The sequence below is a fragment of the Cricetulus griseus genome (genome assembly GCF_003668045.3).
Source record: "Cricetulus griseus strain 17A/GY chromosome 1 unlocalized genomic scaffold, alternate assembly CriGri-PICRH-1.0 chr1_1, whole genome shotgun sequence".
Classification (NCBI taxonomy): domain Eukaryota; kingdom Metazoa; phylum Chordata; class Mammalia; order Rodentia; family Cricetidae; genus Cricetulus; species Cricetulus griseus.
The window spans coordinates 70,690,652-71,844,084 of record NW_023276807.1 but is presented as its reverse complement, the minus strand read 5'-3'; the positions used below and the strand labels follow the sequence as shown (position 1 = coordinate 71,844,084).

At 41.7% G+C, this 1,153,433-nt stretch overlaps 4 protein-coding genes, 2 long non-coding RNA genes and 1 pseudogene across 8 annotated transcripts; 2 read left to right on the top strand and 5 right to left on the bottom strand.

Annotated features, from left to right (window-relative positions):
- Positions 1-74,492: 74,492 nt before the first annotated feature.
- Efnb2 (ephrin B2) lies at positions 74,493-119,593 on the bottom strand. Its single transcript, XM_027387889.2, has 5 exons — positions 118,854-119,593; positions 96,694-96,977; positions 80,152-80,244; positions 79,323-79,436; positions 74,493-78,009 (listed from the first exon to the last, which is right to left on the bottom strand). Exons 1-5 carry the CDS (start codon positions 118,982-118,984, stop codon positions 77,621-77,623), a joined length of 1,011 nt encoding a protein of 336 aa, XP_027243690.1. The 5' UTR covers positions 118,985-119,593; the 3' UTR covers positions 74,493-77,620.
- A 4,805-nt stretch (positions 119,594-124,398) lies between these two features.
- On the bottom strand, positions 124,399-147,094 carry Arglu1 (arginine and glutamate rich 1). Of its 2 annotated transcripts, none has more exons than XM_027387888.2 (4): positions 146,540-147,086; positions 140,235-140,460; positions 137,875-137,958; positions 124,399-125,236 (listed from the first exon to the last, which is right to left on the bottom strand). In XM_027387888.2, the coding sequence occupies exons 1-4, from the start codon at positions 146,878-146,880 to the stop codon at positions 125,072-125,074; spliced, it is 816 nt and encodes a 271-aa protein (XP_027243689.1). In that variant the 5' UTR covers positions 146,881-147,086; the 3' UTR covers positions 124,399-125,071. The 2 variants fall into 2 exon arrangements, with proteins under 2 accessions (XP_027243689.1, XP_035308203.1); XM_035452312.1 differs by lacking the exon at positions 124,399-125,236 and adding an exon at positions 138,333-138,440 and having other exon boundaries at positions 146,540-147,094.
- A 16,212-nt stretch (positions 147,095-163,306) lies between these two features.
- Positions 163,307-164,494, top strand: LOC100756393 (zinc finger protein Pegasus). Its single transcript, XM_027387733.2, has one exon. It carries the CDS (start codon positions 163,307-163,309, stop codon positions 164,492-164,494), a length of 1,188 nt encoding a protein of 395 aa, XP_027243534.1.
- A 304,891-nt stretch (positions 164,495-469,385) lies between these two features.
- Positions 469,386-503,634, top strand: LOC113832370. Of its 2 annotated transcripts, XR_004772514.1 has the most exons (4): positions 469,386-469,864; positions 491,524-491,646; positions 498,043-498,142; positions 503,278-503,634. It is a non-coding gene; the product is annotated as an uncharacterized LOC113832370 (long non-coding RNA). The 2 variants fall into 2 exon arrangements; XR_003479622.2 differs by lacking the exon at positions 491,524-491,646.
- LOC118239685 lies at positions 482,071-500,971 on the bottom strand. The gene is made up of 3 exons (XR_004772515.1): positions 500,860-500,971; positions 486,204-486,504; positions 482,071-483,850 (listed from the first exon to the last, which is right to left on the bottom strand). It is a non-coding gene; the product is annotated as an uncharacterized LOC118239685 (long non-coding RNA).
- A 149,409-nt stretch (positions 503,635-653,043) lies between the features above and the next one.
- Positions 653,044-1,143,372, bottom strand: Fam155a (family with sequence similarity 155 member A). Its single transcript, XM_027387886.2, has 3 exons — positions 1,142,437-1,143,372; positions 679,304-679,475; positions 653,044-653,333 (listed from the first exon to the last, which is right to left on the bottom strand). The coding sequence occupies exons 1-3, from the start codon at positions 1,143,370-1,143,372 to the stop codon at positions 653,044-653,046; spliced, it is 1,398 nt and encodes a 465-aa protein (XP_027243687.1).
- On the bottom strand, positions 727,296-728,227 carry LOC100753875 (annotated as a pseudogene).
- Positions 1,143,373-1,153,433: the final 10,061 nt, after the last annotated feature.

Genomic DNA, 1,153,433 nt, shown 5'->3' with positions numbered 1-1,153,433 from the left:
CTTTTATTCATGATCACCATTCCTAAAATAAGAGCAGGAAAAATCCAAAATTCTTGGCTTGAAACGTCTCAGTCTATTAAACCACAGGTGAAGGTGAAGAGCCTTGGATTATGGCACACTCATAGACTAAAGGCCACTGGACTGCTTAGTCCCCATGTGACCTCCTCAAAGTCCCTCCAGACTAACGGGAAATATTTGCCATGAACTCGGCGTGCTGGATGGGGAGCTGCTTTCTGTGTTAGGGGCCATGCATTATTAAACAGCATCTCATTACAATGGAAATTATGACCTTGTCGCCAGCACTATAAATGTCAAGAAATCCCACTTTAAAGGAATATATTGTCTTGATTACAAAGCAAAACCTCTTCCCTTATTTGAAAAAAGAGGAAGAGATGAAAACTTGCTCGTTTTCATTGAAACCATTTTCATTAAAAAAAAAAAAAAAGATCTGTGAGGAATTATGGTTACTTCATAAAACTTCTTATAACACAACCTTAAGATATGAAAAGTGTATTTAACAACACATGCATGCACATACAGAGAGACACATGCATATATAAACATATGCATAAGTACACACATGCACACACACACAATTAAAGGAAAATTCTAACTCTACCCCAGCAGTTGTCAACCACTCACATAAACCATTTGACATTCTAATTAGTATTAGAAACCACATAACCCAAATAACGTCTAAATAAAATCCTAATAAAGTGAAAACACAGTATTCCCCAAGTATTAACACTTGCATATTTATTGTTTTATGAGAATAATGTCTATGTTAGTACTTCTAAATATTTACTTCAGCCCCAGGAATAATATTATTATACTTGATGACATTCATAAAATGATGATAAAATGGAGTCTAGTAAAATATCTCGGGCTTCATATGGTAGCTACATAGATTTTTCTAAATAGACATGAATTCCTTTTTTAAAAAAAACAAATCTAATGAATGAGTAAACATGCTCACCTCCTGATTCATATATGGTAGTTTTTATTAAAACCTGAATCCTCCTAAATACATCAGTATAGCTCAGTTTTACAAAAAGAAGTTATTCTGAAAAGTTAGAATGTGAATCATGAGGAAAAAGTCACTATGTCTTTTGGATTTCTAATAAAGGGCATAATGAGGGACTTGTGCAAGCCTAAGGACCTTAGTTTTGGTCCCCATGCAGTACTGTGCAGGCACCCTGTCCTTAATCTCAGTTCACTCCTATTGGGGAATAGGGGGTAAAGATGGGAGAATTGCAGGGACCTGGGCCTCTAACCTGGTAGACACAGCAATGAACACAGAGAGGTGATGGGGGAATGTTCTGCTGTAAACATGTTTCTCTTATTGGTTGATGAATGAAACACTGATTGGCCAGTAGAGGCAGGAAGATAGTCTGGGCTAGGAGACAAGGAGAATGCTGGGGAGAGAAAACAGAGGAAGGCCTCGGAAAGAGACACCATGTAGCTGAGGAAGGAGTAACAGGTCAGAAACCTTCAGTAAGATAAGACCACGTGAAATGCTTAGATCAATAGAAATAAGAGAGAGCTAGCCAGTAAGAAGTGCTAGCCATCGGCCAATAGTACATAAATTAAGTCTTTGTGTGTTTACCTGGGCTAATCAGCTGCAAGACCAGGTGGAACAAGAACCTCCACCTATAGAGAGGCCTGTCCCAGATGAGGTGAGAATGAGATGAATGAGATCAACACCAGAGGCTGTCCTCTGACCTCCACACACACCATAGCATGTGCTCGCACAGGACATGGACAAACAACATACATACACCAGCAAGCCTTCCAAATGATTTTGGTGGTTCCCAAAAGCTTGAAAAGTGTAAGCTGTAGCTAGAATGCAAGTTATCTTTAAACACAAGTGATTGTCCAAGTCTGAGGAGTACTGCACTCATGCAGACAACTTATACAGTGTACACACACTATTCTTTAACATTGCTACCTGGGAAGAACCATTTGGGATGCCTTCAGACTTCCTGTTGCCCTGCACTGCACAACAGACTGCTGCATATCATACCATCTGAGGGAAAAACCCAGACATCAATCATTTTAAAGCTGCATCTCCTGAAATGTTTTCTTATGAGGCAGTACCTGTTTTTTTTTTTTTTTTTTTTTTTTTGGTGTTTTTGTCTAAATGACATAGATAGATACACTTGTATGGCTTTGTCCTCTCTGTTTCCATGCTCCCCAACAAATAAAGCATGATGATATATTCAGAATGACTCTTGTGTTGCCCTGAAAATTCTAAATAAAGAAACTATACCGTAAGTTATTATGTACACACATCACAGTTCTGTTGTGGACTTACAAACATGTAGGGCAGGGAGCTTGAGTTTTTAAACTTTGCTTTAAACCATAGACTTTCGAAGCCACTAAAGCTCTATCTCTTTGTGATTAAAGGGTGTATTTAATTTGCACAAACACACATTTTTGTCAATAGGATATAGGACTTTTATCTTCTCCGAGGGGTCAAGTGTTAAGTCAGAACCATCTTTCAAAGAAAATGTGATAAAAGTGATGTCAAATTCAAGCCAGTGATCTGTTCCAGAACAAAGTATCCTATTTTCCTCTCTTCAAAGGTTTCTAACAAGTGGGTATTAAACTTCATCTTAATGTTTAACACACAAATTTATTTTTCAAACTGCGGCTTTGAAAGCAAGGGCTGTGAATTCTGTGCTGTCGGTGAGTTCCTTTCATGAGTCGCTGCCAGCCCACGCTGAAGCAGCAGTAACTCCCAGTAGGATTGCATCAGGGCAAGTGGCAAGACTAAATGCCTAAAGTGATCCCACTGTGCGTGGAGCTCCGGGCTAATTTGTCAGATCTGCATTTCATTTGTTTTCCTCATGTGCTTTGCAGCAGTTTATTGATAAGCTGGTTTTTGTCGCCTTCGCTGGAAGTGGATATGCATTGATCTTGCTTGCATCTCCGACTTCCTAGCAATTAGTGAGTTGGTGACAGGGTGAATGCAGGGACAAGCTCCTTGTACTGTCACTATAAATGGTTCACTTTCTCATGAGGCTTGTGTAGCTGCTGTGTCTTGAAGGTGTGCGTATACCCATGTATTTTCATTCTCATAAGAAGCTAGTCTGCTTCCAAACAACCTCAAAGGGTGAGTGCCAACTTTTTATTTACTTAATTTCTGTTGATTATTTTCAGGGAAACTGACCTTAAAAGACATTAAACATCTGGACTGACAGACCTTTTTCATGAAGGTAGTGTTGAAATCCAAGAAGGAAAACCTCTAACTCTATACCTCTCCCCTGCAAAATCAAAGCTGAAGCCTTCTTTGAAGGTCAGGGAATGTGTGCAAAGAGACTGCTTGGCTTCAGAAGATCCATCACCACTTATTTTTCCTGTGGCACACAAACCCCTGGGAGGGTGCTAGTAGGCCACATGTCCTTGGAATACTGATCATTTCTACCTTCATTGGGATCTCCAAACAAAGACAATGATGTCAGAGCAACAGCCTGCTGCCAACAGCAACCTGTGGCAAAGAGAGGGGACAATGTTAACATTTTCCCAAGGCCAATGGAGGGATGCTGCTCTCTTTGAACTGTATGAAGGAAGGGAAAAGCCCCAATCTATCTCAGATGTCAACTAAGCCATTCTGGTAAGCAATTCCAAAGGTACTTATAACACACTGGTTGGATGACCAAGAACCCAAGGCTGGATAGGTCATGGGCCTAGGGTAAAGGCAAATACTTCTGTTCTACTGATAGAGCATAGCAATAAATGACTCCTAATGATAATACTGCTATACCTATAGATCAGTGTCTCGTTCAGCTATCACCAGGGAAGCTTCTCCTTGTACAGAGACCCACAACTAGACAATGAATAGAGGGATATCACCATCAAACCACCCCCTTCTGTATATACATTTCTCTTATTGGTTGAGGAATAAAACACTGTGGCCAATAGAGACAGGGAGATAGCAGGACTGGAAGCCGAGGAGAAGTCTAGGAAAGGTAGGCAGAGAAAGCCGACCAGAAAAAGACGACATGTAGCTGCTAAAGGAATAAGAATAAGATGTATTCTCCAGTAATACATAAATTAATAGAAATGGGTTAATAATTAAGACAGAGCTAGCCAATAAGAAGCCCTGGTCATCAGCCAACAATTTATAACTAATATAGCATCCATGTGCTTATCTGGGGCTGAGAAGGGCACGGGGACCTGTGGGACCATAAGAAACCTTCCAGTAACAATACCCCCTGCCCCGCCCCTGTGCTCAGCAAGCTATGTGAAAGAAGAGGCAGACAAATTGTAAGAGCCAGAGCTGAAGAATGACTCCAAAGAAACATTGTCCTCCAAGGAAACAGTGCCCTTCAGACAAAACAGTATTGATGCACATAAGAACTCACAGACTGTGGCAGCATGCACTAGGCACAGGCTCAAGCGAGATGGGGTCTAAGCACTGAAAGAAAAAAGTGGGCATAGGCTTCCACCCCTGACCTAGAAGCTATCTACAATTGATACTCATTGGCAAAGGAAAAAACGAATATTCTCCCGTAGCTGGAGTTTATTGTCCCGCCAGATCCCGCCACCCTTCAGCCCCAAATAAGCACACAAAGACTTACATTAATTATAAAACTGCTGGCCAATGGCTTAGGCTTCTTATTGGCTAGCTCTCTCTTAATTATTAGCCGATTTCTATAAGTCTACGTATTTCCACATGGTCTTGGCTTACCAGAGAATGCCCAGACCTGTTATTCCTTTGACGGCTACATGGTGTCTCTTGGAGGTCTCTCTCTGCCTCCCTTTCCCAGAATTCTCCTCATCTCCCAGTCCCACCTATCTTCCTGCCTCTATTGGCCAAACAGTGTTTTATTCATCAACCAATAAGAGAAACATATATACAGAAGGACATCACCCATCATTTCTCCAGTGGAGTCTCATTGGGTATATTAACCACACTAAGGGTAGGCCCCATGCCCAGGAGTATTTGGCCAACAAATAACTCTCTCAACGGTGTTGTTGTATACTATTTATCTCATTCTGCTTTGCTTGTGCATTTTTATTTCAATGGGTTTTTACTCGTGTACTTAGGTTTCCATTTTTGTGTTTTCGTGTGGGTTTTTTTTTTGGGTGTGCATATGTGTTTCTTGTTTTGTTTTGTTTGTTTTTTAAAGAAAGGGTGGGGAGAAAGGGGTGTAGAATTGGGTGGGTGGTGATGTGGGGAGGATCTGGAAGGAGTTGGGAAAGGAGAAAATTGTGATCAGAATATAGCAAGTAAATTTTTTTTAGTAAAAAAGGAAGAAAGCATCTTTTTAGATTTATCTATTTTCTGTGCATGAGTTTTCTACCTGCATCATATGCAGGAGGTGCTCACAGAGCCCAGGAAAAAGGTGTCAGATATCCTGGAATTGGAGTCACAGATGGTTGTAAGCTTCTCTGTCAGTGCTGGGAATCGAACCTGGGACCTGTGGGAGATCAGCCAGGACTCATAACTACTGAGCTGTGCTTCCAGCCCAACACATTCTTGATGCAAACCATATATTTCCTTTTATTTAATTGCAGGGAACTGAAACACACACACACACACACACACATACACACACAAATCCAGAAAAGACAGACTGATTAGAATGCCATGACTCTGGAGAGTTGGGGTGTTGTAGATCAAGGGTCAAATTATCTTGGGCTGTCTTTGGTGGATTCAATAGACATCCATTGACCAATTCTGTGTCTAGCTTAACAACTTTGTGACTCTCTGGTGAAACCTTTGGAAACATTAACTTGGCAAAACACTGCCACACGCCCACTCAAAAGCTAAGACTATCACTAGATGATACCTAACACTTCGGCAGATAGCCCCCTGCTTTGCTGTACTCTGCCTCCCTGACATCTTCACCAAGGTATCTGAAAGATGCCTTGCTTTGTTTTTTTGTTTTATACCTACCATGAAAACTTCACAGCACCATTGTCATGTATTTGAAGACAATCTGAACCGACATGGTCACTCATGTTTAGGTAAAGAACAAGCTATCTCCTTCTCTTTGAGGTGAAAGCCATCTCAACACTTTTTCTTGGTTTTGTTTTTATTATTTTTATTATTTTTTTCAAGGATCTTGAGACAGTGGGAAGTTTGGTGTGTTGAAGAGAAGACAGAGTTTCTATATGAGAAGTGAAGATCAAGCTGCCGTTTCAAAGACCAGTTGCCTTTATCTCCCTGAATGATTTTCTCCCTCTCTGCAGCTACCTTGCATCCTTTGCCAATCTATCCGCAAACACTCAAGTGTGTGCAATCTACAGGATACACAGCTCCGCAGCTAACCGTGCACCCTTGAAAAGGTTATTTTATTTCGAGATGATCACCTATAAAATTTAAATAATAGAATACCTTTGTGGAGATTTGAGGTAGTGATGAATATGAAACACCAGGGTACAGAGGCATTGCACCAAAACTGAAAAGTGACGTAGCTGAGACAAGCATTAAATCATCAGAAGAGGAAAGGTGAACAGGGAGCAGGAGCTGAGAGAGGTGTGTGGGGGGGTGTCAGCAGGAGAGAACACTGGGGTCTGACAGGAGAATGTAGGTGTCATTTCTAAAGCAGACAGAATCATGTCACTCCACAGTGTTCATACATGAATCCTCTAGCACTGTATACATGGCAAAGGGGAATGAAGGATGGAGATACAAATAAGAGCAACCATGAGACAGAATGTCCTGGATGACCCATGTAGAACCAGTGCAGCAATAATGGACCTTAAAAAAATGGGGAACCAATTGTTTTATAAGCTTATTTTAAAATGCACTAACAACATATACTTAATTACACACATATATAGTTTTAATGCAGTTAACCCACATAGCAAGTTATCCTTCCAGGAGCCATAGGCTGTCTCACCTCAGTGCCCAGCAGAGATTATTTCCCTTCCGGTTGTTGGCTGCAGGGAGGAGTCCAAAAGACACCCCCTAAATAACAGTATAGGCTATGGTCATTGCTCTCGGTTGCCTGCCAGAGTGTGAAAGTAACACCCTATTGCTTTAAAACCATATCCATTGGTTACAGGATTTGGAGAAATCAAGCTAGTGTTGACGGGGAACCCTCCTCTCTGAGGACTAACTCTCGTATGACAGAAGATGCTATGCAAGATGCCAAGAGACAGAAGTTATCTATGGTCCTGCCCATCTACATAGCCTGGAAACCAGAACAATGACAGATCCAGCAAAATATCCCCAGTGCTGTAATAGTGGCACCTGTGTCTTGCAGGCAACCAAAAGCAATTTAATAAGATGTAAAGCATGCCTCATAATTGGAGGGTACTCATAGCCAGTGCTGTAAATCCACCCAAAAGCCTGTGCCTGGAGAAGTGATTAACACTGAAGGAAAACCTTCTACTGACGTATTACTCAAGCAAGATAGTTTCCAACTGCCTCCTAAACACCCAATCTACAACCATCATGAGTGAAGCCCTCACTTTTGGCAACAGACAGAAGCTATTAAGAAAATCTACATCTGAGCAAAAGGCAGGGAATAAGTGACCAGAGGGTTCCCAGCCCCAAATGGAACATCTATAACACAACCACTATACCTAAGACTCAGGAAACTTTGTGGAAGAGGGAACCTGAAGATTATAGGAGCCTGAGGACCGTGATGAGGGAGGGAAGGGTCAATGGTCTAAATGAAGACCTTTCCTGCTCTTGCTGGCCAGATAGAGCAAGTGTCCATCAGCTGTTACCTGAGGACTTATAGATATGGTAAAACAAATAAGGAGATTGTCCCCTGGGGCCTCCCGGAAGAACATGTCCTAGATGACATCTTGATTTGAATCCAGTATGGCTGGGTCAGGCTTATGGGCTAGAGAACCATAAGAGCACAAACCTGGGTGTTTTTTTTAAAATGCAATGTCTATGGTGTACTAAACAAGGATTTCCTGAGAGACCCTGAAGCCTGAGTATGTTCTCCTAGGGAGTTCGTACCAAGTTGCACAGAGAGGTGACCAAGCACCTCTTCCATGAGGACAGCACAGTCTGCAAAGTGAAGGCAAGTAGCAGAAGCCAGGCTGGAGGCCCTGGGCAGAGACACACAAGGAGGACCTGTGAACCCCAACATCACAGATCATGAGGCCACTGGCCACTCTACACAGCCCATGATAGTTCCAAATCCAGGGCATTTGTGCATAGCCATCCTTCCATGTGGAGTAACCTACCTACTGCCTCCATGGGTTCAAATCTTATCTTCAGAAAGAAGTCATGAATTCAAAAGATCATCTCAACCAACATAGTCACATATCCCTGGCTAGTTCTTCATGCTCCATGAGTTTCTGTAGCCCAACTCATGTCATTTATCGCTGATGCTTAGCTAACTCTGATATCTCCTGTCACTTCTATCATGTCAGGTGATTACATCACTTCCAATGCCATGAAATATATATGTCTTTAACAAAATGTTTGTAGTTGAATAAGAGAGTGAGTGATCTTTGACACAGCAGATACCTTCTATCCTGGGTGCTAGATTAGGTAGGAAATTTACCAGAGGAAATTATAGATAATAAGTAATGGCTAGATCTTTTTGTTCTTTTTTGTGGGGGAGGGGTTCGAGACAGGGTCTCTCTGTGGCTTTGGAGGCTGTCCTGGAACTAGCTCTTATAGACCAGGCTGGTCTCTAATGCATAGAGATCTGCCTGCCTCTGCCGGGTTTAAAGGTGTGCATCACCATCGCCCAGCTTTGTTGTTGTTGTTGTTGTTGTTGTGAAACCACAAGCTCTCATTGTGTAACCTAAGCTAGCCTCAGTCTCCTCCCACCTCAGTCACAGTTTATAAATATCCACCACCACGTCTGGATTTTTGGTTGTTTTTAGACACGATCTCCCAAGGTAGCTTGTCTAGAACAAGGGATGCTCTTGTCCCAGCCTCGAAGTGCAAGGATGGCAGGTGTATACCACCATATGTGATTTTGAATATGCTTTAAATATTAAATCTAACACTTAAACTTGTTCACCAAATTCGTGAGTTGGGTTCTGTAACTGGCATTTTTGTCTTGTTTATTTGCCTAACTCACCCAATAACACAGTCTTTGTTACACTGTTCAGCCGCCATAACAAAGACCTGGAGCAACACAGACTAAAGAGCAGAAATTAATTTTCTCCCAGTTAAGCTGGGCATTCGGATCAGAGTGGCAGCAAAGTTGGTTTCTTCTGAGCCCTCTGTCCTTGGACTACAGATGGCTGCCCTCTGGCTGCTTCTCAACCAGGTCTTTTTCTCTGTGTGTGAATATTGCTGGGTTTCTTCGTCTTTGTAAATGGACAGCAATCACATTGGTTAACTACAACCTTATTTTAATTTAATTACCTCTTTGCCTAATTACCCATATTTGGATATGGTTACATGCTGAGGTACTCAGGTTGGGATTTCAACATGTATTTAGAAGGTACACAATTCAGCTCTCAATACCACACACACTTTAAAGGTCCATTTGTTTTTAAGCAGAGCATCAAGAACTACAATCCGAATGGCAGATTCTCCCTGGACTTTACATCTCTCTGTGTCTTAGGAGTCTTCTCTTCCACAGCTAATTTGGCAGCAGTTTTTTGCTATTGCCCAAACAAAGCCTTCGCTAATCTCACTTCACATTCAGTTGTCAATGTTTCACCTTCCATGTAATTAAGCCACGTGATCTCAGTAGCTAATAAAAACAATAAGCAGGCCTAACAGATCATTTTTAAGCTAACAACTCAATTTCTTGAACAGTTAGGGCTGTGCACACTGGCCAGGGGAGGACAACCCCAGCAGCGGTCTGTGCTGACCACATGGAAGTCTTATTTTAGAGCTTTTCTCCCCCAAAGGAACAGAATCTGGGACTTGGACTTCACTGGGTTCAAAGGGACACCACTCCCTCCATCTCTCTTTGTAGAATTTCCATGTTATTTGATTATAGTCCCTGACAGAGATTGCCCAGTCTGTGCTGGATTCCCCAGGCTAGGCAGAGCCACTAGCCTTGGGAGGCAAGCCTGGTATTTTGACAGAAATTCCCATTGGCCAGGAGCATGGGCTGCTTTGAAGGCCTGCTCTGCCTTCTGGCAATTCCCAGTCATTTTAGATGTTAGGAATGTTATCCACCTTCTATCTAGGAATGTAAGCGTTATCTTTCTTCTGGTGTTTTTTAACATTCTTCACAGTCTTCAGGAACAGCTCCGGTCTCTATCTTTCCCCCTCAGGTGGGCTCTCCATTCCATTCTCCATCCCAACTGCCTCCCTCTGATCTGTATCACCAAGGTATGGCCTTTCTGTGACACAGCAAACTCACACAGATTGGGAGCCAGGGAGCCCAAACAGGTACAGACAACCTCCTCCCCAGCTACACTCTTCTACTGAGATAACTGAAACACATTTTGTTTTGCCTCTGACAAAACACTGAGATCTTTTTTCTAACCAGCAAGGATGTGGATGAGTTGGGTGCAAAGCGGCACTGTCAAAGAAATGCACCTGGGTAGTTTCTTCCCTCTGAAGGCTCCTAGAGTGCTAGTATGTTCACCTGCATAAGGATTCTGGAGCACTAACTTAGACCCAACTTTGTAGGTGCACGTGTTTGCAGGTGCATGAGTTTATATGTGCATGAGTGTGTGGAGGTCAGAGAACAACCTTGGCTGTCATTCCTCAGTTGCTGTGACCAGGAAGTTTTGTGAGACAGGGTCTTTCATTGGCTTAGAGCTCACCAAGTACTATGTTGGCTCTCCACAGAGCATCAGGTCTACCTAAGGACACTTCACCACACAGGTTTCAAGTGTGAGCAACCAACGCACACCTGACTTTTTCAATGCGGTCCTAGAAGCTGAATCAGGTCTTCATGTTTGTACAGCAAATACCTTATTGACCGAGCTATCTCCGCAGCCTTAGATGTTTATTTTGTTGTTTGTTTTGTTTTTGTTTCTGTTTCTCCCATTCTTCAGATTGAATCCGAGGCCTCATGCATGCAAGGCAAGCACTCTACTGGTGATCCACACCCTGGCGTCTGTCTCTGTGTTCCTTTGCTTCCCCTGGAGTTTGTTCTACAGTCCATATTCTTGTCCTAGTTAGATGCAGTGAATAAGATGTCAAGACCTGGAAAACACATGCAGACCCTAGCCACTGGTCACAGCAGCTGTCTCCCAACTCCAGGTAAATTCAGAAATCAACAGGTCACTTGATAATCCGTGTGTGTGTGTGTGTGTGTGTGTGTGTGTGTGTGTGTGTGTGTGTGTGCCCCAGCCCTACCCTGACCCCACCCTCCTTCCTCCCATAGATTGCTGTCCTAGCAGCCAGATAACTTGCTTGGTTTTAACCCTTGAGTTTCTGTAACCCAACAGCTGGAAGGACATCTTCCAAATCTAAGTGGGGTCACTTCACTCAGATGAAATTCATCAATGGTTTCCATAATGTTAGGAACAAATGCTCAAGTGTTTGCAATGCCTGTGAGGTCCTGCACCATCCTGTGCTAACCTCACATACACCAACCTGGCCTTTCTTTGTGTGGGCGGCTACTACATCACTGCTTACTCCACGTCCATATTCTTATTGTCTGCAGACAACCAGACACACACACAACTGAAGGATTTTATATCCACTGTGCCTCCCATTAGGCTGTTCTCGGAAAGATGTCTATAGCTCCATCCTTTGCTCTCTTAAAATCATTGCTCAAGTGGCCAGTCATGCTGGCCTTCCCTGACCATCTTCTAACAGGTAGCACCCCTGTTCGTAATCTATTTTATCTCATCTCCTCTCCTGCACCCCCACACACTGCTTTTTCTTATTTCTCTCATGGACTCACTGCTCTTATGTATAAGCTACATATCTATTGCATCAGCTTCTCTCTTTCCACTCCATGCTCTCCTGCAGTATGAACCCCCTTACACTGCTCACTGATACATCCCCAGCCCACAACAGTCTGTGCCTTGACTGCTGGTGCCTTCTCACCTTGGTGGAGTAGAGGGGTTCAAGAGAGCCTTCTGATTGGCTTCTTTTCACAGACACCACATCCCACATTTCCAAGAAGCAGGACGGGGGCCACCAGGCAAGATATTTCATTCCATGAGTCACAAGCCAGAGCTGCTTAAGAGCCTCCCTGCCTCTCCTGTTTACTGCAAGCTAAAGACAGTTCTTAAGAATGCAGACTAGGATGGGTAGCTGTGTGCAGTGGTACATACCTTTAATCCCAGCACTTGGAAGATGAATGCAAGAGGATCAAGAGGTCAAGGACAAGCTAAGCTATATAATTAATTCAAGGTTAGCCTGGGCTACATAAGACCCTGCCTGGTTAGAAGGAATGAAGGTTAGTATATATTACAGTTTTGTGCTATGCAGATACCGTGTTTTTATGTCACAGACTGTAGATAATTTTTCTTGTTCAGTGCTCCCAGTTTTAATGATAAGTAGATGGCCAGAAGCTGGTTGATGGCCTATACTAGATAGATGCTGGTGACATGGAGAATAATTGTCCAGGTGCAGAGATGTGATCTTCCTATTGCACCTCCGGACTCTCCCTCATAGCAATATCTCAAATGTTCTGTACTTCACTCACTGACATGACATAATAACTCTCTTCCAGACATGGAAATATTTCCCAGGCCTTGGAATAACCATCGATTTATCTGGAGACCATCTATGAAGAATCCTGGCATATGGGGCTGGAATGATGACTCGGTGGCTCAGAGCCAGGACTGCTCTTGCAGAGGACCCAAGTTCAGTTCCCAGCACCTCACACTGGGTATGTCTCAATCCTACCTGCAACTCCAGCTCTGGGAGAATCTGATGTTTTAGAAACGTGCATTCATGTGCACATACCCATACCTAGACATATACATAATTAAAAGTAAAAGTAAACCTAAAAATAAGAAAAGGAAAGAGAATCCTGACCTACATATAAAATAAAATATGAAAGTTTTATGGGGGCACAATAGCTCTATCTAGAGCAAAGTCAAACAATCCAAACGAAGAACAATAACAGCAAGAAGCATGATTAATTAGTAAGTCCCTTGTTCCAATATCTACACATTGTAAATACCCAAGGAGGCAGTAGGGAGCGGCCTCCCCCCAAGCCCTGTTCTTATCAAGGTTGCTATCATGAGTGAGGGGCTTTACAGTACTCACAGCTGCACATTCTTGACTGTACGGCCATATGTTTTATGATCCAACCAGATGCAGGCCATAAAACAGTTTTATCTATTCTGTGGTTTGCTTCATACTAAGAAAATAAACTTCAAATGCCTAACTTCTTCATGACTATTCCACTATTGCAGCAGTTGAGCAAACAGGGTTTTGTTGTCTTGTTCCCTCAAAAAAAAAAAAAATTAAATAAATTTAAAAAAAAAACGCTCTAAAAATCAAAGTCTATTTGGGAAGATGGATCCCCACTCCTGGAGATGGTAAAAAGGCCAGGCTGGTTTGAATGGATTGTGCTGTGTGTGCAATGGTTCAGTCTATTGATTTCTAGGCTGGCTGATGGGCTGTAGCCTTCATTGATAGCTCCTTTTGGCTTCCTCCAGACTGAAAAGGAAATGGCGCTGTCTGCTCTGCTTGGAGCCTGCATTATTGATATTCTTTAATCATTACGTTGGAGCATAAAGCCACCGTTATGTTGCAATTATGATGTGTCTTTACAGAATGTAGTTAGTGAAACAAAAATAGATGATGTGGCAGGCAGGACTGTCCTCTCATTCCTGTGAGGCTGAGCTCAATTCAAGGAGCTGGGAGAGAGCCCCCTGGCATGCTGGCTTTTTGGCAACAGCTACACAAAAGGAACCTTCCTAAATTTCCTGAGGAGGAAAAGCCATCTCTAGCATTTTAGCCCAATGGGAGACCTGCAGAAAAGGGGAGTCTATTTTATAAAACAGTGAGTACCATTTTAAGTCATCTTCCTCTAGATGTGTTGCCTCTGTGTCCTCACCACCACCATACCCACCCCACCCCCGGCCCCAATGCTAGGGATGCAACCAGGGCCGGCTGTACAGCAGGACAAGTGTTTTCCGAAAGTCTGAGCTGCAGCCCAAGCCCTAGAACCCTCTAGATACTTTTTACCAAGATAACAAATTTAAGAAATGAATCGAGGTTATAAACATTTTTCAGGAGCAAACTAACAAAATTGTGTCCAACTGCACATTTTAGATTTCCCACCTAAATATCTTGCTAATCTATTGCTGTTGAGGTTTGGTACAACAAATGAAGTCTGTGTCATCACAATAACAAACGCTTTTATTCTTTTACCACATAATAAAGGAAAATGAAAAGGCCTTAGTGACCATGTCTGCTTTAGCAAAATGGATATTTCTATTTCTAAAAGCACGCTCTGACTCGAGGTGATCATCCAAGGTCAAATAGAACTTTTCCTCCTCAGTGCAAAGCCTGCTGTGTTCAAGACATCAGCTTCCGCCTGCCTGGGATACAGAAGGACACAGACACCCAAGAGGGACATCAAGTTTGGTGTTTAAAGCCGGTAACATACAGGGAGCTTGTTCTCAGAACAGTATCACCTAGCCTATTACTACATACTGAAAATCCACTTGTAATAGTTGGATTGAACCATTTTTCCTTCTAAATGTAGTTATCTACATTAAAAACAGCTTTCTTGAGACCTCCTATTCCTAGGTGATGATGATATAGAAAGCAATAAATGACAATTGACATTTAGGTGGTCTTTTTCTTTTGTTGTGTATTTGTTTGTGGTGTTTTTTGGTTTGGGGGCTTTTGTTGTTGTTTGTTTTTCTGTAATGGGCACTAGAAATGAGTTGGGTTTCAGCTGAGACGCTGCCAGCACTGGGCTTCACTGTCTCCCCCTCTCTTGTGCTTTTACAGGAGAAATTTAGTTACAAAGAACTCCATGAGTGGTTCTGAGAAAGAAAAGGGAAGGTGGTACAATATCCAGATAGAATCGAGCAAGGGGCCAGCTGTGCCTGGTAATAACCTGCGCATGAAAGAGTATAAATTTGGATATTTTGATACTTTTTTTTTAAAACCACTCTGTGATTTTACATTTCCTCCACCTACTCCTTTGTTGGTCAGGAAAACAGATTAGGGAACACTGGTGAGACCTTTGCTTTACTCCAGGAGACCACAGGAGGAGCAGGTGGGGCTCAAAGTGTGAAGAGGGGTGTTTCCTTTGCTGTCCATCACCTCCTACCCTCACAGCTCCAGGCACTGAACTTTTACCATTTACTCTAAATCAGGCACTCAGATTTTACTTACTCAGGATAACCCTGAGGTCATAAGAAAGTCAATTTGATATCTGAATTTCCAGAAAATCCAAATTTGGGATGGTTTCCTTTCACCGGCAGAACACCAGCTTGATGAGGGATCCTTCTCCAAGCTGGTGTTCTGGGTCATCCTTCAGCTCCATCAACAGACTAGTTTTTCATCTGTGATGGGGTGAAAAAACAAACATTTTTCCCTCTCAAAATAATAATATTGAGAACACCTGGTTTGTAGCTTTCTTAAAGTTTGTTCTGAAAATTCAAACATTTGTCATTAAATCAAATGATTGACAAAATGCTCCGTGTTGAATTGCAAGGTAGAGGACCCCATCATTAAATATCTGTTTTTGAGATAGAAAAGGAGTTAATTGCCTCTTCTTGAAGAGTCTGCTCCAGATCACCAAAGGTGTCTGTTTTCTTTTCCAAGTGGGAAAACGCATCCAATTTACTCTAGTAATTCTCTGAGTTCTATCCCACTGACTACTATATTTAATTACTCTAAATCACTCTCCACATGAAGACGTGATGGGCTTCTGAGAGCCGTTGCAAGGTTGCTGCCTATAAATGTTTGTCTGTTTGAAGAGCACCGAAAAGTTCTCATCCTGGCTTTCCACATGCCATTGGTTGAAAGACAGCTTGGACTGATAATGAGGAAGACAGGTGCCTCCCCTGGGGCAGGCATCAGCCTCTGTACCCTGCTGTGCTTGCATCCTCCAGGACACAGGACCTGATAATGGGTGACCTGCAACCTCATTTGCTGTGTAAGCTGAAAGTGACAACAGATGAGTATTATTAAGACACCCAGGCCCTTTCAACTCCAGGAGAGACTTAGCAATGACAGATGACTCTCCAGTGAACACCCCCAGCACTCCTCTCCACCACCCGCTAGGGAGCTCTACCACTGCAGGGTGAGAAACCAACTTGGTGACTGACCACATGGACCAGCTAGATAGCCTGATGCCCTTCCCAGCTCTTTACAGGCCTGGGTCTCTTGATGTGTTTTCCAATCAGTGCAATAAACTGGCTTGTTATTTTTTGTTTTTTTGTTTTTTCTCTCCAGCGGGGAGACTCCCTTGTCTTTTCCTTCTCTAAAATGAAGACTCTTTTAGTTACAATCCATATACAGGTTTATGATGATGGGAGAATTCTTACTACCATGTTTGAAAAGCAGAGATTGTAGTTAAAACCTGTTCTTAAAGATAGTTCTCCTTAAAGATATACCTTTCATCTTTTTTGTTTGTTGTTTTGTTTTGATTGTTTGGGGTGTTTTACTTTTGGTGACTGTTATGGTTTGTATATGAAACATTCCTCCATAGACATGTTTGCTTCTGTACTTGGTCCCCAACTGGTGTCATTGTTTCAGAAGACTCTGGGACCATATGAGGTTAGCTTAGCTGGATGAGACAGACCACCACACTCTTGTCCTGATTGCTACAGCCTAACCCTGCTTCTTCTCTCTCTTCTGTTAAGGAGCCCTCCCTACCCATGTGTGTCCATGGCTGTGAATCCCACCTTTCCTTCCCCATACAAGGATGGACTATAACTTCTGAAAGCAGAAGGAAAGAAAAAAATTCTCACTTCATTAAATTGTTTTTGTCAGGTAGCTGGTGACAGTAACAGGACAGTAGGTACAAAGTGATTATGAAACTGCCCACAATGCCAAAGCCTGAAGAACAACAGAATAAAAAGAAAGCAAAAGCAGGGCCCTTGCAGGGAAAGCCCTGTGTGGTTAAAGGCTCCTCCTGCTTGAAAGGGAAGAGCCCTGGCCAATTCATTCATCTATTCATTCATCTAGGTCTCTTTTAACTCCCCAACACTGATTTAAACTAAAAAAAAAAAAAAAATGAAATGCTACCTTGTGAGTTTATTGTGGAAATTTAATAATTAAATTAGACAGTGCAGACAATGCAAAGTCTGATGGACAAATTGTAAAACACAACTCATCTGGGCAGGGATGTAAGCATGGGAGCTTGAGTTTGATGCCAGTACCCATGTGAAAAAGCTAGGCATGGGGATAAGAATTTATAATGCTAGAGAGGACCAGCCAACCTAGCCTAACTGACAAATTCCAGAATGGTGAGAGACACTGTCTTTAGGGGTGTCTGGGGAGGGAAGGAAGCAAAGCCTAGCACACATCCTGAAGAATTGCACTCAACTCAACCTCTGGTCTATACACACACACACACACACACACACACACACACACACACACACACACACACACCAGTTATTGCTATTTCTTCCCAAACTCTCTGGCTGCCGGAGTCATTTCATAATACCACTAACTAGCTAGGCAGTCTGTCTCTATTGTCTCTTATCAAAAATGTGCCATCTTGACCACAGGTTTCTTTCTCTGGGTGGTGTTCTTTGAGATTTGACTTAAAATGGCACACACCTCTCTATTATTCTGAGCATGAAGAGCCTTACTTTTGTCTTGGTTGGTAGATTTTAATGAGGTGAAGCCTAGAGAAATGTCTCTGGCTAACTGACAAACCAATTGTATGAAAGACTCCATTTTCAAAGCCCAGAACCCCACCACACACAGGGACATCTGCATTACACAAATACCCAGTGGATCTACTCAAAATTCGCTCAAAAATAAGGCACGTCTAGGTAAACACTTTCTGAATTTAAAATTCTGAATATATGCCTGTAGTCCTAGCTACTCGCAACACTGTCACCAAAGAAATGAAATTTGGAAGAGCAAATCGCAAGAATGCTTTATAAAATGCAGTCTTTGCAGGGCTGTGGTAGCACATGCCTTTAATCCCAGCACTCGAGAGTCAAAGGCAGGCAGATCTGTGTGAGTTCGAGACCAGCCTGATCTACAAGAGCTAGTTCCAGGACAGTCTCCAAAGTCACAGAGAAACCCTGCCTCAGAACCCCCCCCAAAAAAAAAAACAAAACAAACAAAACAAAATAAAATGCAATACTTGGATTCTGGGTTCTGCATTCTTCTAGCCTAGGATGGCCTGCCAATTGGCTTCCATGGTTCCACCCATCTCTCAATACCCATCCTCCCTATCCCCACACCAACTGTTACCTCACAGACCACCCTCTATTATAATCTCTACTTGCTCCTAAAATCAATAAACATGACTTAAGTGTAAGCCTCAGATCCACCAGAAAATGCTGAAAGATTTTATATACTACATTTAAAAATTTTAATAGGGACACTACTATTTAAACACTAGAACTTCAAGTTATAGATACCATCCCCAGAATTGTATTCAGATTTTCACAGAAAAGCCATTTATGACAAAAAGCCTTAAGGTTGCTTTTGCCATTTGCAACTAGCAAGTAGCTTAATTTTTTTTTTTTTGGTAAAATTAGAAGTAACAACCATGTATACAGTCCTAAATATACAACTTATAAGTGTATTCATATCAGACTCCATTCCACCCCCAGCTGATATATGTACAATGGGACTAAGTGTTTGTATTTTATCTGATAAAACATGGGTACCATCCTGACTTACAATTTTAAATGAAACAAATCTAACTTTCAAATTGCATCTTTCCTAAGATAGGAATAGGGAAAATGTCGAGAAATGCCATAGTTTCTTCATTTGAGTTGTTTTGGTTGCTGTTTCTCCACCTAGGGGTGGGGGTGCTGAAGATGGAACCCCAGGCTTTGTGGGTAGGAGGAAAGTACTCTAACTCTTCACTATATCTCTCAGCTTCCAGTAGTCTGTCTGTTCTACTGTGGCTCACAGTTAAAGGGATATTGTCTTAGGGTTTCTCTTGCTGTGAAGAGATACCATAACCACAGCAACTCTTATAAAGAAAAACATTTAGCTGGGGTGGCTTACAGCTTCAGGGGTTTAATTTATTACCATCATGGTGTGATATGGTGGTGTGCAGACAGACACGGCGTGCAGGCAGATGTGTTGCTGGAGAAGTGGTCAAGTGTCCTATATCTTGACATGCAAGCAACAAGAAGTTGTCTCAATATCACACTGAGTGAAGCTTGAGCAAAGGAGACCTCAAAGTCCAGGCTCAGAGTGACACACTTCCTCCAGCAAGGCCACATCCACTCTAACAAAGCCACACCTCTTAATACTGCCACTCCCTTTGGGGGCCATTTTCTTTCACACCACCACAGATACTATAGTCTGTTGTGGCTGGAGTGGGACAATGGCTGGCCTACATTGCATCTGCAGTCACTGGTTTTAGGCCTCTTTGTCCACTGAGCTCTCTGTATTTAGTGAGAACAGGAACTGTATGTATATAAGCACACAGAGATCATTTGTAACTCTTCACTACATGCTAATTAAGCAAATATTTCCACAGATGACCTCAGCCATCTCACTATCTGTATCTTGTAGGGAAAGTCTCACATGTGGCCTCACCACAGACCCTTTTAGAACTCTGCTCTCCTGGTTCTGGAAGGGAAGTTGATACCATGCAAGTCATCAACTTTGACACTACCCATTGACTTCACTGAGAGTCTCATTGGCCTTTGGCATGTCCACGCTAACTTTTAAAAGAAATATATTTAATTTACATTTTTTATATTTGAGGATTTTATACCTGAGTACTGTGTCTGCATCATTTTGTCAGAGTGGAACCCAGCTCAGTGGTTCTCAAGTAAACTGCCGTTCCCACAGGAGCCTCACACTATCATTAACAGCTTTCAACCTCACCCCTTCTGTGACAAAGCCACTGATACCTGCCTTGAGCCTTTCTCCTCCCCAGCTCACTTCTGATCCTGCTTCTCTGTCTCCACTGAGGTTGCCCATCTGAGCTTTGGCCTCTTGCCAGAGACTCCCAGAGACACCTTTCCCAGCTATCTGCAGAGCTTTCCATCATCAGACTCTGCTTCTATCAAATGCAAGTGACTCTCCTGCCCTCTCCCCTCAGGAAGTCCCCAAAAGCTTGGCATGACCATTTGTGGTCTTCTTGCCTTGCTTTATGCTTCAGGAGCTGGGTTATTATTCACCTCCCCCAAACACACACCCTGAACTTCTCCCCAAGATCCGCACATTACCTATGCTCTTCCAATCTGATGCTAGCTATGTTCTTGGTACTTCATCTCTTCCTTCTATGGTGGTGCCCATCAGAATCCATCTCAGGACACCTTTACCTTCAGCCCCCCTTTGTCAGTTCCCCTAACACTGGAAATTAGGACCCTCAGGGACCCAGCTGGCCTCTGCTGCACCTTTGTACTTTCTACCCATATTGACTGAATTTAAAATAAAGATCTTCCTAATAAGGAAAGTCTTGCAATTGGCAAACTGGGGATTTCAGTTAATAATTCAATGCCTGTGGCATTACCACAAGGAGGCCCAGAATCCTGCAAGCACTCTATACATGCCCTGACCCCTATCAGGTAGGATTCAGTGCTCACACACAGAGAAAGGACTCAGATACTAAGCAAGGGGGCAAACGTGTTCTCTAATATTCAGAGCTGGCCACACAAGTCACAGTGTGAGACCCAGAGAAAGCCTCTGCTGCGCTAAAACAAAGCTTCCAAAAGCCTTCAGGCAAACAAACCCCAGCTGAAAGCTAACTGGTTCTGTGCTCCAAACTCCTGCCCAGGACTCAGGAATCACTCAGGACAGCATTCTTACTTACAGTGTGAGTTGAGGGGCAGTCGACACAGAAACCTGAGATTTCCAATCCTCCAACCCTCCATTGACTCAGCCATCCAAAGATACATAATGTCTAAGACACAGTAAGCACACACATTCATAAATAAAAGTGAGAGGGGAAGGAGAGGCTCTGTCAGAAACTGGGGACTCTTTCTTCTGCAAACTGTTATCAGAAGTTCAGGCTTTCTGTGGCACAGAGGTCAACCAGCAATTCCCTTTGGGAACTACCTATCTTGCTCAGTGTGTGTGTGTGTGGGGGGGGGTCATTTGTCTGGGGACTCAGATTTAGGAGAAGATACCCCATGATAATCTGTGGGTGTTTGGGTAAACCTTGCGTTAATTAGTTACCAAGGCTCAAGAAGGCTTTGTGAAAGGGAAACTGACAATATACTCTTTAAGTCAATCTCCACATTGGTCCAATAAAACACTTAAGACTGTAAAGTAAACTAGTGTTGTCTCAGCTTACTTGTGTTTCTGCAACTAAAAGCCACAGGCTGATTCATCATTGAATGAAGTCAGGACAAGAACTCAAACAGGGCAGGAACTTGGGAGGCAAGAGTTGATGCAGAAGCCATGGAGGGGTGCTGCTTACTGACTTGCTCCTCATGGCTTTCTCAACCTGCTTTCTTAGAGAACCCAGGACCACCAGCCCAGGAATGGCACCACCCACAATGGTCTGGGCCCTCCCCTCAATCACTAATTAAGAAAATGCCCTGCAGGCTTGCCTTCACCTAAATCTTAGGAGGCATTTTCTTAATTGAAGTTCTTCTTAATTGAAGTTCCCTCCTCTCAGATGACTTTAGTACTTGTCAAGTTGACATAAAACTATCCAGCACAGGTACAGAATACATAATTATTAGTCACAGTCTAGAACTTGTCTTGTAAATAAGGAATTGGGAGGGAAGAGAGAATCAAAACAGGGAGGTGTTTTATTTCATCTTAGATTTGAAAGTCAGGCGCTGAGTTTTTTTAGTTAAAGGGCCTCAGATCATTTCTCATATTTAATTGCAATACTTACATAGACATATGTAAGTATGGAATACATTTGCTTTTCATGCAGTCTAGCTATTACAAATACATTGAACCAAAACATACATGCCCTTTTATGGCAAGCAGAGTACTCCAACCCGCCCATGCATATTTGGGAGTGTTAGCCATAAAGAGAGAGACCTGCACAGTGCCCTGCAGAATCGCAAACTGACACATCCCAGGAGAGCTTCCCACCCTGAAGTCTGTTGCAAACACACACAGCATTCAAAGGCTTTGAAGAGCAGCCAGACTCCCCCAGACTCCCGAGACAGCACTGTTACCTAGATTAGGTACTTTGTGAATTTGTTTTTCTTTCTTTTGTGGGGAGGGAACAGTACAGTTTAGCAGTCTCTTTAACATTGTCTGACAGATAAATAAGTACTTTCTTTCTGGGTCTTGGTTTTTGCAGGGAGCGGATGGGACCAGGTTATCTGTATTTTATTTCAGTCCCATCTCCCAAATCTTTGCAGGATAGCTTCCCTCAGAACCATCTATCAATCAATATTAGTTTTAAGACAAGTGAATTTACACGTACTTACCATTCCTTGCATGGTACATAAAAGTTTCTTTGATGTCTCCACCTTAAAAATGAATCCCACTTTAGCTCTTATCAAATCCAAGGGATTTTGTTACAGAACACATTTCTCATGAAACAAACTTTAAACTACATCAGCAATGATTCTTTGCTTTGTTCCTCTGAGCACACTGGCATTATGTGAACTAAGTTCATCGTGGGGTCTTCAAACTAACTATCCATAGGTCAAGCCAGTGTATTACCTAAACCAGTGGTTCTCAATCTTCCAAATGCTATGGTCCTTGAATACAGTTTTCCATGTTGCAGTGACCCCCCCACCATAAAATCATTTCATTGCTATTTCATAACTGTAATTGTGCTACTGTTATAATCATAATGTAAATATCTGATGTGCAAGACATCTGATGTACAACCTCTGCGAAAGCGTCGTTCAGCCCCCAAAGGGGTCAGGCCCCACAGGTTGAAAACTGCTGACCTAAACTGTATTTTACTTTTGGGTTTCTCTTAACTTTTTAAAGTTGATTAAATATTTCTCAGAGTACCCTACCTCCACGTCCTTTTCCAGAGAAACACTATTCAAAGTTCAGAAACCCTGAATTCTCTCCCTTTTGAGGCTAGAGAAGGAGTGGACATAGACTACATAGGTAGCCAAGACAGACACTCAGACCCGCACAGCGGGAGAATTATGGACAGAGCGGTGTGGGGCGGTAGGTTCCCGCTAAATGGATGTCCTGGGCTTGCCATCTTTCACAGTAATTGCTGTGTCCGGGAAGTTGACTGTCTCTAGAGATGAATCTATTTTAAGTTTAATGGATCAGTAGACACTGTTGAAAGACTAGTGTGGGTCTTTCTCCTTGACTTTCCAGTCTGAGTGAAGACATGGCTCTAATGCTATATAGGTACAGTGCATGCCAATATTTCTCTTCACCACCACCCCCAAAAGAAACCACCTTCAGTGGGCTTTGTGTGTATGTATGTAAAATACCAAGTCGCTTGAATGTATTAGTAATAATATTTTTGTTTTCCTGTACTCGTCTCTTCCTGTCAGTGATATAACGTGCACTCCAAACTGAATCGATACAACGCCAAGAAAAAGCGAAGAGTGTGTGCATGCACTTCTTCAGCATGATTTGCGTTGGCCTTTATGGCAGCCGAATGTGCAATTTTCATGAACTTTTATTTGAAAGAACCTTGGCATTCAAAGATATAACCTTTGTGGAATAATAAAAAGCCACTGCAAATGTCTATGGCACGTAGTCATTAGTGATCTTTCTGAAGAGCAGATGAAAATCACTCACCACTGTGTATAAAAAGCTACGTGGCTGACTGGGACCCCACCAGCACCCACCCTACACTTCAGAATCTCAGCAGCTCTCTGCCTACTGTTGCCCATCTGGAAACACTTGGAAGAAAATGATAAGAATATCCCTTTTCAAGAAGCGTGACATTAAAAGTAAAGATGAAAAATACACTAAGAAGGTGGCATTTTCTAATTCTTTGTGTTCATCTAATAAATGTTAAGAATTTACCTACCGGCCCCTGTGCAGGCCTCAGGAATACAGTGGTAAGAAAATTATGTATGGTTTCTGTTTTCCTACGACTTACAATCTCTGAGGGAGAGAAAAACATTCAACCAGCAAAATCAACAACTAAACAGAGGATTACTGGTTGTTGGAAACAGTTGGGCATTTAAGCCCAAGCTGTGTTGAATGAGAGCCTTACCGCAGGTGGAGGCCTCAAGATTACCTGCCCTCGGAAGCTGAATCTAACCCAAGTCCTTCAGGATGTGGAGACAGATTAATTAAGCAGAGAGTAGGGGGGTATATCTCTACATGGAAGGAACACATTCGGGAATGAGTGATGGTCCAGGGGACTGTAGTGCATCTCTCCAAAATTCATACATTGGAGCCTTGGAAGTCAGCAGACAGTAGCATGAGTTGTTGGAAACAGAACTGGCAGGTCCCAGTGAGGGACCAAATGTGGCCAGTGCTTTGTAGAAGGGCAGGTTTCCAGAAGGACTCACGGACTCTCCCTTGCACACCTGTGTGCATGGCGTTAACTTGTAAAATGAAAATCAGAGGAAGGAAGTTCATTTAAGATGAATGGTCAAATAACTCTTACAAACAATAAGTTTGAGGCCAGGCAGTGGTGGCACATGCCTTTAATCCCAGCACTTGGGAGGCAAAAGCAGGAGGATCTCTGTGAGTTTGAGGCCAGCCTGGTCTACAAAATGAGTTCTAGGACAGCAGAACCGTTACACAGAGAAACCCTGCCTTGAAAAATTAAAACAGCAAAAAAGATATGGGGGAAGGAATACTAAGTTTGAGATACTTGTGAGATGTGTGTAGTATGTAGATAGATGGCTATTTGTCACTCCGGAAGGAGATCTGTCTCATAAGTTGGCACTAAACAGGGGAAAGGTATGACGTATCTAGGAGAGAAAGGAGAAGAAAGAGTCCTGTCATTGAGTGCCTGGCTCCACTGACATTTTGGGCACACAGTTCTGTACTCTGGGTGCTGCGATGGACCTCCAGCTTCTATTTACTGGGAGTCAGCACAGGCCCCTCAGTTACAGCCAACAAGAACATCAGAGTCTTTGCTGTTGGAAATCAGATGTAAATTATAACTTTGCCCCTAACATTTACTAGAAATATTTAGGATTTATGCATTTTACATAAAGAAAAAGAAAAATAACTTCATTACTGATCCTCCTCCTTCTCCCCGGCCTGGGACGGAAAGCCATTCTCTGTAGATGTTGAGTCATATGTGAAAACCATGCAGCCTTTGTGAAATGTTTTGGAACCTAGGAGAACACCCCGAGACTATGTGGAGCTTCTTCAACGTTGTTTTAAAGATCTATAAATCTGTCTGCAACTGTACCTTCCTTGGCCTTCTCAAGCCTGCCCTGCCTGTAGGCTGACCTGTAAATATGATGCTTCATCTGACTGGAAGAACACTCAGGCTGCCTCACCAGCTGTCCTATAACCTACCCAAGCCTGACACTCAGGGACTAATTGTGCCACATCTAAAGCATTACATATTTGAGCCATTAGAGCTGAGGGCTGAAGATCGATCCTTTTTTTATTAGCCAAAGCAGATTTTGGTGTGTCAGATTAGCTGAGGTCTGCAAAAGATATTGGTAAATTTTTCCCCAGGTGCAAAGGTGGAAAAGATATTAAAATTCTTCAGTGTCTCCCCAGTGCCTCAAGAGAAAACCCAGTTTTTAGCAAGGCAGACCTAAGCCCTAGGAGAGCTGGCCCCTGATTTCTTCTCCAGACTTGTCTGTCTGACTCCACTTGTATCATTTGAAGGGGACACTTTCAAGTCCCCTTTTTGGGCAACTTTGCATCTTCTGATTTACTGGAAAGCCTGTTTTGATAGAGTAAGTGGCCCTGGTGACAAATGGGGAACTGAGGAGTCCCCAGTGGCTTCCCAGAAATTAAGGCCAGGAAGGAGCCTGCTGGGCATCTGCTTGGTTGCCTTCATTCATGGTCATTATCAACTGAAGTAGTCTCCATTTGCTCACCACGAGGGAAGAAAGGGATGCAAGAAGTCCCCACATACTGTGGCCCAGATCTCAGTCTCTCATGCCACCAATTGGCTCTAATTGTTCACAAGGTCCCAAGTTGGCTTCAGTGATGGCTATGGATGGAAAGTGGGGACATGGCATTTTTGCCCAAACCTCAGCCTATACCATAGCTTCCACAGCATTGCCAACATCTGTTACAAGTGACCTTTCTTCCACCTTGGGTGATGAATGCTTCAGGGCTGGCTCTGCACTGTGTTTGTTTTCCTTCTAGCAGCTTCCCTGTCATATTGCAGGTGTTCAGTAAGCATGTGTTCAAATAAAGAGCAGGTGATGGATGAGTCGTCTAACATTAGGTAGGGTTATGAGACTTTTTTGCCACCTGGGGAGAATTTGTTAGGCACTCTAGCTTCTTTGCAAACTCTTGCTATGATTAAAAACTTTCAGCATTGAAAGCCATAACTCCCCAAAGTAGAGCCTGGAAAACTAGATTTTCTCCATTCACCCAGGTCACCAGAACAAGGGCCTGAAATGGAAGTTTCACAGGAGACTTGAATGCAGAAAAGCAATGAATCCCCCATTTTTGTCCAGGAACAGTCCAGCAAAATATACCTAGTGGTTTAATAGTGGCATAAACACCATGGGAGTAACTGACTGCTTTTTTATTGTATTTAAGTTCTGTTCCACAAGATAAAAACACACACTCAGCACCATTATCAGGCCAAGAGTCTACAGCTAAACAAATCATAGGCATTAGGGAAGAACCCACTGCTATTACTCTACTAAACAGACATAGTATTTGTCTTAGAGTTTCTATTGCTGTTAAAAAAAAAAAAAACACAAACAAAGGCAACTTGGAAAAGCAAAGGGCTTAATTCATTCACACTTCTACATCACCATCTACCATTGAAGGAAATCAAAACAGGAACACAAGGCAGGAACCTGAAGGCAGGAACTGAAACCGACACCATGGAGGAATGCTGTTTACTGATTTGTTACTATGGCTTGTTTTGCTTGCCTTAGCACCCAGAACCACCTACCCAGCAGTGGCACTGTCCACAGTGAGCTGGACCCTCTCACCTCAATCATCAATGAAGAAAATGCACTGCAGGCTTGCTCACAAGCCCATATGATTTGGATGTTTTCGAACCTGAGAGTCCCCCTTCTAAAATGACCCTTAACTTGTGTCAAGTTGACACAAAACTAGCCAGCATAGTATTAAACCAGCCCCCAGGGACTCACCGTCATAATCATGGACCAATGTATCTCTCAGCCTTATGTTAAGAAAAGTACTGTTTTCAGTGATGGTGATAGCACCAGCAACTAGTCAAGGTTCAAAACCCAGGAGACCATAGACTACTCATCCTAAAGGGAACATATATACTGCAACCTCCCCAGAAGAGGTGACAAAAAGAGTGTTAAGAACCAGATCACTGCAAGGGAACATTTTCTGGACACTACTGAAACTGCACACAGGAACACATAGCAATTGCAAAAGCACCCACAAGACCTGTACAAGTCCAAGTCAGACCAAATCCAGCATGCAGAGGGGAGTTAGCACACAGTTGCACCCACAGCCAGAGAGCTATTGGCAGGTGTTAGAGAGGCCAGGCAGGGAGGGGAGTGGGGAGGAGGCAGGTAAAGTTTTCTATAAGACTAGGTAGCCCCTGCTAAGACAACCGCATTCTAGTGGAAGACTGTGTATCTAAGAAAATTTTGGTAGCAGCACAAATTGGTTTGAAAGAGGTTTTGTTTTGGTTTTGGTGAGTGGGGAAAGGAGTGTGGATCTGGGAAGAGTTGGGGAAGGAGGATAGAATATAATCAAAATATGTTATATGGAACTCTCAAAAAGCTGATAAAAAAAGGCTTAAGTAGCTCAAATAGAAACACTGCCAAGTCACAATGAAAGGAGGAGAGGGTGGGGAGAAGCTGCCATTGAAAAATCAGGCATAGCAGCACATACCTAAATTCTTAGCCCTGGGGAAACTGAGGCAGGAAGATGGCCATGAGCTTAAGACCAGCCTGGACTACGGGGCAAGTACCAGATCATCCACAGCTACAGAGCAAGGTCCTACATCAACAATCAGTCAAATTTTAAAAGGAATAAAGAATCTAGGAGATCACATAGTTGCAGGGTCAGTAAAAATGCTTGCCTAGCAAGCATAAGGGCTTGAGAGATGTAGCAATAAAAAGAAAACCCTGTCTCCAAACGTGAGCTTAGTGATGAAACCTGAGGGATGACACTGAGCTAGATTACATACAAGAACTTGTGGATGATGGACTATTAAGGATTTAACATTTATGTTCTAAATACATGTTTTGTCAATCTGTCACTAAAATTAATACCTATCAAAATCATGAAATTGTGTTTTACATAACAACACTTGTTGCTTTTGATCTTTCTATAAAGTGTAAATTTGTAAAATTAACAGGATCCCTGAGTCTAGCAAGAGCGACCCTGGAAGTTTCACGTCTGGCCTGAGTCATAGTTTCGCTCCATCCAAGGCTGTGTCCAAAGTTGTAGAACAGAGACAGAGAGAGATAGAGAAAGAGAGAGAGAGAGAGAGAGAGAGAGAGAGAGAGAGAGAGAGAGAGAGCTGCAAGAGTGTTCCTAAGTAGACAGTGTGTCTACTGTCCAGTAACAGAACACAGTGTATCCTGATAAATACTCACTCAATATGAGGGAGTTGACAACTTTTGGAAGGGACAATTGAATAAAAGGGAATTTGGAATTTTGCCCAAGAAATTTTAACTGAAAACATTGGCTTGCTTTTCCATAAAATATTTATTTCCATTAGAAGCTTGTGGACTACCAAAAGTTGTTCCCTGGGAGACTGCTTTTTCTAGTAACTGATACTTATACCATTCAAGTGTACAATGCCAAATTTTTGTTTATTTGTTTGGTTTTAATTAAGAAAAAATGCCTCCTCTGAATTAAAACATTAAGTTTTGAAACGGCCTGATACAGATTTTTTTTCCTAAAGTGAATTAGATGATGGTCTTGCTCTCACCAGAATACACCACCCCTCCACACACACCTCCCACCCCACCCCCGAAGTTTACATGTCTTTGGCTGGATCCTAAGTTCATCTCAGTGTTTCCCAGGTGCTGAAAGCCCTGACTGGAAAGGAAAGATGTCACAGTCTGTCCTTTCAAACGGGTTTGTTTTCAGGCTGTTGTTGCCAGTTACAGACCCAGGAGGCAGCTGAGGACAGGCCCACAATGAGGCCCCAGGGGGCTGGCCTGTCTCTGCTGCACTGAGCCACTTGAGGACTTAGACCTAGGCCTGTCAACCGGGGAACAATGCCCTCCAGCAGCCCCTAGCTGATTTCAGACCTCAGAGGAGAAAGGTGGGAAGGAAGGAGCCTGAGTGCTTTTGTTTGGTGTTTCAGGATTTGATGTGGGGCTTCAGGCTGGAAACTTAGATGGAGTTGGCAGAAAAGACATAATTAAGACTATTCATTTTGTCTAGGAAAAATACCCTGCCCTGTCATCCCAGACAGTCCTGAGCTCTTTGTTATGTTTTGCTTGGAAAGTTTTCTTTTAAGTGTCTGTCATTCAGGAAGTGCCATTCTAGAGGAGGAAAAAAGAAATGATACAAAATTTAGAGACAATAAAAAGATAGTTTAGTATAGAGCGATGTTTATTTAAAAGCATCTTAGTTAGCACTTGTTCACTCTATCCTAAAATCCTCTACCTAGATTACATCAGATTATCTCTTATAAACAAAGAGACATCTTCAAGGTTTACCTTCTTTTTATATAAACATCTGCATGTTTGAAAGAAGGTTGCACCAGATGGCAAGCTGAGTAGTTCCTAAGAGGAAGAGAAGGGGCCCATGATAGGATAATAATGTCTACAATCAAAATCAGTGCAAACAAACACTGGATATTTGGTAAGTATGTTGTTGCCTCAGATAAAATAATTGATACATTCTGTGATTTGTCTCTAACTGACTCACACTTCCAATTTGAGTTCTCACTCCTCTGTATGCCACTCATTCGGAGATCCAGGGACATGGGAGGATGGATGATACACAGGGAGGGAACACCCCAAGATGCCAGATGCAAAGAGAGTTGACACTCAGAGACCACGTTTGTTGGCACAAACTTTTAACGAACATATTCACAGTAACATTTATTTACAGCATATATTTATAGCAAATCCTTGAAGAATGAGCCGCTAACATCCATTCATGAAAAAGCCAAGTCTGTAACGAAAGCGTATAGGGTTACTATATACCAGGTATAGTAGTTTAAAAACATGACTGGTGTGTATTCTCTAAATCAAGATGAATATGAAGCAAAAGCCACTTTGATAATCCTAAGTAATGAGTTGGGTCACTCGTTGGATAGTGAACAGAATGTCAATGGTTATTTTCCTTTAGCCCTGCAAAGCAGGGAAAGGGCTCTGAGGTAGGGGCAAGCACAAGGGCGACAGTATCTCCGTTATGAACTTGACACTGACTTTCCAGAGCTCATCCTCTCTCTCTCCTCTTGCTGAAATACGGATTCAAACCCAAACATCAGATTAATAACAGTGTAACTCACCCACAGAGTTTTCAATTATAAACAGACACTAAAGCAAATCTAACATCTTGCCCAGACTTCGTTCCTCTGTACTCCACAGAAAGACTAAATTTTCTCTCCTCAGAGAAAGCAATGTTCTGTCACATAATCAATGTATTTAATAACTGAGGGAATTGGGATCATTTCCTTTCCTAGCTAACACTAAGGAATGTCCCATCATATCCCGCTGTATTGATCATTAGAACCAAAACTGGCAATAAAGAAAGGCCATTTTGCTTCTTTTCTTTTCTTTTCTTTTCTTTCTTTTTTTTTACAAAATAAACAAAGCATTTGAACACAGCATATTTAGACTATTACAACTTTTGCTATTAAAAATACTTAGCTTCTTAGATTTTAAACAGTCAAAATTTTAGAATTTATATTTTAATATGAGAAAGTTTCCAATATGTTTGGATTCTCCTGGAATTTATAAACACATATATATCTGTATTCATGTGATTGAAGTAGGCATCAACTTTGTCTTTGATAATTAAAAATAGCTATCTAGCTTATAACCACTTTCTGAAATAACTTTTTCAAATAGCGTAAAATGCCAAGAAATGCCAATGCCTATGTTGCAACAGAGGAACATTTTACCTGTTCCTGATGATGAGGAATTTCCCAGCACTAGCATTGGGAATTCTGAAGAGTTATTTCAGCACCATCTATGACATGCTTCATAGGTGCTGGTTGTGGTAATTTAAAACAACTCAATGAGAAAAAGAAGTGTCAAGGGAAGACTGGCATCTTCATACCTCAAGGACACTCATAATCTGAAAACTGCCAGTTGTGGTCTCTGCATTGACACAAAACTACTTTGCAGGATAACTATGTTAAACCTATGACTTCAAGGACTAATTTTGAGGAAGAGTACTCACCAGATGACAACGGCCATATGCTTATCTGAAAACAAATTTTGCAGAAAGGCATGGGGACAAAAGTCCTTCTAGCCTGTAGATCCTTCCAAGGGGTGGGTGTCCGGAACCTTAGCACTACCTCCCAGATTCCCAAGATGTGCACAATTACCTCTTACTGAAGAGCTGGAGTTGGGAGGTCTCAAGGGCTTAGATAATGATGTGAAATAAATTGCCACGATTACCCATGTGCTTTTCCAGGAGATGGATTATGTAAATCCTGTCTGGGGACTTCAAGAATAAAAGACAGAAGAATGTCCACTTTATGAAATTGCTATAAAAATGTGACCTAGAGTTGAGGACAAGGTTAATTATTGGTTTTTAACTGAAGTATCCTTCTACTTTAATATCGGCATTCAGGTCTTAAATATTGAAGCAAGTCACATTTTGCAGGGACAATTACCTTTGAATGAAGAATGGCAGGGCTCTGGTCTTTGCTGACCCTTGTAACTCCTGCAGGGTAATCCATGGCAACTCTGTTACCATGGCAACCAAGGGCCACGCACAAGAATAGGCTAAGACCGTGAAATCTGATGTCATACTCTCATAAGATATAAATTGCAAATGATATTCTAAAGTAGATTTGCTCAGCGCGTGATCTAAATTTTGAATTAGTTGGAAGTGAGTGCGCAGCTCCCAGTGGGACAGACAGTTAAGGATCTCACACTATTGGATCCAGAAAACTTTTGAGCGGTCTACTAAATGTAACACTCGGGGACAGACGCAGCACAGTTCTTCCTGTACTTTCCTTCCCCCACCTCTCCACCTTCCTTAGAAATCACAGTTCACTACCATCCCTGAAAACAAAACAGTTGATATTTTAAAGCATTTCTATTGGTTTGATCCATTAAAAAAATCCATACTCTACGTCATTCATCATAGAAATCACAAATGTTTATCAAATTTTCAAGTCCATTTTCATCATAAAGCTTAACACTCAGTTTTAGTTTCCCATCTTTGAAAACTGACTTTCAGTGTTGATGGTGGGACCAGGACTCCTAACTAATTCTGCTATGTGTAAGTATTTGCAGGCACCTTCGCCTGAGCACCTATAGTATAGCATCATCATCACACATTTGAACAGGGAAAGAAATGCTGTTATGGTATTAGTTTAGCAGAATTTTGCAGGTAGATAATAGAAGGTCCCTCTGTGTAGGAGAGGGGGCTTGCATGTAAATGTGTGTGCTCATGTGTGTGTCTGTGCATGTGCACATTTCCAAGTGTGGAAGCCAGAGATTGATAGCAGTTACCCTCCTCAGTGACTCTCCACATCATACTTAGAGACATTCTCTCTCTCTCTCTCTCTCTCTCTCTCTCTCTCTCTCTCTCTCTCTCTCTCTCTCTCCCCCTCTGCACATGGAGCTCACTGATTATCTAGACCAACTAGTCACTAACTATCTAGTCTGACTAGTCAGCAAGACCCACAGATCCTCCTGTCACCACCTCTCCAGTACTGGCATCACAAATGCACATTGCCTGGCTTTGCTTTTTATGTGGGTTCTGGGAATCTGAACACAGTCCCTCAGAGTTGCACAGCAACCAAGTAGCCCATTTCCCCAGGCCCATATAAAATACCCCCTTATGTACTAAGCTAAGGACAAAACATGGAACCTAGGACTGAGATTTGTATTAGGGCTCACTGGGATGTTTTTAGAGACATAAAAATGTGGCAGTTGTCACATCAGTGTGATTTGCCCTTACCTCACCTCAGGTATAGGTCCAATGTGTCCAGGATAAGACTTGTCTCAACCTGGAGACACATATCACAGCCATTCCTTAAATTTTCAAAGTCTACGACAGGAACAATCCAGACTCAGGGAGGGAGGGGAGAAAGTAAATGACTATTCCTCTGTCTCCTTTGCAAGTTAATCAGGTTAAAGTGGGTCTAACCCCTGTGCATCCCAGGCCTCTGCCTGATGCTGATTGGCTGAGACATTTTTCATCCCCACACTGTACACAGACCTCTACAAGCACTCCGCCTGCCTGTTTCCCAGTGGGTAAATCAGCATTTCTTTCTCTTCTTTTCAGATCTATTTATAGTGCAGACACCAGTCCCAAGTCACTCCAGAGAACAAAGCAAAGCATATCTACTCTTCATAAGAGGGTGGGTTCGGGAAGCGAAGCTATCTCTTGTCCCTTTGGACACTGAGAAGACACACAGCGAACACCTGTTGGTCAACCATGAGTTTATTTAGGGGCTCAGATGCCTTTAGGAGACACAGTCCTTGAATTACACACCAGGAAGGCTTCTCAAGTGAGGTATCTGAACCATGAATAAAGGAGGCACAGCCTGCCACAGCAGATCTATGGGGTGCTCTGGTGAGGATCTCTAAATGGGGCAGGGGAGCAGAGATTACACCAGAGAATATGGGAGAGAATTCTACACAGACACAACAGCACACTCACAGAGCAAGAGAACATGAGGTTTGGAAGGTTGTTGGGAGGAGGTGTGGATCACAGCAGCAGTGGCTACAGCCCTCAAACTCCTTCAGAATATGGTGTTTGCTACAGTCCACTCTCCATCTTCCTCCCCTCCTTTCTTCCCACTTTCTCCCACAGCATGGGCTAGACTGGGGATAGCGAGTTCCAGGTAGGGCACTGGAACAGAGCAGCTACATACAGACTTACCCCTGTTCCTCCTCCTAACAGCAAACACCTGTAAGTTCAGTTTCAGTGCACGGGAATCCATGTGTGGTTCACCTGCTTGCCCTTGGCCCACACTTGACTTTGAACTCAGTTTGACTACAGGGACACTAGGGAGGAATGAAGGGATGTGCTTCGAGGTCGCTCCCACAGACAGACCTTGGAAGTGGAAGTAGTTCTACCTGGTGGACATCCCAAGACAGAAGATGCCCAAGATAGAAGTCACACACTTTTACAACCCCACCTCAAAAATGGCATCCCATCTGGGTGTGGTGGAGCACACTTTTGATTCCGGCACTGAGGAGGCAAAGGCAGGTGGATCTCTTTGAGTTCGAGGTCAGCCTGGTCTACAGAGTGACTTCTAGGACAACCAAAGTGTGTGTGTGTGTGTGTGTGTGTGTGTGAGAGAGAGAGAGAGAGAGAGAGAGAGAGAGAGAGAGAGAGAGAGAGAGAGAGAGAGAGAGAGAGAGAAGAAGAGAGAAGAGAAAAGAGAAGAGAAGAGAAGAGAAGAGAAGAGAAGAGAAGAGAAGAGAAGAGAAGAGAAGAGAAGAGAAGAGAAGAGAAGAGAAGAGGCATCCTACACCTTGGCCATTTTCTGTTATAGTTGCCCGAGATGGACTAGGGCAAAAATCACCAACATTCCTGCATATGTAGCTAGCTAGTGATGTAATGCCTAAGAGCTGAAGACAATGGAGTCCTCCATAGTTACATTAATAATTCTAGATAACCTTTAGCAGGCTTTTATTAAACCCTGGGTACAGTATGAAATTCATTATTTACTTTAGCTCTCATAACAACTGTGTGAGATGGCAAGAATTGTCCCTCCTACAGTTGAGGAAAGTGTGATTAATATGTTCAAGGACAGCCAGTCTACCCTTGGAATGGGGATTCAGACCTGACTCCGGTATGTCTCTTCCTGAATCCCACTCATTTAACAACTCCACCCCCTGTGTGTTGCCTACATCCAGTATCTATCTGTTTCTGTGACCTTATCTAATTATGGTCCCCCCAAGCATTTCAGAATAAGGCTCAGCATTCACAATACTCTGGAGAGTGAAACAACATGACAAAGAAAGATGCTCAACGGGACCTTACAACGGCAGCTCTACATACTTAGGATTAGCCCTCAGAGCACTAAGTGCTATTATTGCTGAAGAGTAGAGAAAATTGCCCATTCACAAATTGAATTGCAGACCTGCAGTCCCAACCCTGAGGTGTGTGATCTCATCCAATACTGAGCACCAGTCCGTCGACCTTCTATGGTCTCGGTATTGTAGCATTGTGAAGCCTGCCAGACACAGTTGACAAAACTGGCTGTGCACAAAAGCCAACTCTCTGAGGACAATATGTGGAATTCTCACTGAAACTCAACACAAAAGTATAAATTTGACACCACAGTGAATAAACACAACAATATAGAAAACTCCTTTCAAAGAGGCTAAAACTAAGAATTTGAGAGGTTAGGAAGGAAACGTGATGCTAGCTAGCTCTGACTGTGTGGTTCATAAATGAAGTGTGCTTGGCTCTGTGCCATGATGATAGTTTGTTTCTGTTTACTCCAGGGCCACAAAGGCCTTTATGCAACTATTTTCATGCCCAACAGGCACTAGGAGATGGGAAGTATTATTATTCTTATTTCAGATGAGCGAGCAGGCACTTGGCTTGCACCATCCCTAAAGAGTCATTCCTTCCCTAAGCAGGTGTACAAAGTGGTGTACATCCATGGTGCTGACCTGTACCACTGCAGGGAGATACAGGAGACAGGATACTCATGAGAAAAGACACCAAGTGCTAAGAAAGGATGGGCACTGTGACAAAACATAGCAAGAACCAGGACCTGAAAGGGGAAGAGTCTTCGTAGGACTGAGATAAAATGTGGACATGGTAAAAATCTAAACCAGACTGTGAAGGACAAGAGGAGAGAAGAACAGAACAGGGTGAGGGGGCACACACACACACACACACACACACACACACACACACACACACACACACACACCTTTTGCCTTGTTACCCTTTCCAGCCATAGGGATACCATGGAATGGTGCTATCCATGAATCAGGAAGCTCTCTGTAGACCCAAAATCTGCTGGTTCTTCCATCTAGTGGAAGAGACAATGTGTGGCAGTGGTTATACAACACTTGGTCTGTGGGCTTTCCGCTCCAGCAGCCCAAATGGACTAAGGTTGTCTGCTTAGTGTTGTTCTGTCTGATTTCATATGCCATCTGCGGCCTATTAGAACCTTTAAGGGACAACATATATGGCTGCACACTATCAGGAAAGCCACACCAGTCCCTCAAGAGCACATTTCCAGACTCGGACCCCAGCATTTGTTGTGCTTCCTGGTGTGAGAAAAGTCTGCTCCCTCCCACTATGGCTGATGAACCCTATGTGGATAAAGCTTTCTCTCCTGCTGGGTGGGAACTGCACTGAGACCCTCTCCAGGACTGTGCTGTGGTTAGGATGTGAAGCATCCCCAATAGGCCCAAAGGTTATAACAGTTGGTCCCCAGCTTGTGGTTGTTTTAGAAGGTTGTGGAACCTCTAGGCTGGAAGAAGTAGACTCTGGGCTCTCTCTATCTGCTTTATCACTCACCCAAATGCAAGCAAACTCCTGTTGCCTTTTCCACCATGACAGACTAGATCCTTTCCCACCATGGCCAATAAGAACACACAGAGATATTCCATACCAGAAGCCATCAGAGAAATGCAAATAAAAACGACACTGAGATTCCATATCACCCCAGTTAGAATGACAGCAAACAAGAAAACTAGCAGCAATGCTGCAAGAATGTGGGAAAGAAGAATCTTTCTACACTATTGATGCAAAGTCAAACTAGTCCAGCCACCACAGAAATCAGTCTAGAGTGTCTTCAGCAAGCTAAAACCAGACCTACTATGTGACCCAGCTATACCACTCCTGGGTGTCGACCCAAAGGACTCCAAGGCAACACACCCCAGAGACACCCCCATGCTGGTGTTTGTTGCATCATTGTCCATAGCAGCTAAGTTACAGAGCCAACCTAGGTGTCCAGCAGCAGAGGAACTGACAGAGGAAAAAGTAGTGTAAGTGGGCAGTGGAATTTGATTCAGCATAAAGGTGAGAGAAGTTGGAACTAGAGGGATGGCTCAGTCAGTAAACTGCTTACTTTGCAAGCATGAGGCCCTGGGTTCAGATCCCCAACATCCAACTAAAAGGCAGTGGCATGAGTCTGTAATACCAGCACAAGAGAGGCAGAGACAGGAGGGTCTCTGGGGCTTGCTGGCCAGCCAGCCTAGCTAAGTGTCAAGTTCCAGGTTCAGACTTTCTGTTCCCCCACCCCCGACCCAAAATAGGGATCAACTGAGGGAGCTTCCTAACATTGACCTCGGACTCCCCATGTGTGAGCATATATATGCCCATAGGCCCACGCATAGACATGGACACACACACACAAGTACAAACACACAGAGCAAAGAAGAAAGATGTGTCCTACATATGAAAATGGATGCAACTGGAAATAATCGCATTAAACAAATTAAGTCACTCTCGGGAAAACAAATGTCACCTTTCTCTTGCTTTGTGTTCTAGTCTTTATAGACACATAAAATCAAACACATACAGATGACATGAAAGTAGAATCAAGATTCTTTTGGGGAACAAAGGAGATTAATAGGGTGAGAAAGGGGACAGAGGGGCAGGGCAGGAATTACTCAAAGTACATTTTATACTTCCATGAAACTGGCCTCGTGTAATCCAGTATAATAAAACTAAAAGACCTTAAAAAAATAAAAGAATTGAATCACTGACTTTGGAGACGAAAGTCCAGTACAGCCTTTCGTCATCTTTTTCTCTACTGAATAGTTCTTAAGCGTTCGAAACCTGCTAACACTTGTCTTTCTCAGAACTACAAAAATATACAACACTGTGTGCTTCGACCCTGAATGGTGAGTTCATTTTGAGCTTAATCTGTTTTGTTCACACTCGTGCAGTTTCACAAAAGAGGGCAGGATACACTGCTACATCTCCTCCCAAGCATGGCTGAGAATAGGCAGCCCAAGGTGTGGGGTGGGTGTTCAGCTGCTTGCTGTTTCCTCTCAGGGCCCAGGGATGACCAGTGCTCTCTGAGATGTCTGCCTATTAGCCCTACTTCTACACCAGATTTCCCAGAGTCTTCCTCTAAGTGGACTTTGACCTATTGAAGATGCTGATCCCCCTTCACCTTTTTTGGAGCATTTCCCTGTTGTTGCTCCCAAATATTAAGGCCTTCTTTCTACTGTGTTCTCACAGTAAGCTGGCAAAAACCTCTTATTTGTGATCCTTTGCAACTAAATAGCAGGTCTGACTTGCTTTCTCCATTTCTGCTGTCTCAACACAGTGTTTGTTGAACAAATGACTGATTTTTTTTTTCCAAGACAGGGTTTCCCTGTGGCTTTGGAGGCTGTCCTGGAACTAGCTCTTATAGACCAGTTTGGTCTCAAATTCACAGAGATCCACCTGCCTCTGCCTCCTGAGTGTTGGGATTAAAGGCGTGTGCCACCACCGCTGGGCTGAACTACTTTTAGACTTGAATGTGTCCTATTCAAAATTCACATGGAAAACTAAACCCTAATTTGATAATCTTGAGAGGTGGGCCCAGTTGGGGTAGAAGTGAAATCCATGACCTTAGCAAACAGGAAAAAAGGAAGGGACTAAGTGTTCTCTGCTCTCCACAGTGTGTGGACAGAGCCAGACATCCTCAACAGACACCAAGTGCGGGCCTCTTCCTCTTTGGCATCTCAGTCTCCAGATTATGAGAAATACATGTGCGTTGTTTACAATGTTCAGGCTCAGGCAATGTATTACAGTAGCACAGATGGTCCAGAACTCAGTCTTTGACCCTAACTTCAATTTCTATCCCACCCAAGTCTCCCTGTTGACATACAAATTCACAAGGTAGGACAGAGAGATGTAGGGTGGGATGAAGGAAAGAAAAACTATATCTGAACCTTCAGTGTACTACTATGTAGGCCCTGGATAGACAGAGCCCATCTTGTTGGGTCAACAGATATCAAACCATGGTTATACATATATACTGATAAGCCAAGAGAATTGCCATAAATAACACATACACACAAATTCATATGTATGCATACATTCATATGTACACAAACACATACATACAAGAGGAAGCCTTGACCTGGTCTAAGAGGTTTCCCTGTAACCATATCAATCATGCTAACAGGAGGGACTGGAGCAGGTGGGCTTAGGCTGAGAGACAGACATGTGAGGAGTATTGTGTTACCAAGCAATTGAGACAAGAGGGGCTGAGAAGCAGCCAAAAATGGGTGGGCCATTCTTAGGAGCTACAGAAAACCACAGGAAGGTCTGAGCTGAATGATGTAACATGGCCCCAGATCTGGTCCAGCATTTGAGACTAGTGCTGGATCTGCCCTTCATCAGAGAAGCCCTACATGGGACATCTGTATAACATCCTCCAAGGCTCAGGGAACAAGGAAGAAGGGACAGGGATAATATAACAGCCAGAGAACGGGAGCCAAAAGATGTCTTCTGGATATAACGTAGCCAAGGTACCCATGGCCTCACTGCAGCTGCAGTTATCTGCAAACCTTGTCCCCATTTCATCATGGGTGGAGGAAGGGTCAATGGGGCCCCCTTCTCCCTGAGAGACTACTGGCAAGTAACAGCTGTTGGGGGAGGAGGTGTGATTTTCTTCAATAACTTATCCTTGCTCCCTACATATCCTGTAACCCACCCCCCAGCTAAGAAACTAATTAAACTCAGTGTGCTGCACACAAAAGGAAGACAGGAAAATAGATGGGGGACTTGTTGAAAAGAAAGATCCCAGCAGGCGAGGCAGGGAAACTAGGAGTGTGGGTAACTAAACTTCATTATCCAAATGTGTGGAAACCGTTGAATAATTCAAAAATTAAAAAAAAAAGAAATGAAGGTTCCCTCTTCAAGAAAACCCATGAGGAGCTGGTAGTAGCGTTCCAGAGAAGGAAGATGGGGCTTGTGTCACTGCACTGGTAACAGTGGGTGAAAGGAAATGGGAGAAGAGCATCAGAAAGAGAGAACCGTGCAGGGTGGACTGTTCACTCTGCACTTACCTCATCTGCTGAGACTGAGTTATTTCACCATGCCCCCAAGACACTGGAGCAGAACTTAAAAGTACAGGTAAGTCTTCCCTCTGGCCTGAAGAGCAGACCGGGAAAAATCTAGGAGAGGAAACTGTGTTTTTCTCATGTTTCTCCTTTGAGCTAAAGGCCAAGTTTTCTCTGTCTTTGTAAGACATTTATGAGTTTTCTACAGACAGGACTATCATCTACTGCAAGATCTGGCTTGCTGCAGAGACACATTGGCCAACACTGCAGAGATGGGAAAGCCGCCCCCCCCCACCACTATCCACCACCCCTGTAGTCACTCCACAGGTCTGTGCTACTGTCTTACATCACATTTTTCAATTTTGCTTTTGGTGGCTTTTATGGCTATCCATTTCCCTTATTATATAGAGGGCTTATAGGGACAAGATGTTTCTTTGCAAACTTCTTATACCTCAGGAGATCCAGGGAAATGCTCTACCTCAGACTGTTAGTGGAGATTACTTGAGCAAGGCAGTCTTGTGTAAGGTGAGACCATATTGTAGGTGACTTTCATATGTCAGCAGATGGAGGTGTTCAGGTACCGGTATGGTCATGTACTCACCCTGCAAGTTTTGTACACCCATCGGGAAGGAACAAGATACCAAAGGAAGCCTCCTGGCCTATCTGCCTGGGTGCTGACTTGGCCCAGTGAGTCTTTCTCCAAATCATACAGAAATCACTGTGTCAGTCTCTCTGGGATCCAACTCAACCCAACAGACTTGGAATATTATGTTGGAAATGAATCTCTCACAATTCTCAAAACATCCAAGAGCAGATGCTAACAGATTAGAAGCCTGACTGGTGAGAGTTCTTCCGGCATCATTGTCTTCTCTTTCCAACCTTCTATTGAGGAAAGGGAAGACGTTCTATGCCATCACCCTAGGTGAGGATTGATTTCAACCTCTGGATTTGGAGAGGGATGGAAACTTCCAGAACATAACAGCCTCATCCTGTGCTCAATCAGAAAGCTTGAAGTAACACACATGCTCCCCACCAGTCCTCCAGGCCTTATTTGCTTGCATGCTTGTTCCGAAAGCCAGAGCAGAAGAGCAAGAGATACTTGCGGAGAGTCGATTTGGGGAAGTCAGAACACACAGGGAAGTAGACAGGAAGAGTCTTGTCCAAAGTACAAGACTTCTCTCTGCTCCCAACAGGTCTGAGATACTATAGGGTGGGGTCCTCCTCTTTAAATAATTCCTGGCTGTTATCAGGGTGGGAAAGCTCAGGTCTCACTTATGGAGGGATTAGTGGAAACACCCTTAGCTTTAGAATCATTGTGGATTGCTTGGCAGTGCCCTCTGCTTTCATGAAATGAAGAGGCCTATCTCCGGTCTGTCAGCTTTGCTGGGACATCAGGGCCTGGTGCTGCGGAGTCCCTTCTATAACCCAGATCATTCCTTAACCAAAACCCTAAGCACATGGGGGAATTCCTTTGTGCTTGATTTTCTCAACTTTTCCACCAAGTGGAAGTTTCCCTGGCTGCGGCGGGGCTGCCAGGGAAGATAATAGGAGGCTATAAAATTCCTTCTAAGTATAAGAGCATGTTGTAGTACATAATAATTTCGATGGTCATTAGGTTTTTTTTCAGAGTTGCTTGGGAAGTGGTGGTTTACCCAAATTTCTGAGCTTGGGATAATTAAAGAATGATTAAGCTGTCTTGCCCCAGGCACCTGGGCATCAGTGTTAGACACACACGGAGCAAGGTTAAGCTGAAATGCTGGTTTACCTCTGGAAAATGACAGGCTTGTTTTGCAAGGTGTAATAATTTCATTGCTGCAGACTTTCAGAGCTGAACTCTGTAGTGATGCAACGGCAGCTCACATCGCTCATCGGCCCCAGAGTTTTTCTTTCATGCTGGATAGCTGTTAAAATCAAAGTCCGTAATGGCCCAGGAATGTTTAATTCTTTACATATGGGCATTGTTATCTTTACACTCTTGATTATTTTCTTAATCTACTTTCCAGCTTACTTATTTTATCAGCTGAAAAGCAGGAAAATATCCTTATGACCAAATACTTTGCTGTTTATTATTTTACTTATTTTTTCAGCCAAACCCTATGATAACATTCTAATTTGATAATGTTCCATTAAACACATTAATAGACGATGGGAAAATACAACAATTAAGGAATGTTTTAGTAGTTTTTAGTAAAATGCATCCTCTAGCATAAAAAGCACTTTTGTTTAGCTTTGCAGGCATTTGGTACATCTGTGACAAATGATTTATGTCTGCTAGCTCTAGGGCTATCAAATGTGCACATTTGGAGAAGCATAAACTGGAAGAGATGTCACAGGAATAATATTCAAAAGCAGCATTATTAAAACCAAAACTCATATGGGCCATGCATGGTGACACTTGCTGTCACCCCTACAGAGGTTGAGGTAAGGGAGTGACCCTGACTTCAAGCCTAGCCTGAACTACATAAGAAGACCTTGTATTGAAATAAAACCAAACCAAGCAAGCAAACAGGAAAAAAAATTTTAATTTCCTGGGCTCTGAGTCTATCACTTCTTGTTACACCAACTAATCGCTTAGTTTGCCTTCATTTTTCTTGAGAATAGATAAATAAAGGAAATAATATCAGTGTGCCACAGTGGCATCAATATGGTCAACTGTGCCCAGAGAAAAGTACCCATAGATTTTAGAAAGTAAGTCAGAACTTTTGCTCTAAGCATATTTCATCCACAGTAAAACTAACTTATCTGCCATCTCACGTCTAATTAAACTGAATCTTACTATGCATACATATTTTGTTACATTTATTGTATGCAAGGTGAGTTTTCTCTCTCTTTCACACACATAAACACAATTCTCTCTCTCTCTCTCTCTCACACACACACACACACACACACACAAACACACACACAAACACACACACACACACACACACACACCATGGCACACATGTGGAGGTCAGAGGAAATTGTAGGAGTTGGTTCTCTCCTTCTACCATGTGGGTGCCTGGTTGTCAGGTTTGACAGCCAGCACCTACCCACTGAGAAATCTTGCCAGCCGTTATAAGTATATATAATGTAATGAACTTCTCCACTGTTAGAATTTAGGCCATTACTCTTGTATGATAAACATTGATATCAGGAAGACAGAAAACCCAAATCACTATTTGTTTGCCCAGTTAAGGAGCCGTGGCTGTGAAGATAATCACACTGACCCACCCTGAACAAAAGTTCTTATATTCTGGCTTCCCTAAAGTCAGCGTTTATTTTGTAAATTTCCATTTCCCCCATATTCTTCTTTAGCAATGAAACTATTCCAAGATTCAAGTTTTAACTTTATAATTTTTAGGAAGTGGCCATAGAGGTGATGAATATCCATGCTGGTATCTAAAAATAGAAACTAAGTAGAAACCCCAAATCAGTAAAATTAAGTTTTTTTGTTGCTGAAATTCCTTCCCTGGGAGAAATTGAGAACCATGTAGCCCTCTTCCTAAGGTCCTGATGACAAACTGAGGCACTGTTCCACCAAAGGTCACCCGAGGTAACCAATGAGCTTATTAGGCTTATAGAGTGATGGGTGAAGGGTCATAGACAGGAGTATAGGTGACCTCAACACAGCCACAGAAGGCCTGTACCTCATGGGGATTATGGCTTCCTCTTGGCTACATAGATGAATCCACTGTTTCATCTTTGTCTACCTATATTCTCTAGACCCCCAAGACCATGTGCAATTAGTGCAGAATTGCATACAATTAAGGGATACTCTAGTGCCGGTCTCATGGCCCTCCTCTCTCTGCCTCTAAAGAGCTGCAGCCCAGCTGTGGTGATGTTTTGGAATCAGGGCCAGATGAACTCCTGAAGATGATGGAAGTTCAGTTTGGATGATAGTCCTGCACACAACAAATATTTATATAACAACTCAAAAGTAAGGATGTGTACAAATGTCTTCAATTAACAGAGCACAAGTTCAAATGTCCAGAAATTTTAGAAAACTTTGAATTTCTTTGTCACAGATGTGGTATTTCTAAATAAGTTTGTTTCAGATGATTGGGGAAAGAAGTACATCCTTGTTAGGCATATATATATATATAATGTGTTTTGTATACATATATAAATTATATATATATATATATATATATATATATATATATATATAGTAGTCCCAGTCTGTTTCTCATATGGTATTGTGACATTGTTAGTCTCTATGTGTACAAAAAGTAATCAAATGCTAGTTGGTTCCAAGATCAACCAAGTTCCATGATCATTTTCACTTTTTTCTGGGGTTCTCATCAGTTTTCTTGCTAGCAGAAAAGATAAAACCACAGAGGCAATAAAAAAATTGTCAGTGATTGGCAGGGGTTGGTGGATGGGAGATGAACCATCTGAACATGAGCAGGAGACTTATGGCAGTGAAGGAGATCGTGTGATGAAGGATCGTGTCAAAATCCATAGAATGTAATGGCTGGCTGGAAAAATGGCTCAGCACGAAAATTGCTTGCCACACAAGCAGGAGAGTAGCAGTCAGGTCCCCAGAACCCACATAAAAAAAAAAAAATCCAGGTGTGGTGGTACCGAGGGAAGGTGGGAGCATGTCCCTGAGTCTCTCTACCAGCCAACCTAACCTACTCAGTGAGTTCAAGGTCAGTGAAAGACTACATCTCTATGAACAAGGTGGGTGGTCCCTTAGAAACTACATCCAAGGTAGACCTCTGATCTCTGGTCATGTACACAAATACACACACACACACACACACACACACACACACACAATATCTCATGAACATACTCCACCCAGAATGAACTTTGCTGTGGATGTTGACTCTGAAGGATAACCCACTGTGATGAATGGGCCTCTCTGTAGGAGGCATTGATTCTGGGGAGCCTGATGGATAGGGACAGACTATGGAAAAGCATTACTTCTGATCAGCTCTATTCTGAGAGAAGACTCATTTTTCCAACTTTCAGTATTATGATTATTGTAGAAATTAACATCTACCTGAAGGCATCCCAGCCTATGTTTGTATTTTTCTACAGGACACAAATGCAAATACCAGCTAGGACAGACAAGACTCTTTTTCCTCATGTCTTTCTCCGAAGAGCATATCCAGAAACTTCTCTTTTTTAGCACCGAATGCCTTGTGGTACTGAATTTCTAAGCCTGCTTTCCTGCTAACTTAATCTATATATTGGTGTTATGTATCTCATCATTTTCGACATGGAAGTATTTTACCCTGTGTTCGCTTGACATGTGCAACCTTCTTGTACTTTTTCCTGTTTCCAGGCCACAGACACCTACATTCCTAAAAGAGAGTGAAGCAGAGAAAATGACTACTAATAAATAGCTTAGCGCCCAGTGAGGGGTTTATTTGTTGAGGGAGTGAATGAATGAATGAAAAAATCATGTGATTTCTTATCTTTTGACTTCAGCCTCCACCCACAGCAATTCACATGAATGAAAAGAGTAAAAGGGAGGATCCTGTCTTCTCAAAGCCTCTAAAGTCAACCTTGCTTGTAGAAGTGTCATTCTAGTCACTGCCTCTGTGGTCACGTGGCTTTCCCTCTGTGTCTTTGTCCTTATTTCATCTTTGCAAAAGAGACTCCTGTCATATTGGGACTCACCTTAATTACCTCATCTGGGAGGCTGGAGAGATGGCTCAGTGGTTAAAAACACTGGCTGTTCTTCTGGAGGTCCTCAGTTCAATTCCCAGCAACCATATGATGGCTCACAACCATTTATAGTCATATCTGATGCCCTCTTGGCATAAATTCAATAGAGTACTCATATACATAAAATAAATAAATAAGTCTTTTTTTTTTTCCAAATCTCCTCCTCTTGACCTGTTGACCTCTGCTAAACTGTGTTTCCAGATGCACCAGGAACAGGGATTTATTCTATAGGAGAACACAGCTCAAGCCCCCAAACAGGCTTTTCCTTACCAACAATGAATGTACTTCCTTCCCAGACAACACCCACAGCAGCAGTGTGTGTAAAACACAGTGAACACAAGCAAACAGCCTCTCAGTAATGGTTTAGACAGGCTTACCTTCACAAAAGTGCTTGAACCAAAGAAACTGACCACAAAACTTTAGAAGAAATGGTCCCTGTGCCTTTAAAACGTTACAGACCAAACTTAGCAGGATTTTCAAAAGATAGGAGAAGATGAAAGACTGAACACATGATAATTATCTCTCGTGATGGAGTTAGGCCTCCATGGCCAGAGGCCCTCAGGCTAGCCTGTTATTACGCTATGCTTGAATTATTGTGTGTGAGGAATGCTGGCCCGGCTTCAATTTGGGTGCTCTGGGATTCTGTGCTGCTGTGAATGAAGCCTAGTATCTGTACTGTGGTGGGAGGTACACAGGGGACCCACCCATGTGTAACACGTGGGGCTTGAGTATGGGGCAAGAAGAGAAAAGAGAATGGCAGAAGTCATTATACTTCAAGAAGAGGGTACACCATTATTGGAAAATGCTAGGAATTTAACATGAGAGAGAAATGGCACTAACCATAGGATTTAGCAACTTAGAAGATAGAAGATAAAAGTTTGATAACTTTTATTTTGAAGGGAAAATGAGGGAATGAAAAATGACTAGGGGAGGGTAGAGGAGAAAAAGAAGAAAGAAGGGAGTCCCCACGGGTGGTCAGAGGTCTGAGGGGACTTTCTGAGCGAAGTGGTACCTCTCAGAATGAGAAGTTCTTGGGAATTTCTTGACATGCTAAAAGCTGCAAACATTAGCCTCTTGATCCACAAGGATTGTTAAGAACTCATGCTGTGGGCAGATGTGAGTGTTAATTATCACCAAGATTAGCAGAGGAGAAAGGGTGAGGAGGCTCAGTGTCTGCTTCATGAGTAGTCAAAGGGGAGGGTAGCCAAAGTGCACATTGTAGTTTAGGAAGTACAGCCATCAAGTGTCCTCCTGAAGGTGGGAGGAAGGAATGGAACAAACCACTGGTCTGTGGTTTGGCCAAAGTCAGAGGACAACTTAAAGCCAAGTTTAATTTATTAAAAGCAAGGTTGGGGGGCCTTGGGAATTGGAGCTATCTGTAAAGGATGTGAGATGGAGATGTTTTGTCAAGTCTGACACAGATGTTTGAAGTTCTGAACACTTGGATGAACTCATCATCATCTCAAATCCCATCTGTGGTGACATGTAGTGAATACAGAGTCACCAAGAACCCTGCAGGAAGACATGGCCCTGGAGTCTTCCAGAATTCAGCCCCCACTCCCCCCCCCAGGGATGTTATTTGGTTATTTCCTGGACTTTTTTTTTTAAAGCAGAGAATAGAGGTTATCCAAGATACAGCCATCGTTGAATGAATGTTGCTAATGCAGCCAGGCTTACTGAGTAACAAGAAAGGGGAAGTTAGGGAGAAATTATTCTGAAGGAGTCAACAACCCAAACTTCTCTTTCGCTCACAGCTAGCCATTATGGAAGAAGTAACTTCGTATTTACTTCTCTCCCTTTGCCGTCTGCCTGTCTGGGTTTCTCTCTTACTACTACTTGTAATGTTGCAGTAGAAGTGTAAAAGTCAAAAGGTTTTGAGAATTGGACTTTGATTGGTTGACGGTCTTCAAAGAGTCATCCAATAGAACAAAGAAAACTCTTCATGTGACACATCCCATAGGACTCAAAGAAAAAACCCAGAGATTAATCAAGACAGACAGCTACTAGCAAATCTCAACAGAAGTAGGAAATAGTGAATTTTTATCAAAGCAGCAAGAGGTACACAGCCTCCTCCTTGCCTCCAGAACCACTTGGGCTGCCTCTAAAGGAGGCTTTTGTTAGCAAAAGGCTGCTTTCTTACCATGAGTTTCAGAGTCTAACTGGACCAGGAATGGTTGGGAAGAAATCTGGGACAGTGGAAACTGTAGAAGTTTGATGTGTGAACAAGGAATGAAAACATGTCTTTACTCAACCCATGGATAAAGGTGTCTGACAATTGTCAATGTCTGTCAACTTCTGACCTAAAGTATAGGTTTGCTTGGATTTGTGGCTAAATGCCTGCAATTTGAGAATATCATAGTGAAGACACCAGGTAAGGACATGTGTAACATGAATTAATAAATGACCCAGAGATTGATATTGGGGTTCAAGATGATGGTCAGGGAAGCAAAGCAGCTGGTCACTAGATCTCACCTCTAGCTCAGGCTGAAAGGGCTGATGCACGCACAATATGAGCTCTTCAAAGTCTCAAACTGCTACCTCTCCTCAGTGTGACTGAAGAGTAAATGCCTCTCTGAGAGCTTGCTTCTGTCTTATATACTTCCCTAATGTCGAGATTAAAGGTGTGAGCTATAATTCTCTTTTAGACTGATTCACTCTTGTGTAGATGTGGGTGGCCTTGGACTCACAGAGATACTTCTGTCTACCTCTTAATCCTGAGTCCTAGATTAAAGGTGTATACCAGCACCTCCTAGCTTCTGGCTGCTAGGATTAAAGGTGTGTGCCTGACTTCTATGGCTTGTGACTGACTTTGCTTTTTGAATCCCCAGGCAAGGTTTAAGAAATCATAAATAATATATCACTACAGACATGAGATTGCCATGTGAGTTTGCCAGTCCTGACCAAGGATGGAAGCTGAACTTTCAGGCAGTGTGAAAGGAAGTGGGTGAGCTAGTCTGTGTAATGATTGTGATCCAGTCCAAGGATGATACCCAGATGAACAGCTGTAATTGTGGAGAAAAACAAGGCTGTCTGCTTTGAAAAAGTGTCAGGCAAAAGAGATAACACACAAGAAGCAATAATGCTACAAAAGTTGTGAGGTGACTGCCAATATGGAACTTTACCTTCTATGTTGAAAACTTCCAGAAAATAACCAAATAAAGTGACTGCTCAGACGAAATAAATAAAATATTTTTGTCATTCTTTTAAACGTGTGTGTGTGTGTGTGTGTGTGTGTGTGTGTGTGCGCGCGCGCGCGCGTGTACAGACATGAGGTTAGAGGGTAACTTTTGGAAACAGGTTCTCACCTTCCACCTTTTTGAGTCTCTCTTGTTTTTGCTGTTGGGCAGCATACTCCAGGATAGCTGGCCCAGGGCCTTCCAACCAATCCTCCTGTCTCCAATTCCCATCTCACCATAGGAGTGTTGGGATTATAGATGCCAATGGCCACACCCAGCTCTTCAGATGGTTCCTGTGACAAATTTAGGTGGTTAGGGGAATATACTAAGCTCCTTTACCCACTGAGTCATCTCTCTTGACCCATTTTTTTTCTCCCTGTAATATTTAGAAAGAAAAACAATAGAAGTTCTTTGATTGGGTGGACTGTCCTCTTCTCCTGTCTCCAGTCCAGTTCCACTTGCTCAGGGGTAACCGTCATGAGAACTTCACGTGTGTTTACCGGCCATGTGACATCTACAACTACATGTGCCTGGATACTGTGTTATACCACACCATATAATTCTACTTCTTGTTGTTTGAGGTCCAATAGTACATATTTTACATCTGTAGAGTTTGGCAGAAATCCATCTGTAATGGGGGATGTTCTTTTGTATATATGTTTCTCTTATTAGTTGATGAATAAAACACTGATTGGTCAAGTAGGAGTTATAGGTGGGGCTATAAGAGGAAGGAGAAGAGAGGTAGCCAGGAGAGACACCATGTAGCCGAGAAGGAATAACAGGTCCAGATCCTTCTCCAGTAAGATAAGACCAGGTGGAAATACTTAGATTAATAGAAATGGGTTAATAATTATGAGAGAGCTAGCCAGTAAGAAGCCCTAGTCATCAGCCAACAGTTTGATAATTAGTATAGCATCACTGTGTGTTCATTTGGGGCTGAAGTGGTGGGACTTGGCGGTACAAGAAACTCCAGCAACACATCTGACCTTAGTCCTCATGGACTCATTCTGCCTTGTTGTATATATGCACATTCAGTTCCCTCATTGTGGCTACTGCATCTTCATTTTAGCTGTGTGGTATCAATTCAACATATTTTCAGTGTCACTCAAGGTGCTGCCATGAAAACTTCTGTTCAATGTCTTCCTGCATCACTGTGAGTTTGCCTATGATTGATTCCTGGAACTGCACGTCTGGCACAGAACAATGACTACTGAGCTCCCTAAAGTTATTTAGTCAATCTATAATTTCAACAAAATACATCAAGCCTTTTTTTATTTCTAACAAAAAATAAAATTGGTCATTCACTTGTCTAAACAGTATGGCTGCCTGGCAATTTAGAGAAGCAGTTTTATGAACGATGGGTCTAGATGAGAGGGAACCTCACACGAAGCTTGTGGTACTTGATGCTGATTGTACTACCACTAGCCAAGTGCTCAGACAATTCTCTCAGAGGCAGTTTCTGTGTCACGATGACCACTAGAGAAATGCTAAGTACCTCTCTTGGTTCCCGTGAGCTTTTGCCAAGGAAATAAGAAGGTGTGACATGTCACTTGGAAACAGAAGTTTTACAAGCCAGGATGTGGTTCTCCACGTATGTTGCTTACCTTGGCTCAACAGCTTTTCTGAAAGAGGACATTGCAATGAAACTCTCAGTGTGAAGGTAATGGGACCAGAGATGCAGCCAACCCTAGAATGACACAAAGCTTAGCTGAAGTGCAAAATGATGCGGTTGGCATGCACTTAGAAGGTATGGCCACCTGCTACAGCATCACAACCTCACTTACCCTAACTCACACACAGCTACAGGATGAAGAGGCCAGAGGATGGCAGTGGCTATGGTGAAGTTTGAGATGAGTTAAGTAAACAGCTGTGTGCAGTAAGAAAACATGTTTCTGAAGCTGGGCTGGTGCTGAATGAGTGCTTAATTTTTTTTTAACCATAAATCCAGAACCTTTGTAATTCCTTTTTGTTTAAAGACAACCATCATACATTTAGAGAATGACTATATGTATCTGATGAGGAATGTTCTTCTACATATATGTTTCTCCTATTGGTTAATGAATAAAACACTGATTGGCTGATTGGTCAGACAGGAAATGACATAGCTGGGCAGAATCAGGATATAAGCAGGGACAAACAGGAAATCACTCTCTTCTCTCTGGAGACACTGAGCAGTCATCATGTAGCAGGCAAAGCAGTTGCAGGCCTGGCATTCCCCGATAAGATAAGACCACGTGGAAATATTTAGATTAATAGAAATGGGTTAATAATTAAGACAGAGCTAGCCAATAGGAAACCCTAGTCACCTCCCAACAGTATTATAATTAATATAAGTCTCTGTGTGTTCTTTTGGGGCAAAGTGGCTGTGGGAACCTAACGTTAACATGTATCCCCAACTATGTTATACACATACTCACACTACATGGATCTTCAACCATGTTACACATCTTACATGTTGCTGAAGAATGAAACACGAGAAACCCAGCCTTTCAATTCATGTGAAAAACAAGAAACGATCTGAATATCTGCAAAGCCTTCCTTCTTAAAACTCTAGAATTAGAAGCCACAGTTTCAGGAAAGAGATGTACTTGTCCTCTCTTCCCTGAATATCATACTGTATTTGGTTGTGTCTCTTTTTTGTAATTAAAAATAGGATAGGATTTTTTCTTATATAATTTAGCTTTTATTCAGTATTTGTTGGAAGAGGATTAAAGGGTTGGGGAAATGGTTCAGTGGGCAAAGGTGCCAAGGCTGACAGCCTGAGTGTAGTTCCTGGGCCCTTGTGGTAGAAGGAAAGAATCAACTACCGTTAAATTGATCTCTAACCCTGCATGCTCACCATTGCATATAATTGAACTCATGCACATGTATGTGCGCGCACACACACGCACACGTACACGCACACACACAGATAAATGTAATTTAAATCTTTTTAAAAGGAGAAGTATTAAGATACTCAAGGGACTTCTAAGCTCTTCTGATTCTCAACTTTAACTCACTATCTTTCTAGGAATTAAGTTTGGAAACTGAGTTGTTGTGATACATGGTCTAGCTTGGGCACTGCTGATGTCTATGACTGGAACTATATTTCTTTAGCTGCATGTTTTTGAAAAAGAATATTCTTTCCATAATATCATGTCGTCCTCACTTTTAATGTTTAGTTTTAAATCATCTTTTATTTATAAAATAACATAAATAGTAATACTGAAGGTATTTTTGGCTAGTTATTTTGACAAAATGAACAGCTGGAAATGCTTTTAAAAAACAGTAAAGTACATGAAAATGATGAGGATGTATGGCTTGGAGTTATTTAAGAAAACAGCTTAATTAGAACATGAGGAATTGGAAACAGGGAAATTACATTTGTTCACAATTAGATGTCTTGGTACTCTAGAGTGAGGAGAAGGTAAAACAAAAGAACACTAGAATGAATAGCCCAACACTCTGTGGAAATTCACTCATACATCTCAAACAATAAATATTTGTTAAGCTCCCTTAATATGGAATCATGCTATTATATGAAAGGGACACTTGAAAAAGTACAGTGCTTGACTCTCCAGCTCGGAAAGCCCCTGGGCAAACTGTACCCCAGCTATGGAAAAGTGCCTCCTGGTCCAGCGGAAACCGCAGGAGTGGCGCCAGCAAAAAGGAAGTAAGAGACAGAGGAGGTCCCCACTAACCACATACAACTGTCCAAGGTCCAGAACCAGCGGGTGGCCAAGACCAGCCTTGAACTTGAGCTGTGCTAGCTCTCCTTTCTACTTCAGAGATGATGAGCTTGTAGTCAATGTAGCTGTATATGGAGCACAGACTTACTTGTCCTGGTTTTGCTGTATCTGTGTTGATTGCTCCTGCTTGGCTTTTTTTTTTTTTTCATGAAATTTACAAAACACACTTAGTTAGAATATTCCCTTTCTCATGACCCCCAACACTCCTTTTTCAGGCACCTGCTAGCTGTAGTTAACTGATGGATTCATCAGGAGGAGCAGAGGGGCTCCATCCACCCGTGGAGAACCGTGTGGCCTCTCCAGCCCAGCCTAGACCAGATCCATCAGGCAGCCTTGCCCCAGACAGGTTATGATAAAGATGTTTGACAAATGTTCGCTGCCCTAGCTTGGCTCCTCTAAGAAACTAACTCCCTCTCAGACCCAGGAGACAAACAATAGTTCACATTAAAGAAATCCTATTGGGTGCTTATAGTTATGACATAGTATCACTGATTGCCAAGCTTCCCTAACCCTGCACCTGGGTGCTTGCTCCATTCCTTCAGCATCCCTTGCTACTGCACTCCTAGTTTAATCTCTGTTTATACCTCCCCTTGTCATTCCAGCTTGATGCATAGGTCACCTCTCTTAGAAGGCGACCTCAGCTCCCTGCCTGCCTCTGGCTTTCATCGCTCACTCCTCTTAGGCTCTTTCATAAAACAAACACCCTCCCGACAGCCCTAGCCCTGTCCACTGGCCCCATGACCTTCCCTCCTTTCTACAGGTTCCCAGAGGGGCCACCTAGTAGGAACTGCCGCAGACCCTCTGATGCAGAGGGTCAGCTTCCGTCAGCTTTACTACTTATTTGGTGTACTGGCTTAGTTTGTGTAGTCCTTCTGAAGCAAATCGTTGGGATTCAAACAAACTAGAGACAGGGCAGTGAGAAAGGCGGGCAAGGTGGTATTTTTTAAAAAGAGGGCTATTGAGGACTAGCCTAAAGAGTCTAAAGAGAGGGAGGGGAACAAGAGAGGATACGGAGGGGACTACAGACAAAACATCACGAGCATTCCCTCATATGTAAATTCCAGATCTAAGGATCTATCTGAGCGAGGAGGATTCCAGCATGATTTGGGAATGAGGAAAAGATGCACAAAGAGGAAGGAAAGGGAGTAGGAAGGGCAGAGAGGACTCCAGCAAAGCAAAGTGACACCCATGTGTGAAAATGTCATAATCAAACCCATTACTCTGTATGCTAACTTTAAAAGGTAGAAACAAAAAAGATTAAACCATAGTTATTTCAGTGCTGCCTCAGACTTTCCCAAGCATCATGGAAGCCACAGCAAAGGATGATGTGCAAAGGCCTCTCTGCCCGGCCAATAAACAAAACAAAACAAACAAACAAACAAATAAAAAACAGGCTAAGAAGAAAGGTTCAAGAGGAAATACCTTTAGAGCCAGACACTATTTTTCTTTTTTTACATATTAATGATAAATAAATCAACCCTTCTCTCAAGGGAGAATTTCGATTGACTACAAAATGAATTTCCCCTTTGAGAGTAGATGAATCCACCAGCATGGTAATATCTTCTAGGCTGGAATGTTCTACCCCTAGGAATGAGGCTCATCCTGGGTCTCTGCTGTCTCAGACACAATCTCATTTTACTGAGTGCTACTATGACTTGCTGACTTTAATTACCACTTAGCACCTGGAAGCGGATACTTTGAAGACCAGTAAGGATGGCTTTCCACTATTTTCTCTTGACAGGCCTATTGTGTGAAATAGACTCATCGTTTCATTATCCCCGGACATCGGATTGTTAGGAGCTGTGCCTGTCTCCCCTGCAGCGTGTCGGGGCCTGACAGCTCTTGAGCAGCATGAGTGACATTGCATTATCTCCGGCCACCCTTCTGACCTGCCCTTTGCCTTGTTGCCATCTCCCCTCCTCGGGGGAGGTCACCTTAAGCCCTTCCCTTAGGGGCCTTTGAGAGCTGTTCTTTTAGAAGTCCGACATGAGTGCAAGCCAGCAAGGGCTTCGCAGACAACTTCTTTTAACATTTTCCCGAATGATCTACCCAGAGTCCTCCCTCACTCCATGGCCTAGTGTCCTAGTGCGTTCTTTGACAGAAGAGCTAGCCCCAGAGGATTGTTAGGGAAAATGCTGAATTTTCACTAGCCATGGGCACTTTCGAGTCTCCTGGCTTCAAAGCAAATGCAAGACCTCCCTTGTCAATATGAAGACAGGTGTTCCTGTCCCTCATTCTCCATTCTGGGCCTGCAGCCTTGGCTGATAATATTTTTAGAAACACCATCCTTAAACTCCAAGGAGGTAGAGGAGGACAGTGGGCGATGGGGTGCCTTTCACTCAGCACACTAATCTGCCCATCTTCCTGGCCTTGCTAGTTTGCACAGTGACTGGCATCAGCTGCCTCAGATGGGGTGCCTAAGCCAGCGAGAGCAGCTAACACAGGCAAGGGACAAAAAAACAAATTAGATAAAGGAAATTGGAGACGGGTGGGGCGAGGGCTCTGCTGGGCCAGCCATCCCCAAAGTTTCTGCCTTCAGGGACAGGTGGAATGTGGCAGGAACCTCTGAGGAGAAGTTCAGACCTGGTTTTCCCCACCAAGAGTGAGGTCTGCACCTTAGAGCGCCTGTGTCTGTCTAGACTCCAGTAACCATGTGCAAACCTTTAGAGTTTGGAACCCAAGATGGACTACATTTTTGGATTAAAAAAGTTGTCCAATTAGTTCATAAAACTTATCCTAACATCTGCTGGACTACTCACAAGACCCAAGCCCTTCCTGGAGATCTGTGGACAGTGCCTGGTTGCCAAGGGAGGGAAAGACATTTGCTTCTATGGTGGAGCCACTCTCCAGTAAGAAGCCCATGCTGCTGCAAATGACTTCATCCTCTCTCCTGCAAGAAAGCCTCACTAAACTCACTGGAATATGCACAGAGGGTGATGGTCAAGAGATGGTAATGGGAGATGCAGGAGATGGCTCAGCACAGGAAAGAGCTGGCCTTGAAAATCCTGACTACCTGAGTTTAATGCCTAGGCTTCATATAAAAGCTGGACCTAAAGTAAAGACAGGAGAATTGGTTGAACGAAGCTTAACAGTAAACAAGAGACCCTTCCTTAAAAGGTGGAATATGAGAGACTGCCAAAGTTGTTCTCTGACCTCCACGTTCATGTGACAGCACATGCACATCTACAGGTACATGCACATGCACACACACATGTATACACACATACATGCACACATATACATACATACATATATATCAATACACATATATACATACATATACACACATGTACACCAACACACACACATACATACATACATACATTCATACAAATACTCACACATTTGCAAACACATACACACATATACATACACATTCATGGACACATACACACCGCCACATATACACACATATACAAAGATATATACCACCACACACACACACATATATACATACATGTACATATATATATATGTATACACATACCACCCCACATATGCATACCAACACATGTACACATACATACAAATATACATACACAAACATACCAACACACACATACACACATATACACATGCATGTACATGCATACACACACATACACATAAACACATAATATACAAACAAATACACATATGAATAAACATATATGTGCATATGCATGAATATACTAAATAAATTTTTTTAAAGAAAGGAAGAAAGAGAGGGGTGGGGGTGAATATAATCAAAATACATTATATAAATGAAAATATCACAATGAACCCTGTTATTGTCTATAATTAATATATACTCACTAAAAACTTTTAAAACTTATCCTAGCATATATGCCAAAACTCTGCATTTTCCAACTGTGCCTGTGGGGAAACACTTTGGGTACCATTCGTGTACTCATGATGAAGAAATTAACTTCTGGATCCCACCCAGAGGAAGATCATTCCCATAGGCATGCAGGCAGAATTCCCAGGTACCTCTGGGACTCTAATCCCATCGCTGGGATTTATCCTTGTTGGTGCATGAACGACAACAGCTCTTCATTGAGATCCACCCACAAGAAGGAGCTGAACATTGGTCGCCACCCATAGATCGTCACAGCCAGGACATGGGAGAAATCACAGTCGCTAATCCACACAGAGCATCATGGCCCAGAGGAAACATGTAGGCAGGGCTTCTTATCACCCCTCCAAGTACCTGCTGACCGGTAGCAAAGTGGAGGTGATGGGTTAAAACTAGATAAACAGCCAGTCCTGATGTGTATGGGCTGTGGCTATCATGATGCATATGAATATTCTCATTTTGCTTCTAGACTGAAGAACTGAAATACAATGAAGTCAAAGATCCCTGTCTCCACAAGGGGGTGGGCCTAGGCCCTATCCCAAAGGATATGACAGACCCTGAAGACCCCTCTATGGAAGGCCTCACCCTCCATGAGGAGCAGAAAGGTTATGGGAGAGGTAGGGTGTTAGTTTGGGGGTGGGGCAAGGAGGAGGTGAGGCAGAGGGAACTGGGATTGACATGTAAAATAATCTTGTTTCTAATTTAAATAAAAGATGGAGAGGGAAAAAAAAACTTAAAAAAAAACAATCCCTGTCTCTTTGTAGGGTGGAGGCAAGGGTTCTGAGAGACACAGGGATACCTCAAAAGGGATATTCTTGGGGTTCTGGGGGGTGGGTAAATTCTGTCCTTATTGTTAGATAAAAATCGTATCTAAGGCTGGCATGGTGGCACACACCTTTGTCCACAGAACTTGGAAGGCAGAGAGGCAGGCAAATCTCTGTGAGCTTGAGGGCAGCCTGGTCTACAGAGTAAGTTCCGGGCCAACCAGGGCTATATTTTAAAAAACAAATTCTATCTACCACAAAAACAATTTTTTACAAAAGGTGAGACCACCTCTAGTGACCCCATGGATGCATACCGACCCTATTTCTGGTATTAGATGAGCTAACTTCAAAGACCTCACACAGGAGAGTGCTGAACACAAGGGTCCTCACTGTGTGTACCAAGCTTCTTTTTTTTTTTTTTTTTAATCTGAACCCCTTTGAAGATACTTGGGGGCAAACACCTTTTGTTTTGAGTTTATTGAGGTAAAACGCATAAAAGAAGTGGTTACCATATCATCTTCACAAACACCCTTGTCCTATTTTCAGAGAAAATATCGTCAGAGTACAGCCTTCCTTTCCTTTTGGGGTGCCAAGGAGGGCTGTGGAGTCTCCTATGTTTGACTTTATTGTGTATTGGTCCCAGACAATCTGTCACTTTCCCAGAGTCATAGTTAGGGTTTCTATTGCTGTGAAGAGACACTGTAACCACGACAACTCTTACAAATGAAAACATTTAACTGGGATGGCTTATAGTTTCATAAGTTCGGTCCATTATTATCATGGTTGGGAAAATGGTGACATGAAGGCTGATATGGCGCTGGAGTAGTAGCTGAGAGTCTTACATCTTGTAGGCAACAGGAAGTTGACTGAGACACTGGGTGGTATCCTGAGCATAGGAAACCTCAACGCCCACCCCCACAGTGACATACTTCCTCCAACAAGGCCATACCTACTCCAACAAAGTCACACCTCCTAATAGTGCCACTCCCTATGAGTTATGGGGGCCAATTACATTTAAACTACCACACCCAGGCTATGTGCAAAAGTAGCCCCTTGGTCCTCTGAGGTTTAATAAGAAAACCCCTGGCCTGTCTCCCCATCTCTTAAGGTTCTTGCTATGCATATTTTTCTGTTCTCTCGCCTAATATTTTAACAGTGTGGTTATATCCATTGACACAGGCTCATATAGGAATTGATTTGTGTGTGTGTGTGTGTGTGTGTGTGTGTGTGTGTGTGTGTGTGTTGGGAATTAAACATAGGACCTCACACACGCTAGGCAAGCATTCTACCACTAAACTATATCCCAGCCCTCTTTTCACTTTGTGTTATGAGACAGGTTTTTGCTAAGTTGCCTAGGCTGGCCTTAAACTTATTTTTGTGGTTTTTGTTTTTTCAAGACAGGGTTTCTCTGTATTGCTTTGGAGCCTGTCCTGGAACTTGCTCTGTAGACCAGACTGGCTTTGAACTCACAGAGATCCACCTGCCTCTGCCTCCTGAATGAATGCTCATATTAAAGGCATGCACACCAAGGATCTTCCTATCACATCCAGACCTAGCCATACAAAAATGTAGAAGCAAGTCACAACCCCTAAATCTTTATTCTGTTACCCCTGTGCACCTAGCCTCTAAGTTATAACAAAGGAAATGATGAAAACTTTCAAGTGTATAGCTTGAGGTCCACAACAGGCCACAAGCCTTGGAGCACAGCCTCGAGTGCTGAAGGTACAGTCCAGACAGCAAAGGAAAAGAAACTTAGCTCTGCGCAAAGAAGGAGAGGAGGGCAGGGCAAGGATGCATTCATCACCACATGTTCAAAGCAATGTGTTCTACCATTTTAACACGTTTCCTCATCCTGGACAGCAAATATCTGAAATATTGACTGTTTGGCCTTCATGGATACATAAGCAGCATCAATGAGTGTCTCCTTTTATTGAGCCTCGCTCCCATCTTCCAACTCCACTAGCTCCATGCTATTTCCCAGCTGTTTCATTGGAGACATTACGTTTGTTTGTAACACAGATGCCACTGGATCACAACAGATCAAGATTTTGGGCAGAGCATTGAAATGTCATCAAAGGACGGGGCTGTAGCTCTACAGTATATCAGCTGCTTAGCATCTGCAAGGCCTGGGTTCCATGTCTACCACCACAATAAAAAAGAAAAGACCACTGTACTTATCACTACTACTTTTAAGGGTACCTAGCTATTTAATTAGTGTGTAAGAGGCGAGTATCTTACTTCATTACAAGTAGTATTTGATGAGCAGATTTCAGGATATTTTCGGCAACAGTTTGAACAAAATTGGCCTTGTGATGTGCTATGTACTTTATTTCGTGAGTTCTAAAATATTATAATCAAAAAGAAGGGGGTCCATGACTTACCCAAACTGCAAAATGGGTCCTTGACCACCAAATTTATCAAGTATTCCTTCTTGGCTGTTACTCTATGAGACACACTATTCATAGAAGTAGCAAATGCTTCTACTCCCCGAAGGAGAGTTGCCTCATTGAGCGGAGACAGTTGCTCTGGAGGCTGGGTGGGAACCAGCAGTTCCTGGGGCAGCTTGGGTTCACAAGGCAGGCAGCCCTTCCCAGCTCTGAGTCATCCTTGCCCTAGGAGCTGGAAGGAACAGGTGAGGCAGGTAGACTCTACTTTACCCACTCCAGGCTCCTTCATATCTGCTTATCTATTACACTGTGTAGGCTCCAGGCCTGTCTCACTCTTTCACTCTGGACTTTCATCCCTGCTCTGACTCAGCTTCCTGGGGTAACTAACTATACACACACACACCCCCAGGCCCTTCTTAAGTAGCCATCTGGTTGACCAAACCCGCTTGTCCCCACTTCCCAGTATCTTGACTTGACAGAATCACACCCTTCCTGAGTCAGGTGAACTCAGTGTGGGCTCATAGGAAACAGTTGAAAACAGGCTTGCTTCTATGAATAATGGCACTAGATAGGAAGCTGAGACAGAGAAGCAGACAAAGAGGCAGCTTTGGGGTTTGCTTGTGTTTCTTGTCTGAGTTCACAGACCTGAGCAACCACAAAGCTGTCAGATTCCAGATTCCGGATCCCTGCTGTGGATAAAAGGGGAGGAAAGCCTCATTCCCTTTGCCTGCACACTGGTCTGAGGTGGAACAGGCTACCAGGAGCTCAGCCTTCCAAGTTCAACCAACCCATAGTACAGGCCACATAGGCCAATGGTAGATATGAAGCCAGCCCACCTAACATGACTTACCTAAAACATTATTATATTCTGTGATGTTTTTAAAAATGCAACTGTGTGGTTGGCATTTGAGTGTGAAGCTTACAAAAGACAACTTCCTGTTGCCTTAAGATTCCCACTCAGGGTAGAGCATATCCAGTGGGGTGTTCCCAGGACCACAAGGCTGAGTCAACATATTTCTTCTTGTTCATAGGAGCCCGTGGTACAGGTTGCTATGTCCAGGTGTTAAATACCAGTTAGGTGCCCACTTGAGACATCCTTATGAACTGTGGGGTCACTGTTACCCATGTTGGCTTAGGGTGCTGCCAATATTCTTCGAGTTGGCAGATTATGAGAGTAATAAACTAGGAGCTTGTCACCTGTGACTTGGTGAAGATTAAGCTGAACTCCAAGGGGCAGATGATTTAATCTTGTGTATTTTAATAACCATTCTTCATCCTGCCATGAAATGGCAGATGAGAGCAAGCATTCATCCTCAGGTGTGGTTTGTTTTTTTGTTTGTTTGTTTGTTTGTTTCTTGCAGATTTTTTATTTGAATTAGAAACAAGATTTGTCACATGACAATCCCAGTTCCCTTCTCTCTCCTGTCCTCCCCTACCAACCCCCCCCAACTAAAACCCTACCTATCACATACCCTTTCTGCTCCCCCTGGATTATGAGGCCTTCCATAGGGTGTCATCAGAGTCTATCATGTCCTTTGGGATAGGGCCTAGGCCCACCCCCGTGTGTCTTGGCTCAGGGAGTATTCCTCTATGTGGAATGGGCTCCCAAAGTTCAGGTGTGTCTTTTTTTTAAACTTAAATAATTGTATTTTAAAGCTACATGTTTATCCGTTCAGTGCTACAACAATGTCGAGCACAGGAGCCAACCACGGGCATTTGCGGACTTTATTAACACACGCAACTGCTTCGACCAACCCATGAGACTTCCTTCACAGATGAGGCTACTGGAATGTAGGATCAGAAATGGAATATGCTGTGAGTGAAGAGTTGCAATCCTTCTTTTTACTTGTTTATTTGTGTGTTGGTGGGGGCATGTGAGTATCCACAGCACGTGAGGATGTCAGAGGACAATTTACGAAAGCCCATCCTCTCCTTCTACCCTATGGGCCCTGGGAATCAAATTCAGGTCACCAGGCTTAGAAGCAAACATCTCTTCTCACTGAGCCATCTCACTGGCCCATGAGTTCTGATTTTAATAGGGGAAAAACAAAACAGTTTGAGTTAAAAACAAAGACCCTAATAGTACTGAGGCATGGTGGCAGACACCTGTAATCTTAGCACTTGAGAGCCTGAGGCAGGAGGATTGCCACGAGTTCAAAGCCACTCTTTGCTCCATAATGAGTCCTAGGCTATCTTAAAATATGTCACAAAATGGAGGCAAGAGCATGTTTTCTGCTGCCATGTTATATCCAATGGTTGAGAATCCTACAACTGCTCTGCAGGTTTCAGACTGTGGGGTTTGACCTGCTGAAAGTGGGAGAGTGTTATAAGATAAATGCAATGAATTACTATAGGTGTGTGTGTGTGTGTGTGTGTGTGTGTGTGTGTGTGTGTGTGTGTGTCATGAGTACACATGAACAAAATTGGGTTATAATCATAACACATAGTTGCGTTGTAATCATAAGAATTCTACAAACACCTCCCCACCCCAACTGGGCAGGGCTGCATGGCTTTGGGCTGGAGTTAACCGACCCTCCTCCCGGAGAATTCGGAATGGGTCCCTTAACCTTATCTGGAATAAATCTTATCACCTAGCCTTTGAGCACAAAACAACCCTCAGCCAGACTGGTTACAGTGTTATTTTCCTGGCTGGACTAAAGCATAGAGAAGGAGACACAGAGCCCTCACCCCCACAGTCAACAGGAAGGAGGGAGGCAACAGGCCTCCTTGTCCTCCTGCTCGAGTACCCCTCTCTGGAGTGACTTATACTAACCTGGCCAGGAGGCATAGGCTGGTGGATGCAGGCCCTTCCCTTCCCTCTCTTTTAGGGAGCCCACCATCTTTGTATTTTTCATGACCAGATGCAGATCACTAAACATCTGTGACAATTGAGTGGCATTGTTGTATACAGACTTTTTTACATTAATCATGTTTTATATAAATGTATTTTGATTGGTACAAAGAAAAGAATCAAGATTGTACATATTTATGACAATGTTCAGATATTTAGATATGGGCATTCATGGTGTACTGTTTTTGTTTTTTGTTTTTTTTGGTTTTTTGAGACAGGGTTTCTCTGTGCAACTTTGGAGCCTATCCTGGCACTCGCTCTGTAGACCAGGCTGGCCTCGACCTCACAGAGATCTGCCTGCCTCTGCCTCCCGAGTGTTGGGATTAAAGGTGTGCACCACCAACGCCCGGCCTGTTAACAGTAAACATACCTGGGATAATTTGAATGAAACATAGTTGGAACGTAACTATATAAAATAAAACACTAACAGTTTCTTCAGAGAAATGTACTAAAAGTTGGCACCTGGTTCATACTTAGGACCAGGGAACACAAAAGTGGTCCTGAGGAAGAGACTCTGCCCATTCAAGCCCCCTCTCTCAGCCTTGTGTTATAATATGACCCTGATACTTTCTCAGGATCCAGAAACTTCTCAGGCTTTGCTGGACCCAGCAGGCACTTGCCTGATCCCCAGAACAAACCCTCTGTGCAAATAGCTTTATGACTGTGTGGTTTTGTTTCCTGTTCATCATAGGAATCACCAACCATTGGCAGACAACGCTCAAGGAAATGTCTGGGTGTTGTGAAACTGGGAGACCACTGACAGTTTAGAGTTCTCTCTAAGACCAAATACTACACAGAATTCCCTGTGGGATAATATCTTGTCTTTGCTGTGTCACTCAGCCTCCCCAAATTCTCTGCTTTCATTCTTGCCTTCATGTGAGTAACCGCTCTCATTTAATCAGCCAGTGCTCTGTGAGCAGGAGAGCACCATGGCACATCCACAGGCGTGGATTTCATTGACTTCTCTCTCAGGAGGCAGGAACTACCACCAACCGTGCTTTGCACAGGAAATATTTAGGTTCCACAGTTTGGGAGAAAGCCCCAAAATCATGAAGCAGGGAGGTCGGGTCAGAAATGCAAACCAGGCACACCGAAACCTCCAATACCACCACCAGGACAAATGAAGAGGTGTTGGAGAGGCAGGAAAGATGGAGAAGCAGAAATTTTTCTGTTGTTGTGGGTTTTGTTTGTTTGGGGAGGGGGTTGGGTTTTTTGCTTTTGTTTTCTTGCTTAATTTGTTATGTTTTCTTTTGTAGGGGGACACTGCAGGGGTCAGGGGAGGATATGTGGTGAGCAGAATTGGGGTGCATGATGTGAAACTCCCAAAGAATCGATGATGATGATGATGAGGAGGAGGAGGAGGAGGAGGAGGAGAAGAAGATATGGAAACTAAAAGCTATTGAATCTGAGGCCTTACCCTTCACCTCTGAGCTACTCTGGCTGTTCAAGCTCCAGGGTCACCCAGGAGTCCAGTGCAGACACTGTCTACCTACCCAATTTGCAAGCAGGCTGTACCCTGTCTCAAGTGTGCACTTCTCATGGCATTGTAGCAACTTTCATTCTGCTCACAGTGTCATTCTTTTGCATGCTACTGAAAGATAACTTCCTCAAACACGGAGAATCCTGACTCTCATGTCAATGAGAAAATGGACACAGGCTATAGAGTTTATTTAGTTTGCAGTGCTGGAGATGAGACCAAGAGCCTTATGCATACCCTGAGCTCTACTTCCAGCCCCACTTAACTCTTCAATGAGGGAACTAGTTAAAGGTAACAACCAGTTTAAGGGAAGATACAACCAGGTACATGCCTGCAATCACAGCACTCAGGAGGCTGAAGAGTTTGAGGTCCACCTGGGCTTCATTTCGAGAAACACTGTCTCAAAATAAGCAAATAATAATGAGAGACAATGGAGGGCTGGGCCAATTTTGTTTTATGCTAGGAATATGGAAGTGTGAACACTCAGCCTTATCCACAGTGGGAGGAAAAGTCCACCGAATACCTTCCTCCAGACAAAGTTCACTGCTGTCTTCAGACATTGCTGTTAGTGACCTATAGATTTTAGAATTCTCAATCAAGAAACATAGATAAACATGAGTCACATAAGCTGGAAGACATGGGCCTGGGGCCCCTGATTTTCCGTCAGGAAAGTATAGGACTCTGCTCCTTGTCATTTACATGTGGCCTTTGTCAGTCCCCCTTTCCCTTCATATACACCAAGGCAGTGGTCACTAGGGACCAGTGACCCACAAAGCTTGACCTGGATCCTACCCGACCCTTGATGAAGATCTCAGTCTTCCTTATATTGAACCTAATTTTTTATGAAGGCACCGGATTCTCTTTATCCAGGAAAACTTCTCGGTGTTTTGTGTGCTGTGCAAACAGACTCAGAGCACACTTTTAGAATAAGTGAAGGGAATGTTAGGAGTGTAGGTTGATCTAACAGAGTGGCTTGACCACAAGGGTTTGCTCTCCCACAGGGCACAGTTCTGGAGGACAAAGGTACAAGGCCAAGGTGGGTTTTAGATAGAGCTGCTTCCTCTCTCCCTGCCTTGTAGACCACCATGTGCCATGTTTGTGTGTGTTCCGTTATGTTCTTGTTGGAGACCAGGTCTTAATCTGCAACTCAAGCTAGCTTGGAACTCAGGTAGCCCCCAGAAAGGCTCAAATTTGCAGCAGTCCTCCCACCTCTGTCTCTACCTGTGGCCCAAGACAATTCTTTTTCATCTAACAGGGCCCAGAGAAGCCAATGGTTAGATGCCCCTTCTTGCAGTGTTGTTAGAAATACAGGCAGGAGCCACCACTTCCCACTTCCTGTTTGCCCTCCTGTGTCCTAGGTCATTCATACTGAGTTGGGGTCTACTCTGGGATTTTCATTTTCACCTCAGATTCTCTGTAAACATTCTGTGAGAAACCAGACTCTAGAAACACTCAGGGGCTGGATTCAAATATTTGAATTTGGGGTATACAATCCAGCACACACTTTGGATAGAAAGAATTTGCATACTCACTGAAAATTCTGTCAAAGTCACCTGTCAGGACCACGATATTGTGACTGTAGCCAGAAGAGATGCGTTGACATTCATGAAGGCTGGAAGCAAGTGGCTGATGGCGGACAGCTCAAGCCCTACCCTTAGTCCTAACTCCCTGGCAAACATCCTGCTGTCTTGCAACTGCTGACCTAGCTGCTGTATTCCCCAGAGGTGCATTCTTTGTGTGTTTTTACATCGTCATAGCTACTGTAACTATTGGTTTATTGTACAAACCAGGAAAAACCAGATCTTAGCTTGGGTGTGAGTCAGAGGCAAGTTAGTGTGAAGGGTATATTGGCACCAGGAATATAGAACACTTGCCCTTTCCACCCTGGGAAAGAAAAGTGAAAATGGTTTCCTTGTCATTTAGAGATATCAGAAGATTCTGTGCGGAAATTACAGTCTTATCACTAACATCTACACATCCACTAGAGACATGTGGCTGTAATATCCTATTGACAAAAACTGGTGGTCAGGACTAAGGCTCTTCATAAAGCCAGTCCTTGGGGTGAAGTTGCAGGAAGTACAGACTCTGGTCAGAGGTCCTCACGGAGTATTTACTACCTTGTAGACACATTTGCACTGGTTGTTTATATTGTGCTCACAAGACTTCTTCAAGGCGGGTCTTAATAGATCTAATTTCCTTCATGAAGAAGGCAAAGTTCGAGGAGGCAAAGTGGCTTTCTTGAGAAATGATAGCTGGTGAGTTCAGGCTGGGGCTTCTCCCTTAATCATCATCAGTGGAAACCACTTTGGGAGACTGAGGAGATGGCTCTGTGGGTAAAGAGATTGTTGTACAAGCATGAAGGCTTGAGTTTAGATGCCCTGGACCCATGTAAAAGTCACATGTGTTGGCATGCACCTGTAATCCCAGTACTGGGGAGGCAGAGATGGGTAGATTCCTGGAGCTTATTATTAATCTGGCCTAGCCAATCAATGAACTCCAGATTTAGTGAGAGATCCTGTTTCACAAAAAGAACAATGGAAGACATGCAATAGAGGAAATCAGTTGTGGAGACCTAAGGCCTTCACACACATGTACAGACACATCTAAAAACACACATGAACACATACACATGTACTTACACACACACACACACACACACACACACACGATTGTCTTGGGGTATGTGTCATGAAAAATGGCCCAGGGTGGCATTGTACTCTTCAAAGAAGCCCTTCCCATGTGAGATGGATGGGCTTGGAGAAGATTCTCACTAGCAGACTGTGTTCAGTGAGGGATGCCTGAGAGGGGTGGGGAAAGTGCCCCTCAGGGAACTGCATAACTCTGGATGCTGAACACAGGGGGAGATGATGCTGACTGGCCAAGGCTACTCTTCCTCACAACAGGACTTTCCCCTAATGTGTTTGCACAGCACGCTGTGGAAGCCTCCTGCAGCTCACACCACAGAGAACCTGCCCTGTGAGCTCTCTCCCCACTGGGGGAAACTAGCAGGGAAGAAAGGAAGAGAGTCTCCTCCCTTGTCACCAGCTGTTGTTGGCCTGTATTTGCCGAAATAATCAAAAGCTGCACCAACTTTCTCAGTTCATGTAAGGAGGGAAAAAGAAAGGAGAAGGTTCATGGCATGAAAAAGAAGAAAAGAAAATTTGCTTCGACTTTCTGTCCTTGGAAGCCATGGACAAAGCCGGTCCAACATCTGGAGGCAGATGATGCAGAGGTCAAATGCTAGAGAGTTTTCCTGGCCAAAAGGCTGGTTTCTGTATTGACTTTCCATGAGCTGCAACAACACTGGAAAGAGAAAAATGGGGCGTGGGACTCCAGTAAGCCATGAGTTTCCTGAGTCACCTTGGCAAGCCGTCCAACCTATTAGACAGTTAACATTCCGAGATGGAGGACCTGAGATACCAACCAGGAAACAGGCCATGTACTTCACACCAAAGCATAATGTGGTGGGTGTGGTGCTGAAGAGTCAAGGAGGCCAGGAGGAATTGAAGTTCCCAGACCCCTGGGCAAGCTGCTGAGGCTGGGAGGAAGGGAGAAGTGTTTCTTAGAGCAGACCCTCTGCCAGTCTGCCTGCCAACCTCTTATTATAGCTTGACCCCTCTTCTCAAGCCATTTGAAGTCTGAATGCATAAGCCAGGTCCAGGAGGGCAGCGAAGAGGGACAGAGTAGGTGTTTGTGTAAACAAAGTCATTTGATACTAGCCCAGTTTTATCCCTAACAGAGTGGGGAGTTGCAGGCAGAGCACTGTCTCCGGAGGGTAAAATCCATGTTCAGCCTAGATGTGAACTACTTGGAAAGACAGTGAAGGAATGTATAAACACGTGTATCCATAGCCCACTTTCTCCTAGCTGCTAAGTGAAATTATGTTAGCTCTTAAATCCTTTAATTGAAAAGATTGAGCCTTATTAAAAAGGAAACTATTCTCATGGGAAAAGAAAATCTCCAAGCTGTTATGGGTGGTTTAGATGCCAACAACCTTCTATGCTTGCTGGGAAAAAAGTGTTGTGTCACGCCCAACCCTACTGAACCAGGACCTGGCTTCAAGCACAGGGGTCTCTCTCTCTCTCTCTCTCTCTCTCTCTCTCTCTCTCTCTCTCTCTCTCTCTCTCATAGAACTACTTTTATAGACTATTTTAATTCTCAAACAGTGATTTATTTTCTAAAATTTAATATTTGCTAATAAAGAAAATTTATTGCCAGGCATGATGGCTTGTACCTATAATCCCAGTACTTGGAAGGCTGAGGCAGGAGGATTGCACAAATTCAAGGCAACCCTGTGTACACAGTAAGTTCTAAATCATTCCAGGCTTCAGCATGAGGCATTGTCTCTAAAAATGAAGTAACAACAACAACAACAACAACAACAAACAACAACAACAACAACACACACACACACACACACACACACACACACACACCACACACAAACACAACCTGCTGAGTCTGTTCAATGTTGTTTGTATATATGGGATTTCAGGACTGTCCATTTGATATTGGACAGTACTTTAAGGGCTCATCTCTGGGAAAGACAGAACAAGCGCCTATAATTCTTTCTCTAAGGGTAGGGCCCAATGAGATCCTCCTTCCATGTCAGCAAATCTATTTGGTATCATTGTTCAGGTCTTGGTTGGGCAGCCATATTGTTGAGGCATCATGGGCATGGTTTCCCTGTCATTTCTAGGAAACACAATCTCACAGCAGATTTTTACTGAAAAAAAAAAAAAACCTTTTAACTATAGAGATGATGAGTTTCGTAAGTTGGTCATATTATGAAATGCTTTTGGATGTCTGCCAGGTATAAGTGACATTGTGCTCACATGGGAAGATTCTGAGATGCTGGGATGAGGGAAGAGTACAAGTTTACATGTAAAACACATAAGTGTGCAAGCACACACACCTGTATATGTGTGTTAGAATACAGATTATGCATTCATGCTTAAAACATTGTTGACACATGAGTTGGGATCTAGATGTTTCTCAACTTTTGTTTTACTTGAAACTTTTTAAAGTAAAAGGCTAGAGAATCTGGGTAGTGGTGGCACACACCCTTAACCCTAGCACTCAGGAGGCAAAGTCAGGCAGATCTCTGTGAGTTCGAGGCCAGCCTGGTCTACATAGTGAGTTCCAGGACAGCCAAAGCTACACAGAGAAACCCTGTCCAGAAAAGCAAAACAAAACAACAACAAAAAAAGCTAAAGAATCAAAAGACAAACATCACAGAACTGGGACATATAGAGAGCCTTTCTACTGTGCTGTGGGAGGAAATTCAGAAACAGCCATAATCCAAGGTCACAGACACCCACATCAGAAATCCAGGGACAACCTAACATACCCTGGAGACAGGACTGCTGGAAACGTCTTTGAGAAAGGTGTCAGCTCTTTGCGATAAGGAATTGGGAGGCACAACTGATCAAAGCGCAGAGAGTAATTGTCACCTCAGCCACCAACAGGACATTTGTGTCACACCCTTCACAAGTCCCAAGCACCATCAGGGAAGACTGGGTGGAAAGATGACAAGAGCCAGAGATCAGGGAGGACTGGAGCTAAATGGTGTCTCCTGGATTTAACAGGACCACTGCAACCACGACCTGGAAGTACCTATGGCTGTCTACACAAGACCTGCACAAGATGAAGCCAAGTTAACATCCTAGCATGGAGGGGGAAGGGACTCAAGATACACTGTATGGGATTCTCAAAGAACTTGTAAAACCTAGAGCAAAAGAATCTGGGAAGCTTGATTATGCAGGCCAGTCTTCTACATGTCCACCACTACCGTCATGACCATACCTGCATTGCTGGTGGTGCCACTTAAACAGTCCTATTGTCATATTTCAAACATGTATTTCCCCAGAATCTGCTCTCAGAGCTAACGTAAATGACTCTTAAAAGCCTGACAGTGAAAAGTCATGTGACTTATCCACTCTCTCTGGGTCTTTGAGGGGGTGGGTGATTCAAGCTCAAAGCATGTTTCTGCCTGTTTGTTCTCCCAGAAGACCCTCCAGGGAACAATGGTCACTCCCGTTAGACAAAGATCAGGACTGGAGCATTTATGAGCCCGTGCGCTGGGCTGTCCACAAACTCTTAATGCCTCCCACTCTTCCAGCAATCCCTGCAGTGAGACCGTCCCTGTGGTATGGCGCAAGAGATGGATAAAACAGAACATCAAGGAGATGTGTCTTCCAGGTTCTGCTGTACCTTCCTCTTTGGAGGAGGTGGTAAGGGCTCCTCTCCATCCAGGAGACATCCTGTGCAAATCTATACACTATAATAAACAGCCTGCCTCCCTGACTACATGCCCCTGGAAAGTGGGGTGTCTTTGTCTTTTCCTCACACCCAGCCAGCAGTGTGTGTGTGAAGGTGTGATGAACACAGCCATCATTTTACTTGAACTTCATCTGTTTCGGGAAGTGATAGGAAACCCTGGTCTTTCTAGCTTTCTTTCCCAGGAAGGAGGGTAGCACAGGGTGGGGCTTCATAAGAGGCACCTAATTGCCCAACTGAAAGGCTGGGGTGGTACAGAGCTAGGCACACAGCCTAGATCTATCTATCTATCTGTCTGTCTATTTATCTATCTATCCATCCATCATCCATCTATTCATTTTTCTTCCCCCCCCCCAGTACTAACTATTGGTAGTAGACATTCTCTGCAGTTCTTTCCTCAGAACCAAGAACACCAAGAATAGTCAAGAAACAACCTTTCAAATACATATCCACATTTAACATGGGCTAGAAACCAACGGCAAACTTTATTTATTTGCCCTTTAAGGCCAGAGGCAGGCTCTTAAGGCATACTCCTAAGAAGGTTGAAAGAGCAGAACAGTTGAACTAAATTTAGCATCTGAACAGCCAGTTGGCATGTATGTAATGAAAGATTTAAAAAGAAAGAAATGCAACCACAGACAGAGAAGGCAGAGATGGATGTCGAGAAGAGAACTAATAGACAAATACATTTTTTAAAAGATGCTGAAGGAAGGTAAACATAGTGGTTACCAGCCTTATCATTTCCTCTCTTCCCAGCATCTGAGATGCCTACTTGTTATTCATGGAAGTTTCTGAATTGCTGACTGAACTCTGAATTGCCTAATAGGAGGATGCCTGTCTTTCATGTTGCAATAGCCAATATTTTGCACACGGCCTAGCATATAATAAGGGATAATGAATATACATGTTGCATAAGTGAAGACATTGGTGTGTGTGTCTGTGTGTGAGAGAGAGACAGAGAGAGAGAGAGAGAGAGAGAGAGAGAGAGAGAGAGGCAGAGAGACAGAGAGAGAGATCATCATACAGAGACTTCTAGACTTGTAGGTAAGCAAAAGTCTACTTACTCTCATAGGTTGATTTTCAGTGTCACGGGTCAGTCTAACTAGTGCTCATATGACCATGGCCAAAGCCCATGCTCTCTGCTAATCTGCAAGTGTATTTACCTGAGGCAGAGATGCTGCTTTGACTTTGTTGTTTTATCAATTATGCTTCAAATTACAGACCCACCCCCCATCCCCCAGGAGTCCCAGTGTGGGTACAAAAGCAGCCATACAGACTGTCCAGGTTACATGATGGGGCAGTGGCTGCAGACATTACTGGTACTACAGAAACTTTTCTTTCCTCAGTGTCAAAAAACATTGATGATGATGATGATGATGATGATGGTGTGTGTGTGTAGGTATACATGCCACATCGGGTATGTATACAGGGGTCAGAAGACAACCTGTAGGAGATGTTTCTTTCCTCCCACCATATGGGTTCTAGGGATCAAACTCAGATCCTCAGTCTTTACAAGTGCTTTTAGCTGCTGAGTCATTTTGTATCTCTCACATCTTGAACGAATATGCAGCAGTCAAACAGCAAAGAGACCAAACATTGTACCTGGGGGTCCAGATAGAATGCAGACGCTGGGAACTAGAAGCCCTTCCCTTGATTCCCCTTTCTCTATTCTGTAGATCCTAGAGCTACCTATGAATTTCACTTTTTCTTTTACTTCCTTTAATGGTGCCTTAATGACGCCACTGCACAAAAAAAAATGACACAACCGAAGAGGAATTTTGTAGAGTTTAAAGATCCCAGTAGGTTTGAAGCAATTTTCTTTGAAGACATCTATCTCTACTATTCTTGGACTTAAAAAAAAATTCTTATGCCTCTAACAATAACAGCACACACATATCCAGACCTTCCAATCTCTTTATTAGGAACGAATGGTACTTAGTCAGACAATAATAGCTCTATTATCAACTAAGTTTTCTCAGTGACACAGTTTTCTGTAGCAGACTGTATAAATAATGAAGGAGGTAAAGGATGTGTTTCAGGTACCATCATGAGAGGAAACACAGAGCAAACTAAGCTAAGCTCAAGTCTGCAAAGAAAGCGAGAGGGGGGCCACGAGGGTTGGCAGAAGCAAGCCCACCATCACTCACCATGGGTATGGAGATAGGCTGAGTGGTAGAGCATTTCTGAAACTTGCAGAAGTTCTCAGGTTTTGTGTCCACGGGGGAAGATTTGTCCCTTGAGAGCCACCTGAAGATCTAACCCAACCAAAAAGGCAGTTGTCCATCTTTACACACAGTTGAAGTGACCATTCTGAATTCCATTTATCATTATTATTATTTATTATTATTGTTGTTGCTGTTGTTATATTGCTTATTCTTCTCTCAGCTGGCTCTGGAGTCTGACAGGGCTGGAGCATTTCCTAAGTGGGCAGCATTTTCTCAAGAACCTTTCTCTCAGGTTTGAGAGAGAGAGAGAGAGAGAGAGAGAGAGAGAGAGAGAGAGAGAGAGAGCACTGATAATGGTGAGAAGCAATTTGAAAGCAGCTGCAGGCTGGGAGGTGGCTTTTCCTTAGCCAGTTTACGTTCTTAGACAGGAAGAACACCTGCTTATTCTGCAAGATGCTTCTCTAAGTGCAAATCTTTCTCCACAGTAGAAAAGAAAACCACGCTGGCACATCTTACTTCTTTCTTTGCTGACTCTGGCTAACTCAGCTTGGAGAATTGTCTCAGAAGAAAGGTGGGAAGCAATGACAGTGTGTATGTGGAGACTACTCAAGCACACAGCCACTGAGTCCGAAGTTGGAAAAGTGGTAGTCTCCTTACCTTATGCCCACATTAAGTCAAACCAATATTGGTATGTGGGATTGAGGATACAGTTTAATGACTTGGCCATAAGTGGTGTCATGAAACTTGCAAGTAACTGCAATCCAGGAGTCAGAGAAAAAAACACTGGAGATAAAACTCCCAGGAATTAACTAAAACTGTGTCTACCAGGACTTTCTGCTGGTCTATAACTGAGAGCATTTACTCACCAAACATTCACTCCTTGCAGTACTGGCTAGACTAAAGCTTCACAGTTTGCCACACTGGGTTTTCATCTCTATCTCTTTTGGGGAGGGGGTGGTGGGCTTTCACATTCACAAGCCTAGCCTTTTTCCACCTGAGGGGGCTGCAATCTTGAGCACAGCTTCTAGGTCTGGGAAATCCTGTTGTTTACTGACCTCAGGGGACTTCCCCTGCCTACCCCCCTACCCCCCAAGCTCTATCACTCCTTGGGCCAAGGATTGACTGAAGCAACTGCTTTTAGCAATAAAACTAACTCCCTGGAGGTTGGATTCTCACTGCTTAAAAAAGTTTCCATGGAGTTCAAAGATTAAGACCCCCAAGTCTACAATAAGCCTGGAAAATACTCCCAACCGTCAGGGTAGTCGAAGGATCACATTAGAAATATGTTTCATTTTTTAAAAAATGTTATATGTGTAGATATGTGCATGTTTGCTGTGCATTATGACCATGCAGTCAGAGGTTGACATGAGCTGTTTTCCTGTGGCGATCATTTATTTATCTTTGGTTTTTGAGACAGGGTCTCTCACTGGAGGGGAGGCTCATTTATTCCATGAAAATAATTATAGTCTTTCCCCAGAGGGTTATAGGCCAGCACACTCAGATTTGACATGGGGTACTCGAGTTCAGGGTATCAGATCTCATGTTTGCATGGCCTGCTACTGGGTGAAGCATCTCCCCAGCCTTGGATTTTTAACCTAATTGCTGGCCTCTGGCTTGCCTTAATCCAAATTTATAACACATTTCCCTCAAGGCAAAACTTTATGAAGAACATTTGACATCTACCTTTATCTCAGGGTCATCCTGCCAAAGTGCTTGGATGATACAGAAATGTAATCTACCTGCAATCAAGTAGCAGAATACATTATTTCTTCCTTTCTTTGAGGGTTCACTGCATGGCTGACCATTCCCACTGTGTGATACAGGTGAAAGCAGAGGGTTTTCCTGGGCGGGATGTCAGGATTTTAATCAAACTTTATTTGTAATGCATGCCTGACTTGTCTGGAGAAATGGGCATAAAAGGATCCGGGAACAGAAGTTTCTGGCTAATTGTGACTTTGGAAATAACAAAAGGGAGGAAATCAAAATACAAAAGAGAAACAGAAAGAAAATGAAAAGAAAAAGAAAAAAAACAAACAAAAAGGAAAGGAAAATACTTTGAAGGCGCTTTTTCCATAGGAAAAAAATATTTTATTTTTTTAAGAACAAATTCAGTTTGAAACAGACGTGGAATGTGACTGCTCGGATCTCATTTTCTGGGGCTAACTGTCATGTGGAACTAAAAGCAGATTTAAAAACCTATGACAGGCTATTAAAATAAAACAAAGAAAAAAATATTTATAACTCAAGCATAATACTGTGTTACTTACAAATTGGACAACGAAATTAAATAAATATTCATGGTACATAATTACGGCACAAATATGCAGCAATTTGGCAACCTTTTATACCATTTTTTTCCTCATTACAGTGCAAAGGGGGGATGACACTGCCGTTAAACAAGCTGTAGCTAAATACATTGCAAAATTCAGATTTTTATACAAAACATCTTGCTTAGACTTTATAAAAAACCAACATTGCTCTATGTACACAATCTGGGTAAGAAAAGCCATTTCTGTCTTGTTTTCATGTGTATTTTTATTAAAAAGGTGAATAAGGCTACTGTAACACCCCGAATCCATAGACAGTAAGATCTGAACCTATCTATTTACAGTATCTTCACTTAAACATGATGGTGCGAGCTCCGAAGTCGGGCGACTAGGGACGATAATACAAGCAAGGCATTTACAGTAACTTTTCCAAAGCTGAACCAACTCCAAATAAGGGGACAGTTGGTAGATTGTCATTTTCTGCACCAGACACAAAACAGACGCACAGGACACTTCTCAATTGGTTGCAGGTAACTCTTCATCAAATTCATCTGATTTTTCACAGTTTAGCATCAGATCCAAAAATGGAGCCAACTGATGACACAGACAATTTGATTTCATTAAAATCAGATGGTTTCCCATGTCTCCCCTCCTCGTCCCTCTCCCCCATTCCTACAACTTTTGATGGCTTACAAGAAAATCTTGTGTGAATGCACAGGAGAGGTTGGGGTGATGGAAAGAATTACATATGTACTGTGGCTGATCACTATGGCAACCCTCCACAGAAATATGATATAGATATATATAATATATACTGGAGATATATATTATACATATATGTACACACGTGTACCACACACCCACTCACACATACACACACATTGAACCAACATCATTTTCAGGTTTGGGAAGTAGGGAATAATTTCTGCAACAACTCATTTTTTTCAGGTACTCACTGGAGGTCTGAGAACCTTCAAATGCTGTCATTACAATTTTTTTCCTCCCAATTCAGAAAGCAAAATGTTACCATAGTAACAGGACTCTGTTAAAGATGTCTATTTTGCATAGCACATTAAAAAAAAAGTAGGCTTCCTGCTTCCTGTTTATTCTTCTGGAAGGGCAAGGATAGGGGCAGGAGAGGAGGAGGGACCCACAGCTAAACTTTCAACTGTAACCCCCTCAGTGTGACCGATTCCGGAGAACACTTCAGCCCATGGGGCAAGGGAAAACCCAATGCAGACAGCGAATGCCAGCACATCTTGTTATTGTCTAACATAGGAAGGACACAGTCACATCCATCCCCTGGTGTTTGGGGGCTGACATTACTAGTCTACAGTTCTGTGAGATATCTGCGGGATTTGGTTATTTTTTGTCATTTGCTCTCATTATTGATAATTTTTGGGGCGATGCCACTTCTCTTAGAAGTAGCTCTATCAGATCTTTGACTTTGAAAGCGCTAAGAGCTGGGACCGCTTTAATCGCCACGACAAATGAATTCCACGTCTCCTGGTGTGTATTGTGTGTAATCTTAAAATATATATTAGTAAAAATCTTTCATTTTATATCCCTTGTGTTCTATACACCTATTATAAATATGTCCTATCTCCCTCCTTCCCCTCGACATCATAACTTTACTTCCATCTTAAGGACTCTGAGAGGTGGGCCATGTGTGCTTTGCTTTGACATGGAGCCCGGGTACAGCCTCACAGCCCGGACAGCACGGCCATAAACCAAAAACCAAAGTGTAAGGCTCAATCGGGGAGGGGGAGGGGCACTTACGGGGACGGGGGGGGGGGGGGGGAATCTGACCAACCTTTCCTAATGAGAATTCCCCAATAACCTCAGTGGTGATGGACTTACAGCCTGTTTGACCTTTGGCTTTTTAACTTCTAGGTCAGATTTGGCTCTCTGCTGTTCTCCTAAATGCTTTTTCCCTGTGTTTAATAAAATGTGGTAATATAGCAGCTGAGTCTGCTTAAACCATCTCCCAAAGCAGACGGACTCTCCCGCAGCTCCAGGGCTGCGCATTTTTATTGCCAGTACCTCAACAGTCCTGCCCCCGTACGGTACTTCGCCAGAGGCCTGTCCTCTCCCTCTGAACTCTGGCCGATCCTTTCACAACAACGGCCCCTTTGTTCCACTTCAGGAGAGGGGCTTTGATTCCCTGCTGCATAGCTGTGATAGTGAGCTCCCCACCACTCACCACAGTCTGTAGTCTCCCACCTGCCTCTTTCCTCTCAGCAAAACCAAAGCACTATCTATTGTTTCCTTCTTGCCTTCCCCACTATGCTCCAGGGGCAGCAGCCTTGACCTGCGGTGGCAGTCGGCACCTTCCTCACTCCCCCACACCTCCCAGGCTTTTCCCAGCTAACCCAGCCAAGCCTCCAGGAAAGCAGGATTCTGTACCTAATACCCATTTAATTTGATCTTGGTGTAAAGGGTGGGGACGGGGCTCCGTGGTGAGTGTCCCTTAATGATACGGGATGTGGAGTGAGGGGTCTGGGGAGGTGCTGCAGAGCCCTGGCAACAGAAGGAGTGAGTGAGGACTAAATGCTAGAGATCTTTGAAAACCTTACTGAGGTTACCCGAGGTCCGAGTGACAAGTCCAGTGTGCACGGCAGGAAACATGGAGGCAGAGGCCGGCCTGGTGTGCAACCTTCTCCTAAGATGCTGCTGCGTCATCCATAACCCACCGTGTCCTCCCTGGGCTCTGCAGAGGCCTGAGTGGCTGGCTGGGTGCATGGCTTGGAGGTCCGCGCAGGAACGCGGCAGTCCAAGTGGGGATCTCCTAGCAGTCTTCCAGCTTCTGGGGAGGGTCTGTGGTTCCCCAAGGCCGAAAAGCTACAGACTACAAAACTGTCCAGCTCCAGGCTCTTCCAGGAGGCATCCCGCCCCCACAGCCAGGCTCAGGCAGTCCCTGCGCCCACAACAAGGCGCGAGTTCCCTTGGGAGGCGCAGGTCCCAGGCCTCAGACCTTGTAGTAAATGTTGGCAGGACTCTGTGGGGGCATCTCCTGCACGATGTACACTGGGTGCCCATAGTCCCCGCTGACCTTCTCATAGTGTGGGCAGAAGACACTGTCTGCAGTCCTTAGCGGTATGATAACGTCACTGGGTTCCGAGCCGTTGTTGTTGCCACCTCGCTTGGGTGTGGCCAGTGTGCTGAGTGACAGCGTGGTCGTGTGCTGTGGAGAGTGTTTGCGGTGCCTCCTGCGGTACTTGAGCAGCAGTACCACCAAGGTGATGATGATGACGATGAAGATGATGCATCCTGATGCGATCCCTGCGAATAAGGCCACTTCGGAACCCAGGAGATTGTTCCCAGAATGCCCTGCACTGTTGCCGTCGGTGCTGGAACCTGCACGGGAGCAAGAAGGGTCAGTTACTGTGGTCCTGGGACTCTGCCCTGTTGCTTGCAGGACGGATGCTCCAAATGCAAACAATTAAGCATGGCCAACGCTCAACTCACAGGGTGAACTTGACAAGAGATCACCAGATGAGGTGAAGGAGCTTTAAAGGTCTGACACTCACACACCATCCCAACCGCTTCCTAATGTCGAGACAGCCAGCCTGGAACTTCCCTAGTTTCAACACTTCAGGATGCACCAGGCCCAGCGGGAAGAAAGCACAGTGTATCCTTGCCCTGGCCTGTTCTTCCCTGACTCTAGGAGCCGTGTGTCATTTCAATCTTCAAATGTCTGCCTTTCTGGGAGAGCCCTGCCTTCTGCAGACAGGCCTGCCTACTAGCAGAGATGTGCCAGAGAGGAAGGAGTGATGGGGCCTGGGAAAGGGTTCAACTCGAAACTCGGTTGTATTATTTGATTTACACTTAAAGTATATTTGGAAGGCAGCAGACGCTCTGGCACTGAGCAGACTGCTAACCCAAATGTTAGCACTAGAGAATTGCCTGGCACCATTATCCTATCCATTTATCAATGTGTCACAAGAATTTGACACATCTTGTCATTGAAAGTTAGGGGAAAAAAAAAAACCAACTTCCTTGACTCTTGGAAAGAGGCATAATATTATGGTAGATATGAATTCTCGTCATCTCCAAACCAGCACAAGGATCCCTCCTAATACAAAAGCACTGATGAGTGTGTGCCAGCTATTTTGTGAAACAGCATAGGCACAATGAACCAGGACTGTTGAGAAAAATGAGCCCATTTCACATGGCATGCTGTACTCTGGTCAGTGGGCCTTTAATGTTTTATTTTACACAGAGGATGTGAAAAACATTAAGAACAGCCACCTGGAAAGTATGCCATTAGGCAACATTTTCTAAGATTCGGAAAAGGATCGGCAAGGCTCTTTGTGGATTAGATGTAATTAGACAGGGATTAGGGCACAAATTACATATACATTAACATCAGCTTTGGGATAGTGTTGACAGTGAGCAGGATACAGCATCAGCCAATGAGAATCCATCTGGTGGAACGTCACTGGTAACTGACACATCTGGTGAGCTCTGCTATTGTGACTGTAAGACATTGATTGGGCTGAATTAATCTGTCTTAGTGGCAGAGTTAATATTGACTCACTGAGAGCAAAGATCCCAGGCATCTGTGCCCACGAGTGAATCCCACTGGTTTGGAAGTGTTTTGAGGCTCCTCTGCCTCTAGGGGTTCTAAGAAAAATGCACCCCACAGACACACATCCACACTGCTGTACCTGAATTTGGTTTCACAAAGGGGCTTGTTGTTGAACTTCTCCCGTTTGTACCAGCTTCTAGCTCTGGACGTCTTGTTGGATCATTATTCCTGGTTGATCCAGCAGAACTTGCATCTACATGAAGAAGAAGTGATTAATCATGGCACAGACATCTGACAATGTAGCAAGCTTCAGGAGTTGCACAGATATCTCAAGAGTCACGAATAGCAATGAACATAAGACTCTTTATGCAAAGCACTGAGAAATACAAGAATATAACCTTCCTTTTTAATCAGAACAGTTATCCTAGTTATTTCGGAGGTTTAGATTAGGAGGCCATCTGTGGAAACTATAGGGATTCTTGCATTTGGCAGTCAAAGCATTGCAGATGACATTTCAATTTCACTGAGCAAGTTGATTGACTGCTATACCGGTCTCTAATTAGAAGAATAATTCTTTCTTTCTGCACAATAGGTTATTCTACATGAAAACGCAGCTCTTGGGTTGTCCAGATTTGAAAATGAAACAAAGCAGCAGAGCCAGTGTTTACATACTGGACACTTTGATTTTTTTTTTTCAATCAAAGAGGTGTTCTGCATTGTAAAGAGAAATATACATATCTATGGCAACACAAAGACACTGTCTCACTGGCCTGAACTTTTAGAGAGATCTCAAATGAGAAAAACTGAGCATGTTGCTTTGGGGGACTCTACCACTGGTTCGAAGTGCAGAGAAGGGTCTGCCTTCAAAATTAACAAGAGGGGTGACGGTGAGCGTCACCCCAGGTGCCACGCTAGCTGGGGGCTACACCAGGTCACAGTGGCGTCACAAAGCAGCAGATGATCTTTACCTTGTCCAACTTTCATGAGGATCTTCATGGCTCTTGTCTGGCACACCCCTCCCTCCTGGTTATCCAGGCCCTCCAAAGACCCATTTGATGTAGCTGATTAAAAATAAAATGGACAAAACAAAAAAATAAAGAAAAAATCAGGAAATCAATAGGCCAAGATTACATGAACATGAAATGTCTGAAAACAATTTGAAAAATAAGAATTTACTCTTTGTCACAAGTTTTCTGAATGTATGGGATGCTGAAAGCCGAAAAGAAATAGAAAAATAAACAAAGAGAAATGGATCCTGGAAACATTGGTACATGTAGGCTACCTGCTTCTAAATGCAATTAAACACACCATCCCATGTATACATGATTTAGTATTACTCTATAGGTAAAAGGGACAGCACCTTCCAAAATACCCACGGACTCCTAGGGGGGCCAAACTAGAAAGTGCAAAAGAGCAAACATGGTAATTTCAAAACTTGGTAATCATCTCCCAACACCTGCTTCCTCCTCTCCAGACTTCCTGCTTCAAGAACAATTAACTTGATGCTCTGCTTGTCAAGCATCCAAGTTCTGTAAACACTAGCAGGGGAGCCTTCTGACACCCCCTTGCTTCTTTCTCCAGCCAGAAATGTGCTGAAGTAGCATACTAGAACTCAAGTCTTCAGAGTCTGCCTTCTCATCACCGTGTAAGTCCCTGCAAGCATGTGTTTTTATCAACCCATCAGCAGCTTCAGCCAAGTATCCTGCTAGGGAAAACTCCAGCTGGACAGAGAGTTAGCACACCCCTTTCCCTGTCTGGGTCTTGGGACAATTTGGATACAACCAGGTGGGGGCAACCACCTTGCCCCACATTGGCCAGCCAGGCTTTCTTTCCACCTTAACAACGAGGGGCAAGAGGGAGCACAACCCTTCTACCAATGTCTTTCTGTCTGTCTAAGCTGTTCTGTTTACACACATTGCTGTTTGTCCTTAGGCCAGTGAATTCTCTAAATGGCTTTGTAACTAAAGCTGCAAAGAGATGGGCTGTCAGGCCGTGTAATGAGGAGCAGGCTTTCAGTTACAGTTCAAGTTTGAGTAGGCTGAGAAGGTAGAATGTGCCGGACACTGCTTCCCCTTGAGTTCAAAGGGCAAGGAACAGAAGTGTTTCATATACACTCCTGTAACTTCAATCACCTTCCACTTTGACTATCAAAGTCCTGTCTGCTAACAATATACTCGGAAGAGAATGAAAAAGGGACAGGTGTTCTGGCAACTTCTTGCAGCCTGGTTGTTTTGTTTTGTTTTCCAAGCATACCATCACCAAACAGCTCCAAATGCCTTCACGGTTTGTAGAGGTTTGTAACTAAAAAACCAGATATGAATTCACTTCTGTGTTCTGGAATTATCGACTTCTACTCTCATTATTTTCCTAAAAACAAAGGGTGCCTCTTCTGCTGAGAGTGTGCTTAACCTTGGGTTTCATAGTTGCATCTTCTTCCTTTGTCTTTGCTGACACTAAATTTTTCCTGGGAAAATAGTTAATAGTTGCCATAATAACTTTTGTCGGGGAGTTGCAGTAAGCTAAACTGTATCCACTCCCAGACTGGAGAAAATGCTTGTCAGATAAGTCAAAAAAACCATCTAAAGAGACTGTATGTTTGAGAACCTAAAAGAAGGGCCTTTGTTTTTACTATGTTACCATTTTCCTTATCTTCTTTTCCCTTCTGCAAAAAGTGGCTGAGCCTTAGAGCCTCTCTCCTATGACTTCTCACAGTGTGGGGTACTCTGAGCAAAATTTCCTGAGTGGTCTAGGGTAGTGCAGTTATTGCTTAGAGTTTTTTCACTTCATTTCTCAGGAATCAGGATATGTCTCCACAGTAGAAAAGTGATCCGCTTCATGAAAGCACCAGTTAAATGTCTAGTTTCCTTAATTGGAGGAGAATGCCAAGTTCTAGACTCAGGATAAGGCACCTCATGCTAAAAAGCACATCCTATTGAAAGTTAAATAAACAGCTTTCTTTTCTTGCTAAACGTTTGAACACTCATGTGACAAATGACAGTGATAACTGAAAGCCAAGTAGGGGGCAGGGAGGGCTACAGATCTCTTTGGCTTAATCTCGAAGGGAAAAAAAATCAGATTCAAATGGAAAGGAATACCAAAGGGAAGGCAGGCCAGGAATGTCCAACACCTGCAAGCACATCTACAGGGCCCCTGCTGAATTCTGCTGTGTGGCAGGTGGCAGGCATGGGACACACACACACACACACACACACACACACACACACACACACAGAGAGAGAGAGAGAGAGAGAGAGAGAGAGAGAGAGAGAGAGAGAGAGAGAGATTTTTAGGCATATTTATATATACTTTAATTTGTAGGCAGTGCCTTTTCTAAGCCAGAATGTTGAGCTCCTCAGGTTTACCTGGAAGATGTCCAACCCCTAGCCCCAGAGGTAAACATCTCTAAAGGAATTCAAATTTAATTTCAATCCGTGTTTTAGCATCCAGAGAGCATGGAGGGAGACAGTGTTGAATATAATGGAAACCACTTCACAGCTTTAAAAGCTGCAATGTCCCCCCCCCCAAATAACCCTCCCAGGAAAAAGAAAAGAGGAAAAGGAAGGAAGAGAGGGAGGGAGGAGAGGGAGGGAGGGAGGGAGGGAGGGAGGGAGGGAGGAAGGAAGGACAGAATGAAGAAAGGAAGGAAGAAAGGAAGGAAGGAAGGAAGGAAGGAAAAGATGGAGGTGGGGGAGGTAGTGCTGTGTCAACTTGGTGGGAGAGTGGAAAAGACTGGGGCAAACACAGCATTCTGAACAACACAGTTTTCCTATTTTCCCCTTTAAGTTAACTTGGAACTTGTGAAAAGTCAGTGGAAAAGACTGGCAAGGACTCATTACCAACTGCTGTTAGAAACAGGAAAATTGGCCGGGCGTTGGTGGTGCACGCCTTTAATCCCAGCACTCGGGAGGCAGAGGCAGGCGGAACTCTGTGAGTGAGTTCAAGGCCAGCCTGGTCTCCGAAGCGAGTGCCAGGATAGGCTCCAAAGCTACACAGAGAAACCCTGTCTCGGAAAAAAAAAAAAAAAAAAAAAAAAAAAAAAAAAAAAAAAAAAAAAAAAAAAAACACAGGAAAATTGTATGATACTGTTCCAAGTGCCACCATGAAAGGTAATGGTCACAAGGAAGTGTGGATTAGGAAACTTGTAGGGCACTTGTGACACTCATGTCTTTTGAGTGTCAGGTTTCTTCCTAGACAGAAACTACTGAAGTGGTCGGAACTGTGCTACATGCAGGTGGTATCATCAGGTGCCCGGGCTGGGGTCCCTGTCACAGTGGGAGAGGTGACATGAGAAACCCTGCTGAGGTATGGGCCCTTCCTGATCGTCTGAGAGATGAGCAAACAGTTTCATACTCCAAGTGGCATGGGACTGTCTGCCTCCACCATAGCCTGTGTCCCCACAAACTGTAGTCCAAAAGCAATCCTTTCTTTTCTTTTCTTTTTTTTTGGGGGGGGTTCAAGACAGGGTTTCTCTGTGGCTTTGGAAGCTGTCCTGGAACTAGCTCTTGTAGACCAGGCCAATCCTTGCTTTTTTTGAACTGCTTTTGCCACTGCAACAGTAGAGGTAGTGGATATGGCTAGGAACGACACGTCATGGAAAAACTCATTTTCAGATGTCCTTACCAACAGCATATCTTGAAGGTTATAATCTTTGGGAGTGTAACATGGTAGATAAAAGCCTTATATGAGATATGAGCTTAGATCTGATAGAAATTAGATTTTCCACGTGTCTTCAACAAATAGAGTAATTCTTACTCCAGAGGACATGCCCCTGCCAGAACAAACTCCCTTGAGTTCTGCATATGAAACTGTTTGCTCATCTCTCAGACGATCAGGAAGGGCCCATGTTCTGCCCTGATGGCACCTCCTTCCTCCTGGCCATGAACTACTGAAACACAACACAAGAATAATATTCTGATGCCCCCCCACATCAACCTGGAACCTAGGAGCTTGTTAGAAGACTTAGCACTGTTTCAGAAACATAACAAGAAAATTGCTAATACTTAGGAATAAAATCTGTTTCCATTTCATTAGATAGCTTTGCAACTATTTATATCATTCCTTGGCCATCCCAGGGAATTTTTAACTTAAAGAGTAAAAATAAATGTTACCTCATTATGATTAGTTTTCCTTTGTATCATCCCACCAGCATTGTCTAATGTGACCACAATCATTGTATTACCCAATGTGCAAAACTGCATTTAATTACCAAGAGACAGAAAAAATAGCATTGTTATACCTAAGCTTTTATTTAGTGTCCAGACATTTTTCTCCCCTGGCCTAGACAGGAGGGAAATAGACTTTACAAAGCTGAAAATTACTTGAAAACTTCCTCCATCCATTTGGGAGGTGGACTTAATAAAGACACATGCCATTTTACAGCTGGCTTTTAAAAGCTTTTGCTTCTTGGGTCTAACTCCCACCATCACCACACTAACCTGTCTTCCCTACACTCCTCTCTGAGTGAGCAAAATCACGGCTCAGCAGAAAAGCAACCTGACTGGTTGTGGCATCCGTGTCTGCAACCCTAATGCTCAGGAGACTAAGACCTGAGGGTTGAGGGTTGGAGGTCAGTACAGGAAACACAGGCAGACTCCCCCTTAAAACAAGAACAACAAAACTAATAGTCAGAATTTGAGATGCCCGAGTTTCCAATTATCTGCAGTGATACTGACTAGATGAGCACAAACAGAGCTGGAGAGGTGGGAGCTGGTAAAATGGACAGCGCAGACAGAATACTGCTGGGGATGCTGCATGCTCTGCTCCCAGAAGGCCAAGCTGCAGCTGCAGCTGGATTGAGTCTAGTGGGTGGGAGTGGGCTCATCAGGTGGAGGGTGAAATAGCCCACAGGTGGGCCTTGTTCCCAAACAGGCTGGAGAAGAGAGGAACCAAAACATTCTGTAGCATAGTACCACCCCACAAAGGACACAGCTTTGGGTCTTAGGGGCAAAATGGTATATGAATGCCTAGTCACCCATGGAGTACAGACCAAGCTATTTTAAGTGGCTGTGAGGGCAGACATTTGAAAGTAAATATAACTATGAATGAAAGCAAGTTCACAAAGAGACACATGGTAAGTGTGGATAGTCAAGAAAACCACAGAAGCTCTCCTGGCCTTCCATAGGGCTGACCTAGATGAAATACCTTTGATTAGCAAACAGCATTTTATGAGAATCTCTGCCAACACCAAATTCTATCTGTCCTGTCCTTGCCCAGTATGTATCACACACTGGCCAGGCTAACTCTGCTTTCCTGGGTGAGACTTCCTATACACCCTTCCCACAAGCTCAGCACAGACATCTGAGGAACGAGGAGCAGCCTAACTGGCAAACTGAGGAAGCATCATCCAGAGAGACACGTGACTTTAAAGTCACCCCAACACACAGAACTCTGCATCTCTAAGTGTCAACAGAATAAAACAGAGAGAGTGAGGGATGTCAGTTGAGATAGAAACAAGGAGGCTGATGAAGATGCAGTTACTTAATGTCAGCATTCAAGCTGGGGACCTAAGATCTTTCAGTTTAGCTGAAAGACACAATTCCCAAAACACAATACAGACTCAGAGTATATACCACAGAGATGGAGTCAATCTCTGGAGCCCGAGTGACCGTTGTTTGCATGCCTTGGTTAGCAAGGTCTTTCTGGAAGATAACTGACACAGAAAGAGAAAAAATCCTAAACACAGAAATAATAAAGCCCAGGAAAAGCCAGAAATCAATGCCTGTTTTTAAAAGGGACAATGAGAAAATACAAGAAACAAGCACAGGGGAGGAGAGGGAAAATTTATTTCTTTTCCTGTGTTTTCCACTGTGGCTTCTCAGGGAAAGAGTGAGATGTATCCCCAGACTTCCAAGGAGTCACAGGAAACTGGATAAAGGGCAAGAGTCCGGTCTTCCTTGTCTCAGAGCTTCTCATTCCATAACGCTAAATTGGCCTTGTCCTTGAGCAAGAGCACCGTGCATATCTCTCATTTGCAAAGAGAAACATCCATTCAACAAAACATAAAAAAAACACAGAACAAGAAAACAACCCACTGTGGCTTCTGGCTGGGCTGCCACTCTCATTTGACCGACTGTCTTTGCAGGCAGGGGACTGTCCACTTTCAAACACCATAAACTGGTGGGGATAAAGGACACATGCACTTCTCATCCAAGGGAACACGGGCCCAACTCACAAGAACAATCACTCCCATTAAAAATGTGTCGCTGTCACTGTATTTCAAAGTCTCCAAGCAGCCAATCATGCATGGAGAATAGCTGCCCCAGGAGCTTCCGCAAAATACAATCCATCAGCTTCTGCACTGGGGAGAAGGACTTGGAAAAAGCCCATCTTTAAAAAAAAAAAAAAAAGTCACAACTTAGACCTTGCCTCTTCTCTTCCAGCATTAAAGAATGACTGAAGTCATAGGTTAATTACAAAAAGGTGTGTGTGTGTGCTTGTGTGTGCGTGTGCGTGTGTGTGTGTGTGTTGTGTGTGTGTGTGTGGTGTGTGTGGAGGGATGTTTTCACTATTTTCTGAGCTCAAGTATTCCATAGGAACTAAGATAGGGTCATTCACTGACGCTCAGAAACAGAAGTCTTAAAAAAAAAAAAAAAAGCCATTTGGACATATTTTCTAGTGCTCTTTTTATATTTATGTATACTGGGGAGACATGAATGGCAGCAGCTACTTGGCCACTTCCAGGAGCTGAGTGCACTCTACAGATGAGCATGCAAGGGCCATCAGAGTAAACAAGGCTCGGACCCCAAGGCATACCAATCCACTGGGAGAACAGCCACAATATCTAATCATGAGTGTCATTCTGCAAGATGTATCAAGGGTTACTCCTAAAACCTTTCAACTATTGAAAACTACAAAGATTAAGGACGTGACCCCACTGGATGGTGGTAAGGGTCAGTTATCTGTGATAAATAGTCTTCAAAAGAGAATGGCTAAAATGAAGCAGCAATACATGGCAGGCACATGTTTGTTAGTGTGCCATGTGTCTACAGAGATATACATGAGTGTAAGTGCATGTCCATGCATATATGAGAACATACATCAAGAAAAACAGGCCAACGTTTGGGTATGGTGGCACATGCCTTTAATCTCAGCACTCAGGAAGCAGAGACAGTGAAGCAGAGGTTAGCCTGGTCTACAGAGTGACTTTTAGGCTAGTCTGGGTCTTTGGGGATATTGGACATTTGCAAAGAGTTGTTAGCATCAAAAGTCTCAGGTTCTGGACTTTTGTGTTTCAGATCAGGGCTTCTCAGCCTGTACCCTCTGGGCTCAGTCTAGACCCCTGACACTATTCTGAGAAAGGCCAAAGCACTGCTGGCCATAAACTACCTCTGGTCCTGTTTCAATTCAGGAGATGCTTAAGCATGGGAGGCCACTTACAAAGCTGTGTATTTTCCCTCAACATACTGCTTGGGCCAATTTGGTCTCTTGATTTTTAATGAAGTCTGCTGAGGAAAATGATGCTTTCTAGACTAAGATTTTTTTTATTGATAACTCTGTGGTGACTTATGCAGGCAGGACTTCACATGGGTAAATAATAGTAATAGTTTTTACCATAATTTCATTTTAAAAGTGCTTTTCTTAGCCTGGCAGTAGTGGTGCACGCTTTTAATACCAGTACTTGGGAGGTAGAGGTAGGTGGATCTCTGAGTTCAAGCACAGCCTGGTCTACAAAGTGAGTTCCAGGACAGACAAGGATACATACAGAAACCCTGTATTGGAAAAACAAAACAAAACAACAATAACAAAAAAAAAGCAAAAAAATTACTTTTCTTCTTTAAACACTTTCAAGTGTTTCGTTATTGCTACAACGATTTAGAGACAGTCACCAACATGAGGATAGTATAGTCAACAGTAAAGTAATAATTACCTCTACAAAAGAGTCACCACTGACATGAGCTAAAACTACTAAGAGAATTGTGTTTTAAAAATAGGTTGCCAGATGACCATTTCAATAGTAATGACTGAAGTAAGATTTTTTTAAAAAGAATGATATAATAGTTCTAAAGATAAAACATAATTCACTATTGTCTATTAGCTTAACTTAAACCCCCAGATTTTAAAAATACAAACTTCCTGTTCAAGACAGTGATAATATCTCATGAGCCACATACAGTTGAGTGGATTATTTGTGGCAAATAATCCATTCTCTACTCTCTGCTCTTTAAAAAATATCTCAGTGGGTGGGAAAGGGTTGGAGTAAAAGTTCATGGGTAGTGGGGATAGGGAAGGACATCCCACAATCCTCTTGCTCACCCAACTATCACTAATTGCAGGCAATGATATTAATGACCCAGTAATTACAGAAAGAGCAGCAGTGAAGTGGAAAACATCCATCCGAGTAGAGTTCATGGCTAGGTGGTAGCATCTTCTACAGTGGCTGAACTGATGTCCGCTGACAGCTTGGGATGGAATGCCGCAGAACAGGCAGCACTACTCTTGTGCCACAACAGTTTAGATGGTCATGAATTTATTTGCTTTGGCCATTGAGAGACCAACAGTAACCCCGATGAAGTACCCCTGTTTAAATCGGCTCTACCAGTCATCCTTACTCTGGTGCAGGACACGTGTTCTTTACTCAAAGGACCCAGGGCGATTGATTTCCCACATTTATCTCAATAAAGGAATAACTTCATCTCATAGTTTAATAGTAGGAATGGCAAAAATGGGTTAATTCATCAATGCAAAGTGACTTTCAAAGCAGAGCTGTCACTCAGCAACACATAGCCTGGTTCCTCCATAATGAGATCAATTATGCTCTTGCCTGAGGTTGGGCTCATCTATCGTCTATCCTGCTATCCACCACCCACTCATCCATACACTCACCATCCATCCATCTACCTATCTACTTACCTACAGTCCACCTATCTTCTCATCCACCACCCACCATCCATCCACATACCCACCATCCATCTATCTATCCATCTACTTTACCTATACTCCACCTTTTCATTCACCAACCACCATCCACATATCCACCCATCTACTTACCCACCATCTACTTGTCTTCTCATCTACCACCTACCCTCCATACACCTACCCATCTACTTGCCCACCACCTACCAACCTATCTTCTCATCCACCACCCACCATCCACATACCCACCCATCGACTAACCCACCATCTACCCACACATCTGCAGCACTTGCACTTAGCTAAGGAAAGTTAATATCTCTGTTTTTACATTGGACTAACTTAATTTTAATTACATTATTATTTAGCAACTTTCTGTTGATGGGCTCAAAGTACTTGCTAATGTCATAAAACAAATCTAGTGTAACCTTATTGAAAAAAAAACAACAACAGATTTTAAATCTATTAGGAGATTTTAAAAGAAAGAGAAAGTTTGAAGTATCAACAAGGGCATTTCTCCTATCTTTCTTCCCTGTGAGTATTGCTATGTTGCCCAGGTTAGTGTCCAACTCCTGAACTTGGCTTTCTGGTATTTGGGACTAAGCATACCACAGCACCCAGCTTACCTGTACCCTAGTAGGATTTTTTTAGTTCATCTCTGGGGATTTTTGATAAAGTTGATTATATGTTATATAATGCATGACAGGGCATTACTACCAACATGTTTGACAGAAACAGTTTGCCATTTATATTACATAAGCTTAACATGGTTCCACATGCATTATGTATGCATTGTTTCTTTCTCCTGCCTTTACCCTCTCTATGTATGTATATTATGCATGCATGCTCCAATGTTTCTGACTCCCTGAGCCACCACGTGTGTGCTTTGCATATTTGTACAGTATAGTCACTATTATTTTCTATGCACACTCTCTTTGCTATCCCTGCACATACACCATGCATTTCTGCATGTTCTCGTTACAGTGCAAATGTGGCTTGGGAGACATGGCTACACATTTACATTGGTGGTCTATGGGTTTAGCTGCCCTGCCTTGGGTTTTGACCCTGACATTTCCTGGTGTGTAAAGTGTTCTAAGCCACACTGTCTGGGTTTTCTCACAGCAGTGAAAACTGCTCTATTTTCTGTTTTGCTAGACTTGAAAGTGAGACAGGCGTGAAGGCCACAGCATTTCCCCAAGGATCAAACACATCCAAAGAGTTAGAGCTTTAGGGGTAAATGTGTATATAGTAAGAAACTATATAAATTAGTTTTTCTCAATGTTATCTTCTTTTTTTTCCCTCCAAATGTCTGTCTATGCCTCTTGGCTATTTTTTTAAGTGTTTCATTTTGCTTTAAAATTTTATCTTCATGATGAATATTTAAGGGCTGTTAAGAAAGAAACGTGTCCTCTTTTATCCACTAGGCCTCTTGGATTGTTCTATTATTTATAAATCTATGTGAATGTTAACAAGCCATAAATACAAGGGTAGAGACATAAAGATGAGTTTTATGAAATAATAAAGACAGTTTTATTCTGAACAATTCCTGAATAACTTTTTGGCTATGTTAAATCCTTTATTTCTCAACTTACTTATTTTGCTTTATGGTGTTTATTTTTCTTCAATCTTTGCTCCTCACTCTGGGATTCCATCATCTCATCTTATCATTGTCTACTTTCAGAGTGGGGAGTGGTAATGGCAGGACTATATCTGTGTGGTTTACATGAGATATGCTGTCCCCGTTTCCCAGGAGATGCCAAGGAACATGAACAGAGTCTCTACCCATGGCAGTCTCACCCTCCGCTCCCCTCTGCACCACCAAGGCTAGCATCCAGGTGACCATGATTGGAAACCTGAAGCCTCAGTGTATCCTAAGATTGGCAGAAGCATGGCTGAGCTTTCTTTATATTAAATTTAACATGGATCCTCCTGATCTACTCTGGAAGAGGCTTCCCTACAGGCAGAACCCATGAGGCAACCCTGGCATGAAGACTGATTAAAGAAAGAATTTTCTGGGTCCCGAGGAACCACAGCATGTGAGAGGCTGGTGAACTGGAAAGTAAGAACCACAACTGCAAGTGTGTCAAGACTCCTCCCTGTCTGAGTCTTCAGGGTCTGTCCAGGAACCTGCTCGCAAGCTCAGGCAATTCCAGAACATACCACACATAAATGTGTGCTTCTCTGTCGAGGAAAACCAAAGGACTGTAATGACAGTCAAAGAAGACAAAGTGGGAAGATGTAATATGTCCAGTTGCCCAGAGTGACTGAGGCTGGGCAACTCCCTGTGGTTTCGTTTATGCCCAAACTACCAGCAAAGGATACTTTCTATACCCATCCTTCCCAGGCACTCATAAGGAAGCCCAGCTTCCAGCCTCTCACTTTCTCCTGGTTCCAGTGTTAACTTGTAGTTGGTGGATTGCCACACATGGACACAAGCCATCTGACATATTTTTCCTCATGGGAATTCACATCTACCTCATGTCCAAGTGTTCCCATGATGCCCGTTTTAAAGATGAGAAGACCTAGGCAGGAAATCCACTTGAGTTACTTGTCTATTGGCACATAAAGCCCAGGGTTGCCAGACTTGGACTCACAGCTCCTCTGCCAACATGCATTTCTATGTGTGGTTCAAGTACTCATCCTCTGTGTCTTTGACTGTATGGTCTCTAGCAAGATCCCATCATGAAAAGAACTATAGAGAAAACTAGAATTGTGCTCAAATGCCTCAACTCTGCAACCGGGGTCGACGGAGGTATCAGACACAAATCTCACCATTGAGACAGGACAAGAAGACAGGACACAGTCTCCATATCCCTAAGCTATCTAGTATTCAATGAAGGGAGTGTGGCCACTGCTACACTTATCATACACAAATAATCCATCAAATAAACTTCATAATCTTTTTATAGCTGTCACATGTTCTTACATGTTCTAAAAGCTATCTTCATATCAAGGGTCATCTAAAAGCTGCTCTGGGATTCAGTACTTTCCCAAAGAGATATAACAGGATACTCAGTATATGTTAGTGTAACCTGCCACACTCATCACCCAAAAATGAGTACATCAAAGCCAGAAAAAAAAAAGTGTAACATATGTTCAACCAAATAAGGAACAAACTATTATTTTGGCTCTTTAATGCTACTATTTGGTTTTATTTGTGTAAATATTTCTCTTTATTTTGTGATTTTTTTTTGTTTGTTTTTGCTCTGAAGTGGAAAGTATGCTTTAAAAAATATTCAGCAGTGTCTGTGAAGCACGGTTTGCACACTTCCATTAAAGAGACCTAAGAAATGGAGGCTCCTCCAGACTTGATGGCTCAGTAAGGAAGGGTGGACATGGAGAGCTGTCTTCAAGAAGACACTCAGTGTTCAGTAACAACCTATTCATCTTCAGAAATGGTGGCTTGTAGATGATGCCAGAAGTCTATGACCTGCCTAGGAGTATACAATAAGATAATATAGAAACTGCATAAAATGCAAGGCAAGGTTCAGCCTGAAGTCTGTGTAGAGCCCTGAGGGGGTCCCTTGGTCACCTGAGGTGTAAGAGGAGAGGCACCTGTTCCACCTCTCACTCATGTTATCACTTTGTATAGACTTTGCAAGGTTTCATCTCCAGTTGGGTATCAGCCCATAGCACCTGCCTCAGGACTGAGTTTCAAGGCCAACACAAGGAGCCTTCTGGCTCCGCCCTAAAGAGGCAAGGAGGACAATTTCTCTAAGAAAATGTCAGTGATGAAGGTTGGGCACTAGGAGAACGGATGCTTTTCCAATACAAACTGGACAGCTTGTTTATAATACTCTATCCAATAGCAAGCTTCTACTGCAAATGGATAATATCAGAAGATGTAGTTATTTCATAAACAGTGAAATGAAAGTCTCAATAAAAATAACTACAGGCTATGTGAAAGACAGCTCTGTTTTTTCTTTTTTCTTTGTTTTGGATCCCTGCCTTCCTGTTCATCCCTGGATTGTTAAACGTTTTCACCAAGATCATTAGCATCAGTCTCTGGGATGGAGGACCAAGTGGGAGCCTTTCTAAGGTCCAGGCCTCACTGAATGGAAGGACCCAGGGCAGGCAGATCCTAGTGAGCCCACATTACCTTATCAAAAACAGTTAACTTCTGTAAGCCTTTGCCAGCTGTTTTTTAAGGTCATTAAGGATCTGAATACAATGTAGAGCAGGGAGTTCTCAGACCACCCGGCCACACATTGCCATCTTTAGATCACTCATGATCTGAAGAGCATGATCTGAAGAATTTATTAGTTATGCAAATTAGGCCCAAGGCTAATTACTGAAATAGGTCACTTGAAAAGTCAATTCTAAACATGAAGAAACCCCATACGTACCGTTTTGCCACATGTCAAAGCAAAGAATTATTGTGGAGGAGGATTAACGAGGAGGCCCTATCTTTCTACCATGTCACTTCTTAAGAGAACTCAGTGGAGATAAGGGAGGGTATAAAATATAGTTCCAACTACACATTAATGTTTACTATAAAACCCATGAATGCAGTGTAACATTACAAGTCAAATGAAAATTCCTTGTTAAAAAAAAAAAATTAGGGGCCAGATCCCCCTGGCTTTAGCTGAGCAGCCTTGTTGACACAGCAGTGGGTCTGTATGTCTGACCATGAGTGTTTGGAATACAGTGATAAAATAATGTTCTAGAGAAGGAAATAAAAGTGACTTCCTCATTAAGCTCAGGCAACATAAGTAAGACATAAGGCTCTGGACTCCTGGGAGACTGCCTGACACCAGTGAAGCCATGTGTACATCCCCACAGGGGCATGCCAAGTACGCCTCCAAACCACAGCTGCTCCTCTGCCCCCAGGATGGAGCTAACATATGATGCCCCTGATGCTGCCTGGGGTGAAAGTGTCCAGCAGCCAGCTGCTAAGCCTTGGAGTCAGCAGAATACACCATCATTTATAATCTCAAAGGGAACTGATGCTTTACAGTGCTAAAAATATCCTTGTGAATCTAAGCACTTCCTATTGTGCTACCCAGCCATGTTCACGAATGTACTGGTATAAAGATTATTGCCTGCACACAGCTTCCTTCTGGGAACAAAAAAATAAGAAAGAATGGGACTGTGAATATGTGTGTATGTATGTGTGTGTGTGTGTGTGTGTGTAACATCTGTTTGATAGGAGAATTGGTGGCTTCTTCAAGTCCCTTGACTATTTTGGTGCTATTTTAAAATTTGATCTTATCACTTCCCTCCTTTCAAGGGAACTTGTATGGCAGTGGACGCTGCTGTGGAGTGTGTGAGAAACTGGTTTCTACTGGCGGCTAAGTGTTTGAATGCTCTCTTCTGCCTGTGACGTGGGGGAAGCCTTTCAACCTTGCTTACAAGTAGCACCGGGCTTCCTGTAACAGTCCTGAGCCACTCACAGGCCTGGGAACATCTTGTTACAAGCAACATTCTCACAGTGCCTCATTGCCTGACAGCCAAGGCTCTATTGTTAAGACACTGTCTAGTTATTAGATGTATAGGAGAATCTTGTGGGCAGAGCAGCCTGGCTTTTGGATTGAGACCCTCTTGCTTCAGCCTCCCGAATTTCAACAAGCCACCCCATGGTTTGATGTGGCAAATCCTAACTCTGAGGACAGTTCTGGGGGGCAGAGTAGTGAGAAGCAGACTATAAACCTGTTAACATGGCCTAATGGGTTCTCCAAAAAAAAAAAAAAAAAAAAAAAAAAAAAACAATAGATGCCCAATGGGTAGATTGGGTAGATTGCTATTTTAACTACAGATTAATCTGTAGTTAAATCCAAAGTAAACCACCCACAGGTTGATGAAGAGCAGTTATGAGAGGTTCGCTTCCATGCACTAAGAGACACCAGTAAACTGATATTTAGCTGCATTTTGTGTATATCATTTGAAATGAAAGGTTAAACCTCTAATGTGTACCAAGCTTTCACTTGCCCTCCCTCAGTAGGAAACTGGGATTTTCCATGCCATTGCAATCTTTTTGAAATCTAAGCCTAAAATGGAGGATGGAGCTAGGCAGGCCCTGCTGGTAATCCCCACCCAATGAAGGAGACCCAGGATTTCCTTTGACACCAATTTCAGAGTCAGACATTTCCCATCTTGGGAGCCACTGGCCTCTTCCAGCACATGTTTGCTTCTTTCTCCCCTCACTAGGAGCAGTAACCTTCTGAAGGGGAATAATCTGGGGTCAGTTTCATTTTCTCCCAGTCAGGCTGGATCATGTCATCCATTAAAAGTCTTTATTCATATGTGTGTGTTTCCAAAAGCTTAGCTTCCACTTATGCTACCTTGTAACTACTTCACATCTTCAAAGATGGCCCCATCTGCCTCATTCCATTTTACACTGCTTTTATTTTCAGTTTGTGGTAATTATTCCATTAAATACCTAACTTACCACTTTCTCCCTTTTGTTATTGTTAGCGATCTATCTTCTATGTATCATATTAGCTTCATAAATTGGTTCTCAGTCTCTGTGGCATTTGAAGCAACAGACAAGATAATTACTGCCTGTGACCACCTTTGCTTTAATTACTAATGTAAAAAATACACAGCAAGGAACACTAGATGAATACTCAGTGAATTGCTGCTTCTGTGATGTAAAGAGTAGGTCGTAACTGGAGAAAGCCAGACTCCCAATCTAATGATAGGGTGGTAAGAGAGCCAAGCTAGAGGCTAACTGCGGTCCAAGGAGCTGAAGTCTAGAGAAACATAAGGAGTGTAACTTTAGGGCTGGGGTGGGAGCTCAGTGGTCAAGTACTTGCATGCATGAATCAAGCGTTTCATGCTAAATACTACAATTTAAAACAACTACAAAAAGCTCACAGAGTATACCTTGAAAGCAAACAAATTAACCAGAATTTCACTGCTTCAACCATGAATGTGAGTGGCTGCCTCTGAGTAACATATTTCACTGTACCAAGACCCATGACACTGAGAACAGGCCTGGTTGGCGCTAGCCGTGATGTGAGCACAGTAGGTATGTGTCACGATGGGCACAGCTCACAAACGCACTTCAGATATAACCCAATGAACAACTATCCTCTACTCCTGAAATAATGCCACATTATTATGACAGATGCAGGGGTGTCATTCAGGCAGTGTGCCTACACTTTACTCTTTTCCATCAGGACTTAACATGACCACCCATACTGGCTCTTGTGTACACCCCATGCTACTAAGCTCTGAGCCTACCTGTCTGGAGTGACGGTGTCATGGCGAAGTGTACCACTATTACATTTTGCTCTGTTGAGTCCTAACTTTGAAACACAGATCTTGGAACAGAATGCACACTAAACGGATGGATGGATGGATGGACGGATGGATGGACAGATGGAAGGATGGAGAGAAAAAGCATCACACAGATTTACCTATCAAAACCTCACCAAAGGTCCTTAAAGATGGTTTTATCAGTAGAGATACTAAGTCCCCTCGTATAATTTACTTATTTCAGTACCATAAGAATCCTGGCAGGTTTGCCCCTGCTGAGTATTTATATTTAATTAATACTGTTACTACAGGGTCCCAATTTTCAATTAATTTTTTGAAAAAAAAGGACAAAGCTTTTTAACAAATCATTTACCATATTAATTTAAAGGAAACAGAAATCAATACAAACCTAGTTAGCTTATCCCAATGCCTACAAAATAAAGAGAGAGAACTATACTTACATATAATGTAGTAATCTTTGTTCTTCTGAAATTCTAGACCCCAGAGGTTAGGGCTGAATTCTTGAAACTTGATGGTGAATTTCACATCTTGGTCTGGTCTGGCACAGTTGAGCAGGGGGGTATTTTCCTTCTTAATAGTGCATCTGTCTGCTTGGTCTTTATCAACCATATAAACTTTATAATATTCATACTGGCCAACAGTTTTAGAGTCCACTTTGGGGCAAATAATATCCAATTTGTCTCCTATCTGTGGGTATAGTACCAGGCCTTGTCCGGGTAGAAATCTAAAAAGCATAAAAGAAAAGCCACTGAGTTGATAAAAGTGAACACCCTTAAAGACAGGCATCAAAGAGCCCAACGCTACCAACCACCCCCCACCATGACATCTCAGTGCTGTACTTTGGTTCACCAAGGGTGTCTTCAGGGGACAAATGCTTTTAGGAATTTACCTCAGAAAACAAAAGGATGAACTCTTCCCTTCTTTGAGCCATCAGGCCATCAGGAGGGCACAGCCTGCTGACACTTGGTCCTCGCCCCCGCACTTGTAATATTCCAATACTCTTTTGTGAAACTTTACAACTCTTCCCTGGTGATGAGTCAGACCTTCCCACCTGCTTGTTATTTTTTAACCATTGGCATCGCGGTTTATTGGGCATGCCAGAGAGATTTCATCAATTCCAGGAACGGCGCATGCCCGGTACCTTTGTTGTCCTGGTAGTTTCCATGTGCTGTGTTGATGTTAATTAACAGACAAGTTTCATCAAGAATGTTTCAAATTACTTATCATAATTAGTCAGTCACTGATCAAACAATGGGTTTTTTTATTACACAGAACAAAAGAAATGTCTTACAAACCCATAAAAGATAACCAGAAATAATTAGCATCGTATTGATTCAGCTGCAAGATGAAGAGCCCTCTCCTCTGAGGACAACAAGTACCTCCTTGGTCTACAAATCTTCCCTTTCCCCCACCTCCCCTGAGATGTATTTGCTCCAATTAATTCTTCGAAGCAAATCTTTAGGACTAAGACTACTGATACCGAATCCCTTGGATGCTTCCAGTTAAAAGCTCTCCTCCTTTCCTTTCTTGCTGGCCATATTGCTGAAAGATCTTCCCTAATGGGGAGTTTCCCTGAGACAAGAGCCTCCTAATGAACATCCTCCTGCAAGTGCTAACACTAACAACACACTCAGAGAAAGCAGCCAAGCCTGCAGGCTCATTAAAATATTAAGGCTTCAGAACAAAGCAAGACCTCCCAATCCTTCCAGCTTGGACTCTGGCATTATTTAGCCAGAGTGGCCCACCAGCCTTGATGACCCTTGGGGCCAGGATGCAGGGACAGATAAGGGAAGGATGATGGGACTCCCAAAGTTCAAATCCACACCAACCTTGGTGATTTATGTAATGAGCCACGAGTTCTCAGCCAGTGAATTATTATGTGGTTACAAAGTAGCAGAAAGCACAAGGGACATTTTAGACTCACATTCAAAACTGATAGTTTAAAAAAATTTTGTACATGTATACAATGTATCTTGGTATTATCCATACCCTACTCCTTCCCTCCAGGTCCCACTGCCCTACCCCCCACCCCCACATATGTTCCTTTCTTTCACAACTTCATGTCTTAAATAAAATAAATGGCTGAAACCACGAGCGCGCGCGCGCGCGCACACACACACACACACACACACACACACACACACACACACACACACAATGCATGTGTACAAGGATGCTTGTTAATTCCTTGGGTGTTATCGAACAACCTCAAAGAGAAGGTGGTCCACTGACACCAGTTTTTTATTGTTGTTTAATTAAATTAGTCTCTTTAAGCAAGAAGATATGTCAAAAACAATACTGGAACAGGCAAGATGGCTCAGTGGGTAAAGGTGCTTGCAACCAAGCCTGATGACCCCAGTTCAATCTCAGGGACCCCCATGTTGGAAGAAGAGGTCACCCAAGCCATTCTCTGACATGTAGAGCACACAACCACTTGTACTACCCCTCCCCTGGAAACATGAATGAATGTTTTTTGTTTGTTTGTTTGTTTTAAGTGGGGAACAGAATGCATTGCATTTATATTGAAATCTTTTTGTGAAACAGAACTCAAAAAATTTATAAAATTGTGACAAATTTAAAACACCCATATTGCTGAAGAGTTCTCTATAACTTTTAACAAACTGAGAGGATTACTGAAGGTCTCGCTGGTGTTTTCCCACAATTCTCCTGAAACTATAAAAATACAAGCCCAGGGACTCATGCTTTATAGGTAGCTTCTTGTTGGATGAAACTCAACAGAGCTCCAAGAGGCCCAAACCTTACCCTCCCCTCCTTCACCTTTTTCCCAGTGGTTCTGAAGTGTTGTGTGGCTTTAGCAGGACAAGATGGGGGCAACAGGCACTACACTAAACTCCAGCAACATTAAGTCTTTTGCCTTCCTGGTTCTTAACTTCTTGTGTTTATTCCTTGACCTTTAAAGGAAATCCTTAAGGTTTATACAAACCAATGGGCAAACACAGGAGCCAATTCCTACCTGAGGCCTCCCACCTCCCCTCTCCCTAATCCGTTCCTTTCGTAGTTGGTGTAGCTGGCACAATAGGGACACCATGTAAAGGGCTAGCTAGTCTTGGTACATGTCTCCTATATAAAAACATTAGTCTGTTCTTCAGGCCAGTCCTTTTGCTATCTTGCAGTGGGAGGGCATGGTTCCCTGGCCTCCACAATTAGGGGTCTTTCCAACTGGGGTGTATGTTGTCATTTACCCATTCAGTTCTCTAAGGATGGTACACCATGCCCACCTGACCAGTGTCTCTGTGCAAGTGTTGGGATACTCCCCATCCACCTACCCATGCCATAGCATCCCTTATGTCTGAAGTCTGGCTCATTAAGCTCTGTCCATTCATTTTTTCCCCCAAGTTGTCTATGAGGATTGTTCTCTCACTGTTTAACTAAAGCATCATAGGTAAGTCACGCCCCAGCAGTCTCTTCTTCCAGGTCACCAGGCCCCAGCCCCAACACTGGTGCTGATGAAGTGAGGTCAGGAGCACCGGGCATATCTGGTAAGGCTTCAAAAATCGATGTGATTTTTATGATATTTTCAGGAGGAACAAATCACATAAATAATTTAATGAGGTTTTTTTTTTTTTATTCAACTTGCAAATCAGCCTTGGCGTTTAGTTTTAATTCAGTGTGTGGAGTTTGATGATGGAGCAGTCTGGTATCCTGTGAATATCCAGCTAGAGGGGTGGGATCTTAAGTTTTAGTACGTGTATACTACATAGTTCGGGGCAAACCTACTGTTTCTAAAGCTTTAAGGAAGATAAATAAGGTAAAACTGAAACAGGAATTTGATCTTTTGCTTGTAAAAAGTTGCTGTTCCAAGTGGAGGGAGGAGAGAGAGAGAGAGAGGGAGAGAGAGAGGGAGAGAGAGAGAGAGAGAGAAGGAGAGAGAGAGACCTCTTCATGGCACTCAATCATACCAGTTTGTGAGACAAGGAGAGCAACTGAGCAGAGAGCCTTCACAGATCTCCCAGAGCAGACCTCTGGAGAGCCCTCAGCTTCCCAGAGCCACAGGATTACAACATAATGACCAAACTGGGGCTTTTGCTGTGAGACAGGGACAGGGGGCTGCAGAAGGCTGTCCTCCAAGCACAGCCATCATTTTGATCAGCACAGCTGTGACTGCTTGCAAGAGTCCCTGGATGGGGCCTGTTGCCTGTTGACATTCCCCTCATGGGAAGAAGGAATAGGGAGGATCAATTCACCTTCAGACTCTGGGTGCCCCCTCCTTCACCTGCCAGATAGCTGTATGTAATTCTGACCCACGGCCTTGTATTCACTAGAGGTGCTAGCATTTATAAACTGTGAAAGGTACACAAGTCACCATCCATGCTGGGGTGAGACTATTCAGTGGTGTGGCTACTCTAGAGTCACCCATGTTCTCATAGGCAATTCCTCAGCCCCCAAAACTCATTGGTTCCCAAATTGGACTTTGATGGAATCATGCTTTGGTTTGTTGCTGGTGTCCTATGAGGAGGGAGTAGGCATTTACATACATCTTTCCAAGGAAAGAGTTCCCACAACACAGTCTCATATATCCCAGGCTGGCAGGGAACTTACTATGTATGTGGGGCTAGCCCAAGCTCCTGATCCTTCTGCCTTCACTGCCCAAGTTCTGGAATTGAAAATGTGCAGCCATATGCCTAGCAAGCTGCATATTGATCTGATGCTCTGAGGGACATTAACAGGTGATGACTGGGTCTTCAGGAGCTAACCACTGAGCTCCCTGAAGGCGGGCTGCTCCCACATGTGTGTGACTCCATAGCAAGTGCCCATGTGGTTGCCATAGATAATGATCAATAAAATTATGTCCTAGTGGAAAAACACTAGTGAGCAAACAGAAGCTAACAACATACACTAGCACACATAGAGGAACCAGGCAAAGTGTCATTCCACTGACTGTCCTCAGGCAGTTTCTGACCCTGGCTCTGTGGGTCTCCACAACCTCTGACAACCCTCTGTTTAAAGCACAAGCCACAGCATCCAGGGTCACTAACCACAAAACCATGACCAGTCTGATGCAGAGCTGAGCCTTGCTCTCCTCCCAGCTCACCCCAGATTCTAAGTCACACAGGTATACCTTGTAGAAGAGTGATGAAACCCAACAGGAAAAGCCCTTCCCCACCCTTCTCAGATCCCACTGTATCGAATCAGTATCTAAATCTTGTTTTGTGAAATACATGTTTTTCTAAATCAAGTTTTTCATAGATAAGCTACAAAGTTAAGGGGAAGGGAAAGAAAGTCAATATACACTCAGGCTTGCAAGAATCCCACAGAGAGCTATAGAAATCTATCTGCCTATCCTGTGTATGGCGGCTGGGCCAAACAGGGCCTTCTGAGGTGGCCGCCTGGTACCCATCCACCCTTTGCTCTTGGAGGCTCAGAACCAAAAGGTGAGAAAGGAAAGGGCCAACCACCTAGAATTTTTGTTTTGGATGTAAAGTTACAGATGAACTCCAAATGTTTTGGGCAGATAGTGTTTATCAACAGCAAATGGAATGCCTCTCAATCACCTTTTAGAAGCAAGGCCATAAAATCTGTCACATATAATACAGGGTCCACTTTTGAAGCTATGGATTTGGATTAGTCTTCCTTGATGTTTCCCAAGACAGGCTAATACGTTAGTCAGACCTCATACACACCTGCACCTGGAACATTTGGCAACACTCAACAATACACTGACAGAAGATGACCCTGAGAAAGCGTTTTAAAAGTTAAGGTGACAACAGCCAGCTGATGTTAAATGACTGGTGGAGATCCATGGTGGGAGCCACATTCTGACTTGCTTGGACACAGCCAGGTATGGATCACCTTGCAACCAAAACCAGTCACCACTCACACCATTTGTACAGAGGAGTGGGGTGTCAAGGACAGAGACAACGTTCCTGGCCTAGCTAGAACGGAACAGTCAGATGGTCCCTCTCCATGTGGGCTACTGAGTTCCAGCACTGTGCTGTTTGCCCTCCCACCGGGAGCATGTGCCACACCATAGCAGCCTCGGCACTGCCTCCACCTCCATTCACTTTCCCTGGGGAGCTCTGGGGACTCCTGGGGAACACTGAGCAGAAACAGGCCACTCCTCTGGTTTCCCCCAGTGAATCATTTCCAAGCAGACAATAGATTCCATGACTTTGACTCAGATAGAGAGAATGGAACTGGGATAAAATAGGCAACTCTGAAGTAGGGTTTCCAAAGCCAGAGGTCTGATGTAAAAATGATTTGATGCCAGAATCTATTTTTACCTGTGGGTTGCCTATTGATTTAACTCAGGCTTAAAAAAGTCATTTGCCAAAACCAGACTCCAAAAAAGTGCTCCACACAGAATATTTTGGGTAACTCCAATGATCTGCAACCAGACAATATTTAGTAATCTAAATTAGATCTCTAATAATTTAAATTAGACACCTCAACTTCATACTTCTCATTGTAAAAACCTCTATTAACATCACAAGACTTAATCTTCTTTAATGTTTGTGGCTGAGAACATAGCAGAATTAATGAGGAGTAGAGGAGAAAACCCAAGCCTGTGTGTGAACCCAGGCTGGTTTAAAATGCTAGATTAATGCATGGAAAACATAATCAGCTGACCCAGTTGGAAATATGACTTTTGTGGGTACCACAGACCATGTCACCAGGAGCCTGGGAGCAGATGGAGGCAGCTGTTGGCAGATTTGTCTCTCACCTTTACCTTGTGCCATAGGAGATAAGATACTTTGAGGACTACTGAGATGTAGACCTAAAGTTCCACTCCATCACCTCTCACCAGGAAAATCCCAACTTCCCTGCTCTGCTTTTAGTGTCCACCACATGGACCTCAGTGCAGGCATTCACTACTTCCTGTGTGTTTACTCACCATGGCAAAATGCAAAGGCTAACTTAGAATAAATTATGGCACATCTACTTGATGCTGTCTGTGACTGCACAGGTGAAGTCAACAACACGTATGAGTGACCAATTTCTGTGTCTAGTGAATTGGGCCAGGTAGAGCCGCTCCAGACAGGAGGAAAATGCAAGTCTTAGAAAAGCTGAGCAACAGCTTCTGATAACAAAATGTCAGCTGCTACCTAACACGATTCACACAGAAAAATCGATTTAACTATTTCCTATTGCTGCACTATTAGGCTAGGTACGAAGCATCTATGAAGTATGTCCCCCAGAGCTCACAGAGAAGATGACACAGGCACAGAAAACTGAAGGGGAGGATAAGAGACAGTAAGTTTTCCTGCTCAAGGAACATTGCAAAGCCAGATGCATAAGGGAATATACATGCCATCTTACAAAAAATATTCTAGCCTCCCTTCCATTTAAAATGACATCTAGTACAGTCACACACTTCGCAAAGTCGTTCTGGTCAGTCACAAACTGCATATGGAAATGTGATCCTGTGAGGTTCATGCCACAACCATCTTAGTCTGGGAGAGTGAGCAGTGAGCTCCTACAGATCAGATGCTCCTGAAGATGCATTCCCCAAAGATACCCCACTGTTAGGCAACCCAGGACTGTGTATGACCATTGTACATGGATGACTTACTCCAGCTGAAAACAGACACATCTGTAAAACATATGGCATGTACTGGACTGACCACAGAGACCATCACACACAGACAATGGCACCACTGATGGTTGTTTACTTGCAGCCATCTGGGGCTATGGTGATTTTTAGGTGTCTGTGGGTTCCAAAGTTCTCTTCGGTAAGCCATGATTCTGTGATCACATTGGACATTACTTGCTAATGAACAGCTTCAAAAACTAAACCTGCTGGGCCTGGAGACACAGATCTGTAACCCCAACTACTCAGGAGATTAGGGGAAAAGGGTCACAGTCCTGAGGCCTGACTGCACTCCAGAGTGAGTTCAAGGCCAGGCTGGACAACTCAAAATAAAAAGCAGATGAAAGAACTGAGAAGACAGCTTAGAGTCAGAACAGCTGCCTATCATATACGTAGTAAGGTTCAACCCCCAGGACTCCAAAAGTTCAAACAATAAACAAACATAGAAACCTGAAACTAGCCTTTTGAACTAGCTTTCTTAGCTTTAATTTTGAAATTATTTTAAATGTTTGAGGCTCATAGGCCTTCTAACTTTCTGATGCAATGCCTTAGAGTGCACGGGGTAGTCTACGCACCAGACAGTCCCCTAATCTACAAATGTAGAACAGAGACTTACCCAAGCACAAGAAAAATAAGAGATAAACAGAATTAGATTTCATCGATGAGCATATCAGGAAGTGGGCTGACATTTTTAGGGAATGAGTTTTACAAACTGGGTCATCCTAGAAGGTAGAAAACCTCAAATCACATTAACGGACTAGATTATTTGTGAGCCAGCACTACATATCAAGGATATTTGAAACTTGCCACATTTTAGGAGACATACCTTTCTCCATAAAATGCTTGTATTGTTACTTTAACTCAGTGGTAAAGGCCACAGGGAAGAGGGGATGGCCATGTGTGAGTTGGTTCATCCTCCACTGAGTGTGGACACTAGGAGCCCCCCTCAAGACCAAGCCAGTCCCTGACCCTCAACTCTGCAGTGCCTCTGATGTCCATATGCAGCCAGGCTAGCATGGCATATCAGAGGAAGATTCCTTTCTGGAATGTTCTGTGCATTAGGGAGTATGAATACTCCCAAGAAAGGCTTCGAGACATAGGTGTGTGAACTTGATATAAACAAGCAGAATAGTCAGTCTCGTGTTGCCTCTGTTTACTGCTGAAGTGCTGCAGTAGCTTAATCAGCTGCCCTAGAAGTGCCCCACACAGGAGGTCTTCGATAAAATGAATAAGTAAAAGAGTAGCTAGCACCCAGGACAGACAAGGCAATAGCTTCCAGAAGAAATACTTGGGAAACACTTTCCCCCTTTTATAGTGAGTAGCACTGTACTGCCCCCTTTGGTAGTTTCACATCAGAACAAGTTTCCAGACAGACTAATTCTGAAACCAGAGAAATAGAGGAATTCAGCTAGCTATAAGGTGTCAGGTTCACACAGAACTAGGTTACCAGACACCATGCTTAGAGTTAACAAGTAATTACCCTGAAACTTCCAGCAAGCACACCACTATCTTCTCCATGGCTTCCAGCCTTCAAGAAGTAGGTAGTAATTGGAGGCTCTAACTGACATTTTCTGCTTTAATTCGAATGTGTATGTGTGTTGGAACAGCGGCCTGTTTTCACAGGTGCCCCTTTCTTTCGGTTTTTTAAAACAAATACTCCGTGCAACTTGAACCCGATTTATTCAAGGATAAGAAAAGGGGCCTAAAAGCAGGCTGTACAATCGGGGACCATTAAAGTGTTCCAAATGAGAGACAGCGAGGGGTGTGTGTGTGTGTGTGGGGTGTGCATTTCAAACTTCACACCAACCACAGGCCAAACCTTTTCAAGAGCGAAAGATGAGAAGAGCAGAAATCCAAGCGCCTGGAGAGTACACAGCCCCAGGAACCAGTTCGGCAACTCCACCAGGTGAGGAGCTGACCTGAGCACTGAAGGAAGGGCCTAGTCTACAGCCTAAAGAAATTTCTACTCATCAAGCACTGTGGTGATGGTGGAGGACCTCTGGCCTCGTGGCCTTGGCACAGTCACACCATGGGGAATACATTCTTCAAACTTAACATTTCCCTGTCTTCCTACAATTGCCAATGAGTCAAAATGACATTAAATTTCCCAGCTTATGTTGCTGTACAACTGCAGGAAACCTGATGTTGTTCTTGCTTTTTTTGTTTGTTTGTTTGCTTGTGATACGATGCTACAAAAACACTGGTAACTAAAGTAAATTTCATCTCGGAATGCTCAAAGACAATATCCTCACAGTTTAAATAGTTTTTCCCCCTCCAGGGAAAACAGTACAGGTATTTACTCCAATTCTATCCATGTAATTATTTTTACTGTCCAAACACCTTCACTTCACAAAGGGGAACACCTGTAACAGGCTAAGGTTGAAAATGTGTTTTCTACTAATCACCTCCAAGTCAGACTTCAGCTGTGTGGTGCAGATACCATCGCTGTTTTCTTCTCAAGTTAACGAGCACTATTTAAATCTGCTATGGAATTAAGAACAAGACTGGGTCTTCATTTATGTAATTGCCCAAGGAACTTTCTTTGCCTAGTCTACCCTCTCCTTCAATTAGAAAAAGAAAGAAGTCGACACACATTCTGTGACTAGCCAAGGCAAGATACAAAGGCTAGGGCATGAAGCTGGAGTGCTGGGGGTGTGCAGTGAGCAAGCAAGAAGAGCGATGGTGCATGCCAGACTGCCCTGCTGGCAAGCCGACCAGGCAGGCTCCCTGATTGAAACCTAGATTTCATAACCCCAGTGACAAGAGGCATTGCAGCCTTCTTTCCCAGCTGTAATTTGTTAGCACCTGTACGGTCATGTTCCCAGCCGTGCTTTTAGCAAGAGTCTATAAAGGAAGGTGGAACCCATGTTATTTATAGGCCAGGCCCTAGAGAGAAAGATGGCCCTCACAGAGAAAGGGGTCCAAAGGGCACCTCCAGCTGGTTCTTTGTTGTTTCACAACCATTTGCTCATTTACCTGAGTGGTGAAGTCACAGGGATGAAAGCCATGTGTAAATTTAACAAGGGGTGAGTGAGTGGTCTGCTGTCCCAACACTCCAAGACAAGGCATCCAGCCGGGCATGCTGTCCTGTCCCTTCAGCCCTCCATCCCCTTCACCCCCACCATCATGTGTTTCTTTCTTCATTACACAGTGTTCTGCCTTTGTGGAATGCAATTCACTCTTGCCCTACTAAGATGAAGCCTCTCCCTTTGGCAAGGTGTCCAACAAACAGAACCCCACTCCCCCACCATGCCTGCCCCCTTCTTTCCCCTCAAAGCCACACTCAAACAGGCCCTTGGGCAACAGAAGTAGGAGTAAGTCCACAACAGACAGAGGGAACCATGACACTCAGCTCTCTGGGTCTGAGAAGGGAGTCTCCTTGACAGGCAAGCTTAATAAGCCTAGCAAACAGTTTACAAGACTGTGTGCAATGGCTTTACAGGCCCCTAAATGGCAGCTTCCCAGTACTTCCTCCTTCCCAGGCTCCATGGGAGGGGTCAGGCACAGGTCCCCATGGGTGTGGAAGGAGTTATCTTCCTCCTGTCACAGCCAGTGGAATAAGGGAAGAGGGAGGAAGAGAAACCCAATGGGTAACAAAACTGCCACCACCAGAAACAATGACTGGAATTGGTTCCTGATTGATACGCATCACCCAGAGCCATGTCACGTGATGGAAATATGAGCGAATGGTGCTCTGTTGTAGTTCTCTTCCCTAGCCAAATCATAGAACACTCCCGAGTTAGGTCCTAACAGTTCCTCCAGCAGGCTGGCATCAAACGACAGAGAACCAGGCAGGGAAGAGCCGGGAGGATGCCTTGCTGCCACACTTTTGGAGTCTCAGTTCCTAGAGAAGTGGAGACTCGGTTGCCTTCTCTGGCAGTCTGTTCTGCAGGTAGGCAGAGGCAGGAGTGGGGACCATGCAAATTCAGAAGCGCCACTGTGGAGTCCAGAGAACCCCAGGCCCACCAATATTCACCGCCTGGGCTTCCTTAAACAAACTGCTCCAAACTTGCAGAACATCAAAAGCCAGATGGGCTGAACTGAATGAATCCACAGGCAAGAAGCCAGACTCCCAGTTTGCTATAGAAATGGGCCTGGACTTGATTTGAGTCTTCTCAGCTCTGACAAGCTGGAAGCTGGCACGGTTCCCAAAATCCAAAATAAAATGGCATTTAATTGTGACTAGACTCTAAAAAAGATGTCATACTATCTCCTTAGCTTGACACACAGCAGCAAACTGGAGGTGACTCTGGAAGCCTGACTTTCTCCCAGGGGGAGCTGGCCAATCCCTTAAATTCTTAAAAGGAAAATGTTGATAGTCGAAGGAATCACACACAATAAATGCATTAATATTACATACTGGAAAAAAAAACTGTCTAGTCATCTTCCAGACAGTATGATGATGACTCTGCTTCCGGGGGTACGATCTTGTCAGATCTGAGCTTCAAGGGGTCCCTTTGTAACTGTACACCCAGCATAAATGAGAGTTACTCAACATTCCAACAAAGAATGGAAGATCACATTCAACACTTTTCTTTTCTCTACCTTGTGTGCACTGCTTTGAGCAAATACACACTTAACCTACCCATAGCAAACCCCTTTTGTATTCTACAGCATAAAAAAAGGGGGGGGCAGAGAATCAAACAGCCAGACAGTAAAACCATAGCACTTCAGCTCAAATCTAAATCTTAGCTTCCAGGGACCTTGGGTAACTTGGTTAACCAAGTCTCCACTAGTATAAAAAGGATAAGTAAAAGTATTTCCCATTGGTGGCTGCAAGAAGGTTTAATGATGGGGGTGGAGGGGCTGGAGAGATGGTTCGGTGGTTACGAGCACTGACTGCTCTTCTAGAACCTGGGTTCAATTCCCAGCACCCACATGGCTGCTAACAACTATCTGTAACTCCAAGATATGACAGTCTTACACAGACATACATGCAGGCAAAACCAGCAATGCACATAAGATAAAAAATAAATTATAGAAAGCAGGTTTAATGAGTATGTATCCAGCAGTTGGAGCAGCAGCTGGTATGTGGTAAGTACTGTATACAACTGCTGTTTATATAAAACAGGGTCCAACAGGAAGTGAGGGTTCTAAACAGAAAAATATACCATACTGCCCATCCCTGAACCCAGGTTGGATTCATGAATTCACTCAGGGATAAACATCTTTTACTAGGATACACAGAATGGGTTTGGCCAAAGAACCTACTCATAGTGCACAGCTGAACAGTTTAACAAGAATGTCCAAGGCTTGTTCACACACTTGTGTTCTAAGAAAGCAATGGTACAGGGAAGCAGAGGAAGAAGGTAGACTGATGGTAGACAGGGGAATTAAAAGGAGCTTCGTGGACCAGAGAGAGCCTTAAAGAATGGATAGAAGTGACAAGCAAGCAGAACAAAATAACACTAGAGAGCTTAAAATATTAGCGTTAGTCTTCTTTAACAAATGCTTTTATTTTTTTGTCTGCATGTGAACAGTATTCAGTAGACATCCAGTGTAATTTTATGAACAGCGGCTGACACTTAATGGATCGTTGTGCCAAGCTCAGAGCTAGGCCCTTTAAACACATTTAATCCTGGCCACCATTTTATGACTGTCTCAATCACCACTGCCATGTGATTGTCTCTAATTTAAAGCTGGACAAATGAGCAATATGGAGGATACTGTCCCAAACTGTACAGCCAGTAAATGGCTAAGCGGAGATTAGCTCACACAAGTGGACTCCAAAGCCTGTGCTCCTGATCAAGACAAGCCAGTATCCTGGTGAAATCAATCTCCTGATATGACCACGATGACACTCACTTTTAAAACAATGAGCACTGATAATCCCCGTATCAGAGAGGCTGCTGAAATCAAGAAGTTGCTGTCCCACAGGGTCTGTTTATTCTACTCGTGGGATTTGAGTCTGTGTTATAGCCATTCAGAGGCATAAAATGCATTATAGACACTAGCCTAGGTTGAAATAAGACTCTCCTGGCTTGTGTACTACTATATTTCAGCAATCTACCATGACTTTGCTCAGAGAAACTGCTGTCTTTAAAAACTCAAGTTTCTTCTCACCTAGACTGTGTCCCCAACCAGGATTGGCCACCTTCTGTTCCTCTCCTGTCCCCTCTACATACAATACCATGGCATCCCAACATGGAATGTTCCAGGTTCTACTTGGCGTGTACAAGAAAGGTTTTTCTGCTTTGACTTCATTCTCAGAGTAACGGATCTAGCCATTAACAAATACTTATTGAACAAATTAATCAAGTTACAACTGCCAACTGTCTTAGGCCCTTGTGACCTCTAAAGGGAAGTACAGGGGCCAGGGTAAAGACCAGATTTCCCTGAGAATCCTAAACAGTCTTTTTACAGTAGGAAGAATGCTAGGTTCTACTCCACAAAAGGCTGACCCAAGGCAACAGTTCCCCAAGTATGGTTTCCCGCCACCATCAGCAGTTGGTGGCATCTTGGGAGCCTGCTAAAGTGTGTATCTCCCAGCCTCACCTTAGCTGGGATCTAGGAATCAAAGTCTGGGGTGGGTTCAGAAACCAGTTTTCACAACCCCCAAAGGCATCTTTGGTACCCTTCAGTTCAGGAGCCTTGGATCCAGAGGGTGGATCTTCCATTTCTGACAGCAAGTGATAAGAACATGGGCAGTCAACAGCATTCATCTGAGTAATGCCTTCCCATCCCACCAATACTTACTGGATGCCCCCAAGAGTCAGAACTGGGTGAACTGTGGATTAGGCAGGTGGTAAGCACCTGAGTGCCTGGAAGCCGCCCTGCATGTAGAGACCTGGGGTTCTAGACACATCTGGAAGCGGCCCTGAGAGCAGAGACCTGGGGTTAACCAATAGGCCTACAGGATTGCAAAGAAAAGCTGAACAGAGATCTCCACCATACAGAGGAGAATGCATCTAGGGTCTCTCCTGATGATCTGCTTTCTAACAGAAAAAGGAGCTTGTTTGAAAACTAAAAGTATCCAAAACAGCTGTGTTAACTGGGAAATGGCATTTTATAACTGCTTCAGTTAGATACATTTTGAGTTGGAGATTTACCTGACTTAGCCTGCTTCATTCAATACATAGGCAATTCTGAGTGAAGATGAATATTTCAGGGACAGAGTAAGGAAACAGAAGTGGGGGTGAAAGGCAAGGACTGAAGGGTTTTGCCAGGTGGTATGAACAAGCACGCTGTGCCTCAGGCTCATTTGCTATCCCATGAGCGGATGGGAGAGGTCATCTCAAAGACATCCCCATCTTTGAAGGACAGAAATGCAAATGAAATACATACAGGTGAGAAAACAGCCCAGGCAAAAAAAGAAGCCAGCTGTGCCCCACAACACATATACCTTGGTCAAGCTGAGGCCTCAGTAAAATCACTCCTTTCCAACACAGATACACTGAACCTATGAACAGCACTCTCACACATATTCTAGGGAGATTCAAGATGAGGGTCCACACAAAGTACAGGTCAATGTCTTGGTGGCGATGGGGACTTCAGTACTGGAGAAGTCCTATAATACTGTAATTATAATTAGACACAACCCAAGTTCAAGAGAGAAAATGAACTGGGTTGTTTAACCATCCTGTATGGCATCTATTTACAATCCTGATGAATAGGATGCCTTGTGAACATATCGATGACCCATGGTCCATCCACAGCATTTGGTAAATGCTCCCCACCTGGGTGGTTCCAACTTTTTCCCACTCCCACTATGGAGGACGGAAAGTATGAAAGAACTCTACCTTCTTCACTAGAGCCCATCTATTCTTCCTGTTGTTTGGAGAATTACTCTGGGCATAAAGAACCTGCTTTCTTTAAGAGAGCCTTTTCCTACTATGGTTTTAAAATTTGAAAAACAAAACAAAAACAAAAACAAAAAAGTTGACAGGTGGTGATGGCACACGCCTTTAATCCCAGCATTTGGGAGGCAGAGGCAGGTGTATCTCTGTGAGTTTGAGACCAGTCTGGACTACAAGAACTAGTTCCAGGACAAGTTCCAAGGCTATACAGGGAAACCCGGTCTCGAAAAACAAACAAACAGAAAACAAATAATATTAATAATAAATAAATAAATAAAATTTGAAAACAGCCAGTGTGTGTCACAGACCCAGAATGCTCTGCACTAGATTACATACTTGAATTTGTACATGGAAGGAAAATATTTGAATGAGCCACTGCTGATTCCATGTTGCAATCCCAGAAGCAGGTCTACTCGGAATGCGGCTTCATGGGGAATACTGGTACCCATTACCACCCCCTCACTACTTTTCTGGGCCTTCCATCCTTCCAGAGGATATTTCTAAAACATATCACAGAGATACACCCCACAGGAATGGAGGGTCCAGAAATGTAGTGAAGAACTCACCACTGCACAGTTAGTAAACACATGCAGGGCTTTCTTGCATAGCTCTTTAATCACTTTAACCCGGTTCCTGACGGAAAGCTGGAGGCCAAGGCGATTCAGCTTCTCCTTTTGTCATTTGCCTGCCATAAATATGCGCCAGTCTGTGTGTGAAAAGCTGAAGGAGGCCGCAAGCTTGCTGGACATTTATCATTCTCTGTTCCCCGTTAACAAGCAAATACTTTAGCTGAATGGGCCATTAGCAATCATTGTCAAATGGAGAAGGAAAGGTGCTGGGATGTGACCAGATTGTAAATTAGAGAGTGTCCCTCCTCTTTGATGATCTCGACAAATGAAATGGATATTTTGGTATAGATTCAGAATTAAGATAGAAAGGAAGGGATAAAGTGGTGCTTGGGCATGAGCAGTGGTACGCAACTGTAATTTCTACAAATAATTCTCACAGTGGTGAGAAAAAAACAGATCACAGAAGCAACACATATACAGCCCCAAACTGTGATCCAGCATGAGAACTAGGAAGAAAGTCAGCAAAATGGGTCTAAAGAGAGTATTTAAGGTTTGATGATAATCTTTATCATCTGTGTTCAGAAGCAGGAGAGTCCAGAACCCTCACACTCCTATTAAAACAGTTCCCAGACCCCATAGATAAGTCACATCCAAGACCCACTCCATGAAGAAACGCCCCCCTGTCCTGGAAGAAATAGTCAGACTTTCCTAAAATGCCAAAAGATGACAAAAAAGCAGATATTTCCTTTCTGGTGGCTTAAACCAATGTTGGGTCTCACTCTGCACCTAACCGAGCAGGGAGTCCCTGGCTCACTTTGTTTAATGACTAAAACAGAAAGCGTGGAGGACCAGCACTAAAGTCCAGTTCCCTCACACACACTACAGGGGACAGAGGATAGTATCTGTCAACAACACCAAGAGTTTTTGTTGTTGCTTTTAAAAGTGTGTGTCAGCACTATCGTTTTGGAATCCCATAATTGCCACCAGGAAACCCATCCCATCCAACTTGAAGATTACCGATCATAGTGGTCAGGAAAGCCAGTAACTTCTAGAATCACAAGGCTCATGGGTTTTGACATACTGGATGGATGATTTGAATTAAACTAAATTTCCTCCTTTTCAATACCATCACCTGTTATTTATTTATTTATTTTTCTTAAATTTCCCCCGGGGAAGGAAAAGACCAACCTCAGAGAAGACCTAGGGGCCCAGGTAAGGGCCAACAGCTCAAACTTTCCTCGGCCTCTTCCACAGGCAGTGTCTACACGCAAAGGGCCCGGGGTGGGGTGGGGGGTGGGGGGTGGGGGTAAGGGGTGAAATCAAAAGGCCTCTGTTTTCTTTTCAGATAATTCAGGCCTTACCTATCTCCCTCTGGTCTCTCTGTTGCTGCCCAGCAGGTCTCTGCCTGAAGCCCAAATAGATGAAGGCAAGGGCGGTGAAGGGCAGTTAATCCCACAGAATGGCTGCCTCTGTTAGGCCAAGAGTTAAGCAGGAAAAGCTTCCAGGCCCTAACGACCACAGCGAGCTGTGGGTTTTAATCAGCCTCCATCTCATCTATAAAAAGGGCTGTCAATGAAAGCTACCTTGGCCATATTATCTTCCACCAATGAGCAAGAACTGTACAGCTTTCCTTCCCGGCTTCAGCCATCCCAGACCACAAGTGGGGCTTTCATGGTTCCTAATCCGGGTTCCCAAGTCTGTGTGGCTCTCGCATAATACCCAACAGCCTGGAGCAAGTGCCTGCACCCCACACCCTTTTCAGGGACGTGTCATTTCGAACATCAAGCTAATCTATATGTTGCCATGGCTTCCCCTTTATCTGCCTTTACATCTTATGAACTGCATGGATTTACCACGTTATTTTTTATCTGAAAGACAGAAAATGGTGGTTTTATTGCCATACAATCAGATTACTGCCGCCTGCTTCTCTATGCCTTTTTACCATACTTCAATCAAAGGGGATCAGTTTCTTTATGCTTTGCCCTTGGTTTACTTTACATCTGTAAAGACGTAGTCTGGGTTGTAATCCCCTTATTAACTATGGCCAGGCTTGATTTGCCTAAAAATAAAAGCAAATTGTGTCAGACCCTTTCACTTTGTTTTTGATTCCGAACTACAAAATGGATTACTAAAGAAATCTTCAGAGTTCACACGGCTGGTATAGTGCTGAATTTAAAATGAGAATTAAACAAGTTAAACAGGGGAACCATGTCAACGGTTTACATCTCCCATCACGGTAGAAGGGCTGACTGCTTGCTTTTGTATTCTTCGGCTTTACAGAGACAATGAAGCCACAGGAGTTTTTCCAAGCTGTTCCGAACATGTCTCATTTGCTATCCTTCCTTTTTCAGCTGTTCTTATTTCTCGATGCCCCCCTCTCTAATCCTCCCCTTTGAGGGGGGAGAGGACATACCTAGAGAGAGCTAACCCTTCTCTCTAGAAGCTTGTAGTTCTACAGGATCTGCATATTTTAATCAAAATATTTTAACAGCCCAACACTTCTCTTTAACAAAGGGTGATCTCATAAGCAAATCTATGCAGATGTTTAAGTGACCTGAAAAACAGGTTCTTTATGTCAGCAGCAAAGACAGGCAGCGGCCAGAGACATTTTTTAAATCATCTTTTGGAGAAGGAGGCATTTTAGTGTTCAATTTGTAATTAGATATTTCAAGAATAAAGTTTTAAACGGAATGTCAAGGAGATGTTGTTCCTTAAAATGATTCTTTTCCCAGGGTCTACTCTCTACGTTTCCTGCTCTCTGCCACTCCCACTTCTATGACGCTGTCCTGCAGTCACGCTGGGCTGGGATCGGGACTAGTTTCCCATTCGGTGAATGTACTCTGAAATGCCGAGATCTATCAGGTTTCTAAGAGCAACCTGAAATATTTCAGGTGAAGATTTAGATAGCAAGGATTTAGTTACCCCAGTGCTCACACTGGTTGAAGGAGGTTATCATGTGGACCCACCAGCAGGATTCATTTTAGTAAGTGAGAAGAGGTTCGGGGAAAGCTAATTAAATCCACCAGTTCTCCAGCAGATGAGAGAAGCCATTCCAACACGTGGTCTTTAGGTAGTCCCTGGGGGTGGCTAATGCACCTGTCTTCAAGCTCCAGCCACTGAGTCAGAACTGTGGTGGAATGCTGGGGTCATTTGCATTTCTTTGCATCGCTAGGACAAGTGTCAACAGCTAAGCTTTGTGAACGATTTAGAACCAAGTGCCCAGGAAACCATCCTAACCCCAACCCTCTTTTCTGGGGCAGGAAGCTCTAATTGCTGAGGTTAAGAAGTGCAGGCCTGGGGCGCACAGATCCTCATCTGGAGAGGCTGCCACGTTCTGTCTTTGTGTTCTGCTGGCTCAGCTGTGGAGCAACGACAACCCACTACGTACAGTTTATCATCCTGACCAAACATGAGGACTGTGGATGTAAAACAGTACCAATTCTATATTAAAACCGACAGGACTAACCCAAGATTAACCCAAGTGCAAACTGTGAGAGCCTAGGAATAGTTCAAGGCGCTATTCAATTAAGGCTGAATCTGCATGAGTTTATCTACCAAAATAGGAATTTCAGACACAATAGAAAGTAGGCTGGAGTATGTATGTGCTATTGAACGGCTATTTAAACAGTTCTATCCATTGTAGTTTAGTTTATCAATTTGACAGGCCTGTATTTATTCAGGGCCTGGCCTAGGGGTAGGCCGGTGTATTTCAGGTTATCTGAATATTATCCAGCCATTCTTTTGTATCAACCCAATCAATTTCAGGAATTCAGTGTTATGTGTGGGGAAAAAATTACATGGGAAAAGCCTGATAATTTGTAAAGTACTAGTATATAAAACTCACAGAATAAAACCCCAGACACAGATTAACACTGGAATGAAAATTTCAAAGGTGTAATTTATTCTAGTATACAATTCCAGTGTAGCATTGTTAATCCTACAGTGAAGCTATTATTCATCAAAACAAGCAGCAACAACAATGACAAAACAACAACAAAACGAAAACAGACCCCACTTTACTTCGGCAAAACAACAACAACAACAACAACAACAACAAAAACAAAAACCCAAAAAACCCACTATGCTGGAGAGGGGAAATGTTAATTAGAAATGATTTGCTTTGCTGTTCTTTCCAGAACTTAAAAATAGTTGAAAAATGACCTAAACAGTACCAGCATCTATAGATACAATGTGGCTAATCTAACGGGCAGCCACTAATCTTTGAGTACACAGAACTTCTGATTATTACATAAATTCCCCGGGATGGGATGGCAGGCAATGTGATTAAAGTAGTTATGGAGATTCCAGTTTACAAAGGATTTTCTGGGCCCTGCATGCACACAGCTGCTGCATTCTCCCTGTGTGGACCCCCTGAATGAAACAAATCTAATTACCGATGCCAGTCTCAGGATAAGCCACTTGCCCCACACACAGTTCGTGCAGTGTGAAGTGAAACTTCCAAGCCTCTGATTACCTGCCTGCTATATCTTATCCACAGAAACTTTTCTCTGGAAAAGTGAACAAGGGAGGCAATCCCAGGCACTAAACACTAAAAGGCTCTTTTGTATTACTCTCCCAGAAAGATATCTTTCTGATCTCACAGATAACATTCGGCCACAAGCCTTCCAAACACTTCGAGCCATCCTCAGGAAAACTGTAAGACATTTTACTGTGGAGGCCAGGGAGCAATCACACTAACAGCCACACAGGGAGGCCTGCTCCTCCGAAATGCAAGCCCTTAGCAGCTAGCTGTCTTCTACATCGGTGGCCACAGCTCAGAAAACTATTCTATTAAAGATCAAAATAGTGAGTAAATGTAAGTCACCACTCCCTCCCTAACACGTAACAAACAGAAGATACGCTTCTCCAGATGCTAGGCACGCATAATACTACCCCCCCCCCCCGCCGCGCCTCCCCGAGACAAGTCGATGTTTCTAATTCTCCCTGCTGCACACCCAAGTATAGTGGTCACAGGGAACACAAAAACATACTTATGTCGCTCTGTGGCTCTGAGGGGTTTCATGGGAATTTCTTTAAGCTAGATTTAAATATAAATATTAAATCCAGACCCGGGGTGGGGTGGGGTGGGGGGGCTGCCTCTCAAAGAAGCTGTGAGTGAAAGTGCAAAGTGGAGAGAGGCAGGCAGCCTGGGGAGGGGGGAGGGGCGCGCCCATGGCTAGCATTCGGCAGGGAAGGGTGACCTCTGTAGGCACGGCGAGCGAGCGTCAGCCTCAGCCACCACCAGGGCCCCAGGCCGAGCGGCGACGGCGGCGCTCAGGTCCCAGCCAGGCGCCTTCCGGCACCACCAGGTGCCTGTAGATCCCGTGTGGCTGCAATGATGACACGCAAGGAAGCAAATACAACACCTTACATTAAAAAACAAAACAAAACAAAACAAAACAATCTATAACAGACTACATCAAAGACGGCCGCAGTAACTTTAAAACAAGGGGCCTTCTGGCAACAAGCAAAAATGTCTGCTTTGGGTCATTTACAACTGAAGATTTTTTGCCCTTTCGAAGGGGAACGTGTTTGGTCAATTATGTTGGTGAATTTGAAATTTACCACTTTCAAGACAGTAGCAGCAGTTCTTTGCTTATGGGGTAATTTCTAAATCAATTCGTTCATTTCTACTCTGAAGCCACTCACCAAACCCTCAACACCAATTAGGCCATTGATTTTGCTTCTAATCTCAAAGGTCTGCCTCCAAGCCAGGAGCCAGCCAGCGTCTCCACACTCTTCCAGGGCTGAGACCAGAATCCCTCACAGCACTTTCTGGCCTTAGTTGTAAGATGAGGTAATAGGCAGCACCCAGGTGCGGTTACCGAGACCATGGTCGCATATACCAAAGGATGGCTAGCATTTTCTAAACCCGAGCGCACCCTGGGAGCCCAGATCTGAAAGTTAGTCTCAGGCCTGGCTTTCTCCCCTCCGTGCGCTTTGCTAAAAGCAGGTCTGATCAAGGGACTCCCCAAATACGAAGGCTGTGGCGTGGACTGGGCAGAGCTCTTTCCCAAAAGGCGTCGTTAAAACTGAGCCAGTTATACGGACCGCACCGGGGCTAGGCCACCGGTTTCGACGCGAAGGGAGAGGCCGGCGTGTGGAGGGCTGGCAGCCCGAGTTCTCCGGCCGAGCCAGCGAGCTCCCCCGCGCACGTTCCGGCTAGCGAGCAGATTCACGCCGGCTCCCGAACACTGCGGGCCCACTGTCCCCTCCCCAAAGGGTCGTTCCACTGCCCCAGACTCCCAATTTCTGTCGCCTTCCCGCGGGGCCCCCGCCGGTGGCTCCCGAGCTCCTCGAGAGCGCAGCATCTCTGCCTGGCTCCGGAGCCCGCCAGTCGATGCGTGTCTGTAGCCCTTTTAGTGGCGACGTCCTCCGTTCTCCAAAAAGAAGGGAGGGCCGGGTAGAGCCATCAGACACCTTTCCCGGTGTGCCACCCGAGTCACCAGGGCGTTGGGTACCCTGGAGCACTTGAGTTTAGAGCCCCAGGAAGAGCCCCTTGGAGCCCGCGCTTGCAAGTCCAGCCGGTCCCCACCTAGAGAAATGTGGCAGGGTGGGGGCTGGGGGACGGGCGCCTCAGGTTCTATAAACAGGCTCCGAGGCCTCCTCCCGCCGGGACCACACGGCGTACCCCCGGGCACAGGCCCGGGGCCGGGTAAGAGGAAGGGATCGTGGACGCCACTTACTTGGAGTTCGAGGAATTCCAGTAGATAGGCTCTAAAACTATCGATCTGGAGATCGCAGTTCTGCATAAAACCATCAAAAGTCCCCAACAGTACTTCCACACGGAGTCCCTCCTGGACCGGGCCATGGCCATGGCCAAGCCGCTCCCAGTTCTGCGCACTCCGGGACGCGATGGGACCGGCCACGGGCCGCGACACCCCAATCCTCCCGGGCGGACGCGCCGCGCCGCTCCAGCGGTCACCGAGGCCAGGTGCGCTCGCCCTACGCGGCCCTCAGCGCGCGGGGTGGGGTCGAATGCGCGGTGCGCGGCGGCTCGGCGGACTCGGGGCTCCGGGGCGCCGCGCCGGACGCAGCTGGGACGGCCGGCTCCCGTGCGGCTCCAGGGTGCCGGGCCAGCCGCGGAAGGCGGGCGCGGCGAGGGCGATGGGCTGGGACAAAGGCCCGCTGCGGAGAGGCGACTCGGCGTGGGGTGGCGGGTGCTGCTCCCTGAGAGGGGCCGCTTGACTATAGATCCAGGGCAGCGGGCAGCGGCCCGGGCAAGTGGGCGCCGCGTCGGCGCGGTTCCATGTCCCGGAGCGCAGAGACAGAGGGCGCCTCCTGAATCCTCACAGCTCGCAGCCCGCCGAGCAGGCAGGAGGGCACTGGGACCCCCGCGGGCGCCGGACGCGCGCGGGCCTTTGTGTGCGGGGAGGGCGCCGGGACCCGCTTTGCGCGCAGCTCGGCAAACCGACCGGCGCCGCCGTCCCCGCCGCGGAGAGTCAGCGCGCCGGGCGCGCTGTCACAGCACTATAAACGCGGGGCCCCGCCCAGTCGCACGCAGTCCATTGGCCCGCCGCTCCGAGAGCGCGAACTGATTGGGTAGCACGCCCGTCCGTCCACCGCCCACCCGACACTGGGCACCGCGAGGTGGGGCGCCGCTGACAGGTGAGCCCCGCCCCCGGGATGAGTCGCGCTGGGCGCCGCGGACCGCGCACGAGTGGCCTCGTGCGGCGCAGAACGCAGGGTCGGCAGCCTCCGAGCCACTCGTGTCCGCGCCCTCGGGGTCGCGGCGGGCCGCAGCAAGCCTGGGCCGGCGAGTAGAGCGAGGGTCCGTGAACGCAGCGTTCCTCCGTGCGGCGCTGCCCCCGCGAGTGCAGCGCCGAGGCCCGTGGCGGATGCCTTCAAGTCTCTGATCGAGGGCCTCCTGAACTGATTAAGCACCAAGTGATCCGGCCGGCCGGACGCAAGTCAGGATGGACCGACTCGCGGGGCAGCGCCAAGCTTCGCAGCCCACCCGCAGTGCCCGCCCGCCTGCCTCCCATCCTGACCCCGCTCCCCATTTCCGGTCCTCTCTCCCTGCAGCTCCCCTTCTCCACTTCCCGCCACCCACAAGAACAGCGACCCCAATGCCCCACTGCGGACGTCTGGGTGGGCTTTCCTTCGCTAGCTCCCGGGAGATTCCGCGACCCACAGTGGCGGGGAAGTTAGGGGTGACCCTGAAGACTCAGAGTACAAGTGGCAGCAGTTCTTTGCACCTCGAGAGCTTGCCCAAGACCGGTTTGAGAACCTGTAAGTCGGTGACTTGCACGGATCCACAGCGCCCACTAGCGCCCACTTTTGCCCCTCTGTCTACAAGAACAAGCCTCCCCGCTACCGGATCAAAAACACTTGTTTAAGGTGCACCACAGCAAGGCTCTAGAGCACCGGTAGGCAGAAGGCACAGTCCACGATCCTACAAAAAAACAACAACCTGATAATGTCCGTCAATACCAGAATTTCTGAAAATGGAACCAGGCAGTTTTCACACCTATTTAACACAATTCCTACCCAGTTAAATATGAAAGTATTTTTACTGTCTAGTGTTTCTTCCCCAGCCCCCTTCATCCTTTATAACAAACTCAGAACCTTTAAAAAGTGCTGCCTTTCAAAAACCTTAATTTTAATTAATGTGTACTGCAACTAGAGATGGTTTGGAAAGACTAGTCTAAGACCAAAACACTACAGCACCCGAAATATGGAATGGGCTCACCGGGTTAAGAAAGTCTTTTTTGTAATCACTATTTTTAAGTAAGCCTGAACCCAGGGACTCATGCTAGGCAAGGGACATGGACATACACGCACGCGCGCGCGCGCATTGGAAGTAACTGTCTTTAAATTCCAAGACTGAAAAACTGGCAGGCATTGTGGTGGGGGGTGGGGCACTTGTTTTAAGGATTTTACTTAACCTAGTCTGAACGGATATTCAGTATGTTATGAAATTTAAGTTGTGACCTCTTTGCTCCCCTTACATCCTCCCCGGTAAACCAAAGGAAACTTGTAATCTCTGAGAATAACCCAGTTTCCAAAAATACCATTTTCAGTAAACCAGATATTCTGACACCCAAAGCATTTCACCTTGAGAACAATGTACACATACTTTTAAAAAAAGTCACACACAAAATATTCCTGTATGACTTTTCAGGGGGACATGGACTTTTAACTTCAGTGAGCAGATACCTGTGGCCACGAAGATCCAGTACTTGCTAACCTAAAATTCTGGTCCTCAACTGCAGTCATTCTGAAAACTGAAACACAACCTCAAGCCATTCATATCTAAGGTTACATCTATAACAACCCCAAGCAAAAATGTCATAGGGCTATGTACAAAAGGTAATCGTAGAAAGAAATTCTAAAGCCTGGCCACACCAATTAGTATCATGCCTCTGCACTGGGACCTCACTGCACAAATAAATTCTTGGTTTGTTCTGAAGACAGGACACAACTCTGTGCCAAAGGACAAGTACTCAGCAGAAGTTAGTGATTCCGTAGCCGAGGAAGTTTCTCAAAGCCAATAAAGGCCTGGGAATTTTAAAAGTGCAATCTATTATAAAAGAGAATATAAATGATTTCTTTAGAGGAAGGCAGCAGAGCCGAAGGCTCAAGAGAACTTACAACAAACCAGTCCCCATACTTCTTATTCCTTAGCTGCTAATTAAGCAAAGTAAAGGGTCATTTGCTAAGAAATAAGAACCATGGTTACTCACATGTGCAGTGAGGGGAATCTTTCATTCTAATCTGGTAAGTACTAAACTGACATATTTAACCAAACAATTTGGCCCTGTGAAACTAAAGTGTATCAACATGCAGTGCTCTTTAATTTACTGGTTTCACTCATTAAGAGTTTTTTTTTTTTTAAGTATGAAAAATACAATCACTACCACATCTTCCAATCAATGATCTTTTCAAACAGTGTTAGTCAACTCAACAATGACTCTTAACTTGTAGAGCACTCTAATACATAGAAAAGCACTGGGGTTTGCTTTAGAAAGAATTTGGGAATTGGGAGGACTCTGTCCAGATTTGTGCCATTTCACAAATCACTTACTCTAGTAACTGTAACCTCACTGTACACCACACAAGAGGGAGAGCATCCCAATCATGCCAAGCAAATGGCAACTTGCTACAAAACATATGGTGCTGTGCATTAGCCAATGAAACCAACATTAGGGTTCCAGTGTCCATCACCAGGACAACTCACTTCTAAAACCATCAACACGCATCACAGATGGCAAAGGAATCAAGACCAGTTAAATGGAATTCCAACAAATGGAAAGATAAGCCTTCTATTGCTGGGGAAACCTATATCCATCTCCCTGTGTTTGCCCTTCAGCAATACTTTCTGGTCCTTTCCAGTCAGTAGTAAACCTAGTATCAAGTATTCACGTGACTTCCTGAAGTGGGTGGTAATTCCCATCTTCAGCAGTCTCATGGCCAGTTATTCAAAGTGCACAAATGGCTCTGGGTAGAAAACAACAGAATTGGAGACAACTGAATACCAGAAGCTATAGCTAATAGCAGCATGTAAAATGTTCATTGGTGGCCACATAGACACAGGCAGGACAGCACATGTGTGCATACATGCACACAGACACATATACACACAGCATATACTAGTACAGTTCAGAACAGCAACAGGCTCACTTGCTACATCCTAAGGGAAACTATAGTCCTTGCCTAGGAACCTTCATTTGAAGCATTGAAGAGTCCTCACACCAAGCTAATTTAAAGGTTTAGTTTATACAGTCGAGAATTCTGCAAACTCTACAATATTAATGGCAATAACTACAAATTTTAAATACTATAATAAAAGTAAACAGTCAATAGTTAATTCTGTATTTCATCAAAAATTTAAAATAACTCAAGAAAAAACTGGGAATTAAAGGGAACATCTGAATAGCTAATAAATTGTGATAAAAAAAAAAACTCTTAACCTTTATAATGTGTACACAAAAGTGGTCTAACAAATGAAGAAAACAAATTACTACATTGTTGTAGCACAGTAAAAGGTGGGTGCATATTATTAACAATGACATCCTTTTTCCTGTAGCCTGGTGGACAACAGTAATCAGTTACTAAGCACAGGAACAATTGAATATCTAGGAGTCTCTAACAGTAGACATTGAGATGTGTTATTTAGCCACTGTGATTTCTTTTCACATGCAGCAGAAGAAACGTAATGACGGAATAAAAGGCACGAAAGGCTGATGTCAAGTATTTGATGCCCAGGCTACTCTTCAGATACAGTGCTTGTAAGACAAGCAGAGCAAAAGCAACTTTAATGGACACTTCCAAAACCTTGAATATACAACCGAGGAACAATGAATGTGAATTGAAAAGTTACATCAAAAGAATAAAGTATAGGAAGGAAATAGTTTGGGCTAACTTATGTTGAAATTAAGTATTATAATCTATTCAGGTAAATGAAGTAAGTATGTATTTAGAGTGACAGGGTATCCAGTTACTAAAACCTCACTATACCTCATGCCTATTTAAAATTCTATCATTCTTCATCTTATCGAAGAATTGAAACTAAAGCAACAGCATTTTCCATAGCATGCAAACACAAAATAATCTACCATTTAATCATCTCAAGCAACATTTTTAATGTTAAACAATGATATGACTATCTCCGGGGACAGGGGTCTTCAAGATGCCGTGCCTAAGTACCTCTGATAGCATTTTATGGCCTTTCCTTGAGTGTTAAATACTAGTAAGCTTCAACAAATGAAAAGATGAGGCAGATTCTGCTGTATAAAATGCAGGTTATCGCTAAGTTTCCACATGCAAGAATACTCAAACAAAACCCCAAGCCAAAAACTGAGTGATTTTAAATATGTTTATCCCACAAATAAACATGCATGGATAAAGATTATTTTAGCCCTGTTGAACATACAAAGTCAAGTTCTATCTGATGGTCCACCCTCTCTGAAAGTGACTTAATAGTCCATAAATTTTAAAAACATACTTTCTAGTGTTTATTAACTATAATTTGTGGCAATAATACTTATTTTCTATAACAGAGGCACAAGTTTAAGATTTTTCAAAGATAATACTTGATGTTTTAACTCTTATCAGCATAAAGTAGTATCTGTAAAAATAGCCAGTAGTACTAATTCACAAGTATATTTAATGTACATAGAAACCCTGTGAAAAGTATAAACCAGAGGAAATCTAGTACAGTTCTAAGGCTTCTAAAGTAAACCACCCTTTAGACTTAACAGAACTTAAAAAAAAAATTGCTTAAACATATGAATTTAAGACTTCACTTTATTCAGCAAAATCATTTATTTACAGTGGGGAATGCTGGTTTGATTTTGTCAATGAAAGAAACAAAAGTCCGACAGAGACCATACTGCACTGTGGGTACTTCTGTAGCAGGTGACAAACTGTTATCCTTACCTGTTATCAGGAACACCAAGAGCCACAGTATCACAAGGACACTGCTGTAACAACACCACACAGGTCCAGCAAAACCCTGGGAATTTTGCAATGCAATTACCAACTTTTTCTTTTTTTATAAATGTATAAAAAAACAAAAAGTCAGCAAAACCAGCATTATGACGTAGTAAACAGAGTATAACCCCAAAGTCAGTGGTCAGTGAACACCTTACCAGACCAAGCTATTCATCAAGTGACCTGCTCTTCAGCAGACCATCAACCAATACAGAATCCCAACAGGTGAAAAATACACCACTTCTAGAAGACAGCAATGATCTGATAAGGATTTGACGTAATGGGAGGAAAAGAGGGAAAAATAAAGGGATTGCAGAGCATAGCCCCTATTAGAACAAGCTAACTTTCCAGACTTTCCAAATTAAAAAAAAAAAAAACAAAACAAACAAAAACAAAAAAACCACTTCAACATGAAGCTACAATACGAAGTTTTTTCATTTTTCTTTGTAAAAAGTTCAGAGTCTGCCATTCAATCCTGGGTTTTTAATGAGAAGGACAGTTTTGGCCTGGACTTCCCCTTGCCCAGGATAATTTTTTGCTCTTCTTTTTGTTGGCGTTGTCGTTCTTGTTCTAGTTTCATCCTTTCCTCATGAATCTTTCTTTGTTCTTCAACAATTCTCAATTGTTCTTCGGCCTGAAAGTTAACATAAGAATGAGATCAGTTATTCCCTTCTCTCAGTATCTTTTGACTACCAGGTGACAATCTACAACTTACATGAACATACAGAGACCAGGAGAGGAAAAAATTAATTGAGGAAAGAATTTAATTATCCCTATGTATTTTCTTTATCTCAAGTTTATGAATAATGGATTTTATGGACTTCATCCCTTGAGTATAGACTTGATTCTGTCTTTATATTATCAAGATTCACAGTTATCTAAAGGCACAGACTTAGTCCCAGAGTATGTATCTACCCAATTACTGTATTTACAATTACATAAACATATACAAGAATTGTAGCTAAAAATTCCTACTGTGCCTCGATATTATACACACAATAGTAACCAAGAATTTAACCAGGTGGTGGTCGTGCATATTTTTAATCCCAGCACTCAGGAGATCCACTCAAGTGGATCTCTGAGTTCAAGGCCAGTCTGGTCTACAGAGAAAGTTCCAAGATAGCCAGGGCTACATAGAGAAATCCCGTCTCAGAAAACTAACAAGGAATTTTTCTAAGACCTAATTTCTTGGAGTGAAAAAAAAAAAAAGTAGCAAATGTTTTGACCTAACAGATTATAAAAAGCTATCTAATTTCACATCAGCTACAGTATTAACTCCTGAGGCACCTTTAAAGCCTTCAATCTCAAGCAACTGACTAACGTTCTCTCTACAGGAGATGTCCCTTGTTAACCATGAAAAGTAAAAGTATTCAATTTGCAACTCCTTCATCAGGGCCTTCCCCTCACTTCCAAAGACCACTTTCACCTCAATTCTTTGTCCTTCTCCTAAAGGACATTAGAATAAATTAGCTGACGATTCTGGGTCTTAAAAGAGTGGGAACAGCATCCAGAGAGAAGACAGGGACAATGCATGACAGCCTGCACAACAAAGCATTGCCCACCATCAACGTTAACAGTGTTATTAGTAAGAAAGGCTGTTTTAACCCCTGAATGTCTCCATAAGTCATCAACCACATTCTCCCATTTTTGCTGACTTTGACCTAAAACACTTACTTTGTGCTTTTGTGCTTAGACCTGCCCTCTTTTCAATTCAACTTCTGTCTCATGTCTCCAATGAGCTCTTCCACATATTCTCATATAAAACTACTGACATGCTCCATTCATCAACAGTTCTCTGGTCCCCTTTGTTTCTTAAAGTAAAATGCCAAGAACTTTGGCAACACAAAATGCAAAATCATGTCTGAGGGTATCAAAATGGACAGAAAGACAGACAGGTGGTAGTGCAGGCTCAGAGTCCTGTAAACTTAGCTCCAGGAGGAAAGGGGAAGGCACTGAGCAGTGCCCAGAAATGGGCCAGATAAAAACCCAGAGCACTGATGCACACCCCATTCTGTCTTCTTTCTAAGCTACTTTGCAATAGCCTGAAAAAAAAAAAAAAAAATGTACCGAAGGGATCCAACTGCCCCCAAACTCTACAGATTTTAAGTTATTCTACCCATTCTGTCTATCCTTTGTGACAGCCAAGTTCTTTTTCCCCTTTTCTAATTTTAAAATCACTTATTCATTTAGTGGATGGAGAAACACCACAGCAGAGGTGTGACCTCAAACTCAGGTAAGCTTCTGGGAGCATTGTGACAACTCCTAAGCTCTGTTCTGTCCTGTTCTCCCCTGAAACAATCCATCAGGTGCTCATGACCAAGTTGTCCATTCTTTTACTGTCGCTCTGGCTTTGAGAGTTTTTTCAAGTCCACAGTCACCACGCCTATTAAATGTTATGCGTTTCCAGTGCATCTAAAATGGTGAGACTGTTCCGGTTGTACCCAGTAATAAGAGACCCCTTTGCCTTTAATTTCCCAGTGATTTCTACAGAAAAAGAAAATTCCAGCTGAACTTCCAAAATTACTGTGCCCTGTAAGCAGTGAGACTGCCACTAAAATCCTACCTTCACAAGAAATTCATTCAAATTGCCATCTTCCCTAGCTTTACTAATGATCCTAGCACAAAAAGAATGGTATATCTGGGGCTGGGGAGATAGCTCCATGGATAAAAATCGTGATAAGGACTATAATTCAGATAATCAAAACGCACACCTAAATGCCAAGCAGGTGTGGAGTCAACCGCTGCCTGAAGCTGCGTAGTGTAACTAGGTGACAATAGGTGAGCTTCTGATTCATTGACTGAAGTCAAGATATTGAGCAGACATAAACTTGAAGCTAGCCAGGTGGCAGTGGCACATGGATCTCTGTAAGCTCAAGGCTTGCCTGGTCTACAAAATGAGTGTGAGTCCCAGGGCAGCTAGGGATACACAGAGAAATCCCATCTCGGGAAAAAAAAAAATAAACAAACAAAAAACCCTCTATGTCAACTATCTACATCAAATTATGTATTTGAGGTGCCAGCACTAGATATTGAACCAAGATGCATGTGTGAGCACATTGGGAAACCTATGGCAATTTTAAAAAAATTATTATGTACACAATGCATATATGCATGTCTGCATGCCAGAAAAGGACATCAGATCTCATTACAGGTGCTTGTGAGCCACCATGCTGTTGCTGGGAATTGAACTCAGAACCTCTGGAAGAGCAGCAAGTGCTCTTAACCTCTGTACCATCTGCCAGTCCAACCTTTGGCAATTTAAACATCCAGGCTTAATCCTATCTTACTTGACCCCAGTAAACCATTAGGATCTTTTGAGTGATTGTCAAAAGGACAGACAGCCTCAATAAATGACAAGTCATTAAAATCACATATACAATTTTGGATCCCATCAATGCTTGAGTCACATGCTTACTGAAGAGCAGCTAGACTCATCAAAACTACCTTTATAATAAATTTACTCAAAATTTTCAGTTTTTGGAGTTTCCTTCATAAATATGCCTGTAAACATGAAAAATTTATAATTACTGTGTGTGTGTGTGTGTGTGTGTGTGTGTGTGTGTGTGTGTACAAGCCAGGGAAACTCTCTCCTCAATAGCTTCTTTACCTTGCTTTTGGGAATGCCTCTCATTGGGCCTGCAGCTAGAAGCTGGCTTGCCAACAGATTCAAAGCCACTCCTGTCCCCATCTACACAGGCTAGGATTATAAGCATGTGTTGTAGGACACATGTGCTTCAGATAACATTTGGGTCTTCATACTTACATAATAAGCTCTTTTCTGGCTAAGCCATCTTCCTGAACTCCCAGATTCATAGTTCTACAGAGTTATTTATTAAACAGTTTGGAAAAGGAAATGATGAAGGCTAAATATTCTACAAAAGAGCTGTAAAAAATACTGCATACTTATGAAAAAACAAAAACAGGTGGCTGGAGAAATGGCTTAGCAGTTTAGAGCAGTGGCTACGGTTTCCAGAGGACCCAGGTTCAATTCCCAGGCCTACATGGTGGCTCACATCCACCTATATAAAACTCTAGCGCCAGAGGATCTCATGCCCTCTTCTGTTCTCCTTGGGTACTGAACCCAAACTGTGCATACAAACACAGGCAAACACCCATACACATAAAAAGAATGAATATTTTTTAAAAGTAACAAAAAAACAGCTAGGGAGAAGGTTCTGGGGTAAAGTGCTTGCTGTGCAAGGATCTAAGGATCTGAGCTCAGACCTGCAATATGCATGTAAGAAGTTGGATTCAGTGACTGGCCACACCCAGCACCATGGAAGTGGAGCTGGAAGATCTGAGGTTCACTGAGCAGTCACAGTCGGTACCAGGTCCATTGAGTGACCTTGTCTCAAAATGATAGAAAAGACTTACACAAGACATCAAGTGTCTAACTCTGCCTTCTACAAGTGAGCTCCTGTGCTTGCCTGCTCCTCTCTCTCTCTCTCTCTCTCTCTCTCTCTCTCTCTCTCTCTCTCTCTCTCTCTCTCTCTCAAAAAAAAAAGCCTGCATATTCTAAAACAGAACTCTTCAATACCAATTAGGTGAAACAAGAAAGCTAGCAAACAGCAAACAGAGGGTCTTACTTTTGTGTCATCAAGGGAGAATAAAACAGTAATATATTTATCTATGCTTGAACATGCATTTCAAGAACTCTAGAAAAACAAAACCATAACCGAATGTCTCCTTTTTAGGTGGAGGATGGCAAGTATACAAATGAGGTAAGACATGGAATTAAGCTTTGCTTAATGCCAAACAAAACAAGACTTTAAATGTGATCACATTAAACAAGCAAAATCCAGTAGCAAAGTTTGCTTTAAACACTGCACTGAGCTCAAGTCTCAGCAGCAGTTAGCCCAAGGATAAGATGCACTTACAAACTGCTGCACTGGGAGGGCTGCCATCTCTCTCTTATAATCTAGTAATAGCATTCATCTCTAGTGCCAAATGTTCAAACAACTAGAAGCCTGTACTCTTCAGTGAATTAGCACATAAGCCAAGCAGGCAAACGCCCTGTCCATGCACTCACATTTGTTCTTTGTGCTAGTGCAGATAGCTTCACATTTCTTGACAAATGGAATTGTCAAACACAAATGTATGTGATCTCCCCAGTGATGGACAGTCTGGCATTTATGACAGTCATGACAGTGAGCCTGGTGCCATGCCAATCCCTTACTGGCTAGTTATTTTCCTAGGCCCTGACTTCCCTCCCCAGCTGACACCACTTGCCCTCTCGTCTCTTCCTGTGCCCTGCATGGTGAGAACTGGAGCATCTGCATGGAGAAAAGCAGAGCACAATATACACCTTACCCACAAGGTCACTCTGTGGACACCTGAGAGGCCAGCAAGGTAAGGTCAGTGTCTACTCCACTGCAGCCACTAACACAACTGTTTCTGGCCATTATGCTTAGAACTCTGCATCTCATGCCTTGAGTGGTTGGTGAAAAGGAAGTCAGGCTGCTCCTCCCAGCATCTTCTGAACCATCTAGTTTTCCAGAGCCTACTACAACATAATTAGCATTCTCCTTCTTGGACTGTCTAAACTCTTCAACAATCTAAAGAAAACACTTTTTATGCTAGTGATTAAAATGACAAGAGGAAAAAAAAAAAAAAAAAACAGCAAAACTGTATCCACAAACAGGCACCAGGCCCCTGATCAGAAATGTGGGCTTCCATTTTAAGCCCTCTAAGACACAAAGCTTGACCAGCTCTGCCATTTTTAATTCTTCCTGAGCATATATACTAATGCATACCTTGTTTTTCACAAGAAGGAAATGTTCTAAAAGTAATTAGTGTCATGCATAGTAGGGCACACATGGCACTTATGTGGTAGAGACAAAAGAATCACAAATTCAAAGGCATCCTCAGCTACAAGACCCTTTCTCAAAAATACACAGATTAAAAGTGTTTTAAAATTCAATGTGTTGGTCAAACTTTATCATACGTTTCTCTGTGCAATATTTAAAAAAAAAAAAAGACAAAACAAAACAAAAAGCACAGGTGGAAATTGGCTGACACGTATTTGTAATCCCAGCATTTGGGAAGCTGAGATAAAACTGTAAGTTCAAAGCCAGTCTGTATACAGGGTAAGGAGACACAAGCATCCAAGTTGTGCTGACTTTATCTTACTGAGGAAAGCATGTTTCAAATCTAATCTACAGAATATTGCTTACTACCATCTAAAGATAATTTCATGTCCACTGTTTTTACTACCCTTTCTTCTCTATTTTAATTATTTATAAACTCTTAAATGGCTTTCAGTCTTCAATTTTAGATACTTTAGATATTTCATGTTGCCTAAAATGAGGGTTAGATGTGGGAGTTGAGGAACACTGTTTCACAGCTTCAGAAACACTGCTACACCCCCCCACACACACACACCACACACACACCCCCACACACCCACCCACCCAAACAAAAAAACCAGTTCAGGCTTCCTTTTGATTTTATGTTCTACAATTTCAAATTATGGGCTGAGGAGAAAATTCAGCAGTTAAGATCACATTTATTATTTTTGTAGAGGATCCAGGTTCAACTCCCAGCACCCACATGGTGGTTCACAACCCCTCATAAATTCAGTTCCAGGGGATTTAAAACCCTCTTCTGACTCCAGACACCACAATGTGGTACACAGGTACATGCATATAAAAAAGATGAACAAATATAACAAAGATTAAAACAAAATATACAATTTCATATTAAAAAGAAAACCTCTATGTTACATATAAATAAGGCTCTTTTCATCTTCTATGCCCCCAATTCTTTCTCTAGGGGAACTTTTGTATTGTTCATTCATTTCCCTCTGCATGAACTGCAGTTTCCTTCAATGCCTAGAGCTCCCAGGCACTGGTCCCTGGCACAATCATACTCAGAAGGTTTTCCCCTTCCTGCTCCCTCTAGTCTTTGCCCCACTCGGCAAGTCCTTCAATTCTCTCTGAAGCACCCAATGGCTACTTTGTGGGCAGAAGCCCATCTTCTCAGTTTGTTTCTGTTCAAGCCACTCTATGCAATGCCCACACACAGAGCAACACCAAAACATCTGCTTCTTACACAGTTTTTCCAAACACAGTGTTTTCTTACCTAACATACAAGAACAACCCCTCACACAGGAAACCATCCTCAGCCTGATTTCCTAGTCACTTCATTTCATATTAAATTACTTACACATCTGGTGTCATCTGCTGAGATGTGTATGGACAGCACAATTACCTAGTCTCTAGTCTAAGTACTGGAACATTTTAACTCATATATGCTCACTATAAAAATTCTTTAAAAGAAGAAAGAGACCACCGCAGACTGTACTGTTTAAAGTATACCATGAGGGCAGGGTTCCAGTCAGCACCACCCAGGCAAAATCAGGGCTGCTGGACACACTCGAGCCTCTGGCTAGACTGCAACTGATCCACTGCAGAGCTAGAGCTGCCAATGCTAGCTGTGTTATCAAATCTGTTCATCTTCCCACGAACTTCCCTGTGTGCACAGTCTTCTGTCCTTTCCCCACTAACTTCCCTGTGTGCGCAGTCTTCTGTTCTTGTCAGTTCCAACCTCCCTCAGTTCAGTGTCCTTTCCTACAGGTGTACTAGAACAACGAAGACTGAGTAAATGTAGAAAAGGCTTTTACTTCTCAATTCAAGATGCTGGTCATCTAGTGAGTGGCTTCCGACTACATAATGGCAAAGGGCTACACCGCACAGCACGGTAGCATTTACTATGTGAGAGTAAGATGGGCTCAACTTCAAGCCTTTCACAACTGTTACAAAGGGGAAGACATTAAGACCAAAGTATTTCTTGGAGTTCCTACCTCCCAGACCAGAGAAAATTTGTAAAGTGCTTCACTGAAAAGAAAGAAGCAATGAAACAACAGCAGTCTCCAGTGTAAGTCACCATATTGGGACCCACCCTAACACCCTCTTCTAGATAATTTTTACTCCTGAGCACTGCTGAGGTTGGTAGAGACTTGTGTGTCGTATGCAAAAAGCTGTCTAGCTGCCAAACCTTCATTTTTAGGTCAAGTTCTTTTGTGTCTTAGCAAAATGCAACATTTTATGTATATGAACGTTTGGCTAGCTGCATGTATGTGCACCACGAGTACTTGATACTCAAGAGCTCAGAGACGATATTGGATCCTCCAGGATTGCTGTTACAGAGAACTGTAAGTGGCCATGAACCGAACCTGGATCCTTGGCAAATGCATTAACTGCTCTTAACCACTGAACAAACTCTTCCAGTCCCTTCTGTGATTATGTTTTGCAATCTGGATAGCCTGAGAATCTCCAAATAATCAAGTGTTAGTTCCTTTCAAGCTGATTTTCTTCTTTAGCCTTTTTGCTGTTTGTTTTAGAATCCCTGAGTCCAACCTCACCTCCAGTTCCAAACAGCATGCTTTAACACACTTCTGGTAGCTAAAGAAGTACCTGTAAATAACCCACCTTTCTGCAGTTTTACAAACAAAAACCTGTGCCTCAACATCTTCCAGTTTCTGCCCAATACCAAACACAGGATCACAAAGGAAGCAGGGTTCAGTGCCCTTGGAAGTATGGAAGGAGGCTCTTGAATGGTGCTGGCTTCAGGTGCCTCCAGGGATTCCATCTTTGACCACATCAATCTTTAAACCCATCTTTCCTCTGAGACAAAGTCTCTCTAATATGTAGTTCTGGCTGTCCTGGAACTTGCTATGTATACTAGGCCAGGCTTAAAGCCAGTGCGTGGGAAAACAGAACATTTTGAAATCTCATTCTGCTCTGTCCTTACTTTAGCTTCTCTCATTTATGAAAGAAAAATCTCCCTCCACCTTCCTCTTAAAAGGACAGGTGATGATGATATTCAAGAAATAACCGAGATCAAAGTCTCCTCCTCAGGATAACTCGAGCACACCCACCAGCAAAGAACACCCTCACTGTTCTGACCACAAAAAGCAACATCTGAAAAGTCTAGAACTAGACTGCTCAGTCTAGTACATTGAGTGTACTTAAAAACAAAATAAAAACACCAAAAATGCCCTACATTTTCCACAGAACTCTTTTCAGAACTATCACTTAACTACAAATTGAGCACTAATTTATACTTAAGTATGTGCACCTTTCAACTTTCAAGCACATTTTAACCTCTCACAGTTATTAACTCACACAACTCACACGGGTAAGAAATTAACCTATTTCAGTATCAGACATATCTGTAACTTGTACTTTGTACTGACTTCAAAATGCCTCCCAGATGCAGTGATCTGGAGATGGCTCAGGTAAGTCTGTACTGCTGGACACTAGGGCAGGGCATAGGTGGAGGCTGTGCTACTCACTGGCAACTAGTCACATCCCTCCACAGCAATATCTAAACTCTACTGGTGGCCACATGCACATGGGAGGTGGCGTAGAAAGGTTACCAGGAGCTCAAGTCCAGCCTGGGATACAAAATGTAAGTACTAAGGAAGCCTGGGCTACAGGGCCAAGACACAACTAAAGAAGAGCAAAACAGAAACACAAAATTCTGTTTCCTTTTCATGAGTCATATAATTCTGCAAAGTACCTAACATTTTCAAAAGTATAGCATACAAAATGGGAGAGAACACCTCCTCCCCCTCAATTTAAGTGCTTCTTTTTAAAACAGTAAATGGGCTGGGAGAAGGCTTGGTGTGGTAAGGTACTGGCTGCGCAGCATGAGGACTGGAGTCCAGATCTCTAGCACCCATCCAGAAGTGGGTCTTGGTGGTATGCATACCACCTGAAACATGTGAACTGAACTGAGAGTGGGGTTGCAGAGAGTGGGTGGACCCCAAGTGCTTTGGCCAGCCAGTCTGCTGAAATGCTAATCTCCAGGTTCAGTGAAACCTCATCTCAAAAACAAACAAACAAGCAGAGTGAAAGTGATTGAGGAAAACCCTGAACACCAACCTCGGGCCTCACATGTGGGCATGCATAAACAAGCACATGTGCACACACATCACAGACACACAAAGAACAAACTAAAATTCCGAATTAATAATTCTTCAATTAACTCAGGCAGTGATGGCACACACCATTAATCCCAGTACTTGGGAGGCAGAGGCAGGATCTCTGCGAGTTCAAAGTTCCAAGACAGCCAGGACTGTCCCACAGAGAAACCCTGTCTTAAAAACTCAAAAAAACCCCAAAGCACCTTAAACTATTTTAAGGCAGCTGACTGTGAATTCAAGGAGAAAAACTAGAAGTTTACCTGCTGAATGAAGCCAGGCAACATGTGGACTATGTGATTTCACAATCAAATATGTATGTGTTAACTGCTTATCTTCTAGAGGTGAGCAAGAGCTATGCACAGAGCTGAGTTAACAGTGACCTTCACATACCCCACCTGATGAAATCTAGCACATTCCTTTTTAGTCCACACTCCTTATAGGAGCCTACTTCAACAGTTAATCAAAAGGATCTCTTAAGAAAATCTTCCTTGTTAGCTTTCTTTATATGGCCATAAAAAGGGAAGGCATCACTTACAAACCATATATAAACTGGAGAAAGGTGTAAAGTTATACTTGGACATACTAATTAAAGATAACTATTCTGAACACATTGACTTACTCTTAAAAGGTATGAATATCCTTTTTGTGAGGAAATGTTCATCTCTAATAGCAGTTTTTTATCTGGCTATTTTGCACATTGTGTCTCTTGTTCAGAAGTTCTTTTGTCTGCAAAAAAAATTCCTGGACAGATGGCTGTCACTCTTAGTGATCATAAGAGAAAGTATTATGTGCAAATGGAGTCACATGAAAGTAAATTTTATAAAATATATTTGTAGAGGCAGAACTTAAGGTTTGAAGTGTATACAGATCCATCTAAGTCCGAAGGATCACCATGGAAATGCTTTCATCATACTCTATCTTTCTCAAAGCAGGTACTTCCTAAACAATGGAAAACTAATTTGGAATTGGACCTCAACGGAAGGGGAAAAAATTATTTCTTTTCCACAGATGATAGGATCTATTTTCTCTGAGTTACAGTAGCTAATTTATCGTGTCATATGTAAATAATTCTGTATGTTTTTGGGTTCTTATCCAGAAGCTGTTCTTTATCAACTTTCCATTTTTCTTTGAGAACTGTAAGTAGCAGGTGCATTGTGTCCTAGGGCACCTTCTTCCCTGGCTTGTCTCTGTTCTCACATACACCCTTCTTGGCATGCATCAGGTTTTCTCACCACCTGTCTGTAACCCCTACTACCATTTCTCCACTGTCCCAGAGTCTCCATTCCACATACTCCATTTCCTAACTCACCTCAAGGCCTTGGCCATTTCATTTCTTCACACTCTCATGTGCCTCCTATTTGAGGCCTACTTCAAAGAGACATCACTTGGAAGGCCTTTGCCACTCCATCACAATTAAGTCAATTATACTCTGTCATCCACACCACTTAAACATTTCTGTATTATTAACTTAGAATCATCCATGTCTCTACAATAAATATGCTAATTTTTACAAGAACACAATTTCTCATCTACATTCAAAATGGCGTATGCCAACAAAGACTTTAGTGCATAGTTACTTTTGGCCACTTATCAGGTAGAATGTTTCCTAGCTCTTGTTTTTCTATAGCTCATGAACAAGCATATTCATTACAATACCCAGCATGCACAACTGCTGTTTCAGCCAGGCAAGCACCACAATGCCTGGGGAAATTCTGGTGTCTACAATACACTACTCTTTCCCTTTTCCTGGTCCTTAATTCGACTCAATTTGTATCAGCAGCACTCAAACCAAGTATCAAAAAGAGCTTTAACACGGGCCTGCCATCATCTCCATATACAATTATCTTTGGACTCCCTCATAAAGGACATTATACTTTCCACCAACAAAATTTTCAACACCAGACACATCTTAAGCTTCCAACTTTACTGCAGTTACTACAAATGGGCATTTATAAATAAATCCATGTTTTTTTTTTTTTAATCAGTTTCTAGAAGTCCAGCTTCTTTACCTAAGGCATCCTTCCACTGAATTTTACTGTCAACAGTAAAATTCACTCCCTAAGAGTCTAGCATCAGGTATCTAGAACTGTGCAAAGCAATCCACAAATAGAAAACAAAGCACTGGAGAGCTTATAGAAACCTGATCACATTTTCTTTACAAAATGTAACAGCATTTTGCAAAACAGAGGTATGAGGAAACAAGATAAAAAAACAAAAACTGGCCATTAACTTCTACTTGAGAAATGTTCCTCTAGACTGTGAATACCAATCTTTCTACCACACCCCTCCAAGAGAAAACTTTCTTCTTCCTATAGGTGAAGCCAGTAACTGATGTGGGCACCCAGAGTCACACCTCACACGGCCATCTAATCCTTTTACCAGGTCGTCATAGACCTAGTTTCTCTTCTGAGATGTTTGTCACAAACCAGATTGTATTTATCCTCCAAACCCGAATTAAGATTGTCTCCTTTCTTCTACCTGCAGTGGGACAAACTGTTAACCCATCCATGCTCTAGGACCAAGTACTCTTTGTGTTTTTCTGAATGGTTAGTTTTCAAGGAGAAATTAAGTTAAGTGACACATCTTGCTCTTCCCCACTAAACAGCAAGTCTCAGAAGCAAATACTTTTCTTGGTCTCGTTATTGCTACTGCATTCAAATCAGACTTTCCTAGACTCTCTCCTGGGTTGTGTCTACACTCATGGGTTACTGTCTTGGGGTTTTGAACTACTTATATTCATAGTCCCTCCTTATGCTGGCCGATTATATTTTTAATTGACCTATACCTTTTATTGCTCTATGATATAATTAGGCTCTGTACTTTTATTTAGATTGTAAATAAGAAATATGAGTTAAGTTGTGTGAGTTGCCACGGAGCACACCTGGAATTCCAGCATACAAGAAATAGAGGCAGGAGGATCAGGAATTCAAGGCCAGCCTAGGTTGTACGAGATCTATGGCTGGAGAGGGAGGGGAATCTCAGAGACTGGTCAAATATAGTCTTCCTTCTGTTTAGTAATAGGATGCTACTGTGTCAGCTATCTGAAGAACTTGGGTATTCTGCTTTATCCCTGGTGGTTGTTTCCAGGCTTAAGAAATGTGAGGATGGTCAGAGTGAAGACACTGGGGACAGGGGATACTATATCGTCCCCAATAATTTAAAATACTAAAATTTTACAATTCTCTCCAAAATTAGTCATTAAAATCATCAATTCTACTACTCTTTACCTCAGCCTCAAGGTCCTTGAAATAGCCTTGAGAATCTCCTCAAAGTCCAATTACTGAGCACAAATCCATATAATTTGGAAGACCCTGCATGATGCCTCCCAAATACAAAGCACTCACCAGTTTGGCCTGTGCTTCTGCGATTTTCCGGTTATTTTCTTCTAATATCCGCTCCAGTTCCTCACGCTTTGCTCGCTCTTCCTCCTAAAGGGGAGGACATGTCACGATGTTAGGAAAATAAAGTGTTTAGCTCTACCAGCAAATATTACTAATCTTCCTCTCAACTCTGTTGGATCTGACTTACAGGGCAGCTTTACAGCTACCTTTCTGTCTGACAAATGATAAACTGTGCAGCCACTAAAAAATTGGTTTCTAGCACTAGATTTAAATCATCCCTCCCAGTCCAAAAACAGCAACCGACTAAACCCTCCCTAATAGTCTCCTGGCAATTATTACTAATACTTTAATATCACACAAATCAACAAGGACAACTACAAAACTGGATAGTATTTACCAAATTAAAAGTATATAAAATATAAATAAAGTGAATATTTGTCTCACCAATTATGGATACCTACGTATTCTTTACCTATACTCCTTTAATCAGCATTAAAAGTTGAGTATTTACTGTCTTGTCCAGTGTCCTGCAGAGTGTGCTCCTCGGCTGCCATACGCGCCAGCTTCCTCTTTAAAATGATTTGTACTGTTAGCTTGGCAATACCTGCATCAGCAGCTCAACCATTTATAAAGAAACAACATACAAGGAAGGCTGAGCTGAGGAATGCAGATGTTTATGGTAAGAAGGAACAAAAAATGTAATTCATCATTCCTAAGGCAAACAATTAATAAGAAAAATACATTTACTGTTAGTGAAAAATACAAATGGTAATCCATACTAAGGACTGCTTCCATGGGGCATGGACTTAACATCAGATGTTGACAATCACTATAGGCAGCTTATATTGTCATCTACAGTCTGCACTGAAATTCAGGAATCCAGGGGATGCACAGTCAGGAAATAAAATTCTGTCATTTTTTTCTTGGAGAATTTAATGAAGTTTTATAATGCAAACTATATGAAGATTGCTTGATGGATTGGGCAGTGTTCAGATCACAGCATACATACTCAAATGATTTTAGTATTTGGAAAGACTGTCAGAGGATTGTGTCCGTGTTAAAAAAAAAATGTTAATATGAAACAAAAAGCAAATGAAGAGGAAAAAAATCTTGCTATGATTAATAACTCGCTACAAGATAGCACAATTACTCCAAAAATATCTCCATTATTAAAGGCACTGATATAAATAAAAATACCATACACTGAATTTTAGTCTGTGAAACCAACTACAAACAGGTCTATGTAGTTAAGACAGGACAAGGGAAATGCACTGTACAAGCAAAGCTTACTAGAAAGCAGACTTAACACAATGTCAACTTGTCCACAGTAACGCCAGGATGAAAAATGACAGTAAGTCATGTATTTAAGCCGAATATTTATAAATTTATGTTCAAGAAAATGTAACTACAGATTTTCTGTGTCACACAAATGGGATTCATTTGCTCATTAACAAACTGTGGATGGACACTCAGTGCTGTGGAAGCAATTTGCCTTGAGTGTTTCTGTGACTTTCGCCACACTTTGCGATCCTGGAGTAATCAGTGCAAACAAGCCATAAAGCTTCAGTAGCAAATTACTGTCTCACAGAAAGACATTTTCAACTTCTGCTCCAGCTGCTGATAAAACAAATCATGTGTTTAGCTTGACTCCAGACAAGGACAACCTGTTCCTTCATAACTCTCTAGAGAAAAAAAGGAGTTGTTAGTAGGTACTTTAAAAAATAAAAAAATAAAAAAAAAAGAGAGGATGAACAATCTGGACATTTTTCCTTAAAAGATTCCTTCAAACACATTACGAAAATGGAGGGCCTTATAATCAAAATGCTACAATTAGTCCACTGTGTTGAGAGGATTTAGGAAGGGGATGAAGGGTAACAGAAGGAAGAAAAGAGGAAACCTGTGTATCAAAAGCAGGTGTTGTCACTCAACATCAGGCCCTGCTCTTTGTGATCTGACTGAAGGCAAAAGCCTCTCACAGTCTAGGTAACAAAGTGATAAACAGAAAAGAAGATGCAACCGCGGGTGGATTTTAGCCTTTTCCCTTTTCCACTCCCTGGCTTCCCCCTACCCTCCCAAAAAAGAATGTAGTCCTGCAGCCATGGCAAAAGTTTCAAACACTTCTCAAATACATAAGCCAGTTCCATTAGATCAAAAAAATATCCTTCAATAAGTTTTAAGAAAGTAACTTTTAAGTACCAGTCAGCACTTCTGGCTAAAAAATTATCTTTCGCAGCCATGTAACTTTAGATGAGAAAGGAATTAGATAGTCGCATTCCATCTCGTTCTCGACTGAGCAGGAGGCACACCTGACACTGAAAGTTTTGCCATGGACTGTCTCTACTTTCCAAACGACCGAGCGTTACCTCTCTAGCTTTTTGTGCTGCAAGCTCAGCTTGTCTCTGTCGCTCGAGTTCTTCGAGCAACTGCTTTTCCATGATGCGTTTGGCTTCTTCCACCCTTCGGAGGACTTCTCGCTCAATTTCATCCTTCCTTTTCTCCAATTCTTCTTCTACCCTCTTTGCTACCAATTCTTCCACTCTTCGTGCTGTTTCTTCCTCAATGAGTTTTTCTTCTATTTCCTGCTGCCGACTATCAAAGAAAAGCAGAAAAGACAACACTTTAACTTAAGAATTAAAACTAATTTCAAGCCTACTTACTGAGTCTGATTTCTTACATCTTTATTAACTTTATAGCTTATTTACACATCACAGTTGGCAAAGAACAGTCAGGATAATGAGTAATACAGATATTCAAATGAATTAGTCTGGGGGGGGTGTCAGGTGCACTCTATAAATATAGGAAGGCTAGTATGTAACAAGAACCTAATCCATCAGAAACTGTAGATCTGAAACAGGCATCTACTTTTGTTACCAGGTTGGTGAAGCACTTAACATCCCACTCCTTAAGTAATGAATAGCCAACAGCAGTGTGGCCTGTTACTCTGGGTTCTGAACTCCTTATCCTGTTGTGCCTTTTCCTCTTTTTAATGTTTGATTTTTATTTAAAGGCTGTTCTAAATTTGACAGAGCAGAAAGGTAAAACTATATTGTATTATCAAGGCTAATTTAATCATGTTACTGTTCTCATTTTAACCCCATTGACACAATTAACTTATTGACTGGAAACAAATTTTATCTAAGAACATCTATCAAAGTGCTATCAACAAAAAAACGTGTGCATTTTGTAGCAATGTCAGTCACTGGTCCCATACATCATCTATTTTCAAGTTAGTAGGAGGAAAAACCTAAAATGTTCTTCCATTCTGTTTGGTTGGATAGTGTTTTGGATAGACCGGAAGCATGTTAATACTACACTGGTCTTTTAAATACAGCTACTAAAAAGTATTAATCTGTACTTTGCTCTCAGTATGTTTCCACCTAGCAGCAGGCCAAGCACTATTTTGTGCAGAATGAATGAATTCAAAGATTCTTAATATGCATCTAAATCCAAAGATGCCAATTTACCAATACTTCCTCCCAAACTATGAAATTAACAAAGCCTACAACTTTTATCTTTATCTACTTGATACACACATGTATGAGACAGCTGTTCAACTGACATGCTCAGTGAGGACTTTCTAGTTGGTGTTACCTTTAAGCACTCTAACACACTTCAACTCAATTCCTACCCAAGGGCTTTCAGCTCAATCCATTGGTTTCAGCTTCTACACTTATCCTTGACCTGTTTTCTACCAAAGAAGCAGAACACAGGACAGTAAATTTTGTTTCCTCAAGGTTTAGCTACTTCCAATACTGTGAGGACTTGCCTCCATTTTTAATATTTCCTTCCCAACTACAATTTTCCAACAGTATATGAGAGCTTAAGTAAGACTCAACACATCCCCCTCTCTTCAACTTCCTATCAAATAAAGACTACTTTGAGTAAGCCTTTGTCAGCAGCCACTTAGTAAGACACAGCAGATACAGTGAACACGATGACACTGAACAGATAAGTTAGCTGGATTGACTGGGGTAATCACGAACAGAATGCTTTTCTATCCACCCAAAGGGAAACTTTCCAGCTTTTTTTAAAAAAGAAAATCAGTTGATGTAGTAAAGCCTAAGAAACTCAGCATTTACATCTTCAAAAACTTAACTCTTAATCATCAATGTTAGATGGAACAGAGTACTAAGTAGAGAAGAGATAATGGAAGCTCAATGGAGACTTCCTATGAGTACAAAGGGATGAGTAAAGACCCTAGGAAAGCTCACCAGCAAGCAGCAAAGCTCCCACTTTAAGAGGAATCTGCTAGTGAAAGAGAAGACTTACAGTATTCAGGGTTTGGACTAGGCAATCAAGCCATACCTTCTAAGCAATACTTTCAACAGTCAGACAGCAGTGTCACCCATAGATTTGGATGCTAAGAGAAAATGAACTAAACCAATTCAGCTTTTTACTTACAGCAAAAGCCAAACCTGGCTTAACTGTCGGCTCTGGCAGTCTGTTGCTGAATTAAGGGTCAAGTCTGTGCTGCTTGCTGCTCACGTTTTATACTCCAGAGAGTGAGGAGAGCAGATGCAAAGTCCCAGGCACAGCTAAGGCAGTGTAGGATGAGAACTGGCCTGCACCGTTTTCTCACAGGGCTGCTTATCTATCTCCCTTTGTTCCTGGAGGAACTGCAGGGCACCCACCCCAGCATGTTCCAATAGCCTTACTTATGTGTCCTAAGTGAGAGGCAGGCCAGGTCTGGGCACTGCTGTACCATATGCCTCACAGGAACATAACTTTGCTTATTATTCTCAGTAAGTTAAAAAAAGGCATCTTGTCCCTTTTCCACATACCACTCAGAAAACCAACAGGTACACAAACAACTGATTTAAAGTGATAGTCCATCTTCCTCGATAGACAAAGTTAACAGGAAACCAATAACCCCACCATTAGGCCAACCCTTCCATCAACTTTCTTTCTAGAGGGAACCAAACCACTTCTGATCATCATCGTTAAGAATCACCCAGGCCTTTAATCCCCAGCACTCAGGAGGCGGATCTCTGTGAGTTCGAGGCCAGCCTGGTTTGCCTACAGAGTGAGCTCCAGGATAGTCAAGGCTACACCAAGAAACCCTGTCTCAAAAAAAACAAAAAGCAAACAAACATAAAAAGCCCCAACAAAAAACACACAGAATTCCAGAATTCTCTAAAGCTTTGGGATCCGGGGCTGCTGCTTGAGCTCTCTCAGGTGAGTACCAGTACCCCCTGTTTGCAGGTTCCTGAGCCATCCTGGGATAACAGGTTCTAGCTTCTTAAATCTGAGCCCAAATAAATCCAGGTTGGAGGGGGTGGTGGTGGTGGTGTGTGCAGCAGGAATAGGGACAGGACACAAGACTCTGTCTCTCTCCAATCTTTGTCAACCTCTCTGCTGAGCCCACTGCTTTGCTACCAGACAAGAGTTATTTAATAACAACCAGGTTCCATTTTTCTCAGGCATTTAAAAACAACAATAACAACAACAACAACAAAACACTGCTCAAGTCAAGATGGTAACTGACTAAAACACACCAGGGAGGGCACAGTACTGGGCAATGTTAATTGGGGGCATGGCTTTCGATACAACCGTATTTTTAAAAATCCTTAAAACAAAGGAACTCACTTCTTGGAACTTCTAGGAATTGCCTAGTAATTGCTAGCAAACACTAATTACTTTATACCTAATAAGGTACTAAACACCGGGCCACAGTGAATGCTGCAGTGACAGAATGACTGTTCACAGACCCTGAAGCTAATGGCCTTAACTCTTCTGCTACGGGCAGCTTCTTCAGGACAAAGGTGAGGCAAGTAAGGGGTTGACTGAAAGAGTGTACTCTTACCACGGGCAGGTCTTCGTGCTCAACCCACCAGTCTTAAAGCCCTGTAGAGTAAATTCAGTCAGAGTTCTTTACCCTCAATATGAGCTCTATTATGAATTCCAGTTCACCTTGGATACTCTTAGGCTCCTGATTTGTAATGCAGATAACACTAATATTTAATTTCAGATGTCACTGGCAGAAATTACTAGGCTAATGATGACTTGCTACACGCTGTTTCAGCTACCTGTTTTTTCCAGCAGTTAATACAACTTAAAATACCTAAGAAATGTTAGCAATGGTACAAAGCAGGGATGAGGAATCACGCTGTGTGGCTGGGACCCAAGTAAAAGAGGGAGATCGGACTGAATTTGGAGCCAAGTGAATTAGCTCTTTACAAATGAGAATGTTAAAGGCCTACCTTTTCATCATTTTTTGAATTATTGTAATGAATTAAGATAATTACCAGATTCCTTCCTAAGTTATTCAGCAGGCTGTGCCTGGGAAGCATGTTATACTCAGTAACATTTACTGACTCACTCCATGCCAAATACTAAGTACTTGATAGCATCTCCAATCTTCACAATAAGATGGACCTCCATTTCACACACACTCAGATGATTTAAGGCCTCAGAATTAAGTAGCAAAGCAATTGGTCCCAATTATCAGACTTCACTGGTTAAATCTAACAGACTATTCTTGTTTTACCATATCTCCACCCATCTAACCCTAGACTGGACGAAAATACACCAGGCACTCGGGCATTTTAGTGTCATATTGTTTCCAACCTGGGCCTTTTATTGCAAATACACTCCCCGAGGTTTCTTTCAATTCCTAGAACCAACTGCTCTTCTCTTTACACAGTCCCCAGGGAATTCTATCTATTCCTCAGGTTTTAGAGACTTAAGTAAAGCCCAGTCACCCACCTTAGCTGAGTTACACTAGAAATGCCAAGGGAGAGCCTGCTCTTCCCTTTCCCTTATCCACACAGCTCAGCAAGCTGGTCTCATTTTAGGGAATAAAAGACACAGAATAGGTAAGTTGTAGTATTGACACTACAAACACAACAGCCAACTGTGATGGTTTTCCTACATCCTACACTCAACCTTTTCAATCAGTTCCTCTTCTATTCTAACAGCTCTTACCCACTCCCTCTCCTTGTTTACCTAGTTCTTGGTTCCATCCTACACAATGCATCCTATACAGCAAATGGTCTTTTATGGTGCCATTTCATTTCCCTTCTCACAACTTCCTGATCCTAGGACAGATTAAATCATACCCACACAAGAACCCACCTGTAATTCCCAGCCTCTACTGGCCTCTCTAGTCACTCCTGGACTTCGGTGCTTACAGAGCCTCCCATTGTGGCCAACACCTGACTGCTCTACTTTAAACTCCCTTCCATTCTGTTTCTTGTGGATTCAGAAAGACTGCTTTGGTCCACATATATACTCTATATGTAGCCTGACAGCCTCACCGTCTCCTACCCTCCACTCTCTGTGACACACTACTACATACTACCTATCATCTGTCTGAGCTAGATCAAGTTCTCAGAAGGAGCCAATTCATCATCTTTCTACCAACAGCACCCACCACAGCTCCTGGCACTTACTAAACGCTCAGTACATACTAAGCAGCCAGCTCAATAAACAAGCAACAGGCATCTGTAAACAAACTACTTTCCCTTACTCCCCAGGCTCCATCACCTATGGTCTGTCTGTGTACTCTCTGCAAGACATTAAGACATACATTACTGTCTACCGTACACAGAATTTAGTGGCTGCCAGCCCTGTCCCTTCTCAAATCACAATGACAGTTCGCCCTCTGTCAGCCCAAAGCCACAGGGCAGCTCTATGCCCCTCATTCCATCCTATGCTGCCCACGTGCAGCCAGCTAATAACTGATCAGCACATCAAGTTTCCTTTGTTTTCACATGCAGAGTTACCTCAACCACCACAGGCAACTTCTTTCTATGTCCTACTGGTAGTTACCGGGGCTACATCTTCAAGGCTAGGGCTTGTTCCACACCCTAACAGGGTTCCATGTGGCCAAGGTGTAGTGACAAACCATCAGCTGACAGCACAAGGCACTTCCACCTCCAGTATTAGCTGTGTTCAATCCCTTACCTCCTTCGAAGAACCGCTTCTGGAGAAAAATCTGCCTAACACAAACCCAAAGGCCGAAAACAGAAAACCCTACACAAGTCCAGATTCAAAGAGGTCCTGCTCCGTAACCATTTACTTATCCAGTCTTCACTCAAGAACTCCGGAAAAGATGGCTGGCTAGCACATAGGCATATGCTTAGCACTGTTGTTCCACGTGGCTGGGAAGGGGTGGGGGGAGGGCGCGGGCACATCTTTTAAAAGTACCGCACTACGTACAAGTTCATTCTGGTTGCATTATGCACACCTACTTTTTTTTTTTTTTAAACATCCAAGGACTCAGAGATCACGTGATCACCACCCTATTTCAAGTCAGTTCCCTGCCGGTAACCGACTTCACTCTATGTGAAAACTCAAGAGTCCTCTGAAACTGGAAGCACTCGTTTAGGCGGGGAACGGCAGAGCATCGAGCATGCTCGCTAGAGGGGCTGAGGCCAGGGCAGAGAAGACAAGAGGGGAGGGGACGATGGCTACCTAGGTGCTAGCTGGAGGTCTGTGCATCTGTCTTCCCAAGGCTGTATAAAGGAGGGAGAGAGGGAGAGAGGGAGGGCTCGCACCCTGAAACCCAGACCCTCCCCTCACAGGTGCCCCGTGCTCCAAAGCGAAGCGCGGCCCCGCCAACCTCCCTCCCGCCTCGCGCCCTCAACTCCGACTTCCGGGCCGGCGCCCCCTACCCCCCCCTCCACTCCCGAGCGCGCCCCCGCGCCTCCGGCCGCGCGCCCCTCACATTTTTCGCTGCCGCTCGAACTCCGCCTTCTTCTCCTCCTCCTCCCGCTTCTGCTTCTCGTCCAGGCTGCTGCGCTTGCTCACCGTGCGCCCGAAGATGTCGATGCGGTCGGGCGGGGACGAGGCGCGCTCCCGCTCGCGCCGGGACGCCGCCGCGTTGGTGGAGCGCGAGCGCGAGCGCGACTCCCGCCGCCGGTTCCGTTTGCTCTCCCGGGACTTGGAGCGCTTCCGCACCCGCTCCTTGTCCCGCGAGCGCGAGCGCGAGCGGCTGCGCTTCTTGTTGTGTTTGGAGCTCTTGGTGTGCTTGGAGCGGGACGAGCTCCGGCTCCGCGACCGGCCCATCCTCGCGCGGCGCGGCGCCCGCCGCCTGTCACCCTCTGCCCGCCGCAGGCCGCCCTTCGCCGCCGGGAAGCTCGGCCCCCCGCCCACGGAACCCTCCGCCTCGCCCCCGAGCGCACCCGCCGCGCACACGGCCGCCTCCGCCGTAAAGGCCTAGCAGGCCCGGCCCGGAGTCCCTAAAGATGGCAGCTGCGGCAGCACCGGCTGCCCTTCCCACAATGCTCTGCGCCGAGCGTGCCTGCGTGAGCCCCGCCCACTGGCGACGTCGCCGAGGCGGGCTGGCGAGTGCCTCCGAGCGCGCTCGGCTCTTTCCGCCGCGGCGCGGAAACCTGAAGCCTGGAGTTCCTGGCCGCCTTCGAGTTTCTCTCAGCAAGACCTCTAACTCTAAGGAATTAAAAGATAATCATGATGAACCTTGACTGAAAGACAGGATGAGGCCGCCGAGTAAGTGGGAAATGCGTGTTGTCTCCTTAGCCGGCCGACATTGAGAATTTACTCATTTGCTAGCTGGGTGTGGTGATACGCGCCCAGAATCCTAGCCCTCAGAAGGTGGAAGCCGGAGGACCAGCGGTTCAGGGTCAGCCTTGGCTATGTAGTAAGTTGGAGGCCACCTGGGGATACATGCATAATACATATTTTTATACACATCGTAAAAACCATGATGCATACATACCATATATATGTCAACCACAAAATTAGAGCAATTCCCAGAGCAGTCCCAAATTATCCTGAGGATGTATATGTTAGAGCTAATTAAATACTTTTAAGTTTTATTTAAAAGGTTAACATCATTGTGGATTTTCAAAAAAACTTCAAGGCCAGCCAGGGCTACACAGTGAGCTCCAGGCCTAGCCCCAGGGGGCAAGGGAAAGACAAGGTCTTTTAGGGTCTTTTGGGGTCTTTTAGCTTTTGAGCTTCGTTAACAAAATATCAGCAACTCATTATTTTATGCCCAAAAGAAAGTTGTTCTCCACACTTTTGGAGGCTGAGAAGCACTCCATTAAGTCATGGTGGGTATGTTTGCACCTCCAACATGAGACCTACTACTGTAGCCTTAGAGGGGTGAAAGAACACCTTAAGAACACTAATCCCATTTTTGAAGCCAGAGTCCCCCGGGGGGCTTAACTCTTCCAAAAAGGCCCCTCCTCTTCTTCCTTCTTTTGGATTTTTGAAACAGGGTTTCTTGCTCTAACAGTCCTGGCCGTCCTGAACTTGATCTAAAGACCAGTTGACCTCAAACTCAGAGATCTGCCTACCTCTGCTTCTTGTGTGCTGGTATTAAAGTGGGCTAAAGCTCCACTTTTTAATGCTGTCACATTGCATATTAGGTCCAACTCGTGAATTTTAGAGGGAGGATTCTTCTGGAGGTTCAGAGAGGCAGTTTGTGTTCCACTCTGTCCCCTCTCCCTGTCCCCTGTGTGTGTGGGGGGGGGGTGGGGTTTGAGTGTGTGTGCTCGTGCACGCTGGGGATGGAACCCAGGGGCTCAGGCAAGTGCCCACATCCCAGCAACGGAGCACCTTCTTGTGAGAATTGGGTATAGGTTCTACAGTGCTCCCGTGAGCTCTCTTCTTCATGACATCTGCAAACATCGCATCCTGTGGTTCAAGCTAAACAGGAATTTGAGAGTATCACCCCTATTAGTCTCCCAGAACCTTAGCAGACTGTCAGCCACGTCAGCAATGTCTCTCTCTCTCTTGCTGAGAGCTGCTCCTGGAGAGATGGACAGCCCCTTGATCTGCCCTTCACCAGGTGAATGTATGTCAGGCCTACCACCTGGTACATGGGAAGAATTCGACTGACATCATGAACCAGTAAATAAACACAACAGTCTTGTCTAGCTTCCTTAGCTACATAAAACAGCTTTCTAGAGGGTGTGAAATGACAGAATTTTTCCACCCCTAGAGTAAGCCACTTTCATTACAGCTCTGACCATTACAGCTCTGACCATAGAATTTGGAGAACTTTAACTTCCAAAAACTATCCTTTGCTTCAGTCTAAAATGTTTAGTTCCGAACTATATTAAAAGCAAAGAGCCTTTCCCCCAAAGATAAATAATCATCTAATTCTTCATCTGAAACTAAGGTTGGGAAGTCCAATGCTATCAAAGGTTAATTTTAAGTATATGCAAAACAAAATAAAACACTCCATGCTTGCTGAAAGAAACTAACAGAGAATCTTTTACTAAAGAAGAAGGAAAAGGCCCCTTTGTGTGTCTAAAACGCACAAAGGTATGAGATGTATGGGTCTGTGTCCATCCTGTCCAAATAGCAGAGGAACAGGCCAGTAAAAGCTCTTGATACCACTAGGGTTGAAAGGCACATGACTTCCTTCCCACCAACAGGGCCCCTCCAGGAGTTTCTGACTCTCAACTTAGTCCGCCCCTAACCTCCAGCCTCAAGTAAATTGATCTGCAGTCTCTACATACTTCAACAGCAACAGCTTCAGTTATCTCAAGGCCCATCACGGTATAATCACATTATACAGAAAATCCAGACACAAACAAATCTCAAGTTTTAACTGGCACAGTGTTTTGAGTAGAGGATAAGGTCTCCTGCTCTGCCCTACCTGGGATGCAAATCATCCTTTTGTCCATATCCATACCATACAAGCTGCCTGCCCTAACCACTTAGACACCATCTTGCTAAAACCCTCTCAGAGGAATATACTATGTATAGGAGAGCATATTATGTATAAGGGGTGCTGTCTGGTCATAGGACATATCCATTGGAGGATATGAGGAGAGTCCTTGTAGATAAGGGTTCATGTTATATTCACTGGCCTCTTCCATTTCCAGAGTGTTGATTCATCCCTTGACCACATTTTACATTTAAACAAACAAGGAAATATACAGACATTTAAATTCTTGGATTACACAGTAGTAACTTCTGAATTCACCTGTTTCCTTGAGATAACAAAATTTTTTTAAAAAAAAAAATGTATTTAAGCTACAGTCCCACCCTCTTCCTGGATTCATTTCCTTTAGTTTAACCCAAGCGATCTTTTCCATGAATAAAAAAGAAATGCTGAACTATCCAAGATTGAAATTTAGTGGTACCAGTCACTACTGAAATCCATGCCTTCGAGATTATGTAGGAGGAAGCAGAGGGCATGCTCTGGGGATGCTTATGGTCTCCTCTACCAAACCACAAACTTTAATTTAGGCCTCTGCTTATCATATTGTGACTTTGCCTCCCAACAAAAAGTGTTAGCCCCTAACCTTTGGTACTCATAGATGCATCCTTATATGGAAACAGGGTCCTTCGAGATAGAGATACCGTCAAGTTAAGCTGGAACCATAACTGAATAGAGACTCTTCTTCAACATGTCAGGCATCCTTATATGAAAGAGACACTGACACACGTGGAGGGAGGTACCACATGAGGACTGAGGTAAATTGGGGTGAATCAGCTACAAGCCAAATAAAGCCCAATGAGACTTCTGGCCAGCACCAGAATCTAGTCAGGGCAATGAAAGTTCCAGGACCTCAAGGAGACAGCCTGACTCTGCAGACACCCAGGGTTAGGGTTTCTACAATCCATGGCTGAGATGATTGATACATATAATGAATTACATTTGTTTAGAGTTTAAAGAAACATGTCACAGAAACCCCAGGAAATGAATGAAGCCATTTGATTGAGCCCACAGGATAGGATTTGTCTCTTTCTGCTCCTGTGTGTGAGGTCTGCCCACTTATTAATATACCAGATCACTTCGGGCTAAAGCAAGCTTTTGTCCCACCTTGCTGCTTGGCTTATGAGCTACTAGGTGAAATAATAATGATGATAATAACATCTGGAGAGATGGCTCAGTGCTTAAGAGCACTGGCTGCTCTTCCAGAGGACCCATGTTCCATTCCCAGCACCCACATGGCTAGCTGCTCACAACTCTCTGTAACTCCACTTCCAGGGAATCAACACCTTCTGGCTTCTTTGAGCACCAGGAATAGCATATGCTGCACAGACATACATACAGGTAAAATACGCATGCACAAAATAATTGTTTACTATGTTAGCTTATGTCAACTTGACACTAAAGTCATCTGATAGGAGGGAACTGTAATTGAGAAAAATGCCACCAGGGCTGGAGAAATGCCTCAGCAGTCAAGAGCACTTGATGTTCTTCCAGAGGACCTATGTTCAATTCTCACTAATTTCTTAATTAGTTGACAGGGGAGGGCCCAGTCCATGTGGGTTGTGCCTCTCCTGGGCTGGTGGTCCAGATTTCCTTAAGAAAACAGGGTGAGAAAGCCATGGGAAGCAAGCCTCTCATGGCCTCTGCATCAGCTCCTGCCTCCAGCTTCCTGCCCTGTGTGAGTTTATGCCCTTGCTGCTTTTTGATGATGAATTCTTATGTGGAACTGTGAGCGAAATAAACCCTTTCCTCCCCCAGTTGATTTTGCTCATGATGTTTCATCACAGCAGCAGTCACCCTAACCATGACAGCAAGCTCCTCATGGCTACAGCAAGTACCTGAGACAATAAGTTTACAGAGAAAATGTTCCTTAGAGGTTGCAGCCCATGGTTTGTTAGACCTGTCACTTGGGTAAGATGGGATTGGCAAGCATACTACTGCTTGCTCAACATAGGACCATGAAGTGAGGAGGTGCAGGGGGTCTCATAATTTCTCCCCCCAGGGTGCACCCCTAATGATCTTAAGGCCTTCTGGGTGGTGGTGACGCATGCCTAAAGCTTGCACCATCTCTTACTACATCAATCTTGGGAAGAAACCTTCAACACAAGGGCCCCTTGGGGGGGGGAGCATTCTACATCTAAATTGTAAGGCTGGGGTTGCAGCACAGAGCTGGGACACCCTGAAAGTGAACCAACCATGTTCATCTTTAGAGAAACATACTACATTTATTGTTTTTTTTAAAAAAAAAAACTTTAAAAATATTTGCATTTTTATATATAAAGGTTTTTTTGTCATATCTGTATTTTTAACAACAACAACAAAATTGTTCCCTGGGGGAGGAAATGTGGTATATGAGGCAGAAAGGAGAGATGAGTTTGACTAATTACCTAGACTTTCACTCAGGAACTGCATTACCAAGCAAGTGTTTGTCACCCTCTGAAATCTTATGACATTTAACAAATCCTCTTGAGACTGCCAAGTATTTGCTGCTCAGAGAGTCTGTGCTGCCACTGTTTAAAATTCAGAACCGGGTTTTATTGCATTTCTTCTTTTTTTTTATCAAATAAAACACAGTATCTTGGCACTCATCTGCCTTGGAGTGAGGATAAGACTGGAAATGGATTTTTCTTCCTAACTCACCATCCAAAAGTCTGTAGTAGAAAGAAATATAAACCACTTCCTGTACCTACTCTTGAACTGAATGTCACCACAAGACTGGCAGAGAGCAGTCATTTCATTAAAGATAATGCAGGGTAGGTATTCAGGCAGGTCACAGTTTTGTTTGTTTGTTTGTTTTGTTTTTTGAGATAGGGTTTCTCTGTGGCTTTGGAGGCTGTCCTGGAACTATCTCTTGTAGACCAGGCTGGTCTAGAACTCACAAAGATCCGCCTGCCTTTGCCTTCCTGAGTGCTAGGATTAAAGGTGTGCGTCACCACCACCCAGTGCAAGTCACAGTTTGGGGGGCTGCCCTCTGGTGTCTGGGGCTCTGCTGGGGAAACCAGAAGGCAGAAGGCGGAAGGGGCAGTGTACCTTCATGACCAGTTGCTGGTGTTTTCTGAAGGAGTTTCAGTCATAAGTCTGGTAGTCTACACAGGTCTGTGTCTACCAGCTGTACCTGCATGTGACCTTTAACTTTATTTACCAGTAGTGGTTTGAAAACATATAGACTCCTGTGTTTGAACACCCGGTCCATAGGGAGTGGCACTATTAGGAGGCAAGGCCTTGTTGGAGTAGGTGTGGCTTTGTTGGAGGAAGTAAGTCACTAGGCCCTGAGGTCTAAAATGCTCAAACCACTCCTCACAGTTCACTTCCTGCTGCCGGTGGATCAAGATGTAGAACTTTTACCTATCCTTCCACCACCATGTTTGTCTGCTTCCCACCATGCTTCCCACCATGACAATAATGGACTAAAACGCTGAACTGTATACACAATGGAGAATTACTCATCTGTTAAAAGCAATGGCATCATGAATTTGCTGGCAAGTAGGTGGAACTAGAAAAGATCATCCTGAGTGGTGTAACCCAGACCCAGAAGGACAAACATAATATGTACTCACTTATAGGTGGATATTAGCTGTATAGTAAAGGATAACTATGCTACAATCCACAGACCCTAAGAAGCAGAGTAACAAGAAAGGCTCTAGAGGGGGGAGGGGGCACATGAATCTCACTGTGAAGGGGAAATAGGGTAGACATCACAGATAGACTGGGAGTGGGGGTCCGGTTGGGGGTGGGAATGGAAACAGGAGGGATCAGGTATGGGGAGGGTAGAGGGAGAGAGTCCTGGGAAAGACAACTGGAATCAGGGGGCCCCTCTAGGATGAGCTAGAAACCTAGTTCAATGGAAAGTCCCAGGGATCTATGAGGGTGGCCCTACTTAAGACACATAGCAATAGGGGATAAGGAACCTGAACAGGCCATCTCTTGTAACTTGGCAAGACTTGTAGTGGAGGGATTGGGACTCCAACCCAGCCATAAAACTTCTGACCTACAATTTGCCCTGCCTACAAGAAATGCTGGGACAAAGTTGGTACAGAAATTATGGGATTGGCCAAGCAATTACTGGTCAAGCTTGAGATCAATACCATGAGAGGGAACCCCTGATACAGTCTAGGACCTAGAGGCTGGGCAGCCAAGAGACCTAGGATAGAAACAAACATGACTGGTAAAAAAAGAAAAAAAATAAATGATTGCTAATGATATTCTGCTATACTCATAGATTGTTGCCTAGCCCAGTTGTCATCAGAGAGGCTTCACCTAGTAACTGATGGAAACAGATGCAGAAACCCATAGGCAAACAAAGGGGCACCAGAAAGTGCAATAGAGCTAAAACCTGTATTCAAGAAATAGAATAACACTTCAGGGAAAGGTCTCACCCAGCTAAGTTTCCATCTTGTGAAAAGGAACTAAAGAAAAGCTTAGTAACAGTTGTGTAGGTTGGTCTTTTTGAGGGGGTCCCTGGCAGTGGGACCAGTATCTATCCCTGGTGCATGAGCTGGCTTTTTGGAGCCCATTCACTATGGTGAGATACCTTGCTCAGCCTTGGTGCAGCAGGGAGGGACTTGGTCCTGCCTCAACTTAATGTGCCAGGCTTTGTTGATTCCCCATGGGGTTGGGGGGAAGAGAGAGGAGCAGGAGAAGAGGAGGGAGGAGAAACTGTGGTTGGTATGTAAAACAAATAAAATAAAGCTTCAAGCAGGGTATGGTGGGGCACACCTTTAGTCCCAGAACAAGGAAGGCAGAAGCTGGTGAATATCTGAGTTTGAGGCCAGCCTAGTCTAGGGATCCAGTTTCTGGATAGCCAAGCTTAGGCAGTGAAGGACAGAAAGATGGTGAAGAAGTAATTGAACAAGGGGGGCATGTTCCATCTCCAGTAACCAGCAGAACTTGGCAGCTTTGACCATTATATCATTCAGGCTTTGGAGATGTCAGAGCTGTGAAATACCTGCCCAGGAAAGAAGCTAACAGGGAGCAGAACCAGCCCATGAGAAAGATGTATGTTGGGTCAACAAAGTTGAATAGAGTTTGAGATCTGAAGAGCATTTTGACATCAGACATGGAGATTGGAGTTTGATCAGCAGTTTGGAGTTTGATCAGCTGGTCTGCAACTCACTATGTAGACCAGTCTGCCCTTGAATTTATAGGGATCCACCTGACTCTACCCCTGGGTGCTGTGATTAAAGCACTGTGCCACTAAACCTGGATAAACAAATGAGGTTTAAGACAAATGTCAATCTTTTGAACACAAGTTTCCACCGGCCTGTCCCTGGTCCTGCCCCTGCCCCTTCATCTTTGATGGCATTGCTGAGCTAATGATTCAGCCACTATGTGAACATAAGTGCTGCCATAACCCTGAAACCTTGTGACAAATGTCTGAGCATATGTGTGTATTTTCAGCCAAAATCTGTACGCATAAGTGGCCCTGAACCTACCTGCTCTTTCTTTATGCTGATTTTTTTTTTCTCCTTGATTTCTCTCCATGCTCTTTCTTTCCATCCTAGAGCAGGACGTTATTCCTTATTTATGAAACCCTCCCTCATAGGCAGCTCTCTCTTTAATCCAAGGTTCTCCACTGAGGCCCAGTGGTCTTTACATGCAACATCTGTATCTCTGTCTACACTCCACTATACCTCCAGGATGTCCTCCTTCGCCTGAGAAGAGCCCTGTCCTACAAGCATGCTAAGCACCAGGCCGGTTGCTCTTACCTGCCTCCCTCAGATGAGCCGACTCCCAGGTAAGTCCTGTTACTACCTGGTCTCTCTTGCGGTATGAGGTCTCAGCTGCCCACAGAGGCAGCAGCTTGGTAATTTGTGGTCATTGTTCTTTCTTCCCATTACAATGTTCTGTTTCCCTACCAGACACTAAAAAGCTTCTCATAGAGTCGGAGTCTTCTGGCCTTTTTGTATGTTCATGTGCTTTGCAACTGAGTTCAAAAGTGTCCCTACACAGCAGAGGCAGTGTGGGTAGGACAGTTTTAACATAGACACACCTTGCAGTGAGTCAGGAGAATGACAAGTTAGAAGCCAGTCTGGGCTATGTAAGAAGCTGTTGTCTCAATCAATTAATCAATCAATGAAACAATAAACTAAAGGAAGATCTGCCTTTGTAAGGACCTCTGAATGGAATGAGTATGTGAATGAAGAACTTTCCCTGGCCTAAGCCAACTTCAACAAACTCCCCTGGGCTTTTCTTTCTTAAGGGGACTTGATTTGGGGGGGTCTTTGTGTTATTTTCTGTGTTTTCCAATACTGACAAGTCAGCTTAGCCCTGGAAGCTCTACTCTTCATTATCAGATCACCCTGGGTATCTGTGGTAGTTTGAATGAAAATGGCCCCCATAGGCCCATGAAAGGAGGTGTGGCTTTGTTGGAATGGGTGTGGCCTTGTTGAGGAAGTGTGTCATTGCAGGTGGTGGGCTTTGAGGTTTCAGATGTTCGTGCCAGGCCCAGTGCCTCTTTCTTTCTGCTGCCTGCTGATCTGGATGTAGAACTCGTAGCTACCTCTCCACTGCCATGTCTGCCTGTATGCCACTGTTGCAGGATATTTGACTACACAGTGACACTCTGAGACTGTTAATAACGTTTAACCTTGAGTCAGGGGGCAGAGTTGGCAACTAGCTGACCAGAATTAGCCAGAGATTTTGGAGGACCAGGATAAGTATAGAGAGACACAGGAAGTAGTAGGAAGATTTTCAGGCTCTTTTGAATCCAGGAAGGAGAGAGAGGTCACTGGTCTTTTCTCTGCTATTTCTCTGCTCAGTAAGTTTTTTACCCTGTTATTTGACTACCAAGTTTTTTATTAACAATAAAAATTTAGATAACCTCTTCATACCACCATACTTCCTGCCATGATGCAATGGACTAAACCTCTGAATTGTAAGCCAGCCCCAATTAAATGTTTTCCTTTATAAGAGTTGCTGTGGTCTTGATGTCTCTTCACAGCAATAGAAACCTTAACTAAGAGAGCATCTGAGGAGATATGGTCCTCCCCCTGGACCATAGCCCAGGTAGTATCTGCTTGCCCAGCCTGCCTTTACCATGAATCCTGTGACACAGTTCTACCTTCATCCCCTTGCCTCTCAAGCCTCCTCTTTATCATTTTCTCCCCTTCGATCTCTACTCTTCTCTTTAGGTACAGATCTCTAACCATTCCCTGGAAAACTTATCTGCCAAACATGGTAGTTTGCACCCTTAGTCCAGGTACTTGGGAGATAGAAGCAGACAGATCTCTGTGGATTTGAGGCAGGAGTGGTCTCCACACTAAGTTCTGGGCCAGCCAGGGCTGCATTGTGTGACCCTACCTCAAAAAGGAATTATCAATACTAAAAGTGTTTTGTTCGCTGTTCTGAGGTGGGGAGTTCAAAGCCAGGGGACCAACAGATGCAGTGTCTGCTGAGAACATGCATCAAAGACAGTAATTTTAGGCTGTGTCCTCATGTGGCAAAGGAGAACCTGAACAACCTTGAGATTTGTTTGCTTGTTTTTATAGAAATTACACAAAGAGAGGTTTTATTGTGATGTTTTCATGTGCATTATTTTGTACCTTGCTCATGTTGCCCTCCATGTTTAGGAGGTTTTGCTATAGCGTTTTCTACTTTCTTCTTCCCCTATCTTTACTCACAGTCCTCCCACTTTTCCTTGCTGCCTTTGAAGTTGAGCCCTACCTCTCTCCTTGTTGCAAACCCCACAGCATGGAGTCCCTGCACCCATCACAATCCTGCCATCATGCCTGCCTTACTCTATTCGAGTAAGTGAATGGTATTTTTTCCTTTCAACAGAAGTATGTATATATTAAAATATATTGAAATCCAACATGGAACAGACAGGTTTTGCTCATAATTCACTGTAGTTCACAAGCATTCTAGCCAGGACTGAGTCTAGTCTGTCTCACATATGCCCGAATAGACAAATAAAGGGAAAGAAAAGAACCACAGAAACAATAAAGACACAGCCTACCTTTGGCTGGGAGCCACCGCTGTGCACCTCAAGTCAGATGTTTCAAACCTTTAAAATCTAAGTAAAGCAACCTACTTGGCTGGGCTTGGAGGAAGCCGAGGGAAAGCCTTGGGGTCCTTGGTCCCACCAAAGCTCTTTCTTTCTGGATTCTTGCGACTGTGATCAAGGGTCTCACCAGCCAGAACAAGCAATGCCTGTCATTCTTCCAGGCTTTTGCTGATCCAGGGATTGGTTATAGGAAAGTTACCCAGAACACTGCACTCAGAGAAGGTGACAAGCCATGTGAGAACCTGTGAGTGCAGACACACCCACTCATGTAAACCAAGTCCAGGAAGGAAAAATCTGCCATTTAATGCTACCATTTATTCTTCACAAATAGCTGGACTTTTCCAGGTAGTGTGCACAGAATCACATGAAGAAGAGGAAGAGGAGGAGGAGGAGGAGGAGGTGGAGGAGGAGGAGGAGGAGGAAGAAGAAGAAGAAGAAGAAGAAGAAGAAGAAGAAGAAGAAGAAGAAGAAGAAGAAGAAGAAGAGGCAGCAGCAGCAGCAGCAATAGTAGCGTGCAGTTGCTAAGTGATGGGGTTCCTTAAATCAAGCTGCCGGGATGGAATGGGAATGCTCAGCTACATGACTCCACGCTTCTTGGCAGGTCTAGGCATTTACAGATTTCACAGGTAAACTATAGAACACTCAACATCAACTCCAGATCAACATTCATTTATTTCTAGCGTAATCATGTCACAAATACTGTATTGAGTATACACAATCTACAAGACATATTTATACTAAAACATTGTGTTATTTATCTGAAATTCAAATTAGCTAGAAATCCTGCAGTTTTGTTTGCTAAAACTCCCGACATTGACTGCCTATCTTTCTTGTTTTCTTTTATCGAAGCAGTCCGTGCTGTGCTTGTGAACAACTAGGACATGTTGACAGTCTTAGTTGAAGTAGCCTAGCAGATCTTGTGGATGTGCAAACTGACAACTTCACTTTGGAACACTGTCACACACTTTGGCCAACTTACACAAGACCATGCCACCTTTCCTGCAGCTAGTCTGAGCAGCAGGTTGTCCAACTTGGATATTAGTCCCCTGAGTAGATAGATGAGTGAGACATTTGAAGTCTTAACCTAGTTGTATATTTTCTTGCTGAGGGTAAAGTTGAGCATTAAAAACAAAATCTGTTTGAGGGCTTATGGTAGTTTGACTAAGATGTCCTCCATAGTCTTCAGCATGGGAACACTTGGTCCATAGTTAGTGGTCTTGCATGGGAAGTCTTAAAAGGTGTGGTCTTGCTGGAAGAAGTGTATCACTGGAGATGGACCTTGAGAGCTTAAAGACTTGCACCATTCCCAGTTCATCTCTCTGCTTCTTGCCTGTGGTTCAAGGTATGAGCCCCCAGCTTTCTGTTCCTGCTGCCATTTCTTTGTTCCACCATCATAGACTAATCCTCTGCAACTGCATCCCAAATAAACCCTTCCTTCCTTAAGTTGCCTTGGTCGTGGCATTTTATTGAAGCAACAGAAAGTAACTGATACAGAAACTGGTAGCAGCAATGGTACTATTGCTATGACAGACCTCACTGTGCTGCTTTTAGGGGAGTGTGGAAGATGCTGGGTCTCTGGACTAGAAAAGCAGGGCCTAATGGAACATCCTAGTAGAAGCCTGGGAGACAGTGCTAGAACAATTTGGACTGTGGAGACTCAGTTCAAGGGAGGAACAATTTAGCCATTGGGTTAGAGCCCCATTCTGTGGTATTTTTGATGAAGATTGTGGCTGCTTTCCACTCATGCCCCAAGATCTTACCTGAAGCTAAGTTTAAAATTAATGTGCTAGGGACTGGGGAGATGACTCTGCACTTAAAAGCACTTGTACCCGCAGAGATCCAAAACTGGTGTCAGTTCCCAGCACCTACATGGGAACCATAATTCTAATTCTTGGCACCCTTCTCTGACCTCCACTGGCAACAGGTGCACACATATACATACATACATACATACATACATACATACACACACACACACACACACACACACACACACACACACACACACACATACAGGCAAAACACCCGTACCCATAGAATAAAATAAACCTTTTCTTATAAAATTAAAAGTAATGGGCTAATTTCTTTGGCATAACAGATTATTCTAATAGTAACTCTGTCATTGCATGCTTATTAGTAATCAGCCTTATGCATTTCTACAATGAAAAAGAACAACTAGGGCAGAAAGAAATTAATATATATATATATATATGTATATATATATATATATATAAATGAAAGAAAAGAACACTGGCAAGCATTACAGGGAAGCCTGCACTAGATGAGAGACTGTAACTGTGAGATTATCACCCATAAACAAAGCACTGATCTACACAAGAATAAAAGGAAAGGTACCTTGGGGGAAGATCCCACCTGGAGAAGCTTCCAACACCGGAAAGGAGCACTTGCAATTCAAAGCTGAAGCTGATGCTGATGCTGATGCTGATGCTAACAGTGATGCTGAAGCTGATGGTGATACTGAAGCTGATGGTGATGCTGATGTTGACTCGATCAATAATTCAAAGGAGCCAGGGTCTATCCCAAGTTGGTAGCAGAACTCGGCAGTTTCGTCCACATGGTGCCAGTTTAGAATCATAAAAGATAAGGGGTCATGAAATCTTTCTCCATGGCTTCAGAGAGCTCCAGAAGACAGGAAATATATGACAGGGGAGTCCTTGTGTGAAGACCTGAGAGAGCAAGAGGTCCTGAGAGGCCATTTCATGAAACTGTGAAAGTGAAACCTGTGCTGCCACAGAGAGCTGTGGGATGTCTGTTGAGGAACTAGCCTAAATGAGAGAAGTGTGCTGCAGTCAATAAAGCTGGGAGGGCAGACATCTGACTTAGAGCTGTAGGATTTGGTATTTCATGCTGGGTTTTGGTCTTGCTTTGGTCCAGTATTTCCTCATTATGCCCCCATTCCTCCCTTTTGGAATGATACGTATGTTCTGTGCCATTTCTTGCTGGAAGTATGCAATTTGCTTTTTTGATTTCACAGGGGGTGATAATTAAGAGATTGCTCTGAGTTTCAGAAATGAGTTTGGATTGAAACTCAGTGTTGTGATTGTCAAAGACTGGTGACTTTGAAATTTAACCATGTATTCGACACTGTGATATGAACACAAGCCCATGAGGGCCAGAGAGTGGAATGTGGTGGTTTGGATAAGTCCCTTTTAGTCTCGGGCATTTGAACACCAGGTTCCCAGCTGGTGGATCTGTTTTAGGAAGGATTAGGAGTCGAGGCCTTGCTAATGGTGGAAAAGACTCACACCATTTCTAGTTTATTCTCCTTGCTTTGTGCTTGTGGTCCAAGATGTATCCCTCTGCCTCTTGTTCCCATTGCTATGCCTACACATCACCATCATGAACTCCAACCCACTGGAACCATAAGCCCAAACAAACCCTTCTTCTTGTGAGTTACCTTGGTCAGAGTGCTTTGTCACAGCTAACATGACAAGATAAAATATAATAAAACAAAACCCAAAAGAAGATACAAGAATCAGAGACCCACTCATTCACACACTTAGGAGTCCCATAAACATACTAAGCTAAAATTTATAATATATACTCAGAGGACTTGGGACACACCTGTGCAGGCCCTGTGCATGCCACCTCAGCCTCTGTGGGCTCATATGAGTGTTGCTCATTCAAGTCAGAGGGCCTTATTTTTCCTGGTGTCCTCCATCCTCTCTGGCTCTTATATTTTTTTTTACCTCCTCTTTCACAGCATGCCCTTATTTTCATTTAACGATTAACAAACCTCAAAGTCCACCCCCAATGATACATGTCTTCTAGCAAGGTCATACCTACTCCAACAAGGTCACACTTCCTAAGAGAGCCACTCCTTGTGGGCCTATGGGGTCCATTTTTATTCAAACTACCACAACCACCAAAGCTGGTCTTTGGGGAAGCACGCAGGGGCTCACACACACTTTTTTGCTTCAGGAGATGTAATGGCACTGTAGCAGCATACAGCAAGTTGAGGACCAGGGGTAAGGAAGAAAACCCAGATCATCCCACCAGCAATAGGTGTACCACAGTCTTTGAGAACTGATGGTCCTCTCATTCAATGAATGCCTGGTCTAAGCTAGGGAATAGTCCTTCAGGACAGTGGTTCTCAACCTGTGGGTTATGACCCCTTTGGGGGCTGGATGATCCTTTCACAGGGGTTGCATATCAGATATTTACATGACAATTCATAACATTAGCAAAGTTACAGTTATGAAGTAGCAACTAAATAATTTTGTGGTTGGGGTCACTACAACTATGCAGCATTAGGAAGGCTGAGCACCTCTGCTTTAGGCTCACCTGCAAGTTGTCTGAAGCCTGGAAGAAAACAGATGAGATGTAGAAATTCAAGCTTATGATTTTGTTTAGACGAATAGAGACTTTGGTGTGCTTTAAAGTGTCTGATACCTCCATTGCTTAAGTTTGATGCAGAAAAGGCCGCCCCACTCCACAGTGGTTGGTTGGAGATGGAATAATGCATTCATCGTGCATTTGTCGTGCCAGTTTATGCCTCTACAAAGTTATCATCTGGGCCCCACGGACTACACATCATGCTGGGCACTCATGCAGGGAATCAGAACTCATTTTATTTTACACTGGGTTCCTCAGTTGGTTTCTGAGTTCCTGTATGGATGTGGGTGGATGCAGTCTGAATGTGGTCATGAATGGTCTTGATTGAGTACTTTTATTTAGCAAAACTTAATGACTGGATTAAAAACAAAACTTTTTCTCATAAAAGAGTGAGTAAATTTTAATCATTACTGCTTTTCAGATCTCTCCCCCACTTTTTCCTACAACTAAAGCTCATTATAGGGCCTTCCATTTAAACATAAAAGGCACACACAATTGACAGTTTCCATACCCTCAACAAATCCCATGAAAATGATGGAAAGTAATTTTCCACAAAAGGTGTAAACAATGAACACAAAAATAAGAATGATAGAAGGGTTAACATCAGACAAAGTCACTGCCATTTTGGAGGCTGTAAGCAAAACGGGAGCTAGCTGAGTGAGAAAGGGAGAGAGGACTCAGAAGTGTAAACATTTCTACCAAAAAGTGAGACAGTGAGAGAGCCCTGGGGATGGCAGAAGGCAGCAGTCATGGTCAGTAAGAGGAGTGGTTCAAAGTCTGTGCGTAGCACGGTCCATTCCTGCTTTCATCTCTCTGCACCAGTGACCAGGTGGCTCGGTCCTACGGAGGTCCATCATGGGCAAGACGTTGCTCCGAACCAAGAATCCAGGTTCTGGGATGCCAGGAGCAGCGGAAGGACAGAGGGCTAAATGTTCTGGGGTGCAAATACAGATAAAAGCAAATTATCACCAAACATATTTTGCCCATCCTTAACTGTTTCCCTTGGAGCCCTCTACCATCACTGACTGCACCTGTCTTGCTTGTGACAGGTGCATGCTGCACGTGCAAAGCACGTGGCCTTTAACCCCGCCCCTTCCTTAAGGCTCCTCCCCCTGGACAGCTTTTGTCTCTGCAGCCTCTACTCTTACTCTTTCGAGACTTGGGTAAACCCAAGCTGCGAACATGGTGGGCGAAGGCCTTTGGAGTTTGAGCGAGGCCTTTGGAGTTTCGCTGTGTGTCTCAGGAGGATTGCCAGGCTCCCGACTTCGTCCTTGTAGGGGTGGTAAAATAAGTAAATAAGTAAATATAAAAAAGGTGAAGTGGCTCAGTGCGGAGAGTCCGGGAAGGGCAGAGGACTTCCTGAAAGCCAGGTGGATGTGGGCCCGGAAGTAGGCCCGGAAGTGGGCCCGAGAAGCAGGGACATTGGAAGGCCTGAAGGGATGGGGGAGAAGAGGGTGGAGCCGCAGGACTTCCTCAAGAACTTCCAGGAGTACCTGAGCCAGCAGACCCACCAGGTGAACGCGTTGGCCTGGGACCTGGCCGGGCAGGCCCGAGGGAGTCCCCGACTCCCCAGGGATGCTCTGGACGGGAACTTGGTGCTGATGCTGGACGACTTGGGAAGGACACTGGAGGGCAAGTTACAGTGCCCGTACTGCGGCTATGCCAGCCAGAGGACAGAGTGGCTGGTGGAACATACGAGAATCCACACAGGGGAGAAGCCGCACAGGTGTCACCTGTGCCCCTTTGCCTCCGCCTACGAGCGCTACATCGAAGCCCACTTGCGTTCCCACACCGGGGAGAAGCCCTACAAATGCGAATGGTGCGCCTACCGCTGCAACTACAAAAGCAACCTGTCCCACCATCAAAGGCGCAGGCATAATCTGTCATCTCTGACAGGGCCCAAGGCTTCCCTAGGCAGTGTGAGAATGTGCAGGGACCTGCAGAGTAAAAGCAACGCGCAGGATGGCAAACAAGGGGTGATCTTCTCCTTGGATCTGCCCCCCGTGGTCGTTCAGAAGCCAGACTGCCCGGGTGAGCTCACCCACAAGATCCCAAACGTCCAGAGTGACTTCTATGATGGTATGGATAAAACCTCAGCGTGTGGACTGCCGAGGGACCCCCAAGAACCCTTGTTCGTGGACAACCCTTTGAACCAGATGTCCCCTCTAGTGGGACACCTGTCCAGCTTGTCACCTGAAAACCAACATCCCACATCAGCTGACCTAGACTCTAGCCTAGAAGAAAATCCTTACACGATCCAACGGCCCTCTGTCCAAGGGAGTTTCACTTCGAGCTCCCCCATAGTCCTCGAGCCTCCTCTACAGTCATTCAATCAGAGGGACTGCAGTGCATTTGCAGGGCCCAGCAGCCAGCCAGTCGGCCGCACCAGCACCTCCATCCTTGGAAACAGCCAGCCAAGCACTCCGGCCCCAGCCTTGCCAGTGGGGGGCCCTCAGCTTCTTTACCACTGCCAGCACTGTGACACATACTTTGCAGATAACATCCTTTACACTATTCACATGGGATGCCACGGATATGACAACCCGTTCCAGTGTAACATATGTGGCTACAATTGTAAAAACAAGTATGATTTTGCCTGTCATTTTGCAAGAGGCCAACATAACTAGAGCCGAGAACAACCAACCTTATCTTTTCCCCAGTTGGGTGATGGTAGTTTGGTTCTGGTTATTTCTGGTAGGGCATTTTCTAGTTTAAAGCTTATTATATATTATAATATATAAATTTGATGATGGAAACAGCAGCCCTCCTGCATTCGCCCTCCCCACTTTTGATAAGATTTTATCTGGTTAAGGTTATTTAGACCTTAGAATATTTACCATTTTTTTCTTCAGTGAGTCATGTGAGAATTAAGTCCAGTCATAATCTTACCAGGTGTTTAGTTAAATTTTCCCTATTTGTGGCCCTTTAGGCTTTAAGGATTTTTAAAAGTATTTCTAACATTCATTGCATTTAGATACTATTTCTGTCATATTTAAGAAGAGTAGAATAATTTTTCTTCTATAAATCTGACATGCCGTATTTCTGTTTTGAAAGTAACTTTGAAGTTGCCATTAGTTGAAGTATTGTCTAGTTCCTATACTTAAATTGGACTAGTAGTTTCTTTTCAACTGCAAACAGTAAGGCTGTCTCCATATAGTAACTGTTTTTTTTTTTTTTCCTTTCTACACAGGGAATAAAAAACAATTTTTTGAAGTTACAAAAATAGGTGAAAGTTCCGAAAAGAAATGAAACCCAGGACTGTTTCCTTTAGCCTAAATTATATGTTTAATTTTTTATAATACCTGTGGAGTCAATATCTAATTTTAAAATACCTATGGAGTCAATGTCTAATTTAGATTTGATAATAACCCATTGGGCTGCTTATGCTCCAAGTTTATTTTTTAAAACCAGAGGAAAAGGTAGCAATTCAGGTTCTCAGTTAAATTCTTCATGGAGACTGGTGTTAGCTGAGATCTGATAACTACAGTGAGACTCTGTTTTCTCTATTCTTTCCATGACCAAAGGCCCTTGCAAGGCAGTGAGTGACCCACCGGTACCTGAACTGGGAACTTCGGGCCTTTCAGACTGTGTAGATTAAGTTTTCACGGCTGCCGTGTTTGTGCAACTTTGACATAGCAGTCACAAAAACTTAATGCATGCTTCTGGGGAAAAAAAAAACCTGATTTTCTACTTCTGGTGTTTATTACTGAGAAGGAAGCATCTTCCTGACTGTTCTGAGCAGGTGCACAAAGCCGAGCTGACCCGCTTCCTGGGTGCTCCTGTTTTGGCCTTTAGGAATGCTCCTGGCAAAATCTGAAGGCACAGGAGGAGCTCCAGCCCTGTGGAGGATCTCCTCCATTCCACTGAGGGCCCACAGAATCCATGTTAATCATTCCTCTATTGCCGATCCCACCCTGACTGTGGAGGAGGCTACATAGGCATTATGTAGGTTCTTCTGTTTTGTAGTAGCCAAAAGCTTATTCCAGGGAGGCACCAGAAAGGAAGTGAGCTGGTAGGGCTGCCTCATAGTGCACAGGCCACATTTATGTTGGCAGCCCTCAACTACAGGTATAGCATAGCAGGTGCCACCCATCAGACATGGACTAGGAATAGCTTCTTTCTGGCCTCTCTTCCACCTACCTCACTGGGCTTCTGTGAGCTTTGTCTTCCCTGTTGATGGGCACATGCGTGCCCCTTTCATGCCTTTTCTGACAGAAGCCTGACCCACTCAAGCTCCTTAGACTCTGAGGGCTCCCATGAAGTCACCTAATGGGAACTGTGGAGTTTATGTAGTTACTGATTTCTTTAGAATTTTTCTTTCAATTCACAGCACGTGTTATGGGACTGAACGATGTCTCACCCAAATTCTTATGTTGAAATCCCTTGAGCTTCTGAACATAGCTGTATTTTGACATAAACCTTTAGAGGAGCCAGGTTAAATGAAGACACGTGGTTGAGTTCTGATCTGGTATGACAGATATCACTATGAGAAGAGAAGTTTGGGACACAGGTCTGCACAGACAGTTGGCCAGGGAAGAAAGCTAAGGACGGAGTCCTGGGAAGGGATTAGACTTGCCTGCATTTTGTTCTCAGGTTTCTAGTCCCCAGAACTATGAAGAAATATATTTATGAGTTAAGTCATCCTGGGATATAATAGTAAATTTCTAAGGCAGCCTAGCAAGTTGATACAGTACACCAGTGTTCTGTTTTTGTTCCATTTTTGGTTTTGTTTGTTTTTGAGTCAGGGTCTCACTATGTAGTCTTGGCTGGCCTGTAACTCACTATGCAGACCAGCCTGCCCTGTAGCTCATAGAGATCCATTTGCCTTTGCCTTCCTAGTAATGGGTTTAAAGGTGTGTGCTGTTTTCTTTTTTAAGGAAGAAAAGTTCCTAAGGAGACATGTAATTCCAGGACCCTATGTTTTGGGTGCACTGTAAGAGCAATTTCCTGGGTTTATCTAGTTCCTCATTTATTAGATTTTGCTTCTTAGTATGTCCTTATGGATGTATCATCTACTTTATATTCTCCTAAAGATTGCTACCTACTCAAAGTACTTTGTAAGTTTTCCTTAGCTGCTTTGGTAATTTATTACATGATAAATGCCAAAAAAGCTATTGAGTAAGATTGAGTGGACTCAAGCTAGAGCCAGGCTGTTGAGGGACGCTGTGTTTCTTCACCCACGTATCCTCACTTTTGGTGCTTAGTACTGAAGTCAGTAAAATGACATTTAGGAAATTGAGCCACATTTAAAGCATCAACATCTTCTATTTTATTTTTATACTTTAATCTATCTACCATTGTAAAAAATAATTAAGTCAAAGAATGCACTTTCACTACCATTTATACTTCAGGGTAGAGAATTAATCCTGCTAACTGTAATGGCTGACATTTGCCTTTGAAGGCTAATTTCCTAGTCTTTCTACTCTGTGGGTTCGTCTGTGAGGCCCACTGCTCCTCCACTCGGGCCCCTCTGCATGCTCTTCAAAGACAGTATGCTGATTTACAGACCTGCCTCCAGTCCCCAGTTCACTGCTGACTGACTGCCCAGCCCCTGGGTGTGAAACCCTTCACTGAACATCCCCACCATGTTCCTTCGAGTGCCTCAAACTCCCCTTGCCCAGAGTTTCATTGCCTGAATCCCATAGCTGATACTTATTCTCTTCCATCCTCCCTTCCTTCCTTCCTTTCTTCCTTCCCTCCTTCCTTCCTCTGTTGACCCCCTTTGATTTTTAAAACAAAGTCTTAAACTATATCCCAGGCTGACCAGGACCTGAGAGTAATCCTAACTCAGTCTCCAGAGTGTTAGAATTACAGTCATGAGCCACCACACCCTGCCCTTTAACTGTTTCTTTGAGATGCCAGTTACCAGAGACCTACTCACCCCAGCACATGGAATCTGTGTTCTGCTTCCTTCCATCTGATGTCTTGCCACTTACCAAGGCTTATTCATTTTACTTCTTTCATATTGAAGATTCAGAATACTCAAAAATGTAGTTTGTCTCCCTAGTGCTAAGATGTGTAAATCAACAGAAAACAGTGTGAAACGTAATAAAGACAGCACTCAACACAGTTGAAAGTCAGAGCAAGTAAACACCTTTATAGGCAGTTGGCTGGAGAGTAAAGCTCGCACTGGGCAACTGGCAAAGGACACCAGCAATCTTTAAAAATAATCTCTTTTAACTATTTTAACCTATCTTTTCAAACTTTGCCCTAGTGAAGTAAGTTGAGAAATACAGGTGTTGACACTTTTGGTTGTTTACTAGGTTTTCTTAAACATTAAAAGACCATAAATACCATCAATATCAAACAGCCTAAATGAAGGATTTCTTTCTCTCTCTCTCTCTTTTTTTTTTTTTTGCAGATTTTTTAATTTGAATTAGAAACAAGATTGTTTTACATGACAATCCCAGTTCCCTCTCCCTCCCCTTCTCCCTACCATCCCCCCAACTAAAACCCTACCTATCACATATCCTTTCTGCTCCCCCTGGATGGTGAGGCCTAAATGAAGGATTTCTTAATGCATTATGTTAAATTTGTAAGTTTTGGCACCATTAATGATTATGCAAGGTGTGTGTTTACCAACTTCAGTAAAACCTACTTGTATTTTACAAGCAAAGAAAGATTGTGAAACAGTGTACAGATGATGAACACACTTGATATAATATGCATGTATGGGCAGATCTCAAAAGAAAGTGAAACAAGCTGGAAAATGCTGTGCAGGCTATCGGTGGTGGTTATGTCAGGAGGAGATCTCAGAGGGAATAAATTCTTTTCATGCATCTTTTGTATTTGCTCATTCCCCTGACAAACAAGAACTGGGTTTGTTTGTTTGTTTGTTTCAAGTTCTGAGCTCTTTTCTATAGTTCTGGGGACTGAACCTAGGACTTTGTAAGAGCTGTGCTGCACACCAATACTATACTATTTAGTACTTAGTATTTAGTACTAATATATATATATATATATATATATATATATTTAGCATTAAAATATCAAATACTTATTTGATATTTTATTGTGTAAGAGCTGCGCTGTACACCAATACTATATAGATATATCTATATCTATCTATAGATATAGATATATATTACATATATGTGTGCTTTGGTGTGTGTATGTGCACCATGTCTGTTCAGAAACTCTTGGAGGACAGAAGATACATTGGGTTCTGTGGAACTGGAGTTACAGTTGGTTAGGAGCTGTCATGTGGATGCTGGAGACTGATTCCAGGTCCTTGGCAAGCACGGTCCTCTCTCTAACTGCTGAGATGTCTCCATAGCTCCAACACTGGGATTTATTGCTTATCAGATATAATTTCTCATTCCTGAAGGCTTCAGGGATTCTGTAGACTGACTGCTTTCTTCTTTCTTGCTATAGATGTACTGACCTTTCACAAAGCAACACATAGTTCTCTTGTGCACAGGTTGGGTGGTACCACAAAACTCTAGGAGAACCTGGCTCTTCCAGGTGGGTCTAGAGGTTCTACTCTGTGGCTTCCTGGGAATCTGCTCTTACACTAAAGCTAGGGCAGTGTTGTAGAGACAGGCATCTGGTCCCTTTCCTGCGCAAAGTTCTTGTCTTCTGACCTATCCTCACCTTGCTGCTATGTGTGTTCTTGTTAGTGTACTCAGGGCCTGCCCTCAGTAGGACTTCTCTGGATGTCTGACTCAGAGCTTCAGGCAACCTCCTAGTGACTCTGTCCTTAGCTCCAGCTATTTACTTTTTTACACTCTTCTTGGCAGCCCTCCTGCTAAGCCTCTCTGGACTCCTCTACCACTGGAACTCTCAAGCTCTTCCAAGCAACTACCAGAATGGCAATAGTTTATTCAAAATTGATTAAGAGTCAGGAAGGAGTCTGGGCTCCAGTATCCCCTTACATTCATACCCTACTGTATTTCCTCTTAGTTGACCCATCTTCCTGAAGTTTCAACCATCTTCCAATAGCACCATCAACAGGGTACCCATCTTTAACACCTGAACATTTGGAGGTCTAAATCATAACAAAATCATGTCAAAAATATAACAATATTAATGTCTTAGAAGTCCTTATGTGCCCCTTTGACTGTGTCCATAGTTACAAACAGGCTTCTAAAGTTAGTGTGACAACCATCTCCATGCTTTCCTAAATGTTTCCATACATTTGCATGTCATCCCATAAACTACACATTTTCAGTTTGCTTAACAAAATAAACTATTGTGTATATTCTAGGATGAGTTTTTTTCTGAATAGAGAATTTTTGATATTTTATTGTGTTGATGTGTATACTTTAGTGTGTAGGATAGCACCATTAGAATACATCTTTTATTTTTTTTTTTTTAACCATTGAAGGACATTTGTATCGTTTTTTTAGATTTTTTAAACTTTTTCTATTAGTAAAAATGATTTATTTATGTGCGTGAATGTGCAGATGTCAGTGTGTGTGTGTGTGTGTGTGTGTGTGTGTGTGTAAGTCAGAGAACTTCTGGAGTGCTCTCTACCTGGTCTGGTATAGCTGTTGCCTATGTGAACTCAACAGCAGCTGATTGTACTGGACCTGCACAAGATTGGGTCCATTACATTCCATCATGGAGGGAGGAGGGAATCATGAGGCCTCACCCCACCCTGAGGATTAGTCAGTTAACAGCTGCCAGGGGAGGAGCTCGAAAGGCCTCCATCCTCTTTCTATAGGTAAAAGGATCTAGCCAAAGAAACACACTGAGCAGAGCCAAAGAGACACACTTTAACCCAGCAACCAGAACCAAAGAAATGTACCCTGACTCTGAAACTAGTGCCAACAAAACACACTTTGTCCCTAAAATCAGAGCCAGTGGAAGAAATACACCCTGGTCCTAAAACTAGAGCCAGAAAGCCAAAAAGACCAGTAAAAGAAACACACTTTGGCCCTGAAACTAGAGCCCAATCTGGCCCTAAGCCCATGCAGAAAACTAACCAATCCCTGAACAGAGAGCTAGCCAATCAGTTCAGGGATTCAAATTGGACCAATCCCCGCCCCCTGGAAAAACTATATAAACCTTCTGTCCACTCGGTATTAGTGTGTGAGACAGAACAGAGATCCCTGAAGGAGCTTTGAATAAAGACCTTCCTTTGCAACATAGTGGCAGAGAGAGAGACAGAGGCAGAGCATAGGCTGAAGAGAGCAGCAGAGAAGAGCAACAGAACAACAATGGCTGAGAGAAGCCTAGAAGCTGCAAAGTTGTTACACTTCTGTCAAGGGAAACATTCCCTTGACAGAGCAGAGTTGTCCGAAACAACTTTGCAGGAGAAGCCCTTTTCTGCCCGAGCAGAGGTGATACACTGGGGAAGCCCCCCTTGAAACAGGACTGTAAGCTGCTGTGCTTAATGTGACCTGTGATATTCCTTGGCTTCCGAGCTCCAGGATACCTTTCCAACTGAGCTGTGTAACACTTAGTATTCTGTGACTCCCATGCTCCAGGATACCTGTCCCATCTGAGCTGCCCAAAAGGCTTACAGTTAGTTCCAGAAAACCTGTCCAATCTGAGCCATCCAAAAGGCCTTACACTTTCTATGAGGATCTTTAGGCTAGCCAATGATTGGGGGAAGGAGAGAAATACTGTCTTCTGGCATAGTCACTGGTTAGTTATCCATGCTGCTGGAAACAACCTCCTCCAGGCTCATGTTAAACACTCACTGGATGGTAAATGAAGGAAGGGAGGGAAGGAAGGAGGAAGACGGAAGGTGTGATAGTAGAGGGGTGGGGAGCTAATCACACTACTGCCTTCAGACAGAAGAGAACAATGAATGTGCTAGTTCTCAGCCCACTTGCCCCACCTACCCAGCAAAACTCCCCTCCCCTCCCCCCTCCCCCCCGTACCCTCCCCCCTCCCGTCCCCTCCCCTCCCTGGGAACAGTCCTAGTCACAGTTAAGATGGATCTTCCACATCAATGAACTGGAGGAAGACCATCCCTTTCAGGCTTTCTAAGAGGTTGTCCTTAGTCTAGACAATCCCTCACAGGTGTGTGTGCCTAAGTGGCAGTTGACAACAGTGGTCCATCACTGTCTTTGCGCCATATTTCAAAGGACATTTCCTAACTTCAAGGTCATGAACGACTTCCATATTTAATGTTTTGAAATGTCTTGCCTTTCACATTAAAGCTTTAATTTATCTAGTAAAGGTAAACCAATTAAGATAATGAAGATTGATTTCAGAAGTTTGGTTGCATGTACTTAAGTTACCAAAGTCCCAAGTCAAGTGTGTGACTTGGCTTAGCTATACACTTGGGAAAGTGGAGGGCTTGAGTCATTCTGCTTTCAAATCTTTTAATTCCTCCGTGTTTTTTTTTAAATCTCCAGCTTCCTTCCTTCCTTTCTTCTTTCTCTCTTTTTCTCTTTCTTTCTTTCTTTCTTTCTTCCTTCCTTCCTTCCTTCCTTCCTTCCTTCCTTTCTTTCTTTCTTTTTGTTTTTGTTTTTGAGAGCATCACTTTCTACATAGCCCTGTCTGTACTGGAACTCGCTATGTAGACCAGGCTGGCCTCAAACTCACAGAGATCCTTCCTACCTCTGCCTCCTGAGATAAAATGCTGAGATAAAAGGTGTGTACCACCAAACCTTTAATTAAATTTCACATTATGAGTCACCTCTTACTGTCTTTAGACTTTCCTCTACAGAGGATCTGCCAGTGGTAAACAGTCAGGCTTTGCCTAGAAATATTTTTATTTTGCTTTTGTTCTTGAAAGATATTTTTAGGTTTATAGTTACTATAGTTATTGCTTGAATACCTTTATTCTACCACCTGGACTCCACTGTTGTTACTGAGAAATCTTCCGAAACTGTAAGAGCTACTGCCTGCACTAGGTAGCAATAAGACTTTACATAGATGTGCCCTTCTCAAACCTGTGAGAACTAATGAATGAGTACTCTGAATTTGTATAAACAAAAACATTCAAATCATTGTAAACTCTACACAACAACAATGAATTATCAGAAAGAGAAATCAAGGAAAATTTCATTGGCAATAATACATTAAAAATTGTAGAAATAGCCGGGCATTGGTGGCACACCAATACTTTAATCCCAGCACTCAGGAGGCAGAGGCAGGCGGATCTCTGTGAGGCCAGCCTGGTCTCCAGAGCGAGTGCCAGGATAGGCTCCAAAGCTACACAGAGAAACCCTGTCTCGAAAAACCAAAACAAACAAAAAAAAATTGTAGAAATAAATTTAATAAGGAAAACAAGAGAGTTTCTTTCCCAGGGCTGGGGGTTCGTCTAAGGCCTTGTTTGAGGCTGGGGCCCTACAACACAAATGAGCTACATCCTCATTCTAGATAAAGGCTTGATAGGAAACCTAAACCTGAAGGCAGGGTCTTATTGTGTAGCCCTGGGTAGCTTGAAATTCACTATGTAAACCAGGATGGCCTCAAATTCATAAGAGATATGCCTGCCTCTGCCTTCCAAGTGCTGGGATTAAATGCCATACCTACAGTCAAGTAATTTTAAATAAGCAACTGAGCAAAGTCAGTGGGGAAATATTCTTTTCAGTAAACTTTACCAAGAAAGCTTGATATCCACATGTAGAAAAACAAAATTTGACTTCTCATACTGTGTAAAAAATTTAAATATCACAATAGGTAAAGTCAAAATGTATGAGTTGAAATCCTATTAAAAGTTTGATCATAGCAATGGTCAAACTGATTAAAACACACAGTCTCTTTATATAGTCCTGGCTGTCCTTAGAGATAGATATAGATCAGGCTGGCCTAAACTCAGTGCTCCTTCTGCCTCTGCCTCTGCCTCTGCCTCTGCTTCTGCCTCTGCCTCTTGAGTGCTCGGATTAAAGGTGCACATCACTACCTCCTGTTTCTGAGGCCTGTATGTTGAAATGGGGCCCCAGATTCTGACCTAGAAGATCGGTTGAAAGAAACTATTGCATGACACTACCAGGCCAGCTGTGAGGTCATTGTGGTGTCCAGGCCAGAAATGCTAGTTTGGTGGGATGTGACGAAATGAGGCACTGTGCTTATCTTATAAATGAATATAGACTTGCTTATTATTTAAGATCTAGAGAATTTTTCTTCTTTTTTTGTGAGTAAATGGCATGAATCAGGATGGCGATGGCATGTCATTCAACACCAATAACCTTCATTCAGTGTTACATTACTTTGGGTACACTCTCCTGATGTTGGGTTAGATTCATTAAGGTTGCACAGGACAATGAGCAGCTGTCTTTCCTTTTCCGATTGTCTTGCACACAGTAGGCCTTGTCATCTCTGGCTCCTGACTTCTAAGTTCTACTAGTTGTTCTTTAATAATTTTTCAATCAGAAATGTTCCCACATAGTTCCAAAAGTCCTTTGTGGGTGGTGACACCTCTACTGAAAATCTGTGATGGCCAATCTTGGTTGTCACCTTGACACACTTTGGAAGAGGAGACTTCAGTTGAAGAATAGTCCCTAGTGGATTGGCCTGTGGGTACATCTATGAGGCATTTCGTTAATTAATGGCTGTTTGGAGTGCCCATCTCATGGTGGATGGTACCATCCTTAGATAAGTGAGTCTGGGTTGTAGAAGTCAGGCAGCCAAGCACACTAGGGAAAGAGGAACCAGTTAGAAACTGTCCTCTGTGGTCTCTGCTTGTTTCCCCTCCAAGCTCCTGCCTTTAGTTCCTCCCTTGGCTTTCCTGGATGATGGCTTGTAGGGTGAAGGAGAACTTTCCTCACCAAGAGGCCTTTGGTCATGCTATTTATCACAACAACCAAAAAGTAACTATAAACCCCTCTTGTTTCCTTAAAGCCCCTATCTACTGCTGATTCTAATATAAGAAGAAATCTTGCCACTGGTGTGTCATTAGTTCATGTACTTGAGGCCAACTGGATCTTCAGCCTAAGGAAGGAGCCAAGGCCCCAGCTGTAGGGACAGCCTCTTCTAGTGAAAATTGTTTATTTACTGTGTGACGTGTGACCTAAGCAGAACCAACCACACACAACAGAGCTTCTGCATAGGCTCTTCCCAGTCATCTTTCATGAATCAGCAGTTATCATTTGCACCTGTGGGACCTCTAACAAAAACCAACTCAGTAAAGGCACAATTGACTTTCAGGTTCCTTACTGGTGGCAAAGCAGAGTGAAGTGGAAAAGACCAATTATTTAATACATATTTATTGATTTATGATTTACCTAAAGCACTGCTTGTACTGCCTATTTTTCAAGTATGACTTCACTTGCTACCTGGAACAGAATGAGCTAGAGAAATAGCTGAACAAAGGATTGTCACTCTCAGCAACCTGCTGACTGCCACATACATGTGTGTAAAATCTCACTTGCTTGACCATCCCACCTTGTGGTTTCAGAGTATAAAATGAGAATACAGGCTCACTTTGTTTCTCATGGGCAAGCAAGGATAGAAGCCTTTCAAGAGGTAGGTAACCTGGCTTTGGTCCAAGGGTGACATCGCCCTTCCATGCTCAGTGGTGTAGGAGCAGTTCTTCCACAAAGAATCTTGGAACAGTGGTACTTTCACACAGCGAGTCCCGATAGATTTGAGAGATGGGAGACTGAATTTCTACTCCCTTGCTGGTTGGCATGTACAGGCAGAGCTCACACACACAACCTGTGATCTCACTACTTTCTTGTGATGTTTCCATTGCATTTGTTTGATCGCACTCAGCTATACATCCCAGAGGCTCCATCTGTGTCCTCAGAGGAGGGATAAAAAGCAAGTTCAACATTCAGATAGCACAAAGATGCTGTACTAGTGCTAATTACCTTGTTTATTTTCTGCATCTCAGGAGAACATCTTCATAAGGCTAAGATGGCCTTCCAGTTCTGTTCAGGGTTGCCGAGGGAGTCGTAGACAGCACCACTGGGATGAAGGAAGGGGAAGCTCAGCTTTCCATTGGGTACTTAGGCAGTACTTACTGATACCTGCTCCTTGTTTTATAAAATTTCAAGTATGTCTGAAGTAGAGAAAATTCGATGAGTTCCTTTGTATCTGTTAGCCGACTTTACGATTATAACGCTCAATCAGTTTTGTTTTTAATCACATCCACCCCTCTTTCTCCTTCCAATCAGATTATACTGAAGTAAATCACAGAAGACTTTATGTATGTATGTATGTATGTATGTATGTATGTATGTATGTATGTATGTATGTATCTATCTATCTATCTATCTATCTATCTATCTATCTATCTATCTATCTGGAACAGGGTCTCTCCTGGCTGTCCTGGAACTCACTATGTAGACAAGGATGGCTTCCGACATCACAGAACTCCTGCTTCTGCCTTCCAAGTGGTGGGATTAACTGCATGTGTCACCGTACCTGGGCCCAGGAGACTTCTCTGGGCTTCTCATCTCCAGTTTCTTGGATATTACTTCTGTCTTTATGATCACTTCTATGATTAGCTGTTTCTCCATAGTTGCTGATGTTATGGGACAATTAGACTAGAATCAGTGGTTTGAATAGGTCTTTATTACCTCCTTGACCCATGTTCAGCTAGGGTTTCTCTCCAGGATGGGACCATAAACTCAGATTAAACTCTCTCCAATTTTAGCTCACCACAGCATGCATTGTGGTTCATCCCCTTTCCTTCCTCTCTCTCTCTCTCTCTCTCTCTCTCTCTCTCTCTCTCTCTCTCTCTCTCTCCCTTTTATTTTTTGAGATAGGGTTTTACATATCTCAGCTGGCTTCAAACTCCCTGTGTAGTGTGTGACCACCCCCCACCTGTGTCTCTCAAGTGATGGGATTACAAAAATGTGCCACCATGCAAGATTTATCAGGTACTACTTTTATAGACTAAAAATTTGGGTACAGCTTCCAGAGGACTTGGTTTGATCTCTTTCCCAGCATAAGAGGAACCATGATGGGGTGAAAATCAACTCTAGAGCTCATCTTAACTTCAGTTGACAGTCATTGTCATCCTAGAGACCTTGCACTATCACCCAGCACTTCTGCTGGCCTAAGGGCTTTAGCTGGGTGAGGTCATCCGTTTCTGAGAATCGTAAGCTTGTAGTCACATTGCCCTTCTTATGCTGTGGCTGCTGCGCTTGTCTATGCTGGTTCAGTTTTGGCAATGTGAATAAGAGACATCCTAGTGGATTACCTGGGAACCAAACATAGTCTTCTTTGCTCCATTATGTAAAAGCAAATGTGCCTTCTCTCAATATTCAAAGTCAGCAACCCTACCAGGATGTTAACTCCTTTTGTTGCCCACTGAGTACCTAGCATGAGAAGATCAAAGTGGCCATGCAGATGGCATAGCTTCAAATTTTCTGTGTCTTACAGAGACTTGTTCCTAAAAGTATTGTCCCTTCAATTGTCAGGGAATCTAAATGCATATGATCCAGTATTATCATGATGAGAATTTCAAGAGTTCAATGTACACTAATAACTGGAGTGACTACTTTGGCATTTTGTTTTTGCACCCTAGTATATCTTGATTTTGAGTGTAAACTGCAGCCCTGAAAATGCCATCTGATATAGTATTTACCTTCCTGCTAGAATCTGAGTTTTACCCACCAAAGTTCTTTCTAACAGGCTGTTAGTTTCTGAAATGTCACAAACACAGTGGATCCCACAGCCTTGTCTGCATTGCCACACTTACTTCAGGGGATGTGCATTGCTTTGCATGATGAGAGAGGTCAATGTCCATGAGCCAGACACTATGGTGGCCTCTGGATATTAGGAATGATAAAGAACCTATGAGGAAGAAGCATGAAGTTGTGTACTACGGCCACTGTCTCACAGGGTATGGTTACAGGTGGGTTATACACAGTCATCTTGGCACTAGCAGACTCACTGGTCTCAGTATTAAGGACTCAGACTTGGTCTCTGTTGCTCATATCCTGGTCACACACAGTAGAAGTTGTGTCAGTGCTAGAAATCAGGAACCCATGCTTTAGACTCATGTAGTCTTGTCCCATCCCTGTTACCACAGCTATTCTGGTCATGCCCACTTGTACCAGAATTGGAGCGGCCAATCACAGGGAATAGTTGATGTTGATTAGCTGACCTAGTTTGTTTCCATAGTGATGGTCCTCTGTGGGTATCTACATGCAATATGGAATCTTGACACGTTTTACACATACCCACATTCAATTCACATTCGTTCCCCCAAAACATCTGTGAATGATCTTTCACTGTTTCTCTTCCCTGGACAACCACTGACCTGTTCTCTAGTGACCATGAATCCATTCACCTTCTTACTGTGTTCCACTTTTCCATCAAAGAGCTGAAATGGATGAGAAGGTAAGCCATTTAAAGCTCTGCCCGCTGAGAGAATTCCTCTTTAATGCTCTTTTGGGGTCATACCCTCATGGATCTGAAGTCAATAGTGGTTCATTTTATCTTTTATTCCATACTGAGCAACACTTCTTTCTATCAGATTGTTGTAAGGCTCCCCATGCATGAAGCCATAAAAGTGGTTTAAGCGGGGCTGGAGAGGTGGCTCAGTGGTTAAGAGCACTGGCTGCTCTTCCAGAGGTCCCGAGTTCAAATCCCAGCAATCACATGGTGGCTTACAACTGTCTGTAATTCCAGTTCCAGGGAATCTGACACTAATGAACAATGTACATAAAATGAAAGTTTTAAAAAAAGGTGATTCAAGGATGGACAACATAATTGATCTAAGCCACTGGAGTTTGTGGTTTGCTGTGACCTTCAGCCCTGTTAATCATGGCTGGAAATGAACCATGTCCATCTTCCCTTGTATGTTGGTTGAGACAATGGGAAATTCTAGATAAATTCTGGATATACAGTAGTTGAGGTTCCACAGTCCAGTCCTGTACCTCTTGCACAGACCAGTACTTCCCTAAGTGGTGCTCTCCAAACAGAACATAATCCTCCTGGAAGTGAGCATCCTTTTTCTCTTGAATTCTGAGGGTTTATACTGAGAATGTATACTGAGGCTGTTGCCAATTCCCCATAGCATCTTTTCCCATAAAGACTTCAGGCATCATAGGGACTACAAGACATATGACCTGAAGCATAAAATCTATTATACAACCCAGACCTGGTTCACAGTTATTTCCTCATCTAATTAATTGCTATTCAAGCTGACAGCCTTTGGTGTCATATGACTAGTAGGTCAGCATACGTATCTCCAGTGTGGAATATACTGTCCTCGGCATCTGAGGAGGCTGTAATTGAGCCTTTTTATATGTATATGCATTGGTATGCATGTATGTAGGCACATGTATATATTTGAGTGTGTGTGCACATGTGTGCATGTGCGATGTGGGAGCCAGAGGTCAAAACTGGGTGTCTCACTGGATAGCTCTCCACGTTATACTCTGAGACAGGGTCTCTCACTTGGACCCAGTGCTTGCTGATGAGATCATTCCTGCTAGCCATCTTGATCCAGGGATCCTTTCTCTGTTCCTTTTGTGCTAGAGTTACATGTGGGCCACAACACCCACCCCACATTTACCTGGGCTTATGAATTCCAGTCCTCACATTTGATGCAAGCTCTTTTCCTGCTGAACTATCTCCCAAACCCCGTGCTTTCTTTTTAGTAGGGATATAGAAAATGATAATTTGTCCTTTACTTTGGAAGAAGAATGACCTATCTTCTGTGGGTCACTGATTCTCAAAAGTCTCCACTTACAAAGAAAAGATGAGACTAGAAAAAGGATTTTCTAAGATGCAGAATTTGATTAGTTTTCTAAGATGCAGGTGAGATTCCTTCGGGTAGTTTTTGTATGAGCATGATGCACAGATATAGGAGCATGTGTGAATGTGACTGTGAAATCCTTTACTTTGTATAGTTAATATGATTAGAAAATAAATACCACAGAACACAAACATAAAGTCCTCTCTGCTATGGCAGGTCTCTGGGTCTTACTGTTTATTGCAATTGCTCGGAAGTGCACACACTTCATGTGGCCTCTAGTGTCCTCCCCCCCCTTTTTTCTCTTTGTCATCATTGATATGGTGGACCAATGTGATGCAATGTCCATTTTTATTGTACTGTGACCAACGTGATTGTGAATTCCGGTCCTCATAGGCAGGCAACATTTTGTTCTATGTAAACATGACCCATTTTGTCTCCAATGTGCTCTGGTGAAGGTTTCCTGCCTGGCACAACATCTTCAACTAGAGTTACCATGTGGCTGAGTTTGATGTAATCCAGTGTCATTCTTTAATATCTGCCTGACTTTTGTCAAGTCCAAAGTGGTAGGTATGTTCAGTAAAAAATGGTGGGGTCCACCATCCCTATGTCCTTTATGTGTTTTGAAGATGGCACCAATCTCTGCCCCTCATCAAGTGTGTAACAATCCCTCCTATACCTACTCAGGTACTTTAGTCTAGACAATTTGTCCCAGATATGCCTGGAGGATCTCTACCTAGATGCTGAATTGGCAGGTAAACTAACCATTGCACCATCTAATTCCAATTGTGCATTTTTGGAGGCAGGACATTGAAGTCTGGGTGAGACCACAGGCCCAGGTGACATCTGTAACCTAGATGAGGGTCAGGGACCCACTGGATCCCTGGTTATATAAACTCCACTCTATAAGGGGATTCTACCAGCCTGGAATTCTCTGGGTATGAATGGCAAGTCAGATCACGCATCCAGCATTTCTAAAAATGTCAGCAAATTCTACATTTTCAGTATATAGTTGCCCAAGTAAATGACCACAGGTCTTGTGAAAAGGAATTCCAGCATCATTATTGCACTCCCTTGCTGACTGGGGATCTGACCTCTCTTTTAATTAGTGAGTTTCTGGGTCAGAACACTGTCTCAGGCAGCAAGATTTATCTCATCTCCTCTTCTATCATTTATCATAACAGTTGTGGCATTTCACCTCAGAGTGAGCTGTAATTTTCCCTGAAGTTCTAAGAGTCATCCTTCTACCATACTAAAGGCATCCCTCTGAGCCCCGTGCCAGCACGGCAAGCCATCTCTGACATCAGGCTGCCCCATGTAAATATGCCCACCCTCCTCCAGCTGTATGTCTCATCCAGTTGTACCATGTAAGCAGCCTTCATTTAGATGGCACACATTGGCCCAGTCCTGCAATCCCAAAAGAACAGCAGCATCCTTCTGATCTTTCTTCGCCAAACAGCCCCCTGACATGTATGATCTACATGAATGTAGTTCTCTGATAGGAGTGAGAGATAGTGTGGATCAATGGGTGATTCATGTTGTCCTGCCATGTAGACACTCAAACACAGTATTCAAGACGTGAGCAGAGCCTCTGCTGCAGACCCAGAGGCCCCCAAGCACGGTTTCAATGTTGTGAGAGCATTAATTTTGATTTTCTGTCTTTCCAGATCTTTGGCATTGTGGTAGCAGGTTGGCTGGGGCTGAGAACTGAACTCTCTTGGGAAAACCATTGGTCTTATAAGATTGTGTCCTGAACTTACCTGCAACATGTCTACTTTCCTGCTCCTGGAGATGACCAGTCTCTTGGGTGCCTCAGGAAGACACTTAACTTCCACACTTAGCTTTTAGTTCATGACTCACAGGCCAGGGCCTCACATTGTCTTTCTCTAATGTATCAAGAACTCAGCTGAGAGTCATCAAATTCCCCTGTCCTCATAACTGGTGCCTTTATTGAAAGCCTGTGATGTTGCATCCATGGGGCAGCTCTCCCCCTCACAACCCTCTGAGTTTATCACCAGTGACAGCTGTGACCATGACATGTCTCCTGTACACTGGGGTGACCATGGCACATCTCCTGTACACTGGGTGACCATGTCACATCTCCTGTACACTGGGTGACCATGGCACATCTCCTATACACTGGGTGACCATGTCACATCTCCTGTACACTGGGTGACCATGGCACATCTCCTGTACACTGGGGTGACCATGGCACATCTCCTGTACACTGGGTGACAATGACACATCTCCTGTACACTAGGTGACTATAGCACATCTCCTGTACACTGGGGTGACAATGACACATCTCCTGTACACTGGGTGACAATGACACATCTCCTGTACACTGGGTGACCATGGCACATCTCCTGTACACTGGGTGACCATGGCACATCTCCTGTACACTGGGTGACAATGTCACATCTCCTGTACACTGGGTGACAATGACACATCTCCTGTACACTGGGTGACCATGGCACATCTCCTGTACACTGGGGTGACCATGGCACATCTCCTGTACACTGGGTGACCATGGCACATCTCCTGTACACTGGGGTGACCATGGCACATCTCCTGTACACTGGGTGACAATGTCACATCTCCTGTACACTGGGTGACAATGACACATCTCCTGTACACTGGGGTGATCGTGGCACATCTCCTGTACACTGGGTGACCGTGGCACATCTCCTGTACACTGGGTGACAATGTCACATCTCCTGTACACTGGGTGACAATGTCACATCTCCTGTACACTGGGTGACCATGGCACATCTCCTGTACACTGGGGTGACCATGGCACATCTCCTGTACACTGGGTGACCATGTCACATCTCCTGTACACTGGGTGACAATGACACATCTCCTGTACACTGGGTGACCATGGCACATCTCCTGTACACTGGGTGACAATGACACATCTCCTGTACACTGGGTGACCATGGCACATCTCCTGTACACTGGGTGACCATGGCACATCTCCTGTACACTGGGTGACCATGTCACATCTCCTGTACACTGGGGTGACCATGTCACATCTCCTGTATACTGGGTGACCATGGCACATCTCCTGTACACTGGGGTGACCATGGCACATCTCCTGTACACTGGGGTGACCATGTCACATCTCCTGTACACTGGGTGACCATGGCACATCTCCTGTACACTGGGTGACCATGGCACATCTCCTGTACACTGGGTGACCATGTCACATCTCCTGTACACTGGGTGACAATGACACATCTCCTGTACACTGGGTGACAATGACACATCTCCTGTACACTGGGTGACAATGACACATCTCCTGTACACTGGGTGACCATGGCACATCTCCTGTACACTCGGTGACAATGACACATCTCCTGTACACTAGGTGACCATGGCACATCTCCTGTACACTGGGGTGACCATAGCACATCTCCTGTACACTGGGTGACCATGGCACATCTCCTGTACACTGGGTGACAATGTCACATCTCCTGTACACTGGGGTGACAATGACACATCTCCTGTACACTGGGTGACCATGTCACATCTCCTGTACACTGGGTGACCATGGCACATCTCCTGTACACTGGGGTGACCATGGTACATCTCTTGCACACCGGGGTGACCAGAGCTTTGCCTATTGCAGGGTTGACCTTCATTTTTAGCTCCATGATCCATGTTGCAGTCTATTTCCTCCCTTTGTCCTGGCACCATCACTGAGTCCTGTTATACTGGAAAGCAAGAGATGTGAATTCACCTGGGGTTTCTGGGGAGTGACCATGGCACTTCTGCTAGCAGTGGACTGCGCTGATGTCAGAGCTCTACAGCCTGGAGTATTGCGAGATGCTTCTTGCTTCTTGGGTTCCTCAATGTAGGTGGTCCACCTTCATTCTCCTATTTCCTTCCTGCTTCCCTCCCTTCATTCCTCCTGGTGGAAGACATCCTCCTGGCCTGGACCAATACTGCCCATATGCCTAAATGACAAAAGCCTTGCTGCCCTCAAGGGGCCCACATGTCACCAGTAATTTCTGCCACTATTTCTAGGAGATAGGGCAAGTATGAAACTTCTGGGTGAAGAGCTCCATTGCTGGTGGTGTCTCAGCAGTGATGTCCAGTGCTGCTCTCTCCCCAGGTCTGCCACTGGGGTTTACACACACACACACACACACACACACACACACACACACACACACACACACAGTCTCATATCCACAGTTATGAGGGAATGCATGTTACCAGAGGCAGTTTTATTAAATAGGAAAACAAGGAATATGTAGATATGATTGGGTTACATGTTGAAGGTGATTGTTTCTCTGAAATCTCTCTTCTGTAGTGGGGAGTATAGCATGTGCTTAGTGTGACAAGATCCTTGAGTAGTGGCCTACCTAGATTCATACACACAGACACACAGATTGACAGTTGCCCCACACCCCACACCCCATACGCCATGCATACAACTCACAGGGATGCTGAAGGTAGGAGAGCTTTGCTGGACTCTGGGAATCTTTAAAGAGTTCAACCATACATGCAGCACCATACACAGACATGACACACACAGACACGACACACTACATACACAATAGCATATACAGACATGACACACATGCCACACATGCTACACACACCACACCACACCACACCACACACACCACATACACACACCACACCACACCATACACACACCACACCACACACACCACATACACACCACACACCACACCATACACACACCACACCACATCACACCACACACCACATACACACACTACACCATACACACCATACACACCACACCATACACACACCACACCACACCATACTACACACAACTTGGCCCCAGTGCATTCTTTATCCCTAAGAGGCGAGGGAAGAGCAGAAGATATCCCTTATTCATCTCAGGAAGAGGGAGCTCCACGTCTTACTATGGCAGGCCCCCACCAGGCCGTGACTTTTTTTTTTACCAAACAGCTCCATCATCATCAGGGCGAATCCCTGTGGGTGGTATCTTCATCATCTTCTACCTTCCCTCTCTCCCTTCTCTCCCATCCTGGGTTACTGATATTAGCCTTATCTCCCCCTAGTGGCGAGAAAGGCAAAACATGCACTGGCACAAGGGTCTCAAAAGCTGCTTCTCAAACACAACTAAAAAGATACAAAGACTAATTAGTTGGAGGAGGTTAAACTATGTATTAAGTGCTACAGAGTCCATCTAGAAGCTACGAGGTGTTTTCTATTATTATGAACAAAAATATAATTGACGATAAAGCAGAATGACTCTCCTTGTGTTTGAATTGTGACATAAATGAAACTCGATATTATAAAACACATTGGTCACTGTAAGTGCCCTTTTGAGTGAAATCCATACATCTAACTGGTGTATCTGAGGCTTGCAGTAATCTCTCCAAGGAGTAGGGTGAACTGTTATGATGCAAAAAGGAGCCAGGCGTTGGTGGCACACGCCTTTAATCCCAGCACTCTCTGTGAGTTCAAGGCCAGCCTGGTCTCCAGAGCGAGTGCCAGGATAGGCTCCAAAGCTACACAGAGAAACCCTGTCTCGAAAAACAAAAACAAAAACAAAAACAAAAACAAAAACAAAAACAAAAACAAAAACAAAAAAGCACTTGGGAGCTCTTCCTACAACTAAAATTTCCTGTGGCCCTGGGGTGATAGGCACAATGATAGACAGACAGCGTTAGTCAATTAATTATGCACTCTTTCTCTACAAGCGTAACTCCAAGCCATCTGAGAAGGGTGCAGTGTTGTGCAGAGTGAGGACAGTGGGGCAGAGTTGAAAGCATCTTGGGAGGTGGGGAAGTGTATGAATAGTGAACTCATCCAACCGTGTTCAGACTCAGTCTTTCGAGTCCACAGGGAGATTTCTCTCCCAGGAGTGGCAGTAGTACAGGTCAGGGGCTGAAACACGCCTTCTTTCTAAACATTTTCTGTAGTAAATGGTGACATATTAAGTCCTCCCAACAACATCATGGACAAGAACTTGCCTTACAGGAACACCAAGGCAGAGGCAAGTGGAAGAGCTTGTCTGGCTTGCCCTGTCAGCACATGTGAACTCCAGCACATGAGTACACTCACATGTGCACCCCAGGGACTCTTCTTGTCCAGAGAGTGTGCACCAAGGTGAAGTCACAAGCTCCCAGAACAGAGGGCCAGATCACTCACACTTTAGATCCACCATGAACATAGAGGCAACACTGGTGGGCTGTCACTGCTAAATGGTCCATAAGAGGACATTTGTATCCCAAGTTAAGAATCTTAGCTTGGTTGCATAGTTTCTTCTAGTCTCTCAGAACCTGAAGCACAATTCTGCACTGGTGAAGTGGCATCCAGATGGCCTCGGTTTCTGCTGGGTTGTACAGCAAAGATGAGAATATTATTTACTGCCTTAATGGATGTCCATTTCATCATTTTCTGCACAACAAAAACCAAAGACAGGCAGGTTTCCTTGGGAATCTCTCTCTTCTCACATGGCTTAAGTGCCTCAAAACTATCAATTGAAAAGTTTCCACAGTGGTAGCAGCAAGTAGATCTCAGGCTGCACAGCCTTGATTCTTTTTGTCAGTTTACCATGTATGGTTCCAATGGTGACCAAAGATAATAAAAAAGCAAAAGAAAAATCAGCACCTGGACTGAAGCCTACACTCATTTTTGTGAATGTACCCTGTCATGCCATTAGAACGTGTCACTGATGTATTTTTTTTCATGCTTTCTCCCCCTCTCCCCAAAATGTAGCTATATTTAAATACTAGCATACATTTCAATGGCTAGAACTGTTACCAAGGGAAAGAAAGTGACCCAGTGCTAGATCAACCTGTAAGTGTCGGGCTTTGCAACCACCATCTGCAACAACTAGCTGAAACCTAGTTAGATGGAGTTTCTTAGAATATCTTGGACAAAGAACTCTGATGTCACATAGCAAAAACCAAATACTGGGTTGATTTCCAAGGGCAGTGGTACTCTTGATTCTAACTCCTGAGCTAAGATGTCAACTACTTTAGCATCCATGGTAAGGCTCCAAACCTTTCATCTCTTCTTGCTAGTCCATCCACAATGGCATCTACTTGGAAAGAGGATGCTGGTGGCGTCGTTGGAGAGGTTGTAAATCTAGTCTAGGGACTGTGTACTTTTATACAGAAGACAGTTTTTGCTTGTAGAGCCAGATGGCAGGCACACACGCTGTACTTCATGTTGGAAGTTGCTCATGGGAAAGCTTTCCCTGGATCCTCTGGCTGAAACAAATGTTCTGGAAAAGACATCTGCAGAATGAAGGCTTGGATTTGGATTGCAGCTGTCTCCAAGTTTAAGGGTGATTTTAAGAAATTCTAGAGTTGAAAATTAAATCTAAAACCACGGCACAGGCATGACCTTATTGTTCAGTCTCACCTTTAAGGGTGTGGTGACGACTCGTTCATCTCAGAGAAGTTCTTATAGCACATACCATGGCATACAACTGTACATAGTCATGTGTGTGCCTACGCAATACCATGGCATACAAACTAAGCACTGTCATGTATGTGTCTAAGCACATACCATGTCATACAAACTACAGACACTCATGTGTGTGCCTAAGCCCATTACCATGGCATACAAGCTGCACACAGTCATGTGTGCCTAAGCACATTTGCTCAGCACTCGTGGTTGTGCATCATCACATCACAGTCTCACCAGTTTATAGCCAGGGGCAGCTAAGGTGAGTGTTAGGAGGAGAAATCTAAGGGCATTGGTAGGTTGTTTTTGTCAATCACTCAGAAAAGCATTATGCTTCTGGACTGACCCGTGTACAGTCAGCCCCATGAACACATTCATGTTCAGAATTTCATATGGACAGCTTTTCTATCAAGAACTCAGGTAAAACCTGGCTATTTATGAATACTTGGTCATATAAAAGAGGCTCTTGTGCTGACCTGCACTGGGAGATGGCAAATCAGTAGTTCCTTCTAAGTTACATTATGCCTGATTATATTAATGTCCCATGATATTTCACCCTTCCCTCATATTTTTGGTGTTTTATGAAGCAGCACTCTCTAGATTTCATTGCAAATGGAAAGTTGGCATGGAAACTCTCTACCCAATTAATCTTGTATACATTTGGAAACAAATCTTTTTATTTTTTGGAATTTTTTTTTACAGGAGGCGATAAAAATAGGAAATTTCAGGTTTCAGATGCTTTATGGCATTCTTGTAGCAAAATAACAGCTTTATTAAAAATAATTCCACGATACAATATGGATGCTGCCGGGTGCTTAAAGCACTCGAGCCAGCTCTCTCTGCAAAGTGTCTCGTGCAGGGAAGTTTGTGCTGGTTTGTAGTTTTTATTGCATTAGATTACTAAGCTTCTGTGAGGTATTGGGTTACCACTCCCAAATGAGTGGTCATAAGGCCAAAAGAGGCTGCCAGTGGTACTGCTATGGAGGGCGGAGGCGCAGGACACTTCCTAGCTGAGATGTCCATGTAAGGTGCTGGAGTCAGTTTCCTTCAGCTTGTGAGAAGGGCCAGCTCCAGTTCTGGGAACCAGCTCCTCTCTGCAGTGTCCTGTTTGGCTGTTGGAAGGAAACATGGTGAAGGTAAAGGTGATTTTCCTTCGAATTTGGAAAATGGCTTTCACAGACAATGAGCCCAAGAGGGTAGGAAAGAACCTAAAAAAAGGCATCTGGTCCAGAAGGGTTTTTGTTAGTCTACCCTCCTTTCCAGCTCCTCCCCCTTCAGCCCTCAAACAATGCTCAAGTGTCCCCAGCAGTGGGAAACTCCATCTCCAGAGGCAATGCCTTCTTCCTGGGAATAGCCCCAGGGTTGGAGTTCTTCCTGATGCGGGGCTAAGTGCTGTCTTCATTCAGTTTCCACCCATTGTTCCTGGCTGTTCGTCAGCCTCAGATCCTCAGATTCACAAGAGCACTTTCCACTCCACAACAGTGCAGCTCTCAGATGGCAGTAGGCAGTGGGAGAACCTAGCTGTGTAGACAGAGCAAGACCTGCTCTCTCTGCCCCCAGTTTCCTTGGTTGTGAAATGGTAATTATGGACCCAATCCACCCTTCTCTAGAGAAGTTATGAATCCCACAAGGAGCCGACAGCACCTCTTCTCTGCTCTTTTTTTTTTTTTTTTTTTTTTTTTTTTGTGGTGTCCACTGTCACTGTTGTGCAGTGTGCAGGGAGAGACAGATGTGAGCCTCCAAACATGAAGGCCATCTTAAAGCAGGTCACAGCTGTCCTATATAGCATTCCCTAGAGAGCTTCCTCCTCCGTGCATTGCCCCATTTCTGCTTTGCAGGCATCTCACTGTTCGCATCCAGTTCTCCTGAATATTTTCTTAGACAGCATGTGGATTCCCAGCACCCAGAGGGGCAGTCCACAAGAAGAACAGAATCGCCGTGCCTTTGCTGAAATTACTATACTATCGGTATCCCTCAAGCCTTTTAACTTTGCTCCAAATGGAGATTTTTTTCATATAATTTGAGAAACATTAAAATTTAAAAATACAATAGAATCCCAGTCCATGCTTAAGCATTTAATAATACATACAAGGCAAGTGGTTATGAAAGACAAGATGTGCCTGTGGCCACAGCTCCATACAAAAAGACTGTAAAGCAATAAGCTCTGAACATTAGCAAGGAAGGCAGGAAGGAGACTGTCCAGCTCCTAATAAAATATCCTCTTTCTTCATGTCTCTTCTTTTCCAGGGCATACAGAAACAAGCATAATAATATATTTTGCCTATAGGTGCCCAAACTTGCATTGTTCCCTTTCAGACACTTTCCTTTGTTGTGTTCAGGAGCAAATCCCCGGCAATATGAGGGAGAGAGAAAGCCACTGGATTGAAAAAAAAGTTTCACAGGACTTGCAATAATTTCACGAAGCTACCAGAAGTTTTTTCTTGTGTCTGAACATGGGCCTGCGCTTTTATCTTTTCCAGCCAGGACCTCTGTTCCTGGACAGCTCTGGTGTCCATTAACATGTAGACAGTACAGGGCTGGCATCTTCTACAAGGATGCCAAAGGGATTACAGAAATGTGAGCCCACTTGGGGAGACCCTATGGGATAGTGCCAGAGCACAGTACTAACAAATCAATGCTACCATCTCTCAATCTGAAGGGACTGGAGTTACAGAGGGGGTGATGTATGTGGGTGGTTCCTGAGATCTGGGGGATTCTTTGTGGAGAAGGCTACAGTACGTGGATCAGAAGTCTCCCAAAGGAGGAGCCCAGCCAGCTTCAGGGAACCTTGCGGGAGGGAAAAAGAGGGCTGGAGACTGCATACCCTATCTCATCTCTGCCAGGACTCCTCATAGTCGTAGCATGATGACAATTTAGAGAGCTTTCTTTAGCAAAGATTGGGTGAAGGTAAGGGGTGGGCTTGGAAGGGCACCTGAACTGCCTGGAACCACCTGATGAGCTGTAAATGTCAAGACAGGCAGAAGCAGGTGCACCCTGTTGAGTGATATGCATTGTGGGAGTTAGGGATTATGTTCTAGTGGAATCATATTCATGACATTTTCTTCCTTCTTTGAATCATGATTTAAAACACTCTATAGCTGAAAATCTGTCGAAAAGAGATTTTCTCCATCTATCTGGGTCTCACTGAACTGGCTTTCCTCCACCCATCGGGTCCCACAGCCGCTTGAAAAATAACCACTCTGAGACTTAATAAATATTTATAATTGTTTGGCTTAGGCTTCTTACTGGCTAGCCCTCTCTTAATTATTAACCCATTCTATTAATCTATATATCTCCACAAAAATTATTGCTTATTCATTGTGTGTGTGTGTGTGTGTGTGTGTGTGTGTGGTGTGACAGAGTGAGAAAGAGAAAGAGAGAGAGACAGAGAGAGGGGGAAGAAAGAGAGCAAAAGAGAGAGGGAACACATCTGTGTGTGAGTGAGGGGGTAAAAGGGAGAGAGGGAGGTTTGGGAGGTATGGAAAGGCTCCTGTCTTAGCCTCTTCATAATACCCTGGAAACTTGGCCATGGCTGGGGGTGAGGCAGGCCTCATGTTCCCTCTCCTTTTATGGGAGAGTAGACAGTGAGATGGTTCAGGGCAGTTTCCTGGAACTGGGCTCCTGGGTTCCCACGCATGGTGTGATTTAAAGCTGAAGCAGTCAGACTTTGAAACTGCTTTGGGAATGATAGCTATTGTTTGGTCCATGCCTTCTGTGTTAGACCCTAGAGGGTGGAGACCAGGGTCCACCCTGAAGGAAGTGGTTGTGGTTCCTCTCAATGAGTTAGTTCTAGGCTGAGAGGGACTGCAACACTTAGCTGAGAGGGAGTAAAGCCTGGAGTCCGAAGTTTAAAGATAACAGGATTTTGACTGATGGAGACAGGTATGGTCTTCACTGAGTATGCCCTGGACAGGGTATCCCATTTTGTAGCATAGCTATCTGCATGAAGTCATGAGATAAATTGCTACCCAGAAAACTCTCAGGAAAGTGTCTGGCACTCTACTATTTGCAAACTATTCACACAGTCATCATTCAAGAAATATGTATTTTTTTTTGTTTGTGTGCTTTATTTATTTTTGAGACAGTGTCTCTCTCTACATAGCCATGGTATCATGGAATTCACTATGGAGATCAGACTGGCCTAAAAAACTGAGTGGTGGGGTTAAAGGCATGCACATCCACATCCAGCTAAGGAATATTTATTGAGTCTTGCTCCAGGGGCTGGGATGAGAGCTCCGTGGGTAGTGTTTGCTGTGCAAAATGAGAGACTCTGAGTTTGGAGCCTCAGAACTCACTAAAGCCAGACATGAAAACATGCAGCTGTAATATCAGTACACCCATGGCAAGATGGAGGGCAGAGACAGAAGGCTCCCCAGATTCCTGGGCCAGCTAGCCTGGGGAATAAGGTGGTGAAAACAGAGCACTCTTCTTCTCGAACAAGGTGAAAGTGAAGACCTAGAGAGACTCAAGCTTCCTCAATGGCTTCCATAGGTGCTGCAGCAGTGCTTGCCCACACTGGTGTGCATGACACACACACACACACACACACACACACACACACACACACACACACACACACACACACACACACCAAATTCCTATGTAAAAAATATTAGTCTAGAGACTCACGAAGATCTTTGGAGATTAGACCTTTTATTCACATCCAACACTTTCTATATACAAGGTGTGTACCTTGTCAGTTGTAGGCTGTCTATGGACTTTGCTGGTCATGCTTGAGGGTGTCTCTGGAATCCTGGGACTGAAGAAAGAAGAAATGGTTCACACTCTCTGAACTGCTCCTACTGTAACAGGCCCTGAGACCTTAACACTACTGACGTCATGCTAGAGGCTCCTCTGACCTTAGAAACCAGCAAGTAGGCTGTCAAAATGGGAGCAACAACCTAATCCATCAAAGACCTTGTCTGAGTTCCAGGATCCAGGGAAGTTCCTAAATGTACTAACTTTGCTTTTTGGCTTCCATAGTTTCATTTCTCACTGACTGTTCTTAGTACCTGAAGAGTGTCAACCAGGATATGGTTTTTGTGCATAAAGGCAATGAATGGTAGACTCAAGGCTGCATGATTTGGGCAAGTTTCCCATGCAGTCACCAGCCCTCAATACAGGCTTTCTGTTTGGCTTTAAGTGTGTCTGGTGGGATTATCATGCAACGCTACTTCTGATAGCATGCATGGTTCAACACTCCTGAACTGAGGGCTGAAAGTTTGAGGGCCTGGCCTATTTTACCACTGTAACAAGCAAAACCTACCTCGTGGTGGAATTATGCTTGGGAGTTAATCAAGGACAACCTTCAGTACTTTGTAGCAGAATGGGATGAAATCTGAGAGTTGGATTAAATATGGAGGCTTCATAGAGATTTAAGGTGTTTTTGTGTCTTTGAGGAGCAGATGTCATCCTAACAAGGGCCAAGACTTCTGGTTTCATTTAACATACAAGAAACATTCCACAGCTCCCAACAGGTGACTATGATTCACCTCAGCACTTGCTTTAACATTTTTTAAAGTTTATATTTTTATGTGTATATGTGTTTTGCTTGTATGTATGTCTACACACCATATGAATGTCTGGTGTTGTTTCATAGTAGAAGAGGGCACAAGATCCCCTGGTGCTGGAGTTATAGATCATTGTGAGCTGCCATGTGGGTGCTGGGAACCAAATGTGGGTCCTCTGCAAGAGCAGAAAGTGCTCTCAATTGCAGAGCCGTAGCTCCAGCCCACAACACTTGGTTTTTGTATAGTGTCCATCAAGAGCCAAATGTTACAAATACTGACTGTGCTTTGTAGGTCTGGATCTCAAGGTTCAGATCTCATGTCCTTGCATTATATTAACTGACTCTAGGAGAGAAAACTGGAAAAGTCATACAAAAGGCCAAGAAAGAAAAATCAGCAAATTTCCCTCAAATTCTAGTTCCAGATGTGAGCTGAAAAGAGGTCCCCAGCCTTCCTGTGTATGTCACACCAGGCTCTCTAATGCCAACCCTTGAATTTTAAGTTGGAGGGAACAGTCAGAAAGACAAAAGCAATACCAGAGAGTGGCAGATAGTATAATTGAGTGTGACACCAACTGGGGTGTTTCCAGGTTCAGGCACAGGGCCAAGCAAGTGAACAGCAAGAGAAATCTTCTTCAGGAAAGTCCATCAAGGAGTGTGGCCAGAGGAAGAGAGAAGACAAGAGCAGAGAACTCCAGGAAGGGCAGGTCATGTTTAAAGGTTCCTGCCCTCACTCAGGGCCAAGGAGTGCTGAGTGAGCAGAGCTGTTCATGGCATGAACAAAAACCTACATTCTTCCGACATCAAAACAGGTGTCTCAGGAGCATGGAAATGACTCTTACTAGAGAACACAGCACATACAACACATTCGACTTAAAACAAAAGAAAACAAAACAAAAAAACCAAACCTACAGAATTCTAATCCTGTACAGCAGAAAACTCGTGTTTAAATAACAAATGTCACACTAGAACTGATGTTCTCCAAGCTTTGCATGGCAACCCTCTGATGTATTTTGCGTGTTTCCAGTTCATATGATAGTGGTTTCCTGATAGGTAAAACCATTTGTATCTTTTTTAAATATATCATTTATTTTAATTTAAATTCTTTAATTACAGAGCCCATTTACATACCCATCCCCCATTCCCTCACCCTCCCATCCTCCCATGTTCCCCACGAACCATCCCAACCTATCCCCCAACTCCTCCCCAAGGATAGTGAGGCCCTCCATGGAGGACCGTCAAAGCCCATCATATCCCATCATATTGTTTGGGGGAGGGCCTAGGCCCTCCTTGCTGTATCTGGGTTTCAATAGTATCCCTCCATAGGGAATGGTCCCAAAGCCCATTTATGCTCTACAGATAAACACTGGCTCCACAGTTAGAGGTCCCATTGAATGTCTTGGCCTCCTCGCTGGCACCCACATTCAGAGGGCTTGGTTCAGTCCAATGCTGTTTCCCCAGCTTTATGACTAGGGTCTCCATGCTCTCACTAGGTCAGGTCAACTGTTTCTGCAGCACCATCTTGGCTCCTTTGCTCATCCCTCCTCCCTCTCCACAACTGGATTCCAGGAGTATGGTTCAGTGCTTAGCTGTGGGTGCCTGTTTCTGCTTCAAACAGCTACTGGATGAAGGCTCTAGGAATGGTAACCAAGGTGGACATCAATCTCATTATAGGGGAAGGGCCTCAATGGTATCCTCTCCTCCACTGCCTGGATTCTTAGTTGGAGTCATCCCTGTGGATCCCCTAACATTTCCCCTGTGCCAGACCTCCCTCCATACCTGTACTGTCTCCCTCTATCAAGACATCTCCTTTCTTGCCCTCCTCTATTGTTTTCCTACCCCCTCCCCTTCTTTCCTTCCTACCTCCTTCCTCTTCTCCCAACCCCTGTGCTCCCACTTTGCTCAGGGGTTCTTGTCCTCCCTCCCCTTCTTTAAGGGACTATTCAATCTTCTCTTGCGGTCCTCCTTGCTTCCTAGCTCCTCTGGCAGTGTAGATTGTAGACTGGTAATCCTTTGCTCTATGTCTAAAAATCACATATGAGTGAGTACATACCATGTTTATCTTTTTGTGGCTGAGTTACCTCACTCAGGATGGTTTCTTCTAGTTCCATCCATTTGCCTGGGAATTTCAAGATTCCATTGTTTTTTTTCCGCTGAGTAGTACTCCTTGTGTAAATGCACCACATTTTTTCTATCCATTCTTCAGTTGAGGTGCATCTAGGTTGCTTCCAGGTTCTGGCTATTACAAACAATGCTGCTATGAACATAGTTGAATATATGTCATAATTGTATGAGTGTGCATTCTTTGGGTATATGTCCAAGAGAGGAATTGCTGGATCTTGAGGTAGACTGATTTCCATTTTCCTGAGAAACTGCCATACTGATTTCCAAAGTGGTTATACAAGTTTGCACTCCTACCAGCAATGGAGGAGTGTTCCTCTTTCTCCACATCCTCTCCAGCATAGATTGTCATTGGTGTTATTGATTTTAGCCATTCTGACAGGAGTAAGATGGTATCTCAGAGTGGTTTTGAGTTGCATTTCCCTGATGGATAAGGATGTTGAGCACTTTCTCAAGTGTCTTTCAGCCATTTTAGATTCCTCTGTTGAGAATTCTCTATTTAGTTCTGCACTCCACTTTTTAATTGCATTGTTTGGTGTTTTGGTGGCTAGCTTCTTGAGTTCATTGTATATTTTGGTGATCAGCCCTCTGTCAGATGTGGGATTGGTGAATATCTTTTCCCATTCTGTGGGCTGGCATTTGGTCTTGTTGACTGTGTCCTTTGCCTTATAGAAGCTTCTCAGTTTCAAGAGGTCCAATTTATTAATTGTCGATCTCAATGCTTGTACTACTGGTGTTATGTTCAGGAAGTGGTCTCCTGTACCAATTTGTTCAAGACTACCACCTACCTTCTCTTCAAGGAGGTTCAGTGTGGCTAAATTTATGTTGAGGTCTTTGATCCATTTGGACTTAAGTTTTGTGAATGGCGATAGATATTGTTCTATCTGCAATCTTCTAAATGTCCAAATCCAGTTATGCCAACACCATTTGTTGAAGATGCTCTCTTTTTTCCATTGTATAACTTTAGCTTCTTGGTCAAAAATCAAGTTTTGTAGGTGTGTGGGTTAATATCAGGGTTTTCAATTCAATTCCTTTGGTCAACCTGTCTATTTTTGTGTCATTACCAAGCTGTTTTCAGAACTGTGGCTCTATAATAGAGCTTGAAGTCAGGGATGGTGATGCCTCCGGAAGTTCCTTTATTGTACAGGGTTGTTTTGGCTATCCTGTTTTTTTTTTTTTTCCATAAGAAGTTGAGTACTCATCTTTCAAGGTCTGTGAAGAATTGTGTTGGGATTTTGATGGGAATTGAATTGAAGCTGTAGATTGCTTTTGGCAAGCCTGCCATTTTTACTATGTTGATCCTACCTATCCAAGAACATTGGAGATCTTTCCATTTTCTGGTATCTTCTTTAATTTCTTTCATTAAAAATTCAAAGTTCTTACTATACAGGTCTTTCATGTTTTTGGTTAGCATTACCCCAAGATATTTTATGTTGTTAGTTGCTATTGTAAAGGGTGTTGTTTCTCTGACTTCTCTCTCAGAGTATTTATCATCTGTATATAGTAGGGCTACAGATTTTTGTTTTTGAGTTAATCTTGTATCCTGCCACTTTGCTGATGGTGCTTATCAGCTGTAGGAGTTCCCTGGTAGAGTTTTTCAGGGCACTTATGTAGACTATCATATCATCTGCAAATAGTGAAAGTTTGACTTCTTCCTTTCCAATTTGCATTCCCTTGATCTCCTTTTGTTGTCTTATTGCTCAAGCTAGAACTTCAAGTACAATATTGAAGAGATATGGAGAGAGTGGACAGCCTTCTCTTGTTCCTGATTTTAGAGGAATCACATTCAGTTTCTCTCCATTTAATTTGATGTTGGCTGTCAGTTTGCTGTATATTGCTTTTATCATGTTTAAGTATGTTCCTGTTATTCCTGATCTCTCCAAGACCTTTATCATGAAGGGATGTTGGATTTTGTCAAGGGCTTTTTCAGCATCTAGTGAGATGATCATGTGGTTTTTCTTTCTCAGTCTGTTTATATGGTGGACCACACTGATGAATTTTCATATGTTAAACCATCCCTGCATTCCTGGGATGAAGCCAACTTGTTCATGGTGGATGAGTTTTCTGATGTGTTCTTGGATTCAATTTGCCAGTATTTTGTTGAATATTTTTGCATCGATGTTCATGAGGGATACTGGTCTGTAATTCTCTTTTTTAGTTGTGTCTTTGTGTGGCTTGGGTACTAAGGTAATTGTAGCCTCATAAAAAGAGCTTGGCAATGTCCCTTCTGCTGCTATTGTGTGGAACAATTTGAGGAGTACTGGTATTAGCTCTTCTCTGAATTTCTGGTAGAATTCTGCACTGAAGCCATTTGGCTCTGGGCTTTTTGGTTGGTAGACTTCTGATGACTTTTTCTATTTCATTGGGGTTTATAGGTCTGTTTTAATTGTTTTTCTGTTCTTGATTCAATTTTGGTAAGTGATGTCTATCCAGAAAATTGTCCATTTCCTTTATATTTTAGAATTTTGTGGAGTACAGGTTTTCAAAGTATGACCTGAAGATTCTCTGAATTTTCTCAGTGTCCGTTGTTATGTCCCCTTTTCATTTATGATTTTGTTAATTAGCATGCTCTCTCTCTCTGTCTTTTGGTTAGTTTGGATAAAGGTTTTTCTATGTTGTTGACTTTCTCGAAGAACCAACTCTTTGTTTCATTGAGTCTTTGTAATGTTTTTCTAGTTTCTACCTTATTGATTTCAGCCCTCAGTTTGATTATTTCCTGGCATCTACTCCTTTGGGGTGAGTTTGCTTCCTTTTGTTCTAGAGCTTTCAGATGTGCTGTTAATTCTCTAGTGTGACTATTCTCCAGTTTCTTCATGTGGGCACTTAGTGCTATGAACTTTCCTGTTAGCACTGCTTTCAAAGTGTCCCATAAGTTTGAGTAGGTTGTGTCTTCATTCTCATTAAATTCTAGGAAGTCTTTAATTTCTTTTGTTATTTCTTCCTTGATCCAGGAATGTTGCAATTGCACATTATTCAATTTCTGTGAATTTGTAGGGTTTCTACAATTTGTGTTGTTGTTGAATTCTAGCTTTAATGCATGGTGATCTGATAAGATACAGGGGGTTATTGCAATTCTTTTGTAACTGTGTAGATTTGCTACATTGCCGAATATGTGGTCAGTTTTAGAGAAGGTTCCATGTGGTGCTGAGAAGAAGGTATATTATTTTGTGTTTGAATGGAATGTTCTATAGATGTCTGTTAATCCCAATTGGGCCATAATTTCTGTTAGTTCTTTTGTTTCTTTGTTAAGTTTCTGTCTGGTGGTCCTATCTAATGGTGAGAGTGGGTGTTGAAGTCTCCTACTATAAGTGTGTGAGGTTTTATGTATGATTTGAGCTTTAGTAATGTTTCTTTTATGAATGTGGGTGCCTTTGTATTTGGGCATAGAAGTTCAGGATTGAAACTTCATCTTGATGGACTTTTCTTGTGATGAGTATGAAATGCCCTTCTTCATCTCTTTTGATTGATTTTTAGTTTGAAGTCTAATTTGTTAGATATTAGGATTGCTACACCAGTTTGTTTCTTGGGTCCATTTGATTGGAAAATCTTTTCCCAACCCTTTACCCTGAAGAAACGTCTGTCTTCGACATTGAGATGTGTTTCTTGTATGCAGCAGAAGGATGGATTCTGTCTTTGTATCCATTCTGTTAGCCTGTGTCTTTCAATAGGCAAGTTAAGACCATTGACATTGAGGAATATTAATGACCATTGATTGTTGATTCTTGTTTGTTTTGGATTTGTTGTTGGTGGTGTATTATGTGTGGATCTCCCCCCTTTTTTTCTTTTGGTGTTTGGTAAAATGGGATTATCTATTGCCTATGTTTTTTTTGTGTAGTTTTTTTTTTTGTTGGGTTGGAGTTTTCTTCCAGTGATTTCTGTAGGGCTGGGTTTGTGGACATGTATTGTTTAAATCTGGTTTTGTCATGGAATATCTTGTTTTCTCTATCTATAGTGGTGAAAGCTTTCCTGGATGTAGTCTGGGCTGGCATTCTTGTTCCCTTAGCATTTGTAGAACATCTATCCAAGATCTTCTGGCTTTCAAACTTGCCATTGAGAAGTTGGGTGTATGTCAGATAGGTCTGCCTTTATATGTTACTTGGCCTTTTTCTTTTGTTGTTCTTAATATTTTTTCTTTATTCTGTAAGTTTGGTGTTTTGATGATTATGTATCTAGGTGACATCTTTTTATGGTCCAATCTATTTGGTGTTCTGTAAGCTTCTTGTACTTTCATAGGCTTATCCTTCTTTAGGTTGGGGGAAGTTTTCTTCTATGATTTTGTTGAATATGTTTTCTGTACCTTTGAGCTGAATTTCTTCACTTTCTTCTCTATCTATTATTCTAGAGTGTATGGTCTTTTCTTTTTTCTTTTCTTTCTTTCTTTTTTTTTTATAGGAATAACCAACATTTATTGAGAAATGGAAAGTAACAAGCCCCTCCATCCCGAAATGTCTTTCTCTCCTGAACAAGACACACAGAAGTAGTGCCAGGGAGGGGAGGGGCATGAGGGTTGGCCCACCTTTTCTGTTTCCCAAGGAGACATTGTAAAATGCAGGGGAGGCACACCCTCCCCACCCTACCCCACCTCCAGCCTCACCCCCACACAATGTAGCACATAGCCAGGAGGCTGACTCAGTTCAACTGTGCTGTTTTGAGCATGCCTGGTTCAAAAAGAGCAGGGGAACCAAGAAAGATCTAGGCCATCCCTACTCTACACAAAGCAGAAAGTGTGCCAACTGTTCTCACAGGCACAAAAGTTAGGCCCTAGTGTCTTCGGGTGTTCTCTTGTGTCAGGAAGGGTGAAGCATGGAGGAATGTCTTCTAGTTGCTGAAATGAATGAAGTTTGTACCCATTTAGAAGGGTTTAAGTTTGTACCCACTTAGAAGGGTTTAAGAGAAGCAGACTTCTTTGAACAGTAGAATGGAGCACCAGGATATGCTATTCCTGGATCCCTTGGCTGGACACCCTCAGAGCTAAATGACTGATGTTGGCTCAAACTAGACACTTCAAGCTGAGCAGATCAAACTCCAGGAGAAGATAAATTAATTGAAGTTCTCTTTGCTGGGCTAGCCTTGAGAGGGTCGTGGTGTCTCGGCTTCCTTTACTGATGTGTGTGCCCTTAGAACCCTGCTCTAACTATGAGAGCTTAGAATCTCCTGTTCCCATTGTCAGAGCACTACTGCCCAGCTTTGGAATGGTGCTGCCTGACACTCAGCACCTGCCTAAGTTCCATAGTTCTTCATTAACAGCCTAGGTGCATGCTGTAGAAAATAGCCCACCAGCTTGCCTGGTAGGCCGACTCTACTCTCGGACCACTCATGGCAGTGTAGGTCACTTACACTAACAGAGACAATGCCATAGTGGCAGCTGCACTTTGGGCAATCCTGACTGCTGTTCTGTAGATCAGTGAAGCCAGAAAGGCAGAGCTAGCTAGAGGCAGCCAACAGCTCCCACTCAATCAATCTCTTCAAAGCCCACTGTGCTGCAGCCTAGGGGCAGAACCTAGAAAAGGCCCAACTAATTTGGAGCTGGTACCTGCACCCAAACCAGGCTGTAGTGTTGCCCTGTCAGGTGAGAACCAAGAGGGCTAAAGGAACAGGTCTGTGCTCCTATCTGGAAGCACAGAACTGGGCCAGGGCCTTTTGCGTAACTCTAACAAGGAAACATGAACCCTGGGAAATCCTTTTGAGTTGCCCAACAACACAGGCAGCTAGGAGCTGGCAACACAGTCACCCTACCTGCCCCCATCACAGAGTTCCCCACATTAGGAGTCAGGTTGATGATGATGGTAGTGAGAAGACAAGAAGCCAGTAACCTAATGCAGCTCCCAGCTGATCTACTGCCCACCAAATGGCAGGAGGTCACCTTTATTCTGTTTTCTTTGTAAAACTTCAACAGAACAAGAAAACTGAAAACCAACCAATGAAACAAACAAACAAAAAAAGCAGCCTCTTCAACAGCTCCAGTGCCCTGTATCCCATGTCTACCCAGGGAAACAGTGCACTATTCCTAGGGAGGAAATCAGCTTGGGGACGAGGGGAGGGGAGACACATGGACAAACAGCCTACCATGATGAGCGGAGGAAAGAGGAAACATATGATAGAAATGTAACACACAGAAGGGCAAGGTATGGAACAATACAGAAAGGTGGGTCTCATCCTGTGAGGAAGCACTCCCTGGTGCCTTGACCCTTGCTCAGGGGGCTTGAGTCCAATGGCCCATTGGTCACAAGCTTTGCCTTGAGAAACAGAGCCACCCTCCTCTGCCCTGTTTCTGGCTACCTCACTCCCCTCCTCAAAGTTTGATTTTGATTTCTGTGGGTTGTGTGGTCACAGAGCCCCCCACCCCAGGACTTGAAGAGAGCTTTGAGAATGCTGTCAAGATCCACTTCAGCAGGAGGGTTGGAAGAGGAGGCAGCATTCCCCTGCTGAGGCAGCTCACTCTCCTTCACCGAGGGGCTGTCACTCAGCTGCAGCAAGATGGATTGGTCTGAGGTAATGACATTTCCATTCACGTGAAGGTTGCGCTTCATGGGTTGCCTCAAAGACCTGACCTGCATGGTGTAGGGGTGGGCATGTGTGCACATGGAGGTCAGAAGTCAGCATCAGTGTCTTCCTCTACTACACTTCACCTTATTTTTCCAGGTATGGTCTTTTCACGGTGTCACATATTTCGTGGATATTTTGTGTTAGGGATTTGTTGGACTTGAGATTTTCTTTGGTCGATGACTGTATATCCTCTAGTGAGTCTTCAACATCTGAGATTCTCTCTTTCATCTCTTGTATTCTATTGGTTATACTTACATCAGTGGTTCCTGATTGTTTACCCAGCTTTTCTATTTCCAGCATCCCCTCATTCTGTGTTTTCTTTATTGTTTCTAATTCTACTTTCAAACCATGAACTGTTTGAATTGTTTCTTTCACTTGTCTGGTTGTTTTTAATTGACTTTCTTTAGATTCTTTAAGAGATTTGTTTATTTCTTGATTTTTTTGTCTTGTCCTCTATTTCATGTATCTTTTGCTTGTTTTTTCTTCTTTTTCTTTAAGGGATTTTCTTGTTTCCTCTTTAGTGGTCTCTATCATCTTCATAAGATAATTTTTAAGGTCCATCTCTTCTTCATCCTCTGCATTGGGCTTTTCAGTTCTTGCTGGTATGGAGTCCCTAGATTCTGGTGGTGTCATATTGGTCTTTCTGTTGTTGAGTGTGTTCTTATTCAGTCTTCTTCCCATGTCTTCTTCCAGTGGGTGCAGGTGGTGTCTCTCCCTTTCTTCTACTCTCCTCAAGCAAAGGGCAGAGGACAGAGGGGGAACCAAGAGTGAGGTGTCTGGACTCAGGGTGGGTCTTCCGGTCTGGGTAGGTCCACTCTTGTTGAGGGGCAGTCTCAGGAAGAATCGAGGAGGTGGTGATGGGGGAAGTTGGGGGCAGAGCAGCACCCAGACTCACCTCAGGCAGCAGGTGGAGGGCAGAGGGCAGAGGGGGGACCCATTTGTATCTTTTTAATAATGGTAAAGAAAAATGAAATTTAAGACATCAGTGGAAAAAAAAAACCCTGAAAAATGTTGCCTGTTGCAATTTCAAGTCTGTTGTATAATTTAATTAAAGTCTACAGAGAATAAAATTATTAATAAAACAATAATAGACAAATTACAAATTTTCCATTGTGGTGCTCAAATGACCTAGCTTATTCCCAGGAGAAGATCCTCTCTACATAAAATAAGCCATACTGCATTTCAACTTGGCTGGTAAAAACTATTTTAAGAAGGTGATTAGCGGAAGAATGCAAAATTTGTAGTATTTTTTTTAATTTGACATTTCCCCAGAATATTTATGAAATCTTGGTACTTAAAATATATGCTACAGGAAATGATAAATTATATTATTCTAATGCAATGACATACAATTCTACAATTGCTTCAGAAATGGGTCACTAAGACGGCTGTAGAATCAAGCTTACTTCCTAGTGCAGGTCTCTTGTCCCGCTCATGTGTTTACGTGAGAGTAAGTAATCAGAAAAGTCTTTGGTCCCAATGATGATAAGGAGGGTAGCATCATTTGCAAACACTGTGAGAAGCTGTAGGGGAGGGTACCAGGTGCTGTTCATGAGGGGCAGAGTATAAGTACAGCCCTGGAGCTGATGTGCAGTGAGAGAGTGGCTAAAGACAGGTGCAGGTCTAAAGCCCTGCCAAGCACTCTGCTTCCCTCAGAGTCTCTTCCTAGTCTCTTCATTATTGTATAAGGTAGCAAATATATTTGTGTCCATCAGAAAAGGGAAGAGTCCATCTTAAAGGGTGAGATGTTCACGAGAGTCACACAGATAAAACAATGTCAGATCTGGGAATCGGCTGTGGTCTATGTGTTCCTAACCTGCTGGTTCTGTACTGGCCATCATCTACATGGAGTAGGAGAAGACCAGCAGTGAAGGTGTGCCCTAGGATCCAGGACTTCTGATGGGGGGGGGGACAGTAATTCACTCATTCATTCATTCATTCATTCATTCATTCATTCATTCATTCATTCATGGTGCCTATGTGTTATAACAATCTTGAGTTTGTGGTATCCCCAAATTCTCATGCAGAAATCTTAACCTCGGTGACCTCAGAATGGGACCATAAGTGGATACAGGGCCCTCACAGAGGTAACCTACGTAAAATGGAGTCATCACCATTGAGCTCTAATCTAATACTACTGGCATTCTCATAGAAAAGGCAGTTTGGTCACAGGTGAACTTTATTGCTTAATAAAATGAAGAAAGAGCAAAACTTTCCTCGAGAAGGTGGCTGTGTACAAACTAGAGAGATGGCTATGGACAGCCCTTTCCCTCACAGCCTCGAGCAAGGATTAGCCTGGACAGCAACACCCTGCTGAACTTCTGGTCTTCAGAAACACAGAAAAGTTGAAGCCCTCCAGTCTACATGACTGTTTGCACAGCCCTAGAGAATAAACATGGTGATGGCAGGCATGCATCCCACAATGATGAATCCTCGTCAAGGTTGTGAGCACACACATCACTTTCTCTCCATGTCACTTTTCCCATCTGTAAGGTTGTGTACCCTCCACATTGGTTATAATGGTTAAGTGACTCAGGGTAGGTGGCACAGGAAGGCAGCATTTGATTTGGAGAACTATCACCTGCATACCAGCTGGTATCGCACAAAAATGGGCATGGCCTGCTTCTATTTTGCTGCTATGGTGTGGCATAAGGGATCCCTAGGGTCTCCAGTGTGGCACTTTTGGAAGCGCTATGGAATCTTTGGGAAGTGGATTCTAGGTCACTGGGGTGTATGCCTGTGAAAGGTGACTCCTTGCTAGTTTGGGGGAGACAGCCTGCGGTTGGCTCTACCCTCTATTTTCTTCCCAAGAGCCCATATCTTCTCTCGGACTGTTATAAGGATGCTTCTCATTGGTTTGGGACTCATTCAGGTATTCCAGAATGATCTCATCTCCAGTGCCACACTTACTCTGCTGAGACCATTCTTCTACACAAGTCCATTTCATTGGTTCTAGGCTGCAGGCATCTCTTTTGGAGGGCCACCATTCAACCTGTCCCACCAACTACGTTTTGTGAAGAGTTTGCCTTAATCTCCACTGTATCTCTGTGTACCTCCATTTCTAGAAAATGATCTGGTTCTGACCAGTACCCCAGGGTTGGGGCAGAGCTCAAATGGCAGTATTACTACTCATGGCCTCTAGGCCCTGGACAGCACTCCACCCATGCTTTGAAACCTTCTGCAGAGAAAGATCTCACTAGAGGCTGTGGGCCCTGTAACACAAGGTTGACACATGAGCACAAAGAAAAGCACCCAGTTCCTGATTTCTTTCACAAAATAGCAGCTGCAGGAGAAACAGGATCTGCTTTGAGATGGCAGCTTTATGTTTCTGCATTGTGCCTGTCTTCACAATGACGGTGCTCACTTCTAATGTGTAGTTTACAGCTGGTAACGGAAAACAGCTTTGAACTATTTTTAAGGATTGTGCCAAATACTTGGAGATTCAAAGGCAGAGAAAATTGTCGTCTTCCTCAGCTGATTTGCTCTTCTTGGGTTATTGTCTAGTTTCTTCACCCTTGAAAAAGATGTTTGAAAAACAAAACTAAGTTCTCTCTCTGTGTGTGTAGTTGTGTGTGTTATGTGTGTTATGTGTGTTTGTGTGTGTGTGTTTTGTATTTCTGTGGGGTTGCTTGTGTGTGTTAGCATGTTTGTGTGTTTTGTGTATGTGGGTTGTATCTGTTTGTGTGTGGGGACTGTGTGTGTTGTGTGTTTGTGTGTATGTTGTGTGTGTATTTGTCTGTGTGGGGTTGGTTGTGTGTGTTGTAGGTGTGTGCTATGTATACGTGGGGGTTATGTATGGTGTGTGTATGTGTGTGGGTTTTGTGTGTGCTGCGTGTGTTTTATGTGTGTTGGGGGCTTATGTGTGTTGTGTGTAGGTTTGTGAGTGGGTTGCATGTGTTTTTGTGTGTGTTGTGTGTGTATGTCTACTGGTTTTCTGGAAGTCTTCATTTTCCCACTGTTTATATTAAAAACCCTACCCAGAACCAATGTGTGTGATCTTCATTTGGACCCTCTTAACTGTTCATCTCATGTACAGATATGAAGTAATCAGAAGATCAAGACTCAACTCTCCTTACCTCAGGGAATTCTGAAAAGCAAAAAGACAAAATTAAATCTCTAGGGTGTTGAGCATATTTCTTCCACATGTCAGCTATGTGGCATAAACAAGGCCTTCTTGCCTCTGTCTCCTCATTGGCAAAATGAAGCATAATCATATTAATCTCATGGACCCTCAAGAGAATTACATACAGTGTGTGGTCAGCTCACATGATGCTGGCTACAGTCAGAGTCCCCCACCTCCTCCCCTGTCTTCTTCTCTTCCTTTCTCCAGAGGATCCTCTGTTTTGTCCTTTTATTGAGTTTTTTTGTTGTTGGCAAACAAACTCTCCCAAGCTGTTTTGAATTCTAGGACAATCCCTGTTGCTTGGCCTCGGTTTTTGTGATTTTGTTTTTCAAAAGTCAGCCCTTTTTCTTTGGATTCTGCCTTCTCAGTTTTCTGCACTGGCATCTTTCTGGTTTACTAACTCTGAAATGTGCTTTTTTTGGGGGGTGGGGGATAAGTTTGTATGGAAACAATGGGCAATTGGAGCCACTGGGCATCTATTTCACAGGAGGTTTGAAGGAGCAGTAGGTGGCTTTTAGTCTCTTTTTAATTTGCAGAGCCACACCCTTCTCTCTCAGATTATGTGATCTGGGATCAGCCGGATTTTACTGTTTAAAAGCAGAGTTTAGCTTGTCAATTGTTCCGGACCGATGTCTCCAGGACTGTGAAAGGAACTAGCTGTACAGTCCCGGGTCTGATTCTGAGTGGAGGTGTGTGGACTAGGGAAGTTTAATTACCCAACGATGCTAATGATGAGACAGGAAACACCATATCATCTCAGAAGGGCTCCCAGCTGATGCCGAGCAGCCATGGTTTATTGAGAAGTCCATTTAAACAGTCCTCCAAGGGCAGGGACAACATCAGGAAGCAGCTCTTCTCTTGGGATGGGAAGCTGGAAGAGGAGCTCTGAAGATTGTTTTTCCTGGGTCACAGTGGGGTGGGCACTCCAGGCTGCCAGGAGGCACTGAGATGAAAAAGCAGACCTATGATTTTCCATCAGGGGTGAGATGAACTCCAGGTTGGACCGCTGATCTGAAGTTGGGGAAGATTGTTCGTATGCATTTCTCTGCATGTTCTGTCCTTGAAGTAAGGACGACAGAGTTGAGGTTCACTCCAGAAATATTTGGGTGCCACACTGCCCCTAGATACCCTATAACACCACAAGCCATGTGGCTTACAAGGATGTATTTATTCTCTGAAAATTAGGAGACAAGATAACCCAATCACAACACTAGTAGATTCACGTCCCAGCGTCCATTGCTATTGAGCATCTTTGGAAATCCTTAGCTTCCAACTGTGCTAATTCTACTCTCCCAGGTTCTATCTCTGTAGTAGTGTGTGTTGCAATTTAAGAGAAGGGGCGTTTGAGTGAAAAACACCAGGCAACAGGGTTCAAGCAGAGGGCTTTTTGTTTGTTTGTTTTTTTGGTGGGCGTGGAAGGGATCATAAAAAGGGGAAAGGGAAGTGGGGAGACCAGCTTCTGGACACAGGAGCAGCAGGAAAGAGGAGAAAGGGAAGAGGGGGAGAGAGAATAAAGAGGTGGAGGGAGAGAGGGAAAGAGAGGGACGAACAGAGACAGAGAAAGAAAGAGAGAGAGAGAAGGATGGGGGGTGGGCAGGGCCCTTTTAAAAGGGAACTTAGTGAATATGCACAGGTGGTGCTCTTAGTGGCTGCAGCTGAGGGTGCATCCTATCAGAACTCCAAGGACAGGCCGGTACAAATGCCTGAACACTAACAGTGTAATGTCTTTGCACTGTGTCTGTCTTCAAATGGAGGGCATCTGTGAGTCTGTGTCTCAGTCTGGTATCTTCCTTCTATGTATCTGCAACTTCCTGTGGTGACTTCTCTGTGTGTGTGTCTATATTTTCATACAGTGTTCTTTCTTTGTCTCGACATCATCACATGGCACTTCCACATTGTCTACCTATGGAGTATTCCCTGCTGTGTCTATCTTCATATCATGTCTTTCCTCTAAGTGCTCCTGCCTCTCTGTCACTTTTCATCTCTTCATGGCAGCAGTCCTTTGGGGCATGGGACCCCCTGTTTTCAGTACAACTTCATTTCAGCTTGTCTCTTAATTACATGTGCTTGCTTTCACAGGTACTAGGGGCAAGGTCTTGGACATATCTTTCTGGGGAACACAATTCAACTCATAACACAGAACTGAGTTCTCCAGTCTGCAGGGTGATGACCTGGAGGACATATGGATGGGGAGAGAGTGAGGCTGAGGTCACAGCTGCAGCTTTGAGAAGGGTAGAGGCTCACACACAGCTGTACGTTGTTGGCCTCTCATCTCCCTGGTCTTTTAGAGAGAGGTTGTGTCTCTTCCACTTACACAAGGTACTGTGTAGGCCAAGCCCATTACCTTGTGTAACATTCAAATCTTCACAACCTGGGGCCCAAGCTACCTTGTGTCCTCTCCAATTTATCCTTTTATTTATGAGTGAGGCACACAGGGCTAACTTGCCTTTCTTGAGGCTGACATCTCCAATCCTTGGCCTCTGCAGGCCTGTCAGCTACTAATGTTCTTGGTCTCATGCCAGTACTATAAGATGCTTCCTGACATGCCCTCCATGGTCATCCCTTGTGAGGCAACTCCATAGTGGACTGAAACATGTACAAGCCATTCAACCTCCTCTCTAAGTCACATGTCATTTGTTTTGCAGAACCCTTGATGTAGCAAACAGTGTCCTTTTTCTTCCCTTTCTCTTAATTGCTTAATAAAATCCCAGGGATTTAAATCAGATCCGATGAATTCATACATGTGTAAATGGACCCTCCATGGCAAAGCAGAAGAAACACTGTCACAGACATAGCAAGACAGTGTGATTTGAGGGACTACTGAAGGGACTACCTGATGAAAATTATGGCACACGTGCCTCAGGGTCCCTAGTGCTACCATTGGCACCCATCATTTCTAGTCTTTCAACTGGCAGAGGATCTTAGAGAACCAGGTGAAGAAGCTTTGGGAAGGAGAAACTCAGACAGTATCCTAAGTGAAGGATCTCTCACAGTGCAGGTGGGAGCACACTGTCAATTCTGTATCACCTACGTGTGCTCCACGGCACTGTGACAAGACAACTGGACTCTGTGTACCCCAGTCTCTTCTGTCCTCTTCAACTGCCTTTCGGACACCCCAGGGGCTACTCCATTACTGTAATGTCTTTTACACCCGAAGGTGAAATTTCTAGTCAAGAGTTCAGATTTGCATGGATCATTGAACATCTGCAATGTCCAGCAGGGAAAACCCAGCAGGGCAGGGATGATCTCAGACAGATCGATGTGTCTGTTCTTCTTCCAGCCTTCCTCACCGACCATCTTCTCTTGAAAACTGCATGAGACAGCCGGAAACTGAGATGCTGAGAGGCAGGGGGGTTTCATTTCTCCCAAGCCAAATCAGACAACATCTTCCTTTCACTCTTCCTTGCATTACTCAAGGATTCGCCACAACTTAGTGACTGGAGCACAGAACAGAATTTCTTTCTATAGGTAAATAAAATTCCCTTCCTACAAGCTTCTCTGGTCTAGGGGTGTTGTGTGGCACTCTGCCATTGTTTTCTTTCTTAGTCCCGATACTTTATTTCCTGTGCCTGTTTGCTGTACAACAAACCAAATCCACTATTCAATTTCCTCCAATCTCTCTCTTTGCTAACCTCCTTCATAAAAAGCTGGCTATTTTAACATTTTAGTGTGTGCAGCAAATCTAGGTGGTTTGCAAATTAGAATTTTGTATGAAAGCATTTATAGTTATTTTCCTTTTAAGCTGCTGCATTTTTTTTTGGTAGCTCAAAATACTATATTTCTCCAACAAATGTGCAAACTAAAAATGGAGTTACTCTCATTCTAATGCTTTGCTAGCTCCTAAATTAGCGGCTTAAAAGTGCTGTTCTTATAGACACAGGCATAATCTCTCTCTTCTGTTTTATTCCCATATGGTCTCAACCTTTTCTGTGCTGTGGCAGGGTTGGCTAAGTCTCCTGCTTTCAGCCTGAGTCACATTGCTGCATGCCAGGTGTTCCAGAGGCACCTTTATGTTGCTGTTTTCCTTCTCAGCAATTTACACTGTGTGAAAAAAAAAATAGCTCACCAAATTTAATATCTCCATAATAAGTCAGGTTTTCTTTCTTTATTTTTGTTCTCCATGTTTTGTCAGCATGCAAAATAATGGGTTTCGTTGTGACATTTTCAAACATACTTCATTGTACCTCACTTGTGTTCCCTCTCCTCCCCTACTTCCCTCCCCATCTCTTGCTCTTCATCCCTCCCCCAGATACTCCCCATCTACTCCCATACCCACACCATGCTTTAAAACTGTGTTTTGACTTAAATCAAAGGTGGATGTATAAACTTTTATGTGTCTTAGTCTCTCTCAGACATGACCATTATGGCGTGTAACAAGGTAAAGGGAACCGGGGTTTTGAGACAGCAACTAAGCTAAGCATGGTATGCCTGCAGACCCAGGCCTACGGGGGTCTTTGTGGGTCCATGAGCAGCAGTGTGGGACAGTGGCTTAATTGTGCCTTTCTGGGTGGTATGATGTTGCTTTGAGGTGGGCCTCATTAGTCATTCTTGTTCCTCTCTTAGGTGGTGATAGACCTGTGTTTTCTTTCTCAATATATTCTATGAATGCTTCACCTGAGTTAGTCACAAGGATGTGACACTTATTGTCTATTGACTTTGAATCTTCTCAAACAACCAAGCTCATGGTCCCATCCAGATTCTTCAAAGGATTGGATTGTAACCCTGAAAGTGAACAAGGACCCTGAGGAGGGAAACTGGGTCTTCCTCTTCACATACGATTATAGCTGGGCTTCACTTACAAAACTCAATTTTGAAGGTGAAAACTGCATATTTCAGAGTATGAGCCAAAGACAGAAGATCTTCCAAGTGTGAGCCCCATGAAACCCATGCAAATCAGCTTGACAAGCAAGACACCATAGAATCTGCTGGAAGGTGTTTGTCTGTATGCCGTTGTGTAGCATCCAAGGTTGTCTGGTTCTTGGACTCCTCAGAGCTGTTCAGTCACCAGGTGGCTTTTAAGCTCCCCTTTTCCTTCCTTCCTTTCTTTCTTCCTTCCTTCCTTCCTTCCTTCCTTCCTTCCTTCCTTCCTTCCTTCCTCCTCTGTCTTCTTCTTCCTCTTCCTTCTCTCCTTCTTTTGACCTGGTCTCAAGTATCCCACATTGGCCTCAGACATGCCAAGTAGTTGAGGATGATCTTCTAATTCTCCTGTCTCCACTTCTGAATTCTGCGATTATAGGTAAATCTCTCTCCACCCACTCTATACAGAGCTGGGCCCAGCCCCTTGTGGGTGGTGCTACCCCTGGGCAGGTGGTCTGGGTCGAAGAAGAAAGTTGGCCCTAGCTCAGTTGACGTTTAGCCAGAGGGAGTGAGCCAATAAGCAGCAATCCTCCATGCTTTCTGCTTCAGTTCCCATGTCAGTTCTACCCTGATTTCTCTTAGTGATAGCCTGTGACCTAGAAGTGTAAGCTAAATAAACACCTTCTCCATCTAAGTGGCCCTTAGTCATAGTGTTTAGCATAGCAACAGAAAGCAAACTACAACACCTACCATGCAGTCTAGGCTGGTCTTGAACTTGCACTGTTTCTGCCTTCCTCCTGAGAACTGGGATTATAGGCATACACCACCATGCCTTGAAGTTCTCATAAGGAATCAACCTTGCTGACACCTTGACTTTGAACTTCTATACCCAGAATTGTCAGACAATAAATTTCTGCTGTGTGTCACTGCAGTTTGGTTTGTAGAAGTCCCAGGAAGTCAACATTTGAGAAATGGACTTTATCAAAGCTTGTGGGGGGAACTCTGGTGCCTGCTGTTAACCAGTACCGTGTACATCTGAATAAGATGGTCTAGACACTAATAAATATTTCCTATTGTGAGTAATAGAATGAATGTGATTTCAAGTCCTCCATTGTTAGAAGGATTAGCTGTGATAACGATGCAATGAACACGGCAGTCCTCTCAATACTTAGACAAGCTGGGAAAACACTACTGTTATTTCTGCTAAAGGAACATAGTATTAAGAGGCTGTGGAGTTCTTAGCCTTAATTGGGACATCCATATCACACCCCTCTTCTCCTAAGGCCCAGGGATCACTGCAAAGAGGAAGTGGAAACCGTTTTAGGAGGCAGAGGTGGTAAAAGACTACAAGGAAACAGTGTTTTCCAAACACTGCAGGACAGCTGTGCAAAGGAAGCAAAGTGGAGCTGTGCACCACTCACAGTGGTGTAAAGTGGGAAATTACCCATATGGAGCCAAGTAGAAATATAAGGGTATTTAATAGGGAAAAGCCTTACCACAGCCGGCGTGGTAGCAGTCTGTACAGCAAGCTGAAAGGTCAAAACTGAAAGCGAAACCCAGCCAACTGAAACTCTTACTCTACATCACCATGACCATGCCCTCGCAGGCGTGGTCAGGCAGACCTGTAGCCAGCCCCTAAGCAGGTGTGGCTACAGGTTCCCCTACAGTGGTGTGGCAGCATACACAAGACCTGTGCAAGGTCAGTTCAGACAATATCCTGACAGGGAGAGGGGCGGGGAAGGGGACATGAAGTTCCACCCCTAGATAAGGAGTTGTTGGTATCTGGTGGCTGCTAGGAGAGGGAGAGTTGGGTTTCTTTAAGTGTGTGACTCCTCTTAGGCCCACCCTTCTCTAGTGGATGACCACATACCTAAGAGTATATGGACATTATGAACTGAACTAAATTGTGGCTTTAAAAAATGAGGTCACAAAGTTTGGTAGGTAGAGAAGGGAGTGTGGACCTTGGGGTAGTTTGGGGAAGGGAATATGATCAAAATACATTGTCTAAAATTCTCAAAGAGTTATAAAAAGTATGATAAGCATTTCAATTGAATGATACATAGGATTTTAACACAAAATTTTGGCAAATTAATAAGAGAGGGTGCAAAAACATCTAGCATTCGAGTGAACAGAAACACTCTTTAAAGAGGAAACGTACATGGATGTCAATGAGGAGGCCTCTGCACTCCAGGGGGCTCCTGGTAGTGGATTAGTATTTTTCCCTGGTGTAGGAGGGGACTTTGGGAGCCCATCCCACGTGAAGGGATGCACTCTTGCCCTAGACACATGGGGAAGGGCCCAGGCCCAGCTCAGGATGATGTGGTGGACTTTTCGGAGCCCCCATTGAGGGCCCTACCCCGCCTGGGGAGTGGAAGGTGGATGGGGTGGGAGGTAGGTTGGGGGTGGGGGAGAAGGGATGGGGGGGTGAGGGGAGGGAGAGGGAGAAGGGATTGACACATGAAACAAGCTTGTTCCTAATTTGAACTAAAAAAACAACAACAACAAATAAATAAAGAGGAAATGTAAAAACATAAACAGACAAAATGTTCAGCTACATCAAAAAATCCAAAGTTCGGCCAGTTGTACAACTTAGTAGTATTTCTTGGCCACTGGTTTTTGCCAAGTACAAACTTACAGAGCCAAACCCTGCACACCTGCATTCAGTTAAGAAGATTGCATTTTTTCATAATATTTACCCAATAGCATACTTTACCATATGCAATTCTAATTGTTAACGGTTTGACTTATTGCTGACCTTTATTCTACCTATAATTTTCATTATAAACCAGATAGTCTTATTTCTTCAGAGACATCTCTATTGAAAAATCATAAAGATGGGGGGGAAGCTTGCAGTTACAACGAGAAGCTCACTCCCGTTGGCATTTAAAAAATGTAATTACTTGCACTTGTTGAGCAGTTCAATGGCATAGAACATAAAGTGTAAAACTCTTCCCCCTCCATATTCTTCTCTCAGAAGCAGCAACATTCAGCTTAGTCCTGGAAACATGACTTGTGTGACAAGGGAATGAAGAAAGGACAGCCACACAGACATATGTACAGAATAAGTGGGATGAGGTAGGCTGTGCATGCTCTGATGGTGAGGCACCAACTAGACAACAAGCTGGGACTTGATCGTGTTTATTATATTCAGACAGGGGGAGGGTGAGCCCAGGGTAGGAGGTCTTTGTAGGGCCTCAGTCTCTGGTGTAAAAATGTCAGAAGGAAGCTGCAGTTGCTAATTTTTGCACATAGTGGTCACTTGTTAATAAACACCATACTTACACACACTGTCAACATTTGAATTTAAACCAGGGGAAAGCTTTGTCATCTCTCTGAGCCTCATCCCAAGGGTTGACAGCTTTGCCATTTCCATGAGTCTGAGTCATTTGTCCTTGACATGGCCATACCCATGCCAACGATACAAATCCACTCAGGACTTCATCTGCTCTTTACACATTCACACAAGGCTTCCTCTGCTCCCCCGCAATGTACAAATGGGTACATGTGCCTACATACATGTTCATACATGTCACACATGTATACCATACAGACATATCACAAGCAAAATATTTAGTTTAGGGTAGTGTTAATTACAAGGAAGTGAAAAACCCAAATTCTTTTAAAAGAGAATTTCATACACACATACAATGCGTTTTGATTATATTCATTCCTGCCCTTCCCCCTAAATCATTTCAGATACAACACCTCACCCCTCCTAATTTCCTGTCCCCTCTCTTTCTTTTTAACTCACAAGTACAATTTGTGCTACTCACGTCCGTACTCCTAGGTGTGAGGCCATCTATTGCAGCATGATTGACCTGCTGCAGGACTCACCCTTAAAGAAAATTGACTCTTCCTTCCCTGGGAACTCTCAACTGTTAATAGCCTCTCAGCTGGGGGTGGGGGTTGTGTTGCCTGGCTTTATCTTGCGCAGGACCTGCCTTGTGTATCCATCCTGAATGCACATCCAGAAGATTCAGTTTTGCCCCACTCCTCCCCAACCTCTGGCTCTTACGGTCTTTCTGCCCCCTCTTCTGGGATGGTCCCTGAGCCTTATGGATGGGTGCCTTGTTTGTGGACACTTATTCTCTGCACATTGACCACTTGTGAGTTTCTGTGTTAATCACTTTCTCTTGTACAAAGGAACTTCTCTGATCAGGTCTCAGAGCTGCACTAATCCTAACTGGGGTAGTTAATCAAAATATTTCCATATGAAGGCCATCTTCGAAGAGGAGAAAGATTCAAAGAGCTAGAGCAGGGCAGAGAGACTTGAGCAGAATTACCTTCTGGATTCTCAAGGTTCCAGCTCTCATGAACTCACAGCTGCTGCGTCTGCCTACACAAGAACTTCCCAGGATCAATTCAGTGAACACAGGAGCATGGGATGGAAGCCTGTTCTTGAGTCCATGCCCCTGGCTGAGAAGCTGATGACATATAAAGGTTTTTTAAAAAGAAGACATTAAAAGTTTTTGGGGTAGAAGTGGATTTGGGGGGAGTCAAGGAAAGGGGTTGGGCTGAATATGATCAAAACACTGTATGAAATTCTCAAATAATTAAAAAATATTTATTAAAAGAAATATTATATGCAGTATATTAGAACATGCTTATATTCTCAACACTCAAAAGTTGAGGCATGAGAATTCCAAGTTCAAGACTAGCATGGGATACTGAGTAAGATCTTGTCTCCAACAACAACAAAAATAACAAGAAAAAAGGAAATATTATACAATAATCAAAATCTCTGCAAAGAGTGTTTAATGACCTATTTTTGGTAGTCCTTTGGAACAAAGCAAAAGTGGGTCATGAAATTATATGTGAAAAATGATCTTAGCATGGAAGAAACACAGGAGAAAGATGAGAATAAATTATGCTGAGTAATAATTTTTGAGATATAAATTTTCCAAGTTTCCTAGACACAAAATGGAATAGTAGTGTTAAATAAAGCACACAGGGAACTATAGGTTTGGACTGAGTCCTGAGCCCCATCAAATCAAACCAAAATAGAATCAGTCATGCAAAAGCCACATTTGACCAAGCCAAAACTCAAGGCATCTCTCTGACCATCTGAGAAATCAGAAAAGAGCTCATGGCTCATCCCAAGTTAGGACAGGAGGGCCCTTCTACATCATCCTTTAAGAAGAAAATTACTCTATAAGGCTGGAGAGATGGTTCAGTGGTTAAGAGCACTGGCTGTTCTTCCAGCGGTCCTGAGTTCAATTCCTGGCAACCACATGGTGACTCAAAATCACCTTGAATGAGATCCGGTGCCTTCTTCTGGCATTCAGGCAAAAGACTTTATACATAATAAATAAATAAAAATCTTTAAAAAGAAAAAAGAAGAAAATTACTTCAGAAATGGGAAAGATGGCTCAGGTAGTCAAGAGTACTTGTTGTTCTTACAGAGGATTGGAGTTGCCAGCACCCATATTGGGTGGCTCACAACCCTTTGTAACTCTAGCTCCAGAGGTTCTGACACCCTCTGTTGGTCTCCTTGGGCAGCTTCCTACATGCAAATATACACACACATGCAGACATATGCATAACTTTTTTTTTTTAAGAAATCTATACAAAGAAAATGACTTAAAAATGTTGTGGCTGATTTTACTCTTTATTTCTGAGTTCCTCAGCTATTTTGTGTGCTTCCATGTTCAGACCTACTCTGTAGAGCCAACTTCCCTTAGGCTTTCCTGGTTCTCAGGGTGGGCCTCATTCCAGCCTAGCTAAACCCTGTAAAGGTTGAAGGTTAAGTGGAGAGCATGAGCCTAGCTCGATCAACATGCTGCATTCTGCCTTCAGCACCACAGAGGAAGCAAAGACAACAACGAAGAAACCAAAACCTATGTTAAGTTTACTTTGTCAAATTTTTGTCTTTCATCAGCAATTAATTGCATGTTTAACTTTAAGATTTCTTTCACAATGTTTCTCTAGAGAGCCAATAGGCTATCAGTAACCATGGCAGCAACTCACCACACTTGCCCCTCAGGGCCAAAGAAGGAACTCCTGAAACTGGTGCTGGTCTCCAGCTGGTCATGAGGAGAGAAATAGAGTTGCCAAGCATAAAATAGTTAAACGATAGCATAAAAATTCAGGTCAGCTGCTAATATATCAAGCTGTTTTTTCTGAAATACCGAATCTTTAATTCAAATCTTAAGAGCTAATAAAAGTGGGCATGAATTGCCTACCTCACCCACATCTCTTCAGAATTCAATCACTACCAGCTATCCCTGGGGGATGAAGAATGAAATAAAAAAAAGCACATTTCCCTGAGTTTAAGAGATTCAATAGACACGGAGGAGAACATCACTTACTTGTGTATGCATAGTCTGCGAATAAGCGGGAGATGGAGGATCAAAAGCTTCAGGCTCTGATGAGGAAGAAAGCTCCTGTTTAGCCAGAGGTGAAAAAGCCACGCCCTTCCAGAGGACTTTAAAGAGGGGCTCTGAAAGACCAGAGCAAGCACAAATTAAAACTCCACCACATGTGTGCCAAAACAAGCATCCTAAACAGCTTCGCACTTACCAACATTTCCTCTGTCATCCATCTAGAAAGCCACCATTTTGGATTTCTTCATGTTCTTAGGAAAGGTGAGTGAAGGCCCCCGGTTTTCTGTGGTTCCCTTGGGGTTGATGTGTGTGAGTCCATATGTGAATAGGAAGGAAAAGGAACAGCTGAACAGCTGAGGAGTGTATACCAAACAAGCTTGGGTATTTGTTGCTGTTGTCTGATTTCTGGGAAGGACTTGCCTTATGTTATGGTCGATTTTCAGAAGTTTGTAAGTGGGCTAGTGGCACTGGGACGTGATATATAGGACTCTGCCAAGTCCAAGGTAAAGTAAACCCAGGATTGAAAGGAGAGTTAATTAAAAACAACAACAACAACAAAACCCCAACCAACAAACAAACACAAAACCAGGACAGGAGACACATCTCAGATGTCAAGAGCACTGACTGCTCCTCCAGAGCACCCAGGTTTAGGTCTCAGCACCCATATAGTGTCTCACAGACTTCTGTAACTCAGGTTTCAGGGGATCTTATGCTTCTTCCAGCCTTTAAGAGTATCAAGCATTCAAGTGGTACACAAACATTCACACAGGCAAAACTCATACAAGTAAAAAAAAGAAAGTCAACTGAAACAAAAATGCTTTGTACAGCAAATTCAACATCTTTAGTTTTTATAACTCCGAATGAATACAAATTTGTTTTTAAAGTTACAATTTATTAGTGCTTTAAAAATGACCTTTATTCAAATGGCATTCGAATAAATCACTTAGTTTTAAAAATGATTTCCAAGCTCATGGGCATGTTCATGACCAGAGGCGGCATTTGGGATACAAAAGCCTGGTTCTGTGTTTGGTTCTTTCTGTAGCAAATCAAAACCTTGATGATTACTTAAGGTTAACTGCACGCAAATTGCTAGTGCATATTTGAGAATGTTCCATATTTGATGATAATAGCAATGGCACACTTTTATTTATATATATGCATAATAAATACATATATATTATACACATACATACACACACATATTGCTTGTGTGTGTATACCTGTGCATGTGCACATGACTTGGTTTGAGGATGGAGTTCACAGAACCACTTGTGGGAGTCAGCTTTAAATTTATACCATGTGGATCCTGGGCATTGAACTCATTCAAGTCATCAGGTTTAGTGGTGGGTGCCTTTAGTCACAGAGCTATCTTTCTGCCCCCCCCCATTACTGTTTTTAACAATGCGTAAGGACTCTGTGTGCACTTTTTGCTTACACATGCTCTTCAAATTCTTGCATGGATTTATGTCTCCAGTCAGATTAGTAAACGGGAGAAACTGGCGTGCAGAAGGCCAAACAGCTCACCCCACTCACATCATCTGCTTCTAGGATACAAAAGCCCATGGAATTAGCTTGCTTTCACTGTGTCCATTAAACGGGCTCAAAATCAGAAAGATGGGGAGTGGCAGCCCGGGACATGAAGGTAGAATAGGTCCCTATGGCTCTGTTTTTTTTTTTTTTTTTTTTTTTTTTTTTTTTTATCAGAATCAGCAGAAGCAGAATGTAGGGAGGGGCACACTTGGGCTCAGGAGGAGTTGACTGACTGGGTGACCACTGCAGCTTGTGGGACACTAATAGGACAGTCTGCCGTTCACACTGGGGGACACCTGCTGAGGGGGCTGAGAGGTAGACTTGAGCATTCCCTCTGTGTTTTGAACCCTACACATTCCTCCTCTGTCCTTTCTGATATCCCCTTGTCTTTGCCACTTGACTGACAGGATGACATCTGAATGTTCATTGTGTTGTGGGATACTGCCTCCTTCCCTCTCTCCCTCCCTCTACATTTGTTTTTGGTTGTCGTACCACCCAAGATCAGACTTCATTATTTCATTCCTGACCACTCTAATACTGCCTAACCATTTCTCATTTTTAGACATTTTTTTCTACTTGAATTCAGCCTGAACCCATAACACCATCTAATTAATTTTCTTGAGACACTTTGATCATGTAACCACTGTGACCTCAAAATGTTAGTAACCCATCTGGCCCGTAGGACAAAGCAAAGCCTTTTAGCACTGCATGCAAGGTGGTGAAGGATCTGGACAAACTCTGCTTAGAAATGCTTCAACATTTTCACTTTCATTTGTTTTGTTCACACTCTTTCTTTTCTTCTCCGCTAAGTCAAAGTCTTCTCAAAGCTTAAGTGAACCTTTACCCATCAAGATGTCCACTCAGGCACTTACTGATCTGGCTGGGGGAATTCCCTTCTCCTTCATCTCCAGCCATAGTCATAGCGTTATGAGGAACCGAGGGCACAGAATGCAGATGACAGCACATCACCAGCGTGGCTGCCATATAAGCAGCAGTAAGGACAAGAGCTTCTGTGGGATTAACGATAAGGAGGCTGGCGAAATTCCAGAACCAATTTGAAGTTATGAAGAATAAAGGTAGTCATAGGAAGAGACAGGTATGATAGGGATTGCTGTCATTGCAATGAACCGCTTTAGCTAACACTGAAACTGTTGCTGGTGGTTCTCTGTGACAGTTGCCGGAAGATCCTCATTTCTGAGGTTGTAGTGCAGTCCCTCCCCCAACCCCAGGGAAAGGATTACTTTCGAGTCTCAAACAGTTCAAAATTCCTTTCAAACATGGGATTATGAAGCAGTGAACATATCACCCTCTTATAATAGGTTCATAACATTTCTACTTGGGCCATTTCCCCGCCCACATCAAGAGACCTGGCCACTTTGGTCCACCCCACCATTCACAGACCTTGTAGTGGGGACTCCTTTTTTTTGATCAAATCCACAGTCCCCTTCCCCCATCATTAGTAACATTTTACAACATGCACATATCACATGCCATGTTAGCCACAGTCTGTCTTCCAGCACCATGAGTTCTGGAGTCTTGCTTTATAATTTTGAAGTTTCTGAACCATATATAATATCAAGGACATGGCATTTGTAACTAAACAATATATGGGAAGAAACTCATGGTAATGGCATTTGGCTGGAGTTGAAAGCTTAGCTTTTAATGTCCCTGAAGATCTGAAAGAAACTCGGGTTTTGTTTTCTCCAAGGGTCCTTCACAGTTAACTGCATAATGCCCAATTAGGCATCTTAGAAGAATTAAGGGTTGAGAAAACCCAGCCTCTATTGGAATCTTTGATTCTGCGAACCATACTTTTCCCCAAACCAGTTTTTACACAAGTAAACTCCCTGTGGGATAGAGTTGATTGTCATAACTTTTGAGTTTGCCTGGCAAAACCACAGACCCATTACAGGAAAATGCTGCAGTTTAAGATGTTTAGAAGTCTAGTGTTGTAGCTGACTTTGTTCATTACTTGATCGGGATAGGAAAGAAAGATCCAACAGATCTTTTTGTTTCTCTCCACATCTTGGACAAAATGAGGTTTCAGTATTTATTTTCTAAGTTTGCAGCGGTTAGCACGGCGTTTTTTTCTTTTTCAAGGGTCGGGGAATCAGAAATCATGAAAATATTCTGATCTAAAAGATGGAGGAGAAGGTACAATGATCATTTGCTGCTTGAGAGCAAGGCCACAAGGAAAGCTTTGTTTAGTCTCACTGCCCCTGTGGTCAGGGTATGACAGGCTACCCCTGCCAGCCGCAGAGACAAATTTGCCGGGGCTGCAGGTGTCACACTCATTCAGGAAGGTGTAAGTCGTTTGTCATGCATCTGGTTTTGCAGAAATCCTGGGGCTGCAGGAACTTATAAACACCGTTCCCCTTAATTTGTGGAAGACATTGTACAGACAGGACTTTTCTCAGTCCTGAGGCAGGAATCAGGTTCCTTTCCCTCTTGGGGGAGGGGAATGCATCCTTGGGTTAGTGAGAGGAGTCATGGAAGTCACTGGTTGAATCACGGATTTAGTTACTGAATTTCATGGCTCTGCACCACAGCTTTCCCAGCTCAGCACTGCTCACATTGCAGGCCCTGTAGCTCTTGGAGCTGTTCTGTACATCCTGGGGTGTAGGCAGCAGCCCCACCTCTACCGTGAGATGCGCGCACCACTTCCTGCTGTCTTTCCCACCTGTTGTCATATTAGAAAATATCCCTGGACATTTTCAATGTCCTCCTCCTCTGTAGAGGAGGAGGGGTGGGGTGGGGGTGGGTGAGGAAAGAAACCACTTTGTGCTGGTTAATTTTGACCAAACTGGAGTTACCAGGGAAGAGGGAAGTCAGTTGAGAAATTGCCTCTGTCAGATTGGCCTCCATCAAGTGTCTGCTTGGGTATTTTCTTGGTGGCTAATTGGTACAGGAGGGTTCCATCCACTGTGGGCAGTGCCATTCCTGGGCAGGTGGGCCTGGGCTGTGTAAGAGTGAAGGGTGAGCAAATCAGAGGCAACAATCCAGTAAGCATCATTCCACCATGGCCTCAGCTTTATCTCTGCTCCTGGTTCCTGCCTTGAGATCCTGCCATGAGTGTCCTCAATGACAGACTGTGATGTGGAGTCACGGGTCAAATAAACCGTCCCCCCAACCTCAAGCCAGGTTGCTTTGGGTAAGTGTTTTGTTACAGCAGCAGAGAACACACCCCTGGTTAAAGACTACTGTTGTAGATTTGCTTTATATTTCGGGCTGTGGTCACCTCATACACCCCAGAATGCGATATGTAGTTGCTAGGCCCCTAAAATGAAACTGTCCATGTTAACTTGAGTTCCATCTTTTGATAGTATGTGCCAAGTTTTGTGACTCCCTGGATTTCAAAGAGATCTTGACCTCCAAAGTATGAGTGACCATCCAACCTAGAGGGAATGCTTTCTCAGCAATTGACGGCCAGAGCGAGTTCTCGGACCTCTTTCAGGGACTCAGTGGTTCGGCTCCTAGCCACACCCAATGTCTCTCTCCCCACCACTAGCAAAGCCTGCCCTGTTTTTAAGGTTTCCTCCCTCTTCCCTTCCACTCTTGACTTCAGTGCTTTTTCTTCCTCTAGACTATATTCCAAATAACATTTCATCACTAGCTACCGTTGTCCTTTAAATAACTTGTCCTTTCATAAAGTGGCAGCACTTTAAAAGAAAGGGTGACACAGAGGTTTCCATTGGAGCTCTAATTCTGACACACTGCTAAGGCCATGGCCAGAGCCAGTGACACAAAGATGCTGAGACTTCATGGTTAGCTCAGTGACAAGAAGCACAGTGATTGATTAGTGATGTCTACCATGAAGAAAGTATTCTACACACCACTCACTCTCTCTCTCTCTCTCTCTCTCTCTCTCTCTCTCTCTCTCTCTCTCTCTCTCACACACACACACAACACACACACACACACAACATACACACACACACACACACACACACACAGAGAGAGAGAGAGAGAGAGAGAGAGAGAGAGAGAGAGAATTTCCCTGCCTCTGCCTCCCAAGTCTGGGATTAAAGGTGTGCACCATTTTCATGAAGTCCTCTTGTTCCCAAATGGCTTTGACCCCCCTTATTCAGTGGCCTGGGTTCAGAATGGAATCTGATTAGTTTTAGAAGTCAAATACCTATCCCAGAATGAAGCCTGACAGGTTCTGGAGCTGTGGAGAAGGACAACGGTGACAGGTATTGGGGATGTTGGATAATGACGCCTGACAGTTTCTGGGGCTGTTGTTGGAGAAGGTGAAGAGTGACAGGTACTAAGACTGTGGAGAAGGTGTAACCTGGCCTCTGAAGGTGGCTCCCTGGAAGCTGAGACATGGTGAGACAAAGCTTTTCAAAGGACTCCTGAGGAGGCCTTTCCCTGAAGCTGTTCATTTGCATAGGCCATGCTCACAGATACATGTTGGGTTACTGAGGGACAAAGCTTGTTGCAAATAAGAGCTTTGGTGTACAGGGTACAATGGTGTTTAGGAGCCAAGGTGAGTACAAGAGTACTGGGGACCTTGAGAGCAGAGGAGTAAAGAGGGGGCTCCAGGGTGAAGAGGCAAGACCCTGGTTTGCAGCTGTATTGGCCACCACCTCCTCAACCTCTGCTAACCACTGTGTGGTTGGGAGGGAGAGGAGGTGGCCATGGCTCCATTGTGGTTCCTGAGTCAGCCAGAGCCTGTTGCCGCCAGGGAACCAGACTCCATGAAATGTTAATTATCTGTTAGAAAAAACAGTTTATTTTATACAATTCTGAAAACAAAAATACGATTTCTGAGCTGGCCCTGTTATTTGACTCACTCAATATACATTTATTTATGCCCCATAAAGGTACACAGAAAGCCATACAGTGGTCTTTTTTTTTTTTTTTAAGGCGATAACATGTTCTTTACTTGAAACCATAACACCTACGCGCACCGTGACTGAGTTATAGTCAGAAAGGTACCGTAAATGACATTTCCTCCCACTAACTTCACATTGCCTGTGCAGTTCCAGGGAGTAACATGACTCTTCAACAGAAAAATGTCCTATCCGACTTGGCAGCCCCAAATGGCTCTCCTATCCCCATCAGCTGTTTTATCAGCTTGGCTTCCCTTGTTTCTTCAAGGATAGCTTGTTCTCCGAATCCTAGTCTGAATTTTATGGAGTGTGGAGTCAGAGTAATTTCCTTGTCCTGGTCCTGTTAACTTCCTGGTACTATTGTTTGAAGTCTCCAGACCCTGATGTGTAATCCAACTGTTTCCCCACTATGTGGGAAGCGGAAAGCTGTAGGCTTATGTCTCAAACAACCCAGGCTACAGCTTCCCTTTCTCTTTAACTTCTTTTTCCCATGAAGATGCTGGGCGAGAGCTTGCAGAGCATTCTGGGATGCAACTCACACCAGCTGTGGACAGGGAGCACCTCTGCTTTGTCTGGTCATTGAGTTAGAATTTGCTGGGAACTAGATGCTTATTAAGAAAGTTAAGTCCAAAACTCCAAAAAGAAGACCTCTGTGGTATTCATGTCTGCTCTTGGAGGGTTCCTCCAACTTCTTGTACTGGGTTATCTTTTTCAACTTTCTTTCCTTCTTTCCCTTCCTTCCTTCCTTCTTTCCTTCCTTCCTTCCTTCCTTCCTTCCTTCCTTCCTTTCTTCCTCCAATCCTTTCTTTCTTTTAAAAATCACTTTATTGTAATGAACCCACAAGTAAAAATACACATAGATAGACTAATATAGTCAGTTCAGGTAAAAAGAGACTCGAGAGAGGGGAGAGGGAGTTAGGAGAAAAGAAGGGGAAAAGAGGAGGGGAGAGGAGGACATGAGAGAGCCAGAAGATTGAATCAGGGGAAGAATAGAGGAGAACAAGAAAAGAGATTTTGTAATAGAGGGAGCCATTATAGGTTTAAAGAGAAATCTGGCACTAGGGAAATGTCCAGAGATCTACAAGAATGACACCAACTAACTATCTAAGCAATAGTGGAGAGGCTACCTTAAATGCCCTTCCTCAATAATGAGATTGATGATTATCTTATAAACCATCCTCGAGCCTTCATCCAGTAGCTGATGGAAGCAGAAGCAGACACCCACAACTAAACACTGAGCCAAACTCCTGGAATCCATTTGCAGAGAGGGAGAAGTGATGAGCAAAGGGGTTAAGACCAGGCTTGAGAAACCCACAGAAACAGCTGACCTGAACAAGGGGGAGCTCATGGACCCCCAGACTAATAGCTGGGAAACCAGCATAGGACAGTTTCAGACACCACCACCCCCCCCAAAAGTGGGTGTCAGTTAGGAGGCCTGGGCAATCTATGGAGCCGCTGGTAGTGGATCAGTATTTATTCCTAGTATACAAATGGACTTTGCGAGCCCATTCCACATAGAGGGATATTCTCTCAGCCTAGACACATGGGGGAGGGCCTAGGCTCTGCTCCAAATGATATGACAGACTTTGAAGATCCCCCATGGAAGACTTCACCCTCCCTGGGGAGCAGAAAGGGGATGGTCAGTGAGGGTGGGGGGCAGGAGGGAAGGGAGAGAGAACTGGGATTGACATGTAAAACAAACTTGTTTCTAATTTAAATTTAAAAAAAAAGAAAAAAAAAGACTCAAGCTGTGAAGGGACATTTAGGTAATTGTTTTTCTAACTTCAACCCTGTCACTGTTTTTTCTTCTTCCTCCTCTTTTTCTTCTTCTCAGAGGGTAAGTTCATAACATGTACTTGGCAGTGAAAGTATAAAGCCCATGACTTCAGAATGCAGAGTTTTAGGCTGGGCAAGACCTTGCTTGACTGGTTACTATTCCACAAGACAAGTTGATTTTCAGTTCATTCTGGAAGAGGTCACCTGGTTCACGTCCCTTCAGTCCATCTCTGAATTCTTCTAGGTAGTTCCTGACCTTTCTACTTTGACCAAACCCAGAGTCACTGTAGATTTTCTTTTCACAGACAAGAAATGCTCACAGTACCACTTGGCACATATCCCTTCTTCACACATGCTTGCTTCTTATTTCACAAAACGAAATATGAATGAATAGTTTTATATTTATTTATAAATATCTATAAATAGTGGGTTGTATGTTTCCATGAACAAGATGCCCTGTCTTTGGCCCTTCAACCTACTGTCTTCTTCATTTTCTCTTCCAAACATTTTCATGTTGGAGAAATCACCCATGGTATTGGCTTCTTACATGTGTTGTTATCCTACTCTCCCTTTTCAAACACACTAAGTCTAATCCTCCCCAAACTCCTCCATAAATGTGCAGAGCTGAGATTCTGGCTTATTATGAAGCAATGTGGGGGAGGAAAAAGCAGAGAAGGACCGGAGGCAGGGACACCTGCCAGTGGCAATCACCAGTCTGAGGAATCAGGAGGTGATAAAGATGGGTGCTACTATGTGTCAGCATCAGAACAGGAGAGCTTGGGCAGATGCCACACTGGCCTAAGCTGTAGGCGGTCATTGCTTCATTGGCAGTGTTTGGTGTCTAGAGAGTGTTTGTGCAAATATTAGCATTGTTACAGATAAAAGGCCCATGGGAGGAGAATTACATGATGAGGGGATAATGATGAGATGGATTTTGGACATGTTACTATGGGGCAGTAGGATGGTGGGCATCTCAGTTAATTTTCTATTGCCATTGGAGAAATGGCTATGAAGAGATAGCATGACCAAGGCAACTTGTAAGAGAAAGCATTTAATTTGGGCTCGTGTTTCCAGAGGGTGAGATTCCATAGCCAGTTTGGCAGCAGCCAGATGGGCATGGTGCTGGAGCAATTGCTGAGAGCTTATATGTGATCCACAAGTGTAAGGCAGAGAGAGGGGGGACGGAAGGAGGAAGGGAGAGAGGGAGAGAGAGTTAACTGGCATGGACTTTTGAAACCTCAAAGCCTACCCTCAGTGACATACATTCTTCAACAAGGCTGTAAATTCTAAACAGACTACCAGCTGGGAACCAAACATTCAAATATCCGAGCCATTGGAGGCCATTCTCATTCGAACCACCACTGCTGGCTTTGCTGCTTTTGGGTCCCTGGTGAGGCAGCATGTAAAATGGGTACAGCTGGCAGGGCAGAGTTATTACTAAAATAGAGAGAGTAGAGGATTGGCTGGAGTCTCATTAATCCCTTGGATAATCTGTGCACTTCCTACTAGGCCCTGCGTCTCAAAAATCTCATTGATTTTGATAGCACCACCATCAGGACACAGGTTCCACCGAGTTGACATGTAGACAGCTTTTCACACCCAAACCACAGCAGAGATTATCTATTATCTTATCTCACGCAAGATGACCAACAAGGTACAGTGGGCAAAGCCCTGTTTTAGAAGCTAGCTTATAGGTAACAGTAAAGATCAGCAAATCCCCCTCCTGCCTCCAGGAAGCATGTTCTCTAGCAGTGGAGGCAGAACACAAGAAGGAATTGACATCTGGTTCCCAAGTGTTACCACAAAGACTAAGCAGGGCATCCTCATCTCCAGTGTGTGTGTGTGTGTGGGGGGGTATCGTGAGGGCCTCCTGGCTTCTCTCTACCACTGAGGGATTTGGAACCAGCAGCCACAGTCTGTGATGGCTCGGTCATGGGTGAGCTATGTGATCTAAAACAATTTGTGCATCTACCTCTGTGTATTTCATCGCCAGCAGTGAGAAATGATCTTATAATCAGTTTGTTTGCTTCATAGGTTCATAGTGAGCATTATATATGCTAAGACATGTCACACTGGGCGGTGACTGACTTGGAAGAAACTGTCATTTGCAATCTGACATTTCTAATGCTTATTTGGAAATATGTTATGTTTTTCACCTCTCTATATGTACACATATTACATATACTATGTTATATTTATATTAATTATATGGGGGCACACAAGCCAAAATGGGTGTGTGGACATCAGAGAATAACTTTGTGGAGTTGGTTCTCTCCATCTACCTCTTTGTGGGCTCCAGGGATAAACTCAGGTCTCCGGGCTTGCACAACAAATGCCTTGACCTGTTAACACCATCTTGTTGGCCCATCACTCATGTTTTGGTAAGTGAGGCAATGAATACAGAGAGAGGTGAGGTGTCTTTTCCAAGGTCACTCACCTACAAAGGTCATTTTGTTTATCTCCTCTAGGACTGCCAGTGAGAAAGGGGTTTCCACACTGGGCTACGGGAAGAACCAGACCCCTGATCAGACACATATCAGCTTTATTTGTCATATGTGCTCAAAGCTTGGGAGGAAGGAGACTGCAATAGTGCTGGGCCATGGTGGATGTTCAAGAATGAAGCAAACCAGAAGAGTGTGTCAGGAAGAGTTACGGTACTCCCGGTACTCCCGCTGGAAGGTGTGACCAGCTTGTTTACACAACTCCAAATGCTGTCAGGGTTCCAGGACAGCTACCAACCAACAAACAGGCACTGTCTGCTCCCCCAAAGAGTGTCGTTTGCCTGAGGGACTCTAATAATTCAGTATGGAGAAGGGAGGAAGCCAGGGGAGGGATCAGACCACTCATGACCTCTGGTTTTGTCACATGTCAAAGTAGCACATACCCTGAATCCTAAATTCAGGCATCCACTTCTACACTTTAGAGGAGATGAGGTTCTGGGCAGTCTCTGTGCATGGTGGAAAGGGTACTCCAGAAAAATCTGGGTTTGGTATTAATTTGATGTGTAATTTTTTTTAATGTGTATGATGTTTTGCTTGCACATATAGCTGTGTGTCCCAAGTACAAGGAGGCCAGAGGAAGAAATCAGATTCCCTGGAACTGGAGCTATAGATGATTGTGAGATGCTATGTAAGTGCTGGGAATCGAACCCAGGTCCTCTGAAAGAGTGGTTAGCGCTCTTAACTGCTGACCTTTCTCTCCAGCTCATTGATGTGTGATCTTAAGGAAATACTTAAGACTCAGCTTACACATGTTTTAGATGGGAGATGATGATAGCCTCTTAATAATATTATAATTTTTTTCCTGAAAATGCACACACAATTTAGAAAGTCTACAGCAGGTAAGAGTTTCCTTCCCTTTCAAATGTAAAAGATGCTGTATATGACTCGCACAAAAATCAGTTAAAGTGGATCAGAGATCTTAATGTAAGACCTGAAACTCAAAACTCTGAAACTCTTGGAGAAAGCTTTGGGAAAGACATCAAGATAGAGGCCCAGGCAAGGACTTTCTGAAAAGAACTCCAACAACCCCTGGGATAATGGCAAGAACTGACAAATGAATGGTGAGACAGCCCGCAGAACGGGAGAAAATAGCTCCTGTATACCAACCAGGCAAGGATTTCAAAAAGGTCTCCAAAGATTTAAGCCACTATGGCCCACATCATCCAGCTAATGAACAGGCAATGGAGTTTAACAGGCATTTCTCAAAAGAAGAAACACAAATGGCTGATAAATGTTTGAAATAAAAATGTTCACTTCATTCAACCACCAGGGAAATTTGAATTTAAACTGCACTGAGATCCCACCTCACCCTCCTCAGAATGGTTGTCATCATCAAGACAATGGCTAGGCATATTGGTCACACCTGTAACTGCAGCCCTCAGGAGGCAAGAGAATTGCTTTAAGTTTGAGGCCAGATTATCAGGAGTTACATGGCATGACCCTCGAAAACAAACCAACCAAATAACTCATGTTCCCTCTACCCCCAACTCCTCCTAAAACAAAAGACAGCAAATGCCAATGAGAATGTGGGGATGTAAAACGGTGCAGTTTCTATGGCATCGATATGGAGTTTCCTCAAAAGAACCAAGAACTGAATAACCTCATGATGTAGCTATACTGATCCTAGGAAAATACCCAGGGGACTCTAAGTCAGCATACCATAGAGATATACTTAATTTACCGTTGTACTATTCACAATAACTCAGTCATGGAGTCAGTCTAGATGGCCATCAACAGATGGACGGACAAGACAATGTGACACATGTATTCAACGGAGTTTTGTTCACCTGGAAAGAAGAATGTGATGAGGTCACTGCAGGAGAAGAAACTGAGACCATCATGTTAAGTAAGCCAGACTCAGAAAGACATATGCAGTGTGTTTTCGTTCATGCCAAATCTAGATTTAAAAAAAAAAAAAATGACATCAACAAAGGAGGAGATCTTGAATAGGGGAGGAAGAAGTCCAAAGGAAAGAAGAAAGTAGAATAATGCAGAGTCATTGCAGGGGGAGACAAAATATAGTATTTTTCCTTCACACACAGAATCTAGGGTGTGTGTGTGTGTGTGTGTGTGTGTGTGTGTGTGATGAAAATAGAAAGTAAGACCATTTGGGATGATGACTGGGAAAAGTGAGAGGGGTAGAGGGATGAGGAAGGGTAGTAGGTATGAGCACACATAAGGTAAAATTACATATATTTATATATAATACACATATATATATAATGCATACAATAATTCCATATACATGTGGAAGTGTAATGAAAGCTATCATTTTGTATAGCAACTAACAGTCAGTTAAAAACTACTTCCCTCCCTTAAACGATGTGGATTTCTACTGACCCCTATGTTACCGTGGCTCTTACTGCAGCCCTTGGCTGATTTGCTCCGTCCAGTTCCTGTTAGAGCACCCATGTTCAGAGAGCTTGTACATTCCTTGTCCTGGACCTTGCTGCTTCACCTCAGACTGGCAAGCGGCTCAGAACTTTGGAATTAATTGTATACTGTCTATGCCTTCTAGGATCATTATTAACAGGAGAAACTATATGTCTGTGGATGTTTGCAGAGATCTAACAGACAACAGAAAACAACACAATATTAACTGTGAATGACTTTATGAGTGTGTGTCTGTATGCTCTACTGCAATAAAAGCTGACATAAAGAGAGTGTGGTCCAGTTAGTAATGACCATAGGGGACTCACCTCGAGTCCAGCATCACAGGGTAGATGTCAGTCTTGACCACCTCCATCGGGCGTGGATTTGCCTTGTCTTCCTCATCAGCTGCATGCCATCTTCCAAGTTTGCAGCTGGCTTTGCTGATTGAGTGACTAACGGGCACACACAGTCCTGTGTTGTGAGTTCAGTTGTTATAAGCTAATGATTGCTCAAATATCTTAATGTGTAAAGTGGTCAGAATCCCTGGAGTTCTTTATTTCAAATGAGGAAATTGTAGCCTGGCAACTGAAGTACATATCGATCGTTTTATCAAATAATCAAATAAACAACCCCACGTAAAAATAATTAACTCCCTATATGTTTAGGTTTCTAAGAAAGCACTAAGGTTATTTTCTCCCCCCCCCCCCCCCCCGTTGTCGGCTTTGAGGAGCTATGACTCCCACAAGGCAGGGTTCTTCCTGACTTCCCCGTGGTTAAATTCTTAGACACTAACAGAGTGCTAAGGCACACAATGCTTGCCCAGTAGGGTTGGCTGAATGCATGTGAGATGGAGCAACAGAAACATGGAGGTCTGAGTCAATAAAGGTAACACACAGTTTCTCCCTTCTGTATTGTATGTGTTCTCTCTAATGGCTTTGATGTTGTGAGTTGTGAGCCACACTTGAACATCTAAGCCATCTCTATAGCCGTCTATAGTGGGAAATTACCAATACGGAGTCAGGTAGAAATATAAGGGGATTTAATAGGAAAAAGCCTTACTTACAGAGCGACCTAGCCAGATGGCGTGGCAGTAGCCTGTACAGCAAGAAGCAAAGAGAGACCGAAAGCGCAAACGCAGTCACACTACATCACTCTGACCACGCCCTCACAAGCGTGGCCAGGCACACCTGTAGCCAGCCCCTAAGTAGGCGTGGCTACAGCTTCCCCTACAGCCGTCTTCTCTAATATTTTAGGCCTAGTTTACCATGTCTGAGATGTATAAAGTCCTATACCAGAATCTATGAAAATGATCCAGTTATAAATAAAAACAATCAAAGTCTTTGATTACTTCCTTGTTGGTCCCTCTTCATCAAGCTATTCATTTACCTGCCTAAATGTTCGTTCTTCCTGTAATGGGAAAAGGGTCACTACCAAACTCCTTTGTATTAAAAATTAGCCCCATGTTAAGTTGGGCGTGGTGGCTCATGCCTTTAATCCCAGCACTCAGGAGGCAGAGGCAGGTGTATCCCTGAGTTTGAGGCCAGCCTGGTGTGCAGAGTGAGTTCAAGGACAGTCAGGGATACACAGAGAAACCTAGTCTCGAAAAACAAAATAGCAAAGCAAAGCAAACATTAGTCCCATGTTGAAGGTGTGTAATTTTTCTCATATGTATAATCTAGATTTAAATAGATAATGTATCTACAGATGTGACACAAAAGCAAAAGGAGGTTTATTTGAGGGGAAGAAGGGGACCAGAGGAGGTAGGATGTAAGAGATGAGGGTAGGCATGGAGGGTGTGAATATGAGTAAGACACAATGATTGAAAATGCCATACTGCAACACATTATTTTACATGCTAATTTTAAATTTTAATTAAGACAATCACTTAAAAATAAAAAGTTACCATAAGGTCAAACCTCTAATTCTAGCATTCTGGATGTGGGTCCATATATATACTAATTAACTTAATATAGTCTTATTTTGAATCTTATTTTCTAATGAACCTTATGGTTTGGACCCAAAAACCAAGCTGTAAAAAAGGAAAAAATGTGTGAAGATCAAGCTGATCAAAAAGTGTAATAATATGGGTCATTAATTCCCAAAAGTTGAAGATTCCCTGGGGTGTTTTAAAGTCTGGAGAGAACAGGTCTTATAAATATCACCTCAGAACTTCGGGAGAAAAGTAGCTCATATCAAATAGGCTAAAGGAAGATTTAGTTCTAAGGTCTTCTGGGAATAAAAAGTTTGAAAGGATAATGTAAAATTACAACTTTTAAGTGATCTCACTATGGTAGCTAATATAAATAGTGAGACCGAGGCTCATAAAATAGAATCTTCCAGTGTTTGAGTTTCAGGTTATCTTTATACATTAATACACTTAAAAGCTTAAGACATTGGGCTTAACCAGTATCAGATACCTCTTAATGAACATAAACCATTCAAGAAGAAAACATGAATCCCCATAGATTCCAATTTGAAGTGGGAAGGAACATTAAAGCCATTTTGTCCAAATCCTATCTTCTGGGAAGGAGATTGAGGTCAAGAGAGGCCAAGGGACTGGTGGCGCTGCACAAGAAGCGTCCATAACTCCTGGCACAGAGTCCGTCACACCGAACAGCCACATGTGTACTGTGCATGGAGAAATTATCTTCCTGGAACAATACAGTGGTGCTCAATTTTGAAGAGTTCAATTTAATGCAGTGAATTTGGACCCTCAAGACCAATGCTACCCCAGAGAACTGGCATTCCCCTGAACACTACCATGTGAATATTTTACAAACGAGCCAGCTTTAATTTATTTGCTAAACTGAGCCTGGAATGGGATGTCTCTATCATAGCCCTCCCCTCAGGATTAGGGGATCCTGTGGAAGAGGAGGCCAAAAGAGTGTCCTTTGTGCATATAGTATGGCTTCCAGTGTCGTGTTTTTATGGGATTCTGGAGGGTGTGAAAGAGTGAGTCTCTGTTTGTATTTGTCTCTTGTGCCATTTCTTGGACTCTTTTCCTTTTGTGTGGTTGTTTTGTCCTGTTCCAGTATATTAGTTTTTGCTTTATCTTACCATATTTTATTTTTAAAAGAAAAATTTAAAATTCAAATAAAGCAATAGATTATTCATCCAAAGAATGACATGTCCTCGTGTCATTGGTGTCCGTAATTTGAAAGTTGATGTCAGTGGGAAACCGAGCTTCACCAAATACTGAATATTTCACTCTTAAATATTCTTTCTTTTCTTTTTTAGTTTTCAGATGTTTGCTAGTGTTTATTTGGTTGTATTCTCTGTTTTATCCTCTCTCTTACATCCCTACAGAACATTTTTCCCCCTTTTTAGTATTGTGAGGCAAGGGCTCACCCTGTAGACCAGGCTGGCTTCAAACTCCTGGTCTTCTTTCCTCTGCCTCCTGAGTAAATGGCATTACAGGATAGAGCCACTGTACCTGGCACTTGAAATACTCATGCAGCGTATTTATTCTTCCATATTCAATGTGAGGAAACTGAGGGCTGGTGACATCTCATAGCATGCATTTGCAGAGCTGTCATTCAAAATGTGGTCTGGGTTGTCCTGTGATGGTCAATTTTGTGTCTGTGCCCAGTAGTTTGGTGAAGTAGAAATCTAACTCCACTATGAAGACACTTTCCAGATGTGACCAACATTTCAACTGGTGACTGTGTGTTGTGGCAGGCCTCATTCGGCCATTGCTGGCCTGAGATAAAAATGGCCATGGTTTCCCCAGCAAGAAAGGATCCCCAAGGCTGTAGTCCAGAGGCCTGCCCCAGTCCTCAGTATGAAATGAGAAATAAAAGACCCAGAGAAAGATATTGAGGTCCAGTATCTCTCTGTGAGTCCAGGGCCATCCAGATCTACACAAGATTGGTCAGGGAAGTGAAGCAGCCGGCTACTCTCACCTCAAGCTCAGGCTGAAAGGGCTGATACACACACACACACACACACACACACACACACACACACACACACACACACACAAACACACACACGAGCTCTTCATCAAAGCCCTCTCCTCAGTGTGGCTGGAGAATCAGGAAACTTCAATGTCTTCCTATGATCCTTGATACTGAGCCTTCCTATCTAGTGTAGCTGTAGAATCAGTGCTCTATACTGCATGAGACCTTGCTCCTGTCTTGTATACCTCCCTAATGCTGGCATTAAAGGTGTGTGCTCATGGGGCTGGAGAGATGGCTCAGAGGTTAAGAGGGTTAAGAGCACTGGCTACTCATCCTGATGTCCTGAGTTCAATTCCCAGCAACCACATTGTGGCTCACAACCATCTGTAATGAGATCTGGTGCCCTTTTCTGGAGGGCACCAGATTTTTTTATTTTTAAAAAAATAAAAAAAAAATAAAGGCATGTGATCCCAGGTACTGAGATTATCTTTGTGTGAGCTATTTCTCTTTAGGACTGCATCAATCTTGTGTAGATCTGAGTGGCCTTGAACTCACAGAGATCCATCTACCTCTTAATCCTGAGTCCTAGGATTAAAAGTATGTACTACCACCTCCTAGCTTCTGGCTGCTAGAACTAAAGGTGTGTGTCTGGCTTCTATGACCTGTGGCTGACTTTGGTTTTTGAATCCTCAGGCAAGCTTTAATAAATCATAAATAATGTATCACTACACCCCAGTTTGCTGACCGACAGAATCCAGATCCCAGAGTATCACTCTAATTCCTCCTAGCTTCCCATCCTGTCTGCTTGCTCTGCGGATTTTAGACTTGTCACCTCACAGTTGAAGCACAGATGTTCCTCTTCACTTGTCTCCTGCTGATCTTTGGATACCCCTTCTCCACCCTGTTCTTTGTGCCTCCTGGTACTCTACAGTTGGATTTTGGAATAGACAAGGACTCAAGCCCTTGAAGGCATTGAGGCCAATGAGTGTAGAGTCTGTAATGTAATTTCTTTCTCGCAACCCGGGTCCCACAGCCTCGTCAGCCCCAAAAGAACACACGGATGCTATATTAATTATAAATCTGTTGGCCAATGGCTAGGGTTTCTTATTGGTTAGCTCTGTCTTAATTATTAACCCATAACTACTAATCTATATATTTTCCATGTGGTCTTGGCTTACCGGAGAATGCCGAACCTGCAACTCCTTTGCCTGCTATATGACGGCTGCTAAGTATCTACGCAGAGAAGAGAGTGATTTCCTGTTTGTTCCTGCTTATCTCCTGGTTCTGCCCAGCTACATCACTTCCTGTCTATCTGTACAGACCTCCAAACCTCTATGGTTAGCTAGTGGAAAATTTCTACCCAGCTACATCACTCCCTGTCTGACCAATCAGCCAATCAGTGTTTTATCCATTAGCCAATAAGAGAAACATATACAGAAGAACATTCCCCATCAAGAGTCCCTCTGAGGGAGATGTTCTCAGGGAACACGTGATGCAGAAGGATCCAGGTGGGCAGCACAGGATATTCGGGACACATCACCTCAGCTGCCCAAGGTGGTCCCTAGTTGGATCCAGGACTGGGGAACAGTAGTGCCACTAATTATCATTTTTCAGGGGAGGTTCTGCTTGCTTTTATAACTGAGATAGAAGACAGATACAAAAGTCATTTGGAGAATGTCTTTTTAGAAAGAAATAAAAATTCCTCCGGCCCAAACTGAGGTATCAACACTTTCGTGAATAGGAAGAAATTTTGATTCTGAATTAAATACTTTAATGAGGAACTGATAATAAGTGTGAATTCAAACTAATTGGTATTTCAAACTACTGAGCCAGTTGAGAAACCATGTGTGGTGAGGTCTGGGTAAGTTAACAGTCATTTAAAGTGCCTAATTAATTGTCCCGCCCCTAAGTGAGAATAAAACAGTGGATTGTCTGTCACCATGCGGCACTTAGGCAAGTGATTCAACTGACAATCTGGATAGAGGTTTTTTTTTTTTTTTTTTTTTTTGTATCTGTAGCAAAAGCTCCTTTCTTCCAGGGGAGGCTGATGTAGATAGCCCTCGGATAATGACACTGTCAAATACAGATGGGAATGCTGTCTTGCCCTGAGCATGCACAATGTGCTGATGTGAGAGAAGGGCCACCAGATTCCTGTTGAACAAAAGGAAAAACAAAGAGACAAGGTGAAAGGTGGATCAATCATGGTTTATTCATTTACTTTCCTTATCCTGGGAATAATAATTAAAAGTACAGAAGACTTAAAATAATTCTGCTCTCTGCAAGATCGTTGGTGGAAGTGCCCGTAGTGAACGCGTCAAAGGGTGCTGGGGTTTCTTCCTTGAAAATCCATTTCACCTTGGGCTGAGGCCCCTGGGGTTTGATGGTTTGATGGCAAGGGCATTTTGAAGATAACAAGACAGATGAGAGGGGTTGCTCAGGCCTTCGTCTATGGAACTGTTTTTCTGAGCTTTGAGAATGAAGAGCTTTTTTGGAAATTGAGTAATTTCTTAAGGGGCTGTGCCCAGGAGTGCTAACAAAGGCCAAGAAGGCAAATAAGGTGTTTGCTTATCCTCTGGCTGTCTCTTCTTGGCTCTGCTCTTCCCTCCACTGCAGGGGTGGTTCTGTGTGAAGTAGGAGTTCTGTTGTGTCTGGTATGGTATATCACATCATTCTCAGCTGCATAACCCTAAAGGAAAAGAGGGTCTTTCTATAATTCTTTAAATGACTCCAGAATAGGGGCATATAGTAGGGGCCAGGACATTTTTTTTTAATCTCCTCTTACCCCAAAATTTAATAAAAGAAATCCAAAGTGCTAAAACCATCCTCACAGATATTCAGAAAAAAATAACATTATTTAGGGTATCCTACTGATAATATTTAGTCACTCCTGAAACTCTTATTTTGTGTGGCAGCATCATCCTGTAGGTGACAGAGAGTTAATTCTGAGATGGGGAAGGAGACAGACAAAGGACCTGGAGGCCAGGGGCCCCTGCAAAGAATGAGGAGGAGGAAGAGAAAGCAGACAGTAACTCAAGGTCACACTAGAGTATGCCAACCATGTCTCACCATCCTTTTCTTTGTACTCTTGGAAAGTGAGAAGAGACACAAGCTGGGTATTCGGAGGATCAGACTGTGACATTGGTGTCCCGTGGCTATATAACACATGTATGCATGTTAGATAGCATGTCTACCCATAAGTTTTTCTTTTGTTTCTTCTTGAGTAGGGTTTCAAGGATGGCCTTGAGCTCTTTAAAGCTGAGCCTCGCCTGGAACTCTATACAGGTGAGGCTGGCCTTGAACTCCTACTCCTTCTTTCTCCAGCTTCTGACTGCTGAGGTCACAGGTGTGCATCACCCCTTCCTAAGGTCACTTCTTCCTTTACACAGAGTAGCTCTTTGCCTCAAACGGCATCCGGGATTTCTTACTCACTATTTGAACTGACTCTCATTGAGCTTATTGATGGGTGATGGCCATGTGTTCTGAAACCACATTTCTGGAAGTCAGTGTCAGAGCCTGCCGATTTGCTTTCTTTTATGAAGTGTATTATGTTGTAGATGATTCATGTTCTTCTTCCTCTCCTTCCTCCTCCAACACCTTCTCCTCCAGTCCCCTCTCTCCTCTCCTTTTGGTGGTACAACATGTTAAGCACTCAACTCAACTACTAGAGATGCCGGGTCCCACCAATCTTGACCATAGCTAGGTCAGTCCATACCTGCCCAGATGCCTAAGCCAATACACCCACCTATTTGGGCATCCAGGTATAATTTTTCTCCAGGAAGATTCAAGTCCCTCAAACATAAGTATTTCTTTAAAACAACTTCTGGAACAAACATTCTCAAGGTCAGAGTTTCAATGATATTTGTTCTGAAACCTTACTTCTGTCTTCCTCTGTAGTCTAAGGTATTAATATATCAAAAGCCCCCAGTGAGAAAAGAAGAAGAAAGGGGCTAGTGGAGAGGGAGTTCCCACTCCAGTGTACAGAATGACCACTCAGGGTGTGAGTGGCAAAGTGTAGCCTGGAGCCAAGGCAGAAGAATTCAGTTCTCTTAGACACTGCTTGAGAAACCCACAAACACACCAGACTCTAGTCTCAGACTATACTGGATGGAGGCTTCCTGGCTGCATAGTCATTTTCTTGTAACAAAGACATGCTTTAAAATATGTTATTTAAGCAGTGCGGTAGTAGTGCATATCTTTAATTCTAGCACTTAGGAGGCAGAGGCAGGCAGATCTCTATGAGTTCGAGGCCAGCTTGGTCTACAAAGCCACACAGAGAAACCCTGTCTCGAAACTCCCACCCCAACCAACAAAACAAAACAAAACAAAACAAAACAAAATTGTGTTATTTACCTGAAGAGTTGCAAGCAAAAAAACAAACAAACAAACAAAAAACAGTAACAAAAACTATTATGGATTAAAGAGGATGGAGAATTAGAGGACTTCTTAGTTGTGTTGTGATTCAACCCTGGAAGATAGTTTCACACACTGGGCAGAAGGGTGTTGAGGGCTTAAATGGCTTCTGTTTGGTTGGGGAAAGGATTCCTTCTTTACATAACCCCTGTGTGCTCTCCTGAGCATCATCCAGCTCTTGGCCCCACACCTTCTCTGTCTTCCTGGTTCCTGTTGGCCTCATCTTTCTGGGCACCAAGGTTTGCTTGCTCACCCCTAAATTGCCCTTTCTCTCAGACATTGCATATGTCTAATGACTTCCTTTATGTTCTGGCCCCCTACGACATGACGTTTTACTTTGTGCTAGATGAAGAGGTTGAGTAGGTTTATTTAATAAATCATTAAAATGACAAAGGATATATAAAGCAGGAATGCCACAGTGTGATGAGTTGATGGTGTCTATTGAATCAGAGAGAAGTGACAGGCCTGAAGGAGTTGTGTTGAGTAAACACCACCCTGACTCCTGAGCCTTCTAAAAGAATGGGTAGGTGGTGACACAGAAGGGAAGAATTCCACATGAAAAATAAAAATTATTTCTTACATAATTGTTAAGGAAGCTCAAGTCATTTTTATCCATATTTGATAAAACCCAGAGCAAATGTTTTTCTTTAGCTACGTGGTCATTTCCTCATAGTGAGAACAGTGTAGAAATATGATTGTTGACATGGGCAGCTGTAACCAGAGAAGATAGACATCAACAGAAGGGGACAAAAAGTTTGTTCAGCTGTTTTGTAGTTAAATACTTTGAGGTGGACAGAAGGCTAGCTAGCTTGTTTTGTGATTAAATACTGGAAGGTGGCTTTTAAAACACCTGAACGTGTTTAATTTCTGAATATAGGACCAAAACTAGCTGAAAAAGAATAGAATATTTCCATGATAGTTTTGCTATCTAAACATATATGTGATGATGTGTGTATGTTGTTCTTACATAAAAACAACAAAATATATGAAGTATGAATCCTAATTCTGATCTAAAATAGCAAAGAATGATACCTAAATTTCAGTGTCAGACAAAAAGCCAGCATGAAGAGGGGAGGTGAGCACACACTCTCACCCCTAGCTGAGGAGCTATGGGCAACTAACTGGGAAAGGGAGGGAGAGTCAGTTTTCTCCAAGTGGGCAGCCCTTGGTACTTCCACCATGCTCCAGTGGAAATCGGCACATACAAGAATATATGGGCAATGCAAATTGGTATTGATGATTTTTTTAAAAAAGAGGGTGGCATGAAATTGAATGGGTAGGGAGGGGGCTAAGTCTGGCAAGAGTTGAGAGAGAGGGTGAATATGATTTAAAAAAAAGCACAGTACAGGATTCTTAGAGAACTCATAAAAAACAACTCAGTGTTACAGAAAATTCCATTCCATAAAGGAAGTTAGAGATCCTTTTTATAGATATTAGAAAAATTTTAAGGAAGTTGGATGAGATGGATTTAAATATTCATGAGACTGAGACTTGATGATAATGCAGTGCATGTGAGGAACATTTTAAAACATGAAAAAAGAATCAAGGCAAATTGAGCCTGTCACACTTTATACCACCGTAGCACTCCCACTGAGTGAGCATGGAGCTGCAGCGTGGGAGGGAGGGGGGGTCTGAATCTGTTACTAGCTGTTCCACATCAAGTAATTCACGCCACGAGGGTCTCAGTGTCAAGAAGACAACAGGATAAGAATTGGAATAAGCACCGTGAGGTAAAATTTAAAGTCTATATTCAAATTGAGTGGGCTAAGAACTTCTGGAACCCAAGTGCCCGAGGTGGCTCTGCTAACCACTCTTGTAATGCTGTGACCAAAACAGATGGCAAAACAGTCTCAGGAAGACAGGTGTGATTTCAGAGACAATCTCAGGAAGACAGGTGTGATTTCAGACAGTCTCAGGAAGACAGGTGTGATTTCAGACATTCTCAGGAAGACAGGTGTAATTTCAGAGACAATCTCAGGAAGACAGGTGTGATTTTGGCTCACAGTTTCACAGAGAACAGTTCATCATGGCAGAGAAGGCATGACAGGCTTCATGGATGTAGAAACACTTGGTGGAGCCCCCTCATACTACCAAGAGCCAACTAGCAGAGCATGCCAGTTGGAAACAGGTGAGTGTAACCCTCCAAGGCCTGTCTCTAGTGACCTGCTTTTGCAAAAACAAGTACTACTTCCAGAAGTACCCACAACCTTGGAAATCATAAAACAAGCTGGGGTCCACATGTCCAGAACCCAAGGCTGTGGACGGCACTTCATGGTAAAATCGTAACAGAGACCTGAGAAGGTCTGGTGGTGATCAAGGAAAACAAGCACTGTATAGGGCAATTGTCCAGTTACAAATGGAGACTCGTGTTCCAATAAGTCTATGAGCTTGACATATCAAGCTTCTGTGGCTCCCCTTATTACACCTTGTGTGCTTTTAAAAGATTTATTCTTTTAAATGTGTATGGGGGAGAGTACAGTTGCCCAAGGAGGTCAGAGGTATACGATTCCCAGGAACTCGAGTTACAGGTGTTTGTGAACTGCTTGACATGAGTTCTGGGAATCAAACTCAGATCCTCTGCAAGAGCGATGTGTGCCCTTAACCCCTAAGCCATTTCTCCAACTCTGCTGTGAACACTTTCTATAGCATGTAGCACTCTTGGCCTTATTCTCCATATCTACAAAAGGCAATGTCCCACCCTAAGACAGCACACATCTCTCCTTTGACAGAATTTTCTAATTTTCATGGTTTTCTTTTCAGCTCATTAGCAGTCACTCAGTTATTTCATGATTAGTACTGATCTTGGGAATGCAATTTTTTTCTTCATTCTGTTTTTCTAATTATCTGATTCCTGGGACACTAATGATGTTTGAGTATCTACACTATCTAGGGTTCCTTCTTCTTCCAATGCAGGGTCCAATCTTGGATGAGGAGACAGGTTCAAACTGATTTGCAAGTTGGTCTTTCATTACTTGTGTGATTGTATATTGTCATCTTGGTTGCTCTTTCCACTCTGCACCTATAGTCAGGGGTATTGTGTCCCCATATCAGAAGGCTGGACAGGAAAGGATAGGGATTGCTTCCTCCTGCTTCCTCCACTTCTCGTCTCACCAGCAGTTAGGTCCATACCCTGGCTTTCAAAGAACCAGTGCTGTGTCCTCCATCTTCTTTTCTCTGCCTCCTTGGGCGGTTTGGGACATGTTTGGACATGCAGCAGTATCGCTTTGTACAAGTCATGTGTCACTTTCCCATCGCCTTGATTTGGCTGAAATGGCTACATATTTTTGTAATGGTCTTGAGAGTTTGAGTCCCTATCAGCTTTCTTGTGTCAGCATGCGCATGTGTTATGAAGACAGAAGCCCTCTGAAGAATGACAGGCTCTGTCCCTGGAACTTGTATTTTAGCTTTGCGCATGGGATTAACAGTGCTTTCCTTGTAATGAGAGCTCATATTGGATCACCAGGATGTACACTGAGCCCCCACCTCCAATTCTTATGAGGGCAGAACCTTCAAAACTGTAAAGGCAAAAGAGATGATCACAGATCATCTTGAGAGATGGTCCACCCACATCAAAGAAGGAGAAAGGACCAAGGACCATGGGACAGGAGAAGCAAGAGATGGGATGCTCACTAATTCCTCTAAAAGAAGTAACGCTATGGACCCCTTAATTCAGCCCAGTGCAACCTGGACAGCACTGGCTGTAGAAGTGAAATAGAGAAAACATGGACCATGCTGCATTTCTACAACCCAGATACAACAGGAGCAGAAAGCTAGAAGGCTGTACATCTGCTGGCATCAGAAAGCTAGAAAATGGGCACATCAACTCACAGTAGTTTGTCCTTATAGAATCCTGCAGACCAAGGGTGGTGTTGTCATAGTGTACCTCCAAGTGTAGAAGGACAAGAGGGTAACATGAGCCAGCTCTGGGGAGGACTCTCTTCCTTTGTGGCTTACAGATGGCCGACAGCGTTCTACTGGATGTCAGCATTGCTTTAGCCTATGCTCTAATTTGACTCGATGACCTGAAAACACTGTCTTTAGACACAGGCACCCTAGACTTATAGCTATAGCATTTGAACTCTGAAGAAATATTATTCAGTCCACAGACTATGATTCTATAACTTAAAAATATCTTTGTTTCTTCATTTCAGTGGTGTGCATGTATCTGTGTATGGTGCAGCTGGGCACGGTAGTTAGTACTTGGGATAATATTACTCTTTTAACATCCCCCTTGGCAGACCTGTGTGTACAGGCTTTGTAATTCCAGTAACTTAGAAGGTTGAGGCAGTGTGACGACAAGTTCAGGGCCAGCCTGGGCTACAGGGCGAGTTCAAGGCCAGCCTGCATGCACTAGTGAGACCTTGTTTCAAGATCCAAAGGAAAAAGAGGAAGTATAGAGTGCCACATACTTAGAAAAGAGCCCGATTGAATTGAAAACTTTTGGTGCTTTACATTTTAACTTTTTTAAATCTAAAGAACAAAAACTTTCCAGAGCTCACTCATGTGAGTTCCCTAACTTTCCCACCAGCTTCCTCTCCGCTGGCTTCTTGTATGACCTCGGGCAGGCGGGGGTTGAGCAGAGGAAACTCAGTCACACAGTACCATCAGCTGAGCCCGAGAAAGCCTGTTGGAACCCACCAGGGTTTCTACCAACTCTTGTTTTCGGTCCCACAACTCGACAATTTAGTTCTCCTGCTCTGTTTTAAATTATAGTATCACCATGCCTCAGTTTCCTTGTCTGTCCAGTCCTTGACAGTTTGAAGCATCTGGGTTAATAGTTCAGTCAAGTGTCTTCAGTTCAGTTGTTGTTCCTTTTATAAGAGATAGGAATGACCCAGCTTTTGTGTCACTTTCTGCCTTGACCTATAAACATACATACAACTGAGGATGGGACAACCCAAAGATCTGACACTTTCGTGTTCCCAAGTGAGAGGACATTTGAGATCTCCAGCCAAACCTGCTGACCCCTGTAGGGGACACTGTAAGCCACAAGTGCTAGAAGCTAGCTACAGGTGTGCCCGACCACATCCATCAGGGCGTGGTCAAGGTGATGTCAGGGTGACAAGGGATAGGGTTTAAAGGGATGGACAAGGCACATGGGGGCCCTTCTCTTTTTGACCTCCCTTGCCTTGCTGCCCCTGGCACGCTCTGGCTTGTGTTTGGCTGGCTTTTATCTATTAAAGATGTCTTAACCTCACAGATTACCTATCTTCTCTTTATAGACCCCAACTTCCATACACCTCTACCATCCTAGGATTCCAGTTTTCACAACTCTATTGCAGTTCTACTATTTGATCTAAATGTCCCTAAGCAAATTAGAAACAGCTGGAAGTAACTGCACAGCACAGAGTAAGAGAAACTGCTGTGTGGAGCCGACCACACCTGGGTTTGATTTGGCAGGGGGTGGGGTGCTTGTGGAGACTGTGATTTCAGAGCTGGCATTCAGTAATAATGGCTAATAACAGTGACTATTATTTAGTAATTACTATGTGTTCTATGTATCAGTGAGTTGTGCTTAATTTTTATGTAAATTATCTAATCTATTCTTTACAACCACCACTAGAGGTAGGTATGAAAGTGCAGACCTGAAGGATAAGCGGTTTGGTTATGGATACACAGCTCACAGGGCCCAAAAGCCTACAGCATGATGGTTAACAGACAAAATAGCATTATACCAGCTAGTCTATCAGGTAAGGGTGTGCTGGGAGATAGTGTCAGGTGGCAAAAACTCCTGAACCAATGACTCTGGGAGCTGAGCTGGGCATGGTGGTTCAAGTCTGTCATCCCAGCACTTGGAAGCTGAGGCAGGATTGTTGTCATGGATATGAGCCATCCTAGGTGACACAGTGAGAACTCTTCCTGAAGAAACAAACAGTATACGATCCCCAAGTTTCCTGGAATCCAGGGATTCCACAGTTATCCACAGTAGTCAGTATCTCCTGGGCTGGGATGCTCTTGGGTTACTATTCTACAAACACCCAGCCTCCACTGTAATTCTTCACCAGGTAGTTCAGCATGTTTCTGGCCTACTGTGACTATTCAGTTTTCCTTTTGAACCTCAACACTTATTGGTTTAGCCAAGTTCTCTGGACCTAACAAAATACTTATAAATGTCTGTCTCACTTGACAATTTCTCAAGTGTTTGAAGATAACTTATGCCTTCCTTGAGTATTTTCCGTTTTCTTCTCTTGTTCTTCACTACTTCCTTACAGATGTGATTAAGGGTCCTCCCTGGACAGGGTCACTGTTCTTCCGTCAGATGTGGCCAAATCCTGAGCGGCTATTCAATCCCAATGCCACATGAAGAGCAAATGAGATCCATTTGACAATTAAGGTCACTTAAACGTCAGGAAAAAGCGTTGGGCCAGCAGCAAGTCGTCAGCTGAGTATAAGAAAATAATCCTTGGGAGGCTCTTGTGTGCTTAGCTGCCTAGAAGAATTCAAGCTGCTATTATTTCGGTCATTACCCCTTTAGGATTTTTCTGAAGAACAAGTAGCTTATACTTCTCAGGAGCATGATCTGGCGTACATCTGAATGTTCACACACTGGCTCCCGCCTGGCAGTTAAAAATGTTTTCCTGTGGAGGGGATTTGATTGGCAAATGAGACTTTCATCTTTTGATGCCATGACTGATGGCCTCAAGAGGTGGATGATGGATTTCTTTGGAACACATGGGCCTTCTGTATGGCCCAATTTTGGACTCTTCTCTCATGCTTCACTTGTAATTGATTTCCTAAAATAGAACTCGTGTTGTCAGTGGTGTTCTCCAGGCCCTGGAAATACGGTTGTAGCACAGTTCTCAGTTGTGTATTAATCTGGAGAGCCAAAGTGGTTTAACTAAGAAAATTGTTCTTGCAACTACATCTAAAACTCTGTGTGTTCATACTGTCATTAAAAAAAAATGTATTTCAGAGGAAAAAAAAAAAAACTCCAGATAAGGTGATATAAAGCCATTTGTATTTGCTTAATGCCAATTGGGTAATCTGTGATCTTACTTACTAAACACAATGGAGATCTGCAGTTGACATCATTCCAGCATCCAGAGTCTTTTCAAAGCTCTAGTTTCCTTTGTGGATATTCTACAGATGCCAGAAGCTGTCGTTATCTGTGGCTATTCTGTTTCTCATAACTATCACCCACAGGATAAAAACAACAACAAAATCCAAAGCTGCTAGAAGATATTGAGTGTTATCTACCTCTAGAGATGTAGAGTGAGTGCAATGCTTTGCAGATTTTAGAAGCCATTATAAACACAATGGACTTAGAGTCTTTAAAGACTTTTCTTTTTAATTACATCTGTATTTATTTGACATGTGTTCGTATGTGTGGGCTACACCTGTCATGGCACAAGTGGAGGAGGTCAGGGGACAACTCAGGGGTCAGTTCCTTTCTCTATTACATGGGTCTCAGAGACTGAATTTCAGATTGTCAGGCTTAGTGGCAAGCACCTTTACCTACTGAGCCTGAATGTAGATTTTTAAGTCTCCTTAAAATTTGTTCATATTTATTTTACTAGAAAAATTTCTTTAACTCGTCCCTATAAAATGTGGGGATATTAGAGTTTTATCAGAATGCAGTTGGGACATTAAGTTCATGTTAGTAATATGTTTGGAGAGAATAAGTATTCAATGTTGCATAAGTCTTTTGGCAGATTAATTAAAAACTAAAAGAAGGCTGAAGGGGTGGCTCAGTGGTTAAGAGCACTTGCTCTTGCAGAGGATCTGGGTTTGATCCCCAGCACCACATGACATGGTGGCTATCAACTATCCTTAACGCCAGTTCCAGGGCACACATGTTACACAGACATATGTATTGGCATCTTGCCTAGCCAATGAACTTGTAGTGGTGGCCACACCTTTTGGGCGTGATTCCAGGTGCAGACCTGACCCATCATAAGGTAGAAGAGGGGCTGGCTCATGATCTCTTAGGTCATGGAGAGCATTGGAAGGGCAGAGACTGCATCTTCTGGAGCAGGAAGACCTGGTGGTTATTTACTCTTATCTGTGTAAGTGCTTCCCTAATAGATACTTATTTATCATTTATCTTGGGTCTGTGGACACATTTAAACCCTGCCTTCAGTCATACATGTGAGCAAAACACTCATATACATAAAATAAATCTAAATTTACAAGGAAGGCAACCTAATATTTTCAGTGTACTTTTGGCAAGAGCAGGTGCTGTAAGACTTAAAAGGTGGTTTCTATTCTATATAATTGATCATTGAGTAAAGAGATGACTTAAATTTAGGGTAAAAATGGCAAATACAGTTCAGTATTCTGCTGAAATACGATGGATAGTTTGCATTTTGTGTTGTATTATATAAATAATTCAATTTGGAAAAAAAAGAACTCAGTCTATCTTCTAGCCTAGAAAATTCTCTCTTTCCTTCTCCGTGGAATAACACACTGCTTCCAATAAGAGACACAATAAGTCATCACCTTCAGAGAGGACAGTGTTCCACCCAGAAGTCATACACTCAGATGATAAGATGGTATGTATGATATGTGTGAGAGACAGTTCCTGTGGCCTTTGAAGTGGGGCTTCTGTGGGTTTGAGGGAAGTATGAGAAGACATTGAACACTGAACATCAACCATTCGGGAACACTGATTCCTGGACTCCCACACTGTCTGCTGTGGGCATGGTGGAGTCTCCCCCAGTATGAAAGATTCTCTATAGAGTCAAGCAAGTTTGACCCTTTGCAAAAGGAGCCGTTCATCACAGCTCAGCTTGATATGCCCGGGGAAAGAGATTTGCAGATGTTACTCTCCTCAAATTAACCCTTTGAAAAAGAGCCTTTAAAAGAGTCTGTAAAGGAAACCAGAGATTGGAGCTGACACTAGCAAGGATGACTTCAAGGAAGCTGCAGAGGGAACTAGTTTTCCCATTGCAGAGCTCTTCAGTCACTCTGTGAAGCTAGCAGTAATTAGTCACTGTGGCCACCTGTTCAAGACAAGCAGTTAATCCTCCAGGAGCTAAGGCTGGCAGGCTCCCTCCTCCATTGCCCCTCCTTTCTCTCTTTCCCTCCCACAGCTTCCTTTTTATCTTTCTCTTCTTCCCCCAGTTCTCTCCCCCTCCCTCCCTCTCCTCCCTCCGTCCCTCCCTCCCTCCGTCCCTCCCTCCCTCCCTCCCTTCCTTCCTTCCTTCCTTCCTTCCTTCCTTCCTTCCTTCCTTCCTTCCTTTCTTCCTTTCTGACTTCCACCACTTCTCTCCTTTCTACCTCTCACTTCTATTTAACACTCCCCCTCTCTTCTCTTTCCCTCCCTCTTTCCTTTCTCCCTCTTTGCACCTTATTTCTTATTTCTTCTGCCTCTTTCTCTTTGCATTTCTCTTCCCCTTCCCTCTCTTCCTCATCTCCTCTCTCTCTCTCTCTCTCTCTCTCTCTCTCTCTCTCTCTCCTGTTCCTTTCTGTTTCTCTCCATGTGTTCTCTCTCCTTCTCTTTCTCCCTCTTCATTGACAAGTGATCATAATAAGCTCCCCTCCTTAGGATACTTTCCAGTTTGTGCTTAGAAGTCAGGTAGGAACTGTTACAGGGAAAGAGGACCAAAGACCACACTGGGAGCAAACTTGGCATTGCTTTAGCCAGTGAGATTAATCATTGCAACCTTGTAACCCTAGATGGTCTAGCTTTTTGTGAGATTGACTAAATGGCCATACCAGGATCTTAGCCGAGTTACTGAGGAATCTTAAAATCCCAACCCCAGGCTGTCCAAGTTGGGAGCTCAATCTCTGGTCCCCTTTCTTTATTGCTACTTCCCAGTGAGGTTCTGCTACTGCTGCAGGCTGCCTATGAGATGGGGCACATTGCTTGGTGGCCTCCTACTGTTGGTGCATTTCCAGTTGTATGGGGAAATCCAATTTCAGGTCATAAATCTCCAGAATCTTACAGAAATAGTTAAATGGATGCAATACTGCTCAAAGTGTAACCAACATCCCTTTAAAAGGCCGTCTGATGCCCAAGCATGCATCCCTACAAACTTGTCCACTGGAACGGGCACACAGTAAATCTGGGTTTCATGATTAGGTCTACATGATTCCTAACTCAATAATTAGGAGATAAAGTAACTCCGAGAAATAAAAGTAGTAAAAGAAAACATGGAAAACACTGCTTTAGGGGAACATAATGAGTCCCATTTGAGAGAAAGAAAAACAGACAATAAATCAGTTGGACAAATACAGAGTAAAATCTGGACAGAATTATCTCAAATGAGTTAATAGGTTAATTCAAAATAATATTTTAGGCTTCCAGCCACAGGCTCACAGATTCACTGAGCCTGTCCTCAGCATCGACTTTCTGAGTCTGTTCTGTGTTTATTTTAGTGGAAATGAGTGAAGAATTAAGAAGTAACTAAATGACTTTTCCATGATGCACACCAAGTGCTGGTGCCATAAAAACAGCTTCCTCGGCATTTAATTCATCAATTAGACAGCTAGATTAAAATAAAGATACTCCCTGGACATATACAAATATACACATGTGTGCAGGGGCACGCATTTATCTCTCACAATGCTCCCAGGGCACGGTGGGCATAGGACTGTGAGTCACCAGCTTGTGGACTGGTTTATGAGTCCAGCCATTGCTGGCAGACATTCCCCCAGCCTTCTGATTCCCAGACTCAGGCTCAGCAGACTCAGGATCTGCTTTTCATTGTATAAATTGATTTTAGCAATATTTGTTACTGTGCTAGGGTACCAAAATATGAACATTAAAGTCTATTAGCTCCTTTGAAATGTGTAAAAGAATATACAATATATAATGTTTCAGATAAGCATAAGCCCCATCCTGAAGAAGAGAAAACTCTAGAACTGCTTCAAGCCATGCTAGCAAGTTACCCAGGTTGCTGTTGTGGCAGTGCCCTGGGCACTGGTGCCTATCCATCTCTTTGTATGTGTGTGCAGTGTTTGCGTGCATTGTGTCTGTGTGGATGTGGATGTCTATGGAGGTCAGAGGTTGACATTGGATGCCTTCCTATAATGATCTGCATCTTATTTTTTTGAGACAGAGTCTTTCACTGGATCTGGAGCTCACTGATTCTGATAGAATGCTTGACTAGCAAACCCTAGGGATCTTCCTGTCTTTGTTCTCCCAGGGCTCTTGGAGTGTACTGCTGTGTCTTGCCTTTTTATGTGGACTTTGGGGACCTGAAACCAAGTCCCACACATGTGCAACAAGCACTTTACCTATAAACCATCTCCCCAACCCTTGGTTTTTGTAAATTTAATTGTAGGAGCAGCCTGGGAGAAGACATTTTCGGTGTATGCAGCGAAGACAATTATGTAGAATATATAAAGAATTCTTGCAAATTAATGCCGTAAATCTAAATACTGGCTGTGGCACAGGGAGAGTAGATGGCAAAGGATTTGAAAGAAGAAGCAATAAATCAAGGACTATCCACTGGGTTTGGGGAGATACAAACTTGTTTTTACTTTTTGCTCTTTGGGGGGCCTACCACCTAGCTCCCAAATAATCACACGGAGACTTATTCTCTCTTATGAATGCCTGGCCTTACCTTGGCTTATTTTTTTTTCTTTTTTGTTTTATTTGAGTTACAGACATGAGTGAATTACATGACAATCCCAGTTCCCTTCTCCCGCCCCTCCTCCCCTACCATCCCCCCAACTAAAACCCTACCTATCACGTATCCTTTCTTCTATTCTTCCCCTGACTCAACCTTTCTGCTCCCTCATGACCTCTGCATCCTTCCTCTTCTTCCCTTCTTATTCTCGTAGCTCCCCCTTGGCTTATTTTAACCAGCTTTTCTTAAATTACCCCATCTACCTTTTGCCTCTGGGCTTTTACCTTTCTCTATTTCTGTATATCTTTTTCTTTCCTTCTTATTTCATGTCTAGCTGGGTGGCTGGGTGGCTGCCCCCTCCTTTCCTCCTGCTCTTGCTCCTTAATCCTCTCTTCCCAGATTTCTCCTTCTATCTATTCTCTCTGCTTATCAGCCCCACCTATCCTTTCTCTTGCCTAACTATTGGCCATTCAGCTCTTTATTAGACCAAACAGGTGTTTTAGGCAGTCAAAGTAAGACAGCTTCACAGAGTTAAACGAATGCAACATAAATGAATGCAAATATTAAACTTTGCCTCATTAAACAAATATTACACAGTATAAAAGAATATAACACATCTTCAAGTAACATTCCACTATGCAAACTAAATTAACAGTTTCATAATTATCCTGCCAGTCAATGAGAAGATAGGATGGCAGGAATGTGGATATACTTATGGGACATTGAAAGCAATGGCTCCACCATAAAGAGAAACTAAATAATAATACATAAAGTGTGTGTGCAGTGTGGAGCACCTGCACACCTTTCATCCAGCAGCAACTGCTTCCAGTCTGTAATGCAGTGTAAAAAGAAGGGTGCACACGTCATTTCTGACGGTTCTGTGACACAGAATTCTGAGCACACACATTTGACACACAGACATTTCATGCACACACATTTTACACAAATATTTTGTACACACACGTTTCACACACACATTTCACACACATTTTGCACACACACACATTTCACATGCACATACATTTCTCACACACCCATTCACACATGCCCACGTATACACAGAGAGCACAGAGTAGGTATGGGAAGGATTCATACTGCTATCAGAGGAAGAGTTACCTCTTCAGAGAGAAGGAGAGTAGGAATGGTGATACTTCAGTTTATCACATTTAAATTAATCTCTGGGAAATGAGGTCTGTGGCAGACTCTGAAAAGTGGTAATTCTTGGCTAAGTTGGGGGGCAAGGCTTAGCTGTGTGTACATGCCTTGGAACTTCCCGCTAGGCTTGGAATATTTTGTGAGTAAATAGCTGCTGAGGGAGTGAGTGAACCTCTTCTTTGATGGAGGAGGAACATGGATCCATAAACAGAACCATTGGCACCAGGTCCAAGCAAGCCATTCACAGACAGCAGGTAACACCTCTGTTGAAAATGGCCAGGGACCAGAGTGAGGCTCTGAGAGAGCCGTGTCCTGGGCTGGAAATGTGGATGCTTTCCAGAGGTTGACAGGCCTGGCTTTGGAAAGGGTAAAGTCTGAGCATACTCTTCTCTCCGCTCAGTTCCAACTCTCCATCATCTCTTCATAAATCAGAAGACTAAGTCATAGGCTGAAGCAATATGGGTAATGATAGCCATCTCCCAGGTGAAGATCAAAGGTTGCACTTGGTTCTGATGAAGAGGGGCCAGGCTGGGTGAGGTAATCTTCTTAGGCTGATAGTCCAGGAGACACAGGGAGGAACACTGGTGAATGCATACTCCTATCTCTAGAAAGACAGCGAGTTTCCGAAATGCCAGTTTTTTGTTCTGACTTCACCAGGCTAGAGATTAGTGTCTTGTGGTAAAATTGGAGGTGGAAACAGGTATAGAAAATTGACACTTGAATGCATTAGCAAAGTACATGGAATTAATGGAAATTTGCCTATATTTGATGCTATTTGAAAAACTAGTGAAACAATAAAGGGAACCAAGTCTGAGAAATTATTAAAGATTCGTCAGTCTTAAGCTCCACCACAAAGACTTGCATTTTCCTTTTCTCAGCTTTTTAACAAATCCTTTCATGTTCTGTATGGCCAGGTCAGTGAACTCACAGCAGAACCAGGTAAGCTGTTTCATGACACCACTGTTAAATCAAGGCGTAATGTCCCTTTAGGCTGCATTTCAGAGGGTAAACAAGTGCAGAAACTTCTTTGAAGACCCTGCTTGAATCTGTTGTTGGTTAAGTCTTTCTTGCAGAAATCAAACACGGTTTCCTGTTGCATGTTTACCAAGTCTCTGCCTCCACAAAGCACATAGCAGCAAGACTTGCAATCTTCCCATTTGTTAATTGTTCCCATTGAACTCACCCCTGCCTTTTAAACATCCTCTTTCTTGTAGTCCACCTCGTTTAGCAGTAAATACAGAGGATTACTAGCATTCCTGTGAGATATAAAACATTCCAGGAAATTTAATTTCTCCAGTCATGGATTTTTAGCTGTAATGATACTGTGCATTTGTATAACATCTCCTCTACGAGAAATACGAGCCTATACCTCATTATCTGGAGACAAGCATCATTATCATAATTTTGCATCCATATGTAACTGAGTCACAGCAAATGAACCAGAAGCCAATCATACCTGGAGTGTGTTTTGGAAAGGAACGCAGCAGAAGGGAAAGATGGTTGCATGGACACTTGCACTCTGGCACAATGACAGCTGTTATACCACTTAGAAGGGAGAGAGCCATTGTTTGGAACTGGGGTGGAAAACCGGGGGAGGGGACAGTGAAGGTGGCTCTAGGGCTACTGCTGTCACTAGAAAACACTGAAAGTCTTTCCTTGGTCCTCCCCCATTGTTCCTATGCTTCTAGTCTGACCTATCCTTGAAGCCCCAGAGACACCATTCCCTGGGCTAGGGAGGTGGGCTGAATGCTAAGGTCAGGCCTACTTATCCGGGGCTCACTGGCTCTCATGTCCATATGAGCCACTGTGGTCCTTCCAGGATGAATCATTCACAGCCTGGGATAAGTGCAAGCTGCCCAGAATCATGGTGGTTTAAACCTTCACTCCCAGAGAGTTTCTGTGAGAAGACTGCTTTTTAAAAATAACTAGTGTTTTTTTGATGGAAAGTATCAAGGAGAGAAGACAAATACTGGGGAGTAAGCCTAGTTAGTAAAGTCCTCGCCATGCAGAAGGACCTGGGTTGGCACCCAGAACCCATGCCAAAAGAAAAAAAGAAAAGGATGTTGCCATGTGCTTGTAATCATGGCACTGGAGAATTAGGAAAAAGTGGAGCCTCTGGCTTGCTAGCTGGCCTGCCTATTTTACCTGGTGAGCTCCAGGCCAGTGATCTCAAAAAAAAAAAAAAAAAAGTGATGATGCCTGAAGAGTGATACCTTAAGTTATGCTCTGACCTCCACATACTTGCACCCCCACACACGTGTGCCTGAACATACATGAACAACACACACATGTGCCTGAGCATATGTGAACATCACACACACACATACACACACACACACACACACACACACACACACACACACACACACACACACATGCACACCCTGCCTAGAAAGATGGCTCAGCCCTTAAGAGCATTGGTAGCTTTTTCAGAGGACCCAGTTCAGTTCTCAGGACCTATATAATAGCTCACAAATATCTGTAACTCCAGACCAGGGGATTCAACACCTTTTTCCTGGCCTCCGGGTACTGCACAAATGTGGTACCTAGACATATATGGAGGCAAAACACCAGTGCACATTAAAAAGAAAGGGCCTAAATGAAAGCTGTTGTTGAAGGTTCTTCCTTATGTCCTTTTTGCCCCCCACAGTCATTTCAGCTGATCCTTCCACAGTTGCTAAGCATCAAGCAATACCCAGGTCCAATCGAAAGCGTGAGAGTTGATAGGTGTTCCACAAAAGAGTCCAGGGACCCATCTGGATTTGCACAGTATAACATCTACTGCACACAGCGAGGCACTGCATTACCTTTGCAATTCACATCTGTCTCATACTCGAGTGTAGAATTCAATGAAATAAGTCTGTTCCAAAGCAGAAAGCATGATAACCAACCCTGAAAAATCCAAATGCTTCCTGACACAAGCAGAAGGAATGCTGCAAAATGGTCAGCGGTACAATCAGGGAGTTGCTGGGGTGGGGAGGGGTTGTCTGAGCTACATGCAATACCCTGAAGGCTAAGTGCTCAGTAAACCCCTACAGCCTGGCCGATACACATCAAAATCGGAATGAGATTTCCCAAGTGCATCCTTGAGGGGTTTCTGCAGCAGGTGTAAGGATGAGAGTTAGAGCAGGTGGAACTTTGCAGGACTTCGCCTCCCCGCCCCCACGGCCTTACCGCTAGTAGTACTCAGTTAGTGGTGACATTGTTAAGATGGTCTTGGCCTAAGAGGCAGAAAGGGGAGACCTGCCAACAGGAGGCCTTTTTTGGTGTGTGCTGAGCACATTGCAAGAAACTCTCATGAGAACTTCTAGAAAGGAAACACACTATGTCTGTCACTAAAAGGGAAAAATGTCACTGGCCCAGTAAGCACGGACAGGAACAATGAGGAGCTTCCTGGTGCCAGGAGTCAGAACAAATGTGTGAAATAGGATGCAGGGACATTACCACATGAAGCTTTTACAGGGAAACACTCAGTCAACGGAGGGCTCCGCGTCAATATTTGGATAAGGAAGCATGTCTCCGTCTGACTCTGAGGCACTCTGCAAGCAAAAATTCCAGAGAGATTTTATACAGTACTCGGGCTCCGGGGTGGCCATTCTCATGCCAGTGTGTCCACAGTGGTCTCTATCTTTAAGTTCATGCAAAGGAGGTGGCAACTATGGTACAGATGCAAAGTTCTCAGCTCCTCAAAGTCAGGGAGGACCCACGGAGTCAGTGACCATCGCTGCCTCATCTGTGCTGTCTCTCCAATGTATACACTGCGAGCATGTTACTCATCTCATATTTTATTTGATAATTTTTTTTCCCTTTCAAAAGCTGAGTATATAGGACCCACATCCAGGGCAGCTGCGCTTCCAGTCAGCCCAGTAGGGAGAAAATTGCAGGCAAGATTGAAATGCAATCAGAAGGATGGTTGCTTTCAAGAAGGGGCACAGAGTCCCACCTGCTCTTCCCAGCCACCCAGTGGGGGAACTTGGCCATGCTCTCTCCTTAGTGTTTGGAACAGCAGACACCAGGGACTGAAGGAACACACAGTAATCCAAACCCATGGCCTCAGGTTCTCAGACATTTCCCTCATCCTGGGACTCTGAAAGGAAAAGCAGGGAAATTCAATTGAAAGAAACAAAAGCATCTTTCTTCATTTTCTTTACCAGAGAGAGACAGGGGAGGGGGGAAGAAAGAGGGGGAGAGAGAAGGGAGAAAGAGAGAGAGGGAAAAGATTTTTCTATTTTAACACTTTACTGTATAATGGTGTATGAATAATTTCATCATTTTTCTGCCATGTATTCAGATGTGAAAGAACTCAGTGAATAATAATAGCTGCTGTCAAAGGTATTTATATTTAAAAGGTCTTTATGTGAAAAAAATTTTTTTTTTGTCAGGACTGATTTTTCTCTGAGAGGATCCCTCCATCTCCTAGCAACCAATATGGCTATCTTTCTGAATAGACGCCATGCTTACAGTGGGCGCACAACCTTTATGGAGAGGCATTGGCAAATTCAGTACTTGGGACTTAGAAATTCAAAGTCGGGCTTGTAGAGAAGTCAGGGTGTGTATTTTGGGGAGGATCTCTCCCAGGAAAACTAAACACATGTGATCCGTAGGGATCCTCCTCTGTCATGCCTGAGTCACACATGTTCTGTAATGCAAATGGCCCCTCCCAGTAACCTGGTCACACAACTTCTTACGTATTCAGAGAGAATAATGCACTGGCCTGAGGAGATACAAAGACTGTCCTCCACAAATGACTATTCTAATGGGAAGATTATCTTTCAGGAAAGAAAATGTCAGCAAGCTTACTTGTTATAATGCCCCTCCTCGTGCCCCTGAAGAAAGAGTAATGGGAAGGTTTGGAATTCAATCATCCCCTTTGTTTCTGCATTTTGGTTACTCATAATATACGGATGTTGTATTGACTTCTGTTCAGTCTTACAGTCAGGACTTTCTACGTGTTCTAAAAACATTAACCAGGGACCTTCATCTCTCTCTGAAATAAATACCTTAATAACCAGATTATGAATGAATCATCTGAGACACAGATTTATAGAATGAGGGGAGAGATATGGAGACTAGAATGGCTTAAGCTCCGAGAGGACGAATCTCATGGCAGGATGTGTAGCATTAAAAGTTCTGAAAAAAAATGTCATGGGCATGCATCCTGCCAGAACGAGTATAGGTTCATAAGAGAAGTACATTTAAATAATTTTTAAAAAGAAGTCTCTTTAAAAATGAACCTCATGAGAAAGCATATTTCCGAAAATGAAATATCCAGAATACGTTTAAAAAAAAAAAGATGCACAAGAATCTAAGCCAATCAGCAGCACATACCATGTACTGGGGTTTAAAGCTGCCGGCCAGCACCGAGACACAGGATTCTTCTTAATCTCAGGCCACCAAAGGCTACCAAAGCTGATGTCACACAAGCTTGTTCAGTCAGCAAAGCAGGACACCAGGATGCTCATGATTTACAAAAGGTGTGTGTGTGTGTGTGTGTGTGTGTGTGTGTGTGTGTGTGTGTGTGTGTGTGTGTGTACACTACATGTGTAGTTACACATATATGTGTGCTTACCCATGATTGTGCACAGATGTGGAGGCCAGAGATCAACTTCAGATGTCATTCCTTTGGAACTGTCCACTTTCATCTTTTGAGTCATGGTCTCTCTCACTGGGACTTGGGGCTTCTGATTCAGCTATGTTGACTAGGCAGTGAGTCTAGGGATCTTCCCGCCTCTGCCGCCCCAGCTCTGGGAGTCTCTCTGTGTGTAGCAGCAACACTTTGCTGACTGAGCTGTCTCCACAGCTGCAGTCAAGAGACCCCTTTACCATTTGGGACCACTGCTGTCAAATCTGTCCCCATGTGACACCTAATGGAACCCTCATTTTTAAGTCAGAACCTTCTCTTCCTAGGAACCCCAATATGGGCAGCATCCCCTGTGGAATTCATCTTTATTAGTACTTGAAACTGATAATCTCTTCTCAACGAACTTTCAAAAGTGCATTGATTTTTTTTGTTGTTGTTGTTCCCATGGTGTTTTTATCTTGAACGGGAATTTTCTAATGTATGTGTTGGAAATTAGCAAATCCCCATGTTTCTGAAAGATCAGTTTACCTCTTCAAAACAGATAAGGAAAGAGAGGAGAGAATGTTTCTGAGAAAAGACCAAAAAAATATTGTATCAAATAAATTAGAGAGGAAAATGTTTTGCAATGCATGCTAGATATAGGTATTGATTTGTTCTGGAAGTGTCTGCAGTCCCTCCAGAGGACACAGAGGGAGGGTTTTAGAGGCCATCAGAACCGCAGGGCTGGCTTTGGCGCCTTCCTGTAAACAGGAGACTGTAGATCAATTCAGTTAAGAAGGCAGTGATGTCAGAGAGAAAAGTCAGGCGGCTTATTTGCGGCTGACAGGTCAACCTGCGGCCTCATAAGGCAGGAGACGTGTTCACTCTGATTCTGGCTTTAAAACTGGGTGGATTCACGATACTGTACAGGTGGGTTTGTTCCTTTACCAACAATGCTCTATACTGGTTTTAGACCCCACCGTCATTTCAGCATTTAGAAGGTATTGTATCATGTTATTCCAAACAGTTTTCGTGCACACACTCAGGCAAACTGCTCTTTCTGCCCTCAGATGTGTCTCAGATCATTGTTTCTGAGTCTAAGGAGAATAAGACACCTTTCTGTGTTTGTCTCTGGCTTTAAAGCTTTGTCTCAATACGTTTTCACAGGGCAAAGGCCAATGGGAAAGCTGAGTTGTGATAAAGGAGCAGAGTGGCACAGCAAAGATGTCCAAAAACAAAAAATAAAACAAAACAAAACAAAACAAAACAAAAAACCCTCATTGATGCATCATAAAGTAGGCAATTTCGGTGGTGTACCTCTCTCCACCATCAAAATTCGTATCTTTGCAGCTCGAACCTCTGCTCCAGCTTAATTCAGTGTCTCTGTGTTGTTCTCTTTTAATGGCTCCATATGGAGACAATGAAGTGACATGACAAATGGGCCCTGTTGGAGTTCCAGTACTTTCTCCCTGGTCCCCATTCATTCTCTCTTGTCAGGTTACCAGTCCTATCCCCAATTTTTTCCCTGCCAATTTACAGTACTTAAACAAATACATTTTTCATTTATACCTAACTGGCATTGGGGCTGAAAATAACCGAGCCAACAATAAGAACTTTTCCCTATGAAGCTTTTCCTCCAAAGCAAAGACACATTGACTCAACTGGGTTAGGAAGTTGCAGAATTCAGTTACCTGCGTGCATGGCAGTTTATTTATGCTCTCTTCAGACACATTTCAATTCTATCTTTGGTTTGTAGTCGGCCATCTTCCTTTAGCTTCACCTTGTGAACCATACTGTTGGTTCCATTACTTAATGTGTGGCAGTTTCCCAGTCCTTTATGAAGGGCAGTTTTATCTTGATTTTTTTTCAGACACTCGAGAGACATTTTCTTTGTAGTAATAATTCAAAATACTTGAACTGAAATGAGCTTATTGTAGTGTTCAGTTTATCTTCATTCAGGCTGCGTAGAGACAGTTACTTTCTTCATTCATGTGCTACTTCTCAATGCAAATTCTGTAGTTTTGGTCCCTGAAATGACGTTGCAGGCTACAAAGAAAACTTTTGGGAGGAAAAAAATTAAAAATTAAGTAAAACTAGCTCTCAGCCTTAGCACCGTCTTCCTTGAAACTCCTGCGCATGAGAGCTAAGTGGAGGAAGAAGCAAATATGCAAACTGAAGCCCAGCAGAAGAAAGATGAAGCAGAGGTCTAAGTAAACTCGTTTGTCCACCCATGAAGGCCGAAGGAGCAAAAGTAAGGGATGCTGAAGACTGGGACACTGGTACAAGTTATTGGACTGTGTGTCACGGTCGGTGTAAGTCTCAGTGGACCTGGAACTTCACCATCTGCTCGCAGAGGCCACTTGAGAGACTTGCTTGCCTTCATTACAACCAAAACAATCCTGCTGGCCCTCTGCCCTAGACCTGTGATATTCTGTGCTTGTTCTGTTTTCAATTGTAGCCAAGTGTGACTCGTGTACAATAAAACATCTTTTTCAATATCTGAACTGAGAATTAAAAAAAAATTAAGTAAAACTAAATTTGCTGCCAGGGCCATGAGTTATGTATCAAAGTTCCCTGACATCTAATATAATCAGGGAATTGTTGCAGCCATTAGTTTAGGAAGGAACCCAACAAGCAAAACCAAATAACCTGAGATGCTGGTCCCCTGCATACTCCCCATGGGTCTCCCTACTGTCTGTTTCCCCTCTATTAAAACAACCAGCACTGCTTGGTTCCTGGAAGCCTTCAGATGAAGCTGTGACTACACATGTTTTCTTCAGGTTCTACACTTCTCATCTGCCCATGGTAACAGCTTGCTAATTTGGAGGAATGAAGGTCATTACAGCCTGGTGAGGAGGGAGGGACGGGGGCTATGAACATTGTCACTCATTGTCATTTATGGGGCTTAAAAGACATCAGTTGGACTATTAAAGTAGTGTTTTAAGAGTTCTCCCTGTATCTCATTCTCTTATTATTGTTAGCTCCTATGGGCAGTGGGCTGTGAGGATGTAGCCTTGGCATGGTTGAAACATTGAGTGGTAAGAGCCTTACTTTTCACAGCAAGAAGCCAGAATCTTCTTGCAATTCATGAAGCACAATGATGTTACAAGACAGAAATTGAACTCTTCCGTCATGCTGGACCTCATAGGATGGAAGCGCCAAAGATTGGGCAGGGCAGCCAGGTGGTAGCAGGAAGATGAGCATGGTCTTGGGGCCAGGCTCATGAGAACCTTACAAGATGGATGTCCAGCTTGACCAGGGCTAGCAAGGGTACAACAGTGATGTTTGTGAAAATGGTCTCAGAAGAGAACTCAAGATGAAGACAGTTAGGATATTCATATCTCCTTCTAGAAAACTGGCTGTGCCAAGGCATTCATGAGGAAGAAGAACTTAGGGTGTAGCCACTCTCTCAATGTGAATTACTGAACATTTTCTTTTTTATTTCAGAAAATTACAAAACATTGTTGGAATACATTTAAAAGCCTACAAAATAGGGAACTATACAGTGATCGTAGGCCAAAAGACTCAGGATTATAAAAATTGATATGATATGACTTACCAAATGAATCTCTAAATTTAATACAAATCTAGTCAAAATTTTAATGCCTTATATTCTTTAGAAATTGTTACTGTAATTCTAGAAATCATACAGAAGGACTAGAATTGTTAAGACATGAGGAAGAAGAAACACACACACACACACACACACACCACCACCACCACCAACAACAACAACAACAACAACAAAAACAAAAATGAAACAGTAGTAAGATGTTTCATTTTTAAGTAGTAGTAACATTCATTTAACAGTAGTAAGATGTTTCATTCATAACACGGCCAATGTTATGCAAAAACACAGAAACACCTTGGTCTTCATTGAGGCTTTTTTTCTGAAGTTGTAGTAATTAAGATCATTATGATGACACTGCAAGGTTAGGCCAATTGGAAACAAGAGGCCCCCTTATGTCTTCTAGAAAGGAACAGGAATGGACCTGGTGTAACACTGGAGTTGGAAGGAACAGATGCCATGTGCAGATGACGGAGGCCAGGCTCCTGTGTGTCAAAGGCGTCTGAGGAGAAGCATGCAGGACTAAGACTCAGACATGGTGCAGTACTGCTGTTGCTCAGAAGCGACTCACAAAGAAGCACAAAGACAATGTCTGCAATCCCAGAGCTTGAGGGAGGCTGGCAGTAATGGATGTGGAGTACAAAGGGACAGAAGGACCAGTTGTCTTTTGGAAAACGTCCTGCCTTCCCAAGAGAGGCGAGGAGGAAAGGAAGGTTGCATCTGTGGTGAGCAGCCTGGCTTCTCCCTCGTTCTCACTTTCACCTCAGCAGAGGGGCATGAGGGGATCTGAGCGATTCTGAAGCAACTCTGGAGGGAGAAGTGTTGCAGGTTATCCTGCTCAGTTGGACACCCCTTGTGAGAGGGGGTAAGAAGATGCAGCACCAGTGACTCAGGCACTGGGAATCAGTGAGTAGCAGAGCACGCTGCAGACTCGTTTATTCAGGAAGTTAGACCAGCCTTTATACCCCCTCCCAAGGTCCTATTGGCTCAGGTGGTCCACTCTGCTGCATTGTCCTTTCCTCACTGGTGTCTCTGAGTCAGATGTCTCTTAGCCAGCAGTTTCTGAGCATAGAGGCAGGCTTGGTGGCTTGGCTCAGAGAGGAAATGCCTGCTGCGCCTGTTCATGCTCATGCAAATTGACCTGGGCACCTGGGGCAGGGCAACTACGGCTTGGGTAGACTGGCTGTAGTTTCTCCTATACAGAAAGAGCTGATGACAGAACGAGTGATGAGCAAAGGGGTCCAGACCAGGCTGGTGAAACCCACAGAAACTGCTGAACTGAACAACGGGGAGCTCTTGGTTCCCAGACTGATAGCTGGGAAACCAGCATGGGACTGATCCAGACCCCAAGAACCTGGGTTTCAGTGAGGAGCCCTTGGAAATCTACAGGACCTCTTGTAGTAGTTCAGTACTTATCCCTAGCATAGGTGTGGACTTTGGGAGCCCATTCCACATAGAGGAATACTCCCTGCACCAAGACACACGGGGGTGGGCCTAGGCCCTATCCCGAAAGATATGATAGACTCTGATGACCCCCCCATGGAAGGCCTCACCCTCCTTGGGGAGCAGAAAGGATATGTGATAGGTGCCGTTTTAGTTGGGGGTGGTAAGAGAAGAGAGGAGGGAGAGGGAACTGGGATTGACATGTTAACCAATCTTGTTTCTAATTCAAATAAAAAAAATCTGAAAAAAAAAAAAAAGAATGAGCTGATGACAAGGACAGCCATAGTGTACTCACTGTTCAGTTCACCATGGCTACTGGAAGTTTCCATGTGGGTTTCTCAGGCCAACATGGCACCACTGGGAAGACAGTTCTTTATTAATTTCAGTATGTCTGTGTGCTTTGTGGATCCTTATTCATGAGCTGCTTGTATTTGTTTGAATGGCCACAAATACATGACTGTATTTATGTACCTTCTTATCTCTTCTCCCCAAGGCCAAACACAGAGGGCAGCCATGGTTCCAAAAGGCCACTGGCTTCCTGTTTACCATCACAGTGCAGTCCCACTACTTTCCCACTCAGCCTAGAGAGGTACAATGAGTCTGGGGAAAACTCTGGGAACTGGGAATTTAAAAAAATAAGCCAGTGACAAGAGAATTCCCTGGATGACAGGTTCTGAGAAATCAGGAATGCTCAACAGCTGCTTAAGAGTTTCGGGGATGACAAGGCAGGGCTCCAGGACTCCCCAAGCAACGTCTTGAAGGGGACAGAGTCATGCCCACATATGTCCTTGCCTCAGATTACAAGGAGCTGGCTCTATTAAAATGATGGCAAGTGTGTAGCAGACAAGGTCCAGACAAGGTCCAACTGGGCTTCTGACCACTCATTAATATGTAACAGAGGTGATGACTGTCACTAAATAAAAACCAATTGATCCCACATTTAGAAAGGAGTTGACTTAATATATTGGGTGACCACAGGGCATTTGTCTCTCCCACTTCCCCCAGGTTGGTTTTCTTTTCAAACCTTCTCATATCCGTACACAGAGAACGCACAGGAGAAGACCACACCTTGTGGGAGCAACCCCAGGAAACACAACTTGATATTAGCTTGTTCCTTCATCACCTGCCCAGCCCAAAGAACCTAAGGAGGTAATTTATTATAAGAGTTTCTAGCTGTTCCCGCTCCGGCAACAGTATTTTCTTAAGCACTACATGTATCCGAGATTTGTCTCGACATGGTCCATTTATTTTAATTTAGAACTGTCAGTGGTGAGGGGTGGGAGAGAAGTAATTAAATTTTTGACTAGCATGGAAAAACATTTGAAGTCTTAAGGCCGCAGTGCAATCCTTGCCAGCATTGCTTCTCTTCATCTGCTTGTCAGATCAAAGTCTTAATCCCGAAGACTCACCCGTGCTCTCATTAATTATTTTATACAATGATTTTTTTCAAGTCATGGTCCTATGCATTGCATGTCATTTTTAGCTTCAATGAGGTGGTGGTCCTTTTGGTTGCTCCATTTGCTGAGTCAGTCAGCCTTCATTCACCTTGGAAAAAGGATGTCTTCAAAACTCAATTCCAGTGCTTTTATGCTCATAAGAAAGTTACACAGGGTTTTCAGTAGCATGTTGCATTGTAAGGAGACTGCAGAAGAGGCTGTTTTCTTATATGAAGCTTGGGCTTAACAAAATTGTTCTTACAAATTGATCTCCCTGTACCGTCTTCTCTGCTTTCTGCCATCTTGTCTTGTCCCTGCCCTGAATAATTTGCCTAAGAGAGGTAAACCATTGATTTTGGGGCTTTCCCCCTTATTTTTCTCCATCTTCAATTTCTTGTCAGATAAATAAGGCTAATTGTATGTGAAATCAGTAAGAGATTTTGTCCAAAATTAAAATTAGCATTGATTAGGACACTGGCTAGATCATCAGAAAAAGCCTGAAGAAGTTTTTGTGTTGTCTTTTTGAATATTATATAAAATGTACCCCTCCACACTCTGCCAGGCCCAACCCTTCATCAAAACTGCAAAAATCACAGAGCCTCTGCCTGGCACCTTCCTTACGGTTTGCACAGTATATAAGGTATAGTTAGCAGCTGCACAGCCCCAAAGTCATGAAGTGTGCTTTAATGAGGACTGGGCTCACATCTCAGAGTCTGGGGTCCTGGCTTTGGGGGCATTGTAGGGCATCGTGGAGGAGCAGCTGCCTCCAGACTGTAGCAAAGCAAACAAGGAAGGGAAGGAACCAAATGGGCCCACAGGGATGCTCTTGAAGAATCTGCCAACTGCTAGCCAAGCACCAGCCTCCCTCATGCTCAGGTCATGGAGTGGCACATTGCAAACTGAAAGAAACACAAGAACTTGCCTCACTCAGAGAGACCTGCAAACCTCAGCATAAACTTGACATAAGCATGACATAAACTTCATACATATTAATGGTCCCCTTCTCACTCAAAACAGTGCTCATGGCAGAATCGTTATTCATGTGGTCCAAAGAGAATATATCACCGAAAATTTTAATAAAATACTTTTGTTATAAAAGTAATGCAAACCATACTACAGTGAATGTAGGAAGAAGTGGAAACAGTGTCTTGGGTTTCATCTCCCTGTGCATCTTCCTTGTGTCTGTGTCTTTGCCTCTTTCCTTAAGCACAAACACATTCGGGGCATTTTTGTTTATTATTCCTTTCTATCATAAACATATTACTTTATTTCTGGTTTGCACAATTCTTCCTAAGTGAACACAATGTAATTTACTTCCTTTGGTTCCCTTTTCTTCCCCCTACAAATATTTTTGGGTGGTTTCTTAGGCTAGATCCCCATAAGTAAAGTTAACAGGTCAAAATTCTTGCTCTATCTTCTGTAAAATTACTATTATTTTTTCCTTTTAAAACGATGTACCAGTTTGTAATGTTAAGAGCAATACGTAAAATACAAATCTGCCACCCTTTGGCTGATGTTTGGACCTCATAAGTTAAGAAGCCAATTTATTCGTTTCTTAGTGAAAATGTGCCTCTTTAATCTTGGTGCAGTTGACTATTTGCATGCCTATTCGTTCTGTGTGTAGACTTGCTGTTTGCAGCCCCGCCTCCCTGAGGTGTCCACTCCCAATTTTGTCATTTCCAGATGTGTTTCATTACTGCCTCCCTGTCTTGCTGCATGACTCACTTTTAACTCTATCACACACACTTGATTGCTCTTTGTTCTTCTTCCTTGCCTTGTTTTCTCTACTTAGCCCCTGTTTACCACTCTACGCAGCTTCTTCTCCTCCTTACCATATTCTCCGTGTCCTTCCCTCAGTTACATCTCAAGGTTGTGAGATCTCTCTGCTGCTGCAACCCGTCCGTAGGTGTTTCATTCTCTCACTAGAGGTCTATGTCCTTTCTCACAATCTACATTCAACTCATAGATGATGACCTGAATTCAGCTAGCTTTCTTACATTCCAATTATCTGCCCTATGTCTGAAAAAATAAAACAGAAGATTCAATTCCAAACCCCTTTCCCCATGTTTCTCATGACATCTACACTCCTTGGGGGTGCTCCACAGAGAACATTCAGGGTCCTCCTTTCCTCTTCCCTCCCCCTTCTACTTGATCAGCAAGCCTGAGTAAGCCTGCCTCTGAACTGATCCCTTTCCCAGCAGCCTCACTGCTTGAAGTGAGGCCACATAGTTGAGGCCATCATCCTTTCTGTGAACTTTGGCATTTAAATTTTTAAAAGATTTGTGTGTATGGATGCTCTGCCTACATGTCTGTATGTGTGCATCACTTGTGTGCCTGGTGTAAGCACAGGTCAGAAGAGAGCATTGGATCCCCTGGAACTGGAGTTAGGGATGGCTGCCAGTCACCATGTAAGTGCTGAGAACTGAACCCAGGTCTCTGTAAGAACAGCAAGTGCTTTTAACTGATGGGCCATCTCTCCAGCCCTGGGTTTTGCATTTTTTTTTGTTTATGTGCTACACATTCCATTTGTTAGATAACAGCTTTGAGAACAAAATTAGATAGTGTGCTGGGTAGTTCTTTTGTTAACTTGACACAAATTAGAATCATCTTGGGGGGAGGGAACCTCAATTAAGAAAACACTTCCATCAGATTGGTCTGTAGACAAGACTGTGTTTTTTGTTTGTTTGTTTGTTTGTTTGTTTTTTATGATTGAGGAGGGCCCAGGTCACTATGGGTGGTGTCACTCTGGACAGGTGATCCTGAGTTATATAAGGAAGCAGGCTGAGAAAGCCACAAGGAGCAAGCCAGTAAGCAGTGTTTGTCTATGGTCTGGACTTCAGTTTTGACCTCCAGATTTCTTTTCTGAGTTGACTTCCTTCTGTCATGAACTGTAATGTGGAAGTGTAAAATGAAATACACTCTTCCTGCCCAAGCTGCAACAGACAGTACATGGACAAGTGAGCACCTTGCAAATGTGGATAGTTGCTGAATGGACACATGCCAATAGCATTTGCTTTATCATTTGGATGGTGGAGAACTGCTAAAAGATCTGGCCTTTTGGATGCTGCTTGGGAAGGAAACTGTTGGAGTTTTGGCAGAACCTTGAAGGATGGATTCCAGAAATATATCATTGGAAATCATGTGAACCAGTTGGGTATCCATTACAATTTTGAGGCTAGAGGTGATGAGTGTCCTTAGTAAGGAGATGAGACACCTCATATGCTCTGCAGAAGCCCAGTGTCAGCTCAGTGGAGTTCATTAAGCTTGGTAATAACTAGCAAGGAGGGTGTTTTTGCAAAGGTGATGGAGGGAGCACAGGTGTTGTCTGAGGTTCCAGACTGAATGAGATGCTCCAAGTGAACAAGAATGGAGTATTTTAGAGGGAACTGTTATAGGCTTAAAGAGAAATCTGGCACTAGGGAAATGCCCAGAGATCTACAAGAATGACACCAACTAACAATCTAAGCAATAGTGGAGAGGCTACCTTAAACACCCTTCCCTGATAATGAGATTAATGACTACCTTATATGCCATCCTAGAGTCTTCATCCAGGAGCTGATGGAAGCAGAAGCAGACACCCACAGCTAAGCACTGAGCCGAACTCCTGGAATCCAGTTTCAGAGAGGGAGGAGTGATGAGCAAAGGGGTCAAGACCAAGCTAGAGAAACCCACAGAAACAGCTGACCTGAACAAGGGGGAGCTCATGGACTCCAGACTGATAACTGGGAAACCAGCATAGGACTGATCCAGACCCCCTGAATGTGGGTGTCAGTTAGGAGGCCTGGGCAATCTATGGGGCCTCTGGTAATGGATCAGTATTTATCCCTAGCATACGAATGGATTTTGGGAACCCATTCCACATAGAGGATACTTTCTCAGCCTAGACACATGGGGGAGGGCCTAGGCCCTGCTCCAAATGATATGACAGACTTTGAAGATCTCCCATGGAAGTTTTACCCCCCTGGGGAGCAGAAAGGGGATGGAATAAGGGGTTGGTAGGGGCAGGGGAGGAGGGGAGGGAGAGGGAACTGGAATTGACATGTAAAACAAGCTTGTTTCTAATTTAAATAAGAAGAATGGGGTATTTTAGGTGTTTGAATATGAAAAGACAAGAAAGGGAGTGGTAAGAAGGCAATGTGGGGCAATATTTTAGATGAAGCAACAGGAATGTATGCTCTATGTGGTAACAGAGACCTAGTAGGGAGGTAGGAGTTTGAACATAGAAGGGAAGAGGCCAGTGGGTGAGTAAGCCTGTTCATTTGCAGTGTGTGTAGTATAGTGACTAGTTTGTCTCAAACAGAAGATTGGCAATCAATTTTTCTTGTGGCGGAAGCAGTGACTGTGGAAACTGCCAGGCTGCTGTCCTTGTCTAAGTCTGGTGTAAGCCCCTGTGGTCGCGTGTGATATTGGATTTCTCTCATTTTCTTCAATGCAGACCTCACTTGTGAGTGTGCAGAAGTCAGCACATGGTAGGTGAGTACATAAAGTGGCAGTTTAACGCTCCAAGGAGTCTTCATCCAAACCTGATCCAACTGTAGAGCTTACACTGACTGACGGTTGGAGTTCTGTTACTCAAGAAACCACTTATGGGCCACATGCACAGCATCTTTCTCTAATAAGGCAGGTTCCCCAAATACCGTTTGCCAGATATTTCCACTGTCATGAGTCTTGGCATTCCACAGCTGGGCACTATTAGGAGTTTCACCGAATCAAAACATGTCTCCAGCCGGTGCCCACACTTTGCATTTAAAGAAGACTTGCTCCGGGGTTTGCTAATTTACCAAAGTGGGATCATCAATACCCTGAAAGAATAAAGGATGGCTGTGCTGTTCCTATACCTGTGACAATGTTGTAGGCCCTGACCTCAAATCTGCCCTTCATGACCTTTTAAAATTTTCCTTTGGTTCCTTTAAGCATTTTGGGTACAGATAAAGTGCCAGGCAGCAGGGTAGAGCCACAACTCTGCCGGGAGAGGTATAGCCCCTGTGTCTTCACAGCCAGCTATATTAGTAAGTCCAGGGTCCAATAAAATAGTCATCTGGTCTACCTGCAACCCTTGATTCTCCACACAGCACTTTTAATATAGGAAGAAACATAATGCAGAGGCTCTTGCTTACTGTGTTTGCTATGGCTTCCTGTGGAAGAGGGAGGATTTTGCACCCTGTCTACCCCTTGAAAGACACTATCTAGATCCAGTCTACTGAACTATGTTGAGTGACCTCTGGTTAATCCTGATTGGTTGTTCTGACAGGCTGAACAAGCTCAGACAAGAAAAAGCAGTTTCAGCAGTACAGATTCTTTTAATGATACATTTTTTAAAAAGCTTGAGAAGATATTTGTTTACATCCTGTTGTTTCATAAAACAAATAGGTGAAATATATACCGTATTTCATTAATTCTATATCCTTATCTCTTGAGCTCAGGCACATTTTCTGTTACTCTCTGCTTGCTTCCAGTTGGACTGTCTGGGAGATACAAACTTCAGGTTGGAGTGGTGGGGGTGGGGGTGTAGAGACCTGGAGACCTTAAAGTTTTGCTGATCAGCAACACATGAAGGTCTTCAATAGGGACAGTGTACCTACAAATGCCTGGGTTATCATGAAACCTCAGAATTGGAGAGTGTAGATTTCCCCAGACATGAGAATCCATCTGTAAGTTGTTTTGTTTTGGTTTTTTGAGACAGGGTTTCTCTGTGTAGCTTTGGAGCCTGTCCTGGCACTCTCTCTGTAGACCAGGCTGGCCTCAAACTCACAGAGATCTGCCTGCCTCTGCCTCCTGAGTGCTGGATTTAAAGACATGTGCCACCAGCGCCCATAGTAAGCCATTTTGGAAAATAGTGCCTACCCATAGATGATCATCAGGTCACATGTACAACTTGCATCAGTCTGTTAAAAATCCATTCAGAATTGTGAAGGCTGGAGACATGCCCCCTACACAGACCTGAATGTGGTTACCTGTGCTAAGAGAACACCAGTGAACAGATACACACAATTGCATTCTCTTGTAAGCCAAAGGCACGGCAAGCAGGCCAAGTAAGGGCTCAGCATAGTAGAACCCACCTCTGCCTAGCATGGTAGATCCCACCTCTGCCTGTGGGTTATGAGATCATTCTGTGGATCTTTGTGATGCCCTGCAGAAGTTTTGTCTTCTCTGATTAATGGCCACCATGCATGCTGGATCCCCATCCCAAGTTTACTGTGATTTAGAGCGATTCTAAGGCAATTTATGCAGAAGATGAACATTGGTTATTTTAAAATATAATTATTTATTTGGCTGAGACAAGTTTTAACGTAAGGTGTTTTGCCATTCTAAACTACTTAAATATTTTGTTAATTTTGTAATAATATAAATAAAGGTGAAAGATTGAAGTATAATTCTGTAGCATGTGTTTACCTCTAGATCTTTGGACATGCCTGTACTAGGTTACTTATCCTTCAGTGCTCTCACGGCACCAATGAATAGTTCGAAATAACAATACCCACCCGTGACTCAATTCTTTCCTAGGGTTAGTTTGTTGATGCGGGCCCTTCCTTCCTTGCTTCCTACCTTCCTTGCTTCCTTCTTCCCTTCCTTCCTCCCTCCCTCCCTCTTTCTTTATTCCTTTAAAAATACTTTTAATTATCTTCTATTGTTTGTGTAGTGGGGGGGGGGATAGCATGTGCTCACAAACACAGTGCCTCTCCAGTGTTGGATACCCTGGAGCTGGAGTTACCAATAGTTGTGAGCCACTTGATGTGGGTGCTGGAACAGAAACTGAGTCTTCTGCAAGTACAGCAACTATTCTAAACAACCGAGCCATCTCTCTAGCCCCTACCTTTTTCTTAATTAAAATCTACACACACACACACACAATTTCTTAAATAAAACCATAATATATATAATATATAAAACATCTGTATACACACACACACACACACACACACACACACACACACACACACACACACACACGTGTATATATAGAATTTCATTTGACCTATCTCAGTTGCTCTCAAATTTGACTGCCCAGGACACCAGCCTGTGTGCTTTGAATGAGCAGATGACTATGAAACAAACACTTTGTGTGACTCAGTGTGATTCAGGTCTGATGGGCCTAGACTGGTTTCCCTAATGGCTCTGAGTTGAAAGTCTTGAAACAAGACTCTCCAGAAATTAGCCTGCTGCCTTGTCATTTTCTACTTCCTTCTTAAAATATCTCCCGATTGTACTATATAGTTTTATGCCAACTCAAATAAGCTGGTATCACCTGAGAGGAGGGTAAGTCAATTGAGACAATTCCTCCATATGATTGGGCTGTACACAAGCTTGTAGGTCATTTTCTTAATTATTGATGGATGGAGGAGGGCTCAGCCCATGGTGGGTGGAGCCACACCTGGGTTGGTGGTCCTAGATTCTATGGAAAGCAGGCTGAGCAAGCCATGAGGAGCAAACCAGTAAGCAGCACCCCCTCCATGGCCTCTGCATCAGCTCCTGCCTCCAGGTCCCTGTCCTGACTGCCTTCGATGACGGACTGTGATATGGAAGTGTAAGCCAAATATACCCTTTCTTTCCAGGTCACTTTTGGAACACGTTGTTTCATCATGGCAGTAAAGTTCCCAAGTAAGACACCAATGCTCATACTTTTAACAAAGGTCAGAATGTGGGCTCTTGGGAGTTTGTGTTGTGGATCCTGAAGCCAGATTGCTTGGGTTTAAACCCTGCCCCATCCTCTATAAATTGTGGTATCTTGAGTGAGTCATGTTCATTTTTGATGATTTGATTTTCTCTGCTGTCAGTTGTCGCTTCTTATAGCACCTCCCCGGTCTCTTCATCAGAAGTATCGATTTGATTTGCAATTGTAAAGCACAAGAACTAGGATCGAATACATTATAAGAATGACAGGACTTTTAAAGTCATCCTTTTCATAGTCTTAATTCCTTCCTTAAGATCGGATAAAAACCAGTGCATAGTCTTTCTCAAGTATTTATCTTTTCTATTTCTCATTGCCTTTTAGATCTGTGTTTTAATAGTTCAGGGATGAAGTTTATGTAGAAGGAAGAGTCAACTCTATTGGGGCTCTTGAAACATGATGATGGAGTAGTTTTCCTAAATCTATATCCACTGAAGTTGTGTGTTTGTCATTTGAGGGCTCCACTAAATCCTTTCTAATGCTATCCCCTGACTTTCAGCACCCACACAAAGTGACCCTGAGGCGTACATTCCCGTGTTTTTGAAGTCAGCGTGACTTGGGCTCATTTGGTCACTTCTCTGGATCTCAAAGATAGACCAAAACAAGAGACCATAAATTGCTTTCCAAGTGTGTGTTGTCTGCAGGCTCAAATCTACCTCTGCAAAATTCCAAGGGACTTGGTATTATTGCAGGCATGGAAATGTATGCAAAATGCCTTATGACCATTACTGCAAACTCACCTGCAAAGGTGACCTAATGGTAGAGAAGAGTAGGTAGATTGTGTTCTCTCACTGATAGCCACCTGCTGGTCACGCAATCCCATTCTCTCCCATTCTCCCATATGCTGTATGTCATCCTCACTGGCTGAGCTCAAGGAGTACAGCTTGTGTCTATTTAAGTAAAAGGAGCTGAATAGTAGCAAAAGCAGCAGTAAAATTTTTATGGATTCACTTCAGAGAGGAGTCTAGACGTCTTCTTTGCCTTTATCCATCTTGGATCAACTTTTCTGATCCAGTCCACCCACCATACAGAACCTGCTGATTCCAGAGGCGATAGTGTCAGCTAACACAGGACAGGCAGTAGGGCATGCTGGTGGCTGTGAGGGTGCTGGGACATTAAGAGTTCAGTTGGTGTCTCTGAGTTAACTGTGTTCTGTGGTCTTTGTGTCCCAAAGTGCTTTAATAGTAAGTTAATAATTTTCTGAGAATACTTGGTCCAGTTTATCAGGGCTGTGGCTATCTGGCTCCTGGCACATCATTATTGTTGTCTGTGAAGTCTCCTGTGGAAGAGAGGTTTTCACAATGCATCTTCGAATTATGTCTATACTGTAGTTTTGTTGTTGTTGTTTTAACTGTTGTGAATATCGAGTTGTTAAGGGCAGAGCTGTTACAGTCAAAACTGCTCATAATTGCAAAGGCATTGAGGAGTCTTACACTGGAGGACACATCCACTGTTGAGTTAAAAGCTTGTTCTAGAAGAATATGGAGTGGATGAAAAGTCTTTTAAAATACCAATCAACAGTAACTGCATGAAGCAGACCATTGAACCACGAGGCTTCGATTTAGTCAATCTACTGTGTGTTTAAATGAGAAGACTGGACTCCACTGTACTCGGCATAATGTTGAGTCAGGCTTCTTCTAGTCATATGTAACTACTACTCTGGGAAGCCTCTCTGGTACACTACGGTGCAACAAGAGTGTGCTGATTAAATTTCCGCTAATGCAGTCTTTAAGCTACTCCCAGGGAGCAGTCCAAGCCTTAGGAAACCCTTTCTGTCTGAAGTCTTCTTCTCAGGGAGAAACACTGGGGGAGGGGTGGGAATGGAACAATTATTTTCATAAACTGCTATGTTTCAGGAAGCTGCCTGTTACAGCAAGTCACGTTTCTCTTGTTTACTGGCAGGGGACATTTCTGTTGCGTAGTTCTTTTGTTCTCTCCAAGTATAATCTCTGTCGCACATGGAGTTCAGACAATGTAGATGACCCTGTCTTCGATGCACAGAGTTCCCTGTCAAGATATTGTTGTCCTTCCCTGGGCCCAAGTCCCATTTTAGTGCAAAAGAGAAAAAAAAAGAAATGAAATGAAAAGTAAAGAAACAATGGAGATAAATTTAGACACTGATGGGAAAAGTCAAACTGCTCACTGTCCACCATTTGAAGCCACACCCAGCAGTCCACTTCCTCTAACCTTCCCAGGGATTCCCAGCCACACAGGGTAGCTCCTGTGAGCCAAGGCAGACAGATGATTAACTTGAGACTCACCCCTTCCGTGGTAAGTTCATGTCCCAGGCAGCCTTTCTCTAAAACAACAAAACAACCAACACACACACACACACACACACACACACACACACACACACACACACACACATACACACACAGCAAAACAACTGCATCTAGCCTACAATTAATCTCCCTGGACTTGATCTTTATCAACTCTTTCCCCTTGCTGGAGAACAGCCCCAGCTTTCGGACTTCATTAGTCTAGGTTCCCTAATGGTCTGTAAGGAGGTCTTTATCAGGCTTATCCTTGATGCGTTCTCATTCAGAACCAACGGCTTCCACCAGCTCCATCTCATCTATTTGTATACTCTCTGCTCCCCCTAATTCTAGCCAATGTAAATTGACCCAGTGGTGTGGAGACACATTTATCAGAATGTAAGGTGGGTGACAGATTCTGAGAGTGTCTAAACTGTGCTCTATTTGTGTCAAGATCTATGCGTCTGCTGCAGTGGCCCAGATAATAAGTGCAATAAGAGTGCAATCTCTTCTTGGGCTGTCTTGTTAATGAACTGTGAAACTAGACCGATGCAGTCCTAAACACATAGCCACTATGTCACCAGGAAATAATGCAAGGCCTGAAGTCCTCTATCTTGTCCCTGGCAGGTCTTATTGTGTGGTTTGTCATCACTGTCTTCCACTTTTCAGTGTCTGTAGTGATTATAAACACACTGAGTAGGAGCTACAGTTTATAAATATATGTCATTAGCATAAGCACATTTATTCATAGCCAGTTTTTCAAGCAAATGTAAGAAACTCACATGGCATTTCTATCCATCCACATCAGACATAGCTATTTGGACCTGCATATGGACAAATACACTTTATTTTATATAGTTAAGTGGATACAACTACCTGAGAATAGTTTTCTAAGCCTGCAAGCTTTCCATCTAGCTCCAATTCCCTATGGGGGAGCATTTCCCTGCAGTTTTTCTCTCCTTAAATCTCTCCTTCCCAAACCTAGAAGAAAGAGAATGTGGTGCAGCAGATAGGAGAAGTAGACAATAATCAAAAGCACATAAGTGAATGCGGTAATTGTGAGACAGGGCTGAGAAAAAGAAAACACCGTGTTTGCTTGCTCTTTAACATGGAGGAAAAATACAGCTGCCTAATGGCCAAAAAGCCCACAGTGACTGTGGCTGAAATGGTTTAACAGAAAGACAGAGGACATGAGAAGACACACTGGTTTGCATGAACCTTTTATAACCTCACAAAGCACAAACAGCTTTGTAGTCCTTGGGAAAACTGTAAACCCACCAAAGTCCTAGACATATTTTGCAATAGAACAAGGTACTCTCACTCGACATTCAATATATATATATGCCCACTAGACTTTTGAGCTCTGCATTTCTCCACCTCTCTCTCTCCTCTGATAGCCTGTGTACCCAGCATTGTGCTAACCCCGCATCATCCTGCCAGGACAGCTCAGAGCTCTCTTGCTAGAGATGCCTGACATCTAGGGTGTGTCTCTTTATTCTGGACATCATTTCTCATCTCCGGCCCCAGCACTGTGCCTCTTCTTCCTTACACCTTGTCATTTTTATCTCCTTGGGTTGTTATCAACCCCCTCCTTAGTTGCTATCATGCTGTTTGCTGCCAAGTTTTTGCAAACTGGGAGTGAGGATGCTATGTGGGTCGCAGCTTCTCATGGTGGGCATGGGTGGTATCTTAGGCTGCATATCTCCTGCTAGGGGACTGCCCCATGCATTGCAAACTGCTTCAAAGCACCCAGCCTCCACATGTCAGAAGCCAGTAAAGCACAATTGGGCCTCTTGTGATTATACTGTTTTTGGACTCTGCCCAGTCTTCCCTGAGTCTGAGAAGCACCTAGGTCTCGTGGCAGCAACAGTCATATCTTCTCTCAAGCTTACTCTGTCTCAGAGTATCAAGTCACAGCATCCTCATCATGCACATGTCTTCCTGAGACCTTCACACACATTATTTCCTGAAGTTACCGCTCATGAGTCACCTCTGTGGGGAGATGGCCTCTTCCCTACCCCCCACCCCCTAACAGTGCACCACTGCCAGCAATCCACCATCTCTTCCTTCTTACTAATTTTACTTCAGATCATGTATTCCTTCCTGGATGGATACTTTCACCAGTCAGCTGGTTTGTGGTTGACCTTGATCACAAGAACTTAAAATCCAGTGGAACTAATACTTGGATTTGTCCACTGATATCTTCTGCACAGAGCTTGGCCCATGATGGGGGTAGCTGTGGAGTTTGTTGAGTCAGTGAGTGAGTGGCCAAGCCACTTGCCCTGTTGGAGGCAAATCCAGAATCTAGAGAAGTCTACTGAGGAGGAACATATGAGGGGACTTTTCTCATGGCCATGGGTAGACAACCCACAAATCCTTCAGTCTTCATTTGTGATTAATACTATATAGAGTCTTCCCACCATGAAAGAGTTAAAAAAGTGAGAATTGTTGTATGCAAGTTGAATAGGTCCTTGGTACTTAACTTTTCTTTCCCGTGGATAAGAACGTTGTGAGACCATTGTTTCTTTTTCTTTTGCTAAGTCATTATGAAAATACAAAGGAAGTGAAGCTAGGAATCCAACCAGTGGTTCCATGTCTGAATCAAATTCCAGTTACTTAAATTTAAAACGTGTGAAATTTATCTGTTTTTTTGTTTTGTTTTGTTTTGTTTTTGTACTTACTGAGGTATTTTCTCAACAAGAGGGAAGAAAACTGGGGAGGCAAGCTAGATCAAAATGTGCCAGAAATGTTCACGCTGGCTAGCACAAATGTGTCCTGTCAGCCTAAGGACTCTGGATTCACAAACAACTCATCATTTGTGTGGAATCTAGGGCCCCCACATTGACAACCTTGAAATGAAAGGTTACTGGGCAGAATATGAAAAAGCTTGTGAACAGGTGTATTGCTTAGGTTTTCAAGCATTTATCATCCACATGTTATTCTTTTTATATTGAAGGAAATGTGATTTTGGCTCAGGGTGCAGTATGGTGGCTTGAAAGAAAATGGTCTCCCGAAAGGAGTAGTGCTATTAGGACATGTGGCTTTGTTGGAGTAGGTGTGGCCTTGTTGGAGGAAGTGTGTCACTGAGGAGGCAGACTTTGAGGTCTCATATATGCTCAAGATATATGTAAGCCCAGTGTCTCAGACCACTTCCTATTGCCTTTGCAAGATGTAGAACTCTCAGCTACCTCTCCAGCAACCATGTTTGCCTGCATGCCATTCACATGACATTTATGCACTAAACTTCTGAAACTGTAAGCCAGCCCCAATTTTCCTTGTAAGAGTTGTTATGGTCATGGTGTCTCTTCACAGTAATGGAAACCCTAAGACAACCTGGGATCAATTACAGCCCCACCATCACTGACTGACACCTTAGTGAACATGCTTTATCCTTCATCTCAGCCTCAGTTTCCTCATCAGTGATGTGTAGACACATGTTATGTTACTTGTTGGAGTAGTTGGGTTTGTTAAATGAGACCATTTGCAGAAGTCACAGCACAGCATCTGACTCTGCTGACCTTGTGCTAATGTAGCTTAATCCCTTTTCTAATTTAAAGAAACCTTGAGAACACAGGCATGGGGTATCTTCTGGTTTCACTGGGATCAATTCTGGTGCAGTCTAGGCAGGAAAATTGAAGAACACAATGGAATTATTTTTCTCATTCATATAACATTTATCACATTTATTTGCATATGTAGTATTTGTTTGTGATGAGAAATTGAGAAAAATCATAAAGGAAAACATGAGTCATAAATCTTTAGCCTGTGTGAATGTGGTGAGGAAAAAAAGGAACTCTGCCTACCTCCCTTAACAACAAACTCTTTATGTTTCAATAAGAATTGATAGCTATTTTGTGAACACAGTGTACATACACACATACAAAAGAATGCAAAATGAAACTCTCTGTCCCACTGCCTCTAGACAACACCTTCAGCATATTGTTAAGTTTCTTTCCAGAAACTTTCTCATACAAGATTTGGAATTTGCTCTAAAATCTAATTTTATATTCTGAATGTTTTAATTATAAAATAAATTAAAAACAGGAAGCAGGTCAAACACAGAAAACTGGCCTAGAATGACTCAGTATGGATCAACCTCTCTCTCTCTCTCTCTCCCTCTCCACACCCGCATGTGTGTATGCATATGTCTGTTTCTTTTTGGCTGTGTGTATATGTGTATGCTTGTCTATATGTATGTCTCTGTGTGTCTGTCTGTGTGTATTTATGTGTCTGTCAGTATGTCTCTCCCTCTCTGTCTGTCTGTATGTCTCTGTATTTGTTTGTGTGTCTGTCTCTGTATAAGTTTGTGTGTCTGTCTGTCTCTCCCTTCTGTCTTATGTCTCTGTGTGTCTGTCTGTCTCTGTGTGTCTCTGTGTGTGTGTGTGTCTGTCTCTGTATGTGTCTGTTTGTCTCTCTCTCTGTCTGTCTTTGTCTGTATGTCTCTGTGTGTCTGTGTTTCTCTGTATGTGTTTGTGTGTTTGTCTGGTCTGTATGTCTCTATGTGTGCATCTCTCTGTCTCTGTATTTGTGTGTGTGTGTGTGTGTGTGTGTGTGTGTGTGTGTGTGTGTGTGTGTGTGTCTATCTGTATGTCTCTGTATGTATCTGTGTCTGTCTGTCTCTGTCTTTGTGTGTCTCTATATGTGTCTGTCTCTGTGAGTCTGTGTGTCTCTGTGTGTCTGTGTGTCTGTCTGTCTGTCTCTCTCTCTCTCTCTCTCTCTCTCTCTCTCTCTGTGTGTGTGTGTGTGTGTGTGTGTGTGTGTGTGTGTGTGTGTTAGGAAGAGATCCCAAGGCCTTGCCCAGCAGGCACACACTATCACTGAGCTGTACTTGAAATCAACATTTTGTGAAGCAGTGAGTACTGGTGCTTAGAACCAGCTGGATGGTTTTCAGCATTTAACTCTCAGGGCTCAGTTTTCCTGTTGGAGAAATGGGATAACAATATGTCAGTTTTATGGATGAAAACAGCAAATGCACCTGTCACAGAACTGGATCGCAATAGATACTTGGCCTGTATTAGCTTTCCCATCATTCTCTGGGCAGGGTCCTCTGACACAGCCCAGTCAGCTTGCACTTTGCTAGCTGGGAGAATCCTACCTTCCTGCCTTCTTGCTTTGGTTGTTTCAGATCTTAGAGGGAATCTTGGAGAGGCCTTTCCAAATGTGTGGCTGACTCTGAATTCAGTAATACCTCAGAATGAATCTTGCCCACCCAGTGTGTGGATACTAGCAGGGGCTCTATAGCTCAAGGCAGGAAGGACTAGGAAAGTAGACCAGTTCCAATGCGCCAGAGAATGAAGATGCAAGACTGACATCACAAATATAGCCACTGACTTGAAGCCCAGCTGAGCTTCCCATTGACCACCCAGGGTCACCCAGCCCCAAACCCACCCTTCATGGAATTTTCTATTTTGGAGTGTCTTATTTGAAAAGCAAGTTTCTTTTGCTGACAAAAAAGGTCAGCAATAACAGCTGTAAACAATATCGTTGTTATAAAGAATTTCAGAAACTTGAAAGTATTTCTTATGGTCTCTGTTTAATAATGCTCAGAGATATTGCCTCTTTCTGCATCCTCAGATGATGATCCAATATGCTGTCTATCTGGGATATTTTATAGATCCCATTGGATCCACTTTCAATTTTAATATCATGTGTGCGAGTGTTTGAGTGTATTTGTTTCTTAAAGAATGACTCTAATTGTAGCTGGTATCTGCCAACATTAAATACAGTTCACTCTTGTTTTTCTTCCCTTATCCAGTGTGATGGATGCTAACAGACAGAACAGATCTATGAGGTACAAGTTGCTAAAAGAGTTCTATGTCTGAGAGAAACATTCCCAACTTAAAGCTATGGGGAAAAGTCCGATTGTATCCTCAGCCCCATGACATTTAGTGGTCCCTGCTACACATGCAAATATACTCAGCAAATTTGCCATCTGAGAAGATTTGACTAATTTCGCCAATGTTGGGTGGAGTTGTGAATACTCAATATGCCTTCCAAAGCTATTCCCTGTTTTCCAAATTTCCTATAACAAATACTCACAAATGTTGGGAAACAAACTAACTCTACAGAGACCTGATTTCTTAGATAACTGAGTCATGCCCACATTTCTTAAGATCATATCACTGGGCCATGATTTTTGTAACACTGAAGTTCTTTGTATTGATATATATTTTGGATATATATTACTTTGTTAGATTTGAAATGACTTGAGGTTAGGCATGGGGTCTTCTGTTGTTGAAGAAATACCCTGTCAAAGAAATACTCAAATACTGTTACTGAGCCCCTCAACTGACCATAAGAACAAAGTGACCAGGAATTAATAAATGATACTCCCCTTGCCCCATCATCTTCACAGTTAACTGTTACATATGAAATCTATGAAGCCCACTCTGACTAAGCCTTTATTGGGTTGTTAATGGTGACACTGGTGTAAGAAAAGTTTATTTATTTATTTATTTATTTATTTATTTATTATGTATGCAGTGTTCTGCCTACATGTATGCCTGCTGGTCAGAAAAGGGCACCAGGTCTCATTACAGATGGCTATGAGCCACCATGTGGTTGCTAGGAATTGAACTCAGGACCTCTGGAAGAGCAGTCAGTGCTCTTGACTTCTGAGCCATCTCTCCAACCCTAAGAAAAGTTTTACAGGAGTAAAGAAGCAGTCTCTCCCCTATTGTAGCCAAAAGTAAACAGTTCTGGTGTTTAGTGCATTTAACACAGATAATTTTCCTTCTGTACTGCTGTTAGAAGCTGCTTGGATGTGGGCATGAAGGATTAAATTGATTCAATGCCAGACATCTCAACTACCTCCAGCGGTTCTTGCCCCTTGAGATTCTAACTTGCTGTGGAAATCCCTTCAAATCAAGGCAACATCTGTGATCTTAAGCACCACATGTGTAGTAGGCTTCTGCTACTACATATGATGTAAATGATGGAATTTAGCACCTCAGACTTGATGCACAAAACAACCGTCTGTGAAAATAAACCAAACCAAACCAAACCAAACCAGACCAAAACAAAGTCCAGATATCTTGTTTGGCTGGTCAGAAGAGATGTGGGACTTGGGAGTAGAAAGGAGTTGGTTAGGCAGATGTGGTTGGGAGTCTAGGAAGCCAGGTATCAGTCCAGAACTTAAAGAGACTAGTTAAAGATTCAGTGAGTGATTTTTCTGGGTGAGGGGCATTCAGATTCTTTTCAGGCTTGAAAGCACATGCACATGGGTTGCCTTGTTACTGAGGCTTTGACACTCTTACGGGTGTTCTTAACAGGGCTGGTCCACTGTGCGAAGTATATGTGACTAGTGATCTTCAGTCTAAGACATGCACAATGTTAATAGATGTGACAAGAGTCCCTGAGTCCCAGGGCCTCTCTCTGTGTCTGGCCAGAGAACAGTAGTACATGCCCTTTGCCTCACACACAAGGACAATCCTCCTTGGGAGAATGGGAGGTGAGCCAGCTTGCCAATATGAAATGAGTAGAAGCATCATCAGCACCCCCCTGAGTAATTAGGTAGGTGATATGAACAAATTGGAAACTCAGATGAACTCCCAAGGAAAGGTGTTCACAGGCTGAGTGAAGCTGAGTTCTGTGAGAGCTCCCTGCCAGAGTATGAAGTGCACATGATGGTGGTGGTGGGGGGGGGGAGATAAAGGGTGGTTCTCATCACACAAGGTGATGAGATTGATGCTGCAGGGGTGAGTGTGAATATCCACCCTCCCCAAGAAAACACCAGGAGCAAATGACAGAATCCTGAATATTCTTGAAACATATCAATATTATCTTGAAACATATCAACACACATCCAGCCATAGGACATCCATTCAACGGCATGGCTCAGTCCAAAATGGGACCATATAGGAAGGATTCTCTGGCTGGACAGAGTAGAGTGACCAAAACTGTAATATGGGGACTATGTGGAGCTGTCAACTCCCTGTTGTTCTTACTTTGTGTCCCTCATCAAAATTCAATGTTTCAGTTCTTGCTGAAGAACATGAACACACTGCTTGGCTAGTGAGCAGGTTCTTTGCCAAGTAGCTAGATCTCACTCTTGCTAGGGAAGAACATTGTTAACTAAAATAGTTTGTCTTTTGATGCCAAAGGAAATCAAATTGTAATCAAGCACTGGGAATGGGCAGAAGTCATCAAGGCTGCCCACTTCAGACTTGGCATCTCTGTGCGTTCCCAGGCTTATTAAATATGTTGTGTTTACAAAAGGAAAAGGCTTTATTGCTTTCAAAATTTGTTTTAAATAATGCCTTGATGAGCCATTGACAAAACGGACACAACTAGAGTCCGCAGTGTCTCCTGGGTTCTCTGGGCATATGGAGAGAGATTCGGGGAAGGAGAAACTTAGGTTTTATTGAGTTGGCTCACTTGTGAAGTCACAGGAGAAGCTGATCAGACTACCACGTAGATACTGCTGTGGTGAACGTGCTATGATATGGACAAATGGTGGCTCAGTGGGTAAAGACATCAGCTACCCTGATGTCCTTGGGACCCACTTACTGTCAGAAGAGTCAACTCCCATATCACAAGCTGCCAGTGGCCTCATATATTGTCCCAGTCACACCACTGTCACCTACATTAAGGGAGTCTAGTTTGGTCTTATGCAGATTCTCCATTTGTCAGACCTGAGTCGGTGGTCTCTCAGTAGCTCGGGTCAACTGATTCTGTGGCTTTCCCCATCATGGTCTTGACAAGGTGTGACTTGTTTAGCCTGCTCACATACCTCCCCTCCGTGTCTCTGGGGCTGGAACTTAGGGGGGCCCATATCTTTGCACAGTGCTGATCTGCTGCATTTGTTGAGGAACTCCTAAGCAAGGACATAGAATCAAGGCTTTGAACACCACAACACTGTGCGAGTTGTCATGGCTATAGATTAAAACTGTTGGATATGTAAATTAGAGGCCTCCTCCTGGGTTTGGTGAGACAAAGAAAATAACAGAGAATGAAAAAATAACCTAATGTGGTGGCATCGGCAATCTTAGAACTTGGGAGACAGGCAGGAATATCAGGAGTTCAAGGGCATCCTCAGCTCCATGAGATCCTGTTTTAAACAATGAAAAATGAAAGTAAAGGGAATTTCTTTTCATGTCCAATATATGTAGGAGAAAGCATTTTTCCAGAGTTTAGAGAATAATCCTGAGTTATCTGATTTATTTAAAGTTGTTTTTTTCTTAAGAAAAAGAACTGATTTTTTTTGTTAAAATGGGAAATGATGGAGAAAATTGTTTTTCTTTTCTTCCCTTTTGAAGCATGATATGCAGTTGGCTTGTGCCTTATGAAGCATACTCTGACACTCATCACCATCAACTCCTCTTTCACAAGTGATTTTGCTTTTTAATGAGAAAAAGTTAGGCAATGCAATGAATGGAATAGAAATCACAGGGCAAGGCTGCACTTAAACACTCCAAGTTATTTATTTCTTTTAATTCCATTTAGCAGAAAGTCAGGCACCCCATTTAGACATGCAATTCCCCCAAATAAAAAAAGAACAACAAAAGAGCCAAATGCTTTGAGGCCTAATGGGCCGGGGCATCTTACAGTAACATTGTAGTAAGGTTTATGTACGGAGTCTGTCTTCCTCCTTGGCACCAATCCATGAGTGTTAGAAGCGGGCTACTATAAAACAAAATCCTCTGCATCAGCATGGGATGGCCGAACTGTCCTCTGCTTGTCATGCCACAGCTCTTTACTATTTGGGTTAGTGGGGCCAAGGCAGAGAGGAAACTATTATCCCACCAGAGGCTCAGATGGGAAAATTAAAGCCATCCGAGCTGGCAAAGCCCGGCCCTTTCTTTGAACACAGGAATCATGCTTTAATTCACCGTGACCCCTCACAGAGGGTAGCAGAGAGAGGAACATGCCTGGGTTTCTATTCCAGAGGAGCCCTTTATAAGGTCTCTTCACACCCTCCAGAAATAGAAGAGACTTGCATTTTGGCAGAGAGAGGTGAGAGGGACGTGCGCAGTAGGGTAGAGAATCTAGAATGGAGATCTTTGAAGCTAGTCTAAAAATACAGTGGGAAGCAGATCCACAGACATACAGGGCACCCCAGGAAGCCGGAGTCAGAGGGGGGATCCCCATCCTCAGGGTGGTGGTGGGCCAGGGCACTTGGCCAAAGTGAAGCAGCTCTTCTTCCTTCTGAGGGACACCTCTGACCCCTCATACTGGAGGGGCTGCAGGCTGTTGCCACTGACCTTTGATCTAACATCTGCATCCTCCAGGTGGGGATAAGCTGCCTGGAGAATATGAGTTATAGCCCCCAGTGGGAGGGTTTTTCTCTCCACATCTCTTAAAATGTATCCTACACTGTGATACAGACAGCAAAGCATGCCCTGCCGAATCCAGGAGCATCCCCAGACCCTTTGGCTAAACAGCTGTCCCCTGTCTTTCCAAGGATCACATCCTGTAGAGAGACACCTCGGCAGAGATTTAATCCAAAGAAAAGTCTGTCTTCAAAGTTTAGTAACAGAAGGGTAAACCTGAATAAAATACCAAAACACCGTTTATCGAAGCGCTGTAGGGGCTTTTATGCCTATCAAAGGTAGAGCCAGGAAACTGCCATTACAGAGGCATTTTCTAGAACCCCTATCCTTGGATATTTTTAAAATAAGGATTAATCTTGTAATCCTGTGAAATGCTCCGAATTTTCAGCTGGAAGATGTTTGTCACCACCCGGGTAGTGACACAGTCACACTTAGGCATTAAAAATACAATAAGTGGGTGCTATGGCCGGAGGTCACTCAGCATCAAATCCCAGGTCTAGCATCAGCCCCCAGGCAGCCACACAGCACTTCCTCTGGGGGTGATCTAATGCAAGGAACAATACAGAACAAATACATGGATTTCCTCCCCTTTGGTGACTGAGCTGTCCCTCATTGTGTATGTCTTCGAGGGGCATTGAAAACTGGGAAGTGTCTTGACAAAGGACTGCTCTGGCCTCCAGGATTGAAGGCTCTTTCTCACTATTCTTTGTTCCTCAGATAAGTTCATATATTGTTTTCACTGTTCAACCAAGACTGTGACTAAGCTGGGGGTGTCTGCCCCTGAGATGGCTGGGCTGGAGTGAAGGGACCCTTGGAAATGTCCATTTATATTTATAGAGGGACTAGTTCATGGCACCTCTGTGGTTGACCAAGAAGACTGAAGTTGGAGGAGGGGCAAGATGTGATATATATATATATATATATATATATATATATATATATATGTAAATATATAAATCAGGACAGTAGCTCAGAGTCAGGTGTAGTGTAGTAGTGGGGCCCTTGTCTAATATGTGAAAAGGAATGGTGTTTTACCCATCAGTACAGAGAGAAACAGCTTGAGAGAGTGAGAAAGTGGCTGAGATTCTAGTATGAAGTCTCTTTTCGGTTCTGTAACCCAGAGGGCTTTTGACAGCCTGCTCACAAGGCTTCCTGGGGACTCTGCAGAGGGGGAACAGAGCCTTCTAGTTTCTTCTGTATACAGAGGCTTCTGCTCCATCCTGCCAAATAAGACACCCTGTGGGCTGCCCTGGAACTAAACTGGAACATAGAGGCACCGGTCCGAGGGCTCCATAAATACATACTATGAGTGGAGTGTTGTGAAAGAGGCAGATGTGTTTAAGACACACTCCCACACATCAGGGGTTACGTCACTGCCGGATTTAAACACACAGCAAGGTCTAGATGACTTCATCACAGAATGGCCATTGTCTTGGTTCCCACTCTATTGCACGGCTGTTTCCTTGAATATTTTCTGCTTGTGTGCTACCCCTGCTGTACCTTTGTTTTCTCTACTATACCTGGAACACATTTAGCCAAGAAACAACCGTGTGCTCTTGTGAATGCAACTTCATCTCAGGGCTCTCATGCCTTTGTCTCTCAGATGAGGTATCTCCCTGCTGAGGCCGTGACCCTCTCCAGCTGTGCTGAGGGTGCTCAGAGTGACTGTGTCAAGTCTTTGGCTTACTTGTTTTTGCTTGCTTGTTTTCTGTGTTCCCAAGCATTGCTCCTCAAAACCATATTCCATTGCCCCTAAATTATTCAGCTCATAGACTTCGAAGGCTATGGCCTTCTGTGACATAGCCGCTGGCTAAGAATGTCCAAACGAACCTGAAATGTATTTCTGAAGACATTCATCTCTCCATGGCTGAGGCAATGCCCACACTCACCCCTGTGGAAAATTCCACAAGGGCATTCAAGGTTTTCTGACCTCTTGTTTCATTGTTCTGTAACCTTATCTTGCCAGATGACTCTGCAATTCAGCCAAAACCAGGCCATCTCCAGTTTCCACATAAGCCATATTTTCTGCTTTAGATCTTGGTTGATATTTTATTATTTTATAATGATATTCATTCTGCACTATTACTCTGTGTATTATTACCCGTTTGCTATCATCTGCCTTGTTGTTGTCTCTTTTGCCTGTTTATTGTTGTAGGCGAACCACTCAGGAGTTTCCAGGGTGCTCAGAGTGTCATTCAAGAGACTTCACTGCCAAATTCCAGAATGTTTTCAGAAACCACTAAAGTAACCCTAGACTCAGCATCAGACACTTTCTGTTCATCACCCAGGCAGAGGGACCTTACATTGAAAAATGCCTCTATCATACTGGCCTGCAGGCAAGTCTGTGGGGACATTTTCTTGATTAATGATTGATGTGGGAGGGCTTAGCCAACTGTGGCTGTTGTCACCCCTGTGCAGGTAGGTGGTGGTCCTGGATTGTCTAAGACAGCAGACTGAACAAGCCACAGGGTATAAGCCAGTAAGCAGTGCTTCTCCATGACCTTTCCTTCAGCTTGCCTCCAGATTTCTGCCTTCATTTCCTACCCTGACTTCCCTCAATAGGGAACTATAAGCTTTAAGCTAAAATAAACCCTTCACTTCTCAAGTTGCTTTTGGTTATGGTTTTCACACAGCACCAGAAACCTAACCAAACAGAAATCAGCACCAGAAATGTCATATTGCAATGACAAACCTGACCATGCGTGTTGCCGGGAGGACTATAGTGGCATTGTGCTGGAAAAGCCACCAAGTGCACTGAGTCGAAAGGGTTATTCTACAGGAATTTGAAAGACAAGGCTGAGAGCAAAGCAGACAGTGGAGACTAGGGTTGTGATGTTTCAAAGGGAAGCAAAGACTGTCTGCCATGACTATTTGTGTGATCTTTTGAATTGAGAATCTGTTAGTTTCTGTTCAACTGGGACTGCCTAGTCAGCTGTGATTAGCAAGAGATCAGTGTCACTGAGGTGAAACCTCTGGGAAGTGTTTCTGCAGAGTCAGCACAGAGAAGCTGTGGTCCCAGAGGGCCAAGGATACCTCTCAAGCTGGCAGCCATATTTGGTAATGTGCTTGAGACACTGGTTTTGGTGGCACAAAGGCTACAAGATCGAAGAGGTTATGGACAGTAGTCAAGGCTTTGTACTGTGAGAGGACAGGAGAGGCCTTTGGTGAAGATGCAGCCCTGGTTGCTGTAGAAACCACAAGATGGAAAGAAACTAAGGCTTGACACTGTATACAGGGTCTGAGTTCCTGAGGAGAGGTCACCAGACCATTGGTACAGGTGCAGCTCTAGTCACAGTGGACCCCAGCATATTATCAATGCCAGGACCACGGGATGACTATCCTTTCCCCTCCCCTCCCACCCTCCCATCTCCTCTCCTTCCCTTTTGTTTGGACAGTACTGGGAACTGAACTCACGGTCTCACACATGCTAGACAAGCACTGTACCCGTGGGTGATCCATACCCCTGGCCCTTATTAAAAAAAAAAAAAGCCATTCACTTTGAAACTCGAGTCTATCAATTTCCAGGTTGGTTAGTATTTGCAGCCCTCCTGCTTCAGCCTCATTAGCTGGGATAAGGCTAGCACCTGCGTGCCTGCCCGATGTATCGTCTTACCTTTTTAGTCTTTCAGCATGTGACAGTGTTTAGTTTTAAAGAAGTCCACTTTATCTTTTTCTCCTTTGTTGCTTGTGCTTTGGTGTCAACATCTAGCAAACCGTGGCCTGATCCAAGCTCAAGAAGAGGTAAGATCTTCTCTCTAGGATTTGCATGTTTATATCCTGTTAGGTGTGTGATCAATTTTGAGTTAATTTTTACATCATTTGGAGACCCAGCCTCACTGTGTGAGATATGGGTGCCCAACATTACTTATTGAAAACACTGGTCTTCCCCTCTAGAGTCTTCCTGGCACTCTTGTTGGTAACCAATGACTATGAGCATGTGGCTGTACTTACAGACTGAGCTAGTTTCCTGTGCATCTATCCTTATGACAGATCTCGATATTTTCATTACCATCCCATCACAGTAAATTGTGAATTTGGGAAATGTGACATTCCTGACTTTGTTCTTTGTTTGCAAGATTACTTGGGCTGTTGTGGTTGCCCTGCATTCCCCTGAATATGAATTTGGGGATCAGTTTGTCAAATTCTGCCAAAAAACAAAACTAAAAGAAAGACAAAGCCAGCTGGAGTTCTGATGGGTAGTGTTTTGAATCTGTAGGACCAGGATTTTCCATCTTAGCAATTGTCTTCATTTGAAAAACATGAGATGTTTTCCCACTTACTTATATATTCTTTGATTTTCTTTAGTGGTGTTCTGTGGTTTTCAGTATCTGTCTTTCATGAATTTTGTTCAATTTTCTCCCCAATATTTTATTCATTATGACATTGTTTTTAAGTGGAATCGAATTCTTGATCCTGCTTTTGTAATGTTCATTGTTAGTGTATAAAATACAGTTGATACTTGCATATTGATCTCAGTAGTTCTATTAAGTTCTCTCTACCCAACCCCCACTTCCCCTTTCCCCCCTCTGTGTGTGTTCTTGGACAGTCTCTCCTTTCTCTATCCAATATCTCCTCACCATCTGACAACAAGATGTGGTTTTACTTTTTTTCTCTCTAATCTAATACCATGTACTTAATTTATTTTAAGTGTTTTTAATTGTGTGTGTGTGTGTGTGTGTGTGTGTGTGTGTGTGTGTGTGTGTGTGTGTGTATGTCTTTGTGTGTCTATACATGTGTTCAGGCACCTATAAAGGCCAGAACAGGGCACAGATTCCCCGGAAGCTGAAATTATAGGCTGTTGTGAACTGTCCAGTGTGGGGTGTGGGTGAACCAGTTCTCTGAAATAACAGCATGTGCTCCTAACCATTGAGTCATCGTTTATACTTTTTTCTTGCTAGAAATAACCATAGTTCTGGAACCTCCTGTGCAGTGCTGCTTAGTGGCAAGGGTTTCTTACCTGAGGATGGAAGTTTTCTTTTGTGCACCATTAGGGCTGGTATGATTTGGTCATTCCTGTATTTGCCCTGATCAGGCTGTGTAAGTTCTGTTCTTGTTTGCTAAGTTATTTTAGATTCTTCTCTCACTTTCTTCTTGGCTAAAACTCCTACATTTTTAATAGCAATATAGCCAGTCTAGAGACCAGCTCCTCTATCCCAGGATTTGTTGTTATTGCTGTTTGTGCTGTGTAACTCTCCTGAATGTCTCTGGAAAGTCTACATCTTTTGTTTTGAAAGTCTAAATAAACTATATCTGTAGTTGCTAATTTTTTGGATGGTTCATGCTCAGTAAGCCAATGATTAGGCCGAGACTGCCAGAAATGTCTGGGTCAATAATTACCCCAGAAGCCATGGTGCTCTGTGTGCTCATCACAACATACCTTCAACCATTCAGAAAGAAGACTGCCGTCTATTGATAAAGCTTACTTCCAGTTTTTTCAGAAGTTTCTGATCCCTCAGCAGTAAGATTCTGAGGTCTTCTCAGGCCTTTTCTGAACCTGTTCACAGTTTGAAAGATACCTCTCCTTGAAAGCCAGCAGCATACAGCATTGTTCAGAGGCATCTGTACAGCCTTCTCCCTAGATTTTCCTTTAGGTTTCTTTCTCTTGGTGGAGAAGGACCGTGGGTTTATTCCAGGGCTTGGAGCACACTTAGCAAGTGCTCTGTCATTGAGCAGTTGCCTCCTTGTTAGTTTTTTTTTTTTAATCACTATTTCATTTGCTGAATAGAGCCACTGCCTTGGGCAGCCATAATGTTGAGCAACTTCTAGGCACTGTTGTTAGACAATATCCTTGGACATCAACTTATTTATATCTTGATAACAAAGTGTGTGTGTGTGTGTGTGTGTGTGTGTGTGTGTGTGTGTGTGTGTGGTTTTGAAAGAATAAATAAAAATCTTTAAAAGAAACTAGAAAGACAATGGTGAAATATGCCTTATTTAACTTAGTCTAATTGGGCCTCTATAAATCAGGCTTTTTATCTTTGTGATTTTAAGCAAGTAAAAAGGATATCAGTCCTGATATGTACAGATATTTTCCATGCAATTATTCCATAAACAACACACTAGAACAAATGACTATAGGTTTTCATCGTGTCCAGGATACAATAAACACCTCAGAGTTGCTATGGCATGGGTTATGATCAAGTGCTATGTGGTGTAATAAGGGACTTGAGTACTTAAAATGTAACCCATGTAAAAGATTCCTCATAGGCATTTCTACTCCCAAATGTATAATGCAGCAGTGCATATCAATCTGTTTAAGTCTTTTTCATGTTAACAATTGATCTGTTTTTAGATTTCACATTTGAGTTGTTCCAGACATACTAAAAGTTTTCCAATAGCCAAGTGAAGTTTCCATTAAAACTCCTTTAATCTTTATTTGTATTTTGTATATTGTTGCTTTGCCTGTGTGTATGTCTGTGTGGCACACGTATACAGTGTCTGCAGAGGGCAGACAAGAGCACTAGATCCACTGAAGAAGTTACAGACAGCTGTGTGTCATTGTGTGGGTGCTGGGAATCAGACCTGTGCCCTCCGGAAAAGAAAGCAGTGAAAACTCTTAAACGCCCAGCCATCTCCAGACCCGACACTTCAGCTTTAAGATTTAAATGAATGCAAATTCAATTAAACTTCAAATTGAAGTCCCACTTGCTGCTAGCCATAGTTCAAGCACTCCACAGCCACACTATAGACAGCTTGGACCCCAAGGGCACCTTTCATAGGTCCTTGCTTGAGTTGGCAAGGTGCTTAGCTGACAGGGAGCGTTCAATAGTGTTTGTTGGGTCGATCAAATGGAGCAGCTGAGACCCAGTCAGGTTAAATGACATGCTCGGCAATTCCACGATTCTAAAGTGTAGTGATATAAACTAGAACTAGGCTCCCTGCCAACTAGTGAAACCTAAAATAGGATTCAGTGTTTGTGTTTCGGAAAATGAATCAAGACTTGGATAGCAAGAGATTTTCTCTGAAATGTTAGCAAATCTATGTGGATCTTGAACATAGAGAGGGAAAGAAGGCTCTGACAGGAGGAATTCACGAGAAGCATGCAGCACCTGAATTTACAGGGCTAAGGGAAGCAGAGGACCTGGCAATTTTCCCACAGAGCCTTACTGCAGCCCTGTGGAGAATGCAATTCAAGAGCCTGAACTGAAACTTTCTTTACAAAAGCATGACTCTCAAAGTGTGCAATGGTGTGACTGGTGTCAGTTCTAGGGCGAGTGGATGTGATCCTGGAGTAGGGGTGGGTCTTGGCTTGTGTGGCAGTTTGCAGGAGATAAGGCTGGAGGCTTGTTTGCTGGTTCCTGGGAGAGGAAGGACCAGTGTCTTACACGTTCTCTTAAGAGTTCAGGGCTTGGGACCAGAGAAAGGTGAATTTCAGTCTAGTCTTTGCTGGGGAAGGATTTGTTCATGCAGTTGTGCTGTTCAGGGGCTTGCTTTGTTGTTGCTCCTGCATTGCAAAAGTTGAATTGAGAACGCTTCCCTTTATCTATTTTTTTGGGGGGTGCAGTGGAGGAATAGAAGAACAATTGAATAGGTACAATACTACTGGCTGGAGGCAAATATTTTTTATTTAAAATTCTTTGTTCTGTTTGACTATAAGATTTCATCACACACAGATGAAATGAAAATAGTGGTGAGACAAGACATTTTAAGTCAATGTGACCTATTAAAATGAAATACCTCGTATAAAGCCACTCTATCATCTTGAAAAGGGCTATCCCATTTGTTTTTCTGGTCTGCTTGTTTAGCTTTTGTAGTTTTACAATTACAGAGAAGATGTTACTGTGTCATAAGGATACCTCTTTTACAAAAGAATGCAAGACGAAGGTTCCTTGGCTCAGTGGATGAAGTGAATCCACAGAACTCTGAGGATCTGAGGTTGGATCCCCCAAACCCGTGTAAAGCCAGGCGTGGAAGGTATGTGTCTTTAATCCTGGTGCTCTGACCGTAAGATGAGAGGTAGAGCTGGGATCTTTCCTGGAAGACCTCAAACTATACAGTGGAGAACAACAGAAGAGATCTTATTTCAAATAAGGTGAAAGATGACAGCATGAGAAGTTGCTCTCTGCATCACACATGTATGCCTGTACATACACAAACTTTCATGCACACAAAGATAAATAAGGGCCACTTCACCTGGGTCACATAGCCTATACCTCCAAGTCACACACCCCCATGAACTCCCCAAGTTCTTCTCTTTAATGTCATTGAATGGCTTTAGTAATGTCCAAACCCCTTCAAGTAATCTAGAAAAAAACTGGGGAGGACCCATCTACTCTTCAGTCACATTCTTTACAAACTTTTCTTATTTATAATTATAACCATGCCAAAGTCAAGTTCAGATTTATGCAAATACCACATGGCTTCATGTAAGGGATTTAATTAGTCAGGGATTTACTCCGATGAAGTAGATGGTTGAGTGGTTGAGACATGTATGCTAAAACACAGGACTTGAAGCATTGTCATCGGACTATGGGAAGGGGCTATTTAACCTATTTAACCGGGGAGCAAAATGACACCCCCCCCAAATGGCAAAAGATCTTGAGGTTGCTGTGTTAAACATGAATGTAATGGTGCTGATACTGGCAGGTATTTTTAATGGACATCTGAGACATTCAGGGAGGCTGTGTGAATAACTTCTGCTTTGGCTTGTGACCCCTGTAAGCCTCTCAGGCATGCTCCTTGATCCTCCCTGAGTTAAATGAGTGCTCGATTCTTCAGCTTCTTAAACGAATATTTTGATTTCTAGCATGAGCTAAAAATAACAGAATGGCACATACTTAAAATAAATGGTTGTCTTTTTAGCATAATCGAGATCAGTATCGCCCTGATTCCTCACTTATTTCAAGGATACCTAGATGAAATCATCTACTACAGGAAGGTAGATTCTGCAAATTGGACTAATTTGCTAATACGGTTTTAGAATAATAAAAAATTATAACCCAAACTTGACAGGGAAATCAGTCTTGATAAGGTTTACTGAAGTAGAGATACTTTACAAAGAAGGCTTTAGGATGAGGATGGCCTGATTTTGAAGTAGAAATAGGCTCTGATTGCAATTATGGTATATGTTTAGAGATAAGTCTGTGTCATTAGACTGTATTTTTGTCCCTTTTGTTGAAATTGTGTGGAGTGTGTTTGGTGATTTTCTCCTGACCCACACTCCTCTTGTAGTAAAGCTAAAGTCTAAGGCCCACTGCTGACCTCACAATCTGCCCATGTGCATGGACTCAAGAGAGAAACCCAGACCTGGGAGCTCGTTTTAGACATAACAATATGCTCTGCAAATACCCAGAGAAAGAACTATGCTATTGTTGCTTTTTGAGTATTTTCACTGATTTAAAAAATTGTTTTACTCATAAACGACAGAGAATAAATAATAGTAAGTCAATTCTGAGAGTATTCCTTTTAATTAAAAGCTCACAAATTCCCTTGACTATGGGTAAGCATAATATTTCTCTAGCTTAGAGAATCCTAACACTTTCAACTCTTTATTGAAGTGGAGCAAATATAATTTGGAGGTTTTATGAGACAGTGAGTAAAGCTGCACCTTCACATGCAAAGCAGACATTAGCACAGGCATCCTTCAGCCAACTTCTCCAAGGACTGCAATGTTCCACATAAATGACTTTTCCTAATGGCTAAAGTCCTTTAAAACAGAAGTAAACTTAGGGAGAATGCTTTCCTTCATGTCTTCAATCCTGAACATTATGTTGTATCAACACTTTCGGCATGGTACATCTGGAAGTTCAGAGCACTGATTTAAAAACTTTAGAGCTTGACGGTAGTGTAAATTCCCAGGGCCTTTCCAAGACTGCTGCCCCTAAGTGGAGAACCAGAGTTTGAAACCGGGTTTAGCCAGGTTCCACCACCTTAAGCAGTCCTCTGGCTGTGCGTCACACGTCACAGATTAAAAAACACAGAGGTAGGCATTCTCCATGTTTTATTCATTTGCACCTTCAGTGGGAACTGCATCAGGCTCTCTGAGAGTCTGGAAGGTACACAACAACCAAGGGTTGGTGGTGGGCATGAGATTTCTGCCAGATGGGATGGGCTTACCTGGGGCAGTCACCTGCCACTCTGAGCTCACCCTTCAGTCCCTCACTCTTTCTCATCTCAGTCTTCCTCGGGGAGCCACACCACCATCTGCAAAGGAAGTGGGACTACAGCACCATCTTCCAGGCTTTGAACAGATTTAAAACATTTCTACCTCATGAGTCATTTCCTTAAAACAGCGAATGTACAATGCTGATTGTACAATGACAGCATGGGCTCATTGTGGAAAAGTTGGAAGCAATCATAAAAGTATGAAAAATATATGCATTGATCAGAAAGGACACTGCCAATGTTAGGATCTTTTAAAATTGTTCCAATGCATTAAAAAAATAAACAAAATCATATAGCTATAAATATAAACATATACATATAGATATGATAAGTTTCTTTCAATTTTTTTTTTATTCATTTAGCAGCAGTGTGTTTTCAGTGTGCAGGTGCCATGGACCCAAATCCTGCTCCCTGTGTCAGATATGAATTATCAGGCTGAGAGACACATGGCCACAGCATCCCCATACCTATTTTATGTGCACGTGCATAGGTGCATTTTGTGCATGCAGACGCCAGAAGAGGATAGAGATGCCCTCTTCTATACCTCTCTCCAGTATTCCTTTGGTATTGTCTCACACTGAACCAGAGCTGAGCAGGTGACAGCAAGCCCCTGTGTGCCTTCTGTCTTTGTCCCTTACAGCCATGAGGTGACAGACACATGTATGATCACACCTGGCTTTCTATATGAGCGCTAGGAGTTTGAACTCACGTCTTCACGCTTGCACAGGAAGCTCTCACCTGATGAGTCATCTCTTCAGTCTGCTACATTTTGATTCTCTATCACACCAGCTCCCTTATTCTGACAAATAGCAATGTACATGGTACACTCGGATACTGCTGATAACCTAATGTACTTTTTTTAAAGTGTGACTTGATTGTTTTCATTTACAAAATCCAATAAACTCATTTTAAATAATTATAGAAAAACATGAACATTCCTGGGTTCCAAGTTTCACCAGAGTGAGTAAGAGTGGTGATTGATTCAGGCTATTTGGGGAGATTAAAATGACTCACTATTAAAGCTTTGTAATGGAAAGATATTAAATTACTCAGAAAATGGGTGTTTTATTCAGAAAAAACAAAACTGCTTAACCAACTTCTAAAATACTATAAAATTCTTACTTTTTCCGGTTTTACAGATCTACTTGAAAACTCTATATGATTGGCTTGTACACATACACATACCATGTATATATAATTTACTCGCATTTATACTTGTGTATGTATAAAAAAACTGAAAGAAATGTTTTTAATTGAGGAAACTATTAAAGTCTTAATATTGACCTTGGTAGCTTTAAAATATTTAAATAAGAACACCAAAGGGAAGAAGAAATATGAACAAACTTACTACAAAGAGAATAAATTGCTGATCTTTTTTTTTACTTTTTAAAAAATTTTTAGCTTATATATATGTATATATTTATATTTATATAAAAAGAGCAATAATGGCAATATGTTATGCATCAATAGCAGCAACAGCTTTTCCAGGTTCAATAGTCCTTTGAACAAAATTGTAGAGACATCCAGCACATTAAATCGCTGATCTTAAAGACCCACTTTGAACAAAATGAGCTACACTATACAAAGATGTTGCCAAATTGACTCTTGTCAAGTACTGCCTGTGGTTGATAAGCTGAAAGGCCAAATAAGTAACCATGAGCCTCTAGACAGGAGAGTGGGGTCCTTGGAGGAGCGATGATGAAGTGGGGGCGGGGAATAGGAGGGTTGCTAAGAGCAGAGGTGGTCATGGGGTGGATGCATCTCCCATTTCAGGGTGGGCTGCTTGCTTGAAAGCCTAGATAGCAGAGAAGTGCAAATGGAAATTATACCAGTTAGAATCATTCTACACACCTGCTCCAAAGGGAAAAATTAAAGACAAGTGACATCAAACAGTGAAAATGTGGAAAATTTGGGTTCCCATACACTGCTAAAGGAATACTAAATTTCTCTGGGAAACTTTGACAAATTGATTAAAAAGTTTAAAATGAAAAATAAATCCCTTGTATTTAAAAAAAGAAAGCCTAGATAGCCATGGCGTCTCCGTTTGCTTTCTCCTCTTCCCTATTCTCCTCTATCACCTGTATAAGCAGACATCTGTTCTTTTGCCAGCTGCCTCCTCTCTCTTTATATTAATATTCTAGTTGGCTGTCCTACATACATATTTTTTAAATCCATGAATTAATCAACTAATCATTTATTTGTTATGTTTTGCTTTCTGTCTTCCTTTGGGTGCATCCTGTCTGAATTCTGTGTGATAATGGATCCTGCTTGTAGAGATGGGTCATATTTCTTCTCTATCTCCTGGGTCTTTGTGTCTGTGGAATAAACAAAAGGGGTCCACACAGGAGCAGCCAGTAGCAACAGAGCCCAATTACAATATGACACACAGGTCTCCAGTGCCCCCTTCCTGTTTCTTGCATGTGATCAAGGCCCCTGGGAAGGGGAGGTGGGCATGTTCTCCAATCCTATAATTGGCTTTGATGACAGCCTGGTTAGTCTATATGCAGTATTAGAGACACAGAGGGGAGGGGGCCCTTTAGCACACACATTTCTGTATGGATGAGCAGAGCTTTGATGTCAAGGTGGTGCACAGCTTCATGGCTTCCATCAGGTTTCTGTCACGATATACTAAATTACGCAGATGTTGAGCAACACCAAAGAATGTGCCAGATATCCACGAGAGGGAACAGGAGTTTAGAATAAATGGCTAATGCTGAAGTACGGGACCAGATCAAGCCAGCCAACATCTGCAGGGAAGCAAGTCTGCTGACAATGGTAAGCTTTGCCTGTAACTGAGCCATGTTCCCTGTCTCCTGCACAGGGCTGCGCTCAAGAATCAGGGTTGATTACCAAGCTCATATAAATAACATTTCACAGGCTCGTATTTATAATGTGTTGAGCAAGACTGAAGATAGCAAATCCTCCTGGCACAATTGCATTATTCCACCAGAGAACTTTTTCTGTGGTGTTACAATTTACTCTGTGGTAATACTTGGAAGATTCAAAACTGTATAACTTTTTTTTTCTATTCAAATTCAAAAATGGTTTACTCCTTAAGAGCACTGGCTGCTCTTCCAGAAGATCTCAGTTCGATTCCCAGCTCCCATGTATGGCAGCTCACAATCATCTTTAATTCCAGTTTCAGGGGATCCCTTGCTCTCCACACATGGTGCACAAATATATATGCAGGCAAACCTTCTTACAATAAGATAAAATAATGATAATTTTTGAGCACTTCAAAACACTCCCAAAGAAAAATAATAATGAAAAGCATATTTAGGATCCAAAAATCTAAGATCAGTTAAAAGTCTCAAAAGTTGACTTTGGTGGCTTCCACTTGGACTTTTCAGTTGTGGTTTTCAAGGCAACAAAGGGTTAGCTAATCTGTCCATGAAAATACGAACACAACCCTGTCTATAGCTACAGTTGAGCTACAGCGAGCTTCCATTCCACTTTGTGCCACCCAGCATTCCTGCTGTATCAAGTGACTTGGACAAATGTAATCGTAAGAAGAAAAGTGCATGCTTGCTTGCCCAGAGGGGTGACTACAGCAACAGGCTAGATAGCCATCCGCAGCCCAGCTGACAAAGGTTAGATGATGTCACACAACTGTCCAATAATGGCTGAACCCTGGGCCAGCACATGCCAGACAAACATTGAACCCTTGAGCCACATCTTCTGCTCCAATGTACTTAGATTAAGTACATAACACCGTCTCATCCACAGAGCTATTGTACCACAGCTCCAAGTGTCATTGCACACTCAGAAGATGAGCAAGTCTGGCCCTGCTAGCAGCAGGTGGACATTTAGAGGACCACAGCCATTTGTCTGGTTCTGTAATTATCTTTGATGATATAGCCTAAGCAGTTTCTATACAGCAGAAACACAGCTGAGATGCTGTTCAAAACAAATGTTTTAGTCACTTAACTGCCTGATGAAAGCCAGAACTCTAGCCACATCTTCCAGACCAACAATAAAACTCAAATGAAAATCAAATCTGTCCTGATCCATGGCACCAGGCATGGACTGAGTTTCGGCAAGCACTGACGGGACACAGCTAAGACACTGAGAAGTAAAGAAAGGTTTAAGGACGTGAGACCTTGTGACAAAGATGACTCCGGAAACCAGCACTTATGATGTGTAATATAGATCCTTCAAATTGTAAAGGCCAATAAAGGATTTTCTTGTGTGCTTAAACCTTCATTCACCATAGTAGAACCTACTACACACTCCAGAAACACTTGGTGACTCTGAGGCACCCTGTATCTTTTTTTTTTTTTTTTTTTTTTTTTTTTTTTTTTTTTTTTTTTTTTGTTTTTCGAGACAGGGTTTCTCTGTGTAGCTTTGGAGCCTATCCTGGCACTCACTCTGGAGACCAGGCTGGCCTCGAACTCACAGAGATCCATCTGCCTGCCTCTGCCTCCCGAGTGCCGGGATTAAAGGCGTGCGCCACCAATGCCCGGCAACCCTGTATCTTTTTAATGGAAACCTGAATCCTTGAGGAAGCTTTGAAGGTCACTTCTGGCAGGTCGTTCCAGTCTCTGTTGAGGATGTTATGTTTCTACACTACTAATTGAAGTTCAGATCACGTGGTCACATAGAAACAACGTCCAAGAACACCACTGAAACAGGTGGTCAGATCAACAATAAGGCTAATATGGTGTTACAGTCAAGGTAAACTGCTAATTAGTGCTAAGTGGCTATTTGAGAGACTAATTAGGAAAACAACCTTTTGATTGCCATATTAATTTTTGTGGAAAGATTTTCACAATCTCTTTGTGGCATACTTTAAAGAATTGGGTCTGTGTATGAGGCTGGCTGTGGTGGAAATGCCACTCAAAGTTCCAGATTAATTACTAAATTAGTAACCTTGACAAACACTATTAATATGACTCAGAGGCAAGGATATCTTACTCATGCCTAGGACAGTCAAGACACAGCCACTCCTGTGGCCTGGGGACCTCAGAACGGTGGTGCAGCAGCCATCCTAGTTAGTATATGGTACTCGGCTGTTACTGAGGTAAAATGCCTAAGGCGGAGAGGGTTTATAGAACTCAGTAGCCAGCACAGGGAAAGAGGGGGAACCTCACTGCCAGGCTGGGGCTCTGATCAATCTATCTTTATTTTTCCTTTCAAAACACATCTGGCCAAGAAACAATAGTTCAGGTGTAGTGGTGCTGGATTGATTGCAGCAATACCACTAAAGTCCAGTTTCTACTTTTGAATTTTAATTTTTAAAAATTTGTCATTTTGAGACAAAGTTTCATGCGCTGTAACCCAGCCTAGCCTTGAACTCGTGGTAATCCTCTAGCCTCCCCGGGAATTTATGTGTGAGCTACCACACTGGGCTTTTCCAACACCTGATTTAGATACAATTATTCTGGTGTATGTATGAGCATGTTTATATGTGTCTAACTGCACATACACATGTATGCACTGGTGTAGGCCAGAGGGTACTGCTTGCCCTGTTTTCTCTGAGATAGGGTCTCTCACTGGAGAGGAGCTCAGAGAGCAGGGTAGGTTGGATGCCAGTGGGCTCCAGGAACCACCGGCCTCTGCCTCCACAGCACTGGGATTGCAGGTTCGTGTCACCACTCCTGGCTCCCGTACATGGACTCTGACACTGGAACTCAGGTCCCACCACTTGCATGTCAAATATATTACTGATTCAGTCAGCTTGCCAGCACACAGATACAACATTGTATATTGAAAACTAGTGTATTTTCTGCAAGACAGTTGGCATACAAGTTTCCTGCTGTGGTTACATTTAAGTAACTAGCATAATTAATGAGTTCTCACTCCGGGTCACCTTCTTCCTAGTTTATAAATCATAACTAGTTATGAATTGAGGATTCTGGGCTCCATTTCTCCTTATTTCCCCTGCCTTTTGTGATCACTTGGTGGCCCGAACGTTAACAGGGTACTGTCTCCCTGCTCTGCACAGAGCAACTTTCATGAGCAATGCTTCTACAGGGAACACAAAGGCCAAGTTTCACCAGGCTTGCTCTCCACCCAGGATGCTCAAAAATGCCAACACTTCACCTGCATCCAAGGACTCTGGACTGCAGCTTTCAGAGAGAAGGCTTCTTATCTTGTTTGACTTTGAAAGCCCTTCAAAGAACAGTTCTGACCCTGCTGGAGCAGAGAGCTCTCTTCCACGCCCAAGACTTTGATCACAGCTTGGGTCTAGACTGCAGGCCACTACCAGCTCAGCCCCACCACTCAGACACTCTAAATCTCTGAGGTGGAATTCCTCCTCTGCAACCTTGTGGCTTTTGCTTTGTGCCTTCACATAGGGCTGGATTTTTCTCTGAGATGTGTGTCTGTTTGGAAAATCATTTCATATCTTTGATGTGTCCATAAAGCTGTGTCTATGGTATCCATGCACAAAGATTTTAAGAATTTAATTTTTTGTAATTGAAATGTGATTACATCATTTCTTCTTCCCTTTCCTCCCTTCAACTCTCTCCATGCCTATCATTCCTCTCAAATCCATGGCTTGCTTTCTTTGTTATTATTAAGCAATCTGCTGAGTCTGTTTGGTGTTGCTTTATGTACAAGATTTCAGAGCTGACCATTGACATTAGATAGCCCCTTCCCTGGGAAGACTATCCCTCCTACTCTCAGGATTCCTTAGTTGTCTATAGTTCTTTGTCTAGGGGTGAAGCCTTGTGATAGTCCCCCGTTCCATGTTGGTATGTCTGTTGGTGTTTCATCATTTAGGCCTTGTTTAGGCAGCTATATTGTTTTGACATCTGGGACTGGGTACCCCAAAGCTAGTTTTTCTCTGCATTTTAACCAGTTTCATGCACATCCTTCTGTAAATCAAATAATTTCATAATTTTGTATCCAGAGCTTTGCCACTCACTGGACAATGCTTTCTTTAAAGGCTAGAAGAAAATAGTCTGCAAGGAATTATATTTAAATGAAAAAACACCAACATACTTCCCAGTCTGTGTTCTACTGAGGGACAGCGAAGACAATCTATCACTAGTCATCTGTCATGTGTGACACCCAGGTTACAAGTTAATGCTGCCCTGTTAGTTTTGGTGTTGGGTTCTGTAAATGGAGGCTTTTTGTCCCACCTGGTCCTGCAGCCACTTTTAAAATAATCACTCAGAGGCTTATATTAACTATAAATGTTTCACCAATGGCTCAGGTTTATTATTAGTTAGCTCTTACATTTAAATTAACCCATATTTCTTATCTATGCTTTGCCACATGTTTCGTGACTTGTTAGCTTGTATTCTTTTTTTCCCAAGAAATTATTTTTTATTAGTTCAAATTAGAAACAAGCCTGCTTCACATATCAATCCCTTCTCCCTCTTTCTCCTCCCCTCCCTGCCAGCCCCCCCATCCCTCCTCTGCTCCCAAGGGAGGGTTAAGGCCCTCCATGGGGGTTCCCCAAAGTCTGTCATATCATCCTTGGCAGGGCCTAGGCCCTCCCCCATGTGTCAAGGCTGAGAGGGCATCCCTCCATGTGGGATGGGCTCCCAAAGTCCCTTCTTATGCCGGGGATAAATACTGATCCACTACCAGGTGCCCCATAGAGTGCCACGCCTCCTCATTGACATCCACACTCAGGGGTCTGGATCAGTCCTGTGCTGGCCTCCCAGATATCAGTCTGGGGTCCATGCGCTCCTCCTTGTTCAGGTCAGCTGTCTCTTCGGGCTTCACCAGCCTGGTCCTGACCTCTTTGCTCTTCACTCCTCCCTCTCTGCAACTGGGTTCCAGAGTTCAGTTCAGTTTTTAGCTGTGGTTGTCTGCCTCTGCTTCCATCAACCACTGGATGAGGGATCTAGGATGGCATATAAGGCAGTCTTGTATTCTGTAGGTCTTGTTTCCTTGGCAGCTGGCTGGTATCTCCCTGACTCTGCCCTCCTTTGTCTAAGTCTCACTTTGCCACCCAGCTTTATTCTGCCTGGCTATAGGCCAAATCAGCTTTATTTATCAACCAATGAGAGCAACACATATTCTCAGCATACAGAAAGACTATCCCACTGCAGGGTTACCCAGATCTGGAGTTACAGACAGTTGTGAGCTGCCCCATAGGAATGCTGGAACTGAACTTGGGTCCTCTGCAAGAGTGGTCTATGGTCCTAACCACTGAACAATCACTTCAGCATCATTCCAGGTGTTTTTGTTTATTTGTTTTGTTGTTGTTGTTCTTTAAATAATAGGCGTCATCATTCACTACTTAATATTGGTAGGGTTTTTTTTAAAGTTTTTTCCTCTATTTTATCTTATGAGGACGAATGGTTGCCTGCATATGTGTCTGTGTACCACATTCATGCAGTACCCATGCAGGCCAGAATAGGGCATCAGATCCCCTGGTGCTAGAGTTTCAGATGGTTGTGATCTGCCCTATGGGTGCTAGGAATTAAACCCAGGTCACCTGAAAGAACAGCCAGTGCTCTTAACCACTGAGCCATCTCTTCAGCTCCCAACATTGAACACGACTAATTTACCCGACTCCTACTAGAAGCAAAAATCAACAGAAACGCAAGCCTGACTAAATATGTTACCTGGGAGTGGGCACAGTTGGGCAGAAAGCAAATATTTGTCCAACACCTCACTATCTTGGCTTCCACTTCCCTTGCTAGTTCACTGGCTCTTTGGGGTAAGGTCCCATTTTCATTTTGTAATTGGCTTTCTGCCATGAGTTGTAAAGGTGATTTTTAGGTGAAGGGTGTGGGGATGGAGATACTAGCCTTGGGTGCTTCTCCGAGGAAGTAGTTCTTGGGACATCTTTGTTCTAATGAGCTCAGCTCTCACTGGAGTCAGAGCTGGGGTTGCTACTAGAACAAACAAACATGATGGCTTATATTTCTGTTGTTCTGAAAAAGGGAAGAGAGAGAGAGAGAGAGAGAGAGAGAGAGAGAGAGAGAGAGAGAGAGCGAGAGCGAGAGCGCATGTATGAGCGCTCTTCTGGCCATGAAATTTAGCGAAACAACACTGCTAATTCTCAATGTGATTTTAAATCCTGTCATGTGGCTTTGAAATTTTGGTAACATATCTATGAACAAGGCGAAAAAGAAGAGAGGAAGGCTACATTGATCCTTGTAGAACACACCAGCAGTCTTACCCAAGGGAGTTACTTAAGTAGAATTTAGAGGCCTGGTTTCTGCTGCCTTTGAAGCCCTAAAATGATGCAAGACAAGCCAGCTGGACAAAGCTTGGAGTCCTGGGTCAGGCATGCCACTGTTGGACACGCAGCTTAAAACCCATCACAAGAAAAATGCAGATTGAACAGGAACTAATACAGAAAAGCATTAGTAAGCCTGGCGTGTTTTTACAAGGTGTTTCGAATTGATTGGTTAATCCTTACAGAATCTGGAGTAAGAAGCTGCAGAGAGCAGCCCTTCGTGGTAGCACACATGCTGGGACTAGAAGGCCTCAGCCAGAGTAATTAGTCCTCCAGGTGGGGAGTGTATTTCTTGCATTGTACCTGCAGATAAATGGGTAATGCTTCATGGTGGGGAGGGGTGGTTGATAAACTTTTCAATGTCTTAAATGTAATTAAGGTAAATGTTTCAGCCTTTGCATTTTGGGCAAGACAGACAGACTGGCTTTGAGCCTCTGTTCCCTCCTATTACAGACAGCCTCCCCACTCTGCTGCTAATCCATCTCCCACCATCTTTTCAGGGTGAGCTCAAGTGTGTTCTTCTCCAGGAAGCCCTTTCAGCTCATCTAAGTAGCTCTGGTTTGCTGCTAAGAACTTTATTTCTCTTCTCTTTAACTCTGGGAACATTTCAAAGATAAAAGAGGCAGGGTACGTGCAGAGCAGCCATGTGTCTAACACAAGAGTCAGAATGGAGCTTTGTGGATGCTCAGAGCTAATGCACATAGATGCTTCCAAGAAAACACTTTCCCCAGCCCTGTACTGTGCGGCGAGTCTACCATTTGTCTTTACGACGATTGTTTTGAAAATATCCCTACATTATCCTGACAGTTTACCAATATTGTGATCTTTTGAAAGCCGAAAACTGTAGTGTTGACAGCATTTGCACAGTGAAGATGTTTCAATACTGCTGGTATGTTGCTTCCTTGAGCAACCACAGGAAAAGAGTTTAGGACTTGGAGTCACGGATGCAGCCAAGGTGAGGCATGAATTGTCAGACTGTTCTTATGCTAGGGCCTGTTCTGAATGTTCCTGAAGTCTTTATATTAATTCATGCTAATATACATCTGGATGAGCCTCAAGAAGCTGCATTACCTTGTACAGAGAATCACACAGACAATTTATTAAGTGAGCAAATAGCTGAACGCAAATGTCATCTCCCCATATAGAACATAGAATTTCTCCATGCAGTCAGGTTAGTGAAACCCCAAGAGTGTGGCTTCATCTCCATGGAGAGAGGATTCTGGCTAACTATGCGTTAATGGCCACCCTTATCTCTATTGCCTCAACAGAGAATTTGATGTGGGGGGCTGGTGTAGTCACATTGCTGTGAGACCCCATTGAGCTTGTAAATGTGCAGACCGACTAGTCCTTATCTTAGAACAGAACTTACAGAGTTTACCACCATTGGAATTGCCTTTCTCTGCACAGGAGCTGTTTCGGTAGTAATAGTCTTTTCTTGTGCAATGTCCAAATCTGCTTCCTAAAGAGACACCGCTGAAACACGTTATCTTGAAATTTACAGATGACCTGGAAGAATGTTGTTCACAAATACGACCAAGGTCAACATCAAATTGATTCTTCCACAACCAACTAAAAACCAATTACAGTCATCAATGTATTGGAATAGACTGGATGAGAGAGGCAAGAAGAATGGATCACAATAATGCTTGTTTGAAGTAGAAAGTGTCTTGTTGTGCAAGAGACTTTTGCAGTATAGTTATCTCATTTGAGTCACTAATATGTAGGACACAACTACAAAATTCAGGAAAGAGAAAAGCATGCATGCTCCAGTAGCGTGCCACACCCATCATTTCCCTTATATTCTGCATCACATAAGGGCAAAGGAAAATGGGAGAAGGTTCTGATTGGTAGCAAGGAAAGACAGAATTGAAAGGTATCTCTGAAGGTGTTAGTTCAGCCTGGTTTTCCCTGAGGTAACTATTCTTGCCTACTGAATATGAATCCTATAAGACTGTATGGTTATGGTTTGGTTCTGGAACAAGATAGATTCAACAGCACTGCTCCAAAGAAGTGACTCAGTCACCAGTCATCCAACCATTTGTCCAACATACATGCCAAGTGACAGCTCTACACCATTTCTGTGCCACTAGGAAGACTCCCCATCAGAAAACATAATTCCAGTAGTGTAATCTCAGACATCATCGTCCAGTTCTGACATTCCACCCTTCCTATGAGAGAGGATGTATTTATAAATTGCTGTGGAAATGCAGCAAAAGGAGTGGTTAGACGTGAGGAGGAAGCATTTTAAAATTAAGGGATTCTTATTTGTTAGAGAAGGGAAATAGAAAAGCAAATGGCAATCCAGGCAAGAAACAAAGACGAATGTTAGTTGACAGAAGAATAAAGAATTTGATACTGTTTGAAGGGAGACAGGAAGGTGGAAGTGACATTTGTCATTAAACCAAGCTTGCCTGGTCATGGACAGACATTGCAGTGGTGGTGCTGTGTGTGACCATGGCATATCCCATTTCTCTCTTTTAGACCTGAGCAGGAAGCAGTGCTCCAGAGTCAGAGCCTGGTATGTAAACAGCTGCGCAGGCTCCACAATAACCGTGTTTTCCTATAATTAGGTAAACAGGAACCAAACCACCACACGTTATCAAAAGCAGCAGCCTTACTCTGCAAACACACAGAAACTTTTGACATTTCGTTTCTTTTCAGAAGAACAAGAAGTGCCACTTTTCCTAAATAGACACTCTCCATGTCGGAGGATATTGTGTTTCCCATCTTTTCTTTATAGCCCATTAGAAACCGTATCTGCAGCTCAGGTCTGCGCATTGATTTCCACAAACTGTATGGAGAGAGCCCCACCGTTCCATTTGATGCTGAAGTTTTAGAGTTAAAGCTGATGTTGAAGTAACAAAAGACTCCCCTCACCACCACCACCCCAAAAAATACTCAGTCAAGTGCAGACAACTCAGCATAAGAGGGAACAGCTCCAACTTGCCACCCTTAGAGAGCCGTAAAACACATGATGGCTTTTAAGGACAAGAAGCGAATGTAAAAGCAGAAAAATAAAACCTCAGAGCACTTTTTTCCGAGATACACCAGCACACTTGGGAGCAACTGGCATCTTATTTTTGTGTTTGCAAGCCCTCTTTGAAAACATACTTAGCAAAAATGCCTGTGGAGTCAAAGCTGAGAAGAACTATTCAAACCATGTCTGCCAGCCTTTTGTTAAGCAAACCCAGCCATACTTTCTGATCACATGTAGTTCTCTGACTATAGGACTTTTGCAGAAGCCCAGGCTCTGCGCTGCAGTACCTTTTTTATAATTTAAATTAGGCTGGTTTATTTTCCACACTGTTCTAACTGGCAGAAGCCCCAGTGATTCCTGAGTTCTTTACCCCTGGCTTAACCTGTCCTCCAGCCAGTACATAGATAGAACTTTTAAAGAGGATAAAATGGCTCCACAAAAACTCCATGGACCTAATTGTTACACCTTTCCTAAAATGCTGCCTGAGCCAGCGGTGGTGGCGCATACTTTAGTTCCAGCACTTGGAAGGCAAAGGAAGGTGGATCTCTGTGAGTTCAAGGCCAGCCTGATCTACAGAACACTGTTCCAAGACAGGCTCCAAAGCTACACAGAAGAACCCTGTTTTGAAAAACAAAACAAAATGCTGTCTGTGAGAGCAATGTCAATGCTGAGGGCTGGTGGGAATTGATATAGGAAACACAGAGGTGTGCTAACTCACAGAACACAGTCACAGGTTAGAACACACCACATAAAAGCACATCCTCCATCCCTACTGGAGCCAGATGTCTCTCCATCATCTCAGTTTGCTTTCTTCAAGTAGAACCTCTCTCTGGAAAATGTGGTCCTCTGTGTTACCTGCTGTTGGTTGTACTGCTTATTTGTTTCTCCCCCTTCTTCTTTCCCTCTCTCCTTCCTTCTCTCTCTCTCTCTCTCTCTCTCTCTCTCTCTCTCTCTGTGTGTGTGTGTGTGTGTGTGTCTGTGTCTGCGTCTGTGTCTGTGTACATGCCAGTATGGATGCCCTCTGGGGCCAGAAGAGAGCATGAGATGCTCTGGAGCTGGAGTTACAGGCAATTGTGTGTTGCTTCACTTGGGTGCTAAGGATCAGACTCAGGTCCTTTGAAAGAACAGCAAATGCTCTTAACCACTGAGCATTCTAAGTTCCTTCTGTATTTCCTTTTGAAGAAGATTGTATGCACCCCTCAAATCCATCCCTCAGATGTAGTCACCATCTGCTCCCAAACAACCTTAGCAAGTTTTGCCATCCACAGATGCAGTGGACTCTGCTTTCTCCAGTCTTGGACTTGACAGATGTTCCCTGACTCATTAAAGAATGAGGAAGGAATATGGTATCAATGGCTGCTCCCTCTGCCATCCTCTGTTTGCACTATATGGTCCTGAGTTCGCACGTGCACAAAGACATGCACAGAGACAGACACACACAGATGTACACAAACAGACACAGACACACAGGCCCACAAAGGCATGCATGCAACAAACATGTAAAACACAGAGACACATACACAGACAGAGACTCACACATACAGACAAGCATACATGCTGAACTTTGTATGACAACCAGACCCTTGCAGGGTGTGCATTATTTATCTTCATTTCCTTAGTGCATAATTCTTAAGTTTGAGTTTTTTGGAGGTCATTCAAGTGAACTTTAAAACAAACATTAATAACCACATGTAACGAACTAGCAGCTGTTCTCAGGATAACCTCCTTTCTTTGCCCCCTGATCATCATATGCTGTTTGAAGTGCCACAGAAGTATGACACTGGTAGTACCTGGTGATGGCAACTGGAAGGAGAACAGTGAGTTATAAACAGTGGATGCCAAGGAAGAATCATTGGAACCTCTCTTGGAAATTCCATTTCAGAAAGGCTGATGTTTTAAAAGTGTTCATGTTGTCATCATTTGAAAGTCTTGAAGCTCAAACAAAAGAGGCTAGAAAAGTTTGAAGTGAGGAAGACTGACACCAACAGGGAAAGATGGTTCCTGATCCAGGTAGCCCTGGACTTGTCTAAAGAGTCTTTGAGAGTCCCCTGCTTCTCCTGGGAGAAGAGATGCTCCCACAGCAGGGGAGGCAGGGGCCCTGCATCCTAAACTTGGTTGCTCACTGCCACTCTATCTTCTTGGATCACCATACCTTTCAGTGTTTATTTTCTCTGTTGGGATCCTTCTTTCCCAATGAATTATCTTCTGTCTGTCTAGGATAGTTTTCATTTTCTTGGGAAGGCTGTGTCAGGTCACACTGTGGAGAAATTCGAGGAAGCTGAATAATTCCCCTCTCATCACCTCCTTCTGGCATTGTTCTTTCTGTTTGATGGCCCCCAAGGTACATCTGTGTTTTTTTCTTAGCTGACCTATGGCATTCCTAACTTGTGCCTCCAGTTCCCCGCTCTAATGGTGTTGACCCACCTCCATGACGTTGGAAACATGTTCATGAGGACTGTAGCATTGACAGAGGGCATGGCTCACTAGATCAAACTGACTCTCTGAAACAGATGACAATCCTGTCTTCCTGAGAGAAATTCAAAGGGTTAGAAAGACTCATCGTTAGCATGCAAGCTTAAAAATGGAAGGAATGCGTATCTCAAGGGCATTTTACTGTATCCCAAGGATGGGCACTGAGTCGAGATCTGTAGAAGTCACAAGCCTTGCTGGGACCTCAAGTCATCGTCTACTCAGATATGGGGGGCTGGTTTGGTTGGTCACCTGTGTTGTGTTCTGGTTTGGAGTAAGGGATTAAAGAGCAGTTTTCACCTCTGAAAAACACCTTGACATTTCTCTTACAGCCATCAGAATTACACAAAACAGCTGCATTTGTAAGCAAAAAGGACCCTTGAAAGGAGAGAGGCACATGACCCAAAAGAAAGGAGATGAGTTTTGCTGTTATGAAGGGCTAGGATCTCTCCTCTGGTGAACTAACCAGTGCGGTAACTGACCTGAAGGTAGCTGTGGAGGATCCTGGAAAAGAATTTCCACCCAGAGCTGCTGAATTTCAGCTCCTGACCAGACTCTAAATTGACTTCTTTATTTAACACTGCTTGAAAAACTTCTCTGAACTACGGACCAAATAGGACATTGCCTTGTTCTAAGTTAAATATGAGTATAATTCGGTGTTAACTCATTTTCCTAATGTTCAGCAAACAAAGGACAAGGAGTATTGCTTTCACTTTCCCGTTTTCAAACTGTCACACTGAAGAGGAAGATCTGCACGAGACAAATTAGTGGTACAGAGAAGATTGTGTAGAGGATCATGGAGGCTGGGCACATTTAGTTTTAGGTTTAGTTTTAGGTTTAGTTTTAACCGTGTATGTACTCGGTGTGTAAATGGAAGGAGTGGCATCACAGGTCTTGAAGCATCATCATGGGTCTTTTTCTTTTTTTTTTTTTTTTTGCACAACACAATGAAGATTGATTGGAATGGGAACACTATGCTTGAATAAAATATCTGAAAGCAATTCTGCAGAAGCCTAGTTTTACCTGTGTCAAAAGCACTCCTTGACAGAGCCTCCTTCCTGTTCCCTATATGAAAGGGAGCAGGCTCTTAATGCTTACCTCAATGGCTAAATGCAATCTTAACAAGCTATCTGGAGAATTCGAGGAATTAGGTGGCAGATGTTCAAGTTTCTGTGGTCCTTTCCAGAGAGTCTTGGACTTTTATAGGATTATCATTATTGTCAAAGAAGACTGGAAAAATTCACACACTCCCCCACTTCTGATTGGGATATTGGGTTTTAAAATGCAGTATCTACCAGGCACAGCAAATGTTTTGTAAGGATTTTTGTTGTGTAAGGAAAAAGGATTTTTTTCTTTAATCAGCATGTCTCTCTCATAAAGTCAACAAAAGGTCACAGTGTGAGGATGTCAGAGTTTTTTTTTGGGGGGGGGCTGTTTTTGTTTTTAAGGCTGAGGTACAAAAAATAAAATAGAGTAGTGAGAAAGAATTCGGAAGGATTATTACTAGGTAAGTAAAAGATTCCCTCAGCAGGGGTAGAGAGTGTATAGACAAACTGTAAATCTCCAATGTCCCCTGAACATGCAGAAGGCAGCTCTCTAACAATGCTTTTGACCCTTGGGACCCGAGCTGCTTGGCTCACAGCACTTTCTGCCCTGAGCAACACTAACAGTGAGTGGCACCTTCTGCCCTGGCTTTGGTCAGGCTAACTATGTGAGACGGTGCTGATGTGGATGCCTCTTTGACACCACACTCTCCATCTTCTGCAAGGGTTCTATGCCCTTCACAGGCCTTCTTGGCCTCACTTCCTCCATCCTTCGGTGCCTCGGACAGCCTTGGCAGGCTATAAATCAGAGGTTGGCTTTGATCACGTTTGTATGTATTTTACTTGAAGGCAGAACGCTGATTGAAAGGATAGGTGTTTTTATTCGAAATTCTGTCTCTCCTGGTACAGAGTAAGAGTGGAAGAGGGAAAGGTGGACTATGTGAAGTTTTACTCTCTTTCATGAGGATATCTAAGATGTTCGTCTTGACAGTTCAGAAACTGTTTACTGCCCTGGGGTTTTCAGGGAAGTGAGCCATTAAGGCCTCTTTGAAAATCATCTCAAAAATCAAAAAGATTTTGAAGTATTTGTGTTGAGGTTCAAGCAGGCTTACAGCCAGAAGGAGGAAGAAATCTAAGCAATTGGTGACAATGAAAACTATTTGTTAATTACAGATTTTTCACTTATTAATTCATGAAGACATTCAAAGCAGATCAATCCTTCAGTTGGATGTAAAGTGTGACAATGGCAGTGGGGAGAAGACACAAAGGAAGAAGAGTAGACACCATGGACAACAGCAGGCAGGCTCAGCATTCAGCTCTAGAAGCTTCAGGAAAGGTTGCATTGCATTAGGCGAGAACTCACCTTGTTTAAATGAGGTGAAAGGGGATGATAAAGCAGTAAAGATTTTCTCAACTATTGTTATTAGTTTTAATTTTTAAATTTTATGTGTATGGACATTTTGCCTGCTGTCTGCAGAGGCCAGAAGAGGACACTGGATCTACTAGAACTGACTTACAGATGGTTGTGAGTCACGAGCTATTATGTGGGTGCTGGAACTCCAACCTGGGTCCTCTGCAAGAGCCCTGGCTGCTCCTCAGCACTGAGTCATCTCTCCAGCCTCTTCCTTGCTTACTTTAGGGGTAGGGTCTCACAAAGCCCAGGCTGACCCCAAACTCATTGTGTAGGTGGATGTAATGCTGAAATTTGGGTCCTCCTGGCCCTACCTCCCAGGTGCTGGCATTACAAGTTTGTGTCACCATGCTTGAGTATTTAAAAGTATTTATTTATTTGCTTATTATTTTGAGATCAGGTCTCACTACATCAAAGGCTGGTCTTAAGCTGCTGTAGCCTCATCAGTGCTGATGACAGGCATATGTCACTACATGTGTACTGTGAAACATTTTTAATTGACTTAATTCTATGAAATGTGCCTCATATATGGATTGCAGCAAAAATCCATTCTCTTAGGCCGTCTTGACCACCGTTTTGCAGGAGAGTTTCCTTTGGTGATCAAATCCCATTGTCATCTATCTACACAGCATCATGTTTTTCTACTGTGTGGTGTCTATTGGGCTTCTAATTTGTGTGGGATTATTGTTCACATTTTGAACTAAATGGTTGTGTATTTTTGAAGATTAATTTTTATTCCTTTAAATTATGTGTGTGGATATGTGTGTGGGGAGGGTGAGTACATGCAAGTGAATGGAGGTGCCCTTGGAGTCTAGAGCTGTCAGATCCATCTTGAGCCAGAGTCACAGGCCATCGTGATACCCCAGTGTGGGTCCTGTGAACTAAACTCAGGTCTTCTGGATGAACAGCATGGACCATTAACCCATACCACCCAACCATCCCACAATGTAAGCCCTAGGGGAGAGACTAAGCTGCTGTGTGACTCAACACTGGGTTTAAGATGCAGAGCTCCAGAAGGCTGGAGAGATGGCTCAGCAGTTTAGACTCAGGGCTGGCCTGAGGATGTTTAATGAGTGAATAACTCTAATGAATTCTTTGTATCATCGCATCTCCTCAGATTCCTAGATATTACGTTAAATTTCACTGTATGATCAGTTTTCCACAAGAGAGTGAAGACAATATAATTTGGCAGCTTGGGCTTTTGATATGATTTTTTAGAAACATGATTTAGAAAATCTACAAGTTTATGTACATCAAACTGACCTTAAATTGTCCCTTCAAGCATTTCTTTGTAAGTTCTGGCAAGAGCTGATCCACGGGGAATTCACTCTACAAAGTTTCCGGAAACAAAACACTTGAACTGCGATGCACTGAAGAAAACTCTATATCATGATTAAGCAGAACCATCACTTAATTCTGAAGGCATTCAGAGGTCTGGATTGTGTTCTGGCCTGGATGGAGAGCCGAGGTCTCCTGGAAAACATGGAGGTGCAATGAAATGAGAATGACACACGGGGTCCCGGTGTTCTAGGCTTAGTCCCGCTACTTGATATCAGTGTGACGTTGGGCACAGATGGTCGCCTGTGCCACAGGTTGATTCATTGTCAAGTGGGGCAATCAGGAACTTTATGTAGTCAAATTGCCGTGGATGACGAGTGCCCATCTCGTGCAGGGAAGTTTGTTAATTTCTTAATGCAACCTTCCTGGAGCTCATTTAGGTGAAGGGACTGAATCACACCATTCATCTTTACACAAAGAGGCTGACTACCTGGGTGGGGCTTTAGAACCAGGATGACTTTGCAGCCAACAACACTGGTGATAATTTTCTAGAAGTTTCCATACAGCCATATAGAGCTCTATCTCCAACATCTGAGTTAGGATTAAAATTATATCCAAAACACCTTTATTTCGGTTTAGTTTTATCTGGAATAAGACCCAAGGACCAATAAAAATTGGACTTCACATTTTCTATTTACTTTCCCTGACTTGTCAGCTTAATTTTATGAAATCTAGATTAGAAGGCTTGGGCATTTGCCAGTAAATTGTAATCTGTTTTTTAAAAGCTAAACTGTGTCCCTGTTTTTGTTAAGACCCCCTTGCTGGAGTGCTTGGGCTAGGCCACACACCTCAAGGTGTTTATCACTCACAAATTGCTCAATGGTAGGAAATGTTACTGATGGTCTATTTTCTTGCAAGCCTTTGTGTTGCTGGAGGCTAGCAAGTGTTCAGTGAACTTGGGGAACAGATGGACAGCTACCTTCTTAATACCATTTAGAACTGGCCGTGGCTTGTGTTAGAGTCCATTTGTCTCTAACTTGCATACTTACTCTAGTTACTAAAATTGGGCTATTCAAACTTTGCTTTAATAAAAAAAAAATCTGTCTCATTGGGAGGTAAACAATTCTCTTTTTGTTCAGGACACCAGTTTAGATTTTAATAACCTACAGTCTCCCATCTGCTCCAACTATAAATTGTACATACAATTTATCATCATGACAGGATGGTGCTAGGTCAGAATCACTGGGCAGGAACGGCATCCTGAGTCCACTCTCCTCTGAAAAAGTCACCGGGTCCTTTGTCTCTCCGAGCAGGTGACTGCGCAGACTGGAGAGCTGCCACTTGCCATTCAGGGAAGGAATGAGCACATGCCCACCCCAGTCGGACCCCATGACTGCATGAGTGTTTTAGAAAGAGATCCAGCTCACCATAAAACAACACGCTTTTTCCAGTTCCCTCATCTTACAGCATTTTTACAAATGGACAGCTGGGGCTTAAGAGAGAAAGAAGAATATATATATATATATATATATATATATATATATATATATATATCAAAGCTATTTGACAACAAGGTGCGTGTCTCTCCATCAGTTTCCAAACGTTTGAAAAGAAGCTGCCCGGTGAAAATAGGAAAGGTTCTAAACAGTGACCACATTACAAACAGGGAGGAACCACCCACAGTGGGTATCTCTTCAAGGCAGTGCTCTGTCCCTTTAAGGAGAGTGTGTAAGAGCCAGCGGCAGACCTGTGGGTGTTCCCAGCCTCTCTCTGGGATCCTGCTGTGCCTTACAGCTGTCCTTCTGCATTGCTTGTTAATTCTGATAAAATACGGTCGCATTAAGCTACCACGGTTTTTTGTTTTTTAACCTATACGGGTGGAATCTTCTAGAAGAGTGTGATTACCACCACTATAGAAATGAGGGAAATTTGAGTAGCAAGAGAAAAATCACAGAGGGACCAATTGTGTGATTATGGCAGGACCTAGGTGGCTCAGGCTGTGACTCCGAGGCTGAACTACCTCATCAACTGGGGCCAGGTATCTGCAAGTTCAGCAGGGAGCCTGAGCACAGAGCCAGCTGCTGGTATCCAGGGCACAAAAGAATATGATCCTTGTTGGCAATCAAACCTGAGAGAGATGGGTCCCTGTGTGGATAATTCAAGTGGTGCTAGGATGTGTGACCAAATCTTGTGAGTGGGAATCCGTAATGCAGGTGTAAGCACTCTAGACAGCCTGTATTTTCATGTCTTGAGTGCAGTTCTTGAAAGACTTAAGATGAGGTAAACATACTGCACCTTTAATCAGTTTATTGACCCAGGTGATCCCATCTGTTCACGAGTAGCTTTGGTAAGTGATGGCAAGATATTTGACCATCATGAAGAGAGACCGTGAGCACGCATGCCTCCTAGAATGAGCCTCCTCAATTCGTAAAACCATTTGAGGAATCCTTGTGGCTACCAATACCTTTTGCCCTCTCTCGAGCAATAACTGGTGGCCCTGAGTGAAAGGCAATGACAGTGAACGGTCAGCAGCACAGACACAACAGTGGCCTGGCTTAAATCTGAGCTCTTGTTGCTAGAAGTTTTTTCTTAGCCTCTCTGTGTTCATTCCTCACCAAGGGGTGAGTTTATGTGAGACGATAGGACTGAGTGCAGTGTTAGTGTTGGTGTGGGGGTTTGCTTGAGGACCCTGTAAAGATGCTTAGAGGGGGCTGGAGAGATGGCTCAGAGGTTAAGAGCACTGGCTGCTCTTCCAGAGGTCCTGAGTTCAATTCCCAGCAACCACCTGGTGGCTCACAAACATCTGTAATGAGATCTGGTGCCCTCTTCTGGTTTGCAGGCATACATGCCAGAACACTGTATACACAATGAATAAATAAATAAATTTTCAAAAAAAGATGCTTAGAGGAAGGTAAGGCTCCCATGAGGGAAGTGCATTGGATAAGGCTGGGCCATGGCCTGAGAAGCAGGTCTCCCAATACTACCCTCTATCCTCTGTACTCTCCCCACCTTTTCTCAAACTCTAGATTAATCTTTTAGACCTGATAAATTTTAAGCAGGAGTGGGGGGGGGGGATTGTTTTTGGTTGTTTCAGCACATAGCCCTCCTAGTCAGACTTCATTTTCTTAAAGAAATAGATTAGCTGGTAAATCACACATAGCTTTTCCAACTACAATTTTTGTTGTAACTGATGTTGTTAAATTTTTCTCATCTGTCCTAGTTAGGGTTGTCATTGCTGTGATGAAACACCATGGCCAAAGAAACTTGGGGAGGAAAAAGTTTATTTGGCTTATACTTCCACATCACAGTCTGCCAAAATGGAAAGCCAGGACAGGAACTCAAACACAGTAGGAACCTGAAGGCAGAAGCTGATGCAGTGGCTGTGGAGGGGTGCTTTTCTCTGGCTTGCTCCTCATAACTTTCTCATCCTTCTTTCATATAGAAACCAGAACCACCAGCCCAGCGATGACACCACCCACAATGGCTTGTCTCTCCCCTAATCTTCTGTTAAGAAAATGCTCTACAGGCTTGCCTATAGCCAGACCTTATAGAGGCGTTTTCTCAGTTGAAGTTCCTTCCTCTATAGTGACTTTAGCTTGTGCTATCTTGACACAGAAATCAGCAGGCTTGTCATCCAATCTAGAATTTATGCTTTAAAGGTTTTATTCTTTAAAAGCCTTGAGATTATAATTATAATTACATCATCTCTCACTTTAATTTCCTCCCTCCAAACCCTCCCCAAATCCCTCCTTACTCTCTCTTGTTCATTGCTGTGCAATAATCCTTCTGTATACTGTGTAAATTATGCTGTGATTGATTTAATAAAGAGGGTTACTGACCACTAGCTGGGCAAGATAGGGTTAGGCAGGAGAACCAGGCTTAGGACACTGGAAAAAAGAAGGGCAGAGTCAGAGGAGTCACCAAGGGGCACAGGGGGAGAAAGACATGCTGGAAGACAGGTAAAGCCATGAGCAACTTGGCAATTCATAGATTAATAAATATAGGTTAATTTAAGTTGTAAGAGCTAGTTAGTAATAAGCCTGAGCTATTGGCCAAACAGTTATAATTAATATTAAGCCCCTTTGTGGTTATTTGGGAGTGGCTGCTAAGACACAGAGAAATTCTGCCTATAGTTCATGTCCTTTCTTTCATATATATAGGTTTTTTGAGACAGGGTTTCTCTGGGTAGCCCTGACTGTCCTAGGACTCACTATGTAGATCAGGCTGTCCATGAGCTCAGAGATCTGAGTGCTAGGATTAAAGATATGAACCACAACACCTGGCATTTATTTTATTTAAAAATTTTATGTGTGTGAGTATGTTTTGCCTGCAGGAATATGTCTCAGGTTTCCTGGTCCTGTACTTACAGACAGCTGTGAGCTTCTATATGAGTCCTGGGAATCGAACTGGGGTAATTTGGAAGAATAGCCAACCCTCTTAACTGCTGAGCTAACCGTCCAGCCCATATATTTCAAAAACCTGCTTGGTCTGCATCATGTTAACTTGTAGGGCCTGTTTTCAAGAATGACCATGTGGTGCTGTCTTTACTTTGCTATCTTGGTAGAGTTGTTACAGGACATTCACTGATGTCCACATAGTTAATTGGTGACGAAGACACCTGGGAAGCCTTTATGATATATTATTCATACCAAATGGTTTGAAAAGACAGAACTTTGAAAAGGACAGCATTTTAAAAAGGAAGCTGTTCATTTAGATTTCATATCATGCACGTAGTATTCATCACAGAAGTAAGGGAAGGGTTCTGAACTAACAGTATAGCATGGGTTTCTGATGATATGAAACACCTCTCATTACAGCCAGGTTGAGTCAGAAGCTAGAAGCATGCATTCTCACAGCAGCTCATGGATGACAATGTGAAGATATGTAGATTTGATGTCTTTTTTGTGATTCTTTGTCATATCAAAATGAGCATAAGACAGTTCCAGGTCCTCCTCCCTCAATACCTACTTAATATTATTTTGCTTTCTTTCTAATACAGCTTGCTGCATTTCCCTAAGAAGGGTAAAAATGGGATTCATGACACCCTTCTAAAGCACTACAAGTTTATCTGGAAAACTGTACATATGTTTCTTTACACACAAGTGTATTTCCCAGCTCCCCCCTCCATACTCAGCAAGTATTTTTTAAAAAGCTTTGTGAATATATCCATTTCTAATAACCTCTTCCTATAATTCCTTGGCCAAGGGATGCTGTTTCTTTCTACCAAGGAGCAAGTAAGACAAGGTAGCTCTATGAACGGGAAGGAGAACATCCAGAGCAGTGTGGGTATGCTGGATTCATGGAACATGGGATGCTGGAAATAAGATACACAAGGAATTGGTGAAGATTCTCAACTTTTCTCCCTGTATAGTCTATCATTTTCAGAGGAGTGCTTGGTTCCCCTGGGCAAAGGTGAGATTCCAGAGCAAGGAGCTAAGGAGAAAGGGGGATGTGTGTGGTTTCAAACCTCCTACGCTAGGCATGGAAGGCCATGTGAGCTGGACCGCTTGAGCTGTAGAGCAGACAAGGGTATTTCTAGAGCCTGAGGAAGCTGAGCAGGAAGTATGGAAGCAAAGTATGGAAGTGTCAGGACATTGGAATATAAAGAAAGAACAGTAGATGGTTAAAATATTGCTGGCTCATTCCCCTGGAGGCTTGTCTTGGTACAGAATGGCTATGCATCTTTAGCTCAGCAAGGAAATGCAACACTCCAATGCACGTGCCCTGTGAACAAGCTTCATATCATCAGGGAGGGGGCAAGGAGGAAGGAGAGTGTCATTTTGGGGTATACAAGATGGCTGTTTTAGCTTCTGGGCCATGGAGAACATTTCTAACAGAATGTAACTCTTAATCAGGGCTGTTTATTCACCCTGGGAGCCACTGCAGGTCACGCTGTTTGCTTGGTGCCACTTGGTCTGCCTCGCTGCTTCCCTGGACAGGAAGTCCTTAAGATTAAAGATTATATTTTTTTATGGTTGCATGCCTGCCTACTCCAAGCTATTAGACAAAGAGAAATGTAGCTAGAAGTCCATTTGCAGAGAGGATATTAACAACCATTTGTGTGTGTGACACAATGAAAAATCAGGGGAAGTCAAGGAGAGGAATAGAAGGAAGAAGGGAGCCAGGTCGTTGTTTGGGACGTTGGAATATTTCTGTCGACTTTTCTCATTTGAGACCAGTGTTACATGCGTGGTTAAGATAAAATTGAAAAAGAACTTAGCCTATTTGGATGTAGCACGTAGAGGGCTTCATCTTTCTTTCCATGGTTACCTTTCACAAAGCACCGTTTCTGCAAGCATTATATCTGGACAAATGGAAACAAGTAAATATTTGTAAACCAAGCCTGCATGTGCCTGCAGGAGGGAGAAGCTGTTTGTCTCTCCTCCCCCCTCAGTGTTGGGGCTACTTCTGCTTCTTGGAAACCCAGTTTCTTTATACAAGCCTGATTGGGTGAGTGATGGCTTGGTATTTCATTATCACGCCACTTGGGTTTATATTTTTGTATTTGATGTTTGTCAAAGTAAGGTAGCAAGTGCAAAGTACGGATGAATACCATTTTTTAAAAACTTTTAGCCTTTGAGAGAAAATTATTACTACTAGAATAGGAAAGTAATCTTTTCCCAATGCATGCTGCTTTTATGTTGTATTTAAGATGTCTTGCTCTGAAAATCAGCTTTGAAAGCTGGCTGGGATTTGGGGAGTTCTGGACATGTGTATGTGTACATGTATGGTGAGACAAAACGGTATTGACAGTGTCCACAAAGAAGTCTTCAGACATTCGATGGCTTCTAATTTGCTGTTTACCCTCAGTGAATCACAAAAACATCCAAATAATCATTAGCATGGGAAAGCAACTTAACTAAATAACTCCTGTGTTTTATATTAAAACAACTGATTTTGAACGTGTACCAGTAATTATCCACTTAATTTAGGCATCATTAGAAAACCAGATGGTAAAAAGTTTGGCATAAATAAAAGGATTTTTTTTCCCTGAAACGAATATTACAGCAGCTTCGTGTTGTAAGCAGGAAAAACACTACAAGTTGAAAAAAAAAAAAACATAACATCTGGGTTAAAAGCATGTTTTATATATATTCGTATGACATATTTCAAAGGAAAAAATAATTTTAAATGAGCAATTATTGATGTCCTCTTCATTGTATGATATCCATAGCTGTGTTCCATGTGTGTGTATATGTAAGCATCTGTATATTAATCTGCCAATATCTGTACATATTATAAAAACATTATTTAATGTGAGTGTCCTGTGGTGGCTTACATAGTTTTAGTTTGATTCCTTAACACACCAGGGGCAGTTGCATTAGAGCTCCCATCTACACACTTGGGATTGAGGAGCAAGTCTATCCCGAGGACAGTATGGTACATTTGCATCTTCTTTCTTCCTGGTATTTTAAAACTGCCCCACTCCCTCATTATAGACAGTGCACTTAAAACCCTCACACCATTCCCATCTGTTACTGAACACCAGGGTACTAAATTTACCTGGGGCTTTACCCTGTGAGAAACAGTTCTGTGTGTGAAATTGCTCTCCTGGTCTTACGGGTTTAATCTGTGGATACTGTCTTATCCATCACAGGGTACTGAACGACAGAGCTTAAACACTGAAATATGGTCATTTCCTTAGGTACTCCAAGTGTACCGCCTTCCTCGCAGGCCTCAAAAGCCTATTTTGTCCTTATCTGACAGAGCTGAGAATGCTGGCTTTCCTGTTATTTTCCTCTCTTCTGTCTTGAGAGAGATTATTTTTCATAAACAGAAGGGGATGTTCTATGCTAGGGTTGGAGCAGGTCAGATGGGCTAGGCCTAAGGCTGGTGACCGTGGATGTCAGGTCAACAGGTTGGCCACCCCCAATGGGCTCTGCAGGTGAGCCTCCCTGTGCTTAAAGAGACTCCTTGCTGCTGTGTGCAGTATTGTCCTCACACTCTCAAGTGCAGAGGCAACCTCCCAGCTGCACGTTGCTGGTGAAATGTGAAATCATTACCCTGGCAAGCTAAAGGTTCTGTGTTTTCGGCCCTGTCCATGTGCATTTTTTTTTCTGTCCTAACAAGTCAGAAGCACAAATGTGGAAGAAGTTCAGCAGCTCGCCTATGCCCACCCTCTGGGTTTCTCATCATCCTTTATTGAGAAAGAAGGCAAGCAATCACTTTCTTATGCTCTCTCCCCTTTTCATTTTTCTTCAAAGCTAAATTTATTAATAACAGTGTAACAGAACACGGTCAAAAGAAAATTAAGGTGCCTGATTCTGTAATGATCTCTGACCACTCTCCCTTAAGAGACGTCTCTAGTGTTCTAGGCAGATTCTCACAGGTATCAATATGGGTGTGTGGACCCTTGCCGCATTAGTGTAACTCTAGCCTCCTCCCCGCCCCCCCCCCCAGACCTGAGATTGTTGCCAGGCCACCATGAAATAGAAGAGCAAGTGCAGAGGCTTCGAGATAAAAAGCATGAGAAATTTGTCAGCCTACTTGTATAAATGAAACAAAATAAACTAGAGTGATTAGAGTGGGAAAAAAAAAAAAAACAACCACACAAACCCCAACTTCCCCCCAAAACAAAACAAAACAAAACAAAAACTCAAAAAAAAAAAAAAAAACTATCGAAGATAATTAAAATCTTAGCAGTCCCTGTCCCATTGACACTTAATAGTTAAGTTAGTCCATTTGTTTTTAGGGCAAAAGTTCCCACAGCTTAAAAACAGAACAATAGGCCCTGCTTAGGAGCTTGCAGACAAGCTCAGGGAGCATGCAGAAGAGCCCTTGGTTCTATTGAAGAAGCAGCTGCAGGCAGCTTCACTTCTGACCTGTGGGCACCCTCTGGGGTGGCCAGGCTTCAAGCCTTTCACTCTTGCCTGGACCTGCTTGCAATTCACAGGGTGGAAACTGGGCCTGTGCCTGTCCACCAAAGAAACAGATGCCACGGTTGCCACCAGAAGCAGGAGCAAAACGAACAGTGTGGGCAGGCTTTCAGGATGGTGGCCAGGCTCAGGGGAGACTTTTATTGCTGGTAATCCTTTTAGATCTCCAACACAGATTGATGGCCTTTATTTCGAAGCCATTGTCAACACAGATGGTGCTGGGTTTGGAATGCAGAGGCAGACAAATCCTGTTTGTATTTATACAGTTTATGCTCTTATTCTAAGAGATTTAACTGTGATGTTATCCTCTCATTAAAACCGATTACAGCGTGCGCACACACACAGGCTCAAGGATACACTCATGAGAAATATGATTAGCTAAATGGCCATATCACCATGCACATTGTAAGTGCACATATGCCCAAGCCATTGTTATGTGTGACTCTGTCATCATGAGAGAAATTTCAAACATTTGAGCTTGTGAATCACTTACCTCTTGATAGAGTGGTTATGTTGCTAAGGGGAAAGGCTTGAAATTATTTTATTTTAAAAAATGAAAGGCGTGCCTGTATGATTTATTTTCTTGTTTGTGTGTCTGCTATGAGACAGGGTCTCACGGTGTCATCTGGCTGGCTGGAATCTCCCTGTCATCCAGTCTGGTTTCTAACTCATGGGTGATCTTGCTGCCCCTGTTCCAGAGTGCTGGGACTGCAGATGTGTGCCGACATGCATGCCTGAATTGCATATGTTATTCTGACATGGTGGAAGGGCGATGGTTACTGGACTTCCTCCCTCTAGATTCAGAGGACCAGTCAGTGGGAGACGTGTGCCCCCTCAGATATGAGGGCCTTGTGTGCATCTTAGTGTTTTCCCTGGGAGCAGCAAGAAACAGGGCTGTCAGTCCACACACTGCAGGGTGTTGTCAGCTCAGGTATCTATACGCCAACCCTTTCACCCAGTAGTGTTTAAATTTCACATCTGTTCTGACTAGCTGGACCACCATCCCCAACCCCTCTCCTTGAAGTTGACTTTTTCACCCAGGACTCACTCCAGGGTCATTCTTTCCTCCTGTTGCCTCTGTTCCTTCTGGAATTAGAGGAAGCTCTATCAAGTCCTGTGAACATATTTTTTTGGTCTTTCATTCTCTGAGATACCTGAGGGCAGTGACTACATTTCTGGTCACCAGCATACGCCAAGTCTCTCTTTGAACATCAGCAGATGTTCCATAGAAGTACATTGAGTGAAAGATTAATGGGGATTTTTCTGAAGGACAGGAAGCACATTGCAGGAGATATGCTCAGGCCCAGCTTGCAGTTCTCTCCTTCTAAACCAGTACTGGTGCCATCCCAAGCTGAGGGCGGGTGGCAAAGCACTCCCTAGCAAGTACATTTCTGAGGGTGGCCATTATTTTTTTCAGGACACCAAAACTTCACAACAGAAAAATGACCAATAGGAATGTCCTCATAGTTCTGGATTATAAGAGTCTGGACATGGCTATGTTACCTCTGCTACCTCAGGAGCCATCCCTTCCATGCCCCTTCCGGTTTCTTCTAGCAGACTTGTGACTGTGCTGTATCTCTCTGTTTCCGTGTATCATCGTGGCTCCTCCTCTCTGAGAGCCTCTCTGCTGTGTAGTTTTAAGAGCCCACCTAGGAGACACAGGTTCATTTCTCCTTGAGATCCTTGTATTAATTGCATCTGCAATGCCCTGGTCATGGATAGGGACCCATACAGATGAGGAGGGAGGGACTGGAGCAAGCTGAGACGAGATACTCAGAGGCTGGAGGAGCTGTTAGCTTTCTAGCCTCATTCTGCTTGACCTTACTTTGCAGGCAGTGAGTTAGTAGCTTCCTCCCGTGGCTTCAAGATGGCATGACCATGCATCTCAGGATAGAATTAATATCACTGTTTTCCCATGAGCACATAGGTAACATGAGGCATCGGGAGCTGTTCCTCGGCTCCCCTTGTCTTGTTTGCAGCAAACTCTTGGTGGTAGAATGATAGCCTGGCCCCCGAGCCTCCATATGCTCAGTTATGCAGTTGCCAGGAAAGCAAAGGCAAAGCCCTGCGACCCTGAGATCAGGATGACCCTGGGGTGTCAGGCAGAAAGACCATCTGCTAACCTCCCCTCCTAAGCTAAGGGATATCCCTGACATTGAGCTGCAGAGTGCTATGTTGAACCCAAACAAATTGTCTCTCTAGTTTAGCCTTTCTCTACTTCTCATTTGGTAGAATGTATTGAGTATGACAAAGTGAGCTAGTAGGATAGTTCAGCAGGTAAAGGTGTTTGCTGCCAAGCCCAAGGAAATGCAGTTGATTCTCTGGGACCCACATGGTGGAAGGAAAAAACTACTCCTTTAAGTTGTCCTCTGACCTTTCCACACCCCACATGTACTCCCCCTCCATGCACATAAAATAAATAGATATATGGGCAGGGGAAACACTCCTCTCTACTATATGAAGTGCTAGGGTAGTCAAAGCTCCTGAACATCTTCAGATCCATGTTCAGAAGAACGAAAGTCATAGAAACATTTATTCTAAAACATTGTACAGGGTGTGCAATTTTCTCAGACAACACCTACTTCTCTGAGCTCTTTTCAGTGGAGAACTGGACTGCTATAGTAAAGGATGCCAGCTTACGTGTGCACCACGATGGACTTTTGTCATTCTATATACTTATGTGGCCAACTTGCAGATACAGATTCTTCAGTAAGATTATCCCAGGACCTAGGAAGGGAGCATTAAAAATTTTCTCAATTAGTTTGGCCTGTTGATATGTCTATGAGGAATTGCCTTGATTGATAATTGACATGGGGGAGCCCAGCCCACTGTGGGTGGCACCATCCCTAGGCAGATGAGCATGGGCTACCCAAGAAAGCTAACTGAGCACAAGTCAGTCAGTAAGTCACTAGGCAGTCTTCCTCTATTGTTTCAGAAATCCAACTGAGCATGAGCCAGTCAGTAAGGCAGTGGGCAGGCTTCTGCCATGGTTTCTGCTTCTAGCTCCTGCCTTGAGCTCCTGCCCCAACCTTCCTCAGTGACTGGCTATTACCTAGAAGTGTAGTAGAACCCTTTTCTCACAAGTTGCTTTTTGATTGTGGCATTCATCACAGTGACAGAAAGCAAACTAGAAGAAGATGAAAGAGTTGAATTAGAATCTCAGGACACGTTTGCACTTACTACCAACCAGATTCACCAAATTTAAGGAATCTTGGTCAGAAATATTTACAAGGGACCAACCCATTAAACTGGGCATCCCAGTGTATTCCTGATAATGTGACAGGGACATATGTAGAAGGTCAGGATATCTTTGCCATTGAAAGCTTGGACTGTGTGACTGCTGGATGGCCACTGACATTATCTGTCTCAATTTTCAAGATCAGCTGTGGAAATTTCAAAGTATATGCCTTACTCTGAAATAATTTTTCTCAAAGGAAACATCTTTCCAGACAAAACAACTTTTTGGGTGGTGGGGGCAGGGAGACCTGTTCATCTTCCAAATGTGTCTGGTCAGAAAAAAACTGGAAGCTAATACTACTCGAAGGTATCCATCTATGCACAACACCCATTTTGACTAAAGCCTTCAAACTTCTGTTATTCATTCACCGAGAATCAATTACCCAACTTGCTGGTAGGTAATTACACCCGTGGTTCTGATTTACATGGCAGAGATGCAGACTTGCCAGAGAGAATGCTGAAGTAGATCATTCCAGTGGCTGCTTCTCCTTATCAGTGGAGTAGTTATTAAAATCCGTATGTGCACATGTGCACGCACACACACACACACACACACACACACACACACACGCACAACACACATGCCTAACACACACTAGCATAACATGTATATGCACAACACATGCACAACACACATGCATAACATTCATGCATAAGACACACACATACACACACACAGACACACAGACACACAGACACACACACACACACACACACACACACACACACACACACACACACACACACTCATTAAGCTCTGAGAGAAACCAGGAGTGCATAGTTACAAGTGATAAAACTGACCCTGTGTGCAGAGAAGGGCAATACCAACATGACGTGGAATACTCAGAGACAGCATAGGGAATGTGGAACATGAATGTATAAGTCAGGATTCTCTAGAGTAACAGAACTTATAGAATGGATATTTGCATATGAAATAAATATATACACAAAGGAGAGTTATTGGAATGACTTGCAGATTGTGGTCCTGCTAGTTCAACAATGGTTGGCCCAAGAATCCAGTAGCTGTCCAGGCTGGACAGCTCAGCTGGTCTTCAGTATACGCCAGAATCCCGAAGTAGACTAATGCCAGTGAAGGAATGGACTTGCTAGTGAGGTGAGAGCCAGCAGACAAAGACAAAAGCTTCCTTCTTCCATGTCCTTATACAGGCTTCCAGCAGAAGGCATGGACCAGATTAGAGGTGGGTCTTTCCATCCCAAGTGTTTTCCCACCTCAAAGATCCTAGTTAGACACATCTCCCCACTTCAAATTAAGCAGAAATCCCTCACAGGTGTGCCCCATCTAGGGGTTTTAGTTAATTCCAGGTGTAGTTAAATTGACAACAAGAGCAGCCACCATAATGAGTCTGTCCTGAAGAATCAGGAGAGTTCGTGTGAACCAAAGAAACAGCCAGGAAGAGAGAGACTGTGTAGGGTCAGGGAGAAGAATGTAATGCAGGGCTCTGTGTTGCACATAGTGTAGCCAAATTGTATAATTCTTGGATTTCTTAGTTGGAGGAGGAATTTATGCCTGATTTTGGGGATACAGAAATATTTAAGTTCAGAATTAAGTCAGGATTTGATGAAACAGCCTTTCTATAGTTTTCTAGGTCAGTCACATAATAAAGGATTTAGGCAAAGTGGGGTTGGGATACATGTAGCTTTTCACCTGCCACTGAAAATTATGCTGTTTTCATCCAAATTCCCTAACTCGAGCTTTTCTAAAGAAAAATCAATTTATTTGAAATATGTGTATTTCTCCTTTGCTCTTTATTTCCAATAAAATCACACGTTTGCCATAAGAAGCATTAGAATCCTGGTTAGAAGAATTTACCCTTGAACTATTCACCTCAGTACTGGGTTTGGGATAACATCACAGCTTGAGTCTCTCAGCTCTGTTTGTGGTCCAGGGGTGTCAAAAGCACACCTCTCTTAGAAGGGATGGAGGGAGGGAGACCGAAGAGAGGAAGGAACACTCATGAGAACTCACAAGGTTCTTTACAGTTCTTTCCTAGAATAGCCTGCAATAGATATGGCTCTCTTAGATTTATAGACTAGAAAGCCCAAGCTAAAGTTTAGGACTACAGCACTAATAAGGTTACAGATAGAGTCTCCAGAATGGCCTCTAGGCCCTTTGTGACTGGGGTCTCTTAGTCACCTCCTTTTATTAGACCACAGCAATATGAATCTTAATTGAGCTCAAAACCTTTTGTCACTATGACAAAATGCCCAACAAAAACGATTTAAGAGAAGAATTTGTGTGATTCATATTCTGAATATGAATAGTATAAGTCATCGTGAGAGGGGAGACAGGGGAGCAAGAGTTTAAGGTCACATTGCATCTTCAGGAAGAAAGTGGAGAGAGATGAAAGCTGGCACTAGGCGGAATTTCTCTGGTGTTCCTTTTCTTCAGTCCAGGGGTCCAGGATCCCATGCCCAGGGTATGGTGCCCCTCACATTCAGGGTGGTGGGCTTTCCTTACCAGTTAAACCTCTTTGGGAATTCCCCCAAGGGGTTGCTCTGAGCTGTGTCATCTGTATTTTCCTAAATCTGGTCAAATTGACCATGAAGACTTACCATCCTTAGCTGTGGGGTGGTTTGAATGGAAATAGCTCTCCTAAACTCACAGGGAGTTACACTACTAGGAGATGTGGCCTCGTTGAAGAAAACGTGTCACTGGGGATGGGCTTTGATGTTTCAGAAGTCCAAGCCCATCTCTCTCTCTCTCTCTCTCTCTCTCTCTCTCTCTCTCTCTCTCTCTCTCTCTCTCTCTCTCTCCCTCTCCTGCCTTCAGATCAAGATGTAGACCTCTCAGTTACCCCTCTAGCACCATGTTTGGCCATGTGCTGCTGTGCTCCCCACAGTGAAGACAATTGACTGAATTGTAAGCCAGTCCCAGTGAAAGGTTTTCCTTTATAAGAGTTGCCGTGGTTGCTTTGGCTATCCTTGGTCTTTTGTTTTTCCATATAAAGCTGAGAATTGTTTTTTCAAGGTCTGTGAAGAATTGTGCTGGGATTTTGATGGGGATTACACTGAATCTGTAGATTGCTTTTGGCAAGATTGTCATTTTTACTATGTTGATCCTACCTATCCAAGAACATGGGAGATCCTTCCATTTTCTGGTATCTTCTTTGATTTCTTTGTTTAAAGACTAAAAATTCTTATGATACAGGTCTTTCACTTTTTTGGTTAGCATTACCCCAAGGTATTTTATGTTGTTTGTGGCAATTGTAAAGGGTGCTATTTCTCTGATTTCTTTCTCAGCACATTTATCATCTTTATGTAGTAGGGCTACTGATTTTTTGAGTTAATCTTGTAGTCTGCCATTTTGCTGAAGGTGTTTATCAGCTGTAGGAGTTCCCTGGTAGAGTTTTTTGGGTCAATTATGTAGACTATCATATCATCTGCAAACATTGAAAGCTTGACTTCTTCCTTTTCAATTTGTATCCCCTTGATCTCCTTTTGTTGTCTTATTGCTTTAGCTAGAATTTCAAGGACAATATTGAAGAGATATGGAGAGACTGGACAGCCTTGTTCCTGATTTTATAGGAATAGCTTTGAGTTTCTCTCCATTTATGTTCTCTCATCAGTTTGATGTTGGCTGTTGGCTTACTGTATATTGTTTATATTATGTTCAGGTATGTTCCTGTTATTCCTGATCTCTCCAGGACCTTTATCATGAAGGGATGTTGGATTTTGTCAAAGGCTTTTTCAGCATCTAGTGAGATGATCATGTGATTTTTTTCTTCTTCAGTTGGTTTATATGGTGGATTACATTAATAGGTCCCCTGGAGAAGGGGAAAGGGACAAGATCTCCTGAGCAAATTGGGAGAATGAGGGGAGGGGAGAGGGAACTAGGAGAATGAGAAGGAGAGAAGAGGAGGGGTGAGGAAGACATGATGGGACAGGGAGGTTGAGTTGGGAGAAGAACAGAAGAGAGTGAGATAAGAGATACTATAATAGAGGGAGACATAAGTTCAAAGTGAAATCAGGCACTAGGGAAATGTCTGGAGAGCTACAAAGATGACACCAACTAACAATCTAAGCAACAGAGGAGAGACTACCTTAAATGCCCTCCCCTGATGATAAGATTGATGACTAATTCATATGCTTCATATGCCTTCATATGCTTCATATGCCTTCATCCAGCAGCTGGAGGAAGTAGAAGCAGACACCCACAGCTAAACCTGGAACTGAACTGAAATCCAGATTTAGAGAAGGAGGACTGATGAGCAAAGGGGTCCAGACCAGGCTGGTGTAACCCACAGAAACAGCTGACCTGAACAAGGGAAAACTCTTGGTCTCCAGACTGATAGCTGGGAAACCAGAATGGGACTGATCCAGACTCCTTGAATGTGGGTGTCAGTGAGGAGACCTTGGAAATCTATGGGGCCTCTTGTAGTGGATCAGTACTTATCCCTACCATAGAAATGGACTTTAGGAGCCCATCCCACATGGAGGGATACTCCCTGAGCCTAGACACAAGGGGATTGGCCTAGGCCCTATCCCAAAGAATGACAGACTTTGAAGACCCCCCCCACGGAAGGCCTCACCCCTCCCTGGGGAGCAGAAAGGGTATGGGATAGGTAGGGCGTTAGTTGCAGAGGCAGGGGAGGAGGGGAGGGAGAGGGACCTGGGGTTGACATGTAAAATAATTTTCTTTCTAATAAATAAATAAGAGTTGTCATGGTCATGGTGTCTCATCACAGCAATAGAACACTGACTAAGACACCAGCCTACCTCTTGTCACCAAAATATCATTTTTTTCAATTTATTCTTCTCCCATGCAATACATCCTGACTATAGTTTCCTTTCCCTCTGCTTCTTCCAGTTCATTTTACCTCTGGGTCCCAAAACCTCAGAAACATCTTGTGACACAAAATTCAATCATCCCAACTTTAAGCCTCCACAGACTTAACAGTTTTAGGTAAAAAATGCAAAGCCTCTCCTGAGATCCAACATGTTTTCTTAACTGTGAGGCTCTATAAAATAAAAGCCAAGTTACATGTGTCTAATATGTGGTGTTGCCTAGTTAACATTCCAGTTCTGAGGACAGCAAGGAAAGACTGGACCAAAGCAAGACTGAAACTTAGTACGAGAAACAGTCAACCTTGCCACTCACTACCCAGCATCTGGGTCTTGGAGCTGCATCATCTGGGCTCCAGCAGCTCGGGTAGTCCCTACCTTCCAGCTCTGCCTCCTGGAGACCACATAGCTTATTTCTTTCACTGACCCCACTGCGTGACTGCAGCTTTTTATTTTATTTTATTTTATTTTATTTTGGCAGGCATCCCACAGTTCTGGCATCTTCAGTATCCTGGGCTTTCTACTGTGTCTTCTCTTCACCTTCATGGTTTTACCTAATGATCTCTCGGTGCCTGTGTCAGAGCATCTGACCCTGCTATCCATTGTCTGGCCTTGAGGGCTTTCTAGAATCCTGGTGCAGTCATCTATGGCCTTGTAGCTCTTGCATTTTGCACACCTGCAAAACCAGTATTATGTTTGCAATGGTGTTAAGTTCTGCTGCCGGCTTGAGATTTGGTCTGGCCACCTGTAGTGGCCTCTGTGTGATTTTGTAGCTGTAGCTGGCAAAACTACTCCCTTGAGTGGTTGTATTCAATCAGAAAGTACCTTTAGAGACATTCTTGGTTCAGTACCTCTTTTCAAATGAATTTGTATTTTACAGCATGTAGCATCTTCTTTCTAGTCAATTTTGTTTTCCTAGTATAAAAGTTAAGTTTCTGGCCTTGAACTCATAGAGATCCTCCCCCACCTCTGCTTCCTGAGTGCTGGAATTAAAGGTATATGTTGCCATGCCTGGCTAGTATTAGTTTTTAAAAGATTTTATTTATTTTTATTTCATGTGTTTTGTCTGCGCATTACATACATGCACTGTCCATGGAGGCCAAAATATGGTGTCAGATTCTCTAGAACTGGAGTTACAGAGGGTTGTGAGCTGTCATGTTGGAGCTGGGAACCTAACCTTGGTCCTCTAGAATAGCAGCCAGTGCTCTTAACTGCTGAGTCAGTTGAGTAGTAATTAATTCTTTCTCTTCTTTATTAGTTTATTCTTGTGACCTAGATGTGCCAACAGGAATAGAAAACAGGCCCTGGGTCCTGACAGCATGAGCTGCTCATGCTAAGAGAGGAAGGGTTGGGGAATTCGGACAGGTGAGCAGTCTTGGGGATTGCACAGGCCAGGCATGAAGGAGACATTCCTGCTTCCTTCCCCAGGAGAGTCTTTGGGAATTGTGAACAGCCAGGCTCTCTGCAACCTCTGCTCTGGCTCTACAGCCCAAGGTGTCCTATGCAGATGACAGAAGGAATCTTCCTCTTGTGGAAAAGGGGAGCGGTGTCATGGGGTGCTTCCCAGATGAGCACCACCTGGGAAAATGACTGCAGTTTCTTCATGTCCATGAGGAGGCCTTGGCCTCTGCTTCTTGCAGGGGCTCTGAGCCATTTGAGAGTCCCAGGTGCCATCAAAAGCACTCTCCACTGCGGTGGAAGAGACTGGATTTTGTTCCTGGCTTGGATGCTAAGTAAGTGAAGGATTTGGCCAGTTCTCAGTGTAATGGAGCTTCAACTCTCCTCTCTGTAGAAAGAGAGGGTCGGGCTCCAGGAGGTTTTAAAATTGCTTCCAACTTTAATATTCCACACTGTGTAAAACAGAGGTTTTGGAATCTGTAAGTCACTTGTGAAAGGGATGGGACTGAGCAGAGGCAACCAGGAGTGTTAGTTACAGAGTAAGGAGTGGAGGAAGGCAGAGCTTTACAGCTTCACAGTTTCCAGTTTTGGCTACAGAACTGGCTCTCTGTTCTGCTCCAGCACAGCTTCCAAGATGGGTCCACATGAGCTTGAGTGTATCGGCCATTGATGAACTATCTGGTCAAACAGTCTTGATTTTTCTCACAAGTGTTCATGGACTGCAAAGGCACCCTCCCCCATACCTCGAACACAGAGAAATGAGGTTCATGCTAAGGAAAGATTATGAATTTCAAAGAGTGACTTAAGAAATGCTGTTTGTGTCCCCACCCCACCTCCCGCCACATTCTCTGGACTTTTGTGGCTCCAGGTGTGACAAGACAACAAATTTCTCAACTAGATGGGTCTGTACCTGCAGTTTGACTGAGATACCCAGGCACTCAGCAGCAGAGGCAGGGGAGCACCGTTCACTGTATCAGAGCCAGGGGAGCACCATTCACTGCAACACAGGCAGAAGAGCACTGTTCATTGAGGCAGAGACGGGAGCACCATTCACTGTATCAGAGCCAGGGGAGCACCATTCACTGCAACACAGGCAGAAGAGCACTGTTCACTGAGGCAGAGACAGGGAGCACCATTCACTTATCCGTGAGCAGCCACCAAGGATCACATTTGGCTTTGTTTGAAGGAACCAAGTGCCCTTATCACTTCTGCTTGAAGCAGCACCCACTGGAGCACACACAGAAGGGGGGGGCTGGGGAGACCCTGGGGGAGAAACCACAAGTCTGGCTCCCTGCTGCAGTCCTTACTCACTTGAGAGGCCTCTTGGCTGATTGATCTGTGGTTTGGATGCGGGCTCCTGGCAGGACTCTGGAGTCTTTGCTTGTCACGCATGGCTGGCATTCAGCAGTACACTCACTAGGTGAACAATGAATAGGTGGATACTAATTGGTTCGTTCCAGCACATCTTCCCAGGAAGTGTGGCAGACGTTCAGTTTCCAGTGGCCATGGGACAAGCATGGCATGTGGGAGAGAATCTGTCGAAAATGAAAACGACTTTCACTGATTCTTTTCCAGGTTCTCCCGGAGCAAAAGAACGAGCAGCTCTTTAAAGCCAGGACTGGCTCCTGCCGGTGTGAGATTTGCAAGAGAGATGGGCAAGGGATGGGAGGGCTGGCATGCTGCCCCTGGCCTGTTATTTTAAGAACTGGAGGGAAGAGGCTGGGGAAGACTGGGTTTCTTGGCCTATTCAGGATAATGGTTACAGATGTTTAGGGGAAAATGGGAAAGACCCTACTTGAAGGAAAGCTTATATGTGGAAACCTGAACTTCCTGCAAAAGCTTAAGTCTTCTGCAACCCAGCCCTGAGCTGTGGCTGTCACAAGATCCATTGCAGTTCATTGCAAAGCAGAAGGGCCATACAGTTTTGCATCATTTTACCAAAGCAATGGATAACTCGCTGGGCAGACCAATTCCTCCAAAAGGGCAAGAGACAGATTGCCTGAGAGTCAGTCAGAGGTTGGTGCTGGTGATGCTAAGAGCCATCATCATGAAGTATATAAGGACCAGAGACAGAGATCGACTCACCCGGAGTGAGGACAATCTGTATTTTGAGTTGTCTAACTTGATTCTGACAGGCTACAACCCACTAGTAAAGGTGAAACCCCAGAAAAGAATAGATTCAGTGTTCTGTCTTAAAAATATTTATACGTGTGGTTGCACATCCGTGTGAGCATGTGTGTGCCATTGTACATGTGTAGGTCAGAGGACAGCCTGTTCTTTCTCCCCACCATGTGAGATAAACCCCATGTGCAACTGCCCTCACAACTGAGCTATCTCCCTGGTCCCAGATTGTCTCAGGATTCCTGATGATTTGTCTCTCCACACAACACCCTACTAACTGCTGCTTCTCTGACTTCAGGTCTGTTCCTTAGCACCCATGTGGAGTTCAATTTCCTTCCTAGCCCTCTCTGCACTGATTATTGTTTGAATTGCTTCCATGCTTTCTAACGCTTTCCCCTAGACACTTTCTTCTACTCTTCTTTGTTCTAAGCACTGTCTGTACACGGCAGCTCTGGTGCAACCTCAGGGCTCCAGCTACATAGGAACCTTGGACCAGCAGCCCCTGCACAAGATTCAGTAGTTTCTGCCTCCAGGTTCCTGTCCTGTTTGTGTTCCTGTCCTGACTTCCTTTGATGATGAACAGAAACGTGGAAGCCAAATAAACCCTTTCCTCATGCTTTGGGTCAGGTGTTTCATCACAGCAGTAGAAGCCCTAGCTAGTACAGCAGGGAAGGGTGCACCGTTCTACTAGTAACACCTGTGTTTGTTATGATGGTTAAACTCAGCTTTTGGAAATGCCATTTTTTCTCTAATCTAGTCATTACACATTTCTGGGTACCCATCACATTTTAGGATCTGTCCCCATTGCTGAGGGTGAAAGAGTGAGCCACACAGAATATTTTATATTCACTCTCCTGTTTCCCAGGCATTGCCCCTTTGTCTTTTGCTCACACAGAGGTAGCCATTGCCTACCCCTGCCCTTGATCTTGGGCAGCCCCACTGCAAGTCAGCTGTTCAGGAGGATGGTCTGCCAACACACTTGAACAACTCCTGTTCCAGTACTACCAAACATGGCTTGAGAAATCTCTCCCAGGACCTGTAGCTTTTTTTACTGATTGGGTCATAGGTGTCCACTACTTGCAGATGCAAATGAAGACCTTAAGACATGCAGATTGCTCAGAGTAATTTATCCAGGTGGGTGTCAAGTGTAGCCCCATCTCTTCATAAAGTGGGATCAGAGGGAGGTTCGAGGGCACATGTAAACAGAGAGAAGGAGTCTATATGACCAAAGATGCAGGGACAGGAATCATGAAGTCACTAAACACGGGATGGGGATGGAAAGCTACTGGAGGCTCCCCTCCACAAACCCAGAAGTCTTTCCAGACCATCAGACCAGAGTTGGTTCTGTTTACACCATGAACTCAGCTCTGTAGACTCCTTTCAAACTTTGGCTTCTAAAACTGTAACTTGGTGGTATTTCTTCATGACTGAGTCTGGAAACCGCTCACTCTTGTTATCCATTGACTATTAATTAGTCCACCCTCTGCACACCCTCTTCTTTGAGGTTTCTGCCCTGGGGTCCTACCTCCTGAACCTTTTATTTCCATTGTTAATGACCATCATTCCAAATGACTACCCTCAAATCACTGCACACTTTGCCTTCTGACTCACACCTTCCTGTCATCATCCCATGGCTTTCACAACCAGGAAGATGTCCAGCCCCTTAGCTAGAATTCAAGTTTCTTGACTCCTCATACTCCACAAAGATTGCTCCACTTGGCTTCATAGTGTACTTTCACAACCTCATCCTTGGCCTCAGTAGCACTCAAAATTATCACACACTATGAGTCTTTGACTCCCTCTGCCTTGCCCCACTCATCCCTCCTTTCTTTTCTTGGGACGCTTTGGGTGACTCCACATCCACACTCTGGCCACAGGCCAGCGAACCACAGGAACACACACTTCAGCCATTTAGTCTGCAGGTTCCCCGCTCTCCCATCTGCTTGGTGTTTCAGTAGAACCTGGAATGAAAACTTCAAACCTCAGACTAGCTAAGTCAGATGCCAGCATCTCCTTCACTCAATTACATGCTTGTCCTCTTCAACTCCAACCTGTGGTCCTTCCTTTGTTCCCTCTTAGGACATACCTCCAGCCTTCATGACACCATAGTTGTCTTTTCTGGATAGTTTCTAACTGAACTTCAGTTCTCTCCTAAGAATCCTGAGGCCACAGAACCAGGAAGGAAGAGTTCAGTGCCTTGCTGCACTGACTATTTTTTTCCTTTGTCAATTAATTTGTTATTTGCTCATTACCTATAGTTGCTTCTGTTTTTCTTCATTGTTTCAAAACACCAGACTACTTCATTTTACATTAAAATGTTAAATTAAGACATTAAAATATTCTCCCTGGGGTTGGAGAGAGGGCTCAGTGGTTAAGAACACTTACTCTTCTTGCAGAGAAACTAGGGTTGAGTCCCAGCACACACATGGCATTTCACTCATCCATCTATTACTCCAGTTCCAGGGTATCTTATGACCTCTTCTGGCCTTTGTAGGCACCACATGCAGGTGGTGCACACACACATACACACACATGTGGGCAAACATTTACACACATAAAACTACTTTCTTACAAAAATGTTCTTTTGTGTGTGTGTTCAGTGCACATGAGATTTTGGAGCCTAGCATAGGGATTAACATTAAGTGGAATCCATACAGTCAGGCTCCCCAACGCAGTTTACTATCCTAAAAAGTCCTCTGACCTGTCTCATCAGTTAATGGGAAAGTATGCTGGCTAGTTTTAAATTATGGTGTGTGTGTGTGTGTGTGTGTGTGTGTGTGTGTGTGTGTGTGTGTGTGTGTGTGTATGTGTGTGTGTGTGTGTGTGTGTGTGTGTGTGTGTGTGTGTGTGTGTGTGTTCTTATGCATACACACATATGTGAAAGTTAGAGAACCATGTGGAGTCTGGGGAATCAGTTTGGTGTCAGGTTTGGTGGTAAGTGCCTTTATCCATTGAACCATCTTGTCTACCCAGTCATGGTTTTCAACACCTCCTTTGCATTTGCACTCTTCCATTTCCCTGTCAACCTGTCCTTCCTTTCTGGAGCTGGCATGACATGTGATGTTTTGCAAATCCTACATGGTTGAGTTAGAATTTGCTTTCTCCGTTGTTCTCTTGTCTTTTGGAATGCAGCTGACCCTCACTCTGCCAAGAGAAGGCCCTATTTCTCCCACCTCAGTTACTTTAAAAGTTGCAGGTCAAACAATAGCAACCAGTGCTTTGCACAAAGTTACCTTGGACTGTCAGAAGAAACAATGTTATCAGACATGGTGAGATGCTGAAGCAACCCTGGACGTGGACAACTGTGGGCAGCCTCTGTATTTCAGCTAGAGAGAAAAATGAGGAGAAACTTCGAATCCTGATAATGCAATTCAAACTCATGAGCTAGCCATCTTATTTATGTTCTTTACATTAAGTTTCTAAAAGGTAACAATGAATGGTGACTCAACACTTTCTAAATTTCTTTTGCCAACTTCTACTGATATATTTGTCAGAAGAGCCTGATTTTCTTTCTTAATACTATATATTGTGCCAGGCGTTGGTGGTGCATGCCTTTAATCCCAGCACTCAGGAGGCAGAGGCAGGCGGATCTCTGTGAGTTCGAGGCCAGCCTGGTCTCCAGAGCGAGTGCCAGGATAGGCTCCAAAGCTACACAGAGAAACCCTGTCTCGAAAAACCAATATATGTATGTATATTGCAAGACATAGGGTCAAAGATGTCTCTTACAGATTTCCATTATATATGTTATTTTAGGTTATGAGCAACTGATTATTCAATGTACTTTAGGATACTGTTCACAATGACACTACAGTCTACCTTTTTATATTTTGTTAACATTATTTAGGCAATATTTATCATAGTCTGTTGATAGACATTTCTGGAAAGGGAATAAAGAAAGTTTGCTGGACAATAACAAAAACTCATTTTCTAAGAATTCATCTGTAATTGTAAACAATATTTTACTTTTTGTTTGAGGATTTCAGCCATGTGTATATTTTTCTCTCTCATAGCTGCATGTTTTGTGTGTTTAACAGCTAGTACATATGGAAGCCAGGAAACTAGAACCCACTGGGTGGAGGGGGGTGCTTTAAGGGAGGGGAGGATGGCAGAAAAGATGTGGATGAAAATAGAGAGGAGGGATTGGTTGGAAAAGGTTAAACAGCTATGGGGAAATGAGGGAGTTGGGGAGAAGGAAAGGTGTATGGAAAAGTCATATGGCATCTTACTCTCTTGCAATCCAATTAGAAATATTACTGGGAGGGTACTGTTTGGGTACTTTCCTAATGCTGTGATAAAACACCACGGCCAAGAAAACCTACAGAAGCAAGAGTTTATTTGGGCCCATTCCAGAGGGTTAGATTCCATGATGACAGAATGCAGGCATGGCAACAGGAACAGGAAGTTTAGGGATCACATCTCGAACCACAAGAATGAAGCGAAGAGAAGAAAAATTGAAATTGTGTGAGTCTTTAAACTTGAAACTGACAACTCCCATCTCCAGTGACATACCCCAACAAGGTCACACCTCCTAAACCTCCCATACAGTGCCACCAACTGAAGTGTTCAAATGCTGGAGATGATGGGGGGTGCATTTCTCATTCAACCCGCCACATCATAGAACATAATAAATGAAAGAAGAGGGAGGACGTGGGGCAGGGGAGCTAAAAGTATAAGCAGTGGCGGTGTGGGGAATAGAAGACGTAGGTCAGGAATGAGTTAACCAAAACTATGGATGTGTAATTTTCAATAATCTGTTTTCAGTTGTATTTAATCTATGTGCTAATGGTTACCTCCCCCCCCCCCATTTATTCCAGTGTCCAGAGTTCCTCGAAGATTAGGTGGCTCAAGTTGAATTTTTAACTAGCCGAATCAAAGATTTACATACAGCATAACACACCCTTAGCCCTTAGAGTGTCTGGATCTGGCTTTATCATGCCCTCATCTAATGGAGGTTTCAATTTTCTCCTAAGCATGTTGACTCTTTGTCATTGTGAAACTGGCCTCACTGAGAGTCAACACAGGATTTGAGATGCTCACCCTTTTCAATTTGTAGTCCAAGTGCACACACAAAGTCGAGAACTTAACACATATCTTATTTCTGGCTTCCTCTGGAACATCAACGAAGCTTTATGATATTCCCTTCAACTTTTGTCCCCTCGTATCATTACTCTTGTTAATATTTTGGTTAACTATTTTGTATATTAGTGTCTTTCAAAGCACAGGGCACTAACTCTATAGGCGGTCACCAAGTTTACAAGGGGCATCATGTCTCCTGCTTAGACATCTTGAGGGAGGCAATTTTGAGTTAGGCTGAGTTAAAATGAAATGCTTTGAAACCTAGCTGATTGTGTGGCTTTAACTTGTCTATAATTTACTGCTTTCCTTTGTATTGTATTATCCCCAAATTTCATGGACTATACAAATTACAGCTTCTCCAATGTGTGAAATTAAACACCCCTTTAATGTATTTGAAATGCACATATGGCCTGTGCCCATTTCAAGCATAATTTTTTTCAACACAGCATTCTATGTGAGATTTTCGTGCATGTGCACTAACTTAAAATGAGACACCAGCGTAGAATTGCTTGTTACAAGATTAAAGTAGTTATCTTTATGGCATTCACACACCTTTAATAACATGTGAGCTCAAGGATACTCAGTGATAAATTGTAATGAGATGGCTGAACGACTCGGCAGTTTCCAGCTCAGAACGCAGTTGGCAAATGTTAAATCAGAAAGTACCAGGAACTGAAATTTACATTTGATGCTAATCCCCAGGGAGCCAGCATCAGGTAAGAGTCAAAAGCACATGGAGTCAAATGCAAAGGCCTTACATCTCACAGCCATTACTAGACTAGACACTTCAGCTGGCTTGATTTTTTTTCTACTAGATTTATTTCAAATAAACAAAGAGAAATATCTCCTATGTCAATTAAATATCTTTATAAATTATAACCCACATAAAAATACTTCAAGAAATTTAATTTTATTTCATTGAAGGTTTAGATGCAAATTAAAACTACTCTCAACAGTTTGCCATTTCCCTTCTTAACCACACATGTTTATGGATGACAAAGGGAGTCTATTTTAAATCATCAACTAAATAAGTAATGTCATCATTTTGAATTAGCTTTTCCTTGCCTAACTCCATTTATATATTTATCAAACATTATCATTATTTTTATTCGAGTGTGTCTGGGTGATTCTTTACTCCAAGATAGTATTTGGGTAAAGAAGGTAGCTTTCATTTTATGATAATGGTATGAATCTCAAAGGCCAGCTTGAGCCCCTGAACTTCTGACTCTTGCAAGCTGTGTCTTATGTCACCACACCCATGCCTTCCTAAGTCTAAAGATGGAGTTGGATTCCGTTAGCTATTTCTCTTTCCATTGGTCATGGCCCATCTTCCAGTCTTCCCTCCTGCATTAGTTACTCATCTCAGTGACCTAAGAGCTGTGGGAAGGTGTGAGTAGGACCTTTACATCTGTGGACTCAAGAAGCAGTGGTGGGGGATGCTGACACTTAGCTGACTTTTGTCTTCCCCTTTTTATTCAGCCCCAAATCCCAAGCAATGATGGGGCACTATCCAAAATCAGCATAGGTTTTCCTTCCTCAGTCAAACTTCTTCGGAAATGCTCTCAAGGATATACCTGGAGGTGTGTCTCCTAATTGATTGAGTATCCAATCAGATCAAGCTGACAATGAGGACCAATCACTATCCCTGCTGCTCTGATCCACATTGCTTTTGTGCTTGTGCTAGCTGGTGCACAGCATCTGTGTCTCTCAGCCGAGCTCCCCAACCTCCTCGTGAGTTGCGTGCTGCCTCTATGGGTAGTCTCACTTCCCAAGAAGGGATCTCCACATGGCCCTTCTGGTTCTTCACAGGTCACTTTCCACGTCCCACCTCATGAATTCTCAGTAACTTCTAGGATTTCCTCTTCTCTCATCCCTGTGCAGATGCAGGCACACTTCATGGAACAGTGTCTTCCTAAGGACCAGATTGGCAGCAGAACAAGATATCTTCTGTGTTCAGCATCCTATTCCACATACTTGGCTGTTTTCACCCTAAAGATCAGCTCTGATGCCCCACACTGGGGCTGTTCCACCATGATTACTTACATATCTCTCTTTTTCATGTCACAGAAGCACCCTACATCACAAGTGTGGCTCCCTTGTATGCTCTCTTGGTTTGAGATAGTGCCTCTATTAACAATAGTAATTAGCTTCAGAGTTTAGTCTCCATGGTGGGCCTGGTGCACAGGATTTAGTCTATAAGAAAAATGTATGATTCTCTAAATATGACATAGCTGACACATTTTAGAGGCCCCTGCCTTGTCTCTGTCACAGGGGACTATAAAAGTGTCCACAGCCTGTTCCTTTGGCTTGCAAAATGGCAATGTTTTAGCACAACCCTATGATCACCCCACTTCCCTTACCTATTGTTCCCTTTATTAGGTAGGGCCTCTCCCCTTTTGGACTTAGATCTATCATGGGATTATGAAAGACAAAATAAAAGACCAGGCTCTGGAAAAAGATTTCCTGGTATCAAATACTTATTAATTGTGGGAACCAAGGCAAATTATTTAATGTCTCTCTCCTTCAGTTTTCTTGTCTTTAGTCATGGCTGTAATAATAGTTATTGTGACAAAGAAATGAGGTAACATATATAAAATGTGTAGAACAGGACCCTGCATGTGATAAGTGCTCTGAGAATTTTTCCTGGGTTATTATGGTAGAATCAAGTCATCTTAGGGCTGGAAAAATATTAGCTGTAGCCTTGCTGTGCTGGAAGCACCGTAAGTCATTTGGAAGAGTTATATAACTTCTTGAATGCACCAAGTAAAAGGAGACTCAGTAGCTCCATTCATTCTACCAGCGGAAATCTCTGTATATTCTCAGTTCTCCTTTAAGTAAATATTCATTCCCTTCACTGGTATTTATTATCTCCAAGAAGGTTCCTTGGAGACATTTAGAGTCAGTCTAATCCTCTTCTGTCTCAGTCCCTTTAATATCTGAGGATATTCAGGATGCCGGCTTCTTTTAAATACAAATTCTTTTATGAAAGTTACAGCCACATCTCCTTAAGCTGTCCTCCTTAGATGGGATTCAAATTCCCTTACCACCTGGCCATGGAGAGTCATGGGAGCTCCTGTCACTCCAGTAAGATCCCATTAGTCTGACAACAAATGACTTAGGACTAATTATTTATGCTCCTCAAGATCAGATAAGCATATCCTTTTGTCTTAGTTCATTGGAAAGTCCACATTTGAGAATGGCAACTTTCTATCATCCAATGTCAAGTAGGAATGCTGTATTCTACAGTTGAGAATTTCCCAAACACAGGCACCAAAGGTTTGCTGGATAATCATTAATTGTGAATGTATGATTTGAATATGTCCTTACTTCCAGAACCTTATGGTAGATGTGACAAGAGCTTATGTTGATTCCTCAGACAAGTAAGTAAAAAGGAAATAACTACCTAAACTGCTGCATTCCACATTGTGGTAGTTTGAATAACAGTAGCCCCCTTGGATGCTTAGTCAACAAGGAGTGGCACTATTTAAGAAGGATTAGGAGGTGTGGCCTTGGAGTATATCACTGAGGATGGACTTTGAAGTTTCAAAAACCCATGCTAGCCCTCTCCCAGCAGCCTTCAGATCTGGATGTAGCCTTCAGCTACTGCTGCAACACCATAAATCCAGCCATGTCCATAATGGACTAAGCCTCTAAAACTATATGCCAGCCCCAATTAAATGCTTTCTTTATAAGAGTTGCCTTGTTCATGGTATCTCTTCACAGCAATAGAACATTGACTAAGATAGTTATCCTTCTTACAGTCCCCTGAAGGAAAAGGACAAAGTGCAGAGAATAAAGGCAGTAAGCCTGAGGGGCAGAGGAGTTTCCTTAAATTAGCATTTCATGTGGTGCATGAGTTACTTTTGTCATGGCTGTGACATAACACCCAGAAAAGCAACTTAGGGGAGGAAGAGGGTGTTCTGGCTCACCATCAAAAGCACAGAGGAGGCAGAAGTGACATGTACTGTGACTCCTCACATTTCAGTACAGCAGAAGCAAAGGGCAGAAAATGCTGGTGCTCAGCTGGCTCTCTGATTTTTCTTTTCATTCACCCTGGATCCCGGTCCATGGGATGCTGCTGTCCATAGTCAGGGTAGGTCTTTAAGCCTCAATAAAATGCTCAGAGATGCATCTCTTAGGAGATTACAAATCCAGTGACACACCTGTGCAGATGAGCCATCCCAACTGTGAGACAGTAGGAATCCACAGTGATATAGCAAGGGGTACATTTACAGCTCAGGGGGATCCAGTGTGTAAGGTGATTGTTTTGAATCCAAGTGGTGGGATAACTGTAGGATGAGTGCGTCTCCCTGGAAGCAGTGGGGAGGTGGATTCCAGAGGGGGAAGAGTCAGAAAGCAAAAGGCAAGACCAGAGTTTGCATGTTAATTAAACAGCAATAGATGTAGCTTTCAGCAGACACTGAAGGGATCAGGCTTGTCTTTGACAGACAGTACTGTGTTGGGAATGTATTGTGGTGACATGACACATGTGGGGAGTGACTGTTGTGCCCAGAAAAAAATAATCTAACACTGAATCCTCAAAAAAAAAAAAATTCTGGTGTTTAATGTCAGAACGTAGAAGAATAGCCAGATAAGAGGAGAGTCTGAGAGACTGGGACCATGACCTTTCATAAGTAAAGTGAAGGCGCCATATGTAATCTTATTTCAACTGAAACAACCTTATTTCAACCTTCTGCACAAACTTTCCTGTCTCCATGATGCTAAAAGCCACCTGTCACTGCCCCCCCCCATGCTTACAATGTTTGCTTCCCCCTTGTGTGTGTGTGTGTGTGTGTGTGTGTGTGTGTGTGTGTGTGTGTGTGTTTTATGGCCCTGTCACTTTCTGCACTGAAGTACGATTTTTTTTTAAACAGACATGTCATCTCTATAGACTATGAGCTTCCATTGTCACAATCCATTTCTTACTCTTCTCTGAATCACCCGAAGCACCGAACAGAGGGATTTGCACATTATAAGCACTTGGTTTTTATTGAAGAGAAGAGTGATCTAATTTGTGTAACAGGAAGATGAATGGTCCAGTTATGTATAAGAAGGATTGCCAAGGAGACAGACTACACACTGGGTAGGGAAATACTGCATCGGGTCTTCTGGGGAACAAAAGATTAATGGCAGCAGAAATCAGAGAAAGAGATGTGTTTGAGGGACTTCCAAAGAGAAAGTGGCAGGGGACCTCATGCAGTTGTGTGGCTTAAGTACTTTAATATGCTTGATGACTCTCTTATTTAAATGACTGGGCTTTGCCTGTCTTTCGAGCTCAAAGCTCATATGTTTAGCTGTCAATTTGTGTCTCTCCTATCCTCAGTTCTCTGCTTTTCTCGACTGCCCTGAATTCCTTTAATGACATCCCCCATCACCGATTCCTCGGGAGTCAGGTTTGATTTATGACTTTCTCTCATCTTTTCTCACCTGGTTCCATACCTAGTCTATAATCAAGCCCCGTTCTCCACTCCCGCTATATCCATACCCCCCACTTGATGTTTCTCATCATATCTCACTCCAGCAACTCTGGCTTTATCATCTTCAGGAATACAGAAGCCTCCCAACAACAGTAATGTGAGCTCCAGGTACCCACGAGAGCTGCTGTTCTCTCGACTTTTCACAGTCTGTTCTCCAAACAGCCACCAGTGTGATCTTTGCAAACCTGTATCACTTGGGCAGTGCACTGAAACCTTGCAGTGCTTGCCTCTCTATGAAGGATGAAGTCCAATGTCCCTCTGAACCTTCAGCTTCCCTCTGTGACATCTGAACTTTCCTCCAATTTTCACCGTCAAGCTCTCCCCAGTCAAGGTCTTTGAGAGCATGAACCCAAAGTGTCATAAGGCATGAATTATACCCAACCTCTCCCCTGAGATTCTAAAATAGCTCCAGATTCAACAGAACCTTTCCCACTGAGCTGGAGAATGGCCACTGGACACGTGTGAAGGTGTTCTTTGTATCACTTGAACATGACCTGGATTATGGGCCTTTGATCTTGATCTTTTCCCTGTAGATGTTCCCAAGCCCTTCTAGAACCTGCCTCCTTCTGACCATACAGGACTTAGCTCTGAATTTAATGTGTCAGTTCCCAAGGAAGCCTTCCAAGTTTTATCATCCTGTTATCTTAACACACACACACACACACTCTCTCTCAACCTCTCTCAACCTCTCTCTCTCTCTTTCTCTCTCTCTCTCTCTCTCTGTGTGTGTGTGTGTGTGTGTGTGTGTGTGTGTGTGTGTGTGTGTGTGTGTGTTATGTGTGTGTTAGGATTACTACTGCTGAGATAAAACACCATGATCAGAAAGCACATTGGGGAGGAAAGGGTTTATTTGGCTTATGCTTCCACACCACTATCTTTATTGAAGGAAGTCAAGCAGGAACTCAAACAGGGCAGGAACCTGGAGACAGGAGCTGATGCAGAGGCCATGGAGGGTGCTGCTTACTGGCTTGCTCCTCATGGCTCGCTCAGCCTGCTTTCTTATAGAACCCAGGATAGCACCACACACCATGGCCATGTCAATGTCAATGTCTAATGTCAACTCACAATGGGCTGGGCTCCCACATCAATTACTCATCAAGTCATCAATTATTAATTAAGAAAATGCCCTATAGCTTTGCCTGCAGCCCCATCTTATGGAGAAATTTTCTTAGTTGAGGTTTCCCACCTCTCTGATGATTCTAGCTTGCGTCAAGTTGAAATAAAAGTAACTAGCACAATAAATATGTATATATACTTAGTTTTTGTTTTGTTAAATTATATTTAAAAATTATAAGAGCATTGAGAGGTATGTTGATGAAGTGTTCTACATTTCCTTATTTAAAATATTCAATTTGTGTATTTGGTGGTCGCACATGTGCAGCACAGAATGCACATGGAGGTCAGAGGACAAGTTGTGGGAGTTGGCCTTCTCTTTCCACCACGCTGGTCTCAGGCATTGGAAATTGTCTTTTGCTTTCAGTTTCCAGGGAATTTATGATCTGTATGGGACCAGTCATATTAACACCTAAATACTGCTTTCTATTAGTTTCTCCTGTAGTAACCAAATTGTTTGATTGTAGTGGTTCCCACACAGGAGGTAGCTGTGAAAAATAGCTATAATAACTGAACTTGGAATTGTCACTAAGATTCGTCTTGAGTCAGTCAGAGCACCACTGTATGACTTCTCGGTCTTTCCCTGCTTCATTTCTTTGCAGTTCCAAGAGACAGGACAGAGCCCAGAATCAACCAACCAGCTGTCAGGTTCTCCTTTGATTGTATATCTATCTGTATCTGGAGCATCAGTGTCTGATCCAGCAGACACTGCCTCTTGCCTCTTTAACTCCTTTTGCCCTTGAGATCATGGGCATGACTTAAATCCCTCCTGCTCCATTTTAGCTGTACCCATCCCCAACCCCCATTCCGATCATTTGTATTCAGAGGAGAAACAGCTGTCCCCTTACTCTTTGTTTGGAGGATGCCTCTCCAGCTGAGCTTCAGTTCATACTGCTGAGGTATTAACACACCGTGGATACACGGGATACATGATACCTTGGGGATCCATATCACTTGCAGTTGATATTTATTCCCACCCACTGGGTGTGTGGCACTCAATCCCGGGAAGTGTTTACTGAGAAAGCCATTGTAGGGGGGTTAGTGAGACCTGTATCACTCACTGCTAGGTAAGTCTTCATTGTCGTGTGTTTGACACCGTTGAAAGTGGTAGCATGGGAAAAACCATTGGAAAGTAACTTCTCCCCTCTCTGTTTACTCAGGCTAATTGCTGTGCTGACAACTCTTGGCTGCTCTTTCATTGGTTGATTCTGTGACCATTAGGCTGTTAATTACAGCTCTCCTGGCACTACCTTTGAGCCTTCCTTTCTTCCTTTCTTCTGGTGAAATGGGGTGCCTTTATACGTTTGATTGACTTCAGCTAACCAAAAATGAATGATGGAGGCCTACCTGCGGATTCCCATTCTCTCCTGGGTGAGATGGCCATATTGAGGACACAAGTAGATTTCCCCAAAACTCAGTATGTGATTGGCATGCCCAGACACTAGGCTCATCTCTAAAGCTCTCCATTTCTAATCAATCTGTTGCTGTTTTTAGAATGACTTTTATGCATCTAGGGAATAATGAATGACTTGCTATGCTAATTTACAAATTGAGTTTTTTTCTCCCCCTCTGCTGTCATTATTCTTTCCCGTTGAAGCTGTTAATTAATTAATAACTTACATTAAAGAGTCCATGTGCCTAGCACAGTCCTACGTATTTACAGTTTCGGTTAATATACCCTGCCCCCAAATCCTCATGAAAGGGATGATACTTTTCACCCCTCTTTATGGAAGAGGGAAGTCTTTAGGAGAACAAGCAACTTATTCATGGTCACACAGTCAGGCTGGGTAGACCATACCCCATGATTGAAAAAAAAACGAAGCTTCATGGGAACTCTGAAGATTTCAGGCTTGACAAGGTGATTGGGACAGTGATGGGAACAAAGCTCCTCACTCTTCCACTAAGAAAAGATGTCCGTGGGCTGGGTAGAATGCCCCAGAGGATGGGATTGCAACTGTGTGTAAATGATGCTCAGGCTGGGCGATTCACCAACTCAACCAAAGCTTTTGAGGCGCAACTCCTAGGCAGATAGAATGAAGAAATGGCCTTAGTGGTTCTAAAGCCTTCAAAATGCCTAGCAATAGGAAGTTTGCCAGAGGCCGTGTAAGTGCAGGCAGGGTTGAAAGGTGCCAATGGCTAAGGTGTTGGAACAAAGCTGTGTTATAGGTAGGTCACCAACCCACATCCAGGTAGGCCTGAGCGTGTCTCACTGCAGTGTTGTAGACCCAGTGACCCTAAGGAGTTGCAGAGCCTTCTGGGACTTCCCTTCCCATGCTAGGCATGAGTTCTAGAAAGGGATAGGCAAACACTGAATTGATAATGAAGGTTATAGTCTATTTCCTCATAGAGTTGTTGAGAACATAGACAGCTGCATTTCTGATCATCTGATATGACAGATAGGTTTCGTGCACTCACTTAAAACTTCTACACTGCTGTAGAATTGTTGCTATGTAATGGACTCTTTCTTCTCTTATAATAATTACTTTAATGATAGGTGAGGTGGTTTTTAAGACTATATGCTACCTATTAAATGGATTATTGGTTAGGCATATCTACTAAGGCATATATACTGGGATCTTGTTCGGAGAATCTGAACAACTGATTGAATTTTGCAAGTCAGCCTTAAAAATAGTGTCCCTGTACCCCTGTACAGAGAGGTGAAATGTCTGCTTTAAATGAATCTCAAAAGAAAATATGTGTTTCCAAAGGTCAGGAGTGTCGCCTTGGATGTGAGAGTAGAAACTGGAAAAGAAGATGACAGGGTATCTGGAGCACGGTTAAAAGATACAGAAGGCCCACCCCAGTACCCCACTTCCAGGAGCTGTTACCTCATGTAGAAATACTGGAGTATAATCATATCATCTGTCTGGTGTCCTTATGAGAAGAGAGGAAGCCACACAGGAACACAGAAGCAAGGTCATCTGAAGATGTGAGCACTCACCAGAGTGGAGATGCTACCAACCAAGCTTGCCACATGCAGGCAATCTCTCAAGGCAGGACAGAGGCCTGAACCAGACTGACTCCCCTTCAAGTCCCCAGAGCAGAGGGCAAATTACCACCTGCCTTGTTTGAGGGAATGTTTCGGTACTCTGGGGAGCTAACAAACAGGTCATCCTGTGGTTTGTAGATAGAGTACAGGTTCTATGGGGGATTTGTAAAAGCTCACCAACCTATGGGACTATAGATATGGCTAATAAGAGTGCTTGCTGTGCAAGCATGAGAACCTGAATTTGGATCCTAGTCCCCAAACAAGTATCATAAAAAGCCGTTCATGACTTGTAACTCCAGCAGTGCTGGGAGAGGAGACAGGAGGATTTCTGGGTTTTGCAGTGTATCAGCTTAGTTCCATGTTCAGTGAGAGGTGGAGAGTGACAGCAAGACCACTGGCCTTGGCACGCAGGGACACAGGTGTGCACACCTGCACACACACACTGAGGGAGGCCCTGTCTAAAATGGTGGTGGTGGTGATGATGGTTATGATGATGACAATGATATACAGATCACACATGTGGCTTGGGGGCCTGGAAGATGGCAAAATCCCTTCTTGTCCTCCCTGGGAAGAAACAGCTTCATGCTTCATTCACTGGAGCTTCTTGTGTGTCTTGGACAGCCTTTTAGAAGAAACCAGTTGATAAAATGCTATAAGGAAATGGTGAAAAAAAGAAGCCAGAATAGCAAATGTGTGTGACTCGGGGGTGGAGGTGCATGCCAGTGACAAAATGAATGACAGAGGGTTTAAAGGAAATTTGATTTTTCTCTTCAAGAGTTTATCTATTCCCCTGATCATGGGCTGTTAAGCCTGCAGTAATTAGAAGTAGTTTTTCTAGTCAGTCCCCCCACACCCACCCTTTGCTAATGAGGCTTCCCTCACTTCTATCAGCCCTGGGCTTTGTGGCCTAAAGGGTTCCCTCCTTGATTGTCATGGAAGTATCGACAGATAAGAGAAAAAGGAAAGTGGAAGGAAATGGAAGCAGCCCGAGCAGCAGGGAGTCTCCTCTGCCCTGGAAACCTTTGGTAACTTTGCTTGCAGCTGTCACTGGTGTTAAGTTCTAACCCATTAAACTTGCTTGCAGGGTGGCTGGAGTCAATGGAGCAGGAGGTAGCCTTCCCTGCCCTCCCCTTTCCAATTCCAGCAAGAAAGAATGAAACACTGAAAGTTCACAGGGGGAACTGCGACTAAGGAGCCAGTGCAGGGAGCCCGAGCCTTTTTAACTCTTAGCATTACTGTCCTTTTGCATTTCAACTTTTATCTGCCCGTTAACTCCTTAAGTTTGCTCATCCATCCATCCATCCACCCAAAGGCAAGAAAGATGAAAAGAGCCACAGGATGTGTGAGAAAACCTTCTAGGTGTCCTGAGGATGCTCGGTTGCATCCTGACTTTGCCTAATGTGGCCAGCATCCAGAGGACACCGATTCTCTGTAATGAGTGAATCCTTGTGGTTTAAAAAAAAAAAGAGCATTTTAGCTTCGAGATCCTTTGGACATCTTTAAACTCATTTCTGCAAACCTGGTTTTTAAACTTTGAATTCATTTTTCTGGAAAAAAAAAACGAGGAGGTAGCTATCCCCCAGATGTGGCAAGACTTCTTTATAGATGATGATGATGATGATGATTGATGATGATGATGATGATGATGATGATGATGATGATGATAATAATAATAATAATAACTGATTCAAATGAATTCTCCATGTTTCTGTAAAGCTCACACACCTACAATCTGAGCACTCAGAAGGCTGAGGCAGGAGGATTGTGATTTTTAAGACAAGCCTAGGATTTTAAGAGTGAGGTTCTGTCAGAAAAATTAAAATCACTAACATATCTCATGCATGCTCACATACCTCTTTAGACTTTTAAATATTCTGCTTACGGTCCAAGAATACATACAATATTAAAACAAAAACAAAAACAAAAAAACACTGCCCCAAGCTGGATAATAAAACAGAATTTTTGTTCTTAGATTACTAAGCTAACTTCACAAATGCTTGTTCAGATCTTTTTTAACACAATTCTGTTACTATCCAAGAGAAACCTCATTTTTGAGAGGAAATGGACGACGATAATTAGCTGGGTTTTCCTGGATGTGACTAAATGGAGGGAAGTGAAGAAAGGTGCTTGTAATAAGCCAAGGGACTCTTCAGAAAGGGCCCTTACCACACTATACAGATTTTCCATATATCCATCCAATCATGTAACATTCAATGACTGTACAGGAAATTAAGTCCCTCCACTAGAAACCTCTATAGTCTTAGAAAAGTTATTAACATAAAATTAAGGCAATTTGGATACATTTTGCCACAGAACAATGAGCGCCTTGTGATTTTAACCTGAGTCTCTTCACTGGAGATGGACACATTGGCTGGATAATGACACACAGAGGCTGGATTCTCCGTGTCCACACCACCACTCCCTTCTCATCCCCGTGTGCTGTGTCCCCCGTGAGTAGTGAGACTGAAAATGCTCAGATTAACATTTAAAGACCTGGATGCACTTTCCATCTCCATCCAGTTTTGTGACTATGGATATAACCAGTATCGGGACAAAAGTAACAGGTTCTAGTACCGAAGTTAAATGAGAAACCAGTTGATCGCAAAGAACAACAACAAAGAAACCCAAAGTTTCACAGCTTGGGACAATGCTTGATTTTTACAGTCATTTACTTGTAACATTAGTGAACTGACAGGCTGGGGCAAGTTCCACCTCCACGTGACAAGCAGTGTGAGCACAGTCTGAATCCAATTTCAACTTTTCCACCTGACCCTATTTAGTTCAGTTCAGTTGACATACTTTCTAGTAAGCTCCAAGCATAGTGCTAGGTGTGGAGCCTGCACAGCCAAGAAGCCCAGCTCCTGATCCTCCAAGGGAAGCCCTTATATTCCCACCATGGCTCTCAATTGCTGTGTAGACATGGCTTGTCCTTCTCCGTGACTTCCTTCAAGGAGGGAAATAAGGGAAAGAAAGAAAATCAGAATAAAGCTTCACACAGTAAAAGGACACAAGTCTGCACACAGCCATGACAAGAGTCACACAAAGTGCACTGGCAGACATACAAACACTGTCACAGGAGCTGGATGGACACAGAAAGGGGATTCAGTCCAAGTGAAGGAATAGTCTTTTAAAATCCTTTGTGAAACAAACAAACAAAACAAAACAAAACAAAAAACTTGTGATCAGATCCCTCCCTACTACTGCCGTTACTTAAGAAGCCCTTGACTGCAGTGACCACTCTGCTCCCAGCTCCACATGCCGGTGGCTGCCTTTTCAGGGAAGTAGAGCATCTCTGTATTCATGAGGAGACTTCCAGAAAGTCATAGAGACACACCTTACTTCAGGCTACAGAGCATCCACTGAGTTGGTGTGTGCCAGCAGCATCTCTGCTCATGGCTAAGTGGGATGATCTCTCTATAAACCATGCTGCAGGTTGTAAACTGTGCTGCTGGTTATAAACCTGTACCCTGCTCTCTGAAGAGCTCCCTGAGCTGGCTAGTGCAGCAGCAAGCAGGGAAGGCCTGTGTTTTTCTCTTTGATTCCCACTGTACCCGATTATCTGTTGGGCTAACTCTTGAATCTGGGGTAAAAGTTGAGAGAGACGCCCAGGGCCACAGAGGAGTAGCCAGAGTGTGCTGCAGCAAGAGGCGAGTGTTCACATCTTTGGAATGAAGGCAGCACACACACCATGCTGTAAGTTTGTCTGCAGTAGAGCAGACAGACAACCCTGGTGCAACCATAATGGAACATGCTCTTGCTAATAATGACCCCTGTATAAACAACTGTATGCCAAGTCCAGCATGCCACCTAGATTTTTCATGCATTTAAGTAATCCAAGGACTCCTTTTGTCTGCTTCGCTAATTCCTAGGCCATTCTGATGGTCAGGGAAGATGATATACCTGGACAGTGGATAAATAAGTGGTCCAGTAAGCTGGACTTCCCTTTGGAGAAAATCCTTAACACATTATCCCATGTCTTGTTTTTCCTCTGTGTCTCTCTCTTTAGAATTCTGGCACGCCACTATAACTGTGGGGAATCTCATAAAGTTAAGGTCTACTCTTTTCTAATCTCAGACTTTAAAAGAATTAAGACAGACAGACAGAGAGAGAAAGAGAGAGAGACAGAGACAGAGACAGAGAGACAGAGAGACAGAGAGAGACCGAGATGGAGAGGGAGAGAGATACAGAGACAGAGACAGAGACAGAGACAGGAAGCGTCTCATGGAGCCTGGGCTAGCCTCAAACTTGCTTACAGTAGTAGCAAAGGATGACCCTGAACTCCTAGTCCTCTTGCTTCCACTTCCTAAGTGCTGGGATTAAAGGTGTGCACCACCACATCTTGTGTAACCCCAACTTTCATCTTCAGAAGGGAAAACCCATGCAGGAGACTGACCCTGGTCATACCTGGGTTGCTTCTGAACATGCAGAGAGCTAGGTGCAGGACAGAGCTGGCTCCCAGCATCAGAGGAGAAAAGGTCTATGATCTTCCAACTGTGGAGACAGAAGCCACAGGGGACTTGAACTTGCAAGGACCCTGCTTCCAGGATCTCACAGCCCCCAAGGTAGAGATGACACTAACCCTGGGACCCTGGAACTATTGCTAGAAATGCTGATATACAGAAGGCAATATCCAGCTTCCTGGACTCGTCATGAGTGCTGGCTGAAAGACATTCCTTATACTGTAATAACGCCACATTTCCTGATTATGTTACAAAATGAGCTTAATTGATCTGTCTTCAATTTATCAAATTTATCAACATAAGCCCACTTTTGAACTTATGTTAATTGAAGTCTTATTACAATGGGAACTAGAAAAGTGCACACATCCACCAATAAATGTCCATTTCTTTCTTCATTATTTAGCATGGTTTATATTTAATAACATGAATTTATATTTTATAGCAGAGCATCAAGGGAAAGAAACCAATGCATTTTTTAGTACTGATGGCTGTAGTTTTAAACTGTGAGCATTTCTTTTAGAAATTCTTCAGCAATTTATTTCACTTTTTGAGCTTTTCCTGATTAAAAACCTGACACATAGAAAGATCTCTGTAGGTATCTCTTAGGAATCATTGATGTAATTAGGGAGGAGCCTCTTTGGCATCACAGACTTGGTATGTTGAAGTGGCACAGACCTGGCATGGTGACTTGGCAACATTCACAAACCTTACATTTTCATCCATAGCTTTTGACACAAAAGTCTCATTTCCAGTCATTTCCTAAGCAGTGACTATGGTCCTATCCAATGATTAACAGAAAGAAGGTTCAGCCAGGTTTGGGGAAAAGATGCCAGGCTTCAAATAACCCTAATATCCCTCCCATATAATGTACTTGCCAAATAACATTGGTCTTTTATGTCATGAAATCTACACGGACACACTTCTATATGCATCACCTTCTGCTGTTGGGCTATATAGTCGGGCATCCAGACTTATGGTGTGATCTTCCACATACAGGTATATTGTATATGTGGGATTATTATTCCTTGCCTTTTGGTTACTGGTCCTTCTAAATTTCACACTGAAGACCACTCATCCTTAAAATATGAAGAATTTTCCACAAAATTATTTAAGATTTGTAGTAGTTTCAGCTGCCAACTTGACTCACAAGTAGAATCACCTGGGAAGAGGCAACCTATGGGCGTGGCTATGGACAAGAGTTGTCACCTTCATCGTTCTCTTATTGGTGACAGTTTTCAGATGCTCTTTGTTTGATACCTTTGATAGTCAGGAGGCCAAATATGTTGTAGAATATTCTTGTTTAGGAGTTTGGTGTTTGTGCTGTGATTGGGCTGAGATTTCAATAATTAATTATTGGTAAGAAATTCTTTTCCTTAACCTGCCCTTCAGAAACCAGAATCCAAAGTTCAAAACACAGCAAAGCTTCCATCTAAGACCCAGGGCAATGTTATCTAGCTGCTAATTCATTGACAAATGTGGAAAATGATGTAGACTCCCATGGGCTGCAGGTCTCTCCATTGGTTACCTAACCCTTATGCACAGACAGACATCTAAAAGAAGTCACATCAATGGTTCAGTCTGTCGTCCCCCCTCCCCCACCGGGTTATAGCATGCTCTTCTTGGTTCCCTCCAACAACAAATCCCAAGTTTGAATGTTAACAGGGCTGGGAGCATGCGCACAGCAGGTTGCAATGTCATCCTCTGTTGCTTCTTCAGTTAGCTGCTTTCTGATTTGAAAATGATTTTAAGTTTGAATGTGACACAAAACAACAGAAGCCCTATACCTCACTGTATTTTCTTTCTTTTTTTGGGGTGTGTGTGTGTGTGTGTGTGTGTGTGTGTGTGTGTGTGTGTGTGTGTGTGTGTGTGTTTGTGTATGGGTGTAGTGCAAGGGTGCACTTGAAATTGATGTCAGGTGTCTTTTTGGTCCCTTTCCACTTTAGTTATAAAGGCAAGGTTTCTGGTGAACACAGGAGCTCACCAATTCTTGCTAGTCTAGTTTTTCCATGAGGGTTCTCCCGTCTTTACCTCCTAGGTTGGGATCACAAGTGGTTACCTTCAGTGTAGAAACACACAGCTTCCAGTTTGAAGTGATTAACTTGTAGTTTATTCTGGAGCCAAATATGAGTGACCATGGCTAGGCAGCACAGATTTAGGTTAGCCCAGCTTCCATGTTCCAAGGAGGTAGCAATTTCCTGAACTTTTTAACAACTGAGCAAGAAAAAGTCATAAATTAAGGCACTTTTCAAATACATTTGTTGGTAAACCAGGTAGGCAAGTTAAAGTGAGATAGGAGAACTTGCTATAAGCCTTTGGCACTATCTGACACCACTCATAGCTCTTTGATTGGTGGAAAACAAGGGGTTTGTTAATATGGAATATATTAGCATTTTTTTAAATATGTTAAGGTGTTGGTTAGGTCTGACCCAGGGGAGGGAGTACAAAATACCTGTTTATATCTAAAGATAATCAACAAAAATGGTAACTAGGCTCTAGGCCTAACATTCTAACCACTTCCTCACTGAGGTTCTGAGCCACCCTTCAGCTTTTGCAGACACAGCTGCTTTCCAGGAGTTCTTGTCCACACTGCTAACCCTAATAGGCTTTTATATAGATTCTCCCAACCTCATGAGTGTCCATGTCACTGGCTTCCATGATCTCCTCCTTTCACAGTTTGGTCACACCTTATGACTTTAGTAAAGATTTCTTCTGACACACTTCCTTCTCATAGGTTCCAACTCCCCAAGGTGGCATAAGATCCCTGAAGAGTTCCACTGGCTGGGGACAAGTGTCAAATCAATGAGCCAACCCATAGCACTTTTTTTTTTTTTTTTTTTTTTTTTTTTTGTCTATGCCAAATCTCTGCTTTTGTTTGCTCTTTCTCAGTTCCCTTTTGCCATTGTTCTAGCTTGTCCCTCTCTCTCAATTCCTTTAAAGAATGCTGAGAAAACCCCAAACACATGACATTACACTTTGCTTCTGAAAGCTGGGTTGCCCAGTTATGGCTAAGAATCAGGCGCATGTATGAGAAGCACATGTTCCTAATGCTGTGGTGCCAGCTATTTATTCCATCTTAATCAGTGTAAAGATGATACTCCAGAAAACGAAAATAGCTTAGATCATAACAGCAAATACGATTGCACTCATGGGACCGGAGAGGGTACTCAAAAATGCATTCACTTTCTAATGCACCTATAAATACATAAAGACATGACTTGAGAGAAGTAAGTCTCATTTGCTTTGAAGCTCTTTTTTTTTAATGATGGGAATAACAATGGTAGGTACATTTTCAAACAATACCGACACTTTATCATCATTTTATGTTACCTCTTTAGATTGATGCACTTTTTAAAAACATGAGGTGGGTTTAACAGAACGTTCACATTCCACACAACACACTACCTCATTAACATTTCAGATCCAGTGGAAAGAGAATTGATAATGCTGTGAAAACTCAACATTTCTCCTAGAAACAGAACACACTATAGCCCTTAGTTAGGGTGAGAATTACCTGGCTGGACCAGGGCAGCAACATCCACTTTGCTTTCCACCCAGTTGCCGAAGGCTGAGTTTTTTTTTTTTTTTTTTTTTTTTTTTTTTTTTTTGTTTGTTTCTTTCACTTGTCATTTAAATACAAACTGTGGTGTAGTTGTGACATCTGTGCCACAGCCTCACACCCTGTTCACATTGAAGCTGATCTATGGGTAAGCTCAGCAGTGTGCTAAGGTTGTTAGTTCTTGGAAATATTAATTTGATCTTAATATTTCTGTCTCCATGTTAGGTCATGGTTGGTATCTTATCATGGGCAAAACTCTAACACATTCTGTTTGCCTCTTATTTTGAAAATGAGAACAGTTAGCTTTGTGAGGCAGAGATTGTGCAGGTGACAAAGCAGATCCAAACTCAAATTTAGCACCTTTGGAAGTGGCGTCACTGACTGTCTTCATATGTTAGATGAAATAATCAGGATACATGAGAAAAAAGAAAAAAAAAACAAAACAAGTGACAGTTTCAAAATATCACATCTGCAAGTGATAATTACTCAACTCTCTGTTTTTCTTTTTTTGGTTTTTTTTTTTTTTTTTTTTTTTTTTTTTTCACTCTGGGGCACAAAAGAAGTTCTGTTCCTCTACACCTCACACTAACCTGGCATATGCTGAGGTTTACAGTCTTGTTCTAGGGCACTTTGCGGCTTCTGGTCACATTCTGTGCCTCCTGAAGAATCTGTACTGTTAGATTCCTTTTGTTGTGTGAGATTCAAGTAATACACAAGTGTGCTGAAAACTAAAAAAAAAGAAAAATTAAGGATGTTCCTTGTGACCCACTCTTGAGAGTCTGAAATCTTCTTTGCCAATGGAGTCATTCATTAGGTCCTACTGGATCAAAAAGTAACAAGTTTTTGTCAAAGTCTTTAGACTAAAACCTCCCAAGCCCTTGTAGATTAACCCTACTGTGCCTGGATTAACCCCTAGGAATTCTGTTGTTGTTTCTCCTCATTACACTTATCCCCATGTCCTCAGTTGTCTTTGCTTTCATGAGCAGGAACACAGAGAAGAGCTTAAGCCACGATAAACTTCTTCAGTTGGGAGCATCGATTTTGGATTCTTTGACACTTGTCCCCTTTCAGTGTACACATTCATTTTGAATCCAATAACCTCGTCAATAGAAACCATTGACATTAAGTCCCGAGTAGGCCTCGAAAGCAAAAGCCAGGGAGGTTACATTCATGGTACAAAAACTAAGGTCAGAAACAACTTAATGGTCTGTTGACCCCAACAGGAAAGATGTTAGCATCTAAGAGCCGCATCCGTTTTCATATTATGAATTTAAGGCATGTGAAATATGTCCTCAGAGGTTATCAAACATAGATATTCATTATACACTCTCCTTCACTTTATATCAAATCTCTTAAACAGGCTGGGATACTGCATGTGTTTAGCATAAATGCGTTGCCAGGGCAATGGACTGAAGGAGACAAAGTCAACATAATTTCATGCTAGCTGTGGATGGAAATAATTTCATCCTAATATCCAGTTAGGATTTCACTTGACTCATTTGATTCTGATTCTGACATTGTCTCCAAGGAGATTTGACATTGATTAGGCAGCCCACAGGCAAAAGCCACCGAGCTAAATTCCGGGGAAGGACAAGAATGATGTTGTTTTTCTTAGAAGCGGCATGACAAAGAATCAATACAGTGAGCATTCTATGATGTCATAACTTGATTTCCTTGTTGCCCTGCCAGCAATCAATGTCTGGAGAAGATCCAAGGTGGCCTCCGCAGCCTCATCACATAAACTGGGGGCTTCTATTTACAATGAAAGTTACATATTGACATGTCAGGAATGTCTCAAAAAAAGGCAGCCGTCTTGTCATGATTATGTGAAAATACTTATAATATTAAAATGTTGAGACCTGCAGTTGTTTGTGGTTTCTTGGTGTTCGGAAACTTCTTCCCACGGGAGCACCCAAAGCTTTCACCTCATCACTAGAAATGGTTCCGGCACACAAAGGTAGTCAGGTGCCTTAGAAGGGTCAGGGCCAGGTGGCTTTCAAGACAGGAAGAGATTCCTCAGGCCTAGTATTGTTTTAATAGATGATCTAGAAGAAAAGTGATGCATGTCATGGTATTCTTTTCCATGGCTATGCCAGTGTGCACGCGTGCATGCACGCGCCCGCGCTCACACACACACACACACACACACACACACACACACACACACACACACACACACTAATCTGTCTGTATGGTTTGTTTTGTTTTGACTGTCACTTTTATCAGGGAGAACATTGTGTGACTGCAAGGAGTGGTCCTGCTACATCATTTTAAGAGTTACTCTCTTTTATTAAAAATTCCTGAAAAGCCATGATTATGGCAACAGCAGAGGATACGGGTGGGATCAGGACTGACAAAGACAGTTTCCGTCGGGGGAACATGCCTTTTTATTATTTAATGGTATTGGCTTAGGGTCACCGGAGAATGCCTGTTTCTTACTTCACATCTCAGTGGCCCCTATTTTGGAAGCTTCTGAGGTAGGTACAGTCAGAAGCTTGTGATGAAGGAGTTGTATATAGGACTTACATCCTCATTACAACTCCTGGGATAGAACACAGAGTCTGCACATTGTCACCAAACTTAAAGCCACCCATCTCTTTAGAGTACTCAACCCCAAGCCAGTTTTGAGAAGACACCTCTCTCTTACAGGCTAGGAGAGGAAGAGATGAAAGTTTTAGACCTTGCAGCTGAAAATAAGTCACAGACTGAATGGTAATTGGGGGCTTATTTTGGAATGAAAATATAACATCAACTCTGGAAATTAAGCCATGCATACATAAGACCCAAAAGTAGACAGTAAAGTTACACTCAAGTAAAATGTGCCAGGAGATGCAATTATGAATAAACCAAATTAGATGCCTTGTATATCTATCCACAAGCTTCTGGAAAACCAGAAATAAGAATGATGAACTCCTGCAAAGAACTGCTGTACAAGTCCACAAATTAATGTGTTTGTCAAATAAATAATTTAAATTTAGAAAGACACAAGATCTATCACTCTCTGAGTCTAATCCTGGGTCACTTACACAAGAGGTAATTTAGGGTATGTTACCGCACCTGGGAAAACATTGCACACAACTTTTACCAAAGATCAATACTTGCTTCTGCTGCAAGTCTTCCTATTTTAACATATTCGAAGGATCTTATGTTCCCAACCTTCAGTCTCTCATCCTAGACATATAGGTTTGAACAAGTAACTTAACCCCAGCCCCAAAATCTCGTTACATAGTAGTAAAATATGTGGTATTTTGGGGGTTGACCCTAAAATTATTATGATAATGTTATGATTGTCCGTAGAAGATTGTTTAACAAGGTGTCTACAGAAATAAATGTCTGAACAAATGCTAGCCATTACTGAATGTAGAATTTAAGAATATTTATTCATTTTCCTGTCTTTGATTTCAATACTAAATTCTTGCTGTGAATTCATTGATCTATAAAGTATTTATTATCAACCTAAATTACACTTGCAGATTACAGTCGGCTCCTGAAGGGAGAGGTTCTAAAAAGTGCTTGATCCATGTTGATTTCATGTGAATCTGTATTCTCCCCTCTTCATTGAATCCTCATATTATCCTTCAGTGAGGCAGAAGTTTCTCTGGAATGGGGCATTTCTCCATAATTTTCACACTGCGTCTTTAAATATTTTTGGTGAGAAACTGCCCCAGGATAATCTCTCTCTCTCTCTCTCTCTCTCTCTCTCTTCTCTCTCTCTCTCTCTCTCTCTCTCTCTCTCTCTCCTCCTCTCTCTCTCCTCTCTCTCTCTCACACACACACACACACACACACACACACACACACACACACACACACACACGCTAGCAGGTACCTGCTCGACTTAGAAGAACACTTAATTTTATTTACTGACTGAATTAGGTGATTAGGCTGTATATTTGAATGGGCCACACAAAATGGTTTACTGTCCCAGCTGTGCAGGAGTAGCATTAAATACAGGAGAAACATATATTTTCAGCATTTAGTTAACTAAAGCCCCGGTAATACATAGCCACCCACACCAGGAGACCCCTGAACACACAGACAAATCTTGGGAGATGGATAGCATTGCATAGATTGATTATTCCTGGCTTCCATATTTCTGCTGCTGTTGCATACAGATCATTAGGCAGAAATGGCTCTTATTTCAGACCCGTGTAAATCTTTCAAGGGGACGCCGAGGCAGTCTGCTTTAAAATGCTGTACTACAATAGTTAATGGGATTACCTTCTAAGCTATGAAGTGAGGGATAAATTATTTGGGGAAATCTAATCAATGATGCTGTAAAAATTAATTGCAAAAGCCTGAGATCATTTAGCTTCTGTTCTATAAAAATGGTCAATGAAGAAAATCACTGTCAGTGCCAGCATGAGGGTGAGGGTAAATCTGTCAAGTGTCCAACAGGAGACAGCAGTGACCAACAACTCAAGTGGCCATGCACTGGATTACTCTCATGCAAACCTGCAAATGGGATTACTCTCTTGTGATATGAACATGGTAGTTTGTTTTTTTTGTTTGTTTTTTTTTGTTTTGTTTTGGTTTTTTTGGACTGTTGCTATGGTTTGAACCTAGAGTGACAAGGACAGGCTCATGACTGGAGCTCTTGGTGCCGACATGTGGTGATAATTTTGAAGGCTATAAGACCTGAAAGAAGGTGAAGCCTGGGTGGTAGATGTGGGCCATGAGGGTCATCCTTTGAAGGGGATACCTGTCTCTGGTTCCCAGACCACGAGGAGACACATTCGGACAGCCACAGATAGGGCCACTCTGTCTTGCCTTCCATGCCACGGTAGACTGAGAACTCGGATAGAATGCACCAGAGTCAACCTCTCCTCAATTAAGTTGTTTTTGTCGCTGGGAGGTAAAACATTACAAATATCACATTTTTGTAAACCCCCTAACCCCAGAAACACACACAGTGTTTGTGATGTTATTGTCTTGACTGTCAATTTGACTACATCTGAAATCAACTAAAACACAACTGGCTGGGTATATCTGTGGTTTTTTGATTTTTTTCTTGATTGAATCATTTGTGATGGGAAGACCCACCTTTAATCTGTATCTTTGGAGGTAAGAAGACCCACCTTTAATTTGGGTCACACCGTAAGATGGCAACCTATATAAAGGAAGTGGATGGAGGAAGTTGATGCTCTGCCTGCTTTCTGTCATTGACAAGCCCATTCCCTCACGAGCATTAGAGCCTGCTTTTTCAGTATTCTTTATTCTGTTGTATATCGAAGACCAGTTGAGACATCCGGCCTTGTGGACTAAAGAACTATTGGATTCTTGAACTTCCCATCAGTATAAAGCCATTGTTGGGTGAGCCAGACAATAACCTGTAAGCCACTCATACACACACACACACACACACACACACACACACACACAAAATGCGGATGTGTGATGTGTATATTGATTCTATCAGTTACATTTTTTAGAAAACACTGACTCATACAGAGTTATAGGAGAAACTTTCAGAAATGATGACACGAAGGATTCTCAGGTGCATTTGAATTCAACTTTTGTTGCATTCCGCATCCATTTTTCCATCCTTTGTCCAGCATGTTTTTAATGCCTTTAAATTAAGTTTCAGATATCTGTATGATTCCCCCTAAAATATAAGGGTGCATGGAAATTGAGTTGGAATTTGATATTTATGCTTTCTTGATGGAAACTTTATGGAAAATGAAATCCATAGATTCAAGGTATCTGTCCTTTGAATTCCAGCAGGTCTCCTGTGTCACCTGGTGCCCTCCATACTAACAATGTTGTGTTTCTGAAAATTGGCCAGTAGAATCACCCTGTGTTGTAGTTAGATGGTTTTCTCTTTTTTTCCCCCCTCAAAGCACTTTACATATGCTAGCACACCGATCCAATTCTCTGGACCAATCTATAATGTAAATATTCTTGTATCCATCCTCATTTTACAAATGAAGAGATAATTATAGAACCACCACAGGAGCAGATATATTAAGTGATAAAGTTAAATTTTAACCCCGTAAACTTTTAGCCTGTGACAGGTTCAGGATTAAGAAATCCACCTGAAAATATTTTCAGGAGACAGATGATTAAGAATCTTAAAAACTAGTTTAAAGTATTTAAACTTTCTTTTGTTTAGGGAGCCTTCTAGACCACTCAGCTGTCTTTGGAAAGTTTTGAAGTGAAGGGGTGGGTGCCATGCTCCCTTGGTGCTGCAGGGTGACGGCCACCTGCCCAGCTCTGTTGAGAGGGTAGGACGTTTGAAGGAACTGGAGCTAAGGTATCCCATCCAATTACCCAACAAATATCTATTGAGGACTTAGTAGGTGAAGGGAAGTGTTCCAGGAACAAAAAAACATCTCCCATGGAGCTCGACACAGGAATAAAAGAAAATGATAAACAGGTAAACACGAGTGCACAGTCTCTGAATATAACCAATATCTGGAAAGCAATAAAGAAGATAAAGTGGGAGGAAGTAGTACAGGGGAGCAGACATGGCTCTACTGAGTGAGGCAGGAAAGCCTTCAGATAGAAATGTACGTGTGACCTGGTGAACCTAAAGCGAGTAATACAGGGTTAAGGAGAACGGGTCCTACCTAGAGGAAATAGCATAGCAGAGGCGAGAGGAATGAGTTTCAAGTTGAGAAATCTGGTGAGATACAGAGGGTTGGAGACAACGTTGCTCTAAAGCATAGAGACACCTGTCCAGAAAATGGGGGTTTCTCTAAGTAGCTTTGTCTATCCAGAGACCACACTGGGGATAAATTAAGATGTGGAGTATTATTTTTAGTGAGATTTTGGCTCTAGAGCCTAGGGTTATTAAGGTGAAAACAAGGATAAGAGTCTTGCTCCTGTAAAATGTCTGTGTTTGTGAGTGTCCTATCATTAGCAACTTGATTATTCTCTAAATGAATACTTGATTCTTTGTGTTTTAAATCTGTTTTTGCGATTGCAAAGCTCATATTCTGAAATTAACCATTTTGTGTATCTCTTGGGTCAATAAATCTTTTCAGTAAGATTCAGCCTGAACCCTAATCTCTGCCCTTATTCCTGATCCTAACTGTCGGGAGTCCTATGTTAATTCTAATCCTCCCCTTAACCCTAAATGCTAACCCTAACTCTATCACTAACCCGAATCTAAAACAAATCCTCATCCCAACTACTCATTAACGATAACCACAGTCCTAATCCTAACTAGACCTAACTCTAACACTGACTCTACCCCAAATCCTACCCCTAACCCTGGTCCTCATCTTATGCTAGTGTCGATGACTCTTGGTGGCTCATCACTGCTGCCTCACCTCTCTTATTTCTGGCTACGAACGCATGTCCTTGTCAAACAAGGGAGGATATCTGTACTAGGAACCAGACCTTTCTGATACCCTGTCACTGCCATCAAGTTGCCTTCAGTATTTGCATAGACTCTGTCACTGTGCTTTGTCCTGGGCTTTTTGTAAGACACCATCTCACTGACACTTGCTGAGGTCTAAACTCAGTACATATGCTTCACAGCTCACTCTGAGATGCCACAGCTCCCATCCTGCCATCTGACCTGAGCCCGAGCCATGCTTTCCATGGGTGATGCCACATCGAGTGGGGCTGTCATCCCAAATACCACTCGCCCCAGAATAGCAGCCACAGCAGCCTTATCTACCCCAAACCCCAACCCAGGTCAGAGCAGATATTTGCTAATTGCTCTTTCTTTCCCCCCTGCCCTGCGCATCTTACCTTCCCTCACTTCAGCTGTAACACCATGTGAACGATTGTCATGTGACTTTACATTTAAATTAATATAAATAAGTACTATAAATATGTATAACATTTGAGTAATTTATTATTATGTTTTCCCTTATTTCTGGATTTTTATTTTTAGGATTTCCACTCTGCATTTTGACCCCTCCCATGTGTATTAAAATGGTAATCATTGTATTTTATGAGGATATACTTAATATACATTACATAGTATATGAAAACATATAGTGAACATGGAATATTTTAAAAAGAGAAACAAAAAGTAAACATAGTAATTAAAAATAGACAACTTTCCCATTTCACATGTTATTTCTAAGTAGTTTCAGTTGATTGGACACATTCTTTTGAAAGAAAACTAGTAAATCTGTGTGTGTGTGTGTGCGTGTGCGTGTGCGTGTGCATGTGCGTGTGCGTGTGCGTGTGCGTGTGCGTGTGCGTGTGCGTGTGCGTGTGTGTGTGTGTGTGTGTGTGTGTGTGTGTGTGTGTGTTGATTTTTATTTCCTGGACTGTAGCCTGCTTCTTGGGCTGCTGATCTCATTCGTCCTATTACTTTATCTCCACCGACATTCCCCTCCTGGCAGGCCTGTATGACCTTCTGACACATTGGCCGCTAGTCATTCAGCAGCATAGCTCAGGAGCACCGCTTGAAAAATGAGTTAGATCCTGGAGTCTTTCCACATCATGCTTTAATTGAATTTAAGTCATGCTGTTTAGACATTCTCTTTTTTCTATCTATTTTTAATTTATGCTCTTCTGAAGAACAGTTTTAAAAAGACAGCATTCGAGAAGGAAAATTGTTTATTACATTTTCCGAGCGAAGGCATCATCTTCTACTCTAGGAACTACCTGCTATTAGGATGATCCCAGCCCTCTAGTGTACACCTGCTGAACATAAGTGCTGTCATTAGAGAAAACATGGAGAACTTGCTCTGCTTGTGTCCAGGTTGTGGAGAAAAATGATCAAAGGTGAAAATAAGAACAGTGTTTTAGGACTTTGATGCATTTTAAACTTATTAATGCATATGCTTTTTAAATAGCAGACCTGAAACACACAGACATGATGTCTGATACTTGGGCATGGCTCAACCCAGCCAAGTTGGCACAGGAAATTAGCTGTCACAGTCATAAAGAGCATAGTTCCTCTTTCGTCTCCTTTCTCCAGCTACAAGCAGGAAAAAGAATGCAGACATTCAGCTACCCATGTGAGCCACACTGAAATAGACCCAAACTTCTCCCTTGTGGGTCTCGTGTCCTTGTAAGATGTCTGCTGAAATTCTCCATGAGACAGAATAACATATAAACCAATGTTTTCTGTGACAGAGCCTGGTGCCTCAGTTTCATTTCCCAAGGCTGTTTGTCTTTGGCTCATGATTTGACACAGTCCACTAAGTAAGGTCAGGCATGTTGCTGAGTGGCTGTAGCTGTGGCACCAGGAGCTGAGATGCAGGTGGCCATATTGCATCTATGGTCAGGAAGTAGAGACAGGGGCGGGGTGGGGGGAGATGGAGAGGGAGAGAGAGAGAGACAGAGAGACAGAGAGACAGAGACAGAGACAGAGAGACAGAGGCAGAGAGAGGAGAGAAAGAGAGAGAGAGAGAGGAGAGGAGAGAGAGAGAGAGAGAGAGAGAGAGAGAGAGAGAGAGAGAGAGAGATCAATGCTGGCACACTACTCATTTTCTCCTTTTATTTCATTCTGGTACCCCAGCTCCAGGAATGGTGCTTGCCTACATTAGGGTGAGTCTTCAGTCCCCAGTTAAATCTCTCTGGAAAGGCCCTTAGAGATGGCAGAGCTGTTTCCCAGGTCACTCCATGATCTTTCCTGCAAGTGGACTACCATTGTGAAATATAAGTAGTTGTTATTGATTTATGGTCCTCAAATTTTAGGGTAATTTATCATTTACCAAGGAATGACTGATTTGCAATATATTGGTTCTGGCAGTGATTTGAAATGAAGAATGCTAGTGTGCCCCACTCCTACCCCATCCATGAAGTGACAAGAGATGTCAGGGACCTAAAGGATGTATGCTTGCACCCACTTCAGGAAAGCATTGTGGTGCTTTGTCAGACTGGAGTCCTGGGGATGCTGTGCTGTGAAACTGGTTTGACATGCAAGCAACTAATACTAGGGTGAAAGATAGGCAGAGAGAGAGACCAGGAGAGATGCGATGTAGCCGAGGAAGGAGTAACAGGTACGGACCCTTCTCCAGTAAGATAAGACCACATGGAAATACATAGATTTATAGGAATGGGTTAATAATTAAGACAGAACTAGCTAATAAGAAGCCCTGGCCACCAGCCAACAGTTTTATAATTAATGTAAGTCTTTGTGTGTTTATTTGGGGCTGAAGGGCAGCTGGACCAGGCAGGACAAGAAACTCCAGCAACACGAGGCCATACATCTTTGTAATTCCTTAGCTGATTTAACACATCTATTTTCTTTTTATGATGACAAAAGTTTTACTCTTTTGCCTAGGTTTCAATCTGAAGCATCAGATCTTCCTGATACACAAACCCTGTTTGCCTTTATAATCAGTTTTCAGGCCTTTTTTTTTAAAACACAAAGCATTTTGCATTTGTTTCCTACTTTTTTTTTTTTTTTTTTTTTTTTTTTTTTTTTTTTAGATCTGGACAATTTAAGTCTGTCTGCTCAGACAGAAACACCAAGTGGGATGATCAGGGAGGCACAGTGTACTGTTTCCAACAAGGTGGAAAATTCATCTGAAGTGACAGTCGTCCTGGGTAATGACAAATCTCTGAGGACTGTGTGTCACAGCTAACTAGCTGATTGGTGTGTGCAACTGAGCTACAGTTTAGTATCAATACTTATTCTCCCTTTTGAATTGAAAATAAGGCAATTAAAAGTTACTAAATCCCATGTTTTGAGTTGCTTCTGATCCCTTTGGGCTTGTCACAAGCCTGATTTCACCTCCTATTTTGGGAAGGACCATCTTGCAAACCTGAAGTGCATAGACTTTATTTTGAAATGGCTGCATTCCAGAAATAGGTTTTAACTTTATTATTTTCCACTCTCTCTGGGGACACCTTGACAAAAATGGCAAACCAGAAGACTTCCCGAAGGTTAATCTGTTTTCTGGGTCACATGATTCTTTGTAGCTTTCATCTGCAGAGGGTTTTCTGATAACAATAGGTTTGGCTGTTCGTGAACTAAAGAAAATCCCGTTGCTTTACTGTGAACAATGGGCAGGATTTGAGTGCAGTCAGGGTATTTGCTTAATACAATAGAAGTTGGTGCAGACTGGACTTGCAAGTGTCAAACAAACTGTGTGGGAAAAAAAATCTAAATTACCACAACTGAGTCAACAAACAGATTGGCTTGAAGGAATGCTGACTGGGTAGCAACAAGCGATTTGATTAACTTCATTTCAGACTCAAAAATTTAGCTGGACCAAAAAACCAAACCTGACCAAACCAAACAACTAAACCCTATAAAGCAATAGTTAAGTATTTATAAAGCAAGAGGGAGAAAGACTCATGAAATGAAACATTAGAAGCACAAACCATTTGCAATTAATAACACCATTCCAGAAGCAAGCCCATTCCAAGGCAGAAACTCCGGAAGAATGGATGATCAAAGAAGTGGCTGAAATCTCCAATCTCATTGCTCACATGCATTGTGAAATGCAAAACAAACAGAGGTCAGATTGCAGAGAGATCTTCCACCCCCAGCATATTCCAACTTTAAATCTGTTGAGTAAACAGTTTCCAAGTAGGTGTGACTTTTCTGGAGCCTGGTGCAGCTGAGCTCAGTGGCCAGCACAGGTTTCCAGATGTGACTGGAATGTTGAACAAAACACTACCTTCTGTCTACAGGTATCCAGCCCAGCAATAGCTAGAAGGTCAAGGGTGAGGAGTCAGGACACATACTCTTGGGCTACCTGAGCAATGGGAAGGCCAATGGGATGCCACAGGCCCATATTTCATTCCTGACAAATACATTCTCATTTTTTTGAACCTAGGTCCTTGAGTGCTAGACAAGAGTTCTACCACCAAGATGCATCTATGATCTTCTCTTATTTTATTTTGAAAGAGGTTCTTGTTCAGATAAATTGGCTGGGCATACAGGCTTTCACTTTGTGATCTCCTGCCTCAGTCTCCAAAGGAACTGGAATAAAGGCCTGTGCCCACCTCAGTCTTAGTTCTTGCCTTACAATGATGTTCTCCATTGCAAATTAAAACCTGCCCCCCATACACACAGAGACAGAGAGAAAGAATACACAAAGAGTAGGATTTAGCCCACTGAAATTGATCAAAACAATGCATACTATCATCATCATCATCAATCATCATCATCATTAGTCAAGGGATATCACTACTGTATTTCTGTAAAAATGATCCTGAACTCCTTAGGTTTTCACCCTCCACATTGCCGGCTGTCGGCTACTGCTCTAAAGAGGATAAAGAAGGAAGGGCCTGGCAATATATAGGAGGGAAGGGTGAAATGTTATGTTCTATGTTCTTATTTAGTCATTAATATGGAAGACATCTGTGATCTCTCGTCACTAAGACTTGTGCAGAGATTCTCCTCATCAATGACCACTTGAGACACTCTACACAGATGCTACTAGTTGGAGATGTCATCTGGTGAATTCAGTTCCGGCGCCATCTATCCTGGAGATGGTGGTGGAGAGATCAGCCTCATGAAACCTCTCCTCCATCAGATACCAGTGACAGGTTGTAAACCGTTCTGATTTATAAACTTTAAACCCAGCTTGCCAAGACTGGAGTCCTTCTTTAGGCTCAACTGATTTGCCTAGGCGGTTCATATGTGGACGGCTTTATGTTACAAAGAGAACAGGTGAAAGAGGTGTGCAGAGCAAGGAATGTAGGAAGAGACATATAGATCGCCCACTCTCCAGAAACCTCTTTGAAGTTCTCTAAACTCAGTCCTTCTGTGTCTTCATGGAAACTTCACTGTATAGGCATAGTTGACTAAATCATTAGTCATTGATGGCTAACCTAATGTTTTCCTCCCGCATAGTTGGTACAAAGGCTGAAGTATCAGACCACTAGTCATATCTTACTCTTTCCTACAAGCTGAAACAACCTAGTGATGACCAAGCACCAGTCAGCTCATTAGCTTAAAAATAACATTCATTTGGGATAGATCAAGGGTTTTAAACACCATGGGCCTGGAAACTGGGATGAAGACCAAATACATATTTCACAACCACACAAAGGAATTAAAGGTGGATTTCATAAATACGAGATGTGACCTCTTTAACACGTGTGCATGTATCTATTGTGGATTCCTGTGGGATGCCTGGTAATGACTAAAGCAGAACTCTCACCTCCTATGCACGGCAAAGTCATTGGCAAATAACAACCAACATGTGTCCTGTGAGTTTAGCTTGGGTCTTGGGTAACTACCAGTCCAGGTCGTATTAATGGAAAGGTAGCTAAGATTTGGTCAATCATTTAACATGACTTGTAAATTGTTTCTCTACCCTTGATCTGACAATGAATGCCATTGGTCATCACGGGAATGAAGGATAGCCCTCACTTGCCCATCACTCAGTACAGCTCTGATGATGAGGATCCTGGCCCTGGGACATTCTGGACCCTCTGATGGGGATCCTGGCCCCGGGACCATTGAAAGACTGGGCCCTGTAGTCATCTACAGTGATGCTTACCTTGATGTTTTAGGTACTGAGCAGCACCTAGAGTCTGTCTACAAACTCTTTTCTCACCTTAATTTTCACAACCAAAAATGCTTTCATTTTGAATGTGCCATTGGTTTGCAAAACTAAAAACCATTGTTGTAAAAATGCCCTTGAAAATCATTGAAGGTTGGTAACTTACAGTATATATTAGCAGCAGCGAGTGGAACTCATATCTTGTATGCAAATTCTACATCAAGGAAAGGTCAGCAACAAATTAAACTATTTATAAAGCAATTTCAAATTTGTGTATGCTTGGAATAGTGGTAAGAGTATTACTTTCTTATTAACACATTATTTTATGTTTTATTCAATGAGCAAGCCATTCACTTATCCTGTTACTCTTCTCTTAGATCTACTTCCTTCCTAGTAATATACTGAAATAGAATAGCAAGAAACAGAGTAATACTACATAAAACCAAATACATTAAGGTGTAGTAGTTTACATTTTTCCTTCACTTTTTATGTGTCTGGGAGGGTTTCATCCTCCGAACTGGCAGGTACTTGTTAAAAAGAAATGAAGAAGTTGGGCATAGTGGCACACACCCTGAGTCCCAGCACTTGGGAGGCAGAGGCAGACAGATTTCTGAGTCCAAAGCCAGCATGGTCTAAAGAGCAAGTTCCAGGACAGCCAGCACTACACAGAGAAATCCTGTCTTGAAAACAACAGCAAAAACTCCAAACAAAAACAAAGCACAGAAATGAAGATGAGTGGACCTTTATTCTTTACACATCACAAACAGCGGGGATGGAGCTAATTCAGATACATACATCTGCATGTGTTCATGGTGGGTGAACCTTCCTTCTCACCAAGTTCATGTCAGCTTTCAACCTCAGAATGTGAGCTGACATGAAACGAGGACCACCACAGATGCCACTGAGTCGGAGATCAGGAGATATCATTATCTCAAATTAGGTTGGGACCTAAATTTAGCCACTGTTCTCCTTCCAAGAAGATTATTGGGGCCAGATAGATGGGCAGTATGAAGACCAAGAAGGTTACCTGATGTTTCTGGAAGACAAGTAATGTCAAGAGTGACCTCTGTCCACCATGACCACCAAAAGCAGGGGGAGATGTATGGAGACAGTTCCCCAAGGACTACCTGAAGAAACCAACCTCCTGACTTTTAACTGCTGGCCTCTAAAATGGAAATGGAATGAGCTTCTGTTATTTAAGCCATCCAGTCTGTGGTGATCTGTTACAGCACCCCAGGGAGGCTAATGAGCAGCGTTTGTGGATATTGGCATGGCTTCTATTACCAGGAATTCCTGTGATATTAATTGAATCCTTACGTCTTTGATCAGTCTAGTGTAGTTTTGTTTTGGATAATCCATCTGTGACCAGAGTTAATGAACCATTCTGCACAGGAAAGGGAAAGGATCCACCTTAGACATTAAGAATAAGGGATGGCTGAGGAGATGGAGGACTTTCCACACTAACTTGAAGACCTGAGTTCAGATTTCTAGCATCCACACAGAAAGCAGTCTTATTGGCATGTGCCTAACCTCTCAGAATTAGAGATGGGGAGGCCCCTGGAGGGTTTGCTGCCAGCCAGGCTAGTTAAGCAATGTGCTCCAGGGTCAGTGGGAGACCCTATGTATAAAAGCAAAGTGGAGACCAGTAGACGGAGACATTCATATTTACCCATGGCTTCCATCTGTGCTACACATGAATGCACACACACATGCACACGGATGAACACCGAAACATGCAGACAACACTTGTGCACAAAATAACAAAAGTAAGGGAACATCATCTACTTATACCAGAACTGGTGACTTTGGAACATATGTGAAGAGCTGTCCATGACTCCCGGACATGCTCATATTGTAGATACAATGTGGAAAAATAGTTGAAAGGCCCTGTCTTTGACCCCTCCAGAACATCAGATTCAACTAATAGGTGAGGAGAAGGTTCTGATCCAGCCAGGTGTGATGTGTTCTGGTCCAGAGAGATAATCAGAAGTGGAAATCTCATTCCTCAGTTGTGGTCACTGGGGAGACTTCACCTCAAGGGAAGAGACTTACGTATCTAAGGTCATACAGTTGTAAGAAATGGGGATAAGCAGCATGAAAGGAAGCAGGTAGCCGGGCGATGGTGGCACACTCCTTTGACCCCAGCACTTGGGAGGCAGAGGCAGGTGGATCTCTGTGAGTTCAAGACCAGCCTGGTCTACAAGAGCTAGTTCCAGGACAGCCTCCAAAGCTACAGAGAAACCCTGTCTTGAAAAATCAAAATAAAATAGAATAAAATAAAAAAGAAATCACTGCATAAAGAACTTGGGAGCTGGACCCAGGGGGAAGAGCCCAGAAATAGTGAGCTGGAAGCAGGCCCTCATCCTGCATCTTCCTTACTGATGGACAATGTAAAGTCATGAAGAGTAGGCATGTCCATCTATGGATAAGCCTTCTTGTGGGAGTCTTCCTTAACCCGGGATGTTCTGGACCTTCATGTTGCAATTGGGAGGAGATGAGATACTCCCAAAAGACTCCATGGTCAGGTGAGGAATTAAAAAAAAATAACTGAGAAATTCAGAGGCAAACCTCCCTCACAGTCAGTCTTCAAAGGGATTGCTGGGAAGGCCCAGGTACATTGGTGTGACTGACTCTGCTGAGGGAGTGAGAATGACAGGGGACTGGATCAGCATTCACTGTGAGCACCCCAAGATAGTAGTCTATCCGAAAAGTGACTCAATTATAATTACAAAGTGGAAAGGAGAATAATACATTTTTTTCTGGGTATGTGTACGCATCTGGATACACATGCGTTTGTGGACGTGTTAGGTAGCTTCTTAGTTGATACCAACATTATTATTATGTTTTTTAAAGACATGGTTTCTCATTGACTTAGAATTATCTAAGTAGGTTAGGCTGATAACCAGTGAAGCTCAGGATCCCCATCTCTCCCTGCCCTGGGAAGGCATTGATATTACAATTATGTACCACCACATTTTCAGTGTGGGTCCTAGGAGATTTAATTCCAGTATTCATGTTTGCAAGGCAATCACTTTGCTGAATGAGCCCAAATTTTATTCTGAAATGAACATTCTCTTTTAAAGTCTTTGGCATCTTTAGGAAACAGAATCTAATGTTTGTATGTTTAGCCTAATAATAGCTGTGATTGTCAACTTGACAGGATGTAAAATACAAGACGTAGATGTCTATGATGGATGCTAGATTTTTACCTTTAGGCATGCCTATGAGGGATTGCCTGCATTAGATCAGCTGAAGTGATCTGGGCAGCGCCATTCCCTAGGCTGGCACCAGCATTCCTTGCTCTCCTACTTCCTGACTGGAGAAGTAATGTGGCTAGTCACCTCAAGCTCCTGCTGCCGTGACATATGCACCACACCCTGGAACTGTGAAGCAAAATATCTTTTTAAATATAAATACATAAATCATTTTATTTGCAATTAGGATTTATTAAAAGTTTCCTGTTTTCCTCCATCCTTGGATGACAATGTTTACAATCTGAATGGGAAACAATATTTTACTTGCGTAATGTTTCTAATAATCTTATTATCTGAGCACTGGTGAGATGTCTCATTGTGAAAAATTTGTCTGTTGTGTTCAAGGCTGGCAACCTGACATTGATCACCATATAAAGAGGGCCAAAACAATCCCCCAAAAGTTGTCACCTGGTCCCCACATATCTGCCATTGCCTACACCATCTATAATCACTGCAAAATAAATCTTTCTTTTTTAAGTTGCTTATGTCCAGGTATTTTATCACAGCAAGACAGGTAACTAACACAGAAGCTAACAATAAACAATAGAGACAAGCCAAAATAATAAAATTTAAATTATAATTTATAATCTTATCCCAATACCCAGAAATTGAAGGAAAAGATAATTTATCTATTTTCCCGTGTTGCTCTTTAGTGATGTATAAGGGGGCTCAGCTGCATCTCAAAGTCAACTTAGGAGGCTTTTCTCTTTTTAGATTTATCATCTATCATCTAACTATCACCTATATATATTAAAAAATTGTTCACATTTCATTTGATTTTATCATTTGGGTATGTGTATGTGTGTGCATATGGGAGCACACATAACGTGTGTGTAGAGGTCAGAGAACAACATGTAGGAGTCAGTTCCCTCCTTCCACCATGTGGGCCCACAGTATTGAACTCAGGACACCAGGTTTGGTGGCAGCCACCTTTTCTCACAGAACCAACCTGCCAGTCCATTGTTTCTCAGGCTTAGATTGCAGTAAGACTGCAGAATACCTGGCCAACATTTAAAACTTGGCAGCTGTAATGCAAACATCACACTGCACTGTGTGAAGGTAGATGGAGTTGTTCTCTCCGACTCTCTTGTCAATAAGATGCACTGCAAAACCTGTGCTACACTGCAGAGAGAGTGAGCAAGCAATGTCTGTGTTGTAGTGATGAGGACATTTCCAAACAAGAGTCTGCATGCTCTCCTAAAGGCCTGTAAGTGATGAACGCTTATTTTCAGCGCAAAGTGCATTTCTGATGAGCAGCCCTCTGGATTCAAAGAGAAGGCCCTTTGCCAAAACAGAATTGGTTTTGGACACATCATGAGGGAAAAGCTCAATTTCCATTTATTTCCTCTTTCTTTCTATTAAAAAAATAATGTTTGCTCAGCTAGCTTATTTTTTTGGTACACAAAGAACATTCAGGTTTTTTTCTTCCTTTTCTCTTTTTGTTCTGTTAGTTGACAGGACCTCCAGGTAAAAGAAATGTTTTTAATAAAATATATTCCCTCACACAGTGTGGAGTAGAAGGTAGCTGAGCAAGAATAAAGATGTTATTGCAGGCTCCTTGGAGACGTCTACAATGTTCGCTTTAATCTATTTGATCATCCCTGAATGGCTGATTGCAGCTCTTTTCTCCCCAAGGCACAAAAGAGCAACTTAATATATTTATATGTGTACATATGTAAACTGTACAGCCCATGGTAGGCATGCTCATTTGCTTTCTCTTTGACCTCTCTCTGGTACTGCCTTTCTTCTGCTGTGAGCTGAAAAATGGAAGCAATTTGCCGCAGTCATTCCTAAAATTCTCTCACCCGATATCTTGAGTTTTATAATTGCTGCAATATTTCACTCATGCTCGCTGAAGTGAGTGAAAACCGTGAGTGGGCTGCGGTGGGGGGGGGTGCCAGGATGTTGATGTGCCACAGGCAGTGACCTATAAATATGCGTGCCCCAGATCTCCCTGGACAAACATAAACAGCAACCACTCCAGTGCCCAGCAGAGACGTGTAGGCTTGATCACATGATCCCCTGTTTCCTCTGGAACCTGAGACATTACTGTGCATTGTTCAGATTATTCTTGAGACAAAATGAGACTACAGGCTAATGAACCTTCAACCCTGCACCCCTGCACAGAAATCCACCAAGATGGAATGATACCTTGGTTGTTATGAAAACAAACCATTCATTTGAGTATAAATAAGTTTAGTCATCCTGATTATAATGTTGTGATGAAATCCATTATATTTCTTGGTGCTCTATCTGAATTGGTGGCTTGATCCAATTCTACAGTGCTCTTCATTAGCGGGGATTGCGCTGTACTTTTCTTGCTTCCCAGATCCATAGCCACTCAACAGTTCCCTTGTTGAGCTGCTCCCCAAGGCTCATTTATTTTCTGCTAGTTTCCAGAAGGTTGACGCTCGTCACTGTTTAATTAATGTGTTGACAACTCCCCCAACTACACTTTACTCCACAGACAGTCACTGGCCCATCATCTCTCTGTCATATGCAACTCTGCTTGATCAAGAAGATTGAGCTTCCCTGCATCGATAATGTAGTGCAGTTCACAAAGGGTGAGCATCCTATTTCAGCATAAGTCAGCCAGCCAATCCCCATGAATAGTTCCAGACATCTTGCTGCATTCCATGTTTTTATGACATAAGAAAGTTCTAGAAGTTTTCATGCTCCTAAAAAACGCTTATGTTTATTTTATATGTGTGAGAAATTTGTCTGCATACATGTATGTGTACCATGTGTATACCTGAGGAGACCAGAAAAGGGCATTGGATTCTCTAAAACTGGAGTTACAGATGGTTATAGCCAACACACGAGTGCTGGAAACCAAGCCCAGGTTCCCTGCAAGAGCAACAAGTGTTCTAAGCCACTGAGCTCTTTCCAGTCCCTCACAAGGTTTTTTTGGTTTTTTTTTGTTTTTGTTATTATTATTATTATTATTTACCCCAGCATGCTGAACTGCAGCCTGGTTGCTCTTATTATAGAAGTCCCAACTGAAGTATGGTATTTATTTCAAATGCATAGACAATAGATTAAATAGACAATAGATTAAATCCTAGTCATGAATATCACAAGTAAGAAAGCAAAACGAACAGATTTTATATTTACAAATACACGTAGGAAATTATACCCAGCATTATCTGTAAACTGTTCATATGTGTAAGGTCTCATCATAGTAGGAACACAGTAGGTTCTTTAGTGAGTATCTGTTCTTTGGCATTTTTATGTTCTGGTTGAGATAAAGAGGATTTTACTAGAGAAAAAATAATTTGTGTTTTTCTTAGAATTTGCATAACAGAAACAGCATATACATTGTATTCTTGAAGACATTTGTAGTGTATATCACTACACATATTGTTTGACTTACACAGGTTCGCTCTCTTGATCTGCTTTTCTGTTTTGTTCCATAGTTAAGCTTTCCCATGTACTTCGACATCCACCTCATGCATCTCAGTTTCTGCTGGCTGAGGCAGAGGTCAGACAAGTATGAAGCAGAAAGACTGCATAGCTAAGTTGGTCACATGGTGGGACACAGGCGTGTACACAGGTTAAATGGAGACATTTCTATGTGTGATGGGAATTACAGAGACTCAGGGGCCAGGAGAATTTATTTCAGAGGTTGTACTGTCTGCATCCTTGCCTGTGATCTTTGGCCATTGTGATTTCTCTGGTTTCAGTTTTTTTCTAAGGACAATGGTTACTTTGTAGATTTACTATAGAATCACTGCAGAATCAGGTGTGGTGGTCATGTCTACAATGCTAGCATGTGAGAGTCTGAGGCAGGAGGACTGCTATAAAGTTGAGGTCAATCTGGTTGCATAGTGAATTTCAGGACATACATCATGTACTACAGAAAGCAGTCCAACAAACAACAAACAAACTAGAAAATACTGGGTATCATATACAAAATGAATAAAGGATGACAGAAGCATGCTAGATACTGGGTGCTTCTTTTTTCTTTTACTTTGGTTTTCAAGATAGGGTTTCTCTGTGTAACAGTTGTGGCTGTCCTGGAATTCACTCTGTAGAACAGACTGGCCTCAAACTCACAGAGATCCTCCTGCCTCTGCCTCCCAAGTACTGGGTTAACGACTTGTGCAGTCACTTCCTGGCTTACTGTGTGTCTCTTAAAGACAGAGCTCACATCACTTTAAAGCCCATTTGGGTCAGGACAATGTCATTTTCCAGCTCCTGTCAGGAATTCCCTGAAAGGTTTCACCTTCCTACTACTGTTCTAGAAGGGTGGTGAACCATACAGTTGCATGGAAAATTGTTCCTGATCAGGCAACTTTTGGACTTAGTTATTTTCAAATTTTAAAAATTGCAAAATAAATTTTAGGAAAGTTACATACTTAACAGCAACATCAACAACTGCAACAACAAAAGGCAAGCAGCAGAAAAAGAATAGAAGAGAAAGGTAATAAATAAAACACTGGATGAATGACCTGAAAATTCAAGGAAGAGGAAAACAATCCTGCAGATTTTCAAATGAATGGCTGCATTCAATGCTGATTGACTTCAAGTTTCCTGTAGGTAAAGCAAAGAGGGAATTAAGCAAGGCGATTTACTATGAGCAGTTGACTACGGAGTTTGGGATGGTTGCATACATACCCACTTGATGCACCTTGGTCTTTTGTCTTGTTCAGTTGTCCTCGAGGCTGACACTGGATCTGGACCTAACCTCACCAAGCCAGAGTGACCTCTGTTCTCTTCAGGGTCAGGCTCTCTCTTGGTTGTACTTACCCTACAGGCCCCACACTATCAACCAGAACCACAGAAGCCCAGAACCATTGTTGCTGGCACTTCTTGTGTCTGTCTGTCTGTCTGTTGCAGACTCATCCACAGTGAGCTCCCGCAGTGAGTCCCCTTCCCCCACGGGAGCTTTCCTTTGCTCACTGCTGTTGGGCTGAGGGGCTCCACCAGCTCATGATTTCTGACCACACCTCAGTAAAACTGCTAATCTTGGGTCTACCAAAGACCATCTATGAGATTTGGGGATCTTGACTTGAGGTCTTAGAATGTGTTCACATATTTAGACATTGGTGTGTAGGAGACCTACATAGTAAGATGGTCGGGAGCAGTGGGAACAAATGAGTAACAACTCTCCCAGGGCCTGCCACACAGTAGTCAAAAAAAAGTTATCAAGAAATTGAATGGAGCACAGGGTGGGTGGGGCATTGCAGTAGCTAGAAGCAAGACCTGATAATTACTGCTGCAATTCCTGATGATTCTCATCACTCATCTCTGTGGCCTAGGCTGACAGAGACACCGCTTACAGGTCTGGAATTAAACCAGAAAAGCTGGCGAGTGTGCGAGGTAAGTGTGTGAAAAGAGTGTTTCTTTTAGTTAATTTTTTATTTTATTAAATGCATTTTCTGAAAGAAAAAGCTTATAGATTCAAGATACCTTCATTCAGATAAATACCAGCCAAACGCAAGCCAGAGTGTGCCGAGGGGCAGCAAGGCAGGGAGGCCAGAGAGAAGGGGTAGCCAAAGGGGAAGAGGGCATTCCATCTGCTCATGGTCACTTAAGAGCCCATGCCTCATCATTCTGACCTTACCTTGATCACGCCTTGACAGGCACACCTGTAGCCAGCCCTTAGGAGGCATGGTTATGGTGTCTCCCTACAATTTTCCTCTTAAAAATGTACCTTTTGCAACACAAGTGTCTCACTGAAAAAACTATGAACAATACAGTAGTCTGTAAGGTAGGAAGGGAGACTGGGCTATAGCCTTTGCTTTCTTCATTCACATTTATCCTTGTTCTGACATCAGCTCATACTTGTGGTTACAGTGGCAGGCATCGTTCCCTAGCAAACAGCAGGCAGCTCTCTGTCTATCTGCACACACACACACACACACACACACACACACACACACACACACACACACACCCCTCACTCTTGATGCTGGTGTCGTAGTATTCCACTATAATTACTTAACCCAGTCACCATGGATAACTGTTTAGATTGCTCTTGATTTCAGTATGATGTCATCTTCACAGCACAAGCATAAGAAAATAGCAAAACTGAGTGATTTCATATGAGTGCTTCTTGTCTGGATGCTGGAGGAGTAGAGTCAAGGTGGGTGTGGATGAGGCCCCTTTGCAGGCTCGGGGAAGCCCTTCTTGCACTATGTGTTACTTTTTGAGAGGGTCTCCATGTGACCTGGAACTCACTAATTTGACTAGACTGGCTGACCAATGAGCTCATGGGATCCACTTGTCTCCACCCCCTCAGTACTGAGATCAATGGCACAAAGTGCTCCACCCAGCTTTTTATGTGGGAACTAGGGGTCTCAACTCTGTATGTTTGCCAAGTGAGTTATTTTCCCATCCTCAGGAGAGCATTCCCTGGCCCAGTCTTGTGAGGGATTCATGCAGGTGATGAAAACAACTCAGATCCAAGATGTCAGTGGTCGTGTACGGGGCAAACAGCCCCTGTCTCTGTCTTCTTCTTCCATCACATGTCTGCATCTCTGGGCCTCACTCTTCTTACAGTTACACCAAACGCCATTAGGCTAAGAGTCTGCCCTACTCAGTGTGATTCAAATAACTGCACCCGAAAGACTGTTTCCTAGTCGGTTCACACCCCAATGCTTCCTGGTCAGTTCATACCCAGATGTTTCCTGGTTGGTTCACATCCTGAGGTTTCCTGGTCAGTTCACACAAGAGGTTCTGCAACCGACCTGAATCCAACTGAGTTCACCAATTATACATAAAGTCTGATGAATAGAAGACAGGCAAACATCTGATTAGTTCCTAAAGGAGGGCTTCTCAGGTTAAAGTGTATCATGTTTCCAAGACTTGTTATATGTATCTCTAGAAATTTCTCCTGGAAGATTATAAGCTCACAGAAGAGTGTGAGTGTTTTCTCTACACTACTGTCTGTGGCGTCCACCCTTGACCAGCAAGAACAACGCCACACCGAGGAATCTTCTTTAACACAGTTTAATTGGGAACCTCTTTGCTTTTACAGTGTATAATGGCGGTGGCCCCGGGTCGAGGGAGACGGGACCTGATATAGTCTACATCTACCAATCACCTAACCCTACGTGGCGCGCCAGGATAGGTTGTCTCCAAGCAGAATTAAGAGGATACATGACCTTTACCAAATTTGGAGTTGTTTACCACAGAGAGCTCTCGCCGTTGGGCTGGCGGAGGGCGGAAACCGGCGCCATCTTTTGGGTGCGGTATTCTGCAGCTCCCTACAACTGTCCCCCTCAGATGTTGTTACATCTAAGCTGTGGTGTTAAGAATAATTTCACCTTTTATTTTGAATTCTCTGGTTGAACATTAAAACAAAGCAAGTTCATGGTCATTTGTATCTTTTTAAATATGTTTATTTTTTCTTTGTGTGTATGTGTGAGTGCCTGAGTGCATGTATGTGCAACCACATGCATGCCTGGTGACCTCAGAGAACAGATTCTCTGGAACTGGAGTTACAGGTGGTTGTGAGCCACCGTGTGGATGCTGGGAACTGAATCCGGGTCCTCTGCAATGGCAGCAAGTGCTCTTAAGTGCTGAGACATCTCTCCAGCACCCATTTGTATTCTTTTACAACTTTATTTATTAGCTATTATCCTAAAAATACATCTTTTTTTCTCAAAATTTATACTAAAACCATTTAATATAACACTTCATATATTAAAGGTTAATATTTAAGTTAATGATTAGATTAAGGATATTTATGTACATTTGAAAGACCCCCGAAGAGGTACTTTCGTAGAGGGAGACCCGCACCCAGGAATCAGTGAGACCACGAACTTGGATGCAAACTGCAAGAGGCTTTATTGGAGATACGGGTACCCAGGCGACTTAGCTTCTGTGAGGCCAAGCGCCCCGAGCCAAGGGAAAGGGGTCCTTATATAGGGAAAAAGGCGCAAGCTAGAAGCAGGGATTCTATTGGATAATTCTAATGAGGCATTGTACAGAGCTATTCCCATTGGTCAATGTAAATGAGGCGCTATACAGGGTTATTCAAATGAGGCGAAGTACAGAGTTATTCAAATGAGGTGAAACACAGAGTCTTTCAAATGAGGCGAAATACAGAATCATTTCTATTGGATGGTTCAAATGAGACACAGAGCCATTCCAGATCAGCATATTCTCAAGGTCTGGTGTCTGGTACAACAGACTCAATTCCCCCCCCCCTCCGCGTCCAGATGGCTGACCTTGGGGGCGGAGACCTTGGGACGGAGTGTTTCTCATCGGGCGGGGGCTCAGGGGCAGGGCTCCAGGCCGGCTCACTTGGTGTTCGTTCTCGTGCCGGCCCACCTGGTGCTCGTTCTCGGGCCGGGCGTGCGGCGGGTGGCGGGGGAAGTGGAGGCCGCCGGGGGTGGGGATCGGGGAAGCCGCCGACAGGAGGAGGAGGAGACAAACTTGAGAAAGAAAGGGCTAAGGGGCAGGGGTCTTTCACATTTATATACACACACATATATACATATATATGTATATATGCACACACACATATATACATATATATTATATACGCACACACGATAACACACACACACACACACACATACACACACACACCCACACTTGGGAATAAGCCAGGGCCTTGTGCTTGCTAAGCCAGCACTCTACCACTGAGTGATATTTTTTCTTTAACTTCTTATTTTAAGGCTAACTTTCACCTAGGCTGTCCTTGAACTCACTCTGTCACTCCATCAGTCCTTGAACTTGTGATCCTCCTGAGTCAGCCTTTGGAGTTGCTGGGATTTCAGGCCTCTGTCACCAGGTCCAGAACACGAATTAGGATTTTATCTGCCTTGGACAGTCAAGATGGCTCAGAGAGTAAAAGCATTTGATGCACAAGTCTGGTGCAGAACCAGGATAAAGGTCAAAGGGGAGAACCAACTCCATAAAGTTACTCTCTGACTACCATTATGCTATGGCGTGTACCCATGTGTGTGTGCCAGCAATAACAAATAAAACTAAAGATTTTATGTCTTTTATGGAACAATGATGTTTCTTACTGTTTTTCATTTCTTTCTTTTCATTTTATTTATTTATTATTTTTTTAACAGGGTCTTTTTCTGTAGTCCTGGCTGTTCTGTGTCCTGAAACTCACTATGTAGCCAGTTAGGCCATAAATTCACAGAGACCTGCTTGCCTCTGCCACCCGAGTGTTGGGATTAAAGGCATGCAACACCACACCCACTTGCCCTTTTCGTTTTTATCCCTTCATTTTTATTTAATAAAAATGTGTATATTTAATGTGAAGCAAAATATATTGTTCTTTTTTGTTCTCTTTCTGGAAGTTTTTTTTCCCTGCCAAATTTCTGTTAGGAAAAAATAATCCAGCTAACTTTTCAGCTTCAGCTGACCTTGCCTTGTTTTGACTCCTGGGAGTAGCCAAGTAATGCAGGAGGAAAAGTCATCTCCCACCCCTTCATGATTCCTGGGGCCTGTGTGTCTTGGATATTCTTCAAGGTTTAGGTCCCTTGATGGAACTGTGCTCTGCTTTCCAGGGTGTAATAGATTTTTTTCTTTTCTTTTTCTTACTATTTTTTCTCTGATCTGTCATTGCCATGCAACTTAAGGAAAGTGTTACCCTGGACTTGGTGCCATCTGGTAAACAGAGGCCGAGAATGTTTAACAGTACACATGAGTAACTGCTTCTAGCCTGGGAAATGGATTTGTGTGGGACTTGTAGACTTTATTTGCTCTAGCAGAATTAAGTAAATTCTTCTCTTTCCATTTATAGTTTTGGAAGGGCTTAATGGGGCCTTGCAAATCTGGACTCTTCTTTAAAAATAAAACAAACTTAATAAACAAACACAGAATCCTGGTTAGGGTGGTATTACAGGCTCTCAGTTGGGAAATGCACGCTTCCATTTAGTCCTTAAAATAATTGTTGGCTCTGCAGTATCTGGCTTGGTTTCCACTACACGGAGTTAACTGCCTACCAAAATGCTACTGTCATGTGCTTTCAATATGACCCGGCTTACCCATTCTGCAGCTCCTACTCAGAGGGTTTACAGCCTAAGCCAAGCAATTTCTGCTTTTACTTTAATTGCAAATCGGATTATGTCATACCCTGCTTCACCTTTTAATGGTTTCCTACAGCTCCCAGGCTACAGGATGGATACCCACGCCTCGCTCACTCTCTCACTCCAGAAAGCCTTTCTGAGGTGACTACATCTTTCTCTGGCTTTCCCATGCTCCTGTCTTTCAGTTCCCAACTCTGCATCAATAGCCCATGGTTCCCATGCTGGGGAAGCTTTTTGCCACAATCTTTGTTTGCTTGCTAGGGCCAGCTCTCAGACACACTTGGATTCTTCCTTCAGGGACTTTTCCTGGGAAACATCTTTGGGAAAATCTTGTCAGATGTCCCCAGGCCAGGTGGGGTTGTTCATTATTTACACTCTTCCACCCTCCTCTTTAGCAATTATCAAAAACTAAAGAAGTTAACTGTCTGAATGCTTGGATCTGAGGTCATGAGAGCAAAAGATACTCCATCAGTTTTCAGTTCAGAAAAACTGCATAGCAGGCAGTGAAGATTCACAAATGTTTCTGAGTTAATAAAAATAACCTACGTAATAAAAGGTTGAACCAGGATAGTTTTGTGTGTGCATACCCCTCCCCCATGTGTTTTTGTGGGTGTGGGTGTGGGTGTGTGTTGTGTTGAACGAGAGACAGTTAAATATTAAATATTCCTACCAGGTCTTCCATCTAGTTGAGTTGTCAATAAACCTCCTTTTCTCATCTTCAAATCATGTACTTTCTCCCCCTAAAGACTTACAAAGGCCTTCCATACAAATATGAATAACAGAAGTTGGCATTTCCCCTTCAATATCCCTTTGTGTTCTCTCCATGGAAACATCTTCATTTCAATATGAGTTATATGTTTGTACAGTTTACTTCAAAATATCTATAGTTTTTTTTTTTTGAAAGTGCTTTCAAGCATATCTGGCACACCTAGAAGATGCCATGCTTGGCCTCCTCCACATGGCTGCATCATCAAATGGCTTTCTATACAAAGACTAAGAGGTCACACAGCAAGTGAGAATCAAATAAAAAGCAAATGTCTGAACTATTGCTAATGACTTAGGCTTCCATATGGAGTTGTTGACTCATGGCACGGATCGGTTCCTCTTGGGGTTACACATGTAACATGGAAGTGAATGGACATGTTTGGCATGTCACCCCTGGTTTTGAACTTTCTCCCTGTCTTCTTTGACCCTGGTGTTAACTTGGACTTTCCTGTGAGATCTGATGCCGTGCTAGAGTCTTCTCAAGAGTCATAGTTAAGCCAGGAATTGTGGCACATGCTTATAATCCCAGTACTTGAGAGGCAGAGGCAGGAGAACCCCTCATGGGTTCAAGACCAGCCTGGTCTATGCCTTGACTTTGAGACCAGCAAGTGAGGTCCAATTTTACAGAAACAAACAAACAAGCCACAGTTAGTTTTTTTTTTTTTTCATTAGCTTTGAAAACTTGTTGATACTATGTTGGCAACATGAACTTGGCCACAGTGAGAAATTTCACCAAGAAAACAGGCACATACCTCAAGCCAGGGCTCCATGGCACCCCCAGGGCAAAGCTGGTGGTTGGATTACCATTGAGAGGAGCTTGTTTGTTTGCTGGGACGTGCATGTGAGGTGCTGGGAGATGCTTCCACCCCAGGATCTCAGGTGGCATCAGCACATGTAGGACATCTTGATTTGAGTTACATACATTTTCATCTGATTATTTTTAAATTTCAGGCCACGTGGAGACCTGTGTTGTTTCTTGAGTGTGCGACTTTGATTCTCAGCCCTCGTTAGAGAAGGCCTTTGGGAGAAGATGCTGTGGGTCCTGATTCTGTAGTACCCACCCTCCTGGGTTCTCAGTCTCATCATCTCCAAATAGACAGAGTAACTTCATCTTTTCAGAGTTTGCAAAGATTATTTGAAATTACTATGGACACGTATACACACATATGTGTAAGTTGTGTTCATGTTCAGCATGTAATCATCAGTCAAAGTTAATACTATTATTCTACCGTTTTGGAGTAATTTTAATTCTACTGGAAAGGTACTAGAAGAGGAGACTCCCTATATGGCTGTCACTCACTTTCTTCTAGTGTTGATACCTTCTTGAATTATCATTCATTCACTAAAACCAGGACACTGCACTGGTGTCTTGCTATTAACAACTCTGCAAACTCAACCTACATTCTAGTAGCTTCTTCTGAAGGATCATCTCTTCCCCAGTCTGCTGATCAGACCTCTTAGTTTGGAGGGTCCATGCAGGCTCTAGAGTCTTCCTTTGTCTTTCACAAACCTGACACTTTTCTTAAGTAAGTCCTTCAATTTGATTTTGTTTTTTCACTACAAGATGGAGGTTGGACATTTTGAGGAAGTCAATCATAAAGCCTTTTTTTGATGCCTCATATCTCAGCAGAGGAACCTGATGTATTTCAAGATAGACTCCTTGCTTCTCATACTAACTCTGGTTCAAAAACCTGTCGGTCCTGCTTCTCCACCACAAACTTAGCTATTATTCCCTTTGAAATTAAACAACATTTTACATGGAGTATCTTTCTTGAGAAATTGAGATATTCCTTTTATTTATTAATTTTTACTTAAATTAAAACAATCTCATTTTACATACCAATCCCAGTTCCTTCTCCCTCCGATCCTTCCATTCCCCCCACCAGCTTCCCATCCTATCCCCCCATGCACTCCTGAGGGAGGGTGAGGCCTCCCATGGGGGATCGTCAAAGTCTGTCACATCATTTGGGACAGGACCTAGGCGCTCCCCCATGTATCTAGGCTGAGGGAGCCATTATGGGCCTAACGAGAAATCTGGCACTAGGGAAATCTCCAGAGATCCACAAGGATGACCCCAACTAAGAATCTAAGCAATGGTGGAGAGGCTACCTTAAATGCCCTTCCCCTATAATGAGAATGATGACTACCTTAAATGCCATCCTAGAGCCTTCATCCAGTAGCTGATGGAAGCAGAAGCAGAGATTCACAGCTAACTAAGCACTGAACCAAACTCCTGGAATACAGTTGTATGGAGGGAGGAGTGATGAGCAAAGGGGTCAAGACCATGCTGGGGAAACCCACAGAAACAGCTGACCTGAGTAAATGGGGGCTCACAGATCCCAGTCTGACAGCTGGGGGACCAGCATAAGACTAAACCAGGCCCCCTGAACATGGGTGTCAGTTGGCAGGCCTGGGCAGTCTATGGGGCCTCTGGCAGTGGAACCAATATTTATCCCTAGTGCACAAATGGGCTTTGGGAACCCATTCCCTATGGAGGGATAATCTCATCAGTCGAGAAAATTAGATATTCTATAAATGATTTTGCCAAATAACTTTGCTATCGTTCTTACATCGCCCGTGTGATTCTATTCTTCAGCGGCCCAGTGATTTTCACTGTCTTCTCACCCTGTGATTACACAAGGGAGGAACACCCCAAGGATATGCTGCTGGACAGATTCATGCACATTAGTTTCTGGGTACCATGAAGATTAAGACATTAGTTGCTTGTGTTCAAATGCTATGTAGTTTGTACACAGAAGCCCCTGGGATCATTTGTTTTCACACAGAGAGTCCATTAGACATTCTTGACAAAGCTGAATGCCCATGCCCAAAATGAATACATGATTTTGGTAAAATTCAAGTGATTCTATATCTGGATTAGTTTGAGTTCATACCCATTGTGGGTCTACCTAATGCTGGAATGTGTTTAGTATCAAGGTCAAGCAGCATGGCTGGAGCCAATAGAGCACCATGTAGGAGACCTTCTGTTGCCCTCTTCAACTTTCTATGCTGGCATCTGGAGCTGAACCTGAAAGTGGCCATTTGGAGCATTTAACACCAGGCAGTTTTCTTCAGGAGAGAACTTTCCTTTGTTTCCATTCTATTGACTGCAGACACAAACAATCAAACATCCCACTTAGACTTAGAAAACCAGAAGAGCAGCATGGCAACTGATGAGCTAAAACAACACTTTCCTAGATCCCTCATACTCTTCTGTAACAGAGCCCTGCCCCAAACACACAGTTCTGAAAAGGTTCAAAGTGTATGGAGGAGATTCCAAGAGTCATCGAAACTCCAGATCTCTTTTTCCCTTCTCTACCTCCCAAACTCCCAGCTCCATCCTAATCAGAACAAGAATTCCATTTTGTCCCCCGCCTACCCATTACAAGATAGCCAATTAAAAGTGAAAAACTGCTTCAGCTATGAAAAGGTTCCAGCCCGTGCAGAAGAGAAGCCAAAACGAAAGGCCTCCTTTGTTCATCTTTCTTTTCTCTGGGAGAGCTACCTTTAAGGGCTGCAAGAATACAGCATGCAATTATTCTAAAAGGATGTGCCTTGAGATTTTTAATTCATTTTAATCACCCTTGTATTATGAAAGCTATACTTCTTTTTAAGGCTTTCAGACAACCAGCTTAATTTTCATATTGATTCATTCCGGGACAAAACAAAACTTCGTATAAATTGAATGGAAAATGACTCTTTTGTGGTGAACGAACTGTGCTTGCATTTAATTACAATGCATGGAAGTGTTTCTCCCTAATTAAACATTTAAATGAAGAGGGGGTATAAATAGAAATTTTAAAAACAGAGTGAGGAGGACATAGTTCATGCATCCCAGGATGAGGGTCCTCATCTGTTTTGTTTTCACCACACCCAAAGCAGTATGGCTGTGTGGACTTCCAAAAGCTTGTCTACCCATTTTAACAGGAAAAAAATCACTATATTGTCAATTCTAAATTAGCAATGCTCTTCACTTCCATAGACTTTACCAGGGTAGGTTAAAGTGCTTTATTATCTAATTAAGTCTCACAACATGATGCGATTTTATTAATACATAAAGTGTGAGCTGTGAGGTTAAGTTTTGGCTTTATTGCCTATGATGGAAAATGGATGAGAACATAAACTTGAATTGGGGAGTAACAACATAGTTCTGTGGGTGGGCCATTGGCTGCCACCATTTCATCACACATGGATTTCTCTTTGTTAGACAAGTTTGGACTGGACTTGGTGACTTAAGCCTGTGGTTCTACCATTCAGGAAGCTGAGGCAAGAGGATTGTTAAAAGTTTGATCTCATCCTGGAATAAATAATGAGTTCTAGGACAGCAAGAGTGATACTCTTTCAAAAAAAAAAACAAAAAACCAAGATAAAAGAAAACTTTTGGAAATTTAGTGGCCTTAGCTGGATTATAGGAACATGAACTTCTCCACAGTCGGGAGCCAATAAGAGACCAAAGCTGGTTCTCATTTGATTTCTTCTTTCAACTCAGATTGGGACCCCAGTACATTTGAAGGCGATGCCCAAATGCAGAGTGGCTTTCCCCTCTTCCATTAACTCTCTGTTTGAACACACTTGCAGACACACCCAGAAGCGTGTCTCCTAGGTGGTTCCAAATCCAGATGTAATGACAATGAAGAGAAGCAGTCCCATGTGTTATGTGCTGGGGGAGGGCCCCATTATCATCATCTTTCTCTTCTCCTGGTCTTTATTTTCTCCCCAGCCTGTGATGGTTAAATCTTGACTGTCAACTAGATTGGGTCTAAGATGTACTAAGAGACACACTTCTGGTTGGGTCTGTAAGGGCTTTTCCAGGAAGAGTGAGCTGAGGTGGGAAGTCCGGCTCCCAGAGTGGATGTTTCTTGGTAGCAGCTGGTATATGAAGACCCCTGAGGACAAAGTTGTGTCACTTCACAGCTTTGTTGGTAAGCCCCTGTCCTGTCTTGTCTTCCATCCTTCACTGACACCAGAACCCAGCTCCTCAGCCTTCCAGTGTGTCCTAGAGACTAGAACAGCTTTTCAGAACCCTCCAGACCTCCAATCTCAGGTCAGGACTGCTGAGCCTGTGTGGACTGAGTGGGGGTACTCAACCTTCTGAGTGTACAGACAGACAGTGTTGGACTACCCAGTTCCCACTGCATAAACAGTCTAACACGTCTCCTTTATGATGTATATTCATTCTCTCAGTCCTGTTTAAAGAACTCTGACGAACCACAACTTTTAGAGGAAGAGAGAATGGTTTAGGACCTCTGTTTAACAGGCTGATGTTAGTTATATTCCATAAGAGGGGGATGTATAAATTTCCTTCCCCTTTGAGTTCAGAGGTATTTGGTTCCTGAAGCAGCAGCCAAATCCTGCTCCTCTGTTATGCTCTTCCTTTCACCTTCCGCAGAACTTAGCAAGAATTGAAGAGATTATTTAGTGTGTGTGTGTGTGTGTGTGTGTGTGCCCCTAAGTGACACAAACTGAAAGTGATGAAAACCTTTCACAGAAGCATGGAGGAGATGTGAGAGCATACGTGATTCACCAAGTGGGAGACAATTCATTTTAGTGTTCCACTCTAACCATGCCTAAGGAGTTCACCAAAACCCCCAGCCAGAGGTTACTATGGAATGTGCTCACAATGAACAGGGTAAGAGATGGCAGGTGTGTGTGAAAAACCAGTGTACCTACCAACTGGTGCTGCCGTTACCTAGATCCTCAGTTGTTTCAGGTAGTAAGTTCTTGGATACATAAATACAGTCAAGGAGGTCTTCTTTTCTGTGCTGTATATTCAAGGGCAAAACAGCCACATGGACCCTGACCTTTGTGGTCCCTTACCCTTGAGCTGGGTGATCCAGTCTTGTTGAGGAAAAGAGCAATGGTGGGAGATTGCATCACCCTTTGAGACAGCCCAGATGTCATTTCTGCTGTGTTCTCTTGGACAAGACAGTAAGGAGAGATTAGAGGAGTAGAAGTAGAATTCAGCTCTTGGCAAGAAGGGAAGAGCAGGAACAGAGGCAGAATTCCTCAACTACAGCAGTCCGCATAGGCGTCACATCCAACAGAGGAAACAGGGAAGCATCCAAACCTGAATTAGGGAAATGGTTGCAGAGATGGCTCAGATACTAAGAGCAAGTGCTGCTTCTGTAGGGAACCTGTAATTCCAGTTCCAGGGGGTTACTCAACTCTTCGGCCTTCTGAGGTCACTTGTGTTCATGTGCACATACACAAATATTAATAAAAATCAAATTAAATCTTAAAAATCTCTTAATAAAACTGAGAGTAGAAGAGAAAAAGAATATTATCTTTATAAAATGAGATCAAGAATGCTTCCTTAAGAAAGACAAATATTTACATTTATTAAGGGAGTTTATAAATACTTCCTATTAGTGACTTTTCATAGCTGTGACAAAATACATCATGTGAACAACCTGGGGTGGGGGTGCAGTCATTGTTCTTACTCAGGAGAGTTTAGTCTGTGGGCTCTACCTGCACTCATTCTGCACTTGGGGTGAGTTAGAAAGTTATGGAGTCAGGAGCCTGTGACAGAGGCTACTCACCACATGGTGGACAGGGAGAAGAGACAGGGGAGAGACAGGGGAGAGGAGGGAGGAATAGATATAGAGATACAGAGGGAGAGAGAGGAGGAGGAAGGGGGAGAGAGGGAAAGAGGGAGGGGGAGAGGGATAGATAAAGATAGACAGAGGGATGGAGGGAGAGAGGAAGGAAGGGAGGGAGAGGAAAGGAGGGAAGGAAGAGGGAGGGTGGGGGAGGGAGGATGGAAAAGGGTGGGAGAGAGAGAGCGAGAGGCTTTCTCATTTTGTGGAATAATCCATATTTAGAGTGAGTCTTCATTCTCTGCTAGCCTCCCCTGTAAAGACCTTCAGAGGTACCCACTGGTGTGATTTACCACTCCACTGGGTGTTCTCTGTTGGGAGCATAGCATGGAAGTCCTCTCACCCATAGATCTTCAGAGAAACCAGCAATGGTAAGCACACAGGATTGTCTTTCCAATGGGAAAGATGAAAAACCTTTTCTCCAGTCCAGAAAACTGAGAATTGGAAGTGATTAACAGCCTGGTGATCTGTGTTATCTGCTGGGCCAGGTCCTATCAGGCTCTCACAACTAGGATGGAGTTAGCCAGTAATCTAAATGACCCTGATAGCCAGAGGCTCCCCCAAGCTCCCTCAACCAGGAGCAGAGGTGTCTAATAGCCCAAATGACCTCTAGGTTATCTGTATGGTGGAGACGAGGCCAGAGCCCGAGGCCCTTAAGTTAGTACAGATAGCCTATCTCTAGAATACACCTTCTTGGAGGGAATGGCATTTACCCTGCACTGAGTTTCAATGTAACTATGCTCTTGGTGCACCAGGGATTGTATTACACCAGGAACCTTTTTTTTTTTTTTTGGTCCAAATTGTACTGGGCTTACATACATTGGGAATAAATCACCTGTCATTAGACTACCTGACTACCTGAAGTCTGATCCAGGTTGATGAAGTCAATCTGCACCAGGTTTTCATTCTTACCTTTTCATGAAGTTCACTTCCCTGTTTGACACCCACAGGGACCCCCAATAGTTCTCAAGTCAATCAAGTTGACAATCAAGATTGACCATCAAAGATGATTAATGTGTCTATAAAAATGTGAGATCATGTCTCACGGGAATGTCAGAAACTACATCCATAAAGTCTCACTAGCATGGCTGCCTAAACACGACCTGAACAAGAATGATAACAATAGAAATGCTAACAATTAACAATCGACATGCTGACACGGTTGTGTGTGTATGGGGGGGGGGTGCTCCTGAGGCCTCATAGAACTCAAGCACCTAAGAAAGGCTGAGAGTGGGGGAGATAGTGTCCCTCAGGAAGACCACACCAGTTGACAGCAGACCAGTTGATTGTCTAATACCAAATGGTCAGCCCTGGAAACATACTTGCAAGTGACATCATACAGACTGAGCACATTGTACTTACATATTTGATAATATATGATAGTGAATATATGTGATAACAGTGAAAGAAGAGGGCATGGATTTGGAAGAGAGTCAGAGGCGTATATAGGAGAGCTTGGAGGGAGGAGAAGGAAGAGAAAAATCACATAATTAATTGTAGCTTCACAAGTCAAAGAAATATATAAAGCAGAGATTAGAAAATGAAACAAACAAAATTTGGAGAAAAATACATCAGCTACATCCATAATCCACATTTTCATAGCTAAGTAACTGCAACAGATAAATTAAAACCTCCACAAAGAATTTAAGGGACTACTAGGGAGATACATAAAAGGAGAAATATTAGTTTTCCTTTAACACACGAGGAAAGAAATGATTAAAACACATTGATGGGAAAGGGTTTCACTTTCACATGGCTGAAGTTTCTATGCTGCCAAACACCCAAGGCACAGCAATGACTGAGGCTTCATCTGCAAATTGCAGGAGTACAGTTATATTGGTTAGGAAATAACTGGAATTAAGTCTTATTACAAGGTGTAATTACTTTGTGCTGATCGCCATCACGTCATCGTTGTCCTCAGATGCCAGTTTGTAGCCGGCAAAGGGAAAGTTTCACTTTTCCCAACTGTGGGACGGTGAGGTGTGTCTACAAGTCATGTTCAGTGAGGCGTGTCTATAAGTCAGGTTTTTCAAGGAGTGCCTGTAAGCTGTGTTTTCTAAGGGGTGTTTTTGGATATTTGACGTCTTGCAGAAAAGCATTCTTCATATTTTTAATGTGCTGTTTTTATCTGTAAGATTATAAAAGTAAAACACACACAACTCTGTCCCATTTCTCCTTTGAACACTGAAGGGGAGTTAATTTGCCCAAATTAATGAAATCTGAATATCTCCCAAATTTGGTTGGTTATTCCCAGGGAATCCCATCTAAATGGATCCAAAAGTAGATGAATAAATCTGATGTGGTTTTCCTACTTTTTTTGGCCAACAAGAGCTTTGTTCACAGTTTGATCAACTGTCTTATTGGTCATCTCATTTAATTCTCATTATAGTAGCCTTTACATACCCGGCCTTTCATAAGACAGAATTGAGACTCAAAAGTTAGCCATCTATCCCAGTTTGCACACATAGACCATGGAAGAGCCTGCGATTCCCACCGGGACCCTCCTCCCCACGGCATCGTCAACTAGGTTCATCATCTGTGTCTGTGTGCACACATGATGCATGCGGGCACCCCAAAACAATTTTTCAACCTGAAATGTGATTCATTTTAATAAAATTAAGCAGAAGGCAATCTTTTGTGATGCCCTCTAAAACTTCAGTGATAAATTGAATCTCCCTTCAAAGCCAAGGTGGATCTGAATAACTGTGAAACTCCTGGGGGACATTATCCCATTGTTAAGTATAAGATATTTTAGTGTGAAAGTCAGCTCCCTTTTCCATGGGCTTAGCCGGAACAATAGACTGAAAGGGGAATCTGAGGGTGGTTTGTACCACCAGGCGTGTGTGTGTGTGTGTGTGTGTGTGTGTGTGTGTGTGTGTGTGTGTGTGTATTAATGTAAATATATACATGTGAAGGATTCCTCACGGATGATCAAGAAGATGTGAGACAACCTGATCCTCACACGGCAGCACAGCCAGTCTCTACTTCACCAGCTCAGAAAATGGATTTCACAAGTGGTGGAGAATCAGCCAGACAGCGTTATAAATGTTGGGGCTTCCTTGCTGTGTTTTCTTTTAAAAGGAATGAGAACTTTTCATCTGCAAATGATTGTATGTCTTGGGGTGGCACCATTATTTTCCCCACCAATCAGGTGTTGGGAGCCTTGGACAAGAAGACTAATTATGCTGGGCGCCGGTGGCTCATGCTTTTAATTCCTGCACTCGGGAGGCAGAGGCAGGAGGATCTTTGGGAGTTGGAGGCCAGCCTGGTCTACAAAGCTACACAGAAAAACCCTGTATCAAGAAAGAAAGAAAGAAAGAAAGAAAGAAAGAAAGGAAGGAAGGAAGGAAGGAAGGAAGGAAGGAAGGAAGAAAAGACTGTAATGCCAAGTCTTCTCTGAGGGAAGATCTTCAGGGAGTTCTCCTTTTACATTTCAAGTCAACAACAGGTAACTATAAGCCTCCCTCTCTCCTTCCCTTTCTTTTACCTGTGTATATTGTTGGGTGTATACACACCCTAGGGCCCCAAACATGCTAGGTACCTGCTGTAACACCTAACCACACCTTCAGCCAAAAGAACGCTTTTTTCATATGTATGCATGTATGGTAGGCTCTTACATATGCTGTTCATGTGTAGGCACATGTGTATCTGCCTATGTATGGAGGCCTAAGGTTAATGCTCTCCCACTTATTCATTGATGCAAGGTCTCTCATTTGAACCCAGAGTTCCCTGATACGACTGATCTGTCTGGGCTTACCCTGAATAACCCCTGTCTCCATCTTCCAGTCACTACAATCACAGAGGAGCCACCTCAGCCAGTCCGCATTCCTATGGGTTCTGAGCATTGGAATTCCATTTCTCACACTTGACTTTATCTGTTGTACCATCTCCCTAGCCCCGCTTTTTTATTGTGACATCCACAAAGTCAGATTAACTTCATACAATGATTTTTAAAATACAAGATTCAACTTTACTTCAAGTAGAGATACCACATAATTGTATTGAAGGCTCAGCCCTGCTACAGTCACAAATAATATAGCTACTCATCTCCCAAAGCTTGATGCAATGGATATTGAGGTTGTTTGTAATCAGATACCCTCTGGCTCCCAGAGAAAGGGCATCTTGGCATCTAGGGAATATTTCCAGGTAGTGAAATATTTGGCTATGTAACCACCAAAGCAGCACCGGTAGGAAGATTTTTCTGTCACAAACCTCTCTGATGCCTGAAGGGCTTAGGGAGTAGGCAGATACCACTTCAAGCACCTTCTTACCTTTAAAAGACAATTATCTTCAGCATTTCGGGAGATAGAACCAATGCTGCAGTGCTTCTTAGCAACAGCCCTTACATATTAACGAGCTGGATCCTCAGCGTGAGATGCATTTGCACGCTCCTCCGAAAGATTTGTGTATTAAGTGTCTGTCTGCAGCACCCTCCTGTGTTTCATGGCGTGCGTGGGAATGGGGTTGCCAGGAGGACATTTCCTGAATTATTCCGCAAAGCCAGTGATTAGCAGGGACTCACCTAATCAGAAAGCCGTCTCTGCAGCCCATTGCATTTTGCAAATCACTAGCTCACAGATTTCAATTTGCTCCCATCATGAAAGAGGAAACTCCTGTGGACTTGAAAGGGAGGACGTCAGATCCAGGATGGCAGTGTTGAGTGATAAGGAACATTAGACCCAGAGTGCTGAAAATGAGAAGGCATTCCCATTCGATGCTGTGTACACAAGCTTGAGGTGTTTAGCAAACACACGATTTGTGAAGGGTATGACTGTGCAGCCATCAGCATGCTAGGATTTCACTGTCAGGCTCAGGTTTCAAGGGTTGGGGGCCTGGGCTTTAGACCAATTGCTTCAAGAAATTAGTTCATTTTATAAAGGACCCTGGGAGTAATCAGCCAAAGTGTGGGATTCTGTGTGTGTGTTCATGGCGATGGTATTTAGAAACAGCAAGACTCTCTCCTATCAGGTTTCTAAGCATGTCTCTCCTCTTCCATTGTTCCTACTCGTTGCCTTGCTTCAGGACTCAGGAGTTTCCTAAGCCCCAGTAACTGACATGATTGCTTTCACCTTTCGTTTTCTTCCCCTTCTCCTTTCCTTACCTCAGTCTAAGCAAAAGTGACAGGAAGGAGAAAGGGAAACACACACACACTCGTACATACGTGCACACATGCACACACATGCACATGTACACACATGTTCAATCACACAAGTGTACACACAAATATACACATGCCTATACCATATATATGTGCATACACCCACATGCACACTCATGCACACACACACGCATATGTACACACAAACACGCATGCACACACAGGTACAAACATGCATACACACATAAACATGTGCACACACATTCACACACACACATGTACACACACCTCCATGCACATACACACGTGTGTGTGTGTGTGTGTGTGTGTGTGTGTATGCACACTCTAGTGGCCTTTCTATTCTGTGAAAGCAAAGCACACTTCACTTCACATTGTCCTCTATTTAAAGGAGACCAGAATGGGGCCTGTATCTCAGTGGCAGGGCACTTGCATAACAAGCATGAGGCTATAGGCCTCTTCCCAAAAAAGAAAGAAAAGAATTAGAAAAAAATAAGCAAAAAGTTCATAAAATGACTTAAAACAGTGTTATTTGTTGTTGTTGTTGTTGTATTTTGGTTTTTCAAGACAGGGTTTCTCTGTGGCTTTGGAGGCTGGAACTAGCTCTTGTAGACCAGGCTGGTCTTGAACTCAAAATGTTAGGTATTTTTAATTGGAAGGAATCACTCAGTTTCATTTTGCAGTAGAAGCCTCCATTATCCCACTGCTCTAGCATTTTCTACCTGTTGACCATACTTTTGCACTGAGCTGCCCAGGCTTCGGTAACTGCAGAGGCAAATAGTCACATCAAAGAGTACACTAGGCAGGGGTCACGATGATAAACTCTTGGGTTCAACCTTGCATTTAACTTCTATTATTGAGACCTATTGAAAACAGGAAATATTTAACACAAACGTAGCCAGGCTTTGAGTCATAAAATGATAATGGATACCATTCCTTGGGTCTACATAATAAACCTGTATTTTTTATGTAGAATATCCCATTAAATAACCTTTATACAACAGGTTGTTGTTGTGCATATTTCACAAATAAAAATGAGGCCTGAAGAACTTCAAGTTTCTACAAAGTTGCACAGCCTGGTCGTGAGTGGTAGACCTGTTCTACTTGATTTTGTCTATCATAGGTGTGAGCCTGGACAGCTGTGTTAAAGTAAAACATTAGAAGGCAGGTGTTTTGTCTTTCTCATTGTTGTTACAGAATACCTGACCAAACAACTAGAAGGGTACATTTTTGGCCCAAGTTCTGTTGTAATAGAATCCCTGATAGCCTGGAATGGCCTGGTGGTGGGAACAGCTAGAATGACTGGACACTGTCTGTTGGAGCTTGCATTTTGGTCTAGTACATCATGATGGGTCAGGATATAGAGAACTCTCATAGGAAGCTGGGTCTATCTATAGCCATCAAAATCCACTTCCCAACAAACTACTTCCTCTATACAGGCCCCATTCACCTAAGGGTATCATGGCCTTCCAACACAGCAGCATCACCATCTGGCAGCCAACTGTCCTCAAGTGTGAGCCCATGAGGGATGTTTCACACTCAAATGATACTCCAGAATTGCCCACTTGGGAAACTGTCCAGTGCTGGGGTCATCATCACACAATGTGACATCTTGGCATTTGAGAAAACAGGACAAAAGTTCATGTGCCTCCAATCACAGCACAAACATCTGCAGGAGCTATACACTGTGAAATGTGGGGCAAGTTGCTGTTCTCTGGATCTGATCCCACCTAGAAGTAATTCTACCATAAATGTAAGATGACTTTAAATGCCACATTTTATGCATTTATTGGATATGAATTGATTTTGCGTTCATTTTAAAGTTGATTTCAACATTATTGATTGCCAATGTGTGTGGGTATGTATACTCTTTAAATTTATTTTTTTAACTTAACACTTGACTGACTCCATCTTTTATTAATGGGTTAAGTAAAATCTTTAATGGTTTGTTTTATATGAGCATAAAAGTGACAGTCTTGTGTTGAAAAGCCAAGTGGCCTCATCATAGCTTCCTCAGTGTGAGTCCTGATAATATCTGCCCTTAGAAGTAGTCCAGGGGGAAATGGGCACATTCTCCAAGTTGCCTGTGCTGTTTATACCACTGTATCTTTCCTCGAGTGGTACATGGAATTACAGAACGTAGTTAAGGAAGAGTTGAAGACTAACTAGTGCTGGGAAATAAATACGAATTCTTCTCCAGATGTTTGAGTAGACCATTTCCACTGTCTTCTCGGATTAGCAGTTGTCGGGCTCTGACTACAGTGTTAGGAATCGTGTGCTGTACTTACATTTTGCTGCCATAACTACGGGGCATCTTGTGTCTTAGGTTTGTCGTCATACCTGCTGAATGTTGAGAGCCTGATTAGATAGGATGGCTTGGCCCTCCAAGGCATAGGAAACATGCTTAATGAGGAGAGGTAAGTGCTTCATGTGATGGCTTCTGTCTTTAGAAAGGTTGTTTAGATAAATATAAAGACAGTATCATTTAGCTGAGAAAATGCTCACGAATTAGAAACAGAAGCATGTCCACAAATCAAGAATAACCAGAGTTGAGTCAGGTCCTGATTATCTGGAAACCCTAGACTAAGGTGGAGAAATAACAAAGGCTTTTTTCTAAGACATGACATACGAACACCATCAAAGTCTTATACATCTGACAAGGTATAATGGGCTGTAACTCTCATCAGAGTCTGTGTGGAATAGTTTTGGAGACAAGAAGCTGTAACCATTATCGGTTCTTAAATAGCGCTTCCTTTAGAGATGGATCTCACATACCTCTGATACTCCTCAGTCTACCCAGAAAGCCTGTGACTAGAACTAGGGGCAGTTCATCAAGAGTTCACAAACGTCTACGTCCGTCAAGACAGAGACACCTTAGCAACACTACAATTTCTCATTTCATTACTGTGGTCACTGTAACAACAGCTGTAGGAGACACAACTAATGCAGAGATTTTCAAGCATGCCAGGTAGAAGGAGGAGGAGGAGGAGGAAGGGGAAGAGGAGGAGGAGGAGGAGAAGGAGAAATGATACCCATAATATTACTAAAGTGATTATTACAGCAATTGGGAATTAGAAAAGTACTCAGGATGTGGAGTGAAAAAGGACATGACTGATTTATTGAGATTTGGGACCTACCAAGACAAGTGATGTGAAACCAAGAGGCTCTTATGGGTTGAAAACCACAAAGAAAGGTAAAAGGGTCATTTCTTTTAATTTAATTGTTTCCCTTCCATTCTTTAAGCTCATTTTAACACCACATTATTTATATTTGAAGACAAAGAGAGGAAAAAAAGAAAAAAAGGGAGAAGGGAATGAAAAGAAGACAGAAAAAGAGAAGGAGCCTCCCTTTTTAAAACAACAAAAAGGAAGCTTCAACTAGACACAAAAGCGCAAGACTCAGACAGAACGAGGGGCCTCTGTCCTGCAGACCTTTGAAGCTAGAAGCCGCTGGAAGGCGCCTTTGCTGAGGGCAGGTGTCCACCCATTTGCTGGACCTTCTGTCCTTGAGATCCTGCATAGCAGGGAATGATCTGTTATGTTTTTCCTCTCTTGACAGCAGTGTTAGCCTTCCCTGGGAAACCTTTGTTTTAGTTGATTGGCTTGTCTGAGCAGACACAGGCAGAAATCCAGCCCTGCAGAGTCATCAAAAGTGACACAGAGATGAGGCAGGCGAGGGCTGGAGTTCCTTCCCATCAAAGATGCTTCAGTAACATGGTAACTCCACCTGCAGTGGGCTGGCAAAGGTCTGCCCTGTGAAGTGTCTACATACTAGAGAGTTGTTACAGGGCCTGCACAAGTCAAAGCAATTACTGCATCTAGAAGACAACAGCAAGGGAGGTGGAACTTTCTAGAACTTTATGTCTCACCAGGAAGTTACAGGTAGAGACTCCAAACAAAAGAAAAAAATGCATGTGTGTGCAGGTAATGGCATTTCAACTCCTCTCTCCCCAACACTTGCCAAGAACTGCAACTGGCTGACTTGGCAGTTACAGTATTTACTGACTAGGATTCCATCTTGGCAAGGCTGATTTTTAAATTTCTTGTTTGTTTTGGTGAGTAGTGCAAACTTTAACGTAGAGTCCTTGCAATCCTCATGGAAGACAGAACCAGTTGTAGTCTCTAAAGTAGGAAGCTACTCCAGGGCATGATGCCATTGGGGTCAGAAAGATGTCAGCACCTAGGCAGCCCCTGACTGCAGAGGAGTGTCCCTGACACTTGATCTAGCATTGTAACAGATGTGTGCCTTACAGTGAGCTGTTGAAGATTTAGACCGAAGACTGTCAAGTGGGGTGTCCAACAAACAGAATTTGCTAGTTAGCGATTATTTTCACATAGGCATTTCAATAGAAGTGTCAGCGAGGTTTTTTCTTATCATTTTGTAACATAGATTTTAATAGTCTTTTTATATGTGACACATGTATCTATATACTCTTGTATTAAATAATGGAACAGAATGTGAGTAGGCACTATTAGAAATAAAATAAATAATAAATTTCCCTCCCTCCCTCCTTCCCTATCTCTCCCTGTTTTGCCAATAGAATAAAGAAAATAGTCACCTCCCTCTAAAGTTCAGGAACATCATGGAAAATAGGGTAGAAAGAATGTAAGAGTCAGGGGACGGGGAGATGTGTAGTGGAAAGACATCTTCCAGAAGTGACACAGCCACTGACTCAGGAACTCACTGCATTGAGGCTACCTGCACATGATCACATTGAGCCCCTCAAAATTTCATCACGGATGGCAGGGCATGAGGCCCCACGCCTCCCTAAGGAGTTATTGGTAGTTAAGAGTTGTTGGATGACGATGTCATTTTCTTTAGTGGTGTAGCTACTGATAAGTAGCCATCACGCCACTAAATAACCTCCTACACATGCTCAGCAAACAAATGCCAACTGCACATAGTGGGTCATGCTCAAATAGAAGGTATGAAGGGTGGGGAGATGGCTCAGCAATTATGAGTACTGCCTGCTCTTGGCAAGGACTTGGGTGGATTCCCAGCACCCACATGGTGGTTCACAACCATCTAAAACTCCAATCCAAGGGGATCCAATGCCCTCTCTGACCTCCACCAACACCAGGCATGCAAGTCACACACATATATACATACAGGCAAGAAGCTCATACACATAAAATAATAAATTAACATGTCTAAATATATATACATGTAACAAAAGAAGATTTTATATAAAAATATAAATTTATGAAATAGGAGAGAGACATTGGACAGGAGAGGAACTGGGATGAAAGAGGAGGTAAACATTAAACTATCAAACAATTAAAATCAAAGCAAAGGTAAACAGAAAAGGGAAAAAAATAATAGAGGAATGTATTTAACAAGGATGCTGAACAGTCTCCTTAAAAGGGGGCAAAACTTTTTGAAAAAATGTAACATTATCAGAGTTTATGCAGAAAATGTGTTATCTCGTTTTGTCTTATATCAAAGGTATCTTTATCACATCATTTGTCAAAGAGGAAAATGACTCAATGAGATTTATTGTCCAAGGCAAAGCACCGGAGAGAACACGAAGGATTCCAAGCCGGAGCATTAGTTTTCTGAGTGTAGATTCCAGGACTTCACAAGCAGGGTCCATGAAACCTGCGGGAACAGGAGACATGTCATGTATGCATTAATAACACACAGCACCAAACACATAACCAGAGAAATATTTCTATAAGAACTTAATCATTCAAAATGAACCCACTGAATTAGAATGTGCAAAGAGGATTCACTCATCAAGATGAGTAAAGGGAGGTTGGGAAGAGGATGGTACAAAGTCTAGTTGGCACTGGTGTGTTGAGATTCTCAGCACTTTAGCCAAACACCTGACAAGAAGCAATTTGAGGGAACAAGGTTTTATTTAGGCTTAAAATTTCAGGATACAGTCTATTGCAGCAGTAAAATCATGGTGGTGGGTATATCTCCCATGGGGCTGCAGGGCCAGGAGGCTGCTTGCTCACAACTATGTGGATCGGGAAGCAGAGTACACAGGAAGCCTTGGTAGCCAGTGCACCTCAGGGCTTACCACCTCCCTCCAACAACACACTTCCTCCAGGTCAGTTCCCCTCCTAAAAGTTCCAGAACCTCCCCCAAATAGTACCATCATGTGGGGGAACAGGTATTCAACTACACAAATCCCAGCAGGATATTTGACACCCAAACTGTAGCAGCTGAGGATGTAAAAGGGAGTGCACAGGAGGGCAACTTCAGATAGGAGTCTTTGGCAGTGAGTGGGGCACCAGCTGAGACAACACAGAGTCAGGCACAGAGAGAAGCAGGGTGTGGAGAGTGTGGAGAGTCCATGGGGCCAGCTGGGATGATGTTGCTGCCTCTAAGTGCAAAGGCTATCTAGTGCTTTGGATGGAGTGTGTGTGGATGGCACAGCTGCACAAGAGACATGGAAAATACGTTTTGTGGAGTTGGGTTTTTTTCTCCCTCCCTTCCTCTTTCCATTCCTTCCTGCCTCCCTCCCTCCCTCCCTTTCTCTTCTTCCCCCTCTTCTTCTTCTAGACAGGGACTCATGTAACTTTGGCCTCTAACTTGGCTATGTAATCAAGGATGACCTTGAGCTTCTGACCTTCCTGCCTCTATGTCTTGAATGTTCTGATCACAGGCCACTATGCCTTTTTTTATGAAGTGTTGGCTCTGGGGAGCTATTTCAAGGCCTCATGCATGCTAGGCAAGGGCTGCATCAGCCAAGTCACATCCTCAGCCATCTTACACAGATGTGAAATCATCTAGACTTAAGAACACTGTCCTTGGGTTTTAATAAAGGCCATTCACAGCCTGCTCTTCATCTTTCTCACTGCAGTGACATGCAGAATTCTGGGAGTCAACGCATGTGACAGATATCACAAGTTCTGATCTTGCAGTCCACACTCTGTGTTTATGGCATTTGTCTATATATAATTTGATAATAGATCACAAAACGATGCATATTTAAATGTGTTATAAATGTTACCCAAATAAACTGAAAACATTGACAATTCAGCCCTCCTGGATTTCTCTTCTCTCTGGACTGTTATTATCAGTGGCCTTAGGCAAATCACTTCTGATTCAGTTTTCAGTCAAACACAGCCTTATGTAGATCTATAAATGACTTTTCACTAAGCACTTCCCTATAGGCAAACTAGAAAATAATAATACTTTACAAAATTGAGGTCATAGGTATTAATTATTTCAAGTTCTAAGCAGGGACGTGGCCATGTTCTGTTTCTAGGACAGGATGCTTGCCTGTCACAATGCTTTGTTCTCCTTGGTAATTACATATCATTTAAAAAGTATATTTTAAACACAACTTCATGCTTAAATCTTCTAAATACCACGTTCAAAGGATAACAATTTCATTATGGAAACATGGCTTTCTCTATTATCATGTTCTTTCTTGCAAATGCTGGCTTGTGAGAACCTTGAATTCATTCATGAATGTTACTATTCAACATTCATTCTGCTCTACTCTACTTATTATTCGTGATTTTTGTCAGTTAATATAATGAGGTTGATTTTGAAAGGCTCACACTCCTGTAGGTGTTGTTTATTTCTTTTTGGTACTATGTTGGTATTTTCAATAGCAACTGCATTTCCTGTTTCTATTAGGATAACCCAGGATTTTCAGTTAACATAGGCTGCCAGCCATGGATAATTTAGAACATTTATTAGCTAATTCATCTCATGCTACTTAAAAATACTTTATAACCCTTGACTGCTAGTGTTTTCTGTATAAAACCAACATTTTAAAATAAAGATATTTTTTACTATACTAAAAAACCTTGAGAGCTGGGAAGCCCTGTGGCATTAATCACGGCCCCCATGGGAGGTGACTTAGTGTTTGTTTAACCTTTGGGCACCACAGCCCACCGTTTCCTGGGATTGTCTCTTTGATACTTGTCCTGCTTTGATGGCTCATGGGACTAAGAAAAATACTCTCTTACTTCTGACCAGGAATCCCTTAATTGGATGCTTATCTAATTACTCCACAGAACTTAACACATTACTGTTAGTTTTGGGGATCTTAAGCCCTTTGAGGAATTGGCCACATCCCTAAGCACCTTCCTTCCTGTTTTGTATTATCTTGTTGCTCAGTAAAACCCTGTGTGGGGAGACACCAACACTGATTCCCTGGGACACTAGCACCCTAGCAGGGGCTCCGCCTTGACAGCAATACAGTTAGATACAATTGCTCTATTACCCCTGCTCCTGCCCCTGCCCCCCAACTTCCCTGAAAGGACACCAGAAAGGAGCATGGTTAGGGCACCTTCAAGTGTTCACATAGGATCTAAGACATGTGAGAGAGTACCATAGCTGTTGAATGAGTAAGAATCCAGCCTGGTTGGGAGGATCTTCCTAGCCAGCTTATATTTCTGAAAAAAAATTTTTTTTATGAGACTCTATCAAGGACTGAGTTGCAAAAGAATCATCAAGTGCTCATTAAAAAAAAATTCTTATTAGCACAAAAAATTTTGAAAAGCCCAAACTCTTACTGAAATATAGTCATACATTTTAGACATGTGGTCCCTTGGATTTACAGAGCCAGAGTTGAGAGGCTCAGCTATCATTCTCCAGGTCTTACCTTCATGGAGATGGATGAAAGAACCCCTGTTTACTAATTACATCTTGAAAGAAACTTTAGTAACCTCACGTGTTCTCAGCTCTTTCTGGCAGAATGGGGATGTAAGAAATTCAGTGTGGTTACCAAGCCTTCCCTGATTCATTATGCTAAAGAGGGGCATGTCTCCACAACCAGCTTGTGACATGAGCAGATTGGGCATTAAGCAACTGCCACAATTGAGAATAAGAAGGCATCTTAGACCATTAAAGTACAAGGAGGCGATTTTTCTACAATCCCCCACCAATGTCCTCAGCTCTGACTTCATCCTCTCTGTGTTAAAGAGTAGACAGGTGAAAGAAAAAGAGTCAATTAGGACCCACACCTTTTCTGAGTTAACAGAGCAAGGGTATAAACCCAAATATGTCTTTCTTAGTGTCTTGACTGCATTATCAAACAAGTGATCCAAGAAAGGAAGGGAAGATCAAAGGGGGAAAACTGAGCCCCAGGGATTGGGAAAGCTTGGGGTGGCTGCTTCTGGCACTCTCACATCCTCATCCAGTTCTCCAGAGGAGGCAGCTCATTGGCTGGATGTCTTCCACCCACCCAGATCCTGGGAACACTTCCTGTTGTTGAACCTAGCCTCATTGCATCGGATCCATGCAGGAACAGACAAATCCCAAGGCTTCCATTCAAGAAATCCAGACTCCCTTATCAAGGTCTGCCCTGAATAGTTTTGTTTTTAAATGCCTGACTTTGCTACTGACTGTCTTAAAGGATCAGAGGACCAGAGAGGAGTAACTTGTGTCCTTGTGCCTTCTGGCTATGAGCTGGTTTTGGGAACATTGCAGCTCCTCTGAGGAGGGGCCAGGTGAGGAGGGATGGTTTTATTACTCTCCCTCCTCCCTAATGACTCAAGGCAGGCTGAGGTCCCTTCCAGCCACACTGCCCTCACTTCAGCATGTTTTTAATTTCAGGAGAATGAAATTTTCTGTTTGATAATTTCCTTTCTTGTTCAAGGTTTGTCCTTTTTACAAGGTTTTGCTTTCTTATCAGCTTGGCCACTGTTACTGCTATTGTAGCTCACATATTGACAAACCGGATGGGGGCAGGACTCTCCAAAACAAAACCACAGAAACAATTTGAAAGTTTTTTTTTTTTATTTTTTTTTTGGCGTATTGCCTTCAAGAGTGCAGTTGTGGGTGGCAGGGAAACAAGCAAGTCCCAGGGGCACAGAGGGAGAAGAAAAAGAACGCACTGACTTTCATCATTTTGGAAACTAACACAAAGATGACTCTAAATGCCCGAAGTTACTTACAGGCTCAGGGAATTGCATCCCAGAGGAAAGAGCCGATTGCTCAGTGTCAGTTTGCAGCTTTACTTCTGCTATTTTTGAACATCTACCAACATGTCAGAGAGGGCACCAGCAAGCACCATCTTCCAGCCACATGATGGGTGGGAGCTTGTCTGGAAGTTTCTGATCTAGATCTGGGCACACTGGTCTGGTCTGTGAGTTCTGATTTCCTCTGGGGATGGGATACTTCTGGACACTATTTTCCTTGTAGTGATGTGATCTTCAACCACCTGTCTTGGATCCTGCTGGACTCTAGACCTGTGAATGAAGCCTCCATTCCCTTCACTGAGAGTTAGTAATACCAAGAGATAAACAAAGGATTCTCAGGAAGTCCATGCTGAAAGACAAGGGACACAGAGTGCTCTGTGTGACAGGCAAGGAGAGTTCTCACAACAGACAGGGGGAGTGCGTGGCTTGGCTTTGTTTGTCCAGCCCGTCATGGAGGATGACATGAAACATCTGGCTGGGAAGGACATTCCCTCTAGAATATCTTATCGAAGATATGAATGAAGTTCACATGGTGGACTTGAGTTACATGGTCAAGATTGTTCATGTATACACAAATCTTTGAACTGATCAAAACCCAGACTCTAAAACAATTATGGCTCCAAGTATTTTGGGTGAGGATTCTAAACATGGAATTAGTCATGAGAACTGAGAAGGGGGAAGCAGAAAGATCCAGGTTTGCTGCACTCCTTGTCTTTTTTTGTGTGCTCAGTCTGTTCTAGGTATGTCCTGGGATCGTCTGACCAAATCAGTGTTCCAATTTTGAGTAAAACCAACTTCCCAAGGATGCTAGAACTCACAGAGACTGTGGGACTGTCCTAGGATCCCAGAGCCCGTAAGTGATAGGGCAGAATTTCCTTCCAGATGTGTGCTCAAGTGATCAAGTGACTCTGATTGTCATTCATTCAAACAGAAAAGAATGACAGCTATAACAGGAGACCACGATGTTGCCAAGTGCTTACAGTGAGATGTGCAGCATTCTAGGCTCTTTGAAGAAACATACTGACCCAAACTCAAACAGCTCTTAACAGGATTCTACAGTCTCCCACTTCCAATGAAAGCACAGATAGGTTAGGTCATTTGACAAAGTTATACAGCTCATGATGTAGACACTCTGACTGCAGGGCCTACGCTTTTAGAGACAGTTGTACTTTGTTGAAAGTACAGAAATGTAATCTAAGGTACAGAACTTCATCTAAAGATCCACATATTCAAGAATGTTTGAATGACTAAAATTCACCATAGTGGTGTGACCTCAGGTGGTGGGTTTGGAAGTCACTACCTTATATGCACAATTTGAAGTCATGAGTGTCCATGAGCCCACATGGGGCAGGTGCATTCTTGAGTTCATGGCTAAGCGTCTCTGGCTGGTTGAGTCTGTCTCCATCACGGAGGATGCTACATCACCCTTCTCAGAGACAAGTGGTCCCCTTAGCCTCTGGGCACCAGTCTTACGTGTGTGAATATTTGTCCATATAGAGATATGCATGGGGAGACCCTGCACTGTAATTGGTGTGGTATGTTTTAGTTTTGTCTCCTTCGAGCTTCTCTTGTCATTGGTTATCTATAATAGTTTGTCCTCTGAAACTGCAGGGTTTATAATAGGAATGGAGTAAAGGGCTGGACAGTTGAATAAAATTAAAAATATCACATTCCAATCTGAGATAATGGAGACTAGTCTTTGTTTTCTTTTTCTTAAGTTTATATTTTATTTGCTTTTTATTTTTATTTTTTTTACTATTTCGCACATGTCTGTGACTGATCTTCATTATATCTGTCCTGACTCCCTCATTCCACCACCAGGTGCTCCCCACATATTCCCTCTCATCCCAAATCCTGCATATGTCCCCCTCCCACACTCTGGACCCTTCACAAATTCCCTTCCCACCCCAAGGCCCTCTCCAATATCTCCCCTACCTATTCCCCACCTTCCCATAATTTCCACACGTCTCCTACCTTTCCAGATGTCCCCCTCTACCCTTCGGATGGCGTGAAGGCACCTATGGCAGCAATGTGGTCATTCTGAACAAAACTTGCTGCCACACACATGCTGCAGAAGAAATGAGGCAAATGAGGATTTATTTATTTATTTATTTACCCCAGAAGCCTATCATTTCTTCAGGAAACAACAAAGGCTCAAAAATCTACCAAAAATGACTCAAACGTTGTGAGAAAATACTTCTGCAGTACAAAGGCAATCATTGATTCTGTGCCTTCCACGATTGACATCAATGACACCAAAGTGGCCCATGTGGAGGCCAGTCACAAAGCAGAGGGTAATTTGATTTGTGGGAAATTGAATATGCTCCCACTGAGGTTCATTCCGTCCTCCCCCTTGTGTTTGGAACACACGTGAAACATGACATCAGAGGCTGAAACAGAGGCTGGGTCTTTATTTCTCTGTGTTGGGCCACACCAGACCCGTTTGACTCTAAGTGCAAGGGAGTTTGAACATCAGCTAATGCCACACCAGGTTTCTTGTGTTAAGGTGTTTTAAGGCAAAGTCTCACTGGTGAGCATCCCCTGCACTCGTGCATCTATGTGGCACTTCTAAACCATAGCCCAATGTTGGTGACAATGTTCTTTACTTTTAGCTGTCGGGAGTTAAGACTACAAGGGGCAGATTGTTACCCTGATGGCAATTGTTGCATAGTAGAACGAATGCCTTGTATCTACATCAAAAGTGCATCAGGTCCTTTTTGCTTTTGCATCTAAAGATAAGGTCCACTCTGAGAAGAGTGTGCAGTAAGGTGCATTGTTTGGTTTGTCACTTAAGCTATAGGACCTACTGATTCCCTTCTGCAGTAGGTGGCTGCTACTTCAATAAAAAGCAGACCTCCAAGGATGGTAACTCATCTGAGGAGAGGGAACTCTGAGACAGAGCTGGAATCAACTCTTGGGTTTCAGAAAGAAACCAGTGAAGCAAGTGGGCTGCTTTCTCCTGCTGGGCCCCCAACTAGAGCTTGCAACATTTCCCGGAATGTGGATGAAGCACCAGAGGAGCCTATCCTAAAGATCATCATCTCAGCCCAGGTGACAGGAGTTCACCAAAGGTGAGCAGATCAAGCCTTAAATGCTCTACGCTCAGAGTTAGCAGCCTGGGGTGGGCAATATGCAGCAACTTCCCTAGAAATGGATTACTTGGTAAGCATATTGCATTAGTCAGATTTGTGTGGTTGAAATACTTAAAAGGAGTTGTATTTAAGACCATGGTTTCAGAAATTTCACTCTGTTGCTTCATCCCAAGGCCGGGATGGTAGGAAAGACTGGGCACCTCCTGGCACAAGACTGACACAGTGAGAGACCAGGACAATGTGTTGTCCCAATAACATGCCACCAGTGAGCTGCTTTGCCCTGCCAGGTCCCCAGCTACAGCTTGCAGCATCTCCTGAAAGAGTGCCTCCAGCTGCGGACACAGCTGGAGATACTTCTCTTCTCACTCCTGCTAGGTATGAAGATTACTGTGTCATGGAAAAGCTCAAAAGGAAACAGAAAAAACATGTCTGCTGATAACATCCGTGCTATGCATGACGACGCCTTGGCTCCCATTGAGGAAACCAGAATAACTTCCTGTTTTTCACTTAGTCGATTAGAAATTTTTGTTTGCTATAATTAAGAGTCCGTTTTGTACAGACTGACCTCTTTTTATTCTTATTTGTATGTGTGTGTAATATGTGTGTTCATGTATGTGTACATATGTGTGAAGGGGTACAAACACATATGCATGTACAGGCCAGAGGTCAATGTTAGGGACTTCTTCACTCATTCTCTATGTTATTTTTTTAAACAGAGTCCCTCACTGAACCTGGAGCTTTCTGACTGGCTAGACTGGTCAGCTGGTAAGCCCTTTCATCTTCTTCCCAGGGGTCAGGGACCAAAAGCAGGTGTTATTACATCTGGCTTTTTTTTTTTTTTTTTTTTTTTGGCATGGATTCTGGAGACAGACCTCAGGGTCTCATGCTTGCATAGCTCACTTGTACCAGTGAGACTTCTCCTAAGCCCCCTGGTTCTGCCTTTCAGCTTTCAGTTCCTTTTACCATAGATCTTGGCCTTAGTCTGCAGCCCAATTATACACCAGAAAGTCCTGCTCCCCCAAATCTGCAATCATGACATTAATATACCACAGATTTGGAATAGGAAGTGCTAACCTTCTTGCAGACAAGGCCAGGAACACGAAGGAGAAATGAACCACTCCCACACTCCCAGCCCCCACCCCTGCTCCAGGACCAGGAACCTACAGTCTACAGAACAGGAGACTCTGGTTCTGAGTGGTTCAGAACCAAAGGTTTAACATCATGTTTCTTTTAAAATTTTTGGTGGATACAAGTTATTCACACATCTATATACTCATATATAAACACGTCTATGTTTACTATATATAAACAATATGTTATACAGCTACTTATTCTGCTACTCATATATATGCTCCTGTGCCAAACAATCTATACAGTCTTGAATATATGCACTGGGACATTCTTTGGTGTTTTTTTCCTGCTTCAGTAATACTAGGACATATGCCAAAAAAAGAGCTTGATTGTTAAGTTGATTCTCAGATCAAAACTATGGTAGGTTTGTTATTATCTCAGGACTGTTAAGGGTATTTTAAGATCATATAAATAATCCCAAGGTTTCCAAGAACAAGAGCTAGGAATAATACCTCCAACTATTTCAGGTCTCATCCCATCCACACTTCTCTAGTTCTACTTCCAAAATCCGGAGTCCTTGCTCAATCAATCCCCACCCCTACCTCCCAAAGGTAGCTCGCACTTTTCCTTGGTAGGCTTATAAAGATATAATACTACTCTTTTTTAAGTTTATCGTTTTTTTTTCAAGCGAAAGACAATGTGATTGTTGTTAGCAAATACTAATTTTGGCTAAATTTAGGTTTCAGCTAAAACCTTGGTCAGAATCCTGAAAACCATTAGCAAACAGAAACACTTGATGGCTTATGTGTATTTGTTTTAAATCCAAAGCTGCTTGTCTGTTGACAAAATACACTGGGTCCCTTAAGATGACTTCCTGGAGTCTGTGCTCGGTGTTGGATTTCTTAGCTGGTACATACAATGCCCTGGAATTTAAAAAGTCCTGGATTACCCAGTCAGCCAAGCAGAAGAGGACGGGTTAAAACAAAGAAGAAAGAGCAGAGGCTGGAATGAAGGGCCTTTAGGCTTTCTCTCTGGAGCCCTCTCTTCTCTTCATTACAGGAGAGGGCAGAGGTCACATTCTTAGCATTTAGAGAAATACAAATAACTGTTGGTTACTTTAGACATTTCCTTTTGTCAGATTCCAAAACTCACTTTTGTTGTCAACCATTTTGAGGGGACAGTGGTCCATGTGTGGTAAGGCCCACTTGTCTCTGATTTGAAGCCTCCTCCTCAGTTTTCTTTGTCCATCAGAAAGTTTTCTTGAGTTTCTTCAGAGGTGAAACCTCATCACCTTCAGGTAGAAAAAAAAAAACAACAAAAAAGAAACCCCAAACTGATAATATTCACAGCAGAGGATGGAAGACAGCAGTAATACAAAGTGTTTAGTGAAATGGCAATTGCCAATAGAAAAATCAAAGAGTTAAGAGGTTTAAAAGGTGTTGTCTGTGGAAGAAGGCCCACTGAGGGCAGGGGTGGTGCTGAGGGTTTGTAGGGGTGATGGTGGGTGCTGCTGGTGTGAAAGGGCGAGGGCCACTGAGATTGCATGGCAGCGGGACACAGAGAGCACAGCGCTCAACGGCTTTTCTTTGCCCTGTACCTGCCTCATCCATCTTCAACTGGAGACAATGTGTTACTTCTACTCAAAACAAACTCACTTGAAGTTAAATTTTCCTGTTGTTTTGGATTTTTTTCATATGCCTCAGCCTATTCTTCAAGTAAATATAACTTCACCCACATTTAATGGTATTAAGACATTTATTTCTCATCAATAAGTGCTTAGCATTCAGGTCCTAGGTATATATGCTGGTGAAAACCCGTCATAAGCACTTTGGGTTAAGAGACTTTACAGAAAAGCGGTATTTAAATGAAAGAGAAAAGGGAGTGTGATAGGGAAAAGTGAAAACATTGGGCATTGTACTAAAGTTCCTTCCTTCCTTTCTTTTTTCTTTTTCCTTTTCTTTCCTTTGTAGAACCATTCAGAGTACTACATGGTTTAATTGCAATTCTGTGGTTAGTTTTTACACTTTTCTCACCCCGTTAAAGCACAGTAACAGACTGACTGTGCTTGTACTAGACAATAAACACAGCTAGGGTTATGCACATGGAGGAAAAATCAGCTCAGGTCTGGACACCAATTCTCTCACATAGTTGGGTCTCTATGTTCGATCTTCCCATTTTCATTAAATGCATTCGAGCATAGTACCTACCCACAAATTTGTCATAAAAATGAAGCGAGGGTGTTGTGTAAAGGGCTTAGCACAGAGAGCACAAAACGTATTAAAATGATTGACAGGCTAATAATTCAGGGCGTACATTTGGGACGATGAGGACAACACACATCACGGGTAGTATCACTGTGATGCAAAGCATATTGCTGCAATTGTTACGTGTGTTTGTAGACATCCCAGCGTCAGAGAGGATGACATTTCCCCTATGGAATGCATGCAGTCCTCACTGGCCAGGTGTTTCTGTGAATACCAGAAGTTCACTCTAGCAAAGTGGCTTAGTGAAGGATATTAATCCATACCAAAGCAACACCAAAATAGAATTTTCTCCTGCTTTATGGTTTTATAAGGAGAATTTTACTTCTCAGGGAAAAGGAGAAAATCCCTCATTGATGCTGGTAGCTGTGCTATAACATTCAGCAACTCATTCAGAAACTGGATCTCCAAGAACAAGATTCCCCAAACTTAGTACTCAAGGGTAGACTGTCTTTTTTCCCTTTTCATTCCAGTTCAGAGGAAGCAGCTGCAGGTTCCTTGCAGACAGATGGACAGCCTGGGAAAGAGAAGAGTTTGATGGTTCCTGACCATTTTGTCTTCTTTCCACTTCCATATGACACTTTCAAAGGTGGTCTCTAATTGGTTTAAGAATTAGGCTGAGGCAGGGCCACACACACAAGTACACTCAGGCCTGTGTGAGTGCACTCTCTCTCTCTCTCTCTCTCTCTCTCTCTCTCTCACACACACACACACACACACACACACACACACCCCAGATGTCCAGGCCCCTCTAACAATAAAGAACACACATGATCCTGACTTAGCACCCAAGGAAGTTCAGTTTTGGCATCTTCTGACTTTGCTGTAGGCTCCTAAGTCACAAAAGTATTAAAATGGAAGAAGACGAAAGTGAATAGACACGTGGAGATAATGACAGCCAGCAGCCACTGAGAACACCCTTGAGTTCTTCCTGCATTCCTCAGAGCCTGCACAGGCGCGTGAGTGTTGACGGCTCTGGCCTGACACGAGAATTGTCTAAGAAAGCAATGGCTTCTTTCCGTGTTTTTATCCAGAGTGCACACTCAGCAACACAAGCACTGATTCTGATGTCTAACCTCACACTTTTACTTTATTTCCCCAAAGCTGTTTTAAATCAGGATGTGTTGAAGAGGATTTCTGTTGCACTTCAATCCCCTGTCCTCGCCCAACTGCATTTCCTCCTCGTTCCTTGCATGGATTGCCTCTGACGTCAGTCAAGCAGCAGCTTCCCTGGCCCTCTGCTCTGTTATGCAAGCTGCTTTTCGGGGTGAAGAAGGCACAGAAACCTAGGATTGGGTTTTAAATTACTTCAATAGACTGGGGGAACCAATTTCAGACTATATTTCCTCAAGGTGGAAGCTAAAGTAACCATCTTTTCCTTTAAATCGCCCCCTTTCCCCTTGGTGGTCAGCCCAGAGTACAGTTTCCTTTCCACCAGTGGCTGCTACAGTCTGGCCTCTCCGCACATTGGCCAGTGAACCCTTACTTTATTTTCCCCTCTGCTTTCAATTTCCAGTCCCTCATTTGTTCCCACTAAAGCAATCCTCAAGCCAAGATGGCTCTCATTATCCACTTCAAATTGCAGTGAATTTTAAGTGAATAAAATAGTCCCAACTTCACTCTGAACTAGGTCAGTTACATCATTTTCAGGGCCTGGTGAGGCAGCAAAAGCCAATCTCTGCCACCCACAACGTTCCCACAACATGCCCTCCATCTGACATCACTATTGCAGTACTCTTAGTGCCTGGGTCATCGGTAGGCAAGGGGCCCTCTCAGAGCTATCTGCTGAGTCTGCATGGTGCTACCAACCCAGCTAGGGAAGAGCCATCACCTTGCTCACTTGGAGCATGACTCAGTTGCAACCCAGTTGAGAAGGAGAGGCAGGACGATGCCTCTCGCAGGAAGGTGGGGAGCAGGTGAACATCACTCATCCTGGAGGTGGGAGGTGCCAAGCCTCCAGCACCTGCTCTGCAAGCTCACCTGACATCACTAAGCAAACCAAATGTCAATCATAAAACACTTAAGAAGGTTCAGATGAGAAGGGTGGAGCTGGGAAAAAAGAGAAACTTCATTCCACCAGCCTGTTTGTGGGTGGGATGACTATGATAATTTTCACTACCTTGAGTCTATTTCTTCTTCCTCAATTTGAAATATCTCCATTATAGCCTCTCTCAGCGTTTTAACTGTCACCCCATTATGTCCCACGAGGCATTCCTGTGTGGTTGTGTCTTTCGTTTTTGTCGCCCATCAAGGACTTTGCATCCCCAACGTGTGCCAGCCTCCTAGCCTCTAGAGTATTGAGTGTAGATTGCTGCTCGCTCTGTGGGTTTGTGCCCAGTTCTCTCTACATGTTACTTTTGCATTCTAAAGTTGGGAGTAACAAAAAATGTTTTAAAAATGATTTTTCTAAGTCTTCCTCACACTGGGTTTGCCGAGGGAACTACTGTTCAATAAACATTTGCATTACTGGGCTCTTTAGTGATCTGTGTTTCAAGCGCAGAAGCAGTTAACAGAGAGGAAGGTAGAAGAATTATGTGGTAAGTAGATGTCACATGAGGAAACCCAACATGACTTCTGAATCCAAATCATAGCAGAGCTGGGGAGGTAGCATAGTTAGTTATGCAACATGGTATGCTATGCAAGCATGAAGACCTCAGTTTAACCCATACAACTCATGTTAAAAAAAACCCCGAAAACAAAAAAATGGTCGTGGTAGCCTGCAATGACCCCATTAATGGGGAGGTAGAGACAAGAGCATTCTTGGGGCTTGTTAGCTACCTAGCCTAGCCTACTTAGTAAGCTCCAAGCCAATCAGAGAACTTATCTGAAAAAACAAGGTGGACTTCGTCTGAGGAACAACACTAGTGGCTGATATCAGGCTGGCACACACATGCATACATGTGCACTCATATAAACACACCTAATTAATAATTATAATATTTATCAACCCCTCCATTTGGAAATAGAGTCTCACACTGTAGCCTAGTTTGAAGCTGGCATGGAAATCTTGGGAATGCTTTATCCTCAGACTCTGGAGTACTGAGACTACAAATATGAACCAGAATGCCCATCGCCAGAGTGTACTTTAAATCCACTGTATTTATTTTATTAAAATGCTTTTCAAATTCAGCATAAATGCACTGAGACTTCCATCCTTGAGGAATGAATGGAAATGTTTTTAACCTAACGGTTCAGCTGCCTTTCCCGGTCAGTTGGTGAATGCACAGGTCATCCGTGATGTAAGGACAATAGAGCAATATAGGAGTCCCTTCCTGGTACTACATCCTCCCTACATTCTCTGGAATTCCATCTGCCATGAAGAACAAAATTTAGCTACCTGCCAGTGCCTTAAATTCAAACCAAGGCCTGAAACAGAAGGGGTATGTAGGCCTCAGTGTTTGATGGCAGAAACAGGGATTGTAGACATCAATGTTTGTGGCTGCATGGGTAGAGCCCCTCCACCACGCCCCTACCACCACCTCTACCACCACAGCATTCAGTTAGGAAGTTGCTCTCTTCCCTCCAACAAAAGTTTTCTTCCTTTTGTTCAAATATTTAAATTTGAGCTAGTTTGGAAATATGACTTCTGTCAAATATTATTTAGAAAGAATGACTGCTTTTATTTTCTGCGCAAGTTCATGTAGGAAAGTAAATTTATATTTAAAAACAGAGCAAAGAACCCCCTGGGTTTTCAAACAAGACAGTTTAAATATTTTGAACACCTATTTGTAGTTTGTTATTTGAATTCCCTCATTCTCCCTAATAGCCTGGATGGATAAAGAATGTTAACCAAGAAGAAAACATCTATAGGTAAATTATGTGTCTATGGGTCTATCTATCTGTCTATCTATCTATCTATCTATCTATCTATCTATCTATCTATCTATGTGGATATATATCTATAAACACACATATACATGCCAATATTTGTTCAGAGAAAGTAATCATAGATTCCCATTACTTCAATGAGGAAGCTAGTTGGTTCTTTCATTTAGTCACGGCAATTTTCAGTCAAAAGCTAACAACTCTTAACAGTTTGTATATATTATTCCTGCTACTGTGAAAAAATACAAATATCTCTCCACTTGTATATTAAGCAAATGTAATAAATGGCTACAGTATCATGTCCTTCTTTCTTCTTCTTCCTTCTTTTGTTCTGTACCATAAAGGCATTGACAGAGTGAGTCTGGACTGGGAGCTGGCCTACTGACCTAGTCTTAGTGTAAAGAGGGAGTGGGGACGGAGCTTCATTTCCTATCAACAACTTCCTCTCAGTTTGTTCCCAAATTCTTCCTGCTGTGTTAACTTCAAAAGCTACAGCACCCCACCCTTTTTCTTGTGGATTCATGTGTAACAGTAGAATTTAATAAGACATTTATTACTGTTGCTTCCCTGCATTTTTCCTCAGCTTTGTTGAGAAAGTGGCGTTGATATTTCTGTGAAGGAGTCTGAAGCAGATACCTGTGGCTCACCAAACCTGGCCACATCTTCAGAAACCTGGGCATATTCCCAGGATGATGAGATCTGTTCAAGACAGGACAACAAAGAAGTCACCTTTGCCTGGGAGAAGAAGGGGGGTGAGATATTGACAGCACTGCAAGTATAATGTCCCTTAAAGGACATGGGAGACCTGGGGAGACCTGAGCTCAGAAGAGCGACCAACCACAGGAGTTGTGACCACAGTGTCTGAATCAACGCTTGCTCACAAGGCAGCTAGCTACCAGGGAACCCTGCTCCCTTCAACAATGAGCTTGTCAGTGGGGCTAGGACAGAGAGATGACTGGGGGATTCTTTAGAATGTTGGGGTGGTACAAGCTTTGAACCATCACACAAAATGAGATGGGGGGGGGCGCAGAAAGCGACAGAACACCATCAATGTGGAAAGTGAGAAAAGGGGTTAAAATGAATACACTAAAATAAAATTCAGACTTGCTAAACAAATACTGCTCTATCTTGTGACCATAACTTTATTTTTTTTTCTTACCTGCATTTGGTAGTGATTATTTCTACATTAGATGCACCCATGTAATCAATTCTATATCAGTAGTCATAGAATGTTTGACAATTGACAGTCAGTTCTGAGGAACGTGTCTTTAATTTCTGAGGAATAAGTTACATTTGTGGAACAAGGCTTAATGTGAAAATCTCAGAGTAGGTGATACATTCTTATTTGATTCTTAATTGTAATTACACTGAGCATGACCACAAGGCACTGAGGCAGATGAAAGGAGAGATAAATTGATGGCAGTTGAGTGGGGATTGTTTTCTATAACTTGGCTTAGTGACATATACCTGCAATCCTAGTACTTGGGAGAATTATGAATTCAAGGCCATCTTGCAGTTCATAGTAAGTGTCAGTTCAGTGAGATACATAGCAAGACCATGCTTTAAAAATTAATAAAGTAATAGCCAGGCATTGGTGGCACACACCTTTAATCCCAGCACTCAGGAGGCAGAGTCATTCGGATCTCTGTGAGTTCGAGGGCAGCCTGGTCTACAGAGCGAGTGCCAGGATTGGCTCCAAAGCTACACAGAGAAACCATGTCTTGAAAAACCAAATAATAATAATAATAATAATAATAATAATAATAATAATAATAATAATAATGTAATTTTAAAAAGTAGGGGCTGGACAGATGGCTCTGGGGATAAGAGCACTTCTAAAGGGTTGAGCTTAGTATCCAGCACTCACACCTCAAACTCTACCTTCAAGGAAACTAACTTCCTATCCTGGCCTCTGGTTACCTATACACACTTGGCATTCACTTACACACACACACACACACACACACACACACACACACACACACACACACACACACACACAGTAAAAATAACAACAAAAAATTAAACCCTAAAGAAAGGCAAGCAAACAAAAAACAATCCCAGGATTTGGGGTTGGCTTATACAAAATGAGGAAGGGCTGGGGCTCCCATCTTGGAGGGACTGACTCTCAGAGTTGGCCATTGTTCTCCTTCTGCTTCAATGTCCTTGAAAGGATGAAGACAATTAGAAAACAAAACTCTGTGGGGTGTCTCTGGCTGCTTTATGTCTAATACCCTTTCTGTTTCCACTTCAGGTCTCTATGTATTTCACCTGTCTCACTCACACATTTGGTTTCTGTTTGGGGCTGGAGTTCAGAGAGTTGTCATTCACATTGCTGATCCCCAGATACACCCCCTTACCTGTTCACTGTGAGGATTTCCGATCAGATGGACCAGGTTCCAACACTCGGAGGCTCTGCCATCTATTTTGTCTGGACACTTTTGTTTCTGTGCCAGGATTTTAAGCAATATGATTTCCAGTCTTTTTTTTTTTTTTTTAAAATGTGTCATACAGAGAAACTTCCCACTTTGATGTAGTTTTTGGTTTTCATTTAAGTATTAAAATAAGCTTATAGTATTTTGCTCAAAATTCAGTTGTAATTTATATCATATTTGCAACAAAGACATCTAATTTCTGTTTGGCTTTTCCTCTGTTAAGAATGATATTGTAATGCTAAAAATACTTCTACCTTTCTATTAATATGCTCCTTTGGTTTGGCTTGCTTATTCATGATGTCTTCACTCTAATTACCTTGCATCATTGCTACAGCCATCCAGGTTCCTTTCCTCTCTTAAAGGGAATGCTGGCTTAGCAGGTCTCTCCTGACTATTGATTTGGGGATAAAGGTTTTTTTTTTTTTTTTATCAAGTCATAAGATTTCTGGCCCTCCCTCCCTCCCTGAGATTTGGTTTCTGTTACCATTTTATGTGAAATTTCTATTGCTTCAGCAATCATTAGGGTGATATGATTGCAAAAGTTTTCTTCCACTAGTAATCTAGCATGTAGACAATATTTTATCAGTAAGATGGGCTAAGGAATAAAACTGCTAATTAGATTCTGATGGTTAGGAATACTGTACTTGAATGCTTTCCAAAATCCGCTGGTGTGATGGGATACTATGTGTGGCTCTGCTTCCCTCCATTGACTTTGTATATCCCCAGTGCAAACATTGCCATTCTTCATTTTACTAGACATATCTAGATTTAGAAATTCACTGGCATGGAAACAGTATGGCTGGTTCTAGTGTGAACTTGCCTCAAGTTAGGATCAACTGGAGAACTGCCTTGGCGGCCTTAACTGATATGGAAGACCCCTTAAATGTGGGTGGCACCTTTTTGTAGTGCCCCACATGAAAAGGGTATGGTTCAGCTCTCATAGAGAACACTGACACAAACAGTAAATATTCCTAATATAATTTTCACCAACTGTTGTTGTGCTTCATTTGTTTCTATTTAACAACCCATGTTTTCCTTGTCTATAACTTTTCCATCCTTCACCTTTGGGGCCTGAAATTAGTTCTTATTGAATCTTTTTAGTGATTTGGACTTTATTAGTTTAGTTCTACCGTGTTTTTTTTATTTATTTCTAGGTATATATTATGGCTTTTCCTCCCTGTTCCTTTAAATTTGTTCTCTTGCCTTTCTTCAAGTTCTAAAACTGAAGGGCCAGTTCATTTATTTTCTAATTTATTTTTGTCTATCAGCAAGTTTGTTAGATGATACATGCTGTTTTCTGGGTTATACATGTTTAGACATTTATTTAACTTAATAATTGTTGTGGGATATTTGCACACTGTGTGAAGTTGTATTGCTATGATTGTTGTAATAAAAAGCTGAACGGACAATAACTAGGCAGGGCAGCTGGGACTTCTGGGCAGAGACAGGAAGTAGGAGAAGATGATGGAGGTGTAGAGAGGATACCAAGGAGACATGGAGGGAGTTGGACACACAGGATGAAAGAAAGGTGAAAAACCCCAAGGCAAAACATAGATGAATAGAAACACGTTCAATTAAGCTATAAAAGCTAGTAAGATAAGCCTAAGTTGTTGGCTGAGCTTTCATAGTTAATAACAAGTCTTCATGTGATTATTTGGGAGCTGGCTGGCTGGAAAGAAAAAGACTCATTACAAATAAATTTAAATATCCAATATTTCCTATAAACTTCGTCCTTAATTTAGTCACCAACAAGTAGTTAAATCATTTATTTAGGTTCCAGCTTCCTAGATTTTTACATTTTTTCTTCTGTAATTGATTTTCAGTTTTACTAAACTTAAGAGTATAGGTCATTGGGGTTTAAGTGTATTATTTCAAAAGAAATCATAAAATAACAAATTTATAATGCAGGGATCCTCTCTGCATTTATTAGGTGCAATTCTCCCTTAGACAGGAAACATCTTTCATTAACTCTTATTTTTCTTGGAATAGGATTGATAAAAGAACTCGGGATGAAATTTTCATATTTTTTCAGAATGGTGGAGGCTACTGTGCTAGATCTCATCCACTACAACTCTTCTGTTTATAGACCATGGACCATTTTCCATCCAACCAGTTGCTTGATTACATGTCATTAACAACTGTATGATGTTTCATGCTGTTAATGTTTTATAAATTTACTAATCATGGTGTTTGCAAACTTTGAGACATTATTGGTTGAGAGTCTTAAACAGCACGGGCATTAATTAAAAGACATGATTAATTTAGCTGCTTTTGACATATGGCTTGCTTCTTTTTTTAAAAAAAGAATTTATTTATTTATCGTGTATACAACATTCTGCTTCCATATATATCTGCACACCAGAAGAGGGCACCAGATCTCATAACGGATGGTTGTGAGCCACCATGTGGTTGCTGGCAATTGAACTCAGGACCTCTGGAAGAGCAGTCAATGCTCTTAACCTCTGAGCCATCTCTCCAGCCCATGGCTTGCTTCTTGAATGGAGGTTGACAGCAGGCAAATAACAACTAAAGTGGGTAAGGATGCTCACTGAAGGTGGAACTAGATATCATATGCATGCTGCCTGGGTTTTGTTTTGTTTTGGGTCAACTTGACACAAGCTAGGGTCATCTGGGCAGAGGGGTCCTCAGCTGAGAAAATGCCTCCATTAGATTGGTCTTGGGCATTTCCTTGATTCATCATTGATGCAGGAGGACCCAGTTAGTGGGTAGCGGCTACCAGTTATGGGCAGGTGGTTCTCAGAGATGTAAGAAAGGCAGCTGAATATGAGCCCCAGAGCAAGCCAGCTAGCAGCACTCCTCCGTGACTTCTGTTTAAGTTCCTGCCTCCAGGTACCTGTTGTGAGTTCTTGCCCAGACTTCCCTCAGTGATGGAGTGTGACCTGAGAGTTGTAAGCTGAAATAAACCCTTTCTTCCCAAGTATGTTTTGGTTAGTATTTTGTCATAGCAACAGAGAAACAAACTGAAGCCACAACTAAGTAGAATACTACACACACACACACACACACACACACACACACACACACACACACACACAGACACAGAGAGAGACGAGAGAGAGAGAGAGAGAGAGAGAGAGAGAGAGAGAGAGAGAGAGAGAGAGAGAGAGAGATTACTTTGAATTAGACTGTAACTTTTAAATACGTTGTTAGTATTCATAAGATTTAAGGACTGGCCATGCTTTTTTTTTGTCTGACTTGGCTAGCAAATATTTTCATGCGGTCCTGCGACTTTCATGGAATGTATGGAGAAAGTGAAGCACCAAGAATACAAAGATTCCATTTTTAAATCCACCAAACATACCAAGCTGTTTTTAAAACTTCAAGCCTCGGTGTTGGTGTCTTCATTTTCATGCATCAATAACCATGTTTAGAATTTTTAACTGAAATTAAATTAGAAATATTTGAAGCCTAATTGGTCTTAAGTAATGATATACCCCTATGCATGCTGGTTTATGTTGTCTGTCACGGAAGCAAAATCAATCAATAACTGTTTTTATTTAATGTTTTTTAAAAAAGATTTATTTATTATGTATGCAGTGTTCTGCCTCCATGTATGCCTGCAGGCCATAAAAGGGCACCAAATCTCATTACAGATGGTTGTGATCCACCAGGTGGTTGCTGGGTATTGAACTCTGGAAGAGGGGTCAGTGCTCTTAACCTCTGAGCCATCTAGGCAGCCTTTTATATAGTGTTTAATGAGTGCAAAATAATACTTAAAAATACTTGTTCTTCTATCCATGAAAAAAAAAACAAATAATCTAAAACATATCTCCTGGAAAATATGTTGTATATGTTGGTGTCCAAGCAAAAGGGTAGAACTAGTAGAAGATAAGTAGATATGTTAATGATTGATGGATAGTGTGCTGGTTAGTTTTATGTCAACTTGACACAGGCATTCGTCACCTGAGAGGCAGGAACCTTGATTGAAAAAAAAAAATGCCTCCCTAAGATTGGGCTGTAGACAAACCTGCAGGGCACTTTCTTAATTAGTGATTGATGAGGGAGGGCCCAGACTGCTGTGAGTGATGCCACCCCTAGGCTGGTGGTCCTAGATTCTATAAGAAAGCACAATGAGTAATCCAGGAGGAACAAGCCAGTAAGCAGCACTCCTCCATTTCCTCCACATCAGCTCCTGTCTCCAGGTTCCTGTCCTGCTTGAGTTCCTGTCTGACTTCCTTTAATAATGAACAGTGATATGGAAGTGTACTCCAAATAAACCATCTCATCCTGAAATTGCTTTTGGTCATGGTGGTTCATCACAGCAATAATTTCCCTGACTAGGATAGAACTTGGTACCAGAAATATTGCTGTGACAGACCTGACTATGTTGTTGTAGGGAGGACTGTGGAAGGACTTTAGAACTTTGGGCTAGCAAAGCCATTTAGTATTCAAAGCTTGGTGAGCTGTGTGGGAGCTGGAGCACGGAAGATAGGAATTTTAAGAGAAACGCAGAGGATGGAAGCCTGGCTCATAAACTTCCAGAGGGAAGTTTGAGAATCATCAGCGTCACTGACTATTTTAAGTTAAGAATCTGTAGTTGTGCTCATCTGGGGCTGGAGAATTAGGTGCTATTAACAAGAGGCCAGAACTGCTGAATTAAAAGCTTCACTTAGCTGTGACAATTGATGTTGGTCAGCTGGAGCTAAGAACTTGTTGGTGATTAAGAGACTAGCATTATTGAGGTAAAATTTGGGAAGTGTTTCCTTAGAGCCAGCACAGATAGACAGACAGATGATAAATACATGATTGATATATAGATGTGTAGACAGATACATCAAAACGTAGTTGAGTAGATAGGTAGATAGACCAAGAAATAATAGATGTTAAATAGGGGTGTGTGTGTGTGTGTGTGTGTGTGTGTGTGTGTGTGTGTGTGTGTGTGTGTGTGTAGGTAGGTAGGTAGGTACATACGTAGGTAGACAGAAAGGTACACAGGGAGGTAGATAGATAGACTTTTGATCTATTACATGATTGTGGGCTCTGTCTCAGAAACCCTGAAGTCCATGGGTCAGGCATGGAAGGGATGCCACAGGCTGCTTACAACCCCAGAAGTTAGAACACACAGCCTTCAGCCTCCAGGAGGCTAAGCCAGATCTCAACAGGCCCACTTGGATAAAGTCAGATACTACCAAGAAACTCCCTGTAATTCCCTCTATGTCAACCAGACTCTAATCACTTTGTCTCAGTCCTGTCACAGAAGGACCTGGGTCAGTGCTTGATGAGACAAGTGAACACTAAGTTTAATCAAGCTGACACTCTAGGAGTTCACTACACATGGAAACAGAAGATACTGAATTTATTTACAGTCTCACTTTCAGTGCTGCTTGAGAGACATCTGACCATCTCGTCTGTTGTCTTTTCATCTGAAAGAGTTGGCTGAGACGGATAGTCCAGCTTCCTTCCTCATCATTATTCCTTAGCTTGTTGGGTTTGCATGGGGTGCATAGTGGGAAATATACACATTTTATATACCCTTATTGCCTTTGTTATTGACTTTTATGGTTCTGTAAGCTCTTAGCCATTATTTGCATTAATATTAATATTTAATCCAGTTGTGCCTAATATTATCCTCCAAATGCTTTTATATAATAATAGCTTTGCATTTACACAATACTTCTCTTCCCCAGAGCTGGGAGTGCTTTGTCAACAGTTAGTTGGATTTCTCCCCCCAATAAGCTGTTCTCCCTGAACCCCTAGAGAAATATTAACACTTTAGAGCAGGACTCCATCTGTGCTTGTAGCAGAAACAAAGTAATCAGTGTCCTTACAGCAGAAAATCCACCTTGAGACAGTCCCAAGAGGATTATTTCGTGTCTTAAGCACTTCTTGGAGTCTTACGTGGAGCAAGTTATTCATCTTAGTTATGAAATTGAACACCGGACACTGGAAAAGTTAGTGTTGCTTTTTGCTAAATAAACTGTGGCTGGAACTTTCTAGCGCACAGATGTGGGTTTTTTTCAAAGTGGCTTTAGGAAAGCCAGGCCTGAGGTTTGGTTAGGATAGCTGTCTTCCTATTACACACGCAGGAGAATATTTCATAACCTGCAAGAGGAATGCTTTCTGTTTTAAAGATGGCCATAACCTAAATACTTTCTCTTTGGATGGAAACACCAGAACCAATGGGTAGTGTCTTAGACACAGAGAATGCCACCACATTCCCCAAGGCAAATAGCATCACTGCATAGTCAGCCAGTCTGATAATACAGTGGCAAACACAATACCAGTGCATCAAGAAACCTCTTGTTAGTACTGTCCCAAAAAGCCCTGCGGCTTAAGCAATCTATTCATTTCTGAGTCTCCATTTCCTCCTTTATATGGCTAGAAAATTGATCCGTCTTTCCTCAAAGCTTTTATGTCTAAAGACTTAAGAAAGAAGAGATTAAACATGTTGAGAACAGCTAAAACTACCTAGAAGAAGGGTAAGGGTGTGGCTTTTCCTACTTGATAACTTTTATGTTATGGCGCAAAGATGTAGAACGTGATTCCATATGAACATGCAAAGTCAGCATTTATTCAAGAAGACAGTTGGTTCTAAATGTTTTAATATTACTATGGGCTGGAGTGGCGGCTTATTTGGTAAAGTGCTTTTCTTGCAAGCCCGAGGAGCTCAGTTTGATCCCACAGACCCTTTTAAAAAGAAAAAGCCAGGTATAAATTGGGGAGCTAAAGCTCTTGACAGGCAAGCACGACGACCAGGCTTCAAGTCCCCAGCAAGCACGTAAGGCCAGATGTGGTAACATACATCTGTGATCTCAGACCTACAGCAACATGGGAGGCTGAGACAGGGGAGTTCCTGGAAGCTCTAGGGCCATCGATCCTGGCTTATGTGGTTGTAAAAGATCCTGTCTCAAACATAGTGAAAGGCAAGGCTGATGTCACAGGCTGTACTCTGACCACCACATTCACATCTCTCTCTCTCTCTCTCTCTCTCTCTCTCTCTCTCTCTCTCTCTGTCTGTCTCTCTCTCTCTGTGTGTGTGTGTGTGTGTGTGTCTGTCTGTCTGTCTGTCTCTCTTTCTGTCTCTCTCTCTCTCATCACATACTTAAATTTCAGTTGCTGGGAGGCAGAGACAGGTGGAACCCTGGGCCTCATTAGCTAGACAGCCTCATCACTCATTACCTGGCAAGTTCAAGGCCAGTGAGAGACTCGGTCTTAACAAAGACAGCACCTACAGAATGACAGCTGCATACAGAGTGCCCAAACCTGCACAGGAATGTCTCAAGTCTAGGTCAGTATGTCAATTACAATCCCAGGGCTAGTCTTTTGGTGCTTTGCTGTGCCAGTTACTCTTAAATTTGGCAATTTGTTTAGATACCAAACATACAGATTGTTATCCTTAAACTTAACACTAAGTCTTCACATTATGGATTTGATTGATGTCACAACATACTTAACCCCAGACATCTCTGGGGTGTATGCTCCATCCTCCGTTTACTGGACTGGAGACCATTTACTGCCCTGTGTCCTCTGATCCGAATGCTGACTTTGCACATTCAGAGATCTGGGCTGGGGTTCATGATGAGGGTGAATGTCGAGGGTGGCTTTTTTCTCAAAGCTGTGTGATACCGACTGGGGTTTCTGTGGTAGTCCCTTTGTCATACTGCATTGTGGATTTACACCCTATGGGGTTGGACTGCATTGGGATATGAGACTGCAGCTCCCTGGTCTGGGGCTCTGGGTGGGCCTGTGGACACTTCCTAGGCTAGTTCCCCCTGAGTTTACAAACAACTGCTTTTGCTTCTGAGTTTTAGTTCAAGTCTTTACTCCCAGCTATTTTGAGGCTATGGAATTAGCTTTTGTCCCACTATCATGGCAGCTCACAGACTGGCCATGGAAGAGCCACAGCTTTTTAAATCTACTCTGATGACTGCATGGGTTCCACGTTCCAATGTTCAAGCCCCCTTATGTCTTGCTTACTCCCTCTTATGAAAAGGACAAATGTATTGATTTTTATCTTTTCAATTCCTAACGTTTTTACTACACTTTGCAGCTGCTTAGGGACTTCATGCTACACCTCAGATTTTACTAAATGAGTTAAGTACCAAGTCTGGTTTTAAAAATCTGCAATGTAAGAGGTCTCTAAAACACTTTCTGTAACTTAGTTAGATAGACCCATTCCCAGGTATCCACTCCCACCCTCTGTACCCTCTGTACAAAGCAAGAAGACAACCAGTCATTGCTAACATAGGGAAAAGCAGAGGTAAGCAGCAACAAAGAATTAGGTAGGAGCTGATAAGCCAACAAATTATCCTGTTGCATTTTGAGTTAATAATTACTATTTTCAAAGTGCCTTTAATTCAAATAGTTCGACATATTTTATAAAGTGATTCATAATTCATTTACACTAATTATATTTAGTCCTCCTAAATATCTGGTCAAGCAAGAAATTATGACCCCTATTTTGTAGATGAAAATCTTTTTTTTGGTAGCTTTGGAGCCTATCCTGGCACTTGCTCTGGGGACCAGCCTGGCCTCGAACTCACAGAGATCTGCCTGCCTCTGCCTCCGAGTGCTGGGATTAAAGGCATGCACCACCAATGCCCAGCTTAGATGAAAATCTTGAACCTCAAGGAATTATATGCTTATTTTTAGACTCACAGGTGTTTGTGAGTCTATGTATGTGCATAACATGCCTTTATGTGTCGTGTGTGTGTGTGTGTGTGTGTGTGTGTGTGTGTGTGTGTGTGTGTTTGACTGTGTATACATCCATGGGTGTGTTCTTGTGTGTGTGTGACTGTATATGCTGGATGATGTTTACACATTAGAGTGAACAGGGTAGTGTTGAAATAGTGTCCATGCCCAGGTCTCACATAGATGACCCAAATCATAGTTGCTGGGGATTTTATAATAATTCTAACATGCAAAGATGAATGAGTTCCAGGACCACAATGCAACACTGTTCTTATATGTAGCGAGTGTTTATGGGATGTCACGGTGGTCTTGTAACTATGATGGACAAGGAAGATGCTCAGTTTACTTGTTTCTGTGAAACACAAGGAAGATGCCCTGGTTCCCCTGGATAATTATGGAGGCCCAGGCAGGCAGCAGAGGACCCTCAGGACACAGCCAGGGCTGTGACCTAGCAAGGGGCTCCTAGGAGTTCTGTGGCTGGAGCCCATTAGGAGGAGTCGTATACTGCTTTCAACTGCAGGGAGCTGGTTACTGCAAGGAACTTAGAATCTTGGAACTTGAGCTCTGCTCACCCGGTACTGTTGATTAAAGATGGATGGAGAGTTACAGGGAAAGGAACTATGAAAGGGGCACACTCATGGAGGGAGCTGGGATGTGAGCCCCACTTGGGGGTGGATAGTATTCTGACTACAGCTTTGGGTTTTGGTTTCTCTCCGATGTCCCATTTGCTGCTATTTATCTTGCATGCATTTCCATGTTGAGGTCTTGCTGCATCTATTGATAATGCAGGTGCTGGGGAGGAAATCAGACCCATGCAGGCTTAGCCTGCATCCATTCTGTGGGGACAGCTTTCTTTTTACAGCTCCAGACTTTTTTGTTTTTTAAACCAGGGTGGCACTGACTTGTGTACATGAAAACACCACACACAGAAAGTGCAGCCCAAAGCATTATTTTGAACTGGACCTACTGTACCTGTCCTACTACACAAAGCACAGAAAGTTATTTACACAAGAGATAAGCCAGAAGGTTGGAGGACAAAAGCACTTAAAACGTGTGCTTTGAGCTCTTTGAAGGTTTGGTTGTAGGAAAACGAGAGTCACTTTCACGGACTGGCTTAAGACCTGATGATGATAAGGCAGTTAGTAAGAAAAGTCATTGTTTGTCAATGAAAGACCTGATGAGGCAGCAGGGTGAAACCTGGTGTGTGTGTGGGAAATGTCTCAGAAGGAAAGAGAAAGAAGACTGTCCTTGGGGGGCACTGGGGAGAGTTGAGACTTGGAGAGTCAGATAAAAGACATGTAGGTTTCTTGTAATGATAATTGCTTCCTGCCCTCAGGTCCCTTGTAGAGAAGCCAAGAAATCAGAGGAAGAGAAAAACTTGCTAGAATGGGAATACACACACACACACACACACACACACACACACACACACACACACACACACACACACAGAGCTACCTCTTTAAAAATTGCAAGTGGGCTTTTGTGTAGCAGAGTGGACCAAGGAGGGATGGCAAAGAGAAAAACACCTTGGCTGGTGTGAGCTCCTGAGGTGGCCCAAGCTGAAGAAATGCCTATTGCCCCCTGCCCGAGGTTTCTGATGAACAGGGACCCTAAAGCCTGAGATCACAATAGGTAGAAAAACACTTCCTAAGAAGGGGTTATGATATAGGTGATGGTGTCATTTAGCTCTGTAGTATGGGTGCTGAATGCTGCAAACAGATCTTCCAATTAAGCATTTAGCAGGTGTTTTAGCTTCTCAGTGCACTTGTTGCCTGTGCCCTTTTTCCTATATCCTGTGTGTTATTCACAAGTACAGGCACGGGCTACTTTGTTTCTGAACCATCCGGTTAAAATCCTGATGGTTCCGACCTCTGCATGAAGTTTCCACCTTTGGAAGATCCTGCTGGGTGACAAGCAGACACTGACTCCTGTGCCACTCCTTACACATGTGCTTGGCAGAGCCAGCCAGCTGTTCAGAGGAGCCTTGATTCTCCCAAGCAATAATTCTGCCTTCCCTGTGGCTGCTCCCTGCTGAAAACCAATGTTCAAGTGACACAGGGTGCCGGTATCAGGGAGTGTGGGTCAGCTCACCATATTTCCTCAGAATGCCATGCATGGTGGTCTGGCCTGTACCACAGGCAGAAGCTAAGGGAAGAGGCATGTGAAGTTTCCTCACCACAGTAAGTCTAGGTACAGCCAATGGAGTCTCCTGGGGTGGGGTCTGATGGGAGATGTCATTCTGTGTATATGTTTCTCTTATTGGTTAATGAATAAAACACTGTCAGCCAATGAGGCAGGAAGATAGGTGGGACTAGGAGATGAGGAGAATTCTTCAAGGTGTAGGCAGAGGAGGAGTCATCATGTGATCCCAGGAAGAGAGGATGCGTGTCAGGTATTCTCAGGTAAGATAAGACCATGTAGAAATACATAGATCAATAGTTGTGGGTTAATAATTAAGACAGAGCTAGCCAATAAGAAGCCCTAGTCATTGGCTAACAGCTTTAATATAGCATCTGTGTGTTTATTTGGGGCTGACTAGGCTCTGGGACCAGGCTGGCGGGGAGAACCATCCATAACAGAGGTTGGTCCTGTCCCTCAGTAGTACATGCATGTAAACGGTATTTTTAGAGACGTGAACATGGAGGTTTTAGATTACATAGCTGGAACATCATGGGTATGGAGCTGGCTTCAGAAGAAAGCCTACCTACGTCCATGATATAGACATGTTTGGCTCCAGCTCACGTGATTGCTGGATGGAATAAATCAGGGCACACTGGTGAAGTGGTGGCAATAGGCCATGACAGAGACTTTTGCACTGTGGTCATCAGTGTATCTGGCACCCCTTGCCTCCTGTCATCATCTCACCTGGTGACACAAATGCCTCCAAGTCTGTGGTTTAACAACAGTTCCTCAAATGTGTGATACTAGTGTGCTGCCTGGAAAACCCACACCTGACTCCTTTGCCAGCAGACAGCCTTCCTTTTTCCTGCTTAAAATGCCATCATCCACCATGCTGGTTGCACCTCCTCCTCTCACCTCACCCCCTACTTCTCTCCTACTCTGGAACTCCCCTCTCTCCAACTCTTAACATCATGGGGGAGCTCTCACACATGCCATTCCACACCCCTCAGCTTGCACTGCCCATCTGCTCACCTCTTCAGCTCAAATTTTTCTAAGCATTTTATATACAAAGCATCTGTGGAAAAATTCCCTGGCTGTGGCCCTTCCAAAACAAACCAGCATGTTCCCATTTAATGTTTGGAAAAGTGTATGATGGCTAGGTGATAGGAGGTCTGTCTCCCATCAACGTGCATGCTTCTTAGGGGTCCATATTTGTTTGCTGTGGGGCCCAGGCCAGCTGCAGATGCTCCTTGTCTCTGCCTTGCTTTCAAGTGTGTTGGTAAATTCTTCCCTCCCTTAAGTGAAAACTCTGGCAGTTGCTCCCGTTTGGTGCCGGCGGCGCTGCTGATAATCAGAAACCTCCTTTCCAGTACTTTGTCTCTATTACAGAAGACCTCAGCATTGATTTTCCATGCATTATGATTTGAGTCTCATGCTGCCCTGTGTCCTTGTGCTGTCTGTCCTGACCCGTGTGGATCTCTGCAGCGACATTTCCATTCCATTGTCTGGTCCTGCTGATCCCCTCACTGACCTGTGACACCCGTGGCCATCAGCAGTAATTACTCTCCATCTTGTGATTTGCTCTGTGCTGCTCTGAGGTCCCAAGTCATCTGGTGTCCTTTGCGGATAGATTCTGGGACTACTCTTATGTGTCTGTCCATCAGAATTATCAGTGTTTATATCATCTGTGGTGACCTAACTGCTAGCTTGGAGATAGTCTCCAGTCTTTGGAAACACAGACACAGCTTCTGCTGCTTCTCCTGGTTGTTCCTCTGACTGGGTGAAAATCTGTCAGTTTTCCCGAGCAGAATGCTTACAGTTCTTCTCTGAAATGTCCTCTCCACAGAGGAGTCTAAGGGTTGCTATTTTGCAAAGCTTCTTGTGTCAATTTAAATGACCTTTGATTGTGAGGTGCTTTTTTTTGTCAGATGTACTAAAAACAAATTATTTTCATGATTATTGTTATGTTATTAACTTACCTTTAAATCCTGATAACATTTGGTAAGACTTTCCATAAAACAAACATGCTATTTTTTTGACCAATGTGAGCACAGTACCATGGCCATACAACACCATAGCTACCACTGTGGCCACACACCACTGTAACCACACAAAACCATGGCCATGTACCACATACTACCATGACTATACAACGTCATGGCCAATGTTCACACCATGATAGTCACACAGCATCATGGCCACACAACCCAGTGGTCACATAGTACCAGGGTCACACAGCACCATGACCACATAAACCAGTAACCACATAATCCCAGTGTCACACAGTACCATGGCCACACATGATCTGTCACATCTCATATCTCTAGGTCAAAGGTACCTTGTTCTTGTCTTCGGTTACTGTTTGTTATTCTGCTCTTAGGCCAATATAAGGTTCTCATGTCTCATTTCTGGTATTTTCTAGATGATTAGAATAACTAATTTCTTCAATTCCCTCTCTAGTTTTTACAAATGAGTTATTTTGTTTTTGTTTTTTGTTTTTTTGTTTTTTTGATCCTCTCACTATGTGGTTCCTTAATTTGCCTTAGATTACAATAAAATCTTGTTAGCCAGTACTCCACAGTTTTGGTATTTATGTTAATCCAGAATATTGAAATTTGAAGTATTCCTTTGTTCTTCGCCTAAAACACATGCTAAGCCCTCAGCTAACTCTTATCAGAGTGTGTTGGGAGCAAGCCTTTCCGCACATCCTTTCTGTCTTTAGCCAGTGCCCGGGGTGAAGTATGACAATCTGTTCAGTAGTGAACACAGCTGCCTTGACCCCCACCCTGCCACCTATCACTCAAAGCAAAGCTTTCCGTCAATGACACAATGTCTTGTGTCATTGACTTAGTATTCCACTGATGTGAAGAGAGACCACAATCAAAGCAACTAACAGAAGAAAACATTTAACTGTGTGCTTTCCTACATTTTAAAGACTTAGTCCATAGTCATTATGGCAGAGAGTGTGGTAGCATGCAGGTAGGCGTGGTGCTGGAGAGGTAGCTGACAAGCAGTGGGGTGTGGGGTTGGGGGAGAGATGTTGGGCCTGGGGTGAACTTTGAGACCCTAAAGCCCATCCCCAAGGCTCATGCCTACTTCCACAAGGTCCTAATCCTTTCAAACACACTATGGGGGCCATTCTCATTCAAACACCACAGTTACCAGTCTCTCAGAGTCCTCCAAGCTTCTGACTTCACCTGATTCTTGGCAGGAACCAGATCCTCTCAGAATCCAGCCAATAGCCACATGTGCTTCATGAACTTCTGGGACAGAATATGACATTGGTTCCGTCTTTTATCCCCATTTCTGTTTTGAAACTGCAAGTCCCCACTTTGACAGCTGTGAAGATGGGAGCAGTAACTCCATCTCACCCTTGTCATCTCTCTTCCTGCCAGTGGCTGTCACCAAGTCACCCCATGACTGGGGAAATATCACGTGGCCATCTTCTTCCCAGACAGCCTCTCATTTGTGAGGATGACCTCTGTGCTCCTGACCTTTCACCTCTTAGTCCTCAACCCTTCTTCAGTATCTCCCACAGTCATGCTGGCACTGTCAGAACCAAAACAGAGTCTCTCTTGCCAACCTGCTATCCAATAAGTAAATAAGTAACTGAATCTCTGAGGCTTATGAGAGGGGGGTGTCATGTATGTATGCCTGATAACAAGAATTATCTAGAAATGATGTCAGAAACATGACTTATACAAAGGCTACCTTAAGAAACAAACAAAACAACAAAACAAAACTATCAGAAATCTGTAAGGCTTCCTACCCAAATTAATCTCAGACTGACCTCACTCTAGTTATGGGTCCATGTAGCCAAGGTTTATTATTTCAAATGTCATGTATAATCTTCATTTCACCCATAAAAACTCCCACTGGCCCTCATTTCCTTGGTACATGTATTCCAGCTACAAGGCTCTGCCACTTACAAGTAGAAATTAAACATTGAAGAGCTTCTCGTGTTGTGTAGTTTGAGCCTTGTAAGCTTCTGGAACACCTCCAAAGTCACAGTCAATGGTAACTCCATTAATTAATTAATTAATTAATTAATTAATCCATTCATTCTCTGTGTATGTATTTGCACATGTGTACACATGGATGAATGTGTGTGCTGGCTTGTGGTATATGCACATGTATGCATCTGTGTGGTATATGCACTTGAGTCTGTGTGTGTGCTCATGTGTGGTGTATGCACATTTATGTGTGTGCTTTTGTGTGGTATGTGCACATGACTGTGTTGGAGGCACTCATGTATGATATGTACACATGTGTGTGCTTGTGTGTGGTGTATGCACGTGTGTGTGTGGTTCTGTGTGGTATATGCACACAAATGTGTGTGCTGGCTTGTGATGCAGGCACATGAGTATGTGTATGTGTGTATGTGTATATGTGTGCTCATATGTGGTATGTACCATGTATAGGTCACAGCAGTGTTCCCAGTGTCTTCCTCTCTGCCTTATTGTCTTGAGACAGAATCTCTCAGTGAGCCAGAACCTGTTTCTTGGTTTGGCTGAGCAGCCAGTGAACTCTTGGAATCTACCTGTCTTTACTCCTCCATACCTCACTTACAGGAACACACAGCCTTGCACAGCATTTCACATGAGTGCTAAGGATTAAATCTCAGGTCCTCATCCCTGTACGGCATGTCCTCTTAGCCCCAGAGCCACCTCTCTGGCGCCCACCCCACCCACTAGTGACTTTTGTTCACAGTTTTTCTGTATTTTCTGCTAACTTGTTCTTTCACAGTTTTCTCCACTAGCCCAAGTCTTTCACCTTGGCTACCTGTTGGATTAGAACTTGACAAGTTGTGATGCCTCTTGTCTTCAGATCTTCTATGACCTGTGGATGAAGATGAGGGAGCACTAAAGAACTGGCATCCAGAGTTGGCTATTGTCAATGCTCTCATACCTGTTCTGACAGACAGACCAGGGCTTTCATTTTTGCTTGTCCTAAAGTTTAGACTTAAATATCTGCCATTCCCACCCGGGCCCAATCTGGATGGTGCATTCTCTAGGACCTCCTGCCATGTTGGAATGCACCTCTCCCTTCTCTGGGTTTGGGCTATTTGTTTCCTAAATTCTGTAATGTGGAGCTAGCCCTTCCCCATCTGCTTTTGTGGGCTTGTGCTGGCAGGGATTTTCAGAGACGAGAGTAGGGGAACTGAAACTTCAGGCCCCTCAACAGCTCCAAGGGACGCTTTCACAATGATTTGGGGATTTTGAGTCCCCAAACATTTTGTATAACTTGACTTTGATCCCCTTAAACCCACATGGTGGAGGTAAAGAACCAGCCCCCACTAGTTGTCCTCTGTCCTCCACTTGTGTACCATGTCATGTGTCCCACGAACAAATCAATTAAAATATAACTTTACAAAAAAGAATTTGTCAGCTATGTGGTGGTAGCGGCAGCGCTGGGGCACATGCCTTTAATCCCAACACTTAGGAGGCAAAGGTAGTTTGATCTCTGTGAGCTCAAGTCAGCCTGGTCTACAGAGCAATTTCCAGGACAGCCAAGGCTACACTGAGAAGCTCTGTCTTAAAAAACCAAAACCAAAACCAATACCACCACCACTAACCCCACTCCACCCTCACCCACGGGAAAAAAAAAAAATTGTCCTATTGTGATCATGGGTTAGGGTTAGGCATGTTTTCACCTGCTCTGTGGTGACTTCCCACCCTCACTCCACACCTCTGCTTGTTTTTAAATTCTTACAGTTGAACACTGGATTTCCCGTGTGCTTTCTCATTCTGTTACTTTGCTCCACATTCAGGGAGATTTCTAGACTTTCCTTTCTGTCTCCTATTGTCTTAGTCAGGGTTCCTGTTGCTGTGGTGAAACACAATGACCAAAAAGTAAGTTGAGGAGGAAAAGGTTTATCTGACTTATACTTCCACATTGTAGTCCATCACGGAAGGAAGTCAGGGCGGGAACTCAAACAGGGAAGACCCCTGCAGAGAGGGGCTGATGCAGAGGCCATGGAGGGATGCTGCTTACTGACTTGCTCCTCATGGCTTGCTCAAACCACTTTTAATAGAACCTAGGACCACCAGCCCAGGGATAGAACCACCTACTATGGGCTGGGCCCTCCCCCAGCAACCACTAATTAAGAGAATGCCCTCTAGGCTTGCCGATAGTCTGATCTAATAGTCTGAGCCATTTTCTTAATTGAGGCTCCCTACTCTCAGGTGAGTCTAACTTGTGTCAAATCGATCTAAAACTAGCCAGCATGCCTACTTCATCAGTCACATGGTTCCTCAACTGTTCTCTGATTATAATTTTTGTGACACTCTCCATTGTAAACAGGACAATCGCGCAGGCTTCTCTGAGTCTTAGCAATGAGAGGTCTTTTTAAAAAACATTCCATTTCAAATTCTTGTTTTCTAAATGGCTTGTCTCTCAGAGTCCATGTTTCTGTTCTTCTGGGTCTTGACTTCTCCTCATGCTGATGAGTTTCCTTCTTGGCAACCCACTTATTGATGAGACTGAAAGTCAGGGGAGTTGGCTGCGACCTTCCCCATCTCAGAAGTGAAGGCTCTGCCCTCTCCTGCTGCTCTCAGGCTTCCTTCATGTGACAGACTCATGAGGAACCCTTTAGATCTATTTCTACTAGGGCTATCTTTAGTGAAAAGGGTGTCCCCTCTCTAGCTCCTCCACTCACCTGAAAGACAAGATGAAATAAGAACCATAGGACTTTACACTGAATTCCCAGTGTCCCTGTTGCTTTTCCTGTCATCACTGTACTGGAAGCAGATCCCTAGTTAACCATGAGCCAAAGATTCTCAATGAAGACAAACAGTATGTACTGGCATGGCTGGTAGTCATACTGGTTTCTTTTTACTCATTCTTTATGAACCTGCATCTCCCTGTTACCCACAGCTTCTCCGTGGGGGTGCATGCTTTTCCCAAAGCCCTTTCATAGCACTATTCCCAGGCTTTGCTCCATACACCTATAGACTTTGCTTTCCGTCTTCCAGTAACTCACCTCTGAGATGACTTCCTTTCCTTTCTTTATAGCTATGGATTTATCTCTTTTTATGCTCTTGATGGACTTAAAGGGAAACAAGAAGCAATCTAGGTCCCTGTTTTTTGCCAATTTGAATTTGAAGCTCTTACAAGGAGTTAAAAAATTCATGAATGAAGACTTTTTAAATGAATTATTAATTATTAAACACAGCTTTGAGAACTTGTACTTTTTATCTCATTAACCTCTTGTAATGTTCCTATCTCCATTTTACAAGTGGGGAAACTGAGGCTGGTGCTGTCTGTCCATTTGCCTGAAGTTGTATGTCTGGTAAACAGTAGATCCAGTATTTAAACTGGGATCTTTCAACTCTGTGTTTAGGTTTCTTTTTACAGCTGGGAAAAAAAAATACCAGTCATCCATAAATTTGGGGGAAGGTATATAATGAAGAACCTCATTGAAATACAGTGGCCAGAGGGTTTTTTTTTTTTTTTTTAAACTACAGATAAACAAGCATCAGTCCCAATCATGGGAACTTACAGATATAGACAGGATAGCAACTTACTTGATAGTCAGGAACGGAAGCAGTATGTGTAAGAAACGTAAGCATTTGAAGACCGTCCTAAGATCCCAAGTGGCCACAGACAGCCTAGCTAGAAAAATCACATCAAATCCAGACAATTCCATAAGGCAGGACTGCTGAATTTTGTAAATGTGGGGCAAATAGTCAAATTTGAATTTTGGAGAGGAAATAGATATTTTTTTCACATAAATAAGCCCTGAGCCCCACCCCCCTTTCTCTCTGTATTAGCATTCAGATTTAATGGGTCCTCTCTATTTTACCTGTCAGCGCTTCACAGGAGTAAATGCAACATTTTTCAATTTATCCTTAAACATCTATATCTACAGTCAGGGGCATCTGCTAAGGGTTATATGAAATGTTCAGGTTAATCAACATTAGTGTAGGTCTTAAAGCACAGTAAAACCAAAGAAGTGGATTGCAGGCCAAATGAAAACAAATGGGACCTCTAAAGAAACTCCTCTCAAAATACACAGTGTTTGCTCATAACACTTGGTCTGTTTATTTAAAAAAGCAGCTTTCTGGGTCATTAGAAATGAGAGTCTCTAAGAAAAGGGCTTGGATGCCTCTATTTTTAATCAGTTCCCCAAAGTCATTCAGGTATACATAAATGTTTTAGAATTGCTGACACAGGAGGTGAGCCAGTGTCACCAGCCCATGCTAGCCAGGCAGGCCACACCGAACAGACTGCTCAATTCCCAGAGCTATGAGTGAAGACACATGCCCTCAGTGAGACCAGGGTGCTTGCTGGCTATGACACCACGTACACAGAGAGTGGAAGTTGTTTAGCCTGGAAAAGTTTCAAGACAACATGGCTGCATTCTTCAAATACTCCTGCGGAGGAATGCTGTCTTACGTTTCTATCCCGAGCCTAGATGTTAAAAGTTTGACCAATGAAATCGAAGATGAACAAATTTGGGCTTAAGATGAGGGTTCATGGGCCAGCCAGTCTCCCATCTGATTACAGAATTAGCCTCCTTTGGAGACGGTGACATCTCCGCTCTGGGCATATTTAGACAATGACAGATGAGCCCTTGCACAGGAGTCTGTGGCTGCACTTCTCTTTAGAGGCTGGCCCAAAGGTCAAGTCTTGGAATCACTGCCAGACACTTCCTAACGCCCTGGCCCCATAAATCCCTCTCAGCATTGAGAACCAGCGTGTTTCCCCTGAGATCAATGGAAATAATTACAGCTTTGGAACTAACAAAACAGAACAGGCCGACAAAGACGCCCTATGGATGTTGATCAGCAGAGAAAATGCTGACAGTGACGCCATGACTTTCAAAATCACCTCAGATGCAGGTGAGAGTTGCACCTGGGAGCTTTATTCAGGTGGCTACTACTCCTTTGTTCAGGGGCAAACAGGAAAACCTCATTTGGAGTGAGATCTTGCTGAAACAGCCAAGTCTATGGGAGTAGGGGGTGGAGAGAGAGTGTTTGTTGGGCAATGGGAGTTTGTGTAGCTCTTAAAGACTTCATGACCCCTATTTAACTTTAATTTTTTTCTTTAACATTAAGTAGGTATAACCAGAATTTCTTTGAGGAATATGAGTTCTTCTTCTTTTTTTTTTTTCTGACTTGGAATATTTGAAAGCACTGGCTTCGTGTTGTCCTTTAGCTCAAACCAACGTGCAATCCAAAAGACACATTTAAAACCAAAAGTGCTTTTTTTTTTTTTCTCAAGGAAACAACTTTAAAATCCTTACAGTTTGGTGTCGACTTCAGCGGGAGAGGTAGGCAGCTACTCAGAAACTCCAATTTTTTCCCCTTCTTTTCATAATACAATGAATTTTAAAAGCAAGCCCACTCATTACGAAATTACCCTAGTCCTACTCACCAAAGTCAAATTGATTGACTGTAGTTACATAAGGCGCATCTGCCTTTGTTTCACGCCACCCGCCCTGTGCTCATCACATTATTCCTTGCCCTTTACCTTTTGATTTGCTTTCCTAGGAAGAGACCAAACCGAGGGGAAAAAAACCCTGAGCCATAAGAAGTGAGACTCAAGAGGAGGAGTGTTGGAGATTGGCCTCAGAAGAATGAACCAAAAGTCAGGCCAATGTCCTGTTGCAGCTGCCCATTTAATTCCATAGGGCAAGAGTTTCCAAGGTGAAGTCACGGTGGTGCTGAGTATGCAAGGGTGGTGGTGCCTGTGGGAGGGAGGCCCTCGTAGGTGTCACTGTGTCCACTGCCAGAAGAGACAGGAGCATCTAGGTCCCAGTCCCGAGAAAGAATTATTTTTTATTGCCATGGCTCTATTACAGTCCATAAAAGAGCCTGAGGCCCTGGGGTGGAATTGAAGGTTTGTTGGGGGTTATATGCTTCCTTGTCCCTTCTGGTGAGCACTCAGAGGCTCCAGTGATGTCAGGTGTATAGTGAAGGCCTCGGCAGGGAAGACAATAGAGGCGGATTCATGCCATGGGAGGGAGCAGGGTCTGAGGCCCTCAGGGACATGGACACTGAACCAGCGGTGCTGTACTCCTGTTGGCTGTTGACAGCAGGCCTGGCTACCAACCCTGCTGTTGCTGCTTGGTAACTCTGAGCAAAGAGGCTTGGTGCTTTTTCAGAACACAGCCCCTGGGCCTTTCTGCTGCTCTGTAGGTTGATGCTAAATTAAACCAGAAGCTTGGGAGGGGAAGTCAGTTTCTATTTTTGGCTCTTTTAGACAATATGGAGTCCTGGGTGGGAAGGTTCACCAACAGAGTGGATTTTCCAGGAAGTGTTGAGGTCTTCTTCCTGCGTTTTGACGCCAGAATGTTGGCAATAGCTTCATGTTAGGACTTTTTTCTTTTTCCTGCTAGAGTAAGAGTTACCTTTTAAGTAAAATAGAAATTTCCCTGGGATATACTGCCCTCTGCTGGCTATGGTAGATACTTCCCTTCTCTTTCATCAGCTGCAGAGGATATGAAATGAGTTAATTTAATAAATGCCCTCATGGGCAATGAAGAAGTCACAACACGTGAAATCCCTTAAATAAAAAACTCACTGATCTTGTAAATAAATTAATAACAAATTAATTAATTAATTTGGCTTTTAACCCCCTTCTCCACAAATCCCCAAAGCATCAAATGATAGCAGCCCCAAATTCTCACCCCCACATTCTCACCCCCACTTAAAACTTAGGGATTTATTATATACAATAAGTTGACTGAAGGATCCTATTCAGCCATTTACAAACGTTGCAGGGCAAGTATTGTGGCATTTTGTTTTAGATAAACTCTGTCTGTCTCGAATTTTTATGCTTTAATGAGTACTCAGGTGGGTCCTCATGTATCCAGCCCATCCTTGGTTAATTAATATTTATTAAAGACTGAACCATCCAACTTCCCTAAACACCCAATTCTATCAGCACTCCTCACTATGGGCAGAAACTGCTACAGTCAAACAAAAGAGGAAAACCCAGCGATGCTGTGGAGTGTCTTCAGAGGCCAGCAAAACTTCCCCAGGCATCTTCTAGTCAAAGCACTCAAACATGCCGGTCCACAGAATCATTCTCCTGCAGCCAGAGGCTTGTCTTGGGTACTCTGCTATGCTCAAAGAATGTTCAGAAACTGGAGTAGACCCATGCTTAGCTGTTCAAGGAACAGGGATGCAGTGAAAAGTCAGCTGCAAAACCCAAATGAGGATTAACCGTCTCAAAAAAAAAAAAAAAAAAAAAAAAAAAAAAAAACCTCAGCCCATGGCTCCATCAGCTGAAGAATGCTGTGTCTTTATTAGTGATTAGGAGAAGGAATTTGGTGTATCAGACACTTTATTGAAAACTGGAGTCCATCGGTGAATTCTAATCAAAGCCATTTCAGGGCTTAAAGGAAAACCCAAACTTGGAAACATTTTAAGAAATGGAAGCTGCTAAGAGACAAAAGATGTGAGATGATGTGTTTGCTTAACGGAGGTCCGCTCTAGGGTCAGTTACGTTCTCTTGTTTATAATTATTTGGGGGTTTGGAGCAGCCTGGAGTGGCTTTCTCCTCTCTTCTTTAAATTAAAGAGCACTGTGTTTGCTGCTTCATTCGGTTCTGCTTGGCTAAGCTACTACAGTGAATTGGGGTGTCCCACCACTTCCTGGAGGAGCAGTTGGCTCCTGAGAGGCAGGGTTATTTAAAGCAAGAAATTTCTTTAAATAAGTCTTTGGTCACGCTGTGGAGGGGGTTGCAAATGCAGCCTGAGTGAGACTACCCATGCATGGGGAGGCCTGTGGAGGAGTCTCTGCTTGTCTAACCATGTAAGTCCCAAGGAAGGCTTTATTTTAAATGCAAGACTTTATGTTCATTTTATTATACACAGTCTTAATTTGCGCCTCAAAAGAAGGGCTCCAGGGCAGACATAAAATTAACTCCTTTTTCTGCGTGCTAACCTTTTTGGTTTTAATTTATTCACTTGTCAATCTTATGAATGCTTGGTGAACTCAGGCTATTGATTTCCGTGGCCAATGCTATTTTTCCTGTTTATTATAATATATTGTCCCATTGTTACTGGCGTTTGCACTCAGCTAGATTTCCCACACAGTGGACAGGAAACCAGTCCATGGCATCAGACTTCCTTAGATTGATTTCCAGAGGTTGGGAGGGACCTGCCCACTCCTAGCTCTTTGTGCTGGGACTGCCCAAGGGCCCCAGCAGGCCTCCTTGGACACTTCCTCCCAGGCCCCACAGTGGGGGTGGCCTGTCGCCCCTCCCGAGACAGTCCCCACAGCCCTGGGAAACGCTCCTTATCAGTGCCAAGGTTATGTCATTTCTTTTTACATACGATGTTTATTGTTTTTAGAGCCAGCACTGTGGGAATGTTCTTTTTGAGCGCGACAATGGGGGAGCTGCAGAGCAGCACTGGTGAAACCCCAGCCCTGGAGTGGCGGGCTTTCCAATGCAGCAAGAACAAACCTTAGCAGGATAGGGTGGCTCTGCGCAGGCTCCTGAATGATTTGTTCCACAGCTTTAGCACTGGAGTCCTTATCCAGGACCCTGCCTGACTTGCTTGAAAAACCAAGACCCTTTTAAGGTGGAGCAGGAGATGAATCCGTTCTCCCCCCCCTTTCTCTTCTCCCTGCTTCCCCCTTTCTCCCTTATCCTCCTTCCCTTTCTTTTTCCCTCCCTCCCTCTCTCCCTCCATTGCCCTCTCAACACTGCTGTTATTATTCATGCTTTTTTTCTAAATATGCCCAACCTTTGAAGATAAGCAACAACACACACCCCGTGATTTGGGATTTAAGAGACACCTGCCCTACATATATTCAACTCCCAGTTTGAAATAATTTGAAACTCAACAAATTGCCTGAGACAACACGTGTGGTGTTTTCATATTTTAGAAAAAAAATATAGGTTGCTACAATTATTGACTCCCTTAAGTATGCACCATCAAACTAAAAATCATTATAATTTTTGTCATCGTACATTTGCTTTCTGAGGAATAAGTTTATTGTGGAAAAAATCACCCCTATTATGTGGTAGATAATATTATTAAAAAACTGGGTGCTACCTTTTGGAAGGAGTTATTAATTTGCAGCCTGAAATCAGGTTCCCCCAAGGAACTCACTATCAATTAGGAAATCTCCTGCAGGAGGCCGGCAGATGAAATGGTTCTGAGTACTGACACTGTCCACCAGGCGCTGGTGTGTGAAAGGCACTTTGGAGTCTCCTGATTCCTGTTTCGAAGTGCAGGGGTGGGAAGGAGAAGGAAGCCCTCATTCCAGAGACTCCTGTCCAGGGAACCCAGGTTGGAGTGTTGTGGATGCATCTCAGGAGCAGGAACACAGTGCCTGCCTGAAGATTGCAGTTGCTCAGCAGGAGTCATTGCTACCCTAACCCTGGGAGCTCACTCAGATTCAGATCAGTTGAGAACCACATCTTACTTGTTTATTTCAGCAGCGGGTGGCACTCATAGGGTTTGGCTGAGTTTCAGTGAGGGTTGTAGGTTTAGGCTGAGGAGAACTGGCAGGCTTTCAGATGTGTAGACATTGGAGATTCTTGAATTCCTCTTTGGCTTGTTTGGAAGACATAGGTATCTGAGTCCACTTTTGTCTTAGGAAGAAGCCAGCTGGGTGGGAGGAGCTTGATATCCTTCATCTGTGCCCAAATACACAGTTCTTCTCCTATGGGAGTGGATATTTCCTTTTTAGTGAACACATACGGTGAGTCATATTGGATTCAGCTTCACTTGACTAGGTCCTAGGGAAAGTTTTATGTAAGTTCTGCTTCACTGCAAAATGGGAATATAGACAAGATGCTGCCCCTACTTCCATGACATTGCTCACAGATTTGGTCAGATTAACAGTAGAAGCCCCAGCAGACCATAGAGAAGGCCAGAGAGGTCATCTGTGGCTTTTAACCCTTGCTCTCTAGCAGGCATTCTTGGTGTTGTCTTTCTCACTTTCTTTTTAAAGATATATTTGTAAAGATTCATCTTTTATTTTCATTTATACTGGTGTGTGTGTATGTATGTATGTATAAGTATATGTAGCCCATGTGTGTGCAGATGCCCACAGAAGCCAGAAGAGGGTATTAGATTCCCTTGGAGGTAGAGATGGAATGGTTGTGACGTGTCTGACATGGATGCTGGGAACAAAACACCAATTCTCTTGAGCAGCTGAAGAGCCAGCTTGCCACCACTATAGGCTTAAAAGCCATCTTATAGTAAGGACAAACTAGGTTCATTACTGATTATGATTAAATCTCTGTTTCTTGAGGATTGGGCTATGCCCCACCTGTAACCTTAACTACAATGGTTTCATACTGCTTGTTCCAGGAATGGCAATCATGTCTTTGTTTCAAGAAGTTGTTTATAACCATCTTGCACCACTACCTTTATATATACACACACATCTACCCTGTTATGGCTGCTTTGTTATGCCCACCTCATAACCATGTCTTTGTTACGCTTATGCCCTGCTCCTGTAACCCTGCCTCTTTTGCCTGCTGGATCCCCCATTTGTAAACTTCCTATCTTCAGCCATACAGGCCTTGTCTTCCTCGTATCTAGGGCTGACCTTTTGAACCCCACCTTAAGGGAGGGCAGCCCATGAACATGAATTTAAAAAAGCTTGCCTTAATTAGTTGTTTGCTTCAACTAATGATGATTTGGGTCAGTGGTCTTTTCCTCCCATCTTTGGGGGCAAGTGCTCTTAACTGCTGACCTCTCCAGCCTATTTGCCTTTTTCTTACTCTGTAGTTTTACTCTTATATAAGCCTTGAGCAGCAGCCAGCCTGACACACATCTACAATCATGGCTCTTGGGAGGTGGAGGCAATGTCTTCCTACATAATCAGTTTGAGGGCAATCTGAGCTACATGAGATTCAGAGAGAAAGAGTCAGAGAGAGGGAGAAGGAAAAAGAGGAAGAAAGAGAAAGGCCTTGACCAGCATTAACAGATTAACAAATCATACAAACTGGATGCAGAGATTTTTGTTTATGGTTTTCATAGCATAGCCCTCTACCCAAAGGCTACACAGATACCATCTAGATAACATTGTTCTCCTGGCAGACTGTACAGGGCAGATGTCCATCTCAGGTGTTTTCTTTCATCTGTTGTTTTTTATTTCATCTGTTGAAATTAAAGACGGATCCAGGCAAGGGTGGCAAGAATGGCCATTGGAGCACGATGGGGCTAGGATGCACCTGGGGACACACAGACAGTTCTGTCAAGGTGCTTGTCTTACCCACAAGGTTGTTATCTAGACTTTCCTTCCCTTCTCTTCTATTCCCCACCTCCCTCTACCTCCCAAATGTTGTGACTGGAGATGGAGAGGGCTTTGGCTGGGCCTGAGGATATTCAGAAGCCTCGCAGAAGGGAGGCTGAATCATTGCTGATGGACCCGATTTTCTGACTGCAGGAGCAGAAGGCTCGGGAAAGACAGGGAACTTCCAAAACTGTGGGTGTCATAGCCTCCAAACTACCTGAGATCCCCTGGGGGGTGGTGGGCAGGGCCAGAACAAAGAATCCAGAGACCATAGAAAGCCAAACAGACCAGCTGAGGAAAACAGTTTCACTTAAGAAATGGGAGAAAGATACAGCAAAAGAACCTTGAGAATGCCACAAAGATGGCCTCAGTGAATCCTCTGGACCCCCGACCAAGAGGCCTATTTGTCATGGAGCAAGTGTCTTTTATCCGGAGATTTGGGTAATGCCTGCTGTGGGAGTGCAGTTTGTGACACTTGACCCATGCAGGCTGCCTTCCATGGGTAATTTATAGGAGTCGAACAATGGAGGGAGGCTGTCTTCAGAAAGGGGGTTTACCTACTGCTCCCGGGGCATTTTATGCTCTGCTCTTCATACCTTGTTTTGCTAAAGAATAGAGGAAACCCACATCTCAGAGCCCCCAGACACGTACAAAAGGTTGTCATACCATATCCTTAACTGAATCATCTCAAAGTCAAAACAGGAGGCAGGTCACCTCGGGGGACAGAGCATCTGCAAGGCCAGATCTACCAGGACTGGCAGCAGGCAAGCCTCTTTCCTTAAATAGCCTTTCCTCTGCCCTAATTATAAAATCATCCAGGGAAAGGGATGTCACCAGCAAAGGGAAGTGGGACCTGCTTGGGCTCCTCCAGGAAGTAAATGGAACTTGTTAAACACAAACATGTCTGATTGACAGCTCTCTTTAATGCTTCAGTGTCTGTCACCAACATCCCTAAACAGAACAGGGTAGTTAATACCTGGACTTTGGAGAGGAAAGGGTTGTCCAAGGGATGTTTTAAAACAGAGGAGTTGCCGAGCAGTGGTAGTGCACGCCTTTAATCCCAGCACTTGGGAGGCAGAGGCAGGTAGATCTCTGTGAGTTCGAGACTAGCTTGGTCTATAAGAGCTAGTTCCAGGATAGGCTTCAAAGACACAGAGAAACCCTGTCTCAAAAAAACCAACCAATCAACCAACCAAACAAACAAAAAACAAAACCATTAGGGTTGTGGTGTCTGGGAAGGTGGGAGCTGGAAAGTGTTCGTGGGCTCCCATGATAAGGATGTCTCAGCACAACTTTCCAGAATCATGCCAAGAGCCTTCCAGGCAGAAAGTGCAAGTGAGGGTGGGGAGGACGGTCCAGTGTCAGCTTTATCATGTAGAAGTAGCAAGTCTGAGGGGAGTAAAAGCTGGAGAGGGTAAGCTGGGAGGGGATACAAAGCCAGGTGGTTCTGTTTATCTTATTTTAGGGGATAATTGAAGATGCTTAGAAGCCAGAATAAGAGGGTAAGGTTGAGAGGGAGAGGAGTAGAAGGACAGGAAAGGAAAGGAAAGAGAAGGGAAAGAAAGGGAAGAGGAGGGAGAGAGGAGGGGCGAGGAGGCTGCATTTTCAGTCCACTGATGTGGTTATAGTTATAAACAAGAACCCATACGAACTGAGTGAATCCTAAAGAACATAAATCTATTTTTCTCCATTCTTAAGTCCTTAAGATCAAGGATTCCTCTGTGATGGACAAGAATGCTTTTTGGTTCATGGATAAAATATCTGGGCACTATCTTGAGATGGAATCAAGGCAGTGGAGTGTTCTGTGGTCTCTCTCAGAGATGATGATCCCATTTTATTCAGATAGTTTATTACTCCCCCCTCCTTTTGTGCCTGGAAACCTCATGGCCCACTCACTCACCAAAGGCTCAGCTTCTAATGCTGTTGCACTTGGGAGACAGGATTTCAAACATTTGGTCTGTTGTATCCAATCCCTGCTTTGCCTCAGATTTATGTCTTTCCCATGTGCAAAATAGATATTACATCTCAAGGGCTTTCCCAGTTGAAACTCATTCCAAAATCAACCCAATTTTAAGATCTGTATAAATTTTGAGCTCCATTACAGTAGCAGGACACGCATGAATACTTTTAGTCCAGAAGAGATCAAGGGAGATCAAGAAACAGAAGTAATGAGAGAAGCCATGAGTCTGTTGGGCTGGAGAACTGTCCTCCTTGGCTACATGTCAGCTCCATGATTTAGGAGTACTGGTCCTGTGGCAGTTCTCTGCTTACTCTCTGTCCATGGAGGGAAGGGTTTATTTTGGCTTACAGTTTGAGGTTATGCACTCCACTGTGTTAGGGAAATCGTGGTGGCAAGATTGTGAAGGTGCTGGGCACACTGTGTCCACAGTCAGGAAGGAGAGAAAGGAAAGCTGGTGTCTAGCCTGACCCTCCTTTTGATTCAGCCTAGGCTCCCAGGCAGTGCGATGGTGCTACCTATGTTTAGGGTGGTTCTTTCCCTAAACTTCTAGTACTAGTTAAGCTGAAGATGAAGACTAGTCATCACAAGTTGAGGTGGCCATGCATCTTGAGTCTCTGCATACTGTAAGCCAGCAGAGGGGCCCACATGTTGACACCACTGTTTTGAGGTGGCCCTGTAATTAATACCTATTGGCACCAAACTAAAGTAGCCAAACATTCTAGTACCACGAGTGGGGAGTGGAGCTGGAGATATGGCAAGGCACTGGGTAGGATGGGCAAGGTTGTGGGTACTGTGTTGCTTTTTCCTATATTCCTGCCCCTCCCTTTCCCAACTCTGGGCTTCTGCACTCTGGGCTGTAATATGGGAAACATCTCTGAGACTGTGGCATGAGGAAAATCCTCTATGAGTCACCTTCAGGTCACTCTTCCTTTGTCTGAAGGAGCCACATGTGATCTCTGCTGTGATGGCTGATTCACTCCATTCTCTCATCCAATGATCACTTGGTTGGATTTTAATGTTCTCATACTGTGAAAAAATGAGTAAGTGGAAAAAGCCCTAGAGTTTAAATTTCTGCTTCTATCTTCAAGTCATTCTTTTCCCTCTACCATTTTGCTATAAACATCCAGGGACCACCCGTTCAACACTGGAAATCAGTCCAACTTAGTATCTATAGTCCCTGCTTGCAAGTTATGCCTTCCACAGAACACTAGAACACAGACACAGTTCATTATTCTCTTTAGGATTGCCAAGATAATCTCCAAAAATGGTCTAAGCTCTCTCCGAAGCTATCCTTTCCCTTTTCTGAGTTCCATAGGACACACTAGTTCATTCTCAAAATTACAGAGGCTTTGCCCTCCAGAATACACCTCAAGCCTTTCTCTCCTTTGTGCCTTGCACACCTCCAAAGGTATTTAGATCATTTTTAAATATGTCCCAGCATCACCCACACTGCTCTTTTGTCTGAATTTGTTAGGCATGTAGCTGAATACCATAGACAAGTGGCTTGGAACAAAAGCAATTCATAAGGAGTGTTTCTAGGAGCCAGAAAGCCCAAGGTGAAAGCGTGGGCAGACAGTATCTAGTGAGGGCTCAATTCATGTTTGGGAGTTGCTGTCTCCTTGTTGTGTCTTCACATAGCCACACAGTAGAGGGGACTCTCCTGAATGTCATGTAAAGAGCAGCAATCCTGTTCCTAATCACCTACCAAAACACACTTTCAAATGCCTCCTGCTAAGAACTAGGATTCAGCATATGGGCATGGGCTGGGAAGCCACAAACATTGGGTCTATAGCAAGAAGGAGAAAGTCTGAGCAGATGACTCTGAGGGTGAAGCCTTTCATTAGTGCCTCTCCCCATTACCCTGAAGTACATGCCCCAACTTTGCTGACACTATGTCTTCTCCAGCCTAGCTTCTCACCTCATTGCAGCTCCAGGCTGTCTCCTCCTGAAGAAGGCTCCATATCTTTATGAACTAAACAGAGGAAGATCCTGCTGGCTCTGAGAAAATCAGACAATTTTCCCCACCATCATCTTCTGGTTTTCATGCTCACTTGACTGAAGAATGTGTCTATTTTGCTGTCACAGTTACTTTTCCTGTTGTTGCGATTAAAATATATAAGAAAAGCAACTGAAGAGGGAAGGGTTTATTCTGGCTCAAATTTTAGGATACTGGGTTGGTCCATCGTGATGAGGGGGTAAAGGCTGCAGGAACTGGAGGTAGCTGGGCACATTGCACCTCCAATCTGGAAGCCAAGAGAGACAAATCCAGTGCTCAGTATGGGACCCAACCACACAGACTGGTGCCACACACCTTTAAGGTGGGTCTTCCATCACATTTAACTTGGGGACTCACATCTTAGACCTTTCTAGGTTTTGTTGAATTGACACTCGTAATTAACCACCACAGCTGCCTAGACAACTTGATTACAATTTTTTAGTTCTTCATTGACTGCATCTGGATAAAGCACAGCTTCTTACCTTGGAAAAGACAAGGAATACTCATCCAGCCTCTTCAGGAATCTTGTACCCTTCCTTCTTACACATCTGATTTATGGCCATGCTAGACTGTGTACTGTTTTCAGGCATGTTAGCCAGTCCCTAAAGAAGGTCAACTAGGGTCAGAGTTCTCTCTCACTACCCGTAGAGTTAAGCAAGTTAGCCATCTTACCAACTTTTCTTATCTGTGATGTGAAACATACTGTGAGTACCCCCATTGAATCATGAGGTGAGAAACCCTGTCACAAGGCAATGAGGTGGAGAGCAATAGAGGAAGACACTGATGGCCTGCTCACATGGAGGTCCAGAAACGCCACACTCGAGGGGCAGACATCCCTCACTCACAGGAACCCCACTCTCACAGGGCAGACACAGGACATTAACGGGGGCAGAAAGTCCCTATTCACAGGTGCAAGAACCCCACACTCACAGGGACCCCACACTCAAAAGTACAGGAACCACGAACTCACAGGAACATGAACCCCACACTCACAGGGTCAGGATCCTCATACTCACAGGGACAGGATTCCCACACTCACAGGTGCAGGAACCCCAAACTCACAGGTGCAGGAACCCCACACTCATAGGAACCCCAAACTCACAGGTGCAAAAACCCCACACTCACAGAGGCAGAAAACCCACACTCACAGGTACAGGAACCCCAAACTCACTCACTGGTGCAGGAACACCACACTCACAGGGGCAGAAAACCTACCCTCATTGGAACCCCACACACAGAGGGGCAGGAACCCCACACTCACAGGAACCCCACTCTCAAGGGCACATCATAACCACCAGCCCCTCCAGACAAACAAGCAGACATGTAAATAGACAAGAACCATGTAAAACCAGTATGTCCTAATTTTCTGTGGCTTTCAGAACAGTATTGAAAGCAAATGTTTCAACCCTTTGATGAAACAAAACCGAAACAAAACCCAGTGTGCTTCCTATATATCAACAGCAGAGTAGGAAAGAGAAAAGAATTTCGAGGCGTGAACCAGTCTTCTCGCTCTATAAAGTGAAAGTTCCTTCTCTGGAAAATGTCACAGTGCATGGCACGTGCACAGCTGTCAATTCAAAGGGCTTCAGTCAGGAATTTCCGATGCTAAACACCCAACACAGGTGGAAGGAATCATTTTAGGAAACTTCTCTGTGCTGTGATTTCCCTGACCTCTCAGCATCATAGTAAGTCGGTCTCATACCCAGTGTCACTCAGACATTAGATAATGCCAACTCATCACCCCCTCTATCTCCATGCTAAGATTTACCTTCATCTCTCAATGTTATAAAATGCTTTTCTGAGTATGACTAATGGTGACAGCCAGCATTGTATGATCCCAGCAGGAATAAGGTCTAACATGCCAGGTCTTTGTATATCTCTCTTTTTAAAATTAATTTATCTTACGCGTGTGTGTGTGTGTGTGTGTGTGTGTGTGTGTGTGTGTGTGTGTGTGTGTTGTCTGTTCAGTATGTATGCCTGTGCATCACATACATTCTTGGTGCCCACTGAGGCCACAAGAGAGCATCTGATCCCTTAGAACTGGAGTTATAGGTGGCTGTGAGCTGCTGGGTGGGTGATGGGAATCAAACCCAGGTCCTCTGCAAGAACAGAAGGCTTGTCTGCTTGAGCCTTCCTTCCAGCCCCAGGTCATTAAGGATATCTTTCCACTTGAGTTTTTGAAACACAAAGTAATCAACATTGTTATTTAAAAGAGTATACACGAATGTGATTGCTCTCATCAGAAAATAATAAGGAGCTTAAAATTGGATTCAATTAAAACTTGGAATGAACAGGAACTTGGTGCAACATTGATACCTATGGTACTAAAACCCTCTTTGCAGAAGCAGAGATGACACCCAGTTCGCTGCTGTGCTTTGGGTAGGCTTTGTCAGGACTCACAGTCCCTTATTCTTTACCCATGTGGAAAGAGTCAGCCTCTTCTGAGTTCACCCAGAGCTAATTGTCACCATCTTCTAGATGGGCAGCTTCCTGGGATCAGCCCATTGTGGACAGCCAGATGGCTTCCTTTCTTAGCCTGACTCAGATTCCAGGAGAACTGTGTGGCACTTTAAATCAGCAAGCCCTAGGGTTTTTCACACAGCTCTTATCAGTAGAGATGCTGCTGTTGCCAGCTTTCCAAATGCTGTTGTTTGAATGTGATAGGTCCCCTTCTTGGTCCCTAGCTGGTGGCACTGTGTTGGTGGAACAAGAGTGGCTTTTGGGAGTTCTATAGTCAGGACCCACTTCATGTCTAGACTCTGCCTCTGGGTTGGCTGGAATGTCAGCAAGCAGGCTCATATCTGTTACTAAGGCTGCAAGCCCTGACCCCATGCTTTCTCTGGCATGATGTACTGACCTCAAACCATGAGTGTAAATAAACTCCCCTTTCCATAAGTTGTTGCTGGTCCAGGGTCTGTGTGCAGCAATGAGAACTCACACAATTGAGCGGCTGACCCAATTTTACCTGTTAAACCTTTATTAGAAATTATTATGTCTCTCACCAACAATGCATTTTTTTTACCTCAAATATAATTGTTTCCAACACAAGGAAGCACACAAGAACTTGGCTTTTATCACAAACAATACCCCAACTCGAGGTGTAGCGAGACTCTTCCAAATTGCTGACATAGACAACGAGCTTAACTGAACAGGAGTGGCTGTGTGTGCAAAGGAATCAGAGAGTGACATGCCAGCAAGTAGAGGACAGATGGCATACTGCTTAGAAGTGACCGAAACTATAACCACAACCAGGGAAACTTCGAAGAAGGAGGGCTAGGAAAGATGAGGGAGGATCTGGGGGCCCAGCTCCTGGGTAGAGTGTTTGGTGGGCATGCATGAGGCCTTCCACTCTTGTCGACACAGAAAAAGGTCACTGGAGTGAAAGTCACTTTTTTTCTGGCAAATAATCAATATTGCAAGCATGGCATTAAGAAGGGGCTGGCTTTATTGCTCAGCTTTAGTCTGGAAGCTTCATTTTCTCAGGAAAGATTGAAGCTTCTCCTTACAGAAAAACAGCATCTCCTATAGAGACAGACCATGAACTAGTCCATTTGAATCTCCTGCTTGCCCTTGGGCAAGGCAGGCAGGCAGACAGACCTTGTGTAGGGCTGCACAGGTGGGGCCGGCTGGGAAAGTCATTCGGCTGAGGCATGCCTCCTCAGCGCCCCATAGGGTCACCTGCTTGCCATCTTAGGCTGTGAGAAGCAGCCCAATGCTGGGCTAGCTAACCAGCCAAGGCTAAAGCAATTAGGCTCTTTTTTTTTTTTATGTCCTGGAAAGGATTGGATGAATGTGAGCTGCCCTGTGGTTCTGGGAGTGTCATTCCCTCCGACTACAAGTATTTTATAGCCCTCTCTCTTTAGTTTGGAACTCATCAAACAAAATGTAAGATTGGCCTTGCAGATGGATGTTTTAAAACAAGTGTCCCTGGATGGGAAGTCGGGGTGGTTGGTGCTGTGGTGTGCACTCTACTGATGAACCCATTTGCTTAACTCAATTTTACACCTTGAAACATTACAGATGCAGCACCCGTTTCTAAAGATTTCTTGTTCCTTATTACTTTTCTAAGTCTCTGAATATGCCTTTAAATCTCTTCACTGTGTTGCTGATGAGTCTCCTTAAAGAGTAGTCTCCTTTTTTTTTAAAAAAAAAATCATAATTTCTTTTTCCTTCAGGAAGTGATTGAGGGCCTGAAGGGTACTTGAAATATTGTAAGGATATTAACTGGATAAAATAAGAAAATGGGAACTGAGCTATGAATTTAGAAAGAGAATTTGCAGCATATAGATATATGCCAACCGGAGATGGTGAGGCGAGATCAAGTATTTGGTGCTGTTGGTTGTCTCTAGCCCTCTGCCTTCCCTTTCAGAGAACTCTTCCTTGGGGAAAGGGTATTACTCCAGTTTCTTATTTATGAGCTAAATACTGATTACTTTTAGTTTTTGTTTAAGGTCAAAGACCAAGTTTTTTCACTACTCAATTTCTCTTTGCTCAAAAGTAAGACCAATGAGGTTATGTGTGTAGGGGGATTCATCCACAGTATAGGTGACATCATTAGCTGGTGATGACATGCCAAGAATGGTGACATTATCTCTCCATTGTTCATATTACCTTTTTTCCAGGTAGTCCTCAGTGCAGCTGTTGATTTGATAAATAGAAACCCTTTCTTTGAATTGGACAATTTAGGGAGAGACAAAGATGGATGCCATGGGACAACAGATTCCAGGCCATCCATGAGAAGTGCGCAGTAAGAAGACAAAGGGATTGACCACATCATTTCCTGGGCAATCCAGAGAGAGATGTTTTCCTGGGATTCTTCCAAACCTAGCAAGAGGTATCCAGCGTCATCATTCATGTCGAATGGTATGTGTGGCAGTTAAAGTTTACCTCAATTGTCAGCTTGAGACTTAGAATCCTCTGAGGAATGGACAGATGGAAGGTTCTTGTGATTAGGTCAATGTGGGTGGGAAGGTCTAACCACTGTGGTGGCACCATTCCTTACTTTAGAACCTGGACTAAATAAAAGAGCTGATGACAGCATTCATCCTCTCTGTTTCTTCACTATTTATCAATGTGACCACATCCTGTTGATGTGGCTTTCCCCCAATAAAGGAGTGCAGCCTCAACTATGAGACAAAATCAACCCTTCCTCCCCTAAGTGGCTTTTGTCTGAAATGCAGTCACAGACACAAGAAGAGTAACTAAGTTATGTGCTACTGGTGCGGAAATTACCGTGACGTGAACTTTGGTATTTCAAATTGAATTTTTTGTGAATATAACGACAATGCCTGCAATCTCAGTTACTTACATATTACCCCTCTTAAAGGAATCAAGATGAAAACTGAGCAGACATGAAGCAGAGAAAACCTAGACAGTTTATGGTATTTCTACTCTTTTTTTTTTTCCTTAAAAATTGCCATTCCAAGCTGGGCCTTGCTGGCACGAGCCTTTAATCCCAGCACTCAGGAGGCAGAGGCAGATAGATCTCTGTGAGTTCGAAACCAGCCTGGTCTACAAGAGCTAGTTCCAGGACAGCCTCCAAAGCCACAGAGAAACCCTGTCTCGAAAAACCAAAAAAAAAAAAAAAAAAAAAAAAAAAGAAAAAGAAAAAAATTGCCATTCCAGGATTTCTATGACATGTTCTTGGCATTTTTGTTTGTTTCTTTCTTTTTTTTTTGTCAAAAGACAGATATGTTCACTTACTTTCCATTAAAAGATGAGGGAAGAGGATCTGTGGGTGATTCAGCTATCGAGTCACCTTTCACACAGTTTTGAAGTCTCCATTTGTGTGTGTGTGTGTGTGTTAATTACTCAAAAATTTCCCCTCATATTCAGGGCAGCATAATAATGATTATACTGAATTAGAAAAATAAGCTTTCACCTAAGGCCTATGTAGGAATTGGAAGGATGCCCGCCCTCATCTCTCAGAAAAGATGCTACTTAAGAAATTGACTCATCCCATCCCTCATCTGGGAAAGTTGTCTGAGTATTGACAATGTCCCTCAGTCATTCTGGGGTTTTCTTAATTTTCCTGCATGAATTGTTTCCAAAATTTTCATCTTGTATATTCATTGTGTACAACACCATGTTACTGACATTATATAACACGTTCATACAAGTCTATATCTTATAGATTTGAGCATATCTTCCACAGCCACCCCATAACCCTTTACCCTTCCTTTCTCACCCTTCTCCTAATGTTAATCTTTCTTCTGCATAGATAGTATTGCTTCTACTTTCATGTTACACACACACACACACACACACACACACACACGTACATACATGGTTTTACATGTCTGTGTAGGAATCACACATGAGACACAATAAACTGGCTTGACTCAGTACAATTATTTCCCAATGCACCTGCCTTTTCCATGTTCCATTATGCTGTTTTTACACCGTTTTCATCTTTTCCTGCTGATTGGCTACCACCACACAGGGCCAAATCAACCAAGAGTGAACTTGCTTATGAATGAGACAAACAGACCCTGAGTTCAGGACAGTGGACAGCTGAGTTCAGCAATTCTAATCAAGTTGATAAGTACATTATGTCGGGGCTATGGAAAGTACCGTCCTTCAAACGTTTATCTGAACAACTTCCTTTTTCCAAAAGATTTTTCACCTCACTGTGTGCGGCTTTCAGACATCTCACCCTCTGAGGCAGTCAGTCAATCCGGGGAGAAGAGGCTTTCCCACGGAAACATTTACTTCCACAATGTTCCTTTCAAGACAATTTCCAAGTGGTCTGATGGCTCCATGAGAACAGGGTCACTCAGTTTGTCCTTGTGGTCACTCACACCCTTGATTTCAGGGAACAGTGGAGAAATAACAAAGCTGTTTGTGAGAGCTGGAGTCCTGATTTGAGGAGAGGACTGTGAAGAAGTGCACAGAGGGGCTCTGCAGACATGTGGGCTCCTGACAGGAGGCACTGCTTGAAGCCAAAGGGATAAAGAAGACATGGAAAACTGGCAGTAAAATGAAGGGATGCCTGATCACAGTTTGCATTCAGAGAAGCCCTGTAAGTATAGATTAAGGAGTAGTTTAAAAATCCAAGTAGGCCAAGTCAGAGTATGAGCAGATCCAGAGAAAAACCTGGAGGTATGCCGTGAGCAAAGCCACCACTCAGCAATGTCTGTGGGCTGTTACTATGGCAAAATTCCTTCCTTTTGCATGAACATACAGCTTAGGAGTACAAATTCTGAAAGGACACAGCTATGATGTATGTGTAGATATTGGGAAAATCCATACACAGAGCAAACCTTCCTACAGCATCTGAGGACAGGGGAGTGATGGTTTTCTTTTGACTCAGTCTTCAAGTTACCTAGGACCCCAACTCACTGCTTTCTTGATGCCTGTCCTCTGTTCAGAAATCACCCTTCCCTCTCATGATTTCTCTGGCTGACTCACACTGGATGATAGGATAGACTTCTGCACATGGATCGAGTTGCCTGTTCACCCTGCTTGACCTTGCCTTTTCCTCTTTTGGCTTACTCTGTGTGTGTGAGTGTGTGTGTGAACTTGGCTGATCTATAGTTCTGTATACTTAGACAGTATTCCAGAAGTCTCCATGGGAGAGTTTTTGGATGAGTATAACGTTTAAATCAGTAGATTTTTGAGGAAAGCCTGTTTCTTTCTAGAATGTAGGTGGATCTTATCCAAGGTGAAGGTCTAAAGGGCACAAATCTGACCTCTCCCAGGCAGGATATGATAGTTCTCCAGCCTGACAGCCTTCATACTTGAACTGTGACATTGACTCTGCCCTCCATCCCCAGCCTGAAGGCCTTGCTCCCTCTTCCCTCTCCCCTCACCCTGTGAGTCTGTGTGTAAATAACACAGGCACACAGACATATTCATGTGTACATGGACACATAACACACATGCAAACTCATATGTATATTTGGTGGTTGTTCCCAATTGTGAACTTGATGAAATGGAGCACCACCTGGGAAAGCAGCCTCTGGGAACACCTGTGAGGGATTAGTGTTAGGTGATGTTGGAAGAACAATGCCAAAACCAAGAGTTCAAGTGTTCAAATAGTGCAGACCTGAAAGCAATTAGAAATAACTGAGATTAAAAATCCAGAACCCATATTTGTACTAGGACTAGAGCTCAGTTCTCTAGCCCTTCCCATCTCAAAGGAGAAGGTGCTCAGGCAGGGGAAAGCAGGTCTAAGTTGAGATGAGAGCATTTCCAAGAAATAGAATTTTCTATCTAAAACTCATTTATAATCCCTCTTACAGACAGAATTCGGAAGAGTAAGTTTCCATTCATCTCAGTGTTTGAACTAGGGGTTAATTTCAGCATGAAAAATGCAATAGATAATACCATTTTACCAACAGCCAAAAGAAAAATAGGGTGGAAATCCACACACAACTCCACCACAAAATCCAAAACAAACAAGAATGAACAATCAATGGTCATTAATATCCCTCAATATTAATGGTCTTAACTCGCCTAAAAAAAGAAACAGTCTAGAGGAGTGGATAAGAAGACAGAATCCATCCTTTGGCTGCATACAAGAAAGACACCTCAACTTCAAAGACAGATGGTACCTCAAAGTAAAGGGTTGGGGAAAGATTTTCCAATCAAATGGACCCAAGAAACAAGCAGGGGTAGCAATCTTAATATCTAACAAAGTAGACTTTAAACTAAAATCAAAAGAGATGAAGGAGGTCACTTCCTACTCATCACAGGAGAAATCCATCAAGATGAAGTCTTAATTCTGAACAACTATGCCCCAAATACAAAGGCATCATGTTCATAAAAGAAACACTATTAAAACTCAAATCACACAAAAAACCTCACACACTTATAGTAGGAGACTTCAACACCCCACTCTCACCATTAGACAGAAACACCAGACAAAAACTTAACAAAGGAACTAATAGAAGTTAGGGCTCAATTGGGTTTAACAGACATCTATAGAACATTCCATCCAAACACAAAAGAATATACCTTCTTCTCAGCACCACATGGAACCTTCTCTAAAATTGACCACATACTTGGCAACATAGCAAACCTCAACAGGTACAAAAAAATTATCTGTATCTTATCAGACCACCATGCTTTTAAAGTTAGAATTAAACAACAACACAAATTGCAGAAAATCTATGAACTCATGGAAATTAAATAATGCCCAATTGCACCATTCCTGGGTCGAGTAGGAAATAAAAACAGAAATTAAAGATTTCCTAGAATTCAATGAGAATGAGGACACAACATACCCAAACGTATGGGACACTTTGAAAGCAGAGCTAAGAGGAAAGTTCATAGCACCAAGTGCCCACCTGAAGAAACTGGAGAATAGTTACACCAGAGAATTGACAGAACAACTGAAAGCTCTAGAACACAAAGAAGCCAATGCAGCCGGGAGGAGTAGATGCCAGGAAATAATCAAATTGAGGGCAGAAATCAATAATGTAGAAACTAGGAAAACAATACAAAATTAATATAACGAAGAGTTGGTTCTTCAAGAAAATCAACAAGATACACAAACCTTTTTCCAAACTTAACAAATGGCAGTGAGTAAGCATGCAAATTAATAAAATCAGAAATGAAAGAGGGGACATAACAATAGACACTGAAGAAATCCAGAGAATCATCAGGTCATATTTTGAAAACCTGTATTCCTCAAAATTTGAAAATCTAAAGGAAATGGACAATTTACTGGATAGATATCACTTAACAAAATTAAATCAAGAACAGATAAGCAATTTAAATAGACCTATAACCCCTAATGAAATAGAAGTAGTTATTAAAAATCTCTCAACCAAAAAAGCCCAGGGTCAGATGGGTTCAGTGCAGAATTCTACCAGAAATTCAAGGAACAGCTAATACCAATTCTCCTCAAAGTATTCCACATGATAGAAGCAGAAGGGTAATTGCCAAACTCTTTTTATGAGGCTTCAATAACCTGTACCCAAGACACAACTAAGAAAGAGAACTACAGACCAATAACCCTCATGAACATCAATGCAAAAATAGTCAAAAAAGTGCTGGCAAATTGAATCCAAGAAGACATCAAAGAAATCATCCACCATGATCAAGTAGGCTTCATCCCAGGGATGCAAGGATGATTCAACATACGAAAATCCACCAATGCAATCCACCTTATAAACAGACTGAGAAAGAAAAACCACATGATCATCTCACTAGACACTGAAAAAGCCTTTGACAAAATACAACACCCATTCATGATAAAGGTCTTGGAGAGATCAGGGATAACAGGAACATACCTCAACACAATAAAGGCAATATACAGTAAACCAACAGCCAACAGCAAACTAAACTAATCATATTGAGAGAAACTCAATATGATTCCCCTAAAATCAAGAACAAGACAAGGCTGTCCACTCTCTCCATACCTCTTCAATATTGTCCTTGAAGTTCTAGCTAGAGCAATAAGACAACAAAAGGAGATCAAGGGGATACAAATTGGAAAGGAAAAAGCCAAACTTTCACTATTTGCAGATGATATGATAGTTTACGTAAGTGACCCAAAAAACTCTACCAGGGAACTCCTACAGCTGATAAACACCTTCAGCAAAGTGGCAGGATGCAAGATTAACTAAAAAAATCAGTAGCCCTACTATATACAGATGATAAATGTGCTGAGAAAAAAATCAGAGAAATAACACCCTTCACAATTGCCAAAAACAACATAAAATACCTTGGGATAACACTAACCAAAAAGGTGAAAGACCTGTATCATAAGAATTTTGAGTCTTTAAAGAAAGAAATTAAAGAAGATACCAGAAAATGGGAGGATCTCCCATGGAGATCCATGAAGGATCTCCATGGATAGGTAGGATCAACATAGTAAAAATGGCAATCTTGCCAAAAGCAATCTACAGATTCAATGCAATCCCCATCAAAATCCCAGAACAATTCTTCACAGACATTGAAAAAGCAATTCTCAACTTTATATGGAAAAACAAAAGACCCAAGAGAGCCAAAACAACCCTGTACAATAAAGGAACTTCCACAGGCATCACCATCCCTGACTTCAAGCTCTATTATAGAGCTATAGACCTGAAAACAGCTTGGTATTGGCACAAAAATAGACAGGAAGACCAATGGAATTGAGTTGAAAACTCTGATATTAACCCACATACCTGATTTTTGACCAAGAAGCTAAAATTATACAATGGGAAAAAGAAAGCATCTTCAACAAATAGTGCTGGCATAACTGGATGTTGGCATGTAGAAGACTGTAGATAGATCCATAACTATTGCTATGTGGAAAACTTAAGTCCAAATGGATCAAAGACCTCAACATAAATCCAGCCACACTGAACCTCTTAGAAGAGAAAGTGGGAAATACCCTTGAAGGAATTAGTACAAGAGACTGCTTCCTGAACATAACACCAGTAGCACAGACACTGAGATTGACCGCTTGAAACTGAGAAGCTTCTGTAAGTCAAAGGACAAAGTCGACAAGACAAAATGGCAGTCCACAGAATGGGAAAAGATTTTCACCAAACCCATATCTGACAGAGGGCTGATCTCCAAAATTTACAAAGATCTCAAGAAGCTAGTCTCCAAATCACCAAATAATTCAATTAAAAAGTGGGGTACAGAACTAAATAGACAATTCTCAATAGAGGAATCTAAAATGGCTAAGAGACACATAAGAAAGTGCTCAACTTCCTTAGACATGAGGGAAATGCAAATCAAAACAACTCTAAGATACAATCTTACTCTTGTCAGAATGGCTAAAATCAAAAACACCAATGACAGTTTGTGCTGGAGAGGATGTGGTGAAAGGGGAACACTTCTACCTGCTGGTGGGAGTGCCAGTTCGTACAGCCACTTTGGAAATCAGTATGGAGACTCCTCAGGGAATTAGTCTACCACAAGATCCAGCAATTCCACTCTTAGGCATATACCCAAAAGAAGCACATTCATACAACAAGGACATCTGTTCAACTATGTTCATAGCAGCATTATTTGTAATAACCAGAACCTGGAAGAAGCCTAGATGCCCCTGGACTGAAGAATGGATAGAGGAAATGTGGTGCATTTACACAATGGATTGCTACTCAGCGGTGGGGGGGGGGCAACAATAATGGAATCTTGAAATTCACAGGCAAATGGATGGAACTAGAAGAATCCATTCTGAGTGAGGTAACCAGTCACAAAAATCAAACAGGGTATATACCCACTCATATATGGATTTTAGACATAGAGCAAAGGATTACCAGCCCACAATACACACTGCCAGAGAAGCTAGGAAACAAGGAGGACTCTAAGAGTGACATACATAGTCCCTCAGAGAAGGGGAAAGGACAAGATCTCTGAGCAAATTGGGAGCATGAGGGGAAGGAAGAGGGAGCTAGGAAAATGAGAAGGGAAGAAGAGGAGGGGAGAGAAGGACATGAGGGAACAGGAAGTTTGAGTTGGGGGAAGAATAGACGAGAGCAACATAAGAGATACCATCAGAGAGGGAGCCAATATAGGTTTAAAGAGAAATCAGGCACTAGGAAAATTTCTGTAGAACCACAACAATGACACCAACTAACAATCTAAGCAACAGAGGAGAGGCTACCTTAAATGCCCTCCCCTGATAATGAGATTGATGACTAACTTATATGCCATCCTATGGCCTTCACCCAGCAGCTGGTGGAAGTGAAAGCAGACACCCACAGCTAAACACTGAACTAAACTGGAATCCAGTTGCAGAGAAGGAGTGATGAATAAATGGGTCAAGACCAGGCTGGTGAAACCCACAGAAACAGCTGAACTGAACAAGGGGGAACTCCAGGTTTCTAGACTGATAGCTGGGAAACCAGCATGGGAGTGATCCACCCCATTAACGTGGGTGTCAGTAAGGAGACCTCAGAAATCTATGGGGCCTTTTGTAGTAGTTCAGTACTTATCCCTAGCATAGGAATAGACTTTGGGAGCCCATTCCACATAGAGGGATACTCCCTGACCTTGGACACAAAGGGTTGGCCTAGGCCCTATCCCAAAGGATATGACAGACTCTGAAGACCCCCTACTGAAGGCCTCACCCTCCCTGGGGAGCAGAAAGGGCATGGGAGAGGTAGGGTGTTAGTTGGGGGGGAGGGGCAGGGGAGGAGCGGGAGCAGAGGGAACTGGGATTGACATGTAAAATAATCTTGTTTCTAATTTAAATAAAAATGCAAGAGAAAGAAAAAATAAAATAAAACTCCACTAATATATATATATATATTCATATATAGATATAGCTATAGATATGTAGCTATATCTATTAAGGCTATAACTTACAGAGGCAAAGAAGCACATAGAGAAGTTTTGGTGAAGTCTTAGAGGACAACTGTCCCTGGAGGAGAATTCAGCCAAGACCTGCAAGCAAGATAAACAAAACAAATAAACACCATTTAGTCAAGAGTTTCACATTAAAGAAATATAATAGCCATTATTTTAAAATATGTTAAAAAGTCACAACCTTGAGAAGAAAGCAACCCAAGGTACTATGGCTTGAATTTGAAACACCTCCCACAGGATCATTTTAACCTGTTTTTCCTACCCTTGTGGTACTGTTTGGAAACATTAAGCCCACTCTGTGTGTGTGTGTGTGTGTGTGTGTGTGTGTGTGTGTGTGTGTGTGCGCGTGTGTGCGTGTGTGCGCGCGCGCACAGGAGGTGGTGATGGTGGTGATGGTGGTGATGGCTGATCATACTTGCTCTTGGTTCTGGTCTGACTTCTGTATGTCTCACCTGTCACCGTGGGAAGCTGTCATGTGCTTCTGCTGCATCATTGCTTGTCTTCTCAGTGCAATGAACTGTGACTCTCTGAAACCAGAAGCCCAAGTAAATCTTTCCTCTCTTAAGTTCTTTCAAGTATTTTTTTATAGCAACATTCAACTTACAGCAAATATTGATGCAGGAAATGAGGTTATGGCTTTCATAAACTTGGCCATGTGTTCCTTGGGCTTTCAGAATAAAATCTGTGGGAGGAATTTGGAAAAATTAGAACCTGTGGGCTACAGACACCCTAGAATGCTGTAGGTACAGTTATTTGTGATTCTGATTAAGAGTCCAGAAAGCCTAAATGCTGATAGGCTTGTGTACTGTGAAGGCCCAGTATGTGAGATTAGGTTAGATGTCATTCATGTTAGATTCTTCCAGTGACACTTGCTACATTCTGCTCATGTCTTGAAAATTGGAGAGAGGTTAGATTAAAAAAATTATGGATTATTTTTTGGCAGGAGGTTTCAATATAATATATTATATGCAACAATTTAATAATATAATAACCATCCAGCCTATGGTTATTTCTTTCTTCTTCTAGCTATGTTTATATTTAGAACAGGGAGCAAAAAGAGGCAGACGAGAATGATTTGAAAAGTATGCATATGAGTGAGTACATACCATGTTTGTCTTTTTGCGATTGGGTTACCTCGCTCAGAATGGTTTCTTCTAGATCCATCCATTTTCCTGCAAATTTCAAGATTCCATTGTTTTTTTTCCGCTGAGTAGTACTGCATTGTGTAAATGTACCACATTTTCTCTATCCATTCTTCGGTTGAGGGCCATCTAGGCTGCTTCCAGTTTCTGGCTATTACAAATAGTGCTACTGGTCCAGACCAGGCTAGTGAAACCCACAGAAACAGCTGTGGGTTTTTTTGGGAACTTTTGCTCCCCAGTCTGATAGCTGGAATAACAGCTTGGGAGTGATCCAGACCCCAGGAACATGGGTTTCTGTGAGGAAACCTCAGAAATCTATGGGATCTCCTGTAGAAGCCCAGTATTTATCCCTAGCATAGGTGTGGACTTTGGGAGCCCATTCCATATAGAGGAATACTCCCTGAGCCAAGACACACGGGGTGGGCCTAGGCCCTATTCCAAAGAATACGAAAGACTCTGATGACACCCTATGGAAGGCCTCACCATCCAGGGGGAGCAGAAAAGATATGTGACAGATAAGGTTTGTCTTATTTGGGGGGGGTGCTAAGGGAGGATGGGTGGGAGAAGGGAACTGGGATTGTCATGTAAAACAATCCTGTTTCTAATGCAAATACAAAAAAGTTGGAAAAAAAAAAAAAAGAAGAATGTCTACAGTGGATGCCACCCCAGGAGAGAACTGGTGGAGCTTCGTCATGTGGGGATGTGTTTTTCTTGGTTTGAATACGTAGGCCTTCACAGGCTGTTGCAGCTGAAGTCAAGTTGCAGAATGCTGGAATACTTCTCAAACTGACTGTAGATCCTAGCATCGTCCGTGTGGTGCTGGTTTTGCAGACATGCACCTGAAAAGTTGGGCAGTGCATGGCAGGGAGCCCTGAGTGCACTGGGCATGAAGCTTGAGGATGACATCTAAGTTTCAGCAGAAATCCCAGGATGTTAGAAATACTGGAAATGTGGAAGATCTGCCCAGGAAGGCTGCAGGCAGTAAGTACAGTCAGACCAAGAGAGAATCCATGGTTGTGCAAATGACACAGATATAGAGAGGCTTTCCAAGCCCGTGAAAGCTTAGATGATGGACACTACATGCTTGAAATGCCGGAAGTGGAGCTATGGCTTTGGGATTTGTAGTGCTGGTTTTGAAATGTTCCCTTGCAGGCTCACATTCTGAATGCTTGGTCCTCAGCTTAAAATGTGAATCACGTGGGAACTTCCAAGGTAGAGCCCCGAGGAAGGAGGTCACTGCGGTGGACTTCCGAAAGCTAATCTTCATCCTGGATCTGATGTGACTCTCGGAGTCCTCTCTGCTGTCATGTGAAAAGCCACTTCCACACGCTTCAGCTAGTCTGCTTCACTTTCCCACCACAAGGGACAGAAACCTCTGGAACAGTGAGCCAAAGCAACCCCTCCCTGTGTTCTTTCTGTTAGACATCACTACAGAGCAAAGCTAACTGATATGTATTCAGAGTGGAGGAGGAGACAGAGAGAGAGAGAGAGAGAGAGAGAGAGAGAGAGAGAGAGAGAGAGACAGAGAGAGACAGAGACAGAGAGAGACAGAGAGAGACAGAGAGACAGAGAGAGAGACAGAGAGAGACAGAGAGACAGAGACAGAGACAGACAGAGACAGAGACAGGTAGAGAGACATACATACACAAGAGACATAAGGGAGATGAAAATTTTACCACTCATTGTCAGCTGAAATTCAAGATAACCTAGCAACATTTATTCACATTATAAAATCATATTGTGCTATACACAAATCACATGGAATCTAAGATTTCTAAATTGGAAATCACCAGCGTCTCCATTTAAAGTGCTAAATTTCCACACATCTTAATGTCAGTGAGACATAGAGTCACAGCGCTGCTCCTTGCACTTTCTTCTGTGATGATATAGTTGTTAGATCTTTTGGGATCTGCATGAAATAGTTTCAAAAGCAGTTATTCTCATAGCCCTCCCCAGAACCCAGGGACTCAGGATGTCTACTGTAATCATTGGCCTGGCTTCCAGCTCCCTTTCTTCTGCTCTGAGCTTTCCTACAATAGTATCTTTCTGTGTCTAAGTCCTGTATCACTCCAAACCAATCAATGACTGTAACATGCTCTCATATTCTGGGCACAGCCATATTCTGACATGCTTCTACATAGACACAAAAACCTGTACTGCATTTTTAATGCTATAGTTACTGAAGTATTTTAAAAGCAGAGACGTAATGGAACCAGCCATTTGTAGATATTAGAGTGCCACTTAAATAAAAAAATAAACAGCAATTTTGATTTTAAACATTTTAATTTTCATATGAAATATTTCAAACATGCAGAAAATCAATGGGAATAATACAACAGACATCTAGGTTCTGACCACCCACACTCAACAGATGTTAACTTTTAAAAAAAAATTGGCTTCAGGGATCTTTTTTATGTTTTAAAAGAAAGAGAAGAGATACAATGAAAACTGGGCTTCCATCCACAACTCCCTCCTCCCTCCCTGAAGGCCAAAGTTTTGTATATCATTAATGTACATAAATTTGAGCTGCTTTGTATATTTATATCCGTAAGTGATTTATACTATTACTCTGCTTAAATTTTTGCTTCAGTTGTTTCATACAATCTTTACCCTTTGTTGCTTTGCTCTTTATAGTGAACGTAAGTTTATACATGTTGACATAGTTAATTTAATCACTCTTCTTATGGAATTCTGAAATTGGAATAAACCAGCTTATTTATACATTCTCCCAGTTGATGGTTAATCATTTGTTTCAATTATCTCATAATTTCTTTGTTGGAAGTACTTCCTTTTGTGGGGGGAGAGTTTTAGAGAGAAGTTTATTGTAGATTGATAGGAAGGAGAGAGACAGAGACAGACATACAGAAAGACTCTTGCATAGCAGAGGTGTCTGAGGAAATAGGCTACTAACAAGCTGCTAGTATGGATTCCATCTGAAGGGCCAATGTTTTAGGTGAAGATCTCATTTTATTCCCAACAGTTATGTGCTGCATGACTTTATCACATCCAGTGAAAGACCAGCAATTTTATGTTTTCTTATAGACACGGTTTTGCATTTGATCCAACAAAATAATCTCAGATTGCAGAAGCAACCCTGATGGGGGAGGTCCTTCTGTGTATATCATTGTCTTATTGGTTGATAAATAAACTACTGTTGGCCAACAGTAAAACAAAATAGGTGGGACCAGGCGTCAAGGAGGATTCTGGGAAAGGTAGCAGAAAGTGCAGAGTCACCATGTGAGCCCAGGAAGACAGGATGCTTGCCGCTGGTGTCCGATAAGTCATATAAAATGTATAGATTTATGATACTTAAGACTGAGCTAGCAGATGAGAAATCCTAGTCATTGGCCAAGCAGCATTTGTACCTAATATAAGTCTCTGTGTGTTACTTGGGACCTTAACGTGGCGGCTGGCGGAAAGTGCACATGTGGCAGCAGGGCTTGGGTGACTTGGCAGAAAGACTTACTGTTACATAACCCTAACATGTACATTTGTGCTTCGTGTGTCTTCTGTAGGCACACATTATATTTTATGGTGGAAGTATCTGAATCACAAGCAAGTTGACAGTATTTAATAACTGCACAAAGCCGTGTCTGACTTTAAATGGAGTATTGACTGCATTGTTTCAGGTTAACATATCATTCATCATAGGAGGAGGATCTGCCAATTCACATTAATTCCTTCCCTCTGCCTTTTGCTAGGATCATTTATAGACATCAGCTAATCTAGGCACAACTTACATTGAAGAGTGTCTGGATGGATACTTCAGATCTCCTTCCACCAGCAGCTTAAAATCAGGTGCAAGCATAGCAAGTCATACTAGGGCATGGACTTTAGCCTAACTGTAAAGCCTCTTAGCCAGCTTTGTGTCCTAGATATGCTCACTGTGAACAGTGGAATTCCCTGAGAGCACCTGAAAGTTTTGTGTCTCTTACACAAGAAAACTTGAATGCATGCAATCAGGGAGACATTATTACAGTTCATATTTGAGCAGAGATGTTTATTGCTCCCTGAATATCCATTTACTCCCCACATTTACCTGTACTTTCTTGGCTATGAGTGATTGTGTGACCAGTTCTAGAAAATGGGCTGAGTGATGAGAACTTCATTGGCTGTGAGCACAGCATTGGAGAGTCCCTGTCTGACACCTTGCTGCTGCTCCACTCCTCGGGTGTCACATGCTGCAGACAGCACCAGCAGTGAGCACAGAGCTGGACCCCCGAGCCACAGGACAGGTCCCTGGAAGGATCCCACCAATGCAATGGAACTCCCAAGGCCACAGTGTTCTTTGTGCTCAACACTCACATCGAAGAGGTTGTTCACTTAGTGAAGAGCATCACACACATGTCCAGGATCATGCAAATCTTACTAGGCTGATACAAATATGGAGGTGTGGGTGGGAATTTCATAAAGTCCTGATGATTAAGTGCTTGTATCACCTAAAGAAACTCAGCGCACATTCTGGTTGCACCATTTGGACCTCTCTTTTCAATACATAGCCAGCTGATGTCATCTCACTTGGGTGGGGGTATGTCCAGACCTATGAATTTGAATTTTAACTAGACACCTAGGGAGTTTTTGCATACACTGAAGACTTAAGGGATGCCCAACCTTTTGATGTAGTAACATGATCTTGTCACCTGCCAAGTTATTGCTTGATAATCACCAAATTTATCAAAATCTCCCGAGACCCTACAAAAATGCTCATAACATTTCCAAGAAGCTTTCAATTTTAGCTATCCTGGGGTACATGTGAGACATGGGACAATCTGTTACTGCAACATTACCATCTCTAGTCACCATTCAGGATCTGCATTTCTTCTGTTATTGCTGCTCAGAAACACACACACACACACACACACACACACACAGAGAGAGAGAGAGAGAGAGAGAGAGAGGGAGAGGGAGAGAGGAAAGCTAGATACATAGACAGAGAGAGCTAGACAGAGAGAGAGACAGAGACACACAGAGAGAACAACCAGAGAAAAGATTTTACCCATCTTAGTTGAGTAAAACTCAATAGCTAAACCATGACCTCAAGAAACCTGCTCAAAATGCCAACACTGGCTTAACTTCTGCATTCACATTTCAGTGCCATTGTTAATAAGTTTCTCTGGTTGTATCATCTCTTTTTCCCTCTGTTTATAAGTTAAAAAGGATTTTGGAGATATCTAGTAGATGTAAGAGAAATAGATTTTAGATATTATTTGGTACTTTAATTTTATAATCAAAATGATTCTCGACTGTATTCATTTCTTAGGGATGTTGTAAGAAGTCTCACACATAGGTGACCCAACACGAAATTAATTTATTCTTTTGTGGCTATGGACATCCAAGTTTCAGTCAGTGTATCTGGGTAAAGCCATATGTCTCTGAGACACAACTCCTGCCTCTTTCAATTTCTGCTGGCTATGTGTCCTTGACCTGTGAGGAAGCTTCAGTTCTTTTTTTGGCTTCATTGCATCTTCTTAAAGTGTGTGTCTAGTCTCCCTCTCTATCCTTCCTCTGAGGCATCTGTGTTTGGACCCTGTCCAGATGATCTATGATCATCTCCCTGTCTCAAACCCCTCAACATCATCACATATCCAGGCTACCTTTGCCATTTCTGTCATTTAGGGTAATATCTATAGGTTCTAGAACTCAAGTCATGTATATTCCTGGGATTAGCAAGTGCAGTTTTCAAACCACTATAGTAATTTTACAAAGAAGAATAGGGCAAACACTTAAAAAAATGTATCATTTGTCAGTTGACGTTGGTTTTTACTTTCCTGCATCTTAGCTTTTAACTTGTCCTTGTAGGTCCATTTTCTTTAGTGAATTACATGGATTCTTCTCCATCACTTCATCTTCCCACCCTTGTGGATACCAGGGTTTCCATGCAGGTAAACGCATCAGAAGCAGTTTAAACCAAAGTGCACCAATCCAGTTAGCAGGAAAGGGAAGGAGTAGAGAAGCCAGAATAAATTGAAGATTTAAGCATCAGAGTTGGAAAGGAGACTAGATTTCTACAGACACGGTATACTCTTGATGCATGCAAGGGAAATCCAAGAGCCCAACACCATTCAGAGTGACTGTTGCACACTGCATAAGCATTCTCCTCATGGTCTCATGGGAAGAGTTTTATGCTGGTGATGGACATTTCAAAGGGGTCTCAGGCCTGGAACAGTGCCTGGCGTGCATTCACTTTTGGATTTTTAATTTGTTCATGTCTCCGACCTAGGTATTTAGAGGACAAGTATTTGTGGATTTTCATAAAACAAGAACTAATCTTCCCTTTGCTTTTATATCTACAACTACAAAGATTGAAGTGCTTGGCACACAGTAGGTGCTCATAAAAACATTCTCATCGCTGCTGGAAGAAAAGATTTAAGCAAAAACACCAAGAGAAAGTGTGACAGGAAGGGGGGAGTAGGAAGAGAGGAAGGGGGAGTGGGGGAGAAGAGGAGGAGGTGAGGAAGAGGAGGAGGAGGGAAAAGAGGAAGAGAGGAGGAAGTGGAAAGGAAGAGGGGCAGGAAGAGGAAGGAGGAGGAAGAGGAAGAAGAAAGCTCAATATGAAACTCAACTAACTATATGGTCTAGAGGCCAAGATAAAATATGTTTTCTTTTCATGGCAGTCATTTATGTGTTTTGGCCAAGGTCAAAGACAAGCACTTCAGCCATTTAGAGACATTTATTTCAGGTGTGTGGTGTCTCTATCGAATATGCCACAAACGATTGAAATTGCTCTCTTATTTACCATGTGAGGTTTTGCTGTCACAGACTTTGTTTGGGGTAGAATATTACCCTATGGAAATTTATTCGAGAGAAAACAAGGTGCCTCCTCAATGTACTACAGAAATTTAAAAATTAAAACAAGGCTAAAAGCACTTTGTCTAGTGCATTGGCTCCAGGTGCCATCTATGATTTTACTTTTGAAGGTGCTTTCAAAATTTGTGGTCCCTTAACAAAAATATTCATGGCTCAACCCAAGCTCTTTTCTGACCACTGAAGGGGAGTAGAGTCCATAGCTCAGTATGATTCTGTTGGCTCTCACAGAAAATGATGTGATCAGTGTTCATTTGATGTTGTTTTATCATACATCACACGCTTCATAGACAGAAAATGACTCGAACCTCAAATACTTGCTGAATTTTTGCCCAAGAGCACTTAACACAGATGCCACACAAAAATATCTTCTTTAGAGGGTTTGCCACAGCAGCCAGGCACATGGAAGGGAGGGCAATTGTTGGAAGAGAGAGTAGTCCTTATGGGGACGCTTGTCTGTTGGTTTACCAGGATGAGGATCTGGATCCAGATACCTTCAAACAGTTCAAGATTTGTTTTGTTTTTCTTACAGTTCTTCAGGCTAGACAGATGCCCACATCAAGGTGTGGGAGGGCTTGCTTCCTCCCAAGGGCTTGCTTCCTCCCAAGGACTTTGGGAGTTATCCTTCCTTGTTGCTTTCAAGCTTCTGCTCATGATCAATGCTCAATCCTTAACATTCTTGCACACTCACTATCTATGAGTGTCCTTTCTGTGTCTTTGCTATCACAGGACTCTCTTAGGTTTCAGTTACCCTTGTCACATTCAGGAGTCGTCTTAAGCTAATCAAATGGATCTCTGGTGACTCTATATTGAACTAAGGACACTCTTTGGAGCATGGGTTTCCAACACCAAATATACCTTTTTGGTTAAAAGGTACTCTTAGCAGTTTCTGGTAGAGGTTTCCATTTCTAGAAATATCTGTTCTGAAAGTTGAAGCATTGTTGTTCATGAGAAATTTTTGATAAATGTTGTTACTGGAAATGAAAGACAGATTTACCCATGAGTTAAAGAAAATGGAATAAGACCTCCAGGATGGACTCCCAGGAAAATTCCAAGCATGGTGGTTTATTCCTTGTTATTTAAAATGATAAATGTCAACACTAAGATGAGCTGTTTGCACACAGTTCCCCCCTCCTACCCTATATTTTCATGTTCATTTTTCCAAAAAACCCTGTTTATTCAAGGGTATTCATATATGCTCATGTATGTACATTATTTATATATGCATAGGTATGTGCATATATTTATACACATGCACACAGAAATGTTTGTGTTTATAAATGGAGCTAAATATAATTTGTAAAATGTATCTTCTTCATAAGGCTTGCTACTCAAAGGTGTGGAATAGCAGTTTTCAAAATGAGCTTTGCACAGCCCTGGGCTCTGCACAGGTGTTTCCAAGGCTATGCAAATTAAATATTTATTTTTTCGAAGAAATTAAAATGCATACTGCCAGAGGATCTCTTTTTATCAGTTTTATCTATTTTTTATATTTGAGGGTTTCTTAATAAATTTTTTGCTTAAAATTAGAAAGGCTTTATTACAAAGAGAGGTGAGGTAGCAAAAGATAAACAGAATTGTTGAGAAGGTTTTTGTCTATTTTAATCTTCTCATCACATTGCCCAGGAGCTAGAGGCCCAGTGAAGGGAACTGGAGAGCTATTAGGGTCCATGAGTGGGCTCTGCTTTCCACAGCATCCCACATAGATGGTGTCTGGTGGATGTCCGATGGCATGTTAGTGAAACCTTATTTTATTTTGTTCTCCTGAAGCCTGGTGAATACTTGATTCTATGATTGTGGTTTCAAGGTTCTGTAGAAAATGTCAGAGCCTTGTTAGAGGGGACATCTAGGTGAAAGTGAGACCATCTCTCAACTTGTCAAATGTGGACATTTCCATGACTTAGATATGGATAGATTGTACTAGAGACATGGTGTCTGATGTGGAGAGGTGGATCCCACTGGAAGGTCATTGATGTGGTGACACTGGCAGAAGGGATTAGCATAGCTTTCTTTCGTGGGCTCCTGTCTGGTTATCACGGGTACAATTTGAGAAGGAAAGAATAAGGGTGAATTCAGAAGCTCCATGGCAGACAAGCCTCTTTTCTTTACACACAGCTCAGCTTTCTTTGTTTTATTATAGCAACAGAAAACGTATTAATACACAGACTAAGCTAAACTGTGGAGGAGTCAAGTGGAGGAGTCAAGTCAAGAAGGTACTAAGGGGCAAAGAAACAATGACAACTGAAGAGAAGGGAAGCTAGGAGAAGTCAGAGTGGGTGCAAAGGCTAAAAATTTGGAAGTTGGAGGCCTGCAGGTGAGACGCTGAAGTTGAAAATCTGATGAACAGAAGTAGTCTTAGATAATGACAGTATCTAAGCTTTGGTCATGGTGGTCAGGAATGGATGGGAAGGGGTGGATTTGGAGTCCTCATCAGTGCATGTGTAAGGGGAACCACTGATGCTGGGAGACTGTGAGATATAGATCAACGTAGCCACCTTATGATGAGATAACCAAGGGGGTGGGGCTTTGTAGATGACACTGACCATGTGAGGGAGGTAGTGTTCAGACAGTACAGAAATATAAATGGTACAGGGTTAGTTAGTAAAGACAAAGAAAAGATTCTAGAAAGTACTTAGCACATCAGTTGATTTCTTGTTGCGGGGGCTTTGGAGCAAAGTCCTAAGGATGACTATGAGCATCTGATTTCAAGACGGGAAGAGAGAGTCAAGAGGAAGAACACACAGACAAGCGAATTCCAGAAGACACAGAGAGAACCTGGAGAATGGGGGATGACTCAGAGATGACGATGTCATCAGTGAGAAAGCTGAAGACTAGGAAGTGACCGCCTAGCAGGAAGAGAGACCTACACCCAGTGAGGCTTGTGCCCTAGGTCTCGGGATGTGTGTGAAGTAAGTTGGTCTCCAGGTTCCCGAGAGAATGTGTGTGTAGAGATTTACCACATAGCTGGCTCAGTTTGTTGCATCCAAGCCCAGAGTAAGAAGAAGCCATGTTCTAAGGCACATGTCCCTGCCAGCATGTGGTAAGTACCAAAAAAGGGGGTTTCTCAGGACTTTGAAGGGGGTGCATCTGATGTGAGGGTGTGGAGGTAAATAAGAAGTTAAAGATGTCAAGTCAAAGTGTAAGCATGTCACAGGGGTGTGTAGAGCAGTTTTTGTCATTGTTGTTTATTTTTGTTTTTAATATGGCCAGCCCTTCTGGAAGGTTTTTTTTTTTATAAACACAGCATGATACTAGTGAGCTTGGAAGGAGGGATGGATGGGTGAAGATGATGTTGAGGTAGAGGGAGGGAGCAGGACATTTAGGGCACTTGAGTGGCCTGGAAAAAGACTGGCAGGTGCCAGGGTCATAGGTAGTGGGGCACTTAAAAGCAGGCTGCAGTTTGGGGCCAACCTTCCAGTCTTGGGCCCTTGAGAAGTGGGATGAGCCCTCTGAAGTGTTTTGGCAGGAGTCAAGTAGTAATGAGGTCCTGACACCCTGTGTAGGAGACTGTCTTGATTGAACACAACTGCTCTGTGTATACCCACCGAGAAACGGGAGCAGAGCCTTACCCATAAGTCTTCAGTACTGCACCCGGTTCAGCTGGGCAGGGTATCTACCATTCGGTTCACACAGCTGAGAGAGTCTCCAGGAGAAGATCAGAGCCGCATCATCTCCCCTTTATCTGAGAATTCCACAGACTGCTGCAGAGATGGTGGATGGGATCAGGGACAGACTTTTACCCTAGGCTGTGTGTGTGTGTGTGTGTGTGTGTGTGTGTGTGTGTGTGTGTGTATGAGTGTGCGTGTGTGTGTTCGTGTGCCTGTGTGTGTGTGTGTGTGTATGCCTCTGTGTGTGTGTGCATGTGTGTCTGTGTGTGACTGTGTTGTGTGTGCCTGTGTGTATGTGTATGTGTATGTATGCCTCTGTGTGTGTGTGTGTGTGTGTGTGTGTGTGTGTGTGTGTGTGTTTTCTCACAGTTCTACCCACTATCTTCAGCATGTGGGAGACCTCCCATTATGTTTTATGGTGAAGTGACGTGTTGAAGATGTGGCTTTTGATGAAAAGTGCCCTCTTAGTAGATCAAAGAAGATGCCAATCACTTCTGCCCCCAGTAACCGGTGAGGATCAGGGCTCCTTGGTGGGCCACTCCAACTGTGGTCTGTGATGGGCTGGTTGATAAGAATCAGATAAGGGGAGACACAGAGACAGTCTGGGTGTGATTTCAGGCTTTTGATCAGGGGCAACTCCTGGCAACTGATCTGCAGGCGTCTTTGAGTTAAACAGTGCTTCTGCCCAGGCTGCGTAACCATCTAGTGCATAACCTGTTAGCATGAAGATACTGAATCAGCCTTCTGTGGCCATTGAGGCTAAAATGGGTATGCTTGCTGTAAATGTTCTGGAACAGAGGTACATAATTTAAAACAACCCTAAAGAATTAGAAAAAAAATGCACCATGGAACATCAAGGTGCCAAAAGAGACAATTTCGTATTTATAGATTTATTTTGCATTGGTTGGCCTTATTTCTTACACTTGAATGATGTTCATAACGCTGAATCTTTTTAATGTTTTCCCAAACACTGCAATATTTATTTTTTTCATTTTCTGGAAGTGATATTAAATAACCTTGCCACACGGTTAATATGACAGAGTTTAGTTTTCCCCCAAAGCTGGCCTCTCAGTTTTTTCTTTTTCTTTTCCTCCAAACATCTGTGGTGAAAAGGTAGGATCTTAAATTCCAAAGTCTTGCCAAAACCATGCAAATGAAGTGGCATACCTGGAAGACAGAAGCAAAAGAAAGGAATACAAAACCCAAGTGTCTTAAAAAAAATACAAAACAATTACTGCATTCAACAGACTTTACATCCCTCTGTCAGGCCTGTTCTTAACATTTCTAAGTGACAACCCAGTTACAGGTCTTGTCTAGGGGAGGAAGGGGAGAGCTCTGCGGGAGCAGCATAAACTCCCCAGTAGGAGTCAAAGTCCTTCCCTTCCCCAGTGCCTGAGCCAGGTCCCCCCAACCTGCCAGTCTGGGGCTGAGTTTCTGATCCATGGCACTACCTGCTTCCCCCCACAGTCTGAGGCTGAGTTTCTGGGCACTAGCTACCTCAACCTGATGTAACTTAGCTGGAAGCCTCTGTCTCATTCATTGATTATTTTTAACATCAAATGATGAATCTGGTAGAAACAAATAAACAAACAAAAAACCAAAGCCTTCTCCCCTCCACCATTCTTCTCCTTCTAGAACAATTGTTGTGTAGCCATCATCACACGTTTTTTGTTTGAACTTTAGTCTGGTTTTTCAAAGTGTATGCTTGGGAATTGTGTTAGTCAGTGTCCTTTCCATGGGCTCTGTTCTATATTCCCACAGGCTGCCGAACTCTATTCTATCCATTATCTCAGAGCTATTTTGAATTCTAATATTGTTGCTAAAAGAGATAATTGTACCTCTTAGATTATTGTTCAATTAGCAAATGAAAAATCTACATGGTAGAGTTAGATGTACGAACTGGCCTTTGGTCTCAAGTAGACCTCTCACAAAATCCTACTGGAGTAGGCTACAAAAAAAATCTAAATATAAGTACAAATTGATTAGTGTTTTTGTGAAACACTGCCACAATGCCTGTGCCCCATGACTTTATTATGACCTCCCGTCCTAGCTCAGGGTGATTCAGATTACATGAGAATGTTACAAGGGACAATAAACTTTATTGGTGAAGAAGTATGATGGCATTTCTGCCCTCTAATTTACCAGGCTATCATGATTGCAGGGAGAAATTATAAAGCCCTGACAGCCCTTCTCCTCACCACAGCCCCTGAGTTATTACACAGTCGGATGTGTTCTCCTCAGAGCTTGCAAATTGATTTTTGGATGATTTGTTCCCGTTTTTCCAGGTAAGGAAAATAGTGGGCACCCGGAGTTCCAGGGTCATCGTTCCTCCCAATTTTAAATATAGACACATTTGCCCTTTCAAAGTCCTCTGGAACCTCCTTAGTGTCCTCCAGGAGTTCTTAAAAATAATATCTGGTAGTCTGGTGAGTATTATAGCTGTGTCCTCAAAGCGTGGCATATGAAGTTGTTACTTCCCTGAACTCCAACACATTTATTTACTTGTTAAAATTGTGACTCTTTCCCCTAATCAAAGGTAGCCAGCTGAACACACAGGGTAAAGACAACCTTAGTTGTGGCTTATCTGGTTCTGAAGAGAGCACAAGCCAAGCACTGTTGTAAACTCCCAAAGATGCCATTCCTGCTGTTCTTGTATAAGCAGAATTTTTGTACCACATCATGCTATGATGACCTTGTGCCCCTGTGATGATAACTGCAAAGGTAAACTAGCTTTTATCATTCTCATCAAAACTTATCTCAGATTGCAGATCCTGCAACCAGGAGAAGCCCAGGCAGGCTCTAGGCAGACACTGTCTCTGTGAACAAGAGGCTAAGCTCGAATTCAGATCAGAAAGGGTTGTAAGAACAGAGACTGTGTTGGAGGGCTACAGTCTAGGTCATCAGGGGAACACTGGATGGCTCAGCTTGGAAAGTCATTGCTGGCCTCGGTGGCCCAGGCAACCATATGTATAACCTGTTTGCAAGAGCTGCAGGATTTTTGGAACACTGGGGTATCACAGGAAGCTCCTCCAGGAACCAGCTCTGTAGCTATCTATCCTTGTAGTGGGCAAAGCAGACTAGGCAGTCAGTTCACGACTCAGTATACATTTCCATTGATCTATGGGGACCAACCTAGTGAGGGGCTTGGGCTTTCGGAGACCCTGGTGTGTTCATGCAACTTCAAGGAATTTGTAATCCCTACAACAGTAAGAGCCTGAGGAACCAGGGCCCCAAGACTTAGTTCCATTTCACTGTATTTTCTGGAACCTATTCCTGAAAGATGTTGAACCAGTCATTTGGCAAGCTCTGTTTATGGGTTAATTTGCTTATAAAATATTTAGGGAAAGAATATCTGTTTCCTGAAGCATATAGACATTACCATACATAAATCTGGCTGCTTGGAGCAGATGCTGTCGCAAGAGTCTTCCTAGCTCTGTGTGTCTGGGAGACACAGCATGAGCACTTTCTAGGTTTTCAAGCCATCTGGAGTCTGAGGGAGTGAGAGTGCTGAGTTTCCCCAGTGAAGTTCTAAAGCCCTTTCCTGAGCCCAGCCTTTCCCCCACACCCCATCCTCCTGTAGCAAAAGCAGTTTGCAGGTGCAAACACAGCAAATGCCCCTTCTACAGTGTCCTCATTGCCAGTGAGTGCACCACCCGCAACCCATTCCAGTCAGATCCAAAAGGAGGGCATCAGCCCCGCAAATCAGAGCAGGCCCACACAGGTGCTTCCTGCCCAGCCACAGAGCAGCCACCCATTCGGCACAAATGGGTCACAGCTCTGGCGGGGACCGCTGAGGGAGCTGAGATCTGGGGGCTCACAGGTTTCTGCTTTCATCTGTTACCTGGTTCCACATTTCTTTCCTTCTGAAAGAGGGAGGCCTTGTGGTCACACCATCCATTTTGTTTCATTTGGTACCATATGAGAAACATGGACTAACTTCCATCCCCGCCTTTAAATCCGAGTACCGTTGGTTAAAATACCACAGATGCATTTCCTCCCCAAACCTTTATGTACAGAAAATACATGATTATAACCTGGTACTGCTTTTATTGGGAGTATAATCATAGCTGTGGGAAGGCATGTAGGCATCAGTTTTGTGTTACCATGGGAATCAGAAGAAATAAAAGAATAATGGCAAAGGTAAAATGAGAGAGATGGAGGGAGGGGGACAGAGAGGGACACAAAGGAAGGAAGAAAGGGAAGGAGGGAGACATGTTTTTTATCTTTTATCTATTTGCATTGGGGAAAAAATGGACATTTGACGTGCCTTGAACTGAGGGTGACCTGCCAAGCCAGCATCGAGTGTTTTGTTCTATCATTTAATGATCCCCAAATACTTCTAGCAAGGTGTCTGAGGCACTTTTCCTCGTTCATAGAAATCTCATGGCAACCTTTGCTCCCCAGTGGTTTAAATCACGTTCTTAAGGGATTAAACTGTTATGACAAAAGAAGAATGTTTAGATACCGCGCTTTGCAGCTCAAAATTTGTCAGATTAGAAACTGTGTGCTTTATAATCTTCAGATCAAAGAAGCTCTCCATCAAAGCTTTGTGTCCACTACAATATTTTCCCAACCTTTGCTGAACCTGAATTGTTTTGGATTATCTCACATTGGGTTCACTGAGTCTGCCTAGACTAACTCGAAGAGAAAAGCTTTCTTCCAGGTATTTTAAACACTTCGCATGCACAGGACTCGGGTGCTAAGCCCCAGGAATTACTTTGCAGACCCGTGTAGCCTGCCTTGACAGTCTTTTTAACTCTAGTTTTATACGAGATGCTTTCTGAGATTAGAATGACAGATACAACCCTATAGGGCAAGCATTTATCTTCCATTAAGAACACTGCTTACTTTCCCTAACTGGCTGGCTGGGAGCTCAGTAAAGGGGCCTTTTTATAGAGTTTTTACATCCCAATGGATTAAGTATCATTACCCCGTTGGAAAAAGAACAGTTCAATTTCCTCAGAAGAATGGCTCGTCAGGGTACAGCTGTTTGTCTCCAGCCATCTCTAAATCCAGCAATCATGTTTCTCAAGCAAGCACAAAGCAGTGACCACTCAAAGTTGAAATTGCCAATGAATTTAGAATCTGCTTCCCAAATTCCTTTATTATCAGACTGCCTTGAATCCAGTGAGGAGAACACAAGGCCAAGTGGATGGGATTGATGATAAATATCTGTATGCAAAAGAAAAGCAACCAATGTGATCTTTCTTTCAGTGGAAGACAGGTTAAGAATCATAACTGCTACAGACGAAAGAATTTAAGGAAAGCCCAATTTAATATTCTGTGCCTTAAATCCCATTATTTTGATATAATTCAAGGGCATAGTCTAACACATAGAAAATATGATTCAGTGGAATTTATTTCTATACCTTCAGCCTTTCACTTTCATATGCAATTATTGAATACTCAGAACTGAGAGGTGAATGAATGTTCACCTATTCCAGAAAAGCAGGAATTACAAACAAGAATAGTTTCCCCTGTGGTCAGTCCTCTGCACTGTGACATGCAAATGCATTTCTCAGAGCATCAGTAAGGACCAGTGTTAAAAGGATCCTGTCTATCCATGCTTTCTGTTATGGGTAGAATTACGTCTACCATGTGGCACTCACAGAATGTCTCTCTGTTTTTTGTTTGTTTGTTTGTTTGTTTGTTTTATCAGAATGGTTGTTACTGATTTTAAGCAACTGTTTTGCTTGTAACCCAGTAACACTGTGAGTCCTTCCCCACCAGCTCCTTCTACCTACTCCCTGAGCATTTCCAGTTAGGCTTGGGCTAAAGTTTTAGCAGGTAGAGGAATGTCTGACGCAAGCTCAGTCATCTTTCACTTCAGTCCAGACTTGATTTTGCTTTTCATCCTTCCACATTCCACTTATGTTCTTTCCTTCTTATTTGATGTTCTGAAGACGAATTCTTTTCATTACCCAGGCTGTATTAGTAGAGTATAATAATACTGCATGCATCTTTGGCAATGGATATGCAGTTGAGAACAAAGGAAAGGGTGGGTAAAAAATTATTTTCATGTGGATTATCATATGAAGTAAAAGGTAAAAACAGACCAGGCCAAATCAAGGGCTGGAGAGATGGCTCAGTGGTTAAGCGTGTTTGTTTCTCTTCCAGGGGACCCAAATGTGGTCTCCAGCACCCATGCCAGACAGCTACGTGACTCTAGTTCTAGGGGATCCGATGCCATCTTCTAGCCTCTGTCTACACAGATAGAAATGAACTAATCAGAGTTTGGATGAGGCACCTTATACTTACCTGAAAAACAAAACAAAACAAACAAACAAACAAAAAACAACTAAAAAAACAAAACCAAAAAAAAAAAAAAAGAAACCACTGAGACCACTGAGGGCAAAAGAACTGGGGTATTGTTGTGTGAAATGTGGGAATGCTAATTAGAGGTCAGGGAGAATATGAGAAACTTCAGGACACCTGACATGCCTGAATGACATTGCCAGGCTTAGCACACCTGGGCTTTGTGGGAGCCATTGAAAAGTAAAGCTGATTCAGTTTGGGAATCAAAAAAAAAAAAAAAAAAAAAAAAAGAAAGAAAGAAAAAAGAAAAAAAAGACAAAAGAAACCCTCAACACTACTATGGAAGATTTCTAAAATTACAGACCGTGGAAAGATCCACTTGCTAATTTGAAAACTAATGCCTGTAGCAACTACTATTTATTGACACTTTCTCTGTACTGCGGTTTCCATTTCATAGTTACTGTTGTATGTAATTATTAGCCCTGCCGTGAGAATAAGCTAAGGGTGCTTTATTTATAGATGAGGAGACAGATATGCAGTCACTATGCTCCTCGGCGTTCTCAGGAGAGACTGAAGAAGTAGGATGGATGTATAGACATGCTATGGGACAGCTGCTCACATAATTATGGAGGCTGAGAAGCCACACAGTATACTCTTGGCAAGCTGGAGCACCAGAAAAGATTATGTTGTAGTTTGGAGACTCAAGAGTGGAAGAACTGGGGGTTGCAGGGTCCTGACTGAGTCCAAGATCCAGAGGGGATGGAGGCAGTGACTTGTGTAATTGGACAGAGATTCTCGGTGTGTTGGTTCTATTCAGAACCCATGTGGATTGGATGCTGCCACAGGACAGGGTGTGAGAGCCCTTGCCATGCTCAGGATGTGGTTGGAAAGCTCATACCCTCCTCTTTATTTCACTGCACTAAGAATGATTGTTGAACATTCCAAAAGTAATTCTTAGATGTCTCTTAATAAAAAATGATAGGCAGAAGAAGTGATGGATATGCTAATTAGCATGATTTAATCATTCTACGTGGCATTTTTATTAGTTGCTTTTCTTGTGACTATGACTGAGTATCTGGCAGGAAGAAGCTGAGGGGGGAAGGATTTATTTGGGTTCACCGTGGTGCCGGTGGTGGGACCTCTGCAGCCCAGCTTGCTCTCCTCTCAGTACACCAGGGAGCAGAAGGACTGGGCTGGAACCAGCTAGACTACAACCCACAAGGAACACCCTCAGATCCCCCTCTTCTGCCATCTCCACTTCATCTTCTCAAGGTCCCACAGCCTCCCCAAACAGGACCATCATCTGCTGGTCAAGTGCAAGACTCAAACCCGGCTCTGTTTGCACAGCCTCATATTGACATATTAAAAGATGACTGACATCACTAAATGATCTGCACCTTCCTGGTATTTTTAAAGAATGAAAGTTAATTGAATTTGCTTGCTCTGCATATTTCTCATAAATTATGTGACAGGTGGTGTTTGATAGTTGAACTCTTTCATGAGGTGGATTCTCAGTATTTGTCTACCAAGTATCATGTATCAATTTTTGGTTTCATTTTCAAATTAAATTCATTTTAGCCACGATAAGAAATCACACATTTGTGGGATTTCTCTTACTGGGAGAGCATGGGTTTTCAGTGTGTACATGTCTTTGGGATTTTCAGATGAGAGGGAACATATGTGTCTCCTTAAATATTGATCAATTCTTCCTGGTGGAGGAACACGTTCTAAATCCTCTCCCCTAGCTTTGATGAGCACAGGATAGCATAACCAACAACAGAGCAGAACCTCCTATTCTTACTGCTGTAACTTAGACCCACCTGGCATCCTTTCCCCGTCTCTCCTTCATCATCTCCTGCTTCGATCTCAAGCATATGGTAATCACCTCCCTCCCATTCATAACTCTGAGACACCATTTAAAAATTCTGCATATGTCTCTCTGTGCCTGGCTTACTTCACTTGACATCAGGATGTCTAGTTTCATCTGAATTGTCATAAGTAACAGGGTTTCATTATCTTTCATGTTGTATAGTAGTCAGTTATATGTGCATGGCATTTCCTGTATCCATTTGTCAGTTGGAGGACAGTTAGGCACTCCTGACATCATCATATTAAAACACTATACCAAGTATCTCCAACTGGGCTATTTAACATACCAATGATGCACATTCAAGTTATTCCTAGTTTTTTTTGTAATTATAAATAATTCTAGTGTAGGTGTCTAAGTTTACAAACTTTCTCCTGATTATAAAATTAGGAATGGAAATGGTAGGGTTAGCATTTTAATAAACTGTAAGATTGTTTCTAGGTATCTTCAGAAGTGGTTGTTAGAATAATTTTGTCTTGGCTACCTTTCTGTTGCCTCATGTGTCGTCTTTGTAGAATGTCTAATATTTTGCCTGCTTTTATTTGGATTGTTTGTATTTTGTTCTTTTAATGAGATATGTATTTCATACTGCAATTATCTACACTACATATGCTTATATGTAAGTCATGTGCCCTAAGTTTTATCTGATATATGGTTAACTCATAGTCTTTCCCATCCTTCCTAATGTATTTCACTGTGTAAATAAGGATTGGCTTTCTCCTTTGCAGATGAGGCTTTTATTTGATGGCATCCTACTTGTCTACCTTTGCATCAGTTGTCTATGCTTGTGATGTCACCTAGAGCAAGAGGCCTTTCTATCTGGTTTCTTCTAGGACTTTGAATGCTTTTTTTTTATAGTGTGCAATACAAGGGTCTGTCTTCATTCCCTTACATGTGGACAGCTAGGTATCCCAGCATCACTTGCTGAAGATATCCTTTCCCTGTTACTCAGTCTTGGTATTTTTGTCAAAGGCCATGTGACCACTGGCATTTGATTTTGTTCACCTATTTATCTAATTTATGTCAGGGACCATGCAATTTTGTTATAGTAGCTTTGTCATATGTTTTTTAATTTTTTTCTTTTTTGCTATAGATTCCTGACTCTTTGTTTTTGTTGTTTTGGGTTTTTTTGTGTGTTTCCATGTACATTTCAGATCCCTCCCACATTTCTCTAATGTTACTCATCAGAGGATACACAAAGCCTTGGGTGGTTTCTTTGTAATGTCAGTGTTCCCCTCATCCCAGAAAACTTTTTGTGGTTTTCTAAGCTGTCTGTCTTTGCTGGTATCACACAAAGATTCTAGCAATGAGATTTATAGTGTATTGTGGTGTGTATGTGTGTGTGTGTGTGTGTGTGTGTGTGTGTGTGTGTGTGTGTGTGTGTGTGTGCAGACAACTGATGCAAAGGTAGACAAGTAGGATGCCATCAAAATGTTTGCACCAGTAGTCTGGCTCCAGAGTCTCATCCAATTTGAGGCTCTTATCAGGGAAGCCCTTTGAAACAATCTTTCAGGCATATTGCATCTCCTCTTGTCTATTGCCCTCTATGGTTATCTCAGGTGAAGCAGTTGGCCTATGGCTTTGCTCCCTCTGCGATGCCACCTTCTTCTAATTAGCCCCCCTAAAAATATTGATTTCCTCTGTCAGTGTTTTTAGACATTACACCCTTCTGGCTCTACTCCCTTTCAAGACCAGCCAGTGCTCTTGGGAAAAGAGCAGAAGGGCTCCGCCTAAAGTGACTTGTAAGGGGTTATAAGCAGTAACTCCTCTTCCAACATAATCAAGGATGAACTTCCAAACACATCTTAGTATTTCATTATCAGATTTGCCAGTACTCCATGTAGTTCACTAAGTGAAAATTGCATGTATCATTGATTCCCAAAGTTATCTTTATGATATAGGGCACATCGATATTAAACTGCTAAGTGGCCCCTTTGTGGTACTGGTTCTAATGTGTGTCTGGTCACCTTTTTCTGTATGTATAAGGAACTCAATGTATTTATGAAAAGAGTTAACAAATTCTTATTGCCAAACTTAATAGCTGCTTCTTATGTTAAGATATTTATTAAATTTTATATCACTTTTATATGAATATGTCTGCATCATATTTATATTCAAGCATTCCCCCAACATATTGGTCTTATGTTTTCTATAGCTTACTGACTTAATTGCTGTCTGGGACTCTCTCTAGAAAAGTTACACTATGAATGCATGTGTGTGTATATACATCAGTGCGCACACACACACACACACACACACACACACACACACACACACACACACACACCACTTGTCCCTGCTTTCCCTTTTTCTTTCTTGGTGTAGTGGTGGGTGTGTTCATCATTTGTGGAAAACTCTAGGAAGGAAAACCTGAGATCTCTTCTGGTTCACTATTGTTGGCATTTCCTCAGCTCTCTTTTCTGAGGACATCCCAGAGCTGTGAGACAATAAAAATTAACTTCACCATCACAGAGAGATGAAACATAGTTAACTACTCTGCAGCCCAATGAAAGCTCTGAGACTTGAATTCATGCTTGCGATAAATTACAAAGACTGGTGACTTTTGTTGAGTTGGAGCTGAAGTGCTAATAAAATATGTTGGATATCAGGTGCAGAAAGGCCTTGAATGCCAGTCTTGGAATTGGGTCTTTAATTTTTTAAGTTTGAATAAAGAGAAACATTCCTGTAGGAGTGGATAATGTCATCTTAGCTACATTAATTGCAGACAACACTAATGTAGAGCAAGTAACATGGAGCAGAGATGGATAGCAGGTCAGAATGGCAGAAACCTGAAGGATGAGAAAAGTTAGCCATTGCATATGTAAAACAGATAATCGAGGTCCCAGTGCTTAAGCAGAAACAGCAGAAATAGAGGTCAAGCACATGAACATGCGTGCACATGCACACACATAGATTTCCTGTCCTTTGGAAATGAAACTTCACTTCCAATTTTGAATGAAGAAAGGGACCAGAAGAGATTCAGAAGGCTCTAGAAATCACCAAGAAGGATTCTCTTCAAATCCAATCCTGCACCACCCAACGTCTCCACGGGACGCAGGTGGGCTGTGGTCTCATATAGTATGTGGCCTTTGAGGCATAGTAACTCACATATGTAATCCCAGAATTTGAGAGGCTGAGACAGGAGGATTGCTGCAAATTGGAGGACATCCTTGGCTAAAAGTGAGATCTAGTCTAAATTTGTGTTGTGATTTTATGGTAATGGTGTTTGTGACCAGAAAGAGACAATTCTACTCACCTGGAAGCCGAAGAATTATGAAAAGTCTTCCCTGAAGCTATTTCTCTATGATGTTGCATTGTGTCCTCTTGAATGAAACTTATAAGAAGAATAGCCCATTAAATAATGCCATGTTTTATGTCTATAAATGCATATGCCACTGACGGATAGGTCGGAAGATTATTTTATAATTGTCAAAAGTAATAATGCCTCAGAAAGATTTCCTCACACTCCAACATGCTAAACAAGTACATCTTATTATCATGATTTTTGTCTTTTATTCTTTTATTAGTATACACACATACACACACACATACATACATACATATATATAATGGGTTTTATCATGATAGTTTCATACATATATAAAATGCATTTTGATCATTTTCGCCTCCTGTTTTCCCTGACTTGTTTTCTCTCTGCTGCTACTGCAGCCCTACCTTTTCCCAACTAGTCCCCATTCTACGTTCATGTCAGTTTTTTATTTTTGTTTTTTATCTTTTTTAGTGACCCAACAACTGTCAGGGTTGCTAATGATATTTAATGAATATTCCACTTTTATGCATAGTATATCTGTTTCTGTCCCCACTTAATGACTTTATATCTGTAATGCAAATGTAAAGAGGGAACATTTGAATACTTAGGCACTGAAGAAATGGTCTATGCATTTATCAGCAATGACAGTACCCAGGAATTGTCGGAAACACAGATTCTCATCTTGACCCTGGTTGAACACATGTATTTCAAGTCTCTCAGGTTATTGTACCTCTAGGAAGCTTGAGTGTAACAGCTACTAATGATTCCAGAGTTGGTGCCCAGCCAGGTGGGGACGGCACAAGTATTTCAATCAGATTCACTCAGGGACCTGATGTTGGGCTTTTCACCATATGAATAGGTTCTAGTTAAGAAGCTAGCTATCCCATGTAAGACTAGCTAATTCTTTGATATAGCTGGCAGGTACCTCCAACCAGCCAAACTGGCTTAAAAGGGAATAAAACATGGAGAGAGTGGGAACTTGTTTTCACTCAGGCCTCACGTGTTGGTGACCATCTGCTTGATGCTCTCCAGTGTCCCCACCCCTCCCCAGGCCTCCACTCCTCCAGACACTCTACTCATGAGTGATTAGATGCAGTTTCCTCTCTGTGGCTCTTCCTATCACCCACACTGAGAGCAGGTGGCCTCTAATTAATTTTTCTGTTTTTTCCACACACATGCCCAGAGTTCTCAGACCTGATTTTGTCTTTCTTATGTTCTTCATCTTGAGCCTTCAAGGAGATTAGAACTGACTCAGTTTCTGGAACTGTGAACCTGGTTCCACTCAGCAGGGCCAGGGTGCTGGGAACCACTTGGCCTCCTGCTACTGTCCATGTGTAGGTACTCTCTTCTTTGTATACGGATACACTTGCTGTTTTCCAACATATTTCATTGAAAGCCTGGGATGAGATGATTTCGTATCTTAATTTTAGCATTTTATGCACAGTTTATGACGTGACATTTGGTGTTTTGCCTTGGTTTTCAGATTCAAACTCTTCTCTCTTGAATAAATAAATAAAAAAACAAAACAAAACAAAACAAAAAACATTCTCTACCCAGGATGCACATATAGGATGGAATGCAAGGGATTCAGTCACATGAGCATTTTAAATCAGACTATCCCAGTAGTCTGTGAACAGTTACTATGAAAATAAGGCTATAGAAACATGCATAAACTCTACCGTCAAAGCAATGCTCTGTGCAGCTACCAGGTGAACTTAACAAAATAAATGATGGCAACCCACACCAGCAGGAGAGTCCAGAGAAGAACATCCTTCAGATGTCAGGGCCCATACCAGCACAATCTCATTTCTTTGCTCACTGGTAGCAATTTTAGCTCCAAGTTCTTAGTAAATGTTAGAATATTTCATAAAACAGTGATCCTTTGCTTCCATGTGATAAACAAAGTCTTATGTTGACTCATAGGTTTGTAAAGTTGTTAATACAACATGTCAAGCAGATGAGATCTAGTGGACTCAAAATGAGCTATCCAGTGAAGACAAGACTTGCGCCTTCCAAATGTTCTCTCTGTTTGGGAAGAGGTGTGTACTCATGATTAGAAATTAATTGGGAAATCTGCAAAGGAAGTTAGAGGCTTCTTAATACATTATCGGGTATTTAATTTTTGAGTGAGAAAAAGAAATTCCCAAATAGCCATTGCTACCTGAATGATAAAATTGGGAAACCGTTTCTCAGAGAGTTATTTTCCTATATAAATTTAAGTCAGTGCACATCTCAAATACTTTATTTTTCTTTGTTTTAAGATTTACCCTTTAGATTTAAAGGTGTAATTATCCATGTTTGTGCATAGGTGTGCAGATGCAAAGGGTGAGAGAGCCATCGGGTACCCTGGAACTGGTGTTACAGACTGTTCTGAATTGCCTGACACGTGCTGGGGGCTGAACACGGGACCTTTGTAACAGCAGCACATACCGCTGAGCCATCTTTCCAGTCCCTTCTCCTCTCTATTTTCTCTTTTTTTATCTAAGGGGGAAAGCTTATGTGCAGTACACACGTCAGAGCATTCTCACCAGCACTTACAAGAAACCCTTTCCTGCAAATGCATCAGAACCTGGCTGCCTTCATGAGAGGCTGTGCTTGATTGACAGTCACCTTTTGCATATCTGCTTCAAAACCTCACCAAACATTCACACCTTTAGAGGACTTAGTTATTCATATTTACCTGTGCTTGTGTCTCCCTGAGTATCTGTCAGGTGTGTGTAGGTGCCCATGGAGGCCATAAGAGGGAGTTGGATCCTCTGGAGCTGGAGTTACAGGCAGTCATGAGCCACCTAAAGTGGGTACTGAGAATTGAACTGGAGTCCTCTGTAAGAGCAGCTCTGACTCCTGACCACCAAATCATCTCTACAGTCCTGAACATTTGCACTTTTAAGAGCCAGACAATCTTTACTGGGTTTTGGCTAAAACTGGGTTTGCCCTAGAGAAGCAAAGTTGTCTCAGGAGGATTGACTCTGTTGGGATTTTGTACATAATCTCTGGTCGTGGATACATACCATGTCCTTGGGATGTTATTCATATATATATATGTATATATATATATATATATATATATATATATATATATATATATAGTATTAGTTACTGCATTGAGCTATGATGAGGGTTATTGTGTCTTTCTGTCTTTAGAAGAAGGCTTTGTTGTATTTTCCTTGCTCATTCTCCTGGTATCATGTAGGGTGTTTGCATCCATTATCACACACATCCCCTCTCTTGAGCCTGTCAGTGTTGCTAGCCAGAGTGTTGACAGAGAGGCTCTATCTGGCAATTGTATATGCTTGCTACATAGTACTATATCACCACTGAGATGATTAGAATCTCAGTGTTGACAGATGTAATATATATTCAATATATATGTTTATGCACACGTATTATAAATACAGATATACACATCTGTATTTATGTCTTTTTATGCCTTTTAAAATTATAAATATTTAATGAAACATTTAATCAGACCTCTTTGAAAGCAGATATAATGTCATACCAGAAGGGGTGACAATAATATCCCATGTAAACAGTAATTTTTTTTTAATTTGGAACCTAAGAGAGAAATCTCAAAAAGGAAGGGGTGCCCAAGGTTAATAGCATCAAGGCTCATGCATGATGATTGCTTTGTTTAAGAAACAAAGAAAACATAGTCATTTGATCAAAGGCTTTTAACTGAGCCAGAATTCAGAGCAAAGAACACAAATCATTGATCCTAGCTGGATGGGCATGTTCTGTGATAAGTTAGTACAACCCCAATTTCCTATTATTGAAAGGCATGAAACACATACCCAGCTCTTATCATTCCGTGAGTGACAGACAGACACAGCCTAGGACGGTGACTTACTGACAGCTTGACCCTTCAGATGCTCCTTGCTATAACATCTTCATGTTTAGTATCTTGGATCCTGACGTTTATGTAAAGTGCAGCAGCACTCCAGCAAGCATTTCACTTAGCAGCTTCAAAATGCTCCTTGCCTGATATCACCTAGGAGCCACTACCAAGGTTGTTTAGATAAGGTGGCCCCATTGCCTGCAAGCTTGACCTTTAGCTGGGCTGATATGATTAAAGGGCTTTAGCCTATAGTCAATAAATAATCTTGGTGCTGAGGAAACTGTCTTAGGCCAGCCTTGGATGAAGAGCTGGACAAAGTGGGACATCAACACCTTGTTCTATCTATAATTCACCTTCTTGTCCTCGTTCCCAGACCCTCAGTCTTCGATTAGGACAGATAAGCTATCTGTGTTTATAACTGCACAACAGGCAACAGCAACGGAGCTATGCTTACTTTGCTGAATTTCTGCCCCCCCCCCATTTAATTCTCTTGTTGACTATAACAATATCTTTGCTAGTAAATCTGAAACCTTAAATACCTACCAAAACTGGGATAGCAGGAGAGTATGGTTGAAACCACAGTTTTCTGGGTCTCATCCCTAGAGTTTCTGATTCAGTAGATCGGCTTGGGACCTAAGACTCTGTGTCTCTTGACAGTGTTCAGGTGGTTTCAACGCTTTGGATCCCTGGAGAACACTGGTCCTGAGGAGGGCTGTGCTGATCACTGGTCCAAGGGATGGTTGTTAGTATATTTCAAAAGGAGGTAGGACTTGTTTTTCCCCACCTTCCTCAGAAACCAATCACAGAATGTTCTTGATGTTTTTGTGTACGTTGCCACTCCATTCTGTAGTAACAAAAAAGGGACAATACAGTTTTAAGTAAAATTTCAAGATGAACATCAAATAGTTTTTTAAATTGTATCTCATGGCTTGCTATATTTTGAAACCCTACTGAATCATAGAGAGTGAATTCCATTCTGTTAGTTTTGTCCAATAAAAGTATAAATAACCTCGTCAATGCCACTATTTGCAGATCTACATCTTCAGTCTGGTGCTGTCTGTTTCCCTGATCTCTGCAAACTGTAAGACAAGATTCTGGCAGTTTTGGAATTGGAATACTAATATGAATTTCAGACAATCTCTTTGAGTTCATCATAAGGTCTAACTTTAGTCTTTAAAAATCTTTACCAAACGGCTCTCCCTAGGTTTAAGCCTACATTTCAGTGCTACAGACTGAAACCAGTGTGTTGTCTTAGCTTTTCTTACAAGTTGTGACCACTGAGAAACTTGTCAGAATGGAAGAATGTGGAACACCCCAGCTGCACCTCTGTGGTAGTCAGCAGCCTCTGAGGGGCCTGAGGAATCCACGGTGTCTATTTTCTAACGGGTAGGGTGGGCTTCAGGAGAACAATACTGCACATTTGGTAAATATTAGACTTCAGAAACTCAATGCTGAATTGGTGCTCCTTGATCATAGCTGAGTTGATGGATGACAATCCAGGTTACAAAGGTGTTGCCATGTGGACTTGAAATGATGATTGAGTAGAAGGTTCCATTTCCTATTGATGTGTAACTTCTAATAATATTGGTGGGAGTTTCAGAAGTTAGCTTACAATAGGTCCATGGTTTCTGGAGTGAATCACAATCCCGTTGCAGAACTGTGTTGTCACACAGCCTTGTGTATTCCATCCATGAAACAGAAAGGACTACTATTAGAAAGCTTGCACACTTGTGTGTGTGTGTGTGTGTGTGTGTGTGTGTGTGTGTGTGTGTGTGTGAAACATGTGTTCTTCACTACTTCAATAGCTTTCCTCCACGGATTACCTTTCTATTTACACTTTTACAGTCCTAAGTATAGTATATTCATGTTGACATAAATGCTAAGAATCGATCACGGTTTCTACTAGTTTAAAAATGTCTTCCAACTCTTTGTCCTAAAACTATTGAGGGTGATACCTTTTGTTTTCTCAGATTACAAATTTGAGTGCCTCTGGGTTCCAGACGTTTTCCATGACAAGCTGTGGGGAGTCAGGCAAATGATGCCGGTTTGATTCTTTGGTATTTGCACTCAAGAAAATGCTTTGAGATTATTCCTTGTAAAATAAAGATGCTAGCTTTCTCGGATTGTTTAGTAATCATCTCTCCCCTGAAATTCACAAGAAAGCAAATTCTCCAGCCTTTGGGGCTGTAGGTCAGGTGGTGTTATTTTGAGTATCCCTGTGTAAGGAACTTTGCCACAAGAACCTCTGGAAATGAGACAGCAGTTGTTAAGCTATTCTTGTCATTTTGTCATACTTGGGCTACATGTGTGTCCCTTATTTTCCAACCATTTGTTTTTATAAAAAGAAAAGCTCTGTTGCCAAGCTACTTAGTGCAAAGAATGTGAAGAAGGGCAGCCATGATATTTAAAAGCCAGCTTTGTCTTTCTCCTTTCTCCTGGATTTCCTGCCACACCCTTCCATCAGTTGTGGTTGTGGACCAGGCCACCAAATGTATCACTGTGACTGTGGCCTGGTGAATTACCTGTTTCCACACTGATCCTCTATCAGCAGACAGGGCATTCGGCTTTACTCTTCTCTCTGCCGTTGATTCTGAGGGCACCTTCCCAAACAGCCTGTTTCCTTCCATCCCCTCTTTCCTAGGCTTCTCTGCAGGTTCCTGTCTTCCAAACCTCTCCTATTGTCAGGGTGTACACTCATGTCTTCATTGTTTCCTACCCGGGTCATTGTGTCCAGACCAAAGACTTCCCCAGATCTACTTCTCTAATACAGGTTTTTCCAGGCCTCATAGCCAATCAGCTTCTGGAGACTCTGTTTGAAAGTTTCTGATGGGTCCTGCCTCTTGACCTGGCCCTCAGCCCAGGTCTCTCAGGGACTTTCCATCACTCTAAGTTGTCATTCTCAAGTGATCATTTTTCAACCCCTGTCCATTCTGCCTAGCATGACTCTCAGTCTTCATCCTGATGTTCTGTGTTTGCATTTAGTGTGTAGGTTCACCCGGTGTGCTGTGCTGCTCCTTTTTGTCTGTCTTCTTCCCTACATGAAAATGAACTCCACCAGAGCAGAGCCTTGCTTCTGCTGTTCATTCCTGACCCTAAGGCCAGGGACAGATTCTCAGGAGTAGCCACAACATGTTTGTTAAATAAACAGGTGAAAGGGCAGTAAAACACACCACAGGGCACCTTATTAACTGGAAGTAAAACTCTACAGCTAGTTAAACAAACACCAGAGAAGCAGAATAGTGGTCCCTCGCCATCCCAGGTATCACCTTGGATGCTGGTATTGAACAAGTGAGCCATCAAAGTTATGACAGGAAGCCACTGTCATGAGCAAAAGACATAACAGTGGCTAGGGAATCTGTCCCCCAAACACTCCACCAAGGACCTGATCTTCTCTGTTGAATTCAGGACCCTTTAGTCATTGCCTCTTTTTAGCTGATGTTTTTACAGAAGACATTAATATTGAAGCAGAGTGGTTTTACTGCCACTTCAAGGACACACAGAATTAGAAGCAATTAGGAGAAAGTGCTGAAACCACAGAAATATGGCAGATGATGGCTATGTCATTTAGTGACATATTTGAGATAGAGCAATGATGAGTACACTGTACAAGGAACATAGCCACCTTGATTAAGGGATTTGACCCCATCATAGGAGTGCTGAGAAGTAATTCCAGGACCCAAACAAGGGAAGACATTCTTCAGACTGAGGGCCCCATCCAAGATGGACATTTCCTACACCATGTTTCCCATTTTGAATTCTGTAGCTCATTGCTTACCAGATCTGTCACAGGTCCCAATTTTCCTATCACGTAGATGCTCTTAGTGAGCCTCCCCTGAACTGAGTGCATGTAATATGCTGCCAGTTTCCTCAGGAGGAAGGTGAGGAACTTTCCTACAGAATATCAAACAAAAGATCTCTTATTTAGAGGAACTGCTCCTCCATGAATAGATCATGGTGGTTTGACTGCTCAGATAAAAACCATGGGCATGCTTAATGAGAAGCAGATAATGAGATTTATTGCTCATTGCTGATCTTGACCAACAGTTAGCCACACAGTAGGCCTTGGAGCGACAGGCAGATGTGTACAGTGTGAGCCAGTGCAGGGAGAGCATGAAGGTGGAGTTTCTTGCCACAAGGGAGTGTGAAAGACACTCGCCTTAGCTTGTGCTGAGAGTATGTCCAGAATCAAGGAGGATGTGTTTGGAAAGGAAGGCATTGCATGGCTCTGGCGCTTCTCTGCCTCCTCTGAGATTGTCTGAGTTCCTGTTGTGCTTAAATTCCCAGGATGTGCTTTGGTGAAAGTTTTCTTTCCAGCACCATAGATCCCAGCACCATTCTCCCATTGGGGAGAATGGTTGTTGGGGTTTGGAAGTACAGAAATAGAGACTGCTGAACAGGGAAGGAGCACTGTGTCTGTGAAGGGAGGACCTAGGTGGGAGATCTACCAACCCTTAGAGTCATCAAAGACTATCACACAATAAGGTCTACACATCTGCATGCATTTAACTGTTTTATGAGAGAGCATCTTAGGCCCAAGTGTCCCTGTGTGTGGGATAGTCCTCAGTCATGTGACTATTTGATTGACTCTAAAACAGTAATACTGTTGGGCTAGTTTTCCTAATGGTTGCATACATTTACTACCGGTGAAACTTAGCAGGCATGGTTTACTTAGCCTCATCCTTGTATCTTCTTTACTATTCATCAAATGCCATTTTGTCTTGAAGACTTAAAGGTATCTTAGCAGAATCATTTCCCCATCTTCCCTGAATAAGCCCCTCAGCTACAGCTGACAGAATGTTCAACATCAAGGGATGTAGAGATGGCTTGGTGATTAAGAACATTTGCCGCTCCAGAGGACTGGAGTTCAATCTCAGCACCCACACGCAGCAGCTCACAACTATTTGCAACTCCAGCCCCAGGAGATCTGATGTCTGATGTCCTCTTCTTGCCTCCATGGGCACTTGCACACATGTGGCCTGCACACACAGCGACACACACACATAGATAAAAGAGTAAAAATAAATCTTATAAAAATATGCTAAGCATTGAAAGAGTTGACTCTAAGATTATCTGTCATTTTAGATTGACTTTGTAAAGCAGATTTCTGCTTCTCTTCCTGCCTTTTCCCTCCTGCCACCCCTGCCCCACCATATTGTATTGTGCAGTGCTTTGCAGACTGAAGCCACCCGACCTGTGTTTTCATCGCACATTTTAAAGCATTTGTGAGGTCTGCTGTTGCTGTTTTTGCTGCCAATAGAAGGAAAAATGAGTAGTCTATTTTACAGTAACTTGGTGCAATTGCAAAGCTCAGGGATATATTTTTTTCTGTAGAAATATTTCTAAATTAATATGTGGCACTTTGCTGAATATCACTTTGAACACAGTGATAACTTCTGAGTGAAATAAATCACTGACTCGGACGGTGTTTATTAGCTGTGTGCTGTCATTTCCTAAAGCACCACTACCCTGTGCGATGGAACTGGCAGCCGGAGGAGATGAAGGACACATGAAAGTGCTATATCCACGGGTCCCAAAGAGTCAGACACGCCATGAGTGCTACATGAAAATGTCGGTTTGTTAATTTCACCTAGCAGCCTTAGAAAACATGATTTCAGGAACATCCCTCATCTTTTCTCTACCTCTTTTTAATTAAGACATTTTTACAATTAAGTTATTAAGAAAATCACCATTTGCTCATTTACCCCACTTCCCTTCAACAACTAGCTCCTAGCGTTTGCAAAACACACAGTAGTTTCTTATCTGGTTTCCACTCTGTGTTCTGCAATAATTATTCACAGTGGGAACAGTACTGTCTCTTCAGTCATGGTGGTGTATCTCAGGTATACGATGTTTTTTGTTACAGCTTGGGGCAAAAGAAGGACCCTTCAAATACCAAGAGGCTGTGGCTGATGAGTTGCAGACAGCAAGAACATACAGCAAGGGGAAGGACACTGTGCTGTTTGACACCCTCTCCCCACACACAGAGGTTCAGTAATGTCACCCTCTTCTTAATCTATAAATTTTAGCTTCTTGTAACACTTGTTGTATTCGGAAGCTCAATGGGTGTATAACTCAGCAAGCAAGTCTCAAGAGCACAGGTGGCCCCGAGTGTTCTTGTCTGCTCACCCTTTTGCAGCTGCCTCAGCATCTCAGTTTGCCTGCATGCCTTGGTAGCACCTCAGATCTGTCCCCATCTTTCAGTCAGCTGTTCTCCTTCCTGCCTTTTCTCTTTGTCTCATGGGATTGCAGGATCACCACAGCACAAGAATCACACACTACAAGGAATGTGTTTGGATGAGAATGGGTGCACGGATGAGAGTAACAAGGAGTTCCCACATGCAGTGAGTGGTAAGAGGCCACTCCACATTCAAAGTTAGATGACACATTGACCTTAACAGAAACATATTCCTTAGCATCAAAAGCATGGATCTCGGAGGCATCTGGCTATGCTAACTGGTGGTATGTCTCTGATACTTTCTCAGAACCTAGTGGTTCATGACACTGGGGAAAGTTGTCAGGTCATCACCCTTCCCCGGGTCACAAACCATCCAGATAAGACTTACTCTCATTGTACCCTCTGTATTTTGAAAAACACAGACAGTTTTCTGGATTTCAGTCAAATTCACAGCTCTTTGTTCTGTTTTAGAATATTTCCATAAATAGTGCTTTCTTTTGTCAGAAGCAAACTAGTTAAGGTGGGTCTTGCTGTCCTGAGCCTTCCTGAGATGCAAGCAAGATGCCGTTGATTTCTTGGCTGAGTCTGCTTGTGCTCATGTTGGCTGCTGGCAGCACCCACAGCAGTGAACACATTTACAAACCTCATAGCATGTGTAGGGACTGGGATCTCTCCCATCGTATGCTACTCACAGCTTGCCATCTCGAGTGTTTCTTACCATCTCATAACCTTTTCCAAATGCAACCTCATATTCACAATTGGACCTCATTTGTAGGCAGCCTGCTGTGTCACAAGAAGATGCTGTCTGGAGAAGCTTCTGTTGTTGGATGGAGCTGGAGTGGAGATGACTTAGTGGCGGGATGGGCAAACAGCAACATTCCTATCCTTCCCTTTGCGTAGCAGCTGGGAGGAATCAGTTCATTCTCTAAGCACAGGCTGCTGCTGGCCAGCTGGCAAGGAGGCTGCCGAGCAAGAGTGCCAGATACTTAACAGCTGCATTACTGCTGATCCGTCTGCAGAGCACACCATATGCCAAGCCCCAGAGTGTGTGCTTGTATGTGGGTTCCTTTAAAAAGATGTTTTCAGAGCCACGTACAAAAAGGCATTTTCTCGTGTTGTGCCCAGGCTTTGAGCCCATGCTCAGACCCCCTTTGCCCTCTGTCCCCAGGCTGGTGACCATACACCCATTAGAGCTGGCTCAATATAGCGATGGGATGGGTTGTTGGGCTGCCTTCAGGACATCATTTTTCTTTCAGGTAACCTATAAGGAAACCTAATACTTGTATCCAGTTTTTAAACTTTTTAAAAATAAAAATCATGTAATCTTTTAATTCAGAAAAGCTTCTTTTGAAGCTTAAAAATCATGGTGTCTTAAATGTCCTCATACTGTCATAGCTTGAACTTTGAACAGAACCCTTCAAGTACCTTTGGGAAATGTTCTAGTTTTCTAAATCTTAGTAATTTTAGAAGTTAGTAATCCACAGTGAAGGAACACCATATCCCTGAAAGATCTTCTAAGTAGCAGTCCTTCCTTTCCAAGGTCACAGGAGATCATGAGAATTGAACTTGTGTGACAAATTGACCAGATATCTTATTTTGTAAAGATATGCCCCTTTGAGTAAATGTGAATTCCAATATGAAGTCTTTTCAGTCAGTACTCATTAGATTATTTCCTCCTGGAGAGGAGAAGAAAATGCTTTCCCACTCTAAGAACATCCAAAATACTGATGGCAAGTGGCCAATGTTCATGAGAATGGGGACGGGCATGCAGTAGTCACCTTGAGAGGACAGTGTCACTGTGGGACTCAGAACCACGTCCTTGTGTGGTGCTGGTGGAGGTTTGGATGGAAGCACAGTGGCCGCCTGTCATGGCCTTTGACACTGTAGCTATGGTGGAGGGAGGGCACCAGTGTCCTCACTGCAGTTCTTTCCTTTCCTTTCCTTTCCTTTCCTTTCCTTTCCTTTCCTTTCCTTTCCTTTCCTTTCCTTTCCTTTCTTTCTTTCTTTCTTTCTTTCTTTCTTTCTTTCTTTCTTTCTTTCTTTCTTTTTCTTTCTTTTTTATGAGACAGAGTTTCTCTGTATAGTCTGAGCTATCCTGGCACTCCCTCTATAGACCAGGTTGGCCTCAAATTCACAGAGATCTATCTGCCCCTGTCCCCCAAGTGCTGGGATTAAAGGTTTGCATCATCACTGCCTGCTAGTCATTGCACTTTTTATTTTTACTTTTTACTTCGAATTCTGAGTTTCCTGTCTCTATTAACAGGAATATTTAGTATTTGTAGCCTATGTACATATATATGTATAGATGCAAACGAATGCACCCACTTCTTTCAATTTAAGCATAAATTCACATATGAAAATGAATGAATATAAGTGTAACAACACGTTATTTATATTAGGATGCTAGAATTGCAAGCAGTTTGTTTAATTTTTATTTTCATTTATTGTCCCAAACTCTCCAATAGGTATGCTGAGAACATACTCCATAGGACAGGTCTTCATGTAGCAGAAGCCAAAGTCATTATCACAGTCACAAATTGCCAGACGTAAGGATAGCTGTAGGAATATATCAATAGGCCAATACATCTAGTGAGGCCCCAAATGGAGATGTCACCAACCACATGTCTAGAGAAGTGTGCAGAAAGCCAGAGGCATTGATCTCTTCCATGGGCGTATTTTGGTCTGCTGGGACTACCATAATTCCGTGCTCTAGCAGGTGGGCAAACAAACAAAATTTGTTTTCAGGTAGTACTGAGGAATCCCAGAACAGGGTCAGTTTCTGAAAGGTGGTCACCTTGTTATTGTGCCCTCAAATTATGGGAGTGGACACAGTGGAGAACAGAAAGAGACAGACAGACAGACAGACAGACAGACAGACAGACAGACAGACACACACACACACACACACACACACACACACACACACACACACACACACACAGAGCATCCTGTGAATCCACACTGATGTTTCTTCACTTATTTCTGTCAGATCCAAGCCCCATATACTCCACTACATATAATGTCAGTTACTTCCCAAGATTCTCATCTACAAATACTATCTCTTTGGGGTTCAGATTTCAGCATATGAGTTTGGGAAGGTGCACAATTAGTTGTGACAGACACGTCAATAGTTCTACTTAGTAGCTTTTGTAGGTCACTCAAGGTTCTGGTTCAGTAACAAGTGTAGGACTGTGGGGCATTTTTGCTGGTGGTGTCCAGTGACCAAAGAGCAACATAAACAATATGGAAATAACACGAATATCCTTTCAGAGCCTCCTGGGGTGATAGGTAGTGTTCTTCTAGAAATAGCAAGGGACCCTTCAACTCAGTACATTATTTTCAATTCAGTGCAGATGATAGAAAAAAAAAAGAGCCACATATACAAATTAAAAGAAAAAACAAATTCAAAACAGATGTCAGGAAATACTTCTTTCCCTAGAGGAGAAGAATATAGATGAGAAAACTATTTACACAAAGCAATTTACTGAGTTAAGAAATTGGGGTCATCATTTAGAAATGGAGGCTGTCTGCTGGGCTGGGAGCGAGGTAGGCAGGCACTGAAGTTAGAGGGCGAGGCGTGACCTCCACAGAGAGAAATGCAGCCAGTGCGAGTCGGTCCTATTTATTATACCACTTGCCCATTGCTGAGGTCTCCTTGGGCGTTTGAAAGGTATACTTAAAGTGTGTTTATGAGGCAGGAAATGCAGGTTTTAGCAGGAAATAAATCTGTCCCTGCAGACACAGATGGCTGTGTCTTTCATTAGTCCAGAGCCATTGTGGCCCTTTCACCCTTGTTTCCACTTCAGCTTCTACCGCGTTGACTGAGTTTTCCAGACGACAGTCTCATGGCTGATTTTCTGAATGACTCCAGGTCAAGTTTACAGACCAAAATTTCCTGAGTGATTATCATGGGTAAAGTCCTCATGCGGCTCCGTGTTTAACACAGTCTCCTGTTTCAAGTGTGAGAGTAGTGTGGGTTGAAGGGGAGGGGAAGTTTGGGGACTGAAAGAATGTTCATTTATTACAGAAAAGCTTGTTCAAGGAGACCAAACATTGTGAAGTGCCCCAGACACAGCACTATGGGTATCATGAAGTCATGCCTCTAAGTGACACAAGGAATCAGGTTGCTTATTGATGATGCATGAAGAGTGAGTGTATCCTGCTAAAAATGGAAGGTTTTCATGAACTCTGCATCAAATGGAAAACAATGCAATGCCAAAATACAACATGATTCAAAACCAATAAAGCACCTGCACCCTGCAATTGCAGATCCTGTAAAACCCCACATGCAACACGATTTCACTCACAGGCTTCCTCTCAGTGTCTAGGACAAAACCTGAGGTGTAATGGGGCTCTGTACCTTGCATCGAAGGAATAAAGATTCTACAGAACTCAATATGTGTTCAGATCACTTCTGTGTGTTCTGTTTTCCATGCAACATGCTACTATTTGTTATTTCCAGTGTCCGTAAAATACATTTTTTTGGAAGTAAGTAGTCCCATGCTCCTACTGCTCCTACTTTGCAAAGGATTTATTGTTCTCTCCTTCTGAGCTCTCATAAGCCACTAGGTATGATCTGTCACAGCCATTATACTATTTTGTGTGATAATTTGTGAATCTATCTTCCTCCTACAAAACAAGTTTGGGATGGGAGCATGTTCCAGAGTGCAGATTATCTGTGAATTCTGATATTCTACTGTAGACAGATTTTTTTCTTTGGGCCACCATCTCACAAAAAATGACATGGAAATTTATTTTTAATTATGAAAGCTCTGCCTATAGCTTAGGATTGTCCCACTAGCTTATAACTTAAAGTAACTCATTTATGTTAATGTATGTTTGGACTCATGCCTTTTTACCTCTCTTCTATCTTGCACCTCTTGTTTTTTCTCCATGCCCTCTGACCTCTCTCTCACACTTCTATACATCTCCCCTTCTCTCTTTCACTCTGCTGAGAAGTCTCACCTAATCTCTTCCTGTGTATCTATTGGCCATTCAGTTCTTTATGAAGCCAACAAGAAGGGTGTCTTGGCAAAGACACAATTGGACAGTGTGTATAAAGATTATTCCACAACATTCTACTATAAAGTCAATGGCCAAAAGAACTCATTCTCTGAAATAATGATTTATGAAATTATCTTAGTTTGAGTGCATCTAAAGAAGAGAGGCCAAGATAAGGCCTTGGGTACAAGTGACTTTGTGACAAAGCTCACTATATGGTAAGTCAATAGGGGAGGAGAAGAGCCAATAAAACAAGCTTTGCAAAGTCTGCTATGGTCACCAACTGGGATTTAAGTCCTGTGGGAACCCACAGAAAAGTTACAAAGCTCAGATCAGAACTCTTTTCCCAGGGAGGAGAGATTACAGGAATCTTACCATTTCTTTGGCATGTTAGTAATGGTAGTTTGCCTTTCTTGGATGCTCTGCATGGCCAGTTTCCAAGACTTCAATAGAAAACCAAGTTGGCAAAGCTAAGAGTCACACTAGACCACTTAGGATGGGAAGCTGTCATCAATTAGGTGCAGCCCATCCCATCTGCTTTTGAGGGTAGTGGGAGGATGAGGGTAAAATAGTGTCTGGCCAATCTTTAGTGTGCAGTTTCTAAGTTGGCAATTGGAGAATAAATGAAAGGTATGGAGACTATCAGATAGGATGTATCTGTCATGTCCAACTAGTGTGGTGTGATGACCACTGAATGATAGACCTTGTATAGATGTGGCTAGAAGCAATCTTGTAAGAAGGTAGGAGCTTTAAACAATAAGAACAACTGGTCATAATGCAGATGTGCATGCATGCACACACAAACACACACACACACACACACACACACACACACACAGAGAGAGAGAGACAGAGAGAGAGAGACAGAGAGAGATAGAGAGAGAGAGAGAGAGAGAGAGAGAGAGAGAGAGAGAGAGAGAGAGAGAGAAGATAAAAAGGGGCATACTTGTGTGTCTCACAAGTTCACAAACATCAACTTAGTTCCAAGTTCATCACCCTCAGGCCTCTGATACCTCATGTTAAGTTGTAGAACATTAAAGTCTGTGTCACACTTTGTCTAGTATTTTTGAAAACTTACTGACCCAGTCATGTCTTCTCACAGACACTTCCATAGGACATCTGGGGTGGGAAACACTTGATTTGCAAATAGAAGATGCATAATACCATCATGAGAGAAGCACTTCTAATTCTGCTGCTTTCCACCAGAGTCATCAAGGACACTAAGACAACAAGCAAATCTCTTCAAGTCACAGAGAAGGATCTTGCTGAAAAGAATTAGTGAAAATTTCCCCAATGGTGGACCCATGTAAGTTTTTGGTTTCTGCTCGTGTTAGACTTTCACCAGCTATTTTATTTGTAGAATATCCCTCAACACCACCACCACTGAAATCATGCTTGACTTTGGAAGCTTGATATTTTACTTGGTAGAGAATTAATCTGACTTAGAATTTAAAGGTTGGGATTATATGAAAAAACGAGGGTGATATTTTAAAAGAGAGGATTTCAAAGATTTGGAGAGCCGTCTAAATTAGAGTTGAAATGCTGCCTTAAAAAACAAATGAGCCATGTCTTTTCTCCAAAAGATGTTCAGAATAATATTATGTATTACCATGTTCAGATTGAATCAGAAACAAATAAAATATTATATTAATAATTAGAATATGTCATGGATACCATGCAATTGAGACCCAGGAATGCTATGACATCCGGTTTCCTTGGGATCACACTGCAAAAAACCTAAAAAGCCTAGAAAAATTTGAACAAGAAGACACAATTTATGAATGGCCTAACTCAAGAAAAAAGGAACATTTGCCAAGAGTTAATCTTAGAAATTTTCAAATTTTCTTTCGGGGGTCTTCTCAAGGCAGCTGTATCAAGACAGTGTTATTGATGGGAAATTTCAACCCAGTCTAATCACATTCTGAGTGGTGACCTTCTCATGGGTAAAATCGGGCTCTACAAATAATTACAGACTAGGTAATAGAGATTAAGGCTATTTAGAAGAGATAAATTCTGGGCTAGCAGAACAGAATGGCCAATAATTTACTCCGCATATCTGCAGGAGCTAAGCAGGGTGAATATTTGCCCTGGTCTTAAGAGAATGAGATAGTGAGAGCCCACCTGGGTTTTGCAAAAGGGTTCTGAGTTACTGATGCACATATTAAGTCTAAGTACAAAGTACATGTGTAGGCCATCTTCTATAAGATTCAGGGAGCCCCTTCTCCTACACTCTTTCAGTCCTGCCCTTAATTAGGGCACAGAGAGAGGAAAAATGATCATCTGAAGGAATTTAGTCTTCTCTGGGTTGCAAAATGCACTGACTTTCAAGTTTAATTGCTCATATGAGCTTCAGGGCTTCTCTATGACAAGTCTCAGTGGTCTTGCTGGAGGTTCTATGTTATTTCAGAATTCTCTATTATTCAGTAATGTATCACATGCATTTTAAGATAGTTTATCTTTTTATTGGGACACATGAGTTCTCTGAGAGTTTAAAGTTTCTTAAGCATTTCCCACTATGTGACACTCCAGAAGTGAACTTATTATTTAGAGCATTAAAATCATCGTATTATAAATTATACAACTCTTAATGCAGTGGCAACAAATTTGCCATGGTTTGGCAGCTGTTCACATCACACTGTTAATTTATAAAAAGCTTAAACCACTTATGGTCCCATAAGGCTCTCTTACACCTGCCCCACTGAGCCATGAGTTTTCTACTGTCTTTTCGCAGATGTTTTGAAAATCAAAGATTATCTTGTAATATTGAATCTGTATAGTTTCACTACTTACAATCAAGTTGTCCTGTGTCAGTCTGTCTCTGAGCATGATAGCCTAGTCCTAGAAGATGTGTCTGGTATTAGAAACATGACACAATCCACTTCTTGATGTGTTTACCTTTATGACAAACATCAGACTTGCATGTATTTGAATCACCGATTTTGTCCCCAGGATGCATTTGACAATGTCTGGAGATTTTTTGGTTGTCAAATTCTCGAAGGTTGGGATACTACTGGTATCTAGAGAAAAGGGTCGAGGGACACAACAGAGCACACTGAAGTGGACAAGTTAGCCCACCACAGAGTTACATGGCCTTAGATGAAAAGACTTGCAAGATTAGAGCCCCTGATGTCGATCATTAGTATTATGATCTATAATATTAGTCAGGTATGTTGACTCATGCCTATCATGTCCCAGAACTTGGAAAATCTAAGAAGGATGGTCACTATGTGTTTGAGAGCAGCTTTGGCTTCACACTGAGTCCTAAGCAAGCCTGGACTATGAAGTAAGAATGTGTCTTAAGAAATCAAAAGTACCTTGTTGTATGAATGTGCTTCTTTTGGGCATATGCCTAGGAGTGGAATTGCTGCATCTTGTGGTAGACTCATTCCCATTTTCCTGAGGAATCTCCATACTGATTTCCAAAGTGGCTGTACAAGTTGGCACTCCCACCAGCAGTGGAGAAGTGTTCCCCTTTTTCCACATCCTCTCCAGCATAAACTGTCATTGGTGTTTTTGATTTTAGTCATTCTGACAGGAGTAAGATGGTATCTCAGAATTGTTTTGATTTTCATTTCCCTGGTGGCTAAGGATGTTGAACACTTTCTTATGTGTCTTTCAACCATTTTAGATTCCTCTATTGAGAATTGTCTATTTAGTTCTGTACCCCACCTTTTAATTGGATTGTTTGTTGTCAACGATGTTCATAGCAGCATTATTTGTAATAGCCACAAACTGAAAGCAGCCTAGATGCCCCTCAACCAAAGAATGGATAGAGAAAATGTGGTACATTTACACAATGGAGTACTACTCAGCAGAAAAAACAAACAAACAAACAAAAAAAAAAACAATGGAATCTTGAAATTTGCAGGAAAATGGATAGAACTCGAAGAAACCATTCTGAGCGAGGTAACCCAATCACAAAAAGACAAACATGATACGTACTCACTCATATAATGTGGGAAATTACCAATACGGAGCCAGATAAAAATACAAGGGACATTAATAGGGAAAAGCCTTACTTACAGAGTGACCTAGCCAGCCGGAGCCACAGGAGTCCATACAGCCAGGAGAAAGTGAAACCAAAAGCAGAAACCCGCCACCTGAATGTCCCTCACTCTACATCACCCTGACCATGCCCTAGCAGGCGTGGTCAGGCACATCTGTAGCCAGCCCCTAAGCAGGTGTGGCTACAGCATCCCCTACACTCATACGTGGATTTTAGACATAGAGCAAAGGATTACCAGCCTACAATCCACACTGCCAGAGAAACTAGTAAACAAGGAGGACCCTAAAAGAGACAAATTTTGTCCCCTTGAGAAGGGGAAAGGGTCAGGATCCCCTGATCAAATTGAGAGCATGGGAAGAGGGGGGAGCTACAAGAATGAGAAGGGAAGAGGAAGGATGCAGAGGTCATGAGGGAGCAGAAAGGTTGAGTCAGGTGTAGATTAGAAGAAAGGATATGTGATAGGTAGGGTTTTAGTTGGGGGGTGGTAGGGGAGGAAGGGAGGGAGAAGGGAACTGGGATGTCATGTAATTCAATCTTGTTTGTAATTCAAATAAAAATGATAAAAAAGAAATCAAAAATACAAAACAAAACAAAATGAGGGCCCAATATTTATCGGTGTCCCCCTGTAAACTTTACTGCCCATGGAAGGCTAGAATTAGTACTGTCAAGACATTTGCACTCCATAGCAGCCACTCCTGAGCTGTAGCATGGAGGTGGCTGCAGTGAGAAGCATCACAAGAAGGCACAAAGACATGCTGAACACCGCATTCCACACTGACACATTGGGGAAAAAAACCTGACAACTTATTCTGAGAGTGTAGGTGTTAGATGTTCCTGATGTTAGACTCACAATTTCAACCCACAGAATACAAGAATGTAATCCCACATGTGACTCTGGAGTGCTAGCTACAGTGTGAAATTCAGGTGTTCAAACTTAATTATTTAGACTGATCCAAGCTACATTCACTTATGTAGGTAATGCCAATTGGAAACCTAGGAAGTAAGACTTGTCCACAAATTGTGTTTGAACATATATATTATATATATATATATATATATATATATATATATAATCAATCTTGGATTCTAGACTATGTAGCCTCTTTTTTTTTCAGGCTTCCTGTTTAGGTGGGCCTAGAGAAATTATGCTTCTTATGCAAACAGTAATTATTTTATGCTGGGATAAGAGCATGCTAGAGGATTTGTAGAGATCCGAGATGGCAGAGGGTGAGTCTTCTAAGTGAAACCTTTTTGCATTGTAATGTTCTTTGAAATGTGACCATGTGAAGTATTGTGGAAATTTTTCCATAGCAATTCTGGCTGATGGGAATAGGAGGGATGCACTGAGGACAGGGACCTTGGAAGATGCTTCCTCCTGGTCTCACTTAAGCTGTCACCCACGCAGTGTTACTCCTTGGACATCAACAGGAAGATCAGGAGTTCAGCTCTGGGATATTCTCAACAGAAGCTTCTGTGACCTAGAGTGAAAGGTTTCAGCCATAGAGCTGGGTCTAGAGCTTAGCAGAGAAATGTGGGAAGCGTGGGTAGAGGCCTTGAATGAGAAGTCAGGGGATAGCACAGAACATCTGCTGGAAACATAGAAACAGAGGAGGGAAGCCACCAAGGCAGAGAGGCAGAGATGGGGACACTAAGGAGGGTATTGAAACTAGGGGGTAAGAGGGGGAGAGAGCAGGGTGTTTTAGGTTTAAGCCATTTCCTGTGTCACTTCCCTTTGTTCTCCTGTACGGGATTCGACTCAAGGCCCTGGAAGGACTCAGAAATGTGGTTGTCTTTATTCAGTACTGTCTCAAAGAGGATACAGCCTGAATTCCTGAGCTTCAGCCTCCGCCACACTAAGATCAGCCCTAGTTCCCTTCTATTCTATAGTCATATGAAAAGAGATGGTTATATTTTTAGATGGAAGAAAAATGTTAATCACACTTCTGCTATGCCAAATATAGTAAATATATAAACATGGTAAAAATTAAGTTCTAACCAGTGGATTCCTTTCTAATGTTTTCAGAAAATCAAAGTAAAACAGCCCCAGTATATCCTGTAAATATCGATGCACTAATTGTTACTTTCATGGCATGACGTTTATCTAAGTAGTCATGTACCCAGTGTTGTGGTCTGAATATATGTTTCTCATAGGCTCATTGAGAAACCTAGGCCCCTGCTGGAGTCACTGTTTGGGAAGGTTGTGGCGCCTTTAGGAGACAGAGCCACACTGGAAGAAGTGGGTCACTGTGGGGTGGGCATTGCAGTTTTAGTCAGATCACACTTCCGGTTCATTCTCTCATTCCTCACTTTCTTGCTACCTGCCACCTCCTGCTGCCAGGCCTTCTCCTCCTGCTGCTGTGTCTTCCTCACTGTGGTGAACTATGTCTCCTTGAATCCTAAACCAGAATCATTATTTCTGCTTTTATATTTCCCAGTGTCCGTTACATGCAGCAGCCTGAGACTGCACATATGTCCAGAGGAGCTGAAGTCAGAGTGTTGAAGAGAGCTCATGCTTACTGTACCAGGATCCACAACAGCTAAGACATGGAGCCTACAAAGTCTCTAGCTACAGATGGATCGATGAGAGGATTTAAACCTCAAGTTGTTGGCCATGTCAGATTCCTCCTGTGTTCTGTGTAAGCCTCTCCTGAGTATGGCAACTTGGACCCAGAAGATGTATGGTATACTATGCCTGGTGCTGGAAATAAGAAGGGATCCACTCTTTGCTGTGCATACAGTAGGTTGTTATCCAAGTACAAAGAAGAATAAAATCCTGTCATTTGCAACAACTACAGGGCAGCATGTTCAGTGAGATAAGCCAGGATATGTGTACCACATATCCTCATATATTAATGGAAGCCAAAGTGCTGGTTTTCAGTAGAGAACAGCATAGTGGCTACCACCAACAGTCTGGAGGAAGAACTGGAGAGGGATGGGTGAAGAGAGCAGTAAGTGGGCACAGGACTGCATTGAGGGAGGATGGGTTTCATGGTGATGTTGTATGGTAGGAGAGCTACAGCTGATGACATCTAATTGAACTGTCTAAGGTAACTTGTAGAGACAATTTCCAAGACCCCTAACACCAAGGATGAATGATGACAGAAGCCACAGGTGTGTCAGTTATCCTGATCAGTATATGGTGCATGTTTGTATATAAATAACACAGTGCAGCCCTCAGCTATGAGTGGTTTCTGTGCTGATTTAAATATACATGTTTATCTTAGTAAGATCCCACAAGAAAGGTGATAATGGTCCTTCAGAGTTTCACACAAGGGTGGTCCTGGTTTCTGTTGATCCTCTTTAGCTTGTCATGAGTGCGATACTGGGATTCTGACTAGTTTATAGAGTGAACTAATGTTCTGGTCAGCAGCAACATCTTGGAGAATAGTGATGTACCCTGTGTTTTCAAAGGAATTTCCTTAGAAGTTAGTCTCTGTGGTCATCTGCTTACAGAGGACATTTCCCAGTGAATTAAAAGCTTACCTACACAATTTGTTGGGTAGAAACAACATTTATTATTAGAAGCTTTCAGAACATGAGGAGTAGTTGTTTCTTGGAGGTATTTTGGTCAACTGATGGTTAAATAGCCCACTGTCTTTCACTTGAGGGCAGGGAGTTTGAAAAAAAGCTTTGTTTTGCTTCCTGCTTTGGAGATCTTACCTTCTTTTGCATCAACGATTTGCAATTAACAGACTAAATGATGTTTCTGTTTTTGTTTTGACTGAGGTCAAATCATTAATGGCAAATGGGCTTCAGGGAGTCCTCCAGCCAGACATTCTGTGATTTGTAACTTTCTATGATTAATTTAGGAAAAAAGCCCGTATACAGAGAATTGAAAAGGAGTTGGTAATTTCCCAGTGAAACAATGAAAAGAATAGGGATTTAAGGGGGATGATTGAAATTTGAAATCCTGTCAAATTGGAAATGGGAGCATGCCATGTTTCCAGGGGAGTGTTGTTTCCCAGTTCAATGGATGCCCTTAAATGATCACTAGGTATAGCAGAGTTAGGGAGAATGCAGTCTGAAGCACTAAATTATATATTCTGCACATGGACGCCCCTTTTACCATCTCTGTTGATTCCTCATTGGTCAATTCTCCAATTCTCTTTGAAAACTATTCTAGCTCTTGTCCAGGCTTCTGCCTTTGCCCTGAGATCATGATGGACCATGACTCAAGTGACCTTTTAATTATCTGGACACCTGAAGGTACCCTCTTGCTCATTTCCTATGAGCCTCTATTATAAACTCAAGGAGAAGGTAAGGACTCTAAAGGGGTATGGTTATGCAGTTCTGCTCTTTCTGACCCCACTGTGGATCTACCGGCCACACTGCCTCTTTCCGTCCTTACTCTCTGAGTATATTCTCAACCTCAGGGCTTTGTTTCTTGCTGTTACTTCTGTGCTGACCCATGAACTGTTACAGCTGTATGCTATACTTCTTTTGGAGAGGACAGGGTGTCTCCTCTCACGAGATACCCCAAAGATGGGGACTTCCTCTATTTAGAGTTTCATCCACACATACATATGTATACACATGTACAGTGCATTGTATGTGTCAGATGTACAAGGCCTTTATTTCATCATGGATCCTCAGAATGTACATTGCACAAAGTCAGAGAAATTAAAAGTGTCTGAATCTCTTGCCCTGACAGTACACAGAGCAGGCACACAAATGCAACAATAAAAGCACACCCAAGGTGACTGATCCCTAACATGTAAGTGTAAAATACACTCTCAGAGCTTTGCTGTGTCTGCCTTCTGCCCTCAATGGTTGACTTAGTGACACTGCTTAAGGTCTTCTGCCACCCTGTGTGCACTGGTCAGTTTTGTTTCTCCATCTCTAACCAACCAAATCGTTTTCCCGACTCTCTCAAGCCAGCTGATGCTGAGCACAGGATATTCTGACCTTGGACATCATCATTTTCACTTGAATATGTGTTAATTTCCCCCAGAATTAGAGCATATCTACATGTCGCCTACTCATGTTATTATCAATATTTATTCAGTGAGCATTTGCTGACCCACCAAAGGGAGATAGGACTAAAGAGACACAAAGGAGTGGCTGGCTATGTAGCTTTAGACTAGTATTTGGAGTGTGGAATCTGGAAAGAATTTATCCTTGGGCATATTAGAAATATCCCCCAAACACATTGATGGATTAGGCGGCTGATACCTTTTAATCATACACATCTTGAGTGCTTTTTCATCTGATTGAACTTCTTTTGGAAGAGATTATCTATTGAAGACTTACATTATCAAAGTTAAGAGCCACATTTCAAAGATGAGACTTCCTCTTCTCCCGGCCCCAGTAATGAGTCCTTTTTATCCAATTGAAAGTTAACTTTTCTTGTTATCATTAACTATCTTCAGCTTAAGTACATTATATATGAAGCAGTTCTAAAAAGAGCAGAGCCATATAACAAATCCGTGAAAAGAAAAGACTTTGCATAATAACTCAGGTGTAACTTAGAAATTTTATTTTTGTGAAATAAAACAATGGGGATTTTCATAGTCTTCAGTTGGCTGTTCTGGGATAGGATAGAATATTTGCAGGAGTTATTGCACATATACTGACTTCACACACACTGATGGCTCTTTAAAAGAGTGGACACTTGCATTTGTACACTTTAGTTGTGTGCCTGAGAAAGACTCTCTGTTTACTAATATAGGGATCTCTGTTTAAATGACACCTCTGTGTGTTGTTACTTGCCAGAGAAATGTCTAGAACTTTTCTGTGTTAGAAGGTGTTTCCACCTTGAAATTGAATGAGCATTTTTAAAATAATAATAACAATAATATTTAGCAAGTATCTCTGTGATGGGATGAAGTCTTTTGCTAGTTTGTTCAGGAGAAATGTAGCTGGATCATGTGGTAGATTTAGTTCTGGCTTTCTGAGAAACCTCCACGCTGGTCTCTATAGCAGCTGCATCAGTTTGGACTCCTACCAACAGTGAATAAATGTTCCCTTTTCCCCAAAGCATTTGCTGTCTTTTTAAAAAATATTATCTTATATGAGTAGGATAAAGTGAAATCTCAAAGTAGTTTTAGTTTAAGTTTCCTTGATGACCAAGGACATTTGAAGGGCATATGAGCCAGATAAAGATGGTGCTGAAGGGAAGTCAGGAGGGGAAGTCCTGAGATGTTTGGGTGATTGGTTGCCAAGATTGAACCAGATGAGGTCACTGCATAGGGCACCTAGGCACATGATAGGCTGACCTTTAAAACCATTGGCTGGCTGTCTCCACCCCGCCCCCGTGGTTTTTTGCTTTAAAAGATGCTTGCTATGGGGCAATAAAGGAGTTCTTGCTTGACTAGACTCCCTCCTGTGTCTGATTGTCTCTGGGATCCTGGGAGGCTGAGGAATGGGCAAGTAGTACACTTACTCTTCCTTGGGCTAAGCCCTTACAGATGTTGAATTAAAAAAAAAATCTTAACCTTTTCTCTTTCTTGTTTAGAGAACTCTTGTGCAGTTGGATTGTTGGTTTTCTTGGTTTTATTTTATTTTTTTTAGTTCTTTGTATATTATACATATAATTCTCTGTTAGATACATAGCTCATAAAGATTTTTTCCTATTTTGTAGGCTGCATTTTTACTCTTATGATGGTATTCTTTGCTGGAGAGATTTTTAGTTTCATGGGTCAGTTGTTAGTCTAAATGTCTGTGCTACCGGGCCCTGTTCAGAAAGACCTTTCCTGTGTCTGTAAGTTCAAGCACCTTTCCTATGTTCTCATCTGTCAGATTCACAGAACAAGATCTTACATCGAGGTCCTAAATCTGTTTGGAGATTTTTGCAATATGATCAGCAAGGGTCTAGTTTCATCTTTCTGCACACATCTATCTACTTTGACTAGCATCCTTTGCTGAAGATGCTATCTTTTCTCTAGTTTGCCTTAAATGGAACATCCATACCATATTTCCTTTCTTCAAGGATCAAGGATCATCACAGAAGAGGGGCTGGGAAGGTTTGCAAGAGCCAGAGGGAATAGATGTCTGTAGCTAAACAGTATTTGCTAGGCACGGCAGGACAGTTACACAATGAATTCACAACAACTGGGACTGCATGTATAAGACTTAAACAATATCAAGTTAGCTAAAACTCACATGGATGACAAGTGTTCATGATGCCCCACTCCTGTCTAAAGAACCATTGGCATTTGGCAATTGGTGGCTTCTGGAGGTAACTGAGTCATTGTTCTCAGGAATTTGGGCTCTGAGATATTATTCAGGCTCCAGGAGATATTCATGTACATACATGTAGCACTAAATGGATTTGATGAGTGTACACACACACACACACTCTCTCTCTCTCTCTTTCTCTCTCTCTCTCTCTCATATATACATGGGAGAGAGAGAAGAGAGCATGGAATGAGGTTGGGAGGAGAAAGGGCTAAAAGAGAAAGGGGAGAAATTGGATGGGAGTGAATGGGAAGTGGCTTTGATCCAAACACATTATATGAATATATTAATGTTAGATAGCATACAAAAAATGAACAAGTAAATAAATATTGAAAATAAGTACTTAAGAAGTCATTTAGTTGTATTCTTAAGAAACATCTGCGAGTTCCAAGTTAAATCATTATATATATGTGTGTGTGTGTGTGTGTGTGTGTGTGTGTGTGTGTGTTTATATAAATTATATATGTATGTTAACTAGCATGGATACTGCTATGTTAAGCCAAGACCACACAATGATTACATTCTCGTATATTATTTATGTGTATTATTATTTTTCTCTTCTTGAGTTATGCCTCCTAGATGAGGGCTTGCATCTTTGTTACAAGTACCATTTGATGCTCAAACCTAATGCACATCTTTGTCTTTTATTTCTAAAACAAGAAGTAATTGATCTCAGACATTTCCTTGATTTTTTTTTCCAGAACACACTTAATTTCTTTACTTACCAAACCAACCAACAATGAAACATTTGTTCTCCACACTGTAGTTCTGTTACTTCAAATCTTTTTAGAGTACATTTTTGGTCAAGTGTAGCCAGGGAAATACAATAATCTTCTGTTCATATAACTTTACTATTCCCATTTTTAGATTAAAATGATTTAAAGCAAAGGATTTAATTATTTGCTTTGCTGCTGACTACAATTATTTGAAAATTTCTCTTTTATGAAATCAATATTTTTAATCTACTTTAAACATATTCACAAGTATTGGTTTTTTTAAGCTTTAAGATGTACAGTATGCCTCACCGCTTTGAAGAGATCCTGTTGAAAAATGGGTGCTTCAGATGTCCACTAAGATGTATTTGTTGTGTAACCATATGGCAGAGAGGGACAAGTTCAACTCCTGAACTTTGTGGCTGGCCTTCCTGTTCACCTTCCCCACTAGGAAGAGGCATGGTGCTCAGAGTTGCACACTGCACTGTGGTCTAGTGGGGGAGGGGATACAGGTGTTTGCCCACCTGGCCTGCAGCTGCGTATGCTCTTGCCTAAGTAGAATGGGCTTGTCAGCCATCTTGAAGTAATCACAAGTTTATCTTCTTGGAAGATCCTCCTTAGCTGGGATCTATACTTGACCCTGGAACAAGTTCACCTCATGGCTGTGGTGTGTGGACAGTGGTGGCTATGTCAAGACTGCCTAATGAGGATGAACTTCACTATCTACCTCTTGCATCATGGGAACACATACGCCTTGCTAAGGCCTCTAAGAACTGTACTTAACAGTATTAGCAACTGGCTTTCATATAGCTCAGTGTGTGAATTAGTAATAATGTATAACTATTTTCTGATTGTGTGTGTCTGTTTGTGCGTGGTATGGTGTATGTGTATGTGGTGTGTGTGTGTGTGTGTGTGTGTGTGAGAGAGAGAGAGAGAGAGAGAGAGAGAGAGAGAGAGAGAGAGAGAGAGAGTATGACAGAATTGCTTGGGCTGTATTAACTGTAGAGTGTCATCTGGAACCTTCTATTGTCCAATATTAGCACATTCTGAGTGTCCTTGGGAGAAACAGTAAGGTGACACTTGTCACCATTCCAGGCATGGAGGTCTGTGCTAGTTTGTGTACTAGTTAATAAATGGCCAGAAAGAACTCAGCCATTTTATAGTTTTAATGCTCTTTTATCATATCCTCATAACTTGCAAAGCAATAAAAGACAATAAAGTCATTGTAATCTCAGTTCCAGTAAGTTCAGAAGCAACAAACTTCACTAGACAACAGTGTCTGAAAAGAGATGCTCATTTGTTCCCGTCTCTCAGGGTCTTGAAACTTGGGTCTTGAATGTATGACCAAGGTACAATGTACAGAAAGAACTCCACTGTAGCTGGGACACTAACTGCAGCAGATGTACACAATACACTCTGCAGTGGAGATGTGCCTTGCATTTTAAATCATGAGATTTTATGGACAGAGTTAAGTCCACTGGGACATGAATTCTTGCAGGCAAAATAAATTTGTTCTGCAAAGGCTTCAAAGTAGATAGTAACAGGTCAAAACAAATGTAGCTATCCCAGCAAGCTTATTTATGCAGACAGTTTAAGCTATGTGCTTATGCATTTATTTTGTCAAAAATGTGCACTCTCATATCAAACCTCAGGAAATATATCTTTCAGTATATGTTATGCTATTACATAGAATTCTGTAATTAGATATAAAAATCAGATATAGAAAGCATAAAGTGAGGAACAATAATTTAAAATAAATAGTTTGCTATAGATTTGAGGACATATACTCTTGAAATTGGGAATGTAGGGTGCATTCATGTACAATGTGATTTGTATGTATGTAGAAATAGTATATATAAATATACACATACACAAAACTGGACACTATAACAAGTACCGCAGAAACTCAATTATTAATAAATGATATTTTTTATTAATATTAATAATATTAATAAATTATAAATTATAAATAAAATTAATAAAACTCAAGTATTAATAAATGATATTTTTCTCTGAATTACTCATATTTTTGGCCAGCCTTATTCTCAGAACAGATTAGGAGTACTGAATAAATATTTAATTTTAAGTTAATTGAACTGGCTGAGTGACTTGTGAAAAGTCGTTTTTTGATAGCTCTCAGGGGTCTACCATTCAAAAAAGCAGAGTCATGTGGCTGCTTTGGATGGATGTGCCTGTTCATATTGTCAGCCTCTCCGACTGCTGGTTTTTACTAAGATCGTTCTCATTCAGAATGACAACAGTGTCTTTAGAGAGCGACAGGAACTCTTTACTTTCTTAATAACTGAAGGAGAATGAATCATGTGACCAAACCTGTGGTAAAGTTAACATGGAAAGAGGAGGAATTATAGGTATTCTTAGTACTGTTGTGAGTGAATTTCCATATTTGGCTTATGTTTTCTCTTGTGAGGGATTTTGCACAAACTATATTTCTCTCTCAATATGATCTTAAATTTCTTCTTCTTAAGCAGCCCATACCGAGAGCTAGTGTTGAACCCATACTGAGAGCTGTTGTTGAGCCCATACTGAGAGCTAGTGTTGAGTCCAATCAGGTAGGCAGTCAGAGGCCATGATTCTCAGCCTCCAATCACAGCATGTTTCCTGTGGTGCGGGCACAGCATGTGAATTGAGCCAAGATCGGCTCCCAAAGGATGTAGAAGTGCAGAAGTGTGATAGGACTCCTTGAGCAAAACCTTCTGAAGCCCTAATCTAAAGTAAATAGTGTCTCCCCGTTCTCAGTTCTCAGGTAGAGCTTGCATTCCTAACAGCTTTCCAGGGCAAGGAAAAGGTAAGCAAACATTACCTGAATAAAAGAGAAAGCTGATAAGACTACCTCACAACCAACAAGACCAAAGCAGCAAGGATGATAGGTGGGAAAAACGCTGGGTCAACTCCTCAACCTTGAGAGTAAGGAAGGTTATGGTGGGGAAAATGATGGGTCAACTCAGCCTTGAAAGCAAGGATGGTTCGGGTGGGGAAATGTTGGGTCAATTCCCCAGCCTTGGAAAGAAGTGGGGGCCTCTGAAGTCTACTGGTCTATAGAGACAAAGTATCGAACAAGCAGGCAATTCGCTTGACAATCTTCAAACACTGGCACACTAATTGGTAACTGATTTGAAAGATAACAATGGATAATTTAAATAATATCTTTGATGGGAAAAATACTATTTGACTACATGATCTCCAGCAGAACAGGCTGATTCCAGGAGGAAGTTCGTTCTGTGTTTCAGGGAATTGTACAACAGGAGGATGAAGAAAAAATGCAAACCCAGATGCATACATGTGACCCCCCATATAAAACTGTGAGGGATACATATGTATGACCCCCATATAAAACTGTGAGGGGTACATGAGGCTTTTCCCTTCATTTGCCACTGGCCATAAAATATCAAAACTACAGCATAGTTTGCTCTGCCTGGGTTCTGTGTGCGAATCTTCATTTTCAAACAGGGTGGTGGGGACTGCTCTTGGGATAATCGGATGGTGTGGACAACAGGAAAATCATTTTCATGAAGGCTAGTGGGTTTCTGTTTTCACTTTGATTTGGTGACTAAAGACAATGGTGGAGCTAACCTGACACTAGGACCACTGCCTTCCCACCATTAGGTTAGCTGACTTGAGAACTATTTCAGTGCCCACCAGGCTGCAAGAATGCTTCCTCCACCCTCAATGTCTCTAACCTACTTGGAGTTTATTCTGTGTTCTGAATTTGTATGGAGCTATCAATTTGAGGAAAAACCAAAACTGAAAAGATTCCTCTTTGCTTCTTTGTTTTAAATTATCATCTGCCATCTTCTTGACCCGAATTCTGACAACACAATTGCTATGAAATATCGGTTTGAACTCAAAACCAGAAATCCTGACTGCAGCTCTTTGCCAAATAGGTGCTAGTTAGAACCAGCTGCCCACAGCGGAACTGCTGAAGGCTTCAAGGCTGCCTGTGATCTGAGAAAACCCTGGCTCAGCCTTTTCAAAGGGGGCGATTGCCATTTTGCAAAATTCTCCAGGATGGATGATGTCATCTACGATAAATCAATGTGTTGTCTCTTTCCTTGTTGAATTCATCACGGTGAATGTCTTAGATGGAAGGAGAATCAATCAGGGTTTAGGTGGGCATGTGTGTGTACCTTTCATGTGTGTGCATGTATGTATACATTCATGAGTGCATGCCTGCTTGTGTCTGAACACATATGTGTGTGCTTGTATTTATGTATGGTATATTTGCATATGTGGACATGGTTGTGTATGTGTCTTGGAGGTGAAATGGAAGAGATGGGATCTCTGATAAGTTTGCATTACCTGAGCCCAGAGCCTTTACTGGCATTCTAGGAGCAATGCAGTCTCACCTCTGTGTGTCCCCTCTGAGCTACAGGTGGCCCCATTCCATCCACATTTCCTGAATTTTACTAATAAAATAAACATTCTCAGAAGGGCGACACTGGCTATGGCCATCTCATTAAGCACAGAGTTCTGTTTTCAACATAATTAGTCATCTAATTACTCATCCAAAATTAGTTAGTGCATTCATATGCCTAATTAATTAAAATTTCATTCAAAGTACCCTGTTGGTAATGCTTTTGTTCTCTGTTCTGACAAATCGAATTACTGAGGGACAGATTTGATTTAGAAATTGGTTTAGGTTGAGTCTCATCATAGGCCTATTAAAATATTAATGAATAAAAACAGTGAGAATATTAATTTCCATAATTAAGATGTAACCCCCCCCCAGATGTTAATGATTTCTAAGGAACACTGCTTTCAATCTCAGGAAACATAAATCCCCTAGTATTTCAGACTGAGTCCTGAGGTTGAAGAGTAAGATCTGAGTTCAACATTTCCGTTCATTCCTAGAAATGGAGTCATGGGCTTAGGGGATGGAAAGCCCATGGTGGATAAACTGGTGTGTGTGTCAAGGCTGATGGCTCAATATCATATGTTCATGGTCCATGGATACCTACCGGAGGGAGGAGACATTCCTGGAAGAAAGGATGCCTGGTGCCTCATTCAAGGTCAGCCCACAGGTAAAGTGGATGGCACTGGAGAAGGAAACATGACAGTTTCAGGAAACATAAAATAATTTTTAAGGCCATCTTCTTTGAGATAAACATCAATTTTAATAGGAGCTTAGAAGACAAAGCAAGGAAGGTAATACTGACTGCTTCCATAGTGGCTCCGAGAATGACAGGAGAGATGAAATGTGCCTGAGGTTTCTTGCCAAGAATCTGTTACCAACCACTCACTTCAGGATATTCACAACATCCAGAAACCCTGGGACAGCATCTCGAGGCCCAGGACTTGCCTTGAGTCACTGTCTCTACTTTCTCTAATTGCACTGACTGGCTTTAGCTAGCCACGTCCAACATGGGTTCTATCAGTTGGAAGGTCTGATTTCTGCTATTAAATATGTCTTCTAGTTAGTCGAGTGTTCTTGGGCTGGGCTTGATGTCTCTGAACCTCTATCCCCATTTGTAAGATAAAGGTATGTGCCATTATAGATCTAAAGCTGAGTTTTCTAAGTGATTTCATGATGACTAATGAGCTCCAGTCCTTAAATCCAATAGAAATAAGAACATAACAGTAAGCACACTTCACACTAGAGGTTGGTGAGTATAATAAGCACTGAGTTATATCTTTTGATAATATAAAATGACTCTACAAATATCACTCAGATGTCATATATTATAATCTGTGTTTACCTTTTCTCCCTTCCTTCCGAGTCAGAGCTAAGTGCATTCCCAGGACAGTTTACTCATAGAGAAGGCCTTGGCATAAATCGGAGCTATTTCCTTTACAGCTCTACTGTAAACTATATTTAAAAAAATCTAGTTTTGAAAAAAATGAGCCACTGGCTCATCTCTGTATTAGAGTCATAAAAGGAAAAATTTAAAAGCAAGGGAAGGAGACAGTGATAGATCCCAATTTCCCAGCCACACAAACACCAGCTGCAGAGCAATGGGTACTGTCATGAATCTCCTCTCCTCTGGCGGCCTTTTTGGACCCCTGGTTTGCTATTTTCTCTTAAGGTAGCCTTCTCAGTACAACTTTAGAGGGGATACAGTCGTTTCCTTCTCTTAGCTCCATCTCTTGAATTGAGCAGGAAAAGCGAATGCCTTAATTTTAATTTCTCCCAAATATTTTTCCCCTTTACTGAATTGTTTTTAGGAAAGAAAAGGGTGAAGATGAAATTTCATAGTAGGCTCAAGGAATTCTTAAACAGGCAATGGGGGTGGAAGAATGGAAGGGAAGGAGAGAGAGAGAAGAAGATGGAGTGGGAGGCTGGAGTGACAAGAAGGGTACAGACTGCCTTTCTCCATTTTCAGCGTCCCACACCCTACTTCCATCTTTCAACCTTCTGTTTCTGATTCTGCCTTCCAGAACGCCACGGAATGAACAAGAACAGCTCTGATCCTTCTATCCCTCATTCTCTGGGAATGAGGAAGCTGCAGAATGTCCATGCATAATTGCTCTGGGCGGTTCAAAGCTCATTTTCTTGAAGGGAGCGAATTCCCCGCTGCAGATATTACTGTGTGTACAATGTGCCTCCATTGTGAATCATTTCATCACTATTTTGTAAGTGTCCAGGGTCTGCATTGGAATGGAGACACTTTAATTATTAAATTAACACAATTTAATGGTCGATATGTTCCATTCCTCACTAGACTTTATATTTTTAAAATTAACCATTGCTTTCTTCCTAATGATATAGAGAATGTCTTAGTGATATAGAGTATAATGTCTTCGCTTCATATTGAGGAATACTGGGTGTTTCCTTAAATCTCCAAAACTGACGTGTTGCTGGAAAACATCCACACATGAGGCCTTTCCTATGCTTTTTTTTCTTTATTGGCTTTTGTTCTATCCATGTCATTTTATCACATTTCGATACTTTAATGAACTATCATACCACAAATCTTACACACAGTGCTTATCATGCTAGTAGACACACAGGCATTCTTATATAAGTGTAATATTTATCCAGTTGCCTCTTTCTTCATTTACTTGATATCTTAAATTTTGTTTCATACAAAGAAATGGGTTCCATTGCCAATTTTTCTTATATATCACAATTCTTTGTTCTTATTCACCCCCATGTACTGTCACCCACCATCTTTCTTCCCACTTTGGGATCCCCTTCCCCATCCTACCCCCATCCTACCCCAGCTTTCATGACTCATATATTTCCCATTTATTAATAGGGCTGGGGGCTTCCACTCAGTTGGAAATAGCAACATCTCCTAACATTTTCCGCAGCAAAACTGCTTGAAAGTGTACAGAGAGAAAGAGACAAAAAAAAAACAAAAAACAAAAAACAAAAAAAACAACAACTCTGTGTTCACATAAAGGGGTGCCAGGCCTTTCCCTGCTGTTAAGTAATGAAGAGAGGTAGGGAGTTGTTTGTTTCTAGGTTGTCAAGCAGAGGTGGTAGTTGGTCAAAGTGGCAGTAATTACAATGGCTGGAAGTTTCTGGGGTTCTCTCAGTGCAAAGAGCTTTATGGTTTCTGCCATGTGTTGGGGAGCGTGTGCATCTGCTGACTACCTGCTGTGAGATGTAGAGCTGTGGAGCGGACTGGGACACCATATGTGGAGTAACTATGGTATGCATAGGTTCTATTAGAAGATGCCAATTGGCAGAATTTGGTGACCCACACTGCCATGTTGGTAAACATCACTTTTAGAACAGCTTTATTGATGTGTAATTTGCATTGTGCAAAAGTCATTAAGGGTGAAATTGAATGGATTTTGGTAAATCGATTACATAATATAGATTTAAGACATCTCACCATTCTAATGATCCTCTGGATTCATTTCCAGTGACCAAATTCCATCTCTGACCAGGCCTCACTAACCAGCTTTCTTCTTGTTAGGTTTGTCTTTCCAGATGTTTTATGTAAATGCAGTCATAACCTCTTTGGTATCTTGAGGGCTCTGTTTAGCATAGTGATTTTGAGGTTCACCCTATGTATGCATAGTAAGATTTTCTAAAACAAACCTGAGTTTTACCATTGAACATGTTCTTGGTTCAAATTATCTCTTTTGTCGTTTTTACCAACATGCCTACATAGCTTATCTCATGTAGGATCAATAAAAAATTGCATAAATGAGAGAAAATAATGTTATTTAATGACCAAAAGAACATTATCAAAAATTTGATGAATGAGATGCAGGAATAGTAAACTATAAAAAACAGCACGTTTATATGAAATACAAGGAAGAGATGTGAGCAGTTCTCCATGTAATAATACTTGCTCAGGAAATGGGCAGTGTTCATTTATCTGAGACTCAGACATCTCCCAGGCCCAGCACACTCTAGTATCCTCTTAGGCTTTATGAAAACAGTGAGCACATATGGAAATTCAAGGGGAGAGTACTTACGGATAGGCCATCCCTAGTTGCAAGAATTGTGGAACAGCCGTTGTCTCTGACACCCATGTTGGAGCTCAAGACTAAGGAGAAATGAGTGCTTTTATTATTTTTAAACTAGACTTTATTTTCAAAACAATTTTAGAATTATAAGAAGATTGCAAATAGAGTACAGTGTTCCCATGACCTCCTTACCCAACCTCCTCTTACAGTGATGAAGTTATTTTAATCAATGAACTAATGCTGATGTTAACTGAAGTATGTAGATTGCTCAGTTTTCCTTAGTTTTTATCTGCTGCTATTTTTCTATTACAAAATCCTGTCAGGAGTTAGGAGTTTCACTCAGTTGTCACCTTTCTCGAGGCTACTCTTAGCTATGACATCATCTTGGACTTTAATTTAGCTGTTTTTTTTTTTTTTTTTTTTTTTTTGAGTTTTGAGGAAGACTAAGGCACAGGTTTTGAGGCGCCTCTCCCTGCTTGGGGTTTTGTTCTTGGTGACACTGGCATGAAATGTATGAGGGGAGAATCACAAAAGTAAAATGTCATCCTCATCCTGTAGTGTGGGAGGAATGTGTTCCCAGAATGAACTTATCACTGCAGATGTTGTCTTCCAGCACCTGGCTTTGGTGGTGTTCACCAGGTGTCTCAACTGCAAACTCCCTGTCCTCCACATTGGTGGTAGGAAGTCACTATTTCCATATCACAATAGATAGACCGTGCCCCACTTCCTTGAAGGCAGAATAAGCACATAAATTACTTGAGTTTCTGCTGAGAGGTTAGTCATCCTCTTTCTTATGTCACTGGGCATTCAAGCATCTTTGCACTCTGTTTAATTCTGTAGGTTATTCATTTATCATTTTATGTTATTACTTTATGTTGTTGTTGTTGTTGCTCAAACCATATCACTCCCAGCCTTTGAGAGTGGCTTTGTTTATGTCTGTGTCCCCTGGAACATAATGTCTATGTCAGGATGCTGCTGGTGGTGGCGATTTTCCTTTGTTTACTCCCCTGGAAGATGTGGTGGTCTCATTGTGTGTATTTCCTCTTCCTGTCATCGACTGCCCAACCTGGATCAAGCCAACCAGAGAATCCTGGTTCCCCCTGGTAGAGAATCATTTCAGAAATACTGGATGTTAGTTGTACTTTTCCACTTCTGGGATTTTTTAAAAGGTAATTTGAGAAGACAAAGGAAAGAAAATATGTATGATGATATTTTGAGATTATGAAAACTATTTTATATGGGTTGAGATAGCTTATAAATCCCAAATTATTACCTTTTACTAAAACATTGACTATTTAAAACTAAACATTTTCCTTTTAGTCCTGTCAAAGACCTTTCATTCAACAAACATTTTCATAAGGTTCTTTTGAAAGCTTTTAGAGGAATAGATTTAGGTGCTGAAAATTCATAGACCCTTTAAATTTATTCTAATTTGGTACAAAATAAATGAATTAAATTGAGCATAATATTCTAACAAATAATATTTATACAAAACCGGTTTCGTTTGTGTACTGCTTAATGATCAGGATACAGAATTTGGTGTTAGGAAGTATTGCTGTTGCTAATATTTTAGACTGTAGATTATATAGTCTAAGGATTATGATAGTTCCTGATAATATGAACTTATTAGAGAGTACTGAATCTGACCCACTAGACAAAGAGGAAAGAGGTCAGTATGACCTAAGGAAGCCACCAACGGGTCTATAGCTATGCCTTGACTAATGTGTGGGTGGACAGAACATCACTACTACAATTTTGGCTTCTCACCAGTAAATTCGTTCATTTTTTCACTTTCTAAGGAAATATAATAGCATCTAATTAAGAAATTTTGCTTTAAATAATTATAACTTGCTAGAAGTGCCACAGGCTAACAATTCTGAGGTCTCTTCATATTAAATAACGTGAGCAAAGAGTTTTTTTCCATTGTTTGGTTGTAGAATGATTCTGGTATTCTCTAAAGGCTTGTTTATCACAACATATTAGGGATGATGGAGAGCAGAAAGCCCAGGTTGTTGCTGAGATAATCTTTGTTTATTACACACTTTCTGTAGCTATGAATTACATGCATGGCACAACCAGACCTCTGGTTTCCTCTTTTGGTGAAAACTTTGTTCAGCCATAATAATGTACTTAGCAAAATGTATACATGATTGTATCAGTAGAAGTAAGGATATAGACCAACGCATATGGGTTTACCTTCAAAGCTAAACTTATAATTGGGTTTTGTAGCAATATCTACAATAACACATCACCTTGCTAGAGTTCCTCTGATTTCTCTGATTCAGTGAGTAGGATTTAAAAGCAGTCATTGTGGGAGTTAGGGTCTTTCCCTGGAAGAATCTCCTGGAATTAACAGCTCAGGACATAGGTACAGATTACTTTTCTTACTTTAGATGCACAGGAAAACTTATAATGCATATGTGAGTGAGAGAGGTTTAAATCTGTGGTTCTCAACCTGTGGGTCATGACCCTGTTTGGGGTCAAACAACCCTTTCACAGGGGTCACCTAAGATCATCTGGAAACACAGATATTTACATTACTATTCACAGCAGTAAGCAAACTCACAGTCACGATGTAACAATTAAAAGAGTGTCATGGTTGGGGGTCACCATAACATGAAGAACAGTGTCAAGAGGTTGCAGCATCAGGAAGGTTGAGAACCACCCTTTTAAATGGAACCTGCTGGTTTACATGAAGCATCATTTCACTGGATTATTGGACCTTTGGTGAATCCAAGGAATAAGTTGCAATCATCTGTTGCCCCTGGGAAGCTGCATCCATTTACAGAGTCCAGCTCAGTAGAAACAAGAAAAGAAAAAGAAAACAGATTTTTTAAAAGAGACGTATAGTTGCCAAAGATGTTTTCAAAATTGAGAGGCACCACAAATTCTATAGCATGCTATAGGATGGGGGAATGCCTCTCTGTTTCCTTGTGACTCCTCAGAAACTCTTTTCTAGAATTTTCTCAGGCAGCTCATAACCCATGCCTGTTACCCTGCAGTGCAGGACTTCCTGACTGTCTGGATATGACTGACCACTCTTCAAAGGGGGCAGATGAAAGCAGCCACATCAAATACATCCTCAGGTCTCTTACACTCTGCAGACCAGAGGATTCACTGACCCAGTGAGGGTTGAACCATTTTCCCATGGGTAGCCATGTGTTCTCCTTAAAGGAAAACTGTCACAGTGGACAGTTGCTTATGTGTGCTTCAGGCACTGGGAAGAAGGTCCATTGGAATTGAGGACCACTAGAGAAACATAATTTTTTTCAAACATGATATGTAATACTGTGAGTGAGTGGTCCACAGCTCTTACCAGTTTCTCAATGAGGATAAATGTATGGTTGGAAAGATGGCTCAGTGAGTAAAATACTTGCCACATAAGCCTTTTGACCAGAGGTCCAGCCCTGGAATCCATGGTGGAAGAAAACAATGAACTCTTGAAAGTGTTCTCTCTCCATACACACCATGATATCACAAGCATATGCACACATATGTACACACACACACACACACACACACACACACACACACACACAAAGAAATAGAACAACTGTCATTAACAACAATGATTTAAAGCAGTAAAAGTTGAATATTTAAAATTTTAATTTATATTTACTGTATGAGTATGGCATGTATGTGTGCATCTATGTTCATGTGTGTATGTTGGGGTACAGGCGTAGGGGATAGAGGGCAGTTTACTTTACTTTTGAGACCAGTTCTAAAACTCACCAAGCAGGCTAAGCTGCCTGACCAGTGCCTCTGTCTTTCCAGTACTGGGATTGCAAGCATGTACCAACACACAGGGCTCTTTTTACACAAGTTCTGGGGGCTAGACTTCATCTTTTGATGCTAGTAAGGCAAACACTTTATGACTGAGCCAACTCTCCAGCCCAAAAGCTGAACTTTGACATCATTTGATATTGACAGACTATAGTGTAAAGAATTCATTAACAGACATGAGTCTTGGTGCAGTGAGCCTGTCCATTCTTCTGTTCTCATCCTAGCGATCACCAACAAGGAACTTGACACACACTAGAGCCTTCTTAAAAGAAGATCCTTAGCCCATTTATCATCTGTATATAGTAGGGCTACTGATTTATTTATTTTTTTTAGTTAATTTTGTATCCTGCCACTTTGCTGAAGGTGTTTATCAGCTGTAGGTATTCCCTGGTAGATTTTTTCCAGTCACTTATGTAAACTGCAAACATATCATCTGCAAACAGTGAAAGTGTGACTTCTTTTCCAATTTATATCCCCTTGATCTCCTTTTGTTGTCTTACTTCTCTATTTAGAACTTCAAGTATAATCATGAAGAGATATGGGGAGAGTGGACAGCCTTGTCTTGTTCCTGATTTTAGAGGAATCACATTGTGTTTCTCTCCATTTAGTTTGATGTTGGCTGTTGGTTTATTGTATATTGCTTTTATTAGGTTTAGGTATGTTCCTGACCTGAACAAGGGGGAGCTCATGGACCCCAGACTGATAGCTGGGTAACAATCATAGGACTGATCCAGACCCCCTGGATGTGGGTATCAGTCAGGAAGCCTGGGCAATCTATGGGGACCTCTGGTAGTGGATCGGTATTTATCCCTAATATACAAATGGACTTTGAGAACCCATTCCACATAGAGGGATACTCTCTCAGCCTAGAAAATGGGGGAGGGCCTAGGCCCTGCTCCAAATGATACGGCAGACTTTGAAGATCCCCCATGGAAGGCCTCACCCTCCCTGGGGAGCAGAAAGGGGATGGAATAGGGAGTCAGTGTGGGGTGGGGAAGAGGGGAGGGAGAGGGAATTGGGATTGACATGTAAAACAAGCTTGTTTCTAATTTAAATAAAAATCACCATAATTCAAAAATAACAACAACAAAAAGAACAAAAACAAAAAAAGAAGATCCTCAACTGATAAAGCACCTCTATCAGGTTGGCCTGGAGGCAAGACTATGGGAGCATTTGCTTGATTAATGATTGATGTGGAAAGGCCCAGCCCACCATTGGCAGTGCCATTCCCAAACAGGTCCTGGGGTATATAAGAAACCAAACTGAGAAAGCCATGGAGAGCAAACCAATAAGCAGAGTTCCTCCAAGGTCTCTGCTTCAGTTTCTGCCTCCTCGTTTGTTTCTTAAGTTCCTGTCCTGACTTCCCCCAGAGATAGACTATGACCTGGGATGTGGAAGCCAAAGAAACCCTTTACTCCCAAGTTGTTTTTGTCATAGTGTTTATCATAGCAACAGAAAAACAGACTAGAACATGATCTAAACACAGCTTAGTAAAGAAGATGGCTTTAATTTTAGCAACCAGTAAAGGCTTCCATATAGAGTGGGGCTGGTTCTGGGACATGGGATTCCTAGGCTCTCTCTTACCAGTTTCACTCCCACTGGGCCATGCAGACCATCAAGAGATATACCCTTTGGGGTAATGAGCAACATAGCCTCTTTCCATTTTTTGTTTGTTTTTTGTTTTGTTTTGTTTTTCGAGACAGGGTTTCTCTGTGTAGCTTTGGAGACTATCTTGGCACTCGCTCTGGAGACCAGGCTGGTCTTTCCATGTTTAAAACACATTTATGAACACATACCCCATATCAGAGCTTAAAATTGCTGCCAACATGAGAGAAATGCATTGTAAATCATTGTAAATCAGAGACATACTCATTGATATCTTTATTCTTTGAAATATGCATTAGTTAAACATTTGTGATAGTTTTCTTAGAAATAGGTACAACTTTAAAATTTGAGATTCCAAAGTAGATGTAAGTAACTTCAGCATCACAGAGTGAAGACAAGGAACTCAGTGGCCAGATAGCCTAGCTGAAGTGGCGAACTTCCAGTTCAGTGAGAGACCCTGTCTCAAGGGAATAAAGTGGAGAGTGACAGGAAAACATCCATTCTTCTATGGGCTCTACATGTGCATATCAAGGAACTGGCCTTAAGGAAGTCTGGATGCCATGTGGAAGTCCACTGAAGCTAGGGCGTGGGTCTCTGTATTGACTACTATACCTGGGGATCAAATGATGCTGAGGGCAGTGGAAGCTCCAAAGAAAATAGAGACACCCAGCTGGAAAACTGAAGATGCTTTAGTGATTAGATGTGTTTGGAGTAGCCGATCCCATGTTTGGGTCTGAAGCCTGGGCCATTTATCATTGTATATGTTTTTAGTTCTAAGAGAGGACACAACACGTTACACAAAATACCTATGCTTTCAATGAATGAATGAATGAATACAAGGGTGACATTGCAACTCCATTACTCTGACTTCCAGCACCTGGAAAACATAATCTCTCACTTAAAAGAAAAGAAATGCTAGGCACAGGCTGGTTTGACTGTAAATAAAATGAATTAGATTCAAAAGCACTAAGTTGGAAGTAAAGGTATTTACCAAGAGAGTGTTCATCAAGCACTGTAGCTCAAGGGAGAATCCAGGGCTATTGCAAAAGGGTTTGGTGATGTATTTACATAAAGACAATCCAGCCTGGGTATAGATCCACAGAAGACTAGAAACACAAAATCTAGATTCTAGGGTGGAGGCAAGACATCCTCCTCCAAAGTTCATGTCAACATGCACTATCTCTTTTCATCTTGGAGACAGATCCTGAGAGATAAATCAAAACTTACAGAGAGTCAGGAGGAAGCTGGGGCTGGGAGAGGTGGGGATAGTTTTGAGTTTAATCTCCATTCTTCAGGCCCTTCTCCTTGAAGAATCCTCTCTCTTCTACCACTCCCATGGAGTATTTGTAGTCAGTGGCAGAGAGATATTGTTTCAGCTAGAACATGAGTTCTTAAGGTGACCAATGAAGGAGAATGTAAATATTTTCCCAGCAAGAGATTTTATTTTTTCCCTGGAAAATAGTTGAGGACTTACTCATGGCTTTGGATCCTTCTTCTCTGGTGTGTACTTTTGGATGACCCTAAGCAAGAGATATCAGAGGCAAGATGTTCTTCCACTTACACAGAAGAAAAGAAAAAGTACCAAGTCACATTTGAGGTTAACCACACCTTGGCTGTCTGGGGTCTTCTACTCATCACTATTTTTAGCAACAACACCGTGAGAAAAATTCCAGTCTAACATTAGAGATGCCTGCACATTGAGAAGTGGTGAGTTTGCTGAAGGATAGAATTCTTCCAAGCATAACACATCACCAAGAGGAGGAATCCATAACTACTGCTGACTAAATCCCCCATAGTCGCAGAGGTTTGAAATCAAAGCATAATTTGTAGGGTGACCTGTCTGCTTGATCTGATCTTAAACGGGCACAGAACTTGTCCACCCACAGGGCATAATCTCTTCCTGTCATTTGGAAACATTATCTCAACAGCATTTCAAAATTGTTCTTTGCATACTACTCTAACTCAAATGGGGAAACCGAGGCTTGGCAGTAAAATTGACTTTTCTGAGTAATTAATTTCTCTGCATCTATGTCTTTTCCAGATCATAAGCATACTTATGACAGAAATCTACATAGTAAGAACTTCAATATAAATTATGCTCAGAGGACTCAAAAGGCAAGGTTGAGGTATGGGAATGTTACACTATATGTTGTTAATCTCATTTACCATCTGTTCACCCTAACGTTTACCTTTCAAACACCACCTTGTTCACATGGTCTGTGGACTCTCTTGCCTTTAACTCACACAAAACAACAACAACAACGAGAAAAACAGCAAAGTAAGTCAAAAGATAGAATTACCATGTGCAATAGAATAAAACAACAAAAACTCAGTAAGACAGCAACAAAAAGATTGTGTAAGAGAGAGAATATATTAAAGTGAAAATTATAGGGTCTAGAAAAGTTTAATTCCTGGGCATGGTTAAATAAATGTTCCAAATAGCAGAAATGGATCAAACAGTGAGACAATAGCATTTACTCCATGAACTGCAGTTTTTTTTTTCTCTCTCTTCCATTGTACTATAATGGACAGTGGCTATCCGTGTGATGTTTCTCAAACTGTGACTGAGACACATGGTGGTTGACTATATAACTTTATGGCTTGGAATAATATGGAAATTGAGTAAAAGGGCATAGTAGGCAAGTGAAGAGACAGAACTTGGGGTTCACTTATGAATCTATAAATGAGTAGTCCTTGACCACCTGACTATGGATATATATATATATATATATATATATATATATATATATATATATATATCTACAGCAAATAATCAGGAGATTCCTAGGTATAGATAAAATGTTTTATGGGTGATCAGTCAGTTAATCTATACTTAATCCTGACAAAGTACTCCCAAATTAACAACTTTATACGATACACACACACCTTCCCTGTGTAGAAAATATCATCTTTCCTTAGTCTTTATTTGTCTATTTATTTGAAATTCTGTAAACCATCACTATGGGGAAGGCAGAAGATCCGCTAAGTTCACATTACAAGTAGAGGACCATCCTTACATCCTCACCCACATGCTTCTCAGCTGACAGGAAAAGGCTTGGAGCACCTGCTAAGTGCCTCACTGAATAACTTAGAGCAACTGTGAAGCCCACACTCATTGTCTGAATGCAAATCGTGAGCATAATGGCTCAGGGAGAACCGACCTTCCTCGAAAAAATAGCTCATTAATTTCTTAGGAGACCTATTTTCAGACAGCTCTCTACTAAATAAACGATGCCTGCCTTTCTGTTATGATTTCTTGTTATCTATATTAATAGCACTTAGGCACTTTCTGTACATATGCAGTGTTGGCTCATTTACATTCATTGCAGTTTGATCATATTCCAGGCCATGAGTCAGGATGCCTGGCGATGAGGAGAGATGGAGGTTTTACCTTTAGTAAGGATAAACAAAGAAGCCATGGCCACACACTGGGATTGATTTCATGATTCAGGGGCCAGGGTAGTGTTGAGGAAGAACAAAGTTATCATATCAAGCACCAGAGAAAGAGAATGTCGGATCTGATCTGAAGACTGGAGAAAGATGAGGAGGGCAGAGATAGAGGGTGGAAGTGCAGAGGAAGGACTTTGAGTGATAGCTGAAATGTCTGCAGCACACCACACCTGACAGGCAACCCCCATGCCACAGGTTGCCACAGTTTCTAGCTAGTATTCTTGATGACACCTCTACAATGTGTTCTATACCCCATGGGCAGCTGAAGATTCCCAGGCCTTTGTTATCATCTCATCATTTACCCCACTGTATGAGATGTGCATGAGACTGAAGTTCAGCTGCCCATTAGGGCTGCATCTCTCCCCACCTCTTCTCAGTCAAGTTGCCCTGCTGGCTGGCTTATTGCTGGTCTTCACTTACTTCCAATTAATTTCATAAGAACCTGCACTAGAGAAAACAGAGCTCATTAAACTCATCAGCAACCTCACTTCTTACCAGGTAAAGTTTTGGCCATTTTTGCATCAGACTCCTGGTAGTTCTGGGGAAGAACATTCTCTCTCCCATCTTCCTGCCCTGACTGAATGGGTGATCTGTAGAGAGTCAGCTCTCTCTTTTAAGGTGTTATTTCTCTAGATAAGCATATTCCCACAGGGAATGGCAGATCCAGGAAATAATTTAAAATTTTATAATGCATATTATCTCAAAAGAAGAAAAAAACCAGCACAGATCAAAGAGATAAAAATTGAAGTCATTGATTATAATATATATACACACACATCATGAAGTTTGAAGACTAGTAAAAATACTTGACAGACAGAGCATCTGTTTGATAGAATATTGAATACTCCAAGTTCTCATGGAAGCAAGGATCAATAATGATTAAAATCGTTAATCAAGACAACTTACCTTTCTATCCTCAGTATTATTTTTTAATAAAATATTTTTCTTTAATGTTTTCTGAAGCTTAGCTTCTTTTTTTCTTTTTGGAAACCTGTTATCTGTGATGACACAATGAAGGATCACTACATAATTTATTTCTTTTTCCCTAAAAATGAGAGCTAACTGCTAACACAGCTCCCGCAATGAGGCAGACAGCAGAGGCTCTAAATGTCAGAAACAGCAGAAATATAAGAACGTGGTTATTCCTGAATAACCACTGAGGTCAGAGGACAGCCTGTAAGAATAACTGCTGAAGGTCAGCCCAGGGGGCTGGCTTTTTATTCTTGTGAACATATATAGCTGTTTCCTGATCTTGTGAACTCTCTCACGGGGTCAGAGGGAAAAAAGGGTCTTACCCAGTGTTATGGATGAATCAAATCAAAATGCCTCTAAAGTACTTGTCCTAAAAGAGAAAATCAACAGGAAGAAGACAAAAATGCTAAGTGCTGCAGTTGAGAAACTCTTCCAGATCCGAATCTACGTATGGAAAAATTCCTGGGTATTTTCTGACCCCAATGAGAGGATATCGTTTCTCATACTCCACCCCCCAAGGTGACAGATTCAAAAAAATGTAGTAGCTAAATATAAAAATTTTATCAGTATTTGCATTATCTTTGGTCCCAAAGAAAAAAAAAATTACTCAAATTCCCTAACTTTTTATGTTCTTCCAGACATTACTTCCAGAACATTCCAGACATGTCATGGCTGAACCTGGGGTTTGTGTTCCTTGGATTTCATTCAACATCTGCTCCTTCATCCCTACTTTCATCACTCTGGATTGAGACTAGAATCTTTGGGTGACTTGTATTCTTATACATTTGCCCTGAAATCTGCAGGCCTCAGCTGCTGAAGGCAGGCAGCACTGGGTGCTCGAGAGAGACTTGATGCCACTAACCTCCCCACCCCCACCCCTCCGACTGTCAGTAATGACTTTCAGTGTAAACCTAGTGGGTGACTCTCGATGGGTCTGCTTTTGGAACTGAGTTATCCCCAGATAAGAGGGTTTATGCTTCCTGGCCCCCGACCATTTCAGAGTTACAGCCGCCTTGATTTTTCCACGCAGGGTTTCATTCTGGCTGTGTGAATGCCACACTATCAAGTTGAAGTGTGCTTTAAGAGAAGAAAGTGAGATTTTTTTTTTTTCTGGGAAGAAGTTTTTCAGTCTTTGTAAAGAAATAAGTACATTCAGATACAGACGACTAACAAATAATAGGCTTTCAGTGTGTTGGAAGAAGTAGTCTGGGGTCAAATACTGAAAGAAAAGTGAAAATTGCCAGAGCAGGAACCACACATAAAAGGTGGGATATGTTGCATGGAAACCTGACTTTCTAAACATGTCAAACATCAAATTAAATATGAGGTACAAGTCCAAGCTCTCTCAGCTTCTGAGTTTCCTTTCAACAGTCATTTTAAATGCTTGAGAATGACCTCCTATGCAAATGCCTACCTCTTGGTAACAATTCTATGCCCAATATCTGTGTTCCCTAAAGAAGGAAGGTGTGAGCTTTCAAAAACAACTGCTCAGTGTAGCCCTTGTGCCTCAGCACAGACTGCTCTTCCCATCTGATTCACATGGGCCTCTGGGTAATTTTAACAAACATCTACTCTTCTGCATTTAAAGGTAGTCAGTTCCTCCATACTGATGATCCAGTCAAGCCATTATCCCCCATTTCCTCTCAGCTAGTTGTGATTGCCTCTTGCTATCTCTCATCCTTTGTCCTAAGCAGAGTCTTCCCCCTGACTGGGAAAAATACAAAGCAGATTTTTTAGTGGTATCTCTTCTGTACTGTGTTCATGTTGATGCAGCCGAAGGTGATCTTAACTGTGGAGTACGGCCGAGAAAGAATTTGAGAAGCTCACACCAACTATACGATGATAATAACTTAGTTAGTAACAGCAGGAACTATTGACGGTGAATTCATCAAAGTTAAAATCATGGCTGATGTTTATCCAGATGGACAGGGTCAGGAGAGCCTGGGGAATTTGCTACAAGTCAGCTAGTCATTGACTGAGCTCAGAATCAATCCCAGGATAGTATCTTTATAAAAAGTCAGTATCACAAATACCCTGATCACCTGACAGTAGTTGAAAAGAGGTTACACAGCAGATTAGTTACCTAACCTCCAGAACCAACAGCCTATATGTGTATATGTGATGTTCTAAATATGCATACACATATACAAAGATATATTAATGAGTAATGCAATGTGGTACAATGGCTTAAACTGATTGTCATATATATATTCCTAATATACATGTTATCTTGTATCACATATATATGGAGAGAGAGAGAGAGAGAGAGAGAGAGAGAGAGAGAGAGAGAGAGAGAGCTAGAGCTAGTACAGCTGACTCAAAGGTTGTAGGGTTTGCAGTGCAGCATCTATTGAACAGGGTGGAAAGGCCAGAAGAGCAAAAGCTGCCATCTTGTGTCTCAAAGCTGTTTGGAAAGAGGAGAATCCCCTCTTTTTCATGGGAAGTCAACTTTCTAGGACTTGCCCATGCTTGAATGCAGCCCATCACATTATAGAGGGTAACCTAATTTACCCAGTGTTTTATTCATCAACCCGTAAGAGAAACATATATTAACAGCATACAGAAAGACATCCCTCATCACACACATACATGCACACATGTGCACACACAAGCACATTCACACACATGCATGCATGCACACACACACATGCAAAGACTAAAATCAAAAAGGTGAAGCTCACAAGTGCCTTTCTTGCTGACATAAAACTATGGGTGTTCGGTAGTGGTTTTCTGCCTTGACCCCTTCTCTGAGCTGCAGTGTTCGGAAGGGGCCTTGTATTAGTCAGTGTGACTGAGAGAGAACTGTGAATGTTATCTCACCCCCTGTCTTTTTCCTGCTGTCCTAATTTGGGTCTCTATTTTTTTCAGCCTAGTGCATTTAGGGTAAATGAGTGATTCTGGGCATGAAACCAAGTTTTGTGTATTACTTTGCCTTGGACTTCTGGTGGACTTGTAGAACTACTTATGTATCCCTGGCCACGGATGACCTTCTGTTTTAGATGGGGTGCTATAATTTCGTCTTATGTTTCAAAAACAAAAACTATGGAATGAGGAAAGAAGTCACTACTCAAGGAAGGTTATCTGCACCTCCCCTCTTGAAATTGAGCATGCAGACGAATGACCTTCACCCTCGCAGTCCAACCTTGGTATTTGTTCTATTGAAAATGATATGGCTTAGTGTCGTGGATCCGTTGATGACCCCTAAACTTGGGAGTGATGTTGTATAGACTTTAGATGTTCAGATAGTTTACAGCTAATATGACTAAGCATGGTCTCCAACTCTTGCCTGCCCCAGAGTTATTCTTCCAGGAAATGGCAGTTAAGTCTGAAAAATAAATGATCCCCTTGTACTCCTAATCAGATTTACTGTACCACCTGCTTTATGGCTCCTTCATCTTGTTAAAGGGCTCAAATATGGACCTGAAGGAGAGTGGCACATTTATATTACAAAGGGTGTTTTCTTAATGAACAGTTGTTCTATTTACTTCTAGAATGAATAAGTTCTGGGCACGGTGGTGCCCACCTTTAGTCCCAGCACTTGGAAGACAAAGGTAAGTGGATCTCTGTGAATTCCAGGCCAGCCAAGATCACATGGTGAGATTCTGTCTCCAAAAGCCAAAAAGAAAAATAAAATAAATGTCTAAGTAAAATAACATGAATTAGTCCCTAGAATGAAGCCACACTTTGAAACAAAAGTCCACCCTCACCACCTTTGACTTTCTAATGTAAAGATAAGTTTTTTTTAAACCAAGTCACTTAAGAATCTGAACAGAAACTTCACACCTGCAGATCATCTTAGAAATGTGCAAAATGCAGACACATTCTTAACAAATATAGAAATAACATCCACACATTGGAAATAGCAACTGAGAATCATGGAATCTTACTAACTTGCAATAAACTTTTGAAATGAGAAAAAATTAAATACCCCCCAAAACAACAGATCAGTGACTTTGAACCATTCTAATGCTGAGATGTGAAGACATTTACCACCATTTCTAACACATCAGTTTTTTATCTGAAGACATTTGAAAAACTACTTGATTGAAAATATAAAAGTAAAAATAGGAATGGTTTTCCTTGGGAGCTAATCCTTGCTATTGCAAGCTTGCACTGAACCTAAGGGGTAAAATTAATTGCACGTATCTCATTACATCACATCAACATGTCACCTTGTGTGGTGGTAGGAAATAAAGCGGCCCCCAAAGAGAGTGGCACTGTTAGAAGGTGTGGCCTTATTGGAGTAGATGTGGTCATGTTGGAGGAAGTATGCCACTGTGGAGGCAGGCTTCGACATCTCATATGTGTTCAAGTCACTCCCAGTGCCTCAGACCACTGCCTGTTGCCTGTACATCAAGATATGAGAACTCTTGGCTACCTTTCTAGAACGAGGTCTGCCTGCATGTCACCATGTTCAATGCCATGATGATAATGGACTAAACCTCTGAGCTGTAAGCCACCATATGAATTATGTCTTCCTTTATAAGAGTAGCTGTGGTCATGATGTCTCTTCACAGCAATAGAGACCCTAACTAAGATATTTTGATGACCTTGACTCATTGCTCCATGTGGAATAAGACTCATCCACATGAATCAGGAAGCATTGCATGGTGAGGATACAGAAGTATATACAGCAGATAGCTAGGTGAAGATGAGACCCAGTGATCAGCAGAGGAGCCCATGGTGAATCAGTTTGATCACCCAGGGGCTGACCCATTAGTGTGCATCCATCTACCATCAGCCTTACTGTCCTGGGGCTTTTGAGTTAGTAACAAGTAAATAAAAAAAACCACATCTCAGAACGTCATTCATATCCTGAGTTTTGCTTACCTAAGAATGGACACTACCATCAATCAAATGGAATTCAAAGTAGGTAGGATGAGTGATTTTAGCAATTCTGTTGTAAGTCACAAAATTTATAGAAAAAAGATATCTGAAAAGTTCAGATCAACTTTATGATATCATTTATCCTGCTCCTTAATTTTCTGCATATTGTCTTCATGGTAACTCATGCCAAGTCTGACTCATCACACAAGACCTTAGGTTCTGTAACAAAAGGCCTGGGCACTTGTCAGGCTACCATCCTTTCTGGGTATCTTGCTTCTGTTTATCTGATCACACCCTTCCTGTTTTTTCATATTGCAATTGATGTGCTAAACTGACCCAATCATTATTATGGGAAAGTGCAAATCTGACCTATCATCCCCCTGTTCTAATCCTGTTATTCATCCTCCTTTCATTTATTCTTCCCTTAAAAGGCTACATCAAGCTATGGGATAAGCCTAGATGTCCATCTACAGAAGGGATAACGTTACAGTATTGCACTGTGAAGATTTATTTAGTCAGAAAAAATAAAATTATGTTGTTAACCAGAAAATAGATTTTACTGAAGATCATATTAAGTAAAATGATTCAGACCCAAGAAGAAAGACAATTATCATGTTTTCTGTCATTTGTGTGTTCTAGATTTTGCACAGATTCACAAAATCATGCATAGATATGCCATGAAAGCAGAAGGGGACAAGGCTAAGGAAGACAACTAGATGGGAGACAAGGGAAGGTGTGGAGGTGAATATGACCAAAATACACGATATACTTGACAGCAGTTGTCCTTATGAAACCCAGCTCTAGGAGTAATGGAATATTCAAAACTCTACAGTGCTTCCATATATTTACAGCCTTTAGAAGAGTTATTGAATTTGTCACAATAATAAGCAGGCAGAGTTTTTCGTTGCGACTGTCAGTCTGCTCTGTCCTGCTAGCTGCTTCCAAATAACCACTCTCAGACTTAATATTAATTGTAAGTGCTCAGCCAGTAGCTTGTTACTAACTAGCTATTACAACTTAACCCATATTTCTTATTTGTGTTCTGCCACATGTCAGTACATTTTTTTTTTCAGCCCACTGTGTTCATCTTGCTTCTCTCCATGTCTCCCTGACAACTCCCATCTCTGCCCTTCTTCCCAGCATCCTGTCAGTGTGGCTCTCCCACCTAACCAATTCCTGCAAAGCTATTGGGCATCCAGCTCTTTATTAACAATGAGAGCACCATATCGTCACAGTACACAAAAGGATTATTCCATAGCAGTAACACGTGGGTCTCTTGCCATAGATTTTAAACTTTATTTCAACATTTAATTAGTACATACCGGAAATTCCTGCATATCCAAGAACACTGAACCCTCCTTGGTAAAGCCACCTCCCACTTCTCTGAATTTTCAGCTGCCCCTTAGTGTGAATATTATTCTCTCACAATGACTGCTTCCTCCAGCTCTTTGTGCCGTTCCTGTCAGCTTGTGCGTGCACCATCATCCCAGCTTACTTCCTTCTTTTTGTCATTCAAGATCCACTGGAATGTCTACATTCAGTTCCAGGCTGTGGAAGGCATGGGTCCTATGGATGCCAAGTACTAAGGACAGTGCCCATCATACAGCAAGCACTTGCTAAGTGCACCAAGAATGAATGAATAATGAGTGAGTGAATGAATGAATGAATGAATGAATGAATGAATCAGTGAATGGGAAAACCAGCATTGCTTTCCTCTGAGAAACACTGGGAGTCCCTAAAAAGTGAGCAAGTGTGTGAGTAGGTACTTCCTACTCAGGATAGAATATAATGGCTCCATAAGGTTTTTCTGGGGACCAATTCCTGAGTGATGAGGAAGCAGTGATGAGAAGCAGTGATGAGGAAGCAGTGATGGAGTTACAGTGAGGGAGAAGCAGTGAGGGAGAAGCAGTGATGAGGAAGCAGTGATGGAGAAACATTGTTGAGGAAGCAGTGATGGAGAAGCAGTGAGGGAGAAGCAGTGGTGGAGAAGCAGTGATGGAGGAGCAGTGATGGAGAAAGAGTGATAAGGAAGCAGTGATGGAGAAGCAGTGAGGGAGAAGCAGTGATGGAGAAGCAGTGATGGAGAAGCAGTGATAAGGAAGCAGTGATGGAGAAGCAGTGATGGAGAAGCAGTGATGGAGAAGCAGTGAGGGAGAAGCAGTGAGGGAGAAGCATTGTTTGAGGAGGAAGCAGTGATGGAGAAGCAGTGAGGGAGAAGCATTGTTTGAGGAGGAAGCAGTGATGGAGAAGCAGTGATGGAGAAGCAGTGATGGAGAAGCAGTGAGGGAGGAGCAGTGATGGAGAAGCAGTGATGGAGAAGCAGTGAGGGAGAAGCAGTGATAGAGAAGCAGTGAGGGAGAAGCAGTGAGGGAGGAGCAGTGAGGGAGAAGCAGTGATGGAGAAGCATTGTTTGAGGAGGAAGCAGTGATGGAGAAGCAGTGAGGGAGAAGCATTGTTTGAGGAGGAAGCAGTGATGGAGAAGCATTGTTTGAAGAGGAAGCAGTGATGGAGAAGCAGTGAGGGAGGAGCAGTGAGGGAGGAGCAGTGAGGGAGGAGCAGTGATGGAGAAGCAGTGATGGAGAAGCAGTGATGGAGAAGCAGTGATGGAGAAGCAGTGATGAGGAAGCAGTGATGGAGAAGCAGTGATGGAGAAGCAGTGATGGAGAAGCAGTGAGGGAGAAGCAGTGATGGAGAAGCAGGCCACTAAGAATTCACCCATGTGGTCTTCAGATGAACCAATCTAAACACCCTGAGCTTCTGACTCTGTCCACTTTTTCCACTCATCTGTGATTCAAGTTGAGATGGCTTGCACTAAGCATTTTCCCCCTCTGTGTAGAGTGTGTGTATGCAACATTAAGTGAAAACATGAGGGAAGGGCTGACAGACCTGTAAGAACGATGCTAGAAAAGCCTTAGATCCATGACAAATGAAGTTTTAGGAAATGCTGGAAAAAATGGACCTTTGAAAAACCGAAGCGTAGGATTTTGGATAATGTGATATAATGCTGGTCAAAGGCAATTTGTGCCATTTCCGTCTGATGTTAAGGCCTTTAACCCAGATAATTGTTCTAAACTGTAAAGGGCAAGGCAAATTTAATGGAAAAACCCCAAATTCAAACTAACTTCAAAGGCCATTTGAAACAGAGAAGGCCCTGTTGAAATAAATCTAGCTCTCTGCATGCACGCCTATCACATCAGCACGTGCTAAATGAATACGAGCTAAGAGACTTTATTCAAGTATTTAACAGTGTGTGAATTATATACAGGTTTATTTTACTTTCAACTAGACAATGGTAAACATCTCAAGTATTCTCGAATTCTGAGAAACTGGAGACTGTTCTAAGTTTTGTCATAATAATTTAATTGACTCATGGCAGGGGTGTCTATAATTAACTTTTTCAGGGGGATTATTTTTTGAGAATTTAGAAACCAACCCAATAATTCTGGATTTTATTAGGATATGCCATGCTCAGCCTGGGAAATGACAACATTTCCATCAGCTTTAGGAGGTATAAGCAGCTGAAAATTAGCCATGTGCTTGAATTGATGAAGGGATGGAAGATGCTGGGACTAGTACAGTGGACTCCGACATCTGCATTCCACCTGCTATTTATTGCCAATGAAGGATCTCATAGTGCAGCATGTCCCGTCCTTCTTTCCATTTTTACCAAGACATCTATCAGTACCTTCAGGGAAGCATGAAAGACAGGCATCCCTATTTTAAATTGACAAGTTATTTGATGCATTACTTATATACTAAACTAAAGAGCACAGTGAGACTTATCATTCATTTCAAAGCCCTGGTGTATGATAAAGGCATATTTTAGAAAGAATGTCCAATTAATCCTATTAAATGACATGCAATCTTTAAATATTCTGAAAATTGTAGAACACTTTTATTATTAAATAGCCACTTAGGTCTTAGTAAGTTGTACTTACATAATGATATTTTATAAGCTAATATACTAATGAAAGACCATGGCTTAAAACACGGCTGTCTTTATCAGACCATTGGATTTTTCTCATCTCTGTCTCTGTCTCTGTCTCTGTCTCTGTCTCTCTCTCTCTCTCTCATCTTCTCTCTCTACAAACTTCTTTTGAGTAGACATATGTTTTGTCCTGTCCTGTTTTCTGAGTCAGCACCATGGAATGAGGTTACAGCAATTTGATGAAGAAGCTGACAATGACAGAGCAATAGTAAAAATAATTAGTGGAAATGAGTTTCTAGCATTCTCTTCCTTTTGGGGATGACATATGGTAAGATTCAAAAGGAAATTGAGAGGGCGGGACAACAAGCATCTTTACTGCTAACCCATCTAATAACTCAGCCCCAAAGACGTTTATCTAACTGTTCCACACTGGTGCTAAATGTTCACAATTATGAAGAGTGAGCCTGGAGAGGTGGGGGGTTAGTGTAGAATGACCAACATGTCCCCAAGAGACAGGATGCTGTGCACAATAGAATCACTTTCCCCCAAGTGGAGTTTGGGGCATGAGGTTTCTCACGTGAAAATGAACAAGGAGAAGCAGTCTAAAGTCATCCAAAAGTCTGCACAGGGCACTGAGGGGTCAGAACAAATCCAAATGTGTTACCCAGATTCTCCAATTCCTGTGGAATCTGAACAACTGTTGGGAGCTCTGGAGAGGTGTAAAGCGATCCTCAGGTAACAGAGGGATCTCCTCACCGCGGATGGAAAAGGCAGCGCCTTTTTCCTTTGATGCTGAGTCACTCAGGGCCTTCTCAGAAACAGCACTCAGTTAGAAGCTGCAGAGGCAAAAGCGCTGAGTGAACGACTGGCTCCTAGCTTCCAAATTATACACGTCCTCAGCAGTGTCGGTGCCTAAACTGATCCATCCTACAATCGTTTCACCTTTACTTCACATCACATTTATTTATGTTTATTTTATTTTAAAACTTATTCTTTGAAAATGTCATACATATTGTCTTAGATATTGCTGTGATCAAACACCATGACCAGAAAGGACTTGGGGAAGGAAGGGTGTGTTTGGCTTCATGTCCTTGCCACAGCCCATTAGATATACAACATATCTTAATCACATTCACCCCTGCTCTACTATCTAACTCCCATCTCACCATCTCCCTCTCAAATTCATATATTCTCTCTCTTTTTACAAATAATCACTGAGTTCAGTTAGTGATGCTGATGTGCACATAGGTGTAATCCCATCCTCCAGAGCAGTGGTTCTCAACTTTCCTAATACCCATGATCCTTTAATATAATATAAAATAGATCCTTTTATATAATATAATATATATAATCCTTTAATATAGTTCCTCATGTTGTGCTAACCCCAAAACATAAGACTATTTTTGTTTCTACTTCATAACTATAATTTTGCTACTGTTATGAATCATAATGAAAACATCTGGGATTTCGGATGGTTTTAGGCAACCCCTGTGAAACTGTCATTTGACCCTAAAAGGGATTGTGACCTACAAGTTGAGAACCATTGCTCTAGGGCAGGGACAGCTTACCAGTGGCAAACTCCATTAAAGAAAAGTGACTCTCCCTCTCCCAGTAGCCACCAACTGCCAAAAGCTCCTTGGCTAGGGGTGGGGCCTTAAGACACATTTATTTACTTTTTTATCTTAGAAGCAATCTTATAGAAAAGTTGCAAATAAAATAGATTTATCCTGGTACCCTGTAAGCATGCTGTGCTGTGAACATGAACCCCGAATTCTTCAGTGTGCATTTTGAATATAAACAAGGTTATTCTTCCATCAAACCAAAATGAAAACGTCAGGTCGAAAACAGGAAGATAATATTCACACTGTTTCCATAAAGCCCTTAGAGGCTGCCAAACTCCTGTTCAGTTGTTTTGTAAACACCGTTACAGCAAAGCATTGTGCTCCTGAGTCTTATACTGCCTTTGGTTTCCAGGAGCAGTGAACTCATGGAATCTGTATCATTTGCAGATCTACCTCAGTTGGGGTCTGTCCAAGGGCTACTTTGGCTGAGAACCTCGTTCTGCATTTCTCAGGAGCCAATCTGCAATGATTAATCTCATCCTGCCTGATGGGACACTTCAACTTGCCCTTTCATTTATTGCTCTCACTGTGAGAATCAGATGAAGTTATTGTCTGCCAGGTGTCTCCACTCTGAAGCCATTCTTCTCCTTTGCAATTGATGATGATGTGGGCATGCAGTGGAGGGCACAGTGTGCTTTGAAATTACATAAAAATCTTATTTCCCATCAAACTTCCAGCATGTTCCTGTGTGTGTGTAATCCGTAGGCGTCTGTGGATACCTAGAGTGTTTAAGCAGCAGCAAGCCGATACACTCCTTTCTGACTTTAGTGGCCACAGTGACCTAGATTTATCCAGTGCAAGGCCTATTCAGATGGTTTCTGTGTCCTTTTGGCCTATATCCACGACTTTTAAGTAACACATATTTACTCAGTGGCACATGACGTTTGAAGCTCATTATGTACTTTCACTTCTCCAGCTTTGGGGTCAGCCAGTCCTTCCAGGGTCTTGTTCCTGGGTGGAGAAGAGAATGTACAAAAAGAAATTGTCAACCACACTTTTTCTTGGGCTCCTCATTTGGGGAATTCTAACTCAGCTTGCTCATGGATGGAGTTAAGGATTATATCAGGCAAGGAAAGTCAATTAAGAATTACACAGCATGGTTCCCTCACCATTGGGAGAAAGGAATTACAGAATGTAAACACAAATTAGTGTGCATCTATATGTATACACTGAACACCATGAGGTTACTCAGTGCCTCATTGCCAGTCTAATTGCATAGAATTCTTTCTAGACTTTTCTCATCTCATATTAGCCCTCTTCTCACCTGGCATCAAGAAACATGGAATTCTATACCTAGAGTGTTAAATCCTCTTTTGGTGGTTTCCATCCTTTCCCACGCAGATGTGCTGTCTCTTGCTCACCCAGGCTGGACCCTTTCCTCTTATGAACACAGTCCTGATTCCATAAGGGTGCAGACTCTGTGGGTAGGGTTGCGACAGGTGCAGATGATTTCTTACTTCTTGAGGACCACACTCGTCACTGGGCTAACAGCTCCTCACCTACTGTGTAGATGCCTCCTTGGATCTGATGCTCCTTCAGGCTTTTAATTTGTAGATGCCTCCTTGGATCTGATGCTCATTCAGGCTTTTAATTTTTCTCTATTGTATTTTATTTGACACCAAATTCAAGGGATGAAAGGCAATATTTTGATTCCTATTTATAAGGAATAGTAGTTAAGTTAGGGTACTCAACAGTTTTGTCTTCTTGAAGGCTGTAAACACCTTGGAAAATTCACCTCAATTAGACATAGTTATGGGCTGCAGTTTGGTATTGGAATATGTGTATCATTTCAATAAGGGCTGCCTTCCATTGTCTGGAACTTAAAATGACATGGGATGTCAAAGGCATTAGCCAATACTATCATCAAGTATCATATCAATAAAAGGTTGGACCACCAAATGTTCAAGAAGTTTCTTTTTATACAAAGTGATAATCACACAAAACTAATCTGACCTCACTGTCGATCAAAAAGGCCTTTTCATAAAAATGTCCAGGTCAGTGATGGTGGCAGCAGGCACTTTCATTCTGTGACTTCTAGTGAACAGCTGAGCATCTGATTTTTTAAAAAAATGAATCTTCTTCCTCTGGTTTCTGTGTTTGTATTTCAGGAATTTTGTCACTAGGCAGTAATGCCTCAGTCGTGTGGCAATTCTCTTAAATTATATACAAAATCACTCTCCGATAAGTGCAAATATTGTATAGTGGATTTGCATTTAAAAGAAATTCTTTAAAGGGCAATTTTACTTGAAATAAAATTCTTTTTCACATACTGAAGGAGTTTTATCTATTATTGAAATGGATGTGCTTGCTATGCTCACCCTTCTAGTCAGCCTTGTGTGGAGCCTCATCTTGTAATTCAGCCTCCACCCAACACCGCCTCCCACACTCTCTCCTCACCCCTGTGGTGATCTGTAGCTCTGTAGTAATCAAAGGCTCCTTAGTGAGGAAAATGCACACAGGTTCCCTCAATTATTTTCCACTCAACATGCTAAATTTTGTTACTTTAAGAATATAACTTTTAGGGGAAATCTTGAGCTCCAATGAGAGGGATGTCTCACAGCCTGGTCCTTTTTAGGGGGAAGAAATGTCTGTAACCCACATGCCACTTGGGTTCCTACTTGTAATTTAACAGCAATATAACTCACTGTGACCACAATCCTTGGGGATGGGGGTTGGATGGCCTATTGTTTACTTAAAAGGGAACATTAAGCTAGCTTCACTACAAGTAATGTTGCCATGCTTTGAAAACACAAAGTCAATGTTATTGTGCTTGCTTATATTTTATGGCCAACAAGTCTGACAAAAATTCCATCACAAGCCAGTGATTTTCCATCGGATTGAAATGAAACAGAAGCGGCATCAGGGTACTGGCAAGAAACGGATGTTCTGCGTCACATTGGGGCACCCCAGCTCTCAGATCACTGTTCAGTTAAGAAGTTGCCCCGTTTCCACACATTCTTCTATTTTGTCTCTTTCCAAGTGTGTAATTTAAAGGGAATGTTCATAAGTGGGTACCACATAATCCAGATTTCACATGACAAAGGCCATGAAGGAAGTCAGTGTTTGGCTGCAGCTCACTTGCCTAGCACCTACAGTTCCAAGCATTCTTTCAGGCAATAAACCATATTCTCTTTGTTGTTGGCTCAACCTTTCTTTTTTATGGGCCATTAACCAATGGTAGATTAAAATCAAATTTAAATAAATTGTGTGTGTGTGTGTGTGTGTGTGTGTGTGTGTGTGTGTGTGTGTGTGTTTACAAATGAGTTAGTCGTCTGGGTAGCCAGGCATTGAGATGCCAAGATAAGGTCATGAATCAAGTAAAAAGCAGATTTACAATGTGCTGTGCTTAAAGCACATTCATTTTCAAACTTAAGGCTGAAATTGGGAGAAAGATTATTAAAGCACATGCAACTTACAAACCTTCCATCCACTTACAAATGTGGACACATGAATGGGTGAGACATGTTCAGTGCTGGCGTAGGACAGAGTCAGCAGAGTGTGCCTGGTTTCTCTGGCTATCTTCTCCTGGCCTTTACAAGAGTCTGCTCTTTCTGGAGTCTTTTCTCTGCTTCTTGGTACTAATGTTTACAGGACACAGTGAATGGTCATTTTGGGAATCTGATGACCATCATGGAAAGATGAGGATGAGATAGCAGTCTAAGGGATCATCCTGTGACCTTAACAAGAGGTTTTGAGTTCAGTAAGTCACTAATATAAAGGTCCTATTCTGATGTTCTTTCTCAAATATAAATCCTTTATTTATCTATTTTAGAAGGGTCTTTATGCAGCCTAGACTGGCCTTGATACTATACCAGTTGCTATTGCTTTGAAATTCTAATCTTACTTCCTCCACTTCCCAAATACTGAGATTACAGGCATGTACCTCCACTTAGGGTTTATACAGTGCTGTGGATCAGATCCCCATCATAAATGCTTGACAAGCATTCTGCCAATGGAACCACCACATGCCCCGCCCAATTTCTCTCCCTTTGAGAGAAAGACTTCAGCTAATTGCTTTGCTTCAAGTAAAGGTGAACTTCTGTGTCGCACCTATCTCGACCAGCAAGAAGGACACAACCACGACTCTTCTTCAAGCAGTTTATTCAGGAATCTTGTACATCAGCTTCTCCTTCTACTTCTACCTCAGCTTCTCTCTCTGCTGCTTCTCTCTCTCCCAGCCCCCTGGCAAGCCCTTAAAAGCAAGCTCATTACCCACTTAGCTCACGCCACCTGGCGATCCTGGATAGGTCACAGCTGGAGGAGGCACACCAGATCCACTAGGCGCTTCCAAATAAGGCTTGTTTACAGCTAAGCTCCGTCTCCCTGGCATCCAGCCAGGCGCCTCTTGGGGCTGTGGCTCCCCACACTTCTGAACTTCTGAGTTCCAACAGGGCCATGTGGTCAATCACAGAGATCCCGCCTCATTCCCCAGTCATGGTCATAGGACCACTACGGGGAGGTTATTATAGTCATGTGACATGTGGTTCCTATGTTGGGGTAGTGGCATGACATCTCTGTTAAAACTGGGGCATGTAGCCTCTGCTTTTCCCTTCACTGAAATGTCACTTTTCTGTGTGATTCTGCAAGATTTTTTTTTATTTTCCTTATTTTTTTATTAGTTCAAATTATGAACAAGCTTACTTCACATGTCAATCCCTTCTCCCTCTCCCTCCCCTCCCCCCACACCCCACAACTCCCCACATACTCCCCACCCCATCCACCCTCCACTCCCCAGGCAGGGTAGGACTCCCAATGGGGGCTCCCCAAAGTCCACCACATCATCTTGGGCTGGGCCTAGGCCCTCGCCATGTGTCCAGGCCAAGAGTACATCCCTTCATGTGGGATGGGCTCTCAAATTCCCTTCTTACACCAGGGAAAAATACTAATCCACTACCAGGGTCCCCCTAGAGTACAGAGGCCTCTGAATTCACATCCATGTTCAAGGGTCTGGATCAGTCCTGTGCTGGCCTCCCAGACAGCAGTCTGGGGTTCATGTGCTCCCCCTTGTTCAGGCCAGTTGTTTCTGTGGGTTTCACCAGCCTGGTACCTACCCCTTTGATCTTCATTCCTCCCTCTCTACAACTAGGTTCCAGAGTACAGTTCATTGTATATCTGTGGGTGTCTGCCTCTGCTTCCATCAGCCACTGGATGAGGGCTCTAGGATGGCATAAAAAGTAGTCATCAGTCTCATTATAGGGGAAGGGTATTTAGGTTATCCTCTCAACCATTGCCTAGATTGTCAGTTCGTGTCATCCTTGTAGATCTCTGGAAATCTCACTAGTGTCAGATCTCTCCTCAGACCCATGATAGCTCCTTCTTATATGGTATCTCTCATCCTGCTCTTCTCTATTCTTCCCCCAACTCAACATTTCTGCTCCTCCATTTCCTCCTCTCCCCTCCTCTTCTCCTCCTCTCATTCTGACAGCTCCCTCTCCCCTATCCTCATGCTCCCAATTAGCTCAGGAATTCCTGACCCTTCTCATTCTCTGGGGTCCATGCATTTTTCCCTTAGAGTCCTTCTTGTTTCCTAGTTTCTATGGTGAAGAGGATTGTAGGCTGATAATTCTTTGCTCTATGTCTAAATTCATATATGATTGGGTACATACCATGTTTGTCTTTTTGTGACTGGGTTACCTCACTCAGGATGGTTTCCATCAGTTTGCCTGCGAATTTCAAGATTCCATTGCTTTTTTCTGCTAAGTAGTACTCCATTGTATAAATGTACCAAATTTTCTCTATCCATTCTTCTGTTGAGGGGCATCTAGTTTGCTTCCAGGTTCTGGCTATTACAAACAATGCTGCTATGAACATGGTTGAACATATGTCCTTGTTGTATGAATGTGCATTATTTGGGTATATGCCCAAGAGGGGAATTCTGGATCTTGAGGTAGACTGATTCCCATTTTTCTAAGCAACCACCATACTGATTTCCAAAGTGGTCTTACAAGGTTGCACTCCCACCAGCAATGGAAGAGTGTTCCTTTTTCTACACATCCTTTCCAGCATAGATTGTCATTGGTGTTTTTGATTTTAGCCATTCTGGCTGGTGTAAGATGGTATCCCAGAGTTGTTTTGAGTTGCATTTCTCTGATGGCCAAGGATTTTGAGCACATTCTTAAGTGTCTTTCGGCCATTTCAGATTCCTTTGTTGAGAATTCTCTATTTAGTTCTGCACCCCACTTTTAAATTCCATTGTTTGGTGTTTTGGTGGCTAGCTTCTTGAGTTCATTGTATATTTTGGAAATCAGCCCTCTGTCAGATGTGGGTTTGGTGAAGGTCTTTTCCCATTCTGTGGGCTGTTGTTTTGTATTGCTGTGTCCTTTGCCTTACAGAAACTTCTCAGTTTCAGGAGGTTCCATTTATTAATTGCAGACCTCAATGTCTGTGTTACTGGTATAATGTTTAGGAAGTGGTCTCCTGTGCCAATTCGTTGAAGGGAATCTCCCAATTTCTCTTCTAGAAGATTCAGTGTGGCTGGATTTATGTTGAGATCTTTGATCCATTTGTACTTAAGTTTTGTGCATGATGACAGATACGGATCTATCTGCAATTTTCTGCATGTCCAAATCCAGTTGTGCCAGCACCACTTGTTGAAGGTGCTATCTTTTTTCCATTGCATAGATTTAGCATCTTTGTCAAAAATAAGGTGTCCGTAGGTGTGTGGGTTAATACCAGGGTTTTCAATTCAATTCCATTGGTCTATCTGTCTATTTTTGTGCCCATACAAAACTGTTTTCAGACCTATGACTCTATAATAGAGCTTGAAGTTAGGGATGGTGATGCCTCCAGAAGATCCTTTATTATACAGAGTTGTTTTGGCTATCCTGTGTTTTTTGTTTTTCCATATAAAGTTGAGTATTGTTCTTTCAAGGTCTGAGAAGAAGTGTGTCGGGATTTTGATGGGGATTGCATTGAATTTGTAGATTACTTTTGGCAAGATTGCCATTTTTACTATGTTGATTTGACCTATCCAAGTGCATGGGAGATCTTTCCATTTTCTGATATCTTCTTTAATTTCATTCTTTAAAGACTCAAAGTTCTTACTGTACAGGTCTTTCACCTTTTTGGTTAGTGTTACCCCAAGATACTTTATGTTGCTTGTGGATATTGTAAAGGGTGATTTTTCTCTGATTTCTTTCTCATTGCATTTAACATCTGTATATAGTAGGGCTACTGATTTTTTTGAGTTAATTTTGTATCCTGCTATTTTGCTGAAGGTGTTTATCAGCTGTAGAAGTACCCTGGTAGAATTTTTCGGGTCACTTATGTAGACTATCATATCATCTGCAAATAGTGAAAGTTTGACTTCTTCCTTTCCAATTTGTATCCCTTTGATCTCCTTTTAATGTTTTATTGCTCTAGCTAGAACTTCAAGTACAATATTGAAAAGATATGGGCAGAGTGGACAGCCTTGTCTTGTTCCTGATTTTAGAGGAATCGCTCTGAGTTTCTCTCCATTTAGTTTGATGTTGGCTGTTGGTTTGGTGTATATTGCTTTTATCATGTTTAGATATGTTCCTATTATTCCTGTTCTCTCTAAGATCTTTATCATGAATCATGTTAGATTTTGTCAAAGGCTTTTTCAGCATCTAGTGAGATTATCATGTGGTTTTTCTTTTTCAGTTTGTTTATATGAAAGATTACATTGATGGATTTTCATATGTTGAACCATCCTTGCATCCCTGGGATGAAGCCTACTTGATCATAGTGGGTGATTTTTCTGATGTGTTCTTGGATTTGATTCACCAATATTTTGTTGAGCATCAATGTTCATGAGGGATATTGATCTGTAGTTGTCTGTTTAGTTGTATCTTTGTGTGGCTTGGGTATCAAAGTAATTGTAGCCTTGTAAATAGAGTTTGGCAATGTCCCTCATGTTTCTATTGTGTGGAACAGTTTGAGGAATACTGGTGTTAGCTCTTGTTTGAATTTCTGGTAGAATTCTGCAGTGAAGCCATCTGACTCTGGTTTTTTTTTTTTTTTTTTTTGCTTGGGAGGCCTTTGATGACTGCTTCTATTTCATTAGGGGTTATAGATTTAAACAGCTTATCTGTTCTTGATTTAATTTTGGTAAGTGATATCTATCCAAAAAATTGTCCATTTCCTTTAGAGTTTTGAATTTTGTGGAGTACAGGTCTTCAAAGTATGACCTGATGATTCTCTGGATTTCCTTAGTGTCCATTGTTACATCCCCCTTTTCGTTTCTACTTTTGTTAATTAGCATGCTCTCTCCCTGCCTTTTGGTCACTTTGGATAGAGGTTTGTCTATCTTGTTGATCTTCTTAAAGAACCAACTCTTTGTTTCATTGATTCTTTGTAATGTTATCCTAGTTTCTACTTTATTGATTTCAGCACTCAGTTTGATTATTTCCTGACATCTACTCCTCTGTGGTGGGTTTGCTTCTTTTTGCTCTAAAGCTTTCAGTTGTTCTGGCAATTATCTAGTTTCTCCGGTTTCTTCATGTGGGCACTGGATGCTATTTACTTTCCTCTTAGCACTGCTTTCAGAGTGTCCCATAGGTTTGGGTATGTTGTGTCTACATTAAATTCTAGGAAGTCTTTAATTTCTTTTTTATTTCTTCCTCAACCCAGGAATGGTGCAATTGGGTGTTATTCAATTTCCATGAATATGTAGGTTTTCTGCAATTCATATTGCTGTTAAATTCTAACTTTAAAGCATGGTGATCTGATAAGATACAGGGGGTTATTTCAATTCTTTTGTATCTGTGGAGGTTTGCTTTGTTGCCAACTATGTGGTCAATTTTAATGAAGGTGCCATGTGGCGCTGAGAAGAAGGTATATTATTCTTTTGTGTTTGGAAGGAATGTTCTATAGATATCTTTTAAACCCAATTGGGTCATAACTTCTGTTAGATCCTTTGTTTCTTTGTTAAGTTTCTGTCTGGTGGTCCTGTCTAGTGGTGAAAGGGGGGCTGTTGAAGTCTCCTACTATATGTGTGTGTGGTTTTATGTGTGGTTTGAGCTTTATTAATGCTTCTTTTACAAATGTCGCTGCCTTCCTATTTGGGGCATAGATGTTCAGGATTGAGACTTCATTTTGATGGACTCTTCCTGTGATGAGTATGAAATGCCCTTCTTCATCTCTTTTGATTGATTTTAGTTTGAAGTCTAATTTTTTAGGTATTAGGATTGCTACACCAGCTTGTTTCTTAGGCCCATTTGTTTGGAAAATCTTTTCCCAACCCTTTACTCTGAGATAATGCCTGTCTTTGAAGTTGAGGTATGTTTCTTGTATACAGCAGACAGATGGATTCTGTCTCGGTATCCATTCTGTTAGCCTGTATCTTTTTATGGGCAGGTTAAGACCGTTGACATTGAGAGATATTGATGTCCATTGATTGTTGGTTCTTGTTTGTTTTGGATTTATTGTTGGTGGTGTTATTGTGTGTGTATATCACCCACCTGTTTCTTTTTGTGTTTGGTAAAATTGGATTATCTATTGCCTATGTTTTTGTGAGTGTAGTTATCTTCGTTGTGTTGGAGTTTTCCTTCCAGAACTTTCTGTAGTCCTGGATTTGTGGATATGCATTGTTTAAATCTTGTTTTGCCTGGGATATCTTGTTTTCTCCATCTATAGTGATTGAAAGTTTTGATGGGTTCAGTAGTCTGGGTTGGCATCCTTGCTTCCTTAGTGTTTGTAAGATATCTATCCAGGACCTTCTGGCTTTCAAAGTTTCAATTGAGAAGTCTGGTGCGATTCTGATAGGTCTGCCTTTATATGTTACTTGGCTTTTTTTCGTTTGCTGCTCTTAATATTTTCTCTTTATTCTGTAGGTTTGGTGTTTTGATTATTATGTGTCAAAGGGACTTCTTTTTGTGGTCCAGTCTGTTTGGTGTTCTGTAAGCTTCTTGTACTTTCATAGGCATATCCTTGTGTAGGTTGGGGAAGTTGTCTTCTATGATTTTGTTGAATATTTTTTTCTGTTCCATTGAGCAGTATTTCTTCATCTTTTTCTATACCTATTATTCTTAGGTTTGGCCTTTTCATGGTGTCCTATATTTCCTGGATATTTTGTGTTAGGGATTTGTTGGACTTGAGATTTTCTTTGGTCGATGACTGTATATCCTCTAGCGAGTCTACAAATACTGAGATTTTCTCTTCCATCTCTCGAATTCTATTGGTTATACTCACATCTTTAGTTCCTGATCATTTATCCAGCCTTTCTATTTCCAGCATCCCCTCATTCTGTGTTTTCTTTATTGTGTCTATTTCAGGTTTCATGCCTTGAACTGTTTCGAGTGCTTCCTTCACTTGTTTGGTTGTTTTTTCTTGGCTTTCTTTAGATACTTTAAGAAATTTGTTTATTTCTTGAATTTTTGGTTTGTCTTTTCCTCCATTTCATGTACTTCTTTGCTTATTTTTTCTTCTATTTCTTTGAGGGATTTTCTTGTTTCCTCTTTAAAGGTCTCTATCATCTTCCTAAGATAATTTTTGAGGTCTATCTCTTCTTCATCCTCTGTGTTGGGCTTTTCAGATCTTGCTGGTGTGGAGTCCCTAGATTCTAGTGGTGTATGTTGAATGTCTTCTTATTCTGTCTTCTTTGCATCTCTTCTTCCAGTGGGTGCAGGTGGGGTCTCTCTATCTCCTCTTGTGACCAGGTAGTGTGTATTGGCCAAGATTTCAATGTCCGAAGCTCTGGATGGTCTTGCCTCTCCTGATAGTCTCCTCACTTGGTAGGGGTTGGGCCTCAGTAGGGGTCAGGCCAGTGAAGACAAGCTTTTTTTTTTTTTTTTACAAGAAAACATTTATCAGGCTAAGAAACTATGCCCTGAAATGAGAGGGGTTTGTGAGATGGCAAGGTAGGTCCTTTGGATCAGGTAACTTTTCTTGGTTTGAAGAACTCTTCTTAAATATGGAAATGATGTGTTAGAAAGGGAATATTCAATTAAAGAAAACCTGTCTGTCACCTTATGCCTGACCACAGCAGAGGCTCAAGGAGAGAAAGCATTGCCAACAAAATAAAGACTAGCACGAGGGCACAAGGAGTGAATTCTCATGTGGGCTGCCCAGATGTGTTGCTCTTCTCTGATCCTCTTACAAAATTAATTCAATGACAGAAACAGAAGGGCAGAAGCTGCAGACCTCACAGCTCAGATGAGGGCTCTCTTTGCAAACTATCAGCGGTCTGTGGTGCTCCATTCATCATCTTGAAATGAAGTGTGCACATCAAATTACATAGACTTGATCTAAAATATCCAAATTATACAGGAGATATACGTGCAGAGTAACTTAAAATACAAGAGTATAATTACTAATAGTCAGAAAATACTCAGCTGAGCCACACTTCTCTAAAGGAAACAGCAGACAGATATTGACTCCTCATTGTGGTACAAATGTTCCTCTCCCAAACCCATAAGCACAAATTTAATCCCCAAGCCATTGGCATTAATCCACAGGCCCTTGGGAGGTGACTAGACCCTTAGTGTGGAGCTTTTATGAGTGAGATTAGTTCTAGAAGAGACCCTGAGCAGCTTGTGTATCCCTTTCATGATATAAAGACACAGTCACAGGTACCATCTAGGAGAAAAGGCCCCTCAGGACCCAAAATGTACTGGAATCTTGACCATGGATATTTCAGACTGCAGAATTTTAACGAAATGGTTTCTGTTGTTTACAAATTACCCAGTCTAAGCATTTTGTTATAGCATCGGATATTCCTTTATGTAGAATATTTATAAATGTATAGGTGTAAACACAGACTGATTCAGGTGCTTTTGTGATAGTGATGTAAACTTCAGGAAATTTTCTTCAACAGTAATTCCTGGGTGTCCTAGTTTCATTTCTGTTGGTATGATGAAATCCTCTGACAAACGGTGTTGATTGTAGCTTACAATTCTCCATTTCAATCAGACATTTCAAAAATCCAGGACAACAGGAACTTGAAACAACAGCTGGTCACATCTCATTCATATTCAAGAGCAGAGAGAAATGAATTCATGAACAACACTCAGCCCCACTCTTTTCCAGTTCAGGACCAAAACCTAGAGCATGATGCCACTTGCAGTGGGCAGAGACTTCCTACATCTATTCACGTGATCAAGATAACCCACAGATACCCACAGGTTACTCTGTATTGTGTACCAGTGACACAATTACATTAGGGAAAAATTAGGGGAAATTCTTTTTTTGTGTTTTGCTTTGTTTACATTTAGAAGCAGCTTGAGGAGCAAATATTTGTCCATTTGATTTTGTACATATGAATGTCCTGTGGATCTTAGGGGAACATAAAGTCCTCGGGATTGTACATTAGTATGCTAAGCTGTTTTTTTACTTGTCCAAGGTGACCTTGAAAATGCCTGTTCAAGGGCTAGGGGAATGAACTACTAGACAACTGAAAGAAAAAGGACCAGAAGTTTTCAAAGGCTCCCCCTGGGCTTTCATGGCTGGGTGGAGAGTCCTGGAGGTAGTCACCAGGCACATGGGAGAGATGCCATGGTTGGATTTGAAAAGTCCTTCATTGCTTCATATGTATCTGAACAACACTCTGTCTCCAAATGGTGACACTGTTCGGGGAGGTGGTGAATTTTGGGGAATTCTTTCAGCCCTTGATAGCAGAAGTGAATCAGAGAGAGAATATGAAGGTTGTTTGGTCTGGGCTTGAGCCCTCGGGTTCCCACCCACTGAACTCCATCATGGGCTCCAGCCACTGGAAGCTCTATCATAATTTTTTAATCAGGAGGGACTGAATCATAAAAAATTTCCCCTTAACTTGTTCTTTCATGATATCAAAGAGAAAAGTAACTAATACAGTGGAGAATATTGGTAGAGAAAATTACGGAAAATAGCAAGACACCAAGATAGGCAGTTACCTGAGTACAGGAACCATCCCAGGCCCCAGAACTGTGAACTGAAACCGATGAGAAGCCTTGAGCTGGCTTTCCACAGCCACTGCCTTAGTCTGTTTGGGCAGTTATACCAGAATATGGTAAACTTGGCAGTTTATAACAAAAATCAGTTAATTTCTCGCCATTCTTCAGGCTGGGAAGTCTAAGGCTCCAGGGAGATTTGGAGGCATTCCGGTAAGGGCCTTCCTGATTCAAATACAACAACTCTTTCACTGTAACCTCAGGAGGCAAAAGTAGAAGTCAAGGAAGAATGAGCCACCTTGTGCCTTTCAAAGGGACCCAGTCTCTTTCAGGAAAATTCTGGGACATATATGTAATAGGAGAGACCAAATGAACCCAATCTAGTCTAAGCAAGTAGCTCCAAGTAGGATATGTTCACAAGAGGCAATGACCATTACCGGGCAGCAGAGACAGCTGTATGAAGGGACAGAGAAAAGGGGCCCTTTGCTTTCCTACTCTGGAAAGTGTGGCTGGAAATCTGCCAAATCCTTTGTGCAGGGTCTTCTTTAGCTGACCTGCAACAAGAATTATTTCAATGCCAACAGCAGAATCCCAGCATCCACAGAGCCTGGAGGCAGAAAGAAACTCCATCTCTAGCTCATCCACCTTCTGATGTGTCCACCTAGGGGATGTAAAAGGACAGCAAGAAGCTTTTGTCTTCGATCTAAAGAATCTTTGATTTCCTTTCTTTTGATAGTATTCCATTAACTCATCCCCTTAATGGCCAATTAGGAGACACAAAGGTCACAGTTGTTCATATAAATATTTTAGCATGACAAGCAGCATGACTGTAGTATTTATTTATTTTACAAAAATGAATCAAAAGATATTGTCTAAGTTCCTGCTTTCTGGCATGTACATCTAAATATTAACTATTAGGTCTCACAGAAATGGTTTCAAAAATGGGAATATTGGAAATACCAGTTCACATCCTAGTAAAAGAAGCCTTTATATCATGTTATAAATTAGGAGACCGAACCCTTCATCTATCCTGACTTACGGGCATGTACTGACTGGAGCTCCTGCCCTGGCAGGCCTGACTTCTCACATGCACATTGTCATACTGTGGTTCATTTACTCTGGACAACACGTGTCTGTATCCTGCACGCAGGATATCAGGGAGATGTGTGGAAGGCACTGTGACCTGCTGGCACATCAGCCTTGGGAATTTTCTTCTCCTTGGGTACCATGATGATAGAGAACTTGGCTATCTTGCCCATTCCTGTACCCACAGCCTCTAAAACAGTTACAGTCACAGTAGTGGATTGGGCTCCTATAACCAGCTATTAAGCAAATTAATGACAACAACTAATGTTTCTAAATGTTCAAACTTCCAAGACCATCTATTTAGAAATTTTAAGCAGCTTTATTGGGTATAAATCACATAACACAGGATCCATGCACTTAAGCTGTAGAGCTGGGTGATTTGTAGCACACCCACTGCTAGGCAAGTATAACAATCCATTTGAGAACATGCTCTTCACTTCAAAGAAACTTTGTATCCAGTAATGGAAACTCTGTGCACCTTTCCATTTTCCCATAATCCTCTGCCCACTCTGGACAACCTTGTATTTGTGTTTTGAACAAAGGTTCTATATAATGCAATCACACTGCTTGTCATGCTAAAACATTTATATGAACATCTGGGACCTCTGTGTTTTCAGTTCTCTTGTGTATATATACAGAGTAGAATTTGCAGAGCAATATAAGTTAATGTTTTGAGAAACTGCCAAGTGTTTTGCAAGTACCTGTTGTTTTAAATTCATGTGGCTTCTCCACTTCTCACCAACAATTCCTAGTGTCCACTTTGTTATTATTAATATCACCTGAGAGGGTCGAAGTGGCCCCTCACTGTGGCTAACTGATGTACGTTATTAATGACATGGTTATTATTTATTATTTTCATGTGCTTATTATTCGTATACCTTCTCTGAAGACATACTTACCAAAACCTTTTGCTAATGTTTAAATTGTGCCTTTAATTCCATTGTTTTGAGATCATAACTCATGTAGTCAGGGCTTGGAGTCCTGAAGCTCTTGCCTCTGCTTCTGAAGTAGATTATCAGCATCTCCCACTGTACCTAGTTGTGAGCTTTCTTTATACTGCTGAATTGTCTGCCAGAAGTTTGAACTTATTCTGGACATTAAGGCCTGGTCATATCTATGTTTTGAGATATTTCCTGTTCTGTGGACTTTTTTTAGCTTCTTGGTAGTGACCTTTGCAACAAAAAATATTTCTAATATTGCTGAAGTCCAGTACTTTTTCTCTAGTTTCTCCTGTTTAGATGTCTTGTCTAAGAAACTTGCTGAATCCAAGAGAACAAGGATGTATACACACATTCCTCTTACTACTTTTATATTATAGTGCTACTCTTGGGTCTTTAATCCATTTTGAGTTAGATTAAAAACATCAGAAGTCAAACAGTCTCATTTTTCTGGGTGTGGAAATCTACTTGTGCCAGCCCCATTTGTTGAAGTTTTTCCACTGGACTTTCTTGAGACCTTTGTCAAAAATCAGTTGAGCACAAGGCATGGGTTTCTTTCTGGGATCTGGATCACATCCTGCTGAAGTGTTTCCCTGCTTATACCAGTCCCCATTGTCTATTCCTGATGCTCTCTTGGAAAAGATGAGTACTTCAGCTTCTCCCCTCATCTTGAAATTGCTTTGGCTGCTATTCATCATTTAAAGTTCAATATGAAGTTAAGAATGTTCTCATTAATGCCTTCAACTCTGACCCCAGCACTTTGATAAGAATTGTGTGGAATCTGTAAATGGGAAAATTTTGCTATATGAACATTGGTAAGTCTTTTTGTCTGTAAGCAATAAATGCCTTTCTACTTGCATGCTTCCTAAGCATCTTTCAGTAATGTTTTTCATTTTTCAGTATACAAATGTGGCATTTCCTTTGTTAAATCCACTCTAAAGCTGCATTCTCTTCCCTACCCCGTGCTAGGGATTGAACCCAGACCTTGCAAGGTAATCTGAACCAAGCTCTGTGTCTGCATTCCATTCATTGGCGAAATTGTAAAAGGAACTGGAGTCCTCATTTCAGGTTTGGGTCACATATGGCCAAATCAGCCATTCCTACTTTAAGTAGTTTTTCTCAGGTATTTGTCACAATGTCGGAAAACAGCATAATCTACCTACATCTGTCTGTCTATAAATTCCACCCTCACCCCCCCAACCCCGGCAATTCTTCTGGTTCCTTCTGTAAGTTCTGAAATGTAGTTTTTGTTTTAGTTTATTTTACAATTTCTTTGACTCTGTAGCTACTCAGGAGTGCATGCTGTAAATGTCTCAAATTTCTGTTAATCTTTTCTCACTCTGTTCCACCGTGTTTGGGAAAATATACTTTTTATAATAAAGATTTATTTATTTAATATATACTTGTCTGCATGTATACCTGCAAGTCAGATCCCATTGACAGTTGTGAGCCACCAGGTGGGTGCTGGGAATTGCAAGCAGGTCCTCTGGAAGAGCAGCCAGTGCTCTAAACCACTAAGCCACCTCTCCAGCCCAGAAAAATATACTTTTAACGATTTAAAAAGGCATTGAGAGACTTGTTTATGCCCTGACAGATGTGCGGTCCTTGGGATGCGACGATACCTTAGGAAGGGATTTCCACCCCATTACTACTGTTGCTGGAATATTATTCTACAGCTTCCAGGTAGATGTATTAAATGGATAGGGCTAATTGAGGCCTTTATTTCTGCAGGAGTCGCTGGGTGTTCTGTTCGCTCTTGACACTAGAGCACTTGGATATTTTCTGGCTTCGTTTCTGAAGCTGAGGTGAGAAGGTATTTAATTTACCTCGTAGTTCCAGGACACAGTCCATCATTTTAGAGATGTTAAAGCAGAAGTAACTTGAAGCCACTGGTCACATCACATCCACAGTAAGCATCAGAGAGAATTTCAAGTATGTATTCTCCTTGCTCAGTCACCTCCTACACTATTAAAAAGTTTAGGCCTCAAGTTCAAGAAATGGTGATAGCCGCTTTTTGGGCTGCTCTTTCCACATCAGTTAATGTCATCACCTCAGTCCCCACAGACTAGTCTAGGGGGCAGTCTGACCTAGATAGTCCATCATGGAGGCTCTCTTATCAGGTGACGCCACAGTGCTGTTCTCTGCTTTCCCTCCTTTAGTTCTGTCCATCTTCGCTTGTGCCCACATGATCACAACCATTCTGTTTCCACGTGGATGGACACTATCATTATCCAGTGCTTCTTGACTCAGACATGGCAATGGCATGTAACTCAGGATTCAAAGCTGAGGCAGGAAGATCAAGAGCTGAAACCAGCCACAGCTAAATAGCAAGACCCTGTCTTAAAAATAATAAAATAAAATAATATTTGTCAGTAGAAATAATTTTTATCAAATTTCTTTTGTCTGAAAAGCCACCATAGCTGTATTTTGGTTGTGGTTTGAATCTGAAGTCTCTCTCTCACTTTCTGTCTCTCTCTCCTACCTCTCCTTCTTCTCCTTCTCCCTCTTCCCCCCTCTATCTCTCTCTCATTTGTGGTGAACATGCAATTGTATATTCATATTTACTTGTTTATAGAGGCCAGGGGTTGATGTTGGGTATCTTACTACATTGCTACCCAGTTTCTTTAGATGGTTAGGGTCTTTTTGAATCCTGATAGATTTGTTCCTTTTCTATTGCTATGATGAGACAACGTGACAAAGACACCTTATGCAAGAAAAAGTTTATTGGAGCCTAAACAGTTCCAAAGAGTGAGTCTTTGGCTCTCATGATAGGGTGCATGGCATCAGGTATGCAGGGAGGCATAGCACTGAGCTGTAATTGAAAGCTTAGAGTTTGAGATATAATAACAAGGCACACACACACATACACACACACACACACACACACACACACACACACAGAGAGAGAGAGAGAGAGAGAGAGAGAGAGAGAGAGAGAGAGAGAGAGAGAGATAATAGGGAAAGGCAGAGGGTTTTTAAACCTCAATGTACACCCTCAGTGACACATCTCCTCCAAAGGCCACACCTCTTAATCCTTCCAAATAGTTCCATCAAGTGGAGCAAATGTTCTAATATATGAGCATATGGGGGCCTTGTCAGTCAAACCAAGACCCTTCCTTGACTTTATATCCTAAACATTGGGATTACAGGTGGGCTGCCACATACCCTTATCATTAATAGGCAGGCACTCAGACCTGGCTCTGTGGTCACAAGTTCACTAGGAACAAGTAAGAAGAACTTCAGACACTAGAGGTAAAAGTGGCACCAGCAGGCATCAATTTTTTGAGTCTTTAAAATATTAATTTAAACTTCTTTACTTGTTTATCATCCTGGGGATGGTTGACTCCAGAACCTGGTTTAGCGGTGAAGTGGAGATCAACTTTAAGAGGTCCTGGTCACCAAGATTAAAAAGTGAGAGAAATGGGAAACTAAAAATGTTAGACCTATTGCCCACTCTTATCATTTGGAGACTGGAAGGCTTGAAAGATGGTTCCCACTTCAAGTGTTGGCACAGGACAGAAGTTGGTTAGTGAGCCATGTGTTCATTATTTCTAAACAAGAGTAGGCTAAGTTAGAGACAGAACTTTGGAATGGATTCATTGAACATGGTAGACCTTCAGTACCAAGGTGAAGGACGATGGCTTGTGTCTGAGAATTAAAGGGAATCCATAGAGGACAGGGATATGCACTTCTAGCCTTGAACAGGGTGCTTCTGCAAGTTTCCAAAGAAAACAGGCTGATGGGAAGTAGCCTCATTTCTTCAATATCTGTGTTTGCAGCTCTCCAGTTTCACCCCAGTGTGAGAAATGGGATTCCATGCCCTCATGTTAAATTTTCTGTGCACTGAGTTGTAAAAGCAATTGCCAATAAGAATTATTTCATGTACACATAATCCCCTGTGCAGCATGCTGCAAATTTATTCATGATCTTCTCCAGCTAATACGAAGGAAGTCAGCTGCTGTGCCAAAGTGACAGGATGATTTATACGGAAAACTGAAATACACATTAAAATTCTTCATTTGATCTTCTGCTCTGGAATCTGAAGGGATGGTGGAAAAATAGATAACCCCTCCAAAGGTGAGATGGGCAGGGAGATGAGCAACATTGACACATGAAGTAGAATTTATGTGTTATAAACTGGATAAAGATGCCAAATGCATAGCACCGAAACTAATGGCTAGAACAAGTAAAAGTTATAGAATTTTAAAATCAAAAACCTGGAGACAAGTCATACTGCAAGCCCATTTTATTAAAGAAGTGATCGGGGCGTGCTGAAGTTTCATAGCACTTAGGGACAGGAGTGTGATTGGGTGTTCCTTAGATTGCCGTTTGCAGTGCAGGGTCTTCAGGCCTCCCATCTCACCATGGTGTGCTTTCAGCCCTGTTCCCTAGGCTATGCTCGTTAGTGCAGCTGCTAAGACTGAGCCTCTTGGTGATGCTGCCTGAGCTCACTCCCTGTGACCGTCTCCTGACCCTCGCTACTGCTCTTTTCATGCACCAATTTATGCCTAGCTTGCTGATGACCTGGATTTTGCCTTTGACTCTTCCGTTCATCTTCATTTCCTTTTACATTTCACAAATAGGCTTTGGTAAGATCATTCTAATGAGCCTGGGGGCTCTTAGATGTTTTCTGTTTTGTTATATCCCATAAACCACTGTCATATTTATATTTACAAAATGGATTTCATCCTTCTCTCTTGGGAGTAAAGCCTCATTGCCATCCGATGTCCTTCTGATTCAAATCCAACTTTTTTTATAACCATTCCTTCAGAAATGGTATTCCATAACTGAGCCCCAACTCATAACACACCTCCAGAGAAGCTTACTCTGAATATGGATGTACATAGCTGTACATACATGTGCATGCAAGTAATGTATACATGTGTAGATATTTATCACTTTATACATTTATATCTATTAAATATCATACCACTTTGTTTAGGGTACTATTGTTATGAAGCACCATGACAAAAAACAACTTGGAGAGGAAAGGGTTTATTTGGCTTACACTTCCACATTGCAGTCCATCATTGAAGGAAGTCAGGCATGAATTCAAGCATGGCAGGAACCTGGAAGCAGGAACTTATGCAGAGGCCATAGAGGTTGCTGCTTACTGGATTGCTTCTCATGGCTTGCTCAGCCTGCTTTCTTATAGAACCTAGGATCACCAGCCCAGGGATGGGACCACCCACAATGGGCTGGACCCTCCCACACCAATCATAAAATTAAGAAAATGCCCTACAGCCCAATCTCAATTGAGGCTCCCTCCTCCCCCAAAGACTCTAGCTTGGGTCAAGCTGACATAGGAACCAGCAGGTGCACCTCCCATGGCTTAACACGAACTCTTCCCAGAGGATTTGTGCTCCATATCAGATCTGACTCATTGTACCAATCTCCTTCCTTCTTATTTGTCATATTTCAGTGAGTAAGTGGAACTCCCCTTTGATTGCATGTGTCCATTCCAGAGGAATGAGCCCAGCCTCTGCCCTGGAGATACACATTGCATTATCCCTCAGTTGCACTCTTCCTATAAAATAAATAAATATTTATTTTCCCCTCGTTGACCTTTCTTACTGCAGCTCTCCTGGCACCAGAGAATCACAAGTCAAGGTAGTTGTGTGACCCCCAAACTCCATTCCCAATATTTGCTTTCATCTTGTGGATAGCAGGCAAACAACGAACCACTTGGCATTAAATTCCTGGATGTCTGATCCAAGCTGATGAGGTCAAAAGAAAAAAAAGTTCCTTTGGGTACTTTGCATTTGCTTTAGCTCTATAGTTATAGCCGAATGCTTGAGGTCGGTCATTTGCAAAGATGAAAGGTTTGAGTAGCTCATGATTCTAGAGGTCCAAGAATGCAGTGCCAACTTCCATTGGTCTCTTATGAAGTCATTATAGTGCACACCATTGTACAATAGTGTGTGCAGGAGAGGTTGCACTGTAAAGCAAGAAGCAGAAAGTAGGAAGCCATAGCGCAGTGGGGCACATGGGGGGGCACATAGGGGATTATTGCTGCTCATCTTTTATAACAACTTATTCTACTAAAAAGCCAGCATTAGTGCAATGACTTAATTTCCTCCTACTCAGTCCTGCTTTGTAGAAAGCACCCTTCCTCCCAGGGTCCATTTCTACAGTGGGAACCATGCTTTTAGCACATGGTCCTTTGAGACACAAATCACAGTACATCTTTTTTAAAATTATAGGCAATGAAATAAATCCAAAAACAAATGAGAGAAAGAAGACACCAATTTCAAAGAAGGTGTATCACACTCATGCTGACAAAAAACAGTATCAAGAAGGCTCTTATACTATGGGCAGAGAAATAAGGTCTCAAACTACAGGGGTAGCAGAATCTCAGGGTCACAGGAAGGTGTACCCCTCTTGTCAAGGAAAGAGAAGCCAGTTTTAAGTGAGGATAAAAGGGAGGTGAAAATAATGCATGATCCCTACCCACCATTTTTGCTAAATTGGTAGATTTTGGAGAGGAGCTCCAAACCCTTTGGAATAGCCAAATCAAACAGGAGGGCCAGGAGATTTTTAAGAGAGAAAAGCAGGACTGGCGGCTGTCCTCAACATGCCATGATGCTTTAGACTTATTTTAGCTACAAGCTATAACTATTTCCCCACAGTTTTATATTCTAAAAAGGGACTTTACACTCTGTATGTAATGATCTACCTTCTGAATATTTTAATAAAATTTTGTGACATTTATGATTTTATATATATGTGAGTGAGATAATATCTTCTAATTTTAGCATTTTTTCAATCTTACTAGCCACATTTTCAATACATTTATGTAAAATCAACAATATTGCTTAATTAAAATAAAATGTATTCGCTTTCTAATTTTTCAAACTATATAGCATAAGCCAATGCTAACCCATAGAACAAAAGTACTATACTAAGTAAGTACATGCATTAAAATAAGTTAAATAAATATGTTTAACACTTTAACATAGGTCTTGTAACCAGAAACAACTTTGAGCATAATGGGGATATGTGGCAGTTCCTCAGCCCATGCCATGGCTGCTTTCTTCCACGTTTTAAAATCTAAAATAAAATTTGAATTTGAATTTAGAGTTCCACTACTTCTGAGTAAATTAAATGATTGTTATTATTCATGTTTGCCAAAAAGCTATTTCTCTTTTGATTTTTAAGGAAAAATAAACCACAAGTTTAAAATTTTTATATCAAAGATTCAATAAAGAAAGAATTTGCTCCAAAGGCAATCTGCACTCCAAGCTCTTTATTCTACAGATTTAATGTAAAACATTCACATATAGCCTGGCTTATACACACTGTGTATCTGTTTCCTGCTGAGATGTTCCCCCATGGGAGGAGAGGGCTCATGGGGTTCATGAAAGCAGCAAAGGACTGAAAGACTCATGGGTCCACTTCAGTTGTCAATGATGAATAACTGCTGGGTGAGGAAGATGATTCAGTGTTGTAGATCTCTGTGGCTTGTGGGGGGACTTGAGGGATGACAATTTCCTGAGGATCACCCGTGCTGGGACTGGCTTTTCAGTTATCTCATTGCCCAAGTCACTTGTGCTCTCATCAGTAACCCTAATAAACTACTGACTTCACTAAGGTGTATTTGGACACATCATTTCTTTAATCTACCTATTCTCTCTACATCTGGGATGAAGAGAAATAGAGTCCCCAGTAGAAGTGATACACCATGTTAAACTCAGTCCAAAGTGTAGAAAGACAACAGGGTCTTGACTGGTCTGTGGTAAAGGGCAAATTGGCATGGTGGTCTGACCCTGCTCAACCTCAGCTGAGATGAAATGTGCTAAGAGTCATCAACCTGGAGAAGACAAGTGAGTGTGATGGAAGAGGGGCTGCAGAGTGGACCATGCCAACTGAGCTTAATGGAGCAAGGGCTGCAGAGTGGACCATGCCAACTGAGCTTGATGGAGCAAGGGCTGCAGAGTGGGCCATGTCAACTGAGCTTGGTGGAACAAGGGCTGCAGAGTGGGCCATGTCAACTGAGCTTGGTAGAGCAAGGGCTGCTTATCTGGCCATGCCAACTGAGCTTGATGGACCTGGAGCTGCAGAGTGGGCCATGCCAACTGAGGTTAATGGACCTGGAGCTGCAGAGTAGGCCATGCCAACTGAGTTTGATGGAGCCAGGGCTGCAGAGATGGCCATTTCTTGAGTTGTTAAGTTTATAAGAAGGGAATTTATATTGATGAGGTGCTTTTGTTTGCTATTTGTTTTGCTTTGTTTTTTTAAAATCAACTTAACATATTAGGGTCATCTGTGAAGAATAAACTCAACTGAGAAGATGCCCCCCCCATCAGATTGGTATGTAGGCAAGTCTGTGGGGGATTTTCTTGACTAGTTACTGACATGAGAGGGCTACAGTTCAGTCCATTGTGGGCACTGCCACTTCTGGGCAGCTGGTCCTGGGCTGTATATAAAAGCAGGCTGAGCAAGCCAGTAAGCAGTGTCCCTCCATAGTCTGCTTCAGTTTCTGTCTCTAGCTTCCTTCCTTGAGTTGCTTCCTGGAGGTCACTCACTGATGGACTGAAAACTGTAAGATGAAACAAGTCCTTCACTTCCCAAGTTGCTTTTGGCTGTGCTGTCTATCATGGTTGACTAGAACAGACTCGTAGAAAAGTGCCAGTGTGTAAGTGACAAATGGAAGCTTTGGAGTTAGAGATCCCCAGGATGAAATCCATCTTTGCAACTTCACAACAAAATATTTAACCTCTTTGATATATAGTTTTCTTGTCCTCAATATAGTAATCATTTTTTACTCAAATTCTCACCTCATAAACTTGATATGAGGCAAAACAAATGATTTTTGCAGAGCTGAAGCAGGAGGCAAATGCTTGAGTGTATCATGCATTAAATACGTTAAGGTCCCCATTCCTCCAGTAGCTATGGAAACCAGGGAGACCAGTAGCTATGGAAACCAGGAAGACTGGTCTGGAAGGAGCTTGGGGTAGCTGGCCATCCTGATACAGGTGGCATTATTCTCCCAGAGAATTGGCATTTTTGCAGAACAGGAATTTCAGAGTGACTGGATATTCAGGGAACACTTTTGACCTGATTGCAGAACTGAAATTTTCACAGGATAGTCATAAGTCATCTGTGGGCACAGAAACTTCCAACGAGGGGCTGGGGCTTGGTAAGACCCTGCATGCTTGGATTTACCCCTCATACACAAGATAGCAGTCTTGGGATACAGGAAATTGCCCTACTGGGGAAAGACTGGTTTTTTCAATGTCCACCAGGCTTTATCACACTCTATTCAAAAGTCTGTTGAGAAAAATTTGCAAGTAATGACCGTCAAATGTATGTTGGAACGACTGGTAATTCTTAAAAAGGTAGTCATTCTTAGATCCCATTTTTAAGATCATTATTTAATTCATTTAACATGTAGCCAGGATTGAAAACCAATGACACTAATATATTAGTGTCTACAGCCAAAAGGAGTTGAAGGATTAGTGATTACAAATGGACTCTTCAATGTATTTACATGCTCTCAACTCTGTTTCTGGAGATGATCGTTACCCTGGGTTCAATACTAACTTCTAATTTCGTTTAGTGAATATCAATGGAGCTTTCCCCCAGGAAATTCCCAATGGCATATTCTCTTGAATTCTATTTAGTGTGTGTGTGTGTGTGTGTGTGTGTGTGTGTGTGTACGCGCAGCAGCAGGTACCTATGAAAGCTAAATGAGAGTGTTAGATCCCCTGGAGCTGAAGTTATAGGCAGTTGTGAGCTGCTTGACATGGGTGCCAGGAACTGAATTTGAGTTGTCCGGAAGAGAAACAAATGTTCCTAACCACTGAGGCATCTGTCAGTCCTATAACATGCCCTCCTAAAACACTCTTTTAGGGTAATAGGGAATATTTGTGCAAAGGTATGAGGAAAACTAACATCTCATGAGCATGTGGACCTTGCATTAAGATTACATCACAATTCCATTTGATGAATGATGAATATATTTAAACTTTCTGTATTATAATCTCAAATCATCCACCTGACAATTTGCTGGTATACACAAGGGTCTCTAAGACTTTGTAAGCCTTGCTCACAGGAGTGTTTAGTTTTCAGTAAGGACACATTCAGTCTTCCCTGTGACATTTTTGGGGCCAATGCATGTGGCTTTCATGGAAGTGTGTTTCCAGATTTATCTGGACTCCATGCACACTCCCACACATTTGTTGTATTTTAAAAGTTATTTATTTGTGCGCTTATGTATTCAATTCAGCTTTGTGGTGAAGGTTAAGGCAAGATTCCTTGTGAGTCTCACCCATGAACCTCCTTCCCACGCTGTCCTCCGCAGCACACACCCAGAGCTCCAACCCCCAAGGTAGTGAGTAGCATGTTGGCTCACCTATGTAAGTACTGCATCAATGTGATGTGGCTGCGGTCTGTTCACTTATTATCAGTCCATATGGCCCATTGACAGCCGATAGCAACTTTAGCCATCATTACAGTTAGCTAGTTGACAGATGACAGATGTCGGCCTGAGATGGCTCCTTACATAAGGACAGCCAATCACCAGGCCCTCCCTAACATGGGGACAAGAACCCAGGCAACAGATGGCATGGCCTGCCTGGATTAGGCAATCATTAAAAATTCTGGCCAGAAACCTATTATTTTTAGGGTTTCTATTAAGAAGTTGTCACTCAGTCCCATATGTACTGGATTCCCTCATCCGCACATATTTTCTCACTGTCATTCAGGCTCTTGACAGAGCTTCACACAAGTGTGTTCTCATGGATAAATGAACTGCAGAAAATAGAAAGAAAAGGCTATCGTGTGTAATGCACCACAGAGAAACACCCTAGTTTCTGAGAGTGGCTTCCCAGAGTGAGAGGAGGTTGTTCACAAAAGATGTGTCACTTCCTTTCCAAAAGGAAGTTCTAAAGTAGTTCCATCTTCTCACAGCTTCCTTCTTGTGTCATTAGAGATGAGGCTTCCAGAAGGTTCTCTTTTCCTCAAGTTGGGCTATCTAGCTGATCCTCTGTGCACAGGCTGTTTCAGGTTGTGCACTGAGGGCTCCAGGCAGATCAAGGCTCCCAATGCAAGAGATGGCTCTGCTCAGAGGGAAAGAGGCAGCCTCCCTCAGAGAGACCTGCCCCATCACCCTTTCCAGACCAGGTTCGGAGGCCCTGTCCCATCAAGTCTTCCAGATCCAGGCTGGAGGTCTCTGCTTTCTGTTATTTATTTATTTATTTACTTCCTGTTTGTTCACATTCCATAGATACTTTTTCTCTTCCTTTTCACAACTGCATCTTTTGCTGCTTGGGCACTTCATACAGGTGTACAGTGTGTTCTGATTAAATCCACCCCAGTTCCCTCCAGTTCTACCCTGCCCATTACTTTCCCTCCCAATTTAATCTGTTTTTCCCAGTGAGTCCACTTTGTGCTGCCTGTATGTGCATGGATGCAGGGCAACCCACTGGAGCACAGGTATTCGTGCAGGAGCTGCCCCCCTGGAAGAGACATCTGTTTGCAGAGAGAGCAAAATACTGGGAGAAATGACTGAAATTGGGGGGCATTTCCAGGGTGAGGTGGAAACTTAGTGCAAGGGAAACTCCATGGAATCTAGGAGAGTAACCCTAGCAAAAACTCCTATTAACGGTGGACACGGAGCCTGAAACACCCATCTTCTGTGACCAGGCAAGGCCTCTAGTGGAGGGATTGGGACACCAATATAGCCACAGAACCTTTGACCTACAGTGTGTCCTGCCTACAGAGTGTTCTGGGATCAGAGCCTAGCAGAATTCTCATCACAGAGACCAGAGAGACTTCATCCAGCAACTGATGGGAGCAGATGCAGAGTCCCCCAGCCAAACATCAGGTGGTGCTCAGGGGGTCCTGCTGAGGAGGGGAGGAAAGATCTGCTGAACCAAAGGGATCAGGGTCACCATAAGAACATGGCCCACAGAATCAATTGACTGGAACTCATGGGGGCTTGCAGAGATCAGGGAGCCTGCAGGGGTCTCACCTAGGTCCTTTGCATATACGTTATGGCTGAGGAGCTTAGTGTCCTCGTGGGACTCCAAACAGTGGGAGCAGGGGAGGTCACTGACTTTTTTTGGGGGGGGGGTGTTTCGAGACAGGGTTTCTCTGTGTAGCTTTGGAGCCTATCCTGGCACTCACTCTGTAGACCAGGCCAGCCTCGAAGTCACAGAGATCCACCTGCCTCTGCCTCCCGAGTGCTGGGAATAAAGGCGTGCGCCACCAACGCCCCCGGCGGTCACTGACTCTTTTGCCTATTTATGGGACCCTTTTCCTCCTACTGGGTTGCCTCATTCAGCCTGATGTGACAGTATGTGCCTGTTCTTATAGTAGCATATTATGCTGTTTGTTTGATGTCCCTGGAAGGGCTGCTCTTTTCTGAAGGCAAAACTGTGGTTGGAATGTAATACATAAAAGAATAAAATTAAATAAACATGTGTAGAGGTTTTCCAAGGAAAAAGAATATCCTTTGGTTGAGAAGTCCAGAGAAAATATCTGTGAAACAAATGCATAAACTTGATAAGTTAAAAAAAACTGATATGTAATCATGATTATACATTTGTCATCAGTTCTTTTGGGTCACAGACCTTAATTCAGCTTAAGTATTTTCTTAAACAAAAGTAGAGTAGAAAGGATCGACAGAGGCCCTTTGAATAGGATGGCATGTTTGCTTTCGAATGGTGTTTTCTCTAGTGATTCATATCTGCAGCTGCCCACATTTAATTTGTCAGTGACATGTTGAGGGTCATAGCCTCCATAAGTCATTACCATGTGTGGTAACGGCGAGCACTCTGGCCCTGTCAACCCATGGGTCATAAACAGTGCAAGAGTCTCATACCTTCCCAAATCTACATCACAGAAGCCAATATACTCTACAGAGAGACCTGTTAACTTGGTGTGTTGTTGATGCAGTCATTTGCCACCAGGCTTCCCTTTCAGTTGCTCTCATCTGTAATAATTAAATGCACCAAGGACTCATCTTCAGGCTAGTACTGGAAGCCTTTGGGATTTATGCGGCTCACCGCACTCAGAGTATGTGTGACCCACATATGGGCAAAGGTTCTAATATCTACAGGAGGCTTCCATTCTCTTCCCCAGCAGGGCAGCAGACCTATGATCAACTATGTCTGAAGGTCACTGATACATGCCATTGATGAAACATTCACAAAAACTTATGTTCTTAGATACACAGAGCTGATTAAAAATTTAGATTCACTGGACCCTGAAAGAAAAGAGTAGGATAGGGTCCACTTGCTTTGCTGACCTAGAGAAAAGTGAACCATCAGATGAACTAGTTCCTTACCTGCCTGGGCGAAGACATCATGCAAGAGAGAATGCTTTGGGGAGAGTGAACACTGAATGGCTACTGCATGCCAACTCCCTACTTCCTGGGTCTGGCAGGAATCTCTGGTATACCAGGCAATTAGCACTGTTAAGCTTCTCAGCATACATGCCATTTCTTGCTCAGGGTGATCTCTGCTGATCACATCTAAGAGAAAGCATCTCCCATTGGCATTTCAGATCAAGAACAATGTAAATCCAATACTTTTGCCAGTTACCCTATAAATCAACTCTGTTTAACCTGGTGTATTGGAATCCACCATGTCTATAGAAGCTGTGGAAGGCAAGCTACATGTCTTTCTAGATAAAGGAGAGGCAGGAGCAGATCTGACCTTGTTAACTTCTGATTGACATTGGGTACATTTTGCTTAATACATCTGTACCATTTAAACCGCTGAAGGCATTTGTGGGACACTCTTCAGGATTAAGCTGGTTGATATATGAAAACAAGCATGTGGAAAACAATCACTGCATGCTGTGATTTGCACATTTGCTATTATTATCATCGTGTATGCATGCACCTGTGTGTCTATGTGGCAGACAATGGCCAACATCAGATGATGTTACCAAGGAGAAGTCTAAGTTGATGCTTTGAGACAGGGTCTCTCCATTGCCTGAGGTCTACTGATGTAATTAGCCTATCTGGCCGGGGAGCCCTTGGTTCTCCTGAATCCTCTGTCTCCACCTCTCCAATTCTGGGATGACAAGTGTTTAACCTCCATACTTTGCTTTTTGACACAGGTTATAGGGATCAAACACAGACCTCATGCTTATAGGACAAGTGCTTTGCTGGCTGAGTCATCGCTCCAGCCAGCTGTTGTTATACTGTCAAGATCATCAGACCTTCATGGTTGAAGCATGTGTGGCAGTCACTGACTTGGAGACACCAAACTCTGATAAAGTGGACCTGGCTTGCTTATGTGCTCTCTTCTCCCCTGCAGCTTCCCTTCCACGTTGTCATTTATATTAATGCCTCAAAGGTCATCCATCTTGCCTTTCCACATCTCTGGTCTGTCTGTCATTTGAATTCCTATCTTACATAGACTATACTGAACCAGTTAAAGGAAGCCCAGCATGCCATCAGAATTCCCAAATATTTTCATCTTTCCTCCTACGTAGGTGGATACACTCTGAGGGTCAAGGCTTTGTTTCTTGATTCAATGTTCTATTCACACCGAGCCTGGCAGAACATAAGATCCCATGCACAGAGAAGAAACACTCCAAGTCATGTTATACATGTCATTCTAGTATGGTCTACCCATGTTGTTAAGGTAGGATACTGTGGGTACCAACCAGAATTCCTGTCTCCAGTCAAATCTGAGCAGATAAATAATCAGTGGTAAAGCTTGTCATAAGTCTCTGCATTTGTGATGGGTACCAATATTGAGGAATTTTATGGTTAAAGGCATTTTAAGGCAGACTGGTAGCCTTTCTCAACAGTACCATTTCTGAAGTGTTAGTGTCCTTAACCTACAGTAGGCTCCGGGGCTGCGGTGTAATAACCGTAACTGTGGGGCTGGTTAATGGTACCTCGTTAGTGATGGGAGATAATGAGATGATAAGGGCAAGATTCATTGACCTTTCAAAGGCTTTTGATTTACTAAATGACACTGTTGGATAAGCTAATTAAATTTGGCTTTTCTCCTGCAGTGATAGCTGAGTTCTGATCTTATTTGATTAGCAAGAAAAATCCAGGGCTGTTTTAAGGCTATCAGCTTGATTTATTACTACTCATATCTGATAGTGCCTTGGGCCTCAGTAACTGATTGACTTTATTTTATTTATGCTAAAATGATCTTTCTATCGCTGAAGATAACACAGGGATTTGCTTATAGAGCAATGATAATACCACTTCAAATAATGTTCCTCTTTATGTCTCAGGGTGTTTTCATAGTCTCAATGTACTTTCTTTCTGATTCACGACACTTGCCACCAAGGGAGATTATGAAAGATAAGCTTGCTGGTGGTGAAGATCTAGCTTGGTGGCAAATGACCTGGACATACAGGGAGACAAACAAATCAAAATCTAAGAAAAGTGAAAAAGTAAACATGCTGCTGGTGGCTTAGTTAGCATGTTATCCAATAACGGTTTCCCAGGTAATTTTCTGCATGCACACCCATCTCTATTTCAATAGTATTTATCTAAGCTTTTAATATTCTCCTTTTTTGAACCAATTTACTTAGTCAAGAACTACATTGAAATACACAGTTCTCAGTACCAGGGAAGAATAGCTTTATCTACTTTTAGACTGAGGCATAGATTTAAAATATTTTACATCTGCAAAGAGCTTTTAATTCTATTTTAACATCAAAGTGAATTTTGTTTCATTATTTGTGGACTTTAGATAAATATAAAGAATATAAAGCATTATAGTTTTCACTTGAAAAGCTTGAGAGGAGATTTGCTTTCTTTAGATGTTGAAAGACACACCTGTAAATAGTCGTGAAAACGTTCTGCTGAACCCTAGGAATGAAATTAATCACAGAGACATAATCCCAGAGACAGAATTATAAAAGAACAGTAAATTGGGTTTCTGATCTTTCTATTACAGTATGAAGGAACAGCACTGAGTTAAGATATCACTAGCCACATCTGCTATCAGCCAGACAATGCCACACCTATCTCTTTACCCAAGTGACACAGAACCATGTTGCAATACAAAGGCTTGTATAGAAATATTCACAGTAATTTTATTTCTAGTAGATATGAACTAGAAAATGAAACTCTCCAATGCTCACATACAAGTAAATGGATTAACAGCAAATCTGGTATGAACATACCACATGAGTCAGAAGTCAAAGATGACATTATTTATTTAATGTTCTAAAAATATGATGTAATTTGTAGTGATGGAAAATAGACCACTGGTTGCTTAGGAAATAGGTACAAGGATAGATGGAGGCAAGGTGGGGAGTTGTTTATTGAGAACATAACTACCATGATGTGTGTTGGGGGGGTATTTATTCTACTGGCTTGGCTCACATGACTTGGGGTCCATGGGAACAAAATCCAGTGGACAGGCAACCAGATTGGGTCCCAGGGAAGAGTTCATGACAGTGTGCTAACAGTCTTCTGTAGGGGGTAATGCTGTCCATGCTCACTTGGGGGCTGGCATAGATGCCACTGACCAAAAGGGTGTAGTCAGAGTGACATGGCAAGGCTTTAAATATCAGAGATGCACGAATGTGGCCCTCTTTTCCCTCTCCAGCCTGGCTGAATGGACATGTGGTCAGTGGCACAGTGCCAGCGCCCAAATGGGTGTGGACAGCATTTCCCCCAACAGAATTCTTCTGTCTTAGAAGAGGTCACTCTTTGTTCTCTTAAACTTTCTACTAATTGGATGTTGTTCTCCCAGTGTATAAATGTTTTACTGAAAGCCTATTCATCTAAACATTCATTTCATTCAAGAAAATTACTTGTAGAGCAACACCCAGAATAATGTTGACCTTCTGGCCCAACCAAGATAGCAGGTAGAATTAGCCAATTCAAAGGGTTAAGAATCCTGGGGATCAGGTAAACAGTGATAATTGTTTCTCGATTTTCCTGTCCTGCCAAGTCCCACTGCCCTTCTCAGCCCTCCAAAACTGCACGGACATTATATCATTAAACCGTTGGCTGATGGCTAGGACTTCTTATTGGCTAGCTCTGTCTTAATTATTAACCCATTTCTATTAATCTATGTATTTCCACGTGGTCTTGGCTTACTGGAGAAGGGTTCAAACCTGTTACTCCTTTGTGGTCTACATTTTCTCCTTCTGCCTGCCTTTCCCAGAATTCTCCTCATCTCCTAGTCCTGCCTATCTTCCTGCCTCTATTGGCCAACAGTGTTTTATTCATCAACCAATAAGAGAAACATACATACAGAAGGATATCCCCCATCAGACAATATTAGTAGCATTGGTGATTTTACAGATGTATACATCAGTTCGGTTTAATCAAACTTTATACTGCACATATGCAGTTCATTTTATGCCAGCTATACTTCAACAAGTTTTGGAAACTGGTTTTAATGTCCCCATTATAAAATGATGAGTAATGATGGCCATCCTTCCTGAATGGAGTGAGCTATTCCTAGATTTATAATTCAATGTTTTTAATTGTAGATGATGGGAAATGGGGCCTGCCTTGAAGGAAGTAGATCATTGCTGTATGCCTTGAAGGGTATGTTGTCCCTGCCTGCTTCCTGTCCATCTTTTTATTCTCTGACTGCTGCCAGGTTCACAGCATCTGCCACCCACTCCCATGTCTACAATTTTATCCTTTATTCAGATCCAAAGAAATAGCTTTAACAACCTTGAAATGAACCCTCTAAACTTATAAACCCACACAGATGTTTTTCTTCCTTATAAATTGCTTTTGGAAATTATACTATGAAAAAAAAATCCATGATTTCTGACCTCCTTTCCAGTGCAACTGAAACTTCTAAATTTCAAGTATTTTCAATTTCTATAAATAATGTAGCATTTAGAAAGACTGCTTCTTTGGCACATGTCTGTGCAGTGGTAATCAAGGGGTGACAGGTGTATCATATCTGGCCACAAATTTATGCTGACAGGAGCACTGTGTGCTGTGGACAGTGACTTTGACAAGCTAATAACTCTGAAAAAAAGAAAACCTGCTTTCCCCTTCTTTCTGTATCCCACTTCTACCCCTACCAGCAATTGGTTGGTAATAATTTTAGCAGCAAAGAAAAGCTTCAAATTATGTTCTCTTTCTTGTGAATGGAAATGAATTAAATCTACTTCATGGTCATAAATGCTAATGAGAATCTGAACCATGTGCTAAACAGAAGTTCAAATGCTAAGTTAATATTTTGTAGGCCGGGTGGGTCTGGAGTTTCCGAAGGGGTGATTAGTGGATTTCACATCGAGGGGAGTCACACTGCTGAATTTTTAAATTTGTTTTTAGAGGCTGTTTTCTCATTTTCTGGGCCAGCATTGAGAGCAGACAGAGGCTACAGTGTCTATAAGCTGTTCTGGGTGCCTTCTTCAGTGGCGTTTATAGTCACCCCTGGGTGCCTGCCTACCTCAGCAGGGATCTCAGAGGCTCCTCAGGGCCAGCAAGTCACTAACCAAATGCCCCAATGTCATGAAGGACTGGGGAAAAATTACTGCCCACAGTTCAAGAACTCTCTGAGCCCACAGATGGAATCAGAGCTGCCAAGTTTAATGTACCAACAGGCTTCTTTACCCTCCATCTCCTAGCTGTGCCTTTGTACAGACATCGTTCACCCAAGGCCTGATCACAGAGTTTGAAAGGTTCATTTTGGAAGAACCTTTGCCTGGGAGATAACGTGGCATGGAACTACTCTGTGCAGAAAGTTTATGGTGTCCAGTTACTGGAAGGTGGCAGTGTGCCATAGCAGCCTGTCAATATTCTCCATGGGACAGCGGAGTCACTCACAGGGGGAACCCAAGCAGTAGGTTCAGATGGAGTGAAGGCTGGTTTAGGAAGAGGTAAGCGAGGAAGGCCTTGTGTTACAGACCGACCTGCTCCTCCTGGGAAGTCCAAATCCCTTATACTTCTCCACTACCACTCTCTGGTCTCCTATTATAGAAGAGCTTATCATAAATATCTGCCTTTCCCTTCCAACACCGTAACTGTGCTTGAGAGTAATGATGCCCCGAAGCTTTTCCCCAGAGTTAGTCCATTGATCGACTGCTGTTTTTCCTTCAGCACTAATGACCGCAGCGAGGCCCAGACCATCTTTGAAATCCGGGCTGAAACATTGTGTGTATTTCCAGGGAGCTGCAGCAACAGGATGGGGAGTCATTTGCTGGTGGGTCATTTATTCTTCATCACTCAGAGGCAGAGGGAGACTTTCTAAAATGCTTGTCCACTGTCCCCTGATTAAAACCCATGTCTCTGAACAAGCTTTTCCTTTCCCACCCAGAATGTGCCTCCTGTGACCGCTTCCCTCCCAGACTGGAGAAAATGACCCAAGTAATTACCAACTAGATTGGTACTCGTGGCTCTCCAGGCTGTGCTTCAAGTGCCCAGTTGTGGCAAGTGGTCCCACCACTCTCAGCAGCTCCAGCAATGAGGTAGTCCCAGGACGGGCACTGTGCCTGACTGCCATTACATCCATCACATGAAATCCTATTCCCTTGATTTCAAAGACCTAGGCAATGGGAAAGGGCAAGGGAGACACATTAGCAGCCTCTGGGGCACTTCACAATGGGGATTCTTTGTGTGAGGTGTGTGTTCCTGTGTGTTTTTGTGTGCAAACCCCATGTGTAAAATCAGCTAAAGAATAGCAAAAGACCTTTTGAGTGATCATGGCACCCAGGCCCCCTCATGTTGTAGGCAGAGAAGACAGGCATAAGACTTCCTACCAGGCTGATAATGAAATTGCTCATTGAAGCTAGGAATAAAAACAATGAAACCCATCAGATCACAGAAGTCTAAGGATTTTGAGTTGAAATTTCAGTTCTATCATGAAAGGTGATTCAGAATCCTAGGAGGTCAAATGACTTAACGAAGACCAATTACATATTTTCATTTATTTTCTTCCTCGAGGGCTTAGAGTAGTTTTGTCTTGGAGTTGGCTCTTGAATATGCTTGGTATGGAGGTGGACAAGGTGGGTGAAATGCTACCATTTATATCTCCACAGTTGGGCTTGCCAGGTGGCACACGATGTTTGAGAGATTTGGAGTGCTCCCTCTTGAAGCACTGTTCACTATGACTACTCTGATGTCACAGAGCAATCCATTTGAAAGGCATTTCATGGCTAATCCTCTCTTTATGTTTAAAACTGATTTTATTTTTCCCAATTCCCCTTTTATTGATTTAAAATATGTCAAATTAAGCTTTGCAGGATCATACATGGCTGTCTCTTTAAGCTCTTTGAAATCACTGTGTATTTATCTTGTTAAATTATATTATCTATACATTGTCTCTAATGCAGATCAAATCAGTTCATATAAGGAAGAAATATCAAAACATTGAAGCTTCTTCTTCCTGCTTCTCTTCCTGATTCAAAATCTGTTTTTAGAATATTATTCTTCTTCTAAAGCCATGAGGTCTGGATGATCCAATAGCAAAAACAACAAACTCAAAGAAACAAAACTTCATGTACATTTAAAATTTTTCCTTTTATTGAATATATATCCAACTTCTAAAGAATATTAGTACCATAGGGTGGAAAACCAAAACCAAAACAACAGTCTTGTTATGAATGTCTTAAAACAAACCGATGCAGTACTTAAGAATGACTAAGAGCTGAGGGTTAACTTTAGTCTCAATTTGTATTAATTGTAGGCTAATTAATGATCAAAATAAGAGACACTGGGAGGTTGTAAGCTGAATTGACAACTGAGCCTGTTGAAAAATGCCATCTTCTCTCCAATGATATCTGCACTGACTGAATTCTATGCAAATTGGCACTGTGACAGTTTATAAATGAAAACCCATGAGATAGGTTAGAGGCCAACAAGCACACAGGTTAAGTACTTTTGGAGATGTTTTGATACCTTTTATGATGATTTCAGCAGAATAGAAATTCACCCCCAAAAAAACCATCTCATCAAATGTGAGCTAAAGGTCTAAATTAAAATCTGTGCAAAAAGTATATATTTAGAAAAAGCAGAATTACATGATAAGGTTGAAATCACAGATTAAAATACATATCATGAGTGGGCAGTGGTGGTAGCACACATCTTTAATCCCAGAACTTGGGAGGCAGAGGCAGGTGGATATCTGTGAGTTCAAGGCCAGCCTGGTCTACAGAGCAAGTTCTAGGACACAGAGAAACCCTATCTCAAAAACTGAAAAGAAAAAAGAAAAAGAAAGTTCTTATTGAGATGTTTTGATAACTTTTATGATTTCAGAAGAATAAAAAACCCCTCTCATCAAATATGAGCTAAAGGTCAAAATCCAGAATCCATGTATTTTAGGAGAAGCAGAATTACATGACAAGGTTGCAATGCCCAGAATAAAATAAATAAATGCCATGCGGTAGACCTTGAAAATCTCTCACTCTTTGAGGAAATACCAGAGATGCCAGAGGTGGGTTTGTAATGAACAGAATCTATTGGATTGAAGTTTAGATATGATAAAAAAAATGGGATGAGCACACATTTCATAGAAACAGATGTATTTTTGTAATTAAACAGAGGCAGGCAAGTGAAGGAACAGTTCCTCCTACAATCTCATTTGCCTTGGGGTTAGGCAAACCCTCCTCTTGTAAAAATGCACTTGGCAGTCTAGCTCCGTCATCTTCATGCACTGTGCACATGCATCCCTCTTCAAGCAATGCACTCAGCATCCTTAGACTTTCCTTGACCCCCCCCCCCCACCTGCACTGGACTTGATGTCCCATCTTAGAACAGTAGCTTTCCTTGCCCCTAGTAACAATCCAATTTAGGCAGTTTTGACTCCAAGTGTGTTCCTAATGTGTCTAGGCATGAGGAATATGAGAACTGATCCAGTCTGAGCTGGTTTGGGCTGTATTTGCAGTGACGTAAACTGTGTCCTTCAAGATTTATTTATTTATTTATTTATTTATTTATTTATTTATTTATTTATTTAATGAAGAATCCCCTATTTACCATGTTATGCATATGCATAACTGCATGTGTGTGTGATTAAACTCTGGTGCATTATGGGAAGGGACACACGTGCAATAGGAAAAATAAATATGTGACTGAATCTATCAATAAAAATATAGAACCACCGAACCATGTCCTTTTTTAACCAGCCCTCCTCCTCATACACCATAAAAAGGACACCCTGAACAATAATCAGGGGACTTGAATATGTTTACTGATGTAGTCAACAGTCAGTCTTGACTCTACTATTGTTCTGCTCCAAACAAAATTGTCTTACTTCTTTTGAAGTTCCTTGTAAGCCCTTGTTTTCAACTCTTTCAGAAGGGGCCAAAAACTTGGAAATATCTGGCTCAGACCCAGACCACTGTTAACAAAATAACATAAGATATGGTGTAGATTTTATAAAAGAATGATAATTTAATATAATATGTACTGTTTTATATTTTTTTGCTGTTATGAGGTTAGATATGGCTAGAAGTGGGGACAGGGAATCTAGTTAACTATAAGCCATGTCTTCTATATTCAAGCATTACTAAGAGGAGGTTGGAGAGAAGCCTGCCAGCCAGCAGAGGGGGCAATTGGATACACAGTAACTTGTATCATAACACACTGACTAATGGTTGGTAACAATTAGATGCTGTAGTTAGCGCCATGTTGCTACTACAAAATACAAAAGGCAGCTAAGTTGTAAAGTAGAAAAGTTGATTTAGCTCACAGTTACAACACTTGAAATTCCATGGTGAGCTCCATCAACTTGGCCTCCAGTCAAGACAGCGGATGGCAGCAGGTCCTGGTGGCAGCATTTGTGGTATGTAAGAACTTGCATTTTATTTTAGTTTTCATAAGCACTTACATTTTCAAAAGGAGGCAGGACAAGCAGATGGATGTCTCCTTCTGAGGGTGTGGACTCTACCCAAGGGACTCCACTGCCTAAAGAACTCAACACCTTTTTTGATGTCACTATGCTGGAGGCCAGAGCACTTATCACAGTGGTACCTGGATGATACTCAAAACACACCCACACCCAGCGAGCATATATGGAAGATTCTGACTGTTCCCCACACAAGGAAATGCAGTGGTGGGCATAAAAATCATGTGACCTGTTGCTGCACCATGTGCCTGTGTTGTGACAAAACAATGTGCCCTTAAATATTTGAAGGTTGAGGAATGCCTTTAAAATGAGAGAGGGAGAAATATCTCACACAAGCTATGCAAAAGAAATGATGCACACTCTCTTGTGAACTAACACAAGGTGGCATTTGAGAACTGACACCAAGAACAACTTCAGATATGGGATAAGAAATGGATGGGAAAGCTTACTTAAGGCAGATTTGGGGAAAATAAGGGACAGTTTTGTGTGGGGACAATTTAAAAGATAAGTAATACAGAGAGGGGGGCTATTTTCATTTTATTTCATTCATTTCCTGGTTTCTTTATTTTCAATAAGCTGGTGGTTTGAATAAGAATGGACCCCATAGGCTCGTAAATTTGAATGTTTAGTCATCAGAAAGTGGCATTATGCAGATGGATTAGGAAGTAGTAGGTGTGGTCATGTTGAAGGAAGTGCGTCACTGGGGGGTGAGCTTTGAGGTTTCAGAAACTCAAACCAGGCTCGGTGCCTCTCTCTTTCTGGTGCCCAAGGATCTGTATGTAGAAATCCCAGCTACTTCTCTATAATCATGTCTGCCTGCATCTTGACATGGTCCCTACCATGCTAATGAGCTAAACCTCTGAAATTGTAAGCAAGCACCAAGTAAATGATTTCTTTTATAAGGATTGCCATGGTCATGGTGTCTCTTCACAGCCACAGAACACTAACTATGACAAATACATTTTCAATTAAAATATAATTATATCATTTAACCCCTTCCCTCCTCTTTCCAGCCCCTCCCAAGTCCCCTTCCTCCAGCTCCTTCAATATCCACTGTAGGGGAACCTGTAACCATGCCTGCTTAGGGGCTGGCTACAGGTCTGAGGGTGTGGTCAGGGTGACGTAGAGTAAGAGTTTCAGTTGGCTGGGTTTTGTTTTCAGTTTTCACCCTTTTGGCTTGCTGTACAGACTGCTGCCACGCCAGCTGGCTAGGTCGCTCTGTAAGTAAGGTTTTTCCCTATTAAATACCCGTTATATTTCTACCTGACTCCGTATTGGTAATTTCCCACTATAATCCACCTCCAAAACTGATGAGGCTACTACTTTTAGTTTTACCTCTTTCCTTTAAATATTTATTCATTTATATATTTTATCTATGTGAGAGTTTTATCTACATGTGAGTCTACACACCAGTAGATGGCATGGATTCCATTATATGCAATTGTGAGCCGATATGTCAGTGTTAGGAATTGAACTCGGGGCCTCTGAGGGAACAGCCAGTGCTCTAAACTGCTGAGCCATCTCTCCAGCCTCTTTTTACCTCTTTCTTTTCCAAAAAAATTTCTGTGCTTCCCTTCAGAGCCTAAGGCAAGTCTCCAGTCATTCTGCCTTATTTCCCAAAAGTATATGGGTGTGAGTTTGCAGTTACCTGCCCAGCTGACAATTCCTTTAAATGGAGACTAGCCTTCAGGCCTCTGCTTCCCTGAAAGAAGTCCTTGGCAGATATGTGGTAATAACAGAATCTGTGCCCCTACAATGATGCAGCAGTTATAATAATTGATTCAGCCACCTAGGGGCTGGTTAGCATTATACCTAGATGGAGTGGTGGAGCCTGTCAAGGCTGGTTGGCACCTAGGTAGAGTGGTGAGGCCTATCATACTCCCCCAACTACTTGGAAAATTTAAAGGGATATCCTAAAATCTCTTTGAAGATATGCCCCAAATAACTCAAGGACCTTCAATTATGGCCCAAGATTCCACTACTTCTCAACAGGGTGCCCTGTTATTTGAGAATATTTTAATGAAGATATGCCAGGTGGGTGATAATGTTCTCCAAAAGAATCACAGACAATCTAACAAAAACCCCAGTGCCAGTCATGAGAGACATCTTCTTTGAGTTGTTGGTGAGGAGCGTCCAAGAGACTTCCAAAACAATGTAGGCGATTGCTGTTGCCCTTGGCTGCCCCCCAGTACTTGCTAGAAGATAAGACATTATTGCTGGAAACATCACATTCTGGACACAGGGCTTGGAGGAATCGAGCTGGAACTGACATGGAAACCTCATTGTTGGGGACTATCTCTCTCAGTATTAGAAGTTGCTATGTAGGCAACAATCAATAGTCCTACCTAGCTGTGATGCATGCACATGAGCCACAACAATGACCTGCACAGCAAGGTATCACCAGAGGTGCAATGATGGCACTTATATATTGAGAATAAGCAACAGCTGTCTAGTGGACTTAAGGTCCACTCAGTAGGAGGGATTTCATGCCTGGTAATTTAAAGTTAGTCAACTACTGATGACTGGTGAGGTCCTAAACCCTACAGGAGAACTTACTTTTGCCACTTTCCTGAACCAGTGCCATTCCTGTCTGCATTCTAAATGCTTAGACACGTAGGCAAGTGTAGCTCTCAAACCTCATCAACAAGGTGTTTTTCTCTTTTGCAATTAGATGGAGACTACTTTAGAAATCCCAACTGGTCAATATGAATAGAACAATCAATTGTGCGGGTGCCTATCCCAGCTGATACATCTGTAACACAAACCCTATAATTAAGACTCATCTGAGACTCCTACACAGTAATTTCCAAGGAAGGACAGGTGAAGGGAGGGAAGATGTGATACTTGTGGGGAGAGGGGTGTCTGTGGAAAGTCTTCTATGAGGTGTACACTGTAGGTGCCCAAACAATGTCAAACATGTGCATACCATTTTTGTGAGAAATGTGAGACATTTTTCTGAATTTGGTCAAATGGGAAAATGTTGCTGTTTTAATCATTTAGGCATGCAGAAACCCTCCAATCTCAGCGAGCATTTCTCCAGACTGGCCCTCTCCTGGCAAAAATGGGTGCAGGGCCAACGCCTTCCCTGTGCATTTGCTTTTTAAAGCATGCAGGCAAACACAGAACATCTTCCTTTGTTGCCACTTGAAACACATACATTTGCAAATGCAATCAAGAAATGCAATTATAATACTGAGTATGACTTTCTAGTTATTCAATCTAGAGATTCAGAGAATCCTAACTGTGAATTTGATCCCCCACACACACCTCCCCTCTGCAGGCCCTAAAGGGCTGTTCAGAGATGATGGTGAGCATTGGGTTGGGAGTTGCCTTTCTTTTTGTGTCTTTTTCGTTGTAGGATATGTTCAGTAGGTCTTCCCAAGCTCAAATATTCCACTTTGAATCAGTGGCCAGCCATCAAGGATAGGGGAATCCAAGGCAAATAGGTACTTAAGCACTCAAGAAATAAACCACCAATGGAAAATTGGAATTTGTTAAGCAGAAGTCTTTTGTGGGCATATGAATATATGCTCTCTGTGTAATATTAATGACACACATCCATGCACGCATAAAGGGCCAAAATCTACATAGGATCCACTTGCATTATGGAAAATCACTCACCAGTGGGGAGAGGTTAATGAGACTCTCTGGGCTGAAGGGTAGGAGTTAAGGTTGAAATGAAAGAAAGGGTTGTTCAGGTCAACTTTGAGTCTGGTGCTGAGAGACCCATGTCCAGGTCCTCAGAACTTTATAGATAGTGAGAGAAAGGATGTGACTGTGGGAAATTCTCTGATTGGTTCCACAACACACACACACACACACACACACACACACACACACACACGCATGCACACATACTCATACACACACACATAGAGCACACACATGCACACACAAATATACACACAGAGCACACACAGAGAGAGAGAGAGAGCACACACAGAGCACCCACTGAGAGCACGTGCAAACACAGACACAGAAAACACACACAGAGCACACACACATATACACACATGCATGTACACACATACACACAGCACATTCACAGAACACATACACACACATATATACGCATACACACAGAGCGCACACACAGTGCACACACACATATACACACATACACACACAGAGCAGACACACACACACACACACACACACACACACACACACACACACACACCAGTGATTTATGCCCAGTGAACTGAAAGAATCAGAGCTGGAAGGCAGAGATTGCTGGCATGCTCTCTCCTAGTCTTTGTGGTCAGCAATGAGGGGGCTGGGAGAGGGGACCCGTGGGAGCAGCAATGTCCACATCAACATCAAGAGACTAACTTCCAGCATGCTTATGACAGGAAAGAACCGGCTGCCAAAGACCCCCCTGATTTCCACCCAGAGAGGACACTCCGTCACTGTGACAGAGAGAACCTCTTAAGAAATTACAGTGGACCCAAAAATCTCTGTCCAAGTCGGAAGAGGTCTGAGGGACTTGAGCCAGTTTCTGAATTCTCCAGATGGGCCTGAGCCAGGTCCTATTATCATTACTCCTGGAAAAGATGGGACATTCATATTCTTGGTCTAGGCCAAGATTTTTTAAATAAAAATTAATGTTTCTGGTGTCTCTAATTTCCTATGAAAAATAAACCATTCCTGTTTCCTTCAGCCGGGCCAGGAAAAGGCCCCCCAAGGGCTTGAAATCTAGCTCCACTGGTCACTAGCCATCTGGCTTTGGTCAAATGATTGAAACTTGCAGAAGCTCATTCCTTTCCTCTTGAAAATAGGATAAATAAAGCAATGGCTTGTTCATTAAATAAGATTCATAAACGATGCTCACCAAGGCAAGCAGAACTGAGGTCCTCTTCCGCTCTCAGATGCTTCCATTTGTGCCTACATCTCTTCATTCAACATCTTTGTTTCTTTACCTTTTTCTTTTCTCTTCTTTTCTTTTCTTTATCTTTTTAAAAATCTCACTCCTCTTGGGTAGATCCATACCTCATTCAGATGACCTCCTTCATCGTCTCCTGCTCCAACCATACTCCCTAGTTTGGTGCTGGAATATTTGCTGTCTATAGGTCACTAGAGATTTCAGTAGGAGAGAAGGCTTAGCGTGGACTAAACTCTTACCCAGTGCTATGTGGTGCTATGAAACTTGGCCTCTGTGTCTTAGCTCTTTCATTTGCTAACTGGAATAATGAAGTATCATTGTCATCAAGTAAATTAGCTAAAAGAAATGTTCCTCAAATTATAGTGGAGCTAAGATACATTAAAGCCATTGTAACTTCAAATTATTGTAAGTTAAAATGCATTTTAAGGCCAGTAAGAGCTTACTGCTAAGTCTGATGACCTGAGTTTGATTCTCAGGACTCATGTAGTAGAAGGAGAACACCAATTCTGACAGTATATGCACTCTTGATGTACATGGTCCCAGCCCCATGCTTGCCTCTGAAAAAAAATGTAGAAAAAAAAAAACAACTTAGATGCATGTTATCCTACCAAATCCTACAGCTTGGCCTAACCCGTTATATTCAGGCTCTCAATCCCAGGGACTGTCTGTATACATGAAATGCTTATAGCATGACGATTTTGCAGAAGGGATTTAGCACATTTCAAGCTCATGTCCACTGCAGTTCTGGTGCCCATTTCCAGGTTTAATGCATCAAAACACCTTCAGGATTCCTGCCGTGTTTGTGTCAGTTAGTCACCAGCAGACATTTATAGAAATGTTCTGTGATGGCTAGGGCCAGGGGAGTGAGTAGAACAGTTTTTTTAGCCAGGTATTGGTGGTGCACGCCTTTAATCCCAGCACTTGGGAGGCAGAGGCAGGTGGATCTCTGTGAGTTCCAGGCCAGCCTGGTCTCCAGAGCGAGTGCCAGGATAAAAAGAACAGTTTTTTTTTTATCACTTCAGTGCTGACATTCTTGGGAAAGGTCATCATCCACAGGAGAATTCTGTCCCTACATCTCCTACCAGCCTTATAGTCACACACTCAGCCTGGGCAAACGACTGACTTGCCATATTCATCATCACTTAGTCCCTTCTTTCACTCTGCTGTATCCAAATTGGCATTCTTTCTGGCTCTGGAGGAGGTTGGGAATTATGGAGAGTAGACATTTTTTTTTGTCTTTTCCTGGAATGTTCTTGTCTAAGATTTCATCATGGCTAGCACCTAGTCAGCATCTGCAGCTTAGTCCAAGCACCAATTCCTCAAGGAGCCTTCCCTGGCCTGCCCAATACACCAGAACCTGCCCTCAGCCACTCTTTATGTCTTCCTCAGGCTCTCATTTATTTTCTTCCTAAGCCTGTCTTTTCCTGAAGTCACTTATGCCCTGCATCATTATCAAAAGCCTCACAAAGATAGGGCATTGCCTGTCCCCTGTCAGGATCTAACCTTTGACACAGAGCAGGGCTTGGCCTTGAAACTACTCAACAGCAAGTATTCACAGAATAATGAGTGATTGCCTACGTGGTAATTCTTCCTCCCAGAGGAAGTCAACAAGATATATCCACATGGATCAGGTCAGAACTTAAAGAAGTATTCCAATTTAGACTCTCTGTGGATAATATACATAATTAGTTATAGCTTATGATCGCCTTGAGTAACCACTTGCCTGTTTTAAAGGAAAGTTTGAAACAGTAACTAAAAATTACATACTGCTCAGGCATGCCCTTCCCCTGTCATTGCCTTGGCCTTGCTTCAGACATCATCTTTAGTCTGGAGAAAGCCCATGCTCCTTTGAATCTGGCAAACTCTGATTCGGCTGTGTTCTTGTGGGGAAGTACAGATGTGTAGGGTTTTTCACATCACCAAAGACAGAGGAGAAAGGACTTCACAGCCCTCACAACAGACTGTGCCACCAGAGTCTGCAAGTGCAGCAGATCCTCAAAGAGAACAGTAGTCTCCCCAGCTCAGGAGATCACAAGAGCAGATATACCCTGGGCAGTCATGGTTTTGTGAGTACAGAGGTATAACTCCTCTCCTGAGGTCTCAAATGGGCTCTTGAGAAGTCTGTAACCCCTGTATACTTCTAAGCCACTGAGAGAACATGAAACTTGTGCATGGCCAATTTGTGACGATAGCAAGGCATTGATAGAACTCCAAACACCGTCTTGCAGGAGCCTCTATGGAGCAGGCCTGTTCCCAAGGTGGGTGGAGGAAAGGGAACAGAGTCACTGATCTTGAAGGAAGAGCCATGTTTCCAAACAGTAGAACAACTTACAGTAGTGAAGGCTTGGAACTCTTCTTCAGTGTTCTGAAGTCATGGCTCAGTTCTCCACTGGTGGGTTCCCCACGATGACAGCGACTGGTCAATGTCCTGTGGCAAGGCTTTGAGTCAGGCCCCTCAAGTTAGGCACCTCAGAGAATGCTCAACACTGAATCAGTGGGGGCTCAATGAATAACAATAAAATTAGGGCAAAATTACTCCTCTACACCTGGCCTTTCCAGACATAGTCCAACCAAGTTCATACCGAACATTCATAATAGTTACACAGTATTTAATATCCCATGGATCCATCCATTCTTCAGTTTGTCTTTTGATTATTAAAACTCCAAAGGATTTAGGCTATTCACTGGCACACTTCATGTATCAAATATTTGATGAATCAAGCTTAAGCCTGTTTCTGTAATTAGATTACAATGTTGATATCAATTAGAGAGCTCCATCTGTGAGATCATCTATAATTTGGCAGATTAAGGCTTGCCAGATGCATTTTCTATGAGTCTTTCCCCCATGTTCATGTGGATATCCATTTCCTGTGGATAACCTCTAAATTATCCAGTCTTTCCCCCATGTTCATGTGGATATCCATTTCCTGTGGATAACCTCTAAATTATCCAGAGCTCTACTATAATAGCTACCCACTGCCTGGTAACAAACTGCTACAAACTGAACACTTAAATGCCAAAATTTTCAGGGTCTAACATTAGTTGGGTTCCTTCTCAAGTTCCCAAGAAGGTGAAACTGAATGGGGTTGGCTCACCTGTGACATCTGAGGCTTGTTATCTCCTCCCAGATTCACTGTTTTGTTTTAGGGTTATCCTGTGCAATCATAGCACTGGGCCCCTCAGTTCTCAGGGGTTGCCTACCTGTGTCACTCTTCACATCCGGTACTTCACTTCCTCATTTGCTTTGAGGCTCACACCTTTTGACACTCTTTTAATGATCTTTGGATTGACTCAAGGTCAACAGAGTTAGGTGCTTATTGATATCTGTAAACCGGTCTCCTTTTGCTATATGATGCATATACATAATGGAAATGGCATTTCACCATATTTGCAGTCTTGCCTATGTTCAAAAGGAGCAGACTCTGCAGTGTGTGTAAACAGGGAAATAGGAATCTGGGTACATCTATAGAATAGACACACTCTGTGCTCTGCTTGAAATGGGTAGATTTATTATACTCATCTGAGAATGGGTGTTAGGAACTTGAATGGATAATAGGTAATGAAAGGCTCTACAGCACCCATCAACAGGGCCATGCTCAGCGTAAGCCATTAAACTAAAATCCCTAACTCTGCTGGGGACTCTACCTTTGCCTCCTGCTCTTGCTACACCAGGCCTTATGTTTTGTTCCCCAACCCCTACTCGTTCTCCAAGCACAGATCATGGAGGGAAGTCCCCAGCACACTTATGGGTAAAATGTGAGCATGAATGAATTGCCTGAGGCAAAGGAGAGAGAGAGAGAGAGAGAGAGAGAGAGAGAGAGAGAGAGAGAGAGAGAGAGAGAGAAACATTGAAAGAAATATTCCAAATATTAATGTCCAGCAAAGTACAGAAGATGCCTGAGAAAACGGCTGGGTTAATATGCAGAGCTGGACCTGAAACACCTTATGATATAAGAAGCAACTTCTTAATTTTAGTACAGTGGCAATACATGCCTTGGTCAAAGCATGTGGTCCAGGGTTGTAGACAGCTGTCACCTACCAAACTATTCAGATATTTGGATCTGTTATCAAAGGTATGCAAGGGATGCATACTGGCTGCCTATTGACCCTGTTTACAGCTTAAGAATATTTGCCATCTAGAAGCATGCCCAGGGGAAATATTCCACCAAGGGATTGTTAGTGAGTGCTAGGGATTAAACTACCAAATGCAGAGAAAGATTTGTTTATGTAAGTGCATTGATCTGGTCCAATCTGTATCTTCATGGTAGGGAAGCAGAAGAGACATTCAGAAAGCAAATGGGGACGTTCTGGGTCCACCCAGCCCACCTCTTACTTGCCTTTTCTTTTCTCAGAAATGTTGTTAAGATCTGCTACCTGCACTGGTTACATTGCTACAAAGCCTGGTGCTGCTCATGCATTTTACAAAGTTGTACCGAACTGACTTTATTAATTAGAGTGTCTGTCCATTGGAACGGCTTGCTTCCATTCATAATTCATTGACATTCTTGCTAAGTAAACATTAGGGGAATTCACTCATCCCAAGGAATTATTGAAAGAAGCCATATCCATCACAAGGATTCATAAACTGGGAGACTGGAGCATTAAAAAATTCTAATTGAAAGAAGACTGCTTTAGAGAGCAAATGTCTCCATTCTCATTCAAAGGCTTAAGTGCTTGCCTATACTGAAAGTGGCACATGGGCTAAGATGAAGCATGGAATACAGACAGCCAGCAGCTCACTGTGTGCAGATAGCATCATGGAATGCCAAGGAAGTGCCCTTTGCCCCACTGGCAGTGGGCAGGAGTTCCAGGCAATGGGGTTGGCAAGAAGAACCCTATGATGCCAGCCTTCTTCTCTACATTAAGGAGGGCTTCCTGGCACCATGATACACTCATACCATTTGGATGCATGCTAGCTGTGCTATGCTGCTTTTGATATTCAATGAAGGTCAGACAAGGAGCGATCCTGTGTCAGAGATCAAAGATGGAGCTGGCTTTCTTGAACTGACAGCCCCCAAATCATGACATGGAGACTTATTATTAATAATTAACAATGGTTGGCCTTAGGTTAGGCTAGGTTAGGTTAGGCTTGTTTCTAGTTAACTTAAAAAAAAACATAAATTAACCCATATGTATTACTCTATGTGCTGCTCCAAGACTTATCTCATCTATGTACTGTCCATCCTACTTTCCTGCCTCCTCCATGTCTGTCTGTTTGGCACTCAACTGGCTGGCTTGTTCTGCCCTTTTCTCTCTGCCCATCAGCCCCACCTATCCCTCCTCTGCCTAGATATTGGACATTCAGCTCTTTATTAGACCAATCAGGTGTCTTAGGCAAGCAAGATGAAAGAGCAACATACCTTTACATAATTAAAGAAATGCACCATAAAGAAATGCAACACATCTTTACATAGTTAAACAAATGCAGCATAAAGAAATGCAGCACATTTTTTACACAGTTAAACAAGTATTCTGCATCACAAACAAATGCAACCCATCTTTACATAGATAAACAAATATTCTATTTCATAACACAAGGTGTTCAGTCTGTCTTACACCCAACTCTCAGGTCCTCTAGAGAAATCTTAACAACAATGTATGTATGCCTCTACCAGATCTCTAATTTAACAGTCATAAGGATTTCCTGGCCTGCTGCATCAGCTCCTGAATTGAATAAGTCATGCATAGCAACAACAGCCTCTCCCTGCTTGACTCTGGTGACAGTGGGTCTCTCCGGGTTGGCAGGTGTGGGTCTGGTTCTTCTGGTGAACCCCTGATGACTTAATGTTCTCAAACCACTTTCTGCACTGTGGGAAATGGCCCCTGTCTTTCCCATGATTCTCAAAACTATTGCTGAACTCTGTTTGGCTGCACACAAATATCCTTGTCACAATGAGAGCCTCAAGAATTTCTCAAAACATCCCAGTGTTTCATTCATGTGTGGTCCTCTCTGGGTCTTCCATTTATTAACTGGATACAACGTACCTAAATTAACCTTGATACTTGAATGGCTCAGGGAGTTTACCCACATTACTCTAGACACTAATGGTGATGGGATGTGTGAAACCAGGAATCAGACATTCCTTTCAATTTCTTTCTTCCTTCCTTTCTTCTTTCTTTTATTTTCTTCTTTTGTTCTCTCTTTCTTTGTTCCTTCCTTCCTTTCTTCCTTTCTTATTTTTTTTGAGACAGGGTTTCTCTGTAGCTTTGGAGGCTGACCTAAAATTCACTTGGTAGACCAAGCTGGCCTGGAACTCACAGAGATCCACCTGTCTCTGCATCCCCAGTGCTGGGATTAAAGATGTGTGTGCCACCACCGCCTGGCTTACATTCCACTTTCAAAAAAAAAAAAAAAAAAAAAAACCACTATTAGCTAGGTACTGCAGTTCACACTTGTGAGCTTAGCCCTTGGATCTCGTACATAGGATGATCATTAGGAGGCTAACCTGGGCTGTAAAGCAAGAGCCTGTCTCAAAAACCAATCCAACCAACTAATCAAACAATCAAACAATCAGAAAGTGATGCCTAGATCCCAGGTGGCTCCCATCACTCTCTATCCTACCTGCCTCCAGCAGCAGCAGTTATCTGTTTGATTTCCTTGTCTTGAACAGCCAAGCAACTGTTGTCTGCCAGCTACTTCTAAAAATTAATGAAAAATACTTTCTTGGCACTTGGAGTGTGTGTGTGTGTGTGTGTGTGTGTGTGTGTGCGTGTGTAAATTCAGTCTTGAATGCTGAGTGTTTTATGTATTTTGTTTGTTTAGAAAGATGGACAATTGAAAATATCACTTCTGGGAAATTCTTCAGCTATTTCCCTTTACAGCAAATTGTCAGTTGCAATTAATATTAGTTAAGACTTGACAGTTGACTGTGTGGTGCTGTGTGGGGCAGGAGTGCTGCTCATCTGAGTGACACAACTGTGGGTTTCTGTTGTAAACTCGAAGCATTATACAGCTACTCCACCGTGAGAATGAGTTTGCATCCTCAGAAGGCTCTTCATATGGAAATGGAAGAACAAATCCGTCTGAAATCCCAATAGCTATCAGAACCTCACAAGACTTCTTCCAGAGCAAGTGGTAACATTGCCAACTCGTTCTGAGATGAAAGGGCTGTTCCTGTGCAAAACACGGTTTGCTCTTTTATAATGAATCACTGCAAGGTGTCAAGTATATGACTCAAAGAAATGTAAGCAATCTAAAGCCATTGTAATGATTTCTTTAGCTTATATGCATTTGTTCTGCGGGAAACTTACAATCACATAAATCTTATTTTGTTGTTAAAGCCCTGTTAGTGGGGTGTAGTATTTTGAAAGAGAAGTATAAAGAAATGTCTATATAATTCAAATGTTGATGTTGAGTTCAAGGTAGATTCACAGTTTTTCCTCTCTTAAAACTATTCTCTAACAAGAATTGTCTATAAAATATTAAGGGGGAAAAAGCAGCCAGTTTTCCCCTAAGCCTTTTTCTTTCCTTTTATTTTTCTTCAGTTTCATAAGTGCTTCTACTCATTTGTTCACTCATCCATTTATTTAGTCAGTGAACATTTATTAAGCACCTACTGAATGCTGTATCTTAGACTAGGTATTGGGGCTACTATAATAAATAGTAGAGGAAAATTTCACAGTGATTGAACTGTGTCTCTCTCCTGCCTCACCAACAAATGGATGGTGTACATATATTTATGTATTGTACTGTACATGCATATCCACAGTACAGGAGATAATAACAGTGACAGTGGAAAAGTAGTCATAAGCATGGAATCTGCTGGTCAGAGATAAGTAAATACACCCAACTTTAGCATTCGATGTGTTTTGAGGGACTTAGGACAATGATGTAGTCAGGCGCTAAGTCAGACAAAGGGTGAAGTTCCACAGTATGTTGAAATTAGAGAGGCACTGAACCGGCTGAGGGTAGAAGATGGTCTTTATTGACTATGGGTGGTGACGAACGCCTTTAATGCCAGCACTTGGGAGGCAGAGGAAGGCAGCTCTCCCTGAGTTCCAGTCCAGCCATTGCTGTACAGTGAGAGCTTGTCTCAAGAAAGGAGGAGGATGGGAGGAGGAGGAGGGAGGAGAGGAAGGCTTTCATGAGAGAACCTCCTGCAATAAAAGGCTGAACAGAAGGGATACTTTCTCATTGACTGTCTTTAAGCTTAGGGCACTAATCAGTCTGAGGCTTCAGACTCAGACATGGGCTGTGGCTGCAACTCATGCTATCAGCTCTTATCCCTTGGACTTAGCCTCCACAATTGCAGGGGTCAATAACATGTGTGTTATATATATCTATATGTAATCTAGAGATCTACACATATTACCTGGGTGTTGTATATTCCATATTCATTCTGTTCTTTGGAGAAGAACAATGCCCATAGAACTTTATACACACCTTCTAATGAAGTTCATCAATGACCTACAGACATTATTTCAAGGACTGTGAAACATTTCCTCTCCATTTCATTGACTGAGAGGCCATTGAGAAACCTCTTGGATGTGACTATGTAACTCACAGAAGCACAGCCCCTTAAGAGGTTGATCATGGGGTACAGCTCTGATGTCCTTTGTTGCCTTTAGGGTCTGGTGGAAAGAGTAAGTCTCTTATTTTATATGGCAAATTAATCTCAGGGGAACAAGGGCTACTTATCTTGAGTTGGTTTTCAAGGTTACTACACTGGAGTAACTTTCAGGGCATTTAAAGTTAAAATTAAAAGAAAAAAATAAGTTTGATAGAGGAGAAGTGGTGGGGAGACAAGTTCTCATTGCAAACATCAGAATGGCTCAAAATATCCACACTATAATTACTTTTGTCAAACTACATTTTTTAGATTTGTTGAGTTCAAGAAAGGATGGTTAAAGACATGAAAAATTGAGAATATATTTTCATTTCTGCAATGATGAAGTGACATTGCATTTTTTCAATGCTCTGCTCTTAGCCAGTTTTTCAAAATTTATTGGCGTGATTTCCCAGTCAGTCCTAGAGTCAATCAATTTTATTAAATATTTATTTTCTGCCAAGGAAAAAAAATTGAAAGTGAGGTATACCAATATTCAAGATCATGAATGACTAGCAGAAGAAGCAATATTCAAATGTCTAGTATCAAACACACCACTTTTCATTTCAACAAGGGAATGGTATTTCTAGATTTTCCCACACAGTGTCTTTCCTCATAGATATAGTTTCTATTAGAAAACTGAAAATGCATTTTTATTTATTAGAGTTAGGCATTAGGGCATTCACATGTCTTTGAGTTACTGAGTGATTTAAGTGTCAAATTTAACAATATGTCATCAAATAAAGAGAAGACGGATGTGAATCTGGTAAGAGAAGAGACTAAATCACATAATTTAGCCGCAGTAGGTGAATAAGCTTTAGGAAAGAATAAAGTCCAATTTCTTAGGATCAATGAAGGTTTTATTTACCTAAAATTATCACCAGCAGCATTGACTTTCAGAAAGTCAGTGAACTGAAAGAGGTTATTCTATGCTATTCTTGGTAGCATAAGAGATTAATATATTTAATTAACAACAACAACAAACCAGTATGCTGTCTTATCTCCTGTAAAATTCCCTAATTGGTGCTATTAATAGAGCCATACTCCTTCAGTTGGTTTTGTGCTTTGTGTTGCTTTTTGAATTGATGTTTATCTCCTCGTTGGTGCTTGGGAGCATTTGTGTGTTCATGAAAATTTGATTTTCATGGGAATGGATTTTGCACAAGCTTTCAGACTTGTACATTGGGTCTCTGGGCATAACTTTATTGTGAAAACCCCCATGTAGACTTGTGCATTGCTTCTGGGATGTCTGTGTGGTCTTTGCTCATTTGACCATCTGGCCATTTAGAGACACATGTTAGAAATTAGGCGAGTTTAACAATACATTGAAAGAAAACCAAATAATTGCCCAATAGCAACAGCTGTGAACAAGTCCAGAATGGATGGAATTAGGTAAATATCCTTACTTTCTCCACCTCTTGCTCTGCTTACCCCTAACCTGCCCTCCCTGATCTGAGACCTGTGGTGGAAGCTAATTGATGAGATCACCGAGTAGATCTTGTTAGGGATCGAGTCTCTGCATTAGGTATGCATAGCTTTCGGAAATATTTTTCAAAGCTTGTGGTTATGGAAAAGAAATCAAATAATGTTCTAATGATTGAGGGTCATTCCTTGATTCAGAAATCTGTGTTAAGAAGCCCTTTGGCTGCCATGTCTGATCTGAAATTCTCAATATTTGTATCATGCCCATCAGTGGGGAAATCCAGTCATTCAGAAGTATTAAACCCCATTAAAATGCGCATGCTTGTTCAGTGGATATCAAATAGGAGAAAATTTTTGGGAATTTTTAGTACATAAATTTTTAACAATTAGTTAATTGTATGAGAAGAAGAGTTACATGATATGATGTTTAGTGTTTGGGAGACTGTGGAAAGAACAGTGCTCATAGGTTTCCCTCTACAGGCAAAGAGCACATTGCTCAAGTTTTCCAGTGGTTGGCACTATTCTAGACCCCACAGAGAGCAGGAGTCCCCTGAGAAGGTAGTCTACCCTGCTTACGTTCATGCATGGGGCCCATAGCATTATGACACTACATAACTCAGTTAAGTCAAATCTTCAGAAACCAACCATTAAAAGATAACTTAGGGTGAGTAATATCTAAGTCCTGGTGACATTTTAGGGAGAGAGTATGTCAATTACAAATGAGAAAAGCAGAGGGTGGAGATATGAAATCAGACGATTATGAATTTCCAAAGATACAACCAGAATATTAATTTATAGGAAGAAATTCTTTGAGCCAAAGATGAAAGGTCTGTGGTACTCTCAGGATCATGGGCTGGAGAGATGGCTCAGGACCTAAGAGTCCTGCTGATCTGTCATGCGGCGGACTGGAGTTTGGATCTCAGCACACACTGAAGAAGCTGGGCATCCAAAGACAGGAGTATTGCTGGGGGCTTCCTTGCTTCCAACCTAGTTGAGAAAAATATGAATCTCTGGTTGAGGAGTCACTACCTTAAAAGAAATAAGCCAAGGTCTTATAAGATGGCTCATCAGGCAAAGGAACTTGCTGTCAGAGTTCACACCACAGATCCCACAAGGTGGAAGAGGAGAACCAACTCCTGAAGATTGTGCTCTGACCTCCATAATGCCCTGAGACACACACACACACACACACACACACACACACACACGCAGGAGTATGCCAGATACCCTCTTCTGGCTTACACACATACATGGGTACCCAATCCCACACACAGGTGTTTTCACAGACATACACACAGTAATATCTACACATGTATGTAAATCAACCAATCAATAAAGTATTTAAAAACATACAAATCAGGAAATGGCAGTGTATGCAGTCAGTCTTCCACTAAGAGAAACCACATACTTAGCCACAAGTAAATAACTCAACTTGAGGACTTGGGGATTTGCTACCTTTGTGACTTGGGAAAATTAATTATTTATGCTCTTGAAATTTTGCTTTGATTCCTGTTTCTAGGGTTCCTAAGACTTGTGGAGGTGGATTGCATATAGAAACTATATGCATTTTGATCCCAGGAAAGCATGCCTCTCTCTTACAAGAACTTGGATAACAACTTATTCCCTGGTATCCCATTGATCAGTGATCTGGTCCTTCCAACACCTACTTCTAAGTAGATTGATAAACACCCCACTTCTAGGCAGGAAATCTACAGACCTGGAATTTTCTCATGCCTCTCCCTCAAAATCTCTCCGAGGTAGCTGCAGGTTAGTGAACAGCCATGCAGTATCCTTTCCACTCTATCTGTGCCCTGAGATCATGATGACCAACTCATAGGCACCTGTGCTGTGTATTTCTAGAACCAGGATGATTAATGAAGCTGAATGTGCATACCTGTGAATCTTCTACATGCTCTGTAGGGTTGTTTCGGCATTTTACTTGATGCCCTGTCATGGCAAAGATCAGCTAGTCTCCTCTGCACCCTCTCCATGAAGACTGTGCAGGATGAAGAGTGCTTCTCTTGGGAATCCTTCCTTTGGGCAAGCTTTAGAAGGATCCCTGTTGGCACAACTGCTGGAAGTTAGCCCTGGGCAGTGAGTCTGCCCCTATAGACCTATCAGGTTTGCAGCTGTACCAATTACACTTCATTGGCATAACAGTGGGGTTATTTAACTGCAAGAAGCCATTGTTCACACCTACCCTCTGGGCAACACCATGCCCTGTTGGAATTACTGGAGTTACCATTGTGTGAGACAGTGTCATCTCTGACTAAGGTCCACTCAGAAGCCACAGGTGAGGGTGTTAGAACTGGAATGGAGCTAGAACGGACTAGAGAGGGTTTGTAAGTGGGTTGGTACATCTGACAACACAGCCACTGAGTCTGTACTAGGACAAGCTCTGAGGCTGAGTCTGGCATCCATGGTGGCTCCCTGTGGCCTGGCTGTGTATCCTGTGTGCAAAGCGGCTCCAAAGTCACCTTTCCAGTCTCATTCATTCACCTCACCGTAAAGTAAGAGATCTGAGATTGAAGGATTGAAGAGCCTCTATGATGAACTTTACACCCAGAGTGAAGGAAGACAAAGGATCAGCGAGATTCCATTCTCAGCCTTATGGAGAACTGGTGCTGTGTTGGCTTTCTCACGACGACTAATGAAGCCTCCCTCCTTTAGGGAGTTACATCTGAAAGCCCGGTGTCTCTGGTTTGGATATAGAATACTTGAAAAAGCCTGAAGCTGAAGCTTGGATCTGGTTCTTCATGAACATTTAGAAGAATAAAGATTTAATGTCTAATAAATTGCTAAAAGTATTTGATTCGGGTCCTATGCTTAACCGTAGCTGCCAAGGGATGATATGTAATGATGATGCCAGGGACAAATTTTGAAGGACTGTGTGGTACAGAGGATGTGTGTTTGATGAGAGACTCTGAAAGCCAAGGGGGGATTTGGAATCAGCAACATAAACAAGTTTCTCTGCCATGGCGCTATTGGGATGTGGGACCAGAGAATGAAGTGGGGGTGCTACTCCAGATGTTCTGGATATTCATAAATGAATATTCCCCCACCCATCCCCGAGGTGACTGACATCAGAACTACCTCCAGAGAGTGCCAAGTAACCCTTTGGGAACAAAATAATCCCCATTGAGAACCACCCATCTAATGATGGCACTAGTGAGAAGCCTGTGGGGGAATCATTACAAAAGCCAGGCTACCATGGGAATTTTCAGGAAAATTAATCTGTCACCTGCGGCAGGGCGGATTATTTATTTACACTCCATGAGCCAGCTGTGTGATCAGAAAGCGTTTTAAATGGACCCTTTGAAAGGAAGATAGTAGAGATGTCATGCAGGAGGTGGTTTTATTCTTTTTGTTGTGTTGTTTATTGAAAAACACTTACTGACAGCTCAATAAGTGGCAGACATGAGCAAGAGTGGAACGATGGAGTTCTTACAGATGCAGAATTCTGTCTGCCTGGGAAGTCGTGAGACAAGCAACCTCAATGAAGCAGTGTTCTCAAGAGTAGCCAGGAGCCCAGCCCTGCTGGATTTCTTAAGCCAGGTGGCTGAGTGGTACTTGCATATCTACTAATTTTTTGGATTTGGGGTGGGGAGCAGATGGCACTCAGGGACCACTTTGGGAATAGTGACAACAGAGAAGACAAGGAAGAGGTCATTAGCAGGTACATAGTACATGTCAACTGCATGCAGATGTGTGGTGTTCGTTTAGATGAGGGGACGGGAGCCTCAGGCCAAGGGAAGATGGTATCTGGTGGAGCCCTAGAGCTGAGAACCAATTAATAACAAAGGTTTTTCCTGGCTGGGATAGTTAGAAGGCAGGGACACTTGCTGTACATGCTTGGGATTCTGAGTGTAGATGCTACTATCCCTGTAAAAATGTTAGGCATTAGCCACATGTGCCTGAAATCCTAGCACTTGGGCTGGGGACATTGAAGATTAAGAGTAGCACTGGAATTGATGGTCAGCCAGCTAGCTGAAGAATGGTGACTATTTAGCTCTGGTCTCTCCTGATCTCTTGCTCATGCAATCTTCCTATCCCCTCTTCCTCATTGGTGACTGATTCTTGGAGATGGGTACAATTAAATGGGTACAATACAGATGTCCCATTTGTGGCTGACACTCTGCAGTCCCTTTCTGCACTTTGAGAAGTTCTGAATTTCTGCTTTGATCTTTGTCTGCTCCATGAAGAATCCTCTCTGATGAGCAGATACCCATTACATCCTATCACATTCTGTCAGCTTATTTGCATGCCCTTTCAGCTAACCTAAGATCATGCCAGATTAATTCTTTTATTTTCCCAAACTCAAGTTTAATACCTGTCCAGCTATGGGGTCATCCCATCTGGACAGCACTAGACATACCTTGGTCATTTTTTTAAACAGTTTATTTTCTAGTGTCCATGCCCACTACCTTAAAATCAGTTTACAATGCTGCTGTAGCTGGCACAGTCCTGGCTACCTAAGAGCACACTTTTCACTCCTCCATCTGCTGTAATTTCGGGTTCTTACCTTCCCTCTCCTTTGTTGAATGTCACATGATGGCCCAGACTGCAGGAATACCCAGATTCAATGTGCAGTCTTTAGGACTGCCTTTGGTGATGGTTTCATCTAATAACCTCTCCATGGTAGATGTCAAGCAATCTAATGAGTCATTATCATGTGACGAATTGTACAATCTAAAAGAAGCCTAGGATACAATTCTGGTACCGTGAGGGTCAACTTGGTTATATTTGGTGAGATAGTGTATAATATGATAACCTCTTTTTTAGTGGCAGTTAACTCCTAAAAATAAAATTCCATGGCTTTGATCATCTCCATAAACTCCTAGTCAGCGTTGGATCTATCCTAAAAGTATTCTAAAACAAATCCATCTTGCTCTCCCTCTAGCCGGACACTTCTCTTCGTGTTCAGTTAGGTGCTTCTGACCCCAAGAGAGTACAGAAAAAAAAAATCCTCCATTCTCTGAAATGTCTTGGGGGGGCGGGGCTTTAATTGTGGTAACACTTATTATTCTGTTCCTACCTCAGATACAACATCTTGCTCCATGGACCTCCTGCTTGTTAAGAGTTAGTTCCTCACTGCTCCTGTAAATATTTCTTCCAGGTGCTCAGACTTTGGGCATGTTGTTTGGTAACCTGTTCTTAGACGAGAACACTGAGGGGCATTTCAATCCATCCTGTAGATGAGCAGGCAGCTCATTGGATCCACATAGGGAAGCCTCTGGGAGCCTCTTCCCCACTGGCATTCTGCTCCTGCAACTGAAGCACTTCCAGTGAATCTCTCTCTCTCTCTTTCTCTCTCTCTCTCTCTCTCTCTCTCTCTCTCTCTCTCTCTCTCTCTCTCTCTCTCTCTCTCCTCCCGTGTGTGTGTGTGTGTGTGTGTGTGTGTGTGTTTATGAGAATACTGAAATCCCACGTTTTGAAAAATGGGAGGGTTGTTTCCTAACATCTCATCACTTCCCAAGCTTTCGGGGGAGTGGGGGGGTGGGGGGGGATTCAACAATCGAAACCTTTCCCCCACATCTTTGATTATATTGTTCTCCTGAGCCTCCTGTAACTCCTTAAATGCACTTATTTCAGATAAATCCCCCAGAAGTGCCTTATCAGGTGCGTTGTAAAACGGTGTGGAAAAGGCGACAAGAGAACAAAGGCCCTTTCTAGCTCAGTGCTTCATTAAGCAGATGAAGGGCAAGGCCTCCAGTGGTCAGGTTATCACAATGAAAGCTGCAACCTCAGGAACCACTGCAGCAAAAGACCCTCAGTGCCTGTGTGAGGATGATAAAAAAAGAACAAACACTGTGGCCCAGTCAGAGAGGGAACCTTGACCCTGCCAGGTTTGGCCAGAAGCAGAACTGATAAAGGGGTACCAGCATGGGTCGTTTACTCCCTTGTTACTGCACCTCGTGGAGTGGCACTGGGGTCAGATGTGGATCTGTGATCTTTGCAGAATGGACCCAGCCCTATGCCACCGCCGTGCAGACAGCAAGCAGCTCTCAGGAAGGATGCAGAGTCTTTGAAGACGTGGGCCGTGTGTTATTAATAAAATAGACTGCAAGGTGACCAAATGACAGAATAATATCTAGTGGTAATAAATCCCTCTCAATAAATTCACTCTGACAAATGTTATAAGAAATCTACCGTGCCAAGCAACCCCATGAAAGAAAGACCAGGGAAAAAAATTACCATTCACCTTTACAGGGAGACAGTTAACTAGCTCTTTGCTAAGTTAACATAAATCACAAAATCTTTTGATCTCCTCTCAAGAATATAGAAAGAGTGGATTAAAAATATGTGCACAGAGCCTGAGGTTCCAGGCAGGAAGACTGTGAAATATTAGACTCACATAGCAGTAAATAGCAATGCCCAGCAATCATTTGAGAGATTGCTGCATGGCTCAGCTTTCCCAGGCTCTCCAGCAAGCAGACAGATGCCAGGAAAGTGGTTTAAATATATGATAAAAATATAATAAGTAATGATTTTCTTGCTGTTTATCATCAACTTGACAACTGAAAAGTTAAATCTTTCCTGGCTTCGTTTACATGTTGAGCAGGGCATTGATGCTGGGCTTCATCACTGGAAGTATAGGCAGGAACCAGCTCAGGCCTGGGCTCTGCTGCCTTCGGTGACACTCGCTCTCGGACACAGAACACTGAATTTGAAAACCCTATTCATTTAAAAGAAAGTGATAGTTGAGTCCACAACAATAAAATTGAATTTTCTTTTTCGGATGGGAAAGGTGTTGCAGTGTAGATGATATTCAGATTGAAATCTAAGAGAATAAAAGTCTTACCTGTTTTTTTGCATAAAGTATAAATAGCATTGCCAATGCGTCCAGTGAATGCTAAGCCACAGCACACCCTCCCAAATGCACCCAATTCCCTTATTTCTGAAGCTCCGGTCCCTCCAGATTGTCTCTCTTCAGATGCTGCATAAAGCTGAGAGCAAATTGAACTAAAATGGAAATCTTAGGAGGCATAATTTTCTCCATCTTCACAAAGGAGTATTCTCAGGCAGAATCTGATAAATGGATCTCACGGCTCCAGCAGCAGCTTGATAAGCTTAGGACTGATCCCCACCCCCACCCCCACAGCCGGAAGGGGTGGGGCTTCGGGAAAGTCCAGCCTCAGCCTGTACCAGAACACACATCCCTCTGTACAGGCACTTCTGCCTCCTCCAGGGCAACACCAATTTGGGCAAATAGAGGTCTTACAGTAAACTTGCATCGTCACTGTCACCGGCCCCCATGGCTGGCACTGGTCCTTTGCAATCTTTCACTGACCAGAACATCTTCGGGATGCTCAAGTGAGCAAGAACACTGCCACCAGACTACTGAAACCTATGGAGACTACGTGTGCTGACCTTCTAACATTTTGTATTAGCACATCTTCGACCGTGGATGCTCAGGAATCCACAGGACTGAAGCTCATCCAGGCCATGGCTTCCCCAGGGATCTACCAAGTGGGACACTTTCTGCATACCTGCCATTCTGTATAGAGTTGGGGCAGTAATGGTGTATGTAATGCTGACAGCCTAAGCACAAAGATAATGAGGTTACAATGAGGCTACCGGCCAGTTCTGTGCTTGATTCAGGACTGGAGAAAAAGAAGTAACTGCTATTGTTGGGGGGATAGGTTGCCATTTTGAAACTTCCTTTGGCTTGCAGCTGTGTGGGTCTCCTAGAGAAGGGCTATTATCCGATCTCTTTTCCTCTCCCCCCACCCCCCAACGTGTGTTGTTACTGAAACCATCAACCCCAATGCATTTAATTCGGTTTACTGTTCTCAGTGACAAGAGTCAATCAATCACTCCACACATGATTTATGTCCTACTCCAACAAAAAAAAAAATCTAATCGAAATAAGATAGGGAATCCACACAGGGCTTCTCTCGTGGACTTTTACTTCCACCCCACCCCCAAATGGGCTCAGTATCTGGTTATCCATCAATTGTACCCTGAGCTATTTGAAGCTCAAAGCATGCAAGACTACTAGTTGCTTCGAAGTTTCACTGCAATGCATGCAATTTTTTATATTTCATTAACAAAATGGCAGTAAAACTAACACGCACATTGTGCAGCCAGACGGAGAGTGTGTCGGATGTTTAATTGCTCTGTGTCAGCTGAATACAATATGACATTTGATAGAATCCACCTTACTGTCTAAGGCACTCAGATCCGCTGCTACTTTCCTCGCCACTAAAGCATGATCCATGCGCGCATGTTCTTCACCACTGAGATGAAGCCCTGAGCAAACTCTCTTCACAACATATCTAGGCCTTTCACCTCATTAGTGATTTTTATGGCATGGAGGAGTGACTGGTAATGACTGTTCTGTATGGATCATGATGAGATGATAAACAGTTATCTGCTGGTGTTGCACACTTGCAGATCCCTGCCTCGTCATGTTATGTGCAGACAAAGGTAAGAAAATTCAGAAATGGGTTTGCCAGGACTCACACAGAAAATGGTTTGATACCACCAAACAGCACCTGCTATTTGCAAACCATAAAGGCTACATACCTTCCCTTTACCCCCTCAGGACTATCTCCGAGTGGCATACACTGTGTCTTTCCTCACCCCCTGTGACTATATCACATACTGTTTGTAAAATACATTCATTCGGGCACAAAACATTTGCATGTAGTTGAACTGTTCTACTGCCCAGGTCTCTCATGGGTTTACCAATGTTTCACAAGCCCCTGCTTCTACCCTAAGAAACATTTCCTTCTCCCAGAAGTCACCCAGCTCCTTCAAGTCCAGTTGCATGCTTTTTCTTGTAAATTCCTCATTTGAGTAGGATATACTGTAGAAGCTGCTGGGGATTGGCTCATTGTGGAATAGTAATTACTAGGCAAAGATGTGTTTCATTTGTTTATGTTGTGGGATATTACATTAATTATTAATTAATGTGAAGGTGTGTTATTTTCTTTCAGATGTCTTTGTTAAGGATGCAAAGATGTGCTACGTTTGTTTGAGCTGCATTTGTTTAATTATATAAAGGTGTGTTACATTTGTTTCACCTTGCCTGCCTATGGTAACTGATGGGTGTAATAGAAAGCCTAAGACTAATGGCTAGGCAGGAGAGGGGTAGGTGGGGGTGTTGGACAGAAAGAATAAATAGGAGGAGCAATCTAGGCTCAAGAGAGGGGAGAGGAATAAGTAAGAAGAGAACAAGGGAGAAAGAAAGGGATATGCTTGGGGCCATAAGCCAGGCAGCCATTAGCCATACACAGAGCCAGCAATGAAAGTAGAACAGAAAGAAAGAAAGGAAGGAAGGAAGGAAGGAAGAAAGAAAGAAAGAAAGGTAAAAAAAGCCCCAAGGCAAAATGTAGATGAAGAGAAAGAGATTAATTTAAGCTCTAAGATTAGTGGGACAAGCATAAGATAAGGCTAGGCATTCATAACTAATACTAAGTCATGATTTGGGAGCTACTTGGTAGCCCAAAAGAAAGCCTGGTATAGTGGATGAAATATAATGGAGAATGATATTATAAAGAAACAATATCTGTGGCTTTCTGGGTTTTAAACTCTCTGAAGTGTGCAACTCCTTAGCTAGCTGCTGGAGAGAGGTCTGGGAGTCCTTTACTCACTGAAGAGACAAAGGTCGGGTCCTTGGAGCAGGTGCCACTGCATCCCTACGTATGATGCATGAGGCATGGCGCTGGTGCTCGATGGCTGTTTTTTGATTCTGACTTACATCCCCTGTGCTCTGTCCAGTCAGCAGGAATCCCCCGAGTTCTACCTGACACTGAAGCATTGTGAATCCTGTGGCAATGGCAAACTGGAAATGTCTCCAAGCCAGGACATCCTGCTCAGTCTTAAGGGCACCTGTAGTCATTTGGTCTTCTTCCAGAAGGGGACAACACAAGTTCTAATGAACATGTGTACTTAATATGTGTTACAATGCACATATATTATATATTTTCTCCAAAGGCTAATGCATATTGTCTTAGTGTTACTATTGCTATGATAAAGCACAATGACTGAAAGCAACTTGGGGGAGTTATTTGGTTTACATTTCCATATCACTGTTCATCGTTGAAGGAAGTCAGGACAGGAAAGCAAGCAGGGCAGGAACCTGGAGGCCGGATCTGATGCAAAGGCTATGGAAGGGTGCTGCTTACTGCCTTGCTCTCCATGGCTTGCTCAGCCTGCTTTCTTATAGAACCCAGCACCCAGGAGTGGCTCCACCCACAATGGGCTGGGCTATACACCTTGAGCCACTAATTAAGAAAATGCCCTACAGCTGGATCTGATGCAGGTGTTTTCTCTGTTGAAGTTCCCTCCTTTCTGGAGACTCTAGCTAGTGTGAAGTTGTCACAAAATTACCTGGGCTGTTATTTATATAAAGTTCAAACACACTTAACTTTTGAGCACTTGCTGACATTTCTGTAGGAACTCCAGGCAGGCTGGTTAGGAGGGAACCAGAATCTCAAATTTCCCAGAAATGTCAGTAAAATGTGGAGGGCTTTAGACCTAGATAGTACAGAAATCACACAGGTGTTAGTGTTCTGATACATCAGTTAAACATTCCCTCTTGTGAACTCTTTTTCCTAAATAGAGAAATGCTTTGCCATGATGTGTTTTAGATTCTGAGGATATGTAATGGTGCAGAAATGGGCAGCTTCTGCTTGGAAAGTGGCCAACTTCAGACAGCATTTACCGCTCTTTTCTACTTAAGTTGTTAAAGCTGAGGACACTTGTTGAGTCAACAAAATGGTTTTTTCTTCATTTGTTGGAAGATATAATTGACTTGGACTCCTTTAATAATACACATGATAATTTAACTTTAGGAGAGACAAACGCATCAAAATTTTTGTAAGTAAAGCTAATTAAGAATGGTTACTAAACTTGACCACTTTGAATATAGCATATGGCAATTGTCTTTTAACAGCTGAACACAGTCCGTGTTGGCTCAGTGCCACCCAGTTCCCCACACTCATCTACAGGGGTTGGCGCTGAGGGTAACCTTTCCATTCATGGCTTCTCTAGCCATGGGCTATGTGTTTATCAAGCTGTAACTTTCCCATTTTCTCTGTCGTCTTCATTTAGTCTGCCATGAGTGTCTGCACTGGCTTCCTGTCTTGTGCTGTTGTTTCCCTCTGAGACTGGAACTCTGCCCTGGACTCCAGTGGACTCTGGTGTGGCTTGATGGTCTTGTCTCAAAAGCTGGACATTTGCCTGTGTCCCCAGCCACTCGCTGCTTGGAGATAACATGGTGTGTCTGGAAGAAAAGTCCTGTGGGAGGGTGCCATGGTTCATCACTGTATTTCCCAAGCCTAATACTTCATCTAGTACTGTGTAGTTGATAGTTATCAAGCCAATGGATGTAAGGGTATATTAGATCCTTTTCCTGTCAAACAAGGAGCCTGACAGCACTGTGCCCTTCTTCATAATCAACATCATGAAAACTCTACCTCACGAACTACTTCTACATTGCAAGAATTCATCAGCTTCCTCAGAGGTGTCCAGTGTCTCCTTAGGCTTCAAGCTTCTTCCATTGTACCATATTCTGGGATTTTATTGTTGCGTATAAAAGAAAATGCAGCATGGAACCAAGAACTTGTGACTTGGCTGCCTAGTCACCTTGGCCCTCTGTTCTGTAGTCAGAACTCAACCCAAATAACAGTCCTCAATCTTAGGACATCTCTAGTTAATCTCAGGTATCCCTAAAGTAAATATGGTGTGCAAGCCAGAATTTCCATTGTTTATTGTGTTTCAGAAGGTTTTCTTGGAGAAGTAGAAGCCAAAAGAAACAGTAGAGCTAAGGATGGACAAAAAAACCCCAAAACCTTGAGTTCTTTCTATTAATAGCATTTAGGGTCACTTCCTTCTTCTGAAATATAGGTATCATGAAGTTAATCTTAATAAACCCCATATAGTACCACAAGAAAAATGTAAAGTGTTATTCAAATTAGGCTCAAATTATCAAATATCTACTAAAGCCTCCTGTGAAGAATTCTACAAAACCCATTCTTATGATGAGAAATTATGTTAAATATGAGACTCAAAGTATTCTCACAAAGATCTTCAAATACTTTTTCTGTCTGTTAAAATGATCTTAGGATAAATGAAATAATTTTAGCTATCAATTATCCTAGATTTTAAGAATATAATTTAAGTACTCAGTGTTTAGGAAGTTCACAAGTGTGTGTGTGTGTGTGTGTGTGTGTGTGTGTGTGTGTGTGTGTGTGTGTTATATACATGCATAGACCCATATAGAATCCTCCAGATCTAATACTCTTTCTGCAACATTCTCTGAACCTGGGTGGTGGTGGAGTTAACATTGATTTCAATTCAGGTTGACTACCCAGTATCTTATCCTCTGCATGTGACCAGTTAGTTCTACATCTCTAAGTGACTGCTACCCATTGACCAAGGTTGAGAATAACCCAGGTCTATGTTATATGGGTATATAAACATAAATAATTAGAAGGTAATCTAATAGCATGACTACCTAGCAAATCAACAAAAGCAGGTTCTTCCCTATGCATCCCCAGCTATGTGCTTTCGACCAGGGCTACAGTAGCAGGCTCCTATGGAGCAAGCCTAAAAGCCACTGAGAAAGTGCTTAGTCACCCTATAATAGTCATGCCACTATGGTTCCAGTAAGGACAGTTTGGGTGTCAGCATGGCAGCACATAATGTCTAGATCTGGTAAGTCCAGTGGCATCTTTTCTCCCCAGAAGCCTGTATTAAAGCTTGCCAGCAGGGGAGTTTCCTAGTTGGTTTGGGATTGGTATCTCTAGTCCTGCAGCCAATGCAAGTATTTTCTTCCATCATGTAGTTTTGGTGAGTAACCAAGGTCAATGGTTGTTGTTGTTTTGGAGACCTTTTCCCTAAGGCCTTTTCATAGGTCCTTAGCTTTAGTGCAACATGGTTCACCCCTCCCCATAACCACCCCAACCTGCACAATCCAATAACTTCAAGATTTCCAACTCTTCTTTGACTTCACTGTATTCTTCTATCCCTCTTCTACTTTTTGAAATTGTTAAGAGACAGTGGGTTCCATTTGGCTTTGCATATCCCATTCCTTTAGATTAGTTTCCCTTCACCCACCGGTTCCCCCCACATCCCATGCCCTTCCTGATTAAGCTCCTTATTGCTAGTGTTTCATTCCTTTACTTTCATTTAACATATAATCTATATCCCCCTCCCTTAATGTGCTCCCTTTCTACTTCTGTGACTTCCACTGGTACAGGGAAAAAGATTGGAGGCTGGAATGTGCATATGAGAGAGAATATATAGCCTTTGTCATCCCACTCAGTTCTATACGCTTACCTGCAAATTTCATTATTTTTGACAGCTAGGTATTATTCCACAGTGTATATGTACCACATTTTTCTTGATTGACTGGTTCCATTCCTTAGCTACAGTGGAGCAGAAAAGAACATGGTAGCAAGTGTCTGCAGTGGATTATAAGGCCCAGGGTGGTGTATGTAGTTGGGTCATGCACGGTTCCATTTTTAGTTTGGTTTTGGTTTTTGTTTGTTTTGTTTCTTTGTTTTTGAGAGGCCTTCTGAATGATTTCTTAAGTAGCTACACTGTTTCCCGTCCCTACTAGCAGTGTAGAGGGGCCCTTTCCCCACATCCACACCAGCATTTTTCTTTCTGATGATGGCCATTCTGATTAAAGTGAGCTAAAGTCTTCGTTTTAATTTGCATCTCCACAATGCCAAAATGTTGAACATCTTAAAGAGTACTTCTTAGCAGTGTGCATTTCTTTTTGCGAGAATTGTTTCAGTTCTGTAGATTCTTTTAATTGGATTATTTATTTCCTCAGTGTTTAGGGATTCCTCACCCCTCCCATTCTTTGTATATATGAGATACCAACCCTCTACCTGATGACTGGCTGGCAAAGATTTCCTCCCATGCTGTAGGCTGTCTGTTCACTCATTTTAGTTTCCTTTGCTGTATAGAAACTTCTTAGTCTCATGAGATCCCACTTGTATTTTTTTCTTTGCTGTGCTACTACAGTCTTGCTCGGTAAGTCCCTACCTGTGCCTAAAAGTTGAAGTGTAACCCTCCACTTTTTTTTTCTCCAGCTGATTCAGGGAAAGGGTTTTGTGTTGAGGTGCTTGATCCATTTGGAGCACTGTAGAATGACAGGATCTAGTGACATTTTCTGCATGTCAACATCCATTTTTCCTAGGACAATTTGCTAAAGATTCTTTTATTTAGCAATGCATATTTTTGACATCCATATGAAAAATTGGATGACAGCTCTTGATCACAATTACATCTGAGGCCCCATTTCTAGCCAATAGGTCTACATGTCTGCTTTTGTGCCAGTACCATGCTATTTTTAGTATGATGACTCTTGGAGTTTGAAACCAGGTATGGTCAAATCTCCCACAGTATTATTTTTGTTCAGGGTTCTTTTAAGTCTTTTAGGTCTCCATATTAATTTTTGGATTATTTATATTCTCTCTGTGTGTTTAAAAATAGCATTGTTATTTTAGTTGGGATGAAATTGACTCTGTCTATTGCTTATAGCAGTGTGGTCAATTTTCATAACATTAATTCTTTTAATCCTTGTTCATGAATGAATTTTTTTTTTTTACATTTTCTGGTTTCTTTAATGATTTCTTCAGTGCCTTAACATTTTCACTGGAAAGTCCTTTTGTCACCTTGGTTAAGTTTCTCTCTCTCTCTCTCTCTCTCTCTCTCTCTCTCTCTCTCTCTCTTTCTCTGTGTGTGTGTGTGATATGATTATGTAATTTCTATATTTGAATGTATTTTGTGATAGACAGTATTCATTGAAATATGTATATAGGATCATCCATGCATCTCTGAGATGAAGCTATTTGCCTATGATGAATGATCTCTTTGTTGTGGCTTTGAATGTGATTAGCCAGCATCCTGAGGTTTTTGAACCCTTCTTCATGAGATCTCCAAGTCTCCTCTTTGTTGATGAACTTTCCTTCATTTTCTGTCCCACAGAATATTTGAGTGGAATTAGTGTTAATTCTTCCCTGAAGTTCTGGTAGAATTCTACTGTGAACCCAATTCTACTGCTGGGAATGTTTTAGTTTGAGGCATTTATTACTTCTTCAACGTTGTTGCTCATTAGAGATCTTCTTCAATTACTCATTTAGCCTTGCCTTAATTTTGCTGTGTGGTGTAAATCTAAAAATCCATCCATTTGCTTTTGAATTTCCAATTTTGTGAACTACAACTTTTAAAAGTTTGTCCTCAGTTTTCTGAATCTCATTGCTATCTGTTGCAATATCTCCCTTCATTTCTAGTTTTATTAGTTTGTGTGTTCTCTCTCTTTCCTTTGGTTAATTTAACTAAGAGTTTGTCAATCCTGCTTATGAAGAACCAATTCTTGGTTTCACTAAAGACAGGATCCATCTTTTTGCTGATTTACACTTTGGAGTTGCTTGGTAGACACTACAGACTGTGAAATGTGCAATCCCTCAAAATTCAACCTTCTGAAAACCAGCAGGTCTTGCATACCATCGTGCTTAGTGGTCAGAAAATCTCCCTTCACTAGCCAATTCTGATCCTGCTGCTTGTTTTTATAAATAAAGTCTTGCTGGAACACAGCCATGACCATTCATTTGTGTTTTGTCTGTTTTTAACAGAGTTAAGTAGTGCCAACAGAGACAATATGGCTTCCAAAATGAAAATCTTCTGTCTGGCCTTTTACAATGACAACTTTACCATTCCAGATCTTAATCCTATTCCAAGCCTCTTTATTTTGAATGGCAGTCCCATCTCTGTTGTTTCTATTTCCTTAATATATACTCATAACACAACTCTTCACATGTCTTTCTTTAGTATTCTCACATTCAGCACTTCCCATATTCTAGATCTACGACACCATCCACATCATAATTCCAAAGCCGGGCAGCTACTCAGTTCCTGTGACTTAGTTTTCTTGCTCGTCCTGCCACTATCATCTTACCTTCAGAAGTCTGAGGGTGTCACTCATCAGAATAAGTCTGATATAAGTCTATATGTAATGCTATCAAATGGCATTTCATCTCTAAAAGATTTAGTAACCACTGAACTTTACAAACCATGCTGCTTACCATACAAAGAAGTCAGCTGAAAGAGAAGAAGATGTTAAATTATTTTAAATAATACAGTCTGGCCATGACAGATCTGCGTTATGACCTAACTCCCTAGGCTATAAAGCACCTTCTCCCAGTGAGCATTCCCTGACCTCTCTTTCCCTGTCTGACCTCAAAAAATCTCTGGAGTCTTCCTGATACCATCTTATAGAAACCACCTAGTTCTGAAACATTTCCATGTCTTACATTTGTGCTTTAATTCTCATTTTTGTTTCACACATCACACCTTCTACTTTTACCCCCACCTAGGCCACTTCTAAACATCTTTCTCCATAAAACTTCTACCAGTTTCATATGATTTTTGCTTCCTGTTTTATGAGATTTAATGTTTTTAACAGGACTACAAATATACCTTATTTACATTTTATTTATATCTTGATGTGTTTAATTATTTTGAACTATACAGTTGTACTTTCCTTGAGTAGGTAGTCTGTGGTTATGGTTGAATAGAATGTGTTGTGGGGCTTTCTGGAACCCAGGAAGTAAAGCCAGTAGTGTGGTGCAGGGGAAGAGGCCTGGAATAAATAAAATAGATTAGAAAGTAGGAAAAAGAAGAAGACTGACCACCAGAGGGATGATGGTCATTACTATGCTGGAATTTCTTTCTGTTGAATGTTCCCATGTATGAAGTTCCCATGTAAGTAGTATCTTGGTTGCAAGCATATGGAGTGTAAAATGAGACAGGGGGAGTGTTAAGTCATTCAGTTCTGCAGATAGCTCAAGGTCAAAATTACAGCATATGGAACCAGTGTGACACAGGGATAAGAATGAGCTTGGCTCAAGTACATGAAGTTAGCTCTTGAGGGCAAAAGAAAAGCTGAATGGAAAACAAAGCCACAGTCTAACCATACATAGTGAATGAGGGGATTGTGATGGGCAGCTGGCTTCCTAGTTCTCCTGATGCCAGCATGACTGACATATGACCTGTCTGGTATGAGGCATGAGCTGCCTTGATCAGTTTGGCTTGTGAACTGGTCAGAAACTATTTCTATGTTGCTGCTGGTACACCCAGGGATCCTGAGGACTTCCAGTCACCTGTGTCTACTTAGCAAAGAGTGACAGCTTGGAGGGCAGTGGAGACAGAAGAGTTGAGATTGAGCAAGAGATACAGGTGGGGCAAGAGATGTCAGTGTCTCCAACCCATTCCTGCAGCACTCCATTTTCTGCATTAAAAAATAGACATTATTGACAATGAACATGAGAAGCAGCAGAGGAGGATGCACAAGAGGCTGGATGAAAGAGCCTCGCCCTCAGGAGCAGAGAAGAGCATCTGGGAATATGTTGACCAAGAGAAACAGAAGAAAGTCCTTTATAATGGAAACAAGATTTTCCTGCCAACCTGCTTCTGTGTTTAGGGGACTATGACAAGGAAGCATAATATGTGTCTGTTGCTCAATGTTATTCTTGCTGGTTGGTTGTAGGTTTTAATTTGTGTACGCTCTTATCTTTCCTTTTCCTGGCATATACTTGACATTTGTTATTATTGTATATAGTTTTTGCATCAGGCATAAAACTTTCTTCTTTAGACTAAGAAGGGAATTGTAGTATCATCTCACCTTGCCAGTGAATTTGTGTTAGTGGCCACACCCCTTTGGGTGTGGCTTCAGGTTTGAAGGTAGAGAAGCAAGGGGCAGCTCTCTCTTGGGGGCAGAGCAAATTGGAAGGACGGAGACTGCATCTTCTGGAGCAGGAAAGTTGGGGCGATTCTTTACTATTATCTGTGTTAGCTGTTCCCCAATAAAACACCCATTTATAATTTATCTTTGGTCTAGTGAACTCATTAATACCCCGGCTTCAAGGAAGTATTCTTCCCTTGTATACACCACACGGAGTTCACATCCAGTGTCTCTCCAAAGATACTGTAGGTAGAAAAGACACCCAATCCCCTCTTCAAGTGAAGATGCTGTGTGAATAGATAAGTGGCATCAGCAGGAGCCTGGGTGGCCCTGATTATGGTCACCTAATGAGTCAAGTGGATTCAAGAACTTAACATCTTATTTTAGATCCCTGTTACTGTCTTTTATGCCTTCCCTGTAAGAGAAGCAAAGGGACCTAGGGTCAGACTAGAAAACAATATTCTTTTTTTAAATTTATTTATTTAATTTAGAAGCAATCTTATTTTACATATCAATCCCAGTTCCCTCTACCTCCCATCCTCCCATGTCCCTCCACCCCCTATCCCACCCCCCACTCCCCAAGGACAGTGAGGCCTTCCATGGAGGATCATCAAAGTCTGTCACATCATTTGGAATTAAAGCCTATGCCCTCCTCCATGTATCTGGGCTGAAAGAATATCCCTCCATGGGGAATGGGCTCCCAAGGTCCATTTGTGCACTAGGGATAACCACTGGCTCCACTGTGAGAGGTCCCATATCCTGCCCAGGCCTCCTAAATGGCACCCACATTCTGAGGACTTGGTTTGTTGCAATGCTGGTCCCCAGCTTTACCGCTGTGGTCCCTGTGCTCTCACTAGGTCAGGTCAGCTGTTTCTGTGGATTTCTGGAGCACGGTCTTGATCCCTTTGCTCATCCCTTCTCCCTCTCTACAACTGGATTCAAGGAATAATGCTCATTGCCTAGGTGTGGGTGCCTGCTTCGAAGAAAACAATATTTTTAAAGTAAAGAAGTGAGTGGTGACGGGGGTGGGGTGGGGGTGGGGGTGGCGGCGGCTTTCATGATAGCTCCTGCTTACCTAAAAGGTGAAAAATGTGGAAAAGTCCCTGCCTATACTACAAGGGAACCTAAACTTAAATTCTGCTAATACTAAAAATGTCAGGGAATCATTTGGGGTAAAATAGAACCCACAGCCAGCCCTCATGCACCTCCTGCTGGTTCTCCAAGTCTGGATCCCCATCCCCGACAAAGCATGTCAGTGTGTTTATTTGAACTGTGTTCTTTTATAATAACCTGGGATTTATCCTAACAGCTGCCAATGGAACACTTTAAAATACACAGACTGGTTTCCTGGAGCTTTGTGACGCTACCAGTTCTAAGGCGTATCCATGTTGTCACTGTGCTCTGCAGGCTTAATGCATGCAGCACTCGGGAGAGGGTTTCAGAAGAGTGTTTAATTGCATTTTCCACTTCTCCTAACAGCAAGGGATTAAGCTGAGATGGGACAGAATGTAGCCAGCTCCATCCTGTCACCTGTGTGTGTGTGTGGGGGGGATACCCATGGGCAAGCTCCTCACAGAACACGCTCATCGCATCTTCATTTCAGTGACTTTGTGAGTAATTGAGAACCCACAAATTAACTTTAACATTTCTGGTGACCAGTTCCCAGTGAAATTCATCAAAAGCAATTCACATTTATTAAAGGCAATTTCCATTTTTTGATAATGGAATCTTGATTTCAGAAATGCATATATTCTGATGGGTGTGGGACATGCAGCAGTGTTTATATTGCTTACATTGCATCAACCCACACACTACGTTGTGATGACTGTGGCATTAAAGTGAAGTAAATCCTATTTGTTGAACTTGACCTCCACCTGAGCCACTATGACCCCAGGAGAAACAATAAACAGCAAGATGATTTGGGAACTAATTTCAACATTCCTGTGAAGGATAAATCATTTTATGACTGTTCCCATTATTCATTTCCAGAGATCTTGGCCACATTGTCCTCTACAGTGTATACCCAATTGTCAAATCATAGTTTTGCATTTTCTTTTTTTTTTGAACTGTCTTAAATTATTTTAATTAATTTTTATTTGAATTAAAACTATCTTATTTTACATACCAATCCCAGTTCCCTCTCCCTCCCAGCCTCCCATTCCCCCCACCAACACTACATCCCACTCCTATCCACTCCTCAGGGAGGGTGAGGCCTCTCATGAGGGATCATCAAAGTCTCACATCATTTGGGACAGGAACTAGGCCCTCCCCCGTGTATCTAGGCTGAGAGAGTATCCCTCCATGGAAAATGGGCTCCCAAAGCACATTCATGCACTAGGGATAAATACTGATTCCACTGCCAGAGGCTCCATAGACTGTCCAGGCTTCCCAACTGACACCCACATTCAGAGGGCCAGGTTCAGTCCTAAGCACTGCATATTCTTGATGATTTATTTCATTTGTATTCATGTGATTGTGTCTGTGTGAGTGTATATGTATGTGAGTCCAGTTGCTTATGAGACCAGAAGAGGGCATCAGGTATCCTTGAACTGGATGTACAGGTTGTGAGATACTTGACTTGGGTGTTGGGAACAAACTTGAGTCCTCTGTAAGAACAGAAGGTGCTCATAGCTGCTGAGCTCTCTCTCCAGCCCTAACGTTCTTATATTTAGACACACAACATCTTGACTATTTAGATAACTGTTCTCATGACCTATCTGAGTCAGCACCATTTAAATGGCCAGCAGAGGTAAAACTTCAGGTCTCAAACTTTTGGAATTAAAGTCAGATTTTTTCCTGATGCCATTATTCTACACTCCAAACTTAAGGACTGGTATTCTACAAAAACACTCCAGGCCCTGTTATGTCTTATTCATCAGATTTCACTGGTCACCTAGAAATTACTGAAACAAAAGTTTCTAACTAGTCCCAGAGTCACAGGTTCTGAGATGTGATTCTCAAAGGGGGAACATTACAGATTTTCATGAGTTCATGCCACACAGCTGTGCAAGCCTTAGTTGTGTTCATAACAGTGACTTTTTCTTAGTACCAAACTGAATCCCAGTTTCTTTAGGGTGAGATTCCATGTTTGGAAGACTTTACAATCTTACAAAACAGAACCACTGGCCCAGGATCAAGTATTTAGAGGCTGTGGGATACCTTTTGCATTAAAAGAGCAAGGGAGCCCTAACTTACTTCCTTAACAGTGAAGTTTGACCATTAAGTGAGATATAAAATCCATAGTGCACCAGTGTGCTAGATGATGCACCCTAGATATTCAGGTTAAGTGAATTTCCCTGTTCCCATAGTTACCAAATAATAGTATTTTGAATAAAACCATATTATGGGGATTTTTTGTCTATATGTTGTCTTCTACTTTCTTAAAGGGTGGAAAACCCCTTTGATTCTTACATTTTAATACATTCCTAATGTCCCTGGTAAAATTACAGAACCGAAGTCTCTGGCATAAAAGTCTAGCACTGCCCCTCCTAACTGGCATTTAGTACCTCTGGGATTCGATTCTCAAATCCTACACTGGGGATGGATGGCCATAATCCCCACTCAGTGGGACTGTATAGCAATTATAAACCAGAAGCTCTCAGCAAAGTGTCTTGAAAATAACAGACAGTGGGTGCTAGTTCCTATCAGTTATAGGAGGATGTGAACAAGAGAAAACACGGCCAGCATGTTTTGGCTCAGCACCCAGCTCTAAACATTGCCGTGAATGCCCCACAGATCTGAGCAAGCACAACAGACAACTAACCAGAAGATTTGAAGTATTGGGGGGCATACACACAAATGGCATTTAAAACTTCACTGACAAAGCCATAAAGACTCCACGAGTGACTAATTACACTCTCTACTTTTTTTTAACTAGAAGGATTTTACATTAATTTTATCCTATTATAAAACTTAAATTCTATTTAGGAATTAATGATCCTGAGACCATGATGTGGAAGTTGAGCTGAGAATGATGTAGAAATCCTCTAAATTATCTATGAGTCACTAGTAGACAAATTTTAAACAGTGATGCCCAATAATGTCTTTAGAAAGCTAATTTGATCTATCATTCAGAACTAAAGTATAAATCCTGTCATCATTTGAATTAGAAAGATCAGACAAAAAGCATGTCGTATAATTGTCAGCAGGCAAATGTGGTTTAGTATCAGTAATTATTAATACTTCAAAGTGGACTTGGATTTCCTTAAGCCTAGTTAATGAGAAAACATTCCTTTAAAAAAAAAATTAAGCATTAACCAGGTAGTTCTCTCAACAATATGTTGGTAGAAATCACAATGTGGGCTTTTGTCCCCACAGAAGACTCTACAGGACTTACACACACACACACACACACACACACACACACACACACACACACACACACTTGCATATACAGTATACACACACATAGACATACATAAAACACATACCTGCACATGCTTACACACACACAAATATACACAGAAACACAAATACACCTGCACGCAATACACACATGCCTGCACATGTACACAAGTGTTTGTGTACACAAATACACTGGTACATGCTCATATACACATGTGTATGCACACACATATGTACACTCAAACACCACATATACATACACTCACATATATGTGCACACACACACACAGCCTAGACATAAAGCAATTGACTTGTTCTAGTGAAATATTTGGAGTTGAGGCTTAGGAAACAGTTGCTGCTTACATTTTCATCCTGAATGTAACCGAGGACAAGAATAAAGTTAAAGGGAAAATAGACATATTAATTGAAGACTTGTATCATTAATTAGAGATTATTGAAATATCTGAACTCTCCTTCCATAGGATGATCTCAGCCTTCAACCCAGGGGCTTCCAGTGTCCTTGTCCTTAAAGAAATAACAATGCTAAGCACAGACAATGAAAATCAGGAAATGCTGCCCAGCCATTTTCTTCCCCCACCTTAAGGGAACTGGTCAAATCTGAAATAGCAGGTTAGGCCAGGGCACTGCACTTGACCTGCCAGTTCTGATCCCTCAGGAGTAAATGGAGTACAGTAAGGTTCTTCTAGAGTGTCTTTGAGCCATTTCAGAGCAGCTCTGGCCTGAAGAAGCTAAAAGGGCAATCACAGGCTGATAAAGGCTGGGACCCCTGTGTCAGCCACAGTCTGCATGATAGCCCCACAAGACGTCCATGGTGCCTCACTTGCACCCATCCATTCAAATCTCTGCTCAAATTCCAAACTTTCTCTGCTCCCCAAAGCTGACTCTCACACAACTCATGTGCACATCTGTGTCCTGACCTGGTCTTGATCATGTCACATGATGTCAAGTCCAGTACACAGTTACCTTGCTTGTGTGTGACCTGCCCAGTGAATGCCTGGCCAAGTGCCCCTCACTCAGTGCAGCATTGAGGCTCCCTGGTTTGGATGCAAACTAGGTGGCTTCATGTTAAATAAAATGAGTGGATGCTGTAGCTTGAACAGGGGCACTTGTTCTTTTTTCCAGACTAATTCACACCAGTCACCATTTACCTTCCCGTTTGTATATATCTTTAAGCAGCCTGAACAGGACCAACTGTAAGTTGGCTTACAATGAAAGGCAAGGTTAAGGGGCTCAAGCAATCATTGCTTTGAAACTCAGTTGTTATAATTCTAGAGTTTTACTATGTCAACTCCAACATTAGAAATCTCACTGAGACTTTGTCTCCTCATTTGACACAGATTCCACAATGTGTGATTATCAGGGAGACCCAAAGGCATCAGAAGGATTATTTTATCTAAAATTATTATTTTCCACACTGTTGGAGTTACTATGGTAATTATGGCAATAATTATCATAGTATTATTTACTATTATACATATAATTATTTACTATTATTATACTCAAAAGACTTTTCTAGGTGTCAGCCTTTTCTCAGATCTCACAGTTGCTGCATCTAATCACTGTGGTCATTGTCTCCACTAATAAATGAAAATGTGCCTATCACACACTGTGTGGGGACAATGTTCCTTGAGTCCAGTCAATCTGGACTCTCAAATTTTTATGTGAGTCTGATACTTCCCTGCAACTATCTCAATGCAGCTAGCACCAGGCACCGTGTTAGGTCCAAAATCACAGCTAAGAAAACAGTCACCAACACACTCGACCAGAAATGACCTGATACTAATGGTAATTCTGATAGGAGGGGGCACAGATAAGAATGTCTTCCACAGCATGATGATCTTACATCATTACAAACTCTAGGAAATGAATAACATTTGATTGTACTTTTCTCATAGGGAACATGCTATTTCTCAATGGTGTTTCGTAGAACTGCACAAATAAGCAGGAAGAAGAGATAAATATCCAGTCACTGCCCTTCTGAACTTCATTGGTTCACTGGGATCAATCAAAATACTGATATGGATAAAAGTTGATTGTTTTTATGTCGCCTTCAACTGTATTAGTGAATGAGTCAAACAAAACAGTCTTATTTACTAACAGTTTTGGCTGATGAGCAAGCATATTAACATGCTATTTATTTATTTATTTATTTATTTGTAGCTAAACAAAATTTCTATAGAATGCTCTGGGCTGACCTACCAGGTTATATGCATTACACATTAATCGTCACACTCTTAGACAGATGAGGTGACGTGCAATAACTCTGTGAATGCCTGTCCTAGATGCCAATCTTTACCAAGTGAAGTGTGGCTGATGAAGACCCTCCAGGGCAGTGGGATGAACACAGGGAGGTGCCTGGGCACTGGCTGGAAAGAGAAGCAGCTTTGGTTAGCCCCGTGTGGGACAGGAGCAGTAGGATGAAGGCTGGCTGAGTCAACTCTTCGACTTTAGCGAGAAGCAACTGTGATGTAAAGGGACCTACATGAAATAAGACTACAGACTGAACACTTCAGCACTTCCTATGCAGGAAAGTGATGGGGTACATGGCAATGGATGAGGGCTTTCCATGGAATACTGTGTAAAGGGACTTGGCTGGTCAATATCCACTCAGTCTCTACTACACCAAGGTGGTCACACTCACCCGAGTACCTGCATTCAGTGGACATTCTGAGAAAGAAGTCAGCTCCTTCAAGCACACACAGCTGAATGTCACCATGGTGGAGTCTGGACCATAGGAAGTCCTTGGAGGTCAATGGGGACAGTGCGCTGGAAGTATGTGTTATCACAACCCGGCCATGCAAACGATGTGGAGATGCCTCATTGAACATAAGCAACGGCCTGTCTTGGCCCACTGAGCTAAGCTCTGTCTGAATCTCAGGAGCCCTCACAGAAAACTCCACCCCTTCCTGGGTGCTCTTGGCTACAAACCTTACTCTGTATTTATCTGAAATCTGCTCCTGTAGCTTCCGCCCACTGTTCCTGGTCCTGTTGAATTTGTTTTGAGTTGGGGTGTTGGTACCAGGTTGGATAGAGTGCTCCAAGTGTGCCGTCCATTTGAAGATTTTGCCTCAACCTCTGCTGTTCTTTGCAGTCTCAACAGTGTCAGCCTTTTCACACAATCTCCCCATACTCCACCTCATGTTCCAACACCTGTGTTGAATTTCTGACTCCAACCAAGGAGAGCACAGAGTGCCCAGGCCAAAGTGAGTATTTCTCTTCTGTGTACATGTTAAACTGAAAAAATACAGACCTGCTTACCCCTGGGAAAAAACCCTAATTTACTTCTTTATTTAATCTTTCATTCAAGCAGTTTTAATTGTCTCATGTACATTTTTAATCGTCTTGCTGTGTAACTTAGCAGGCCCCCAAGCCCACAGAACCCGGATAGGAAATGCTCTAAACCATGGAGATAGCTCATCAGCATCTCACGTTAAGCTGTGGTATATCAAATACAGCTTGTGAAGGGTACTTGTGTCTGTTTTTTTGTATTGTGTGTGAGAACTCATTCAGTCTAAAGATGAAAAGTAAAAGCCCAAAGAAACAAGCATTTCAGAGCATATAAGACTCATTTTACATGTAATTAGAGCTAACAATTTCTTTTCATTTATAAAACATACTCTGATGACCTTTGAGGTTGGTGGCGGGATAGGACATTAGCTTATAATTACGGTTTGATTTGCAATGAAATGTTGAAATAACCATTCCTGTGGAACTCAAGGAGCAGATTTAGGGGGAGTGATGAAGCACCAATGCCCCCTGCCGGCCTAAATTGTTATAACAATCTAGAAAAAATTTCAACAAGAAACAAAAAAGAAATAAAATTACTTTACAAGCTAGAAATGAACACTTTCCATTCAGAATTGCTATCTAAATTATTTATTTTTAATACATTTTTATTTAAATTAAAACAATCTTATTTTACATAACAATCCCTGTCCCCTCTCCCTTAATTTATTTTTAAAAAATAAACCCTTCCCCTATTTTTTTGAAAACTGTAGATGATATTTTAATGTTTAGAAATGCAGATACTAATTACCAATTGGGAAACTCCAAGGAAAGCCATGGTGTCCTTTGGTGTCATGCACTCACTGACCATTTTAAAGAACAATTGGTGTGCTTTCTTGCTGTTATATTTTCCGAGAAGGAGGGAGATCCCCACCTTCTTAGATTTTCTGTGGCTGCCCTTAAATGCTTTCTCAGCTCAAGCCATAGACATTTAATTTGCATGCCTTTGGGAGCCAGTGTGTGTTTTCCATTCCATAGCACCTGCAAGACAATGCCTAAAATTGTGTAAATAAACAATAAGCTGTCTTGGAATGAAACTGATATCCATATAGACACAGAAGGATGGTGACACACTTCCTAGGCTTCACTTAGGGTCTTCACCATGGGAAACTGCAATAAAAAGGTGAGATTGGGTCCCATTTTATTTAATTATGATTTAAGACCCACTTATGTGCTAATAGCTACTCCAAACACCAGTTTGTTTCTTACTATTTTGCATCCAGAAAGAAAATAGCTCTCTCTCTCTCTCTCTCTCTCTCTCTCTCTCTCTCTCTCTCTCTCTCATTAAGGATTTGAGTGACTTCAGGAAGACTTTTCTTCAACCTGGTTTGTATCTGTCACCGCTCAAAGAGCAATCCAGATGGGGACTATTTGCTTTGGATATACCCAAGGTATTTGCAGACTTTGTTTATGTTTACTTTTCCTTCTGTCTTCTGGAGACCACGTTTTTCAGGGTCTGCAACTACCATCCCTGCAGAAAGTACAGTTGGGCCATTTCACTAATACAGTTCACTTGGATGGCACAGTGACCTCACCTTAAAGCCTTCTCCTGATTACACTGCTCGCCAGAAACCCGCTTGCCTTTCATGGGCATTTTATGAAGCCCTAGAGTGTTATCTCCTGTTAAAGAGTTATTTGTTTTAAAGCTAATAGACAAGGGGTTCAGCTGACAGTCTTTTGCTTATTCGTAACCTCTGTCACTATTGTAGAAGGACTTACAGCAGGGTTTCCACTGATTCAGTTGTCTACACTACTGGTAGAGACTCGAGTGGAGGCAAATCAAAGAACTGTGATTTGAGTGTCAAACACCTTGTGCTGGTTTGTTTTCTGTTGCTGTCATAAGCTCCATGACCAAAAGTAACTCGAGGAGGGAAGGACCAAGGCAGGACCTCAAGGTCAATGTTGGAACCTGAAGTCAGGAACTGAAACACAGACCACACCACAGAGGAACTGCACTTACAGGTTTCTGTCCCTTGGCTTGCTCAGCTGCACCTACTTAAGAATGCCACACCCACAGTTGCCTGGGCCCTCCTATATCAATTAGCAATTAAGAAAATGCCTCACAGATTGGGCCACAGAGCATCCAATCTGGGCAAAGCTTCCGTTTCGGTTCCATCTTCTCATGCGACCCTGGGTTGTATTGACTTGACAGCTAGAGCTATGACACCTCCCAACCATAAAAAAAAAACAAAATTAATGTAAACTTGAAATAAGCTCTCATGCAGAAAGGAAGAGGATTCTCACTAGGAGGGAAATGACAGACATTTCTGCTTAAGGTTGTGGCTGTGACCGTGAACTCTTCAGATCTCACATGGACTGATTGGCAGACACACATGTATTATGTATTCCACAAAGAAAACATGTGGCCAATTAAACCGTGACCCCATGGTTTCCTTCAATTAGAATCTTTATACTCATCAGAAGCAATTATTCTAGATATATTTAGATACATCTTTTAAAATCAGGTATCACCTGTAGGTGAATGTGCAGTAGAAAATGTAAGCCAAATAATTTAACTCAAGTAATTACAAAACATTTTTTTTTCTGTTGAAAGTTCAGCGGGGACTGTGTGGAACAAGAAGAAGCTAAACAACCTGGCAGAGAGCGTAAAGAAAATGCTTGGCTTGTAGGAGAAATAGAACAATGGTTGCGGGGAACATGCAGCCAAGAGATGCATTGTGAGTAGTCTTGGCAATGGTGATGGGAATAACTCAGAAGAGTATAAAGAAATAGGTTTGAGCACTAGGTAGCAGAGGAGCTGTATTAGTTTGCTTACCCCTAGGAAGAAACACCCGAAAGAAGGAATTTCAGGGAAGAAAGGTTTATTTATTTTTTTTTATCTTATGGTTTCCACAGAGTTTTTGTTCATGGTGGCAGGAACACTCCTCCCAGGAGGCAAATGACCGAAATGTGACAGAGTTACCTTTCTTAATGAACTGATGATTGCTAGCAGAATTCAGGGAGAGTGTAGCATTCAGAGGCCTACATGACTTACTCATGAGAGCCAGGTTGCTTCGTACAAAGGTTCTGCGGCCTTCACAATAGAGCCACAAGTCAGAGATGAGGTTTTCGTTAGCTTGTATAGACACTCAGATGGGAATCATCACACTCCACCCTTGGTCCTCAGAGGCTCAGGGCCATCCCCTAATATACTATGAGTTTGGTTGACCTCCAAAAGTTCCTGAAGCCTCGATAGTCTCAAGACTTGAAAACTCCAAAGCTTTTACTGAGACTCAAGTCACCCTCTTATCTGTGAGTGTCTGTAAAAATCAAAGAGACTCACAAATTCCCGATATACAATGTGCACAATCAATATTCCCATTCTCATAGGGAGACATGAAGTCACAACAAGGAAAAACAAGGCCAAACTAAGATGAAAACCCTGAAGGGCCAACAAATTCTGTAGTTGTATGTCCAGCATTTCGGTCACATTGTGGAAGTCAGTAGATCTAGTTAGCTCATCTTTTGGCCCTCGCATATGCAGCACACATGGCTGTCTCTTGAGCTGTGTCCAGTAGGTATCTGTAAGTTATTCCACAGATGTCACACATTCCTGCTATGTCAAACACGCTGAGATCTCCTCAATAACTTAGGCTTCACTTTCAGAGCTTCATGAACAATCTTCTCAGAGGTTTCCAGCTGGGAGTATGACCTGCTATGTACTTCCTGGACATTCAACTCTCTATAGGAAACTTGGTGCAAGCATTGTGCACTTGACTAGCTCCATCTTCCATGATAAGTTATGCAATTAAGTTATATGATGAGCTATGCAGACATGCCTTTATCATATGCTTGTGCACATGAACCTTCATGCAATGTGCCATGGGGTCCTCACATGTATCATGACATCAGAGGAAGGTCACATACCAGCAAGTGGTGGGGATTTTAGGAAAATGCATCTATTCATAGGTTTGTAGTGAGTAACCATTTTTAAAGATCTGGAAAAACATACCCAAAGCAGAATATCCCTTTTTGTAACTGGACAATAATGATGGGCAGTTTCTTTCAGTCACTGTAAAATAAAGAACTGGTAGTGTAATGAAGAGGGTGGAACATCCCCCCTAATATCTGTCATTCTTCTAAGGAACCCTTCCTCATCTGTTCCCATCTGAAACCTCAGGAGCCCAGTCTTTAGTGTGTGTGAATCTACATTCACCCTGATCTCGCATTACAACGGCTGGAGGTCTCTTGTTCCTTAAAGTGACAATTCCTGCTTCCTGGTATCTTGACAACACTATTTTGAAGGTGTTCAATGGATTGTTCTGCTACACCCTGTATACATTGTTTCAGTAAAAAGACTCACCACTTTCTGTGCCTTGTTGATGGTTCTATGATTGCCACAGAATCTATTGCTGCACATGGAGACAATGTTTCTTTTGCATAGAGAAAAACCTATGACAAATTATTGTAGGGAGAAACCCTGAGGTACTGCTGGCCAGGCCAGCTTGGGCATGGTCAGAGAGATGTAACAAGGGTTTAAGGAGAGAGGCGAACAAGAGTTTCTGAACTATATCAAGAAGCCAATTGATGTAATACAGAATAAGAAAAAAATTGGGGACCATTTGTCTCTTCTCAGCTCTTTCTCTAAAAGTATAAATTCCCTCATAATTATTATTTTCCCTATTGTTGCCTTTCCCAGTACACATACAGATAAAAGTTAAAAATTTCTCTGCTACATCGAACCCAGATGCTGTCTGGGAGGCCAGTACAAGACTGATCCAGACCCCTGAACATTGATGTCAATAAGGAGGCCTCTGCACTTCAGGGAGCCTCTAGTAGTGGATTAGTATTTTTCCCTGGTGTAAGAGGGACTTTAAGAGCTCATCCCACGTGAAGGGATACACTCTGGCCTACATGGGGAAGGGCCCAGGCCCAGCACAGGAAGATTTGGTGGACTGTGCAGAGCCCCCGTTGAGTGCCCTAGCTTGCCTGGGGAGTGGATGGTTTATGGAGTGGGGGGTAGGTCAGGGGTGGGGGAGGAGGGATGGGGGTGAGGGGAGGGAGAGGGAGAAGGGACTTAAATGTGAAACAAGCTTGTTCCCTAACTTGAACTAATAAATAAATAAATAAATTGGAAACAAATTCTCTGCTAACATTAATGTCTAGGTTCCCCACAGCCAATGAAGAACTTCCTAACAGCAATCCTTGAACTCCCTGGAAAGAAAATGCCCCCCCCCCTCTCTGAGTCCACCTGATGCAACTTGATTTGTTTGAACTGACACTCAGGCCAGAGCTTCAGGTACTGACTTCAATCAACACAAGGACTTTCAAGATAAGGACTTCAACCAAGACCTTCAATCAAGCGTCTCCCACCAAACACGGACTGGACACATATGTTACAGATAATCCATTCAAGACTTTCACTACTCTAACATTTTCTTACTTTCTTCTAACAGGACCCCACGAGGCTATCGTTGTCTAGTTTCTGCAGGAATAACTTGGAGAATACTACACCCCTTTCCCCACTGTTGACACTAAGGATAATGTACACTTAGTTAGGGCTAGTTTCCTATTGTTTAGGGTTGGATTTGGAAGGAGGTGTCAGGGTTGAACATCTCTTTCAGATGAGTTTAGGGTTAAGAAGGAGAGAGGTGCACACGTGGCTCTCTTTCACTTGGCTGAGCTGACTAGGAAGCATTTTGTGGGTCCCTCCTGCTCAGGTGCAAACCTGGTCACTGTCTCCCTTGCATGAGTACTTTTCCCCATTAAACTACTGTTTATCAATCCATTTCTGACTCCACTTTGTAAACATCTATAAATCATAATCCATTTTTGTGTCTTTCTAGAACTTTCCTATGTATCTTAAACCATTCTACCAACTGCTGTATCCCTTAGTAACATGAGAAAATTATGGGCTGATTTTGAAGATGTAAAATTTGGGATATATTGATTCAGAAAATAGACTTAAAGAGATTTCAGGATTAATGTAAATTTGACATATCCCCTCCCCCTGCACCATAAGCACACACTAAACATTGTAAATTCTACTTTGATTGTTTCTTGGAAAGCTTAATTAGCTCTCAATCAAGTTTAGGTGTCTGAGAGCTCATATTGCTTCCCCGTGTTTTCTTCTTGGTGATAATGATGGTGATGGTGGTGATGGTGATGGTGATGAGGATGGTGATGATGGTGATGATGAGGATGATGATGATAAGGAGGATGGTGGTGATGGTAATGAGGGGACGATGACAGCAAAAGCAACTAACTTACCTAAGTCTTTTCACAAACATTTAGCACTCACTTATCCATCACAAACATTCCTGAAGCAGACAGCAATACATTGCCTATCTCCCAAAAAAGAAATAAAAGCACAGAAGCATGCAGTGATGATATGCCTTGTGCCACACAAGTAAGAAATGGCACCTCTAGGATGCAAATTGTGGCCCCAGTGAGTATGATTACAAACTACAAACAATTTTTACATAAAGTTGAGTAATTGTTACCCGACTGGAACATGAGCTTTGAAAATAAAACTGTGCATCATGTACAATGGAGCAGTCTTCTCTTCTGGGTCTTTTCAACCCTGCTTCTCTTGGTGCTCACATAGAGTCGCTTCTCAGGAAGTATATAGCCACCTCCCCCCCAAGAGTACTGCATGTATGTTCATGATCCTGTATGGTGTTGGCATGTCCTGCTTGTCTCCTCCTCTCGTCTACTTTCAGAACCCCAAAACTTACCAATCCTCGGGAATTCATCTTTTCTCTCTTCTTTGTGCAAGGCCAGATGAGCTGATCTAAGAGACATATCCCTACATTCATTTCTTCTCCATACTCCGGGCCTTACCCACAAACCAAAATGTCCTTTCCTCTCAGAAGCCTGGCCTTCCCTGATGAGTGAGTTTGTGGGTGGCTGTTCCCGGGTACTGCAGACTGGTGGCTTGTAGAGAGCAAAGGTTTCTTCCTAACCCTGGGGGCTGGAGATCCAAAATAAAGACTTTTGATTGGGGGTCTTTGAGGCCTTTCTCTGCAATTCATAGGCAGGGTTGCCCTTCCCCCACGTTTGCACAGGGGCTCTCTTTGTATCTGCTTCTCAGGACAGCGGTTGCATTGAAATAAGCCCTGTCCACATGACTTCACTTACATACAGCTCCATCTTTGAAGATCCAGTGAGTGCCAAATACCGTTACATTTTGAGATAATTGAAGTTGGGATTTCAGTGATACCCCATGTAGTCCTGCACTGACTGGCTTTCATTCTTGCTACATCAGTCTTTTCACAAGACTCTGTCAGACCCTTTTACCTCTGGGGCTTTAGTTTGTAGTTGGAAGGAAACGTAACAGCATCAGTGTGGATTTTCTGGCCATGCACACTGCCTAAACTTTTTAGAAGTGAGAAACCATGGTGCCTGCAAGCCCTCAGCAGTTGGAGTCCCACGGCCTCTGCTTCTTGGAGAAATGACTTTATCACTTGCAAGAAGAAACCGAGTAAGAGTTGATTCTCTTGGGCTCTGGATGACATGTGAGGGCACAGACACAGCTCAGCAGCATCCTTGGCTTTGGTAAGGAGTCAATAAATGTTAGCAGTCCACGGGTTTCATGCAATCACTCAACTTCTTCCTGGGAATGTGCATCAACTCCTAAAGCGCTCAACAATCTCTAAGCTGTTTCCATTTTTTATCTTCTTACATACTAGTCTTCTGAACTTATTTCTCTGTAACTTGATCTATCTCAAGATCTTCTTGGTGATAGCAATAGTTTGACATAAATGATTAGGTCTCTGCTCAGCAAATGAAAATGCTCCCAACCTTAAAACTACCTATCTATCTTTATCCCTCTACTCCTGCAAACTCACCTTCATCTGCTCACAGCTGTTCACACAGCCAGAACTTCCAGGACCTTCAAGTTTGCCTTAGGCTCTGTTAGGAGCCTATTCTCACTCAGGAACCTACAAGTTTTTCAAAACTTCTCCTTTCTAGGACTCTCCCAGCCTCTGGGCCCTTCACCTGGCAATAATCCCTGGGCACTATATGTGAACTTAGGGTACTCTGTTTCATTACACTGTAAAGACACGTAGTGTGGGAGAACTGGATTGTATGCTAGATCCATGGACATAAAACTCTATTCATTCCAGTGCCATCTCCATTATGCTATCATACGTCCTTGTGTAGCACTGTAGAAGATCAACAGTTCTCTGCCTCCCTCCTCCATTAAAAACAAAACAAAACAAAACAAAGAAAAGAAAACCACTGAAAAGTCAATTCTGAGCCCCAGATGTTCATGTCCAAATTCAGATAGACTTGTCCTACACCTGATGTGTTTCTTGTCCTTTGTCATGTTTGGGAAGACACAGCATGTTACCTCACCTCTCCCATTCCTTACTCATAATATCCCAACTAGGGATGTTTAGAGTTTCCATTTCTTACTTTTGTTACTCATAGTAGAGAATAATTTTGATTCAACTCCCATCCAATGTAAACAGAATCCCACGACTCCTCCCAGCACAAGAGAGAACAGCACTTCTTTCTTCTTGTTTATGTCACTTACACCCCATGTCACCTTCATGTACATGCTACAATTAAGAACACCGATATACGATTCTATAATTACAATTAAGTATTTTATAGCTTTTACCTTTGTTTAATCTATGCATTGAGGTTGAGCATCATTTGGCATTATCAGCTAAACAAGTCTCACTCATTATTAGCCATGCCATTTGATTGCATTTCCCTACTTGAACAAACTTCATTTCTGAAGGTTGTAATTGCTATTTTCTTATGCTGATTTCTTTTTAATATTTTCGTTAATTCATTGAGAATTTCATACATTATATTTTGATCATTTTCACCACCACCACTGCCACCCTCTCCTCCCAAATCTACCCCATTCCATACCCAGCCAGCTCTGTGTTCTTATTGTTTAAAACCCTTCGGGTCCAAATTGTCCTCAGGTCACACCGACTATTTTTAAAGCCATCTATCCTCTGAACTCCCTATCACCAAGACTCATTTTCCTAATACCTCTTCCATCCCAATGTGTTCATTGTGCAGATTCTCACTCCCTTGCCACCCTGCCCACACATACACCAGAGGATTCTCTCTAAGCTTTCAGCCCAGTAAACTCCACCTTCTACTCTGACAGTTATAGCCCCTTCATGGTCACCCTCACAGATAGTGGAAACACAGTGATTCTGTTTGAATGCAAAACAATCCCCCAAAAGCTCATATATTTGAACACCTGATAGTGGTACTATTTGGGTTGCTTGTAGAATGTGTGTGATGTGGAGCCTAGTTAGAGGAACTGAATCTATATGGACCGTGACAGAAGATTTAGAGTTCCGCCTATTTCCTATAAAATCTTTGTTTCCTGGTTTGTGGAGACATGAATAAACAGTCCTCTCATGACACCACAGATGCTGATGAGTTTCCCCCTATCCCTTCCCGCTGTCATCGTGTCTTCCCTGTCATGCTTCACTGTACCTCCAAACTGTGAACCAATCCAACCCATCTTCCTTTGTGTTGCTCCTCTTCAGGCATATGGTCAAACAATGAAGGAAGTGACGCCTGCTTATGGTGTTTTGCTGGCCAGCACCCATTCACTTGTTAAGGCCTGGGCTTTTCTTTGGGGAAAAAACCTTCCTATTCTAGTGCTATATGGTCTAATGTGACAGAGTGGAGGGTCTTGGAGAACCTGAGTGGTAGACTCAGGATTGGTTATCTTATCTACCCGTCTCATGTAGATAGATGCTCAGCAGTGAATATCCACAGACACAAATAGCTTTCCACTGTGCTCCTGACTAAGATGCCCTAGGAACCCCTGTCCCAGTCTCTCTAGTCCTGACCTTTATTATTATTTATTTCCTCAAAGCAGGCTCTTTAGCCATGGTTCATAAATCAGGCCAAGCTTTTGGGTTGTGCCTACTCTCCCTCCAAGGATTGCACCCAATGAGATTTATTGCTTTTCTTTATCATTCTCTTTCCTGATTGGACTATCATGCCTCAGAATTTCAGTCTCGCTGGTGGCAATAAACAGTGAGCTGTGTGGAATGTTTCCTTCCTCGGTCTGCTTGTCACAGAGAACGCCTCCTGAACACACAGGTGGAGCTGAATGACAAATGGTTAAAAGTAGAACAGGTGTCACAGTCATCTGAATCAATGATGACACAGATTGGGAAGGAAGGAGAATCTTGATGTGGTGTCTGTGTTTGCAGCACATAACACCTCATTGTTGAAGGCCAAGAAAATGTTGACCTTTGACTGGTCAAAGTAACAGTGGAGCACCAGACTTCTAAAGCGTGGGTTTCCTATGGGAAAGGCAATGACTTGAGGCCCCAATTCCACAGGCCTTTCTCATGTTTTGCCGACAGAAGCCGTTTGGGTTTTTCTGTGAGGTAGTTCAATTTTCCTCTGTTAGGATCAGTGTTGGATGGACTTGTTCTTTTCTTCTCCCCTTGTGTTTTCATTGGCCTCTCTGTCTTCAACATCCTTTGCTGTCTCCACCATTATCCTCTCCCAATTTTATGTTTTCCTTTTTGCCATAATTTAAGCTTCCTGAGTCCACTGAGTGAGGACAGTATGTGCATGAGTGTGGGACCATTTACTGGGGCATTGGTTGCCTCTAACAGCCTTCACCCTAAACAAACCCGACTCTCTCTGTTCCCCAGAGCCACCAATTGCTAATAGCTTCTTGGCTGGGTTTGGGATTTTATGCAAACCTTTGCTGAACGTGCTGGGGATTTGTCTTACTTGATCTTGTGCATGCAGTAATATCTCCTGTGAGTTCATATGTGTAATTGCTCTGTTGTATCCAAAAAAAAAAAAAAAAAAACTGTTTTGCTGCAGTTACCTACTAACTCTGGCTCTTAGAATCCTTCTGTCCCCTCTTCCTCACTGATCTCTGAGCCTTGAGAAGAGTGGCTGCTACATACAGGTCCCACTTAGAGATTAGCATCTCTCTTTCTCTGCACATTGACCAGTTGTGGGACTTTCTGTTAAGTGTTATGTATTGCTTCTCTGGTTGTTGTTGAGAAATACAATAATCTAGGGGTAAGTTAGAAATGTGTTCAATTCTACATCTATATAGCAGAATAATTGTAGAAGGCATGTGCCCATGACCTATGACCTACTTAGCCATGAGTTCTTGGCCCCTTTAATACTGTCAGGAGTGGATTCCATGTTATAGTCTGGTGGAACAGGCTTTAAATAACAAAGTAGTTGGTAACTCTTTTGACTATTCCACTATTGCACCAGTGAACCTATATTGCCAGGCCAGTCCTTGTATGTGATAGGGTTCACAACTGGATGCAACTATGGATGACTTTTATCCTCTTGTAGCAATAACATCATTTACAGCACTATAAAAGCTAGCCAGTAATGAAGAAGTTTCCAAGCTTGCACCAACTTGATTTTTCCATGTTCCATGACTCAAATATTGTAGTCTTCAGCTATAGTATCTTACCACCAAGTTCTAGAGAATAGGCATTACACTGTAATGTTTGGCAGTCTAGGGGACCCCCACTGATTAACAGCTCCAACAGAGGTAACTCATTTCTGGCACTGGGCCTTTGATTTGATAACCTATAACGTCTGGGAGAAGGTTTGTCCTCACATTATTCTTCCTATATATGTGCATATTTCAGGAAGCTTCTATAGTAGCAGTTTTCCATATGGCTTTTTCAAAGGTGTTTTGTGTCCTCATATTCCCTCTCCTACCATGCCTTCCCATCCCTCATGCCATTTCACACTCCTGATCCACCTGTGGTCTATTCCCTGTATTGAAAGAACCCCCTACCATGTTCTCTTACTGGTTTGCTGAATCATAATATAGTTCTTACACAGAAACCTGTAAAAAAATCTTTACATAGCCTTTTGTTGCTTCTCATGAAAAATATCAGTGTTTATGATCAAATTTAATTCTGTCAGTTAGGTGAGGGGACTTACAGTCTCATCTCAGGGATTCCCATGGACAACTGAGAGATTATATAGTTAAACAAATCAATTAACACTTTAATGAGCCACCCATCTATTTAGCCCATCCTGTCCAATTAATTACAGCTGCTCCTGCCATCCATTACTGTCACACCACGTTCATGTCTTTGTCAGTTATCTACTGACATATGCCTCTGTCACTGGGGATTATAGACACTGAAACCGTGGAACCCATTTTAATGAAGTAGTAGCCATGTCTTTGTCATTCCCAGCCAGACAGCATTCCTCTCTGAACATTGCAAGGGAGTAATGTTTCTCCCGCTTTCACATTTTTCCATTGTCTTAGTAAACAAAGTGTCTGGTTGGTCCAGCTGTTGTTGAAAGGCACTGGGGTAGATGAAACACTTGTAGTCATAGTATCACCTACTGCTCTTTGCTATCCTCTGCCAGTTTAAACTTCTGTCTGCACACCACGTTGGTTCTAGAACTGCAGTCACACTGATTCCGCCAAACCCCATGCCTACAATTACTTGAGCAAGCAAGCTGTCAATCCATTTCCTAGTTGAGGAAAGAACACATGATGTTCTCAGGAGAGAATATGTATGGACAGGTTGTCTCTTTCCAGATAAAACTTTGCTAACATCTGAAAAAAGAATCTTACCTGGAAAGAATAGAAGGGGGTTATATTTGTCAAAATGGAAGCAGTGCAGCTCATGTACACCTCTTGTTACTATCATCTCTCAGGATATTGAGATGTGTCCCTTCATACATTAAAACTCACTAAGGCATTTGAAATAAATATGAGTGAATGTATTCAAAACCTATATTCATATTAAGGTATATTTAATATAATTTCAATTACTTAACATTAAGCAAAGAACTAGTTTTTGAATGTTAATTTAAAAGTTATTAACTCCTCAGAGTTCAAGGCCTGCCTAGTCTACAGAGTGAGTTCCTAGACAGCCAGGGCTATACAGAGAAACCCTTTTCAAAAAAAAAAGCTACTGACTGTTTCACAATATTGTTTACACTGTGTGATGATGTGTCACTGAGATTTGTTTAATAAGGAATGGCCAATAGCTAAGCAGAAAGAATAGGCGGGACTTCTGGGCAGAGAAACTAGAGAAGAACCTGAGGTGCAGGGGATACGTTAGCAAGACGTGGACCAATTGGATATACAGAATGGAGAATAGGTTAAAAACAAAGCACATGACAGAATGTAGATTAAGAGAAGCATGTTAATTTAAGCTAAAAGAGCTAGTTGGAGACAAACCTAAGCTAAAGGCCAAGCTCTTATAAGTAATAAGAAGTCTCCATGTCATTATTTGTGAGCTGGAGGTCCCAAAAGAAAGTCAAACTATAATTAACTCTAAGTGTTATAAACATTTTTTTAGTTCAAAATTTCTTAGAACTTGTATATGCTGAAGTCATATATCTACAACCAACTATATCCCCAGGCAAGCTGACTGTGTTCCCCAGAACACGCTTCTAAAATGCTGCTCTAGGCCCTATACCGCCTGTCTTTGCATCTTCATTAAATGCTTGCGATTCATTTCTATATTAATTTTACATTGCTGAGTAACAAGATTACCACGAACAGAGAGGCTTAAACAGTCCACATCTACAGAGTCATTTGTGTTGGAAGACCTGGGGCCTTAGCTGGGCCCACTGTTTCAATTCTCCTAAGGCCATCCCTACTGTTGGCTGGGGTTGTGGTGCCATCTGCGAGCCAAGTGGCACAGGATCTGCTTCTGTTGGCAGAATTTGGTGCTTGGAATGTAGAACAGAAGTCCTCAAACTGCTACTGATTGCCCCTGGCCCCCGAGTTCCTGGGGACTAATGCAAATTTGTCACCCCATGTGGAGGCTTCCCATGTGAGGAGAAACACACAAAAAAGGGCTACCAGGGTCAGTTACAGAAAACGTAATCGTTTGTATTAACCATACATGTCTCTCACCTTGTCTCTGTGCTATGGTTAGAGCAAAGTCACAGTCGTCCCCCAGCCCCCCCCCCGTGTCCCCCCCACCCGCTCTCAACACGTGCTTACTCTAGAAGTGCATTTCCTAGAGCAGTGCACTTCAGAGAATGGAACTGGAGTCTGTCTGCCTCATTTCCCTTTTGTGAATGGCCTTTTGTTTCTCCTATTCCTCCCTTGTTGATTACCTCACTCAGGTTTGTGGGTGTTGCACAAGGCAGTACCTGGCTTCTTCAAGGAAGAATAAAAACAGATGATGTTGTATCACAGCCGGTTCAATAGACGAGCTTAGTTTTAATTTCTCTCTTGCAATGTCCCATTACCTACTTTTTATTGCCCAGAATCTGTTGCTTTGGCTCTGGATGCAAAAATCTACTGAGAAGGTGTGAATGTAAAATTGGAATGGGGCTATGTCATGGGGGAGTTAGGGAAATGTGAAAATCTGCAGTACTGAGCACAAACAAAAGAACTTTCCAGAAATCCTCCTAAGGTTTCCTCTATGGCTCAGTTTGTGCTTTCTATGGGGCAAAGGATGGCAGCTATCAATAGTCTAATTTGGTTTTCAACATTACTAGGCAGCGTGTACCTGACACAATCCAACACATTTTTTAAAGTCAAGGGTTGCCTCTCCCTGTGGATTCTGTTTCTAAATGGCTCTACCATGTTGTGGTTCATCAGAGACCATGAGCACCATTTTCAGTAGTGAGCAAACACGACTGCCCAGGTGAATTAGGTGCCCAAAGCATCGACTGCACACCAAAGCCCAGAGTGCATGCGTTGACATTATCCATGCTTTTTTGATGTCTTGGCTTCTTCACTTCCCCATTAGCGTGGACAGTTATCAGCTATTAGAATTTGTAGGCAGCTGCTGAGTTAAAAAAAAAAAATCAGCTCATAACATCCAATAGCTTCATACTTTACAAACACTCCCCTAACTACTTTGCTTCACGATTATTCCAAGATGTGTCCCTTCCGGTCCGATTTGCACAACCTGGAACAAAGTGTCCCATTTGGCTCCATCTCGTCTTTCTTTTGGCTCTCAGACTCATCGCACAACATACAACTGACTCTACACTTGGAGGAGAGAAATCGTGCCACCAACTTCTGCTAATAACGCTATCTCTCTTTGCCGCTGACTGCTAATTATCCTCCAGACAGAACCAGGGAAGTGCAGAGATGCTCAACACTTTTATAAACATTTTTTTAAGCTAGTGCTTTTTTTCTTAATAACAAAATTAAGCTTTTGGGAAAGAGATTGGTTTTGATCCAAAAGTTGATATTAAAATCCTTTGCCTGGAAAAGTCACAGGATAAGAGTTTGTTTCCCTTCTATCTCGCCAATCTTCCATTTCCCCCTGGTGTCTGTTTCGACTACTTCAGAATATTCCAGTTTTGTTTCCTGTGCTGCTGTGGCAGGCACAGCTTAGGAGAGAAAGGGCTTATTTCAGCTCACAGTACCAGATCAGAGTTTATCGTGTAGCTTGAACATCAACACAGGAAATTCCCTGGGGACCAGAGTGACAGCTGTAGTGGTGCAGCTTATGACATCTTTTCTCTGGAGAGATAAAGGGCCATTGCAGTCCAGTACCTTGCTTGGTCTTCACCCCTCTTTACTCTGCACGCACACATGCTGGTCCATGTTTCTCCTCTGTCCCTGGCACAGTCCTGTCCTCTTCATGACGGTGCCTCTTTCTGGGACCAGGAGGGAGCTTCTTTAGGGCTGTCATCACAAGAGGGATGTGGGCCTCTGATATGATGAGTCCTGTGTACTGTTTTGCTTGCATCTGCATCTCTCTCTCTCTCTCTGTCTCTCTCTCTCTGTCTCTCTCTCTCTGTCTCTCTCTCTCTCTCTCTCTCTCTCTCTCTCTCTCTCTCTCTTTGTCTCTCTCTCTCTCTCTCTCCATAGTAAACTGAATGGCAGATTAAAACCTTTAATGTTTGTCTTAGCGAAAGCTGGGAGGACCAAACTATCCATTCTCGTATCCAATTAAACCCAGAGTCTTTGTCATGGTTATGAATGATCCCACATACTGGAAAAAAAATCATAGAACAGGGGCTCCAGAAGCCCCCCCCAGAAAAGCAACTCTGAACATGCTTCCACCAGGTATGCATAGGATACCAGCAACGTCTATGTAAAATGCTCCTACTGGGTACATGGAAGACACCAGCATCATGTGTGTAACATTTCCCACTGGGTACATGGAGGACACCAGCATCATCTGTGTAACATGTTTCCAGAGGGATACACAGATGACAACAACAACATAGAGAACATTCATTTATTAAAAGCACATTTTGAGAAATTGCCATAATTTTATTTTAAAATTACCCCTCAGAAAACATTAACTTTAACTAAAGAGCCAAACACTTTCTAACATGTTATTTTAGTTACATAAATGCTTTCCATGCTTCAGGAACAGCTCAGGGCAGCTTTGCTGAGTTATTCATTCCTCTGCTCAAGGGTTTGTTCTAGATTGGCCCCATTTCACATTCACAAACAAGTCTTCCTGACGGAACAATGTGTTTATGTACTTTCTTCTCACACCCCATTTCCCTGTGGTTCTTTTCTGAGTTGTCAGTTGCTGTGTGAATCTGTTTTGTTTCACTTCCTGTTTGCTGCTGGAGACAGCCTGTACTGCTCACTGGGACTGAAGCTTCCTTTAAAAAACAAATTTCATTGTACTAGGTTGAGCTGAGGACCTGGGGACTGGGAACAACTCAAAAAGTGGGGGGCAGGTGAAGGACAGTAGGAGCCAGAGGTGTCAAGGATGCCACAGGAACACCCTCAGAATCAGCTAAGCAGGGCTCACAGGGGATCAGAGACTGAAGCTGCAAGAAGTACAGGTCTGAGCTAGGTCCTCTGCATATGTGCTGTGGTTACTTGGCTTGGTGTTCTTGTGGGACTCCTCACAGTGGGTGTGGGCATGTCTCTGACTCTTTTGCCTGCTCTTGGGAGCCTTTTCCTCCTACTGGGTTGACTAGTCCAGTAGGCCTTGATCTAAGGGTTTGTGTTTAGTCTTATTGTAACTCATTATGCCATGTTTGGTTGATATCCCTGGAAGTCCTGATCTTTTCTGAAGGGAAACAGGAAGAGTGGATCTTGGGGAGAGGGGAGTGATAGGTTTTCTGTAACTTGATGGTAGGTTTCTCTGAAGATGCAGTAAGACAAATTAAGCCAAATTGAAAGAACAAAAGAACAGGTATTTCTGAGCAAACAACTCTTGGGTGGGTTAGGGTTCTCTAGTCCCAGAGATCTGGTCAGAGAAGTCATGTATTCAAACTAAAGCAGGGAGGCTATCTACCCTGTAGGTGAGAGGAGATGATGTATTCTCCACAAGCTGGGTTTGTGCCAAAGTATAGCTTTCGGCAGGGTCTTGGGCTACTGGCAACTTCAGGGGAGGAGCTGCCATAGATACCAAGAATTCAGAATTGGGCTTTTGGGTACTTTTTTCTTTGTTGGAGATTCTCTGAGAGGGTGGGGTTTGGAGAGAGAAGAATGGATCAAGCAGGGGTGAGCTAGAGATTCCAGCCAAGCAGGGAGGGGTGGAAGGGGGACTGGGAGGAGTGAAAGGAGGAGAAACTGAGGTTGGGATATGGTGTATGAGAGAAGAATATAAAACAATCCTCTTGAGATCTTTGATGACTTAAATTTCATCTGCACCTAAATGTTTATATAAAAACCAGTATTTATTGGCATAAATATGAATTTCATGGGCCAGTCTTTGAAAATAGCCCAAACTTGATAAGACTGTCTGAGGTTTTGGGTAGATAGATTGACGGCAGTTCTTCAAGGCTCAAGACAGTGTTGACGTATTTTGGAAATGAACTCCACTGCAGAACAAACTAGTCCAGACAACTCTAGTTTTTTAAAATTTTTTAAATAGATTCCTTGTGGATTTCATGTCATTCATCCAGATAGATCCCACTCATCTTCCATCCCCTCATATTCACCTTCTGCCCTTACAGCCTCTCCCCTCCCCAAAACAAAACAAAATTTAAAAGAAAAACCAAAACACCAACCAACCAACCACCACCACCAACAAAAAGTTCTCAGCATGGAAGCTTTAATGTGGCCCAGTGAGTCACACAGTGTACCCTTTATAGTTTGTACATCTTTACTTGTAAGTGTTTATTGCTATGAGTTGAAGACTCTAGTTTTATAATGGGTTTCATAGCCATTGTTTGAGAACAAAGATCTAAAATATTGAGGCGGCACACCCAAGTCAGTGGGTGCTTCCATCTGTATCATTCCTTCACCTAAAGGAAAACAAAAGCAACGCAAAGCTAGACATGTTTCAAATATTTCAAGAACATTGCCCCACATATCCATTTATCATTCTCCTTGCTTTATTTATCTAACCCAGCCATAGCTATGGGCTGAGTGATTTTAATTAGGAGGCAGCCCTGATTCCTTGGATAGTCTTCCTAGCTCTGGTGTTCATGTGAGAGAAGAATTTATACTTTAGTTCTTAAACACCTCCAAAGGAAACACCTTCAAAACAACTTCAAATAAACTGTTTACCAATAAATAAATTCCATCTTATTAGTATGAGTACTGTGCTATCTATATTAATAAATAAAGCCTCACTACCACCGTGTATATATTCTTTTTTAAATGAATGTTTTTATTCTTATATTCCTTCTAGAAGCTTGCTTGCAAAAATAAACCAAGAAGAGACATTAGGAGCTATAACATTTCTTCCCTTCAACAAGTGTGGGTTCATGTTGCCTTTAATGGGTTAAAAAGCAGTCTAGGCTGTAGACCTCCGTCAGTGACAAATTTAATTCTCAGGGAATTTGGTTGTCATGAGGGAAAGAAAGATGAGCTCTGCGACATCTGGTAGGTGGAAGTGGGGACATTTAGCTCACACCCTGTGACAGACAGAGTACCCCTCAAAGGAGACATGAATCCAGAGTACCAACACTGCCAAAGTTGAGAAACAGCAAATGAAGACTTTGTCTGAGGAAAGGGAATGGAGAAAGAGTTTTTAACTTTCACATGGTGTGGCATCCTGAGGCTAGGTGATGGGTAAAATCCCCAGGGAGGACTTCTAATCCCAAGTTAGAAAGAAAATATCAGAACTCTAAATATATAGAGCGAGCTCATTTTAAGTTCAACTGGGGCACAAGGGAAAGGATCAGCAGCTAAGCATATTTTCTGGGAAGTCAGGTACTGATCTGGTGACAGAACAATGGGCTGAGAGTCCAGAGGGACCCTCAAGCAGGTGAGATCAGCAGGACCAGTTGCTGCTGTTGACAGAACCAATGACAGATATGTGAAGCATTAATAAGTTGCCATTCTTGCTTGTCAACTTGACATAGCTGGGAAGAGGAAACCCAAATTGCCTCTGTCAGACTGGCCTATGGGCAGATCTGTGAGGTGTTCTCTTGACTGCAGGTTGCAGGAGAAGGTCCTAGTCCACTGTTGTCAGTGCAACCCCTGGGCAGGTGTCTCAGGTTCTACAAGGATTCCAGCTGAGCCAAAGCTGAAAGCAAGATAGTCAGGTATGTTTTTTCCTGGTTTTCCCCTCCAGTTTCCTGCCACAAGTCTCTGCATTGACCTCCCTTGATAGTAGACTGTAACCAATAATCTAAAAAAAAAAAAAAAAAAAGAAACCTTCCTTCCCCACGTTGATTTTAGTCAGTGTTTTATCAAAACAACTGGAAGCTAACTACAACAATTAAATTCTTTTTCTTGTGGACATTAAACATTTGTATTATGAACCAGTCATGTGACTACTAAGCTACACCACTAACTTGTAGATACTGACTCTCTAGTTGATTCCAAAGTGTTTTTCTTTTTACTTTATGTGTATGTGTGTTTTGCCTGCATGTATGTCTATGCACTCCGTGTGTGTCTGGTACCTTTGGAGGACAGCAGTGGGCATCAGATCACTAGGAACTAGTGTTTGTAGACAATCTTGACCTACCATGTGAGTAAAAATCAAACCTAGAACCTCTGGAAGAACACTCAGTGTCCCTAACTCTAACTGCTGAGCCACCTCCAACCCCTCACCCTCTATATTTAAAAAGAGCTTTTGTTGAACTCAGTGGTGGGGATTAGTCTCAGACACCCATTGGATGATGCACAAATTTGAATAGAATAATGAGAAGATAATGCAAATACAATTCTTCCATTAAAAACTAATGCCAAGTGTTTGGTCTTCTTATCAGCAGTCATCAGCATTGAACAGGAGGAGGAAATAATGTGTTATCTAGCCCCCAAAAGGCATGTTGTAGTCCTGGCTCCCTCTACTGTTTGGAAACCAAGTCTTTACAGCTGGAGTCCACTGCAGATGAGGCTGCTGTAATGATCCTCACCTGAAATGATTGATGACGGAAAGGCAGGAGCATCACAGGAGCACAGACAGAGAAGAAGGATGTAGGGAAGCAGACAGACGTGCTGCCATGAACTAAAGCACCCCAAAGCCTCAGAATCTGAGGAGGCAGGAAGAATTCTCCGCTCTGTGCTGACCCATAGGAGCATTATCGTCCAACACCTTGATTTTGGATTTTAGCCTCTTTACCTTTGACTGTCCTTTTAGACCCCTTGGTAGTGCTATCTTTTGGCAGCCCTGGGAAATGTCTAAGATTGGGTTATGTGAGTATTTGGGGATGGGGGCTGGTGAGGCATTTTATTTATGGAAAAATCAAAACAGTCAAAATTGTAGAATTGAAATGTCCAGTAATTTTCTTCCCTTGAGAACTGCTCGGTAGTGGTTCCGAGGACACACAGCACCATCTCCTGGAGAGCTGTCTTAATTGCTTCATTTGCTGAAAAGGTCCTGTATTGCTTAGAGAATAAAAGAAAAAAATAAAACTACAGAGCATCTACCAAGTTCAAGGTGTTTGTTAGGTTTCTTGGTAAGAGAGCTATGTGTGCAAAGAGCCACATGACCAAAATGTAAGAGAAAGAGGGAGAAAGAATAAATAATTTCTAAGTACAACAGGCTAGGATGAAAGGGGCACCCACAATCTTCAAGAATACCTTAAAGTTCATTCAGTGCATATTATTTCAATAATATCAAGCTGGTAAGCTGTTTTCTAGGCAAAGAATTTTATTCACATTATTTAATTCCAATCCTTTCAGGCTAAATTACACTCATATCATTGGCACCCATTTTAGAAATGTATAAATCAATATATGTTATTTGTATAGACACAAAAATTATGTTCTGTACTGAATCACAACCACTGATTTCTAAAGAAATACTATAAATAAATATTGATAACAAAATGGTCTTATACTGTGAGCTTTCGAAATTATACTGGCAGTATAATAATTACTGGCAGTGAGAAAACAACCCATGCATGTATTTAACTCTTCTTGATATATCCCAAAGACAGCTTTACTTAATAAATATAAAAATACATTAATAGTCACATGTATCTCTTCACACACATTAATGACTGCTCTCCACAGTTCATTTTGGCTTGTTTGGTCTTTGTGGAAGGAGTATCCACATGATGAAATATTGGTTCATCTTGACTTCTCCAGCTATTAGTCATTGAAATGAGGGAATGAAAGGTATTTTGAAGTGATTGTTCCTGTACCTTCATTGATTTTTAAAAATTACTGCTTGGGATCAAATCAGACCTTGGACTTGCTAGGCAAGTTCTGTACCACCAGCCCAAGTCTTCAGCCCTACTCAGAGCTTAGCAGAAGAGTAAGGTATTTTGTGTGTGTGTGTGTGTGTGTGTGTGTGTGTGTGTGTGTGTGTGTGTGTGTGTGTGTTTTGAGACAGGGTTTCTCTGTGTAGCTTTGGAGCCTATCCTGGCACTCGCTCTGGAGACAGGCTGGCCTTGAACTCACAGAGATCTGCCTGCCTCGGCCTCCTGAGTGCTAGGATTAAAGGAGTGTGCCACCAATACCCGGCAGTATTTTTAAAATATGGTTCAAACTCATAATTTATACTCCAAGTTTTTATTTTCTTTTGCTATCCCAGGCACACAAAATCTCACAGAGGTATAACAAAATCGTATACTTATTGATTGTGCCAACAAGACATCAACTTTGAGGGAACGATCAATGCAAATAAAAGTTACCAAACTCCCTGGAAGTTGATATCCTCCCGTCAGGCCACACTGAGGAAAGGAACTAGAGAGGGGTATTCAGGATTCTGATTGGCAGGACACAAGGGATACCCATAAGCCCATGGTGGGGTAGATATCACCTCTCTTGCACAGACCTCAGGATCTGTCCTTCCCTGTTGTGAAGTATGGTACCTGTTTGGATCTTCATTTTCTTCCTTGCTGATGCCTAAGAAGAGAACATGTGAGACAGGGCTGAGAAAGAAGGTGGATCCCTGGCAGAAGCCCTAGGTTTTCTTCCTGGATTCAGCCTACAAAGAATAGAGTGACTAGCTGGAGTGATCGTGCCAGAAAATACTATGTGTTTAACTCTCAGTAACTGTGTGTATTTTAACATCATCCAGTGCATTTAAAGGAAGTTGGCATTTCCCTACATAAGCATTACTACTCATTGTTCTTATTCACTGCCCATTATTGCCCCTGTCAGCTGTTCTACTCAAATAGTACCACTCTGTCTCCATGTCACAGCGTGTGTGTGTGTGTGTGTGTGTGTGTGTGTGTGTGTGTGTGTGTGTAAATACATATCCCTCCATATGAGATAAAACACCATTTGCTCTTCCTTCCCTGTAGTTTCTGAGCTTTAATCAACTAAAGGCTGTGACCTGGCTCTGACTGGCTGTCCTACACTCTGATGCCTGAGGCCTACTACAGGTGTTTCAAGAGAGATTCCCTTCCTTTGTTGCCCATTGATGGAGTCTCTAAGCATCACCTGCCTTCCTGTTGTGCTTTCCCATGGCAGCTTAAGCATTAAACATCTCTGGGCCTACAGTAAGACCCAAATTTACGTGCAAGAAGATGATGCCAGTGGCACCAGTGACTCAGCAATTCTGGGCTCCAGCTGACTTATTGTCAAGCAAATCTTAAGGCCCAAAGCTTGTGAACATGAAGCAGACGAGTGTCTTCCAATGCTGTACTTACAGAATGTCAGCCCACCCAAGCCAGTCCACAGGACTGTGCTGCCCACTTCCTTCAGGGTGCAGTCTGTGTTCTCGGGACATCTGTCACTGCTGTCTGCTTCTGGCTTCCCACCAAAGGAATTTCCTATCATTTTTCAAGAGTCACCTGGGTCTCATTCCTATTACTTGCCAGGCCCCAGCCACTGCCATGTGGTGTCAACCATCTTGCCAATCTAAAGTCACAGGCTAAAATGGTCTCTGTAATAAAATTACGTTATGCTTTAGTGACTGTAATCCTAAATTAAATTAAAGAGTTATAATTAGCTGAGTTCCCCCTATTGTTATATTAAGAAGTACCACACCACCGATTTGGATAAATTCTGTAATTTTTTTACTAGTGAACTATGAGACCTGCTTTTCTTTTTTTTTCAATATTTGATGGTGAAATGAGGATTTTAGTTCCTTTTTACCCCCAGTGGGAAAACCAAACCTGCAAATGTTCATTTTTTAAATCTAGTATGTATATTGAGCAATATTTTCTATTTGCTGCGTTTCTGTTTTTAATAGCACTTGTCTTCACATCTCTATTTAGCTTTGGAGACAATGAGATTTTTGCATTCCTTTGTGGCCAGTAGGTGGCCTTTAGCCTTGTGAATATCTTGTAACTGCTATAGCAGAGCATCATTTAGTTACTAACATGGCTGGAATGTATGGCTGATTTAAGTGATTAATTGCCTAACACAGGGAAATACTAAAATAAATTTGCATTAACCAATTTTTATCACATTAGGTGACATTGAATCTCCATTAGCAAACTGCAGGGTCTGTTAAGTGTGCTCTGAAATGAAGACTTCTCATAAATGGGGTTACATAAATGTCAATCTGGGAATTGGATCTTAACCATTCTACAGATATTTTCAATGACAAAAGCTTTTCTAATGACAAATATAGCTCAATCCGTTCACAGTTCCTACCTTTTTTCTCATCTGCATTCACATTCAACAAATTATCTCTAATGCCAACAATATAGTGACTGTTTTCTAGAGAGGTTTATCATCTGTGACAGTCAGGCCACAAACTGCAAACTCATTGCATAGCTGAGGATGACCTAGGATACCTGATCTTCAGGCTTCATCCTATTCAGTGCTGGGATTACAAGCGTGCATCTGGTGGTTTGCATAGGCATGGACCCCATAGACTCATGTATGTGGAAGCTTAGCCCATTGGCAGTGGCATTATTATGAGGTGTGGCCTTATTGGAGTAGGTGTGGCATTGTTGGAGGAAGTGTGTCACTATGGGGGTGAGCTTTGAGCTCTTACAAGCTCAAGTCTGGCCAATATGAGACATCTTTTCCTTTTTGCTGCCTGCAGATCAAAATGTAGAGCATTAAGCTCCTTCTCCAACACCAGGACTGCCTGAATGCTGCCAAGTCTCCTTCCATGATGATAGTGAACTAAGTCTCTGGAACTGTAAGCCAGCCCCAATTAAATGTTTTCCTTTCTTTATAAGAGTTACCCTGGTCATGGTGTCTTTTCACAGCAATGAAACCCCAAGTAGGACAGTGCACCACCACGGCCAGTGAATGCAGTTCTGGGAATTGAACCCATAATTCCATGCACGCTAAGCAAGCACTTTACCAACTGAGCCACACACCCCTGCTCTTCTTGTTTAGTTTTGTCTGTATTGCTGGTGATGGAAGCCAGGTGCTTGTGTACAATAGACAGGCACTGTAACATGAGCTAGCCCCAGGGCTCCAGGGAGTTTTTATTTAGTGAGCAAGTCACAGAAAAACACGCCTTTCTCATAGTAGTTACACTGACACACTGTATAGTGCAAATGATTTAGAATTTTTGCACAGGAAACCTAGTGGACATTTTAAATATACTTAATTTTGTTTTATGCTCAGAGGGTAGGATAAAGGCTGGAATGATCCAAGAGGCTCAGAATCCTTGGGGTCCTCGTGCAATGAATGGATAGTCAACAAACAGCATAGATTTAGCAAGCCCCGACACCCAATGCTTCTAAGGCGAAAACAGCTAACCCCAGAGTACACTCTTTGACAATGCTATCTTTGAGCTGGAGAGATGGCTTGATGGTAAAGAGCACTTGTTGCTTGCCCTGACTAGTTTTGTGCCAACTTGACACCAGCTAGAGTCATCTGAAAGGAAAGGACCTCAATTGAGAAAATACCTCTGTAAGATTCAGCTCTAGGGCATTTTCTGTTATTTTGTTTGTTTGTTTGTTTGTTTTGGTTTTTTTTCTTTTCTTTTGGTTTTTTGAGACAGGGTTTCTCTCTAGGTTTGGAGACTGTCCTAGAACTCTCTTTGAAGACCAGGCTGGCCTCAAACTCACAGAAATCCGCCTACCTCTGCCTCCCAAATGCTGGGATTAAAGGCGAGTGCCACCAAAGCCCAGCTGGGCATTTTCTTAATTAGTGATTGATGGGTGAAGGCCCAGCCCATTGTAGGTGGTACCACCCCTCAGATGGTGGTCCTCTGTTCTATAAGAAAGCAGTTTGAGCAAGCCATGAGGAGCATGGCAGTTCAAATAGAAATGGCCCCATAAGCTCATGTGTTTAAACACTTGACCCATAGGGGGTGGCACTATTAGGAGGTTCGGCCTTGTTGGAGTGGGTGTGGCCTACTGTGAAGGTGGGCTTTGAGGTCTCAACTGCTCAAGCTATGATTGGGACACAATCTCCTTCTGCTTCATGCAGATCAAGATTTAGATCTCTCAGCTCCTTCTCCAGCACCATGTCTGTCTGCCGGACACCATACTTCCTACCTTGACAATAATGGACTAAACCTCTAAACTGTAAGCCAGCCCTAATTAAATGTTTTCTTTTATGAGATTTGCTTTGGTCATGGTGTCTCTTCATAGCAATAGAACCCCTAACTAAGACAAGGAGCAAGCTAGTAAGCAGCACTCCTCCACAGCAGCTGCATTGGCTCCTACACACAGGTTCCTGCCCTGTTTGAGTTCTCGACTGTTACATGGAAGTGTAAGATAAAAGAAACCCTTTTCCTCCCCAGGTTACTTTGCTCATGGTGTTTCATCACAGCAATAGTAACGCTAGCTAGAACACTGCCCTTGAAGAAGACCTAGGTTCAACTCCCGTCACTCACATAGTATCTCATAACCATTTGTACCTCCAATTCCCAGGCTCCGACCTTGATAGGCACCAGGCATGCATTTGATGCACACAAATGCATTAAAAAAACACTTAATACACATAACGTTAAAATATATTAAAAGCATGAATAAATACCAATTATATTTCTTGTCATGGTTTTCTTTAAGTCGAGGAAACACAAGGCTAAAGCATTGTTTAAAAAATTAGCCGGGCGTTGGTGGTGCACGCCTTTAATCCCAGCACTCGGGAGGCAGAGGCAGGCGGATCTCTGTGGGTTCGAGACCAGTCTGGTCTACAAGAGCTAGTTTCAGGACAGCCTCCAAAGCCACAGAGAAACCCTGTCTCGAAACCACACCCCCCCCAAATTAAATATTTTTCTTTTGCTGTGCAGGGGATTAAAGCCCTAGTCTCACACAGGCAGGTAGGTACTGTACACTGAGCTACTTCCTCAGATCTTTTGTTTTGTTTCCATTTTGAGACCACATCTCATTCAGTCACCAAAACTGCCTTGGACTCCTCCTGAAGTCCAGGCTGCCCTTAGCCCATGGTCCTCCTGTTTTAGCTAACCCAAGAGGCTGAGACTGCAGGTGTACACTATCAGGCCCTGCTGAATGTCTTCTTGATAAATAGCATTTAAGGGGTACAGTGTATCTCAAGTGGTAGTGCTTTTGCTTAGCAGTCATGAGGCTCGAGTTGTTCCCCCAAACAACCAAACAGCACTGTTTCTTAATAAAATCATAAGATTTCACAGACTGGTAGAAATTTTCGTGATCATGAGGATTACAGGAGGAAATCCAAGTGACACCCTTGGAGACACTGAACTGCAGATGGCATGAATTTTACAGACCTTTCAGAGGTTTGTAGTTCTTATTAGTTATTATCATTAATGTGCCCTCTTTAAAACATTTCCTTCTGGAGAACAGGGATTTTTTTTCCACCAAATTTGAGCAAATTAATTTTGGACATTAAGTTAAGTTACTAGGGACAAAGTTTCTTTCTTTTTTTTGACAAGAAACATTTCTTATTTTTAAAAATAAGCATGTGTGTGTGCACATGCCTGGGGGACAGAGCCTGTATGTGTTCCACAGGTGTGTATGTGTCATGAAGTGGAGAGACGGGATGGAGTTAGAGATGGCTGTGAACTGCTTGGTGTGGCTGCTGGAAACCGAGTCTGAGTCTTTAGCAGAGCAGAAAGTGCTTCCAATGGACAAGCCCTGTAAAGATCCTTGCCAGTGCTTCTAACCGACAAGCCAGATCTCCAGCCCCATAAAGATCCTTCAGTGACACACCAACTGACAACAGAGTAGAGGATGAAGCATGTGGTGGCGGCCACTTCTTTTCCAGCAGTACTCTGTAGCTTAGATAATTCACAAAAGTTACAAAAGAGACAGTATCTATTACTCATCTTGACCATCACCCTGAACACCGTAGTCACATATCTAGGTTAGTATTGACTGATTTTCTCGGGAATCGATAAAAGTGTGCCACACCCATTCTTAATCAGTATAGAACACAATTCTCCCCCTGGGACTATCGGTTTTATACACACACACACACACACACACACACACACACACACACACACACACGTTCACATACACCTCAAAACCTTTCTCAATTCAGAATAGAGGAATGCTGATCCCATTTCACTGAATAATTCTACCAAATTCCTTTTATATTTTTGACTATTAAAAATTCATTTTCTTAGGTGGGACACAATCACACCATGCCTCCAGTATTTAGAAGGCAGAAGTAAGAGAATGACTCATTCAAGGCAAGCTTCAGCTAAAGTAAAAAAATCTGTCGCCCTAACAGAGAATTTTGGCTGTGGTGCAGTGGTTCTCAACCTTCCTAATTTTGTGACCCCTTAATACAGTTTATGTTGTGGTGACCCCCAACTATAAAATTATTTTGTTGCTGCTTCATAACTGTAATTTTGCTATTGTTATGAATTGTAATGTAAATACCTAATATGCGGGATATCTGATGTGTGACACCCACAGGTTGAGAGCCACCGCTGTGGTGGGACATACCTATAATCCTACACATGGGAGGCTGAGGCACGAGATTGCTACAAGCCATGCACAAAGAATAACAGAGACATCACGGGAGATGACAGTTGGAGGTGACAAGAGGTAGGATTTGCTGTCAGGAGGACACTGGGTTGTAGCATGAGTTTTTCTGGTTTCCTGGCCCTAGTCCTTATGTCCTACTCCAGCCCATCTTGCTTCCCTATTGGCCAACTGTGTTTTATTCATCAACCAATGGGAGAAACATATGTTCAGAAGACTTCCTCCATCACTGGGTAAAGGTGGGAAGTGTGGTGCACTTTCATTCTTTTCCTCCTTTGGGATCCACAGATAAGTCGAAATGCACATGTTTGCATATATGCTTACCTAGGTGAGATCACACACACAGAAATTCCCAGACATCCCTAAGGAAGACCTTTTTCAAGCCCTCCCCCCCTGCCCATCTCTGTTGTGAAAAGTCCGGCACAGACTCCCAGGCATGCATCAGTCCCTCTGTTCCCAGGACTCGGTCTTAAGCTAAAGCCACACCCGTGCCTTGTGTGGTAGCCTGCCCTCATTTCCTTAGCTTTTCTTTTCACATGATCACAATTCCTGCCTGCCCTTTGATTATGTCCTAGTTATTTGTAAAATGAAACGATATGTTGTCTGTGTAATTCGGTCTTTGCTAATCACAGTCAAAATGCTTCCACAACATAGTCCAATTACTGTATCCATGACAGAAAAATAGAATAAAAAATGTCTTACTAATTGAATATTCTTACAGTCCCAGAACATCAAACACATATATTGTATTTGTTTTTCCAATGCCCAGGATGTTCGAAGGTTATTTCTACTTTCTATAAAATCATGCACAGCAGTGTAAGATACATATCTGGTGCCCATGAGGAAAGTCCTACAAAACAGTCTACAGTAGTGTAAGATACATGCCCCATGCCCATAAGAAAAGGCTCCAGGCATTGGTTTTGACCTTTGTGAGGTCCTCGATACCCCAAGATTGTGCATATGTAATATTGCTAACTCTAAATACCAAAGACAGGTGGCCCCTTCTTGAACTTCTATTGGAGCAGTTTACGAGACTCCAGGAAGGACACACTGGCACCCTTACTCTTGTCTCCCAGGGTTTGGCTGCAGCCGCAGGAGCTGATCTTCACTGAGCAACTTGGAGGTAGTGACAAGGACCATGACTTCTGCCTGTGATCTTCAGCTCCATCAACCCAGAAAAGCCAGCACTTTGCACCATGTCCAAATTTTATTGTGTCTAGAGCTTACCTTCTCCCTTCAATATCAAAAAATGAATGTTCAGTTGACACTGGAATTTGTGAAAAACATAGGTGTAAAATAAAAAGACGAACTGGCCAAGTTCATAGGTGAAGGAGGGGAGACACTGAAGTCACCTTGCCCATGAATACAGCCACGTGCTGATTTCAGACTGTAAGTGCTGTGCCCTGTAGCTGCTGAAGAATTACACAAGAATTTATCTTCAATGAAGGAGTACTTGGTGTGTCTTTCTTAGCCTTGGATCTCTTATAAGTATCGCCGAACTTCAAAAATAGCAGTGTGACAGTAAGGTTTGCAAAGAGTATGGATAAATATAAAACCAATTGGAATGTTATGACTTTTCAGAGAAGGGCTTATATGATGGAGGAATCATCCCCATAGCAATGCAAACATAAACATTTAAGAATTATTTAAGTAATATATGCAAGAATGGAGTCACTGTGAACAGTAAATTTCAATTTTAGTTGAAACATTTGCTTTACTGAAATCAAAATTGTCAAGTAGAAATTTTATACTACAATATGTGAAAATCCAAATTCGTAGCCTAGAAATAGAAGGGAGAGAAAGGGGGTGAGAAAAGAGAAGGGACAGGAAGAGGAAGAAAGGGGGAAGGGCAGAAGGGATAGGAGAGGGGCAGGAAGAGGAGGATAAGGGGAAGCGGAGGCGGAGGGCCAGGAATAGGGGAAGGAGAAGGAAGGGAAGGATAAGAGGAAATTGGAGGGGAAGGGATAGGGGCAGAGGATGGTATAGGAGGGGTGGGCTAGAGGACAGGGAGAGGGTAGTGGGAGAGAAAGATACTACGGAAGAAGCAGAGAAATAAATAATTGAATAGGCTTAAGTAATTATAATAACAATAATATCAGTGTTCTTTTGTTTACCATATAGGGGGACTAAAAATGAATGAAGAAAGTAATTCTAATGTTTTTACTTAAGCATAGAAATAAAAACATGAAAATTGAGGAGAAGCCTGACAAGATGACTCATTTGGTAAAAGCGCATTGCAGCCAAGCCTGAAGACTTGAGCTTGATTTCTGGAATCTTCCAAGTTGAACCCTGACCTGCGCATGTGCTCGCCCAAACATACAGACACACTCAGACATAAAGTAAATGGAAGGATAATAATAATAAGTGTAGAAATTGGAGAGAAACAGAAAACTACCTTCAAATCCCACAAATTAAATAAAAAGTTGTGTTTTGTTTCCTTTTTTGTTAACAAAAAGTAGAGGTTTAACATGGAAACAATTGTTAACAATGTGGTGAAAATATCTATGAATATTTTAGTTATGTAAGTTCAGTTATCATCATGATGCATTTTTACATATTCAAAACCTGATCTCACTATATCAATTTCATGGGGAAACCATAGCATTACAATGTCACAATGCCAGGGCTCTGTTCTCTTTTGTATAAGGTTATGGCAGATGTCCTACCGAGGTTTTCAGTGGGGTTGAATTCTTGGGTGTTCATCACAGAGATTTCACTTACCAACACTTTTATGTATCTTTTAGACTAAACAGGGAGGGATAAGGGCAACACAAACATCCATTCTGGTCTCTCAGAATAAGAGAGTCCTTGGCCAGTGCTGCTGTAGAAGCCCAGATTAAACCACTAAGCTAACATGTGACCGATCGATCTGCTTTCTAGCCAAGACAGATGCTCAACTTTAGAGCCAAATTTGCAACACTAGCTGAAGATGCCTGCCTGGGGGAGTAGTGGTTCCCAGTCTTCTTATTAAAATGATAAAGCATTCAGTCAGCACATAATATCACTAAGATGCCTCCCCTCGGTTATCCACGCTGTCCTAAATATAGCCAAGAATAAGAATGAGAAACAAAATAGGAGCATCAGAAGTTTTCAGCTCTGGGAACATGTAGGTAGCTAGATACAGCTTTGAAACGGAATCAATAGCTCAATTAGACCTGAGGAGAATCAGTACTTGCATGGAGTGCTTTGCCCATTCTGTTTTGTCACTACACGGGCCAACAGAGGAAGCACAGAATAAAGCCAAGCTGCATAATTCTGACAGGATAGAGCCACGGCATCTTAGCAGGGGGGCTCTGTATATCCTTAATAGTTCCATTTTAATGATTTTTACTTTGTGTATATGGGAGTTTTACATGCATGTGTGTGCACCATGTGTGTGTCGTGCTGAGGAAGGTCAGAAGAGGGCATTGGGTGCCCTAGAGCTGGAGTTACAGACATCTGTGAGTCATCATGGAGGTGCTGGTCCTCTGAAAGAGGTGCCAGTGCTCTTAATCACTGAGCCTGTATCTTAATGATTTTAGAAACTGAAATTTGAGAAACATGGTGTCTGTTTTGCTTCTGGAAAAACATTTATTGTTATTATTATTGCTTTCTTCTCTATTCTTCCTCTCTTAGGTTTGATGCTAGTGACTTTGTTCTTTGTGCACATTCACTTGGAAGTTGTATTTGAGTAAATTCAGGAAAAACAATTTAAAAATAATGTATATTGTATTTTTTCCTGATTTAACTGTATCACACCTCATCAGAAAATCTAAGACAAATGGAAAATAACTTTATGTACAAATGTTAAGAGGCTTATTGGGACATGGAAATGACAGCCATCTGGAGACAAAACAAGTAGAAAAAGCAGGAATTGAAGAAGTAGCAGGGTCTGCCCTCTACCTAGGCTCTACATACAGAATGTTAATATGCTGTAGATTTTATTTCCTACTAAGTCATGACAAAAAGGATGGACATAGTGAAATTTACATAAGGTGAAACGTATGTTTGAGTCAGTTGGCTCTCTGATGCTAAAATCTTAAAGTCACCAGGTGGCAGTAGGTTGGACTTTTAGGGTAAAGTCACAGGAGAAAGTCTACATTATAGATCTAAGTTCATAGACTGTGTGTCAATGCAAACTGCAAATTTGAAATTGGAGTCAGAAAAAATGGAGTGGGCAACAAATTAACAAAAGTACATTAAAATATTCAATGAGTATGTTCAATGGGAAAAGATAAGATCAGAGAAGCAAGAAAAAGTAATCAATGACCACACTTAATACATTCACACACACCCCATGAGAAATTAGTCAATGACCTATTTTACACACTGCTCCATGCTATGGAGATTATACTATTAATTAAAGACAAAAGTTATTAGTTCACTTTAGATGTACATTCATGCCGAATACATTGACATCCCTTTACTGATAGTTGTTTAAAAAATCCAGAGGCATCAAAGGTGTACATTTTAAAGACATTTTATTTTAGGCTGTATCCTTATTTCTTCTACTATTGTAGATCAGCATCTATCCATCTATTCATCCACCCACCCACCCATCCATCCATCCATCTATCCATCCATCCATCCACCCACCCACCACCACCCCCCACCCAACCACCCACTTACTTATTTACTTATTGAGGTAGGATCTCATCATGTGGCCCAGGATGTTCTGAGATTCCTGGGCTCAAGTGTTCTTCCCACCTCAGTCTCCTCATGTGAGGCCTGTGGATACTGTGGTTGTACACACCCCTCTAGTTTACTTGTATTAAGGAATGGGTCCACATTTCCATTTATTAGAGACTTCAATGTGTATCGCCCTTTGGCACTTTTGAGAAAACCTAGTGATACTAAGGTATTTACATAAAAAGTCTTTAGAACTTGTTTTAATTCTGTAACATAAAATCTCTCAAACTATCTTGAAAATATGGCCATGGTCAGTTGCCTGGATTAAACATGTCAGTCATTTCTAAATATGTGTACTATAGATATAAACTACTGAAATTTGGAAACAGACTTCTTGGCCCAGTTAATGCATGACAGCTGATCACAGTGGGTTCTGAATGAACTCATAAACTCTATTAGGGATCTAAGGTATTTAAGGGTGTCTTCATTATTCATTTTGTTGGAGTCCCCAAAATTTCAGGATGTGTTTTCACCTTTGAGGTTTCCAGCTCCTTGCTTCACAGGATAAAAGAGCAGTAGCTGCACCCCTGTCATGGCTCCGGGCTTCTTCTCTGTGTTCTATTACTTCCTAGCAAGGTATTTGAAGAAGATTTCACTGGAGGCTCTTTCTGTGTGTCTTCAGAATAAAAAGGCAATAGAGTGAACAGGAGTGAAGCAACATGTCATTTGAGGGCTAGATACTGCAGATGTTGAATTCTTTTTAAGTAACTAAAAATAGTTTAGAATACAGAGAGAATTCATCCAATTCCCAAAAGATTTAAGTGCCTGTCATACTTCAGAGCTAGCTCAGTTCGAACCTGAAGTTCCTGAGTGCCTTTGTCCCACCCACCTGTGTGACCTGGGACAGAAGAGGTGGTGGTTGGTTGGTTACTTTAACTCATTGGAATGTCTTGTAGCAGGTGAAGACAGCCTTGAAGTCCCTCAAGAAAGAGGAAGTATTTCACGTTTTGATCCTTGCATCGAGGTGTGTATCATGGCTAAGAGGAATAGCCATTCATTTTATTATTATAAGAAGACGGTCTAGTGAGTTTTGGTAGTTTGCATCAAGGTAGTGGGGATCCCTGTAAACAGTGCCTGAGTTTTTTTCTTTCCCTTTGCTCCACTTCCAGTCTTGTTATCCATCATAGCCCCATACCGACAATCCATACCCAGTCTGTTCTAAACATCATTAAAGCTTGGAAGGCGGAAGAGATTCTGGTTATTTCAAAACTGGTTTGCCTTTACTGATGAAGACATTTCAAGAGTCTGTTTTCCATACCAGACGAGCACACTGCCCAAAGGTTTGCAGACCAAAAACTTATCATAATGCTATGCAGGTGTTATTGTGGATGGAATAATTATGCCATTAAGGTTTGACTTGTGGTGTTTACACATATATTATACATATTTATGTCTCTGTAAAGCCATGCCATAGTATATATAATCTGTTCCTTTTCTGTATACACATGTATGTATGTGAAATCAAGTACATGGTTTCAGTTCCAGGATAAACAAGAAATACTTCAATTCTGTGTGGATTTAATGCTGCCCAAAGTCCTAGCTCACTTAGTTACCTAAGAAGGATGAAAACCGAGACTCAGAAAGATTAATGTCTGAATGTTCTTCAGATATCAAATATCATCTGATAACCTGTGCCTTTTGCAAGTGACTCTGACATCTAATTACATCTTCCATTTACTTCCTTCCCCAAGTAGAAAGAACTTATTATTCATTCACTTCAAAGTGATGTTCCCTTCATCCTTCCTTCTTCCTGCCCTGTCTTTCTTTTCTTTCTGACTTCTTTTATTTAAAAGCACAGGGTTAATTGCATAAAAGACATGGATTCATTAGTGAGGGACCAATATATTTGGTGGTGATGTCACACACAAAAACCCCAGCTTTTCCTTAATGCATTGTGGCATGGGGGAACAATGCTAACTTTGTAGTGAAAGAAAATGCAACAAAACCAAAATGTAAATAGCAGAGTGAATAACCTGATGATGTTACATGGTGCTTTTCCCAGCAGGATCAATATGGCTCACAAACTGGAATACTCTACTCAGGGGCATTTGTCCTGTGCATCTATGACGCAGGTATAATTTTGATGATTTTCAACATGCATGCAGAGGTAATTGTTTTAATAGTGTAGTTCATTATCTAGTATGTGGTGGAACCAGCTACAAAGGAAACAAATTGAGATGACTCCAGAGGAGAAAGGCTGGAATTTATTCTGCCAGAATTAACATGTGCACAGCATTAAACACACTCAGTATGTGCTGGGAAACCTGCTAGAGTGGCTGATGCGTTGTGGGTTGTCCTCTGCCTGTGTAAAGCCACCATCCTTTCCAATCTCCCCTCTGCTTTCCTTTGTTTCAGGTGGAACTGTGCAAAGGGGACACCTGCTATAATAGTATACCAGAGGCAGCAAGGACAACAAATAAATACAACAAGAAAAGTATCTTCTGGAAGTTACATATTATCCCAGTGATCTCTGCATTGACTGTGGTGTGTGTGTGTGTGTGTGTGTGTGTGTGTGTGTGTGTGTGTGTGTGTGTGTGTGTTCTCCCTTCCAGCCCTCTCACCCTCTTTTCACCTAAGTCATGGTTTTGCATTAACACTGAGCAGTATATTATTTCAGCTAATGTCTAAAGTTGTCGTCTGTGGGTGCTCATCTCCAAGGGAAAGTAATGTAGTTTTTCTTTCACATTTTTCTGTTTTCATTCTAAAAGCAAAGTTGCCTATCTCTTACACTTGGGGAGAAAACATCTTTAATGAATTGCAAAGAATATTAAGAGAAAATGAAACTTTGTCCCCTCCATAATCCATCCAGGGTTCTAGTTTTTTAAATTACTATTATGCTATTCTATATTTAGAAAGAATAACAACTTCTCTTCCTATCAGCAAACAGGGGTAACAATTTTTTTCCTTATTAACACATTGTTTCCTTCAAGAATGGAAATGGCTACAGCACAAATGGAATGAGTTTGAAGTATGGCTGAGTTTGAAGAGATCTGGCTTGGGAGTGGCTTTTCCACTGAGGGGCAGGCAGAATTCCCAGTCACCTACCCTATGTCCTTTGACTACAGCTCTCTGGGTGAGTCTTTGTTCCTGGAGCCTTATTTCTTTTACCTCATGAAGTTAGCATGTCTCCTTAAAGCCACTATTGCCACCATTTACATCCCTAAAAAGCACCATGTTTTCACAAATTAAAACACAGTATCTCCCCCACCCCCGCCCGTGTGTATATGTGTGTGTGTGTGTGTGTGTGTGTGTGTGTGTGTGTGTACACACACCAGTAAATAAATCTCCATTTGTAAGGGGCAGGGAGGATCTTTTTTAAAGAAAAGGAAAAAGAAACTGGAGAGTTTTGCAATTTTTGGTGTTTTTTTTCTTTTTGTATTTATGCAGACCATTTTTAGGGTTTTCAGTCTCAACGAAACACTAGTGAAACAAAGAATCTAGTAAAATATTTGTGCATGTACTGCTAAACAATTCTAGCAATTTTTATTAAGCAATACCTTTATTATTTTTTAATATTCTTAACAGACTGGAACAAAACATTTTATTCAAAACAAAATCTGCATACTGTACGCATGTCGCAGGGTTAAGCATGATGCAGAGGATAGAGTCTGAACGAAAACAAATGCCCGGGGGGTGGGGGTGGGTTTAATAGCTCTAAAGTTAACAACTAAATTTTGTTCACTAGGAGGACCTTGTCTGGATTTCCTTCCTCTCTCAGCCACACAGCAAACCTACCCGAAGTGCACTTCCCAAGTGTAGTTAGAGATTAGGAAGGAATGTGAAGTGTCTTTTAAAATTGTTTTGTTTGTTTGTTTTGTAAAAACAGCCCTTATTGACTTTTCCTTCCACTGGCCCTACTGTAAACCCATAAAAGCCTCTTTTAGAAAGCAAATTCATACACACTCAGCAGGTGAAATGTTCCCATAAAGGAAAAAAAATACAAACAGTGATTAGACTTATTTTTTTCTCAGCCGACTAGAGCTTGCTGGAGTGAGGACGCTTCGCACTGTAGTAAAAATGGCTGATCTGTTGATTGTTTTAAAAAGGAGTTTCCTCTGTGATATTGCAGAGCTGTATACCTGGAAGAAACTGGAACCCTATGCTGGGGCAATACTGGGATTAAATGGTACGTATTCTGTATACTAGAATCCCTTCCACCACGATAAGGGAGGAACAGAAGTCTGGACTGGTGTTCTTGGTCTCAGCTCCCATCACTTGGAGGCCAGTGCCCCGGTGTTCATGAGGGACTGCTTGCTGGCCTTGGGCTGTGGGCCGCTCCTGTCTGCCTGGCCAGGAAGAAAGAACTGGGGATGGGCACCAGAGCAACTCGGTTCACAGGAGCGTGTTTCACTCTTTTAATTGTGTTCCCCCCCACACACACATAAAACCTGTGAGCTGCCTGACTCTTCGAGCGCACTGTTGCTCATCCAGAGGAACCACTGGACCCTGGCTCCCTCGGCTCGGGCTTGTGCAGGGCACACACCCACCATGCGAGACACAGACAGAAGCAAGCGGATGTTGTCTGCTTGGGGACAGAAGGCGAGGGCCAGCAGGGCCTGCAGAGCGTGGCGTCCATGGGTTGGAAGGAGGCTTAGGGAATTTTTTTATTTTTATTTTTTTGTTTTCTTTTTTGTCTTTTTTTGTCTTTTTTTGTCTTTTTTTATTCTTTTTATTGTTGTTTTTTTTTTCTGTTTTTTTGTTTTTTGTTTTTGTTTTTTGTTTTTGTTTTTTTTGCTACACCGTGAGGTTATAGCGGTCATTCCTCTATTAGAAACTGACAAGACGTAGACAGTATCTGATGGACACACATGACTAGAAATAGATAGATAGACAGTGGAGAGACTTAAGTTCACCCACAAAGAAATCCTGCATCAACAAGTGCAGAAAAAGAAATAAACTAAACTAAACGGGAAATAAACCCCAAACCAAACCGAAAGCAAAACAAAACAAAACTCCAAACGTTAAAACACAGTAACACAGTGTATAAAATGGTGTGAGAAACTGAGTCACTTGCAGCCTCTTAGTCGGTAAAAAGCTGCGGCTGTGTCCGTGTTGGGAATCGGGCCCATCATGTTGAATGTTACCCGCAGGTCTTGCGGGAAGTCCGAGGGTAAAGCACCCGGGTGGGTTCAGTTCCCGGGCAGCAGCAGGTGCGCATCCCGGGTGGATCATCAATGCTCTGCGCTCAGGAGTGCGCACCTGCCCGGCCCTGCGCCGTGCGCACGCGCCCGCTGCGCTCAGTCCTCCCGAGTGGAGTTGTCCTCAAGCGTGGGGAGGCCGCCCAGGCCCAGCCCGGTGGAGTTCTGTGCCGCGGAGGCGGTGAGCACTGTGTGAAGAAGGATGAGGACCAGTACACACAGCTTCAGCCGGGCGGGGCACAGTCTCGTGGCCGAGGACACTGTGAGCGACGTCCTGGGGCAGGAGTCTTTTCTGTCCAAGGTCCCTTTGGGTCGGGGTGCAGATTGCTCCTCGCTCCTGATGTCACAGCATTCGGGTTCATCATTGGTTAGGAAGGTTTCGTAGAGCCCTGGGGGAAGAAAACAGGGAGGTTAGAGGCCAATGATGCAGAGGAGCAAGCGGGAAGGGGGATGCAGGGGACAGCCTCATCCCAGCTGCCCTTCAGCATTCAGGATTGGCCTGCCAACAGGGCGGGCTCCCGAGGTGTAGTGAAGTGCGCTTTGGGTTTCCTCGTAGGAACAGGGCCTGCTGGGTGTTGTAAGTGTACAGAACATGCCTAGATTGACAACCAGAGTTTCTGGTTCCAGATGGACGTGGAGACCGAGTTTACTCGGCCACCATTCAAACCTTAACAGGAATACAGTCACTAACCTAATCCATACACCAACACCAAGAAGCCCTACCAGTAAAGGGCCAGTCCGTCAGATATCGAGCCCTGGCAGCCCTGTTTGTCTAGTTTCCCTCCATGGACCTCATCCTGTCTGAGACCCTAAGTGAATAAGAGGGGCATCTCGGCATCTAACGGGAAGCAGGTCCCCATTTGCTACACTGTGGGTGACCCCAGGAATTGACGCTTTAATAAATCGGTCTGGACCCCCGCACTCTGAAGATTTCCCCTCTTCCACTAGTATTCCCATCTACTGCGACTTTCTAGTAACTTCTTTGATCTCTCTCTCTCTCTCTCTCTCTCTCTCTCTCTCTCTCTCTCTCTCTGTGATCTCCTTTTTTGTCTTCTGGCTGAGGAAATACAAATTGTCTGTACTTTAAAATTGATGAGTTTGTACTTTTGAAACTGTCAAAGTGATGAATAAAACAAAGTATTACTATTTTTCTGTTTTGTGTCTTGCTGTAGTTTGTATAATAATGCCAGTAGCTGTATAAGCGGTCTGAGAGCTAATGCTGCTGTTTTCATTTTATCTAGTGCTTTTTCTAATGGTTTTAGAATGAACATTTATCATATCATCCCCGTGTTTGAAAATTTTAGAGACGGGAGAGGTGCTGCAAGAATTAAGTGACATTTTTTCATGTAAAGTGGTTGGCTCAATGACTAACAAATATACTGATAATTTCGGCTAATGTAAATAATGGCGATTAGCCATGGCATTTCACCACTTGCACCCCACCTCATGAAATCCAAGCATTTTTCCCACCACTCTCACAGCTCAATACCCTACAGTCTCGGGAACAATCCGTATGAACCAGACTGCCCTTCATCTGCAAATTTCCTAAATGAATACCCTCATTTCATTTATCCCCTAGGAGCAGTGTGAGGAAATTCGTCCTGTGAGGCCACACTGTCAGCAGTTTGCTCTTCGACACTGCATTTCCCCCCCCCTTTCAATCACAGTTGCCCATTTTCATGTCAATTTCCACACCCAACTATCAACTTGAAAAAGCATGAAGTGAACATTTTCACCATTACATTCCCAAAATATATCAGAATACCTAGACAAAATAAAGTTAACAGGCACTTATTGTATAAGAAACTAAGCACATCTATTCATTTAGCTACAAAGAAGCTTTTCAATAGATTATGCTTCAATATGTTTATGGTGATGATGCTTACAATAGTCATTTCTTCTTAGGCATTCAAAGGTAAACTTCACCTTCGCCTAGGAAGAATATGGAAAAAAAACTGAATTAATGAGATCTGCAGCTCCGACATTTCTAATGTATATTTTCTTTCATATATCTCAGCGATAGACTAGTCATTTAATGAAGTATACATTGACAGCATCATATTCTACAATGAAAAGGTATTATGGAGAGCAACACAAACAAGACCCCTATGATTGTTCTATTAGCACCTTTAAAATGCTAAGAATTGAAATTTTCTTTCACAAGGTCATGAAAATAAGAGTTTCTCCCAATGTTACTCAGAAGTTATATTCTGATTTAAACTAAAACTGTAATAGACCAAATAATACAATTAGTGTGGGCCAATAGGACCGTGATTGGGACTGCCACAGCTTCTACTATCTCTTTTTCCCTCTGTATCTTGAGAATATCACTGGGAGCCATGTACACATTAACGTTCAAATAATTTCACCAGGCATTTTACAAACGGAGAAGAAAATTCCTGAAGCATGAATTCCAAGTGCTTCCTTCTCAAGGGCAATGTTGGGACCTCTTTCAGACCCAGCTTAGAAAGGAGTGGTGGACTCCAAGCCTTTGCTCCCCCTTCTCTCTGCTTTCCCCAGAGCTATTATTTCTCTATGACCCAACCCCAGATTAGCCCCAGACATACAGCTTCATCTACAGCTGATATGCCACCAGCTCGTCCTGGCAAAGAAGCCACTGGCCTGTGACTTAACAACCACTATGAAAATTAAGCAGCATTCTCTTACTGCTCAGTTTAGAAGAAAATATGTGTTAATGATACTTTTAATTAATAATATTATTATGTTAATAAAAGAATAGCAGTTGTATGTTTTTATGGGGTACCAAGCAGTGTTTCAATATACATATACACATGTTGTACCAGGCCTAGATTATGTCATTTATCATTTCTTTATGGGAAAATACTTAACACCCTCTCCTCTAGCTCATTGTTAATTGGTAGCCACCCCGCTGTACAATATCATACCAGAACATATTTCTGCATGCAGTTTGTCACCCACTGGTCATTTACCCTCTGCCTGTATTTGGTAAGTACTAATCTATTGACAACTTCTACAAGACCAGCTGTTTCAGACTCACACAGGAGTGACAATGCTTGTCTTGGACACCAGGCTTATTTCATGTAACATGATCATGTCTGTTTCTGTTCCTGCTGAATTGGGCAGGATTTCCTTCATTTCTTTATGGTGGAATGATATTCATGTATACACATATTCACACATGTATTCAAATATCTGTCATATATTCTCTTTCAGTACCTCAGCTGGATGTTTACCCTGTTTCTTGGCCACTGTGACTGTAGGCTGTAGGAGTGTGTAGATTGACAGAAGAAGCTTATCATTTCCAAATACTTACTTGTAGGAACTGGGGTTGTGCTGCTCAGCATGTGTGTAGCTTTGAGTTTGAGCCCTAACAACTGTCTCCCAAAGAATCTAAGCCTTATTGTGTGGTCATTTTAGATATTATCTTAGCACAACAAGACTGGATATCTGGATAGAATCTTTAAATGTGTGAGGTTACCCTCCATTATCTGACATTTACCATTTGAGTTATTTGCATCTAGGGAGAAAGTTCAATTTTTGAATAGTTTTGAAGACTTTAGAATAGTTGTTCAAAGTTCTTACTGTAAAAGCTTAGAAAATAATAGTATAAAGAGAAACAATGTGAAATAAACCAAATCTGACTCCACTACCACCACCACCATCATTAGTATTATATCATCATCACCACACCACCATCATCATCATCACCATCATCATCACCACCATCATCATCATCACCACACCACCATCATCACCACCATCATCATCACCACCATCATCATCATCACCATCACCATCATCACCATCACCATCATCACCACACCACCATCATCATCATCACCATCATCATCATCACCATCACCATCATCACCACACCACCATCATCATCATCACCATCATCATCACCATCACCATCATCACCACACCACCATCATCATCATCACCATCATCATCATCACCATCATCACCATCACCATCATCACATCATCACACATCATTACATCACCATCGTCATCACACATCATCATCACATCATCACCATCATCACACATCACCATCATCACATCATCATCATCATCATCACATATCACATAATCATGATAATCACTGTCATCTCATCATCATCACCATCATCATATCATCATCACATTGTCATCATATATTACATCATTACATATGATCATTATTGTCATTGCATCATCATCATATCATTACATCATCATAAATCATCACCATCATCATATCATCACATTATCATCATCATCATCATCACATGTTTATCATGATCATGATCATCACCATCACATCACCATCATCATCATATTATCATCCTCAACACATTATTGTCATCACATTGTCATCCTCATCATATCATCACATCATTACATCACCATCACAACACCATTATCATCACAACACCATTATCATCCTCATCATAGCATCATCATCACATTGTCATCATCGTATCATTACATCATCATCACTTCATCATCGTCATCATCACATCACATCATTTTCATATCATTACATTATCATCATCACATCACCACATCATCATCACATAATCGTGATAATCACTGTCATCACATTATCATCATCCCCACATCATCATGAATATCAATTATCATTATAAAGGGGAAAAGACACTACTGAACAATTCACCTTTTTTATCAAGGTAGTCTCATACATAGAATGAATATAATTTGTAGATTTCATATATAAAACATTTAAATGAGATTATGCTTTACCTTTGCCTTCTGCAGTTGATTTGCTAGTGCTTGTTCTATATTTTCATGTTTATTACAAGTAGGAGCACACAGAGTATGTCTGATGTATGTAGTTTTGGAAGCATCATCATCACATCTTTATGTGATACACATATTTATGCTAACATGGTAAACGTTGTCTGCAGGGAAACAGCTTTTGCCTGACAGAGCTGTTGCACAGGTAGGCTCATGGCAGGTGGGACGTTCACAGGGTGAAGCCCCTCTACATACCAGCACAGGTGGTGGTGGACTGGTGGAGTCCCACCCCATCTAAGGAGTGGGTGAGAGCTGCTGGACTCAGCAATGCATCGTGTGAGAAGCTGCCATGCTCCAGTGGATGGTTCCATATCCATGCCTATGGGCAGCAATAACTGAACCCACTGGGTTTACAAAAACAATACATGAAGTTGTCAGGGTGTGAGGGGAAAACAAGAGCGAAGGTAGTTGGGGTGGACTTAATCAAATTATATCAAATCAAAATACATTATATTCAGGCAGTAAATTCTCGTATAATAAAAAAATTTAAGAAGAAAAACAAAAAGGCTAATATGGCAGAATTTCTAAACTTAATGAATATTAATTTCTTTTTATTATTTAAATGATTTAATTATTACTCATATTTACATATCCATCCTCCCATGTTCCTCCCCAATCCCTCCAACTCATCCCCAGGGATAGTGAGGCCCTCCACCAGGGAACGTCAAAGTCTGTCATATCGTTTGGGGGAGGGCCTAGGCCTTCCTTGCTGTATCTGGGCCGCAGTAGTATCCCTCCATAGGGAATGGGCTCCCAAAGTCCATTTGTGCTCTAGGTTTAAAGACTGGCTCCATTGTTAGAGGTCCCATAGACTGTCTTGGCCTCCTAGCTGTCACCCACATTCAGAGGGCTTGGTTCGGTCCAATGCTGTTTCTCCAGCCTTATGACTAGGGTCTCCATGCTCTCAAGAGGTCAGGTCAACTGTTTCTGCAGCACCATCTTGGCTCCTTTTCTCATCCCTCCTCCCTCTCCACAACTGGATTCCAGGAGTATGGTTTAGTGTTTAGCTGTGGGTGCCTGTTTCTGCTTTGAACAGCTACTGGATGAAGGCTCTAGGAATGGTAACCAAGGTAGACAACAATCTCATTATAGGGGAACGGCATTTTCTCCTTATTTCTATTTTACTTTCTGATTATTGACACGTTGAGGTGGTTTTTGGTTGTTTGGATAGTTCATATTTACAATTGGCTCATGTAGAAAGTTTTGTATTTATAGATTCCAAATTCTTAATTTATTCACATTGCCTCCTTATTGTTAATGTGTTATTTCTGCTTTTCTGTCTTGTCCTTGGGGAGACAAGTGTTTCCTTAATTTGCATTGTATTACTAAAGATGCACTATCACCCTTATTATGTGTTATTTTTTGCTAATTCGTTAATTTCTGTATGTGTGTTGTTTTAATTTGTTTGATATATTTTAAAAATGTATTTGTCATTCATCTAAAATTTTATTTATATTAAGTACAATGGTTTTTCCTGATAAAGTCTGGTCTTAACATGTTTGGCATGTGTCTTGTTACTTATTGCTTTTTCAAATGTTAGTGTTCTATGGTCATGAGTTAGCATCAGTTTTGGTAAAATTTTGTCTGGTCATAATACTATCATCTGAGCAATGTGTAAGTTATAGACCTCCTGATTAGTTTTCTCTATACATTTTACGCATGCATATGCATTTTTAAATATAATATGTTGACTCCTTATATATTTTCCTGTTTTGTCAGAAAGTACAAAAATTCATCAACATTTATGTATCCCTGGACATTTATTACTAACCAAGAAGATTGGTGCTTTGATGGTACAGTTTTGTTACCTTTATTGAGGATTTTGTCTTACAATTCTTGCTGTTGCTTTGAGTATACTTACTATGAATCTTTCTTCTATCACACTTAGCATGTGTGCTTTGTGTCTTATTTGAATGTTTTACTCTCTCTCTGTATTTTTCTCTGTATTGTATTCTATACCTCAGACTGAAGAACTTTGTTTCCTTTCTATTTGTCACATCTGTAGAGCTCTGATCTGTTCTCATCATCATACAAAATGATTTCTAAGTATTTTAATATCTTATCCATCATTCTCTTTCCTATTATTTACCATGTGAGCATACTGAAAGACAGTTTTTTCATAATTTTAGAAATTCATCAATAATTAATGGGTGAGTTGACAAGGATTCCTCTCATTTTGAGACATTATATGACCATGTAGCACAAGACTGGACTGGATGCCAGGATTCTCCTGCCTCAGTCTGTCTGATGGGATAACAGATGAGTGTGACTACACCCAACTGGAACATCAGTTTCTTTGACTAATGCTTACATGTTTCAAATCTATTTAGTTCCAATTACTAACATTTTCATGAGCACTCTTTGAGAAATTTCAATGGTATTCATACATCACTTACATGCCATAACTTCTGTTTCCTTCTTGACTTAGAGATGACCTAGCTGGAATAAACTTCAGTAGTGGTGTCGAAGGCACACAAGATACTGTGAAGCCCCCTCCATGGGGTCTCCTGGCAGACACCTCTGGGCTTTTCTGAAGTTTTCACTTAGAATCCCCTGGACTATGGATCTGCCCTTTTCTTTCACACACTGTTTGTTAAAAGTCTCAATTTTAACAGCCAGCCAATTTTCAGGCTTTGTTACATCTATGAATGCAACACATCTTTACATTTTTACTTTAGATTCAATAGAATTTAGAGGCAAATGAGAGGTAAAATATTGGCTGTAGCTCACTGATTTGAGCCAGGAGTCTCACTAACATTTAAATGCAGTCAGTGGCTTACTCTTTACTGAGACATTTTCTTTTTTGGTCATTCTGAAAAATCCTAACAGTGTTTCACAAAATAGTTTTGAAAATTGGTATTTTGACATCAATAACACCTTCATTTCATGTTTACTCCAGTAGTTACTCTACATGAATGTCAGCAGTTTAACAGCTCAAGTATTCAAATTGCATGTTTTTATTTAAAAAAGTAAAAAATAAAATCTATGGAGAATTTGCTAGTTTTCAGCAGTTATTTTATATTTGAGAAAGTAAAACCACGTGACATGAATTTCATTTTAACTTCATTGACCATCTTAAAAATATCAGATGTTGCAAATAAATAATTTTTTAATCATGTGTTTACAAGCAAGGTCAAATTGTAGTAACGAATTTATGTATTGAAAGTGACAGTTTCAGGGGATGGACACAGGGCAGCTGCATCAGCTCTATAATGCCGGGGAAAAAAGTAGTATCACCACACACCACTAAGTTAGCAGGGTTAGCTTTCCTCCAGTTGGTGATGAGAAGAATGCTTGCTGCTGTTCCCTTCCACCTCGGAATTCTAAGCATATAGCAGGGTAAAATTGTCTACAAGGGAGAAGTCGCTATTTCTCTAATGAGAGAAGGAACCAAGGCAAGCTTTGATAGTTGAATTCCTTGAATCAGAAAATCTCTGGGTGGAGCCTAATAGCAAAAGGAAATGCTAGCACAGTCAGACTTTTGAACTTGCAGTCTCCACACCCATGCATTCCACCAGCCACAGGTGAAAATATATGAAAACTACTTCATCAGTATTGAAAGTGTACAAACCTTTTCCCAATATCACTCCCCCAAACAAAACTGTCTGACAGCTCTTTATACCTAGCCTTTGTATCACATTAGGTTTCAGTTATGGGGCATGGGATAAGCATAGGATACATGGAAAGATTTCACCCTCAAGCTCCTCACAGAGCTTGAGCAGCCAGAGATTTGGGTAGGAGTTCTGGACCCTATACCTGAATGGAGTGAGACTGAATTTTTCTTAAGTAATGTCCCACAGGATTGTGCCAAGGCTGTAGAGAGCCCAGTGCTCACTACACATTAGAATACAGATGGCTTCTGAATTGTAAATGGTACCCAATGAAATTAAAATCAAAGATCCACACTAGAAAGCCAGAAAAGTTATACAGATAGTTTACTCATTCATTAAGACCGTAGCTAAGTTCAAAAATAAATGAGGCATTTGAAACAACGTCTTGAAACTAAGCAGAGAATTTTCTCAACCAACTTTCTCAGGTTTTCCAGAATTTTACCAGAACAAAGACAGTACGCAGCCAGAGAGGTACAGTCTAGACACAAACCACTATGTGCTGTTAAATATCACATTTCACATTGTTATTTTCCTCAGAGTCGTCACACCTATGCTTTTTAATTATGAAAAATGCATCTGAGAAAACAGAAAAAAGAACTATTGGATTGAGAGAATATACACTCACCAAATACATCATTTATTTCTTCACCCCACCCATAATGATTTCTTGGTGGGCTGCCCCAGGACTGCTTGATGATAAGGGATTGCTGTGTACAGAAAAACCACAAAGTTTCCAGAAAAGGTGAGCATTTATACTAAAACTTGGAGTCATGTGGGCCACCTGAAATGGCTCCTGTCCTTCCCTGCTCCGTTAAGTGAGGCTCTGCTCCGTGACCAGAGGCCCCCTAGCAGAGACAGTGAGAGTCTCCAAGGGAGGGAAGGAAAAATAGCAAATCCTTCCATGTCTATGGTTATGGCAGAAGGTTCTTGCAGATGCTTTCCTGTCAGACTGCCTTGCTCTTCACACATTCCAGGGGGACTGGAAGACCCTGGTTTGCCTGAGGATTTGCCTGTGTCTTCATGCTTCGAGTTCTAGACCCTGAGGTGGGGATTCACGTCATCCATTACTCAAAAGCACCAGAAGGCAAGTGAGCACTCCTTGCTGAGAGCATTGCCTGTTGCATTCTGATTCTATTTATTCTCTTTTGTTTTCTCTGGGAAATGGCACGGATCACATATTGTAAATCAGTTTGGCCCACAGCGCTTGTTAAACTGGAATTTCCCCATAACTAGGATGCTGTGGAGGAAATATTCTTGGAAACAGAAAATTGTACAAATAATTCTGTAGCTGCTGCACTTCAAATGGTGAATTGTGATGGAAGAGACGGTTTTGCCAATGCTCGGATACATCCCTGTATTTACTGCACAGGCAACATCTCCTACCTTGTTTGTTTTGAAAGAAAAACCAGATACTCTGTGTAATCACAGAACACACCCAAACCTCCTCCAGATCTGCACAGACTCAGCTACACACTGACACAGTCATAGTTCCATGACATTTAAATATCTTGTAAATAGGCTTGGGTTTCAGGTATTTGCTTTATTGAGTAAGAGAAGTTATTTTCATGATATATTTCTGTTTTTGAAATGTGAAACGTTTAAATAAACAATTGAGATTTTGGAAAACCAATGCTAAAACTTAAGTTAGTTAGAGCCTAATTTGGAAAAAAATCTCACTAGTGGTCTATTAAAATAAAATACATTACAGTAGTTGATAGGCCAGGCCAAAAAAATCAATGCCAATATGTCAGCACTGTTTGGGGATAATGTTGCTGCACAATGACAGGGCACCAGCCTAGCATCTGTAAAGTCCTGAGTTTAATCCCTGTACCACCAAAAAACAAAGACAAAAATAGAGTCAATATATAATTTAACCAAAACAACAACAACAAAAACATACAAAAACCAAACTCTAGAATAATTAGCTAGCCTTTTTAGATATCCAGTGAAATTAGTGTTCTTCCTACTAATTTATTTAATTATTTTCTTTAATGTATATGAGTGTTTTGCCTTTTGTACATCTATGAGATCATGTGTGTTCCTGGAGCCCACCTAAGTGAGGGGACGACGTGGGATCTCCCCTGAAATTGAATTATAGACATGGTTGTGAACCACCATGTGAGTGCTGGGAATTGAACTCAGGTACTCTGGAAGAGCTGCCAGTGCTCTTCACTGAGGAGCCATCTCTCATCTGTCTGACACCCAGTAGTTTTAACACTGTGGTGATTTCAGATGAAAATGCAACAAAATGAGATAGAAATTCCCATAGAGAAGTAAAAAAAAAATCTGTGGCAGTGTTATGTTTTTGCAAGGAGCAGGGAGTGTTTGCTGGGATAGAGGGCCAATTTCTTGGAAAAGGATCTCACTCATGTATCCTTCCCTAGAAAGTAAAGTTGCTGTTTGAGTCACACATTCTTCACTGAGGGACTGGAGATATTTATGTCAAGCTCTGGCAGACTAGTAGCCACATGGACCATCTTGCTGGAATATTAGTTCTCATTCCCTTAGCTCCAGAGCCAGGAATAGCAATGGCATCAATGATACACTGTAACCATGGGCATCATGCATCAGTTCCCTGTTTTGTGTCCAGTTACTTCCTTTAAAATCTTGTCTAGGAGAATTACTGAAGACACAAGCATCTATAGAGCTTTAGCACAAAGGAGTTAGAAAGTGTTCACTAATAGGCCAAGGGGTAAAATTAAAGTGACAGTTCAGTATCAGGAAATTGTTATTTTTAAAAATTAGTATTCAATATCCCATTACAATTTGTAGTTGAGAACCGATTATCTGTCCTTTAAAATAACAAATCAAAGGATTCCTGAAATAGTTTCATTAGTTGTATTTCTTCAGAATGCTCCTTACACGCCCCCCCCCCCGACAAAAACTCCCCAAACCAAACAAACAAGCAAGGAAACAGACAAACAAACAACCCAGGAAATTCTGGAAGTTCTATAAAACTGGTAAATGTGCCTAGGTGATGATGGAGAGAGAGATACAGTGAGGGGGCAGAGGACAGAGCAGGAAAGAGATGCTTACTCATTGAATTAAGAATCAAGAGGCTGAGGCAGGAGAATTCCCAACAGTTAAAGAGTGGCCTGGATTATATAGTGAGCCCCTGTCTGAAGAAAATAAAATGTGTGGATGCCTGTGTGTGGTGTCTGTGTGGTGTGTGTGTGTGTGTGTGTGTGTGTGTGTGTGTGTGTGTGTGTAGAATCAGGCATCAGAAGTAATGTGAAAAAAATAAGGAACCATGTAAAACACTCATATTTAGGCAACCAAAAAATGTCATAGTTTGGGAATGCTGATTTATGACTGAGAAATGCTAGCTATAAGCTCAAGTCCATATGGAAGGAAGTTGTTTGTGAAGTAAGGGGATCGGTAGAATCCTGAGATCCTAGGAATAACATTCAAGGAGTTGAAGATTTTCATGATTTTGTCTTTCCAATTCAAAGAACTTATGAGTCGATAATAAAGTGCCTAGACGTTAGTAGTCACAGATATTCATAGAAGCATTTTATATACAGTAAGAAATGGAAGTGAAAAATCTATGATGAATAAAAAGACTTGTGTTGTGCCTATGCCTGAATCACTTTTACACACACATTAAATCTGCTATGGAATCACACTTAGAGATTCAGATGGGACACAGAATGACACATGTTAACTACACATGGTATAAAATACTGTCTTCCTTTTAGTGGTTGTCCTGGATGGTTTATTTCAACCCGACACAAGCTAGAGTCACCCAAGAGAACAGAAAATCAATAGAGAAAATGCTTAAATAGCCTATAGGGCATTTTCTTAATTAGTGATTAATGGGGGAGAGTCCAGCCCATTGTGGGTGGTGCCATCCCTGCCTGGTGGCTCTGGGCTCTTTAAAAAAGCAGGCTCAGCAAGCCAGGGGGAGCAAGTCAATAAACAGCACTCCTCCATGGCTTCTGCATCAGGATCCTGCCCTGATTTAGTTCCTGTCCTGACTGCCTGCAGTAATGGACTAAGATGTAGAAGTGGGAGTCAAATAAACCCTTTCCTCTCCAAATTTCTTTTGGCCACAGTGTTTCATTACACCAATAAAAACTCCAACTAGAACTTTGGGTTAGAAAACCCACTGAGTGTTGAGAGCTCAGTGAACTGTTCTGTAAGAGCTTGGAAGGTAAGATTGCTGAGAGCAGTGCAGACATTGGAGGCCTAGCTTTTGCAATTTCAAAGGGAAATTGTGAAGAATTTGTGGTGTCATGTTAGGTGCATCTGAAGAATCATCTGTTATTAACAAGAGACTGGAACCACTAAAGAAAACCTTTGCTTTGCTGGGATAATGAGTGCTGGTCAACTGGGGATGAAGAATCAGCTGTGGTAAGAAGAGACCAGCATCACTGAGGTAAAGTCTTCTAGGCAGGGTTTCTCAGGATCAGCACCTGGAATCTATCTATCTAGCTACCAGGCTGCCCCACAATGGCAGCTGACCTTGATACCGTTAGAACCACTCAAATGGTGCTGGTTTTGAAGGCTTGAAGGGGTCCTGGAGTGCAGCTGATGTGGCACTATGTGGCAGGGCTCAAGTCCCTGAAGAGAGCCCAGGAGAGGCAATTGGTGAAAGTGCAGCACTGTTGCAGCAGAAGACCCCAGCAGTTTGGAAATTCTAGTGCCATGGGATGACCATCAAGAACAGCAAGATTAGTGGAGTGGAGCCAGCCGGAGCCTAGAAGACAAGCTGTGTGTGCTGCAGAGGGCAGAGCCGGAGAAGTGACCCAAGCCCTTTGGAGCAGCCCAGAAGATTGTGTATGGATCCCAGACAATTGCACACTGAGCTGTTTATACTTTTGGACTTTGGTTTTGCTTTGTTTAGATGGAAAACGTATCCTGGTTCTGTCTGAAAGAAAATATTAATTTATTATTATTTTTTATTTTACAGGAGCCCATAGTTGAGAGACTGAATTTTTAAAGAGATTTTAGGTTTTAAAAGACACTGGATTTAAAGAGGCTGAATTCAAAAGTGTAAGTGCAAAGACAGGGGAACTTTCTAAGTTTGTGAGATGTTTTATTTTGTGATAGTGATGTTATTGTGTGATCTTGGGGATCAACAAGAAAGGAAAGGTTATGACTTAGCATCGATATGTTTGTGTGTCAAGTTGACAAGGATCAGTTGTGTTGGCTAGCTTGGCCCAAGCTAGACTCATCTGAAAGGAGGGAACTGCAACTGAGAAAGAACACTTTCCTAAGATCCAGCTGGATTAGTGATTGATGTGGGAGGGCCCAGCCCGTTGTGGGTGGTATCATCCCTGCCTGGTAGTCCTGGGCTCTTTAAAAAAGCAGGCTCAGCAAGCCATAAGGAGCAAGTCAATAACAACAACCCTCCATGGCCTCTGCATCAATCAGTTCCAGCCTCCCGGATTCTTCCTGTTTGAGTTCCTATCCTGACTGCTTTCAATCATGGACTAAGATATGGAAGCATAAGCCAAATGAGCCCATTCCTCCTCAACTTACTGTTGGTCATGGTGTTTCATCACAGTAACAGAAACCCTCACTAGCACAGTGGGAAACCCTGACTAGCACAGTGTTTTAATTTGGTTTGCTTTTATTTTTCTCTCACCATTGAGGAGCTGAATTCTGGGACTGGAGAGAGGCTCAGTTGGTAAAGGGCTTTCCTTACAGACACAAAGATTAGTGTTTGATTCCCAGAATTTATGTAAAAAGCCATTTGTGGTCAGACACTGTAACCAGAGAGCTTGGGAAATGGTGACTGGAGGATCCCCAGGGATCCCTGGACAGACAGTTTAGTCTACTGGTGAAATTAGGAAAGGGGGCAACTCTGTCTAACACATGTAAGATGGCCTCCACAGGCCTGCATATGCACATGCATGCATGTACACACACACACAAACACACACACACACACACACACAGACACACACACACAGACACACACACACAGACACACACACACACAGACACACACACACACACACACACACACACACACAGACACACACACAGACACACACACACACACACACACACAGAGAGAGAGAGAGAGAGAGAGAGAGAGAGAGAGAGAGAGAGAGAGAGAGAGAAAGAGAGAGAGAGAGAGAATTCTGCTGACAGCCTTATAGGAGGGGAAACTCTTAGAAGTGCAGCTAGAATAGAAAGCCACCTGCACATTCTTTGACTTTTACCCAGGGAGTATCTTTCTAAAGCATCTGTGTTGTGGAATAATCTTTTTACACATTGTGAAAACGTGTCACTGGGATTGTTTTAATAAAAAACTGAAGGTCAATAACTAGGCAGGATTTGCTGGGCAGAGAGAATGGTTGGGAAGAAGAATGCGGAGCTGCCAGAGGATACAGAACAAGCAGCAAGGTCATGCTTGTAACTAGGACATGTTAAAGGACGTAGATGAAAAGATATGGGTGAATTAAAGTTATAAGAGCTAGTTATTCGGGGCATTGGTGGTGCATGCCTTTAATCCCAGCACTCGGGAGGCAGAGGCAGGCAGATCTCTGTGAGTTCAAGGCCAGCCTGGTCTCTAGAGCGAGTGCCAGGATAGGCTCCAAAGCTACACAGAGAAATCCTTCTCAAAAAAAAAAAAAAACAAAAAACAAAAAAAAACAAAAAACCAACAACAACCACAAAAAGAGTTAGTTAGAAAGAAGCCTAAGCTATGGGCAGAGCTTTTGAAATTAAAAAATAAGTCTCCATGTCATTATTGGGGAGCTGTTGGTACCGATAAAAAAGCCCAAGTACACTTCCGAGCTACAAAACTATACAATAATAGTCTTATGATATTCTAACATTAGGCATTTTCAGCAAATTTTCATTGACTATGTGAAAATCTAGGAGAAAAGGTATACTCCAAAACCAGAAAAAAAAAATACCATGATGAAGGAAGAAAAGAATGTTGACACATTTGTTTGTACAGATTGCTTCCAACTACAGCAAGCATTTCATTATCCAAGCAGGAAGACAGCTCGTTACCCTCTGGAGTCAAACCAGTAGCTAATTGAAAGGATGTCAGGTGCTCAAGGTTACAAAACCATGTTCCCGTGGAAACAAAGGCACCAAAGAGCAGAGGACTGCCAACAGAGTGCTTGAGACTTGTAAAATCTGCAACTGGATTCCTGATGAACTTGGAAAAGCAAGTTAATTTCTATTTTTCAGTTTTCTTGTTGGCTGAATTTAATGCTTGTGCTATCATGGTGGAGTAAAAAGTCAAAAAAGCCACTGAGCCCAGTTCCCTCAAGACAGACATTTCTTTTTTGCAGTATTACCTTCAGTGAGCCCATCCCATCCAAGAAACCCTGATTCCTTAGGGTACAGGCAACCAATGGCAAAACTACTTATTGGAGCTGGTTAGTTGTCCACTTTGGCCTGTCAGTTCGGAATCTCTTGATTGCTCTCATTATGGGATCATCCTTGCTTCTGTTTGTGTTAATCGATGAAGCTCATGATTTTAAATAAATGTGACTCCTTCATAGATAGAATTTTCTCTATTTTCAGGATAATTGGAATGAACAGAAGTAGAAATTATCCCCTTGGCTAGCATGAGGGCTGAGGATCTGAGGGCTGGGGGAAGGTCTCTATAGCTAGGTCCTGGCTTTTAATGTCCTAGAGGAATAGGGTTTCTGGTGGGAGATTGTGTCTTCCTTATATGACAGAAAGTGGCATCCAGGAAATCCTAACAATATGGCCTCCTAAACAAGACCTGAACAATGACAACACCAATTGACAGGCCAATAGGGATGGGGAAATCTCACAAGGCCCCATTCCTAGATGAAGAGTTACAGTAAATGAATGGAGGCTGATAAAGAGAGAAACCAGTCTTCTCCAAGGATGAATACCCCAGTAGGTAGTCCAGTCCCAGATGGCCATCCCTAAATGTACACATGAGCAGTACTGAATTGACTCTTCAGGACACACACACACACACACACACACACACACACACACACACACACACACACAAATCCATCTTTTTGTGTATGCATACATATAACAAAATAATAATTTAAGGGTGGTAGAAGCACAGGAGGACTAGAGGGAGGGATGTAAATGATATAAGTACAATATTATATGTAAAATTCTGACAAATTAAAATGCATGGAAATAGTAGAATGAATTTAGAGAAAGTAAATTAGTTAAACTATAATTCCTTTCAAAACCACAGGAGAGGCCTATGAAATCAGTTTAAAAATGACAATAAAAACATTTCCAAAAGGAGTACAAAGTGTTCTAGAAGTAAGAAACTGGAGAGTTTCCCATGATGCTCCATACTCAGGTATGTAGAAAGCTCTAATCAGACTTAGTGGATGTGTCATTCAAGAAGAAAGAGGAGGAGGTGGAGATACAGATATGGGAGGAGGGCAATTCGGGGTGAGCTTGAAAGGGAAAATAAGGGGATGGATATGACCCCATTTAAATGCACACATATATCACATTCTAAAATAATAAACTAAAACATGGTAAGAATACATGTGACTAGATTTTATTCTTTTTCCCTTTCTTTTCTTTCCACCTTTTTTCCTGTCAGAAAGGCATCATTACTTAGAGCATTTTTGGTTCCACGAGATCCTCAGCAGCATGCTCGGAGTGGCTGGGCTGTTTGAAGCATGTTCACTACTGTCTCATCCCACACTGAAGGGTTCTCAGACTCAGGGATAAAATATTCTGATGATTGACAAGTGGGGCTTTGGATACCACACACAGAGCATTCTGGTTCATGAAATTTCAGAGATCCTTTTATTATCCAGCTTAAAGCGATCTATAATGTCCACGCCCTGTGTTCAGCAATGCTCACTCTAGTCTCATTACTCTTGTCTCTGTCCCTCGGCCCTGATATCATGGCTTCTATCATTGTTGCTTCCTGCCCTCTAATATGGGTGATTTTTTTAAGCCTGCAATTCGTTTTCTCATGTAAAGGGCAGAATTTATTCTAGAGTAAGCCATATTGAATGTCTTTTTTTTTTTTCAATCTTGCAAGTCATTACTCATTGCACTTATCAGTGGAGGCTGCTATATGATGGGCACTGTAGGCACAGAAGCTTCCCCATCTTGAGGCCTGAAGAACAGGGGATTACAGTCTGGGGCTGGACTGTGAGGAGACAGTGTTGTCAGTTCATTCCTGGAGGTCTCGGATCTTTGATCTTGTCATGTCACAGGCTATCTTTTTCCTAAGTCATCTTCGCACTGTTTTCCCACTGTGTGCTCACCACCCCAATTTCCCTCCTTTCAAATACATACTTAAGTTCTGAACAGTGACTGCTAAGACTACACACTGAAGCCCTAACTTTCAATGCCTCAAAGTAATGCCTGTCTGTGGAGATGGCTTTCTCTTGGGACAGTGAGTTACCTTGCTGCTGTCTTACCTACACTGAGCTCACACCTCTTTCTGTATTTGATTTTATAAGATTCTCTTTAGCTCAGGGGATACACACACACACACACATACACACACTACAAAAAACACACACACTACAAAAAACACACACATGCATATAAATTGTTTTGTCATGCTGAAATTCTAACTCATGGTCTAAGATTTAAGGCTAATTTTAAAACAAAAATTTCCTCCTTTATTTGCTTAGATTCTGTGTTGAAACTAGCAATTCTGTGTGACACATGCATATATGAATGGTATATTAGAATGTTATAAATACATTAGTTATTTGTTGCTATATCATAATGACTGTATTTTATATGAGAGCTATAATACATAGAACAATGCCAGTTTGAGTCACAGCCATATTTAGTGACACACATAAGAAGCTTTGCCCGTCTTTTGATGATAGGGATATATCTATGAGCTCGTGTGTGTGTGTGTGTGTGTGTGTGTGTGTGTGTGTGTGTGTGTGTGTATGTGTGTGTGTGTGTGTGTCCGAGGGTGGGGGAATAAGAGTAAGAGCGCACAAGTGTTCAAGACAGAGGGTGATATCTGAAAACTCTCACTCACCATCTGGCTAACAGAGCTAGCCATCTGACCACAAGCTTTTCCAGGAACAGAGAGCTAGACAGTCTTTGTCTTTATTTAACCTAAGGAGAAAAATAGGAAGGAAGGAAGGAAGGAAGGAAGGAAGTGGTCATGTTGCAAAACACTCATGACATCCATTTTTGATGTGATGTATGGTGTGGGGAGTCAGGGAGTGTCTTTGTGAATGATGTCAACCTGTGAGGAAGAGGTAGGAGTCATGGGCTTCCAGTTCTGTGAGCTCACTAAGGATTCTTTGCTCTATCACACAAGGGAGATATTTTTCCTAAGCTACTTTCAGGGCAGCTGACTGTTCCACTTATGACATTGATGATGGACCAATAGCTGGGAAGTATGTAATTATTTTTTGCTTTTGCAATAACAGACTTGGAAAAGCAATATTGGACTAGGCAAGGATTCTTAAACATTTTCCATTTGTGATCCCTTTTCACTCTAGATATTTTTAACATTATTGATAGTAAGTCACAGAGAAATTGGTTTTCTGATTTTTCTTTAGTAAACACTGAGTTTTGCTATAGATAAGAGATGTAAGTCAGTGGTTACACTAATGATATGGGTATGCTGGTTTATTTTTGCCCAAAGAACTGAATCTTGGGTGAATATTTCATACTGCAGGATCCAGCATCTTCAACATTTTCCAGAGCTGATCAATAGTTTGAGTCAGCAGTCATCATGCTGAAAATGTCACTTTGCATAAATCTTTAGTACAAAGTAACAGGACCACATTTAAGACCATTTAAAAAACTGATGGAAATTCTGTCATAATCTGAAGCCAAAATTCTTTTGGTAATTTTTGTGAAACTGAAGCCAATAACTCAAACAGTGATTTATACAATCAAGTATTCTAAAACAAGACGACCCTAATACACATAAATTTAAAATTGGTATGTTGAAAAATGATGGCATAAAATAGTCTTTCTTTCCTGTAACTAACCCATCCTGGCCCCGTAAGAGCAGAAAACTTCCTACAAAAACAAAACAAAACAAAACAAAACAAACAAAACAAAACAAAACAAAAACAAAATTCACAGCATCCAACAGTCTCTAATGTGAGCCTGGGTTTGTGGCAACTTTTGTCGATGCTACACAGTTGAGAGTGTACCCCTACTGTGTGTTTATTGAAGTTACAGCACAACTCTGGTGAGCCCTGACAGAAATACCAAAAATTCATCTTACACTTGCTTTTGAATTATTTTTGGGTGATTGCACAGAGACCTTTTACTGTTGTTGATATTTCATGACCCTGAATTTGACAATGCATCCCAGTTTAAGAAAAGGTGGGTTGCCAGGCTTGTTCCCATGAGGGCTGAATCTATATCTGTGAGGGAAAAACAGCAGTGGTCAAGCAAGTTCAGTTTGCAGCAGCTACAGACTGGGGTTGATTCTTCACAAAGATGTTTCAAGTGCAGGTGAAACAGGCAGATGGACCAAGAAACCCAGTCCTCCTGCTATGATAACCCTGACTTCGCTAAGTTTTCTTGTCTAACCTGAAATTCCACATATTCAACAGACCAACAGAGGTAGTTCCTTCTGGTGTCCCCACACGAGTGCACATGGATGCCAGAAACAGAGACTGTGAGCTTCTTGTCAGGTTCAAGGACAGTTGAGGCCTGATGTCAGGGAAGCCTTCTAAATACTACCAACCAGTGTTCTCCAACATGTTCCTGAATTGCTCTGGACACAGCCTTGATGACCTGGAACAGTGACTCCTGGATCCCTGTGATTCAACTTGGACTCTTCTTGGGACTAGCTCAACTCCAGTTCCTACCAGCATCGCTCCAGGCTCAAATTATTCAACTCTCCTGGTCTATTCCTTTAGTTTCTCCACTTAGATCATGAAAGCTGTAGGATGCAAAACAGAAGGCTCACTGGAGGCGTGTCAGAATTTTCACAAAGCTGTGGAGAGCAGCAGGCTTGTGGAGGGTAGCACACTGCCACCTACAAATCTGGAGCGATGTGAGTGTACCCACAAGCTCTCTCAGGCTCTCTATGAGCACACAGGATGCATGCTAGTCCACACTCTGTGCTCTTCACAGACAAGTGGGAAATCCCCAGCCTCCACTGCAATTCAGCCATCTCCTTGCCACCATCAGACTGGACTGGGGGTGTGTATCTGTCTGAGGGGAAATTCTTCTGTCTGAGTACTCACTCATTCCATGGGTTCAGTGAAATTCACTAATTGTACAAAGAAGGGAGCCTTACAGTAGGCATGTATTTCCATAGCTTCCAGAAGAATCTCGACATCCAAAATTTTGTTCCCTGTAGTGTGAGCCCTTGGCTAAGGCAGACATTTGAAGGTAGAAGACAAGAGCAATTGATAGTAGGATGTAGATCTAGATGAGTTATTGGATACCTGTAAATGCCAGGTTCTACAGAAAGGAGTTAGAACAACCACACATTTAATTTTGTGGCCTGTTTATCTTTTCTCTCTATTTTATTCTAGCAGTATCTTGTCTCTTTAAATTTGTCTTTTGACTTCAAGGTTCATAATCTTACTGAGATTTATTAATTTTTTTGCTTGATATACTCCTCACCCTCAGAACTGAATTTTGAAAAGTACTTGAACATACCTACATACAGTTTAAATGCGGAAATAGAAAAGCAGCTGAGACGTTGACACTAAAATGTATAGAAAGCATATTTCTCTACTACAATACGGTAATGAGAAGCCACTTTAAAAATTTAAAGACTCCTTTATGATCTTTGTGTGGGTGCGGGCGCGAGTGTGTGGGGGGGAGGAAGAGAGGGAGAGGAAGGGAAGGAGGGAGGGAGGGAGGAGGGAGGGAGGGAGAGGAGAGAGAGAGAGAGAGAGAGAGAGAGAGAGAGAGAGAGAGAGAGAGAGAGAGAGAGAGAGAGAGAGAGAGAGAGAGCCTTTTCCTATGTGCAGGAAGGTTTCAGATGCCCTGCAGTACCGCTTACCTGCCACTAGGATGTGCCATCCACCACCTTAGCTAATCCACCTGGCAAGGAAGGAACAAAAGCATCCTACGGTGTTTTCCCTAGAGGCAGAAACATAACCCTATCCTTGTCACAGCTAAAAGAATGGGATGCAGAATTTACACGGAATTCTCAAAATATGTTTTATCTTCGTTGTCAGTAACCCCCAGCGGACCAACTTCTACTTTTGTTCTTGTGAATTTGGAGCGGCAAATGACATCAGGCCTACTTTATCCATCAATCAAAGGGTAATTTCCCATGTTTGTTACCATAGCACCCACAGCTGTGGCACTCTGCTGCTTCCCGTCTCCTGAATCTCAGCTCCCTGTTACCGGTGAGCACTCAAGGATTGCTCTGGGAGCCCTGGACCCGGTGCGGGAGGGCAGAGAGGGAAACACTGTAATTACTAGAGTGGAGGCTGGGTAGTGAGACGGTGGTCACCGCCCTTCTCTGTAGATGGAGACCCTCCCTAACAGGGCAACCTGTGATGGGGCCTGCAGCAGGAAAAAAAATATCAAAAAACGCGAGTTGCTGTGACTCAACCACCCCAGTAGTGACTGACAGTTTGCCCTGACAACACCCCGGAACTTCTCCCTAATTACCTCCCAAACATTCCTCCCGTCATGTCAGTTCTGTTCTTCAATGGAAAAACCAAGAAGCATCTCAGTTCATCGCCCCCTTTTTACCCAAAGCAGAATTAAACACAGGCAAAAGCCCTTGTGTCATCTAGATCTGCGGCCAGAACGTTGGCGCATGAGCACAGCGCCCCAAGTCAGACAATTTAACATGGTAGACAGGCTTGCTTCCTCGGCTCTTTAGTAAATCCTGCTGGCTTAATAAGGGTCAGGTTACTGTGTTGATTATCAGAGCGTTACATCTGAGAGTTAAAGTTCAGGACATGGCTAAGTTTTGTAAGTGCCACAAAAAAAAAAAAAAAAAAAAAAAAAAAAAAAAAGAACCAGGGCCCGGACTCGGCTCAGGTGGCCTCCAATGAGGGCCAGGAATGGATTCAGGTGTCCAAGGATGTTCTAGGCTCTGCGTTTGATCCCCAGGACTTTGTGAATCAGGCATACTGTTGAATCCGTCATTTCAGTACTTAAGGAGACAGAGGCAGAAGGACTGGGCAGTCAAGGTTACCCTCAGTTCCATACGGAGCTCAAAGCTAGCCTGGGTTACGGGAGGCCATACCTCAGTATCAAAAGCAAAAGAAGCAATGTGGTGAAATGTTGACTTGAATTCATAGCTGTTTTGAGAAAACCTGTGTTTGGAAACTACCAGAATTTTACTTGTCTGAGCTGCACTGTTTGCTGCTAAAGGAGTTAGAAGTTTCCACTCATGTCTAAGGGAACTGAAGGGTCCCACTGAAGTCTTGGTGACCACATCCCTGGAGAGAACTGGTCTCCCTGTAGCACCAGGCAAGGCCACATGTAGTTAGTTCTTAGTGTTATGAAGGGGTTCTCTACCCTCAAAGAAACCACAGAAAACCCACACTCATAAGATCTGTCAGAAAACCCACTCTCATTAAATCTGTCGAACTTGAAGAGATGCTAGTATTCCTTTTCCCCCTTTCCTTTTTCTTTTCTTTCATTTTTTAAAGTTATTTGGGAATTTTGCCAATATATTCTGATCACATCAACTCCCTCTATTAGCTCCTCCCAAATATTTCTCCTCTCTACCCACCCAGCTTTGTCTCCACCCTCTTTTTAATAACCCAATCAGTTCCAATTTCTGTAGCCCATAGATTCTGCAGTGTGTGTAGCTTTCCACTAGAGTATGGTCGACTAATCAGGGGACACACACTAAAGAAAACCGGTTCTTCCTCTCCTAGCAGCTATCAACCACCCACAGCTCCTCATCCAGGGGCAGGACTTTGTGCTCCCCTCCCTTTGGCACACTCTGGTTTTGCTTGGTTTAAGCATGCATGGTTCTTGTGCAGGATGTGACAAATGTGAGTTAATACGTACAGCTTCCCCAAACACTCTTTCTCCCTAGTCGTATACTGACTCTGACTCTTAAAATCTTTTTGCCTCTTCTTCAGTAATCCGAGAGCCCCCCAACGCCCCCCCGCGGGGGGGATGTGACACAGATGTCACATTTAGCCTCTTATTTTCTGTGCCTGGACTGGTTGTGGGTCTCTGCATTAGTCTCCATTTATTGCAAACAGGCTTCTCTGGTGAGGACCGAGAGATGCACTAGTCCTTGAAAGAGCAGGAATTCTGATTTAGATGGTGGGGTTTTGTTTTGTTTTGTATTTATAGACCATGTTTAGTATAGACCATACAGGACCCTTGCTGTATATCTGCATGTGAGGAGCCCTGGCATAACAGTAGCCATGGTAAAGAGGTCACACATGAGTTCCCTTTTGAACCTGTTCCCTCCTGAGTTTAGAAGACCCTTTCATTCAGTACATGTACAAGAATGTGCCAGTTTCCATCCACTCCAAGGTGGTATGTGGGTCTGTGTGTATCTGCAACAAGGAGCTTCAGAGACCATTTAAGTCACAGTTGGGGAGCCAGTGCTGAGCTCCAGAAGGCATCACTCTTCCAGAAGCCAGTCTGAGTACTATGAACCTCAGTAGGGGCCTTCCTGAGTTTCTGGCTTTTCTAGATACAGAGTCTGCTTTTGGTCATGCCTGGAAGTCTCCTCACATGGCCAGGCAGGAAGGAGCAGGACGGTGACTTTAGTATAAGTTCTTGCAGCCACTCACTCAAAGTCTGAGGGGCTTTGCAACCTCAGGTAGGGACGACAGTTGCCAGTGATCAGCCTGGACATAGAGCTTCCATCAAAGCCTTGCCCCACACCAGAAAAGGGCACAATTCTTTCTGGTGTATGTATGAAAACAGCGTGGTGTGCCTGAAAAACTAACTGTAGCGTTCTGAACTCAGTAACAATAAGGGTCACAGAGCATACAGAAAGCAGACAGCAGAGAGGCCTCCAGGAGCTGGCTTTATCTTCTGGGCCAGTGACAGATTTCTTCTTTTGTCACCTTTCCTTAGAGATGTCGCTGAGGCTACAAACCAGCAGATTTTACAAAACCCAAAACAACTAAAAATGCAAGCTCTACAGGAGCCTTTTCAGTGCAGAAGATACTTGGGACTGCTTTTGCATCCTATAGTCTGAAGGTGTCCAGAGAAAGAACTCTACAAACACAGATAGAGGCCAGGAGATGGCAGAAGGTCAACACATGGACCTCAAAACTCCCTTTGGGCTTTTGAGTTCATGAGTTCCTGGTGGGACCCACTGAGCAGCCCAGGAGAGGACTGCATGCTATGAGGGAAAGAACTAAGACCTTCACAGAAAGCCAGATGCCATGAGTGTCCCTTGGACAGAATTTTAGAATGTAGGCCTTTAATTTTTATGGTCATTTATGGAAAGCTCTGTGGGAAAGTCAACATAAATTAAAGCCTGTTTCTGGTGTTTCCCCCCAGAAAAAAAGATTTTCTTTCATAACTCCTTCCCTCATTCCTTTCCTTCTTTCCTTCCTTCCTTTACTGCCTTCTTTCCTCTTTTCCTCCTTTCTCACCCTTCCTTCCCCATCTGCTTTCTCTCTCTTCTTGCTTCCCATTCTTAGTTTCTCCTTCTCCCCTGCCTTTTCCCCTGTCTTCTTCATCCTCTTCTTCCACCCTCTCCCTGTAGCCCCTCTCTCTTCTTGTTTATTATTGTCAAACCTGTATATCCCCCTCATCTACATCCTCTTAGCAGAGGCCTGGGCTAGGGACAGTTATTGTGGTTCATCAGTGAAAAGCTAGGTTGTGTGATGGGATAAGTGCCCTTCTGCCAGCTGGGGCAGGCTCTCAGGGCACTGGCTGTATCTTGATAGTATGTTACCCTGAGGTGATACACTGTCACAATGAGCATTTCAACTTGTCATTGTTTTATTTATTTTATTTTCTGTATATTAGTGTCTTCCCTTAATGTATGTCTGTGTACTATATGCATGCTTGATTCCTGCAGAGGTCCAAAGGGACATTGGATCCCCTGGTACTAGAGTTACAGATGGTTGTGAACCACCATGTGGGTATTGGGAACCAACTCAGGTCTTCTACAAGAACAAGTGCTCTTAACTGCTGCGTGTGCTCTTTTATTTTTGTTATATTTTCTTATTATCAAATTAATCTTGTGTATGTGCCTGCATGTCATAGGACAACTTGAAGGGACGGGTTTTCTCCTTCTGCCATCTGCTCCCCAGAGTCTGAATTTCAGGTAGTTAGGGTCAGCAGCAAATACTTTCACTCACATAGCAGCTATCTTTCTGGTCCTTTCATTGATTAGTGGAACACCTATAAGCCCAGTATACAAAGAGAACTTTCTGGTTTCCCAAGACTTATTTTTATGCTCAAAACCCAAATGTTAAACATGCCATGAATCAAGTCAAATAGTTTAAAAACTTCGGTCTTTCCTCCTCTTCTAAGAGAATATAAAGAACTCCGGTGAACACAGTGCTCTAGTAAGGGTTGTGGTTCTCAATGGCATGCTGTTTCAGAACAAGACTGCTCTTAACTTTGACTTTGTACTCTATGTCTGCCTAAACTACATAATGCTCATGGGTTTCTGGAGACAGAAACTGCCAAGTCTGAGTTTTTTTTTTTTTTGTGTGTGTGTTTGTGTGTGTGTGTGTGTGTGTGTGTGTGTGTGTGTTTTGTGACAAAAGAAGTATAACAATATAGTGCAGAAAATGTAGAAATCACCTGCCTGGGACTCTTACACACCAATATGTACATGTATGACTTGGACGTACATTTCTTTTTTGTTCTCAATACCAATTAGGATAGGTGACAAGATTCACCACAAATACACAGTAGTCATTACAAACACTCCCCTCCTCCCCTCCCCGGGCCCTGCAGTTATCCTTATGGGACATTCATAGAGACCCACAACTGGTTGTAGATGTGTGGTGGAGAGGTTTATTCTTGTTTAAGTCAGTTAGGGAGGCTTTTCCATGCTTCCAGAAGACAGTGCAAAAATATCTTTGCGAAGGCTCCAGCGTATGAGAGCAAAAGAAAGCAACAAACCGATGGAGATCCAAGGCCCCGCCCAGCCAGCCATACCTGTGCAGATGAAGCTGGAGAGGCCTCCGTAGATGACTTCGTCATTGTCGGGCAATATGAACGGACACCTGGTCTGCACCTCCAAACAATATTGCTTGCATGGAATCGTCTTTCTGCAGTTAAACTGTGTGACTTCAAAGTACTGGGAGCAGAGCCAGGCTTTGTAGACAATCTGAAAAGCAAGGAGAGTAGAGTCAGCAGTGTGGAGAGAACGCTACACACGTCTCTTGTAAGGAAAAGGCTGGGCTGGGAGAGCATGATTTGGTTTCACACAGGTCAGGAGACAACTCGGAGGGAGTGTGGTTTACACACTGGTAGCTTAGCATGGGCAGAATGCCATTATGAGAATCTGCAGTGAGAGCTAAAGGTATTAGACACTGACTTATCCTATAGGAATGAAAAGTATTTAATTTGAAGAACTCTTGATAAACAGTGGATTTGAGCAGAAGCTAACGTTTTCAGGACCGAGTTAATAGATAAAGTAAAGAACTCAACGACCTCAATAACCCACTGCAGTGTGTAGAGAAATCCAGTTGTTTCCCCAGCTTTCCCACGTCTCATACCTCGGTTGGACACTAGATGGCGCTAGGCCCTTTGAATGGACGACCCGCCGCGGGTGCAGAAACATGTGGGCTGGTTACAGCATGCTTTTGCCACAGCACAACAACAACAAATGGGTATTTGCATTTGTGACTCACACTAATGGCACGGAAACCCTCACCAAAGCAGAAACACTCAGCACAGATCAGACATAATGTGCTCCATTTCGTTAGGAAACAGAGGGTCCCTTCATCAGTGTCTGCTAAGTATTTATGAAATCTACTAACAAGTGGCTTCATGATCTCTTTCTATGTAGTGGCTACTGGAGGAAGTACACGTTGAAAATTCACTTTTTTTCTTTCATGAAATAAGTCTAAATTTAAACGAAGTACCATAGATCAGTGAAATTCGGTTTCTTTTCAGGTCTTCAGCAACTGTGGGTGGTTCTGTGTTTCCAGGGGTAAATAATACTATCTTGGTCACGTTTCATCCATTACATTCTACTTTGAGAAATGGATGGCTCAGCATTAGATGTACATTAATATATCATGAAAGAGGATAAAACGGCAAGTATTTAAAAAAATTATGTATTTTTCTAAGCAAGCTACATTTTTTTTTCCAGCTTTGATCCTCAGCATACGTTTAGAATACATAAACTGGTCACATCATTTTTTTTTCCCTTAAGGATAAAAGGTATGTAAATGAGGGGAAATTTTCAGAATTTGAGGCTCAAATCTATAGACTTTTCCAGCTTTTGTTCTTAGTGGTTATGCTGTGCTTTATCAGAAGATGTTTTCAAGAATGCATGAAGCCCTAACAGGGTTTTCAGAAGACTGTAAACAAACTGATTTGGGTCATTCACCAAAATCCATTTATTATTAGCTGATGGTTTGGGGATTGTCTCATAATTTCTTGTTAGTGTTATAAAAGTAAAGTTTTATCCTTTGAAGAAAAGGTTTCTAAAGGAGGGGAAAATGAATGTGAAATCCATGCATGATTATAGATGGCTGAAGTAACTTTTATTCACAAGGTCATCCATAGGTGGTACACCTTCACCCTTATCACTTTATGCCTGTTTGCATGGGGCTCGGGATGGATCTCAAAACAGCATCAACAGAAAAGATAGCTAGTCGAGAAACCTTGCATTTCAGCTGGGAAGCCCAGGAGTCTCATGGGTGCCCAGGGTGGTAAGCTTTGGACACACCAACTAATGACACCGAATAAAGGCAGAGGCATCAGTTTCAGAAGAAGAAAAAAATGAAGTGTTGTCTAAACTGCATTGAGGGGTAAAGCAGGGGTTGTAGGTGCCCTTTTAAATCAACCTATCCTTGTGTGACCTATGATGACATGAGATGCAGCATTTATGGTGTCAGTGGCTCCATGGTCTCAGAGTAGTCTGTGGGCTTTGTGATTCCTGGCTTTAATTACCTTTGCTAGGTGCTAGAAGCAATGGGGCATGTTCCTATTGCAGGCTAAGAAGAAAACTGGATACTAATGAGAGCCCTCGCGGCACATTTGTGGACTCTAAAGCTTAGAATGCTCTAGTTTAAGTCATATTCCTGCACATTCTAGAAAATTATCCCAAGTATGTCTATGGGACCCACTGTACCTTCTGTTCCCAACCCTACCCAAGTGGCTACCTTTGTTGTTGCTGTTTTTAATTTTTAGACAGAGTTCCAGGCTGGCCTTGAAATCACTGTGCAATCAAGGTTGATCCTCCTGTCCCCCATCCTCAAGTCCTGGCATTACAAGTGTGTGCCAACATGCCTGTTTTATGCTGTGCTGGAGATGGGACCCAGGGCCTTTAGCATGTTAGGCAGACACTCCATCAATGGAGCTGCATCCCTAGGCAGTTTTATACTCCTTCAGATCAATATGTTTGACTGTCAGGTTATGACCTGTGTATGTCCCCTCTTGACCCACAGACAATGGAGTGTAGATGTATTTTGAGATATGGACATATCTTCTCATCCATCCTTTCCAGTGGTTGAGAGAGACCCACTTTTTATTCTGAGTTGATTGTATTTCCATTGCAGATTTTTGTTTTTGCTTAAAGGAGAAAGCAACCAAAGCTGTTTGTCTCATCATCAGGCAGGAACTGCATACAGAAGAGCTCCAGTTACTACAGTGAGCTAGCTCACCTGCAGCCAGCTACCCTGCCCATCAGTGTTGTGACAGACTTGAATGTTTGGATATGCATAGAAAGCTCCCATTTGAGAAATACGTTTCAGTTCCGAGGCATCTATTGGAAATCAGTTAGAGGAAACCAGGTGAACAAAACAGAACAGTGAGGACAGAGAAGAAATATTTTATCATCACTTGAGAGACTAAGGCAGAGAAATAATTTTTATATAATGAAAGAATTATCTTTTCCCCATGAATACATGTTTGTGATAAAAGAGGCAACACAGGCACAGAGGACATTTGCTAGAATATTCCAGCATTAACTGGAAAAGATTTGCTTGGCGGAAAAGGCAATTCTGTACCATTGAAAAACAAATGACTCAAAAAATTAAAAACAAAGCATGCTAGCAAAAATCTGAACAGTGTACTAGGAAGAATGGATTCTTGCCTGGGAATATAGCACTAAGTGATGTATATAATGGGTGGGTGCTTGTAACTGCCTCTGCTTTCCTTGGGAGCTACTGTGTGCTGACTGTGTGCCTGTGACAATGTCTTTACTTATTTATTCACCATCTTTAATGTGGGGTCAGAATGACAAGGTATCCCAAAAGGCGCAATAGTGGTATTTACATCTGGAAATAAAATGTAATTATGCTTAAGGCTCCATCATTAGGAGGGAACCCATGACTGGCACTGTAAACTAGCCCACTGCTTGTGCCTGAAGAAGTCATTAAGTATAGAGGATACCCACATGGTGGAAGGAGAGAGTTCACTCCTGAAAGCTGACCTCCCTGTGAAGGCTGTTGCACACACACTCAGGAGCACACACACACACACACACACACAGAGAGAGAGAGAGAGAGAGAGAGAGAGAGAGAGAGAGAGAGAGAGAGAGAGAGAGAGATGCACACAGAGTAAGTAAATGAATGTAACATATATTTTAAAAGATGTCCAATATTTAAGAAAATGGTTGGGGACTGGCTAGGGAGATGGCTCTGTCAGTCAAGTGCTTGCTGTGAAGTATAAATCCCTGAGCGGAGAATCCAGCACACCATAAGCTCCAGCACAGCAGCTGGGCCTATAGACCTGCAATCCCAGCACTATGGAGGTGGAGACAGGAAGCTTCCTGGGGGCAGGTTAGCCAGACAGCCTGTCAGCAAACTCCAGGCTCAACGGGAGAACCGTTTTTCCACATAAGGCAGTATTCAGTCAAAGAAGACATTTCTGGCTTCTATGTGTACCATATACACACATATGCACACAAACATACACATACATACATACATACATACATACATACACACACAATATGACACTTCTGGATGTTATGTGTATCATATACACACGTTTTCATGCAAACATACAAGCATACATACATATATACATACACACAAAACATGACATTGCTGAATTCTATGTATACCATATATATACATATGCATTCATGCATACAAACATACATATAACATGACACTTCTGCCCTCTATGTGTATCATATACATACACATATGCACACAAACATACACACATACATACATACATCACACACACAAAACATACAAATAAATTTTAAAATATTCTTATCTTAAAACCAAGATGGTTTTCCCTGGTCCTCTCACTCTAGAAAAGACTTCCTCAGACTGCGTCACATTGCTGATGTGTTTCACTAAATCCACATCTATATGGGCCAAGGCTTTAGTGCCTGAGTCTGCAGTGTGTGGGGATACAAGAACTGGCATTATTAATTGTTGGTCTGAAAGAGCAGCTGCCTGTAGCTACTTCACTTTTTCGGCTGAGTATATATTGTACCATTTAAAGTGGGTCAGAGACTCAAAAGTCAAAGCTGGAGTAAGTATATCTTCATATGGACATTCTGTTCTCTCTGGGGAGCACTGTCTATACCCCAAAACTGGAAGGCATGGTCTACTCTAAGCAGGAGGCAAAGAAAAAAATGTATGCTTCCTAAGATTGAGCTGAGTCTCAGAGAGGAAACACAGAGTTCATTTGTGCTGGCTCAACACACACACACACACACACACACACACACACACACGTGCTTCTAACACAGTGGGGGGCTGGACATTTCCTTAACAGTAAGGCGACCATCTTCTTGCCTGTTATTGCTAACCCACTTCTTGGATCCTCTATTCTGATGGGCTAGCTTTGTCCTTCAGAATTTCCCATGATGTCTGGAGATAGACCTCATTTCCAAGCCCACCCAATCCAGTCCCAATGCCAATATGGGTTGCAAGATTAGCTCATACAGGGGCAGAGTTGCTCTCAAAGCTATGGGGCCACCCTACACCAGCCTGCTACTCCAGGTGTGACAATGTTGGAGTCACCAGTATGTGACTACAGGGCAGACACAATCCAAGTCACTCAACTGTGCTTGCCTGAGTAGCAAAGAAGCCCACCTCAGGGTGGTCTGTGTGCTTAGGAGATGAAGGGACCCAAGAAGAGTTTGTCTGTCTCTATCACCATTCAGAAGAAAAGAAATAAAGAATGCCGGAAATTTGACAGGAAGCTGTTTATCACCACTCTTCACTACTGAGAGAGCATCACTTCTGTTCCACGTTGTCCTTGATTATTTTCTCTCCCATGACTTGGCTTATGCAGGGCCCTCCACTAACCTCATCTACTCCAAGTGGCTTTGTCACTCTGCTGTCACACCCAGACACAGAAGTCACATGTATCTTATTTGATCCCTCACCAGTAAGGGTTCAAAGGACAGGTACATATCTTCCCAAATGACAGCATCCTGATTTGAGACTTGCTTTGTCCAGCCTTCCTTACCTGGGGCCTCCTTCTTATGTCTTCCTTGTTGAGCATGTCTATTTTTTTCCCTTTGCTGGTTCCCCAAAAGTTATCATCCATACAGTTCAAATGTCCACTTTTGTGACACAATTGTTCTTACTGTAATGATGCCTAAATATTCATTCTCTTTCTCCTTCCATGACTTTTACACACTGAGCTATCTAAAACCTTTGTTTCACCCTCTTTTTGTGGGGGATGTCCTTCTGTATATATGTTTCTCTCATTGGTTGATGAATAAAACACTGTTTGGCCAACAGCCAGTAAAGGCAGGGAGATAGGTGGTACTAGGAGACAAGGAGAATTCTGGGAAAGGTAGGCAGAGAAAGGGCCTTGAGGAGATGTCACGTAGCTGCCAAAGGAGTAACAGGTTCAGACATTCTCATCTAAGCCAAGAATACATGGAAATACATAGATTTATAGAAATGGATTAATAATTAAGACAGAGCTAACCAATAAGAAGCCCTAGCCATTGACCAACAATTTTGTAATTAATATAAGTCTCTGTGTGTTTATTTGGGCTAAAGGGCAGTGGGACCTAGCAGGACAAGAAACTCCTACTACACTCTTTAACGTCCCAGGCTCTACAGAATCCAAATTGGAAATCAGCCTGTTCCTTTCTGAGGATTTATACCCCTTTTGCCCCTTCCACACTCTAGCACAGTGCTGGGCTCTATCTCTTACTGCATGGGTCTCGTGCCCACAAATCTCTGATTTCTGAATGAACAAAGCATGAGCTTTGTTCCTGATTTCCTTCCTCTCACCAACCTGGTGGACCTGACCTGAGTGACCTCCTCCTCCATTCTGCGTTAGAGGAATCTCTACTGGGTTGACTAATTTCACTACTCCATTTTATCAGTCAGGCTCTGAGGGAAAATCATAATCCCAGAATCCCAGAATCCCACACACACAGACTCAGAGCTCTACAGCTCTGGCCTGTGGATCTCGGGGCAACATCTCCCTCCCCTCCCATCCAGACTCTGATGGTGAGGTACCTGGACTCACTGATTCAGTAGCCTATGCTCCATAGTCCTCCTGTACCTGGCTGACATGTGCCTGGCCTGATTAGGATCCTGGCCTTGTAGGCCTTCTCTATAAGCCTCCCAACTTCTGCCTAGGGAGCTGATGTGCATTGTTCAAATGGACATATCCCAATGACCTCATTGACTTCCCTTCCAAGTCCCTTTCTGCACTGGGTCCCAGGAGCTGTAGGTCAAAGCTGGAAGCACCTTGGTGCCCATAGGACTCTGGAGGCAGCTGGCCTTTTATTTGTCTTTCATGGGATTCCCTTAGGAATTTGCCACACATCCTTCATGTGGACACAGCAATGTCTTGTGTTGTATGTGTGGCTGGTGGGGTGGAAGGGGGCACTTCCAGAAGTAGGTCATTCACACATCAGAAGTGATGTGTGCATCATGATGCTCACACATAACCAGCAAGCATTCACTCCTCCAGAGAGAATTATGAGCATCTAATAAGATACCTCACACAATTGTCATGGGGGTGACAAGGTGAATGGAGGTCTATTGTGGGCTTCTGAGGGGACAGATGTTCTTTTCACGGGGGCTGCATAGCACCTTGTTCCAAGGCAGGTGGTGTTTCTCAACAGACTTTTTGGAAGTTGAGATGAGACAAGAATACACAGCACCACCCAGGCTCTGCCATGAGAGTGCAGTAATGTCATACACCACACAGGCCGCTACTCTGTGGCTCATTTGAACTTGGTCTGGTTTAAGTGGCCTGAAAGGGCTGGGGACTCTACTGGCACTTGTAACTTTGCAAAGATGTATAAGAACTTTCATACAGGATCCTTTGGTGGTACCCCATCCCAAGTGAATTGAGAATGCTGGAATAGTGGGGAAAACCGATCTTGTGAAGAAGAGAAAATGGAAGAGCCTAGGATAAGTGGAAGCTCGCTGCCGACAGCAGGTGAAGAGGGGGTGTAGTCACCTATGGGGTGGGGGATGTGCCAGCAGACTTCAGTCTGTAAGACCTGTGTGATGCTTGCTGGAACAGTTGGCATTAGATAAGTGCATGAGAGTGAGATTCCAGGATCTATAGTGAATGCCAAGGTGTCCTCTGTAGAACTGTCATGAGCAGCCCAAAATTCACTGGAACATGCAGCTTTCTTCATTTCTTTTCTGCATGTAGTTAGGATGGAGCACCTTAACTACCTCATACAGAAGGAAATATAAGAAAAAACAAAAATATAAGTTTGTCACACTCTGTGTGGACAGTCCCATTTTCTTGCAGCCTGGCCATCATATATTGCTATGCACCTTGTAGAACTAATAATAGGTGATGCTTTTGGAGATATGTGAGCAGTCTTTCTGTACCAAGAACATGCCATGTGGCTACAGCTTGAGTTACCAACATCAGACTCATGAAAGCTATATGGGAACAGGGGGCTGGCTACCTATGCTCAAGGAAGGTAGTGCTCTAGGTTAGGCAGACTGTGTGGTCTTCATGGTTCTCATGACCAGGGGCATGGCTTTTCTATCATCATGATGGATCGTGCCTGACACCTAACAAGTGGCCAGTGTTGTCACCTCATCTTAATGACTCAATACCTAAAGGTGGAAGACGGAGGGAAAGCCTACTTTCTGGCTGAGTGTATATGCATTCCAGACATGGGCAGTACTGAGTAACTTGTTTTCTTTGTTTGTTTGTTTTGTTTTTTAAGACAGGGTTTCTCTGTGTAGCTCCTGGGCTGTCCTTGAACTGACTCTGTAGACCAGGCTGGCCTCAAACCCTCAGAGATCTGCCTTCCTCTGCCTCCCCAGTGCTGGAATTAAAGACATGCATCACCACAATCCAGCCTGTGACTTGGTTCTTTAAACATAGTGCTCTCCACAGTTGGTGTCATATACTGTCTGTGGCATGTGCAAACATATGCCCAGATGGGGGAGAGGAAAAAGGGAGAGATTTGAGATTATTTTTTATTAAAAAAGACTTCTCTTTGTCATCAAAAATACTACTAATCAAATTAATGTGGGCAATGTAAGGTGGATGGGGTGCATTGCCAGTTTCATGTAAAACACGGCGTCAGTATTCTGTGGATTCACCAAGAGAAGGATGTTCTTTGAAAGAGAGTGGCCAGAGGGGTCAGAGTAGGGATAAGAGTAAGTGGGGTAGGGGGGAGAAGAGAAGGGCAGAGTAATGAGGATGGTGAAGTAAAGACCTTTACCAGTCCTTGATGGTCATTTTCCATATGCACACCATGCAAATGCCCTCATCCCAAACACCAACATGTGTAAACCAAGCTCAGAGAAGTCACACAATTTGGACATGATCCCATAGAAGATACAACAACTAGGAACACTTTTTATGGTAGCTTCACTTCAAGCTCCACTTCACACATCAAAACACATCACAACCTACACCACTGTCAATTCAAAGTCAAGACTAGCTCATGTTACTCTATGACTGGTGTCTGGAAGTTGTAGGAAGCACTGCTTCCAAGCTGGAGCTGGATAGTGTAGGCCTGTGATGCTTAGTATTCCAGAGGCTGAGGCAGAACTGCAATCACAAGTTCAGACCTGCCTGTGATACACAGTCAGTTCAAGGCCAACCCAGAAAACTTAGTGTGACTCTCTCAAAAAACAAACCAACCAACCAACAAGCAAAAAACCAACAACAAAAACCAAACACAATTACAGGCCAGGGATGTGAGGCAGTGATTAAGAGCTAACTTAGTGGTGAGAGAACCTCATTACCAAAAGAAAAGAAAAGAAAAGATAGAGAAGGAGAATGAGGAGCAGGAGGAGGAGAAGCAGAAGAAGGAAGAAGAGGAGGAAGAGGAGGAAGGAGGTAAAAAGGAAAGGAAGGAGAGGAGGGAAAGGAAAGAGAAAGAGAAGAGGGAGAAGAGGAGCAGGAGGAGGAGGAGGAAGAAGAAGAAGAAGAAGAAGAAGAAGAAGAAGAAGAAGAAGAAGAAGAAGAAGAAGAAGAAGAAGAAGAAGGAGGAGAAAAAGAAGGAGGAGGAGAAGGAGGAGAAAAAGAAGGAGGAGGAGGAAGAGGAAGAAGAAGAATCTCCATTAGGGAAGAACTTTGATTTGGTTTGGATGTGGAAATATGTTCTGCAACTCTGCCATATCTCAGCAAAATCCTTCTGCAAGGGCACATTCAACGCCGCCCCGCCCACACACACACAGTGAAAGACTTAGAGTATGGCAGAGGCTCACAGTATTCGTGAGTTTTTGACACAAGCTTCAAACCCTATGAATGCCTGGTATGAATAATGATTTTGCTAACTAGGAAGGAGCCAGGGACGTACCTGGAATTGTCTATTGAGCAAATTAAGGACCACCTCCAATTAAGAAGTATATCTTTCTGGCTCTGATTCTCTAGTTTCCCCCACCTCTCTCCCACTCCCTGCCTCCCTGTCTTTCCTTCACAGGGATATGTGTACAGTTATTAATTTATATAGTTGTAGAATCAATGGCATGCATTTTTTTAGGAAATAGAAACTTGATTTTTATTTTAAAAATGTTTTCTTTTTTTGTTCTTTTATTAGTCCAAATTAGGAACAAGCTTGTTTCACATGCCAATCCTTTCTCCCTCTGCCTCCCCTCCCCCCAACATCCCACCTGCCCCTAACCACCTCTCCTCCACTCCCCAGGGAGGGTAAGGCCCTCAAAAGGGGATCCCCAAAGTCTACAATGGTATACATTTTAAATGAAATTTGCTGAATTTAGTATGCATTCTACACATTTCAATTTTTTTAGAATATTTTGCTTTCATAAATACAAATTAGTAAAATATACATAAGACTTATGAGTGTCCTCAGTGTAAAACATGATAAAATACAAGTACTTCCAAAGATGGTGTGATGCAGACTTTGATGTGTCAGTCTAGGTGCTTATGAGAAGCTTGACCCCATTGAACTGGGATTTCAGCTTTTAATTTATGAGATAAATCATGTAAATTATCAAATTCTGTTGCATAAACATGTAAAACTGAGAATTTGCTTAAATTATATGAGCCAGTTTTAATGAATTGTATCTAAATGACCATATGAAAAATTCCCCCTCCCCAACACCTCACACCCCCAAAGAACAGAACTGGGTCTGATGACTCGCTGATAGAGTTGTACAGGGATCTTGGGTGAGACCCAGCCACTGTTACCCTGAATGAATGAGTGAGTGATTGAGAATGAATAAATGAATGAATGAGTAAGTGAATCAAGCCATGAATGCCCTAATGAAGGTGAATGCAGATGGCCATGACTTACACAGGCTAAATTAGTCCTTCCTACTCTAGGCAGGGAGACCCGGTCTTCTTGGCCGGTCTTAGACATACCTCTATTTTCTTCTAGAAATGCACAGGCTGCGTCCTTTGTTACCTTGCTTTTCAAGGCAACCGAATTAGGCTAAGCAACACAGTTCTGGCTAAAGTGTGATGATGCTTCGCTTAGTGAGGACAGTAGTGATGACAGTTGTTCACACCACTCCCCTGCTCCGACAGTGTGACTCAGCAATTTCTATACCCATCCAGATCATGCATACATAATCACAAGCAAACATATTCAGACAGTTTTCTGGATTCCAATAAAATACAATTAATAACTCATTCAATGTGTCATAAGTGCTTCATCAACTTTGGGTAACAAAAGGAAGAAGATGCATTACTGTATTTCTTCATAAATGGTAGGATTCAGAAAATGTATGTTTTCATCAGCTTAAACCCTGTGAATAGCCAGGAAATCAAGGGGGGAAATCAGATAGGAATTTTGGGTAAAATGAAAATAAATTTAAGTTATGCAAATTAAGATGGATGATTAAGTTGAAAGATAGGACTTATGAATTCTCTCTAAAATTTATCTGACAGTGGGTCTTGACTAGTTATTTCTGGTTTTCCATTTTCAGTCTTATCCCTGGGCAGTCAGTAAGATTTCGGCATTTCCTGTTCTCTGAGTGCATGGTATCAGAGAAAAGTAAGGGTGGTATTTTTCAGAGTTAATGCACCAGCTGGCCTTTGGCCTGTGCTATAAACACACCTTGAAGCAGCCACCAGGAGGCAGCAGTTTTGCTTGTTCTCCTTCAGGAGCAGAAAATGTATCATACCCATCACGTACGTATTTTAACAACAGAAACAACCAAATGTGCTGTTGAGCCATTATCAACACCCTGGCTTAATTACTAACTGATGGGATTGTGATCATTCTAACACTGGCCCTGGACAACACAGTGTGAATCTTTGGAGCTACAGATTCCAGTCACTTTAGAGATGAAATGCATGAGTCCAGAAGGACAAAGCTATATCTAGTTTCATTCTCAGAGTAAATCCCCACAAAAAGAGCTCGAGACACTGAAATACAACTCAGTTAAATGCAGAGAGGACTTCCACAGCTTGTACAGCTTACACCAGGAAATCTGGACATTTAACTCTACGACTCATCTGTTTGGAAAATGAATATTCATGTCCGTGATAAAATAGGTCAGTGCACAGATGAAGAACCCTTTCGGTTTTGCCTATCAGATGTGTGTTTCTAGCCCAAATCGTTTCAACTGACCCAAAACCTGACAAATATGTTCATACAATATGTTGAAATGGAAAGCTAGCAATTTGCCCTTGCATTGTACATTTTGCTTTGTTGTCAGGGTTCTTGAAATAAGGGTATTAGTAAATTTTATTCAATAACAAATGATATCAAGACCAGTGGCAGGATAAAGATCTGTGGCACGGTGCTGACAATGGTGAGAAGTTTTAAAATTCTGGATCTGAAATGAAAACAAAAATGGGCTGAAAATCAGAGAAAACTATAGCAAGTGAAGACTATCCCCATGTAAACAATGTAACATCCACAACTAAGCAGGCAATTTTCCTCCTATTTCTTTACAGAAAAGGGGGAAAAAAGGACAGAATAAAGCAAACATCAATTTCATATTGAAATAAGCATATTATGGCAACATATACAAACTCAAATATTGATCAAAAGATAGGGGAGGGGCATTCAAGAAGGTAACTAAAATAGTTATTATTTTTATTTATTTATTTTTAAGATAGGGGTCCCCTTATAAGCCAGGCTAGCCTTGCTCTCTCAATCCTCCTCCCTCAGCCCCTTGGGTGCTGAAATTGCAGATGTGTGTTACCACTCTTGTCTTGGGAATAGATTTTAACATAACTATTCTACAATCTAAATAAGAAGATGATCTTATCATTTTATCTTCTCATTGCTAAAGATATTGTGAAAACAATTCAAAAAATCTACCTTTTCCTTGAATTCTGGTTGTAGCTTGCCTTGATATGACATATTTTCATTCTCCCTCTCTCTCCACCTCCTCCTCTCCCCCTCCCTCCCTTTCTCTCTCTCCACACATTTGGCCAGATTCTATTTCCATTGTCTTATTACAAAGCACCTTCTGCCTGTTTTCCTCACACATGAATTGAAACAACAAACAAACAAAGCTCACTGCTTGATACATGCATGAACACTTCTAATTCTCTGTTGAGGGTGAGGTAGGACCCCTTCCTCAAGAATGTTCTCTTGTGTCACTGACCTGTGAGTCAAACAACTGACAGTAGTGACTGCCCAGAGGTTTTGCTCACACTCTGATTTAGCAGTAGAACACCAAGCTGTAGATTTCACAGGCAGGGAGCTGCTGCAGACTCAGAGTGGGAGAGCATGCGTATGACATTATAATGGGAAGTAATCGGTGCTGGTGAAAATGCAGTTCAGTTATATTCTTGTGGCTATAAGAACCTTGTTATTATTTAAAATCATCATGAGTCAGAAAACCCTGTTGTATTTTCCAACGTGAGAAAAATAATTGCTCAATATCTATCTATTAGCATGTGTAAAGAAAGAGACTCCAGAGACCATACAATGCTGAGAAGCCACAATTCAATTTCCTGGCCTGACATGCTGCCTAAAGACATCTGTCACTATTGGACTCTGCAATCATAAAAATGTGCCCTTCCAAGTAACATGCAAAGTATTTCATCCACCCAACATCACAGGTCTCATGTGGGTACATATGATGCATGCTGTATGTGTGTATTCTCTGGGCATGTTATTTCTGATTTGTTGGGACAAAATGGATGAAAAGGGATAGAATGAATAACTCAACAACACCGGAAGTTCTTGGAGGTCGCTGCTGATACTTCTGATCTAGTTGGAGATCAGATCCTCTCCCTCTCTGCTTCCTTCCTTCCCACAGAGCATAGATACTGGGTATTTTCAATTAGGTTGCAGCACACATGTAATATTTTTCTCAGTATCTTCTTCATAAGGCATAATGAAACCATCTAGGTGATATAAATAATATTGTAATGAGAGGTTCTTTGTCCCAGCTGGTCCTGCTGACACCCTTCAGCCCCAAATAAACACATAGATGCTATATTAATTATAAAACTGTTGGCCAGTGACTAGGGCTTCTCACTGGCTAGCTCTGTCTTAATTATTAACCCATTTCTATTAATCTATGTATTTCTAGGTGGTCTTATCTTACCAGAGAAGAGTCCATACCTGTTATTCCTTTGGCGCCCTACATGGTGACTGTTCTAGTGGGCTCCCTCTGCCTACCTTTCCCAGAATTCTCCTTGTCTCCTAGTCCTGCCTATCTTCTTGCCTTATTGGCCAACAGTGTTTTATTCATCAACCATTTAGAGAAATATATATATATATATATATATATATATATATATATATATCCCCACCATAGTACTGATGCTCTTAAGACTTGCTGGGATTAGTTGAGTCCTGCACCACCACTGACCTCTGGGCTTTGATTGTATTAGCTGCTCTTTGATAATGGAAATGAGGAGCTGTATTTTCCACCAGCCAGCTATTTTTTAATACTATTTCAGACTTCTACAGATTCCCCCATGTCCAGCATTGTGCCTTGGTCTACGTGTAGATGTGAGTGGGTTTGTGATGGTGGATGCCCTTCTGTGTATATATGTTTCTCTTATTGGTTGATGAATAAAACACTGATTGGCCAGTAGCCAGGCAGGAAGTACAGGCGACGCTACCAGATGAGGAGAATTCTGGGGAGAGACTGAAGAGAGAAGCTGCCAGAGAGACACTATGTAGCTACCTGGAAGACAGGACAGCGGGTATTCTCAGGTAAGATAAGGCCATGTACAAACACATAGATTAATAGTTATGGATTAATAATTAAGAGAGAGCTAGTCAGTAAGAAGTATGAGCCATCAGCCAAACAGTTTATATTTAACATAAGTCTCTGTGTGTTTATTTGGGATTGAAGGGCAGCAGAACCAGGTAGAACAGAAACTCTATCTGCAGGTTTGAATGTCACATGCCACCATTTAAGGAACAATGTGTACATGAGCCCTAAGGAGCATTCTTGGGAAAACCCGGCTTGTCGAAATGATTTTAAAGCAACATAGCAATGATCTTCTATGACTGTAGATCATCAGATCAAATGATCTTGACAATCTCATTGCTACAGTTTGAGCCATATGTTTTTCTGAAACATCATGTCTATAACTCCAGGCTATGCTGGACTGGTGATTTTCTTGTCTTGATACACAACAAAATAGGCACTTTAAAAAGCAATCGACATTTCCCCCAGTGCATGCTACTCTTTATATGGTGAGACTGACAACAAAGTGGAAAAGAATACATGCTGAAGAGACAACTCCTTCAAGCAAGGAAGCACCAGCATTTAGTCTCAGTATGTGTTGCAGGACTGTGTGTACGTACTTGTGTTATTTGAGATTCAGTTGGCAATACGAAACTCACAACACTTTTTGTGTGGACAAAACAGCCATCTACATGCCAGCAAAAAGAGCTATAATCAAGTTGACCAGGATTTTGCTGATGCTAGGTGTTGGCAAAGTCCCCTGTGTGGAGGCACAAGCTCTTCTTGGTGTGTGTGGTACTTCACAGCATAACTAATGAAAACCATCCTCTTGACTGACTGGTTCATTTCATTAGTGTCCTTGGAATGTATGCCATGAGAAAAACATAAACCAGACATGTCGGCTAGTAGACTGGCACCACTATTGATTATTGATGAATGTATTAAGTCTACAAGTAAATTTAGAGGCACAGTAACAGTGCGGGTTGGTCCCAACAAGGGCTGAGGACAGCTACCATCTAATACAACCTATTTGGAAAACAAACTGAAGACATAACAAAAGGGATATTTGAGCCTGGAGTTATGCATGTGCTTTCAACTATTTCTCAGAGATGGCCCCTCTAGCTCAGCGACATGGGACTGCCAGACATCTCTTGTAGCAAACCCTGCATATCAAAGAGGGAGAAAACTTAACTCCTAGGGTAGTAGGGGGGTAAGAGAGAGGAAGGGAAGAAAGGAAGTCCTGTTACACAGCAGACAGAGGCTGGGAAGTTCCATGCATAACTCTGCTCTATGGTCCATGAAGTGTGTTCTCTTGACACAAGGATCTCTCACATGTCAAAAACATTCCTTCAGTCATTTAGAGCTATTCGAGTTGTTACTTGATTCAATGTCAACCACTTAAGCAAGTTGAAGGGGCTAGAGACTATAAATTGGTGATGCTCCTGGCTGCATGCCAAGCCCACTGAACCCCATTTAGCCCAAGAAAACTGATAAGCTTCTGTGGCTAAAACTACCAACTCCATAGTAGCCATATTTTGGGCTGTTGTGTAGAATTTCTATCATTGTTTTGCCTTATACTTCCAGTAGAACATTATCCGTATCAGAAAGGGTTCAGATACAATACAAGTTGTGCTTTAGACACAGGCAACCAAGAATTTTTAAACTATACCAGCCCTAAGTGAGCCTATTTATTTCAAGTTTCATTTAAAACATTAAAAATGAGGGAATACCTTCTATGCTGATGTAAAATCAACACCAATCATGATGATGGGAGGGCCATGCTAGGGAGAAGTGCTCTGGGGTGGGGGCTATCTCCTGAGCACTGGGGAGTTTTCATTATGTCAGTCTGTGATGAGAGAATTCTAGAACCTTTCTCACACAGGGGGATGTGTAACACCTACAATATAATTAGGTACTCAAAATCTGTGTATACTTTAAAGTGCTTTATATAACTGTTATTGTGCATCAGGGGACGCCTTTGGCTCAGCTGCTAACCTTTTCATAGCAGAGTTCAAGAGTGTGAGCAAGGTGTCCACTGGTGATGCCAAGTGGATAAGGAATGGGAAGTAAAGCTTGTTTATTGAGAGGAGGCTGCACACCGTGCCCATGGAACATTCATAGTCTCATCCCTGGTGTTAAATCAATTCCCCTCTCCACACCCTGGCTCAGAGCAGGGTCATTAAGAAGCTGGCTAAGAGCTTAATTGGGTTCTGAAGGAGGTTTCTCCATTAACATTAATTAAGGTCTCTCTGGGTACAAGAAAGCACATCCACCAGGTAGGGCTTCTGGGTTCACATCTCTTCCCATCTCTGACTCTACAGAACTGTGGCTTATTTTTGTTTTTGTGTTTGCCTAGATTTCAAAGGAAGCTTCTGATGCCTGAAAGGACCAAGGGTAAAGAGACTCCTTGTACCTGCATGAAAGTCTTGGCAAATGGCAGAAAAGCTGTCCTTGCTCATCTGTGTTTGATCTTGACAAGAGAGACAAGGAATTGTGGAGAAACAATGTGGTGGCTGCTGCCAAGTGCAGCAGTTGCCTCTTGTGGAGGAGCCACCATCTATGTTCATACACGGGGGCACTTCTGAGTTAACGTCAGTATTGTGAGTATATTAATCTTATTAGATGGAATCAAACAACATTCCTGATATTCAACCCTTTTTGGCTAAAAAATAAAAATGAAAAGTTCATGTGACTCAATATAATAAATTCAAGAAATTCTCATTTTAAATGGAAAGTAAAAATGTAATCTCCTTAGAAAATATGGAGAGTCTTTTTTTCCCCTCTCCTTCCTGCAGTCCCTCAAACTCCAAAAGCAATTCTGTGTGCACAGGAGCAAGAAGTGTAACGTTAAATCCACCAATTTTATTCCTGTGAACCTGACAGAGCAAGATGTGCAAGCCTTTTGTATATGTGAATACACTGCACATACTGACATTGTATTTGCCCATAAGCGTCTTCATCGTTTCTTTGACTTTCAACATATATAAAGCAGTAGAATTACATAGGAAAATTACGAAATTCATGATAATAAATATTTATTGCTTGCCTAGTAAGCACTGGGAGGAATACAAAGAAGATATGAGCCAGAAAATTGGGAGAATACAGAGAAATATGATGAGAGAGAGAGAGAGAGAGAGAGAGAGAGAGAGAGAGAGAGAGAGAGAGAGAGAGAGAGAGAGAGAGGGAGAAAGAGAGAAAGAGAGAGAGAAAGGGAGAAAGAGAGAGAGAGATGATAGAGAAATAACTCTCTCTACACATTCTAAAGCAGACATTGGAATCACAGTGGTAACTGTGGAGGGCCAGGTCCATGACTTTGCGATGAAGCTTAAGGAGTACTGGTTTTGATAAGAAAAGTTGACAGTGTAAGTTTTATAAGTGATTTTACTCTGTTTGCGCTAATAGTGAGAATGGGAGATAGAACTCATGGTCTAAAACCAAATGATAAGACACAGGCATCTTTTAATAAAATTTACACACTCTTCAGTTGTTTTCATATTTATGTCATTCCCAATTCCTTTTTATTTGGACATTAAAAAGTTGCATGGGAAACATATTCCAAAATGGAGCCACCAGGTGATGGCACTGTTAATGGTTCATGCAAATGATGTCATCTCTCCTACCCTCTATCCCTCCACCAGGTCGCCTTTGCTGTGAATAAGTGAGAGAATTTGAAGTTGCTTTATTATCAGACTAGAACAAATTAGACATGCCTTAACATGGAAAACATCACCAGACAAAGTCATGTTCCACATTCTTTAGTTCCTTATTCTTCTCTAAGCCCACACCTGGTGGTCACTGAGGGCTCTTCCCCAGGTCTTCTGACTGTAATTTACAAAAGACACGGGGAAGGATGCTATCTCTGCCCTACAGGGAGCCTCAATATTTTTCTGGGATCCCAAGGTTCAGATCAGTGTATTTGAAACTGAGAACCTGAAAACGTGAGGTCCAAGAGTGGAACTGGAAAGGTCCAGATGGACTTATAGACCTGTCAAATCCCTCCCCAGGGTGACTGAACAGGTATCCTCAACAGCTTCCATGTTTTATCCAATGAAACACTCTAAGATTTTTAAGTACTTTTAAATCTTCATTTTCTAGTAGACTTCAGGATGGTTGGGTGTCAAAGAAATGTGTTAAATCTATTAGAAAAATTAGGTCTCTCATAATAAACAAACCCTGATTAACTAAATTTAAACCCTTATAAAGAAAGTCTGGGGAGAGTGGGGACCTGAACTGTGTGTCAGCCCTGCAAATCACAGCAATTTCCTCTTCTGTAGTCATCGTGACGCAAGCATCAGGAAACAAAGCCAAGGTAATGAAGGGCATGCTGGCAGCTCCTGCCATGGGTTCTGGCATGGCATTTGTGCACTCAGGCCAGGCAGCTCAAAGCCAGGGGCATATGGAGCTAATCAGTGAAGCTGCCTGGAAAACTTGTGTCTGGGAGTAGCTAGCCCAGACACCAGCCCCATCTTGGAGGGCATAGAAAGTAATGGAGATCTCAACTCTGGAGAGAGGGGAGTGAAAATGTCCTCCCATCGTTCTTTGTGGTTCTAAGCTTCTAGACCCTTAGTTATGCAGGTAGGGAGTCTTACAGCAAGAACAACATCATCTCCTCACAAATCCTCACACCAGACCCTTAGTTATGCAGGTAGGGAGTCTTACAGCAAGATTGAAACACACAGGCTGTCCTCAAGTACCCCGTGACTCTACTTTCCACACTGTTTCTTTGTGTCAACTCTGAAAGGACTTTTTTGATCCATGCACATAGGAACTGGCATAAAACAACTACAATAGTTAATTGGACAAGGATTTTGTTCTATTCTGATTTTTGAATGGGGACCTATGTAAGAGCAGAACTATTTCCTGGATCATCATTTCTCTATCATGAAGATTGCACAAACCAACAAGAATATGGGAACCCAGAAGCAGAGGAAGGTAGAACATGCTGGAGTCAACAGAACCCAACCAAGACTCCACCACAAGCTTTTATCCTTTTGTCACTATCTTATAGCAATGACAGATTGTAAGTCTGAAGAAAAGGTATTTGTGATTTGCTCTATGGGAAACTATGAACTAACTCCTTTAATAAAAAGTATGTAGGTATCACACTCCCCAGTGTGGGGCCACTGATTCCTAGTCTTTTAATCTCCACAAGATCTTGAGACAAATTCTCTTTGGTACTAAAATAGAACTCTGAGGTGGAAACACCCTCACAGATCATTACTGCTAAGATTTGGGGGAACTAGGAGGACAAAAATATATGTAAGCAGTTTGCTTACAGAGTTCCAAAGGTTTATTTCTGTCTGGCTGTGTTGCCTGTTACATAAGCAGATCTTAGGCAGGAAGAACAGAGGCAGAATCGATAGCAGCTAAATTGAATTCAGTACCGGCACAGCTTCAGTTACCACCCAAGGCCATGGAGCAAGAGGGGGATAGCAGGAGGGTGGGGGTGGCTAAGAAACAGACAGAGGGCTCATTACTCCCTACTTTAATTACCAAATAATGAAGTAAGCAATGATTTTATCTCATTGTATTAAGACGACCACATGCTACAATTGAAATGGAAATATAGAATCTGACGTAATTTTAGGAATTAGTTTTCTATCATATCTTCTACCCAATGCAAACCCCAAATCCTTTGTATATTTTCTTCTCTAAAGCTCTTTGTCTAAAAATTGGCATTTGAGAATGCACATAACTCTTAAAGACAAAGGAAATTCAGGAAACAGAAATTTTAAAATACAGCATTGAGCCAAGTGTTCACAATTTTAAGAGTATACTGCAAAACATATGCATAAAACTTAAGTAATTTACACCACTGTTATTGTTAATTCTCAGATAGAATGAGAAAGTGGGCAATCATTAATTCCCCCAGTCTTTGGAGAAATTGGAACGGAGTGCACTCAGATTATATAACCTTGTTATGGGTTTTAATCACTTGGATTTCTTCTGTTCCTGCCTAGCTATTATTACATGAATAATCACATTACTACACAAATTACACAAGTAATGGAAAAGCCATAAGAAGCAAGTAGTATAGTGCTGAAAAATATTTGCTATGCTTTTCGGCACTCAGAGCTTCAAAGGAGAAATTAAAAGTAGAGGTCATTACTGTGTCTTAAGTGGAGCCAGAATGGGGGCATGGTTCTGTCTGTCCTTCTGTTTTTAAGAGTGACAGACATTTTCTTCCAGCTACTGTCTCTTTCTTTCCTCTTTCTCTTTATAAATGAGACAAGGTCCACTGTGCTGAACTCAGAGGTTGGGTGAGAGCTCTGGCGAGTTCCCCTCTCCGAGGAAGGGTCCTAGAGTGTCTGCTTGGTCAGGGGCAAGCAGCAAGTCCAGGAAGCCAGTGAGAGATGGTGACCTGCTTATCCTTTCACAAGGTAGCACGTGTCCTTGAGGTGGCAGGATTTTGTGTTCTTTGCTTTAATGAGGATGCTGTTTTTATAAACATCAAAGACAAGCTGGACAGCCAGCCCCAGCAGGCAGGCCATGAGCTTCTGCACAGCCCTGCCATCCACTGGTCTTGTGCTGAGCCACACACAGGGTCAAGTGCAAAGTAGAATAATCAATGTTCCCAAGATGTTTCTGTCCTTGACTAAGAGTCACGTCACGAGGCTGTGCTAACAGCCACTGGAAGTAGTCTCCCCTGGACCTTTGCACAGTGTTTGGCATAGGCAGGGCAGGAAAGGCCACGCTGAGCTTCTTTGTTCCTGAGGAGGTATTTCCAGAGAACCAGCCTCTGACTTCCCTATTTTCGGTAATTACAGTTTGACTGATTGACAGTCAGAATCCATTCCTTGGATTTCAGACAGGCAAGCTGACATGAAAATCTGTATCCTGTGCTTGCCTGAATGCTAACAAGCCACAGTAAGGCTCCCATACACTCTTCCTCTCCACTTCCTTGTCAATGATTCCCATTTAAATTAATCCCCACTTAGCCCTTCCTCTCAGTGTGCAGGCCTGAGAATAGCCATCACATCTACCTTTCAGTTCTTATACTTTTCCTGTTTAGCTTTGCTAATTAGTTTAATTGGCCAGTGGACTAAGCCACTAGTTACCACATAACTGACCAGAATTCGCCACAGAAATCAGCAAAACAAGGAATATCTGTTATCAGAATGCACTCTGTCTGTCAATTATTTTGTTAATAATTTCACCCAATTGGAATCCTCCTGTGCCTGAATAAAATAATTCAGGTTTGCAAATACCAACTTCTGTTTCAAGATTGAATGCGTACCACATCATGTAATGCTTGCTTTTGTGCTGCAGGGAAACAGTTGCATGAGCACTTCCAATCAAATGGTTTCACAAAACGATGACAATTACATACACTTAGAGTGGTTCAGAACTATGCACCGAGTGGTTGAGTTATTCGGTGCAGATTTGGTTCACAAAATGCAAGGGCTCCTTGTATCAGCTTCTGTGTTTTGGGGCTGAGTTCAGGAACTTCTTTTACTATTGTGGAAGATGAGGTCACCTTCTAAAGTAAACACACAAAAGAACAACACAGAGCCCAAATGTCCTGCTTCTGTTCACTGTCTCTCAAAGTTGCCTGGGTACAGTTTGTAATGGGTAGGTGCCCACCTGCTAGTGTTCTCACTATTCCTTGCCTATCTGATCAGGATGGTAAGGAAGGCTAGTGTGAGCAGACAGAAGTCCCCGAAGCCTGATGAAGGTCACTGTCCATCTGTGTACATTACCTTATCCTGTTGTGTGGAGAAGGGATGTGGGTGGGGATGAAGAATGGGTGCTATGCAGACTTTCCTGGACTATGAACAGTAAGGCTTTTACTCTGCTGAGGGTTAACTTTAAAATGGGCCAGGGAGATGCCTGGGCCAAAAGCCAGTCTTTTCAACTCCTCTGAAGGTCCTTGAGGGTAAAAGGTCGACAGCAACATGCTTTCCTTACTTGGCAGATATAGCAGAAATTCTGGAAAGATACCTCCATTTTGAAAGTTAGAACCCAGGCTTAAGGGGGACATGTTTCTCATCAGTACACATCAAAGGGGCAGAGCAACTGCAAAACCCCTTCCCACTCAACTTAGCCATGTCTATCCAGATAATCAATTGCATTCCTGTGATAAAAAACAGTATACATATTACATTATATTTGTTATATATCTGTTATTTTTCTACTTTTTGTTTTTATGCAGGTAATTTTTGTAAATAAACAAAATTCCAAATATAAAAATTATAAGGAAAACTAATTGTCAAGTTAACTCTTTTATGATGACAGAAGGATGAATATTTGATTAGGTTCTGGAGGCAGAACTGGATAGAACTCATCTGAAACATAGCTTTAGAATAAGGATGTTAACCAACTGAGCCTGAAGGAAAATGGAGACATCTTAGAAGTGCTCAGTGCCCTAACTTCTCAACTGTATTATAATTACCTCAATTACACCCTGAAAAGACTACGTAAGAGGGAAAATCATGAACTATATGAACCGTAGGTTCAGATTTGAGATAATCTGGGAGCTGTCCAGCTATACACTAGAGGCAAAGTATGTAATTCTGTGTATGTGAGCATGTGTGTAAATTTTTGTCCGCAACTATAAACTGTGATGTACAGGTTTATTATCTCTAACCCAGAGGATTGTGGAATTTATGGGTTAATGGCACAAGAAAGGGTTCATTTTCCAGAATGTTCTGAACTATGTTCAAGAGAGTTTCTACATGTTAGGTAGATATTCCTTGTTGCTAAGGTCAAAATTATGAAACACGGAGTCAGCATAGCACATCATAATGTATTCAGGGTGTGAGGTCACCACTGGCTGCCATGTGACAGTCACTTAACTCCTGAGCACCCCCTCTTCCTCCCACTTTGCTCAGTACCCTTAGACTAAGAGCTGGTACAGGAGAGGGAAAATGGTCCTGCACCGCTGCTCTCCATGGCAGGGGGCTTGAAACTGCTCAGGTGACTGTCAGATCAGCTGTACTGAGAGGCTGTGCTAGGCTCTGCTGTTAAGGATGGCCCTGCCTTAAGGAGCTCTCAGTCACCAGGGAGTGAGATAAGGAAAATAATGACTTCATTGTAAAACACAGAAAGGCGTCTTCTCCAGCATATGTAGCCAATGGTGAACTGGTTGTTGATGCCTCATGTAGTTCATTTCCAGAGCTAAACTAAGGACAATCATAGGTTGTGACCCTAGGACTTGGGAGGGAAGGAGCCTTCTAGCCAGACAAAGAGCAACAAGAACATCTTGGACACAGCACTTTCAACAGTGAGAAACATAGCAAGGCATCTTCAAGGGAGCCAGGAAGACAATCAGAGGTTTGCTGGTAACACCTATTATTTGGTGGAAATGGCCTTATGATTTTCCCCCAAGAAACACAGGCTTTTTCCATATTTAAATAGGAATCACAGGAAAATACAGCATGCCAGGAAAGGGGGACCTTATCCAGAGATATTTTAGTTAGATGACTTGAACAGCTGTGTGGGGGATGGATTTTAATGTTGCACGATTATGGAGAGAGAAATAACACGCAGTGTTCCCACAGAGAGAGATGAAGGCCTGTATGAGGATGGAGGCATCAGGGATGAGGCGGGATGAGGGGGATTGAAAATTTGCATTAGGTAAATAAACACAGAAAAGGGGACTGAATGGATGTAGAAGACAAAAAAAAAAAAATAGAGGATATTACCCAGAACACTGTAATCCACTTTCTAGGGCTGTAAGAGCTAATTTCTAAATTTCACTCTCTGGGTTCTTGAAGCTGGAAATCCAAAGCCAAAATGCCAAGCCTGGACACACACTTGCAGTGTAGGAGAGACTGCCCTGGCCTCCTCAGCCCCCAGAGCTGCTGGCAAGCCTCTGTGACTCTCAGGCTGCACCTGCATGCTCCAAATGGGGTCTCTGTCGTGTCACTTGATAGTCCTCTCTGTGTGTTGTCTTTGTTGCCTCTTCTCTTTGTCCATACACCAGACATCAGGATGAGGTCCACTCCAATGGCATCACCCTAATTTTATTACAAGTTCAAGGATTTCTAAGTCCAAATGAGGTTGCATCACAGACTCCAAGGATGCGGGCTGCAGCATATCATTTGGGAAATACACTTCAACAAACTCCTAATTTGAAAAGGTTAGTGTCATCTGATATGAGAAAATGTTGGAATGAGAAGAGATACCAGCTGAGGACCATAGGAACCCCTGTGGGACACTTTGCATTCAAACTACAAGATTCTCTGACCTTCTGGGACATTTCTGCTTATGACTGGCAGGGGTCTATTTTCCCCCCATGTAAAACATTTCTGTGAGCTTTAGACTCATATTTACCTCTCATTCCCCCTCTTCCTTTCCCATCTACCCAAATTGCCTTGTTAATCACTTCTCATTTAGTAGATGAATTGTTGCAGTGGACCCTTTATATGAGCAGCTATCAAAACCGCTATTTAAGTTTATTCAATAGTATAATCTATTATAAACTCAGGACGGAGTTGTGAGTTTTAATGGTCCAGGCAAGAAAACAGACATTTCTTACAGAAATAGCTTAAAGATTTGTGTCTGAATGATGGGTCTGTTAGGAACCTGGGCAGAAAAGACACAAACCACATAGAAGGATTTAATTGTTGCAGAGGAACAAAAGGATAGAAATTTGCCTTTACCTTGAAGCTGAAAAAAAATAAACCTAAATAATTAAAGAGATTTCAGTGTGTTTCAATGATACCAACCTGAACTCCTCGGTTGAATTGGATTTTAACTCTACCTCAAGTCATTTTTCCTTCATACAATCTTGGTTATTTTTCTAAATATGATTTCATTGTTGGCTTTCTTCTGTGTGGGCCACGGACTTACAAGCAGCTAGATCTGGGAGAGATGTGGCATGACACAGAGCCAGGTCAGAAATCTGGGTTTCTATCTATAGGTTGTGGTCTCTGACATTTATTTTATTCTCCATTCAGGACTAAAGGCATTGCCTCATCCACTTGAACTTTGCTGCTCCAAACACAAAGTAAGTATTTGCCCTGCCTTCCCCCTCTGATGCTCTGTGGATGACTGAAGGGCACCTTAGTCAAATGCAGGAATAGTCAATATCTTTGAAAAGACAGCAGGGCCACCTGAATTGCAAAACCCCACAATATCTTCACCAATCAACATCTAGTTCTCCAACCAAGTGCAGTACACAAGAGAATCTGGAAGACTTTATAATGTGCCTAAGCAATTCTTTACAAGTGTCTGCAAAGCGGCAACAACAATAACCTGAAGTATCTTGACTCCTTCACAGTCAGTGTGAGTTGGGTAACTCCAACTGTGCTGCAGTGTCAGCAATTGTGCCTCAGTTTATCTACAATATAAAAACAGGCCACTGGTGGTGTGGAACCAGCACATTGATTGAAGTTGTGAGGATCTCCTTGTTAATACAGGCCAGGGTCTCACAACAGCACCTGGCACACACATTAGCTGCCTGTATTGTTGAGGCTCTGAAAGCCTCAATTCACACTGTCATTTTTCTCTCTGTGAGAGCATGGTGAGTGGTCTACAGGGATTTGGTGGAGAGGTTCCCTCCCTCTTGGGAGACATATCAGACATGGAAGGCTTCCCAGCCTGAAAGTGGTAAAGCCCATGGGGAGAGAGGTACCTTGGCTCAGGGTGGGAAGGGCCTGCTGGCATTAGAAGAAGGTGAGAATTATTTTCCAGTTAGCTCCTTCCCACTGTGAAAAGCAACAGCAACAAACCTCCAGATTTTTACACCTTCAGGTGAACGAAACATGAAAATGGTATGTCTACTCACTCACCTTTACTTTAAAAAAGGCCCAACATAGTTTAGATCCCATTTCCTATCTTACATCTACTGTGTGGAAGAGCATGCAGACATTCCCCTGAAGACAGTCACCTTCTGTGAGTCTGGGATTTGTCTCTTCCCCCACCTCCTCCTCTGACTCCTCTCCATACCCTCTTTCTCCTGTAAGCATCCAGTGTCCTCAGCAGTGGCCACAGGCACAGCAGAGGGAGGTGACCCCTTTCTAGGGAGGTCATCCCCTCACCCTCCTCCATGCCCTACAGCAGGTGAGCACACAGCAGGTGCTGTCAGATTGTGACAACCTGGAGGAACAAACTGGAGACAGCACAGAACAGTCAAGCTTATCTGGGACAGCGTTTTCATTTTCTCGGAGTTAGAGAACGGAGGAACCCATTGACCTATCCTTATGGTAAATTCCTTTTCTTACATAATATTTGAAAAAAATAATGAATGATGTGTTTTGAATTAATTTACATCTTTTTAAATTAACCGAGTAACATTATAATTAACACAGAATTCATAACTAATCCTCAGCTATAGCTGCAGGCACATTATTTGTGCCTCCCTGTTTATCCCAAGATCCACTCTGCAGGGTGGCATGATAAACAGAAACAAGATCATGGTAAGAAGAATTCATTTACAACCCCTGCCTCTATTTTGGTGTGACAGTACAAAAGTTGTGTGAACTCTCTGGGTTTTTCTACCTCAATGGGCTGTGTGTGTAGTCTCTTGAGCAAATGGACCAGCACTGCTACCTGGCAATCCTACCTCAGGGGACATAACAAAAATGGTGGTATCCATCCATGGACCACCACCGTGGGTGTAGGTCAAACCATGGGTGCTCTCAGCTACTCCCATCTAAGTGTGAACCCCAGGCAGCCATTCTTACAACAGATAATAGTATGGACCGAATGGCATCACTGTCCCTGTCACACCAACTCTGCTTCTCTGTTGGTACACACCAACTGTCCAATGGCTGCCTCTGTATTCTCATGTGATCATCCTCCTCAGTATCTCCTGCTCTCCGTAGGCCATGTTTTAAATAGGCAGCAGCCCACCCTCATCCCATCCATCTCTATTCACACATGACCATAAATCTTGACATCTCAGAGACAGTCCACTGTTCCTAGATCAATCATCCTGTCTCAGCCTGTGCATAGTCCCATTGTTCCATGTCATAGCAAGACTGCTTTGCTCTATGGATCTAACCACACTGAGTGCCACTGAGGTCTGGTGTTTGACTCCTCATATTTTCTACTGCAACTCTAAACATGTAAGACCCTGGTCTAAGTCAAGGCTGTATCTGTGTTCACCTACTTCTCAATACTGAATCCTGGTCATGGCATGTGGTAGAAACTCAACAAACATGGATGAAGGAAAGGAGCTGAAAATGAATGAAAGAGACATTCATATAGGTACAAGGAAAGAAAGAGACATTCTTATAGGTGCATAGAGCTGTATGGGAGTCATTAGATGCACACATGCTAACCTCCTCCTCCAGTTCCTACCAGTTTTGAAACCTCTTGTCCATAACCTGGAGTGGGGAGTGTGCTATGAATAAGTGTGAATGATAGTCAGGGATTATAACATGAAGGCTGCAGGGAGCAGAGAAGAGAGATCCTCCCTGGGTCCCAAGACTTGTGTTCTGAGCCCTGACTTCACTTTCACTGAAAAGCTGCCCTGTGGCTGGAGAGAGCACTTGTTGCTTTTCCCTTTCCTCCTGTGTCATATTTCAATAATTCCTGGAGGAAAACCCTGGATGAGGTCATGTCGATGCTTCCAAAGTCACAAAAATCATCTCAGACTCAGGGACCATATGAAAGTTGCCTTTTGTGTTGAACTTATCAACCAACAGGCATTATCAAAACCCTTCAAACCACCCGTGCTCTGTTACCTGTCAAAATTAGCAAAGTGATTTCCCTGTGACTGGAAGGGATTTCAAATTCTAGGTTAAATTTTTCCACTTCTCTAGTGACTATTCAATGTCACCGCAAAACCCTGGCCCTGAACACAGTTAAGAGACTTACAGAGGAGGTGTTAATCATATGATCTGCTGGAAAAAGACTGTGGTTGTCTTGAATTCAAAGATGCATACAGTGCACACAGTAGGTCTTTGGGACTGTCAAATATGTCAAATCTGTTTATTTCTCAATCCAGTGCAACATGGGCTTGATCACAATGACCAAGCACATGAACTGAGGCGGCTTGCTTTTCATTTGGAATGCTGGAAAAGATGGATATGAATTTTAGTCTTAAGGTAACTGATTCATTTTCTGTATGGGTAGATGATATTTACTTTTCTGTTGCTATAGCAAAATACCATGACCAAGACAACTTAAGGAAGAAAAAGTCTATCTGGCCTTACTCTTCCAGAGGGATAAGACTTATCATGGTGGGAGAGCATGGCAGCAAGTGACAGGCATGGCTATAGGAACAGGGTGCTAAGAGTTCACACCCTTTACCACAAGCATGGAGTGGAGTGAACAAGCCAGAAGTTGGTGAGGCATGTTCCTTTTTATGAAACTCAGAACCAGTGACATTCTTCTTCGATCAAGATTGCAATCCACAAACTCCCCAAACAGCATCACCAAGTGGTCAGAGCCACTGGAGCACAATCTCATTCAAACCACTGCAGTGTTTTTATTCCTCTAACCAGGATTCTCCATGGTAGTCACAGCCACTGCTTTTGAAGTTGCATGGTCTTGTTTCCATAGTTGAGGCATTTTCTATCCTGCTTTAGCTGACATATCCCAATTCCATAAAGAAACACAGTTCTGATCACAGATAGTATCTACCGGATAGCACCAAAATTTGCCTTCCTGTTTTGCTTAGGTTGAGTATGTGGTAAGAGCTACATCTGTTTTTTAACTGGCAAACAGGTGATAGCAGACACACAGGTATGTTTTTTTTTCCCATTTCTTATTTAACTATGATATAATGTCCTACCTAACAAATAAAAGTTAATGTTTCTTATGTGAAAAATTACCATTTTCCAATTTAACACTTTTAAATTTATGAAGTATACTCTGTAATAACTAGAGTTAGGCCAATTAATTTTGTGGTACCAAATAAAAAATCTGCATTGGACATGACAGTGTGCAATAATTTTGCTCCTCGATATAGCTTTGTAACTTAAAGACTATATTTCTAAAGTTCAGCATGCTTTTAGAAAGCATTTGTTAAGTAAAAAATAACTATATGTTCACCTAAGTGGCTTATGTAAAGAAAAGCATGGTTTTTCATGTGGAGCATGGGCAAGATACAAATCACCAACTCTGTAAAGATTACTTTACCCTGTGATTTTAGTTGACGGTAAAAATAAAGTTTTGTTTCATTACATTGTATAAAATAAATATAAAAGAAGTTCTTGTGCCTTCTATTGTCATTTTGTCTACATTTGGACACAGTTTAGACCAGGAGTAACTGTGATTTTCACAGAGATTCATTTTAATAATGGTTTTGTATAAAAGATATTCTTTCCATAACGTAAGCTCTAAGGATGTTGTTTTATAAACTGATACAGCCTGCACTGATTTGCACAAGCTGTCTTTTATTATTTTTATTTTTATTTTTGCTTTTGCATCTTTATTTTGAAGCCGAACATCATATCAAATAGGTGGTGATAGGGAGCCGCCTGCCAATCTCTCTCCTGCAGAGAGAAGTCTTTTTAGAAAATAACTTGCCCCAAAATAGTTCCTCTCACAAAATTTCAAATAGGAGATTTATTTCTTTGATACTGATCACACTTGAAACCACCTCTGTCATTTAGAGATTATGTCCCTCCTATGTGGATAACACTTACCATCCCACATCTGGTCCCATTGGTCTCTTCAGGTGAGGCCAGCTCTGTTCACCTATCTGGATATACAGATCTTCCTAGATGAGCAAGCATGGCCTGGAACTTAAACTCAACAAGGCAATGGCCTGTGTACCACCTCCTCCTCAAACCACCTTCCTGCAGCAAGCACCTGATCTCCAGGTTCCGGTACACAGGGCAGTATGGAGTGTGTCTAGGATGAATAGCATGCTGGGAGCTTTTTACATAGTTATAAAATGTATATACTGAACAATATAAACTGCCATTTTGCAAATCTTCTGTACAACACAATAGACATCCTGCTTTACCCATGTCAGTGCCATCAAACTGTCCCAGGTTGTGATTTTATTACACACAAGTTTCTCTGATTATTAAATGATCTATCACTGCAGATAGAGGAATGCAGGATACCTCTTCTTTAGCAACATTTTTCCTCTTCAATCTGAAGATCAAAAAAATTAAATTAAACCCTCTTTTTTTGTTTGTTTGAGCAGGGTGTAAGGATACATGAAACTGTCCTGAGATAAAAGTTGTGCCTCTCCTACCTTAAATGCCCTTCTCTGATAATGAGATTGATTACCACCTTATCTGCCATCCTAGAACCTTCATCCAATAGCTGATAGAAGCAGAAGCAGACACCCCCAAGTAAACACTGAGCTGAACTCCTGGAATCCAGTTGCAGAGAGGGTGGAGTGAGGAGCAAAGGAGTCATTGAGGAGGCCTCAGTAATCTATGGGGCCTCTGGTAGTGGATCAGTATTTATTCCTAGTATAAGAATGGACTTTGGGAGCCCATTCCACATAGAGGGATACTCCCTCTGCCTAGACACATGGGGGAGGGCCTAGGCTCTGCTCCAAATGATATAACAGACTTTGAAGATCCCCCATGGAAGGCCCTCCCTGGGGAACAGAAGGGGGATGGGATAGGGAGTTGGTGGGGGGTAGGGAAGAGGGAAGGGGGAGGGAACTGGGATTGACATGTAAAACAAGCTTGTTTCTAATTTAAATAAAAATAAAAGGAAAAAAATGTTGTGCCTCTCAATGGCTTGCTAAGCCTCTGCCTAGAGTTCAATTTCTCCTCATGGGGTCAGCTGTAGACTAGGACTACTCAGTCTAAAGGCATTTTCTTTTCAGGTGGTTTCACCAGTCTTTTGCTGCTGATAACACAGAAGGATATACGACTACTTAAATAAAAATATATAGTTTATATCTGCTTGCAAAGGAAGTTGCCACATTAAACAATATCCAAGATGATAAATGACATAAGGCCATGTTTAGATGCAAAAAATGGAAATGAGGGAGGACTTCACCTTTCCATGACCTTTGTACAGTATGATGAACCATTAATTAATGGTCCACACAGCTTAGAAACACATTTCTTCACACACTGAGGCATCTTGAGAAGAGAATTACTCCAGAAACTCCAGTGCTCTAAAGCCATGGGCAAAGGGTTTATTTCTCATTTGTAGTAATTTACTCAGAGTTACAATTGAACATTTTGTAGCCAGAGGAATGCCATCTCCTCATTTAATTTAATTTTTAATTAGCTTAGCCTTTTATCTGCTTAGATTAGCATAAAGGGGAAAGAAATTAAATAATTAGAAATTCTACAGAAAATTATCTGTTTGTTACTCAGGATATAGTTCATGGGTAAAGCATTTGCCTTGTATACAAGATGACCTGGGTTCAATCCCCAAGATAGCATAATCAATTAATCAGTTAATTAACTAATTCATCATCTATTGGTTGATACCTGTGGTGATAAAATAGTATATGAATCATTAGAAACATGGCTGTCATCTCTCCTTTGACATCAACAGAGACAAACTTTAAGGACAAAAAGGAAAATTTTATTTGCCTTTTAAGTCTATCAGTTCCTAGAACCCACATGGCTGCTCACACCTGTCTGTAACTCCAGATCCAAGACTTGACACTTCAAACAGACATACACACAGGCAAAACCCCAGTGAACAATAAAATTGTATCTAACATCATCAACTAATGTAAAATTCCTGGAACAGAATGAGACAAAATCTGTTTAGTGCATTATCTTGTTTGATATGGATAATCTACCGCCTTGATGAAACGCCCCAATGTATGGTTAGTCTGTATGGAAACCAGCAGCACAATAACATTACTTAAACCCAAACATAAGGGGCCAGCAGTGATAGTGAAGCTTTTGCCTATTACCTGTCAGGCCCATGGTTCATCCCCAGGACCCTCTCTCCTTACACACACACACACACACACACACACACACACACACACACACACACACAAATTTAATATGAAAGACCCCACCCCTTGGCTCGTTCTCTCTCTCGGTGACACTCCCGTACGCGCGCGCACCCACACGCCTGGCGGCTGGCTCCCTCCCAAGCAGGTTCACCCAGGCGGGGCGACCCAGGCCCGCCCCCCTGGTGCCGCGCCCCGGGCTGGGGCCGAGCAACGAGCACCAGGTGGGCCAGCACGAGGGCGAGCACCAGGTGGGCCAGCACGAGAACGAACACCAAGTGAGCCGGCCTGGAGCCCTGCCCCTGAGCCCCGCCCAATGAGAAACACTCCGTCCCAAGGTCTCCGCCCCCAAGCTCAGCCATCTGGACGCGGAGGGAGGGGGAATTGAGTCTGTTGTACCAGACACCAGACCTTGAGAATATGCTGATCTGGAATGGCTCTGTGTCTCATTTGAACCATCCAATGGAAATGATTCTGTATTTCGCCTCATTTGAAAGACTCTATGTTTCACCTCATTTGAATAACTCTGTACTTTGCCTCATTTGAATAACCCTGTATAGCGCCTCATATACATTGACCAATGGGAATAGCTCTGTACAATGCCTCATTAGAATTATCCAATAGAATCCCTGCTCCTAGCTTGCGCCTTTTTCCCTATATAAGGACCCCTTTCCCTTGGCTCGGGGCGCTTAGCCACACAGAAGCTAAGTCGCCCCGGGTACCCGCGTCTCCAATAAAGCCTCTTGCTTTTGCATCCAAGTTCGTGGCCTCGCTGATTCCTGGGTGCGGGTCTCCTTCTACGAAAGTACCTCTTCGGGGGTCTTTCAAATACAGAAAGCACCTTTGAAAAACCCTTGGTAAAATGATGTTTTCCATAAGAAAAAATGAAAATGATGTCTCAGATACTAGGCAAAAGGATATTTATTATACATGAGTTAAATGTGCACTGGGCTCACACACACATGACGGAGCTTTCAGTCTCTTGGCATACTGGGGGATATCTGTATTTGGACTGAGAGGAAATTTAATTAATTCAATGTAGGAAAAAAAGGAATGATCATAGAATGTGATTAGAATAGAACAAGGGAGGCATAGATATTAAGAAATGACTTTGAGTCCTTGGATACACAGAGACAGAAACAAGAAGCAAGCAATAGACTCCCCACGCATGCACACACCCCTACCTCAAACCATAGCCACTCTGGCGTGTAGACAAGTGCTGAGCTGTATTTTGTGAGATGTGAGATGCACCGTGCCAGGACTGCTGGGTTCTTGTCTGCATACAACACAGGCTTAGAGAGGAAAGATAACAGAGTACCACCAATATCAAGCATCATGAGGATCCAGCAACAGGACAGCAATACACACCCCTGAAAACACATGCTTCCTGCGTGTATCATTAGAGATTGTGACTGTGTGTGCCAACCTTTTGCAGCCACCATGGATGGAAAAGGGCAACCCCTCTAAATGGTAAAGGGAAAAGAGGCAGGAAAAAGTAAAATGTGGCTCTAAAGGGGTGGGGTGACTGTCAGAGAACAAAAAATGGGAAGAACAACACAAGTGTTCAGAGAAAATGAGAAGCAAATGTTTTGTGAGTGCTTTTACTGTATAATACCCAGGTGTTGTCTGAAGCAAGAATAGCAGGCTCAGAAATCAGGCCACAAGCTATCATTTGCATCGAGCACTGGCTGGCTTAGTTATCCAAATGATTAGGGCCTACTCAGGGACTGCAGACAACTCTTCAAAGTAATATATTCACTCGCAAGTCAAGACTCAAAATTCCCTGTGGCCTAAAGACAAGTGAACTAGAGAACTTCTAAGTTAATAAAATTTCTGTCTCTTCTTTTTCTTTCTTTTTTTTGTTTGTTTTTTGGAGCTGTCTCCCACCCTGTATGGTACCTATCAGTGCACACGTTTAATCTTAGACTACTTTAGATTGGGCATCTAGGCCCTCAGTTGCACCAGTCCTATTGCAAGTCCCTCATCACCCATTGGCCAACACAGGTGTAGAACTTTATCAACCCAATAAGTATTCTAAAGATGTTGCTGTCCCAGTTTACTGAAAGAGCCTGGTTAATCCTCAAGATTCTGCACACACAGTTTAATGTGCCATCTTCTATTGTCTCCATATAGAGCACCCACACAGGTTTCTTTTAACAAGTTAAACTTATGGTAATAAATGTGGATAAAGTCATTGAACATAGGATTTCATTAGTTCTGAAGGGCTAGCTTAGGTATATATTTTGTTTCACACCCATGAGTATTTGTTTTAAACACTACAGGTTGTAAGCAGAAACAGCAGAACATTTCCTGGCCCAAGAATTTTTATTTACTGCCTATATAGAGAGAATAATATTTCCATGCTATTTAAGATGGCAAAAAAACTTTTTATTCAAGTTGTTATCAAAGCAATTTTTTCTTTGAAGGGTTTTATTATTTTTTTATTGTTTGGGAATTTCATACATGAGTTATGTATCCACATAATTTCCCCCAATCCTCCTCCCCATAAAATTCCTCCTATGTTGTCCAACACCCTCTCAAATTCATGACCATTTCTTCATTTTTTATTTTAAAATCAAAGGTATAATGTGGAGGTCATTTCACTATGTCACAGGCTTATAGTGGGTAGTTCCAAGTATTCATGCCACAAAAACATATTATTAGATAGGTTTTTATCAGGAATCTTATTCTTACATGAAAGAGCTAATATAGAGGGGAAAATGAAACGGTGTTATCTAAAAAGTCATACTCCAAATGGTCTCTCTACTCTGTCCATCACACATGTATAATAAAACAGCAGGGACTTCTCTACTCTGTCCCTCACTCATGTATAATAAAATGGTGGAGGGTTTGATGCTAAAGGACGGATCTGCTTTGCAGAGTTATAGACACTCAGAGTCTAACTGAATCTTGTCTTCTAATTACTCATAGTGCCTTTCATTTTCATGTGGACAGACAATCAATTATGGTGTAAACATGATTCTTTTCAGAGACAGTAGGTCAGTTGATGTGAATCACCATTGGTTTCTTAGCCCTCCATGCTTTTGAGAATTTCTTGGGTGGGTAAGTTTAAGATGATGCAATGCCTCCCAATGAGTACAACTGGGAAGATTCACTGAATGTTGGACCGGGACACTGGCCTTTTATTCCAGGTTTGTTAGTGAGTAGGATGTACTTAGCATGAGTTCTAATTGGTCTTAGTAATATAAATGCAGAGTCTGGTATTAGGGGGTGAAAGATGAAATTTAGAGAAGCCAGCCGCTAGAGTTCTTACTTCTATGAAATCCTCAGACTGAAAAGAGGCTCCTGTTTCCTCCTGCCTTATGTTCTTCTCTATGCTCGGCCTTATCACTTCTTGTCTGTCTACACAGACCTTCAGATCTCTATGGTTTACTAGTGGCTACCTCTACATGTTGCTGCTGAAGTTATCCACAGAGGAGTGGGGCACAGGGATACTTGTCTTTCCATACAATAAACATCTTCCCACACTAGTTACATAATGTGGTTGTGCCAGGGGTCTGTTCCTCATAGGACCTGGATAGAAAAAGGGCTTCTTAGTTCCTGTGAGCTATCCACTGTATCACATGACTTACTTCCTCACACAAAAGACTGCAGCCTGGAGGTTTGCTTCTCCTGGCCATAGTGATAGCAGAAAGGCTGATAGTAGGAGAAGGGTAGGATGGAAGCAAGATGGCAGAGTGAGAAGAGGGAAAGAGAGGACAAAAGGGGCGATGGAGAAAGGTGGAATCCTGGAGCTTTGCCAGTCAATGTCAACAGTGATACTGTGTTACTTCTGCTATATTCTTTTCAATGACAACTAAGGACAGCTCACACACCAAGGGATGAGGTTAGACAGGGTCATGAGTGCCAGGACAGCCACTGTCAGGAATAGTGTGACCCAGCATCAGTAGTGCAGACATGTGCTTATTAAAGATGACACATCAGTACATACCAATCTCCATCCGTTCATACTAGCTCTGCCCGCCTGCAAGCCTATGTTTGCAGCAAGAAGCACACTGGCCACTTGTCATTCAAGAAAGAATGGCATCATCAGACCCTCCCTGCATTGAAGCTATACATAAGGAATTTCATGCTTCATTCATATCTCTAGTGACCTCAATAGGCTACCTGGGATTATATTTTATTTCGAACTTCTGTTTAGTTTTATATTTATGAACACAAAGAGTCTCTAAAATGGCATCTTGGGCTGCAAACTTAAATTCCATTCAACTTTTAAAAATAGTTGAGTTGGAAAAAGAAAAAAATTAAAACAAACAAACAAAAAAACAGCTGAGTTGGTATATACCTATAAAAACCTTCTAAATAAGTTTCTTGTTTTCCTCTCCCTGGCCCTTTTCTTCTTGTTCAATTTCTCCTCTCTACTTGAGAAGTTTTCTGACTTCCATTTACCCAGGGGCAGCTTCAGTTTGGGGGCACTGAAGCACAGCCACTTAGTCAGACAACCAGCAGGCACTTTTTTCCGAATCGATCTGCCCATAAATCAAAAGTGACACTGTGTGATGGGTGATAGTTCTTGCTTGCAGGCAACACTGAAACATTTTTTAGATACCTTTGTGTCCTGGGGCTATCCCCCCAGATTCTCATCCTACTCTCTCTTGTAAGGTCCTGGGGAGCAGTGCAGAGTCCTCAGCCCCTTTCTTCTCAGCTACTGAGCATTTCTGAGGCATACTGGCATCTGCTATCTATTCTATTTCTACAACAGCACCTCTCTCTCCATTGGTTCTGCACCTGCTGAGACACGGGACCTCAGCTTGTCTCCAGCCCTTGCTCTGCCTCAATGCCCCCGGATGCTTTCTTTATAGATATTCCTCTTCAGGGGTGGGGGTGGGGCACTGGAATGGCTTTGACAAGACCTAGTTCAAAATCTGAATGGTCCTATTTCTGTATGGACCTTTCCCCTATTTTGCAGAACTTGACTAAAGTGCATTGCCCTGAGGGGTTTTTCTTTCTCTGAATCCCATTGGCTCCCTCTCAGACAGACAAATCACATCACTTCCCCCACTTATGCCTTCACTCCTACAGTGTCTCCTGCTGCAAATGTGAGTGACAATATTAGAAAGGCCAGTCAGCTCCACTCCTGACAAGTGTTCAAACAACTAAGTAACACACGATCGCATGGTGATGATCAAACAAATTAACAACCATCAAGAGTCAATGATATGGATATAAACTGCTCGACATTCCCATTTCAAGTTCACAGTGGTCTTGCATGCAAGACATCACTGCCATCCTTACTCTATGGGTAAGAGATGGGAAACATGAAGCTATCAAGGTGGCACAGACAGATGGAACAGAGCCAGCATCCGGATTCACACTGGCAGCACTATAGAGTCCTGTGAAGCATCTGGTTTGGTCTAAGACTCAAACCTGCTCTTGAAAGTTATGTAAAGAGCGGAGGCACAGGCAGTTGGAGACTTTCCCCATTGCAAGACAAAGACTGGGATGGACAGGGAGCAGAAAAATATTTAAAAGGTATAAGGAAAATATGTAGCATCATAGCATAAAATTTGCTAATTACAGTTGGGAGTAGTGACTTCTATGGTTACTCAGACACCTGCAGAGAGGTGACCTCCTGTGCTAATACAAAGAAAACACTAAGGAGGTGTCAGCACAGCCAACATGAGAGGACCTTCCCTGCTGATTCTGGTTCACACCCTCCCAGCACCTCTATTATTCTTGATTTTTTTTTCCTTGTCAGTGAACCTAGACTTGAGAGAAGCTTTGTAAACCAAGCTAATACTGGAATTAGTCAATATTAGTCTATTGGCGTATAACACAAAAATACTCAGGCTCACTATCCTGAATCACAGTGGTGGGTGGATGGGTAGTAAATATTATTTGACGTACAGAAAGTCACATTTATGTCATGAGTCCTTTCCAAAATTACTTAAATGATGTAAGATTGAACTCAGGATGTATTCAGTGTATCTTAATTTACTCACAGAAACTTCAGTGAAACTTTTCCCTAGGCTCTTCCTCATGAGAAAAAATTGTAGGTAGCTCATGGGAAAGTATCTCACCATTTCGTACACAGACCAGAAATCCTTATTTTAAAGGAGAAAAGGCAAGGCAGACGTCTTGAAGACTGCTGATTCTGCCTGTAGAGTGGTGGTACGGTAGAGGAAGCAGAGGCAAGCTGACATTCAGCCCGTTCCTTCTGGTTCACAGACAGAAAACTCAATGGATCTATGGGTATGTGGAGAAGATTCATCAGAAATGTACGGATTTTAACATTCGTCAAGTTCTCCGCTGAGGCATGCACAGACATCGTGCTTACAGTGCGGTTTGATGCTATCATCATTTATAATTTGAAGCCATTGGGAGCACTTCCGTGTTTCCGCACACCTAGTAAACGACAGAGACAAGACTTTTCATTTTGTCTTCACACAAGCTTCTCTTTAATCACTTTCTTCACTGCCCTCAAAGAAAAATATGGAATCCTTTTCATTGCCCAGCGCCCCAGAACATAGAAACAATATGAGGAAGTTGGAGAAACCTGATATCTGTATAGGCCATGAAAACCAACATTTGACAGTCTGGTTTTGTTGTTGTTGTCTGTTTTGCCAAATTGTGTTTATTAAACAACACAGATAATCAGTAGTCTGTACAGGATCAGAAAAGCACTCTTTTATATTTTGAGGAATTTCCTTGTTTTAGTAGGGGTTTCTATGGCTGTGAAGAGACACTGGGACCACGGCAACCCTTATAAAGTAAAAACATTTAATTGGGGCTGGCTTGCAAATTCAGAGGTTTAGTCCATTATCACCATAGTGGGACACACAGGGTGTAGGCAGGAGTGGTGCTGGAGATGGAGCTGAGAGTTCTACATCTTGATCCACAGGTATAAGGGAGTAAACTGATGAAAGCTGATGAGACCTCAAAGCCCACCACCCACAGTGACCCACTTCTTCCAACAAGGCCACACATCCCAATAGTGCCACTCCCTATAGGCCAAATATTCAAACCACAAGTCTATAGGGGCCATGCCTATTCAAACCCCTACATTCCCCCAGTAGACATTATTAAAAATACAAGATATGGGCTGGCAAGATGGGTCAGCAGGTCAAGGGAGGCGACACCAAGCATAGTAACCTAAGTTTAATCCCTGGGTGGAAAAAGGAAACATATTTTCCACAGGTTATCCCCTGACCTCCACACATGTACTGAATGTGAATACCCAAACACTTTCAAAATAAATTATGTAAATTTATATATAAAAGTATTTTAGGTTTATGTGTAAGCTATAATTGTTAATAATGCTGGTCAATTGACAGGATCATTTGGGAGACAGTCCTCTGAATGTGTAAGTCTCTAGATTCCATGAGCCATTCCCAGACTAAATTAAAGGAGAGAGAGAGAGCCAAGGGCCAGCATTTGTGTTTCCTGATTGTGGATGCAATGTGACCAGGCACCATAAGCTTTTGTCACCAGGCCTTCCCTACCCTGATGGACTTCACCAACAAGCTATGAGTGAAAAACAACCCTTTCCTTTTTTAGCTGCTTTCATCAGATAATTTGTGGGAAAATAGAAAAAAAGTAGGAATCCCAGAAGGTCAGGCCATTGAACATGACCAAGTCACCAACACAGGATCTCACAGGGCTGTCCACAACCCAAAGCAACATTCTTTATATAGGTGACACATGTATAAACGCATGCACACAAATACATGCCCAGCTCTTCCTTGTAAGTCCCCCGGTCATCTTTTTAACAGTAAGCATTTTCAGTGGCTGAACTCCTCATGGTTACCATGGTCTCCTCTCACAGATTACGTGATCTTCAACTAGCTGTAGGAATCTAAAATCCTCATCCATATATCACCGTGTGCTTGAGGGTAGATAGAGAAAGCAGTGTGTAAAGTAACTGTGTAGGGCTTTTCAGGTGGTTTCAGAAATCCTCGTTCATTCCTTTTTCCTGCTTTGAGTTTAATCTAAGATGACTTCTTGGAGAAAGCACTGAGGTAGTTATTTCAGACCTCAGAGAATCCCTGAGATGATTTTCTCCTTTGATCCCAAGGAACTGCAGCAGAGAGCTCTCTCATGTGTACAGAGGCCAGAGACCCACTCTGGCTACATGTTGCCCCAAGTGGTCTAATGTCTGGACTGCTGCCCCTCCTTCCACAGCATAAGAAGTGATTTTTTAATTGGATGCTGTAAATTTGTATTTAAAGCAAAACAAAATGTTTGTTTCTGTTTTTTACAGTGTAGGACTCTGTTTGCCTCCACACACTGGAAGGCAACACGAAACAAAACATTTTCCATCACCCTGGCTAATCCATTTGCCTAAGATGGATCTGGAAGAGAGCCTGCAGGTCTAAAGGTCATAACTGGTTAGCATTCTACAGGGCTGAAACTTAATTAGCACAGAGGCAAAGCTGTGGACCTATCTTGTGATGGCGAGCCTGTGGTGAGCAGACATGCTTGCATAATCCTGGCTTCTGAGACAGGCGCTTCCAGCATGCACAGGGAATGGTCCACAATGCTTCTGCATTGAAGACAACACATGCAGAGTGCTGTGCTATGTGTACTTAATGAAAGCTCCCCAAAGCAAGGGGATGCAGTGATGGGCAGTCTACAAGGGGACCTCACTGGTGGAAGGGCTAAAAAGTGACAGCACAAAGAACAGCTGGAAGCCACCTGCCGACACCTGAAGGGTGTTCATAGCTAAGTGGAACAATGGAACACCATGTGTGGCTCCACATGACCAAAACAACAAGTCCAATAACACGTGTGGGTCCACTTGACAGAAACATAAAAGTCACCATATTAGAACCTCCTAGAGTTCACATTCTACTTCACAGTGAAAGGGCAGGAGGTCTCTGAAGTAGTCTCGGCTTCTGCCATCTCATCTACATCTGTAAAGTAGTTTAGCAGGAGCCAGGTCATCACTTCATGGAGGACTCAGAGTCTTGAGTGATGAACCAGAGGGTCTAAGGTCCTTTTCATGTACTAGATCTGCCACTAAATAAAACTCTACTCAGATGTCAACACTCAGAAATGATCCCAGTAAGAGAGGGGGTATTCAGGCTCATGTCACTGGAAAGTTGGTATTTAATAGTGGAAGACAGAAGTTCACAAAAAAATAATAGAAGCCTGAGGGTCTTGAGGTGGGGAGAGAAAGACAAGGCCATGATGCAGCAGGCAGAACCATATGCTGAAAACCAATGTTGAGAATCAGAGATAGGAAGATATAAGGGGTAGCAATAAAGGATTAAGAGAAAGTAACAGGGGGCAGGAGAGATGGCCAGTGGTTAAGAGCTCATACCGCTGTTGCAAAGGGCCTGAGTTTGGTGCCCAGCACCCACTTTGTGTGGCTCACAACTGCCTATAGCTCCAGCTGTATGGAATATGATGCCCCCTTATGGCCTCTACAGGCACCTGTACTTACAAGTGCAAGCTGGCCTACCCCACACATACACATACACATTCACAGTATAAAAACAGAGTGAAAGAGGAAACAATGAAACATCCTTGACCTAATGTTCAGAGCAATGGGTCTTCTTTAAAAGCTGGTTATACCTAGTGTCTACCCTTGCTCACAGATGAACCCTGAATGCCAGGATCTATAGGAATGATTGAACATTGCTACAACTTAAATTAGACCTTTTCTTATTTATTTTTTTAAAGATGGCATTGTGTATAAAAAGTAATTGTTTCCCTTGAGCTCTGGCCACCCTGAGCTCAATATCACCCATATTGAAGAAAATCGTGCATCACAGTCCATGTCTTTGCTGCTTAGGTGTGTTATTTTCTCCACATGCTGTTGAGCCTTCCAATGCAAATGTCCCTGTTCTCACCTTCTGTGTGGTGTACCTTATGAAGGAGGACTCTTCAGTTGCATTTTCTTTCCCGTGTGCACCATAACTGTCTCCTTCTCTTCTTCAAGTCTGGAATTCTAGGGATCTCTATCACGGAAGAATCGGACTTATCACATATTTCAATTCTGATTTGGAACCACTGGCTTTTCATGGTCAGAAATCAGTGAAATGGGAAACATTACTCACCATACCTGCACCTTTCACCTAACCACTGGAGTCTTGCATAACATCTGAGTCTCGTACCTACCTGTTATTGTGCTCAACTGGCTAAGAGCGGTATGAATCCTCGGCTGGGCTAAGTGGAGAGAGCAAGGCTCATTTCCCATTCTTTGCTAAGACTTGAGTGACCACAAGAAAACAGCAAGTGAGGCATGTGAATAAGACTAAAGGGTGTGGAGATGACTCTAGTAAATACCACCAGAGGTAGAAATTAGTTGTGGAATTTCCTATTGCCAATTGGATTATATTTTCTAAGGTAGATAAGCTATATGACACACATAGTATTCTTAGCGGTAACTGATTAATTTCTTTTTCTATCTATGCTAGTTTTCATTTTTGTTGTTGTGATAAAATACTGTACAAAAAGTAACCTGAGTCAGAAAGGGGTTGTTTGAGCTCACAATTGCAGGTTATACACCATCAAAATGGAGACCTTAGGGTACTTAAAACAGCTAATTACATCACACCCACACTCAAATGCAGAGAGGGATTAATTCATTCATTCACAGAACTCAGCTAGATTTCCCTATTCTATTCACATTACGATCCTAAGGCCAGAAAATAGTGTGGCCCATAGTAGGCAGGTCTTCCCACCTCAATGTTATCAAGATAAGTGGTCACAATCATGCTCACAAGTCAATCTTGTGTAGGCCCTCACTGGGACTCTCTCCATGGTTAGTTCTAGATTGTAATATATTGGCAGTTAAAACTAATCACATAGGTCTTTGTGTAGTATGAAAGGAATGTTGAACTATAAAGGTGTCTAGGAGTCTATCAACATTTCCTATCTTCAAGATATTTGGATGTGTGGCTGACATGGCTGACATATAAGATAATGTGTTCTGAACAATGGAACCACTAGTCCCAAACTCTATGAAGTCAAAGGTGACCCCTGTCTTAATGCTTTGTTGCCATTACATATACTTGATAGGAACACAGTTGACTTGTCCTTTATAAATCAATTCATGGTATCAGAAAAGGGGCAACATTTAGAACAGCTGAAGAGGAGCTGATTAAATGGAAAACCCTCTCTCATTTTGACTCTGGTCTGTTCTTCTACATTCTGAGATCTATTTTCCTTAAATCCAGCTATGACAGGGTCCCCGGGAATCCCAGAAGGTCAGGCCATTGAACACTTGTGTGTTCAATTTTTCTCCATCCAATCAGCACTTATTTCAGATTACTCCTTGATCCCAACTTTGGGAAAAGGTGCCTCTGAAGTCAAGTTCACTAGTGGCCATAGGACCTAAATGCTCCCACCAAGTAACTCTCAGAACCTTCTTGGGGACCCTGAAACAGAAGGCTTCTCTCCATTGTTCCCTAGGTATCATAGACCTGAGGATCTGCAGCTACTTAATGAAGCTAACGTATTTTAGAGGGATGTCAAAGATAATGTCAGAAAATGGAAAGGATAGAGACAGGGATAGGAACTTAGCCTGACCACAGACGGTGGCCCACCTCTACATGTTCATTTGCTTCAGTACATCAGAGAAAAGATTTCAGATATTTCCACTTCAATATGGCAATGCCAAAGCACAGCCTGATAGCCATAAGAACTTACCATTCTCCTCGTCCCCATTTTAACTGAGTATTGGAGCATGAAACCGTGTCTAAGCTATTTGAATTTTCCAGTGAGCTTCTGGGATCATTTTGTCGATGGACAGACCATTAACTTCTGGAACACAGATTAATTTTCCCAAGATTTCAACATTAGTGACTACTTAACTAATTTTAAAGTCATAGCGCCAGATCTGGCTCTTCATTTTGTAAATGTGTCTTCAAATAAAACATTAAATAACATTTGTTTGTTTCAATTCAGTAAATATGACCTATCAACAAGCCAAATTTATTAATAAATTTGACTCTTTTATTTCTTTATATGCTTGGGACTCACATTAAGTCATAAATAAGATTGAATGAAATTCTCATTCAAAACACCACATAAATTATTACTTATAATAAAATACTACTTATTGCTTAGATTATCTGCTCCAGTCTCACATTTTGTCTGATATTACCATGGCAAAAGAACATACCGTGGAACTCTAAGTGGTTACAGAGCACACAGGCTCTCTTTTACATGGCTGGACAAGATCTTTTGATTATATATGGGTGACCTTAGTATAATATAAAAGTCAAAAGGACAAGTCACACTGCATGTCATAATTGTAATGTACACAGTTGGTCCCCAATGTGTGAGCATTTCTTAGATGATGACAGCCAGCCACTTAATAGTTGGTAGGAATTATACAAATGCTGAAGTGTTAATATTACGAGCAATGACTTGAATGTTCAGCAGAGGCTAAAAATGGTCAGGAAGAGCTTGGGAAGGGTCTGGCTTAACTTTCTAAACCTTCCAGGGTCATCGGGAGAATCTTACATTCTTTCAGGCCATACCAGACCACAATAACTAGTGACCCAAGAGGACTCTTCTTCCAAACCTTCAACTGAGCTCTACACTTTGTAAATATTTAGGTTCTGAATATACCACAAAATTATAACAAATATTTGCACAGCTAACACTCACTGTCTTGATAATAAACACAGGCACACAACACACACACACACACACACACACACACACACACACACACACACACACACACGAATGCATGGGCACTCACCATTCTGACTCATTGAAGTCCCTGAGGTTGGAGGATGGAACATATTTTTTTGGATGTTACAGTACATTTATTTGTTAATGGCCTGTAGAATTCATTCTATTATATCTCTCCACTATGGAAACCATTCAAATTCCTTTCCCTAGATAAGAACGATGTGGGAAGAACTCAAATCTTGACTTTCAGCTCTGCTGGTTTCCACAGACTCCTCCCAGGAGCAGCTGATACTTGAGGGCTGGTTAAGAATTTAGTTGAGGACTGTGCAATCAGAGAAAGCTTCCATCCGATTAATGCAAAGATCACATTTGACAAATTCAGAGACTAAATAAATGTGAGGGGGGAAGGGTCTTTAAATAATTTTGTTCAGTGGTGATATTCAAACTTTCCCATGAGAGAAGCATGCCATTATGAAATTACGCGTTTGTGAATTTCTCACAATCCTGCCTTCTTCTGAGAACAGATGCACCCTCCTCCCCACTGTATAATAAGCTGCTTTTCTTTTTCTCACTGGCTTGTTTAATCACTTTCTATACAATTTCCCTTCTAGCCAAGGTATACCACTTGATTCCCTTTATTTTAATGTACTTTAGAAAACATAAGTTTATCTGTAGATATAAAAATTACCTTAAAACAGAAATGTAAGGTACTCCATGGGATTTTTCTAAAATTAAAATTTCAAAAATTAAAAATTTAGAGAAATAATTGTAATTTCTTTCACTTATTAGCATGAGGTCCATTTTTGTCATATGAGGTTTATCTCTCCAGTGATGTGTCTTTTATCATCCAAGGCAATGGCATAAAAGTCACCACCCTTTCTAAGACATACCTGAAGAAGGATGTGCTCATGATCAGCTGAATGCAGGGAGCTCTGATGCTCAGGGGAGGAGACATCTGAGGCATTCTCTCATGAAAATTATTATTTCTTATACTTTTGTTTTAAAGACAGGATATCATGCAACCTAGGCTGGCCTTAAACTCATTATGTAGCAAAACGGTGAATGTAATTTGGACTCCTGACCTTTCTGCTTTAGTCTACAAGTGTGATAGAGCTATAAGTGTGTACCACTACACCAGGTGTATGTGGTGCTGGATGGAGGTTAAACATAGGCATTTGTATGTACTATACAAGGCATTCTCCCAAATACTGGATCACACCCCAGTCCTTTATACTCAAACTTATTTGCTTTCACACACCCAGGGAGCAGTGTTTGGTGTGTAATGTCTGTTCCTAATCTCACCAAATCAGACCAAGAGAGGATGGGTGCTCTGGCCATGTCATATAAATCAAGGGGATGTTGGGTGATTTGGGAAGTAGCAGACAGATCATTTGCATATCCTGCAGACAGTATGGACCTCCTTCTCCTGCAGACAATTCTGCTACATGGCAAACTGGCGGACACTGGCCCCAGGGCTGGACTTGGTCTCATTTTGTCATTGAACAGCAGCAACAATGACACAAGCCTCATACTGGATTGTGTAATTAAGTGAAAAAAAATAAAAAAAAACCAAAAAACCCAGCTATCTCATGTTACTTTCTCTTCCCAACAGGAAAGAAACCACAGTTCCACTGTCTTAAAGCACATAGGCCTGCTCTTTGTAAGTGAACACAGCAATTTCCTTACAATTATCCTGGAAAGCAGGCAGCCACCTGTATTGTTGATAAGATATTTCATTCTTCGCACAAATGTCTGTGTTCATTGTTGAGTTCATTCTCTTAGGGTGAAACAGTTTTGTGTTTTTCTATTTGAAAATTTATTTATCTTTTACATGACAAGATACAAAAAGTAACAACTTCCTAAAACTCTTCAAAAAATATAGTTCTGTAAGCAGGAAAAGCAGCAGATTGCAAAGTACACACCTGAGAGGAGAGGAGGCTCCCAGAGCAACTGTGAATTACAGAACTCTCAGGCTTGAGCCCCAGGTAGTGTCATTGCAAAGGGACTTCTGTGGAGGGGTTGGGTTTGAGGGATTCAGCATTGGCACCTCATTCAATCACTAAACACAGTTCTGGAAGGGTGGAGGCTTTCCAAATATGGACAGAAACCCAGAGACCTGGGTAGCCCAGGCTACTGCTATCATGCCTGACCTTCCTACACAAAATATCTCTGTCCAGTAGTAGTGCTCTCTTTTAGAAGAGTTACCAGGCCAGAAAACTAAATGATTAGACAGCTTCAGCACACAGCACACAAGCACAGGATGCCTGACTCCATATGGAAAGGCAACTGTGCCCTTAAGGGCTCTTCCCCATGCAACTTGGCCAGCTGAGGCTGCTGGGAGCATCCTTCCCCACCATAGGCACACAAAGACCTCAAGCAATCTGGATCCCACATGGAGTGAGGCCCAAGGCTCTAAAGAAGAGAATCTCTGGGGTGCCTGGTATCAGGATTGGATGTGGTGGCACACCCAGTCTAGTAATCCTAGCCTAACATGAGGATAGAATACTCCAGTCTTCCTGTGAGGCAGCATGGGGTCTTGGTGGGGTCCAAAGGTGCAGGAGGGGCAAAGGACTGATGGACAGAGAGGACAGGCAGAGGGATGTATGCATAACATAACAAATTCAATAAATAATTGGTGTGTGTGTGTGTGTGTGTGTGTGTGTGTGTGTGTGTGTGTGTATGTGTGTGTCCCATTTGTAGACCAGAAGAGTCTCAGAGGCCAGAACCAGTGGACCTGGGGGCCCCAGCCAAGAGACCATATGTGTCTCAGGGGTGTGTTCAGGTCAGGTGGGACTAGGTTAGGATACTGGGATGGGACAGGACTGGCTTGAGGGGACCAACTTGAGAAATGTACAGATTTCAGCATTTTCTATGTAATAAAGACCTTGATCTCATATTTTTGTTCCTGCAGGAACCTATGGGGGCCTATCTGTGTGCCACTCTGTGGACTCTGTGCCTTCTGTATGTCTTCCTATTTGATGGCGATGACTGAACAGAGAGCTGGCCTCCTCAGGCTGGTGCTGGTCACTCTGTTCCGGCCCACAGACTGGGCAGAATAGACATGGGCTCAAGCCTGGGGTTCTTGCAGCAGCTGCAGCAGGGACTCAGTGACATCCAGGAAGGAGACCATCTGGGTGATGCCAAACAGTGGGGTGATGACCAGGACAGGGAAGTGTGTGCCTTTCAAGAAGTCTGATGGTCTCCAGTTCTTCATGGCATAGTCTAGAAACCTCCAGTCAGTGTCCTCACTGATGCCTAGCTCAAGTAACTGGGGCCCAGTCTTCACCACATTACAGGGGTTGACAGCCCTGCCACACAGCCTGACAGGAAGGACACACAGAAACACAAGTTCTCCTCAGAAGACGGGCAGCCCAGCTGGTTCAGGTTGGTAAACAGGGGGACATAGACAATCGGGACATCCCTGAGCAGTGTGGTCCCCAGTCCCTTATAGGGGCCAGCAATGCCATGGTTCTGCAGGAGGTTGTGGGTCAGCTGTGTCATGGGATCAACAACAGCTGTGTACCTACTACTGAGGGCTGGGTACCTGCTCTGGATGAGCTGAGCCTGGGCAGCCAGAATCTTCCTCTGAGCAGCAATGTCACCTGCATCTTTCAAATGGATGTTCATCATCTCCATGGGGGTGGTCACAATCACCTGGCAGGTGTTGGCCCTGCAGCCTGCCACCATCTCCTTAGGCAGGTTTGGCTTCTGTCCATCCTTAAAGCTGATGCTTGAAGATGTCATCAGCTACCAGCTTGATGGCCTTCTCAGGAGTGACCAGGGTCAGGTTTACGGCTGCACTCCTGTACAGCACACAGTACAGCACGCAGTAGCACTCAGAGTGATTGGTCCTGATGTTGGCATACATGTGCTGGCCATTCTTCTGGTCCTGCAGCTGTATCTTCATCAGATCAATGGGAACATGCAGGTGATCCCAATTAGGCCAGTGATGCTACTATGGCTGAGTTTGGGCAGAAGGCTGATCTGCTTATCAGCCATTTATATCGAGAGAAGTAGGAGACTAACTCAGGTCAGGCGATGGAGGTGAAGGCACTGATGGGTAGGGGCTGATGAGGAGAATGCAGGTAGGGCTGGTGGTGGTGGCTGATGGTCGGGGAGGGATGTTCTCACCTTCAGAGCAATTTCAAGACTTCTGCCACCACCAAGATTGCCTCCTGAGTACACCACCAACCACCAGTTTTTTGTTTTGTTTTGTTTCTGTTTTTTTGTTTGTTTGTTTGTTTTCTTTTGCTGAGAGTTTCATAACCTCTGGTTTTAGGCTTTTCTTGTGGAAGAATTAGGAACTTACAACTATACATGTATGTAATTATCTATTTGTGTGTACATGTATGAACCTAATTAAACTATGAACACAGGTGTATAATGTCATAGCAAAACAACACTGGAATCTGAACAGGATCAGGAGATATCATGTGAAGTAGGATTGCATGTGAACTGCCTTCCATTGCTCAGCCATGCTGCAGCTTTGATCCGAGGTTAGACTCACTCTGAGCATTTTCTCCGTCATCCTCACTGAGGCTTCAGTGTCAATTGGACCCCTCAGGAGAAGCTCCACCTTTGATATCAGCCATGCAGCACAACTTTCCCAGCAGTGACCAAGACAGATGTTCCTGAAAGTGCTCACTCAGGTCCGACTGGTCTCACTGTGCACCAGGGCCAGTCTGCAGCCCAAATAGCACATGGAAGACCAGCACTGGGACCCAGATTTTGCTTAGTGCATTGAATCCTGGACAAGGCTCTCCCCACTGGGCAAGGCTCTCCCCACCATGCACCATTTATTTATGCTTGTATTTGCAGTACAAGACCAGCCAGAAAATTTGGAATTATCACCTTGTTTATAATGAAGGAATACAAATTGGAAATATACTGGTTAACAAAACCTAATGAACTTGGGGTCTAACCAGGACTGTGGCCACCACATGAAAACTGACAAAGAACCCAGAAGCAGAGTGATGGCATAACATAAATTGGTAATAAAAAGAAGCATGGAAACATGAACTAAAAAAATGATCAGGTGCCAGGAGACCGGGGGGATGGATGAAGATGGAAAAGCCTGCAAGAAAGCAACATAGAATTCCTGTGATGGAACCACATTGTATCTGTGGGGTGTGCATACAGAACTAAATATGTGTAAATTCAGAACATAGCTACACACACATGTGCATGCATGTGCGTGACCGTGCATAAGCACGCACGCATACGCGCGCGCGCACACACACATACACACACACACACACACACACACACACACACACTCTCTCTCTCTCTCACACACACACACACACACACACACACACACACACACACACACACACACACACACTCACAGACATGGGAATGAAGGTCAGCTAACACGGTTTGACACCCTGGTTGTGCCATTGGAAGAGACCAAGAGAAGGACATATGGAATTTGTTTCCATGGTGACTGCATCCCCATCTTTCTACAATGATCTAAACAAAGCATTCAGTGAAGAATGAAAGGGTACAAATCTACTTGGGCGAATCCTAGGACATTCTAAAAGAAGTCATGTTTAAAAGAATCAGAATGCAACTTGTGTGGATTAGGAGGCTTGGGACCGAGAGTAATCTGAAGATCCTCTGTGTTCAGAAGCCAGAGGCAGGGCCCTCCCGCAAGCTGGAGACAAAAGGATGAGCAAGATAGAGGTCTCCAGGTGAGTCTCAGAGAGCAAGGAGACAGCACCAGAGAAGTAATATGTGTTTGGCTTTATTTTATGCACTGGCAATTTATTTTAAGACAGTTGGGGTAAAATGGTGAAATGAGTATTTCTCTTATCCCTCTGGTGTCAGAGTCCAGACTGGATGAGAAATCAGGGTAGTGGGAAGAGGTTACTTAAGAAGAATGAGCAATCAACAGGGGAATCTTGAGAACTAAAGCAAACAAGAGAAGTGTGTGTGTGGAGGAAAACACATTGGGAGTTGTCTAGAAGCAAATCAAGTAGATTTGGAGGTGGATGGAAATTTTTGTTTATTGGTTAAAGGCTGGTAATGTTATTTACTAAAAACAGAAATAACTTAGAAAACATGAGCATCCTGGGGCCACTGCCTGAAAAATTTTAGGTGTTTTCAAGGTATTTTAAAGTAAGTTGGCATGTGGAGATTAAATCTGTTGTTTCAGTAGGTACATTTCTTGACAGCAACACTTCTGGAATTCTCAGACTTATGTTGAGAAAGATGATGAGCAAATCTCTTCATCTTCATCATCCACTCAATGTCATGGCAGGCACATTGCTGGTCCATGTTAGAGTCATGGGTCTTCATCTTCATTATCCTCTGAAGTATGTCAGGGCGGGCACATTGCTGGTCCATATTAGGGAGTCATGGGAAGAAAGAGACATCTGCAGAGTTGACATGGGTGGGAAGCTCTTATAATGCTGGTAGAAATTCTATTTTGTAATGTGAGGAAGCTGTATGTGTCACACAGTGTCACTTTTAATTGTGAATGGTGTACAGTTATTTAAAACTGACCAGCCATCTAATGTTCCCCTTCCAGGAATAATCATTTTTTTTCAGGATATTGAAAATTTAATATCTTTCTGTCTCAAAATTTGGCCATTCCTTTAGTTGAATTATTCATGGTCCTTGTCTCCAAAGCTGACTGTTTTTCTTGGGGCAATCCATGGACCATGTACCATGGTAATACTTTAAGTAGAACTCCAACAGAAATTTCATAAACTTTAACACTTGCATGAAAATATTGCATAAATTTTGATACATGTTAACCTGAAGCTAACAACTATCTTGTTATGAGTTTTAAAATAGTCAGAGAGAAGCCATGGCTGTACACATACACAAAGACACATGCTTATTTAAGACTCATAAACTAGACACACAGGAAAGGCTTTGATGTCTTATTCTGATCTTAACATCCTGTTGACATTGGTTCCAAGAAATCACCTTCCAGCATTTTTGCCTGCCCCTATCTTTGATAAACACTCTTTTGCACCTTGACCATGTTTTTTTTTTCAGTTCCTAATCTGTCATAGTCATTCCTACATGGCAACCATGCTCCTATCACAAGCAGCTTCTCCTAGGTTTTTGGGCCTCAAATTTCATGAAGACCCTGAATCAAATATGCAATAAACTGCTCAGCACACCACTATTCATCTATCAATACATTTTTGTCTCTCTATATATCTGCTGTCTGTATCCATAAATCTGTACTCCTATTTACTATCTATCATCTGTACATCTATTATCTACCTAACATTTATCCATTGATCTGCTGTCTATGTACCTATTTACTATATATCATCTATCCATTTATCTATTAACTATATTTATTTATCTATCATCTATTATCTATTATAATTTTCCTATCCACCTGTCTATAATCTGACATCTTTCTACTATTATCTATTATTTATCTATTTAAATATTTATCTAACCTTTTATCATCTATATATTACTTTTCATCTATCTATCACCTATTAACTACCAATCAGAATACTCTATTTTGCACTAGGAAAACACAGACATGTTCTGTTTCATTCTTCTCATTATCGTATCCTGTGTCTCCCGACATAGATATGCCTAAGCTGTTCAAATGTTAAACACCAAAGAGATGACATAACTAGATTAAACCCATGCTTCTTCAAAACCTGGGCATGATTTTAAGTGTAGAATGTTACACTCTAGCGTGAGTGTGACCACAGTATTGAACTCTTTTGATGAAACGGATTTCCTGTTTTAGTCAAGAGGAAAACATGGCAAAAAATATTGTTGGCAGCTTTTATATTTCCAAGAAGTCTAAAGAAAATTAGATGTGCTGGTTGCCAGTTATTACACCTAAGAACATCAAGATCCACCATCAAGCCTGTTTTTTCATGTATTATGTCATGATGGCATCCCTCCTTTGGTAGCTGGTGTTGTGCAGAATTCTAAGATGTCCCTGGTGCTTTACCTTTGGTGTAGCTACCAAGATTATATAACAGTGCTTGAAAGGGGGGTTTGGTGGCTATAATTAAGGGTGTTAATCATCTAATACTGACATCAGAGACCTAATTTAACCTCCTATGTGCATTGTAAGCCTGGAGGTTGAACTAAGTGGTAACAGAAGTCAGGAGGACTCAGAGTATAGAGATGATATGTGTTACATGGGAGGTTCTGGTTAGACACAGAATATCTATGTGATAAGGAATGGGACCTCTAGGCACTGAGGGCACCCTTGGCTATTCAGAAAGAGTCATGAGGCACTCAATTTATTCAACGGCCTTGGTGAGTTTAGAAGATGGCTTAAGTTGCTATTCCAACACAGCCCACAGTGATATGTAAGATGTTGAGGGACCCTGAATTGAGAAGCCAGCCAGTGGCTGGCAATGACCATAGAACTATGAGCAAATATTTCTCATTTTTGGTAGTTAAGTCGGAACAATTTTCTAGCTACCAATTAGAAGAGCATGCATAGTTTTAGTGGTGAGCCACACATCTCAACAGTACATGGTCACAAGCCTCCTTCCTCTCTTTTCTGAAACTGGACCACTATTTTATCATCTCATGAATGATACATTGTGTACTAACATTACACCAAAATTGATGGCAGTTACATATTGAAAATGAATATCTTAAACATGAACTCACACCAAACTGTGACTCTCTGTACTACACAAAAAGTACATTCATGTGACACACAGAGAAGGTCTTGAGTCTAAGTTCAAAGACATTTTCTAGTGACCAAATTATAACTACATACACAACAATGTAGTCACGATATCATTTTCATATATGTAAAATCTAGCCCCACAAGTGCATAGTTGTGCATATATAAAATTAACATAATTGATGAAAATTAGGCTGAACTTGGAAATTTCTGCAAAAGAGAATTTTATTATTACCATTATAAAGGTTTATTTTTTATGAGTATGTCTGTTTGCCTATATATACTTTTGTGTACTGTGTGAGTGAAGTGCACATAGAAGCTAGAAGAGGGCATCAGAATCCTGAAACTGAAGTTACAGACTCTTTGAGCCACCATGTGGGTGCTAAGAATTGAATTCAGGCCCTCTGGAAGAGCAGTAGGTGCTCTTCACCTCTGAACCAGCTCTCCACTTTTGTATCACCATCACTAAGATTTTAGTTATATTTGATGGTTACTAATAAAATCCTATACATTTTGCAACAGTAATGAAGTTAAATGACTTAGGGGTTTTGTGGCTTGTCATCTATGATTAAGTGTCTTCAATAAACTATAGGGTAGCATCAACATGTATTTCCTGCTATCTGGGAGCTCTAGGTACTTCATAGACTGTCAAACAACTCAGATTTTTTAAAGGAAACCTTCAAACAGAAGAACAAATGCCATATATCTTGGGCAGCTTTGAATAGCTCCTACCCCTGTACGGAACCAGAAGCAAAGTCAACCATGATTTCAGATATGGAGATTAACACTGCTACATAGCACAGTCAAGTGGTATAAGCCTCATGTGGAAACAGGATTATAGCTTATCCTATACAAAACATCATAATTCACAATCTAAAAATAGGAAAGGCATACATATGTACTCATAAAAAGGAAAGCAAGTGTAGCAATGCCATATCAGAACAAGCCACTCTATGACATAGCACTGTGACATCTGAGGAAAGAGAAATAGGGTTGTCTTTCATCTTCCTCACTATTGTCTCCTAAAGCAACTCAGGGGATCTAAGGTGATCTGAGTGTCCTGGGAAACACATCATGAGGCTCTCATGTACCTCATTTTGCTTGGTAAAATGTAGTCAAAGTCACTGAGATGACAAGAATTGGACACAGGTCTTGCTGGGATTCCACTATGTATTAATTATTTATCTCAGAGTTGTGACAAAATGCCCAACAGAAGCAATTGAAGAAAGGAGGGGTTAATTTTGGTTCATGGTTGGTAGGGATTTCAGTCCACCATAACGGATAGGCTTAGATGCTTAGTCTGTGTCAATGGGAGCCTGAAGTATCTGGTCACATTATGGAAGGAGAGAGAGACAGAGAGAGAGAGAGAGAGAGAGAGAGAGAGAGAGAGAGAGAGAGAGAGAGAGAGAGAGAGAGAGAAGAAACAAGGGTATGCTATACTATATGAGGAGTGTCCATAACCAATGACCCAACTCTGCCACTGAGATTCTACCTCCTAAAGGGCTCATAGCATCTCTAAGAGTCATCACCAACTATAAACCAAGCATTCAAACACACTGTCTATATGAGTGTTGCACACCCAGTTCCATCACCATCATATACTATACTCCTCTTCTTAAACTATTTATTTGGGAATTACCCATCAACATTATACCTAGTACTAAAATATTCAAGATTACTTTTCCTGAGGGTCTCCCTTTCCATGTAAAAATTTATGTGTCATACAAAACTTATATAACACAAATATGTATGTTGTCCCCTTGTTAGTTGATCTTTTATTTTGGAGGATTCAAATCTATAATATTTGAAACTATATTTTCCTTCCCCAAAGCTTCAAACTGAATGCAAAATTCTAATTTTCTGTATCAAAGATCTTGTTGCTAAAGAAGCCACAGTGTTTGTAACATCTGTCTGTGTTACGGTCACTTTATTAACTTTATTTTCAAATTCAACTTCTTTGAAAATAATGGCCAAAGATTATCTGAAACTGTACCAAGCATCTTATTGTGACAAGTGTCTGTCCTGGCAGAGGTGCTTGGGACACGCTGTTCTTTTGTTTCTGGTGATTGAATAGCCAGTTTCCTAGACTCTTTGGTGACATGTACATCAAGGGCAGAAGACGGATGGGAGAAACACTATGTACTAGACACTAGGACGTATAAAAAGAGCTGCCTTGGCATTCTCATGAGAATGCTGCATCTGGAGAGAAAGAAAACTGAAGATAACACAAGTGCAGCTCTCAAATCATGGAGCTGCTGTGGCTTAAGCTTCATCGTGTGCTAAAGGGCAGACTGGCATGTAATGATCAGAAATGAAAACCCTGCCTTGAGGGTTACTGGGCTTTTCCTGTGATGAAGTGGAGAAAAGGAAGTGGTAGAATTGTACCCACCGTCTTTATAGCCAAACAAAAAAAAGGCAGCAACAGAGTTTTACAACCCTCTTATTAGGCCCATAACAATTCCATTAGATGGTAATATGTTTTTTAGACAGTGTTGTGGACTGAATATTTGTATGTCTAAAAATATTTGCTCTGGAGTCTTGATACCTTTAATGTGATAGGGATGGAGGGGCAGGGGATGCATACTATAGTTACCTGAGTTCAGGCGAGTGGAGTCATCATGATGACATCATTGGCCTTGAAAGATCCAACCAGAGAAACCCTTTATCTCCCAACCCCATCACTCCCCTGACTCTATTCACTCCTTGTGATCAGGGCATTTCAAGAGGGCAGGCTGTAATCACATCAACATTTTAATTTATGGTTTTATAGCATCATTGTCTACACAATAAATTTCTTCTGTAAGTTTTTATTCTTTTATCATTTAGAAACACAATCCACTTTATGTAGAATTGAATTATGACTAATGTAGCATAGTATTTCACTTGCCTTTTCTGGAGGTGAGCTCTAGGCATATGTCTCAGCCTTAATCAGAGATACTGTTCTCTTATGTGAACAGCAGTGAATTGGTAAATGCAGAGATTCACTGCTCTCCAAGGTGGTAAGACTACATACTGGTTGAGTTCTCAGCCCTAAATAGGATATTTGTAACAATCCCTCTATAGCTCAGGGAACACTGGTAGAAGGAATGGACAGAATTCAAGAATTATAAGACAGTGCAAAGATGTGTAAATGCTGTCTTCTGGGCATGACACAGCCACTTCAATCATGACTGCATAGCCTTTGTGGCACTGGGTCTGCATCGGATTGGGGCTTTTCAACAGTTAATCATGGATTGGGCAGGGGTCCATAGGCCACACCTCTTCCTGTGAATTACTGGCTACTGATAGATTCTAAGGACAGTCATTGCATTTAGTTCTGTGCTCAGTGGTGAGTCTACCAGGCTCCAATGGACAGTTCTAAGTTTACGACTGCACAGACATCCTTGTTAAACTCAGTGGGTCCAAAAACAAAACAAAAAGGCACAGAGGACTTGTAGAGAGGAGGGTGTTTGCTAATGTAGGAAGACTGGAGGGAGTGGAAGTCAGAGCAATCAGCATGCCTTATATGCCTGCATGGAATTGTCTAAGAATAGATTTACATTAAAAAATAAACTATTCGGCCAGCCGTTGGTGGCACAGGCCTTTAATCTTGGGAGGCAGAGGCAGGCAGATCTCTGTGAGTTCGATGCCAGTCTGGTCTCCAGAGCAAGTGCCAGGATAGGCTCCAAAGCTACACAGAGAAACCCTGTCTTGAAAAACCAAAACAAAAAACAACAACAACAAAAACCTATTCATTTCCCCCATTGTGTTTCTATCCCCTTTCTTTCACAAAATATTAATGGATTTATCAACATTCACATGTACACACAAACCAATATCTACAGCTACATGGCTTTCCTTCCATAATGTATAATTTCTTTTTAAATCTACAATAAGACTGATTACAGGACAAAGACACTAAGCATCTATAGCACTGACAAGAAGAGCGCAGGCAATTACATTTTGCCCCAATGTAGACAGGAAGTGAGACATTTGTATAGGAAGCACGATCCTTCCTAAGCATTGCTTTTTCCTAGTTATCACCCCCATGGCTACTTCCTCCATCTTTGATTATGTCTTCAAGACCCACAGGGTCAAACATAGTATAGGGGAAGTAGGCATGTTAGGCACATCAAAGATGCACTTCATGTCTGTGTTGGGTGGTTCTACTTCATTTTGTGGAGAGAATACTTCATTCCTGTATTGATTATGGCCCCACTGACTAGGTGCTGGTTACTTGAAGACAAACAATTGAAATGATAAGATCTGCTAATACCAGGGCACTAGAGATGGGAAGAAAAGCAATTAACAAATGCAAACAACCTTGTAAATAAGTATAGTGTTATTCTCAGTGGTCTCGAAGTCTATTTTTACTTATGCATAGGCTTACACGCAGCATTATTAGAGTTGCTGTAAAATTCCCACCACATGACAGATAAATCAATATTAGAGAACCACACACAGATGATAACTGGGCTGAGCAGTATTAACCTTTCTGTGTTCTCACACTCCAGATGAGAGTAAAGAAGCCCTTGACATATCCATCTGCCTGCAGACAGAGGATTTATTTCCCCCACCACACAAAACCAAAACCTCTGATTCCCACCAGAAAATTTGACATTAATGTCATGAAGATAGATGTTCAAAAGGGTTAAAAGACAATCATTGAAAATATTGAGTTGGGACACCTAAGGTGTTTACTCTCTTTTGGGGTGGAAAATGACAGGGCCCATTTGAAAGAAAAATAACACTAGGAAAAGGAACAAAAGTCATGAATAAAGAAAAATGACAAGGAAGGAAGATCCTAGGAGACGACTAACCACCTTTAACTGGGCCTCACAGAGCAGAACTGGGTCATCCTGCTGGGTGAGCAATGCCATCTCCCTGAAGTATCAAGGCTGCCATCGACTTCCCTCCAGCACCACAGAGGTGGAGAAAACCTTGGCGAAAGATCTCTAGTGTTTGCAGGTGTCTGGAGGGACTGAGAGAGGAGTGAGTTTCCATGGCCTCTATGACACCAAATATGTACAAGTTCCCACCTCAGTGACTCCCCAGAAGAGAGAGACCTGGCACTGTAGGGGTCTGGTGTCCTATTTGAGTTTATTCCCTTAAATCTTAAAAAAATGTTCCATCTTCATATGTAATTTGGTTCTAGGAGATTTGAATTCTTACACAGGTTCTCACAGTGCCCATGTCCACTCTCAATTGCCACCTATAACAGATATCCAAAGGCAGGAGGGAGGCACATGATTCACATACACCAGACAGCAGAACCTCATTCTTAGATGAAACTTGCAGAATATTTTAGAACAATGTATGCCTCAGCGGGCATTAATACAATGCTGTGAAATAAGATATTATGGAACAGCAAAGAAAATAAGCAAAAGATTGTTCACGAGTTGCTGTTTGCTGTCCAATGCTCCTTCTGACAATACAGCATATTTTTTATTCTTGAGATTATAATAGTACTATGTTTATCTTTCCCTCTCTTCCATCCAAACCCTCCCATAAAATCCCTTCTGATCACCTTAAAATTCATGGCCTCTTTTTTTTTACTAGTTTTTATTGCATGCATCAATGTATACGTTGTATATCAATGTATATATCCCTAAATATAACCTGTTCAGTCTGTATGCTATTTTCATGTATGTTTTCAGCACTAACCACTTGGAAATGGACAGCCAGCTTTCCTCTGTTGCCTATAGTTCTATCTTTTGTCTAGTCCAGTTAGAGTTAACTAATACTTTCACAGTGGCTGTAAGATGGATCCTGGTGTCAAATGGAAGCCCTGTTGTAAAAGTGGGCATGGAAGAGGATTGGCCATACACTGTAAGAACCAGCATACTTGAGAGGTCCTTTGTTATAATTTTAAAAAGCAGCACAGTAAAGAAAAATGCCATGCTACAGAACTTGAGTGTGTGTGGTGGGGGGAGGGTTACTTGGGGAAAGTGAATGGGAAAAGTGGGAAGGAGAGAAGGTAGACAAGCCCTTGGGGACAGGAGTGGCAGAAGAGAAGAAAGAAGCAAAGAGAGGGAGAGAGACAGACAGACAGAGAGAGGGGGAAGACATAGAGATTGTCAGAGAAGCAGAGAGAGAAAGATGGGAGATGGTAGGGCTCTTTTAAAGGGAACATAGTGAATGTGCACAGGTGGTGCTCCTAGTGGCTGAAGCTGAGGGCATATCCTGTCAGAACCCTAAGGACAGGCCAGTACAGATGCCTGAATACTAACAACTTTGTCTGCTGCAGCAGGATATTTTTCAAAAAGACATAAATGTTTTGATAAAGTTCCCAAGACTAACAGTGTAGTGATTCTTACAATCCAAATGGAAGAAAAGATGGATTCAGAGACATTGCCATCAGTTAAACCTGTGCAACCAAAGGGTCCCAGTGATGGTCCTAGCACAGAAATTGAGAATATTAAATAGCATAAAGTTTCCACAGTAGCTTTGTTTGTCTTATAATAGCTAATGCTATTGAAGTTTTATTGTCTGAAAATAATCTACTTCTCTGTTTAGTAGAGATTATAACAAGTATGTTATTTTTAAAAAATAATGCAAATTCAATATTACCTTTAACATCAAAGTAATAAACTGCATTCCATTGCAGAAAAAGGGGGATATAAAATGCCTATTTGGGGTGCTTCACTGAGGAGACTAATTAAATCCCATGTCAGTAAACTGAGTGGAGTGTGAGGACCGTTACGGCCCTCATCTAGTTAGGATGAAGGATTAGCTTGTTGCTCCCCCAACAAACTAGGCATAACTTCTCAGCTTGAGATAGCAACTCCTCCCCAGCCCTTACCTTTTCTGTAGAAAGGGAATTCATGGGAGATTTAACTGCTCCTCCATTTCAGTTTCTCACATCAATGGCTTCCGTGTGAAATGCAGATTCGGGTAATTTCTCAGCTTTAAATATTGTACAAGTACTAGCAAAATGGCTTCATGGGTAAACAAAACAAAACAAACAAAAAAAATCTACTTCCAAGACTGATCACCTAACAACAATCCCTAGGACCAACATGGTATGAGGGCATAACTAATTTCCATAGGTTATCCTCTGCCATCCTCATGGACACACAGCACACCCTTACCACATACATATAGCCATAGCTACAATAAAGAAATAAATGCTATTTATGCAAATGTTTAAAACTGTATGGGACACATTGAAACTTTAAAATGTGTATGTGTTTATCTAAGGTTCAAACTCATCAAGTTTCTAAGTATGTCATGTGTTTAGATGGGCTGAATTCAATCATTTGTGCCATGAGGTGACAGAAGATGTTGGCCAGATCTGTAGTATCTCAAGTTCTTACTAGAGTAAGAGGAGCTTCCCTGAGCTTTTTTTCTTGAGGGTTATTAATGTCCCCAGAACTTGGGAACTGAAAGTGTCAGTGAGCTCCTACCCATACCCACTCCTTTTCATGTATCACAGATCACACACACCAGTTGAAGAGTTCTGAGAGAGGGAACCCAAAGCAAAGGGCACATAATTGATTGACATCTCCTTTTACTATGTTTTATTTATTTGTTAGAACTCAACAGGCAAGTCTAGTCCACACTAGAGAGCTGGTGGGGCATCATAGGAAGACATGAAATCTAGGGAACAGTGAGCCTCAGGCTGCCAGACAGTATAGTTTCCCTACAAGTGGGAAACTTATTCAGAAGAGCTGCTAAACACTCACCCCTCCTTTCCCTTATATCATGTTCCAATCAAGAAACAAGAGACCACACAGAGGACCAAAGAAATCTACCTGTGTTTCATATATTCAGAGAAGAAAAGCAAAAAGGAAAAGAAGCTTGGCTGAGGCTCATACAGCTGAATTCTGGGTCTAGTGTAAGTCCTTGCTTCTATAGACCTAGTTCATTAGAGATATTTTTATGCCTGACATTAGATGATTATCAAAACCCTTTGATATTTCATCTCATCTTTGCTATCACATGAAAGTAAGTTATCTAAATCAAAAATATAAACACATCAATGATTAAGGAAACCAAACATCATACATTTGTTTTAGATGAACAATCATCCATAATTTGAAAAACATATTTTAAATTTACATGATATAAAAGTTTTAACTCAATTCTTTTTTTTTTCTTACTACATGTATGGATGTCTGATTTGTTGACCCAACAAGCATGTTTTAATCAAAATCAATAAAGAAGTAGAAAAATGCAAATGAAAAATCTTCCATGAAACATCTCCAAATTAACAAAATGATCTTCCTCCCCTTATTTGGGAGTTATGCAAGATATAAAATGTTGTATTCACATTCTAGTTTTTCACTGAGTCTTGGAGATTACATGAGCTTTCTGGTAATTTAACATAATTGTCAATTTCCACTGTCATTTAGGAATAGTGTATGCTGGGTATCTTCCAGAAAAACATTCAATTTACGACTTTGAAATTACAAAGTCCTTTTCCCTTCATACCCAAGAATTAGTCTGAGAACTCTATTTGTGCATTAACTTCTTTAGCTAAAATCCTGTTAATTATTAAGCAGCTAGGATTCTACTTAGCAAATATCATATGGCTCTCAGAGGCAGGTCAGAGGTTATTATTTTTAGCCTCACCTCAATTTCCTTCTGAGGAAAGAAAGCCTGGCATGCTCTTTTCTACTTCTAGCTATTTCCTCTAAAAACTCAACCAGTAAGAAGCAAAGTTTCCTATCCTGTCGCTCCATCAACTGTCTCTGTTTTAAGATATCTGAAAACCAGGAAGAGCCATTATGGATGTCTAAATTTGGATCCTGGCTGTCAAGACTCTCATTAGTACTGCCTGGGAGCATGGCCACTTAAAGTCACTTAGCCTAGTAATGCTGGCTTCTAAAGCCAGTGCCTGAATGACATAACAATGGGTCCTATTTCAGGCTTTTTCCTTCTCCAAGTTGCTAACTTCTACCCTAGTCTCTGTCCACATAACATCAACTGGCTCCTATTGCTTCATACCTATTATTTCAGAAAGTATCAGCAGGTGTTGATGAGAAAGATCATCAACAAGTACCCCATATGATGTCTTTAAGGCAATGAGCAAGCAGGAGGGAGAAAGAGTAGCAGGTGGGAGAGGTATAAAGACAAAGAGTAAAGATTACATCTTCTGTCCTATTCGGTCTTTGTGTGGTCCCCCTAAAGTCATTTTAGGTGGATAATGTTTGCCCTATTTATTTATATTGATGATTACAATTTGTTATGCCAAGAATCAAGCCCAAGCCCATGTACATGCTAAGTGACCACTATCAATCACAGAGTTCCATCCCAACATGTCTTATTTTTATCTCTAAGTCTTTAACTCTGGTAATTTCATAATTGATGAGAAAAAATTTGCTCGTAATTACCCACATGTCTTCATTTTATATTGTGATTTATAAGTAACAATAGTTTGTACGAGACACACAAAACTACATCATAAAATATCAGTCACCTCATTCATCAGAGGTCACATTGATGTCAAGTCATTTACCAGGCCTATTTTCAGTTTTAGTTGTGATTTCTATAAAGAAATGTGAGCTAAAGGTAAAAATGTTTAGTCAGGTATTTTACCCAAATTCATGCTCTCAACCAAAGCTCATGGTACAGTGTTCTTCCACTGATCATCAGTCAAAGCTGATTTTCACAAAATTCATTAGATTCAATCCTAATCCATCAATGTAATTCAATATTTGTCCATGCAGTGCCTACAAACAAAAGATTATGTAAGACAACAGACTGTACACGTTTTAGAATTAGGAGTGCTATGTTTGCTTTTCCTCTCCTTTCTCTCACATCTGTATTCAACACAATCGCTCAAGTGTCATGGATGGGAGAGTGACAGGCTGAGTCCATCACATTTCATTGTGTAAGAGTCAGAAGGAACAAAGAACACCGTGTTTTCTAAACATATTCAATGATGCCGAATACTAAAAAAGTAGTTTGTTTATATAAAATTAAACAACAACAACAACAACAAAAAACACATGAATTGTCTGTTTTTAAAAGTCTGGTAATGCTGTGGCTGGAGAGATGGCTCAGGGGTGAAGAGTGCTCCCTGCTCTTGTGGAGAACAAGAGTACAGCTCCCAGCCTTTCAACTGCCTGTAACTTCAACTCCAGGGGATCTGTCTGGTTTTCTTATTTTCTTATCTGCTTTAAATAGACTACAAAATTAGCCCTGCTACACAAAGTCTTCCTCCCACTTTACACAAAATTTCTAGGAAGCCCAGGAATAATGCTGAATGCAAAAGAATGTCATCAGTCTCCAGCTATTCACCTTCTTGTCTGTTTATTCAAAACATTTCTAAACGCTACACCCCCCTAAGCTCTCAATACCATTTTGAACTCACACAAGATCAATATCATCTATGTTCTTCTTTCATCTTCGTATTGTCACCCGCTCTCTACTCCTTTGGGATCCCTAGGAAGACAGATGCTTCATTCTGCAGCCTTTCCAAATGGGAAACACTCCCATTTGGACCAATGTAGTAAAATTGGCAATCTTACCAAAAGCAATCCACATATTCAATGCAATCCCCATCAAAATCCCAGCACAATTCTTCACAGAGCTTAATAAAACTATACTCAACTTCATATGGAAAGACAAAAAGCCCAGGATATCCAAAACAATCCTGCACAATAAAGGAACTTCTGGAGCCATCACCATTCCTGACTTCAAGCTTTATTATAGAGCCATAATAATGAAAACAGCCTGATATTGGCACAAATCAGACAGGTGGACCAATGGAATTGAAGGGAAGACCCTGATATTAATCCAAACATCTAAGAACACCTGATTTTGGACAAAGAAGCTAAAATTATACAACAAAAAAGAAATCATCTTCAACAAATGGTGCTGGCATAACTAGATGCTGACAAGTAGAAGATTGCAGATAGATCCCAATGTATCACCATGTACAAAACTTAAGTCCAAAAGGATCAAAGACCTCAACATAAATCCAGCCACCCTGAACCTCTGAGAAGAGGAAGTGGAAAATACCCTTGAACATAACACCAGTAGCACAGACACAGAGATTGACAATTAATAAATGGATCCTCCTGAAAATGAGAAGCTTCGGTAATGCAAAGGACACAGTCAACAAGACAAAATGGCAACGTACAGAATGGGAAGAAAATCTTCACCAACCCCACATCTGACAGAGGGCCAAATTTCCTAGAAATTATAACAACATGAACACTCCTGTCAAACTTTAATGTCTCATAACTACAAATTACGGCCCTATTAGTGTCATAAGCATGTTCATAAAAAATGAATGTTTTAATTCTTTGTATAAACAACATTGAATAACAAGCTTTATGTTTACTTAATCAAATATTTGTAGAAAATATTCAATAATGCATATATATCATTTTACATGTTAGCATCATATGCAAATAAGTGTTCTGCCTGCCCATGGGATGCATCTCTAAGCATATGCATTAGTGAGCATTTTATAATATTCTAAAATTACCTATTGGGTGCCTGGTGATGAAAGATACTACTAGGCAACTTAGGGATATAAAGACAAATTAGACACAAACCCAGATCTTGAGAGTTTCGATATAATAGGAAACATAAGATATGTCTGCAAATAACTCTTCTCCTGGGTTGACAGTAGTGAGTCCCATGAGGGTTTCAGAAAGGAGACTAAATGCCTTGGGAGTTCTTGAAATAATGAGATACTTTCTGCTTCAGGAGAAAGCAAGAAAGGCATCACAAAAGGAGTACTTGAGCTGATCCTGTTATAACTGCTGTAGTCTGAAAATGAGAGCAAAAGGCTGAATTAGAGAAAACACAACAAGAAAGGGACATGAGAGCATCCTAAACCACATTGAGTCCTGCTACCGGCTCAAGATGCAGAGAAATAGAGCCCAAAGGTCAACTATTGCAGAAAGTGGAAGGGATTAGAACCTTAGGAATTGATGGGTTATCTCTCCTGATAGTGGTCCATCATCCCGAATACCTTAAGCCTGCTGCACACACAAAGCTCTTCTTGGTATAATAACTTACTGCACTGACCCCTGTGCTGGTGTGTCAAGTTGAGAGACTAAGGAAGAGGACATGGTGATTGAATGCCCTTCTGGTGGAATGCACTACTGGCCCTGCATTTGAACAGGTCTATCTGATGACCATGTGATGCCAGTCACTACTAACATTCCATTCCAGACAGGCCTTCAAGGTTAGGCTTTACTCTTGCAGCAAAAGCAATCATGGGTGCTTGATGTGGGTTTCCCGAGCTTCTGTGCTGGGAGCTTTCAGTCATATGGTAATTGAGGCTTGGATCAGGCTGGTGACAGTGGGCCTATGCTAAAAGAGAGTATCAGAAAAAAGTAAAAGTTCATGCTTGATGAAGCAATGTGATGTGTGCATGGGGTGGTGGCCACCACAGCCCACCTCATCCTTTGCCATGACATTTACATCCATACATAATCCTTCCCTTATCACTAGGGTTAATGTGCTTAATCTAGAGCAGCATAATTGATAATGACAATGTGTGATCTGGCATATTTTGGATCATTCACTATGAGGAACTGCCACATGTAGAGGACATCCAAGCCAACTTACAGAAGTTGCACATAAAGGGTGTGTATGTGTCAGAAAACATGTGGGTAGTCTCCAATTCTCATGAGTAGGTTAGCTGGGTGGAGTCTCTTACTCTAACTAAATCTTTAAGATGATTTAAACTCATGGGAAACCCTAAGCCTGGACCACTCAGCTAAGCAAGTCCCTAAATCTCCACTCATAGATACTGAGTCAGAAGGGAAATATTTATTGTTGTATCTGCCAGTACATGTGGGACAATGTGCTAAGGAGAAACACTTAAATCATCATCCTGCTTTCTGGTTCTGTTTTGTTTTGTTTTGGGGGGCATTTTTACTCACTATCAGATTATATATTGTAGGGAAACTTAGCCATTAACAGGAATCATGCTCTCATATTACTTTGGATATTATCCGTTTTAGGAGGGGATTTCCAAGGGTCTTTTAATAAATCACTAGTTACAACAAACTTGGTCAAACAACTCTACATCTGAGATCCCTGTTGGGAACATGCCCTGGAGAGGGAGGAGAAAGTGCATGGGAAGGGAGATGAAAAATGGCAGCAGGAGCTACAGACAGCTGGTCACACTGATCCACAGGCACAAGGCAATGACAGACCAAAGCTTGTGTTCAGTTAAATTTCTGATTTTATTTTCAGTCTAGGATCCTAGCACATGGGATGTTGCAGTTCCCAGTTTGGGTAGGTTTTTCCACCTCAACTAACCTAATTTAGATAGTCTCTCATAGATATCCCCAGAGACTAGCTTCTGGTAATTCTAGATCCTGTCAACATGATAATCAATCTTAACCATCACACTACATGGCATTTACATGTTATGACACATTACATGCATACATGCATACATGTATCACATAAATGCACAAAGGGATGTATTGATGTGTTGAAAGCTATTTACTGGTGGTTGAGAGGTTCCCAAATTTGGGAATAATCAGCTTCCAATTTCCCGAAGCTTTCCTGGAGGAGACATCTGAGTGGGTGCACACAAATCCATCAGGCTCCATCGGCTGCCATCCAGCCAAGAGCCATTTGGGGATAAAAAGAAGCTATTTCCTGGATGAATTTGTCACCAACACTCCACCAGAATAGCTTGGGATAGAGATGTTTCAATGACTAAAGGAACATTAAAAAATATGGTCATTCATGTGACTCATAAAGCATGTATGAATAGACATTCAGGAATGAGTGAACTTAGAAACAAGCCATTTCCTAGGACGGTAATGAAACTGGGTGGGAGTAGATGAGAACTGAGTCAAGGAATGCCAAGGGTAATGAGGATTCTGGGAATGGTCTCTTCCATGTTCTCTTAGAAAAAAATGGAAATATTATTCATAGCCAGTGAGTGTGGACTTAGCCAACTTCATTAGTAGAATGTCTTCATTATGTTTTTTAAATTTCTTAAGTGCCTATCTCTGTTCTCCCTTTGCTATCAGGAAAATGGAAATGTATTTTGCTAGAAATTGTTTAATGAATTCAGTGATGGTCATGGGCATTTTTTTAATTGAGTTTGGCAGTCGGAAGAATTTCCTCCTCCTCTTCATTCTTATAAAGCAAAAGTAAAAGGAAATAAAAGAGATGCTTCTGTCAGCATTTCAGCATTGACATGAATGAACTGCAGTGTGAGCAAACATACATGGAGGCATGTATTCGTGTGCACCTGGTTTGCATGCAATGCTTGTGTGCTGATATTGCCTCTGAACGTGTTTTCAAATCTTCATGTCACTGGATGAAGGAGAAAACAGTGAAAGAGTCTTATCTGGTTCAGGGAAAGAAGTTATTAATTGAAGAGTTAGAGTACCCTGAAGTCCTCACATAAGCCTGTGGAGCAAATTTCAGAAAACAAAGGCCTTTGATTGCTCCTGGTTGGGTAAGCTCGCTCTTAATTACCAACACAATACTTCCATCATTAATCTCTCCTTGGGTATATTATCCAGTTTGCTATATTTTGTAGTTTGATTATGCCTAATAACTGTTTCAAATGTATAATCGAATATGTAAAATCATCTTTCCAAGCCGGGTGGTGGTGGCGCATGCCTTTAATCCCAGCACTTGGGAGGCAGAGACAGGTGGATCTCTGTGAGTTTGAGACCAGCCTGGTCTACAAGAGCTAGTTCCAGGACAGCCTCCAAAGCCACAGAGAAACCCTGTCTCGAAAAACCAAAAAAAAAAAAAAAAATCATCTTTCCAAGTACATTTATTTATTCTGGAAGCCAGTTCTCTTCCTATTAGCTATATTGAGGCACACAACAAATGACAAATGGTGTCAAATTTACTGCTTTCAGGTCCAGCACTGAATGAGAATAGGAAGTAAGTGACTCTTCACTATGACTACTACTGATAAATGGTGACCTGAGAGCAATAGAAATCCAAAGATTGAGTGTTACTCACCTCTTGGGGGTTTTAAAAATTATTTTTAATGGAAAGTAAAGAGGATGTGTGTGTGTGTGTGTGTGTGTGTGTGTGTGTGTGTGTGTGTGTGTGTGTGTGTGTGAGTGCAGCTGTGCTCATGGTTATTTCATGTGTGGAGGTCAGATGTCAACATAGACTGTGGTCCTTAATTGTTCTCTACCTGAGTTTTTGAGATAGGTCACTCACTGAACCTTGAGCTCAATCTGTGGGCTAGATGGTCTGGCCAGCAAGCTCCTGGGCTCACTTAATTCTGTATCATGTCCTCCCTGCCAAGTTCCCCTGCTGATTTTGCACAGGTACTGGCAATTTGAACTCAGATCTACCAGTTGCTCAGAAAGAACTTTATCCTTTATCCACTGAGCCATCTCCATCATCCTGTTCCCAAATTTGATATGTGTGTGTGTGTGTGTGTGTGTGTGTAAAGTACTTTTTTCAAGTGGAATATTAGTGTTCAAAAGGTTTTTTCAAATACTTTAATGTGAGACACATTGTAAATTGATTTAATGATGAAACAAAGCCCAATCACAAAACTCAGCAACTTCTCACATAATCCAAACTGGAGTTCATTAAACTAAATATCTCACATGTGATGCCTAATTGTGTCAACTTGATTACATGAAGACACGCCTAATCCCTCACACTGCACCCAGGGAAGGCCTTCACCACCAAAGACTGTGCTATTGCTTCTGACAACTTACTCAAACCAGGCACTTTCTCACTTTTGACATTTTATCACATCAAACCTTGTATATTGTTACAGCTGTGACCATTGTTTTCCCTGTTGCAAACTAACTTATCCTTACACCGTACACATTATTAGTGACGGAATAGCAACTCACCATCTGGTCTAAAATTCACACTCCATTGCTTACCATGATGTGAGCTATGGAACTGAAGAGGCTAAGGCTGTAATGACAATGACAGAAGGAGCTGAGTACATGGAGGAATCCAGTCACCCCTCAGAGTTACTTCCTTCCTGACTGTTTCAGGGACTCTTGTGGGACTTTGTACCTTGGAATTCACACCAGACAAGATGCTTTGGCTTGGGTACTTGGATCACACACATACTAAAGATGTGGGAACTTAGAAACGTAGGTTGAGATGATGGAACGTGCTTGTCAGAAAGCCTAGGGTCCCAGGCTTAGGTACCAATCTCTTTGCTGCCCAAGCCACTCACTCATTCCTTCTGTTGTGTCTGCATAGACTTGGCTTCCTAACATCAGGGTCCAATTTCAATCTTTAGGTACTATGTAGATTGCATTAAGGCAGGGTACAGTGTTCAGCACCTTCTGTTGAGGGGAGAGGAGCACTCAGAGAGGACCTCTTGTTGCCACTTCACGACAGCCTACTTAGTTCTTACCTCACAGTATCATCTGCCACCATCTCCTAGTAAGGAACAATGGCAGGTATCACCAGAGCCCTCATAATCCTTCTGTGGTCACAGCTGAAGACCTGTCCCAAAACACTCCAATGGAGGATAGGGGGCCTGGGAAAGAAGAGGGAAGATGGGGTAGAGACAGGTGGTCAAGGAGGAAGAAGTGAAGGAGGAAGATGAAGAGATGGAAGAGGGGAAGAAGAGGCAGAAACATGAGTTCAGGAGGAAGAGTGGGAGCATCCGCTGCTGGCTTCAAAACGGAAGCGCCACATTCTTGTGGCTTCCAACTGTTGGTTTCTTTATGTCACACCTTATTGCTTTGTTTTCAGACTGAACTCTATGGGCACAAAGTTCACCCTCACCTACAAAGATTCAGAGCTTCACATTTGAGGAAGTATCACCTTAATGTTTCCCCCAAATTCTTGCAGAAACCTCAGTTCTGCTGCAAGGTGAAACTGAACTATCAGGGAAATTTGAGAAGCCGCTGGCTGAATTCTTCAGAATGCCAGAGCTTATGGAACTGAAGAAAAATGCTTGCCAAAATACATTCTGAAAATTGTCATGCAAAACCCAGGGGAAACACACAAAAGACACTGTTTAAAACAGCCCATTGTAATCTGGCTCTATGTCCAATTGCATACCCATTTCCTTATCCTGATTTTTAAAAATGGATTAATCAAACAAAATCAAAAGTATATATTATCAAATGAACAGCAGCCACAATGACTACATTCTCTCTGCCAAAATTCAATGCTGAAAGAAAGCCTGTAACACACCGCTATGGTTTTCAGTGTAATCCATTCCCATGTTTATTTTTAAAGTTACCAGAACAATGACTAGAAGATGCACTAGTAAAGTACCATTAAAAACAGTTACAATTGAATTCTATATTGCTTATTGGGGTTGTGAAAATTTTACAGAATCCCCTCTGAATACGCATTACCACATCTCCAAATACATGAGAGTTCAAGATGCTGCCCTAGGGGCTATTGGAATAAGGGGTGAGGGATGAAATGAGAAACTTCAGTGACTAACCTATGAACTAACATTGACTGACATGGAAAAAATCCTCATTTTTTCAAGTTTTTGTTTTAACTGTTAAGTTTCAGTCCCAGTTAAGGAATTTTCTATAACACAGTAACCCACAGATCCACAAGGATCAGCATACAGAGAACAAGGGACTGTGGAGAGCTTGGCTCTAACTGGGACATCTATGTCATATTCCTCCTCCCAAGGTTTGGGAGCATTGAACAAGAACACTGAAAATATTCTAAGAAGCAAAAGGAATGGGAAACTGCAACAAAACATGATTTGCTAGACAAGATGACTGTATGGTCCACATGAACTTACAGGGTCTGGGGCTGCAAGCACAAGGCTTGAACTAGAACCAGCCAGTCAAAAACTCAGCATGGCTAGGGAATGGGGTCCTGAAGTGTCAGTTCTAATGATTTATGTCCTGTCCTCTAGGGGATACATTTGCTTTGGGGACATAGACACTGGGAGGGCACCTGTGCTCTAGCAGGTGGCCCTATACCCATAAATGTATAGGCATCACTTAAGTGGAATCACTGTTTGTTGTTGTTGTTAAAGAAAGAGAAACCACATGAAGTAGAGAGGAGAAATTGGTGAGGGGATATAGGAAGAATCAGAGGGGAGGGAGTGAAATAGATTTGACCTCAAGGCATTAAATGCATGTATAGATATTTAAGAAAATACCTAAAAATAAAATTAAATTGAAAAAGTCATGAATCTGACCTGAAACTAAGACCCTGTTATTTTTTGTAAATGTTTATTAGGGATGACCCAAGTACCACTTGCGGACAGTCAGATCTGCATAGAAAAATGCAGTTTATGCTGAGGACAGAGGAAAAAACTGGGTGACATATGAGTGAAATATGGCAAGAGCTGAGAAAAATGAACTAATGATAAGGGAAATGCCTACAGATTGGACACCAAAGTGGAAGTTGGTCCTCGGAGCCAGGTTGGAGCCACCTACTCAAGGACAATGACTGGTGGCAAGTGGCCCCTCAGGTAACATTCAGACTAAAGAGATTTTCAGTAAGTTAGAAAAATGAATGCAGCATTATTAGTCACAAGTCACTGGCATCTGCACTGGAGTTTTGTTTTGTATCTCGTTGATTAATACAGCTGAGCTGGACATACCATGGCTAGGCAACTTGGAGCCCTCATCATGCACATGAGGCTGGTTTGGATGTCCTGGGCTTCCTGATGGCAGCTGAACCATTTCTCTTTCACTGATGCAGTCCATGTGGGAGGAACCAACGTGTTTTTCCATATCTTTTACAGTGTATTGTCCTCAGGGCTGAGGACCTATTAAGCACGCGCTGGACCAGGGCTGGATGTTTTAATGAGGACCTTGAGAGTGGAAAGATATAGCATGTTCCTCTCCTCCCCAGTTTTAGCCTGGGAGATCTTGAATGATGCAGTCTGTTCTCTTAAGGAAGGAGACACATCTCTGAAAGCTGACCTCCAAGACTTAGAGGACATCTGGCCTTGGAGCATTGTAACAAAAGCTCAGCTTCCATCTAGAGAATGCTGCCTGTAATTCCCAGAAAGCACTGATTTCAGCAAATGTAATTTGAAAGAAGAGCCAAAGGACCATAGCGCCTCTGGAAAGACTTGGCTGTCAGAACAACTGGCCAGGCATTTCAGGGCAGGTCTAGCCCAGCAGCTGTCATTCAAACTTGAGTTCAACTGCTGAGTTTCTCACTTCAAAAGCTGGGTTCATTTTTATATGTTTCTGAAGAATTTCACAGATGGAAACATGGATCAGAATTAATGAATTATTGTTGATTAAACCCCAGACACGGGAATGAGCCCTTTGCATACATTGTAACTAAAGCGAGAGAGCAGACATATTTACTTATGTCTTCACAGATCTATAGCATCACACAGCATTGTCTGATTCTGTGAGGAATTCTGATGCCATGTTAGGAAGCTTGCATTACTGTAAAAGTTACCTATTAGCCATCCCAATATGCCCCGAACTGTGGTCAAAATGGTATCTGTATTTATGTGCTGAAACTTGGGAAATTTTAGTAAATTAAATTGCTGCTGCAGTGAATCAAGAAACATGCACATGCATAGTTATTTAATGTAACTCTTGTGAATTTTAAACTTGAAGGAATTTGTGAAAGTAGCACAAAGATTTTGCGTATATTATTTGCTATATAGTTTTTGACCAAATTCTAATGATAACAACTTATGTATCCAAATTACTGTCATGAAGACAAAGTGATTTTTACTATTTGACTGATATTAAGAATGTATAAGCCCAGAGGTGGTGGCTCACAGCTATAATTACAACACTCAGAAGGTGGAAGCAGGGCCATCAGGAGTTCAAGACCAGCCTGGGCTATATAACATCATGTCTCAAAAATACATAATACATCTTACATACATAATACATACATACATACATACATACATACATACATACATACATACATACACACACACAGAAAGAGACATAGAGACACAGACACAGAGACAGAGGGAAACAGAGAGGGAGAGGATAGAGAGAGGGAGGAGAGAGGGAGAGAGAACTTGTTGGGGTGAATTCTCATTTCACTCATTATTTCTCTGCCATCTGCTCTCTGCTCTAAGAACAACCCAGGACACTACACTTTAGATAGTGACTAGGTCCTATTGTCCTTCAGTCTCTGATGGGTTTCACTCTGTTTTCATTTGTTATGATTCTGATACCTGTAATTATCTCCTATTGCATAGATTATGTCATTTGGGTTTTCCCGACATCTCTCCCAGCTTCAATGGACACTGGGCAGGTACACTCAAGAGTGATAGTGACATTAAGTCTTTGCCAGTGCACTCCGCTGAGACTGAAGGTGACATGGCTGTGTCTAATCCTGGATGATGTTAACCTGAACTGTGGTGTGGTGGGGGCTGCACAGGAATGTTATTGTTTTGTATATGAATGTGTGTTTGCCCTTCAGACTTACTCCAACAACTTCAGAGTCCAGTGGATCCTCCTTGCAGTGGTTACTATCCCAAGTGTGACCAGCAATGCCACTTTCCTCTTCTACCTGTATACACTGACATATCTGTGGGGAGTTATCCCTCTTGTTTATTTTCTGTTATTTACTTGCATCCTGGTTTTGTGTGTGGTTTGTCATTGTTTTATGGATTGTTCTCTAACTACTGTTGCACTGATTGTTTAATTGTCTTACCTTTGATCTCTAAGAATTCCCTAGGATTAACTTGTATGTTCATTTGTAAGGTGTTTTTTGACATTATTTTCTGTAGGAAGTTTCATAGGACAGATATGTCATAGCTTCTCCTTAAGATCAGGATTGGAGCAGAAGGGGGTTAGAAAGAATGTAAGAGCCGGAGATAGTGGACATCTACAGTGAATCAGCATTTGCCTGACATGACCTGAACTCACAGTGCTAGGTCTGCAAGCACCACAACTCCCCAAGAACAAAATAGACAAAGTCCAGTATGACGAGGGAGGGACTGATGAAGCCCCATGCTTAGCTGAGGAGCTATTGGCAACTGATAGATTTTGGAGAATGAAGTGTTTCCTTTCCCCTCAGGGATGCTGCAGTAGGTGGTCCCACACTCATCCCATAAAGGCACCACTGAGCGGACTCAGGGGGTTTAAAGAAGAGCACTTGACATTGGGAAGGATAAAGAGTGGTGGGTATTTTTAATTTTGGAAAAAGGCAGCATGAGAGAGAAAGATGCCATGCGGCATTGAGTTCAAACTGAAGCTGAAGCTGAAGCTGAAGGTTTTTTATTAGGGGAAAGGGTTCATAACAAGGGGAAATGGGAGGGGGAGACTGGCCTCTGGGGACAGGAGCAGTGGGGGAGAAGGGAGAGACAGAGAAAGAGAGAGAGGGGGGCGTGGGTAGGATGGGAGGTGGGCAGGGCCCTTTTAAAAGGGAACATAGTGAATATGTACAGGTGGTGCTCTTAGTGGCTGCAGCTGCTGGTGTATCCTGTCAGAAACTCAAGGACAGGCGAGTACAGATGTCGGAATACTAACAGTGGGGTAGGAGGATAGGGAAGAAACTGAAGTTGAAGAAGAGGTGAGTAGAATTGATTAAAACGCATTATATGCTTTATGAGATTCTGAAACTATAAGAAAGATAAACCTTTGAAAAGGAAAGTACTTCAGACTCATCTTACATACCCATATCCTAACCCTAGAATTAGTCATTTCCCAGAAGCCTCTGGTGAATTTCAACAGGAAGCACAGGGAGGATGCAGAAATACGGAATTTTCATCTGTAAAAGCAATTTGCTTTTCCAACTTTTTACTTACTTTGGGGTGTATGTGAATACCATGGCTACAGTAGGGGGGCATTCTCTCCTTTCATTGCATGTGCCCTGGATGGAACTCAGCTCCTCAGGCTCGGCTGCAAGGGCTTTTACCTGCTGAGCTATCTCGCTGCCCTGAAGGCAAAGTATTTATAGGAATCTTGTAAAACATGTTTTTCTTCTCCAGATTAGATATTGTATTTTTGAGTTATAGTCAATCAGTATAATAGCATAATTATGGTATTTGCTCACATTTGAAAATCAAGAGGTTTTTATATCTTGCTATTTATGTGATGCAAGCCTTAAAGCTAAGTCTAGAATACTGAAGCAATATGGGTAAGTCAAACAGACAAATGTCAATATTGTCATAAAATACTGTTTTGCTGATGTAAAAGGTTTCAGAGAAATGATTTAAACAATGTGCTACTGTGTGTGTGTGTGTGTGTGTGTGTGTGTGTGTGTGTGTGTGTGTGTAGGAACAGGCCCCTATGAAAAGTATAAGTCAGGAAGTCAAGATAAGGGGCCTCTGTCTACCTTAAAACCACTTCAGTTATGTGAAAGAAACTTTTTTTTTTATTATTCACTGTGAGTGAAAGAAAGACTTCCATCTCTCTTGAGGATTCTCTAAATCTTGCCCATTTTTATGTTGAAAGTGCAGGGCTGACCCAGCTGTGCCCAAATCACAGGGGACACTGGTGACATCTGTGCTAGCAGGGCACTTGCCACTTCCAGGGAAAAGCTTTATTTCTTTGTCACTGCCATAGTTTTAATTGTCAACACCACACACACAATCTAAGAGTCTAAGTGAAGAGTTTTCTAGGTAGGTTTTGCCCATGGGTGGGAGATTGTCTTGATTATGCTAATTAATGTCAGGATGTGGAACCTAAATACGGGGAGCACCATTCCCTGGAAATAGGCACTGAGTTGTGAAAGTTTAGAAAGGTCTGGGGCATCAGTATGGATGAAGGCATTCACTCCTTCCCCATTGCAAATATGATATTAATAGCTGCTTCAAGACCCTGTCTTGTACCCACAGCTAAACCTTGAACTGAACTGAAATCAAGATGCAGAGAAGGAGGACTGATGAGCAAAGGGGTCCAAACCCCCTGAATATGGGTGTCAGTGAGGAGACCTTGGAAATCTATGGGGCATCTTGTAGTGGATCAGTACTTATCACTACCATAGGAATGGACTTTAGGATACTCCCTAAGCCTAGACACAAGGGGGGTTGCTTAGGCCTTATCCCAAAGACTATGACAGACTTTAAAGATTCCCCTGTGGAAGGCCTCATCCTTCCTGGAAGCAGAAAGAGTATGGGACTGGTAGACTGTTAGTTGAGGGGGGAGAGAAGGAGGGAACTGGAATTGACATGTAAAATAATTTTCTTGTTAACAACAAAAAAAAAAAACAAAGACAGGAATGTGAGAAAGGGACTCACTTGTAAAAAAAGAGAGGATTGACAGGGTTGGAAGGGAGAGAGGAAAGTGGGGTTAAAAGTAACCAGAATATATTATGTACATGCATGAAATTATATAATACAAATAAAAGATCCTGTCTTGACTTCCTTCAAACAAGGGACTACTGCATGGAATTATAAGCTGCATAAACCCTTCCCCCACTAAATCTGTTTTGTCAGGGTTGTCATAGCAACAGAAATAAAGGTAGGACAGTCTGTTTGTAATGACTCTCCAAGCCTTCAAAAGGTGTGCTGGACTGGAGTTCGGCTGGGATCAAGTAACTTGTCATTTGTCAGAGTCTCACCCAGTGCCTAGCAAGGGCCTGAAGATACAATATTAAATAATCAAAAGTAAAGCCAACAACATTCCTGCTCTGACCAGTTTCCATGTCACAGCACTGTTCTTCTGTCTCCTGACACTGAGATGGTGTGGTTGAAAACTGGTCAAAGAAGTCTACAACACAGAACAAAGACCTACTGTGAACGCTCAGCCCCAGGCACACATTTCAGTCAGGTGTACATGTAAGCATCACTAAACAAGGTGAACTGTCACTTACATGGCTGCTTTAATGGAGCCCATTGAGACAATGAGAATGACACACACTGATATTTGCATCCTACCAAAGGAATCCTACCAAAGGAAAGGGAGTGAGAAGACTTCCCAGAGACCCCTGTTCTATGGCAGGCTATCTCTACAGGAGCTGCACTTGGTTGGTCATAATAACAACAATAATAAAAAAAAACAGAAAAAACAATTACTTACATCTTCAATTTTACCTGTTAGCTGAAACATTTTTGAATATTTTAACAATTGCTATTTCCTGAGCAATGGATCTCAGAATGACACATTAAAGTGTTTCTTCTAAAGGAAATGCAAAACAGTGTGATTTGCTTACTGAACAGCTCCTTGAAATGTCTGGCTTTCGTAAGGGTTTACCTTCCACTGGCTGTTTTAAAACGTATTTGCTGAAGTATGGCCTTAACGAGGAACAGATTAGCTGTTCAAATGTTAATTTTTTTCAATAAATCCCCTAAAGCTGGAGGAATAAGCATCCAGAGCCACCAACATTCACCCATGTGTTAAAGACACTGAAATCGAATTTCTGTGTGTGCTCACAGATACATCAGATTAAAACATTACAGAAGGCAGTGCCTGGAGGCAAATTTGGGTGGAGACAGGGATCCCTGCAGATCTGTCATCTTCCCTGTACCTTTCTCTCCCTGCAGGATTTCTCTGTAGAATTTAACCTGGAGGTTGGAGGTTTTACCACACATTCCTGAAGTTTTCAGTTACTCCCCTGGCTGGCCTCCATTCAGTTATCATCCAACCACTCACCTGGTCATCCACTTAGTTACTGATTCTAAAACAAAGTAGAGCATACTTCAGGACATAATTGAAGAAGGAAATTTGAAATAATTGTAAGAGGATGGCTTTCAATCTGGTACTAAATGCAACAGCTGTTAAAATTGCTACATATAATCAGAAACATAATCTGTTCTCCAAAGACAGACAACAACACAAAAAATTAAGAGTGCTATAGAGAGCCAAAAAAAAAAAAAAAAAAACCCAAAACAGACAAAACCATTGGTTGCTGACTGTAGTGGTTACTTGTATTTTATCTCAGCACTTCGGAGGCAAAGGTGGCGGTGGGGTGAGGGGTGTAGGGGGTGTGGGGAGTGTGGGGGTGTGGGGGGTGGGGGGGGGGGTATGGAGGGTGTGGGGGTGTGGGGTGTGGGGGTGTGGGGTGTGGGGGTGGGGGTGTGTGGGGGGGTGGTTCTTTGAGTTCAAAGCCAGCCTGTTCTATGAAGTAAGTACTAGGTCTTAAAAAGTCTTTAAAAGTGAGACCTTGGCTCAAAAACTTAAAAACTAAACAAAACAACATGAGATGGTCCTTGTCTCTAATGCTGTTATTTATTACAGAACCCAGAGGAGGCTGTCTTGTGTTTTGTCATCAGGGCCTAGAGCATCTAAGCAAGACCCCTCCCCACAGTTGCAGCCTAAGCACACTTCTTATTGTTTTGTTATCATGTTTCTGAACATGAGTTCCAATCTAGGATGGCACACTAAGAACTCATGACAGACTAATTTGTGATTGTTTGCTTGAATGTAGTTATTTCTTACCTGTCAATCTATAGTACTGCACTCTGTGATTTCCTTTCCTCTCAATTCAGATGTTTTGGCTAGTCTTCTGAGACTCTACATTTAACATAACCTATTTGCACATATTTTCATAGTGGAATATAAAAGTATACAAGTAAAGAAGAAGAGGAATACCTATGATGGGAGTGTGTCTGTAGGTCCAAGCAGGACTCCAGCCTAGAGCAGCTGGAAACCCTGGAATGAGATGTGTAAACACCTGGCTGATAGAGCAGCAGAGGATATAAGCCAGTCTTAGAAACAGAAGTACGTGTGTGTGTGTGTGTGTGTGTGTGTGTGTGTGTGTGTGTGTGTGTGTGTGAGAGAGAGAGAGAGAGAGAGAGAGAGAGAGAGACAGAGAGACAGACAGACAGACAGACAGACAGACAGACAGAGACAGGGAGAGAGGGGGAGAGGGGAAGAGAGAGGAAGGAAGAGGGAGAGAGGGAGAGAGAAGGAAATGGAGAGTGAGAGAGAGACCAATCTAGCAAGCAAGCAAGGGCGGGGGCCTGTGGGGGGGAAGGGGGAGAACATGGGTGGAGATGGGAGGACAAGGCTCAGGATTCCCTGATCTCCTTTGAACTCCTGTTCACTCCTTGTGAGTTCTGGGGAATCAAGTATTAGGCTTGGAGCCAAGCACCTTTACCAGCTGAGCCCTCCTACCAGCCTCATAGGTTCTGGCCTTCATCTTGACCACTAGCTTACTGAGCTTCTAAGCTGTGGCACTTAGTGGCAATGTGAGCACAACAGAGATTTGAGACTTCCTACAAAGCTGAGGAAAAATCGAACAGTTTAGAATCTAGCAGGAGAATGGGACCTGGTAAGTATCACCAGATACTAAAAAAGAAAAACAAAGCAAAATGGAATAAAGTGATAAACCTGGCACCCATGCTCAAAGCAATTTAAACCGATTAAGATGACTCTCTTGGGGACAACTTGTCTACCAGCACAAACTAAGAATCAAGTAGACTTATTTTAGCATTTGCAGGCCACATACAGACCTGTTTACACGAAAACACACACCTCAAATATATTTTAAGATAGTCTCCGCTTCAGGGCTGTGAAGACAAGCTGTGGGCTGGGCTACCTTCCTCTGATCTAGACAGGCAAATAATAATCTCCCTTCCTCTCCCCACTGCTTTTTTCTTTTCCTTCCTCATTCCTCCACCCTTTTCCTCCCATTTTGCTTTTTAATCTACTTACCAAGTGGCATTTGTAGGCTGTCGACATGTTTGTCCACTGCTGGAGTGCTTGTCACCTTTTACTGCTGTTATCAAGTCCCAGTTACCCTAGTTGTTGAAATGAGATCTCTCAATAACCTAAAGGCCATGGCACTGGTTGTCATCTACACCATGATATGTTCTATTTCTGCTAACTCTTTACAAGGAGTTTTCTCCCACTGTTCCTATTATATTTATTACTTATTTACTGGCCCTTCCATGGAGGGGAGGGTTAGTCTCTGTCTACATCAACAAGGTTTTCTTTGTCCTTGAACAACTGGATTAAAGCAAATGGCAATTATAAAATATAGCCGATGCTACCTTGAACTGGTTGGGAGGAGTTTTCTTTACATTTCTAAGTGATAAACTCAGATATTAAATGGTCTAAGTTTCATAGAATTCAGTAAGCAAGTGTTAATTGTGTCCTAACTTCACTACCAGAGTCCTTTAAAGTATGCATTCGAGGACTAGAGAGATGGCCCAACATTTACAAGTGCTTGCTGCTTTTGCAAAGGATCCAATTTCAGTTCCAAGCACCAAGATCTGATGGTTCACGACTGTCTGTAACTCCAGTTCAATTTCCAGTTCGTCAATAAAGCAATGGGAGGTGGAACACTGTGAAGAAAGGGGATTGCTAAAAACCCACAGAGAGCAACAAGGTGCCTTCAACCCACACATAGTCTAAAGAACTCAAGGTGTTTGGGGTGTTGGGTCTATCTTATCTCAATGGCTGTTGATAGTAGTCTTCAGAATTCAGAAAGGACCAATAGTTAGAGGTACTTATTTATCTACCCTTTTACAGTCAGGAACTACTTTCGACATGAACATCAAAAGTGGAGCTCAGGTCTGTAACTTTTATTTTCTTGTTCCTAGCCTGCTGCTCCTTAAGAAACCTGAATAATAATTACACTTAATAGCAGGAGAAAAATCTAATTAAAGGAGGCAGAGTTAAGTGAGACAACAGACCCACAAGATGTGGTTCAGCAGAGGCGAGGCAGTGTCAAGGAGACCGCAGTGACAAGAATGCCAATTGCCAGGGAGGGTCAGGGACTGTCAACCCCATAAGCTGAAGCTGATGTTATCTAGCACTAGTCACTGATATTAGTATTCCACCAGCATGCTCAGGACCATTAGGCAATTACAAACACAGGATATCCCCGGGAAAATAAATTTGAGAGTCTTGGAATGTCTCACTGAAGTTCTCTGAATACAGAATGATAAGAACCCAATAAAGTCACTCAGTGTATGCTATGATGATGGAAATTTCACTGAAGGTGACCACAGTTTATAAAATAAAATAACTCTCTTCAGGAAAATCACCACTTCTTTTTGCCCTTTTACATACCATTCTAGGTCATAATCTTACACTTAACAATCAGGTGGTCTCCAGTCAGCAAATCACACCTCCTCCTATGCCCTAAAAGAGGTACTCAGATATTCAGGTGCCCTCAACATCGCACCAACGACCAAAAAGTAGCAAAAGAAAAATTCTTTTTGTTTGTTTCTTGCTTTAATCTGATTTGATTTGAATGCATAGTTTTGTTTCTGGTTTTATCATGGCTGGCCTCAAACCCAGGTAATTCTTCTGAATTCTAGGATTACCAGTGCCTACTAAAAGCATCAACTAGTCAGATTTAAATATTGATGACATTAATATTGCTGTTTGCCTGTGTATATGTATTAGTCACTTCCTTCAAGTCAGTGACAGACAATTTATGGGAGGGAAGATTTATTTGGGAGCTCATTTTCAGAGGGATTTTTAGAATACCACAACAGGGAAGGCCTGCAGGTGGCTCTGTCCGTGGTGCTGATTCCTATTGGACAGCCAGACCAGGAAGCAGAGCCAAGGGACTGGGATCTCAGCAAGTCATACAGCCAAAGATTTCCTAGAGCTACCCTCACTCCAAAGACTACACCAGAGAGGAGCAGGTGTACATAGTGTGAGCCTGTGGGGACATTTCATCCTAAAGAATCAGTGACGGATTCAGACTCTGAGGTCATCTGCAACCGCCCAGGATTGAGTGAACTGCCTTTTATAGTTACCCACCATAGCACTGTAGTCACAGCCGTAGTCACTGCACAAACACACTGTGCTGGTTTGATTTATTTATTATTTATTTTTTGACAATATGGCACAGGCTCAGATCATCCAGAAGAGGAAACCTCAATTGAGAAACCGTCCAAACTAAACAAGACTTCGGGTATCTTCTTGATTAGTGATGGATGGGGAATATCAAGCACCTTGTGGGTGGTGCCATCTCTGGTCAACTGGCCCTCAGTTATATAAGAAAGTAGGCTGAGCCACTCAAAGAGTGCAAGGCAATAAGCAGTACTCATTCACAGCTTCATCTTCATTTCCTGCCTTGAGTACCTGTCCTGATTTCCCTCACAGCTGGAGTATGACCTGAGAATTGTAAGATGAAATAAATCCTTTCCTCCCCAAGTTGCTTTTGCCCATGGTGTTTATCACAAAAACAAACAAATAAAAACAGCAATGTTTTCTGTACTAGCAAAATATGGCATGCTTAAGCAAGAATGCCATCAAGCCAATGTTCATCCATTTATAGAAGATTTTCTCCTTGACCTTAGACCACAGTATTAGTTTCACTGTATTTGCTGTCATAAAGGACCCCAACAAAAGCAAGCAGGATACAGATGGTTTATTTCAGATTGTAAGTCCAGGTTATAGCCCATCATGTGATGAATGGGACTTTGAAACAGATGCTCACATCCACACCTAACAGAAGAGAGAATAAATGCAAGCACGTCTAGTTCTCAGGAGCTTTCACCAGTCTTAAAAAGTCCAGGGTCCCAAACCAGGTAATGGTGCCTCCAACTTTCAGGCTGGGTCTTTCAACATCACTGTAGACAAATAAGGCAATCTCCCACATACAGATCCACAGGCCAACATGATCTGGACATCCTAGTTGAGACATCCCTTCCAGGTGACTCTACACTGTGTCAAGTTCACAATAAAATGAACTACCACAACAGGAAACCTCATCAAATTTGAAACTGGCAGTCATTTTAATTCCTAATTTTATCTGATTTATAGTTGAGTTTAGTCAACTCATTCTATAAGCCATATGCGCGTTTCTGCCTGTGTATAAGCTTTAGAACAAAATCCCACCTAACTTGGATACAGGGGTAGTGTCCATATCTAGTCAAGAGTAGATGTGAAAACTTTTGATATGTTTTTACCTTCAGAATTAAGTGTAACTTTTATTTTTAAAGTATCATGTCTTCACCATGTTAAGTATCATCTGAAAGTTCTTGGACACTCATTTCTTGACAAGCGCTTTAAGTCTATACCTGTAAGTCTATTTGTAAAGTGTAACTGCCTGTTCTCCTAACCAAAGACATTTGGCTCTCTGTCCCTGTGAACCACAACTGTCTGCATAAAAATGAGTCACATACTTAAAACAAACTGTTCCATCCCTTGCTACACTTGAACTCACAGGAAAGATCAGAAATCCCAGTGTCTAGTGGTACCCCATCAAACAAGAAGAAAGTAAGCTTTGGGCTAGAATGGGACAGATATTGATTCTCCCCATATCAACTTGGTATGCAGCTCCAATGGTGAACCGCTGGCTTCTACCAAGCATTGTAGTCCACTCCCAGTTTGCAAATAAGAAAGGATGTTTTGTGTTCTGTTCTGTTTTCACAACAGCACATTATCACCTACATGAAGAAGGTGCATTCACATAATGCATTCACAGAGAGAAAAACCTAGAGACAATTGGAAAGTGGAGGGTTAATTGAATACTCTATGTAACTAACTTGCTAACTCCTTAATGGTGAATATCTTTCTCCTCCATTTTTCCTTCTAGTTGAAGCTTTGCAGATCTCCCAGAAAGCTGATGAATGAAGACACAATGCAGCATCAGCATCTTTTTTGGATGGAATGCTTTTTCAGCATGCAGAAGACATATAGACTTTTTTATTGGCACAGTTCCTAGGATGGCATCACTCTGCCCCTCTGACTTTCATCTTTCATTCATGGGCAGGTGCGATTACAGACCATTGGAGCTGTGACCATACATATTTCTGCTTCCCATCACCAAAGGTCATTATCATCATTCTTTTATTTTTTCTCAAAATTAGGAGGAAAACACTGAAGCAAATGAGTTTCACATAATGACAAGAAAGAGCAAAGTTTCTGAGTTGACATTTAAGAGATGCATGGATTAGAGCTCAGGGTAAAGGCTCACAAGAGGTGTGGGGGCAGGAGAGGTGGCCCCAAAGACCACATTCAAACACACATAACGGTTACTTAATTGTAAAGAAGTTGGGGTCTGACCTCTGACCTAGACAGCAGGCTTGTTTTTGTATGAGCAACTTGCAAAACACAATACTATATCCCAGTTGGAATGGAGCAGGTTCCTCCTTGGAAGCAATTAACAAATTTGGTGAGCATTTGGTTCACTTTTCTCTCTTTATGTCTACTGAGTTTGGAGTGTCTTCCATCTGTTATTATCCATCACAACTTTCACAGAGATGAGGTACCATCCTTATCTTTAAAGACAGAGCAATTTCAAGGATCATCTCAGGCATCCCAGGTGTCATTCTGTATCCTTCTCAGAAGCAGAGGTTCCTGGCAAGCAGACATGTAGACATGGTGCTGGGTGATTAGCTTCTAAGTTCTTCCTATTTCAGGTATTATGATATCTCCCCTAAAACACTGAAAAATAAGTGAACATGCTTTTCCCCTACCAGTGATGTTTTTAAATCAAGTATCTGCACAGATATCATCCTGTCAAATATAAAGTAGGAAGATAGCTCTTCTGATAAAAATCTGATGTTATGAAAATGATGAAAAGTAAGAAGGACTTCTGGGTTTTCCTTATTTACTCCTTTATTTACCCAGCAGTGCATAGCAATCACTCAGTCATTAAGCATGCTGATATAATTTGTGATTAGTGAAAAATACACAAGGTTTAAAAAAATATAGGAGAAAGGAAGAAAACATAGTTACAGAAACAAAAGTGCTAATCTGATAAGGAACCGTCCACAAGCTGGCCAAATAGTCTGAACAACCAGTGCCAGGTATTTTATTCCTAAGAAATGAGCTAGGTGCATTGCTGGCACATCTCTGCAATCAGTACTGTTTGTATTAATCTTGCAGGAAGGAGCTTTGTCTATTGCCTGCATGAAGAATGCTGAGAACTGTCTAGAATGGAAGTCCAGCTCCTGCTCCCCACATCAGGGCTCTCATAGAGAGTAATGTGTCTTCTATGCAAGAATAAACTGCAAGAAAATCCACCCATCAGCTTTAGAACTGTCTTAGCCCAAACAGTTGATGTGGATCCTTTAAGCTTGACACTGTTGGATCTTAAAATCTACAATGTCTGAGAATTTATGAGCTACCCAGTCAATAAATATATACATCTTCCATATTTGAAGAGCTACTGACTTCCACAGAGGGCATGGTTCATTACACAAAAGGTTTTTTCCGCTATACAGTGTTTAGTAGTTTACTAAACATTGTGGAATTACAGCAAAATTACAGTTGGTTGCCCTGAAGGTACTCAATGAATACCCCAAAATGATTAAATCAGAGTCATCTTGCTTTAAAGTGGCAAAACACAGGCTTTTATTATGTCATCTTCTAGTACTTATCAATTATCATTAGGACAATATTGGTGATGACAATTGTTTTCACTATGATATTCATACACTTACAAAACTGCTTTTTACATTTAGAAATCATGAAAAAGATATCAAGGAGACTCAGTGAAATAGAACCCATAGCTTGTATAACTATCAAAGCCCCTGAGACTCAGATTCTGCCCTGAAGGAACAACAGGAAATGGGGAATAGTCTGCCAATCATCTGGAAATCCTGGCCCTGTTAGTATCTGCATGGACAATAACACAGATTTATGAAAAGACACAAAACTTACATCTATCAATGGACAATAAGCTACCATCACTATCATCAGTGTTAATAAATTTTAAAAATTGTATCTGACAAGATATCTGGAGCAATAATTTGCCTTAATATTCTTCAAACCAAAGCAAACCAAGAGGCAAAAATGTGGAGAAACCCAAATACTACATGAAACAGAGGAAAATGCTAACCCCATAAAAGTGATCTTCTCAAGAAATAAAAGAAAAAACCTTTAATTACGACATAGGACTAGGATGTTATGAATGGAATATAAAGATTTTTTTTGAAATTTTAAAATATAGTGGCTAAAATTATAATTCCTTTTGTATAGAAAGTATTTTCCATATTTGTATGGAAAAACGAAATGAGACAATACCTAGGAACTAACAAAGATGAAAATAAAAGCAAGGAGAAAGAAAAACAGTCTTGCACAAGTGTAGGGGACAGCTTAAACACGCCCGCTAGGGGCTGGCTACAGGTATTGCCTGACCATACCAATTTACCAATAAGGAGTCAGGTAAAAATATAAGGGTATTTATTAGGGAAAAGCCAGACTTACAGAGCAACCTAGCCAGCTGGCAGAGCAGCAGCGAGTACAGCAAGCTGAAGATGAAGCGGAAGAAGGAGGAAAGGCCACGTGCACGCCCCTCACTCTTAAACCTTCCCTACATCATCCTGACCACACCCTTGCAGGAGTGGTCAGGCATACCTTCAGCCAGCCCCTGGCAGGCATGGTTAAGGTGTCCCCTACACACAAGACTGAACAGAGAAACAAACAGCCAACTAACAAACCCACCTCTCCTCAAAGTAGAGAGCATTGGTAGTGAGGACGAGACATGTGCAAACGTAATGCAGTGTATTTTCCAGGCCTTGGGGTACAAAGTGTGAATGGTGGGGATTCTAAACTATGTCTACAATTTCACTAACTCTAAAGCAAAACTTGACTCTCCCAATCACATGAGGGCTCATAATTTTCCAAGTCTGACCCCTTCCCCATTGACTTACATCAATGTTTAAATGGCACGGTTCCCTTCTGAGTTATTTTTCCACTGCTTTGAAGAGACAATGCCAAGGCAACTTACAGAAGCAAGAGTCAGGGAGCAAGTCAGTAGGCAAGTCAGTAGGCAAGCAGGCAAGTAGTCAAGCAGGCATGGCTGTGGAGCAATAGCTGATGCACAAACATGAAGCACAAGAGAGTGAGAGCTACCTGGCAATGGCCTAGACATTTGAAACCGAAAAGTCCATCCCCAGTGACACAACTTCTCCAACAACACCTAATTCTTCCCAAACAGTCCTACCAACTTGGGTCCAAGTAATCAAATATAGGCCTATGGAGGCCATTCTTACCCAAACCACCACAGCTCCATTCTAGAGCAGGACTGATTGCCATTTAGACTTTGCTTCCCAGCTGCCCTTGTGTAATGCACCCATTAGACTCAGACAGATGTAAACCCTCTGTCTTCTAATGGCCTTGGGGTAAGCAGTCAAAGTACCTCTTCTTTGCATTCATCCACTTTATTTTATGCCACTTTCTAAATTTCTAGCTCTGTGGGGGCCCAAATGTTATTTCTCAGAAATATACTTGGCCCAGCCAAGAATTCTAGGAGTTTAGAACTCGTACTATCTTTCAGATGCGCTCCGGGTACCTGATCTCAGTGGGGAATGGCTCCTAGTTTGTGTAAGAAAAGACCTAGGCTCTGGGCAAACCTAAGCCCACCCTGAGGGCTAGTGAGATGTGCCTGAAGGCTGGTGAGATGCTGTTATGGTGTGTCTCTAGGATTAAAGGACGTATTTGATATCAGCTCCATATAATGATAATAAAGGTCTTCTGCCAATTTCCCCCTACCAGCTTTTGTAGAGTTATTTAAGATGATGCTGAAATAAACTGTGGTCTCCTGTATTGACTGAGAGCCCCTTGAGATGACCAGATGTCTCTGTCTCGTCCTTAACATGGGGTAGCTAGGCTTTCCCTCATCCACACTCCCTCACTCAGGGCCAGACCTGGGGCTGTTAAGCTGGTTACCATCACAGCCCCAAAGACATCAGTCTGGAATAGATGGCCCCTGCAGGCTAGGACTGATACTGTTAGATCCCCGGAAAACTCAGGCCTCCGGGGTCTCAGCCCAGGATTGAGGTCACTCCAATCACCAGGCGGATTCGAAAACTTGCTGCAAACTGCATGAGGCTTTATTGTTGTTTAACGAGCTAACCCCATGTTAGCTCGAGTCTTTCACCCACCTGCCATGGCGGATGGCTAGCAAAGACAGATTGAAGGGGCTGCATAGAGATCTTGTAGGGTAGCGTAAGGGGAGTGTCTAGGGATATGCACAGGTTCAGGATTGGTGTGCCTCCAGGCTTGGAGGGCTTGCCCTGTGTTGATCGGCCAACTGGTTGTTATGGCCCATAGGCCCTCCCAGGGTGGTTGCTATGCTCTGCTCATCATTGCTGTGCATTTGTCCATAAAGCACACCCAGAGCCATAAAGCATAGCACCACCAGCTAACTTCTGATTGATTCCTTGCCACGAGGCAGGCATCTAACCTCTAGTGACCAAGGCAAGGTCATGGCGAGCACGTGTTACTGTCATGGCTGCCGAAATGGGGAGCTGGTTCCTTCAATACTTGCTGGACCCCTGCATAGCTCTTCCTAATACACACTAGTCTTACTTCTGTACAACTGGTTTCCTTTATCTCCTGCTGCAATAATAACCTCCTTCCACTCCTGTTTCCACATGAGTTACTTTTCTTCTCAACAAATTCCACTCTTGCCTCTCCTGGTTTATCTGTAATTTTCTCTTATAAACCCCTTTCTTTGCACGTTCTAATTAGCATCCACTCTATTTGCCTTTCAGCCCATCCTTCAGGGATTACTATCTCCTCTTACATGTCATTCCATTAGATTCTTACCATAGAAATAACTATGTGTTTCCTGCTAAAATTTCACAATAAAATGTATAGTGTGAAATGCAAGAGTAGTTATCCAAAAATATTGAATCAAGGTAAAAATCAATGAATAAAATTGTCCCTTCAGTCTTAAGACCTCCCTGGCCACAGGTTATTGGCTCCAGTAAGTGTGCCATACATGGGCTTTAGCTTGTGAACTGGGCCTTAAATCCAATCAGAGAGTGGTTGGTTACTCCCTTGACACTCAAGCCATATTGCACTGGTGGGCTGGTCATTCTTACAGCTCATGTGGTTGACAATTAATTTCATGCAATTAAAATACTGGAGCCGAAGCAATACAATTGTTTTGTGTGTAATAGAGCCCCTAGGCTGTAAGTGTCTCATTGTGTTTCTTATTTTCCCATGATCCCAGCACATCAGCCTCGCTAGGTCACTTGTGGATTTGCTGTACTCTTACTTGTATGTGAACTCCCTGACTTCTCCTTAAACTGAATAAGAAGAAAGTTATGACCTCTCCCCTCATATTTACTCCTTTGTTCACAATAAACATGCTGTTAAAGAGCCAAGGAATCCTAGCTCTGTATCCATGGCTTTTATCAGCTCCCTGATTTTCCACTATGGTGATGACCCCATGCCCAGCAGCTCTCTGGGGGATCCTGAGCTCCCACATTACCCACTGAGAAAGGAAGCTGTAAATTCACTTTCTGACTGACAACTTTTAATAACTTTCCCACACTGCTCCTGTGTGTTACTTCCTTCTACTTTAAACACCTTCTGTATGGTCACCTTTATTGCCTTCTCTTGAAACTGATTTTTGTCGCAAAATGGAAAAGAAAAATTATGAACTGTCATCCCAGTACTGAGAAAATGCACTTTCCAGGGTGTTCTTTCCCCCTTTGGAGGTTTCCCTTTATTATTACTTTGAATTTGTTTTGAAGCAGTGATTTCCAGTTGAGAAATTGAAGTTGTGTCTTTCTACAGCTTCCAATTTCATCAAGAGCTGAGCTAGGAACACGTCTGCATCACATTCCTGTTTAGCTGGGATCTATTTTTCACTCTGGGGTGTATTAAAAGTGTCCAGCATCTTTTCTTGCTTAAAAATAATTGTTGTGGTTGTGGTGGTGGTTTTGGCTTCTTCCTTCCAGAATAGTAGAAGTTAGTATCTTCTTCTCTTTCCAGTTAAATGATATAAAAGTGAATCCCACAGTATCACAAAATATTAGGTAGCTGTGCTTTTTGGTTTTGGAAATTCTCCTTCTTTGCACATGGCTGACCTGCTTGGAGCTGTCTCCTTTTTCATTTTCTGCTTTCACAGATGAAGTCCCTGTGGCCACTATCACACGAGCAGTTACGCACTTGTAAAAGTAAACACACTTTAAAACATTGTCTTATGAATATGAATGAAAGACATTTCACAGGGAGTGAGAAAAGAGATTTCTCCTCTGTGGGTATGGAAACTGAATGGTTTTATAATAAAATTATTACTAGTCAAGGCTATAATTCAGATTTTACAAGTACTTCAATAATTTTTATTCTTATCTTAATCTTTCCATTTCTTGATAACAATCAGCAAAATAATAAAGCAAATTCTGTCACCATTTTGCTATCAACTGCAAAATTCTTGTTCAAAAGTATAAGACATGTGAGTATATGCCTGTAATCCCAGCACTCAGTGTAGGCAAGAGGGGTAGCCTGGGCACACAATCAGCTGCTATCTCAGCAAAAGAGGCACAGCAGAGAAAGGAGATGAGAGTTATAAAGATATATCTCCACTTTTCCTAGTTGTTCTCTCTCTCTGTCTCTCTCTGTCTCTCTCTGTCTCTCTCTCTCTCTGTCTCTCTCTCTCTCTCTCTCTCTCTCTCTCTCTCTCTCTCTCTCGTGTGTGTGTGTGTGTGTGTGTGTGTGTGTGTGTGTGTGTGTGTGTGTGTGTGTGTTGCCTTTTGTTTGCATACTATTGGGTTTACCCTAGGGTTGAGAACATGTTGGCAAGGACTTGACTACTAATCTATATATTTAGATCTTTTCACTTTTCATTTTGAAAAAGGTCACTATATTGCCCAGGCTGATCTTGAGCTCATGCTGTAGGCCAGGATGACCTTAAACATGTTATCCTCCTGCCTCCACATCCTGAATAGCTGGGATTACTGTCCTATGCTAGTGGGCTTTTTGTCAGTGTTTTAACAAGACTTTGTGTATTACTGAGATACTGGATGCAAAATGAAAAATAGTGCAAATTCATTTGATTGTAAACAATCATATGGGAACCAGTGCTTTTGAATATTAAAAACTCTAAGGAGAAAGGGTATGTGAGATTCAAATGGGAGCTCTGACCACCAAACATGGACTTAGGAACCCCCATGCTTACAGAAGGGGAGAACAGTGAAGGAGCCTTTAATTCAGGCTAAGACTGAAATTTGGGACTATTTCTTGTTAGTGCAATGTGGAAATCCTTGCTTAAAGTCTGAACATTATTGTACTTTGCCCTTAACAATTCATTTGCAGTAATTTGTCTAACTGATGTTCACACACATGTGAGCAAACGTGGAAAAAAGATGTTTGTAGCTACATAGTTTAGAAAGCAAGAGCGTAAAAGCAACTTCATCAATGAAACAGGGCTTCAGAAGGTCTCATCTATAATGATGTCATTGTCTATTATTCAATCCCCAAATCATGGCTTGTACACAAAATTAAACTTTAATGTTAAAGTACACATATACATTTCTATGATGTATGCTTAGGTTTGTAGTCCTACACAGGCTTATCTAATTTGTAATGGTTTGGTAAGTTCACTATCAGTCTGACTCTTCATAAGTACTTGGTTACAGGCTGATGTAGTTGGTAATGGTTTGGTAAGTTCACCATAGGTCTGACTCTTCATAAGTACTTGGTTACAGGTTGATGTAATTGGTAATGGTTTGGTAAGTTCACCATAGGTCTGACTCTTCATAAATTGCAGAGACCATGTATTGTTCAGTATTCTCCCCTGAGATGTCTTAGGGAAAAGTGGTAGGGGATACAAATTGGAAGCAACCAGCATTGTAGCCAGTTATGAATGGGTCCACTGCAGACACCAGGGAATCTAGATGTTGATGAACTCTGAAGGGAAATAAGCTATGACTAGGTTGAGGTGTTGGAAGTTCACTCTGCCAGGAGAATCAAGGCTGGACTCAGGCAAGATGAAGGACTTATACCTGTGCCCTTTCTGGATAGACACAAAAGAAGAAACAGGAATGTTCCCATTGCTGAATGTTTACACAGTGAAAGAAAGAGGATACATCCTGCCTTAGGTTATAAATGTGAAGCACTAGGCAGTGGCCATTGATTTACTAAGCTTAACCTCTGTGTAGAGTGATTTCTGATAAGTCATCTTCAACACAGAATGAGTAGTCTACAGCATTGCTAATCTTCAGTATCTTGTTCAGTCATGCATGGGTACCTACCTGGTGTGTTCAGGGTTACAAACCAGGGCCGTATGAGGACATGCTGTGTGCATTTCACCCCCAACTCTGCCCACATCCCAGCTTCCCTGAAAACTGAGCACCTATGATGTAGGTGGGATTCCACTATACACGGTGTCTGTTAGGAAGCCACCATGACATGCTCAAGTGACAGGTTTAACAACATCTTAGGATGGAGGGAAGGACACCAGAGCAGATACATAACCAAGCCACTTGGTGTCACATCTGCGAGAAACAGACAGAAGTGCTCTCTAAGAAAAGGGTTCCACTCTTTGGTCTGTGAATATCATACCATGCCTTCCACTTGGGACACTTTGCCTAATGTTATTTCCCTCAGCCTAAGAGAAGCTCCAAATGCACACCATCGTATCTCCTCCCTGAGCAACCTCACTGCACATTCAGAAGACCCATAACTTCTCACAACCTTCTTCTAAGCTTTGAAGATGCTCTCCTACAGCCTTGCATCAAGCCTACCTACAGAGAATGAAGTCAGAGAGCCACAACAAAGATACTTAACCAGGAAGAGGCATATGAAGAATAGATGATGAATACTGGAATCTCAACCTTGGGCCAGCTGGTAAGCATCTCTGCATACAACCTCCCGTTATTAATATTGTAAAACTCACAGCTCATTTGCATTAAGAATCAAAGTTTAAAAAGAGCTTACTAACTGTTCTATTCCTGATGCTAATCTATGGAAACACAAGCTCATTCCTGTCATGGTGACTGATCAATAATGTGTTTCCTTCTTACAGGCTATACTCTATAGTGTCCCTTCTGCCTCTGAGCTGATAAGTTAGTGTTAATATGACAGTTATATCTTTCATCATGTTATTCCTTATCAATATTTGTAAAGGAAAATCTAGATAGAAAGAGATGAAGGACAACTGGAAGTGTGGGGGAAATTTACAATACTATCTGACACTGACATAAAAAGCATAAAGAATATCTAGGGGCTGAAGAGATGGAACAATAATTAGGTGCACTAGTTTTCTTCCAGAGGACCCAAGCTCAATTCCCAGCACCCATATGGTAGCTCAAAGCAATCTGTAATTCCAGTTCCAGGGGATCTAATACTCCTTCCATTGTCAGTGGCAACTGCATGCACTTGGGGAACAGACATACATGCAGGCAAAACACCCATACACCTAAGGTAAAGTAATAATTAAAAAAAGAAATTCTATAGGGTATTTGTTTAATAAAATGACACGTGTTTATATTTTTCCTATTAACATATGCATTTTACTTTCCCCATCAATACTAAGCATCCTAATTATGGGCTTTTAAATTTGAAAAGTGGAATTTCTGAGATAAATTAATGAGTTGGAGAGAACAGACTGCTTGAAAGAACAGAACAGGCAATTTTATTTTTCTGAATATTGAGACAAAAATCCAAGAACATTGCTAGAGTTTGATAATGAGTATTAATCATTTTCTCTGCAGTTTGTGCAATTTTCCCTACTAGAGGAACATCTCGAACTCTAGTGGAAATGTTAAATTTGCGTCTCGAGTTGAAGAAAGAGCAAGTTTGTTCCAAGTGCTTAAATGATGATTTCAGGAATAATTAGTGTGATGACATTCTCAGGATCTGGACACTGGCCAGGCATTGTCCATGGAAAGCAGATAACCCTTGGAAGAGGGTGAGTCTTGCCCTGAGCCTCTCCCCCATCTAGGCATCTGTCACCTAATAGTGTTGTAAGTCCCTAAATAGCCCTTTATGATAATTCACCTGTCTACTCTGGCTCTGTGGTGAGACTTTCTACTATTGATCTCTTTTGAATCAGTCTGTCTATATTTTTACTTAAAATCAAAGGCTGTGCATTTCTGTCCAACCTTGGCATCTCAAGATGGGTGATATTCACTCTGCCATCCCACCTTCATTAACTGAGCTTAATATTTTAGTTCGGATGAGTTTGTGGCTGGTCTTTGTCTTCTGATAAATAGTGTCTGTCAAACCAGGTCTCCCTGCATTGTGTTTCAGAGACTGAATGCAATCTTGGATGTGGTCTCTCCTCTTCCCTCTGCATGACCTGCTGTCATCTGGCTATGAAGATGAGCCTCTCCTTTCTTTTATATCTTGAGGTGGGGGTTCCCTCCTTCCAGATGATTAGAAATTTTTACCCCCATGCAACAATCCAAGAGAGTCCTTAAACAGCTGTTGACCCATCTCCATGTGTCCTGAACTAACTCTCATCCCATCTCCATGTGTCCTGAACTAACCTATGTGTCTATCACTTACAAAACAGGCAGTCCCAAGACTTTGTTAAAGGCCCCATTAATAGCAACAGAGAAAGCCTGGCAAATACACCCTCCATGGCATCACATTGCATAAAACAATAGGTACATTGGATTCTCACCACCCAAGTTTTTAGTGTCCACAGAGCAATCCCCAGCACTAGACAGATAGCCACTGGAATCCACACTAGGCTCCTTGTCTTCAACTTCCTCCTATTCTCCCAGTTGTTCTTGCTCTGACCAAATCCCTAACACAACATGTTAGGGGAAGCAGGGCTTATTTAGACCCAGAGTTTTAGTGGATATAGTTCATCGTGGCAAGGAAGGCATAGTGACAGAAGCCTGAGGTGGCTGGCCACATCGCAGGCCAGAAGTAGAATACAGACAGAGCATGTGGCCAGGCTAAAAACTTCAAGGTCCACCCCAAGTGACTAGCTTCCTCCAGCAATGATTCACCTTTTAAATTTCCACAACCATCAAAAGCATCACCAAACAGCCAGGAACCAAGTGTTCAAAGGCGTGACTCTGTGGGGGATACTAACATCCAAATCAAAATGAATATTGGATTTTACACTCCTGGGGGTTCTGTCCTAAGTTTTAGTTTATGAATGAGCACCAGGAAGGATGGAAGATACAACTGGAAAACAAGTCCTTTCAGCTTCCCATAGGCCTGGCTCCTCGGCTTTAGATGGTCCCTCTACCTTACACATTCCTCCCCCTCCTCACACAGTCTCCACTTTCATGGGCCTGCTCTGCCTCCCCTTTTGTAAAAAGAAATCTTGTGAGAAAAGACAGAACCCAGGCACAGGTGGGGTCACTGTGCCATCTATTTAGATATCAATGGAGCATGGTTCTCTGTGAGCTGTAACTTCTAACAGCATAGCCATGTTCTCCAATGCTGTTCCTGTCATATCACATACTTGAGGAGCTCTGAAGGACACATGTCACTCTGATCTTTACAGAGCTTTCTGATGAGTACCTCTGACTTCATTTTCCTCTTTTCAAGGAATATTAAATTAGCTGTTTGCTTGCAGAGGACCTCCCTTTTATAAACACATGTTTATCTTTAATTCTTTTTGTGTGGCATGTATGTATGTGTGTGTGTGTGTGTCTGTGTGTGTGGTATGCATGCCTGTTTGGACTTTCTCTTGTGATGGGGAACATGTGTGGGACTGCATATATGCCTGTTTATGTATATCTATACGTCAGAGGTTGATGTCTGGTGTTTTCCTCAACCATACTTTTCTTTGTGGAATTCTTCAATTTATCCAGTCTTCCCAGCCCATTTGCCCAGGCTTCCCCAGGGTACCTCATGTTTCTACTTCCCCAGTTCTAGCTGCCATGCCTGCTCATGATTGTATGCACTTGAATTTCTGCTCCTGGTGCTTAATACAGCAAGCACCTCATCCAGCAAGTCCCTCTCACTGCCCATGAGTTTTCACCACCCCATAGGGTAGAGGGAGGCCTGCTTATCTTCTTGCCCAGAGCCCACAGTAAGGGAGCCAGCAAGAAATTATGATGAAAACCCAAAGGATTGATAACCTAATTGAGAAAACTCACTTTTGTGCTTTCTTTGGCCTTCTATTTAACTTTACTCTATGGCTTTCTTTTTTACTTTGAAATTATAACCTACGAGGGAGAACATTTGGCTCTGTCTACACTTCACTTGCCAGAAAGTTGCAGAGTAAGAGACATGGCTTTAAATAATTTCCATTTTTTTATTATCTTACTGTCCTAACTCTTTGAGATATTTCTTCTACTTGTTTTCTGAATCAGAGTATGTTTTACTAATAAAGACCATTTTAGCATGATTTTCTCATTATACAGGAAATACTTTTAGAGATGTCTCTGGTCTTTCTCTCCCTGCTCATCTCAACTCACCAGAAGCAACCTCAGGCTTACATTTCTGAGGTCTGTTTTTAAAATTTTTTTGACCTTGTAGTTAACTCTTGGTATACTGTGTGGTGGGGGAGGAGGTGTGCTCTCTTACACCCTAAGCTAGTACAGAGCTGTAATCTTAAGTTATGGACCCTTCCATGTCCCTGACCCAAAGTAAGGCACATGTGTTTTATGTATGTTATGATACATACATTTGATGAAAACATAATGTAGGGCCAAGTTGTCCTAATAAAATGAATATTCGCCATAAATCTTGGGTACAGCATATGCTTGATGGTGCTCACTTGTTTGTTATCTGGGTCTCTGGAACAAAGACTTAATCCCTTGTAAAAGTCTGTTTGAGATTTCTGTAAGGTGCCCCTCATTCCTCCCACCTGAAGCTTTCTGTGCTGTTCAGTAAACACAGAACAAAAGCTCTCTGTGAAGGACAGATACACAGACACAGACACAGGTACAGGGGTAAATTTGCAAGATAGCATTGAAGGAGGCACAGATTCAGGCTCACACAAGACAGGAACAAAGGAAGACACACAGAGAGACATAGAAAACTCAAATCTGGGCTTACTCCTGGTTAGTTATACCAAGGGCAAGTGCTTTTAAATTTCTTTTCCTTAATGAGACACAAATGCATCACTGGCGACCATAAGTTTATTGTCAATGCATTTTGGTGCCTCATGTGGGAATCTCTGATGGAATAAACCCATACACAGGAGCAGTGACACTCAGAGATCATGTGCCTTTCACTGTGACACATAGGCTGGTACCTCCACTGAATCCTACACCCAGCCTTTATTAAAAGATTCTTCACTCATGTGACCAAACCTGGTCAAGTAGGTCAGACCACTAAAGTGTTCTCACAAGACATTATCTCATCAAATTTTGTATTAACAGGAGTGGGCCAGACAAGTAAGATTTTACTGGTTTTATAGAACAACCAGTGTGGTTCTCTTTACATTCGGTAGTTTGACTACTTCCTTTAAAATAAAATTCCATTGCCATATACTCCCTGACATTAAAGTTGGAAGTTCTTGGGAGTGGTCAGCAGAGGCACCTGGAATCTATAAGACACTCATTCAGTAACTGGCTCAGGTCCATTGGCTGTACCAGTTGAGCTTCCTTTCCACACTCCATGGCAGGATTATCTTTGGATTGCTAAAAAAAGGCAGTGTTGGCTGGTGCATTCTTCCAACCTGCACCTCTCTGGAAGTCTATTTGTTTCAAAGGAGATTGTTTTGTAAGACTAAATCAGGATGGATGAGCTCCTTGTGTCCAAACAATCCTATCCTAGGTGCCTTTATAAATAAGTTGCCATCAGCATGGCCTAACGTAGTCTTTTCTATTATAAGGCTTGTGGCTTTGTGGCCACTTAATCAGATGTCACCAAGTATATTGTATGGGTAATAAATCAGGCTAGTGAATAATTCTAGTTTGGTGGGAGTAGATGACAGCTGCACTATGGGAACTTTTTGCATACCAAATACTTGGGGTCTTGGATGCATCTCACCTGAGCCTGTCTTTGTATTGTCTCTCCTCCTTAATTATATGAGACCACAATGCCAGCATTAAATGAAACAGGCCTCCTCTTTAGCACTTGGTCATTAAGATAAGCAACTACCATACATGAAAGCCAATATGGTGACTGTTTGCAGGTGGCTGTATGTACACCTTTGTCACTATTACTCCATCTTGACAGAGTGTCACTCCTTCAACCTAAATCTTAGCATACTTCAGATCATACCCAAACATGATTTTTCTTTTAATATTTAAAACCATGATTTATTTTCATCTTATTTTGTGTGTATATTTGTATTTGTGCAGATGTATGACACATGTCTTCAACTATGAACTGAGGCCAGAAGAGGGTGTCAAATCTGGAGATGCCCAGTGTGGGTGCTGAGAAACAAGCCAGTTCTCAGGGTTAGGGTTAGAGTAATAATTACTCTTAACCAACTCTTAACCAACAGGTCAACAGGTCATCTCTCCAGTCATGAGTCCTGATTCTTTCCTTCTTAAAGATGCTTCTTCATGTTTCCAACACACACATACACACACACACACACACACACACACACACACACACACACACACACTCACAATGTACTCACACACACATGCACACAATGCACTCACACACACAGGCACACACATACATGCACACACACATGCACACATGCAATCATGCACACAGATTGCACACACATGTACACACATACACATTCATACATGCACTCACATACACATGGACGCATGAACACACACATACACACAGGCATGCTTGCACACCATATATGTCTTTATTTATATCTAAGTTGTGTCCCTTTGTAGATACATCATACTTGTCTCACTGCCTGGCATAATGTAGTGGTCTACAACAATCTCATGTAGTTTGTTCAATTTTTAATATCTCCTCTAACTGTCTCACTGTAAAGCCCAAGCTCATCTTAGAGAAGACAGCACACTCAAGCATCTCATGTCCCGAAACTCTGAGGACAGACTTTGGTACACCCAGATGTCTACCCTCTTCCCTTGTGTCTATTGGTTCACGGTGTTTGAAAGAACAGAATGCCCTCAAATGAACAGCAGAGTACCTCATAAATGTTTGTGCCTGGGTTCTTGGAAAACAATTTCCCTCATCTCATTTTGACCTTGCAGCCCACACAGCCCAGTGTCCACAGTCACAGCAGGATGTGAGCTACGCCAGTCTTCCTGTTCCTGGGCTCACAGCAGCTGTCTAAAGCGCCAAGGCTTTGTCTCCTCTGAGTATATGGAGCAAAGACAGCCTTGATGCCAATCAAAACAAGCTTCAGCAGATACTCAGGCAGCAAATATGCCTCCCAAATGCCATTTTAAATTCCTCTAACAGAGCCTCTGCCCTTATAGATGTAGACATAGTGAGTTCTGCAATGAAGAGTAGTTTCATCAGGGAACTGAGGTATTGGTTAAGGTTCTGACATACACAGTATTCAGACCAAATGTGTGCCAAGCATAAAAATCACTCTATTTCCCTAATATTTTTTTAATATAGATTGATTTTGGAACCAAAACTATGCCTTGTGGAATTTAGAAGTCACATCTTTAAAATGAGAGCTTTAGGGACATAAAGTTTGATATGAGACTTCCCTCTAAGAATCTGTGTACAAGTTTAATAACCCACTACTGTGGAAGAGAACATTTTATAGAAGGAAGATCAGGTGGTTGTTTGGGTGAGAATGTCCCCAAGAGGCTCATATGTTTGAGAACTTGATCCCCAGTTGGTGGAACTGTTTAGGAAGGATTAGGAGGTTTGGCCTTCTCAGAGGCCATGTGTTACTGAGGGTGGGTTTTGAGGTTTCAACACCTACAGCAGTCCCAGTCTCTCCTCCCACTCTCTGTGTGCACAAGTGTGTGTGTGTGTGTGTGTGTGTGTGTGTGTGTGTGGTGTGTGTGTGTGTGTGTGTGTGTGTGTTTAACTGTTTGTCTGTCTGTCTGATGGTTGTTGTATTAACATGTAAGCACTCAGCTGCAGCACAAAGCCTGCCTGCCTGCTGCCATGGACTCTAACTAACCTCCTGACACTGTGAGCTGGGAATTAAATACTGTCTTGTATAAGTTGCTTTGGTCACGGCACTTTGTCACAACAGTAGAAAAGTAACTAGGACAAGGAGCCATGATGCCCAGCATCAATGCTGGCTGTGTCGTTGCATAGGTGTTTTGGCTGTCCTGCACTGAGCCCATACTTTCATTCCAGGATGAATAAGACTTGATGAAGTCACTTCACAAGCTGAAGAAACCATCTCCCACATGTCTTTTTAAGTAGTCTTATCTTCCCTCACTTATCCTTCCACATTGTGGGATTCGAGAAATTGGGAACAAGATGGTTGCTTTTGGCTTTCAAGCACAGTTGATTACGGAGAGCCCTGGAACTGGAAGGAAAGTCTTTGGGTATTCCTGTCCAGGTACACTGTAAGCTCAGGATTCCCAGGGAAAGTACTGAAGCAGTGAAGATCTCCCCAGAGAATACCAGGTCCTGTCCTTACAAGCAGTTAGTTGTCTGTAGATCTTCATTAAGGGTGGGGTTGTATGAGAATCTTCTTATTCACACATGATGCCAACTGATGTTATTGTGCAGATCCTATACACATACCTGTGAGTGAGATTAAATGGGCTAGGAAGGTTGGGTGTGCATGTCAGTGCACGCATGAGTGCATGTGTGTTTATATATATATATATATATATATTATATATGCTTAATTTATTAATTTATATATTTGTGTGTACATGTGCAATAAAAGTAATTAAAGAAGTCATTAATGCAAAAGAGATGGAAGACATAGGATTTGGAAGGAAGGGAATGTGGGGTTGAAATGATATAAATACAGAACTCTTGTGTGACGGTTCTTCAAAATATTTAAACATTAGAAAAAAATATTGAAGTTATCATGGAATCTTTGCAGATCCCATAGCAATGCTCATCCAACATCACAATGAGGTTATGGGGACTAACACACCCTGAATGAAGCTAATTTTCATTTTACTTTCAATCAGGGTTAATATTGTCTGAGCATTAATGAAAAGAATAGTTTATCCTTCTAAATCAAAATTAGAAGACAGAAGCTAAAGGGGCTGCCAGTTCTGAAGCTTGAGTCTATTATGCATCCAGCCTTTTTGAATGTAGTCTCTAGAGCATGGATTCCTGCAGGAGGCCTTTGCCTGAGGCTGCATCACCATAGTTACAGGGTATGCTGGGGCAAATGTGCTTCCAGCGATAATTGTTTCATATTTGTGTACAAACAGCTGAACTGAAATTTTCCATTTCAAACGTGATCAGTCCAAATTCAGACCATAGAACACTCAAGCAAGAGGAGGAACACCATTTTATGCTGGCGAAATTCTTCCAGGAACAGCACATTTTTCCACTACTAAACCACCCTATGCCGTGTCCTTTCTTGTTTCTACGATGAAACTTTCTCTATTAGTGAGTCTTCTGATGGCAAATTCTAACCTCTACTGTAAATTATAGAAATTGAAGATGGCCCCAAATTATATATAATACAATAATTACAATGTGCATAAAGTATAATGGATAAAGATATTGATGGTTGCAAATACTTACATGCTGTAAAATATTTTGAACCAATTTTACAAAACAATAACAAATACTACTCTAGGAGCTTTAGGTTTATAATGGTGAGTGAAAATCTTGGTATTTCATCTTAATATTTGATAGTTAAATAAGAAATCTCTCATCTAACATTTTTGCTCTAATTTCTCAGTGAAATAATTCTGAACACTGAAACAATCTATTTCTAATGAAAAATGATTTTACATGGGGTGTAGTGGTACATGCCTTTAGTGTCAGCACTGAGAATATATATATATATATATATATATATATATATATATATATGTGCATATATATATGAATGTAAATAAATACATTAATTAAAACTATATAAATATCTACACACAGAGACAAATATGTCCATTTGAGGCAGGATTACCACAACTTTGAGGACAGTCTTAAGCCAGCCAAACCTACTGAGTGAGACTCTGTCAAAAACAAAAAACAAAAAACAAAGCACATAAATAAAGAATTAAATGAGAATTAATTTGCAAAGAAAAACTTCAAGTGATGTGATTATTTACTATATATGTTGTAGATTTCCCTCAATGGTAAAAACCACAGACAAAACTTAAACTCATCATCCCCGACATTCACACTTGGGAACATGTGGATCACAAAAGTCAAGAAACCAGAAAGGTTCATAGAGTTCACTGGAAGTAGAGCCAGGATTGAAATCCCACCCGCCCCATTCATTAGCTTCTTTCTCTGCACTTCATCAAGCCCAACAATAACTTTAGGTTAATTACTCATTAGAACATGAAGCAGTTTTTACACAATAGAAACAATTTTCTTTCAACTAATAATTGGGAGAGATTATTATGCATAATTTAAAGACTCATAGGGGATTACACATTTTAAAAAGAGAATTAAAATGTTTATAAATGTTTTCATGAGACACTATAGTTTCATATGTCCCCAGATATTAACTCTTGGGCCCTGAAGAACATGTGATTCAAAAGACATAACATTAGTCAATGAAAGAAACATGAGTTAAACTAATTAAGCACCCTGCTTATTGTCCACCCTAAAGAGGGTATTAGTCCTCAAATATTCCCCTGAAAAGACATTTGAGAGTAAATTTAAATTCCAATAGAAGAGAACACCACAGTTGTGGGTCTTTGTGTTAACTGCCATCTATAGAATAAAGATTTTTCTGAGAGTGCTGAGAGATGCATTAATCTATGGCTACAACAGGAAATCATTAGGAGTCAGTTGAGGGTTATGTCCATTAATCACACTACTAGTAGTAGGTTATCCTAAGGGCCTATTATCAGTCTAGCCACAGATTCTTGGCCCCAGGAATGATGCCAGGGATGAGCTCCAAATTGTAGATTGAGCATTACATTAAACCAGAAAATGGTTGGTGGTTACCACAACATTTGTGCCACTACTGAACACAGTGGGCATGTCTTAACAGGACAGTTATCATTTTAATTAGCAAGGTTCATAGCTAGATAAGACTGATGATTACTTTTCTCCTTCAGTAGTACGTATAGCACCTTCCAGCACTAGGAAAGCTAGCCAGTAGGGATGAATCTCCCAGGGCCAAACCAGCTTGATTTCTGTGTTCTATGACACACATATGTGGTATCTTCAGCAATATGGCCTTTCAGTTCAACAATGAACATCAATCTCACACACCATGATGCATAAGGCTGAGGGATGAGAATTCCTAAGGGTCAGAGGTGATGAATGAACATAAGGAACCTGGTTCTGAACACATCACCACATCACCACATCACACACATCAAGGCATCTGAACATATGAACTCACAGTGACTGATCAAGACCTCTGAAAGCTCAAGCCAGACAGAATCCCAACATGCAGAGGGGAGTTGGGTGCAAATCTCAGTCCTAGCTGAGCTGGTGTTAGTGGTGGTTAGCTACTGGGAGATGGAAAGTCAGATTTCTTTAAGAATGTGGTCACTGGTAGGTTCACTCACCACTAATGAATGAACATACCCAAAAATATGTTGGTGTTATAATACAAATTCTATTTGTTGGACTTTTAAAAAATGAAGACACAAAATTAGTTGGGTTGTGGAATAGTGGAGTGGAACCATGAGGTTTTGGAGATGTTAGCAGGTGAATGTGACCAAATGACATATGGAAGTTCTTAACGATTTATATAAAATCAACAAATAATACACAGATATAATCCAAATTGTGGCACTAGCCTCCATAACAAAACGAACACATGCTTGAGTTACAATTTCAATGAAATATAGTTGTTAGTCATGGGTGTCATCCTGGGTTCCTGGAACTGGGGGTGAATTGTTGCATTTCTACACATAAAATAGTCTGTTTTCAATATGTAGGTTTTCTTAAAGTAATGGCAAAGAGTTTACACTCAAAGGTGTTCACTATAGTACAAGGGCAACTCCCCCATGACCCCACACAATGCAAATCTCAGTGTCTATACAAGAGACAAAGGAATTAATAGTTAACCACAGTGCCATCCAGCATACACATCAGGAATCTAAACAGGAAAGGTAATTAAATAAAAAATGTTGAACTCCAGAGAAAATGAAGTTCTGCCAAGGGTGGTAGCTATAGAACCATAGTGGGGGAATTTTCCCTTCTATTGTGAGCAGGGCCTCCACACAGCCAGCTGCAGAGGTGGAATTGTCCATGGTGGAGGAGGGTGCTTGTCTCTCAGGATACAATCATGGAAGAGGTCAGGTGAGCCTGTGGGCAAAGGGGCCAAATGCTCCATTTGCATTCCCACTGACATCCAAAAAGGATTTGAAAACAATAAAACATCACATTTAGACAACAATAAAAAACTATCTCCAGTAGATACTACTCAGAGGGGAACAGTGGAACAGCCAACACTGGACCATTGCTCCTGGGGACAATACCCAGCTATTCCTACCACTTGTGATCACATCTGCACCGACCATGCAGCACAGAGTCCTGATGCACATCTGCTTTTGTTTATAGATGCTGCCATTTAGCATAGTGTACATTGCTTAACAAGAATCACAACCAAAAGCCCAGAGCTCCACTTAAAGAAGGCTGTCCTAGATAATGCACCTTCTGTATGAGGTGCATGGCTACCTTTCTGAGCTTAAGGACAGGAGACTGGCCTTGGGCAAACACTTGGAGGCCAGGCAAGCAGTGACATCATCAACAAGAAGTAAATCAAATGTGAAAGAACGGCACCAAATAATCCACAAAAAGGATGCTAGCTTAGCGGAGTTGAAATGAAAAGGTTATGTGTGCTGGGAGTGTAGGCATAAGGACTCCAATGCCTCTTGCCCTCTGGATGACTTTGAACCACTGTGCCCTGAAGTGAGCCATGCCTTGCAGATAGCAAATGCATTTTAGCAAGTAGATGTACTTTAAGTTATCAAATAAGCTGCTAGTGTGTGTGGGCCATATTGGAGAAGATTGTTTCAGATATGTGGCTCTTATAGGGGATGGATGGCTTACTCCATACAGAACTAACTGCACACAGCCGACTACAGCACTAAACAAGGTGAAGTCAACACAGGAACCATCAGCCACCTTCTTGTCTTGTTCTAGGGATGAATGGGAACCTCCCTATCCACAATCAGATGCTGTTTCCCTTGCTATTCAGAGATGCACTGTGTACGCCAAGTTTCAGAGATTTTCCCCACTGATGAATAATTCAGAAAAAGGGATGTTTTTTATTTTTGTATATTTATTTTCTTTCAAGTTGTCTTAAATAAAGGAAATGCATTCTGTTCATTCATGCCACTGTTTCATTTATGAAGTTACGCTTAGAAGTTAAGAACTGCCTTAGCAAATTTAAAAATAAGCACCCTAAAGGCAATTAAATACAAACATCTTCATTATATTTCAATTAATATGATATCAGATTGAGTTCAAGGCATTCAGTTATGTTCAGATTATTTTTGAAGCAGCAGCCATGTTCCAGAGGGATAGTATTATTTGGGGATTCATTTCCATAGTAGAAACTTCAGGACATGCATATTATAAAGCTCTCCACTCTGCTAAAGCTGTCTTGTGTCACCTTTATTTGAGGAAATAGGAGGGGGGACTCCTCATCCAGCTGGGCACCTCATCCCTGTGCTCAACTGAATATGGCATATTGTCTATTGTATATTCTCAGCCCTTCCCCAGCTCTCTATCTGACAGTTAAGCTCTGTTTATCTAGAGACCTCCTTCCCGAGGATTCTGCTGCCCTCAGTGAAATCTTACATTGGTTCACACACTGTAAGGCTATTTCTCCAACTTCACAACTGTAGAAAATTTGCATCAAAAATTTTCCTGGAGTTATTGTTCATACTCAGGTCCATGCACTGAAAAAGAAATTCTCTGGTGCTTCTTACAGAAAACCACAGCAATATTCTGGTGTAGAAGGGAGACAATGAAGTCACATAAGAAAGGCAGGAACAGAGCTCTGGGCTTGCTGTCTGAGTGCTGAGTTGATGGGGCTTCTTCTTGGTAGTGTTCTGTTCTGACAGGAGAAATGAATAGTGCTATTGCTAACAGAGAACATTCAGGGTGGGGCAGGGATTGACTCAAACTTCTGCTTGTTCCTGGTCGTGTGTGCATGTGTGAGAGCATGCATGCATGCATGCATGTGTGTTCGTGTGTGTGTGTGTGTGTGTGTGTGTGTGTGTGTGTGTGTGTGTATGTGTGTGTGCGTGCACATGCGTGCCTGTGCTCCTATGTGCACTTATGTGTGTATGTGAATGTATGTGTGCATGTGTCTCTCTGTGTGTGCGTGTGTCTGTGTGTGTGTGTGTGTGTGTGTGTGTGTTCATTTATGCATGTGTGTTTGTGTGCACAAGTTGGGCATTGAGGTAGTGCAAGCTTCCCTCAAAGATTGAAAAGATGTGAACATCTAAAGAAATTCTGTGCACTTGAGTCTGCCCACTTGAGCCAGGAGATAATGCTGAGGATGGGGTTTGGAAAGAGCACTATTTCCATCACGTGATGGTTAATCTTAATTGTCAACATGATGGGATTTAGAATCACCATGGAAACAAAGCTCTGGGTATTTCTGCGAGGGATTTTCTAGACTAAGTTAATTAATGTGGAGAGATACACCCTAGATGTGGGCAACACCACTCACCGGGCCCTGGAGTCCTGGCTGCACAAACAAAACAGACCACATTGCATCCAGCTCTTTCTACCTCTGAACTTTGGATGTGGAGTGACCAGAGGGCCCCTGCTCCTGCTGCTGTGATTTTTTTCCATCCTTGGAGGATTGTACTCTCAAAAAGTGATCCTAACAGGACTGCCTTCCTTTGGTCACTTATGTCAGCTGTTCTATTACATCAACAGGGAAAGGAAGGATAACACCCGACTGACACCTGTCCTGGACTGAGTATCACTGTGTTGGAACCCAGAGCATCCCCAGAAACTGAAGCTTCTGTTGAGGAGAGAATAAGGGGACAGGAGTCATGTCCACCACTACATCAGAAATCCCCAGAAGTTTACATTAGTCACACTGACTATGTGGAAACATATCCCTTATGTTTTTATAAGGTATGACCATTTGTGGTGGGCATTGCCCCTATATCCTTAGCCCCGGATCTCTATTTCATGTTATACATCCTGATAATAAAACTGATAGAATGTTTTTAGGCTATGGTTGATCCCTACCCAGATTAATCCCAACTGGAGGAAGTGCTGGAGTCACATCAAGTCTCACAGAGCAATGCCCTTTCCCTTCCTTTCATCTAAAATTGAGCAGAGCATATCTTTCTAATTTGATGCCGCTTTAAAAGCAATTTAAAAATTCCACTCTTGAGGTGCGTTTGAGGCTTCACAGCTGTCTCCAGGTCCACAGTCACTAAAAAATATAATTGGTTGTATTTCCTTTAATCTTCAGCAGGATGTGCTGTTTTGCTATTAGTCTCTGGTCAAGGACAAAGCCCCACTTTGAGTGGTTACTAAGGAACGAGAGAATACATGCACCCATCCCTTCCATCTCTACTCCCTGCCCTGGCCTTTGCAGTGATGCCCTCCACAGTTAGATGTTTGACCCACAGGAGAGGTAGGAATTGACTTTCTTCATTGTCAGAGGTAAAACTTCCCAATTTGAACAGGCATTCCTTTCCTGGTTGATAAATTGGCATCTCTCTCACTTTTACAAGGTTTGGAAGAGTGCAGGTGATCATGTGATTGCCCCTGAACCCTGAATTTTTTTTTCCAGTTTGTGTCTTTCTTACATAAATGGTGTCTTCTTTCTGTTTAAAATCTAAACATGTCTTTCTAAGTAGGTAAAGGGAATTTTAGAAGCTTCCTGGAGCAGAAGCTAAAACAGTGCTATTTTTCATGCTTGCTTTATTTGCTGGTTGCATCCAGAGCAATGGCCACTTAGCTTCCGGTAATACATTCACATCTCATGAAGACAGTGTCATTCCTATTTCCAAGATCATCATGGGAGACATATGGGGAGAACTCACATTGTTCCTTCCTTTCTTGCCATTATTTCCTCTCTTGTATTAAAGATATATGAACATTCATTTCATATGCACAGCTTCAATAGTAAAGATCATTAACAACCATAGATGTGTTGTTTTTAGCACAAAGTCATCCCAAAGGATGTATGTTGTAAAGGGCCATGCTTTTTCCAACAGTCTGAATCAAGCAGGACAGTGCTATCCCCACAAGAAAAAAATGAATAAATAATCTCAGATTTACATACGATCTAGAAATGTCTCTAAGACATTCTGTTTCCTGTTACTGTATTCTATAGTGACAGTAGCACCAGGGCAGAAAACTGGGGACAGTCCTTTGCGTTGTAACTTCTAATCAGTATTAATTCGTTCCTGTCAATCACCAACTAAGGAAGAAAAGAGGCTCAGAAAAAGGCTAAGGTCTCTGTCAAAGGTTAACATGCATCTGTTTAAAATAACATGTTTCATTTTCCTGAATATAAAAATATTATCTCTCATTTAGAGAAGGAAACACTTCAGATGAGTAGAGAGCATAGGATGTCCAGTGTGATATGGGCAATGCCTTGGTCACACCCATAGACAACACATCACACACACCTCTGGCCTACAGCTTGAGCACATATGCATCTAGTTAGATAGTTAGAGCACAAAACCCAAGGACCGATCTCCACACTGCAGGTCAGACAGTCTGTGCCAGGTATCAGCGACATGGGACCACACACTCCCATGCTATCTTTACATGTAATGACAGGTTCTTTTACAGCTGAACCAAATTGACTGTAAACATGTCAGGGCTTAAACCTGGAGGTATATTAAAATTGCTTTGTAACCTCTCAGCTTATTTTTAGATTAACTTCCATATGTTTAATTTATTGCCTGTCTTCCTAGTTCCTGGGGGTAGTAAAAACATCTTCCGAACGAACTCCTTGCAGAGTTTGGGTTTGCTAGTGTGTAACTGGCATTTTGGTTGCACAGAATGTCGATGAGGAAGAAGGAAGGCTCTTGCTTTATTCACTGTTCTTCACTGCAGGACCTTCGAGTCCCTTCTCTCCTTAATCCTCAAAACCTATTTTGGGACATTACTATAACTATTCCTCGAAAACATTCAGGATCTGGGAAGAGACCTTGGCACACAGAGAAGTGTCCCATGATGAGGAATCACTGATGTGACCTGGCACAACACAAGAAGAGACTTCAATCCCAGGACTGGACCATTTAGCGGTTTGACTTTCAGTGAGTGTTTGAACTTGCCTAGGCATCCATTGCCTTACCAGTGCAACAAAACAGCAATGATGTCCCTGCAATGGTTGTGAAAACTAAAAATAAAGGTATGTGCCTCCGACTTCATAATACACATCATAGCAACTCGACAAATGTGGTTAAGGCTTGCTGGGAAAGCTGACACTCAGTGTGACTGACAGACCATCAAGTACAGAGTGCACACTTCACCCAATGTATGGCACATGCATTTGCATATTTTAACATCTCTTTGGCTGAGATATGCCTTACTGAAAACAGCCCCAGAAATCCAATAAATAGCAGTATGATCTTCTTTTTCCTTCACTTAATACAGTATAAAAACCCCCCAACAAACCACTTTTAATGAATTTGAACTCTTATTACATGCTAAATTCAGAGTGTTTGGTATGCATCATTCAACCGGGATCTTACAATGGCAAGGTTGTAGAATCATAGACGTGATCCATTTGTATAAGAGGCTGCACACCTTTCACATAGTTCATAGTCAGAATGGGAGCTAAACTGGGAGTGGAAGTGCAGTCTGCTTAGAGGGGTCTGATACCCACCTCTGCCCCTCTCCTCCTTAATCACTGGGGCTCCAGAGTAAGTCTGGCTGAATTTGGAGCCATGGGAAGGATGTGACATTGGGCATTTGAACAACCTTGTCTCAGGATTGTTTACAAAGTAGCAAAAAAAATAGTAGAACCTGTGGATATTGTAAATATTAAACAGAACAAATATGTTCTTCCAATACAAGTGTACACTGCATCTATATGTATAAATAAAGAATTATATAACTGTGTATCTGCTCTATTGATGTATGCATGAAATACACACTAATCAGTTCTGACTCAGCCCTAGGTGGCTATGAGAAAATAGTTCCAGGTGCTCTAAAAATGGAAAAAAAATATGGGTGCACAACTCCTTATACCTAATGAGGAATATACTTAACATAATCTCTAGATTGTTACAATTCCTAAGACAAAGCAAATCCTACAAAAAAGAGTTGATATATGATGATATTGTTTACAGAATAATGACAAGGGAAATGCACATTTTCCTGATGCAATTCTTTTCCAACAGTGTTGACTCCAAGGATGCTGAACTGTCAGATAGATATGCAGCAGCTGATTGGAAACACACACACACACACACACACACACCACACACACACACACACACACACACACAGAGAGAGAGAGAGAGAGAGAGAGAGAGAGAGAGAGAGAGATGCACACACCTTTCATTCTTACCACAACCTGGAGGAGACAATAGTTTAAAATGGCTCCTAAATATGTTAAGTGCTCAGTAAGTGCTGGGCAGCTAAAAGCTATTAGCTTTTGATTTGAGTAGCTGAAACCTTCATTTGTTAACAAACTTCTGGTCATCTGACTCACCACCCCTACTTGGTGTTATTGAGGCCATAATTTTCATCTTTATGAGAATTGTCCCTTACAATAAGGGTGCTCTTCTGTTTGCACTTTCCTAGGATCTGCAACTTCACTTCTGCATTCCAAGTTTCTCCAAAAGGTATGTTGATCCATTTTGGGAACAAAGACTAAGTTCTCCACTTCTGCCATCTCAAGAAAGGTAAAAGTTTTAAAACTGTCCAGTCACACTTTAATACATAATATATCCAAATCTTTTAGCTAGGGTTAATATAAGCTGATAAACTTTAAACTAATCTATCTAAAACCTTTTAGTTACCTTAAATTAGCTAGATTAAGGCTAAGGGTGTATATCTACTGCAAGGATAATCAGAAATTTGCATCGACTGCCAAGCTTATAAGTTACTATAGGTTATCCTGTTATTGGCTCACATGCAAACTAAGGGAATAAAGGCTAAGGAAACACACCACCCTTACATATGTTTTAAGTGGTGGTTGTTTATTTTAAAATTAATTCATAGGATGAAACTTAATAAAAATAATTAAGCAATTTTCGTTTAGGAAAAATTAAATTGGCCAAAGGACCAAGCAGCAGTAAACTTGACCTTAAGTTTTTTTTTTAAATTGGATACATTACACATTAAAATGTGACTAGTAAGTTTTAAAACATTTACCTTTCATAAGATGGCAGAAGAAGACAACTTAGTCTTTGTTCTGGAAATTGGTCAAAACAGCTTTTGGAGAAACTCAGAATGCAGAAGTAAATTTGCAGATCCTAGGGAAGTGCAAACATAAGAGCACCCTTGTTGAAATGGACACTTCTCACTGCAAATGACAATTGTGGTCTTCATGTCACCAAGTAGGGGTAGTGGGAGAGAGAAGAGTGGAATTCTGTTAACAATTGAAGTTCATCCTATTAGCTTCAGATAGGTTTTGAATGATGTAAGTTATTTTAAATTAAGTCAGAGATATTCCTCTTGAAGACACACAAAAGTCGATGAAAATTGGCCCCATCTAGGTCACACAGCTTCAAGACAACACACAGCAGCAAAGGATGAAGGGGAAAATAAACCAAACAGGAGACAGAGCAAGAACATATGCCAAAGGGAAGAGAGTATCTTGACCAATCAATAATTACTTTAAAACAAAGTGACTGAATCCACCAATCCACAAAGAGTATCTGAATATAGAAAAAGGCAGATGTAACTCTGCCATTGAACTCTATGATGAAATGACACACATGTAGAAGGCAAAGGATGGAAGGAAAGTTCCATAGAATAGGAAGCAACAGAAGACAGAGTGGCCATACTAACATCAGACAAAACAGTCAGAAAAAATATACTGCAGGTGACAAAGAACGGCATTGCATAATGACAAATAGAGCAATTGAGTGGGAAGCTGAAACAATGGCAGACTTCTATGTCCCTAACAATAGAACACCTGGTTATGAGAGTCGAACAGTGACAGACCTAAAGGAGGAAACCCACAAGGGCAGCAGCAAGAAAGTTCAATACTCCATTTTCACTAAGAGAACCCCAGAAAGAAAAATCCATAAGAAAACAGAGATTGTGAAAAAGCCTCTAACTAATTTGTCCTAGCAGATACACCCAGATAATGCTACCCTGAAGTAGTAAAACACAAATATGCTTTAGATTCACACAGCACAGTAAAAGCCCTAAAAGGGAAGAAATGGAGGAGATCATAAAAACACCGATTGTTGTTTCCTCCTTGGTTAGGTTTATTCCCAAGTGTGGGTTGGTGTATACACATTTGGTGCCATTTTAAACACAATTGTTCTTTTACTTTCCATTTTAGGTTGTTTACTGTAGGCAAAAACACAGCTAATTTCTGGTAGCTGATTTTGTGTCACTCATCCTTGCTAACATGAAGAGCAGCTTTTTGGTGGAATTTCAGGGGTTTTTACAAATAAGATCAACCCTTCCATCAAAGGACATTATTTTCATTCTTTACAACCCAGAATAACTGAGAAACAAGGCCAAAAAGACAGATGTTAGTGTAAAGCAACTCATACGAAGTGCATACCCACAAGGAGAGAAGGGTTTGGCATATACATATATATGTATGAGAGATATTCACCATCTGAGCCAATTTGTAACCAAGTGTGGCACAGGTCTCCAACAGCAGCAAAGGCAAGAGGGAGCTGAAAGCAGTTTCTTATTCCTAAAGGAGGGACTGCAATTGCCCTCTTCTAACAAGGAAACCTAGGCACTGAGACATAGGCAACTTTTTCTTGATGGTTAGAGTTATTCCAGGACTGAAGAGCTCCCAAGCCCAGACTGTCCTTATCTCTAAATTATGACAGTCTCTTTGGAAGCTTCAATATGATGGAGTTGTCCTTCTGTGTATATGTTTCTCTTATTGGTTGATAAATAAAACACTATGTGGCTAGTGGCCAGTCAGGAAGGATTCTGGGAAATACAGGCAGACATGAGTCATTATGTAGAGCCCAGGAACAGAGGACACACAAGGCATTATCCTGTAAGCCAAGCCTATGTGGAAATACATAGATTAATAAAATTGGATTAATAATCAAAACAGAGCTAGCCAATAGGAAGCCCAAGCCACTGGCCAACAGTTTTATAATTGAGTCTCTGTGTGTCTATTTGGGGTTGAGGGGCCTGCTGAACCAGGTGGGACAAGAACCTCTGCAACAACAATATGACTTCCTATGATCAACAGGAACAAATCCCACCACTTAATGTCTCCAGCAGAGCAAATGCAGCAGCTATGCTTAGAGCTATACAAAGAGGTACACTCACCAAGGCATGCAATGGTCAGAAGCCTAAGATGGGTCTGCATAGCCCAGCTACAGCACAGTGTTAGTGTTAAAATTTCACCATCTTCCCCCACTGGTGTCTACCCAGCCATGCCAAATAACAATGGACATGAAATGGCCTATGTTGACTACTTAATGGCTCTGTCTTTTCTGGGTTCTTGCTTTAATAATACACAGCATTATAAAAAGTATGTGTTGAGTCAAAGAAGAACAAAAGAGACTTTCTAATCACTAACTGCACCTCCAAGAGTGACTGTAAATATTGTCCTTATACTAATAACAATGTACTTTCTCAAAACTTCAACAGTGTCCACTGAACTTGTTCTGACGACAAGAGTTAATTATGGGTTGTCCCTGAAATCTTCCCAAGCTTACCAGATTCGTGGTAGCTGTGACGCACATGCAGCAGCAGGGACATACCCCCCAGCTAATGGCTATGCTCTTCCAAGCATGGCTTTGGGACTCACACATTACACTTAGCAGAAGGACAAAGAACAAATTCTGAGAAGTTTCCAGCACCACCTACTTCCCTCCTGAGACAACCGCTTCTAAAAGAGAGCAGCTATGTAACAAGCTACACCAAATTGCTGAGAAGCACTCATCAGTGGCTCTGATGGGGTTGGCATCAAGACTTCAACATTTTTGAAAATTTTATTTCTGTAGAAAACAGCTAGGAATTTCTCAATGTTTTATTGACTGGCTGCATAGAGAGGGTATACTCAAAAGAAAGCCGAGCATGGGATTGCTGCTTACTTGTTGAATGCTTCAAATGAATATTTGTTTTTATTAAAATATACATATAACAGCATTTAGTGAAAATGTAACAGAAATTAGTGAAAAAAGAAGCCATGAATTTGGAAGAGAGTAAGGAGGGGTATATGGGAGGATTTGGAGGTAGGAAAGGGAAGGGGAAATGATGTAATTGTATTTTAACCTCAGCCAGCAAGATGGCTCAGTGGGCAAAGCACTTGTGACTCAAAGTTTCATGCCTGAAACTCCTGTAAAGGTGGGAGGAAAGAAACTACTCCACAAAGTTGCCTTATGACCTCCACACACATTCCATGGTAAGTACACACTGCAATAATAAATGAAATGATAAAACATTTGTTGGCTTCTTTAACACAGTAATAAATGGGTCTACATTCTTGAAAAATTTTAAAGTTTACAATGAAATACCTTTTAAAAGGTCATGACTAAAGAATTTCCTTATTTTATTTACTGCAAACTATATTTTCATAAGAGAACATGAATTTAATATTCTGATGGGTTCATAAATATATGTGAGTTGTTTTCAGAAGGATGATAATCTATGCCAGCCAATAAAATACAACTTTGCCATGTGATGTACAGCCATCTCTTGACCAGTTGCTCTTCCAGGTCAGACAGAAATCTTCCTTGGCCAAGAGGGCAGGTAAGCTACAGAGACCCCCCAAGACTGTTTTCAGTCTAGCTTTTTGGCTTTTTGGCAAATGAGGCAGTCTGTGCACTGTTAATGCCACAAATCCATCCAATATTATACACTGTAGTGGGAGACAGTGGTCACCCAAGGAGTTTTTGGATTTTCAGGACATCTATAATTATAAAATGGCATTTCTTGGGGACACTCCCATTAGCCCAATTCTATCTTCAATCTTCCATCCTGCATATCTTCAGAAATTTCAAAACACCTCACTTCCTTTGATGAATTAATTGGGTAAATGGTAAATGAACTGCACAACCCAACCCCTGGCTTCCAGCCCTTCTCCTTTTACAAGGTAGCCACAAGGAGTCCCTTATCAACCTTCAATTCAGGACCTGAATGCATACATAGTAAATTAGCTGATGATAGAATAGGTTTGTGAAATCAAGACAAATCTATTCATTGTAACTAAATGTATTTTCGTAAACTTCACTGTGGGATGGTATCAAGGGGCTTGGGAGAGGCTTTGGTATGAAAACCACAGCAGGCATATTTTCAGTATGTTATATGGAAGCAATATTGTAAGGTTAAGAAAACAGTCACTTATAGAACTAACTTGTGCTAGCAGCCATCTTTCCAGCTACACAAGACACACATCAAAGAGCACCAAAGGGAAGTCATGGGCTCCTTCATTATTCCTTGGCAAAGAAGGAGCTATGAGCAAACACCCACTGCCTCTTTCACATGCTGTCTCTCCCACATGACAGAGGGACTTGGGCTATATGCACTGGACTGTGTGTTAGTATGTATTCTGGATGACTTACAATGGATGAATTGTCTTATATGCATGCTAATAAGTCCATGTCTCTATGCTTTTCTGTTTTATGGATGCTATGCCACCTCTAACAGAGACACTATTTTGGTTGGGATTTATTAGGGCTGTTGTCCAAGTTCTCAAATGTTTCCGAATCACTGAAGGGCTGAACGATGCATGGCTTGCTACTTCCAACCCTAGACTGGTTGTTTTTGCTCCTGAGGGGCAGAGGATCAGAAAATTAAGGGTTTTCTCTTTTGTTTTGAAACTAGATATCACTATATAACCTAGAATGGCCTAGAACTCATGATTCTCCTGTCTCAACTTGCAGAGTGCTGGGACGGCATGTGCGTACTACCCTGTCTGGCTTTAACTATTGCAGTTCTAAAGAGATTCCAGGTGACATCAGGTGGTATTGATTTTACACAAAAGAAACTACCAAGATGTTGTCCTCAGTCCCACTCTTCACTGTCTCTCCATGCTAGTCATTATATAACTCTGTGCAAATGGTAGAGAGATAACCTGGGAATTGGTGTTTAGGAGACATAAGGTCTCAGTGAAGTAACTATCAGGAGATCTGTGCAAATACTTACCAGTAGTGTGTCTCACACACTTAATCTTCCACTTCTTATGTGACTATGTTCTTGTCAGAATAAGAAAAATAATGAAGGACTGGGGCAAATAGAAATGTGTGGAATACTGGGCTTCACCTGCAAAGAAACAATCCCTGGAAGCATGTCTTGACAAGCAGTGTCAGGAATTAAAAATCTATGGTAATGTGCCCTCACCAGGAGAACCGACCATGGAAAGTTCCTGTCTCCATGAATATTACCTATGATTTTGAATCATCTACTTACATGTTAATGGGTGAATTAGGACACTCAGTCAGTTCTGTTCCCATCATGATGGAACTTGCTTTGGTAGAGTGTGAAACCATTTTCACTCTGGGCACAAGGGAGAAATTGATTTTTAAATTTGGTGGCCACACATACAGTTATGCTATTGCAGAGAAGTGCAAATTTGCAGATGGCTTGTGGCAACATGCAAGAGACAATTACAGTTAGATGCCTGACAAGTGAAGTCATTGCTTTGATGGTAACTATGTGCCACCAGTAAAGAGAGAACAAACAAAATGACTTGTATGCACTCCCATTTCAACACAGTGCTCTGTAAATAAAATCAATCAGAGTTAAAGGAAATGCATGGCTAGAGGTAACTCATGCGGGATAAGGTACTATCCTGAAATATAAATGAGATTTGCATAGCAACCCCATATCCACTAAGCTAAGGTGCTTAGATCGCCTAAGAATCCAGACTGTGTGCTTCTTCACTTCTATATAAAAACCCACTGCACACATCCAACCCACCTGTGGAAGGGCTGCTAATGAGACACCTTGTCCTTTCACATGGTGAAAACTGCCGAGGCTTAGCTGCTATTTACCAAGATCAGCTAATCTTCCTGTTTTGTAAAGTATGGAAATTTCCACCACATGAAAATCAAAGAGAACACTGAGTGAACTCTCACTCACCACCATCCAGTCCAACTCACACCAGTTGACATTTGCTCCAACTCCTATACACATCGGCACACTCTGAATTATTTTGAACATCAGTTTGTATATTAATGACAATTTCTTTGCACAAAGATATTTTGACATAAGCTTTAAAAAAAAAGCCCAAAAATTCATTAGCACAAATCCCACTGTTGACCTGAACAGCACATGAATAGGTGGGTGGATTAAATTCTGGGTCTGTGGGGTTTCTTGTTATAAGAATGGAACTCACCCATGCTGAATAATCAGCCAAGACAAGTGTGTTAAAAGGTGATGACTTTGGTCATAGTATTAATATGACCTTGAAAGAATGTTTCAATTTGATGCTGAGAGTTCTCATGTTAGGAACAAAACACCACTATGTGGCTCAACGTAGCACAAATGTATTGTATCTTAGCCCAGTGGGCTGGAAGCCTGAAAGTAATGAATTGTTAAGGCTTTCTTCCCTGACTTCCTCCTATCACCTGTAGGGGAAAGTCTCTATCTGGCTTGCACCAGCTTCTTCTGGCAACCAACTGTCTTTAGTGTCCTAGGCTTGCAGCTCTATCACTAACCTCTGCCTCTATTGTCACATGGCAATTTTCTCCTGTGTTTTCAGATGCCATTTCCTGTTCTTATGTGAACACCAGTAACAGGAAATTGGAGTTTATTCTAATGACCTTACTTTAGTTTAATTATTGACAAGGACATGATCTCTAAACAAGTACACAATTCAATATTCTGGGGGCTAAAGGGCCAGTGCATCCTCGAGGGAACACAGTTCAGTTCAAATCGTAGCGTTTTAGGCCTGCATTACCATGTTCCTATCAGAATTTTCCTAGGTGATTATGTACATGTCTATGCAGAGAACTAGAAGATAGGGAAAGTCAAGAGATGTAGAAAGGGGCAGAAGCCCCTTCTAGCAGTCTGGTTGAAGTCTCACAAGCTGAGAGTTAAGAATTCCAACAAGATTAATAAAATTTATTGTGAAAGCTACCTATATGTAGACAAAGCTGTATATAGTCATTTATATACAGGCATTCCAGATGATACTAAAATAGCAAGGAGCTATGTTTGAGGCTTAAGTAAAGGTGGACTTGGAGTTTAGTCTTATTGCTTGGATTTTATGAGGCTTTACAAAATAGCAAACTTTGTTTATATTAGAAACATTTTCTTTTCTGTCTAACTCAATCCTCATGACCTATGTATTTATACTTCCACTCCATGCACCCCAGCGACCATTGCCCTAAGATGTCATCTACAGAAAGAGAAAGCCATTAATACCATCCCTAGTGGCCTGAAAAATCACTCACCACTACTGTTAAGGCCCAAGCAGCACGGTCTCATGAAAAGCCAGAGCCATTCAAGCACCCAATCTCCCACAAACATCTACTATCTCTTCTCTCCAATGCCTCTCTGTTCACACTCATGCTTAAACCTATATTAAAACTTATTTTGAAAGTTTGGCTCTGTCTTGCACTGAGCTGTCTTGTCGCAAGACTCTTTCCTTCATGAATATTAAAAATTTCTGCCTCATGTGCCCAAGACCTCAGAAAGAGCACCCCAGGTTCCTCATCTCCCACTCCACATGGGTGGGAATGATTGTTCTATATAGGCATTCAGTATATACACAGTAGGTCTACATTCACCTTCCTTGTCTACCTCTGACTGTCTATTTGGACACAAAGGATTGGGTTCCAAGGCTTCTGATGTGTAGACCCACTAGGAGGCTGAGTTCTCTGTACCCAGCACAGTGGCTTCTGTGAAGAGCGAATCCAATGTTTCATGTGCTCCTGAACAGCAACAAAAAAGTGTTTAAATAGTAAAATGAGTTTTAAGCCAAAGGGTCAGAATTTCTTTCCATGAAGGTAAAGGAGCTTAACTTTCACATGGAAATGAGGCCAGGAACAATATCTGTCACAGGTTCTTACCTGACAGTGTGCCCTTGGAGAGTGTCTTTTTGGAATTCAAACAGAATGGAGGTGCCTTTCATCATGTGTGAATTATATGATTTTATTTCTTTCTATCTTTACCTCACAGAAAGACTGACAGCAAGTGTATTTGAAAAAGCACCCCCAACACATATCATAATGGCCATGGATTTACTGTGGAAATAGAATGGGCAAGTCTGAAAGGACACAAAGGCATACAGATGCAATATGCAATAGCCTATGCTGGGGAACCATGGCTACACTGCACCATGCCTTTGTTACAGCCAGTTCTGGGGAACTGTGACTAAGCTGCACCATGTCTTCCTTACAGCCCCTGCTGGGGAAACGTGGCTATACTGTAACATGTCTTTCTTACAGCCTGTGCTAAGTCACTTGGCACTGATCATCTCTACCATTCAGTCCCCAGCTCAGTGTGCTCCTGACTTTTCTATAGGCAGCTGTTGCATACTTTTCCCCTGGTGAGATTTTATCCACACCCAATGAACATGGAAAACAGTACGGGAAACACGAGACCTTAGTGCTACACAAAGAACTACAAGGAACTGAGTAAAGCTGAGATCAGGAGAGGTGGCCTTCCCCAGAAGAGCGCACCAATTTGTTGTCCATTGCTAAGTTCAGGCCTATACACATATACACAAGTAACATTATATAGTCAACAGGATATATAATATATATATATTATATATATATATATATAATATATGCAACAAAAATTAGTGACAGAAAAGAGGCTCTGAATTTGAAGGAGAGCAAGGAAGGATATGTGGGGGAGTAGGTATTTTTAAGGACTTGCAAATGGAAAGCAGATCTTTTGGTAATTTGCTTGGGCTCTTGGGAGAGAAATCAGGGTAATGGAGATGGAGGTGTGTGCAGAAGACAAATGCCAATGGCAGACTGATGGTACAGGATGGAATGGGTCAGAGGACACAAATCTCCACTTGAGGGACTGTTGAGTGTCTCCTTCCAGGGAACTCTGTAATGTATTGTTAAACCCAGACTGGTGTTCTGCTGTGACTCCCATAGCAGGAGGAGGATGGACCCTCACAGAAATCAGCAAGCTGGGCTAGTGCTACTTCTAAACAGATTCAATAAAACTGTATCTCCAAATTTTCAGGACTCCTTTGACAATAGAAGGGTCATTTTCTAGTGTCACTCTGAGCATCAGCGTGGTCTTTGAAATGGCCACCAGAGGGCAGCATGACCATCTTTGTCCCTGACTGCATCCAAGGTTGAGATTTTAGTTTGACTGGAGAGTCATGGCTATAACTGATAAAAGCCAGCATTGTCTGCTAGTCACAGAAACAGACTAAATTTCTCAGTCAAAAGTTTGTGTAACTAGTTTGTTGCAACTTTGACTGCTTTGAAAGATCTGAAATATAGATCACATACAATCAATACTTTCAATATCACATTTAACATGCTTTAAAAAGGAACAGGTTTTCCTCCTGTCCTATAAAGAATGCTTATTTGAGATATCCTTTCCTTGATGAAGCTAATCAAATTTCATTCACATATTCACTTTTCTTCAATGTTATTATGCCTCCCTAATGGACATATTTCTCCCATACTTACAAAATGATGAGGAATATTCATTGTGCCTCAACCCCATGCCCTGCCCCTTCTGCTCTGCCATGGAAGCCCCACTCCACTCCTAGCTGCATGTCAGAAGCCATCACTATTCCCAGAATTCCCACACTAAATTCACCTGAGAACATGGGAGTGTGTTCATGGGTGGGTTTACCTGCTGTAACAGCATAGCCACGACAGAGAGTTTAGCTTTCAATCAGCTCCCTTACAGTCCAACAGGGAGTCAATAAATAGTGTATCAGATTTTGGAACATAGTTTATCACTTGATGTTCCTGGTTTTGTACTGAAAACCAAGCATTATGTAAAAGCCAACAACTTCAATAGCTGTCAGCAACTTCCAGATTCAAATGTTCTCCAATCATCAAGGAGTCACCACCAGGAATGCTGAGTGAGGTGCTAAGAAGTACTCTCCTCTTTGGGGCATAGGTGGGGACAATGACAGTTAGATTCCATACTTGAAGAGCAGAGAAGGGTTTCCATTGCATAATGCTTTGTTAATTTATTCCCTGAGATAATGTGACTGACAGTATCTAGATGAGAAATGCCATCTGATTGTTATGCAGGCTTGGCAGGAAGTATACGCAGGAAGTAAAGTTTCTATTGCTTTTTAGTAACTGAGTTTTGTATAGCTTCTAATCATATGTACAAATGCCACAATTCCACTTTCCTAGAAAATATGAATGTATGTAAATTAAAAGTATATCATTTAAATAGGATAGCACACTTGCTGTTTTAACAATTACAGTTCAAACACTATGAATAAGTGAGATTTACAAAGGGCATGGGCTCTGCTATCATGAGTATGTGTGCAAGTGTGAAGCTTCCGACAACATCCTTTCCTACCTCAGCACACAATTAAATACAGAAAAGCTGCCGCTGACATTTTCTATTTGGCCAAGCTAATGAAGATGCATTGTAAATTCTTTCAATATTTCTCATGTTCTCAAAAATAACTAGGAAACACTTGGTCACATCCAAAATTGTATCATTTTTTTTCAAAATGTGCATTAAAAAAGAAAAAAAAGCATCCCAGAAAATGTTTGTCATGGAGTTAATTAGGAAATTCTGTATCTTTGGAATTCTTCCAATTTCAGTTAATAGCAGCCATATTCCAGTTGCTATCATCAATTGGGGGTTGGATAAAGAATGATGGCAATACATTTTTTAATGGCTTAACACTGCTGTTGGTACTATAGAACTCTAATAGAAAGAACTTAAAACGGCCCTACATTTTCACAACCAGTTGAGCCATCCCTCCTGATATACTCTCATACAAGAACTAGAGAGAAAGACAAGAGAATTCTCCAGAGAAGGTTCAGAAAGGATATAGGGAACTGGAGGATGAGGAGGGACTGGGGAAGTAGAAACAAGCAAAGCAGCCAACCCATAAGACTTTCACACTCTTGTGAAACATCTGTACCTGGCAGAACTGATGGCCACATTGACCCCATAGATGGAATAGGACTACTATGTAGAAGTTATGGCTACATGGAGTCCATGGATAGGTTTACTATGATAGAAGTGAGGACCGTTTGGAGTCTACAGATAGTATAGGATTACTATGGCAGAACTAAGGACCACTTGGTGACCACAGGTAGAATAGGATTACTATGATAGAACTGAGGACCACTTGGAGTCCACAGATAATATAGTATTACTATGGCAGAACTAAGGACCACTTGTGGTCCATGAATGAGATTACTATGCATCTCCAAGGACAGATCATGAAGAATGCTACAGTTTTATCCTCAATCTCCCTGAATTTCTCCTTCAGTAAGTCAGATCCTGTCTAGGGACAGTCACACAGCTCTTTCCATGACCCTTTACATCCTGTAGTCCAGTCCCATTTCCCTGATCAGTCTTCAGGTAACTGCAGCTCAATATAACTTCTGTGGAGGACCATGGCAGACCTGCATGGTGGTGTCTCAGAAGTCTGAACACACAAAAACCCTTTGCAATAACACATATGGACTGCTTTGTGTTACTACCTTATAGAGTAGAAGATAAAGTAATGGTCATGTGATAACTGAGGCTAAGAGAACTCTCACTTCTCTTAACTGTTTACTAGACCTTTGGCATGGCTTCATGTGAGCCCAGTGGCACTGCAAAGTGCCCATCCTGTCTACCCATGAGTTTCTTTGCCTGCTTCATCAGTGGCTCCCAGGGAGTAGTACCCAAAGACCCAGCATTAACCATCTTAGGTTTAAAAGCCATTTTACGTTACTGGGCTTTCTTTCCAGACTGGTCCCATAGCTGACAAGCCCCAAATAAACACACAAAGGTTTATATTAATCTATAATCTGTTGGCCGACAGCTAGGGCTTCTACTGGCTAACTTTCTCTTAATCATTAACCCATAACTACGTATCTATGTATTTCTACATGGTCTTATCTTACCTGAAAATGCCCAGCATGTTCTAGCTTCCCTTTCTCTACCTGGTATCTCTCTGGAGACTTGTCTCTCTCTCTCCCCTTACTCCTTCATCTCATAGCCCCGCCTATCCTTCCTGCCTGACTACTGACCAATCGGTGTTTTATTCACCAACCAATAAGAGAAATATACATACAGAAGGACATCCCCCATCAATCTTATGGTAAAGACAAACTAGGTTCATTACTGTTTATGATTAAGCCTCAGTTTCTCAAGAATTGGACTATGCCTCATCTGTAACCTTAACTACAAATGGTTCTATACTGCATGTTCCAGGTATGGCAATCATGTCTTTGTTTCAAAAAGTTGTTTATAACCATCATGTAACCCTACATTTGTTTCAAAAGGGTTGTTGTGGCTACTTTTATATGACCACCTTGCAACCACCCATGTCTTCTTGTTATGCTTACAGTCTGCTTCTGTAACACACCCATTTTGCCCCTCAAATTCCCCATTTCTAAACCCCTGCTCCCGAGAAATAAAAGCCTGCTCTTCCTCACATCCAGGGCTGACCTCTTAAACCACAGCTTAGGGAGAGACAGTCCATGTACACGAATTAAAAAGCTGTCTTTAATTAGTTGATTGCTTTAATTAACTTGACCATGATAATTTCTGTCTGTAGTCTTTCTCCTCCCATCTTTGGGATTAACATACTCTTGAGTAGATTCAATGTTTAACAATTTTTACTCAAAACTGTACCACATGTCAGATGGAAAAATGAACCGAAGCCCTCTGTACATGTGATCTCCTACCTCGCCTCTATGGGGAAGATTATAATGTAACAGAGTCCACAGCTGTGTCCAGGATTCCCAAATCTCTTGTCTCTAATTTGCTATAATGAACTTAAAATTCATCAAACTTCAATAACCAAAACAGACAAGCCATTCATCCATAAGTCTACAGCCCACACCTGGAATGCAAACTGCTAATTTGTTTACATATTCAGGACACCTTAGAATATGGACTGCACTGGGCATCCATGGTCACTGACTTCAGCTGGGTTTTGCAAACTTCCCAGCAAGGGTTCAAAGCTTTCCTTGTAAAACTTCCACTTCGTAGTTCAACAGTGCCCAAATCACCTTTATTGTCTGGCAGCATTTAATGGCTCAGTCTCTATTTTCTCTCCCACAGAATACATTAGCGTGTTCATTTCTTACTGGTAAAATTGCAAATGTCTGAAAGCAGCCATCCCACTGCAGTCCTCTTCTGATGGGCAGACAGCTTTTTCCTGGGAGCTTGCCTTGTTTAAGGCTCCTGGGTACTAGAAGTGATAGTGAGGGCTGTTCACTTACTCTAAGAGGGACTCTTGGCCCTGACTGGTGCCCTAACCTGGGGTAGTTTAGGAAGTCTGGGCCTTTGGGAGAGGGGATGGATGTTGTAGGGTCAGTGTTGTGTCACAGATCATTCATGCAGCACCTGCAACAGAAAAGCAGGAAGGCTGGCAAAGGAAGCTCAGAGGCCACAGAAAGCAAAACAGGAAAGAGACATAAGAGGAGAACCCAGTCCCTCCTGACTACAGTTCTAGCCTTCTCCTACTGGGGACTGCTAGACTTTGAGGGCAACATCTGACTTCACTTGGAGCTTCCGTGCATTGAAAATAACACATCAGCTTAGACCAAACACATTTGTTTTAGAGGTTTTGATGAGTGTTATTTTTGACTCTAAATACTGGTGAGAAATCGATGTTATACAGAAAGGGTGTCTGGAAAACTACCCCTCACAGTGTATTCTCCCTTTTTCTCATTGTTCTCATTGTAGCTTTTGTCAGGCAGGATCTCTTTCCTTCCACTCCCCCTCCCCAGACTGCTGCTTCCTTCTCCCTGCCTCTATCCATTTTAATGAGACAGAACTTGAAATGTACCAGGTAGTAAGCACTGGGATGTATGAATAGCAACCAGTAGCTCAGTGAAATACCTTTTGTTTTATTTTCATGGAAAAATGTGGTTTATTTTCCCCCAAGAATAAACAAGAGCTATTCAAATGGGAATTGAACATCCTTGAAGTTGTTCTCCCTGAGAAAGCCATGCATATCTAAAGTTCCTGGCTCGGGATATGTGAGTTCCAGAGGAACTGAGGGTGACAGTTATTGCCATGAACCTGCTCTGCATCTAGTTAACAGCTTGTAAGCCAACAGGAAACATTTGAAATATGACTATTAAACTTCACATTCATAGTAAACACATCAGAAATACCACACTGTGAACTTTGGGATATTCTGAAGTAAAAAGAAAATCAATTTTTAATGATGGCCTTTAATATTACTAGGAATAAAGACTATAAGCAATTCTCACAATTTCTAATTCAGCATGATGGATTGTTGATCTGCAGATATTAAATACATGAAAATTAAGTGTTCATGTTAAAAATTAAAGCTAGGGAACTAACAGATTAACCAATTCACCAACTAATTAACTGACTAACTAACCCTGCAAGAAACCTAAAGAACCTGAACAGATTCCCTGTCCCCAGAATTTTTATATCATTGCTGAAAAACAAGACAGTTACTACTGTTTAGATGGGGTGTCATTGACACAGAAATGAATGCTATATTGATAATCCTGAAACATATCAAGCAGCATAGTTTGGCTTTTTTAATGATGTATAAAAATTAGGATGTCATTGTTTTTGCCCTTAGTAGCTGTTTGGATTGGGGTAATCACCACTGTGGGTTGGTAAATCATTGTGATAGTACTCATTAGCTGGTTCATTTACAGGCCTCTTTCATAAAGGGACTCCTTTCTTTTTTAGAGACCACCTTGCATGCTATAGGTAGGTTTGTATGGACAGAAGACCCCATTTCTTCTTCAAGGAGGAAAAGTAGTTTGTGTTCTTCCAAACACTAACACAGACATAATTGCGATAGTAGGCTGTGTCCATTAAGTATAGTGTCTTCTATCACCAAGGGAAAGGCCAACAACAACAGTGACTTTCAGGGTCCTAGTCCCAATCTGGGCCTGATTTTGTTACTGCTATAATAACTCCGCACTGCTTTCTCAGAAGTCTCTAGAACGTTTGTCTCCACCAAGTTGAAAAGATCAGTTGTTTCCATGCTACACATATGCTACACATATTTTACAGCACTCACAGCTAGCACTAGGAAGCTTCCATCTAAGAAGTGAGGTGAGGAGAACAAAGGGAAGGCACACTGTGAAGAGGAATAAATCCTTGCTTCACCAAGTGTCTGTCATGATGAGACCTGTTTGCTTCTCACAGGAAGGATGCTAAGACCAACACAGCCCCTTCAACTGGCAGAAAACTCCACCCAACACTCAAGCATTGCTTCTTATAAGCAGTAGCCCACCTGGAGAAGTCCCTCCCCTCCTCCCCATCACTCTTCATCCAAGAAGCTGTCTGATTAATTGCATCCCAGCCTGATGGGTTCTTTATTCAACACCTGTTCAGACTTAATCAAGCTTCAGACAAATGACATGCCCTGAGACAACCTATTGCAGAATAGCTGCTATTTAGAGACAAATGATAGACTGGGCGGATCACATGAGATTCCCACTCAGGGATGAGACGGAAAAGTCTCCCTTAAATCACTATGACATGGAGACACCAGCAGATTCTCCTAAGACCTGGGTTCTCTGAACTCAGGAGGAACATCCTTTGATGTTTAGGAAAACTAAGTTTGCCTGTGATGGGATAATTATTTGTTATTTTAATGGCAGATGTGGGTCTTGTTTGTGCTACTTGGAAAATCATTCATTCTTCTATTGACTATCTTTTATGCTTGCTGGTCATCACCATTTGTGACGTGTTAGCTGAATGCATCTATCAAAATGACTACTCTTACAAAGCAGCAGTAATTTTAATACATCTAGTTCCGCCATTTAAATTAGCATATCTTGAAGATGCCCACATCTCTTGGATTTCTTTTTCTTTCCACACGGGCAATGCAGTGGTTTATATACGTTGTGTATATTTCTTAAAGCTCCAAATATTAGTTTATGTGACTGTTATTAGTAAAGCATGAAATGATAAAGTCAGGGAGACAAATCACCCTTGAAGACATCATGAGGACAGGAAAGACGAGAAATGATGCCGATATTAACTATTGAGAAGTAAAATCTGGGACTACCAGACACACACTAGTTTTGCACAGCACATGGGCCTGGGCCAGGATAAGCTGGGCCGACTCCTCTAAGGTAGAGACACATGCATTTCTAGATTCAAGTCTGCACTCCACTGCTTCTCCATGCCAAACAAAAAGGCAACAACATGGGGCTTATTCCTCAAGCACCCTACTTAGCAGTTGTCCGTTATCTTCTCTTCTACCTCTCCTGAATTCCTTTTTTTAAACTAATCAATTGCATACAACATAATTTAATTATGTTTCCCTTCCCTCAATTACTCACAAATCCTTTCCTCACTCTTCCCCCTCCCAATCCTTGCCACATCTCTCGGTTTCTGAATGCAGCTTCTCGCTGTAGTTCCTGTATGCCCATACTAACCATTGTGAAGTCTTTGATTTTTAAGTCTCCAAGGAACCTGCCCAAAGCTTGCACTCAGTTCATGTGACACTCGGTGCTAATATACTTCAGTGGCTCCCTTTGCAAACAGAATTAAATGCAGAAGTTATACAACCCTGCTGTCTGGACCATTCTAGAGCATTCAGCATCATCCCCAACCAATCCAATCCCTACCACTTCACTTGCCTGATACCATTGGGGCCTTCTCGTTAGACCTAAAGCCATCTGTCTGACTTAAGGCTCTGATCCTTCATTTTACCACCACCTAAAATGATTTTCATTTACATCATTAGTCACTTCCAACAAGCAACTTTCTCATGCAGCTACCCATAAGACACTCAGCTCTTCCTGGCAGTTTAGTCCTATAATTCTTTGAATACTTCCTGCCAGTCTTTTAAATTATATTGCCAAATTGTTTATTTATTAACAACCTACTTCTCCCAGTGCAATGTAAAATCCATCAGAAAAGGAACCACAATTTTTTTCTCAGTGTGTACCAGGTACCAAGATCTATGCTCAGATCAAAGTAGGTAGGTGTGTGTGTGTGTGTGTGTGTGTGTGTGTGTGTGTGTGTGTTCACGTGTGTCAAAAGCTGTGGTAGAGTAAATGACAAACAAAATAATGTGGAACATCTTCTCTTTCAGGGAAGCACTTTCTATCTGTCAACCACCATTCAGAATGAAAAATAAGTTAGATGACCACACAAGAAGTTCACTGGGGTCAACCTGAGTAACTCAAAATATAAATATAATTAGAGGTTTATTTTAATTACACAGACTTTGGAATCTTATTAAAAATTTAAAAACATAGTTATAGTTTATCATACATTTATCACTTAACTTTTTTGCTAGACTATAAGCAAAAAATATTTTTTTGTTTGTTTTCTGAGACAGGATTTCTTTATGTAGCCTTGGCTTTCCCGGAACTAGCTTAGGAGACCAGATTGTCCTCAAAAATCTGTGTTCTTCTGATTCCTGAGTGCTAGGATTAAAGGTGGACACTACCATCACCTAGCAAGTGTAAGCAATTTTGGGGGGTGGTTTCAAGGCAAGGTTTCTCTGTGGCTTTGGGGTCTGTCCTGGAACTAGCTCTTGTAGACCAGGCTGGTCTGGAACTCTCAGAGATCCACCTGTCTCTGCCTCCCGAGTGCTGGGATTAAAGGTGTGTGCCACCACTGCCTGACTATGTATAAGCAATTTTTAGAGTTGGGAAACAGTATACAAATACTATGTTAACCCATTAAAACATCTTTGAATGTCAGTGTTGTCCCTTTCTTTAACTTGTATCAACTATGTACCATCATGCATACATGAAAACATTAGCTAATGATGAAAGAAGTGTAAGGCTCCTTGGAGCAGTGTTTCTCAATCCGTTTAGAGTCACATATCAAATATCTTGCATGTCAGATATTTACATTACAATTCATAATAGAAGCAAAATTACAGTTATGAAGTAGCAATGAAAATAATTTCATGGTTGAGGGTCACCACAAGGTGAGGAACTGTATTAAAGTGTCACAGCATTAGGAAGGTTGAGAAGCACTGTTTTACAGTGTGTCAGGATAACTATCTTACTTGGTTGGCTTTTTGCTCCAAAAGTGTGTAGCAAAATTGAGAGCATCAAGGGTTTGAAATGGAATATTTGACAAAAACACTTTTCAAATGAATGACATTCCACATGTTTACAAATGTAAGAACATGTGCTCTTTGGTACATGCCACGTGTACACAGTGCATGTATGAGTGTGTGTGAGTCAATATTTGGGTGATAGTCTTTAAGTACCCCCATCTTAGTAACACCAGCAGAAAGGAAGAGCTGGGCTCAGCATCCTTATTTGCATAATGTATCTGCATCTCTTCAGAACTATGTTTTTTGTTTAGTTGTTTTAGATTAATTTTAGATTGTAGAGCAAGGCTGGAGGAACAATGTCTTCCTCCAACTTGTAGTGTTAGCATCTTAACATACGCTCAGCCTGTCAGAACTAAGGACGAAAGGTAATATAACATGGTTAACTCACAATAATTTACTCCCACTGCAGATAGGAAGATCCCACACTGTTCTGCATGCCCCCTGTCCTGAGGGGCTCCCACCAGTGACCTGGTTCTACCTTTCCTTATCTTTATGATGATGTGCTTTCTTGAGAGCATGCTCAGTTATTTGTTAGAATAAAGTGCTGTGCCTACTTAACCAGTGGATGCTAAGAGCAATACTGTCTGAAGGCAGTCCTGCTTTTGTTTCCCTATGGACTCTTTTGCCCTCCTGTGATCCCTCAGCTTTGGGTAAGAGGCTGCTGTGAGCACTGCATTAGAGAACAAACACTGTGTGAAGCTGACAGCAGGAAGCTTCAACACTGAGAATAACTGATTGCTCAGGTGCCCAAAGACAACAGTGCTGTGTGTGTGTGTGTGTGTGTGTGTGTGTGTGTGTGTGTGTGTGTGTGTGTGTGTGTATGTGTGTGTGTGTGTCTGGGGTGGAGGGGTAATCTATGGCGACAAGTTACAGAGATGGTAATCCAAGATTGACAGGTGCCACACATTGGCCTCACTTCATTTCCTACCAGTTAAAATGCTAGAAGTTAGAGGGTATCCACATTCCAAACACCCCATAACCCCATTACACTGTGAGGAATCCTTTTAGCACACACCTACAGGACATCTACAGACAGCTTTAAAATGGAGACTCTGGTCTATCAAAAATAGCAGTCACTGAAGGGCTATGCCATTACTGCTCATAGCCCACTGGAGGGAGAAATTGGTTAAATGATATCATGAATCCCTTTCCTTTGGAAATGCAGCATTGCTTTTTATAATAAACAATTAAACTAGGCACATCTTTATCTATTTATAGCCCCTAATTTGCAACGTCAGTTTTCACCTCATTTGCAAGCTAAAACTTTCTAGTATACAAGTAAACCGATTAGGATTCCACAGGCCTAACAAATTTACATAAGTAGCTGCCACTGTGTACATTTATTTTGTGCTTTGACAAGTAAGGGCTACTTTTGATCTTTTTATTTAACTCTAATGTCATCAACAGTAGAAGCTTAGCGTGTACAGAGCTATACACATTACACAAACAAATTGCCTCTCTCTTTTCTTTTTTCCAAAGGAAATAATTGATGTTTCCTCCCTGGTCCTTGTTAATGCTAAAGTGTGTGTTTTTGGTGATAACAACTGCACCCAATAGAGAGAAGTTCCTTTGTCTGCCAATAGGAAGATGGTTTATCCAGAAACATTTGTTACATCTATCCAGAGAGGGAAACACCTGGATTGTAAGTATCATTCACTTTAAATAAATAAAAAAATACACTTCTGAAAACTAAGAAGATTGCCCACTTACCAGAAATATAAATGTGTTATGTCACTTTTAATTCATTTTTCTCCTCACAAGCTAAAAACATTGGCTTTATAATTCACGTTCTTTGCAAATTGCACACTGCATAGGCTCTGTGAGACAATTTCCACACCTCTTGTAAGTATTACAGGTGAGATTAGGCCGCTTGTGCTGTGAAGAGATCTTGGGAGTTTATTATCAAAATGAGTCAATAATTTCTAAAGTTTTAAACAAACAAGTTGGTCTTATTTTTAATTTCCCCCACAATTTATCTATCATTAGCAACTAAAATAAATCATATTTGTTGTCCATTCACCAGTGAATGGATTATAATCTAATTAGGTACAGTTAAGCAATGTATTTTTTCCTAATCAGGTACAGGTAACATGAATATTATATATTGATTTTTTTTTCAATTAGATCTCCCACTTTGCATGTAAATTCAATAAAAAATGAAGCAAGCAGGACCAGCATGATAGGAAAAAAATATTAACAATGACTCTGCTGAATCGAGCTGATACAAAAAGAAGAACAAACCACAAACATTCAAAAATGGTCTCCTTGCTGAGGCAGTTGCCAAGGAAAAGCTGATGTCTTTCTGATTACGCTGTCTGATTGGGACTGAGGTTGCCATGGTTAATCTCCATCCAACACTTGGCTAGAGAGTTTATAGCAGACCAGTCCTTCCCTGAAAGTCTATCTCCCTGTCTGTAGGACGAAGGCATCTGCCCTATATGGTTATATAAATCTAGTTACATAATCTAAGTAAAATGAGAAGTGGCAGTTCTGGCAGAAATTAAGACCTAATTAAATGTTAGATCTTATTCCCATCATTATGTCCAAAGTCCAAAGTTAAATATATGTATCTTATCTTTTTGACATCCAACTGAAAATGTAAGAATTTCTTTCTTCTTTTGCTCTTTCTAAACATGGAATTTCTTCATTCAAATAGTCCGTCTTCTGTGAAGCAGGGTAAATATTTCTAAAATTGCTAATATAGACTGTATGAACTGATTTGCCCAGTTCAATGGCCACAGGTGCTATGTAACATCCCACTGAGTTTCTGCCCCCAGTTTACTTCCATCACACAATGCCAGGACAGCAGTTCCCTCTGACACTATAAAGCTGAAGCCAACCAAATAAGACATGACTTCTCTTCACACATTTAATAGGCTACTGTTAGCCTCGGCTGATTGGGGTTCTTTGCTTGTCTGATGTTCTCTTTTTGACTCCAAAGCAGTCTGCTAGATTGGGGGGAAAAGTTGCCAAGGCAAGACCCTGGAGACTAGAGAACTCTTCAGTATCTGGGAACGAATCCCCACTGCCCCATGCATGGTATGATACCACACTACAGCTCAATTCTGCTCTAATGCTAACATAACCATGATATATGTCACAAAGGCCAAGCCTTCAAGCCAGCACAGAATTACAAACTGAGAGTGTGCCTCTCGTTTCCAAGTCTGGAAATTGAACACCTGGTTAGGCAGGTTCCCTGATGGTATAGCGAACTGGCTGAAAATGCAAACATATTATAACATTAAACAAGCCGCATTATACTTCCTGTTCAATTTTAAAGGCAGTATTGGCATTTGTGAGCTGTCTCCAGGGCCACTCCCATTGCTTCCTTCTTCATTCTGGCTCTCCGAAGCAGCCTTTCCTGCCTGCTGCCTGCCTACCCCTCAACACACACCTGGCTTGCTCTCTTCCCCACTGGTAACACCTGAACCCAATAGTAGTGTCATCCCTCCCTACTGATTCTCCAAAACAAACAGATTGCTAATCTTTGGTCTTGGTATTAAAGGATCAGAGGCGTAATGTAATGCTTCCAGAGTTTTTCTTATGGTACTTAATCATTTATAGCGCAGAACATTTGAAATATACTCAAAATAGGTTTCTTTGCAACTCTGATCTCATGTAAGAGAAAAGCCATCATGTATATTTTATTACCCAGAATATTTTATGTCCATTGAACAGGGCACTGTACTGAGATATGAAAGCTTAGACATCTCTTTTTCAAGAGCTCTATGATAGGAGTTGTGTTCTTAACTCCTTTGAAAACCGTGAGGGTTCGGTAGGCTATGGAGCCATACTCATGCATGACTCTGTGTTTTTTTTCTTATCCCTACTCGTGCCCTAAGCTGGGCTCTTTTCAAATATGTTCAATTTGGGAAGAATGTTTCCATAAGTCAGAAAATAGAAGCATTTAATTTACCAGAATCTAACCCAAGGCTTCACAACAACAAGGAAGAATGCATCTTTCCCTGGATAGAGATGCTGCAGTATTTTCAGGTCATGGGTTTTCAGTCAGCTTTTTCCAGCCAGTAAATGTGAATCCTACTTCTCCACAGCATCTTCTAAAACCACAGATGTTGGAGGAAGAAAGAAGCCTGACAGCAAAGATTGTCAATGGCTGCAATCCCACATGAACTGGACTTTACCTTTCTTGTAAGGACAATAGATCTTTCTAGTAAACAAAGCAAAATAAATAAGTAAAAATAAAACAAATCGATCTCAGACAAGGCCAGGACAACTCCAGGGAACTGCATGACAGCCATAGCATTTCTAAACTGCCTCTTCATATATATGAAAAAACAGAAGCCACAATAATCCTGTAGCCAAACGAGAACAAGTCAAAAGCATGATGGTAATAGTAGGAAGAATGAGAAAAATCAATAGATCTCTACACTCAATATTCCTTCAAGAGCGTATGGAACACTCAGCCTGAGACCACCACCATCTCTGAGATGAAGTGAAGATGAAGGGTGTGGATGTAAACGTAATCACCACCTTGAGCAAGTGGGACTTTTGGTGACACATCACCAGAAAGTTTTTCCTTTGGTTTTCTGCCCTTCCAATTCTCTTTTCTGTGAGTGGTTTCTTCCCTCCTGTGGGGATGATACTCAGCATGGGTTCCAGAAAGTGCACTCTGCCTTCTAAGATGACAAAAGTATCCCCAACACCTTGGGATTTCAAGCCACAGTGCTCATTCAAGAAGCAAACTACCCACACCAATGAAACAGTAGCAAGGGACATAATTTGAGGAAGCCGCCTGTACCTCAGATTCCTAACCCTGGTTGTCCCTGCTTTTCTGTACTTGTCTCCTTGTATTAATAAATTCCTGCATCGAAGTCCTATACTGAGCAGCTGGTGGGAAGTAGATATTTCTAGCTGGATGCTGTAGGACAGCTTGAGGCCCTGCCCTTCCTCTGGAGAGTCACTGCTGTGGAACCTCTCACCTTAGCAAATGAACCAATGGCACAATCAAGGAAAGGGCATTCTTGCTGAATCCTCAGGCATCTGGAGGTTCACCAGCTTCATTACAAGCAACTCTTTGCCTTCAGCTGTGCTACTTCCTGGAACTACACATGGGTACATATGCAATGGACTTAACATATCTTTAATGCACTCTACAGTGTGTGTGTGTGTGTGTGTGTGTGTGTGTGTGTGTGTGTGTGTGTGTGTGTGTGTGTGTGTGTGTGTATGTGTGTGTGCAAGGGGAGAAAAGGGCAGAGAGAGAGAGAGAGAGAGAGAGAGAGAGAGAGAGAGAGATTGAGAATTATTTTTATTATTTCCAGCTTGTCTCTTTTCTATTTGTTCAGTTCACAGCTTGTTTAGGGGCGGTATCTTTTATCTTGGGATCTTGGCAGGTGCCTGGGAAACAGGCTTCTGTTTGATGTTCTGTAATAGCCAGAACCTGGAAGCAACCTGGATGCCCCTCAACTGAAGAATGGATAGAGAAAATGTGGTACATTTACACAATGGAGTACTACTCAGCAGAAAAAAACAATGGAAACTTGAAATTCGCAGGCAAATGGATGGAATTAGAAGAAACCATCCTGAGTGAGGGAACCCAGTCACAAAAAGACAAACATGGTATGTACTCACTCATATATGAATTTTAGACATAGAGCAAAGGATTACCAACCTATAATCCTCTTCACCAAAGAAACTAGGAAACAAGGAGGACTCTAAGGAAAAAAGCATGGACCCCTGAGAATTGGAAGAAGCAGGATCTCCTGAGCTAATTGGGAGCATGAGGGTAGGGGAGAGGGAGCTGCCAGAATGAGAGGAGGAGAAGAGGGGAGAGGAGGAAATGGAGTAGCAGAAATGTTGAGTTGGGGGAAGAACAGAGGAGAGCAGGATGAGAGATACCATATCAGAGGGAGCCATTTTAGGTCTGAGGAGAGATCTGGAACTAGGGAGATTTCCAGAGATCTACACGGATGAACCGAAATGATAATCTAGGCAATGGTGGAGAGAATAGCCTAAATAAATGCCCTTCCCCTATGATAAGACTGATGACTACTTTTTATGCCATCCTGGAGCCCTCATCCAGTAGCTGATGGAAGCAGAGGCAGACACCCACAGATATACACTGAACTGAACTCTGGAACCTAGTTGCAGAGAGGGAGGAATGAAGATCAAAGGGGTCGGTACCAGGCTGTTGAAACCCACAGAAAGAGCTGGCCTGAACAAGGGGGAGCACATGGACCCCAGACTGCTGTCTGGGAGGCCAGCACAGGACTGACCCAGAACCCTGAACATGGATGTCAACGAGGAGGCCTGTACACTCCAGGGGGCCCCTGGTAGTGATTAGTATTTTTCCCTGGTGTAAAAAGGGACTTTGAGAGCCCATCCCACGTCTCAGCCTGGACACATGGGGGAGGGCCTAGGCCCGGCCCAGGATGATGTGGTGGACTTTGGGGAGCCACCATTGAGGGCCCTACCCAGCCTGGGGAGTGGAGGGTGGATAAGGTGGGGGGCAGGTGGGAGGTTGGGGGAGGGTTGAGGTGAGGGGAGGGAGAGGGAGGAGGGATTGACATGTGAAGCAAGCTTGTTCCTAATTTGAACTAATAAAAAATTACAAAAAAAGATACAAGAAAGATCTTTAAAATGTGAGAGGGTCATTAGCTCTAGGAGGGAGGTAAGGTAGACACAGTCTTGAGGGTCTGGGAGAGTCATTACTAACTTTGGGGATGCAAAGATGTGCCGATGGCAATATAATAAGTTGCAAAAGAGAGAGGGAAATGGAAGGAAGACGGGAGGAAATTTCTCTTGTCCACAAAAACTAGTAGCCTGCTTTTCTTTAAAGTCTTTGTGTGATGTCATGGCTTCCAAAGAAGAGCTAATGGGAAGTGGAGGAAGTTTTGGGAGGTGGGGCTAGTGAGAGGGGTTTAGGTCACTGGAGGTCACACCTGAAGGGGATCCACTCATGTTCTTTTCCCATTCTCTCTCTGCTTCCAGGCCAGAAGGTGAGTGCAGTGTATTCTAGCCCAAGGCAACAGCAGCAGCCAATCACAAATGGGTACCTCAAAAATTGTGAGGCAGTGCTAGAATTTCATCTGTTTTAAACCTGTGCTGGTCTTGTTTATACCACAGGCTCTGTGAGTCTATATATACAACAGCCATATTATTTATATAAATTTGATTTCCATGGTGTCTTTCATTCCCTGTAGCTCTTATAATCCTTCCTCTTCCTCTTCAGCATAGTTTCCTTAGCCCTGAGAGGAGGGTTTGATACAAATATTCTATTTAGGAATGCGTGTTCCAAAGTATCTCACTGCACATTGTCTGGATGAGGGTCTCTGTCTTAATTACCATTTACTACAATAATACACTGGGAAAGTAAATGTTTTCCAGCAAAATATCACTGGCTATATTGACCACAGGAGGGAAGGCCACATTCTTAGGAGATGTTTTCAACACAAAACAGAATCCATGATTGTGTGTGTGTGTGTGTGTGTGTGTGTGTGTGTGTGTGCTTTTTGTTTATTTGTTTTGTTTTCTTTTAAGTTTGGTTTGATTTTAATTTTTCAAATTTTCTTCATTTTTCTTGTTTATGTGTTTGTTTGGAGAGAGAAAGAAAGACAGAAAAAGACTCTGAAGTTGGATGGGTAAGATGTAGAAGGATTTAGGGGAGGGAAATATGATGAAATAATGTTGCTTAAAAATTTTTAAGTAAAATACTTTTAAATTTTTGTTCTCAGTTAAAACTTTATTTCTCTATAAAACTCTGTGCCTCTGTGCAATTGAAGTCAGTTATCTGACTGAAGTTTTAAGAGAATTTGGCTTACACACATTTCCATTTCTGTTTTTGTAAAAACTTATTTTAGTCGAGCACGTGCGCATGCATGCGTGTATGTGTGCGTGTGCGTGTGTGTGTGTGTGTGTGTGTGTGTGTGTGTGTGTGTGTGTGTGGTTATAAGGGAGCATATGGTTCCTTGGAGGTGGAGTTACAGTCATTTGTGAACTCTCAGGTGTGGATTCCCAGACCCAAACTCTGGTCCTCCTATAAAACAGTAATTGCTTTTAACCTCCAGTCATGCAGTTTTTTTGAGCATCAAAAATGGTGAAATATCAGGTACTGTCTAAGATTGTGGGGAAAGCAATAAAAGAAAATCACTGCCTAATAAATGAAGAGGAAGTTGTATTCAAGCACCTGCTAAACTGAAGTTAAGTCCCAGTGGAGGGAATCTCATACGAGGTAACCCAGTGCCTAGGCCTCTCTAGAGAGTAAGTAAACAGTGAGCAAGTGCTTCAACAAGATGTGTCTCCTTTCTGCTTAGTGACACTCTATTCAGCCATTACTATTCCAAGGTGTGCTCATGGGTAGGAATTAACTAGAAACTGTAATCTCCATTTTACTAGAAAATACTAGTTTAGTAACTTACTAGAATAATACTTGCACACATTTCTCCAGCTTTCCAACTCACTCTGGCTGTGAGTAGATAATGAACTTGAGAAAAATGCCAACAACTTAAAACACATAAGGACTGAATGATGAGTCTCTTAAAAAGATTTATCGTGTGTGTGTGTGGGGGGGGGGGGGTGCCCCATGAATGAAAGTGCCCACAGAGGCCAGGAGAAGTTGTCAGATCCTGTATAACTGGAGTTATAAGCCTTTGTGAGCCACCCAATACAGAACTACAACTTGGCCCTCTGCAAGAGAGCAGCAAGAATTCCTAACTGCTGAGCCATCTCTTCAGCCTGAAATTGGATATTTTTATGTCAAAACTTCCCTTGTAAAGGTAAAGGATTTGTAGGGTATCCAAACAATACATCACTCAAATTGGGACACTTTTGAGGATGAAGGATGAGGGGCATGACTAGATGAGCTAAGACAAAAAAAAAAAAAAAAAAGGAAACTAAGGTCTTCCACGGCCTGTGTGTACATAGTGTCCATCCTATGCCAAGATGGGTGATGTCAAATCATCGAATTTTACCAGGAAAATGTGTTTGTAAGAAGATTTATTTTTTTGAAGCAAATATACCTACAGAGTTATCATACATTGTTAGCATTCTTGAATTGTCATAGGAAATCAGTCTGTTGCAGATTCCTGTTCTCATAAAAACATCTATGATGGGTTTCCACATGAGAAAATACAGGGAGATAATTGTGGACAGTAGGGCACCAGCAAGAAATGCATGGGTCATTCTGGGTGGGTGGTGGCATCCAGCTGGTGTCTGGAAGAAGCAATGGGAACAAAAGCAGAAAATAGAGGAAAGGCTAAAAGATCCAGTGATTTTTCAGTTACCATCAGCAAGAGCAGCAGAGAATGTAACAAATGGAAATCTTAATGGGCAAGTCTAATAATGTCCTTTTCACTGAATTGGAAGGCATATTTTAAACTCCTATTATGTGGAAAGTGTTAAGAGAGATACAAAAATATAAGGCATTGTTTCCTGCACTAAATAAATGAGTGAGATTTGGGAAATCGACGTGAGAAATGAAAGTGTTGATTCTAAAGAGAGCTTCTATTTGATGACAAGAAAAACTGAGCTTCTTATGTGTCTACATTTTGTGTTGCTCCCTGAATTGACTAGTTTCTGCTCTATTGTCAGATTTGGTAGAGGAGGGGCTTTAGAGATCTAGGTACCCCAAACCTAAAATTACAATCATGACCTAGCGAGCAGATAACGACGCACCTAAAGACTCTGAGTATCACAGGAAGGTGTAAGTAGCATACACTTCCTGAGAGTGATCCGAGAATCTCTAAGGCCAAGTCTTTAAGATCTGTCACCATTAACTGTGGTTATGTTGGTCTGTAAACAAAGGGATTTCTGGACAAAGACAATGTTGTAAGAAGTTACCAGAATTAATTGACTTCTTTCAACCAGACTATTTGCTTGTACATATATATGTGTGTAAAATATTCATATATACTTATGGAAGTACATAAGAAATCAAGGAGACCTTAGGGTCATATTTAGGGGATTGAGTTACCTATCGGTGGGAAGTCTAGCACAAGGGAGTCTTGAGTCTGAGGTTATAGCTAGCATTGCCTCCTATGCTCTGCTCTGTCCCTCAGCTGACAGGCTGAGAGGCAGCCATTCCAACAAGGAGGTTTCAAGGGGGACCATCTTGAAATCAGCGCTCCACATTCTATCCGCAAGGATCTTCTTGTTGTGTCAGCTTCTTGTACCATGTAGCCACATCCCTTCTCCTGACTTCAATGTTTCCATTTGCTTCTCTGAGATATAACAAGAGGGAATAATAACTTAGAATTTTTTCAGGAATCTAGGTTTGTTCTGTGTGCTCCTGACATTAGAGTAAGTCTGTGTGCTACAGAGTGTGGAGGGGGCACGGTTGAAAAGTTCACTTCAGCTTAAGATAAGGTTGCAGATGATGCTGAAGAAGTGGAGCCCACTGTTTATGTGTTCACATTGTGTGCTTTCCATTGAACTAAATACTTCCTTCTCAACTGTCAGACCTTGGAAACAGGGGAGAGTAGGAAAAGTCAGGGTCTTCCTAATGTTCATTGCACTTAGACAAGTATGCAAAAGAAACACCTTGGTTACACCCAACCAAAAGAGACTCTCTGGCAGGCAAGCCCTAGGGTCCATGTCCAGTGTGTTTCCTAGTCTGTAGGAATTTTTGTCTACATGTTAAGATTAATTGTTACTAGTACATAGGTCCCTTCACTTTGGCTTTGGAGCCACCAGGACACATGCTATTGAGTTCACCTTTTATTCCATGTTTGGCACACAAAGCAACCTGTCCCTTTCCCTAACTTTATGAGTAGAACCTAAGACACAGCATCAGCCAAATTATCTAATGGTCAATGAAAATGTGGGATTAAGAAGACATTTTGATGTATAATATTAATATGACTATCTATTTATGGAAATTTTAACATCCTCCAAGTAACTCAGGGATTGGCATATGAGGCTGACAAATGATGGTCATCTTGAAAAGCTAAATTTGGAACAGTTACTATGCTGTTATGTAATTGAGCTTGTTACAGATGAGCTTGATTAATTTTTATTCATTCTCCTTCCACCAGATTAAAAATGGCCAGTTCTTGTTTTACCATTACTATCCTTTCCAAAATATATTTTTGATATTTTCCTTCAACTTCATAGTGAAAGATTCTGTCTTCATGTTTAAAAATCCATTTTGAAGGAGAAAGTATGGAAGGAAGATTTTTTTTTAATGATTGTCTTCTGTATGTGCTCTTACTATTTTATCTCTCTGGATCAATAGTTACAAACTAACAATATTATACTTATCCCATTTATCCAAAGTATTCAGAAAAACCAATGTTATTTTCTCACTTAATCCAGAAAAGACATGGAGCCTTGAATGAGGGTGTATATTGTAGTCCTACTCACAGATGTTTCTGAAAGCTAACATGGATGTTTTTATTGTTGTCTTCTTGTGTTAAATGAGTGAGCACATACAGCAATTGGTCTTTACAGAATGGAAAGGCAACACTGACAGTTGCTTCTATTGCAGCCTTTTCCACATGTTATTGATGATGAGCAATTGACTTCACATCATAGCCAATAACTGATAATCAGGATTGTATTGGTCATCAATTTGCATGCAATACACAAGACATGGATTGGTACGTACTCAGAACTGTATGAACACAATCATGAAATGAAGGCTAGCAAAGTCATGGCCATAGTATCTATCCAATTTTGGGAAATGAGAGAAACAAAACCATTAACCTCAACTATCTCAACCATTAGGAAGTTCTCTTTGCTCCCAGTTCCAAGTTTATTATGTGTGTTGATGTCTACAGAGAATGAAAGAAGGTGCTATGGTTACAACACAAATTTGAGTGGATCTCTACAGGATGGATTTTTCTCCCTGCTGCCAATAAGCACGAGTGACATCCCCATAGACTGGGGCAAGCTCAGCTCTGCTACCTCAGAGACTTCAGGTACATATGGAGACAAAGATAGAAACATGAGGAGTAGTCCTTCAAATACTGCTTATTGGGAAGCCAATGATGGTGGTAGACAGCATGTAAAAATACACACCCCAGGGAAGATAGTAAAAACTCTGCCACATTCTAAGAGTTTAACAGTGCTGTTGAAACATCTACCTAAACATGTGTTGGTATGTATACACAAATAAGCAACTGCTTTGGGCATAAGCAATTGTAATTCAAATTGTGAGATATTTGATAGTCACAATTCACTCAAACTGCACTGGAATTTCCTGAAGTAAGTGAGTCAAAATGAACAAAACAAGAGTCTGCATATGTGTACATTTTCACACACACATGCATACACACATGCATACACACACACACACACACACACACACACACACACACACACACTTTCTGCTGATGGTCCAGCTGCATGTCTTCTCAAGGCCCCATGGTACTGGACAGCTCAACATGGTGACACATTCACCTAAGACACTGGTTCTCAAACTACGGGTCCTGACTTTTGTGGGTTCAAATGACCCTTTCATGGGGGTTGCATATCCGATATTCTGCATATCAGATATCCACATTACTATCCATAACAGTTGCAAAATAACAGTTATCAAGTAGCAATGAAAATAATTTCATAAGAACTGCACTAGAACATCCCCAACAGTCAATCATTGTTGATCCCCATCCTTTGGTTTCTCATTCCTGAAAGAGTCCAGATATTTCTCAGCAACATCCTCAGAGTTTAAAGTGATGAAAACTATCCTGAAATGCATCATGAAGAGGAAAATTAAATAGAGAATACTCACTAATTCCTACCATTGGTTTACATAAAATTGTCTGACTGTTATTATCCTTCCTTCGTGAAAATAACATTGAAAAGGAGACCTGCTGGCTGGTGCAGAGGTATGAATTCCCGAAACTTGGGAAGCTGAGGACATGTCATGAGACTGAATGCATCCCAGAAGCCAGATTTAGATCTAGACTAAATAACTACAAAACAAAAAGAAACCAAAAACCCAAGGTGAGAAATAACACAAATGTTCTGGGTAACATCTGATTTCAAAGGTGCATTATTTATACCCATCAATCATTGACCACAGTTGTCAACAGTTAATGATCTTTTAAAGTCACAATAATGAGACAACAATATTTCTTTTATGTAACTGGACAAGGCCACAGATTATCCCACAAAGAGTACTAGAATCAAACTTCTGCTACTTGACCAAAATGACACTCACTTAATACCATATTTCCTTTATGCTTCTACCTCAGAGTAATACACTCAAGCATTTAATGGCTTAATTAATGTTTCACAGATCCTCTATTTTTCAAACACAATTAGGTGTATTAACATATAGGAATTCAGTTTACTTTCAATTATTTAAGTAAATGTAACCATAGGTTGGGTTCTATTTAACAACAGATCATTTGTTTGTGGTGATTTTTCCTACATATTTATGCTTACCCTAGGCACATTTCAAGAATAGCTTGCATTTCAAGGCTAAAATCTCAAGGAGAATCTGGCATTCAACGAAATGCTTGATGGTCCAAATGAAGACTTCCCTGGGCCAACCCTGAAAACCTTTATATCTAGTAAGTTCCAGACTGACACCCTCATTTAGAGGCAACATCTGAGAAACTGTATTGTAGGAGAACTTAGCCTACTCCTGGTTCTTTATCCCTTGACTGCTGATGTTGGAATTTAAATGTGAACCATCACTGGTGCTTAGCACGGATCAGTTGACAACAATACCATTGTTATCAGGTAGTTAAAATTAGAAGTCAGTCAGTTTTTGTTACTTTATTCCCAACCAACTTAAGAAATAAAAGTAAAGCCTCAGAGGTCTACTTTCATTAATAGCTAAACATTTCGCTTTTTTTCTAGCTATCAATTTATTTTTAATTTCAGTTTGGGGACAATTGAGGAAAAGTTGTAACCTTTATGTTGTCAAAACAAAATGGGGGGTCATTTACTTATTGATGGACTCATAGTGCTTGGGGTGAACAGAGAGAGGGCCTTGCTCCTACCATGAAAATGTTCCACCACTGAGTTGCCTTCTGACTCAAATGGAGGTTTTACAAAGTATCTTGCACACAAATCTCTCTGCCTACAATGACATTAACGCTGCTTAGTATTTTAGAACGTTTGAAAAGAGGGCCTGTTGAGAAGGGAAAACAGAATTCGATCTTTATAGAAGCAAAAAAAAAAAAAAAAAAGAATGGGAAATAAATGTACCAAACAAAATAGTGAGGTGATGATTCAGCCATCACCCATAGTTTAATTCTGATTTTCTAATAATAAGTGTTAAATCCAATATGTCTACTCATGGGAAACATCTGTTGTAGGAACTATTTTTAATTGGAGCTAAATTTATAATCTATACCAGAACTGTGTGATTGGGCAGGTCTGTGGTTTTGAGGCATCTCAAATTACCAAAACAGTTACAAAAATGATGATTTAAAATTGCTAAGTTTTCCCACAGAAACTACTTCCCACAAAGATGATATGGATGGGATAACATAAAAGCATGGTAATCTCTGCTCTCAATTATTTAACATTTGCATATAAACAGTGATTTCCACAATAACCTCCAATTAGCTGATTTCACTTTGCATATCCAGTTACCTTAGTACCGGTAATGACATGGGCTTTCTATGAATTATTGTGCAGAGGGATTAGAGTTAATTGAATCGAACAATATTTCAAATTTTGTGAATATTGTTTTATAAAACAAGAAAACACAAATGAAGCTTTGATGAAGATTACAAGCAATTATATTTTTAAAAGTGTTGAAATCTTTTAGCAAAGCAAGAGAGGCACAATATTTGGGAAAGATGTGGCCAATATACATACAAACTAAAGTGCAAGAAGATACAGCAAGCATCCAGGTTCTATCTGTTCTATCTGTTCTATCTATCTGTTCTATCTGTTCTATGGTTTAAATGATTCATTCAAATCTGTGAGGGAATCTATTTATTTTGTTATGTGTGGAATATGTTAGTTTGTAAGCTTGATTCACTAATTTTTATTTTTGCTCATAGCCTTTTCAACTCCACTGATATAATAGAGCAACTTTCGACCAATACATGCACAATTTTTAAATCGACATATTTGACAGCCTCTTCCATCCTTACAATTGTCTCTAATTGAGAGACAAATTACACTGTTGATGTAATTTTAGCAGACATCTATAATTTTCTTTAAAAAAAATAGGTGTTTTATCTCACCTCTGAATTAGCCTTTCTTAGGGTATTATGAAACAACAGAAATTGAAATTTCCCATTACACTGAAAAAGTTGACTTTTGGAGATGAAGAAATTCCACTCTCTTCAGAGGGAGAGGCACTCAGTGATTCCAAACAATGGCTTATTTTCCAGAGGACCACAGTTTGATTTGTAGGCCCCCATATGGCAGCCCACAAATATCTTTTAACTCCAGCCCTAGAGGATCTAATACTGTCTTCTGGTATCAGGCCTACATGCATAACACACACCTCATTAAATAAATAAGTAAATAAATAAATAAATAAATAAATAAGAATTAAATTTTAAGAAAGAAATGCCATTCTCCATGCTCTAGACAAGTAGTTAACAATGACAACTGTGGTGACCTATGCTAGCCCACATAACAGGGCTTAGGAATAAGGCTCTACCCCTTGACCTTTGAAGTATAAGCTATGAATAAACTCTGGGATAACCACCGTCTTTAGTTTTGTACTTACTGTTCAGCCCACCAGGCTCAAACAAATAAATCAAAATCAAAATCACATAGACCTCCAGTCAGTCTGGGAGGGTTACAAAAGTAAATGAGTAGACAGAAACATAAATGGGGATTTGTGGTAGGGTGGGGGTGGGGGGATGGAGGGTGGGGTGGTTAGAGGTGGTAGAGAGGTGAAGTTAGGCATGGTCTGTACACATGATATATATGTATGTCATATACATACATATATGACACAAACACACTTCCACTTTCCAGGTGCTGGCATTATCACTGTTTAAGTTCCAAAGAAAAATGGTAGCTCTTGGCTTTTAAAATTTTCCATTCTTATAACACAGCTACTCTGCCATTCTGCTAGGGCCCCCCATGATCTCATAGCTGTAGCCCATCACCCCATCAATGCATTGGATCTGAACTAGACCTGCATCCCTCACCTGTCATTCACACAGAGAGCTACACTTAGTGTTTTCCTCAGAATGACAGGTCTGGTTTTATTGGCCCAGGGTCATGTTCCCCCCCCCCCTTGTACATAGATCCTGGTTCTCCAATCTGATGCCCAGCTCTGTCATTTATGTGTTTTTCCTTTTTCTAACTTCTCATTATGGATCCATAACCCCTGAGGATTACAACAAGGATGGATTCTGGAAACATTTAAAGTGATGCTTCTAATTCATCCATTTAGATTTTCTTAAGCGTTTGTTGTATTATCTGGTCCCCAGGCCCAGCTTGGCACATGTGTGCCTCCTCTGACACAGTCCCTGACCTGGGTGCACGTAGGTGGTGGTTCACTCTTTAGAATCTGTGAACAATGTCAAGGTCTCAGATGAAAGTGGTGATGTCTGACAGTTCTAGATTTCCAGACCACTTCATCCAGAGCTCATTTGCTGTTCTTTAAAATAGGTAATTTAACATTTCAAAGGTACCCAGAAGATGAAAAGGATGCATTTTCCATAGCTTACATGGCATGTTTGATGCTGTACATAAGCTAGTTGTTAAGTAAGACTTATCAAGCAGGGGGAAAACATACTCAATTTTTAAAAATAAATGCTAAATACCAAAGGCAAGATCTTCAATGAGGAAAACAATATCTTTTCTCCCGCCATGTTAAAGAAAGAGATTCAGTTCTTTTTCAGGAATATTGTATTTGTGACCAAAAACTATATTGGCTTTTCCTTTCCTGTCTGAAGGAACAGAGTATGTTGTGAATTTTTTTCAGTTAGACATGTTCATATATTATGGGAGATGTGGTCATAAGAAGCTGTTGTGCAGGGAGAGACTGAAAGAAGAATTTTACAAAGGCTCTGATGTCTTCAACTGCTTCAGAGAAGAGAAAGGCTCACAATAAACAGATGGGTTTTGTGCTCTAGCTTTTCTATATTCTATCTTATTAGCTGTCTTGTTTGCTTGTTTTAAGGCAGCATTCCATGTAGTCCAGGTTAGACCTGAATTCCTATCGCTACTCTGCGAGTACTAGGACCACAACCAGCCCGAACTCACCAGTGTTAACAGTGGTTTTCATCCATAATGCCACACATCAAAATCTCATCAAAGAACTTAAACAGCAAAAGTTTATCTACCAGGCACAGATAAGTCTTCCTGAAAGACACAGGCATGGAGGGAGGGTATTGTCACAAGAAAGATGACACTGAAACCTGCTGTCACTTTCAATTCACCTTTAAATACAAAAGAAAAAGACACAAAGTAAAGGAAGACCCCTTCATTCAAGGCAGTTTTTTTCCTAATTAAAATTGGTTATAAAGTTATGTGTATCGTATAAATCTGTTACTGTAAAAATTGCAAGCAGGAGGTAAAAGTGTCTCATCTTCACAGCAGAAACTGCTCCAGGTAGGAAGTTAATGGTTATGATCCCCGTGGCTCTCCCACTGAGGCTGAAATAACAAATCCCTAAAACAATGATGGTTTCAAACAATTTGCCCACTAGAGGATGTGACTTATTGTTGAAAAGAAAAAAAAAAGATTAGTAATGACTGCAATGCTCACACAAGGTTGTGAAAGCATTTTTAATGTTAAAATTGGCAGAGAGAGCAAATGAAAAGTAGGTAACACGTATTCATGAACAGTTTAGGGAGCAAGTTCTGATGCTAAATAATAAATACATATCATCAATGCTGACAAAAAATCAAGAATATTCCTGAATGTTCTTCATGCTGTGTCCTTACAATTTTTTTGTTTATTCATTGACAGTTCCATACACAAATAGAATAAATTTTACTCATTTTTAGCCATATGTCATTTCTAGTCCTTCCTTTTTCTTACATAGATTCTTCTTTCCAACAATTCCAAAATTTTGCATCTCTGAATGTGTGTATGTGTGTGCCTATGTGCATGGGTATTTGCCAGTGTGTGCATGTGTATAAATGTATGTGTGCAAGTGTATATGTGCACATAGGTGTTTGTGGCATGCATTTGTGTATCCCTCACTGACATAGTTAGCATTGCTTATAGGAATATGAAGATTGCCTCAAGATTATGCATAAGAGTTCTTGATGGGGGAAGTACTTCTGCGCACGTTTATCTTATCGATTGTTAAATAAAATACTGTTTGGCCAATGAGACAGCAAGTTAGACTGGACTAGGAGTCAAAGAGGATTCTGGGAAATGTAGAAGAGAAGTGGTGATCCAGGCAGGAAGCAACATAGCAAGGAGACTTATATTTAAGCAAAGGAAACAGGAAGGGTTCCCCTTTTCCCCTCCGCTCTTCCTCCAGCAGCGCAATGTGATCCACTAGCAAGGAGGGATGCCAATAAGGCATCTGATAAGATAAGTCTTATAAAATATATAGATTTATGATAATTAAGAGAGCTAACAGACAAGAATCCGAGTCATTGGCCAAGCAGCTTTGTACCTAATATGTCTCTGTATTATTTTGTCCATCCACGCAGTGGGCAGAACTCAGGCGGCTGGCAGAGACTGCCCACGTGGTGGTGGGTCTTGGGTGGCTTTGGCAGAAAGAGTTATTGTAACAAGTTCTACTGTTTTTATTTTATCCACTCTTATATTTGCTTATGTCCCTAGTACTGAGAGGTGAGTGGAAAACAGGTGAGTACACCAGTCTGCTGGCACCTCAGACAGCCAATCAGTGAGTTCTATGTTCAATGAGAAACACTATCTAAAAAATCATGGTGGAGAGCAACAGAGGAAGATACCAGATGTCAGCCACTGGCCTCAAAACACACAAATACACACACACACCACACAGCACACAACACAAACACATACATACATATACCAGGAATACACACCACACACACACACACACACACACACACACACACACACACACACACACACACACACACACACACACACACCACATATACACAGGAACATAAACAAATACAAAATGAGACAAAGGTTGCCTGTTTAGCACTAAGGTCCTACTGCCCAAGCTGTAGGTGGTCACACGTTGTTTCGTCATTGGTGATTCTGAAGGGAAGGTGCTGTGTGGCTGCAGGAGTCAAGTGAGTGTTCTCTGCCTTCAACAGTCTCTTTGCTTGTGAGTCCCTTGTCTCTGCCAATGAAACACTGACATCATACCCTTAAAGCCAAGAGCATCTTGGGTACCATTGGGAAGATATTGGCAATGACTTGTAGCTTTGTTCAGTCTAGAAGGTGAACCTGTCTTGTAAGACAATGAAAGAGTGTTTGTGTTTGTTGAGAACTTGATGAAAGGGTTAAACACATACACACATGCACACACATTCTCTCTCACACATATATAGACATACATATACATATACACATACATTAAAGCTATTAAAACACTTGAAATTTTTCTTGGGCAACTGGCAAGTCAGACTCTAAATGTCTCAGAGGGAAGTGTAAAGCAGGTTTTGTGTGATATTTAGGGGCACACAATCTGGAGGAAATGTCAACAGGTTTCAGGAGCTTTATGTCAGCTGTGCTCATGGATCTGATTTAGAATTCTAAAAGGGGGAACAGAGAAGACCTGAAGATCTCATGTCATTACTATGTAAGAGCTAAGCAGGCATCCAGCTCCTGCCTGAGAGTTTTCTCTGGATTAAATCTATATTAAGTTAAGGAACTTGGGTTGTAGAAGGAAGTTTTAGATGCCCGACTCTAGGACTTCCACTGTCATAACATTTTCACTGGCAGCAAATTTAAAATAGATTCAGTCAACCAATGAGCAACAGAAATGCTGAAACCTGCTCCTCTGGTACCCTTGGGTATAGAAGTCACATGTTTTCTTTTATAAGGAGGTTATTTCCCTGTATAGAAAGATCACTTCTCAGTTTCCAAATCTCAGAGGAGGCTTGAGCTAAATCTCAGAGGAGCACAACATTGAAACTATGCACAGGTATTTAAGGACAGGCATGGGATTTTTTTTAAAACCTCAGGTTGGTTTTTAGAGATTCTTAGTTGTCAAGCTGACTATAGGGTACAGGTGGAATGTGCACTATTAAACTGACAAGGACTTAGTACTCATCAGGCATTAGGGGTGACCGCTCACTGCAAATTCTCTGCTGGACACTTCCATGATGTAATGGAGGGCCTCCAGGGCTGACTCTCATCCACCCTTCAATTTAGCAAGAAATGCAGGTATCACAGGGCAGTTTGCAATTAGCATGTCACCATGATGAACAGGATGCTAGAAGAGAAGAAACAATATACAAACGAGATTGCTGTACCACATGCATATGTACACAGAGACTCACACATGCATACACACACATGCACATTCATACACATATCCATGCACTGTCTCTCACACACCCATGCCTGCCTCTAGCAATTTATTATTACAATGAAGTGTCCTTAAGAACCTAATTCCCAGACGGGTGGTGGTGGCACAAGACTTTAATCCCAGCACTTGAGAAGCAGAGACAGGTGGATGTCTGTGAGTTTGAGGCCAGCCTGATCTACAAAGCTACACTGAGAAACCCTGTCTCAAAAAGAAAAAAAAAAAAAGGAACCTAATGCCCCAAGGATGAAAGCAGCAGGCACCAAGTAAGTAGAACACTGGAATACAGCCATTTCAGGCATACAGAACAGCTTGGAGAGGTGAAAAGAATGCAAATAAGGGCTGGAGAGACAGCTCAGCAAAGAAAAGCACTTGTTCCTTCGGGGACCTATGTTCATTCCTTAACACCAATATCAGGATTAGGGGCTCATAGGCATCTGTAACTACAGTTGCAGGAAATCCCTTAGCTTTCTTCTACTCAACCACAAACATACTGACATGAAGACACACACACACACATACACACACAATGAGAAACTTTTAACAAATGCAGGAAATTCTACAAACATGGAAAATGCCTGCTGGGAACAGCCTTGGTGGAGGTCATGGGGTCACAAATGAAGAGTGACTGAAGTGTAGGCATCAAGGGCAGCCCAAGCTTCTTTGTAGACTGTGAAGAACAGGAGGCCTGTGATGTGGCCTGATTTTGATTTTTAAGAATTCAGCACTTGCCTGATGATTCCTGTATTCAGCTGACAACCCCAAAGCTAAACAACCTCGGACCCAAGTTACTGAGACAGAGATCTGCTCTTTGACCCTTAGCCAGCCTTTTCAGCTGAACCCCAATTTTCTCTGAAACCATGGCAGTGATGTCTAAAACTTAGTGAGCATCTGTTTACACCAAGTGCCTGGCTGAACATGTCACAACAATCGCCACATCATACTGACACAGCTCAAATTCTGAGAATCCGTTAATTCCAGCACTTTCATCTAATGGGGAAAATGTGTTGGGGGGTACTTCAAAAAATTGCTTTATTGAAAAAATAGGCATCCTGCTTTGTCTCCGGGATGCCTGCCTCCAGAACAGACAGCCGTTCGTCACACTTTACTCTATTGATCTGTTGTTGCCTCTATGAACTGTCACCACTGAGCTCCTGGGCTGTGTACACTTTCTCTTCCCCAGCACTTTGAACTTCCTGTTATAACAAAGGACTGAAGTTGTAAATTGCTCTGTTTGGTCACCACAGCAAGTCACAAGTGCCTGGCTAGTTTCTTACAGCATTTGATGTGACATGCTCTTCACTGTGACTCAGAGCTGAGGCTGTTTGACCCCACAAGAAAACTGCATTCAGTGGTTGCATGAAAAATATTTACAAGCAGAGACTATGGAGCTTTAGTAAGACCTTGAGTTTGCATTCCTTCCAGAGTCCTGACTCAGAAAATGAAACTTCTTTTTTTTCTTTCTTCTTAATTTCTTGGATGCAATGCAAACTCTAAGTGTGTTGTGCCTTTTCTGGCATTTTGGGCTTTATGAGACAACCTTGCTGTTGCCTTGAGGCTACTTAAAAAGCCTAACTACATGAACACAGGAATGCATGTACACACATACAAAACACACACACACACACACACACACACACACACACACACACACACACACACACACACACGTCTCTGTCTCCTTCTAAATACCTTTCCTATGCTGAGGTTGATGGAGGTTGAAGTCCTGCTTTCAACCTCCATCTTGAGAAAGAATATTTACAGCACTGTAAGATCAAGAAAATACTAAAGAGTACAACCACTGTGCCTTTGTAGGGACCTTCCTAGTAGCATCATCAGAGCACTTTTGCATGAAGAATTCATCTCCAGGGGAGACAATGGTGCTTGTGTTTTGTGAACCAGGAGAAACTTCTTCTCATGTGATAAAAATATATGCTGAGTTAAAAGGAGACTCCTCAGCTCTCAGAATAAAAATAAATGTTACTTTTCACATCAGGAAGGTATAAGAATCTCACATGGAATCTTCTTAATAAAAGCTACATTACACCTTTAAAATCTTAACCAGGACTTGGCAAATATGTTAATATTATTCTTCTTGCCATAGGCAAGCATAGGGAACACATGTAATGAAAGAATAATCCAGTTTTATTTTCTGCTAAATTGAAAAGCAGCCTTTAACTTCTGAATGAAATACATTTTTTATTAACCTTAGGTATGAATATATTTAGCCCAAGTTTTTTGAATGAATAAACTTTGAAACTGATAGTGATTAAGCACTTAATTTTAATTCCCATGTTTTGCATAATAATTAAAAGCTTAAGTGACAACACTATTAAGTATATCCTTGTGTCCTTCAGTTTGTGAGCCATTTTTGCATTTAAATTTCATCCATGCCTAAGACTTATGTGTGTGTTATGATTAAGTAATAAAGAGCAAAATGATTCAAGTCAATTCACCAGTCTTCTAAAGTAATCATTACAAGTATGTTAAAACAAAAGGAATATAATAGAGCTCTGAATTCTGATCAGTGTGTGCAAGATTGTGCAATAATGTGAAATGTCACCCATTTTCTTCTCTTACAAGACACTCTTCACATACTAAATAGTATTTCCACCTGAGGCTGTTTTTCTTCTATACTGGCCACACTACGAAGAATGTAAGCATGATGGCTCAATGGCTAAGAACTCACTGCTCTTGCTGAGGACTTGATTTGATGCCCAACACCCAGATCAGGTGGCTCACAACAATTTCTAATGATCACTCAATTGTTACAAAATACACTGACATCATTCTACCCTAAAATATTTTCACTAATGTTATATCTATTGTAAACTTCTTCGGGAGAATTAATAAATTCAGAAAACATTCTCAAAACAGCAAAAAATACCATCAAATTGGTAAAGGATGAGGAAAACTTAAATAATTTAACAAAGATTTGAATGAAACCAAACAGTTCCAAATATCAATGAAATATTTTATTATAGCACCATTAGACTATTTATTGTCTTCCCAAGCACATGTGCACGCGTGAACGCTCACGCACACGTGCGCGAGCGCACACACACACACACACACACATACACACATAGACAATACAATGCAATATTTTGCTACCCATGGGAAGAGATTCCTTTCCATAGCTAGATTCCCTGCCATGGGTATAACATTCCACATCAATCCATATTCAAATACTAGAAGTGTTCTCTGTCTCTCCTTAATTGTAGGGATAGAATTTGTTTTTATTGTATTTCCACAGTAATTGCCAGAATAACCAGTTTTGTCTACCAATATTTCATTATCTTTCACTGAATTTTTTTTTTTTTTTTGGTTTTTCTAGACAGGGTTTCTCTGTGTAGCTTTGGAGTCTATTATGGCACTCGCTCTGGAGACAAGAATGGCCTCAAACTCACAGAGATCCGCCTGCTTCTGCCTTCCGAGTGCTGGGATTAAAGGCATGTGCTACCAACACCTGGCCTTTCACTGAAATTTTAATGTTCATTTCCCTGCACTGTTTTCCCACATAGATTAATATATATTCTCTGGCATTCACAACAAGAGCAAGAGTTAGACTGGGATTTAAATAACATGTATATAAATTTATAATAAGTTAGTATTTTTGTAATTTTGAGCTTCATATCAATAGCCTGGTTCTTTATTCTAGTCAATTTCATTTGCCCACTTTTTTTGGTAAACATTGGACTTACGTACTTTATGGGAAATTACTATCATTATAAAATTAAACTTACCTGCCACTTTGATCCCATTATGTGTAATAACTCATTTCCATGTGTAAGTAGGAAGTTTACTTATTTATGTGTGAATTACGTGGTCAGTGTTCTTTTTGTCTTTTTCAGTCAGATTTTTGTTCAATTACACTGAGTTTTTGTAGAATAATATCTCATTATTACAACATTACTCCCAATGAATTTGGTATTTTTTATTTATTGTTTATAAATTTAAATTTTTTCATGTAGAATATTTTGACCATAGTCTTTCACCTCCCCCAGTTCCTCTCAAGGTCTCCCTTCCTACCCATCTCATTTTATACATTTTCTCTCTTAAAAAAATACAACAAAAAGGCACACAAAAATTTAAAAATAAACAAAAAAGAGGGGAAAATGCAAAACATAGAGTCCATTTTGTGTTTTCCAACTGCTCCCAAGCATAGGATCTGCCCTTGTTTGTTGATATACTGAATGGAAAATCAATTTGTCCTCTCCCAACAGCTATCATTTGCAAATAGATATTTCAAAATTTTTACTCACATAGTTTTTTATTCAATTTCATTGCATTTATAGAACAAACGGCCATGAACGGTGCTTTATTTGAATGTGTCTGGGGTTTTGGGAACTGGAACGTGGAAGTGGGCATCCTGGACCAGGCTCCTTCTGGGACACACAACAATGGTGCCCATTTGACTACAGGATGAGGCTGGCCACCACTAGGGGCAGTATGCAGTTTCAGAAGTATAGCACATGGAGACAGGATGTCACCAGTCAGCACAGACAACCCAGAAGACCAGGTGAGATGTCACAGCCAGATACCCTGCAAATCCTGTTTGCTTTCAACAACCAAATGATTTTCTTAAAATTTGACTCTTATGTTTTAGCCACAATTTTTTTGTAAAATCATAGGTTTCTGTACATAGCTGTTTTATTTATTTATTTTAAATCAGTTCTCAGGAGTGGATATCATAAATATCCACATCATGTCACTACCTTTTTAATGTCATGGGACATAGAACATTGGTAGAACACTTGCCTACTAAGTACATGGTCTTGGGTTTCATCTTTAGCATTGCAAAATGTAAGTGGTTATTTAGTAAATTGATTAAAATATTCAAATGGCCCGGTTCAAAATTATGATGTCCCAGAAGCAAGAATTTCATGACTTCAGCCATACCAAATGATAAATTTTGGTGTTTCACTTAAAAGCCAACAGGAAGTTAGTAGTCAGAAAACAGTGTCAGGTTAGTTCTCAGACAAAGTTTTACTAAGTATACCAACTTTGTATGATTTTGTAAATAGTTTCACAAAATTTTTAAAAATGTCAAGATATTTAAAAAGGATACAAAATTTAAGAATGAACTTGCATAGAGGGATTGCATAGAGGCAATTTTCTAGTAGTGTATACTCAATTTTTGCAAATGAAAAATTGCCTTACTTTCCATCCTACAAAACCACAATTAGCAGAAAACAGTCATGGATCAAAAGACAATAATATAGGTTGAAATTTACAAATAAATAGAAGCATCTATGTGGTGGTTTGAATGAGAATGGGCACCACAAGCTCAGATGTTTGAATACTTGGTCCTCAGTTGGTTGAATTGTTTGGAAAGGTTTAGGCGGTGTGGCCTAGTTGAAGGAGGTATATTAGTGAGGGTAGGTTTTGAGGTTTCAAAAGCCCATGTCATTTCCAGTTAACTCTCTCTCTGCCTCTTGCTTGTAGATCAAGACATTAAGCTCACAGCTATTACTCCAGTGCCATACATGCCTGCCTGCCTATTGTCATGCTCCCCAACATGGTGGTCAAGAATTCACCTTCTGGAACTGTAAGCCTAAATAAACTCTTCTACAAGTTGCCTTTGTCATGGTGTCTCTTCACAGCTATAGAAAAGTAACTAACCCAATCCAGCAATAGTAAGACAAATAAGAATCAAATGCATTGACTTTTGAGAAACCGTAACTCTGCCTGGGAACAGCAGAGCATACTGTGCCACCTAGTCCGAAACAGATTTAGGATCAGTAGTGGGTGAAAGCTGGCAAGCTTCCCATACACGCATCTTGCTAACAACATAGCTGATCTCATTATCTTGAAGCATAATCCTTGAAACTTTCCAAGGCATAAAAAATAAATTAAAAAATACTTGTGACATTTCACCTAAAACAATCGCAGTAGCTCTATTAGTCACTTCGCTAAGAATACAAGGATAATTAAGTTACTTAACTTCTCATGCAGCGTTATCATTTGTCTTTTGTTTAACTATAAATAGAGAAATTAGATAGCTTAATTTTGATGTTTACTTTCTCTTTAAAATTTACTCATGGAAAGAAACAGTTAAATTATGTGCTCCAGTATGCACTGGTTCTACAGTGCTCACCATATGGTTGAGACATTCTTGTTGGGCACAGAATCTCTACAGTGTAGTGTGCTGGGCTCCAGTGTTTGATGCTGAAGACCCATTTCTTGAAGTTAAAAACATAAAACCTACTGCAATTGCTTCTCACATGAACACCACTACTTGGGAAGACATACTCTTTCATTGACTTCCCTCTCAGTGGGCTGGGTTCCCAAACATAGGTGCCCCTGGTCCATGATGCATCCAAATTCATAGAGTATATTCGACATTTCCTGGAACCTTGATGTCTCCTCCTTCACACAGATTCCTACAGTACCTGACACAGTGCATTAATTAACTTCCTCTTTGGAGACACCTTACTCTCACTTTGACAACCAATTTATACATTCAGATTTCCTTTCCTTTCCTGGGGCTGAAATATATGATTCTGGGTGTCCTTTTCTTAGAACAACAGCATCATGGGGCAGGTACTTTACCAGTATCTTTGTAGCAGCACCAGCTGTAAATTCTTAGCATGTTCTCTTGCCATTTAAGCCTTAAATACAAACTCAACAAGACCCTTCAAGAAACAACTCAGTCTTTCCCCAAGATGTCTGTTATCTGCATCTTTCAGCCTAAGTTTTTCCAGACAAGATCAAATGAAGCTTCAGGTTTTAGTATGCCTCAATTCTAACAGTTGAACTTATGTGTTGCATTTTAAAATTTAATAGACTACTTAAATATACTCACTTTTCTAGCTACATTAGTGTTTTCTTAACATAGACACAGATTGTACAGTCTTCAAAGATGAAGGCTATTTACCTAATTTCTATGGCATGCAATGGAATCTGTGACTGGTTCTAATGTTTCCATCCACCTTGTCTTCCCTGCTTCCTCTCTCAAATATCACAAAGAAACTAAGTACCACACTGTCCTAGAATTCAAATGTAATTCCCTGCCTGTATCTCTGGTCTATCCCATTGAGCAATACATGGTCCAGATAAATAAAATAAGTATTTCAATTTATGCACATACCAACATACAGAACTGTACAATACACACAATTAAAATAGGAGGAGGGGGAGCAGCAGCAGGAGGAGGAATGGGGTGTTGTGCCACCTTTCTCACAAGATATCCAGGGTCTTGTCAGTCCACAGACCTTGCTGTCTTAGATATGGCTTGGCTTGTAACAGTACTGTACTAGTTCTCTTTCCCTCTCCCTGCACCTTCTCTCTCCCTCTCTCCTTCTCTCCCTCCCACCCCCTCTCTAGGTGAGGGTATGTAAGCATGTGTATGTGTAGGTGTGTTTGTGCCTGCAGAACCAATCCTGGAGTGTGTGGAGGAAGGCCCATCAGTGTGAGTAAGGAAAGGATGGCACTGTAAGGAACATCTCAGAAGAGATCAGAGTTTAGGAAACAGTGATGTACACTGTGTCTTCTGGACATGACTAGGGGATTGCACTCATGAGCTTGCCATATCCGTGGTGATGTCCAAAAGACAGTGTCTGTTGGTATTTCATCACCAAGGGAGAGCTCGATGAGGAACTGTGGGCAGTTAATGGCCTCTGGAAAAGGGCGAGTCACTCTCTTTAGTGAACTACCCACTGATAAGTTGTCCACATTCCCATAAAGGAAAACTTCTCTCACTCATTCTCATGATGTTAACTGTCATTAAACTTTCAGAGGATAAAAAGGCACCAAAGTAGAAGGTCCTTTTTGGGAAGAAAATGGCTTTTGCAGAGGAGAATGAAATAGAGTAATGAGGAGTAAAAATTGAGTGAATATGTGTATGCAATTACTGAAAACAAAAATGTAACATAATTTGTGATCAAAACACATTACACATGGAGTTAGTATGATCTAATGTATTATAAACATGTGAAAATGCCCTTATAAAATTCATAGTATATAGTTATATATGATAAATTTCTTTTAAATGTTTAAAAATGATTGAGTGGAGCTTAACAACAGTGGGATGGGCTTTTGAACTCGATAAAGTGTTAACAGCACTCAAGAGCTTCCTGCCCAGAGTGGAGGACTAGGTAAGGTGCTGGGACAGAGGCAGAGAGAAGAACTCATGTCCTTGGGCTTGTTATGTGCTTTCAACTTTAACACACACCTATCAAATAACATGATTAAATGGTTTGATATTTTAATTTATGAGATTACACCTCCTCAGTTATTTGCTTCAGACTGACAATCACATCAGCAACATTCCATTAATAAAAGGAGGTGATATTTTTAAGTATTTGGGAAATTGTCAGTCACATTGGCAGGTGGAATAACCAAATTGTGAAAGTATTTGTGTAATAGTGGAAGTTGTAGCTTCTGCAAGTTCAGTTGCTTTTTAATTAGTTTATCAATCTGTCTGAAGGAAGAAGACCCTCATTTGCCATCAGGGGTTGGGATACCAATTTACTTACACATTAACACATTTGTTTCTCAGGAGAACTGGATTCAATTATACTCGGAAAGCATTTATAGGTAGAAGAAGTAGAGAAGAAATGGAGGTGACTCTAAGTTCAAATTATGGAAAGACATCCAGGCTCTTACTTTAGAATTCTATTCCCAGTCGATATTAGGACCTACAGTGAAACAGAGTTCAACTTTAGCACTTCCAAATGAAATTCAAAGATTAATATGAAATGGGATTTCATTGATATTTGGCAGTGCTTTGGATTTCTTTCACATGTTTATAATCAGCAAGGGCAATAAAGCATTTTCAATTGTAAAAAAGTAAATGAATACAACCATTATGCTGTCTTATGTGCATATTTAATTTGTTTATGTGGTTTCTCAAATGTTTATTTTCAAATATATTCACATATTATATTTTGGTAACTTAACCTATAGAAGATCCATGTCTTTATGTCCTAAAGGAAATAAGCTAATGAAGTAGTAATTTTGCTACTTATATAAGCTTAAAGCATATTATTACATATTTTAGTTTTTGTCATGAATTCAAATACTAGCCTCTAGCAAAAGTGAATTCTGTTGAAGCTGGCACATCTTGGACACTATTCCTAGAGAAATTACAGCTGTCAGCTGAGATCATGATGACTGTCACCAAGGAGATGACAACTGCACTTATGCCTTCACCAAGAGATGGCAGCGTCTCCTTATGGTTTCTAATAGAATCTGCTGGACACATCCAGGCTAGGCTGTTTTCCCCATGCTTGCAGTTCTGAGCATTGTCTTTACTGCACAATGATGGCAAGCTGAGAGCAGCAGGCAGACAATAACCCACCCAATGTCCCCTTGTTTCCTTCAGTACCTGGACAAGTGGACTTGGGAAAAATGTTTCAGCATGAGACCTTGGTATGAAATAATTATCCCGGCAAGCATACTGTCAGCACAGGAGGCAGGTGAATTAGTAAAGGAGGTATGACCACATAAGCAGAGGTCAGGGAGATGCTATTGGTACTATGGGATCACCAACTGGAATACTTGATAGCTGTGGAATCTAATACCTCCTTGGAGATGAAGAAAACCCTGTTGATTTCTACCTGTTAACTTACTGAACTTTATTAAGGCCTTTTGTCCTCTAGAACTGTATGATAATAAAATCTCCATTAGAGTTCACAACATCTGGGGTAATTTATTGCAACAGTCACAGGGTGACTAATACAGGGATATTCCTCTGATCAGTGTGAGTTTTATTCACATATAGTACATGACTATATGGATCTCTGCTGGGAAGTTAGAAAATACTAAGACATGCTTTTTCACAGATGTAATGATGGTAACCTAATTCAGAATTAATAACAGAGTTACTAGAGTAGATATGAAGAGAAACTTTATGAAAGATGAGAAGACAGTAACTAGAAGCCAAAGGTACTAAATCTCTAAGAGAAAGTTGCAGTGAGAGTTGCCATGAATCAGAATTAGCTATGGCCATTGGTGGTACTGTGTAGGAGTTTCCACTTCCCTGGTGGGAAAAACACATGCTCCTAAGCAAGTCTCTATCACTGCCAGAAGCCACTACTTATACATGATCAAATCAACTTGAGTCTTTGAAAACGCTTTTCTTCTCTATTTTACTCAGATGTTAAGAAAGAGAATCTCAAGAGAAAGCAAGATTGTAAAAAAGAATCCTCCATTGAGCATAGCCAGTGTACTGCAACACTGTTGTTTTTGACTGAAAATATGCAATATTCTCATATTAAATCCTTTCAGAAAAGTAAATCTTGGGGCCCTAATAATATTCAGAGCTTTGAAATTACTCTGGAGGCAGTAAATTATTTTTTCCTTTTTAAAATTTAAATTAGAAACAAGCTTGTTTTACATGTCAATCTCAGTTCCCTCTCCCTCCCCTCCTCCCCTGCCCCCAACCAACCCCCTATTCCATCCTCTTTCTGCTACCCAGGGAGGGTGAGACCTTCCATGGGGGAATCTTCAAATTCTGTCATCGGAGGCAGTAAATTATTATTATGAGTTTATTTAAGACACATGCTTAATCCTGAATATCTGCCACAGTTTTAAAGAATTTTTATGTGTTATATATAAAGCTTCAAATTCTTCCCCTGAAAGGTTTTATGGCAAAGCTGGATTGTCTTGTCTGCTTAGTATGGTCACTTCTGATTCCTGAACTGTAACCTTTACCTGCTGCCTCTTGTGCAACTTCATTGTGTCTGAGTTCTCATTGTGATCACATTTAGGCCACTTTCTTTTAGGATCAAGACCACAGAGAACTGCCCTTACCTCACTGCTCACATCAGAGGAGACTCATTACCAAGAATGCTGCATTCAGTCTTTGCAAAACCTGATATCTGCTGTGTTTTCTTAACTAAAGGCTATTACTTTCTCCATTGTAATTAATAGATTCTTTATGGGAAGACACTATGAGACCACCAAGACATCTTGTTCTTCACACAGCAAGCTACACAGCTTGGCATTCATGAATGCCTATTGCTTAAACACTTGTCACTGGGCTGACCCTATTTCTATGCTTCCCTGTTTGTTACCTGCAGTTCTTCTATAATGTGGAATAACTTTAAAACCCCTTATGGTCATTAGTGATGATGGGTAGGGTAATGGGTATACTAACATTTTTATTCCTAAATGTAGGATCCAGATATGGCCCTCCTCCTGCTAGTATGAGTAACCAGGACACTATGTGGGAACAAAAGAAGAGGACAGTAAGAACAGAAGGGAGAAGAAGACAAAGAAGAAAGAATTAGCCAATAGGAAAGAGAGCAGACTATGACTACCCTGCTGGGAACACTGGGTAACTTCGGCATTTATCATCTACAGCTCATGTAAATGGAAGTCAGTCCATTCTTTTCATCCATCCTCCTCCTTTCTGTCAATCTATAATGGGTTCCCAATACTGAAGGTACAAAATGATACTGTAGAGGGGATGTTATGAATCCTCTACTACAGACAAAGAGAAGGGTTCTGAAAGGAAAAACACACAACTGAAATGGAAACAAATTCTTCACATTTTATGAGACATCCCCCAAAGATCCTAATAGCCATGTCTACTCAAACTCAATAGACCCCAAGCCTAGTGGCTTTTTTTTTATCTGACATGATTTGCTATGGAGACATGAATAACTGACATGTGATGGGTTCAACACCACACTAGTAACATTACACACAGTATTTTATCCAAACCTCTCAGTGTCTATTTGACATAGGCACATTGCCACCCCTACTATAAAGACAAGAACAATGAAGTCAACTACATTTTAGTATCTTATATCAGGCCTCCAAGCACCTCCTCTCTGTTATACTATTCTGTTCTAAGAATGTCTGCTACTTCCAGAGCACCCCATATAATGTACTATCATCAAAGATTTTAGGACAATTACCACATGTGCAATATATTTAAAATAGTCAAAGGATGCTGCAGAGCCTTCCCATAAGCTCTGTTAGATTATATACAGAAGCTAGCAGTATACTGAGTTGTTATTCAGTGAGAAACTCAAATCTGGCCCTTGGAAAACTCTTTATGTAATCTACACTCTGGACATGTGGACATAGTTTAAGACTGAATGACATTTTCTCAAAACATGAAATAAAGGTTAGTAGGTCAGTCAAGGCAGGGTCCCATATTACTTCTTCAAAAATGATTTCCTCATGCTGGACAATAACCATGTCACGGGAGGGTTTGGGAAGGTTTGGGAAGGTTAAGTCCTATGATTTCAAAGGACTTAAAAAGATACAGCGAAGCACTTGATATCCACTATTTGGCAAACTGGAGTTGGATTGTCCTAGTCACTATGGAGCAACCCATGTGCACATGGATGTGCGGGTGCACACACCATACACACACACACACACACACACACACACACACACACACACACACACACACACAGGCATGCACACATATATACACACACGTGTGCATATGCACACACATGAATACAAACATGCATACACACTGATTTCTTCAGCACCATTCAAATCTGATAGCACTCCAGAATAAACCAAAATTCTCCAAACCCCACCTTTTAAAAGAATCAGCTGTTTTGAAGTAACACATGTGTGTGCATAGAATACATTTGGATGTGATTACTAGACTGACAGACTGCTATTTAATTTATTCATGACCCTGTGAAACTAATTTATGTATCTCAATGCTGTTGGACAAAAACTCTATTTTGGTTATGTAACTGATTCCACTGGAGACCATAGTAGTACTTCAGATTCCTCTAGTGTATGTATCAGCAATAACTATACCATCTTTGGATGCAGTCGCATAGATCTCAAGGAGACTTCTCTAAAGGGCTTCCTGATTTTCAGAACATCTCCAGGACATTTTGATAATTGCCAATAATCTCTCTATGTGTAGACAATGAAAATGCTTATTTACAAGCACATCAGGAACAGAACGGAAATATTGCTGGGTGTTGTGTGCATGTCTCTTCCTTAGCATTTACCAATGCACACGATAGATACAGATTAAATATATATTATCATTTCATGGCCATTCTTCCTTTTCATTTGGAAGGGAGAGTATACTTGTAGATCTCCTAGTCCATGAAGCCAACCAAACCGTCTTATCTAGAGAAAGCTGTGCTTTGTTTTCACATTTCTCTGGTGGTGCCATTAAGAGAGAAGGTGGATTTAAATGATGTCCAAGGTGCCAAGTAAGCATAACTAGTACAGAAGAAGACAACTGGCCTGGGAAGGAGTGGGAAGGAGGGAGGGAGTGAGCAAGCAGGAGAATGTAGAATGGGCATGAGTAAAAATGTGGATTCCTATATCCCATGTATCAGTAATTTGTTGAAATAAGATAGTTCATTCTAAGATGGAAACACTCATCTATAGGAATCATTGCTTAAAATATTATACAACTTTGTCTTATAAAAGGGTATAAATTTTCTACAAAAATAAATGTTGGACATTGGAACAAGATACTAGAAAGTCTGACTTCCTATTGACTCCCACATTCACTGACTGATTTTCTTTTAAAAAAGGATGGGGACATCAGTTGAGCCCTTATCCCATATACCCTCCTAAATTCTGAAAACTACAGGATCCGCACTCATTTCTAGAAAGGCCTGGCTCATGGACAGCATACCCTTGACAAGGATGCTCCTTTAGAAACACCTTCCTGGGCATTCATGCCCCTCCTTCTGGGGTCATTCCACTATTCCTTGCCCACTCAGACTTTAGCTAGCTCCTTCAGGGAAGACTCCCTGCCCCTCTCAATCAAGATTAGATTTCTTTCTAGCATTCCCTTGTTTGCTGTGGCATACTCACCTGCTATTGAATAAATGAACCTATGAGACATAACAATTTTACAACATTCAAGAAACCCAAGGCAGACAGCTATTTAGGCTTTATCTGACTGACCCTGAAAGGGACACAATTATCACTGTCTCAGTGTATAAGTCCCTCCATTGGTTTTAAATGGAGGAGTAAAGTTAAAATGATTTCCTCATATTTCCACCAAGAACTCAGTGAGCAGACAAAAACAAGCACAGTATGAGCTTCTAAAATGAAATTGCATGCACCTCTGAGAGAAAGATTGACTGTGCCCTCCCTAAAGGCCTGGGTATTACCAGGCTCTGTTCTAGAAGGAACAGCTTGGTGGTGGTAACTTTTCATTTGACCTAATAGGCATTACTTTCTTCAGAGTGATTTAAGATACTTCCCTCTGATGCTTCTCTGTTCTGACCATGCCACAGCTTACTTCTAAGAAATGCATACTCCAAGATACAAGGTTATCCTGAGTCACACGGTAATCTAGATCTAAGTCCTTCATAAGAGAACAAAAAACAGAACAAAACCAAAAATGATTATGGTAAAGACTGTAACAGTTAACACAGCATGGGCTGCCTTCTGTGACATAAAATCAGCACCTAACACATTGCAGAACAATAATCATGTTAGCCATCACCTCAATTATTTTCACAAACTCTAAACTTGCATTTGAGAAAACCATTACCACAAAAACTAAAATCATATAGCAACATTAGTATTGTGTATTAGTGGCAATGTTAGTGTGTTTAAAAAAATAAGGATGCTGGCCACTCTAATAGGTAAATACATGCAAATGAGGTCATCAATTTTAATTTTTCTATTTTACTATTCCACTTTCCTCACAGAATTTCAGTAATTCCTATCATCTTGCAAAACCTCTTCTGTGTACAGAACTGCATCTCTTGCTCAGTTTTACTACTTGACTGCAAATAAAACACTTTCAGCTCTGAAACATAATGCAGTCATATATTAAATTTAAAAACAGTCAGGCTCAGTTTGTCGGCAAATTATTATCCTTCTTCTGTCATGAGATATTTACTCTATTTTTTCAAAGAAATATTTCCTGAGTACAAGTTTCTTTGAATTTCATCATTTGACAGAAGCACTTCATAAGAAATAAAATAAAACTAGAGCATAGAGGTCATCTTATTAAAATAAATTCCTTGACCAATATCTAAATCAATTGACTTCAGAAGAGAAGGAAGAATAGAGATGAGGGAGTAGAAAGATGGTCAGGACCCTGAATTGTATGATAGCATGCATTCTTTTAGAAGTTCAAGGGAACACAGAACAGGAAGTGTGCTCCTTGAGTTTCCTCAGGTATCTGGCTGCTTTACCCAGAAAACCCTACACAGATTTCCTGTATTGAATGGCCAAGTGAAAACTCTTCACATGCTGGCTGGGATCTTGGTAAATACAAAGCTCCCAGAATAAAGTCTTCTCCCTAAATTCTATTATATATTCAAAGAAAGATAAAACAAAACAGTGACAACAAAACATAGAAGTATAAGGTAATTGAATCCCACAAGCATGTGTTTAGTTTAAAACATTCCACTGGGTCTATGGTTCAAGCAACCCTTCCTCGGGGGACTATGAACTAGCTAAAAAAGAATAAAATGACAGGCAGAATTCCAGGGAAGGGACATTTGGAATTGGTTGGAGCATGTATTCAGAGATGCTCACAGGCTGGCTGGGGGTGTGTTCTGAGATGCCCAATTGCTGGCTGGGAGTTTTGTAGGAAAGAGAAAACCTAACATGTATAGCTTACCACTAACTGGGAGGAAGCATGGCAATGGTAGATTGGTGCACAACCCCAAACAGGAAGTAGACATCACCTAGCTTTGTCCTTTTTTTCATTGTATTCTGTTTGGACTTGGTTCATTATATGATGGCACCCACATTAGCGTGTGCCTCCCTTCCTTGGTCAGTCCTCTCTGACCTGGGCAGAACTGTGTCCTAGATGACTCCCAGTCAAGTTGACAATAGAGATTAAGTGTCACTCTGCTATAAAGCTCCAGCGCTTAATGGTAGACAAAGGATGTATGACCAACCGGAATCATCTCCATTAAGAAAGTCCCCTGAGTCAGGGGAGGAAAATGCAATCCCCTGTGTATCACTTTTTATTTAGCTGTTTTCAGTTATATGTGCACAAAAGTTAGAAGAAGAAATTTTATTTCTGGAATAGTGTCTGCTTCTACACTAGGAATATCTGAAAAGTTTCTATCTCTTTTACTTAGAAATGCACTACAAAAATATTTCTTTGGGGCTACTTAAAACTTAAGAGTTTTAGTCCTAAATTGTAGCTACAGTTTTGACTCTTGAACTCTGTTATTTAATATTTAACTTTCTAAAAGTTCTATACCATATGTACCATTTGTTAACATGGTAAGTGCCATTAACATAATAATGCTAAAATTATGGTTATAAAGCAACAACAAAATAGCGGACTGATGGGGGATATTCTTGGCATATTTGTGATTAAATACCCACTCATAGGAGGTACTCAGAAATCAGGTTTTAAATCAACATTTGTGGGAGGTTTGCATCATAAAATTCATGAGAAAGGGTCCCGGAAAAATTTAGACAATGATATTTAATTTGTTTCCAGTGTACTTATGCAATGTGCTTAACATAATTTGAGCAATTCTTCTGGTAATATATTTAAATTTGCAGGTTCCAATTTTATTAGTGACATGAGGCATTTCATTTTCAATATTCATATTAACCACCCCCAATGAATTCTTTACAATTTTCATTTTCAGTAATTATATTCTTCCAGCTTTTCTTCCAAATGACTTAATACTTTGACAAGTCACAGATTTAAAAGGTGATTATAAAATTAAGATATGCTTCACCCATGGAAAAGTCACCAAAAATCGCTCAGTAAGAAAATGACAAAAAATCAGTTTGTGATGATTTTAAAAAGGAGTTTTCTTTGATACTTTCCACTACCGAGTATTTTAACCTAGGAATATTATATCATGCAGTGAATTTTCAACAGGATTCAGACTCTTTTCAACATAGCCATCGAGGTGGAACAACCAGTCACTGTTCTTATCACCCGCTGGCCTTCTTGACGACTGACAGGTTGGAATTTGACATTCTATGCCACAGACATCAAAAGACTATGTTATAACAGCCCCTGGATGAATAACTACAGGGGACCATGAACCAGGTGACCACAGTTTACCTTCATTTGCCTGGAGTCTGAACATACTAAAGTTCCGCAAATTAACAGAGTGTTGGAAAAAATGAAAATGTAACTGCTGGTAAGAAAATGAGAAAAAGCAAAACAGACATGCCAAGAACAATTTGACTACTTGACCATGGCCAGCAACTCTTGCTGTGAGAAGCAGAAGTGAAAGGGTCAGTGAACTGCCCTGCAGTGTTTGCTTGAGGTTTTCTATCCTCTCACAAACTCCTGTCCTTCCTCTCCAAGGAGCAAAGACTGCATTGTGAATAATGCTCTTTTGTGTTTGTTCTGACAACTTCCAAGTAAGTGCAAAACAAGACATTAGTATAACCATACTGCTTAATTAACTTATAGTTTCTTGGTAACTTTATGGTTAGAGTTTACAAACACTGGCCGTGCCACTTTGTATTCTAAATTTGAATTAGCATGTTAGTTTCTTACCGAATGTTTGAGTATTTGCATACATTTCTGATTACAGACAAAATATGTGTGTGTACACACACACACACACACACACACACACACACATACACACACACACACACATAATCAATGAAGAAAAAAGAACAGAAGGAACATGTCTAAAATGCCATTTTCATTAATTAACCCCATAATTAAATTGATAGATTTCTTATTATTAAATTGAAATTATACTCCATGTATTTCTTTGCCTACTGCTTTTATCTGTATCCCTATTATCCTACACCATGATTTACAAGGCTGCATAGATTCAGCATATTATATTAAAGGTAATGTATATTCAAAATATATTAGATTCAATATAGTCTAGAGAAATGATTTTCTCCATCTCACTACCTTCAGTAAAATGATGCAAACCTTCATAGACTGCTTTAATCACTATTCTATTACTGTGGCTACACCATAACTACTGCAGCTCTTACACATAATTGAGACTTGCTTACATTTTAGAGGTTTAGTTCATTATCAGCATTGGTGGAAAGCATGGGGGCACACAGACAGACATGGTGCTGGAGAAGTAGCTAAGAGTTCTAATTCCAGATTCAGAGGCAACAGAGAAATGCTGGGTCTGGCTTTGGCATCCTGAAACCTCAAAGCCACCCCCAGTGGCATACTTCCTCCAAAAGGCCACACCTACTTCAACTAGGCCACACCTCCTGATCCCTGTCAAGTGGCCCTGCTCCCTAATGACCAAGCCTATTCAATTCACGACAAATAACCTGCATGGAAGTAATATACGGGTATTTATTTATTCTCTAGTGTTAATTTTCTGGAAATAGTATTGTTTTCTAAATGGTCATCTTTTTTTCTCATATATTTTTTAGTTAGGTGTCTGTAGTGTGTGTTGTGTGTGCAAATGAGTACAGTGCCCAAGGAAGCTAGGAGAGTAGGATCCCTAGCAGCAGTGACCTACCTGATGTGAGTGAAGGGAACTGAACTTGGATCCTCTGAAAGAGCAGCAAACATGCTTATCCTCTGAGCCATCTCTACAGTCCCAAAAGGTGACATCTTAATGAAAGTGCCTATTCCCTCCCTGTAATATTTTATGTCTTTTATTTGCTTTGCTTATTCATGTGTAGAAATGAGAACTAAAAATCTGCTTCAGAGGCAAAGTCGAATCTATGACAAATCCTCAACCCCTGCTTTCTTTTATTACCTGGGGTCCACTGCAAGAACAGAAATACACTGCTAAATAATGATACAATAAGTTAGTAGCATAGCAGAAAAATTTCCCGTTAATTACTAGGAATACCTGGATAATCCCATGTTGGGTATCAAGCCAACAGATCGAGCTTCACTGCCTGAAAGCAAAAAAAAAAAAAAAAAAAAAAAAAAAAGGCAGATGTTGTTCCATCACTGCCTGTTGGGACGTAGCAGAGTGTTCGACACATGGTAGATGTGAAATAAGCATTTGCCCTGTGAACAAATGTGGCGCTGCTTAGATGCCTGTACTCAGATGTCACCCTGTACACGAGCATTCTTATACCCTGTCTGGGTTCCTGAGCTGGTTAAAGCAGCAAGGGATTGTAGTTACATGTAAAAGTATCAAATGTTTGCTTCTCAAGTTTCCTCATCATCAATTTTCAAGCCCCTTCTAAGATTTGGGGTCTGCTGCCTGCATGGATTTGTCTTGGTCTTCCCTCCATAGAGTGGCACTTATCTATTCTGTCTCTGGGGCAATGCCCTAGCTCTTCTCTCCAGCCAAACAGGTCCAGTCACTGTGTAACAGTCACTGATACTGACTGCTAGGCTCCACCAGATCCATCCAACAAATGCACTGCCAACAGTATGAGGGCCAGGTTTTAATGGACTTACAATTTTCAAAGTGCCATTCGTAGTTTGCTTCGTTTATTCATTTCTCTGGCTCTCTCTGAGGCCTGTCAGGAGTATGTCCATCTCTCAGGGAGGTGACAGAAATGGAGACAAGAAAAAGAATGGACCTGAGTGATCCAACCAAGTACAAGTACTACACTGCGATTTATCCTGCTCAACATCTGGTTTTCGGTCAAATCTACTCGCCTGCCCTTGAAGCCAGACATACAATATCAAAGCTCAGTCATGAAGGTGTTCTCCAGCAGGCACAGCCTGTGTCATGAGAGCTAATCAGCTGCCATCATTGCTGAGACAGTGTGGGCTCTCCATAGCTGCCCTTGACTGGACTGCTCCTTAGAAGTTTGCAAACTGCTGCCTCTAGGGGCATTTAACAGGCTCCTTAACTAATGTTTGCATCTAAGGAGGTGAGTTCTACTCATTTAGATACAGAGGGGTGCTACCTTGAACCTGGCCTTTTGATTGCCTGGAAGCTCCTCTGGCTTAAGTCTGCCCTTCTTTGTATGCACATAACAGGGTCTTAGTCCTGCTGCTGCCAACACTCAGGTGGTCTACTCTTCCTTCAACTTGCCCCATTGCCCCACCCAATGTCAACTGAATGTCACTTAACTCTGTACTTAGCTGTTGGCTGGGAATTGACTTCAGATGGTCTTTTCAACTTTTGACAAGACCATTAACTCTGTGACAATGACAGGAGCTAATCTGATATAAGGATGGGAAGGAGGGAGAGAGGAAAGGAGGGAGGGAGGGAGGGAAGAAGAAAGGGAGGGAGGGAAGGGGAAGGAGAAGAGATAAACTGAAAAAAGAAAGGAAGGAAGGGAGAACAAAAGAAAGAATGGATGGATGGATGGATGGATGGATGGATGAAAGAAGAGATACAGGGGAAGGAAGCAAGTCAATGTAAGGGAAGAAGAGTAAGAGAAGGAAGAAGAGAGGGAGAGAGACAGAAGGGTGAGTGAGGGAAGGGAGGGGAGAACAAAAGGGAAGGGAGGGGAGTAGAAGGGAGATAATTAAAAGGAGGAAGGGAAAAGAACTGAAGCAAGAAATAGAAGGGAGAAGATAGGGGAAGGAAGGAGGGGAGAAAGAAAGGAAAGGGAAAAGAAAATGGGAAGTGGAAGGGAGAATGGAGGAAGGGAGAAAGAGAAAATGTATCACATACTATATTAAAGGGAATATACTATGTAATATAGTAAATCATATGTGAATGTTTATCCACTGCAGTTTCTAATCCCTTAAAAACCTATGGGAGTTAAGAGTGTTCTTTAAATGAGTAGAAGTGAAGAATTGTTTTTTTTTTTTTTTTTGGCATGCCATTCCTTTAAATGATGTCACTGTACTTTACTTAGTATAGGCTTGACCTTGTCTCCAGGAATGGAAAGAGGACAGCCATGCATGTGACACATTTGTGTGATTGGTGGTTCACACCTTTGTTACACACTAGGAGCTTTTTCTTGTATGTATTTGGACATTTGATGATTTTTTTTAAAATGGCCCTCCCACACAACCATTTCAGAAGTAGAGTTATCACCTACTACAAGATAGGTGCCAGCAGCTATCTTGGTTGACAAAGCATTTAGGAATTCACTTTTGTCCTTAGAAGGAGTCCTACAACTTCTTTGGAAGGTTTAATGTCTGTAGATACCACAGTACTCTGGATGCATGTCAGTGTCCCCCAGAAATGACTGGTCACTGTGTCCCTAACTCTAGTTGAGGCTTTCAAAGGTGCCATAACTGGAGCTGACACATGTTTGCCTGGATGGTTTCTGCTCTCACAAGGTTTGAGCTTACACGTCAGAGCTGTGTTGTTGGCATCTCACATGGTCGCAGTGGAATCATCTACAGATTGTGTTGGGCAGTATGTGGGCTGGGGCAGGATGACCTGGGTACAAACATGGTCCTAGCCCAAACGGCAGTCTGACCTCATAATTGCTAATGGAAGAATGAAGAATGCAATGAGTGAAAAAGCAAGAAGGAAAATTCCAAAGGGCATATTTAGAGGGCAAAGAGGGGGGAGGAACAGAAGTTATTTCCAAGCTTCAAGCGAAAAGATTGCCTTGGAAAAACCTGAGGAGACAACACGTTTCTTGAAACAGGCAAAGAAAACCATGACTTTGAATCTCTTGTGACAATCTTGGAGCTTGAGAGACCTTGCCTTAGAGATTAAGGAAGAAACTGGAGCCAGAAATGTGGGCCAACAAGCAAAGCAGAATTTAATAAAAGTAATAACCAGTTATGTAGCACTTAATCTATCTTACACACTACTCTTAGTCCCCAAAATACAGAAAGGGAATGTGCTCCCTGATATTCATGAGGTTGGGCTCATTAAACATGCACAACACAGGTACTCTGAAACTGAATCCACCTTGGTTATCAGGTGTGGGGGGGTAACTGTGCCCCATGGACATGCCTGCATTCACCATGGTATACCAATCAAGTCTGGAGGCAATGATTTTCTTCAAACGAGGTGTAAGCTGAGAGAAGATAAAGAAAGAATGATATATATAGGAATAAATATGCCTAGAAGATGAGACAGTTCACATATCTTCCATCATGCACACCATTGGGAAACCATGATCACTGCTTCCATCCAATTTATATGCCCTGCAGAGAAAGCCCAGAGCTGATGCTCACAGTGAGCAGGCCACACAGGAAAGAAGATGCCATGAGGTTTAGGATTTAAAATCTACATAGTGAAAGCAGTGGTGAAAGTAAGAGGGATGTTGAAAGGATGAAGAATGAATCATCAGACAGAACAAGAGGAAACAAATAGATGCACATCACAGAACCCCTGGGATTGAGAATGAGCATGGGTGTGGGGAAAGGGGGAGGGAACCATGGCAGTAACAGATAAGACAACAACAGATAGGTGCAGGACAGCCTGAAGGCTGAAGAAGGCTGAGGAATTAGAAGATTCCCTTGTGCTTTGGGATAGAGGACAGACAACAGCAGGAGAGGAAGGACAGGTATAAGGACAGTAGAAGTTCTGGTTCTCACTCTAACTACGTCAGAATGGACATATCTCTGAGGAGAGAAATGAAGGGTGGAAAGCACTCCCATGCCTGAGGTGAATTCCCCAGACTCCAGGGGCCTGAACTGGCTTAACATAGAGAAATGATTGGAGCTTGGAGTTGGAGAGGAAGCCTGTTTAGTGCCAGCCTCATTAGCACCACTAATCGTTATAAACAGATAATTTGCAAGGAGATGAAAGAATCCAAATTTATGTTGCCAATACTAAATATTTAACTAATGAAAAATATAGGTTCTGAATTGGCCATGTGTATCTCAAATGATGAGTTAAATTTTAAATACTCTGTGTCCTGGGGATGATATTTCAACTCCTGATTTGCCAGATGGGCTGTGACTCACAGCACAGGAAATGACACTGGATTTCAAATGATTTGGCTTACATGATGGACAAGGATGTTACAAGCCAATTGCCCCATGGAGGCAGTGGAAACCCAGAGGGAAGCATATACTCATCTAATCAGACCCTGAACACAGTAGGAAATAGAATCAGAGCTCCTGCAAGAAGCCTAGGATGCAGGATCCTACCCACACACCAACAGGCAAGCTGCAGATACATCTGAACAAAGCTTATTAGTGTGGCTAATAGAGCCACCAAGACTCCTCAGCAGAGAGGGGACAGCAGACAGTGTGGTCACTTAGATTTTCCTGTTCTGCCCCATTATTGACAGCCCACTTCTGAAGCATGAACATGGCATTAGATAAGAATGAAGCTTTATCATATAATACTGTGTCCTGATCTTTCAGGGGCTAGAAAACCCACATCAAACATTCATTAATTTGCCCAGTGTCTGATAAAGAGTTGGAGACACAAACTCTGGCCTTTCTTCTTCTCCTCAAAATTTCTTGCACTAACATTTCATGGTGTTTGACACATGCATTCCTCCTTCTTCTGACTCCTGGCCATCTCCAGTGAATTTACTGTCTCGACCAATTTTTTTATTTCCAGCAAGATCACAGTTAGAACTATTTAGCATGTAGTCTTTAGGGACAGGCTTTGCTCTTGGGAATAAACATCAAAGACTCCTCAGTGTCTTTTCATGTCTCAATAGCCCATTTCTTCTTACAATAAATATTTCCCCTGTCTGGATGGACCACAGTTTACTTTTCCATTTGCCTACAGAAAAATGCTTTGGCCATTTCCAAGTTATAGACCAATAGTAACACTGCTATCAACACCAATTTATAGATTTGGGTGTGGAAGTACGTTTTCAACTATTTGAGAGTGCGTGAAGCAGGACAGAGAGAAGAGGGGTACAAGGTGACTTCTGCATAACAACCGAGGACGATAGAGATGGGGACATGTTGGAGTTTCTCTCACTAGACGCCACATTTAGTCCACATCTCAGGAATAAGGCATTGTTCTGCTTAAATGTGACCTCCTCAGTGACCTTGGAGAATTCTGTGTCACTCAGACTTGGCCATGACAGTCATCATTTATGTCCATGATTCGTTTTTCCACTATACATAATCTCCTTTGTGACAATTTAAGAAATTATGACTAAGGATTAGCAGGAGTCATTTAAATTAGTAGCACAATATCTGAATGCACTTCTGTCTGTCTAGTAAGATATTTTAGGATTTCAAACAGCATCCTCTGGTCCTATGCTATTTTGCCATATAAGGTATAGACAAAACCATTTCCTCATATCTGGTTTTAAGAAAACCTTTGTTTTGTTATGATAGTAAATAATATTTTCTTGTCTCTTTAACCTCCCTCTAAGTCTGAAATTTCTTACTGGTTTGATTTCAGAATTCAGAGAACTTTTTATAGACTTCAACTCTGTGGGAAAACTATGATGCACATAGTAAGTCTAATCACATGCTGCTAACTTCCAAAAATAATATTTAAAATCTTGGTAAACTCTGGAAGTGGGATGCATCTCATTAAAGAGCTGAGATCTGAGAGTGTTAGTCTTTGTCTACAGTGCTCAGTGGTTCAGTGCTCAGAAGACAGAGAGCTATCCCCATTACCACAGAGTGGGTGAGCAAACAGCCCGCCTTTGGTTGGTGAGCTTAGGAGCTTGAAAAGACATTGGCTGCCTCTGTATAAAGGAGGCTGAGGAGCAAAGAAGCTCTGGGCTACAGAGAGAACCTTCATTAGGAGTCTTTCCCACTGAAGTTGTAGAAATGAAGTCTTAAAGATGTTTCTCTCCCAAGAGTCAGACTTACCAAAGTCCCTGCACTCATCAGACTTCTTAAAAATATTCACAGAAGATTAGCACTGTGAAGGAGACTCAAGCTAATCTAAACCCTTCCTTCTGTTGGTGAAAAATCTAAAACTTGCAATTGTGAAGTTACTTACCCAAGGTCATATAAACAGACACAAATTGGGAAGAGAAACATGACTGTGAGCCAGAGGGAGTGAGAATTCAGATATCATATCAAACATTAGCTTCAGTCCAACAGAGGTAATTGTCTGGGTGCATTTGTTTGTACCAGCACCATGAGGATCCCAGGCTGTTAAGAGGCAGACTTGCTTTCCCACACATTTCCAGGATAAAGTGTCATCCTTTAGGTACTGTAAGATGGTGTGTGAACATTTTCTGAATAGATAACTGTAACTTTTGAATCTAAGATAAATTAATAGCCTGCCTGCACATGTCTTCCAAAGTCCCCACAACTTGCTCACTGCTTAAGGCTAAGTGGCCATTTGTAGATGTGAGCAAAGAGAAACAGTAAGCAAGAGTTGGTTAGACAATTGGTTTAGTAATTGTTTTCCTTAAGGAAACCCACAGTCACTTTCCCAGCATTGTGTGGTTTAATTTATTTATTTGTCTTTGGCAACCTCTGTTCACAGTTGCATTTCTACCCCAATTACTGAATGTGGTAGAATCCTTTAAAACACACTTCCCAATGTAAACACAGATGCTGCTCCTACATCTCCTCTTCATTTCTGTGTGTGCAAATTCTTTTAGGTTATGCAAACCACATTGTTTGGTTTGACAAATACTCTCTGGCTGCCCAGGAACCATCCTCCTTCCCCATACCCTTTTCCTGCACTTTCAAAATCCAACGCAAGGAGGATGCCACTCCCCAAAAGAATGCATTTCAGTGTTCCTTTCAAAAGCAATGTCTGAGTGCTGTTTTCCTTTTGGACATGATATTAGGGAAAGTGAAACATTAGCTATCTTACTTCAAGGGGGAAAAATAAGTTTGGGGGGAAAAAGAAAAAAACAGAGAAGACATAGCACAGTCTAAGCAGCTGCCAAATAGAATATATAAGAGCATTTCCTGGGATAGAGGGGACCACAGGAAGCTTCCAGCAGTGTTGCAGTAGGAACTGAGTCTCCAACAAGCAAGATCAGGGGATGTGGTATGGTGGGAGGAGCCTCAGAAAGGCAGCATTGGTCCTGAAAGGGAACAGCCAGCTAAGCCTAGGAGCACACAGAGGTGGCCAAAAGAATGGGATGAGGCAGGTACTTGTCATATGACAGGAGATGCATCCTGGGGAAAGTTAGGCTTTGATAATCCTACTATGAAGTGAAGGACAGAAAAGGAAAAAGCACACTGGTGGTCACAGAAAAACATTAGAACTCTAAAATGTCCTTTAACAACAGTGAATTACGGCTTCTGTTCATCAACAGAGAATCACAAAGCAGGTTTGGTGTTAGTGAACATTGAGCAGGAATGCAGAGAGTTTCCTTATAGCCCCTCAGCGTCGGTAAGCCCCCATCTCCACTTTTGGTATTACAGTAATGCCATTACTGACATTAAGGTTAATGTGTTTGTTACAGGCAAAGATTTGGAGTTGAGTGACAGCTTTTGAGGTTCAATACTAGGAATGCAATCCAGAGAAGCAAAAAGGGAGGTTATTGTGGGAGTTTGTTGAATTTAAACATTTCTGCTCTTTGGGGACAATGTCAAAGGATGTAAGTATAAAGGAAGAGATGAGAGAAAATACTTCTTTTAAAACACATACTCTATAAAGTATGTAACATATGCAAAGATTTTGGAAATTCAAGAGTATAGAAATGTATATAGGCTTAGATCCTCACAATCACTTTGCAAGATTGAATTGCTTTTGGAATTGATTACATCATAGTCTAGAGCTGTTCATAAATTACAGTAATAACTTCTCTTAAAATAAAAGACAAAAATGAACTTAAAATGGTGCCAGAGACAAGATTCATGAGTTGAGTGTACACTGTTTGTTCTTCCAGAGGAATCCATTTCGGGTCCTAGCACCTGTGTTAGATGGCTCATGACCACCTGTAACTCTAACTCCAGCAGATCTGACACAGCTGCCTTCAACCCTCCAGTCACACCTTTATTCACATACACAAACCCACACATGGATACACACAAGTACACACAATTAAAAACAATAAATCTAAAAATTTAAATAAAATATAAATGAAAAAGAGCTGTTTACTTAGCATGCGAGAGGATCCCTTTTCAGCCTAAACACAAACAAAGGCTTGATGGTACTGAAAACTGACATTTCCATCAGCAACCTTCCCATCATTACATTGTTCTGATCCCGTGGGCTTTTACTTATTGTCATGGAAAAGTTTAATATTCACATGCCAGGAGCACAGTCTAGAAAGTGAGCTAAAGAACAGCACATGCCAGCATAGATTTTCTTCTGCTGATCCCAAAGTAAGCCCATGTCCCTTGTGTGTAAGAAAATCCTTCCTAAGCCCTGTCTGCCTTGTTCCTGACATCCTTCCTAAGTGTGTCAACTGAAGTCTTGGATTTTGGTACCAAACCCAATGTTTAATTAAAAAGTGAAATGAATATTCCTTTATATCTCACTTCTTTCATCTTAACTCCAAGGAGGCAGAAGTGGGAGGGTGACAAGATGAGAAATTAAAAAGCAGGAAGCCTAGACGTCTCTAAAGATATGCTACCTCCTCATGTGTTCCCTGTCAGTGCACACAGCTGTGTGTCCCTCCAACAAGCCTGCCATGTCCCCACAGAGGGACTGTTGATGAGACTCAGCAGCATGGCTTACAGACTCCTTACATAACATCCAGTTATTTTCCTAATTTAACACGCATCTCAAAACACTGGGACATAACGCCTCTTTACACTGCTATGACTGAAGGACTGAGATCCAGGATAGTGGATGTCCCAAGCCCACGGTGCTGACTTTCTCCTGGCCCTTTTGTTCCAAATAAGATGCTTCTGCACATCAAATCATACGTCTGCTGCAGAGTCTCCAGGTCAGGAAAGCATCGATTTGCTTTGCACCCAGCAAATCTCACTGGAGATCTTGACAGGTGTTCTTTTTTGCAAGGTGCCCTGAAAGACCAGTCCTAAGCTTTACTGGTGCTGTAATTTCACATGATATAAACACTGTTTACTAGGGCAGAAAGATTAGTGTATGTTTCTAATGTGATTTTATTTTTTCACTCTATTCCTACTTCTGAAGGCAGAATTATTCTTAATGATATTTTTCTTCTATGACTTTTTCTAGGATGTATAAAATTTTGCCTTTAAATGTAAGAACATCTCTGGGCAATGACAGTGTTACCTAGCTATAGACATAGTGGTGAGATTGGCGATACTGAAGCTGTGTTAAAGACAATGTGTTAATTCTGTAGGGTGAGACAAAGAACCACTGTTAAAGTTACACTATGGCATCAGAACATCCTGTGTTCATCTTAACTATCCACCAAAACATCAAAATACAGAGGTTGCTTTGTTAAAAACATCCTGGTATTACTCAAAACTAAAATTAAAATGAAGTCATTAGACAGTTAAAAATGTGCTGATTTGTGTTAGTATTTCCACCTAATGCCCTTTATGCTCTACCCCGTTGTGAAGGATGTTAAACTCATTGTCATGTTGCAGAAAAATCTATAAAAAATGCATTGAACAGTATTTCTGATCCTCTCTACTGAATTTCTGAATATCTGTTCCATACAAAACTGTCATGAACATAGCCTCCCTCTGCTCAAGAAGCAGAATGAGAAATCAATGACTCTTTTTATGTCTATTTTGCTTTCAATTAGATCAAAACAACTTTTAGGGTATGTGCCCTTTATCTTTATTGACTCATTCAGATACTACATTCATTAAATGTACCTTATGAGGCAGTTGTCTCTGACACACACTGATTTCATTTTCCTTGATTACACATGCAGCATGGGGTCAGCTGAATTATCTGGTGCTTCTATTTGTATTTTCTGGAGGAACCCCCATTCTGTCTTTTATATTTGTTGCACTAATTTACATTCCCAACAACAACACTCTCATAAATATTTGTTATTTCTTGTAGTTTTGTCAGTGGTGATTTTAACTGGGCTGAAATGATGTATCATTGCTGTTTGCAGTTTCATCTCTCCAGTGATTAGTGGTGTAGATCTTTTTAAATGGCCCTGGTGAGAGCTACTAAATCTTCTCTTGAGCAATGTCTCTCTTAGTATGTTTATTGATTTGACAGTTTAGTGAGGCCGCACAGAGAAACTTCACCTTTTCAATGATTTACACCAACTAAACTCAAATATTTATGTGTGAAGTATATGTGAAGCTTCTATCACTCTGGCAGAACTTAATTCACATTTAGACAGTGCACATCTACATATGCTTTAAAATAGTTGTGGGTACAGTATTTGCAGTGTTTGTGCATGTGAGCAATGTTTGCAAGTGTGTATGTGTGTGTGTGTGTGTGTGTGTGTGTGTGTGTGTGTGTGTGTGTTTGTGTATGAACACTATGGGATACCATGCAGAAGTAAAACTGTTGATAGGATTTTGTGTGAACTGACAGGCTGATACAGAGGCATGTCAAAACATATATTCATATATTTTGAAATATTTATTCATATTTTGTATGTATGAGTTCCTGTATGCATGCATGTACACCACATAACTGTCCATGGGAACCAGAAGAAAGTATTAGATTCCTTAGAATTGGAGTTATCGGTAGTTGTGAACGACCAGGTGGGTGCTGAAAACTTGAACCCAGGTCCTCTGCAAGAGCAGTAGGTGCTCTCAACTGATAAACCATCTCCCCATCCCCACTATGCAGTATTTTTAACAGAAAAATTAATGCAATTATAATATTTATTAAGTGATATGTACAAATATATATGTACATATATGTATTTATATTTACAAATAAAGAAACATGCATTCTAGGCAACTTCATATGTAACTCAGCCAGTATTTTATATTTTACATTAATGAGTTCTTACAGTGAGTTTATATGACTCTTGCAGTAACAAACAAAAGATCTAGTGGAAAATTACTTTTTGATGTACAGCCTTTTCATGCCTGTGTATTCTGTTGACAGAACTACCTGCTGTACTGGTCAGGGGCTCCAGGCTTTCTAATGCAGCTGGTTCAGGGGAACCACATGGTATGCTCTATAAAATGATCACTGTAAAGCTATAGCCTTTTACTACAACCATAAAATTGGAACTTTAAATTACTAAAATATGTAAACTTAGGAATTTCAAACTAAATACATTTTAGTGACTTTTAATAATACAGTTCATTCTTTTTTGGTAAAAATAAACCACATGCATTTATGAGAAAATAATCTTTAGCAGAGACATATTAAGTTACCAGGCCATTTGAATATGGTGAAGATGAGATAGAGAAAGGTGGCTTGAAAAGCTCAGAAACTTGAGGTGTTGGGTTAATCACAGTGAAGGCCATGGCCAGAGCATTTAATGGGAAGAGAAGTATTTCACAATTTCTGCTGTGTGGACTTATTTAGGTCTTAATGTCAAAGTGACCAACCTTGGATATAATATAATGTTAGTATGATTTTCAATATCTATGTTACCGTAATGATTTATGTACATGCATATGCATGTATGCATGTGTGTATGTGTGTTGGTAAATACAAGCATGCAGGTACCATTGTGCATGTGTGCAGAACAAAGAAATATTTTCAGAATTTGATTCTCTCTTTCTACCTCATGGCTTCCCGAGATTGAACTCAGAGTATCAGGCTTGCTCAGCAAGTGCTTTTGCACACTAAACCATCTTACCAGATCTTTAGGAAGACTATAATTACTAGGTAATTGCTAATAGTTTGTTGCAGGTTGATTTCATACATGTGTACTTCTGATTTAGTATTAATTCTGGAAGTTGAGAGCAGAATATGATCAGTGCATCAGTTGGAAAAATTGGTGTGCTGCTATTTGAAGGATCACATCTCTCCATTATTTGCATACAGGAGGAGACAGAACCAGCTCATGCCCTAATCTCCTTGGGGCAGATTGAAATTATTCAAGATTTTTTATTTTTTAATGAAAGGCCATCCTGGAATATATTGGTTGTCTTGTAAAACATTTCTGGGAAGTAGAACAAGAGAGTTAAAGCCCAATACTGGTAAATCTGTGCATATGGGGCTGGGACATGACTCACTGGAGTGCTTGCTGTGAGAGCAGGAGGATGTGAGCTCCAGGAAGTATGAGAAAGGCTGAGAACAGCAGTGTGCATCTCTGTAGGCATCTTGTCAGTGAACTTGTGACGGTGGCCACACCTCCTTGGGTGTGGCCTCAGGCAGATGAAAGTGGAAAGAGAGGAGCTTGAGGCATGTCTTTCCTTGGGTGCTCTTTTCTGGTGTGTCAGAGGATCCAGTAGGAAGGGCAGGGAAATGCTCCCATGGTTCTTTATATTTTTTCTGTGTAATTGTTCCCCAATAAACACCTGTATATCATTTATATTGGGTCTAGTGAAATAACTACGTCCTCACCTACACATCTCCAGATAGTAGTGTGCAACTCCAGATAGCAGGAGTCCTAGAATGTGAGAGAAGACAGCTAAAGAGAGATGTGGGCAGGAGGCAGATGCTGGTCCCAGTACTTAAGAGTCTATCACTAGATGACTGTATTTAGCTTTTGTTTTCCTATATAAAGTAGTCCTTTCCAATAAAATGCCTGGTACCATCAAATTATTTTTCCCCTTATACTTTTATGTAAATTTTAGACACGGTTTCTGTGAAACCAAACAGTATATCAAGCACATGCCTTTGCTTCCCCAGTGCTCGGATTACAGATATGCACCAGCCTGTGGGGCTCAAGTTCTTGACAATAGATTTATTGGAGATTATTTATGGTCATCAAAACTCTATTTAAGCCAAGTTTGAATAGTGCTCTTGATAAGCTGGAACATGAGAACAAAAACAACCATGATCATACTGAAGTCTTATTTTATAAATTGTTAAAAACAAAGAGCTTCACATGAATTACATTTTCTTCCGTTCAATGAAATGGACACAAATGAAATAATGGAGGCTGGAAATCATGCTTTTAGAAAAGCGAGTTGATTGGATGGTTCAATCAAGATGAACAAGAATGCTAAGTCAGAGACACAAGTGAGGCCTGATGTTCGGGACTGAAATCAAAGTCCCTCAGGAGCATGAGACGGGATCCTGAGTTCTGTCTACCTGAGCTTGTAACTCACTACCTTCAACTGAGTTATAAGCCGGTCTGGGCAACTTGGTGAGACTCCAAAGAAAAGGAAAAGTATTTGGATAGGTGTCCAATGGTGAAGGAACCTGGGCCCAATCTATAGTCCTGCTGCAAAAAAATAATTTCAATTAAGAATGATGACAGAGAAGCTGTAGATCCAAGCATTCAGCTGATGCTCAGTAAACTATCCTGCCATTTTCCATGATGATGTATAAAGAGGTGGGAAAAATTATACAGGAACTCTATAACAGCCTACAGTGTTCAACAGTGGGGCTCTCGGGGCTCCAGACCTACAGCAGTGTACTTTTGGTAACTGAATCATTCAGTGGAAACATAGAAGCTATGAAAAGTAACACATTTCAAAAATGAGATATTTAACTGTTCACAATGTAACTTTTGGGGTGAAGCTTTGAGGGCTGTCTGCTCAAATAGCAGGTTGCTTACAAGGGAGCTATGACAGCTCTGAGACCAAAAGATGTCTCTTACAAAAACACCATAGACAGTGATTATCAAATAAAAGATGGTGGTCCACACCAAGCAGTCAGTGCTGAAATCATAAAAATGCAAGCAACATTATATAGGCTGAGCAGAATACATTTATATATCCAAGAATATATATATATATATATATATATACATATATATATATGTCAACAATTAAAAAATAGAGGCCATGAATTTGAGAGAGAGCAAGGAAGTGCACAGGGTGCACAGGGATGGCTGGAGAGCAGAAAGGAAAGGGGGGCAAATATTGTAATTATATTTTCATTTAAAACTATCTAAACATGAAAACCAAAATAAAATATGCTACACTAGCATGCTGTGTGGTTTAAAGATTTAGAATACACATTTTCAGAATTTATGAATTTCCCGTCAGTATCTAACCATTGCTTTAATCATCTGAGCATCTTTGTTTTTCCTAAGCAAAACATTTAAGAGGAAATCAAATTAAATTCATACCCACCCATGTACATTCTGCCTTCAAAAACAGTAGCATTATTACATAAATCTGATAACTTTTAACAGGATGCCAGTAAGTAGATCCCTGCAGTAGTCCTTTGATATTGGATGTGTATCAAATCACCAAAGACATTTAGAGGAAACTTTCTAAAAGTAAGGAAGACAGCACAGACAAGCTCATCCATTTAGCTCATTCTCTCCTTGAAGCATCAGGAGATAGGGTTGTCTGAGTTCAGCACCATCGTATTATCACTGCAGATTTACTGTCACAGCAATCAAAAGGATCACCTAGCAGCACACTTCTGGGGCACCTGAGACAACTACAGGGACCCTCTGCTGGGCCAATTAATACAAGAGTGTTGCTCTGGTGAGTGAAGAGGTGTGTGGGAACCCAGGGGTCAATTAATTTATAAATCAACAAACAATTCAGAATGCATCTGGAGCATCTAAATGGACAGTAATTCCTTTTGAATAAAAATCATATTAACGTGGCCTTAGCAAGATCTTGTGATGCCACTGATGGCCTCAGTTGTCAGGGAAACAGAGTCAGGAAGGTGTACTGGTTAAATGGAAGCTGTCCCTCTATTCCCTAAAAGAAGCGTATGTATGCTTGAATGCTCAGCCAAACCCTTTGAATGGAAACTCTGGGACACCTCATGATATAACAAAGACTTTTCACAATTACAACTTTTCCCTGTGTGTTGACCCAAGTGTTACCTGAGAAGATATGACTGGAAATCAGTCAACAACATTATGATTTGCTTCGGCAACACTCATAAAACCAAGGACTGTCCCCAGTAGCCTCTCATAGCAAGCTGCTTGCTTACCAAGTGAATGCTGAATGCCAACATCTCTAGATCTCCTCTCTTTGAACTCACCAAACCTGTATGTGGGAAGCCAGAACATGCTCTGACCCTGAGAGGACAAGACTCAGCTTACACCATGTGATTCCTGTCCTAGAAGTATATTAAAGTAAACCTTTGCAAGCTTTTCCTGAGATTCGTCCTGGGTTATTCCCAGCAGTGATGATAAATAAGTTTTACCTCAGCAGGTGAAGTTTAACCCAACTACTGTGCTTTTCTCTGAGGGGCTGGGTTGGGTGAGGGCTTCTTCCTGCTTCCTGCTCCAGCTTCCTTTTTTTTGAGTATGTTTACTTGTCACTGTAAAATCTATCTTTATCCTGCAATCATATCTCTACAAGGTCTGTATAACCTGGACTGGACTTGAACTCACTGTGTGGTCCAAACCAGCCTCAAATCCAGTCTTCCTACCTCAATACTCTTTAGTGCTGACGTTGCATCCATACTGGCTTCCTCACCCTTTGAGAGGAAGCACTTTTCCCAACCTCTTGTTTGTTTTACAAGCCAGGGGTATTTTCCCAGAATTCCTTGGGGTGTGTCATTTTGTCTAGTCAATCTTCCAGAAAGATCAGCAGGCCAGGGGACCTCACAGTCCCTTGGAGAAAGCAGAGGACAGATTTCAGGACCACCTGGTTCCGGTTTCTGACGTGTCATCCATTCAGGAAAAGTGACCTTTCCTGACTGAGAACAGCCCCCGGGTCTATTGCTGAGCCTTGCACCCAGCTCTGAGCTCTCCAGTTCCGGAGGTGAATCCCTGCTGGGCTCTGGCCTCTTTCCCTTCTCCTGCAGTGTGGAATCCAGTCACCCCACTGTTTCTTTTCAGCTGGTGCGAGTTTTGCTGTGTCATGCTCTTTCATGGAGTCCGCAGATATACTGCATTTTCTCACATTAAAAACTGTATTTTGAAGGAATACAAACGCTATCTGAAAAACTCATGCTTTCATGTAGAAATGCATAAATACAATCTTTACTGCAGAGCAAAGCTCGCTCATGCACATATTTCAAATTATACAAAACATGCTTTAAATAAAATTGTTTGCCAATACTGCATAATGCATCAAGCCAGGAAAAGGACATAGGAGGTCACGGGGTTGAAATTCCACTGTTTAGTGATTACTTAATAGGTGTCAGCCACTGTTCTTTATTTTCACATATTTAACATTCACAAAACACTAATTTCAATTTCAAAATGCAGATGCAAAATCATCAAATAACATAGTGAAGGAGAAAGTAGAGTTTGCTGAGGTCACAGGAATAGGAGGCCACAGAGAGGCCGCTTTAAAGCTAGGAAGTGGTTGAGAGAAGACCTCAATCTCAGCCCATGCTGGCCTGGAAATCACTATATAGAGTAACATGGCTTCCACTCATAGCAATTCCCCTGCTTCAGCTTCCCAGAGTTTGGGATTACAGGTGTGAACCGATACAACCTTCTGATTGATTTGGTTTTTCTAATTTTCTAATTTTTACTTAATCCACTGTGTTCTCTGTCTTCTCTTCATTACACTTTTATTTATATATGTATTTATTGCACAGTGCTTTTATTTCACAACTCTTTTGGTTATCTGAGGCAAATAAGCAACATCAGCCCTTTCATATTTCCACTAAAAGTTTAGATTCTTCCAACTTAGCAAAAACAACTCACTGAGATACTGCTATATTAAATATTAACAGTATCTATTTGCAAAATGTATGGAATCTTTCAAAAACCTGGATCCTAAGATAAATTGGTTTCTGATCCTTCTCATCTAAGTTAAGTTTAGAGGGGTCTTCAGAACTTCATCCCACAGAGCAACTGGCAAAGCAGGGGATTAGCCTTTCTCCACATCAAAGTCACTTTTTAATTCAAATGAGTTACAGGTCTGTCAAAGGCATGGATCTCCTGCTAGTTCCTGGCTTCTTTAGAAGGCTCCTCCACACCATTCTCAAATCAAGAGAAAAGTAGCGATCCCAGTTCCCCCACACCTCTTTAGTTCCTGAGCCCTCTGACTTTTAAAGCATCCTGGGTAGTTGAAGCAACTATATGCATACTGCAAAGTCTCCAGACATCAGATGCAGGATCGAAACCATGCTTTGCTAGACGAAATCATCTGGTGTTATAGCCAAAGTCAGCCTCACAATCTCTTTCCACCACAACCCTCACAGACACCCCGACCCCACCCCCCACCTCCAGTAAAACAGGAACATCAAAAGCATCTCCTTCCGTTTCATCTAATTTTCTTCCTTAGTTGTCTACTGGAGAACCATGCTCAAGCCATGCCTTCTCAGCACTAGCTCTTCGAGAAGTACCTGCCATTGTCACATACTCTTGTTAGACCCCCAGAAAACTCAAGTATCCGGGGTCCCAGGCCATGACTGCGGTCACCCCAATCACCAGGTGGATTCGAGAGCTTGATGCAAACTGCACGAGGCTTTATTGTAATTTAATGAGCTAACCCCATGTTAGCTCGGGTCTTTTACCCACCCGCCATGACAGATGGCTAGCAAAAGACAGCTCCTAGCGGCTCCTGAGAGATCTTACAGGGCAGCGTAAGGGGAGTGTCTAGGGGTACACACAGGCTCACTATTGGTGTGCCTCCAGGCTTGGAGGGCTTGCCCTGTGTTGATTGGCCAACTGGTTGTTATGGCCCATAGGCCTTCCCAGGGTGGTTGCTATGCTTTGTGTGTCATTGCTGTGCGCTAGTCCGTAAAGCACACCCAGGGTCGTAAAGCATAGCGCCACCAGCTAACTTCTGATTGGTTCCTTGTCACGAGGCAGGCATCTGACTTTCTAGTGACTAACTAACTTCTGATTGTTTCCTTGTTACGAGGCAGGCATCTGACCTCTAAGTGACCAAGGCAAGTTTATGGCAAGCACGTGTTCAGCTGTTATGGCTGCCGAAAGGGAAGCTGGTCCCTTCACTCTTTAAGTGTCTTCCTTCTGAATGGCATCTATTCTCACTTTTTGAAAATTAGGAGCCATGAGTAGTTAGTTGCTCTTCAAATATCAAATGGAGCTATCAACGAGATCTGTTTCAGAAACAGCACCAACTGAAGAAGGGCAAGGCTAACTCTTCTATCACTACTGCATATAGCAGTAAGAAACAGCCTTGCAAGCTTGATGCTGTACCCCCACCGCCTCAACCTCAGAGTCTGGATACATGAAATGTGGCAGATATATATGACCAAATTCCATGAAATGATCCTTGTGGTGGAGGTAGTCTATATTTAAAGAACTCAGGACCAACAAATACTAATGAATAGGCAAGTTGTCCTTCCAAATCACATGTATGCATTCCACTCCTTTTGGTTTAACGAGAAGAGTGCTAACTATGGTATGTACAAGACCGATGGGAAGATGGGTCACGTGGTAACCTCAGGGGTGAGGTGCAATAAGAAGAAACTTTGCTTCAAGGAATTCAGTTACAAAAAAGAATAATAACAAACAAACCTTTGTAGGGGAAGCTGTAGCCACGCCTACTTAGGGGCTGGCTACAGGTGTGCCTGACCACGCTTTCCAGGGCATGGTCAGGGTGACATAGAGCAAGACTTGAAGGGGACTGCGTCTCTCTTTCGGTTTCACTTTTGGGCTTGCGTACAGACCACTGCCATGCCAGCTGGCTAGGTCGCTCTGTAAGTACGGCTTTCAACTATTAAATACCCTTATATTTCTACCTGACTCCGTATTGGTAATTTCCCACTATAAACCTCTCATCAGTGGAAGGAATTATTTTTCATCATCTGAATACTGAAAATAAAGTCACATGGGAATACAAAATAGACACATTTTTAGCACTATTCTTGCTACTGGTAAACCTATTATATATTTGAGACAAGAAGTCAGGCACGGTTGACCGAATGGAGCAGGGCTATACAGCTAATGAGTAGGTGAGCTAAGGTCTGAACCCAGGCATACTAACACACTAAAAACACTGAGATTCCTTTTTGGTGCCTTAGCTTATCATTAAGGGAATCACTATTTTACTAAATCACTCATCAGCTAAATCTTCCTAGCTTATCTGTTTCACAGAATTTTGACTCAGTAAAATTCTAAATTACTGCAATGCATGGATAGGTTGGCTCTGCAATATATTCTTTTTTTCTCTCTTATACTTCTTTAATTTAAAGTCTTTAATTACTACTCATATTTACATATCCATCCCCCCATTCCCTCACCCTCCCATCCTCCCAAGTTGCCCACCACCCTCCCAACCCATCTCCCAACTTATCCCCAGGGATAGTGAGGCCCTCCACCAGGGACCTTCAAAGTCCATCATATCATGTGGGGGAGGGCCTAGGCCCTCCTTGATGTATCTGGGCTGCAATAGTATCCCTCCATAGGGAATGGGCTCCCAAAGTCCATTTGTGCTCTAGGGTTAAAGACTGGCTCCACTGTTAGAGGTCCTATAGACTGCCTTGGCTTCCTAGCTGGCACCCACATTCAGAGGGCTTGGTTAAGTTCAATGCTGTTTCCACAGCTTTATGACTAGGGTCTCCATGCTCTCAATAGGTCAGGCCGACTGTTTCTGCGGGTTTCTGTGTGTTTCTTGGCTCCTTTGCTCATCCCTCCTCCTCTCTACAACTGGATTCCAGGAGTATGGTTCAGTGATTAGCTGTGGGTGCCTGTTTCTGCTTTGAACAGCTACTGGATGAAGGCTCTAATATATTCTTATAATAAGACAGTAGCATTTTTTTAATCCTAAGCCAAAGGGAATTTTAAAGAATACAGAAATTGATAATGTATCTCAGGTGATTCCTAAAGTTTTGACTTCCAAAGTACAGTAAGTATATACTGAAAATTGTATACTTGTAGAATGCCCAATTTTAAACAAAATACGCTTATGAAAGCTTTTTAATGTCCTTTGGTTAATATTATGGTAATATTACCCAGCATATATGTATGTATAGCCATATAATACAGTAGTAACAGACTGTAGTCTGTTACAAAAAAAGACATCCCAAAGAAAGCATGTAACTAAGAAAGCTTAGGTCATTTGATGCTGAGACCACAGTAGATGTAATCAAGGAAGCTGAAGACTTAGAGAACCTTAGACCTCCCAGACATCTTATGAAGTTCTAGGAAGCACCAGAATTTTCAGGCTGGACATTTGTGGTTTGTGAATTAATGTTAATATAGTCTGACAAACCCATCACAACTGAATAGACTGCTAAGGTTTTCTTAGCACCATCAAGGAACCCTTGGAATGTGATGTCATGGAGACTGAGAAGAAGTCACTAAAGGATTCAATATCTTAACACTTTACCATAAGATTGCAAACTGACCAGTCCTAAATTCTGTGGTAAATGGGACACACTGAAATGCTTTGATTCATTCTATGTTACCAGTAGACATCTCAGGAGACTTAATTATTCATACTTCACTCTTACAATCCTTCCCAAGTCAAGCATACAAAACCAGGGAAACCAGGGTTCTGTACACCCTTATTTGAGCATGCTGTTATGTGAACAGCATTGTCTCTGTAACTGGCCTTATAATTCAGCATGACATGAGATCTGAAGTGTCTATTGAGTGGAAGGCTTTGCCCAGTAGGGGCAGAAGATAGTTTCTATGTGCTACCTTCAGCCCAGCTCAGGAGAGTGAGATTCCAAGGAGGACATGAGAAGGCCATGCTGGGATGATTCAAAGACTAGACCTAGTCCATCTAAATGTCAACAACACTTGCAGAGAAGGTGGCATATGAAGGGCCACCAGGGAACAGGATGTTCTGAAGTGAGTTCCAGGCTTCCTTCACTGTACATATATGGGGCATTCTTACCTTATCATGGCAAAGCAACATCAGAAGCCTGAGTGAGAGTAGAGATGCTGACATATGTCAAGGGTCCCAAAGCTACCCCTTCTGCTATCTGCATGAAACTGATTGATGCGGTATGCTGGTTAGTCCTATATGTCCATATGGTTAAGCCACAGTAAAAGATATTTGATCAGATACTAATCCAAAATGCACTGTGATAAACGCCCAAACCAATCACTTTGGGCAAAGGATATAACCAAACACAGCATGGAAATCCCTCCCCAATCTGTTGAAGGCTTTGTGAGGAACAGACTGATCTCCCTAGATGAAAGGGGAGCTCTGTCCCCAGCTAACCTTTGCAATTGTTTTCCTGAGTCTCCAGTGTGCCTTGGAAGTGTGAACCTGAAGCTCCAACCTTTGTATAAGCCAATTTGCCTGCCAATCCTGACCTTCTGGAGAACTCTGACCAACGTAGTTAATGGGGATGTCAAACTTCAGTAAGAAAATATTCATAATATACTTCTATACATACAGCATTAAAAAATGACAGCCCAGTTACCACAGGGAACACTGGAAGAAGACAAAGGGCAGGAGGAAGAGAAAGTGCACTAGGAGCCACTGAGTGTCACAGGACCTGTCAGAAAGGCCCCAGACATTTAAGCTGTGCAATTAATAAAAACGGCACATTCGGTGCAGGCCCTGCCTAATCATTGAAAGTGACCTTGATTGTTTTTCCTGGGGAGCAGAGGAGTATTTTTCCCACATGAGCATGGGAAATGTTTGTAGGTCACATGTTCAAGAAAAACTAGAGGGCCTTGACAGTTAAGGACAGAAAGGATACTCCTAGAACAGTCCAAAAGAAACTACACTGAGAAGACCCTATAAAAAATAATAATATCAAAATAAGAGTTAATTGGCCAGGTCTATTGGTGGAGACCTGTAATTCCATCAATTGAGGAGCCCAAGATAGGAGGGTTGTAGGTCTGAGGACCCTTTGTGCTACTACTAAGTTTAAGTACAACTGTGCAAGTCCCAAGCCTGTACAAAGTCCAGGGGGTTGAGTTCCCAGTACCATAAAAAGCAATGTGTGCATCTATATGACAATCTCCTTTCTGCTAATGCTGGATCATGTTCCTTGTCTCAGATCAGAGCCCTGAGCTCTAGGGAGTTTCAACAAGCTGCATGCTAGAGCTATCTAATAAACACCCTTCAGGAGCCTGCCAAACCTGGTAACAAGTAAGAGACATGCTTCTGGGTCTTTGATGGAATTATTCAGTTGGTAGCCACCTCCTCTAAGACTGACTCTTTGCCTGACCAAGAAACAAGCCTAAATAGTGCCAGCATTAAATATGGATCTTTACAGAGAGGAATAGGAGTTGCTACATTACAGTGTGACCTGTGAGCTTTTCTTTTTTTTTTTTTTTTTTTTTGGTTTTTTGAGACAGGGTTTCTCTGTGTAGCTTTGGAGCCTATCCTGGCACTGACTCTGGAGACCAGGCTGGCCTCAAAGTCACAGAGATCTGCCGGCCTCTGCCTCCCGAGTGTGACCTGTGAACTTTTAACACTGCCACATTAAAACTACTAGAGGAACTATAAAAGCCCAGCAATCATGTAAGTATAAATAAGTTATATGAGTGTCAAAACTGAAAATCTTTACAGGTCAAAAGACCTAATTTAAGAATATATATACACACGGCTAGGCATTGGTGGTATACACCTTTAATTCCAGCACTCAGGAGATAGAGGCAGAGGATCTCTGTGAGTTTGAGACCAGCCTGGTCTACAAGAGCTAGTTCCAGAACAACAGCCTCCGAAGCCGAAGAGAAACCCTGTCTCGAAAAACCAAAAAAAAAAAAAAAATACACACACACACACACACACACACACACACCACACACACACACACACACACACACACACATATATATATATATATATTAATATATAATATATAATATATATATATGAAATACATATCATAATGAAATAATACAATTTTCAGGAAAACTCTTAGAAATGGGTACTATTATTACTTTTTCATAGTTTTATGCAATTAAAGTTTGCTTTGTTCAAAGTCCAATAGTAAATGAATGGGAAAGTCATCATTAGAGACAAATATATTACATTTAAAATCCCATAACTTTTTTCTATCAAACCACTATAACACAGTGAAGAATTCCAAAGGAGTACCAGAAATACATCATATTTTTTATGTCTTGCTGACACACAGGAAGGTCAAAACAAAGAAATACCTGTCCCACTACTTTACACCATACAGATTCTACAAAAGAAAATCTTATTTTCTTGAACTTTTATATTTGATGAAGTGCTGGTCTGATGTTATGTCGTCTGTGGTTCTTTTGCTGTATAAAAACTCTTGAAATTTCCTTAGGGTGTAGTCATACCTTCAATTAAGAACACATCACTTTTAGAAGTTTAAGTTAAAACTCTCCAGAGAATGGTAGAAGGAAAAAAAGAATGCTGTGGAGAGGCTCCCACCCACACACAACCACACTTTATCCTACCCCCACCCCACCCCTTTTCATCCTGGTTAATAGAGAAGCAGCCAAAACGTCAATAGTGGTTATATTAATGTTATACTAATAATAAGCTTCCCCATTTCTGTGACAACAGTAGAAATGCCAATGGGAAGATTTATTTTGACTTTCAGGGTCAGATGATTCAAGACATCATGACAGGCAAGGTGGATACAACAGCTCCATTCTTGGCCACCAGAGTGTTTGTCAAAGGCTGTTCACATCAGGGCATATTAAGAATAAGAAGTCAAGGTGAGAAGCCAGGTCAGTTGTAACCAAAGGCACATCCTAGTGACTTGCTTCCTACAGGGAGGTAAGGACCTCTTACCACCTGGAGACTACATGTTCAGAGCAGCCAACTTGGGGAACACGTACCATTCGGTGCCTATTTCATCAATGAATAGTGTGTTACTCAGATTCCATCACTATAGCAAAATACCAGGTACACAGAGTTTATGAAGGATGACTTTAACTGGCTTTCGGAGTACTTAAAACCTGAACAATGGGGACCATTATATGGTGTCCTATGGTGAGGCTACATATCATGACAGGAGGCCATAGAAGCCTAAAAACCACTCACCTGATAACCTGGGCAACAGACTTAATGAAATAAGGAAAGAAAGATCTGAGTCCACATTCATCTAATGAACACTCGTTAGCTGTCACCGCCAAAATTCTTGTCACCTCCCAACAAAACAACCTTAGGAACAAACTTTTGAGAACAGCAAGTGGCTATGTGTCTAGATGTTCCAATCCTTTGGCACTCTCCCTAGCATCCTGCAGGACAGACCCTACATTTGGTACCTCACCGTGGGTACCAGTGAAAGTCATAGAAGCAGGACCAGTGAGGTGGATCTCATTTGATACTTTCATACCCTTTCAGTCTTAAGTAATACGATTTCTGAAAATGGCTCCTCTCTGGGAAGCAGAAAGCAGGGCAATATTTATTGCTTGTGTTAGAATTCCATAGACCTTCGAGCAGTAAATGTCTGCAGAGAATCGGGCATTCCAAGCTGCAGTAATCTATTTGTAGTTGGATATGTTCTCAGTGAGATCACTATTGCTGACTATTTGTCTTTAGGGTATTTCCAGTGATCAAAGTATTTAACCAGAGAGACACGATGGGATATCAAATTCTGCTTATGTTTCCCTTTATGGGACTTGCAGGCCTGATCAGTACAAGTTAGCTCACTCACAGCTGGAAAAAAGGTGTATTTCAGCACAATTCCTAATGTACAGTCACAGCCTCAGTTCTCTGGAGTGGATTCTGTGGCCAGTGTTTATCCTCTTGCTGACAGCTCCACGTGGTCTTACCTGTGGCCAGGCTCCTTGGCAGAAGGAATGCAGTGTGCCACTGCTGTCTCTCAGTGTCAGCCCATTAGTAAAACCTAATGAGGCACCTACCTGCCACTTCTAATACCTCCTCTGCCATCTCAGTAGCCAAATCTTAATTGATCTTTCTAAATTTCCCAGCAACCCCAATGCAGAAGACATCTGCAGTGACATCCGTCCTACTGTTGGGGGAAGGTGCTTAAGCAGTTGCTAGCAAAGAAGAGGCAAGTGTGTGGGAGATGACCCATCTTTTCACACAAGGACTCTATCTCTATTTTCCATAGCAGCACAGTCCTACTTCTTACAGAATCAGGGATTCCACTGAGACATCCTAAGGGCATTAGGGAGTGACAGATGGAGAGAAAAGACTGGCTAAGTCATTTCTGCCATGTTCTCATTGAATGTATAAATGAGCAGCTCCCTGCATCTTTCACAAAACTAAGGAAGGATGTTTCTATTAGTTTAAAGAGATGTGTCAGTCATTAGGAACATATATTGGTCTTGCAGAAGACCTAGATTTGGCTCTAGGCACTTACATTGTAAGGCATAAAGGTGGTTTTACAGTTATCCATACCTCCAGTTCCAGGGGATCTGTTTCCTTTCTCTGACATCCAAGGGCAACAGGCATATATGGTATGCATGCATTAATATAGGTGAAAATCTCATTCACAAATAATATTTTTAAAAACATAAAAGAAAAAAATGGGCTTGCTTAAAATCTGACATCCTTTTTGTATAATTAAAATTTTCTTTATATAGTTTTCACACACACACTTAATTTCTCCTACATCATCTCACTTTTGAGGATATGAGAGGGCTATGTATCTGAATGTCCTGTTTCACTCCTGTTAATTAGTGCTAAGATTATTATATCATTCAGTAACCATGACAGACCCCTGGCCTACCAAAGACTCCTCTTTAAGATACCCTAACCCTCAACTCACAAATAATTTTCCATAAATCTGTGAACTAGTCTGTACCAGGTATCTCTATGTCCTCTGTACCTTAACCTAAAAAAAATTGACAGGCTCCATATTTACACCCCAGTGTGTCCCTACAATGTAGCTCATTCTGGGTGCCAAGCTAAGTGTTCCCAATACCAGCCCATCATGAGGAGGCTTCTTACAGCCTTACCCTGATGGATTCATAGCCAGAGCAACCATCTGCCCAATAGATCATACATCTGTATTGACAGGGCACAGCAAGCTCTCTCTTCAGGACCTAGCTGCCTAATGATCGTTCTCACCTAATAACTATAGGCTGGTAAACAGAAAAGAAAGTTTTTCTTTATTTGTGTTGTGTCTGTCTGTCAGTGTGCAGGGTTTAAATAGTTATACAGCATATTAAAGGATAAGTATACAGAGAAGATTTTTATTACATGAAAGATCACTTGAAGAATTATCAATAGTAGAGGGGGGCTTGTCAACCAAAATCCCAAGAGGATACAAAGAAACGATGTATTATTATTACTATTATTTGCTACACCATGCCCCAATTCTTCCTGTTCTTGTAATCTCAGTATCCAGGCCAGGCCTGGGAGTAATGGCATGAGAAGCACCTGTCTTTGGGGTATGTTCTGATCCAGTTGTAGGAAGTGTTACTGTCACAATTTGACAGAGAGGCCAAAGCCTGGCATAACCCCTACAGATGGAGCACTGTGATAGCCATCAGTTCTAATTCATCGCATCCTATTACTTTTTTAATTTATTGATAGGAGGAGATAAATACCCATGGCTCATAAAGGATTGAACTCTCCAGTTTATTAAGGGGAAACACATGGGAGCAAATGGTCAAAAAATAACATGTTGTTCTTGTGAGGCTATGGAACATGCTCAATGGAATGGACACAGCCCCTAAGTATTCTAAAGATGATGTTTAAATGGTCCATAGAAAGAAAGATACTAGGAGCCAAGGAGCCAAGCTGGTGTTTTGAAAAGGAATTACTACACTTTTGCAGAATAAAACCATGTGCCATCTATTCCAAACTCAGACAAGCAGCCTGACTCCACACAGCACAGACCAACTGGGAACTCCTTAGGAGTCTGAAGGCGGCAGGGGTGGTGGTGGTGGTGGTGGAGATGCCTGCTTCAATGAAAAGGAAATGAATACCGTGTGGTTGCTTTTAAGACCAGTACTAAATAAGTGAGGCAGGGGCATTAAGAGTTTAATGCCAGCCTCAACTACATAGTGCACAGTAAGTTTGGGGTTAGCATGGGCTATGTGAGACCACATCTCAAAAATGAAAATGAATTGACTCTTTGGTAGGCCAGAAAATAGAGCTCCTGAGTATTTATAAATGATGGGGATAGACTTAGTTCCTGCCTTAAGTTCACAAATGAGTTTGTCAGTCACAAAGGAACCCCAGACATTGTGAAAGATACTTCCAGGAGACTGACTGGCCGTGAGTGTGAGAGTCAAAAGGGAAAGGCAGACAAGGCATAGGAGGATATGACCTGATGCCCCATCACTCAGATGGAGAAGTCTGAGGCTGGGGTCAGTCACAGTAAAGAGAAAAGTGTTATGATTGAGAGGATAAGGATCAGGAACCAAGGAGAATGCTGACTATAGCTTCATCGGTTGGATTGACCACAGACAACCACTGAAGAGAGGAAGACAATGTCTTGGGCAGGGAAGAGGCTATGAGGGAACCACACTCCAGTTCCCATGGCATGTGAGTGTGGACCACACTTTCTACACGACTGTATCATAAGGTTAGTGGTCAAAGCAGAAAGAATAAGTAAAGGAGGAGGAGGAAGAGGAGGAGGAGGAGGAGGAGGAGGAGGAAAGAGAGAGAGAGAGAGAGAGAGAGAGAGAGAGAGAGAGAGAGAGAGAAAGGAGTCAAAATAACCTCATCAAGAACCTCTTCCCAACCCCAAACCCATCTCTAGTGCACCCCATATTCAATTGCCTGTAACCCCACATTCCTACTTGCTCCTGCTCATCCTCTCCTTTTAGAGCATGCAACAATAACTTAGTAACCACAGGAATAGATGAGGGGTAACGAATATCTAATCCCCATAGAGATTACTAAGGAAAGGATAAAGAAGAGTAAAAGTTGTAAAAATAAAAGGCAGGTAAAAGTAATGGAGTGATATAAGAAAGCTGATTTTAAATGACACTTATTATTCATTATTATTATTTTATTATTATGATTTATTATATCATTATTGTCAGCACCATGTAGAGAGACACCAGGGAGGACATTAGTAGGTTTCCAATGCTTTTGTCCTTTATTTTTGTAGTCCTCTCTTTACCTGTTCCCTGCTATGGGAAATTGATAGCACAAAACTTGTGCTCTAATGCTCAGCTGTCTGCTCTTGCCACCACAGCTTTGGGATGCCTTCCCAGGTATAGTCTTCTTGTGTTTCTCTGCCTGTGAGATTCAGTACTAGGGTCCCCTTTTGAAGGTTCCCTCTTTATCTGGTCTGTATTCTGTCCAGGACCCTAGGCTTTCCACTGTTTTACTTAGCCACTCAAGACCACACAGAGATTGCCTAGTAGGAAACTCTTCAGCCTCCCTGCTTTTTGAGCAGTAGATTGCTGTCTGTGAATTGGGTGCTTTTGAAATAATGAATAAACTATACTGACACACATCAACAGAGATGACTCTGCTGATGGATGACCATCACAAACAGGCAACAATAGGCATCCCCGTGGTTCTTTTGATTAAAAACTGGTCCAATCAAAACTCAGAGAGAAAAAAGATATGCAATTTCATTTTCTTTGAGGGTAAAACATCTGTGACCAAAAAGAGACAGCTGTTGTAATGACTTCACAGTGATATTAATATGTAGAATAATTATGAAAAACAGAGCAATCTGTTACTGAGAACAAGTGCAGCTGAATAAGAATTTATCACTGGGATTTTATGTAATAGTGGATCATCCACCACTGTATAACCTTGAAGCTTGTTGATTGTACCATCAAAGTTACTGCTATGGCATTGTAGCTTCAGCCTTTTGTGACAATCTTCATATGCCCCTAATGACATTGCCATTTTTGTTTTATGGACAATGAAATTCAAATTCATTATGGTAGGGAGGTTTTCCTAAACTGAGGCTAGGTGCTGTAATACATGGCAAAAAAAAATGGCAACACATGGTCAGATAAGGGATTGTCTAGAAATAAACTAGAGCACAAAGACAACTCCAGAAAGAAATCATGCCCAATAAAATGTACTTTGAGTATCTCTAATTCACATAGGCTTTGATGAGCAGGCAGAAAGTTCCTGGGAGGTACACCACCACAGTGGGTACTATGTGATGCAAAGTCCTAGAAAACAGAAGTTGTCATGGCTGAAGAAAATTTGCCCTGTTTGACAGTTAGCAGAAGATGGACCCTATGTTAGGCAGGTTGGTGGAGCATTTACCTGTTTCAACTTACCCAACTAGAAATGCCTTGGACATAATAACAGAGAAAAAATAAACAGAACCCAAGGACACACATGAGAGCACTGAAATACAGAGGCCCAACCTCAGTGCTGATGACTCTGTGTCATGCCTGCTTTCTCTAAAGCTATAGTTTGTGGGTGGATGTTTCTCTGCTCCTTAGAAGGACACACTGGTACCCACACTGCTGCCTGCCTGTCTGTGGTGTTCTGTTTGCCTCCAGATATCGGCTCACATGTTCTTCCCTTATAAGCATTCCTTGACCTCTCTGACTAGGTCAGTTTCTCTTGCCGCGCTACAACACCCTTCTCTGTAGTATTTTCAATATTCAGTGCATGGTTCTGGGAACAATCCCATCACTATAACTATATAGAGATGGTATCAATTTAATTTCTAATGGAAGGCAGTATGAAAAACTCTGGTAATGAAAACTACTGAGTGTGCCATGTTAGCATCACCCAGACACTAAAAAGGTGACATCCCTGTGTTAATGGCAGATGGAAGGATATGAAACTCAGTAGAATAAAGAGGTCAAAGTCTATCCAGACAAAACTGCACTATGTATGGAGACACATGAGGTTTGGGAATATGAAGAAGTAGATCTGACAGAATCTTACATATACAGGTTAAGGCAGAAAACTGTTTCCAAGTCAAGCCAAGATCCTGTCTCTTTTAAGGAAACAAGAGGCTAGATTCGTTTGATCATACCAAGATAGGAACAGACACACTTCTCAAGATCCCTATTGTTCTATGAATTAAAGTAAAGTTTCCTAAACTGGATGAGGCTGATGTTAAAATGCTTGAACAAAAAAAAAAGAGAGAGAATTTTGATGGTGGTCATGCTGCTTATTCATGGGGTGAGCTATGTGTGAGACTCCGTCAACAGCTGGGCTTCTATGTAGGGATGCATCCACTCCAGCACCATCACTGCCAACAATAAAAGGTGGAGACAGCCTTCCTTTGCTTCAGGTATTCACTTTGATTCAGCTAATGAAGTTTTGAACTATAGTTTTCATTTCTTATGGAGACACATTAAGATGCTAATGACATTTAAAAATTTACTCTGAGAATTATGATGCAATGAAATGGGATAAAATAATCCCAAATTCACCTTCCATATCCCTTCAAATATACCATAATATGTTCCCCCTCCCAACTTCAGGTCCTTTTTTAAAATTGCCCTTTAAATCCCAGTAGCACTTCCCATACATGCTTTGGTGTAGGACAATCCATTGGACCATGGACAACCCAACAGAGTGCACATCCCCCAAATGAATGATCTTTTCTCCCCTCCTGGCTGTCCCCAAAAGCTCCCCAGACAGGAGTGTGACCATTTGAGCTCCTGTTCCATCTCCTTATGAGGATTTTTATGAAATCACAAAAATGCGATTAAAACTGATGATTATTTATATTCTGTCCACTGCAAATTATACTAAGATCATCTAGATATGTTTTATTTTAGAAGAAAGCACAAACATAGATGCTGAACACTTCTGTTGACATTATCAAGTCTTCCCATGGTTTAAAATGCTGTAACCCTGTGATGCTGAGGATTGAAAAGTGAAAAGTTCACTCACCATTCAGCTTAGTTAGAATATGACGAAGAAGAGCTAGAGGGGATTCTGAAGCAATGACCAGCTAAAAGTCTGCTCTTTCAGATGGAGGCAAGAAAAAGTGTCCTGCCCTCACTGGCTGCTCCACTGAGCATGGAAAGGTTGGAAGTAGTGGGGAAGACGTGGAAATGGAGATGCCAAAGTGGTGAGGAAGACAAGGAAATGGAGAGGGTGGAAGTAGTGAGGAAGACACATACATGAGTCAGCAGTGTAGCTGATGGATGACCTCTGAAGAGGACAGAAGGAGTTGATCACATGAGTGGCTCCATGTTATAAGAGACTGTAATAAGAACTCATGCTGCCAATGAGACACACATGTTTTATTCTAATAGATTCAGAACTAAACATCACAAATACTTCTGCAAATAGATGAATAGAGTAGCCTTAACTTCTACCTTAAAACATGTAACTTATTTAGGAATCAAGTTCATTTTACAAGTTCAAAGAAAACCAAGGATTTAATGCCTTTTTTTGTGGGGGGAGCCTGATTTAAATTATCAAGCTTCCCAGTGCTTGATTTTAGACATGTGTGGGTAGTGTGACAGATTGATAGAATTGAAGGGCCGGATGACAAACAACTGGTCATCAGCTCAAGCTAGGGGACACTAAGATACAGATGTAGGCAATGCAGGAAACCCAATCTGAGAAGTTAGAACTTTGCTGATGTCACCCACAAACTCCCAGCTGCCTAGTGCACCGGCACCTTTGCTGGGAGCCAGTTCAGCTTGGTGTCATCATAGTACCTCTGGGGTGGAGGCCTCAGCACCAGAAGCTGCAGGAAAAGTGAATTCAGATGCATTAGGTATCCTCACAAAGATGAGGGTTTGCCCTGAAGGCTGCTTAAGAGACAGGAGGCTGCCAAAGAAGTCAGAAGGCTGAGCTTGCCCTTCAAAACAGGAGAATGAGTACTGTGTTTTTTCTTTATTTCCACATGCCGATGGAATCATCTAAATCAGGTGTTCTTTCATTTCTATGATTCTTACACCTGTGACTCTTGAGAATATGTTGCTATGCAACCTATAAACTTACACACACCCAACAGTTTTTGAAAAAAATAGCTAAGTTGGTACATCCACTTATAGCAAAATGTATTGACTGTGGTAATAGCCTAATTACATACATTATTTGGCTAGTTGCTTTCCTGGTTAATTATTATACCAACACTATTAACTAATACTAGTGTTATTTTGCTTAAGTTATGACATGAATTTTAGAAAAAAGTAAATACCATAAGAGTAAATAAACATTTTTTGTTTCGTATTTTGTTCAGGCCACAATTCATATGTACACAAATGTTGTATAATACTATGTTTCGTTTACCTACTTAGATTGAATTTTGTCTCTGAGGATATGGTCACTGTGGTTACAGACTTACCAGGCACTCTCAGGATGAATCCCTCCTTCCCTCTGACATATACACCTGTTTGCTGTCTCCTTCAAGATGATTTAAGATTCATATTTAAGGACATGCAAATGAAGGTATTTTGTTTTGTATTGTTTTTGAGCCTGTGTCCCCCTCTGTAATCAAGGCAGGGCTTGAACTTGTGCAACACATGCTGCCCTCAATTCACTAGTATCCTACTGCTTCAGACACCACAGAGATGGAATATGGCCCCAATTGAGGCTGCTTTATCAAGAAATCAAATTAATGATGCTGTATGTCTCCATAGTATTTTGTATATACTTTTCTGGTAATTGGTGTCCCTCAGAAACACGTGATTTGGGGGGTATCAGACCACACATATGTTTGTACACATATTGTCTATGTCTATTCAAATGATCTTAATCAAATGCAGATGCTCAACAACTAGTCCCAAGCAATTTCCCATACTCACAGGATCTCTGGTGCATGGTTAATGAATGGCAATTAAATGTGTCCCTACTGAACTTGATAATTAAATACAAGAAAACTATCACAAACAAGCAAGTCTGTCATATACACACATAGATGAAGACTTGCAAACTTTATCTTTTCCCAAGATGTCAGAATTTCTGCTCTGTAGGAATACATATTTTATGGAACATAATGTTGACTCACTTACAAGCCCTGCTTTGTATTGCAAAAAGCAAGACCTGTCACAATGCCATGATCTTCATGGTGGAATAGAAATGGTATCGATTATTTAATTAAAGACATGACATATAAAACGTATCTGGGCTCTGAATATATGTAAACAGGCAAAGCAAAAGAATAAAAGGCAAGGAAGGCAGAATGAACTTACATAGGGAGGAAGAAGCTGGAGAAATGCTAACCAGATGGACAAAGGCCGGCAGACAATATGCATCAAGATACAGGAAGTTCAAACAGATGTTTTCCCATTGTTAAGCCCAGAATACAGTAACTGCTAGTGATGAATTAGAAGGGCTTGGGCAAGAGCAGTAACATAATGGAAGTGACTTATGTAGAAGGAACAGCCCTTGGAGACGTCTGCTTTCTGATCTTTGTTAAAAATGGCCTTGGATTTCTAAAAGTCAATTGAATTTGAACAGTGATGTTAAACGGTAAGCAAGTTTCATGCAGAAAGAGATAGGAGAGGATGATGATTAACGAGGAAAGGGCAAGATTTATCGCTGTAATTTTAGGGGGAGAAAATAGTGGAAAGAAGAGAGAGGCTAACAATGAAGAATTGAGAAGTAATTTCAGAGTGGGGCCATAGGACAAACCAGATTTCTCAATCCTGAAGGAAAGGAAAATGAAGGAATTACAGATGGGGGAGATTAGACAGGAGTTTGGTTTTTAATCTTGTTGCGATGACTGTTTTGACAGAAAGTCCCCGTTTCCTCTGAACAGCAATGTTGCTGACCTGCAGAGGCTCAAAGGGGTATCTCCACTTCAGCTCAGCAGCATTAGAAGGACCAGGCAGAAACAAGCATCACTGGGAACACTTGTGTAGAAGGGCCATATATAGAAAAGTAATAAGCTATCCCTTCCTTCACAATGTTATTAGGGCTTCATCATTCATGCATGGGCACATCTATAGTATGTATCTAGTACCCAAATTCAAATGCACAGGGTGGTGGGACACTGATGATAATCGTACCTTGAATAATTTGCCATCATATACTACTTCAAAATGTGACTTTTATCAGCCTGAAAATTGAAGTTATTGCAAAAAAGATGGATTTGAGAACCAAAGGTTCCTTCCCTGTGTCTTGCTTTCCCTTTCTTGTTCTAAGTCCTATATATTATTCCCTAAACACACTGCATTCCTATTATGCAGATATATTTTCTCTCTAACCCTGGACACAGTGGACTTTGTAGATTTGCCTTCCCTTCATATCCTGTAATTCTACTCCCCGTGTTCAGACAGCATGCTGAGAGACATAACTACTGCCTCTTAGAGGCTGGTGTCTTTGTGATGCCATTCTAATAGACCTGATATAGGTCACATATAAAAATTGCTCCAGAATTATCTATACCATCACAACAAATCACACATGATTTGTAGTTTATTTGCACATACTATGGTATATGTCATAAGTTTACAACTGTGCTTGCTGGCTGCAGAATTCTGGGAGAATTTAGTCTCCAACATAGTAATGATAGAAAGGAACAGGAAAATGCGCTACCATTCTGGTTTTGATATTCAGTTCCCAATACCCAAGCTGTGTAGTCACAACCACCTGAAACTCCAGCTCCCAGGGATCCAAGCCTGGGCTTGTAGAGCAACTACATAAACATTATATATGCACAAGGCACTCATATACACAAACACATTAAATATTTTACATTGAAATGTCACTTATGTGTATCTCACTGACTGAGGATTGATGTAACACCCCACCAGAGACTGGGAAATTTATAAAGGATGGGAATTTGTTTATCATATTGCTCGTGCCTGGGAAAACCAAGGCCAAGAATGGTGCAGGTTAGGACTTGGTTATCTCTATTTCCAAGATGACCTCAAAAACAGAGAATTGCAATGTCCTTGCATGAGAGAAGAAGAGGAGAAAGGAGAACGACACCGACAGAGAAAGAGAGACAGTGGGGGGGGGAGAGAACCCATTCCTGAAAACCCTTTTAATAGGATCCTTAGTCCTTGTGACCTTCCTGCCTCTTACTGGTCACAGTTTCTTCACAGTTTCCGTGCCTTAAATGGCATATTCAGTCAATAGACACTCATGTTTGCACTTTCTAGAAACTCATTTCCCATGTGATGTTATCATTCTTTACATACATGAAGATATGTGCTAAGGTTGATGCTACTGCAGCAGCTTCACCATCAACAGCAGCTCAATAACTTGGCATGTTGAAGGAAAGCTCCATTTGCAGAATGTCAAACACAGCAGGCAGATGTGGTTGTAGGCATTCACCAAGTCTGTGTCCTCATACAATTTTAAGCACAGATGTATGAATTATTTACATGGTCATTGATGGGATCAGAGTTCTACTTTCTGTTGAAAAGTGTGTGGTTTTGAGGTGGAATGAGAAAACCAGAGAAGGCCACTTGGCATCAATCTTTCTTTGTGCATATTTGGTTTCAGACATTTGCTTTACTATGAATACATTTGTTTTAATATGTAGTAGAAATAATTAACAATGTCTCTATCTAACTAAATGAGTAGAAACCCTAGGGCCCTTTTCATTGCATCTCCCATAGGCAGATGTGAAAACTGATTGTATGGAAAAGTGGGAATCTCTCAAAACTGAGAAGACCTAAATGACTCCTTGGCTTTTTGCAGACTATATTTGACTGAAGAATGTTTTCCGGTCACTGCTGGTCATCTGATTATTCAAATTCATGCTACAGAGTATGTCCTCCCCTTTCTCTCTTTCTCCCTTCCCCCACCCTTTCGCCTCTTTTTTCCCTCTCCCAACTTCTCCCTTCTTCCCCTCTGCCTTCCTTTCCTCTTCCATTTTATAAGCCAGTGTTTCAGATATTCCTGGTTGAAATTAAATTTACCAAGTAGCCAAGGATGACCCTGAACTTCTAATCCTTCAGCCTCTACCTCCCAAGTGCTGGGATTACATCAAAACCTCCTCAATATACTAGGTTTATTTACTGCTGGGAATTAAACGCAGGGTTTATGGCATGCTAGACAAGTGCTCTACCAAATAGGATCTATTCTTATTCACAGAAGTTATTGTAAAATATAAGCGAAAAAAGTGCGTCGAAGATCCTCCATATTGCTAGTGTGCAAAATAGAAAAAAAAATTATAGTTAGTATCAACTTTTGCTTTTTGAGAAGAGAACTTTGAGATGCCTTATTTTTCAACAGGCCCCAGGTATCTCTAATGTGCCCCATCTTAGGCAGATGCAACTGCCTTGAATTTCCTTTCCCTCCATGGTCCTCTGACATATCGGTCTGCAGGGTCTATTCTTGTATTTTACAACTTTTGGTGAGTACCATGCTTCTTACAAATTCCCACTGGTAAATTTCCAACAGTAAGTTTCGGATGTCATATTTTTTCATATGACCAGACTCAAGGAAAAGCAGAAACATGACTCAAACTAGATGTGTTCCCTTGAATGTATGGTGTCTTTGAAAACTAACTTTCTAACCACTTTGGGGAAGCATGGTTGAATTAATACAGCTATCGTTACTTCACGCAGTTTTCTTTTCCAGTATAAAAATATCCGTAAAAATGGCAATGCATTCTGTCCACATCTGTCCTTGTGAAAAATAACCATTTAATGCTCCATGGTTGGCAGACTCTGGAAGGTGGCCAGTGCCTGTGGAGCAGCTGCCCCAGGGCAGCCTGTGAGTGGTTAGCAGAACTCTGGTGCACTCATCTCCCTCAGGCCCAGTCCTACCAGTAACTGGCTTCTGTTCACCTCCAGGGTCAGAAAACAAAATTGAATGTCATGCCTGCAGGGAAGGCAGTTTCTCTCCAATGCCATCCCCCCTGGCAGCTCATTTGTTATTTTTCTGCCCAATTCAGCCTTGCAGGCATTTGGAGCCATATCCTATGCAAAAGACAGATAAGACAAAATAGGCCACCTTTGGAGAAGAGATGTCTTGTCAATGCTTGTATTACTCAGTATTATGTGTAGAAATAGCTATTTATTGCTTCAAAATCAGGATTGCATCCACAGGAAAAGTCCTTTATGGGTTTGTAATTCTGTATGTAAAGCTCAAAGTTGATGATACTGACGGATGACTTGCAAAATAGGACTTCAGTTTAATTTTTTAATATTATACCATGCAACATCTCACCTTACTTTATTGAAGGCGACAGCTCCCTCCACTATAGCCTGTCTCTGTAATTGACTTAAATTGCCATCATCACATCCAGCACAGTTCAAACTGTCCTTCACAAACCATCATCTCAAGTCAAGGAACAAAAGGATCATCCCAAGTCAGGCTGCTCTGAGGCCCATTTCTCCTTTCTTCCTCTGGACACATCATCCAACTCCATAACATCTACCAAACATTGATTCCATAAAGACCCTCACTTTCGGCTGCAAGAATCAGCACTGAAGGTAGAGGTGCTGTCTTCAAGGGGGTCTTGCTCCAGACAGGTACATGATACTGTGTGCTTGAGGTGAAAGCAGGAAGCAGAAAAGGCAAGGGAGGGCTCAGAGGTCTTCAGATTCATAAAAGCCTGTTAGTGGGGACTGCAAAGTGGCTGGATTGAGGGTAGCACCATGAAGATACAAGTGTAGATTGCAGGATGATGCTGTCACACTGCGATTTGTGCTACCATCTTATTTTAGTGTGACTCCCAAGGACTCTCTGCAGTGGCTCAGTACAGAACAACTGCTGTGCCTCTCTTTCTGAATGCATCCCATTCAGATAAATATTTCATTAGTATCTCAATTATTTGTGCCCAAGACTTATTTCTCATGATATTAAAAGCTCAGTGAGGGGGCTGAAGACATGGCACTGGCTTCTCTCCCAGAGGACCACAGGCTTGGTTCCCATCCTCCACAGGGCCAAGCACAACCTTTTATGACTTCAGTTTCAGGGCCTGTTGCCATCTACTGGTCTGTGAGGGCACTGCATGCAAGTAGTGGACAGATCTGGAAAAATATTCATAGCACAACAACAATAATAAAGATACTTAAAAAAGAACCTCGGCGAAGAAGGGTTTGCATGTTGACAGACAAATGTACATAGTTTTCATAAGAAAGGCTGTATTAATTAATCCTAGTTGCAATGATGACAGTAAAACATTCTTTGTCAGTAATTTGTTTCCTACATTAAAATCAGTCCCAAAGTCTTTGAAACATATTCATGCTACACAAGGCACTATTCACTTAAAATAATGGAACAAAACAGCTTCCCATTACAATTAGCAAACATGTAGAAACTGGTGTTGATTTCTGATATGAGAACACGAAGAGAACTAAAATTTTGATTTGTTCCAGGAAATCTACTGATTAGCAATGACTTCAGAAAATGTAGACCATACCTAATTTTTCCACTAAAGACAAGCCACTTACATCTGTTTCCGCTCTAATCCATCTATGGCATGATTTATTTTTAAATGTCCTAGAAGTTAACAAAAACAGAATCTTTAAAAATAAACACAATGTGATGGTAAGCACTGATTGCCAACTTGACAGGATATAGAGCCCTGTAGGAGATAAGCGAGGGCTGAGGTCTTGGATTGAATAAAAAAGAGACAGTGAAGTAAAACACAGCATTCATTGCTTTCTACTCCCTGGTGGTTGATTTTATGATCAGTTGTCTCAAACTCCTGCCACCACCTTTCCTCACCATGATGGACAGCACCATCGAACTGGGAGCCAAAGTCAACCTTCCCTCCCTTAAGTTGCCTTTGCAGAACATTTTATTACATCAACAGAAAAGTGATTACCTGAGACAGAATTCACTCACAGTCCCAACCACTGATTTATCCCATGATTCTGTGGTAGACATACCTGTATAACTACCAAGATACTTGAATTTTAGGACATACTGATCAAGCCCTCAGCATAATGTAAGTCTCTCAACAGTTGCCATTGGGGCAGACATCTCCTGCTCTACTTCTGTCTTTGTTTCCTACTGAGAGGATTTATATATGTACAATGGTAAAATATTAATGAATTGGTTGATTTCTTTCAATCCATCTATTTTGGAGCTAGGATCAGAACTTCATTCCACACTGTATTCATGACTTCATGTCATTTTAAATTGTCTCCAACACTGGACTTTCATATTGCTTCCACTTTTTGACTATAATAAAATAAAATCTCTACAAACATTTGCATATAATTTTCAATGGAAATGTTTTTATTTAAACTTTTTTGGGGTGTACATTAGGTGATAGAATTTCTAAGTATTTAAATCTTAATTTTTTAAATAAGTACTAAGCATTTATCTCATATTAGAAACTTTATCAGGACAGTTGGCATATCTCAGTGTTCTAAAAAAGAGAGGGAAACTGAAGGTCTTGGGTTGACAGTTTCCAAATGAATGGGTTATCTTTCCAGAAGTTGTGAAAAAACAGACTCCCCCCCCAAACTAAACCTCAAATCACTGCATAAAGAACAGGAACTCATCCACTAGAGGGAAGATCATTATTCAGATATGGAAGAGAATTTTATGCTTAGCTGTGTGGGCTTAAGCACCTAGGATCTCATTGGTAGATCCAAAGGTAATTGCATACATTTAACTGGAATGTAGCAGCAGTATCTAGGAACAGGGTAAGACTTCACAGAATTTACTTAGAATGTAGGGGCTTTGTTTATCATTGTCAGCAGAGGTTTGTACAGTTTAAATGCTAGTTTGGATTGTTTTATAATGAAGAAAAAAAAGCTGTGGGAGAAAAAAACATCAGGGCAGGCCAATCAACTAAGGTGCACATTTAAAACATATCTCCTGTTTCTTTCGGTTTCCTTATCTTAAGGTCGTCACATGATGTCTTAGTTTCAAGTTCCCATAAAGAAGAGGAAGATGGATACCCTCAAGGGAAAAGTTTACAAGGCTGGTCCAATTTCTATTCTTCTTAGTGCAGACAATTTGCTATAAAGTCATATTGTTTGGTTCTTAAATTATCTGCCATTCCTGATCTAGATTTTTTTTTTCTGATTACACCCTCGGGGCATTATTCAAATAAGTGTGGGAGAATTTTAATTCATTGTTGAGTAGATTATAGAGAGCCAAATAAAAAAAATATGGGGGAAGGCATGGCTGTGTTAGCAAGCAGATAAAACATGACACAAATCAACTGTATGTTCCCAGGATGCACCTCCCACTGGTGTGTCTGTCTGAGCCATTTCCCACAGCACCCACTCTGGGTGTTCCTGTCTCATTTGAAACACTATGTTACACATAAAAAGAGATCAGCCTGAGGATTAGGAAAAGCAAAAATAATGTACATGGTGCAGTGCTATATAACAACGTCTTATCATGACTCATTATATTGGAAATTTTCACAAAAATTCTTGGCTTCTGGTGGGAACTTGGGAAGAATTTTTTCAGTTGTTCTGTGATACTCTTAGGCAGTGCTTCTCAAACTTCTTAATGCTGAGACCTTTTAACACAGTCCCTCATGTTGTAGTGACCCCAGCCATAAAATTATTTTGTTGTTACTTGATAATTTTGATACTGTTATGAATTGTAATATAACTATCTATGTTTTATGATGGTCTTAGGAGATTCCGGTGGAAAGTCATTATTCAACTCCCCCCACCCCCACCCCGGGTTCATGACCCACAGATTGAGAACCAATTCTCTAGGAAGTAAACATCAGTCACAGGAAATTCTACACCATCCATGAAATGTTCAAACCATAAAAACAGCTTCTCTATATGTCTGTATGATAAGGAATATTCAAATCTCTGAGGTTGGTCACAAAGAAATTACTAATATTTAACACAGTAATGCATTTAACTTATGCTTATATTAATACATTTGCAAACTAATTATATAATGTAATATATATTATACTTGAAAGCATAGTAGCTGACGCTGATTAAAATACTAATGAATTAAACTCATTTCAATGATAAAATATGAGTTGAGCTATTTGTGTGCTAGGAGCTATGACACTCACCAACCAGGTCTGGGTTCTTGAGCAAATCCTTTAGTCTCTCAAATTCTGCATTTTCAACAGTACCACAGAGCAGGAAGAGTTTAACTGCTCCACACTAACCATAAAATGCAGACACAAACATCTTGAGCTCATTATCTATTCAATTCATTCTGCTTTTCCTATAGCAGTTAGCAAAAAATACCCCAGAACAGGCAAACATTTAAAAGAAGAATCTAGCTGGGTTATAATTACATGGTAGTTCTGGTGATGGTTAGGGTTAACTGTCAGCTTGACACTGTCTAAAATCATCAGGAAAGATCCTCTATGAGGAAGTTTCTTGATGGATTTGGCCCATGGGCATATTCTGAGAGCTATTCTTGGTTACATAACAGATGCCCAAGCCCCCATGGGGCAGCAACATATTCCCTAGACAGGGGGATCCTGTACTGCAGAGTTGTGAACAGGCAGTTGTGAACTGACAGCTATGCATCCGTCTCTCTATTCTGAGCTGTGATGCGATGGTTTTTAGGTGTTTTGAGTTCCTGCCTTGACTCCTGGCAAGGATGGAATATAACCTGGAGTCATAAGCAGAGCAAACCCTTTCTCCTATAAATTGCTTTCTGAAAGGGCATTTTATCACACCAATAGAAATTAAACTAGGACAGACCCAAACGTCACAGACCTTCAAGAGGAGCCCTACCACAAAAGGCTCAAAAATGGAGAACAAAGAGAGATAGAAAAAAAACAAGAAAATAAGAACTTCTGTGCTCAACTTCTAACTTAGAGGTAGAAAGGGTTTACTTCTGATAGAGTATGTTGTGCTTGGCATGAAAATCAGAACAACATAAAAATAAATGATTATTTTCAGATTATATTTTAACAAATTAGATTTTAGCAGTTCTTAAATGAAATTATAAATTATATATCCTTGTTTACAAAAAATTATTAGATTTTCAGCCTCAAACACAAATAGCCCCAAATGTAGAAATCCAGTCCATTGTTTATCCACATAGAAGCTATGCAGTACACACACCAGGGCGCAATTTACATCTAGTAATATTATAACTGTAGAATTCTGGAATATCTTATGAAAATCACACATGCACACACAGGTACTAGAGGATGTTCTAGAGATTTCAGTCCCTGTTTATCCCATCATATGGACAGCCCTGTTTGTTCAATTTTAGTAAGTTCTTATTCCAGGAAAGTGAAACAATTTTTAAGAAACAGAATGATAATTAAGAAACTTCAGAATAGGTTTCCTGTAATTGCATTGTCAACAAGGGTTTCAGTGGGAAAAGACCTTCTAGCCAGAGGTTTGAAGATTAGACACAGGGATTTCCTGAAGAAGCTGTTGCTTTTGGATTAATGGAACCTCTGGTCAGTTTATTGTTGAAATAATAACTTCTTCCTATGATTTAAAAATTTCCCCAACTTTCAATATTACTTACTGCATGCAGTTTTATGAGACTAATACAATGAGAACTTAGCAAAAAATTACCACTCTCTGTTAACAAAAATCTCCTTACCAGTATCAGGGGAGTGTCTTTACATTTAATCTAAATTTCCCAAGTAATGATTGGTTTAGCTAGATTTACACTTTTCATAGTTTTTCCTACTGCAGTCTGTTATCAGTGCGTCCTGTCAGAAGAGGGGTTTGTTGATGTCCCTTGAGTGGTAATGTTCCTACCTTGTTCCCACTCCTTCTTCTAGGGAGAACCAGCAGTGGGGCTGACCAACTTCCAGGATTCCCAAGAGCTTCTTCTCAGTAAGTGTTGGAAGTAGAACAGCAGGTAAGGATTATCCCAATTAAACCCACAACTGAAGGCTTGATTTATGATGTTTTAGATGGAAAAGTCAAGAAAAATCGAGATCCCAGCACAACCACATGGAAAGTGCTTTACACTTGCCAGATGCCCAGGGCACTGAAAAATAAAGTACTTAGTAGTTTTCTGGATGCTATGTCAAATATTTTACAACAATCTACATTTGTCCTGTGAAACTGTGACATTAAAGTTATTATGTCTGGTCTAGAGGTAAAGAGACAGTAAAAGAAGAAAATGGCTGCGGCCTCAGGCATCCTGGCCTTGCCTTCAGCTTACAGTAAAGCTCTGACTTCCACTGACGAACACCACTTCAAAGAAGTCATCCCAGTAAAGGCCATTGTGGCCACAACAAGTCAGAAGATCTCTGTAATCATGTCTGAATTCACACAAAAACACCACTATTATATGAAGCTCAAGGAGAATAAGAACACTCTCCTCTGGCCCAGATAACCAAGTGACCACTGCTGTGACAACCTATATTCTTATCAAATTTAGGATTTAGGAAAAGCCCCACTCATAAACACACCACCCCTTTCTTGTGTGTTTCTCAAAAGTATCCAATCCAGAACAAATACCTACTCTTGATCCTGCCCGTATTCTATGACACAGCCTACATTTCATAATGAAAAGCCTACCACCCACCTTCTGGTCATTTTCCAGAACACATCATGCTTTGCTGCTCTAACAATGGCACCACTGGCTGGCACGCACTGACACAGAAAATCTCAGATATTTTCCATCTCAAATGACAAAGTGATAATTACTGAAAGCGGGTCCTAAGCCCTGGTACTTTCTCATCTGAACTTTGGATGACTAGATCCCATTTTGGCCCAGTGTTTGCTATTCATAAACCTTAGTTCATATAGTATGGTGTTGGGGCCACACTCAAATGCATATGGTACATAGTGTACAGAGAAATCAAGAGATCTGGTAGAAAGAACAGAGAAGTAAGAATCCTGGGAGAGAAACCTTACTAATTCAGGGAGGAAGAAATGGGCAATGCCACTGTTGATGTTATTCCCAAACACTAGTCAGTGCCAACAGAGTGGAGATAATCAAAGAATCTAAAGCACACACACTCTGAATGCTTTGCATAACTTAACATACCTAACTGCATGGTGTGCACAGAGAACTATGTATCTTTTGTATGTGTATGTGTGCAATGTTCATCCATGAATGAATGTTGTATTGGTATATAGGTGAGTACTTGTTGTATGCAGGAATGCAGAAGCCTGAAACTGACAGAGTATCCTGAACTGCTCTCCACTTTAATTATTGAAGCAGGGTCTCAGGCTGAATTTGGAGCATGCACATTCCAGCTAGTCCAGCTAGCCAGCTTGTCTGGGATCCTGTGCCTCTGCCTTCTGACTGTTGGGATTACTCATGGCTACCACATCCTGGTTTTTAACCTCAGGCTCAAGATCAGATCTGGTTTTCAGGTTTGTGCAGCAAACCCTTTCTCTCTCTCCCCAGCTTCCAGATAATTATTTCATTTATTCTTTGCAAATGGGATAATCAGAAAATTAAGCATTTTCTAAGGCGTCAAGGCTCTATCAGAACTCACACAGTGAAACTTCTGCACATATGCTAATGGTGTTTATTCATTTCATTTTGTGTATTGAAAGTTGGCTAAAACCATGAAATGATTTAGTAAGCAGCTATTCTCAGAGTTGTGGCATTTGGGACTTTACTTTGTTATGTTAGTAATATAGCAGGTGTTAAATGTGTGTAGTGTGAACACTGTTGTCTCTAGTGGGAGATACTTGAGCCTCACATTGTATTGATTAGGTGACATTTAGGACTAGCTGAATCCCTTCAAGACCTAGGGCTTCCCAATGCAAGGTAAGACTTACAGGGAATAAATTATAACCTCTGTATGAAAGGTTAAAGTTTGTCAAGTGACCTGTTATTAGAAAACAACAAAAGGTATCAGTTAATTTTTTAAAGTCAATATGTTTTCCAATAATCTTACTCTTAAAATAAGCCAACAAATACTTATTGAAAGGATGGACTTGAAAAGACTTGTAAATGGTTCTACTTCTGAGGCACAATGTTTGAGAGTCTGAAACTCCCAGTCATGTTTGGGTTTCAAGGCAATTCCTGATTCTGCCTTTTGAGCATCTATCACTGTTTAAGATGCTGTGTGGCAGAGTTTATGCCTCTCCTAACTTAGTGTTATTATTTGACCTTTTTATTTTAAAAACTCCAAATGACCTGTTCTTTGTGATGTTTTTGCACCACGAATCTTTCTCCTGTTCCCTCTGCCTGCATTGAGCCAGCCTGTGTGTACTTCTTCACTCTGAGGAGAGTGTACTGTGGGAAAAGAGGCCTCCATTGAAGGCAGGCATAGCTTATCTTTGGTTTTCCTTCATAGCTGAGGTAACTAAGGCCTCCTGCTTCCTTCTTTGTACCACAAGAGGGACTGGCCTTTCAACAGTGAAGGAAAAAAATGTTAATAAAGAAAAAGGAGAAACATTACTTCACACAGGTGTAAATCCTGGGGCTCTAACTAAGGAAACCACTTGCTCCCTTCTTCATTCCCTTCCTGCTTTAGGATCTCTAACCTGTAGGAGACTGGAGCACACCTTAAATAGGAAGGAGTCAAGTTGAACTAAAAAGGAAGCAGCTATTGAAAGCTCTCTGTTCTCCCTTCTGCTTCCCAAGAGCTGTACACAGATGAACAAAGTACCCACACCCCCTGCGCCCAGAACTCAACTCCACATACAACTACAGACCTCTGCCATCTAAAAGAAGTGCCAGAGGACTGACACTAACAAGATTAGTTAACCAACTATTATCTGTCATTTGTTTACTTTCCACAGCTGTTTCTCTGAGAGACCCAAACCTGTTATCATTATCTTGCCACTTCTCTGAAAGGTACCACTTTTTGCCAAAGATGCTCTCTACAAATCAGAACTCAACACTCTCTCCTTGACAGCCACTCACCCCATCAATGTCGCCCAGGAAGAAATATACACAGTAATGAGATTGGTATGTTTTTCTCTTGTTAATTGGCCTCTGCAGCCTGGGAAAAGGTTGAATCTGAGAACCTATAAAGTTGAGGGAAGAAATCATAACTCTACAGCCCCTTCCTTTTAAACAGAAGTTTGAGTAGCCACTGAACATTTGTGATAACATCAGAAGTGTTAGGCACAGGAAGTGGTTTGAGAGAAAGAGGAAAGGACAGACATCATTAGCAATTTATCTTTACAATACAATATATTGAACATTAAACAGTACAAGAGAACTTACCATGATAGACATTAGGTAAGGCAGAATTTATAAGCACTAACCCATTTAACCCATATGAAGGTTCACACAGCAGTTATTGCAAAGACCCCCACATAATGGTAAAGTAAGCCCTGGGTGAACCAGAGAAGCTTGAGTGGGTTGAAAACAAGCTCTGTCTATCTGTCTCTCTGTCTGCAAAAGTCACATTCACAGCTGTTACAACTATCGTCACTAACACCGCATTGTCACACAGGCTTGTAGCACAGCCACTACAATGGTGTGATACAACACAGCTCTACACACACTGCATTCAGGGTCTTACTTCAGCGTCTTTTCCTCACCATCCACTTAGACTTAAGAGTTCACCATTCCCCGTAGTCAGGTGCTGGTGGTGCACCCCTTTAATCCCAGCACTCAGGAGGCAGAGGCAGGCAGATCTCTGTGAGTTTGAAGCCACCTTGGTCTACAGAGCAAGTTCCAGGACAGGCTCCAAAGCTACACAGAGAAACCCCATCTTGAACGACACCCCCCACTTCTGCCTCCCCCCCCAAAAAAGAGTTTACCATTCCCCATGCTGGGAGCTGTGGTGGAAATGGCCTTGCTCCTCTCATTGTGTTAAAGCAGACTAGCAAGAACTAATTTCAGGTCTTGAAGGTTGAAAGAGAAGGTAGCCCCACTGATTTAGAAGGAATTGTATCCTCAGCATGGACTGCAGTATAAAAGGAAATAAGAAAGCTTCACAGAAAGCACAATGAATGGGATATTTTGGGCTAAGGAGAATGTGATAAAAAGTGTGACACATTTTCAGGATGGCCCAACTGGGTGATTCTAACAATAAAGGGAAAAGATTCTTTCTGAAGCTGCTGGGCATGGCCTGCAGGATTTTCAAGAGAGAAACAGGTTAGACGGAGTTCTTGTAAAATGAATGAGTCACAAGGGTTTTGTTGACCTGAGGGATTTTAAGGAGAAAATAAAAAGGTAGATGGAGCCCTTGTGAACTGACTTGAACACAGAGCCTCTGAGTGACTTTATCGATGGAGTCATCTACCAGAAGATTCAAAATACAGTGGCTCAACAGTGTTGGCTGAGATGTTGCTTCAGGTTGAAGGGAGACAATCACCAACCTCCCCTCTTCTTCCCTCCTCCCCTTCTCCCCCATCTCTATCTCTATCTCTATCTCTATCTCTATCTCTATCTCTATCTCTATCTCTATCTCTCTATCTCTACTTCTACTTCTATCTTTCCACCTCTATCCCTTTCTCCATATATATATATATATATATATATATATATATATATATATCTTTCTCTTTCTCCCTCTATGTATTTCACTACCAAAGCCTCATCAACTTTAATTCATAGTGACCTGTGGGGATGTTCTGCCTTGCCACAAACCCACTACAACAAGGTAGCCAATGGTGGGATAAGACTTCCAAAACTATAAGCCCAAACAAGTCCCTGCTTCAGGTCTACTTGTGTCTACTTGTTTAGGGGCTTTGTTTCACTGATGAAAAACTGCTGAGGTATTTTCCTCAAGCACACCACACAGCATACAATGAACAAGGGAGTTTCATTTAATTTGACAACTGAGCTTAACTTTCCATGATTTAATTAAAATGTCCTCCCTTCATAATTAACTGCCAGCCTCCAGATACTATGAAATAATAAAACAATTTAAGAAATATTGTGTTCATAGCAATCACATTTTAGAAAAATAAATCACAACTATGTCTACTTTATTATAAATAACACATTAAACAGAAGAGTACAGTTATGTTCCTAATCTTCACTTTTAGAAGTTTTTAATTTTTAAGTGTATGACTGTTTGGCCTGAACACACGTATGTGTAATATGTGATGTGTGTACAGTGCCCGTGGGGGCAAGAAGAGTCCACCGGATTCCCTGAATTCCCTGGAACTAGAACATATGTGCTGAGAATTGAACCCAGTTCTTCTGGAAGAGCAGTAAGTATTTTTAACCACTGAGCCATCTCTTTAGCACCTATTTCTACATTTAATCAAGTAGTCAAGTAGTGACCACCCTGATTCCCGACCAGATATAAGGTCATTTGCTATAGCCTTCTCAAAGGTCACCTTTGTGTTCTGTCTAATTACAAAGCTCGATGTGAATTCTGTAGTAAACACTAGATTTAAAGTGTTGAAAATTTCATTGTTTTGGGTGAACTTTGAAGATTTCACAATGAATGGGTGTCATGAGGATTATGATAGGTAGTGTTTGTCAATATGATGTGACATCTTTTATGACTGTGAAATACAGAAGAGGATTCCTAAACTGTCCCTATTTCTTAAATTTGGAAAATTTTACATGAACTTGTATATGTGTGTACATAAGTATGTATGAGTGTTTAAGTTAGTATATGCATGTATATGTATGTATGTGTATGTATGTATATGAGTGTGTATATGTGTGTATTTGTATGCATGTGTGTGTATTATTCTTTGACCATATTTAAAGAAATGTGTACACTATTTAGTATAAAACATGTTAAAAGTAGAATTGAAAAAACCTATCAGACTTTTTATAAATTGGGGAAAATATAATGGGAAATTTAGAAAAGAAAAAAATGAAATACAGCATGGCTAACAATATCAAGGTCAACCTATTCCTGTATTGGTGTGATTATATATATTTTTTTGTAAGTTTAGAGGAAACTAACACTTGGTGTCCATCCAAAAGCACAGGTTGAAGTTTTGGGAACATCATATGGATAAGAGTGACCCAGGAATCATGTGCATAAATAAGGAAAAAGGTATAAATGAAGCTGGGAAAATACACTTCAGTCTTCAAATACAGAAAAAATGAAAAACGAAAAGCAAAAGCAAAGGGTTATTGAACATGACTAGGGAGGTTTTAATTTTTTCCTATGAAAAGGTGAGTTTCCTTTTTTTCGCTTTTGTTTTCATGTTAAAGAATTACATATTGGCATCTGAAGAAGGAAACAAAGTACTTCAGTTGGTAAGTTGAAATATTTTCAAGTAAGTATAAAGTCCGTAGGTTTCCTGGGCCCTAGATTTGGCCATTTGTTCACCTTTTTTCTGCTTACCAGATCCAGGTGTTAGAATTTGTGGCACCTAGGCATACCTGAGATTGGGGCAGTTTTCCTGAAATTGGCAAAATGAAATTTGAGGTGCTCACCTATGTACTCTAGAAGAAATGGGTGTCTGACTTCACTTGGAAACACAATCATCTTCATCACATACTAATGTCCATCATGCTTATGAGTGACAGTACATGCCAGTCAGACTATAGGCTCCTGAGGGCTTTCAAGCTCCAAAGTACATGGCTTTCCTGTAGGTTTCTGAGGACGGGAAGCATACAGTGTGTGTCAGAAAGGAATGGCTGCTTTTGCAGCACCAAAGCATTGTGGGATACTGTTGAGTGAGGAGTAGGTGTTGGTCCATACTCAGAGGGGTCTGTCATTGTCTATTGCTAAACAATTGAGCATCTCTGTGAGTATGCTAAGTTGCACATTCAATAACTTGGAGGGCTCATCAGGAGTGCTGTTTTTCAGGTGGTATACCCTAAACAAATCTGAGAACATTTCCATACCACATTCCTTCATTTGGGAAAGCAAATGTAAAGTTGATTTATGCAAGTTTAGAAAAGACAAAAATTCCTCCAGGAATAGTAAGAATAGACTAGGAGAACCAAGAGGAAGATGTGGCCAGAGCAACCCTTGTGGGGAAAGGAACTGGGATGAGAGGAAAGAAACCAGAAAGGAAGCACAGACATTGTGGGTGAGCATTCAAATGGTGAGAAGGCCTTGGGGCAGAACCTTCAGTGCCTGGGGTTTACAGTGTGCCTGGAGGATAGTTTCGTTCCTATGGAATAGTGATTTGTGATAAGCATTTACAACTGATAATAAGAAAAAGAAAACCATAGTTTGTGTTCGGTTCTCTATCCAGTATGTTTTTGCCTTTCAAAGGAGGATGGAGATGTCTTTAGACATTAGTTATATTCCCTTCCCTTCGATAGGGAGATACCCAAGAGGAGGGATGTTACCCCAGGATACTGATAAGGTTGCTTACAGACACCACATCAGAGAGACCAGGGAAGAAAAGATTAATGGAGTCAGTAAAAGCAACTTATAATTCACAAGACCTCAGAGCAACTCTAGTTTCTGTATCAGTGGCTCCTGTGGGACATTTTACAAGGATAACAGCAAACAGGCTGTGTCTTTCCCCATTGTTAGGAACACTGTGTGAGTTGTTAAGTATCTGTTGCCTTTGGACAGCAAATGTTGTAGAAGGTCTCTGTGCTGTAACCCCCACAGGCAATTACATATCAGGCCTTTCCTGACATTTACTCTGTATTGCCTAACCAGCATTCTAGCCAACAATGCAAAGTTTACCTCTTACTCTGCTGTCTCTTCCTGTTACCAAGAGGAAGAGAGGGAAAAAGTAGCCTATGGAACTGTCTTCAGGGATCATTGCAAATAACTGCTAGTTAACCCTAAGACAGAAACCATCTGAAGCCATAGCTCATTAACAAATGTAATATTCTGCTTTACACTGAGAGCAGGTTACAGATTTGCTTATATGGATTGTGGCTTTCAGGATTGAGACAGTAGGATGAGTGACATGAAGATGGAATCTGGGTCTTCTCTAGATCCTGACAGACAAGGTCAGCATATTGGTGAGCAATGCTGAGTTGTTCAGGAGGAAATAACAGCCCAGCTCATACCTTTGAAATAGCTTTGGACAGGTCAAATAAATTTAAAATTTCATGTATATAAGAGGGGCTGCACATAAAAACAAATGAGCAAATGACAACAAACACAACAAAACCATTGCCAAAGCTGCCAAACTTGCTGGTTTCCACTTAGATAAGACATTCCTCTTCCAAACCCATGACAGATGGGGTATGAGTGAGAGCCAGGTCCCTATAGGCTATAGGTCCTCATTTGGTGTTTCCTCATAGTGGATGGTCAAAAATAACATTTTAATGGAAAGTAACACAAAATCACCCATTATAAAGGTAAGGGAGGATCTAAGAGATACTTGGAGAAATGGTCCCAGGGATTGTGAGATATCTAATGACATATTAATAGTAACCTAGGCAGCTAACATTTATGACAGAGCTACATGGTGCTAAATTCCCAAATGGACTTTCTAATCACCCATTCATCATGAAGGGACGATATTCAACATGAAATTAGTTTATTAAACCCTATGCAAGACTTTTCACAGGCCACAGCTTTCATCAGTGGGTATGCGTGAGACAGGTTTTCTCTGTACATGGTTATGCACCACTGTGTTTCTAGTGCCAAATCAGAGTCTGATACCTGAATAGTTTGTGTTAATAGCCAGACTTTATAGTTTTTGTTCCATTTAATCCTCTTACATTTGATCCATTAAAATGTATCATATGTAAACAAAACAGAATAAGTTCAAACAACTGTTTTCTCTTCCATCAAAGTTCACAAGATGACACCTCAAAACAAGACCTCAGTTATGAAGGGAAAGGTCAGGCTGAGACACCTCACAGGCTGCATTCTTATAGTTCACAAAAGTATCTCTGCCTTTGTGGGCTCACTAGCACTCTGTTTGCTTCCCAGTGTCTATGACAGTGTATCTAGAGATGTGCCAAGAGAGCCGCAGTTTGCAGTGTGCAGTCTAAGACACACTTACAGATTGCCTCTAAGGCTTGCGTTCATATCGTCTGAACCTTACAGAATAGAGCAGGAATGTGTAAACACATCCAAAGTAACAAGACATGAGCAGAAGACCAGCACCTCATCTCAGAACCTGCTGGCCTTGCCAGCCCCAGAGCAATGCCAATTCAGACACAAAACCAAATGTCTGATCTCATAAAATAGCTCTTAATCCATTCTGTTAGAATTTACAAAGTTGGAAAATCCTTTAGGGGAAAAATATCAATTATAGCTAACTTTTCTACAGTTAAGCAAATCATAGTTGCAAGTAACTACATGCAGTGTCAAAGAAGTGATGTGATTTACCTTTCTATAATATACTTACTAATACCATAGGTAATTTACATGGATTTCCCACTAATTTCTGCTAAAATAATGAACCTCGCTTTATAATTCCAGATAAAATTTTTTCCATTCATTATATGTATACTTACATTATAGTTATAATGTAATTACATGAATTAATATAGCGTGTTAATTGGGTTGAATATCAACTAAGAACCCTTGATAAATTATTGGTATGAATATAAAATTCAACTGGCATATTGTATTAAAGTACATTATCACTATGGTTTAGCATTCTACACTTGAGGATTAGGTTAAACCTATGTTTTTGTATTGTCATAGAGGGGTCTATACATGAATTTTAAATTTTCAATGAGGAACTGACAAAACGCCCAACATGGCCTCTGCTTTGTGGTGGCCCTTGATGCCCATCCCTTTGCCTAGAGCATGGCGTGGCTCATTCTGGCAGCAGGTCTTATTCAGTATGTGCCAGGCACTGTCAGAGACATTCAGAACAAGATGTGCCAAAGTAAGGAAACTGATCACTCTGGCTTTTCAGAGAATAAAGCAAATAAAATGAGTATCTTCTAAAATGGTTCAAGGAAATGATGTCAGCAGGACTGACATTGGGAGTCAAGCCGCCTTTCGTTTTCTGTCCATCATCCCTCATGTGATAGGCATACTGAGACTCCATCATCCACACAGATACAGAGGACCCAGGAACAAGTCCTGGTTGCATTCTGAAGCCAAAGCTTACACATGGTCTGAACACTCTGTAAGGGATGTATGTATATTAGCCTCCACACACAGCTTCTGTACAGAACCTAATAGTATAGATGTTTGAGCATGAGGCAATTGGGATATGAGGGCTTCAGAAATTCACAGAACAGGATTCCCATCCTACTGGAATGGGGGGCAGCAGAGCCAACTCTAGGCTTCTCCAGGGGTTGATGATCTTAGAATCCATACTAGGATTGTGTTACTAAATAAGAAGTATTTTTAAAATTAAAAATAAGCAGAGGACATGGCTGAGTTGGGAGCACACACGGAAAACACTGCACAAAATCTACACGGTCAGAAAAACTTTGAAGCTAACATTTTAGTTATTATTAGATAACAGCATGGTGCCAAGTTGAAATGTGCAGTTCAAGGAGACATTCCCAGCCATCACTAAGAAGCAACCTACTCAAGAGAAGATGAGGAGATAACTCTGATTCTCCTTCCATCAGATATGTGAATGAGCAAGGCAGTGAGTGATTCATTACCCTGTTTTCAAGGATCATCACTTCTCCCTGAGTCTTAGCCATGACACCCATACTTAAAGTAATGTTTCAGACATCCCAGAGTCTAATTTCTCTGGCATGTTTTAATACTATCTGCCTTCTTTTCACAAATTTGACACTTCATAGAAGGAATACTCATGTACTTGTATGTTTGGTATTGAGAGTTGGTCTTAATGTTCTTAATGACACAGTCTGGAAGGTGGGTGAGTACTGACTGCCTCCATTGTGACTTTGAGGCCCCAGTTATTGGCTAGAAGAAGCCTTCTCCACCATGCATGCCTAGCCTTGGTCCTATGGCTAATGGCCTCCTTCTTGTCCATGTGCTTAGAGTTTAAATTCATGGTAACTAGTTGCCAAAATGGACAGTGCCCAAGAGTGCAAAGAAAACTTAAAAACTACACAGGTACACTCCTGTCCCCAAAATACATCTCCCTGAGGTGGATTTGTGAAAACTGCTTAGAGACAAAAGGATGCTGGACTCTCAGTTTGTTCCTCCATCTTCTCAAGCATTAACCCTCCACCACACACACACACACACACAACACACACACACACACACACACACACACACACACACACACACACACACACTCACACACACACTCACACACACACACACACACACACACACACACACACACACACACACACACACACGAGCATGCACATCTCATAAATCTGGTATCTAAGTGTCTCTCTTAAAGGATAAAATCTTTTAGGCTACAAATACAGGGATGATTAGAAATCATAGTTTAGGCCATCAGGAAGTAAATCCTCTTATGATTGGATTCCAAATCCTTGGCAGCACAAGGAGAAAATAATAGATTTATCAGGTGGCAACAAGGCAAACCTAATTTCTGAAAATCAGTGCTTAATTTTTGTTCCTAATCCCACAGGGCCTCCTTCTCCCAGACAGCATGGAAAACAACAAACTATTTTTTTATTTCCTGTTCTCTTTCTCATTTTTTATTGACTCTATCACCAACCTCTAGAGTTGGCATCTTTTATGATTACAGTGTTCATTCTTTGCTCAACTTCAACTCAAGAAGGCTTCCCAGTGTCTCCTTCTGTACATGGGGTTCCCTCCCCACAAAGTAGCATGAGTTTAATTTTAAACACTCCCTAGTGACAGAATGCAGAGTGCTGTACACTTCTCTAGATGTGTAGTCCTCAAAATCTTTCCAAATAAGTTCTACAAATTTGACAATCTGGTGAACTTCAGGAAGTCGCTTTCAGCCCCACATACCAAAAGCAGGATCTGTCTTATCTTCCCACAGCCAGCTGTGCCTTGGGAATGGTAGCTGGAAAGAGTAGGTGAGCTGATTGCTGTTTGAAGTGGGAGATGGATATGAGGACTGAGTCATATGGAAACCTGGATGTGGAATCCAAGCTGTCATTCTCCTCACTTGACCTGGGCCATTCCCAGCCAGGCTGCTGTCAGTGCAACTTGCAGATACAGACAGATTAGAGTGATGCAGGTGACCAGGTCACAGATGTTTCAGATTCTCAGGGACAAGATAGTAACGTGTACCATTGCATGATGGACATATAGATTCGCAGGTCCAGCCCTCTCTCAAGAAGCCCTGATAGAGAATCCTAGGTGCTAAGACATGTCAGCTACATGAATCGAGCTTAGGTGCTTGAGTCACTGCCTCTAGGTTATGATACTGGTGCCTACAGGACTGGGTCTGAGGAAATAACACCGGCCATGGTAGTGACTGCAGAATAAAACAAAGACTTTCTTTTGAATTATATTCCTCAAATGAGGAGAGATTTCACATTACAAAACTACTACATGATAAAGCCAAAAAATGTTAATGTTAAAATTACATGGTGATTAACTTTGCTGCACCTCTCGTTTTCATTTAAAAAAATAAGAGGGGTATATTTATGTCAATAAATGTCATCCTGAAAGGGACATATAAAACCACACTATATAAAATTACCTGTAGTTTATATAAACCTGTACATACTGATGGGTGTGGAGCTGTGCTTAATGTTTGCACCATAAAATGATGTCTCATTTATAAATCTCTGCATAAGAATGTATTTTAATCCTCTAAAGTGCAAGAATGTGCTTCCCAAATCCCTTCAAGTTCAGCTTCTACCTGTGGTGCATGACAATTTCTGTCTCCACCTTCTGCAGGACTGTGACCTCTAAACTCAGGAAATTGAAGGTTTTGCCAGAAAAGTCTCATACAAATTACCCAGTGGGTTGTCAATTGATAGAGAAGCCAAAGCAGAGATTGTAGGGGAAATTAAGACAATGAACTGTTCTTTAATGAAAGCATCTATGATGGGAGAGACTTGCTAGTCCCAAGCTTCTGTCTTAATAGGCCTCTGTATTGAGAAGGTAGAAGACACACTGATGGAGGGCAAGGCGACTGATCAACCAAGTGACAAGGAAGTGGGGAAAGGTGGGCAGACTGATAGCCGACAAGTACAGGACAAGTACAGGGGATGATTGCAAACTGGAATTGGAACAGCACATTGCAATAATTAGCACTTGAATCACTCTGGATCCCCAGGTCTCAAAGCACTCTGCAGTCTAATCATTTGAATTGTAGAATACCCTTGGTGCAGAGGTAGTGATTCACTGGGAAAGTTGGGTCAAAAGGAGGAACTCGGGTGGCTTAAAAGTTGCTTGACCTTGACAATTTCAAGAACTCAGAACCCTGGGTTCCCAGACAAAATGTTGACTCGGCTAAATTGCTGTGTATATAACATTTACACATTTTGGCTTTGAGATGATATCCAAAGCCAGGGTTCAGCAGCTGTGAGTGAAAAATCTGTGAATTCAAACATCTTGGGAGAGCAGCTGAGGAACTTGGTCTCAGGAGGAAAACAGAATTAAAAAGCAGGCGACAGTTTCTAGTCCTCACAATTTCACCCACTGTTTCCAACTCTGAGCATGGGTCTTCTGACATTGAATCTGTAGAAAATTAACTGGATCCTAAATATCCCAAGAAGCATGGTGGAAACCCTTTATTAAACACATTAAAATTTACATGAAGTTAAATTCTTCTGGAGCGTGCAGTGCTACAACCTGTAGCCTTACAAGCATCTTTATCAGAAATTGACCATCACTCCCAAAGTACCCTTAAATACTGTCCCATGATCCCTGTAATCCTCACCCACTGAGCATCCCCAGTATTTATCTTGTATCTACAGACACAGGGCCTTTCTAGAACAGATGTGGATGCAATCATAAGCCATGTAACTTTTGAGAATGTCTTCTCTACTCATTAGGTTCCTCCCAGGGATGACTCTAGTTTGAAGCTGCACAGCCTTGCAAGCCAAGATGTGTTCTTAGTTCTTATCTTTGTCTAGTTGAACTTGTAGGAGCAGCATGACTGGTTGGATAGTTCTTATCTTTGTCTAAGTGAATTTGTAGGAGTAGCATGATGGGATGGAATACAAGTATGTATTGAATTTGCTCAGAATCAGCTTTCCAAACATCTCTATTCTTTTAGGCTTTATTTGTAATATTTTGCTTCAGTTATTGTTCTAGATACTTAAAAGCACTGGTTTGTCTGTGTGTGATTTTCATATTATTTTTAATAATTAGTACATATTTCATTCCAGTGACTGTAGCATCTTAAAGGAGTATTTGTTTGCTTATCTAATGGCTCCAGATGCTGAGTATTTTGTCCTCTGTTTGCTTTCTTTCTATAGCTTTCCTTACAAAATATCTATGTGCATATTTTTTTCATTTATTTTTCCAGTTTGTATTGAGTTGCTTGCTTTTATTTTTTTCTGTTAACTCTAAGCATTCATTGTATATTCTGGGTGAATGTTCTTTATTAGACACGTATGTCACAAATGATCTTCCTCTATTTGGTAATTGTCAGTTTTATTTTTTAATTGCCTTTCACAGAGCTAATGTATTATCACTTTCTTTCCAGAGTTCTGGTGTTGATAACCAAACTTGGGACCTTACACTTGCAAACAAAGTGCTCTACACTGAACTGCATACCTAGGCTAAGTTACTTTTGTAGAATATATTTCACTGTGGTGATAATAATGGCAGCTACCCATTCTCAATCTGTTTTTTTTTTCTGATACACATCTGTGTAATAAACTATGTAGCTACATGTGGGATTATGAGTGCCCATCTATTAAAACTTTCCCTGGTAGAAATCGCCACAGTATATTTGGATACCTTTATCTACAAATTCTGTAACTTTGAATCATTATGCTGTCTGTGGATCTTCTTGTGCAGAGACAGAAATCCCTTATACATGATGGTCATTTGGAGACCACATAAGGCACCTTGTTTTTCTAATATACTAAGTATGGAAATTTCTGAGGATCAAGCATTCCAATTAACTAATAATTAAGTACTATGACATATTGCTGTATAATAAACAGTGGGATATCACTAAAAGAACAGTAGGAATTTGGGTCAAATGTCAAAATGGCCAAAGGTAATCTCAAACCACACATCTAGAATTAAGTGTGGGAAAATTTAGAGAAGAATGGACTTAAGATGATAAAAATCAATGAAAATATTCCATAGTTTTAGAGACCCTTGAAGGTGAACAAACAGCACCTGTTTCTTAGAGGGGAAAATGAATTAAGGAAGTACTTGGCACTAGAAAGATTGGACAGTATTTGTTTCGTTAATGACATGAAACTAAATTGAGAACAGGTGTAGCCTATACTAGATATGACCCAGGCCATCTTATGCTGCTAACTACCTCAGATGTTGAACAAGAGCCCTGAAATCCAGTTCAGAAGGAATTAAACAAGCCAATTCTGTAACATGTCACCTGGCATTCGCTAATTAACTCTAGTGAAATTTTAACCATAATTTTTCCTTTTGCCTTAAGTTTTAAATAAATAAAAAATGCTTGACTCTGATGTATTGGTCTTCCTTTGGTGAACTGGAGCCACTAACCCTAGCTGTAGACTGGTGGGTTGGGAGTTAGGGTGACTGACTGCATGGACATCCATCTGCCTGCTAACTATACTCCCTCTGATAAACTGTTAACATTTGCAAATGGTTTAGAGTTGCCATTTGTGAACATCAGCTGACAGGCATACATGGGCACACACTTACACATGTTTCTCATGTCTCCTAAGTAAATATGGACTCTGCCTCGATTTGCAAAACTATAGGTAGTAGAAGCCTACTTGAACTCCTATTGCTTACAAACATAGAATTCCTTATATTCCTGAAGTATTCCCATCAGGACACAGAATATAAACATCACTGAGACACTGAAACAGACAAGATCTTTTCTATTGTAACTCAAATACCACTGATTTAAAATTCTATGTGTGTGAAAATACAGATAGTCTTTTTCTTCTTTTTTAAATTTTTTTTATTTGAATTAGAAACAAGATTGTTTTACATGTCAATTCCAGTTCCCTCTCCCTCCCCTCTTCCCCTCCTCCCCTTCCCCCCCTCAACTAACACCCTACCTATCCCATACCCTTTCTGCTCGCCAGGGAGGGTGAGGCCTTCCATAGGGGATCTATCATATCCTTTGGGATAGTGCCTAGGCCCTCCAGTGTGTCTAGGCTCAGGGAGTATCCCTCTATGTGGGATGGGCTCCCAAAGTCCATTCCTATGCTAGGGATAAGTACTGATCTACTACAAGGGGCCCCATAGATTCCTGAGGTCTCCTCACTGACACCCATGTTTGTGGGGTCTGGATCAGTCCCATGCTGGTTTCCCTTATTCCGGTCAGCTGTTTCTGTGGGTTTCACCAGCCTAGTCTGGACCCCTTTGCTCATCACTTCTCCTTCTCTGCAACTGGATTACAGTTGATTTCAGCGTTTAGCTAATACAGATAGTCTTAAATGGTTCCATTATTTAATAAAGGTAACTCAAAATAATCTCAGAAATTAATATATACAAAGTATTAACACTTTCCATGTTTAAAATGCCAATTTTAAAATTCAATGTAATACCTGCAAGTGACTCAGCAAGCAAAGGCATTGCCATACATGACCTATGACCTGAGCACCAGAACCAGAGTAATGTGGAAAGAGAGAACTGACTCCATGACATTTTCCTCTGACCTCCACATGTATACTGTGGCATGTGTGCATGTGGGCTCAAGCATGAAAACACACAGGATAAATTAATGAACTAAAACCAAAATCATGTCTAATAGAAGAAGAGTTATTGTTTCCCAGAAATCTTTACTGACAGTCATCCAGGTCACTTCCCAGCTTCCCAGCTTCCCAGCATCGGTTTCATAAACATGAAAGAACATGTGCTATCTTGACAAATGACAGTATTAATAATGGCCAGCTCAGAAACATACCAACATACTCCATGGAATTGTACATTCTGATCAAGTGTTGTGTGCATATGCCTTCCTAGCACAAGCTAACATCAGCAGTGACTGACTTAATGTAACATTTGTTTATATTATGCTTAAAACACAGAAAAGTCCTAGTAGCCATCTTTATATAATCCCTAGCACTGGGGCTCATGAGCCCTTCACCTACTCCTGACTGGCCCTGTTTTACTTTGTTTCATTGGTTGGTTGGTTTTGGTTTTTAACTTTTTTCCAGCCTATTTCCAGTACCTATACTTCCTTCCTATAGGCCACTGAGCTCTGCCTCTTGTCAGCATTGTATTCACTCATTAACATTGCATTTTGATTTTCTACCCTTCAACAGGAAGCCACCTGACAGCAGGACTTTGAGTTGTTCCTGGAAAGATGGAATAGTCACTAAAATGCAGAAGACTGGAGTCTGTCATAACCAAACAGTATGCTTTGAGAAATGATTAAACCCATCTAAGCTTCTAGAGAAAGAACCCATGATCAGGAAACATGGAGCTAGGAAACAGAAGACTCCAGACAGAAAAAAGATGTTGAGAAGCAGGGGCGGAGGTAAGCAAGCTATATTCACAAAACAGACAATGATCCGGGATTCCTAGCTGTTCCTCAACATCCATGGTTCTAACTCTTCTGTGGAGGTAATCTTTCATGACACACAAAGACTGAATCCACTGGCCTGCCCAGCACATCAGAGTAAATGAGGGGTGAACCTGAAGGTCCAGCTCTTTCAAGCAAGCTCCAACATAGCAGCCACAAAGCCACAGCTAGACACGGAAGTGTACACTGTGTGTACAATAGTGGGAGGAGGCAAGCCTACTAAAGTCATTTTCCTTTTTTTCTAGATCTCGAATCAAGCTCTGATTGCCATCACTGGAAGGGAAGGAAGGTGTCCCAGGAAATGTTGGCAAGGATGAGATTTACATTGCCCAGTTATGGTTCTATGGGTAATACACTGTACTTTAAAACCCTTTCAGAGGCATCAGGCTCCACCAGAAGTTTTTCTGAACAAAAACAAAAACAAAGCACAGCTCTTGTCTTGACTTTAACCGCTTTTCCTAACTTCCCAGTGCTAGAGAGCATGTCAGAGCCCAAGGCAGGAAGCAAAGTTGCTTGCTTGTGGCTTGTTCATGTCTCATTCTCATTCTGCTGTAGTTGCCTTACACGATCCAGTGATACCACCAAGTTCTACACCCTGGGCACCTCTTTTAACCACTGGTTTGGTTTCCTATATATCTCAGTCACAGAGGAGAAGCTCAAGGGCCTATTGAAAATCAACTGATAACCACTCCAAGAAGACTCCCTCCTTTTCTTACTTCCTCAGCACACCCACCAGGAAATGAAGGAATCTATTGACCTCTTTACTACCTATGTTCCTCACGAGCATGGAAACAGTTAAATTACCTGAACACCATTCTACCCCCAGAGACATAAAGAAACTGACACATATAAGTGCTCAGTGAGTAATTATTAAAGAATGGTATAAATTCACACAGAATGAAGCAATGGGGAAGAAATTCTACAGTTCTAAATGTTAAAAGGGTAGCCTGTATTTGAATGATTATTTTAGCTCCTTGTTTGTGAAGGTATGTATGTAGATCATGGATTTATTTCACATAAAAGTACCATGACATAAATTCTCTGTTTGGGCAAAATAGCAGCAACTCCGTGATAAAGAAGATACTAAAACAACACTGTAGATCAGCAGAACTACTGGGAAACTTTACATGAATCACTTATCATTGGCATCTTTCCAGAACACTAGGCCATTGCCCATGGAAAGGAGATGACAGCAGAGAGCAGAAAACAAGTGTGGGCAGCAGATGAACTTCGGACTGCTTTCAAACCTGATCTCAGCAAAGTTCCAGAAATAACACGAGAATCCTCATGCCTCCAGAAACATACAGAGTACCTACTCCGTTCTATGATGATTTATTTATTTATGTGTTTTAGTAGCACAAACACTCTGAGGTAGAACTCTGCCCTCTGCACTTAATATAAATATCTCCATTTAACAGTCTCACCAGGAAGTATTTACCTGCATCTGGGATTTAACTCAAGAATTACTAAATCCAAGAGGAAATGTGCATGATGTAGGCTTAGAAGAAATAATGCTCTAGATATTTGATGCTCCTTGTCAATATTTGATCACTTTTTCTCAACACAAGATAAAACTTCTATTTTTGGTTAATGTACATCAGGCATTGGTGCTTTCATTTTTAAAAAGTATTTATTTACTTATTTTACATTTTCTACCCAGTTCTTATCTTTGCAGATACATGTTGTGCACTGTTTTTTCCAGCCTTTCGCCTACAATTTTGGATTCACAATGCTGTGTTCTGTGAAGCCCCTCCTGCTGATACTGTCCCCTGAAGTGCTTCTTTCAGTGCATTCACCCTTTCAATGTTCCCTGGCATTTGACACTCTTGCATTTTGTCTTTCAGATGATTAGAGCATCATTTTTTTCACATCCAACTTTATAATATGGCTAATTGGTGTACTCACTTCACTGATATGTTTGCTTTCAAATAGTTAATTACCTGAGAAACATTTCTTTTGAAGGATGCTTTATTCTTCATGGGAATTAGTATCCAGTACACTAGACATAGAATCTATTGAAGCACTGGGACCTGGCTGGTTACAAGGAGAGACAATCAAGAACAAAAGCAAAGAGAAAGAGGAGGCAGGGAATAAAACTGGACTTTGGGGACCAAGGGAAGTTTCAAAGTGTTCAAGAAAATTCACCCTTCCTTTGAATTTGTGCAAGTTTGTTCCATACAGTGCTTATTGCCATTCAAGGCTCAATAGGCAAGGAATCCATTAGAATTTTCCATTCAAGGCTCACTCGGTAAGGCATCCATTAGAATTTTCAGGGGTTTCTGATCACTTTAGCTGAGCCCCTCAAGGGTTGCTTGGCATCCCTTATAAAATCTAGGCCAGAATGTTCTCCTAGTACTTTTGTGAACAGCATTCATTCTTGTGGCATGTGCCCCCTCACAATAAACATGAAATTTACATTATTAAACGCTGGCAGTTCAAGTAGTAGTAAAATATTTGGCTTCTCACATGGAATAGACCAAATTCATACCCCATAAACCATTGGCAAACTAATTAATAGGAAGCACATTAACAAATTATATGCTGTTTTGTTTTGACATGGGTCATTTAAAACTCTTGATTATTTCTCATGAAGTTCATTCCAACTTTGACTTCTTTCTCTCCTGCATGTTTGGCCCGTTTATATGATGAACCTTGGGTACTAGTGAAAGACACAATAAGCTCAATTTGGAGAAGATATGGAGCCCTGAAAACTGAACAACTTAGAAGTTAGTTTAGGAATATGATCATAATTTCATGCTGATTTCTAACATAAAATCACAATTATGTTATGCAAAGACAAATATTGACCCTCTAGATATGCTCCACAGTTACATTAAACTCAACATCAGAACTACCGTAAGAGAACTACATAAAAATTATAGCCATTAAAATGTTTTTAAAAACTTTAAAAAACAAATTTAAAATAAATATTAAACTGAAAGGAGACGTTTTATCACGGTCAGGTGTGTGGCCTTGGTCAATAGGGTGGTGAGGTCAGCAGTGTTTCAAATAAGCCCTGAGAGTGACTGATGAGAGGTCATATACAAAGCACTTAGTGTGCAAAATCTGGGGAAGCAACAGCCAACATTCCTTTCCTGTGTTAAGCATGAAGATACTGCCACTTAGCCAAGCCACATTCTGAGTCCTGTGTGGAAGGATGCATACTGAGCTCTAGCACACACATGATCTCAAACATGGGTCTTGATGCTCAATGGATCAAGATCAACTTGACCTAAGAGCCTTAATTTATTTCACATTTTAAAAATAATTTAGAAACAGCTATTGAGTACCTTATTATTTTAGTCTCCATTATATACAGGTCATAAAGGCCACAGCAGTTGGCTAACATATAAACATTTTAAAAGTAGAGGGCACTATGAAGGACAGACAAGTATCCAAATGAAGTTCAGTAATGAAGAGTGCATGCTCAGTGCAGTATTTCTAAGGGTCAGGAGTGCAGGTACCAAGTCAGCCACACTTAGTTTGTCACTCTTCTCAAGATCTTTTCTAGGACTCCAAGACTCCACAGTCCAGTTGGGTTTCCTGTTAAGTGACACTATGAAACATAATAAATTTAATTGTTTCATTTGTTACCAGAATTTTAGTATTTGACCATTCCATAGTGGGCTGTACTCGTCACAAGGGACTTTCCTAAGTCTCATCTTTGTACACATGAAGAACTGAAATAGCTGATATAAACATGACACAGAATAAACACTTTCTCAATTCAACTTATTTTTCTTAATTATTTATTCATCTGTTACGAAGAATGAGATAAGAATGTTTTTTATCCAATTTCTATTGAAATATCCCAGCATGCTGATATTCAAGAATAATATGAAATAAACAATATATTTTATAGATGAGAAGAGGAAAAACTGTATTAGTGTAAGTTGAGTGATTTACTAATTTTTTTATGGTCCTTGCAATGTCAATGTTCTTAACCATTTAACAGATGTTCACACCTGTGGTAGCCACGGTGATTAGTCAACAAGAACAGCAGTTAGTGAGGCCCCTGTGACTTCTGGCATATACTTCACCATCTTGTGTGTATTCAGCTACACAATCCTACAAAGTCTTTTCCTTGACTTTATTGGAGGTTTTCCTAGTTGAATAACATGAGAAACACCACCACTTTTGTTACCCTAGTGGAAATCTGAGTGTTCCCATGATACAAGACAATTCTGAGAGGAACAAACATTGAATTGCAATCTATCCTGTGTAAGAAATTGCTGTCATCAAGAGCCAGTGAGATGTCTCAGTGGGGAAAGATGCCTACCCCTAAGCCAAATCACCTCATTTTGATCCAGGGGAACACACAGAACAGAAAGGCCAACTTACACAATATATTTTCCAGTTTCCATGTGTACTCGGTGGCACACTCATGCCTCTGATACATACACACAGAGAATAAATGAATAAAACATGATTTTAAAAAGAAGTCAAAGTCATCTGTCTCAATTTCTGTTAAAATAGTGTCTGTCAAAGGATGAGGGATGCATACAGTTGGCCTTATCAGCACAACAGTAATTAAGTAAAAAGAAATATTGCCAAGCAATGCTCCAATAACAATTTAAAATACACAAGCTTGAACACATGAATTCTCTTAAATAGGAGGAATTTCTGATTGAGAATCCATAAAAGCCCATGGCATTCTTTTTAAAAGACAATTCCAATAACACACCATTAGGGGTTCCTCCTGTTAAATTAACTTTACAGACCTCTAATGGATTCCTTAATTAAACTGGATATTAACAAGAGTACTAAATGAATTAAAAACATTGATGACAGCCACTTGTAATAAACAAAAAAAAATGAAAAACACGATTCATGTTCCCAATTTCCCCTATACCAATCCAAAGCTTTTAATAAACTAACAAATACATCGAAGTTAATTATTCAGCTGCCAAAAAGAAAAAAACAAACAACCCAGGATCATTGCCATGTTTGAAGAAGGAGTTCTCACTTCAAGGAGGAGGCTGGTGATGGCAGCTATACTTGAAGCTTTGGGTTCAAGTGGCTGCCACAGCCTGCATGGAGAACTGTCCTCTAGCAGCCCTGCTGAAGGACACTGGGTGAGAATCTGCACCTGCAGGCTCCTCTCCTTTCATTTTCTGAAGTGAAGAGCATGTATTCAAAAGTGAGGAATAGCGTAGTTCCAAATTCCAGACTCCTGAATGAAGAAACATCTTTGACTTTAAAGAGACAGAGGACTAAAAAAATTATTCCTTTTGGACCACAACAATGCCTAACTTCACTTGTCTATAGGGGTTGCAGGTGAAATCCATCTCAAAGGTTATTTTTGTTATCCAGTGTGATTGTAGTGTCCATGTAGAGTGTGTGTGTGTGTGTGTGTGTGTGTGTGTGTGTGTGTGTGTGTGTGTGTGTGTGTGTTGCAGATCTCACCAACAGCCTTGGAACATGGATATGTGACCATTTTCGTAAACATGCCACATCAGAGCAAGAGAAAGAAGGATTACTAACTTCCCCAGAACAGAGAGGAAATCATATCTGTTATCCCTCATCTCCAGATCCTCCAGGGGATGACTTCTCTTCTGCAGGACACAGAGTATTGTGCATCTCAAAGACTGGTGTGACAATGTAAAACAGCCAAAAGATCTCATGAGGAAATCAGCATCCCTTGGTAGGTAAGAAGAGGTACATGTCATCAAAATGGCTTCAATAAAGTTCTGTATACTTTTTCTCCCAGGTGTAACTCCAAGTGAGCACGAAGGAGGAACTAAAAGCAAATACAAATAAACTATAAACTGTAAGGGGAGCCCAATAATCCTGCTCTTACAGAGGGCCTGGTGGGTCACTTGTGAGATAAAATGGATCTGATATCCTGGTGCTCTGGGAAGAGTAGCTCATGTTTCTCGTGGGATTCAAGATCTGCTGAGAGGTAGGCTTCTGGAAAGTGAAGACTTGGGGTTAGCAGGTGGCCAATCTTGGGAGGAAGGGCAGATTGAGCTGCACTTGCTCCCAAGGGTTGATTGCCCCAAGGAGAGAAGAAGATCTATATCCCCTGATGAGCAATGAGAGTCTGGCACAGAGACATACCAGTGAGTTGATAAACTGCAATAATCAAGGAAAGTAATCGCAAAAAGATGAATTATCAGACAGTGAGCTTGAACCCTGCGATAAGGAATACACATTTGGATTTAGGATCAGAGTTTGGCAGCTCTGAGCTCTTGGGTAGGGTCCTGTGCCTTACAGTCATATTGCTGGTAAAGAAAACTTAAATACAGCATGTCCCACAGAACCTCACAGCGACTGTTGAGCACAAGAAGCTGTGCTGAGGGAATGCAGAGAGAGGAGCACATATGCATGGCAGAGTTGGGCTAGACAATGGAACCTGGCTGGCACCCACAGAGACCTCTCAGGGGAATGCAATGTCCTGAGGGTGACAGTGAACAGGAGAAGAGAGCCAGAAGAAGTGTGAATAGCAAGAAGGTACACTTCATTTTCTGTGAGATAAAAATGTAAAACACTGGGCCTTTGTAGATGTTTACAAGATTCACTATTATATGTAAACTTTATGAGGAGACAATTTTACAGGGAGTATACACAAATTTATATATATACATATGTGTGTGTGTGTGTGTGTGTGTGTGTGTGTGTGTGTGTGTGTGTGTGTATTATGGTTGTTATTCATATTCATGAAAGCTAGTATCAAAATCACAAAGAGACAGCCGTCACATTCACTAGTATAGCTGTCTTCCACTAGTCAGGTGACAGGCTGGGAACACAGCTCAATGGTGGCATATTTTCCTAGCATACACAGGCTTTGTCTACAGCCACAAGCAGGAGAAAAGCAACAGACAAGAACAATTTCTGAGGAAGAACACAGAGAAGTAGGAGCTGTAGTAGCTGTGTTTAGAATATAGCACAACAGGTGTTTTGAGAGTTTCTACTTGCAAATAAAGATATACGGACAAAAGAGTTTACTGCATGACTCACTATGTAACACTACAACTTCCATGATGAGTTTCCCCCACATTTTTCCTTTTTCTCTTACATTTTATTTTTTGGGGGGTGCAAAGGGAGAGAGTGAATGTGGAGGGACAGGAAATGAATAGGATAGAAGATGCATGGTGTGCAAGACAAAAAATAAATAGAAAAAAAGTTTAAGAAAAGCAAATAAAAAGAATTAGCACATGATTGAAGAATGCTACTGATGAGACTCTTAGCAGTTCAACAAAGTTGTAGAAATAAAAATGTGCATCAAATGTTCATAGCACAACTCATGATAGCCAAACAAGAAAACAAACCAAATGTTTCCTTATTCGCTGGTTTGAGGCACAGTGAAGTGGGCATCGTCTACTGTACAGAGGGGTCTTGGATACCTGCTGAGGCCCTTGATGTCACAAACCATAGGAATCTGCTCCTATGAAATTGGAAGTCACTGATAGGTTACAAAGTGGATCAGTAGTTGTTTTGCAAATGGTAGGAGTGGGTACCAAATGAGCAGTTCCTCTCCAGGGTGAGAAAGGTGCCCTAAAATTGACTGTGGTGATTACATCTGCAGATGTGAAAACACCTTGACCTGTACACCTCAAGTAGTATCAAACACATATCAATGAATATTAATTTAATTAAAATTTGGTCCAAATATATTTCCATCACACACACAAAAAATAAGATTGCTTCCAGCAACTCATTCCTTGAAGAAAGAACCAGATGCCCATATCAATATGTCCACTCAACCAGACCCATTCATTGATTATATATGTGAGTCAGTGTGGTCTTAATCAATAAATTTCAACAATATTCTGTATTAATCAAAAATGAAATGTGAGCAGCGCATGAGTCACTATGTATGAAGATACTGAAGTAGATGAGAGGAGTCCTCATGGCTACTTTACAAGCTAAGAGTAAAATGTGAATTTCAATGTCAGGAATCACTTAGGGTATCTTTGCTAGATGAAGCACCTATTCACTATTTTAATTTTTTATTTCAAGAACATTAGAAACCACAGCATTTGAATGGCTTCTGCTGCATAACATAGATAAGCCATCTTTATCCCTTCAACCATAACAACATCCTTTTCCTTAGAATTAACAGACATACAATACAGTCCTGTATTGTACTTTGGCAAACATAATTGTGCAGGTTCCCCTCTATCTTTGTTAAAGAGATACAACGTAGAAATTATCATTAGTTATGCATTATGAACACATGCCACGTAACAGAATACCCAAATATTAGTTGAAAAGCCAAAGCATAGTCTTTTGTGAAAGTGAATTCCATGCCAAAATAGAGTTAACTACTTTCTCGTTAAGGGATCCATGCTTAGAAGCATTATCACTAAACATATAGTTTGAGATACATGGCTATTTTTTTTCAAAGTAAAATTAAATCCAGAATAATTAGTTCTCATATCAAGCGCTCAACTTGAGTAAATCTAGCTCAAGACGTGTTTAGCACAGAAGCCTGCAGCTAATGGTACATAATGTGCTGTAATTTCATTTCAGCTTGCTTTATATAAAATCATAGCAGCCACAAAACAAAACCCACATGTCTTGAATTAACTGTAATTAAATTTGAGATGCTACATGGGCCCTCTCAGGAAGAGTGATTCCAAAATACCTTGTTCCTTTCACACAAGCAGTTCTACTTCAACTGTATGGACCTTTACTTACTAAATAACTGCCTAAAGAATAAAACAGATCCATGAGTTTTTGAGTCCATAGCATAAAATACAACTCATAGGTCCAGATATACATATAGGTCAAATATTGACAATGTACTACTAAAATATGTTGGCTAGGGGGTTGCTTTTTCCACCCATATGTATCATCAAATAAATTTCAGAACTTAATAGCAGGGTGGGTGACTTCTAGTCAGCAAACAGTAACCTAAAGGGAGAAAGTTAACACATTTGGAATCCCAAATCTATCAGCATATATCATTCTGCTAGAACTAATGAGATGGTTGAAGTGTGAAAACATGAAAATAGCATGGTACAGTGAAACCACCTAAATTATGAAAAATTATTCTACAGAAACTGCCTAATTCTCTAGAATTAAGAGGGTTGGCTGGCACATGCTTTTAGCGAAGTGGCCTCAAAAATGCTCAAATATACCATGTAAGACATCCAAACAAAATGTACCATTTGTGTTTTAAAAATAGTTTTCAGGACCTTAGTATCTAGGATATTTTAATATGCTCTGTATTCCTGGTTCAAAGAATACTTGATTTGAAATTAATGTAACCATAAAGGAGAAAATATATGTTAACTATCCAAAAATAAAGAAAACTAGCAATTTTGCTTGGGTTTTTCCACCAAAACACACAACATAATATCCCAGGGGCAAAATAAAAGCACATAAAATTTTTAAGAAGTCAAAATTCTAGCCTTTTTTTTCCTTCTGTTGCTGCTAAACTCAAACCAGTCTAGAATCCAATAAGCCATATTTGGTTTTAACTGAACAGAACACATTTGAACTAGGCCTTGGAAGCAGGGGTGATTTCTATGACCCTTGGTTCTGCAATCCCCTTCCTGGAGAGCTTTGTCATTTTCTCCACCATCCATGCAGGGGACCATCAACAAATTCTGTGGTCCCACTTTCCCAACAAACCCTCGGGAGAAAAAGCTGAGGACCATTCAGTCCTGAGCTGAGGGACAGAAAATAGAGTCACAAATACAATTTCTGAGTATCAGCTATATTCCAGTCACTGTGAAGTTGAGCAGGAGGAGGAGGCAAGATCAGTGGAGGTCACATCCGTTGCTGGACAGTGCCTAGAAGTGACAGACTTCCTTATGAATTTATGTCAAACTATGTTGAGTGCTGAGGAAAAGACATGGGCTGCTGTATGTAGTTGGTTGAGTCATGATCTCCCTAAAGATGCATTAAGATTCTAAACTTTGTGCCTGAACATGAGATGTTATTTGGGACAGATCTCTGCAGGTGGGATCAAGTTGAAACTCAGCTCTTCCTGTCTGCACTATGCCTGGGGTGACCTGGGAATCTTATTAGAAGAGGCTCTGGAAGAGACACAGGGAGGGAAAATGAAAAAAAAAAATCAGGGAGAGTGCTTCTGGGGAGGTTGAGCATTCACAAGCCAAAGAATGCTGAGACCCAGAACAACCTCAGGAGCTAAGAAGTATTCATAGGCACATGTTATCTTAGAGACCTTCAAACAGGGGATGGCTCTGACAACACTATAATCCAGTTTCCAGCCTTGAGAGGTATGGGAGAATAGATTTCTATTAAACTGCAGTTTCCAAATTTGCCCTAGGCTTATGAAAGCCTATAGGGCAGGAAAGAAGGAATGGCTGCTTCCATCTGAAGAAGAAAAGTAGAGGCCAGGAAAATCTGTGACTACAGAGAGGAGCAGGCACCCCAAGAGTTTACACATGTGCATATACACATACATAGACATGCATGTATATACACACACGGAGCCCAGAAATGCAACTGTACTGGTACATTCTAATCCCTGAGATACCAGTGGTAGAAAAAGAATTACCTCTAAATTTAGATAAAAGGGCAGGATTTGTAATAGGTCATGTAACCATGGCTAGAAGACACTGTCAGGAAAGAAGGGACAGAAGGTGCTCACCCTGGCCCTTATGTCAAAGTCTCAAAGTCCTTTTGCCATCTTAGTGAATGACATCATGCTCATTCCTCTTCCATGATATATCAAGCGCCAGCCTTCCTTGAAAATAGTGTGTTTAGCAATCCAGGCTGTTTAACGCTCTTACCTGCTCTCCCTTTAGTTTGACAACATCCTTCATGTTAGCACTGAGCTTGCCATACCATGAATGATGTTTTCCTTATCTTGGCTGTCCTCTTGTAACCCTGAACCTGTAGAGGGAAATCTAGGCTATTTCATTATGCATGCATATGATTTATGATAAGAAACAATTTAGTTAATTGAAAAGATAGCCTTTGATGATATTTTGAGACTCCAAATGCTGGTTCTGTTGGACTTCTTGGTGATAAATGTGGTAAAGAAAATAGTTTTTAGGAAAGGAAATGTCCTAATTTCACAAATGGCAGATATAAACACAAAGTGTTGAGTGTTCAATACATCTGCCACCCATAATCAGGATCCAAGGTATCTCTTGTTACAATGTTGGGTAACATCTGGTCCTTGTTTCCCTTTACATTAAGTATAGACAGCTGTAATGTGAGTTTCCTCTCACTAGTATACTAATCGTTCATAAGTCTTTCTCTGATGTCCAGACTTTTTGTCAAACTGTATCTCATTTGAGAGAAAGTTCCAGACACAACACTATTTCTACATTAGACAATTCTTCTATGAAAGCTGAAGGATGCCTATCTTCTATATGAGTGTAGATAAATGTCAATTGTTAGATTGATTTTCTAATTAGATTACTATCAAATTAACATCAGCATAAGGTTACACTTGGCCTACAGAACATACTAGAGTTGGACCATTGTCTCTCTAACATTTTTCAGAGCATTTTTCTATTATTTCAACCTGAAAATCCAAACCAGGCTCAGGCTCTCACATCATCCTTGCCTTTCTTTTGAAGCACCAACCCAGTCCCATTTGTTTGCTGTTCATGACCCTTGGCAATGCTAGGAATCACAGAACATTTAATATTTACATTTTGAAGAATTTTTTGATATTTCCTTTTTGTTATTATCAGTCATAATACCAAAATGAAAAACTTAAAAAGCATTAAAACCACACTCCCACCCACTGTGGCTCTGAGTCATGCCACAGAATACTTCTTTGGGGGTTCTGCTCTCTGAGGATGTTTTCACACCTTCCTTCAGCAATCCACACTCAGATTCTCTTTAAGTCTCTACTATCCCTCCCATAGTTACTATTTAGCCCTTCATTGAAATCCAGCTGCAGTGCCCATCATGACATTGAGCCACAAGTTGCCTCTGAATTTACCATTGGAGCCAGGCTCTTTGGTTTTCAGGAGAACCTAGATCATGGGTCCAGTTATCCTTTTTGTTAAATATAAGTGAACCATTTAATAAAACTCTGAGATTTCTAATCATTTGAGCATGTGGAGTAATTTGGCATTTCCTTGTTACAACACCAGGTTATCGCCCCTTCACCACACCCGAGATGGTTCCCCTCTTATATAACCAGTCTACGCTATTCTAATATGAGATGCTTTACACCACAGTCCCTCCTACTTAACAGGAGCCCCAGTCTGGGCTTCAGGCCTCTTGTCAAACTGAAGTTTAATATCAAAAAAGTCCTTCTGGATTCTCAATAGGCTTACAGAGTTTGTTCAGAAGAGTGGTTAACTCTCTGTAGCATTTGATTAACAACGTGCAGAGGAAAGGGAGTCTAGGGTATGGTTTCCTGGGTAAAGTGCTTGTCCCATAAGCATGGAGGACCTGGGTTTGGAATCTCAGAACTACATAAGAAGCTAGGCATGGAGGCTCATGCCAGCAACTCCAGTACTATGGAACTAGAAACAGAAGGATTCTGGCCTAGCTGGCCTGAAGGACTACCTGGACAGCCATTCTAAATAAATTGGTAAGCTCCAGATTCAGTGTGGCTTTCTCTCAAATTAAAATAAAGTCTGACCTCTACATGGACACACATACCTATGAGATCTGTCCCACAGGCATGTAAACAAAAGAATGTCAAAACCCTATGCAGAAGAGTGATAGCTGCTACTCCAGAACAGAGAGCTAAAACAAGTGTTTGCAAACTGTTGTAGGTTCTGTCTCGGCAGAGGAAATCCCTGGTTGGGAACTGAAAATTATTTCACTAGGTAGTTACTCTAAAAATAATTCTTATTATCTTTTCCAATTGTCTCTCTCAAATACTATTTCTTGCAGACCTACCATGGAATTCTTTTCACTTCAGTACACATTCCCCTTGCAGCTTTGTTTGGCTGACATGTGTCCATCATCTCCACCTTCTTGCCCACAGTACAAGCTCAGCATCAGCCTTTGATTCTTGAATCAAGGTGCAGCACATCTTCCACTCCCCCTCCAAGTACAGAGAACTCTCCAAAATTCAGATGTTTTTCCATTTTCTTCATAAATTTCCCAATATTCCTCTCCTTCGTGCAGTGGTGCAGTGTGTGTGTGTGTGTGTGTGTGTGTGTGTGTGTGTGTGTGTGTGTGTGTGTGTGTTTTATCTTCTCACCTTGTGAATTCATGTAAGAAAATAAAAATGACCAGGGTTTTGTGATCCCAAGCAAGAACGAATGGTTAGCTAAAGAACAACACAAGCAAACAATCAAAACTGTGAGCCCTGTTGCCTGCCTAGTATTGCAGTAGGGAGAGAGACCGATGAGAAAAAATATTTGGTCCTTCTTACTGTTGTTATGGATGTGAAGATAAAGATACACTCACTTTGCAAAAAGAACTTCTAGAAAAAGGTTGTGTCTGCAGAGACTGACTGAGTAGATTTGCTGTAATGAGGAGAGATTGGAATGCTGCAGGTCCAAGGGCTTCATCTTGAGATATGTCTAGCCCCCTGGAACAAGCCACTCCTTTGCTGCCTCTGTGTCAGAACTACCATCTTAGTAGATAAAAATAAAACCCTTTTAGAATGTATTCACATAGCTTCTGCCAACCTCAAAGTTAAGAATATGATCAGAAGGCACAGGAGACTTATAGGAAAGCTTCCCCACCTTACTGTAACCATAGCTCTAATGATGGTTACAGGCAAAAATTAAACTTGCTTTGATTTTTCTTTCCTTTGTTCTGTGAAACTACCACAGTTACTAAAAGTGGCTCCTAGTGTCCCCTTTAAGATGAGAGGGAGTGGGATTTTTGTTTGTTTTTATCAAGAGTTTCATACTATGTCATTAGGAGAAAATGTTGCCTTGAGTGAAGTGACCTACCCCACCCCCAGGGCTCCCTGATCATTTCCTGAGAACACTGTGAACTCTTGCTTGAGTTTGGTGTCCACTGTCCTCTTCAGAGACTGAGGAAACATGTGAATGCCATCTGAATTAATCATTTTGATCACCTCATCTGTCTTGATGATGAAGATGAACACTAATGATTACTAGTGTTTATTTTTTAAAGCTTGTCCACATGAATCTCTCCTCTCTCCTACACATTTCTGTTAACTGAAGAACACATTTCTCCTAAAGGAATATATGGCACTAGTCCAATAAGTCCCACCTTTCTCAGTGTCCCTCCATAATCTTGGTATTCTCTCGTCTTGGAGATTTCACATTTGCAAATAAATTATTTCAAACAAAATATATACTTACTCCCCGGGGGTAAGTAGGAGTTATAAAGTGATTAGATTTACTCAGGCGTCTTTGTTTATTCCAAAGTAAGAAAACATTAAATATGTATATGTGTATATACATATGTATGTACACATATATATATCATGCTGATATAGAATAATAAATTCCTTGTTTGAAGTGTGCAATGAGGCAAAGGTTATATAATGCAGCGTTGAAATTCCCTGGCAGACCTATATTGCCTCTAGAGATGTGCTGAAAGGAAATGCATTTTCAATTTGAGATAACTAACAGAAACTTTCACGCTACATTTAGTGAGAGTTCATATTAAATCCTGTGATACATACATTATTTTATTAAGAGGTAACACATACTCACAGAATCCAAGCTTCTAAGCAGTGTGACCCAGTTCATCCCTCAGTCTCATCTTGTCACTCCCAATATTACCTGCTACCTTTTACAACACCCCCAATGTGTCCTGGACAAAGAAATGCATAGAAATAGAATATGTGGGTGATAAATGTATTGTACCATAATTCTTCAGTCCCAAGATACAACTCTGGTTTTTATTTAAAGCACCAGGAAAGTAAAGTACCAGCAAATGAATTTCCAACAAAATGCACTGAAATTTTCATATGGTTCCTTTCTTTACAAGAGATAATTCAGTGATGTGAAATGTTACCCCAAAGGGTAGGAACTCTGTTGGAAGAGGTTCTTTTCCTGCCTGGTCCCACAGCCATTTTAGCCACAAATAAACACACAAAGACTTATATTAATCATTAAACTGTTGGTCAAAGGTTAGAGCTTCTTATTGGCTAGTGCTGTCTAATTATTAACCCATTTCTATAAATCTGTGTATTTCCATGTGGTCTTAGTGGAGAAGGGTCTGGACCTGTTACTCCTTTGTGGTCTACATGGCAACTTGTTAGAGGTCTTCCTCTGCCTACCATTCTCAGAATTCTTCTGGTCTCCTCATCCTGCCTGTCTTCCTGCCTCTATTGGCCAGTGTTTTATTCCTCAACCAATAAGAGAAACATACATACAAAAGGAAATTCCCCATCACCTCTGAGGTCAGAACACCACATACATGAAATACATTAGCCCCTTGTACTATTTCCTCATAAACAGATACTGACACCTGTTACAAGCATGACAAAGACACATGATGGTTTTGGAGTTTCAGCCCAGGTGCTATAATGTGAACTGGAAGTTTCTGTCCTGCCAGGTCCAGAGATTCCTACCACAAATGAGATCTCACCTGAAAGCAGGGATAATTAAATCATAGCTCAGCCTGCATGCCACATTAAGTATTCAGCGTGTTTTAAACTCAGAGTATACTGGAAGCATGACTGAGTTATGTATTGTAATTAGGGATTTAAATGTATGTGTTGGGGGAATATAAGATGGCTTAGAGTGTAAATACACTTGCCTTCAAGGTCAAAGACCTGAGTGTGATGCTTGAAACTCAAGTGGTCAGAGAGACCCCACCCTTTTATGTGGTCTTCAAACATCCAAGCCTGTGCCATGGCACCCCCACTAGCTCAGAAGCACATATAAATCAACCAATAAATTAATATAAAGTATTTTACCAGTGTTTTTCTCCTTTTTATATACTGTCAAAATATGAAATAAAGGAGAACTTCTTTTAAACAAGCAGTCATTTTTGCAGATATTTTTTATTTGAATTAGAAGCAAGACTGTTTCACATGTCAATCCCAGTTCCCTCTCCCTCCCCTCCTACTAAAACACTAAAACACATACCCTACCTAACAAATATCCTTTCACAAGCAGTCATTTTTTTATCATTTTTTATTTGAATTAGAAACAAGATTGAATTATATGACAATCCCAGTTCCCTTCTCCCTCCCTTAGCAAGTAAACAAATTAAAATTAAAAACACAGTGACCCTCCTTTAATTTGTGAAGCTGGAGACTTAGTTATAAATACAGACAGCTGAGTCTCCAACAACATCAAAGTTTAGTAAAATGAAACTAACACAGGTTTGGTGGAAGGATGGCAGTGCTTCAGGGAGAAAATGGCTGATGTCCAACACTATCCCACTTATAAATGCAAAGTTTAGTAAAATGAAACTAACACAGGTTTGGTGGAAGGATGGCAGTGCTTCAGGGAGAAAATGGCTGATGTCCAACACTATCCCACTTATAAATGCTGGAAACGCATCACTTAATCTTTTAAAAAGACCCATTTGCAACATGAAAGGACCTCACAGTAGCTAGTGCTCTTCACTCTGTAATAACATTGTTCTTCTTAGTCTCCAAACAGCAATGAAGATCACCTCTAAGAACAGGTCCAGTCTTTGACTGGCTGCATCTTGGTATCCATCACTCTCATACAATGTGCCTTTTCAGGTTGTATCTTGCTACCCACCACTCTTGGTATTAAATGCTTTAACAGATCGAATCTTGGTACCAGTCACTCTTGGTGCTAGATGCTTCAGCAGACTACATCTTGCTACCAACACTCTTGGTTCTGGATGCTTTGGAAGGGGCACTGAACAAATAACATAGCTACATAATTGGGAAACATGCTTCAGGAACTGGGAGAGCCTCTTATGATACTGAACTTGATCTGTGATGAAAACTGGCTCTTGTTTCCGAAATGAACATCATGATGAACTTTCCATTGACATTATTTGAAATGTGTTTAAAAATAGTATAATTTCTTTCTTTAATAGCCTAGCTCTATTTTCATTTCAGCTAAACTTTTCCAGTCAGAATACCCACTATTTTATTTTTGTTCAATTAATGTGAATGAGTTCATAAACTTCACTAGTTCATACCATTTCATCAATATTATTGGAACAGCTAGTCATTTAGGTTAGTAATTCCGTGTAGGTTATGAAGAAAACAGCCTGAACATCTCATCATCCAGGTGTGACAAGTGGCTAGCTTTTCATTGCTGACACTTGTCACCTAATCAGCTCTGCCTCACTCAAGAAGCACCAGGCAGAGTCCCAGACTACCCCAAATGAGTCTGTTCTTCCATGAAGCCATCCCTGAATCCAAGCATCCCTTAGATTTCAAAGGTTCATTTCTCATGTGCCATGAGGCTGGTTAGACTCTGACTGCCTTGGTTTCCACATTAGCAGGTGGATCTAGTCCTATAACCTGATACAGCACAGCAGGCAAACGTGATGATACAGAAATCCCTTGACACCACTCAAGTTTTCCTGACACCTGTCAGACCATTTGAGTGGAAACAAGTTTAAGACCTAAGCTTGACTGTGTCATAGCTGAGGCTTCTGGAATCCTGGGCTTATCGACAGAGAGAGTGACAGATTTGCACGGAGTGGTTATGAGTGTCTGCTATGCCTTCCAGTTCAATGAGTAAAGGTCTACAAGAGCCTGAGAACCTGATACTTCAAACAGGGGCTAAAAGAGGGCACCATGGCTAAAATGATCCTGCAAGGATCTTAAGTGTGGCTGGCCCAAAGCACTGAAGTCGATCAAGCCTGGGAACAAGGAAGGGCTTCTCTCACTTGCAAACTGTCAGCTCAGTCCATATGCCACTCAGTGAGCAGCACCAGTAGCAGCGAGGCCCTGGGAGTCTGTAAGAGAGCTTAGATCAAGGTCTCCGGCTAGCAAGGAGTTATCAAAGCTGGTCCTGGCCTGCAGTGAACTTTGGCATACTATTTGCAAGAGGTTTAGATTCAGAAATGAAAACAGCATCTCACAGGGCTTCCCTGCATGCCCTGGCTGCCATAGTTTTATGCTGTGTCTCTATGAGCTCTGTCTTTTTCCAGCTGCCACCAAGGCTGGGTGATAAATATTGCCAAGCCTTTCAGTAAGGGGACGGGTGCTCATCTACAGAATGCATAAGCATGCTAGCTCATCTCACTGAGTCAGAGCCGCAGCAGCTGACCAATAGTGTACAGAATACTAAATCAAAGAGACCAGAGCAGCCAGGCCAGAGGAGGACCCAGCAGTGCTGGCATCTGGTGAAGCACTAGAAGGCCTCTCTCTTTGCACAGTGCTGATGCACTTTGAGCCTGGAGCAGCAGGAAAGCTCCAGCAGAGGTTGTTTCTCTCTCCTAAATAGCCCAGGTAAAGAAAGACAAGGGTGAGCAGTAAAACAATCACTTTAATTGGAGTGATTATTGCTACTCCCTAATTATTCCAGCTGTGGCAAACAAGGTACTGCAATAGATCATTTAGCAGACTGCTTAATTGCATGGTGATTCACTGCCCCTAACCTGCTGGACAGGACAGGAGAGTGCACATTTTTTTTTTCAGACTACAGTTCAAAGAGCATTGTGAAAGGGCAGAAAATGTTTGTTTGTCATAACATAAAGCTGGAAGGCTCTCTAGAAACCCACTTCACTGGGTAATAATTATTACCTTCATCTACTTATGAAATGATCTCAGCCTTAATGCATACATGATCCATCAAATTCCTGTCTGGGAATAATTATGACTAATTTTCAGGATATGGAGAAAGGATTAAGATTTCAAGAAAAGGTTAAGAAATTTAGTAGCTCCTCAATTTTACTATTCACAAACTTACATAGTTAAACGAGTGAAAACTACAAAATAGATAAACAAGTGTAACCTACACTACTTCTCATCAATAAAATATGTGTTTTGAAGCCTGCTTAAATCAAACCAAGTGCTTTAATATCATCCAGAATAATTTATTTAAATATATTTAAAATAATATCAATTCAAATTATTGTTTAATATTTTAAAATGCTAGATCCATTAATTGAAATGTGAACCTAAGAACATACACTATCCTCAAAAATAAGGTATATTCTTTCAAAATACAATCTTGGTTTATATGTCAGGCAAAAAAAAGAATACCACCAAATTCTTGAATTTATAAAGACTATAATAGAACTATTAACCAATGAAAAAGAGAGAGGACACAGACAGACAGGGGCAGGAAAGACCATGTTGGACACAGACAATGGGCTAGTGATATATATATAATATATATATATATATATATATATATATATATATCTTAGACACAAACAGATAGTGACATTGTTAGTTGCACATGTATGGGAAAACCTCACTATGGAATATTTGGGTTAAAAGCTTTCCTCATTTTTCTTTAATGTTTAAACTCGGGGAACCATATAGAGATGATGGAATGAGTAGCTGCGGTGTTGGTCATCACCCAGTTTGGATGAATTTCTGTTCACCAGACAAAATTTAATAGATTAGAATCACAATGAAGAAAGACAATGATGCAAGGAGAAGAGAAAGATAAAAATAAAGAGGTAAGGGAGGAAAATGAGAGAAAACAGAATGTAATAGGTGGACAAGAAGAGAGTGCATTCAACAATATACAAACTACTGAGTTCAAGCTGCCTGTCCTCAGCAACCCTGCAATATTGTGTTATGATTTAGTGAGCTATGATTGACCTTTCCAAATGGCCAGGTTGGATTAGACTTTTAAATATTACCAAAAAGGTAATGCATGTTCTTAATGCTTTTTAAATGGTGGGTGGTTGGCTTCTTAGGATTATTGTCTCCTGGGTTTTTGGTTGAAGAACATCACAATTTCACACTTGTAGGTCCCAGTAGGCACAGGGGCATAGCAGGATTCTTGCTAACGTGCACATGGACAAGCAGTGCCTGTGCAGAGCCTATACCTGGCCCTTTCACAGGCACTTTGCACAGGTCATATAGCCCATCATGACCACAGGAAGAGCAGAAACCCTGGAAAGAGTGTGTGTAAAATGGTGAAGGCTCACATGCAGTTATGTGAAAGAGGAAGACCATGCTCACCCATTAGTGCCTATCCCAAGCATCCCTCTCTCTACAGTGTCCACAGTGTGCCCTCAGATTACAACTCCCACTTCAACTATGAATATTGTATTTCCTTATTAGTATTCCTGTAGTTAGCTAATCAACTTAACTTTCTGTTAGTATTCATCTTACTAAATAATTTTTGACATATTTCATTGATTTTTAACTGCATGTTCACTTTCTCGGCCTTTAAAGTAAGATCTCTGTTCTGTCCTTTAGCTTATAAACTATCATTAAACTCACTAGTTCTGAAGGCTACATACTCAGATGAGCCTGGATATTCTCCCTCCTAACAGGAAATTTAAGGACTATTCTGGAGTTCCTGTGACCTTGGTACCCCGACTCCTATTGGGAAATCTAAGCAGCATGCTGCAGTTCTAACAACCTGGGGCTGAGGACCTTTCTTTGTCCTTAGTTGCCTCCTTCGTGAGGCAGGAACTGGTTGATACAGATAAAAAGTTTCCTAATGAAAACTGACAACTAGAACGGGAGGCTTTGAAGACAGGCTCATCTCTGCACCTGGGTCTGACTTGGAAACTACAATCAGCACTTACTTCACAACCTCTCTATAGTAAGGACATGAAGGAAAGAAAGATATTTTCCTTTACTTAAGACTTTGATCAGTAGAGTTAATAAGACTCAGATCATTTCAACCAATCTTAAAAGCAGTTAGATGCTGATTCTAACTACATTCTTCCTACTTAAAGTAGTATCCCCATCACCAACATCACCATTGTCAACATCAACATAACCATCACTCCCATCACCAGCAGCATTGTCAACATGACCATCACCAGTAGCAGAATCATCAAAACCATTATCATCACCAGTGTCATCATCATATGTTTAATTATGTCCTTCCATTTGGACTCAAATTCACCATAGTTTTTTTTTTTTTTTGCAGGTTTTTTTTTATTTGAATTAGAAACAAGATTGTTTACATTTCAATCCCAGTTCCGGCTCCCTACCTCCTCCCCTATTACCCCCCAACTAAAACCCTACATATCACATATCCTTTCTGCTCCCCCTGGATGGTGAGGCCTTCCATAGGGTGTCATCAGAGTCTATCATATCCTTTGGGATAGGGCCTATGCCCACCCCCGTGTGTCTTGGCTCAGAGAGTATCCCTCTATGTTCACCATACTTTAATTCCATTTACATCATAAATAATAGGAAATAATTTTTATGAACATGCAATTGAAGCCCAAAATGTTTTGGTTCTCAGTAGAGATGTTTTTTGTTATTGTTAGTCATATTAATTATCTATCTATGCCAAGATTTATTACAGCTTCAAACATTAAATGCTCTATGTAGCTCAACCTAACTTCCTTCCCATTCATCCGTGGAGACTACTGATCGCATAAAATATCAGTAACAGAATGTTTTAACTTCCAAACAACATAAATAAGTTAGAGGAGAAAACAAATGTTCAAATTGCCTAACACCCTAAAGAAATAGGCTTATGAACTGGGGGCAAAGTGTCCTCAATATCTGCCCAGGCCCCCTTTAGAAGTGACCCCTGGGGAACATGGAACTTCTTTGTCCTGAGGATACCCAACAGTGGTATGTCTTCTGGCTTCTCTGTTATTCCCTTTACAGAATGGATGGTGGTTATTCTTCCTTTTATCATTTAAATTTCCCAGAGACATGGTCCTTTTGAGAAAGAAAACATATTTTGTTGTACAGAACACTTGGGCACAGAAAATTCAAATGTTTTTCCTAGGGAACAGAATCCACAGATCCTAAGCCCCATTTCAATATGCTTTCTACATACCATTCTCTGTAATAATATGCAAACAACAAGCAAATGACAGAAACACATATGCTTGCAGGACAGAATAGAGACTCCACAGTGACTCTCATTATCTTTATTCTAAAAGGAATTCAGGGAGGATAAAAAAATGCCTACTGTGATTTATTCTAAAAATAGTGTGTACTGAGCCTGGCAGTTGTGTTCTTCTACTACTGTGAATGGTGTTATTGTCACAGTGGGCATTCACTCTGGGATGCCTTGGGCATTCAGAGAGACTACTTTGATGAAGTAGAATCTTATCACAAACTGTAGCATGGCTCATGCACCCAGTCCACACTGTTTGGTAATTCTGGAACTTTCCTGGGGGGATGTTGCACAGGGTAAAATCAAAGATTCATGAGGGAATGATTACTAACTTTAAATATTTCCAAACTTTAGTCATATATCTATAATGAAAACATAGCACTATTCTCTCCTTAGTACCATACTCTAATTGGTAAAATTCATCTCCATTTGAGCTATGCCACACTTCTTAAAAGAAAATACTAAAACTATCTTATCATCTACATTGCTAAAATTTTTTTCTGGTTTCTTCTGGGTTTCTTTTACAGTGAGACACAATCAAAGCAACTCCTGATCTCTCTCTCTCTCTCTCTCTCTCTCTCTCTCTCTCTCTCTCTCTCTCTCTCTCTCTCTCTTTCTCTCTCTCTCTCTCCTCTTAAGCAGGACTTTAGAATGTGATGAGTAGAGAGGTAGTTATTACTGTGCCACCTTTCCTGTGCTGATGCCCAGAGAGTTGATCAAGCACCATTTTCAGGGCTCTCTAGACAGTGATGCTGGGACAGTTTAGAGTTTGTCAAGGAAGATGATCCTCAGCATCTGTTGTCATCCAATCCATGGAGGGACAGAGTCAAACAGGCAGAGGAAGTGCCACATGCTCTTCTCGGTAGCTTTGGACATCAGCATGCATGCTCTTGGTCTTTCAGACACAGGAAAGGGTCTACAGGAGTCCTCATGGACCAGTGGACTGACTGGACCTGAACACTGGCTGCCTTGAACCTCTGGATGGTACAATTTAACTTTCTTCAACATCACAAGGAGCTTCCTAGGGAGTAAGGGTAATTACAAAATGAGGGGGGGATGATCATTTTCAATCAGACAAGATCAGTATTCATGCTTCTGGGAAATGCAAGGATCTAACAGAGGTTTTGGCTGAAGATGCAATCAAGAGCACAATGATTAATGATTATATATATATATATTATATATGTGCATATGTATTATATTTCATGTGTATATGGGTACAGACACATGTATGTGTTCAGGTGTGCACATGTATCTAAGTATGCATTTGGGTACATGTGTGTATGTACATGTGTGTCTGTGCATGTGCATAGGTGTAGACTGTATATGCATGTTTCAATTTGTGTGCATGTTTATGTACATGTATATATGTGTATTGTGATTATGTGTGTATGTGTAAATATGTGTGTGCTTATACATGTGTATAAAGATATATGTGTATGTGTGTAGTATGGACATGTATTTATATGTGTGTACATGTGTATGTGTGTGTATACATGCATATATGGGTATATATGTATTTGTGTAGGTATGTACATGTATGCATGTGTATACACACATATATATGTGTTCTGAATGAGAATTCATGGAAAGAAACTGTCTGAAAAGTTTGACTGTTTGCAACCACAGTGATATGGAGAGTCTGGAAGACTGCAGGCACAGAGGTAGTTCCTGCACTGGCTTTCGTCCCCTGCATAGCCACCCTTCCTATGAAACCACAAATGCATTTTAAATCCTCTTGATTTTGACTTTCTTTGTTCAGCTTTCACATTAGAATATGGAATTTAGGGTAACCCCAATCTGTGTTCCCAGTGCACATTAATATTGGTGAGATGGTGGTGTCACTGTTCTCTGCTTTCATCTGAATTTAAATGAAGACAACTCTGAAGTTGATATCATGGGACAGAAGACGTCACTTTAGACTGCAATGATCTATCCCTAGGAAGCCCAGTGCCCTTGACCTCTGTTCCTCTTTGCTGGATGTCGTTGATTATCCTGCAGCTAAATAGCCCTGTGAAGTTCCAAGGGAATCAAAAGCAAACACTGTCATTCTGGATGCTGGCAGCAGGGCCAGCTGGCATGTAATTTTGTTAAAAAGCTATTTCCTGCTACAGGAGGGTTTGAAATAACATTTACTTGTATAATTCTAATTCTATTTAGTTTATTCATCCGGGGCCAAATAAAAAGCACAGATTAATTGAGCATGAATATGTCAGACAGAAAACTATTTCAAGACATGAAAGAATTAAAAGTTGTTTACAAATATTTTATAGTCTTACAAAAATACCTCCCTAAGATCTCTCTATTCACTATCTGTCCCACTGTTCAACAACAAACCAATAGCTTATGAACTTTCACAGTTATGCGTGTACTTCAGAATATTTGAGATAAAAGGTTACAGGTGGCTTGAAAAGGTGAGGATGAAAAATGAATAAAGGTGTCCAAGGCAAAAGGTTTCAAGATGTGAGGCATCCTACATAGGTATCGAGATGTGGGGCATCCTACATCCCTACTCTGAATGTTCTTCTCTCAAGCTTGACTATAACCCTAATCAGTGGTCAGGCCTTTATAGCTCTAATGTCCAATGACTCTAAAATCAACTTTATTAAATTTAGGTTTTAGAATGCATGCTGCCACCTATAGGGAGTGTATTCAAGTATGTGTATGAGAAGATGACAGTTGACTGAGCTAAGACATTCATATATATTTAATCTAAGAAACTGGGTATCACTCATCAACTCTCTACCAGGAAACCTGTCCTAAGCAATCAGCCTATGTCAATCAGGTGGGGAGAGATTCTGAGAGACTGAGCCTGTGTCCTTCCATTAGGAGGGAAGTGCCTGCCTTCTTCCTAAGGTGAGGATTCATGAAGCTAAGCATCCACAATATTTTGTGTAGACCTTAAATAGTATTTCCACAGAAGCTTTTACAATGATTATATTGGAAACTTCTTTCAGTCTTTTCCAGGAAAATATATGGACCATAGAAGTTTCTATTTGAAATCAAACCAAATTTTTCTCAGTCCATCCAGGACACAAACTATTTGAACATGAATATGTCAGGCAGAAAAACATTTTAACACATTAAAGAATTAAACATGTTTATAAATATTCTATAGCTTTATAAAAAATCTTTTCCAAGATTTCTCCACTCATTGTTTGTCCCATATTTGAGTGATCTATTTATCTATCTATCTATCTATCTATCTATCTATCTATCTATCTATCTATCTATCTATCTATCCATCTATCTATCATCTATCTATCATCTATCTATCATGTATCCATTCATCTGTCATTTATCAATCATATATATATCATATTTTTTCAGGTATGTTATACACACACACACACACACACACACACACACACACACACACACACACACACACACACACACACATATATATATATATATATATATATATATTATGTCTTTCCAGATGAAGAATACAAGATACATGTGGTGTGGCTTGTCAGTCATCCTGGCATAGCCACAGTTTTCATTCTGAAGTGTCTGCTTGAGGATAGCTGCCAGCACAGAAGGAACAATTCCCACAACCTGAAGTTCATCATGTATTCTTTCTTGCCTAATGTCAAAAACTGTTATGAACAAATTCAGCCGCAGCAACAGAGAGGGTTTTACAACAGGCCCTTCAGGAACATATTCACAACTTTATAGGCAAAGTTTTGGAGGGAAGTTTTAGCGGTGTACTCTGTTAGGAATGGGTAGATGCTCAACATCCTCTGCATGCTGAAGGCTTCCCAATAGCAAACAGAAGTACTAACACCCATAATGACAGACACTGGAATGAGGCGGTCTGTCACTCAGAGGAACCTCTGCACTTTGATGACCATCATGGGAGCAGATTCTGAAAATCCATAGTTCTACAATGTTAGCAGAGGGTAGAAGAAGCACGCATCTCTGGAGAGGGGCTACAGGCAGAGAATGAGTACAGGACATGACTGTTGTCCCGATGAAACAGAGCAGGCGAGCCACTCTCCCCATCGGTTGCTCACTAACCTCACTAAGTATCAGTACACAAACTGGGTACTGGATTAAGTCTCGGAAGCCATGGAAGCGCTCCCAAGCTTAAGGTTTGCTTCGTTTTGTTTTATTTTTAAGATCTATTTTAACTACATGTGTATATATGTGAGTCTATGTCAGGCTATGTGTACATGTTAGCATGTGTCCCTGGAGGCAATGGGAGGACATTGGGTCCCCTGAAGCTGGGAGTTACTGCCAGTTATAAACTTCTCAACAAGGGTTCTGGGAACCAAGCTCCAATCCTCTCCAAGAGCTTTCGTTAAGTGCTTCTTACTACTTTGTCATTTCTTCAGCCCTGCCCACTCCCAGTAGCTGACATTTGGAGCTGGTTACATTCATTCTTGATGTCCGATAATCCTTCCTAATTAAATCTTTCACTGTGTTTTCTGCAATATTTCAATTGATTTTGTTTATTTCAATGATCTAACTTTGGCCTAAGGTGAGAAATGAGAGCATTATCATTAAGCTTCCTACCTATCCCACTGTTCCTAGTTCCATAAATCACCATTATGAAAATACAGAGAACTGTGTACACAAAGGGATGTGTCATCTGCTGGTATGCCCAGCTCTCATGGAAGAAAACCCCAGATGCAGGGCCTGGCAGGAAGGGCTGCGGACAGCTGCACTGTGGCACTGCTGTCCAAACACGGTTATGTTAGGACTTGTAAAATCCTCATATTTAAGTAAATACTTCAGAGATTTGGGCTGTAGGATTCAACAGGTTTCCTTTAATGTCTTTTTAAATTTTTCTTTTTTCTGATTATAAGATGGAATTGATGATCTACTTAGGACTAAGCCACATTTTCTATGTCTTTGGTAACTTTTGTTGTCATTGTTGTTTTGAGGTAGGGAGGGTCTCACTACTTACCTAGACTGCTCACTATATATCTTGACTCACTATGTGGACCAGACTAGCCTTAAGCTAAGAGAGATCTTCCTGCTTCTGCCTCCTTAGTGCTGGGATTAAAAGCGTGCCAACCCTCTTGGGTCCTTGCTAACCTTTTATTTTGAAGTAATTCTATATATATATAATATATATATATATATATATATATATTATATGGAATATAAATATATATATATATGCAAACAACTATACAACTAAATAATGTGCATGACAGTATATAAGGAAGGGAAAACATCGTAACCAAGAAGATAGAATGTCTGGGGGGTTTTGCATATGTCAAATTCATGATTACACACACTTTTCTGAGTCCAGCTGGGGCTGTATGAGGCCATCTATGTCTTAAAGGGATGTAAGTAGATGTATAGATTATTTTGAGCAGAAACATAATAAAAATTCTCTACAGAAACTGCTCCATAAGTTGTTCCTAGAGCCACAGCTATCCCAAACCCCTAGTCCAAATCCCTGTCAATATTACACTGACATGTTCTCCGTTTGTCTGGCTTTGTCAGACCTAGAATTTTTCTATTCTGTAATTTCCTTGAGAGTCATCTAAATTGTTGTGTGGACCAGTAATTGTTCTTTATTGTTTATGAAAAGTTTTCTGTACTGTGGATAGCACAGAATAGTCAAACATTGACACAATTGCAAAACATCTATGTGGCTTTTAGTTTGGGTGCAATAATTGTCAACAAAGATGATATGAGTGTTCATGTATAGTTCATAAAAGATTGAACTATTATCTTACATACCATTTTATAGGATTTCTGGAAGAAATTTGAGATAGTTCAATTGCATATAAAGAGAGAAAATTGATAAAGTCACAGATCCTAAATGGGGTATGTGTATTTATGGTTTATAGAAATCCAAAAATTGCATATCTAGTAGACAGAAAACCTTGAGTTGGTATGTTAATACCTTCACAAGCATCAGTGTAGATGACAAGAATGGACATGGCTGGCACAGAGAATCTGTGCATGGTTTCTTCTGCCCCAAGCATTGATATTTCTGGAAACCAATGTAGAGTTGGGTTGAGTTCTTAGGGTGAGGGAAATGGGCTTCATCAACAGACATGTGGCCTTCACAGTTTATGCTCAAGTGGTGACCAACGGATGGCAGAGGACTGATGATGCCTGCTTCAAGCACCAATACCAGAATAAGAAGAGAGGGTTTTATCTCATCCTGAAACTGGAGAGGAATTAGTCACCTTGTGCCAGTGACCTCATGAGTCACTCCTAGGTGATGGCAGCTTACTGTGGTGTGAAGAACTTCGGGTTATTTAACATGTAGAGGTCTTGGGAGGGCAGGAACATGTCCCAGAACTTCTCACTTCCATTTAGTCAGCTCTGAGATGTGCCTTCTGCTTTATTTGTTTTTAAATTAACTAATACTAGGAAGATCTCAGGGTTTCTTCACTTATCCAATAAATAACAAAAGCTGAAGCAGAAGTACAAAGACTCTGACATTGTCAGAAGATAAGCATAAACCTTGCAGTCGGTGTGTGTAATAGTGGTAGTCATGTGATCTTCATGTGTGGGGTACAGCTGGCCAGGCAGACAGTGTCTACTTTTGTAAAATCTAAGATGGTCCCAAAGCTTTTTGTTTGGCAGATTACAAAGAATTCTCAAGTCTTATAAGGTAACTTTGTATTTCAGCATCAATATAGGTAGTGTTTCCTGTTTATGAGAAAGTAAAGAAAGCACAAAACTATCATTTTCATTAAAATGTTAATGTATAAATCATTGAGCAAAATTATCTAGCAAACATGCATTCAAATGGTGGGATTAAACACAGTATTAACAGGAAGCAATTCTCTGTGAGTCCTTGGTATCTCTGCATGCCTTGAGAAAGGCAGAGGCTACATTTTCACTGGTCTGTTGTCTTCTTTCTTTCAAAGACCTTTGTGAAATGAACAAAGGAAAAAAGAAAGACTCTCTGCAGGGGGCAAAGGCAGGGGCATACTTAATGCACATTATCAAATATTTGGTCCCCTTGTCCTGACTTGAACTCCCATAATGGACACTCTTAGCACTTCAAGACATGACCCTCTCTGTGCAACAATGGGAATTCAGCTCATCAGGCCTATTTCAGTAGGCCTGCTGCTGTGAACACTGTAACAATCATCCCTTTGCTCTGACCCAAGGTTATTGTGACTTTTCCAAGCACTCATGAAGCCATGGTAGTCGACAACACCAGCTTGCAAGCCAGGAAGATCCTCAAGCTCCTCAAGATTCTTGACAAATAAATATCAGTCCTACTTTGAGCAAACTAATTAGCAAGGAGACTCTTCATTAATGTTAGACAAACATCCCCCAGAGAGTGATAGATAATTCATACAATGGCACACCCATGTCTGGGAACCAAATTTGTTATTCAGTTTGATTTTCATTTTTCTATTTTAAAAATGTATTCAGGTAAGAAATACTTTTCTCCTAAAATATATGTCAAATCATGTCACTCCCTCAAAACATGCAGGTGACAATGTCTGCATCCCACTCAGAGTAATTTTCAAAGTGCTCCCCACAACCTACAGGCGTCCTTGAGAACTAGTCCTGGAATCAGCATGAGCTGCCTTACCTGTGCAAGTTCTGCACATGACATAGGCACACTGATCTTCCTACTGAGCAGCCTGTGCCTGCTTCCATTGTCCCCAGTGCCTGCACCTTTGCTCTGTCCTGGCCCCTGCTGTCACTCTAGCCCTGAAAACCATAGAAGGAATAGTTCAGATCTCCTCATAAAGCAGAAGTGCATTATGTGGAAAGAAACATTTCACTAAACTACTTTCCCTCTAAACGTGCTTTTTTTTCTCCTTATCTGGTGCATTTTGGTGTGGACATTGCTTATGGTGTGACCCAAACTTGACTTTCCCTGTAATTCTGAGTCTTGCCAGGATACAGGGAAGTGACTGACCAATAGAACTATAATGCTCAGTACTTAGGACATTGTTGGAAACAATAAAGTAGTCCTGGCCAAAGTGTGGTCTTCCCCATCACTGTCTCAGCTCCTTTCCTGGAAGATAATAATAAGTCCTCATGCATGCTGGGACAAGCTGGCTCTCAGAGTATAGAACTTCCACTTCAGGGTAAAGATTCATTCTCATGGGTTACTGTCCTCCCTTGGAGGGGGACAATGTCTACCTTGCAATGCTCTACCTCTACCTGAAGAGAGTCTACCTCTCTTCAGGGGAGACAAAGTGACACAGAGCAAAGGTGAAGGACAGTGGCACATCTCTGGATTTTCAGCCAGAGTAAAGGAGATGGATGTAAAAATGAAGGGAGCAGGGATGCCAGAATTCTCTTAACAAAGGCAGTTTATGGATGTTTGTGTCATGAGGACAGCAAACCATGAAGATACAAACTGAGACAAGAGGGTACACAGAACTCCCTGTAAGTGGTGTTCATGACATTTCTTTGAATATCGACAACAGGAAGGAGAGCAAACTTCCTGTTCTGGATGAGCCAGGATCAGCTGGGGATTTCTATTTCCTGCATCCATCAGGACTGACCCGGAATGCCAAGCAACATTGACTCTACACTACACCATCTCCTTCTATAGTAATATGTTCTTGTATGATTAGATTGTGCATCTGGCTGCTGTCTCTTTGTACCACACTGGAACTGCAGTTTAAGATCTCCAGTTCCAGGTGCTATCTGGATGGCTGATGTATTCTCAACACTCAGAAGCAGTCAGTCAATGAACGTGGGATGTGCAGATGAAAGCATCAGTACTAAGATCACCCCTACTGCATTAAAGATACTCAATAGAGATCATGCTTTACTCTATCATGCTAAGTGAGCTCACAGACAAAACTAGTGTCTCCTCCTCAGGAAATCAAAGCCTCATCCTCATAAAAGGATTAATGGTCCTGTTATTAGCCAGTGTTCTATTTCATCCTTCAACTTCTGGAAAGTACTTTGATTCTTCATTCTGCATATCTATGAGTGGCCTTTCTTTGGGAGGATGTCATCTTTGAATTACAAATGGGAACTTGCCCTCCAAGGAAAAAATAGGCTTCAAAAGAGTTATTAAAATCAAGGTTAGGAACATTGGAGAAGCAACTAAGGACTCTAGTAGACTGGTGACCAGTTGTCATATCGTACTTCAAGTGTCTTGAGGAGCAGCTTTAAGAACCAGTCTTCACTGGTGAGCTCCAGGAAGTACACCCTCCAGTTTTTCTCGAGATTGAGGCAGAGGGTTAACATTCTCCATTGTTTTATTTCTAAGACCATAATTGAGAATCTAAAGAAGAAGGTCAGTGGGAAACTCTGCTTTCTAATAGTAATCAAAAATTGAGATAGCAGTGTAGATTATGATGAGACATCTTATAATTCACAAAGGCTTAGGGTGATAAATGTTTCACATCATCCTAGGTCCAGGGAAAATGAAATAAGATCTTGGTCTCTAAGGGCTTTAACTCTAAGTGCACCCACTTTGCACTTGAGGACACAGAAGTGGAAAAGATGTAATGAATAAACCAGAGGTGACATTTTAGGGAACTCTGAGAACAAAACTCATCTCAGGCTGCTTTCTACTCTCCAGAGTCCCATGACAACACAATACTAAACACAATTATATAATCACTGGAATGAAACCAGCTCAAGGCTCCAGCATCACTGGTTTGTGGTTTAATTCTTCATGTGATTTAGTTTCATTTCCTGGGGAAGGCTTGTCTCTTCTACCTTGTTGTTGCTCCTGTTACATCTTTTTTTCTCTGAGTACAATGATTGACTACCACTTTTAGTCATGAATTCATAATGAAAATACTGCATTTTTAAAGATTTATTTATTTATTGCATATACAGTGTTCTGCCTACATGCCAGAAGAGGGCACCAGATTGAATTGTAGATAGTTGTGAGCCACCATGTGGTTGCTGGGAATTGAACTCAGACCCCTGGAAGAGCAGTCAGTGCTCTTAACCTCTAAGCCATCTCTCCAGCCCGAAAATACTGCATTTTACCTGAATCATATTTTTACGACTTGTAACACAAACTTTAGACTTTTATTTATAGTTCAAGATTGATGTACATCATATCCCGGGTAAATGGAAAGTGTATGAGCATATGTTTGAAAAGCCGTGTGTGTGTGTGTGTGTGTGTGTGAGAGAGAGAGAGAGAGAGAGAGAGAGAGAGAGAGAGAGAGAGAGAGAGAGAGAGAGAATGTATATGTGTGAGTGTATGTGTGAGTGTGTCCATGTGTGTGAGAGTGTGTGTATGAGTGTGTATGTTATATGTGTGAGTGTGTGAGAGTATCGAGAGTGCCCATGTGTGTGTTTGTGTGTGTGAGAGTGTGTGTGTAAGTGTGTGTTTGTGTGTGAGTGTGTGAGTGTGCGTGTTTGTGTTTGTGTGAGAGTGTATGTGTGAGTGTGTGTGAGTGTGTGTGTGAGTGTGTGTGTGAGTGTGTGTGTGTGTGATGTTTGTGTATGTGTCCCCTCACATACAGATGTATATACATTTTTGCATATGCATAGAACATTAGATCAAAAAATGGATCAAATGTGGGGCTATAATAAAACACTGACAGGTCCAATCTTGGTCAACAAGAACAAGAGAGCAGATACCCAGAAAGAGACATCATTCCAGGAAATTACAGGAGGTAGAGCAGAATGTTCTTGAAAAATATATGCCATACATGAAGGAGATCAAGAGGACTCTGCCATACAGTGGCTCATCAGCAGCACTACTGATCCTGGTGGATGCATAGGTCCTGCCAGTTTTAGTCCTACTCAGTTCAGGAAATGAGGACACAATCTATCATCTTTCCAGATTTTATCTAGTAATGAAATGTAATCTATCTTACAGGTCTTACCATTGTAAAGACAACTCAGCCCCTGTCACATTAGACTGCAAAATGCCAAGATGTCCCGTTTTAGAGAATAGCAAGAATTAGTAATTTGTATGCACACACTAGCATTAGTTTTTGCCTCAAAAATTTTCTTATATCTCAGAAACCATTAATCTAAACTGGAGGAAATGTATGTATTTTCTGAGAAATATTTGTTTAGACAAAGCTTATAGCACAGCATGAGCTAATACCTCCAAAATATTACAGGGTAAAGCCAAGGAGAGCAAGCTTGTAATGTAATCAAAAAGGATACTGAAGTACAATAAACACAAAATTACCACATAAAATGATGAACCATAAAGTTTCCATGAAGAATAATAGGGTCATTGAACCTTTAATAAGGATGTGGCTTCAACAAGACACTGTCATAAATAAAGAGAAAGCTTGATCTCTATGAAGTGTATTTAACCCAACACAGGTAGTCCTAGTCCTAAGTGAAAGTTTCTTCCTCTATGTTTACAGCTTCAGAAGGATGCTTTACCGTGCACCCTTCACGCAAAAAGAGAATCTGGAACTGCAGAGATTAAACTCCAGTTCCAATGAGGTGGAAAGAGACTGGCAACCATCAGATCCACCATCTGATAAAGCAAGGATAAGTTACAGAAGGAAATGATGTAGGGTGAGGTCAAAAAGAAGGTAATCCAGTCAAATATCTGAAACTGTGTCATTCAGGATCAGCCCTGATGGGTGCATGGCACAGAAATCCTCAGCTGACCCTGGCTCTCCCAGGACAAGATATTGCCTCTCCTTCCTATTGTGGACCTGCAAAGCAAGGCAATGTGCATTTACAATGGGTTTAAGTGTTGCTTAACAAATTACAGAAATGGTTTCCTGACATGGGTATTTCAGAATAGTGTGGTATAAGCATGGTGAAGACTAGGAAGGGCCAGTTCAGAAAGAAGGGAAATCTACACAATACAAAAACCTAGATTACCAATATGTTACATCATACATCTTGATCATTTTAATTTTTTACCCCATATTCATAGTGAAAGGAGCTATAATAACAAATATTTGTTCATAATCAAAGTAATACTTAGATTCTGGGAGAACGGAGTTTACATTTATGAACAAAGAATTAGAGGAGTAATTCCTTGTATGAGAATATCCTCCCTATGTGGAAAATGAAGAAGGTGGTATCAGGTAGACTTGGAGGCCTCATCTACCCTCTACATGCAACTGAGGAAGGGTCTACACTGCCCAGCTGTGCTTTCCCACTTGCTGATGTTGAGAAACTTAAGGCTTTCTGGTTCTTCACTTTCTACATGTCGCTTTGCTCCTGTCTCCAGGAGCTTTTAGTGTCAGTCATTCATCATGAACTGCTTGGTCTTTCTCAGTAATGCACCTAACAAAGGAATGCTTTTCACCATCACAGAGAGATTTTTGATTATCCTTCACTGTGAGCCCCTCCCTCTCTTCTCTGCCCCTTTCACTGTGTCAATATATCTCTGCAGCAGAACAATGGAGCAGTTGTGAATCTGGTTGATGAGGCTCGGGTAATTTATAATGCATAATTTAGTGAAATGTGTGTGATCTACAACCCTGCAATAAGGACTTCTGTTCTCTTGGTTATGTTGTGAGCTGTGATGAAATAGAGCACAAATGACCCACTAAGAAGACTTTTTTTTTAAAGAACAGCTACTCAGACTTGGACCCCACTATGAAGACTTCAGGAGCAGATGTGAATTCTTACTGTAACCACAACAAACCTGTGCATAGGCACCCGAATAGCACATGAGAGTTTTCTGCCAATATATTGGGAGGGCAGATGAGGGTTCCAGGTATGCCTGGCACCATGCTCTTCTGTTTCCACTCAGGGAGAGTAGTCATAAGTAAAGAAGTGCCCCTAAGAGTCTTCATTCTAAGGGGGTGCCTCTTACCCAAGTAGACATAGCTTATTCACCTGACGTGACTTCACGAAACAGTGAGCGATGTGTTATGTGATTGTCCATCTTGTAGAAGAGCAAATGTGTGGCTTTATGTCACACCCAAAGCAGCCTGTCCCCTTGTCATTCCACGTAGTGCCTGTGACCTTTCTCCCTACCTCATGTCTTTCTCTCTTCTCACTTTTTCCCACTGACTCTTACTTGAAGAGAAAGGTTTTATACATCTCAACCCCAAGAAGAAAATGATCACTCTAATGTTCTTCTGTCTGTCTTTCTGTCATGTGGAAGGACAGAGTGGCAGGCCTAACTCCAAATAAGAACCTTAGGTTGAACTCTGAATGACCTGTGGTCACTGAAATGTAAAAGGCTTAGCTTTAAGATACAAAAAATGTTCAAAAACGTACCAGAGCCTGTGAATTCTCCACTAGCCACACACACACACACACACACACACACACACACACACACACACACACACACACACACCACATGTGTTAATCAATGACATACAGGAATAAAATGTCAGTAAAATAAGCACTGAAGTCAAAGTAAATATATACAAAGTAAAGAAGAAAGTAATACACATTTAACGTTATTGAAAAGGTCTGTGTAAATGTACCACATTGTCTGTATCCATTCTTCAGTGGAGGGGCATCTAGGTTGCTTCCAGGTAGTGAAACCCACAGAAACAGCTGACCTGAACAACGGGGAGCTCTTGGCCCTCAGACTGATCACTGGGAAGCCAGCATAGGACTGATCCAGACCCCATGATTGTGAGTGTCAGTGAGGAGGCCTCAAAAATCTATGGGACCTCTTATAGTAGATCAGTACTTATACATAGCATAGGAATGGACATGGGGAGCCCATCCTACATAGAGGGATACTCCCTGAGCCTAGACACATGGAGGGGCCTAGGCCCTATCCCAAAGGATATGACAGATTCTGAAGTCTCCCCATGGAAGGCCTCACTCTCCCTGGGGAGCAGAAATGGTATTGGATTGATAGGGTGTTAGTGGAAGGCAGGGGAGGAGGGGAGGGAAAGGGAACAAGGATTGACATGTAAAACAATCTTGTTTCTAATTTAAATAAAAAATTAAAAACAGAAAAGTTCTGATGGTAGCTGTGGATTGGAATATCAAAAAGTCTAAAGCCTCCACTTACAAGCCAGGTACTTACAGTTTGATCATTGAAAGTATTTAACACTGGGCAGTTTCAAGAAATTATTTTTTTCTTCCAAACTTTGGGTTAGAAATCTCTGCATTTCCCATCATTTAATCCACTGATACTGCAGTTTAACATGTGGAGTTAAATCTCCTGGAAGCATTGATGGATGTGTCAAATAGGAACCGTAGTTAGAAGACACCTTTAAATAATTGTCTCATAGAATGTCAAGTGTGATGCTTTTTCAGTACCACAGTATTATATAATATTAAACCACAGCAGTTCTTAACTTGTCATGTTATTGAACTGTTTGTGCTTTTTACTTATGGCTGTGAGCTGGTCCATTCTGATAACAGCACTTGTCTGTATTCAGGTGTCTACTCAGTTGGCCATACCTCAGAGTGCATCTGCTTCTAAGTGAGCCCTGTTCATTATTTTGGACGTCCTTGCTTCCATTACGTACTAGGACCATGACGAAGAGGGTTACTATTTTACTTTAGGAAACCAGTTCTTAAGGACCTACTCTCCCACTTCCTGCTGGCTTTTAAAATAATTAAAACTAAACAGGGCATTGGTGGTGCACACCTTTAATCCCAGCACTCGGGAGGCAGAGGCAGGCAGATCTCTGTGAGTTTGAGGCCAGCCTGGTCTCTAGAGCGAGTGCCAAGATAGGCTCCAAAGCTACACAGAGAAACCCTGTCTTGAAAAACAAAAACAAAAAATAATAATAATTAAAACTAATTTAACCTCATTATGCTTTATATGGGACAGACAATTCTCATTGTGAAAATATTAAAATAGAAGTTAGCACTGACACAGGCACACTGATAAAACTGAACCAAACTTATTCATACTTCAAAGACTCAACCCATTCACTATGAAGGCAACACTCGCCTTTAGATAAACAGACATATCTTATCCATCCTTAAGCCCCCAATTTATCTTATATTGAAAAGATTCCTAGTAATCAAGTTTTAAACCAAATAAAGAATTTCATTTTTTCATCTGAAAATAGATACAAATTAAACTTTGCAAGGTACTAAAATTAAAACTTTACCCAGACAGACGATCAACTAGGACCAGTGAGGCAAGTTGAATAAATATGAAATGCTCAGCACTGAAAGCCCACGTGTCCAACACAGGGAAAAAATCTTGATTAAACTAGAAATAAACATGAGGTCTAAGCCAAAACTTTTATCTCAGGAGCAAGCAAACAAGTATCAGCTCTCTCGAGATTTCACAGAGCCAAAGGACAGGACATCAGTCTTTTGTCTACATGCAGGGGAAAAAAAGAATTACTGGGTGAGATTCCAGAGATGATGATGTAGCCCCAACTCTATCTGTTTAAGCTCAGCCTCTGCACAGTGGCTCCTCTCTGGGAAATTACCAGCCATTTATCATCACCTACTTCTTGCTTACAGGAGCCTCATAACCCAACTGACAGCCTCAGCCATCTGTTCTCGGATAATCGTCAAGGAGAATAAATTCCCAGGAACTGCAAAGCATCACTTTTTGTGTTAATTTTTTTCTGTCATTACCACATACTGACCTCATAAACACTCTGCATGGTATTTAATTACTTTGATCACTGACTTCACAAAATCCACTCTGTTGGGGACAATATCAGTTCCCTGAAATCTCACGAAAAACATGTATTCAATTACTTTTGTGCACACGTTTAGCGCCACAATTTTTGTCTATGATGGAAGTGAGATTCAATTGGTTCTCTCAAGCATCTCATAAAGAAAGCTGAAGGTCTCCAAGGACACGACCATCCCAGGAGGTGACAAGAACAAAGTGGGATATTTCCATTCACTTCATGTCTACTGAGAAGCAAGAGCCACATACCACAGAACTGGAAAAAGGAGATGAAGAATTCTAGTCACCTATGGTCCAGACATTCTAAAAGTTCTTGGATCTGCAGTTCTATCACTTGCAAAAATTTAGATCTATTTTCTAACTTAAAGAGTGTGACCAATTGTCATATTCTCATATTCACAGGCTGGTAAATGCACGAGGCATGAGGCACTGTGTATGTAACCTGGCTTATACCAGCAACAGCCACAGGTGTCAACTAGGATTACTGGCCAGTGCATCTCCAACAGGAATGACCAAGAGCTTCAATTCTCTGTGGCTCCAAAAAGTGAGAGAGGGAAGGGAGATTTTGCATTCTCTTAGAATACCATCCTGTTTTGTGTGTCTTTGCAATTAGTTTTATTGATTATTTAGATAGATTATTGTATTTATCTATTTTTGGGAAGGAGGCTATCCACAGGTTATGATTTAGGAATGTACTTTTATAAATTAATACAAAGAGATACCTTTATTTAGGGATCCTTTGTAGAGTCTTGGTAAGCCCAAGTTTACAATATATACTAAACTCAGCATGCCTCATCAACAAATGTAAGGGACAGTCCTCAAGGTGCTTTCCCTTCATCACAGGCTCCTACCACTCATACCTGACTCTTCCCAAAATTCCATGATGGCTGACAGTGGGGTCCTAGACTCTATGTTCAGAGAAAATCATGAGTTAGGTTTATGAATAGATGAATAAATAAGACATCATGGTGGGAAGAGAAATAAAGTTTTTTGTATTTGCTATGATTGATATTATGCTGATATATTTCTGTAGATCCATGGGTTAGAGATGGGTTTTAGAAGTATCCTGAAATTCTCCACTTGAAAACACATAAAAGTGTTTTTTAAGGTTTATTTTTTAACTGTGTATATATGTGGGGAAATTACATGAATGTAGATCCAGCTGCCCATGGAGAGCAGAAGAAAATATCAGTCCCCTGGAGGCATATGAACCACCCAGCGGCTGCTAGGAACCAAACTTTACATGTTCTTAACCACTGAATCACCTATCCAGACACAGGAAAAAATCTTCAACTTAGTTCAGAATTTAGCTCCTGAATACAACCATCTTTTCATGGAGATAGCCCCTAATCCATCTTTGGATATCAAAATCCAGATTGTCCTAAATGATGGTATAATATGTACATGGAACCTGCACACAGTTCATAATAGATTACTTATAACTCCAAACACAATATAAATACAGTGCTTGTACTTTATTTACAAACTAAGGTTGAGGAAAACATCTGTATAGTTGTAGTACAGACATAATTTATTTTTTCCAAATAGGTTTGATATGAAGACATGGAATCCATTGATTGATTCTGCAGTCATGGAACCCATGTATACAGAGGATTGACACATCTTATGTCAACCTTCTTGTGAGAATGTGTGATGTCACTACTGAGAGATATGCCCAGCATTCATGCTAGTGCCAAACAACTGAGGGTAATCAGATTACAAAGGTTTCCCCCAGTGGCTCTGAGGATTGAGGTGGCAGAAAGTTCTCTGAAGGAGACATACCACACCAAGAGACTTATAAAATCATCTGTCTAATGTGGCTTTTCTAACTCGGGTGTGGATTTTGTGAGAGCACAGGCCTCAAATAGAAAGAAGGCAGTGCAAAAATCAATACTCAGTCTCTAAAGAGGATCAATCTGACAAGAGATGAAATGTCCCAGGGGCCAGGCTATCCCGTCGGGTGCAGTCTTTCCCTGTCTTCACTGAGCTGTGATTTCATCTCTGCTATGCTGCAGGGAAAACAAGATTACAAATTAAAATGTCACTTTGGAGATGGAAATTGTTATCATGGGCTCAATTTCATTCTTTGACCTGGCAGAAGGGAATGAGTAAAAAATACAAAACAAACCATGGTTTGATTGAAGAAAGCAAATGATGTGAAGGGGCCAGTAATGTAACAAAAGTTAGTGTGGGGTTCAGAATTTTCCAGAATGTGGCCATCAAGGAGACCTACATGGTCTGATTCAACAAAGTTGTGCTTGACCTGATTTTCATTAACAAAATTTTTATCCTTGTTTGCGTTTTCCGTAGGACTTTTTTAGGAGCAGGAGACAAATGCATGGAACTTTGTCATAGGTCCATACCATGTGGCTATCCTCTGTAGCTCTGTGGGATGCACAATGAAACACTCAGTGCAGATAAGAATAAATTAAGCCTTGAGTACCTGCAAGTCTTTTTCTTGCTTTCTTGATTTATCACAATATTTACTTACAGGTAATTAATAAAATATTTCCCATTCATCAAGGGCTTTCCCTCAGTACTTTGCTGAAGTGGGCCAACATAGAACATCTTTACTCTTATGTCTCCACACTGCCAAGTAACATCCAAAAGTGTCTATAGAGGCCATTACTGATAGAATCCACTTTAGTTGAGAATGAAGCCCAGAGAGGCTTAACATAAATTAATTCATCAAATAAATTAATGACCTACATTACTTAAGGCAATTCTGAGTCTCTATCTTGGAGCAATATGACTGTGTTTGGATGTACTCAAGGGTCTAGGGTAAATTAGTTGAGAAACATTTCTATGACAACCATAGCAGACTTGGGCCATAAAACAAACCCTGGGGAAGGCAAACAGCTTTACCATGCCTATAAAAACAACAACAAAACAAAACCTTGCAGACCCTATGTGATTGGGCAAAGGCCAAGCATTCAATGATGACCATTTTACCTTAGTGGAGATGAGAAAGAATCAGCAGAGTGCCACAGGGTTGGCCATTTCTGTGTATTGATGAACACTGTTTCATATTTATAAACCTGTCACTTATGAATAGAAAAATCAAAGCCAATGTAAATAAATTTTACTAGGTAATCTCTGGAGGGTACCCCTTAAGTATACAGCTATACACACTGTGCAGGAAAATTATCCCTTTAATTTGGATCTTTTCTTGCAGTTGGTAATATGGTAATAGCATTCTACACGTAAAATATAACTGGATTAGTTGCATTTCTGAGAAGAGTCGAGGAAAAGAAGATGCACCAAACTTGTGAATGTCTGCTAATGGTATATTACCACTTAATGTCATTTGAAGAAATAATGTAAGTATTTAAAAATGCCAAAGTGATCAACTTAATCAAAGGTAGGCAAATATTACTTCTCCAAATAATTAAATTACTATCCATTTTAATTGAAAAATTGCCTAAACTCTTCAATACAGAGAATGGTAAACATGATATTGCCAAGATATTTTGGACCAGGGCTTTTATTCCCAGCTTCTCGATGTTTGGGGAGCAATGTGTGTAATGAAATGTCAGCAATCAAGAGTCAAATGCCAGCGTATGAATTATACAAATTGCTGTTTATCTATTCCTCTCCTTTTTGCTTTTCAACATGTTTTATGAATACTGACTCAGTCAAAGTCATTATAAAAATCCAGAAGACAAATTTAAATGGACTATTTCACCACAATTAAAATTTTAGATTGGTTTCCAGGTCACAAGAGAAGGCAGAGGCAAATTTCGACTGCCTGAATTTTTGTAACATTTCCTAAATAGAAAGTAGTAAAGGCTCTTTTCTTTAAATACTCATATGGGATGGCAATTTGTGAGCATTTTTTGTGATTTTTATATGGGTTGAATCACTAACAATGGTGTATTTTGTTACTTATTTTAAAAGTTAATATTTCATTTCATGGATATATTTCAATATGTAAACTGATTGTGTCTTTCTTTTATTTCTTACTAATCTTATTTATTTAAGACATGGTTCAGTAGGCCAAACGTGGCTGAAACTCACAGTCTCCCATCCTTATCTTCCTGAGCACTGAGATTGTTGTTGGACCACCACAAAAGTAGCTTTTTGATTAGTAATGTAACCACAAGATTCCCCCTGTACATTAAATAATAGCTCATGGTTGTCTCTAAGCCTTAAATTAATTTTGCAAGAGCTCAACTGCTATTGTTTAGTTTTCATAACATTTCATATGAGTCCCTCTGAATTATATGTAATTAGGCTACAATTGTGATACAAAACATAAAAATGAAATATTTCCAAAACACAATAATGCACGCACAATTAGATTCTGATTAAGAGTAAGATTATCTAGTAAGCTGGAGTGTTACTTGATTGCCTGAGTTTTGGAAACTCTCCTGAGTCATTGCTTACATGCTATGTTAAACCGTCAGCATCTATGAATAACTTGTTAATAATGTGCATAATGGTCAAACATCACATATCTACACCATCTGGAAAAGGGACATGTCCATGAGAGGAAGCTGCTGTAGTCTGGGGCACACTTTCACCCTTGCCCATCAGTGAGCAGACACCTGTACTTTACTGTGTTATTTGAAAGGAATGAAATATTCTTGCTGCTCTTCTCTTACTCATTCAGCAAAAAGGATGCTACAGATGTATCAAGATCCTAACTATGTCACATCTCCACTTTGAAAAGTATTCCCTCCCCACATACAGTTATCAGAAAATTTTAATAATTATTTGTCATGGAAAGATGAATGCCATGGTTTTTAAAATGTTAGGTTGACTATTAGGATCCTGTGAGCAGTTCAACATCTGCCTTGTAAGGCGAGGATTTTATGTAAGTTATTATTATCACACAGAGAAATAAGTTCATTAAGCCCCTGTTTCTAAACTGTTTAGAGTAATTTACAACAGAACCTGACATCCAGGATGTTCTTGTGACTCATTCAGTTAACTTAAATATGATATATTAAACAAGCATATCTGCTGGTTGAGGTTGTTATATAAAGTAGAGCCATTGGAGAAAGCCAAATGCATATATTTGGACAACAGGAATGAGACTGCAGGAGAAACCCAGAAGTTCTGGGTGAGTTCCTCCTACCATATTACTGTAAGCATAGGTGTATAATAGTATAAGCTAATCTCAGGAAGTACCCTGTTCAGATATGGATGCCTAGGGAAGTGTTTGCCCATGTCCAGACACTCAAATTCCCTCTGCAGCTACAGCCCAGGGGTTACAGCCACTGCTCCAACTGACCTTTTCTCAGTCATGTAGATAATGATCCATTCAGCCATCTCCTTTTTTGGACCCCTATTGTGTAATATTTCCATCATGGTCCCTCCTTATGCTCTCTCACTCAGTGAACCTGGTTGTGCAGGGCCTGAAGACTTCATCAGTAGGTTCTTGCACCTCAGAGCTGAGGGAAAAACTTACGGAATAATTTGCCTCAAAGTTTCACCTTGGATTTCTGCTTGGAGAATCAAGCAATCAATGACATTTGAGGAGTTAATTTATGGATAACAAAAATGAATTATCTGTATGGATTTGAATAGAAATATGTTGTCAATTACCTTGTACTTTAATACCACCAGTCTCTCTCCTTTCCTCTCTCTCTTTTATCCTTCTCCATGGCCTCTGTCTCAGTGTGATCATATAGATGTAGATACATTAGTGTGTGTGATTGCATGCATATTTCTTCTGCTCACTTGCTCAGTTTGGACACTCTCAAAACACCACACACCATTACCTTCCAAAGACATTCTAAGAGTTCTAGCCATAAGTGCTTTACTTATAGATACAAATAATGAAAACTAAAATAGTAAAAACAATGTCACCTAGCCTCACACTATTATGTTTGAAGTATAATATAGCTTATAATAGTTCCCAGGTAAGCTAGAATTCAAGGGCAGCTGTTCTTTTATGTTATAGTTGATGTAGCTGATGTGTTTGTTTCCTTGTTCGTTTTTCTTTAAATCACTGGTTAAGGTACTAGTTTCATGAACATCTTTAGTAAAACTTAGAAAGTGTTGCTCCTGTACAGTGTGGATAAACTGAGCCTTCTGGACACTGTCATGTCACCATTTCATTGTCTGGCTATTACATAATTTTGAATGTTAGATGTTCTGAGAATTGACTTGTTAGATGCATATTCTCACACAGATAGTTTGGAAGCACTTAGGGCATGGCATTCATCCTGTCTCCAATACCACAATAAATGGAAATCACACCCTTCACCTTCTTTGAAATGATTTTTCTTGCATGAGCACGAATTGACTATACAAGGTAAAGCACAGCATATCTTCAGCCACCTCACACTGAAACTGCTAAACATGTTACTTGACTTTATCCTTCTGCTCATAATCTAGGAAAAGTTCCCTGCAGCCAAAGTGCTGTGATTATATCATACGATGTGGCCCTTAGCAAAATCACCTATGTGAACAACACTCTGATGGCAGAGTCTTGTGTTTTCTATGACTGGTAGTAAATTAGCATTGGTACTGGTAACTAAGTGAAACTATCATGTCCTCCTCTGAACATAGGTGCTGTCCACGGCCCGTCTTGAATCCCATTTCATATCCAACCTGAAATAGCTCAGACTAAATGAGCCCAGTTCCATGGTTCCATGGCTGATATATATTTTCATAACAGTGAGAACAGCCTTGTTGTTAGTGCACATTTTAAACCAATCCCATTTTGCTGGCCATGGCTTAAGATACACACTGCTTTATCTAAAGAGTCCTGAGGGACAGCTCTCTCACTTATCAACCTAGACAGTGAGAGGCATGGAAGTGAATCCAAGCAACAGCAAGTAAGTAAGTACAAAGTTCAGGCTCCATGAATGCCATCCACTGTCACACCAACAGGAGAAGGGTCCTACTCTACAGATGGTCACAGAATTGTCTGCCACCATTCACAGAGACTTTCCCCCTTGTTAATATAGAACACCATCTGTGTTGTGAGCTCAGACTTTGAGTATCCCAGAGGCTCCAGTTTACATATTTAGCTCTTAGCCACTGGCACCAAAAAAGAAAAAGAAAAATATTAAAGGATAGGACAGATATTACAGAACACAAGATAGTATTTTCAGGGAGGGTGGAGCAGTGGAGCAGGGGAAATAGAATGAAACCCATCTCCAGAGGAGGAGGAGGGATGGATTTGAGAAAAGATAACTAAATATGAGCCAGACAATGTCTTTCTGAACCAAGGCGTCTATCTTCCAAGAGGGCAATTATGTACATCAACTATTCTAAACTAGCATCACTGTCTCCACAGAGGTAAATAAAATTCTTTTCTTCCTTAGCACTTTTATTCTTAAATTGGTAGGATGATCTTTTGTCACATGTCACTTAAGTGATGGGGACCAGGAGTCCTTTGTATGGCATTCCACCTTTTGCTTTTCTTCTAATTTCTTTTGAAATTAGAAAATAATCACATCATTTCTTCTCTGTCCTTTCTGACCTCCACTCCTCTGCCATGCATTCCCTGCAATCTCTCAAATCAGAGCCTCATTTTTATTGCTATTTGAACACACACACACACACACACACACACACACACCCTGCTCAAGCTCAATCTATATGTTACCATAATACTTTTTCAGATGAGGAGAGTAAGCAGCTTTTTCATGTCATTCTTTGAAATGGGTGTGCTTGCTAAGAACATTGGTACATGGCAGCATGTGCATTGTCTTGTGGCTCACTACTGTACACACTCACACAGAGAGACATACACACGGTGCTCTTACATACATAACAGTAAAATTACAGTAAAATGGTGTTTTCTATGCACAATTTAGGTGTCTTGTTCAGCAAGCCATCCTGCGTCCATGAAAAATAAATCTCTCTGTTGTGTTAACGAGACAACCAAGATGTTGGGTGTCAGTATGCATGTTGGATTCCAAATGAGACTATCTCACATGCATTGAAATTATGTTCTTCCCAGAACTTTTATATAGTAGAAGAAACATCAAATTATTGAATTGTGTAAACGACTTGCTCTAGGGAAACATGCAAAAGCTTCCACAGGGAAATTGTAAGTGGTTGGTTACTCAATACTACTATAAGTGAGAGCAAATGGTATCCTGAATCCAAGACTAGGAATGCATAGAATTTTAAAGTGGAAATACCTTTTGGTGCTAATTATAAATAATATGCAATTATTTAAAAATCAATCTGTACTATAAAGAATAAATCATGAAGTAAAATCTTATACCACATAAAGGTGATAGTGAACATTTTCTGTCTGTCCCAAGCATATACAAACAAGCACACAAATTCACACACAGCCTAATTTACAATGCAAGTGCAATTTTGTTTTCATTGAGATTTGTGTTACAAACACCAACTATCACTGATCTCCACTTTGTCTTTACTGATAATTTCTTTATCCTTTTTCCTGACTCCTTGTATTTTCAAAGTTCTAAATTTTTGAACCACTGAAAACTCAGTTCCTCTCTGGTAGTTGGAGCCTGCATCATGGTGTTGAGGCAATTCAATAGGAAAGTTTCCAAAATCTTCAGCTCGAGCCTTAGCATTGTGCAATACCAGCTTCATAGAAAACAAGCTGACACCATTTAATCGGATGCCCCATGTGCATGTCAAAGCCAATGGCACCAGAAAGGTGCAGGAGAAACTCTTTTTTGTTCTTTCATCTAGCCAAAAATTTCAGACTATGGTGTCCATACTTTGGAACTGGTCTTCCTGGTGAGTTCATCTTCTAATGTAACTACATCATATACATATTTTACATAGTTCAAGTCTCTGATCTAACCACATTCTCACAGATACCCTACTGTTCAGTCTGTCAAAGGCAATGTGAATGTTCCCCTTTCCATTGTCACTGACTGTCTTTTGGCCCTTCTCTTATTCTCACTACCATTGCCCTACACCGTTATCTTCTCTGAGCACAAACTAATCCAGCCAGATTGGACCAGTGATGGAGTAGTGTCCTTATGACTCTGATGTTTCCTTCAAAAGTTAAGAGCACCTGATGTCTAGAAAGTATTTGTGAAGTTCACCCAACAGGTCCAATTGTTGACTTGAACAAGTTTCTCTGCCTTCTATATGGTAATGGGCTGGATTCAATGAAGTCCAGCATGAAGATTCCTATTGAGAACCCAAAGTCTGCTGCAGGTGGGAGATGACAGTCTGGGGAGGGATGATGCTGGCCTGAATTAGAAGGAAGAGGAGGAGGGTTCACAGCAGTCACAGCTCATGCAGACTTACCAGTATAGGCGTGCTACATGTATCCCTTAGTACCTGTGTGCTATGTCTTTCCTTGCCAGATGAAGAACTTGGCAAAGATACAGATTGAGTGGGAGAAGAGACAGGGCAGGTTAGCAACTATCTCAATACAAATTGTCTACACAAACTCACTTGTTGGAAAGAAAGCATTGGTAAATTCAAAATTATTTCCACTGAGTTTCTTTTTTAATTAAAACTTATCTTAATTATTTCATGAAGCAATGTGAAACAGTCTAAATGAGAACTTTTTCATTTCATTCACATTCAATTTAATAATTAGCTGTAAAATGGAAAGTCTGCTGAAATATTACCACAAACCATTTCTAAATAAAAGGCATATTCACATATTCTAGGTAAGCTAGGGGCTCATAGTTCTGTAGTCTGAAGGAAGATAAAATCCATCAGAAGTTCAGTTCCATACCATCAAAAAATGACCACATTGTATAGGCTTAGAAAACGCACAGTTAGAGTCCACTGATTTTCTCCCCTCCTTTATAAGGATTTGGGGTACAGTTTTCCCCCTATTCACATGGTTACACCCTATAGAAGGCTAAAAACCAAAACACCAAAGCAGTGTCACTCTAACACAGATCAGTTGATTTGTTTTTAGTTTCTTAGGAAATATGTCTCAACAAAGAAGTGATGATTTTTGGAAAGTATAGAATGTGCTGTTGTCTGCATATCTGATACTCCTTAGGAAGGCCAGTGAAGTACAAAAGTTAGTTATTCTGTGATCTATGTCTAAGGCTGGGAAATAAAACACACAGTGAGAGGGAAGGAGAATATCACTGGGTGTGTGATTCAAACCCCATGTTTTCATTTTAGATGTGTAAGTTCTACACTTGTTGCAAGCCACCCAGTGACAATGGCCAATAGGGGAGTCTCATGAAGTCACCTGCATTTTTGTTATATTGTGGCTGAATCCTCAGCTGGAAGGGGCTGGTGTCCCCACAGCTCCTCTACCACTTCTGTTAAGTAGGATGTAATAATACTACAAATAGTAATATTTGTATCTCATATTCCTTCTGCTTATTATATGTTGGTTGCTGTACTCAGGGCTCTCTGTGTGTCTTATACAGATTAGCAGATGCGACCTGAAGTTGATAGAGTATCATTCCTGATTACAGATAAAGAATTGAAGTTTTATCATCCACCCAAGGCCACAGAATGATGGACTTGTGGATTTTATCACAGATTACCTTCAGAGGTAAGTCTTTCTTATCCCTTCTCATGCCCTAAAGGACGTTTGAAAGAGAGAACATCCAAGCCTGGCTTCCACTGTGATTAGAGTGTCATGTCTTATAAACACAACTGATAAATTCCTATGTTTTCCTTCAATCAAAGTGCTAAGAGCATGGTATGCTTCTTGTATACACTGAGCAGCTGTTTAAGAAGCAAGTTCATGCAGTGGAAGGCAAGGGCATCATTACAATCTCCTTGTTATACATTCTAGGACTTGGCTTACAAATTCATAATAGAATCAACAACTAAGACTAAATCACACTCAGGCCAGTTTATTTCCTTTTGTTTTAGGATTTGCTGTTTTATGACTTACTTCTTTGATCTATTAGTTTTACTGTGGTTCATATTTATGAGCTTTATCATTAAATAATTTATTTATGAAATGAGATCCCATAAAGGGAGGACACCTAAGTAGAACCTTCTTGGAAATCCATTTGCATATGACATCGACTGGTCTACCCTTAGGAAAGGTGGATTCTTCTTCCAGATGGCATGTTTCCTGAGGGCTAGACACAGGTGTCACAGCCTAAACAAAGTGGATCTAGTCACCGCTGCTGAGAAACATCCCTCCACACAGGGAAACACATTCGGTGAAGAAAACATTTGCTCAGACATTTCCTGACAGAGAACCCGTTCCCATGCTGGGAAGCTAATGCCTTCCTGCTTATGTGCAGGCTATTTCACTCCAAAGTCTCATTCGGACCCAGCCAGGCTGCAACAGTAAAATCATAATCCATCAGGGAGCACAGATCTTGGAATGTTTCAATTTTAATGCTCAAGAATCAAATCTCCAGTGTGTTTCCCCAGGGAACACACTTCCTCACTCATGGATACAGAACAGACAAACTAAGCTTTTAAACACTCAAAGTCACCTGTATAATACAAAGTCAGAAACTGAACACATTGGGATCTCTACTGTGTTACTGAGTTAAGGGCACCATGGATGGCCACAGTGACACTACAGAGCTTTTGTCAGTCTGCTGTCTACCTTTCAGTCTTGCATTCCTATGCATATTTTGAGAGGAAGTAGCAATAAGGAAGAGCAAAATCCCCACTAAAACTATCACTTTTCTAATGAAATACTTGCTTCCAATATGAGCATGCATTTGCTTCTGAGACTGGCTTGACATTGTCTATTATGATACCTGGTCTCTGAGGAATCCCTGCTTGGGATTTCTTCAAGATAAATTAAATCTGTCTTGAAAAGCAGAATGATATATTGGCCTTGATTTGTTTTCCTTTCACAGCTACTCAACCTCACTCAATTAACAAGGATGGTGTCTGAAGCTTGCTCTGCCTCAGTCTGTTTGTAACTGGAGGCAACTATCTCTCTGCTACTCTTAAGGCTGATTTGTATGAAGCTTCAACTCTAGCTCTTGAGGTGCCTTTGGAAAACATGCAGGGAGTCTGCAAGCACAAAGCAACCCAACACTAAGGATTCTGAGGTGATCGAGCTGAAATAAAGAGTTAAGATAAAGCCATAATGACCTTACAAATAATAAGATCACTGCATAAGGAACCTAATTTCACCTGGTTTATACATGTGAAGGCAACAGTACAATATAAAAATTATAAATAATCTGAGTTAACAATTCAAAAGATTAAGAATTGAGCATGCAGGAAACCCCCAAACAAAGATCAAAACATGTAGATCTAATTAATTAAAAGGCAAAGGAGTATGTGTAAGTGTGTGTACATATAAATATGTAAACCATGCAGGTGTTCAAATGCACCCATACACATGTATCTTTATTTCAAACTTGTAGTTATGCAGAAAATTGTGAGATCAAGACCGCACTGTAAAGAGCAATGACCTCAAATGAACAATCAACAGCTGCATCTCTTTTATCTTATAGTTTTTACTAAGAACCAGGACTAAGCTTTCCTTCCATTGTGCTACTCCATATCTACACCATTGTCTCTGTTGTTCCTTCTCCCTTCCTTTGCTCTGCATAGGCCCCAGTTGCCTCTGTTCTATAGCTAAAATGATGGCACAGTAAAAACCTCACATTCTGGCTTTGGCCAAACTTGGCTGGACCTCTGGCCATTTCATTAACTATCTCTCTGGGAATCTATGTAACCATCCTGGTTTTATTTTCCATTCTTTAATGTGAGATTAATTTCACAAACTACTTCATAAAATTTCCTGACGATCAGATGAGCATTGCATGGGAAAGGGTTGGATCAGAAGCTGCACAGTTCTAACTTCTGTCTATGGAAGGATGATGGCTAATGTATGGATCTCACTGTCTGTACTGGAGACTGTTGGGCTACAAATATGGTCCCAAGGGAAACATCACTGCATTTTAAATGTCCACCTCTGCTATTCAAAGATAACAGGCAACATATTTGCATTTGAGTATAGACTAAACTTGTCACCTTATATTGATGGATGGAATGTTCAAAGATCTGAGATCAGGTTGTGAAATTTGTCTCAGATCCTGTTGGTTCTCTCTTAGGAACCTAGGTAAAGTACTGAGAGCAAACCCAGACCACATGGAGAAATCCCAGGGCAGTGTCATAGATGCAATTCAACTCACACATCCACCAACAAACAGGTAAACAAACACCCTGATCAAACATACAGTCTGATAAATTAATGGTTCTAAACTGATAAGAAAATATAATTATCTAATAGGAAGACTCCACTGTTGGAGAATATCAGACTGATTTTACAAGATGTACTGAGATCCAACCCAGCCACGTGACAGACATGACAGTTGACTGGCAAAAGAGCAATGACTTAGTACCATGGTCCTGCTTCAGATCCTTTGCTTTTTTTTTAACAGAGTAGTGAGGGAGAGAAAAAGCAATCATCTTTCCTTTTGGGTGTCTATCACTAGGTCATCTGGCACAGGCCAGATGAATACTACTCATTCTGGAACTCTCCAATTTGCTTTTGTAGAGATGGCTAATTGTGATGTTGAAAACCTGATCAAAAGAAAAGTGCCAGCACTTAGTCAGGGAACTTATCAATGAGGCTCCAAAATACACATAAGGACCACGTTAGATGATGGGCCAGGGAAGAGACTTCAAAAGAATGGTACTGATTTGGCCAAGTGGGAAACACTCTTAGCAATGAAGGCCTGGGCTACAAAGGAACCTGTCATGCTCAGACAGAGATGGTCTATATGAAAAGTATTTGCCATGTTTCATTCAGACAGAATAATCTGTGTGTGTGTGTGTGTGTGTGTGTGTGTGTGTGTGTGTGTGTGTGTGTGTGTGTGTGTGTCATGTGGAAATTCCAAGTGAGATAGAAAACCTGCAGCCTTATGGTTACATAATTGGATGTTCAAGCATCTTTAATACATTCCTAACTACACATTTCTAGCCTCCATAACCCATGGGGTCTTTCCTATCCTGAGATCCCTGGTGGCTGGGGAGAAATTTCTGATTCTTTTGCCTTAGTATGACTTTGTCAAATTGGAGAGACACCCATGTTTTCCCTGCTATCCCCCAACTTAGGGTCATAATCAACGAAAATATGTAGTATGTAGCAAATCCAAATAAATGAACCATTCGGGTAAAATGGTCCTAAATATTAAATATACTCCCACCCAACTATGTTATTTTTTGCACCCTAATTTCAGAGGGTCACATGACATAGAACATTGGAAGCATCCATGCAGGATGGGAAGGGGAGGTTGCCAAGCATTCTAACTCCAGGCTACTCCTCATTCTACTACATCATCACATCTGAATACTTCTGAGGTTTGTAAACTGCCGTTGGTATATTGGAAGACAAACTTCAGTCTTCCATATTATAAGTAAGTTCTTCTCTAGCTGTGTATCTGTGTATGTGTTTGTGTGCATGTCCATTAGTATGCGCAATCAAAGGCCCATCCCATCCACATTTTATCATTCATCATGCCTAGCCTGTTAGGAACTCGAGCACAGTGAGCATATGGCTGAACCTCCTGGCTGCCACCCTTCTACCAAGCAAAGCATACAATTCAGACCAGGCTCTCCATGACCTTGAAAAATTTGCAGCCTCCTTACACTGCATGAAATGGGACAATCTCCAAGTTAATAGTTATACTTTGATTCCTTAAACTCTATGCAATTTTGTCTAGCACTTCCTGCTCTAAATTACACTGCTAGCACTGCAGTCACTACTATTTTGTATATCTCAAGGTCAATATAGATACTTAACATTATAGTTTTGATTTGATAAATATTTTCATTTATTAATATTGCTTAAGAGTACAAGAAGTAGGTATATTTTATGAGTGGGAATGCTAAACCTTGTGATCTCTATCAGGGAGCTGTGAACTGAGAGAAAAAGGACATTCAGTAATTCTGTTTAGTGATCTTGTAATCTAAGCTTGACAGACATGAAATTACAAAGGGAGATAAGTTGAGTCATCACAGAAATGTCCCAGCTACTGGGTGATGCTCTCCTCAAGCCTTCTGGACCAGTTCCTATAATTTGAGCTTTCAAGAAGTTTTAGCTTTGAAACAATTGGTATATCCCTTTTCTGTTGCAGCTGCTAGGACATTATTGAGTCTAACTACCTCTGTTCCTCATGGACAAGTACATTTTTCGCACACTTGCTCTATTTACTCTTTACCTATTTGATTTGTCACATCTGCCGAGTATCCATGAGAAAACTGCAGTAAGCACACAACTCTGAAGGGTTATAATGAACTTCTAGAAGAAGCAGTGATAGTTGGAGGAGAGCACATTGGAATTCAATTCCTTGGGTTCTGATCAAACCTATAACATTTATGAGCTACCCAGGTATGTTTCCCACGAGGCATGGCTGGTCCGGTCAATGATGCCACGTGTGAATAGAGATGGGAATCAACAGGACATTGATGGTATGTATGTGAGGACATCTAGAGCTCAGCAATGATGGGATTTTCCAACCACCACTATTCTGTTGATCATCTTCCTCACTTCAGTCCATAAATAAGGTACCAGAGAGAAAGAGAAAGAGAGAGAGAGAGAGAGAGAGAGAGAGAGAGAGAGAGAGAGAGAGAGAATTCTACCTAATGACCTAAAGTTGATTCTTTCTGCTCTAGAGGTTTGTAAATAAATTTGTCTCTGTGGAAATTTTAATATTTATCTAACAAAGAATTCTCTGTTCACTAATAAAATCCATTTCAATTCCGATCCAGCTCAGGTTGATTCATAGATTTTTCTTTCTGTAGACAGTGTATGCATAGGAAATAATTCTCTGTGACTATAATAGAAGTCCTCTGGTGGAAAGGAAGTGAGGGTAGTTGATAACAACAGTATGGTTTCACTCAAAGTGAGAAGTGAAATTATACACATATCCCAAAATCTTGATGTGGTCAACAAAACACACAACAGTCCAGTGTGTTTTTAACTTCTGGGGTGGATACAAATGGTTGTCAAACACATGCTACAGGGATGAAAAGGGCTATAACCCAATCTTAGAACAATAGCACAATCATTTGGTTCTTCAGTTGTCTCAAGAAGGCTCATGGTTGGCTCCCATGACAGATGCACAGGCAGAGTCAACCCCAGGTGACCTAGCACTAGTCTACTCTTATACAACTTCTGGTGTGATTAAGATGAGAGTTTGTGAAACTCTTGGTGATTTAGCTTCTTCCGTCTTGGCTTATCTGTTATATAACTGCCATTCAGTTAACAACAACAAAAAGGCAAAGTAGTTTTACCTTTCAAAACAGCTTTCTCTCATAAAAAATGTTTTTCTGGTAAGATCAGGTTGTTTAAGGTGATGTTTACTTTGCCAAAAATGAAATGATTTCAGGGTTGAAAATGAGCTAAAATTCTTTGGAAACTAATCTCCTCCCCCTTCCTCCCCACCTCTTCCTGTCTTCCTGGGCTATCTATGAAGTTACTTTTAGAAATATTTTGAAAGCTTTGAAATTTCATGTTAAAAAAAATCCCAGTGTCATATGTGAAACCCAAATGAATGTTTTTGAAATTGGTGGTGGGTGTCTTTGTTTCCTGCATGGTTCAGGTGAGTTGGACAGAGCAATCAGGGAAACATAGAACGTGCCACCCTTTCTGTGGACTAAAAAAAAAAAAATATGACTTTATTTGATCCCCTAACAATCCTGAGGAAGCTAAAGCAGGAATCAGCCAATGCCTATTCACCGTCCAAGCAAAGGCAATGCTAAGATATGGAGTAATATTGGTTAGGAGAGTCTTTAAAAGTAGCTATCTGCCAGAATTATAGAAGAATGAAAATAGGCAGGGCTTAAATGGTCCCTAAACAGGACCTTGCTGAAAATTTCAGTGGTGGGCAGAATCTTTTTAAAGAAAAATGTATGAAAATGCACACAGAGAAACATAAACATATTTTATCATCATGGAGTCATGGCTAATCGAACTTCGCATGCCATTCAATTTTATGGGAGATGATTCTGCAATCATAACATTATAACTTAAGCATGTGTGAAGTTCTGTGAACAACAAGTTGCTTAGTGTTGGAGAAAGCCACTATCCAGCCGCCCCTTTGCAAACACAGAGACAAAGGGTCAGAAACCTCATGAATGGTCTAGAACTTCTTCCTGGGAAACTGCTAAGGGAACAAAATTCTTCCTTCAGTGACCTATGGTGAGTCAATGCCTGGTTTGTTCAAATGCTTCATGCATAGGATCATATCCTGCCTGGTTAATGAGGAGGGAGGATGAGAAAATGGGAGGTGTTTCTATAATTCTGAATATTAAACTGTTCATGGTAATGCTTGCTGCCTGGAGTACATAGACATTCCTTCATAAAGATCTTAGGAAAGAGGAGACTCATGTCTGTATTTCTGGAAAACACCACAGGATGTCGTCCTGTGTAACTCTCTGCTCATGCAAATTATTATTCCTCTTGACATTCATTGTATACATCTTTTAAACCACAGCACAATACTCAAAGCTCCAAGACAAATTTTGGACAGTGACTCATGTCTCAGGTATCAAAATGCTTTTATAAATGACAATTGGCAAATGTCAAAAAGCCTCACTTACACTGTGATTTCTACTCTTCTCAATCCACCCACCAGCCGGCCAAACCTCTCCTCCTACAGAGAGTATGCCTTGGTGTGTAACACACACACACACAGATACAACTAAACACACATAATACATGTAAACATGCACAAATCCATGCATGTATGCATACATATACACATAAACGTCTCTCTCTTCACTACACAGAACTTAGCATGGCAGACACATGACTCAGATGCCTCATAATTTATCATTAATGATAGCTTTATCATTAATTCACAGGGGACTCCTCTGCTTTTTAATGGCTGATGACTAGTTGACTACAGGAAGATTCATGGAAGGATTTGAGTTCTTTCCATTTGGGGGCTGTAAAACCTTCCAATGAAAACTATAGAACAGAAAGGGCTAAACAAACAGCAGGATCTGTCCCTATCTGTACCCTCTGAGGTTAGACAGCAGTACCCACATAGATTTCTCTTCTCTGGCTCAAAATTCTTCAAGCTGGTGCTGCCAACTGCAGTTCCCTGTATCTGAGATAAGGGAGTAGGTTAGATAAAGACAGAACAGCATCAAGACAAGATGCCCCAGTTTCAAAACTTTCAGGGAAATATGGCACACGATTTTTAAGCCAGCATTAAAAGCAACACATTCAAATGTTCTAAGACATCAGCATTTACAAACCTCTATTGTTACATGTAGGTTTATGAAAAACAGTCCATGGTTTCCCAGCATGAATCAGTCTCCCCATGTAAGTATAATTCCCATTGTCTGTTTGACTCCCAAGTCATTTGCTGTGGGAGATTATTAGCTGCTAAAGGTAGACACAGGACTCCCACACACAGCATCACCCATTTTTTGCCTCTCAAGTTTAAATTTCACTGGTTCCTGGTAAGTTGATTCTAATCTATCTCTGTGCAGCTTTATGTAGAAACTATTAAATTCATCTCTGCTTATAGGCAACACAACTTTAAGTTAATCAGAGGAGAGGGGCAAAAGATCTATGAAAAGTTTTAATAAAAGAGGCCGAATGAAGAATACCCCCCAAATTCAGAAAAGATAATTTCCTTAAGTTGAGAATAAACAGTGCAGGGATAGGACCTGCCTAGGACAAATAATGAGCTGGCTCCTAGAGGACCAAGCTCATTGATGTAAAATATACTGTGCTTTATGATATATATATATATATATATATATATATATATATATATATATATCCAGACGTCCAAGAGGGATAGTGAATACACCAATTGCCTCTACTTCTGCGGGTGAGGACCTGACTGTAGCACTATCCTGGAATAGCTAAATTTAGAAATGCCATGCATAAGAGCATAAGTGAGTAAGACTTTTTGGCCCAGTGTCTATTTAATCCCAGCATCCATCGCTCCCTTGTGTCCTTGTGCAGCCCTTCACCTGTCTTCCAGGCTGGGGAATGGCAATGTTTCCCAAAAAGGATGACAATTTTGGAATAAATGTTCTTTGAGTCAGCAACTACATGACGCCAACAAAACCTGTTGAAAATGGAAAATTCATTTCTACCTGACACCAAATAACTGTTTTGACTGATTATTTTCTCTGAGCTGACAGGTTGTTTTGGCAATGTAGATACAAGGCTTAGTCAATTTTGTGCATGAATGATACATGAAGCTTCTGTATTCTAAGTAGGAAAAAATGCAGTTCTTCACTGAATACTTAGGGCACTTGTTTTGCTCAATAACAACTGTTTTAAAAGTATTCATTTTGTAGATTATGAAAGGATTTTTAAAAAACTTCCTTAATCATATGTAGGGACTACATTTGAAAATATATTCCCCGTGGCTGTTTGGTAGAGGTCACAAAATCTGATGAAGGGACAATTTCCTCAAAACCTTTACTCTGAGTTGTTGTTTTGGTCAGCCTATCCTAACCACACACAGTGGTGAGGAATTACATGCAAAAGATGGTGGTTTACTTGTTGTTTTGTTTTTCCATGACAGGGTTTCTCTGTGGCTTTGGAGGCTGTCTGGGAATGAGCTCTTGTAGACCAGGCTGGTCTCAAACTCACAGAGATCCAACTGCCTCTGCCTCCCTAATGCTGGGTTTAAAGGCATTCGTCACCATCGCCAAGCAATAGGTATTCTTTCTAAAGAAATGTTTATTAAATGTAATTACTTCGTTGTAATGAATTCACAAATGAAAACATTACCTAGCAAGGTTAAGGAAGCCAAGCAAATGCCTGCCTAATTCTAAACCCTATGCTTCTCAGTGAACTTCTCTACAGTTAGAATGGACACTCTGAGGCTACGGGGCTTCACTTTGGATTTTACACTCTCACTATCTTTGCATTTTTGTTCATCTATCCAGCACAAAATGGGGATCAGGGCAGAGTTCAAACTGGAAAGAAAAATAACATATAGAATCCTATGTTATTCTTTGAGGCCTAAAGAGTACTCATAACCATCAAGAAAGGACGAAGTCAAATGGGACCTGTTCCTCCAGCAGCACAAACAGATTCCAAACACAGATTTGAACATAACACAGCATATTGGTCCCCACACTTCTCTGTTCCACCTCACACTCTGCAACAATTCCATGTCTAAATGTTACCAGAAACTGAATCCAAACCTGGATGCTAAGGTGATTTCTGCCCCCATCTAAAACATTTCTAATCTGACTGACTTAGTTGCCACTCTGTGTTCCAGTGAGCTCGGGAAAGTCTTAATTATGTGAGAACTATATCATTATTTCCCCTGGGGTATGGGAATTAGAGAGTGATTTTAAAAAAAAATGCATGAAAGGAAATGAATACCTTGCAAAGTGAAGCATGGCACGGTCTTGATTCTTTTGCAGTCATTGACTAGAACGTATTTTAAAAGAACAGATTTCTTGAAGTATTATTCTTTTCATGGTTGTTATTAGAGAACTCCATACTGGATACCCTGACTTAACATGAAGCCAAACTCTATGCAGGGTTATATAGCAGAGGAGGCTTTTAGTGGGTGACACTAAAACCTTAATGAAGGGGCCACCATACCTTAATTTTCTCTGCATGAGCTGCATGAATATAAGAAACCAGGACAGGATGTGGTGTTCCTGATAATTATTGGAGTGCAATTTCCTATAAAATGTGTATGTTAAGCCTACACATAAGACTTGAGAACAATGCCACGCAGAAAGCAACTTGGAACAAAACACCCAGCAGAACACCAGGTTGGAGAAGAGCTGTATCCAGAGGGCTCTCTGTTCTCAACGTTCTCCTCCCATCCATTGCTTGGAGAGCATCAACTTCCTGCTTGCTAGAGAGAAAGTACAACTTTGTGTGCACTCATTACAGGTACCACTCAGAACCTCCATTCATTTTTCTTAAACTCTTGGGTAGTTAAATTGCTGATTCTAAGTTGTTCTGAAGGCAATGCTAAAGGTGTGTTCTGCCTGAGAAGTAAGGAAACAAAAACAGAAACTGAACGCAGTGAGGTCTGTATAGCGTCTCTATGAGTTATGTGAGTAAAAGGTGTGTGGGCCTGTAGATCTGGAGACAGGAAAGTGATCATACAAAATAAAACCCCTATTTCTTCTGAGGTTCAAACCCTTCCATTCTCGAATAAGTCTGCATTAGCCAGATGATTGACATCTGTTATTTCTAAGACTTCATAATGTAACTATGGTATCTTTGTAACAGACACCATCTCCCCAGAATGAGGTGTGCCATCTTCAAAGACTCCAGATATTTGCAACTGCCAGTGAGCTGGGGCTCTGACCCCTTCTCTTCCCTTGTGTACTTCACGCCAGCTGACTAGGTCACAATCCCAAACTCTTGTGTGAGATGCATATTGTGTGTCTCCACCTCCAGCTCTGTTTCACCAAGAACCCTGTGGAACAGGACTTCACAAAAAGATGCCAAGCAATAAACCTACAGGCTTCTTGCTGTTAGTCTAGCCCCACTTAGAAACACAGGCCCAGGGCAGGAGATCTAGAGAGATTTCCATTCACCTCTGCATGCGTTCTACCTCTTCTCATTGTGTTATGTGGAGCTGCCTGAAAGATACCTCACCATTTTTATGTTTTATAAAATACCTTTTGCATTATTAAAGTTGTATTGACTCAATGTCTTCACAACTGCATAGCAAATGGAAAAGGTGATTAACTAAAGTGGGTGCACAGGCACACTTTGCATATGAAAAGGTAAATGTTTCTATTCTGTTGCTTGAGGGCATTCTCAGTGCCCTTTGAAAAGCAAGGGCTGTCAGTTTTAAATAATATCCCAAACATGATTCCACTCATAATTTATCTGTCTTTCCTCATTCAGAGAAGAAGCCATTGTCTAAAGAGATCCTGCCAATTTGTAAATGTTACTGAAATAAAACCAAGCAAAACTAAAACTAAAACAAACAGACAAAACCCCTGAGTAGCTTTCCCACAGAATGCCAAAGAAGGCTGTCCTTTTGAAAGGGACTGTTCACACTTTTATTTAAAAGTGCTTAATACGGGGGGGGGTGGACTTTTTAATAATTATAACCCTGAGAAATCAAAGAATTTCTGAGACAAACACATTATCTGGGAGTTGAGGAGCTGCTCCACTTTTTTACCCACGGGCCTCTTCTTCCTACCTGCTGCCTAGTCAAATCTCATCTCTGTAAGAATCCACTGGCCTTGTTTGATACAGAACACTGTACTTAGGTTCTGACCCCTAGTACATAAAGCTTCACCAGAAAAAAACAAAAGCAAAAACAAAAACCTGTGCTTTCTTATTTCCTACACACCCCACAGACTTGTAGGCCTATGAAGGACCAGATAGAAATTGAACCAAATCCTCTGAGACACACACATCAACATAAATAAGTTTTCAACTCTATTTTACACTACCTTGAAGGAATTTATAATACTGTCATCTGTAGGATGAAATCACTCCATAAAAAAATGGAGAGTAAAATTTTTGGCAATTATACAATTTTGAAAGAAATCCTTTTCCTTGTTTTTAATTTATTTATGGCTTAGAGTGTGGAGGTGCGGTGCAGCATGTGTACAGTGCATTCCGTTGGTTGTGTGAAGGTATACAAGCTCATTCACAAGCGTTGGCATGTCAGAAGAAGGTATCCAGTGTCTCTTGCTTATCGCCCTGCTACAGGTTTTCTAACTGAACTGAAAGCTTCCCACCTTGGCTAGGCTGGCTAGCCAGTGTCCAGAATCCACCTTTCTCAAGTCTCCAATGTACCTGGCTTTATTTAATTTAATTTAATTTATCTGAGGATAAAACTACAACTCCTTATGCATACATGAGAAATCCTTTACACCCACCAAGCCATCTCCCCTAGCCCAACTTTTTATTTTGACTGTCCCTTGGTTTTGATTTTTTGATTGCTATTTACAATGGTCGATTATACATATTAGTGCTAAAACATGATGTTTGATTCACCTGTAGGTTGCATAATAAAATCAGGGTAATTAAAATAACCAAGTGATAGAACCTTCCCAAATGTCTAATGGTAGCTGGATGGATAGAGAAGATTTTGTATATATACATAAGGAAAGACAATCTGTTCACAAAGGATGGACTCCTGTCACCTGTGAATGAAATGGCTGCCTCTGGAAGGTGTCCTTTAAAGAGAAGTAAAGCTGTGAACTGTATAATTGAATTCATGTATAGAATCTACATGAAGTTGAATTCATACAGGTTTAAGATAACTAAATGAATCTCAGAGTCTGGAGCATCCAGATGCTCAGTGGGTATGAGTCGAAACTGGTGGGGAGATGCCACAAGAGCCCTGAGCTATACATGTGTGAACACTAGAATAAAAGGGAATTAAGAGGAGGGGTGAGGAGAACATAAGGAAGCAGGAAGTAGGGGGATGAATAGAGGAGAGTAAATTAAGAGATACCATCAGAGAGGGAGCCATTATAGGATTAAAGAGAAATCAGGCACTAGGGAAATGTCCAGAGATCTACAAGGATGACACCAACTAACCATCTAAGCAACAGTGGAGAGGCTATCTTAAATGCCCTCCCCTGATAATGAGATTGATGACTAACTTATATACCATCCTAGAGCCTTCATCCAGCAGCTGATGGAAGTAGAAGCAGATACCCACAGCTAAACACTGAACTGAACTGGAATCCAGTTGCAGAGAAGGAGGAGTGATGAGCAAGGGGTAAAGACCAGGCTGGTGAAACCCACAGAAACAGCTGACCTGAACAAAGGGGAGCTTTTGGCCCCCAGACTGATCACTGGGAAACCAGCATGGAACTGATCCAGACCCCATAAATGTGGGTGTCAGTGAGGAGGCCTCAGGAATCTATGGGGCCTCTTGTAGTAGATCAGTACTTATCCCTAGTGTAGGAATGGAGTTTGGGAGCCCATTTCACATAGAGGGATTCTCCCTCAGCCTAGACACATGGGGGGAGGGCCTAGGCTCTATCCCAAAGGATATGACAGACTCTGGAAACCCCCCATGGAAGGCCTCACTCTCCCTGGGGAGCAGAAATGGTATTGGAAAGGTAGGGTGTTAGTGGGGGGCAGGAGAGGAGGGGAGGGAGAGGAAATGGAATTGACATGAAAAACAATCTTGTTTCTAATTTAAATAAAAAAATAAGCAGCTAAGTTTGTGCACGACTTCCTCAAGTTAGAAACAAAAAGAAGTTAGAAAAAAAAGAGAATGACTTCAAGAATTTTCACACCAAAGGCATGGATAAATGATGTATAACACTGTGTGTGTGCTCAAGAGAGTGTGTACACACGCTTATTTTTAAAAAGGAGGTTGGCTGGAGAGATGGACTTAGTGGTTAAGAGCACTACACATCCAGAGGACCCTGGCTTTAATCCTAGCACCTCTGTAGTGACTCAGCCATCTACAACTCTAGTTCCAGGGGATCTGGCACACTATTGCTACCTCCATGGGTGCCACACTCACATGGTGCATGCGTGTCCTATGTTGACAGCCAATCGGGCTGTCTCACTCTTCGCTCTATTGGAAATGCCTCCCATTACTGCACAAGGGAAGACCAGAATCAAAGCACACTATCTTCAGGTCTGAAACGTGTGAGTGGAAGAGCGTGAACACAGGAGCCAGAATGCTCAACACCACACACTTGGAAAATGCTTTGTCATTCATTTTATCTGCTTAGCTCTAGCAAAGACCTGCAGACCTGCTCGTTTTCTTCATGGTAATCCTCCTCCCAAATCTGCTGACTAAAAACTGAGAGAGAAGTCGTCCTACATGATACAGATTGCATGTAGCCACAATATTACAAATGTTTAACCCCACTGATCCCAACAAATATTTTGAAGAAGAAAAAAACTAAAGAGCCCCACCAGTAATAATGCTTGTTTTCATTCTCCATATTCCACATATTTTAGATTCAAAAAATTTAAATTTATATGTTAATAAATAAGGTTACATTTGCAGACACATAGGGCTTACAAAACATCTTTCCATATCATTCAAACTGAGTCTAAGGTACCACCCTGAGTTTTGTAAATGTCTGTGGTAGAATATGTGCATTTTGAGTGTTCCAGGAACGAATGCTTTAACTATCTTATGTAACTGCCTCATGCCCATTCACTCCTTCCACCTCGTCACACACACAAAAGTACACATCCAATTTGATGGGTAAACTTCACCATCCTGTGCCAAGACATGCAAGTTGGAATCAGAGGAAGGCTTTTGTGAGTTGTTTCTCTCCTGTCAAGCTTCTTACCTGCTGAGCCATCTTTCTAGCCCCCAAATTTCTATTGATGGAAGTTGTAATATAAACACACACACACACACACACACACACATCACAGAGAGAGACAGTCACACACAAACACATCTCTGTTTTTAAAATTGAAAGTAAACATTACATTAAGATGAATGAGACAAAAATTGAATGTAATTATTGGATAATGACTTTTGGAGGAAACAAGTCCAGTAAAATGGAAATTAAAACATAACATTTAACAAGCCTCAAACACACAAACCCTTGAAGGTATAGATGTCTAAATTTCATTCACTGCTTTTAGTTCTCTTTAAAAAAGGAGAGGCTGGGCCAAGACCTCCACAAGGCTCTAAGCTGCCCTCCCTCTGTTTCCTGTACCTCATGTGAGTGGCTAACCGGTCCTTTGGAGACATTTTGAGTGCAGCATAAGCTTCTGTATTACCACTGCAGGAACGTTATGGAGTCACTTTTTTTCCCTTCTGATCTAATCTATTTGCCACCCTCCAGCTGGTCTTGGTGACGCCCTTTGGGCCCGCGATTGTTAAGGGTCATATTACACCTTCCTAACTTTCTCTATAATCTCATCTACTAATTTAATAAAATTAGGCACTTTTTAAAAACTCTACCATGTTTGCCAAATGTTTTATTTTTTCATGTATATGTAGAATCCCATTCAACAAAAAGCATTCTTATATTGGTCATTCTATAAATTATCATTGAATATTATTGGTTTAATAATATTTTTAAAGATTTGTTTATTCATTTGTTTGTTTCTATGTAGTCATATCAAACTGGTATCCTTGAAATGGCCATGCTGGTGACAATGTCCCAAACAGAAGGACTCTCAAAAGGTAAACAGAATGATAGTTATTGAGTTAACAGAGTCCTAAGGGTGGGTTTCTGCTTACGAGGAACCTACTTCATTCAATCTGCCCCCAAATGTCAACTACTTCAGGCAGTTCCCGGTCAATCTGAATAACCTATGTTAGTTCAAAACACTGTACCCTCCCAACTGTCATAGAACACCCACTTGCTTTCACCATTTTGTTTCTCTCTGCCCCCATGGAGCCAGACTTGACAGCTTAAGTCTCCAACAAACCTTTGCTTCTACCCATGGAGTTGCCTTGTTCTGTGGTTTCACTATATGCATACTTAGATGTGTGGGTGTGCCTTCATGAGTTTATGTGCAGAGGTCAGAAGATGCCATGGACCCCTAGAACAAGAATGAAACACTAATGTGAGCAGCGTGGCCTGGGTATTTAATAGCTGAGCTATCTCTCTAGTCACCCTGGTTTTAATGGTAGTTTTAGAGATCTGGGAACCACCAGTTTGGTCTATTATGAAATTGTGTAGAACTGTAGGGCCAACTCTCTGTATTCATTGGCTGATCAATTCACAAGACCATAGTGTCCACAGAGAAGGTACATAGGGAAAAGCCTGCAAGGAACAGGAGGCATGGTAATAACCCATGATTCTCAGAAAGACCTAACATATCAATGTACTTTGCACAACAAACATGATTTTTCAATTAGCTTTAATTTTGACAGGTTCCTACAATCAAAATAAAACTCAACAGCTGCACAGTTTTCAATAGAACGAGTAATAGAATCCTAACCACAGATTTCCAAGTGTGAATTAGCCTTTTCTGGTTTATTAATAACTGGCCCTATGAACTTGCTTCAGACCGTGAGCTACACTGGGAGGAAATTCACATACCAAGCTGAAAATAGAAACTTTTCTGGATTTTTTTTAATAGAAAGTCACAGACTGTCCCCATGCAAAAAACCCTTGCTTTAATTAGTGCAGTTTGGATTTGTTTCAGAGAAGCCAAAGCAGAAGGGTCAACCAAATCCCTCCTACATAGTAGGGAGGCAGAAACTTTCCAGACAGCATATGGTTGAGTTACTGGATCTATTACCCAGAATAACTTCATCCAAAAACAAAATCAAAGTTGACAAACAAGAAACAAATTGGAATGAAATATGGATGAGCTTCCCAAGCATCCATCTATTGAAACACAATTATTTGGATGTGACTGTGCCAATTCCATAGAACACACAGGAAGACACAGAGAGTTCTTCATTGTGTGATGTTTAAAAGATTGATTTCTGCTTGGCCCAAAGAGACACTGATCAAGGAGACTCTGCCATTCAACCATCGATTTTCAACATGAGACCTTGAAGGACGAAGCTGTCACACCACTTCTCAGGCCAGCTTTGCAAAATGCTGCCCTAATTCAGGGATAGTTTTCTTGTGGTTTCTGTGTTGTTATCAAACACTGTTTGGCCTTCTGGTTCCCTTCCAAAGCTGTAGGAGCTACTTAGTTCACAGTCCTTTTATGTACTTGGTATATTAAATAGAAATAGGGTCAAACATAAGAATTGGAGTATTTTATTAATCTGCCTTAATTTTATATTATATTTCCAATTAATGATATCTATGAATCATGTGCCAATCACTTTACATTTTAATATAATTCCATACAACTGTAGTTACCTGATTTTTGACAAAGATACCCAAACCATACACATTCAACACATGGTACAAGGGAACCTGCATGTAAGCAAACAAAAGAAGCTGGAGCCTTAATATTCATTGTGCACAGACTCAACTCCAAATGAATCAAGAATGTTAGCATAAAATCTAATATCCTGAAGCTTCTGGAAAAGAATAAGAGGGTGAGCTTCAATTTATAGCCACAAATAAGGGCTTTCTGAACAAGACTCTGAGAGCACAGGAAATCCCATATGGTGAGATACCTCGCTCAGTCTTGATGCAGGAGTAGACGGCGCGGGGGGGGGGGTGTTGGTTCTGCCTCAAGGCCTTGTTAACTCCCCATGGACTCCCCATTGAGGCCTTATCCTTTCTGAGGAATAGCTGGGGATGGGTTGGGGAGATAGGAGGCAGGGAGTAGGGGAGGGGGGCAACAGTGGTTGTTATGTAAAATGAATAAAAAGCAGAGAGAGAATCAATGAGTGGAATCTCATGAGACTAAACTAAAATGCTTGTCTAAGGTTAAAAATCAACAACAAAAAACAAACAAACAAACAAACAAAAAAACCTCAGGCCAGTGAAGAGGCAGCCCACAGAATGGGACACAGTCTTTGCTAGTTATTATTCATCTGACAGAGGATCGGTGTCTAGAATATATAAAGGACTCAAGTAAATACCTTAAAAAATAAACACACAGTGCTCACCATCCTTAGCCATCAGGCAAACACAGATTAAAACTATTCTGGTGTGACTCAGTCAGAATGGCTATCATCAGGAACACAGAGAACACTGCACGGATGTGGGGAAAGGGAAACCCTTACACATCATTGGTGGGAGTATAAACTACTGAAGCTTCTTTGGAAGTCAGACTGTCAGTTTCTTAAAAAAAAAAAGAGGAACTAAAGAAAAAAATAACAATAAACTAGAATTGGAACTGACATATGACCCAGATAAACTACTCCTGGGCATTTTCTCCTCCTTCAAAGACAGATGTCACCAAGTTCATCACTGCTCTTTTTATTGCAGCTAGGAAACTAAATCAATATCTAAGACTATCCAAAAATGAATGAACAAGAAAAGTGTAGCAAGTATGCACAATGGAAAATTATCCACCTGTGAAGAAAAATGAATGATGAAATTATCAGATAAATGGATGGAACCAGACACAATTATACCAAGTGAGGTAACTCAGGCCCAGAAAGGAAAAGGCTATATATTCTTCCACATGTAGAATCTTTTGTTTTCTCTGTTTAACATGTATAAGTTGAAGTGGGTAGAACAGAAAGAAATCAATGTTTATGGAGAGGAAACACATCAAGGACAGAAGAATGGTGTATTATGTTTAAAATTAAAACAGTAATTATAATACCAGGGATGGAAACGCTTAAACACAGAGAGATGTAGCCATATATGAAAAATAAAGGGGTGAGGAACAAGGCTCACCCAAGGCAGCAGGCACACAAAGCTGTGTGCAAGCCTGCCATCTCAAAAGCCACACTAACCTTTCAGTCATGAGTCCTGGTTTAGAGAGTCAAACAATGTTCAAAATCCAACACACTGAGGTCAAGGAAACCAGTATGCTGAGTGTGACATTGGGACATGACAGACAAACTTTAGCTTCTCTGTGTAGGCAGCAATTCATGGCCATAGGCCACTTCTTGCCCTCCACTCTCCTCAAAAGTGCCATCTTACAGGTGTACCATCCTCTCCTGTTAGGGTTGCCATAGAAACCAGTGTGGGAATGAAGCAGTATGAATATAAAATGCTGCAAAGTATATATTTATCTCTCTCAGGGAAAACTTATTACCTAAGGAAAACATTGACAGTACTTCCACCTCCTGTGGAGTTGATACAGGCAGATTCCAGTGTGGAGGCTAAACATTACTAACCTGCTTATGGAAGTAAACTATTCCAGCTGTGTAGCTTAGATGGGGAGTTCCCTCCTATTGATTCATTTGCACAATCACTATCTAAAAAAAGCATTTATTCACAGCTCAATATGTGAAGGTACTGCCCAAAGAGAAGCTTCACAATGTGCCTATGCAGGGAACGTCCCAAAATGTGCATAGGTGAGGGATGTCCCACCATGTGCCTTGGTGGCAGATGTCCCACAATGATTCTTGCAGTGACTTCCTTGATTTGAATGAGTCCTACATGCGGTAGAGAATAGAGAGATGAGGGTGGTATGCAGTGACAGTGGATATTGTAGCAGATGAGGCAATGCCTGAGAATGGTCTTGTTTCTGAAAAGAGATAAGAGGGGTGGAAAAAAGAGAAGAGGGCTACAGAGGGTATTCAGAGTTGGGAAGAACTTCCTGGGGAATAGCAACCAGAACAAGTCAGAAGGCAGCAATGGGAGATTCTGAAGAAAAATTTGTGGAAAGAGGAAGCAGAAAGTACAATGGCCCTCGAGCAGAGTAGAGACTAGTTTAAAGGAGACTGTACAGAGAACTAGAATTCAGAGGGGTGAAGAGTGAGGGTTGGGGTGGCATAAATTTTGGAGAGGGTTAAGAGCTAATTCTCAAATGGAAGATCTAAGGATACCTGGGAGCTGATGCCTGGCTTTTATTAACTCAGTACATGTGAATTCTTTTCAACAGTAGAACTTAAATAAAGATGTGGACTGATTATTTCCAGAGTGGGTATTTGATTAGATTGAGTTCTTCTGAGAAGAGCAATGAAAGGGGTTGGCTGTCCAATAGGGAAAAGGGACCTCATCTACTTTATTTCATTTTTTTTGGCAGGGATCAAATGTTGATTCAATAGACTTTGGAGGCAAAGATGAATCCCTCCTCTCCCACTTCTTAGAACACTGCTAGAAGCTTCTATCCAGAACACACACCCTGCATGATGTGAGTCTTGTCTGTATTTGTAGGTCAATCTCTCACCAAACTCATCTTCCTTGACTGTTCCTGCAGGAGCCCCCTCAAAACTTTATAGTTCAGTAGACATAAGCTATCACTTCTGCATTTGCTCATTGTACTTGCTCTGAACACAGTGTTACTACCATAACCACTCATCACATACTTTAAAAGTCAGTTAAGATTGTGCTTCAAAATGCCATCTGAGATTCTCCCAACACCACTCTGAGCCTTCACTCTGAGCAGGGATGACCATGACATCTTTAGCATGGCCGTCATTGCACTTGTTAGTTTTTATTTCTCTAATAATTTGCATAAGTTTCTATAGAATTGGATTATGTCCTATTCATCCCAATATTTTAATGCCTGAGAGAAGCAGTTGTCATCTAATAAATGTTTGTCATGCATACAACTACTTGAGAATTATCATTCAACTTACTTTTTATTATGGTCATTTTGAACTGATCCCGATCAAACAACCTTCAGGAAAACATATTTTATCTCCAAGAGTATTAAAATATTGGAGTACTTTAAATACTTATAATTTGTTTTCCCTTATTTATCATTGCATTTTCTGGTGAGCAAAGAGGAAACTGTTTAAAATTATAATTGGAAGATCTTTCTGTCACAGAAGAACACCTGTTTAAATGGTATTGAAGTTCATGAAGACATTTGACGTCTCAACCACCAAGCATCACAGCAGTAAGGAGTCAATACTCCTTAATTATTTATATTTATATTATATACTTATTTATATTATATATAAATATAATTATTTATATTATATTATATACTTAAATTATTTATAATTTAAATAAAATTTAAATTATAAGAAGGTGACAATGACAAAGCCCAGAGCTAAAGTGTGGAAAGAAGCTGGCTTGTACATGTATTTTTAGCTAAAGAAAGTCAAGGAGAGGACTTCAGTCTATGATTTAAGAGAAGTATCCCTAGCACATTAGTTTATCTATTTTTATATTAATATTATCTTTTATGTTATGGTCAGAATGTGTTGAAAATATGTGCTCAATTCTCTTAGTGTTCTCTCATAATCAATTAATTGGTCTCCTATTCATGTTACTTTATGAGACTTTATATTGAAAATATGAAAACAAAGTGATGGTCAGTACAGCAGTACTAAGAGTTGAGTACCATCCATCACTTCATGGAAATTCATCTACTCTGCATTTGACAATCTTCTTGGAGATTTTTTTTCTCAGGACCTCATTTCCATGAATTCTTTTCTAGAAATAATGCCTTGGTGAAGGAAATACATTTTGTATTTGTGTTTCACCACAAGGACAGACTTAAGAACCATACTAGCTAAAGGATAATAAAGTTTCTCTTATCAGTTGAGCCCCTGATGGACCTTCAAGCCAGCATGAGGCCCATGGCAGGATCCTGAGTAGAAGGATAAGGCTGCTTTTACAGCATCCACATTGCAGTTGAATCTGCAGCCCACCAGGTTATTGTACCTTGTCCCTCAAGGGAGGCACTCAGTTCTCTAAGTGATCCCAGGAAGTGGGTATCTTTATGGCTTGATTTCATGTTTATAAGAATGCATTTCAGAAGCTCAGCAGGATGCACAGGGTCATGCATTGGAATTTGATGAAGCTCTAATATAAGTAGACAACAATGGGGCTCTATGTTCTAAATTTTTGTCCACTATTTCAGCATGAGTGAAAAGAGACATAAGAGGAACACGCTACTGAGATCTTCTCAGTAGTGCAAACTGCTGCAACTACAGGAGCTTGCACATAGAGTTAAGAGCATGAAACATACCCACCTTATTTAATGGCTTGTCCCTGTCATCAAACCACATGCATGACATTTTTAATTAGGATGTTAATAGTTTTTCAAATTAGCATATGAAGTATTACATTTCATTATATAATTTTCAAACATAATTTATTGTGTTGTCCCCCCTGTCCTCCTGTTATTCTATACAACCTCCCTCTTTATACCCTTACATGCTTAAATAATCTCCTCTCTGCTTTAAAGCCTAGTGTGGTCTGTTGCCCTCTTCACTTCCTCATTACCCATTTCTTCCCAGGTCATGATATTCTTTCTGGTATTATGATCTATACCCATTACACTCACATTCATACTCATATGTATGCACTGAAAGCTAAGATCAATGTATGAGAGGGAGTATACGGTTTTATCTTTCTGAGTCTGGATTATACTGCTTAATAAAACTATTTCCAGTTTCCTCCATTTGTCTGTAAAAATCCACACTTTATTTTGCTCTACAGCTGAGTAAAATTCCATTAACCACATAAACCACACTGGCAGGCCCTGTCTTCTATTAATTGGTATCCAGGTGGGCTCCACTTCCATGTACAATGTAGCTGTGATGCCACAGCTTTAAATCAAGGAATCTCCAGTCCAACTGGCATCAACAGAAATTCTGCTCCTACAGTTCTACATCTTATTGTGAGTACTATGACAAGCTGTTATACTCCCTTGTGGTTCATATGGCTCTTATCTCCCTTGAGGCTCCTCTGACAATCATCCACAGTAGGGTATCAAGGACAGTTATCAACAGGAAAGATGTGAAATCCCTTTCTTAGCATCCTTCCACTTCCTGCCCTCTTTTTTTATTTTCCCCATTGAAGATGCTATTTATGTGATATATTTCTTTGAAAAAAAGTGAACACATGCACTCATTTATAATTTAATAATCAGTGGGACTTTCAAACCCTGATACTGAGATCGATTGGCAATCATCTAAGTCAAGATCCATTTGATAACAGCTAAAAAGTATAAAGACAAGCTATTCTACAAAGGGGTGTTTCTTTTCAAGGTACAAAGCTATTTCCTCTAGACAAAAGATGGGCAGAGCAGTTAGAGCTCAGAGAATCCAAACCCCAGTGCTCAGGTAGCTTAGATTTGTTATTCAACCTTGATATACATCTTCATACTGAAGACCATAAATAAACAACAGCTCAAATGCTCCTGACTCCATTCCTTGTCAAGTAGCAATAGAGTGTGAGGACATTCACAGTGAGGAAGAGGACAGCACGTGACTCTAGACTGGATTTTGGTGGGGGGCAGTTCCAGAGTGAGAAAAAGAATTCGCCATCTGCTCTTCCTACAGGCTTTTCATATAATTCTGTTAGAACCACCCAAGGAACTTTAACAAACTTGACACCCAATCTCAGGCAATGACCATGGCTAGAGTGGCATTCAGCATTCAGCTCTGCTCACAGTTCTTAACATTCATCATTCAGAACTCAGCACACAACACCCACAGCACATTTCCAATCACTGCCTGGCAAAGCCTAGCTCTGTGAGCAAGAGAGGTCCCAGTCCAGCAGTATCTGCCTTGTCTGAGAACATACTGGAAAGGCTGTGGCACAGTGGGCAGAAACCAGTGTCTTATTTGAAATGTATCACCATTTCCATGTGATTTTCATGAGGAGTTAAGACACAATCATGACTTACCTCATCACAGCAGCTGGCAGACAATGACAGCTCTAACCAATGGGATTTTATTTTCATTCAAAGTGAAGGTCAAGTTTCACATGTTCATCTTTCAAGGATTCTGTTAACTGTACAAAAATTACTGGCCATGTTTTCACCAAAAAAAACCCTCCTGAAAGCATAATTTGTGAATTTACAAGAAAAAAAATGTATTAAGTCAATTCTGAATCCAGCCCTTTATGTATTTTTCTTTCTGGGAAATTGAGCAATGAACTTCATATATCCAGTGGAGAAAATGGTGATTGTTGCACACATTGCATGACGGTGAGATGAAAATTATCTACTTTGTTCAGTCACCACAATCATTTCCTTATGTACAACCCATCACGTATCTTTTGGAGTTACAAAGCTGATAGGATGGATCAGCAGGTAAAGGCATCTACCACCAGCCCTTATGACCTGAATTTGATCCTTTGGGCCCCATAGTAGGAGAGAACCAACTCATGAATATTGTCCTGTGACCTTCACAGGTACACTGTAACAAGTTTGTACTTGTTTGTGTGTGTACACAAAAATGCATAAAATAAATGTAAAAATGATTAAAACTGTATTCTCTATATATGCCCATTTTTTATTTCAGAAATGTATACTACCAGTTTTATGACAGTACATATCTGTGCATTGTACTGTACATTGTGGAGAGATACAGAGAAATGACAACATTGCAACTCAAGCTAGAAGAAACAAAGGAGAGATACAGAAAAGACCACACAGACTGAGAACCTGTCACTTCATGGCTAGAACCCAGTGTGTAGAGTTGGCATATAGGCACAGTCACAATCACTCTCTCACAGGAGCCCTGTTAACATAAATTAGAAATGGTAGCTGGCTCTGCCCTCTACTTGGGTTGTCAAGGAAAAGGAGCTCTCACCAAGATCACACACTGGAATTCCTGCCTTGTCATATTATAGGACACAAGAACATAGATGTTGCACAGAAAGCAGAGAATGTATCACATGTGATAACTTGGAAGACACCACAGCCACAGCCAGCTGTCAACTCAGGAGTGGGTTCTGTGGTTGGATTTCAAGTTCTTCCACTGCTCAGAGCACTTGGCCAAAGAAGCTCCAGGTTCTGACTTGCTAACCTTACCTTTGGGCTGAGCAAAGGCTCAGCATTTTGTTCAGTCTATGGAGAAGCTAAGACAGTACTCCTTATTGACACAAGAACAGAGTGTCATCACATATGAATTAAAAAGCTCAAATACCATGGCAGACAGTATTGTTTCCACAAGTGAGGCAGGTGACTGAGGGGAATTAGAAGGGGAAAAATCTATAGAATTAGATTTTCTAATCTAGCTGTTAGCCTAATTAAAAAGTAATGCATAGAATGCATAATTGGCAAGCTGCAAATGGGTTACAGGTGAATAAACTATACCTACCAAAAGTCAAATATCATTGTTTTACATAATTAGGTTTCCAAATACAGTTAAACTAGAGGAAAGCTTCCAAACAGAACAGAAAAAGGTAAGTTCAGGGTACAAAATGTACAGACAGGGCAATCTCTATGCATACAAATCTATAGGGTCTCTGAGAAGAACCATAAAATGGACAGAGTGGGAGAAGTAGAGAAGAAACAATCTAGTCAATACAGAGATGCACACAATTTTAAACATGGCTGCCGAGGGCAAAGGAGTCTATACAGAGGGAGGATAAATTAAGAAATGAATGATTCTATTTTATTTTCTTCTCTGTTGTTTAATTTCCAATTATCATATATCATATCATACCTTCTATGGTGAGAAAAATATGCATCCTATCTTAAAGCCTATTTATGAATCCAGTTTTATTATGATTATTTATTCATGTGGTTTATGGGGAGGGAAGTGTGTATGTGTGTGTGTGGTATGTTTCTATGCATTAGCCTAGATGATTGTTTCTCACAGCAGGTATGTAGACTCCACAGGGCAGCCTTCAGTATAGGTCTTTACCTTCTGCCTTCTTTGAGACAGGGTCTCTCTCGCTTACTGCTATGTATGCCTGGCTAACTTCTTGGGAATCTCCCAACACTACATCCTATCTTGCATTAGAAGTTCTGAGACTACAGCTGTACACAGTACTATTTTCTCCTTTAAGTGCTTACCAGGGATCTGACCCAGGTTCTCATGCTTGTTGACAAGTACTGTACCCACTGAATCCTGGGTCATATGAACAGTCAATGCCCTTTCGTTTATACAGAAACTAAAAGAATCACCAGCCAATACTACCTACAGAGCTCAAAACCCAAGAGCTGCTTCTAACCCCAGTCTAATTGACTGTGAGTCCCTCATTTCCTCAATTCAATCACAAATGCAAATCCTGCTAAGTAATTTCAGCATCGTAAGACTGGAAAGTAATTCAAAGGCACTTGGAGTACGTGTTTGCTGCAAAGCAGCAATTTTTCAAGGTCTTGCTAATCTGCAAAAGATTATTCATAGACTAAAGAATTATCCCAAATATTTCCATGTTCAGTGTTTGTTTTAAAGTAAACATGTTTTATAAAACCAGACGTAGAGGAAGACAGAGACAGGTGTGGTACCACCCACACTGAATCAACACCCCTGCCCACCCTCCTGGCTACATGGCCACTACAATGAATTTGATTTTGAACTTTAAATCAAGGTGTCTGGCCTCCATATTTTCATTTTTTATGCTCCAAGTGATTATTCAGCCTCATTGTTTCATGCCATTCTATGATCTTTACTGCTTTTTTCCCCAATGATAGGCATTGAAACTTCTGAGTTTAAGTGACTATATGGGGGAATATGAGGAATTTTTTGGTGGACAAGGGTTATAGTTGCAGGACACTAAAATCCACAGAGGTCTGCCCATAGAAGATGTTGCCAAGCACACTTTCAAAGTGATTTGCCTCCTTCGCAGTCCCTAAGACACAGTGTCCCACAGGCTCACCAACACTTAGCAGTGTCTTTTTAAATTTTAGGTGATTTGGTGAGCAGTTAGACAGCCTATTGATCTTTAGTATGCAGCTCTTTGGTGACAATGGCAGGTGGTAGGCTATGATCTCATAATCTGTGATGATGTTATATTACACAGTAATGTAACTTGAGCAGCTGCAATGATGGTTGCTGATCAGCTGATACCAACGGGAAATCTGTCTACTTGCTACTTTCATGAATGCACGACTATTGCATTTTTCCCCCACAATGCTTTTCAGTTTTGTTTGGTTTTATGTGTGTCTGCCAATTTTGACAGCTTTTATGCTTCTGGAATTTTTTTTCAGTCTGTTTGAATTTCCATACTCATTTCCTTCAAGTACCATTTGATAACTTGCTGTGAAATTTTCAGTATTAGTAGGATCTGTGTGGTGTGTCTTTTTCTCTCTCCAATACTGCTAATATGTGAGCGTGTGTGAGGGTGAGTGTATATGTTTGTATGTGTGTCAGTGTATGTGAGTATGTGTGTGAATGAGTGTGTAAGTGAGTGAGTGTGTATTGGGTTAGTGTGTATATCTGTGTGTGGGTATATGTATGTGTCAATGTGTGTGAGTGTGTGTGAGTGTGAATGTGTGAGTGTGTGTGAATGTGAGTGTGTGTGAGTGCATGTGTGTGAGTGTGATTGTGTATATATGTGTATGTGTGTGAGTGTGTGTAAAGCGTGTATGTGTGAGTATGTGTGTGTGACTATGTGATGGGGAAAGTATTTCTGTGTATGTTTATCTTATTGATTGTTAAATAAAATACTGTTTGGCCAATGAGATAGGATGTAGTAGAGAAGTGCTGATCCAGGCAGGAAGTGACATAGCAAGGAGACTCATATTTAAGCCCCTTTTTCCGTTCGCCTCCTCCAGCAGCAGGATGTGAGCCACCAACAAGGAGGGACGCCAATAAGGCGTCCGGTAAGATAAGTCTTATAAAATATATAGATTTATGATAATTGAGACTGAGCTAACAGATGAGGAATCCTAGTCATTGGCCAAGCAGCTTTGAACCTAATACAAGTTTCTGTGTATTTATTTGGGCCTAACTTGGGCAGGCGGCTGGCGTAAAGCACACATGTGGTGGTGGGGCTCAGTGGCTTTTGGCGGAAAGATTTATTGTCACAACTATGTGTACTTTGTTTTTCATCCTGATTAGTCTTGTGAAGTCTTTTTCAAGTTTATTAATCCCTTCAGTGACCAGGTGTAGAATTATAACCTATTATGATCTATATTTGAATTAATTTCTACAAGCTCTCATATTAATAACTGCATCTACATTTTAAATATTTTGTGCTTTATCTAACTTCTGAGATGAATATTGTATTGGTTGATTTATTTTTCTATCTTAGAAATATATGTTTATAGATACACACTTCCTTCTAAGCAGATTCCATAGATTTCTATAAGTTTTCATCTATCACTTACATGTTTATCATTGGGCTTAGGGCCTCTTCAAACATTCATGACTTGTTTTATGACACAGCTCCTGGTTAATTATAATCATAATACTTAATTACTGATGAATGTATTTCATGTGAAAAATAATTGCCATAATCGATCTGACAATCTCTTTGCTTTCCAACAGAGAAGAGCAGAACTGTAAATGCACTAATTGGATGAGGTTTCTTCACTTAGCTTTATTTAATCATGTCATGGGTATAATATAAATCCTATAACATTGACAGCTGTCTTTAAGAACTTGTCAGTTAAAATATGGTCTCTATGAAAATCCACACAGTGACAAAATGCTAAGGGCAATAATTTTCTGATTTATGTTTGTGAGAACAGAATATGTGAGGGGAAGGGAGTTGGTGCCTTGTGCATGTTGGTCTAGTACTGTTACTCAGCTGCATGGAACCCCACAATCATGTTAATTTACATAATCTCCCTTGAATGATTTGATAACACTCATTGCAAATTGAGATGAATTCTACACATTAATAAAGAAATGCCTCTTTTTTTTTTTTTTTTTTTTTGGTTTTTCGAGACAGGGTTTCTCTGTGTAGCTTTGGAGCCTATCCTGGCACTCACTCTGGAGACCAGGCCAGCCTCAAAGTCACAGAGATCCGCCTGCCTCTTTAATCCCAAGTGCTGGGATTAAAGTCATGTGCCACCAACGCCCGGCAATAAAGAAATGCCTCTTACAGGAGTTTATTCCATAGATTTCATCATTTGTGTGAAGAAAGGGAAACACTGGGATACTCACTGTCACATTGTCTATAAACCAAAGCTGGGGGATATCATAAGGACCAATCAATAAGAAACTAAGTAAATGATATCCATACAGTAAGTGAATCATTTTGAAGACGGGGTAATTTGATGCAATACAAAACATCATGAAATTTTGTTAGTAAAACATTGTAAGCAAATACAAAATAAATTCCATAATTAGGATTCTCAATGGAGAACCAGGCAAGAAGCTGCATTTACATGGCTTTTGGTGAATGTACATGCCTTGTGTCCAGCACCAGAGTGCCATGCAGAATGAAGTCAGTGCACCATACATCCCTGGGTTCCTCCTATTACACCTGTCTTCTTCCAAACCTACAGCAACCATGACCTGGTACTTGCCCCATCCATGTTTGAAACAGTGCTACTCCCATTGGCTTATTTCCCTTATCAAGGTACACAGGAGGTACTTCTTCATCCTTAGGCAGTCTGACATCCCTTTTCTTCATTACTGAATGATAGTCCATTGCATAGCTATACCATAATCTGTTTATCCATTCACCTTTTATAGATTTGGTCATTTAGGATAAACAGATTTCTGTAAGAGTTTTTAATTTATTCGAGTAAACATCAGGGATCATGAGTGTTGGAGGAGATGGGTGGAGTGTGTGTGATTTTGTAAGAACAGAGCAAACCTGATCCAGACTCTTTGCATCAGTTTCCATCCCCACACCTGTGAGTCCATGTTGCTACTGGCCCTGTCTCATTGCAGCCTGTGGTGTTGTTAGTACTACTGCTTCAGCCTTCAGGGACTTGGTGTGACCTTATTTGAATTAGTGTTTCCTGATGATGCCCCAGGTTGAGTACCTATGCACAGGGCTGCTAGAATCTGAGTGTCTCTGAGATGAGGACTCGATTCAGGCATTTTGCACATTTTTTCTGAACTTTAAGAGTTTGCTGTATTTGTTTGTTTATTTTGTTTTGTTAAGCAAAGAAGGGCAGTAGGACCAAGCTTAGAAAACCTTGCGTTACAACAGGGTTTATCTGTTTAGTCCTGACTCTCTTAGGACTTTCTGTATATACCAGGCTGCCTGCAAGCTCAGAGATCCTCCTACCACTTCCTCCCATGTAATAGAATTAAAGATGTGCACCAGCACTCCCATATTTCTTGTATCTTTTTAATAAACTGGATATGAGCTTTGTAAACATTTCTACCAAGCTATACCTTGAATTTTAATTCTGTTAATGACACTGATTTCAACATTAGAAAACAGTCATACTGTTCTTCACTTATAAAAACTTACAGTCTGCAGGGATTGTGTGATGAGTCAGATTAGTCGTACAAGGATTCTGATGTCTTGATTAAAACATCAACAGCACCAGAGGACACCAGGCTGTATTCTGCTTCTACTGACAAAGGTCTGAAGGAGTTCTCTGAGGTTTCATGGATGTGGGCAATTACCACATTTATGTAAGTGGTTCTGAAAATACATTGGCAGTGCAGTCTTTGGAAGGATCTATGAGTTATAATTTTTGTTGTATCTAAACTGAATAAATCAGGTATTTTCTTTGGAAAACATCTGCATTTAAGGCCTGGGTTATAGGATTAATTATTTCATCCTGAAGTGCTTTCTACTAGGAGGCAAATTTACTGAATCTTGTATGTATTTACTTTACTGACTCTGTTTATATGCAAATAAATTTTTTTTCATGGAAAAACATGTCAGAAAATATTATGGTTCATTCTTGAGGAATACTCCTGAAATGTCATGGTTCTGTTCATGGAATTTAAGAGAGAAGCTGTTGCACAACTATGACAGCTCTGTGGGTTTATCACTTTATATAACAAACACTCTTGGAGGAGACTTCACATTCTGTGTCTTAGTGTATCCTGCAGCCATGCTGAAACAATGGTTCCCAACACCATGACACAAACATGTCAGGTCCTATCCCCTTCAGTTACCCAGTGTTTAAGATGAAGTCTGTGTGACTATCTTCCAGGTCAGCGACTGCCTTTCAAATCAACAGCATGGTTAAAGGAAAGGCCCCAGTCCCAGGCCACCAGCCTGGCCAAAGTCTTAGGGGGCAAACCAAGGATCAGCGTATAGGGCTGAAGATGCGCCACCCAGTGGCTGTAATTTTGAGTCTTTAGTAAAATGAGGTCACTGTCAAATATTTAAGGATTATAAATTCATTGGTTCTCTGGTATTTAAAAGTATATAACATGAGGAGAGACCAGTGATTTCCCTGTTTTATGTTAGAGAGAATAAATCCATTTGGAAGGTTTACATACAGTGTGTTCAGTAACTTTGACTTTGGTGCTAATCTGCAGCTTCTCAATCCTCAATTCTTTATTTGAAAAGAGCAATGAACTGGAAAAGACAGCCCTTGGGTATGCCAGGATGTGCTAAACTCACACTACTGTAGTTATAAAGTATCAAGTATTAAATCACACAGTGCAATCTTGATTTATCTTATTTAAATGAAAATCTGATTTTTCTGTCAGAATTTATATATCTAACTTGGAGTCAGAATTTGATTCTATGTATGAAGAGGAGGAATTCTCTGCAATAAGTGTATATTGGGAAGTATTAAAATGAAACAGTTCTAATAGTTAAAAGTCTGTGGATACAAAGTAAACTTAGATTCCAAAGCTAGCAGGCTCAATGCAACCCTGAATTGCTTTAGGAAGGGAGAAGCATTACTGTTTACTTCTCTCTTGCCAGAAGGTGACACAGTGTTTCCACTCACACCCTGATGGAAGGCAGTAGAGGTACCAGCTGCTTATGCAAGCTCCCAAGGGACCAGTCCATAAAGCTAAGCTTTCAATGGCATATGTGGGATAATTCCTGGGTGTCAGGCACCAAGAGACTAAGTGAAGACACTGGGGCAGAATCAAAGGCAGGAAGATGGAAGGATCTATAAGTCCATCCTAATACTCAGAGTCTCTGGGTGACTATCTGATACAGAGATAATTCCAACCTTGGGGGGTCATTAAGTTGATGGAAATTAGTTCATAAACTTAAAAAAACATAGCATGATACCTTTTAAATTTAAACTGTTTTTTAGTGTGGGTTTACAAGGGGTTGGTATGTGTGTGGCACTGTTTGCATCTCAAGATTATCTTAGGCAAGTCAGTTCTCTCCTTCTATGACATAAATCCCAGAGATTCCATTCAGGTCAGGCTTGTTAGCATCTAGAGCCTTTACCACTGAGCCATCTCAGCTGAACTGCTGTTATTGAACTATAACAATATTTTAAAAAATGCTTCCTTTTAGGCATAATCTACTCTATACAAGGTTTGATTATTCTTTACTGAAGAAATAATTTAAATTATGATGCAGAAATGGCTTCAAATTCTGGTTTTTAGCACTCCTCCAAAAGACTGAGTGCTCTCTGTGACTCATCTGGTTCTTTAGAAAATTCATGTTAACTTTTGAAGTAGCTATCAGATCTATGTAATGAGGTGACAGGACGCCCTGGGAGTGGCACTGTTCTCCTACTTCATGGTTTTGATTACATATGATGGCATTGTCCATATCTTCACTCTAGTCTTGGGTTTCTCGTGTGCTTAATGACTTCTGGAACACTTAAACATGTTTACTAGAGAAATGATTATGACTTAAAGATCACTAAATGCAATATACCCACCCTCTGTGTGTGTGTGTGTGTGTGTGTGTGTGTGTGGTGGGTTAGGGTTCTTTAAAATCATACACTAATATTCTATTTTTTTTCTCCCATGAATAACATAATCACAAATTCTTGGGCTTCAGGCTGTAGAAATTTGGGGGATGGTGTCACCCCCAAGAAATCCTGTATCCCAAAGGATCTTGTCCATCTCATACATAAATTGCCTTCTACTTCCTCCCTGTTCTCCTCACTCTCCACACATCATAGCATTCACCCAAGATCCCAGATCCCTTGCCTTAGAAACCCTTCATTAGGTAGTATGGGACCAGGGATTGTCTACCCTGGAAACACACTCTCTCCTTTGTGGATGTGGGGACTAACAAGCAAATTCTCTATCCATGAAATGCTGTAAAGGTCAATGAGAACCGAAAACCTGTAGTCACTTCAGTTCTACACAGACAGACTGTAAAGTCAGAAACATCCACCCTAGGAAACTCAGAAACACAGAATTTTCAGGTCACAGAATCATTCCCTGAAACTGGAGCCCACCACTGACCCAATCCAGGGCACATGCTGGCACAAAACAAACAAACAAACAAAAAAAACTGCTTCTGCCAAAACTGCTTCAGCTAATTTTAAAGGCCTTTTGGTGTTATGAAAATGTGGACTTTTATGACCCAAAAGAAAAGAAAATACGCCAGTGGCTATCTAATAGAATACATTTTATCATGGGCATCACAAAATGCATTGGCAGTTGAGTCTGTCACCCAGGTAACACTAAGAGGCTCGTCTCTTGGCCCCTCCTTTAATCCCTGATGATGAAATAGATAATGAATACACTTCGAGAGCTTTTTAACCAACCTTTCAGTGTAGGTGGATTCATCCCAGACAGCTTGGTGATGACTTTGGCTGGACAGTAAAATGGACAATTAGCAGGAAACTTTAGAGCACACATTGTCCCTACAGATTCAGACTCCATTAACACGCCCCCATAACCATGATGCCAATGAACAATACAGTGTGTTGTCACAAAGTACGGTATTAACTGGAATTTTCATATTTACTTTTTACTCTCTAAACTTACAGGGAGAATTCTTACCAGTCTCCTCAAAGCCTTACAAGGCTCACTTGACTCGGAACAGTAATTTCTCATAAAACATAGCTATGGAACTCAACCTTTATCTCTGAAGTTTTATTGCATTTTATTTAGTGTGTATATGGACATGCACATGCATGGCATGTATGTGGGGGGTCACAGAACAATTTTAGAGTAAGTTTTCTCCTTGCACCACTTGAGCCCTAGAGATTAAACTCAGGTCATCATATTTGGCAGCATTTGCCATCACCACCTGAACCATTTGCCTGCCCTACCTCTTCTGGCTAAGAGGGGAGAAGAATCTATGAGCCTGCATGTAAGTAGCCCCTTGTTGCAAGCCAGTGGCATACAAATAGGGTTAGAGCTTTTCATCCCCTGAGGTTGCATTATATCCAGAAGGTCACATTCGTAGATATTTGTTCCATCCTCATTCTGGGGGATCTGACAGACAAGGTTCTTACTTGGTTTCAAAGGGATCTTGTAACCTAATATCACAGAGCAGGTAAGAACAAAAGTCTAAAAGCATGAAGCTAGGAATCAAGGAAGTTTCGCCATGTGTGTTTTTACCATTAAGTCCGTGGTTGCATTAGGGGTTTTTAAGTCCCTCCCCCAAGAAAAGTGTGTTTATAAAGAATGATCATAAAACGTACAAAGAGACCTATTTTATTTGTGCTTTCTTTCTTTGCTCTCCCCCCCCTTTTCTCTTTCTTCCTTTATTTTGAACGAAGAGGCATGATTCCTTATAATGTAATGTTCCAAACCAGGCAAGAATTCTAAACCCTGACTTCTCTTCTGCACCTGCTTGATGTGATGTGTTTATCTTATCTTTTCAGTAAAGGCTTTAATCCTTGAAATACTTTGTAGATCACAACCGAGAAAACAGCAAAGCCCAGAAGCATTAGTTCACATGATGCCTTAGAATCTTGGCCCTCCATTCACCAGAAGGACATTATTCTCTCTCTCTCTCTCTCTCTCTCTCCTCTCTTCTCTCTCTCTCTCTCTCTGTGTGTGTGTGTGTGTGTGTGGTGTGTGTGTGTGTGTGTGTGTGTGTGTGTGTGTGTGTGTGTGTGTGAAAGAGAAACAGTTTCTCTGTATGACAGTCTTGGCTGCCCTGGAACTGTCTTTGTAGACCAGGGTGGCCTCAAACACACAGAGATCCACCTGCCTCTGCTTCTGTCTCTGTCTCTGGCTCTGCCTCTGCCTCTGCCTCTGCCTCCCAAGTGTTTTGATTAAAGGAATGTGCCACCATACCCAGCTAAGAAGGGCATTATTTTTGTGTAACTCACTCAACAATGTCCCAGAGGAAAGGGAGGGGAGTACTATTTTATTGTCTAATGATTATTGTGACTTTTCCTTCACATTTTGGGGAAAATTAGAAAGGGAAACACTGATCAGGTAAACAAAACTGAAAAAGGTAATTCTAAACACCAGCAGAAAAAGCCAGTCCTCTTAGTAGCTTTATGTGTTCTTTTTGGCTTATATCACAGAACATTGAACTCTGAGGATTAAATGAACATGTACAATAAAATTTGCTGAAATTGATCAATAGAATGACTGTACTGTGTCTCATTGCTATGGAAACTAAAAAAGGAGTGGAGCACTGGGGTCAGACACAGAGATATTAAGCCGCAGCTACCTCTTTGGTTTGCCATCTGAGACAGAACACCATTGCTTCTCTTCTAAAAGTGTTTTTTCCTCAGGTAGTGACATGACCATCAGGGAGTTGGGGCTGCCTTAGTCAGCAGCCAGGATAATGGAATAAGCAAAATAATTCAGATGATGGGTATCTCTAGGGTAATGACAGTGACTGCTGATGCCACCTCAAGTGGAGGAGACTGGACTGGAGTTCATTACCTGAGAGTCCAGTCACCACTCTCCCCTAATGAAGATGCATGGAATAAGTAGAACACACTTAGGACTGAGGGTAAGGACTCTTTAGTGTTGTGTGTACCCATCAACTGGATATGCTAGGCAAGAGACTTCCTCTGGTAACACTGCCTTTAAGTCACCTATGCTCCTCCAAATAACCTAACCAAGCTAGACTTGAATGGAATGGTTAAATGGATCAGGTGGCCCACTGTCCAAAATCAATAGACATCTCTATGCTTGTACGGATGAAAATATATGCAACTGTATCGCTTCAAACAGTCAAATATAAAAGAAATTTTCAGAGACTAAGTAGTTAGAAAAGGAATTAAAAAGAGATATGGTGTGCTCTTTTCAGTGTATAGCCTCTAGATTTATTCACAACCTAAAAAAAAGGGGGGGTTTGCAGGTGGCAAGAATCCAACCACTAGGAAGCAGGGAGATGATGATGGCAGGTGATGGGAGAGATGGTAAATATGACCATAGTTGGGTGATGTATATTTAGAAATATACCATAATATAGCCAATTATTTGTATACTAGAAAAATTTAGTAAAAAGGATATTTGAATTTGTCACCTGATGTCAAAAAATAAAAAAACGAAGAAAATCATCTCCAGTAATTCCCCAAATACCCAGGTCATGTCAGGAAGTCCCTAAATGGAAACTGTTATGCTGATAGAAATGCCTTTATAATATTATACTATTTTCAGTCTCATAGAGAGCATACTATGTTACTTTTCCTGTGTGCACTGAAGAGTGTTTGTTTGTTTGTGTTTTGGTTTGGTTTTCTGAGACAGGGTTTCTCTGTGGCTTTTGAGCCTGTCCTTTAACTCACTCTTATAAACCAGGCTGGTCTTGAACTCACAAAGATCCCCCTGCCTCTGCCTCCTGAGTGCTGGGATTAAAGGCGTGTGTGCCACTACCGCCGAGCGCACTGAAGAGTCTTAATGCTGAAAAGAATTTAACCTTGTTAAATAAATGCCTTTCCACTTAAAGGATAGTCCCTGGAGAAACTTCCTGTTTCTTACAGTGAGAGGTACTCTGTCACCTGAGAACATTGGATTTCTATCAACAGTACAGCAGTATTTGTGTTCCTCATGTTCCTCTACCAGCTTCAAACTCCTCTCCTTCTCACTCTTGAACATTCTCATCCACTCTGAGCATTTTCAGCAGTGGATAAGTCAACCATCTTAAAAACAGGCTTTACCCATTTCATTTTTTTATGAAGCTAATGTATGACATTCTAAAATCCTTACCTTTAATGAATACGGAAAATACATTGAAGAATAAAACGATGAACCATATTAATGACCAACATGGTATGATGTCCCCAAATTCACAGTAGTGCATAATGAACAATCAATTGATTGGACTTAAGATCCACTCAATAGGAAGAAATTCATGCCTGGTATTATAAACCTAATTAACTACACATGTCTGGCAAGTTCATAGATGCTGGAGAGGAGCCTATTACTGCCAGTTTCCTAGACCAGTGTAATTTCTAACTGCATTCTAAAAGGGGGATAAGTACAGTTCTTACTCATCATCACAGAAGATGATTCTTTTGACAATGGATGGAGACAATTACCAAAACACACAACCAGTTAAAATGCAGCGAACAACTAACTGTCATGTGCCCAACATCACTTGATACATCTACAACATATTTTTTTTCAACTGGGACTCAGAGAACATCTTGTAAGATGGGATAGAAAGATTATAAAAGGCAGTGGACAAGGATGTCTGTGGGAAATTGTGTCTTCTGTATACGATGGAGAAGCTACACCCATAAAATTACAACAATCCAGTCACCCCAAAAAGAACAATGATAGCACCAATTGACATGTAAATGTAGACCTGGGAAATTACCAAAAGGCTCCAACTTGTGGTAAAGAAGTATAGACAATGACTGCTGGTAGACAAAGAATCAGCCTTCCTGATAGGTTGCCCAATATGAAGCTGTAGATCCTAAATGCATGTACCTATGAGCAACAATGAATGGTTCAGCAGGACTCTCTCTCTCTCTCTCTCTCTCTCTCTCTCTCTCTCTCTCTCTCTCTCTCTCTCTCTCCCGTGTGTGTGTGTGTGTGTGTGTGTGTGTGTGTGTGTGTGTGTGTCTGTCTGTCTGTCACCTCCCTATACGCTCTCATATATGAGAGTAGAAGTTATTAATTTGAGAGGGAGGAGTTCAAGGTGGGAGAGAGAGGAGCGAGGTGGATATGATGTAAATCTGATTCTCATGTATGAAAGTCTCAAAAATATACTTTTTTTTTGGTTTTTCGAGACAAGGTTTCTCTGTGGCTTTAGGGGCTGTCCTGGAACTAGCTCTTGTAGACCAGGCTGGTCTTGAACTCACAGAGATCTTCCTGCCTCTGCCTCCTGAGTGCTGGGATTAAAGGTATGCACCACCAACACCTGGCTCTCAAAAATATTTTAACTTTTTTTTAAAAAGTATGTCTTTGAGTTTAATATTAGCATTCTAAACTTTGAATAATGTTTGACTCCCTGAATTTCACTTTCTGCCTCTATGGAAACCTAGACAACTGGATGAAATAAACACTCCTCTTTAGGTGCATGGGACCATTTCAGCAACTCCACAGCACTGCTGGCCAGGAGGCCCCAATGCAAATCCATCTCTGTAAATATCCATCAACAGGAATGACCAAGGTACTGAAAGGCAACCTGCCAACCTCCCACTTTATCAAAACATATGCTACCAAAGGGAAGAAAAACACGGTACAAAATAAAAACAAAGACAAGACTTTGGTGAAAACAAAAAGACAACTTTTAGTTGGATTAAAGTAGTAACTTTTTGAAGGCTAATTTTGCCAGTGTTAGAAGGAAAAACTGAGATGGCGGTGGCCCAAATGCAACTTGGGAATGTGTGTAGGAATATATGCAATGTCAGAGCAGAGGGTTCAGACATCAAGGTAGAACCCTGATGTAATGCTTAGTTTATTAGGTTACTCCACCAGAATCCCATGCTATTAGTCATCAGGTTTTTCAAGGATATTAATTTAGAAAAACAAATCAAGTAACTGTATGAATCTTTTAAATAAATGAAGCCCACCTTAGATAATGTGTAAATTTGAATATCTACTTTGAGGATCAGTGTTTTTCCACACCATTATTTAAAATGCACAGTAATTCTTAGACTGTGTTAGTTAAATTTAAATTGCAAAATCACTTCGTGTGTGACAAACCCACAGAGGTGTAGACAGCAGCGTTCTGCCTTGTTTTCATTTCTTCTCTGGAAGGTGCTGAGGGCAGTCATATTTAGAGACAAATATATATTGGTGTTTGTAAATAGATTTTAAGAGGAATAGACATTTCTATCTATAAGTAATAATATTTATGATAGCTTTCCTATATAATAACTGTATAGTCTTATATAAAGTAAAAGTAGAAATTTGAGTAGTTACCATCAAGTATGTTCACTTAATAGATATTAATCACTCCAAATCGCTTTCTTATGGGGTTTTCTGTTGCTTTCAGCAAGCCAAAGTGACTTTTAGCATATATCCCTGCTATCCAGCTGAGGACAGGGACAGAGGCACATGGCAACAAGGAGTAGACTGGCCAGACCACTGACACGCACTCCCTCCATTTGGAGCAGACATGCACACTCAGTAGTGTAAAGCTTCTACCCTGACACTCATTCTCCCTATGACTGTTTACAGAATGATGTATGTCGTGGATGAACGACCCACGAGGGAAGGACAGTACACAATTATTCATGATTTGATTCCCAACTCTTCCAAATTAATTGTACATAGGCAAGCAGTCTTTGTTGAAAAGATTCATTCATGGAAAATCCAGATTAGCTTCTAAAGGGAAGTGGTACAGTAAGGTTTCACATTGCAGAAAAGAAAGTGCCATATTTCAAAAAAAAAAAAAAAAAGAATAAATAAACCACCCAGGATTTTTTTTAGCAGAAAATGTCTTCTGTTAGGTTAAAGAATAAAATTATAAACAATACTGAATAATGAAGCATTTGTCAAGTATGACAATACTTGAGAGAATAGTGCATTTAGTTTTATTTTGCCACATTAAAAACATGTAAAGTCTGTGCTCTGAGTCCCATGCTTGGTTGTTGTCTCAATACCTAGTCTATGCCACCTGTTTTTTGTTTTTTGTTTTTTCAGTTGTATTTGCAAGGGAAATGGTGATTGGTTAATTGCCAGTCTAGACTCATTTGAACAAACACTGTCTGGCTACTGAAAGAGAAAATTAGGTAATGGGAAGAATTACCTACCTATATTGGCACCAAAATGTCATTGCTTTTAACCCTTAGTTACCTAACATCAATAAATACAATGCAGCTATTGCTGTTCCTATTTTCTTAAAAGGCATGTAGAAATGAGTCAATTATTCTTTAACGCCATTGTTTCTGAATTCTATGAGGTTCATAATCTTCACAGAAATGTGGAATGCCTTGAAATAAATAAATAAATATTTACTTCTTTTCATTTACATTTAAACATATATATATATGTTCTCCTGAATTCCCCAGTAATACTCGCCAGGACCTGGGAAGATTTCTGTCTGTGAGCATGACCTTCAGAACAGTGGGTGCTCACAATCACATCACCTGCTACTGCTCTGCTGCAAACAGCCAGGAGGCAGTTTCAAGGTTAAACTCAACTGCCACTTTAAGGGGCTCTTCACCCCTGCACAACACACATACCACATGAAGGAAATAGTGAACAAAAGCTTAAGTGGGGAGAGTGGAAGATCCCACGCTAACCACTGGGCTCCCAGATCCTCCTTGTCACTGCACTGGAGAATGGGAGTGGGCAGCCTTCCCCCCTTGGGTCCTCAGATGGGCTATGCATAACAGAAGCATGGCTCCACTGTCACTATGGGTAAGGAACACTCAGGGTAAAGCAGCAGGGATGAGAGGTGACTCCCTCTTCCCTTGAAACTTTCACGAGTCTCAAAAAGGGGGTTCCTGTTTTTATTCAGACCTCTCAGGCACACACATCACAATATGGAAAGGAAATGCAAGTGATGAGGTGGCAGCTGGCAGGGGCAAACACACCAAAATTGTCAAGTACACCTGACTAGAAAACTGGACTTTGGGACATCAATGTCCACCGTCACCAAGCTGTATGTGCTACTTTCTTCAATGCCATGGTAAAATACCAGATGAAAGCAGACTAAGAATGAGAGGACATGTTCTGGCTCACAATTCCAAGGTACAAGTCACTCTGTCAAGGCAATGCTATGTGGCTGCCAGTCGTCACACTGCATCTGCCGTCAGGATGTACACAGTAAACTACCAATCAGCTTACAGTCTCCCTTTTTTCCTATTATTCATTCAAGGTCTTTAACATATGGAATGTTGTCACACACAATCAAAAACAACCTCTCCTGTTAGGTCAAGTGTCTCTGGAAACACTCTCACACTGTCTGTCTTATAGGTTGTTCTAAATTCAGTTTACAGTGAAGATAAGTCATTACTCTGGGAAAGAAAAATGTATTTGGTTGTGGGTTTTTTTTTTTTTTGCAACTTAAAAAATTTCACAATGTGACCCACATTATCAAAACAGAGGTTGTTTTGCACCTCAAACTGTACCTGCACTGAACCCTGGCTGGTACCTTTCCCTCTAAGTAAATGAACTGGCTCCTTTACAATGACATCCATCATTATTTGGAAGCCTAATATGCCTCATATCATCAGGTAAAGATTTATTTCAGAAAACTCAAAACATGAATTCTCATCCTGTACTGTAGCTGTGTGGTGGTAGAGCCTTGAATAGGCCAGCTAAAAAAGGTCTTCACTCAATGGGACTGCTTTGCCCTTGACCTTCTGTTTTTATTTCTTAATAGTATTGCTAAGTGCCCCTACCACAAAACATTTCTCAGCTCTACTTCCTCTCTGTGATACAACCAGTAGAATATTCCTACAACAAGATTGTTATCATTTTTCAACTCAATTGTCCATTCAGGTTTCCATGCAAGAAGTCGGTAGGGATAGCTAGCTTGCCAATCCATGAGCCCCCTGATTACAAAAGCAGAGCTAGTTGTAGCTCCCAATATGCACTCTTATTTCTCTGTGTGCTTTACCATTGGATACTTTATTTGGTGTATTGTTCTACTTAAGCTATCAAATGCACACTAATTCAGGATCACCTTTGAAGTCTTCACTCATGAGTCTAATCTGGTCACATTGGATTGTGACATCACTATCTGCAATTCTCTTATTAAATAGCAAGGACTGCTGAAGAACTTGAAGGCATGCTTCCACAGGACAAGGAGGGGATGAAATAATACTGAAACTGCATTCAACTATCATTTGTGCAATGATACCCAACACCAAGTGTAACATTAGTGTGAACTTCAGAGCCTGGTTGGTAATGCAAGCCAATGGTCAATGCAGGTTCACAATGCCTAGGAGCCCAGCTCTGGTGAGATTGTTTATAAGAGAGGAGGAATTGTCGGGCTTAGGGAAGTGTAGGCCATCTCTCCTTTCATTCAATTTAGAAGAAGGTCTAGGAGTTGATCTGAATTTTTCATCTATAAGAATATAGTACAAAAATCTTTTTAAAAAATTGTATCATTTAATTTCAAATTCTTCATAGATGAGACTTAGCAGTTAATGGAAAGTATTTTATCAGGTGGGGAAATAAAAAAAAACTTCTCAAGGCTTGAACACTGCTACAACTCCCTAGGAGCACTCAAATAAAGATCTGCTGTTGTTTTGTCTGTTAGTTCTTTTATTCTAGAAATGGAGGTCTTGCTGTGTAGCCTCTGCTCATCTTTTATTTGCTGTGTAACTTAGGGTGGTCTTAACAATGGGATAATCCTCCTGCCTCTGTCAAGGGCTGAGATAACAGGTCAGCAGCACCATGGCCAGCTATCAAGTATGTTGCAGTTCATGATTTACAAATAACTACCAAGCAATGCAGTGTAGATTGAGTTCTAGGATTTCTCAGCCACCATCAGCCTTAGTCTAAGCTCATCATGATATAAATAAAGCCCTTTCCACTGTGAGTGCATGGATGCAGCAAGTACTCTCCATCTGATATTTTTAATTTAATCTTTGAAAATACATGATTTGCTTAACTTGGTAAACCACTTTTGCTTCACCTTTACCTCTGATGCTCATAGTATATTCAAGGGCATAGAGAAGACATTCCCAGAGAAGGTCCTGTGACAAGTAAATAATTAGTCATGTCTTTACAAGTGACAAGTTTAACCAGAACTGTGGATAACCAAATAGAAATTGCATCACAGAGAATCTTTCGAATAAATAAAATCACAAAGGCAGAGAATACGTTAAGCAAGATATGCCACATCACCCCAGGATTAATGCAATTAGCATTACATAAATGTTCTGTGGAAAGCGAATTACCTCCCATCTCACAGTTTGAGATAACATCCTGTCATCCATCAACACTGGGAAAATCATGGGCTCCCCAGCCACACTCACATTGAGGTAATTACGCCTAGCTAATAAGCGATGTCAAGGAATAAATATATTCTAGAGCACTAATTTTGTATATATTTTAAGCCTTGTGCTTGAGTGTACTAGAGCCTTATCCAATAGAAAGAAACAATGAAAACGGGAAAGAAGAAATCCACATAAGCTCATTAATTTTTCCACTCTTTGAAGTAATCTATAGTTCTATGATTCCCATGGATTCACTTTAATTTTTATGTATAAGTATTATGTGGATGTATGTACATGGTGTGTGTTTGTGTGTGTATGTGTGTGTGTGTGTGTGTGTGTGTGTGTTTTGTGGTGTGTGTGTGTGTGTGTGTGTGGTGTGTGTGTGTGTGTGTGTGTATGCATGGGGAGGTTTGAGAACAACTCCTTGTAGTTGTTTCTCTCCTACTCTGTGTTTCATGGATTGGGTCATCCTGTTTCTGTGGAATGCACTTTTTACCCACTGAGTCATTTCACCAGCCATTTGTGGATTATTTCTATGACTATAATGTTTTTAAAATATCATGACATCATTACAGGATTCCTTATCAGACACAAAAGAGGTTTATAGGGAATGTTTTCTGCAATTCCACTGAAGTCAAACCTCTCAGTTTGCTATCTGGGGTCACAGGACCCCTGATATGTCTTTTCTTCTGCCTTTGCATCCACTCCTCTGATTGGTTCTAGTTATGTTTCTAATATAGACATAAACACCACACACTGGGGCTAAGCCAGTAGTCCATAATTGAGTCTCAATGAATTTGCACTTTGTACAGAGTTTTTACAGATAACATAAAAAGACTAGTCCCTTTGAGCCAGTGAAATTTAGTGTTTCAGACAAGTGGGGGGATTCTAGAGGTATTCATCAACAGAAGACCTTCTCTTTTAGTATTATGATCGACAGATGGAGAAATAGCTTTGTTTCTGCAAAATGAACACCATCACATTATAACTGACAGGTTTCCATGTTAGTTCTTGAGGAAAGTTTATGGACAAATCTGTCATTCTTTTTTAAACAAACATACAATTCCATAGCATGCCAAATCTACAGAACAACAACAACTAAAACACCCTACCTCCCCCTATTTGTTCTAGTTCATTTGTTGTGTTTTTCCTTTTGCTTCTCTTTAGAGATAGTGTTTCACTCTGTAGCTTTAATGGGCCTAGAATACCTGTGTTGTCTAGGGAATTCTAGGTGGGGTTTTTCATTTCCTGCCTTTATTCCCATGTTTGGTATAGGCCTCAGTTTCCCCACAAGTCTATTGGGATTTAAACTGTTCAAGGTCAAATTTCAAAAATTTTCTTCTTCCTTTGTATGCATATTGAAAAAGAAAGCATCATTTGTAGCTAATCTGTGTAATTATTTTGTCAAACATACTTAATTTGTGTAACTTTTATAGAGGCCAGAAATGACATCCTGAGAAAGATTCACCTGAACACAACACTTAAAAGTTAGAATTTCGAAACCCACGAGAGGCCTCTCCCTCCCTGAGGAATGGAGGGGACGATGGGAGAGGGAATGGGAGGAAGGGGAATCTGGGAACTGTATATAAAATAAGATTGTTTTTAATTTAATTAAAAATTAAAGAAAAGAAATTCTTTTTTTATTATTTTAAAAAGTTGAAACAGGCTCTATGGCCATCTGCTCCAGAGGCTAGGGATTCGTATTACACCACACCAAGTAGTAGTAGTCACACATTAAGAAAAGAATTTCTAAACCCTCTCTTAGTTGTAATAGAAAATATTTTCTGTGATAACCAAAAGTGAACAAGTCACTTTTTCTTGCTACACATTTATCTCTAGATTTAATCTATATCATTGGCCATATTTCTAGTAACACACTTGAAAATATATAGCCCTGAGTACATTTGAACCAGTATTACTTTTAGGCAGGGATGACAAAATGCATTTTTAACTGAAAAACTCTATTAGTGTTTCAAGTAGCTCCCAATTTATTTTGAAATCGGAACTTTGGAAATAACTGGAGGGCAGGTGAGTAGAGTATATTTCCAAGCAGTCCCCCAAGAGAAATTGAGATAGTTGTTTCATTTTTGCCTAAGCAAAGAGAAACTATGTTTTATTTAAATTAGTAAAAAAAAAATAATACACAAATCCCTTTGAGGCAGTTTCCTCTCAAAAACTTTCAGTCGTCTGAGTTTGAGTTATACTTGGACTGTCTTGCAACACCATAGGAAGGCTTTGTGGTGTAGCATGGGATAGGACAGGCCTAGCTGTTCATTTTTCTCCCCTACCTGCCCTGATAGTCACTCAGCATCCACCTCTTTAGGACACCTGAGACTGCTCTGCCATCAATAATGTTCAGCAGGACCCTGCAGCTTTTCTGATACCAACATCACCAACTACAGCTATCTGACTTCCATTTACAAACTGTGCTTACAGTCTTCTTGATGAGGGTCTAGACCATTGAGGAATGTTCTAAGTTCATGGTGCAATTGATCCTTTCCCAGGTTTGGATGACAGCAATGCTGAAACCCAAGCTAGGAGCAGCTCTATCCCAGTGTTTGATATGCACCTGTGGGGAGTCCAGGCTTCTCTGCCCTGGGATACTCCAGACATGAAACACTCCATTACAATGCTAATGGCTTTCATTTATACTTCAGCCATGGCTCATCACCTGCCTCAGGGGAATAGTAGAGAAGGTAATAGGTCAGCTCCCGGAGATGATTAGTTTCTTGGAAGTCCAACCACCCATGAACAGAGTGATCTGAGCTTTTATTTTCTGATAACAATTTTTAAAGGACATATTTATAGTGAGAAATGGTCAAGTCACATTAGAAAGCATCTGCATTTTTCTTTACATTTCTCATTTGTACTCCAAAGTAAATTCTGAAAAGCATATTTTTTGTTTTTGCTTTGTCTATTGTCTGTGTGTTTGTTTAAGAGGAGTTCTCATTATGTAACTTGGGCCTCAAACTCATTTTTGTAGCTGAGGCTAGAACATCTGACTCTCTTGTCTTCTACCTCCTGAGCCCAAGAGTAAAGACATAAGGCACTAGGCCCCATAGAAAACTTACTTTGTGCTGTTTAATTAGTTTCTTATATGTTTTTAAATACTTATTTCTATAATCATCAAAAAAAAAAAACAGTTAAACTCTGTGACTCATTGAATACTGTTCATGGCCTTAGACAAAACAAAAGGAAGAAAGAAGAAATCTGAGTATAAATTTTTGGAAACTGCTGTGTGAACAGAAAATGTTCACAAGAGCTTTTCACACACATACACATTTTGCATGTCTCTTTTCTCCCTCTAATCCCCAATAACATAAAATCACTTACAATAGTCAGTGTGTAAAACACTGCACAGAATTTAAGAAAATGCATGAAATTAGAAACTGTGAAGCTTAGAATTCGGATTCTGATATAGTGGCTGCCAGGACTACTACAGATGCAGTAGCCTGCTATGGATTCCAAATCAGACAAACACAAAGAGGAACATGTGATCATAAACCCACAAAGACAACAACGTGGACCAATTCAGCAGACTGCACATGAGCCACCAGGGTCTGCTGAACATCTTGGATTCCCTGAAGGAGCCCAGCACTGTGTCAGGAACAATCAAACATCTGTTATTTACACCAGGTTCTACAAGCAACGTCTGTGGGAGTTCATCACAATGGTTTACCAACATAGCGGTGTTTTCCAGAGATGAAAAACAGACATAGTTTTCTTCTTATGCCAACAGTATGTTTTTGAAAATAAGTGGTCATGTCCTCAACACAGTATCCTCAAATTGTGTTAACAGCCCTTGGCTTGTTTGGGCAGGAAAAGTAGATTGGCTTTAGGATATAGTGCAAACCAGAACAAACCCACACACAAGCCCCAAGCCACACTCAGTATTCACTGGCTACATTCCAGGCCACAGTGCTTTGTTCTTTGGGGTCATAGACTTGTGGAGATAATGATGTTGACAGTACTTGGTGATAAGGCTGAATTCAGCTGAAGTCATGTTTGGAATTATTTGACTTCCTCTTTTTTGTTTTTGTTTTTGTTTTTGTTTTTGCTTTTTTTCTGAGACAGGTTTTCTCTGTGTAGCTTTGGAGCCTATCCTGGCACTGGCTCTGGAGACCAGGCTGGCCTCGAACTCACAGAGATCCTGCCTGCCTCTGCCTCCTGAGTGCTGGGATTAAAGGCATGCACCACCAAGGTCCAGCCTTGACTTTCTCTTATGATTTAATGAATCACAGAAAATGCAGGATAGCTGTTTTAAACAGTTTCATAAAACAATGCATTTGGGTCTGTGGATGCATGGTGGTGTCTGTGTTTCGTATACAATCACTTAATTAAACTACTTAAAACATTTAATAAATCTAAGAACATCTCAAGATAACTTCCTGGTGAAACTGTTAGACATAAGTGTGTCCCCAAAATGGCAACAAGATGAACTGAAATGGAGTCTCACTGACTGGTAAAACCATTGTTCACTGAAACATATTCTTTTGTGTACATTAATATGTGCAAGGATGACTCTCAATCTCTCTCTCTCTCTCTCTCTCTCTCTCTCTCTCTCTGTCTCTCTCTGTGTCTCTGCCTCTCTATTTCTCTCTCTCTCTCTCTGTGTCTCTGCCTCTCTATTTCTCTCTCTCTCTCTCTCTCTCTCTCTCTCTCTCACACACACACACACACACACACACACACACACACACAAGAAGAGAGGTCACAATCTCATATATTCTTTTATTTTCAAGAAAAGTGTCTATAAGGCAAGGGGCATGTTGTGGCTTGAACAAAAATGTCCCCCATAGGCCCATAGGCACTATTAGTGGCCTTGTTGTAATAGGTGTGGTGTTGATAGAGGAAGTGGTTATTAGGGTCAGGCTTTGAGGTCTCAGATACTCAGGCTAAGGCTCAATGTGGCAGCCTCTTCTTTGCCGATCTGGATGTAAAACTCTCAGATCCTTCTCTGCCACCATGTCTGCCTGCATGCCACCTTGCTTCTGGCCATGACAATAATGGACTAAACCTCTGAAACTGTAAGCCAGCTCCAATAAATATTTTCCTTTCTAAGAGTTGCCATGGTTGTGATGTCTTTTCACAGCAATAGAAACCCTAACAAGACAGGATCTAAGCAGAATCTCAGAGAAAGGTGTACCTGTGTGGCCCTCCACTCCCTCAGTGAGAGCAGTGATGATTCTGCTTGCTCACGAGGCTCATAGTCCTTGAGGACTATGCAGTGGAAGGTGACATAAAGCACCAATCTCCCTCTGGAGAACTTCATGTGCCTAAAAGAATGTATGTCAAAACACTGATTATGCTAGGAAAGTGGCATTTTATTTTTATGCTTTTCTGAGCTTTTATTTACCAAGATTCATGATTGCTTTTCTTTTCTTTTCTTTTTATTCTTTTCTCTTTTTTTTTGGTTTTTCTAGACAGGGTTTCTCTGTATTGCTTTGAAGCCTGTCCTGGAACTTGCTCTGTAGACCAGGCTGACTTCGAACTCACAGAGGCATGCCTCTGCCTCTCGAATACCAGGATTAAAAGCATGTGCCACTAAAGCCTGGCGATTGTTTTTATTTTTTTTTATTTATTTTTTGGAGGGTCATGTTTCTGGCAACTCCTTTTAAAATAAAGAAAACTTAAATGCCTTACTTTGACATTTATTATGGCCATTGGGGATAAGTGACCATCAGGGACCCCCCTCCCAAGTGAGCTCCCCCATTAAACTCTGACAAAAAAAAAATCAGGTAGAGTCTTGACCTCTGACTTGCCCTCTGTAGACTTCCAAAGCTCACCTCACTGGTTAGTGTTTCACAGAACTCACCACCTCACCTTCATGGCTCTTCTCCCCTCCTTCATTCCACCTCGTCCTTCAGGAGTTCACCTGTTCCTTCTCCTGGAAATACATTCATTCCTTCAAACCCAGCTGTTCCCTCTGAATACAGCAGTGACAACAGCAGATTCACATCCACATGGGTTTCCAGAGTCAGCTGGATCTCCGCCCCTAAAACATGCCTTATGTCCTTTTCTTTCTGTCTTTGGACTAGGGCATGATGCTTTCCTCTGCACTCTTCAACAGCCACTTGCTTGACCTCCCTTCTCTACCTCCCTATCCTCCATCTGTCTTCTCCAGGGGTCAGATAAATGCATTAGTTTTAAATGTTTTAGTTCTCAGAGTCAGCACATCAATAAAAGACCGTACAAGAAAACACACAGCAGAGAAGCCCCCTTCACCTCATCCCTCTTATGGCAAAGGGTGGCATTCATCCCTGTGAAATAAAGCAGTTGCTGACTTCTGGGAAACACAAGGTTGGTTTTGCCACAGAATTGTGACAATGACACCTGCCATGACCATATGTGCTAAGGCATTTACCCAGAATCTTGAAAACCAGAAGTTCCCTTTCCATGCTACAGAAAGAGAAAACACATAAGTGAAAACAATGAGAGGTGAGACATGCAGGCTGTCCTTAGTTTGGAGCCAGAGGGCACAGACACAATAGACATCTCCCTGCATTTGAACTAGCAAAGCAGCTAAGCAATGTCTCCAAACCCCATTGGTGTCCTCTCATAGCTGTTCAAGGATAAGCAACAATTCCACATACTCATACAGTTCTCTCCTTTGTGTGTCAGCTTGGAGCTCAACATGTCAGAAGGGGACATGTGATATAAACAAAATTAATGTTCATAAGTCCTCTGGTATCTCAGCACCCTGCACTACCATGTTGCTGTAGCTGCTAAAAGAAAGGGCGCACTACTTTACAAACCCTGCCTCACAGCAAATTCTGCCCTTGGAAGCACAAGCTTGCCACCAACCACCTTCACCAAACAGAACAGGCAAGAACCCTTTCTCTCCTGGAAGTCTGTCCTCCTGGGGTCACCCTGGGGTCTTTCATACTGCAGTGCACCAGGGTGAGCCTTCATCCATTCAGTTCCCAATGTACTCATGACAACCAGTAGCTATGCATTCGTACTTTTTACCCTTTGTAATAGCATTTAGGAGAGCTATTCCTCTAGCCCATAATGTTCTCAAAGCACACCCACAGCTTCCTCAGGGGGCTGAGGCTCTACACTGGGAACATAACTAATGGATAGCAAATTCTCCAGCTCACACTCAAGAGGCCCATGAAAGCCTGTGTTGAAGACACACGAGACCACAAAACAATGTAGGGAAAGGGTCTTTCCTCCCTCGATCGTCAAAAAGAAAATTGAGGTGAAGGGGGGAATGAGAGGCCAGAAACACACTGTCAGTTAGGTGTGTGTCACACACTGGACCTTCCCCATCTGCTGAGGAGAAAGCGACTAGGTACCTAAATCAAACCGAGAAGGAAGGTGTCATGGCTGGGGTTAACTGGGAGAGGACACCCATGGCCTTTAGACAGTCAGGATAGTGTCTATCTCGCATTGTCAGTCATTGATCAAGAGACACAAGATAACCATAATCAAAAGGCCAAGGAATAAGGACTGGGAGAGAAGTTCTACAGGTTTATATAAAAGGTTCAAGTCAAATAACTTATTTTTTGTTAAATATTTTCTTCCAGAAACAAACTGGCATTCTGTGTCATATTGCTATGGCAATGTGCTCACTCTGATCACAGTCTCTCTTTCTGATCCCAGCATATTTCCCTGTAGATTCAACTCTGGTCCCTGCCAGAGATGCACTCCGGGGCCCTCTGTTACCTGCTCACAGAAATGTTATGACCAGAAGAGGGTCACAGAGTGAACAGGACCAGAATGATTCTCCTGGTTTTTCCATGCTGAAACTATCGTTGCATGTCTGTTCAAAATGTTCAGAGCATCTTTATCCTACTGTGTTATGGCTTCATCTTGTTCCTTTGTCTAGAAATTCAAAACTGCATCATTAATCATTTTGAAATCCTGAAGCATGTGCTGCCGCCACACTCCATCCCAGTGAAGAAGGGTTTGCTTCACAGAAAAACAACCCTCAGTTACCATTTTTCAAACCGAAGAAAAATGTATACTAAGCTGAACTGTTATAATTATACAATAGAAGGCTTAGCCATCATATTGTTCATAGGCAGCTCTTTCATCTTTTAAAAGCAACCTCATGCAACCAGAGATCTAAGCCAAATAAATAGAAAGAAGCAACAAATGGGGGTGGAGAGATGGCTCAGCTGTTAGGAGCAGTGGCTGTTCTTTCAGAGGATCCAGGTTTGGTTCTCAGCACTCACATGGCAACTCACAACCATCTGTAACTCCAGGGGATCTTCTACCCTCTTCTGACCTCCCTGCATACTGTAGTGCATAGACATACATGCAGGCAAAACACTCATAAACACAAAATTCTAAATGTTTTTAATGCAACCATGTACTGAGCCAATGGTTAAGGAACTACTACATGACTGTGTGAAACACAGTCTTGGTCAATAAGAAAGTCACATATCTACTGCCAGTGGCATAACCCAAAAGACAAGAAGAAACTCACTGGCAAGGAATGTCACCTGGGAGTAGATCCTGATAGGTGACAGGTGAGAAGCCATACACTTTGGCCGATTATCTAGAAACAAATACTAAGAAGGAGAATACAGGCAGGAGTCACAAAAACTTCAGTGAGTTCCATAGTCTGTGGGCATTGGCATCATTTGGCAGGTGTGTGTGTGTGTGTGTGTGTGTGTGTGTTTCTGTGTATTTGCATGTGGGATGCAGATGTGCATGTAGGTATAAGTGCACATGTATGGAAAAACCAGAGGATAACCTTACACATTCACTTTTTTCCTTTAGCTTTTCATTAACTAAATCAATTTTTGACAATTCTACATTTGTGTATAATGCAATCTTATTGCTTTCATTTAGCAATTTCTTAACTCCCTCCCAGCCTCCCTACCCCCCACCCACCCACCACAACTTCCTCTCTCATGCTCATGTCATTTTGCTGCTAAATAACCCACTAGGTTAATCTTTATGAGCATAGGTGTGGAGCTATCTACTGGAGCCTGGTTCATTGTCTATCTGCTTGTTTGTTTTTATTTTGTTGTTGTTTTGCAACAGGGTTTCTCACTCACCAAACAGTCTAGGCTGGCTAGCCATCAAGGCCCAGGGAGCAGCCTCTCTCCACCTCTACACAGCTGTGATTACAAGCACTCAGTACCACACTAGGCCTTTTACATGGATCTGGGGGTGGAATTATACTCTTCATGTTTGTAAGAACCACACTCCATCAATTGCACCATGGCAATAGTCCCTGTACACACATTAATATACCTACAAATCCTCTGAAAGACTTCAGGTGAGCCTTTCTTTATCAGAGTTATATTAGTGAAATTTAGAAATGACATTCACCCACTGTTCTACAGATAATCTTACTGTGCTAAGTGGTGTTAGCCCTTCTTAGGCAAAGAGAAAAACAGTAACAATAACAACAAGCAGTGCTGGCAAAACTGGGTATCCATCCACGTGTCAAAGACAGAAATTTGATCCTTCTCTCTCAACTTACCTACAAGTCAACTTAAAACAGATTCACAATTTGAAACTTTGAACATACTGGGAGAAAATGCTGAAGATGTGGGAATGGACAATGACTTTCCAAACAGTACTCCAACAGGGCAGGAAATCAGAGCAAAAGCTGACAGATGGGAATGCATCAAATTAAATTCTCCTTCCTGCACAATAAAGGAAACAATCTCCAGAGTGAAGTGATATCCACATAATGGGAGAAAATCTTCCTTAAATATTCATACAGCAAGTCATTACCAAGAATTCATTAAGAACTAAAAACCTGAAAACACTAAAACAATCCAGTAAAGCAGGTATAATAAATGCTGATACTTTTCAAATAAAGACATGAAAAAAACCAATAAACACAGGAAAAAATGTTCAACATCCTTGGCCATTAGGGAAATGTAAATAAAACTACAATGAGATTCTAGCCAGCCAGACTAGCCATCATCAAGACAGCTCAACTAAGATCCTGGATCACTCAATGGTATGGTAGATACCATGCAGACAATAGGTGTTGTCACCTGGTTACATCCAAATAAAACCGGGTTCTATATCTCTCTAGAGCTGGTTCTCCTACCTTCCTTTCTGATGCTTACTGGGTTTTTCCCATAGCTTTCTAAATACTGTTACTTCCAGAGACCTCTGTTTGTATCTGTTATTGGCCATCATTCTTTCCAAGTCCATGCATCTTTACACACATCTCCACAGTTTCCTGTGCTATCCACTCGTTGTACTCTCTTCACTATGTAGCCTTTCTAATCATCACCCTGTTTTGCCCGCACTCTGAATTCAGTAATATACAGGGTGGAGCTGGCAGACTGTCAAATGTGTATGAATATTCTACCTTGCGTTAGAGACTCAAGATGAACAAAACTGGAAACAGAAGATAAGGGCATGGTTTCATCAGATCTAGGAAGCAGAGGCAGAGGAAAGAGAGGTGCTAGGAAAACAGAGTCACGTGACAAGGTTCTAGCAGCCTTAGGGTAGCTGCCAGCCTGCATTCAAGACATGGTCCTTCCCCTGCATTTTGTTTATGTGGTGTGCTGGTTTGAATAAGAATGGCCCCTACATGCTCATATGTTTGAGTTCTTAGTTCCCAGTACATGGAATGGTTTGGGAAGAATTAGATGTGACTTTGTTGGAGGAGGAGGCTTACTGGGGCCAAGCTTTGTTGTTTCAAAAGATTCGTACCCTTATCATTGTGCACATTTCCCTCTTCCTCATGGTTGTTGATCAAGGCAGGAACTCTTGGCTGTTCCTTCCCTCTGCCATCATAGACTCTAATCCATCAGCTAAATTAAATGCTCTCTTGATACTTTGCCTTGGTCATGGTGTTCTTGCCCAGCAATTGAAAAATAACTAAGACATGACTACAAACATCTACCTAATTTTTAAAATTATGTAAATAATCACAGTAAACCAAAAAAGTAGTGATAAATTATGCACAGGAAAATCAACCCCCACAAGACACAAAATATCCACTTGAGAAGATGCCCTGAAGACATGTTTTTGGTAAATCCCTTCCTTTAACTCAGTAGTCAGAATCCCTCATGACTAGACACAGTTAGAAAAGACTGTGCAGGCAGTATGAGTAAAGCCAACAACCACAATCAAAGAAAACTTCACTAAGTGAACACACTGTGTTGTACCTCATATTTAGTTAGGTACACAGCATAAGTGTTTAGCAATAGTATAATTTATATGCATAAAGTGGTTTTCCATATGGGGGAAATAATAAACAATGACAGCAAATGCATGAAAGACATCACAGAAACATACACTCAGTTTTATCTTCTTTCATAAATTGTTTTTATTTTGTGTCAGGGGTGGTATTTTGCCTGTGTGTGTATGTGTCCCAAGAGTGTGTATCTCCTCCAGAAGATAGAAGAAGGTATCAGAAAGCCTGAAACTGGAATTACAGATGACTGTAAGCTATAATGGGACTGCTGGGAAGAGAACACAGGTCCTTGGCAAGAGCAGCCACTGTTGTCATCTATCCAACCACTAACCTCAATTTTAAGAGAAAATACTGAAGTATAAGTCACAAAGAAACAGAAATGGAACAAAATGTTTCTGAAAAGGCTCAGTGGGTGGAGAGATGGCTGAGCAGGTGCAGTGCTAACTATGTGAGCAAAGGGATAGCAGTTTGGAACCCAGAACCCATGCTGGGAGAGCTGGATTCAGAAGGATGTGTCTGTACTCTCAGTGTTGTGGTGAGATAGAAGACAAAGACAGGAAATTCCCAGAAATTCAAGGCCAGAAAGCCTAGGGTACACAGTGGTGAGAACGCAATTTCTTCCTTGACTCTGAAGGCAAAGATTGACCTGAAAGCTGTCTGTCATCTGATGTCAACTTGCATGACATGGCATTCATATGCACAAACATGTACTAAGCAAATTTTAAACACTTAACTCTTTCTCATCTATCTATCTATCTATCTATCTATCTATCTATCTATCTATCATCTATCAATCCCCAATTTATTGTGTGCAAGTGCATATTTCCAGGGTACACAATATTTTTCAAAGTTATCACCTTTGAGTTTAAAAAATATATTTATTTATGTGTAAGAGTATTTTTTTCCTGAATAGATGTTTTGCAACATGTTCACACCTGATGCCCTTAGAGACCAGAAGAAGACATTGGCTCTCCTTAAACTGGAGTTCTGATGGTTGGAAGCCCCCAAGTGGGTACTGGGAACTGAACCCCTGTTGTCTACAAGAGCAGCCATCTCTCCTACCTTCACTATAACAACCCTCACCCTGCTGTTATATCCTAAAGAGTTATGATGGAAAACATGAAGGATGCAAATAAACGAAAGTAAACAGTAGAGGCCCACCATGCAGAGGGCTTCAGGATGTTCAAGTTGGATTTCTTTATATATTTGAGTTTAGAATGACAGGATCTCCTCTCTTTGGTGTAATTTTATCTGTGACAATATACTCTGAAAATGCCTGCAGACTCAAGTGGCCTCTTTTTAGTTGGATTATTAAATCTTGGGTTTCTTACTAATCAGGACATAAATAATTATGGCAATCACAAATCTGATCTTATTCAGGCATGTCAGAATGGAAAACAGCCCTGACCAGATTATGATGAAGCAGTGGCAGTCTTTCACTTACCGAGCACTTGGATGAGTTCTCTCTCTTTCCAAGGGCCCAAAGAAGATGGGGCATTCTACATGTGAGGGGTTACCTGTCTGCTCAACATGAGGCTAGGGGTGGGAGGCAAAGGGAGAAAGGGAGGAAACACTGAGTAAGAAATTCAATATTTCAGTTGCACACGCACAAGCACATACATCTAAATTGACCCGCTTGCAAGTTATAAATGTTTTCCTGATGCTATTTTTACTCAGCCCTGTCCTTACCAACACACAGGGAACTTGAAATGTGAACAGGAACCTGCCTTCAAGCAATGCTGTGTTCTGTGCTGTTCCATGTCAATGCCTCTTCCTCCCCAGCCCCAACCTGCCTATCAACAAGTCTTTGGTCTCTCTTCATATTGCTGACACCTGATGACCAAATCTTGGCAAGATGGCTCTCTACCACACAGCCCCACAGTACTCACTGCTTTCCAGTTTAACACTAAGAATTATGCAGCTTGGCAATGATGCATTTGAATATAGGGACAATGGCTCTAATACTGAGAACACTTTTCTCCTGGACCCACTTTAACTACTGGTCTGTTGGGAGACTCCTTCCTTCCTTTGGCTGTCTCCAGTAAGTCTCCAAATCCTCTCCAGGTGAGAGGAGGGGAGAGAGGTTTCCCTCCCCATGGGCCTGAGTCCGGTCCCACCCACTTCTCACACAGTCCCCAGCTGCCAACTGAAGCTGTCTTAAGATGACCAACGAGGAGTTCCCTAAGAACAGGTGCTTCCCCTGATCAAGACAACTGGGCCTCCAACTGATGGATCCCAAGTAGGCTCAGTTTTGCTTCCCTGGGCTCCATGATTCGGACTCCATATGTGGATACTGTGTACTGGTAAAGCTTGAAGTGTGCCATGTTTACTGGAAGCCTGCATTTCACATTTCTATCTCAATGAATGAACACTTCAAGGTTGGAGCTATGAGTGGTTGCTGTCAACCAGTTGTTTAGGTCATTTTTTTCTCTTTTCCTCTCCTTTCATATTTTCATCTTTTGGTTTCTTTGATAACAACCCACTGTGTTCCTTGAACTCTAGTCATCCCTTCTTCCTCAGCTTTCCAAATGCTAAGATTGCAGGTGTGTGATGCCACAATACCTCTGGGCTTTTCTATAACATTTCAACAAGGTGAGGGGACCCAAACATTTACTTCCTTATTTCACTGTACTTCCAAATATTGATTTGAAATAAGTGGTGCTGAATATCTTCATGGGGTGAAGGGACTGCTGATACATAATGTCTGGGCTGGGAAAAGACTACGCTACCCCATGCATCTCTCCTGTTTTCACAGTGGTCTGAGATTCTATGTGGGCTTCAGGCTAGCAAAGCATCACTATCTCCATGCTGTGCAAACTACTCCATCTGTATCCACATGCTGTAGTAAAGACATGTGGCTGGGCCAGAACCAGCACTGGGGGCAAGCCAGGTGGATGAGTACAGTGAAAGGAGAAGAACATATTGTCCTTGTGCCCACGGGCTAGGCTGGGCTGTGACAAACAGTTCTGTCACCCTGTTTGGCCTGGAGATAAGAGCAGCCAAGAAACTGCTTCAAATGCCCCTGTTCTCCTGTCCTTCCCTGTCCTCCTGTCCCCTCTTGTCTTTGTTGTCCCCAAAGCCTCCATTATTTATAGAGGCTTGAGAGTGGCAGTGAGAGCGATTAAGGGAGAAACTGGCCTAATTGTGAATCCCCCACTCTTGACATAAAGAGCACCCCCACTGTCCACTTCTCGAAGTGTCCACACTATCCTGGACTCTGGTGAAGTCATGTGATCAGAGAGAACCCCACAGGTCTCTGGCTACTCACTGCACAAATAGGAATGACACAGTGATGTATCAGAAACACTAAGGATGACGATTTCAGAATATCTTGCTACCTCTGTAAATTTTTACCCCCAGCCTTGCGCAAGAAGAATCAAAGGCGACCACATCACAGGAGCTTGTGTCACCTTCTCTTAATTCCTCTTCTGTGAATGGGACAAAGTGTCGCTGGTTCAAGACAAACCCAGAATGCACTGTAACAGGCCAAACAACAGCTGGAAATTCTGCCAGCTTCAGCCCTCCAGCCTTGTTGAAAGCTTGTTAAAAGGCCAGGCTGACCTCTCCCATATCTCCCCAGCCCACTGCATACAGTGCCTCTGTCAGAAATGGGTTTTCTTAGAAGACTCTAACCTGCCAAGGGCTGTCAGTATTCAGCAGACAACAGCAACCAATATTCTTGTCCTGTGCATGTTTTTCCATGGGTCACCCATGTGTACACAGTAATTTGGGTAAGTGCAGCCAATGATGTAAGACAGCCCAGCTTGATTCTGTTTATCTGTCTCTCATGAGGAGGACACTTGAAAACCACAAGGGAGGCATTGTATCACATGCACTTCAGCACTTGGCTTCTCCATACTGACACATTAGAGATAAAAAACTTGAAGATATCCATTCCAGCATGGTAAAACGTTCCTCCAAACACAGCTACAGAATATTAGCATTCTGCCCTCCATAGATAGTCTGAGATAAACAGGATCTTTTGGGGATGAAATATGTCCCAAAACGTATGAGAAAGTACCCAGGAGGCGTCCTGGGCCAGGCATTGGGAATGATGGCTATTGGCCCACTGTTCCATCTACCCTAAATTTAGCTACTTCTAAATGGGTTTTTAAAATAGAATACTATAAACAGACTGTTGGGCTGGTGGGAGCTTTTCACTTGGCAAGGTATGGCGTGTGTGAGTGCGTGCGTGTGTGCGTGCGTGCGTGGGTGGTGTGTGTGTGTGTGTGTGTGTGTGTGTGTGTGTGTGTGTGTGTGTGTGTAATTTCATTTTAATTGAATCCCTTACATAACAAAGAAGGGGGATTTTAAAATATAGACTCTGTTTAGAGAAGGCTGGATATATACATGTATCTTCTACTTGGTACAGATTCAACAATCAAGATAACCTGTATGCCTATCCTTGAACAGCTGGAACCAATGCATCACAGATCTGAAAGTCTGTTAAGGCTATGGATTCCATTGCTTCCCAGCTGCAACCCTTACTCATTTGCTATGTGGGCTTCATTTTCCCATAACTGATGCGAGTATGGGAATGCCCACACACTGATCATTGGTGTGTATGACTCTTATTATTGAGTTCAAAACAGACATAAAACTTCTCTAGGACACAAATGTCTGTGGTAACATGTTCAGACAGGACTTCAGAGAACAATAATGGGGCCACATCCCTGAGGTCTGAACTTTTATGAGGTTTTCTTTGCCCTTTGCTTGCAAAATACACCCTCAGATTTTAATGGTGAGAAAAAATAGGCAAAGCTATGGAGAAGCTAAGAGTTTGACAGGATGGCCAGTTACTAGGAATAGCAAGGAGGGAATGGCAGAAGAAGTGACTCAGAGCGCTGAAGGTTTATTATCTTAATGTTGTATTTAATGCATACTATAATGTAGGCTTACAATGCATGCACCTCCTCCATCCTTAAAGTCCCTCTGGAGGGAGGTTTGACCATTCTCATCTCTCTGCCCTCCACCTCAGCTGGTTCACTCTACAGTCATGCAATCTTACCCCATTTCACAAAAGTTTGGGTATTTAGCAAGAAGAAACATGTCAAGCAACTTTGTATTCTGAGACTATAAAAACCACACTTTAAATAATTGTAGATGTGGTGTGATAATCAATTGAGAGTTATTTATGAAGATTAAAAATCTCCCACAAAACGTTCTGAAACAAAATTCAGTAAAACACCCACTCTCCTCCCTCTGCCCTCATTTCAGATCCCACCTTGTATCTCTGCTAGAGTAAGTAGCTTTTTCGAATTCAAATCCCTTACTCCTGGAGTTCATGTATGTAGGTAACTAAAGGGTAGGTGTTTCTGGATTTGAGTATATAGCCCTTCCTTATTTTCCATTCCAGGAGCATCTTACTTGGTCCATATTATCCATGTGTTGACTATTCTGACTATGAAACAGAAAGCAATGGGACCAAGCTAGGCTCTCTGCACTGGATGGCAGTTATGTAGCCCCTAGCAGTGGGACCAGGACCTGTCCCTGAGGAATGAGCTGGCTCTCTGGAACTTATTCCGTATGGTGGGATGTCTTGTTCAGCCTTGATGCAGCAGGGAAGAGCTTGGTCCTGCCTCAGCTTGATGTACCATGACTTTGTTGATTCCCACTAGAGGCCTTAGCCCATCTGAGTCAAGACAGAGGAGGAGTGGATGTTGGGGGTGGTAAAGAGAGGTGGGGGAGGGAACAGGATGAGAGGAGGGAGGGGAAACTTTAGTTGGTATGTAAAGTAAAATATAGGAAGGAAAACAGAAAGGAAGGCAAATGCTATTTCCCCTTTTTTGTCACAGTAAATAAGGAAATGAAGTTTAAAGGGCTGCATCACAGAATCTACAAGTCATATATTGTGGATATGGAAAATGGATCACAAAATGAGGTGAGATAAGTAATTATTGTGATTCATATACTTGCACAGTTTGTGTGGTAAGTTTATCTGCCTGCCTTTAAAGATGAATCAGCCTATCTAATAGTATAGACAGGCATTTCATGAAGCTATTTTGGAAGTGCAGATAAAATACTGAGATAAGCATGTCCCAGCAAGCTTGTATATATCTATGTATATACACAAAAGCATTTACTGTTTGTCTGGAGTCTAAACTAAACTGGACACCCAAGGTTGTCTTTCCTAAATCCTGCCACCTGAGGGTATTTAAATTAAAACAAAATGAAATGTTACAAAAATTAGAGATAAATGTTAAGTGCCTTAGAGCCACCAGGGACCACTTCAAGCAGGTCAGCTCAATCACCAGGGAAGGGTCCAAGAAGAAACTTCCTCGAGGGATGCCTGAGCTTTTGGAGAAGAAATTCAACAAAGGAAAAATAGAAATTCCAGAAGAAGAGCAAGCTACAATTTGAATGAATGTAGAATGGCCTTAATTCCACCATACCAACCATGACACCATTGGTGAAGAATGGCAAAAGAGCATGCACTGCTTTATATGCTGTAATGTTAAAAGTCTAGCCAATAGTCTCACATCACTTTCATTTAATTCCAATGACACAGGCACTGTCATCATTTAAATTTTATGTCGGCAGAAAATGTGTCTTGGAGTACCTCTTAGTCCCCCACCCCCAAGGCTCCAGGGATGTTTAGGTGACTCTGATGTTAATGTCAAGAAAACCCATTCCACCCTCCTTATCCTCAACCATCCCCCACCAAGGAAAGAAGTGGAAGACAAACACCCTTTCAGTGGGCCTAAGGTAGACTCTAAGTCCTGATGTTTATCATCCACAAAGTTAAAGGTCTCGATATTTCTCTTAAATTTAATCAGTGTTATAGTATGGCAGAAATACCAGCTCTGGGGAAAACATGTAGTTGTTCTAAGAACTGAACTACTGTGGATCTTCTCAGCAAAACCCTCGTCCCTTCCAGATCTTAAAAGGAGAAGTGAAGGTGATGAGAGATGTCAGCTCTATTCTATAAAATGAAAATAGACTGTTCTTCTTTTTATTCCATTGGAAAGATTTTATTCCCCAGTGAAAAAAACCTTCAGGCCAGACCCAAGGCAGCATGTGGCTCAACAGACTTCCTCGGCCCCCTTACAGGTCAAGCAACTCTGAAGCTGAGGACTTGTTGCCAGAAAAAATGTTAACCATGGGTGGGAATCTGCTGGGAACATCAAGGGGTCAAAGCCAGGAGGCTACAGAGACATGACAGCTAGTTCTGCCATCTTAACAGCATTTGCCAAGGAAATTTTTGCCTAAGGGAGGCAGAGAGGCTTGACAAGGAGGTTCTTTGGTGGGAACAACAGTGATGAGACAGGAAAGCACTTTTAAGTGAGGTAGAAGGACATGGTGACACAGAACAAAAAGACCCACTTTGAAGAGCTCAGCATTCTGCTCTGTCATTGGACTGGACAGGAAGGTTGATCAGCATGCTTCCCTGGGGACGCTTTCTCTGTAGTTCTCTTGATAGCATCCTGAGAGAAGTCACCCTGCCAAGATGCACCGTGAGGGCTCTGCAGCTGCTCCTGGGGTGAGAGCTTCCCCTCACCTTTCATTCTGGCTTTTGTCCTTGGGTGACATCCCTATTCCGGCTGCCCTGTCATCCTCTTTCCGGGCTCTCCTGCCATTATGCAACCTTTAGAGTCTGAATTTCAAGATGAAACATCTTATACCTGATAAGGTATAACCCTTAACCTTTAACCTTTCCTTCTTTTAAAGACTAATAAAGACTCAACAGAGTAAACAATGACAATACATTAAATGATGAATCACACTGCACTTGAACTTTTGTAGTCTTTTTTGAGAAATAAAAATCAAACAATATGGTAATGCACTGAAAATTAAAAGAAATCTACATTTTTCCTATGGCCTTTTCAAACACAAAATTGGGGGGGATGATTGATTACAGCTCTCTGGAATAATGGTGCTAAAAGTCTGATTCTTAAATATTTAGATATTAAAGAAAACTGGGGGAGGTATTCTTAAAGTTTTTTTTTTTTTATAATCATGTGTATATGTGTGTGTTTGTGAGTGGATATGTGCACACCAGTTCATGTACCCTCAGAGTCCAGAAGAGGGTGGCAAATGCCCTAGAACTGGAGTTACAGGTGTTTCTGAGACACCTGATATTCTGGGAACCAAATTCTGGGTCCTCTGCTGGAGCAGCCAGTACTCTCAGTGGCCAAGCTTTCTCTCCAGCCCCTGTGGCGGGTTATTTTGTAAAGTGGAGTTATTTTAGGATTTTTCAGATTCTCTGTGTAAATTTGGCAGGACATTAGTGTGCAGAGAAAAATACCTTTTCTAAAGAGTAATTATACTATTGACACATTGATATAAATAACAACACACAAAAACATCCCAGGTTTTGCCCCGTATTCACTATTTTTTAATTTGCCTCTATTTCTTTGATGAAGATATTATCAAAGAATTAGTGCATAAAGACCGCATGTATCTTCTCAGTGGGATCAATAGTGACATCCCTATAGACACAGACACACCTTAGCTTGTGCCTGGTAGACACACTATATTCCTACTTCCGCATTTATATGATGGAAGTGAAAATTAACATAAAGGAACGTTTAAGAGATCATCTGAAAACATCTTAATTACCTGGTCTTAAAATAAAAGCTAAGAGCTCTTCTCATTACCATTACAAATTACTGGCCCTAGAATTCAAGACATGAAGAATAGAGAGTTAAAAGAGCCATTTCAAAGTAACTGAGCTTAGATTTTCATACAGGCCTGCTGTAAGATCCACGGGGAGCTTACATTATACCATGGGTTAACGCATTCAAAGCTTCAGATGAGAGTGGCCAAATGGAGGGAGAAAGAGAGGGTGTGGGAAGAGAGAGCAAAGGGTGAAGACAGAGAGGAAATACAAATGAGAGGAAGAGGGAAGCCAGCTTCCCTAAGAATTCAATTGAAAGTAAAATGTAATACACTTACTGTTCCATTTGCAGATTCAAGAACATCCAAGTTTGCAGGACATGGCTTCCCCAGGGTGGATGTCAGGAATAAGAGGATTTATGTGTTTGTTCTGAAAGCAAAAGTGGCCACTAGGGTGTCTCACGGGAAATGATGGAGTGATTGGAAGTACAGAAGTCATTAGACATGATAGCCATTTTTGATTAAGTGAAACAGATCAACTGTGTACACTAAGAACGACCGTCTCAAAATGCAGGAAATCAAAAGGTGAACTTGGAGTGACACTACCGTCACGGAGTAGGTTAGCATGGGTGCAGAAAGGAAAACACCTTTGGTCAAACACAGACCAAAACACAGGGAAGGAGGGGGGAAGCATGAAGGTGGGCAGTGGGTTTCCCCTGGCTGCCTCAACTATAGACATGGATGCTGCACTGGAGAGGATGAGACAAGAATGAGAAGTAGAAATTTAATTGTTCACAAAGGAAGTTCCCTGGTGAATAAAAGTCAAAATATTGCTCATTCACTCCTTCCTGCCATTATGAGAATCTATTTAACCAATAATTCTTCATTCTTTATGGAGTTGAATTATGCATCACAGAATTCACATGTTGAAGTACGACAGAATATGAAATAATTTTGCAAATGCAGCTAGCTAATTTAGAATGAGGTCTCACTGGAGTGGGTGGGGCCCTTCACAACTATAAAACAGGGGATCTGGACACAGATTGGCAGCCGGCAAGAACACCAAGTGAAGACAAAGTTAGACTCTAAGAAACACCAGTGGCTGCTGGCAGAGGGCCAGCTATTTCGAGACAGAAACAGAAAGGACCCTCTCAGCCTCAGAAATAGCCAACCCCAGATCCTTGACCTTGGACATCAGCTCCAGAATGAGAAACAACACACGTCTGTTGTTCCTGCCTCTCAGTTTGTGGAACTTTGTGAGGGCAGGGAGTGACTAAAGCCTCTCAGATGCGCTTCACATCTGATTATCTATTTGTACTGAGTCACGTTGTCAAGGTGTGACCTCTACATCCTCACACCTTCAAAACAGCCTCAAAGAAAAGGTCACACACTTCACCTGAGCAAAGTCAAGAAAACCGACAATAGCTTAGGGACTGAGTACTGAAAAAGGCAAGTCTCTGAAATCTACTTCCCCAGTGCTGTGTAGTTCATACCTGTGCACACCACTTCATTTGCTGGTGTTGTGGTATTTCGCTAATGTGCTAGTACAAAACTGAAGAGAATTTGAGAGAATGAATAAATAGAAAGAATCTAAAAAAAAAAGATTCCACGAAAGAAAGAAAGAAAGAAAGAAAGAAAGAAAGGAAGGAAGAAAGAAAGAAGGGCTCTGAAAAAATATGTCACAGGGATAGGAGACTAAAACAAGTGTGCATAAAGGACCTCAGATAGCATTTAGTGGGATGTGCGATACTTAAAATGCTTAAAGTATGTGATGACTTCCTGAAACACCTGACATAAGTGCACACCTCATACCCATCTCTGTACATCCAGATCACTGCTCTTACTCAGTAACTATTCTCCCAAGCGAAGGAATAAACCAAGGAAGTGAACTCAGCTTACAATCCACAGTCCACCTAATGATTCACATAAGAGGCAGGACGTATTGAGATTGGTGGTTATTTTACTTCACTTAAAATAATTTGCACTATGATTTTCAACATAAAAAGTTAAAAAAATAAAAGCCTACTTCCTCCCTTTTTAAACTGTGGTAGGAACAGGTTTCAGTAAGTGTGATATTTGGTTACTTCCACTTGACCAAAATCTGAATGAAATCTCTGGATTTATCACTTCAAAAATGCAATTATAAGTATTTTTCTAAACACAGGTATCCTGTGAAAACCTGAACAGAGGATAGTAGGCTATTGGATACTGTATTCGAACATAAACATTCAATGTAGTCAAACAGTCTTTTTTAACTTAAAATATCATTTTTCCTCGACAAATCAAATCTAAATTGATTTTGCATTATGCCAATTTGGCCCAGTTTGAAGAAATCTAAAAATTGCCTTAATTTTGTCTATTTATGGATTACTGCTAAAGAAATCTAGATTGTGTGATTCCTGATAGCTACTTTTAGGGTCTTAACAGCATTAAATAAAGATTTATGCTAAAAGCTGAACTATATCTTCAAAGAACTGTACAGTCAATGTATTTAATACCATTTTCTAAGTCGACCATGCCTCTTGGGCTGTGCCTCACATGTGTCTGCTGACCATGGGTGTAAGGCTGGAACCAATGAAAAACCTCTCCCCACAGGCCAGATTGCTGGCAAGAGAAAGCACCCATGGCTGCTGTTGTTCTTCTGTGATTCCTCTTTGGCCTCTCAGAAGCCCATATCATCAGTCAGTCACAGCAGGATGTGGTCACCTTGGCACTGGAGAACATTCCGTGACTGTCCTCTCATATATATTACTGCAGAGACAGATTCATGATTTTGTACCCAAATAATTTGACTCATTCCTCCCTGCTAAGAATCCTGTCTCCTTTAATTTGTTGGCTTGTTCCAAGACCATAAAGATGTATTTTTGATATTTGAATATAAATGTATTCACATAGTTCAAACTATCAATGAGAGAACTGGGGTTTTATGACCTACTTAGTCATTGACTACAAAACTCAGACCGTTCTTGTAGTTTCCTGTTGGCTATTATTTCTGTGGAGTCCTGTGCCAATAGTGGATTATCATTCTACCAGTTCCTTTTATGTCACTCTAGTAAGGAAATGTACACAATTAAGCACACAAGCACACCTTTACCTAACTATAAATGTGCTACTCTTTGCAGCACATCTGATGGGCAGGCGGGGGGGGGGATTGAATTAGTGTAATTTCAGGGTAAGAATAAGAGACAGGCTTGCTTGTCTGTATGTTCTAATATCAGCTCTCAGTCAGTCCTCTTTGAGTCTATGAGGACTAAAGGCAGCAGGAGGCACAAGTGTCTCGGTTAAAGATACATTATGTAGAATTTACATTTCAAATTCTCCGGCACTTGGGAAATGTTGATCCTGGTGGATGTCCATGTGATAAGGGTTGATTAAGGATCTAATTTCCATTTTGCCACCAAGGACTTCACACAAATGCAAAACAGAATTAATGATATTTTATAGAAGTGTTTAGAATTTAAATTAGACTGTTTGAAAAAGCCCCAGTAGTATTTGGTGTACAACAATGCCCAGTAAATAGTAGCTATTGTCTGTTTTTCCCTAATTCATATGATATGTATATTTGGAACCCATTTCTTTTTTATTTATATGTATGTTTGTGTATATGCATGTGTATTTGGGCACTTACATTTGGGTGCCCACAAAGGCCAAAGGATGGTATCAGATCTCCTAGAGCAGTGGCTGGGAGCCTCCCGATGCAGGTGCTAGGAATAAACTCTGGTTTTTTGCAACAGTGACAAGAACTCTCTCTGATGGCCCTGGAATAATTTTCACAGTGGGCATGGTTATTGAGCTGCATCTCACATGCACAAGCAAAATGTCTTTGAGTGTATGCTCACATACATGGCATTCATCTACTGTCATCTCTTTTTAATGTGTTTTCTGTCAGAGACAGTGATTATGTAGAACATAGATTGCTAACTAAAGCCACGTATCCAGGTTATAGAAACTAAAACAGGACATAAAAACCGAAAGGCCTGAGTCATCACACCTAATGCGGAGAACAATTGTTTTCATAGAACACCTATTGTGATGGATAATTGATATCTTTTGAATCTACTAAATGACTCTTTTTTACATTGGCTTTGTGGTGAATAGCTCATATAAACTTACTGACCAGTCTACAAAATATCTCCTGTAAATGAGAAAGCTTCATTTTCAGATACCAGAATTAGTGCTTTGAATGGAATGTCAGCCAAGGACTGTGGTTTATAATCCTCATTCTCACACTTGGAGAGGGATAATGTCAGTTTGAAGTTTATTTTTGATGTGAAGGTGTATGTTGAACATTACTAACACATAGCTTTCTTTCTTTCTTTCTTTCTTTCTTTCTTTCTTTCTTTCTTTCTTTCTTTCTTTCTGGTTTTTCAAGACAGGGTTTCCCCGTGTAGCTTTGGAGCCTCTCCTGGCACTCTCTCTGGAGACCAGGCTGGCCTGGAACTCACAGAGATGCGCCTGCCTTTGTCTCCCCAGTGCTGGGATTAAAGGCATGCGCCACCAATGCCTGGTCACATGGTTTTCATATAGGTTACAATCCTCCATGGACATCTAAATGCAGGTGTTTCACCCAAGTAGCCTTCTGGGGTCATTGTGCCAATTTCTTATTTCTAGCCCTTACATCTTTATTTTCCTTCTAACTCCTGCCTGTCTGACTTAAAAACAAGATCTCTCTCTCTCTCTCTCTCTCTCTCTCTCTCTCTCTCTCTCTCTCTCTCTCTCTCTCTCTCTCTCTCACCTCTATTCTCATAGCCTCTCCTCCAGTTCCCTTTGCCATCAACTGTCTCTCACCTACTCCAACCATCCACTAAATCAGCTCCCAAAGATTATTCTCTTTTTTTTTTCCAGGAAAAACTCAGTGGTAAAGGTTTATGTGTGATTCATGATTATTTCTAAAAACATACAAACATACTCTCTGGGCTCAAAATGGCACACCACCTTGTCACGAGTGATCATTAGAATATTTAGTTGGACCTAAGTGCATACAAAAAAAGACCTCCATCTTCTTCATCTGTTTGTAGCCCAGAGTGACCCTGTTCCTTCAGAGACATGAGACAAATGGATTTGGCTCCTAGATTTCCTGTGCTTCTAGTGTATGCCTCTTCCTGTTCCTGACAGCTGTAGAGTAGATGTAGGTTGCAGGGGGCAGGGGGCATGCCTACACTCATGACTGTCTAGGACAGGACAGTCAGAATAATGCAGCCTGGAGTACCAGTGACCTCATGAAGGACAGCCACCTCAACAGTTTAGCCTTTTAGAGCAGACAATAAAACTACAGTTCTTCTCATTAATCAGGTTACATATTCATCACTCATGTTTGAGTCCACATTAGCAATAACATTCATTCCTTGACATGCACAAGCTCAATAAACTGATCGTTCAACTAAGAAGTCAAATCCTATTGGTTACTATTTCAATAGAGAAATGTTAATATGAAGTTTGGTTTGAAGAGTCCCTGATTTTTGGCTTCCTAAGGCAATCACCATTCATACTTCAGTGAATATTTCATCAGACTTAAAGTCAGTGAGAGATGCTCTACTGGGCCAGTGGAGGGATACTTCAGAGGGCTGAACTTTGATAGGGAAATGGGTATTCCCTGGTGCAAAGGGAATCAATCACTCTAGGTTGCCTAGGAAAATTCTCCACTCGTTTACATCCTTCTACATTGGGCAACTGAAAGGTCATGATCATAATCTCTCCAGTATATTTCCCCAGAACAAGAAATCCCACTGACTTCACAAGTACACACCGATTGGAGGAGGCAAAGCAGGGGTTTGCATTAGGGAAACGTCATTGTTAGTTCCTCAATGTGTACTATTCTATGTGTTCACAGTGGCAGGGAGGAAGAAAAGAAGTCTTAAGACCATGCAGACATTGGATCACCACTGGTCACCAACTGAAACAAAGGCACAAACTGGCCAATTTCAAGAGCCATGTGCCCCATTGTGTAAAAGGAACTGTGTTTCCATTCGTGGTAGACTCAAACTAGGCAAGAAGAGTGAAGGTGGAAGTTTCTGGTGTCATCAGTAACAGTCATGTTGAGTACAGACCACAGAGATTTCCTACAAAGTGCCCTTGTCTCACTCTGGAGGTCATTACAAAGTTAGTTCATTTCCTTGACTTTAAATTTTACTTTGGGAAAGTGATATTGGGAACTATGGGTTGCAAAATTTATAAGCCTATCAAAACACTTAAACTTACTAGTCTTCCCACCAACTGTAAATTCTTTCATTTATTTAAACCCAATTTTCTTAGAGGAGCAGTAGTGATGGCTGCACCCTGCAAACAAGCCTGTTATGTAAGACATCTCAGCACATGGAGGGGACAGAAGTGTCATCTTCCTTGTCAGACAAAGACAGTTGAGGTCAAGAAATGGTGGGGAATGCATACATGGGCAAAGGGCACCCTGTATGAGCTTTCTTTTGTGATGCTGCTAGATTGAGTACATGCTTCATATGCCAGGTCAATAATAGGGTAGTGACAAGAGTGCAGCTATAATCCAAATTGGACCACATCAACAGGGATGCAGGAGAACCAACAAATAAGATAAAAATTTCAAGCAGGATCCTAAGGAGAACATCATCAAATATGGACAAAATACTGGAAGAAGAAGAAGGACTTTGGGAAACCTATATAATTATCTGTTTGATTTTTTTCCCAGAGTGAGGCTATCACATTAAAAATGTTTAATGATCGACCAACCTCCGCTGGTGGCAAAAATTAAAATAATTTTGCCTTTTGGCACAAAGACATCAAACAAAATGTTTTATTGAACTATGTTGTGTAGAATTTGGGAGGTATAGTTATCATCATCATCATCATCCCATTGAGAATTTATATTTGGAAATAGACTTGCAGGGGTGAGAGGACTTGCCTGTTTATTTTTCCAACTACCAGTAGTGGGGATATATATGAGAGAGCAAAGAGGTATATAAAGAGTGGGAGAGAGAGAAGGGGGGGCGAACATTTGAGCATTTCCTGGAATTGTAGCTGCAAATGAAGAAAGTTGGTCAAAAGAAAAGGGCCACGGTGAAACAGAATTTCAACCCTGATGATACCAATGGTGGCAATGTAAACATCTAGGGGAAAAACACACACTATAGAATTAAGAATGCACAAATGTGCATACCTTTAAGCCAAGCACTAGGGAAGCAGGCAGATCTCTGAGTGTGAAGCTAAGCAGGTCTATATACCAACTACCAGACAAGCCAAAGCTACATTGTGCAACTCTGTCTCAAAAAGGCAAAACAGCAGCAAAAGAAGCAAAACACAAAGCCACCATCCAGATCTGTTCAAACTGCAGCACAAAAGAAGGCCCATGCTGCAGTATTTTGTGGCAGCAGGACCCAGTCTTTGTTGGCAAAAAACAATGTTTGCCCTTGCCTTTCCCAATAGAAGGGGCATCAATTACAAGTCCCAATGGCAAACAAACTTGATTTTTCTGTCTCCCAGGCAATAATGGATTGCTTATTTCACTCAATTCTTCCATTTTTCTGGGATGCATATTCTGTGCAACACAGGGACAAGCAGCCAAGCAAGGCAGAGCTCATCAGCAATTGCTTTAGTAGGTCGGATAGAGCTTCACATTTATGGCATGGTGTCTCACATGAACTCTCCAGTATCAGATCTCCATCACAAACAATTCATTACCATATTTATTCCTGCATCTTTCATTTGTTTTCTTTGCACCCCCAGAACTGTTTTCAATTGAGATGTAAATTAAGCTTTAAAGACAGTCACTTTCACTTTGTAACTGAAAAACAGGGATCAATCCCAGGCAAAACAATGTCATCCAAATAAACAAAATCATCCTGAAAAGGGAAGAAGGACAAATGGAGTCCTCACTCACACAGACCAGGCCATGCTGGGGTGAGTGAATGTGTTTGTTAAGCAGTGTCTTACTGGGTCTATACAATGTTCTTTGGTATACTGCATGCAATATTCCTGTATTTCCACCTAAACTGCCAATGGAAAATATTTCCCTTACCATTTCTTCTCCCACCAGCAACTGAATTCAATTGCATAGATGTTTATCACAGATGGAGAGAGAATCAGGACCTAATTCAACACATTTCAGGACCTTCACATTATATCCCAGGACCCCTTTGGGCATGCCAAAGTTAAACCTAATTTACTTTGTTAAGTCACAAGAAAATAGGCATCTGTTATTGATGATAAATCATTTGATTAGATTCTGTGTGGAACAGGGCTTGACTGGTATTTTTGGTTGCCTCATTTTAAAATGCCTTGTTTCTCTTTGGAATGTTTCCTAGATCCTGAGGTTCTTAGTTATTGCAACTGAAAATAAAAGTATGAATACTTTCTCTTCCTGCCCTGCACCACAACTGGGGAAATGTACATGTGAAGGAGGTCCCCATTCCACACATCAGCTGGTATATGTAAATTTGATGTAGGTCCTAGTGCATATCACAGTTGGGGGCATGGGCATTTGATGTAGGTCCTCCAACCCAAACACTTGCTTCCTCCCATGCAACGAAGTTGCAGCTGCAGAGTGGGTAGTGCATGAAGCCTGTGCTGGTAAGTTCACCAGGACATCTACAGAGCTGGATAACTCTGGGGTTCCTCAGTCAACATAAAAATCTCAGTATCACATTACACTTGTCACAGCTCTCTGGCCCTGTTGCTGACTTAACTTTCCTCGGTCTCTCTTGGATGCCTAACAGATACATTTTACTTTCTTCCTTAAACTACCTTGCATTGATCCCATATCTCTTGCTTACATGTGATATCTTGCACCTACACTGTTTTCCCTATTGTCCTAGTTTTTTTCAACTTTGGGATATGAACACTAAGAAGGCATGCCATCATTACTGATACTGAAAATGTATGACTTACTTATCTAAAATATCATAGTGCCCTCCTATGTGGACAGCCATGCTTGATTTATAAATGATAAAGTTCAACTCAATCCACAAAATATGTTTTCAAGAAGGCTTTTTAAGAAGATAATGGCAAAGGCCTTTGAGAGTCATGGCACTATTTCCTCCTAGAGCATTGTTTCTCAACAAATTGGTAACAACCCCCTTGAAGGTTGAAAGTCGCTCTCACAGGTGTCACCTAAGACTCTCAGAAAATGCAGATATTTACATTAAGATTCTAAGTAGGAGCAAAACTACAGTTACAAAGTAGTACTGAAATAATTTTATGGCTGGGGAGCCACCACAATATAATGAACTGTATTAAAGGGCTACAGCTTTAGGAGGGTTAAGAACCACTGTTCTAGGGTGTTGGAATGAGATTTTGTTTGTTTGACTTTTTCTTTGAGAAACAAAGTGAATTTTCTATTAAACAAAGACTACCCTTTAAAAGCATCTTCTGAGCCCCCTTCTCCCCATCATTCCCTCTTTGGGATCACTCTGAACTACCTGTTATGCTACTATCAGATCTCAGAATTAGTGTACACGGGCAAGAATACTGCTGGTACAGAATGTAAAAGCACCGAATGTAAAAATAGAAAACTAAGCCACAGGCCTAGACTATAATAATCTTATAATATGCCCCCTATAGAAGAAATAAAAATATTTTTAAATGTACAAAAGACTAACCATCATTTTCCTGAAAGAAATGTAGGTCGAGTTTCACTGCAGTTCAAAGAAAGAAGAAATTCTTACTATTTTTGGAAATCAGAGAAGAAACTCTAAGTTTATCCTGAATAAAGTGTTTCAAAACATTCTATTGTTGAGACATTTCCAATCATTTATTGCAACTAGCAATTTCACCATTATCCAACTTTCTTTCCCAGTTTACTCTTGTTCATTTTAGAAAGCCTCCGATTTTAAAAAATAACGGAATTGTTTATCAATAATCAGAATTCAGAATAAGTAGAAGCTCCTGGGGAACAAAAAATAAGTTTCAAAAGAAACAAAGTAGACTACAGTAATACCAACAATGGTAGTTTACACAAAATATAGCTCAAACTTTTTTCAACTATAAATAAATTATTTGTCTGAAAACTCTCATGCTTTAAGTAGTGAAGTAGAGGCCACAAGAACTAACCCCACTGACTCAGTTTCACTTACATCTAACTTCCAACACTGGCTAAATTTCAATTTCGTCAAGACAAATGTACTATGAAATTTACATGATGGGAGGAGAGACAGGGAATGAATTTGCAGGCACTGTCTGTGCTGTCCATGGTGCTGACGGGGCTCTGCTTGTCTTGCACAGTCCAGGTGCTGAATGGATTCTGGTGTCAAGAGGGAGGGTGGTATCTACCAGAGAGCAGGCTAGGTGCTGTGCTATAAATTCTTTTGACTAAAAAACACAGGCTAATAAAAAAGATGATTCACCATCTCTTTGCTTCCAATAGAAACTTGTTCAGGAATAAGATGGTCTCACTTGACACTATAGCAACCTATAGTAATACAGGTATGTATCCTCCAGAGGAGAAGTTTGAAACTCTGATTCATCAGCTAATCTTTAAAAGGGAATTTACCTTATTTCAAGTAGACAGAGGGGGAGACAGAGAGAAAACCTGAAGATATCAGAGACTTTGGATTCGTTGCACCTGGAATTATAGATGATTTTAGCCATCAGACATGGTGCTGAGACTAGAACTTAGGTTGTCTCTAAGAATAGTCCATGCTTTTAACTGCTAGCCCATTTCTTTGTCCCTGTCAATCTTTGGTTAAATTGATCCTCATCAGTCAAAAACTACTGTGGCACCATTAGAGTCAGCAATAGAGTTCTTGTACTGAGACATCTCCTGTCTTAGGAACCCCATACTGACTACTCATTGAGACCTTCTGGCAAGAATTTAAAACAAAGCAATAAATAGTTATCTTTACAACATTAAGTTGAAACTACTTTTTGGCATTGCACCATGACAACTTCTTATATGTGAGTTCTACCTTGTGACTCTCAGTTCCAAATATGGACTATTCTTAATACATGCTTCTTTCAGACTTCTGGAATAATTGCAAGCAACTTGAGTTAACAGCATAATAATACATAGAATGTAAGCATACTGGACCCCTATATGTCTCTTTCCTTCTTAATGAGTTTACAATATTTTCCTATAAGATATACAGAGTCTAGATATCAAAGTTGGCTCATATTTAGTATGATGGTTTTGTAGCTGTCATTACCACCAAAAATCCCATCATACTGATATTCAGATTGGTATTTATTCATTATAACCACCACCACCATGTACCATTATCCTTTCTTGGTGCTTGGATGTAACTCGGGATTTCAATACCCAAAGAATCCCCAGGAGATGATGGGATGCTCTTGTTTAGCACTTTCTCATCTAACTTGGCAATAAGTATGGTACATTTTATATTACCATTTAATCTTGTAGGCAATCAAACTTCTGGCCCTCCTCCCAAATGAATGAGGAGCAGCCATCTTTGCTTTAAGTCTCCCTCCCTGACCCACAGGACTGCACCACCAACTTCTGGCTTCTGAGCACCTACAAGTGGATTTAGCATAACTGAGAAGATTTATGTTTCATTTTATTTGGTTTTAATACAAATTAAGACTTAGGCAGGTAAGGCTAGTTTACATTAGAGATGAGAATGACAGCTCAGTGAACCATCACTAACATGGGATGACAACATATTTCTCAAGTGTCATATCTAACATCTTTGGCATCTGCTTTTCAAGATATAAATAAATAGCTGATTTTTCAATTCTGTGACTAAGTCATTGCAGTACTGCCATATGAACAAGACAATGAATTTGATAAGTTTTTCAGCATCTCATTCTATGAGACTTAACATATACTACTATGGAAGAAAATTTGTAGCTGTATGTGGAACATTCACTATTGATTTGATGCCAGATATCCTCTGGCACTTTTGTTTAAAGATGATGCTTTGTGGAAATATGGCTGGTACCAGCATTGGAGGGACAAGACACAGGTCACATTTTCATCATTTCAATTGCCTTGTCAATAACTTAAACCTCTTTGTGTGAAGCTAGGACATTTACCATGGCATCAATACATGACTTTAAGAAACAACACAGATGATTCCTGTTGGCATGCATCTCATATGCACTAGAAGTATAGAAAAGGTCCTGTGCATCTTATCTGCTTAGGAATGAAAGAGTCTAGAATCTAGTAACTTGCTGAAAGGCCATTTTAAATAACAGCATTTCTTCTATTATTTCTCTATCATTCCAAATGAATTCATTTCTCTCTCCCTCATAAAATGTTGAGTTCTGTGGCAGTTGGTGATGTATTACAAGTGACTACTGATTTACCTATTTGCACATTCACAAGCAACTATAGGGAGAAAGTTGTATCTTGCATGTCACTGTGTTCCATGGACTAAAGGAGTTATTTTTTCAATATAAATGAGATAATGTTACAGGATTGAATTACTCATTCTCCCATGATATAGCACCATACACATAATCATCACTCCTCTACTGTGTTCTCTTAAACACAGCATAAAGTGAATGTATGCATAAGGAAATCTACATGACTGTATAGCATTCTATCACCTTGGGAACATCTAAGCTCCTTCAGAATTTGCAGACTAGCTTGTACAGAACAGGAAGAATAATATTAATAAGTGAAAAACCCCATGATACTTTGCAAGAATTCCCAAGAGTTCTCAATACTACTTCTAAAGACTTCTTCCTGTCAGAACAGAAATGGAGAGAGACAAAAGAATGTTTTCTGTAACTACTGACCATGTTTTCTTTTCCTTAGTAGGAAGCATGCGAGGAAATAACAGGTGGCTTCGAATCAAGATGGTGCATGAAGCCATCATTTTAAATAAGAATATGTTAAGTGATCCTACCTAGCTATGACACCTATGAACCACCACAACAACAAGATGGCACAGTAACCCTGAAAGAGCAGTCATGGCACCCATACATTGATATTGAGCAGCTCTCTAATTGGACTTGGAGTCATTGAGGAAGAGGAGGAACATTGCCCCTGGCACTAGAAACCAAGCCAGCTATCCTGGGCTGATGGAGTCATGGATCTTGGAAGAGAACTTACAATACCACTTTATCAAAATAGCATAATCCCAAGTTGCATTGTGAGTATTTGTCCTTTTACCCACAGATGAATGTAGTCTTCATCCTTTACCATCAATACTTTTCTTTGCAACCAACAGAGGCCATTATGAAAAAGCACAACTGATCAATTTGTGGAGCCCAGTCCCAAACACAAAGCAACTCCTCCCACACATAAGGATGAGGGATCATTTCAGAATACAGAAAATAAAGACTGTAGGAACCAGAGGAACAGGGTGTCTGGTGTGACACTGAGTATCATAAATGTCAGAGAAGCTACACACATGAGGCAGGAGAAATAGTCTCCACTAAGGAAGACCACACCAAGTGGTTATCCAATATCAAGTGGCACAAATAACATTATACAGATTGAGAAAGCTGCATTTATAATTTTAGGAATGTATATTTTAAATATTTAGGAATACACACACAATTAAAGAGAAAGAGGCCATGAACTTCAATGGCATAGTTCATGGGAGGATTTGAAGGAGACAATAGAAAGGAGAAATATAATGTAATTGTATTATAATCTCAAAAGGTAAAAATATATGTTAAAAAATTAATGTGTAAAAATAAATAGAGGGGAGTTTAGATTGATTTTTGAGCAAGTAAAAGCCTTATTTTTATGTGGAGAACCTAAAATCACAAAAAAAGAAGCTGAAATAAAATATTAAAATAATCCCCTAACTATATCAATTTATTATATGCCAAAACATTTTTCAAGTATTTTCCTTTAAGTTATACTGAGCCCTAAATTGAAAACAACACCTATTGGTTTCATTTCAATTTAGAAGAAAGGATCAAAAACATCACTGAACTCAGGGATTTCTACTGGCCTCTGGGAGTCTTCCCACCAATGACTAGAGAGATAATAACAAACAGTGAAACTCCTGGGCATGATTCAAAGGGGCGCAGGACAGGCATACAACAAGAACGACTCAGGAGAGAAACGCAGTGCTTGGCCTAAAATTCTGTTAGGCATGAGCCATAAAAAGCTAATTCTGAGATTCTGAATTGAGCTGAGATCTGAGACGACACACAAAATCCTGATATTAATTTCAAGGGTTTTTCCCCCCTCAAAATCAGATTAAGAGTCAGAAGGGACCACTTAGAGCGACCCAGTAGCATAAACCACACAGCATTCTCCCCAGCTCCAGCTTCAATTCAGGGAGGAAAGTCTGGCCAGATGGTGGATCACTATGCATATGATTTGACAGTGCTGTGTGGTAGAAAAAAGAAACAGCTCAGAAATGTCATGCCATGTAAAAGGCTTGTATGAAAAGGCACAGCGCTGTCTTCCAGCAGACGGTCTACAAAGGCTTTTCAAATTGTCTCTCATTACAGCTGCAGTGCTTCAGTGCCTTAAATCCAAAGGCTTCCCCTTGTATGCTATCACAGATGGAAGCTGGCATTGCTAGCCCACAAACAAAGCAGGCAGTGAGCCTGCGGGTCCAACAGGCTACCTTTCTACCTGCCTGGAGAAGATCCTGCCTGTCATGAGCCTGTGGCCAAGGAAGGTGCAGATAGAGAACACTTCAAGGATTCTGCAGACTCAGGACGCCTGACCCAGATCTGCTGGCTGAAGAACCTTCACCCAACAGTGAGCAGCCATGGCAGCTCCTAGGTTACTCTAGAGGGATTGCTCTTGAATCCATTGTTACATTTAATGACATTCTTTGGGCTCCTCTCAGAAAACTGAGCATTTTACATGTTGACTAGCTTTTCAGGGAAATGAACACAAACATAGTTCTTACCCATAGAAGAGTAGAGAAGGACATAGGAGGAATTGGAGTAGGGAGAACAAGGGTTGGTAACTGTTAAATACATTACTTATTCATGAAGTTCTCAAAAATATGGGGATGTATGAACTTCTAAAATTCAGTAGGTTTTTTCCTAAAGTTATGCGTTACACTGGAGAAAGAGAAGCAAATGAGGCATAACTGAGAATAGGGATGACCAACTGATTTCTCTGTCTATGCCTTGTTGAAGTTTGATAAGCTCAGTACATAGATCATGTTGATTTGGGGGAAGATGAAAAGGAAGCAGGATATACAGTGTTGGGTGTCCATCACAGGCAGCACTTCAAAACCATTCATGCCACTCTTAAAGGAGAAATCAGTAGCTCCCATCACCTTTCAATACCTCCATCAAGACCATTCAGACAGTCTCAAAGGCATCAGACTCATTTGCACTTCTGTGAAATTATTAGCAAGGATTGGAGAGTGCTGAAAAGTTCAGAATTCATCACAATCTTGGCATCTGGAAAAAGGACTTCAATTCAAGCAGATGTAAAATTGTCTCCAGGAAGAGTCTCTGTACATTCCATGGCTTCAAATTTTCAGCTTTTCCCTTCCCAAAAGTCTTTTCACTCAGTTCTTGGTAGAGAAGGGATGGCTTCATTAATCTCCTCCCAATGACTTGCTCAGATCTCCAGACTGTTGGAACTGTGCCCTCATTTTAAGAGGGGTATTGGGTATCCTGGTTCTTCATGTCATGCATAGGCAAAAAGTTTGGGGTATTATTATGCATTTAATACTGAAAATGCCTCCTTTCACAAAGTGGATGTATAACAACAAGCTTAGGCATGGATTGGGGGGATGGCAATATTCAAACAGGAAAACTTTCAGGAAAAATGGTTTTAATGACTGTGATTACCACACAGTACTTGCATGCCTGACCAAAGCATGCAATACAAGTAGAGTTTGGTATAGGGAGAGGTCAGAAACCTACTGGTTTTACAAAGAGCTATAGAGGGAAGGAGATAGAATGAGGTATGTTTCTTGGCTCCTTTCTAGAGTGCTCATTTTAATGAGATCTCCTGCTAAGGGAAGAGGTCAAAATGCTATTAAATGAGAATGTTGAATGTAGGAAAACAAAATCGTTCACTGTGTTGGGAGAAATAAGTACCATCAGCTTTCATGGCACATTCCAGCTGAGACTAGCCACAGAATCCACAAGCAGCTCTTCCAACCAGCCCACATGCCCATGCCACTCACAAAAGCCATGTTGGTGCTTCCTCCATGTGAATCAGGTTCTCCATGCAAAGATGCAACATCCCTCTCCCCCAAAGTCATTAATAATAGTTGTATCCACTAATAGTTGAAACACTCTGCCTCACTTTGCCACATCATAGCAATATATTTTGAATCGATGGTTGCGTAAATACCACACCCAAATAGCCACCCAAGACTCACCTAGAAAGTAACAGAAATGAGACATCTAGGGTTTGACTACATTCTATGTGAGCAAAACTGAGATCGGTACCCCAGTGATCTCTGGTATTGTTCAACTTTTGGGTGGTCCAAAAGCACAGCAAGCCTTGAGGACCAAATGAGCTGAAAAATCTCACAAAGGAGAGAAGTTTGGAAGCCTGTGAGATGTAGAATCAATGGAGAATCTCACAATCAATGATCAGAGATTGTGAACAGGCTGAATATAGTTAGCAGACTATAGATTCTTACAGGCAATGCAAAGAATAGACAGATTCAACAAGCCTGGGAAGAACTGATTCTCAAGAGAAGTGAGTATCTATGCCTTTACTCATCATATTTCAAATTCCTGTGGGGAGGGGAAGTGGGGAAAGCAAAGCACTGTGGTACCATAAGCTACACATCTCACATCTGAGTTTGTTAATGCTTGCTGAGGCATCCATGGTTATAGTATGGTGACTAATGAAATTCAATCTTCCTCCTTCACCCATTAATGCTTGACTTTTGTCTCCAAACCCAAAATTTGCTTGTCTTATATGCTTTTTCACAGATATAGCCACCACTCTGCCTGATAACTGGTCCAGCTGATGACACTAGCATTCCCCTTCTGTTTCTTGATTCTGCAAGGGAAATATGTCACAAACCAAAGCTCTATGGCAAACACTTATTCTTGAACTAATGTCCAACACTTTAGTTAAGTCTTGTCAGAAGTGTGTTGTCATTTATCTGGCCATCAAAAGACCTTTCTCCTCTGCAACCAAACTCAACCAGATTCTGTATCTACTGTGACCCTTTCATTTGTCTCACAGATAGAATATGATGTGTCAGAACATTTTTCCTAAGAGTCTTCTTAATAGTAACCCTTGGACACCAGACTCCCCACCCCATCATTACAATCTACAGAGCCTAATTAAATACTATAGAGCCTGCTTTACTTGAGGGGCAAAAAGACTCTTCTACCCTTTACTCCCAATCCACCTACAGCTGTCATACTTGAGGTTAGACCAAGTACCTGTGTCTTCAGAGACTCTTCTGAAAAAAACACCTAGTCAGTTTTCTTGAATGTGGATCTTAAATAAACAATACTTTGTGAACTAGCAAAGGGAATAAATGGAAACAATATTTGGAATTGTATAGTGGTTTGAATGTGAAATATCCCTCACAGGCTTATGTATTTGTTCATCTGATTTCCAGCAGGTGGTGCTGTTTTGAGGTGCTGTGGAATGTGTAGAAGGTGTGGCCTGACTGAAAGATACCTGTAGTGAGTGATAAGCCTTGTTTCTATAGCCTGCCCTACTTTCTGTCTTCTGGTTCTCAATCATTTGGATGTGAGCAAGACCTTCACACTCCCACTGTCACGGGGAAGAGCCACCATGCCTTCCCTGCCTTGATGGACTGTATCCTCAAAATGTGAACTACAATCAGCCCTTCTTCCTTCCTCTAAGTCACTTTTGTCAGATAATTTGCCACTGCAGAGAAAAAAGTAACTAATGCAGCTATGAAAGAACACTAAACACTGTGTCACACAAAACACAAGGAGAGTTTTGCCATTAGGCCAGAGCCACAGCTCCAGAATCTGACTTCAGCATTCCCCAACCAACAGAAGGTTACCCCATCCTTGCTCTGAAGCAGGCACTGCAGTGTCTCATGGGTGGTCATTAGTAAGGGAGCTTTGGAAATAAAAAAAGTTAAAAATTAACTAATACCAAAACTCCAAGCACTCACCCACTCTGTCCAACCTGTGCTTGATGACTGCAGGTATCTAGGAAGTTCCACTGGGCAGTTAGATACATGACATTACTTACCTCTCAGAATAACTTATTGATAGTCAATAAGCATTTTCTTAGCTGCATAGTTTTGCCTATACACTTGACTTAAATTGGAAAAACATTGTCATAGTTCCAGCCATTTGTGTTACAATTAAATGGTGAAAAATTGTACTGCTGCCTGGTACCAAGTAGCTATAGTAACTTTTCAGATTATTTCCTTGTTCTCTGCCATACTGCCTGGCACCTAATAGGTACCAAGGACTATAGTCATTTTTCAAATAATCTCCTTGATCTTTGCAATGCTGCCTGGCCCCTAATAGGTACCAAGTAGCTATAGTCACTTTTTAGATTATTTATTTGTCGTCATTTTAGTTTCACATTGTTGAAGAGAACTATTTTCTCATGTGCTGCTCTCTGTAATACTTCGAAGCTTCTGAATGTCTACAGAGGTCCACAACAAATGCATAGTTTTCTAATTAGCTGGATTCTTTGGATTTTCTGATATTTTTTACAATTAATCAATGCTATCTTTTGAACTATCCCCTGCCATACAACAAGGACTTTACCCCCTTTGATTCTCCATATTTGATTGTCTAAATGCTCATTTTTTCAAGTCTACAATAGAGGCTCTACATTCTCCATGGCTTTTCTCTCTCCCAAGACATACTTAAAATTCCAAGACTTACTTAGGAAACTGCAAAATCTAATCCACTCTGATCTTCTTCTCAGCTCCAAATCCCCATTCTACCTAGAAACCTATATTAATGACTAATATCTAAACAGGACTTTAAACACAGTCAAAAAGGGTTCCCATGCTTACCAGTCTAACTGTATCTCCTCTCTGGTTCTTCATGATGTGTTACCTGCAGATACAACTGCAAAGTCTGGCTATATCTGGGTCTTTGCATTCTCTCTCTCTCTCTCTCTCTCTCTCTCTCTCTCTCTCTCTCTCCTTTTTACTTAAATCCTTCTACATAAGGCAGCCCTTGTTGTCTCTAACACAAACTCCCAGCAGAAGCCTTTTGGAGCAGATGCTACTCATCTTCTCGTGTCACGATTATCATACATATGGCTGCAAGATGGGCTTCCCTAAGGACTTCCCTAAAGACAACGACCACCCTGTGCTCTCTTGGGATATCTTCCATTAAGTTGCATTGTGTTTGGAGCCTCTGCATCCTTACTATCTATGTCTCTACCCCTATCCATTCCCAACCTTGTCACTCTTCCATTGGTTAACACCACTCTGAGGCCTCACGCACACTCTCCAATTTGGCACATTTTTCATTCTGTGGCTGTCTGACACTCTCTACCTTATTCATTTTCCACTCAGGAAACTCACACAAGTTATCTCTTTCTGCCTAATTAAATCCTCTTGAAGGCATAATGTACCCTGTTCAACCCTGAGGCAGCTACAGTTCCCAGCATAATGTGCTGTGGGTGTAGAAAACAGCCACACCCAATGATCTGAATCTTTAAATTTCTTATGAGGACAGCTATGTGACTGCAGAAGCATGCCAGCTAAATTCAACAATGGGAGAAGTTGGCTGGAGACTGAGGTTGGTTTCTGACCCAATTATTACCTATTTATACACACTGCCCTTGTCCTCTTAAAGACAGATCACCTATGAGAGAAATTTCAGTGGGTTACGTGGTGGGGGTACTGGCTACACAAACATCTTGAATATAGGTGGCAACCCCTCCACATCTAGCAAAACTTACATGCTTTTTTCTTCAGAGATGGAGTCATTTAACATATCCTACATGTAGACACTCAAAGCCAAAATAAAGCCGGACATAATAGGAGAGATTGTTCATTCATTTGTGTCTGTATGAATGTTAGTGGTGTTTGTGGGCACACTGGATGTAGTAGGGATAACGGCTAGAATTTCTGAACTGTGTTTTTAATTTGAAAACAAATATTAATTTAACATTGTCAAACTTCTATATTTACTGCATCTCAAAATACATAAAGTGATTTAAAGTAACTAAAGTAACTAAAACATTCATTTGAAGAATAAGTATCAATGATAGGGTGTCAACACCATGTACAACTGGAGTTAAACTTCATAAAATATAATCAATATTCACAGAACAATCCAGGTTCCTAGATGACACTATAAAGCCAACATGGTCCTACTGACCCATCTTCTGCTGTCATCACAGAAATGAGCAGGTTCCTGGTATCTCACACCACTCCTGGTTCCCAGAGGACCACATAGCTCTCTATAGTCTATTTGCTGGGAAAGTCATTCCAGATGGCAAGACAGACAGCTGTGCCTCATTAGGATGAGTATGTAGAGCAGAGGGGAGGGGCTAAGCCATAACTTCAGACTCTCCCATGTGCTAGGATCCATGTTGAGTAGAACAAGGACAAACATTTCAGTTCTCTATATGAGAAGAAATCTGGCTGCCTCCATGGTGCAGTGCCAGTCTCCCCTGCATCCTGACTCTCTTCATGGACACACAGTGGTAGAAAGGACCTTAATTTCCCAGGATTCCCTGCTAAAGAAAGGACAGTTGCCCAATTGTATTGAAGAGATTTCCTTTTCAAGCTCTACTCAAAATGTGGCCTTACTACTTCCCCAAGCAGAATTCTGGGAAGGGATGGAGATGGGGCTGAAGAAGTCCTCTGCTCACATTCTATCTTCTCATTGTAATAATTACAGTCTTGTGGTGTCAAATAGCTGACATAAGCCCTGTCTGTTCTCTCCTGAGAGATGTGAAGCTGCAGAGCATGGTTGAACCAAATCTGGCGATGGACTAGAGATGTGTGGTGATGATGTCACATCCCCACAAAAGTCTCTAAATGTTTTCAAATATCTTTTACCAATGCCCTGGCAGGCCCTGTGCTTTCACACACTGCTGTTAGTGATAAGACGGAGAAGTGATTACTGTGCCCCCAAATTCCTTGAGTTTTAAATGGTCATAAGCTCAACAGAATGCACTTAGAAAATTAATACATAGGAACACTCAGGTGGAATTTTATTTAACAATGAACCAAATCCCAGGAGAGGAGAGAGAGAGAGATTGAAGGTCATCTACTAATTCATTAAGCTACCTGGAGAAACAATCTCATGAGATAAAACATGACAACTATGTTTCTTCTATATTTGTAATCTAAGCTGAAGGAAAGAACAGAAAACATGTTCAGGTGGCCCATAGTGCTGGTCACTAAGCTCTGACTCTTGCTATACTAGCTGCCATGTCTTATGTGTCAAGAGTTCAGAGGGAAACTGTGGTAAAGCCCTGAATCCAGCATGAAGCTGAGGCATACTCCCGGAGGGAGAAATTGGTGGCCTAGTATTCAGTGAACCCCCATATTAACTGTCAGGTTCCTTCTTAAGCAATCTGTCTAGAGGTCTTCAAACATAAACAAGAATTTGTGTTTCATGTATTAATTATACATCTTCAAAACTGAATAAAATATCATAAAAGCAACATCATTCAATTTCACACTGATACCCAAGTTCCTTGGGTCTGACCTCTAGTTAAATATTGCACCTGTTCCCCAGAAGCCCCTGGCACCAAGAAGACAAATGCCCCAGTTTCAGATGTGCTCCTAACCCTGATGCATCATATCCTAGTGTATTAGACCAAAGATTGGGATGAAAACATCTAAAAGGGGATTTCCCGTAAAGACAAGAAGTCGTCACATCTGTTTTATAGGGTTCTCTTTAACAAACCTAAGGAAGCTTAACAAATTGAATTTTGAATCTATCAGCTAAGAAGGGCTACTGAGACACACCTGCCCACTGGGACAGAATGGGACATTCATGGTTGTAAACTGAACAAGTATCTACACCTTGCAATATATTATCAATCTCATATGCTATATTAATTTATGCATCACATGTGTGGTACCTACATACACATATCATAATGTGTAATGCCTCTGATAAACACTCTGGCACAAGGCCATAGTTTTCCCAAATATAACATACTTTATAACATACTGCATAAATGTGCAGTGTATAATATATTAAAATTTATGCTATAAATGTACATGCTATATATTAATTAAACTACATATAACACATAAGCACATTTTAAAGTCAGCAGGGCCTAATCATCCCAAAGGGAGCAGCTCTCTTTCCCTCATTTGCACTATATAAAGACAATATTGCCTTGTTAGGCATTGCTTTAGTTTGTCTTCTCTTCATATGATAAAATATCTTGAACAAAAGCAACTTGAGGATGAAGGTAATCATTCTGACTTGCAGTTCTGGAGGGAGGCAGCCATCATTGTGAGGAAGACATGCCACAGACAAGGAAGGTGGGGTGGCAGGCGTGGGGGCTGGCTGGTCAGAGTGTATCCAAGCTCAGCAGGCAGAGAATGAACATCAAGCAGTGATGGGCTATAAAAATTCAAAGCCCACCCCCTCGTGAACCACTTTCTCCAATAAAGCTGGTAAATGTTCCATGACCTTCCCACACAGCACTACCAGGTGGAAACCAAGTGTTCAAACAAACAAGCCCATCCAGGACATTTCACCTCCAAACCAGAAGCACACATGTGTTTTAATTTTTTAAAAAAATGTTTATAAAACAGTCAAACTGTCATGTTGTATGCAACTGCCTTTGGTGTGTTAGTGACTTTCTTTTTGTGAGATTCTGAGGATAGATACCACACAACTCAGCCCAGGAACCCGAAACACAAACTGGTGTCTACTGTAGGCAATGCAGTCAAGCTGAGCTGTTTCCTCAATTGCCTATCATTTAGTCTCCACAGCACCCATTTTGTGCATTTTCTACTGTATCTGGTACAGGAAGATCAAACACCTGCCTAGTAAGGAAAAGTTCAAGCCCATCATCTAAACCCCTGAGCTTCAACGTGCAGAAGATCAGCAAGCTTCCTCTCCTCCATATGATTATTTTGCACTATATAATGACTTCTTTTCAAAAAGATATTGAAAACATTGCCAAGATGAATATGTTAATATCTCTCACATGTTGCATGCCACAGTGGGTTTCAGGCTGAACCAACAATCCCATCTACAGAACCGATTATTGTAACTGTCACTGTGTGGAAATTAAACAGATCTTGGTCCCTGGTTTTATTTGTATTCCCTTGGATTGTTTGTCTTGTGGCTTTGGGATGGGCACCAGACTCATAGCCTTGGGCATGCTGCATGACTGTTCAATTGTTGATCTCTACCCTCCGACCTTTCATTGTTGAGGTGCCTGATATATGGGTTTCCTTTTGAAATTATAATGAATAGTGAAGTAAATTAAACTTGAAAGCTTAATTTGGTCTGAGTTGTTCTCAGGAATTTTGTTCACCAAATTTAACTCACTGGCTGGAGTTGACCGTGAGTTGTGTAATTCCAAGCATTTCCAGTGCCCATTAGCTCTCCTCAAAAATGTTGCCTGGTATGAAATCTGTGGCGTCTTAGAATGAAGTTATTGTCACAGAGAACTTGTGGTTTTAAGAAGAAACCTTCACTTTTTAAATATTTATGAACACCTCATATTAATATGCACACTTAGGTGTACACTAACACATGCATTAGAATAAGTCACAGCCATATAGTTCTTATAAATTGGGAAATGAGTAACATTGTCTGATGCCAGCATCTCTAATACTGCTGGAGTCAAGCAGCAAAGTTCCTGGTAGGTGAGTGGGCATGCAAACAATGGTTTTCAGAGCCTGTGGCCAGTTAGGAAAACCACAGTACCACTGACCACCACCTCAAGGGTTTCGTTCCAGACCAGCTATAGAATGCTCAGCATCTTTCCCTACTAGTCCACTATTCAATGCTGATCTCTGAGAAAGACCAGCTTGCAGAAGGTATTGTGAGGGAATGAAAGTCTGTTCTACACATCACTCACAGGGACAATGGAGCTGGGATGATGGGGCTAAGATGATGGAGCTGGGACAATGGGGATGGGATGATGGAGTTAGGATGATGGGGCTGGAATGCTGGGCCTGGGATGATAAGCCTGGGACAATGCAACTGGGATGATGGAGCTGAAACAGAGGCATTATCATGCAATACTGCTTTGTTTATGTTGATGATTAGTCATCTATAAACAAGTCATGGAAGGACCTTTTGCAGAACCACTGGAAGGGATCCTTAATCCTTGAGAAAACAACCCAGTTAAGTCCCCATACACCCTACAAGGAATTTTATTGCAAAGTCAATGATACAGCAAAAATTTAGAACTCCCGCTCAGTTGTACCTTATTTAATCTGTGAACTATCAATGAGACTATATGCATTCGGAGGTAATTACTAGGAAATGTTCCCTTGATAATACTGGTCTCAGCTTATGATTTACAAATGTAAAGTTTTACTGTTCTTTAAGTTTTACTATGTAGTTAAATTTTACTCCAATACTACAATTTAAATTTTCTTCCTTTCCCTACAGGATTCTCTGCAGGGTTACCTCTAAAAGGGATGATATGGTTTGTACAACGAAAAAAATCATCCATGTTAAGCAAGAATCAGGAATCCCCACTGGTGTCTGCTGTTGAGAAGCACTTGCGTGTATTGATTAGCTACTCCTCATCCTATCACCTGTAGATGTGGTAAGCCTTAACTTACACTCAGCCCTGAAGATTGTAAGTCCACTCAGAGTTCTTCCTTCAGCTTCTCCTGAATCCTTCCTATGATTGCACTACACACATTCTACCATACATTGTAAATAACAGTACACTTATCAAATAGCTTACTGCACATACTATGTGTGTCACATATGTAACATACATAAGTGGTAAACACATAAAGTGAATTTTCACCTGCCCATGATACTCTAAATGCCATGGGCACCAGGAGGGATCCTGCTAGGAGTAGATGTACTGCCCTAGATATAGAGTTGGGGTTCTGTGACCAGCTTGGAACAAGATCTGGGAAACGGCAGCAGTCACTCTTGCTATTGCCACAGAAAATCACCCCTCATATCCAGTACATAGGCTGCATCAGAGGAAAAGTGATATCCTATGGGCCTTACAGAGGTCTACAGAAGAAACAGAAGCCTCTGCCTTCTGGCATTTGTTGACTGTGACCTACTTTTCTCAATTGTAAGCTTGGAGGCATTCACCTTCTTCTTTTATCCACTTCTGTTGCCATGACAAAGAGATATGCAAAGTAGTGACTTTTACAGAGAAGACAGGAAGGTCTAAGATGACATACACAGAAGGTCCTTGTTATGTGTGTCAATTGGCACAGAGCTCCCTCATGCAGAAGAAACTTTGTTTTCTGACATTCATTAGTTTAAGAATTTCTGAGAAAGGTAACAGGCAGTAAATGAGGGTGCCAACATTTGCAAATGTGTTAGCTTTCACCCCGTGTACATTTCTTAAACTATGGACACTTTGTTAACCTGTGACCTCAGCTGAGCTGAGTGGCTCCCAGGACACAAAGCTCGTGTTTTATGGGAAACATCACCTGTTTCAGGCAGCAGTTGCATGCTGTAGGGTCTGGGAGACAGCCTGCTGTAAGAATCTCTTTCTTAGAGTTGAAATTTTGCAGAATTTTGTATCAGAATTGATCCTACAGAAGATTTCCATGGGTTCCAGTCACATTCCTTAATTTACCTAGACATGTATGTTGAAAACAAAGTGACTCCCCAACCAAGGAAGACCCAGGGAATATAGAAGAGGGGATGAAAAGAAGGTATGAGCTAGAAGATGGGGAGTGCCATGAACTGCTGCCATCCATACACAACAATGCCATTGGTCATGCTCACACAATAGCAATGATGCCTGCCCTAGACTGGGAGGAGCCCACCTGGACTATGGTGCTACTATGGGAGTTGCTGTGGGAGGGGGTGACATTTTCTTCAGAAGTGCAGACTTTAGAGGAATAGTTGGGAAGAAGAGGGATTCAGACAGAGGGCAATAGAAGGTGAATATAAGAGCAGCAGACTGTACATATGTATAAAAGTATCAGAATAATCAGTCAGTGAAAACACAAAGTCAGTGATACACATTTTAAACAAATTACTTTTTCAAAAAGGAAAAGCACACACTTCATGCTCTATTGAAAGTGAATATGATCAAAACTCAGTGTATAAAGTTCTCCAAGGACTAATAAAAATACATATGCTAAAACATCAAAGGTACATATTAGTATCAGCCTAAAATAAAAACCTTTGTATTACTTTAACTAAAATGTTTTATAAATCCTTTATCTTCATGATATTAAAAATAAATAAATAACCCCAAAGCTAAGTACAAGTATTGTGACCTCAAAAGTTAAAAGAGTCTTGAATAGAGGTTAACCTGGAGACACCTCTGAAGTGACATACCAGAAGTAGCCATGACATGCAATTGGTGCCTGACTCCTTGGAGAGGAACCAAAGCTCAGCACATACCTCAGAAATACTCTGTTCTGGCAACTAGATTGGTTGGTTACTTCATATCTTGAGTGTTCTTGGCCCTGAGATCTACTGGTAACCTTTAGGGTAGGCCATGCTTAGGGAATCCCTGTGGTGATCCACCTTGATGTAAGGCAACCCCAGAGTCATCTCCTCCTTTAAAAAGGCATCAGACTGGAATTTAGGTAGATGCCTGGAGCAGAAGCAAGGCTGAGCATGTGCAACCCCTTCACTCACTTATAAAATCGCAGTGGCATTAACCATTCTTCTAAGGGCTACCAATTACTATGATGTGGCCCAGGGAAGCAAGGCTGGCATAGTGGTGATGAGTTTCAAATCTAAGAAGACACAGTTCCAAACCCTGAATCTTCTTGGGAGTACATGGGTGAGCTGGACACGATGCTGAAGCCTGGAGCCCCAGATTGATCTTTGTGTGTGCATTGAGAAGATGAAATATAATCGTGTGTGTGTGAAGTATTCACATTAATAATGACACATACCACCATCAATGGTAGCCTCTACATGCTGCTGATTCTTGTAAATTACATTTAAAACTTCTAGAATTCTGAACGTCCTAGAAATCGATAGTTTCCTTCCAGATCCCCTGGCCCACTATGAATTCTTCACTGCATGTAGAAGTCAGTGGTTATCCTGGTAAACTAGAACCCATCTGCATTCTTGTGGAACCAAATACTGCCACTGGAGGGGGGCAGCTGAAGTTTGCCAAGGCAGTCTTACTTTCCATCAAGTGAACAAGTTTTTGAAAGCAAAGCTAACCAGCCAAGGCCCCAGGAAACCATAGTTAAGAATTTTAACAATCTGCATGTGCTCCTGATCTAAGATGTCACCTAGACAGTATAGTCCCTTGAGTCCTGGGAGAAGACATTTAGCCACAACATTTTTGCTTTATTAAGTCTTAGCTCCCCATAGGACAACTAACAAATACACCCTAAAGCCAGCATGCTATTGTGAAAGATAAATAACAGGCATTTCTGAATTCCAAGTGATCAGGAATATAACATGGTTGGATGAATAAAATAATTAATTTTCAGAGCATAGCCAAATGTTTTCAGCCAATATTTGAGATTTGGCAGCTTGCCTATTTCTGCTGGCTTTGGAGTGCTGACTCGCTCTTGCCATGCAGGATGCTTCTGTAAATTAGGAAACCTTGCCTCTGAATTTCCCATTCAAATGCTGGTGCTCATTCCCCTCTCCTCTTAGATTAAGCTGCCTGGAGCAAACAAACACTATGCCAATAATATGTCCATAGGATCACAATGATAAAATCTATCTCACTGTGACATCATACACAGATAACAATGATATTTAAGAATGAAGATGTAATGTTCTTCATATAAGCACTCTGTAGAAAAGGTGGATATTATCTAAACATCTGTAACCTACATCTACATCTACATTTAATTCTCCCTTCCAGCATCCCCTTAGGCACACATGCCTCCTAGGATATGGAGGATAAAACAGAAGGGCAGCAAGCCCTTGGTATCTGCAAGGAATCCCCCCCCTAGTTTTCTTGTTCACAAATGAGCATCATGGCGCCTTCTGGGATTGTGACTCCTTCCATAGTAATTTCTTTACACTCTGAACATCTATCTTATTTTATCTAATCTGAAGCTATTTTATGATTACCTTATTTATCAATTAATAAGGAAATAAATGTTGGGATTTAAAAAATGTGCCTGGATAACTGAATTGACAACATCATGATTAAATGGACAGAAAAACAGAATGTGAAAGAAAACTTATGAATTCTGGGGAGATGGCTCAGTTCTGTGTTCAGATCCTGGCAGCCATTTTAGTGTTGGGAGGGGTCGTACATGTATGTAATCCCAGTGAAGAGGCGTTAGAACAGAAGGTTCATAGACATGCTGGTCAGACAATCTAGCTGAATTTGTGAATTATAGGTCCAGTGAGAGACCTTTTCATAAAACCTAAGGTGGAGAACAACTAAAGGCCATCCGATATTGACCACTGGCTTCTACACACTTGTTCACACATGGGAGCAGGAAGAGAGGGAAGGGGAGGGAGGGAGGAAGGGAGGAAGGGAAGGAGAGAGGGAGGGAGAACCAAGGTAGAATGCAGTGGTAGTCTCTAAATTTAATACCAAACAATCAAAGGAGTTTTCCTAGACTAAGTTGCAGGGGAATCCCATGAAGAGTGGAGTGTTGCACCTGACTAGACCCTGAAACTCTTGCTAGGTCATGGAGCCCAGACTAGGCCCTGAAGCCTAGGCTAGACTTTGGACTTGTCTGCATGTCTACTTGCTTGTGTCTCCATAAGACTCTGTGTCATGTTTTGTTTGTTTAACCATCTGAGAGCCACCACAACTTTCCCACATTCTTCTTAAACGCTACATGATAAGACAATGATGGTTTCTGTAAGCATGGTATTGATACCTGTACACCAGTCAGCATAGCGGACAGTCAGTGTACTTGTGGATGCATTCATACTTCTTAGCCTAAGGCCTGGAATAAGACACTCATTTTAAAGGAATGAAAGTTAGTGAATGGGTTGTACCAGGAATGATAGGCCCCATGGTGGATCTGTCTATATAACCTCACAGGTTTTCCCTCTGCAAGCATGGAAGATCTCTGCTCAGTCATTTTCTTTCTACTTAGACTCAGACCATCTCTCTGCACTAAATAAGAGTGCAAGATCCAGGTACTTCCTTTTACAGAAGAGTGTCCTTCAGGCAGTGTCAGGGAGAATTTTGCTTCTAACTATTCTACTCCTTTCCTAGCACTACAAAATCTTCGATAGATACCCCAAAGGAGTTGAGTCTCAGCTTCCCAGAGCATGAAGCCATTCATTAGCACAAACCCTTCCATCTCCTGCCCCACCACTCCTCCAAACACAGCTTCCTTAGAGAGAGTTCCAAATAAACTACATGAATTCCATCTTGATCACTGAAGGGATTTACCAGTGATAAGGAAACTCTAGTAAAGTGCTGACCTGTAGCTCAGGATGTCCAGATGCACAAAGATGTCTGAAAGAGCCAGATGAGGAAGGTACCACTGTGTGGGTCTTGGGTGTTACCAAAAAATGGTGTGCTAAGAACTTTGTTCCCAGAGTGTCATTGCTGGGAGGTAATGGAACCTTGTGAGGAAGGGGCTTCGTTAGACAGGCTTGTGATATATCAGGAGTGTGGAAGTCTGTGATGCTCCACTGGGCATGCAGCATACCTGCCAAAAATTCGACTACCTTGTCTATACAATTGGGACTCTGAAGGATGCATGTGAAGGTAAATGACATGATTAGGACTATTGATCTTTTAATATATGAAATATATTATAACTGAGAAAATGGAATTGGGACCCCTGTAGAAGACCAATCTCAAAGTCTAAGAAGCAACTAGTGATGCTCAGAATTAAGGACATCACAATGGGAATAGCAGAGAAGAGCAGAAAATAAAATCACAATGCACATGAGACTCAACCTGATTGGCTCAGAGGGAAGAAAGGACCAATGAAAATGCAGCACAAAAAATGTACAGGAGCTCTGAGCCCCATAGATTGGATTTAATTCAAGAAGGACTTTTATAAGGTATTTAAATGTTCCATGGTGGGGCCGGGAGATTTTCATTTGCAAAAGGAGGTCAACACCCTACAGGTTCCCATGCTTGATAAAGATAATGCAATACAGAGAATAGAGACTGAAAAGAGTACAGATAGCTGATTTTAAGTATTCCCATTGCTATTAACCATGATGCCTTAAAAACAAATATTTCTATGTGTAGACATAGATAAAATTATGACAAACAGACATTAGAAACTTACTAAATGACAGATGAGATGGTATATTAGTCTATACTAACTACTGAAGAGAAAAGGAAAGAGACACACAAGGGCAAAGCTGCCCATTATAGAGTATCCCAAGGACATCTATGTGAACAATGAGGCTGGTTTCCTGATGACCTTGAGACAACCTTGAGATTATAACATGGTTTCCCATTATATCTGACTCCAAGACACTGGCCAGATCAAGTTAAGAGACTTGCTCCAGGGAAAGGACAAATTCAATAAATTCTCATTTTAAATTCATGTGTAGTCTCTTATGACATAGTTTAATCTGATTATGTTTTCCGTATCAAGACAATTCATGTTTCAATGAGTAAAACCCTTCAGATGAAACTCAAGGATGACCAGAATTACTAAAAATATCTGCTGCTTACGTATTTTCCTCATCTCACCCCAAACAGTCTTTGTCCACAGACAACCTTGAAAAAACAGTTAAGTCTTAGCTTTTTTGTCCTGCCCCACTGACACAATCAGTGCCACAAGCATATTGGGAACAGTATCAAGACTAGTCAGGGTCCCTGAACAGACATGGTATAAGAGACATTCTGCCCTACAGGAAGGGAGTTCTAAATCATTTGAGCCATAGGCTATTGCCAGAGGACATTAAAGAAAGAAACAAGACAGCCTAGTTTTTGAACTACTTTTGTAGCAAGACTTTTCTACCTGTGCCTGTCCCTACAGAGTGAGCCATACAATGAGAGCTGAGTGAGGAATGAGTGCAGTGTTTCCTGTTCTACAAAACCATGTTATATAGTATTAGTCAGACAACAGGTGACCCATACTCACTAGGTTTAACCAAGGTCCCCGAGACTGGTTAGATGGTTCTAAGAGTCCCTGGAAATCCTAACATAACGTTTGACACCACCATTTCTTCATGAGAGCGCATAGACCTGACCCAAACTCTCCTTCCCTTTGTAGGGTGTTTTAACAGATAAATAATAAAGCAATAATAAAATATTTTATCAGGACCTATATTTATTGTGTTACAGCTTTCTTTCTTCCAAGGGTGATGGGGAATGTTCTTCCGTGTATATGTTTCAGTTACTGGTTAATGAATAAAACACTGATTGGCTGATTGTCCAGACAGGAAGTGACATAGCTGGGCAGAATCATGATATAAGCAGGGACAAACAGGAAATCATTCTCTTCTCTGCAGAGACGCTGAGCAGTCATCAAGTAGCAGGCAAAGGAGTTGCAGATCCAACAGGCAAAGGAGTTGCAGGTTTGGCATTCTTCAGTAAGATAAGACCATGTGGAAATACTTATATTAATAGTTATGGGTTAATAATTAAGACAGAGCTAGTCAATAAGAAGCCCAAGCCATTGGCCAAAAGTTAAATAATTAATATAGAGTCTGTGTGTTCATTTTGGGGCTCAAGGGCTGCAGGATCTAGGCGGCAAAACCACTACACAAGGGTTTTCTGTTGCAAAGTGATATATGCATGATTCCCTTTTGGGGATGGTAAAATATTTTGTCCTGACTTTATCTGTGATATGTTTCTGTTGTACTGTCAACAGATAGCTCACAGGATGGTTGTGCTGCCTACCAGTACTCTCTGGTCTGGTCCCTAATTGGTCGGACTTGGCGGACCTTGGAAACCCTGGGTAATTGAGCCTGAGATGTTTCTGTAGCTGAGGGTTTCCACCCTTGAGTCTCCTTTAACAAAAATCTAATTATAAAGTAGCACCCTCCCATCCTTACTCACCATCAGGAGTCAAGTATATTTTAAATCACATTGAAAGGAACAAAGGAAGTGAAAAGCCAAAGAAATCTTATCAACAGTCAATCTGCTTGTCCGTAGGCGATTTTACATTCTTCACCATTTTGAAGTGTATAAACTTCAGTGGCAGAATGTGAGGTTCAAACACTTACTATATGCAAATAGCTGTTTTACAGTTTCACAAAAGACACCTTAAGTGTAAATATATATTATGTATATGTACACACACACACACACACACACACACACACACACACACACACACACATATATATATATATATATATATATATATATGTATATATATTATTCCCATAAAGTTAGATTATTAAATTCCAGGTAAATCTATTACTAGGAACCCTCCAGGGTCTATCACACAATTTCATATGCAATCTAAACTCTTAATAAATATTTGTTAACTGACCTGTGAGCTAATTAATACTCATTAGCAGGGAATTATTTTGAATCATTAGCATAGAAAGCCCTCTGCTATTTAACTTAGTGTCTTGAATATTTAATCGAAGCAAGTGATAAGAATTAGAAATATTTAGCACACCAAGCTCCCTGACTAAGTGCTGCAGTGGGGATTTCACACATATCTCCTTAATTTAATTATACTATTTGTTCTTTTGTCCACAAAGGATGCACCTGAAAATGAAGGGAAGGGGAAAGAAGGAATCTAAGTAATCCAGGCTCACCAGGAATTCCCCTTCAGAAGAGAGCCTTAGCCAGCTCATTCATCTCAACCAAGGAGAATCAGGAAGCCAAAATTACATACAGAGACCATTTTCAATGTCCCCACAGTGGCATTAAAAATTAACAAGGGAACAAGAGTCATTGATTTCCATGTGCTTTATTCCAACCAACTTTCCCGAGACTATGACTCCATGCTGCAGTGAAGAGAGATATCACCCTGGGGTGTTTTACTCCCTCCTCTTCATACTGCATTGTCAAAATCTCATACTTTATATTCACAGCCTTTCTTAATCCAGTGCTAAATGTTCCCACGTGTAAATGTAACACAGCTGTAAAAAGCCAGTGATCCATCTCAATGTGAAATGGCACTGTGTCCATTTTTAAGTTAAAATTGATAGAAGTTAGAGAACACTCATTGGGCTTTCTGGCCCCATTTCAAGTGCTCATGGACACATGAGATGGATGACTTCCACGACAGATGTCTCTGAGAATCACCTGTCTGTGGGAAACTAGAGACTGGCTCACCTGAGGACATCATCCTCTGAGGCTAGGTACCACAGGAAGACTGCAAGCTGTCAATCATTGCCCAGCCTAAATGAACCACACAAAGCCCTGTGTCACCCATGCTTCTAAGCTTCAGTCCAGTTTCTACAGTTGTAGGGTGTTGAATCAGACTGTCCATTCTGACACCCTTCGAATTCCCAGGTCATCCATCCACATGTCACTGGTGACTACCTACAGAGTTGGAAGCTCTTTTTGTTGCCCTTTCTTCCCACACTAGATTCTAAGTGCCCACAAGGTAGACACTCTTCTAACCTCTTCTTTCTGGATGTGGCCTCTCCCATAATGAACACAAGTGGCTGAAGGAAGCCATCAGTGTTGCAAGGCAAGCACTTACCTGTGTTTGAACATACATGTTCCTGAACCTGTGTATGCGTGTGCAGGGGTGAGCTACACCTCAAACAGTCATTGGGATGACTGAGGTCTCAGGTGATAGCACCCCCATTGAACTTTAACACAGATACAGCTCAGCAGGTTCATCCACTCCCTAAGCAGAATGAGAGCAGATCCAGCAAATTCATTTACAAGAACGTCCTTGTTGCTCTACAATTCTATCGCAGACCTCTGAATTTCTGCATAAGATACATATTACAAATGGAGGAGCAAGTGATCACAGAAGAGATCCTCATCAGTGTCTATGGCAAAGAAACCTTTCAGGTTTACTGAAGATAGCCCATCTGCTATTTCTTTGTAATATTGACTTCTATTGACTTCTAAGGTTTTTTTCATGAAACATATTAACTACTCACTTCTTTATTTTCACAATGATATTGAAGTATCAAAGCCAAATACTTAATCATCCACACTGAGAAGGATGGAGCAACAAATGAGCCCTACCATGAGCAGAAAGTATCAGGGGAAAGGTTTTTTTAAGAATCAAACTTTTTGTTGAGTGTTGGTGGTGCACGCCTTTAATCCCAGCACTCAGGAGGCAGCGGCAGGAGGATCTCTGAGTTCGAGGCCAGCCTGGTCTCCAGAGAGAGTGTCAGGATAGGCTCCAAAGCTACACAGAGAAACCCTGTCTCGAAAAACCAAGAGAGAGAGAGAGAGAGAGAGAGAGAGAGAGAGAGAGAGAGAGAGAATCAGACTTTTCATTCTGTTCAGGTTTCCCAAAGATTCTGCACTTTCATTAAACTCCTTCAGGAGATTCCAATGAAGCTATCCGGGGACTGCAGATGGCAGAGTCAGAACACAGGAGAGAAATCCTCATCTGACCATCCCTAACCAAATATCAAATAAATTTGGTCAAACATAATTGCACACAAGACACAAGTTTACAAGCATAAATCATGGCAGAGCTTCCACCATCTAACATAACAACATCAGCCCAAGCAGGCCTCTCACACTTTTTATGTCCTGACAACATCATCTCAAAATGTTATCCTTCATAAAGCATGCTTGCTTAACCAGACCGAACACTCCAGGGATTTGCCACCATTTAATTTATTCATCATGGCCTATAAACCATGAATATCAATTTCCACCAATACGACATGGGTCAGAAGCAGTCCTTAAGGGTGCAAGAGAGAGCATGTCATCCCTGCAAACCACAGCTAGCCTGAAAGAGGAGACTTTGCTCTCTTTCTCAGGAAGTAAACAAGACCAGAAGCCATGTAGCATGGCAACATTGTGTGATCATGCAAGGAAATGTCAAGGTCTGACTTTGATGTAATGACATTGGATATACTTCTCACAAATGATCACAATTGATTTGGTAGGTTTATGGGCACAGAATTACCACATTTTACTTAATAAGTTTAATATTAAAAGATCTGTCCCTTGGTATTAGTACTCACTCAAACATATAAACTCTCTGAAGACAATCTGAGACTTCTCTCAAGTCATCTAATGCTGGTTTCTAATGCGAAGACCAAAGCAACTTCAGTTACAAGGGCTTGATTCTGGCTCATGATTCAAGGGTAAAGTCTGTCCTGGTAGAAGGGGCATGATGTGGCTGGTCACAATGCATCCAGAGTGTGGAAATGGAAAGTTATGACTGCTGGTGATCATGGGCATTTATCTTCTTTGTTTCAATCTTGGACCATGGGATGGTAAGAAGGTGGGTCCTACCCCCTCAGCAATCCTCTCTGGAGTTTATCTCACCAACACTCCAGAGAGTATGCTTCACCAGTGTCCAATCCAGGTGGACGTGGGTACATTAGTCACCACACTGTTCATGACTCTAAATAAGCAGGGTGGCCATGATGTGTGCATCAGGAAGGTTGGAATCTGCATAAGATGAGTGCTGGCAAAGGACTCAGGGTGATGGGGAGAGAATAAGAGCATTCTTGGAAGGCCCGAAGCATGAGGAAGAGAGGCAGAGACCTATGAGGAAGGCAGGTTGGCTGGAAAGGAACTTCATCGGGACAAGCAGCAACTTGGGTAAAGAAACATGACATTTTTGAGGAGCTCTCCATTCTAGCTAATGACTCTGGTTTTGATGACATATACCTTGTTCAACAGACACTACTGAAAGTCTAACAGAAACATATGGAGATGCTAGGAGTCACTAGAGCATGATACAGGCTCTAGAAACAAAAATAACTAATTGAGTTTAATAAAGTGAGCAGTTATTTTAATTATACAGAGAGATATGATAATCATTTCCTAAACACTCAGTTGTTTCAAAGCTTTGGGTAAGTATACACTCGTATGTGTATACTTACGAACATAATTGATTAAATGCTTGTGCCTCTGAGGACCTTCTTGTTCTAAACTCTCATGAGCTTTATTGTCTAAAGCAAGACATCTGCCATGATGAATCACATGGCTAACCTGATGCTTTTCAGAACAATTCATGTATATCTTGAGTTCATCCTACTCATAAGTTATGAATCAGGGCTATCCTTTTTATTTCAATTTTATATGAAAAACACATTTTCTTATTGCAACTCCATTGCTGAGCCTAAAAACTAAGCTATAGTTATCATGTTTTACACAAAGCAATTTCTACTTAATGAAATGGAAAGAATTCCATTGTGGAAATTTTCACTTAGATTTCTACAGAGCAGGGTACAGCTCAATGTACTGATACTGGGATACTGAGGGTTTATCCCATACCTCCAAAACTGAATAAGAAACAAAATAACACATGTTTCACGATTCAAATGGCCAAGATCAATGAAGCCATTTTAGATCTTCTAGGTTGAGCAAATGAGGAAAATGGGTTTATGCAAATCCAGAAGCTTTCCCCTGACTTCATGGTGTCAAGGGGTGGAATTAAAGATTACTGGAGGATTCTGAATGCACTTCTTAGGTAAAAGAGTCAAAGAGTTAAGAAGAAATGTCAGACAGCAAAATCAGGAAAATATGTGAGAGAGACAGTCTGTTATATTGCCATCTTAGCCAGAGATGGAGGGAGTGTTCCAACTTCACTTCTAATTTTTTTTTTTTTGTATAACAGTCAGGTTCCTATGGGACAAGACAAATATTCCTATAAGCCCCAGGGGACTGAGTGGGTTTTCTAGTGCATGTCTGATTAGACTGCGGAATTAACCTTCACTTTTCTAGAATGTATTACAATCAATATAATTCATAACTGAGACAAAATTAAAAATATATGTATACTCAAGGTAAAAGGTCTCCACTAAACTTTAACACATATTATTAAATTTTAAAACTACTAATCCTGGCAACCTAACTTGGGTGTTTTAGCCACTATGTTTATGTGCCCTGTCTATAAGACAGAGTCCAGCGACTGTCTGCTACTCACTGAGAGGGAAGAGCCTTTGTAGACTTACATCTTCAGCTAAAGACTTATTCTTGTATTTCTTTGATTTGCTAAAACCCACATTAATAGGACGTTTTTCTATAATGACTGAGCAAGTGTAAGTCTGAATGAAGCATGGATGTATCTGGTTGTCATCACTGTTTTTTCAAAAGTCAGCATTCCTGCCAGGAATGTTGAATGCCTAACCTCCCTCAGAATGTGACCTTTTGGCAAGTGGGGTTATTAGAACATACTTCATTAACATGAAGAATTCAATTTTTACTGAAATGTGATAAGGGTCCCCATAAAATGTCCCTGTGAAGACACAGACACCCAGGTAGAACAGCATGTAGTGAGGGAAGACTATAGTAAAAATCACGTATGCTAGGTGGACAGTCTTGCTCAGTATCCTCTACACCAATCTACAAGACCCCTGGAATTTGAGTAAAAGCCTTAGAACTTCAGCAATAAGTTTCTATTGTTTCAACCCCTCCCCCACAACTTTAACCTTGGACACAAGTAGAGAGGCTACCTTAAATGTCCTTCTCCGATAATGAGTTTGATGACTGCCTTATATGCCATCCTAGAGCCTTCATCCAGTAGCTGATGGGAGCAGAAGCAGACGCCCACAGCTAAACACTGAGCTGAACTCTGGAATCCAGTTGCAGAGAGGGAGGAGTGATGAGCAAAGGGGTCAAGACCAGACTGGAGAAACCCACAGAAACAGCTGACCTGAACAAGGGGGAGCTCATGGACCCTAGACTGATAGCTGTGAAAACAACATAGGACTGTTCCAGAACCCCTGAAGGAGGATGCCAGTTGGGAGGTCTGTTTAATCTATGGAGCCTGTGGTAGTGGATCAGTATTTATCCCTAGTACATGAATGGACTTTGGGAGCCCACTCCACATAGAGGGATATTCTCTCAGCCTAGGCACATGGGGGAGAGTCTAGGCCCTGCTCCAAATGATGAAATACTTTGAAGATGCCCCATGGAAGGTCTCATTCTCCCTGGGAAGCAGAAAGGGGATGGGATATTGGGTCTATGGGGACTGGGGATGAAGAGAGGGAGAGGGAACTGGGATTGATATGTGAAACAAGCTTGTTTCTAATTTAAATTTAAAAATTTACTTAAAAAATAAACAAAAGAAAAAAGAGAGAAAGCAAACAGAAAAAGTGAGTAAGATAAGGAAGAGCAGAGGTGAGTAATGAGCACCCTAAATGCTAGGGAGCCAGAGACTGTCTTGATGTTACTTGTCCCAAATCAATTGTCAGGTGCCCCCTTCCAGTTTCAAGAAAGACTTAGTTGGGTGATGAATTACATTTCCACAGAACAAACCATCTGCAACTATAATTTCTGGGTTTTAATTTGTGCCATAAATATCCTTCAGCAAGCCACTGAGAGTTCTCTGATAGGTTGTTCTTGAGACATTTTCTTTTCTGATCCAACTGTGAGTAATGGCATGAGGATGCCTTTGGTTCCTGTCCCAAAATGCTGGACACTGTCACCACAACCCTAACAAAGAGGCATCACCCAGTTACAAAGGCCATGTTTCCTTAATGAATCTGTGCTATTCTTTTCCAGCTTGTACCAATTATAATTCATTTTCTTGGCGGACATTGAGACATCACCCTGACCTGATTCTTTCTGGCTAGTTATCTCTGCTTGCTCTAATTAAGGGAGGAGAAGGAAAAGAGCAACCAGCTTCTAGAAAGGCATGTCCACTGAAAGTGCCCCCTCGCTACAGAGCAGGCTCACACACCTGGGACAGGCCATGACAGCAAAGGTTGAGCTTGCCATGTCATCAACTCTGTGCCACCTAGCTTGAGAAAATTTAAACACTCAAGGTGTCCTGTTCACTTTTGAAATGGCTATAATCACTCAGTGTAAATAAGGAAATGAAGTACATCAAGCTCTGATATTTCCTAGCAATCTTCCCATTGAAGTGTCATACCTAGCATCATCATGCCTCTGTTTCTCAAGGTGTCACCTTGTAGAAGATGAAGAAAATTCCTGTCATTCATCTGACAGTGAAATCACAGAATCTCCACAAAGAATTATAGTGACAATAAAATTAATCAATAAATAAGGTCTAACCATGCCTAGTGCATTGACACATGCTCTATAAACATAGTGGTCATCACTGTACCTACGAGCATCATAGTCATTTACACACAGGAAACCCCTATCTGGTAGGTGATAAAACAGCTCTGACTACTTGATTTGGTCAAAGAGTGCTTCATGTTTGCTGTGAATATAGAAACAGAATGAATAACACTGAATATCTTTCTTCATACAGATGCTGATGTGGGTTCAAAAGGCTGAAATCACACTAAAAAGCAAAAGAAGTGTGATATCTAGAAACAGAAGGGAAACAGTAATAGCATGAAGTAGGCACAGAGTGGTATCAAAACCTATAACTTCAGCACAAAGCAGGCTGAGACAGGTGGGTCTAATTATCGAGCTAAACCTGAGCTACACAAAAAAACTTGAGGAAAACCTAGACAGCATGTCTCAAGAAACCCAGAGAAGAAAGAGCACACAGGAAGACTGTTGCTTCCATTCTGGTCTCTGTATCTGAACAGGGAGTAACATGTTTGCCACACCATGGGTGGAAGAGCAAAGACTCTGAAGCTCTAGAGTGAAGGCACCAATGATGTTCCTGGTGGAGGAGCAAACAACAAAAATCCAGAAGGAGGAGGAAGACATAGAAGGGTGGGTATTAGCGGAGAGAGAGGAGGAAAGCTGGCTGGCTGGAATGCAGTTTCACGAGGCAAACATGTACAAATGCAAGTGTTCTGGTTATAAAAATATGCAGGGTATGTAAAGTAAGCTCTTAAAATGACTAATGTGCTGTATCTATGTCTTATGGTTCTTGTTGCAGTTAACTGCATCTTTAATATTTAAAAGACAAGGAAGGTAATCCCATAAGTTTAGCTGAGAGATTTTGAGTTGACCCTATCAGCGATGGGAAGTTATGGTGAATTCTCAAAGTGGGTATTGTCTCGAGCCAGCCATCGTGAGGAAATCTTTGTCTGAAGCCGGTTGTGCATGCAATGAGCAGCCAAAACAACCGTATCTGTCTTGCTTTTTAAATTCTAGTCAGCCTCAAAATTCAGCTTAAGGAACAAAAAAATTAATTTATTTGTTCTCTAGCATTCAATAAATTGTTTGAGATTATGTTACATTTCATAAACTATTCCAAAGTAAACATAAAACCTTATGAATTATAGTGATAGAAAATCCATATCTGCATTCTACAAAAAACAAAAATGGGTTACTCAAATTTTTTTCTTTGTACTTCTCTTGGCTTTCCTTCTCCTTCCCCAGGAAGTAGACAGTGGGTAAATATAACAACTCCTGTCAATTCCAGGCCAGTGGTCAACACCCTCCATGTGGTCCACTTGCAGTCCCCAAACAGTTACTTAATAGTTCTATTATTATTGTCTTCTAAATAAATCATTGGCTCTCAAATTATGGACTTTCAGGACATCTGTGCTCTCTAGTAATAGCCCCCGCTGAAATTTCTTTTTTGAAATATAGAAAAAGTGAGCTCCTACAGTTTACTGGGGGACACTCATAGAGTAGATGGCATCCTTATTAAGTGCCCTTATTTTCTCATGTCAATTTATACTTGTCTGCAGCTAATAACATGAATTCATTAAAGCAGCTTAAGAAGAGAGGTGAAGAGGAAGCTCAATGTTTAAGAGCACTGGCGGCTCTTGCAGAGGGCCAGGGTTCTATTCCCAGCACCCACACAACAGCTCACAACAATCTGTAACTCATAGCAGAAATCCAGCATTCTCTTTTGACCTCCATGGGTACCAGGCACACTTGTGATGATCAGACATAGATGTGGGCAAAACACTCAATCTAAAAAAAAAAAAAAATTCAAAGTACCTCAAGGACATTGACAACAAGCCTGGAAATCGCTGTGGATTTCCACAGTTGAGTTGAAGTTATTCCAATGAAATGTTCAGAAGTACATGCTGCATTAGTAAAACATGCTATTCTGTCATTGGATTAATACAACTGTCATACCTATCCTAAGCTAGTCACCTCTTGCTTTGTTTGCCCTGTGCATTAAAATTGTTTTATACTCTTGATAAGTCTGTCTTCTTACTTTGCTCTGGTATCATTATATTAATGACCTTGAAAGAGTAGTCAGGCAGGGACCAGAACATCAGGGATTTCCTGCTAGTAACACACACCCTTGATAGCTATCTTCTCTTCCTCCAACCCTGGTGGAAATATAGAAACTGATCAAATTACAACAGGACAGAGGCAAGCTAGATATCGAAGGACCACTGGGCCAAGGCTTATCTGTTGTCTCAAAATAATGTAGGTGACATAAGCACAAATACACACATACACACACCACACACAGAGAGAGAGAGAGAGAGAGAGAGAGAGAGAGAGAGAGAGAGAGAGAGAGAGAGAGAGAGAGAGAGAGAGAGAGAGGGAGAGAGAGGGAGGGAGGGAGCAGCTTCCACACAATAGAAAGAGGTCTTGACAAAAAAAATAAATAAAACACCAATATCAAACCAAATATTCCAAGGAAGGGACTTTGTCTTTTCTTGGTTATCTCTAACTATTAAAATAAGCAAAACAAGTTGTTTGTTCTTAAAACCACCACCTGAAAAGCCATTTGACTAAACTAAAATGACCACAGGGTGAAATCAAATATGTGGATAGCTGATGTGGACAAATTTCCTTAATCAAAGACATCTCCATCCAGCAGCTGACTTCCAATAGCATCGGTATGGAAAGGATGCAGATCCACCGGCCACGCCAGGGTTTATATTTTCTTCCAAGAGACCTTCTCTGTGTTTCAGTCAATCACAAACACTCAGATCCAGACATCTGCAGCATTGTTTATGATTGCTAGCCTTTCACCCAACCGTCCCAAAGGAACACTAGGCACTGTCCAGGAGCTTTTCACTTCATGTGGGATTACCTCATGCTCCCATCACTCTCCACAGAGCCAATCACTGTTTGCCTCCTAAGGTTTGTCAAGACAGCATTGTTCGAGCCGGGCATTGGTGGCGCATGCCTTTAATCCCATCACTTGGGAGGCAGAGGCAGGCAGATCTCTGTGAGTTCGAGGCCAGCTTGGTCTCCAGAGCGAGTGCCAGGATAGGCTCCAAAGCTACACAGAGAAACTCGGTCTTGAAAAACCAAAAAAAAAAAAAAAAAAAAAAGACAGCATTGTTCAGTCACTTCTGGGAAAGATATGAAAAAGTGAGGGAAAAAAATCTACTTCTGGGGTTAGAACATTCCAGACTCCTCAGCATATGCTGCCCAGCCACAGAGATACACTCAACTGTCACAACTTTCACTTTGCAGCACTGTTTTGATAATGTCAATCTACAGATCTCTTTTGCACCACAACTGTCTGGCAAACCATACATAAATAACCATTTCCAAAGAGCTGGTCCAGTTTCTTGCCTTCCTTTAATTGTATTTATCCAACAACAAAACTCCAAGGCCAGTGTTCAGTTCGAATGGCTAGGACAGGGCAACCTGGGTACAGTGTGGCAAGTGAACTCTTATCTTGATTATTAATTTGTAACTGCTCACATAAATTTGCAATATCTTTCAATAACATTACTTAATTTGGTTTTGGTTATAGTGTAAGTGTGTGTGTGTGTGTGTGTGTGTGTGTGTGTGTGTGTGTGTGTACATAATATTTCTGACAAATCCATTAATGAAATTGAGTTTGTGTCTCTCATAAAACCAGCCAGTAGTCAGGGGTTGGTGGCACATGCCTTTAATCCGAGCTCTTGGGAGGCAGAGGCAGGCGGATCTCTGAGTTCAAGGCCAGCCTGGTCTCCAGAGCGAGTGCCAGGGTAAGCTCCAAAGCAGAGAAACACTGTCTCGAAAAACAAAAAACAAAAACACAAACAAAAACAAAACCCACCCAGTAAATAGGACACTTGCCTGCCAGCCACTGAATTAATGATAACCAAAAATGAATGCCTTAGCCACATCATTACAAAGCATGTTCTCATTGAATAGCTTTGTAATGTTGGCTTAGTTCAGTTAAGCCTACTTAATGAAAAAGACTGAAAATAAAAAATAGCACCTAGTCTTGGGGGATTATAAGAGGAATGACATATTCAATGAACACCTATTAAACCTTTATCAATATTTGAGAAACACATGATGTCCATGACAAATTACATCCTTTAGGGTATAATCAACTAGCTGTTTTAAATTCCTCTTTTTCTAGGTCACATGGCTCTCTATTTTAAAAATATCTATACATTTTAGCTGTGTTTTTCCTCATTTGCTCATTGTAAAAATAAAATGCATTAGGGCAGAAAAGCCACCTGTAATAACTCCATCAGAGAAAAGCATTGTCAACATGTAAGGAGAGCCCTTCATATCATGTTGAGAAATGACTATCAAAGTGGGTGTGTGTTCAGCTTAAGACACCACATTAAACACTACTTCCCCTGACTGAGGCCAAGACCAGGTAAGGATGTTAGCAAGTCCTTGAATAGATACAACCCCAGTGATCAGGTAAATAAAAGACACATCTTTCCTTCCAGACAGGGCACTAAAGCAGAGATTCAGGCAGTGTGTGGGGACCCTATCCAGAAAACAATCAGAAAAAATCAAAACAACCCCCAACACACACACACACACACACACACACACACACACACACACACACACACCCATCTGCTTCTTTTAGAATCAAACAAAATCAAGCCTGAAGCAAATCAGGATTGGCCACCAACTTTAAATTTTCTTTCACATTTACTATAAAATTTGTTGAAATGCAGAATCATATTCATCTTTGATAACAAAGGAAACATGTTTTGAAATTTGGAACATCTTGTTTCACGTGTACTAATGGCATGTGACAGTGACAGTCTATCAGATATAAGTTAATGTCGGGCAGGTATTGTGGGTTATTTTTGATTTATTACAGGACTTCTTTTATGCCGGTAAAACCAGAAAACCCCATTGATGTGAACAAATCAATTCTTTTACATTAAAGTGGCAGGGTACTAATCCAACTTAAAACACAAAGATTCTTTTTTTTTTTTCAAGACAGGGTTTCTCTGTGTAGCTTTGGAGCCTATCCTGGCACTCGCTCTGGAGACCAGGCTGGCCTCGAACTCACAGAGATCTGCCTGCCTCTGCCTCCCAAGTGATGGGATTAAAGGCGTGCGCCACCAACACCCGGCCTCCACAAAGATTCTTTAAAACAAATGTAATACAATTTATAAATTCCAGGTTATTTTACATTGGTCTCATGTATGAAGCTTTAAAATGTTTATGAAAAGGCAGCCATCATGGAATGCTGACTTTTTTTTAATGGATTCTGACCTCAAACAGAAAGACCTCAGAAGTGAAAGTGAGTTTGTTTGTGCTCACCTATTAAAAACCGAGTCCTCACAGTCTGTCTGTGATTATAGTTCATAATTTGGCTAAGTGACAGAGGCAATGACAACAGAAAGAATTAGAAACATATGAATGAGGTAGGGAAGAAACAAATGACATTATGACAGAAAGAAAATCCAACAAAAGAGGAAAAGATGAGAATTAAAGAGAATAAAACAAAAAAAGGGAAGGTTGGGTTGTGAGGTAGCTCAGTGAAATGTTGACTGTAGAAGGATAAGGAACTTCTTGGCCCCTGTAAGGATGAAAAAAGCAGACCATGGCAGCATGTGCTGACATCTAGTAGCAGAAACTAGACAGCAAATGAGATTACTGTACTGAAATGTCCTAGAAAGTTCAACAAAGTTTTCATCAATCCACATCAGGGTATCTCACAAGGTCACACATCTACAAGTACATAAGGGAATAAATACAACTGTTGAGAGCTGCATGGGAAGAAGTTCGCACCTGGATCTCTGCACTACCTTATAGTCCAGGAGAGTCCAGGGCACCTGCCCTTCATCCCCGTGTGCCTATACAGATCCACAGAGATTCAGTCCTGACAACAGCAGACCCATCTGGTTTGACTTCACAGCCCTTTATTTCTTTGTCCTGTACTATTTGTTTAGCCACCGCCAACCCTTATTTTACTGTCTTGTCACTGCTAAGTCTTAACAAACTACTCTTGATATTTCTGTGTTTCTGTATAGTAAGAAATCCATTTAAAGAGTGTGATGTGGGTAGAGGAGGGACAGAGGAGAAGAGGACACTACCAGGAATTCTTCCAAGAAGTCAGCAGAGAAAATTCTAATTAGAACCTATGTTACAGAGAGGGAAAGACAAGAAAAGAACCATACTAGAAGGAGCTTAGTGACACATGCCACTCAAATGGCATGTGCTTTGTGGTCACTAAGCGAAGCTTGAGATCATAAACTGAGATAATAAAAATATTAAGCAGGAAAATGGATGGAACTCGAAGAAACCATTTTGAGTGAGGTAACCCAATCACAAAGAGACAAACATACTCACTCATATGTGGATTTTAGACATAGAGTAAAGGATTACCAGCCTACAATCCACACTGCCAGAGAAGCTAGTAAACAAGGAGGACCCTAAGAGAGATATACATGGTCCGCTGGAAAAGGGGAAAGGGACAACATCTCCTGAGCAAATTGGGAGCATGGGGGGGAGGGGAGAAGGAGCTACTAGAATGAGAAGGGGAGAAGAGGAGGGTTGAGGAGGATATGAGGGAGCAGAAAGTTTGAGTCAGGGGAAGAACAGAAGTAATCAAGAAAGGAGATACCATATTAGAGGGAGACATTTTAAGTTTACAGAGAAATCAGGCACTAGGGAAAAGGTCTGGAGAGCTACAAAGATGACACCAACTAACAATCTAAGCAACAGAGGAGAGGCTATCTTAAATGTCCTCCCCTAATAATGAGATTGACGACTGTCTTATATGCCATCCTATAGCCTTCATCCAGCAGCTGGTGGAAGTAGAAGCAGATACCCACAACTAATCACTGACCTGAACAGGAATCCAGTTGTAAAGAAAACGAGTGATGAGCAAAGGGGTCCAGATCAGGCTGGTGAAACCCACAGAAACAGCTGACATGAACAAGGATTTGCTCAGGTACCCCACATTGATAGCTGGGACACCAGCATGGGACTGATCCAGACCCCAGGAGCATGGGTTTCAGTGAGAAGACCTCAGAAGTCTACAGGACCTCCTGTAGTAATTCAGTACTTATCCCTAGCATAGGTGTGGACTTTGGCAGCCCAACCCAAATACAGGGATACTCCCTGAGCCAAGACACATGGGGTGGGGTGGGGCTAGGCCCTATCCCAATGGGTATGATAGACTCCTATGACCCCTTATGGAAGGCCTCACCCTCCCTGGGGAGCAGAAAGGATATGTGATAGGTAGGGTTTTAGTTAGGGAAGGTGGTAGGGGAGGAGGAGAGGGAATGGGAACTGGGATCAACATATAAAACAATCTTGTTTCTAATTCAAATAAAAAAAAGAAAAAAAATTAAGCAGGGTCTATCCCTGCTGCGATTTCAACAAATAAACAGTGGTTTACTTTAGCATTGTGTCTCTGATTTTGATCAACAGTGTGAGATGGTGACAACTTTTGAACAGGGAGACTTCAAGTGATCCTAGGACACACAAGTAAAACTTCTCAAAGCTGGCACCAACAATGATACTAACAAATGGTAGTTGATTGGCAAACACAGTGACTTATTCACAGTTTAGAAATAAGAATAGTTCTTCTAATTCTCTGGTGTATCTCAAACTTCAAAATTATCTTCCCTCTTCTATAATTACAATGGATTTCAACATTAGCCAGTTATATGAGAAATGTGCTCTTTTGATGATTTGTTTGGAGTTGCCTCAAACCAGAGGTAGTTGTTGAGTTATGATTATTCATTCAGTCTTGCACTTTTAGAGCAGGTCAGTGGATGGGCAGCTTCATACGGGACATAGTTTTTGAATGCCAAAAAATTTCAGATGGTGATGGCATTTATATCATTTTTACATAGTTTCCAGACCTAGATTCCAGTTAACCTAGAAGGCTATCCACGGGATGGAAAATATATGTATTTTGAGGCTTTGGACTTTGAAATACACTTCCAGGAGTGGACTTCAGTAACTCTGACTCTTGAGCAATGATCCTGATGACTGCTTTCAAGCCATTATGCAGTGATGTTTGTCTGAATGGAGGGTTGCTTCACAGCCTCCTCTCAGGTCTTGGTGTTGATAAGAAGGCAGGGCGGTGATGACCCCTTACATGTTATGACCTTGCCCAGTCCATGAAATCCGTGATGACCAAACTGTCTTTTTTTCTCATTGCTTTATGAGAAACACCCTGATTCCCCTTTTCATTCTGTCTTCGTCACTTTAATTTTAGCAATCTGTGGCTTCCTGCTTTGAACCTGATGACCCAGCAATCTGTGGCTTTGTGCTTTGGATCTGATGAGCCACTGAGTTTATCATCATCGTTTGTTTGCCCATGTGCTTCCTTCTGAGGTTTGAGGAACCTGGAGTCAGCACATAAGTCTCATGTGTTTTCTCAAAGGAACACATTCTTGTTTCATTGGAAAATGTGTTTCCACAGAGTTGTCTTACCACTTAGACATCTATTACTTTGGAATTAAAGTTTTACAGTATCAAATTAAAATACGAAAATTTAAGTACGTTACTTTCTAAATCTCAAATAAATACCTTGGTCTGAAATTATATTTTACTATAGAGATTTTTTAGTTAATATGAGATAATCACTTAGCGTATTAAAATGCTTTACAATTGACAATACAAGTCGATTATACTATTTTAGGAGTTGTATGAATATAATCATAATTAGTAAACTTAAACTTCATAATGAGTACATTATGAAGGGAATTACTTAGTTAATTAAGTCAGTGTGTTAGACTTTTATTAACCAAGCACCAGTTTAGCATTTACTATGCTCTATCTTCCATGCTAAAAGATTTCTGAGCTGAAATAACTGGAAAAAAGAGAGGACTGTGATCCCTGGGGTCATCAACACATGTATGTGCTAGCCTGTTACATGAAAGTTCCTGAAACTGAGGTCCTGTGTCACATAAGTGCCTACTAACAAAGCCAGAAACAAGTGTCTGTTGAAACATACACAAGATGGCTCATCAGATAGAGGAGTTTGCTCCCTGCCAAGCCTCAAGACCTGAGTTCCATCTTCATGACCCCAGGGGTGTGAGGGAGACCTTATTCCCACAAGTTAGCGTCTGACCTCCATGTGTGTACTGTGGATCACATGACCTCCTTCCACCCCCAAATAAACAAATGTAAAAATGGCTATATTTTAAAAGCTGTATAAAAGTCCTAATGTGTGACTGTTCACAGTCACAAATTAATACTTAAATTATATAAAATGTAAAATTTCAAGACAGTCCTAATTATCTATCACATTACAGTACATTTGCAGTACTATGTTTGCTTTACTGAATGGATGTTAAATGAGTGGAGATGATATCTTGCCAATACACTTGCTGCCAGAGCAGCGACTCACAGTACATCTAAGGACCTCATTGTCACTACAAGATAAAAGTGTTGTTTCTTCAGCTGACCTAAACAAGGGGGAGCTTATGGACCCCAGACTGGGACTCCAGACTGATAGCTGGGAAACCAGTATAGGACTGACCCAGACTCCCTGATCACGGGTGTCAGGAGGTCTGGGTAATCTATGGGGCCTCTGGTAGTAGATCAGTATTTATCCCTAGTATACGAATGAACTTTAGGTGCCCATTCCACATAGAGGGATACTCTCTCCACCTAGACACATAGGGGAGTATCTAGCCCCTGCTCCAAATGATATGACAGACTTTAAAGATCCCCAATGGAAGGCCTCACCCTCCCTGGGGAGCAGTAAGGGGATGGGATGGGATGGGGGTTGGTGGAGGGCAGGGGAAGAGGGGAGGGAGAAGGAACTGGGATTGACATGTAAAACTAGCTTGTTTCTAATTTAAAATTTTAAAAATCACCATGAAAAATAAAAAATAAAAAATTGTTGTTTCTTAAATCTGATGAAGAGTATGCATGATACTTATCCGGACCCCAGGAACATGGGTTTCTGTGCAGAAACCACGGAAATATACAGGACCTCCTGTAGTAGTTCAGTACTTCTCCCTAGCATAGGTGTGGACTTTGGGAGCCCATTCCATATAGAGGAATACTCCCTGAGCTAAGACACACAGGGGTGGGCCTAGGCCCTATCCCAAAGGATACCATAGACTCTGATGACACCCTATGGAAGGCCTCACCATCCAGGGGGAGCAAAAAGGATATGTGATAGATAGGGTTTTAGTTGGGGGGGGGAGGAGAGGACCGGAGGGAGAAGGGAACTGGGATTGTCATGTAAAACAATCCTGTTTCTAATTCAAACAAAAAAGAAAAAAGAAATCTACGGGACCTCCTGTAGTAGTTCAGTACTTATCCCTAGCACAGGTGTGGACTTTGAGAGCCCATTCCACATAGAGGAATACTCCCTGAGCCAAAGACACAGGGGTGGGCCTAAGGCCCTATCCCAAAGGATATGATAGACTCTGATGACACCCTATGGACGGCCTCACCATCAGGGGGAGCAGAAAGGATATGTGATAGGTAGGGTTTTAGTTGGGGAGGGGTGGTAGGGGAGGAGGAGAGGGAGAGGGAACTGAGATTGTCATGTAAAACAATCTTGTTTCTAATTCAAATAAAAAAATCTGCAAAAAAAAAAAAAAGAGTATGCCATCTGTATGCTTCCCAAAAGTATTTCGACCTGTGACATGATTTTTGTTTGTCTGACATCTTTCATTTGGGTTACTCTTAAGTGTGATAGATTATTCCCTATTTTGTCATCCGAAACATGTACTGAAACAAAGGTAGTATTGGAATATGTAAAGCTTCCTTGCTGTGTGTGATAAATAATATCAAGGGCTCATCATGATACTCAGATAATGCAAAATGAAGACAATGCAGAGTAGAAATGAGACTCTCCACATATTGTTAATATCCAGATCCTTACTCTGCTAATGGGATAAGCTCATGATGATTTAGCCATGGAGGGGACAAGCCAGGAATTTAATAAGCCAATTCCAAAGGATTTACATATGGTTCTTATCCTAATTATTTATCTTCATTTTGTCATAAACTTTGTAAAACAAAAGTTTTTATACAAACAGCTCTCTTTATATATGTTTCTCTGTGAAACAGTCCTGTCTTTCCTGGAACTCACTCTGTAGAGCAGGCTGGCCTAGATATCACAGAGATCCTCCTTCTCTGCCTCCTGAGTGCTGGGATTAAAGGCAAGTGCCACCACCACCAGCTGCAAACTTCAGGTCCACAAAGGGGCAAAGGTCATTTCATTTTCTCAATCTCGCTGAAGAGAATTTTCCCCTGAAATGGTCAATTTCAGGTGTTCTTAACTACTGATTATGAAACTAATTACTTAATTGACTAAGCCAGTCTGTTAGACTTCTAGTCGCTGACCATTAGTTGGTCCTCTGCTATGCTGCAGACTCTGTGCTAGAACAGTCACTCCCTGACAAACACATGATGAAGAGTCAGGGTTACAAAGAACTCTGACGGTGGCACTTGGCTCTGTGTGTCCATGTGTCTCTTCATTATAGAGCTCCAATTCTGTACATCATGAGAGGATTTTTCTGAATTTTCTGCAAATACTGGCCACATCTCCAGTCCTCCTGAGGTTTGTCTGCAGCATGGGCAGTTTTTAAATCAACCAAGGAAACACACTCAAGCTCCAACCACTAAATCACCTAAATCATTTGGCACACTTGAAGTTTTGACATTTCCGTTCCACTTTCACTAATGGGAACAAGCAAGAGAGATCAGGTACTTTATAACCCATGGCTGTCATGAAGCTCAACATATAAAGACAAGGCAGACTGTGAGACTTTCCATCTGATACAGTGGTGTTCACTCATTTTCTATTCCACATGTTCCCTGTTGCTTGTTGTGAGCAAGGTGAGGAGCCTGTCTTCCAACTTAGAATGCTCTTCTTTTCTCACCTTTTCTCTCAGCCTTGCCACTGGAACCTACAAAGACACCTAGGCTCTCAGCAAGCCCACTGTCCGTCCACCTTGTTCTCTTGCCCTTTGGACTAGGCTGTGCCTGGGCATTTTCTCACATCCGGCTGAGATCTCGACACACAGTTAAGGCTTGAGGATGGTTTCAAAAGGCTTTCCAATTCCTTCTCTTACTCTTCTAATCCTCACCCTCTCCCAAAACCTCAGCAAATTTACTTTTACTTTTGGAAATAGAACTAGGGTATGTAGTATTCCTTTTCTATCTCTTGCTGCTGCCTCAATGGTGGACAACCTCTTCTGTAAAGCACAAAATACAGTTTATGTACAGCATTGGGAAAACAACACAGTACTTTTAAAAAGTTAACATGGCAAAAGATCTTCATATAAATGTTCCATTATTACTTTGTTCTGTACAGTAAAAATTTTAACTCTTTCTTTGTAAATGCTATTTGTGGAGGTGATTTTGTCCTTAGTAATCACGTGCCGGACCCACAAGCTATCGAATCTCAATGTCATCCTCACAGGGGAAATCATTTTAACAGTTTGCTTTCCTCATACCTGGATCCTCATCCTGCCTGTTTTGCTCTTTAGTAAAGTCTCTCATTAAGTCCAAGTTTTCCTTGCTCTTGGTGCAAACATCTGGCATTCTTTTCATTCCTTGGAAAAACCTTTCATTCCGGTTAATTTCAGCCTCCTGGTGTGTAATATGAAAGTGATAAAATGGTCGCTGCTTCTCAGAAGTGATGGAATTATCGAATAAACTGGTATATTCCAGGGGCACACACTTCTCCAAAATCCCCAGCAGTCACAGATTCTCTGTGTAAGCCTCATTCAGGAGCTCTGCACTGACTTTAACCCTTTCCAAACCTTCACTCTCATCCTGCCTGATGCTCCTTTCCTGGACAGGTCCTGTATATATTTATTAGCACTTAGTAACTGCCTGTCATTCACTGATCAGCTAAATATCACTATTAACTGTTTTCTCATTTTAATAATGCAGACCATAGGAAGAATGCTGCATGCTTATCAATTCATATTGGGTGTAAATTGATTTTATTATTTACACTACAGTTTGATCACATACTTCTCCCTCTCCCCATCAGCTCCTTCACTGTCCTTCCCACTCTACACCTCATTTCAAATGCATGTCTTCTTAATATACACATGTGTATGTATTTGCACATGTATATATATGTACATGCAGGAGTATATATATAATATATATATATATATATACACACACCACACACACACACACACACACACACACACACACACACATATATATATAATATATATATATATATATATATATATATGGACAGAGAGAGAGACCAATTTAGAGTTGCCCATATGCACAGTTATAGGACTAATCACTTGGGCATGGGCAACCAATCAAGGGATTTGTTCCTGAAGAAAACTGACTCTCCCTCTCTCAGTGGTCCCCAACTGCCTATAGCTCCTTAATTAGGAGTGGGGGGCCTGTGAGCTCATCTCTATCCATGCTAGAATGTTGACTGGCATGGTCAGGCTTATAGAGACCACCACAGCAGTTGAGAGCTCATGGGTGCAGTGTCCTTGTCACATCCTGAAGACAATATTTCACTTGGGTTCTTAGACTCTCTTGAAGTGGGATGTCTGTATGATGTGAACATGTTTTATTACCATTAGTTAATAAAGAAGCTCATTTGCCAATAGCCAGGAAAAGCGAGCCAAGTAAGAAATCCAAGCAGAGATACAGGGAGAAGGGCAGAGTCAGAGAGACACCAGCAGCTTTCAGGGAAAGAAAGATGTGAGGTAACAAGCCATGAGCTTCATGGTAAAATATAGGAAGTTTTAAGAGTTAATAATGAACTGGAGCTAATAGGCCAAATAGTTTGTAATTAACATTAAGCCTCTGAGTGGTTGTTTGGGAACTGGAGACCAGGAAAGAAACACCTGGTTACACTCTTGTTCACATCCTCCTCTGAGATCATGCCTGAGTCTTGGTGTAGGAGGTTGCTTATAGAGGCCTAGTGCTGTAAGGAGTGAACTCAGGCCTGGTACTGTAAGTCCAGCCAAGAACATAGATACTAGACACTGGAGGAGAACACAGTACTGATATTGATGATACCAAGCCTTCTAAATATTTATCCAAATGTCTATCCCTAAACAGGACATCTATAAAAATATATTATTCTGTGCTGATAACATGAAAACTATCTCATATAATTTCTATTTACTTTTTATGAATCAAAAAATGTTTGTGTAACAAAAGAGCATTCATTAACCAGTAATTGTCACTTTCATATTGGCTCTATGTAACGTGGGTACAGCATGGGAGTGTGCCATGGCAGAGACTGTGAAAAACACATCTGGAGAAATGGAGAACCCAGCCTCTCTCTGGTGAATTGTCACTACTGGTTTTTGCCTGACATGCATAGTTGACCTTCAAAGTCTGAATTAACCTTGCTTTCAAATCACCCACACTGCACACTGTCCCTTTTCTAACTGCAGATTCCATGTAACTCTGTCAACATCTGTTCTCCCTTTGATAATTGTATCACAGGTTCAAGCTGTGTTCTGAGAAGGTGATGTTTGGTTTTGTCATTTAAGGGTTCTCAGCATCTTCAATGAATTGATTCAATCAGAAATGGGCCAATGTCACTAGGGAAATTTCTGGAGATCTACAAAGATGACAACAGCTAACAATCTAACAAAGGGAGGCTACCTCTCTTGATATGAGATTAATGACTGACTCATATGCCACCCGATAGCCCTCATCCAGCAGCTGGTGGAAGTAGAAGCAGACACCCACAACTACTCACTGAACTGAACTGGAATCCAGTTGCCAAGAAGGACAAGTGATGAGCAAAGGGGTCCAGACCAGGCTGGTGAAACCCACAGAAACAGCTGAACTAAACATAGGGGAGCTCTTGGTCCCCAGACTGATAGCTGGGATACCAGCATGGGATTGATCCAGACCCCAGGAACATGGGTTTCAGTGCAGAAACCTGGGAGATCTACGGGACCTCCTGTAGTTCGTTATCCCTAGCATAGGTATAGACTTTGGGAGCCATTCCACATAGGGGGATACTCCCTCAGCCTAGACACATGGGGGAGGGCCTAGGCCCTATCCCAAAGGACACGATAGACTCTGATGACATCCTATGGAAGGCACCCTGGGGGGTCAAAAAGGATTTATGATAGGTAGGGTTTTAGTTGGGGGGGCTTGTAGGGGAGGAGGGGAGGGAGAGGGAACTGGGATTGACAATCGTGTTTCTAATTCAAATTAAAAAAAGAAATGGGCCAACATTCTTGAACACATCAGAAACATGACCACCCTCCTACTTTCTCCTTCAAAGTTTTAATTACCTTGTGACCATATCACGTATGTATACATTATCACTCTCATATGATAGGTGTTTAGTCTATGGGCACATTTGTGACCATATAAAAAGCTTACGATGAATGGGACATTATCCTCAGAGTCTTGGGTTTTCATTTTGCTTTGTTTTGTTTCTCTGATGAAGAAGAAATTTGTAGAAGGAGATTAAGTTTCATTTCTTTAACCAGTCTGATCAGGAAATCTTACTGAAACCCTTTCATAATGAGAGGTGAGTTACTGACTTTTTTTCACAGCGCCGTGTTGCATCTGAACACCCAAGAGCATCAGGTAACTCTCAGGGAATCCATGTTCCTGCTCTTCCCGGTGAGAGTGGATGACTTAAGAAAGAGCCTGTTTCCCAGAGACATAATGAGTACTATGTAGGTAGCAGATAGAGATGGTGTTGTAGATGGAAAACAGCCTAGTACATGTGGGAAAATTACACTGACCACTTCCAGCTCTATACATTCTTATTTGTATTAGAAGAATGGATTAACTCCCAGAGATGCAGAGGGCACCATAAGTCTCTACCAGAGATTGTGACTTTAGCAAACAAGACAGTGGCTGCAAACATGGAAACTACACAATTCAAGTAACCATGGAAACAGCTATGGCCCTATGGTGTGGTGCCGAATCTTCTAAAAACACATGAATAGCTGTTCCTTGAGTTGGTCCATGAAGACTTCCTTGTAAGTCACTCTCTGTTTTTCTCCTTATAAAAAATGCAAGCCTGCTCAGACCACCTAGCCTGTCACAAGAAACCATTTTAAAGCCTGTACTATTCAATCTTTAAAGTCAAAATAAAAGAGATATTGTTCCATTAAAACACAAAAGAAGACCTTCAGTAGTATTCTTCCTGCACTGACTTTTGACATCTCATTGTACTAGGCTTTGAAACCTATAGAAATACAGAATGACTTTTGAATTGCAACTGGCACTGTATCACCAGGATATGATGGTATACAGACATCACCCTAAAAGGGACACTACAATATGGAGAGACTATACATCAAAGGAAGTATGGCAACAAGAAGAGACACCTTAAGCAGCATCATACAAGTCATGGGCTAATGACCCAAAAGAAGAGTGGTCCAAGGACAGGGAGAAGTTCAGGTAATGTTTCCTGCAGAAGATCCAGGATTTTGCTGAGGACCGAGACAAGACAAAACAATCCAGATAATAAACCTGGCTCACGGGTCCTTCCTCCCACTGTTTTCTGTAGGGATAACAACACTCCTAACCAAGATCTTGGAGGCTCAGTGACAAGCTCAGAGAATGGATGTCACAGCCACTCCCTAGATCAGAGTAGGTCAGAGAGTTCCCGTGATGACCTAAATAACAAGGGAAATCGGAAACGTCTTTGTTTCAGAGATGCAAGCACTGAAAGAGGTTGACACATCTACTTAGGGGCAATGAGACCCTAGAATGTTACTGTAGCCATTTCCCACTGCTGTTTTATATTTCTGTATGTGATTTCTGCAGAATCTCTCTTGGCATCAGCATGAAGAACAGTAGGTGCATCGTGCTCACATGTAGATTGATTTGGGGGTGAGGAGTGGGGTGCCATCTCACCAAAAAAAACCCATAGATAATTCCTATTAATTATGAAAGCTCAGCCTTAGATTGAGCTTGTTTCCAATTAGCTCTTATAACTGAAATTAAACCATTTCTATAAATCTGCACACTGTCACATGGCTCATGGCTTTTACTTCTCCTGTATATCCTGCTTTCTCTGTGTCTGGCTGGCAACCCTGCCTTTTTTCTTCCCCAAGACCTCTATGTCCCCAGAAGTCCCGCCTAGCTATTGGCTATTCAGCTCTTTATTAAAACAATCCTTCACACAGCGTAAAGAAATATTCTGAAACATTTGCCTAATACTCTTTCACTGTACTGTCATCATTATTCATTACTGAGAATTTAAAATATTCTTTTAAGCAGTCCTTTCAAAGTTCAGAAAAGGAAATATTCCCATGTTGCAGACAAATTCTTGATGTGCACACACAAATTATTTTCAATTTTAGCCAGATCTTTTTCCAATAATATCTTTACATGTCAGAAAATATCCCCCACAATTATAGGATCCTATGTACGTGTGTCATTTGGTTTATTCAAAGATGCAAACTTCATTACAGACTCAGACGTGCTGTGAATTTACAGGAGTTGGGTCTGGCACATGCCCTGTGTTCTCTTCATGGCTCAATGTTTATGTCTTCCCCTTTCAACCAGTGAGACCAGACATATTACTATGTGTATCATCACATAGTTAGATGGGTGGGGATTAGTAGTCTTGGAGGCCACTGGTTGGCTTTAGACCCTACATCCCATTTCCTTGGTAACACAACAGAGAAGTTACCAAGCCCCAACTCAGGCATCATGATCAAAAAAATTAGAATATCTCTGGCTTTGGGTACAGACATAGTATTGCAATGGACTTGTAAGATTAGAACAGTAGACATTATTAGTTACTCTCTGGATCCAGGAGCTGGAGGTGTGTCTCAATGTTTAAGAGGATTCACATTAGTTACCAGCACCAATGAGGCAACTAACTACCTGTAACTTCAGATCCCAGAGAATTCAAGCCTCTACAACCACCTCACACACAATACGCAGGAAAACAACCAGGCAAAATATATACACATAAAATAATAAAAATTAAAGGTACAAATATAATAATAATAGTGAATTCATCTCTTCCTGTCAATTATCTGCCTAGGAGAATATCCCACAGGAAATCAGATTTACCTGAAGACAGTCTAAGGCTAGAGGAGAAATAATTATCCCCACAATGCAACTGCTCACAGGCCTCCACCATGTAGCCTGCCCAATTCTGTGAGTTTTAACTCAGAAAAGCATACTTTATCATTTTCCTCCGTCTGTCTCTTTATCTAGCAGACACCAGCCAGATACCTAGTTTGCTTTCCTTCCACTGTAGGCTTTCTCACTATGTCTCTCTAAAGCCTCCTTCCTCTTCTACCATGCAGCTGCTTGCTGACTGCCATTGCTGAACACTCCTGGAATAGCTTCCTCTCTTCTTTATCTCCATGCCCCTGCTCCTGGCAGCTGCTGAGGTTAGACTGTCTGCTCCTTATCACCCTCAATTTTATTCAGAGACATTTTCTAAGTTATTTTATTAACAAGACAAATAAGTTACCAAAGGTAGACCCAGTTTGTTCAGTACCAAGAATACAGAAATTAATGTTATTGTCCGTGTCTGTCTTAGGCATATCAGACAATAGGATTCAGAACTCTATTCCTACATATATGATGGTAAATTTGTATATAAAACTAAGTATTTTCGAAGGTATTTCCTCAGGAAAAAATCTGCTACTGCTCTGAAATCACTTGCAAATTTACGGATGTGTCCTGTGGAGAACATTTAAATCACTCTTTTCTTAATTCTAATTTATGTGCTTAAATTATTAATAAGTGTATCTGCTAATCAAATCTGGGTGATATAATTCAATTTTTAGACCCTGGTGGTTTCATTCATTTCTGTGATTTATGAAGCTGTAACTTGTATTTACACACTTATCTCCCTATTAAGTATGCATCTGCCAACCAGCTGTCCCCCTAATTACCCCATGGTTTCCTGGAAGCTGGTGTCCATCATTTTACTTTCAGGTTAGCATAACAGTCTCAGTAAAACAACTGTGGAAACCTTGGATAAGTCTGTGCTTTGGGTTCCCCCACATGTAAATCTTCCACCATGTCAAATGCCATGCTTACTGCCTTGATTTTTCTGTCACCTTACACCCAAACATATCATCACCAAGTTACCTTGTCTTCTTTGTTTTTGGGTGAATGAGAGATGAAGATCCAGGCTTCTAAATCTGCCCCTTCCAGATGACCTAGTCTCTGTTTCAAAGCCATGGTACTCTATTTTTAAAGTATGCATATGATCACAGTGTTTCCCATTTTTAATCCTTTTACCTGAGGGGTTCACAACATGGCCTTGGTACTCTCTCCCTGTCCTTCCTCTTCTGGTCAAGCTACTTAAAGAAATGCACTCTTTCAAATTGGGCATACACATGCCCTTCTCCCTGCAGTCCACCTCTCCAACTGCTTCCCATGGTGCCTTGCTACTTGAAATCCATTGATCCCTCCTCTTGACAGAACAGTTTTCCCTAGCTGGTGACAAGAAGTTACCCAAGGAATGATGAGAGTGGGCTTAGAATGCCTAGAGAACACTCCCACATGGCAACAGATGCTACTCAGCTCTGCTTGTCTGTCTCATCTCTGGTACTCTCTGCAAGACAAACTCCAAGCTCAGGACAGCATTGGTTCATCAATCGCTGAAAGTAGTTTGATTATAACCCTTTCCCCACTAAGCATAGAAGATCATATGTTGTAGAACGAGAGACCCAGAGTCATGAAGAAGACTTCGACATGTGCTATGAGAGGTGTTGTATTTGAGGCTGACTACAAAACAGAGCAAACGGTGAACGTGGCTCGCCTGTCCAAGTCAATGGAAGTGTAATTAGATCAGAGGAAAGAACCTGTGTCTGCCACAAACGGCCTTCAGAGAGCCTGATAAATCTCACGTAACTACTCCCTTGATGAATAGTTATGGAATGGATCACAGCTCATCAGAACTGGACCAAGATAACAGACACAGGGTGCTCGCGCGCGCGCGCGTGTGTGTGTGTGTGTGTGTGTGTGTGTGTCCATGCACATATACATGTGCAAATAAAGAATAATGAAAATTATGGTACTAAAATGACTTTGGCAGTTTTGTTTGAGAATCTCTGAAACTGTGATTCTCTCTTTCTCTCTTACTGTCCCCCTCCCCCAACCCTGAAAGGGTCTTTCAATGTAGCTCTAGAGAGGAACTCACAATATATATACTTAGGCCTCTGACTCAGCATGAGCCTTCTAGCCCAGCATCTACAGTGTTAGAATTATAGCCTCCATGCCACATCATTTAAAAGGCAGTGCACAGAACAAACCATAACAGGTTGACATTAAAATACAAAGAGATTAGTTTTATTTAGGAAATATGTGGGAACTTCTGCAGACTCTAGTGTAAATTATAATAATAATTTAAATACGTACAGAAAATAATCATGTATCAAGATGATGAATTGAATGCACAGGACTGTAGTGACAGAAGGTCAGAGACACGTTCACTGGCAGCAATTTAAAATGAGTCACAGGGATGCATGGTGACTGCCTTGGAATTTTTTTCCCTTTTTCCCTCCATGTTTTATTTTATTTTATTCACTCCCCTCCTCCCCTACACCCCACTAACACCCTAGCTATCCCATACCATTTCTGCTTCTCAGGGAGAGTGAGGTCCTCCATGGGGGGTTTTCAGAGTCTGTCATATCCTTTGCAATAGGGTCTAGACCCACCCTTGTGTGTCTAGGCTCAGGGAGTATTCTTCTATGTGAAATGAGCTCCCAAAGTCCATTTCTATGCTAGGGATAAGTACTGATTTACTACAAGAGGTCCCCATAGGTTTCCCAGGCATCCTTACTGACACCCACATTCGTGGGGTATAGATCAGTTCCATGCTGGTTTTCCAGCTATCAGGCTGGGGGCCAAGAGCTCCCACTTGTTCAGGTCAGCTGTTTCTGTGGGTTTCACCAGCCTGGTCTTGTCTTGTCCACTTTGCTCATCACTCTTCCTTCTCTGCAACTGGATTCCAGTTCAGTTCAGTGTTTAGCTGTGGGTATCTGCTTCTACTTCAGTCAGCTTCTGGATGAAGGCTCTAGGATGGCATATAAGTTAGTCATCAATCTCATTATCAAGAGAGGGCATTTAAGATAGTCTCTCCACTGTTGCTTAAATGGTTAGTTGGTGTCATCCTTATAGATCTCTGGACATTTCCCTAGTGCCTATTTTCTCTTTAAACTTTAAACTTAAACTAGCTCCCTCTCTGATGCACAGACACTAAAATTGACAATTAATAAATAGGACGTCTTGAAACTGAGAAGCTTCAGTAAGGCAAAGGACACAGTCAGCAAGACAAAATGCCAGCCCACAGAATGGGAAAAGATATTCACCAACCCCATATCCAACAGAAGGCTGATCTCCAAAATTTATAAAGAACTCAAGAAACTAGTTTCCAAAGCACCAAATGATCCAATTAAAAAGTGGGATACAGAAATAAATAGAGATTTCTCAAAAGAGAAATCTAAAATGGCTGAAAGACAGGTAAGAAAGTGCTCAACATCCTTAGCCATCATGGAAATGCAAATCAAAATAACTCTGAGATACCATCTTACTCCAGCCAGAATGACTAAAATCAAAAACATCAATGATAACGTATGCTGGAGAGGATGTGGAGAAAGGAGAACACTCCTCCTCTGCTGGTGGGAGTGCAAACTTGTACAGCCACTTTGGAAATCAGTATGGCAATTCCTCAGGAAAATGGGAATCAGTCTATCACAAGAGTCAGCAATACTACTCTTAGGCATATACCCAAAAGAAGCACATTCATACAACAAAGACATTTGTTCAACTATGTTCATAGTAGCATTGTTTGTAATAGCCACAACCTGGAAGCAACCTCGATGACCCTCAACTGTAGAATGGATACAGAAAATGTGGTACATTTACACAATGGAGTACTACTTAGCTGAAAAAAACAATGGAGTCTTGAAATTCGCAGGCAAATGGATGGAACTAGAAGAAACCATTCTGAGTGAAGTAACCCAGTCACAAAAAGACAAACATGGTATGCACTCACTCATATATGGATTTTACACATAGACAAAGGATTACCAGCCTACAATGCACACCACTAGAGAAGGAGGACTCTAAGAGAGACATACATGGTCCCCCAGAGAAGGGGAAAGAGACAAGATCTCCTGAGCAAATTGGGGGCATGTGGGGAGGTGAGAGAGAACTAGGAAAATGAGAAGGGGAGAAGAGGAGGAGTGAGGAGAACATAAGGGCATAAAGGAGCAAAATAAGAGAGTGTCTTTGTATTAAACAACATCTGCAGCCTTCTGTGTGAACACGGGATGCTTCACGCTGATCCCAGTTAATCAAGTGTTGCCAATGTCCAGCTAAATATGTGCATTGCACTGGGTAGATTTGGGAAAAACTGTATACAAAATCCTGTGGACTAGGCTCATCATTTATGGACCCTTTAGTTCTTTTCCTAATGACACACATAAGGCTAATTGACAGTTTACACTTACTGACTTATATCATGATACACCATGTAGTAATCCTGATATATTTTCTATAAAAAGATCCCAGCACCATTAATAACCACAATCAGACAACACAGCAATGTGGCACTTTCTGTAAACCAAAGATCAATGCCAAGACAACCAGCAGATCTAATATCCAGTCAGCCGCCTTCCTGTGGGAGAGTATGTGGCTCGCAAATAAATGTGCCGACTATCTTGCTCTACTTGCCCTTTTTATTTTTCTGACACAGAAGTGTTATTTTGACTGTGTACATTTGTTTGGGATTCAGAAAGACTGGAAACAGTGAGGAAACAGCTGTAGAAATGTAGCTCAGAAAGTTGGAGACACACAGCAATCACTTTCTGAAAGCACCTAATAAGAGCAAAACTCTCTTAATGGAAAGAGAAGAGATGCAATAGCCTATAAGCTAATATCATGTTTGTTAAACTGTCTACCCTTCCTTCTATTCTTCCTCTCTTCCTCTTTGTAGTAGTTTTAATAGGAATGGCTCCCATATGCTAATATATCTCAACACTTGATTATTAGGGAGTGGCAATATTTTACAGGGATTAGGAGGCATGGCATTGTTGGGGTAGATGTGGCCTTGTTGGAGGAAATATGTCTCTGGGGCGGGCTTTGAGGTTTCAGAAGCTCAAGCCATGCCCAGTGACTCACTTGCTCTTCTTTGTGTTGATCTGGATGTAGAACTCTCACCTACTTTTCCAGCACCATGTCTGCGTGTATACCACAGCCCTTCCCTCCATGATGATAATGGACTAAAACTCTGAAACAATAAGCCAGATCCAATTAAGAGATTCTGTGGTCATGGTGTCTCCTCATAGCAACAGAATAGTAACTAAGACACTCTTCCTGTCCTTTCTTCCCTCAGACATTCCTTCTCCTCCCTCATTGCTTCCTTCTCTCCCTTCTTGTCTACTGAATATCACCTATCTACCTACCATTTATACCATTTATTTATTGTCTGTCATCTACCTATAATCTATTTACTAGCTATCATATATAGTCTAAGTATCGATTATCTGTTATCCATCTACTCACCATTTATTTATTATTCGTCATCTACCTGCAATCTATTGACTAGCTATCATATATAATCTATGTATCTATTATCTATCATCGATCTACCTACCACTTATACATTTATTATCTGTCATCTATTTATAATCTATTTACTAGCTATTATAAAGTCTATGTGTCTACTATCCATCATGTATCTATAACCTATCTCTTATCTAGCATCAATCTATCATCTACCTATCATATACCTACCTGCCTATCCCTGACCGCTCATGCTACAGTGACTATTTCGGGATGTGAATAATTATTATTTTAGACTTCAAGTTGTTTTAATTTTAACTAAAAATATTCCTTTTTGATAGGTGTTTCTGAACATAAAATAAAACAAACAGCAGTGTAGTTTATGACCATTTTTTCTCATGGTGATTTTAAAAATTCCTTCCTTGATAAGTCATAAAAAAAGAAATAGGATGATTTCAACATTTGAAACAAAGTAATGTGTTGTGAAAATAGGATCATCAATAACCTTTAACTGTGAAACACAAGAGACACAGGTGCTAAGACTTGATGTTTGGAATTTGGATCAGGAGCTGAAATGCAGTTTAAATTATGTTTTCTTATATGTATACAAACAGAGGACACAGCTGTTTAATTCTGAAATGATCCATTCTCTCCAGAAACCTGTAAGCACAGCTTCAACTTAAAGTATGTCCCTCTCATGTCTAGAAAGTTTGGCTTGGTAGCAGTTAATAAGCCAGTGGCTTTTTGAGAGTGAGTGGACACTGTACTCTCAATGTTCCTTCCCTTTCAACTATGAGGAAACAGGTTTAGGCACCAGGAAGGTAGAGAATGAAACAAGACCTTGTGGGCTCTGTGAGTCCCCTAAACCCCTGCAACATCTTTCATTTACTCATCAAACAGAATTAGGAATTCTACTCAATATATTGGTGAAGCTTTATAATCTGCCATGGTGTGCAACTGAAAAATATTTACAGCATACCACACAAGATGATTTCTGTATCACATGCATGCACATATATCTCACAGATTATGATTATAATTGGTTTCTCTAGAAGTCTGAGTCACTTTCTAGGGAAAATAATCAAAACATGAAGATGTTGGTCAACAGCATCTTGAACAAGTTTGTCAAATACAAGCTCATGTTTGCTAACACTCGTAAATAACAGGAGCTGTCCACACCACAATCCCACAACTGCTTAGATGCATCACTCAGCATCTCAGGGGAACCAGAAACTTAACTTCCATTTGTTAGTGTCGAGATCCCAGGACATCTCTACTGCAGTTGCAGACACCAGTGAGGTTCACACAGATGCTCGTGCATTTGTTTGAGGATACCCACAAACCATTGCTGAGATGGTCACTCACACAACTTAATGTGTATCAGGTCAACAGAACAAAAAAAGGAAAAATAAAAGGTTTGTTCCTTGCCCCGTGAACTCAGAAGATATTGGTTTATTTCACTGAAATAGCCTATTTATTTTAAATGCTACCCTCAATACTTGGTGTCTTTTGAAGAAATGTATGTATGGCTCCCTCATGGTTTGAATAAGCACTCTGTAACAATGATAGAATTGGTCATGGCGTTTGATGTATTATTTATCAACTAAAACAGCACTTCCAAATATTGTGCATCTGAATTTGTTTCATAGTTCCCCCAAGTCTTTTCTTGCCCAATACAGGAAAAGCATTGCCTGGTTCTACTTCTTAGAGAAGTAGATAAACGTCCAAAATTTATTTAGTACTGTTGTTTTTGTAGCACAGCTCCAAAGTTTCTGCCATAAGCATGCCATAAGTTTGAGTCAGGCTAGTCTGCTCTGAATCAACATCCCCTTTGACTTCAGGGTTGTGTCTTCCACCTACAAGGCTTATTATTGAGTCTGTTACCCAAACATGAAGAAGCCCACATTGATGTTACTTTCCTTGATATATAAACTAGCACCACAATATTAATTTTACACAAGTCCAGTCTTTCAAAATTGTCTGGAAAAAAGTTGATCACAAATACGAATTTCATTGTCTCATCCTATTCACTCTTATCTCCAAACAAGCTGGCACACAACTATCCCCAGATGAGAGAATTCATATTGTCTTAAAAAAATAGGCCAGAGAAAAAGAATAAAACATCTTCTTTTAGTAAATTATTCCCACAGCCAGTTTTATCTATCCTAGGAAGACAGCATGCACCACTTTCCATGGCCTGGCATGTAAAGGACAGATGTCTGTCACCTTTGCACTCAAAATGGGTTGTGACACTCCTTCAGCTTATCTTTTCCAATGTTGACATTACAAATATTTCTGTGAATTCTTTCCCCTTTCTCCAATAATTGTTCTGTTTTGTTTCCCCCAGTTCTATTTTAGTGGTTCTTATTCTGGCCCGGAGGAGACACATGGGTCTAATGGTTCCACTCATTATAATGGAAAAATATTTTGTTTTTCACTCCAGGAAGCATGCATGTATTTTTTCACCCATATGTGTAAGATATTGTCACTTTTTAACAAAATGGGAAAAATAAAGCCTTCACTCTCCAGGACAGCCCTACTAATATCAGACATGGAACAACGGCTTTCATAAGTATTTAGACCCTTCATAATAAGAGGGGTCTACTGTCCCTATTTCCTACCTGAATGGTATTAGTGAAATGGTAATGCCATCACATAATAATCACAAAAATCTACATATACTCTAGGCTAATAGCTGCTGAAGAGCAAGCATAGAGTAAATGTTCTTTATTTATGTGCCTCTAGTTAAATTTTATGGCTGGTACAATACATTAATAGCTAATGATATGTTTAGAGTATGACAAATAATTGGTTGAAGTCATTAGTAGTTTTTTGTTTTTTTAAAGTACCTTACAAAATAAGGAAAATCTTTTTATTTCTTAATTCCCAGTCATCTTCACTGAGTATAGTTCTGAGGAAAACAGGAAATAAGAGACAAAGTGAGTGTGCATTTTAGTTTTGAGAGGTTTCTGTTTATATACCCAAATATTTAAGGGAAAGAATAAATATAAGCAAAATAGGTAAAACCCAGTAAGGGTCATGTTGCAGTTGGGCATTTGTAAATTCTACCCAAAGTATCAGGGAGTTAGAAAGCACATCTGGGTCTCCATTTAAAACTAAAATACAGCCAAGGAACACTTAGGTCAATTTAATTGCTAATCTCAGGCAACAACCAAAACAAGAAAATAAAGTAAAATTAGTAAGCATCTTTCCTGAAAGTGAAAGTGACCCCTAAATATCCTTCTGCATGTTAAACATGCTATCTTCCTTCTTTCTTTCTTCTTTTGAGAATTCTTTTTCTCAATAAAACATTTACATTAATTCTGTGAGAATTTTATACAAGCATGCCATGTATTTTGGTGTTCTTAAAGGCCCACTTGCATCATTCCTGGAAAGTGTCACTTCAGAGTGATGACTGCTAGCTGTCAGGATGTCACTGTTTTTGTCTGTAGGTGTTTCTAGATTATGAAGATGCAATTTTTAAAATTATCGAATATTAGTTGTTAAATCACTTGCAATGTAAACTTCTTGGACACTAATGTAAAGAAGGCTTGTGTATTTTCTGTATTGTCTAACAATTCTCATGAAGTATATGCCACTCTTAAAATTTAATGACAGACTGGATTTCCCTCATTTACCTGTATACTTGGCTCTTACTAACTTTTGAGTCCAGTGACAATTTTGTAATAGTTTTCTACTTGTATCAGATGTCACACAGTCAATCCTTTTCTGAGATGTCATGGTTACACGTCTTCTGATCTCACTGTCTTCTGTTCTGTAGCATCCAGCATTTTCTCTGAAAGCATCTATTTGCTTCCACTATACCCGAGTTTTCCCTTCTACTTTGAGATGAACAAATGACTCAAAGATGTTCAATCTGTTCTTACCAGGCAAGCATGATGGAAGCGACCTGCTAGCTAGTTCAGCTCCCTCTGAGAGTGTTGGGGGCATCTTTCTCCTCAGGATGATGGAATCTGCACACATTCATCCTCACACTGCAGTGATGGCTGTGTTCATCCTCACACTGCACTGATGTTTGTGTCCATCCCCACACTGCACTGATGTTTATGTCCATCCTCACACTGCACTGATGGCTGTGTCCATCCTCACACTGCACTGATGTTTATGTCCATCCTCACACTGCACTGATGGCTGTGCTCATCCTCACACTGCACTGATGGCTGTGTCCATCCTCACACTGCACTGATGGTTGTGTCCATCCCCACACTGCACTGATGGTTGTGTCCATCCTCACACTGCACTGATGGTTGTGTTCATCCTCACACTGCACTGATGTTTGTGTTCATCCTCACACTGCACTGATGGTTGTGTCCATCCTCACACTGCACTGATGGTTGTGTCCATCCTCACACTGCAGTGATGGCTGTGTTCATCCTCACACTGCACTGATGGCTGTGTCCATCCCTACACTGCAGTGATGGCTGTGTCCATCCTCACACTGCACTGATGGTTGTGTTCATCCTCACACTGCACTGATGTTTGTGTCCATCCTCACACTGCACTGATGTTTATGTCTATCCTCACACTGCACTGATGGCTGTGTTCATCCCCACACTGCAGTGATGGTTGTGTTCATCCTCACACTGCACTGATGGTTGTGTCCATCCCCACACTGCACTGATGGTTGTGTCCATCCCCACACTGCACTGATGGTTGTGTCCATCCCCACACTGCACTGATGGTTGTGTTCATCCTCACACTGCACTGATGTTTGTGTCCATCCTCACACTGCAGTGATGGCTGTGTCCATCCCTACACTGCAGTGATGGCTGTGTCCATCCCTACACTGCAGTGATGGCTGTATCCATCCTCACACTGCACTGATGTTTGTGTCCATCCCCACACTGCAGTGATGTTTGTGTCCATCCCCACACTGCATGGATATTTTGAGTTCCTTCTCTTTTATTATTGCCAGTTTACTTCTCCATGTTTTTATTACAAACTCTCTCCATCAACAGTCACAACCTTCTCCTGCTGTAACCCTTCTGCCCACACCCTATTTCATTAGCATGATGGTGTCAGAGTTAATATTCTAAGAGGCCATTCTGACTTAGCACTTAATTGCATGAGTAGCTATTACAGGGATCCTCTTGACTGTAGAACAAAGAAAAGGTTTCTTCTTAGGAAATACAAAAACTCATCACTAGCACACTTTTATAGAAATTCTAATTCATAGATATGCGCAATACTTTCTATATTGTTTTCTAATTTTTCCACACAAAAAGAGTTTCCATAGAATGAATGAAGGCTGCCTTGACAGCTCAGTCAGTAAAGTACTCGCCTTGGAAGAGAGAACCCAAACTCCCCTGGAAACCACATTTATACAAGTTTAAGGGTGGTGGAATGAACTTATGATCCCAGTGCTGAGAACCAGGCTACAGGCAGATCCCTATGGATCGATAATCAGACAGTCTTGCCCACCAGTGAGTTCCAGGCTGTCTCAAAACAGAAGGTGGGGGTGATTTGGGAACAATGGCTAACGTCTGTTCCTTGGCATCCACACTTAAGTGCATACATGAGCACACATGCAACACAAAAGAGAATACGTAAATATGTGAAGAGAGATAAAAGACTCTTGGCTCACTAAACCAGTTTGGATGCAAGTTATACCACTTGAAACAGAATACCTGCTTTTCCTCAGCTCTGGCTACAGTAGATTGTATCGACCATATTGCTATAACATTCTCAGCCACAGAGAGATGCTGATGTGTAATAGACTCATTTCCCTGTGATTTACAGGTCTTGCTTTTATCCTTATGAATATGGAGCCTTATGGCATCCATCCACTCGTTTACCAGAGCTGATCATCAATTGATTGTTGGATCCAATTTTGATTGTGTATTTCCTTATCCTCTGCATTAAGAACTGTAATTAGTAAATGCACATTAATTATGTGAGTCCAGTGGAGTGTACTGACCTCTGTGGTCTTCAGAGGTTGGTGCATTTCCATGCCTAGCTGAGGTAGTGTTTTTGGAAATGACTAACACAACTTTGCTTATAGACACACAGAAAGCCATGGCTTCACATAGCCAAAATCTCTGGCAAGATGATGCCATTTGTAGACGGTTCTTTCCTTTACTCTTAATGTATCCCCTCATGTTTATGTTGTGTTCATTTCTTTTTATTCGCCCAACATATACTCAAGAAAGAGAGAAGCCTAGTCCTTTAAGATCATCAGATACAGATGGAGCATTTGGAAAAGGGAGACTTCCGTGTTTAGGAATCCCTGCAGTTCTCTTCCTAACCTTTCAAAACAGAATTTGAAGGTGTCAGGGGGAAACATCTGAAAGTTATATTCAGCTGCTGCCACTCTGAATATAACGCATAATCCAGGGAGTTTTCACAATAAAGACAACGAGTCTCTCCAAACACTGAAGGACAAAATTCAACTTTATTTTGAAATGATAAATAATAATAAGAGTGTAAATCCTGGCCTTCTGGACATCTGCTTGTGTCAGAAACATTTCTCATTAAATTTCATGGCAGCTCTTTCCTAGTCTCCCTGTAGAAGAAAGCAAAGCCTTAGGGAGTATAAGTTAGTCAAAGTCCCATAACCTGGAAATGGCAGAGTTAGGGGTTCAGTACTGCCTGTTTGTCCCGGGACTCTGCCAGTTACTTAGTACAGTCCTGAGGGCACATTGCAGACTGTGGCTGAAGACACCACCCTCTGCTCCAGTGCATTCGGCAGGAAATCAAAGTAGGCAAAGTCACGAGCAGATGAGGAGGTTTGGCCTCAGCCTCCACAGCTTCTGTTCCGCTGACAGCTTCTTTCCTGGGGCTGGCTCAGCAGAGCAGCCCTGCTGTTACTGATGTGGCCGTGATATGGGTAAATGTGTGCAAACGGCTGAGCTCAGTGCCAAGGACATACCAGACACTCAGTAAACCTAGCTCCCTGAAGCTTCCTGTAACTACCCTCTTCTCCGAGAGTTTAAAGGATGGAATGACGAAGGTGACAGCGGCTAGCCCAAGACCATCATGTTTTCTTTTCTTTTTTTTTTTTCTTTTTTCTTTTTTTTTTTTTTTTGGTTTTTCGAGATAGGGTTTCTCTGTGTAGCTTTGGAGCCTGTCCCGGCACTCACTCTGGAGACCAGGCTGGCCTCGAACTCACAGAGATCCGCCTGCCCCTGCCTTCCGAGTGCTGGGATTAAAGGTGTGTGTCACCAACGCCCGGCCCATCATGTTTTCTTAACAGTCCCTACCACCAACATCCCCATTGCATTCAGAGTCTGAAAGTTGGGACTCAGCCTTCACCACTACAAGTGACTTTAACATTTTAAAAGGCTTACATCACTGATAACACCCCTAAGAGGACCTGTGGAATAATAATTAGATAGCTTTGAAGTTAGAATTAACAGGTGTTAAGTGCATCGTGCAAAGAGTCGTCAATCAGAAGAATGATCTAAAAATGTGACCTGTTGAGTGAATGAAAGAAAAATGGGGGAAGCAGGGTTCTAAATTTGTTCATATTGTCTTCACAGGAGGCAGAAACAATAGCCACAACACGGAAAACACACAGAGAGGGCCTCCAGGATTTTGTGTGCAAGCAGTTTTAGATGAATGAGGATAAAATTTTCAGGGGATGAAAATGAAATAGAAATTGAAGGGGGAAAGAGGATTCAGGGTCTTGTTATATAGACATTCCTGTGTCTACACCTTCTCTTGCAACTTGACCTATAAAGACCAGTTGGGGCTTGGGGTGTGCTCAGTAGTAAAGCATCTGCCTGGTGTGTAGGAGGCTCCAGGTTCAATCTGCAGTGCCACATTCAAAAGGGGGAGTTACAACTGTTATTTATTAGTTGACTGAACAGGAAGACTCGAGGGGAGGGGAGGGGAGGAAAGAGGAGGGGAGGGGAGGAAAGGGGAGGGAAAAGGGAGCAATAGAAGTGTCCTCCAAAGTTTTCATTTTATAATTTCTGCTGGCACGTGTCTGTGGGGGGTTGAATATATTTGTTTGCACACGTGTGTGTGTGTGTGTGTGTGTGTGTGTGTGTGTGTGTGTGTGTGTGTGTGTGATGTGTATATAAAGGCAAGGGCATTTATGTAACAGGGGAAATATGCCCTGTGATCAAATCCACCATCAACAAGTCATCTACTGCTAACTCCCACTCTGTGCCCAGTCTCAGGAACATCAGTTTGTAGGCTTGTCTTGGTTGGTCACATACATACTGTCAATTAAACTGCTTAAAATTCTTTTAAATCATTCTTGCTTTCACTCATGTCAAATTTCTCTACACACTGATACATTTAAAATGTGCCTTACGTGGTATAATGCAAGCATATTTGTCAAAAGAATGCCAGGAGCCATAGCAGTGTGACTTGCTGTCAAAGAGATCAAGACATTTGAAATGAATGAGTAGAATTATTTCATTAAAATACTCTACTCTGCCTCCACAGACAATTTTCTTTTCCTAGTCACCCATGCATATAGTGATATTTCACCCAGATATTTCAGGACAGTGAATTAAGTGTGGGATAACATGATGTCATTTTATTGTAAAATAGTTGCAAGAAAGACTTTGAATAGATGAGCAATTGCTAAAGGTGGGTGACACAATCACAATCCAGTCAGAGGTAATGCTCCGGTCTGGTGCTGAGCACACAGAATTTCAAGGAAATCCAGCTACAGGAAATAATCAGAAGGCAGATGGTTTGGGTTGGGGCTTGGCAACTGTCAATGGAAACCATGGATCTCTCCATCCATTCCTCACAAGCTTTTCCTAGAAGCTGACTACAGAAAATTAAAATCCTGTTCAGGGCCAACTAAATATGTGCCCTGTATCGCTGGCATATTATCCAGTTGGATAGCAACAGATTTTAATTTCTTATCCTAATTAACGTTGATGCATAGCAATTCTGAACTGTTCCACAAGGAAGAGGCAAGTCTAAGCATACTACCTGGGCCCAGTATGTCCACATGGGCTGGGCTGCGTTCTAGCCACAGCCTTCCTCTCTACACTGTGCTTTGCATCCTGATGGACAAGTGACTGCTCTAAAGTCCCTCTCTCTCTTCAAATGGTGCCACTGTCTAGATTCAATAACTGTCTGGAAATCTTTTTGAGGGTTTTTTTTTCGGCCTGTGATTTTAGGTAGGAATTTATTTTAGAAATTAAAAAAAAAAAACAGAGAAAGAGCTACTTGCAGAAAATTGTCTCTCACAAAAACACTAGCACATGAAATCCTCTCTAAGGAAAATGAGTGTTTTCAGAAATCCACCATCTAGATGTTTTTTTTCCATAGAAAAAGAAAGATATTTATGTCAATGACTAGTGGGAATTCTCTGTCTCATGGCATAGTGATAGCTTTGTTTCATTTCATACAGTTCTATTGGGTTGTTTTAGTTTTGTTTTGTCCTGATAAATCAATTACTCGTTTAAGTTACTATCAGTTAGTATGCTATACATAGAAAAATACACCATGAATAAAATTGAAATATTTTTGTTTTTCCTTTAGCAACCAACCCATACCTGCTGTATCTGTGTGTGTATGATATAAAAGAAAAGCCAAAAGCAAACTTCCTTTATTTGTAAAACATGAGATTCTAAATATCTTCCATGTACATTTCAATTGTAAAATTATGATTTCATAATTTTAAAGCAAGGAAATATTTCTTTTCCTACCTTGTCTGTAGTTTTCTTCAACATTTTGTTTTTAAATTTTGTGTGTGAGCACACACCTATGGAGGTCAGAGACCAACTTGTGAGAGTCAGTTTTCTTCTTCCACTGTTGGGGGAGGAAGCAGGGCTCCAATGGATGTTGTCGAGCTTTGAAACAAATGCTGGTACTCACTAAGCCATCTTCCCATCCTGAATCTTTTAATTTTCATTTTTCTACCAGCTGCCTAAAATTTACTGAAGTACATAAACACTATGGACAAATATTTTGTAGCATGCAAATAAAATAATACGAAAATGGATTTTATTTCTGTTTGGCTTTTTTAAGTGCTATTAAAAAGCATAAAATATGTACATATTTTAAGGTACCCTATAGTGTTTTGATACATGGACAGGAACACAGAGTTCTTCATTTTGCTACATCTAATGGAATGCTTAGCAGAGGATCTTATGCAATAAAATTCATAACATGGGTAGATCGATGCAAGAAAGTTTGCAAAAGTGCAGAGCAGAATACAAAGAAAACAAGAACTAATTTTGTGTCATCAAACTTAGAAAATATTTGCCCCAATGATTGTGTGTATGTGTGTGCAAAGTGTGTAAAGTGTGTACTCAAGTTTGTTTGATATGCCCGTGTTATGTGGGGTCCTCTGTCATTCTTCTTCATATTTCTTGAGGCATGATCTCAAGTGAGACAGGTGGCCCACTGTCTAGACAATGATCTCCAAGGATCTCCCTGTCTATACCCCACCACAGTCTGACATTGCAAGCCTGCACCTCCATACCTAGCTTATAACGTGATTCCTGGAGATCTGATTTGAGGACCTGTGTTACAGCTGGGATGGCAAGCCCCTTTAACAGCTGAACCATCTCCCCGAGGGGCTTAATGTCTGATGGGACTAAAGAAACAGCTGTGCCAGAAATGTGGGCTCAAATGAGTCCTCACACAGTGATGGAACAACTGTGCTAAACAGGCAAGATTTTCTCATCCTTCAACACCCTTTGTGTGGAAGTTCAAAGACCCTCTATGTGGGAGTGCCTGGGCAGTTTCTGTTTTGGTGTCACTCCTGCTTGTAGATGATCATCCCCAAAGCAAAATCTCCTGCACCATTCTGTAGCTAGTAACAACCCCAGGCATGAAGGCAATGGCTCCTGCACTCTTTGATTAGGAGATGGGACGTGCCTGTTATTTGAAATGCAGATAAACAGCCCAGGAAACCAGAGGCGACCAGATCCAATTTGCAAGCTATCTTGGTATGAATTCAAGGGGAAATTACAATTTAATGATAGTATATTTCTAAATTTAACACAATTCAGTAAAATTTTCTTCTCAAAAATTGGTGTCCAGGGAATAACAATTAGAGCTAACTGGTAATTTCTCAAAAAGTAGTTTACAACTTGAGAGGCACAATTTCTATTTCGTAGCCTGCTTTGAATTAAGAACCTTAAAATGGCTTCCTAAAATTTGGGGTAAGAAGCACTCAGAAGCACTTGGATAAAAATGCTTGGTCCCCTAACTATTTACTTTGAAACCACACTTCCACAATGTTGTCACTTTTCTGCAAATAACTTCAGCCTGACTTTCTGTCAAGAATACTGTCCCTCCAAAAAACAGTCAGCTCTTTAAGTTTAAAAGTTGCTTTTGAAAAGTCAACCCTAGGCCATAGGAATCTTGTGTGTGCTTGTAATTCTGATTTCTCTCTCTCTCTCTCTCTCTCTCTCTCTCTCTCTCTCTCTCTCTCTCTCTCTCTCTGTCTGTCTGTCTCTCTGTCACACACACACACACACACACACACATACACACACACACCCCTCACCAGAAACAGAATGACTCCCAGAACAAGAAATTTAATACATTACTCTGAGTCCCACAAGTTAGTCAAATTTCTAAATGAGAACTGTGGAATTACTCAAAAAGAAACATGGAGAAACATCCAGAAAATTTACTTCTTTGGAGCAAGATTCAGACCACAATCAGCTTTGAATTGCACATGGAAATCCCAGTGGCCTGAAAAGTTAGGGATCAAAGGGCCACTATGGGGAGACCACATGGAGAGAGAGAGCCTCCTTCCCAGCCTACCTGTCTATAAGTTACTCCCTGGCTTCTGGAGTTCTGTTAAAGTGGCCATGGATGATGTAGCTCAGACAGTGAACTGATTATTCTGAAGGGCAATGAAATGTTGAAAGACTAAATTGATGACACACTTGGGATGAAATTAAGATTACCTCAAAAGAATATCACAAAAATGCAAGAACTTTGGAGGCACATCGAAATTTTGAAAAGCAAATCAGATATTTTGCCTGTTTATTTATATTTCACGAAACTCAGAATTGGCAAGAATGTGTAATTTTGAGCCTTTGAAATACTAAATAAATACAACTTGAGATTAAGGGTGGTATCCAAAATTGGACATCTTACCAGAAAAGAAAAACTTTTGTGAAGCTGATTCATCAGGAAGATGAGAAATTGCAAAGTCACCTAAAGGACATGTCGGTCAACACACTGGCTTCCTGAGCCATGACAAGCAATGGTTGTGTTTACTCAATGGCTCTGGAATTGTCTGCCTCTTATTTCCTCAATATAATTCCAACCAACAATCAAATATTGAAAGTTCAGACTTTGTGGCTCTCTTTTTAAATCATAGTTACCACGTTGGAAATCAATATTGCACACTTAACTCTCCTGAGTCACTGGCACTACTTGATAACAATTCTTTACTTTCATAAGCTTTCTTACAAATTTGCTAGTCAATACTCTGCAAGTCCTTCTCTAATTTCAGCCATCCTGTTTTGGTAATTCTATCATGTTCAAGGCTCTAAGAAACAAGCCAGTACGCATGTACTGAGGTATCACAGACTGGTAGCTGCCCACACAGGAAGAGAATAGAGCCTGCTACTGTTCATCTCCCATGGCTGAGTCGCCATCAGTTCAGTCATAAAATAGTCACCCTGTTAGTGTGAGATGAAGGATGTGAGACTGTGGTATTCAGCTTTGAAACTCACTTCTCATTAAGGCAAAACACAGCTCTCAACATGTTATACCGAGCAAATGCAGCCAGAACGTAAACATGCATACTATGGTCAGTCACTGAAGTTGTACTTGATGACCCTACTGTCTAAATTTTGATATAAAATCAGAAAGTTGTTAGTGATAAAGGAACTCCAAAGGCTTTGCTGGAGCCTCTGTCAGATGATAATTTATACCAGAAGTCAATGTTACCTGGTGTAGCCCGTGTCTCCCTCATGAGCAGGCTGTCTGGTTTAGGAAAATTACTTTCTCCTCTCTAGGCCTCATTTAATTTACTTATCAAAGGGACCATAACGATCACATAATTGGCAAGGGTCTAGTGGGATCTGGGTGCTTTAGCAGACTAGATATCTACTGTATGGGGAAACCTCTCCTAAGGACAAAAAGAGTAATTATGTCAGAGAGTCTCTGCAAGGCAATGGATATGGTTCTCACTCAGATTCCTTTCTGATGAAAGAAACTGCCCCTTATTTATTATTCTGTAATGGACAAATCTTATTTCTTTATTTGTATTTATTTTTTGTACAATTCTTCCAAGATTTCTCTTCCTTTTGGTTGGATGGAATTTCTCTTGCTTCCTCCTACACAGTGGGGCCATCTCTGCTTCATTAGACTGCCTACTGGGCACATCAGTCATGAGTACAACTTTAAGAACAGACTGTGAAGAGGGAGAGTAGGCTCCTCCTACAAGTGGAGTGGGCTTGCTGGGCCCAAGTCCCCTTTTCTAAAAAGGGCTCCTTGTGTGGATTAAGAAAGAAATATAGAAATTGATGGAGCAACGGAAGACAGTCCAGAGGATTTCTAGGACCCACTCTCTGATCTCTGGCTGATCTGGTGCTGACATTCAGCCATGACTGGGAACACATCATATCCATCCATTATCACAGCCCTTGAACAGGACTGTCCTATCTAGTCCTTACCCAGTCAGTAGATCATCAAATATGAAAACCTACTTTCACTACTAAACATCAAGAAGAAAGCTTACAAACCTTATTTATGAAATCAAATCTGACACACAATTTGAGACACAAATCATGATGCTGAGGGAAGAAAAATGACAAGCTTGAAGAGTCAGGAGTCACCCAAGCATCACTGACAGGGAGATGTCTACTAACTTGTCTTTAAAGAGACAAAGACTGTGTCAGGAGGATCTGCCACGGTAAGTCTGGGAATTCAATTAGGGCTTGTGATTCACTGGACCACCCTCCAGGCCCCAAACAACACAACACTTTTAGTTAGCTGTCATGAGGACATATAAACCATTTATTTTTCCACAGTACACAGTCTCCTTTCTTATCCCCCACCACCACCCCTAGCTCCTACTGGTTCTTCCCATAGCTGAACTAGTAATATTCTAAACAGACTCCTTACCACACTGACTGGTTGGAAGTTATCCTTGTCTTGTTCATAACACAGTGGGGGCTATTATTGTCACACTCTCCCGTTTCCTTCTTCACCTTCTGCTCCTCACAGGCTTCCATTTGAACACTTGGTCCCCAGATGGTGGCACTATTTGGAAAAGTTGTACAGCATTTAAGAGGTTTCATCTTTTCTTAGGAAGTGGGTCACCAGGGAATGGCCTTGAAGCTTATAAACAAATCCCAGTTTCATTCAACCCTGCTTCCTGCTATACCTAGATATGAGCCAGCTCCCTCTACCAGGTCTCTCCCCACTGTGAGCCAGATAGACCTTTCTCCCTTAAGTTACCTTGTCATGCATTTGGTCTTGGTAATGAGAGGAGTAGGTAACCCTGTTTTCCTGCATGAATGGCTATTATTTTTAATGGTTTTACTCTTTTGGCTTTTCAAAGGGCCCACCACCTAGCACTCAAAATAAATACACACATGGAGGCTTACTCTTAGTTACAAATGCCGGTTCTTTCCTTGGCTTGTCTCTAGTCAGCTTTTCTTAACTTTAATTAACCTATCTACCTTTTACCTCTGAGCTTTTATCTTTCTTACTTATGTATATCTTACTTTATTCTTACTCTGTTTCTTGCTGGGTGCCTGGGTGGCTGGATTGCTGGATGATTGGGTGGCTGGGTGGTTGGGTAGCTGGGTGGTTGGGCGACTGGTCCCTGTTGACCTCCTCTCCTTGTTCTCTCATTGCTCTTCTCTCCTTTCTCCTATTTATTCTCTCTGCCTGCCAAACCCGTCTTTCCTTGCTCCTGCCTCGATATTGGCCATTCAGCTCTTTATCAAACCATCAGGTGTTTTAGACAGGAAAAGAATCACAGCTTCACAGAGTTAAACAAATGCACCATAAACAAAAGTCACATGCCTTAAAATAATATTCTATAACAATGGGCACCTCTTTTGCACCAATAGAAAGATCAGGTATGACCTGGAAAATCTTTTGTGTATTCTAGAGATCTTGACCTAGGTGTGAATAAATGCCCACATTGTATTAATAATGGCATTTACACAAAAGACTCTCTCTATAAAATGGAAACTCTACTTTGCTGAGACTGGCTTTCACCCTGTGTCTGTCCATACCCATCTCTAAGAAAAGAATGCCAATCTCACCATGGAGTTATAAATATTTAGAACCTTGAAATTTCAGTTTAATATTTAACATACAAAACTCTCCATCATTGTAAACCACAAGTTGTTTTATTTCTCCCCAGTGAGAAAGCTTCTGCCTGTTTCTAAGAAGGACAAATTTCTGAAAAATGTTAAATGACATTGTTATTTCTATCCATGTTATTATGAGATTTGGAAAATCTTCCCCTCCCTTGGCCTTATTAGGATAAGAATAACAGCTTCCTCCATAAATAAATACTGTAGGACAGGCTTTCCATAATCTGCGAGTTACAATGCTTTGAATAAGTATTCTTATTTGTATTTGTCACTCGCCCATAATAAATTATCACATAAACAGTGAAACCAAAGCTATAATTAACTTGATAGAGAATGACTGTTTTATTGTGCAACAACAGTACAGGTCCTGAAGGTGGCCCATTTATAAACACTGTATGAGACATAAGTAAACACACCATGAAATATATCAAATGCCTGGAGAATGGCAATATCCTTACCACCACCTAAAGCCACTGTAGCACCACAAACTAAGGCAGGATTCAGAGGGAGAATTAAACAAAACAGCTCCTGGATGCTATAGTACCCTATTTTCAATAACAAGGGGTGGGGGGTAATTGGGCAGGGAATGAAGCAATGGAGCCAATCAGAGTCAAATCAATGAATCTAGCAGACAATTGCAGAGATCCCTCCTTGCCCAACAACAGAGTGAAAATTCTTCCCACCCAGGGAGAGCACATTCCCAGCAGAGAGGATAATGTTGCCACGAAACAGGCTGCAGTAGATTAAAAACACTTGAAATAATGCAAATTATGTTTTCTAATTTCTTGTAAAAATTTACTAAACATAGGTCCTTAACTTGACTAAGAGTAACATTTTAGAAAGGAGAAAATTTCTGTTACTTGAGATCAGACACTGGCAATTTGATATAACAACAAAAACACAAGTGGTAGGAAGATGATAAAGGTGAGTTTGTCAAAGTAGGAAACATGCATGCTTCAAAGAACACCCTTAAGAAAGTGAAAAGACAACCTCCAAATGGGGGGGAAATTTTCACAACCACATATCTGATAGGGACCATATACCTAGAATACATAAAGAGTCACTATAACTTAATAATAAACAGATGAAAATTGGGCAAATGAACTCATTAGAATCCCTCTGAATAACACTAAATGGCCAATGAACACACACACGCACACACACACAGACACTTACATCATTAGATGTCAGTAAAAACCAAAATCTGTGAGATATTCTTCACACCTGCAAGTTTGCCTACAAGTGAAAAGGAAATGACAAGTTCTTGGAATGAATTGAAAACATAAGAGGCCTGCTAAGGAAGTATGCTCTATTCGAGCCACATTAGAACATAGGTTGGCCATTCTTCCAGGGTATCAAACACAGACATCAGACTCCTATGTTCACTCTATACAAAGAAATGTAGAAAGATCCACTCCTAAATAAGTGGATCTATTTTTAGGAGAAGTATTCATGATAGACAGAAAGGAAGACAGCTAAAGTATGGACAGAATATCATATCAGAGGTTCATTCATACTTTGGAATACTTTTTGGCAAAAAGACATAAGCATATTCCCGAGAGGTACAACAACATTCAAGCTAAGTAGAAGAAAACAGTCACAGAGGGCCACACACACGCACAGTGACTCCATTTCTTTTTTAATATAATATATTTAATTTTTATTTTATGTATATTGGTGTTTTATTTGTATTCATGTCTGTGTGAGGGTTTCAGATCCCCTGGAAGTGGAGTTACAGGCAGTTGTGAGCTACCATGTGGGTGCTGGGAACTGAACCTAGGTCCTCTGGAAGAGCAGCCAGTGCTCTTAAATGCTGAGCCATCTCTTCAGCCCCCTCCATTTCTATAAAATCTTCAGGACAGAAGAGTCTTTGCTGGCTGACTGCTTAGGGATCATATCACATTTGGGGACATGAAGAGGAACAAGAGACTGGGTAGAATCCCTGTGGACTTAAGAGAAATGTCCTGGAGCTGATGATGGTGACAAGTGCACAGGTCTATTAGTACAGAAGATATGATTAGATGGATGCACACTTCCAAAGATGACTGGATGACATAAATTATGTAACAGGTAAACTAGAAAAGGTTTTTGTATTGACCACAAAAGAACATTGAACAGAAAGTGACTGAGATCCAATTAGCAATCAACTATGCTGGAAATTGCTTTTTTTGACTATTTTTTTTTGGTGGTTGGTTGTTTTGTTTTTAATACACCTATCTTTTTATATATACCTCATTCATAAAACTAATTTTTAGAAGTAGGAGAGATATTGAAAAATAATGTGTTAATTAATCAAGCTAAGTTAATCAAGCAAATGAATTCTATGACAAATGTTAAAATCTCATATAATTATTTTACCTTTATTCTTGGTTTTGTACTTAAGACTTTGGGAGAGCTTAATGTAAAAATTATGTATTGTTAAAATTCCTTGGTATTTAACATACTTTGGGGAGAATAAGAGAAAGCCAGATGGAGAGTGAGCATAAGATAATGATATTTGAAATCCAACCACCTTCATCAGTAAGGAAGAAACGGGCGTGTGGTTACAGTGTAAGGAGGTACAAAGATAAATAAGATCCTTTTCAGGTAGTATCACATGCAATCTACATCATGATTAACAGTGGAAGCCTTTACCATGGACAGAATGCCATCAAGTGCATGTACATCAAATATTGATTTCTATGAAATCACCCATTATAAGCACAGAGACAACAGTGTGTAACAGTTTCAGACCTTTGCCAGTTTTCATTAGAATGCCCCTCCCCATACTAGTTACAAACACAGAAAATGTCTGTGTCCCCAGTAAAGCATGCTACTACAAAACAGATTTATAAATGTATGCATTGTTCTTAGAAACTCTCTTATGCCAGGTGTTGGTGGCACACTCCTTTAATGCCAACACTTGGGAGGCAGAGGCAGGTGGATCTCTGTGGGTTAGAGGCCAGTCTAATCTACAGATCAAGTTCCAGGACAGTCTCTAAAACAATACAGAGAAACCCTGTCTCAGAAAAAAAAAAAGAAAGAAACTCTTATTTTTAAAATATGTACCAGGGAATCTAAGAAGCTTAATTTTTTCTCCAAGAATACTATAAACATAGTATCCATATTAACATATTAATGGACCATTGTGAGATATTACAATGCTTGTTCATTGTATAATGTTTAAATCTGGTTAAACGTATTATGATGGTTTGGATGAAAATTGCCCCCATAGGCTCATGGGAGTGGTATTATTTGAAAGAATTAGGGCATGTGGCCTTGTAGGAGGAAGTGTGACCTCTGAGGAGTGAGCTGTGAGGTTTCAGAGGCTCAAGCCAGGCACAGTGCCACTCACTCTCTCTCCTTCCTGTTGCCTGTGGTTTCAGATGTAGCACTCTCTGCTACCTCTCCATCTTCATGTCTGCCTGACGGCATGCTTCCCCCCATAATGGACTAAACCTCTGACACATAAGCCAGCCCCAAGTAAATGCTTTCCTTTATCAAAGTTGCCATAGTCATGGTATCCCTTCACAGCAAAAGAAACCCTAAGACATGTATCTGTCATCTCAAGATTTATTATTATGAGGAAAATACCCACAACCTTTGCTGTTCTTTGGTTTGTTTTTTGTTTGTTTGTTTGTTTGTTTTGTTTTGTTTTGTTTTGATTTTTCGAGACAGGATTTCTCTATGTAGCTTTGGAGCCTATCCTCGCACTCGCTCTGGAGACCAGGATGGCCTCAAACTCACAGAAATCCGCTTGCCTCTGCCTCCCGAGTGCTAGGATTAAAGGCGTGTGCCACAAACGCCCAGCTTGCTGGTTTTTTTTTTTTTTTAATTGTAGAATGTGTTGTCATCTGTAATCATCCTTCTGTGATATCTGTGACATAGCATATCACAGGGTCTTTCCCATGGACCATACCTGCTGCTTCTTACATACATACATAAAACACACAACACATACACATGCACACAGACACATGTATGTGTGCCACTAGGAAGTTCCTTCCCATTTATCTATTTACTCTAATTGTCTTGTTTGTTGTCTACTGTAAGAGTATGTTCTTTTAGGCCAGGCTGGCCTGGATTTTCTGACCATGCTGCCTTCACACCCCAATAGCTAGGATTACATCTCCTTACCAAAATGCCCTATGCATGTCACCTCTTGTAAAATTTGGCCCAGTCTCTCAACAATCCCAGAAGACAGCCCATATCTCTTCATTCCCTATCAAACCTCTAGTTTCCTGTGGCTCCTCCAACCTGCCCATACCATAGGTAGCCTCTCCACAAACACTGGACTGCTCGAAACTGAACATGTTCAACTCTGCTCTGCAGTGTTGAGAATGCTCACACCTACAAGTCACAGTGGATCACTTTCACTTTAGCTGCTTGTGTTCCCACTGATACACAATCCCACAGCCACCTACTAAAATGCTTCCTATCCTACACCATGCTTAGACATGCCATGCTCTATTCATTGGCTTACAAAGGGTTTAAGAGTTAGTGAGTTCTCAACAGATGTCTGGTGAGTCCATGGTAAGCCATTGCTAAGACAAGCTCATCCTCAATAGAGTGACATGGGCAGAGTGCAATATTTAACCACAGTATTAGCAAAGCTAATACTGTCAGTGACACAAAACAAATATCTTTAAACAAGTGAGCATTTTCATAAGCAGTTAACAGCTGGTCAGGCCCTGCCCAAACAGCACCTCTCCTTTTCTTCCCTTCTCATTCTCTTCCTCCCATCTTGTTTTTATATAAATTATAACCTATTAGCAATTTCTTTCATTAATGATAGATCTGTTCATAGAAAATATCTGCAAGCTATAACCCTTGAAATGTACATCCCGTACTTCTGTTTCCAGATCTTAAAGCCACGTCTTTGAGCTTGGTGCCTTAGCTCCATCTGGCTTCAGCTTCTGGTAACTCTGAGTGGTCAAACCCAGTGCTTCTACTGTGCTGTCTCAAAAGTTCAGCCTCCTCCTCACTCAGTTAGCATTGAGTCCAGCTCTACATGCATAAGCCCCTTAGGAGAAATGACCTACAATGTCATTCACATTTCCTATTGTGTTACAAATAGCATTTTGCACACAGGAAGAATTCAATAAACACATGTTTCATGAATGAGGTACTGTGCAAGGTTTTCTAAGTGTAACAATTTTCTTTTAAGAAATCTTGAAATCAGCAGAACTCATAGCTACCCCCTATTTCTATGAGTCTCCAATTGCCCAAATTGCTTCCATATTTTTAAACAATTGAATGCATATACAGAGCTGACATTTACTTTGAATGGATTACTCCAAACTGTTCATGGCAGATCACACAATCAGCCTGAAACAGCTTGCAGGCTGCTCCCTATGGCTCCCAGTGTGCTCTGTCAAGGACTGATATGTTCACAACCTTCCACCACCCTTTGCAGGGAGGGTGTATGCAGTGTAGGGAGGGATTCCAAATGTCTAGGTGACAATTTCCAGTTGAATTCTAGGAGAGTACATCTATTTGCTCTTATCTGCTCCACAGATATTCCTCTCCGTGCTGAAGGGCTTCACATTTTAATAGAAAATGCATGTTTTCTGAGACTCACTGCATGATATTTCTGTCACAATTCCTGCTGCTTACAGTGGGTTTCCATCTCTGCTCTGCAGCTCCATAATCACAGGAGACATTGGATTGGACAAATATGACATTAGTTCATGTGGTCTTTAATCTGTATTAGTTTGCTTTCTAACTCTGTGATAAACACCTTGACAAAAAATACTTAATTTAATTGTATAGCTGACAATCCACCATTAATGGAAGTTGAGGCAGGAGGATCTCCAGGCAACAACCTGGAGGCCAGAACTGAAGTAGAGGCAATGGAGGCTTGTTATTTACTGGCTTGTTCCTCATTTCTACTCAGCCTGCTTTCTCATAACATTCAAGACTGACATCCCAAAGGGTGGCAGAGCCTCCAGTGAGCTGCAATCTCCCAATCAGTCATTAATCAGGAAAACCCATACAGACTTGTCCTTGGGTCAATCCCATAGACACATTTCTCAATGGAGGTTCTTTCTTCCCAGATAACTCTAATTTTTGTCAAGTTGACAAAATCTAGTCAGGTCATAATCCATTAACATAAACTTGGCAGCACAATATCTTTGCCACATAATCACCTAGGTGTGGGTTAAATTCACATTTGTCACCAATGCCCTCACATCTGTGGGCAAGGTTCATTTTACACACCCCTCCCTTTATGACTGCAAGATAAGTAGATTATGGGGATGGAGAGATGGCTCACTGGTTAAGAGCACTGGCTGCTCTACCAGAGGACCTGTATTCAATTCCTAACACCCACGTGGCAGCTCACAACTGTCTGCAACTCCAGTTCTAGGGGATGTGACATCTTCACACCAATGTACATAAAATAAATTTTTTAAAAATGTAGATATGAGCCAACAGGTCAATCTCAACATGCCTAGGTACATCTATCTCTACCTATGCTCTTGCAGGTGCCTTGCATCCTAGAGTCAAAACAAGGGCTTCTTGAAAATCTAAAATTTTGAAAATCTAAAATCATTGTTTCTGTTTGGGCATAGCGCTTTTTCCATTGCATGTTTATAGCCTCACAAATGTAGCTTGTGAAATTTTGCTTACTCATGGTGGTACTTGTAAGACATAAAATCATATGCCTGATTTGGAAATGGCCTACAACTCAATACCCTTCAATGAAAGAAATGTTAATTCACTTGGATTTATTGTTACGAATTGGCTGCAACTCCACATGATGATGATTCCTGTAGAGGGTCAGAAGCATAGGCCACTATTATGGCATGCTGGGATCTTTCCTCTCTGGGGAGTTCTTTCATTCTTTCTTAAACCTTTTAGTTAGCTATTGTTATCATACTAGACCTAATGTTTATAGTCCAGCTTATTTAAAACTGATTATATGAACCAGTTGACTTTGGGACAATATGACATTACACATAACTAAATCACAGCATAAGAGAGATAATAATGATGTGCGGCTATAATTTATTGTGTTGTTCCTTCTTTTCTATCCTCAGCATAATTATAGACATAGGCATATATTGGTTTCAGAAGTGGGCATTGTTTTAAGGCTGGCTGATTTTTTTCTTTGACAGCAATGCCCCTTGTTATAGCTGGGTAGGAAAGCTAAAGACATCAGGCTCACCACTGCCATAGGTGCAGTGACACTGGCCCTTATTTTAAGTTTTGGAAGTACATGTAGGTGTTAGACTTGTGGTCTCCCTCTCACCTGATTAGGTGTTCAAGGTCATCTGACATGAACACAATTGGAGACTACCTTTTCCTTTACCAGGGTGTCTTCATTAGTTTTACTGTTGCTTTGATAAACTGCCCCAATAAAAGCAACTTTAAAAAAGTGGTGTAATTTTGCTCACACTTTGAAGGAATAGTCCATTATGATAGGGGAAATCTTGGTGACACTAGCAGAAGAGAATTGGTCACGCTGCATTCATACTCAAGAGGCAGAGAGAGATTAATGCTGATGCATGGATTGGGTTGGCTCTACTTGTTATTCAGTCACTGGCCCCAGCCATGAGGATGGTGCCACTCACATTCATCGTAGATCCTGCCCCCCTTGATTAACCTAATCTAGAAAGTCCCTTATGGACACACACAGAGAAGCTAACCCAATCTAGAAATTCCTTCATGAATGCGTCCAGAGTTCTGTCGCCTAGCAGGTTCTAGATTGTGTTAAATTGACTATCAATGTTAGCTAGCACACAAGCTGTCTGTGTGAGGTCTCTGTGCTGACTGAATCCAAAATATAGTAATGCCACAGAGGTGTTGACATAAAACATACTGAATCAAAACTACAGGGGGGAGACACAGGAATGCTTGTGTGCACCAAACAATCCAAGAGGTGACCCCACTGCACATCCTACAGTAAATAAGTCAAACCCTCTTTCCCAGTAAAACAATTTTATGTGAACAAAATATAAATGTGGTGACCAGGGTATAATCACATCTTGTTCTCAACCAACTAGGCATACTGCCAAAGTACAGATTCCATTTCTATAGTCTGCTTGACATATATATATATATATATATATATATATGTAAATACATATATAAATATATGTTAAATAATTTGATATGTTAAATAATTTAATGTTAAGCATTTGAATAATTTAATATTATACATTTAACATTCTTCAAACATTTATTAAATAAATATAAATAATTATATTAATATGAAATATGAATAATTTATATTTGTTAAATATATCTAACAACATTTAACATGGTAAATGTTTGTTAATAATTTAATAGGTTAAATAGTTTGTTAAACATGTATCTATTAGAATGCTGGTGATTGGAAAGGTCTCATGTTGATTGAAGTTTTGCTTCCTAGTCCATGGCTCTACTGTGAGGAAATGGAAGTTTTAGGACATAGGACCAAGTAGAAGTTTTGTTACTGGGTTGTGTGTTTGGAGTACATATTGGGGCCCTACCCCCTATTCTCTTTGTGTATTATGGCCACAGTACAGTGAGCACCTTTTTTGCTACATACTCCTGCCCTAATACAATGGTAACAACCCCCTCTCCCCCACCAAGAAAATACAGAACAACCAGACATGAACTGAAGTAAAGCTTTCATACTGTTAGGTTGGTTGCCACAAGTACTTTTTCACATAATGAAATGGTGACTGGCATGTGTATCTTTTCACCGTGTGTTAACACTCCTACTGAGGGCCCCCGGGCCCATCCTTCCTGTTCCACCTCTGTTCCACTCACTCATGCCCAGGCTCAGCCTCTCTTGCATGTTCTCACCACTTCCACCAGGTTATGCTTTAAAAGAACTTCCAAGTTCGGTCTTTTCATAAAACTTCTGGGACCTTCTTGGAAAGCAATTCTATATTTTTATGCAGTAACTACAAAGCTTTGAGGCCAGAAAACCTGAGTTTTAAAACAAGAAAACCTTCATACACTACTTGAAAGGTTCAGGCATTATGCTGGCCTGCCCCTGTTACCTGGTGGAACAGGCAGTACCCTGGTCAACCCAAGGTTCCATGGGAACTAAGTCTGCACGCAGGTGCAGAGGACCCCTTTAAAAGACAAGGTCCCTGCCCATTTTCACTCTCTGTTTCCTCTCTCTGTTTCCTCTCTGTTTCCCTGCTCTGCTTTGTCTCTGCTTTCTCTCTACTCTGTCTCCCACCTATGCTCTCTCTCTGCCTGTCTATGGCAACCGACCATGGCGGTCAGCCATTACCCTGTTCCTCTTCTCTTAGTCTCCCTACTCTGCCGGGCCTTATAATAAACTTATAGTCAGTATGTCTCATGTCTCAGCATTTCTATTCTTTTTAAACAAAAGAATAATACTACTGACCATATGAGTGACACTGGGCAAGCCAGTGGGACACCAAAGCCACATTCTCCTGTATTCTTTCTGGGGCAGCAACACGGTTATCTCTTAAAGACATTTGCATTTCTTAATTTCGTAACATTTTCTGGAGTGCTGGTATCCAGAAAATTCCCAATACTGGCTTGCATGTTACTATGGATTATAATTATCACTCCCTATCACACCACTCCTTGTAGGTAATCACAGCTCATCGTTTTTATTAACTGTGACACATTTTTTTTTTGGCATATGGATGTTCTTCAATAAATTTTTATTGAATTGATAAAAATAGTTGTTTTCATTATTGCATCCATCATATATTAAAATAATTATAAGTGCTTAGTTATATTTCACTTATCACTATCTGTTCATATTGCCTACCACAAGGGCCATATTTTCTAGGATTCAAGAAAGATAGAGCCTGGCATTTAATAAGTGTTTGTTGATGTAAGAAACAAATGGGAAAACACAAGGAGATGAAGCCTCTTGCAAAATATCTCCTCCCATCATTTTGCTTCACCACCTGCATTTGAGGTGAAGGCGGATTGCAAGGGCACCCCTCAGTCTGAAGACAGAACTAAGATAACAAGCCAGGAAGCCATGGGTCTAATATTCTATGTGGAGATTTCTTGCCCTGCATTAATCCAGATGAGAGGATTAAAATAACCGAAGGTTTAGTCAGAAGATTGCTTGCCCCACACCCATGTTTAGAGTGTGGAGGGAATGCCTGCCCTCTGCCCCTGAATACATAGGTAACTGCAGCACTATGGGGCATGAGGCCCCAGAGGCAGCTGCAGCCTGTCTGACACAGAGACTCACTCTCCGGTCTACCATACGCTGCATCACTAAGCAAGCAACCAACATCCTGGCTATGCACCGCTGTGTTTGTCAATTTCAGGCTGTCCTTTCTTGACCAAGTTCACTGGCATCCAAATGCAAACAGAAGATAAAAGAGTGAAATGGACCCCACTGGACTTTCTGAACTCCGAGGAGCATCCAACACCAAAGATGGAAAAGCCTTGGCTGCCATTCTCTGGCTACTTGACAGTTCAATGCTATTTTGGATGTCTCAGAAGCCACAACTGATCCCTATAAACTAACTCACAATCAGTAAAAGTGCCAATGTCCAGGCCCTCGAAATACTACAGCAATCGGAAATTGGACTGGATTAGGGTAGTTAACAGATTTGGCTAAGGTTGCTATGCAGCTTTGTTGTATTGTGACAAGTGACTTAATGCTTGCTTTCTTGAAATTGCTTCAGGTGTGAAAGAAGGGTACTGTATCTTGTATGGTCTAACTCTCTTTTAAAATCTCACCTTTTATATGTCACTTTAGCCAAAGCCCTTCCTCTAACCTAACATATGGGAAGCTATTTAACAGATGGGATGCCAGTTTTCAATGTTAATGCAGGAAGCTGATGTGCAGCCCTTCTAGAACCTTCTTTCCTCTAGGAATATGCTAGTCTATGTGTAGTTAGCCCAATCTTCATGTGCCTCATTTGAGAAGCCATTTTTTACAGGCCTAAGCTCTGAGCAGCTGAATGAGTGGGTGACTTCACATTCAGAACCAGCATGAACAAAAAGCAGTCCCATACAGAATAATCAACTACAATTACCACTCGGGTAAATTGTTTGCTCCCACATCAAGCTATACAAACATAAGAAATGGCTTCAACTCCTGAGTAAGAAGTCACCATTCCCACAGGGCATAATGGCGTTCCTTTGTGTTCGTAACTAGTATTATCAACTATCCACAGGGTAGTTCTTTCCATGTAGCCACTTTCTTGAAGCTTGTAGAACAGTTGCTTTTAAATCTAGGCATGTCATGTGTGAACATATACATCTGTGTAAGTGTATGTGGGCTCTCTCTCTCTCTCTCTGTGTGTGTGTGTGTGTGTGTGTGTGGTGTGTGTGTGTGTGTGTGTGTGTGTGTAGTTCTTACCATAAGGCAAAAAAAAAAAAAAAACACTCAATCAGTGATATAACCTGAGAGCATGTCCCTGAGGGAACAGCACCAGTTGGAAAGCCTCCAGCCACAGCTAGAGGACAGTGCACAGAAGAGCAAGCAGGAACGCAGTCACATGATATGAGCAGAAAAGCACACCACAGACCGAGGCAATGGTATGCTGTGTGAATAGAAAGAAGATGCAGATTGGATTGCTAAGCAGATCCAGACCGTGTGAAGCAAGAAGCCACAGCAGAAGACAGCTGGAAGACATGTTCAAGGAAGAGCAGAAAAGCCCTCTCTACCACTTCTGACAGCAAAGTCAGAGATCTGTCTGCTGCAAGCTTGTGGAAGGCTTATAGAGAAGACCGCCCCCATCAGCCCACACAGAAAGACTTTCCCTGTGGAGAGAGTCAGAAGGTAAACTTCAAGGCAGAGCAGCTGAAATCCTCTCCCCAGAGCCTGTACCCCTTTACTGATGTCACCTGGAGGAAGCAAGTGGAACCCATGGGGAATAGAACCCCCAGGGAGAGAGTTCTACAACAGAAGTGCCTTCAGTTCCTAAAGACTTCTGGGAAAAACTCAAGATGAGCAGAAGTAGCATGTAGCTGGCCTGAGGTGGGTGACTAACCTTTAAAGGACAGGACCTTAGATGAACAGCTGCAAAGAATAGAGAAGCCAGAGCAAGCAGACCTATCACATGGCATCGGCATTCCTCAGACTACTAATCCCCAGAAATTCATTTATTTGCAAGGTTTACCACCTCCATCGATCCTGAGGCTAAGCCTCACACTGAGCACAATTTCTGGCCCACCTTAAGATTGAGTAACAAATGCTCCAGAAACCAAACAATCACAACACACACAATCTTAACCAGCCGAACTAAATAAGATTTGAGTCATCTTAAAATATAAAATACAGTTGTAGGCCAGGCAGTGGCGGCACATACCTTTAATCCCAGCACTAGGAAGGCAGAGGTAGGCAGATCTCGGTGAGCAAGAGCAAGGTCAAGGACAGCCTCCAAAGCAACACAGAGAAACCCTGTCTTGAAAAACAAACAAACAAAAAACACAAACAAAGATCTTTACTATCTTTTCTTATGATGATTGTACTTTTCTACTAAAATTAATGTCCATGTTTTTTTAAGTTTCTGAGTTCACATTGTTTTGCTAAAATTGCACCTTCAGCAATGATATAAAGAAAGTAAGGTTATCAATAAGCTTGACAGTGTAAGCCTCTGCTTACCTGCCATGTCTACAAGGCACTATAAAATCTCAACAATATGAGCACCTAAACAAAACAAGCACAATGACCACAGCATTTGACATGTCAACATAGATGTGGGAAATTTCAAAATGTCCCAGATGTAGATAAAGAGCTATGAGAAATAAACGGATTCTGATGGAGAATAAGTTTTCTCCAAGAAAGAGCTCCAAGTTATCCAAGTGGTCAGCTATTAACACATGCGCATATGGGCAACACCAAAAGAACTCAATGGGCTGTGTGTGCCTATATGTGTGCGTGTGAGTTTGTGTGTGTGCGTGCGTGTGTGTGTGTGTGTGTGTGTGTGTGTGTGTGTGTGTGTGTGTAAAACAATAATAAAGAAGAAGGGGGGTCAAGAATTTGAGAGGGTATGGGTAATCATGGGAGGAGTTGGAGGAGGAAGAAGTGGAAATGATAAAATATAATCATGAATGAAATTCTAAAAACTTAAGCCTAAGAAATGAGCAATGTTGATGACTCATCACTTGGAGAAAGGACACACTAAACATAACACCGTTGGACTCCTCTGTCCTCCATGAGTACTAAGGACTTCCCCCCACAGTATGGCTCTCCTCTGTCCTCTTCTCCCAGCTCAGGCCATTTTTCAAAAGCAGGCAATTGTGTGCTGCTATTTATCAAGTCTCAGTAGCAACTCCTCATCACCTCACTCCCTGCTGCCTCCCATTCCACCCTCCCACAAGAGAACAGATCACAGTCTCCCAGCAGTTCCGCACACGTGTCCACTCCGTTGGCCCACTGTGTCCACCCTCTACTTCTCTGCATGGAGATGAAGTCCTTGAGGAGGCGCTTCTCTTTGTCCAGAGCTCTGCTCTGCTCTCTCTAAGGTGACTTTTAACACAGGTGTAGCACACGATGCATCGTCTCATCTCTTCTGTTAATACTGAACTTCTACATTCAAATCTCTCTATGGTGGTGAATGACTAGGTCTAGTTAAAGTTCGTGGGTACCTTGCTTCAGTTTCTTTCTCTGGTCATCACATACCCTGGTCAATTGTCACTACTGGAAAGATGCTTAAAACGTAAGATGCTTGACAGAGCACTACAATGGAGGAATAAAGACCATCTCAGTGACTAGAAGGTTCTTAACCATCAACAAGTGTCAAAATGAACACCCATCCCTGTGGTTTTATTGATCATGATGTTTGTCGTTCATGTGGAGTAGTCTAGAACATCCTTTACAAGTGTTTACATGTTCAGTAGTTGGCACATTTGAAACAGCTGCTTTCATTTCTGATAATGCCATTTATTAATATATGTATAACTACAGCAGTGTCAACAAAGAAATTGCTAACCTTATGATATTCCAATTTTATGTATTTTTAAATAGCATTAAAATTCTTACTCTCCGCCTCTAGAAGGTGGGGGAAATGTAATGAATCATTCCCTGCTTATCAGCCAAGCTGTGAGGTAGAAGTCACCAGGGTACCAGTCCAACAAGGTTGCAATTAATGATGCACTAACTGGGTAAACAATTAACTATCATAATTGAACAGATTCTGAATCTTGTGTCTAAATGTTACCCCAGACAGCTGGAGCCTGTGCCTGGAGAAAAGGTCTATGCTTCAATTTTGGATAAGAAAAATACCATCAATTTCATTCTTATATCCACTATTTAGATGATAAAGACATCTCGCAGGGATATATACATTAAGATATTTCAACTCTGCTAAGATATGGTATGCAATTTAATTTGAAAATTCTGTCAAAACATTGTTCATGTGTAGCACTGCTTTCCTAACTGTGGGATGGCAATTTACTTTATAACGAGTCCCTTGGAGAGGTTCCTAAGGAAACCATGCAAGAACACCAACTAACTCCAGTTTAATATGGCTGCAAACAGCCCACAGGAAGGCAGGGAAGACAGCCATAGAAACACAGAGACCACACTCCTCCCCACAACTTGATCTGGAAGAGGAGAGTAGGCACACAAACACTAGTCCCCATTTTTTGTTTTCTGTTTGATCCTTACACATAGGCATGTGATCACATATCACTATATGGTTCTGACACAGGATTGGCAATACTCAGCTACTGGTTTTCCTTCGATGTCCAATGGCATTCTTGTACACCTGTCAGATACACTATTGTGTGAGTTAAACACAAGACCATGAGCAAATATCCAGAGTGCTGGTCCACCCACACAATGATGCAAGGGAATACCTCTCTGTTCTTAGAAGTACAGAAAAGAGGAAGCTTTGACTTTTCTTTTCACTCATCTGCAATTCCCCCTCTTTTGCCTCTTAACTTTCTGCTCTGCCAAAGACCTTTCAAGAGAGCAGGATTTACCTTAATGAATGAAAACACCCATTGGTACATCTACTTACTACCCTGAAAACACAGGTCATTTAGTTATGTCAGGTTCATAGTTATAAATCCAACCAGCGCGCATCCTTGCACAAAGAAGCAATCTCTACAGATAACTCAGACTGTGCACCATGAGTGCAGAAGAGGCTAGGTACAGTGAGTCCTGGGAAAGGAGGGGAGACAATGAGAAATTACAGGGCATAAGCATTACAATGACCTAGAGGGTGAGGGTCTAGGGTCCCTGAATGCTCCCAGCTACACAGACTGGATCAAGAGTCCATGTAACATCTGACTTGATACTACACATAGCACTTCACAGAGCTGTTGAGACCTCAACAAGACATTGGATATGGACAGTGAGCAGAAATGACAATTCACCAGCCACACCCCTGCAGAGTGGCCAGCCACACCCCTTCAAGTGGCCTTCACACCTCAGGCTCCCTTAATAAAGCCACGGCATGAACACTTCTAGGAAGCCTATGATAATGTTCTCTACACTGATATTTTGAAATAAGCCATAATAGAAGATGCTCTAGAAGTGTGCTGTGGTTTGGTATTTATATTGAACACACACTTGAACAGGAGGGCTGGATGCAGGTTCTTGTTAGACTCAATTTCTGAGCCCTGGAGCCCAGTAAACTGCTGAGAAGCAACTGAGAACCAGTGGGGTCCAGAAGAGACAACCACCACCCTTTCTTCTTTTAAACCTTTTGTTTATATCTATGTGTGTGTATGTTTATGCCCCAGGTATCCAGGAGCACACAGAGACCAAAAGCGTGCATCAGATTCCCTGGAACTGGAGTTACACCGAGTTGTGAGCTGTCTGGCATGGATGCTGGAAATCCAACTACAGTCCTCTGAAGAGCAGTGGGCACGTTTAACTGCTGAGTCATCTCTTCTTCGGTCCACCTTCATGTGGTGATCTTTCTTGCACAAATAAATCCTGTCTGGGGATCAGAGAATGGAACTTGCCACTAGCTAACCATAGAGGTCTGGATGTCTGCACACACAGGCAGGAAGTGACATAGCTGGGCAGAATCAGGATATAAATAGGGACATTTATATCCTGAAATCGCTCTCTTCCCTGTGGAGATGCTTAGGAGGGAAGGTGTGCTGTGGCTTGCTCCTTCTCTCAGATCTCTCAGCATTTCCCTCTATATCTGACTCCAGCCTTTAATTATATAGACCAATTAAGAATATGATTTTTATACCTCAATGCTGTCTCACATCTCAGAAGTTACTTGGTGTGTAGCTGGGCCCAGCAAGATCAGCATCAGCTTGGGGACAGTTCTCAAGGTGAAGGTTCACTCATTTCACAATACACACATAGGTGTAGATGCCAATAGTCCCCCATTAGTGTGAACAATCGCCCAACTTTGCAGATCACTCAAAGCATAGTTAACAAAATAAAAATAAAAAGTGAGTTCAAGTGATGGCACCATGCACCAGATAGATCAGAACCTGTGTTTCATGGGATTCCAGGTTATTCGTGCCTGAAACATTAACCTCACATTCTTATTTTCCCTGAAAGACATGGTAATTTTTCTCTAATGGTTTCTTATTATGTGCTAAGCATTCTGCATTTGGAAATCAGTTTGCTTTTTCTCAATCAAAGGGTGCTTACAGACATATTCCTTAAAGCATTTAAACTTGTTTTGTTCTTTCCTGCTAATGGGTGGAAGCATGCTTGCATGAAATATAGCCAGGATGCATTACGGAGGAAAGACCTCTTAGCAACAATTTTTAAAAGTGCATTCCCCGAGATCTACCTTATTCAAGAGATCATCTAAAGTCATGCCAAACACACCTCCATACTAGTCTCCCCCTTGTGATCTTACGTGTCTTTAAAATAATCCCTGTTTCTGGGGGCTCCAGCTCTTCCTGAATGGGTAGGAAGAGGGTGAGGTACTTCTCAATCACTCATCTGAAGGGAGCAAGGAATGTTTTCAGAACAAAAGTCATTGCAGGGAAACAAATCCTCTTCTATCACATTTCATTGGTGAGTAATTATGTGTTCTAGCAAGCGGAGGATTAGCAGTTATGCCTTACAGGGAGAGAGAGTGAGCGCAGCAGGCTTCCCCCTCATGAATGTGCAGGTGCCTTATCTTTAGCCACAAGAGCCTTCTGCATTGTGTCTGATTCTGAGTCTTCCATCCCTGTCAGTAAGGATTCTGGACAACCTCTACCCAATGAGGTAAGCTAATAATTTCCATCCCCAGCCTCCTGGATATATATATATCCATAAGACCAAGGGTAAGGGTAAGGGCTAGTAGTACTTCCTTGGCCTATTTCATTATTTTATTTGTACCTCACACACATGAAAGTTATGTCTCTACTCATCATCCAGGGGAGAGGCCTCCAGCAATGATATGGCTGGTCAACAGTGTACTGACTCCTCTATTTTATCCCTCCTTCAACCTATGACCAACTCCTTCACCTCTTTCACTCACCTGAACTCTGTTTCCAGATCTTGTACTTCTGCTTTTAGATTGAGTTCCACACAGGGATCAGGTCTAAACTCTCCTTCTTCCAAAAGGATGTAAATTGCAGGAACTGCTGGGCTCCCAGTGCTGTCTGAGGCAGGCCCATGCCAGCACTTACCACAGGGAAATGAAATCCACTTTGAGGGTGGGCCGTGGTGGCAAATGCCTTTAATCCCAGCACTCGGGCAGAGGCAGGAGGATCTCTGTGAGTTCAAGGCCAGACTGGTCTACAAGAACCAGTTCCAGGATAGCCTCCAAAGGCGCAGAGAAACCCTGTCTGGGAAAAAAAAGAAAGAAATCCACCCTGAAGTCAGCTCTGCTACTCTCTATGCTTCCAGAGAGAACATTAGGGAAGTTCAAGAAACTTGCCCAAGTTGACAGACTTGTAATGCAACAAAATATGATGTGTGAATGCCCTAAAATTTTCTTAAATATTATTTACAGGCCACTAAACAATTTTGTAATGTGAAACATTTAGAAAACAAAGAATACATTTCGGAGGTAAAAAATGAAATGCAAAAGGTAAATGCATGATGGGAACCCACACTGCTTATCACATGTCAAAATTTAAGACTATTCTGTGGGTAACTTAGAGTCTGAAGATGGCTGAATATTAGTCTTAGTTTACAACTTTTATTTCCCTTCCTTTGGTATACTAAGGTGAACTTGAAGGACATTTTCTTCAATAGGTTCCTCAGACTTGAAGTATGCTCCCAAAGAAAGAAAACATTCACCTTGATCGTGTCCAAATCCTTAACTCTGTTCAAACTGGGGAAGATTTTTGAGAGCATCACTTCCACGCACACTGTATTTAGCCTGTTCATTCTTTAGTTGTTTTATTCTAGCTTGTCCTGTATCTAACTGTATAAAACAGTCTTACAAACAGTGTAGAATTCAGGGGGAACTACAATATAAATGGGGAGTAAATAACTCAGGACTATCTTTAGTTCGGTATAGCAATAAATTCCCAAAGAGTAATGGCTTCAAGCAATTCATTTACTTCTCATGTCTAAGATATGACGATACTCCACATTGTCTGACATGTTCACAGGCCTCATAGATAAAAAGCATGAGCTTTGTGGATCCCCAAACTCTGCTAGAACTCCTGAACCACAATGTATTTCAGGTGGCAAACAGAGGCACATTTTCAGAAAAGGGACACTCCTTCCCTTTACATCCTCATCGAAGGATACAAACTTCAGTATGTGTTTTATTGGTATTGTCTATTTTGAATGAGTAGATATTAAGGGCTTTGGAATTCTGAGGATCCATTAGTGAACCCTGAAGAAAGAATGGCTATTAGGAAATAACTATCAGATGACAACACGTGGAGCTAACGACACGAACATAAAAACAGACTACTTGATGATTTCAGTGCACCAAACTCAGGAGACACTAGGCTGCCTGTCCAGCCACTTCCTCCCTCAATCCTGGGTTTGCACTCGGCCTTCTCTTCACCCTGAGGCCCTTTCCTTCCTCTGTGCTTTGAGATTCTTCTCCTCACTGTCCAGTTTAAGAACCACTTCCTAACTAGAGTTGCTCCTAATCCTTCCCTGCCAAAGTTGACCTTTCCTCCTAGAGTACAGCTTCCTGGCTTGGAAAATAAATGCTTTGGACAACTCTGTTGTTTTTTCATTAGGAACATAGTCTGAGGGTCAGGGTCACCAGCAAACCCACACATTCATTCAACAAATGTGAATTGAATGACCCCTTTTTACCTCTCTTATTAGTAGTGTCTTGCTAAAGAAAATGTTCAATATGCTGGGCATGGTGGCATATTCCTATAATTCTAACACTGGATACAATGAGTGTACCTGGGTGTTCCAGGACAGACTAAACTATATCTCAAAAGAGAGGAAACATTCAATAAGTAATTGTTCAGTTGTACAAATATACTTCAACGCATTTCAAATAAAATTTTAGGTCTATGCAATCTAATGAGGGTCAAGGCATCTAGAATTATCTGGGCTTCCATCTGTCACTCATCTGTCATGGGCCAAGTTCCTATATCTAATACCTTCCCACAGTGGAAGACCACTTGCTGTGTCTGACTCCAAAGTACAGTCTCAAAGCAGGCAGAGCTGGTCAAAGGCAAGGACAAGCTCAGGCAAGGCCCATACCAGGAGGAAACTGATGAAGAGTGTTTTAATTTCTTATTTATTTATTTATTTATTTATTTATTTGTTTGTTTGGGGGGAGGAACATGGGCACAGGACTGCCAGTGTATTCACATGTGGAAGTCAGAGGGCAACTTGCAGGAGTTGCTTCTCTCCTTCTACCAGGTGCTCCTCAACTATCAAACTCAAGGTCATCAGGGTTGGCAGCCCAGGCCTATATCTAACGTGTCTTGTATCTAACTATATAAATCAGTCCTATAAAAAGGATAGATCTAAGCAGCAAACTACAATATGTATGGGGAGTATGTAACTCAGGACTATGTTCCTTTCAACATAGTAACAAATTCCCAAAGAATACTGGCTTCAAGCAATTCCTTTACTGTTACCTGCTGACTCTACCAATTCAACGATGACACGAAGCAGCACACACATGTCCTCCCTTCACTTCTTAATGTTCATTGAAAGTGGATCTGAAATGTTATTTTCTGTTAAAAAAAATGTAAAAGAAGAAACAAATCTCTCTTGGGGGAAGGAAAAAAAGCCTCTACTGTAAAACCCCTTCCATTCTTATTTAATTTTGTTTTGTTTTGCTGTTGGTTTCATTTTGTCTTGCACAGCATATCCCACAAAGGCTGTCCATGTGTTGCCCTGAGGATATCATGCTGTCTGAGTGAGTTCTGGAAAAGTAGTTGATGCTATGACAGTCCTCTATCCTATCATAGTTCCTGGGTGTTTGATGCAACACTGGAATAAATTTTGCAAAATGATGCTTTTTCAAATTTTAGTTAGAAATCTGCATCTCCATCCACAAAAGTAGAAAACATGTAGGTAAATTGTTAAAGAAGATACCCTTCTTTTTCTTATATTTATGAATCTTTATTAGTTTTTTTTAATTGGGGGGCATATTGGGAGCAATGTGGAAACCTAGTGCAATGAAACCCCCAGGAATCTACAAGGGTGACTGTAGCAAAGACTCCTGCAATCAGAGATACAAAGCCTGAACTCGCCATCATCTGTAACCAGCCAAAGCCACCAGTGGAGGGACTGGGACAACAACCTAGCCATAAAACCTTGGAAGAGACAATTGGGGAGCCTCCACATATCTGGTATGGTTGTATAGCTTGGTGTTCTTGTGAGACACCTAACCTCCTACTGAGTTGTCTCATCCAGCCTTGGTATGAGGGTATGTGCCTAGTCTTATGGTAACTTGTTATGCCATGTTTGGTTGCTATCCCAGGGAGGCCTGCCCTTTTTTGAGGAGGAGTGGTTCTGGGGGAGAGAGAAGGGAGGAGAAGGACTGGGAGGAGTGGATGGAGGAGCAACTGAGGTTGGGATGTAATATACAAGAGAACAATAAATAAATAAGTACATTTAAGATTTTTTCACTTTTGGACTTCTACTGTATAAAAAGGTGGTATAAGAAGTTACATTCTTATATGCCTTTAATTACAGCACTGGACAAGCAGAGGCAGCTGGATATCTGAGCTCAAGGCCAGCCAGCCTGGTCTACAGAGCAAGTTCCAGGACAGCCAGAGATACACAGAGAAACCTTGTCTCAAAAAATGAACAACAACAACAAAAAGAAGTTATATTCTTAAAACTAGCCAGTAACTCACTGATGTGAACATTGACCCTGATCCATACATTCAGATGTCACAATCAAAAAAATTAAAATACTCTGTGACATCATTTAAATGAAATGGAAACAAGGTACATGTCCCCTAGAGATAAGAAAATAAAAATCTAGACAGATCAAATCATTTATGAGTGTATCTGTTATATTATTTTACTTTATATTATATTATTTTACCTTTAGAATTTCATAAGTAACATCTAGTATAATATGCATTCATAATTGCTTTTGGGATTGAATGGTAGATGGGAAGAAACTAGATATGAAAAGTAAAGTAGAATGTTTGCATTGACCAACAGATACTGACACTTGTAAGGTCTCTTTTGGGCATTTGTTCTTATTAGAACTGAACTGGACCTCAGTCTTTCAAAACGACTCATGGAAGTTCTTCATGGTTAAAAGGAATTTAGAGGTTCATGACACACAGGGAGTACATGCTGAACATATTTGACACAAGGAAATAGAATTCTCTTTGCAAGCTAATCATTCTCAGATACGCTAAACACATAATCTTTTCTTTTTTTAACACCTCTTAACTTTGTAGTTAGTCATTTCAAAATCAATCCTGGAAATAACTTGAGAGTTATTCCATCCACCTGTAGCCAGCCACTGGGAATAAAAAACCTGTCTGTGTGGTATTTATGCCTGACTTTTTGTTTAGATTGTCATAGACACACCCTTCCTTCCTCCAGTCAAGATCATCTAACTGATCCCCAGGTCAAAAATCCTGTAGATTACAGGGTCATCTACACACTGCTCAGGCCACTGATGCTTGCCTAGACACTGGCAATATACTTCATATTCAATTAATGAATCCAGCAGATCATGCTGACAGCTGATGATTGCTGCTGTGTTCTACCAGAGAACACATTTTACTAGCCTAACAGGAAAGCGCTTTGCTGTTCTGGATTTACCTAATCTTCATAAGGAACCCAAGAGGTGAGTGTAATAAAAGCCCCTGTTAATATAGAGGGTCAGAAGCTTTGAGCAACTGCCTAGATAGACATTGACAGTTTGTAACTGCAGAGCCAAAGTTCAAGTTTTGGCAGCCTGACTGCATGCCTCATAGGTTGCATGACGAATAATGTGTCCAGTCTTCTGCTCCATCTAAGAGGGTATAATGCTATGGTATGAGCTTCTCAAATCTCACCATCAATGGCCCTATCTTCTGAAGCTACATGATCACACAATAGCAGATCTGATACAAAGGATCCCCCAGGAACTTCCTCCTAAAGGTTATATGTTCTGATTTATGTGGGGAGCAATGGTTGGTGTTGTACATTTCAACTTCACCTCTTACTGTTAGTCACTAGGGCAGAATAGGTGGCAAGCAAGTATCCTGACTCAACCATAGAAACATAAGCAGAGATTTTAGCTAGAGAATATGCATCAGCTCCCTACTCCAATTAAACTTTAAACAGCTAAATTAAATAAAAGGTTGAGTTAGGTGTTGTGTTCAGTTTCAAGTGCAGCTAGGCATTATGGAATGGCAGCAAAGATAGCAAACATTCCAGTTCTATGAAAAAGTCTATTGGGCAGCACTGACTTTGAATGGCCTTGGGTAGAATGTGCTTAAGACCCTGTCACGTTCTTGACACAATAAAGAGCCACAGAACCATTACTCAAGAAGTTTCTGTCTCACATAATTTGAAGGACTGGTTTACATTTCAGTGAAAATGTCACCAATTCTTTAGGGTTATAAAAAAGACAACTTTGTGGGGGAAAATTCCAATTTTCACATTTAGTCCCCAGATGAGAGCAAGGATATTTTTCAGTTTTATTTTGTTTCTTTTAAGTTGCCTAAATGATTTCCATATGCCTGTCATTCTCTAACTTTGTCACCATTACACTGAGTTACTTAGATTATCCCCTCTCCACTCACCAGCAGTATCTCTGCATTTTCAGAGTTGCCCCCTTACTGCATGAAAGTAACATGTCAATAGCATTACACCATGGTTAGAGTGTTCACAAAGTGTCACAATATAGAATGAAACAGGATAGTTCAAAAGGAATATGGGGATCTTTGCCCAAGTTCAACTTCCAGGCAAGGAAAGGCCTACTTACAGTGTGGCAAACAAAAGCTTTGAGTGCAAGGACATGTTAATTCAGGGGTTAGAGGCAGAAAAGGAAGTCAGTCCACAGCTAAGAGAAGTGCTCATTTATACTGCCTTTATCACAGGAACAAACACACATCCTGTCTCAAAAGCAATTCTGATTCTTTACTCTTTTGTTTCTGCAAGGCCACTTGGAGCTAGGTCCAAGGCCAAAGTTCTCACAGCCTAATCCATTACAGACTAGACCAGTAACCCAGCATGTCTCAAATGTCCTCAGCAGGCAGTCAGCATGTGGTGTTCAGTGGTCCCTAAACACTACAAACCTTCGTATGAATCCATAAATCATGATGGGAAAGTAGCTGATCGGCCACATCTTGCACAGGGCAGCTGTGACAATGATAGAACTGCCAGTCTTGAGGATTTGGGGGACATGTGCCACCAGAAACACAGGCACTTATCCAAACAAATGAACAGAGTCTAAGAAATCATATGTGTTGTTTATGAATATATAAATAAATGGTACCTCTGACACTGGCACATTCCCAAGGTAAAGTAAGCAATGCCTCAGATCAAAGAGTGAAGAAGCCATATCTCTATGTGTAATATAATCTATTGCTTTAAGCAACACTGGGTAAATACAAAAAGTCTGATTGACATCCCAATGGCTACATATATAGGTACTTTTGATTTTGTCAAATGAGAATGAAATGTTTAAAAGACTGAAGTCAACAAGCCGTTAACAAATTCTTCTTCTTCTTCTTCTTCTTCTTCTTCTTCTTCTTCTTCTTCTTCTTCTTCTTCTTCTTCTTCTTCTTCTTCCTCTTCTTCTTCTTCCTCTTCTTCTTCTTCTTCTTCTTCTTCTTCTTCTTCTTCTTCTTCTTCTTCTTTTTTAGTTTTTCAAGATAGGGTTTCTCTGTGTTGCTTTGGAGCCTATCCTGGCCCTCACTCTGTAGACCAGGCTGGTCTTGAACTCATGATGAGCCGCCTGCCTCTTCCTCCAGAGTGCTGGGATTAAAAGCGTGGCAACAAACGCCTGACAACAAATTCTTAATGGTGATTTAACAACTTATTAAATACACTTTTATCACCTTTATGTGTGTCTAGCCTTTAGTTTACTTACTTTTAATGGCTAATTTACTAAATATATATAATGGAAAACATCATGGAACATATCAACTGCTACTCAAAGGCACCAAAGCTACCTGGACAGATCTTTAAAGGCCATCGGATAGATAAGCCTTCAATCAAAATCCTGCCTTTCCAAAGACAATTGGTGACATTGACAATGAAGGGGGAAGGCTATGCACAGCTTGGGCTTAGGATAATGACTCTTAAATCCCCAAGATCCACTGTTTTATCTGACAGTTGAAATTAAATAAGAAAGAAGTTAGTAGGCTGAGGAGTAGCTTGCTTTGTACCCCTGAAGTGGCCCCCACATTATTTGATCCCTAACAATAGTGCCTCTCAAACAGTAGATTGACCTAAACAATATTTTGATGGGTACAGCATAGTCATGAGAGGTTTCAAACAGATATTTATCCCAGGATGACCTTGTGCAGGGACAATGAAAGCAGGGCAGACCTACTTCAACAGTGATTAGTTCTAAGCCACCACACAGCAGAACTCTCAGCAAGAGATGGAACAGACACATCACTTCCAAACTTTGGGTGTTCTTAACAGTCAACTAAAAATCTCAGGAAGAGCACTTGCCTTTCAGCAAGCAAACAAAAACCCTGAAGAATAATGTCCCTGTCCTTCAAGACAGCCTAGTCTTTGAGTGTGTTCCGTGCTCCCTCATATACAGCCAGGTTTCCTTCTTTGAGCTGCCTGAGAAAGCCTTTGATAGACATATACAGCATCAGAAAACCCTACTATCATGCATTGTCTGAGGAAGGGGTACAACAGATCCAGGTGAGGCTTGAGGCTCTTACAAGCTCCAATTTCATTTCCATACTGTTGATCCAAGGACAATATTGAAGGTAACAAGGTCTCAAGAAACCTTCCTCACTCTTCTGCTTGCCCACTGGCCATTCCACCCATGCTGACTTCGGGCTTCAACTTACACATTTGTTCATCTGAGTAGATTTTCAAAGTCACACACAGTACTCAAATATCCACTACAGCAGCAGTGGCACACTAACGTATACTCTTCTACTTGTTTTGTTAAGTCCTGACTACCTTTGCTGCCCAAAAAGAAAGCGGACACTGGTCAGCATTTGTTTAACTGGGGATTCTCAGTGCACAATTCAAAAACATTTATTAGGAATAAGATAAAGTAAATTTGTAAGTAATAAGCTTTTTAGGGCATAAATGTTAAGTACTAACGCCCAGGATGAGCAGCCCAAAAGGAAACTAGATGAAAGCCAATCTTGATGGTTATGTCTTTTCCAAAACCTATGCAACTGCAGCACAAAGCAAGCTCTATTCATTCTCCCTATATCATGGCTTGGAAACTGTGTAGGCATATAGATCTCAGTGTACCTTACAACACACAGGCTCAGACTTGGTATTAGCAAGAACCCAGGTGACTACCCTGAAGAACATAAATAGATGTACTTATTTCAATCCCTCGTATATGTTCCATTTCTTTCAGCTACACACTAAAATTGTGTGTGTTTGTGTGCAGGTGGGTCTGTGAATGTACAGGAGAACATACATATAGGTGCATTTGTGTGTAAACCACAAGTAAGCCTTGGGTGTTACTCCTCAGGACCTGTGTACATCTCTCACTAGCCTGGCACTCACCCATCAAGCTAGACTGGCTGGCTGGCTGTCCAGCAAGCCCAAAGAATCTTTCTGACTCTACCCTCTTCCCCCACCCATCCAGAACTTGAGTTTCAGGTGGACATCACCTCAACCAGTATTTTCTTGAGTACTGGGGATCTAATTGAAGTCCTTATGCTTTTCCATTAATGACTAGTTACACAATCTCTCATCTCCCTAAGATTTGTGAACACAGAAGCCACTGCCCCTGGGATGAAAGTCAAGCTAACTAATCAACTAATAGCCAACAAAATCATAAGCCATCTGCAAATGCAATCAAATTGGAAATAAATTGAGAAAAATGTCAACAACATTTTAAATACTTTTATATAAAAAAAGAATAGATAAGTGATCAAAGATCCTATGTAGTTAAAAAAAAAAAGTCATTGCTCCTAATAAACAAACATCTGAGCTGAGCATCTAAAAAGACAAAACGTGGATGTATATTTGCATGAACTATTTTCTTTCTTACTACTAAGCCCCTAAGTATTTTTTGGTCACTGTGTTCTGCATAACTAACAAAAACATGAGGAAACATAGGAGATTATAATATCCATTCTTCCTTCACCCACTTTCTGGACAAGCCTGTTTCAAACCTGCTTCTGTAAAGAACTGATAATAAACATCACCTATACTTTTCCTTCCAAACACGATCTTGTAACCGCAAATAAAATACAGATTTTTAAGAAAAATCTGTAATTACACATAAGAGCCCTGTAAAATAGTCAGAAAAAAAAAAAAACCTGGCAATAGTAAGTCATGATTTTAAACTGAAAAGTCACACTATTATTCTGGTTTCTTTCCTTATGTAGGGTGCTAATAAGAATTTGAGGAACCATTATTATCTAGGTCACTCCTAAAATGTACTTCATTGCAGTTCAAAGGATCTGGTCTTACTAGATGGTTCAACAATGCCTGAGTTCAGCCATCAGCACTTCTCTCTTCTTCTTTTCATTCATCACAAGCCATTAACCCATCTTCAGTCCTTTAATAAAGATAACCATAATGCACTAATTATATGAATCATCAATCGAGTTGAAGAAATCCAACAAGTACTAATGGTCTGACAAGGGGGAGAATGCATTTTTGAATGAAGAGATGGAGCTGTTGAAATTCATTTCCTATCATTCGAATAGGATTTTGACACTGTGATCCAGCAGGACCTCATCTTGATCCACTCCTGAAGAAGAACACAGCTGCTTCACCCTTCATCCCTTCACGAGTTCACATCCCATGAGGACAGTATTTCTTATGACCTTGTGTATTTCACTGCCCACCAGGGATTTTTTTTAATTTAGGGAATGAGAACTAGCTTTTCTAAAAATAAAAGCTATATATACATGCCGGGCGGCGAGCATGAACAGCATTAAATTTGGGAGACAGAGGTAGGCAGATTTTAGTGAGTTCAAAGCCACTTCTGGCCTCCACAGGCACCAAGCATGTGTGTGGCAAGCAAACCTAAGTGAAACATCCATCTACATAAAATAAACATAAATGAAATCTAAGAAGGAGGAGGGAAAGACATAGGACATTGGCAAGGAAAACAACATTCAGTAAAAGTTCTCTGGGTCACAATGGGTTTGCTTGGATATTTAGGAACTCAGTCCATAGCAGCTGATCTATCCTGATTGACTAGCCTTTCTGTCACTCCAAAATGCTGCCCAGTACTACTGTCCTTCCAACCCCTGATGTCATCTCTCTCTCTCTCTCTCTCTCTCTCTCTCTCTCTCTCTCTCTCTCTCTCTCTCTCCATAACGAAAGTACACAATAAGTAAGAATTTCAGAAGCCAGTCCACTTAAATGCAAACACACAAGGACCAGGACATGGACAAAAAGCAAGGACTCAAAACAAATGGCAGCTGTAGCCACCCCTGGTACCCTAGGCTCAGTGGGAAGAGTCATTGCAGTTAGCATGGCCTCAACCGGGGAAAGTGCCCTGGCAGCCTAGAAACAGCTTCTCAAAAGCCCCTTCACGTTTACCTCAAGTCCCACTGCTGCAAGCTTGGGTTGTGATCCAGTCAAGTTAGATTTACAGGATGAACGATAGACGGGTATGGTATTGCACTAATCATTCAGACTCCTTAGAAGAGCAAACAAGCTCCAAAAGACTTCTCAATTTTTCCAAATGGGCTTTCTTTGTTTTTAAGACACCAACTCTTAAAAAACACCAGGCTGGCCTCAAACTCAAAGATCCACCTGCTTCTGCCTCCTGAGTCCTGGAATTAAAGGTGTGCACCACCACCACCGGGCCCACAAAAGACATTTTAATGAAACAGATTGAATTTCTCTAGAGCATCTATGTGGCATTTATTATCCCATAATTTTAGCAACACCCCAAAAATGACTTCGGGGAAAACTTTAGAGTTTGTTTCACACAAAAGCAAATTTGGATGGAAAACTTTAAAATGATTGTTTTCTCTTTTACTCATTAAAAATTCCATTTCCTAGTGTAGAATAATGCCTATTAAAATCCTATCTGTGTTTGTGAAGTCAAACTCATGTTATATTAAAAGATATTGATAAACTACTTCTATTAAATTTGTCAACTGACTATTTATTGAAAATAGAAAACTAAGCATATATTTTGCCTGAGATCTTTAGAATGATGTCCAGGGCCATAAAAATGGGTCCTCTTCATCTTGACTTAAGGTCAGAGAGTTAAACCCATTATTGTTCTTTCAAGGTTAAACAAAAGAAATTTGACCTAAGGAGTAACTAATGGGTGTCTTGCCCTGAAATAGGTTATTTGGTTTGGGATATGTTTACTTGATGTTTTGGGTATTGAGGAGGTAATGCTTATTCTTTGTATCTTGGTAAAGAAGTCTTTTGCCTCCCCCTCTTTTTATTGGGGTATAAAAGTCCTTAGAATAATAAACTAGGGGGTAGTTCCTGGTATTTACCAGGTGCCCTCCTGACTCTATCCTGTATCTGTCTTTTCTTTAGTATCTTCAATTTTTCTACTTACCATTTCTTTTTCTTTTTTGTTTCTTGAGACGGTATTTCTCTGTAGCTTTGGAGCCTGTCCTGGAACTCAATCTGTAGACCAGACTGGCCTCAAACTCATAGAAATCAGCCTGTCACTGTCTCCCTAGTTCTGGGATTAAAGGCCTGTGCCACCACCATCCATCTACCTGCCATTCTTATTCTACACATTTCCCTCCAAGCACAGACAAATAACCTGGGCAGGACCCTGTTGTTTTTCTGTTTTAACTGTGGCAGCCTTTTAAGCTACCACAACAGTGGCTAGGTCACAAGAGCCGAAACCTGAAGGAATTCTGTTCCCTCAGACATGGAATCTTTCAAAGCTGCAAAGGAAAACTTATTCAAATCTCTGTCACCCTAAAGAACTCAAGATTCAAAGGTTGAGTTAGAATTCCGATTCCCAGAGAGGCTGAATAGCAAGCAGCAAACCTGGCTCACGACCTTCCTCGTCCTCATCTCCCAAGAAGTCCTCGTGCTTTTTCTAGCTCCTCATTAAAACCGTTCGGCTCCACCCTCCAACTTCCCGTCAGCTTGTTGCTGACCTCAGTAGAATTTTATCTAATAAAACTCATCTTTGAACCATTAAACAAATGTTCTAGAGCATAAACCAAAGTAACACACCTTAAAATAATATTCTACAACAGGGCCTGGCTGTTGTTGTCTCCCAGACGTGGAGTGCAACAGAATGGATATACAATTTCCCCAAATCAGAACCATCAAAGACAGCACAACTACAACAATCTAGAAGGAGCTTATGTCTCCTTCCCTGAATCCATTCCTGACATCCACAAACTTGTCTGTGTTCTTCCCCTCAGACTGGTTAGGTCCTGTGAGTTGCTTCTAACAAACAGAATGAATATGAAGGCTTTTGATTTCACAGTTATTTTTCATAAGAGGGAAACATCTGCTTCAATGATAAACTTTCTTTCACTTGCTGTCTTTAAAAGAACAAACTGCCAAACTGTGAGGCACTTGGAGAAGTCAAGCGGCTGGGAATCAAGGCAGCATTCAGTCAACTGATAACAAGATTTGGCCTTCAGTTCAGTTCAACAGGAAGTAGAAGTCAGCTAACAACAATGTGAATTTGGGACTGATTTTTCTTTCTACTCTGTCATGTGAGACTTGGCCCAGCCTGGCACCTTGATCATAGCCTCAGGACATAGTTCAGCCTTGTCAAAACTTCTGAACTTGTCAAAACATAGTACCTCAGTACTATGAGGTAATCAACACAGTTGAAACCCTATGGGTATTGTGATTTTCTTGCACAACAATAGATAAATAATACAATGGGATTCTCTACATTTCATAAAGAAAGAACAATAAATATAAATACATGACTTTAGTCTAAATGCTAAGGAAGGATTGAGTGTAATGGTATTCTGTTTGTGGAATTACTTGTAAAAATTAGTGACCATGTTACTGAATTTTTCAAAAAAAACTATAAAAATCCCTCTGAAAGCAAATGAAACTTTCCATCATGACAATTACTAGTGTCTCTTTGTCATCTATCTAATGAATTTTTGTTGCTGACAAACATTTCTTGTTGCTAGTTATACCCAATGAAGGTTTTGTTGTTGTTGTTTTGTTTTTGGTGATTTCCCACTAATATTCCTCAAAATATTTTATAAGGGTTGATTGTGAAAATTTTCACAAGTGCACCACAACGTTCTAAAATATGGTTCATAGGCATGTGATCAAAGACCACAATTTTAACATGTGCGTAAAAACACAAGGCATGATCATCTGCAGTGGAAGACCAAAAATTCCCATTTATAAAGGCTTGAAGTCACAAATGCAAATCAGTGAACTGACTTTAAGTAGAGTTTATCATAGCTCACATAAGTGTATCTGCACCCGTGTGTATGGGTGTGTGAATATGTAAATGCATTTGTGAGCGTGTGTATATGTACACTTGTGCATGTGTGCACATGTGCAATGTGTGTGTGTGTGTGTGTGTGTGTGTGTGTGTGTGTGTGTGCAAATTCCATCAGGATTTCACAGTTAAGATGACCTTAAAATTACTCTCCCCTCAAAATGTAAGAACATATGATTTGATGATTCCATGGTCCAGGACAGTACCTTCCTACTTTAACAGACAGAACATGAAATTCCCCAGGCTCACAGAGAGAGCATCTGCTGTCAATCTCCATGGTATTCCTCAGTCAGCCTGAACTGCACCTTTAGATTTATTAATCTATTATTGTCATTCATAATTGCTGCCTAACTTGGCAAAACCTAGAAACTGACTCAACTGAGGCCACTGTAAGACAATCTGCCCATGATGCACTGGGTAGCTGGGATGACCTTGTTTATCACATGTACAGTAGCTACATATGCTACCAAAATTGTTCTTGAAGGTGGCACTTTTTAGTAATGGTGCCCCATCCTTTTCCATTATTTGTAATCTTTGAGAAATAGTAAAGGACACACTCTGAAAAGAGGTTTCAAACACTTATTGAGGTTTTAAAACTACTCAGTCTATACAGATAATTTGTCAGCCATAACATTTTGAAGCTCTGGCATTTAAGGAAAGATGTCTGGATAAGATCTGGGAACAACAACAACAAAACCCATGTCCACATTTGTATCCCATCATCTGGATTAATCAAAAGGTTCCAGCAACTTGTCAATTGATCCTTTTGCATTTCAACTTAACTAAAGGCTTTCCTCTCTTAGTAGATCACTTCTTCATTTGGGAGTGTATCTTTCCAGGCTCTCCAGAGTCACCAACTACCCAGCAGGAAACAACAGGGATGTAGAAGGAGCCAGCTTTAAGGCTGAGTCCTTGGCAAGGTTCACAGATGAACAGTTATCTCTTCCTTTAAGTGGCCAGATTAAGGAACACAAAACCCCAGTGCAAGCTATGGAGTAATTACCCTGCTGTTTGTTATTTTTCAAACCCATAATTAGCCATGAAAAAGCATGTACAAATAAAATACCGTGTTTATATTTCTCATATGAAAGCCCCGTTGTTCAACAACAAAGATATCAAACAGCATATTTTATAAAACTGGTATTTTGTAATTATGTGACTTAGAACTGAGTATAATTCAAACGGGAGACCCTGGGGGGCGCTATGAAGAGTGTCTTTAGGCGGTGGACCGAAGCCTTAATTTTAAGGATCTGAGTAATTTTGTCTTAGTGGTTTAAACCAAGACCATTGGCCAAGGAAAATCTGGTGATAAAAATCTTTCTCACAGACTGAGCACAGCAGCTCCTGAACTAAGAGCTTTATAGGCGATTTCATCTTGTTCTCATTTGCATACACTGAAAAAAACAAACTCCTGAGCTTGCCTTCCTTGTCCCCACTTCTCTTGTTTACTGTTTACAGATAAAGTCTGTGCCTATTCCATGTCCATATATGAGTCACACATGATGAAATGGCTGATTATTTCTTCCCCTTTGAACAAGGTGTGCTGTGAGATATCTTTTGTCTTGGTGCCTAAATTTCTATTGCCATATAGTAACAGGGCTCAAAGTACCCAAGAACAGCTTCCACCAGAGATCTACTTTTAAAAGGTAATATGCATTTGTCCCTCTACTTCATGTCTTTTTCATGCAAGGTACAAAATCTAGGTGATGAAATGTATTCCAGGAGGAATGTTTCACACATCAAGATATTTAAAAACCCTGTAGTATCTCTGGCCAGCAGTGATTAAAGCCTTTTAGAAACAGCCTGGGTGGTAATTCTGAGAAGACACTTGAGTTCTTTGGAACACCTTCAGATCCTGGTTCCTCAGGTCCACACGCTACATCTGTAGCTGAGGATAATGTTCTTCTCTGTTAGTGGGAGACCTTAAAGGAAACTTGGTGGAAAGTTGTGTGAGAAATTCACTTTAGTAATTTACTTTATTCAATGCATCACTTTAACCAGAACAAAAATAAAAACAGGTTCTAGAACATACAAAGTATCCCAGAGTGGAAAAGGCATGACACTGACTAAAAACTGTTCTTAACAGTCAAGGGAGGAACATAGAAGCACCCATGTATACGTTTTCAATTTCTCTGCTCCATTTGTGGGAATGATCAGGAATTTAATATTGTCCTATGACTGCTGACTGCCAGGCCATTTAGGTGATGCATCCATCTAGATGAAGACAGAAAACTTTTACAAACAAATGTTTCTATGGGTCTTCTAATGATCTGTGTGACAGGGCAAACAGCCGACTATCCCTGAGGATTGCCAGCCACCTCCCTGTAAGATTACAATCTTGGGGAGGTGGTGGTGTATGTGTTTAGTGCCAGCACTTAGAAGGCAAAGGCAAGCAGATAGATTTCTGTGAATTTGAGGCCTGCCTGGTCTACAAAGCCAGTTCTAGGATAGCGAGAGCTACATAGAAAAACCCTGTGTTGAAAAACAAACAGCCCGGCAATGGTGGCACACACCTTTAATCCCAGCACTCGGGAGGCAGAAGCACGTAGATCTCTGTGAGTTTGAGAACAGCCTGATCTGCAGAGCTAGTTCCTGGACAGACAGAGCTGTAACACAGAGAAACCCTGTTTTGAAAAACCAAAAAGAAAGAAAGAAAGAAAGAAGAGAGAGAGAGAGAGAGAGAGAGAGAGAGAGAGAGAGAGAGAGAGAGAGAGAGAGGGAGGAAGGAAGGAAGGAAGGAAGGAAGGAAGGAAGAAAGAAAGAAAGAAAGAAAGAAAGGAAGGAAGAAAGATGAAAAACATATAAATCAAACAATGAATAAGACACAGAGGTGTTCAGGTACTCACTCATAAAGTTTTCTATCTTCAAAAAGGTAGAGCTGAGCCTAGGGTTGTTGGTCGTCATGAGTGTTTGAAGTGAGGGGAAAGAACCTGCATTTGAGGCCAGCCTGGGATACATAGTGAAACCCTGTTTCAGAAATTCAAGGGCTAACATTATAATCCAGAAAAATTCTAGGATGCACAAGGCCCATAATTCAGTCCCAAACACAACAAATAAAAGAGGAAAAACTGAAAATAGGAAAGGAAGAATTGAAGGAGGAAAGATAAAAGGTGGTGGTAGAAATCTAGTAGTAGTGACAAAGACAACAAAACACCTCAAGCTAGTCAAAATATTCTAACCAATTCAAGGGTCCAGTTCCTGGGATGGAGAAAAATCACATCTTTGGCTGCATAACTGAATAACTGGCAACTTCAAAAATGAAGAGATTCACAACTTATTGAAATATGGATAATAAATGATTGTGGGGGGATCCCTATGTGATACATGTACAATACCAATCTCTACATCTAAAAATAGAAAAAAATCAAAGAAGGAAAATAAAACATGTAAAAACCAGAAGATCAGGATGTATGATGCAAGATAGTGTCTTCTAGACATCTGAGGGAAGTGGTACATATCGAATATCAACAATACAGTTGCCTAATAAGACACTCATAATGGCAGCACCAGCTGACATGCCAGGATGCCAGTGTGGACAGGGAATTTCACAAGGTTCCTCTACACTGGATAAAGACCAACAGGCAAATAATACCTGTTGGGAGGTGTGCTGGGTAGTTGTATGTCAACTTGACACATACTAAAGTCATTGGAGAGGAGGGAATCTCAATTAAGAAAATGCCTCTGGTGTCATCAAAATTAGGAGGGATCAGGTGAGGGGGACAGAGTATTATCCCTGGGTTGTATAAGAAATCACACTTGGTGGGCCATGGGGAAGGAGCCAGTAAGTAGCACCCCTCCATGGCCTCTGCATCCTGCCTCCAAGTATCTGCCCTGTTTGAGTTCTTTCCCTGACTTCCTTTGATGGTGAATAGCAATATGTAAGTGTAAGCCAAATAATCGCTTTTTTCTTCACAGGTCCTTCTCTGCATCTGGATTCCAGTTCAGTTCAGTGATTAGTTGAAGGTGTCTGCTTCTACTTCCACCAGCTGCTGGATGGGGGCTATCAGGTGGCGTTTAAGTCAGTCATCAATCTCATTATCAAGGAAGGGCATTTAAGGTAGCCTCTCCTCTGTTGCTTAGATTGTTAGCTGGTGTCATCTTCCCCTAGTGCCTGATTTCTCTGTAAGCCTAAAATGTCTCCCTCTGTTATGGTATCTCCATTCTTGTTATCTTCTTTTCTTCCCCTGACTCAACCTTCCTGCTCCCTCATGTCCTCTGCATCCCTCCTCTTCTCCCCTTCTCATTCTCCTAGCTCCCTCCCCGCTCTTCCTGTGCTCCCCATTTGCTCAAGGGATCTTGACCCTTTCCCCTTCTCCAGGAGACCATGTATGTCTCTCTTAGGGTCCTCCTTGTTTATTAGCTTCTTTAGCAGTATGGATTGTAGGCTGGTAATCCTTTACTCTATGTCTAAAATCCACATATGAGTGAGTACAGACTGTGTTTGTCTTTTTGTGATTGAGTTACTTTGCACAGAATGGTTTCTTCTAGTTCCATCCATTTTCCTGCAAATTTCAAGATTCCATTGTTTTTTTCCACTGAGTAGTACTCCATTGTGTAAATGTACCACAGGCTGGTGAAACCCACAAAAACAGCTCAGCTGAACATCGGGGAACTCTTGCTCCCCAGACTGATAGCTGGAATACCAGCATGGGACTGATCCAGACCCCAGGAACATGGGTTTCAGTGAGGAAACCTCAGAAATCTACGGGACCTCCTATAGTAGTTCAGTACTTCTCCCTAGCATAGGTGTGGACTTTGAGAGCCCATTCCACATAGAGGGATACTCCCTGAGCCCAGACACATGGGGGTGGGCCTAGGCCCTATCCTAAAGGATATGATAGACTCTGATGACACCCTATGGAAGGCCTCACCCTCCAGGGGGAGCAGAAAGGATATGTGACAGATAAGGTTTTAGTTAGGGGTGGTAGGGGAGAACGGGTGGGAGAAGGGAACTGGGATTGTCATGTAAAACAATCTTGTTTCTAATTCAAATTTTAAAAAAGTTGAAAAAATAATCCCTTTTTTTCCCAACTTGCCTTTTGGTTATGGTGTTTTGTCACAGAAATAGAAAGCCTATCCAAGCTGGGCATTGGTGGCACATGCCTTTAATCCCAGAATTTGGGAGGTAGAGACAGGTGGGTATCTATCTGTGAGTTCGAGGCCAACCTGGTCTATAGAGCGAGTTCCAGGACAGCCCCAGCTGTTACACAGAGAAACCCTGACTTGAAAAAAAACAGAAATAAAAAGGAACCCTATACAATCTCAAGTGATCAATACTAAACACACATACATACAAGCAACACTAAGTGGATTCAGTATATATATATATATATATATATATATATATATATTCACACACATATTTATATGTACATATAATAGGCACATGCACTATATACAGTAAATATATAATTTGGAGAGAGTAAAAGGAATATATGAAGAATTGGACTGCGGTGAAAGGTAAGTTGAAGTTATGTAAATAAAGTGCTTGTGTATGACATTCTCAAAAATATAAATACCAGACAGGATACAAACGCTCTCACTTCTAGAAAGCCCACAGGGCAGGACAGATAAAGCACTCCCAGTCCCAGTGACTAGTGAGTTCTCCTACTTTCCCCACTGCATTACTTGCACTGAGGCATGGTGTCAATGCTCCAGGGGGTTTGACGTGTGGACAAGTTCTTACCTCATGGCCTAGAGCAAACAGTGTTCATTCCAGGCAAAAGAATCCTGGTCTTCCACTGTTTCAAATGCAGACTGACCTTTTAAAGAATATTTGTTTCCCACCAGATGACTCCCAAAACCTTCTCCAACTCTTAAGGTTAAACATACCCTCTTTGCCTTTAAAAATAAAATCCTCTCTGGAAACCAAGTTCAAGATCTCTTTCAGATGTGTTAACTAGACTAGCAAAAGAATGGCTTGGATGAGAACTGATTGATGAGGTTCTGATAACATCTTCGGTTTATGCTACCTGCTCAATGTTGAAGAAATGCTGAGGGCACAAACTATATGAGGCCATCACTATTACCAGAGTAGTCTGGGAGGAAGGTAACTGTCTAGAAAAAAGACTCATTAGACACTCTTAGGTAAACACTTACTCTTCTCTTCATCCCAGCGACCCCCCCATCAGGACAGACCTCTCAGACAAATGGCCCAGACCCTTATGATGTTCGGGAACACTTTAATTTCCAACCTCAAGTTGGTGCAACAGCAGCATGGATAAAACATGAAAAAGCAAATTTGTTACTTTTATGTGCAAAATGTTTTTTGTCCCATCCACTCCTGCTATGATCCGCAGTCCATCTGTTTCATCTCCTCCAAAACAAACAAACAAACCGAATGATCTTAAACACAAGACTGGTGCCAGAACAGACAATAAATATAATTTAAAACAGGTCCCATGTGATTGAGAGCCAAGTGTTAGGAGGGCAAAACCCTTGGTTTGTTGTGCTGAACTGTGGGGTCCTTGCATATTCCTTAACCTCTCTCAATGCTAGACTTGCCCGTTTGTCAAAGAACACTAACTTGACCCTGATGTCAATTGTTTTGAGGAATGACTCATGACAGAGCCAGAATTTCAACCTACCATCTGGTTCTTAATCATATGGAGCTGTTTTAAATTGCCTCATGGAAGGTAGAATTCTTCTGTATAGGACAAAGAAGGTATAACCATGACATCTCAACAATACAGCTGCCCAAATAAAACCTGCAGAATATCACACTAATAGACATGTCAATGTAAATGGAGGAAATCTCACAGGGCCCCGCCCCTAAACAAAGAGCCAACGGCTGCTGAGGGAGGAAGAATCTCCAGGGATAGGTCAGATTCCCCATAGGTTATCCAGTCTCAAGTGGTCAGCTCCAAACAATAAATGGATTCAGAAGGGTGTGTGTGTGTGTGTGTGTGTGTGTGTGTGTGTGTGTGTAACAGTAATAAGTGAAGCAGTCAATAATCTGAGAGGGAATTGGGAGTCACAAAAGAAGTTGGAAGTGGAAGCAAAAAAGGCAGTAACACAGTACCTATGTATGACATCCTCCAAAAAAAATAAAATTAAGTAGATTTTTTTCTTGAGTTGCCTTAATGTGAATTGCTGATTGTAAGAAACCAATGAAAGAGTGGGATTCCCTATAAAGTGGTTTCAGTCTTGTTGACTCCACAGAGAAATAGCCACAGGATTGAATTAGTAAGTCAAAACCAGTGCAAAAAACCATAGGGGAAGATCAAACTTTTCTGTCCTTGTATCATGATGGCACTGGGTCCTAAGTGCTCAAGAGGATTGTTTGAGACTGTAACAGTGACCAACATAAGCACAAGGGAGAAAGGACTGTGTCAATCATAGTGTTCGCTTATGAGTTATCCTCAGTTCCTACCTTTCCAGGTAGGAAGCTTGGTTTCCCAGCTTTTTAAATATTCAAACCAAATTCTTACATGACAGGGAACAGATGATAATGTTATGTTGGCACTGCTGTGACCTGCCCTTTTCCCAACTAAGTGCTATTACCAGGAACAAGACTGGTAAAATATGAAGAGAAATGGTCATTAGACCAAAAAAAAAAAAGGTCATTTATCCCTGGGAAGGACTTTCATCTTTGCCTGGGACTGTCAATGGGAGTCTCACTGCACAGTTAGCACTATGATGTCCTGTGTGCTGAAAGTGTCAGAGGAATATTTGAGATTATCTAGAAACCATATAGTACAGGGTAAAGATTCTGTCAAGGGTAATGCTGGACATGATCCAGGACACATCCCATGTATACATCCTCAGTAGCAAAATGCTCCAGATTTCCCCCAAATAGCCCTCCACACCTCGATCCTTCCATAGAACTGTTCTCCTTCCATAGACCGTGCTGCAGAAACTCCTGAAGAGGCTCTTCCATGTCCTTGGAGCCAGTGGAAGCAGAGATAACACACGTCTCCTGGGTGATGCCTGTCACCTGTCTCTGTGCCTTGCTGCATCTTTCATTTCTCATGGACAGCATAACTCCATCAGTGGAGCAGAGGACAGATCTTCCTTTGACCTCACTTTGTCCTCTGTATTCTGCCAGATTGCCACATCTACTGATTCTGGTTCAAAACCAAGGCCCATCTGCTATGGAACTTCCTTTCCTACTCCCCAGTCAAAAGAATATTAATTATTAGAAATCTAGTACCTGTGTGTGTGTGTGGTGCAGGGAAGAACACAGAATTTAACAAATACTGTGCAAATATATGAGGTCAAAGTTCAAGATGCCATCTCTAAAAATAATTCATATGCCCCCGACCTTTCAACTTCTAGAAAGACACATCACCCAAAACTATCCTCAAGACTTCTCCTACCCTCAGGCTGAGGAGGTTGAGAATAACACCCTGATCTTCCTCACCAACCCTCCCTGGATGGCCATCCACCTTGCTTAGGTTACCTACAGGATCTATTCAGGCAGAAATAGAGCTCGTGCTCATGTCTAATCTGAAATAACAGGGAAAGGGCCAAAATATAGACTGCAATACTTTTATTCCAGCAGAGGTTTCATTTAACATTTTATTTGAGAGTCACTGAATAATTCAGTCATCTTTCTCAGAAAACAGAAGGTAGGTCTGAACAACAGATCAGGATTCTGTTATGTGTAATGAAATGTCTATTTATGAAACCTACAAATGAGTGACCAGAAAATTCGTAAGACCTCAGGTGAGGATGACATTAGTTTTCATGGTGTTTGCCATGGGTTTTAGCAAATTGTTACCACTTACAGGGCATCACTATATCATGGTTAAGTAAGTTCATATAAACAAGAGATGTTCTGTGGTAGTTTGAATGTAATTGGCCCCCATAAGCTCATAAGGAGTTGCACTACTAGGGGATATGGCTTTGTTGGAGTGGGTATGGCCTTGTTGGTGGAAATGTGTCACTGTGTGGGTAGGTTTTGAGGTTTCCTATGCTCAGGATACCGTACACTGTCTCAGTCAATTTCCTGTTGTCTACAAGCTATAGAACTCTCAGCTACTTCTCCAGTACCATGTCTGCCTGAATGTCAGTATACTCCCCACCATGATGATAAAAGATTGAATCTCTTAAACTGTCAATGAGCCACCCCAATTAAATGTTTTTCCTTTATAAGAATTGCCATGGTTTCTCTTCACCGAAGGAAAAAACAAACAAACAAACAACAAACAAAAAAACCTAACTAAGACACACGATTTATGAAAGAGGCAGGTAGAGCCCCTGTTCTTGGTCACTTGGGCTGTGTCATATAACTAGCAAGTGGTGAAGTGGAAGGCTAAGCCAGTCTGCACTCAGTTGTCTAATCATTTCACTACACTTCCCTTTTAAATTCAGACCTAGTTTTTATTTTTTGGAATTTTCTGTTCATCTTGTCTAGTAAGAGGACCATATATAGTTCAGTTGGCAACACATTCCTAAAGATAGTAACTTTAGCAACATATGCTTTATAATGGATGATCTCATACTTAAAACCCCCCAATATTTTATATTATTTTGAAGTGAGATTTCTATTTGATTGAAGTGTATTCTAATTGAAGGTCATATTTATTTTCTGGACTTCTGGGAGTCAGTTACTATTCCTTTTGAAACCGTAAGTGGTAAGAAGAAGGAGTCTGGATGTGCAAGAGGACATGGTCCTCTCTCCCCAAAAGCTTTTGAAATGATGGAGACACACAACCATCTGCTCTGGTGAATATAGTCCTCTCAACTCCCCACCCTCCTCTAGATCTGAGGATCAATAGCTACAAGTATCAAGCTCATTCCGTTGTAAGTTGTTTCTTTGAGGAAGCTGGCATCTAATCTTTTCTCTAACAAACTTAATGAAAGCAGCTAGGTTTGTCTTCACTCACTGGAAGCTTACACCTTCACCCACCAACCCTTGGCATCTCTCCTTGTCATTCGCTAAATCTACGAGTGCTAAGGTCATCAAGACACAATTTCCATATTCACTGACCTAATTTAAAATATATTTTTACATCTGAGTGTGTGTGCGTGTGTATGTGTATGTGTCTACTACCCACATCACAGAGTGCAGAGATCAGAGGATAACTTGTGGAGCTGATGCTCTTCTTCTATGACATAGGATCCAGGCATTGAACTGTGGTGGTTGGCTTTGGCTATGAGCATCTTTATCCACTGATCTATCTCACAAGCGCCTCCCTGGCTTAAATGTCCTTCCTGAAATATGTGGCAATCTTGACTAATTTTATATCTTTCTCAAAACTATTTTTCTTTTTCTCAAGTTTGGATTTGACATGCTCCCTCAAGACCCATGCTCTAAAAGCTTGGTTCCAGGCTTAGCCTGGTTGGTAAATTTCATGGGATGAACTCTAAGGAAGTGTTTCTGGGCTTCAGGTGTGTGCCCTTACAGGGAAAGGGGAGCCATAACTCCCCTCTTCTTTCTCTTATTTTTCTTTTATGTGCTAGGCAGAGATAAATTATTTTTGACATAAGCTGTTCTGCCTCACCAGAAGTCAGGACTAGTAAAGTCAAAGTATCACAGGCTTACCTCATAAGGCAGACGTGAAGACTGAATGAAGTAAAATCGTTTCTGATTTCTAAAAGTTTCTAAGCCCTCTTGGCTGCTCCTAACATTTAAGTGCCTGGGTCATTAAAATTGTAGTCTGAGAGTGAATACCACGTCTCCACCAGCCTTCACAGATTAGTTCAATTTGCATTTGAAATTAACAAAGTCAGTGGCAGTTCCTTAAGAAAGAGACCGATCATTTTTGAAGGGAATTCCAGAGAAAAGAAAGAATTCTTAACTTTGGATTTCCCCTGAGACCATTTCCTGTGGGACATGCAGCTGAATTTCTAAGTGACAGGCAAGGACATACCGGGTGACAACAAGAAAATGCAACAACAAGGAAGAGGGGGAAAAGGCTAAAACCCATAAACTTCACAGTATTGGTGAGAATCATTTGTTCTCTGGAGCAGGATGGAGCAGCCAACACACAGTTTTCCTGAATACTTCTAGAATGATGACTGTATTCACTCATTCCACACAAGGGTGGACACATCATTAATAAGATTGAAGCTATCCTTAAACGTGAAAGGAAGGTCAATGTATCGTAAGATTTGTGCCCTGAGGGATCACTATCATAGCATTTTCTTTATAAATAACTGAATTAGAAGCAGACTACAAGAAGCCTGGGGATAAGCCATTATCACTTAAAAATTAAATATTTCCATGCATCTATTATAATATACAGCTTATATCAGTCACTGCTTACTAAGGAAGGACATATGCTAACCTTCTCTTATTTTGAAATTAAACATCAGAGTAAATTAGAATAATTCATTAAGGAAAGTATATTAAATATATGATTTAAATGATGGTTATTTATAATCACTTCCAGAGGGAACAGTTTCTGTTAAGAAATATTTCCTAGACTAAGCTTGGAATCAATCTGTGTTCATTAGCAGTGCATGTCTCATAAAAGACTGTACATGAATGTCAAGTAGATACTGTACAGAAAAAAAGCAAATAAAAAACATAGCTTATTAACATTATTAAAAAAGAGTCAAAAATGAGCAATTCCCCAGGCTTAATGAAGTGAGTAGATGAAGAAGGAATAGATATGAGCCCCATGAAGGGCCACAGGAGGCCAGCACTTTGCCTTGAAAACCACCATAGCCTTTCAGTAAAGTCCAAATTGTGTACATTTGAATATGACAAAATTAGAAGCAGAAATGATGATGTTGGAGCATCGCAAATATTGTCAATCAGTCTCTGCACTCCTGTCTTGGCCTGTTCTGTAAACATGGATGTGGTGACATGGCACAGCAGGAAGCCAGTCCTCAGGCCCACCTTTCCACACCCAGCCATCGCCTGAGCTCCAGGGTTGCTTCTGCCCCATGGCCTTCCCTGCATCAGGTAGCTCACATCTACTCCCCCAACCTTCTCGCTAGACTCCTGCGCCCTGTCTTCTGTGTATATGTTACATTTCCACAAAGGATCTTGCTGGCTCAACTTTTGCTACGATTATTATGCACAAAGAGTCTGGCTGAGCCTCATTATCAACTGGTTCAATTGTGAAAAAGCCCAGACACATGACACTAGATAAATGACATGAGTCTCTAGAAACCACAGTTTCTAAGGGTGGTCAGGATCCTCCAACGTGGCCCCACAGGCACTGCTCTACAGTCTATGTATAGTGATATTAAAGAAATGTCTTCATGATCTAAACCTACAGGAGCAAAGAAGTGCTTGGGGCTTAGTCATTATAAGACTGACATGTTTTTAATGAGAAATGAAATCAAAGGAACAGCTCATATAATCCTAACTTAAATACTCTGTTCCTTGAAACAGATATTTATACTATGTTCTTGTAGAGTAGGTTTGGCAAGAAAAACAATCACAGTGGATTATGATTCCCACATGAGAAGTGTGAGGTCGAGATCTCTGCTTGGTTTCCTAGTCCTCTGCACCTTAATTCACCTTGCAAAAGCAGAAACTGACCTCATCCAGCAAAAGTGATTAAAACCAGCATACATCAACATCTAGGTTATGTCCTATATAGCTGCCTATCTGACCTAGTTACAAGTCCGGAGTGAAAACACACATCTTGGTCTGGAATACTGCAGATATTTCACATTTGTGCACATTGTGAAGTGTTTTCCCTACAAGGAGGGAGATGCCAATAATAAGTCAGCAATTGAATACTGCAAACGTATTTCTAAAAACCATAAATCTGAGTCATGAAATCATATGACGACAGTATCTTTGACTTTAAAGTGGTCCTATTCATCTACATGACCAGACTACCCGATTCTGTAGAAAAATCATTGGATTACAAACATGACTGAGAATAATAAAATAGCAAAATGTATATGGAGATCTATTCTTAGTTGTGTTCTGCATCCTCTAGTCAGTGACATGTGTGCAGTCAACTTCGAAAACAAAGCAATGCTGAAGGTTCAGGTGCTTCAGTTCTTTCCAAAAACTCTTTCCTGGTGCTGGAGAGATTGGTCAGTTATTAAGAACACTTTCTGCTCTTGCAGAAGACCTTGAATTCAATTTCCAGCATCTATGTGGTGCCTCACGAGTCTTTAACTACAATTCTAGGGCATCGAATGCTTCCTCTGACCTGTGCGGAATCTTGCATGCACATGGTGTGTCTACATATTCTCAGACACACACATACACACATAAACTAGAAGGAATAAATATTTTCAAAAACTACTTCTCTGTAAACTTACAGAAAATAACCCCAAAATAAATAAGACTAAGAGACATCCAGGATTGCATTTTTGTTGCTGTGATAGGCCTCTGAGAGAATTCAACTTGAGAGAACAAAGGATTTATTTGGTTTATGTCACCGTGTCTCAGTTCATCATCAAGAAAATCTGAGCAGGAACTCAGGGAAGGAACCTGGAAGCAGGAACTGAAGCAGACAGCACATAAGAACACTGCTTACTGGTTTCCTTCCAGACTCACAATTCAACTCTCTTTCATGTACAACCCAAGCCAACCTACTGTGGGCTGGGCCATCCTACATCAATGACCAAGGAAAAAATACTCCACAGACATACCTACAGGCCAATCTGATGGACGAAATTCTTAAGTTGAGGGTCCCTCTTCCCAGGTATGTCAAGTTGACAACCAAGTTTAGCCATCTCAAAAACTGTTTTTGCTCATTTGTATGCAAAACCCACATCACATAACTCAAACACTATGACCTCAAACCGGGTAATACTGTGAGCAGTTCAGACTGAAAAAGAAAATCCAAAGTATTTGGGAATTTTCACGTCCTTGATGTTTATGAGTTATTGGGTAGTCTGTTGCTTAACTATAAGATGTTCATACATTCCTGGAAGCGTGAAGACTAAAATTTATACAGACATAACTGAGCTTTAGGTTTTTCCATGACCTATGTTAGAATCTAGTCTCAAATCTGTGTTCTTTCATCAAGTATCTCAAAGCATATTAAGTTAATAATGTCACAGGCAACAAAAGCTTACATGTAACACAAAAATGTACATACCATCAAACCTCACTTTCATAGAATGTATTTTTTTTAGAATGCACAGGACTTAATAAAAAAGTGTGATAAGAAGAGAAAAATCTTGTAAAAGCCAAGCATGAAAATGACAAATATTTATAAATTGGAGCTTAGAAAACTTCATTTTTGATATTGTCTGTAACTTGAAGACTTTGACACATTTGTCAGATTCTTATTATATGCCAAAGACACTATTTTAAATACTGCCATGAATTACAAGGAAAACTACCCACAACTTCTGCTACCGGATTTATATAATAAAAAGACCTTAAATGACAAAGTATAAATTCCATATTTACATATGTGTACATTTCTTCATAAATGCTTTATCTGGTTTTATTTAGAAAGTTAAACCAGCTATTTATCAAAATGATTAAAAGTACATGAGTACAGATTATTTTTCTAATATGTTACAAAACAAGGGTCTTTAAAAGTGAAATGGCAGTATTTGATCTCTACTTATTATGAATTCAAAACAATTACAAAATAAACAAAATAAAACAAAACAAATCATAAGCTAATTCATAGCCCATGCTAGCCTGGAATGGGGCAGTCTTCCTGCCCCATCCCCCACAGTGTTACTGGTAACTTTCACTTTTCAAGTCATATAATTATATGGGAGGAGTTTTAATGGTTTTTAAAATGCATAACTGGTCAAAAATGATCTTTAAGAAATGTTACATGAAATTTTATTTTAATGCATCTGTATTTTATGGAACGGATTTCCAATGCAGAGAGAATATAAAACTAAATAATAAATCTTAACTGAAAAAAGTTAGATATCACTGCTGCAAAACAGCTAAAGAAGTTAATTAGTTTCCCCTATAATATGAATACCACTAATTTATAATCCTAACAGGATGCTATAGATCTTATCTACAATAAGTATATTTATAAAACACTAAAATCATATTTTATGTGTATCCTGTTAGCAATTACAGAGACACAGTGTATTTACTTTTAGCTTACATCTTTCAGATAGCCTGTCCTTCTAGCCTATCCCTGGCTTTGTAACTGCTTAGAAAAGGAGGGGGAATTTTTTCCCAGGAATCTGAAGCAAGCCCCTGACAGTAGTCATTTTGTAATTGCAATTATGGTGAAATAAGCAAATGTTTTCAGGAAGTCAGTTCCAACCTTCAAATTCAACAAACATTTTAAGCTGTCTTTTATACTTTGTATGAAGATATATATGGCTTTTTTCAGAATCAGGAAGATTATTCATTAGACTAAGGAAATATGCATCAATCACTTTCTCCATATAACCAGTTTGTTTACTTACCTTAAACCAAGTATAGTAGCACTTTAAACTTCAATTCATATATTTTTAACTATCTATTATAAAATTAGTATATCCTACTGCCACATCTCTATCACCAACAAATGAATGCAAGACGTCGAGGCATCTCCAGTAATTAATTCTGTTGCACTGAGAAATAAAAACATCTATATTTACTTTCCGATGTGAAGAGTAATTGTTTAAGAGTGAAGATTTTTATAGTGTTAACAAATTCTACTTTATCCAAAAATATAAATATAATCTTAGAGGGCCTCCTGACATCATAAAATAATTACAGTAGATCTTTCTATTATAGACCTAAACTGCATGTTGAGAGTTAATTCAGATGAAGACAACAATAAATACTTCATGTGTTTGGACAGTTCCACTAAGGTAGAGAATGGCTGCAGTCCATTGACAACACATACTCTCTCTTCAGTACTGAGCTAACGAAATTCAAATTACAAGACATGTTCAACAGGGTTCACAGTCACAGCATTGTATAAATTCAAATTTTCGCCATTGCTGTTAACTGCAAATTATCTATGCCACACTTTTTACTAGTAACAGAACTACCAATCATTTCCTTATCTTTATGTTTTCTGTGACAATCCCATCAGGGTAAATAAAAATGCAGTGTATGCATTAGTCATTTATTGTTAGGTTCTATCTCTAAAGCTGATTTTTCTTCCTAGGAGTGAATTCCAAGGTATGTTTAAAACACACATGGAGAACTTAAATATTGCCTTATCTACTGAAATGAAATTTTGATTGATGTGATAAAGTGACAGTTTTGAATTCCAGTCCAAGTTTCTGATCTTAATAAAAGAAAAAGAAAGAAAAACCATAAGCAAGGTCATCTTAAGTTTAGCTAGACTGTAAGGTGTGGCTCTTGAGCTCTTCTGACTTAAAATGTAACCCCTGGGTCAAAGAATTACAGATCCTTTGATGTTAATGATCCTTGACCCCTCCTCCATTAAGGGCAAGGGAAGGAGGCCCCTGAGGACATGGGGTCCAGGAGGTAGGAAAGGGAAGAAAAGTTATAGTGTCTTATTTCTTTTGAAAAGCAACACAACTTCCTTGAGTTCTTTGGTAAACTAACATCCACACCTCTGGTGTCTCTTCTTAGCTAAAGGTCACTGCAGAGCCTTCAAAATTTAGGCCTCCTTGAGCAAGCCCCATTTCAGAACCACGGACAGCAGCAGCCCTGGGCCTCATACTCCAGTTTCCAAGAAACTCGCCTAGACTTTCCCTTTGTTTATCAGCAAGGTCACACACAGGCCTTGTTCACTATAACGCAAGCTATTAATTATTTCCACGAATTTCGACCAAAGATTTGTAATGTACTATTTCTTCAGAGTATACAAAAAAAAAAAAACCAAAGCAATTACATAAGGTGTGTGATCACCAGCCTAACATTGAGAATCAATTGGTAGAGAGCTAATTACAGCCTTCCACTCATGTCAATAACTATACAGATGACTAAGAAAACAGGAGGCTTAAGGAGAGCAGGCCTAGACTTTCTGAGGAATAAGAGCTACCCCCCCCCCATTAAACCCATAAAATGTGTTCCCTTGGCTGGTGGTGTTGTTTTGTTTTGTTTTTTCTCCCTATATCAAGAGCTACACTTTATCTTGTTCCTGAGGCCAATCAACTTCAGTGTGTGGGAAGTGAAGAAGTGATGCTGGTCCACCAGCCTTCTCCATGCCTGTCTCCAGCCAGCTGACTACCTGTGTGCATTGGTCCCCTCTCTATCTTCCCGACAAGCAGTAACAGAGTTTGAGCCAATGGCATAGCTTGAAGAAACAGCAGCTAGAATCTTGGCTTGGTTATCTTGAAAGATGGACTTCCCTGATATTCCAAGGACGCTCGAAGGAAGGCATCAGGCCACCAGCAACTCCAGCAGGAAGTCAAGTTCTTATAGCCAGATTAAACAATGATTAAACTTATAAAACCCGAATCAGATAAACGAATGAAACAAACCAAAAAAAAAAAAAAAAGCTGCATTGAAGGGGAAAGGAACCCACTGCTCCTACCTTACAGTCCTCAGGGCACGACTTCACGGAGTACTCATCTGACTGTAGGTACTTATGCAGCACACTTTCAAACTCTTCGTACTTCTCCTGAGCGTGGTGGTCGTAGTCTTGGTAAGCTTCGACGCACTGTCTACACGTGGTCATCTCACCACCCTCCGTGAGCACCACGTCCAAACTGCAGTTCAAAGTGCTGGGACTGGACAGCCCAGAAAACAACTCCCAAAGTGTGTAGGAATTACAAAACGAAAGGTAAAAATCCGACAAGTTCCACAACGGAGTCGGCCGAGAGCCCCTGGACGACTGCTCCTCCCCCGCGGCCGCCCCCCGACTCCAGTTCCTGGCGCACACCGAGTCCGCGCTCTCCACGGTGAAGCACTGGCCGGAGGAGGCGCCCTGAGGGTAACAAGTCTCCAGGCGCCACACCGGCTTGGCAGAGTTTCCTAGAAAAAGAGCCCTGCTCCGGTTGTTCTTGCCTCGGTTGCCCTTGCTGCCGCCGCCACCGCCTCCCGGGGAGGGGGGCAGGGTGGGGGACGAGGAGGCGGAGAGGAGTCTGTGTGCCTGGGCGGCGGGCGAGGACTCCCCCATGCTGGCCAGGAGCGCGGGCCAGGAGGGCTCCTGCTGTCGCTGCCTCTGCTGCTGCCGCTGCCGCTGCTGCTGTCGCTGCTGCTGCTGCTGCTGTTGCTGTTGCTGCTGCTGCTGCTGTTGCTGCTGCTGTTGGTGATGCTCTTTGTCCCGGGTCCGGGTCAGCTTGGCCTCGGCGCAGAACCACAAGTGATCAGAGAGCAGGACTGTGAAAAACAAGAGAGAAGCCAGAGACAGTCGCCATTTCTGAGCCCGCTCTGAATCGATGAACGGTTTCTCGTTCTCCCGGGGTGCTGCCAACCAGATTTTTAAGCCGTCGTCATACTGCCGACACATCCAAGCACCCCTGGTCATATTTTGGGAACGCACAGCCCTGGCCGACTCCACCGTGAGGGCTCCTGTGCCGGTGTCACCACAATATGCATTGACTTAAAGGGTTTAATTTCCGTATCCCCTCCTCCCGTTTCTTCTCTCTCTCTCTCTCTCTCTCTCTCTCTCTCTCTCTCTCTCTCTCTCTCTTTCTGTCTACATAAATATTAACATACTTTAGAGAAAGATCTTGCTGCCCACCTAATCATCAGCCGACCCCATCCCCTTGAGAGTGGGAGACAATAGAGAGAGAGAGAGAGAGAGAAGAGAGAGAGAGAGAGAGAGAGAGAGAGAGAGAGATTGAGAGAGAGACGCGGAGGCTGGTGCTGTGCTGGCCGGTGGGGAGGCTGAGTGCGGGAGGTGATGGTGGTGGAGGTGGCGGGGTGGCTGGCGCTGCTCCTGTCACCCTGGCATTGTCAGCGCGCGGGTCCCCATGGCCCAGCTGAGGACAGCCCGCTCTCCCCTGCCAGGGGCATGCCGCGTCTCCGCTGCCCACTGACGGCGACCGGAGCGCCTCCCCTCCTCCTCTCCTCCTCCTCTTCTCCTCCTCTTCCTCCTCCTTCCTCTCCGTCGCTGGCTTCTCCTCCGCCTCCCGCGCCTACTTCGCGCTGGCTCTCCCCGCGCCCCGAGCCTGGGCGGCCGCCGGCGGAGCTGTCCCTCCCCCCCACCCCCACCCCGCGCTCCGACTGTCGCCGCGGCCGCTGCAGGTCTGCCCGCGGGCGCCGCCGGGAGCCGAGTCGCCTGCGCTGGGCCTCCGGAGGCCACAGTCATCTTCAGTCCCCGGGCTAAGTTGCCGCCATCTTCGTCCTGGAGGCACACTTTTTTGGGGGGAGAGCTGGATTTTGCGTCATCTCCTCCCGCCCCGAGGTCTCTCCATCCTGGTGCAGTGGCGGCGACTCGGCCCCGGGGAGGAGGACGAGGACGCTCCGGGCGGCGGCTTGGAGAGCAGCTGTCCGCCGCCCCCTCCGGGCCCTGGGCACCGAGGCTCTTGCCCTGGGCTTGCCGACCCTCCCCACTTTTTATTTCGGAGTCAGGACGCAGGCTGAGTGGCCAACGCTGCTGTCCAGGGTCTCCAGCTTCTCCCTACCCCGCAGTCCAGGGGACAAGTCCAAGCCACGGGAGGGCGACTAAGAGGTCCCTGTTGGGGACCAGGGGCTGGGCATAATTTCCCTCGCTAGACAGTCTACAGAAAGAGTAGGTTGACTAGAGGAGTGACGAGGTGACTTTGCAGGCTCAGCCTAAACGTTCTTCGGGTCCCTAGACAGCTCCGCCGCGTTTGCGTGTGTCCTAAATCGGTTTTATGGGTCGGAAAGGACGCCGGGTGCTCGTGTCTGTGTGTCTGCCTGCATGGTGCTGTTCCTCAGCACTGCCTGTGCGCTGCAGCTATGACCACACTACACTCCATGTCTGACCATGCTTCCTCCTCCAAAGTAAGAAGCAACAAAAGGGCTCTCCAGCCCTGGGGAAGCACCTCCAGTACAGTGCGCCCCACCGGCTTTATGCTTGAGGAGCCTCATTTCTCCAGAGGACCCCCGAGGACCCTAGGGCACCCGCATACTGTGCCTGCTGCCCAGGCCAACTGGGTGGGCTCCTCTGCGCCGGGACTTCCGCAGCGTCCTCCAGGCTGGCACTGCAGTCCAAGGCTCTGGTGCCCCTTAGTGTTGACTCTAGGAGTTCCAAGAAAGGAAAGGCAGACACATGCAGGGAAAACCTGGGGTCGCCTGGTTTCCGGTCCTACAGAGGATGGCAGGGGCAAACATCAGACTCTGAGGTCTGGACAGCTCTTGCACCCTGCTTTGGTCCTCACCTGAGCCAAGACCACAAGACGAGAGGATGCCAACCAGCTCTCTGGCAGCCAGCGTTTGCACACTTGACGGTCAACATGTCATTCTCACCTCTCCTGCATCCCCAGGCCAGTGCACATTGGAAAGAACCTTAGAATATGTTCTGAATTCTAAACAAATACCCGATGAAACGGAAAGGAGGGCTCAGAAGAACTTATTTTCCCATCAGAGGAACTGTGGGTGCTGGGAACACTAAAGAAGTGGGGATTTTTCAAACAGGAAGCTGCAAAAACGCAAAGGGCAGTTCATTCCTTTCACAGTTTAGTAAGGTTTAGCTATCCTAATTTTGCATATTTAAATAAGCTTCTGTAAGACTATATATAAGAAATCAGGTCCAGTTTGACAACTGGTTTACGTGGGAATGCCAGGTGACGGTTTAACGGATCTTTTTGAGTACATTCTCATACTTTGGGTTTATTGAAATTTTGACTAATGTCAAAATTTTTCTCCAAACATAATATCAATAAAATATTGTGTACTAATGGGTCCACGGGGAAGCTCTCTCTACTTATGCATTGGCTCCCTCTGCCACAGTATCTCATACAGAATGAACAAATACATGTGGACATTGTAGGCACCCTGGATCATTTTATATCAGTATGTATGGGCATAGTAGGAAATACCAGATGCAAATGGAAATTAAATACCCAAACCAGGCACAGTGTCAAATGCCTGTACATTATCCCATTCCATAGCCTGAAGCAAGGGGAACACTTGGGCCTTGGAGTGCCTACCAGCATGAAACAACATAAAGACTGTCAAAAATGGCACAAGTGATTCCAAAGGCTTCTATAACCCATTTGCTGTCCCCCACTATCTCCTTATCATGTTTATCTTGTATGTTTATCTTGTATCGTAAAGATTCTGTGTTATGGTATTTTTCTAACATGGTATATTAGACTGTTGACGTATAGACTCCATAACCATATTTATTAGAAAATAAGCATTCCTTTCCATAAGGCCTACACCTACCTCCCTTCCCTCTCCCTCCCCCTCTCTTCCATGCTGCATTGCTAATTTGACTCCAGAAGCACACATTTTAGTGGTGGTTTAAAAGAGTAGCTTGTCCCTCACTGTAAGCTGTAGATTCAATCTGAAGAGGAACTACAGATGGGAGAGAGAGAGAGAAAACATAGTAAGTGAAATTAAAAGGCTGCACTTAGCCAACAAGGAAAAGAAGCAAAGTTTCAGTTATTTTTAACTTCATTATCATGCAGATGTAGCTAAATCACATCTCAAAAACTACTCCTGTGATGTTTACTTAAAGTTAAGACAACCATGTTTAAATCTGATCCTATAATAAATAGATGGTATCTCATCCTTTGTTTTCAGAACAACCTACGTTTCTTTTCTCTAACAGTTCTCATGAACTGAATATTTTAAAGTAAGAATTTCAAGATGTAAGTGTGTAAGAGTAAGTCATCTCCTCTTCTGCTTGCCAATGACGTTTCTGGAGTGAGTGATGGGAAGTCTGGGAGAGTGGCCTTCTCCTGAAGACAAGCCACTGAGTGCAGAAAAGCCAGTCAGCATAGGGACAGGTGATGGAGAACATACCGGTTGAGTGGTGTTTGATGTATTGGCCATTGGTGCACTCCAGGGCCTGCAAGCAGTTCCTGAGAGGGACCAGGGTTAAGTCAGTCCTGACAACATTGACCGAGATCCAGAAGGGTTTCCTTTAGAGAGTGGAAAACTCATTTTGAAAAATAACAATGTAAAAAAAACAAACAAACAAAAATAACTTGAACTTGTGGATGAAAGACTGAAGCATAGCATGTTTATGAGAAAGAGGCAGAGCAGGAGACCAGGGAGGGCTGGGACTACACCATGGACAAAGCTATGTAGGAAGCAAAGCACTGTGACTTTTCTACCAGACAGGATGGGGACTTGCTGAGGAGACTGAGATCATGGTTTGAATGTCCTTCCTCATTAACTGCACCATGCACTCAAATCAAAACAAGAAATATGTTCAAAGATACTCTAGCTAGCCAGAGTAGTAGATGTTGGTCTTTGTTGGTCTATCAACTAAAATACTGCACATTGGAAGAGAAAAGCAAATGGCTTGTCTGTGTGTGAGGCTCAATTATCAGAAGTGGGCTGTGGAGTCTAGGAACTCCCACACAGGTTTTACCTCAGAGTGTGACTAATGGCTTGGAGGAGTTTTATCGCACCAGTGTGTTTGAGGAGCTGTCTAGGAGCAGAGGGTTGCAGGTGCATCACAGGGTGGAGTCAAGTTCCAGGGTGAACCTTGTACACCTCTTTTTCTGTTACAAAAATGAAAGATACCCTTTGTTTGCACACTATAGTTCAGGATATAAGCTCTTAGCTACTGCTCTAGCATGATGCTTGCTTTCCTGCTTCCTCACTCCTCATCATGATGGTCATAGATTTATCCTCTGAAACTGTAAATAAGACTCCAATTAAATGCTTTTAAAAATAAAAAAATGAAAGATACCGTCTCAAACATCTATATTTACTTCTTCAGTGGAGGAAGCACATTAAAAATTTCACTCTGAGAGAGTGGCAAAAAATAACAAACAAAACAATACAATAACAATAAAAATCCTCTAGTGAAACCATTGTTGGAATAAGTCCACTCCACGTCAAATAGATGCTTTTGTTGTTCACTCTGAATTATTCTTGATGTCAGAAATAGGTGTGCACCATCTATTTCTCTTATGCCATTTATGTGTCACATATAAGTGACAATAGATTCCTGTTACATGTATATTGTTCCCCCAAAGAAATGTATTTTCAACATTCAGATACTTGGAAAGATAATTTTCAACAGCATGACTACTTAAAAATACATTTAATTAACTGTGTGGGGTACATGTGCCAGTGTGGAGAGCCAGAGAGACCGCTCCTGTGAGCCAGTTTTCTCCTTCCACCACTTGGGCTTGGAGATCAAACTCATATCATCATGCTTGGTAGCAAGCACCCTCACCTTCCTAACCACCTAGGCAGCTGTCCTTCTTAGGGTTTCAATTGCTGTGATGAAACCATGACAAAAAGCAAGTCGGGAGGAAAGGGATTATTTGGCTTACACTCCTATGTCCATGTCCATCATTGGAAGAAATCTGCACAGGAGCTCGAACAAGTCAGGAACCTAGAGGCAGGAGCTGATGGAGAGGCCATGGAGGAGTGCTGCTTATTGGCTTGTTCAGCCTGCTTTTTATAGAATCCAGGACCACCAACCAGTCCTAGGATAGCACCACCCAACATGGGATAGACCCTCCCCTATCAATCACTAATTAAGAAAATGCCCTTCAGCTGGATCTTATGGAGGCCTTTCCTCAATTACAGTTCCCTTCCTTCAGATGATGCTAGCTGTGTCAAGTTGACATAAAACTATCCAGAACAACTGCCCAGAATGTTTTCACTTTAATAAGATGATAGGTATAAGGTGCTAACAAAGACTAGTATAATTTTAGTTATTAAGATAAATAAGGGGTTGGGAACATGCCTCTGTTCATAAAGTGCCTAATGTGCAAGCATGATGACCCAAGTTTCAATCTCCATCACTCACATAAAGGACTGGAATAATGCATACATCTGTGACCCCAGTATTACCAGGAGATGTATCCATGCAGCTCAGCAGCCAGCCAGCCTAATACAGCTAGTGAGTTCCACATTCAGTGAGACACTGTCTCAAAAATAAGTTGGGGAGTAATTAAGGAAGACATCCAACATAGTCTTTCACACATGCACACATTCACATGCACATAGTTACATGCACACACAGTTGCACACATACATGCACACACTCACAAGAACACACTCACATGCACACACACACACACACACACACATGCACACACTCACATGTATACACTCACACGCACTCACTCATACGCATGAACCAGCAGACAAATAGAACTGCCAAGTCACCTGACTTCTCTGTGCTGACTCCTTTCTCTCTAGACCAGAGTGGATGAAGTTGGCAGAACTGGGATCTCCAACTACACTACAGCTTGGTGACTTTCAGCTGAGCAGAGTCATAGAAGGACTAAGAAAACTGCCCAATAGGATTTAGGTGAGATCCGAGGAAGCTGTATCTTCTAACAAGTAAGTGTTCCTTGGAAACTCTGGATCCAACCCCTTAACCCCTCTGTCCACAGCAGAGAGAGCCCTGCAAGTCAAGCAAGGGAACATGTTATAAATTCTTAAGCAGCATTGAGTCACATGGAGGACAGCACCACTGTAGGACACTTTTTAAAGGAATGAGGTCACATGGTCACTCCTTTGTAGACCTTTTCATAGTATGTACATACTGTATGCCACCTTTAACATTAACAATCTATACTATTTTCTTTACCATTATAGAAATGGCTTATGATCTGCCAAGCATTATTCTGAGCATGTGTTTGTGTGTGGATATTTGTGTATGCATGAACCTGCAAGTGTGTTTATGTGTGTTTGTTTGTATGCCAAGACATGTGCATCTGGATGCATATGTGCATGTAGGAGCATATTTGTAAATTTGTGGAGGGGTAAGCATGTTTAAGTATACTTGTGTTTGTCTCTGAGTTGAGTGTGGAAGTGTTCGTGTGTGTGTGTGTGTGTGTGTGTGTGTGTGTGTGTGTGTGTGTGTGGGTACACATGCTGTTTTGGATCTAACCTAAACATCCTATGCACAGTCATAATTCTGAGTTATTTTATAGTGAAGAACCACACCTGTCTGTGTCCCTGCTGACAGCAATGGTTCCCAGCCCATCCTTCAGCATGCTGCTGTAATTGGGACAGTTCTTAGACTTCCTGAAACTCCATCCTGAGTGATTACATCAACTTAACAAGACCTGTCATATAGAACTTTCCACCTTGATCGTGTCATCAACAAGCTGTGTTTGTTTTAGCCATCTGTCTTTTAGTTTCTTCTATGTTGTAGGCTCCTCTTAGGCAACCCATCTTATTTTATTTTCAGTAACAGAGTGATGGATGGAAGATATTGATTCATACTGTGTGGAAGCTAGTGTGTGCAAAGATGTCTGTGTGTGAACTCTCTCATCTCCTCTGATACACCCAGAGGTTCCTTTTCTCATGCAAAAACATTCAAAGTACACATGTGTATCTCTTATTCTACCAAGATGACCTCCACCAATCAGGATGGTTTTACTTGCAAGGTAGAGACCATCTTTTCAAAGTGAATTTGAAAAAAAAAAAGATAAAGAAATATATTATCTGAAGACCTGGCACAGAGCTTTCTCTGAATCTATACTCACCCCAACCCAATGGAGTAAAATTCACCAAAGATCTCCATAACTCTGGAAACTAGAATCACTGAACACATGATTTCAAGTAATCAAATCACATATTTAAGAAAAATGGGTAACAATGCAGATTTGTATTAGAGAAATCACCAAAATGAATCAGATAGACATTTCAGAAAGAAAAATGGTAAAAGTAGAAGTTAAGAGGCTCTAAATAAACAGGGTAAGGGTTAAAGTGGCACTAAATGGATTTTTATTAGCAGGTTGTGTTTTCTGTGAACATTTGGAGGGGATGCTGACTGTATTGGTTTGTCATAGCTATGACAAAATACCTACTCAAACCAACTACGGAGGGAATATTCATTTTGACTCAGAAATTTCAGTTCACCATCTCTTATATCCATTACTTTGGGCTTATGATGAGGCATACATACAGCAGAGTGGGAGTGATGGAACAGAACTCCTAAGCCCAGGGCAGGCAGGAAGGAGAACCAGAGACAGGAGGTGCCCAGGACTGGGTACCCGTCTAGAGCATAGCCCCAGTGAGCTCTTCTTCCTCTTCCTTTTCACCACTTCCCAATCATATAAATGTACTATGAATCCATCAAGGAATTAGTCAGTCTAACAGTCAGGTAAGTGCTCTCTGGATCCAAATCCCTTCTTGAAGGCAGATAAGCTGTCATCCAAGCACCTGACACAGGAGTCTATGGGGACATCATCATTTCAGACTTTACCTCTGACCAGTCAGGAACCTTACTCATCTGTGATCTCTACACTCATCTGGCCTGTGGGCGCTCTACTCTTCCCTTGTGTCTTCCTAAGCTCATGCCAGTGAATTAGAGGATTTGGGTGAGCCTCCAGGCATTCTGGATTAGTGAGCCTTGTGAATGAGTTAGCAAGAAAGTCCCATTCTTACAAGTTACCAGGCCACCCTCCTAGTTCAAAGCCCTGTTCTCCACGTAAGACTCTATACAGTCAGGTTGAACTCAATGCAACAAGGAATGGTAATTACTATAGGTTAAGTTAGGTTGCAGGGACAGTGCCTTTTTGCTATCTGTCTGTCTGTCCCTGGGATGGAGATCTTCTCTGTTGGATCTGTTCTCAGACTGAGTCACAGTAATCACAGAAGCCCAAGCCTCCCCTTCACTTCACTCCCAACATCCCCAGAGAGAGCTTCACTGTGTTCAATTGTCTCTGACATGATTAAATGCCCAGCTCTGACACTTACTCTGGGAAAAGGAGTGAGATGCTTGCACTTACTGGACCCGTCTCAAAGACCTAATCAGAGTGGAAGTGTCTGGTTTGCCCAGACCAAAACTGTACGGAGGAAAAATAGATGTAGGGTTTCAAAAGCAAGCATCTACCTGCTCCAATGCTTCTGGACTTAAAAAACAATCAGTGGTGGCACCAGAGGAACAACCAGCTGCATTTATGGCAGCCAATTTTGCTGGCAGTGTGAGAGCGATGTTTTTTCATGTCACAGTTAGGGGCATCCCTAGGACAGAGTTCAAGGAATGCACTACACTCACTCAAGTTTCTACTCATTGGAATGCAGTTCTGAATTGGCCTTGGTTTTTTGATGTGTAGTCCTTCCCAGCAAACTCACTAGTTCCCCCAGGGTTCTGGAAAGGCCTTTATGTTAGTATGCAGTCATGTTCCTACCACAGATTTGTTCTCAGCCAAAGGGAAATTCTTTGTTCAAGGGACATCCCAGTAAATGAGGAGTTTTTATGAGAGAATAAGGCCTGCTCCCACTGTCTCAGTGGGAGCAACTCTGGAGACATGGCAGGTCAAGAGCTTGCCACAGAAGTTTCTGAGAAGTCTTCTAACTATAGCAAAAACCAGCTTCCCATTCCTGTCTTCAGACTTGTGTAAGGGTGGCATACTTCTCAATAAACTTTCTCTCTCTCTCTCTCTCTCTCTCTCTCTCTCTCTCTCTCTCTCTCTCTCTCTCTCACACACACACACACACACACACACACACACACACACACACACACATTCTCACACACACATACCACACACACACACACACACCACACACACACACACACACACACACACACACACAGGCAAACACTTACATACATTAAATAAAAATATTTATTTAAAAGAAAATTATAGAACCATGCAATTTAATTTCAGTAGTGAATTCTTTCAAGTATTTAGGGCATGAATCACACAGAATTTTCTAGAGAAAATGTAAAGGAAAGAATTTCATCTTGTTGTATGGAGCCAACATAATCTTGCTACAGATACCTACCACAAATATCAAAGGAAAAATTATGATGTGTTTCAGTTAACCTCATGTGTAAGTATGCAAACAAAACATGCATGGGTCTCTAGAAAATGCACTACTGAAATGTGACATATATAGCAAGATTTTGATTAAGCAAGAATTTGAGTATATTTGCATTATTTCAGGAAACACCAAACCTGGTATAATATGTGAAATAGAGGATGTAAGTCTTTGTGCTTTAAAATGGAGACAGAAACATATTTTCTTTGCCACATACAAAGTATGTATGTATGTATGTATGTATGTATGTATGCATGCATGCACGCATGCATGTATGTTTGTGATTGGCAATAAAACCTGAGTGGGAAATAATGATCATGGCAACAGGCAGGAATCATTAGCCCAGATGTCAGCCCCATCTAGCAGTTGCCTGGGTTAAATAGTCCTGAGTGTGTGATTGTAAACCAAGTTTAGTGCTGTCACGGGCTCACAGTTCAGACCAGAATATGGCATGAGTCAGAAAGCAGGAGGTCACCACTGGCCTGGGAGTTGTGGTCTGTTTCCAGATGGAAGAGCATAGATCAGGGCTTCATTTGCAGTCCCTCTGCTATTCTTCAGCAGAGGGAAGGACAGGAATGCTGCACTTTCTGTCCACAATTTTTGTCTCTGCATTTGCTCTTATCACCATTTTAGCCATGATATGAGGCAGATACTCTATGATATGGAGGCAGAATATCTAGGCCTTCCTAGATCATC

What these genes read in the sequence shown, in the direction of transcription:
- Fam155a (XM_027387886.2), bottom strand. Translation starts at nt 1,143,372, where the DNA reads ATGACCAGGGGTGCTTGGATGTGTCGGCAGTATGACGACGGCTTAAAA. An exon ending in CGTGCCCTGAGGACTGTAAG is followed by an intron (nt 679,476 to 1,142,436) that starts GTAGGAGCAGTG and finishes CTTGCTTTTCAG; the next exon opens with ATTGTCTACAAAGCCTGGCT. An exon ending in CTCCAGCTTCATCTGCACAG is followed by an intron (nt 653,334 to 679,303) that starts GTATGGCTGGCT and finishes TTCTTCCCCCAG; the next exon opens with GGCTCTACGAAACCTTCCTA.
- Efnb2 (XM_027387889.2), bottom strand. Translation starts at nt 118,984, where the DNA reads ATGGCCATGGCCCGGTCCAGGAGGGACTCCGTGTGGAAGTACTGTTGG. An exon ending in TGGAATTCCTCGAACTCCAA is followed by an intron (nt 96,978 to 118,853) that starts GTAAGTGGCGTC and finishes TATGCTTTTTAG; the next exon opens with ATTTCTACCCGGACAAGGCC. An exon ending in CTTTGTGAAACCAAATTCAG is followed by an intron (nt 78,010 to 79,322) that starts GTACAGCAGTGT and finishes GCTCCCGTGCAG; the next exon opens with GTTCCAGCACCGACGGCAAC.
- LOC100756393 (XM_027387733.2), top strand. Translation starts at nt 163,307, where the DNA reads ATGGGGGAGAAGAGGGTGGAGCCGCAGGACTTCCTCAAGAACTTCCAG.
- Arglu1 (XM_027387888.2), bottom strand. Translation starts at nt 146,880, where the DNA reads ATGGGCCGGTCGCGGAGCCGGAGCTCGTCCCGCTCCAAGCACACCAAG. An exon ending in TTCGAGCGGCAGCGAAAAAT is followed by an intron (nt 140,461 to 146,539) that starts GTGAGGGGCGCG and finishes TTTCTTTGATAG; the next exon opens with TCGGCAGCAGGAAATAGAAG. An exon ending in CAGAAGCACAGGCCAAACTG is followed by an intron (nt 125,237 to 137,874) that starts GTGAGTGCTTTG and finishes GTTAACTTTCAG; the next exon opens with GCCGAAGAACAATTGAGAAT.